This window comes from Anolis sagrei, chromosome 7 (genome assembly GCF_037176765.1).
Source record: "Anolis sagrei isolate rAnoSag1 chromosome 7, rAnoSag1.mat, whole genome shotgun sequence".
In the NCBI taxonomy this organism is placed as follows: domain Eukaryota; kingdom Metazoa; phylum Chordata; class Lepidosauria; order Squamata; family Dactyloidae; genus Anolis; species Anolis sagrei.
Window position 1 is genome coordinate 36601360 of NC_090027.1, and position 1120250 is coordinate 37721609.

The following is a 1120250-nucleotide window of genomic DNA, read 5'->3' on the forward strand; positions in this document are numbered from 1 at the left end:
ATTCCACCTCTGTTAATATTTCTCTCTTGCTGAATCGAGTTCACACTGTTTTGCACTTTGAACTCAATGTGCAGCAACTAAATTCAGGACAAAGGAGGAAAGTGGTTGTAAAATAGAGAAACTGAGACATGTTACAAGCAGCCGTAAGAGTGGGATAGTGGAGGATTAATCAGGAGTCTCTGCCAAATTGAGACTATTGGAGGTTATATGCTTATGGTCTCTGACCAAACACTGGTAAAATGCATGTGTATATCTTTGGCAGTATTATATAATCTTATACATCCAGATAATAAGCATGAAGGCATGTACAATACACTGATGTAAGTGGTGTTCTGCTCTGTAGTCCCTAATGTAAGTTTTTCCACAAAGAGAACTTTCCCAAGCCCTTCCTTACGTGACTTTTTGGTTTGTTTCTGCTTTACCCAGAGGAAATTGAGGGTTGATATATAATAACGTCACATTTATCTTCAAATTGAAGTTGGTCATATTCACAGTAAACTATATCCCAATTTTCTTTTCTTCTCCCATTCCTACTGCATCTAAATTAAAACATCTCGGAGCTAAGACTCTTATCCATAGTTTGAGATTGCAGTGCTAAACAGCTTCAAACTACTGTTTTCAATCCTAGTTTGGAAGGTATTTGTTTGATTTTTAGCAGCAAGCTCTGGTTTCTATAAAGCAGAAAGAACAACAATGCAATCCTCTTGGCAGTAGGTTTCATTCAGCCCAATGAGAGCTATTTTTTGCAAGGACACATTTGATTGCTCTGTAAGTGGGGCACTTGCACTTAAAGTTACTTTAAATAGTGCTAAATATTAACCGGAATAGGAAGAAATATGAACCCAGAAGACACAGGGCCATTTTTGTGTCTTATCAAGCATCAAATGTTATGATGTCCTTGATGCTCTTTCCAAATTTTATGGGTTTTAGTTTAGAATTCGTTTATAATAGCACAAAGGCAGATTCTTAACTTGTGCTACAGTCATGGAGATTGAGTCAGATAAACACATTTGCTGCCAGTAATGGCAACAAAGAGCCAGGACTGTATTTGGTTGTGAGATCCTAGAGGTCACTTGGTAAACACAGCAAAGGAGTATACTGTCAAAGGTAACCAAATGGGATGGCAGAAAGTGAAAAAGAGCCCGACTGTTCTCTCTGAATGGGTCATTGTGCTGTTCTTCTGACCAAGCCACCACAGAATGGGTTAAGTAGCCATTCTTACTCGATGCGCTGACCTAAATAGGAGGATCAGTCCTGCTTCCCTTATTATCAGGGCAGCTTTATCTCTTCACATAGGCTTTGGAACTGCAAAGTGATTCTAGGATGATTTAACAGAAGCAGAAATCTCCGTAATTGCATCACTGGAGTTCTGAAGCAGCCCGTGACCCTCATCAATACATTAATGCATCTAGAAGTCAGATCCTAGGCTGGACCCCAAGGGGAAAATAATGTCCCTTTAGCGCTGAGGGCAGATTAACTGGCCCAGAAATCAAAACTCATAAAACATTCATTACTAAAAGAAGCCCCAGTATCTCGGCAATCATATAGGAATTTCACCCAACCTGCCTCGAGCGGCAAACTTGGCAAAATTCCAGGATGAATATGGAACATAGGGGAGACTTGGCTAAAGAAGAATTCAAAATCCTTGCTTTATCTGCCTCTTAGGGGCTTTTTGAAGCCTAGAGCTTGTAATGGACAGCAGGTGTGGAGAAACAATTAAAAGGGATAAAGCAATTATATTTGAATTGATCTAATCTTCCATTTCCATTGGGATCTGGAGAGATACCTGTCTAGAATTACCACGTTTCATCAACAAGGTAGGCATTCTGGGAAAGTGCATTTCAAATGACAAAACCATGAACTTCATTTGCATGAGAGTCAGGCTGTTCAAAGGAACGAGGCCACCCAAAAAATGCTTGCACTGGGCTGACAGTGGTGGAAGGGAGGGAAAAGAACAATGTGTGTCCTGTCGCGAAACTATCCTCACCCAAAATAGCCTCTATTCCTCTATTAATTATCTCCCAGTTTAGAATTTTCTTGCAAAACTCATATCCAAGACAAGATGCACGCACACACAAAGGAACGAAGCCTTTTGGTTTATGAAATTGGATGTCTATTGTATAAAAGGAAAGGAACGCCAGTGAATTGTGTAGAAGAACAAAAAAATAGGTCTCACCTATAAATTGCCTTAATCCACTTTGAGCAGAGTTTTCAACACAGCTTTTTATTTCTAATGGTGTCCTGGTCTTAAGGCCAGTATACAATTTTTTTTTGCATGTTGGCTACTAAAGCTGCTGGCTTTTTGCCTTTCATCTTAGGCCAGTGGTTCTCAACCTGTGGGTCCCCAGATGTTTTGGCCTTCAACTCCCAGAAATCCTAACAGCTGGGATTTCTGGCTGGGATTTCTGGGAGTTGTAGGCCAAAACACCTGGGGGCCCACAGGTTGAGAACCACTGTCTTAGGCAATCACAAGGGCTGAGAAAATCTTGACCTGCTTAGTATCCACCTGGCCACTTTTAAAGGGCTAGGCCAATGGAGAGAGGAAAAACTCAGGAGAGAGATATGATCTCATCTTGTTTGTCTTTCTTCTCCAGCCTACATTTTTTAATTCATCCATAGTGGAATGTGCAACTTGAGTGCTCCATCAGTGGCACCCAAAGAAGATGTTGTTAACATGTAGAAGTGCCAGTAAGTCTTGTAACCATCTATACTAATCTCACTTTCTACATTAGTGAGAAAATAAAAAGACCATTATGGTAGCAACCTCAATGTCCACCTAACCCAGGTTCTTGCTTCACATAGTGGCAATCCAGATGCCCATTGAATCCCACAAGCAGGACATTAGAGTAACAGATGATCAGGTCTCACTTTCCAGCAGATGATATTCAGAAGAATGTTGCCTGGAAATTTGGCACTTCGGTGTAACTTTCATGACCACTAGCAATTGGCCAATTTGCCCTACAAAATGAAGATACAACCTCTTTCATCCTGAGTGTTAACAGTAACTCTATAGAAGGTTATTCATTAGGCTTAATTATCTGGCAGAGATGGCCATGTTCTTTACTTAGTGTGCATCTACATTTTAGAATTAATGTGGTCGTTACCACTTTAACTGCTATGGCAAAATGCTATGGGATTTGTAGTTTTGTGAGACACCAGCACTGTTTGGCAGAGAAGGCTAAAAACCTCCCAAAGCATGGAGCCATGTTAGTTAAAGTGGTGTCAAATTGCATTAATTCTACAGTTCAGATGCATCCTTAGACAGTATTGTGCGGAATGGAAAGAATTGCTACACAAGTAGCCAACATGATGGAACCCCCAGTGGCGCAGTGGGTTAAACCCTTGTGTCAGCAGGACTGCTGACTGAAAGGTTGGTGGTTTGAATCCGGGGGACAGGGTGAGCTCCCATCTGTCAGCCTCCCATAGGATGGTAAACATCCGGGCATCCCCTGGGTATTGCCCTTGCAGACAGCTAGTTCTCTCACACCAGAAGTGACTTGCAGTTTCTCAAGTCGCTCCTGACACAGAAAAAAAGCCTACATGATAAAAAAAGAAAACACATTATATGCAGGTGTTAAAACTGTCGTGTGAATTTTAAAAACAAAACTCTGTGTGTACAAAATTCAAAGTGAGTAGTGTGGCTTAAACTAATATTTGCAAGCATGGCGATATGTACCTGCTTATTCAATGTGCATTAGGTTTTCAAGCCAAAAAAGAAGTGGTATTTTTGTGATCTGGCTTCTTTTTATTCACCCTGGTGAAAAGAAGCTGTTTCAATTATTCATGAGAGGCTCCTTCCACCTTTGGGTAACCTGTAAATAAATGTTAAATGACCCATCCTTTTTTGTATGACTTTTCTCTACTGCTTGTTCAGATGTGTCGGTCTTTAAACAGAATGCACCCAGGCCCAGAAGAGTCCTTTTCTGGTGTCAAGATGGTGTTTATGACAGTCTGAGCCATGACTGACAGTGACACTTCATGAACATTTATAAGGGCAATCAATAGGACTGTGTCTTACTTCATTGTGTACCTGTCATTCAGTGTAGCCACAAAATACCTATGATTTGTACTCATGGCATGCCAATCAAGGGCCTTGGCTTGCAAGGTGTGATCAGCAATTTATAGTTGCTCAGACTGCAAAATTGAGAAGAGCTTGGGAACATTGCAATCTTGGAGTTTAATTTCCAGAATTCTCAAGCCACTGACTGAGCGCAACTTCTGGAATCCACACGTGGAGCTGTTTTCATGCTATGCTTCTGGGCTTTACAGAAGCAGCTGGCGGTCTTTGTGCAAAGTACAATGCTGAAATATGGAGATCACAGAACGGTTCTCACACTCTGGAGAAGAAATTCCAGCAGGTTCAGATTGATGGAAGAGTGGGAAAACCGCTACTAAAATTAAGTTCCATTTAAGGTAGGAGTCTCTTGCAGGCAGAAGATAAGTTAAAGTGGCTCATATTTTTAGAATTGTTTGTGCCTTCAAGTCATCATTGTGTGCCTTCAAGTCTTTTTTTCTTTGTGTGACCCTATCACATTGGCAAGTTTCTTTTTCAGAATGGGATTATTTCCTCTCAGACCGTGAGAGTACTAATCAAGGTGGTCAGTTGAAACATTAACACCTAGCTCCAGCAGACAAGAGTCCTTTGTCCCACCCTGGTCATTCCACAGATATATAAAACCTTTTCCCTAGTTCCAACAGACCTCACTACCTCTGAGGATGCTTGCCATAGATGCAGGCGAAACGACAGGAGAGAATGCCTCTAGAACAGTGGTTCTCAACCTGGGGTCCCCAGATGTTTTTGACCTTCAACTCCCAGAAATCCTAACAGCAGGTAAACTGGCTGGGATTTCTGGGAGTTGTAGGCCAAAAACATCTGGGGACCCCAGGTTGAGAACCACTGCTCTAGAACATGGCCAGATAGCCCGAAAAAAACCTACAACAACCATGAGAATATGACTTGCTTGATGTCACCTAGTGTGTTGTTATTTCTGAGAATGCATTTGAATTTAGGACTCCCTTAGTCCTGATCCAGAACTCAGTCCACTGCACCATGTTGTCTTTCAGTAAAATCATATATGAACTGATATGGACTGGGATTGGGAAAATCAAGCTTCAGACTCCCAATTCTTCATTGATCTCAGCCCTGTCATTACTCTTTACTCTGATTTATGAGAAACTTGAATAGGGACTTACCATGTATACTGCACTGAACTTCTTGAAGGACTGGTAGGATATTAATCTAAAAGTAGTTTGTAATTACCTTCATCTGAAGAACAGGAGCCTAGCATTTCTAGTTATTAAGTAAAAATCATGAAGCCACATTACTTTCTGTCTCCGATTTGGGTTTAATGTCAATTGCCTGGGGTCTGGAAGCAAGATTCCCTGTGGCTAAGCTAATCAAAGTGGCTTGTCTCCTATCTTTCCAAGATGTTACCATTACAGTTCACAGCATTCATGGTTTCAGGAATTTGAAAGATCCCTTTCCATTCAAAGAGATTAAAAAAAGAAAGCTAAGATTTCCTGTTGGTTTAAATATTCTTCTGATCTTGGAAGCTAAATAGGATCAACTCAGGTTAGCGCTTGGATGGGAGATCACCAGTGAATGGGCTTTATTTCAAAGGAAAGGACTGGGAAAGTACTCCTTATGTAAGAAAATCCTGTGAAGTTCATGGGGTTGCCATAATGTGAAGGCATGTACGTACATACAAGATTCTCTGTTTTTTGCACTTGTGCTCGATCACCAATTACCGTATATACTCGAGTATAAGCTGGCACAAATATAAGTCGAGGCACCTAATTTTACCACAAAAACTGGGAAAATGCTTTGACCCAAGTATAAGCTGAGGATAGAAAATGCAGCAGCTACTGGTAAATTTAAATATAAAAATATATACCAATAACATTACATTAATTGAGGTATCACTAGGTTAAATGTTTTTGACTATTTACATAAAACTGTAATGCAAGATAAGATTGTCCATCTTTGATTAAACCCTTGTTCTAACCTTCAATGTAAATGTGCTTATGTATCCTTCTAATAATAGAGTAAAATAATAAATATAACAACTAATAAATAGAGTAAAATAATGATTGTAATAATAATAAAATAGTAAAATAATAAATGTAATAAAATAATAATAATAATAATAATAATAATAATAATATAATTGTAAAATAATAAATAACTTCGACATGAGTATAAGCCGAGGGGGGCTTTTTCAGCCTTAAGAAAAGGCTGAAAACTCGGCTTATACTCAAGTATATACGATATATGTGATTTGTTTTGGCTAATATTACTTCCACAGTTCAGAATTTATATTACTTATTAAGATAACCTCCAAAACAAATTAAGAGGACTTCGATGGATTGTTTCCCCATGGCACTTTTGAGGCCTGTTATTACGCTCTACACAAGTATAGCCCCACACAATCAGTGTCTACAACGCAACACAGGAGTGAGCGGAGACCCATGCAAATTATTGGATTATGATGTTTTAGACCAGTGGTTCTCAACTTGTGGGTCCCCAAATGTTTTGGCCTACAACTCCCAGAAACCTTTGCCAGCTGTTAGGATTTCTGGGAGTTGCAGGCTAAAACATCTGGGGACCCACAAGTTGAGAACCACTGTTTTAGACTGTGACCAATACAAAACCATTTCAATGTGGAATAGAAGTAATCCTTAAACATGCTCCAGTACTTATGAATTGGGACTCTGGGTATTTCTATGTAGAAAGGGAAAATCCTATATTTATAGAAGGATGATTTCATTTCAATTAAAAAAAACAAACAAGCCAACCCCACAAGAAGCAGATATTTTTGACCTGTGTTTGTTTGCTACCTCTTTTGTGATTTTTTGCTCTTGTTTTGTATAGTTAGAAATTGCATAGAATTGTCAATCGGGAAATGAGCCTTTCCCATGGAAAATAGCAAAGCATCAGTTTGGAATTGATTCTCCTCATTGGCTGTCAAGATACATAATGGAGTGACCCTCATTTTATAGCAAAGATGTTAACACAAGATGTCAGAGATGACTATTCAACCTGTTAGTATTTTTTGTTTGTTTTGAAAAGGATGGCACACATAGTGAATGCATAATTGTGTGGGAGTGTCTCTTCTTAACAGTAGTGACGAGATTCCGGCTTTCAGAAGTTGACAACTTGAGATGGTTAAATTCTAACCCCCTCTGCTGGTGGCCGAAAGCTGACCACCACCATTGCTAGTACCTACATGTGCCTTTTGAAACCACTTTTATGGATTTGGGAATTCCAGATAAGAGGTGCTCAACCTGTATTTTGGAACTTTTAAATTGGATTTTCCTTGCTGGCCTGCATAGAGGCAAATCCTTCGTCCCCTTCTCACTGAAACTGATAACTGTGTGCAGAATCTAGGTTTTTATCTAAAATAGATTGCCACTCCCCCTTTATTTCAAAAGAAAATACTTCTGCCCTGTTTGGAGATGTTCATGAAATAGTAATTTCTCCTCTCTTAGTCTAGGGGTCTTTGTAATTCTGGTGATTTTTCCTTGGAGGACGCGGCTTGTCTTTTTCATACCTTATACCTCACATTTTAGAGGCAAATCATTGAGAGCATCCCCCACCCCAGCTTGACAAAGAAGCTTTCCTGGTGCTTCAGGAAGTAGGTAGGTTAGATTCTCTTTCATATAAGACAGATAACAAAACGCTCCCATTGGGCTCAGCCCCCAGCCTTAAGCTTCGATTTGCTCTTGAAAAGCTGGGAAGCTGCTTTATTAATTTAAAAATAGTTCAACACTGTGTACAAGTCTCATGTTCTGTAAAATGGAACATTAGCGTCTTCTTTTTCTCCACATCCCCACTGCGTTACTCCGGTTCACTGCTGTTTGTAACCTTCTCCCATTCCAAGCTCTCGTCACTCTGCATGGGAGAATCTGGTCCTGGCCGGAGCCGGAGACCTTGGAACCTCCGGCATTCCGGACATACTCGGATGTGCGTGCAGCCACGAGCAACCAGGGCGGCTTCTTGTGCAAGTCTCTGTGCCAGCTGATCGGGGTCTCCTCCACCGCAGAGTTTGCCGTTGCTGAGTGTGGTGGTGGTGCGGGCTCTCCGTTCTTCCTGTAAAACGGGGCGAGTCCGTATAATCCCGCCTCGCCTCCGACGGGGATGGAAACTGTCCTTGCAGAGAATGATGCTACGCAACTCTGTCACCATCTCCTGGCACACGGACACCTAGCGTAGGGCAAGAGGCAGGAAGTTACATTTGGAAATCTCTTTCATCTGTTTCAGATCTTTATTTATTTATTTATTTATTTATAGTGCTTATATTTCACCCTTCTCACCTGATCCAGACTCAGGGCGGATCGCAGAACACATATACGGCAAACGTTCAATCCCGATTATACAATGACATGACAAACAACAGATAGAGGTATATTTAGGCCTCCCCCCCCCCCCCCCTCATCATTTGGCATCTTTTAGTTCCGGCCATAGGTAGGTGCATCGCTCCATCTCCTTGCTGAAGACTTTTCTCTGTTCATAAACTTTCTTCCAAAACCCCATGCCTAAAATACCTCCCCGCTTAATGTGATTCCTATTCATCTACTCACATTGCTGTTTTCAATCCACTAGGTGGGCAGGGAAGCTGGGCTGAAGGTCAGGAGCTCACCCTGACCCGGCTTCGAACTGTCAACCTTTCACTTGGCAAGATTTACTGCAGCTGGTGGTTAACCTGCTGTGCTAAATCCTGCTTGTATGAGGTGTCACTAGATTTTCCATTTTGTTTCCTCTGACATTGGTAAACTTTCTCATTCATCTTTCCATCTTACCTGCACCATCTTCAGATGACTACCTTCCATGATAAACCTCAGCAGTGTTGGAGGCTGTACTCTGAATCTGTGTCTGACCTGAATGCTCTTCCATAGCCCTTTCCCTCCCTGCCAAATCTTGCAAGACGAAAACTAGATTCTGTCAGGCAAAATAATTCTAGTTTGAACTTCTATGCTATTTTTCCACATTATAATTTCTGCACTACATTACTTGCACCCGAGATAGAGAGGTTTGTCTAAGGCTGCCTGGTGAATAAAATAGTTAAGATAATATTGAATCCAATGACTACCTGATTCATAACTATCTCTTACTCATTTGTGCCCCCCCCAGTCGCACAGCAAGTTAAACCGCTGAGTTGCTGAACTTGCTGACCAAAAGGTTGGTTGTTAGAATCCGGGGAGTGGGGCGAGCTCCCACAGTTATGCCCAGCTTCTGCCAGTTCAAAAACATGCAAATGTGCGTAGGTCAATAGGTACCACTTAGCAGGAAGGTAACAGCGCTCCATGCAGTCATGCCGGCCACATGACCAAGGTGGTGTCTACAGACAGCACTGGCTCTTTGGCTTAGAAATTGAGATGAGCACCACTCCCTAGAGTCTGGCACGACTAGACTTAACGTCAGGGGAATCCTTTACTTTTTACTTACTCGTTTAACCAAATCACCTTTAGGAAGGATATATATATATACTAGCTGTGCCCTGCCACGCGTTGCTGTGGCCTATAGTAAAACTTATCAAAGTTGAGGTCGATATCTGGACTATTATGAAAGAGAGGTCCCTACCTATTCCTTCCCCCTTTTCCTCCCCCTTTCTCTCCTTTCTTCCTTCTCTACCTCTTTCTTTCTTTCCTTCTTTCACTACTTGGTTTCATCCTTCTCTCTTTCCTTCATTCCCTCCCCCTTTCTTCCTTTGCCTTTCTTCCCTCCCTGTTTGCTTCCTTCTTTCACTTTTTATTTCCTTTTATTTCACCACCATCATAACAATAACAATAATGCAATGCATTGCCTCTGGGACCTGACACTTCTCCCATTCCCCCTAAAAGGGTCTCATAGGAATAATAGCATCATAATAATCATAGAAATAACAACCTTTACCCGCCACGTGTTGCTGTGGCCAATCTTCCCTCTTTCTCTCCTTCTTTCCCTCCCTCCCTCCCTCCCTCCCTCCCTCCCTCCCTCCCTCCCTCCTTCCTTCCTTCCTTCCTTCCTTCCTTCCCATCTTTCCTTCTCCTCTTCTTTCTCTATCTCTTTCCTTCCTTCCCCCTTTTTCTTTCTCTTCTGCTGTCTCTCTTTTCTTTCCTTCCATCTTTCCTTTTCTTTCCTTTTCTTCTTCCTCTAACTTTCCTTCCTTCCCCCTTTTTCTTTACCTCCCTTTCTCTTTCTTCCTTCTTTCCTTCCTTCCTGTCTTTCCTAGATTTTGACAGGGTGGGAAGGGGTGGGGTGGGGTTTGGAGGTGGCCTGAAGTAAAAGGAGGTAAGATTGGGGCAGGGGAGTGATGGAGCGTGGGGTTGCGTGTGTGTGTGCGGCGGCGGGGGGAGTGATGGAGCGTGGGGTTGCGTGTGTGTGTGCGGCAGGGGGTGTGTGTGTTTGGGGAAAGCGGCGCGGCGGGGCTTGGAGTGGGCATGGTTTCCGCAGAGGGAACGTTGGCCGGAAGGCCATGTGCGCGCGCGATGGAACTTGCGGCTGGGCGCCAATGCGCATGCTCAGTTGTTTTGCCGTTTTGTGAGTGTGTTGTTTTTCATTTTGAGTAGATATGTTTGTACCTTGTGGGTTGTGTTATGGGCATAGGAATTTTGGTTAAGTTTCGTTGGGGGATTTTTGAGTTTTGTTGTTTTGCCGTTTTGTGAGTGTGTTGTTGTGTTGTTTTTCATTTTGAGTAGATATGTTTGTACCTTGTGGGTTGTGTTATGGGCACGGGGATTTCGGTTAAGTTTCGTTGGGGGATTTTTGAGTTTTGTTGTTTTGCCGTTTTGTGAGTGTGTTGTTGTGTTGTTTTTCATTTTGAGTAGGTATGTTTGTACCTTGTGGGTTATGTTATGGGCATGGGGATTTTGGTTAAGTTTCGTTGGGGGATTTTTGAGTTTTGTTGTTTTGCCGTTTTGTGAGTGTGTTGTTGTGTTGTTTTTCATTTTGAGTAGGTATGTTTGTACCTTGTGGGTTATGTTATGGGCATGGGGATTTTGGTTAAGTTTCGTTGGGGGATTTTTGAGTTTTGTTGTTTTGCCGTTTTGTGAGTGTGTTGTTGTGTTGTTTTTCATTTTGAGTAGATATGTTTGTACCTTGTGGGTTGTGTTATGGGCATGGGGATTTTGGTTAAGTTTCGTTGGGGGATTTTTGAGTTTTGTTGTTTTGCCGTTTTGTGAGTGTGTTGTTGTGTTGTTTTTCATTTTGAGAAGATATGTTTGTACCTTGTGGGTTGTGTTATGGGCACGGGGATTTCGGTTAAGTTTCGTTGGGGGATTTTTGAGTTTTGTTGTTTTGCCGTTTTGTGAGTGTGTTGTTGTGTTGTTTTTCATTTTGAGTAGGTATGTTTGTACCTTGTGGGTTATGTTATGGGCATGGGGATTTTGGTTAAGTTTCGTTGGGGGATTTTTGAGTTTTGTTGTTTTGCCGTTTTGTGAGTGTGTTGTTGTGTTGTTTTTCATTTTGAGTAGATATGTTTGTACCTTGTGGGTTGTGTTATGGGCACAGGGATTTTGGTTAAGTTTCGTTGGGGGATTTTTGAGTTTTGTTGTTTTGCCGTTTTGTGAGTGTGTTGTTGTGTTGTTTTTCATTTTGAGTAGATATGTTTGTACCTTGTGGGTTGTGTTATGGGCATGGGAATTTTGGTTAAGTTTCGTTGGGGTTTTTTTGAGTTTTGTTTCCTCGTTGGATGCCCCTAACAAATTTATATATATAGATTCCACGCTGCAAGTTGCAACATAACCAGGTTTGTCTTAGATACAGAATAAAGCAGTCTTCTATATAGTACTGGCACCAGTTTTTTGAACTGCTTTATAAAATACCCGAACTGATTCAATTAAAAGTACTTTTCTTAAATACATTTGTGCTCAGATGGCGATGCAATAAAAATCAGTGATTCCAAGTCACTTGGGGGTCTTGGTGACTTAAATAATAGACAGCCCCTGGTGAGCAATTCCCTATTTTATTCTGTCCTGGATACATTTGCAAACATCACACAGCTTCCATTTTAATGCCTGTTTTCCTAAATCTCCATTAGTATGGTGAATTACATGGGCTTACATCTGTTAGGTTTACAGACCCCAGCCGGCAGTATCTAGCAAATATTTTGGGAACATGTGTTTTTTTCTGTGTAGCTGTGTGTGTGCGTGAAACTCCAGAAAGATTACTCAAAGTGCTTAGTCTTTCATGCTCATTCCCACTGATGCACCATAGCGGAACATCTTTAATTTTTAGTGGTTTTAAAAATAACCCTTTGGATTAATATGACTCAAGTAACAGTAAGTATGACAACTCAAGGCAAATAAATCGTCTTCAGGATAAGGCCAAATTTTCTTGAATAGGCACTGACCTTATTGTAGATCAGCTTCATCTGCCCTTAGTCCTTAGTTTTATAATCTCATAGTCATTCTAACACAATCATTTAGAAGGGTGCAGCAGCATTTCAAGTGGGGGGAAAAAAGGCTGGTTTTCAACTGATTATGGTTGTGAAAGGATTCTGCTGACAGCACCTCCATGTTACATATGGAGCAGGCCTGCACAGCGTGGCATTAGTAAGGGAGCAAAATTAAATACGCTAAGACTTTAGGATCACAGATCGGTTTTTAGCAACTCACTTTCCAAGTAAGATTTTTTTTGTTGTGTCAGGAGCGACTTGAGAAACTGCAAGTCGCTTCTGGTGTAAGAGAATGGGCCGTCTGTAAGAATATTGCCCAGATGTTTTGATGTTTTTACCATGTTTGCGAGAGGCTTCTCTCATGTCCCTGCATAAGGAGCTAGAGCTGATAGAGGGAGCTCATCCACACTCTTCCCAGATTTGAACCTGTGATGTGTTGGTCTTCAGTCCTGCTGGCACAGGGGTTTAACCCACTGCGCCACTGGGGGCTCCTCCAAGTAAGGTATAATTAATAATTACTGAGGATTGTTGTTGTTGTTGTGGGCCTTCAAGTCATTTTGGAGTTGTGGTGACACTAAGGAGTTGAGGTGGCGCTGGCACTCTGTGGGCTGTACCAATGACTAGTGCGAGCCACAAGCAGCCTGGGGACCACATGTTGTGCAAGTTTGATAATACATGGCCACCAAAATACAATGGTATAATTGTGCTGGTCATAGACTGTAATAAAGTGTTGTTGATACACTTGGTTTCTTCAGGTACTTCCACACACCATGGACTAAAATCATATTGGTTTACTAGACTCACTGAATTAATGGGATTTATCTATGCACTGACTCATACTTTAGCAACTGATTGAATGGATCTACTCTGGTTGGGAATAACCAACAAGTTGCCTAGTAATATTTATGGAAGTTAGAACCCGTAAAATAGATCAGAATAAAGAGTGGCTGCAAATCAGATGGGTAAATGTTTGCAAAACATTTACCCATCTGATTTGCAGCCACTCTTTATTCTGATCTATTTTACGGGTTCAGCCATAATAAGGAATTTTGTGCGTGTGTGTCAGGAGTGACTTGAGAAACTGCAAGTCGCTCCTGTTGTGAGAGAATTGGCCGTCGGCAAGGATGTTGCTCAGGGGATGCCCGGATGTTTTTGATGTTTTATCATCCTTGTGGGAGGCTTCTCTCATAGGGAGCTGGAGCTGACAGAGGGAGCTCATCTGCACTCTCCTTGGATTTGAACCTCCAACCTGTCGGTCATCAGTCCTGCCAGCACAAAGGCTTAACCCATTGTGCCACCGGCGGCTCGTAATAAGGAAGAATCTGGCACTATACTCCCTGGCTATTACAAGTTTTAAGACAAGGGTATTATTTGTGATTTTCATCAAAAGGTAGACCACACAACGTCAACTGCAGTCTGTTATTTGTGCAGCATTTTCATTTTGAGTTTCCTATGAAATCTAAAGCTATTCTTAAGTATGCAAAAGTATAGTACAAATATGTACACAGGTTTTATGCAAAGGAGTCATTTAATAGTTAACACATTAATGGTTGTCATACAATAGGAGAAAAAGTATCTTGCAGTTGATGCAGAGTAAGCATTTGATCATTTGAACTGGCAATGTCTGAAAGTAACATTAATTAGAATGGCTTTCAGCCCAACATTCATTAGAATGCTATATTCATTTTTCTTCATATCTGGAGGCAATCGCTGTGGTGAATGATGGAGTTTTTAAGACATTTCTTTTGAAAAATGGGACAAAGAATTTTTCTCTTCTTTGTCCCACTTTTGTTTGCTATTTTTGAACCCTTTGTGCAGGAGAATCATAAAATAATTGGTTATAAGATTGGTTTTAAAGTCAGTCAGCTTGAAGAAAATGGCCAATATTCTAGTTTAGCTATTAACTATGTAATTGCAGCCAGTCCTCTGTATCCACAGACTCTGCATCCACAGATTCAATCATCCCGTGATTGAAAATATGTAAAAAAAAATCCAAAAAGAGAACCATGATTTTGCCATTTTCTATGCTATTGTCTATAAGGGAACTGGAGTATCTATGAATGTTGGTTTCCACAGGGGTTTCCGGAACCAACCAAAAGATCCCCTTTACCTTAGTTACATAGCTTACTGGACAGCCATTCCTGCAAGTAACAGGGGTCTATTCTCCTGTCAAAGGAGACACAGCAGACTGACATTCCCATCTCTTTACTTCAGGGATTTGGTAACATCTAAAGGATTGTTTCCATTATGGATGCATAATTCAGAACTTATAACTGAGATTGTGACATCCAGTGAATGTTTTTATTTATTTAACATCGAGTGGATGTTTTTATTTATTTAACGTAGAAGTGAGCAATGTGTGGCCCTCCAAATGTTTGGGGTTTGCAACTACAGTTGTTTCTCTAGAGCAGTGGTTCTCAGCCTATGGGTCCCCAGGTATTTTGGCCTACTATGCTGGTACAGCTGTACCAGGAGCTCCAAACTCCCGTTCGTTCTTTGAGCGTTTGCATGTGCTTGTTCTGGCCATGCATTTTACAGTTAGATGGTTCCTGCTGGGCTGCAGTCATGGGGCTGGCCACCTGTCTATCATCGTTAAGTTTTAGTTCCGTCCTTTTTTCCAGGTTCAGGAGGGAAAGGGAACCATTTTAGTTCAGTCTTACAGTTGGAAGCTCAGCTACAGGACATGAAAGTTTTCTACCTGTAGAGAAGCTTCGTTTCTTACAAAGTCCGGGGAGAAACAGTCCCAAAAACTCTGGCTGGGGAATTTACAGCCTCACAGCTTTAAGAACAGTCTCTAAAGAAAAGTTTTTAAGAGAAACAGCTTTACAGCACAACCCTTGTTGGGGTTGGAGAAACGGACCTACAACTTTTGTTGGAAAAATCCTAAGGACTCCAGCTGGAAATTCTTCAGAGCCTTGGCTGGCAGGTCTACTCGGGTACCCAAGAAGCAATTTGGAGCCGGGAGTAGGGCCCACACCAGCAAAGCCTAGAAATCAGATTGATCAGGAAAGGGTCAAAAAGGGTTTTCCTCGTAAAGGAAAGAAATAGTTCTCCAAGCAAGTTGCCTGTCCATTGTAGTCAAGTTAAAAAGCATTTGTTTGATTTGTTGAAGATCTAAGATTGTTTGTTGAAGACCTAAGCAATAAGAAAGAACTTTGTTAAACTTTTAAGCTTCTAAAGACTTTGTATAGAAAAACCCATAGGGCCTCTCATCCGAGGCACCCCGGCTTCCCGCTGGGCACAAAGAGCACGTCCTGTTCAAAAGCCAATTGCTATAGGCCCAGCTCGCGACAGCACACCTACAATACCCAGAAATCCTAGCCAGTTTATCAGTTGTTAGGATTTCTGGGAGTTGGAAGGCCAGAACATCTGGGGACCCACAGGTTGAGAACCACTGCTCTAGAGACTTTGTCAGATACACTCCAACAAAATTTGGAGAACCACAGGTAACCACCCTTGATTTAAAAAACCCAGACAGAACTAAAGTCATTATTAGCCAATTCAAGGTGGTAAAGATATTATCTAAATCTGATAGGTGGCAAAGATACAGCTGATGTGGTAAGTATATCTTTTTAAAGCAACATGTTTTTGTTTAAAACAAGGGAAGTACTGTATAAATGATTTAGCTATTCCTCTGTAGATGTTGCGTTTAAAGAGATCTGGAATTAGGTAGGCATCATGGTTGCTACGTGTGACCTGACATTTTTGCTTTGATTGCTTCAGTCGTTAATCTAGGACATTTTACAATGTATAGTCTCTTACACACAAATATTTCCACCAGTACTGGGAAGCCATAGCTCAGAACTAACTTCTCTGTATATACACATGAAACAAGCTGTCACTAAACTCCCACCAAGGCCATATAGATTTAGTTAATTAAATTTAACCATATCTTGACTCATTGCTGTATTCTAGTGGGAAATAACCAATAGGATCTTTAGTCTATGAATGTTTAAAAATGATATACAGGATGACTTAAATGCAGACTGTCAGAGTGTTCCAGCATTAAAATGTTATTTTAATGCTCACTAAAGACTAGTATTCCTTGCATGAGAAAACTCCATGAAATTCATGGAGTCAGCATAAGTTGACAGGCGACTTCAAGGCAGATACATACACACACAAAACATGTCATAGGACATTACATTTTAGAGAGAGGACATATCGTATGATTGCATCCAGAGACTTCACAGTCATATTCTGAATTCTACCATGATACGAGATGGCTTGGGTTTTTAGTTATGGCCCAGTGTTAACATGACAATTTCCTAATGGAAGGTATTAGATTGTTCTTCTACAATAACATTAAGGTAGCATCACTTGTGTATTATATCTGACAAAATACTAGACTGTACACTTCTAATAAAGACTTACCTCGGAGTGTTCAGAGTGGCGGAGGTTCCATAAAAACTCCAGCATTGCCATAAAAATCGCTACGATTAAACCACATATCAGAACCACAAAGATTCCACCTATATTTTCCATCCCGAGACCTGCCAAAACAAAACACCAAAAGGGGGGGGGGGGACGACATTAATGCAGCAAGATAATTTGTAAGGATTTAAATCAAGTATGGGCAAACCCAGGCCCAGGGGCCACTTGGGCTCTTTTCTAAGGCCCTCCTCTCTCTCAACATCCTATCCTTCTTTCCTGCTCTCTTTCCTTCCTCTTTCCCTTCCCTCCCTCTTTCCTTCCATTCCACACTTTCATCCACCTTTCCTTCCTTCCCTCTTTCCCCTCTGTTTCCGTCTTTCCCCATCTGTTTCCCTCTTTCTCCTCCCTCCCTCCCTCCCTTCCTGTTTGTCTTTCCTTCCTTCTCATTTCCCTCCATTCCCTTCCACCCTTTCATCCTCCCTTCCTTCTCTTTCCTTCTTTCCTCCTTCACTTCCTTCCTTCTCTTTTGATTTTCCTTTCTTCTATCTTTCCTCCCTTGCTCTTTCTCCCTCCCTCCCTCCATTCCCTTCTGCTCTTTCATCCTTTCTTCTCTTTCTCCCTCTCTCCCATCCATCCATCCTTCCCTTCCACACTTTTGTCCTTCCTTTCCTTTTGTCTTTCCATCCTTCTCTCTTTCCTTCCTCCTTACCTCCCAAACTTCCTCCCTCTCTCCCTCTTTCTCCTTCCTCCCTCCCTTCCTGTTTGTCTTTCCTTCCTTCTCCCCCCTGCCTCCATTCCCTTCCACCCTTTCATCCTTCCTTCCTTCTCTTTCCTTCCTACTTCACTTCCTTCCTTCCCTTTTGTCTTTCCTTTCTTCTATCTTTCCTCCTTTCCTCCTTCTTTCTCCCTTCCTCCATTCCCTTCCACTCTTTTGTCCTTCCTATTTTCTCCCTCCCTCCATCCCTCCCTTCCTGCCCTGCCCTGCCCTGCCTTGCCTTCCACCCTTTTGTCCTTCCTTTCCTTTTGTCTTTCCTTCCTTCTCTCTTTCCTTCCTTCCTCCTTACCTCCCACCCTTCCTCCCTCTCTCCCTCTTTCTCCTTCCATCCTTCCCTCTCTCCCTTTCGTCATTTCTTCCTTCTCTCTTTCCTTCCATCACCAGGCAGCCAGTCATTTTAGTAGGGAGTGCTAGCATGCAGCCCCCAAGTTAGAAAGTTTTCCCATGGCTGATTTAGATGTTCATTCAACCCCCTTCCATTGAACCTGAATTGGATCCAGACTTTAGTCTTACCTTTTGAAAAGATACTTTTTGACTTTTCCTAAGAATAATTAAGTAGTAATGGTTTGGATTGAACCTAAATCCTCAGTCATGCAGAACACACACCTTATCATAGTATCATATATGTTGTATATACATATACAAACACTGTAATACATATAGACAATGAAGGTAAAAAGTCACAGAAGTCTGAAATTTCTTTTAACCCCACTCTTCGTGCAATTTACTGTTTGTGGGAACAGGACCTTACTTATATTCCTGTACATAGCAGGAAAGTTTGTATGAGAGCTATGGCTTCAATAATCCAACATATCAAATCAGGGACTAAAAAGATGGTTATGTGATGTTGGTTGCCAAGCAACAGCAAGCCAGCAAAGATGCATTTCCAATATGTATGTTCAAATGGTCAAAAGAATTGTTCTTTTTAAATCATCTCACAAATAATTTTTCTCTACAGATATACCTGAAGAACAGAAGATGGAATAAATGCAAGAAAATGAGATAATGGTAGTCTTGCTTGTTTTATTACCACTACCTTGCCTGGGCCAAGTCATTAAAAACATTGCAAAAAGAAAGAAGCATACATCAGCATGCAAATTAAAGATAAGGGAGACAGCAATGGGACCAGGACCTTAGCAGGATTAACACAAGGGGCACAGCAACTTTTCCATCCGGACTAATGGCATACAACGATGGCTATTGAGAGTAAAAACCCCTAACCAAGATTTTGACTTGATATAAATCACCCTTTGTGTTGATTTCTTTTCTTTCATGGAGAAAAACACTGAAGATGAAAGCAGAGAAGAACTCAGATTGATGTAAGCCATGGCTTAAGTCAGTGGCAGAGCTATAAAAAGATGTTCAGGTTTTCTCGGTGTCTTCTTTGCCTGCTTTGTTCCATCACTTCTTTGAGGTTGAGCATGACCCTTCTATTTACTATCCTTCAAATATCTGCTATTGCCTATGGAAAAAAAGCCTTTGACATTCAGTAGATGCCCTCTTCCATGGAATGGAGCCAAGCTAGTAATGAAATGAATGGATGCATCAATGGTGGACAATTGAAGAGAGGCCGCAGCCCATTGAAAAACCTGTGTGGTGCACTTGAGGGCAGCAAAGAAATCATTCTTCTCTGCCACCACTGTGCTTGGACAGTATCATCCAGTCCAGCTGCCTTGAGTGGGAAGGGGCTTTTTATGCTCTGCCCCACTACTCAGTAGTCTGCTGTGAGGAATTTGCATGACACTCTGCAAATCATTGACCTGCTGTTTTATTTTTAAAGAGCTAGATGTTTGCATCACTGTGTCGTCCTTTGTCATTCTTTTTTCAGTGCCCTTTATAATAATGAGCTCCTGCTGAAACAATGCACAACATTTGATAGGCAGTCATTTTGGTGTCATTCCCCAGTGTGCTCCGCACCCTACAGTGATGCCACTGCATGGATCTACAGCAGTGTTTCTCAACCTTCCAATGCAGTTCCTCACATTGTGGTGACCCCCAACCATAACATTATTTTCGTTGCTACTTCATAATTGTAATTTTGCTACTGTTATAAATCATAATGTAAATATCTGATATGCAGGCTGTACTTTTATTTAATGGAACAAATTTGGCACAAATACCCAATACACCCAAATTTGAATACTGGTGGGGTTAGGGGGATTTATTTTGTCATTTGGGAGTTGTAGTTGCTAGGATTTATAGTTAACCTACAATTAAAGAACATTCTGAACTCCACCAATGATGGAATTGAACCAAACTTGGCACACAGAACTCCCATGACCAACAGAAAGTACTGGAAGGGTTTGTAGGCATTGACCTTGAGTTTTGGAGTTATAGTTCACCTACATCCAGAGAACACTGTGGACTCAAACAATCATGGATCTAGACCAAATTTGGCTTGAATACTCAATATGCCAAAATGTGAACACTGGTGGAATTAGGGAAAAATAGACCATGACATTTGGGAGTTGTAGTTGCTAGGATTTATAGTTCACCTACAATCAAACCCCACCAATGATAGAATTGGGTCAAACTTCCCACACAGAACCCCCATGACCAACAGAAGAGATTATGTTTTCTGATGGTCATTGGCAACCCCTCCGACACCCCCTTGCAACCCCTCCGACACCTTGCAACCCTTCTGACAACCCCTTGCAACTCTTCCGACAGCCCCTCGCAACCTTGACATTTGGGAGTTGTAGTTGCTGGGTTTTATAGTTCACCTACAATCAAAGAGCATTCTGAACTCCATCAGCAATAGAATTGGGCCAAACTTCCCACACAGAACCCCCATGACCCCCATGACCAACAGAAAATACTGTGTGTTCTGATGGTATCTGGCAACCCCTCTGACACCTCCCTCGTAACCCCCCTCCCCCAGGGGGGCGACCCCCAGGTTGAGAAATGCTAAGCTACAGGTTGGACCCCCTTGTTTGCATGAGAATTGGCCCACCTGATGCTTTGGCTGCCTGGGATTTGTCAGAGCCTGCTCTCTTCCTCTCTACTCCTCAGTGAATGACAGACAGGTCCCTCGATGCTATCCTCCTACTCTGTTCTTTCTCTCTCTGTCGGTGGTAACTATTTCATAATTTATCAGTTTATTTTTGTCCCTTTGAAGCTCAGTTATATGTTGAAGATGTCAAGATAAAGCAATTAGTGCTCTCACAAGTCTCTGGACGGCCAACGTTGGCCAGGGAGGCACTCAAAAATGCTTCTGTAATGCAATCCTGTCTCAACAAGAAACCAGCCTGGAAGCCACACCAAATGGCTGAAAATAGCTTTAAAAGAATATATATATATATATATACTAGCTGTCCCCTGCCATGTGTTTCTGTGGCCCAGTCTGGTGATTTGGAAAATAAAGTAATGAGAAAGTGTTGGTTTCTAATATATGTAATGTGTTGATGCTTCTGGGTAAACAGTATTTCTTGTTTTTTGTCAGTGTTGATGTGGAGATTGTCTGGTTTGCTCACCCTGGAAGATGCAACATATAATTGTTCTTCTTTAGAGGTTTCTTTCAAATCTATGATACTATATCTCTCTGTGTGTGAATCATATATATCTATATCTATGGCTGGATGGCTCTTTGTCAGGAGGGCTTTGATTACGTTTTCTTGACCTGGTGAAAGGAGTTGGACTGGATGGTCTTAAGTATTTTCTGTTGGTCATGGGGGTTCTGTGTAGGAAGTTTGCCCCAATTCTGTTATTGGTGGGGTTCAGAATGCTCTTTGATTGTAGGTGAACTATAAATCCCAGTAACTACAACTCCCAAATGTCATGGTCTATTTCCCCCAAACTCCATCTGTGTTCATATTTGGGCATATGGAATATTCATGCCAAGTTTGGTCCAGACCCATCGTTTTAGTCCACAGTGCTTTCTGGATGTAGGTGAACTACAACTCCCAAACTCAAGATCAATGCCCACCAAACCCTTCTAATGTTTTCTGTTGTTTATGGGAGTCCTTATGCCACGTTTGGTTCAATTTCATCGTTGGTGGAGTTCAGAATGATTGGAGGTGAACTATAAATCCCAGCAACTACAACTCCCAAGTGACAAAATCAATATTTTTTGAGTGAAGGACATACATTGGGTTGTTAGGTGTATGCTGTCCAAATTTGGTGTCAATTCGTCCAGTGGTTTTTGAGTTATGTCAATTGCACAAACGAACATTACATCTATCTATCTATCTATCTATCTATCTATCTATCTATCATCTCAAGAGTTCCTGATATAAGATTTTGCATTGAGATGAAAGACTCCAAGAACTTGATGAGAGGAGCAAGATGGTATCAGCTTCAATTCCCTTGTTTTCTGACCCCATCTCACCAGTTTCAAATTTTTGGCCCAGGTGTGGGGAGACACAGAATTATTTCCTGATTCAAATGTCTTTCTAAAACTTCATTTTCCCCACAGACTCTCATCTCAATGCTCAAAATTAATTTTTTGCAGCCCATACCGTTTCCATATGTCCCGGTCTTTCTTTCGACCTGCAAGATCCCAAAGCAGAGCGAAGATTATTTGCCAGATGTTCAGTATTGTCTTGCAGCATTGTCTTCATGCTCGATTTCCCAAAGAAACATGAAGCAAGGCCACAGCTTGCTTTGTGCTCCATGAGCTTGTTGTGGTCAAAGCCCTTCCCTTAATTTTCAGTCTCCAAAGAAAAGAAATATTTTTAAAAGTTTGAGTGACCATCAGTAAGTTTTTGTTTGAAACTATTTGTTTTTGGCTGCAGTGGTTGCCAGTCCTCAGATGTCAGCTTCAAAGTCTTTTCTGGCGATTTGCATGTCTCTCCCAGAAGGTCTTGCCCTTTACTTCCAGAGGTTTATTATTAGAGTCTGGGTTGTTTGCTTTCCCACTTCTCACAGTTTTTTTAAAAGATTGGATCATTAGCTACCAGTCTCCATTGCCTTTTAAAGGACCTCAGGATTTGGATGCCATCCCTCAAGTGATCTATTTTCTGCTAAAAATGTGGTGGACGTTCATTAGAAGTCCATTTGCCCTCCATATGCCTCCAATATTTGTCATCTGATTGTTTCCATTCTCTTTGCCCCAGGCAAGAACACACAGCATGAGGTACAGCAGCCGCTGACTTGGCTTTCTCTTCTGATTATTAAGAGAAAAAATATCGCTAGATCTGAGGATATTGTAAACTCCTTGTGTTGGAAAGGTGAACCAGTCCTGGAACTCGTGTACTTATCAGCAATAATAATAATAAAAAAACTTTATTTGTACCCCGCTACCATCTCCCCAAGGGACTCGGTGCGGCTTACATGAGGCCGAGCCCACAATACATCAATACAAGCAATAACAACAACAATAAACAATTAAAATAAAACTCATCAACAAAAAAGCAATAACAATAACAGTAATACAACACAATTAAAGTTTTAAAATAATGCTAGGCATGAACAAGGTAGGAGATGGGGCGTTGGTGAAAGCATACAAGCAATCCTAAATCAGTGTAAATGCATTTAGAGGACATAATGCTGAGGGTTCATTATTCTGGGAAGGTGCACTGGAACAACCACGTTTTCAAGCTCCTCCTAAAGACTGTCAGAGTTGGGGGGCATGCCTGATGTCCTTGGGGAGCGAGTTCCAGAGTTGAGGGGCTACCACTGAGAAGGCCCTCTCTCTCGTCCCCACCATCGCGCCTGCGATGGGTGGGAGCGCGAGCAGGGCCTCTCCAGATGATCGAAGAGATCATGTAGGTTTGTATACAGAATTGCGGTCACGCAGGTAGGCGGGTCCCAAACCATTCAGGGCTTTGTAGGTAAGAACCTGCACCTTGAATTGGGACCAGAAAATGAACAGCAGCCAGTGGAGCTCCTTAAACAGGATGGTTGACCGCTACCTGCAAGGAACACCAGTTAACAACCTGGCCGCCGCCCGTTGGACCAACTGAAATTTCTGAGCCGTTTTCAAGGGCAGTCCCACGTAGAGCGCATTACAGTAGTCCAATCTGGACTGTGTGCAACAAATACTGTATATAATCAAGTATAAGCTTAGTTTTTCAGCCCTCATTTGAGGCTGAAAAGCCCCTCCCCCCTTGGTGCTTGATAAGCTGAAAGAACAAGCTGGAGAACAAGCCCTATGAGGAGCGGCTTAAAGACTGGGCATGTTTAGCCTGCAGAAGGGAAGGCTGAGAGGAGACATGATATTTATTTATTTATCGTATCAGGAGCAACCAGACAGCTGTATTACATTAACAAAACAAACAAACAAGACAAAACAAAGTTTGCAAGCTTGGTAGTTGATTAAATGTCCTTTGACCAGTAGCTGGCCACTTGGAGTGCCTCTGGTGTTGCCGCAAGGAGGTCCTCCATTGTGCATGTGGCAGGGCTCAGGTTGCATTGCAGCAGGTGGTCAGTGGTTTGCTTTTCTCCACAAAGTGTCATGGATTCCACTTTGTAGCCCCATTTCTTAAGGTTGGCTCTGCATCTTGTGGTGCCAGAGCGCAGTCTGTTCAGTGCCTTCCAAGTCGCCCTGTTTTCTGTGTGCCCAGGGGGGAGTCTCTCATTTGGTATCAGCCATTGATTGAGGTTCTGGGTTTGAGCCTGCCACTTTTGGACTCTCGCTTGCTGGGGTGTTCCAGCGAGTGTCTCTGTAGACCTTAGAAAACTATTTCTTGATTTAAGTCGTTGACGTGCTAGGAGCTGTCTTCAAATACCTGTCAGCAGCTTATGATACTGTAAACCACCGCCTCTTCCTGAGAAAAATGTATAGTATCACAAAGGACGACCACCTCACCCGCCTCATAGGAAACCTGCTACAAAACAGGAGCTTTTTTGTTGAGTTCCAGGGCCAGAGAAGCAGATGGCGGAAACAGAAGAACGACCTGCCTCAGGGGAGCGTGCTTCCTCCATCCATGTTCAACATTTACACAAATGACCAGCCACTGCCAGAAGGGACAGAGAGCTTCATCTATGCTGATGATCATGCCATTACTGCTCAAGCAAGGAGCTTTGAGGTGGTTGAACACAAGTTCAGTCGCCATCATGTGTTGGAACAGTAAGGACCATGCTTTTGCTTTTGAGGTAATCCCACTGGAGCATTGCAGCACACCCAAATACCTGGGAGTCACTCTGGACCGTGCTCTGACCTACAAGAAGCACTGCCTGAATATCAAGCAAAAAGTGGGTGCTAGAAACAATATCATACGAAAGCTGACTGGCAAAACCTGGGGATCACAATCAGGAGACATGATGAGGGCCATGAATCAAGAGATGAAGGTAAGTCATAGGGAGGAGGGAGCAAGCTTGTTTTCTGCTGCCTTGGAGATGAGGATGCAATGGAACAATGGCTACAGGAAAGAAAGGAGATTCCATCTGAACATTAGGAAGAACTTCCTCACTGTGAGAGGAACTCTCTGCCCTGGAGTGTAGTGGGAGACTCCCTCTTTGGAGGCATTTAAGCAGAGGCTGGATGGGCATCTGTTGGCAGTGCTTTTAATGTGATTTTCCTGCCTGAGGTCATCCAGCGGATTTCCATGGCCACGCGGGGATTTGAACCCTGGTCTCCCACACTTCCAACTCAACATTAGGAAGAAAGTTGTGAACTTTACCTTTTGCTCGGTGGTCCTCTTCTTTGGGGCACTGCCCTCCCTCCCACCACTTCCGCTTCAAGATTTCCAGGCGGTTGTTCTCCTGCAGCTGGAGAATGGCCAAGTCAAACTCATCCCGAAAAAGAGAACCTGCAAAGCAGGGAGAGAGGCAGAGAGGGAGAGATTTCAAAGGAGGAACAGATATGCCGAATCCTAAGGCGTTTTGGCCTGCTTTGTTTTTTCAATTTTATTTTTTTCAAAATGCACACTTTATTGTACAGTTGAGGTATGCAGGTGTGGTCCTTTTAACCTCCCATTTGCATATATATTCCAACTCTCAAAAGACTTTTGTGAAAATATACAACATTTTTGCAGTATTTTTGTTCACCTGCCTCAGGTTTTGAAAGTACAGCATCAAAGCCTATTGTTATAACACTGATTATGGAGGAAAGCGCTCTAACATATCCACAAACGAACTTGTTACTGAATCACTGTAGGAAAAAGGAATCATAAACATTATTTCTAGGACTGAAAAAAACTCAAAACATTTTCAATAACTCTGCAATGTAATAATGCACGGAGAGCAATATTTTGTGGTAAGGTAAAGGTAAAGGTTTTCACCTGGCATTAAGTCTAGTTGTGTCCAACTCTGAGGGTGGTACTCATCTCCATTTCTATGCCAAAGAGCTGGTATTCTCCATAGACACCTCCAAGGTCATGACTGCATGGAGAGCTGTTACCTTCCCGCAGAAGCGGTACCTATTGATCTACTCACATTTGCATGTTTTCGAACTGCTAGGTTGGCAAAAGCTGGGGCTAACAGTGGGAGCTCACCCTGCTCCCCAGATATGAGCCACCAACCTTAGTCAGCAAATTCAGCAGCTCAGCTGTTTAACCTGCTGTGTCACCAGGCAGCCCAAGACTTAATAACAAACAGGAATCTATAGAAATAAAAATGTAATGTTCGTTTGTGGGATTAACCTAACTCAAAAACCACTGGATGAATTGACACCAAATTTGGACAGAATATGCCTAACAACCCAATGAGTGACCATCACTCAAAAAAGTTGGTTTTTTCATTTGGGAGTTGTAATTGCTGGGATTCATAGTTCACCTACAATCAAAGAGCATTCTGAACTCCACTAATGATAGAATTGAACGAAACTTGGTCCACGGGACTTCCAAGACCCATGTAGAAAACAGTAGACGGGTTTGGTGGTCATTGACCTTGAGTTTTAGAGTTATAGTTCACCTACACCCAGAGAGCACTGTGGACTCAAACAATGATGGATCTGGACCAAACTTGGCACGAATACTCCATATGCCCAAATATGAACACAGATGGAGTTTGGGGGAAATAGACTTTGACATTTGGGAGTTGTAGTTAATGGGATTTATAGTTCACCTACAATCAAAGAGCATTCTGAACCCCACCAACGATAGAATTGAACCAAACTTTCTACACAGAACCCCGATGACCAACAGAAAATACTGTGTTTTCTGCTGTTTTTGGTGACTCCTCTGACACCCCTTTCTGGCCTCCGCAGGGGTCCTGACCCCCAGGTTGAGAAATGCTGCCTTAAGGCCATCCAGTCCAACTCCCTTCCCCAGGGCAAGAATACATAACCAAAGCCCTCCTAACAAAGAGCCATCAAGCCGTAGCTATAGATATAATGCACACACACACACATATGACAGATATAGTATCCTAGATTACGCAAATATGTTTTGATGTTTGATCATCGTTGTGGGAGGCTTCTCTCATATCCCTGCATAGGGAGCTGGAGCTGACAGAGGGAGCTCATCTGTGCTGTCCCTGGATTTCATCCTCCAGCCTGTCGGTCTTCAGTCCTGCCACACAAGGGTTTAACTCATTGTGCCACCGGGTGCTCCAACAACATGGTGTGATAATGCTCTAACTCTCATTGTCATAATACTGTGTTTAGTGTGTGTTATCCTTAGAATCATAGAATCATAGAGTTGGAAGAGACCTCGAGGGCCATCCAGTCCAACCCCCTGCCAAGAAGCAGGACAATCGTGTTCAAAGCACCCCCAACAGATGGCCATCCAGCCTCTGTTTAAAAGCCTCCATAGAGAGAGCCTCCACCACACTTCGGGATAGAGAGTTCCACTGCTGAAGCAGTGAACAGATGAATTTGTCCTGCTCCTCTCTATACCCACAAACATAGAATGTGTTATCTCATCTGTTTCAAGAGGTGCAATGAGAATTTTATAATGTGTGAAGCCCTGTGGCTCCCAGGCTTTGAACAGTGTTTGATTCAATGAAGAGGGCTTCTCTTTAGGTTTATTAACTCCCAGGTAGTAAAGGGATTCCTTTTCTTAATGAATGTGTTAGAAGCTTCAGAACTAACTCGACATGAGAGTAACCCGGGCTTTGTTTTTCATCACAATTCAGCCTGCTTTTTTTTTCCTGTTGAGAAGATATAAAACAGATAGACGGGGCAATTACATTTGATGAAATGCTACGCCAAAGGGAATTTACTAAACCTTTCCTTCACCCAAGTTTCCCTACCACCTGTTATTATCCCAGCTGGGATCTAAAAAGAAATTACAGGATGACCCCATGAGGAAAATGTTCCAGATTTCATGCGGATGCACAAAACCATGGATAACAACCATGTTGAAATGAAAAGACTTCAAGACCAAGAACATGAAAAAGTATGCCTATAGGAACTTGGGACCTTCTCCAGAAAATCAACTTCCAACTGAGCTTTCCCAAAAAAACAAAATCCTCACACAGAGAAAAAAGCTGAAGGAAAATGGTGTGTGTGTGTGTGGGGGGGGGGGGGGGGAGTCGGTCTAAATAAACCCAAAGTGTAGTGGATTAGACATGGGCAATCCATGGTTCCAAATGGTTCTAAAGTACTTAAAAAACTAAAGTTTTGGTGGTGAAAACTAGGGGGCACCGGTGCTTTGCTTCTACAATGTTGTTAAAGTTCTGGTGGTGAAAATTTCAGAACTCGAACAAACATTTCAACATTTCATTATTATTTCGTTATTATACAGCGGCTCAAACCCCATTTTTGTTGGCTGGTTTTAACCCCATTCTGACAACACAAGTTGCCCTTTATTTGTTTAAAGCTGCTAAAAGGAGATCAGAGTGCATAGATCAGATTGGGGTGCAGTGTAGGGGAGACGAGGATAGTTGATGCATATATCTATGGCTAAGCTACATTGGTTTTAAGTTGATAAATTCCTATATATTTGTATTCTATTTTAATAGGACCACACGTATGCTGTATGTTGTATATTGTGTTTGCACTGTTTGTTTTTGATAAGGCCAACTGGCCAATCAATAAAAATGGTTGTTGCTGTATTTCGTTATTGGCAATTTTTATGACAGAACCAATTAGGAACTGCCATTTATAAATAAATTTCGAAAGTTTTGTTAGATTTCTTAAATTTTCACCACCAGAACTTTAGCAACACCGTAGAAGCAAAGCACCAGCGCCCCCTAGTTTTCACCACCAGAACTTTAGTTTTGTAAATACTTTAGAACCATTTAGAACCATGGATTGCCCATGCCTAGTGGAAATACTTCCCACATTCTTTATGGGGCACTTTGGGGAGCCTGACGGAAATATCTTTCAACCTAGCCGGCTTTTGTTGGCATTTTAGATTATTAGCTTTTTTTATGTGGCCCGAAGTTGAACTTTTCTTATAACCATTTTAGAGCAACCAATTTTTTAAAAAATTCAAGGTTCCAAAACTTGTATCTACCGAGGTTCAATTAGGTAGTCAGCAGATTCAGCGTTTTCCCGTGTGGAGTTGTGACAGTGTGATATAATCATACAATACAGCTGTCAGGCATTGCTATACTATTTCAGCCCATTGGTAAGATGAAACTATGCTAACTATGATATAAAACTCTTTTTCTAAAGAGAGCTTCCATCTAAACCACAGCATTCATGCATCCCATTCAGTCTTGTCTTACGTGATGGACAACGGCTTTCCATGCTTTCAGACAGCGGACACGAAAATGCTAGGGATTGAAGCCGGCTCTTACAGCTGTTGACAGCGTTTAATTTTGCTCAGAAAAATGCAGTTATCTATCCAAGCATTTCCAAAAGGTTGCTAGGAAATGCAGACTGCTTTGTAGCTCACGCTGTTATTGCAGGGTGCCTTTCAAGGTTTTCCACAATACCCTTGAAGAAGCCACACTCGAGGCATGGATAACAAGAGACACCCCTCCTTATCAGATGCAGCAAACTAAATCATCCCATTCATCCCCTTCTTGGTGGTGGCCCCCCAGCTCTGGAACTCCCTCCCAAGAGAGATTAGACTAGCACCCACCCTGTCCATCATCCACAAAGATCTAAAGATGTGGATGTTACGCTGTGCTTTTCACTAGACAATTCCCCTAAATCTTGGCCCCAGCTAGGACTCACAAATCTTGTCCTACCACTTTACTGTTGTTCTGTACCCAAAGTTATTTTGCTCTGTCTTACATTGCCCTCTATCTCTGCTGTTGCCAGCCCTATCCTCACAACTGACTTGCACCAGTCCACCCAACCATGCCCAGAAACTGATCATTATTGTAGGTTTATTTTTTGTTGGTTGATGCTTCCTTTTATATTTTGTTATAATGTTGTTTTTATTTTGTTTTATGCTGTTTATGTATTTAAATGTGTTATATTTTAACTTACTGGGCTCATTCCCATGTAAGCCGCCTCAAGTCCCTTTAGGAAGATGGAGGCAAGGTACAAAAATAAAGTTATTATTTACATCCTGCTGTCCACCATCATGGTCATCTTCTTGCAAAATATACCTCTCAAGATATTTTCTCGGTGTTCCAAATGACTCTATGATATTCTTGGGCTGGATAGCCTTTACTAGAATAGGGTTTGTGATTACCAATAGTTTTACATATCCATGCACAGGTCAGGAATATATCCCCTGCAAATATTGGGGTCATCCTGCGTTCCATTTGCTTTCTCCAAAGAAACAACCCTCTTGTCTCCATTGCCTTCCACTATATCAAAAGTGGCACTAGAGCAGTGGTTCCCTGCATTTGGTCCGTGGACCGCTAGTGGTCTGCAAGAACTAAAATATGGTCTGCTGTCTCATTCTTACTACACCATTGCAACAAGAGCGACTGGTCTCACAAAACCCTTTTATAGTGCTGAGGCTAATTAAATATGGTTTTCTGTGGACGAGCGGATGGTGACTACCGGATGATATATGTTCTGTATCTGAAACTAGAGCTGATGTGGTCTATCCAATGCCATTTTCTGAATCAGCACCCCAAATAGCCAAATCTAAAACAGATTCATAACCCTTTTGGTTGGAGAGTGATCCCTGGTAAAAAAGGCCATTGGTCAAGTGGTCCCTGGTCAAGGTGGTCCCTGGTCAAGTGCTTCCTGGTCAAAGTGCTTCCTGCTCAAAATGCTCCCTGCCCAAGTAGTCCCTGCTCAAAGTGGTGCCTGGTCAAGTGGTCCCTGGTCAAAGCAGTTCCTGGTCAAAGCGATCCCTAGTCAAAGCAGTCCCTGGATAAAGTGGTCCCTGGTCAAAATGGTCCCTGGTCAAAGTGGTCCCTGGATAAAGTGGTCCCTGGCCAAAATGGTCGCTGGACAAGTGGTCTCTGGTCAAATTGGTCCATGGTCAAGTGGTCCCTGCTCAAAGTGGTCCCTGCTCAAAGTGGTCCCTGCTCAAAGTGGTCCATGGTCAAAGCGGTCCCTGGTTAAAGCGGTCCCCGGTTAAAGCGATCGGTCCCTGGTCAAAATGGTCCCTGGTCAAAATGATCCCTGGTCCAAAAAGGTTGGGAACCACTGCACTAGAGAAAATTATGATCCCCAGCAGAGAAATTTCAATTTTAGGTCAAGTATTCCAGATAAGTGACAGTACAATCTCTAGTATACCACTCAGGTTAGTGCTGTTTAAGAAATTCTGTTAATGTCATTTCATACTGACCCGCTGGATAAAAACAAACACACACATACACACAAAGTTTCAAGTGGGCACAGGGTTTACCTTCCATCAAACTGTTGCACTAACTTTCCTTCTGAGATAGGAAGTCTGTAACTTTGGGAATGTATCCTCTCTCTCGCAGCCCTGTCTGTACTACTATATGATTATTTATACCTGTGAAACCAGGAGTTGTCTAAGCACAAGTACTTTTTATAACATTGTCACGGAGGTAGACTGGACAACCTTGTATAAGAATTTTTCTGAGGCTTTAGAACATTAGCCACATGGCATCGAAATTAGAAACCATGGGAATTCATCACTTCAGCATTTTGACCTTATTTGTTCAGTTCTGAAGGCACTGAACCCAACTTTTTTGTACCCATGGCATATTTGACAATGATGTGAGGCTTTTTTTAATCTAGAAGTTTCAGCTTAACTAAAGAAAAAACAAAAATGTAAGTCTACAAACTTTGTCATCCCGTCCTGCCCAATTCTTGTTCATGCTTTGCGGAGCTTCACTGCCAACTTGTATTTAATTTTCAGTTGTTTCTCCTATTGTTAATTTTATGTCAGTCTCCTTCTGTGTTGCTATTTAAGCAGGTGATTTCCTCTCACAGCATTCTTTCTACATCAATATCTGTATTGCATGAGGTTTTGTAATCATCAGATTATATAAAATGTGGCCCACTTTTATCTTAATACACACACGGTAGACTATTTGGGAGTGCGGTTATTATTTGCTGCATCTGTTTTGGTTTGCATGGCATTTGTGCAGTTTTTAGCAATTTTTTGCTAATTTTTGCCAGTGTAAAATAGCTTGTTAGCTCTTTTGATTTACCTTTTAATGCATTCTGATCCATGCCATTCAAGCCTTTAAAAGTCGCTGACTTTGTATAGTGTGTGAAATTCGCAAACCAAACTCAGGAACCTTTCTGCTTGTATATTGTGGTGCTACCATGTATTTTCTTATCAAAACGTGTTTGAAAGAGGCCCAACTTTCTTTCCTTTGAGGCTGTGAGAAAATGAGAATTATCCAAGCTAACTTAGTAGTTTCCAAGGCTTAGCAAAGATACCTCTCTTCTACTGCTTCCTTTTGAAAAAACAAGCTACCTAAAAGCTTTAATATTTTGTTCAAAAATGAAGTACATAAAGACAGTTATGTTAGTGGAACTTAAAGGCCTGGATCAGGCACGGGCAAATTTTCTAACTTGGGGGCCACTGGTTGCCCAGTGAGGGAAAGAAGGAAGGGAAGGAGGAAGGGAGGAAGGAATGGAAGGAGAAAGAGGGAAAGAGGGGAGAGGAAGAAATCAAAGACAAAAGGGAAGAAAGGAAGGAGGGAGGGAGGGTGAAAGGGTGAAAGGGAAGGATGGAAGGAAGGGAAAGATAAAAAGAAGGAAGGAAGGGATGAAGAAAGAGATGGAAGGAAGAGAAGGATAAAGGAAAGAGGAGGAAGGAAAGACAAAAGGGAAGGAAGGAGAAAGAGGTAGGAAGGACAACAGGGTGGAAGGGAAGGATAGGAGAAAGAGGGAAGGGAGGTGTGGAAGAAAATGAAGGAAAGACAAAACAGGGAAGGACGAAAGGGTGGAAGGGGAGGAAGGATGAATGGAAGGAAGGAAGGAAGGAAGGAAGGAAGGAAGGGAAGGAAGGAAGGAAGGAAGGAAGGGACGAAGGAAAGACAGAAGGATGAAAGGGTGGAAGGGAATGGAGGGAGGGAGAAAGGGGGAGGGGAGGGAGGAAAGAGAGAGAAGTAAGGAAAGAAGGAAGGCAGGAGAAAGAGAGGGAAGGAAGGACAAAAGAGTGGAAGGGAAGAAAGAAGGGAGGGAGAGAGGGAAGGAGGGAGGAAAGACAGATGAAAGGATGGAAGGGAATGGAGGGAGGGAGAAAGAGGGGGGAGGGGAGGGAGGAGAGAGAGAAGGAAGGGACGAAGGAAGGAGAAGGAGGGAGAGAGGGAAGGAAGGATGAAAGGGTGGAAGGAAGGAAGGAAGGAAAGAAGGAGGGAGGGGAGGATGGACAGAAAGATGAAAGGGTGAAAGGGAATGGAGGGAGGGAGAAAGAGGGAGGGGAGGGAGGAGAGAAGGAAGGAAAGAAGGAAGGAAAGAGAAAAAGGGAGAGAGGGGAGGAAGGAAGGACGAAAGGATGGAAGGGAAGAACGGAGGAATGGAGGGAGGGAGGATGAAAGGGTGGAAGGGAATGGACGGAGGAAGAAAGGGAGGAGAATGAGAAAAAAGAGAAGGAAGGAAAGAAGGAAGGAAGGAGAAAGAGGGAGAGAGGTGAGGAAGAACGAAAGGGTGGAAGGTAAGAAAGGAGGAATGGAGGGAGGGAAGGAGGGAAGGAGTAAGAGGGAGGTAAAGAGGCAGGAAAGAGAGAAGGAAGGATAGGTTAGTGACAGAGAGGTGGGCCTGAGAAAAGAGCCCAACGAGCCGCATCTGGTCCCTAGGTCTCGGTCTAGATAGTCTTTTTTCACACATGCTAGTTAGACACATTTACAAATGCTATCTTTTAAAGCTGCATTTCCACCTGTATCTGGAATGAACTGAGTCAAAATAAAGCACAAGCTGCAAATAACATAAAATAATACAAAATATAAATAAAATGGAGATGCTGAACCAATTAGAGAAGTCTCCTGCTAGAGCTCAGCAATGGATGGGAAATGCATCCAGCATCTGCCCTGGAATTCCCCCCTGATTTTCCCCGCAGACAGCTCCAAATAGCTAGAATTTCGCTCTGCTGCCTACCGACTGGCATGCCAATCCCGTAGCCCTTGGTGTCCAGAAGGCCCCCGACCTGCGTGAGGTTGCAATTGCGCTGGCGGTAATACTCGTTCATGGTCGACTCCAGCAGGAAGGCGTAGTTGGAGTTGAGCACCCGAGCAATCCCTTCCTCTGTGCTCTTGACAAAGACGCTAGGCTGCTTCGAGTACATGTAATTCCACATTCGCTGGTACGTCTGATACCGGGAATTCTGCAGGAAGAGGAAAGAGATGCTGAGATGTAATGGGGATTCTGGCCACAGCTCAAAAGGGAGGAGGGTTTGAATGTGAACCCAGCTTCCCTTGGCCTAAAACAGTGTTTCTCAACCTCCCTAATGCCGCGACCCCTTAATACAGTTCTCATGTTGTGGTGACCCCCAACCATAACATTTTTGTTGCTACTTCACAACTGTAATTTTGCTGCTGTTATGAATTGTCACGTAAGTATCTGATATGCAGGATGTATTCAGCACAAATTTGGACCAAATTCAGCACAAATGCCTGATACGCCCAAATTTGAATTCTAGTGGGATTGAAGGGGAGATTGATGCTGTCATTTGGGAGTTGTAGTTGCTAAGATTCATAGTTCACATACAATCAAAGAGCATTCTGAACTCCATCAACGACTGAATTGAACCAGTCTTGGCACACAGAACTCCTATGACCAACAGTAAATACTGGAACGGTTTGATAGGCATTGACCTTGAGTTTTGGATTTGTAGTTCACCTTTATCCAGAGAGCACTGTGGACTCAAACAATGATGGATCTGGACCAAACTTGGCACGAATACTCAACATGCTCAAATGTGAATACTGGAGGAGGTTAGAGAAAATAGACCTTGACATTTTGGAGTAGTAGTTGCTGGGATTTATAGTTCACCTGCAATCAAAGAGCATTCTGAACTCCAACAATGAGAGAACCCCCATGACCAACAGAAAATACTGTGTTTTCTGATGGTCTTTGGCGACCCCTCTGATACCCCCTCGCGACCCCCCCCCCGGGGTCCCGACCCCCAGGTTGAGAAACACTGGCCTAAAACCAGTATTCGGAGCAAATCCATATAACATGGAACAAGAAATCCCTCCTGCACTTGCATCAAAGCAACATGAAAAAGACCAAAGCCATATATCAAAAGGGAAGGGCGACACTCCACAAAAATGCACTATCATCCCAGCTATAGAGGAAGTAGATATGTTACGGCTGTCCGATAGATGAAAAAAAAAATGCTTCAAAACTCATTACAAAATTAGGGGGCACCAGCGTTTCATTTCTAAAATGTTTCTAAAGTAAACTTCTAAATTCCACTGGCTGCCGGTCTTCTTCCAAGCTAAATACAAAGTGCTGGTTCTTACCTTTACAACCCTAAACGGCTTGGGTCCAGACTATTTGACAAACTGCATCTCCCACTATAGACCCTAATGAAAAATTGCACACCCCTAATATATATCGATCATCATCATCATTGCTTCCGAAAAATCCTGCAAATCCTTTGGGAAGACAAGTGGACAAATGTCAGCGTGCTGGAAGAAGCAAAGACCACCAGCATTGAAGAGATGGTCCTCTGCCATCAACTCCGCTGGACCAGCCACGTTGTCCGGATGCCCGACCACCGTCTCCCAAAGCAGTTGCTCTATTCCGAACTCAAGAACGGAAAGCGGAATGTTGGTGGACAGGAAAAGAGATTTAAAGATGGGCTCACAGCCAACTTTAAAAATTCTGGCATAGACACTGAGAACTGGGAAGGCCTGGCCCTTGAGCGCTCCAGCTGGTGGTCAGCTGTGACCAGCAGTGCTGTAGAATTTGAAGCGGCATGAATGGAGGGCAAAAGAGAAACGTGCCAAGAGGAAGGTGTCAAGTCAACTCCGACCAGGACTGCCTTCCATCTGGAAACCGATGCCCTCACTGGACAAGATGCAGATCAAGAATAGGGCTCCACAGTCACCTATGGACCCACCGCTAGTATACCGATCTTGGAATACAATCCTACTCGGAAACGAGGGATTACCTAAGTAGGTAAGTGAGTAATAGCTCATGTTGGAAGACTACAGTAGGCCTGCCATGTTTGCAGGGACTAGGGGTGCAAGGTCCTTGCAAAAATTGGGAAGCTATTCCTTCTTATCTGAGAGAATTTATCTATACCAGTGGTTCTCAACCTGTGGGTCCCCAGGTGTTTTGGCCTACAACTCCCAGAAATCCCAGCCAGTTTACCAGCTGTTAGGATTTCTGGGAGTTGAATGCAAAAACATCTGGGGACCCACAAGTTGAGAACCACTGCTCTGTAGGAATCTCCAGATCCTCCAAGGTGACTTCATGGTCAGCCTTTACGTAATGAGTGACCCTGCATTCAATAATTGATTGAACACATTGACTGCTTAGAAGAATCCTACTTATCTCGTTAATAGTACTCACGTTTATATCGAGCAGGTGCTTTTAATTTAGGATGATAAATGAAATAGCTTGGAAGTTTTTTTTAGAGTATTTGAGAAGACTTTGGATTCCCAGAAGAAGATGAAATAAAAACATTTCTCTATTAAACTTTTCTATCCCCTCCTTATGTTGACGCTGCATACCTTTATGTTGCTCACATCCAACGTTTGGAAAAATATCTTTTTTGGACCGGAGCTCCCAGAAAACCAAAACATCTTCTGGGAACTGCTAAAAACAATATCATACGAAAGCTGACTGGCACAACCTGGGGATCACAACCAGATACAGTGAAGACATCTGCCCTTGCGCTATGCTACTCTGCTGCTGAGTACGCATGCCCAGTGTGGAATACATCTCACCACACTAAAACAGTGGATGTGGCTCTTAATGAGACATGCCGCATTATCACGGGGTGTCTGCACCCTACACCACTGGAGAAATTACACTGCTTAGCCTGTATTGCACCACCTGACATCCGCCGGGAAGTAGCAGCCAATAGTGAAAGGACCAAAGCAGTGACATCTCCAGCTCATCCCTTGTTTGGGTATCAGCCAGCACATCAATGACTTAAATCAAGACATAGTTTTCTAAGATCTACAGAGACACTCGCTGGAACACCTCAGAAAGCGAGAGTCCAAAAGTGGCAGGCTCAAACCCAGAACCTCAATCCATGGCTGATACCAAATGAGGGACTCCCCACTGGGCACACAGAAAAATGGGCGACTTGGAAGGCACTGAACAGACTGCGCTCTGGCACCACGAGATGCAGAGCCAACCTCAAGAAATGGGGCTACAAAGTGGAATCCTCGACATGCGAGTGTGGAGAAGAGCAAACCACTGACCACCTGCTGCAATGCAACCTGAGCCCTGCCACATGCACAACGGAGGACCTCCTTGCGGCAACACCAGAGGCACTCCAAATGGCCAGATACTGGTCAAAAGACATTTAATCAACTACCAAGTTTGTAAAATTTGTGTTTTTTATCTGTTTGGTCTGGTTGCAGATGACTCGATAAATAAATAAATAAGTCCAAAACAGTAACATTTTCAGGTTCTGCTCACAGTGGTTGTCAATGCACTGCCACCACATCCTTTTTGATAAGGCAATAGATATGCAGACACAGTGGCGTGCGGGTAAACATACTCGATGAGGACTGAACAACCTTAGTTCAGCTCCCTACACAGTCATGAAGTTTGCAGAGTGATTTCCATGAAGGAAGGGCAGCATAAAAATCTCATAAATAAAACAATCCCCCGCACCACCAACTCCTCCAGGGAAAACACTACCCAAGGCTTTATTTCCTGTATATTTGATTCAGCCCCTTATGAGATAGCACAGGACTTATAAAAAAAAGTGTGGAGGGCTTGTTAAATCCAAATGCCTTTACACAGGAGCACTGTTTGAGATGCAGGCTGGAATGAAAGTTCGTATACAAGCCAGGTGGGGAATCTGCTGAATTTGAATCAGTTGGTGGCAAAGAGAAAGAAGGCTTACCTGGAAGAAGGTCATGCTGGAACCGCCGTGGATTGTGCCGTATTCAATAGCCGTCTGGTCGGCAAGGTCATCTACTGATTCAATGGGCACATCCATGCGCTGTACGGTGAGAAAGGCTGCCAGGTTGGCCGTGTAGGATGAGATGATGATCAAGGTGAAGGCCCACCTTGGAAGGAAAAAGAAGCAAATGGAAATCGTCCACACTTGGTCTTTCTCCTGGCGACTATGAAAGCTACAGCTGTGCTCCAAGGATTTTACCAAAATGTTGGTGGTTTGGGGGAATACAGCCAAGTTGGACTTTATTTTGGTAATAATAAATAGTGTATACGCACTATAAACTTTTCCGGTTGCTTCTGTAATTCTAGTGTATGCACACTACATATTACTACCAAAATCTCCTAAGTTCTAGGTGTCGTTACTGCCTATTACAGGGAAAAACAGCTGATTCCTAATCCATCTAAAACAGAGATGTTTGCTTTCCATCTTAAGACCAGACAAGCATCTTGAGCTCTGAGGATGACCAGGGAAGGAATCCCACTGGAGCATTGCAGCGCACCTGAATACCTGGAAGTTATCCTGGACTGTGCTCTGACCTAAAAGAAGCACTAGTTGAATATCAAGCAAAATGTGGGTGCTAGAAACAATATCATATGAAAGTTGACTGGATCACAACCAGACACAGTGAAGACATCCGCCCTTGCGTTTTGGTACTCTGCTGCTGAGTACAGATGCCCAATGTGGAACACATCTCACCATACTAAAACAGCGGATGTGCCTCTTAATGAGACATGCCATATTATCACAGGTTGTCGGCACCCTACACCACTGGAGAAATTACACTGCTTAGCCGGTATTGCACCACCTGACATCTGCTGGGAAGTAGCAACCAATAGTGAAAGGACCAAAGCAGTGACATCTCCAGCTCATCCCCTGTTCGGATATCAGCCAGCACGCCAATGCCTTAAATCAATAAGTTTTCTAAGATCTACAGAGATACTTGCATGAACACCTCAGCAAGCGAGAGTCCAAAAGTGGCAGGTTAAAACTCAGAACCCAGGCTGATACCAAATTAGAGCCCCCCCCCCCCTTGGGTGACTTGGAAGTCGCTGAACAGGCTGTGCTCTGGCGCCATGAGATGCAGAGCCAACCTTAAGAAATGGGGCCACAAATTGGAGTCCATGATATACCAGTGTGGAGATGAGCAAACCATAGACCATCTATTACAATTCAGCCTGAGCTTTGCCACATACACAATTGAGGACCTCCTTATAGCAACACCAGAGGCACTCCATGTGGCCAGCTTCTGGTCAAAGGAAATTTAATATAATGGCAAATTTTTAAACTTTGTGTTTTTTAAATACATTGGTTTGCTTCTGATATGATAAATAATATCCACTAGAATTGATGGAAGCTACTGCTGTGCTCTAAGGATTTTACCAAAATGTTGGTGGTATATATATATATATATATATATATATATATATATGCTCAGACCCTTCTAGGTGTGAGCATATAGGAATCTCTCATAGTTTTAAAAGCAGATGATGCTCCTTGATAGGAGAAATTTTGAAAAACAATGGAAGAGACAAGTCACCTATGACAGATCGGCTCCAAATGTTCTCAGTCAGAGCAACATCTGGATCCGGGGTCCCAGCGGTGTGTTAATTTGTCAGTACTTGGAGACCTTGTAGCACCTTTGAGACTTTAACTCTAACACCTGCCACCAAAACCCTCCCTAGAAACCATCCATGCAGACAAAGCTTTGTTAAAACATCACCACAGTAAAGATGGAACATTTCCGTCGCTTACCAGACTCCGCTGACGCAGCGTGTGGACAGAGCCCGAGGGGCAATGGTAGACCCTTGCTGCATGAATCCACCCACAGGGAACCACAGGCTGTTGCCAAGAGAGTACTGATTTACTAGCAGGTTGCACCTCCCTTGGGAGCAGGGGTGTGGGCTGTACCACTCGTAGGGTGTCAGTCTGCGGCATCAAAACACAACACATTCAATTACTCCGGAGGACAAACATTGTTACCTGGAAGCGACAGCAATAAAAGACATAAGCTGCTGGGTGGCAGAGTTTCTCAGGTGTTTAACTGGCAATTGGTGCCCAGAGTTTGGCAGTAAAAGTCAACCGCGAGCACATAAGTGTGCTTTGTAGCTTTTAGATCAGGAAAGAGCGCAGAACAAATAGACCGTGCATTTTTTGAGCCTTCATCATTGGTTCTTCCCAGGGTTTCTGTAAAGTCTTACTGTACAACTATTCTGAAAAATGGAGCTTGTGAGATAATCAGGACAATATGTGGCCCAAAACATGTAGTCTGGAATCTGGTTTATTAGTTCCAACTCAAGTAGTTCAGTTCAACCAATTGTTGACTGCTGAATCAACAAATGAGTAAACCCAACCGATTGCATTCTAGTTGGGACTAACTGTGAATTTAAGCTATTATCTCCTATTCTGTGATGGTACTCCCTTGTAGTTGTTGTGCACCAGGGGACCTTTCTTTGCAGAGTTAAATATGAATTAATGTACGAGGGTTATCTGGAAGATAAGGTTACAAGGCACGTATCTCTCGGAAGGAATTTTCTTGGGGAAAGTTGGTTTCACTGCCATGTAGCAGGAAGCCAGCAGAAGTGAACGAGCGGTGCCAGTCATCAGTAGCTCATCGACTGGCATTGTGGTGAAGGTTGTTGTGCACCAGGGGACCTTTATTTGCAGAATTAAATATGAATTAATGTACTAGGGTTATCTGGAAGGTAAGGTTACAAGGCACGTATCTCTCAGAAGGAATTTTCTCTGGGGAAGTTGGTTTCAATGCCATGTAGCAGGAAGCCAGCAGAAGTGAACGAGCAGTACCAGTCATCAGTAGCTCATCGACTGGCGTTGTGGTGAAGGTTGTTGTGCACCAGGGGACCTTTATTTGCAGAGTTAAATATGAACTAATGTAAAAGGGTTATCTGGAAGGTAAGGTTACAAGGCACGTGTCTCTCGGAAGGAATTTTCTCGGGGAAAGTTGGTTTCACTGCCATGTAGCAGGAAGCCAGCAGAAGTGAACGAGCAGTGCCAGTCATCAGTAGCTCATCGACTGGCATTGTGGTGAAGGTCGTTGTGCACCAGGGGACCTTTATTTGCAGAGTTAAATATGAACTAATGTACGAAGGTTATCTGGAAGGTAAGGTTACAAGGCACGTATCTCTCAGAAGGAATTTTCTCAGGGGAAGTTGGTTTCACTGCCATGTAGCAGGAAGCCAGCAGAAGTGAACGAGCAGTGCCAGTCGTCAGTAGCACATCGATCGGCGTTGTGGTGGTTAGAGATGAGCGTTCTCATTCCGTATCTCTTCAAGTGCGAAGTTTGCACTGTAATATGCTACCTAAATGCACAAGGCATGAATGCCATTTCAGTTTATGGAGAGAAAAGGAGCTCCCAGTGGTGCAATGAGTTAAACCTTGTGCCAGCAGGACTGAAGACCGACAGGTCGCAGGTTCAAATCCGGGGAGAGCACGGATGGGCTCCCTCTGTCAGCTCCAGCTCCCCATGCGGGGACATGAGAGAAGCCTCCTACAAGGATGGTTAAACATCAAAACATCCGGGCGTTCCCTGAGCAACGTCCTTGCAGATGGCCAATTCTCTCACACCAGAAGTGACTTGCAGTTTCTCAAGTTGCTCCTGACACAAAAAATAAATAAAAATGGAGAGGACATAAAGTGAAGACAGGATGTGACAAAATGGGTATGGAATATACTGTGAGATCATGAAGAAACTTTGCAGAGCCATTCAAAACAAACGTCGTTGGATGCTGACGGCGGGAATCTGTCTCCTTCATGAGAATGCGCGTCCACACACAGCTCATGCAACACAAGAATGGTTAACTGTATGTGGTTGGGATGTTATAAGCCACCCCTCTCAGAGCCCTGATCTCGCACCCAGTGACTATTATCTGTTCCTAAATTGAAGGAATGCCTTGGTAGAAAACACTTTTCTGATGACAAAAAGGTGAAAATCAAAGTGACAAAGTGGCTGAAAAAGGCAGAGGGAAACTTCTGTGGCACAGGCATCAAAAACCCGTCCCACAGATGACAAAATGTATTGAACTCAATGGTGATTATGTGGAAAAAATAATGTCATACCTATGCTACAATCCATGTAGGTAAAGGTAAAACTTTTCCCCTGACATTAAGTCTAGTTGTGTCCAGTTCTGGGGCGTGGTACTCATCTCCATTTCTAAGCCAAAGAGCCAGCGTTGTTCGTAGACACCTCCAAGGTAATGTGGCTGGCATGACTGCATGGAGCGCCGTTACCTTTCCACCGGAGCAGTACCTATTGATCCACTCACATTTGCATGTTTTCAAAATGCTAGGTTGGCAGAAGCTGGAGCTGACAGCGGAAGCTCATGCCGCTCCTTGGATTTGAAACTGCGACCTTTCAGTCAACAAGCTCAGCAGCTCAGTGCTTTAACCCACTGTGCCACCGGGGACTCCCATGTAAGTTTTATTAAATATCTTGTAACGTTACTTTCTGTATAACCCTCGTATTTTTGATTAGCCATGTGGTTGGATTCAATTCATACTGCTAACACAGAGATTTGTGAGGTCCCTTTTTCCGCTTCATGGGTGCAAAGAACGCGCATGTTGAGGATCTTCACCCATTTGAGAGAATAAGGCCGGATTTTCTTTTAAATGAAGGACTTTAGCCCACGACAACAATACAGGAAACCCTTGCTGTTAATAAAAGCAGCTCCAACAAAAGGAAAAGAGATCAGATTTGTGTCTTTCAAGATAAGCTTGTGTTGAAATAATTCAGGGACAGAGGAACATTTCTTTTTCTTTAAGAAAGCTTTGGATTTTATGTGCCTTCTTTTCCCCCCCTTCCTGTCTGCCTTTTTGTAACTCTGAGAGAATGCATCTTTATCTCTCTTGGATCTTGCTATATTGGCCAAAGGAAGCATCTCTCTTTCTTCACTTTGAAACAAAAAGAACATACACCATCTGACGGCAATGCTTTGACAAACACATAAGAATCCTATCGTGGCTCAGCTGGAAAGCTGCAAAGTGTTATCTGAAGCCATGTCCTCTCCTCCTGAACATGAACAGCAGTGCCTTGCTTCAAAAATGCATCAGGAGAAGACGTATCTCGGTGTAGACAGGCCCGGGCTACGTTATCAAATGGTCTTAAATGCTGTGCAATGCTGAAAGCCGTTCGAAGCCCATGAATTTGACAGATTCCGCTGCACCGAGAGGACCCCCGAGGGACTGCACGCTTCCATTTTAGCAATAGCATTGCAGCTTTGTAGCATTATTACTGCACCTACAAACGGCGTTGAAATCTCTGCTGCCTCTCTTGAACACTTAAGGGATATGGTTTTTAAAAAGTAAACAAGAAAAAACCAGAGAAAGAACCCAGGCGACAAAAAGTTGTTTGAAGCAAACATATCAGATAATAGAGTAGGTCCATCTCTGATAACCTTTGAGGACTATCAATATCTGGAGAAAATGACTGCATAAAATATCTAGCAAGGTATCTACATACATAGAAAAGAGTCCAAAGGGAAATACAACAGCAGACTGGAGAGCTTGCATTCAATCCACCTGGTGTCTTGCAAGCACATCTACACTAGAATTAGTGGTGTTTCACAACACTTTAATTCATTGTTTCTCAATCTTCCTAATGCCGCAACCCCTTAATACAGTTCCTCATGTTGTGGTGACCCCCAACTGTGCTGGTACGGCTGTACCAGGAGCTCCAAACTCCCTTTCGTTCTTTGAGCGTTTGCATGTGCTTGTTCTGGCCATGCATTTTGCAGTTGGATGGGTCCTGCTAGGTTGCAGTCATGGAGCTAGCCACCTGTCTATCATCGTTGAGTTTTACTTCCACCCTTTTTTCCAGGTTCAGGAGGGAAAGGGAGCCATTTTAGTTCAGCCTTACAGTTGGAAGCTCAGCTACAGGACGTGAAAGTTTTCTACCTGTAGAGAAGCTTCGTTTCTTACAAAGTCTGGGGGGGAAACGGTCCCGAAAGCTCTGGCTGGGGAATTTACAGCCTCACAGCTTTAAGAACAGTCTCTAAAGAAAGGCTTTTAAGAGAAACAGCTTTACATCACAACCCTTGTTGGGGTTAGAGAAACGGACCTACAACTTTCGTTGGAAAAATCCTAAGGACTCCAGCTGGAAATTCTTCAGAGCCTTGGCTGGTAGGTCTACTCGGGTCCCCAAGAAGCAATTTGGAGCCGGGAGTAGGGCCCACACCAGCAAAGCCTAGAAAGCAGATTGCCCAGGTAGGGGTCAAAAAGGGTTTTCCTCGTAAAGGAAAGAAATAGTTCTCCAAGCAAGTTGCCTGTCCATTGTAGACAAGTTAAAAAGCATTTGTTTGATTTGTTGAAGATCTAAGATTGTTTGTTGAAGACCTAAGCAATAAGAAAGAACTTTGTTAAACTTTTAAGCTTCTAAAGACTTTGTATAGGAAAACCCATAGGGCCTCTCATCCGAGGCACCCCGGCTTCCCACTGGGCACAAAGAGCATTCATGGAGGGACAGTGGATGGGGCCAAATCTCTGCTGTGTAATGGCAAATCAACTGAAGACTACTGAGTACAACTGAGTAAAATGGATAGCTTTAACAGTGTGATGAAGGTAGGAAAATCATCCATTTGATCTCAAAATGGAGTATGACTGAGCTGTATGATAAACTTACTCTACCAAACACTTGACCGGGTTCAATGTGATGAAGTGGGAAGAAAGTAAGATGGACAGATGAAGAAAAAGACATAATTGCTGGGACATAGCATCGATGTGCATTGAGCCATTACAAACAAAGCTCTTTTAAGGAAACCCAGCAGATATTTTCCCTACACGCCTGACATGCAAACCCAGATCAAATAAACACAGAAGTTTTGAGCTGTGATTTTGTTTGTCAAACAAACAACAAGGCAGAGATCAAGCTTGTTTTTGTTTGCATGATATTTCATTTTTTCCCAGAGAGGGCTTTAAAACCGTGTTTGATTATTTCGCTTGGCTGTTCTCAAAAGGCTGCAAAACTGTTGCAAACCAAGATGCAGAGCCTCTTCCGGGCAAGGCCATGCCGAGATCTTGGAAAGTGATGGGTTTCACCCTTCTCTCCTTATTCCCAGGCAGCCTCTATTCCAGGCTATGTGTGTTTGGGTGCTATGTTGGAGTGTTATGTCACAATCCGTTGATGGTACTTAAAATCCCAGCCTGTTTTCTGCAATGGAGTTCATGCCCAAACAGACCAATATGGTCTTTGTTTGCACTTTTTGGGTACTAATTTCCAGCCTCCAATCTCCTGAGGTTACTTCTGTTTAGCTAAGACAAATCTCATCCAAATACAGATCTATCCATTGCTGCTTATTCAGCTGCAAGTTCTTTCAATGCATTTTTTTTTCATGTCAGGAACAACTTGAGAAACTGCAAGTCGCTTCTGGTGTGAGAGAATTGCCCATCTGCAAGGACGTCGCCCAGGGGACGCCCAGGTGTTTTATCATCCTGTGGGAGGCTTGTCTCATGTCCCTGCATGAGAAGCTGGAGCTGACAGATGGGAGCTCACCCCATTCCCCTGATTCGAACTGCTGACATTTTGGTCAGCAGTCATGCCAGCAGAAGGGTTTAACCCATTGCACCACCTCCTTCAATGCACGGCACAAGGTAAATGCATTGGACTAACCATTACAGGCAGGAATTAATCCCCTTATATGATGGCAGCCTTTTGCCCTTCAGAGGACAGATCTTACATCGCATTTAATAAATACATTTAATTAATGAAGTAATTAAGCAATTTTCCCCAATACAGGGCTTGTGATATGAATCAAAACAAAATATAGCTGAAAGAGATTGTCTACAGGGATCTCTGCAGTCCACCAACATTTGCAAAGCAAGCGTACATATATCAATTAAGGAAGTGCAACTAATCAGCGTTCAGGGATTTTAAAGTAAGGACTCTTGCTCGAGAACATCACAAGTGCCATCCCAGATTAGACCAGGATCTAACTCAGACAACATTTATGGCCAAACTCCAAACACACAGAAGATATGTTATCGAAGGCTTTAATGATCAAAAATCACTGGGTTGCTGTGAGTTTTCCGGGCTGTATGGCCATGTTACAGAAGCACTCTCTCCTGATGTTTCACCTGCATCTATGGCAGACATCCTCAGAGGTTGTGAGGTTTGTTGGAAACTAGGAAGATGGAGTTTATATATCTGTGGGATGTCCAGGGTGGGAGAAAGAACTCTTGACCTCACTACCTCTGAGGATGCTTGCCACAGATGCAGGCGAAACGTCAGGAGAGACGTTGAAACTAGGAAAAAGGGTTTATATATCTGTGGAATGACCAGGGTGGGACAAAAGATTGCCCCAGGCACTGCCAGGCCATCAAATGCTAATCGAAGTGGTCAGTTGAGACAGTCACACCTAGCTCCAGCAGACAAGAGTCCTTTGTTCCACCCTGGTCATTCCACAGATATATAAACCCTTTTTCCTAGTTCCAACAGACCTCACTACCTCTGAGAATGCTTGCCATAGATGCAGGCGAAACGTCAGGAGAGAATGTCTCTAGAACATGGCCATATAGCCCGAAAAAACCTACAACAACCCAGTGATTCCGGCCATGAAAGCCTTCGACAGTACATTGGATTAGATTCTTCCATTTCATTTTTTCAAAGCAGACGGTAGATGGCACTGCGAGGACAGGGAAAAAAGGGAAGGAAAAGTCAACCCTACCGAGCCACCAAGAAGAGGACACAGCTCACAGCGAGGTAGGCAAGTAACATGAAGAGCCAGACGCCAGGAGAAAAAGGATCCAGGAAAGAGAAATAGCCAGGCTTGCGCCCCTAAGACAGAGAAAGAAAAAGTGAACATATATTTTGCGATTGGAAAACAAGCCTCCATTCTACATAACCAAAGCGAATGACACGGGCCCGGGGGAAGCTGTTGGCAGGCATCCTAGAAGAACACAGAGGGACAAGAAAGGGCAGCGCTTCCTTGCCAACTTTCCTCTCTGATGAGTAACCTTTATGATGAAGCTATGGGAACCGGTCCAGTCATTGATGGACACCCAAGCGCTCTTTACGCCCCACTCTGCTTTCATTATGGATTCTGTCCCATTTCATTTTCAGTTACTCCTGGCATGCTGCATCTCAGCCCACTTCTCTGGACTTTGGAGCTGAAATTTACTGCAGATGAACTTCCACTTCTGTTGGCAAACCTGCTGGTTCTTGCAAAATCAGAGGAAGGGACAGTTGCCAAAGGCGAGGGCAATCGAGCCAAGATCCAGCTTTGGATCTGATAAACTGAAGTCAGTACCAGAAGAGGACAAGGCAGGCACGGTCGTAGCTACAATCATGTTACTGCCTGGCATATGTTCTATCTGTGATATATAAAGTGAGAAAAAGTATCTGGACTGTGGCATAATGAAAATTTTGCATAGTTCACATTTTATCAGCCCACACACTGTCTTGCCAGAGAAAGAAAATATGCCACGCAGATTATCAATAAAGAACAATAGTTTACTCTTTGCAATGCAGAGCAACAACTATACAATCATGTGAACAGTTGCATTGATTCACACAATATCCTTTTTGAGAGATTTAAATGGTCTTTCAGTGCCCATGTGGAATATTTCCTTCTAGCAGCTCACAAAAAGTGAAATCCTGGCTCTGTAAGTTAATTTGACTTGATGGCAAAGCAACAACAACAAGAACAACACAAAATTACCACCTGCCAGCTGCAGAAGGCCACCTTACTGGGATCTGCACGCATTATTCGCCGATACATCACAGAGTCCTAGACACTTGGGAAGTGTCCGACGTGTAATCCAATGCAACAGCCAGCAGAGTGTCTGCTGTGGACTCATCTTGTTGTGTTTCAAATAAAAAAATAAATAAATACCAAATAATAATAATAACAAATACCATCTGCCTGCGGCAAAGAACTGATGGAATCACAAGCTGGAAAAAGTTACAGACAATGAACACGCCAAACTCCTCTGGGACTTCCGGATTCAGATTGACAGAGTTTTGGAGCATAATACTCCTGACCTCACGATCGTATTAATAAACAACGTATGGATCGTTGCTGTTGCAATCCCAAGTGACAGCAGGATTGCAGAGAAACAACTGGAAAAGATGACATGATATGAGGATTTAAAGATCGAACTGCAAAGATTCTGGCACAAACCAGTAAAAGTGGCCCCAGTGGTGATCGGCACACTGGGTGAAGTGCCTAAGGACCTTGGCCTGCACTTAAACACAATCGGCGCTGACAAGATTACCATCTGCCAGCTGCAGAAGGCCACCTTACTGGGATCTGCATGCATTATTCGCCGATACATCAGACATCATTTGGGAAGTGTGGGACGTGTGATCCAATTCAACAGCCAGCAGAGTGTCTACTGTGGACTCATCTTGTTGTGTTTCAAATAATAATAATAATAATAATAATAATAATAACCAATTCATAACTTTGCCATCAAGTCAAATTAATCCTCTGATGGATTGTTTTTAGGACGACAACTTAAATTGGCGGTTGTTTTAATGCTTTTATAATGTTTTATGCTTTTTTTACTTTATATGTATACCTATGTTTTTTTTTTTTGTTGCTACCATCCTGAGTCCCTCTGCGGAGATTAAGATAGGATGGGATAAAAATGTCCTAAATAATAAATAAATAAATAAAGCAATAACTGTCTTTTTCTGTGCCAGCTCCTGTACAGCTCAAGCTTAAAAATGTAACTGTTGCCGAAACTCCCAGGCTCAGCTAGCTAACTGAGCGTGGTCCAACCAATCAGCTTCATGCCTTGCATTTTACAGTTAACTGACTGATTTTGTTACATGCCCAAAAAGGGACCTATGGAAAGCTAGTGCCACACATTATGTCAGCAGAAAACGCTCGCCAAAGCATCACATCTGTTTAGTGGCAAGCAATGTCACACCAATACAAACTCTGCAAACTAAAGAATGGCTCAGAAAGTCACTCATTCTCCATCTGAAAACAGCCGTGGGGGTGCAAAACCACCACTTCGACTTAACGGAGCTTGAAAGTTCAAAACACCATCAGTAAACGACTATGGTACATTTTTTTCCTGACCTAGAGGATGGTTTATACCCTCAAGCTTGCGGGGCAAATGTCTCCATGGATCATTTTCCTGACTGGCCCCAGAGTGCCATGGATTTTATGTCATGCGAGCCATGCAGATAAATTGGCACGCCATTATCCCACGCTAGCAAGCCAAGGAACTCCAAAGCCCCATCTAAATCGAGGGACCCAATATTGATATCTGTGATTAATTTTTATGCAAATTGTATTATGTTTGAAATAAGGCATTTTAGGACACAAAGAACTCAGAGGAACGAGAGAGTATATAGGCATGGGCAAACTTTGGCCTTCCTTCCAAGTGTTTTGGACTTCAACTCCCACAATTACTAACAGCCTCAGGCCCTTTCCTTTTCCCCCTCAGCCGCTTAAGCGGCTGAGGGGGAAAAGGAAGGGGCCTGAGGCTGTTAGGAATTGTGGGAGTTGAAGTCCAAAACATCTGGAAGGAAGGCCAAAGTTTGCCCAAGCCTGGAGTATATGATACTTTTTAGATGAAGCCTCTCACCCTGGATTTTATTATTCTGTTTTGGAAAACAATGTTAAAAATTCAAGAGAGATATTGACAAGCTGGAATGTGTCCAGAGGAGGGCGACTAAAATGATCAAGGGTCTGGAGAACAAGCCCTATGAGGAGCGGCTTAAGGAGCTGGGCATGTTTAGCCTGAAGAAGAGAAGGCTAAGAGGAGATATAATAGCCATGTATAAATATGTGAGAGGAAGCCACAGGGAGGAGGGAGCAAGCTTGTTTTCTGCTTCCTTGCAGACTAGGACGCGGAACAATGGCTTCAAACTACAAGAGAGAAGATTCCATCTGAACATGAGGAAGAACTTCCTGACTGTGAGAGCCGTTCAGCAGTGGAACTCTCTGCCCCGGAGTGTGGAGGAGTCTCCTTCTTTGGAAGCTTTTAAACAGAGGCTGGATGGCCATCTGTCAGGGGTGATTTGAATGCAACATTCCTGCTTCTTGGCAGGGGGTTGGACTGGATGGCCCAGGAGGTCTCTTCCAACTCTTTGATTCTATGATTCTATGAATGCAAAACAGCATTGTGTATCCTAAAATGCACATCACTGGGTATTTAGTCTAGGAATCAATTGCAATAACCCGTTTCAGATTAAGCGGCTCTACCAACAGCTGCACCCACATTCCTTTTTGGTTTATACAGAAATCCAGTCCTTCTGTCCAACCCAGATGGGGTTGGCACTGTAGCCATTTCCAGGCAGAGGTCCACCATGTGAGCAGTTTGTATTCAGATGCCAGGAGAGGATATTTAGGTCTGTGCCGTCCGTAGATAAACCCTTGCTGGAAACAGTCTTGTGGACCAGCCACTTGTGGGGTTGTAGAAAGAGCAGGTTGTCACGAGGGTTGTAGAAAGAGCCGGTTGTATTCCGATGTGCTTTTGGAGAGTGACCATTTATCTCATTTCTGTTTGCTCCATCTATAGTGTTGCCCCTATGATGCACTTCCCCCCATCCTAAACTGAAAGCTTACCCCACTGTTAATAATAATAATAATAATAATAATACTTTATTTATACCCCACTACCATCTCCCCATGGGACTCAGTGCGGCTTACATGAGGCCGAGCCCAAATACAACAATACAAGCAAAAATAACAACAATACAATTATTCTTTTTGGGTTCCCCTCAATTACATATTTTCTTTCCTACCTCATCCAGGGTTTTATCATTTTACCTCCTCCCTTTGGCCTGCCCATTCTGTTCGATTTTGTATTGTGTTAATTTGTTTTATTTATTTTACTTTGCTACTATATGTATTTTATTTTGATGTAACTTTTTTGTTGTCTTGTATCTTTGGGCTTGGCCTCATGTTAGCCGCCTCGAGTCCCTTTTGGGGAGATGGTGGTGGGGTATAAATAAAATTTGTTTGTTTATTTATTATTCTGACACAAAAGCACAGTATGTCACAGCAAACGAGATCTATATGCTGGATTTCATATCGGAAAATCACAAGTCAAACACTTCCCAAGCGTCTAGGACTGTGTGATGTATTTTCGAATGATGCGCGCAGATCCAAGTCAGGTGGCCTTTTGCAGTTGACAGATTGTGATTTTGTTGATGTTTATTGTTTCCAAGTGCCGGCTGAGATCTTTTGGCATGGCACCCACTGTGCCAATGACCACTTGGACCACCTGTACTGGTTTATGCCAGAGCCATTGTTGCTATTATTATTATTATTATTATTATTATTATTATTTGAAACCCAACAAAATGAGTCCACAACAGACACTCTGCTGGCTGTTGAATTGGATCACATGTTGGACACTTCCCAAGTGTCTAGGACTGTGTGATGTATCGGTGAATTATGCATTCGGATCCCAGTAAGGCGGCCTTCTGCAGCTGGCAGATGATAATTTTGTCAGCGCTGATTGTGTTTAAGTGCAGGCCAAGGTCTTTAGGCACTACACCCAGTGTACCGATCACCACTGGGACCACCTTGACTGGCTTGTGCCAGAGTCTTTGCAGTTCGATCTTTAAATCCTCATATCATGTCATCTTTTCCAGTTGTTTCTCTGCAATCCTGCTATTACCTGAAATGATGATGATGATGATTATAATTATTGTAATGGTAGGACATTTTTGTAGGCCAACTGGATTGGCCCTTGTGCTTCCACCATCTATTTTATCAACTCAGAAAAGAGATTTAAAGATGGGCTTGAAGCCAACCTTAAAAATTGTGCCATAGACACTGAGAATTGGGAAGCCCTGGCCCTTGAGGGCTCTAGCTGGAGGTCAGCTGTGACCAGCAGTGCTGCTGAATTCGAAGAGGCATGAATAGAGGACAAGAGGGAGAAATGCGCCAAGAGGAAGGTGCATCAAGCCAACCCTGACCGGGACCGCCTTCCACCTGAAAATTGATGTCCTCACTGTGGGAGAACATGCGGGTCAAGAATATGGCTCCACAGCTACCTACGGACCCACTGCCAAGATACTACACCTGGAATGCCATCATCCTCGGACAATGAGAAATCGCCTAAGTAAGTATAATATATACTCGAGTATAAGCCGACCCGAATATAAGCCGAGGCACCTAATTTTACCACACAAAACTGGGAAAACAGACTGACTCAAGTGTAAGCCGAGGATGGGAAATGCAGTGGCCAGAATAAAAATATATACCAATATAATTACATAAGATGAGGCATCAGTAGGTTAAATATTTTTGAATATTTTTATCAAACTGTAATTTAAGATAAGACTGTCCAGCTCTGATTAAACTATTATTCTAACCTTCTTCAATGTAAATGTGCAAATGTATCCTTCCAATAATAATGTTATTATACAATAATAAAAAGAGTCAAATTATAGTAGTAGCAATAACAATTATAAAGTAAAATAATAAATGTAATAATAATAATAATAGAGTAAAATGATCAATGTAATAATAATAGAAAATAATAAATGTAATAATAATAATAATAATAATAATAATTTTTGTCATGTCAGGAGCAACTTGAGAAACTGCAAGTCGCTTCTGGTGTGAGAGAATTGGCCATCTGCAAGGATGTTGCCCAGGGGACGCCCAGATGATTTGATGTTTTTTTTTCATCCTTGTGGGAGACTTCTCTCATGTCCCCGCATGAGGAGCTGGAGCTGACAGAGGGAGCTCATCCGCCTCTCCCCGGATGCGAACCTGTGACCTGTCAGTCTTCAGTCCTGCCAGCACAGGGGTTTAACCCACTGTGCCACCGGGGGCGCCAATAATAATAATAATAATAATAATAATTATTTTACTCTATTATTATTATTATTATTAATAGAGTAAAATAATAAATAACCTTGACTAGAGTATAAGCCGAGGGTGGGAAATGCAGCAGCTACTGGTAAATTTCAAAATATAAATAGATACCAATAAAATGACATTAATTGAGGCATCAGTAGGTTAACTGTTTTTGAATATTTACATAAAACTGTAATTTAAGATAAGACTGTCCAACTCTGATTAAACCATTATTCTAACCTTCTTGAATGTAAATGTACTTACGTATCCTTTCAATTATAAGAAAGGGAGTAAAATAATAAATGTAATAATAATAATAATAATAGTAATAATAATAGAGTAAAATAATGGTAATGTAATAATAGTAATAACAGAGTAAAATAATAAATGTAATAATAACAATAACAAAGTAAAATAATAAATGTAATAATAACAACAGAGTGAAATAATAAATATAATAAAAATAATAATAACAGAGTGAAATAATAAATAACCTTGACTTGAGTATAAGCCGAGGGGGACTTTTTCAGTCTAAAAAAGGGCTGAAAAACTAGTCTTATACTTGAGTATATGCAGTAAGTATCCACTCAGAGAAGCAGAGTAAGAAACATCAGGCGCTCATTAATAAATATGGAAGCCATTTGGTCACAGCACAAGCCATCAGTCCCATTTGTGGGAGAAAGACGGGATAGAAAGGACATTTAAAACAAACAGGTCTATGTGGGAGAGTAACACCGTCCGCCAAGTAACACTAATGAGCACCCTGAAGACCTCTCCAAACTGTTTCCAAAAGCGACATTTCTAACAACAGAAAAGCTCGATTTAAGACTGTTTGGAGCTTCCTGGAAAAGTATTTTCAATCCACATGGATCTCTCCCGCTAGCAGAGAGAATGAGCGAAGCTGCACAGACGATCTGGCTGGTAAATATTCATAATGTGATGGACAATTGACCAGTCATAGATCTCTTGTGTCTTTGCTCACAACTGGCTCCAGAGACATGGATGGGCATGCAAAAAATCAAATTGTTCTAGCCTAAAGTCTCTGGGTTTGCTTTCCCATCTAATAAAGAGCCCTTGAAGCGAGGTGAGTAAACCACACACATCTTTTCATAGGCTTTGCTACTCTTTATCCTGGAATTAGGAAAAGACTCAGCATGATGTAGTCGTTTGAGCATTGAACTACAACTCCGGAGACCAGTGTTCACTTCCTCGTTTGGCCGTGGAAACCCACTGGTTGACCCTGGGCGAGTCACACACTTTCAGTCCAGGAAAGGAGGGGAAGTGAAGGTATTTTCAAAGCAGCTTATTTATTTATCGTGTCAGGAGCGAACCAAACAGTTGTATTGTATTAAAAAAAAACCACACAAAGTTTGCAAACTTGGCATTCTATTAAATGTCCTTTGACCAGTAGCTGGCCACTTGGAGTGCCTATGGTGTTGCTATAGGAAGATCCTCCATTGTGCATGTGGCAATGCTCAGGTTGCATTGTAGTAGGTGGTCTGTGGTTTGCTCTTCTCCACACTCGCATGTTGTGGACTCCACTTTGTAGCCCCATTTCTTGAGATTGGCTCTTCATCTCATGGTGCCAGAACTCAGTCTGTTCAGCACCTTCCAAGTCACCCAGTTTTCTGTGTGCCCAGGAGGGAGTCTCTCATTTGGTATCAGCCATTGATTGAGGTTCTGGGTTTTAGCCTGCCACTTTTGGACTCTCGCTTGCTGAGGTGTTCCAAAGAGTTTATCTGTAGATAAACTCTTTCGGCGGTGAGCAGGTTTCGGTGGTGACCAGGGGAGCATTTGCACAACAAAAACTTGTGCGCCAGTTGCGCCCGTACCTTGGGAAGTCTGACTTGGCCATGGTAGTCCACGGTCTGGTTACATCCTGCATAGATTACAGCAACACACTCTATGTGGGGTTGCCTTTGAAGACAGCCCGGAAGCTTCAAATGGTCCAGCATGCAGCAGCCAGGTTGCTAACAGGAGCAGCGCTCAGGGAGCACACAACTCCTCTGCTGCATCAGCTCCACTGGCTGCCAGTTTGCTACCGGGATCAATTCAAAGTGCTGGCTTTAGCCTATAAAGCCCTAAACGGTTCCGGCCCAGCCTACCTATTCGAACGCATCTCTTCCTACGAACCCTCCAGGAAGTTAAGATCATCTGAGGAGGCCCTGCTCTTGATCCCGTCTGCTTTGCAAGCACGCTTGGTGGGGATGAGGGACAGGGCCTTCTCTGTGGTGGGCCCTCAGCTGTGGAACTCCCTGCCTAGGGATATTAGATCAGCCCCCTCCCTCCTGACTTTTTGGAAGAGAGTAAAAACCAGGCTCTTCGAGCAAGCCTTCGGAACCCCTGAATAAATGGTCAAGCTTGAGATGGAGAATGACCCAGGAAAAGCCAAGACGATGAAATGGATGAGGATTGGAATGAGAGGATGTAGCTCTTTTTAAATTGTCTTTTTTGTCTAAATGCACTTAATTGTTTTTGCTTTTTGAATGTATGTATTGATGGCATCGAATTGTGCCGATATGTAGACCGCCCTGAGTCGCCTGCGGGCTGATATGGGCGGGATATAAATAATGTAAATAAATAAATAATAAATAAATTAGACAGCCCCCAAACTGTTCTTCTTTCGTAGGGACTTGAGGACATGGCTCTTCAATCAAGTCTTTGAGAATATTTAGCCCCTGGTGACACAGTGGGTTAAAGCACTGAGCTGCTGAACTTGCTGACTGAAAAGTCACAGGCTTGACTCCAGGGAGCGTGGGGAGTTCCCACTGTTAGCCCCAGCTTCTACCAACCTAGCATTTTGAAAACATACAAAATGTGAATAGATCAATAGATACCACTCTGGCGAGAAGGTAACTGTGCTCCATGCAATCATGCCAGCCACATGGCTTTGGAGGTGTCTATCGAGAACACCAGCTCTTCGACTTAGAAATGGAGATGAGCACCAACCCCCAGAATCAGACATGACTGGACTTAATGTCAGGGGAAAACCTTTACTTTACCTAATTTGACGTTGAATAGGCTTTTCTTTAATCCTTCCTTACTATCCAACATTTTCATTTTCACTTATCCAACGTTCTGCCGTTTATGTTGGATAAGCGAGACTCTACTGTATTTTGGGAATTCCAAATAAGGGACGCTCAACCCATACAGGCAAGACAAGGCGATTTCCCTTCCTAGTGTCTCGCTCTCAAAACTACAGACAAACACACCAGTCCAGACTCCAAATTCAATCATTCCGTTCCAGAATATTCCATTTGTTTGGGGGAGGAAAGGGAGGAAGCCCGGAGCGGGTTCTGTGCTCTCGCAGCGGTTCGGAAGTTAGATCCCCCATTAGAGCCCCTGTGTCAGAAATCCATAGTTGATTAAATCACAACAAGTGAAATTGAGAAAAATGACAGACCCATTTAAACCTGCCATATTTGGTTACTTGTGATAAGACAGACGGGTGTGCAACAGTGAGCGGCTGGAAAGGCCCCGCAGGAGGCTGGCAGGAAAAGAAATGATGGGGAACCAGAGTTATACAGAAAAATAAAATAAAAAATGTCATTAGAGTCGGGAGGGGACGGAGATGGCGAGGCGGCGGCCGGGCAGGCAGAAAATTTATTTGTAGTTATTTGTTAGGAAATGTCTGATGGAAACTGGAGATTAACACAGTGTCAGCGCTGCTTTGCCAGGCTGAAAAATGGAAGGGAAGAGGGTGAGGTGAAGAGCAGATGGGGTCCCGGTCTTGTCTTTCCCGGCTGTGCAAACCAGATCTTTCAAGGAAGACTACTCTAATTAGTTATCAAGCCTTGCATTGTTAAATACACATTTACTGGCTTAATTATCTAATTGCCACACGGTTATTTTGATGCCAAGCAATAAGACCTTTCTCCAACTATATGATACAGAAGAACTGGCAGAAGCAGAGGGAATTGGGAAAGGAAAAGCCTGAATCCAATTAGTTAATACCCAACACTAGCAGACAGATTTAGTCTACTCTTGAATGGTGAGTAAAGCCATTATTGAATGATTTTTCTCTAATTAGGATTATCTGCACGATTTAGGCTTGTTTGTCCAGGTTTTCTGGACACTGTCTTCCCTGTTAAAAAAAGCCAACTTTATCATTTTTTAATAAAAAATAAATAAATAAAATTTATTTTTTATTTGACCAAAAGTTGGATTTTTCACCAAGAAAGGTCAGGATTCAGCTTTCCATCTGCCATGGAACTCATTGCGTGGCCTTGGGCAACTCGTCATCTTTCATCCAAATCTACCTGCCTATCTTTGAGACAGCATCTTCCCCTACGAACCTGCACAATCTATGAGCTCTTCTGGGGAGGCTCTCCTCTCGTTCCCACCCCCATCACAAGCAGTGAGGACGAGAGAGAGCGCCTTCTCGGTGGTGGCCCCCGACTCTGGACATGGTTGTTCCACTGTGCCTTTGACTAGACAGTTCCCCAGAAAATCTGGCCCCCAGCTAGGATCCAAAATCTAGTTCGTGCACTTTAGTACTCTTCCCTGCCCAGAGTTATAGTGCTCTATTCATATTGCCCTCTATTACTAATTTTGTCATCTGGCTTTTGCACTTTACCCATCAGCTCTGTCCTCACAACTGATTTGCACTAGCCTGCTGCCCGAGCCATGAAACTATTTATTTATTTATTTATTTAGAACTTTTATATACTGGTCTTCTCACCTCCGACGAGGGACTTACAACAGGTTTACAACAGAGGATTCATACACAATAGTTTAATTTACTATCTCAGGCCACTGGTTGCTTGTTCAATGGTTGCTTTTATACTGTGTTATGTTGTTGTCTGTTTTATATTGTTTTATGATGTTTTATGAATTTTAGAGTGTTATATTTTAACAATGAAAATTGGGCTTGTCCCCATACGTAAGCTGCCCTAAGTCAGTTTGAAGAGATGGAGGCAGGATACAAAAATAAAGTTGTTGTTGTTGTTGTTGTTGTTATTTGAAACACAACAAGATGAGGCCACAGCAGACACTCTGCTGGCTGTTGTATTGGATCACACGTAGGACACTTCCCAAGTGTCTATCACTATGAGATGTATCAACGAATAATGCATGAGACACAGATCCCAGTAAGGTGGCCTTTTGCAGCTGGCAGATGGTAATTTTGTCAGCACCGATTGTGTTTAGGTGCAGGCCAAGTCATTATTATTATTATTATTATTATTATTATTATTAGCCAATGACATAAATCAAGAAATAGTTTTTAAGAACTACAAAGACACTTGCTGGAACACCTCAGCAAGCGAGAGTCCAAAAGTGACAGGCTCAAACCCAGAACCTCAATCAATGGCTGATACCAAATGAAAGACTCCCTCCTGGGTACACAGAAAACTGGGCAACTTGGAAGGTGCTGGAACAGACTGCGCTCTGGCACCACGAGTTGCGGAGCCAATCTTAGGAAATGGGGCCACAAAGTGGAGTCCACGACATGCGAGTGTGGAGAAGGGCAAACCACAGAACACTTACTACAATGAAACTTGAGTCCTGCCACATGCACCATGGAGGACATTCTTGCAGCAACACCAAGTGGCCAGCTACTGATCAAAGAACATTGAGTGGAATGCCAAGTTTGCAAACTTTTTAAAAACATACAATACAACTGTTTGGTTTGCTCTTGACACGATAAATAAACAAAATTATTATTATTATTACCCCACCTCTCCATCGTGTGCCTGAGATATACTTACAGCCATTCTTTCTGAATTATGCCAATGGGTTAAATCCAGACAGCATGGTAAAAATAACAGGAACCTTCCTGAAGAGCTCACTCATTGATTTTTGATTCAACATGTAGCAGCGGAAGCAGAGTTTTAAGTACATTTTAATTACTCGTTGGTTCTCAGCAATAAGAGGAGCTCCGCTGAGAAAAAGAGAGACAGAGACACTCTGTTTGTAGTTGCGAGGAAGGCTGCGTCTTTGCCAGCCTCGGCTCTTGCAAGGGCAGAAGCTGAGAATCTGCTCTAATTGTTTTAGTGCCTGGTTTATGTTGATGTTCAACTGATGGGAAATCAAAAGTATACTCCTATTGCTCACAGAACATATGGAGAGCATATTGAGACACAGAGCAGGTATCGACAGTTGGCTGCTCGAAACTTCCCTCATGCATATATCCTGCACTTCCTGGGAGACATTACATATTCCTGATGGACTTTGTTCCACAATGAAGTTTAAAAAGCACTTTTTTTGTATCTCTGCAGAATTCTGGAACTGAACCTCCATGGATACAGTGAACCCACTGTTCCATACCTGGTGTTTTTTTCCCACCCTCCCTAATAAATAAAACTAAAGGAATTGTGAGACTATGATTTCACTTCTCTGTGAAAAGGAAGCAGTGAGAGGAAGGGAGGAGACAGCCCTGGTTTTCTGCAATTCCAGACTCAATCCACAGGAGCCTTGAAAGACCTCCCTCTTCTCCTCTATCATCACCCAAGACTGTTGATCTCCACCTCCAACCAGATTTGAAATCACAAGGACAGATGGACAGATTCCAAAAAGGTGAGAGCAAGGGAAAGTGACAGCCCTGGTTTTCTGCACTTCCAAATTCAACCCACAGGCTCCACCGAAGACCTCCCTCTTCTCCTTTATCATCACCCAAGACTGTTGATCTCCACCACCATCCAGATCTGAAAACAAAAGGATAGATGGATAGATTCTAAAAAGGTGAGAGCAAGAGAGTTGACAGCCCTGGTTTTCTGCACTTCCAAACTCAACCCACAGGCTCCACCAAAGACCACCCTTTTCTCCTTTATCATCACCCAAAACTGTTGATCTTCACCACCAACCAGATCTAAAATCACAAGGACTTGGACAGATTCCAAAAAGGTGAGAGAAGGGAAGCGATAGCCCTTGTTTTCTGCAATTCTAGACTCAGTCCACAGGAACCATCAAAGACTACCTTCTTCTCCTCTATCATCACCCAAGACTGAAGATCTCCACCACCAACCAGATATGAAAGCACAAGGACAGATGGACAGATTCCAAAAAGGTGAGAGCAAGGGAGGTGACAGCCCTGGTTTTCTGCAATTCCTGACTCAACCCACAAGCTCCCCCAAAGACCACCCTCTTCTCCTCTATGATCACCCAAGACTGTTGATCTCCACCACCAAGCAGATCTGAAAGCACAAGGACAGATGGATAGATTCCAAAAAGGTGAGAGCAAGGGAGGTGACAGTCCTGGTTTTCTCAATTCCAGACTCAGTCAACAACATCCTTCAAATACTACCCTCTTCTCCTTTATCATCACCCAAGACTGAAGATCTCCACCACCAACCAGATATGAAAGCACAAGGACATGGACAGATTCCAAAAAGGTGAAAGCAAGGGAGGTGACAGCCCTGGTTTTCTGCATTTCCAGACTCAACCCACAAGCTCCACCAAAAACCACCCTCTACTCCTCTATCATCACCCAAGACTGTTTATCTCCACCTCCAACCAGATCTGAAAGCACAAGGACAGATGGACCAGTATCCTGATTCAGTACAACCTACTAACTCAATGTAGTTTTATACGCTGATGCAAGGTACAAGTAGTATTTCTGCAATTGTTTGCTCAGCTTGTTCGTGAAGAAAGCAATGAGTAATTATAGCAATTTTCTTCCAGCTTGATCCTCACCTATGTTTCCATTCTTGTCTTGCATTGCACGAGAGCTCTTTCCCTTGACACATTTGCTTTTTAGGTGAAGAAAGCTTACGGTGATTAACAACAACATCAATGGGGGGGGGGGGGATGATGACAAGGTGGACCATTTCTCATCTAGAGTCTAAAGGTACAGAATCGCTCCTGCTCTTAAACGAGGTTTGCGTTTCCTGAGTCAGAAGCTGTGGAAATGAACATTGGTGTTGCTAATTGCAAACCTTTGAATGAGAGACCTCTATATCACCTTATCTTCAGTTCCAGCAAACTCAGGGCTGGGTTTCTTTGGTTGATTCAAGCCATCTGGAATATGCTCTTCCTCTTTTCCCGCTGCCTTCTACCTTACCAAGCATTATTGTATTTTCTAGTGAGTCATGTCATCTTGTGATATGTGTCCAGTGTTAACAGCCATGAATTTATGGCAAGAAAGCCATAAATCAGAGACAGGATTCCAAAGAGTCATGGGAGCCAAGTTGTTGAATGGGTCAAGAGCCTTAGATTCATAAAGTTCACTAAAGCTGCTGAGAGGAAGACTGATGTACTCAGCAATGTAGGTGGTCAATGTAACCTTTTCATAAAGGCAGGTGCTCAGTCAGTAATATTTAGAGAAAGCATTCTTAGCTGTCCTCCTCCCAATGTCTCACTTGCAGCCAAAATGGCATCCCTCTGTTAGGAATGGTTGAAACCAGGCTTGTCTTTTTCTGGGACCAGGGCCTCCTCTTCCAGGTCTTTTTTCCTGTTCTGAACCCAACCTGATCTGGATTTGGCTGGCTATCACGCTCCTACCATGGTGTCTACAAAGGCAGGCCTGCTTCATCTTAATCAGAAGACAAACTCTCCCTTGTGCTTTGCTACTCTGCTGCTGAGTATGCATGCCCAGTGTGAAAGACATCTCACCACACTAAAACAGTGGATGTGGCTCTTAAAGAAATATGCTGCATTATCACAGGATGTCTACGTTCTACACTGAAGAAATTATATTAGCCGGTATTGCACCACCTGAAATCTGCCGGGTAGTAACAGCCAATAATGAAAGGACCAAGGCAGTAACATCTCCAACCCATGCCCTGTTTGGATATCAGCCAGCACGGCAACACCTTAAACCAAGAAATAGTTATTCTAAGATCTACAGAGATACTCGCAGGAATACCTCAGAAAGCAAGAGTCGAAAAGTGGCAGGCTAAACCCAGAACCTCAATCAATGGCTGATACCAAATGAAAGACTCCCTCCTGGGCACAGAGAAGACTGGGCAACTTGGAAGATGCTGAATAGACTGCACTTTGGCACCATGAGATGCAGAGCCAACCTTAACAGTTGGGGCAACCAAGTGGACTCCACAACATGCAAGTGTTGAGAAGAGCAACCCACAGATCACCTACTGCAATGCAGCCTGAGCCTTGCCACATGCACAATGGAGGATCTCCTTACAGCAACGCCAGAGGCACTCCAAAGTGGCCAGCTAATGGTCAAAGGACATTTAGTATAATGCCAAGTTTTTAAAACTTTGTGTTTTTAAAATACATAACAACTGTACACTCGGTTCGCTTCTGATATGATAAATTTCTTTGCTAGGCAAACACATGTCATGAAGCAAAAGGCAGGTGTGTCTCTCTTTCTTGACAAAGGCTATTTTCCATGAACAGTTGCCAAACAGGGAGATAGTCAGCAGATATTTCCCTCCCCATCCATCAAGCAAAGACCAAGAAGAAAGTAAAACTAAGTGGTATGGAAATAAGACCACTGGTCAACCAGTTGGCGGTAGTTTGGAACTACACCTTTGGCTCCGCACAAGAGTTTGTGTAAAAAGGAGGGAGTTGGTTTCTGCTCTCTCGTTTTATCTGCCTTTTCATTGTCGACATAAGCTGACTTTATTATTGATTTTTTTTGAGCTGGGATATTTCTGGCATTTTTTCTCAGCCAGGTGAATCGCAGTCCGGGGGCAAAGTCTGGATTAGTATCAAAACATTTTCTGCCTGACAAAAAATATTTCGCACAACCGATATTGCAAAGGGATTTAGAAAGGCCAGCTAGCCAAGCTGAGCTAAGATGTAGCCACAGACCAGAGTAAGACCATGCTGCTAATCTGAGATCTCGCAGATGGTTTCCCTCACCTGCACCCACAGATTTCCTTTGGATATGGATACATCATTTCCTTGGCGCATGGTTTTTGACTCTTCCACACTTCCTTGCCAACTTTCACCTGCTGTTGCGCAGGTGAACTTCCTTACCTTTTCCCAACCCAAGTGTATCACTTGGAGCTGTCTCATCAGATCCTTCAAAACATGAGCAATCCTATTGTTTTTGTTGTGTGTTACTGAGTTCTTCAATGCAGATCCCTGGAATCCAACATTCAATGGTATTCTGGATTTGTTTTACAGTACACTCCACCCCAACGTATTCAGATAGGACTTTTTGTGGATTTCACAGAATCATAGAATAATAGAGTTGGAAGAGAACACATGGGCCATCTAGTCCAACCCCCTGCCATGCAGGAAAACACAATCAAAGTACCCCTGACAGATGACCATCCAGCCTCTGTTTAAAGGCTTCCAAGGAAGAAGCTTCCACCAGACTCCGAGGCCATCTACTTTCTCTACCTACCATCTCTATCTATATATCTACCATCTCTCTATCATCTCTATCTGTCCATCCATCTACCTACTATCTCTACTTACCATCTCTATCTATATATCTACCATCTCTCTATCATCTCTGTCTATCTATTCATCCATCCATCCATCTACCTACTATCTCTACCTACCATCTCTATCTATATATCTACCATTTATCATCTCTATCTATCTATCTATCTATCTATCTATTCATCCATCCATCTACCAACTATCTCTACCTACCATCTCTATCTATATATCTACCATCTCTCTATCGTCTCTATCTGTCTATCCATCCATCCATCCATCTACCTACTATCTCTACTTACCATCTCTATCTATATATCTACCATCTCTCTATCATCTCTATCTATCTATTCATCCATCCATCCATCTACCTACTATCTCTACTTACCATCTCTATCTATATATCTACTATCTCTCTATCATCTCTATCTGTCCATCCATCCATCCATCTACCTACTATCTCTACCTACCATCTCTATCTATATATCTACCATCTCTCTATCATCTCTATCTATCTGTCTATCTATCTATTCATCCATCCACCCATCTACCTACTATCTCTATTTTTCCCTACCATCTCTCTATCATCTCTATCCATCCATCCATCTATTCTCTTGAGTAAAAACCAATGTTAATCTGCATTTTTTAAATTTCCTAAGCTATTGTGGCAACAAGTCCCATAACTTAAAATTGTGCTTTTTCCATCCTTGAGTGGACCATCCATCAATCCCATAGGAGGATTCTAGCAAAGCAGCACTGTGGCCGGACTTGTGCCCTTGAAACAATTGACTATTTACACACTGGCCAGAGAGATTTGAGTCAAAATCTTACGTAGGCATTGGAGTATCCCTGGTCCTCCAAAGTATTGTCAGCCGAACCTCCCTAAATAGATCTCGGTGGATGAAAGAGAAGATCTATAGATCCCATCAGGTGAGGAAGGCTGAATCAATATCCAATGACACTGATAAACAAATAATTACTCTTTTGAAGTGTTAATTTTTTTACACTTTTTTGGAATAAGTGTAAATATTATCTCTCTTGGTATCTCACTACTTTTAAAATAAATTACTTGATCATTATTTGGCAGTATCAAATCATATCTCAACTGCCAATTGATCTAATCCTTTGGATACTTGCTTTTTGAGGTCCAGTTAAATGCTGACTCTTGCATCTTTGCATTTAAATATAGAAAACTGTATTTTCCTGAGTCGATCATTGCTGCCCTTTCTTTCCCTCCCTCTCCGGGAGTGTTTGCACACACAAAAAATTTTCACAGCACAAATGGTTCTAAAGGAGGTCTCTTACCATGTGAACTCGGTAGAGGATGCTAATCCCCAGAGTCATGAACGGCTTGGAGAAATCGATCACTTTCTCCCGCTCGGCGGTAATCGTCAATCCAGCCACTGCCAAATCAGCTTTCTGGGGGAAAAAAAGAAAGGAAAGAACACAGAGGAGATCAATACGTCTTCCCCACATGAGAAGTGCAATGGCAAAGGCAAGTGAAGGAACAAAACGTGGCCGGTCTCTGAAGGATTCCCCACTCAGAGTTTGGCTTAGGAAGAAGCTAAGGGTAGCAATTCACAAGGATTTAGGTCCTTTGTGGTGAGGACAAATCTATATAGCTACATATATATTCTTCTCACAAAATCTCCATAAGAAATGTTTGGATGAGAGAAAGTGATTCACTCATAGCCAATGTCATGACCAAGGACTGTGCAGACACAGATAAACAGACACACAGATGCAACAACCCCCCCTCTCTATCTGTCTATCCATTCATCCATCTACCCTATCTATCTATCTATCTATCTATCTATCTATCTATCTATCTACCATCTATCATCTCTATCCATCCATCTACTATCTCTATCTAGATATCTACCATCTCTCTATCATCTCTATCTATCTATCCATCCACCTACTATCTCTACCTACCTACCATCTCTATCCACCCATCCATCTACCTACTGTCTATCTATATATCTAGTATCTATATATCTACCATCTATCATATCTATCTACCTACTGTCTCTATTTACCTACTGTTTCTATCATCCCTATCTACCTACCTACCTATCTACCATATCTATCTATCTATCTATCTGCCTACTTATCTACCTACCTACCTATCTACCTACCTACCTACCTACCTACCATCGCTCTACCATCGCTCTATCCATCCATCTATCTATCCATCCATCTACCTACTGTCTCTATTAGAGATGATAGAGATAGTAGGTAAATAGAGACAGTAGGTAGATGGATGTATGGATCTATCTATCTATTCATCTATCATCTCTATCCGTCCATCCATCCATCCATCCACCCATCCATCCACCTACCATCTCTACCTATCCATCCATCCATCCATCTATCTATCTATCTATCTACCTACTCTCGATCATATCTATCAATTCATCCATCTACCCACTGTCTCTATTTATTTACCATATCTATCTATATATCTACCTTCTATCATATCTATCTATCCATCCATCCATCTTCCTACTGTCTCTATTTACCTACTATCTCTATCATATCTATCTATCTATCTATCTATCTATCTATCTATCTATCTATCTATCTTTCATCTCTATCCATCCCTCCATCTACTATCTATCTATCTATCTATCTATCTATCTATCTATCTATCTGCCTACCTACCTACCTACCTACCTATTTACCTACCTACCTACCTACCTTCCAGCCATCTATCATATCTATCCATCAATCTACCTACTATCTCTATATATCTATTATCTCTCAATCATCTCTATCAATCTATCCACCTACCATCTCTATCTCTCTATCTCTCTATCTCTCTATCTCTCTATCTATCTATCTATCTATCTATCTATCTATCTATCTATCTATCATCTATCCATCCATCCATCTACCATCTCTCTACCATCTCTATCTAGCTATCCATCCATCTACCTACTATCTCTACCTAACATCTCTATTTATACATCTATCATCCCTCTATCATCTCTATCTATCTATCTATCTATCTATCTATCTATCTATCGATCGATCTATCCATTCAGCCATCCATCCTCTTTAAAATGCACCTTCCAATCATGTAACTAAGGTAAAAAGTTTAATTTTAACACACATTTTTTACTGTTTCAGTAACCTTGGGTTGCTTCTCTCTCTTTTTTTTTAAAAAAAAGGAAGAATAGCATCACATTGTCTCTTCGCACTTAAGTATGACTTGCAAGGTATGAAGCATCTGTGCTGCTTTTGAAAACGACAGCACATTCACAAACTTGGGCTTTATATCCTTGGGCCATTTGGGTTTCCTGCTGGAGAACGACTTGTCGAGACAATAAACGGGGGATTTATCACCCAGGATTCATAACCCAAGCCGTAAATATGGCATGGCACGACAGGTATGTCGCAGGTGCCTTTTGCTCCACTGAATGCCTGATCTTGTCCTTCTCGCAAGATGGTGTGTGTGTGTGTGTGTACAGTCTAATCCCATCGAATCAATCTTTTTGTGACTGCAAACCCTTTCTCGGTTTATAAAAAGACACTCTGTGTGAGAAAGCCAGTAGAGCAAAAACAATGTCGGCATGTAGGAACATCTTCTTTATTGGCCGCCCCAGGAGAAAAAACAGAGAAGGGGAGAAATATGGAGGCAAAAAAGGGGAAAAAACAAGTGAGTCAGGTTCATACTTGAGACAAGGTGGCAACAATACTGTAGTCTGGCCAACAAAAGCAAATCCAACCAATTTTTATAGTGAGTGAGTACCCTATAGAGATTGATGATGCATCTTGAGTCTTCCAATTTGTGACCTCTGAAGAGATTTTAAAATATGTTGATTTTCAACTCACCACTGACTCTCAAACCCGCCTTGAAATGTCACAAAATATAGGAGTTTATAAAAGACTATCCTTCCATATCTATCTGTCTGTCCGTCCGTCCGTCCGTCCGTCCGTCCGTCCGTCCATCCATCCATCCATCCATCCATCTATCTATCTATCTATCTATCTATCTAAATGTAATGTAATGTTGGTTTGTGGGATTAACATAACTCAAAAACCACTGGATGAATTGACACCAAATTTGGACACAATACCCTTAACAGACCAACAAGTGACTATCACTTGTAAACACACTGAAAAACACAGCAGAAGGGACTTACAAAGCCAAAAAAAGCAAAAAGATGCTGTTCTGTCACACACTGGGCCTGTAATAATTGTCTTTTGAAATAGGACGTGCACCTTGTGCCCAGCGGGAAGCCAGGGCGCCACGAAAGAGGCCCTCAAGGATTTTCCTGAAGAAATGGTCTTTAGATGGCTTGAAAGGTTAAACAAAGTCCTTTATTACTGAACAAATTAAACAGATATTTCTCAAATCTTCAATGAGTCAAACAAATGCTTCAAGGCTTTAAATCAACTGGTGGCTTCCTTAATCTTGTCCACAAGGGACAGGCAACTGTCTTCGTTAACTGTTCTTATACTTTGAGAGGAAAACCCTTTTTTAACCTCTCCCAGGCTGACTATAATCTAAGCCTCACTGATGTGGGATCTACTACCGGATTCAAACTGCGTCTTGAGCACCGAGTACTCCTACCAGCAAAGGCTTGGATATTCTCCAGCTGGAGTTTTTTGGGTCTGTAAGGCTGTTTTCCCTCCGGAATTTCTCAAGAACTTTCAGGGCTGTTTCCCTCAGATGCTGTAAGGTTGAGAGGCTGTGAGCTCCCTGCCAGAGCTTTGGGACTGTTTCCCCCTGGAATTCTTAAGAAGTAAAGCTTTTCTGCAGGTGAAGCTACTCCACATCTAATAGCTTGGTTTCCTTCTGTAAGACTAACTAAAAATGGCCCCCTCTCCTCCCATGTCCCTGGGAGAAGGGGTGGATCCAAACTTAACAATGATAGACAGGTGGCTTGCCCCATGACTGCAAACCAAGGGAAGTCACCTTTTGCAAAATCCCTGAAGCCTTGGAATACATGCAAACACTTAATAGAAAGAAAATGAAGTTGGAGCTCCTGGTATAGCCGTACCAGCACAGATGCTACAGCGCATGCGCAAAATGACTCCCCCTGGCAAACAAAACACACAATAGCATATCCACACTCTCTTCCGGACTACAGTTCCCAGCATCCCCTAGACTAGGCCCTTTTGTAGAGGAGGATGATCCAAATGCACTGCTTCCAAGATGCAAGCTTTCTTCTCCTTGGATTTTTTTTGAGAGCATCCCAATCCCTGCATATTTCCAATTTCCTATTCCTGGACTGCAACTCCCAGCAGTCCTCCAAATACATAGATTAGAAAGAGATAGATTGGTAGGTAGACAGATTGATCAGGAGGACTGCTGGGAGTTGCAGTCCTAGAATAGGAAGAACGGGGAGAAAGAGGAAGGGAAAGAAAAGGGAGGAAGGAAGGGAAGAAAAGGAAGGGAAGGAGATAAGGAAAGAAAAAGGGAAGGAAGGAGAGAAAGAAAGAAGGAGAAAAAGAGAAAGGGAAGGTTGGCCACAGCAACGCATAGTGGGTACAGCTAGTGTGTGTGTGTGTGTGTGTGTGTGTGTGTGTGTGTGTGCCCCAAATCAGATGAACAAGCTGGAGGTGATGCTGATCAATTTTCAGCAATTGAAATAAGGGAGAAGAGAGAATGAAGCTGAGATATTTCAAACCCAACTTGGAAATTCCCAAGTAAACCATACTTGGGATACATAGTGGTTTCCCATCCAAATACTAATCGGATGAAATCAAATTGGGTAGTCTGTTAGTATTCCCACCTACACATGAATTCAGTTCCCAAGATCAGAGTGGAAGAGTTCGCCTTTATTTGGTCCCTCGCTGTCAGTCTACTCCTTGCTTTTTCTTTTGAAGTAGATATGGAGTCATGACACCGCATGCCCTTTAATTCATTAATTATTAAGCATTTGGACTTGTGAAGATGCAATCTGTTACCATAACCCCTAGCAAAGCCAGGAACATTGGTCTTGACTGTGGGTTAAAGTGGGAGCACAATAAATAAAAAAAGGTAGAAGGGCATAATAGTAATAGAATTGATGAAAAGCAACTGGAAAAGCTCCATGATATGAGGATTTAAAGATCAAACTGCAAAAGCTCTGGCACAAGCCAGTCAAGGTGGTCCCAGTGATGATAGGCACACTGGGTGAAATGCCTAAAGACCTTGGCCCTCACTTAAAAACAATTGCCGCTGACAAACTTACCACCTGTCAACTGCAAAAGGCCACTCTACTTGGATCTGCATGCATTATTCACCAATGCATCACACAGTCCTAGACACTTGGGAAGTGTCCAATGTCTGATCCAGTACAAAAACCAGCATTAGTTACATTACGTTAGTGATCTTGTTTGCTATGTACTTGTTGTGTATCTAATAATAATAATAATAATAATAATAATAATAATAATCTTCTCAAAGCACAGCAGACAAAGAACCAGTACAAAAAACTGCACTCCAAACCAGAGCTGACAGCTGGCACAACAAAGCCTTACATGGGCAGTTCCTTGAGAAGATTGAAGATTGAAGGAAAAGTTGACAAGGAGAAGACCTGGTGATGGCTCACGAATGGAACCCTGAAGAAGGAGACAGAAGAAGGCCTGATTCTTGCAGCCCAGGAGCAAGCCATCAGAACCAATGCCATTAAGGCCAGGATCGAAAAATCAGCGGAAGACCCAAAATGCAGACTGTGCAAGGAAGCTGATGAAACCATGGACCATCTCTTCAGCTGCTGCAAGAAAATCGCACAGACGGATTACAAACAGAGGCACAGCTCTGTGGCCCAAATTTATTTATTTATCGTGTCATCCGCAACCAGAACATTGTATTACATTTCTAACAGAACAAAACAAACAAACAGATAAAAAACCCACAAATTTTGCAAACTTGGTAGCTGATTAAATGTCCTTTGACCAGTATCTGGCCACTTGGAGTGCCTTTGGTGTTGCCACAAGAAGGTCTTCCATCGTGCATGTGGCAGGGCTCAGGTTGCATTGCAGCAGGTGGTCAGTGGTTTGCTCTTCTCCACACTCGTATGTCGTGGATTCCACTTTGTAGCCCCATTTCTGAAGGTTGGCTCTGCATCTCGTGGTGCCAGAGCGCAGTCTGTTCAGTGCCTTCCAAGTCGCCCAGTCTTCTGTGTGCCCAGGGGGGAGTCTCTCATCTGGTATCACCTACGGATTGAGGTGCTGGGTTTGAGCCTGCCACTTTTGAACTCTCGCTTGCTGAGGTGTTCCAGCGAGTGTGGCCCAAATGATTCACAGGAACTTATGTCACAAGTACGACCTGCCAGCAGTAAAGAACTGGTGAGATCATAAACCTGCAAAGGCGGTGGAAAATGAACACGCAAAAATACTGTGGGACTTTCGAATCCAGACTGACAAAAGTTTTGGAACACAATACACCAGACATCACAATTGTGGAAAAGAAAAAAGTTTGGATTATTGATGTCACCATACCAGGTGACAGTCGCATTGAGGAAAAACAACAAGAAAAACTCATGTATTATCAGGAGCTTAAAATCAAACTGCAAAGGCTCTGGCATCAACCAGTACAGGTGGTCCCAGTGGTCATCGGCACACTGGGTGCCGGGCCAAAAGATCTCAGCTGGCATTTGGAAACAATAAACATTGACAAAATCATGATCTGTCAACTACAAAAGGACACCTGACTTGGATCTGCGCATCATTCAAAAATACATCACACAGTCCTAGATGCTTGGAAGTGTTCGACTTGTGATTTTGTGATATGAAATCCAACATATATATATCTCTTTTGCTGTGACATACTGTGTTTTTGTGTTAGTATAATAATAATAACACTTTATTTAGAGTGGGCCTGCATCCACAACGGGGAAACTGTTAAGCTGGAGAAATGATGTCAGTTCCCCCCACCTAATGTTCCGAAAGGCTTCCTTCCCCCCGAAGCTACAAAGTCTTGGTGTCACATTTAAATCCTACTTAGACCCCCGTCTCTATTGAGGAGGCTTATATGAATTCCGAAAGGCAGACCTGCCTGTGACCGCGCAGATAAAAGTGACTATTATTTTTAAGCATCAGCTCCGGCAACAAAGGAATGAGCTTCCGTGCCCCGAGACCCCACACAAAGAAGCCACAAGCGCACTTTCATCCTCCGTCTAGCGCCTGAGCGCATAAGCCAAAGAAACCGGATTTTTCTTCTCCTGGTGAGCAACGATTGTTCCACGGGGTCAAAACATCTGTGTGAGCATTAAAGATGGGAGGTCACATCCTCAATTTGTGCGGCTCAGAAAAGTCCCTCAAAATCATAGGATTTACTGGTGTTTGCAGCAGCACAGCACTTGGCTTGGTGTGTCTTTTGGAGGGCATGCAATTCATTAAAGAAGCACACAGGTGGAATCAATCAGAGCAAACTATGGATGGCAACATGAGATAGTTTGCTCTGATTGATTAAATTCTTGCTGTTAATGAAACAAAGACAGTGTCTACACTTACCTGATTAATCCAGGGTAAACTGCTCTTTAATTGCCCTAATAAAGTCTGGGAGCATCTCCAGAGCCTTTTGGTTGTTCTAACGAATGGCCAAGTTGAGAGCACACTGGGACCACATCTACTGCATTAGAATCATAGAATCATAGAATCATAGAATCAAAGAGTTGGAAGAGACCTCATGGGCCATCCAGTCCAACCCCCTGCCAAGAAGCAGGAATATTGCATTCAAATCACCCCTGACAGATGGCCATCCAGCCTCTGTTTAAAAGCTTCCAAAGAAGGAGCCTCCACCACACTCTGGGGCAGAGAGTTCCACTGCTGAACGGCTCTCACCATCAGGAAGTTCTTCCTCATGTTCAGATGGAATCTCCTTTCTTGTAGTTTGAAGCCATTGTTTCGCGTCCTAGTCTCCAGGGAAGCAGAAAACAAGCTTGCTCCCTCCTCCCTGTGGCTTCCTCTCACATATTTATACATGGCTATCATATCGCCTCTCAGCCTTCTCTTATTCAGGCTAAACATGCCCAGCTCCTTAAGCCGCTCCTCATAGGGCTTGTTCTCCAGTCCCTTGATCATTTTAGTCGCCCTCCTCTGGACACATTCCAGCTTGTCAATATCTCTCTTGAATTGTGGTGCCCAGAATTGGACACAATATTCCAGGTGTCTAACCAAAGCAGAATAGAGGGGTAGCATTACTTCCCTAGATTTAGACACTATGCTCCTATTGATGCAGGCCAAAATCCCACTGGCTTTTTTTGCCGCTACATTGCTGGCAATAAGTAGCTCCTGGTCACATCGTTGGGCATTCTGATGTGACCTCACCAGAAATGACTAGCAAGTCTCTGATAAGGAACCACTTGTGGCCAGTAATGCTGCAGTTGGTCTATTGAACAATGGATTCTCCACCGTGGCCCCCCACTTTGGAACTCGCAACCTAGTGGGATTAGGCAAGTCCCCACCCTAGCAGCCTTTAAGAAGGATTTGAAAACTTGGCTTTTCCGATGTGCCTTTGGAGAATGACCATACATCCCATTTTTGTTTATTCCATCTACTGTGTTGTCCTCATGATGCACTTTCCCCCGTCCTTAACGAAGGCCCAACCCCACTGATTGTCTTTTTTTGGCTCCTCCCTCATAAATACACTTCCTCACAAATACACTTTTTCCCCACTCCTATCTCATCCAGGGTTTTATCATTTTATCTTGTGCAGTTGGCCCGCCCATTGTGTCTGACTTTTTATTATGTTAGTTTGCATTGCTTATTTTATCTTTTTACATTATGCATTTTATCGTGATGTAATTTTTGTTGTTTTGTATTTTATTGAGCTGTATTGTATTTTTGTGCTTGGCCTCATGTGAGCCGCCCTGAGCATTGGGGAGATGGTGGCAGGGTATAAATAAAGATGATGATGATGATGATGATGATGATGATTATTATTATTATGTTACTGACATAAAAACACAGTATGTCACAGCAAACAAGATCTATATGCTGGATTTTGTAGCACAAAATCACAAGTCAAACACTTCCCAAGCATCTAGGACTGTGTGATGTATTTTTGAATGATGCGTGCAGATCCAAGTCAGGTGGCTTTTTGCAGTCGACAGATTGTGATTTTGTCAATGTTTATTGTTTCCAAATGCCGGCTGAGATCTTTTGGCACGGCACCCAGTGCGCCAACGACCACTGGGACCACCTGTTCTGGTTTATGCCAGAGCCTTTGCAATTCAATTTTGAGGTCCTGATAATGGCTGAGTTTTTCCTGTTGTTTTTCCTCAATGCGACTGTCACTTGGTATGGCGACATCAATAATCCCAACTTTTTTCTTTTCCACAATTGTGATGTCTGGTTTATTGTGTTCCAAAACTTTTGTCAGTCTGGATTCGAAAGTCCCACAGTATTTTTGCGTGTTTATTATTATTATTATTATTATTATTATTATTATTATTATTTGAAACATGACAAGATGAGTCCACAGCAGACACTCTGCTGGCTGTTGTATTTGATCACACATTGGACACTTCCCAAGTGTCTAGGACTGTGTGATGTATCAGCAAATCATGCATGCAGCTCCCAGTAAGGTGGCTTTTTGCAACTGGCAGATGGTACTTTTGTCAGTGCCGATTGTGTTTAAGTGCAGGCCAAGGTCTTTAGGCACTGCACCCAGTGTGCCGATCACCACTGGGACCACCTTTACTGGCTTGTGCCGGAGTCTTTGCAGTTCAATCTTTAAATCCTCATGTCGTGTCAGCTTTTCCAGTTGTTTCTCTGCAATCCTGCTGTCACCTGGGATTGTGACATCAACGATCCATACTTTGTTTTTTAACACAATCGTGAGGTCAGGAGTATTGTGCTCCAAAACTCTGTCTGTCTGAATCTGGAAGTCCCAGAGGAGTTTGGCATGTTTATTCTCTGTAACTTTTTCCAGCTTGTGATCCCACCAGTTCTTTGTCGCAGGCAGATGGTATTTGTGGCACAAGTTCCAATGAATCATCTGAGCAAGGGTGTTGTGCCTCTGCTTGTAGTCTGTCTGTGTGATCTTCTTGCAGCAGCTGAGGATGGGATCTATTGTTTAATCTGCTTCCTTGCAGAGTCTACATTTGGGATCTGTCGTCAACAATTCAATTATTATTATTATTATTATTATTATTATTATTATTATTTTACTGACATAATAATAATAATAATAATAATAATAATAATAATAATAATATTCAGCCTGATCAATTGTCCACACCTCTAAAACTCCAGGATCATTCTGGGTTTTCCTGGGAGCTCTGGAGGAAATTCTGTTTTTTCTTGAACCACATTAACTTGGATCAATATATATTTCTGCAGCAACTGAGAAGAGAGTCGCCTTTATCTTAGTGACACAGGCACAGTCCTACTTTCTCAGCCCTCTGCTGTTCCTATAGAATGAGATTTAAATTCAAGGAAAGTTGGGTACATGAACAGAGGGACAGAGCTGGAGAATGGATTAGCTCTTGTCATATTTGCATGATGTTCAGAGCCAGTGTAGTATCCCCAGCAAACCTCTGCAGTCTGCAGTTGTATGCATGGAATAGCAAACTGTGAAATGGCTCTCATGCTTAATTCATTATGGCCAAGTTCATGCATAAAGCTGTTGGTGTTACTGTGTTGGTGTTGTTTTGCTGCAGCTGCTGTGTGCCTTAGAATCAACTTTGACTTATGGAGACTCCATCAGAAGGTTTTGTTGGCAAGGTTTGCAACTGCCTTCCTCTTAGGCTGAGTAACTGTTTCCATAGCTGTGCAGATTCTGGTTCCAGAGTTACCAGGTCCTGGTCTTGAGTCTCCTGTTTTCATGGGTCATCTCTAGAGGGGAGACAATGGTATAAAACACTCCAGATTTGGTGGAGTCAGCTTCTAGCATGGGTAAAGAACTGTGTGCATTTTTTTTGCTCAGCTAATAGAGCAGTAGCTTGTCACAATTTGCTGCAACTTGCAAAGATTCTCCAGGGGTTCTATGCATCTACTTACCATAGCTCTTTTCCCCCTTCCCTCCTAGTGTTTGTGTTTCCAAGGCTCACATTCTGTTCTCTTGTGCATCTACCTTCTGGCTAGAAGCAATCAGGCTAAATCAAATTACCCAATCTGCTTAAGAAACAAAAATCCTATAATAACTCACCCTCTAGAGTTGGAGAATTCAGAACAAAGGGGGGGGGGGGGGAGGCAGATTGGAGGATGACAGGTGGAGGGAACCACAACTGAAAATCTATTACCACCATTCACTGAGTGACCAAGAGACAAAAAAGACTGCTTCATTACCAGCAGTTGTTAAATATGAGACAATGACCTAATTAGGCACCTGGGGTCTACAGACAGCTCTACACAAATCTCTCAGCCATTCCCTGGCAGTTTTCTTGCTTTCAACTATCCTCCTTGGTGGCCAACGCTACCTGACAGCACTTGTGTTTTCCAGACAGAAAGTTTGTCTTGCCTTTCTCCCAACAGATGGTCTGCTTTGTACATTTATATATTTCTTTGTAAGTGTTGCAGTTCCTTTCTGCAGTCTCGCTCTCTTTTTTTAATTAGGAGGAGGAAAACATATGAAGTGGGACATTTCAAGACAGACAAAGCATATTATAGTAGCATCAGTACTTCCAGATGCTTCCCAAGCAGAAGATTGCTTAAATTAGAACAAAATGCTCCCTCCATCAGCATGTCCCCTGACAGACCGCTGTCTGAAATTACAAGCATGACCCGATTCATCTGTCATTAAATGTTGATGCTGTCTCCAGTTCAGGATGTGTGCTCAGAAGATGCCAGAGTCTGCAGCAACAGGGCTGTTATTAACTAAAGAAGCCGGAGCTGAATTCCATGGCAAGGCAATTAAACATCGAGAATGTCCAAATGAGAGGGCCGTATCCTCTCCTAGTTGCTTGGTGGCTGATGAAGTCTGTTCAGATACTAATGCTGATGAATGCTCTTCGAAGAGAGCTGCATGCAGTGAGGTGAGAGGAGACCAGCTAGGCAAAACTAAAGAAGTGACTATGTGCAGGTACAGCTGTACTAGGAGCTCCAATTTTGTTTGCTTTGCATTGAATGTTTGTTGTAGTCCTAAATTTCAGGGACTCTGCAGATAGGTGGCTTCTTTTGGCTGCAATCATAGGGCAAGCCACATGTCAATTATAGTTAGGTTCCCTGGTCCCGCCCCCTTTTTGGGTTTTAGAGGGAATAGGAGCCATTTTGGGTTCAGTTCACACAGAGAAGCCTTTCATGCAGGACATAATACCAAGAGCTCCTGTAGAAAGCTTTGTCTTCTATGGCTTGGCCGGGGAGATACAGCCCCACAGCTTGGCCGGAAGATATACAGCCTTACAGCTCCTTCGCTGAGGGACTTCAGTCAGCCATCACTGAAACCTGAACTCCTTTTTCCCTTGGAAGTCTACAAAGCTCTGCTTGGTAAGGATCACTCGCGGAAGCCAGAAGCAGTTGGTACCGGGTGCAGGGGCTCCACGCCAACAGAGGCAAAGACAGACTGCCCTGATTAGAAGTTAAGGATTTTCCTATTAGCTAAAATACAGTTTATGAAGATAGTGCCTGTTCCCTGTGGACAAGATTGAGAGAGAGCCAATAGACTGTTAGGAAAACTTTAAAGTACCTGTTTGTTTTCATCAATAAAGAACACTGTTGAACCTTTAAGCAATCTAAAGACTCTGCTTTAAGGAAATCCAAAGGCCTTTAATCTGAGGCAGCCCCGGCGTCCCGTTGGGCACACAGAATTTATGTCCTGTGTACAGTCTGATTCACAGGTCCAGTGTGCGACAGCACAGACTATTTGTTGTCAAAGGCTTTTGTGGCCAGAATCATTGGGTTGCTATGAGTTTTCCAGGCTGTTATGGCCATGTTCCAGAAGCATTCTCTCCTGACATTTCACCCACATCTATGGCAGACATCCTCAGAGCTTGACCCCTCAACCTTTGGGGATGCCTGCCATATATGTAGGCAAAACATCAGGAGAGAATGCTTCTGGAACATGGCCATAACAGCCCAGAAAACTCACAGCAACCTAAAGAAATGACATTTCACATTTCTTTGTTGCTAGGAAGAATGAATAATTTCCGAAGTTTACTTCCCATTGGATATGACTATTAGTGTTTGGGGCACCTTTTTGATTATTTTGTGGCATTTCTATTTGTTTTTTGGCCCCAACACTTGTCTGCACACACACAAAAAATTTTGGTAGGAAAACTGTGCTTTCCAAATTTTTTTCATGTGGAGACTCCACTGTGAGCTCCTCGCCCACAAATATACCTTTTTCATTGCTATCTCATCCAGAGTTTTATCATTTTTTGTTGTGCATTTAACCCGCCCACTGTGTTTGATTTTCCATTATGTTATTTTGCACTGTTTATTTTACTTGAATGGCTTATTTATTTTATTGTGATGTTATTTTTGTTGTTTATATTTTATGTTGCTGTAATGTATCGCTGGGCTTGGCCTCATGTAAGCCGCTCCAAGTCCCTTTTGGGGAGATGGTGATGGGGTATAAATAAAAACTATTATTATTATTATTATTATTATTATTATTATTATTATTTACACAAAGAAATGTATCACAACAAGTTCCTCACAGGCACAAACATGCAAAATCTAATGACAGTTGACTCTTCCCTTCAAAGGGTGTCTCAATGCTTTAAGGAATCCTTTTTTGCAAAGTATAAGTGGTAAGCAGTTGAGGAACAGTTGTGTATGTTCTTTACAACCCTAAGCAAAACTCCTACTGTACTTAACACTCATCATGTTGTTTAAGCAAAGGCAAACATGCCGTTATGGAAACCATTATTTTCATTTCTTGCTGCAATTCACAATGCTGAAGTGACAGTGCTGTGAATTCTAATAATCAGTCTTCTGTACACTCTGCCTTCCTATCTGTCCCAGTTCTTGTGTGCTGCACTTTTTCTATTTTTCTGCAATTTCACAGTTGTGTAGTTTTGGGCATTCTTGCAAGATGTCCCTCCATTTCACAACACTGGAAACTATTGCACAAGAAAGAGTGGCAAGACAACACCAATATTATTCACTAGCTGTACGTGCCACACGTTGCTGCAGTTAACCTTCCCTCCCTCTTTATCTCCTTTCTTTCTCTCCTTCCTTCCCTCCCTCCCGCTTTCCTTCCTTCCCTCTTTTTCTTGCCCTTCCATTTTCCCTTCTTCTTTCTTCCTTTCCTCGCTTCCTTTGCTCTTTGGTTCCATCCTTCCTTGTCTCTTTCCTTCCTTACTTCCCTTCCTCTTTGTCTCTTTCCTTCCTTCTGTCCCTCCTTCCCTCTCTTTCCTTCTTTCTTTCACTTTTTATTTCCTTCTCTCCTTCCTCCCTTCTCTACCTTTCTTTCTATCAGTCCTTCTCTCCTTTCTCTCCTTCTCTCATTCATTCCTTCCCCCTTTCTGTATATATGTGTTTTGTGTGTGCATATATGTGTGTATATCTTTGTGTATAGGTAAAGGTTTTCCTCTGACATGAAGTCCAGTCGTGTCCGACTCTGGAGTGTGGTGCTCATCTCCATTTCTACGCCAAAGAGCCGGCGTTGTCCGTAGACATCTCCAAGGTCATGTGGCCAGCATGACCGCATGGAGCGCTGTTACCTTCCCGCCGGAGCAGTACCTATTGATCTACTCGCATTTGCATGTTTTCGAACTGCTAGGTTGGCAGAAGCTGGGCCTGACAGCGGAAGCTCACGCTGCTCCCCGGCTTTGAACCTGTGACCTTTTGGTCAACAAGCTCAGCAGCTCAGCACTTTAACCCACTGCACCACCAGGGGCTCCCTATCTTTGTGTATATCTTTGTGTATATGTGTATTTGGGTATATATGTGGTTTTGCACATGAGTTGTAATGTGCTTTTTTGGATTTTAAAGTCTCTTCTCCTATGTTTTTCAGTTTTTTTATGAGTGATGGTCGCTCATTGGCCTGACAGGTGTATTGTGTCCAAATTTGGTGTCAATTCACCCATTGGTTTTTGGGTTATGTTAATACCACAAACGAACATTACATTTTTATTTATATAGACTAGCTGTACCCACCACGTGTTGCTGTGGCCAACCTTCCTTCCCTCTCTCTCTCTCTCTCTCTTTCTTTCTTTCTTTCTTTCTTTCTTTCTCTCCTTCCTTCCCTCCCCCTTTCCTTCCTTCCCTCTTTTTCTTTCCCTTCTTCTTTCTTCCTTCTCTGCCTGTTTCTTTTCTCGCTTCCTTTGCTCTTTGGTTCCATCCTTCCTTGTCTCTTTCCTTCCTTCCTTCCTTCCCACCTTCTTTCTCTCTTTCGTTCCCTCTCTCCTTCTTTCCCTCTTTCAATTTTTATTTCCTTCTCTCCTTCCTTCCTTCTCTACCTTTCTTTCTTTCCTTCTCTCCTCCTTCTTTCCCTCTTTCTCTCCCTCCTTCTCTCTCTCTCCTCCTCTCCTTTTTTCCTTCTCTACCCTTCTTTCCTTTTCTCTCTCCTTCCCTCCTTCTTTCCCTCCTTCTCTCTCTCCTTCTCTCCTTCCTTCCTTCCTTCCTTCCTTCCTTCCTTCCTTCCTTCCTTCTCTACCCTTTTTTCTTTCCTTCTTTCTCTCCTTACCCCCTTCTTTCCCTCCTTCTCTCCTCCCTCCCTCCTTTTCCGTGTATGTGTTTTGTGTGTGTGTATGCATATGTGTGTGTATATATATGTGTTGGGTTTTGTGCATGCGTTGTAATGTATTTGGGGGGGGGGGAGGTTGGACTTTTTAAGTCCCTTCTGCTGTGTTTTTATGACTGATGGTCACTCGTTGGCCTGATAGGTGTATTGTGTCCAAATTTGGTGTTCATTCACCCAGTGGTTTTGGGTTACGTTAATCTCACTAACGAACATTACATTTTTATTTATATAGCTTGGCGAGCTTTTCTCGTGCGTGAATTCAAACACAATGAAACCACAGGATTGACATGATGGCACCTTGTCATGTAGTAATAGCTCTATGTCAACCTCATGTGAAAAAGTCCTAAAACATAGGACAAGCCATGAATAAATTGATTTATCAATTCTCACACACATGTTAACAATAGATATGTGGGAAAACATAAATGAGCAGAGAGCAGCACGGAGCAACAGCACATGTGAAATGCTCTGAACATGGACCCATAAAGGAATATTGATCTGCTCTTTCATCTCTAGAGATGAGGCATACTAGGACCCAAATGGAGCAGTTACTTTAGGGCACTTTGGAATAAGTGTAACCAGTTGGAATTGGAACTATAGAACTACAATGGCACTCTGATGAATAGGCAAGTTAAAGATGGGCTCTACCATTAGCGGTAGAGATATTACATATTGCAATGGGCCAAAACTGGATTTAAGTGCCTTCTCTGCATGCAGAACATTGCCAGTTGTGTGCAAAGCATCTCTGAGTAAGGCTGGGAAGGGACCCCTGCCTGAAATCCACTATTCGGGCCAAACAATACTAAACTAGATGAAGTGATGGCTTGACTCAGTAGGGGGGAATTTTTTCCTTTCTCTATCCATCCCTAGAAAACTAATGAAGAAGTCTTGCCCCTCTCCGGTTCCTATGCTCTCCACATATGTCTGCAAAGCATATGGCACAAGAAGGAAGATCCTGCCAAACTTACGAAGATGCTCTGAAACTCCAGGGCCAGGCTCCAAACTTCAGACCTTCCTGCCTAGAGATGAAATATTCCGAAGGTGTTGGCTACACTTTGGAAATAACTTATGCTAATGCTGTCTGCCAGTCTCCCCTCCGGATTTTGTTTTTGTTCTAAATACGCACAGAGACGTGTAAAACAGAAGCCAATTCATGGGAATCCTAGCTTGCTGAGCTTGGCAGAAAGCGCCATGGAGTAATTAAAGTCAGTTCTGTTGGAAAAAAAGAGATTGCAACGAATCTTTCTGCGTTAGTCTGGCAAAGTTTGCAATATAGGCTAAACTGATTACGCTGCAGGTTCTTATGGTTCTTGCTTAACAAACAGATGTTCCTGGTGTTTATTTCCTTCCATGGCTTCGTAAATATAGTCTCCCTCAGTCAAAATGCAAGTCACATACTGTTTGCAAGATACTGTATGTCTCAAACCTGCAGATGACAGGGTTGCCATTAGCTGGAGGTGGGCTCTGTAGTTAGGGGCATCTAGGATAGACTACTGCAACACACTCTACGTGGGGTTGCCTTTGAAGACTGCTCAGAAGCTTCAACTAGTCCAACGAGAGGCAGCCAGGTTAATAACTGGGGCGGCATACAGGGAGCATACAACACCCATGTTACTCCAGCTCCATTGGCTGCCAGTTTGCAACCGGGCACAAGTCAAAGTGCTGGCTTTTTTATTTATTTATTTATCACTTTTATATACCGGTCTTCTCGAGAGGGACTCAGGCCGGTTTACAACAAAGATTCATAAACAATAGTTAAAACATCACACCCCATAATACACTAATACATAAAATACATTAAAAACAATCATATAAATACATAAGGCCAAGTCGTCAAATAAAATCACAATTCATCACCATCCATCCGTGTGGTCAAGAATTATTGACTCAATCATCAAATGCTAAATTCCAGAGCCAATTTTTCACCAGCTTTCTAAAAGTCAGGAGAGAAGGGGCAGATCTATCTCCAGTGGGAGAGAGTTCCAGAGCCGAGGGGCCACCACCGAGAAGGCCCTGTCCCTCATCCCCACCAGACACGATTGCAAAGGTGGTGGGACCGAGAGCAGGGACCCTCCAGAAGATCTTAACAACCTTGATGGTTCATAGGGGAGAATCCGTTCGGACAGGTAAACTGGGCCGGAGTCGTTTAGGGATTTATAGGTGAACACCAGCACTTTGAATTGTGCTCGGAAGCTAATTGGCAGCCAGTGGAGCTGGTGCAACAGAGGAGTGGTATGCTCCCTGTACCCTGCTCCTGTTAGTAATCTGGCTGCTGCTCATTGGACTAAATGCAGCTTCCGGGCAGTCTTCAGAGGCAACCCCACGTATAGGGGGGTTTGGCCTATAAAGGCCTAAACGGCCCCAGTCCAATTTACCTGTCCAAACGCATCTCTCCCTATGAACCATCGCGGAGATTAAGATCCTCCGGGGAGGCCCTGCTTTCCGTTCCACCATTTTCACAGGCACAATTGGTGGGGACGAGAAACAGAGCCTTCTCGGTGATTGCTCCCTGGCTATGGAATTCCCTTCCTGTTGAGATCAGGTTGGCCCCCTCTCGCCTGTCCTTTAGAAACTTGGGTTTGGACCAAACTTTCAGGACAGGGCAATAAAGCAGCAATAGGAAAGATTACCAGGCCAATTAGATTTGACGTGGATGACTAGGACAGTTTTAAATGGTGTATTTTAATATTTTGATAAATGTTTTTAATGTTTATGTATGTATATAAGAATTTGTGTCCTGGCATTGAATGTTTGCCGTATATATGCTGTGCTCTGCCCTGAGTCCCCTTTTGGGTGAGAATCAAAGAATCAAAGAGTTGGAAGAGACCTCCTGGGCCATCCAGTCCAATCCCATTCTGCCAAGAAGCAGGAATATTGCATTCAAAGCACCCCTGACAGATGGCCATCCAGCCTCCGTTTAAAAGCTTCCAAAGAAGGAGCCTCCACCACACTCCGGGGCAGAGAGTTCCACTGCTGAACGGCTCGCACAGTTAGGAAGTTCTTCCTCATGTTAAGATGGAATCTCCTTTCTTGTAGTTTGAAGCCATTGTTCCTTGTCCTAATCTCCATGGAAGATTTATATATATATAAAATATATAAATGTTTTAAATATAAACATATATAAATGTTTTAAATAAATAATAAATAATAGTAACAGTAACAGTAAAAGGTAAAGGTTTTCCCCTGACATTAAGTCTAATTGAGTCAAACTCTGGGGGTTGGTGCTCATCGCCATTTCTAAGCCGAAGAGCCGGCGTTGTCCATAGACACCTCCAAGGTCATGTGGCTGGCATGACTGCATGGAACGCCGTTACCTTCCTCCTGGAGCGGTACCTATTGACATTTAGCAGTACCTATTAACATCTATTCACATTTGCATCAAACTGCTAGGTTGGCAGAAGCTGGGGTTGACAGTGAAAGCTCACGCCGCTCCTCGGATTTGAATCTGGGACCTTTCTGCCAACAAGTTTAGCAGCCCAGTGGTTTACCCACTGGGGGCTCCAGTAACCCAAATGGGACCAATTTTTCTCTCATAGAATCATAGAATCAAAGAATTGGAAGAGACCTCCTGGGCCATCCAGTCCAACCCCGTTCTGCCAAGAAGCAGGAATATTGCATTCAAAGCACCCCGACAGATGACCATCCAGCCTCTGTTTAAAAGCTTCCAAAGAAGGAGCCTCCACCACACTCCGGGGCAGAGAGTTCCACTGCTGAACAGGTCTCACAGTCAGGAAGTTCTTCCTCATGTTCAGAGGAATCTCCTCTCTTGTAGTTCGAAGCCATTCTTCCGCGTCCTAGTCTCCAGGGAAGCAGAAAACAAGCTTGCTCCCTCCTCCCTGTGGCTTCCTCTCACATATTTATACATGGCTATCATATCTCCTCTCAGCCTTCTCTTCTTCAGGCGAAACTTGCCCAGCTCCTTAAGCTGCTCCTCATAGGGCTTGTTCTCCAGACCCTTGATCATTTCTATCTCTCTCTCTGTTTAAAAGAATGGGCAAAAAGTAATGTCTAACATGGAATTGACCACATAAAATCCTTTGTGAAAATGTGTCCATCTTCCCAAATCTGTGCTGGAGCCCAGCCACCTAGAACAGATGGATTTTTTTTTTTGCTAGATGGAGTTCAGGTTCTAAGGAAGGAACTTGAGTCTCAGAGCAAATTTCTCTGGGTTTTAAAAGTGTGATTTGTTATATTTCATTTTAGCGGTATTTTATGCACATTTTATTATAATTTCCCATGAGGCCATGAGCTTGGCCTGGATTTTATACTGCAAGCTGCCACAAAGTGATTTATTGCATTTGATCATATTGCTGTGCGCTGGCTAGCCTGATCACCATAAATGAGTGACCAGGGGCCCGGCAAATTAATATGAATGCCTTCAAATGAGTGCAGACTGTTTCTGTAAGTGGGCAAATTTAGGCTAAGTGTGGGTGGTTTTTGAGAGACAAAGTGGGGTGGAAAGAGACAGTGGAAGGAGGACATGTATAGAATCAGTTTGAGTTTCGTGGAAGGAGAAGCAGGAGGAGGAGCAGGAGGAGAAGGAGGAGAAGGAGCAGGAGGAGAAGGAGGAGAAGGAGCAGGAGGAGAAGGAGAAAGAGCAGGAGCAGGAGCAGGATGAGGAGAAGGAGCAGGAGCAGAAAGAGGATGAGGAGAAAGAGCAGGAGGAGGATGTAGGGAAGGAGAAGGAGTGGGAGGAGAAGGAGGATGAAGAGGAGGAGGAGGATGAGGGGAAAGAGAAGTAGCAGCAGAAGGATGAGCAGGAGGAGGAGGGGGGAGAAGGAGCAGGAGCAGAAAAAGGACGAGGAGAAAGAGCAGAAGGAAAAGGAGGACGAGGAGAAGGAGCAGGAGGAGGACGAGGGGAAGGAGAAGAAGCAGCAGCAGCAGGAGGAGGAGCAGGAGGAGGAGGAGAAGGAGTGGGAGGAGAAGGAGCAGGAGGAGGATGAGGAGGAGAAGGAGCAGGAGCAGAAAAAGGATGAGGAGAAAGAGCAGGGGAAAAAGGAGGATGAGGAGAAGGAGCAGGAGGAGGAGCAGGAGCAGGAGGAGCAGGAGGAGGAGAAGAAAGAACAGAAGGAGGAGGATGAGGAGAAGGAGCAGGAGGAGGATGAGGGGAAGGAGAAGGAGCAGTAGGAGGAGGAGCAGGAGCAGGAGGAGGATGAGGAGAAGGAGCAGCAGCAGGAGGAGGATGAGTGTAAGGAGAAGGAGCAGCAGGAGGAGGAGGAGGACGAAGAGAAGGAGCAGGACAAGGAGAAGGAGCAGGAGAAGGATGAGGAGAAGGAGCAGCAGGAGGATGAGGAGAAGGAGCAAGAGGATGAGGAGGGGAAGGAGGATGAGGAGCAGGAGGAGCAGTTGGAGGAGTATATGTTATAACCCACCATGCAGCCTGGAGGGAGGTGTGAACTTGTAGGAAGAGAAGGACTACAGTACTAAAGACCAACTATCAGAAGCCACTAAGATCACCATAGTAGTTGTGGTCCACCATAGTAATAGTGAACTATGAACCCTATGCATGCAAAAGATGTCCTCTACTGTGAAACTATGACATTTTCCTACAGCAAGAGTTGAGAGGAGAAGGAACTGGAGAAGGATTAAGCAAAGGCTATTTATACTGTCTCCATTTCTTGGAGAAGAATAGGAAAGATATATGGAAACAACATGGCTCAAGGGAAGAAAAAAGCCAACTGAAGCTTGCACATGAATCACATAATATAGTAAGTTGCCTACTTCTCAACTCCCCAAGGAAGCTGAATCCTCTCTTACCACTCCCTGTGAGTATATTAGTTGGATTGCAACTCCCAGCACTCCTCTCCATTGGCTGTGCTAACGTAAAGCTGTGGGCACAGATTTCCGAACCAGAACATCAAGGATGTGAGGAGCGTGTAATAATAAGTTAGGCATGGGCGAGTTGCTGGGTATTTGATGCACAATGTTGTAGTCAACCAGGCTAGAGTGTGGTGTTGGTGGGGAAAACACTTTTTTAGTTTTGTGACATGAACTTGAGAGAGATTCCCAAGTCACCAGGATGTTCACACCAACTGACAACCCGGCCGGCTAACACTGCATTTGCTAATAATTTTATCTGCAGCAAATTCTGGCTGTAATCTGTCATGGAGGACATTTTGCCACTTAACTCCAACTACAGGCCATTTGAAATCAATATCATTTGCAAAAGGATGTCAATTTTGATGAAAAATGCTCATTATTTTCCACCAAGGTATATTATAAAAGGACAAATTTGCTTTATATACCTTTTTTTTCCTGGGGGTTGGCAGATAGGAAATAATACAAATGACAATTTAGGGCAAAAAAGTCAATTAGAAGTAATAACTTCTGGATTACTTTATTTGTGACAGGTCATTTTGGTAAAGGTTTATCTGCTCCTTCAATCCATCAATGCTGGATTCCCATCAGCAGAAGTAATTTTAGATTGTAAGCAGATCACTTTGGATTTTAAGTTCCTTGGAGCAGGGACTTGGCCTGGATTTGAATCTTCTCTGCAACCTTGAAGCTCAATGATAATGACGATACTGTTGTTACTGATGTTATTTCACAGATGCACAAGCCTTACGTTGGAAGCGAACCAAAGGCCATCCAGTGCATTCAAGAATTTGCAACTACAGGCCAAAAGGATTGGACTGATGAAACTCTGCATATATAACCACGAACAGAACACTTCCATTGTGCAATGGGCAAAAAAGTACAACCACATGCATAATAGAACTTGTGCATCTATATGGCAGCAACACAATTCTGGCTCATGATTTTCAACAGCAGTTGCTCAAGACCATTAATTCATTTGTTGTTGAAAGCTTTCATGGCTGGACTCACTGGGTTGCTGTGAGTTTTCCAAGCTGTATGGCCATGTTCCAGAAGCATTCTCTCCTGATGTTTCGCCCACATCTATGGCAGGCATCCTCAGAGGTTGTAAGGTTTGTTGGAAACTAGGCAAGTGGGGTTTATATATCTGTGGAATGTCCAGGGTGGGAGAAAGAACTCTTGTCTGTTTGAGGCAAGTGCGAATATAAGAATATAAGAAATAGAATATAAGAAATAGAATAGATCTAAGAAATAGTTTTCTTAGATCTACAGGGACACTCGCTGGAACACCTCAGCAAGCGAGAGTTCAAAAGTGGCAGGCTCAAACCCAGAACCTCAATCCATGGGTGATAACAGATGAGAGACTCCCCCCTGGGCACACAGAAGACTGGGCGACTTGGAAGGCACTGAACAGACTGCGCTCTGGCACCATGAGATGCAGAGCCAATCTTAAGAAATGGGGCCACAAAGTGGAATCCACGACATGCGAGTGTGGAGAAGAGCAAACCACTGACCACCTGCTGCAATGCAACCTGAGCCCTGCCACATGCACGATGGAGGACCTTCTTGTGGCAACACCAGAGGCACTCCAAGTGGCCAGATACTGGTCAAAGGACATTTAATCAGCTACCAAGTTCGCAAAATTTGTGGGTTTTTTATCTGTTTGTTTGTTTTGTTCTGTTAGAAATGTAATACAATGTTCTGGTTGCGGATGACACGATAAATAAATAAATAAAGTGTGAATATTGCAAATGGCCACCCTGAGTAGCATTGAATAGCCTTGCAGTGTCAAAGCTTGGCTGCTTCCTGCCTGGAGGAATCCTTTATTGGGAGGTGTTAGTTGCACCTGCTTGTTTCTTGTCTGGAATTCCACTGTTCTTGAGTTTTTTCTTTATTTACTGTCCTGATTTTAGAGTTTTTTTAATACTGGTAGCCAGATCTTGTCCATTTTCATGGTTTCCTCCTTTCTGTTGAAATTGTCCACATGCTTGTGGATTTCAATGGCTTCTCTGTGTAGTCTGACATGGTGGTTGTGAGAGTGCCCTGGCAGATTGTGCAAAAAGGAAGCCCACCTTCTCCAAGGTGAACTGAGCCACCTTAACTGGGCTCTCCAGGCCAATGGAGACTCCACCTCAGACATCAGAAGAGCTGCAAGACCAAGAACAAGCCACGAGAGTCAAGACAAAGATCCATCCAGAGGAAAAGGGTTCTTGCCATACATTCTGGGAATCACTGACCGCATAGGGAAGCTGATGAGGAAACACAGCATACAAACTATCTACAGACCCACCAAGAAAATCCAACAAATACTCCATTCAGTAAAGGACAAGAGGGATCCTCTCACCTCTACAGGAGTCTACTGTATACCAGGCATCTGCGGAGAAGTCTACATAGGGACCATCAAACACAGGATTGCCTGAACACAAATCAAGGAACATGGAAGGCAATGCAGACTCATTCAACCAGACAGGTCAGCCATAGCAGAGCACCTGATGAACCAACCTGGACACAGCACATTATTTGAGAACACAGAAATGCTGGACCACTCTCACAACCACCATGTCAGGCTACACAGAGAAGCCATTGATATCCACAAACATGTGGACAATTTCAACAGAAAGAAAGAAACCATAAAAATAAACAAAATCTTGTTACCAGGATTTAAAAACTCTAAAAGCAGGATAGTAAACAAAGCAGGACAGTAAGCAAAGACAGTAAACAAAGCAGGACAGTAAACAAACTCTAAAAGCAGGACAGTGAACAAAGAACAACACTAAAAAACAGTGGAATTCTGAGGATGCCTGCCATAGATGTGGGTGAAACGTCAGGCGAGAATGCTTCTGAAACATGGCCATACATCCCAGAAAACTCACAGCAACCCATTAATAATTGGTTCTATGTTGCTCATGTGAGCTTTCCATAGAAATTTGGGTAACAGAAAGAAGGATTTTGGACTAGACAGACCATTGTTTTGGTCCTGGCTGGGTCTTCCTATGTTCAGGTGGGAAACAGGTAAGATAATTGCTGCAAATACCCCAAATTCTGCCCACAAAAGGCAGAAAAGGTGAGGAAAAATAACAGAGTGTGGCACTGGTGCCAGATTGAGTGTGCAAGAGAAACCTCTACATACCTGACATAAGCTTGGCACACAAGAGCCAGCATTTGGAAGAGCTTTGTGTTTAGCCTAGGGCGCTGACATGCCTGCAGCATTCCCAGGTCCTTGCTCTCATGTGCTTAAGTTTATAAAAATTCACACAGCTTCTATTTTCTGCTTTACTATGAATTTTAAGCAGATCGACACGGAGATGACACCCAGGAGGGGTAGGAGGAGGAGTGTGACATGCCATGCCCGTCGTATGATATAATTAGACAAGTCGCAGGGCACGGATCTAGAATACACTGAAATGCCTTGACATGGTTGACAACTCATTCTCCATCCTCCTTCCTGCCCTTGCCTTCCTTCCATGTTCTCCTTGTTCCTTGCCAATAGCTTAGGCAACGAATACTCTTGCAGAGATCTTCCCAGCGCCCGGTTCCTTCCATCCTGCCAATCACAGCTGGGTTCACACTCCAACTGAAGCATCTCCAGATGGGTGACACTGCCACAACAAGCAATAAATAACCAAGATGCATTCGAGGGTCATTCTCAAGCCGAGGCAGCAGCTTGCGCTCCAGCTAATTAAGTTACATGGCACTTGACACAAAGCTGGTTTCTTAAGCCCAGCTTTCTTTTCTTTCTTTCTTTTTTCATTCTGAAGATGAATAATGGGTGACAGGTAAAGCCTGCTTCTCTTGGAGCTGTTTTCTAGAGAATCTCTTCCAAAGCAGCCCCAGTTCCTTGGGAATTGGAACAGCAAGGGGCCCCGGCTACTGACAACCTCTCCTCACAAAGAGATGCACGAAATAGTCATTGCTGAGCACAGCCAGTAACTCACCTGCAAAAGCAGTTGATACACATGTATTGGGATGAAGCAAGAGTTTTATTGCAGTGCCTTGGACATAGGTTGACGGACAAAACGATGTCTTTTACGCTGGGGAAAAGAGTGACATTGAGAGAGGGCAGCCCACATGCAAGGACCATTAAAGATTTAAGGGAAAATATATTGCTCTCAAGTTAGCCTTGTCATCCCTGTTGAAAGCCCAAGTCCTCAGAGAACGAAGAGATGTCAAAGATGTTGCTGTATATTTCATGTGAAAATAACAAGGACACTTTCTCACCAGGCCAAAAAGGCTTCCTGGTGGTCAAGCTAAAGCTTGGAAATGTTCATTTTTGGATCATAAGTTCCCAAATCCCACCACTAACCTGGTGTGTTCATACAAGTTAAGACAACATTTCTCAACCTGGGGATCAGGACCCCGGGGGTGGGGGGTGGGGGGTGGGGGGTGTGGGGGGGTTACAAAGAAGTGTCAGCGAGGTCACCAAAGACGATCAGAAAACACAGTCTTTTCTATTGGTCACAGGGGTTCTGTGTGAAAAGTTTGGCCCAATTCTATCATTGGTTGAGTTGGGAATGCTCTTTGACTGTAGGTGAACTATAAATACCAGCAACTACAACTCCAAAATGTCAAGGTCTATTTTCTCCAAACTCCAGCAGTGTTCACATCTGGGCATATTGAGTATTTGTACCAAGTTTAGTCCAGATCCATCAATGTTTGAGTCCACAGTGCTCTCTGGATGTAGGTGAACTGCAATACCAAAACTCAAGGTCAATGCCCACCAAACCCTTCCAGTAATTTCTGTTGGTCATGGAAGTTCTGTGTACCAAATTTGGTTCAATTCCATCATTAGTGGAGTTCAGCATTCTCTTTGAGTGTAGGTGAACTATAAATCCCAGCAACTACAACTCCCAAATGTCAAGGTCTATTTTCACCAAACTTCACCAGTGCTCACATTTGGGCACATTGTGTATTCATGCCAAGTTTGTTCCAGATCTATCATTGTTTGAGTCTACAGTGCTCTTTGGATGTAGGTGAACTACAACTCCCAAACTCAAGGTCAATGCCCACCAAACCCTTCCAGTAATTTCTGTTAGTCATGGAAGTTCTGTGTACCACGTTTTGTTCAATTCCATTGTTGATAGAGTTCAAAATTCTCTTTGAGTGTAGCTTAACTATACATCCCAGGAACTACAACTCCCACATGACAAATTCACGCCCCACAACCCCAGCAGTATTCAAATTTGGGTGTATTGGGTATTTGTGCCCAATTTGATCCAGTGAATGAAAATTCATTCATCCTGTCTATTGGATATTTACATTACAATTCATAACAGTAACAAAATTATCGTTATCAAGTAGCAAGATTTTTTTATATATATCAGGAGCAACCTTGCTTCTGGTGTGAGAGAATTGGCTATCTGCAAGGACGTTGCCCAGGGGACGTCTGGATGTTTTGATGTTTTACCATCCTTGTGGCAGACTTCTCTCATGTCCCTACATGGGGAGCTGGAGCTGACAAAGGGAGCTCATCTGCACTCTCTCTGGATTTGAACCTGTGACCTGTCGGTCTTCAGTCCTGCTGGCACAAGGGTTTAATCCATTGTGCCACAGGGGGTGCCTTAGCAACGAAAACAATGTTATGGTTGGGGGTCAGCACAACATGAGGAACTGTATTAAGGGGGTGCGGCATTAGGAAGGTCGAGAAACTGAGCTAGAGCTTGGAAATTGTCATTTTTGGATCATAACTTTCCAAATCCCACCGCTGGCCTGGTCTGTCCATACAAGTGAAGGGCTTCTGAAAATTATAGTTCAGACAAAGCGCCAGGCTGTAGAAGAGCTGGTTAATCACCAGCAGCAATAGATCATTGCCGACCAGAAGGTGGCAAGTTCGAAGCCCGAATTGGATTGGGCACCCGACTGTTAGGCTTAGTTTACTGTCCACCTAAGCAGTTCGAAAACAGTTGAGATGTGAGTAGAGAAATGAGACACTGCTTAAAGCGGGAGAGTATTTTATGACACTATAAAAATACCACTGATCAAAGAACAAGGAGTAAATACTACTACTTAATGAAGGCCAAACCCCACTGCTCCTCCTTCTTGGGCTCCTCCCTCACAAACACAATTCTTCTATCCCTATCTCATCCAAGGTTTTAACATTTTATCTTGTGCATTTGGCCCGCCCTTTGTGTTTGACTTTTATTATGTTATTTTGCACTGTTTGCTTTATTTTGTTATTTTATGTATTTTGTTTTGATGTAATCTTCCTGTTGTGTTGTATTTTATTTTGCTGTATTATTTTTTGGGCTTGTCCTCATGTTAGCCGCCCGGAGTCCCCTTTGGGGAGATGGTGGCAGGTTATAAATAAAGCTTATTATTATTATTGTTATTATTATTATTACTACTACAACTACTACTATTACTACTATGATCAAAGAGCTCAGTGTCATAGTGGATGAAGCGACAGCACCCCCTGTGGCCACAATCAAGCATAACCTCCAGGTGCCGAAGTTGGAAAATGCCATAATACCTCTATCTGTCTGTCTTGTATGTCTAAAAATGGCACTGAATGTTTGTTGTGTATGTGTGCGTTGTGGTCCACCCTGATTCCCCTTCAAGGTGAGAAGGGCAGAATAGAAATACTCTAAATAAATAAAGAAATAGTCCCAAGATCTTGGTCGGAAGGAAGCCCACAAGCAGAGTGAATTACACAATTGTAGGAAATGGAAGAGATGAAGTTCAGCACATGCCAATGAAGAATATTCCCTGCCATATCATCCAGATAGGAATCTGTCTAGCTCAGGTATGGGCAAACTTCGACCCTCCAGGTGTTTTGGACTTTAACTCTCACAATTCCTAACAGCCGGTAGGCTGTTAGGAATTGTGGGAGTTGAAGTCCAAAACATCTGGAGGGCTGAAGTTTGCTCATGCCTGAGCTAGCTCCAGCTCCAATGAATGAGATACTATAGTTTCCTATAGTAACCTGTTTCACTGCTAAATGCTTTGTGCCATCGGGAAGTTCCTCCTAAAGTTTAGTCGAAACCCTCTTATCATTTGAACTGTTAGTTCAGTTCCCCTCCTTGGGAAGAAAGCAAAGCAAATTTGCTCCCTCATCTGTATGACAAGCCTCGGTGTATTTGAAGATCACTATCGTATTCCCTCTTAATCTCCCGATTTCCAAGTAAACATGTTCAGTTCCTTCAACCTCTTCTCACAAGACAGTTTGAGACCTCTCGCTATCTTTGTTGTTTTTCTCCGGAGACGTTCCACCTCCTCCATATTTGATGTCGGCTGTAACGCTCAGAACTGGGCATCATACTTCAGGAGCAATACTATATGATCAAAGCAGAAGAGTACTACGGTGTTACTCCCACGATCTGGACACTGCACATTTGTTTTTTTCATGCAAATGAGCATTATATTTTTCATCCGCCATGTCATATTGTTGATTTATGGCTAGCACCTACAGCATAATTAACAAATAACGTTGCCAGCTCATGTGCTACCGATGCTTCATTTGCACTTGTAACTTAACTCAGGTGTTCATCTTTGTCAAAATCCATTTTATTAGTTTTGGCCCAACCCTTCATCCCATCAATATTTTGGCCAGCTCCCACAGTAGAGCAATGTCTGCATGTTTGACGAGCATTCCTTTCATTCCTTCATTTTCCTAACAGATAATAATAATAACCGGCCACATTGTCCGAATGCCCAATCACCGTCTCCCAAAGCAGTTACACTCAACTCCTGGAATGATTCCATCTCTGAAAAATCTGGTAAATCTCTTGTGAAGATAACAGGACAAATGTCAGCATGCTGGAAGAAGGGAAGACCACCAGAATTGAAGTGGTTGTTCCAGTGTGCCTTCCCAGAATAATGCATTCTCAGCATTATGCCCTCCAAATGCACTTTACATTGATTTAGGATTGTTGTACGCTCTCATTAACGCCCCATCTCTCCTACCTTATTCATGCCTTGCATTATTTTTTAACTTTAATTACATTTGGCCCAGCCATAGATTTTAATTGTGTGTTGTATTATTGTCATTGTATATTGCTTTTTTGGTTTTTTTTGGTTTTTTTAAAAATAATCTTTATTGATTTTAAAATACAATACAAAACACGAAACATACAAAACACAGAATAATAACAGGAGGGGGAGGAGGGGGGAGCAAGGGGGAGGGTAGGGTATGGCCAGACAGTGGGGGGCAATGGACGGGGATGGGTAAGGACTGCAAAGAGGGGTGTGTGGGTGGGAAGGGCAGGGAAAGGAGAGTTCCAAAAGTATTGTTATTTTGCCTTAAAATAGCATTTTACCGATTACATGGGGTTGGAACTTATCCATACTATGGACATGCCCCGTAGACCAGCAGGAAAGGCCACGATGTTGATCTCAAGATCTGCACGTTAGTGACTGACTTGAGGTTCTGTCGGGTTTATGCCCTACCAAAGAGCTGACCTGCCTTGTAGGTCAGTAAGATCCCTAGTCCTTCCCTTGGGTAGGTCGGAATGGGGGTGGGGGGTTAAAATTGACTTCCGTTTGGTTTCCTCGCAGAGTATTCTCTATCTCTCAGCCGGGGTCCAATTTGGATCCCTTAAATTCATTTGCACCTTACATTCTAACAGACGGTTTAGCTCTGTCTCATCTGCGTGGCTCCACGTTGATACATTCATATCTCTGTCTTTCATACTCGTCAAAATGGGACCAGTCTGTTTGTCTTACTGGTCTTCCGGGGCTTGCTCTCAACAGGAACGTCAATTTGTCCATATCTCTTATTTTGGAGATTTTATCTAGCCATTCTTCGACATTAGGGATGAGGTCAGTTTTCCAGTGCCTTGCTAGGACTATTCTCGCTGCAGTGGAGATATACATCCAAATGATGTCTTCGTTGTCATTGAGAGTGAGGTCGTCATCCGTCAGCCCGAGTAGGAAGTACTCTGGTTTTCTGGGAAATTTCTTTTTTAGCATTTTTTGTGATTCTGCCTGGAGCTCTGCCCAAAATTTCTGTATCTTTGGGCAGGTCCACCACATGTGGAAATATGTGCCTGGAAGGTCCTTACACTTCCAGCATGTGTTCTGGTATTTTGGGTACATTTGACTCAGTTTGTGTGGAGTGAGATACCAACGGTGGAAAGTTTTCAGCCAGTTTTCTTTTAGCGAGGAGGAGTAAGTATATTTTAACTTCTTTCGCCAAATCGTCTGCCATTCATGTAGTTTTATTGGATGGCCGATGTTTTTGGCCCAGAGGGTCATGCAGTTTTTGATTTCCTCAGTTTCCGTTTCCCAAGTTAGGAGTTGGTTGTAAATTTTTGAGATAATTTTTTTCCCGGTTTTCCATATTACTTCCCCGGGTGTCGCTTTTTCTTCGAAGCCTAACTTCGCATTTTGTTTAAATGTTTCTTTGAGTTGGAAATATTGCAGCCATGTCAGGTTTTTGAAAGATTGTGCCAATTCTTCCTGCGGTTTTAAGTTCCAGGAGTTATCATTTCTATTCTTAACTAGCAGATCTCTATAGGTTGGCCATTGTTGCCATCCAAGAAGGCGTCTTTGCTTTGCCTCGAAAGGCGAGAGCCACAAAGGAGTTTTGTCATTGCTTTTTTGTTATGAGTTTTATTTAATCTGTTTTACTATTGTTGTTGTTGTTATTATTATTATTATTACTTTATTTGTACCCCGCTAGCATCTCCCGAAGGATTCGATGCGGCTTGTATTAATGTATTGTGGGCTCCGCCTCAAGTAAGCCACACTGAGTCCCTTGGGGAGATGGTAGCGGGGTATAAATAAAGTTTAATAATAATAATAATAATGATAATCTCCTTGGGGAGGGAATTCCAGAGCCGGGGGCCACGACTGAGAAGGCCCTTTCTCTTGCTCCCATCAGCTGTGCCTGAGACGGAGGTGGAAGTGAGAAAAGAGCCTCCCCAGAGGATCTTAAAGAGTGTGTAGGTTCGTAGGGGAAGATACGATCGTGAAGACTGCATTGGGTCTATCTGGATTATATTTTAATTGAACCATTATTTTAAGCCAATCCATTTCTATGACACTTAATGTTGCCTTTTATGGCAAGTCAGTTAAAGAATGACAGGCCACCTCCTAGCCCACATTATGCCACCTTGCCAAGAAGAATATCACCAGATGAGCATCTTCCTAATTAAGACCAGAGAAGAAGATCAATTGGGCAAAAGAATGTCAACCAAAATGGGAATCGGGATCTCTTCCAACTCTACGATTCGAGTTTTTACAAAGAGGTTAGAAAGCAAAAGATGATCAGAGGCAACCAAACCCAAATGCCTTGTCATTTTCTCTCTGTGATTCATTGGGTTACTTGTGTTTAGACATGCGTTCCTCCCAGCCAGACCAGGGGGAGTGTTCCACCGCAATGGAACGATCCGCACTTCAGATTAAACCGGTGGCTCATTCTGTTCCAAATGGCAGCGAAAGGGAAGGCTTCTCCTCCACAGAATGGAGGAACACTGTGGGAATTCAGTGCCTTGAAGGGTCACTGGGTCAAACACTGTGGCAGAATATTAAGCACGAGGAGGCGCTTGCAGCGATTCATGCCAGGATATTGGTAGTCTGGTCTCCTCCTTTAGACCATTAATTGGTTCCTCCAAGGGTCAGAAACGCATCGGCGGTTCCGCACTGGGATAGCAATGCATAAAGGAAAAGGCAGGACTCTGGAAGACAGTGCATTGTAAAAAGAGAGAGGCTTTTGAAGACTCTATTTTGACACAGAGAATCTCTAAAGCCCTAGACTTGTATTTGCGATGCGGCAAAGTCTCCTTGAACGGTTTGGGACCACCTATTCCCATCCCAACCTACGAGACTTGAGAGCATTTTCTCCCATTGCTTATGTCTGAGTGCCTCTTTCATCAGAACGCTGAGGTCAACTGGAAGGAAGGAAAGTTCAGTGGTGGCCCCAAAATTAATGAATGCTCTTTCTGCAAATGTTCATTTGGCTCCAAACGTCTTTCATCTTTCAAAATGGGATATTCAATTATCTTCACTCAGCCTTTTAAAATATTATATTTTCTACTCCTGCTATATCAACTGATCTATCTGGATTATATTTTAACTCTCTGTCCCCTGCCATACGTTGCTGTGGCCCAGTCTGTGTATATGTGTTTGGTGTGTATATATTTGTGTGTATGTGTATATATGTCTTTTTTACGCAGGCGTTGTAATGTAATTTTTATTTTTTGGCTTTTTAATTCTCTTCCGCTGTGTTTTTCAGTGTTTTAATGATTGATGGTCACTCATTGGCCTGATAGGCATTTGTAACCCCCCCCCCCCTTTTCACCTACCATGTCAGTTTACACAGAGAAGCCACTGAAATCCACATGCATGTGGACAATTTCAACAGAAAGGAGAAAACCATGAAAATGAACAAAATCTGACACCCAGTATTTTAAAAACTCTAAAATCAGGACAGTAAATAAAGAACAACTATCAGAAAACAGGGGATAAGAATCAATCAGGGCCAGCTAACACCTCTCAACAAAGGATTTCCCCAGGCAGCAATCAGCTAGGCTATGAAGCTACAAGGCCATTATGGGTTATTATGGGTTATTCTGCTCCCTGGCTGGGGGATCCTTTGTTGGGAGGTATTATCTGGCTCTCACTGATTTCTCCAGGAAGGGAACAGCCAGGCTTAGAAGCTGCAAGGCCATTATAGATTTTATGGGTTATTCCGCTCCCTGCCTGGGGGATCCTTTGTTGGGAGGTGTTATCTGGCCCCCACTGATTCCTCCAGGAAGGGAACAGCCAGGCTTAGAAGCTGAAAGGCCATTATAGATTTTATGGGTTATTCTGCTCCCTGCCTGGGGGATCCTTTGTTGGGAGGTGTTATCTGGCCCTCACTGATTCCTCCAGGAAGGGAACAGCCAGGCTTAGAAGCTGAAAGGCCATTATAGATTTTATGGGTTATTCCGCTCCCTGCCTGGGGGATCCTTTGTTGGGAGGTGTTATCTGGCCCTCACTGATTCCTCCAGGAAGGGAACAGCCAGGCTTAGAAGCTGAAAGGCCATTATAGATTTTATGGGTTATTCTGCTCCCTGCCTGGGGGATCCTTTGTTGGGAGGTGTTATCTGGCCCTCACGGATTCCTCCAGGAAGGGAACAGCCAGGCTTAGAAGCTGAAAGGCCATTAAAGATTTTAAGGGTTATTCTGCTCCCTGCCTGGGGGATCCTTTGTTGGGTGGTGTTATCTGGCCCTCACTGATTCCTCCAGGAAGGGAACAGCCAGGCTTAGAAGCTGAAAGGCCATTATAGATTTTATGGGTTATTCTGCTCCCTGCCTGGGGGATCCTTTGTTGGGAGGTGTTATCTGGCCCTCACTGATTCCTCCAGGAAGGGAACAGCCAGGCTTAGAAGCTGAAAGGCCATTATAGATTTTATGGGTTATTCCGCTCCCTGCCTGGGGGATCCTTTGTTGGGAGGTGTTATCTGGCCCTCACTGATTCCTCCAGGAAGGGAACAGCCAGGCTTAGAAGCTGAAAGGCCATTATAGATTTTATGGGTTATTCTGCTCCCTGCCTGGGGGATCCTTTGTTGGGAGGTGTTATCTGGCCCTCACTGATTCCTCCAGGAAGGGAATAGCCAGGCTTAGAAGCTGAAAGGCCATTATAGATTTTATGGGTTATTCCGCTCCCTGCCTGGGGGATCCTTTGTTGGGAGGTGTTATCTGGCCCTCACTGATTCCTCCAGGAAGGGAACAGCCAGGCTTAGAAGCTGAAAGGCCATTATAGATTTTATGGGTTATTCTGCTCCCTGCCTGGGGGATCCTTTGTTGGGAGGTGTTATCTGGCCCTCACGGATTCCTCCAGGAAGGGAACAGCCAGGCTTAGAAGCTGAAAGGCCATTAAAGATTTTAAGGGTTATTCTGCTCCCTGCCTGGGGGATCCTTTGTTGGGTGGTGTTATCTGATCCTCACTGATTCCTCCAGAAAGGGAGCAGCCAGGCTTAGAAGCTGAAAGGCCATTATAGATTTTATGGGTTATTCCGCTCCCTGCCTGGGGGATCCTTTGTTGGGAGGTGTTATCTGGCCCTCGCTCATTCCTCCAGGAAGGGAGCAGCCAGGCTTAGAAGCTGAAAGGCCATTATAGATTTTTATGGGTTATTCTGCTCCCTACCTGGGGGATCCTTTGTTGGGTGGTGTTATCTGATCCTCACTGATTCCTCCAGGAAGGGAGCAGCCAGGCTTAGAAGCTGAAAGGCCATTATAGATTTAATGGGTTATTCCGCTCCCTGCCTGGGGGATCCTTTGTTGGGAGGTGTTATCTGGCCCTCAATGAATCCTCCAGGTGGGAGCAGCCAGGCTTAGAACCTAAAAGGCCATTATAGATTTTTATGGGTTATTCCACTCTCTTCCTGGGGGATCCTTTGTTGGGAGATGTTAGCTGGCCCTCACAGATTCCTCCAGGAAGGGAGCAGCCAGGCTTAGAGGCTGAAAGGCCATTATAGATTTTTATGGGTTATTCTGCTCCATGCCTGGGGGATCCTTTGTTGGGAGGTGTTATCTGGCCCTCACTGATTCCTCCAGGAAGGGAGCAGCCAGAAGCTGAAAGGGAGCAGCGAGGCTTAGAAGCTGCAAGGCCATTCAGTGCTAATCAAGGTAGCCAATTACAACACTCACCCTTGCTTCAAACAGACAAGAGTTCTTTCTCCCACCCTGGACATCATTCCACAGGTATATCAAATCCCCTTGCCTAGTTTCCAACAGACCTCACAACCTCTGAGGATGCCTGCCATAGATGTGGGCGAAACGTCAGGAGAGAATGCTTCTGGAAGATGGCCACACAGCCCGGAAAACTCACAGCAACCCAACATCTGCATGGTGAGCTAAGAGTTCACGGTGTTGCAGATGCGGTTAAAGTAACACTGGTCTTACAGCAGGAACAAATTGCAATGTCGAAGCGCAGCAGGAGGGAGAATGCCCAGGAGTCTCCAAGGCGGAGAGGTGAAGCTGTCTGGCAACACAAGTTCGACAAAAAGGGCATTTGTAAAACCACGGCCAGGGGCCTTGCGCACCCCGCCTCAGCATGCAGCTGGCCATTGCTGCTTTATTCCCCAGACTGCATTGAGCATGCTCAGATCCAGCTGGCATGCAGATACAGAAGCTGTGGTGGAACAAGCGGATTTCATGCAGAGCAATCAATTCTTTTAAAAATAGACTTGGCAAAGGTTTATTTAATAAAAAACACAACTCCCATGCGAAAGATGAGGTCTTATTCTTCAAGAAACCAAAGCTGAGGCGTTGCTCCTGCAATACTAATAAGCAGCAAAGTGCCGGTGCTACTGTGAATTTGCCTTTGGATTGGTGAGTTGTCCTTTCCTATACTGTGGGCTGTTGGAAACCATTGCCATCTTGCTAGCAGTGGGATTTACTTTGCTGGACTCACTGGCTCCTCTCCCTAAATGGGATCGTCTCATGGCTTCCGCCCTTGGCCTGGTTCTGTTCAACATCTCTATGAATGGCTTAGATGAAGAGTTAGAAGGCAGGATCATCAAGTTTGCAGATGACGCCATATTGGGAGGGAGAGCCAATACTCCAGAGGACAGGAGCATAATTCAAAATGATCATACCAGATTAGAGAAGTACTTGGCCAAAACTAACACAATGAAGTTCAACAGGGACAAATGCAAGATACTCCACTTAGGCAGAAAAAATGAAATGCAAAGATACAGAACGGGGGACTCATGGCTTGAGAGCAGGACGTGGGGAAAAGATCTTGGAGTCCTCGTGGACAACATGTTAAACATGAGCCAACAATGTCATGTGGTGGCAAAAAAAGCCAATTTGATTTTGGAGACTAGGACACAATGGAACAATGGCTTCAAACTACATAAAAGAAAGGAGATTCCATCTGAACATGAGGAAGAACTTCCTGACTGTGAGAGCCGTTCAGCAGTGGAACTCTCTACCTCGGAGTGTGGTGGAGCTCCTTCTTTGGAGGCTTTTAAACAGACGCTGGATGGCCATCTGTTGGGGGTGCTTTGAATGCGATTTTCCTGCTTCTTGGCAGAATGGGGTGGGCTGGATGGCCCATGATGTCTCTTCCAACTCTATTATTCTATGATTCTACAGCTTTATTCACCACCACTGGTCTGATAATGGCCATTCTGATGGGAGGATTCTAGGGAGTCTGTCCAAACAGAGGATAATGTTAAAGGTAAAGGTTGTGCCCAGACATTAAGTCCAGTCCTCTCCGATTCTAGAGGTTAGTTCTCATCTCCATTTCTAAGCCGAAGAGCTGGTGTTGTCCATAGACATTTCCAAGGTCATGTGGCTGGCATGACTGCATGGAGTGGTACCTATTGAGCTACTCACATTTGCATGTTTTTGAACTGCTAGATTGGCAGAACCTGGGGCTAACAGTGGGAGCTCACCATGGTCCCTGGATGCGAACCACTGACCTTTCAGTCATCAAGTACATCAGCTCAGTGGTTTAACCACATTGGCCATATGTGATGGAAATTGCCCTGAGTCCCCTTGAGGTAATTGGTGCTCATCTCCATTTCTAAGCCAAAGAGCCAGCATTGTCCGTAGACTCCTCCAAGGTCATGTGGCTGGCATGATTGCATGGAGCACCATTACCTTCCCACCAGAGCAGTACCTATTGGTCTACTCACATTTGCATGTTTTCGAACTGCTAGATTGGCAGAAGCTGGGGCTAACAGTGGGAGCTCACCATGGTCCCTGGATTCGAACCGCTGACCTTTCAGTCATCAAGTACATCAGCTCAGTGGTTTAACCACATTGGCTATATGTGATGTAAATCGCTCTCTCGGGGAGATTGGTGCTCATCTCAATTTCTAAGCCAAAGAGCTAGCATTGTCCGTAGACTCCTCCAAGGTCATGTGGTTGGCATGATTGCATGGAGCACCGTTACCTTCCCACCAGAGCAGTACCTATTGGTCTACTCACATTTGCATGTTTTCGAACTGCTAGGTTGGCAGAAGCTGGGGCTTACACCGGAAGCTCTCGCCGCTCCCTGGATTCGAACCTGTAACCTTTCAGTCAACAAGCTCAACAGATCAGCGGTTTAACCCACTGCGCTAATGGGGGCTCCTTGTCCAAACAAAAGCTTTTAAAAACTCTTCTTATTAAGCCACTTAGGTTATAGACAACATTGGGAAACTTCTATGACCACACTTTGTTTAGGAGAGTTCAGCCTTCCCATGAGTTTGAAAGAACTCTTGATATACTGCAGCAGTTTATTTCCCCTCTTAACGGTGAATTTGAAATAGTACATAAATTCAACCCTGGACCGCTTTGAACTGCGTGGAAGCATTCCAAGCATAATTGCTCTGGGGTTCAGCGTTATCCCCCTCCTCTATTTCTTTTTTCAGGTCAGTTTTTGCCTTTTCTTTCTTGTTCCCCATCTTTATGTAACAGCGGTTGGGTAAATAATTTGTTGCCATGAAAAGCTAAGGTGAATGCCGTTATCTCCATAGAAATCCACTGCTCGCACTTGACAGCGTTTCTCCTCGCACACTAAACACCACGGCCGCCCGCCGCCTGTTTCCTTTCTTCCCCCTTTTGTCTGAAGACATCACACATTCCTCTTTTATGACTGTTCCTCCTCACTTCCTTGAAGCATGGCTGCAAACCTGTTTATCTCTATAAACATCTAAACTGACAGCCGAAGGCATCGGAAAACATTGCAGCAACAAAAACCGGCAACAGAAGGACAAAGCAGCAGCTGGCTTTTAAAAGAGAGGGCTGCGGTGGAGCCGGCTTCCCTTCTCATGTCACCTAGGAGGTGCCAAGCCAACTCCTCCTGCCCACCCGTGCCATTTTCGCAGGAAAAGGATCAAAACAAAGGTCTACTCAGCCCATTCTCGTGCTGCTTTACTCGACCTAGCCAGATGCCTTTGAGGAGTCCACAAACAGTGCATTATTTTTATATTATTACTAGCCGTCTCCTGCCACGCGTTGCGGTGGCCCAGTCTGATGATCTGGAAAATAAAGTAATGGTTTCTAATCTATATAATTTCTTTTTGCTTGTGGGTAAACAGTATTTCTTGTTGTTTCTTTGTCAGTGTTGATGTGGAGAGTGTCTGGTTTGCCTAATCTGGAATATGCAACATATCATTGTCCTTCTTGGACTTATAATATCACAAAGGACTACCATCTCACCTGTCTCATAGGAAACCTGCTACAAAACAGGAGCTTCTTTGTTGAGTTCCAGGGCCAGAGAAGCAGATGGCGGAAACAGAAGAACGGCCTGCCTCAAGGGAGCATGCTTGCTCCATTCATGTTCAACATTTACACAACATTTACACAAATGACCAGCCACTGTCAGAAGTGTGGATGAAACTGAAGACTCGAAGAGAACACATTATGTACTGTGTAAGGCTTTCATGGCCGGAATCACTGAGTTGTTGTAGGTTTTTTCGGGCTATATGGCCATTGTGCTGGTACGGCTGTACCAGGAGCTCCAACTTTATTTGCTTTGTATTAAATGTTTGCTTGCAGTCCAAGGTTTCAGGGATTCTGCAGAAAGGTGGCTTTCTTTGGTTGTAGTCATAGGGCAAGTCACCTGTCCATCATCGTTAAGTTTTGGTTACGTCCCTTGTTCAGGGCAATTGGGAAGGGAAGGGAGCCATTTTTAGTTAGTCTCAGTAAGGAAAGCTAATTTAGAGGGCGCGTACAAACTTCTCCTGTACAAAAGTTTCAACCCTTAAGACTTTCCGGGGAGAACAGTCTTAAGAGCATCCAAAGATTTCCAAAGATTTCCAGGGAAACAGCCCTAAAGCTTCGAGGAATTTTGGAGGGTAAACAGTTTGGAAGACCAAAGAACTCCAGCTGGAGAATCTACTGGCCTTACTGGTAAGCCCACTTGGTGCTCGAGACGCAGTTCGACCTGGTAGCGGAGCCCACATCAGTAAGGCTTAGATTACAGTCAGCCTGGGAGAAGTTAAAAGGGGATTTTCCTTTAAAGTAAAGAAACAGTTATTGAAGACAATTGCCTGTCCCTCGTGGACAAGATTAGGAAGCCACCAGTTGCATAAAAGTTTAACTTTATTGAAGACAAGAGAAGTTTCTGTTTGATTGTTCATTAATAAAGGACTTTGTTATACTTCACAAGCCATCTAAAGACCATTTGTGGTGGAAAATCCTTGAGAACTTCTCTTTGGGGGCCCCTGCCTTCCCAGTGGGCTCAAGTTGCACGTCTTATTTTAAAAGCAAATCATTACAGGCCTCGTGCGTGACAGAACAGCCATGTTCTAGAGGCATTCTCTCCTGACGTTTCGCCTGTATCTATGGCAAGCATCCTCAGACCTCACAACCTCTGAGGATGCTTGCCATAGATGCAGGTGAAACATCAGGAGAGAATGCCTCTAGAACATGGCCATATAGTCCAAAAAAACTTACAACAACCCAGAACATATTAAGCTTTGTCTGACAACAAAAGAAGCCTTCTCCATGGCAGACATGCCCTACTTTGGAATAGTCCCTATTCCAATAACAGTTTAACAGCCATTTATCAATAGCTGAAGAATCGAGGTACTTCTCTTACAGGACTGAAACATTGCCAGAAGGACTTGTTGCTGCTGTTGTTATTAGTTGTAGTAGTGGTACGAGGAGTATTATGACTATTGTCACCACTGTCATTAAATAATAGATGCTTTATTTTGTCTTGGCTTTCTGTCATTAACATACTTACAGCGACTCACAAAGCCAACCAACAGCAATAAAATGTATCAAACGCATCACAACATTAGCAATAAAGCACCAGCATAAAAAGGCAAGTATCCCTTTTCATGGTGCAGATGGAAGATTTCACGTTTGAATGCTCCCCTCGCGCAAAATATCTCAAAACACAAAGAAAGACAGATTGAGTGGGAGAAGACAAATCCAGAGTCCTTGTCTCTGACATAATTATTCCTTTCTGAAGTGGTATGAAATGTTATATATATATATATATATGTATTGTATTGTATTGCAGAGAAAGCTTTCAAAGAGGAGAGATCACCTTATTTGGAGCCTCCAAGTGATACCGTACAGGAAAAGTGACACCTTACAACTTACTTTGCAGAATACAGACTCCCATACAGCACCAACTAACTCCAGCCAGTAAAGATAAAAGCCAAGTAGCCTGATTATGGAAACGGCAACAAGGAATCTCACAAAGTTGAATAGCGATTTACTCACCCGAGCGATCAGCTCTCCCACCATCCCGGTCCAGGTCCCATTGGCCTCTGGGACTCCATACACTCCGTCGCCAACCAGACGGATCTTGTAGTTGAAGTGCAAGATCTCTGCAAGCTCCTTCAGCATGTCCACGCAGAAGCCTTCGTAGCGGTCATTCCCTTCCAGCTCCGGATGGTTGCCCTTCAGCATTAAGTAGGGGTTTTCCTGCATCGAAACTGGGCAGCTGTCATTCCCATCTTAGTCATGGAGTCGCAACAGCACTGGATTTAGCACAAATCGGAAAGTAGGGGCAGGTGATGTGGTGGCCTCACTGGGATTCGCCAGGAAGTGGGGATGGGGTCAATCTCTGGGAAAGGTTCTCCAGCCGCTTTTCAAGTTACTACTGGATTCAGTAATGTGCTAACCAGGTCTAGCTGGCACACTCCATTCATGTTTGGTGGACTGAGAGCTCTCACATTGTGTTTAAATGGTGCTCATCATGGGAAATTACATCCAAGAGTTATTCAATTTACCTTCTCTGACTCCTGGGGGACATGGCATATAAATCAGACTGAGAAGATAGAATAGCTACCAACAATGGTTGGTATTTTACTCTGAGATCCTGGTCTAAAGGGTAGGAGAGTGTGACCAGGTGACATCTGTAGACAAGAAAGACAATTGTGACAGTTTAGCTTGAGTTAGCCTGGTCTATGGCAGGAATGGGATAGTGCTTGAGGATGAAAGCAACAGCCCACTCACAAGTCTTGTCATAATTTTGATCCCCAAATAGTCTGGTTTGGAACATTTTCTCCTCTTGGCTGAAGAACCTCAAAAGAAATGGCCTACTAGCTGCCTATTCTTCAGGCATTGATGACTGTGTGGATAATAGAATTGCAGGTAGAAGCTTTGGTATCCAGCACAATGGCATTACATCTTTGGAGTCTTGCAGTTGGGATGGAAGGGCAGTTAGAACACAAAATACTGTTCACTAGAATAATAGAATCCTACAGTTGGAAGAGACCACATGGGCCATCCAGTCCAACCCCCTGCCAAGAAGCAGGAAAATTGCATTCAAAGCACCCCTGAACGATGGCCACCCAGCCTCTGTTTAAGAGTCTCCAAAGAAGGAGCCTCCACCACACTCTGGGGCAGAGAGTTCCACTGCTGAACAGCTCACAGTCAGGAGGTTCTTCCTGATGTTCAGATGGAATCTCCTTTCTTGTAGTTTGACTATGGGACTAAACAGAACAGGACAAGCAGAGCACAATGAATTGGTTCCTCTAATCTGTTTTGGAAACCCTTGGCAGGCTAAGAAAACCAAAAAGCATTTGGGCATGTTAGGAAATGAGGGATACAAGATGTTTCTGATGTTATGGTAACATCACCTGAAATCAGTAATTCTGGGTATTTTGGACTGTTTCAGTCTAAATAACAGAAATAAATTTAAAGAGAACAGATGACCTAACCTGCCCTTAACTCAGCTGTGTGTATAACCCACATGACATTTGGAATGAAATATATACTCCTGTTCCATACCTCATCCCAGCTACTTCTAGCCCATCAAATATATTCCCCAGATGACATCCCAAAGTGAGTGAAATCACACAGCCATAAATAGTCACAGGTTCTTCAGCCAGGGGGTTGATTGTCTGATTGTCTGATTCTTTCATGCTCTACTTGTGGAGAACAGTAAAAGGAAGTGGATTCCATTACGGTGTGTGCTAATCCACTCTAGATTTTATTCCAGGCTTTATAGGAGCTATCCAAAGTGCTTAATCCAATCCCATACTAGGTTCAAAACTTTGGATAACTCAACCTACATTACACTTTATTTATTTATTTTGCATCAAAAGCATTACGTAAATTAGTATCAAACAGATAAAAATAGAAGGACAAGTGACTAAATAATTTTAGACCAAAAATGGGCAACAGCAATGGCATTGTCTGTAGCTTTAAACAGTTCTTCCTCTGTGCATGAGGCAGGGCATAGTGACAAGCATACAGATGCAGAGTTGTCTGTTCTGCTCCACAATCACACAAGGTGAGGGATTCTTTAAGGTAGTGCCATTTTACCAGGTTGTCTTTTGATCTGCCCACTCCATTTCTGAGTCTGTTCAGGGTCTTCTAAGTTGACCATTCTTTGTTTGTCCCTGGAGGAAGACCCTCGGGGAGGGGGGGGGGGTGTCATCCATTTGGGATTTCCTGGTTTAGCTCTTGCTGTTGCTAGGGGAACATTAAGAGGAGTGGTGGTTCTCATGAAGCTTTTCCTTGATGTGAGTCTGCTGGGAGGAGGCTGATAGCCATGCAGTGGGTGGCTTTCACAGTGTTTAACCTTAATTCTCTCACATTTAGCAGCAACTTCCCATCACACATCGGGGGGGGGGGGGGGGGCAATGCCAACTAGCTTGTAAAGTTTATCAACAGGTGTGGGTTTAAGACAGCCTGTGATTATTCTGCATATTTCGTTCAATGCTATGTTCACCTGCTTCACATGGGTACACTTGTGCCAAATAGGTCAGGTATACTCAGCAGTTCAGAAAGACAAGGCTAGGGCTGATGTTGGGTTGGGTCTGCATCCCATGTGCTGCCAATCATAGATTATATTGCACCCATGAAATGGAAGTTGCTAGTGGTAATAGGTAAGGACTAACATCTAGACGCCATCCCCAAAGTGTCAGGCCAGAAGAAGAGATTGCCATGACTCTCCATGCTTACCAGGATAGTGGTGACAATGAGTGTGGTGTTGAAGAGGCTCTCCGTCACGTTGGAGGAGAAGATCTGGTTGTCCATGGTAAGGCCTTTGGTAACATGCCAGTGACCAATCTGTAGACAGAAAGAAGGAACCATGAAATTGTCAGCGGGAATTGCTATCTGCTTCTGCCATATGGCTGCACTGACTGGCGACATTTGGGCCAGCCTTGCAAAGTGTAGTTGCCACGCTCCATTAGCTTTATGGTGCACCCAACCAGCATTATGTCAGGCAGAGAAATCAACTGCCACTTGACTTTGGCAGAGCCAAGCAGGATCTTAAAACAAAAAAAATACAGTCCTGTTGTAAGTCTGGTTACAAGAGATGTGCAGTAGAAGGAACTGAAGTTTGACATCCCTATCAACAGGATGCTCAGTTGATGGTGTCTTGAAGGCAGATGGTTTCAGAGGGAAGACAGCACTCAGGAAAGTTATTTTCAACTAGCCATCCCCTGCCATGCATTGCTGTGGCCCAGTCTGTGTATATATGTATATATGTGTGTGTGTTCTGTATATTTGTGTATATGTGTATATATATATATAGTTTTGTGCATTTTTTGTAAAAAAAATTGCTTTTTAAGTCCCTTCTGCTGTGTTTTTCAGTGTTTTTGTGAGTGATGGTCACTCATTGGCCTGATAGGTGTCTTGTGTCCAAATTTGGTGTCAATTCACCCAGTGGTTTTTGAGTTATGTTAATCCCACAAACAAACATTACATTTTTATTTATATACTAGCTGTCCCCTGCCATGCGTTTCTGTGGCCCAGTATGTGTATATGTGTTTTTTTTGTGTGTGTATATGTGTGTATATATTTGTGTATATATGTGTGTTTGCATATGTATATGTGGTTTTGCACATTCGTGTAATGCTTTTTTTTTTTTTGCTTTTTAAGCCTCTTCTGCTGTGTTTTTCCATGTTTTGATGAGTGATGGTCACTCACCGGCCTGATAGGTGTATTGTGTCCAAAATTGGTGTCAATTCGTCCAGTGGTTTTTGAGTTATATTAATCCCACAAACAAACATTACATTTTTATTTATATAGACTAGCCATCCCCTGCCACGAGTTGCTGTGGCCCACATGGGGGTTCTATGTGGGAGGTTTGGCCCAATTCTATCGTTGGTGGGATTCAGAATGCTCTGTGATTGTAGGTGAACTATACATCCCAGCAACTACAACTCCCAAATGTCAAGATTCTATTTCCCCCAAACTCTACCAGTGTTCACATTTGGACATATTGAGTATTTGTGTAGAGTTTGGTCCAGACCCATCATTGTTTGAGTCCACAGTGATCTCGGGATGTAGGTGAACTACAACTCCAAAACCAAAGGACACTGCCCACCAAACCCTTCCAGTATTTTCTGCTGGGCATGGGAGTTCTGTATGCCAAGTTTGGTTCAATTCCATCGTTGGTGGGGTTCAGAATGCTATTTGATTGTAGGCGAACTATACATCCCAGCAACTATAACTCCCAAATGACAAAATCAATTTTTTGAGTGAAGGACATACTTTGGGTTGTTAGGTGTGTTCTGTCCAAATATGGTGCCAATTCGTCCAGTAGTTTTTGAGTTATGTTAATCCCACCAACAATCATTACATTTTTATTTATATAGATGACGACTCACAGAATTCCCAGGCTGCATGGGATTGTGGGAGTTGCCATCCAAATATAACTTCCTCTAGCTGTGGTTGGCATGGTTTCTCAACATGAAAACAAATAAAAGATTCCCTGGTGCCTTAGTGAGGTGTTCCAGAGTGAAAGCACACTCCTCATGAACATGTTCATCCACTAATGACCTTGATCGCTTCTTTCCAGTGATTATTACCGAGAGATCAATTAACCCTTTCCACATGACACCATTCAGGCTAATCAACCCCAGCAATCGAACACAGTCTCTAATCTGCTTTCTCTAGGCTCACCGACTATTCTTATTAAAACTCATTTACACCTTCTAGTGCCAGTGGAATGGAGCCATAAATCCTCCCTGACACACTGAGCATGGCTATCCCTTTCCCCTTCCTGTACCTGAATTATCACAAAACCAGGGAGAAAGTATTTGGAGCATTGAGTTTTTAACCAGGTTTCCAATTTGATTCCATCCCTTATTAAAGCCGCTCTTGCTTTGTTTCTCACTTCAGACATTTTCCCTCTTGGTTTACAAAATAACACTATAGTTAATTCATATGCGCTGCTGAACAGACGAATCTGCAGGAACAAAACAAAGCTGTCTGAACTTAGTTCGGGTGTTTTGTAAGCTTTGCCGATGGCTGTGAGTGACATTAATTTTATTAAGAGTGATCTCCTAAGGCTGTTCGCATCTACGGCCTCCTAAGGCTTTGGAGTTGAATGAAATCGTGATTCAGGTTTAGTAATAATGCTGAGATTCAACCTTTATGTGGTTTTCAGAAGTTTAAAATACTTCACCTACATGATCAACCTGTAATCCTTACAACCATGCTGCAAATTCAGTCTTATTATTCCCTCATACTAAGGTTAAAGGTGCGGGATTGACATTGAGAGTTTATTTACCTCATTCATGACACAATCTAGATTTAAACCAGGGACGTCCTTGTTTGCCAATCAGTTTCTTAGAAAAGATGCTACAGCGGTATTGTTTTACAGTTGCTACCAATTAGAAGCAATTTTTGTCTCATTTTGATGTAATTTGTTGATATGTTTCTTTGTTGGCATTGAATGTTTGCCACAAAAGTATAGAGTGAAGGTTTCCTCTTGACATCAAGTCTAGTTGTATCTAACTCTGGAGGTTGGTGCTCATCTCCATTTCTAAGCCAAAGAGCCATAGTTGTCCGTAATAATAATAATAATAATAATAATAATAATAATAATAAACCTTTATTTATACCCCGCTAACATCTCCTGAAGGACTCGGTGCGGCTTACAAGAAGCCGAGGCCCAACACATCAATAAAACAACAGCACAACAAAATACAACAATAAATAAACTCATAAAACAAGCAATAAACATTAAAACAATAGCAATAAACATTAGACATGTATTGTCGAAGGCTTTCATGGCTGGAATCACTCAGTTCTTGTGGGTTTTTTCGGGCTATATGGCCATGTTCTAGAGGCATTTCTCCTGACGTTTCACCTGCATCTATGGCAAGCATCCTCACCTCTGAGGATGCTTGCCATAGATGCAGGCGAAACGTCAGGAGAAATGCCTCTAGAACATGGCCATATAGCCCGAAAAAACCCACAAGAACTGAAACATTAGACAGTATGACACACTGAAAACTAAGGCCGGGCCAAATGTAATGATTAAAAAATTTAAAATGCTGGGCATGACAGGTGAAATTGATAGGTTTTTGGAGATAAGTGCGGTGTGCAGACAATCTTAAATCTCTAGTAAAGTGCATTTGGGACATGATGCTTGGAGTTTCCTGTTCTGGGAAGGCACACTGGAACAACAGACTCCTCCAACGTCATCTGGCCGGAATGATTGCATGGAGCGCCGTTACATTCCCACCAGAGCAGTACCTATTGGTCTACTCACATTTGCATGTTTTCGAACTGCTAGGTTGGCAGAAGCTGGGGCTAACAGTGCGAGCTCACCATGCTCCCCGGATTTGAACAGCTGACCTTTCGGTCATCAAGTTCAGCAGCTCAGCAGTTTAACTGTGTTTGCCATATGTGATGGAAACCGCCCTGAGTCCCCTTGGGGAGATGGGGTGATCTATAAATACATTGTTGTTGTTGTTGTTACTATTATTATTATTGTCAACATTTCTCTTAGAAACTAGAGTTATAAGGCACAATCTTCATACTAAACCCCTTTCTTGAGCAGGTGAATTTTCTTAGGAAGCTGGGTGGTTGCAAAGAATATTAAGGTTATAGATTCTCTAGTTTTTTCTTGTGCTGCCAGAACCTCTCAGCTTCTGAACTGGTGGCAAAATGGAGACACATATCTTGCATTTCCTAGATATCTAGTCTATTCTTCTTATAACTATAGATATTAGGAGCCCCTGGTGGTGCAGTAAGTTAAACCCTTGTGTCAGCAGGACTGAATACTGACAGGTCGGAGATTCGAATTTGGGGAGAGCATCGATGAGCTCCCTCTGTCAGCTCCAGCTCCCCATGCAGGGACATGAAAGAAACCTCCCACAAGGATGGTAAAACATCAAAACATCCGAGCACCCCCTGGGCAATGTCCTTGCAGACAGGCAATTCTTTCACACCAGAAGTGACTTGAAGTTTCTCAAGTTGCTCCTGACATTAAAAAAAAACACAACTATAGGTATTTAAGTAAAAGTAAAGGTTTCCCCCTGACATTAAGTCTAGTCATGTCCGACTCTGGGGGTTGATGCTCATCTCTATTTCTAAGCCAAAAGAGCTGGCGTTGTCCGTAGACACCTCCAAGGTCATGTGGCTGGCATGACTGCATGGAGTGTCGTTACTTTCCCGCCGGAGCGGTGCCTATTGATCTACTCACATTTGCATGCTTTCCCCTGACATTAAGTCCAGTCATGTCTGACTTTGGGGGTTGGTGCTCATCTCCATTTCTAAGCCGAAAGAGCTGGCGTTGTCCGTAGACACCTCCAAGGTCATGTGGCTGGCATGACTGCATGGAGTGTCGTTACTTTCCCGCCGGAGCGGTGCCTATTGATCTACTCACATTTGCATGCTTTCCCCTGACATTAAGTCCAGTCGTGTCTGACTTTGGGGGTTGGTGCTCATCTCCATTTCTAAGCCGAAAGAGCTGGCGTTGTCCGTAGACACCTCCAAGGTCATGTGGCTGGCATGACTGCATGGAGTGTTGTTACTTTCCCGCCGGAGCGGTGCCTATTGATCTACTCACATTTGCATGCTTTCCCCTGACATTAAGTCCAGTCGTGTCTGACTTTGGGGGTTGGTGCTCATCTCCATTTCTAAGCCGAAAGAGGTGGCATTGTCCATAGACGCCTCCAAGGTTATGTGGCTGGCATGACTGCATAGAGTGCTGTTACTTTCCCACTGGAGCGGTACCTATTGATCTACTCACATTTGTATGTTTTCGAGCTGCTAGGTTGGCAGAAGCTGGGGCTAACAGTGGGAACTCACACTGCTCCCTGGATTTGAACCTACGACTTTTCGATCAGAAAGCTCAGTAGTTTAACCCATTGTGCCACCGGGGGCTCCCTAAATATACCTAAAGATGGTTATTTAGGATAATGTGAAAAAAGGTATCTCCGCTGATGACATCTAGCAATGACACTTCCCATGAAGCAGTTGTCTAGCAGCACACCAGTTCAGCTGGCCATGCAAACCTTTAGGAAAGGAGGACAGGCTGCGTACTCCCTGCCAGATGGAGGCAGGACTCACTTCATGAACACAGTTGCTTGAGTGATAATAATGAAAGAAAGGACAGCAACTGGATGTGACCCTTACATGAGCTAGAATACACACTGAAAGGCAAAGTGATTTGCCTAGCAACGATGTCTCTTCCAACTCTTTAGAAACATCAAATCCCACCTCAGTTTAGTGTGATAATAACTTTAAGTGCAACCTGAACTGGTTTAAGTGAGCATGTAATAAGAGTGTGGTCTACTGTAACTACAGCAGCGTTAGCTACGTGATTGCGAAGTTTTCAGATACAGTCGAAAGGAATCTGTCTCCAGCGATGGACCGTATGATTTCTATTTCATTTCTGGATAAAAGCCCAGCACAGCTCTCAACCTGTTGCACTCCAGGACAGGAAAAGCCCTCTGACTTTAAAACACCACATGTTGAATAGGAAAACAATCCTTTTATTGGAAATAATTAAAAAGCAGCAAAGTAAAAAGCACTTTAAAGACATAGGTAAATCCAATTAGGTAAGAAGATAGGCAGGAACAAAATAGTCCAGGCTAAAGTTTAGCAAAGTCCATGAAAACAAAGTCCACACTTCTCTAATATAATCCAGAAAACCAGGAAACATTAATCCAAGGCATGAGTATGCAATCATAAAATCCAAGAGTCAAAACCATGAAACAAGAAATATTTAAGCATGGATCTTCCATGAAACAAGGACGAGAACTTAACTTGATTCCAAGCGATGCTTCATCTGGCTACATTTCCCATACTTGGAACTTTTATCCATTAGTTAAGCTATCCCAAGCACTCAGAAATTGGTTTCACTTTAATAGAGATTCCCTTATCTTTTTCTGTCGGAGCTTGGCAGAACACCAAAGGCATCTCCTGCTGTCTATCTATTTGCTCATTTTCTGCAGGTGCCGAGTTGTTTTCAAGCCCCAAATCCTGGGAAGACTCTGGTAGCAATTCAGAGAGTACACCATCATCCCCACATCCCCCAGGGACATTTTCATGGGAAGCTACACTTTGAACAGGGATCTTCTGGTCATTCTCTGCATCAATATCATTGACCAAGCCATTGACATCTTGAAACTCATTGACATCACTCCCCACATCCAAAGCACCCTGATCCTGAAACACAATAGTAGGCTGAGCTCCAACACAAACTAAGCATGAGACCTTCTCACTTCCAGAGGAACCCACCCATCTCAGGCAGCTTCCTTCACAGTAGCCAGTTTACACACAGCCATCTAGAAGATGGCAAAACCAACCAATTATACCTACATTAGCAGCTTTTTCTCAGGCATTTCTAATGATGACAGCTATTTTCTCTCAAGACATCAACTATGCATCACCATGTAGTATTATTCTGCAGGCAATGTAAGGAGATAATGTAATGGATAGCAGCATCAAGAGGTGTACTACAGCTTGGTGGAATGCTACAGCTGGGCAAAAAGGCAGAAAAAGGTGCAAAAACGTGACTTAATTCTCTATTCAAACCATACAGAACTCATTCGGTCTACAGAGACCATGTTAAACCCTTTTCTATGTCGCCAGATAATAGTGAGCTATCTTTAAGGAAGATATCTTGTGGCCATCTTGTGGCTTTGTCTTCTCTCTCTCTCTCTCTCTCTGAGGACACTTGCCATAGATGCAGGCGAAACATCAGGAGAGAATGCTTCTAGAACATGGCCATATAGCCTGAAAAAACCCCTACAACAACCCAACTTTATTACGATCACAGAATGGACAACGAGGACAAGGGCAAGATGTCAACTGCTCAACACAAATGAAAAAGGATTGTCTCATGTGGAAGATCTAAGTTTCTTCTGGGAAGGTACAGGCCACCGTATAGTGATTGGGGAAGGTGACCTCTTCAACTACAAATCCCAGAATGCTATATGGAGTATTCTGAGATATGTAGCTCAAAAGAGTTTCCCAAGGCCAATGGAGACTCTACCACAGTCATTGGAAGAGCTGCAAGACCAAGAACAAGCCACAAGAATCAAGACAAAGATCCTCCCAGAGGAAAAGTGTTCTTGCCATACATCAAGGGAACCACTGACTGCATAGGGAAGCTGATGAGGAAACACAACCTACAAACCATCTACAGACCCACCAAAAAATCTAACAAAGGACAAGAAGGATCCTCTCACCTCTGCAGGAGTCTATCATATACCATACAGCTGTGGACAAGTCTCCATAGGGACCATCAAACGCAGCATTGCCCAGAGATGAATCAAGGAACACGAAAGGCACTGCAGACTAATTCAACCAGAGAAGTCAGCCATAGTAGAGCACTTGATGAACCAACCTAGATACTAAATATTATCTGAGGACACAGAAATGCTGGACCACTCTGACAACCACCATGTCAGACTACACAGAGAAGCCATCAAAATCCTCAAGCATGGGGGCAATTTGAATTTTGCCATTATTTTTGTGTAAACCGCTTTGAGTCCCCTCAGGGGTGAGAAAGGTGGTATAAAAATACTGTAAATAAATTATAAATAATAAATTTCAACAGAAAGGAGGAAACCCTCAATATCAACACGATCTTGCTACCAGTATTTAAAAAAACCCTCTAAAAGCAGGACATTAAATAAAGAACAAGACTAAAAAACCCAGGGGAATTCCAGACAAGAATTAATCAGGGCCAGCTAACATCTCCCAACAAAGAATCCCCCCAGGCAGCAATCAGCCAGGCTTTGAAGCTGGAAGGCTATTCAATGATAATCAAGGTGGCCAATTGCAACATTCATACCTGCTTCAAGCAGGCAAGAGTTCTTTCTCTCAACCTGGACATTCCACAGATATATAAACCCCACTTGCATAGTTTCCAATAGACCTCACAACCTCTGAGAAGGCCTGCCATAGATGTGAGTGAAACATCAGGGTACAATGCCTTTGGAACATGGCCATACATCCTGGAAACTTCACAGCAACCCAGTTTCCCAAGTGTTGACATTCCTATTTTGTTTATTTATTTTATTTATCATGTCAGCAGCAACCAGACATTTGCATTACATTTTAAACAAAAACAAACAAACAGACAGACAAAACACAAAGTTTGCAAGCTTGGTAGTTGATTAAATGTCCTTTGACCAGTAGCTGGCCACTTGGAGTGCCTCTGGTGATGCCGCAAGGAGGTCCTCCATTGTGCATGTGGCAGGGCTCAGGTTGCATTGCAGCAGGTGGTCAGTGGTTTGCTCTTCTCCGCACTCGCATGTCGTGGATTCCACTTTGTAGCCCCATTTCTTAAGATTGGCTCTGCATCTCGTGGTGCCAGAGCGCAGTCTGTTCAGCGCCTTCCAAGTCGCCCAGTTTTATGTGTGCCCAGGAGGGAGTCTCTCATTTGGTATCAGCCATTGGTTGAAGTTCTGGGTTTGAGCCTGCCACTTTTGGACTCTCGCTTGCTGGGGTGTTTCAGCGAGTGTCTCTGTGATCCCCAGGTTGTGCCAGTCAGCTTTTGTATGATATTGTTTCTAGCACCCACTTTTTGCTTGATGTTCAGGCAGTGCTTCTTGTAGGTCAGAGCACGGTCCAGAGTGACTCCCAGGTATTTGGGTGTGCTGCAGTGCTCCAGTGGGATTCCTTCCCAGGTCATCCTCAGACCTCGGGATGCTTGTCTGTTCTTAAGGTGAAAAGCACATGTCTGTGTTTTAGATGGATTAGGGATCAGCAACCTCAGGCATTCCTAGCAACCTCTTAATAATCATATCAAACAAACCAGTATTATCATTCTTGCCTGAAAAGTGGAAAAGAGTGACCAACTCAAAATCAACCCCAGAGTTCATTGTTGTGTAGAGATCTGTGCAAAGTGGCTTCCATGCTCCTCACCACAATGTCCTACCACCTGAATCTTCTCTTTGATTGTAATAATTAGGTCCTATTCATTTTCTCTAGCAGTCCCTTCCCTTTGGCCCTCAAACCTTCCCCAGGACTTTAATAACACGTTAACTTTAATTCTGGGGACTCTCCTCCAAGTTGGCAATGTCTTTTTCCCCCCGGTGAAAATAATTGGCTGTTGCGGCTTCCTCCGACAGAAGGGTTGGTGTGACCCTTGCTGTAGAGCAGTGTTGAAGTTAAATATTTCAATGCATCAAGGTTATTTCACCTCAAACTGTGCTTACTCTGACTCAGAGCTGGCTTTCTAAATAGCCTGGTAATGACACTAATAGACTCCCACTGTCCTCTGCCTCTGAAGTTGAATCCTTCAGGGAACGCCTAAGCATCACATCTTTTCTCTCTGATGGTGGGAGTGAAGGGCAACTGGGACTATTCCATGTACCATACCATTTGCTCTTGTTTTTCTGTCTAAACACAAGAAGCTCCTACAATGATAGGCAGAGAGGCCTGCAGCGGATAAAGCTAGGAATGGAAAGAATATTTACATCAATATTATGTGCAATATACTCAGTCAATATATGAATAAAGGAATTTCTGAGTGTCAAGAAACTACAGCGAGGAGAATAATATCTTATTAGAATCCCGGCACACAGATTCAGTAATACAGGGTGCGACAGTATAACTTCCTTTTTAAAAATGCATGCCATTCAGTCGGTTGAAGATGTAGCTGAGCGCTAGTGGTCTCGTTCGAGAGATGGGAGTATAAAGTTTTGTCCTGACACAGTTCAGTCGCCATCATGCGTTGGAACAGTGAGGAGCGTGCTTTTGCTGTTGAGGCAATCCCACTGGAGCATTGCAGCACACCCAAATACCTGGGAGTCACCCTGGACCGTGTTCTGACCTACAAGAAGCACTGTCTGAACATCAAGCAAAAAGTGGGTGCTAGAAACAATATCATACGAAAGCTGACTGGCACAACCTGGGGATCACAACCAGACACAGTGAAGACATCTGCCCTTGCGCTATGCTACTCTGCTGTTGAGTATGCATGCCCAGTGTGGAACACATCTCACTACACTAAAACAGTGGATGTGGCTCTTAATGAGACATGACACATTATCACGGGGTGTCTGCGCCCCACACCACTGGAGAAATTACACTGCTTAGCCGGTATTGCACCACCTGACATCTGCCAGGAAGTTGCAGCCAATAGTGAAAGGACCACGGCAGAGACATCTCCAGCTCATCCCTTGTTTGGGTATCAGCCAGCACGTCAATGACTTAAATCAAGAAATAGTTTTCTTAGATCTACAGAGACACTCGCTCAGCAAGCGAGAGTCCAAAAGTGGCAGGCTCAAACCCAAAACCTCAATCCATGGGTGATACCAGATGACAGATTCCCTCCTGGGCACACATAAAACTGGGCTACTTGGAAGGCGCTGAACAGACTGCGCTCTGGCACCACGAGATGCAGAGCCAATCTTAAGAAATGGGGCTACAAAGTAGAATCCACGACATGCGAGTGTGGAGAAGAGCAAACCACTGACCACCTGCTGCAATGCAACCTGGGGGTCGGGACCCCTGAAGGGGTCACAAGGGGGTGTCAAAGGGGTCACCAAGGGCAGTCAGAAAACACAGTATTTTCTGATGGTCATGGAGGTTCTGTGTGGGAAGTTTGGCCCAATTCAATCGTTGATAGGGTTCAGAATGCTCTTTGATTGTAGGTGAACTATAAATCCCAGCAACTACAACTCCCAAATGTCATGGTCTATTTTCCCCAAACTCCACTAGTATTCACATCTGGACATTTTGAATATTCATGCCAAGTTTGGTCCATATACATCATTGTTTGAGTCCACAGCGCTCTCAGGATGTAGGTGAACTACAACTCCAAAACTCAAGGTCAATGCCCACCAAACACTTCCAGTATTTTCTGTTGGTCATGGGAATTCTGTGTGTCAAGTTTAGTTCAATTTCATCATTGGTGGAGTTGAGAATGCTCTTTGATTGTAGGTGAACTATAAATCCCAGCAACTACAACTCCCAAATGACAAAAATACCCCCACTCAACCCCATTTGGGTGTATTGGGCATTTGTGCCAAATTTGGTTCAGTGAATGAAAATACATCCTGTATATCTGATATTTACATTACAATTAATAACAATAGCAAAATTACAGTTATGAATTAGAAATGAAAATAATTTTATGGTTGGGGGTCATCACAACATGAGGAACTGTATTAAGAGGTCTCAGCATTCGGAAGATTGAGAACCACTGCCTTGGAGAGAACATTCATCCATGTATTTGTAGGTCTTCCACTACATTTCTATGGTCAACTTTGAGTAGAAGCTGACCACAGAGTTGTGCTGGGGACCATGGGGACCCTGAACCCCTAGTTCCCATGGAGGGGGTTCTCCTGTACTTAAATATTCTGCTTGATACTGCAAGTCATAGAGAGTCCTATCTTGAAACTGAATGCCATTTATTTAAAAACATACAGCAGGAGATATGATCACGGATCTCTTTTGAGTATCATGTTTATTTGTCCTTCTGAAGAGAGATAAGGAAATAAAACAGAAACAGGAGCACCACAATAAGTGGCTCTCCCTTTCCTGTGCAGATGACGTCTATCCCCGTCGGCTTTCTGTGTCTGGTACCGGAGCTGCCATATGAATCCTGAACAGATGGTACATTGATAGGGAATGAGGAATGCACAGCCTGCCTCTAAAATAATGCCATCGTCATTTCTTGGTGTTTTTCTCTTTGGGGAAACACTCGGAGCTTGGAGGACGTGTGTGCTAAGAACCTGTGGTGTGTGGTCTGCCTGCCACAGCATTCAGCCTTTGAAGCCCCAGGTGCAGACTGGGTTCATTTTCACCTGGAAGCAGAAGCTTTGGTCCAGCTACTAGAAAATAAGTGTTGTATCCCAAAGCACGAACACCTCTGTCCATAAACACCACACCGGTATAGTAAAATCAGTGAAGGATATATGTAAGCAAAGAAGTAAAAATGAATGAAATAGTATAGTCCAAAACAGTATTTTCTATAGGCAACAAATAGTCTGTGAACTTTGTTATGAGGGTAAAAAACACAACATCCAAGGATGCGAAATCCAAAAGAACAAGACAGCATGGTGATCCAATACCCAGAACAGGAACTTGGCAAAACATGAAACTAGAAATCCACTTGGAAATAAGACTGTCATGAAAGTTCAACATGAACGAGACTGATCTAAAATCCTTTCCCCATCTATATAAATAAATTGTAATGTTCATTGTGGTATTAACATAACTCAAAAACCACTGGGTGAATTGACACCAAATCTGGACACAATAAACCTATGAGGCTAATGAGTGATCATCACCCATTAACACGCTCCCCCCCCCCCCCGCAAAAAAAAAGCAGCAGAAAGGACTTAACAACCCAAAAGAGCTAAATGACAATACAGATGCAGATGCCCGGCTTACTAACCATGGAGTACAACAGTGGGATGTACATCTCTCAAGCACTGCTTTTGAGCCCAACTCTTTTCCAGCCTATGTCTAGAGGGAAGGAATGAAGGAGGAAAAGGGGGAAGGAAGGAGGAAAGGAAAGAGCGAGTGAAGGAAAAAAGCAGAGAAGCAAGCAAGGAAGGAAAGAGGTAAAGAAGTAAGGAAGGAGAGAATAAGGGAGGGAAAAGGGGAGTACACAGGAAAGAGGTAGAGAAGGAAGGAAGGAGGGAAGGAAATTAAAAAAGAGAAGGAAGGAAGAAAAGAGAGAGGGACGGAAGAAAAGATGGAGAGAGAGAGGGAGAGAGGGAAGGAAGGAAAGAGAGAAGGAAGGATGGAACCAAAGAGCAAAGGAAGGAAGGAAGGAAGTAGAGAAGGAAGAAAGGAGAAGGGGAAGGGAAGGGAAAGAAAAGGGGGAAGGAAGGAAAGAGGGAGGGAGGGAAGGAGAGAAAGAAAGAAAAGGAGAGAAAGAGGGAAGGTTGGCCACAGCAACGCTAGTATCATATAAAGCTTTTCCTGTCCCATGAAACGAAAGAAAAGCATTCCATTTGCCTTTATAACCAGACAAGGATTTCTTCTCTCTCTTTTCTAGTAGTCAGGCTGACTTTTGGCGATCTTGAGAACTTTGATTTAGTTTACAAAAATCTTGTCCTCTATCTTCAAACTCATTAAATTCTGCAGCTGATAAATCATCCTCAGAAGACAGTTTTTCAGAGGAAGGCTGCTGTGGGCCCCTTTCATGAATTTGACCTTGGAGAAGCACTCCATTCATGAGAAATCTTGGGCAACTCAGGAAGGTCTGGGCTTGACTCAGGCCCAGAAAAACCCTCACCCCCATTTACATCAGACACAAGCCCAGGAAAAATACCATCTCCATTGACATTTGACACAATCACAGGCTGAACTACAACAATAAGCTTAAGGCCAGATAGGAAATCAGAATAGGGCAGGAACTTCCTCCCAGTAGAGGTAATGTGGATTCTTTAGAGGCTCACCATGATGAAGGAAAACAATAATGACAGCCCATAAAATTATCCAGATCCCTATCTTCAAAACCCAGAGCCATCATTGAGCCAATACTCTCAACTGCATTAGAATAGCTCAGATAGACCTCCATGAATTTGTATGGAACAGCTGTCTGTCTAGTGAGCGCTTGGCTGCTATTGGAATAGAGCCCACTGAGAATTTCATGTAATCATGAAGTTGGAAGAGACCATCCAGTCTAACCCTCTGCTATGCAGGAAGATGCAACACAAGCATTCCTAACAGAGAGCCATCCAACCTCTGTTTGAAAACCTCCAAAGAAGGAAACTCCACCACACTCAGTTCCATGGTCAAATAGCTAACGTTCAGGCTCTTCTCCTGTACTTTGAATCCATTGCTCAGCAGCAAAAGACCTGACTCAATCTGCTACATAATATTTTTTCAAATATGTAAACATGGAAATCATGTTACCTTTCACTTATTTTTAGACAGCAAATCCCAGCACTCAATTGTGGGTGTTGGGAAGTGCAACACAACATCTGTCATGCCACAAAATCCTCACCTCTCTTCTAGACACTATTTTATTTATTTATTTATTTTGAATATTTTTGCCCCACCCTTCTCATTCCGCTTGGGGGGGGGGGGGGGGACTCAGGACAGCTTCTAGCCAGCAACAATTTGATGCCTCTGTGTACACATAATAAAATACACAACAAAACCAATAATTATATATAGTTAAAAATATTAAATCAATACAATTAAAACTACTAAAAATACCAGTCTGGTGACTGTTATCTAGCCGAATTCTGTGGTTGGAGACTCCATCGAACCTATCCCTAGTCCATTACCATAGCCATTGTCATCATTACCATTGTCCGCATAGTTACCCAAAGGCCTGGTCCACATGTTGTTGTTGTTCATTCATTCAGTCGTCTCCGACTCTTCGTGACCTCATGGACCAGCCCACGCCAGAACTCCCTGTCAGCCGTCACCACCCCCAGCTCCTTCAAGGCCAGTCCAGTCACTTCAAGGATGCCATCCATCCATCTTGCCCTTGGTCAGCCCCTCTTCCTTTTTCCTTCTACTTTCCCCAGCATAATTGTCTTCTCTAGGCTTTGCTGTCTCCTCATGATGTGGCCAAAGTACTGGTCCACATACATGTTTTTAACTTCTTTCTAAAGGAGAGGAGGGATGAAGATAACCTAATTTCCCCGGGGAGTGAATTCCACAGGTGGGGAGCCATCACTGAGAAGGCCCTATCCCTTGTCCCTACCAAGCACGTTTGAGAAAGAGGTGGGGCCAAGAGCATGGCCTCCCCAGAAGATCTTTAACTCTGAGGTTGTACATAGAAGGAGATACATTTGGATAGGTACGCTGGGCTGGAACCAAAGAGGGTTTTATAGGTCAAATTGTGTTTGGAACTTGAATTGTGCTTGGTAGCCAGTGGAGCTGACATAGTAGGGAGGTGGTATGCTCCCTGCATGACACTCCGGTGAGTAGTCTAGCTGCTGCCCGTTGGACTAATTGAAGTTTCCAAACAGTCTTCAAAGGCAACCCCATGTAGAGTGTGTTGAAGTAATCTATTTGGGATGTGACAAGAGCGTGGACCACTGTGGCCAGATCAGACTTTGCACTAGCCATGCAAAGCAAACATTTCATGTTATTGGTTGAAAATATTAACACACTCAGATCCATGAGCTCCTAAGAAAACTACAAGGTTATGACTAAATACAACCAGTGGCTCCTAGTCATGATGACTGTGTGCAGCCTGCAAATACAAAAGGGGCATGCCACTGAACATCAGACTTGGTGACCCATTCTTATAAATACAACCCCTGCCAGCTTTGCTCTTGCAAGTGACAGCAGAGGCCCAAAATATCCATCCTCTCCTTTCTGCAGACTCAGGGCAAACTGAAGTTCATTCTAGAGGAAGGCAGGCAGATGGGAGGAAAGCAACCCTGAATCTCAATTGATCAAACAAAACCTCCTCCCCTGCTAGGAAGTGCCAATGGCACCGTCCCCCAACAGAGCGTCAAACTGCCTTGGAAGCAGAAGCCTGCAAATACCAGCCTGAGATTAATGGTTTGGCAACAAGGAGCAGCCTTGTGCACCGGCATCCCCAAGCTACCATTGATACAGAGATGAGATGACACGTTGTATCCTCCGTATCCTCTAGACACCAAAGTGCTGTCTTCCATCTTCCCAGCCTGCAAGTGACACTGTGTACAGACAGCCTTGAATATGCATGGATGGGAGGACTTGCAAGAGGACAACCCTGACTCTGCCTGAAATGAAGGTTAATCCGCTTGCTGCTCAGTCATGGCACATTCATCATGACAGCACCCTTCCCTTTCCACAAAAAAGGGAAAAGCATACATAATTACTAGGCATGGTTAGGTTTGGTTGGAATCTTCGTAATTCAGAATAAATTTGGAAAAATTTGTTTTTTGAAACAATTTTGAAGTTTTTAAGAAAGGCAGAAGTCCATCTACTCTTCCAAAGCTTTTTCCGCCATTTGTGTTATAAAGCAATAAGTGAGTCGGAAATTATTCAGCTTTTCCCCGCTTCTGGTCCCTGGACTTTGCTCAAGCCAGAGAAGCCGTTTTAAACCAGAGTGGATGAATTTCCTCCCTTTCCTTTCCCCCTGCTTCTGTCTCAAATCTAGGAAGTTGTTTTAAACCAGAGTGGATGAATTTCCTCCCTTTCCGTTCCCCCCGCTTCTGTCTCAAACCTGGGAAGCTGTTTTAAACCAGAGTGGATGAATTTCCTCCCTTTCCTGTCCCCCCGCTTCTGTCTCAAGCCTGGGTAGCTGTTTTAAACCAGAGTGGATGAATTTCCTCCCTTTCCGTTCCCACCGCTTCTGTCTCAAACCTGGGAAGCTGTTTTAAACCAGAGTGGATGAATTTCCTCCCTTTCCGTTCCCCCCGCTTCTGTCTCAAGCCTGGGAAGCTGTTTTAAACCAGAGTGGATGAATTTCCTCCCTTTGCCCCCCCCCCCCCCCCCCGCTTTTGGAGTAAAAAAACTACTTTCACAGTAAAGACTACCCAATGAAACAGGAAATAACACTTTCAAACCATTAGGGAAGGATTCGGAAGTTTCAAAAAGTTTTGAACATTGTTTTCTGTGAAAATCGGAATTGACTTTAGAATCGAACCACCAGCGCCCCCTACATCCAAAATGAATTTTGAACCATCTTTTGGATCAAACAAGCCTAATAGTTACCCTTCCAGACCCCTTCTGATTTTCCCCATCTATTTCAATCTTTTTATATTGTAAAATAGAACTCTTATGTCAGTAATCAATAAAAAATATTGAAAAAACATACTAGAAGTGAACATTGAACTACTCACAGTTTTCAAATACAGTATTAAGTGCCTCAGTTCACACTCGTATCCCTTTTTAGATCACAGCTAAAGCATTGAGTTTTGCCATGGAGAGAGGGTACTGCTTGAGCAGCTGGAGGATTTCCTCCCAAATGCAGTCGGCGAGTTTAGACTAAATAAGAAATCATGTCAGGGCTTACTATGTAAATATATTACATATTAAATCACTGATTGCTCTGGCCAGCAGCAGCACCAAAGAGTAGAAGAAAAAGGCTTAAAGAGAGCTAATTTGTTCACTGGCTGGGCTCTGGATCAGCATCCAGATTCTCCCAATTTTCTATCCATTATGATGAGCAGAAATTCCCCAGCAACTCAGCAAAAGGCAGAGAATGAGAGAGAGAGAGAACTCTTCAGAGGCAAACAGGTTGCAGCCATGCTTTGACTAACCTTTAATAGCAATCAGCTAATTTGACCCTTGGGAACGGCAGGTCTCTGAAACACAGAAACAAGGTTCTCCCAAGGGAGGCTGCGGTGAGTGCAGCCAAACAGGTCCTAATTATAGCTATTTTAAAATAATAGCCCTGGAATTTCTCCCAGGGAATGGCGGTGAAGAAGAAAAAGAAAGGATCATCAGCAGAACCGTGGTCCACAAATTCAGGTTGCTGCTGCATTTTGCTACTTGTATTCTCTGATGAATTTCCTTTGGGGTTGACACCTTCTGCTGTCAACCCCTTCTTGTATCAACACAGCTTGTATTCTCTGATGAATCTCCTTTGGGGTTGACACCTTCTGCTGTCAAGAATTCAATGGCTGCACGTTGCTTAAGCCGCATTGACTGACTGTCTGTGTAGGGTTCCATACTTTGCACTTTAACAACACAATCATTCAATGCTAAGGCTTCCTGCCAAAATGGAACTGTAGAGGAGAGTCAACTGAACAAGCCAGTACCTGCCACATACCAGTACTGCCATCAGTTGAGGAGTTATGAAGGTAGAGGCATTACTTTTCATTCAACCCTTGTAATAAGAAAAGCAGGGATAAGGGAATAAGATGTAGAACCCACAAAGTCAGCCATTCACATAGTCCAAAGGTAGTCCCAAAATGCAAAAACAGCTTAAATCCATAAGCAAAACTTGAGCAAAAATATAACACAATAACATGGAGAATTCCCAGAATAATTAAATCCCAAAATCAAGACTTGAAACAGGAACTTGAGACCAGGCCTAGCTGTACTTGAAAGCCATGTTGCCTGAACTGAACATCAGAGTGCCCATTAGCTCCTAATAAACAGACATGAACACATTACGTCTGCCCTGGAATTTCTGCTTCTCACAAAACTGTGTTGATTTACAAAGCTCGCTATCCGCTCATATCTACAAGCATGCCTCCGTGCTTAGGTCAGTGTCACCGGGTGCTTTCAATTCATCTTTGCTAGATTCCTTTTCTAGAGAGGATGCCTCCAATTCCTATGCCTGGCCTTGAGATTCAGAGGTAATTACATTATCAGGCCTTGAATCTGTGCCTGTATCTCTATCTGAAATGGTTTCACATTCTTGGCCTGTATCAGAATGACTCCCAAAAAAGCCCACAATCCCATCTATCTCTAAGTCATCAGTGAACCCATCAGCCCTTGGCGGTTGTGACTGCTGCTGAGCTACAACAAAACCACTGTTTCTGGATGTTCTTTGGACTTCGGCTGCCAGAAACCACCATTATTGGTCATGCCAGTGGAGGTTTCTGGGGGTTGAAATCCAAAACAGTTGGAAGATCGAAAATTGTCAGGTTTTACAATGTATTGTAATGTAATATAGCTGAGTCATGCACTGCTAATAGGCTTCTATTGGAAATGCTGAATCATGCATTAACTGTATATAGGGAATCATTTGGGGAATGTGTTCTGGCCTGGTCCAGGTGATTATGAATGATGCAATCCTGGGTTTGAGTTACGTTAATGAGTTGGGAACCAATCAGAGATTGCTATGTGTAAATGTACAGAATTGTATATAAGGAAGTCATGTACAGTGTATATTTCTCTCCTTGTGCTGTGATGCTGTTTGCCGAAGGCTCTGTGTAATTTATTAAAGGAACCTGTCTGCGAAGACAAGATATAACCATGTGCTGTGGTAAGTTTGTAGTGTCATCTAGATGGGAGGGGAAAACAATAGTAAAACTGACAATGGCCGGGCATGTGCTCAAGTGCCTGTAAAGAGTTCCAGAGTGACTGCAGTTTGTGGGAGCAGTTGACTGAAAAAACTGTGCAGGAAAAAGCTACTGGAAAGCGCTGAAGTTGTGCAAAAGATCTGCTGCTGAATTGTGAGATAAAGCGCGACAAAAATTAAAACAGCAAAACAGCAGAGGGAAAACAATCAGGGACATATAACCACCTCTCAACAAAAGATTGCTCCAGTCACTGCCAGGCTTTCAAATGCTAATCAAGGTGGTCAGTTGAAACATTCACACCTAGCTCCGGCAGACAAGAGTCCTTTGTCCCACCCTGGTCTTTCCACAGATATATAAACCCCCTTTCCTAGTTCCAACAGACCTCACTACCTCTGAGGATGCTTGCCATAGATGCAGGCAAAACGTCAGGAGAGAATGCCTCTAGAACATGGCCATATAGCCCGAAAAAACCTACAATAATCCAGTTGAAAGATCAATGGTTAAAAGCCCATTTATTAAACTCACCATACAGCTCTAACGCTAACCCCAATACTAACTGTCAGTACATTGGAATTCTCATTGGAAACAGAAAATATGGGAAGGAGGTACCAAGCTCTTCCTGTGCGGCATCACTCTTAACATTCCATGTTATTTTAGATCTCAGCCTAAAATCCATCTCTCTCTTTCCTCCCCTCCGCCACATCCTCCTTCCTCTATTACTTATGAGCTAACTGCATTATTTAAGTCGCAGCAATGCATAACAGCCGCAGCACATAGCTTGTGTTTATTCAGTGCTTTGAATATGTAAAGCATTATAATGTTGTTATTAATAATTTGATAGGCTCCAGAGGCAACTAGGCTACAGTTTGAACAGACAACGCTGGGCTGTGTTTTGCTGACTGACAGGCCACCGAGGAAGATGAGAAGTTAGCACATTAAAAGCTGTGGAAAGACATGCTTCTCAGCTTTGCTGCCCTGTTACCGAAACCCCCCTTTCATTATTGGTGTTGCTTGACCACTGAGAATGAACACTAGTTAATGGGCAAGCAAGTCAACCATTAGGTTTGAAACTCTCTGTGTGCAAAATGTGGGGAAGCTGTGAAACAGAGCTCTCCCTGTGAATAGCAAATTTCCTCTGAGTCTGGTGATTTCTAGCACAATTTCTAGGAGATTCCTGGAGGAAAGCATAGGTAAAGTTACAGAAATGTTATCACTTCCATAAGGGCTGCTATGGAGCTATGCCAACTACCTGCAGTGCCAAAGTGGGGCACTAGCGACTAGAAGATGTAAGACAAATGGCACCACTGAAGGAGATATATTATCAGTTTGCAAAATTTACACAGGTTGCCTAATCCATCCTTTTCTTGGCACAGTATTTTGTGAATTTCTTGGCACATAATGGAGTGAATCAGAGGATGCCAATCAGAATCGAAGGGGGAAGGGTTCTCTTTTTACAACCTGACTTTGCAGCTGTCCTCATTGGACAGATGGGACTCTGGCAACAGGGATTTCCACAATGGACTGCAAAAGTTGCATGAGCTTGTGTTGTTGTTCATTCGTTCAGTCGCTTCCAACTCTTCGTGATAATGCTACTCCTCTATTCTGCTTTGGTTAGACCACACCTGGACTATTGTGTCCAATTCTGGGCACCACAATTCAAGAGAGATATTGACAAGCTGGAATGTGTCCAGAGGAGGGCGACTGAAATGATCAAGGGTCTGGAGAACAAGCCCTATGAGGAGCAGCTTAAGGAGCTGGGCATGTTTAGCCTGAAGAAGAGAAGGCTGAGAGGGGATATGATAGCCATGTATAAATATGTGAGAGGAAGCCACAGGAAGGAGGGAGCAAACTTGTTTTCTGCTTCCCTGGAGTCTAGGACGCGGAACAATGGCTTCAAACTACAAGAGAGGAGATTCCATCTGAACATGAGGAAGAACTTCCTGACTGTGAGAGCCGTTCAGCAGTGGAACTCTCTGCCCCGGAGTGTGGTGGAGGATCCTTCATTGGAAGCTTTTAAACAGAGGCTGGATAGCCATCTGTCAGGGGTGATTTGAATGCAACATTCCTGCTTTGGCAGGGGGTTGGACTGGATGGCCCATGAGGTCTCTTCCAACTCTTTGATTCTATGATTCTATGTGATCTCATGAACCAGCCCACGCCAAAGCTCCCTGTCACCCTCACCACCCCCAGCTCCTCCAAGGCCAAGGATGCCATCCATCTATCATGCCCTTGGTCGGTCTCTCTTCCTTTTTCCTTCCATTTTCCCCAGCATCATTGTCTTCTTTTCGCTTTCCTGTCTTCACATTATGTGGCCAAAAAACATCATCTTTGCCTCTAATATCCTTCCCTCCAGTAAGCAGTTAGGCTTGTAAATTAACCTATTTCAGGATCCAAAAATCCAAAATACTCCATATTATCCACATTGGGGATAGCTCCACCTTTGCCTTGTGCAGGTTCAATGTACACAAACTTGGTTTCAAGCACCAAATTATTAAAACGATTGTGCATAAAATGACTTCCCGGCCATAAGTATAAGGTCTGTCTATCCATCTATCCATCTATCCATCCATCCATCCATCCATCAACTTATCTATACACTTAATAAAAGTGAAAATATGTATGTGTGTTTGTGGCTGGGATGTCCACTTGCACATACAAACATTTAAACACCCCCCCCCCCCTCCACCCCAAATGTGTCTTGTTCCAAGTATTTTGTATAAGGGATATTCAACCAGTATTGTAACTGTAGCTTAAGTCTCTAGCATCTGTTTTTCAAGATCAGTGATTCTCAACCTTCCTAATGCTGTGACTCCTTAACTCAGTTCCTTGTGTTGTGGCGACCTCCAACCATAAAATTATTTACATTGCCACTTCATAACTGTAATTTTGCTACTGTTATGAATCATAATGTAAATCTCTGATATGCAGGATGCATTTTCATTCACTGGACCAAATTTGACACAAATATCTGATTTTGTCATTTGGGAGTTGTAGTTGCTGGGATTTATAGTTCACCTACAATCAAAGAGCATTCTGAACTCCACCAATGATGGAATTGAACCAAACTTGGCACACAGAATTCCCATGACCAACAGAGTTTGATGGACATTGACCTTGAGTTTTGGAGTTGTAGTTCACCTACATCCAGAGAGCATTGTGGACTCAAACAATGATGGATCTGGACCAAACTGGGCACTAATACTCAATATGTCCAAATGTGAACACAGGTGGAGTTTGGGAGAAATAGACCTTGACATCTGGGAGTTGTACTTGCTGGGACTTATAGTTCACATACAATCGAAGAGAATTCTGAACTCCACCAGTGATGAAATTGAATCAAACTTGGCACACAGATCTCTCATGACCAACAGCAAATACTGGAAAGGTTTGATGGACATTGACCTTGAGTTTGGGAGATGTGGTTCACCTACATCCAGAGAGCACTGTGGACTCAAACAATGATGGACCTGGACCAAACTGGGCACTAATACTCAATATGCCCAAATGTGAACACTGGTGGAGTTTGGGAGAAATAGACCTTGACATTGGGAGTGCTGGGATTTATAGTTCACCTACACTCAAAGAGCATTCTGAACCCTACCAATGATATAATTGAGCCAAACTTGCTATGGCCAACAGAAAATACTGTGTCTTCTGATGGTCTTTGGTGACCCCTCATCACCCTCCTAGGGGTCCCCACCCCCAGGTTGAGAAACACTGATCAAGATGAAACCAACTTATACAAATCTACCTTGAATATGCAAATATATTGGGAAAAGTATATTGGCAAAACAGGGAACGGCCTTATACCGAGTCGGATTATTGGTCCATCTCACCCAGTACAGTATCTGCTTTGAGCGGGAGTAGCTGCCCAGAGATTCGGGCAGAGAAGTGTCTTTCCCATCATAGATTTAATTGAGATCCTTTTAACTGGCGATGCCAAGTGCCGAATTTGGGGCCGTCTGCATGCAAAGCACGTCCTCTGCCACAGAGCAATGAGCAATTGGTTGTCAAAGAGCCGTGTATCTGGTGATTCGTTGTAAGCGTAACAAAGTCATAAATTTTGAGGCCGTCTGCAGAATTCGCCACTCTGAGAATTTCCATTTCCATGTCATTTTCAATCCAGGCTCCTCGTCTTTCTGTCTGAAAATGTTAGAATGCTATGAAGTCTAGGGAATATTTTGAAGAATCCCAGAAACAAAAGGATCGGGTATGTTTCCCACCATCAGAGTCCTTCATGGCCCATGTCTCCTCCCAATGACTAGCCAGCACAGGGAAAATTGTGCCACTTAAACAATATTTTATCCTGCAGTGAGAGACATCTTCCCCAGAGTTTACTGTATTACTGAAAGATGGTGTAGTTTTTTCCAGGCTGTATGGTCATGTTCCAGAAGCATTCTCTCCTGATGTTTCATCCACATCTATGGCAAGTATCCTCAGAGGTTTTGAGGTCTGTTGGCAACTAGGAAAATGGGGTTTATATACCTGTGGAATAATGTTCAGGGTGGGAGAAAGAACTCTTGTCTGCTTGAGGCAAGTGTGAATATTGCAATTGGCCACCTTGTTTAGCATTTAATGGCCTTGTAGCTACAAAGCCTGGCTAGTTGCTGCATGGGGGGAGTCCTTTGTTGGGAGCTGTTAGCTTATTATTATTATTATTATTATTATTATTATAACTTTATTTGTACCCCGCTAGCATCTCCCAAGGGATTCGATGCGGCTGGCCCTGATTAATTCTTGTCTGGAATTCCCCTGCTTTTTGAGTGTTGCCCTTTATTTACTCTTCTGATTTTAGAGTTTTTAAAATACTGGTAGCCAGATTTTATTCATTTTCATGCTTTCCTTCTTTCTGTGGAAATTGTCTGCATACTTGTGGATTTCAATGGCCATACAGCCCGGCAACCCACTCCAGTTAGGCTACTCTCCATCCTTAATGTTAATTTATTTAATTTAATTTAATAAGCTACTGCCTGATTTATTTACTAATGCCTTCCAACAAAGGATCCCCCAGGCAGCAACCAGCAATGTCCCACCCTGGTCATTCCACAGATATATAAACCCTTTTTCCTAGTTCCAACGGACCTCACTACCTCTGAGGATGCTTGCCATAGATGCAGGTGAAATGTCAGGAGAGAATGCCTCTAGTCTAGACCATGGCCATATAGCCCGAAAAACCCTACAACAACCCAGCAACCAGCAATGTTGCAATTGGCCACCTTGATTAGCATTGAATGGTCTTGCAGCTTCAAAGCCTGCCTGGTTGCTGCCTGGGGGATCCTTTGTTGGGAGGTGTTAGCTGGCCCTGTTTGATTTTTGTCTGGTATTTCGCTGTTTTTTTGTGTTGCTTCTTATTTACTGTTCTGATTTATTTACTAACACCTCCCAACAAAGGATCCCCCAGGTGGAAACCAGACAGACTTTGAAGTTGCAAGGCCATTAAATACTAATCAAGGTGGCCAATCGTAACATTCACACTTACCTCAGGCAGACAAGAGTTCTTTCTCTCACCACTGCACAGATATATAAACCCCACTTGCATAGTTTCCAACAGACTTCACAACCTTTGAGAATGCCTGTCACAGATGTGGGCAAAATGTCAGGAGGGAATGCTTCTGGAACATGGCCAGACAGCCTGGAAAACTCACAGCAACCGCAGTGATTCTGGCCATGAAAGCCTTCGACAACACATTGTGCATTTGCATTGTAGAATGAATACCCAATTTTAACTGTCATGGCTCAATGCTATGGTTTCATGGACGCTGTAGTTTTAGAAGATCTTTAGTCTTCTGTACCAAAGAGAGCTGGTGCTTCACCAAACTACAACTCCCATGAGCCAAGGCAGTTTAAACAGCATCAAACTGCATTCATTTTACAGTGTAGGTGCATCTAGAGTGATCCAAAATCAGACACAGAAGCATATTTTGCATCTCTTCATTTTCATCTTGAAATTGGAGCACAAATCATGGACAGATTTTGTTCCTCACACCATGAGACCTAGAACCTTGTCCATGGCTTTAAATTGAAAGCCAGGACTCCAATAAATAATAACCTGGAAGACACATAGATATCTAGAGAAGCACATGCTAAATTGTACAATCCAAACTAAGATTGGGAGTAGAGGAGAAGAGGATGGAAGTTTTCCTGAGAACAAGCCACTTTGCCTACATTCTGCTTAAAGGATTATGGAAGTGGCAGACAATCTTGGGCAACTGAGCCAATTTTTATAATTCCATCCCAAAAGCCCCTCTCTGAAAGGCAGCACTTGTTAAGCCAGAAGGATAAAGAGCTTCCTGAATAAAAGGAAACAAAGATGGATCGGCACTGTAGGCCATCGTATGCTGGTAATTCCACAGATGCGCCTGCCGCTTAACTTACCTCCAGAGAGACACATCCTAAGAAGGCGAAATGTCTTTGCGTGGAGTGAAGGAAGGCAGCAAGAAAGATACAGCATCCAGCCTTTGTGTGTTCATTATCAGAAGCCCCCCAAAGAGCCCAATTGCATCCTTTCCCTGGGAAAGTTTCCAAGATGGAGAGCTGCTGTGTGGTCCTCAAAGTGGTCATAAATTCAGAGGGGTTTACAATTTTTTAGGTGCCAAAACCAGCTACTACTCTAGTTATATGATGCCCAATACTTTTCCAATCCTCCCACATCATAAGGAATAGTGTGATCTTGATTTTCCAAAACCTTATCTCACAATTCACAATGGTTTCTCTTGAGGAACTGACTAGCCAAAGGAGAGAGCTGAGAAGTGCAGTGTTCCCTCACTTATTGCGGGTGTTACATTCCAGGACCACCCGCGAAAAGTAAAAATGCGTGAAGTAGGGATGCTATATATGTATGTATACAAAGTCTCCAAGATGGAGAGCTGCTGTGTAATCCTCAAAGTTGTTATAACTTCAGAGGAGTCTATACTTTCTTAGGTGCCAAAAACCAGCCACTGCTCTAGTTATATGATGCCCTATGCTTTTCTAATCCTCCCACCTCATAAGGAGTAGCATGATCTTGATTTTCCAAAACCTTATCTCAAAGTTCACAATGGTTTCTCTTGAGGAACCGACTTGCCAAAGGAGAGAGCTGAGAAGTACAGTGTTCCCTCACTTATCGCAGGTGTTATGTTCCAGGGCTACCCGCGAAAAGTGAAAATATGTGAAGTAGGGATGCTATATATGTATGTATACAAAGTTTCCAAGATGGAGAGCTGCTGTGTGGTCCTCAAAGTTGCCATAACTCGAGTGGGTGGAGTGTCCCTACTTCACGGTGGTCTCCTCCTCGCTCCCTGCCTCGGAGGCCCCTTGGGCACCCAGCCTGGCAAGGAAGGAGCGGGGAGAAGCTATACAAGTTCCCTCTATACAGTGTTCCCTTGCTGCTCCCCGTGAAACAGCGAGTCCGCAATAAGCGAACCGCGAAGTAGCGAGGGAACACTCTACTGTAAATAAATAAATACAATCCTTCTTTGAATAAATTTGGCCATGATAGGTCTTCCATAATGTGAAGGCACATAGTAACAAGAGGATAAGGAGTGGGATTACCCAGCTCATAACCAGAATGAAAGAAGAGCTGACAATTTATTTGAGAAGGAAGAAAAAAGATATGGGAAACATGACAACAACAATAACAGTACAACACCACGGCAGGGCAAACCAACTTGCATCAAAATTTATTATAAAGAGTCACAGATGAGGAAGATGTCTCCTTACCTGTCGGAAGCCATTCCTCGTATACTGCAGGATTTTCAGGGCATAGTTGGACCGCTGGCCTTTGCTGTTGAACTCTATGTGGCCGGTGAGACCTTCCAATTCTACCTGTCCAAGAGAGGGTGAGTTGCAGCGCCAAATAGGGACTGTGACCACATTTCCTTTCAAGCTAAGTGCCCTGGACATGGGTCTGATTCACTTAAAAGTCCCCCTAACCATAAAAAATACCCCCAGAACAGATTTTTGGATATCTTGGAATGGTGATTGTTCCTAACAGAAGGCCACCACTCTGCATGTCTCCAAAGCTAGAAAGCTAGCATGCCATGGAGAAATCCAAGAGACTTTGTCACAGGCTACTATTTGATCAGCTGTTTCCCTGATTCAAAAGTGTGTGTGTGTGTGTGTGTGTGTGTGTGTGTGTGTATGTATGTGTGTGTGTATATCACAGAGATATCATTTGGGAAATTTGATGGAATCACAACTTATTATTTGTTAACCTGGGGCAGAGTCTCAAAGCAATCAAATACATTTAGTTAAATGCAAGTTGATAACGCTGCAGGATATAGGACTGTTAGATTAATATAGAACATATAGAACACGTACTGATTTGATGTTCAAACTAAGTTAGGTATATGCGGCTAAAAATAATATGAGTAGGCAATGATGAACTGAGAAGATTAAGTTGAAGGTATTGGGGGAATATCAGTACTGGTTTACTATATATGACGTGTTTATATCGATCATTAGTGGTCCCACCACGCATTGCTGTAGCCAACCTTCCCTCCCTCTTTCTCTCCTCCTTTCTTTCTCCCCTTCCTTCGCTCCCTCTTTCCTTCCTTCCCTTTTTTATTTCCTTCTCTCCTTCCTTACTTCTCTTCCTCTTCCCTTCCTCCCCTCTTTTCTTTCCCTTTCCCTTTCTCCCCTTTCTTCCTTCTCTACCTATTCTGCAACTCTCAGCAGTCCTCCTGATCAATTTACCTACCTACCTACATCTATCTAATCTATCTATCTTATCTATCTGGAGAGTTGCTGCGAGTTGCAGTCCAGCAATAGGAAATTGGAAACTGACGGGATTGGGATTCTCTCAAAGAAATCCAAGGAGGAAAAAGCTTGCATATTGGAAGCAGTGCATTTGGATCATCCTACTCTTCTAAAGGGCCTGGGCTAGGGGATGCTGGGAGCTGTAGTCAGGAAGAGAGTGTGGATATGTTATTTGTTTTTTGCCAGGGGGAGTCATTTTGGGCATGCGCTGAAGCGTCTTTTTTCCTTTTTGGCTTTTTAAGTCCCTTCCGCTGTGTTTTTTAGTGTTTTTATGAGTGATGGTCACTTGTTGGCCTGAGAGGTGTATTGTGTCCAAATTTGGTGTCAATTCGTACAGTGGTTTGAGTTATGTTAATCCCCCCCAAAAATTACATTTTTATTTATATAGATGTAAGGATTGTTTACTGTTTACTTAATAGATCTGTTTATTGCATAATTAATAACATGGATTTGGAAAGAAAAAGTGACAAGGTATTTTATCCTCCCTTAACTCACGACTTGCCCTTTTCTTCTACCTTCTGCCCACACCCTTATTTCCATTGCCGCAGCTGGGAGTTGAACTGTTGTGAGTGCTTAATTGTGTTACCTCCGACTCTGTTGCCTGGGATTTCAAGGGGATGCTGTTACATGGCCAGGCATTGTACAAAGTCACCCAGTGTCATGTTAACACGGAGCACTGTTGTGTAAAGAGCAGGTAAGAACAGCAAACCATGCATCGCTAATTGCTGCCACCGTTGACAATCAGACAACAACCCAAGTCCCTGCCTAGGAAAATTACTAAGAACACAGCAAGTTAACTTGTTCAAGGTTTTCATCCAAGTGGAAATCAAAGCTCCAGACTGGGCTTGTGTGAGGCATACTTGGTGTTGTGCAAAGAGTGCATGCATTCACATTCTCTTTACAACAAAACAAACCAGTTGGGACAAAGCTGATAGGGACAGTCAAGGCTGGCAGTAGATACAAGACACAAGTGATTGAGCAGATTAGAAGATAGGCAGCTACTTCAGAAAGCATGGCTAAATAAAACTTCTGGGAAAGACCTGCAAGGACACAGGTCTGGGCTAAACCTTTGACAGAACTTCAAAGAGATAAGAAGTCTCTGGGAACAACAAAGTTCTACCTGAGCTGTTTGTCCTATTGGTCATAGATGACTTAGTTGCCCAGTGCCCACTCCTGCAGTGAACCTTATTGGGGCATGTAAAAAATCAATTAATGTGTATGTCAACTGTAAAATAAGAAGCACAAAGCTAATTGGTTGGGCCATGCCTGGGAGCTAGTTGAGCCTGGGAGTTTTGGTTACTGTTACATATTTAGGCTTGAGCAATGCAGGTGCTTGCCAAGAGACACCTCAGAGTGTGCTCTTGCTTCATGATCTGCTGGAAGAAGTTTTGTCACATGGACAAAGGAAGATCATTATAAATTTCTCTAAAAGGACATTATGTGAGTTAATGCAACTGTTCACATGATTGTATATATGTTGTTTTGCATCATGAGGAGTAAACTACTTGTTCTTTATTAATCATCTGCATGGCATATTTTCTTTCTCTGGCAAGACAGTGTGTGGACTATTAAAATATGAACTACGCGTGATTTTACATCATTCTACAAACCTTAGGTGGAAAATGTATTGTCGAAGGCTTTCATGGTCGCAATCACTGGGTTGTTGTAGGTTTTTCAGGCTGGGTGGCCATGTTCTAGAAGCATTCTCTCCTGGCGTTTCACCTGGCAGGCATCCTCAGAGATTGTAGGGTCTTCTCAGGAATGCCAAAGGGCCATACTTGAACTTAGGAAAGCTTTGTATTTGGCCTGGATGATCTCCACATTATTTTCTAATATCATACTTTCCTCAATTTTTTCTACATTTGACTTTTGATTATGCACAGATTTGATTGAAATGTTCTCTCTGGGAATTTCGAGCTCTTTAGTTGACCTCCACCAGAGTTTGTAGTTGATCTCCACCAGAGTTTGAATCCCTGGGAATCTTTAGGTCTATCAGTATGACTCTATAGTTGACCTTCACTGAAGTTGAAGTCCCTAAGAATATTTACATCCACCAGTATGACTCTATAGTTGACCTCCACTGAAGTTGAAATCCCTGGGAATTTCTAGATCAGTGGTTCTCAACCAGTAGTTCCCCAGGTGTTTTGGCCTACAACTCCCAGAAATCCCAACCAGTTTACCAGCTGTTAAGATTTCTCGGAGTTGAAGGCCAAAACATTTGGAGTGCCACAGATTGAGAACCACTGCTTTAGATCCTCCAGTAGGACTTTATGGTTGGCTTCTAATGATGTTCAAATCCCTAAGAACTTCTAGGTTCTCCAGGGTGATTCTTTGGTCAACGTGTAATGAAAGTTGACCAAAGAGTCAGGCTGGATAATTATCTATAGCAGTGGTTCTCACTCTGTGGGTCCCCAGCTGTTTTGACCTACAACTCCTAGAAATTCCAGCCAGTTTACCAGTTGTTAGGATTTCTGGGAGTTGAAGGCCAAAACATCTGGGCACCCATAGGTTGAGAACCACTGCTTTAGGTCCTCCAGTAGGACTATGGTCAACTTCCAATGATGTTCAAATCCCTTAGAACTTCTATGTTCTCCAGGGTGATTGCTTGGTCAACGTCTGATGAAGGTTGACCATAGAGTAATGCTGGATAATGATCTAGAGCAGTGATTCTCAACCTGGGGTCCCCAGATGTTTTTGGCCTATAATTCCCAGAATTCCCAGCCAGTTTACCACCTGTTAGGATTTTGGGGAGTTGAAGGCCAAGACATCTGGGGACCCCAGGTTTGATCTCGAGCTTCAAAGAGAGGTATTTGTGCAAGTTCTGCACCCCTAACCCCAATGAATGTGGAGGACCTATTGTACATGAATCCTGTTTTATTGTACGCCTCTAAATCTTTCTTTCAGGTAAATAGGAAGTGTGATGCATTTATTTATGTCCAATCCCTTCTCACCATTCTCAGGTAGTTCATCAAGCTGGTGCCATGCTGCCAGATTTGTGCGGACCCACAGGACAAGGGTTTCACGCCAATTTCCTGGCTCCGGTTCAGTTCTTGCACTGCATTCACCACAGCATAGACAGCATCAAACAACAAGGCAGAAGACAACTGAAGACATTGGAAGAGAGAAAAATGAGGAAAGGAAACAAAATTAATGCCAGAAGCCAGAGAGTGTGCAGCAAACTTACTTTTTCATGTTTTAAAATTATATGCACAGTTCTACCTAAAATACAAACACAAACAAAACTTAGTTTTAGAAGTCAAGTAGAAATAAAACATGAGACTCTAATCCCGACTGAAAACACCCTGGACGCCAAATGCAAGGTAGTGCTCATTGCGTGACAAAATAGGTCAGAATAGGAAAATGACTTGATCAATCAACTGATCAAAGAGTTGGCGGGTTTTCTCTCTCAACAGTGCAACTGTTGAGGTTCTAAAAAAGCAACAGATCAAGTAAATGTAAATCAATGTCTGAACTGCAAACGCTCCATGAAGATGCCTTTTTGATGATCCTGAAATGAGGAAGACACACATCTTTTATTTTGCATCACTTATGTGGCTATTTTCGTTATTTTACATCTCTTAGGCTGCTTTTGCTAGCTTTATGTGAAGAGGTAGATTGCTTTGCATCAAAGTCTTACTTTAACAACTCCAAATCTCTCCCCCCCCCCCCTTCTCTGGTCGCACATAATAATTCTAAAAATCCAACAAAAAGAGGAAAATATAATGCCCCAATTTTCAGGTGGGTAACAAATTATTATCATTATTATTTGAAACACAACAAGATTATTCCACAGCAGACACTCTGCTGGCTGTTGAATTGGATCACATGTCAGACCCTTCCCAAGTGTCTAGGACTGTGTGATGTATTGGCAAATAAAGGTGGCCTTTTGCAGCTGGCAGATGGTAGTTTTGTCAGCACCGATTGTGTTTAAGTGCAGGTCAAGGTCTTTAGGCACTGCACCCAGTGTACCGATCACCACTGGGACCACCTTGACTAGCTTGTGTCAGAGTCTATGCAGTTCGATCTTTAAATCCTCATATCGTGCCAACTTTTCCATTTGTTTCTCTCCAATCCTGCTGTCACCTGGGATTGCAACAGCGATGATCCATACTTTGTTTTTTAACATGATTGTGAGGTCAGGAGTGTTGTGCTCCAAAACTCTGTCTGTCTGAATTCGGAAGTCCCAGAGGAGTTTGGCGTGTTCATTCTCTGTAACTTTTTCCAGCTTGTGATCCCACCAGTTATTTTTCGCAGGCATATGGTATTTGTGGCACAAGTTCCAATGAATGGTTGTTGTTGTCGTCATCATCATCATCATCATCATCATCACCATCATCATCATATTAATGGAGCCCCTGGTAGCACAATGGGTTAAACCCTTGTATCGGCAGGACTGAAGACTGACAGGTTGGAGGTTCAAATGTGCGGAGAGCGTGGATGAGCCACCTCTGCCAGCTCCAGCTCCCACCAGGAACATCTGGGCGTCCCCTGGGCAACTTCCTTGCAGACAGCCAATTCTCTCACACCAGAAGCCACTTGCAGTTTCTCAAGTTGCTTCTGACACACACACATACATATATAATTGTTGTATATTATTATATGTTAAAGTTATTATTATTGTTATTATTTGATACATAACAAAATTAGCACACAGTAAACAAGATTACTGTGCTTGCTTTTGTATTTGATTACATGTTGGACACTTCCCAAGTATCTAGGACTTTGTGGTGTATCGGCAAATAATGTGTGCAGATCTGAGTAGGGTGAGAGATGGTAATTTTGTCAGCACTAACTGTTTTTAAGTGCAGGCCAAGGTCTTTAGGCACTGCCAATCACCACTGGGCTCACCTTTATTGGCTTGTGCCAATAAAGGTGAACCCAGTGGTGATTGGCAATGCCAATCCTTTAAATCCTTTAGGGACTGCACCTCCTCCTCCTCCTCCTCCTCCTCCTCCTCCTCCTCATTATTATTATTATTATTATTATTATTATTACATTTTAAAAATTGAATATTTTCCAGGGATTTTACTGTGGGCTACTGCTAGAGAACTTTCCTTTTCTGTGCAATTGTGACCAGAACATACACAAAGTTATTTTTCCAATTCATTTAATCATGGATATTCGCAAGGGATTTTTGGTTGTGGAACTCACCAAATTTCCAACAATGACTTGTTCAAATGCCAAGGCAAGCTATTCTTTTTAAGGAAGGACTGGAATATGGGATACTCATTCCTTGCTCCTATTCCACTATATAAATTCAATGGAGCTGCAATTCCAACAAAACTGTCCTCCAGTTGTGTTTTGCAGCTCCAACAATTCCAACAAAATTGTCCTCTGGTTGTGTTTTGCAACTCCATTGTATTTATTAAATGATAGTTTATTCCTGCTGTTTAAGAACGTGTTATTCTGTTCTTATTCTCGTTGGTAATTTGATTGTGTTTTCTAAACTGCTTTCCATTTATGCCGCAAGCTGTTTTGGTTTCTGTTTGAAGGACAGTCAGGTAGACATTTGTGCAATAAATAAATAGCAATATTTTTTTTCACTCTCTCAGCTTTTAACTCCAAATAATGGTTTTTGCAAGAGCCCTTTAAAAGATTCTGTCTAAATGATTTGAAATAAAATAATAATATACACAACAGCTTTAACAGAGAGTTGGAAAAAATGGACGTATATATTTTCTGTAAATAAAGTTTTAAGATGGCAAGCTATTTAACCTCAGCAGACTGAAAGCCAAATCCAAGGTCACAACAACACCTGCTATGGAACTCCAATATGCTGATGATAATGTTCTCTGTGCAAAATCAGAAGAAGACCTACAAGCCACAACAAACACCATTGCAGAAGCATACGAGAAACTCAGCCTTTCATTGAACATTGAGAAAACCAAAGTGCTCCTTCAGCGGTCACCAGTCAATCTCTCTGCAATGCCACAAATACAGCTTAATGGTGTCATGTTAGAAAATGTTGACCACTTCCACTACATTGGCAGCCACCTCTCCAGAAAAGTCAACAATGACATTGAAATACAGCACCGCCTGAGCTCTGCGAGTGCAGCATTCTTCCGAATGAAGCAGAGAGTGTTTGAGGACTGGGAAATCCGTAGGGAGACCAAGGTGCTTGTTTATAAAGCCATTGTCCTCCCAACCCTGCTATATGCCTGTGAGACGTGGACTGTCTACAGACGTCACGCTCAACTCCTGGAATGATTCCATCAGTGTTGCCTCTGAAAAATCTGGCAAATCTCTTGGGAAGACAGACAGACAAATGTCAGCATGCTGGAAAAAGCAAAGATCGACAACACTGAAGTGATGCTCCTATGCCATCAACTCTGTTGGATTGGCCACATTGTCTGAATGCCTGATCACTGTCTTCCAAAGCAGTTACTATACTCCCAACTCAAGAATGGGAAATGTAATGTTGGTGGACAGGAAAAGAGATTTAAAGATGAGCTTAAAACCAACCTTAAAAGTGGTAGCATAGACACCGATAACGGGGAAGCCCTGGCTCTTGAATGCTCTAACTGGAGGTCAGATGTGACTAACAGTGCTGCAGAATTTGAAGAGGCATGAATGGAAGGAGAATCGTACCACTGACTGAGACTGCCTTCCACCTGGAAACCACTGTCCTCACTGCGGGAGAACATGTGGGATCAAGAATAGGGCTCCACAGTAATCTCTTGGAGGACCATCATCCTCGGGCTATGAGGGATCGCCTAACTAACTAAAAGTAATTTGCAAGGACAACTCCACTGTACATAATAAATCAATTCACTTTTAAATTGGACTGGGTGTGGCACAGTTGGTTGGGAGTTGGCTGCATTAAAATCACTACTGACTGAAAGGTCATGAGTTCATAGCCAGACCAGGTCGGAGTGAGCTTCCGACCATTTGTCTAGCTTGCTGTCGACCTTTGCAGCCCGAAAGCCAGTTGCATCTGTCAAGTAGGAAATTTAGATACCACTTATGCGGGGAGGCTAAGTTATCTAATTTACAACGCCATAAAAATCTCCAGCAGTGTGCAAAAGAATGAGGAAATACTCCATCGGTGTCACAAGTGGACTGTGAAGCAACAGCTCCCCCGGTGGCCGGAATTCGATCATACCCTCGTGAAGCTGGAAAGATTCTCTTTAAAAGTAACTTGGGCCAGAGTTGCTTCACAAATCTGGCCCAAGTTACTTTTAAAGAGAATCTGGTCACATTCGTATCGGGGTCATTGCTTAAATAACATCTTCCAAATTTCAATAAAACATGTAAGAGTTTGTCTTAGTCTCTAAACCTGAGATTATTTGATACCATTCTGACAGCTGCCCTTTCCCCCCGTTTTTTATCAATAATTCTTCACACTACATTAAATTTTCTCATCTGAGTTATTAAATCTGAATTCAAAATACTGGGCTTGAAAACCCGCAGAGGAATACTTTCTGGCAAATTAACATTAATCTCTTTATGAGTAATGTATGTATCATGCGCCGCTAAATCCTTAAATCTAAAAACATGATGTAACACCCACTGAGGAAAGTCTCTTAAAATGCATTCCAAATTAAATTTAGGTTCTAATAGAGAAACACGCGGGCTTGGTTTATTTGTGTATTTACCGCTGGATTTTGACAGCAATGATGGCATTAAGCACTGCCCAAACCACCTCTGGCGGCGTTCATATTTATCGATTTGAGATAAGGCCTTCCGAGGGACTTACAGAACCCCGTGCTGTTGCATTTGCAAACTTGGAAACACACATCCTCGAATGGTTTGACAGTCAAGTCAAAGGCAACCTCCAAATCAAGGGATCTTGATATATTTAGCGTATGTATTATATACTTGAAGGGACTGGCTTGACCTTGAAGGAGATGGGGGTGGCCACGGCCAACAGGGAGCTCTGGCGTGAGCTGGTCCATAAGATCACAAAGAGTAGGAAGTGACTGAACGAAGAAACAACAACACTATATATACTTACTAAGCATATACCCAATGTTTCCCAGCTGTTAAGAGAGGCTGAGGCCCTTGTTTTTATTCCTTCGTTCAGTTCTTTTCATTCCTTCCCTTATCTTTCTGTCTGTCTGTCTGTCTATCAATCTATCCACCTATCTATCATCTATCTTCTTTCATTCTCTTCCTTCCTTCCCCTTCCTTCCTTCCTCTTCATTCCTTCCTCTTTCTTTCTTTCTTTCTTTCTTTCTTTTTATTCTTTCCATTCCCTCCTTCCTCTTCATTCCTTCCCCTTCCTTCCTTCCTTCCTTCCTTCCTTCCTTCCTTCCTTCCTTTTCTCTTCATCCATTTCCCTTTCTTTCTTTCTTTCCCTTCATTCCTTTCTCTTCATTCCTTCCTCTTCCTACCTTCCTTTCTCCTTCCTTCCTTCCTTCCTTCCTTCCTTCCTTCCTTCCTTCCTTTTCTCTTCACCCATTTCCCTTTCTTTTTCTTGCTTGCTTTCTTTCCCTTCATTCCTTTCTCTTCATTCCTTCCTCTTCATTCCTTCCTCTTCCTACCTTCCTTTCTCTTCCTTCCTTCCCCTTCCTTCCTTTTCTCTTCACTCCTTTCCCTTTCTTTCTTTCTTTCTTTCTTTCTTTCTTTCTTTCTTTCTTTCCCTTCCTTCCTTCCTTCCTTCCTTTCTTTTCTCTTCACTTCTTCCTCTTTCTTTCTTTCTTTCTTTTTCTTTCTTTCTTTTCATTCCTTCCCCTCCCTTTCTTTCTCCCCCTCTCTTCTCCATTCTTTTCATTCACTTCTTCTCTTTCTTTCTTTCCTCTTTTCCTCCTTTCCCCTCACATACTTTGTTATCAGTTGTTTGGTTTTGAAGTTCGTTTTATAAAGTGTTTAATGTTGTTTTCATTTTGTCATATTGCTTTTGTGGATATGCATTTTGATGTATTATGTTTTAACTGTTCCGTTGGGCTTGGCCCCATGTAAGCAATAGAAATGACCTTCTGACATTCCTCTTGCAAGGACAGGAAAGACCCACCATAATCAGAGTAAGCCTTTTAATTCTGAAAGAAAAGAGCACATTTCCCGAAAGAAGAACCAGGAAAATAAGATTCTGACTGTGAATAGAAGGTCAGCTGCTGTCCTCTCCTTTTTGCCTTGTCTTTTACTCATGTTGTATTTTGAAATGGTTATATGACTGATCAAATAAATAACAACAACAACAACAACAACAACAATAATAATATATCGAAGCTGATGTCCTAATACATTGGTTAGTCTTCCAATCTCCGTTAAGCCTTTGAAGGAATATAAATATGCTAGATTCAAGCCAGAGCTGATCTATTCCAGCATTTTGGCTTCAAAATGACCAAATTCCTTGGGAATTGCATAAGAACGAGGCCAGAAAAACGCCCTCCCATATGCCATTCTTCTTTAATTGGGTCTGTTATAGAAATGAGAGGAATGCAAACATTGGCAAGGAGGAAGGAAGCGCAGTGATCCAAAAATCAATAAAACATGCGATGGCAATCCGACCATATTGACAATAACTTGAAGAGATCAAAACGGGCAGCCCCGCATTTGGCCTTCCAGTTGAGGCAACAGCTGTTACGCTATTAATACAATGGCCATTGAGGTCTAAATCTACACTTGTGTGCTATCTACAAACACACAACTGCTTGTGAAATGGATACATCTGTAGAACTTTTATTATACAACTACGGACTGAATAAATCCATTGCACAATAGTTCCGAAAAGTACAATCGTCTGTGTAAAGGAACACGAGCTTGAGTGATATCAATAGCATTCTGGCCAGACAGACACTATAAAACCATGCAAGTATACATTATTTTTTTTAGAAAGCAAACACTTTGCTTCGCTTTCATTGGAAATTAAAGTAACCCCACTGAGTTCAAGGATGGTGGTCACACAAGTAAGTAAATATACACAGCATTGCAATTAATGCTGAAATCCAGCTCTCGCTATTTTTCTATACTAGCCGTCATCTGCCATGCATTGCTGTGGCCCAGTCTGTGCAAATGTTTTTGTTGTGTATATATGTGTTTATGTGTCTGTATATATTTGTGTATGTGTATATATGTGTGTGTGTGTATACGTGTGCATATATTTGTGTTTATATGTGTATACTAGCTGTCCCCTGCCACATGTTGCTGTGGCCCAGTCTATATATATGTGTTTTGTTGTGTATATATGTGTTTATGTGTCTGTATATATTTGTGTATGTGTATATATGTGTGTGTGTATACGTGTGCATATATTTGTGTTTATATATGTATACTAGCTGTCCACTGCCACACATTGCTGTGGCCCAGACTGTGTATATGTGTTTTGTGTGTGTATGTATGTATGTATGTGCATATGTGTATATATGTGGTTTTGCGCATGCACTGTAGCATCTTTCTGCCTTTTTTGCTTTTTAAGTCCCTTCCACTGTGTTTTCAGTGTTTTGATGAGTGATGGTCACTTGTTGGCCTAATAGGTGTCTTGTGTCCAAATTTGGTGTCAATTCACCTAGTGATTTTTGAGTTATGTTAATCCCACAAACGAACATTAAATTTTTATTTATATGGATTGTGTATATGTGTGTGCTTGTGCACATGCATATATAGTGTGTATGTATGTGTATATGTATATGTGTGTATATGTATGTGTGTGTGTATATTTGTGTGTGCTTGTGTATATATATATGTAGGTGTGTCTGTATATATGTGTGCATATGTATATGTATATGAATGTATGTGTATATTTATATATGGTTTATTTCAGGGGTTTAAAGGTCGTTCTGCTGTATTTTTGTGTGTTTTTAGGGGTGATGGACACTTGTTGGACTATTAGGTGTATTGTGTCAAAATTTCATGTCAATCCATCCAGTGGTTTCTGAGTGATGTTTCTCCCATAAACGAACATTACATTTTTATATATATAGTCTAGTTGTACCCGCTACACTATCTATCCATCCATCCATCCATCCTTCTCTATCCCCTTTTCCTCCTTCCTTCCTTCCTTCCTTCCTTCCTTCCTTCCTTCCTTCCCTTTTCTTCTTTCCTTCTCCCCTTCCTTCCTTCTCTACCTCTTTCCTTCTCCCTTCTTTCCTTCTCCCCCCTTTCTCTCCTTTCTTACTTCTCTACCTCTTTCTTTCCTTCCTTCTCTCTTTCCTTCTTTTGTTCCCTCCTGCTTTCTCTCCCTTTTCCCTCCTTCCTTTGATCCCTCCTCCCTCCCTCCCTTTCTATTCTTTCCTCTCTCTCTCTCCTTCCTTCCTTCCTTCCTTCCTTCCTTCCTTCCTTCCTTCCTTCCATCACTTTTTGCTTCCATCCTTCCTCCTCTCTTTCCTTCCCTCCCTCTTTCTCTTCTTTCTTCCTTCTCTGTTTCTTTCCTTCTTTCACTTTTTGCTTCCATCCTTCCTTCTCTCCTTCCTTCTTTCCTTCTCTCCCACTTTCTCTCCTTCTTTCCTTCCTTCCTTCACTCCCTCTTTCCTTCCTTTCCTTTTTTCTTTTCTTCTCTCCTTCCTTCTCTGCCATTTTCCTTCCCCCTTTCTTTTGCTTCCTCTTTCTCTCCTTTCTTCCTTTTCTACCTCTTGCTTTCCTTCCTTCACTCTTTGCTTCCATGCTTCCTTCTCTCTCTCTCTCTCTCTCTCTCTTTCTTTCTCCCTCTCCTTCCTTCCCTTCCTCTTCCTTCCCTTTTTTCTGTATTGTCATTTAGTTTTTTGTCATTTAGCTTTTTTGGGTTTTCAAGTCCTTTCCACTGTGTTCTTTTTTTTTTTGGGGGGGGGGGTATGAGTGATGGTCACTCTTTAGTCCGTTAAGGGTACAGTGTCCAAATTTCATGTCAATTCGCCCAGTGGTTTTTGAGTTATGTTAATCCCACAAACTAACATTACATTTTTATTTATATAGATCTTACATGTTTTCTCTGCCCATTAGATTTCACGATACGGATTCTTTGCCTTGCTACGTTCCCAAAAGATCCTTCGGAGTGGGACATGATTCTTCTTTATTGTGTTATTTTTAGCCTTACTATGCTATGATCTCACGCTGGAGAAAGAGGAATTTCAATCGCTGTCACTACAACTCTCTAAGTCCCTTCCTTCGCATGGACCTTTCATCTGACAGTCCTACTTCGGCAATATAATTCGCAATCTGTGTTGACAGCCCAACTTAGACTCATTTGCTTCCAATCACTTCCATTTCATCCTCCCGGCTCATGGACTCCTTTTTCATCTTCCACCCTCCGCCGCCCCTTTTGTTTTTTTGTTTCCTTTTATCAAGTTATTAACTAGCCATTTCCTCTCTTCTCCTTGCAGATATGACTAAGACTTCACCTTTAATTAGCGTCATTTTTGCTTCCCCGTTATTGTCAGTTTCTTCTTATTATCAAAGCTCCGTTTCTCCGAACTCGACTCTCGGTGCGGAGACCTGTCTGCTTTTCAAATTCCCTTGTATTGTCTCACTTTTCTTCTCGCAAGTGAACGCAATTCGCCGGAGAATAGCGAGTCCATCATTTCTCTCCTCCAGCTGTCCTGCACACACAAGTGTGAAAGTTGCTAATTTGCAAAAGAGTCAAGAGTCCTTTGCCTTTGAAATTATCCAGAAATCACACGTATTGAACCATCTGGACACTGTTCTTGCTAATCCATGACATAAACAGATCTCCCATTGGTTCAGTGATGCCCTTTGATGCCCTTGGGGAAGTGTGTTTTCAGGGCTAAGAAATGTTATTTGCATATGTTCATAGTACAGCTTGCAGATATGATGATGCTGATGCTGATGATTATCATCATCATCATCTATATAAATAAAAATGTAATGTTCGTTTGTGGGATTAACAGAACTCAAAAACCACTGGACGGATTGACACCAAATTTGGACAGCATACACCAAACAACCCAAAGAATGTCCTTCACTCAAAATTTTTCGATTTTGTCATTTTGGAATTGTAGTTCTTGGGATTTATAGTTCACCTACCATCAAAGAGCATTCTGAACTCCATCAATGATGGAATTGAACCAAAGGTGACACACAAGACTCCCATGACCAACAGAAAACACTAGAAGGTTTGGTGGGCATTGACCTTGAGTTTGGGAGTTGTAGTACACCTACATCCAGAGAGCACTGTGGACTCAAACAATGATGGATCTGGACCAAACTTGCATGTGACAAGACAGAGGTACTCCTGGTCAGTCGCAAGGCCGAACGGGGTATAGGGTTACAGCCTGTGCTGGACGGGGTCGCACTCCCCTTGAAGGTGCAGGTTCGCAGCTTGGGTGTGACCCTGGACTCATCGTTGAGCCTGGACCCCCAGGTTTCAGCGGTGACCAGGGGAGCATTTGCACAGCTCAGGCTCGTGCGCCAGCTGCGCCCGTATCTCGGGAAGTCTGACTTGGCCACGGTAGTACACGCTCTGGTCACATCCCGCCTGGATTACTGCAACGCTCTCTACATGGGGCTGCCCTTGAAGACGGCCCGGAAGCTTCAGCTGGTTCAGCGCGCGGCAGCCATGTTACTAACTGGAGCGGGAGGCAGGGAGCACACAACGCCCTTGTTGTCCCAGCTCCACTGGCTGCCGATTTGCTACCGGACCCAATTCAAGGTGCTGGTTTTGGCCTACAAAGCCCTAAACGGTTCCGGCCCAAAATACCTTTCCGACCGCATCTTGGCCTATGAGCCCACGAGGACCTTGAGATCATCTGGGGAGGCCCTTCTCTCGATCCCGCCTGCATCACAGGCACGGCTGGCGGGGACGAGGGAGAGGGCCTTCTCGGTGGTGGCCCCCCGCCTGTGGAACACTCTCCCTGCTCACATCAGACAGGCGCCCTCCCTCATGTCCTTTCGAAAAAGCCTTAAGACATGGCTGTTTGAGAGGGCATTTAATTAAGTGCTAAACAACAAAATAATACGGTAATGAGAACTGGAATGGAATAAGGAATATGAGACTGGCTATGATTCCACTAAGAGACGAAGCGGATTTTTAGTGTAGTCTGTAATTTGTTGTATTGTTTATATGTTGTTGAAAATGGCTTTTGTAATTGTCTTTTATGTGTACTGTACACCGCCATGAGTCGCCCTTATGGGCTGAGAATGGCGGTTAATAAGTGCATCAAATAAATAAATAAATAAATAAATGTGCAAAAACAACTCCCCCTGGCAAACAAAACACACAATAGCATATCCACACTCTCTTCTGGATTACAGCTCCCAGTATCCCCTTTAGGAGAGGTGGATGATCCAAATGCACTACTTCCAAGCTGCAAGCTTTCTTCTCCTTGGTTTTATTTGAGAGCATCCCAATCCCTGCATATTTCCAATTTCCTATTCCTGGACTGCAACTCCCAGCAATCCTCCAGATAGATAGATTAGATAGAGATAGGTAGGTAGGTAGGTAGATAGATCAAACAGGATGACTGCTGGGAGTTGCAGTCCACGAATAGGTAGAGAAGGAAGAAAGGGGAGAAAGAAGAAGGGAAAGAAAAGGTGGGGTGAAAGAAAGGGGAAAGGAAGAGAAGGAAGGAGAGAAAGAAGGATGGCAAAGAAAGCGGGGAGGAAGGGAAGAAGAAGGGAAGGAAGGAAGGAAGGAAGGAAGGAAGGCAGGAAAGAGGGAGGGAGGGGAAGAAAACAGGGGAAGATGGGAAGAAGGAGAGAAGGAAGGAAGGAAGGAAGGAAGGAAGGAAGGAAGGAAGGAGAAAAAGAAAGGAGGAGAGAAAGAGGGAGGGAAGGTTGGCCACAGCAATGCATGGCCGGTATAGCTAGTTGAGTATATAAATAAAAAAATTATGTTCATTTGTGAGATTAACATAACACAAAAACCACTGGACGAATTGACACCAAATTTGGACACAATACACCTACCAAGCCAACAAGTGACCATCATTCATAAAAGCACTGTAAAACACAGTGTAAGAGACAAGAAATAAAAAATACATGCGGAAAACCACATATATACACATACAAAACACATATACACAGACTGATCCACTGCAACGCATGGCAGGGGATGGCTAGTGTTTAATAGGTTTATTTAGATTTGGGGAAAATACTGAGATTGCGACATATTCAAAGACATCAGGGCTGTAGCTATTGCAGATTGTGGGAGAAAAAGGATGCAACTCCTTAGTAGTCCGATAACACTTTAAATGCCATGGCTCAATGCTATCGAATCATGAGAGTTGTAGTTTTACAAGGTTTTTAACCTTCTCTGGTGTCTCTCCAAATGACAAATCCCAGGATTCCATAGCTTTGAGCCATGGTGGTTAAAGTGGTGTCAAGCTGCATTCATTCTACAGCGCATAGCTATCTTGAGGCTTCCTTTCATCCCCAGAGGTGGATACAGTGGTTCCCAATGTTGGGCCTCCAGATGTTTTGGACTTGAGTTCCCACAGTTCCTAACAGTTGGTAAGCTGGCTGGGATTGGTGGGAGTTGAAGTCCAAAACACCTGGAAGCCCAAAGGCTGGGAACCATTGCTCTACGGTCATATAAACCCACTAAAACTGTTTTTAGGGGTTGCAGTTCTTGATCCCTCCAGACAATTCTTCTCCCCAGTCTGAACTAGTTCTTCCATTTTTACTGGTAGACCTTCCACAAATGAAGGAAACCCAACGGATTCCATCAGAATGAAATAAAATCTATATGAAGGCCAACTACCATCCTATAGATGTCGGCAAGCTTTTGGTTTCTCCAGAGCTATTTCCATTACAAGAAAATGGATAGAGAGTGAAAGAAAACACAATAAAGTCTACTTTTTGAGTTGGTGAGCATACTAAACCAGCGAGATCTGATATCAAATCTATTCTGGACTTGGAAACTGTAGGCTTGATGAAACTTCTATCCAAGGCCGCCAAGATGAAGGCAACATGGTGGGTAACACAATGATGGTAGCAACACAGTGATGGTGTTATTCCCTTCTGAAAAACATGTGCAGATATTCTACTCACCTACTTAGTGAGAGGAAAATCTACTCCCACATTCAGCAGGCCCAAAGGCAAAAGGAGGACTGACAACTAATTAGGGTTGCCAGGAGAAATAACACAAAGTGTTCTTATACTTTTACTACAACAGGGAATATCAGCAGGAGAAGCTATGATAGCAAGCAACATCTACTGAAATGTTGACTTCTATAGCTCTGCGAAAGGGACAAGAACACATTCCTTCTGGCTACATACCAAGCCCAATTCCCTTTATCTTCAGATCCACTAGGAAAACATTTTACACTAGCTGCCCTATTGTCTGGCTTATAAATCTTTTCCAAAGCTTAGAAAAGTTCCTTTTTAATACAATGAATCTACAATTACTTATTTACTTATTTAGGTAATACCTCATTGTCTGAGTAGGATTGTCTTTCAAGATCGCTGTCCTTGCAGTGGGCATGTAGGTGACTGTGAAGCCCTATTCTTCTTCCACAGTGAGGGCATTGGTTTCCAGGTGGAAGGCGGTCCCGGTCGGGGTTGGCTTGACACACCCTCCTCTTGGCATGTTTCTCCCTTTGGCCCTCCATTTGTTTCTCTTCAAATTCTACAGCAACTGCTGGTCACAGCTGACCTCCAGCTGGAGCGCTCAAGGGCCAGGGCTTCCCAGTTCTCATGTCTATGCCACAGTTTTTACGGTTGGCTTTGAGCCCATCTTTGAATCTCTTTTCCTGCCCTCCAACGTTACGTTTTCCATTCTAGAGTTCAGAGTAGAGCAACTGCTTTGGGAGACGGTAGTCGGGCATCAGGACAACGGGGCTGGTCCAGGGGAGTTGATGGCAGAGGTCCTTCACTTCAATGCTAGTGGTCTTTGCTTCTTCCAGCATGGTGACATTTGTCTGTTTGTCTTCCCAAGATATTTGCAGGATTTACCAGAGGCAGAGCTGATGGAATTGTTCCAGGAGTTGCATGTGACGTCTGTAGACCGTCCACATCTTGCAGGTGTATAGCGGGGTTGGGAGGACAATAGCTTTATAAACAAGCACCTTGGTATCCCTACAGATGTCCCGGTCCTCAAACACTCTCTGCTTCATTCGGAAAAATGCTACACTTGCAGAGCTCAGGTGATATTGTATTTTGGTGTCAATGTTGTCTTTTGGGGAGAGGTGGCTGCCAAGGTAGCAGAAATGGTCAACATTTTCTAATGTTACACCACTGAGCTGTATTTCTGGCATTGGAGAGGGATTGGCTGGTGACTGCTGGAAGAGCACTTTGGTTTTCTCGATGTTTAATGACAGGCCAAGCTTCTCGTGAGCTTCTGCAAAGGTGTTTAGAGTGGCTTGTAGGTATTCTTCTAAACGTCAATGTCGACTTTTGTGGAAGTCCTGAAAGACGCCATCTAACCACTGTGAAGACCTTCAAAGAAACAAGAGTCCACTTCCCAGTCTATTCTACTGTCATTTCTTACACTCAAGAAGTTCTTTCTAGTCTTTAGGTGGAATATCTCCTCTTGTAATTTGAATTGATTGTTTCATGTTCTATTCTTTGGCGTATCAGAATGGAGGTATGCTTCATCTTCCACGTGACAACCACTTAGATCTTCAAAGATGGCTATCATTTCACCTTTCAGTCTTCCCTTCTCAAACCAAACATATCTAGCCTGCTAAATAATATCTCATAAGGCATAGTTTCCAGACCTTTGATCATCATCCAGACCTTTGATCCTCATGTCTAGCCAAGATGTCAGTCATAATCGAACAACATCTAGACAGCCAGCGCTCTTCTAAAGGGCATGCCTTTTGTCTTCTGTCCCAACAGCTACGCATTTATGTGAATTTCTCCCTCTTTGCTGCTTCTGGCCCCGCTGGGAGTGTAAAATCCCAGACCTCTGGTTGGATCAATACAAAATGGCTGGGTTTGTTCTCATGTTACTGGCGAGTCGATGCTTTCTGATTTTTCATTCCGCAATGTACACATCCCTAGGGTGCATTTATGAGATCTTTCCAAATAACACTGTGTCAAACATTTCCTAAACTCTCCCTCAAGGAAAATCTATTGCTACGCTTGCGATTATTTAAATGTTACAAATTTACATGCATTTGCCAATTTGTAGGGCACAAGGAAATATTATATATATATATATATATATATATATATATATATATATAATGTGTGTGTGTGTGTGTTCTGGTACAGCTGTACCAGGAGCTCAAACTTTATATGCTTTGTATTAAATGTTTGATTGCAGTCCTAGGTTTCAGGGACTCTGCAGATTGGTGGCTTCTTTTGGTTGCAGTTATAGGGCAAGCCACCTGTCCAGCATCATTAAGTTTGGTCCCGCCCCTTGCTCAGGGCAATTGGGAAGGGAAGGGAGCAATTTTTTAGTTAGTCTCAGCAAGGTTAGCTAATGTACAGGATGTGTGTAAAGCTTCCCCTATACAAAAGCTTCAATCTTTAAGAATTTCCAGGGAAATAATTTCCAGGGTTACAGAAATTCCAACAGAAATAGAAGGAAAAGAGTTTCCAAAGACTTTCCAGGAAAACAGCCCTAAAGACCAAAGAACTCCAGCTGAAGAGACTACAGGCCTTGCTGGTAGGTCCACTCGGTGCTTTGAGACGCAGTTCAACCCGGTAGTGGTGCCCATATCAGTTAGGTTTAAGTTTACAGTCAGCCCTGGGAGAAGTTAAAAAGGGGATTTTCCTTTAAAGTAAAGAAGTTACTGAAGACAAGAGAAGTTTCTGTTTGATTGTTAATTAATAAAAGACTTTGTTGTACTTCTCAAGTCATCTAAAGACTGTTTGTGGTGAAAACCTCTGAGAACTTCTCTTTGGGCAAAGGTTGCCGTTGGGCAAAGGTTGCACGTCCTGTTTTAAAGACAACTATTTACAGGCCCAACGCACGACAGAACAATATACTGTATATATATAGCAACAAAACAACAAAAAGGGAAAGAAACATTTAGGAAACCATGATGATGTCACCTTTGCAATGAGTAAAATGAAAACTTGGGAGACACAGTTCTTGGCTCAGGGATGATGCTAACGCCACAGAGTCCAGAGATAATGCTATCGAGTCCCATCAGCAATGAGTCAAAACCCATTTAATTTTGGTGGGCCTCCATTTAGGGCTAAAAGTCAGAAGCCAGGCAGATCTTCTTTAATGGTCTCTAGTCCACTTTTCACTTCCTTTCCCCTTTCCCTCTATGGTTAATGATCCCTTATTTAGTTCCCACAAATGATGCTTGTAGATCTTAATGAAGCATATGACACTATTGATTGGGATGCTCGAAGCTGCAGCTTCCAAACATTTGCTTCAATTCCTGGAGTGATTTTTTTGTTTGCCCGGTGTCTCCTCTTGTTTAGTTTCACTAGACAAGCTGATCAAGGACAGTTTTCTAAGAAGGTTGGATGGCAGTGAATGTTATCCAGTGTTGCTGCGGACCATGAAATACATTCAGATCATCCATATTCTCCTCCTTGAATGGTTTGAGCATTGGATGATGACTCTTGAGACCCGGGCTCAAATCCTAACTTGGTCATAGAAACCTATTGGTTTATCTTGCACAGGTCACACTCTCTCTGCCTGAGACAAAGGCAAACCCTCTCTGAATGCACCTTCCTTCCTTATTTATTTATTTATTTATTTATTTATTTATATTTACAGCATTTATATTCTGCCCTTCTCACCCTGCAGGGGACTCAGGGCGGATTACAATATGGCAAACATTCAATGCCAATTAGACATACAACGTATAGACATACACAGAGGCTAATTAACTTTTTATGGCTGCCAGGGAAGCTGTCACTTTCATCGTCCATCTGCGACACTGATGAAGTACTTCCGCATTCCCTGAGTGCTTTTTGCTGGAGTGCTTTTTGCTGGAGTCTTTTTATGGCCTCATAAATTAGTTAAATTAGCCTCCCCACACATAGGTGGTACCTAATTTTCCTACTTGACAGATGCAACTGTCTTTCGGGTTGCAAAGGTCGACAACAAGCTATACAATTGGTCGGACACTCACTCTGAAGTGGGCTGGCTTCGAACTCATGACCTTTTGGTCAGAGTGATCTTAATGCAGCTGACACTCAGCCAGCTGCACCACAATCCCGATGCCAAGAGAACCCAAGTCGTTTCACCATAAATTGGAAACCACTTAAAAGGACAGAAGAAATACTGCCAATCCCAGGATCAATAACACTACCGTTACATAGAATAACCTCTGGTTTAATTATAGTATGCTCTAGGCTTATGCAATTCAGGTAAACTGTGATCCGTTTTGGTGTCCCAGTTTTCAGTGGGGGTCTTGATCCATTTTTTGGGAGGCTCCTGAATTTGAGAGGACAGATATCCATTTTCAATCCAGGAAGCCAAAAGATTTGTTTTCTGTTGTTGTTTATTCATTCAGTTGCTTCCGACCCTTTGTGACCTCATGGACCAGCACATGCCAGAGCTCCCTGTCAGCCGTCACCACCCCCAGCTCCTTCAGGGTCAAGCCAGACACTTCAAGGATACCATCCATCCTTTTTACCCTTGGTCGGCATCTATTCCTTTTTCCTTCAATTTCCCCCAATATCATTGTCTTCTCTAAGCCAAAGGCAACTGGCCAAATCAAATCCATGCACAAGCCTAGTGTGTTCACCCCAAATTTTGTATTAGGGGATGGAAAAACTAGAAGAGTTAGGCTATGAGTTTGGAGATGGGGAAAGAAACACAGAAAAATATAACCTTGAAGCACCCAATGAGTCCATATTATAACTTTGAAGACCTCCAGGCATCCAGGATTCCATAGCACTGAGTCATGTCAGTTAAAGTAATGTCAAACTGCATTAATTTGACAGTGTTGATGCACCTCCCAGCTACATCAAAAAAGATAAGTTGAAAGATTCTGGAAGACTGAACTGGAAAGAGGAACTTTTTCAAACTTTGGTACTTTTCCTGACCTTTGTTACAGTCTTAGTCCACCATCTCCATTCACAGCTCCGTTTTCAAAGGCTTATCCTATCCTGTCTTCGATGGCTTGTCCATTCATGAGACCATTAGCTTTGGAGGGTCCATACCTCATGGTCTCATTCTGCAACATATTGAAGCTTTCTATCAACTTGTTATTTTCAATCCCTATTTGGGGGCTGCTATCCACAGAGATCCTCGAACCAAACCCCAATAGATATCAAGGAACAACACATATTTTGGCCTTTTCAGAATTGACATATGACATATCATGGTCAAAACCCTACATGCCTGGCCAACTGTAGGAGATTCCCCTGCTACCCTGGCCCTCAAGAGTTTTAACTGGAGGTCTGCTGTAACCAACAGTGCTGTGGAATTTGGCAAGGCACAAATGGAGTGTGACGGCGTGAGTGGCGCCACCTATGTGTAGAACTGTTAGTTGCAAGATTTAAACTCTTGTATCATGCTTAATCCTGCCTTTTTACCCTGCTTATGTATAGTTGGATTGATTGGTTATTTATAGCTGTCAATCAATATTGTTTGGCTCCACCTCTTCCTGGAGGAGGGGAGTGCTTCCTTTTTCATTCTGCCATCAGAGTTTCTATCAGATGGATGTGAGTAAGAGACTTGGCTCTAAAAGCCCCTGATTAAATTACCTCTCAGCACCAATTCTGAGGTTTTTACCCTTGAGATTTATGCTTCATGTTCAGACCAACCTGAACGACGTTGGAAGTCTCAAGCACCTTTAAACCGGTTCTTTTGGCACCAGAAGAAGATCCTGAGTCTTCAAACATAGGCCATTTGAACTGGGGTTGTGGATTGCTCTGGCATTTACAGCCATTGAGGAAAGAGAAAACTTGGAAAAGCTTCTCAGCTTCAAACTCCTTGGACCCAGGACTAACTGAGACTTTAACATATATTTTCCTTCACCCCTCTGAAGTTTCCAGCTCATTGCTTTAAAGAAATAACTTTGTGATCAATAAAACTTATTTTGAGTTATCTATAGTGTTTTGTGTCTTTGAGAGTTCCAGTTTCCTATAGGAGGGCAAGGAGCAATCCCCTGGGGAAAGATGTCACGTCCATGCCGCTTTCACTAAGAGCTATAGTCCCCAGGCACGACGGTACATGGAGGGCAAAAGGGAGAAATGTGTCAAGAGGAAGGCAGCTTCAAGGCTTGTCTGCTTCCTGCATCCTTTGTTGGGAGGTGTTAGCTGGCCCTAGCTGACTCCCCCAGGCAAGGAGCAGCCAATCCTTGTATCTGCAAGGCCATTCAATGTTAACCCTCCACCATCTGCAAGGGTTTCTTTCTGGCTCATCAGCTTGCCAGCTTGCTTCAAGTCTTGCTCGAAAGCAATATTCCCTGTTTCGTTTTGGGCCTCTTAATTGCCGTCTCCCTCTGCCACTATTTATCCGTTAGTCTTATTTAATGCAATAAAGCAATTTGGGATTCTGCTCATATGGCAGACGCCATCCACAATTAAGCTGTATTTTTTCCCTAAGAGGGCCGCAGCCACGCAAATCCGCAGGGCTTTCCTGCCACCCCGAAACTGGCATGAAATGCGTCCCCCTCCCTCTCTTCTCCATTCAACTTTAGATCAAACCCCCACCCTTTTAAAATTCCCATCCTTTGCTTGTTGACACTAATAGCCCTTCTGCAAATATTCCCCTCATTTGCTCATTAACACGTATTGTTTCATTGCTGCTTGTTTTCATTTTTTTTTGGTTGCACGTCCTTTTCTTGTAAATAGTGTTTGTTGACTTACGGCGAATGGCATTCTGGGATTTATGGAGGGAGAAGGACTGTCAAAGCAGGAGCTTCTTGTTCTTTTGCTCCGAATCACTTAGGTAAATGCCATCCAAGCCAGATAGAGCGGGTAACCTGCCTGACCAAATCAAGGATGGAAATGAGGAAAGAAGTCAATGCCCTTCTCCTTCTTCCCAAAGGAAGTGACAGGTGGGAGACTCAGGACAGGCAAAGCAAAGGACTCTTACAAACAACACGTAATTTAGTTGGCAGGATTCGCAGTGGTGATGGCCAGAAGCTTTAGAGGACTCTGCAAGGGGAACAGACACATTCACAAAAGAGAGCAGGTTATTAGTGTTTGCTATGAATGACAAGTGGGACCAGTGACAATTTTTTTTCTGCAGAAATATCTTCTGGTCTGAGTTTCAGCCGGATGGTCTTGTGCGTTTTCATGAAACAGCTGATCCTCTGTGTCCACCGATTCTGCATCCATGGAGGGCGACTAAAATGATCAAGGGTCTGGAGAACAAGCCCTATGAGGAGCGGCTTAAGGAGCTGGGCATGTTTAGCCTGAAGAAGAGAAGGCTGACAGGAGATATGATAGCCATGTATAAATATGTGAGAGGAAGGCACAGGGAGGAGGAGGGAGCAAGCTTGTTTTCTGCTTCCTTGGAGACTAGGATGCGGAACAATGGCTTCAAACTACAAGAGAGGAGATTCCATCTGAACACGAGGAAGAACTTCCTGACTGTGAGAGCCGTTCAGCAGTGGAACTCACTGCCCCGGAGTGTGGTGGAGGCTCCTTCTTTAGAAGCTTTTAAACAGAGGTTGGATGGCCATCTGTCAGGGGTGCTTGGATGCAATATTCCTGCTTCTTGGCAGGGGGTTGGACTGGATGGCCTATGAGGTCTCTTTGATTCTATGATTCTATGACTCTATGATTCTATGATTAAACTCTCCACTTGTTTGAATATATATATATATATGTATATGTATGTATGTATGTTGTATGTATGAATATGTATGTATGTATGTATGAATGATATTGCCATTTTACTACCCCATTGTATAAAATGGGATTTGAGCTCCCATAGATTTTGTTATCCACAAAGGTCCTTGAGCCAAACACCAGCAGATACCGAGGAACAACAGTGTTTGTTGACTTGTTAGAATTGTTAGAATTGGCATATGACATATCATGATCAAAACTCTACATGCCTGGCCAACTGTAGGAGATTCTCCTGCTACCCTGGCCCTCGGTCGTTCTAACTGGAGGTCTGCTGTAACCAACAGTGCTGTGGAATTCAGCGAGGCACGAATGGAGTGCAAAAGGCAGAAATGTGTCAAAAGGAAGACAATTTCAAGCTTGTCTACTTCCTGCCTGGGGAATCCTTTGTTAGGAAGCAATAGCTGGCCCTGGCTGATTCCCCCAGGTAGGGAGCAGCCAGGCATTGGATCTTCAAGGCCATTGAATGTTAACCAAGGTGGCCAATTATAACATTCACACTTGCTTCAAATAGAGAAGAGTTCTTTCTCCCACCTTGGACATTCCACAGATATATAAACCCCACTTGTTCTAGTTTCCAACAAACCTCACAACCTCTGAGGATGTCTGCCATAGATGTGGGTGAAACGTCAGAAGAGACTGCTTCTGGAAAACGGCCAGACAGCCTGGAAAACTCACAGCAACCCAGTGATGCCAGCCATGAAAGACTTCGACAACACATTCAACTTACAAATGATGTAAAGTTAAGAACAGGGGTGAGACCACAGGAAGTGAGAGAAATCTACCCATCAGAAGGGAAATTTACTCATGAAAGTGTTGTTAATATTATGGGAAAAGTGTCTCCACCGAAGCTTTAAAACCAATCCTTGTTTCTACAGTAAGCCAATTTTTCACAAAATCCAATTATCACAGGGACAGGAAGTGAGGTGCAATCTTCTGAACAGGCACAGACAGCAAAACAAACACAATGGGGGTATTGTTAACCCTTCCCTATGCCATCCAAAGTGTGTGTGCATGGCAACAAATACACACACAGCTGGAGTTGCACTTTAAAATGTACCTGTTCTGACTTACAAACAAGTTCAACTTAAGAACAAACCTAGCGAAAGCAACTTGGAAACTGCCTGCTGTCCTAAAAAAACCCCCGAACCCACCCCATACTGATTTTGTATTTATTATAAAGCTGCACACGAAGGATGAGTTACTTATTTTGTTAGTACGTGCACCAATGTAATCCATACCTATAATATGCCCTCAAATTAGACAGAGAGTGAATTACAAATGGCCCAATCCAGTGGTACAATCAGGGTTCCCGTAACTGGGATAAACAGATAATTACCAACATCTGCTTTAGCCAACATTCTAATTACCTCATCTAGCCATCTGTAATTTTCATGATTTCCCCTGATTTCCTTCCTTTGCTGTGTGATTGATGAGCACGACATTTTGAGCAAGCGGCTCATCTCCTCCTGCTGCAAACACGCTCCACCACCTCTTTGCTCGGAAGCCTCAGGATTTCCATGGTTTATGCAAACGCAGCTGTCTAAACTTGCCATTTAGAGATATCTGCCTTTCCCCAGAGGTAGAAGGGTTGTTGTTGTTGTGTTGTTCATTCGTTCAGTCATTTCCAACTCTTCGTGGCCTCCTGGACCAGCCCACGCCAGAGCTCCCTGTTGGCCGTCACCACCCCCAGCTCCTTCAAAGTCAATCCAGTCACTTCAAGGATCCCATCCATCCGTCTTTATTTATTTATTTATTTGGTATGCTTGTATACCGCGATATCTCAGCCTGTGCGGCGACTCATTGCGGTTTACAACATGTTAAAATATACAATTCACTTAAGCATATAAAATTAAAATTAAAAATACATACAAAAAACATACACAGTATTGGGCCACCAATACAGATCGGGACATCTCATAGTTAAAATCATCATCCAATTCGTTATCTTGATTGCTAATCCATGGTCAGATAAAACATCACATCGAAGGTCAATTGAAGACTTGCTCAAACATCCAGGTTTTTAGTTTTTTCCTAAATTATTTATTTATTATTTATTATTTGCATTTGTTGACCGCCACTCTCAGCCTGAAGGCGACTCGTGGCGGTGTACAGAACATAGAACATAGAGACAACAGTTACAGAAAATCCAGATCATGACGCACATCAACTAACACACAACTAATTAAACTAAAAATCCGCTTCGTCTTGTTAGGGTCATAATCAATCTCGTGGTCATAGTCCATTCCGGTGGTCATTCCAAAACATAGTACTTAATTGAAGGCCTTTTCGAAGAGCCAGGTCTTCAAGCCCTTACGGAAGGCCATGAGGGAAGGCGCCTGTCTAATTTCAGCGGGGAGGGAGTTCCACAGCCGGGGGGCCACCACCGAGAAGGCCCGCTCTCTAGTCCCCGCCAAGCGTGCCTGTGAGGCAGGCGGGACCGAGAGAAGGGCCTCCCCGGATGATCTCAAGGTCCTCGTGGGCTCGTAGGCCGAGATGCGGTACTCAAGGTATTTTGGGCCGGAACCGTTTAGGGCTTTGTAGGTTAGCCATTAGCGAGGTGGCTGATCTTAATTCAGTAGGGAGGGCATTCCAAAGCCGGGGGGCCACCACAGAAAAGGCCCTATCTCTCGTTCCCACGAGCCGCACCTGTGAAGCAGGTGGGATAGAGAGAAGGGCTTCTCCTGAAGATCTAAGGGTCCTGGTGGGCTGATAGGCCGAGATACGTTCGGATAGGTATGTAGGGCCAGAACCGTTTAGGGCTTTAAAGGTCAAAACCAGCACTTTGAATTGGGCTCGGTAGCTAATCGGTAGCCAGTGAAGCTGGTACAGCAGAGGAGTTGTGTGCTCCCTGCGCCCAGCCCCTGTTAATACCATGGCTGCCGCCCGTTGGACTAGTTGGAGCTTCCGGGCCGTCTTCAAAGGCAACCCCACGTAGAGAGCGTTGCAGTAATCAAGACGGGATGTAACCAGAGCGTGGACTACCGTGGCCAAGTCAGACTTCCCAAGGTACGGTCGCAGTTGGCGCACGAGTCTTAACTGTGCGAATGCTCCCCTGGTCACCGCCGAAACCTGGGGCTCCAGGCTCAGCGATGAGTCCAGGATCACACCCAAACTGCGAACCTGTGTCTTCAGGGGGAGTGCGACCCCGTCTAACACAGGCTGTAACCCTATACCCTGTTCGGCCTTGCGACTGACCAGGAGCACCTCTGTCTTGTCTGGATTCAATTTCAATTTGTTCGCCCCCATCCAGACCGTCACAGCGGCTAAGCACCGGTTCAGGACTTCGACAGCCTCCTTAGTAGCAGGTGGGAAGGAGTGACAGAGTTGGACATCATCTGCGTACAGATGACACCGCACTCCGAAACTCCGGATGATCTCACCCAGCGGCTTCATGTAGATGTTAAACAACATGGGGGACAGTATTGAACCCTGAGGAACCCCACAAGACAAAGGTTGTGGGGTAGAGCAGGAGTCCCCCAGTGACACCTTCTGAGACCGACCCTCGAGGAATGACCGGAGCCACTGCAGAACAGTACCTCCGAGACCCATTCCCGCGAGGCGTCCCAGAAGGATACCGTGGTCGACGGTATCGAAGGCCGCTGAGAGGTCGAGTAGCACCAACAGGGACACACTCCCCCTGTCGAGCTCCCGACGGAGATCATCCACTAAGGCGACCAAGGCTGTCTCGGTACCATGTCCCGGCCTAAAGCCAGACTGTGCCGGATCTAGATAATCCGTGTCTACCAAGAATGCCTGGAGTTGTGAGGCCACCACACGTTCCATGACTTTGCCCAAGAAGGGAAGATTGGAAACAGGCCGATAGTTTACCAATTGAGTGGGGTCCAGTGATGGCTTCTTCAACAGCGGTTTTATCACAGCTTGCTTTAAGCTGGCTGGAAAAATGCCTTCCCGAAGGGAGGCATTAACCACCACCTTAACCCACTCGGCCAATCCCCCTCTGGCCTCCTTTAGAAGCCAGGATGGGCAGGGGTCTAGGATGCATGTGGTAGCTCTCATTCCTCCAAGCACCTTGTCCACATCCTCAGTTTGAACCAATTGAAATGAATCCATCAAAATCGGACAAGCAGATGCTCGTGTTACATCCTCAGAGACTGCCGTTAATGCGGCGTCCAGTCCAGAGCGGATCAAAGCGACTTTGTCTGCAAAGAACCGAGCAAAAGCTTCACAGCGAGCAGCCGAGTCATCAGGGCACCCATCCTGAGTGGTGGGTTTTAATAGGCCTCTGACAACTCGGAACAGTTCAGCCGGACGGTTCTTTGCAGACGCAATAGTGGCCGCGAAGAAAGTTTTCTTAGCGGCTCTTATTGCCGCGGCATATGACCTTAAAAAGGCCACAAACCGTGTTCGGTTTGACTCGCTCGGATCCGAACGCCACACGCTCTCTAGTTCCCTCTTCTTTCGCTTCAACACCGCCAGCTCCTCAGTAAACCAAGGGGCCGGTTTAGATCGGCTACTTGAGAGGGGACGTTCTGGAGCGATCGTGTCTATTGCCCTGGTCATCTCCCCATTCCAGAGAGCGACCAGGGCATCAACAGGATCACCAACCGCGGTGGCGGGAAAATCCCCAAGAGCCGTCAGGAATCCTTCCGGATCCATAAGCCTCCTGGGGCGGACCAATTTAATAGGTCCTCCACCTCTGAGGAGGTTAGGGGGCGCAGTGAGTCTAAAGCTGACCAGGAAGTGGTCGGTCCATGGCAACGGAGAGATGGATAACTCCTCAACACCGCCACCTTCCTCCCATCCCTGACAGAAAACCAAGTCCAATGTATGTCCAGCACTGTGGGTGGGGCCAGATACTTGTTGGGACAGACCCATGGTCGCCATGGTAGACATGAAGTCCTGAGCCGCTTGCCCTTGGTTGGCCCCTCTTCCTTTTGCCTTCCATTTTCCCCAGAATCATTGTCTTCTCTAAGCTTTCCTTTCTTCTCATGATGTGGCCAAAGTACTTCATTTTGGCCTCTACTATCCTTCCCTCCAATGAGCAGTCGGGCATTATATCCTGGAGGATGGACTGGTTGGATCTTTTCATGGACCAAGGCATTCTCAGAACTTTCCTCCAGCACCACAGTTCATATCTATCTTCCTTCGCTCAGCCTTCCCTAAGGTCCAGCTCTCACATCTGTAGGTGACTATGGGGAATAACATTGCTTTAACTATGCAGATCTTTGTTGCCAGTGTGATGTCTCTACTCTTCACTATTTTATCAAGATTGGACATTGCTCTCCTCCCAAGAAGTAAATGTCTCCTGATTTCCTGGCTACAGCCTGCGTCTGCAGTAATCTTTGCAACTAGAAATACAAAGTCTGTCATGGCCTCCACGTTTTCTCCCTCTATTTCCCACTTGTCAATCATTCTTGTTGCCAAAATCGTGGTTTTTTTAATGTTTAACTGCAACCCGGCTTTTGCGCTTTCTTCTTTCACCTTGATTAGAAGGCTCCTCAGCTCCTCTTCACTTTCGGCCATCAGTGGTGTCATCTGCATATCTAAGGTTGTGTTACTGTTTCTTCTAGCAATTTTCATCCCAGCCTTGCATTCATCAAGCCCCACACGTGTCGCATGATGTGTTCTGCATACAAGTTGAATAGGTCGGGTGAGAGTATGCAGCCTTGCCGTACACCTTTCCCAATCTTGAACCAGTCTGTTGTTCCATGGTCAGTTCTTACTGTTGCGACTTGGTCCTTATATAGATTCCTCAGGAGAGAGAGAAGGGGGCTTGGTATGCCCATCCCACCAAGAACTTGCCACAATTTATTAGGATCCACACAGTCAAAATTTTAAGTTTATAAAGACTTAAAATTGTGTATAACTACTAAAATAATGTATAAATATTAAAATAAATATAGTGTCCCTACATCACAGTTTTTCACTTATTGCTGGAGGTCTTGGAACGCAACCCCAGCAATAAGTAAGGGAACACTGTATACATGTGTGTATGTGTATATATGTCTATGTGTGTGCATACACACACACACACACAGGGCCCCCTGGTGGCACAGTGGGTTAAACCACTGAGCTGCTGAACTTACTGGCCGAAAGGCTGGCAGTTTGAATCTGAGGAGTGAGGTGAGCTCCTGCTGTTAGCCCCAGCTTCTACCAACCTAATAGTTCAAAAACATGCAAATGTGAGTAGATCAATAGGTAGCGTTTCTGCTGGAATGTAAGGGTGCTCCATGCAGTCATACTGACCAGATGACCTTGGAGGTGTCTATGGACAATGCCGGCTCTTTGGCTTAGAAATGGAGTTGAGCAGCAAACCCCAGGATCGGACACGACTAGATTTAATTTCAGGGGAAACCTTCACCTTTACATACACACATTAAAGCCATGGTTGGTTGAATCCATGGATGCAGATTTTGTGTATGCAGAGGGTCAACATTATAACAGCTCTTCAATCAAGGGGAAATGAACACTTCTTACAAAAAAAGGCAATGTTCAATGTGTTTTATCATGAAGATACAGTTTCAGTGTATACAACATTATGTGCAAAGCAATCTGCCACATGTTCTGAGCCCTCTGGCTACCAATAGTCAGCAACACTCAGCAGAGCAATCGCTGCCATCAGACCGGATGCCTTTGAATCCCCAGTTCAGTCTTCCCAGGCTTGCGACCTGCTGCTTTTCGCTCGATCACACTCACACTTTGGTGATGCCTGGCTACTCTTTGTGGGAGGAAAAAAAAACAAGAGATTACAGGGCTTTACTGCACTGGAACATCTTTGTCCCATTGTGTTCTCAGGAGAAGCCAGATATTGCCGGAAGGTGAGCGTTACCAATAAACAGTTTCAGATCTGAGAGAGTGTTGGAAGAGGGGTTTCCACAACCATCTCTGCTATCTGTTGAGACAGCTGTTGTTGTGACAGTCACCTGGAGGCCCCAGAATGTGTACTGTTTTGCTTTCCAAGGTTTTGTGTGGACAGGGCTTCAACATCAATGCCAGAGAAAGCAATAATATATAGTGAGAGGTGCCTCACATTGGAAATTATCACATTGGAAATATCTCACATCAGAAATTATATTAGTTCAATGATTATAGCTTTGGGGCTACTATGGCATCATCCAGTCATAACGGCATGTGATCCATGTATTAATGTCTCAAATTAACACATTATTGAGCAAATCCAAAGGAGAGGGCGGTGAAAACAGTGCTGCTTGACCAACTCTCCATATGCTATTTTTCATCTCATATATTTCCCCCATTTCGGAAATGTATGTTTGAGGATAATTCTTCATCTGGATTCCTTTTGGGTCATTCTCAGTGGAGATGGATCCGTTTGTGGAAGGAAACCAGGGAGCAAGGAAAGGTTTGTGTACACTTCCCCTTCTAGATACCTCCTTGCTATGTTAATCAGGAAATCAGGAGACCCTTACTAAGGTTGTTATTGGAAGAAACAGTAACAACCTTAGATATGCAGATGACACCACTTTGATGGCCGAAAGCAAGGAGGAACTGAGGAGCTTTCTAATCAGGGTGAAAGAAGAAAGCACAAAAGCTGGGTTGCAGTTAAACATTAAAAAAACCCCAAGATTATGGCAACAAGAATGATTGATAACTGGGAAATAGAAGGAGAAAACGTGGAGGCAGTGACAGACTTTGGATTTCTAGGTGCAAAGATTACTGCAGACGCAGGCTGTAGCCAGGAAATCAGGAGACGCTTACTTCTTGGGAGGAGAGCAATGTCCAATCTCGATGAAACAGTGAAGAGTAGAGACATCACACTGGCAACAAAGATCTGCATAGTTAAAGCAATGGTATTCCCCATAGTCACGTATGGATGTGAGAGCTGGACCTTAGGGAAGGCTGAGCGAAGGAAGAGAGATGCATTTGAACTGTGGTGCTGGAGGAAAGTTCTGAGAGTGCCTTGGACTACCAGAAGATCCAACCAGTCCATACTTCAAGAAATAAAGCCCGACTGCTCATTGGAGGGAAGAATAGTAGAGGCCAAGATGAAGTACTTTGGCCACATCATGAGAAGAAAGGAAAGCTTAGAGAAGACAATTATGCTGGAGAAAATAGAAGGAAAAAGGAAGAGGGGCCGACCAAGAGCAAGATGGATGGATGGTATCCTTGAAGTGACTGGGTTGACCTTGAAGGAGCTGGGGGTGGTGATGGCTGACAGGGAGCTCTGGCGTGGCCTGGTCCATGAAGTCACAAAGAGTAAAAAATGACTGAATGAATGAACAACAAAAACAATGTTAATCAATACAGCTATCTCTCTGTATCCATAGACTCTGCATCCATGGATTCAACCATCCATGGCATATAAGCTCCAAAGTAAACATTGCCATTTTAATGTTGTATGTAATAGGTTTTGAGATTCCACAGGGTTTGCTATCCATGGGGAGTCCTGAAACCAAACCCAAAGAGATGCCAAGGAAACACTCCAGTGCCTGGTCCTATTGCCCATTAATTTGCCAATTATTGCCACCCCCATGGTTGAAATTCTATGTTCAGCAACTGTCAAGATCTATAAGATTCCCCTTCTACTGCAGAGAGGGAAGATAATTCAGATTGTGGAAAGCAACTGATCTCAGCTTGGTCACCAATGAAGAATACCCACATTTTCTTTTATTGTCTGGATTGCTTCCGTACTCCCTTCCTATTCTTCTAGTAATAAGGAGCTTTAGCAGTGCTTCCAGGGCTTGGTGGCTATTAGATGTGAGTGGTTTGGGGACAGAGCACAAGAACCGGAGAATAGATCTCTGTGTCACATCCTAAAAGGCTTCTCACATGCACATAAAATCCCAAATTCTCCCTAGGTGGAAATGCAGAGAGAGAATGTCTACGCAGTGAATTTTGGAAATTTAAGAACAGATCACTCCTCTGAAGAACACATCAAGGACAGGAAACATAACATAAACATATCACCAATGCAGCACGGTTTCATAGCAAAAGGCAGTGGATTTTGGGGAGAGGGAAGGAATCGATTTTCATGTCGGTCTGTCACCATCGCTCCCCTGGTTTTGTTAGGGAACCTTACTTATCATGCATCTTGGCTGTCATCCGAGGGAGTTAAGCGATGGAGAGATCACATCACTTCTGAGCACAATTCAAAGTGCTGGCTTTCGCCTATAAAGCCCTAAACGGTTCTGACCCAGTTAACCTGTCTGAACATATTTCCCCCTATGAACCACCAAGGACATTAAGATCCTCCTTTGCAGACGTGACTGGTGGGGACGAGAGACAGGGCCTTCTCCGTGGTGGTCCCTTGGCTGTGAAACCCCCTCTCTAGTGATATTAGGGTGATATCCCTAATATAGTGATATCCCTCTCTAGTGATATTAGTTAAAACCTGGCTCTGGGAGCAGGCGTTTGGAAAATAGAGCAATGCAGGAATTTTAATATGGAATAACGTGTATTTTGGCTCCGGAACGGCCTTATACTCCGACTCTGGTTGATGTGATTTATTGAATGTATTTTAAATTATGCTTATCATGGTTTAATTTTTAACTTATGTTTTTAGCTATTATTTTATGTTTTAAGACACGATGTTTTAAGGTACAATTGTAAGCCCTCTTGAGTCCCCTTTGGAGTAGAGAAAGGCGAGATATAAATAAGGTAAATAAATAAATAATAAATCAATCACACCAGGAATGGAGCGAGACCAGGCTGTGCTTCTGTGGATGGGAGGAAATGTGGGCAGACAGCGATGGAGAAGTGCTCCGTCGAACCCGCAACAGGTGCCGAAGACGTGCCAACAGGTAACAGCACCACACACTAGGTGTCCACCCTCCCTTGGTATTTTTAGGAAACGGTGAAGCAACGCCAACTACTCTCCTTCCTCTACTTAAGGTCACTTTGACCTTTCACGTGAGCAGGAAATGCAAGGAAATACATCTTGGAGCAGCTGCCTATTTATGCATTAACATTTCCAGCAAACGGCGGGGCTGTTCGCACATTCCTCAGGCGCCTCGCGCCCACATTTCTCAAGGAGCAGAACGGCTGCCAGACAAGTCACATGGGGACCCAGCCCCAGAATGCTTTTCTGCTCAGCTCCCCAAAGGAGAAAAAAAAACATTGTTTTCTTGTTCAGTAAATAGAAATGCTTTATTTATTTATTTATTATTTAAAACTTTTATATCCCAAACTTCTCAACCTCCGTAGAGAGACTCAGACGGCTGTCCTTTATATAAAGACCTTTGGTTTTTTAAAAAAGGCATAGAGGGGATATGATACCCATGTTCAAATATTTGAAAGGATGTCCCATTGAGTAGTGGGCATGCTTGCTTTCTTCTGCTCTAGCGTCTAGGACCATGATGGTGAACCTATGACATGCGTGTCAGCACTCACACGCATGGCTATTTTTGATGACACGCAGACACATGCAGCCGCATACAGAGAAATACACCTTATAAGAGCCAATCTAATTCCATCCTTAAATTTGTAACATCTGCACGTTTGAGCATTGTTCACTCCATAACTCAGCATGGATTATATACATTTTTCTTATTTAAACTATAAATATTGCAAAATTATGGTTTTTTCTCTTGAAGTGACACCCCACCCAAGTTATGCTCAGGTTTGTGGCAAATTTTGACATACCAAGCTCAAAAGGTTGCCCATCACTGGTCTAGGACACAATGGAGCAATGGATCTAAACTGCAGGAAAAGAGATGCCATCGAAAGATTAGGAAGGACTTCCTGAAAATAAGAGCTGTTCATCAGCGGAATAAACTGCTGCCTTGGAGTCCTTTTCTGGAGGTTCTTTAACAGGTTGGATATCCATCAATTGGGAGTGCTTTTATTGTGCCTTCCTGCATGGCACACATGAGTTGGATGGAGCCCCCAGTGACGCAATGGGTTAAACCCTTGTGCTGGCAGGACTGCTGACTGGTTTGTATCCAGGGAGTGAGGTGAGCTCCTGTCTGTCAGCTCCAGCTTCTCATGCGGGGACATGAGACAAGCCCCCCACAAGATGGCAAAACATCCAGATGTCCCTAGGGCAACGTCCTTGCATATGGCCAATTATCTCAAACCAGAAGCGACTTGCAATTTCTCAAGTTATTCCTGACATGGAAAAAAAGGTGAACTGGATGGCCCTTGGGATTTCTTCCAAATGTATGGTTCTATGATTCTGTCACTCCAGTAAAAAGGTCAGGATAGAAATCACAGTAGGCTCCTGTTACCCACAAAGCTTTGGTTGCTGGACTAAAAAATGGGGACCCAAATTCATTGATGTCAAGATGGGCTTTGGGGGATTTGGGGGGAAAATATTTTCAAATTGTGGATGGTGGAATCCATGGATGCATAATCCATGGATACGGACATCTGATCGTAATCTATTAATTCAGTCTAATGTATACTCATTAGCAAGCAATTTGATAAAAGCTTCAGTGGTGGGTAGTGGGGCAGATGGATAGGGGATCCAGATTACAGTTTCTACTAGGGTTGTGCTCAGACCCCGTTTCCTTCAGAATCTGCGGTAGCCGTGGCACCTGGGGGGCACATAACAGGAAGGGGGCCCCCAGCATGAAAACCTGCTCGACATGAACACAAGCGGGAGCCAATCACCGATGTCCACTCTGCTTTCATAAGCATGTGGGGCCTCCTTGCTTTGGAAAGCCTCCTTGCTTTGGAAAGAGAGAGTGTGTGTGTGGTGTGCAGGCTCAGTGTGCATACCTGCCTGCACCCAAGCGCCTCCTCTAGAGTAAAGAAGTCAGACCTTGCCCTCTTGCTTTTTAAAGAGAGAGTGTGTGGCGTGCAGGCCCCGCACAGATGCCTGCCTGCAGCTGAGACCTGTAGAGTATAGTAGAAACAGGTAAGAAGCCTCCTTAAAGTGTGTGCCTGCCTGCAGCCAGGCACCTCTCCTCTAGAGTAGAAACAGGTAAGAAGCCTCCTTAAAGCATGTACCTGCCTGCAGCCGAGCACCTCTCCTCTAGAGTAGAAACAGGTGAGAAGCCTCTTTAAAGCGTGTGCCTACCTGCAGCCGAGCACCTCTCCTCTAGAGTAGAAACAGGTAAGAAGCCTCCTTAAAGTGTGCACCTGCCTGCAGCCAAGCACCTCTCCTCTAGAGTAGAAACAAGTAAGAAGCCTCCTTAAAGCGTGCACCTGCCTACAACTGAGCACCTCTCCTCTAGAGTAGAAACAGGTGAGAAGCCTCCTTAAAGCATGTGCCTGCCTGCAGCCGAGGACTTCTCCTCTAGAGTAGAAACAAGTAAGAAGCCTCCTTAAAGCGTGCACCTGCCTACAACTGAGCACCTCTCCTCTAGAGTAGAAACAGGTGAGAAGCCTCCTTAAAGCATGTGCCTGCCTGCAGCCGAGGACTTCTCCTCTAGAGTAGAAACAAGTAAGAAGCCTCCTTAAAGCGTGCACCTGCCTACAACTGAGCACCTCTCCTCTAGAGTAGAAACAGGTGAGAAGCCTCCTTAAAGCATGTGCCTGCCTGCAGCTGAGGACTTCTCCTCTAGAGTAGAAACAAGTAAGAAGCCTCCTTAAAGCGTGCACCTGCCTACAACTGAGTACCTCTCCTCTAGAGTAGAAACAGGTAAGAAGCCTCCTTAAAGTGTGCACCTGCCTACAGCTGAGCACCTCTCCTCTAGAGACAGGTAAGAAGCCTCTTTAAAGCATGAACCCACCTGCAGGTGAGCACCTCTCCTCTAGAGTAAAACAGCTGAAATGCCTAAAATGACAGGAACGGGAGCCTAGAAACCCTTCTGACCCATAATGGGTCAATAGAAAATGGATCTTTCAGCAAAAACTAATATCTGCCCTCCCGATTTCGGAAAGCTCCCAAAAATTGATTGGGCCTCCTACCGAAAGCCTGGAAATGAAACAGGTCAAGGTTCACCCCAGATGCACAAGCCTAGTTTCTACTGAGTCATAAAATCAATGGGTAACCTTGGTGTGGTTGTGCTCCCGTGCTTATTCTAGGGTTGTAAGGATAAAGTGGAAAGAAGAGCCATGCCAAGCACCTTAATGCAACTGCAGAGAGGGAACGGGGTCATTTTTGTTTCTGCCATGGTCTTCCTTCTCCATCACAACTGGCCAGAGTAGAAGTAATGCTGCTTTTCTTAGTAGGGTTTGAGCAGCTCAAGGGTGTTTGTGCAAAAAGAAGTTTGAAATAATAATATTTTTTAAATGGATCTGGGGACTGGGGGAGACTTCTGGGGAGCGCATTTTACCCATCTCTAGGGAAGGGAGGAATATAAATGCATCACATAAATAAACTCATGAATATGATAAATTCAAAAACGAGGCAAATAAGCCTGGAGGAACCGAATTCTACATGCAATCAAACACTCTCTGCTAACAAACTACACGGAAATCACGGAAAAGATGAAGAGGCGTAGGAGTTCACATGAATGTACATGCCACCTTTCCATGGATCAAGGCCTTTCAAGAGGTGTACATAATATAACAAGCCTGCTTAAAATATACCAGGAGTTTTACAGGATGCATCATCACATGTTTCTCTCTGAGTATACGTGTCTTCACGTTGCTATAAGGTGGCCCGATGTATTTCAGAGACTTTTCTCAGGCAAGGAAGCCTCAGAGATGATTTTGCCATTTCATTCCTCTGAAAGGAATGTGGTATTTGCCTAACTACTAGCTTGAGCTGACCGTGAGCTGACCCTGCTTAACAGATAGGATCTGTTGCCTTACTTCCCCACATTTTCACTCTTGCAATGCTGGAACAAAATGGCTCATATATCAAATCAATTGTGCAGGAATGGTTTATCTGTTTCCATTTCTGAAGTGGCCAAATCCAAACCTCTGGAAAACTAAATATGATGCAAAGCCAGGCAAGATATGAAAGAAGCAGTGTCAACCCATTGGGGAAGATGTCTGACTTTCTTAACACATGCTTCTCTTCACTGGCATATCTTGCAGTTAGCGATAAACTACTGGGAGGTTATTTATTGTATTTATCATATTAGAAGCAAATTGAGAATACAATTATAATGTATAGAAACCAACCACAAACAAAGTTAAAAACTTGGCATTGTACTAAAATTTCTTTTGACCAGAAGTTAGCCACTTGGAGTGCCTCTGGTGTCGCTGCAAGACGGTCCTCCATTGTGCATATGGCAAAGCTCAGGTGGTCTGTGGTTTGCTCTTTTCCACTTTGTGGTCCCATTTCTTAAGGTTGGCTCTGCATCTCATAGTGCCAGAGCGCTGTCTGTTCAGCACCTTCCAAGTCACCCAGTCTTCTGTGTCCCAGGAGGGAATCTCTCTGTTGTGGCTCAGTCTAAGCCTGAGCTTTCTGAGCCTGAGTTTCCTCAGGACGAGGAGGAGGATGGGTTACAGATTTCTGAACATGTCCCTGTGGTTGAGGCAGGCAGTGTTGATACTGAAGACGAGACGGCGTTTCAGTTTCCCAGGGAAAGGAATGTTGTTTTAGAAGATGGTCATGATTTGGGTGAAACTTCACAGCTGCAGGTGGAGGAGTCGACCGCTCCATTTGTGAGCTCAGTGCCTGTCGATTCCCAGGCTGGCAAGTCCCAGGATAATGAGTTATTCGGCCTTGAAGGTGATGGGGATTTAGTTAGGGAGGACCGTTTGCAATTAAGGTTATGCGGAAGTGCTCAGTTTGCTAACAAATGGGAAGTTCGAGGTCAACGTAATGCTTTTATGCTCGGAAAGCATATTTAACGATCTGATTGAAGTCAACCCTTTGTCAGTGCAACATTGCTCACACCCTGTTAACTTCTCTGGAATTGCCTCGGCTTTTGGGGAAAGCTTTTGGTTCTTTGGGACTTTGGTTTTGATCTTGGTTTCTGGGGACTTTGTCATGCTGCCATGGATCCTTGTTTGACCAATGCTTGTGGATTATACTTCATGTTATTTGCCTTTAGACCTTGGAAACTCTGCCTTTGCATTTAAGATTCCATTGTGGCTATTGAACTTTTGCAACTTATTTCTATGTTTATGATTTTGCTTTTTCTTCAATAAACTACAAAACCTACAGCCTTGTTGTGTGGTGTTGTTCTGAGCAAGGTGAATCTATCCTGCATTGTAACACTCTCATCCGGTTTCAGCCCCTGATTAAGGTGCTGGATTTTAGCCTGGCACTTTTCGACTCTCGCTTCCTGAGATGTTCCTGCAATTATCTCTGTTGATCCTAGGAAGCTATTTCTTGACTTAAGTCATTGACTTGCTAGCTAATATTCGAACAGCAAATGGGTTGGAGATACCCATGCCTTAGTCCTTTCAGTACAGGCAACTACTTCCCAGTGGATGGCAGGTGGTGCAATAATGCCTAAACAGTATAATTTAACCAGTGGTGTAGGGTGATATTGTGGCATGCTTCATTAAGAGTCACATCCACAGTTTTAACGTGGTGAGATGTATTCCACAGTGGGCATGCATATTCAGCAGCACAGTAGCAAAGCACAAGGGCAGATGTCTTCACTGTGTCTGGTTGTGATCCCCAGGTTGTGCCAGTCAGCTTTCGTATGATATTATTTCTAGCTCCCACTTTTTGCTTGATATTCAAGCTTACTTACTTAGCTCAAGGATGACTGTCTTCAAGATGTGGTGTTTTGATAGTGGGTCCGTAGGTGGCTGTGGAGCCCTATTCTTGATCTGCATTTTCTCCTGCAGTGAGGACATCAGTTTCCAGATGGAAGGCGGACCCAGTCAGGGTTTGCTTGATGTGCCTTCTTCTTGGCATGTTTCTCCCTTTCGCCCTCCATTTGTGCCTCTTCGAATTCTACAGCACTGCTGGTCACAGATGACCTCCAGTTAGAGTGCTTGAGGGCCAGGGTTTCCCAGTTCTTGGTGTCTACGCCACAGTTTTTGAAGTTGGCTTTAACATCTCAGCAAGTGAGAGTCCAGAGTGACTCCTAGGTATTTTGGTGTGTTGTTATGCTTCAGTGGGATTCCTTTCCAGGTAAGGAAGGTAAGGATGTGCCTTCTTTTTCACAGGTCTTACTACTGAGGCACATATTTCAGAGAAAATCCAATCATGGGAAGGAAATAGCTTCTTCTCCTTAAACTTTTGAGTTTGACATTCAGAGAGTCACAGAGAATTCTCAGCTGTGGAGAAGCCACCTAAAGCATCTGCCAAAACCCGACAGAAGTGAGAAATTTCAGACAGCCTCTAGACTAAGCTGCTTTGGGTGAGAAGCTCAACAACAGAAATGTTGCTACCAGAAAACGCCTTGCTATCTGTAACTCCCAGCTTATGCTCCGAATACCGAGCCACTACGGATTTTGATGATCTTATTTTAATCTCACTTACTTCGTAGGAACATCAGCAAAAAAAGGAATAAGGTTTTAGAAATACATAAGACCCTTAAACGTCTTTTCCTTCCCAAGTTTGAATGGCGCTTCTTTACTTACGGCTGGTCCAGTGAAAGGTATGTGGTCACAGTTCTCCAGCCAGGACTGGTTGAGGCTCTCTGCAAACTCTTGGAAGAAAGCATGGGACTGGTTGAAAATAGAAAATGCCATGATGTTCACCCGGTCATCCAGAAGGCTGTCCAGTCGCTGAAGGGAAAACTCCTGCAGGAAAACAACAAACAGAAAGCAGAATTACAAAGAATGGAACATTGGTAGTTCACAAAGATGAAGAGAGATGACTCTGGCAACTGTAAGTAAAGTAAAGGTAAAGATTTCCCCTGACATTAAGTCCTACTCTGGGGGTTGGTGCTCATCTCCATTTCTAAGCCGAAGAGCCGGCGTTGTCCGTAGACACCTCCAAAATCATGTGGCTAGCATGACTGCATGGAGCAGTGTTACTTTCCCACCGGAGCAGTATCTATTGTTCTACTCACATTTGGATGTTTTCAAACTGCTAGGTTGGCAGGAGCTGGGGCTAACAGTGGGAGCTCACTCTGCTCCTCGGATTCAAACCTGCAACCTTTCGATCAGCAAGTTCATCAGCTCAGTGCTTTAACCCACTGTCCACTGAGGGCAACTGTAAGGAGGGTCAATGAAGACTTGGGCACTACCACTCTGAAGTAAGTAAACAACCTCACCTCTGGATACTAATATAGTGAGATATTCAATTTACATCTCATCTACTTCCCTCCCTTCAGCTTTGCTACTGGTTTTGCTGACACAACAGAGCTATAAAGCCTTTGGAGAAACCACAGCAAAAGCGCAACGTCTCTGATTCAAGGAGCTCCGAGGAGAACCAGAGATGGGATTAAGTGGTGCTTTGGACACAACTTCCAATACACACAAACTATGGATTCATTTATTTTCCACTTCAGGATAGTGTCCTATCAACCAAAGATACAGAGGGCAGGCGATGAATGGGGAGATTGCATATGCAAAGTTTGTGGCAACATTTGTGCCAAATGTCCATATTACAAATCCTGGAGAAGCTGGGAAGGAGACCGTGCCTGAAGAAAGCAGTCCAAGCATTTTGCTGGTCACGGCAAACCATTCTGTACTTTGTACAAAAACAGAAGATGGCACCATATAGTAAGCCTTACAGGATTGGCAAACACTACCAGCCCAGTTTAAGGGCAAGTTCATGATGGTTTACTTCAATAAGGCAGACCCATTAGCCAAATATTAACACAGATAGAGTTTGGGGAAATAGAGTTGGGAGTTGTAGTTACTGGGATTTATAGTTCACCTACAATCAAAGAGCATTCCGAACCGCACCAATGATAGAATTGGGCCGAACTTCCCACACAGAACCCCCATGACCAACAGAAAATGCTGTATTTTCTAATGGTCTTTGGTGACCTTTCTGACACCCTCTCACAACCCTCCAGGGGTCCTGACCCCCAGGTTGAGAAATGCTGCCTTAAGGCCATCCAACTCTCTTCACCAAGACAAGAAAACTTAATCAAAGTTCTCCTGACAAAAAGCCACCCATGCATAGATATAGATATAAATATATACGATTTACACACACACACACACACACACATGTATATGACATAGATTTGAAAAGGAATCCTAAAGAGGGACAATTATATTTTGCATGTTCCAGAGTAGCCAAACCAGACAATCGCCACATCAACACTGACAAAGAAACAAGAAATACTGTTTACCCACATGCATAATAATAATAATTAATAGTAATAATACTTTATGTATACCCCGCCACCATCTCCCCAAGGGACTCGGAGTGGCTTACATGAGGCCAAGCCCAACAACACATCAATAAAACAGGAAAGCAATAAACAAAACAGTACAATGCAATACAAATCACTATAAATCACATATAAACAATAACACACAAGGATTTAAAAACCTATAAAGAAATCACATATATTAGAAAGCAACACTTTCTCATTACTTTATTTTCCTGATCACCAGACTGAGCCACAGCAATGCGTGGCAGGGGACAGCTAGTCACATATATAAAATCAGCACTCTGGATAGCTCCTGATCACTCTACTTCTGAGTGATTAAACCTTGCTATCCAAAGTACTAGGCCTGGGCGGTTTCGTTCGTTAATGTTGTAATTCGTTAAATATTCGTTATTTTTAACAATTACAAAATGATTACAAAACTTATTTTCAAACCCGGAAGTGTTTTTTAAATATAGAAACGGCATCCTCCATCTTTTTTACGAGCTTCCGCCCGTTTCGGAAATGACGTTTTAGGGATGGAGGATGCTGGGTGCGCCGGGAGCCAATCCTGCGCTCCCAAGCACCGTGGCTGATTGTGATTGGGCGGTCTGCCCTTTAAAAGCGGCTCCGCGTGGCCGCATTGCTCATTGCTGGGGAAGGCGAGGAGACGGGAGGTTCGGGAGGGAGGCTTGGCTTGCATTCATTCATTCATTGCTGCTTGCATTCATTCATTCCCTGGGCTGGGAGCAGCGGGGAGGTTTTGCCCTGTTTTCACCCTACATTTTTAAATATTTCTGAAAAAAATTTCTTTTATTCTTAAAAAAATTCAAAAAATATTCTAAAAAAAGAAAAAAAACTTGTGTGCCTGTGTGTGTGTGTTTGTCCCTGTCCTGTGGCTGTGTTCGCTCCACAACAGGGCAAGCATTTTGTTAATTTTCCATTTTTAAATATTTCTGAAAAATATATTTCTTTTATTCTTCAAAAAATTCAAAAAATATTCTAAAAAAAGAAAAGAAACTTGTGTGCCTGTGTGTGCGTTTGTCCCTGTCCTGTGGCTGTGTTCGCTCCACAACAGTCGTTTTGCGCATGCGCAAATCGCGTCCGCCATTTTAACGAATCGATTTGTTATTACATTAACGAATCGACCCCCGTTTTAATAACGAAGTTTCGGAAGTTATTTGCGCATGCGCGGGGGTCCGCCATCTTAACGAATCGATTCGTTAATAATAACAAAATTTCGTAAATACCGAACCTTTTTAAAGGAAAATTTTGTAATTCTTTTAAATCACGAAACGCAAAAAACCCCCCAAAATGAATTGATTTTAGAAACAAATTTTTGCGTTGTTACCCAGGCCTACAAAGTACATTTATCTCATTGGGAAATGATAAAACATATTGTTGGTATTGGGTGTGCCCATCCCCTTGGCACACTTTGGAAAGAGAAAGAGAATTCAGTGTTGGTTGCAAGGATAACTAAAATGGTTCTCAGCAGTCTTGTTATCTCCTTTTGTGTTTAAGAACATAATGAAGTCTCTGATCTGCCACCACTGTAACTGACATGATCACACCGTTGTTGATTGTTAACAAAGAAGACCTTTGGTTGTAATATTTCAGAGATGAGAAATCATTGGAAAATAAGATGTGTTTGTATGCCATAAATTTTCTGTGCTCCGACAATAAATTATTCCTCTTGAGTCCTGACACAACGGCTTTGCTGCTCTGTGCTGGAGGCAACGGGAAACTCTTTCATCAAATACAGTTTTGGTAAATCCTTTCTCCATGGATTCAGGGTTCACCTGCAAACCACACGCTTTGAGGTTTTAGTCCAGGTTGAGCATACTTTAGTCCCAAATACTCCAGAATCAGAACTGTCCACATAGATGGCTGAGTGAGTGGCACCTTCACTTTCTGATAGTTCAATTGTGCCCAGACTTTGCTTCATCCAGAAAATGACTGTATAAAAACTTACCTTCAAGCTATAATTATTATAAGGCATACATGAAAGATAGATGAATTTAACATTCAGAGTCTCATCTTTATGACATCCCACAAAAATATATGAAAAACTCAAATTCAAGCCACTTCTGGTCCTAAGCCTTTGGGGAAAGAGATGCTCAGCTGAAATCTACCTGCAACTTTGCCAGCAAGGCATTGCAGTGGAACAACGGGTTAAACTAATGAACTGCTGAACTTATATATTTACTTATTTATTTACTATATTTATATTCTGCTTTTCTCTATCCCGGAGGGGACTCAAGACAGCTTACAGATAGGCAATAATTCAATGCCTTCATAACAATATACAGTTAAAATACATTAACATTAAAATTAAAATCAAAATTAAATAAATCAAAAAATATTACTATCAGAATAAAACCACACAATCTGCAATTGTAATCCAGGTCATTCCAGTAGTCATTGCACATAGTTTGAGTTAATCTAATTGCACTATGGTTCTTCTCTGAAGACCTGATCCCAGAGCCATGGTTTCACTCTTTTTCTGATGGTCAGGAGGGAGGGAGCTGATCCAACATCACTGGGGAGGGAGTTCCACAGCTGAAGGGCTACCACCGAGAAAGCCCTGTCTCTCGTTTCCACCAATCACACATGCGAAGCAGGTAGGACCAAGAGCAGGGCCTCTCTGGACGATCTCAATCTCTGAGATGGTTTATAAGGGGAGATCCATTTGGATCCTTGCTGACTGGAAGGTTGGTGGTTTGAATCCATGGGGTGGGGTGGGTGCCCACTGTTAGCCTCACCTTCCACCAACCTAACAGTTTGAAAACATGCACATGTGAGGAGATCAAAAGGTACCACCTCGGCAGGAAGGTATACGGCACTCCATGCAGTCATGCTGGCCACATGACCTAAGAGGTGTCTATGGACAGCACAGGCTCTTTAGCTTGGAAATGGAGATGAGCAACATCCCCAGAGCCAAAGATGACAGGGGAAGCCTTTATCTTTATCTGTGTATCATTGTTTCTAGGCATTGAATGTTTGTTTGCCTTTGTGTTTGTATATGCTGGAATACACCCTTAGTGCCCCTGGGGAGATAGGGCAGAATATAAATAAATAAATACATACATAAATAAATAAATAAATAAATAAATAGAAACACAACAAGATCAATCAGACAAGATCACTCTGCTGGTTGTTGCATTGGATCACACGTTGGACACTTCCCAAAGTGTCTAGGACTGTGTGATGTATCGGCGAATAATGTGTGCAGATCCCAGTAAGGTGGCCTTCTGCAGCTGGCAGATGGTAATTTTGTCACTGCTGGTTGTGTTTAAGTGCAGGCCAAGGTCTTTAGGCACTGCACCCAGTGTGCCGATCACCACTGGGACCACCTTGACAGGCTTGTGTCAGAGTCTTTGCAGTTCGATATTTAAATCCTCATATCATGTCATCTTTTCCTGTTGTTTCTTTTCAATCCTGCTGTCACCTAGGATTGCAACATCAATGATGCATTTTTTAACACGATTGTGAGGTCAGGAGTATTGTGCTCCAAAACTCTGTCTGTCTGAGTTCGGAGGTCCCAGAGTAGTTTGACGTGTTTATTTTCTGTAACTTTTTCAGGCTTGTGATCCCACCAGTTCTTTGTTGCAGGCAGATGGTATTTGTGGCACAAGTTCCAATGAATCATCTGAGCAACGGTGTTATGCCTCTGCTTGGAGTCTGTCTGCACGATCTGCTTGCAGCAGCTGAGGATGGGATCTATTGTTTCATCTGCTTCCTTGCAAAGTCTACACTTGGCATCTTTCGTTGACTTTTCAATTCTGGCTTTGATGACCTTTGTTCTAATGGCTTGTTCTTGGGCTGCCAGATTCAGGTCCTCCGTCACCTTTTTCAAAGTTCCACTGGTGAGCCACATATTATTATTATTATTATTATTATTATTATTATTATTATTGTCAAAGGATTTCATGGCCGGAATCACTGTAGACCTCACAGCCTCTGAGGATGCTTGCCATAGATGCAGGCGAAACGTCATGAGAGAATGCCTTTAGAACATGGCCATATAGACCAAAAAACCCTACAACAACCCATTTTTATTATTATTTGAAACACAAGTTGAGTCCACAGCAGACACTCTGCTGGCTGTTGTATTGGATCACACGTCAGACACTTCCCAAGTGTCTAGGACTGTGTGATGTATCAGCGAATAATGCATGCAGATCCCAGTAAGGTGGCCTTTTGCAGCTGGCAGATGTTAACCCTGTCAGCGCCGATTGTGTTTAAGTGCAGGCCAAGGTCTTGAGGCACTGCACCTAGTGTGCCCATCTCTACTGGGACCACCTTTACTGGTTTGTGCCAGAGTCTTTGCAGTTCGATCTTTAAATCCTCATATCATGACATCTATTATTATTATTACCGGGATTGTGGCACAGCTGGCTGAGTGTCAGCTGCATTATGATCACTCTGACCAAAAGGTCATGAGTTCGAAGTCAGCCCGGGTTGGAGTGGGTGTCCAGCCATTGTGTAGCCTGTTGTCGACCTTTGCAACCCAAAAGACAGTTGCATCTGTCAAGTAGGAAAATAAGGTACCATCTTGTGTGGGAGGCTAAATTAACTAATTTATGAGGCCATAAAGAAAAGATTCCGGGGAATGTGGAATGCGGAAGAACTTCATCGGTGTCGCTGGTAGACGATGAAAGCAGCAGCTCCCCTGGCGGCCAGAAAAAAGTTAAATAGCCTCTATGTATTGTCTGTATATGTTGTTTGTCAAACTGGCATTGAATGCTTGCCATATATGTGTATACTGTAATCCGCCCTGAGTCCCCTGCGGGGTGAGAAGGGTGGAATATAAATACTGTAAATAAATAAATAAATAATAATAATAATAATTATTATTATTATTATTACATAATGAACTGCTATAAACAGTGTGAAAGTATGTTTTTTCTGTCTGTTTGAAAGCAGTGAGTGGAAATAGTTCTGCAATAAGATAAAATATCCACAACAAATGCTTTCAAGCCACTGCTTATTTTGAAAAGTATCTATCCATGCATCCTAAGTATGAGTCTTTTTAGAATGCCAGGGCAGAAGAGTAACCCAAAACATGCCCAACCGTCTTTTTCAGAATTTATTGCCTTGACTAGAACTAGCTTAGACCTTCAGAAGTGAAGAAAATGCCAACTTTGCAAAGTCAACAGCCAGAGCATGGCGCTTTTTTGCTTTCTTGACTCAGCAGTGAGGATGCAGACTAAATAATAATATTTGTGTGCATGCCTTGATGTGGTGGCGATACCTCTCTCCAAAGCGCCAGCCTGGCATTATTAAATAATAGAACAGAAGTGTGTTCCTGGGGAGACGGCTTGGAGGAGATATTGCAGGGCAAAAGTCCCTCTTCAGCCACTGCTGTTATCTGCAGGGGGCCTGACCCGACACACTCAAATTTTACAGCATCAGGAAAACTTCTCAGGGTGACCCAAACCTTTGGCTCTTGGAGAATTTTTTGTCTTAATCAAGGGCAGCCTCAAGAAGACTTCAAAGCACCTGCTGGATCCAGTCGATATCACCTACAGTGCGTTATTATGACTTACCAAATCATAAGACGTGTTTAAGACATCATTTCACACATGAAAGTGCTAAATTTATATTTCTTTGCTCAGTCAAAATATGGGGAATACATGCAGCAGTGAAGAGTCTGGTCCTGAACAGTACTGAGATTATAGGTTCTTGTAGGTTTTTTCGGGCTATAGGGCCATGTTCTAGAGGCATTTCTCCTGACGTTTCGCCTGCATCTACGGCAAGCATCCTCAGAGGTAGTGAGGTCTGTTGGAAATAGGAAAATGGGTTTATATATCTGTGGAATGACTGGGGTGGGGCAAAGAGCTCTCTGCTGAAGCTAGGTGTGAATGTTTCAGCTGACCACCTTCATTAGCATTTGAAGGCTTGGCTGAGCCTGGGAAAATGTTCTGTTGAGAGGTGTTAAGATGTGCCTGGTTGTTTCCTCTCTGCTGTTTTGCTGTTGTAATTTTAGAGTTTTTTAATACTGGCAGCCAGATTTTGTTCCTTTTCATGGTCTCCTCCTTTCTGTTGAAATTGTCCACATGCTTGTGGATTTCCATGGCTTCTCTGTGTAGTCTGACATGGTGGTTGTTGGAGTGGTCCAGCATTTCTGTGTTCTCAAATAATATGCTGTGTTTAGGCTGGTTCATCAGGTGCTCTGCTATGGCTGACTTCTCTGGTTGAAGGAGTCTGCAGTGCCTTTCATGTTCCTTGATGTGTGTCTGGGCGCTGCGTTTGGTGGTCCCTATGTAGACTTGTCCACAGCTGCATGGTATAAGGTAGACTCCTGCAGAGGTGAGAGGATCCCTCTTGTCCTTTGCTGAATGTAGCATTTGTTGGATTTTCTTGGTGGGTTTGTAGATTGTTTGTATGTTGTGTTTCCTCATCAGCTTCCCTATGCGGTCAGTGGTTCCCTTGATGTATGGCAGGAACACTTTTCCTCTGAGTGGATCTTCATCGTTACTCTCGTGGCTTGTTCTTGGTCTTGCAGCTCTTCTGATGTCTGAGGTGGAGTCTCCATTGGCCTGGAGAGCCCAGTTGAGATTGATCCCTCAAGTGAGCATCAGAACCTGTATGGAGAAGTCTGCGGCCACGTAAGGTCTTTAGAAATAGGACTTGCTACGTTCTGTTTCAAGGAATGTATTGTTCAATGAGGGGTGTGTGTGTGTGTGTGAGACACATCTTTATTTCTATTTGATGGGATTATGAAGAGCTACTGCATATGTTGAAGTGATAGTTGCAACGGTTTTCTCTCTACTGAGCACAATTATGGGTGTTTTAGCATATGTTTAGTTGTTTTTCTATTCTGGAACCTTCTTGCCAAACAAAATTGTAATTTTTTTATGCAAATCGCACCGCATTTTGTGCAAACATAACCTTTCTGAGTGATACCTTGTTTTATTTTTTGTTTAAAACACTTTCCTGCAATACACTGCTTTTTAAGAGTCTTAAAGCAAAACTTTTCTTCCCTTATCCTTAAAGGGACAGGACATAGCTAAGTCATAACATCCTTCTTGGTATGTCTGTTCATCACAGAACCTTCAAGAAATCCTCTTCTAATTCAACCTCTGGACTTAGATAGTAGTTGCCAATGCTAAAGACATATTGTTAATGTTTGCCAAGCAACCTAGACACAAGGAAATATTACATGGATGCCGGTGGCACAGTGGGTTAAACTCCTGTGCCGGCAGGACTGAAGACCGGCAGGTAGCAGGTTCAAATCCGGGGAGAGGCGGATGAGCTCTCTCTATCAGCTTCAGCTCCTCATACGGGGACATGAGAGAAGCCTCCCACAAGGATGATAAAAACATCAAATCATCCGGGCATCCCCTGGGCAACGTCCTTGCAGACGGCCAATTCTCTCACAACAGAAGCGACTTGCAGTTTCTCAAGTCGCTCCTGACATGACAAAAAACAAGTGGATGATAAATCAAAGGCACTAATCATGCACCTGGTATCTTGAGACCAGCCAATCCCTCTCCAATGCCAGAGATACAGCTTAATGGTGTAACATTAGAACATGTTGACCATTTCCGCTATCCTGGCAGCCACCTCTCCACAAAAGTCAACATTGACAATGAAATTCAACACTGCCTGAGCTCTGCAAGTGCAGCATTCTTCTGAATGAAGCAGAGAGTGTTTACGGACTGGGACACACATAGGGATACCACAGTGCTTGTTTAGAAAGCTATTGTCCTCCCAACCCTGCTATATTCCTGTGAGACGTGGACAGTCTACAGACGTCACATGCAACTCCTGGAACGATTCCATCAGCGCTGCCTTTGGAAAATCCTGCAAATCTCTTGGGAAGACAAGCGGAGAAATGTCAGCGTGCTGGAAGAAGCAAAGACCACCAGCATTGAAGCAATGGTCCTCCACCATCAACTCCACTGGACTAGCTATGTTGTCCAGATGCCTGACCCCCGTCTCCCAAAGCAGTTGCTATATTCCGAACTCAAGAACAGAAAACGAAATGTTGGTGGGCAGAAAAAGAGATTTAAGGATGGGCTCAAAGCCAATCTTAAAAACTCTGGCATAGACACTGAGAACTGGAAAGCCCTGGCCCTTGAGCGCTGTAGTTGGAGGTCAGCTGTGACCAGCAGTGCTGTAGAATTTGAAGAGGCATGAATGGAGGGCAAAAGAGAGAAACATGCCAAGAGGAAGGCGCAACAAGCCAACGCCGATCGGGACCGCCTTCCACCTGGAAACAGATGCCCTCACTGCGGGAGAAGATGCAGATCAAGTATAAGGCTCCACAGTCACATATGGACCCACCACCAGGGCACCGATCTTGGAAGACAATCCTACTCGGACAACGAGGGATCGCCTAAGTAAGTAAGTTAATAAGTACAAAGGAAGGAGGCTTTGTAGATGATGACATGGAGCATACCATGTGAATGTGTGTGTGACAGAGAGAGAAGGTTTTGTTTGTGTTGATTTCTTGTGGGTTGAAGGCCTTGCTCTTGCCTCTCTCTAAACCCTTCCTTTGGCAAAACACACACGCATCCATGTATCTCCTTCTATTAATTACAGCAAGAGCTTTATTGGATTTTCAGATCTGCCGCTGATTAACAACTTTCCAATTGTTCCCAAAATGCTGCTGCGGCTGCTGTAGGAGGATTTTATGATCAAACGAAGGGACAGATGCAGAAGTGGAGAAATCAGATGAGCTCCAAGGGAACAGTTGTGCCTTGCTAAGTTACTCTTAGCTCACAAAGTGTCTCGGCTTTTCTTTGCATTTCCAAGATTATTCTTAAAGGGAGATAATGGGGAGAAGGAGAGCATTAATAGTCAGAGTTGGCCCAATGCTCTCCCTTTCTTCCAACCTAATGCATTTCAAGGCTTTCAGTTTGTCAAAAGGGGAATATCTGATATTAAAACCAGTAGTTCTGCAGTACTGTTCCAAGCAAGATACAACATCTTCTCCCAAATAATGAATGAAGTCCCTCTGCACGTTTACCTTCTCTCTTCCTCTGAATCCAATGGTTGCTTGCTAAGTCAATTTATCATTCGAAGGCTGCCCGGAAAACATTTTCATTTATTCACTAAGCAGAACAATATAACCCTAAGTGCTTTATGGTTTAAAAACAGAAAACAAAATGGTTTGTACATTTGTAATATATTGACTCTGTCAATGGTCGCATAATAAACTGTATGCAGAAATAGATGTTCTCCTTAAATAGTATCTCTTTCTGGCCAATGCAGTTATGCTTTGAATGTCTGAAAATATATTCACTACAGATAGGCTCAACAAATGTTGTAAATGCCTCAACTTATTTTTGGATTCTGTATAGTTGGTCATCCATAAAGACCTAGAAGTTGGATGGAGTAGAAAGCCCCAGAGCTTTGACCACACCATTTGCTCAAATCAGCACTGGTTAATGTCACTATTCATTTTATCCTTGTCCATTGGTTCTCAACCTGTGGTTTTCCTGGTGTTTTGACCCACAACCACCAGAAATCCCAGAGAGTTTACCAGCTGTTAGGATTTCTGGGATTTGAAGGTCAAAACATCTGGGGAACCACAGGTTGAGAAACACTGCTCTAGTCTGAACTGAATTATGGCAAAGCTCTTCTCATTAATTGGTAGACTCCCACCTCTATATACATGGATCTGTTGTAGTACAGTGTGCTGATCAAGCTACAACTAGTAGTAGAAGGGGAAAGAGGGCTGCTCAGGTGCTGGAACAAGAGCAGCAAAGGAAGTGAATTAGGGAGATAGTCATGACACCTACAGATACTGAGTCATTCGAAGGTTTCACAGACTCTGAGATGGAGGAGGAGGGAGATGGGAGTAGAGGTTTGAAATGGGCTACTCGAGAGCAAGAGTCAGAACGGGAAAGGAAGTGGATCTGTGAAATACTTAATGCTCCAACTGAGGAGGAAGATGTGATTGTGAAAGTGGTGGGACCAAGAGCAGGCACCCCCTAGTATCTATCTATCTATCTATCTATCTATCTATCTATCTATCTATCTATCTATCTATCTATCTATCTATCTATCTATCTATCCATCCATCCAGCCAGCCAGCCAGCCAGCCATCCATCCATCCATCTATCTATCTATCTATCTATCTATCTATCTATCTATCTATCTATCTATCCATCTATCCATCAATAAATCGATCAATCCATCCGTCCACCCACCCATCCACCTATCTAGCTATTACCTAGATCATGCCCAACTTTAGTAGAGATGAGATGTATTTTCCTTTCAACTAATGAAAGCCAAACACACATCTCTGTATACAGAATCCTGGAAGAGTATATATTATCTTCCTATGGTAACAGACTCTAATGCATGCTGTTGAGAAAATAAGTACCTAATGCATATAACCAGTTGGATGAAGGCCCTGTTTCTACCTTTTTCCATACCTCTTCTGGTAATGATTTGTAGCCACTTCAGTTGTTATCTCCCTGATATATATTTTGAAATTGCAATGCCCAGCTTTCGGAGACCGAAGGAGAAATATGGGAGAGAGATAGGGAGAAACATCTAGAAATTACATTTGAATAATGGGTGACAATGCAATTAATTCCTTGGCATACATTTGGAGATATCTCCAATCATTCCTGTGTTCCATATTAGGGATCCAGACATCCCAAGGTTTTCATTGCTGGGTGCTAAGGGAGGTTACACATTCATTTCCTTAATACCCATAGTAGCCTGCGAGTATTTCCTATCAGGAAATCATCTCTTTTGGATTATTATTACTATAAATCAAGACTCAATGTGGCCAACATTTGTTTATTCTAATGGATTTCTAATCAGTTTTCTCTCTCCTGCTGAACAAATTGTTTTAATTAAAACTTTCAGTGAAATGCATTAACTAACAGCATTGCCAGCTGTACTCTCATTAAAGCCCGAAAGGACGGCTTCATTGGGGGTTTGGAGAGAGAGCACAGCTTTGCATGCAGTTTGGTCTGAGATGAGTTGTTAAAAACTTTTATGGTTGTTTTGCACACCCTTCGAGTCAATTTTAATTGGTCTTGTATCGTATTTATTTAGCACGATCTCTTTTAATATGGTTTAATTCCCATGTCACCATGAAAGAAAGAACATAGGAGATGTCACGGCATAGGTCTGAGTGCATCTACACCAGGCATGGGCAAACTTTCTAACTTGGGAGATGCATGGTGGGCCGGAGTGGGGTGGGTAGACAGGGAGGAAGGGGGTTCTCCCCAAGAGAAAGATGGGCAACGTTTGGATCTTGATGAGATGGTGGATGTGAGAGAAAGTGTCTCCATTAGACCCCCATATTGCCTACTCCTAATATCGCATCCTAGAGCTGGAAGAGACCCCCAGGAACCACCCAGTCCAATCTCCTGCCATGCAAGAAGGCACAATCAAAGCATTCCTGATAGACAGCCTCTGCAGAAAAGCCTCCAGAGAGGGAGACTCCACCATACTCCCAGATAGCCTAGGTTACTCTCCAAGAGCTCTTGCGCTCAGGAAGTTCTTCCTAGTCCAGTGGTTCTCAACCTTCCTAACGCCGCGACCCCTTTATATAGTTCCTCATGTTGTGATGACCCCCAAACCTAAAATTATTTTCGTTGCTATTTCATAACTGGAATTTTGCTACTGTTATGAATCGTCATGTAAATATCTGATAGGCAGGATGTATTTTCACTCTCTGGACCTTGGGAGTTGTAGTTGCTGGGATTTATAGTTCACCTACAATCAAAGAACATTCTGAACTCCACCAGAGATGGAATTGAACCAAACTTGGCACACAGAACGCCCATAACCAACAAAAAATAATGAAAGGGTTAGGTGAGCATTGGCCTTGAGTTTGGGAGTTGTAGGTCATCTATCTCCAGAAAGCACTGTGGACTCAAACAATGATAGATCTGGACTAAACTTGGCACGAATACTCAATGTGCCCAAATGTGAACACTGTTGGGAGTTTGGGGAAAATAGACCTTGACATTTGGGAGTTGTAATTGCTGGGATTTATAATTCACCTACAATCAGAGAGCATTCTGAACCCCACCAATAATAGAATTGGGCCAGACTTCCCACACAGAACTCCCATGACCATCAGAAAATATTGTGTATCCTGATGGTCTTTGGAGACCCCTCCAACACCCCATCGCGACTCCCCCAGGGGTCCCGACCCGCAGGTTGAGAAACATTGTCCTAGTCTTTTCCTTTCCCTGCCATTTGAAACCTTTGCTCCTTTGTGCCCTGAGAGTTTTTCCCCTCCTACTCCTCAATGCTGCGGAAAATGGAAGGAAAAAGGCACTGAGAAGGTTAAGCATTATAAATAAAAATAATAATGAGAAATGTTGGTGAGGGTGCCAAGAAATTGGAACCTAAACGCATATGTGGTGGGATTGCAAATATGTAAAAGATTTGTGGGAATTGGTTATAACGGAAATAGAAACTATTATGGATATAAAATTAGGAGGAATCCAGTAGAACTATTACTTTTAATTTAAAAAGAGGATGGGAAAGATAAGAGGGGAAACATTTAATAGACATGCTATTAACAGCAGCTAGATTATTAATTCAAAATATTGGGAAGGGGAAATGAAAACACAGATTAATGAATGGTATAAAGAAGTCTAGAAAATGGCACTGAACGATAAGCTAACATCAAACTTAAAAGTAAAGAAGGGATTATGCAAAAAAAAAAAGACTTTGAAAGTATTTGGAGAAAATTTCAAGAAAAAGTATTGGAAAAAGAAGATGGGAATTTACCTCCAAATGAAGAATTGAACTTTTGGTGGGATTTGAGAAGAGATGGCTCTGGAGAAGGGGAGCACAGGGGTGAATGTAAATAAAAGTGGGGGAAATGTATAGTATATGTCTATATAACTGTATTTTTTTTCTGAAATAAAAATTTATCTTAAAAAAAAAGAAAAAGGAAGGAAAAAGGAAGAGGGGCTGACCAAGGGCAAGATGGGATGGTCCACAAGGTCATGAAGAGTTGGAAGTGACTGAACGAATAAACAACAATAACCACCTCAATGGGACACCTTTTTAAATCTTGAAACATGGTTCTCATGTTCTCCCTCTATCTTGTCTTCTCCCAGCTAAACATCCCCCAAGAGGGAGGGAGGGAAGAAGAGAAGGATGGAAGGAAGGAAGAGTGGAAGGGAATGGAGGGAGGGAGGAAAGAGAGAAGGAGGGAAGGAAGGAAGGAAGGAATGAAGGAAGGAAGGGAGGAAGGAAGGAAGGAGAGAGAGAGGGGGAAGGAAGGAAGGAAGGAAGGAAGGAAGGAAGGAAGGAAGGAAGGAAGGATGAAAGAGTGGAAGGGAAGGAAGGAAAGAAAAAGAGGTAAGGAAGGTAGGGAGGGAGGTTGGGAGGAAGGGAGGGAGGAAAGAGAGCAGGAAGGAAAGACAAAAAGGAAGGAGAGAGAAAGAGTGAGGGAAGGAAGGAAGGATGAAAGAGTGGAAGGGAAGGAAGGAGCAAGGGAAAAAGCGGTAAGGAAGGTAGGGAGGGAGGGAAGGAGGAAGAAAAGAGAGAAGGAAGGATAGGATAGTAAGAGAGAGGAGGGCCTGAGAAAAGAGCCCAAGGAGCCACATCTACTCCCTGGGCCTGAATTTGCCCATACCTGATCTACACTGCGGAATTAATCCAGTATGACGCCACTTGAAATGCCATGGCTCAATGCCATGGAATCCTGGGAGTTGTAATTTGATAAGGCACCCAACCTCTTTTGGCAGAGAAGGCTAAAGATCTTGCAAAACTACAGCTCCCATTATTCCAAAGCATTGAGGCATGCCAGTTAAAGTGGTGCCAAACTACCTTCATTCTACAGTGTGAATGCATCCCCAGTCATGATCCAGAGCTAGGTCTAGACATCTGTTTGACAGCAAAGCTTTAAAAAGTGATCTTTCTTGGACTAAAGCTCCCAGAACTATGGAGGATTTGCAATGCCCTTATCCAAAAATGCCATTTTAATAAGTTCTGTTCCAAAGACAAACTGTACGATCCAGCTATCAGGCTGGGTTCACTGCTGAAACCCATTCTCCAAGGATATTTAATGGTGTGAAATGGCTCTCTCTTAAAAGAGAATTTGTCCAAAGATGGATAGATGGTATGTATATTTTAAAAGGCGGATATTAAACCAACAGGAGATGGAGAAAGCAAATTATAAGGCGGCAAAGCAGTCTAAGAGCCTGAACCATCGCACAGACAAGGCGGCAAATGAGAGATCTTCAGAGCTGAGTGGACATTAATTCTCATTACTGCCGATGTAGATTTGCTCATTTTCATCCCAACCCTTTTCCCTCTTGACCCTAACATTAGAGAGATTCAGCATGAGGTTATTCATGGGAAGAGTACAAAAAACACATTTTCATTTCCTGTTGTGAGGGAACTGGGATCATCTAGTTTCCCAAGAAGAGCACACAGAGTTCAGACATCTTTTTAGTTCTTTCTCTTGACACTCAGATTGTGTTGAAATTAATTTTTCTAACAACAAAATGTAAGGATCTGGGAGAACCAATCTCTAGTCCTTCTTGACCCTTTCTGCCCAGTCTGGAAGAAATATCCCTGTATCAAAATTAATCCAGTGAGTAGGAATGCCTTAAGGAGCACTCTCCCATCACATCCCTGCACTCTTCTCTTCCAGAAGATGCCAACAACTCCAGGAAAGAGTAAAACACATCTTGCTTGTTTTAAAAGAAACTCAAATGTGAAAATCAGGTGGAATTCTATCAGATATTACAAGAGTCTGATGGGAAAATCTATCTCCCATCTTAGCTTCATATCAGCCACAATCCTGAATATCTGTGCCCATATATGGGGCCTACCTGCGTGACCGCATACGAACCCACACAATCTCTTCGATCATCGGGAGAGGCCCTGCTCGTGCTCCCACCTCCATTGCAGGCATGACTGGTGGGTACGAGGGAGAGGGTCTTCTCGGTGGTGGCCCCTCGACTCTGGAACTCACTTCCCAAGGACATCAGGCATGCCCCAACTCTGGCAGTCTTTAGGAGGAGCCTGAAAATGTGGTTGTTCCAGTGTGCCTTCCCAGAATAAAGGAATTCCTAGCAATATGTCCTTTAATGCACTTTATTAATGATCTAGGATTGTCTGCACATCTCATCCCTCTGTTCATGCTCAGCGTTATTTTAATTATTACATTTGGCCCAGCCATAGGTCTTTTAAACATCGTTGTGTCACTGTAAATGTTCATTGCTTACTTTTTGTTATGAGGCTTATGTTATTGTTTGTATTACTGCTGTTATTGTTTTTATTACTGATGTATTGTGGGCTCGGCCTCATGTAAGCCGCACCGAGTCCCTTGGGGAGATGGTAACAGGGTATAAATAAAGTATTATTATTATTATTATTATTATTATTTCCATACTACACAATTATACCATGAGGAATATTATGGACCTCCTACGCACCGAGTTCACTTAACTATATCTGACAAATTTTATCTTTTCTATGAATTTTCTAGTTCCTCCAGTGAATTTTCTGGAATGCTTCTGCTGGAAGCTACCATAAAGTCTCATTTACGGAATTGGTAAATTCATAGAGTGGACACCTTTCTTGAAAAAAATTCTGTTCCTGGTTTGAAAGTGTTATTTCCTGTTTAATTGTGTGGTGCTTACTTTGAAAGCAGTTGTTGGGAATGGGCCTCGGGGGTACTGCTCTGCAGTGGCTCCAGTCCTTCCTTGAGGGTCGGTCCCAGAAGGTGTTGCTAGGGGACTCCTGCTCGACCCCACGGCCATTATTCTGTGGAGTCTCACAGGGTTCAGTATTTTCCCCTATGTTGTTTAACATATACATGAAGCCGTTGGGAGAGATCATCCGGAGTTTTGGGGTGCAGTGTCATCTGTACGCAGATGATGTCCAACTTTGTTATTCCTTCCCACCTGCTACTAAGGAGAATGTTCAAGTCCTGAACCGGTGCTTGACCGCTGTAACGGACTGGATGAGGGTGAAAATATTGAAACTAAATCCAGACAAGACAGAGGTACTCCTGGTCAGTTGAAAGGCTGAACAGGGCATAGGGTTACAGCCTGTGTTGGATGGGGTTGCACTCCCCCTAAAGGCGCAGGTTCGCAGCTTGGGAGAGATCCTGGACTCATCGCTGAGCCTGGAACCCCAGGTCTCGGAGGTGGTCAGGGGAGCTTTTTCACAATTAAAACTTGTGCACCAGCTGCGCCTGTACCTTGGGAAGTCTGACTTGGCCACGGTGGTCCACACTCTAGTTACATCCCGTTTAGACTACTGCAACGCTCTTTGCGTGGGGTTGCCTCTGAAGACTGCCCAGAAGCTCCAATTAGTCCAACGAGCGGCAGCCAGATTACTAACAGGAGTGGGGTACAGGGAGATTACAACTCCTCTGTTGCGCCAGCTCCACTGGCTGCCAATTAGCTTCCGAGCACAATTCAAAGTGCTGGTGCTGACCTATAAATCCCTAAACGATTCCGGCCCAGTTTACCTGTCCGAACGGATTCTCCCCTATGAACCATCAAGATTGTTAAGATCTTCTGGAGGGGCCCGGCTCTCGGTCCCATCATGCTCGCAATCGCGTCTGGTGAGGACGAGGGACAGGGCCTTCTCGGTGGTGGCCCCTTGGCTCTGGAACTATCTCCCACTGGAGATTAGAACAGCCCCTTTCACCCACATCTATGCACGAAGCAGCCATTCAATGCTATTCAAGGTGGCTAATTGCAACATTCACACTTGCCTCAAGCAGCCAAGGTAAGTTCAGGAACATATACTCCACCAATACAGGGATCATACTATAACTTTATTTGCCATGGCAACATCCTCATATTTATAGTATAGGGAAGGAGATAAAGAAATCTCAGTCAGAGACTCTTAGTGCTCCACCATACAGCAAATCTCAGGATTCAATTGGATGTCAGGGCAGTTAATGTGGAATCATAGTACTACAGTTGTGCAGTGTGTAGTATTGGCCAGAATCCTGACTAGGCTTGATCATTACATGTAATAGTCAAGCTGATTCACACCCTCTTGTCTGAGCTGTCACCTTGGAACCGTTGGGATGATGATGATGGATTCCTACCTTCATAAAGCCAGCTTCTCCCTTCCAGATTGCTTTGGCATGTGTTGACTCCATCAAGCCACAAGGCCTGGGAGGATGGTGAGGAAATGATATGAAAACTGTACTTCAGCTCCTCTCTGTGACAAATGCCCATTCATTTGTGCCAATCAGGGATTGATTGGGTTTTAAAAAAACATACACCAAACATTAGCATTCCAACACTCTCCCAGGATAGATGACAATAATTAATACATAATTAGCATAAATATTCATTAGGTTTTTATTTTATTATTTCTTTTTAAAAACTGCTATAATTGATGAGGGAGCCAAGGGGAGGATAATAATATAAAATGCTGAATATAGTCCAATGTGGGCTAGGCAAAACTATGGTTAGATGGATCTGTAATTGGTTAAGTGAAGAGACCCAGAGGGTGATTCTCCCCAATGCTTCCTCTTCATCCTGGAAAGAAGTGACGAGTGGAGTGCCAGAAGCAGGGTTCCAACTGGGCCTGGTTCTGTTCAACATCTTAGAGGAAGAGTTAGAAGGCAGGGTCATCAAGTTTGCAGAGGGGACCAAATTGGGAGGGAGAGCCAATACTCCAGAAGACAGGAGAAGAATTCAAAACAATCTCGACAGATTAGAGAAATGCTTGGCCAAAACTAACACAATGAAGTTCAACAGGGACAAATGCAAGAGACTCCACTTAGGCAGAAAAAATGAAATGCAAAGGGACAGAATGGAGGACAATGCCTGACTCAAGAGCAGGATATGGGAAAAAGATCTTGGAGTCCTTATGGGGAGGAAGGTGAAAATAGGCCAACGTCATGCGGTGTCAAAAAAAAAAAAAGCCAATGGGATTTTGGCCTGCATCAATAGGAGTCTTGTTCCATCTCCCAGGAGCCTGATTTGCCTCACTTTAAAGTTGGTTGAGGTTGCTTCCTCTTGCATTTTCTCTCAGAACTGCTGTATCTTTGCAAGAGTCCTAAAAGTTAATAGTATCAAAGTTTGCAGGCCTCTTTGCAACTATTGGATTAGAGAGCAGCTCTTTGAGTTTAGGGACCGCCTTTTCTCCCAGGGAAAGATCTCCATTTTAGATTCCCCCCTGCCTTTTCAGTTTGAGGAAAGATTTCAGACGTGCTGGTGGCTAAGCAGTTAGCTCTGGGAAAACCATTGCAAAAACTACTCTTTAGATAAGTATTAAGCTAAACTGAGATGGTATATTGTGTTTTGAGCTGTTTTTGAGATATTTTAGACAGATAAGCTTAGTTGAGAAGATTGAGTTATATAGTTAAAGAGAGAGAGTTGTGACTGCTTTGTCTCCAGAACTATTTATTTATCGTGTCATCTGCAACCAGAACATTGTATTATATTTCTAACAGAACAAAACAAACAAACAGATAAAAAACAACACAAATTTTGCAATCTTGGTAGTTGATTAAATGTCCTTTGACCAATATCTGGCCACTTGGAGTGCCTCTGGTGTTGCCGCAAGAAGGTCCTCCATTGTGCATGTGGCAGGGCTCAGGTTGCATTGCAGCAGGTGGTCAGTGTTTGCTCTTCTCCACACTCACATGTCGTGGATTCCACTTTGTAGCCCCATCTCTTAAGGTTGGCTCTGCATCTCGTGGTGCCAGAGCGCAGTCTGTTCAGCGCCTTCCAAGTTGCCCAGTCTTCTGTGTGCCCAGAGGGGAGTCTCTCATCGGGTATCACCTACAGATTGAGGTGCTGGGTTTGAGCCTGCCACTTTTGAACTCTCGCTTGCTGAGGTGTTCCAGCGAGTGTCTCTGTAGATCTAAGAAAACTATTTCTTGATTTAAGTCGTTGACGTGCTGGCTGATACCCAAACAAGGTCTCCAGAACTGACCTTAAGTTATAGATAGGGAAAAAACCTGCCTTTTTCTAAACCACAACAGCTTGAGGTTAGGGTGTTAAGATTCCAGAATCTTATCTGCCATCAGGAGAAAGGGTTGCCTCTGTAACTATAGAAAAGAAAGAATATTTTTGTAGCTTCATCTATTGACTGTTTGTTTGCAACTGTATGAACTGTGCCAAGTCTTCAAGGACTTTGTGTAAATAAATATTCTTTTTTGATGTTTAAAACCACTACTAGTCTCAGTTGCTTAGTATCTTAAGTTTTCAAGATAGACAACTGCAGTTTGCTCAGCTATAGAGAGAAGCACGTCACAGTCTTATTTTTTATATCGTCTGGGCGGACGGCACAAGTCTAGTGCCTAGATCCAGGGAAGTCATGCTACTCATGCATTATTCTGCTTTGGTTAGACCACACCTGGAATACTGTGTCCAATTCTGGGCACCACAATTGAAGAAAGATATTGACAAGCTGGAATGTGTTCAGAGGAGGGCGACTCAAATGATCAAGGGTCTGGAGAACAAGCCCTATGAGGAGCGGCTTAAGGAGCTGGGCATGTTTAGCTTGGAGAGGAGAAAAGAGAAGACAGGATGAGGGACACATATAAAGATGTGAGACCGGGAAAGTCATAGCGAGGAGGGAGCAGGCTTGTTTCTGCTGCCCTGGAGATTACGATGCAATGGAACAATGGCTTCAAACCCCAGGAAAGGAGATTCCACTTGAATATTAGGAAGAGCTTCCTAATTGTGAGAGCTGTTTAGAAGTGGAACTCTCTGCCCTGGAGTGTGGCGGAGGCTTCTTCTTTGGAGGCTTTTAAACAGAGGCTGAATGGCCATCTGTTGGGTGTGCTTTGAATGGGATATTCCTGGGGTTGGACTGGATGTCCCACCATATCTCTTCCAATTCAATTATTCTATAATTCTATATGATAGACTAGTATTTCCTGCTTCCTGGTGGGCCCATTACTGGAACCATATTTGTAGCATATTAGAGTATTATATTTCTTTTCTGGAAGCTCAGACAGACCATCACTTTGAGTCACACTAATATAAAATAATCTAGTCTTTAGATGCTGCTCCACTTCTTTTAAGATAATTTGAAGGAGGAGTGGGCGTATAGCAAAAGACAGAGGGGCAATTTTAACTATATGTAGGACACGTTATTTTTTGCTAAGATTATAACTGAGATTCTGGCCACTTTTTCAAAGCAATTTTAACACTAGGGCATAGCCTTTTGGGGAAGAAATAGTGCAAAAAAAGGTGTGTGACTGCTTTTTAAAGAACTATTGTGGTTTGGGGACATCTGTAAGAGTATTGTTGTGTGCCTTCAAATAGTTCCCCTCATATAGGAATCCTAAGGTGAACCTATTCATCCCCCAAATATTTCCTCGAAATTCTCCCAAATGCCATCATGGCAACTGGACACCATTAAATCCATTCCAAAATTGCATTGTCGAAGGCTTTCATGGCCGGAATCACTGGGTTGTTGTAGGTTTTTTCCGACTATATGGCCATGGTCTAGAGGCATTCACTCCTGACGTTTCGCCTGCATCTATGGCAAGCATCCTCAGAGGTAGCGAGGTCTGTTGGAACTAGGGAAAAGGGGTTTATATATCTGTGGAATGACCAGGGTGGGACAAAGGACTCTTGTCTGCTGGAGCTAGGTGTGAATGTTTCAACTGACCACCTTGATTAGCATACAATGGCCTGACTGTGCCTGGAGCAAACTTTTGTTGAGAGGTGATTAGATATAGATATTAGAGGTGATATATAAACCCTTTTTCCTAGTATATACTGCAAACATTCAATGCTGGGACACAAATTCTAATATACATACATGAACATTAAAGACATTTATCAAAATATTAAAATACACCATTTAAAACTGTCCTAGTCATCCACGTCAAATCTACTCGGCCTGGTAATCTTTCCTATTGCTGCTTTATTGCCCTGTCCCGAAAGCTTAGTCCCACAGCCAAGTTTTGACCATCCTTCTAATGGAGAGGAGAGAGGGGGCTGATCTGATCTCACCAGGAAGGGAATTCCATAGCTGGGGAGCAATCACCAAGAAGGCCCTGTCTCTCGTCCCAACCAATTGTGGCTGTGACAATGGCGGGACGGAAACCAGGGCCTCCCCGGAGGATCTTAATCTCTGCGATGGTTCATAGGGGGAGATGCGTTCGGACAGGTAAATTGGGCCAGGGCTGTTTAGGGCTTTATACGCCAAAGCTAGCACTTTGAATTCTGCCAGGTAGCAAACTGGCAGCTAGTGGAGCTGGCGTAACATGGGAGTTGTGTGCTCCCTGTATGCCGCCCCAGTTATTAACCTGGCTGTCTCTTGTTGAACTATTTGAAGCTTCCAAGCAGTCTTCAAAGGCAACCCCATGTAGAGTGCATTGCAGTAGTCTATCCTAGATGTAACGAGAGCGTGGACCACCGTGGCCAAGTCTGACTTCCCAAGGTACAGGCGCAGCTGGCGCACAAGTTTTAGTTGTGCGAAAGCTCCCCTAGCCACCACTGCAAACTGGGGTTCCAGGCTCAGCAATGAGTCCAGGAGGACCCCCAAGCTGCGAACCGGTGCCTTCAAGGGGAGTGTAACCCCATCCAGCACAGGTTGTGACCCTATACCCTAATTGGCCTTGCGACTGACCAGGAGGACCTCTGTCTTGTCTGGATTCAACTTCAATTTGTTCGCCCTCATCCAGACTGTCACAGAGACCAGGCACCGGTTCAGGACTTGTAAATGTCAAGGTCTATTTTCTGCAAACTTCACCAGTGTTCACATTTGGGCATATTAAGTATTTGTACCCAGTTTGGTCCGAATCAATCATTGTTTGAGTCCACAGTGCTCTCTGGATGCAGGTGAACTACAACTCAAGGTCAATGTCCACCAAACTCTTCCAGTATTGGGTTGTTGTAGGTTTTTTCGGGCTATATGGCCATGGTCTAGAAGCCTTCTCTCCTGACGTTTCGCCTACATCTATGGCAAGAATCCTCAGAGGTAGTGAGGTCTGTTGGAACTAGGAAAAAGGGTTTATATATCTGTGGAATGACCAGGGTGAGACAAAGGACTCTTGTCTGCTGGAGCTAGGTGGGAATGTTTCAACTGATCACCTTGATTAGCATATAATGGCCTGACAGTGCCTGGAGCAAACTTTTGTTGAGAGGTGATTAGATGTCCTTGTTGGTTTCCTCTCTGTTGTTGTGCTGTTGCAATTTCAGAGTTTTTTTTTTAATACTGGTAGCCAGTATTTTCTCTTCCAGTATTTTCTGTTGATCATGGGAATTCTGTGTGCCAAGATTGGTTCAACTCCATCGTTGGTGGAGTTCGGAATGCTCTTTGATTTTAGGTGAACTATAAATGCCAGCCACTACAACTCCCAAATGACAAAATCTATCACCCCTCCCAACCCTGCATATCAGATATTTACATTATGATCCATAAGAGTAGCAAAATTACAGTTTTGAAGTAGCAACGAAAATAATATTACGGTTGAGTGTCACCACAACATGAGATTTTGTATTTAGGAATCACAGCAAGGAGAAGGTTGAGAAACACTGCAATAGAGAATCAGGGCATCTCCTTTCCACTCTCTTTCCCCTTGATTATATTGACGGGTTGGTTATGTGATCATCAAATGATAATAAACATGCCCATATGAATTGTCTCAGCCTCACACAACAGTGTTGGATCAATCCATGAAATGTTTGCTTTGCCTCCCGGGGCAGCTCTCTGATCTCGCCTCCTCGCTAAATGCACCGTCGCAAGGCACATCTGTCCTAACCGTCTGCCAGTGGCTCCTATCAGTTTCCACATGCTGCGTTCCTCTCTCTGCTGAACTGTCTAATTAGTCGGATTTCAAGTCACGATGAGTCACCCATCTTGATGGAAGCTGGCCAGCAACGTGTCTCTCCAGCCTGACATTCCCCTAAAACTCACAATGATGCAGCGACAAAAATTAATTTCAATCAAGTGGAGGAAGGAGAAGTGGAAGGAAGGGAGGGTTTGACAAGCAAAGTTCCCGACTGACCCTTTTTAAAAACTGCAATAAGCTCATTTATCTCTCCAAAGAGATGACCTCCGGTCCATTCCCGGATGCAGCGCAGAATCAACCCCTTGCCCTCTTCCACACTTGACAACTTTTCTATCTTCCATTAGTTGCATATCTATGATATTAAATATACATATTGCATTTCAGAAAAACATCTATTTCTGTTTTATTGACTATTCTAAAGCCTCTGGCTGTGTGGATCATAATAAATTGTGGCAAATTCTTGGTGGTATAGGAATACCAAGCCACCTTGTCTCTCTCCTGAGGAATCTGTATAACAACCAAGTAGCAACAGTTAGAACTGACCATGGAACAACAGACTGGTTCAAGATTGGGAAAGGCATACGGAAGGTTATGCGAACGAAGATAAATGCTTTTGAACTGTGGTGTGGGAGGAAAATTCCAAGAGTGCCTTGGACCATGAGAAGATCCAACCAGTCCATACTTCAGGAAAAAAGCCTGACTGCTCACTGGAGGGAAGGGATATTAGAAGCAAAAATGTTAGTCACATAACCTGTTGGTTCTGCTGGACCTCTCAGCGGCCTTCGATACCGTCGACCATGGTATCCTTCTGGGATGCCTCATGGGAATGGGCCTTGGTGGCACTGTTTTGCAGTGGTTCAGGTTCTTCCTAGAGGATCGCACTCAGAAGGTGTTATTGGGGGACAACTGCTCAACCTCACAACCATTGTCTTGTGGGGTCCTGCAGGGCTCTATACTGTCCCCCATGTTGTTTAACATCTACATGAGGCTGCTGGGGGAGATCATCCGGAGTTTCAGGGTGCGGTGTTATCTGTACGCAGATGATGTCCAACTCTGTCACTCCTTTCCACCTACTACTAGGAGGCTGTTCAGGTCCTGAACCGGTGCTTGGCCACTGTGTCGAACTGGATGAGGGCTAACAAATTGGGATTGAATCCATACAAGACAGAGGTACTCCTGGTCAGTCGAAAGGCCGAACAGGGCATAGGGTTACAGCCTGTGTTAGATGGGGTTACACTCCTCCTGAAGATGCAGGTCCGCAGCTTGGGTGTGATCCTGGATTCATCACTGAGCCTGGACCTCCAGGTTTCGGTGGTGACCAGGGGAGCATTTGCACAATTAAAACTTGTGCGCCAGTTGCGCCCGTACCTTGGGAAGTCAGACTTGGCCACGGTAGTCCACGCTCTGGTTACATCCCGTATAGATTAATGCAATGCGCTTTACGTGGGGTTGCCTTTGAAGACAGCCCGGAAGCTTCAATTGGTCCAGCGTGCGGCAGCCAGATTGCTAACAGGAGCAGGGCTCAGGGAGCATACAACTCCTCTGTTGAATCACTGGCTGCCAGTCTACTACCGGGTTCAATTCAAAGTTCTGGCTTTAGCCTATAAAGCCCTAAATGGTTCTGGCCCAGTCTATCTATCTGAATGCATCTCTCCCTAGAAACCCCCCAGGAACTTAAGATCGTCTGGAGAGGCCCTGCTCTCGATCCTGCCTGCTTCGCAGGCACGTCTGGCGGGGACGAGAGACAGGGCCTTCTCTGTGGTGCCCCCCCGGCTGTGCAACACCCTCCCTAGGGATATTAGATCAGCCCCTTCCCTCCTGACTTTCCAAAAAAGAGTAAAAACGTGGCTCTTCGAGCAAGCATTCAGAACCCCAGAGTAAACAGACAAACTAAAGTTGGAAATTGACCCAGGAATGGCCAAGACAATGTAACAGATGAAGATTTGAATGAGAGGACATAGTTTCTTTTGAAATTGTTTATTTTGCACTGTCGTTTATGTTTAATTGCACTTGATGTTTTGCTTTATTAATGTATGTATTTTGTTTCGGCATCGAATTGGGCCAACTGTGTATACCGCCCTGAGTCGCCTTCGGGCTGAAATGGGCGGGATAGAAATAATGTAAATAAATAAATAAATAAGTAAAACATAATGAGAAGGAAGGAAAGCTTGGAGAAGATGTTGGGGAAAATGGAAGCAAAAAGGAAGAGGGGCCGACCAAGGGCAAGATGGATGGATGTTATCCTTGAAGTGACTGGCTTGACCTTGAAGGAGCCGGGGGTGGCAACAGCCGACAGGGAGCTCTGGCGTGGGATGGTCCATGAGGTCACAAAGAGTTGGAAGTGACTGAATGAGTAACCAAGAACAGACATTGCATTTCCTTCAGTCTGTAATCCCAAATCCCTTCCTCCAAGCGCTTGATTTCGCTGTCCTTGTGCATGCCGTCCCATAGAGTCAGTCCTGCTGATTTTATAACTCCCATCATCACCGCTCTCTCTAAGAAATGATTGCAAAAACTCAGAGGGTTCATTAGTAGCTTGATAATCCTTCTAAATTTATTAGTTCAAATGGCTCCTCTCCCATCTCCGTTCCTCATTTGAATATTACTAATTTCCTTAAATTTCTCTTCCATCTGCCCAGGTTTCCATCCAGCTCCTCTTTCCTTCTTAATTAACCCTGTCAGAGCACTGTCAGCGCTAAGACTACATTTTCTCAATAAATTAATCAATAAATGAGAGTAAATAGAGAACACTTTTCACGTCGGGCGGACTGAGCTTGAGAACAGCACTCCAAAGGACATCAAATATTTGATCATTTTGATCAGGGAAGCTGGTTGTAGAAATAATTATGTCAGCTCCATACCTTCTCTCTGTGTTCACTTGCCTCAAGCCATGGAGTACCGTTGGTTTTGCAGAAGTACAATGTGCAAACCCTACCTGGAAACATAATTACTTTGAGACAAGAGCAGTTGTTTCCTTTGTAGAACAACTGTGAAGATATCTCAACTCTCTCTATCTTGCATTATCAGTTGCAGTTGTTGTGTGCCTTCAAGGCATTTCCAACTCATGATGACCTTAATATGATCCTATCCAAGGGTTTTGGGGGGGCTGAGGTTGTGTAACTTGCTTAACTAAGGCCATCCAGCAGGCTTCTATGGCCAAGAAGGGATTCAAATCCTGGTCTCCAAGGAACATAGTCCAATGTTCAAGGCACCATAGTGGTTGTCACCAGCTGAGAACTAAACAACATTTGGGTTGTTGTGAGTTTTCAGGCTGTATGCCCATGTTCCAGAAGCATTCTCTCCTGACGTTTCACCTGCACCTTTGGCAGGCATCCCCAGAGGCTGTGAGGTCCGTTGGAAACTAGGAAATATATCTGTGGATATTTTTCTCTCACCCTGGACATCCCACAGTCTGATTTGGCCATGGTAGTCCACGCTCTAGTTACATCTCGTATAGACTACTGCAACGCTCTCTACGTGGGGTTGCCTTTGAAGACGGTCCAGAAGCTTCAACTAGTCCAACGAATGGCAGCCAGGTTGTTAATAGGAGTGGCGCTCAGGGAGCATACAACCCACTTGTTGCGCCAGCTCCACTGGCTGCCAGTTTGCTACCGGGCCCAATTCAAAGTGCTGGCTTTGGCCTATAAAGCCCTAAATGGTTCTGGCCCAACTTACCTGTCCGAACGTATCTCCCCTTACGAACCATTGAGGACTTTAAGATCATCTGGGGAGTCCCTGCTCTCAGTCCCGCCTTCGTCACAAGGATGTTTGGCGGGGACGAGAGACAGAGCCTTCTCAGTGGTGGTTCCTCGGCTATGGAACGCCCTCCCTAGGGAGATCAGATCTGCTCCCTCCCTCTTGACATTTCGGAGGCAAGTTAAAACGTGGCTATTTGAGCAAGCGTTTACAAATACAGAGTAGCTAATATAGGAAATCAAATGACCTGACAATGGAACTGGACAATGCTTGAGAATAATGAGACACTGACGATGTTGCTTTTATTGCTTTTGTGATGTCGTATACTGTTTAATGTTCTTTATCTATTATGTTTTATGTATACTGATTTGTTGGAAACCACCTTGAGTCGCCAATTGGCTGAGAAAGGCGGTATACAAATACAGTAAATAAATAAATAAATAAATAAATAAATAAATATAAAGCCCATTTTCCGAGTTTCCAACAGACCTCACAACCTGTGAGGATGCCTGCCATATATGCTGGCAAAACAACAGGATTGAATGCATCTGGAACATGGCCATGCAGCCCAAAAACCTCACAACAACCCAGTAATTCTGACCATGATAGCCTTCGACAATACAATCAACCAAAATGTGTGTTGTCTAAGGATGGAAATTACTCCTCCATTTATAGAAACCATGAATGCACAACAGATATACTTTTATATCAGTCAGTAGGACACACTGTCATGTTAACACCTACAATGGGTGCTTTGCCCTCTGACCTATGTTGAACTTAATGATAATGAATGGACTCAAACAAATACTTTCTGAAGCCACCTTATACAGGATGCAATGTTCCCGTTACCATGTTGAGGCATGCATGGTGCCTGATTGTTTAGATGAGACATAGATCTCCAGATACCCTGATATTTCTCCAGATAGTTGGGTTGCTATGAGTTTTCCAAGTTGTATGGCCATGTTCCAGAAGCACTGAAATCCTCAAAGGATGTGGACAATTTCAACAGAAAGGGAAAAAAAAACATGATAATTAACAAATTCTGGCTACCAGTATTAAATAACTCTAAAATCAGGACAGTAAATAAAGAACAACGCTAAAAAAAACCAGGGGAATTCCAAACAGGAATCAATCAGGGGCAGCTAACGCCTCCTAACAAAGGATTCCCCCAGGCAGGAAGCACTAAGACTTTGAAGTTGCAAGGCCATTAAATGCTAATCGAGGTGGCCAATTGCAACATTTACATCTGTCTCAGACAGACAAGAGTTGTTTTCCCCACCCTGGATATTTCACAGATATATAAACCTCACTTGCCAAGTTTCCAACAGACCCAACAACCTCTGAGGAAGCTTACCATAGATGTGGGTGAAAAGTCAGGTGAGAATGCTGCTGGAATGTGGGCATACAGCTGGAAAACTCCCAGCAACCCAGTGATTACAGCCATGAAAATGTTCCACAACACATTTATCCTGATATTTCTGACTTACAAATTCCAACAATACAGAGCAATTGGCGGGATTGTGGGAGGTGGTATCCAAAAACATCTGAAAGGCAATGGTTGTCCACTCTTTGCTTGGACATGCACCAAAAATCAGACATGAAAACAACAGTTGTGCAGCACAAAATGGGTCTCTCTATTTGATCACATGCATAGGAGAAATAGTCCTAATGAAACAAGAGTGAGTGAACTATCATTCAATAAATTGTCATGGACACGAGAGGGATTTGTTGTTATTGTATGCCTTCAAGTCATTGCCAACCCATGGCGACACTATCACAGGGTTTCTGTGCAAGATTAGTTCAGAGGGGATTTGTTGTTGCCCTCTTCTGAGGCTGAGAGAGCTCGAGTTGCCCAAGGCCAGCCAGTGGGTTTCCATGGCTAAGCAGGGATTCGAAACCTGGTTTCCGGAATCCTACTTCAATGATCAATCCACTGCCTCATGCTATATCACTTCAAAAGCTAAGATGAAACAATCATCCTGTGTGTGGCATCCCGGAGACAAGAAAGTTCACATATTTCAGGCTAGAGAAACTAATGGGAATTTTCAATCACTCCATTTCCAAGTCCTGGGAGAAAAGGGAAATATTTTCTTTGTTTACCTATTCCACCCACTTCTAGAAAGGGCAGAGAAACTCCTTTAAGCTCCAGCCTCAATGTGCAGTCCTGGCTTTTGCCCAGGGCAAGGAAGGCCCACATGCCTAGGAAACATCCTGCCTTCGAGGCACCTTCACTGTGGCCTGGCAGCCCCCCGGGCAGATTGAGCATTGCTATAACCTTCCTATGCTATTATCCGTTATCTGCCTCATTCGTCACCATTATGCTTAATTAAATTCTTCTTTAAGACAAGTGATTTCCTCTCTGCTCATCTGTCTTTGAATCTCTTGGGGGAGACTAGAGCAAATCAAGCTTCAAGAGGGATACCTAAATAATGAAGCATTTATTGCCAGCGTAAAAGGAAGCCAAGCTGGGCAAAAAAACCTAAAAGCAGCAGATCTCCTTAGAACATGGCCATATAGCCCGAAAAACCTACAACAACCCAATGGAACAATGACTTGTAATTACACAAAAGGAGATTCCACTTGAACATGAGGAAGAACTTTCTTTTTTTTCTAATTTTCTAATTGTGAGAGCTGTTCAGCAGTGGAACTCTCTGCCCCAGAGTGTGGGGGAGGTTCCTTCTTTGGAGGCTTTTAAACAGAGGCCGGATGGCCATCTGTCAGGGGTGATTTGAAAGCAATATTCCTGCTTCTTGGCAGGGGGTTGGACTGGATGGCCCATGAGGTCCCTTCCAACTCTTTGATTCTATGATTCTATGATTCTATGATCTGTTGGGGTGCTTTGAATGGGAGTTTCCTGCTTTTTGGCAGAATGGAGTTGGAGTGGATAGCCCACGAGGTCTCTTCCAACTCTAGGATTCTATGGGAGTGTCGTAAATATGTATATATATTGGTATGCAAATACTTGGAAGAGACAACATTATCCCGTTCACTATGGTACAGTCCTAAGTGTCACAATGGAAAACAACAACAACACATCAGATTATAGAAGTGCAGGCTTGAATCCTGGCTAATATTTTTAACATACCAAAAAATGCCCAAGTGAAAAGAACCTAATTTAGGACAGATGCTCCATTCTACTTATGATTCATTCAATTTCAGAAGGCTGTGAAATATCTATAGACTGAGTCTCCCTTAGAAGTATTTTGGATATCTTGCTTTTTCCATATTTTGGAATACCTGTGTGTATGCATATGTGCGTATCCTGGAGTTGGTACCCAAATCCAAACATAGAATTCATTTACACTTTATACACATAGGCCCAATAGAATTATATGCATACATATGTAAGGATTTTGTGCATGAAACCAAAGTGTCATACACTGAAACCAAAGGGTCATACACTGAAACCAAAGTGTCATACAGTATACTGAAACCAAAGTGTCATACACTGAAACCAAAGGGTCATACACTGAAACCAAAGTGTCATATACTGAAACCATAGGGTCATACACTGAAACCAAAGGGTCATACACTGAAACCAAAGGGTCATACACTGAAACCCAAGGGTCATATACTGAACCATCAGAACGCAATGGTGGAGCTATGTCAACCATGTGGAAAGCTTCAGATTTTTAAGATTTCCGAACTCCAGTTAAGGGATGTTCCAGCTGGATAAGGAATTGGAATCAATGTGTGTAGCTAGGACTTTGAACTAGCAGAGCAAAACTAGAGAAAACGACAGCTGAAGGTGTAATCTTCAAGACTTTTCATGGTTCCTCACTCACCCCATTCCTGTCTCCGTCTAATGACTGCCAACATGCCTTACTACCCGCCCTTTCCAATCCCTTAAGTACTGTTCCCCTCTACTTGTTTCCATCTGTCTTTGCTGCTCTCCACCCAAATACACAGCATGTGCTCCTTGCCACTTGGCAAACAAACTCACCTACCTTCACCCACACCCACACCCCACCACACAAACATACTCCCAGCATAAATATTCATGGAAATGATACAAAGGGAGCCCCACCAGCCTTGGATGGCACCTCCAGGTAATCCGCTCATCAGTCCCTCTGCATCCATTGCAGTATCCTAGCAGGAAAGGGTGTCTCGATTCATCTCTGCAGCCCCAGGAGATGTCTGCTTTTCTTGTTTGAATTTTTATTTTGCTTTGCATAGATAGAACAGAGAAATTTGCCTGGTGTTTACCCAGGGCTTTCCCCTACTGCCGTAAGCCCACCATTTCATTCGTAACTCAGCGTGGCATTAGGAGCAGAGAAAGATTTAACTACATCTGCCCCTGTTTATTCTTATTGTTCGTTGCTGTTGGATCAGCTTTGATTGATTGCAGCCCTAGGAATCAAAGACTTTTACTAACCTTGGCCTTAGTGTCTATAACTGAATTGATCAATTGCAATGTGGTTTCCTCTTAGAACAGCATTTTTCAACCTGGGGGTTGGTGAGGGGGTGTCAGAGGGGTCACCAAAGACCACAGTATTTTCTGCTGGTCATGGGAGTTCTGTGTGGGAAGTCTGGCCCAATTCTATCATTGGTGGTGTTCAGAATGCTCCTTGATTGTAGGTGAACTATAAATCCCAGCAACTACAACTCCCAAATGTCAAGATCTAGTTTCCCCAAACTCCATCAGTGTTTGCATTTGGGGATATTGAGGATTCATGCCAAGATTGCTTTAGATCCATCGTTGGTGGAACAGAATGCTCTTTGATTGTAGGTGAACTATAAATCCCAGCCACTACATCTCCCAAATGGCAAAATCAAACCACATCCCCAACCCACCAGTATTCAAATTTGGACATATTGGATATTTGTGTCAAATTTGGTCCGCTGAATGAAAATACATCCTGCATATCAGATATTTACATTACAATTCAGAACAGTAGCAAAATCACAGTTATGAAGTAGCAACTAAAATAATTTTATGGTTGGGGGTCATCACAATATGAGGAACTACATTAAGAAATCACAGTATTTGGAAGGTTGAGAAGTTGAACCACTGTCTTAGAGCCTTCGTCAGGTTTTTCCCCGCCTAGTGAGTCATGTAGCCTCATGATAGTTCCAAACTATGATAGTGGGTGCAGCTATACTGTAGGATTCATGCAGTTTGACACTACTTTCACTACCATGGCTCAATCATGGGAGCACTGAAAAGTCTTTAGTATTATCTGCTAGATAATTTTGGTGCATCAGCAACGATAACTCTCAGAATGCCACAGCATTGAGATGTCGTGGAGTACACGGTGTCAAATGGCACTAAATCTACAGTGTAGATGCACCTTCAGCTTAGTCATTTTAGCTTTTTCTTTTCTGCTGCCCTGGAGACTAGGACGCAGAACAATGGCTTCAAACTACAAGAAAGGAGAACATGAAGAACTTCCTGACTGTGAGAGCTGTTCAGCAGTCAAACTCTCTGCCCTGGACTGTGGTGGAGGCTCCTTTTTTGGGGGGCTTTTAAACAGAGGCTGGATAGCTATCTGTCGGGGGTGCTTTGAATGTGATTTTCCTGCTTCTTGGCAGGAGGTTGGATGGCCCACATGGTCTCTTCCAACTCAATGATTCTATGATTAATTTATTGCCCATAACAGGAGTTCAACTTTCATGAAACCATGAATAGCTATTACATGAAGGCAAGAGGGGCTTTTTTTTTTTTTAAATCCTGATGTGATGAATTGCATACCTTTTGTTAGGTCAGAGTAAGCTTGTGAGGTAGGCCCAGGAAGTTCAGCAGCCATTTTAGGAGGGTGCCTGGGGGCATCCATCTTAAAAACACATTTCCTAGAGGGGCGGTGCTTAGGAGCAGCCTGGAGGGAAATGCAGGGAGTTTGTGATTGGCTGGGAGAAAGTGGATGGAACTTAACTTGTGAAAAGAAAAATGCCTGTAAGGGTGTGTTTTAAAATCTGACAGCTCAGTTAGGGTGTGAGAGAAGAGAGGAGTGAGGGTTTGGTGTGAAGAAGGGAAGAGTTAGAGAAGACAGAAGTTGGACAGTTAGTCAGCAGAGTTAGTGAGATTGTAGATTTATAGCTATTAGATAGAAAAGCTGGTTGGAGTGGAGAGACAGATCCAGAAGGAAAGGACTGTCTGTGTGGGGTTTCAAGAATACTACACAGAGGGAAAACCAGTTAGTTTCTTGAGGGATTGGAGAAGAGTTCCTGAAACTAAGTGCTGAACTGTTTCTTGAAAGTAACCACAAGCTTTTACTCACTATTGCAACTGCTAAGCTAGTGCCTGTATTGTTCAAGTTCTCTCAAATAAACAACATTGTTATTTATTCACAACAACTGTCTCAAGTGTGCCTCTGTGCGAGAAGATTTAAAGCAGTTTATAGAAAAAATCAGAGATAAATGGTGGCAGCGTTTATTTTAAGAAGCAATCTCTTTATTGTTACCTCAGAGTACAGAGCCTGAATGCGAATCCAGCACATTCTAGCCTAAAGATACCTCAAGTCAAGCCAAGGGCTAAACATTTCTTTTAAGTGTGGTGGTAGCCAGTTTTCTTTTGAAAGGTTTTCCAGCCAGAAGATCGTTCCAGCTTATTCAGCTTTTGATTTTACTTAACTAAGCCACATTCCATTTCAAGTGGTGGTACAGCGGTTGGGATGTGTTAATAATAATCCCTAGCCTTTACATTTTCTGGACTCGGAATGTGAGATCGCTAATTAAATCCCCAAAACTTTATATTCTTTGGTTCACAGCAGTTAGGATTTGTTCACAAATAAGTCCCTAACCTTTATAAGTGGTGGCAAGTGTTGGGATTTGCTAATAAATAAACCCCTTAATCTATTATACCTGACCCTCACATGCAACACTTATCCCTAAAGAAACCCCAAATGTTCCCTGCTTTCCATTGCACTCCTTCTCAAACGGCATCATTTCTTGTTGCTATTTTGAAAGGACTAGGCATGGGGGTGAAGTGATGACGTTGTCATGTGTTTTCACACATTTGTGGCTGGGGTTCCACATGATTTGGAGAAAAAATGCCTAAAAACTATAATTTTATTTTAAAAATGGGGTTTTAGAAGACTTGGGGTCCAGCGGCCACTTGGGACCCAGGGGTGTCACTATGCCCTCCTCCTAAAATCATGCCCAACTTTCCTTGCTAGTCTCACAATGAACACCCATCCAAATGTATCCTATAGTGACACCTCAGTTCCTCTCCCATGATTAAATATATTTGTTTTCTTGTGCAACAGTGAGGAGGAATATGATTTGAAGTGGCGACTGAGCAAACAACAAAGGAGTCGACTGTGATGGAGAATCTGCCAAGCAGTGACCATATGTGCCATGTGTGCCAACTGGCACACTAAGATGTGTGCATTGGAGAGCCAACACAAACTTTCTTCTCACTCTTCTCAGGATCTCAGAGGAAATCTAACAGACAGACACTGATGATCCCAACACCTGGTGAGGACACCTGGTCAGCACAGAACTATAAGCAGCCAAAGAGTCGAAGTGCCAAGTGACAGCAGGATTGAAACCAGAGCTGGATGCAGAAACGCGGAGGGTCATCTGAAAAGTGGTGCCAACTGCATTGTAGCCAAATGCCTTTGAGAATGGCCCTCATGTTTCTTGGAGTATTTAGGAATGCAAGCATGGAGCACAGGATAGCTCAGAGCTTAGGAAAGTTATCCATCAGGCCAAAGCCCTTGAAATTCCTCCAGACAAACTGGTTAAAGCAATGGTGTCCACTTATTACCTATAGCAGCGTTTCTCAAACTGAGCTCCTCCAGGTGTTTTGGATTTCAGCTCCCAGAAATCCCAGCTGTTACAAATTGTGGGAGCTGAAGTCCAAAACATCTGGAGGAGTACAGTTTGAGAAAGCCTGTTCTATACAGATGGGGAGAAAATACAACTCTTGGGAGTTTTTCATGTCAGGAGCGACTTGAGAAACTGCAAGCTGCTTCTGGTGTGGGAGAATTGGCTGTCTGCAAGGACATTGCCCAGGGGACGCCTGGATGTTTTACCATCCTATGGGAAGGCTTCTCTCATGTTCCCTGGGCACAGCATATTATTGGAGAACACAGAAATGCTGGACCATCCTCACAACCACCATGTCAGGCTACACAGAGAAGCCATTGAAATCCACATGAAGCATGTGGACAATTTCAACACAAAGGAGGAAACCATGAACATGAATAAAATCTAGCTACTAGGATTAAAAAACTCTAAAATCAGAACAGTAAATAAAGAGCATTACTATAAAAAAAACAGGGGAATTCTAGACAGGAAATTTATTTATTTAGGGCTTTTATATCCTGTCCTTTCTAAACCTCCGCAGAGAGACTCAGGACAGGTAACAAAGTGGCACCCCATGGCGCCCACATCAAAACATAAATATACAATTAACAGCAATGTAACAGTAACAGCAGTATAAAACCATATAAACAATATAAAAACAATATAAAAACAAACAACAAATAGTCAGTGGTCACCGATTTAAATCATTATCCAAGGGCAGTCCATCAGTTCTAAATAATTCAACATGTCAGTAGGTCTGCCTATTCTCCAAAGGCCTGATCCCATAGCCAGGATTTTACTTGTTTCCAGAAGGTCAAGAGGGATGCAGCAGATCTAATTTCACTCGGGAGGGAGTTCCATAGCCGTGTGGGGGGGGGGGACACCACAGAAAAGGCCCTGTCCCTTGTCCTCGCCAGATGCGATTGTGACAATGGGGGGACAATGAGCAGGATCTCCTCAGATGATCTTAGGGCTCTAGGTGGATCGTAGCGGGAGATACGTTCGGACAAGTAAACTAGGCCAGAATCGTTAAACCATCAGGGTCAGGTAACACCTCCCAACAAAGGATTCCCCCAGGCAGTAAGCGGCCAGGCCTTGAAGCTGAAAGGCTATTCATAGAATCAAAGAGTTGGAAGAGACCTCATGGGCCATCCAGTCCAACCCCCTGCCTAGAAGCAGGAATATTGCATTCAAATCACACCTGACAGATGGCCATCCAGCCTCTGTTTAAAAGCTTCCAAAGAAGGAGCCCCCACCACACTTCGGGGCAGAGAGTTCCACTGCTGAACGGCTCTCGCAGTCAGGAAGTTCTTCCTGATATTCAGATGGAATCTCCTCTCTTGTAGTTTGAAGCCATTGTTTCGCGTCCTAGTCTCCAAGGAAGCAGAAAACAAGCTTGCTCCCTCCTCCCTGTGGCTTCCTCTCACATATTTATACATGGCTATCATATCTCCTCTCAGCCTTCTCTTCTTCAGGCTAAACATGCTCAGCTCCTTAAGCCGCTCCTCATAAGGCTTGTTCTCCAGACCCTTGATCATTTTAATTGCCCTCCTCTGGACACATTCCAGCTTGTCAATATCTCTCTTGAATTGTGGTGCCCAGAATTGGACACAATATTCCAGGTGTGGTCTAACCAAAGTGCAATAGAGGGGTAGCATATCTTCCCTAGATCTAGACACTATGCTCCTATTGATGCAGGCCAAAATCCCATTGGCCTTTTTTGCCGCCACATCACATTGTTGGCTCAAGTTTAACTTGTTGTCCACAAGGACTCCAAGATCTTTTTCTTTTTCAAGGTGGCCAATTGCAACATTCACAGATAAGAGTTCTTTCTTCCACCCTGAACATTCCACAGATCTATAAAACCCAGTTTCCTAGTTTCCAACAGACCTCACAACCTCTGAGGCTGCCTGCCATAGATGCAGGCAAAACGTCAGGAGAGAATGCTTCTGGAACATGGCCAGACAGCCCGGAAAACTCACAACAACCTACTAATCTTTTTTAGATTGGAAAGAAGATGAATATTCTGAGCCCACATGCAAAGCCATGCCTGATGGACAGGGCTCACTTTATGGCTTCAAAGGATGACAGACAAAATTGCCAAGGAAGAAAAAAATAATCATTTAAATGGTGTAATAGAGCGATTGGGAAATGATCATGAGAAATCCACAATGTGCGGATGAGGAAGGCTTGCCAATGGCAGGAGAAATCTCTCGCAGCAGTTAATTTCAAGAGAAGAGATTTCATTCAGCGTCTACCCGAGCCCGGGCTTGAATCGTGGCATTAGGAAGCCGCTATTCATTTCAAGACAAGGAAGACAGGGAACGCAAACTAATTCTCCTCATTACCTCTTTCTGCAAGACAGATCAACCGATTGATAAAATCAGAGCCATCGTTTCACTTTCCCTCCCAAATATGCCAAAAAGTAGACCGTTTTGTCATAGCAAAGTTCAGGGACATATTTTAAATTGCTACAAGGATGAGGGCTTCACGAGAAAAAAGAATCCTTCGGGGAACTTTGCACATCAATGTTCCCTCTACTTGAAAAGTATTCTATCTCCTTAGTACATTTTCCCAAATCATCTTGCAATAACTCTTCTCTGATATTATACAAAATGCAGGATGAACCAGATTGTATTGAGTCTTTGTACAAAAGAGCCTCGGCTCTCCCTCCCCACCCGGCACCCAAAATCTCAAAGCAAACACAGAAGACATTGCAGACATGCTAACAGGTTTTGCTCATACGATCTGTCAGCCATTAATGCATTAGGAAATGTTGCGTCTGATTCTCCCGTTGCCTTGGTTGCAATCCTAACACATTCTTTATCTCTCTCTCTCTCTCTTTTGATGCTCTTGGGAATCTCAATTGTGGGACACAATAAAGGGTATCGACCTTGGGTTGTGAGTTTTCCAGGCTGAATGGTCATGTTCCAGAAGCATTCTCTCCTGACGTTTCACCTGCATCTATGGCAGGTATCCTCAGAGGTTGTGAGGTCTGTTGGAAACTAGGCAAGTGAGGTTTATATATCGTGGAATGTCCAGGGTGGGAGAAAGAACTCTTGTCTGCTTGAGGCAAGTGTGAATGTTGCAGTTAGCCTCTTTGATTAGCATTTAATGGCCTTGCAGCTTCAATGCCTGGCTGGTTGCTGCTTGGGGGAAATTCTTTGTTCCAACATCTCTAACAACTCTAGTAATGTATTGTTGAAGGCTTTCATGGCCGGAATCACTGGGTTCTTATTAGTTTTCCAGGCTGTATGGCTATGTTCCAGAAGCATTCTCTCCTGACATTTCACCTGCATCTATGACAGGTATCCTCAGAGGTTGTAAGGTCTATTGGAAACTAGGCAAGTGGGGTTTATATATCTGTGAAATATCCAGGGTGGGAGAAAGAACTCTTGTCTGCTTGAGGCAAGTGTGAATGTTGCAGTTAGCCTCCTTGATTAGCATTTAATGGCCTTGCAGCTTCAATGCCTGGCTGGTTGCTGCCTGGGGGAAATCCTTTGTTCTAACATCTCTAACAACTCTAGCAATGTATTGTCGAAGGCTTTCATGGCCGGAATCACTGGGTTGTTATGAGTTTTCCAAGCTGTATGGCCATGTTCCAAAAGCATTCTCTCCTGACGTTTCACTTGCATCTATGGCAGGTGTTAGATCTGTTGGAAACTAGGCAAGTGGGGTTTATATATCTGTGAAATATTCAGAGTGGGAGAAAGAACTCTTGTCTGTTTGAGGCAAGTGTGAATGTTGGAGTTAGCCACCTTGATTAGCACTGAATGACTGCTTCCTGCACAGATGTGGGTGAAACATCAGGAAAGAATGCTTCTGGAACATACAGCCTGGAAAACTCACAGCTATCCAGTGATTCTGGCCATGAAACCTTTGAAACTTGGAAAGTAGGGTTTATATATCTGTGGAATATAACCAATTGTGCCTCCAATGGTGCAATGAGTTAAATCCTTGTGCCAGCAGGACTGAAGACTGACAGATTGGAGGTTCGAATCCAGGGAGACCATGGATGAGCTCCTTCTGTCAGCTCCAGCTCACCATGCGGCAACATGAGAGAATCCTCCCACAAGGATAGTAAAACATCAAAACATCCAGGCATCCCCTGGGCAACATCCTTGCAGACGGCCAATTCTCTCACACCAGAAGTGACTTGTAGTTTCTCAAGTCATTCCTAACACGAAAAAAAAAAAATCTGTGGTATGTCCAGGGTGGGAGAAAGAATTCTTGTCTGCTTGAGGCAAGTGTGAATGTTGCAATTGGCCACCTTGATTAGCATTTAATGGCTTTTCAGCTTCAAAGTCTGGCTGCCTGTTGCCTGCGGAAATCCTTTGTTGGGAGGTGTTAGTTGGCCCTGATTGATTCCTGTCTGGAATTCCCCTGTATTTTGAGTGTTGTTCTTTATTTGCTGTACTGATTTCAGAGTTTTTTAAATACTAGTAGACAGATTTTGTTGATGTTCATGGTTTCGTCCTTTCTATTGAAAACATTCACAATTGCCTCCAGCAGACAAGAGTTCTTTCTCCCACCCTGGACATTCCACAGAAATATAAATTCCACTTGTCTAGTTTCCAACAGACCTCACAACCTCTGAGGATGCCTGCCATAAATGTGGGAGAAATGTCAGGAGAGAATGCTTCTGGAACATGGCCAGACAGCCCAGAGAACTCATAGCAATCCAGTGATTCCAATTAGGAAAGCCTTTGACAAAACATTGCTAGAGTTGTTAGAGATGCTAGAACAAAGGATTCCCCCAGGCTGCAACCAGCCAGGCATTGAAGCTGCAAGGCCATTAAATGCTAATCAAGGTGGCCATTTGCATCCACATCTGCCTCAAGCAGACAGTTCTTTCTCTCACCCTGGACATTCCATAAGTATATAAATCCCATTTGTCTAGTTTCCAACAGACCTCACAACCTCTGAGGATGCCTGCCATAGATGCAGGTGAAACATCAGGAGAGAATGCTTCTGGAACATGGCCATACAGCCCAGAAAACTCAGAACAACTCAGTGATTCTGGCCACAGAAGCCTTCAACAACACAATGAAGGGAGAGCAATATTTTGTGGTAAGGCTGATGTACAAACCAGAACAATACAATGAGTTGTTGACCTTGCTCATTTCGTCTGGATCATTCGGCATTCAGAGATACAATGCCTCAAGGCAAGGCGGCTTGTATTCAGATGCCAAGGTTAATATCCATCTGGAGAGTCAACTTCCAAAAAGGTGACGCCATCGCTCAATCCATGCCTATTGTCTCTATAAGAAAGATCTCATGTGCTGCTCATTTCCAGGTAAATGGCTATAGCATTGTGGCCAAATCTCTCCTTTTTTTTTAAAGCTAGACCATGCCTTAAGTTGTCTTGAACTCCTATGATGAAAGGCAGGTTTTAAATTGGATAAACACATAATCGATAAGAGGCATGGCTTTGCATTTCATTCAACGCGTACCCATGCCTGCGCTTGAATCATGGCGTTCGAAAGTCGATATTCATCTTCCCAACACAATGTAAGCAAACAACAAAAAGGGAGAGGGCATTTAAGGGGGCATTGCTGAAGCTTTTAATGGAAATCTGTGGAAATTTAGGCTCTGAAGCAGAGAACATGGCTCCCAGACAGCATAGTTCATGTCCAACCAAAACATTGACTGTTTGCAAGTATGTAATGTGACTCTACACGTCCCTTTAGTCGTTCTCATCTTTCAATCCATTTGCTGCTGCATTAGACCAGCTTTTTTCCTATAAGACGCTCAGTTATAAGGATGGGGAGAAGAAGCAAGGAAAAACATCTTACCAGATTAGTGAAGATATATGTGTAATAGGCGGACACCATTCCCAGTTCGGCTGCCTGCAAAGGAGAAAAAGATGGGACGTCAGACAAGATAAAGCAATAGTTCGTCTCCACATTGCAAGGGAGTGGACACAATGTTCTCCAAGATAACCTCTGCTCTCATACATTAGGAGGTGTTGCACACCAAGGCTGAGGTTGGCACCTTTGAACCCGTAAACACACCAATGTTTATTTATTTACCATATTTATATACTGCCCCTCTCAGCACAAAGGTGACTCGAGGAGGTTTTTTAAAGCTAGACCATGACTTAAGTTCTTTATAGCAAAGCGGTTTATTGAGGATTAATATAGCAATAGCCAAAAAGGTAAAAAGCATTCAAACAAGTAATAAAGAAATGTCCACAAAACAGTCGGTTGAGCAAGGTAAAACAAGACAGGAACCAGGAGGGTTGCAGTCAGTTGAGCAAGGTAAAATAAGATAGCCCATTATAAGACAGGAACCAGGAGGGTTGCAAAAATCCATTAAACAAGTCCACAGAAGTTAGAGTCTTTCAGTTCCAAAAGGTTGCAAAAGACCAAAGTCCCTTGAAGAAGCAGCAGCAAACTTAAACCATTAAATCCCAATGCAGGAGCTTGAAAGCAGGACAAACCGCATACTGGAATCTCAACATGAACATGAATCAGAAGCAGAAGTAAACAGGAATCTTAGCATGAACAAGATGGTCTAAATACCAGGCATGGAACAAAAGGCATGGTTACACATGCAAACCAAACGTTGAACTCACTAAAGAGTGTAGATTGACAGGCCCTGTATTTATTCAGAAAGCCATAGCAAAAGAATTCCGTTTCCCCTGGGAAACCTCTCCCGGACCCCTTATTTCTCTTAACCTTTTGGACCACTTTCTACCCCTTTCCAGATGGCAATGTTGATTGATTTGACTTCTATCAAAGAGTGTCTGGTCCTCCCTTGGCTTCCCAATTAGTACATTCCTTTCAATATCACTATTTGGCCTTGGCCATTCAACCTTTTCCTCAGCCTCTTTTTCAGACTGAGCGAAGGAAGAGAGACGTTTTTGAACTGTGGTGCTGGAGGAAAATTCTGAGTGCCTTGGACTGCAAGAAGATCCAATCAGTCCATATCACAGGAAATAATGCCTGATAGTTCACTGGAGGGAAGGATATTAGAGGCAAATATGAAGTACTTTGGCCACATAATGAGAAGACAGGAAAGCTTGGAGAAGGTAATGTTGCTGGGGGAAATGGAAGGAAAAAGGAAGAAGGGCCGACCAAGGGCAAGATGGATGAATGGTAACCTTGAAGTGACTGGCTTGACCTTGAAGGAACTGGGGGTGGCCATGGCTGACAGGAAGCTCTGGTGTGGACTGGTACATGAGGTCATGAAGACTTGGAAGCAACTGAACAAATAAACAACAAAAACTTACCAAACCATACATTCATGATTCCGTAGCCTTAAGCCATGGGTGTCAAAGTGGAAGTGCATTAATTCTACAGTGTAGACTCACCCTAAGCCAGGGGTCCTCAAACTAAGGCCAGGGGGGCAGATATGGCCCTCGAAGGTCATTTACCTGGCCCTTCCTCAGGGTCAAACTAAGTCTGAAATGGCTTGAAAGCACACAACAACAATAACAGCAATCCTATCTCATCAGCCAAAAGCAGGCCCACACTTCCCATTGAAATACTAATAAGTTTATATTATTTAAAATTGTTCTTTATTTTAATTATTGTATTGTTTTTAAATGGTATTTTTTTGAACTACTAACAATGCAGGGTGCATAGGAATTCATTCATGGTTTTTTTCCCCAAATTATAATCCGCCCCCCCCCAACAGTTTGAGGGTCTGTGATCTGGCCCTCTGTTTAAAAAGTTTGAGGACCCCTGCCCTAAGCCAATGCATGCATGTGCATTGTGGTCTTTGGGTTGTTGTAGGTTTTTTCAGACTATATGGCCATGTTCTAGAGGCATTCTCTCCTGACCTTTCGCCTGCATCTATGGCAAGCATCCTCAGAGGTAGTGAGGTCTGTTGGAACTAGGAAAAGGGGTTTATATATCTGTGGAATGACCAGGGTGGAACAAAGGACTCTTGTCTGCTGGAGCTAGGTATGACGGTTTCAGATAAGAGTCCTTTGTCCCACCCTGGTCATTCAACAGATATATAAACCCTTTTTCCTAGTTCCAACAGACCTCACTACCTCTGAGGATGCTTGCCATAGATGCAGGCAAAACGTCAGGAGAGAATGCTTCTAGACCATGGCCATATAGCCTGAAAAAAACCTACAACAACCCAGTGATTCTGGCCATGAAAGTCTTCGACAATATATTGTGGTCTTTGTCTTTTCTATCTGCTTCCACTTTCCCTAATGTTTTCTTTTCCAAATACCAGCGCCATCTCATCATGGCTCCCAAATATAACAGCCTCAGTTTACTCATATTGGCTTCTAGAGAGATTCATGCTTGATTTGCTCTGAGAGTAGTTAATGCTTAGCATTTGATTAGTACTATTTATACTGGAAGAAAGATCCATCCATCCCACTAAAGGAGATTTTATTTGTTTTCTATGCAGAGGGAACATGGACTTTAAAGCCAGGAGGGATCAGACACGTCAAAAATGTCTGTTTTCTGGTATCAACCTTTGGATCTTTTGGAATATTTTTCTCCGGGGGATAACAGCACTAAATGCCAGTTATAAACTCTAAAAACCTATAGAGAAGCCATTCGGAAGCAAATGACTGATTGTAATTGAGGAGCATATGTATATGTTTCTCTGTTTAGCTGTTTGTCACCTGGATGGCTTTTTTTAGTTCTTCCTCCACCAAAGGCAACTGATTTTAAATATGCTACACTTAAATGAATCTGCATATGTAAATGAGCAGTACCTTCCCCACTCCCAGTTCAGGCAAGGTGGCAACTCCTAGATACATTTGTGTTTTATTTCACTCCAGGAGTGTTGCGCATTGTGAAGAAGTGGTGACAGGAGGAGGTGAAGTGACAAAAGAGCATGCCAGGTCAGTCAAGGGAAGGTCTAATATCTTGACCAGTTCAGTGCCCAGACCAATGCTTCCAGAAATCCCCCAAATAAGGCACTATGGCACTACAGTCAGGCCTATCTTAGTATGTTCTTCAATGTGGTGGCTCTGAAAATAGCTCAGAAAAATTAGCTATGGCTGAGCAGAGCCACATATTTGCTTATGGGAGGATGAAGCAAAGAGAAGACCTAACAGCACCTGAGTACTGGTCCTACTGGTTGAAGGCACGGCTCAGGATCACTTCATAGTGCCATTTACTATCTTTAACTTTCAAATGGCTTGAGACCAGGTTATCTGAAGGACTGCCTCTATTTATTTATTTATTTACTTCATTTATATCCTGCCCTTCTCTACCCCGAAGGGGACTTGAAACGGTGTTACAAATTAAGCAAAAATCCGATGCCAAAAGCTTGGTCACATAACCATGTTTTTACTTTTTCCCTGAAGGTCAGGAGGGAGGGGGCTGATCTAATTTCACAGGGGAGGGATTTCCATAGTTGAGGGGCCACCACTGAGAAGGCCCTGTCTCTTGTCTCCACCAGTTGAACTTGTGAAGGCAGTGGGACTGAGAGTAGAGTTTTCCTGGATGATCTTAATCTCTGAGGTGGTTCATAGAGGGAGATACATTCGGACAGATATGCTGGGCTGGATCTATTTAGGGTTTTATAGCCTAAAGCCAGGACTTTGAATTGTGCTCGGCAGCAGACTGGCAACCAGTGGAGCTGACAGAACATGGGTGTGTGTGCTCTCTGTACGCAGCCCCAGTGAGAAATCTGGCTGCTACTCATTGGACCACTTGAAGCTTCTGAACAGTCTTCAAAGGCAACCCCACATAGAGCGTGTTGCAGTAGCCTATCCTTGATGTAACAAGAGCATGTACCAACATGGCCAAAGCTGACTTCCCACGGTATGAGTGCAACTGACACACAAATTTTAATAGTGCAAAATGGCCACTACTGAGACCTGGGTTTCCAGGCTCAATGATGAATCCAAGATGACTCCCAAGCTGCGAACCTGCGTCTTCAGAAGGAGTGTAACTTCACCCAACACAGGTTGTAACCCTATACCCTGTTTGGCCTTTTGACTGACCAGGTGTACCTCTGTCTTGTCTGGATTCAGTTTCAGTTAGTTTGCTCTCATCCGGACCGTCACAGCTGCTAAGCACCGGTTCAGGACCTGAACAGACTCGTTAGTAGCAAGTGGAAAGGAGTGAAAGAGTTCAGGGTCATCTGTGTACAGATGGCACCAAACTCCAAAACTCCAGATGATCTCTCCTAATGGTTTCATGTAGATGTTAAATAACATGAGGGACAGTATTGAGCCCTGCAGGATCCCACAAGACTAAGTTTCTGGGGCCAAGCGAGTGCAAAACAGTGACCCAAGCCCCATTTCCACAAGGCATTCCAGAAGGATACCAGTGATGAAGAAACCTAGACTTTGACCCACTTTGGGTCCCAATCTCGCCTCCTGAATTTTTCAGCTTGATACAGTTTTCACATTATTTGGGGAAGTTTTCTGTCTTTCCTACAAAATCGTGCCCCGATTCTTCAAGGCTGATCTTTTTCTCCCAAACCTTATTGGCTGACAGTAAGCTTTAAAGTTTGTGTTGGCAGCAAGTGCTTGTGGAAGTGACAATAGCCAACCATTAATTAAGGTTTAGAAACCAGGCCCAGATGCATACAAAGTCAGAAAGGAAAACAGGTAACAGATGTCCAAAAGCAAGGTTTAGGAAGCAAATAGATAAAAGTCCTACCAAACTATTAGTGACTCAAGTGGAAAAAAGCCAAAGATGGAGACTTTTAGCAAGTCAAGACAAAAAAAAAATGCCAGGAATATAAAGAGCCAAGAAATGGTGAAGATGAATGTGTCTGTTCCAGGAGTTTTTGTTCTCATCAGCACCAAACCTATCCAGATGTTGTCCATTCCTTACTCACAACAACTCTTGACCTGCCTTCATTGATACAAGACTAGTGGTCTATGAAGACTGGCCAGAAACTGCTCTTGGTTGCCAAAGGTAGCTAGGCTCAACTCATTAAGGCAAACTTGGAAGAAGAGGAGTTCTCCCAGGACATTCCTAGATCAATAGATCAAGATCTGTGGGGTGAGGGAACATTCCCTTCTCTGCTCCTTTGGGGATAGAGCAGGCAAGATCAGAAACCAGTTGCTCAGAGATACATCAAAGATATCTCTCCCAGCTCATGTGCCAAAGATGCAGAAGGCTCAAAAATAAGTAAACATTCCAGTCCAGAGTTAAGTTTAAAAAAAACCCCAAGAACATTATTTTATCTCAAAGGAACCATCACTATTATTGGATATGCCAGGCTAAGAATGGAGGCTGAAATCAGACATTGGGAGACTATGGGTCTCTGTAGATGTGTCTCCAGGTGCTACGTCCACCTCCCTAATTCATCATGCAAACCACACAAGACCCTTTCCCATTTCCAAGCTATTGGAAAGGTGAGGAATCAAGAACAATGTATGTGTTGGCAAGGACCTTTGGGTATTTCTAAGATGTCCCTCCAAATGATATTCATGCATCATGTACAGCTAAAGGAAAGTAGCTGGACATGCCACATCACCACTGATCACTTTGTTGGTCAAAACAGAACTCCAACATAAGCAATGAGCCAAAAAGAGAATTTTAAGGTAAGTTAGTATCATGTGGGATGTCCATGACTTCTCTGAAGCCACAGGGCTTGCTGTGATGTGAAAAAATAAAACTCATGGATAGTCTAGATCTCTGGAAACTTCCTAATTTAGCTATTTATTTATTTACAGTATTTATATTCTGCCCTTCTCCAGGTAGATTACAATGTACATACACATGGCAAGCATTCAATGCCATAGACACACAATATATATAGACAGACACAGAGGCAATTTAACATTACAGCTTTTCTTGAGGGTATTTTGGCCACCAGGGGAGCTGTCCCTTCACCGACCATTTGTGGCACTGAGGAAGTACTTCCTTATTCTTTGCATGCTTGCTGGAGATTTTTATGGCCTCGTAAATTAGTTAAATTTGCCTCCCTGCATAAGCGGTACCTAAATTTACTACATGACAGATGCAACTTTTGAGCTGCAAAGGTCGACAACAAGCTACATAAAATTGGTCGAAAGCTCACTCCGACCTGTGCTGGCTTCGAACTCATGACCTTTTGGTCAGTAGTGATCTTAATGCAGCTGACTCCCAGCCAGCTGCACCACAGTCCCGGTGCTACTGCAATATACTATATCAGCAACTGCACTTGATGACAACCCAGAATCTGCAACTAGGACAAAATGCCCATCACTCTTTCTCCCATGTTCCAGCATTATTTTCAATTTTAATTTTACATTTGGCCTTCCCAGAGTTTTAATTGTGTGGTCTTATTGGTAATGTTGGCCTTATTGTTATGTTGCATTATTTTATTGTCCATGTTTTATTTTAATTGTTTGTATTGTTTTATTATTGCTTGTATTGTTGTATTTGGGCCCCCTTGGGGAGATGGTAGCGGGGTACAAATAAAGTGTTATTATTATTATTATTATTATTATTATTATTAAATGCATCAGCTGGGTTGCTCACTGATTCTGCATCCAGATATCTCACATAATACCTTTTAAAAAATAGCACTGGTTGCCAATATGATCCCAGGTTTAATTCAAGGTGCTGGGAATAATATCTAAAGCCCTAAATGGCTAGGGGTTGTCAGAAATATTAAAAATTAATTGGTATTTTTAATTACAAAAATAGGAGTCAAGCACTGAAAGGGTTAAATGGATGCAATGATTCAGCAAAAGCTGCAGTTCAATATAAGTAGGTGTGCCTGTAGCTGAGTATACCTGAGTGTTAGTTGCTCTCAATCTGAGAGATGCCTTGGTATGAGAAGACTTCAGTTTGAGAAGGCTCCAGTGTTAGTTTGCCTCAGTGGGAGAGAGGCTTCAATGTGAGAGGCCTCAGTATGAGAAGGCCCCAGTGTTAGTAGGCCTCAGTATTAGTAGGTCTCAGTGTGAAGATGGCCTGGTGTGAGAAGCTTTGGTGAGAGACGCCTTAGGCTAAAGACCTCGCATGTCAAGCTCCAGTATGAAGGTCGGTGTGTGTAAAAAGCTCCTGTGTGAAGCTCCTGTGTAAGTTTGGTGTGAGAGGAAGCTCAGTGAGAGTGAAGCTGTTTATTGGCATGAGAAAGAAGCTCAGTGTGGAAGCAAAGAAGGAAGTATAAAGAACTTTGTATTATGGAAACCTTGTTTTTGTAAATAGGGCAACCATATCATTTTGCTTTTAAAAAATCCTCCTGTGGAAGAAATAACATTGGTATGTGTGTTGTTGTTCTTCTTATCACTTTGGGCTACTGGCGCTGGGTCACGCTGCAGTTGATAAGTTACTCTGCTGTGCAGTTGTGGGTTATGGAGAGGGTCTTTTAATAAGCCCACTCACCCGAAAGGGGTATCAATTAGGCTTGGGCGGTTTCGTTCGTTAATTTCGTAATTCGTTATTAATTCGTATTCGTATTTAAATTAGCTTACAATCCAATATTGAGCCATGCAGGAATAGTGTGAGAAGTAAATTAGATTCGAAACAATTTTTTCAATTTATTTCGTAATTATTTCGTAATTATTTTCGCATGTCTGGTGCAAGTTTTATAGTTGTTGTTTGTTTTATCACACCAACAGTCAACAACAGAGGGAGAGGGAAGCTTCAGAAGTTCCCCCTCTCCCATTTGGAGGTTTTTTTTAGCATATTGCGCAATCGCGTCCGCCATTAACGAATCGATTCGTAATTATACGAAATTTCGTAAATTTCGAAATTTTTAAAAGGAAAATTTCGGAATTATTAAAAAAAACAAAATGCAATGGCCCCCTAAAAACAAAACGAGTTTAGAACCAAATTTTTCCGTGGTTACCCAAGCCTAGTATCAATACTTGAAGGACTACTCTTTCTCTCTCTCTCTCTCTCTCTCTCTCTCTCTCTCTCTCACACACACACACACACACACACATTATATATATATCTATATATATGGCATTTCCTATGCTGGTGCCCAATTGTGGATTCCTCTCCCACTGGAGGCCCAACTGGTGCCCACAATATAATCAATTCAGCACCAAATTAAAACCTAGCATGTTATCACTGGTTTGGGGCCAAACTAATTTAATCCATACTCCACATGTTTTATAGTTCACATTCATAATAACTGTAAATTATTTTAACCTGTCTGTTTTCAAATTTGAAAAGCCATTGAATAGATTTTAAATCTTTGAAGCTTTCATGGTTTGAAGTTGATTTCATTTTATACCACCTTGATAAAGGACAGGACACAAATATTTCAACAAATAAATACATAAATGGGAAGCTTTGTTGATTCATACACAAATGCTGTTAAGAAGTGCAAATTTTGGTTTCCTGACTCACTCTAATACTAACATCACAGCAGCTCTGCAAGATTATGATTGTTGATTCGTGTCTACACATGAGCTTCTTGGTTAATGCTCTGGCTACTACAAAATAGTCGGGCATAAATAAACACAACAACAACAACAACAAGCAATTAGAACAAATGTCATCCAAGCCAGAATTGAAAAACCAATGTCAGATTCCAAATGTAGACTCTGCAAGGAAGCAGGCAAAATGATGGCTCACATACTCAGCTGATGCAAGAAGATTGCACAAACAGACTACAAGCAGAGGCATAACACCATTGGTGAGATGATCCACTGGAACTTTTGCCACAAATACCATCTGCCTGTGACAAAAAAAAAAAACAAAACCTGGTGAGATCACAAGCCTGAAAAAGTTACAGAAAATGAACATGTCAAACTTCTCTGGGACTTCCAAATTCAAAACTGACAGAGTTTTGGAGTACAAGAATTCTGATCTCAAGATTATGGAAAATAACAAAGTATGGATCATTGATGTTGCAAACCTAGTCGACAACAGAATTGATGAGAAGCAACAGGAAAAGCTTACACAATGTGAAGATTTAAAGATCGAATTGCAAAGACTCTGGCACAACCCAGTAAAGGTGCTCCAACTGGTGATTGGCGCATTGGGTGCAGTGCCTAAAGACCTTGGCCTGCGCTTTTAAAAAATTGGCACTGACAAAATTACCAAAATTACAATTTTGGCCTGCAGCAATAGGAGCAGAGTGTCTAGATCTAGGGAAGTAATGCTACCCCTCTATTCCGCTTTGGTTAGACCACACCTGGAATATTGTGTCCAATTCTGGGCACCACAATTCAAGAGAGATATTGACAAGTTGGAATGTGTCCAGAGGAGGGCGACTAAAATGTTCAAGGGTCTGGAGAACAAGCCCTATGAGGAGCGGCTTAAGGAGATGGGCATGTTTAGCCTGAAGAAGAGAAGGCTGAGAGGAGATATGATAGCCATGTATAAATATGTGAGAGGAAGCCACAGGGAGGAGGGAGCAAGCTTGTTTTCTGCCTCCCTAGAGACTAGGACAAGGAACAATGGCTTCAAACTACAAGAAAGGAGATTCCATCTGAACATGAGGAAGAACTTCCTGACTTTGAGAGCCGTTCAGCAGTGGAACTCTCTGCCCCGGAGTGTGGTAGAGGCTCCTTCTTTGGAAGCTTTTAAACAGAGGCTGGATGGCCATTTGTCAGGGGTGATTTGAATGCAATATTCCTGCTTCTTGGCAGGGGGTTGGACTGGATGGCCCATGAGGTCTCTTCCAACTCTATGATTCTATGATTCTATGATCTATCAGCTGCAAAGGGCCACACTACTTGGATCTGCATGCATTATTAGCTGATACATCACAGAGTCCTAGACATTTGGGAAGTGTCCAAGGTGTGTTTGAACAGAACAGCCAGCATAATGATCTTGTTTGCTGTGTACTAATCTTGTTGTACATGAAATAATAATAATAATAATAATAATAATAATAATAATAATAATAATCCATCTTGATGACCAAAGTGGGAAGAAGTGGAGGAAACAATTACCCAATACTCTATTCTGTTCCACACACTGTCACCTACTGTATCCGCTGCAAAAGCCTGCACCTGCTGTTTGCTTGTATTGGGCAGGTACATCTGTTCTCCCTTGCAACCTGCTTTGAAGTCAGAAGCTCTCACTTCCAAGGGCAGAAAATCAAAGAATGCCACAAATGATTCCCTTTTTCCCTTGGACTACTTCTACAGACCCGCCTTGTCAGGTGGGGAACCAGGATGGGCTTGTCAGTGGAAGAAGCCTCCATGCAACCCTGGACCATATGGGGGAAGATGTGAAGCGAGAGGTGATGGCAGATGCATTGTTTGAGGTTGGCAGGGCTGCAAAACAGAGTCAAGTCGGAGCTCAATAATCAAAGCTGAAGTGGCCTTTCAAATGCCATAGCAAAGGCGGGTGAGAGTGAACAAGGAGCAGAGCCATGCTGAGAAGGGAGATGTGGTACATCCCGAGATAAAACACCAGAAATGTGAGTGACAGAGCTCAGTCTCCATCAAGGTGTGAGAACAGACATATTGACACAAGGGAGAGAAAGTGGAAAGGATTCTTCTATTCCATGGAGCAAAACTATGCCTGACCTACCACTGATCTCTCTGAACCTTCACACAGAGCTGGAGCATCAAAACAAGTGGCTCTGCACATCTAAAACCCAAGGCACATCAGCCAAGTCATGCCTCTCATCACCAGATAATGATTACTTTTTAAAAATAAATGCTTGAGTTTGATGTTCCCACCTCAAATTTTACAAACAATAGGTCTATAAATTCCAGCATGTCAAAAAAAAATGATTTTGTGAATTATCAGTAAATGCATTCAGACATAAAAGTATATTGTTGTCTTTTGGCACAAATTGCATGAGCCATTCTAAAAACCATGGATTTTTTTTTAAAAAATAGCATAAACCTATCCTTCTGGGCTTGGGAAGAGTGGGTGCTTTGCCTAAACAAAAGAGAAAGAAACTCATTTTGTGCAGGTTTCTTGTAGGAACTAAAGAAATCTTAATAGAGAGGGAGAAATTGTTGCTTTGTCATCTCACAAGATGCAAGAAATCTTTGAGATGCTGAGTTATACCAAGAATTCAATTTTATTGTACAAATAGTGGACAGGATTGGTCATTTTCATTATTCATTTACATTATGTTAATAGGAGCCCCCGGCGGCGCAGTGGATTAAACCCGTGTGCCGGCAGGACTGAAGACTGACAGGTTGCAGGTCCAAATCCGGGGAGAGCACGGATGAGCTCCCTCTATCAGCCCCAGCTCCTCATATGGGGACATGAAGCCTCCCACAAGGATGATAAAACATCGAAACATCTGGGCATCCCCTGGGCAACGTCCTCCTCCTCCTCCTTCTTATTATTACAGGTGGGTTCTTGTGGGAACCCTCCTTATCACTCAGCTCTTCACTTGACTCCTTACCTGCTGTTGCTACTTCTGACTCCCATGAATGCCATTGAGGACCTGCACTTTCTGAGCCAGTTTTCTCACAGAGAGAACCATCATTTCCCAGACTTGAATTTCTCAGACTTGAATTTCCCAGACTCAAGAGCCCATCCCGTTGTGCCACAGGAAAGCTCACAATCCTCTCTAAATAATCAGTTAAACCACCAGTTTCTGGTTGATCTACAAAAACACATTTGGTCTCACATCCCATTATGCAATGAGATAGACAGGGAGAGTGGGCACATAGCCAGCATGCAAGAGAAGGAATCCTAGCGTAATGGCATGGGTTGGATGGGCTTCTCTAGTTAGAAAGCCAGGAAAGACTTCTGCTTGAGGCTTAGGGCAATGCTGTCAATCAAAGTATACTATATGGGATTCAAAGTACAACCAACTTCCTACCCCCTTGTATTCGGAAGTGAAGCAAGGCTGGGAAAGAGCAACACCAAGAGACAAGTAAAGAGGCCTGACTGATGCTATGCTATTGCTAGAAGGCCTGTTGCTCAGGGCATGAACAAGCGTTTGATTTTGCACCGGAGGATGTGGGGAAAGGCAGGTTCCCTTGACTCACTCATCTACCAAGCTAGAGGAGCTCTTTGCATCTTGATGGATTTGAGTACTGAAATTTTTGACCCCGTAGGAACAAGGAGGATGAAGAAAAAAAGGGAACTGGAGATATAAAGGGTGTGGAAAGAGACTTTGTTTGAGAAGTATTGAAGTCTATTTCCTACAGAGGGGAAGGCAAGGGCTGAAAGGGGGCCACGTTTCTTCTGTTTGAGAAGACATCCTAGTAGCATAATAAGTAGGCCAAGTTTTCTTGTGCACAGTTTGAGCACTGAATTGGCAGAATGAACGAGAGGAGAGATTTGGCATGTTCAAAACTGGTGTTACTTCCATGATGGATTGCAAATTACACAGCCTTAACTGCACAGACCTTAAGGTCATCTTCTGAGTCCTGTCTCCAAATAAGACATTTCTCAATGAAGATTCTAAATTGGACCTGAACTTTTTCAGTGGAAGCAACTACTATTCTCAGAGACAATGGCATGCTTTCATGGGCCTTTTGGTGCCATATGAAGCTTTTTTATTGTGTTTTCTGTGTGGTAGAATGGGCTTGATGACCTTGTGGTCTCTTCCAACTCTGTGTTACTAGGATTCTGTGGCTCGATCTACACTACCAAATAGGGATGTGCAACTCGGCAAAAATCCATGCCAGTTTTGGTTCCATTTTCACCCCCCCCCCCCCCCCCCGTGCTGGTACAGCTGTACCAGGAGCTTCAGCTTCATTTTCTTTCTATTGAGTGTTTGCATATATACAAACGTTCCATGCATTTACAACAAGGTGGCTTCCCTTGGTTTGCAATCATAGGGCTAGCCACCTGTCTACCATTGTTAAGTTTTGGTTCCACCCCTTTCCCCAGGGCCATGGGAAGAGAGGGAGCCATTTTTAGTTCAGTCTTATAGTGAAAAGCTAAGCTACAGGACGTGGATTAGCTCCATCTGTAGAAAAGCTTCATTTCCTACAGCATCCGGGGCAGATATTCTCATTTTCTCATGGGGGTCACGAAAACATGGGAAACTGTATTAAGGGGTTGCGGCATTAGGAAGGTTGAGAAACACTGGACTACACTGATCACGTAATGCATTTCAAACTGTATTATTTGGCAGTGTAGATCCAGCTTATGAGTCAAAAGCATGTGTCTTATGATATGTGTTCTGGTACGGCTGTACCAGCAGCTCCAACTTCCTTTTCTTTCTTTGAGTGTTTGCATGTATTCCAAGGTTCCATGCATTTTGCAATAAGATGGCTTCCCTTGGTTTGCAATTATAGGGCCAATGACCCATCAATCATCATTAGGTTATTTAGTTCCGCCCCTTTTTCTGGGTTTAGGAGGGGGAAAGGGGACCTCTAGTTCAGTTCTCACAGAGAAGCCTTTCATACAGGGCGTGAGTCAGTTCCACCTGTAGAAAGCTTCATCTTTTACAGCTTATGCTGGGGGGGGGGGGGGAATTCAGTCCCACAGCTCTACAGAGAAGCATAGCGTTTGCTGGGGGAATCCAGTACCACAGCCTTTCAGCCAGCCTTCGTTGAGAATTGAAGACCTTCTTTCCTCTTGGAAATCTACAAAAGGACTCTATTTGGTAAGGACCACTCGTGGCAGCCATAACGCAATTTGGACCGGGTGTAGGGACCCACGCCAGCAGAGCCTAAGACAGATTGCCCAGGTAGAGGTCAAGGATTTCCCTGATAGTGAAGAAACAGTTCATGAAGATAGTTGCCTGTCCCTTGTGGACAAGATTAAGAAAGCGACCAGTTGATTCAAAACCTTGAAGTATTTGATTTATTGAAGATCTAAGCACTAATAAAGGACTTTGTTAAACTTTCCAAGTTTCTAAAGACTTTGTTTAGGGAAATCTATAGGGCTTCTAATCCGAGGCATCCCCGGCGTCCCGTTGGGCATACAGAACACGTCCTGTCTACGGACCTCTTCACAGGCCCAGTGTGTGACAGCACAGTATGCTTCATACCTTCCCAAGAAACAAAACTCCGATATAAAAGAGGAAGCTAGGCAGCGGATGTTTATGGGATTCCTCCTGTTTAGGAATCCCACGACTGATCTTTGGCGCTCGTTTAAACCCTGGCCGAAGCCATCTAGCACTTGCTTCTGTTGCGGTTCAGCCTGCTCTGTGTGAACCTGAGCCCCAATCTCTGTGTGGACCTGATTCTATGATTGTATTTCCAACTGAGCAAGCCACTGATCATGTATCTCTCCCTGATAGTGTTGAAACTGTTGTTGATGCTGAGGTCAGTGGCGAGGAAAGTGAAACTGAACAGCCTGATGAAAAAGTTTTGGAATCCAGCCGTGATAGCTCTCCAGAGGAAATCACACCTGGGTTTTTTAATGAGGACCGAAGGGAACAGATAGCTAGAAACAGGAGTGATTCACAGTTTCTATGAAGGTCAATTAGATTACAGGAGAGACAGGCCCAGGCTTCAAAGTCAAGGGGCGTTTCAAGGAATACTTTCTTTGGCTTAAGGGGCCTCCTTCCGGGTGTCTTGTTAGATCAGTGTTTCTCAACCTGGGGGTCGGGACCCCTGAGGGGGTTGCGAGGGGGTGTCAGAGGGGTCGCCAAAGACTATAAGAAAACACAGTATTTTCTGATGGTCATGGGGATTCCATGTGGGAAGTTTGAACCAATTCTATGGTTGGTGGAGTTCAGAATGTTCTTTGATTGTAATGAACTATAAATCCCAGCAACTACAACTCCCAAATGTCAAGATCTATTTTCCCCGGACTCCACCAGTGTTCACATTTGGGCATATTGAGTATTCATGCCAAGTTTGGTCCAGATCCACCATTGCATGAGTCCACAGTGCTCTCTGGATATAGGTGAACGACAACTCCCAAACTCAAGATCAATGCCCATCAAACCCTTCCAATGTTTTCCATTGGTCATGGGAGCCAGGTTTGGTTCAAATCCATCGCTGGTGGAGTTCGGAATGCTCTTTGATTATAAGTGAACTATAAATCCTAGCAACTACAACTCCCAAATGACAAAATCAATCCTCGCCCAACCCCACTAGCATTCACATTTGGGTGTATTGGGTATTTGTGCCCAGTTTGGTCCAGTGAATGAAAATGCATCCTGCATATCAGATATTTATATTATGATTTATAACAGTAGTAAAATGACTGTTATGAAGTAGCAATGCAAACAATATTATGGTTGGGGGTCACCACAACATGGGGGACTGTATTAAGGGGTCACGCCATTAGGAAGGTTGAGAACCACTGTGTTAGATCAAGCAACGTTTTGGACTGTGGTTGTCCCTTGGCAGAATTCCTGTGTTCCATGGCCGGTAATCTACGGATTGGTAATATGGATGATGCAATTGGACCACGATTTTAGTTAGGAGATGTATTGGATTGTGATTTATGTGAAATATTGTGTATTATGTTTTTTACGGTTTTAATTGTATACTGTGTACTGTATATTCTGTTGTAAACCGCGTTGAGTCGCCAGTTAGGCTGAGAAACGGTGGTATACAAGGACAGTAAATAAATAAATAATAAATAATCCCAGAGGCTTCTAGTTTTCAAGCACATGGTTAGTGAGATGCTAACAGGTTCCTGATTTTTGTATTCTGGTTTTTGGAATTTTGCTCAGGCTCAGAGATTTTCCTGACTGCTGTGTTTCTATTGTGGCTCTTTGACTTTGCATTTGCCTTTCTTTTGTAACCAATTTTTCATCAATAAAAAAGGATGGTTTTTCCTACAGTCCAGTGTGGTGGATTTAATCTTATGGTCTTGTTTCCTGATCTGGGATGCAACAGCTTCACATTCTGCAAACCTGCAAACCCTGGAACGTACAAGCAACTCTTTTATGATAATCGTGCTCCGTCCTCGCCAAGTTTGCCCTCCCCGAGAAAGTTCTGTAAAAATGCCAGAACTGATGAGCTTCGAAATTTAAAGAACAGATAAGGCACAATGCTATGTATGGGTGAGTGTGTCTGTTTTGCCTCCCCTTACCTATGGATCGCTCTATTTAAATGGGTCACATTAAGCTGTATTCAAAACGCGGTGCTTAAGAAAACATTATTATTATTTTTTAAAGGCAGCCTTTTCAATCCTTGACATCTTTATGTCAGTCACGGCGGGAGAATACCCCAGAGAAAGGAAGCCAGCAAGAAGAGGGTGTCCAAAGGAAGCGGCCAGCTCTGGAGCTGTGCAAGATTTCTATGGCAACGGACTGGAGGGATAGCCCTCTGTACTGAGAGAATTCATTCAAATCCTTTATTAACTCAGCACAGAGAGAGAGAGAAAGACCATATCTTGGCATTGCTTTCCCTTATAAAACACAACAGGTTGAATTCGGTTGAGTTTTTTTAAAAATCCAACGCTGAAGGTCAAAAAGAAAAGTTGTCTTTTGGTTTGAGCTTTTATGCACACACACACATATATATACACACACACCGAAGCCGTTTGGCAGACACACAATTAAAATGATACAGTGCTGAGTTGATGAGATGCATTAAGTCGCAACGGATCTCTTTGATCTCTCCGAGAATCGGGCGGACTCTATTAGCAACTTGTTTTTGACCTTAGTCTGCGGATGGAAGACAAACACATCCCTACCTGCAAGGACTAATCATGGGAACGGCTTTGCATGAATACAAAATCCTGCCACCGCTGAACTGTATGAGCCAGGGCAGCGGGGAGTTTCTAAATATGGATACATCTCCTTCTCCTTTTTAAAAATATTCCCCAAACTGCACTCTTCATCTCCTTGCTCTGCGGAGAATGCAATCATTAATCTACATCACAGAAGAGGTCATAGCAAGGCATTGAGTTTTCCGGGAGAACTTTCCCCTTCAGTATCAAAGCGGAGGCAGTTGCATTTTTGCAACACTTCTGTGAGATGGAAGAGAAGGACAATTCCTCCACAATGCAGTCACAAGCAACAGCCCCAACAGCTTACTTGGCTTATCATCACCATCATAATGCCCTGGTGGTGCGATGGATTCAATCTTTGTACTGGCAGGACCAAAAGGTCAGTGGTTTGAATCCAGGGAGCGGGGTGAGCTCCTGTCTGTCAGCTCCAGCTTCAAGTGCAGGGAAATGAGAGAAGCCTCTCAAAGGATGGTAGAACATCTGGGTGTCCCCTGGGCAATGTCCTTAAGGATGGCCAATTCACACCAGAAGTGACTTAGAATCATAGAATCAAAGAGTTGGAAGACACCTGGTGGGCCATCCAGTCCAACCCCATTCTGCCAAGAAGCAGGAATATTGCATTCAAATCACCCCTGACAGATGGCCATCCAGCCTCTGTTTAAAAGTTTCCAAAGAAGGAGCCTCCACCACACCCCGGGGCAGAGAGTTCCACTGCTGAACGGCTCTCACAGTCAGGAAGTTTTTCCTCATGTTCAGCTGGAATCTCCTTTCTTGTAGTTTGAAGCCATTGTTACTCGTCCTAGTCTCCAGGGAAGCAGTAAACAAGCTTGCTCCCTCCTCCCTGTGGCTTCCTCTCAAATATTTATACATGGCTATCATATCTCCTCTCATCCTTCTATAGCAATGGAACTATTCTAAATACACCCCAACAACAAATCCCATGTTCCATGGGATGATGCCATGGCAGCCAAAGTGGGATCTCATCGGTGAGCCTGGAAGCACAATTAAAACTTGTGCGCCAGCTGTGCCCGTACCTTGGCCATGGTAGTACACGCTCTGGTTACATCCTGCATAGACTACTGCAACACTCTCTATGTGGGGTTGCCTTTGAAGACTGTTCAGAAGCTTCAAATGGTCCAACGGGCGGCAGCCAGGTTGCTAACAGGAGCGGCGCTCAGGGAGCATACAACTCCTCTGTTGCACCAGCTCCACTGGCTGCCAATCTGCTACCGAGCACAATTCAAAGTGCTGGCTTTAGCCTATAAAGCCCTAAACAGTTCTGGCCCTGCCTATCTGTCCAAATGTATCATTCCTTGCAAACCATCTAGGAATTTAAGATCTTCTGGGGAGGCCCTGCTCTCGGTCCTGCCATCTTCACAGGTTCGGTTGGCAGGGATGAGAGACAGGGCCTTCTCAGCGGTGGCCTCTTGGCTGTGGAATGCCTATTATCATTATTATTATTATTATTATTTTCCAATATTTATACCCCACCTTCTCCCCCCTCTTAATGTTTCCAGCCCCCACCCTCGTAACGTTTCGTAAAATAGTCGAAACCTGGCTATTTGAGCAGCTTTCCCAAATGCAATGTAGCAGATAAACTCTGATCTCAGAATGGCTGGACAACGCGACTGGATAATGATTTGGTAATTAAATGTGGAGGATTTATTGTTTTAGGATGTTTTTATTGATGTTATTATGTAGTGAATTTTTATGTATGTTTAAATATTTTAGCTATTTTTATATTGTTATGGGCATCAAATTGTGCCGTTCTGTAAACCGCCATGAGTTGTCCCCGGGCTGAGAATGACAGTATAGAAATATAGTAAATAAATAAATAAATAACACTGGCCCATTGATTCTTGACCTGGATTCAAGATAGCGCCACTACTAGCCTGGTGGACCTACCAGACTTCCATTGTATTAAGTGTTAACAGCATGGAATTAATCTACAGGATTGATGTAGCTTCTATTGTAAACCAGAACTGATTCTGGCTTCTACATTTTTGCCTCCCATTTGAGGTAGCCTTGAAAAAGTTGTTTCCCAGTGTGGTCTAGGATCATCATCACAGGAGCATTCCAGCTCCATTCATTTTGTGTGGATCGCTCGATTGCGGCTGAGCCGGTGCTTCAGTCTTCACACAAGGGGAATGATTCATTACTCCCTAAACTGACAGCTCAGTCTGCACACTGACTTTATTGAAAAGGAATTTGTGCCTGGGGCTGATAGGAACGTTCTGTCGGTGGCGTTATATGTGTGACGGCAGGCCTGGCACACATGCATTAGCGGGTTGATGCTAAAGCCTCCACGTCAACCATACATCACGTGGGGAAGGATGCATCCTGTAAATCTGGGGTGGAAAAGGGGCAACCTTGAAACTGTTTTTGAAGCCCCAAAGGACCCAAAAGGTAAAAATATACACACAAAAATTTCTCCCACAATCGTTGCTCCATAATACCTCAAAATGACTTCTAGGTGTTCTGGAGGGCATTCCTATTACATTAGATTACTCTTGGAGTCTTCCTGGGGAATAAAAATATTTTTTGCAATTTTGTTTTCCACTTTGCACCTCAAAGTAACACTAAATGCACTCTAAGTGCCCAGCAAGATTGGAGAAAAAAACATGATGTAAATGCCTTTTTGTCATCTATGCAGCGTTTGAGAGGAATATATCTGATATTTGTTATGGGATCAGGTATGGTGGTGGCCTCCTGGGGATGGATGCATCCTTATGACCTTATACAATTACTAATCCCTGGTGTTATATTTATCTACATCTACATCTTATCTATCTTATCTATCTTATCTAATCTATCTTATCTTATCTATCCTATCTATCTATCCTATCTATCTATCTATCTATCTATCTATCTATCTATCTATCTATCTTATCTATCTATCCTATCTATCTATCCTATCTATCCTATCTATCTATCTATCTATCTATCTATCTATCTATCCTATCTATCCTATCTATCTATCTATCTATCTATCTATCTATAAATTTGTGCATAATGAGTACCTTAAAAACAAAAGAACCAATGAACAAAATCACACCAAATTTGGCAACAAAATGTCTCACTACACAAGGAGTGACCATCACTCAAAAAAAAATACAATGTTGTCATTTGGGAGTTGTAGTTGCTGGGATTTATAGTTCACCTACAATCAAAGAGCATTCTGAACTCCATCAACAATGGAATTGAACCAAACTTGGCACACAGAACTCCCATGACCAACAGAAAATACTGGAAGGGTTTGGTGGGCATTGACCTTGAATTTTGGAATTGTAGTTCACCTCCATCCAGAGAACACTGTGGACTCAAACAATGATGGATCTGGACCAAACTTGACAGGAATACTCAATATGCCCAAATGTGAACACAGGTGGAGTTTGGGGGAAATAGACCTTGACATATGGGAGTTGTAGTCACTGGGATTCACAGTTCACAGTACATTTGCAATACGGACATAATGAAATATCCTGGAGATGAGATACCAGCATGACACATTTTGTATAGACTTGTGTGTTGTTGAGTGGATTATTTGTTTGTTCTCATAAAGGTAAATGGATATTTGGATCATAACATCCTAGGTAGCAATTCCCATTGAAGCTCATTAAGCTTCGTATGGCTGGAAGAGAGACTGAGGTGGGAATCCAAGCATAGTGCTTGGGGAAAATGCACACCTCCTACTATTTCACAGATCCTTCATCTCCCTCCAGCTTCTCTCCTTTCTCCCGGGAGTCCACCATCTGCTGCTTCTGCCTAGGGAATGAATACACAGGAGAACTGTGGCTGTCGCCTCGAAGGTAAAAACAGGAGCCTGCCAGTAAAGGTTTCCAGTTTTGGAGTGTTTCAGATTTCCAGCTGAGAATGCTCAACCCATACTTGGTGTAATGTGTCAGAAAAGGCACATCCTATCTTCTGTACTTTATAGGAACTTGGGAATTTTAATAACAAGACCAAAAAAATCAAAGAAAAAAACCCCTCAAATGAGCCATAGGAGAGGTTGCCATGTTCAAAACTGGTGTTGCTTCCATGATAGATTGCAAGTTACACAGACTGTAAGGTCATCATCCAAGCATCCTTCTCCAAGTGTTACCCCTAAATGAGGAAAACACATTTTCTAGACCAAAATTATAAATTGGAGAAAGATTTTCCAGTGATAGCAACTCATCTGGAGAACACCTTTCACAGAGACATTGGAGAGGAACCTTTTAGTGGTGGCAACCCATCTGAAGGACAGGTTCCTCAGAGTAGTTGGAGATGAATCTTTCAGTGGTGGCAACCCATCTGGAGAACACCTTCCTCAGAGAAGTTGGAGATGAACCTTTCAGTGGTGGTAACCTATCTGGAGAACACCTTCCTCAAGACATTAGAGAGGAACCTTTCAGTGGTGGCAACTCATCTGAAAAACACCTTCCTCAGAGACATTAAAGAGGAACCTTTCAGTGGTGGCAACCTATCTGGAGAACATCTTCCTCAGAGACATTAGAGAGGAACTTTTCAGTGGTGACAACTCATCTGAAGAACACCTTCCTCAGAGACATTAAAGAGGAACCTTTCAGTGGTGACAACTCATCTGAAGAACACCTTCCTCAGAGACATTAAAGAGGAACCTTTCAGTGGTGGCAACCTATCTGGAGAACACCTTCCTCAGAGACATTAGAGAGGAACCTTTCAGTGGTGGCAACTCATCTGAAAAACACCTTCCTCAGAGACATTAAAGAGGAACCTTTCAGTGGTGGCAACCTATCTGGAGAACATCTTCCTCAGAGACATTAGAGAGGAACTTTTCAGTGGTGACAACTCATCTGGAGAACACTTTCCTCAGAGACATTAGAGAGGAACCTTTCAGTGGTGGCAACTCATCTGAAGAACACCTTCCTCAGAGACATTAAAGAGGAACCTTTCAGTGGTGGCAACCTATCTGGGGAACACCTTCCTCAGAGACATTAGAGAGGAACCTTTCAGTGGTGGCAACTCATCTGGAGAACACCTTCCTCAGAGACATTAGAGAGGCATCTTTCAGTGGTGGCAACTCATCTGGAGAACACCTTCCTCAGAGACATTAGAGAGGATCCTTTCAGTGGTGGCAACCCATCTGGAGAACACCTTCATCAGGCAATATGCCTTGCTGTCTACATTATGGTCCTTTCAAATCATGGAACCTTTTTTTCAATTCTCCTAGATATTTTAAGATCTTTTTGTAGTTCTCTTACACCCTTGGAGCCTGAAGTTTTACCATAATCAGTTACAGGCAGGGCTCTCTGTTTTGGATTCAAGACCTCGGTACCCTGAGAGTTCTTCTGCAATGTTTCTGGACTCTGAACACAAACACATTATGCAATTTAAAGAGCTTGGTCCCTTCAAGCTTGGTGTATACGAACCAACTACCACCAGAAAACAATCATACGCTTGCTAAACTGCGCGTCTGTGCTCACCAGTGTGTGTTGATGAAGCTGCGGATCGAAGCGGCTGTTTATAAATTGTTAATATTGTTTCCTTGTCTAATGGAGTGATTGGGAGCATTGCCAAAATTTTAGAGCCAAAGGGGGTGCATTGTTCCAACTCACATAGCAAACCTTAGGGAAAGGAATAGGAGTGGGAAGGGAGAATGATCAATTTTTAAAGAAAGCTGTTAAAACACCAAGGGAAAAAAAAGGGAAAACATAAACATTGGCTACAAACTTAGAAGAAGAAAACTCAAGGACCATTTTGGGAAAATCCACTCTAACAAAGAAATAGGTCCCAACAACTGAGAGCAGAACTATTTATAGATAGGATGTCATGGAAGTGTGTACAAATAGTCTCTTTTGATCACCAATGGGAAAAAGTTTCCATCATCCTTCATACTAGCTCTATTGGCTAGGGCTGGTGGGACTTTCTTTCCTGCATTTTCTGAGAAATTTTGGATACCAAATGCAATGAAACTACCAGCCATTTGGAATATGTATTGAAGTAGGTAGCCTAGCCATTGACCCAATCTTGTCACTATGATGTTATCGGTTCATAAATAATAAAATAATAATAAACTTTATTCCTAGATCATCCTCTCTCTCCAAAGGGACTCAGAGCAGCTTACATACATATAAAAAGGCAAACATTCAGTGCCATAATTAAATCACACAATATCAAAAGATGAGAAATAAACATTGCAAGAAGTTGTGTTTCATTCCACTCATTCTTAAATTTATGTCAACTAGCCATTGCCGGAATCTTGTGCTCATGATGTCTCTAAGTTCATTGTAAATTGCAAGAAGATATGCTTTGTTTTTAAATTATTTGCCACTCGGCTTCAATTGGTGACGGCAGATCTGGAAATGGTAGTCCACGCCTTAGTCACATCCTGCCTATACTACTGCAATGCTCTGTACGTTGGACTGCATTTGAAGATAGTTCGGAAGCTTCAACTGGTTCGGAAGCTTCAACTGGCAGCCCGATTACTAACTCGAGCTCTGTACAAGGAGAGATCCATTTCCATGCTGTAACAGTTCCACTAACTGTCGGTCTGCTTCCTGACTAAATACAAAGTGCTGGTCATTACCTTAAAACCTTAAATGGCTTGGGTTCAGGCTTTTTGACTAACTGTATCTCCTCCTACAAACCAACTTGGGCACTGCGGTCATTGGAGGAGGCCCTGCTCTCAGTCCCACCTCTGTCTCAAGCATGGCTGGTGGGAATGAGAGAAAGGGCCTTCTCTATGGTTGCCCCCCACCTCTGGAATTTCCTCCCTAAAGAAATAAAGCTGGCCTCCTCCCTTCTCTCTTTCAGAAACTTATTTTTGCTCACTAGTATATGGAGAGGAGGAGGATTAGATGAAGACAGACCATCACCAGACTTCTGATTGGAAATTATCAATGTATTTGGGCTTTGTACATTCGCTGGTTTAACATCATTGGCCACACAATCAATGCATAATTAACACAATAATTTTTTAACCTTCATTGGCTTTTCTAAATTAATCCTGATGTTTAATGTTCACATATTATGTTAGTTATAATTTTTGATAGATTATGTTTTATTTAAATTATAGATGTCATGTTTAGCTGTCCTTTTATGTGGGGTTATTATGGGTTATTCCATTTGTACTTATTGTTACCAGAGGTTCAGCACAGCTGATAAATCACCAGCAACTAGAAGATCTGTCAACTGAAAGGCTGCAAGTTCGAAGCCCCAGGTCGGCACGAGTGGTCGACTGTCAGCCCTGCTCACTGTTTACCTAAGCAGTTTGAAAACGGCTTTTAGCTGTAATTAGAGAAATTAGGTACCGCTAAGAATGAGGAGGTGTTTTATGATGCTATAAAGAAAGAAGATCAGAAAATGCTAGGTGACCAAAAAGGAAGGAGGAAGTCCTCACGGCTCTTCATCATAGAGAATGGAGCAACAGCACCCCCTATGGCTGGACTTACCTTCCTCGGCACCAAAAAAACAAAAAACAAAAAAACAAACAAACCAGCTGGACATTGAGTCAACAACACCTCCTTTCTCTTCTGTCTGTCTGTCTGTGTATTGTCTATACAAAAACGGCATTGAATGTTTGCTGTGCATGTGTGCTGCGATCCGCCCTGAGTCTCCTTCGGGGTGAGAAGGGTGTAATATAAATAAAGTGTTGTTGTTGTTATCGAGGCACTAAATGTTTGCCTTTTTGTTTGTTGGAATCCACTCTGAGTCTCCTCGGGGAGATAGGACGGAATATAAATAAAGTTGAGTTCTTCTTCTCCTTCTCTTTCTCGATACCCTATCTCAAACTTGATAGACTCAGGTGAAGTCACCCACCACTTACCTTGTTGAGGATGATGTGGGACATTGAAGCATTGGCATGGACGATAATGGTGGCTGTCTTATCATCCCTGATCTCCTTTAACAATGGTGTTGGGTCCCGGCTGTCATCCAACATCCGAACGGAGAGGGTTTCCTTGGAGATAAGGAACTGACGGAGCAATCTCTCCAGGTTTAGAAGGCCTGCATGGAAAGGAAACAACAAAAAAACTCCTTTAGGGAACGGGCTGGAGACTGAGTTTCTAGCTGCCTGGAACCAAAATAACCAAGCTGGAGCAAATGTGGTCAAAAGGGGGAAATGTGAGATGCCTGTTGGAAATAGCAACCTTCTACAAGCCTCCTACACTAATTGACGTAATTCAGATTGCTTACTGTATTGTATATGTGTGTATTAGGCCTGGGTAACATCGCAAAAATTTGTTTCTAAAATCGATTTGTATTTGGGGTTTTTTTTTGTTTCGATATTTAAAATAATTACAAAATTTTCCCTTAAAAAAGTTCGGTATTTACGAAATTTCGTTAATATTTACAAAACATTTTGGAAAGATGGCGCCCTTTTTTTTTCAATATTTTTTCAATATTTTTTAAATTTAATTATTAATTTAGTAGAATAGGGAGGAGAAATTATTATTAAGGAGGGAAGGCAGGCACTCACTCTGGCGGGCCCTCAAGCGCTGCCGCCGAGTCGGGCCTGGCTCCTCCGAAGCTAAGGTTTCAGTGCGGAATTGGGAGAAGGGGCTCCCCAAAGGCCATCTAATCCCGCCCTCTGCTATGGTCTCAATGCGAAATTGGGAGAAGGGCTCCCCAAAGGCCATCTAGCCCAGCCCTCCGCTAAGGTTTCAGTGCGGAATTGGGAGAACGAAGCACACCCACCGCAAAGGTGAGGAAGGAGGGACGGGCCGCCTTCCCGCTGAGGGTCGCTCGCCCTCTTGCTCGCCCTCTCACTCGCTTGCTCAGCCGGCGCCTTCCCCGCCCTCTCCTCCTCCTCCTCCTCCTCCTCTTTCAGGCTCTGACTGGCTAAGGAGAGGAGAGAGAGGAGAGCTCCCAGCAAGCATAGCCATCTTACGTATTTCCGAAATGGACGGAAATACAAAAATATTTGGCGCATGCCGTTTCGATATTTAAAAACACTTCCGGGTTTAAAAATAAGTTTTGTAATCATTTTGTAATTGCTAAAATTAACGAATATTTAACGAATTACAAAATTAACAAACGAAACCGCCCAGGCCTAGTGTGTATTGGTATGCAGTTTCCCTTAACTCTTTGTTGTGGTCAGATCTGGGACTGCCCTAAGATCTCATACTCCATTTTAGAAATCAGTGAGCTTGCATCAGAAGTGGTACAGTAAAGTTTAGAAGTTAGTAGAAACAGAATACTTTAGAGAAGAGACTATTAGACTCTCAAACCAGAGAAATGCTTTAGACTTTGGATTATTGATCCTAAGAAAGATACCCTGTGTTATCTACATAGAGAAACTACTTCAAATCTATCTATAACTGGATTGCTAAGCAAAGTACCTGCATACTGAATACATGAAGTTTGTGAGTAAACCAACTATGTTATCTTAAAGAAGACTACTTTATTTAGGTCTCTTGAGGGCATGATTGAAAAGCAAATATACGTATTTTATGAGAGAGTAGATGTTTTGGGGAAAACGAAAGAAACTTCTGAACCTATATTATGTTTTTGTGCATTGGCATATCTTTGTCCTTAACAGTTCAAAGAGATATCTAGGTATATCAGTCTAACAACTGAGAAACCTAATTGCCTTGCATGAATACTAGTGGATAATTACCACTAAGGAGAAGGTTGACTCAAGCAAGTTTTTAACTTTTCTCAGGAAGATCATACAATCTCTAACAAGGCCATGCCTTTCCAAAATATTCCCGGTTTTCCAAAAAGGTTATGAATTTCATTTTCCAAAAGGTTATATGACCAGTGGTTTTCCAAAAATACCTCAGAATTTGGCACAGACTAGTATATAAGAAAACAAAATACATTCTCTTTTTATTGAGTGACTGCCTTGTTCCTTAAACATTTAAGTTTGATTAGTCCAATCCTTCATTTTGTAGCTTGGTCATGTAGGAATGCAAAAGAAATGTTGGAAACTTGGGAGGAAGGAATGGTTGGTTGGATTGATGAATAAAGAGATTAGATAGATAGATAGATAGATAGATAGATAGACAGACAGACAGATAGGTAAATGTAATGGTTTTCCCCTGACATTGTCCAGTCGTGTCTGACTCTGGAAGTTGGTGCTCACCTCAATTTCTAAGCCGAAGAGCTGGCATTGTCCGTAGACGCCTCCAAGGTCATGTGGCTAACATGACTGCACAGAGTGCCGTTATCTTCCCACCGGAGTGGTACCTATTGATCTACTCACATTTGCATGTTTTCGAACTGCTAGGTTGGCAGAAGCTGGGGCTAACGACAGGAGCTCACCTCGCACCCCGGATTTGAATCACCGACCTTTCGGTCAGCAAGTTTAGCAGCTCAGTGCTTTAACTCACTGCGCCACGGGGGGCTTCCTTAGATAGATCTGAAATAAATTCCACTAAGGTGCTCACAAAATCTCCCATGGACCAAGAAATGTAGAAATAGCCAGCAGTAAACATATTTTCCCATCTCCCAAATTGTGCTCACTTAGACTGTAAGTCTTTCCATTTCCTCTTGCTTTTCAGTCACATACAGGGAAAGAAATCTGTCACACTGCTAGGTACTCATTACCCTTCTAATGCCCTGACTTCCTGTATTCCTCTAACCTACTCGCACAGAAGGAAGATTGGGACAAATTTCGTAACTGCTGTGCCTCAGACATTTTATCAGGCTGTTTCTGAAATTTGGGCAGCTTATGTCACTTACCAGCTATATTCTCGTTGTCAGAGATCTCACAGCTGTGGCAATTTTTCTTTTCCCACAAATAATGAAAAAAACTCTGTTGACTGTTACAATACTACTCGGGGGATCCTTCACAGACATGCTTTGGGCAGGAATAATAGTGACCTTTCCTTCTATCCTTTGGTGAATCCTCAATCTTTTCATGCCTAGGAACCTCTGATAGATGGATGGAAGACAGATGATGGCCTATCAACATACATGTGCATCCCTACAGCTGGATCCTTTAAGCTTTTGAACCTTCCAGGGATCTTTTACGGATGGCTTGCTTCAATAGTTCAATAAGGATGGAGGTTCTAGATGCCTCTAAGGTCATTAACCAAAAAAGGACATTCACAGGTCTAATTTTGCTTTTCCCTTTAAATAATAATAATAATAATAATAATAATAATAATAATAATTTATTTCGGGTACTTTTACCCCGCCCTTCTCAACCCCTGAGGGGGGACTCAGGGCGGCTTACAAAAAGGCACAATTTGATGCCTATACAAATTATACATAATGTACAAAACATAGTTAAAACAATCATCACAGTTAAACAATCAAAACAATCAGTATATAACACATCATATAAAACTATTCTCATGCTCAGCGTTTCGTCTTTCAGAGATCCATAGTTCCATTCCATTAGTCATTTCCTGACCATTGTCAAAGTCCTTTCTTTATCTGCCCGATTGTCCGAATGCCTGGTCCCAAATCCATGTTTTCAGTTTTTTCCTAAAGGAAAGGAGTGATGTCGCTGATCTAATTTCCCCAGGGAGTGAATTCCATAGATGGGGGGCCACCACCGAGAAGGCCCTGCTCCTCGTCCCCACCAACCTCACTTGTGATAGAGGCGGGGTCGAGAGCAGGGCCTCCCCAGAAGATCTTAGACTCCGGGAGGGAGATCCGTTCAGACAGATACACTGGGCCGGAACCGTATAGGGTTTTGTAGGTCAAAACCAGCACTTTGAATTGTGCTCGGAACTGGATCGGCAGCCAGTGGAGCTGACACAACACAGGGGTAGTATGCTCCCTGTATGACACTCCGGTGAGCAGTCTGGCTGCCTATACTTTATTTATATACCGTTCTATCTCCCTGAGGGGACTCAGAGCGGTTCCCAGGTAAAAAACACAGAACATACAAGTAAAAACAACATAATCATAAGATTAACAAAACAAAATATAAGCATAAAAATTGTCGCCATAACACAGATATATTAAAAGCAATCCTGCCTGTTCAAGGCAATTTTAAAAAATTTAAAAGACTGGGCCAAGATTTGTGCAAGCCTAAAAATTCTAGGGGGCCCGGGAATTAAATGCAATGCTATGGCAGGCAACAATAATATTATGTACAGGTCTGTGGCTGTTCATTCCAGGGCCGACTGGAGGAAATGATCTGGGTAATTGGTAGGAAGGATAAGGCCATATTCGACAATGTATAGGGCTGAGTTAGAACTGGCCATTTTCAAAGGCTTGTTGAAACCACCAAGTCTTCAAGCTCTTACGAAAGGAAGGGAGGGATGGGGCCTGTCTTATTTCCCTTGGAAGGGCGTTCCAGAGAAGGGGGGCACCACTGAGAAGGCCCTCTCTCTCATCCCCACCAACCGCGCTTGAGATGGTAGTGGGACCGAGAGGAGGGCCTCCCCGGAAGATCTTAGAGTTCGCACCGGTTCATAGAAGGAGATGCGATCGCAGAGATAGGCGGGGCCCAAACTGTTTAGGGCTTTATAGGTCATGACCTGCACCTTGAATTTGGCTCGGCAACTTATTGGCAGCCAATGAAGCTGTTTTAATAGGGGTGTTGTATGCTCCCTATAATTTGCTCCAGTAAGGAGCCTGGCTGCCGCCCGTTGTACCAGTTCAAACTTTCGGGCGCATTGCAATAGTCCGGTTTGGATGTAACCAAGGCATGGACCACCCTGGCCAAGTCAGACTTCATGAGGTATGGTCGTAGCTGCTGCACATGTCATTAACAGAATTCTGGCAATGATAATAATATACGGTAGGCTATAATATAATATATGATAATATCCTTATGCAATGCATAATATGATTTCAGTGTAATCTAGAACTCAATTTTCTTATGTTTTTGGCTTTTTAAAGAATGTCTTTTGCTTTTGGCCAAAGAATGGCATAGAAGAGCACTGGAGGACCTAGAAAATTCCTACAGAAGTGATCTCTTTAGCACAGGCACGGGCTGTAGGGGCTCAGCCTGTGATTGTCTCTTTGCCACAGGATTCAAAGGAGAAAGATCATGAACCTACAGAGGTTCCAATGTCTAAGTTAAATGATCAGGTTTCTGCTGACACTCAGGGATTTGTGAATGGAGATGATGGTCAAGGGAATACAGTTAGCCAGAGTGACACTGAGGATTCTGGGATAGCTGGTTCACAAGACAAAGATGCCTCAATGCATTCTGAAAAAGAGGCCGAGGTCGAACAGTCAAGGTTAGAGAGAGATAGTGAAAGGAATGTACTAATTGGCAGACCAAGGGAGTCATTCTTTGATCGTAAAGGTTACATTTATCAGGATCGCCATCTGGATGTAGGGAGGAGGTGCTGAGCAAGATTGAGAGAGAAGAGGGGTCAGGGAGAGGTTTCCCAAGGGAAACTGAATGCTTTTGCGATGGCTTTCTGAATAACTATAGGGCCTGTAAATGTATACTCTTCAGTGAGTCCAACCTTTGGTTTTCATGTCTGATCCATGCCTTCCTGTTCATGCTGAGATTCATGTGTAATCCTGCCTTAAATTCATGTTCATGCTGAGATTTTTGTAAGCTGTTAGTCTTGGTTTCAAGCTCTTGCGTTTGGATTATTTGGTTCAAGTTTCTCCTGTTTCTTCAAGGAACTTTGGTCTTTACAACCTTCTGGAACTGAAAGACTTTACTCCTGTGGACTTGTTTATTGGATTTTGGGACTATTCTGTTTCCTGACTTGGATTTTGACTGGATATCATTACATTGCTCAGTTGATTAATCTGTGGACATTTCCTTATTCCTTGTTTGAAAGCATTTTACCGTTTTGGATTATTGCTATAGTAATCTTCAATAAACTGCTCTGCTTATTAAAGAACATTGGTGTGTTTACAGGTTCAAAGGTGCCAACCCCAGCCCTGGTGTGAACCATGGGCAAACTTGGGTTCTCCAGGTGTTTTGGACTTCAACTCCCACAATTCCTAGCTTAAGCAGCTGAGGGGGAAAAGGAAGAGGCCTGAGGCTGTTAGGAATGGTGGAAGTCCAAAATACCTACAGGGCTGAAGTTTGCCCAAGCCTGCTCTAGACCTTCAGTGCAATCCTATGGTCAACCTTTGGTAGAACTTCCAGCAGAAGCTGGTCACAGAATGACAATGAAAGTCTAGAACGAATGGCTTTTTATCAGGAGGGCTTTGATTACGTTTTCTTGCTCCAGTGAAAGGAGTTGGGCTGAACGGCCTTAAGGCAGCATTTCTCAAACTGGGGAGGTCACAAGGGGGTGTCAGAAGGGTCGCCAAAGACCACCAGAAAACACAGTATTTTCTGTTGGTCATGGGTGTTCTGTATCGGATGTTTGGCCTAATTCTATCATTGGTGGGGTTCAGAAAGCTCTTTGATTGTAGGTGAACTATAAATCCCAGTAACTACAACTTCTAAATGTCAAGGTCGATTTTCCCCAAACTCCATCTGTGTTCATATTTGGCCATATAGCGTATTCGTGCCAAGTTTGGCCTAGATCCTTCATTGTTTGAGTCCAGCGTGCTCTCTGGATGTAGGTGAACTACAACTCCAAAACTCAAGGTCAACCCACCAAACCCTTCCAGTATTTTCTACTGATCATGGGAGTTCTGTGTGACAAGTTTGGTTCAATTCCATCATTGGTGGAGTTCAGAATACTCTTTGAGTGTAGGTTAACTAGAAATCCCAGCAACTACAACACCCAAATGACAAGATATTTTTTTTTGAGTGATGGTCATTCCTTGGGTTAGTAGGAGTCTTGTGACCAAATTTGGTGGCAATTAGTCCAGCGGTATCTGAGTTATGATGTTACTCAAAATGAACAGAGCATATACACACACACATACCACACACACATACATACCACACACACACACATATACATACGCACACACACACACATACATACTAGCTGTACGCACCATGTGTTGCTGTGGCCAACCTTCCCTCCCTCTTTCTCTCCTTCTTTCTTTCTCTCCTTCCTTCCTTCCTTCCTTCCTTCCCTCTTCCCGTCCTTCCTTCCCTTTTTACTTTTCTTCTCTCCTTCTCTTCCTCTTCCCTTCCTTCCCCCCTTTTCTTTCCCTTTCTCATTCTCCCCTTTCTTCCTTCTCTACCTATTCTTGGACTGCAACTCCCAGCAGTCCTCCTGATCAATCTACCTACCTACCTATCTATATCTAATCTATCTATCCATCTATCTGGAAGATTGCTGGGAGTTGTAATCCAGGAATAGGAAACTGGAAATATGCAGGGATGCCCTCAAAGAAATTTAAGGGGAAGAAAACTTGCATCTTGGAAGAAGTGCATTTGGATCATCCTCCTCTCCTAAAGGGCCTGGTCTAGGGGACGCTGGGAGCTGTAGTCCAGAGGAGAGTGTGGATATGCTATTATGCCTTTTGTTTACTGTGGGGCGTCATTTTTGCAATTGTGCTGTAGTGTCTTTTTGCTTATTTGGCTTTTTAAGTCCCTTCTGCTGTGTTTTTCAGTGTTTTATGAGTGATGGTCACTCGTTGGTCTGATAGGTGTCTTGTGTCCAAATTTGGTGTCAATTCATCCAGTGGTTTTGAGTTATGTTAATCCCACAAACGAACATTACATTTTTATTTATATAGACAGATAGAGAACAAAATTCCGTTTCAATCACACACCTGATCTATCCCACTCCTCCATTATTTAACAATGCTTACTGTGACAGACACACATTACGTACATCTGGGGGAATATTATCTGCTACTGACAATTTGCTCAACAAAAGGAAATAATAAAATGCCATGTTAAGAACACCTTTACCCTTGGCGCTCTCAAAATCCATGCAAAAATTGCCATCAACAAGACTGTTCTCTTTGAATGGATTGCTCCTGAAAGCAATACTTTTCGTTGATTAACTGCCTGCCTTTTAACTGATTAAAGTAACAATTACAATAATTTGCTACAGGTGACATTTTAAAGATGTTTAATGAAGGTAATAGTTTCTCTCAAATGAATAACTCAGACAAACGATCGCGTGTTTGGACATCCTTCTTCCCAAACCTCCTACTCCTTCGCCCTCTCTCCCAATGTGACACTTCCGATAGGGAACCGCCAGAATTACAACGAGATGGATTCTGATTAAAAATTCACAATTTTGTTCTGTCCCGTAGTAAATAAATTAATCATTAATGGCATTCATTGATAGGTTTAAACCTTCCAGCTGTGAAATAAAACCCTGCGGTTGGGGATGAAGATTTCTTTTCTCATTATACAGAATTCTAGGACGGAAAAAGAGAGACGCATCAACCTTCATCAACTAAATGGATTGACCTTTCTATATCAGGACATGGAGTCCTTAAAAGACAACCAAAATGCTACTGTTTCTGAGAGGAGGAGAAATTGCTCTTTCCTTCAGTTTAGGTCTTGATATCCAAGGACCTATACTCCTCCTCCTCCTCTATATCCTGCTTTTTCTCTCCAAAAAAAGAGATTCAGATTACTTCCTTATTTACTTACTTAGGTGATCCCTCATTGTCCGAGTAGGATTGTCTTCGAAGATCGGTGTCCTGGTAGTGGGTTGGTAGGTGACTATGGACCCCTATTCTTGACCTGCATCTTCTCCCGCAGTGAGGGCATTGGTTTCCACGTGGAAGGCAGTCCCGGTCGGGGTTGGCTTGACATGCCTTCCTCTTGGCACATTTTTCTCCTGTGACTGTGGAGCCCTATTCTTGATCTGCATCTTCTCTTGCAGTGAGGGCATTGGTTTCCAGGTGGAAGGTGGTCCCTATCGGGGTTGGCTTGACACGCCTTCCTTTTGGCATATTTCTCTCCATTCATGCCTCTTCAAATTCTACAGCATTGCTGGTCCTAGCTGACCTCCAGCTGGAGTGCTCAAGGGCCAGGGCTTCTCAGTTCTCAGTGTCTATGCCAAAGTTTTTAAGGTAGACTTTGAGCCCATCTTCAAATCTCTTTTCCTGTCCTCCAACATTCCGTTTTCCATTCTTAAGTTCGGAGTAGAGCAACTGCTTTGGGAGACGGTGGTCGGGCATCCGGACAACGTGGCTGGTCCAGGGGAGTTGATGGCGAGGGCCATTGCTTTAATGCTGGTGATCGTTACTTCTTCCAGCATGCTGACATTTGTCTGCCTGTCTTCCCAAGAGATTTGCAGGATTTTTTGGAGGCAACACTGATGGAATCGTTTTAGGAGTTCCATGTGACATCTGTAGACAGTCCACATTTCTCAGGCATATAGCAGGGTTGGGAGGACAAAAGCTTTATAAACAAGCCTCTTGGTCTCCCTATGGATGTCCTGTTCCTCAAACACTCTGTGCTTCATTCGGAAGATGCTGTACTCACAGGTCTCAGGCGGTGTTGTATTTCAGTGTCAATGTTGACTTTTGTGGAGAGATGGCTGCCAAGGGAGCGGAAATGGACCACATTTTCTAACATTACACCATTAAGCTGCATTTCTGGCATTGCAGATGGGTTGTTTCGTGACTCCTGGAAGAGCACTTTGGTTTTCTCAGTATTCAATGAAAGGCACTGAACGGACTGTGCTCTGGCACCATGAGATGCAGAGCCAACCGTAAGAACTGTGGCTACAAAGTGGGGTGCACAACATGTGAGTGTGGAGAAGAGCAAACCACAGACCACTTACTACAATGCAACTCGAGCCCTGCCACAGGCACAATGGAGGACCTTCTTTTAGCAACACCAGAGGCACTCCAAGTGGCCAGCTACTGGTCAAAGGACATTTAACAGAATGCAAAGTTTGCAAACTTTGTGTTTTGTTTGTATGTTTGTTTTTAATGCAATACAACTGTTTGGTTTGCTCCTGACATGATAAATAAATAGCAGAGTAGCAAAGCACAAGAGCAGATGCCTTCACTGTATCTGGTTGAGATAAATCTATATATATATATGGCTAGAGTTATACTTAAAAATGTACTTGTTCTGACTTACAAACAAATTTAACTTAGGAAAAAAATCTACATAACTTGGAGATTGGGTTGTTGTAGGTTTTTCCGGGCTATATGGCACATAAAATCACTCTCAACAAGAGATTCCCCCCAGGTGCTTCCAGGCCATTGAATGCAAATCAAGGTGATCAGCTGAAACATTACCCTGGTCATTCCACAGGGTATGTCCAACAGACCTACTTCCTCTTTCCTACTTCCAACAGACCTCACTACCTCTGAGGATGCTTGCCATAGATGCAGGCAAAACGTCAGGAGAAAAATTGCCTCCAGAACATGGCCATATAGCCTGGAAAAACCTACAACAACCCAGTGATCCCGGCCATGAAAGCCTTCGACAATACATTGAACTTGGAGATTGCCTGTATTCCAGTAGACATTATAGTCTCACATCTCTGTAAAGTGTTATGCAACTGTTGGTCTTTAAAAATACACTGGCGGATATACTCCTTGAACCTCATTTCTGGATCAAAAGGACAAGAGAACCAATGTTCAGCCGCACAATAATATTTCATCAAAGGTAAAGAACTGCCTCCCCCTCAAGAACCCGGAGTGAGTCACGAAAGGTAACCAAGTGATACATTAAAGCAATGAAAACCTGAGATGAGATGTCTATATCAAGTAGAAGTTATTTCTTCTTCTTCTTGGAATGCCAACTTGCCTATATGTGCCTCTTTAGGATATATCTACCCTCATTCCTTCTCTCCTCTTTTATGGCACGAAGAACCCATCGGAGGGTTGTTGTCACCGTGAAGACAAGGGATTTTGCTTGTAAAGGTGGGATGGAACGGCACACAAGAGGCCACCTCCAGCATCGCTTAAGTTGTCAAAACAAGTGCCTAGCAGTCTCTCACAATTGTCTATAGGTTTCAAGCCACCCACTGCTCACATTTTTCCTTATGGCCTTCAACAACAACCTCCCAAAATGTGTATTTTCTGGACACATTGTGCCATTGCTGAAAGAATTTTAAATCCACTTGAAAGATAACACACACTCAAAATGACTCGGATTCTTTGCTCCGCTTAAAGAGAATTTTGATTCTAAATAGAAAAAGCCTCTTCTGTTGTAAACAGAATACTGTACGTTCATGAGAACCAAGATAATACTTTTGATGTGACAAATGACACCAAATGTGGCTTTGTTTAATCTCCAAATAGGAACATGATGCTATATTAAAGTCTTTGGAGACTTCTAAAGTTTTAAGCTGTACACTATGACAGTGGGACCAGATTCACAGTTTTCATTTACCTCCATGTGATAAAATAATATGTCTTTTCTAGGCATTTCTAGAACTGTATGGTAGAAATCAGGCATGGGCAAACTTTGGCCCTCCAGGTGTATTGGACTTCAACTTCCATACTTCCCAACAGCCGGTAGGCTGTTGGGAATTATGGGAGTTGAAGTCCAAAACACCCGGAGGGCCAAAGTTTTCCCATGCCTGGTATACATCCATCAAATGTTCACTATCATCCATGTTTTTTTTTTCATCCAAATGTGGAAAATCTAGGAATATATCCTTCACAGATACAGGGGTCATACTGTATTAACATTTTAGCTTGCTAAATTTTTCATATTGTTTCAAATTGAAATTATTTTTATTGTTTAACATGGCTTTAATCTTTCTGAATCGATTTCACTTGTGCGTTGGAGTTCATGTGGCTTAGGAGAGGATATAAATATTTAAGCAAACAAATGGATGACTAAATAAATCTTTTGTGCACAAAATGATTTGCACGTATAGATTTTTATGAAAAAGTCCATACATGCAAAATGATAATAAAGAATGCACCGGGCCTCTTCCAATCTTATCTAACAGGAAGGCATATTTGGAACTGTTCATTCTTGAATGCAAAAATGAAAGAAAGGAAGATGTGTGAGTCTGAACTAGCCATGTTCCAAACTGTGGTTTTGACCTGTTTCACATTTGCTTAAGTACCATAATAATGATGATAACAACAACAAGAAGAAGAAGTCAATAGTAAACAGCTACTTAAAGTGCAAAAGACAAAGGGTGAATACCATAAAAACACAATCCAGAGCAGAAGAGAAAACTGGCAAAAGAAGGCTCTCCATGGAGAGTTCCTGGGAAAAATTGAGAGCTAAATTGACAAAGAAAAAAACATGGCTGTGGCTCACAAATGGAACTTTGAAAAAGGAGACAAAGGAGGGCCTGATTCTGGCAAGCCAAGAACAAGCCATTCATACCAATGCCATCAAAGCCAGAATGGAAAAGTCGACAACAGATCCCAAATGTAGACTCTGCAAGGAAGCAGATGAAATAATAGATCACATCCTCAGCTGCTGCAAGAAGATCACGCAGACAGACTACAAGCAGAGGCATAACACCATTGCTCAGATGATTCATTGGAACCTGTGCCACAAATACCATCTGCCTGTGACAAAGAACTGGTGGGATCAAAAGTCTGAAAAAGTTACCAAAATGAACACGTCAAACTACTCTGGGACTTCCGAATTCAGACTGACAGAGTTTTGGAGCACAATACTCCTGACCTCAAAATTGTGTTAAAAAACAAAGTATGGATTGTTGATGTCGCAATCCCAGGTGACAACAGGATTGAAGAGAAACAACTGCTGACACGATATGAGGATTTAAAGATCGAACTGCAAAGACTCTGGCACAAGCCAGTCAAGGTGGTTCCAGTGGTGATTGGCACACCGGGTGCAGTGCCTAAAGACCTTGGACTACACTTAAACACAATCAGCACTGAAAAAATTACCATCTGACAGCTACAAAAGGCCACCTTACTGGGATCTGCATGCATGGTTCGCCAATACATCACAAAGTCCTAGACACTTGGGAAGTGTCTGACGTGTGATCCAATACAACAGCCAGCAGAGTGATCTTGTTTGCTGTGGACTCATCTTGTTGTGTTTCAATTTATTTATTTATTTATTTATTACTCGCTGAAGAAACTCAAAGCAATGACATTAATGACATTATGTTAATGACAGTTTTGGACATTTATTTTTAGAGGATTAGGACTTCCTCAATTACCCAGCCAGAATGGTGACTAGGTTAAAGTAAAGCCAAATTAAAGGTTTGCCCTGACATTAGGTCTAGTTGTGTCTGACTTTGGAGGGTGGTTCTCATCTCCATTTCTAAGCCGAAGAGCCGGTGTTGTCCATAGATGCCTCCTAGGTCAGCATGACTACATGGAGTGCTGTTACCTTCCTGCAGAAGTGGTACCTATTGATCTAATCACATTTGCATGTTTTTGAATGGCTAAGTAGGCAGAAGCGGGAGCTCACCTCGTTCCCCTGATTCAAACTGCCAATCGTCTGGTCAGCAAGTTCAGCAGTTCAGTGGTTTAACCCGCTGTGCCACCTGGGGGGGGGGGGGCTAGGTTAAAGCTAGGGTTAATTTCCCACTACATGGTTGCGTTTGGTGTAGGAACCTATAAGGAAACATAACTTTCCAAAGCTCCAATCAATGCAAAAAATTCTTCCCTCCCATCCTTCCTTTCTAAAAAGGTCAGCAGCTGAACTCCCCTGTCCTCATCTCCTTTTAATCAAACCTAATCTTGTTCTAATTCATATGTTGCAACTTGAACTGCTCGGCTGCTGTGACTTAAGCACTAAGTAGTTTTGTAGAGACTCGAATATATGTAAATTGAAATATTAATCATGCACTTGAAATTCCGATTCCTAGCTAAAGCTATCAAGTCTCAGGGTGCCAGCAAAAGGCTTGGGGAATCGCTGTGCTTTTCCACGCCTTCAGGCAGAAAGACAAATCTCAAGGCGAACAGCATTAAGGGAGGGAAAAACACCTAATGTTTGGAATATGAGATGGCTTTAAAGCTGGAACATCTATTCCTAGTTGGTCCCACCATGTTCCTTGCAAAGGTATTTGCACATTTTGCAGTTTATGCAACTTCGGTGAACTAAGAAGCTGGAAACAAGGTAAAGTGTTATTTCCTGTTTCATTGAGTGGTCTTTACTTCAGAAGTAGGGAAAAGCAAGTGGAGGACATGCCTTCCTTCTCTGGTTTAAAACCGGCTTCTCTGGTGGGACTGAGAAAAGGGTCCCTCCTGATGATCTCGGGGCTGATAGGAGGAGATGCGGTCCAAGTAGGCTGGACCCAAACTGTTCATGGCTTTATAGGTTAAAGTCAGCACTTGAATTGTGCCCGGAAACACACTGGAAGCCAGTGTAGCTGCTTCAGGAGCGGGGTAGTTCCCTCCCTATATCCCACTCCTGTGAGTAGTCTAGCTGCTAACCTTTGTACCAGTTGCAGTTTTCAAACACTCTTCTGGGGCAGCCCCATGTAGAGCACATTACAGTAGTCTAGTTTGGATGTGACTAGGCAGGTACTACGATGGCCAGATCGGGCTTTTCGGATTGACCTATCCATACAGTCACTATGACATGTAGGTCCCAGAATCTCCAGCTTCTTAGTTTTACCAGGCTTTGAAGAGAGGACAAGCTCGACAAAGGTCAACACTTCCCTTATGAACCTGCTAGGACTTTAAGATTGTCCGAGGAGGCCCTGTTCTCGATCCCGCCTGTGTCACAAACACGTTTGGTGGGAATGAGAAACAGGGCCTTCTCAGTGGTTGCCCCTCAGCTATGGGACGCCTTTCCTGGGGACATTAGATTGCCCCACTCATTAACATTTTGGAAAAGAGTCAAGACATGGATGTTTGAGCAAGTGTTTGAAAATACAAGGTCAAAGACATAGGAATTGGAATGACTGGACGATAAGATGGGACAATGTTTTTTATTAAGACACACAAATAATCTATGTTTTTAATGTTCTTGTTATGGTTTTTATATTATGTGTTAATGTTTTATGGTGTTTTGGGGCATTGAATCATTGCCATTGTAAACTGTCCTGAGTCGCCTAAGAGCTGAGAATGGTGGTATACAAATACAGTAAATAAAATAAAATAAAATAAACATTGCGTTCCAGAAATGTCTACCCCATTGCATATAATGGGACTTGAGCATCCTTGGATACTGGTCTCCATGAGAGTCTTGGAACCAAACCCCAGCAGATACTCAGAGGCCACTTGTAGTTTTTCAAGGCTCAGTTCTTTATTTTTATCCCGGTTGGTACATCTTCTCTTTTTAGACCTGTTCCCAACAATCCTTACTCTTCCAGGACCCTGCTTTCTCCAGTTACCACACACTCACTTTGTCTTCTGCCCCTGTTTATGGCCTTATCTTTCCGCTAGCAACTTCTTGACTCTTGGCTTGAAGAAATCAGCAAATCACCCTGCATGCTGCTGACTTGAACCATAAGAAATGAGCAAAGCTTTATTGAGACTAGCAGGAGACCTTGTCTCCTCAGAGGCAGCGCTTCGCACCAGTATTTTTGGATTTTATGTCTAATTTCAATTTACATCCTGAACAAAATTAGACCCTGCTCTTTAATTTTACAGTCCTGCATTTATGAGACTTATTGGAAAACATCATCTACCTAACCCAATGACTAAATGCGAGTGAAATTCATGCTGAGCCTTTGTTGCTTCTTTCTTGATTAGTCCCCATGCGCTCATACTCTTTTATTCCTGAACACACGAGCTGCTCATTTTGGTCCTTTTATCTACAGATATAATTCTAAAACAAAATGCAAAAAGCCCTCTAATGCAGCATTCAGGAATTGGGCAGCGGATGCCCACAAACAGGGCATCGGTTCTTTTCTTTTGCTTGTATTCCAGCCGGAGCCTGGAAAGTCTATTTTGGAAGACAACTTTGCTATTTCCCCCGAAGGATTTTGTCATCATGAAAAGTAACTTTTCCAAGTTTCAATTCAGCGGCAGAGTGCCTAAAAACACAGCGAGAGCCCTACCCTGCATGCATTTGTCAAATCCTATATTAAAGCTCGATAAACCCATGGCCAGCATCGTGTACCATGGAAGCCCATTCTGTAAACTAATGATGTGTTGTGGGGAGAAAATACCACTTTCTGCCGGGCCATAATTTACGGCCAATTTCATTGTGTGACCATGAATTCTAGTGTGATGGGAGCGGGAGAGAACATTGCTCTAACTTTCTCCTCCGTCTCTATAGGGAATTAATAGGTTTATAAGCCATTATAGTGTCCCAGGCATCTTCTCTTTCCGTGCTAAATAGACTCCAGAGCTTGAAGTCTGTCTTGTAAGAAAGTTGCTGCATGCCTTTGATCAGGCTGATCCTGCGAAGGAAAGCACCGCATAGGCACACAGTCTGTTTTCCCCCTTTAATTTTCTCTGATCGGCCTGGACCAAAGCAGGATCATTTTTCAGCTCACAGACATCCTAGCCTAACGCCATGAATCCATCCCTATCCAAGAGAGATTTGTTTCTGGTCTGATGATGAGAAGCTCAGAGTACATTCTACCGACGAAATAGATGCTCCCCAAGGGGATGTTTTTGCAGGCACAACATGAGAAGGGCTTACAGCAGGGTTTCTCAGCCTTTTGAATCCCACAGCCCCTTAATACAGTTCATCATGTTGCGGTGACCCCCAACCATAACATTATTTTCATTGCTACTTCATAATTGTCATTGTGCTACTGTTATGAATCATCATGTAAATATCTGATATGCAGATTGTGTCATCACACCCAGACGCTATAACGTTAAAACTAAGATGTGCTTCTCTCTTTATCTGGGTGAACTGCTGAGGGTCTTTCTTTGAAGAAATAACAATACTTTCAGCAACTGATGCCACTCAAGATATGAACATCAACAAAATGTTTATTTCCAAAGTCCTTGGCAGACTTGGCACAGCTTGATAAAGTTACAACACAAACAGTCAATTTGAGAAACCACATAGATGTTCTTTCTTTCCCTTTTTCTTCAATTACTGAGGTAACCTTTCTCCAAATGGTAGAAAAAATCCTGAGATATTTCACCCTAACCCTGAGCTGCTATGGTTAGAAAGAACAGGTCTTCCCCTATCTAAGCACAATGTCAGTTTTGGAGATGAAGTAATGCTCAGTAGTACTCAATAACTAGTTCTATTTCTCAATAACTCAATAACTTCTCAATATCTTAATATATATCTCTCTATAACTCAATATCTATCTATAACTCAATTAGCTTCTCTGTCTAAATAACCCAATAACTATATAGTACTCACAATGGTTTTTCCAGAGCTCCCTGCCTGACCAACAGCACATCTGAGGCTCTTTTCTCTACTGAAGGAGGCAGGGGAGATTCCAAAATGGAGATCTCAACCCCAGGAAAAAGGGTGGACTCCAAACCCAAAGAGATACTTTCTAAACCAATAACTGCAGAGGGCCTGCAGCCTGGCTTTCCAGGCTCTGACACTGTTTAACTTCCAGGGTGCTGCTGGGTCTGTAGCAACCCTAGGGAAATGCAAAGGAATGCTATCCCATGCAGCTAAAAGGCAATGTAAACCATGCTCCTGGAAGACAGAACACAGGTTGTCTTTTCATTCACTGGACCAAATTGGGCACAAATACCAAATGTCTTACAAATCCCAGTTGTAAGACACGGCCCTACAAGGGCCAGAAAAATACTACATGTCAATAACTAGCTTAGAAAACGGTGTCAGGAGGAACGCTTCAGCTTTCTCGATCATGGCTTCCTTTTCCAGGAGGATGGACTACTGTTTTCTTCTTCCCTGGAGACTAGGACATGGAACAATGGCTTCAAACTACAAGAAAGGAGATTCCATCTGAACATTAGGAAGAACTTCCTGACTATGAGAGCCGTTCAGCAGTGGAACTCTTTGCCCTGGAGTGTGGTGGAGACTCCTTCTTTGGAAGCTTTTGAACATGCCCAAATATGAACACAGATGAAGTTTGGGGAAATAGACCTTGACAATTGGGAGTTGTAGTTACTGGGATTTATAGTTCACCTACAATCAAAGAGCATTCTGAACCCCACCAATGACAGATTTGGGGCAAAATTCCCACACAGAACTCCCATGACCAACGGAAAATACTTAAGACCATCCAGTCCAACTCCCTTCATCAGGGCAAGAAAATGTAATCAAAGCCCTCCTGACAAAGAATCTTCCAGCCATAGATAGATAGATAGATAGATAGATAGATAGATAGATAGATACGGTTCACAAACACTCAGATATAGTATCCTAGATTTGGAAGGGACCCCCAAAGAAGGACAATGATATGTTGCATGTTCCAGAGTAGGCAAACCAGACAATCTCCACACCAACACTGACAAAGAAATAGTAAGGAATATTGTTTACCCACAAGCAGAAAGTAATTACATATATTAGAAACCAACACTTTCTCATTATTTTCCAGATTATCAGATGGCCACAGCCATGCGTGGCAGGGGACGGCTAGTCTATATAAATAAAAATGTAATGTTCATTTGTGGGATTAACATAACTCAGAAACTACTGGATGAATTGACATGAAATTTGAACACTACACCCCTAATAGACCAACGAGTGACCACCACAAAAAAACAGGACTTAAAAAACCCCAAAAGCTAAATGACAATACAGTGCATGTGCAAAAATGAATCTCCTGGCCCCACCCCCCTCCTGCGTAAGGGAAAAGAAAGGAAACAGCAGCCATGAAAGGGGCCACTTGCGAGAGAGAGGGAAAGGTGGTCCATTGATCCCTATCGCTTCCCCCTCCATCAGCTTTGGTAATCATCTCTTTTGGTAGATGCGGCCCCAATGAGCAAGATCCCTTTCTGAAACATTCCCGAAGCAACAATATATTTATTGCTGCTTGATTGTTATAATGCTATTGTTTTAATTGTTTTTAATTGTTTTATGATGTTTTAAGCATTGAATTTTGCTATTGTGAAGTCGCCTGAAGGCTGAGAAAAGCGGTATACAAATATAGTAAATAAATAAATAAATAAATAAATAGTCTGATTTCACTTCCTCCAATCATTCCTCAGCACAGCAGAGCCCAGAGCCCACAAAGGTGCCCCTTTCTCTTCCAGACTGCAATTCCCAGCATCCCCTAGACCAGGCCCTTTAGGGGAATGCACTGCTTCCAAGCTATACACTTTCTTCTCCTTGGATTTCTTTGAGAGCATCCCAATCCATACTTATTTTCAATTTCCTATTCCTGGATTGCAACTCCCAGCAATCCTCCGGATAGATAAGATAGGTAGATAGATTAGATAGAGATAGATAGGTATGTAGTTAGATCGATCAGGAGGACTGTTGGGAGTTTCAGTCCAAGAATAGGTAGAGAAGGAAGAAAGGGGAGAAAGGGAAAGGGAAAGAAAAATGGAGGGGAAGGAAGGAAAGAGGTAGAGAAGGAAGGAAGGAGAGAAGGAAAGAAAAAAAGGAAAGGAAGGAAGGAAAGTGGGAGGAAAGGAAGGAGAGAAAGAGGGAGGGAAGGTTGGCTACAGCAACGCATGGCAGGTGCAGCTAGTATATATATATATATAAATTTAATGTTCGTTTGTGGGATTAACATAACTCAGAAACCACTGGACGAATTGACACCAAATTTGGACACAATACACCTATCAGGCCAATGAGTGACCATCACTCATAAATATACAGAAAAACACAGCAGAAGGGACTTAAAAAGCAAAAAAAACCCATAAATTACAACACATGCACAAAACCTCACATATATATGTAAACACATATACACATATATACACACATAAAACACATATGCATAGACTGGGCCACAGCAACATGTGGCAGGGGACAGCCAGTGCAATATAACAATGATACGCTTCTAAACATTGTGCTTTCTTCTTCCACATTCAACTGTTCTCCAGACTAGCAATGGGTGAGAAGAAAGGGCAAACTTCCTCCCTCTCTCCTTTTACTTTTCCAAAGACAGGTCATCCCAATAGCATTATCCTTGTTCCAGGTTTCTGGACAAACAGTGTTTCCTCTGTCAAAAGTGTCCCTGACTCTGCGGCCCAGCCAATAATCAGCTCACCCAGTCGAACCTGATTAAACCAATCAAACCTGACTCAATTAACGGCTGGGCGCCATGCTATTTTAAAAGTCATTTGGTTTCTGAGCTTTGCTATCCAGTTAAATGAAGGATCAAATTAATCAGGGATTGAATTAAGTGTCAGGCATTTCTTTGTGTCTTCAGCAGGTGCAATTCCCTTCAACGATGGTCCCGGGAGCTGCACAGGCATATATGTAGATACCTATATTTATACAGACATATGCTATAGTGCTATGGGAATGTAGCCCATTTAATACCACCCCTATTCATAATGACTCATCTCCCAAATTTTAGGGTTTCTAATACTTAATATCACTATGTTTAACAGAATGTATAAAATGCATTTGGGTAATACGGAAATGTGAGTGGCTGTTGTTAAAGGGAAAAATGAACATATAATATATAGACGTGGTATGGAAAAGAACCATATTTAGAATTCTTCCGACTGACTAACAAAGTCACCAAACTGTAAATAATCAATAAGCAGTGGGATTGTGTACTTGTCAACATGCCAGCGTGCCTACTCAATATTGTGCACATGCTATGACATATATGCCATATTTATAATCGGAAAGCATCAAATCTTCTCATTCAGAGAGAGAAAAGAGTGTAGAACTTTTTCAGATTCATATTATGTGTAGAGGATACAGACTGAATATCCATTATCCCAAATGCTTGTTTTTGATGGAATCTGTCTAAATACAACACTCGCTTGTGTTTCATACACAACCTATACACATTGCCTTCTAAACATAATTGCATACTCTATATTTTGTGTATAAAACTGCCTGAAAGGAAAGGTACCACTAACTTAGCCACCCATGTGGACAACTCTGAATTTTGGAGTATTTTGGGTTAATGGACGAGGACTACCAAGTCCATACCAGCAAGCCAGGCCAATGTTTGTAATAATAATAATAATAATAATAATAATAATAATAATAATAATAATAATATATCATCACACAGTTCTAGACACTTGGGAAGTGTTCAACTTGTGATTTTGTGATACGAAATCTAGCATAGATATCTCATTTGCTGTGACATACTGTGGTTTTGTGTCACTAAAATAATATACCACACAGTCCTAGATGCTTGGGAAGTGTTTGACTTGTAATTTTGTGATACGAAATCCAGCATAGAAATCTCGTTTGCTGTGACATACTGTGGTTTTGTGTTAGTAAAATAATACTAATAATTGTTATTATTATTATTATGAGGTCATGAAGAGTTGGAAGCAACTGAACAAATAAACAACAACAACAACAGTAATAATAACAATAATGTGTGATCCAATACAACAGCCAGCATAGTGATCTTATTTGCTGTGTAGTAATCTTGTTGTGTTTCAAATAACAACAACAACAACAACAACAACAACATCTACAGACATTATTCACCGATACATCACATAGCTCTAGACACTTGGGAAGTGTCTGATGTGTGATCCAATACAAAAGCCAGTATAGTGACCTTGTTTGCTGTGTACTCATCTTGTTGTGTATCAAATAATAATAATAATTTATTTATTTGACCAGTCATATGACCATTTCAAAATACAACACGAATAAAAGACAAGGCAAAAAGTAATGGAGAACAAGCTACTTGACTGCCATCATATTTATTCAGTTTTCAAGCTTTTTCTCTAGTCTCTGTGTGTATCAAGTCACCTGTCACATTATGGCATCCCCATGAATTTAGCAGAGTTTTCTTAGGCAATGTATACCTAAAGGTGCATTTGCTAGTTCCTTCCTCTGGTACCTCTTTGCACCTCAACATAATGTAACGATTGAGGCAATTGGGTTCCCTCTTCCTGCCATGCCTAGAAAGGGAGGGCTGTTTGCTCACTCCAGTGAAGAGACCAAGTAAAGAGGGAAAAGCACAATAGTTTGAGGGTCAACCCCTCTCAGCTCCAGCATTGGAGCTGCAAATGTTAGCCCAGCCTCCCACCTTACAGCAGTGTACCAAGGGGTCACTTTGGGGCTGGGTAGGATTTTTTCCCTCTTTAATAGGGGTTTTTTTTTGCCTACCCTACACTTTTGAGATTAATGGGTTAATTGGCATTAGATGGAGCTATTAAATAGGCTGTCATGAAGAATACAGGGATACAATTTGCATCTTGGTATGCACCCATTTTGGTGAAGCCAGGAACGGGAACCCTCATCAGCGAGTTCGCTCAACCGAGGTGGAGGCAAACAGAAATGTCCTTGGAGCTGTGGGGGAATTCTAATCCCTGAAGCTTCTCAACTTGGGGTTTGAATACTCTATGAAGCTTTCCTAAGCAGTAGCCCTGGTTATGACTCATGTTGAGTTATGCGGGGAACCAAGGTGTCTCTCCCAGTGTCAGCTGAAGAATGGGTCTGGGATGGCCACTGTCTTGGCTTACACAACATCAAGTTCAAATCCCCACTTTTAGCTGGTTGCAGTTCATGTAAAAGTTCAAACTACAAGAAAGGAGATTCCCTCTGAACATTAGGAAGAACTTCCTGACTGTGAGAGCTGTTCAACAGTGGAAATCTCTGCCTTGGAGTGTGGTGGAGCCTCTTTTGGAGGCTTTTAAGCAGAAGCTGGATGGCCAACTGTCGGGGGTGCTTTGAATGCAATATTCCTGCTTCTAGGTAGGGGGTTGGACTGGATGGCCCACAAGGTCTCTTCCAACTCTAGGATTCTAGGATTCTATTATTCTAGTTGGGAGATAAACTCTTTCCTGGACCAGATTTTCATCTGAATCCAAACGCTTTGGACAGTTAACATCTCCTTTTGGATTGGGCTTCTATGAGTCCTTCAGCTCCTGTGATGAAGCTTGTAAGAGCTTTGCCAACATCTCTGTTCAAGATATAAACACCATGGAAGAGCTTTGAATGCAATAGTTAAGGGGCAGATGTTATTGTTATACACATATGCACTGACAAACACACACATGGAGAGAAAGATCGACATCACATTGACTTATCAGTTTTCTAGATATGGAGGATCTGTGATGGTCCTCACTATGCCAAGGTTTTATTTATCACCATTTGTGACCGACCTATCTAGAGAAATAATATATGTTCAGCAGTGGAACTCTCTGCCCCAGAGTGTGGTGGAAGCTCCTTCTTTGGATGCTTTTAAGCAGAGGCGGGATGGCCAACTGTCGGGGGTGCTTTGAATGCAATTTTCCTGCTTCTTGGCAGAATGGGGTTGGACTGGATGGCCCATGAGGACTCTTCCAACTCTAGGATTCTATGATTCTATGAAATAGGTAACCATTTAATAAAAGTTGCCCATAGTTATCCCAGCACAGTTGTCCGGTCTCATTATTTCATTTATGGGTTGGCAAATAACTAAGCAATTGTTATGTGATTTACATTTGTTGCCCTTTCACAGCATTCTAAATCTGATGATTGAGGCAACTGCCCCACTTTGCCAAATGGTGTTTACTTCTGGGCAGCCCATAGGATGCAACTTACATTCAGCTTTGGCACAGATGAGGCAGGCAGTGGTGCAGTTGAAGAAATTCAGGATCCCGGCAACGGCCACGCTGATGTCCGTGTTACTGGGATGGAGGTTCAAGGTTGTGAATCTCTGGAACTGCAGCTTGAGGAATTCTTCTGGGGCAACCTTGAAATGAGGGACCTGAGAAAGAAGGAAGGGAAGAAAGAAAAGAGGAGGGAGGGAGGGAGGGAAGGAAGAAGGAAGGACAGATGATAAATAGGTAGATACTAGCTAGATTTGATCATTTGGGGAAGGCAGACAAGAGTCCATTAATCACACCATTTCCCCTTAAGTAAAGAGCACAGCTTTCCTTAATTGCTTGCATTTTCATATAATAGAGTCATAATAGAATTGGTTGGAGTGTTTAGCCTGTATCACTACTGCAGGTTGTATTTGAGGAAAACTGGCAAGGAGAGTAATACAGTAAGACCCCCATATCCACTGGAAATAAAGTTTCAGGCTAGATCGCTGATACCTAAAGCCATGGATATGATTGAATGCCATATAATTACATGACTAACAGTCCTAGCATACTATGCTGTAACCGGGCATGTCACACGTTCATTAGGAATAAAGAGGGATTTGAGAATAGTCAGGAAAAAAATACTTGGAAAATGATGGGAAATCCTGGTGAGGAGAATCCTGGATTGGTAAAAATGTACACAAGTTTGCACTATGAAGAAATGTTTACAGGAAACAGGCTGTTTGGAACAGGAAATGGCACTTTATGTGCAGAAATATCATTGCTGATTTTTATGCAGAACATTTTGTTTTCTGCATAAACAATCTTGGATGGATTTTGTGCAGAATAAGTCCTGAGTTGTGAGTAGTAGTATCCAAAAACTACAGTTTTCGATGGCTTTCTTGCAGCAAGAAGAAAACTGCAAAAATTACTTGTCTTTCAAGAATAAAATTGGAGCTCCAGGTGGTGCAATGGGTTAAACCCTTGTGCCGACAGGACTAATGATCGACAGGTTGGAGGTTCAAATCTGGGGAAGTGGGTTGAGCTCCCTCTGTCAGCTTCAGCTCCCCATGCGGTGACATGAGAGAAGACTTGCACAAGGATGGTAAAATGTCAAACATCATCATCAACAACAAAACTTTATTTATATACCACTCTATCTCCCCAAGGGGACTCAGAGTGGTTTCAAGTAACATAATACATACATACAAAGAAAACGGCATAAACATAAAATTAACAAGACAATATAAGCATTAAAAACCGCAATAGCACAATAACATCAAATATCCGGGCATCCCCTGGGCAATGTCCTTGCAGACAGCCAATTCTCTCACACCAGAAGCAACTTGCAGTTTCTCAAGTTGCTCCTGATACGAAAAAAAGAATAAAATTAGCAAAGGATGACATTCCTAATACAATGCTACTTGCTTTGAAGCTCACATTTCCCACTGGATTGCATTTGAGTTCCTAAGTAAAGAACAACTGAGTCTAAAGGTTGATGGAGATGTCAGAAAGGTTCTGTTTTGGTCCTGGTCCTGATAAAGAGGTTCTCTCTGTGAACACTGAAACCTTTTTTCTCTGTCTTTCCCAGTGGGGAAGGAAGAACAGGACTTGTTGTTGCATGCATTCAAGTCATTTTCAACATTGTTATGGGAAACTATTACTGGTTTTTCTGTGGCTGAAAGTATGTAGCTTGGGGGTCCTTCTGGACTCAACGCTGTCACTTGAGGCTCAGGTGTTCCCAGTCACTGGGGGGGCCTTTGCACAACTCAAATTTGTGCACCAGCTGCGACCATACCTCGTGAAGTCTGACTTGCATGGTCTACGCCTTGGTTACATCCAGATTGGACTATTGCAATACGTTCTATGTGGGGCTGCCCTTGAAGATGGCCTGAAGCTCCAATTGGTACCACAGGCGGCAGCCAGGCTCCTTCCTGGAGCAAGCTATAGGGAGCATACAACGCCCCTTTTAAAACAGCTTCACTGGCTGCCAATAAGTTGTCGAGCCAAATTCAAGGTGCAGGTTATGACCTATAAAGTCCTAAACAGTTTGGGCCCCACCTAGCGTCATGATCGCACTCCCTCTATGAACTGGCGTGAATTTTAAGATCTTCCGGGGAGGCCCTCCTCTCGCTCCCACCACTGTCACAAGCATGGTTGGTGGGGATGAGAGAGAGGGCCTTCTTGGTGGTGGCCCCATGCTTCCTAGAGAAATAAGACAGGCCCCATCCCCCCTCTCCTTTCATAAGAGCATGAAGACCTGGTGGTTTAAACAAACCTTTGAGGATGACTAGTTCTAGCTTGGCCCCAGATATTGCTGAATATGGCCATATCTTTTTCTACCACTTATCCAGGTCACTTCCTCCTATTAGGTACTGGAAATGAACTATACCTAATAATAGACTATACCTATTATTGTTGCTACCTGCATTGCACCTAATTTCCCAGGCCCTCTAGAAATTGCACTAGCCTCAGCCCGGCCTTTTAAAATTGCCTTGAACAGGCAGGATTATTTTAAATATATATGTGCCATTGTGATTTTTTATGTTTATATTGCTTTGTTAAATTTATGTTTATGTTGTTGACTCTGTATGTATTGATGCTGTTACTTGGAAACCGCTCTGAGTCCTCTCGGGGAGAGAGAGCAGTATATAAATAAAGTTTTGTTGTTTTGTTGTATGTGGGTCATCCAAGGTCACCTAGGAGGTTTCCATGGCTGAGCGGAAAATCCAACAGTCAAACCTCTATACCAGTGTTTCTCAACCTTCCTAATGCCGCGACCCCTTAATACAGTCCATCATGTTGTGGTGACCCCCAACCATAACATTCTTTTACTACTTCATAACTGTAATTATGAAACATAATTTGGGAGTTGTAGTTGTTGGGAGTTATGGTTCAACTACAATTAAAGAGTATTTTGAACTCCACCAACAATGGAATTGAACCAAACTTGGCACACAGAATGCCCACGACCAACAGAAAACACTGGAAGGGTTTGGTGGGCATTGACCTTGAGTTTGGGAGTTGTAGTTCACCTACAGAGAGCACTATGAACTCAAACAACGATGGATCTGGACCAAACTTGGCACAAATAATCAGTATGCTAAATGTGAACACTGCTGGAGTGTGGGGAAAATAGGCCTTGACATTTGGGAGTTGTAGTTGCTGGGATTTATAGTTCACCTACAATCAAAAGGCATTCTGAACTCCACCAATGATAGAATTGGGCCAAACCTCCCACACAAAACCCCTATGACCAACAGAAAATACTATGTTTTCTGATGGTCTTTGGCGACCCCTCTGACACACCCTTGTGAAACCCACAGGGGTCCTGACCCCCAGGTTGTGAAACACTGCTCTATACCATGTTGACTCTCTGGAACAGAACTACCCCTTCCTAAGCCTATGAATATCATGTCAAAGCTTTCGGAAAACCAACACGACTCTCTTAGCCATTTAGAGCTAGGAGAGCAATGCAACATGAAGCAGACTATCCAAACTTGAGACTTTGTCCACAATTGGTTAACTGAAGATATGCAAAAACACTTCCTGGCTTATCTTTTCTGTTCTGCATCTTTTTCCATCTCTTTGTCACCAATGAAGATATATGTTGTACTTCTGGCAATTTTGCTTTGATATTTCAATTTATTCCTTGAAGCTAAATTGAGCAGGGCCTGAGCAAACTGGGTCCTCCAGATCAATGCAGCCATCCTCTCCGCCGTTGCAAGATCTCCTCTCTTTGACTGCAACACTCTCAATCCCGATTATTATTCTCGGGAAGGATCACACGCGACGCAGCTAGCCAGCTGGGCTTGTGCCGTGTTGCATTTGCAGAGAGGCATAATGTTTGCTCTCCAGAGGCACCATAGCCAGGAGTCCTAATAATAGCTCATTTGGCATTAATAAATCAAAGTGGAAGCAGGGGAGTTGGGCTCTCTCTCTCTCTCTCTTTCGCTCTCTGTGGGAAACACAGCAACGCCAAGCCCTGAGAGGGGTTTGGAGCAGCTTCTTCAAAGACTGACTTCCTCTGATCATCTGGAGAACCTGATGCCAGGGGAGCGCACATGGAAATGCAAATCCAAGAGGATGACATGGTTAAGGGGTTTTGTCAAATAAAGAAGAGGAAAAAGAGAAGGAATTGTTTCTTTACTTCTATTTTTGAAAAGATTCAGAAGAAACATAAGAGACCACAAAGGGAAACATCTGGTTATGCTGTGTTAGGGGAAATGTCAAGACGTCTTCGCTTCCATTACCTGGGCTCCCGAAAGCGATTGCCCTGTGCCTGCGATCAACGCTTCTCTTGGGGCAAAGCTGTTAAGCAGCTTGCAGGGAGCTGCTTTATTGGAGGCATAAGCAGTTTGGCTGGTAATAGAAAAGTTAAAGAGCAATAAGTTGCTCTCTGCCTCAATTTGGCTCCGCAGACCTCAGCCTCGGCTTGATTAAGAGGGAGGGAGGCAGGCTGTGTGCCTCCAGGCAGCGTCTCTTAACTAAAGCAAGCAGAGCATCCACAGGAAGGGCCTGTTGATCATCCAGAGAGGACAGATGGACTATGAACCTGGCAGTAAAAAGGAGGGACTGAGTGAAGGGACCTGTCAAAGGAAGTCTTGGGGTCAAATTCTGGTCTCGGCTGTGAGACCTTGAATGACCTTCTGCTGTTCTTGCTATGTAACTCTGCCTGTATTCTCTGATCCATGATGCCTTTCTCCCAACTTCAGTTTGGATGATAAAAAATATCAACCCCCCCGCTAAGAGCACAATTTGAGTATCAATTATTTATTTATTACTTATTTATGACATTTATACCTCACCCCTATCACCCAGAAGGGTACTCAGGGCGGCTTACAAAATTGGCATTATTCCATGCCCAAACAACAACAACAAGAACAACTAAAAGCAATTAAACAACAATTTAAAACAACATTAAACAACTTATGTAAACATTAGATGACTATTGTGCATAGATCCAAAGCCAGATAATCAGATAATCATATTCATCAATCCAGGGTCAATTCACACCAAATTTGCTATAATTAGGAATACTCCAGCAAGACATGGAGAGAGAGTTGCCAGATGTACAAGCTGGGTTTAGAAAAGGCAGAGAAACAAGAGACCAAATTGCCAATATCCACTGGATAATGGAGAAAGGCAGGAAGTTTCAGAAAAACATCTATTTCTGTTGTATTGACAATAGCCTTTGACTGTGTGGATCATAATAAACTGTGTCAAGTTCTTGGTGGGATGGACATACCAAATCACCTTGCCTCCTTCCTGAGGAATCTGTATAAGTAGCAACAATAAGAACTAACCATGGAACAACAGACTGGTTCAAGATTGGGAAAGGCATACAGCAGGGTTGTATACTCTCACCCAACCTATTCAACTTGTATGCAGAACACATCATGCGATGTGTAGGGCTTGATGAGTGCAACACTGGGGTAAAAATTGCTGGAAGAAACGTTAACAACCTTAGATATGCAGATGATACCACTTTGATGGCCGAAAGCGAGGACGAGCTGAGGAGTCTTCTAATCAAGGTGAAAGAAGAAAATGCAAAAGCTGGGTTGCAGCTAAATATAAAAAACCAAGATTATGGCAACCAGACTGATTGATAACTGGGAAATAGAGGGAGAAAAAGTGGAGGCAGAGACAGACTTTGTATTTCTAGGTGCAAAGATTACTGCAGACGTAGACTGCAGCCAGGGAATCAGAAGATGTTCTTGGGAGGAGAGCAATGTCCAATCTCAATAAAATAGTGAAGAGTAGAGACATCACACTGGCAACAAAGATCCGCATAGTAAAAGCAATGGTATTCTCCATAGTAACCTATGGATGTGAGAGCTGGACCATAGGGAAGGCTGAGTGAAGGAAGATCGATGCTTTTGAACTGTGGTGCTGGAGGAAAGTTCTGAGAGTGCCTTGGACCGCGAGAAGATCCAACCAGTCCATCCTCCAGGAAATAATGCCCGGCTGCTCATTGGAGGGAAGAATGGTAGAGGCCAAGATGAAGTACTTTGGCCACATCATGAGAAGAAAGGAAATCTTGGAGAAGACAATTATTCTGGGGAAAATGGAAGGAAAAAGGAAGAGGGACCGACCAAGGGCAAGATGGATGGATGGTATCCTTGAAGTCACTGGGTTGACCTTGAAGGAGCTGGGGGTGATGATGACTGACAGGGAGCTCTGGAGTGGGCTGGTCCATGAGGTCATGAAGAGTCGGAAGCAACTGAACGAATGAACAAGGAAGACTTTGCACTACAGCTCCCAAAATCCCTCAGCCAGCATGTCCGATGCAAGGAGGATTTTGAGAAGTCATCAGCCATGAAAACACTACAACTTGCAACAAGTCAATGTGGATGCTTCACTTTGTAGGTCTGGACTATGCACATGCATTTGGGGATGAGGGGTTCAAAAGTATAACAATATCTGCCCTAGGACCCATATCTGTACTTGGTTTAGGAAGCCAAAACTCTAGCAGCTGGCTTGCTGGCAAAAAAGTGAGAACACTTGAGCTGGAACAAATGAAAAATAGCTGAGATCAAGAGACTGCAATGAAGTAAATTAGGACGGATATAAGGAAGAGTTGCTAATGGCTGGCAATCAGTGATCCAGCACTGAAGGATGATCTCCATCTGAGCTTTGGTGGCCACGCAAATACATAACATGCAACAGAAGATTACTTCAGATGGAGATGACAGATTAGAGACAAGCATGCCCCTCTCCAAAACTCTCGTAACAGGATAGATGGGAAATAGGGTGATTCATCTCAGAAGCTGCCTTCAAGGGCAACCATCATTTTCAAAGGTCTGTATGATGATTCTGATGCTCTGTTTCTCATTGGGTTACTGGCAGAACTTGCAAACATGTTTGGACTACAACTCCCAAATTCCTTCATCCAGAAGGTTGGGAAACCTGATCTGGCCACGGTGGTTCACACTCTGGTTACATCCTGAATAGATTACTGCAACGCACTCTATGTGGGGTAGCCTTTGAAGACTGTTCGGAAACTTCAACTAGTCCAATGGGCGGCAGCCAGATTGCTCACTGGAGCACCATACAGGGAGCACACCACCCCCTTGCTATGTCAACTCCACTGGCTGCCAGTCCATTTCTGAGCAAAATTCAAAGTGCTGGTCTTGGCCCATAAAGCCCTATAAGACTCCGCCCCAGCTTACTTGTCCCTCTATGCTCCACCTCATAGTTTAAGATCCACCAGGGAGGCCCTGCTCTCGGTCCCACCAGCCTCGCAAATGCGTCTGATGGGGATGAGGAACAGGGCCTTCTTGGTGGTGACCCCCCACGTGTAGAATTTGCTCCCCAGCAAGATTAGATCATTATCCTCCCTCCTTTCCTTTAGGAAAAAAGTGAAATCAGGGTTTTGGAACCAGGCCTTTGGTTAGTAGGCCCAATGGCACTTTGGACACTGAACTGGACCACATGACAATTGTTATGATAATGGAAATGGCTACTATGACTGTATAAATATTGTTATTGCTTTAATCTATGATGTATTTATGGTTCTTATATTATTGTATATTGTGGCATCGAATTGCTGCCTGTGTTAGCTGCTCTGAGAAGGGCGGGATAGAAATGTTGTAAATAAATAAATGTTGCAAATAAATAAATAAATAAAGGTTGGAAATTCTGGGAGATGTAGTACAAAATGGGACGATCTCTGCACTCCATTGTAAGGAAACAACATCCCAAGATTAAGGAGCTGGGCATGTTTAGCCTGAAGAGAAGGCTGAGAGGAGATATGATAGCCATGTATAAATATGTGAGAGGAAGCCACAGGGAGGAGGGAGCAAGCTTGTTTTCTGCTTCCTTGGAGACTAGGATGTGGAACAATGGCTTCAAACTACAAGAAAGGAGATTCCATCTGAACACGAGGAAGAACTTCCTGACTGTGAGAGCCGTTCAGCAGTGGAACTCTCTGCCCCGGAGTGCGGTGGAGGCTCCTTCTTTTTCAAGCTTTTAAACAGAGGCTGGATGACCATCTGTCAGGGGTGATTTGAATGCAATATTCCTACTTCTTGGCAGAATGGGGTTGGACTAGATGGCCCATGAGGTCTCTTCCAATTCTTTGATTCTATTATTCTAAGATGAGAAGGAATTGATGTATCTCTGCTTAAAAACCCTTCACTGTCACCATCAATGGTCCTTGCAATGTTCTCTTGCAGGCAAAGAAGTATTTCTGAATGAAAGATGTCTCCTTTCATGTTTCCAAAATGCTATGCACAACCTAGAAACTCACCTATATAGACAATTTGCATACACACTTCTGTGTGAAGGGCCTTTCTAAGATGGAATGCACAATCTAGAAATCCGCTTACTCATACAATTTTCCAAGGGATGTATTGGAGCAAAGCCATCGGAAAAGTCCAAATAATGAAGCAGGAATAAAACATTAGAGTTTTCAAGACACGAGGGATGTCATCACAGATCTTAAAACTGCAAGGCATTGCTAATTTCACTGACTATATATATATATATATATATATATATATATATATATATATCCCACTCAATATAAGATGTGAACAAAATCAGACTGGTTACTCAACAAGCTTTAGAGGCTGATTTGCTTCCCAAACCTCTCCAAAGTTCAGACGCTTTCTTGAGCGGTCAACGTGGGAGAAGATTAATGACTATGTCTCAAGCTCCTGAATAATGAAACTGGAAAGGGTGCCCCTTGGCCCCGGTACAAGCTTCTTTTAATCTCTTTGAGTTCCAACTACTGAAAAATAGCAAAGTCTAGAGGCACCTTTACACTTGGAACTAAATTCTTTGAAAGGCCCTCTCCGATGACTCAGGGCTTGAGATCTGTCTCTGGAAAAAGAAGAGTCTGGCAGGATCTTCACCCAAGGATGAGGGGGAAAGCCCAAGTTAAGAAGATGTCATGAATTCAATAACACTGATGGAAGAGTTCATTTTAAGTGATTTAGTTTATTTTTAAATCTAGTTTGCATAGATGTAAAATGATTGCATTTCATTTTTGAAAGCTAGAGAAACAACAATGATAACACTGACAATAAAGCAACCTCTCTTGAGCATTTCAACATCCTGAAAAGTTGCCCACGCCTGCTTTAAAGCCTAGCACATTTTATTTTCCACCAGCTTTTGTATCCTGTATCCCACTTCACCATTTTATAAAAGATTTCTGAAGTTCCAGAAATCTTCTGGCACATCGAACGTAAGGGTCTGCAAGACGTAATGGGATTCTTTGTTGTTCTACCTGCAACAGAATAAGACAGGTAGCCTCTCCAGACCTTTGGAAAGTCCCTTTGTTGACCTGAGGCCATGTGAAATCCTTTATAATAGCTTCTCTCATTCTGGCATCCTTCTTGAGATGACAGACATGAATGCTAGACATCAAGAGATATGATAAGCAAACCATAGCGGGTCCTTCTAACCGAGAGTTATCTACTTTCAAGGAAGCAACTCACCAAGGCCTCAGATTGAGATGGTCCTCAAGTCTTCTTCTTAAAACACTTGAATCAAAATTTCCAAGCATGGGTTGAATAACCTATCCTTGATATATCACTCACTATAGTAATGGACATGAGTGTTAAAAAATCGCACTTGTGATGGAGGTGGGAGTGAGAGGAAGGCTTTCCCTGAGGATCGAAGAGATTATGCAGGATTGTAAAAGGAAATGTGGTCATGAATGTAGGCGGGTCCCAAACCATTCAGGGCTTTGTAGGTGATAACCTGCACCTTGAATTGGAACCAGAAAATGAATGGCAACCAAAAGAGTTCCTTAAACAGGGGGGTAGACCGCTCTCCGTAGTTCACTCCTGTTAACAGTCTGTCTGCCAATTGTTGGACCAATTGAAGTTTCTGGGCCATCTTCAAGGGCAGCCCCATGTAGAGTGTGTTGCAATAGTCCAGTGTAGAGGTAATTAAGGTGTGGACCACCATGGTCAGATGAGACTTCACAAGGTACGTACTTGTCAGGTCTTCTGACATGGAGACTAAAAGGTCTCCCTCCTCTACAATGCGCCAGTGACTGACAATAAATTTGGGCCCATTGCATACCATTTCTCTATTTTTCCAGCAAATGTCACAAGGACCGCAAGCAAATGATGCAGAGAACAGCACTGGTTAGTTCCATGGGTCTAGTGGACAGATGGGGACAACTCCAAGCCTAGCTCTGTAACCCTATGGGATAAAATCTGCCCTTCAAAAATAACACAAAAGATGTGTCCTGTGGCCACTTTCTATATTTTTCCTTTGTTTTATTCTGCTCTGCTTGGATTTGGCCAGTCTTTTGTTTGAGACGCAGCATTAAAACTTTGGGCATGGACTTGGCCGTCAAATCATCTCCTCTCTGAGTCATGCACACTTTGAAGGCAGCAAAAGACTACAATTCATTTGTGAATGCCTCCTATTGACTTGTTGACTTTCAATCATTCCAAAAGCTTGGCAGCGAGGGATGTGCCGGACAGTCCACTAAGCCGGAGAAAGACGATACCAGGATTTAAATGGATGAATTATGAGCGCTCCGTGTTCTTTCTTGGGAATGGAGATGGATCGGCACAAAGCAGTGTTGAATTTATAAAATATTACATCAAGTCCACCATTTGGGCAACAGATGAGGCAGATCTTCCATTGGAAAAAACAACTTCGAAGGAAAGAGGAAGACAGGTGAAATCCAAGGGGGCCACATATATCACGTAAATGCTAATGCCTTACACAGTTCGTGTCTGGCCTATCTGCACAACCACATCTCCCCCTATGAACCTGTTCGGATCTTGAGATCTGCTGGGGAGGCTTTTCTCATGGTCCCATCTCCGTCACAAGCACAGTTGGTGAGGCCAAAGGAAAGAGTCCTCTTGGTTCTGGCCCCACGGCTCTGGAATGCCCACCCTTCCCAGGGAGACCAGTTGGCTCCCACACTGGCAATTTTCAGGAAAGAACTCAAGACATGGCTCTGTAAACAGGCCTTTGACAATGGCTAATGTGTAATGTACTTTGATGTAGGTCTTAAGGGATCAAACTCTAACTAGATCCCATTGTTTTACAAATTAAATTAGGTCCTGGGATGTTTAAAACTGCTTTAAATTGCTCTATCTATCTATCTATCTATCTAAATATATATGCTCTGTTCATTTTGAGTGACTCAAAATCTGGTGGATGAATTGCCACCAAATTTGGCCACAAGACACTTACTAACCCAAGGAGTGACTATCATTAAAAAAAAGAGAGAAGATTTTGCCATTTGGGAGTTGTAGTTGCTGGGATTTATAGTTCATCTACAATCAAAAAATATTCTGAACTCCACCAATGATGGAATTTAACCAAATTTGGCACACAGAACTCCCATGACCAACAGAAAACACTAGAATGGTTTGGTGGGCATTGACCTTGAGTGTGGGAGTTGTTGTTCACCTACCTCCAGAGAGCACTGTGGACTCAAACAATGATGGATCTGGACCAAACTTGGCATGAATACTCAATATGCCCAAATGTGAACACTGGTGGGGTTTGGTGGAAATAGACCTTGGCATTTGGGAGTTGCAGTTGCTGGGATTTATAGTTCATTTACACTCAAAGAGAATTCTGAACCCCACCAAGGATAGAACTGGGCCAAACTTCCCATACAGAACTCTCAGGACCAAGAGAAAATACTGTGTTTTCTGGTGGTCTTTGGCGACCCTTCTGACACAGCCTTGCGACCCTCCCCCCCCAGGGGTCCCGAAAAAACTTACATCTAGGGATGAACATATCACAGATTTATTTTTGTAATTAGGAATTGGTATGAAGTTTGCAGAGATTAAGTACCAAACTACGAAGGTTCTTGCCAATTCAGGATTCTCCTCATCAGGGTTTTGTGATATCAGAACACAAGATTCATTTTTGCACAATGTTTTCAAGATTTTTCAAATATTCTTTATATCACTTTGGCATTGCTTCTTCCCATCATCTGTGACCAGATCCTTTCAACTGAAGGATATGGTAGAGACAACTGGTACTGAACCTGAGAACCTGGACATATCCAAACATGTTTTGCCACTGACTTGTGTCATGTCCTCCCACATCTTGCTCCTTGATTGTAAACATGCATGCTGATCCTAAATAATGGTATTTGGGGACAAGATTTCATCCACTTACCTCTTTCTCCCCACAGATATTGCTGATGATAGAGCTGGAAGCTGGACTTGAAGATGGTCCCAGGACAGCAACCACTCCTTTGGGAAGGATTTGGCACACTGGAGATCCCCATGGAGAGAGGAAAGAAGAGTTACTGGTAAACTCTGCTAAATGGGCACAAGTAAGGACATAAGAATCATCATGCTGGATTAAATGATCCCACTGCATATCATACTGTTTCTAAAAGAAGACAACCACACTCTATGAAGATCACCAGCAAGGCATGCTCAGGACAACTTGCCTTGTTTCTCAATGGCACTTCTTATTTATTACATTGGTCTCCTTACATTCTCCAAGGAGCAGTTAAAATGGCGTAAAACCTACAACATTAACTCTACAGTATAGAACAGTGGTTCCCAACTTTTTATTTTTGACCAGGGACCACTTTGACCAGGGACCGCTCTCCAACATTAGTACCAAAAGGGTTACGAATCAGTTTTTGGTCAACTTTAGATTTGGTTTGGTTATTTGGGGTGCTGAATCAGAAAATGACATTGGATAGACCACATCAGTTCTTGTTTCTGATACAGAACATTTACCCTCCAGTAGTTGTCATCTGCTCACCCACAGAAAAACATATTTAATAATCTAGAACTGATGTAGTGGTAGTAATCTTTCGTGGGTAGTTAGCCTCTCCCCTTCCGATATCCCCATTGCCTCGGTACTATAAGACAGTTTCACAAGACCAATCACTCTCGTTGCCACATGGTTTTGAGACAATAGTGTTGTAATGGTGAGGCCGCGGACCATATTTTTTTCTTGAGGACCACTGGTGGTCCACGAACCACAGGATGGGAACCACTGGTATAGATGGACCTCATATATAACATTCAGCACCCTGGATAGTTCCAATTACTCTACTTCTGTGTGATTTAACCTTGCTACCAAAAATTAAAGCAATGATATTCCCTGTAATAACCTATGGATGTGAGAGCTGGACCATAAGGAAGACTGAGCGAAGGAAGATAGATGCTTTTGAACTGTGGTGTTGGAGGAAAATTCTGAAAGTGCCTTAGACCATAAGGAGATCCAACCAGTCCATACGTCATGAAATAAAGCCCGACTGCTCATTGGAGGGAAGGATAGTACAGGCAAAGATGAAGTATGTTTGGCCACATCATGAGAAGACAGGAAATCTTGGAGAAGACACTGATGCTTGGGAAAATGGAAGGAAAAAGGAAGAGGAGCTGACCAAGGGCAAGATGAATGGATGGTATCCTTGAAATGACTGACTTGACTCTAAAGGAACTGGGGGTGGTGACAGCCCAAAGGGAGCTCTGGCATGGGCTGGTCCATGAGGTCACGAATCATAGAATCATAGAATCATAGAATCAAAGAGTTGGAAGAGACCTCATGGGCCATCCAGTCCAACCCCATTCTGTCAAGAAGCAGGAATATTGCATTCAAATCACCCCTGACAGATGGCCATCCAGCCTCTGTTTAAAATCTTCCAAAGAAGGAGCCTCCATCACACTCCGGGGCAGAGAGTTCCACTGCTGAACGGCTCTCACAGTCAGGAAGTTCTTCCTCATGTTCAGAAGTGACTGAACAAATAAGCAACAACACCAAAAGTACATTTGTCTCAATGGGAAACAAGCCCCTTCAGTATCCTTTTAAACGGAACCAAAGTCCAGCCATTGAGTGTTTTTATTCTGACGACTTGGCCTTATGTAATTATATAATTGTATTTTAATGTGTTTTATATTAGTGTATTAGGGGATGTGATGTTTTAAACTATTATGTATGAATCCTCTGTTGTAAACCGGACTGAGTCCCTCGTCGGAGGTGAGAAGACCGGTATATAAAAGTTCTAAATAAATAAATAATAAATAAATTGAGCCACAATAGTTAAAAGTGGTGTCAAACTGCATTGATTCTACAATGCGGGCTTAGCTCTAGTGATACCTGAATCTGGTTGGGACTCTGAGCCTGATTCTCCCTTATTCCACCCTGTCTCTTTTACAGCTACACCACATCGGCTTGCGCACAGCTGCTCCATAGTGGTGTCAAAGCTTTGGTCCATCTCACTGAGTAATTCCTCCTTAAATGACTGCAGTCTCCCCTGGTACTGTCATCTAACTTCATTTATTCACCTGCAGACAGAACATGTGAATCTCTGCATGAATTTCATGCACTCTAACAATGAAAGACAGCAGCATCCCTTCCCTTCATTTCCCCCCTCACAATACTCCTGAGAAGGAGATCCGTCTGAGAGACAGTCACTGGTCCCCAGTGAGTTTAACAGCCAAGTACACACTTGAACCCAATATTCCTTGCCTGAAGGTCCCAAAGGATGAAAAAGCTTGCATTTAATTATTTCAATGGAAAACACGAGCCTTAATTTCTCACTTTTTTCTCCTTTTCCACTCACTGACCCACAACAAGACGTCCCAGACTCATTTCGCATTGCTATAGGACTATTTTAATTGTAGTTAATTGCATATATTAAGCAAGGCAATGATTCTTGTTACAGCAACATATTGAGAAGGATAATGTCCATGTTTCCCTTCTCTCCATTGAATCCTATTAAATTATTTAATCCGATGTCCTCTATATTCCATGCCATGCCCCCCAGGAGCCAAGAGTTGGACAATGTCAGAAGTACTAAACGGAGAGAAGGAAGATTAATTGGGAGCAAAGGAGGCCAAGTATAGGGTGATACACAAGCTTGATATCTTGGCAGGAAGGACAATAGGGTTCAGGAGGTGTGGACACTCTATTTGCCCTCTGTAAAATGTAATTAAGTGACATTAATGTATCACAACATCCCTGCTATCCATTTCTCCGGATCACGCACATCTCTTCAAGAGGAAGGGAATCCAAATCTGAAACCGAAGCAACCAAGCTGGATGATTTCATTCAGGCACAAAGTGACTTTGGTGCCATTTCTAATCCTTTTTGGAAAAACGTTATTGCAGTCCCAACATACATTATTGGGAAATTACTGAAGAAAAGCCTACAGTCTGCGTTATCAAGAGACTCGGACATTATCATAATGGTTACTTTCCGCCTTGTTCTTTTTCTTAAAAGAAAGCCATGAATGCATAATGCAGCGCTGTGAGGCTGGTGCAAGGAGCCAGGGCTCTTGGGAGTTACTCACAATTCTGCCTATTAAGTCATCCTGCTTTCTCTTTCCTTTCTCCTAATAGGGATGAGAACATCTCTCTACCGCAGAGAAACCACCGAATTTGCAGAAAAACTGGACAAAAATCGTTCCTTTTGACAAAGGTACTAAGAGTGAGAGATGATGACGGCTGAAGAAATTATTCAAGAGTTCCAACATCCATCTCCGATCTTCTTTTACCTGCATATATTATTTCTCTAGATAGGTTAGTCACAAATGGTGATGAATAAAACCTTGGCATAGTGAGGACCACCGCAGGTCCTCCATCTCTAGAAAACTGATAAGTCAATGTTATGTCAATCTTTCTCTCCATGTGTGGGTTTGTCAGTGCATATGTGTATAACAATAACATCTGGGGGACAATGCCTGGCTCGAGAGCAGTACGTGTGAAAAAGATCTTGGAGTCCTCATGGACAACAAGTGAAACATGAGCCAACAATGTGATGTGGCGGCAAAAAAAGCCAATGGGATTTTGGCCTGCATCAATAGGAGCATAGTGTCTAGATCTAGGGAAGTAATGCTACCCCTCTATTCCCCTTTGGTTAGACCACACCTGGAATATTGTGTCCAATTCTGGGCACCACAATTCAAGAGAGATATTGAGAAGCTGGAATGTGTTCAGAGGAGAGCGACTAAAATGATCAAGGGTCTGGAGAACAAGCCCTATGAGGAGTGGCTTAAGGAGCTGGGCATGTTTAGCCTGAAGAAGAGAAGGCTGAGAGGGGATATGATAGCCATGTATAAATATGTGAGAGGAAGCCACAGGGAGGAGGGAGCAAGCTTGTTTCCTGCTGCCCTGGAGACTAGGACACGGAACAATGGCTTCAAACTACAAGAGAGGAGATTCCACCTGAACATGAGGAAGAACTTTCTGATTGTGAGAGCTGTTCAGCAGTGGAACTCTCTGCCTCGGAGTGTGGTGGAGGCTCCTTCTTTGGAAGCTTTTAAACAGAGGCTGGATGACCATCTGTCAGGGGTGATTTGAATGCAATATTCCTGCTTCTTGACAGAATGGGGTTGGACTGGATGGCCCATGAGGTCTCCCTATGACTACTTCTCATATATTTATGCATGGCTATCATGTCTCCTCTCAGCCTTCTCTTCTTCAGGTTAAACATGTCCAGCTCTTTAAGCTGCTCCTCATAGGACTTGTTCTCCAAACCCTTGATCATTTTACCCTCCTCTGGACACCTTCCAGCTTGTCAATAATCTTCCCAATCCTAATCACCTTCCTACACAGTTCTTGTCCCTATTTTATACAATTTACCTGTTTGGAAAAAGAGTATGGATGGCAGCAGCAATATGGTAGAAGAAGGAAGGCAAAAAGAAGGAGACCTAGTCTCTTGCCACTGCTGCCTGCCATAGGAGCATTGAGAGGGATGGGTCATTTGAAAGACAATCCATACAACAACTATGATTGTATTTGCATTCTGACACAGAATCACAGAGTTGGACGGGCCCCCAAGGGTCATCCAGTCCACCCTATTCTGCCTGGCAGAAATCAGAGAAGTCCCAACAACTGGCTACCTGGCTTCTGCTTATAAACCTCTGGAGAACTAAACTCTATTCCACTCCCAGGCAGATTCTTCCACTGTAGAAGACATACTCCCATTCAGAAGTTTAGGTGGAATCTCTTTTCCTGGAGTTTGAATCCACATAACATAATTTCCATTCAAACCTTAGTAAGGATCTGCCCCATCCATGAAATTCCCTCCAGTCCTTCAGTCAACATTAAGCATTGCAAAGAGTGAGGCACCACTGGCAGAATACAAAACCCTGCAACCAGCCCAAGGAATAGTCTCTAGAATAGGCTTGCCAAAGTGAAAACTAGAGAGGACCCTTGTACCTTCAATGGTTGTGTAGAAGTGGGGATTTCAAATGGTGTTGCTTGAGCAACACTTGCTGGCATTTCCTCTTCTACACAACCACTAAAGGTGCAGGACTTGCCTATAGTTTCCAACCTGACAACTCTACTAGAGAACAACGGTTAGATCTATGGCCAGGACTGTTTTCTTGTCACTGCGCGAGGAGCATTTTGACACCATTTGGTAAAGTTCTCTAATTGACAAGCAAGAGTCAAAGACCACTCTGAATCAGGGACAAGGACCTATCCCTTTAGTCGAAATTCATTTATCTCCTCAATATTTCTGACCTCTGCCCTATTCATCTCAGAGCACTGACGCTGATTTTCTCTCTTCTCTGCAAAACAGCTGCCAAGTACTTGGCCTTTGCCTTGAATAGCTCTTTACAAACAAGAATACCAACAATTTGCAGGGAAGTACCTTCTGCTTAAGAAGCCCTCCTTCGTCTTTCCTGAGACCCGAGGGCTTCCCATTATTCTTTGGAGTATTGAGCTTTGAGGAGCTTTATTTGTCGGCATGTGTCTGTATGTGGAAGGGCATTTTTTCTACATGTGTCAAGGTGGAAAGTTGGGTGCATGCTTTGTCATCCATTGTCTCACGGATAGCGGAGGAGAACAGATGATGGGGAAAGGGACTAAGTTGTCATAGTGACTCCAACAATTGCAAGAGGAGAAAAAACAGTTGTGCAGCGGGGTGTAAAGGGCTTATCATTTGCACGTGAAAACATCCAATGGATTTAGAGAAAAGGAACTGAAAGAAAGCAAAGATGCCCCCAGCCATGGCTTATTCCATGCAGAGAGAGTTTCTTTTGCTGTTGCATCAGTTCCTTTTTCTTTTTGTAGAACAGGATACTAATCTTCCACAGAGAAGCAAGGAGAAGCATACAAGAAGCTCGGCCTGTCATTGAACATCGATTGGCTGGTGTCTGCTCTTCCAGTAGTCGCCAGCCAATCCCTCTCCAATGCCAGAGATACAGCTTAATGGTGTAACATTAGAAAATGTTGATCATTTCCGCTACCTTGGCAGCCACCTCTCTACAAAAGTCAACATTGACACTGAAATACAACACCGCCTGAGCTCTGCGGCTGCAGCATTTTTCCAAATGAAGCAGAGAGTGTTTGAGGACCGGGACATCTGTAGGGATACCAAGGTGTTTGTTTATAAAGCTATTGTCCTCCCAACCCTGCTATATGCCTGCGAGACCTGGACTGTCTACAGACGTCACATGGAAATCCTGGAACGATTCCATCAGCGCTGCCTCCTGAAAATCCTGAAAATCTCTTGGGAAGACAAACGGACAAATGTCAGCGTGCCGGAAGAAGCAAAGACCACCAGCATTGACACGATGGTCCTCTGCCATCAACTCCGCTGGACCAGTCACACTGTCCAGATGTCCGACCACCGCCTCCCAAAGCAGTTGCTCTACTCCGAACTCAAAAATGGAAAACGGAATGTTGGTGGGCAGGAACAAACCAAAACCAACCTTAAAAACTCTGGCATAGGTACTGAGAACTGGGAAGCCCTCGCCCTTGAGCGCTCCAGCTGGAGGTCAGCTGTGACCAGCAGTGCTGTAGAATTTGAAGAGGTATGAATGGAGGGCGAAAGAGAGAAATGTGCCAAGAGGAAGGTGTGTCAAACCTCGACCAAGACCACCTTCCACCTGGAAACCGATGCCCTCACTGTGGGAGAAGATGCAGATCAAGAATAGGGCTCCACAGTCACCAACAGACCCACCACTTTAGAAATGAAGCCCCCCCCCCCCATTTTGTAAGTACTTTTGCACCATTTTTAATGGATCGCACATGCCTAGTAGCTAGATAAGATCCACAGATTATTCATGGCTTGGTATTTTCAAACTGTCTGCAGAATTGTGAAAGCTGGACATTGAAGGAAATTGGCAGAAAGAAGATAACTCCTTTGAAATGTAGGTTTGGATCAGACACCATGAACTACCAGAAGAACAGATAAACAACTCTGATTGTAAATGAAGTCTGACCTCATTAGAGACAAGGTGATAAAAGTAAGGCTACTGCATTGTGGACATATGACATGACATGGCTCATTGGAAAGAGTGAAAACACTTGGTAAAGATAAACTTTAAAGCAGATGATGAAGACAATAAAATAGTTCAAGGTTTCCTTGGTTCAGTCATTAATCAGAGTAGGGACTACAGTTAGGAAATCAGAAAAAGATACAGACTTGGAAGGGCAGCTATTAAGGAACGAGACAAGATCTTGAAGTGTCAAGATACCTCATTGAAATGAAGATGGTCCATGCCACTGTATTTCCCATTTATGAATATGGTTGCGAAAGCTGGACAGTGAAAAAAAAAAAGAAATGAGGTGTTGGGGAAGAGTTTTGCAGAAAATGTGGACTGCTAAAAAAGATTTTCCCTCAAAATTGAAATGATTCAGTTAAGACTGCCCTACTTTGGCTATATTCTGAGAAGACGTGATGCTTAGTGAGGTAGAAGACAGTGAGAAAAGAGGAGGACCACATTCTACATTGATGGACTTGATCAACCTACCCTAAAGGTAAAGGTTGTCCCCTGACATTAAGTCCAGTCATGTCTGACTCTGGGGTGTGGTGCTCATCTCCATTTCTAAGCCGAAGAGCCAGCGTTGTCCATAGACACCTCCAAGGTCATGTGGCCGCCATGACTGCATCGAGCGCCGTTACCTTCCTGCCAGAGCGGTACCTATTGATCTACTCACATTTGCATGTTTTCGAACTGCTAGGTTGGCAGAAGCTAGGGCTGACAGTGGAAGCTCACGCTGCTCCTCGGAATCGAACCTGCAACCTTTCGATCAACAAGCTCAGCAGCTCAGTGCTTTAACCCACTGCGCCACCAGGGGCAACCTTCCCTAGCATCCAAATTTTTCACACATCCATGTTCTTATTTCAGTAGGCCATTTATTTATTTACTGTACTTATACCCCCACCCTTCTCACCCCCCCCCCCCCGGAGTGAGACTCAGGCCGGCTTACAAACCATGGCAATAATTCAATGCCAAATTCAAACAATAACAATATCAGTAAAATACAGTATTATAAAACTGTAAACAATATATATACATTAAACCATTAAAACATATCAAAAGTCTTGCACCAAATGAGCTTTGTAAACACTGAACCAATTGCTTTGCCCTTCTTCCATCATACTTATGGGTCATATTAATCCCCAAAGGCTTGCTTAAATAGCCAGGTCTTAAGGTTCTTCCTGAAGCTTAAGGTTCGAGGGGGCTGTTCTGATGTCACTGGGGAGGAGTCCCACAGCCATGGGGCCACCACCAAGAAGGCCCCGTCTCTCATCCCCGCCAACCACAATTCTGGGCACCACAATTGATGGGAGATGTTGACAAGCTGGAATGTGTCCAAAGGAGGGCGACTCAAAGGATCAAGGGTCTGGAGAATAAGCCCTATGAGGAGTGGCTTAAAGAGCTGGACATGTTTAGCCTGAAGAAGAGAAGGCTGAGAGGAGATATGATAGCCATGTATAAATATTTGAAAGGAAGTCATAGGGAGGAGGGAGCAAGCTTGTTTTCTGCTGCCCTGGAGACTAGGACACAATGGAACAATGGCTTTAAACTACAGGAAATGAGATATCACCTGAACATTAGAAAGAACTTCCTAACTGTTAGAGAGAGCTGTTCAGCAGTAGAACTCTCTGCCCCGGAGTGTGGTGGAGACTCCTTCTTTGGAGGCTTTTAAGCAGAGGCTGGATGGCTATCTGTCGGGGGTGCTTTGAATGTAAAATTACTGTTTCTTGGCAGGGGATTGGACTGGATGGCCCACAAGGTCTTTTCCAACTCTTTGATTCTATGAGTCTATATATGTATGAATAATTGGCTATATATATATATATATATAGAGAGAGAGAGAGAGAGAGAGAGAGAGAACACCAATCATATATACAGCATGGTGAACTTTTCTATTCATTATTCTGGTGCTAATGGCAAAGGGTTAGGCACTCTCCTTCCCCCCCCCCCCAAATATTGCAGTAGTCATACATGCACTCCCATTTTCTCATTGAGGAACAAGCACAGGGTTATAGTTGGGGATCATTTCACCTGAACATTTGGAAAAGCTTCTTGACCGTGAGAGCTGTTCAGCAGTGGAACTCTCTGCCTCGGAGTGTGGGAAGCTTCCTTATTTGGAGGCTTGTAAACAGAGGCTGGATAGCCATCTGTTGGGGGTGCTTTGAATGTGATTTTCCTGCTTCTTGGCCCCTGCCAAGAAGCAGGAACTAGATGGCCCATGGACTAGATGGCCCATGAGGTTTCTTCCAACTCTATGATTCTATGAGTCTATAACTACAAATGAAAACTGCATCACTATGGGACAACTTGACAGTACAAAGTATAAATGTATTCCAAGATGTATGTTGACTAATGTACCTTTTCATTGCTATCTCATCCAGCGTTTTATCATTTTATGTCGTGCATTTGGCCCACCCACTCTGTTTGATTTTCCATTATGTTATTTTGAACTGTTTATTTTACTTGATTGGTTTATTTATTTTATTGTGATGTTATTTTGTTGTTTATATTTTATGTTGCTGTAATGTATCGCTGGGCTTGGCCTCATGTAAGCCACTCTGAGTCCCCTTTGAGGAGATGGTGACGGGGTATAAATAAAGATTATTTGAAACACCACAAAATGAGTCCACAGCAGACACTCTTCTGGCTGCTGTATTAGATCACACATTGGACACTTCCCAAGAGTCTAGGACTGTGTGATGTATCAGTAAACAATGTATCAGTAAATAATGTGTGCAGATCCCTTTTACAGCTGGCAGATCATAATCTTGTCAGCGCCGATTGTATTTAAGTGCAGGCCAAGGTCTTTAGGCACTACACCCAGTGTGCCGATCACCACTGGGACCATTTTTACTGGTTTGCACCAGAGTCTTTGCAATTCAATCTTTAAATCCTCATATCATGTCAGCTTTCCAGTTGTTTCTCTTCAATCCTGCTGTCATCTGGGATTGCGACATCAACAATCCATACTTTGTTTTTTAACATGATCATGAGGTCAGGAGTGTTGTGCTCCAGAATTCAGTCTGTCTGAATTCAGAAGTCCCAGAGGAGTTTTGCATGTTCATTCTCTGTAACTTTTTTCCGGCTTGTGATCCCACCAGTTCTTTGTTGCAGGCAGATGGTATTTGTGGCACAAGCTCCAATGAATCATCTGAGCAACGGTGTTATGCCTCTGCTTGTTGTCTGTCTGCGTGATCTTCTTGCAGCAGCTGAGGATGTGATCTATTGTTTCATCTGCTTCCTTGCAGATTGTTGTTGTTGTTGTTGTAAGTAAAATAGGAGCAACCAAGAATTATCTCTCATTGTTTAATCTGGAATGTGTTAACACTTATTAATCGGGTCTAATGGGAAGGGAAATCAATACACTAGGTCCAAACTGATATAGTCGATCAGTCCAATTCTCCTGCCTCTCCGTGGAGCAAAATGAAACACTATCACCAGCATCCTCTCCAGCTCCATGATTGCTCTCAATTAGAGGACTTTGACCAAGTGAGAGATGGAAGTAGGCAACAGAAGCTTTGGAAGCCTTCATTACAAAACCGTCTGCTCCTGATGAGGAAGGCTTAAATCTGCAAAAGCTTATGCTTCCAAAGTCTTTTTCTCATTTAGCTTCCATGATCCCTTTGCATACTGTTACATGGATATTGCTTGGAATTCAATTAGAAGAGAGAGCTTCACTTGCTGACTCATATAATCCTTTTTCTTCCTCCCTGTGATCCATTACACATTGACCTTTGAGGCTGGCCAAGAGAGAGGACAATGTGCAATGCCATGGTGGCACCTGGTAGCAGATATCTTTCAGCAGAAACATATGTAACCCCTCTTTCCATCCTATTATGCTTCGCTAAGCCTAGGTGGACAGACCAAATTGAACATCTGAAGGATGATTTCTCTCCGCATTTTTAGGAGTAGAGACAATTTTAGAGATTTCACGAAGCAGAAGGCCACAGGAGACAATGTGGTTCAGGCCGGCATTGGAAGAAACTCAGTTCTAGACCTCCAGAGAAAACAGAGAGTCAGACAGAGATATGATTGACTAGACCACAGTGCCTTCTATGAAAGGATTTGGAAAGGCAGGGAAGACAGTTCGTCTTGTAATTGCAAAGACTGCCCCCATCAATAACCTTTTTTAAAGAAAGTCAGATCATTTCAGATCAGCTTAATTTACGGGTGCTTTTCTCACAAGAATAAGTCAATATCCTTGCCTCTCTCTATATGTATAGAGGCACGGAGACAAGCCATCCATGAACTTGATTTAGAAGTCTTTGCATTCGCTTTGGCTTAGAAAGAAACCTCCTGCATGAAATAATAATAATAAAAAAGAAACAAAGGAAAGTTGGCTTTTAGAGGAGGGGAATAAAAAAATAAGGGATTGAACTCGTATTGTGTATTCGTAGCCCAGACTATCATAACTCCAAATTGGAATTTTCCAAGGCATTCTTTAACATTTAGATTTTATGTGGATTTTTCTCTTTTCCTTGAACGTGGCCAATTAGCTGATCAAATAATATTCAAGGACTTAATGCATTAATTTAGGAGAACAATCAAAAAAGGAAAGAGAGATGTATGCTAATGCCAAAAACTATGGGCATGAAGGGGAATCCAAAGACTCGTCTTTCTGGGATGCTTTACAGAGCACCACACCAAACCTGTCAAATCTTGAAAAAAATCATTTTATGGACTACAACTCCCACAGTCTCTCAACTTGCATGCTCACTGTGAACTACAGAGGCTATATCTGGATTATATGAATCTACACTGCCATATAATTCAGTTCAATGTAGTTAATCTGCATTCATGAACTGGATGATATGGCAGTGTAGATGCGGCCTGGGGCACATGATGCAATACATGTGGTATGCAGGAAGTAATGGTTACGATCTAGTTGGCAGTGAAAAGACTGAAACACTTATATAAAAGGATGTCTGGCCAAGCATGTACTTATGGGTTGTTGTGGTAAATAATAATAATAATAATAATAATAATAATAATAATCCAACACTAGCCATCCCCTGCCACGCGTTGCTGTGGCCCAGTCTGGTGACCTGGAAAATAAAGTAATTGGAAAGTGTTGGTTTCTAATATATGTAATGTCTTTATGCTTGTGTGGGTAAACAGTATTCCTTGCTGTTTCTTTGTCAGTGTTGATGTGGAGATTGTCTGGTTTGCCTACTCTGGAACATGCAACATATCATTGTCCTTCTTTAGGGGTCCCTTTCAAATCTATATCTCTGTGTGTGAATCATATTTATCTATATCTCTGGCTGGATGGCTCTTTGTCAGGAGGGCTTTGATTATCGCCCTGCTGAAGTGAGTTGGACTGGATGGCCTTAAGTATTTCCTGTTGATCATGGGGGTTCTGTTTGGAAGGTTTGCCCCAATTCTGTCGTTGGTGGGGCTCAGAACGCTCTCTGATTGTAGCTGAACTATAAATCCCAGTAACGACAATTCCCAAATGTCAAGGTATATTTTCCCCAAACTCCATCTGTGTTCATATTTGGGCATATGGAATATTCGTGCCAAGTTTGGTCCAGATCTATCATTGTTTGAGTCCATGGTAGTCTCTGGATGTAGGTGAACTTCAACTCCCAAACTCACAGTCAATGCTCACCAAACCCTTCTAGTGTTTTATGTTGGTCATGGGAGTCCTGTATGCCCTGGTTGATTCAATTCTATCATGCTATTTGATTGTACATGAACTATAAATCCCAGCAACTACAACTCCCAAATGACAAAATCAATTTTTTTGAGTGAAGGATATACATTGGGTTGTTAAGTGTCTTGTGCCCAAATTTGGTGTCAATTCATCCAGTGGTTTATGAGTTCTGTTAATCCCACAAACGAACATTACATTTTTATTTATATAGATAAACGGGCCAGCAGAATGTTGGATAAGCAAAAACGTTGGATAGTAAGGAGGGATTAAGGAAAAGCCTATTAAACATCAAATTATGTTATGATTTTACAAATTAAGCATGAAAACATCATGTCTTACAACAAATCAACAGAAAAAGCAGTTCAATATATGGTATCATTATGTAGTAATTACTGTATTTACTAATTTAGCACCAAAACATTGCAATGTATTGAAACAGCTGTGGATTTGGACAGGACGAAGACTACGTTGAATAACACAGAATGTTGGATGAGTGAAGGTTGGATAAGCAAGACTCTACTGTAACAACAACAACAACAACAACAACAACAACAACAACAACAGCTACTACTGCTACTACTAAAGGATTAACTTTGAGCAACTGATTTAGCTAAATGCTGTTCCTACCTTCAGCTTTCCACCCATGTTTCATTTTGCTTAGAACATTTCAGAGGAGTTTAGGACAATAACGGTAAAATTAGCACATTGTGTGTAATTATACCGCATGGACACTGCAAAAGTGTTTCTTGGCAAGTATTACATCCTGGTTATTATACTGTCAAACAGATAATGATTATTACTACACACACACTTTTGAGCTGAAGGCTGTTTGTGTGTATAATAAAAACTCTGATATCATCTGTTTCACGGTGTAATGAACAGAGTATAATTTGTGCCAAGAAACCCTTTTTTAAAATAAAAGATTTAAACACAACACTAAAAAGATATATTTAAAGAGAAAGAGGGACAAGAAATAGAAAGAATACGTGACTTCTGAATGTTTTTTTCCCCAACAGTTAATATAGAAAATGTTTGCAAGCACCTAACTGTGGATATATGGATTCTGCCCAACTGACAGAGAAACTTAGGAGTGATTCAAAATGCCTGGAATCTGACAATAGTACTAACAGGATGTCTGGAAGCTTCCAAGCCATAGGTTAAAGTATCTGAATGGCTATTATCAAACATATATTCTGTAACAAGCATTTTCACTGAACCAAAGGTGAAAAGTCAGGCAAAGTCTAGAATATGAAACAACGTTTAAAGTCTTGGATGACATTACAAAAAATCTTGTGGGAGAAAGAAACAGAAGTCTACGAATTTTGTATATATCCTTCCTTTTGTTTCTCAAGTCTTCTTCCACTCGTTGCATGGAAATATTAAATGCTTCCTCTCCAAAGCCTGGCACATATAAGAATGCGACCATATCTGATAACCTTTAAGCATCAGTAACAGACAGATGGAGAGATTTCCCATAAAGAAGCTTGTCTTTCCAGACTTTGGAATATCATATTTGAGTGTTACCAGTACTCTGATGACACTCAGCTGGTGCTGAGGATGGAGGGCAGACCAGACTCTATACCCGATTATTTCCATCAGTGCCTCAAGGCCGTTACTGGATGGCTGCGTGCCAGCAGGTTGAGGGTGAATCCAGCAAAGACGGAGATCCTATGGCTGGGTCGACCGGGCAGTGGGGATATCCAGCTGCCTACCCTGGATGGCGAGGCTCTATGCCCATCATCATTGGTAAAGAGTCTGTGAGTCCTTTTGGACCCTCTGTTGACGATGGAGGCCCAGGTCTCCGCCGTTAGCAGAACCGCCTTTTTTCACCTGCGGCAGGCTAGAAGGCTGGCCCCCTCCCTATCCAGGGACGACCTAGCTATGGTGATCCAGGCTACGGTCATCTCAAGACCGAACTACTGTAATGCCCTCTACATTGGCCTTCCTCTGTCAGTGATCCGGAAGCTCAAGCTGGTACAAAATGCAGCTGCTCAGCTTCTTGCAGGAATTTCAATGAGATGCCACATAACACCAATCTTACTACAGCTGCATTGGTTATCAATCGAGCACCGGATCACTTTCAAAGTGATGGTACTTACCTTTAAGGCCTTGCATGGTCTGGGGCTGATGTACCGGAGGGACCGCCTCACCCCCTACCAACCCCAGAGATCCCTCCGTTCTGAGGACCAAGATTTGTTGGAAATTCCCAGTGTCAAGACCTTGCGTCTAACAGCAACCAGATGCAGAGCATTTACAGTAGTGGCACCATCACTCTGGAACACTCTGCCACCTGAAGTCCATGCCTTGCGGGACCTATCAGCTTTCCGTAGGGTATGTAAGACATATCTGTTTTGACAGGTCTTTGATCTTTGATATTGCTGTTTTTAAATTGTTTTAAATTGTTTTTAAATTGTGTTAGATTTTAGTCTGTTCTTGTAAGCCGCTCCGAGCCCCAGGGGAGTGACGGCATATAAGTTTGAATAATAAATAAATAAATAATATTTAATACTCTGAGAACGTTTTCAAGAGATCTTTGGTACTGTTCCCTTTCTTGTTTTTTCCCATTTGCTTGCCTTAGGAAACTGGTAACACATTTGTGAGGAATTTTGGCAATTTCCAAATGCATTTTCCCACCAGGATTTTTAAAGGGCTAAATAAATTGCTCAATATGGACCCCACATCTATGGGAGATATATTCCTGGACTTTGTATAATACACAAAACTATGCACTTGCCTTGGCCCAGTCTTTTTAAATTCCTGAACAGGCAGGATTATTTTAAATATATATGTGCTATTGTGATTTTTATGCTTATATTGCTTTGTTAATGTCATGTTTATGTTGTTTACTCTGTATGTATTGATAATGTTACTTGGAAACCACTCTGAGTTCCCTTGGGGAGATGGAGCAGTATATAAATAAAGTTTTTGTTGTTGTTGTTGTTATGAATAATTGTGACCCTCCCCCGTCCTCCATAGACATTAAAGATTTCTGGCATAAAAAACATAAAAGTTGGGCTGGAGAATCTAGAAAATGCCTAGAATTGACACATTTCTCAGACACGGATAAATGAAACTGTGGATACAGTGCAGATATAGTGCTTTTACTTCTCTTTTCATTTTTCATTTCTCTGAGCCTATTTCATTTTATTTGCTGGCTCCTGGGAGGCTCAACTACAACCCCAATCTCAATGCCTGACTGTTTTTAATGTGTTTTTGATTGATCCTTCCTAAGGGGGCACAACGATAAAGGCATCTTGGAACAACTTTGATAGATCATTATACAGATGGAGAGCTCAACCTTCTTGTGCATAGTCTCCCCTTTCGGCATCCAATATGGCTGTAGTCCAACGTAGGCTACCCTTCAGAATAGACCAGTAATGGAGTCCTTATTTGTGAAATGTTCAATTTAGCACAACCCTCATCCCATCTACACTGTCATATAATCCAGTTTCTGAATCTATATTATACTAGCTGTCCCCTGCCACGTGTTGCTGTGGCCCAGTCTGGTGATCTGGAAAATAAAGTAATGGTTTCTAATATATGTAATTCCTTTATGCTTGTGGGTAAACAGTATTCCTTGTTGTTTCTATGTCACTGTTGATGTGGAGATTGTCTGGTTTGCCTACTCTGGAACATGCAACATATAATTGTCCTTCTTTAGGGTCCCTTTCAAATCTATGATACTATATCTCTGTGTGTGTGAATCATATCTATATCTATCTACGGCTGGATGGAGGACTTTGATTACATTTTCTTGCCCTGATGAAGGGAGTTGGATTGGATGGCCTTAAGTATTTTGTTGGTCATGTGGGTTCTGTGTGGGAAGTTTGCCCTGATTCTGTCATTCGTGGTGTTCAGAATGCTTTTTGATTGTAGGTGAACTGTGAATCCCAGTGACTACAACTTCCAAATGTCAAGGTCCCCCAAACTCCATATGTGTTTATATTTGGGCGTATTGAGTGCTTGTGCCAAGTTTGGTCCAGATCCATCATTGTTTGAGTCCACAGTGCTCTCTGGATATAGGTGAACTACAACTCCCAAACTCAAGGTCAATGCCCAGCAAACCCTTCTAGTGTTGTCTGTTGGTCATGGGAGTTCTGGGTGCCAAGTTTGGTTCAATTCAGTCATTGATGGAGTTCAGAATGCTCTTTGATTGTAGGTGAACTATAAATTGCAGCAACTACAACTCCCAAATGACAAAATAATAATTTTTTGAGTGATGGTCACTCCTTGTGTTGTGAGTTGTTTTGTTGCCAAATTTGGTGTGATTTCGTTCATTGGTTCTTTTGTTTTTAAGGTATTCATTATGCACAGAGCATTTATAATTATATAGATGCTGGATTATATGACAGAGCAGACTCATATAATCCAGTGCAAAGCAGATCATCTGGATTATATGGCAGTGTTGTGGTTCAGCCAGAGGTTGATGATGATGGCACTGGTGGGCTTTTCAGTGTGGGAGATGTGGGGATTTTATGCCAAGATTCTGTCTGGGAGAATGGGCCTGAGAGCGAAACAGCTTCGGAGCAGAGCAGACAGGGATGAAGGGAGAACCTTTCTTCTAGTCGTTCCTTAGCAACGCAAGATAAGGAAAGATAAGGAGTTGGAAGGGTGAGAATTTTCCCTTGAGAGAACACCTACAGCTAGTAAGAGTTTGAGATTCAATCTTGAGGAAGAGGGAGCCAAATTACAGAGGTCACAGCAAATTTGTGGGAAACAACAAGGTGAGAAATCCTTGAAGCAACAGAGCAGAGGTCAAAGACATGACTTCATGGCTTTGTGGTCTTTAAATTATTGTTTTCTTTAGAGTTAAAGAATTTGGTCTTTAAAGAATTGTTTCCTTTAGAGTTAGATCAGGCAATGCTGCATTATCATGAACATCTTGAGCCTTGTTCCATGTTCAGGTCTATGGTCAAGTTCTTTGGAAAAGTTTCTGTGCTCATGTTTATGGAGTCATGTTTTGAAATAAGTTTTTGCTTATGTATTTATGCCTAGGTTTTGATTTCTGGGTTTTTCATGTACCTTGTTACTTTGGAACAGAATGTTGATGTGTAGGCTATTGTCTTTTAAGAGCTTTTTCCCTATTGGTTTTTGGCACACTACTTTTGTATTTATTTTTGCATTTTAACCTTTTTATATTTGCTTTCCTCAATAAACTGTTAAGTTAGTAATCCTAGACTTTTGGGTGGTGCAAAGGTGATTCCAGGCCACAGTGCACAGGCAGTGTACAAAATCTGGCTACCAGTATAAAAAAAACTCTAAAATTATAACAGCAAACAACAGACACTATGCTCCTATATAGCATAGTGTCTAGATCTAGGGAAGTAATTCTACCCCTCTATTCCGTTTTGGTTAGACCACACCTGGAATATTGTGTCCAATTCTGGGCACTACAATTGAAGGGCGATGTTGACAAGCTGGAATGTGTCCAGAGGAGGGCAACTCAAATGATCAAGGGTCTGGAGAACAAGCCCTATGAGGAGCGGCTTAAGGAGCTGGGCATGTTTAGCCTGAAGAAGAGAAGGCTGAGAGGAGATATGATAGCCATGTATAAATATGTGAGTGGAAACCACAAGGAGGAGGGAGCAAGCTTGTTTTCTGCCTCCCTGGAGCCTAGGACACGGAACAATGGCTTCAAACTACAAGAGAGGAGATTCCATCTGAACATGAGAAAGAACTTCCTGACTGTGAGAGCCGTTCAGCAGTGGAACTCTATGCCCCGGAGTGTGGTGAAGGCTCCTTCTTTGGAAGCTTTTAAACAGAGGCAGGATGGCCATCTGTCAGGGGTGCTTTGAATGCAATATTCCTGCTTCTTGGCAGAATGGGGTTGGACTGGATGGCCCATGAGGTCTCTTCCAACTCTTTGATTCTATGATTCTATGAAACAACACTCAAACACAAGGAAAGTCCAGAAAGGAATCAATCAGGGACAGCTAATCACCTCTCAACAAAAGATTCCACCAGACACACCAAACAACTGCCAGGCCATCAAATGCTAATCAAGATGACCAGTTGAAACATTCACACCGAGCTCCAACAGACAAGAGTTCTTTGTCCCACCCTGGACATTCCAAATATATATAAACCCAATTTTCCTAGTTCCAACAGACCTCACACCTCTGAGGATGTTTGCCACAGATGGAGGCAAAACGTCAGGAGAGAATGCTTCTAGAACATGGCCATATTGCCAAAAAAACCTACAACTCAACATTTCTTACCACAATATGAACTACGGACCTCATCAGATGCAGGGTCAAGCCCATTTCTACACACTTTAAAAACAGTTTATAGACAAAGTTCTACCGAGTTCTACCGAGCCCATTATGTGACATAAGACTACTTCAGGTGGTTCCCTGTGGGACTCTGCCTTTAAAAGATTTTTAAAGTGTGCAGAAATGAAGGTTTTGGAGTTCAATGCTCCCAGTTTGCACAGAAATGGCTGAAGGCGCTTATTTACACATGGCATGGGAATTGTTAGATTCCCCCATTTTAGATCATTGTAGTGACATTGAAAAACAGGTGTTCCTGTGAGTTATCTTGAATATGCCTCAATGCTCATTTTCCCACCATTAATCCTCTTGCATGAAACTTTTGCAGTAAGTTTTTAAAAATATATTATTCAGGAATGTTCAATATATTAGTTTGTCTAAGCTATATTTCCCCCTAGATTTCAGACTTCCGCATTTCTAATGTTTTCTCTTTATTAATTAACTCAGAACACGACAGATTACTGTAGAAATGGACAAAAGTACATTGCGTATGATGGGGATGATTATCCGTTTTCCTTACAAACAGAAGAAAACGCTATAGTAAGAAGATGATTCCCCACACTTTCCCCTTCTCGTGGGATGAGGTCCTCAAGCAGTGGTTCTCAACCTGTGGGTCTCCAGGTGTTTTGGCCTACAACTTCCAGAAATCCCACCCAGTTTACCAGTTCTTAGGATTTCTGGAAGTTGAAGGCCAAAACATCTGGGGACCCAAAGATTGAGAACCACTGTCCTAAAGTTACAACATGGTGGCAATGGTGTAGTACATAAACAACCCTTACAGGGAGTATTTTGAGGTCCATGCAAGCTGTCTTCTCCACAAAAACATGTATCAGAAATATTCAGATTATCCCTCTTACAGTAATTTAGTTGTTGTAATCATAGCTGTTTATACATTTGTTCAATCTTTGCTTGGATAATTCATAGCAGCCCCATTTTTCACACATTTATTTATTTAAAACATTTATATTCCGTCCTTCTCACCCCGAACGGGACTCAGGGCGGAGCACAGCATACACACAGCAAACATTCAATGCCGGGACACAGATTCACATACAACACATAAACATTAAAAAACATTTATCAAAATATTAAAATACACCATTTAAAACCGTCCTAGCCATCCACATCAAATCTAATTGGCCTGGTCATCTTTCCTAGTGCCGCTTTATTGCCCTGTCCTGAAAGCTTGGTCTCATGGTCAAGTTTTTACCATCCTTCTAAAGGACAGGAGGGAGGGGGCCAACCTGATCTCACCAGGAAGAGAGTTCCATAGCTGGGGAGCAATCACCGAGAAGGCCCTGTCTCTCATCCCCACCAATCGTGCCTGTGACAATGGCGGGATGGAAAGCAGGGCGTCTCCAGAGGATCTTAATCTCCGCGATTCAGACAGGTAATTTGGGCCAGGGCTGTTTAGGGCTTTATAGGCCAAAGCCAGCACTTTGAATTGTGCCCGGTAGCAAACTGGCAGCCAGTGGAGCTGGCGTAACATGGGAGTTGTATGCTCCTTGTATGCCGCCCTAGTTATTAACCTGGCTGCCTCTCGTTGGACTATTTGAAGCTTCCGAGCAGTCTTCAAAGGCAATCCTATGTAGAATGTGTTGCAGTAGTCTATTCTAGATGTAATGAGAGCGTGGACCACCGTGACCAAGTCTGACTTCCCAAGGTACGGGCGCAGCTGGTGCACAAGTTTTAATTGTGCGAACGCTCCCCTGGCCACTGCTGCAACCTGGGATTCCAGGCTCAGTGATGAATCCAGGAGAACTCCCAACTGCGAACCGGGGCCTTCAAGGGGAGTGTGACCCCGTCCAGCACAGGTTGCAAACCTATACAGGGTTCAGCTTTGCGACTGACCAGGCGGACCTCTGTCTTGTCTGGATTCAACTTCAATTTGCTTGCGCTCATCCAGACCATCACAGCAGCCAGGCGCCGGTTCAGGACTTGGACAGCTTCCTTAGCATCTGGGGGAAATGAGTGATAGAGTTGGACGTCATCTGCGTACAGATGGCATCAAACTCCAAAACTCCAGATGATCTCACCCAGCAGCTTCATGTATTATTTATTTATTTACTTACTTATTTAGAACTTTTATATACCTGTCTTCCTACCTCCGCAGAGGGACTCAGGCCAGTTCACAACAACAGTATTACAGACAATCGTTTAAAAACATCACATCCCGTAATACACGAAGACATTAACATACTAAAATACAATCATATAATTACAATCATAGGCCAAGTCGTCAAAATGAAATCGTAGTTCATCACCATCCGTCCGTGTAGTCACAAGTTATTGATTCACTCATTAAATGCCAGTTTCCAGAGCCAGGTTTTCACCTGTTTTCTAAATGTCAGGAGAGAAGGGGCAGTTCTAATCTCCAGTGGGAGAGAGTTCCAGAGCTGAGGGGCCACCACCGAGAAGGCCCTGTCCCTCGTCCCCACCAGACGCGATTGTGAGAATGGTGGGACCGAGAGCAGGGCCCCTCCAGAAGATCTTAACAATCTTGATGGTTCATAGGGGAGAATCCGTTCAGACAGGTAAACTGGGCTGGAGTCATTTAGGGCTTTATAGGTTAAGACCAGCACTTTGAATTGTGCTTGGAAGCTGACTGGCAGCCAGTGGAGCTGGCGCAGCAGAGGAGTAGTATGCTCCCTGTACCCCGCTCCTGTTAGTAATCTGGCTGCCGCTCGTTGGACTAATTGGAGCTTCCGGGCAGTCTTCAGAGGCAACCCCACGTAGAGAGCGTTGTAGTAGTCTAAACAGGATGTAACCAGAGCGTGGACCGCCGTGGCCAAGTCAAACTTCCCAAAGTATGGGTGCAACTGGCGCACAAATTTTAATTATGCAAAAGCTCCCCTGACCACCATCAAGACCTGGGGTTCCAGGCTCAACGATGAATCCAGGATCACACCCAAGCTGCGAACCTGCGCCTTCAAGGAGAGTGCGACCCCATCCAGCACAGGTTGTAACCCTATACCCTGTTCGGCCTTGCGACTGACCAGGAGTACCTCTGTCTTGTCTGGATTCAATTTCAATTTGTTCACCCTCATCCAGACCATTACAGCGGCCAGGCACCGGTTCAGGACCTCGACAGCCTCCTTAGTAGCAGGTGGGAAGGAGTGACAGAGTTGGACATCATCTGCGTACAGATGACACCGCACCCCGAAACTCCGGATGATCTCACCCAGCGGCTTCATGTAGATGTTAAACAGCATGGGGGACAATACTGAGCCCTGTGGGACCCCACAGGACAATGGCTATGGGACCGAGCAGGGGTCCCCCAGCAACACCTTCTGGGTACAACCTTCCAGGAAGGACTGGAGCCACTGCAGAACATATGTCCCACTCAACAATGTTGGAAGATCCCTTCCAAATGTAAAATAAAAGCAAATGTTCATAAGTATTATAATATAGCTTTTGTGATAATAGCTGTTTATGTATTCATGAATGTGTTAATCCTTGTTTAGAGAATCCACAGCAGGCCCATTTTCCATATGTGTCACATCCAACAATGTTGGAAGATCCTTTTTTAAAATGTGTACATCTTAAATATATTCGATCTCAGAAATCCTTTTAAAAATAAGAACAAAGAAAGAAAAAAAGAGAGGCAACAATGGAATGAAATTCATTAAGATTTTGAAATGTCAGATCAATAAAGTATTCCAAATGCTGGCTGTTTTAACATCCAGGAGCAAAGCGCTGTTTACAGTGTATTTAATTGACAACGGTGAGTGAACATGCTTTAAAATCACAACCACCATTCCGGCGCGAGACACGCCTGAGGTGGCAAGGCATGATGGAAATTTTCTGGTCTTTACTCGGGTGTGTTTTACAAATTGGAAGAGGGATTCAGCTTCAGCAATGTTCCTGTCTTGCTGGGCCATTATCAAAGCCCATTACACACTTTGGTAATTAGTGCAGGCCAACGTCTTGAGGGCACCATCAAAACTAAAGAGCCACTCGGTGTGGCTAATGTGAGCCCTTCTCTTCCTGTGGAGCCAACAACCAAACGTGGGGCTCTTCTATTGCGAGTAATCCCATTGGTTCCAATGGGATTGCTTTGGGCAATGCATAGGATCATCCTTCTCAATGTGTGGGAGGGATAATAGAGAATGTGTATTTATCTGATGAATTTGGTAACTAGAATGAGGAGGAAATCCCTTGGTGATGTTGAACATGTAATTTCAAGGGCATATATAGGTTGAGCATCCCTTATCCAAAATACTCCAAATACGTCCACACTTGTGGTTGATAAAAGTCATGCTTTTGCTTTCTAATAGTTCATAGATTCGTAGAACTAGAAGAGTAATCCAGTCCAGCTCCCTTCCAAGCAGGAAAAGCATCCAGGATCTGTTTAAAAGCTTCCAAAGACAGACCCTCCACCAAACTCCAAGGCAGACAGTTCCACTGTTGAACTGTTCTTACAGTCAGGAAGTTCTTCCTAATGTTCAGGTGGAATCTCCTTTCCTGTAATTTGAACCCATTGGGCAGCAGAAAACAAGCTCTGCTTCCTTTTCCTTGTGGCATACTTTCAGATATTGAAACACAGCTATCACATCTCATCTCAACCTTCTCTTCTGCAGGCTAACCATAACCAGCTCTTTAGGCCATTCCCCAGAGGGATTCGTGGCTTTCAGATCTTTGAACACTGATTAATGCACACAAACATTGTTTCATGCACATCAGGTTGAACAATGTGAAAGCCACCCACTGAATGGCTATCAGCAGGCCTGTAGCGAGGGGGTGGTTGGAGCGGCTTACAAAAACAGGCTAAAATCGAACACAATTTAAAAACAATTAAAAACAATTTTAAAACAGCAATATCAGAGATCAAAGGCCCGTTGAAACAGGTATGTCTTACATGCCCTGCGGAAAGCTGATAAGTCCCGCAAGGCACGGGCTTCAGGTGGCAGAGTATTCCAGAGTGATGGTGCCACTGCTGTAAAGGCTCTGCGTCTGGTTGCTGTTAGACGCAAGGTCTTGACACTGGGAATTTCCAATAGATCTTGGTCCTCAGAACGGAGGGATCTCTGGGGTTGGTAGGGGTGAGGTGGTCCCTCAGGTACATTGGCCCCAGACCATGCAAGGCCTTAAATATTGACAATTTATTCACACTGTCATTACTTGCAGCAATAGCAGATGTATTTATTTATTTATTTAGAAGATTTCTATACCGGCCTTCTCAACCTCGACAAGGGACTCAGGTTGGTTGAAGCAACCAAGTTGGGTGTATTTGTGTGTTGAATGCTCTCATTAAGGAGGCCAGACTTGGTGGAGGTGGTTGACACGTGCGGAGCTGCAGGCTATTGAAGGCTGCTCTGCTCCCTGCTGTGCTCTTTGCTTCAGCGTGAGCTAGAAGGCAGGTTTCAACCTGCCCCTGCAAAATTTTCACCCCCCCCCCTGAAAATTTCAACCCCTCCCGAAATTTTTTTCTGGCTACGGCCCTGGCTATCAGCCTCCTCCCAGGAGACTTAAATCAAGGGAAAGCTTCATGAGAACCACCACTCCTCTTAATGTTTCCCCAGCAACAGCAAGAGTGTCCCTCTGGGCAGCTAAACCAGGAAATCCCAGCTGGATGCAGCCCCCCCCCCCATGAGGGTCTTCCTTCAGGGGCAAAACAAGAATGAGCAAAGTCCCTGAACAGGCTCAGAAGTGGAGTGGGCAGACAACCTAGTAAAATGGCACTACCTAGAAGAATCCTCCACTTGTGTGACGGTGGAGCAGAACAAACAACTCCACACCTGTATGCTTGGCCACAGTGCCCTGCCTCATGCACAGAGGAAGATCTGTTTAAAGCTACAGACAATTATTTAGTCACTTGTGCTCCTTCTATTTTTTTCAGTTTTATACTTATCTATGCAATGCTTTTGACACAAAATAAATAAATTCACATTAACAAATATATCTATATAAATAAAAATGTAATGTTCATTTGTGGGATTTACATAACTCAAAAACCACTGGAAGAATTGACATGGAATTTCGACACCACACCGCTAACAGACCAATGAGTGACCATCACTCATAAACCCCTCCCAAAAAACAGTGGAAAGGACTTAAAAACCCAAAAAAGCTAAATGACAATATAGCACACACACAGAAACGACAGCTCCCAGCATTCCCTAGAACAGGCCCTTTAGGGGAAGAGGATGCTCCAAATGCACTGCTTCTAAGCTGCAAGCTTGCTTCTCCTTGAATTTCTTTGAGAGCATCCCAATTTGTACATATTTCATATTTTCTATTCCTGTACTGCAACTCTGAGCAATCCTCCAGATAGATAAGATAGATAGATTAGATAGAGGTAGATAGCAGGTAGATAGATCAATCAATCAGGAGGACTGCTGTGAGTTGCAGTCCAAGGATAGGTAGAGAAGGAAGAAAGGAGAGAAAGAAAAAGGGAGGGGAAGGAAGGAAAGAGGTAGAGAAGGAAGGAGGAAGGAAGGAAGGAGAGAAGGAAAGAAAAAAGGGAAGGAAAGAAAGAGGGAGGGAGGGAGAGAGGGAAGGAAGGAAGGAAGGAAGGAAGGAGGGAAAGGAGAGAAAGAGGGAGGGAAGGTTGGCCACAGCAACACGTGGTGAGTACAGCTAATCTATATATATAAATTTGTTAGGGGCATCCAACGAGGAAACAAAACTCAAAACCCCCCCAACGAAACTTAACCAAAATTCCCATGCCCATAACACAACCCACAAGGTACAAACATATCTACTCAAAATGAAAAACAACACAACAACACACTCACAAAACGGCAAAACAACAACACTCAAAAATCCCCCAACGAAACTTAACCAAAATCCCTGTGCCCATAACACAACCCACAAGGTACAAACATATCTACTCAAAATGAAAAACAACACAACAACACACTCACAAAACGGCAAAACAACAAAACTCAAAAATCCCCCAACGAAACTTAACTAAAATCCCCGTGCCCATAAAACAACCCACAAGAAACAAACATACCTACTCAAAATGAAAAACAACACAGCAACACACTCACAAAACGGCAAAACAACAAAACTCAAAAATCCCCCAACGAAACTTAACCAAAATCCCCGTACCCATAACACAACCCACAAGGTATAAACATACCTACTCAAAATGAAAAACAACACAACAACACACTCACAAAACGGCAAAACAACAAAACTCAAAAATCCCCCAACGAAACTTAACCAAAATCCCCATGCCCATAACACAACCCACAAGGTACAAACATATCTACTCAAAATGAAAAACAACACAACAACACACTCACAAAACGGCAAAACAACAAAACTCAAAAATCCCCCAACGAAACTTAACTAAAATCTCCGTGCCCATAACACAACCCACAAGGTACAAACATATCTACTCAAAATGAAAAACAACACAGCAACACACTCACAAAACGGCAAAAGAACAAAACTCAAAAAAACCCCAACGAAACTTAACCAAAATTCCTATGCCCATAACACAACCCACAAGGTACAAACATATCTACTCAAAATGAAAAACAACACAACACACTCGCAAAACGGCAAAACAACTGAGCATGCGCATTGGCGCCCAGCCGCAAGTTCCATTGCGCGCGCACATGGCCTTACGGCCAACGTTCCCTCTGCGGAAACCATGCCCACTCCAAGCCCCGCCACGCCGCTTCCCGCACACACACACACCCTGCCACACACACACACACAACCCCACGCTCCATTACTCCCTCCGCCGCCGCACACACACACGCAACCCCACGCTCCATCACTCCCCCCACCGCCGCACACACCCGCAACCCCACTCCCCCCGCCGCCGCACACACACACGCAACCCCAGGCTCCATCACTCCCCCCGCCGCCGCACACACACACGCAACCCCAGGCTCCATCACTCCCCTGCCCCAATCTTACCTCCTTTTACTTCAGGCCACCTCCAAACCCCACCCCGCCCCTTCCCGCCCTGTCAAAATCTAGGAAAGACAGGAAGGAAGGAAAAAAGGAAGAAAGAGAAAGAGAGGTAAAGAAAAAGGGGGAAGGAAGGAAAGTTAGAGGAAGAAGAAAAGGAAAGAAAAGGAAAGATGGAAGGAAAGAAAAGAGAGACAGCAGAAGAGAAAGAAAAAGGGGGAAGGAAGGAAAGAGATAGAGAAAGAAGAGGAGAAGGAAAGATGGGAAGGAAGGAAGGAAGGAAGGAAGGAAGGAAGGAAGGAAGGAAGGAAGGAAGGAGGGAGGGAGGGAGGGAGGGAGGGAAAGAAGGAGAGAAAGAGGGAAGATTGGCCACAGCAACACGTGGCGGGTAAAGGTTGTTATTTCTATTATGATGATGATGATGCTATTGTTCCTCTGAGACCCTTTTAGGGGGAATGGGAGAGGTGTCAGGTCCCAGAGGCAATGCATTGCATTATTGTTATTGTTATGATGGTGGTGAAATAAAAGGAAATAAAAAGTGAAAGAAGGAAGCAAACAGGGAGGGAAGAAAGGCAAAGGAAGAAAGGGGGAGGGAATGAAGGAAAGAGAGAAGGATGAAACCAAGTAGTGAAAGAAGGAAAGAAAGAAAGAGGCAGAGAAGGAAGAAAGTAGAGAAAGGGGGAGGAAAAGGGGGAAGGAATAGGTAGGGACCTCTATTTCATAATACTCCAGATATCTACCTCAACTTTGATAAGTTTTACTATAGGCCACAGCAACGCGTGGCAGGGCACAGCTAGTTGTATATAAAATGACCTTCAGGCTAAATGTAAAAGCAATAAATGAGTGTCGTATTTAGATTTGGGTCTCATCTCCATGATACATCATTATCTATGTTTATGCAAATAAAGACATTTCAAAATCATATATCCAAAATCCCAAACAGTTCATCTCCAAAGTATTTCAGCTAATGAATACTCAACTTGGGTTGTTGTAGGTTTTTTCGGGCTATATGGCCATGTTCTAGAGGCATTCTCTCCTGATGTTTCGCCTGCATCTATGGCAAGCATCCTCAGAGGTACCTCTGAGGATGCTTGCCATAGATGCAGGCAAAACGTCAGGAGAGAATACCTCTAGAACATGGCCATATAGCCCGAAAAAAACCTACAACAACCCAGTGATTCTGGCCATGAAAGCCTTCGACAATCCATCAATACTCAACTTGTTTGAAGCAATAAATACTGTGGATTTTTACAGGTGCAGCACTAGAACATAGAACCCGTCTTGCTATGTTCTTGCTTCTACATGTGTCTGGGGTTTTTTTTTATTAGAGCTTGGGAAATGTATTACAATGCCGCCTGATTAATCTTCTGTCTGCCCATTTTTTGAGCTGCTTTTAATATTTCCTCCTCCTATTCATCCTTCAATTGCTGCAGAATGGGTTCAAAGTGTCAAAGTAGTTTTGCACTCAATTGACTCAGTTGGGGGAGAGGAAGAAGAAAGGGTTCTCAGGCAAATCATCGATTGCCATCATCATCATTATCTCGCTTTCCTCTTTTAAATGAGACTCAAAGTGGCAAAAGTAAACTCCTGCAGCTACTCACAGCTTGTGTGTTTTTCTGCATTCATAACTGATGCTGTCTAGACCACATTCTGATATAGTTTGGTCACAAGTAGCCTGGTTTCCATCCATGAAATGTTGGAAGGTATGGGATTTCAGCAACTGTAGGCCAAAATATTTTTTCAGAGGGTTTTTTTGGCCATTTATGTTTAAGCTGCCTGGATGTGGAGCCGCTAAGTGAAGATTTACTATGTGATGTAGAACTGCTATGGGAAGATTTACTATGCTGAGTGAAGTTTATGGTCAATTTAGATCAACATTCTCTCTGCCAGTTGCCGTTCTTCTGGAAACTTTAGGAAGGCTGGCAAGCAAGGCATGACAGGAATAACTACCCGTTGTAATATACTGCCTGTGAATAGGGAGAAGGTACTTCTCTTCCTATCACAGCAGAAGAGAGCCTGAGTGCACCTTCCAGTTCACTTTCTACAATTGTAGGTTCACTTTCAAATGGTTCTGCCCTGCTCTCAACCTCAACCAAGGTTCAGGGTTTCCCAAGTTCAGTGAGCCGTGGGAGAAAGAGGAATCCAGTGTCAAACAGTCCAGGGTCAAAGAAGACACAATTCAGAGTCAGGTTTCCAGGGAGTCACAGTAACCAAATCCTTAAACAGTTTGGTGGTTGCAAAATGGATAAATGCACTTTCACATGTCAAGTTGTTACGAGGAAGACTGAAGTTGTACCCAGGAAGGTAACTAATGGTTACAGAGTCCTTATGTAGACAGCATACTCAGCCAACATCCAACCCTACATTATAGAGAGAACTGCAACTATTGATGTCCTTGGCCAATACAGCCAACTGTGAATTATAATGAATGTGCAGTTCAGCCACTTCTGAAGCACATTGGGGTATATCTGAACTGTAGAATTAATGCAGTTTGACACCACTTTAACTGCCATCACTCAATGTTTTGGAATCCTGGGATTTGGAGATTAGTGAGGCACCAGCACTCCTTGGCTGAGAAGACCTTGGGCAACTACAACTCCTATTTATTTATTTATTTACAGCATTTATAATCCGCTCTTCTCACCACGAAGGGGACTCAGGGGAAATCGTGGAACATATACACGGCAAACATTCAATGCCATGAAACAGACAGGACAGTCAACCGATAGGGGTATATATAATCTTTGGCGTCCTAGAGGTTGTGCTTGATTCTGGCCACAGGGGAGTGCTGTTGCTCCATCCTCTATGACGAAGAGACTTGATCACAGATTTCCTCCTTCCTTTGATCCCCAGCATTTTTCTGGTATTTCTTTTATGGTGCCATAAAATATCTCCCCACTTAAGCAGTGCCTAATTCCTCTACTCACAGTGCTGAGCTGTTTTCTAACTGCCTAGGTGGACAGTAAGCTGGGCTGAAGGTAAGGTATTCACCCCGACCTGGGCTTCAAACTGCCAACCTTTTGATTGGTAACATGTATTGCTGTTAGTGATCAAGCATCTGTGCTAAAGCCTGGCCCATGATTACACAGCACTGTGTCACTAAATATAGTTCCTCATGTTGTCGTGACCCTCCAACCATAAAATTATTTTCATTGCTACTTCTTAACTGTAATTTTGCTACTGTCATGAATTGTAATGTAAATATCTGATATGCAGGATGTATTTTCATTAATTGGACCAAAATTGGCACAAATACTCAATTTTTGTCATGGGGGAGTTGTAGTTGCTGGGATTTATAGTTAACCTACAATCCAAGAGCATTCTAAACTCCACCAATGATGGAATTGAACCAAACATGACACACAGATCTCCATGACCAAGGAAGGTGTATTGTTGAAGGCTTTCATGGCCAGAATCACTGGGTTGTTGTAGTTTTTTTGGGTTGTATAGCCATGTTCTAGTAAGGTTTCCTCTGAGGATGCCTGCCATAGATACAGGTGAAACGTTAGGAGAGAATGCTTCTAGAACATGGTCATACAACCTGAAAAACCTACAACAACCCAATACTGGAAGGGTTTGGTGGGCACTGACTTTGAATTTTGGAGTTGTGGTTCACCTACATCCAGGGAGCAATCTGGATTCAAACTGTGATGTATCTGGACCAAACTTGACACAAATGCAATATGTCCAAATGTGAACACTGGTGGAGTTTGGACAAATAGAGTGTGACATTTGGGAGTGGTAGATGCTGGGATTTATAATTAACCTACAATCAAAGAGCATTCTGAACTCCATCAATGATGGAATTGAACCAAACTACGCACAAAGAACTCCCATGACGAACAGAAAATACTGGAAGGGTTTGGTGGGCATTGACCTTGAGTTTTGGAGTTGTGGTTCACCTACATCTAGAGAGCACTCTGGACTCAACGGATCTGGACCAAACTTGGCACGAATCCTCATTATGCCCAAATGTGAACACTGATGGAGTTTGGGGAAAATAGACCTTGACATTTATGAGTTGTAGTTGCTGGGAGTTATAGTTCATCTACAACTGCAGCATAAGAAGGGAATTTGGTGGGAGGATTTTTTCAAAATGGAAGAGAAGGACAGACAGAGAGATCTTCAATCCTTCCCTGCCCGAAAGGGTTCCCGAGACCATCAGAAATATGTGTTTCTTGATGGTCTGTGGTGACCTGTCTGAAACCCCCATCAAGTCCCGACCCCCAGGTTAAGAAACACTGTTCCAATCAATCCAAAGATTTATTCTAATATAGTAATATTTAACAGGCAATGAGAAACAAAAGAAGCAATTTAGCAAGTTTCTTTTTCTTTTTTTATATAAAAGTGTACTGTTAGCAGTAACAAATTAATTGCTTGTGGCTTTGTAATGAATTACATGACAAAATACTTTTAGAGGATAAGTCCCCAATCTCTGATAGCACCGTGGAGACAATGTCAGATGCAGCCCTTCAGAGGCCAAATTCAAATTCCCACTCTGGCACTGTGTTTATTACATGATTTCACCACTTATCACAACCTCTCAGCCAAACTCCATTTCCAGAGTGGTTGTCGAGATTAAGTGTAAAAGAGGGAGAAGAACCATACTAAGCTCCTTGGAGGATGAGCAGGATTAAGATATAATGTAATAAGAGCAACAATGACAACATGATGACTTCTGCATAGCACTGTGAAGCCTTCAAGATCATGGCATCAGGGATGGGTTAATAGTACAGAAGCTGGTGATCCCACTAGAGCAAGCATGGTCAAACTTTGGCCCTCCAGGTGTTTTGGACTTCTCCCATAATTCCTAACAGCCTATCAGCTGTTAGGAATTGTGGGAGTTGAAGTCCAAAACACCTGGAGGGCTGAAGTTTGCTCATAACTGCACAACGCAAATGTACTTACTGGTCTCTGCTGTCTCATATTCACTGTCTCTCAGCAGCTCAAAAATGTCCACCTCCACTTTGGCCTTCCCCATCCGCTCCGGAGCCCGATTGATCCGGTTCTTGGCCAACGTGATGGACAGCCTTTCGCCTCTACTGCACTCCATTGGGTCATCCAAAATGGCGGCTGTGGAGGGAACAAAAAGTAAGGTGAGCAGGGCAGAGAAGATGCAAAAAAAGAACATCGGAGGTAAATGTCACCGACACCTTCACCACAAATGTCAACTCAGAAGATCTAATTGTTTCCTCTCTTGTAGCCTTCCTACTGGTCCTTTTGGGAAGGTCGGTTTTAAGGCATGGCATATAAAAATCTAATCCATTCTCTAAAATTTGTACATTTCTGCAGATGAGGAAAGCACTGCCCGGTTGCGTGCTTGGGTTGTAGCATGTTTCTTAAGAAGTAGAGGAAGTTTAACATTAATCTCAATGTTCAGCGAGGCAGCAGGAAGAAGCCCGCAGTATCATTTGTCAAGCTTTGTTAATAAAACATGTTGTTCTTGACTAGTCGGTTTTAGCCAGAGAGGAGGGTCAGGGTGGAGAATATTTTGTGCAGGGTGATTTCTCTAGTGTGTCCCAAAAATGAATGCAGACCTTAACAGATAATAGTTGTGATGGAGATTATATTTGAAGGCTATACATTTAATGGTGTAACATTACAAAATGTTGACCCTTTCCTCTCCCTTGGCAGCCACCCCTCCACAAAAGTCAATATTGACACCGAAATACAACACCACCTGAGCTCTGTGAGTGCAGCATTTTTCTGAATGAAGCAGAGAGTGTTTGAGGACCAGGACATCCGTAGGGATACCAAGGTGCTTGTTTATAAAGCTATTGTCCTCCCAACCATGATATACACCCGCAAAACGTGGACTGTCTACAGACATCACACGCAACTCCTAGAATGATTCCATCAGCGGTGCCTCCGAAAAATCCTGCAAATCTCTTGAGAAAATAAGGGGACAAATGTCAGTGTGCTGGAAGAAGCAAAGACCACCACACTGAAGCAATGGTCCTCCGCCATCAACTCCACCATGTTGTCTGGATGCTCGACCGTCTCCCAAAGCAGTTGCTCTACTCCGAATTCAAGAATGGAAACGGAATGTTGGTGGAAAGGAAAAGAGATTGAAAGATGGGCTCAAAGCCAACCTTAAACACTCTGGCATAGACACTGAGAACTGGGAAGCCCTGGCCCTTGAGTGCTTCAGCGGGAGGTCAGCTGTGACCAGCAGTGCTGTAGAATTTAAAGAGGCATGAATAGAGGGCAAAAGAGGGAAACATGCTAAGAGGATGGCATATCAAGCCAACCCCAACCAGTACCGCCTTCCACCTGGAAACCAATGCCCTCACTGTGGGAGAAGATGCAGATCCATAGTCACCTATGGACCCACCACCAGGATGCTGATCTTGAAAGACAATCCTATTCAGACAATGATCACCTAAGGGATCACCTAAGTAAGTATTCGAAGGCTAAGTTATTGTGTGCCTTCAAGTCATTTCAGAGCGATGGTGACTCGTATCATGGGAATTTCTGGGGCTGAGAGTATGTGACAAGGTCACCCAAATGGATTTCCATAGCTGAACAGCAAATGAAACCTTGCTCTCCAGAGTCATAGTCCAATGCTGAAACCTATGCACACTCTGATTATAATTCTGATTTTTTCCTTAATGGTGTTCTGTGTATGTACCTTCAACTTGCCTGTTGACTAAAGGTGATCACATGAATGTATTGCCGAAGGCTTTCGTGGCCAGAATCACTGGGCAGTGGTAGGTTTTTCAGGCTTTGTGGCCATGTTCTAGAAGCATTATCTCCGGATGTTTCGAAAAACCTGACAGCCCAAAAAACCTTCTTCTGAGGATGAATGTACACTGTCATGTAATGCAGTTTTCAGAATACAGATTAACTATAATTACATTAGATGGTAGTGTAGATCCAGCCTAAAATGCGACCTATGGCACCTGGTATATACTGGCGATCTGCCATCCAACTATCAACCAGAGGTGACCCTGCTTATCTTCTAAGATCAGTCAGGATCCAATGCGTTCAAGGCATTGATGTCCTTAACTGCTGTAGGTCTGAAGAATTCTGTCTCAAGTGTTGAGGAATTAACAAAACAGTGGAAGTGTTGCAAAGAAGGGGATGTAGGCGGGCGTCCTTTCTTTCCTTGCAGATATCCACAGATCTCTCGTTAAATTTAATAGCATTCATGGCAATGAATTGAGAGGGAGATAAACGAGACAGATAATACACACTCGGTTTCCATAACAAGCTGCTCATGTGCATCTATTCTTCCCAATCTGACTCACACAAAACAGAATGGCAACAGCTGGGCCACCAATGGGCTTGCAAGGCATTTTCAGCAAACGTGGCACACGAATTCACATCTGACTGCAAGTTCATAATGAAAAGTACTCAAATCCCATTGAATAAACCCAGATGCATGCATACAGATACAGACACGACGTTTCAATGCGTGCCCTGCGGATTTTTAAAGTAATACAATGACAAACTGCTGTGTGGTCAAGGCTCTTAATTATCACATTATGACGCAAGTATCTGTTGTTTAAAACACTCTTGGGTCATATTGCAGGATTGAGGAGAAAGAATGCACCTTCCTCCTATTTATTTTTCCCTCCATGGGATTTTAACCTGTATTGATAACCGGTTAACCTTTAGGAATGGTTTCAAGAGCTAAACAGGACTCAGAATCTTGATTATATCTCACCTACTCTGTTTACTTCTTCCAGCATTTAGTCACAAGTTAATGGCTATAGTTGTTACATTGAAATCCTTCCTTCCACACTACTGGTCTGATGCATCCCTCCATTCTTCTAAACTATTTTGGGATGGGAGGGCATTGCTCCAGAAACATTCATGGAGGGTATGGAAGGTGGATGAAGTTGTGGGAATGGTGGGATTTCAGGAAAGTTCAAACAGACTGAAAGATTTTGTAGCGGTTCAACACTTTGCAGGTCTATTGCATCAGAGAAGACCAGAGAAGATATAGAGGTGGGGGCAGGAATGAATACATGTCAAGGGACTCGGCAGTCAGTGCTCTAAATCCAATTGAGGGCTAACAAGTTGAAGCTTAATCCAGACAAGACAAAGGTCCTCCTGGTCAGTCGTGGGAGCGACCGGGGTATTGGGTGGCAACTTGTGCTCTATGGGTTTACACTCCCCCTGAAGGCGCAGGTCCATAGCTTGAGGATCCTCCTGGACTGAATGCTGTTGCTTGATGCTCAGATGTCAGCGGTGGCCGGGAGGGCCTTTGCACAACTCAAATTTGTGCGCCAGCTGCAACCATACCTTGTGAAGTCTGACTTGGCTAGGGTGATCTACGCCTTGATTACATCCAAACTGGACTATTGCAATGTGCTCTACGTGGGGCTGCCCTTGAAGTTTGAACTGGTACAACGGGCGGCAGCCAGGCTCCTTACTGGAGCAAACTATAGGGAGCCTACAACACCCCTATTAAAACAGCTTCATGGGCTGTATTCGGTTGTTAAAATGGTTGTGTTGTTAAAATGCGAAGTATGGAACCCTGCACAGACGGCCGATCAATGCGACTTAAGCAGCGTGCAGTCATTGAATTCTTGACTCTCCTCTACCGTTCCGTCTGCACAGGGTTCCATACTTCACACTTTAACAACACAACTGTGACGGCACGAGTGGCGCCACCTATGTGTAGAACTGTTAGTTGCAAGATTTAAACTGTTGTATCATTCTTAATCCTGTCATTTTACCCTGCTTATGTATAGTTGGATGGATTGGTTATTATAGCTGCCAATCAGTTTTGTTTGGCTCCACCTCTTCCTGGAGGAGGGGAGTGTTTCCCTTTTTATTCTGCCATCAGAGTTTCTATCGGATGGACGTGAGTAAGAGACTTGGCTCTAAAAGCCCCTGCTTAAATTACCTCTCAGCACCAGTTCTGAGGTTTTTTACCCTTGAGACTTATGCTTCATGTTCAGACCAACCTGAACGACATTGGAAGTCTCAAGCACCTTCAAACCGGTTCTTTTGGCAGCAGAGGAAGATCCTGAGTGTTCAAACATAGGCCATTTGAACTGGGGTTGTGGTTTGCTCTGGCATTCACAGCCATTGAGGAAAGAGGAAACGGGAAAAGCTTCTCAGCTACAAACTCCTTGGACTTCATAGACTGTAAAGTATATTTCTTTTATCCCTGTTGAAACATCAAGCTTATGCCTGAGAAAGATAACTCATTGTGAACAATAATACCATTTCGAGTTATCTGTTGTGTTTTGGTCTTTGGGAGTTCCAGTTTCCTATAGGAGGGCAAGAAGCAATCCCCTGGGGAAAGATGCCACGTCCACGCCTCTCTCATTAAGAGTTATAGCCCCCAGGTACGATGGCACAACAACCGTTCAATGCTAAGGCTTCCCGCCCAAATGGGACTGTAGAGGAGAGTCTACTGAACAAGCCAGTACCTGCTGCATACCAGTACTGCCATCTGTTGAGGAGTTACGAAGGTGGAGGCATTACTTTTTATTCAACCCTCATATTTCTCTCAGAGTTAGAGTAAGTGGATAACTGCATCCAGGGACTGTTTATAGCATGAGGAAGAGTCAAGAAACTGCTTCCGAAGGCAGATCTCAGTTGGGCAACCATATCAGTTCCTTCTACTCTCTTAGCCATTCCCATCCATGTACTGCAAGCTGCCTTCCTCCCTATAAACTCATGCTGCCTTTGGGTAAATGTCCAAATATCTGATCTCAGGATTAAATTACTGATCTAGTTGGCATCTGGATATAGAATGGAAAGGAGCCGGTGGCATGTTATTCTTTGCCTCAGGCAGCAAAACACCTTGGGACAGACTCAACAGCTTCATAGCTTTATGGGTTCTCTCATTCCCAGCCAGAAAAAAAAAACAATCTCCTGTAAGCTTTTGAGTGAACGAGAGAAGGAAAAATCTAAAGCAGCCCATTGAGAACTATTGCTATAAGACAGCTGGGCAGAGCTCAGAGTAGGGAAGATGGATATGAGTCAGGAAGCCAGCAGAGGCTCGGATTGCCGGTCATCCAATCCATTCCTCTGCCATCTCCTTTTAAAGGTCTCCCAAGGAATTTTCCTGGCATCGCCACTAACAATTTCTGCCTAGGATGAATGCAGGAGGAAGAAAGGGTTTGTTGCAAATGCCTGCTAGCGATTACATCAATGGTTAGATTAAGTTCTGGGCATTAAAAAAAGCGTGTGCTTTCTGTTGGCTGGAGGATAATACTTGGATGCTATAATTAGGAACCGGTCTACAAATGCAGCAGAATGAGATGGAGATGAAGTAGCGGGGGGGCGGTCAAATGGATTGCATCACGTCAGACTGGAAAAGCAGCCAGGAGGGAGGAAGGAAGAGAGGAAGAGAAGCAGAGAGAGTTTCAGCAGAAAATGGGCATGGAGCTACAATCTGGATCAAATGCATGTTTTGGATTGAGGGCCCCAAGGCTGTTTCTTCCCCCTCCAAGCAGACAAGTTAAGCACATCACAATGAATATGTTAGATGTGGTTTGGATCAGCTGTAACCACTGTGCATCATGAAAGAACAGCAAGGGAATGCATCATTCTGGACAGTTTTGGGGGATCTGCCAACATAGCAATTCCAAAACATGCAAAGGTGAGTAGATCAATAGGCAGGAAGGTAACAAAGCTCCATGCAGTCATGCTGGCCACATGGCCTAGGACAGTGTTTCTCAACCTTCCTAATACTGCGACCCCTTAATACAGTTCCTCATGTGGTGGTGACCTCCAACCATACAATTATTTTCGTTGTTACTTCACAACTGTAGTCTTGGTCCTGTTACGAATGGTCATGTAAATATCTGATATGCAAAATGTATTTTCATTCACTGTTACAAATTTGGCACAAATACCCAATATGCTCAAATTTGTATAATGGTGGGGGTGGTGGTGATTTTTTGATTTGGGAGTTGTAGTTGCTGGGATTTATAGTTCACCTACAATCGAAGAGCATTCTGAGCTCCACCAACAATGGAATTGAACCAAACTTGGCACACAGATCTCCCATGACCAACAGAAAATACTGGAAGGGTTTGGTGGACATGGATCTTGAGTTTGGGAGTTGTAGTTCACCTACATCAGTGGTTCTCAACCTGGGGTCCCCAGATGTTTTTGGCCTTCAACTCCCAGAAATCCTAACAGCTGGTAAACTGGCTGGGATTTCTGGGAGTTGTAGGCCAAAAACATCTGGGGACCTCAGGTTGAGAACCACTGACCTACATCCGGAAAGCACTGTGGACTCAAACAATGATGGATCTGGACCAAACTTGGCACGAATACTCAATATGCCCAAATGTGAACCCTGGTGGAGTTTTGGGAAAAGGGGATCTTGAGATTTGGGAGTTGTAGTTGCTAGGATTTATAGTTTACGTACAATCAAAGAGCATTCGGAACTCCACCAGAGATGGAATTGAACCAAACTTGGCACACAGATCTCCCATGACCAACAGAAAATACTGGAAGGGTTTGGTGGGCACTGAGCTTGAGTTTGGGAATTGTAGTTCACCTACATCCAGAAAGCACTGTGGACCCAAGCAATGATGGATCTAGACCAAACTTGGCTCGAACACTCCATATGCCCAAATGTGAACCCTGGTGGAGTTTTGGGAAATAGATCTTGACATTTGGGAGTTGTAGTTGCTGGGATTTATAGTTTACCTACAATCGAAGAGCATTCTGAACCCCATCAATGATAGAATTGGGCCAAACCTCCCACAGAGAACCCCCATGACCAACAAAAAATACTGTGTTTTCTGATGGTCTTTGGTGACCCCTCTGACATTCCCTCATGCCCCCCCCCATGGGTCCCGATCCCCAGGTTGAGAAACGCTGACCTAGGAGGCATCTACGAACAGCGCTGGCTCTTTGGCTTATACATGGAGATTTCAGCATTCATGAATTTTGGTATTCACGGAGCCTCCATTTGGAAAAAGGCATTACAGTGGATACTGAGGGCATTATCCTTTTTCAAATGGAGCCTGCCCTCACTCAAGTGGAAGCCCTTAAGTATATTGTGATTATTGAGAACCCTTTTCTGCTGAATGGAAACAACACACTAGGCAATGAATTTAGATAAATAAAACTAACAATCCAAATGCAAAATAAAGAAAACACCACTAAATTAGCAGCAAGAGTAATAGAAAAACAAAACCCCTGAAGGAAAGCTCTCCTGTGTGAGTATGTTTTTTTTTAGATGAAGCAATTAAAAGAATAGATATATTTATATAGCAACAGGTCCCTGCCATGCATGGAGATTAAATTGGCTCAGGGGAAGAAGTAAAGGCAAAAATGGACAGATGAGTAAATAAGGGAGGAATGTGGGTCCTTTACAGTTCTGTGTCCATAGGATTATTTTTGTATGGTACAAGAGTCAGTTATGATGTAGTGGTTTGAGACATAAGGAGAGGCAGGTAATACGAGCGTTGAATGAAAAGTAATGCCTCCACCTTCGTAATTCCTCAACAGATGGCAGTACTGGTATGCGGCAGGTACTGGCTTGTTCAGTAGACTCTCCTCTACAGTTCCATTTTGGCGGGAAGCCTTAGCATTGAACGGTTGTGTTGTTAAAGGGCAAAGCATAGAACCCTGCGCAGACGGTCGGTCAATGCGACTTAAGTAATGTGCAGTCATTGAATTCTTGACAACAAAAGTGTCCCCCCCCAAAAAGGAGATTCATCAGAGAATGCAAACTGTTTATGGTGATTGTGTTGCTGTGAGTACTGTGCATCAGTGGGCAAGTAAGTTTAAAGATGTTGAGGTGGGAACATCTGACTTGCATGACAAGCAAAGAGTTGGACATCTTGTGACAGCAACCACTGAGTTTCACAAGCAAAAGGTTGACAGATTGATTCAGGATGATTGTCGTATAACTCAGAGAGAAATTTCAAGCATAATCGGCATTTCACAAGAATGTGTGGATCACATTATTGCTTTGCTTGACTATTGGAAGATCTGTGCACGATGGGTTGTGGAAACAGAGTGTCGACTTCTTCCGTGATGGCTTCAGAAAACTTGTTCATTGTTGGCAGAAATGTATCCAATTGTCTGGTGATTACTGTATATACTCGAGTATAAGCCTAGTTTTTCAGCCCCTTTTTTAGGCTGAAAAAGCCCCCCTTGGCTTATAATCGAGTCAATGTTATTTATTATTTTACTCTGTAATTAGTATTATTTTTATTAGATTTATTATTACACTTACATTATTTTACTCTATTATTTTTATTACATTTATTATTTAACTATTTATTATTACTATTATGCTCTATTGTTATTGTTATTATAGTTATTATTTTACTCTATTATGACATTTATTATTTTACTCTACTTAGTACTGTTATTATATTTATTATTTTACTCTATTGTTATTTTTATTATTACATTTATTATTTTACTCTATTATTATTATTGGAAGGATACGTAAGCACATTTATGTTGAAGAAGGTTAGAATGATGGTTTAATCAGAATTGGAAAGTCTTATTTTAAATTACAGCTTTATGTAAATATGAAAAACATTTCACCTACTGATGCCTCAATTAATGTAATTTTATTGGTATCTATTTTTATTTTGAAATTTACCATTTGTGGCTGCATTTCCCACCCTCGGCTTATACTCGAGTCAATACGTTTTCCTAGTTTTTTGAGGTCAAATTAGGTGTCTCGGCTTATATTCGGGTCGGCTTATACTTGACTATATATGGTATGTGGAAAAGTGAATAGCAGTAGTTAAAGAGCACATTCTAAGGATTATGTCTGAGTTTGATTCATTAAAATATTCCCATCCAACCCCAAGTAACAAAGGTGGAAGCATTACTTTTCATTCAACCTCGTACATATAACTTTTCTCCTCCTCCTCATTTTCCTCCTCCTTTTCTTCCTCCTCCTCCTCCTCCTCCTCCTTCTTAATGAGATATGTACTCAAAACTGACCAGAATCAACTTAGGAACCATATGGAATGGCTCCTCCAGACAGATACCTTGGCAAGCACCTTTAATCCTTGAGGCAACATTGCCTTTTCTGCTCTGCTTACACACAAGTCCTACCATTAAGTGCAAAGCACGTGCCGTTAATCTTCCGTGCCTTGTACAATTGAGAAAGGCTGAGCTTTCCTACAAGGCCAGGAATATAGATCTCTGGATTAAAACAAAGCAAAACAATAATTTAACAAGCCTTGAAAGGATGTGGAATAAAAAAGGAAGAGAAGGGGGGAAAGGCTGAAATAAGGTTGCCACCTTATTTTTGTAGTGTGCATTTAACAGCTGCAGAACCAAGAAGCCAAACATTCTCTGAATCAAGGGGAAGTGGGGCTTGCTGTCAAAGCTTCTTGGCATGATCTGCTTACATTCAATAGGATTTATTGGAACAATAGTGTATTTCAGTGCAAAAGTGGAATCGCATCATATTTTCATGGTTTCTCATTCTGTGCCTTCAACAGCTGTCAAGCACATAGAAGCTCAGCAGGTAGGGCTTTTCCATGGCATAGAGATGAAATTATTGTTATGTGTCACTGTCAGCTTTGACTTACAGTGCTCATACCACCCTCCGAGAGACCCAATTATTAATAGGCTTGCTCGGATCTTAAAATCTCAGGACTGTGGCTTTCCTTATTGACTGAACCCATTGGGAGTTGTGGTCTTCCTCTTTGCCTCTCATTTTTATTATCCTGTCTTTTCCAACAAAGAGATGAATAACGAAGAATAAGTCATGCTACCCCTCTATTACACCACACCTGAAATATTGTGTCCAATTCTGGGCACCACAATTGAAGAGAGATATTGACAAGCTGGAATGTGTCCAGAGGAGGGCGACTAAAATGATCAAGGGTCTGGATAACAAGCCCTATGAGGAGTGGCTTAAAGAGTTGGATATGCTTAGCCTTCAGAAAGGAAGACTGAGAGGAGGTATGAGCAAACTTCTTTTCTGCTGCCCTGGAGACTAGGACACAGAACAATGGCTTCAAACACAAAAAAGGAGATTCCATCTGAACATTAGGAAGAACTTTCTGACTGTGAGAGCCATTCAGCAGTGGAACTCTCTGCCCCGGAGTGTGGTATGGAATCTTCCAACTCCCTTTTCTCTGCAGTTTCTTCTGTGCCCTCTTCTTCACTCACAACCCCCTGAGAATCTACATTAAAATCCATCATGGAAATCTCTAAAGGGTCCTGCTTTGTAGGAAATTGAATATAACCATAATCCTCGTCTTGAGGCACTGCAACAACCCCAGTCAGCTCGGCTCCTACATGATGGGAGATGTTGACAGTCATAGGGAGGAGGGAACAAGCTTGTTTTCTGCTGCCATGGAGACTAGGATGCAATGAAACAATGGATCCAAACTACAAGAAAGGAGGTTCCATCTGAACATTAGGAAGAATTCCTGACTGTGAGAGCTGTTCAGCAGTGGAACTCTCTGCCCCGGAGTGTGGTGGAGGCTCCTTCTTTGGAAACTTTTAAACAGAGGCTAGATGGCCATCTGTTGGGGGTGCTTTGAATCCAATTTTCCTGCTTCTTGGCAGTGGGTTGGACTGCATGGCCCATGAAGTCTCTTCCAACTCTATGATTCTATGATTTCATTGACTACAGTTTCCAAATGTCCAGCTGTTGCTAAAGCAAAGGGTTGGGGTTAGTGTTTGTGTAAAAGTTGGCAACACAACTCTCTGACTTGGCAAATGACCACTTTTCTAGCTTCTGTTGCTGAAGGACTACAATCAGCCAAGAAAGCTCAATAATTCCCATTTTGATTTTAATGATTTTTGTGGATTCCGAATGTTTCATGGACACAATCCATCACCAGTTCTGAAAACAGGCAAGACCCTTCTGGTTTAGTTTAGTCTTCTAAGATGACCCAAGACTAGGGAAGATTCTAAGATAGAGGTGTCAAACTTGTGGCCCTTCAGATGTTTGTGCCTACAATTCCCAGAAGTCTTAGCCAACTTGTCCAATGGCAAGGAATTCTGGGATATGAAGTCCCAAACAACCAGAGAGCCACAAGTCTGACACTACTGTTCTAAACAAAAACCCAAGGACCAAGGCTGGAATGGGAACCATGTTGACTACAACTCAACACAGCTAAAGAATGCTGGGTGTTAAAGTGCAATAATACCCAGAGGATCAGATGGCTCCCACAACACAAAACAGAGCAGCCCAACAGTGAGGGTCAAGCTATCACTGAGTCTTAGAAATCATTGCTGAAAGAAAGAATCCAACTGAAGTAGATGACTTATACATCATGTGTTAGTAGATGTTTGCCAAGCTCCACTCAATAACTGAGATCCTAAGGACAACAACAACAAAATGTTATTTATATACCACTCTATCTCCCCGAGGGGACTCAGCGCGGTTTCCAAGTAACATCATAATACATACAAAGAAAACAGCATAAACATAAAATTAACAAGACAATATAAGCATAAAAAGATCAAAATATCACATATATAGTTAAGATAATCCTGCCTGTTCAAGGCAATTTAAAAGGCCGGGCAGGGCTAATTCAATTTGTAGAGGGCCTGGGAAATAGGTAGAGTCTATGCCTGTTCATTTCCGGGGCCTAATAGGAGGAAGTAACCTGGGTAATTGGTAGAAAAAGATATAGCCATATTCAACAGTACCTGGGGCTGAGCTAGAACTAGTCGTTCTCAAAGGCTTGTTGAAACCACCAGGTTTTCAAGCACTTACGAAAGGAGGGGAGGGATGGGACCGGTCTCCTTTCTCTAGGAAGGCGTTCCAAAGGTGGGGGGGCCACCACCGAGAAGGCCCTCTCTCTTGTCTCCACCAACCATGCTTGTGACGGTGGTGGGAGCGAAAGGAGGGCTTCCCCAGAAGATCTTAAATTTTGCACCGGTTCAAAGAGGGAGATATGATCGCGAAGATAGACGGGGCCCGAACCGTTTGTGACTTTGTTGCTCTCCTTGTTGTGTTATGGTTGGTTCACACAAAGGAGGAGAAACCTAGACATGGCAGTAAGCAATTCTGACATAACCAAGTGAGTGGTTAGTCAAGGTTTGCCAACCAGTAGTTTTGCAACTACATTCCAGGGTTCTTTGGAAACATAGTGAGTGTTTACTCAATGAGAAGATCTATACATTACATATAAGCTTCCTAGTAGAATCACCCACTATCTAGGTCTTGACTGTTGATGTTCATGCATGATTTTCCTTCTTACATTCTTGATACACATAGGGATCTTGGATTGAGCAGTTCATTGACCAAAGAAGTCAGTATGACAACCATGTTGGATATGTTTTTGGACTTCACTTGTACGTATTAAACTGTGCATAATAGTGAACCCTACTGAAATGAAGGATGTCTGGCTCAAAAATACCATACAGTCAGACTAGAGGACCTAGAAAATGTCTAGAAGGAGCTTATTTTGTTGGGCATTGGTATATCAAACTGTGAGTTCTGATCCCATATGTATGGGGTCGTGTTGTATTTCCAAACACCAGCCCTTGAAAAAGAGATTTCCTCCAAAAAGTAGAATATGTCGCTGCTATGCTGCTATGCATTATAAAATCCAAACAAATATAGAAACAAGGCCAGGTAAAGTAAAGCTTTTTTTAAAAGCCCTTCTAAGATGTGCAAAACATGTCCACACACCTTTTCCTTCCAGCCTGAGGGTGACAGTCACATCTCCATAAAATAATAACTCTCCCATTACTTATTCTCGAATTATGCAGAAACCCAATTCCCAGTAGATATATTTTGTAATTTCGTGCCATTAATATTTTCTTGCATTTCCACAGGATTATAGTGAGGGTAGTTAGTTTTTACCAAATATTAATCCAGCCCGCGAATCAGAGTGGGTAATGAGATTGAACTGAGCTGTATTTATCATTATCGCTGGCAGACTAAAAGGGTAATTTAATGTTTTAAAAGGTTGATTTTAAAAACTTTACGTCTGGGGAATACTTTGCCAAAACCGGCATAATAACAGCATAATTAAGGAGCAACTAAAATCTTTATTCAGACTCACTTTCATCTATTCTTGTCAGTAAAGTACAGGGACATGCATGAAATAAGTCTTTAATCCTTCCAAATTTATGGGAAAGCCTTTGAACTGTGCTAGCCACAAAATGAGTTCACAGTCCTGTTCATCCTATGGGTGTTTTCCTCAGTTTCAATAGTCTTGATTTCCTGGGCTTCTCTGTTATGGAACATCAGTGGGGAAATGGCTCTTTGATTGCAATTCCTTGCATGATGTATCTGCACCTGTACAATAACAAAACTTGTAGCCAAGGGATTCAACCCTCCCCATCCCTGAAATTTTATGGATTCAACCCTCCCCATCCCCGAAATTTTGCTGCCTGTGTTTGCCTGCTTTCTCACTTGCCCATTTGCCCACCCCACTTGCTCACTCACCACAAGCCCACCCGCTTGCTTACTCAACTGCTACCAGCCCCTGCTTACTCTCCCCTGTTCACTTCCCACCCACTCACTTGCCTCCCATTTCCTTACTTGTTTGCCCGTGTCCCCCCCCCAATGATCCAGGGGCTCACTCCCTGCCCGCCACCCCCCATGTGCAACCCCCCTCCTCTCCTCCATGTAGGAGGAGAGGAGGGGGGGTTGCACATGGGGGGTGGCGGGCAGGGAGTGAGCCCCTGGGTCATTGGGGGAATAAGAAAAAAACTCTTATTCCATGTAGGAATAAGAAAAAAACTTTATAAGATTTGTGAAGATAAGTTCTATAACAGGTGAAGGACTTGCAGAAACTCTTTTGAAAACACTGAAAAAATGGGCTAAACTTGCAATACTTGTCTGGATAGGGCTATAATGGAGCGGCTAATATCAGTGGTTATATTAGTGGTGCACAGGCAATTATGTCATAGATGTATCCAATGTCTGTCTGCATCCACTGCAGTGCTCACTCACTAAATCTCGCCTTAGCAAAGACTTGCAGCATTCCACCTGTCAGAAACTGTCAAGGAACAGTATCACCTGTGTGCAATTTCTTCAGAGCAAAATGTTGAAAACCTTTCCTGGAATTAAGAGCAAACAACCTGTTGCTGCTTTGTGAAACCTGCTGGGTTGAGCAATGCGATGCAGTTTTAAATTTTGTTGAACTGTACCGCGTGGTGGTGAGAACACTAGAAGAACTAAAAGAGAGTCCTCTGTACAACAGTGAGATTTCTCCCCAAACTGGACACCTTCTTTTAGCTTTTCTGAAGGCTAAATTTGTAGTAACCAAATACACATGCTAAGAAAGCTTCTGCCATCACCCCTTCATCTTAGTAAAACATTACAAAGAGTAGAAATGGGCATTTTCTGAAGTCTGCAAAATGTCTAGAAAAAGACAGGGAGATGCACACAGAATCTGTGAAAGAATTTCAAATCTTTGACACAGCAAGATCATTGGTGGAGTCTATGGGTGGAGAAGTTAGGATTCCTCAGATCCACCCAGAGGAAAAGTGTTCTTGCCATACATCAAGGAAACCACTGACCACATAGGGAAGCTGATGAGGAAACACAACATACAAACTATCTACAGACCCACCAAGAAAATCCAACAAATGCTATGTTCAGCAAAGGACAAGAGGGTTTCTCTCACTTCTGCAAGAGTCTACCGTGTACCATGCAACTGTGGACAAGTCATGAAAATGAAGAAAATCTGGCTACTTGTATTAAAAAACTCTAAAATTACAACAGCACAACAACAGAGAGGAAACAAACAAGGACATCTAATCATCTCTCAACAAAAGTTTGCTCCAGGCACTGTCAGGCCATAATATGCTAATCAAGGTGGTCAGTTGAAACATTCACACCCAGCTCCAGCAGACAAGAGTCCATTGTCCCACCCTGGTCATTCCACAGATATATAAAACCTTTTTCCTAGTTCCAACAGACCTCACTACCTCTGAGGATGCTTGCCATAGATGCAGGCGAAACATCAGGAGAGAATGCCTCTAGACCATGGCCATATAGCCCGAAAAAACCTACAACAACCCAGTGACTCTGGCCATGAAAGCCTTCGACAATACATTCCTCATATCTCTTCAAGGTAGACTTGTCAAAGCAACAACCAGGCAACTTCAGTAATACCAATGGAATATCATAGACTAAATGTGTACATCCTATTTCTGGATGTTTTCTGTAGTCAGCTTCAAGAAAGGGAAGTAGTTCAGGAACTGCAAGTGTTCCTATCCATTAATTTTGGCACTTTAAAATCCAACTTGACCAAGTGCACAGGTTTTTACAATAAATGCCTTCAAGATACTGACACACTGGTGGAAGAGTTTGGCCTGTGATTTAGCAAATGGAAAAAAAATACAACTGCAGAAAAGCCATCAAATGCACTGGAATCATATCTAGCCTAGGATAGACAGTTTTTTTCTGAATGTGAAGAAACTTCCTCAGATTTCTGCAACGTTGCTAATATCAACAGCTACAGGTGAAAGATTGTTTTCAACTCTTAAACATTTGAAAACATACATAAGAAACACAATAGGGTAAGAAAAACTGACTGGACATGCACTCTTGAGTGTCCTCCAAGGTTCATTGATGGAGCCTGATTTCTGTCAAAGTGTATTGACATCTTAACACCTCCCAGCAAAAGATTTTCCCAGGCTCAGGCAGGCCTTCAAATGCTATTGAAGGTGATCAGTTGAAACATTCACACCTACCTTCAGCAGGGAAGAGCTCCTTGCCCCACTCCAGCCATTCCACAGATATATAAACCCATTGTCCTAATTCCAACAGACCTCACTACCTCTGAGGATGCTTGCCATAGATGCAGGCGAAACATCAGGAGAAATGCCTCTAGAACATGGCTCTATAGCCCGAAAAAACCCACAAGAACCTTGTATTGACATGGTTTTCAAGTATTTCCAACAGCCATTGTGGTATTCTTTTGTAACCATGAAACTACCAATTAAAAGTCATTTTCAGGTTTTTTAAAGATTGGAAACTCTGTAGCTAAAATAGAAATGTGATTTAATTAATTAAGTAAAAAAATAGAATGAGTCATAGGATTTAAATTATTTTATGTTATGGATGTAGTCTTCATAGAATCATAGAATCAAAGAGTTGGAAGAGACCTCATGGGCTATCCAGTCCAACCCCCTGCCAAGAAACAGGAATATTGCATTCAAAGCACCCCTGACAGATGGCCATCCAGCCCCTGTTTAAAAGTTTCCAAAGAAGGAGCCTCCACCACAGGTTGTTCATCCTCAATCTTGTTCAAAAGCTTGAAATCCAACTATCCTTCCTTTCCATTTCTTAGCCAGGATCCTCAACATTTAAAAATGAATGCTCTTCATTGCATGGCTGTTTTGACTCAAGAAATATGAAAAAGCCTTTCTGTAGCTGCATCGAAAGGATAGGACTTTTTGACTTCTGTCATTTGGCTAAGAATTTCTGAACCACATTATTGTGCTTCACTTTTATGCCACATTGTTTCATTTGGAATGAAGTCCAGATAGTTTCCTGGAGGTACCTGATTACTGATCCTTTCCATCACAATTGCACATCAACAGTAGCATTCACACACTGTGATCCACATTGATGAACACCTCTACTCTTCCTTTGGCTTTGTAGTTGATTAGGCTGTGTGTTTGTGTGTAATAATGCAGTAACACTACAATGACATTATGACAGTACAACTGTTCACACTAGGGAAATAACTTGGGGCAACAAAGTGGTCATGAAACCTTTTGCATTTTACTCCTTTCTCCTGCAGAGAAAAGAGACAGTTACGATTTTGATTGTTATTTATTCGTTTGTTTGTTTATTTAATTTTAGTTGTTAAGTTACAATTTGTGTTTATATGTCGGGTTGCTTAAATTTTGTTAGTATGGATGTATTGTTGTTGCATACGGGCATTGAATGTTTGCCTTTTATGTTTGGAATCTGCCCTGAGTGTAGACATACACACACACACACATACATACATTTACACACACACACATATACATATATACACAGCATTCTTATATTTTTATCCTACTCTTTTCAGCCCGAAGGCGACTTAGGGCGGCCTACAGATTGGCAACAATTAGATGCCATAAACACACATACATACATATTAATTAAAAACATTTAATATCACATAATAAAAATCCATATAAAAACCAATTAAAACTATAATAAATGTCTTCTAGTTTGATTCCTTATCCATTTGTATCATCTAAACCATTCTGTGTTTGTTATTTCATCATACTGTATTTATCCAATTATGCCATGTTACCAAAAGCTTGCTTGTAATAGAAAATAAATAATAATAACACAACAAGATGAGTTGTTGTAGGTTTTTCCAGGCTATATGGCCATGTTCTGGAGGCAATTTTTCTCCTGACGTTTCGCCTGCATCTATGGCAAGCATCCTCAGAGGTAATGAGGTGACCTCACTACCTCTGAGGATGCTTGCCATAGATGCAGGCGAAACGTCAGGAGAAAAATTGCCTCCAGAACATGGCCATATAGCCCGGACAAACCTACAACAACCCAGCCCGGCCATGAAAGCCTTCGACAATACATACAACAAGATGAGTCCACAGCAGATTGGTCACACCAATGCCATGCCCACTGATGCGTCATTCATGGATCACACTGTCGACATTACTACGTGGGTGTAATGAGTAGTGGATTGTCATCAGTTTTCTTGTTTTCCTGTCCAGATTATCCAGCTCTGCTTGTGTCCAGTTCATCATCATCATCATCATCATCATCATCATCATTTGAAACACAACAAGATGAGTCCACAGCAGACACTCTGCTGGCTGTTGAATTGGATCACACATCGGACACTTCCCAAGTGTCTAGGACTGTGATGTATTGGCGAATAATGCAACAAGGCAGCACCGATGGGGGGTTGTTGTTGTTGTTGTTATTATTATGCCACTTTTGCCCTACTTACAGTGTTGTCTTGCAATGGAATTAGTTATAAAAAGTGTAATGTTGTAACAACAAGGTGATTAAACAAGGAGGAGGATGAAAAGAGATGAGAGGGAGGGGTTAAGAAGGTTTAAACTTGCTAGATAAGTCATCTTTGTCTCCTGAATATTGGACATAGTCTGGGCTTCCCTGCCAAGGATTTCCTTGGGAATCCTTGAGGGAGGAACAATCTGGTCACACCGATGCCATGCCCACTAATGGGTCATTCATGGAAGAAAGTGTTATGAGATATCAGCAGCTGAACTGGCTACTGAATGGCTGTAGGAAAGGGAGGCATTACTGTATGATATCTGCAGTGTTTAAAAAGCACATTTCAAATGACCTTGCAACACAACAATATCAGGAGAGCAATAAAATCCTGCAATAAGGCTGAAGCGATGCTAGGAATAATGCATCACAATGACAGTATAACAGCATGGTGCGATAATACCTTATGTCAGAATCGCTTTCAAATTTGCCTAGTGAGGATTTTTAATGGCAAGAGGAAAAGATGGCAGTTGGCAGTCTGTTGCTAATAAGGAAGGCGATGGATGAAGGCTTGGAATTACAGTCTCAGAACTAAAAGTTCTAAATTCCAATGAAAAGAAAAGGATATGAACTTTTAACCTGTTGTACCTCCCATCTCCAGAAGTAGAAGTAGCAGATTAATGATTAGATGCATCATAGTGTCAACAATATTTTACCATCTCATCACATGGGCAAATTGGCCTGCCCTAGAAAATATCCACCTTAGTTCAGGGACGGAGGCAACCGGATCCCATCAGATGATATAGATCTGCTTCTGGTGGTGAAAGGGTCTTTGAGTGAAATTTGCAAATGCTAAGCAAGGGGCTTTGAATGAAATTAACAGCAAAAGAGAAATATACCCTTTCTCTGTAGAAAAGGAGCAACACAGAAGAAAATGTTTTTAAGAAACAAGATGTGACATGTAGAGGTCATACAAAGTTCAAGCCTACATAGGAAGTAGTTGTGTTATGGTTAAACCAAAGGTTGTGGTTAAGCGCAGAGTCTGCAGGTACAAGAAGGTACTTTCCATCAAAAGGTCAAAGGAGGGGGGCTGGAAAGAGAGTACTTTCCATGACCTATTACTTGAGTATAAAAGTCAGCAGAAACAGAGGAGGGGCGCAGCAGTCACTTGAAGGGTAGTATCTGCGTATGCTGCGAGGCTGTCCGCCTTCTTCATGAAGAAACTAAAATAAACCTTGTTTTTTGATCATTTTTGGGGACTATCTCCTTCCTTACATGCTCCCGTGATGTGGACCTAAGAAGACCCAATTTAGGGTCTCTAACAGTGGGGCTCCATCCCTGAACTGAGATGAAAGTGTCATAAGAGGGAGGAACCAGAACACAGGAGGCTTCCTGTGTTTTCACTGAGAAGAATGGGGGGTGGGGGGTGGGCAGTGATGTTTTCCCCTGTGGGATACGTAAGGGGCAAGTTCCCCATGCTACCCACCCAATTTGCCATGATACATGTCATAGAATCATAGAATCATAGAATTGGAAGAATCCATGTGGGCCATCCAGTCCAACCCCCTGCCAAGAAGCAGGAAAATTGCATTCAAAGCACCCCTGACAGATGACCATCCAGCCTCTGCTTGAAAGCCTCCAAAGAAGGAACCTCCACCACACTTCTGGGCAGAGAGTTCCACTGCTGAACAGCTGTCATAGTCAGGAAGTACTTCCTAATGTTCAGGTTGAATCTCTTTTCTTTCCTGTAGTTTGAAGCCATTGCTCCATTGCATCCTACTCTCCAGGGCAGCAGAAAACAAGCCCGCTCCCTCCTCCCTATGAATTCCCTATGGCCAATTCAAGTGATCCAGTGCTAGTTTCCTTCTAGAGATCTCATTCCTTTTGGAAGGTGGGCTGTATCATTTTGCACATAAAGCATAATATATGATTAATAGATTGTTCCTTCTGTGTATCTTTTATTCTTCTGTGGCTGTGCACTTCATTCAGTTCCTCTTAAGCAGGGGTCCCCAAACTACGGCCCGCGGGCCACTTCCGGCCCGCCAAGGGCCCTGATCCAGAGGAGCGCCCCCCCCCCACACACACAGTGCCCCTCCATTGGCTGGCTCACGCTATCCGTCAGGCCCGATGGACAGCGCGAGCCAGCCAAGGGAGGCTGCTCCGCGTGGTCTACTTGCGCGTAAAGCACCTCGTGAGGTGCTTTACGCGCAAGTAGACCACGCGGAGCAGCCTCCCTTACTCGCAAGTAAGCCGCGCGGGCCTGCTTCTCCCTTGGCAGGCTCACGCTGTCCAAGGGAGGCTGCCCTGGTGCTCCATGCAGTCATGCTGGCCACATGACCTTGGAGGTGTCTATGGACAACGCTGGCTCTTCCACTTAGAAATCCAGATGAGCACCACACCCCAGTCAGACAGGACTGGACTTCATGTCAGAGGAAAACCTTTAACCAGGAAAATCTTGGAAGATCCAGGGTGGGAGAAAGAACTCTTGTCTGTTGGAGGTAGGTATGAATGTTTCAATTGGCCATCTTGATTACCATTTCATAGCCTGACAGTTTTTAGGGAGAATCCTTTGTTGAGAGGTGATTAGCTGGCCCTGATTGTTTCTTGTCTGGAGTTCCCCTATGTTTGAGTGTTGTTATTTATTTACAGTTATAATTTTAGATTTTGTTCAGACTAGAAATAGGAAGATTTCCCATTCTCTGCTCCTGGAATTACTGCCTAAAGAGGTCTAGAAAGAACCCCCTCTAAGGGTCCTTCAACACAGCAAAATAAGATATGTGCAATGTGCATAGGAATTTTATAATTGATTTTTTTTAAAAAAAAAAAACTATAGTCCGGCGCTCCATCGGTCTGAGGGACAGTAAACTGGCCCCCGGTTTAAAAAGTTTGAGGACCCCTGCTCTTAAGTTAGATTTCACTAGGCGAATATCAGAAATTAATTCCAGAATTGGAATTTGCGCAGCTTGCCACAAATCTTCAGTGTTACTTGAGGAATTTGTGTAGAGAGGAGTCTATGGAGAGTTAACAAACAACATTTATATTCCAGTTAACCTAAAATGGATGAGTAAACACTGATTGCGTAGCATAGCCTTTCACTGCTTAAAGAGCTACGGAGCATAAATTATCTATTGATGTGCATTAAAAAACTAGCAAGTGCATTGATGCTGTCAGCATATTCATGTTAGAAAATGTATCAGTTGTACAGAGTGAAAACATGAAGAGAATATACCCAAGCAATTAAATATAGAGCTTTCTTCTCCTGGTGTCAAGCCATAGCGTCTCCTAAATGATTCAACAAAGTAGATTTCTCCTAGATAAAGTCAATGATACATCCTTTTGGACAGGTGAAACAGTCTTTCTTACTGATTCCAATAAGTCTGTACAAAGTCTGGGGAAAAGGGGGAGAAACAGAAAAACAACAACAGAAACAGACTGTTATTTGGAGTAGCTCACTAAAAAATCAGGCCTCGGGGAGATACATTCATAGAATCATAGAATCAAAGAGTTGGAAGAGACCTCATGGGCCATCCAGTCCAACCCCTTTCTGCCAAGAAGCAGGAATATTGCATTCAAATCACCCCTGACAGATGGTTATCCAGCCCCTGTTTAAAAGCTTCCAAAGAAGGAGCCTCCACCACACTCCAGGGCAGAGAGTTCCACTGCTGAACGGCTCTCACAGTCAAGAAGTTCTTCCTCATGTTCAGATGGAATCTCCTCTCTTGTAGTTTGAAGCCATTGTTCTGTGTCCTAATCTCCAAGGAAGCAGAAAACAAGCTTGCTCCCTCCTCCCTGTGGCTTCCTCTCACATATTTATACATGGCTATCATATCTCCTCTCAGCCTTCTCTTCTTCAGGCTAAACATGCCCAGCTCCTTAAGCCGCTCCTCATAGGGCTTGTTCTCCAGACCCTTGATCATTTGAATCGCCCTCCTCTGGACACATTCCAGCTTGTCAATATCCCTCTTGAATTGTGGTGCCCAGAATTGGACACAATATTCCAGGTGTGGTCTAACCAAAGCGGAATAGAGGGGTAGCATGACTTCCCTAGATCTAGACACTATGCTCCTATTGGTGCAGGCCAAAATCCCATTGGCTTTTTTTGCCGCCACATCACATTGTTGGCTCATGTTTAACTTGTTGTCCACGAGGACTCCAAGATCTTTTTCACACATACTGCTCTCAAGCCAGGCATCCCTCATTCTGTATCTTTGCATTTCGTTTTTCCTGCCTAAGTGGAGTATCTTGCATTTGTCACTGTTGAACTTCATTTTGTTAGTCTTGGCCATTCATCTCTCTAATCTGTCAAGATCGTTTTGAATCCTGCTCCTGTCCTCTGGAGTATTGGCTATTCCCCCCCCCCCCCCAATTTGGTGTCGTCTGCAAACTTGATGATCCTGCCATTTAACCCTTCATCTAAGTCATTAATAAAGATCCTGAACAGGACTGGGCCCAGGACGTAACCCTGCGGCACTCCGCTCGTCACTTCTTTCCATGATGAAGAGGAAGCCTTGGGGAGAATCACCCTCTGGGTTCGTCCACTTAACCAATTACAGATCCACCTCACCGTAGTTTTGCCTAGCCCACATTGGACTAGTTTCCTTGCCAGAAGGTCATGGGGGACCTTGTCGAAGGCCTTACTGAAATCCAGGTACGCTACATCCACGTTACATCATCATCATCATCATCATTTGATACACAACAAGATTAGTACACAGCAAACAAAATCACTGGGGGAGGCTCCTTCTTTGGAGGCTTTTAAACAGAGGCTGGATGGCCATCTCTCAGGGTGATTTGAAAGTGATTTTCCGGCTTCTTGGCAGAATGGGGTTGGACTGGATGGCCCACGAGGTCTCTTCCAATTCTATGAATTCCTCTCCATTTTCAATATCAATCCAAGTATTGGTGATGGTCTATAAAGACCCAAGTAGCCTGGAGGTGCCATATCAGACACAAATCTTTGACCCACGTTTTTCTTTTGGTCTTTTAATATGTATCTTGAATCTTTTATAAAGTACACTATCCATGCATACAAATATGCATAGGGAGATATCCCCAGTGTCATCCAAATAACACATTTTAGCATGCCTTTATTCCAGACCTAGAAAATTTTGGACAAATTCATTATTTTCTTTGTCCCGATACAGAAAATAATAGTTACAAAATAGTGAGGTCCAGCAAACATTTGGAGAAATGATTCAGTAAGGAAAGAGAATTAAGGGGGAGTCTGAGGCATCCGTATTAAATCCTTGTTTTGGTCAGATTTGGCCACGGTAGTCCACACTCTTGTTACATCCTGAATAGACTACTGCAACATGCTCTATGTAGGATTGCCCTTGAAGACTGTTCAAGTAGTCTAATGGGTGGCAGTCTGGGTCCTTACAGGAATGGGGTACAGGCAGAGGCAGCCCTAGGTAATTTTTAATGGTAAGCACCTTCCCACCAATCACTGATTCGTCGTGAAGTTCTGTGTGCCATATTTGGTTCAATTCCATCATTGGTGGAGTTCAGAATGCTCTTTGATTGTAGGTGAACTATACATCCCAGTAACGACAACTCGCATATGTCAAGGTCTATTTTCCCCCAAGAGCACCTCAAGAGCGCCCCTGGGCAAAATCAACTATACTGCAAATGCTTACTTTGCGTAATGGGTTGAGCCACCCCTGGGTACAGGAATCACACAACTCCCCTGTTGCACCAGCTCTACTGGCTGTCAGTCTGCTACCAAGCACAATTCAAAGTGCTGACTTTAGCCTATAAAGCCCTAAACGGTTCCGTCCCAGCTTACCTGTCCGAATGTATCTCCCTCTATGAAACATCTTGGAGGTTAAGATCATCCACGGAGGCCCTACTCTCCACCCCACGCCCTTTGGAAGTGTACTGGTGGGGACAAGACACAGGGCCTTCTCAGTGGTGGCACCTCAGCTATGGAACTCTCTCCCCGTGAAATTTGATCAGCCCCTTCCCTCCTGACCTTCAGAAAGAAAGTGAACACATGGATGTGGGACCAAGCCTTTGGACAATAATTCCAGTGCAATAAGTGAATAAGGAACAATGCAATTTGATGACCAGAATGGCACCTGAAATATGCCTATGAATTCTGTGATTTTGATTAATTGTTTTAGGATTGATATGTTTTTTAATTATTTGGTATTAATGTATATGTTTGTATTGACCTATGTATGTATATATGACATCAAACTGTGCCTTTTTTTGAGCTGCCCTTGGGGGTGAGAAGGGTGGGATATATATGAAGTAAATAAATAAAATAAAATAAATTGTGATATTTATTTATTTATTTATTTGCTACATTTTATACTGCCCCTCTCAGCCTGCAGGCGTCTCGAGGTGGTTCACAAGGCAACAATTCAATGCCAACAACATCATAAAAACGTTTAAAACATTTAAAAGCATTTACATATCAATTAAGACCATAACACATTAATAAAAGCAAATCATTTCGTCTCCAAGATAAAAACGTAATCTGATCTCATAGTCCAATTGTTCCATATTCCTATTGCCTTTTCAAATGCCTGCTCAGACAGCTAGGTTTTGACTTTTTTTCGGAAAGTCAAAAGGGAGGGAGCTGATCTAATGTCCCTAGGAATGGCGTTCCATAGCCAAGGGGCCACCACTGAGAAGGCCCTGTCCCTTGTCGTCACCAAACGTATTTGTGACGTAGACGGAGTCGAGAGCAGGGCTTCCCCAGATGATGTTAACATCCTAGATGGTTCATAAGGGGAGATGCGTTCGGACAGGTAAGTTGGGCCAGAACTGTTTAGGGCTTTAATAGGCTAAAGTCAGCACTCTGAATTGTGCGCAGTAACAAACTGGAAATTCTAGTTCTAGAAATCCACCAGTTTGGTCAACAAGCACTTCTTTTGTGTTTTAATTCAGGAATTGTTGTAATGTGGAGCAAAACCTGGCATCATTTCTGTGCCATCATGCCAACACAGAAGCAGATTGGAAAATCAGTGCACCAGGTAGGTTGGGACAATAAGTAGCTATTGAGGGTTTTGCCCATCAATAGCAAGAAGTGGGTTTCTCACAGGGAGATGGAAGACTGGAAATAGGTTGCGCACATTGTTATGCCATAGGAACCAACACCACAGGTCCAACTGTTTTGCTGGTTTGCCACCTTCGTGTAATAAAGTCCTTGGACAGTCCATCAAGACTCAGTTGCACTTCCGCTGCCTACTCCACAAACTGACTAGACCAAATCAATGCTAATTGGCATTTAATGCATCAGTATAGGATGCAGTTTGCCCTCACACCACATTTTTTGTCACTTGAACTCAGTCAAAGATGTTTGCAAGGATTGCTTGTTTTTGTGAATTTTCCCCTCTGCTGGAATCAGTCTCAGCCCTTCAGGCTGTCAATTCAGTAAACAGTGAGGAATTTGCAAAGTCCCTCATTACGGGGCTGTCAAGTGGAACTCCAGTGGAGAAGCAGAAGGGCTTTGGTGATGGACCCTGCTGCTGGAGGGTTTAAAAATATCTCCTGATACTCCAGAACGAATGGAGTGAGTGGAAAGGAGAAAAAAAGTTGCACCAAAGAAAGAAATGAGGGAAGGATGAATGAAATCTGAACCTCTTTCCTACAGACCCAATGGGACCTCCTTAACATCAGCCTGGTGATAATAAATTATTATTATTATTATTATTATTAATAATAATAATAACTTTATTTGTACCCCACTACCATCTCCCCAAGGAACTCGGTGCGGCTTACATGAGGCCAAGCCCACAATACAACAATAAACAATAACAACAATAATACAAAACAATAATACAAAACAATAAATAAATTCATAAGCAAAAATAAGCAATAAACATTAACAGTAACATGACACATTTAAAAACCTATGGTTGGGCCAAATGTAATAATTATTTTTTAAAAAATATATAATGCTGGGCATGACAAGGTGACATGGAACTGAGATAGGGATGAATGTGCAGACAATCTTAAATCACTAATAAAGGGTGTTTAGGGACATATTGCTGGGAGTTTCCTTATTCTGGGAAGGCACACTGAAACAACCATGTTTTCAGGCTCCTCCTAAAGACTGCCAGAGTTGGGGCTTGCCTAATGTCCTTGGGGAGTGAGTTCCAGAGTCGAGGGGCCACCACCGAGAAGGCTCTCTCTCTTGTCCCCACCAATCGTGCTTGTGATGGTGGTGGGAGCGTGAGCAGGGCCTCTCCAGATGATCAAAGAGATCATGTGGGTTCGTACACAGAGATGCGGTCATGCATAATTCCTTTTGCTATTGGAAGAGACCAGAGAACAGCACTTAAATGGGTTTTTGGTTTGCCCCTCCTCAGAAATAGAATAGATTCAGGTGAAGGAAGTGAAAAAAGGCACAAGAAAAGAGCCTGCAGCTTTCCAATTCCACTGCTTCATAATAGGGTCCATTTTCCCCTCTCTTAATCATTGTTTTGTGTGCCTCAGCTATAATATTTATAAAAAATAATCAGCTTTTTCAAATTGCCTTGGAGTGAAGACAATAGGTTGCAGCTTTCCTAGTGAGGCCCGGGATGTACTGAAAGACGTTGCGCTACAGGCAAGGTTTGTTAATGTGCCAAAATGACATTTGCCTGGCAAAGGCTTATCTTTCCGCCCAGGTAAAAATGGCCCATGTGATATACGCAAAAGAAGGAGGTTGCTGGGTTACTGGCTACTCCATTCTTCATCTGGGGCTATTGTGATCTCAGATACAATGGTGCTCTTCTTGTATGGACTACAGAGCTGTGGCTATCTCTTTCCCAGAAGTTCAAAACATCTGCCACATCCATGTGACATTCATGGGCCACCAAACCTTGGAATACGAGGGTTGAATGAAAAATAATGCTCCACCTTCGTTACTTGGGTTTGGTTGGGAATATTTTAATAAATCAAATGCAGAAATAATCCTTAGAGTATGCTCTTTAACTACTACTATTCACTTTCCCACATAATCACCAGACAATTGGATACATTTCTGACAACAATGAACAAGTTTTCTGAAGCCGTCACAGAAGAAGTCGACACTGTTTCCGCAACCAGTATCTCACAGTTCTCTCAACATACCCATCGTGCACAAATCTTCTGATAGAAATTTTTCTGATTGAAATTTCTCTCTGAGTGATACAATGATTATCCTGAATCAATCTGTCAATCTTTTGCTGGTGAAACTCGATGATTGCTGTCACAGGATGTCCAATTATTTGTTTGTCATGCAAGTCAGATGTTCCCACCTCAACATCTTTAAACTTACTCAGCCAACAACGCACAGTACTCACATCAACACAATCACCATAAACAGCTTGCATTCTCTGATGAATCTCCTTTGGGGTGACACCTTCTGCTGTCAAGAATACAAAGACTGTCCTATGCTCTCAGGGCCAGGATAGAAGTTGAGTGACCCAAGACATTGCTCGATAACTTTCCTGAAGTGTCATTATTTTGGAGATCAAATGCATGCCATTTGATACAGAATCTGTATGTTGCTTAAGTTGCATTGACCGACCATCTGCACACCTTTCCATACTTCTCACTTTAACAACACAACCGTTCAATGCTAAGGCTTCCCACCAAAATGGAACTGTAGGGGAAAGTCTACTGAACAACCCAGTACCTGCCGCATACCAGTACTGTTGAGGAGTTACGAAGGTGGAGGTATTACTTTTCATTCAAGCCTCGTAGATGACTTAGTTTTGCAGTCACAAAGAAGGTGACTCTTATTCAGGGCAGTCAAGAGAACAGAAGAGCCAGCTCAGGGAGTCACGCCTTGCCTGCGAACAAACAAATGGGATGACTACGATGCTGCAAAAGACGAAAGGGTGATCTAGCTGTCGGTCTGACAACTGGATGGCTAAAGGAAGAGGCCTGTTTTGTACTTTCCCTCCTTCTGCAACAGGTCTTATTTTATCCAGACTGCATATCTTGCCACCAGGATGTATGTATTGCCTTTGGAATGAACCCCTCATTGTCAAACAAGAGAGATGGGCTGGTGAAAGGCAGATATTAAAGCAGAAATAAGGGAAATGTAACCTATGGTGCCAAAGGTAAAGATGCAGGAGTCCAACCAGCCCTGTTTCAGCAACAGTGTCAGCAAGAATGCTGCGGAGTAGGTCAGAACTGGCTCCATTCATGCAACTCTGAAGCAGAATGAAAATAAGAGGGAAAAAAATAGGGTGTCAAAAGTGATCGATGATACTAGTAGTTGGCTGACCCTTAGTCAATTGGCACTTGTTGACAAGGCATCGACCTTCAGACACGGACACATAAGTCTTTGTCCGAGAGCACAAAATCCCAATTACAGGAGTTAAATCCAACAATGCCTCCCAGGAGATTCTGTATCAAATGGCATGCATTTGATCTCCAAAGTAATGACACTTCAGGAAAGTTATCGAGCAATGTCTTGGGTAACTCAACTTCTATCCTGGCCCTTGAGAGCATAGGACAAAGAGGAACAAATATGGAGGATTATTGACTGAGGTCATGACAAAGTCATAAAATACAAATTCGTGGGTCTAGGAATAAGAGGTGATATATAGGGTTGCCTTGGCCTAAATACCATAAAAACTCCCTTCTACTCATAGAAGCTAAGCAAGGTCAGTTCTGGTTATTACTCAGATGGGACACCACCAATAAATCCCACATGTTGTAGACTATACTGTATTTTAGAACTGGCAAAACCATAAGTCATCGTGCTACTGGAAAGTACATACATGTGCACAAACATAGATAGGGTTGCCAGGTGAAATAAGGAGCAGGGCCTACAATCCTTTAATACAGCATTTCTCAACCTGGGGGGTCAGGACCCCTGGGGAGTTATGAGGGGGTGTCTTAGGGGTTGCCAAAAACCACCAGAAAACACAATATATTCTGTTGGTCATGGAGGTTCTGTGTGGGAAGTTTTGCCCAGTTCTATCATTGGTGGGGTCCAGAATGCTCTTTGATTGTAGATGAACTATAAATCCAAACAACTACAACTCCCGAATGTCAAGGTCTGTTTGCCACAAAATCCATCTGTGTTTACATTAGGGCATATTGTGCCGTCACACCCAGACCCTATGAAGTTAAAACTAAGATGTGTTTCTCTCTTTATCTGGGCAAACTGCTGGGGGTCTTTCTTTGAAGCAATAACTCAATACTTTCAGCAACTGATGCCAGTCAAGATATGAACATCAACAAAATGTTTATTTCCAAAGTCCTTGGCAGACTTGGCACAGCTTGATAAAGTTACAACACAAACAGTCAATTTGGGAAACCATAGAGATGTTCTTTCTTTCCCTTTTTCTTCAATTACTGAGGTAACCTTTCTCCAAATGGTAGAAAAAATCCTGAGATATTTCACCCTAACCCTGAGCTGCTATGGTTAGAAAGAACAGGTCTTCCCCTAACTAAGCACTAAGTCAGTTTTGGAGATGAAGTAATGCTCAATAGTACTCAATAACTATTTCTCTCTATTTCTCAATAACTCAATTACTCAATTACTATCTTAATATATATATCTCTATAATTCAATATCTATCTATAACTCAATTAGCTTCTCTGTCTAAATAACCCAATAACTCAATAGTACTCACAATGGTTTTTTCAGAGCTCCCTGCCTGACCAACAGCACATCTGAGGTTCTTTTCTCTACTGAAGGAGGCAGGGGAGATTCCAAAATGGAGATCTCAACCCCAGGAAAAACGGCGGACTCCAAACCCAGAGAGATACTTTCTAAACCAATAACTGCAGAGGGCCTGCAGTCTGGCTTTCCAACTCTGATACTGTTTAACTTCCAGGGTGCTGCTGGGTCTGTAGCAACCCTGGGGAAATGCAAAGGAATGCTATCCCATGCAGCTAAAAGGCAAAGTAAACCATGCTCCTGGAAGACGGAACACATATTGAGTATTCATGCCAAGTTAGGTCCAGATCCATTATTGTTTGAGTCCACAGTGCTCTCTGGATGTAGGTGAACTACAACTCCAGAACTCAAGGTCAATGCCCACCAAACCCTTCCAGTATTTTCTGTTGGTCATGGGAGTTGTGTGTGCCAAGTTTGGTTCAATTCCATCATTGGTGGAGTTCAGAATGCTCTTTGATTGTAGGTGAACTATGAATCCTAGCAACTACAACTTCCAAATGACAAAATACCCCCCCCCCCCCCATCCCACTAGTATTCAAATTTGGGCGTATTGGGTATTTGTGCAATATTTGCTTCAGTGAATGAAAATATATCCTGCATATCAGATATTTACATTATGATTACAGTTGAGAAGTAGCAACGAAAATAATGTTATGGTTGGGGGTCACCACAACATGAGGAACTGTATTAAGGGGTCACGTCTTTATGAAGATTGACAATTACTGCTTTAACAGTTCTGCGGAGAAGGGAATTTCCGTAAGTACTACTTGTTGCACCAGCTTCATGCTACATTTCTCTCTCATTTGCAATCATTAAAGGTACATGCTGCAAATACGCAGATCTTGTCTTGTACCGTACAAGACGCCAATTGCATTCTTGATAACACGATAATTGTAAAGATCTGTCTGCAAATCTGAGGCAGCCTGGTGCCAGGCTTTTCTTTTTCTTGGTGACTCTTTTGAGATATCAAAATAGCATCAAGAAACAAGAATAGGGACATATTTCCTTACGGGGAAATTGTCACAGCCCCTAGCTTAACAGATCTGGGAAATGACAATGTATCTTGTTACAGAATAACATCACTGCCTTCTTCGCGTGCTCAGGTTTGCTTTGTGTTACCTGCTCTCCCTGACAGCCAAGAAATGAAGACAAGCTTGGGCTCAGAGTAACACTTACTTAAAGAGTTGCTATACGCCCGTACTCTGACAGAGAAGTTCTATACTCATTTAGCAACAGCAGCTGGTTGTAGCAAAAGTTATGGTGCATACTCATACGCTGAGTTACTGCCCAATTTAAGACTGACAAAAGAAGGGGAGGAACATTTGGACAAACTACAAACATGGGGAATATTTTGTCCTACCTTAGCAGTCATAAGTTTCAATCCAAATGCAGTTTTTTTTCCTCACTCATCTCCTCTGAGTCAGACTTTAATCTGAGTTATAGTATTCCCTTCTCTTCTCAAACTCTTCCTCCTTACTTTGCAAAAACTCTTTCCCAGTTTGCCATTTTCAGGGATGCATCAAGGAGCAGGAATCAAGGAAAGGGTTGCCTTTCCCCATAGGTTCTGTTGGACTGTTGTATTTGGGGAGCTAAGGGAACTATAGAAGGCTTTTGCAAAGTCAGGAAGGGACTCAATGGTTTTGTGTGTGTGTGTGTGTGTCAGGAGTGACTTGAGAAACTGCAAGTCGCTTCTGGTATGAGAGAATTGGCCGTCTTCAAGGACGTTGCCCAGGGGACGCCCAGATGATTTGATGTTTTTATCATCCTTGTGGGAGGCTTCTCTCATGTCCCCGCATGAGGAGCTGGAGCTGATAGAGGGAGCTCATCTGCCTCTCCCCGGATTTGAACCTGCGACCTGTCGGTCTTCAGTCCAGCCAGCACAGGGGTTTAACCCACTACGCCACCGGGGGCTCCAATGGGAAGAAGATACCAGGTTTGGGGGCCTCACAAGAATGGGAAAAGGATCCCAATCTAAACTGGTGTAAAAAGAAATTGATCTATTCCACAGTTGTTTTGAGAGGGGTAATAGCTGACTTCATTGAAGTAAGACCATTCAAGTTGGATACATTGAAGAGGTAACAGCTAACTTCATTCACATTGTACAAACTCCCCTATCACTGACTGGCACCAACAGGCTGGCCACAAATTGTAGGACCATGATAGCTAGCCCTGCGACCAATGAGATGGTACACAGACACATTGCTACTCACTTTTCTACTGAGCATTAGACTAGAATAGAATAACTTTATTGTCATTGGTGGACCCTCCTTTGGCGCAATGGGTTAAACCCTTCTGCTGGCAGGACTGAAGACTGACAAGTCAGACGTTCGAATCCGGGGATAGCACAGATGAGCTCCCTCTGTCAGCTCCAGCTCCTCATGCAGGGGCATGAGAGAAGCCTCCCACAAGGATGATGACACATCAAAACATCTGGGCATCCCCTAGAATCATAGAATCAAAGTTGGAAGAGACCTCATGGACCGTCCAGTCCAACCCCCTGCCAAGAAGCAGAAATATTACATTCAAAGCACCCCTGACAGATTGCCATCCAGCCTCTGTTTAAAAGCTTTCAAAGAAGGAGCCTCCACCACACTCTGGGGCAGAGAGTTCCACTGCTGAACAGCTCTCACAGTCAGGAAGTTCTTCCTCATTTTCAGATGGAATCTTCTCTCTTGTAGTTTGAAGCCATTGTTCCGTGTCCTAGTCTCCAGGGAAGCAGAAAACAAGCTTGCTCCCTCCTCCCTGTGACTTCCTCTCACATCTTTATACATGGCTATCATATCTCCTCTCAGCCTTCTTTTCTTCAGGCTAAACATGCCCAGCTCCTTAAGCCGCTCCTCATAGGGCTTGTTCTCCAGACCCTTGATCATTTTAGTCGCCCTCCTCTGGACACATTCCAGCTTGTCAATATCTCTCTTCAATTGTGGTGCCCAGAATTGGACACAATATTTCAGGTGTGGTCTAACCAAGGCAGAATAGAGCATGGGTAGCATGACTTCCCTAGATCTAGACACTATGCTCCTATTGATGCAGGCCAATGCTGGGACACAAATTCATATACACATACATAAACATTAAAAACATTTATCTCAGTATTAAAATACACCATTTAAAACTGTCCTAGTCATCAGCGTCAAATCTAATTGGCCTGGTAATCTTTCCTATTGCTGCTTTATTGCCCTGTAACAAAAGCTTGGTCCCATGGCCAAGTTTTTACCATCCTTCTAAACGACAGGAGAGAGGGGGCCGATCTGATCTCACTAGTTCCATAGCCAGGGAGCAATCACCGAGAAGGCCCTGTCTCTCATTCCCATCAATTGCGTTTGTGACAATGATGGGATGGAAAGCAGGGCCTCTCTGGAGGATCTTAATCTCCGTGATGGTTCATAGGGGGAGATGCATTCAGACAGGTAATAATATCATATTAATAACAATATTAGGGTTAAACCCTTGTGCCGGCAGGACTGAAGACTGATAGGTTGCAGGTTCGAATCCAGGTAGAGTGTGGATGAGTTCTCTCTGTCAGCTCCAGCTCCTCATTCGGGGACCTGGGAAAAGCCTCCCACAAGGATAGTAAAACATCAAATCATCTGGCCATCTCCTGGGCAACCTCCTTGCAGACAGCCAATTCTCTCACATCAGAAGCGACTTGCAGTTTCTCAAGTCGTTCCTGACATGAAAAAAATTGAAAACACCACTGGAAGATTTGTATAAAAGTTTAAAGTTTGCGTCATCTTAAGTCCTTAAATGTATTCTTGTGGGTTGTAGACATGTTTGTGCTCCCGAGCTAGTATTTTCTTTCTTTTAACCTGATCAATAGGCAATTACAAAACATATTGACATCTAAACAAACTGCATAAGTGGTTTAAAAAAACCCCACAAATTGGCACATCTCTGGTTTAGACTGCACTGTCTCTGACTTCCTAAGCCAAGCCTAGATCTGCCAGAGAGGTGGTGGCCCATCATAGGGGCTGGGAATGCATTTCAGCAGTGTGGGGCCTGCAATAAGTTAGAGGTCATGTATCTCAAATCCCTGGCAGGGTCTGACTCATGACTAGTTAGCTGCATCTGGCTCATCAAGTTTACAAATCGTGAAAGCTCCCTGTTCTTTTATTCATCGTCATGCTGGGCTGGAAGCTGCATGGCTTTTTAATATTTTCTCACAAGGCTTTCTATGATTAAAATTGACAATAGTTACGGAAGCCCCAAGGCCAAATGACATGCAGGGGGCAGCAGATCTGTATGCTTAAACTCATATCCGCTGCAATCACATGGAAAGCAGCCAGTCTTTTAGAAAGAGGAAGATACATGAGTGACATCCAAATACACAGCAGCCTCTCTCTCCCTCTCTCTGTGTACGTGCCTTCCAGTTGCTTGTCGATTTATGGGGACTCCATAAATTTCATCGGGATTCTTTAGGCAAAGAATACTCAGAAGTGGTTTTGCCAGTTCTTTCCTCTGAAATATTACTGACAGCATCTGGGATTCATGGGCAGTCTCCTATGTAAGTACGAACCAAAGTTGACCCTGTTTAGCTTCCAAGATGTGACACGATGTGGTGCCTTCCTGAAGGCTGCCAGAGTGGGCACTAGTCTAATAGTCTAATCTGGGTAGCGAGTTCCAAAGTCTAGGGGCCACCACAGAGAAGGCCCTCTCCCTTGTCCCCACAAGTCGCACTTGCGATGGATGTGGGAGCGAAAGGAGGGCCTCCCCAGATGTTTGAAGGGATCATGCAGATGCGATGTGCCTTCTGAGATTAGGAACCCCAATACCAAGTCCTAGAAGCATTTTGTTGAACCAAGATAATTGCACACCGCACATTGCACTTACCTTATAATCCTACATTCCTTCTGCCACTTCAGCACTTTTAATCCTGTACCCACTACTCTGGCCGGCCCAGTTTTAAAGTGTCCTGATGTATTGTTATTGTTTGTTGTTTATTTTGCTTAACTGTTTTTAATTTGCTTGATATTGTTTTGTTGTATTGTGTTTTGAGGCTTCGGCCAGTGTAAGCCGCATCGAATCCTTTGGGAGATGCTAGCGGGGTACAAATAAAGTAATAATAATAATAATAATAATAATAATAATAATAATATAATAATAATAGACAGAAATGTGGTCACGCATCCCTCATTTGCCAATATGGTATCAAACAGGGATGTGTTATTGCCCCAACTTTATACTGCATCTTCATCGCTATGATACTTCATCTTGTGGATGGGAAGCTTCCCACCGAAGTGGAAATATTCTATTGGACAGATGGCAAGCTATTTAACCTCAGCAGACTGAAAGCCAAAACCAAGGTTACAACAACATCTGTTATAGAACTCCAATATGCTGATGACAATGTTGTCTGTGCGCATTCAGAAGAAGTCTTACAAGCCACTCTAAACACCTTCGCAGCCAGTATTTTAGAAAGAGGAAGATACATGAGTGACATCAAAATACACAGCAGCCTCTCTCTCCCTCTCTCTGTGTATGTGCCTGCCAGTTGCTTGTCAATTTATGAGGACTCCATAAATTTCATCGGGATTTTTTAGGCAAAGGATACTCAGAAGTGGTTTTGCCAGTTCTTTCCTCTGAAATATTACTGACAGCATCTGGGATTCATGGGCAGCCTCCTATGTAAGTACGAACCAAAGTTGACCCTGTTTAGCTTCCAAGATGTGGCACGATCTGGTGCCTTATTTATGCTACACTTGGATAACAGTGTCCAATTCTGGGCACCATTATTGAAGGGAGATGTTGACAAACTGGAATGTGTCTAGAGGGGAACTAAAATGATCAAGGGTCTGGTGAAAAAGCCCTATGAGGAGCGGCTTAAAGAGCTGGGCATGCTCAGCCTGCAGAAGAGAAGGCTGAGAGGAGAGACATGATGAGGACCATGTATAAAGATGTGAGGGGAAGTCATCGGGAGGAGGGAGCAAGCTTGGTTTCGGCTGCCCTGGAGACTAGGATGTAATGGAGCAATGGCTTCAATCTCCAGGAAAGGAGATACCACCTGAACATTAGGAAGAACTTCCTAACTGCAAGGAGAGCTGTTCAGCAGTGGAACTCTTTGTCCTGGAGTGTGGTAGAGGCGCCTTCTCTGGAGGCTTTTAAGCAGAGGTTGGATGGCCATCTGTCGGGGTGGGGTGGGGCTTTGAATGCAACTTACATTTGCATGTTTTAAAACTGCTAGGTTGGCAGAAGCTGGGGCTAAAAGCAGGAGCTCACCCCACTTCTCAGATTTGGACCACCAGCCTTTCGGTCAGCAAGTTCAGCAGCTCAGATATTCCCTGGGTTGAGCTGGGTTAGGAGCCCCCCGTGGTGCAGTGGGTTAAACCCCTGTGCCGGCAGGACTGAAGACCGACAGGTTGTAGGTTCGAATCCGGGAAGAGGCGGATGAGCTCCCTCTATCAGCTCCAGCTCCTTATGTGGGGACATGAGAGAAGCCTCCCACAAGGATGATAAAAACAAAATCATCCGGGCGTCCTCTGGGCAACATCCTTGCAGATGACCAATTCTCTCACACCAGAAGCGACTTGCAATTTCTCAAGTCACTCCTGACATGACAAAAAAAAAAAAAACCCCACCTGGGTTGTTCTTTAACCCTACATTATTATATTTCTATGATTCCACTTTAACTGCCATAACTGCAGTTTATCGAATCCTGGGATTTGTAGTTCAGCGAGGCATTATGGCTCTCTAGCTGAAAATTCTAAGTGCTTTCCTCTTCCTGTTGTTGTTGTTGTTTATTTACACAGCGCCATCAGCGTACATGGCACTTTACAAGTAAAACAAGCAAAAACAGTGGGTCCTACCAAAGACATACAAACTAAAATATAAATGCATACACATTCGCCCACACATGGAAGAAAAGAAAGAATATAGGTTGAGCTTTGGGAAAAAAGGGACTTTTTAAAAAATAAAAATGGGAAATAATGAAAGAAGGCGCAGTCTTCAAATGTTCAGGGAGGCAATTCCAAGATACGGCACTGCGAGTGAAAACGGAGCCGTACTTCTGTCTCTTCAACCAAATTAGAACAGTGACAACTGTTGAGTGAAAGTCAGAATTTCTGCTTTAATCTCCCAAGATGAATGCCCTCTGAAATTTCTGTCAAGAATTGGAAAGACAATTCAGAGGCTCAGAGAGGAATGCAAACAAGTTGTAATACTTGCAACACAAGCAGTTGTTGATAACCTTCTATATACATGAACATCTCTAGATCTGTCTCTGTCATCTATTTTATCTACCTACCTGCCTAATTATATATAGAATATGACTATAAAAGAAGTTTTTTCTTTTTCCTGCCTTCTCCAGCCCTTGGTGAATTGATTTGAAGCTGTTCAATATTCAGCAATGAAATCTTTCCGTTGTTTTCCTTTGGATTGATTCCCTGCTATCATTGGATTGCCCTCCAAAGCAACCAGAACCAGCCTTCTCAATGTGTTTTTAAAATAATGCGTTCTCTCCTCCAGTTTCTTCCAAAAGTAAACAATCCCAGCCTTGCTTCTTATGAAGGATTTCACCTCTACCTTAATCATTTAATTAAATCACATAATTACACTCCTGCTTTTCTATATGCCCTTGAATTTTGCAGCATGAAATGATACATACCTCTCTGTTCCTTTCTGAAATAGAGAGTTTACTTGTACTATCACCGTCATTTTCTTAAGGGCCTTGCTATAATTTCCTAGCAGATCCGGTGAATGCTTGGATGTTTGGTTTAACCAGCATGCTAGGTAATGTATGCTGGTAGAACTTGGTCAAATTGTTAATTCAAATAACCGGTGCTTCCCTTATGAATTTGGCAGTCCTCAGTATCTGCTTTCAAAATGTGGACAGCCATCTGAAATAGCAATTTGAGAAGACTGCCTTTTGGGGCCATGCTAGTTCAGGAAGTTCTTCTGAGAGCCAAAGAAACATTAACAACCTTCGATATTACTTGGCCACGGTGGTCCACACTCTGGTTACATCCCGTATAGACTACTCAAACACTCTCTATGTGGGGTTGCCTCTGAAGACTGCCCGGAAGCTCCAACTAGTCCATTGAGCGGCAGCCAGATTACTAACAGGAGCGGGGTACAGGGAGCATACTACTCCTCTGTTGTGCCAGCTCCACTTGCTACCAATTAGCTTCCGAGCACAATTCAAAGTGCTGGTGTTAACCTATAAATCCCTAAACGACTCTGGCCCAGTTTACCTGTCCGAACAGATTCTACCCTATGAACCATTAAGATTGTTAAGATCGTCTGGAGGGGCCCTGCTCTCGGTCTCACCAGCCTCGCAAGCGTGCCTGGTGGGGACGAGGGACAGGGCCTTCTTGGTGGTGGCCCCTCGGCTCTGGAACTCCCTCGCACTGGAGATTAGAACTGCCCCTTCTCTCCTGACTTTTAGAAAACAGGTGAAAACCTGGCTCTGGAAACTGGCATTTGATGAGTGAGTCAATAACTCATAGCTATATGGATGGATGGTGATGAACAACGATTTTATTGTGACAACTTGGCCATTGTAATTATATGATTGTATTTTTGGTATTTTAATGTGTTAGTGTATTACGGAATGTGATGTTTTTAAACGATTGCTTGTGATATTATTGTTGGAAACCGGCCTGAGTCCCTCCACGAAGGTGAGAAGACCGGTATACAAAAGTTCCAAATAAATAAATAAATAAATATGCAGATGATACTGCTTTGATGTCCGAAAGCGAGGAGTAGCTGAGGAACATTCTAACAAAGGTGAAAGAAGAAAGGGCAAAAGCTGGCTTGCAGTTAAACATCATAGAAACCAAGATTCTGGCAACCAGACTGATTGATAACTGGCAAATAGAGGGAGAAAACGTGGTGGCAGTGACAGGGTTTGCAAAGATGACTGCAGATACAGACTGCAGCCAGGAAATTAGGAGACGCTTACTTCTTGGGAGGAGAGCAATGACCAATCTCGATAAAATAGTGAAGAGTAGAGACATCACACTGGCAACCAAGATCCAAATAGTTCAAGCAAAGGTATTCCCTGAAGTAACCTATGGATGTGAGTGCTGGACCACAAGGAAGGCTGAGCGAAGGAAGATAGATGCTTTTGAACTATGGTGTTGGAGGTAAATTCTGAGAGTGCCTTGGACCGCAAGAAGATCCAACTAGAGGGGACATGGTTTTAAAAAGGGAATTGTCAGAGATGTTCCCAATGCCTATATGTCATGATTTACTGCCATATTGGCCTATTTCTGCAATATGCACTATGTTTACAGAAAATGCTGATTGTTTGAGAAATCAGTGCTCCAAAGAAGAAGTTACTATTCAAGGATAACAGTGCATGAAGTCCTTGGCCACATCATGGCCAAAGGAAAGCTTAGAGAAGACAATGATGCTGAGGAAAATGGAAGGAAAAAGGAAGAGGGGCCAACCAAGGGCAAGATGGATGGATGGTATCCTTGAAGTGACTAGCTTGACTCTGAAGGAGCTGGGGGTGGTGACGGCCAACAGGGAGCTCTGGCATGGGCTGGTCCACGCGGTCATGAAGATTTGGAAGCAACTGAATGAATAAACAGCAACAACATCCCAAATCCTAAAGTATCAAAGATTGGAAACCACTGTCTGAGTACATCATCATATTATATATGGCCACTAGGCCTGGGTAACAACGGAAAAATTTGTTTCTAAAATCGATTCGTTTTTTGGGGTTTTTTGCGTTTCGATATTTAAAAGATTTCCGAAATTTCCCTTTTAAAAAGTTTGATATTTACGAAATTTCGTTATTATTAACGAATCGATTCGTTAAGATGGCGGACCCCCGCGCCAAAGGGTTTTTTTTTCTTTTTTTTGAATATTTTTTGAATATTTTTAAAGAAAGAAAGTAATATTTAGCAGAAAAAGTTTAAAAATAGAAAATTAACAAAATGCTTGCCCTGTAGTGGGGCAAAAACAGCCACAACAACTGGGTGAAACAGGGACAAACAAATACACACACAGGCAGAGCAGCAAGCAATGCCTCCCCGCTGCTCCCAGCTCCTTAAACCGCCCTCGCTCTCCCGAGTCCCAACACACAGCAATGAATGAATGCAAGCAAGCAAGCAAGCAAGCAAGCCTCCCACACCAAAACAGCCACAACAACAAAGACAAACACGCACACACAAGAGCAGCAAACAAGCAATGCCTCCTGCTCCCACCCTCCTCGCTCTCCCTAGTCCCGACTCCCAACAGCAGCCAGCCAGCAACGCTTTAAAGCCTCCCGCACCTCCCGGCTCCTCGCCTCAGCCCAGACTGAGCAATGCGGCCACGTGGAGCCACTTTTAAAGGGCAGCCCGCCCAATCAGAATAAGACACGGTGCTTGGGAGCACCGGATTGGCTCCCGGCGCACCCAGCATCCTCCATCCTTAAACGTCATTTCCGAAACGGGCGGAAGCTCGTAAAAAAGATGGAGGATGCCGTTTCGGTATTGAAAAACACTTCCGGGTTTGAAAATATATTTCAATATCATTTTGTAAATGAAAAAAATAACGAATAAAAAAATAACGAATTACAAAATTAACGAACGAAACCGCCCAGCCCTAATGGCCACGTCTAATACTGAATGTACACGATCACATTATATATGGCCATATCCCCTATTCCAATGGTTCCCAACTTTTGGCCCTCCAAGTGCTTTGGACTTTGGTTGTCAATATTCCTGACAGTTGTTCAAGCTAGCTGGGGCATCTGGGAGGTCCCAAACACCTATAAGACCAAAAAATCCTGGGCCCTGTTGCCCCATACTCTTCAACATCTGCATGAGGCTGCTAGATGACGCCATTATGAGCCTTAGCATTGGGGTCCATCAATATTCTGATGATGTTCAGCTCTATTTCTCCTTGTCATTGGAGTCAGATGAGGCTGTGCAGGTGTTGGGCCATTGCCTGGATGCTGTAATGAGCTGGACGTGGGCCAATGAACTGAAGCTGAATCCTGATGAGATGAAGGCTTTGTGGCTACTGGTTCTTGCTTCCTGGAACTGGGCAATGTAGCTATACTGGATGTGGCTGCACTCCTTTTGAAAGTACAGGTGCATAGCTTGGGGATACTCTTAGATCCATCCCTATCACCGGAAGCCAGATTGGACTTTGTGGCTCAAAGTGCTCGGCATCAGCTCCAGCAGGCGCAATAGCTATAGTGTTTCCTGGACAGAGATAACCTAACCAAAATAATCCATATACTGTTTACCTTCTAATTAGACTACTCTAATGATAGCATTGCCTTTGGGATGCCACAATTCAGGAGTGGCTTGAACAACAACTCTAGGTGCTGTGCTGGAGTCTTGCTCAATAGCTGCTGTAGATGATATGAAATGAGAGAAAGTGAATTAAGATAAAGATCAGGTAGAACTTCCAAGGTTGCCATTGCTAATTGACTAATTCCATTTATAAGGTATGCTTGATGGGTCACATTGGAAAGTGAGAGAGAGAAGAAAAATATACAGCATAACTAATGGAGGCTACATGGTGCAGTGCCTTGAATGTTGGTCTAGGACTCTGGGAGACCAGGGTTCAAATCCCTACTCAATCATGGAGACCCTCTGTGACCTTGGGTAATTCACATTCAAAGAGGAAAGCAATGGTAAAACTTCTCTAAGTAAGTCTTATAAAGAAAACAGATAGGGCCACCATAAATCAGAGCTGCTATTGCCACCATCACCACCACCATCCAGATTCATATTTCTAAAAAGACACCCAAAGAGTTGGTTTGAGGGCACACAGCAATGATAAAGGAGACATAAATATTTGTAGTGATTTGCATTTATTTATTTAGGGCATTTATATCCCATCCTATCTCACCTCCGCAGAGGGACTCAGGGAGGCTAACAACCGGCACAGCACAGTGCCCACAATAAGAAAAACAAAAATATACACAATATAATAAAAACAGTATAAAACAATATAAAATATTAAAACACATTGCTGAATTCAGTCCTCATCCTAAAAGCAGTCCATCATAGTTCATTGACTAATGAAGGAAACTGCTGGGAATTTTCCCTGTCGTTAAGGATAACAACTGCACTTACTTGGACTAATGGTCCATCATATTTGAAGGTTTGAAGATCAAGGAAGGTTTACAACAGTGGTTCTCAACCTGGGGTCCCCGGATGTTTTTGGCCTACAACTCCCAGAAATCCCAGCCAATTTACCAGCTGTTAGTATTTCTGGGAGTTGTAGGTCAAAAACATCTGGGGACCCCAGGTTGAGAACCACTGGTTTACAGGATATTTGAATAAAGAACCAGTTTATCTATCCAAACGCATCTCTCCCTATGAACCTTCCAAGAACTTGAGATCATCTGAAGAGGCCCTGTTCTCGATCCCACCTGCTTCACAAGCACATTTGGCAGAAACAAGAGACAGGGCCTTCTCTGTGGTGGCCCCTCGACTGTGAACTCTATGCCTAGTAATATTAGATCAGCCCCCTCCCTCCTGACCTTTCGAAAAAGAATGAAAACCTGGCTCTTTGAGCAAGTGTTTGGAACCACAGCATGACCAAAAACTCAAATTGGAAATGAACTAGGAACAGCTAAGATGATGGAACAGTTGAGGATTCGAACAAGAAAACATCATTTTTATATTTTTTATTATTCATGGTTTTAATGGTTTTTAAATGTATCGTGATTTTTTTTTGCTTTTTACCGATGTATGTATTTTTATCTATGGCATCTAATTGTTGCCGACTTGTACGCCACTCTGAGTTGCCTTCGGGCTGATATGGGCGGATACAAATGTCGTAAATAAATAAATAAATCTATAACCTCTCTTGGGAAGGAAAAAAGGATTGAACAAAAATAGGAAATTCCTGACTCCACTGTGATACAACTAAGTCCAGTGCCACCTAGTGACTGAAGCATGCCTTTCATTTAAACAAATTTTGGCTCTAGAATCAAAGTGGACTGCTTTGGAGAGGTTCTAGAGAACTCCTTGTCCAAATATTTAATTCCACAATATTCCTAAATATTGTGTGCTTGCAAAGCTGAAGATGTATATGTAAAGAAAACTGTGGTGTGGGAAGAGGGAGGGAAAAATAAGTGTGCATATACCATGTTGGCAGACAGCTCTACTTTCTAATCACAGTGAATGATTTTGCTAGGTTTTCCAAACCCAATTGTCTGCAGAAGTAATATTGAAGTAATACGGCGTAGTAATGTTCCCAATGTCTCTCACAGGTCTTTTATTTACAACAGGCCTTCCCTACAGTCCTCTTTCTCAAAGAATTATACTTCCACTTCTCTTTTTTTTCCCTGAAAGGAAACAAGGACAAGTATTTAATAGCAACTAGACTTGTTCTTTAACAAATTAACCTGGGTGCAAAGAAGAGAAGAGCCCAGACAAAAAAAAGGTATTTTTTGTCATGCGTTGAAACAAAATCCTAGTGACACCGAGGATTTTAAGAACATGGCAATTCAAAGCATTAGCAAACAAGATGAAAGGGATGCAACGGCACATGACGCCATAAATGGAGCAATCCAAGAATTAAGTGCGAGTAAGCAAAGAACAGATAACTCCATTGTAATGCAGAGCAGGATGGTAGGATTAGACAGGGAAGTGAGCCGCTCTTTAGGTCAGAAGTGGAAAAGAGTGAGCCATGCGCACCCCTCCCCAGTTGCACTCGTCTCATAAAGTGGAGGTGGAGTGGAGGCTCTTGTCATGAATCACACCCCACGGCATTTATTGGGATGCTTCCTTAGAACGGATATTGAATTAGTTACATTAATCCATTGGGAAACGGGATCAGGTTTGCGGCGATAAGCTTAATTAAACAAGATCCACCAGGATGGGTTTTTTATGCTGTAAATAATCCCACGTTTACATTGACGAGGAGAATAAAGTCATGGCTCACATCATCAAATCCCTCCTCCACCCTTCACAAAACGCTCATCCACCACAGAGACAAATCTAACCTTGCCACTAAAATGATGATTTTGCCAGAAAAGAAAAAAAAATGCCATTGATAGAATCAATCGCTATGTACACAGAACAAATTCACAAGTCAACACAATATCTAAAATAGTATTAATAATTTATCTATCTATCTATCATCTATCTATCTATCTATCTATCTATCTATCTATCTATCTATATGCTCAGTGCATAATGAGTACCTTAAAAACAAAAGAACCAATGAACGAAATCACACCAAATTTGGCAACAAAACGTCTCACTACACAAGGAGTGACCATCACTCAAAAAATTATGATTTTGTAATTTGGGAGTTGTAGTTGTTGGGATTTATAGTTCACCTATAATCAAAGAGCGTTCTGAACTCCACCAACGATGGAACTGAACCAAACTTGGCACACAGAACTCCCATGACCAACAGAAAATACTGAAAGGGTTTGGTGGGCATTGATCATGAATTTTGGAATTGTAGTTCACCTACATCTAGAGCAGGTGGACTCAAACAATGATGTGGACTCAAACAATGATGGATCTGGACCAAATTTGGCACAAATACGCAGTATGCCCAAATATAAACACAGCTGTAGTTTGGGGGAATTAGACCTTGACATTTGAGAGTTGTAGTTACTTGGATTTATAGTTCACCTATAATAAAAGAGCATTCTGAACCCCACTAATGACAGAATTGGGACAAAGCTCCCACACAGAACCCCCCTGACCAACAGAAAATACTTAAGGCCATCCAGTCCAACTCCCTTTACCAGGGCAAGAAAACATAATCAAAGCCCTCCTGACAAAGAGCCATCCGGACATAGATAAAGATAGATAAATATGATTCACACACAGAGATATAGTATCATATATTTGAAAGGGACCCCTAAACAAGGACAATTCTATGTTGCATGCTCCAGAGTAGGCAAACCAGACAATCTCTACATCAACCCCTGGGGGAGTCGCGAGTGGGATGTCAGAGGAATCAACGAAGACCATCATAAAACACAGTATTTTCTGTTGGTCATGGGGGTTCTGTGTGGGACGTTTGACTCAATTCTATCATTGGTGGGTTCAGAATGCTCACTGATTGTAGATGAACTATAAATCCCAGCAACTTCCAAATGCCAAGGTCTATTTCCCCCAAACTCCACCAGTATTCACAATTGGCCATATTGGGTATTCATGCCAAGTTTGGTCCAGATCCATCATTGCTTGAATCCACAGGGCTTTCTGGAGGTAGGTGAACTACAACTCCAAAACTCAAGGTAAATGTCCATCAAATCCTTCCAGTATTTTCTGTTGGTCATGGGGGTTCTGTGTGGGACGTTTGACTCAATTCTATCATTGGTGGGTTCAGAATGCTCACTGATTGTAGATGAACTATAAATCCCAGCAACTTCCAAATGCCAAGGTCTATTTCCCCCAAACTCCACCAGTATTCACAATTGGCCATATTGGGTATTCATGCCAAGTTTGGTCCAGATCCATCATTGCTTGAATCCACAGGGCTTTCTGGAGGTAGGTGAACTACAACTCCAAAACTCAAGGTAAATGTCCATCAAATCCTTCCAGTATTTTCTGCTGGTCTTGGGAGTTCGGTGTGTCAAGGTTGGTTCAACTCTATTGTTGGTGGAGTTCAGAATGCTCTTTGATCGTAGCTCAGTGGTTCTCAATTTTCCTAATCCCGCAACCCCTTAATACAGTTCTTCATGTTGTGGTGGTCCCCAACCATATCATTATTTTCGTTGTTACTTCATAACTGTAATTTTGCTACTGTTATGAATTGTAATGTCAATATCTGATATGCAGAATGCATTTTCATTCATTGGAACAAGTTTGGCACACATACCCAATACGCCCAAATTTGAATACTGTTTGGTTTGGGGGGGATTAATGTTGTCATTTGGGAGTTGTAGTTGCTGGGATTTATAGTTCACTTACAATCAAAGAGCATTCTGAATGCCACCAATGCTGGAATTGAACCAAACGTGGCATACAGAACTCCCATGACCAACAGAAAATATTGGGAGAGTCTGGTGAGCGTGGACCTTGAGTTTTGGAGTTGTAGTTCACAAACATCTAGAGAGCACTGTGGATTCAAGCACTGATGGATCTAGACCAAATTTGGCACAAATACTCAATATGCCTAAATGTGACACTAGTGGAGTTTGGGGAAAGTAGACCTTGACATTTGGGAGTTGTAGTTACTGGGATTTATAGTTCACCTACAATCAAAGAGCACCTTGAACCCTAACAATGGTTCCCACACAGAACCCCCATGACCAACAGAAAATGTTGTGTTTTCTGATGGTCTTTGGCGACCCCTCTGGCACCCCCTTGTGACCCCCCCCCCGGGGTCCCAACCACCAGGTTAAGAAACGTTGGCCTAGAGAAATGTTCTCTCAAACTTATTAAAGATAGGAGGCCTACATCTATTTTTTTCCAGCTTTCGCAGGGAAACTGCATCCCTAACTCTCATGAAAGATGAAAGCAGACAGTATCTCCAAATCTTAGAACTTAGCCATTTTGTGTAGATGCTGAGAGGAGTCTTATAGCAAGATTCACAAACTGGGTGGGAATCACAATTTGCACAATTAAGACTCATCCGCCAGCTGCGACAGTACCTCGTGAAGGCGGATCTGGCCAGGATGGTCCATGCCTTAGTCACCTCCAGATTTGACTACTGTAATGCACTCTATGTGGGGCTGCCCTTGAAAATGGCTCAGAAATTTCAGTTGGTCCAATGGGCGGTGGCCAGGTTGTTAACTGGTGCTCCTTTCAGGGAGCGGTCAACCCTCCTGTTTAAGGAGCTCCACTGGCTGCCGTTCATTTTCCGGTCCCAATTCAAGGTGGAGGTTCTTACCTACAAAGCCCTGAAGGGTTTGGGACCTGCCTACCTGCATGACCGCATTTCTGTATATGAACTCACACGTTCTCTTCGTTCATCTGGAGAGGCCCTGCTCGTGCTCCCACCTCCATCGCAGGTGCAATTGGTGGAGACGAGAGAGAGGGCCTTCTTAGTGGTGGCCCCTCGACTCTGGAACTCACTTCCCAAGGACATCAGGCATGCCCCAACTCTGGCAGTCTTTAGGAGGAGCCTGAAAACGTGGTTGTTCCAGTGTGCCTTCCCAGAATAATGAACTCTCAGCATTGTGCCCTCTAAATGCACTTTACACTGACTTAGGATTGTTTGTATGCTCTCACCAATGCCCCATCTCTCCTATCTTGTTTATGCCTAGCATTATTTTTTTAACTTTAATTACATTTGGCCCAGCCATAGATTTTAAATGTGTGTTGTATCATTGTCATTTTATTGCTTTTTTTGTTTATGAGTTTTATTTTAATTGTTTTATTGTTGTTATTGCTTGTATTGATGTATTGTGGGCTCGGCCTCATGTAAGCCGCACCAAGTCCCTTGGGGAGATGGTAGCGGGGTACAAATAAAGTATTATTATTATTATTATTATTATTATTATTATTATTATTATCACATATGGCCCTCCAGATTTCACAAAATGTAACTCCCAGCAAACTTAGCCAGTGTAGTCAATGGGGACAAATACTGGGAAGCTGTCATACAACAACATATGTTTACTCTCGGTCTGAAATGTTGCTGTCTCCTGAGATGATGATGGTGATGGTGATTTTTAAAAATGGAAAGGAAAACCAGGATTTTCTTGAAGCCAAGACTTGTGTTCAGTAGTACATACTGTGCTTGCGAGGGATTGCAGCCGAACTCGTTGCCCTCGTCCCAGAGTGTATAATGTGTTTTGTAGCCCAGATCGGCATAAGATATATTGCCACTCCTGACTTCTCAGAAGCTCATTCGGAGGGGAAATGAAACTCCCGGGAAAGGCAGAAGATGGAGGAGCGACTTTAGCAAAGAAAGAAACTGGCTTTGAGATGTCCCCGAAAGCCTTCATCGGTGTTTTTCATCAATTGCTCCCATGACAATTATCGGTTTCTTTCTCTCGTCTCAGACAAGCCTTTTGTGTGCATTTAATGCAATCAGATTAGGAAATGAGTAATAAGGAGAGGGAATGAATTTTATTTACTGTCTGCCTGCTCCTCTCTCTCTGTATCCACCATCCTAGAAATTGCCCTTTAACTGGACAGTGTTGATGGCGGCAGTCCGGTTATTGCTTTGAAAACTCACATTTTGCAATATCCAATGACGATACAAATAACAGTTATTACTGCAAAGTGTTCATCCCCGCCTCCCCAGAATACCTCTTCTTCTCCCATTTTGTGTTGCCAAAGTGCTCCTGTGGGAGATGGCAAAGAAAATAGGTGCCATTAATATTATGCTTAAGCCCTGTCGCTGTATACCCTTAACTCCCATGACCAGTCTTCTTATGTGCCTTTAAATAAATGTCATTCACAGTACAACTGCAGGACTGGTATCTGTGGCTTTGCCTACTCACATCTGGCAAAATATATCCCATTTAGGAATTGTCTAGGTTTTCCAGCTGATTCTATGGTATGTTTCCATACCATAGAATTGCTCTGGAGGATCTACAAAAATCCTAGAAAGGACTTAATTCTAGAAAATTTCTAGGTTTTCCAGGGTCACTTTACAGTAAAATCCTTCAGAAGTTGAGTTTATCTGAGTTTGCCAGACTGTATGGCCATGTTCCAGAAGCATTTTCTCCTGACATTTCACCCACATCTAAGGGAGGCATCCTCAGAGATTGTGAGGTCTGTTGTAAACTAGACAAGTAGGGTTTATATATCTGTGGAATGTCCAGGGTGGGAGAAAGAACTCTTGTCTGTAGGAGGCAAGTGTGAATGTTGCAATTGGCCAGCTTGATTAGCATTGAATAACCTTGTAGCTTCATAGCCTGGCTGGTTGCTGCCTGGGGGAGATTCTTGGTTGAGAGGTGTTAGATGGCCCTGATTGTTTCATGGCTGGATTTCCCCTGTTGTTGAGTGTTGCTCTTTATTTACTGTCCTGATTTTAGAGGGTTTTTTAAATACAGGGTGAGGCAGCATAACTTATTTTTTTAAAATGCGTGCCATTCAGTCGGTTGAAGACGTGGCAGAGTGTGTGACGGCGCGAGTGGCGCCTCCTATATATAGAACTGTAAGTTGCAGGATTTGAACTGTTGTATCATGCCTGGTTTTGCCTTTTAACCCTGTAAATGTATAGTTGGATTGATTGGTTATTTATAGCTGTCAATCAATGTTGTTTGCACCAGTTAAATTGCTCCTCCTGCTCAACTGTTTGACCCCACCTCTTCCCAGAGAGCAGGACAGTGTTTCCTTTACCATTCCACCATCAAACTTTCTATCAGATGGACGTGAGAGAGAGACTTGGCTCTGAAGCCCTTGATTAAGTTACCTCTCAGCACCAATTCTGCAGTTCTTACCCTAGAGCCTTATGCTTCATGTTCAGATCAACCTGGACGACGTTGAGAAGTCTCAAGTGCCTTCAAACCAGTTCTTTGGCACCAGAGAAAGGTTTTGTGCCTTCAAAATATAGGCCATTGGAATTGGGGTTGTGATTATTCCGATATTCACAGCCATTGAGAAAGAGGGACCTGAAAAGCTTCTCAGCTGCAAAACTCCTTGGACCCAAGACAACTAGAGACTGTAATGTATATTTTCCTTTACCCCTTTGAAACTTCCAGCTTGTTGCCTTAAAGGGATAACTCTTTGTGAACAATAAAACTTATTTTGAGTGTTTTGGTCTTTGGGAGTTCCAGTTTTCCTAAAGGAGGGCAAGAAACAATCCCCTAGGGGAAAGATGTTACATCCATGCCTATTTCACTAAGAGTTTTATAGCCCCCAGGCGCGACGGCACAGAGCGCTAGTGGTCTCGTTCGAGAGGCGAGAGTATAAAGTTTTGTCCTGACACAGTTCAGTCGCCATCATGCATTGGAACAGTGAGGAGCGTGCTTTTGCCGTCGAAGCCTGCTTTTCGTGTGGATTTGGAGTGGCTGGCCCGCTCTCCAGATTTGGCCCCTTGTGATTTTTTTCTATGGGTTTTTTTGAAATCCCGTGTTTATGTGAACCGTCCAAGGACCCTACAAGATTTGAAGACCAACATCCAGGGAGAAACTGCCAACATAATGCCTGCTATGCTGACAAGAGTCATGACAAACGCCAGAAATCGGTTTACTCAGTGTATGGAGAATGGAAGACGTCACCTACCTAATTTGATCTTCAAAACTACGTAAAACAACATTTTAGGTATGTGCCTATATACATATACATTTACTTGTAGCTATAATTTGTTCATTTTCATGGTTTCCTCCTTTTTGTTGAAATTGTCCACATACTTGTGGTTTTCAAATGGCTTCTCTTTGTAGTCTGACATGATGGTTTTGAGAGTAGTCCAGTATTTTTGTGTTCTCAAATAGTATGCTGTGTGCAGGTTGGTTCATCAGGTGCTCTGCTATGGCTGACTTCTCTGGCTGCATTAATCTGCAGTGCCTTTTATGCTCCTTGATTCATGCCTGGGCCATGCTGCTGCATTTGATGGTCCCTATGTAGACTTCACAAAAAAAGGAAGGAAAAAGGAAGGGCAAGATGGATGGATGGTATCCTTGAAGTGACTGGTTCGATCCTTGAAGGAGCTGGGGGAGGTGACGGCCAACAGGGAGCTCTGGTGTGGTCTGGTCCATAGGGTCACGAAGAGTCAGAAGCAACTGAATGAATGAACAACAACATGTAGACTTCACGTCCACAGCTGCATGTTATATGGTAGACTCCTGCAGAGGTGAGAGGATCCCTCTTGTCCTTTGCTGAACGGAGCATTTTTTGGATTTTCTTAGTGTGTCTGTAGATAGTTTGTAAGTTGTGTTTCTTCATCAGCTTCCCTATGCAGTCAGTAATTCCCTTGATATAAGTTGTTTCAGAAGTTGTTCATTTCAATAGGATTCACTATTATGCATGACTTCCTGTTTCCATCATATGTTCATGAAAGTATCCCCCACTTATATCCTGGCTATTTCTGAAGCTTTATACCTCTCTGAACCTCTTTCCCCTCCACTGTTGTCTCAAAAGCCCAAAGATATATAAATATACAATTCTGTCCTATGATTAATCAGTCAGAACAGAGCAACCGTTTGCTGCCACTTTTACTCTGAACTGAGTTGTCTGACATGTTACAACTATCATGAGAAAAATATTCAGTACCTTGGAAAGCCTTTTTACCATTCTGGATTTTAGTTTTTTTGGATCTTGGAATATTTGCAAATACAAATTGAGATATCTTGGAAGAGGGACCCAAGTCAAAACACCAAATCCATTTCTGTTTCATGCATAGCTTGAAGGTTATTTTAAACACAATATATTTAATATTGTTGTGCATGAAACAAAATCTGTTTCATGCACCATCGGAAATAAAGATGTCTCAATCTCAGTCACTCATGTGGACAATTCTGGATTTCCGGATGATTCTCAACCAGTACTAAATCTGATTAGAAGCCTTTCACGTTGTGTCTGTGATAATACTAGACTGGTGAGGTTCACAACAAAGTGAGGAGAAAGCAATTTGTCTGCCCTTGGAGCTGAGCAGTCTCACTCTATTACATTATTTGGGGTGATAAATGTTCTAGTTCCTTATGCCTCTCCCTCTGCTTCCTTGCAGACCCCGGAGTTTTACATCTCTATCACAAGAAATTTTAGTAGTCTGCAAGCCAGGAGAGGGAGAATTCAAAACCTCAAAGAGATGGGAAGTTATGGGAAGTGTCTGAGGAGCTTTCATTTCAGAGACACCTGCCGTGCTCCCCGTTGGTACGCTGCATCCAATTAAGGACAGAAGTCATCTGACGGCTTTCCAAAAGGAGAGTTAAGGGATGTCTTAAAACCAATGGCATTGTGCGAGACATGATACCAATAATCAAAGTGTAAAGAAAAGGGAAGGATGGGGAATACCCTCATCTTTGGAAGAACATGTCTATCGACAACCATGGCTCATGATCTGAAAGTGAACAGTGTATGTGTCAGCATGCAAACTAGGTCCTTGGGAACTCTTGTCCATGTGAAACATTTCTTTCTTTCTTTATAGTATTTTTATCTCACTCTTTTCAGCTCAAAAGCGACTCAGGGTGGCATACAGATTGGCAACAATTAGATGCCATAAACATACATACATACATCAAAAACATCACATAATAAAAATCCATATAAAAACCAATTAAAACTATAATAATTAATGTCTAACAGTTCAACTCCTTATCCATTTGTATTGTCTAAGCTGTTCCGTGTTCGTTATTTCATCATATTATATTTATCCAATTACGGCGTGTTACCAAAAGCTTGCTCTTTTCCAAAAGGTCAGGAGGGAGGGGACCGATTTAATATCCCTGGGAAGGGAATTCCATAGCTGAGGGGCCACCACTGAGAAGGCCCTGTCCCTCATCCCCGCCAAGTGCACCTGCAAGGAAGGTGGGGTCGAGAGTAGGACTTCCCCAGGTGATCTTAAATTCCTGGATGGTTCGTAAGGAGAAATATGTTTGGAATGGTAAGATGGGCTGGAACCATTTTGGAGAAAAGCATTTCAAGTATGTATCATTTTGGAAGAAGTGGAAGAACAGTAAAGGCCTCAGACAGATGATATGATCAGCTTACACCAGCCAACACACATTTAGTTGCCTCATGCATTAGGATCTGCTTCTGGGTACGGTTGATCTGCTGACTTCAAAAATGACACAAGTTTCCCCCTATCAGCTCTAGTTTTTGAGATACAGAACATAGTCTGTATACCACCGGGACTGTGACGCAACTGGCTGGGAGTCCACTGCATTAAGATCAACTACTGACCGAAAGGTCATGAGTTCGAAGCCAGCCCAGGTTGGAGTGAGCTTCTGACCAAAATTGTGTAGCTTGTTGTCAACCTTTGCAGCCCGAAAATTGCATCTGTCAAGTAAGAAGTTTAGATACCACTTATGTGGGGAGGCTAATTTAACTGATTTACAAAGCCATAAAAATCTCCAGGAACTATGCAAAGAATGAGGAAGTACTTCATCAGTGTCACAAATGAACAGTGAAGCGACATCTCCCCTAGTGGCCAGAAGCTGGAATGTTAAAAAGCCTCTGAGTGTCTGTCTATATATGTTGTGTGTCTATGGCATTGAATGTTTGCCATGTATGTGTACATTGTAATCCGCCCTGAGTCCCCTGCAGGGTGAGAAGGGCGGAATATAAATACTGCAAATAAATAAATAAATAAATAAATAAATAAATAAATAAATAAATATCAGTTTTCATCTGCCCACAGAAAATAATGATAACCATATCTAAGAAACCAGAACTGATGCAGTCTGTCCAATGTAAATCCTATTTTTTTCTCTATGCCAGTGTTTCTCAACCTGGGAGTCAGGACCCCTGAGGGGGTCACGAGGGGGTGTCAGAAGGGTCGCCAAAGTCCATCAGAAAAACAGTATTTTCTGTTGGTCATGGGTTTTACCAGAAGACTAAACCGAAGCCAGGTTATAAGTCAGTGTTTCTCAACCTGGGGGTCGGGACCCCGGGGGGTTGTGAAGGGTTGTCAGAGGGGTCACAAAAGGCCATCAGAAAAACAGTGTTTTCTGGTGGTCATGTGGGTTTTGTTTGGGAAGTCTGGCCCAATTATCACATTGGTGGGGTTAAGAATTCTCTTTGAGTGTAGGTGAACTATAAATCCCAGTAGCGACAACTCCCAAATGTCAAGGCCTGTTTTCCCCAAACTCCACCAGTGTTTACATTTGGGCATACTGAGTGTCCATACCAAGTTTGGTCCAGATCCATCATTGTTTGAGTCCACAGAGCTCTCTGGATGTAGATGAACTACAACTCCAAAACTCAAGGTCAATGCCCTTCAAACCCTTCCAGTATTTTCTGTTGGTCATGGAAGTTCTGTGTGCCAAGTTTGGTTCAATTCCATTGTTGGTGGAGTTCAGAATGCTCTTTGATTGTAGGTTAACTATAAATCCCAGCAACTACAACTCCCAACCCCCCACCCCCAACCCATCCAGTGAATGAAAATACATCCTGCCTATCAGATATTTATTTACATTACAATTCATGACAGTAGCAAAGTTATAGTCATAGTTATTATTATGGTTGGGGGTCACCACAACATGAGGAACTATATTAAGGGGCTGCAGCATTAGAAAGGTTGAGACCCCCTGCTCTATGGTGACACGCACACTACAATTTCCCCTTCCAAGGATTCATGTTGCACCATCTCAAGGAAAGCTGAGATTATTGGTACAATGGATTGCTCCCAAAGTGCTGATGTTTATCCAATGAGAAATCCTTCTGTTGGTGCAAGGCTCATCTGGCTCATGAACTTCAGCCCCTTGACAATATTTCCTGCCCTACCATTCTGTATGAAGGATTAATACCTGCCCTTCGAGATCAGCTGATCATTACAACAGTGTTTACAGAAGTAAATCAAGAAATATTGCCAAGAGACTACAGTCCCTGTAGCTTTTGTCACAAAACCTAGGAAACAATCGGGCACACTCACTCTGCCTTTTCCAATTTTGACATAACTGTGAGCTGACAAAAGAAAGGAAAAAAGAAAGGGAAGAAAGAAAGAAAGAAAGAAAGAAAGAGACAGACTTTTCAGCAAAAAAAAAATTAGACGATTTGACAGCATTCACACTGCTGTCTAAGACCTCCATTGAGCATATTGGTTAAAAAGTCAGCCTTGAAAAGTCCAATTAATGGTTGTTTGGGGAATAGCCAATAATTACCAGGAAAACAATTAGTTACAAGAGGCCTGACATCACTTTAATAAATCAAACAAACAAAGCAGAAGCCCTTGTTGACAGATTGCATCTCAACAATTTCTGCCAGAGACCTCAAAAAAAGGGAAAGAAAACCAGGGCCAGGTCGCTCTCCAACTTCCCCAAGTACTTGGAAAAAAGTGTAAACTGTTCAGAGCTTAATATAGTTAACTTTTGGCTGCAATTCCCAACATCCCTGATTTATGTGGGGGCCCCTAGAAGTCATTTTCCTAAGCTGCAGAATAGCTTGGTTTCTCTCCTACAATGAACTCCAAAGAAAGATGATCTACACTGGGAGCTAGACAGGGGGAGTGTGTCCCTGTTGGTTCTGCTGGACCTCTTAGTGCAGTGTTTCCCAACTTGGGGGTCAGGACCCCTGAGGGGGTCGCAAAGGGCTGTCAGAGGGGTCACCAAAGAACATCAAAAAACACAGTATTTTCTGATGGTTATGGTGATTCCATGTGGGAAGTTTGAGCCAATTCTATTGTTGTTGGAGTTCAGAATGTTCTTTGATTGTAATGAACTATAAATCCCAGCAACTACAACACCCAAAAGTCAAGGTCTATTTTCCCCAGGCTCCACCAGTGTTCACATTTGCGCTTATTGAGTATTTGTGGCAAGTTTGGTCCAGATCCACCATTGCGCGAGTCCACAGTGCTCTCTGGATATAGGTGAACTACAACTCCCAAACTCAAGGTCAATACCCACCAAACCCTTCCAGTGTTTTCCGTTGGTCATGGGAGTTCTATGTGGTAAATTAGGTTCAAATCCATCGCTGGTGCAGTTCAGAATGCTCTTTGATTATAGGTGAACTATAAATCCCAGCAATTACAACTCCCAAATTACAAAATCAATCCTCCCCCAACCCCACTAGCATTTACATGTGGTTGCATTGGGTATTTGTGCCCAGTTTGGTCCAGTGAATGAAAATACATCTTGCATATCTGATATTTACATTATGATTCACAACAGTAGTAAAATGACTGTTATGAAGTAGCAACAAATACAATGTTATGATTGGGAGTCAACACAACATGAGGGACTGTATTAAGGGCATTAGGAAGATTGAGAACCACTGTCTTAGTGGCTTTTGATACCATTGACCATGGTATCCTTCTGGGATGACGAGCAGAAATGGGACTTGGAGGTACTGCTCTGCAGTGGCTCCAGTCCTTCCTGATCCCAGAGGATGTTATTGGGTAACATCTGTTTGACTCCAAAACTGTTGTCTTGTGGAGTCCCTCAGGGTTCAGTATTGTCCCCGATGTTATTTAACATCTACATGAGGCCGTTGGGGGAGATCATCTGGAGTTTCGGAGTAAGGTGTTATCTTTACGCAGATGATATCCAAATCTGTCACTCCTTCCCACCTCTTACTAAGGAGCTGTCCAGACTTTGAATTGGTGCTTGGCTGCTGTGTCAGACTGGATGAGGGCTAACTAATTGAAACTGAATCCTGACAAGACAGAGGTCCTCCTGGTCAGTCGAAAGGTCGAACAGGGTATAGGGTTACAACATGTGTTGGATGGGGTTACACTCCCACTGAAGATGCAGGTTCGCAGCTTGGGAGTGATCCTGGAGTCATTGCTGAGTCTGGAACAACAGGTTTCGGCGTTGGCCAGGGGAGCTTTTGCACAGTTAAGACTTGTGTGCCAGCTGTGCCCGTACCTTGGGAAGTCTGATCTGGCAATGGTGGTCCACGCTCTGGTCACATCCCGAATAGATTACTGTAACGCACTCTACATGAGACTGCCTTTGAAGACGGTTCGGAAACTGCAATTAGTCCAACGGGTGGAAGCCAGATTACTAACAGGAGTGACATACAGGAAGCATACCATCCCCTTGTTGTGTCAGCTTCACTGGCTGTCTGTCCACTTCCGAGCTCAATTCAAAGTGCTGGTTTTGACCTATAAAGCTCTATACCAGTGGTTCTCAACCTGGGGTCCCCAGATGTTTTTGGCCTTCAACTCCCAGAAATCCTAACAGCTGGTAAACTGGCTGGGATTTCTGGGAGTTGTAGGCCAAAAACATCTGTGGACCCCAGGTTGATAACCACTGCTCTATATAGTTCTGGTCCAGCTTACTTGTCCAAACGCATCTCTTTCTACATCCCACCTCATAAATTAAGATCATTCGGGGAAGGCCCTGCTCTCGCTCCCCTGCCAACATCGCAAATGTGACTGGCAGGGATGAGAGACAGGGCCTTCTCGGGTGTAGCCCCCCGCCTGTGGAACGCGCTTCTAAATGAAATACGATTGACTCCATCCCTCCTGGCAATCAGGAAAGAATTAAAATCTTGGTTTTGGGACCAGGCTTTTTGGACAATAAACATAAAGCAGCACTTTGGCTGGAAATGGATTGGCAAGATGATGTATATGAGGATATGGTTTTATTGTTCTATCAATGGATTTGTGGACTGAGTATTGTTTTAATGATGGCTATGATAATTTGGTTATAATTAATTGCTATTGTTTTAACTCTGTATGTATTTATGGTTTTATACTGTGTTACTGATTTGCGGCATTGAATTGCTGCTTTTGTTAGCCACTCTTGAGAAGGGCGGGGTAAAAATGCTAAAAATAAATAAAATATATAAAGGTGATTGTGAGGATTTTGTGTCCACTTGGAGCATCAATTTTTTTAATGTTGTTCTCCTGGATTCATTTCTGATTAGATACCAAGGCATTTGAGACTCATCCTGATCAAAACAGATTTGAACCAATCCCGATGGGTGTCTTGTTGGAAACACTGGAGAGTGTGTTGCATATAGCATACTATGCAAGGGAAGGAAAGAAAACCACTCGCCTTACCCATATGGTTAAGTAAATAATCCAATTCCCCATATGTTTAAAAAAGGAAAAAAGAAAACAAGTAGAAGTCAGTGTGGGCAGCTAACTAATTAAACAGGATATTGGATTCAAACTAAAAAAGAAAGACTGGATGATGTGTTGTTTCTGATGAAGGTGGTGGTGATGGGCATGCAAACTTACCAGTGAATAAGAACAGTTAATAAAGTTAAAACCATATCATTGCATCCCTTCAAATAAGATCTGATTTATGGTGACCGTAAGGTGAATCTATGATGCAGTTATCACAGCAAGATTTGTTCAGAGGGTGTTTGCCATTGCTCTTCTCTGCGTCTGAGGAAGAGTCATCCAAAGTCATCCAGTAGGTTTCCAGGGTCAAACTTTAGTCACTTTCAATACTTAAGGCACTATACAACTGTGGTTCTCTATAAGCCATATAATATAAGTATGACCTATGTATCAGTGGAGGATACATTCCCAGACTTTGCATGGATTCACAAAACTGTGGCAAACTTGGCAGTAACAGCAGCGGGGACGTGGCAGCACTGGTCTCTCCGGTGGCAGCTGCACGCTGGTTTGCTGCCCTATTTTTGGCTGTATACATTTTTGGCTGTATAAATATTACAATTAATATAGCATCCCTACTTTGTGGATTTTCACTTATCAAGGGTGGTCCTGGAATGGAATATAAGTGAAGAAACACTGTACTTTGTCCTTCTCTCTTACCTTCTGCCTCATTCCCTAATGCTGGACTGCAAATCCTGGAATATTACTCCCTACCCCCCCCCCTCTCTCTCTGCTCATGTTGCATCTGCTTCATTCAAAAAACTAAAAAACAAATCCTGGCAGCTTCCTTATTTGATCTTTGGAAAGCATTTCAGCTAAGCTGTTCCACTCTATCAAAATCCAACCTGCGACTACAGAATGTTTGGCCGGGATGCGCATTGTTACTGATTAAATCTCTAATGAGGAAACAGAAACACTGCAGACCTTGATGGAATTGGCGTGCCAGATGGCAAGGCCTGGCAGATCCATAGCCAAGTGTCCCTTCCTTTCCTAGTTGTAGGTGAGCAGACCATGGTCGTCTCTTGTGCCCTTGACTAAGACTAGCTCGTCTACCTCACAGATTTGAACTTGATCTCAGAGTCATTCCTTTTGTTCAAGATAATATGAGACAGGCTGCTTTGGTATCAGAAATGGAGAATTCCTTATAATGTGTGGGGCTCTTTTAGGGGAAATGATAACCTGCAGAGATGGATGAGTCTTACTAGCTACCACCTAGATAAGTCCAATTTATTGCAATTGACCTGTATAGTAAAATTAAAGCGCCACAGCTTGGGCAGGGTGGTCAAACAATCTCACCACTGCCACCAAAGCAAGGGATGATAAAGTATTATAAATGACCGATGTTATTGGTAGTATTAGCCGCCACCACCTCAGCTTTATTGGTCTGAGGAACCAAAGGTGTGAATGTGTTGTAGGTAAGGTGTGTTTGCCCTGGGTTCTTCTATTGCTTCTTAACTGGCTGACTGGACTTTAAAAGTGCTTGACAGACTGGAGCTGACACCAGTTAAAAGTGAACTAGAAAAAGTTTATTGAACTTTGAACAAATATCACCTCATAGAATGAGGGGTACGGAAACTTGATTCAGTTGCAGAGACTTAGTTGGATTAAACAATTAGTTCTACTGACCATAAAGCTTTTAAAAGTGCGAGTTTCCTTAAACACACTGTTCTAATCTTAGAAACAGTATCTCTTAGAGAACAGACTCCGATCTGTCTCACACACAGGGCAATAAGATATCTTAAACTTCTCCTAAGTTTAATAAGACAAAACTCTCTCTTTTACTGGTCCTCTCAACACAGTAAAACCCTAACCTTTGTCTCAACCTTATTCCCTAACCTTAAGGCTCACTTCCAAACTTTCTTTCCCTGTCAGACTCCCACTTTAGCTTCCTCTCCTAAAATCCCATCCCTCTGTGTCTGATGTCAAGACACTTCTCTCCTCTCTGTCAAAAACTGACAGCCTTTTTCCCTCTCTCAACCGACTCCTCCCCTAATTGCTCTACCCAATCAGGAGTCGGCTTGACTCCTCCTCCTGCTTCTGCCTGACTTCCAGGATGACAGCTACTGATATTCAGGCTTCGGCCTGGTCGCCTAAAAGGTAGATTTCACTACAACCTGGATTCAGCTCAAAATACTTTTGTACTTCAAAGATCTTATCAATTTTGATCTCAAATAACCTTCAAAATAGTCAGTTATTTCACTAACATTAATGAAACATGCATTCTGTGTAAAGTAATTCACATTTAAGGACTTAACTTTTGCATATTTGAATACCAGTACATTTAGATTTCAATAATATGTACTTTAGATCCTCCAACATGATTCAGTGGTCATCTTCCACTGGAAATGGACAATAACATTGGAAGACCTAGAGATTTCTACAGAGAATACTTTTTTATGGCGTTCTTGTATATCCTTTTAAAAATATTGCTTTTTTGTTTTCAGTATATTGTTCTATTTATAAAACATTAGGAATGAAGATCCAACCAGTCCATACTTCAGGAAATAAAGTCTGAATGTTCAGTGGTGGGAAGAATATTAGAGGCAAAGATAAAGTACTTTGGCAACATCATGAGAAGACAATGATGCTTGGGAAAATAGAAGGAAAAAGGAAGGGCAAGGGCAAGATGGATGGATGGTATCCTTGAAGTGACTGGGTTGACTCTAAAGAAGCTGGGGGTGGCCACAGCTGACAGGGAGCTCTGGCGTGGGCTGGTCCATGAGGTCACGAAGATTCGGAAGTGACTGAACAAATAAACAACAACAAAGGAATGAAAAAGAAAGCAGGCAATTTAATGTTCATGGATGGAGGCAACTCCACTTTGTATTCTCAACAATGTTGGAAGATTCTTTCAATCAATTGTTGTTTAACTTGAATCCTTTGTCAGTTCAGTGTACTTTATTCAAATTAAATAGTCATTTGTTATTTTTAGATTTTCCAAGTAGATGGTTAGTGGTTCCCATTCTTTTCTTAAAGTATTTGCATCCTGATTCTGTAGCTGTCTGGACAGCTTGTCCATTTTGGAAAGTTCCATGAGCTTCATTTTCCATTCTTCCACTGTTGCATTGTCTGTTGTCTGCCATATTTTGCAAACAATATCTTGATACCACATATTGAAAAATTATCTCACATTTTTTTTTGAAATTAGTTTATGAATGATACCTAATAGAAAGGTTTTGGGATCTAAAATTCTTTTGATATTTAATATATTTTCCATTATTTTGTGTATTTTTTTGTCCAATATTTCTTGTGAACATAGTCACTACAGATGGTAGAACAGGCCCACGGATGCATTACATTTCCAGCAAATATTCTTTCTCTTTGGTTGGATTTTAGCTAGTGGTTCTGGCATCATATACCAATGATACACTATCTTATAAAACTTCTCATGGAGGCCATAGTTGTGAATGGAGTAAACCCATCTGGGCCTGGGGCTTTGTCATTTTTAATTTTTCAATGGTCGTCGTGATTTCATATGTAGTTATGGGGCTACTTAACACATCTTGATTTTCTTTTGTAAAGGTTTTGAAATAAACATTTTAAGATAGTTGTATAATTCATATTGATGGGCAGATCGTAGTTTGTATAAGTTTTGGTAGTACTATATAAAGGCTTTTTGTATATTTGTGTTTCCCATGATTTCCTGGCCATTATTTTCAATCACTGTAATGATCTTTTTTTTCTGATTTTAATCTATTAACTTATTTTAAAACTAAAATGGTTGATTTTCATGTTTAAAATTAATTTTAAAAGCATCTTTCAATTCACATTTTTCCACCTTATGTGGGGGTCCTGAACCCCTAACCTCTGTGAAAGTGGAGGGTCTAATGTGTTTAATAATCTTTCATTTTAATATATGATTCCGGTTGATAGTATCTGTCACTTTACATGCAATGAGATATAAAATTTGAGAATAATAAACATATTGAAAAAGTATGTGGTTGTTTTTCTGTTTTCCCTATTATTATTGCGGTCTTATTAATTGCCAAATGGGCAAGTTGGATGACATGTCAAGATAAAAATCCAATAAGCAAACAAATTATGTTACTTGGCACATGGTTATCTTTATATCTAATGGTGTTCAGCGGTTTTGAGACTTTGCAGTTTGATGCCTGCCAAAATCTACCCAACTCAGCAATCTCAACAGAAAGGTCTGAAGCATTCCAATTTTCAGGTAAAAGTTTCAAACCCAAAATGCAAATGTGGTCTCCCAGTCTCAAACTGCATGAATAATAATAATAATAAAGAGTGTCAAAACAAGATGTTTCCGCAAGCACAAAATATGTGTTTCTATGAAAGGAGGAAGAAAAAGGCATTCCAGATTTGCATATAAGTTCTTACGTTCTAGTTTTGCCCTCTTTGCATGAAATTGCACAGTACTTTAAAGAGCTCAACAAATTTGTTATGGCATAAGATTAGGTGTACACTTTATACATGATCAGTTATAGATTTACCAAGTTAATTTCTGATAAAGCTATTGCCACACCAAATTGTTTAGTCCGTAAGATGCCATAGAGTTGTTCCTGCTCCAACAAACTGAAGGCTAAGTCTATGAAAACTGTTCTCGGTACAGTTTTGGGGCTGAGCCCTTAACCAGTCAGAGCACACTCTGTAGCGCATCCAACTTAGTCGAGGCTGAAGACACTCTAAATCAATTAGCATGCCATTGAACACAGTGTGGCTCATTTTCCAAATGGAAAATTGCTTTGAGGGTCCAGATGGGCAATGACATAATCGTCATTCCTGAATTATGATTATACCTGCTCCTCTTTGGGGACTTTTTGTACTTTAACTGGCAGCTAGGACCAAGCGAGAAAGTCTCTTTTCATCACCTGCCTGGCATTTATGGTAATTCTACATATAGAACCACACTTTATACTAATCCTCCTTGGAATTTATCAAAGAAAAAGCAAGAATCAACATAAAAGTCTATTACCAAAACATAGAAGTCACTTTTGGAAAGATTTGTAGAAGCTCAGAGATAAAGTTATGAGGCTCTACAAGGTTCAATTCCTGGGAAACTTTGAGTTGGACTGGTTAAGAGGTTTTTTGCAAACTGGTAGTAAGGTCATCCATCACTGCAGACAACACCAGGTTAATATATTGTTGAAGGCTTCCATGGCTGGAATCACTGGGTTGTTGTAGGTTTTTCGGACTATATGGCTATGTTCTAGAAGCATTCTCTCCTGACAATTTGCCTGCATCTATGGCAGGAATCCTCAGAGGTTGTGAGGTCACAACCTCTGAGGATGCCTGCCATAGATGCAGGTGAAACATCAGGAGAGAATACTTCTAGAGCATGGCCATATAGCCCAAAAAACCTACAACAACCCAATACCAGGTTAGATGGTCCAATGGTTTAACTTGTGATAAAGCATGTTCCTGTATTTCTTTACAAGGAAACAAGTACAGCCTTAATTACTCTAAAAGTGCCAGATCCTATCTGATCTTGGAAACTAAACAAGGTCAACTCTGGTTAGCATTAGGATGAGAGAGACCACCAACGAACACCAGATTCTGCAAACTTTAGTTCAGAGGAAAGAACTGGCAAAACCACCTCTGAGTCTTCCTTTCACAAGCAAAGCCTGTGGAATCCATGGGGTCACCATAAGTCAATAGATGACTTGAAGGTTATCTACACATGGGTTGAGTATCCCTTATCTAAAATGTTTGGATTTTGGGAGATATTTGCAAATACATAATGAGATATCTTGGAGGTGGGATCCAAGTCTGAACATTAAATTTGTTTCTGTCTATTGTATAATTTTATACACAATACATTCAATAGTTTTGTACCAGAAGCAAAGCCTGTGCACACTGACCCATCAGAAAGTAAAAGTGTCATTATTTCCATCACCCCATGTGCGCAATTTTGGATTTTGGAGAATTTTGGATTTCTAACTAAGGGATCTTCAACCTGTATAGACCCTCTTGTGCACTATGATAAGATTCTAAATCTCATCTGTTGGTAGGTATGGAAGTGATATTTGAAAATATTCATATAATGGATTAAGTATCCAAAAGATAAGGGTTGCCATCCTGTGAATGTCTAGTCCTTGCAAGGTGTACTTTTCTAGGATTGTACAGCAATGCAGAGGGGAAGCAAACAAAATAATGGTAATGTCCAACTTCCTTCATTTCAACTTCAACCATAGACTTTCCCCCTTCAGTCTCCACAATCTACATCAGTATATCTACACAACATAGTTCACCAATGGAATTTTAACTAAAGTTTTATGGCCATTCTTCCCTCAAAATCCCTTTGGCTTGTTGCTACTTGGCACCAGCTGCCCACAGAAGGACAGATGTAAAACCTTCTCACAGTTTAGAACTGGAGTGGTGCTTTGAAACCAAAACAAACTATGGAGCATTTTGGATGTAGATATTTTTTTGTAAGTAGACAGCTGTAAGCAGAGGGCTGTATCAGGCCATCCAATGCACAGACATACCCTTTGCAGGATCAGAAACAAAATTGCCCACATTAATTTTTTAAAGATGCCTGGTCTATATGGAAAAATAAATGGATAGATTTGGGAAACTAGAGCAAATCTGGCAGATATGGGATGAGAAGGCAGTATATTAAAGTTGTTGGCTTTCTGGAATACAGTAGTGATAAAGCTGTCTGACAGAAGAGGTTTCAGCAGTCATGATGATAAAAGTACAGGGTAGCTGGCAACTTTAGGGGGAAAGGCAGCATCTGGCCCTGAATGGGTCCTTGGCTGCGACTTGAACCCAGGTGCATAGAGGAAATAGACATCTGATCCCAGGCTGAATGCCCAAAGCAGAAGACACTTCAAAATTCTTGGCTTGTCTATGGTGTCATCATGTTTCATTATAGATTCTGTTTTATATAATAGTTAATGAGGTGAAGGGGCCACAGTGGGCACCAAGCGTGCATCTATAGTATGGAACTAATGCAATCTGATACCACTTTAACTGCTCAATGCAATGGAATTATACGAGTTGCAGTTTGGTTAGACACCAACACTCTTTGGTGGAGAAGAGTGTTGGTGTTATAAAATAATAATTCCCCTAATTCAATAGCATTAAACCATAGAAGTTAAAGTGGCATTCATTCTAGATGAACCCCAATTTGCAAGTTCAGGACCCAGGACAGAGCTGAAGCTGTTGTCTTAGGGACAAAGGACACCGAATCAGGACCATGGAGAGTGGACCTCCAAGTTGGTACTATCTCTATCTGTATACACACAATAAAAGTGAAAATATGTATATATGTGTGTGTGGCTGGGGTGTCCACTTGCACAGACAGTACTTAAAGTTTATTATATTGGACAAGTTTGCTTTAGTTGCATCATCGGAAGAATTTTGTGTGCTCTCTGGCTGTAGGGTGAACTACAACTCCCATTATGGTGAGTCAGTCCCCCCAAACCACTCTAGTGATGATGATGTTTTACTGTACTTATATTTTAATCTGTAATGATGATGCATTGTGTTGTTTTTGTATATTATTGTATTTGAACACACGTTGTGAACTGGCCTGAGTCCCTCGTTCGAGGTGAGAAGACCGGTATATAAAACTTCTAAATAAATAAATAAATAAAATAAATAGTAGGTTGAGTTAACCATTGGGATTCTGTGTGCCAAGTTTGCTCCAGGTCCATCACCAGTGGAGGTCACCGTTTCTCTGGTTGTTGGTGAACTACAACTGCCAGAAAGGAAGGTCAGTTCCCCCCAAAACCCTCCTGTAATCAGTATGTGTGCCGAGCATGGTCCTGTGTTTGGGTTCAGAGCGCTATCTGGATGTAGATGAACTACAACTCCTTGAAATCAAGATGAATTCAAGACCTCCAGTATTTTTTGCTGTTCATGGGGGTTATGTGTGCCAATTTTAGTCTAATTCTGTCTTTGGTGGACTCCAGAGTGCTCATTGATTTCAGGCAAAATATAAATCCTTATGCTTACAACTCCCAACGGGGTCAACCTGGCATGATGTCAGTTGTACTTAATCCACAACCTTATGTATTTTGTACAATTAAAAATTGACTTTTTCAAATAACCTGGGCAATGCTGAGTACCCAAGCTAGTATGCAATAAAAGAGGGATAGAGGTTGAGCATATCTTATCTGAAAATCCAAAACACCTTTGGCCTCAAGCATTTCGAATAAGAGATGTTCAACTATATCGTCATTGGGCAACCAAAATGCATAAAACAGATCATGCAAGCATTTGAAGCTCAACTGGCTTTGTTGTCAAACAATATATGTTTAAAATATCTTTATATCCAGGCTATCCCTGAAAATATCCTTTTCTATATGCAATAAGTTACTCCCACGCCAGATCAGTACAACTCATCAGGGGAAGGTCCAACAGGCAGACTCTGGCCACCCTTGCATTACACAAATGGTTACTAGATGTAGTGGCTCCCACTCTATTTCTGAGTCCAATTCAAAGAACTGCTTTCTCTTACTTTGAAATTCCTTCAAGTTTTAGAACTAGGTTTCCTAGAGAATTGTCTGTACTCCCTCCCCCCCCCCCCCCAAAAAAAAAAACCTGTCTGCAGACATCAAATATTCTCCCTTGGGAAACTCACTTGGGTAATGTAGTGCTGCCATTACAGCATCAGGTAAAGATGTTTGTATGTTTCCAAAGTTTTAAAATCTAAATTGCTTTAAATCTATAAAGTTCTCTCTCTGCCTCACACTCTCCTCATTCCACATTGGGCATTGCTGCATTTGGTCTCCAGTGTTTTCCTTTTTGAAGATGCACATTTTTGGGTAACTTGCTTTTTATATCATAAGCCACTCCAAAAATGTAATAGAACAAATGGGAATAGAACACAGGTATATCCCTCCACATCCATTGAGGTTACGGTCACAGGACTGCGTTAGGATTAGGGTTAACAAACCCGTATCACTATCGGGTTTGCTTGTTTGTTTGTTTTTACTATAGACACCTCTAAAGTGATATCTATATTGCTGTGAGTTTTCTGGGCTGTATGTTCCAGAAGCATTCTCTCCTGATGTTTCACCCACATTTATGGCAGGCATTCTCAGAGGTTGTGAGGTCTGTTGGAAATTAGGCAAGTGGGGATAAACCCCACTTGCCTAGTTTCCAACAGACCTCACAACTTCTGAGGATTTATTTTTGTGTGAGAAGTTGTCAGCAGTCCTGACTTGAGAAAACTCAAGTCGTTCTGGTAAGAGAGAATTGGCTGTCTTCAAGGATGTTGCCCTGGGGATGCCCAAATGTTTTTGATGTGTTACCATCCTTTTGGGAGGCTTCTCTCATGTCCCCGCATGTGGAGCTGGAGCAGACAGAGGGAGCTCAACCTGCTCTCCCCAGATTTGAACCGCTGACCTGTCAGTCAGCAGTCCTGCTGGCACAAGAGTTTAACCCATTATGCCAATGGGAACTCCTCTGAGGATGTCTGCTATAGATGTGGGCAAAACATCAGGAAAGAATGCTTGTGGAACATGGCCACATAGCTCGGAAAACTCACAGCAACCCAGTGATTCCGGCCATGAAAACCTTCAACAACATGATATCTAGATCAGCGTTTCTCAACCTGGGAGTCGGGACCCATGGGGGGGTCATGAGGGGGCGTCAGAGGGGTCGCCAAAGATCATCAGAAAACACAGTATTTTCTGTTAGTATGTGGGTTCTGTGTGCCAAGTTTGGCCAATTCTATCATTGGTGGAGTTCAAAATACTCTTTGATTGTAGGTGAACTATAAATCCCAGGAACTACAACTCTCAAATCTCAAGGTCTATTTCCCCCAAACTCCACCAGTGTTCACGTTTGGACATATTGAGTACTTGTGCCAAATTTGGTCCAGATCCACCATAGTTTGAGTCCACAATGATTTCTGGATGTAGGTGAACTACAACTCAAGGTCAATGCTCACCAAACCCTTCCAGCATTTTCTGTTGGTCATGGGAGTTCTGTGTGCCAAGTTTGGTTCAATTCCATCATTGGTGGAGTTCAGGATGCTCTTTGATTGTAGGTGAACTATAAATCCCAGCAACTACAGCTCCCAAATGACAAAACACCCCCCCCCCCCAATCTCACCAATATTCAAATTTGTGCGTATCAGGTATTTGTGCCCAGTTTGGTCCAGTGAATGGAAATACATCCTGCATATTAGATATTTACATTACGATTCATAACAGTAGCAAAATGAGAGTTATGAAGTAGCAATGAAAATAATGTTATGGTTGGGGATCACCACAACATGAGGAACTTTATGAAGGGGTCACGGCATTCAGAAGGTTGAGAACCACTGATCTAGGTTCTCCATGTTTGGTGGAAGCTGACCAAAGGACCCCGCTGGAGAAACCAATGACTCCCAGAGGCAACATATTTAATTAAATCCAAGAATAATCAAATCTGCAAAAAGTCAAGCCTGCAAATGTGGAGGGCCAACTGTATACTGCCTTGAGCTCTTTGAAGGACAGCAGGAATTAAATGTCATAAATGAATGAATGAACACAAGCAAACAAACTTAGAAGGCCATTTGCAGGATTTGGCTAAAACTTTTTAGTCTTCTTTTATGCCACGAGCAACTTGTTTCTATTGCTCTGAAAGATCTATGTTCCCCCCAGCCGTTTTCACAGAAGTCACTTGTCGCCAGGCAGGTGTCATGTCTCTAATTTTATTTCCTGCATGTATTTAATTATAGCCTTGAATATATATTGCTTATTTTAAAACATTGTGACCCCTGTGGTCTTAAATACTGGAGAAACACCCTGTCAGGGACACTGAAAATGGTTGAGTATGATTTCTCTTTCTTCTATTTTTTTTAAAGACAGCTCTGTCAAGCAAAGGAGACAGTCAACAGCATGGAGAAGTTCCTTTTTCAAAGTGCCTCTGAAGGTAGTTGTTTTGAGGTTGTCTTTGTGTTCTAAGGAAACAAACACCAGAATATCTCAAGAGAGATATTGACAAGCTGGAATGTGTCCAGAGGAGAGCGACTAAAATGATAAAGGGTCTGGAGAACAAGCCCTATGAGGAGCGGCTTAAGGAGCTGGGCATGTTTAGCCTGAAGAAGAGAAGGCAGAGAGGGGATATGATAGCCATGTATAAATATGTGAGAGGAAGCCACAGGGAGGAGAGAGCAAGCTTGTTTTCTGCTTCCTTGGAGACTAGGATGTGGAACAATGGCTTCAAACTACAAGAGAGGAGATTCCATCTGAACATGAGGAAGAATTTCCTGACTGTGAGAGACATTCAGTAGTGGAACTCTCTGCCCCGGAGTGTGGTGGAGGCTCCTTCTTTGGAAGCTTTTAAACAGAGGCTGGATGGCCATTTGTCAGGGGTGATTTGAATGCAATATTCCTGCTTCTTGGCAGAATGGGGTTGGACTGGATGGCCCATGAGGTCTCTTCCAACTCTTTGATTCCAATGTGTCCTTTCTGATCTCAGAATAAAGAATGGGGAGAAGGAAGACACACTAGTCTCTTTGTATGCTCTGTAAAACTAGCCCATCCCTGGAATGTCATTCCTTTCTTGAATTCTCACCTCACTCCAAAATAATAACTTTGCTTACCCTCATTCTGACCCTAGTAGACACACACAAGCCAGCATCCTCATTGCTGTTGACTACAATCAGATCAACTCTGACTTATGCTGAGTCTGACTCCATGAATGAGGGACCTCCAAATCCCCTTCTCTTCAACGGCCCTGTTTGCAGAGTGAAGAATGTTGTGGGATGCTGATACATATAGTGATTTATCGTCAGGGCTAGCCCTAGGTGATTTTCAAGTGTAAACTAACAGTAGTTTGTCCCCCCCCCCCAATTCCGCAAGAGTTTCACGCCCCAAAGAGAAGCATCCTCCCCACTGAAGTGGCTGAGGGGGGAAACAAAAGGCCTGAGGCTGTTAGGAATGGTGGGAGTTGGTGTCCAAAACACCTGGAGGGAAGGCCCATGTTGCCCTATGTTTGCTTTACTGAGAGACAATGTGTACCAAAGTCAGTAGTGAAGGGCAGGTAATTATGTAGAAGAAACAGGCCCTCAATGCCCTTACCTTCCAATGTCCGTCCCTCATGCGCCTCTGATGCCCGGATGTCAGCCACGCATCCACCACGAGGTGCTAAGCTCTTGCACACACACGATTTATGTTTTGGGCAGCATTCAGATGACAAAATACAAAGGCTGGTCTTTCTAGGCTGGTCAACAAATACATAGCCTGCAGGTAAAACTTGAGTGACAAGAAGGAACTGAAGGAAGGAGGGAGAAAGGGGGGGATCAGGGATTCACTTTCAGGGCTTTTGTGGCTGAAGAAAGAGAAAGCAAGCCCTGTGGTGCAAGAGAAGGAGGAAGGAAGGAAGGAAGGAAGGAAGGAAGGAAGGAAGGAAGGAAGGAAGGGGCCGCACTTGTCCTCCTCCTCCTCCTCCTGAAGGTGTCACAGGTGAGAGCTTATCCCGGGAGGGAGGCAAGGCTGCACCGGGTATGGCAAGCCCTTACACTAAATCTTGTGCGCCAGCTGTGCCCGTACCTTGGGAAGGCTGACTTGGCCACGGTAGTCCATGCTTTGGTTACATCCCGTTTAGACTACTGCAACGCTCTCTACGTGGGGTTGCCTTTGAAGACTGCCCGGAAGCTGCAGCAAGTACAACGTCTGGCGGCCAGACTACTAACGGGTGCTGGGTACAGGGAGCACACCACTCCGTTGTTACACCAACTCCACTGGCTGCCAATTAGCTTCCGAGCACAATTCAAAGTGCTGGTGTTAACCTATAAAGCCCTAAACGACTCCGGCCTGGATTACCTCTCCGAACATATTTTCCCCTACGAGCCATCAAGATTACTAAGATCGTCTGGAGGGGCCCTGCTCTCGATCCCGCCGGCCTCACAAGCGCGGCTGGTTGGGACGAGGGACAGGGCCTTCTCGGTAGTGGCCCCGCGACTCTGGAACTCTCTCCCGCCAGAGGTTAGAACCGCCCCAACAATCCTGACATTCAGGAAACAGGTGAAGTCGTGGTTATGGAGACAGGCTTTCGAAGAATGAGACAATGATCTGGATGGAAGACGGTGTATATTCGATTTTAGTATGACGACTGACCACTGTAGTTTTAAATATATGTGCTTTTTTAATGTTTTATTGTAATTTGTATTTTGATATTTTACCGATTGTATGTGTTTTTATGGTTGGAAACCGGGCTGAGTCCCTCTTATGAGGTGAGAAGCTCGGTATATAAAACTTTGAAATAAATAAATTACCTGTCACTGTCCCTTTGGGGGCTGTTGCTCCTGCTCCTCCTGTACGCCTGGGCCCCCTCAAAAGCACCCCTCTGGGATGTGGCACTCTACGCAAATGCGTAATTTGCCTAATGGTTCAGCCGCCCCTGTTTATAGTTTCCAAATCATGACTTGCCTGAACCACTGCAAGCTGGATAATAAGTATCCCAGAAACAAGCAAAACACAGCAGAGTCCTTTCACATAAAAACATGCTTCAACCTGTCTATCAGCAGAGTCCAACTGCCCATATCTGACCATATCTACACTCTGTTTAGTAAACTCACGGATTCAGGTTTTCATCCAAAATATCTGAAGGCTTTAATCTTTAGCACTGCAATATATACAATCAGGATTCGCTGATTCCTTCTACTTGCAAACAATCAAGGTAATCATATAGTAACATAAAACATAGGGACACCGAGTTACACAGGAGAGAGAAAGATGGATTATTTCATCCTCTTTATATTAGGTCATCAGTTAGGGATACTGGCTGATGCAACCACTTTGCAATAACCCCCATACGGTTACAAATTATCGATTACTACACCCTCATGACATTCACAGTCATACCCAGGTTCTATCAATATGCTTCACTTCACTTCACTTCACTTTATTTCTTAATTAGTCACTCTCCACCAAGGTGTTCCGAGCGACTTGCAGTCTAAAATAGCATTTACACAATATAAAAACATTCAACATAAAAACATTCAACAGTGACTATTTGGCAAATTAGATCTGATTACTTAAATGCACAACCAAACAGCCAAGTCTTGAGTGCCTTTACAAAAGGTTGCAACTCCGACATTGCTCTAATGTATGGAGGCAATGAGTTCCACAGAATTGGAGCATGGATCAAAAAAGCTCTACGCCTTGTAGCTTCCAGGTGTACCTCTCTAGGGCCCGGTATGTATAGGAGATTTTCCTGGGTGGATCGAGGTGACCACTGATGGAGAAAAGGAATGAGACGGTCCCTAAGATATAAAGGTCCTTGGCCATTTTGAGCTCTAAATGTCAGGATCAGTATCTTGTAAGAGATCCGATGTTCTATTGGTAGCCAATTCAGTTGTTGCAGAATCAATGTAATACGGGATCTTATAGATGATCCCACTAGCAGCCTGACTGTTGCATTTTGGACCATCCGAATCTTCTGGGTTATTGACTTTGGACATGTTCATCAAACAGCATTTTATTCGAAGATTAGAAATGCCTTGCCATTTCTATCTAACAAGGAAACAATAACTTCCTTGGTTGAGTTTATCCATTTGGAACATATATTTCCTTTCTACCTTCTGCTCTACACTTTAACAAGAATTATTGTCTTTTTGTGGTATGGCCAAAGTATGACAGCCTCAGTTAGAGCAGCTTGGTTTCTAGGGAGAGTTCAGGTCTAATCTGCTCTAGGATCCACCCATTTTTTTTAACAGTTAACAATATACTATCCTCCATATCATGTTAGCCTCAATTAAATCAAGCTTGGCTACTATGGAGAATTAAGGCTTATGCATGTGAAAGTTCGGCTTACACACAAATGACTCTTTTTTATATAATCCTCCTCTTGTTCTTATGCTCTATTATTTATTTGTTTAGTTATACCTCACTTTTATCTCTCTAGTTGGATGCAAAGCAGCTCACAACAATTTAAAAAAGCAATAAAATTTATCCAAACACCTTCCCATACCTAGCAGTTGGGAAGTTGAGAAGGGAAGGTAGCTTACAGAGCAAAAAGGAGTAACTGCTGTTATTGAAATTTATGAGTAATGATTTCCCTTGTGTATCTCCTTATTGCCGCAATGTTGGAACATCGTAATATGTAACTGGATCTGTTTACATATTATGGAGTATTACATTATCTGTTCCTGGGCACTTTATTCCATGCATCTGATGAAGGAGACTTAAATCTTCAAAAGCTTATGCTATCAATTTCTGTCTCTAAGTCTCAAATGTGTTACAAGATCCCTTTGCATACTGATATTCAAGACTAACTCAGACAGGTCTTTGAATAATGTGTAACTGAGAGCCTAGTAATTCTAGTTTTTGCATTATTTTGAAGATGGAAGAATAAAAAAGATAAAAAGTGAAGCAAAGAAAACCATTTCTAGCTGAGAACATGGAAATAGTTAAGATTAAAACAATGACAAATTGCCTAAAATAATTAAGACTGCATAAAACATTAAGTTAAGAGCACAGTTAAAGACAGAGGAGTACTAAATCAAGAATTCCATTGCAAGTATGTGTGTGTGTGTTTAGATAGGTAGGTAGGTAGGTAGGTAGGTAGGTAGGTAGGTAGGTGGATGGATGGATGGATGGATGGATGGATAGATGGCTAGATGGATGGATAGATGGATAGATGGATGGATGGATAGATGGATGGATGGATGGATGGATGAATGGATGGATAGATGGATAGATGGATGGATGGATAGATGGATGGATGGATAGATGGATGGATGGATAGATGGATGGATGGATGGATGGATGGATGGATGGATGGATGGATAGATAGATAGATGGATGGATAGATGGATAGATGGATGGATGGATGGATGGATGGATAGATGGATGGATGGATAGATGGATGGATGGATAGATGGATAGATAGATGGAAGGATAGATGGATGGAAGGATGGATGGATGGATGGATGGATAAGATGAATGGGTGGGTGAGTGATAGATAGATAGATAGATAGATAGATAGATAGATAGATAGATGGTTCTCAGTTAAGAAAAACTCAAGCAACTCACAAAAAATATAAGAGGTTGAACCCAGCCTTTCCTGAAAGAGAGTTCCATAGAGAAGACCTTCTCGCATATTAGCTGCTTTGGGTTGCAATCAAGAAAAAAAGCAGAATATAAATAAATATCATCACCTCCTCATCATACACAGCTGTGAAAGTGGTAAGATTGAGAGATGTATCTCCTGCAAATATCTTACAGTTTAGGTGACTTGTCCTGGAAGATATGGTCCTCCAGATGATCTGGACCCAATCCATGTATGCCTTTCTACACAAAACCAGTTCTTTGAACATAGCAAATATAGAAAAGGCGCCTTGCAGGGGTGGAAGTCTTGGAAAATGTTGTTCTGTGCCCCCAGGTTCTCGAGACTTGTTGATTCGAAACACATTGCTGGCAAAAAAAAAAAATCAATGACTCCTACCGCCGCTACACCACAATCGACTAGCCGAGGCCGCGACGTGAATAACAGCAATTGAAGTGTCTTTTATTACCTCATTTTTTAAAAAGTCAAAAACAAAGGAGAAAACAAATAGCATCTGTTCTTCATTTCTGACTTCAAGAGCTATGTCTAGACAGAGACGTAAGCTATAAAAATATGAGGGAGAAATTGCCTCAAGGTTCATTTATTCAGATTTCATCACACATTATTCTAAAGGCAGATATCATGAGTCCACCCTCAGGTTGGTTTGATAAATGAGATTTCTGCGGGAAAGGGCCACGAGATGCTGTTTTTAATATGGAGCATCCAATTCAGTAGTCTACCTTTAAGTAGTCCCCAAACTTCTATGGTTGTACAGGTAAGGTGTACCAAGGGACACAGAAATAGTGTGATGGTATTATTTCAATGCATCTGTTGTTGCTGCTATGTGCATTCAAGCCATTTCTCACTTACAATGGTCGTATAGTGAACCTATTCTGGGATTTTCTTGCCAAGATTTGCTCAGAGAGGGTTTACCTTTGCCTCTTTCTGAGGTTGAGAGAGTGTGACTTGCCCATAGTCACCTCAGGGCTATCTTTCAAAGATTCTAATTAAATTCAACCATTTTCAGGATTGTGTTTTCCAATGGTTATCAACTTGAAAGGGGATCTACTTAAATTCAACCTGCTCTTTAAAGAATTGCATACTCCAAAAGATAGCCACTCAGATTTCTGATTTGAAAATCATGTCATTTTGGGGATAATCCTACACTCCTATAGAACTCTGTAGAAGCTTTCCAACACAAGAAGAATGCAAGATAATATTGCCTTCAGCACAAATAGTCCCACATCCATGCAATACTCCAGATATGTTCCATCTGGGCACTAGGAAGAACTTCCTGACTGTGAGAACTGTTCAGCAGTGGAACTCTCTGCCCCAGAGTGTGGTGGCGGCTCCTTCTTTGGAGGTTTTTAAACAGAGGCTGGATGGCCATCTGTCAGGGGTGTGTTGAATGCAATTTTCCTGCTTCTTGGCAGAATGGGGTTGGACTGGATGGCCCATGAGGTCCCTTCCAACTCTAGGATTCTAGGATTCTATGTTGGCAGAGCTAGGAAGAGCATGATGGTTGGATGTTACATGATCAGTCTATGACCATGTCCCATTCAGTAGTATAAATGTAATTATTGCTGTTGATGCGGTTGTTGTTATTGTTGATGATGATCATTAAAGTAGAGGGGACCAAACTGAGAAATTGGCCATATCACGAGAAGACTAGTAAAGTCAATATTTCATGGTACCGCCAAGTCAACTTTGACTGAAGCCAGCCCCATAAGTCATCCTCTCATCCGCTATCCTGGATCAGGTCTTGCAGACTTAGGATCATGGATGAGTCCATCCATTTGAATGCATTCTTCCCCATTTCTTACTACCTATTGATTAATTATTGACTAGTCAATAATGTCTTCTCATGATATGGCCAATTTCTCAGTTAGGTCACCTTGGCTTCTAGGGAGAGCTGATGTCCAATTTGCTCTAGAATGCATTCATTTTTTCCTTTTAGGTAGAGGTAAAGGTTTTCCCCTGACATTAAGTCCAGTCGTGTCTGACTGTGGGGATTGGTGCTCATCTCCATTTCTAAGCCAATGTTGTCCATATACACCTCCAAAGTCATGTGGCTGGCATGACTGCATGGAGTGCCCTTACCTTCCCACCGGAGCAGTACCTATTGATCTACTCACATTTGCATGTTTTCGAACTGCTAGGTTGGCAGAAGCTGGGGCTAACAGCAGCAGCTCACGCCACTCCCCAAATTTGGAACCTGTGACCTTTCGGTAAGCAAGTTCAGCAGCTCAGCGGTTTAACCCACTGCATCACCAGGGGCTCCTCATTTATCCTTTTAGCACTTCATAATATACCAACATCCGTACTTGTTGCATGAAAGTCTCCAAACACTGGCTTCAATGTTTGCCACTTTGGTTGGTAATTCGAAGTTGAAATTACAGCCTCAAAATCTCTGGCAAAAAATATTAAAGTTAAGCCAGGTATTTCATTCTTTGATGCCTTTTATTAGATACAGAATTTTCAGTCAAGTCTTTAATGTGCCGTTCTTTTACCGTTTTTTAAGATACTGTATACGGATATGATGAGTTTTAAATTTTCTATGAAATTTTTACTGTGCTTTATTGTATCGCATTATTTTGGTTTGCTGTGGCTTTGTGCAAAAGCAATAAAAAAGGAATTGAACTCAACTGACATCCAACGGAGAGTTTCCCCCTCCAGTTTAATGATCAATCTGCCTATATCACTAAGATTGGGGGGGGGGGGGGGGAGAATATGGTATAATGCAGCTTCCAGTGACAGGGCATTGCCTTCCTGAATGGATGGAAAAGGATTTTCTTGATTCAGTGGCCTCAATGAAAACAGCCCATTTCGCCTCTCCAAAGATTTGGTGTGAGACAAACTGCTCCCCGCATCAAGAATTTGCACATTTATGGGGTTTATGGGCCTTTTCGGAGAAATGAAGTGTGAGCAAGACAATTAACACATTTTAAAATGCAAATGTCTAAAATTGTTTAGCACTAGGGGGAAAATGTGCAAATGCACTCTAATGGAGGGGGGAAATGTGTGCATGACATAAAATGCGTAATAAATGTGTGCATTAGGAAAAACGCATTTAAAATGTGCATGCATTTCAATGTGATCGAGTCTAACAAACTGTCACAAAATGAGGACGGGAAGAAAGTGCAGGTGGGATTCGGAAAAATAAAATAAAATAGGGACCGAGAGAGCTTCGCCTCCCCAACTACCCATAGATGGCTCTGGCATAAAAGAGTTTCCACTCGATTGTCAAACTAGGGAGGCAACGTTTAATCATTTCATCCAACTCAAGCACTCCAAAAAAATGAACTAAAACGCCATTTGATTGCAAAGGTGATAGTCTCAATTGTCAGTCTCAAAGGTGATACAAGATCCTTTTGCATACTGATCTTCCCGACTTTGAATTCTACTCCCATTTGATTGATTAAATGTGCCCGTAGACAAGAGAGTGGCAAAGGTTGCATTTTCTCCAACTGTAAATTATGTTTTAATAATGAAAATATTTATAAAGAAATTGTTAATCAATGTCAGCCGATGTCCCGCTGGTATGTTCTGCATGCATAATTTCCCACTCAGAATTATGTCTCCTTAGGTTGAAGCTCAATGCCCATATCCACTCATAAAAAAGGAAATTGTGAATGCAATGCCATTTCACAGCATTGTTATATTTATGCTGCACTTTGAGATTGGAAAATGCTTACATAGTTTCACGCGACCACATATGTCACATCAACATGTGGTGAGCATTTGGTGTGCAGTGTCACAATTCTGTAACAAGGCAATATATTACGAGGGTTGAATGAAAAGTAATGCCTCCACCTTTATAACTCCTCAACAGATGGCAGTACTGGTATGCGGCAGGTACTGGCTTGTTCAATAGACTCTCCTCCACAGTTCCATTTTGGTGGGAAGCCTTAGTGCTGAAAGGTTGTGATGTTAAAGTGAGAAGTATAGAACCCTGCACAGACAGTTGGTCAGTGCGACTTAAGCAATGTGTAGTCATTGAATTCTTGACAGCAGAAAGGTGTCACCCCAAAGGAGATTCATCAGAGAATGCAAGCTGTTTATGGGGATTGTGTTGACATGAGTACTGTGCATCATTGGGCGAGTAAGTTTAAAGATGTTGAGGTGGGAACATCTGACTTGCGTGACAAACAAAGAGTTGAACGTCCTGTGACAGCACCACCGAGCTTCACAAGCAAAAGGTTGACAAATTGATTCAGGATGACTGTTGTATCACTCAGAGAGAAATTTCAAGCATAATCGGCATTTCACAAGAAAGTGTGGGTCACATTATTGCTTTGCTTGGCTATTGGAAGATCTGTGCACCATGGGTACACAGCAGAACTTCTGAGACTTGATCTCACCACCGTATGCAATCAGAAGGTATTTAGGCTCTATATCATATATATCAGAAGTTATTTAGCACCATCTGACTTCCATCTGTTCCCAATAATGAAAGAAGATCTGTGGGGACAGAGTGTCGACTTCTTCTGTGACAGCTTCAAAAAACTTGTTCATCGTTGGCAGAAATGTATCCAATTGTCTGGTGATTATGTGGAAAAGTGAACAGTGGTAGTTAAACAGCACATTCAAAGGATTATTTCTGCATTTGATTTATTAAAATATTCCCATCCAAACCCAAGTAACGAAGGTGGAGGCATTACTTTTCATTCAACCCTCATACAATTAAGGCATCATTCAAGGAGCCTAAAGCCCCTTCAATGAAAGATTTGGGGGTGTCACCTGTTCCATTTGATGTGTGTCATCTGGGATATAAGCATGGATAACCGAAAGATAAAATGTCTCAAATTATTGGTTTTTTTTTTGCTTCAGACCTGTTGTTGTTCAAATTCAGATTTGAACTATGCATAGTCCCACTCCATACATAAATCTCTGTAATTTCTTTATCCAATACTGCAATTTTACCTACAAAACCAAGAGAAAAAATGATATTATAGAACATGTGTGGACAACACCATCAAACTTCACCCTGACTCTAAGCCAATCAGTTTAGGTCTCCATTTGTTGCAGGACAGTTGTTGGCTACTCCTCTGTAAGCATCAGGAGCAGTTGTTTGCACAATGCCATTGGATGCCTTCCACTAGTTTTCATGCCTTGTGGAATCATGGCTGTTTGATGCAGTCTCCACATCTTGCTAAAACATCCATTGACAACCTGCTTCTCTTTCGTGTGCTCCAGGCACAGTTTTGCCAGTCCAAGTCCACTTGAGTGAGTGTCAATACAAAGGAAGGAAATGTCCAAAGTGCACACAGAACAGCTGCCTCCTGCCATAAAGATAATCACCAGCTACATCAACCAGCCATGCTTTGGAGGTTAACAGGGACTTTGTCCATAACAAGAATGAGAAGAGCATTTTGAGAGTAAAGGCATCAGAAATTGTGATGTGTGTGTGCCTCCAAGTTGCCTTCTGTTGACCCCATGTGTTTCATAGGATTTTCTCAGGTGAGGATAGTTTTGCCAATTCCTTCCTAAAAAAATATAGCCTTCAGAACATGGTATTGATGGGTGGTCTCCCATTCAAGTGCAAAACAGAGCTAATTCTACATTTCCATTGCAATCAGAAGGTATTTAGGCTCTATATCATATATATCAGAAGTTATTTAGGCTCTTGTTTATAAATCTATTGTCCTTCCAATCCTGCTATACGCCTGCGAGACGTGGACTGCCTACAGACATCACATGCAATTCCTGGAATGATTCCATCAGCGCTGCCTCTGGAAAATCCTGCAAATATCTTGGGAAGACAAGCGGACAAATGTCAGCATGCTGGAAGAAGCAAAGACCACCAGCATTGAAGCAATGGTCCTCTGCCGTCAACTCTGCTGGACCAGCCATGTTGTCCAGATGCCTGGCCACCATCTCCCAAAGCAGTTGCTCCACTCCAAACTCAAGAACAGAAAATGCAATGTTGGTGGACAGGAAAAGAGATTAAAAGATGGGATCAAAGCCAACCTTAAAAACTCTGGTATAGACACTGAGAACTGGGAAGCCCTGGCCCTGGAGGTCAGCTGTGACCAGCAGTGCTCTAGAATTTGAAGAGGCACAAATGGAAGGCGAAAGAGAGAAACGTGCCAAGAGGAAGGCATGTCAAGCTAACCCCAACCAGGACCGCCTTCCACCTGGAAACCAATGCCCTCACTGCGGGAGAAGATGCAAATCAAGAATAGGACTCCAGAGTCACCTACGGACCCACCGCCAGTACACTGATCTTAGCAGACTATCCTACTCGGACAACGAGGGATTGCGTAAGTAAGCTCTATAAAATTGCAACACTACATATAGATCTATAAATCTGAAGTATTCGTAACACATGAAATTTGGTGTCAACTACTTCTATGGCTGATAAGACAAACTCATAGTAGTGATCCTTGTATGATGTCTCATGTCTCCCAACGCCTTAGAGCCTTCATGTAGCAGTAGACCCAAAGCAAGAAATACGAACTGCCGACAGAGCCAACATCTCATCCCACGCAGTCCAACAAATTACCTCTGTCACTGGAAGGATCACAAAAGTTCTGCAATGGAAGTCCTCAGTGCTTGAAATCCCTTATCTAGAAGACTACAACAGCTTAAAATGACACTGGCCTTCAGATGCCACTACTGCAGGCTGGACTTTGAATTAATGAGGTGATATGTTTGACTGTGCAGATGCAATGCGTGTAGAAGAGGGTTAAATCTCCCTACTTGGCTCAAGACCATGACATTCTGGCAGTTGCTCCAAAAGAACACAGAGGCATCATTGTTCGAGTATTGGGGAGCTGGCCATGGTCCTGAACCAAGTGAATTCTGAGTCATTGCATTGAACTGCTGCTACAGGATTACTGTCCACCCTCACCTCCTTATTTTGGAGGATAGAACTTGCAGCAATCCTGACCACTGGTCATGCATGTTGAGGCTTATACTTATTTATTTTACATCCCCAATGAAACATGCCTCCAAGAGCAGTCAGCAAAACAAAGCAGCCGTCACTAAAGATTTTAAAATCCAGGCAGGCTCAACAGGAAGAACATGGTATTTCAAATAACATGATGAACTCCAAAACCTTGTCAATGTTTGGATAGGTTAGTGCCTTCTCTTGTTGATGATCAGAAGGATTGGTTTTTGTATCCAACCCATGGATTTAATGTTTCTGACACTGAATGTCAGCTATTCCATTGTCTTACATAAGATAAAGGGATACACTTGGTTACTGGAACATTTCAGGCAAAGGAATATATATATATATATATATATATATATATATATATATATAATCTCCACACACACACACGCACACACACACACTTTCTCTCAGTGATCTTATGTGTAACTTTTGCACTTTCTTGGGTAGAATGAAACTGGCTGTCTGTGCATTTCTCTCTCTTTATATATGTCTCTCTGACTATACAACCAGTATCCCTCTCTCTCTCTCTATTTACTCCTCTCTGTTATTCTCAGAATCTGCTCAGTGAACAGATATTTATTTCAAGTATTTGTATAGTGTAGTGTTGCCTAGGCAAATTCAATCCAAGGACTAGGATTTTTCTATTACCAGAGATGATGATGTTATCTGCCCTCCTTTCCAACCTACCTCTTAATATTGCCTACTGAATGGGTTTTTTCCCCAGCAGCAATGTATTGCTGTGACCTATCTTTATTATACAAAGTATATATCAATATGGTGTGGTCTTGAATGGCCCAGTAAAATCCATTCCAGAAAGACCTGCTTCTGGTTGATAGTAATATTGCTAGAGGTATAGATCAATGCAGTCACCAGCATTTTCGGATTCTCCTTAAGAATGTGTCTCAATAGGCTATGAATGACAGTCATGTGTTTTCGTGTTGTTGTTATTGTTGCTGTTGCTGTCATTAGGTGGTTTCCGGTTGTTTCTACCTTATGGCAAACCATTCCTAGGATTTTCTTAAGTTGATTTACTCAGAGGAAATTTGACATTTATTTCCTTTGGAGGTAAGAAAAGGTTTCTGTTGTTCCAGGGCTTCCAGTGAGTTTATATGGCTGAGCAATAGCTTGAGCTCTACTCTTCCAGTGGTCTAGTTTGATGCTCAAACCACTCCACCACACCGCCTCTCAAATTACAACTACAATTCTGTGTTAACCATCACCACTGTTTCAGGTTACATTACTCAATAAGTATTTGCCACCATAGGGCTCAGCAAAATTCTTGTAAGCCGCTCCGAGCCCCAGGGGAGTGGCGGCATACAAGTCCAAACAATAAATAAATAAATAAATAAATAAAATGCGTCCTCGGAATATGCTGATGTTTTGTTAAAGGACTGCCTGTGAATAAAGAAACCAATGAATGCTCAAGTCCCATTATATACAATGGCCTAGTAAGATGGTGGTGCAGTAGGTTAAATCTCTGAGCTGCTGAACTTGCTGATTGAAAGGTTGGTGGTTCAAATCTGAGGAGTGGGGTGAGCTCCTGCTGTTAGCCCAAGCTTCTGCCGACCTAACAGTTTGAAAACGTGCAAATGTAAATAGATCAATAGGTAACACTTCTGCAGGAAGGTAATGGTGCTCCATGCAGTTATACTGGTCACATGAACTTAGAGGTGTCTCTATGGATAATGCTGGCTCTTCGGCTTAGAAAAGGAGTGAGCACCACCCCCCAGAGTTGGACACGACTAGACTTAATGTCAGTGGAAACCTTTATTTTTACTTAGTAAAAGGGTAAACAGCCAATGGACCACAACTTTGGAGACCGGGGTTCAATTCCCCACTTGGTCATGGAAACCCATCAGGTGATTTTGGGCAAGTTCCATATTCTCAGCCTGCCCCAAATTCCGTGTTAAATTCACCTTAGGGCTACCATACATCTCTTGTGCTGACAGGACTGAAGACCTGCGGTTCAAATCCGGGGAGAGGTGGATGAGCTCCCTCTATCAGCTCCAGCTCCTCATGCGGGGACATGAGAGAAGCCTCCCACAAGGATGATAAAACATCAATTCATCCGGGCATCCCCTGGGCAACGTCCTTGCAGACGGCCAATTCTCTCACACCAGAAGCAACTTGCAGTTTCTCAAGTTGCTCCTGACACGACAAAAAACCAAAACAACCCATGCATCTCAAACAATTGGGTGGTGTACAACAGCAGTAGAGTAAATTAGTGTCTCTTGTATAAAAGGAGAAAATCTTTGGATTTTTTAAAAAAAGTATTTTCAAGCCATTAATAGTAGATGCAGAATCTATTCATAAAGAGGCCTGATTAATTATTCTGATCAGGGGTAGTAGTTTTATATGGCATATAGGAAATTCACTACTACAAGTTTAAAATATTTGTAAAATGTGTTGAAGAGACTTTAAAAGTTTCCCTCTTTTGGCCCAATTGTCTTTTTCCAGACAGCTCTTATGATCCTCCCATGCAAAGCTCCATGCCAGGTGATATATTTTGCAACCAACAAGACAAACGATAATGTAACAGTTGGTACTCTGGGCACAGCGACTACAAATGAGTGTCTGTTTACAATGAAAGTGGGACAGTCTGACAATAATTTTAAAAGGTTGCTTTATTGCCTGATGGAGTCCCTCCCATCTGGTGCCCCTTCAGATTGGTGGTGAGGGAAGAGAACAAAGCGAGGCGAAAGGAGGAGATGTAAGAGAGAGAATTGCTGGTGCAGCTTTTCTTTCCTTGGAATGCTCCCCGAGATATATAGATTATTGTCCACAAAGCAACACAGGGAAAACAACAAACCCTAAACAATCGGAGCATAGTCTCCACGATCTAATTTCTCTGCCAATTTATCCAGCTTAAAAAATCTCACCCTGGGTTATTTCCATTCCTTTTGCTTTCTCTGCAAGTCCCATTTCCACAGTCCCGAGGGCACCACAACACCAATACAGATTACGTGCTGCTTTTATTTAACCATTGTGCTTAGTGCTTCCCTTTTCTTGGCTGCCCGATGACTGAATGCAAATGGTAAGGGAACTCAGTTTCGGAATAAGAATCAACTGCACTGAAAAAGGTGGCCGCTATTTCACACTAAGCACTTTCAGAGTAAAGTGTGAGTTTTCTGAGGTTTGTGCAATCAAGTGTTTCCTTGGGGTTTGATTCAAAGCTAGTAAGGACTCAGCACCAATTGTCCCTAAAGTCTGGACACACAAAAGAAACAAGAGAAGGTGCATATGGAGATGGAGTACAGCCTTTGGGCAAGTGAGGCATCCACAAAAATACCAAAAGAGTAGTCTTTGGGCAAAGCAAGGGGCAGAAGAGGGACAGAATTGTTCTTGTTGTTATTTGTCATCACATTGATTTAGGATGATCCTAGGAATGAGAGACCACCAAAATCCCTGGTCATCAATTGAAATATTCATGTTTTGCAAACTCAGAGATCTGGCTTCCTTGACTGAATTAATCCACCCGTAGCATGGTCTTCTTCTTTTCTTATTGTCTTTTGCTTTAGTGAAAATTATTTATTTATTTATTTACAACCGGAGCCATTTAGGGCTTTATAGGCTAAAGCCAGCACTTTGAATCATGTTCAGTAACTAATAGGCAGCCAATGAAGTTGCCACAACAGAGGGGTTGTATGCTCCCTGTGCAACACCCCAGTTAACAACATGGCTGCACTGGACTGTTTGCAGCTTCCAAACAGTTTTCAAAGGCAACCCCAGATGGAGCGCATTGCAGTAATCGAGACGGGATGTAACCAGAGCGTGGACTACTGTGGCCAAGTAATATTTCCCAAAGTACGGGCACAGCTGGTGCACAAGTTGGCACACAAGAAGAAAGGTTAAGTATCATAATCTCTGTGAGTATGTATCCCATACAGTAAACCACTGGGGTTACATAGTGGGACATCTCGCTAGATCAGTGTTTCTCAACCTGGCGGTTGGGACCCTTGGAGGGGTCACAAGGGGGTGTCAGAGGGGTCGCCAAAAACCATCAGAAAACACAGTATTTTCTGTTGGTCATGGGCTTTCTGTGTGGGAAGTTTGGCCCAGTTCTGTCACTGGTGGGGTTCAGAATGCTCTTTGATTATAGGTGAACTATACATCCCAGTAACTACAACTCACAAGTGTCAATGTCTATCTTCCCCAAACCCCACCACTGTTCACATTTGGGCATATTGAGTATCCATGCCAAGTTTGGTTCAGATCCAGCATTGTTTAAGTCCACAGTGCTCTGCCTGGATGTAGGTGAACTACAACTCCCAAACTCAAGGTCCCACCAAAGTGTTTTCTGTTGGTCATGGGAGTTCTGTGTGCCAAGTTTGGTTCAATTCCATCATTGGTGGAGTTCAGAAGGCTCTTTGATTGTAGGTGAACTATAAATCCCAGCAACTACAACTCCCCAGTGACAAAATCAACCCTCTCCCAACCTCACCAGTATTCAAACTTGGGTGTTTTGAGTATTTGTGCCAAATTTGGTCCAGTAAATGAAAATACATCAGATATTTACATTACAATTGATATCAGTAGCAAAATGTCAGTTATGAAGTAGCAATGAGAATGATTTTATGGCTGGGGGGTCACCACAACAGGAGGAACTTTCTTAAGGGGTCATGGCAAAAGGAAGGTTGAGAGCCACTGCGCTAGATAGTGATGACATCCTCAAATAGTGAAAGAGTTATGTACAAAAGACAGGAGTGCTTTTTCACACAATATATTTTTCATATTTAAAAACATTCAAATAGAAATCCTAAAACATCTTGGGGGCCCCGGTGGCGCAGTGGGTTAAAGCTCTGAGCTGCTGAGCTTGTTGACCGAAAGGTCGCAGGTTCGATTCCGGGGAGCGGCGTGAGCTTCCGCTGTCAGCCCCAGCTTCTGCCAACCTAGCAGTTCGAAAACATGCAAATGTGAGTAGATACCACTCCGGCGGGAAGGTAACGGCACTCCATGCAGTCATGCCGGCCACATGACCTTGGAGGTGTCTATGGACAATGCTGGCTCTTCGGCTTAGAAATGGAGATGAGCACCACACCTCAGAGTCAGACATGACTGGACTTAATGTCAGGGGACTACCTTTACATTTACCTTTACCTTAAAACACCTAAAACTCATTATTTTTCTTTCTTTTTTGTGCAAAAACAAAATAACCACAGCTTTACATCCCTAACAAGCACTGAAAGAGAAAAACCAAAAGCTTACCTTTGATACTTAACAGCTTCGCCAGCTTTAAATAGCTATAACAGCAACACATTAATGAGCGGCTTCAACCTTGTTTCAAATTAAGGGTGATCTAATGTCCGAAAACAAAGTTGGAGTTACCAAAGTCATGAACAAAAATGAAGTTTGCTAGTACTTCTAAAGAGCAGGAGTCCCTGTTGTGTGAATTTGCAAAGGTGCTTTGGTTTTTCTCCAGCATATCCATCAGCCTTATAAATTTCCTGACTTCTGTTCCGAGGGCAAATGAAGCCATATATCATGTCGACTGGCACAGAGAGCAACCAAGAATACCTACCTCTCAGGGGAGGCAGGGAAAAAAATGCTGTGAATGGCAACCTCTGATCAGCCCTGCTGGCACCAGAGGTGATGGAAAATGGGTCAGCGTGTTCCAGCTGAGCTCTAATTCTATCATTCTGCCTCATAACCCACAGTTCTCTCACTATGATATCATATTTCTGCCACAACTGTTTCAGTTACCGTCCTAAACTGCCGCGGCTATAAATCCTTTAAAGAAACATCAGAGGGGAAAAAACTAGCAAGGACTTTGTAAAATATGTGATGTCCACGCAATGGAGTAAACCTAGCTGTAGTTGGTCATGACTTCTTGGGTATCTAGAAGACCTTCCAAAGTCCTAAAGAAGGTCTCTCGTTTGATAGTTCATGGAAGCCTTTTGTAGGGCCATGGTGGTGCAATGGGTTAACCTTTGTGCTGCTGAATGGCTAGCAGTTTGAAGCCACGGGACAGAGTGAGCTCCCACTGTTAGCCCAGCTGCTGCCAACCTAGCAGTTTGAAAACATGCAAATGTGAGTAGATAAATAATAATAATAAAACTTTATTTATACCCCAACTCCATCTCCCCCAAGGGGACTCGGGGCGGCTTACATAAGGCCATGTCCATCAATACAGTAAAACAATATAAACACAAATACACAAAAAAATTACATAAGATGCAAAGCCAATATAAGTAAACAACACAACAGCATAAAATCAAACAGTAAAACACAGATGATCACACTGAGCAGGGCCAAATTCAAGGATAAAATTTTAAAACACTGGGAGATAGGACAACGTATAAACCAGGGAGGGGATCCGAGGATGAGGTAGGATTTAATTGCACAAACCATAAAATAAAGTGCTTCTGAGGTCATTTTTTGCAGAGTTTGGTGAGGGAGTATCTTACATTCAATCATTGAAGGCACATTGGAATAACCAAGTTTTCAGGCTTCTCCTGAAGATTGCCAGGATGGGGGCTTGCCTAATATCTCTGGGGAGCAAATTCCATAGCCAGGGGGCCACCACAGAGAAGGCCCTCTCTCTCGTCCCCACAAATCGCGCTTGCGATGAGGGTGGGAGCAAGAGAAGAGCCTCTCCAGAAGATCGAAGAGGTCATGTGGGTTCGTATACGGAAATGCGGTCATGCAGGTAGGTGGGTTTCAAACCGTTCAGGGCTTTGTAGGTCAAAACCTGCACCTTGAATTGGGACCAGAAAATAAACGGCAGCCAATGGAGCTCCTTAAATAGGAGGGTTGTCTGCTCTCTGTAATTCGCACCAGTTAGTAATCTGGCTGCCACTCATTGGACCAGTTGGAGTTTCCGGGCCGTCTTCAAGGGCAGCCCCACGAAGGGGCCCCCAAATAGGACCACGTTGGTGGGAAAAGCATAAGATGTTCCAAGCAGTCATGCCAGTCAAACAACCAGGAGATGACAATGCAGGTTTATGGCTTGGAAATAGAGAAGAGCACCTGTCCCAGAGCCAGAAATGAGCACCGACTCAAAAGCCAGAAATGAAAGGAGAAGCTTCTGCCTTTGTTTGTGTTTGTGTGTCTCATCGTATTGTAACAAGGCATTGAAAGTTTGCTGGTATCTGTTTACAGTGCAATCCACTCTGAGTCCCCACGGGGAGAAGGGCAGAAAATAAATAAAGTGTTATTATATTACTTTATTATTAGAACAGCCATGACACCAAATGACCACAATAGAAGGAGAAACAGCATAACACAACCCTGACAAACATTCCTGTGTGACATCCATGGTTCTAGTCCAAGCTAGTTACTGATAAAGACCAAACTTGGCACACTGAGTCTCCATGACGCACTCTACATCCTGGTGCGGTTTGGAGGAGGATGCACCATAGACGTTGGGACTTGCAATACCTGCACTCCCTTCCTGAGACCATTACAACTGCCAACAATGATGTATCAGGACCACAATTCACAAAGAATCCTGGTGCGGTTTGGAAGAATTTGGAGATGGATGATGGATGATGGGACTTGCAGTAACTTCACTCACTTCCTGAGACCACTGAGACCCTTGCCAATGACTGATCAAGCCCCCATGACCCACTCTACATCCTGGTACACTTTTGAGGAGGACAGACCATGGATGATGGAACTTCATGTACCTCCACTCATTTCCCAAGACTGCTGCAACCCTCAACTAATGACTGATTAAAACCAAACTTGGCACACAGAGCCCGCATGACTCACTCTCCATCCTGGTGCAGTTTGGAGGAGGATAGACCACAGATGATGGGACTCATAGTACCTTCAATAACTTCCTGAGAACACTGTGAACCATATAAATAACTGATAAAGACCAACCTTGATACACAATTTCTTTCTCAAATAACCCGGGCAGCACCAGTTCCCCAAGCTAGTAAATAAATAAATCCAGCAGCCTCTTGCTCCCTACCATGTTCTCCAGAATTCATCAAAACATAGTCTGATTCCAGTAAGATATCCTGATATCTTTTAGAGAACCAATATTCCCTAGAATTCATGACACAAGGTGACACACAAAGTGCCATTAATTACCTGGTCCATTGTCCATTAGTGTTACACCAAATAGTGGTTATTGGACTATTGGCGTTCTGGGAGCCACCAGCTGATAGTCCTGGGTGAGTTTCCAAGAAAAAAGGAGCTATTGTAGTCAATGAGTATAAATAATGTAGAGGTCCCTGGCATACTGAAATAAATAATTTCTGGTCCCTCTCATTCAATAGACTGGAAAACATTGGTATAGACAGAATAGTTCCCGGGGTGGTCTAAAAGACATGAAAAAGAGGCATTGTTCTAGATCAGTGGTTCTCAACCTGTGGGTCCCCAAATGCTTTGGCTTTCAACTCCCAGAAATCCTAACAGCTGGTAAACTGGCTTGGATTTCTGGGAGTTGTCAGGCAAAACACCTGGGACACACAGGTTGAGAACAGTGTTCTAGAGCAGTGGTTCTTAACCTGTGGGCTGTGGACCACCAGTGGCCCATGAAGACGAAAATCTGGTCCGCGAGCCTTCTTTCTCTTTATTTATTTATTTTCCACTCCTTTTGCACCACCTGCCATTCCTTCCCTGCTGCTGACCATGGCATGTGTTCTGTATCAGAGCTGATGTGGTCTATCCAATGAAATTTTCTGAATCAGCACCCCAAACACAATCTAAAGTTGGCCAAAAACTGATTTGTAACCCTTTTGGTACTAATGTTGGAGAGTGGTCGCTGGTCAAAATGGTCCCTAGTTAAGTGGTCCCTGGTCAAGTGGTCCCTAGTCCAAAAAAAAAGGTTGGGAACCACTGTTCTAGAGTAATGGTTCCCAATCTTTGGTCCTCCAAGTGTTTTGAACTTCAGCTCCCAAAATTCCTGTCAGCTGGCCAAGCTCCCTGAGGCTTTTGGGAATTGAAGTCCAAAGGTTGTGGACCACTGTTCTGGAGATGTCTATAATTCTTCTTAAGAAGGTACCACTTTGGAGCCAAGATATCTGAAAAACCATCTCCTCCGCTTTGAGCCTATCTGGACTTCAGAAGGTCTTCCGAGAGGCCAACACACAAGACAGGGTTTTCGCAGCAACTTCTCCTTGATTATTAAACCCTATCCTAAAGGATGTTGGGCTTACCCAACTTATTAAGCCTGCAGCAGGCAGCTCAAATGACACTATTCAAATGTTACTTTAAGAATGGGTTTAAATATATTTTTTTCAAAAATTTAAATATATTTTACCATACATCATTTTGGGAGCCTGCTGAGCTGTGATTCATAAAGGCTTCTTATCGCTCTGCCTGACCACTCCACATTCATGTGCCTAGATGTTAAGAAATATAAACAAAGGGAATAATGATTGCAATTTGGAACTAACCACCAGTTTCTACTGCTCAATTTTTATTCATGTAAATTATCCCCCTAATCTTATAAAAGGGGAGGAGGAAATGCAGTCCTGAGGCTAGGTGGAATTTCCAAGGCATTTTTAAATATCTTTTATCTGTACAACTACCTTTTCCTTGACAAAAATTGGCATGAACTACCATTGTTTGCAACCTACAGAAACAGCAACCTACTTCCTAAGTAAATTGCTACCCACATTGCATGCTGCTTAGATTATAGTATATATATATATATATATATATATATATATATGGATATATATATATATATGGAGCCCCCGATGGCGCAGTGGGTTAAATCGCTGAGCTGCTGAATTTGTTGACTGAAAAGTCACAGGTTTGAATTTGGGGAGCAAGGTGAGCTCCCACTGTTAGCCCCAGCTTCTGCCAACCTAGCAATTCAAAAACATGCAAATGGGAGTAGATCAATAGGTACTGCTATGGCAGGAAGGTAAGGGTGCTCCATGTAGTCATGCCGGCCACATGACCTTGGAGGTGTCTATGGACAATGCCGGCTCTTCAGCTTAGAAATGGAGATGAGCACCAACTCTCAGAGTCGGACACTACTGGACTTGATGTCAGGGGAAACCTTTACCTTTACCTATACCTATACCTATACCTCTCTCTCTCTCTCTCTCTCTCTATATATATATATATATATATATATATATATATATATATATATATATATCACTAATTAACAAAAACTAAACATGGACTTCAGCCACTCCGAGGTTTTGTGGGAAGATTTGGAGCATTTTTTTTTTTGCCTTCTAGACTCACAGCATTACAGTGTTGGAAGTGACCACAAGGGCCATCCAGTCCAACCCCTGATGAGCATCCAGTCTTTCTATAAACTGATTATTTATTATAGTTTGGGCACATTATGAGGAGAAAAATGACTCACTGGAGCTTGGTAAAGTGGACAGCAGTCAAATAAAAGAAATAACATGTGTTGTTGAAGGATTTCATGGCTGGAATCACTGTTCTGAGTTTTCCTGGCTTTATTTGACTGCTGTCCACTTTGGCTGTTTGGCCATGTTCCAGAAGCATACTCTCCTGACGTTTCGCCCACATCTATGGCAGGTATCCTCAGAGATTGTGAGATCTATTGGAAACTAGGCAAGTTGGGTTTATATATCTGTGGAATGATATTTAGGATGGGAGAAAGAACTCTTGTCTGTTGGAGGCAGGTGTGAATGTTGCAATTGGTCACCTTGATTAGCATTGAATGTCCTTGCAGCTTCAAAGCCTGGCTGCTTCCTGCAACGAAGAATTCCTCCAGGCAGGAAGCAGCCAAGCTTTGAAGCTGCAAGGCCATTCAATGCTAATCAAGATGGCCAATTGCAACATGCACACTTGCCTCCAACAGACCAGAATTCTGTCTCCTACCCTGAACATCATTCCATAGATATATAAACCCCACTTACCTAGTTGCCAATAGACTTCACAACCTCTGAACTTGCCTGCCATAGATCTGGGCAAAACAGCAGGAGAGAATGCTTCTGGAGCATGGCCAGACAGCCCAGAAAGAACACTACAACCAAGATAAAAAATACATTACAAGGGTATTTATTTATTTATTTGCTATATTTGTATACCGCTTTTCTCAGCCCTCGGGCAACTCATAGCGGTTAAGAATAGCAAAATTCAATGCTCAGAATAACATTGATCCAACAAAGGAAGCCACACACCTGAGTCTGCAAGACCTGGCTAGAGTAGTTAAGAGCTGAATGTCTTAGAGGGCTCTCGTTCATGGGCCCACCATAACTGGAAAGCCAACCTGTGCCTTTCAGAGATTCCCAGAAACAGAAAACCGAACCTTGAGTCCTTTGAAGCTTCCCATTCTGTCTTAGAGCTTTACCATTTCACTTTTACTGATAACTGTTATTTTATATTTAAAGGGTGTCCTTTTCTTCACACGGCTTTTAACCAAAGTTAATTTAACTCTCCTTGCACACATAAAGAAACCCGAGAGGGCGGTTTTCGTAAAGTATTATCTCTGTTATTGTGTTAAGCTGCTGGACTTCTAGTATGGACCTCCTTGCCGAAGAATAATATATTATTAAGATGGAAATTTTTACAAGCCTTGCTCATGAGTACTGCTTTGCAAAATGTGATATGCATTTGAAGGGTACTTTTCCAGCACAACTGATGGATTCTTAAAAAAACCAAAAGTCTTCCTTACAATTACAGCATTTTTACATTTGCGTTGTCACAGCGTCTCTTGTCCGCTTTATTGGGTTTTGATGACTAATCTGGAATGACGTCAACAAGCCCATAACCAAATGTTCTTCCTGTGGCTAATGGATCACTGTCTCATTTGCTGACCACTCAAGTCAACTTCAGAGTAAGATGCTGGAAGAAGAGGCGCTGCACAAAAATCGTCGACATCTCAGGGCACAAACATCACAGTTTATAATGGATCTGCTACATCATATACACGCAGTCCCTGGGTTACAAACATCCCATTTACATATGACTCATAGTTAAGAACAGGGGGTGATACAACAGGAAGCGAGAGGAATCTGCCTCTCAGAAGGAAAATTTACTCCTGAAAGAGTTGTTATGGAGGAAAGGAGTCTCCACGGAAGCTTTCTTTCCAATCCTTGTTTCTGTTGGAGCATGTAAAAATCAGTTGGCGAGTGTGTTAACTGAAAAATGCAAAGCACCAAGCTGATTGATTGGGCTAGCTGAGCCTGGGAATTTTGGCAACAGTTACATGTTTAAGTTTTCTGTGCAGGAGCTTGCCAAGACAGTTTGTATTTTCACTTCTTGGTTGCTGGAAGAAGAAGATTTCTCATATGGACATCTAATGCCCACCTGAATCTCTCAAAGGACATTGTGTGAGTCAATGCAGCTGTTCTCATGACTGTATATATGTTGCTCTGCATAACAAAAGAGTAAACACTTTATTCTTTATTGATCATCTGCATGGCATATCTTTTCTCTAACACGACAGTGTGTGGATTGGTAAAGACGTGAACTGCACGTGGTTTAGTTTCCACAAGAAGCCAATTTTCTTAAAAACTAATTCTCACAGGGACAGAAAGTGAGGTGACATCTTCTGAACAGGGACACAGGCAGCAAAACAGCCACCACAGGGGTGTTAATCCGTTCCTATGCTATACAAAGTGTGTGCATATATATATTTGTCTGCAGTTACACTTAAGTAATGTAGCTGGTCTGAATTACAAGCAAATTCAACTTAAGAACAAACCTACAGAAGCTATCTCGTTTGTAACTTGGGGACAGTGTGTATTCATATTTTATTAAAGAAGTCTGAACTCATCACTGTTGACTTTTGGTGACCTTATGAATTTTATGGGATTTTCTCAAGCAAGGACTACTCAGATGTCATTGGGCATTGCTTTCCTCTGATATATAGCCTCCAGCATAGTCCTATCCAACCTGCAGTCCTCCAAGTGTTCTGGACATCAGTTCTCAGAATTTCCAACCATTGGACAAGCTGGCTAGTGCTTCTGGAAGTCCTCAAGGGTTTGGAGAACAAGCCCTATGAGGAGCCACTTAAAGAGCTGGGCATGTTTAGTCTGATGAAGAGAAAGCTGAAAGGACACATGATAGCCATGTATAAATATGTGAGAGGAAGTCACAGGGAGGAGGGAGCAAGCTTGTTTTCTGCTGCCCTGGAGACAGGGACGCAGAACAATGGCTTCAAACTACAAAAAAGGAGATTCCATCTGAACATTAGGAAGAACTTCATGACTGTGAGAGCTGTTCAGCAGTGAAACTCTCTGCCCCGGAGTGTGGCAGAGGCTCCTTCTATGGAGGCTTTTAAACAGAGGCTAGATGGCACATCTTTGAATGTGATTTTCCTGCTTCTTGGCAGTATGGGGTTGGACTGGATGGCCCATGAGGTCTCTTCTAACTCTATGATTCTATGAGTCTCAAACACTTTGTGCAGGTCTACCCCAGCACCTGGTATTTGTTGATGGACTCCCATTCCTATACGAACCAAAGCTGACTCTGCATACCTTCCAAGATCAATCTGGATTTGTTCCTTTGCTGTATTTAGGTTTGCTTCCTGATGCTTATCCAGATTGGCCGTGAAGATCCAAGCACCAGGTTGTCTGCTTGGATTTAGAAGGGAAGCTTCCCACTTGATGCAGAGTGGAGCAGGCAGGCAGAATGTGAGAGACGCTCGCAGGCAGGTCATGTATATCCAGGAACACAGGCGGAGAAGAAAAAACAACCCACTGATTTTGGCCCTAGGGTAAATCCAGCCCAAGCAAGCACACACACACCTGTCACTACGATGTAGGCTCAGCTTTATACCAACATCCCTGGCGGAGCGACTGCAGGAACAAACCAGATGGACAGGAATGATTTCCCTCCCCGAAGCAATTGGGACCAAGGAGTTAAGCGCAAAACCTGCCTGTGGCCCAATTTAATGCAACGGCTTCTGTAAGTCAACGTTAACAGCAGAGTGCCTCCTGAATGAGCGTTGTTATCGCTCTGTTGCATGCTTTCACTCTTTTTCTCTCTCTCTTTTTCTCTTGTTTACCTGTGTCTCTGTTGCAGTACTTTATATTTAATGCCGGCGGATTCAAGGTTCTCTTTCTGACACAGAGGGCCTTGCTGCAGTATTAATCAGGGCATCAGCAGCCCTCCAGCTCGACATAAGTGCTCCCTCCGCGGCCAGCGTTAGCCCTGAGTAGTCTGCTAAAAAGGAAATGCTTCTGCACTAGGAAAGAGCATGCTTCCCAGCTGCAGAGAGTAGAGAGAAAGCGGGCTTCAAAAGCACTCAGGTGGCTGCTGTCTGAGCCAGAAGAATGTATAGCTTGGTTCATAGAAGCAGTCAGCAATCCTCAAACCACAACAAGAATAAGAACATTGCGGTTTGACAATTGTTCCTCTTGGAACCTCAGGGGACCTGGTACAAGAATGAGCAAAGCATTGTCAGAGAGAGACTCAGGTTCAATAATCCACGAGTGACCTTCAGATGGTCTCCAGTGCTCAACCTGACCATGTCACAGAACTGTCTTGAGAATCAAAAAAGGGGGAAAAGAGAACCATGTATCCTGTCCTGAGCTCCTCAAACCAAGAGGAAGATAAGAATACAGTCGACTTCCCCCACTTTTGCATGGATGAGTGGTGCACAACCCCATGGAAGTGGAAAAACACAAATATATAATCTCTAGGTCAAAGCTTTCCAAAGTGTGTGTTGCAACACTCTAGTGTGCTGGCTGTAGCCTATGGGTGTGTCACATGAAAAATGCTTCCACAAAGGCTGTCTGGCAGCTGCTTGAAGGAGTTACTTGGCTGTCCTTGGAGAAGGAAGTGGAGTTGCCTCCGAAGACTTCCTGGAAGCTGCAACTAATCCAATGCTCGGCAGCCAGGCTACTGATGGGAGTGGGGTACAGGGAGCACACAACTCCCTTGTTGCGTCAGCTCCACTGGCTGCCAATCAGCTTCCGAGCACAATTCAAAATGCTGTTTTTAACCTACAAAATCCTATACGCTTTCGGCTTAGTTTACCTGTCCGAACATATTCTCCCCTATGAACCATCAAGGCTGCTAAGATCTTCTAGAGGGGCCCTGCTTTCGGTCCCACCACTCTTACAGTAACGTCTGGTGGGAACGAGAGACAGGGCCTTCTCTGTGGTGGCCCCCCGGCTATGGAACTCTCTCCTGAATGAAATTAGATCTGCTCCTTCCCTCCTGACCTTTAGGAAGCTAATGAAATCTTGGCTATGGAATGAGGCATTCCCAGAATGATGGCTGAGACCGGCAATTGACCAAAGTTATTGACCACAAGATGCAGACTGAGTTGGGCATGATTTTATCTTGGCAAATTGGCTCATATGTATTTTATCCTAGATGTATTCTTAATTCACTCTTGGTGTATGTAGTTAGATTGTACTGATGTTTTAGACCAGGGGTCCTCAAACTAAGGCCTGGGGGCCGGATACGGCCCTCCAAGATCATTTACCTGGTCCTCGCTCAAGATCAACCTAAGTCTGAAACGACTTGCAAACACACAATAACAACAACAATCCTATCTCATCAACCAAAATCAGGCCCACACTTCCCATTGAAATACTAATAAGTTTATATTTGTTAAAATTGTTCTTCATTTTAATTATTGTATTGTTTTAAAATATTTTTGCACCACAAATAAGATATGTGCAGTGTGCATAGGAATTCATTCATGTTTTTTTCAAATTACAGGGTTAGTCAAAATGCATAGGCCAATAAGCCATTCAATTGAATGGCAGATTGGCCTATGCATTTTGACTAACCCTGTATAATCCAGCCCTCCAACAGTTTGAGGGACTGTGAACTGGCCCTCTGTTTAAAAAGTTTGAGGACCCCTGTTTTAGACTGTAATGTTAGCATTGAATCCTTGCTGTTACCGGTCTGAGTCCCTCTACGGAGGTAGAGAAGATCAGGATATAAACATTTTAAATAAATAAATAAGTGCCAATGGGAGCAACAGTGGCAACAGCCACTTGTGGGACAGCTCCTCATTGTCATTCTCAGCATCCCCCAATGGCAATGGCTCAAACAAAAGCCACGGGGGGGGGGGGGATGAAGAAGAGACCCTCAAAGGGCATCTAGTTGAACCCACTTCATCCAGGCAGGCAAGAAGATACAAACAAAGCCCTCCTAACAGCTACCCAGCCTCAGTTTATTTATTTATTTACAGTATTTCTATACTGCTTTACTCACCCCGAGGGTACTCAAAGCCGTTTACACATAACTGACAAAACTTCAGTGCCATACATTGGACACTGACGCGATGCCAAACCATAACAACCACAATAATAAAACCGCAATTAAGCATAAATCATAATTAGACAGTACTTAAGCAATCATTAAAACAATAAATAATAAAAACAGTCTCACCAATCGTATTGTCATTCTAGTCCATGTCCTTTAAACTCTACAAACATCTACTGTCTGAAGACCTGGCCCCAAAGCCATGATTTTAATTTCTTTCTAAAAAGCAGGAGGGAGGGAGCAGATCTTACCTCATTTGGGAGTGTGTTCCATATTCGAGGGGCCACAGCCGAGAAGGCCCTGTCTCTTGTCCCCGCCAGACGCATTTGTGCAATTGACGGGAGTGAGAGCAGGGTCTCCCCAGATGATCTTAGATTATGAGAGGGGACGTATGGGTGGATGCGTTCAGACAAGTAAGCTGGGCCAGAACCGTATAGAGCTTTATAGGTCAAAACCAGCACTTCAGAGAAGGAGACTCCACTGAACTCCCAGACAGTCAATACATCACTAGAATTAGAAGAGACTCCCAAAGGGAATCTAGAACAACCCTCTTCATCCAGGCAGGAACACACAATCAAAGCACCTCTAGATGGCCATTCAACCTCCACTTAAAAACCTCCAGATGTTTAATCACTACGGATGTGGAGTGCTGGTGCTGTTCACATGTAGATACTGTTGTAACGTGTGTCACTTTCCCCATTTGTTGATTAAGTTGCCATAATTACCACTAAAATTGCTAAGTTTCTGATTAAGAAAAAAAATCTGTTGACAATGAAAACTGAAATTACCATGTACAAGTGAATTATCATGTTGTGAAGGGATGCATGTCTAAAAAGCGTGACACCAACATGGAATGTTTGGGAAGCTCTGCTCTCTGTCCTTCAGCCTGATACTGATGCCTAGAGAGAGTATATCAATCCAATTAATGAATAATCAGATCCATAAAGAACTTGCAAATGTGGGAAGCTGACTATACATTTAACAGTGATCTCATGAACCAATTAGCAAGTAGCCTCCATGCTTCCAATTTTCAGAGGAATTATATATGTGAACGTGGTGTATGTAGATTGCCTCTTTGCTCCTTCAAACTGGCATGGATAGATGTGCATGACATGCTGCCAGGTCCATATAGGAACATGCAGAATGTAATCTAGGCTACAAAATTCAGGCTTTTTTCCTGAGCTTTTCACTAGCTCCTAGGTCTCGTGCCTTCAAAGATAAGACTTGAAAGTCTGCGAGCAATAGGAGGACGATAATGTGAAATTCCTGAGTCAGATTTCACATAATCAAGGAGTAGTGCCTTAACCATCATCCCCCCCTGCAGTGGGGGAGATTATGCAAAGCAAGCGTCATTATGCAAACTTTCCAAAGAAACTCATCTGAAGTCAATGGAGCAAAGAGCTCCTTGTATCAAATCTTTCCCATCATAAGTGAAGTATATGGAAGGGTTCTTCTCACACCTTCCTTGGGACTGTGGAGTATGCATAAGAGGAAACTGTTACTTTTCCCCGACATTGCAATTTTTTCTGAGCTTATTGCAAACAGTGGCCTAAAAGTCCTCCACTTCTTAGCAGAGATAGACTTGACAATTGAGTTATTCTTCCTCTGATCATACGAGGGTTGAATGAAAAGTAATGCCTTCACCTTCGTAACTCCTCAACAGATGGCAATACTGGTATGCAGCAGGTACTGGCTTGTTCTGTAGACTGTCCTTTACAGTTCCATTTCGGTAGGAAGCCTTATCATTGAACGGTTGTGTTGTTAAAGTGCAAAGTATGGAACCCTGCACAGACGGTTGGTCAATGGGACTTAAGCAACGTGCAGTCATTGAATTCTTGACAGCAGAAGGTGTCGCCCCCAAAGGAGATTCATCAGAGAATGCAAGCTGTTTATGGTGATTGCACTGATGAAAACTTATTCATTGTTGGGAGAAATGTATCCAATTGTCTGGTGATTATGTGGAAAAGTGAATAGTGGTAGTTAAAGAGCGCATTGTAAGGATTATTTCTGGGTTTGATTTATTAAAATATTCCCATCCAAACCCAACAAAGGTGGAGGCATTACTTTTCATTCAACCCTCATGTGTGTGTGTATGTGTATTTTATATATATATATATATATATATATATATATATATATATATATATATATCTGCGCATGCCATCTATGGCTTCTTGGGAGACTTTCCCCACTCATATAGCAGCAAGAGCCTAACTTCTCAGCAGTGTCTTATCACTTGCAGTGATCAATCTCTATGATGTTCCTTCCAGTTTTGAAGGATTAATAGTGCAGAACCAAGTTGCATGTGGCTACCTGATGAAGATGAGAAGCATCCGATGGGCTGGGAGCCTGCAAGCGACTTGTGTTAACAAAGGAGATGATTCTTCCAACCCCTTTGAAGTGACTCACATTACAGAATCAAGCCTTGGGTACAGCGAGATCGTACTCTCCGTTTTCCTCTGCCATAAGATAATTAAGAGTCGAGCCGCCAGGCTTGAGGCAATAGTTGTCAAATTACATCTTTGCAAACTTCTCTAATTTGGGGGATAAAAACAACCATTACAAGAGCTGTGGTCCACGTTAACACATTAACTGGAAAGAAAATAAAATTGTGGTAGAAGCTAAAAAACAGAGGGAGGAGGACAATGATAATTTTGATAGGTACACTACTAGGACCAAAATACAACTGAACACTGCCACAAAAAAGCAGAAACATGTATTTAATCATAAGTATGACCCTGCCCCCTCAATATCCATGGGAGAGATGTTACAAAACACACACATGTGGATACCTATAATTGAATGCCTATATTTTGACTATACAATGATATTTTGACTTAAGAACTTAATACTCCGTGACAGTGTTCTTAAGTTAAAACATTCTTATCTCAAAGTGAATGTTCCCATTGTAATGCATTGAAATGCTATTAATCCATTACACACACACACACACAAACACACACACAAATCACCCTAAGGTTGTTATGTGTTTTTAAATAAGAAAATGTACTTTATAAATAACAAATAATGTATAAAAAGTTCAGAGATTGACAGTGCTTGGTTCCATCCAGCCACTGTGGCAAGTAAACACCTTTGAGGCAACAAAATGTGTGTTGGCCAATGGCCAGTGTTATAGCAAGCGATCTTCCAAAGCGGAGAAGAGTATGCAGGCAAAGGCACGCAGGCTGAGGCACTGAGCCATGAGATACAATGGCTGCTTTGGTCTACTGGAAGCCTGTTTAGGCTGAAGTTCTGCTGCAACAGGGTCAACTGCAATCTCTGAGACAGAATCTCTGGATTGGACTCCTCCCAGAATGTTCAGGGGACGCATTCATATGTAGCTGGAGTTTCTGCCTTGTAGGAAGAGGAGCCAGAGCTACTCCAGCTAGAAAACCAGTCCAGGTTTTGTTTCTCTCTGCCTTGCTGGTAGAACTGGTTTAGGAGACAAAGAGACCTCTTTTGCACTATTCATAGGCCAAAATTGCATTCAGATGTCAAAACATCCCTCTAGCCTGAGTGAGGATTTGTAAGTTATGTTGGGACATTCTTATGTAGAGGTTCTTCTACTGTATATGGACTGGAAGTGGAGCACAGAATAGCACTAGAGAACCTAGAGTAGCCCACGAACAATTCAAGGGAGGTATTATTTTAGAATGTGGGTAAAGGAAACTGTGGATATTGAATCTGCGGATAATAGCAAAACCTATTGAAAGGAAGGACTTCCAGCCTTAGAATACCATAGAGTCATGGTGGAAGACCTAGAAAATGCTTGTTGTTGTTGTTCATTTGTTCAGTCGTCTCCGACTCTTCCTGACCTCATGGACCAGCCCACGCCAGAGCTCCCTGTCGGCCGTCACCACCCCCAGCTCCTTCAAGGTCAGTCCAGTCACTTCAAGGATGCCATCCATCCATCTTGCCCTTGGTCGGCCCCTCTTCCTTTTACCTTCTACTTTCCCCAGCATAAGATTCGCATAGTCAAAGCCATGGTATTCCCTGTAGTAACCTACTGATGTGAGAGCTGGACCTTAGGGAAGGCTGAGCGAAGGAAGATCGATGCTTTTGAACTGTGGTGTTGGAGGAAAGTTCTGAGAGTGCCTTGGACTGTGAGAAGATCCAACCAGTCCATCCTCCAGGAAATAAAGCCCGATTGCTCATTGGAGGGAAGGAGACTAGAGACAAAGTTGAGGTACTTTGGCCACATCATGAGGAGACAGCAAAGCCTAGAGAAGACAATTATGCTGGAGAAAGTAGAAGGTAAACGGAAGAGGGGCCGACCAAGGGCAAGATGGATGGATGGCATCCTTGAAGTGACTGGACTGACTTTGAAGGAGAAAATGCTTAGAGAGGCCCTATTTTGTCAGAAATTGAAACTGTAGGTACAAGTCTTGTGGATACATGTGGTAGACTGTATTTTTAATTTCTCTATGATGTTTTTTTTAGTATTATTCCATTATCTGAGCAGACTCCAAAAGGGTGTCTAGACAGGGAAGGCTAGTCCATTTTACGTGTGTGTGGAGGGGAAGTTGAACAATTTCCCACATTTTTGCAGGTTATCCCTTCTTTCCAGTATCATAAACGAGGGTTGCTTTGATGACAACGATATGGGTGTGGGGAATAACAGGAAGACAGGGGGAAATAGTTTAACTCCTTCAACCCCCTTTATTTCTCTGCCTAGCACTCCCATGTGGCCTCCGCCCAGATACTGGAACAGTACTGTATTTTTAAAGCTTATCTGTTTTAATGTTTGTAAGCTGCTTTGAGTTTCAGACGCTGAAGAGGTTATGATGATAATGATGATGATTTAATCTACCTGCCTCAAAAAATACTAATAGTAACTATAATGCTTCAAACTACAGCCTATATATCATACATTAATACAAATTGTAAGATCACTTGAAATAATCAAGATCATTTTGAAATTGTGTTTTATTAAAAACACACTTTCCAATTTGAATGTAAGAATGCATATAATTATTGCCAAATCACGTACAACCAAACAATAGCAAACATGTGTATAGTAATGTATCATTATCCCTCACATTTATTATAATAACTCGAAGAACTCCATTAATTTCTTCTAATTTTGAATATGTAATAGCAGCAAAAATTATTCCAATCAGGGAGTCATTCCAGCAGACAGAATATTAAAATTTAGATAACATAAAAATTGTCAAATTTACTAACAATTGTTTCAGAGAGTTATTGAATCAGCATCATTAGAAGTTAATCATTTTCAGGCTTATTATAGGTTGGGGTGTTATAATTTAGGTTATTGGTGATGTTACATTCTTGTTTGATTGAAATTTAATAAACATAGTGGGAGAAAACAACAATAGTTTTGATCCAGACCTAAAAATTATGACTACCCTGCTTGCATGGATTTTGCAGATACTAAGCCTCATTATGTTAAGTCTTATTGATCTGAATAGTTCTACTCTAATTATGACTATATCCGAACCCAACCCAATAATCCTTCCTAAAATAGGTTCGGTAATTCAATCTCCTCCTGTCTTGCACTCCAAATCCACTACAACAACTCTCTTTTTGGTTGAGTTCACGGCTGTCATCTATCTTGCAATTCATGGCCCAGTGAGCATCAAACACTAACCTGAGCTTGTCTCTCCGTTCCTTGGCATGGCACACAAGGACATTTTCAGGGCAAGGTCATACCCTACAAGTGTTCTGATTTGGCAGAGATGGTCCAAATTAATTTTTTGTGTTCCCAATTTGCGAGTTTCTTTTAAAACATTCCTATTTCTCTCTCCTACTACTACTTTCTGCATTTCTTCTTAGTTTACTTCAATTACTGCAAATGAAATACTAAGTACAAAAGGGATTTGCACTCAATTGACTTCATGGAGAGGGGAACAGAATGTAGCTCTTCTCTGGAGGTTCTGGCAAAAGCAAACTACTCCAACCTCTCTGAGGCCCCATCTACAAGAGAAAGGTGAATGTAGACTGAGCATCCTTCCAGATAGACAATTCCAGATGGATTGTCACCTTGTCATGGTGAGGGGGCTTGTGTGTTCCAATGAGCCTTTGGGTGTTATCACTGGAGTCATGAAGGCGGATCTGGCCAGGGTGGCCCATGCCTTAGTCACCTCCAGATTGGACTACTGTAATGCACTCTACATGGGGCTGCCCTTGAAAACGGCCTGGAAATTTCAATTGGTACAACGGGCGGCAGCCAGGTTACTAACTGGTCCTCCTTACAGGGAGCAGTCAACCCTCCTGTTTAAGGAGCTCCATTGGCTGCTGTTCATTTTGCGGTCCCAATTCAAGGTGCAGGTTCTTACCTACAAAGCCCTGAATGGTTTGGGACCCACCTACCTGCATGACCGCATTTCTGGATACGAACCCACACAATCTCTTCGATCATCTGGAGAGGCTCTGCTCATGCTCCCACCTCTTTCACAGGTGTGATTGGTGGGGATGAGGGAGAGGGCCTTCTCGGTGGTGGCCCCCCGACTCTGGAACTCACTTCCCAGAGACATCAGACATGCCCCAACTCTGGCAGTCTTTAGGAGCTTGAAAATGTGGTTGTTTCAGTGTGCCTCAATGGCAAATCAGGCAGAAGATAACATGGTACATGTTACAACAGTTGTGAAGGCAGAAGAAGGCTGCACAAGATTGAGAATCCACCATCACCATGTTAACCACACCCTCACTCTGTGAAAACTGTGTGTTGATTGGCTGTGCATCAACCTCCACATATTAAAAAAAACCTCATGCACAGGCATCTTCCAAGAACTTGGAAGGCCATCATATTTGGACAACGAGGGATCATCTAAGTAATAGCCCAGGATCTGATCCCATGTTTTCTATTTAAACTGGACTATTATAATCCAGTTTAAAGCACAAAAACTGGGATCAGATCCTGGGATGTAAGGCCTGTCTGGAAGGGCTCTCATATAATGCAGATTGAACTAGGTTATATGAGTCCACACTGCCATATAATCCAGTTAATATGCATTCTGAAACTGGATTATATGGTTTTGCAGATGGGGCCTTAGCATACTCATTAATAGCTTTTGCCACCTTGACCACACTCTGATGTTGCTTGGCTACTCACATCCCGATTGTCATCGGTGAAACATTGAAGGATATGAACGTTGTACTTACTGTGACTGGTTCAACCTCCTGTTACTCACCCCTGTTACACCTCCTGTTAACCTTTTGCTCTTCATGAGTGACAAATAGATACATATGTTAAATATTTCCCGATTGAATCATCAAACCACTGACTGTTGAGAAGAATGGATATTGTAGTTCTCTTGCCATCTTTCATGCAACTTTGATGCCTGAACTCAAGAACTCAAAACAGGATAGAGGACAATCTGTACATATTAATTGTGTTGATAAGACCACTAACTAGGGGTGTTTTTGGCAGAGAGGTATCAACAGCAGATCCAAAAGTATTGATCAGAAGCTTGACAGCAAAGCAAGCTGATAGGAAGAAAATCAATGAATTTGAGATGTGATTCTGGAAACTGAGATTTACAAATATCATGGACTGCTAGTAAGACAAGCCAATGGATCCAAGAACAAATCAGGCTTGAACTCTCCTTAGATGTGAAGATGACTAGACTGAAGCTGTCATACTTTGATCATAGAATGAGAAGAGATAAGTCATGAGAAATAATACTTGGGAATATGAAGAGCAGTAGGAAAAGAAGAAAATCATATTCCAGATAGGCAGACTCAATTAGAAAAACTATGACCTTGGATCACCGTAAGTCAAAGTCAACTTGAAAGTATTGTACAACAAAGAACAAAGTCAACCGCTGACTGATGGCTAGGATCCTTGTGATGAATGTTGGACAACCAGGTGCCTGTTTTCACTACACAATGGTAGTGCTATGGTTCTGCTTCTACTGCCATGGCAACAGCCTATGGAATCCAGGGGTTTACCATTTACCAAGGGTAAATTCTTAGTCAGGAACCTTTTGCGCGTGAACGAACTGCAAATCCCACGATTCCATTGGATGTTGCCATGACAGTTAATGCCAAATGGCAATGCAGTCTGAAAGCGGCCCAAGATTTTAGCCTGATCTTAGGCTAAAATCTTGGATTCTCAAGATCACTTCTTATAGATCGGTTATGTCTTAATTGATACAAGCTTTTGTTGTGTATGTCTAAGACATGTGGTAGTCCACTCATTGCTCAAAACACATGTGCGGAACATTTCAAGATGGTGGCCATTTGTCTCCATCACATTTTCAATGAAACACAGTCAACCATCTAGTCTCAGCAGACTGAACATCGGCAGGTTTTTGACCTTCATGAGCAGCAGCAGAAACTTAAACTCTGTGTCTGAGACATTTATGACTGCAACTCATTTTAGTCAAGGCCTCTGCCGGTATACACAAGCACTTTGAGATCTTTCAGGAATTATCCAGGTAGAAAAAGGGGGCTTTCTTTTCCCTCCCCAGAGATGCTCATGTTTAGGCTCTGAGATCTGACTAAGAGAGAGTCCTCCTCCCGCCTGGGTCCATTACTCTCGCATGCAGCCAAACGCCAGCCAGATGCAATTAACCTTTAGAAGATTTCATCGCTTTCAGGCAGCGCAAGTGGATTCTGTCCTCCAGAACCTCCTTAAGATTTCCCAAGAGGTGATTGTGAGTGTCTTGCAGGGAGAAAGGGAGCTGGCCCTGCTCTGAACATCGCCAGTTCAGGGAAAACAAAGGCTCCAAAAAAAAAAGCAGCAAGAGGCAATTTATTTGCTATCCAGATGAAAGCATCCACTAGAGCCTTTTGAACATCTGAACTCATTTTCCTTAGATGTTCCCCAGAAAGATTTATAATGCAGTAGAAAAAGCTTTACTAATGGCTAGGAAATCTATTCACTCTTTAATTCATTAAACTTAACATTACCTTCAGATGGGGGCAAGAGCTGCTTCCGATGGCATCAAAGGTTGATGCTGTTGTGCCCAACCTCTCTGGGTTCTCCTTTTCCAAAGAGGGAAAGGCCATCTCAGGAGGCTATGCAGAATGTGATTTGCCTTACAAATAGGGCAACTTACCCATCACTGTTTGTAAGGGAATCTGAGCTGTTAGACTCAAAAATGCCCCACCCGCAGCCAAGCAAAGCTTAAGATGCGGGAGGGCATTTTGAATTACCCCATGAAGGAGGCAGACTTGGTTTGGGCCAGCTAGTTTGCTGGCCCATGTATGTGAAGGGGCGGAGCAACATGTTGGGTGAGGCTGCTCTGTTCCTCTCTTTCAGTTTCTTTTGGACGGCGTGACCCACCCTCTCTCCCTATGGACAGTGTGAGTATAGACTGGTCAAACATGGGCCGGGTAGGAATTTTTCCCTCCAAGTTTGCAAGTTTGCAAGTTTTTTTGCCTACCCCATACTGTTTCAGATGGGTGTGGTAATTGGCTTTTGGGTGGTGTCATTTAAACAGGTTTCCTTGAGTATTAATAAGTTTCCATGGCATGTTAAAGGTGAAATGGTTATGGTAGGCACCGTGGCACCCCCGCCTTAGGGGGTGAAGGGTGGACTCCCACAAAAGCCCCCATAAGTTTTCATAAAATGGGAGCTCCCCTTGGGGCTGGATTGAGGGTTCTCACTCTTGAAAAACTCTGAGGTTTGGAAGGGAGCGCCCTCAGGATGGCCTTCCAACTATGATCGGCCGAGAGGTGCAGACAAAGAATTTTGCTTGGCCCTTGGGATCCTTGGTGCACTCTTGTCCTTGGAGGTGGTCAGAGGAAGTGACACCTGGCCCAGGGACTAGGCTCACGAGGTGGCCATTCAGCCATGAGTTATATGTTGCATTTTTACAGATTTTCCCTCTACAGCTTATTTCAATAAATAGGTCAGAAAATGGCCCTTTAGATCCATTTTCTTGTGTCTGACTCTTTATTTCATGGTGGGAGTTCAAAACCCTCAGTTGGGGTGATTACACCATAAATATAGCAGAGTATCAGAAGTACACTTCATACTCAGCAGAAACTTACATGTGTTGAAGCTGGGATAAGCTTCTATTCTTAGGACGGAACAGGATTGCAGAGTCAGAACTTTAGGTTCAAAAATATTTATTGAAGTAAAAGGAAATACATTCCAGATAGAAAAGGTCTTAGAGCTCACTATCTTACTAAATCTCATCTTCTAAGAAAGGTAAAAGGATAAAAAGTCAAAAAAATATCCATGCAGCTACATTTTGCCTAGAGAGAGAGGCAAAATGCGTCTTCACTGGAAGGAAGTAAAAGGAAGAAGGGACAATGGAGGATGGCCGCATGGCCAACCCCAAGGCAATAAAAATACCTTTTTAAGAGATTCCATTGATACATCTTCAAAGGGGGAGGAGACAGTGGCGCGGAGGAAGAGTAAAGCCAAAGCCCTTTCTGGAAAGAAAGCATGCATAGGATTGCAGAGGGAGGAGTTCTTCACTCTAATCTTATCTCTAGTCTAGCTATTCACTGATTTCTGGAGACTTAATGTACAAGAGACTCCTGCAATCCAGGGATGAAACAACCCAATACTGTTCAACCCTGTTCTGCTTTTTTGGGGGGAGGGTGCGTTTTTTGAAACGCAAACAACCCCACGGCTGAAAACTAGATCATGGAACTGCAAACTTTTCCCGTTGCAACCTGAAAGCCAAACTTGACTATTAAAATTGTCTTTGCGATAAAATGCAAATAGAAGTTATTAGAGAAAAGAGAGCCAATAGGATAGGATAAGGAGGCATAAGGGGAATTTAACCTTGTCCTCAACCCTTGCTATGGCCCTGATGCAGAGGCGGCCCTAGGTAATTTTCAATGGTAAGCAAACAGTATTTTGGCACCACCCCCCCCCCCCCAACCAATCACTGATATATATTTTCTGTTCATCGTAGGAGTTCTGTGTGCCATATTTGGTTCAATTCCATCATTGGTGGAGTTCAGAATGCTCTTTGATTGTAGGTGAACTATACATCTCAGTAACTACAACTCACATATGTCAATGTCTGTTTTCCCCCAAGAGTGCCTCAAGAGTGCCCCTGGGCAAAATCAACTATACTGCAAATGCTTACTTTGCGTAATGGGTTGAGCCGCCCCTGCCCTGATGAAATATTTCTTCATATAAATGGCTTCTCAGAAGCTGTGATTTGAACTGTAAGGGAAAAATCTATTTTGGTCAGCAGAGACTTTCCAGGAGTTTGGCAAAGTTACATGTGGACAACAACTCTTAGAATCCTCTGCTGTGGTCATGTTGGTTGGGATTCTGAGAGCAATAGCCTAACTTGGCCCCACTATATTTTTTGGAGAAGATTGTTCTTTTTCTCAGTGCAACTGAAAGTACTTATGTTAACTCCAAAGCAAAACCTTGCTCTATGTCAGCCTTGTTTCCTTGCCTCAAAAGTGTGTGGTCCAGACAATGCAATTCAGGTTGTTCTGTCATGCCGAATGCACAGGGACAACAGTAAGACAACCAACTGCCAGTGTCTCAGCATGCTCGCTGGAGTGTTATGCTACTGAACATTGTGTGCTCCAGGCTCTGGCTATGCTAACCTCAAGGAGGGAAAAGTCATCTCATGGTCTGGAGCATTGATTCAACCTGTCAGATCAAACTGTGTTCACGTCTCCGATAGAAAGCACAAACTGTAATATCTTTCCTCCATTCCAAGAATACCAACTCGCCTTTCTAGGACAAACACTTCATCCATGTATTACAGAGATTTTCTCTTGTGAAAGATGCCCGATTTAACCTAAACACCAGCATGGTGTCACAGTTGAGCATTGGACTTTGATTCAGGAAGCCAGGGTTCAATTCCTTGCCATGGCAACCTACTGGGTGACCTTGGATGAATCACACAATTTCAGCCCCAGAAAACCAGTGATAGGTTCACTTAAGGGTCACCGTAAGTCTGAAATGAAAGCACAAAACAACAATAACATCAACAGTAGATCAGTAGAGAATGTACAGCAGTAGTGTGGCCAGAATGGGTTAGAGATGACCACTTACTCTGATATTGATCACATCAGCTTCTCTTTAAAAAACAGCAACTAAACATATTGCATTATTTATTCCTAGAGAAAGCTCAGAAACACACGAAGAGAGGGAGAATTGTGGTGTGATGTAAAATAAACCATGTGTAGTTCACATTTGGTCAGCCCACATGTTGCCTTGCCAGATGCAGATGAACTGTAAAGAGCAACTAGTTTACTCTTCAAAGATCAGAACAACATATTTACAATCATGTGATCAGTTACATCGATTCACATAATGTCCTTTTATGAGAGATTTTGAATGCTCTTTCTTTGTCCATGTGGATAAACTCCTTCAGCAGCTCATGAAGCAAGAGTACACTCCAAACTCTGTCTCTCTCTGCTTCTATCTCCTTCTCTGCAAGCACTTGCATAGCTCAAGCCTGAAAAATGTAACAGTATCCAAAAGTCCCAGGCTGAGCCAGCTACCCAGGCATAGCTCAACCAATCAGCTTTGTACAACTTATTTTACAGTTGACACATACACACACCAACTGATTTCTTGCATGGGTTGTTGTAGGTTTTTCGGGCTATATGGCCATGTTCTAGAGGCATTCTCTCCTGATGTTTCGCCTGCATCTATGGCAAGCATCCTCAGAGGTCGTGAGAACCTCACTACCTCTGAGGATGCTTGCCATAGATGCAGGCGAAACGTCAGGAAAGAATGCCTCTAGACCATAGCCATATAGCCCAAAAAACCCTACAACAACCCAGTGATTCCGGCTATGAAAGCCTTCGACAATACATTGATTTCTCGCATGCTCCAACAAGAAACTCCTCTGTGGAACTGGAATAGAAGAGTTGTGCTAGAGGAGTGCATTTTGGAGTTCAATTTGATCTGGAGAACAAAGTTATCACACAACAGAGGCAAACTGGCCTGCTTCCTCCCCACAACTGCACAAGGGAGGGAAGTTAATTTTGTGTGCAGAAAACAATAATATAAACGCCTGAATATTTCGCACAGAATATGTTCTGAACTGCTTTTTAAAAAGTTTCTCATATTAGTAAATTTTCATTCCTTCTTTCAATGACAGAATTAGTAAATAATGACATAATTGTTCTGGATCTCTGTCTAGTAAAGTTCACAGCCTTTCAAGCAAAAGTTGTCCTAGGTTGTTGAGAGTTTTTTTGGGCTGTATGGCCATATTTGAGAAGCATTCTCTCCTGACATTTCACCTGCATCTATGGTAGGCATCCTCAGAGATTGTGAGGCTTATTGGAAACTAGGTAAATGGGGTTTATATATCTGTGCAATGTCCAGGGTGGGAGAAAGAACCCATCTCTGTTTGAAGTAGGTGTGAATGTTTCAATTGGGCACCTTGATTAGCATGGAATGGCCTAGCAGCGTCAAGGTCTGTCTTCTTACTGCCTGGGGGAATCCATTATTGGGAGGCGATTAGCTGGCCCTGATTGTTCCTTGTCTGGAACCTATAAGGATGCCTGCCATAGATGCAGGCAAAACAACAGGAGAGAATGCTTCTGGATCATGGCCATAGAGACCGGAAAACTCACAACAACCCAGTGATTCTGGCCATGAAAGCCTTTGACAATACGAGCTTTGCCCTGCCTTAAGTCTAACGCTGACCAAAGAGGGAATGGGAAGGAAAAGCAGGAAAAAAACTATTGAAAAGATGAAAGAGATGGAGTGGAGGAATGAGCGGGAAGTCCTGCGCAAACAATCACTTCTGAAATCTAGCAAGCAATTTGCTGAATGGAATGAAAGGGGAGAGGGAACGAAGGAGAGTGGAAAGATTGGCGAAAAGATTTAGATCAGATTGGGAGCCATTATTATTATTCTCATTTTTGCAAGAACATAACAATCAAATATTAACCACTGCTTAATGATTAGAATGATCTAATAAACGGAAGTTAGAAATATCGTTATGCTGGAGGAGTCATATTATATACTTTATATAAATGTGGTAGAAAAACTAGATGTAAATGCTTTATTTCTTCCTTTTTGCTCCCCCACCTTCTTTCTCTCTTTCCCGTGCATTTGCCTTTACAGTTATTTTTCTGTCTACAATGTGTTGTCAAAGGCTTTCATGACAAGAATCACATGGTAGGTTTTCGGGCAGTATGGCCATGTCCTAGAAGCATTCTCTCCTGACGTTTCACCTGCTTCTGTGGCAGTCATCCTCAGACCTCTCAACCTCTGAGGATGCCCGCCATAGATGCAGGTGAAACATCAGGAGAGAATGCTTCTAGAACATGTCCATACAGCCTGAAAAAGCTACAACAACATATTATTTCTATGTAGCTGGATTGTTTTTAAATTTTACAAAGTACTAGCTATACTCACCACATGTTGTTCCCTGTCTGGAACCTTCCCTTCCTCTTGCTCTCCTTTCTTTCTTTCTTTCTTTCTTTCTTTCTTTCTTTCTTTCTTTCTTTCTTTCTTTCTTTCTCTCCTTCCTGCCTGCCTGCCTGCCTGCCTGCCTGCCTGCCTGCCTGCCTGCCTGCCTGCCTTTTTCCCCTTTCCTTCTATCCTTCCTTCCTTCTGTTCCTCTTCCCTTCCTCCCCCTTTTTCTTTCCCTTCCTTTTTCTCCCCTTTCTTCCTTCTCTAACTATTCTTGGACTGCAACTCCCAGCAGTCCTCCTGATCCATCTGTCTACCTACCAATCTATTTCTACCTAATCTATCGATTTGGAGGATTGGTGGGAGTTGCAGTCCAGGACTAGGAAATTGGAAATATGCAGGGATTGGGATGCTCTCAAAGAAATCCAAGGAGAAGAATTTTGCATTTTGGAAGCAGTGCATTTGGATCATCCTCCTCTCCTAAAGAGCCTGGTCTAGGGGATGTTGTCCAAAAGAGAGTGTGGATATGTTATTGTGTGTTTTGTTTTCCAGGTGAGTCGTTTTTGTGCATTTGCTATAGCGTATTTTTGCTTTTTTGGCTTAAGTCTCTTCTGCTGCATTTTTCAGTGGTTTTATGAGTGATGGTTACTCGTTGGCTTGATAGGTGTCTTGTGTCCAAATTTGGTGTCAATTTGTCCAGTGGTTTTTGAGTTAAGTTAATCTAACAAATGAATATTACATTTTTATTTATATAGATTTTTTTAAAAGGAAAGAGTGGAAAGTAGGAAAGGAACAGAGTGGAAAAGGATGGCTGAAAGTGGAAGAAAGGGGGTGAAAAAGAGAGATACAAGGGTTGAATGAAAAGTAATGCCTCCACCTTTTTAACTCCTCAACAGATGGCAGTACTGGTATGGGGCAGGTACTGGCTTGTTCAGTAGACTCTCCTCTACAGTTCCATTTTGGTGGGAAGCCTTAGCATTGAACAGTTGTGTTGTTAAAGTGTGAAGTATGGAACCCTGAGCAAAACGTTGGACAATGTGACTTAAGCAACGTGCAGTCATTGAATTCGTGATAGCAGAAGGTGTCACCCCAAAGGGGTTTCATCAGAGAATGCAAGCTGTTTATGGTGATTGTGTTTATGTGAGTACTGTGCATCGTTGGGCAAGCAAGTTTAAAGATGTTGAGATGGGAACATCTTTCTTGCATGACAAACAAAGAGTTGGATGTCCTGTGACAGCAACCACTGAGTTTCACAAGCAAAAGGTTGACAGATTGATTCAGGACGATTGTCATATCACTCAGAGAGAAATTTCAAGCATAATCAGCATTTCACAAGAACGTGTGGGTCACATTATTGCTTTTGCTTGGCTATCAGAAGATTTGTGCACAATAGGTTGCGGAAACAGAGTGTCGACTTCTTCCGTGACGGCTTCAGAAAACTTGTTCATTGTTGGCAGAAATGTATCCAATTGTCTGGTGATTATGTTGAAAAGTGAATAGTGGTAGTTAAAGAGCACATTCTAAGGATTATTTTTTGTGTTTAATTTATTAAAATAGTCCCATCCAAACCCAAGTAACGAAGGTGGAGGCATTACTTTTCATTCAACCCTTGTACAAAAGGGGCACACTAGCATTTCCCCATTTTACAATGGCTCTTAGGGGACTTTGGCCCTTGATTTAAGTAAAAGGAAGGTTCTCCCATCCTATTTTAACTAAGAGTGAGGGGGATGGGGATGGAGCAGCCGGTGGAGTGGGGGGATGTTATATTTATGAAACTATTCTGCAGAGCGATGCCTTCCTCCGGCACTTTCTTATCTAGAGATGACCGCTTCTTCTTTTAGCGGTTTTGAATTTGCTATCTGTCTATTTCACCTCCTCTCCAAGGGGAGATTAGTGGGTAGCAGGCAACACCTCAGCTATAGATTAGCCAGGCCAATTTGGCCAGGCGAGGACAGCCATGCAAAGCTTAAATACCTTTAAACACCTTTAAATAAGTGTAATATATATATAGGGAGAAACACACACACAAGTGAAAGGTATTACCAGAAGCATGACAAGTTATTAACTAGAGAAGGGTCCAAAGTCATCGTCATTATTAAAAAAACTTGGATTTATTCTTTTCTCTCTCTACCTTGAAGGATGAGGGGATAAGAGCTGACAAGGAGATGTTTATTTTATGACATTACTTCCCTGCTCTCTGTTTAGGAAGCTCAAAGCCGCTTAGATGGAGATTTGTGGCAATCTATGACTCGCATACCTCCTGGACTTAATATTAATGGAAGGCTGGTTCAGACGTGACCAGCTATCTCAACATTGCCTTGCGTTGGTCCAGTGCATATTTGGAGCAAGTTCACTGCTTTCCCACCAAACTGTTGTGACCCACACACTGGCCAGCAGCTCAATTACTTTCCTTGGACTACAAGTCCTGAGCCGCATGTCCACCAGACATACTGGTCAGAGGATGCTGAGAGCTGTAGTCCCAAAAGGTAACTTTTTCAAGATCTGGTTGGATCTCCAAGAAGATAAGGAGGGCATCCAAATCAGAAGAACCAGAAGCATGTGACAATGGAAGGACCAGATCCATGTGGTCCCACAGAGGCCATCACATGACATAAGGGAACTTCTCATGGGACTCTGTGGTGCTCCGTTTCCTAGGCACATGGAAACAGAGCTTAAAGACCATCTTCAGGAGTTGAGTGATACCTGATTCCAAGTAGCAGAATGTGGGGGAAAGACAGGGAAAGGCATGGAAAGGACATGGAATGCCTTGACAGGGAAATGAAGTAAGACTGTTCTCTCCACTTTCCCCTGATTTCCCCCACCTGTCTTATTTATTTTTCGTGTCAGGAACAAGTTGAGAATCTGCAAGTTGCTTCTGGTGTGAGATAATTTGCCATCTGCAAGGATGTTGCTCAGGGGACTGCCGGATGTTTTGATGTTTTACCACCCTTGTGGGAGGCTTCTCCCATTTCCCTGCATGGGGAGCTGGAGCCGACAGAAGGAGCTCATCCGTGCTCTCCCTGGATTCGAACCAACCTGTCGGTCTTAAGTGCTGCTGGCACAAGGGTTTAACCCATTGCACCACTGAGGGCTCTGGATGTGAGGGCGATCTGGCTGCAACATCTATCACCCTATTGATCGCCTGATTGATTCGGCTGTTCTGGCTGGCTAGGCAAGTGTCCCATTCCTCCTTCCTCCCTCATCACTCCATATGCATCCCTCCTGAAGCTGCACACTCAGTGGAAGAGGAAGATGTCCCAGGTATGTCGGCGCCGACTGCTTTTGGGTGCAGTCTGGGGTCTTTGGGCATTGCACCTGGTGTGCTGGTCACCATTAGGACCACCTTTACTGGCTTGTGCCAGAGTTTTTGCAGTTCTATCTTTAAACTCTCATATCCATTGCTTCTCATCAACCCTATCACTTTAGATTGCAACATCAATGATCCAAAATTATTATTATTATTATTATTATTATTATTATTATTATTATTTTGCAATTGAAAATATGTATCATCTCTGTCCTCCCCATTGCTTGTAGTTTGTGACTTCTCTAGGTACACAGCATTGCAAAAAAACTTGCATAATACACCAGTTTGTAGGACTCGGTTTCAGTCCCAAGTGCTTCAGACCCGCTGTAGCCCCAAAGCAGTTCACAACGCTCAAAAGAAACCATTGTAGCTTATAACCCACAACTTGCAAATAGTAAAATAGAATTAAACACACAATAATAGCAGACGAATAACAAGCAGATGAATAAGATGCACAACAACCGGAAATTAGGTTGCAGTTTTGGGATGGGTGTAGTTTTTAATAATAATAACATGCCAAATTCCTCTGGGACTTCCAAATTCAGACAGACAGAGTTTTGGAGCATAATAGTTCTGACATCACAATCGTGTTAAAAAACAAAGTATGGATCGTCAATGTCGCAATCCCAGGTGACAGCAGGATTAAAAAGAAACAACTGGAATAGCTGACACGATATGAGGATTTAAAGATCGAAGTGCAAAGACTTTGGCACAAGCCAGTCAAGGTGGTCCCAATGGTGACCGGCACACTGGGTGCAGTGCCTAAAGACCTTGGCCTGCACTTAAACACAATCGGTGCTGACAAAATTACCATCTGCCAGCTGTAGAAGGCCACCTTACTGGGATATGCATGCATCATTCGCCGATACATCACACAGTCCTAGACACTTGGGAAGTGTCCGATGTGCGATCCACTTCAACAGCCAGCAGAGTGTCTGCTGTGGACTCATCTTGTTGTGTTTATGATGATAATAATAATAATAATAATAATAATAATAATAATAACAATAACAACAACAGAATAATAATAATAATAATAATAATAATAATAATAATAATTTATAGACTGCCCTATCTCCCCAAAGGGACTCAGGGTGGTTTCCAATGAATATGGCAACCATTCAATGCCTCCTTCTAAACCTGTCTGATGAAGTCCTAGATCTAAGAGACTTCTAAACAGTATCTTCTGTGTCTAAAGTCCATCCATGTTCCCACTTAGAGACCATCTCACCATCAGATGATCCAACATGAAATGATCTCTGCATAGCTGTTCATTTGTATTACCCCAGAACAAGCGATGATGGCTGTTGCCAGTAAAAACTGCTATTGTTTCAAAGGTACAGGTGCAAGAAAGATCAAGGGAGGAAATGAAGAACTGTTTGCACCAAAACAAAACAATCGTGTTTAACTAATGTAGTATTGCTAAAGCATTAAATCACTTTGACAGCAGCTCCTGAATAACAACAACATAAACAATAACAATGGAGACAGTGGAAACTGGTGAAAATTCCCACTATCACCACTCAGTGCACTCAATATTGTGATCAATGGAGCAATACGTCTATCAATGTTTCCACACAGTCCACAGTATTTCTGTTAAGTGATGTTGAACTTGAAGTGGTCCACTGACGTGCGGAAGCCACCCTGCGATGTAGCATCCCCAAAGCTATGAAAATTCACATGAATCAAGAAGACATTATTATCTGCTCCTTAGACTGCACACCTCAACAAAACTGCATTGTTTTTCCATCATGGCACAGATCACTATTAATTCCAGCTTCTTGTGAGGTTATTTCCTGCAATTCATGCATATTTTATGTTTTAATCAGATTGTTTTCTCCAGCCTGTTTGAAAAGACTAGATGCAGCTAGGAAGAGATATGGGGACGAAGCAGGAGGGGATGTCTGCTAAATGCTACACACATATTTTCCAGCATTTCTATCAGGAGAAAGGCTAAGGAGAAATCAGTTGAAAATAAAAGAAGTGACATTAAGTAGTGGCTGTTTATCTCCCCACTAAAAAGTGAGCATTTTGGTTTTTCGGTGTTTTTTTTTTTGTTTGTTTTGACACAGGCTCTCTAACCACAAGAACCTCCAGTTCATCATTTGGGTTTGAAGAGGAAGTAAGTTCCCAAATTATATTCATGGTTCAAGTGCTAATATTACATCTCTTGGAATCCCCTTAGTGGATTCCCTCCTTATCCAAGAAGAATCTTTAATGCCCTTGGAGTTGTAGTTCATCCTTATCCAGAGAGAAGGAGGCCAGCTGACATCGGATCTGAACCAAACTTGGCACACAGATCCAGCATGGCCAACTTTGAAAAACGGCAGGGTTTGTGAAGGACTGACCCATGATTCTGGGAATTGTAGCTCGCCCACATCCTTATACATTTTCTAATGGGAGTATTCATAAAAAACAAAAGGAAACACTGGCTTTTTCTAATAAATAGCATTAGACATTACCAAACAGATATTACTAAACTTCGAAAAACAAGCAATGCCTTTCTCAAATAACCCGGGCACGGCCGGGTCCCCAAGCTAGTATAAAATAAAACAACATATACTTTAAAATCACATAATTAAAACATATCACTTTAAAACATTACTTAAAATCACATAATCCAAAAGCATATTCCAGGAGCCATTCCAATTGCTATTTGCATTGTTCATTGTTGCACTAAGGAATCATTGTTGCACCGGTAGTCATTGTGCAAACACTTGGTCCCACAACCAAGATTTGATTTTCTTCCTGAAGGTCATGAGGGAAGGAGCTGATCTAATTTCCCTGGGGAGGGAGTTCCATAGCTGAGGGGCCACCACTGAGAAGGCCCTGTCTCTTGTTCCTGCCAGTTGTGTCTGCGAGGGGGGTGGGATTGAGAGTGGGACCTCCCCGGACAATCTTAACTTCCAAGCCATGGAATGTCACTGGATGTCTTTGGGTGAATCATGCACTCTCAGCCCCAGAAACCCCCATGACAGGATCACTGTACATTGGAAATGACTTGAAGGCATACAACAACAACAAAGAGTTTATACTAAAGTGCTTAGATTTGCTAATTAAGTGGCACATGCAACAGTAAATCTGTGCAATGTAGATATTGTTGAATACTTTATAGTCAAGGTGCAGGGAGCTCTTTGGGGTGTGCATGAAGCCACAGGGAGGAGGGAGCAAGCTTGTTTTCTGCTTCCCTGGAGACTAGGACGCGAAACAATGGCTTCAAACTACAAGAGAGGAGATTCCATCTGAACATGAGGAAGAACTTCCTGACTGTGAGAGCCGTTCAGCAGTGGAACTCTCTGCCCCGGAGTGTGGTGGAGGCTCCTTCTTTGGAAGCTTTTAAACAGAGGCTGGATGGCCATCTGTCAGGGGTGATTTGAATGCAATATTCCTGCTTCTTGGCAGGGGGTTGGACTGGATGGCCCATGAGGTCTCTTCTAACTCTTTGATTCTATGATTCTATGAATTGGCAAATGCTTATTATATATTTCAATCTTTGCTTGGCCATGAGAACCTACTGGGTGACAAATCACACTTTCTTGGCCTCAGAGGACAGCAATGGCAAGCCCTTTCTGAATAAATCTTGCCAAGGAAAAAACACTCATGATAGGTTTGCCTTAGGGTCACCACAAATCAGAACTGACTCAAAGGTAGAAAACAACAACAAATTAGGCATCCATGACATCAGACTAAGAGAGATTTGGCGCATGTGTAGATGCAGATATGTGCATTAGTGTAACTCTTTCCTTCCCAGTTGTTTCTCTACTGCACATCTGTTTTTGCCACACAACCCCTGCAAATGAAGAGGCAACATACATGAATGGGTTAACTAAGGGCAACTTTTATTTATGTTACCTAATAAAAATCTATAATCCCCCCCCCCCCACACACACACACACGGGTGGGACTGTAATGCATAATGAACTTGACAATGAATTTGTCGTTGAACTTGTTAACTAAACTGGTGAGGGTAAAACTGTGGTGGTGACCTTATGTCCTACCCTTCAGCTGCTAAGGGAAACGTGACTGAGAAACCTATCACCAGAATTATTGATATCATATTCTCCAGTTCCTGGGCCATTTGTGTTTGCCCTCCCCTCCTTTATTTATGATATAGCTTGTCGTAAATTGCCACTTTTTCATTCCCACATCCAGCGGGAATCCATGGCTGATCCAGTGAGATTCCTGAAATGGACACAGTATTCTAGGTCAGACCACACCTGGAATACTGTGTCCAATTCTGGACACCACAATTGGAGGGAAAAGTTGACTCTGAACTAGAATGTGTCCAGAGGAGGGTGACTAAAATAATCAAGGGTCTGGAGAACAAACCCTATGAGGAGCAGCTTAAAGAGCTGGCCATATTTAGCCTTCAGAAGAGAAGGCTTAGAGGAGACACAATGAGGGGCATTTATCAATATGTGATGGGAAGTCATAGGAAGGAGGGCACATGCTTGTTTTCTGCTGCACTGGAGACCAGGACTTGGAGCAATGGGTTACCATTACAGAAACTCAAATTCCTTGGTCAGGAGCGTATTACGGTATATTGCTTTAAGCCCAGTGTGTGTGTGTGTTAAAGAAAGCCTAAAAAGAAAAGCCTTGCAAAGTATTAATGATTAACTGCAGCTGCAGAATGCTAGCTAGGCCTCACCTTTTAAATGTAACAATTTGAGGCTTGTGCAGACGGCTGGCAGTTGGAAGTTTGAATAGCTGGAGAGAAGAAGCAAGATTAGGTTATGGTGAAGTAACCATGTTTTATTTTGTTATGCTCTATGATTTAAAACACAGAAGATTTATTCTGTATTACTTACAGTGACTATGTAAGTGTGCCAAACTGTTTTATTTTTCAACTCTGCATCCAAGAGTAAAGTTCTACTGTTTTATTTCTTCTGACTGGTCTGTGTCTTTGGCATTGGGTTTTTGGGCATATTGGACATTGCTACTGCGCAACAAATTGACTCAGCGCAACAGAGCGGACTGAAGAAGAGGGTGGATTGTGCGCTATGGTTCTGCCCTCCCAGAAAGAAGTCCCCTCTGGGACTACTTTCTGCTGGTCTTTTCCACTGTGGAGGTCACCAAGGGGAGAAGGGCAGGGTATAAATATAGGAAATAAATTGTGCCATCACACCCAGACACTATGAAGTTAAAACTAAGATGTGCTTCTCTCTTTATCTGGGCGAACCGCGGGTGCCTTTCTTAGAAGCTCCAGATTCTCAGCAACTGAGGCCAGTCCAGAATTGAACATCAACAGAACATTTATTTTTCAAAATCCTTGACAAACTTGGCACAGCTTGATGAAGTTACAAACAAAACAGTCAATTTGGGAAACCATATAGATGTTCTTTCTTTCCTTTTTCCTTCAGTTACCAAGTTAACTTTTCCCCAACGGTAGAAAAATCCTGGGATCTTTTACCCTAACCCTGAGCTGTTATCTTTCAGAAAGAGCAGGTCTTCCCCTATCTAAGCTCAAGATTAGTTTTGGAGATGAAGTGATGGAGCCTTTCTCAATGACAGAGAAATCCGGAGATATGCCCTGTCCCAACACTGAGCTACTGTGCTTTAGAAAGAGCAGGTCTTTCTCTATCTGAGCTCAGCGCCAGTTTCTAAGGCAAGAGTTGTGACTTTAACTTTAACCTCAACCCTCAATCTCAATCGTATTCACAATGGCTTGTCCGAGCTGTCTACCTTGGCCACCAGCACATCTGAGGCTTTTTCTATACTAAAGAAAGCAGGAGGGCTTTCCCAAAATGGAGATCTCATCCCCAGGAAAAAGGGCGGTCTCTAGACCAAAAGGACACCTTTTAAACCAATAGCTGCAAAAGGCCTCTGATAATAATTAACTTTCAGGGTGCTGCTGCAACGCTGGGGAAAATGCAAAGGGGTGTTATTTCATGCAACTATGGGGCAATGCAAACCAAGCTCCTGGAAGATGCAACATAAATAATAATAAAACCCTTTTGGTCCTCAGGTTCACAGGGGTCAGAAAAGCCATTCTCTCAGAATAGACAATGAGAGTAAATGGCAATGATCCACCCGCCTCCTGTAACTAAAAAAGGAAAGTAATACTGGAGAAAGTGCTGCAAAGAAGCACTTCTGTACTGTCAACCTTTGACTCAACCTAAAATTATCGTTATTAGTGCTTTTGCATTCATTCCCTTGAAAAAAATCATCGAAGAAGAAGAATCTATAATGGAAATATATGTAATGCAATGGGAAGTTTGCAAGGCTGAGTGAAACCCATCCCTTCAAGCTCACACGCACTTGCCATTCCATTTGCAGGTGGCAAATGTGCAGATTTAAACATTTATAAATCAATTAAGCAAGCAACTGACAAAACTGCTACGGCCCTTGTGATTATTCATTCAAGGAGGCAGCTAGTCATTACTCATTCACACAAGCGGGAGCCGCTTCCTTCAGATGATGGGCCCAGGTACGTGCACCAGCCTCCGCTGTTTGGTCAAGATGCCAGACACGTGCTGATTCGGACAGCAAAACAAGGCACATGCCGCCCCATTAAGGATGCAGCCAACCCTTAATCAGAATACAGAAGTGTGTGCAAATTTAGAAGAGAGAATAAAAGAGCCCCGGCAGGTAAGGAAAACGGGACTGCAGAACTTGCTGCATTGAGAGTTCTTCTGTATCAGAGCTGAATTAGAATAGGGATGGCTCAAGTCCAATTCTATTATTAATTACAGTCTTAATAATTCAAAGGCACTTGTCCTGCGTAGGCACAGCAGTTTGTGTGGCCCACAGAGACAGCGATGCCAAGGAAGGGGATGCATGCAGACAAGTTCTCCAGGCATCTTGGCTCATGCTTTCCAATTCCGTTCCATACTTTCCCGGCGATGGAAATGTACACAAGGATTGATGTACATTTGCATCATGCATGGACTGGAGTCTCTCATTCTGAATTTAACTAGCTGTCATTGTGTGCAAAGGTTTCGATCAGGGAGAGGAGGCATCCCCAGACTTATCAGGGCATGAACATTGGACCTTTTTCCATGCAAGGCATGGGATTGCTGATTGAGCTACATTCCTTCTTGTTCCTTTGTTGCATGCTTTCAAGGCATTTCTAACTACATAGTAGGCATGAATAGAGTCACTCGGATAACTCGTTGCTCGTAATAATTTCATTACAGTTACCTTTTTGAAGCAACATTTAAGTTTTTAAAAAACGGGAAGTCCCTTTGCCCTTCCAAAGCTTTTTCTGCCATTTTTGTTACGACTCAGGAAGTGAGTGGGAAATTATTCAGCTTTTCCCCGCTTCTGGTCCCTGGCCTCGGATTAAGCCAGAGAAGCCAGTTTTAAACCAGAGAAGGAAGGAATTTCCTGACCTCATCTCAAGCCAGAGAAGCCAGTTTTAAAGGCAGAGGAGCCAGTTTTAAAATAGAGAAGGAAGGAATTTCCTCTGCTTTCTTTTCCCTGCTTCTGGTCCCTGGCCTCGGCTCAAGCCAGAGAAGCCAGTATTAAACCAGAGAAGGAAGGAATTTCCTCCACTTGCTTTTCCCCACTTCTGGTCCCTGCCTTCAGCTCAAGCCAGAGAAGCCAGATTTAAAGCCAGAGAATCCAGTTTTAAACCAGAGAAGGAAGGAATTTCCTGGCTGCAGCTCAAGCCAGTTTTAAACCAGAGATCCATCAGAGAATGCAAGTGGTTTATGGTGATTGTGTTGATGTGGTACTGTGCATTGATGGGCGAGTAAGTTTAAAGATGTTAAAGGGGCATCATCTGATTTGTGTGACAAACAAAGAGTTGGACGTCCTGTGACAGCAAGCACTGAGTTTCACAAGCAAAAGGTTGGCAGATTGATTCAGGATGATCGTTGTATCACTCAGAGAGAAATTTCAAGTATAATTGGCATTTCACAAGAACGTGTGTGACACATTATTGCTTTGCTTGGCTATCGGAAGATCTGTGCACAATGGGTACCCAGGATGCTGATGCCTGAAATGAAAGCGCACAGACTTGAAACTTCAGAGACTGGATCTCACCACTGTACAGCATCTTCCATACAGTCCAGATTACCACTGTCGGAATTCCATCTGCTCCCAATAATGAAAGAAGATCTGCGGGGACATCATTATGCTTCTGATGAAAACATTGAGAGAACTGTAAGACGCTGGTTATGGAAACAGTGTTGACTTCTTCCGTGATGGCTTCAGAAAACTTGTTCATTGTTGCAGAAATGTATCCAATTGTCTGGTGGTTATGTGGAAAAGTGAATAGTGGTAGTTAAAGAGCACATTCTAAATATTATTTCAGCATTTGATTTATTAAAATATTCCCATCCAAACCCAAGTAATGAAGATGGAGGCATTATTTTTCATTCAACCCTCGTACAAAATGGACCACCGAATATTACAAATCACTTTTGGCCAAGCCTACTGAACATGGGTTGTTGTACCGGCAAAGCATGTGTTTCCTTATCACTAAACTCTGGCACATCCATGAGCAATACCCAAATATTGGGGGGAAAAATAGGGGACACCTTAAGAGGGGATCACGAAGAAGTTGGGTTCGGATATCCTACAACAACCCAGATGAAGGAGAGTTGGGCATTGAATTTGTTTGAAAAACTTCTGTGTGCATTTTTAATAATGTGTACATTTTTGCACAAAATATTCAAAGCTTTGAATAAGAATTAGTAGCATCAAAAGTGATTTAGGGTCTTCAAAGCATCTCACATGCATTATCTCTGAAATCCGTACAACAAATTGCCAAGGAAACTAAAGCCGTATTAAATACGGGCTGATTATCCCTTATCTGGAATTCCGAAATCCAAAGTACTCCAAAATCCAAAATCGTCCACATGGGTGGCTGAGATAGTGACAGCTTTGCTTTCTGATAGTTCAGTATACACAGACTTTGTCTGATGCTCAAAACTATTTTTAAAATGATACAAAAACACCCGCAAACCATGTGTATAAGAAGCATTATAACTAATTTCCTATCTCCAAGACATCTCATTATGGACGTGTATGCAAATGCAAGTTTTCCCAAATCCGAAAGAAATGGAAATCCCAAATACTTGTGATCCCAAACATTTTGGATAAGGGATACTAAACGCGTATCTTCATTTTACAGATTACAAAGAAGTTTTTAAATTAATACAATCTTATTTTGGATGCAGGGTGGAATAACCAAGTATGAAGCATTAAGGAAAGAAATGGCATCATTAGGAAAAGGTGGCTTGGATTGATCATAAAACAACTGAATAATGCATGCATACCTTGAGGTAATAGTGATAAGAATAAAAGTAGTGCTGCTCCATATTTTATATTAATTTTAGAAATGTCGACATTTAAATCACTCTAGAGCAGTAGTTCTCTACCTTCCTAATGCTGCGACCCCTTAATACAGTTCCTCATGTTGTGGTGACCCCCAACCATAAAATTATTTTCGTTGTTACTCCATAACTGTAATTTTGCTACTGTTATGAATCGTAATGTAAATATCTGATATGCAGGATGTAGTCTCGTTCACTGGACCAAATTGGGCACAAATACCTGATACGCCCAAATTTGAATACTGGTGGGACGGGGGGGGGGGGGGGGGTTAGTTTGTCATTTGGGAGTTGAAGTTGCTCAGATTTATAGTTCACCTACAATCAAAATGCATTCCAAACTCCACGAATGATGGAACTGAACCAAACTTGGCACAAAGAACTCCCATGACCAACAGAAAATACTGGAAGGGTTTGGTGGGCATTGATTTTGCGTTTTGGAGTTGTAGTTCACCTACACTCAGAGAGCACTGTGGACTCAAAAAATGATGGATCTGGACCAAACTTGGCACAAATACTCAATATGCCCAAATGTGAATGCTGGTGCAGTTTGGGGAAAGTAGACCTTGACATTTGAGAGTTGTAGTTGCTGGGATTTATAGTTCACCTACAATCAAAGAGCATTCTGAACTCCACCAATGATGGAATTGAACCAAACTTGGCACACAGAACTCCCATGACCAACAGGAAGGGTTTGGTGGGCATTGACCTTGAGTTTTGGAATTGTAGTTCACTTATCCCAGAGAGCACTGTGGACTCAAACAATGATGGATCTGGACCAAACTTGACATGAATACTCAATATGACCAAATGTGAACACTCATGCAGTTTGGGGAAAGTAGACCTTGACATTTGGGAGTTGTAGTTGCTGGGATTTATAGTTCACCTACAATCAAAGAGCATTCTGAATCTCGCCAATGATAAAATTGGGCCAAACCTCCCACACAGAACTCACATGATCAACAAAAATGCTGTGTTTTCTGATGGTCTTTGGTGACCCCTCTGATGGTCTTTGGTGACCCCTCTGACACCCCCTCGCAACCCCCTCCCCATGGGTCCTGACCCCCAGGTTGAGAAAAACTGCTTTAGAGCAGACATGGGCCCTCCAGGTGTTTTGGACTCCAACTCCCACAATATCCTTTTTCCCCTCAGCTGCTGAGGCTGTTAGGAATGGTGTGAGTTGAAGTCCAAAACACCCGGAGGGCCCAATTTGCCCATGCCTGCTCTAGAAAGAATGACGCATTTAACAATAACTGCCCTAGAATTTGTTTTTCATTTCAATTGACTATTTTGAAACAAAGGCAGGAGGGTGAAGATTAGAGAAAGATAAAAACAAGATTAAAAATATAAAGAACACAAGCAAACAATGACTGAAATCCAAACAAAAAGTGACATTATCCAAGTGCAATCACTTACGTGCCCATCAGAATCATTTATACACCAATGTATATCTATCTACATTACAACAAATCCACACTTTAAGAAATTTCCCCCTGGTCCACACTTTCTCCTCCTCTCTGTTTGCCTAAATTAATCCCTTCAATTTCAGTTTGTTTATTCACTCGTACTTATGCAAAACTTTCACCTCATGTCAACAGAAGTCGGTTACCAATTACTGTAATTTGCTGATCTTGACAAAATGGTTTAAATCATCTGCGTTGGTGTTCCAATCTAATACAAAGCTTCCTTCCTTGACTTGTTTCTCGTAATCCCTGTTAATTTATCTGAGACGTTACAGAGGTTGATATTGTCAGAAGTTGATTAGATTTCCTGTGTTTTTGCACACACAACTCCTCCAGCGCCAATCATTCTCACATCTAATTGACATCCAAGGGCAATCTTATATTTCTAGTTAGCGGAGCTGTGCAACATTAGCCAAGCAACAACTTTACCGCTGATTTATTTGGTAACATTATTATTATTATTATTATTATTATTATTATTATTATTATTATTAGATATACAACAAGATTGGTACACAGCAAACTGGCTTTTGTGTTTGATCACACATCGGACCCTTCCCAAATGTCTAGGACTGTGTGATGTATCACCAAATAATGTGTGCAGATCTGAGTAGTGTGGGCTTTTGCAGCTGACAGATGGTAATTTTGTCAACACCAATTGTGTTTAAGTACAGGCCAAGGTCTTTAGGCGCTGCACCCAGTGTGCTGATCACCACAAGGACCACCTTTGCTGGCATGTGCCAGAGTCTTTGCAGTTTTATCTTTAAATCCTCAAATCGTGTAAGCTTTTCCAGTTGTCGAAGGCTTTCATGGCCGGAATCACTCAGTTCTTGTGGGTTTTTTTGGGCTATATGGCCATGTTCTAGAGGCATTTCTCCTGACGTTTCGCCTGCATCTATGGCAAGCATCCTCAGAGGGTGAGGTCTGCTGGAGCTGAGGAAGAGAAGAAGCAGCAATTTTCCAGTTGCTTCTCATCAATTCTGATGTCACCTGGGATTGCAACATTGATGATTCATACTTTGTTTTCCCCCACAATTGTGAGGTCAGGAGTATTGTGCTCTAAAACTCTGTCAGACTGAATTCAGAAGTCTTAGAGTACTCATTTTCTGTAACTTTTTCCGGCTTGTGATCCCAACAGTTTTTTGTCGCAAGCAGATGGTATTTGTGGCACAAGTTCCAATGAATCATCTGAGCAATGATGTTATTATTATTATTATTATTATTATTATTATTATTATTATTAACTTTATTTGTACCCCGCTAGCATCTCCCGCAGGACTCGATGCGGCTTACACAGGCCAGAGCCTCAAAACACAATACAATAAAACATAACACAATAATAAACAAAGCAAATCAAAACAATCAAGCAAAATAACAACAATAACTACCTCAGGACACAATTAAAACTGGTTCGGCCGGCGCAATGGGGTACAGAGGTTAAAATGCTGAGATGGCAGGAGGAACATGGATTAAAAGGTGCGGTGTGCAGTAATATCGGTTGTGCTAAGGTGCTTCTAGGACTTGGGAAGGGGGAAATTCCTAATCTGGGAAGGCACATCGGAACAGCCAGGTTTTTAGGTTCCTTCTGAAAACTGCTAAAGTAGGGGCCTGTCGGAGATCTTTTGGGAGGGCATTCCAAAGTCGGGGGGCCGCCACAGAGAAGGCCCTGTCCCGTGTCCCCACCAAGCGCGCTTGCGACGTGGGTGGGATCACGAGCAGGGCCTCCCCAGATGATCGGAGTGAGCGTGTGGGTTCGTAGATGGAGATGCGGTCACGCAGGTAGAGTGGTCCCAAACTGTTCAGGGCTTTGTAGGTGAGCACCTGCACCTTGTGCCTCTGCTTGTAGTCTGTCTGCGCGATCTTCTTGCAGCAGCTCAGGATGTGATCTATTGTTTCATTTGCTTCCTTGCCGAGTCTACACTTGGAATCTGTTGTTGACTTTTCAATTTTGGCTTTGATGACATTGGTTGTAATGGCTTGTTCTTGGGCTAAAGGAATCAGGCCTTCCATCTCCTTTTTCAAAGTTCCATTTGTGAGCCAGATCCACATTTTTCTTTGTCCATTTTGCTCTCAGTGTTTCCCAGAAAGTGTCCATGGAGAGGCTTCTTTGATCAGTTTCTCTTCTGCTCTGCATTGTATTTTTACGATATCCACTCTGTCTTTTGAACTTTAAGCAGCTTTCTGCTATTGACTTCCATAAATGTTGGTTCTCGACAGCCTTTCCCATAATCTGTGTGGGAGGTTTGGCCCAATTCTATCGTTGGTGGGGTTCAGAATGCTCTGTGATTGTAGGTGGACTACAAATCCCAGCAACTACAACTCCCAAATGTCAAGATTCTATTGTATCAAAACTCCACCAGTGTTCACATTTGGGCATATTGAGTATTTGTGCCAAGTTTGGTCCAGATCTATCATGCAGTGCTCTCTGGATGTAGGTGAACTACAATTCCAAAACCAAGGGACACTGCCCACCAAACCCAGTATTTTCTGTTGGTCACGGGAGAACTGTGTGCCAAGTTTGGTTCAATTCCATCGTTGGTGGGGTTCGGAATGCTCTTTGATTGTAGGTGAACTATAAATCCCAGCAACTATAACTTCCAAATAACAAAATCCATTTTTTTGAGTGAAGGACATACATTGAGTTGTTAGGTGTCTTGTGTCTAAATTTGGTGTCAATTCGTCCAGTGGTTTTTGAGTTCTGTTAATCCCACAAACGAACAGTGCATTTTTATTTTTATTTAAATAGATAGTATTTTACTGACACAAAACACAGTATGTCACAGCAAATGAGATATATATGCTGGATTTCATATCACAAAATCACAAGTTGAACACTTCCCAAGGGTCTAGGACTGTGTGATGTATTTTTGAATGATGCGCACAGTTCCAAGTAATTATTATTATTATTAGTTTGATTATTATTATTATTATTATTACTCCATATTTCTATAATATAAGCTTCTAAGGGTGCTTATGCTGTAGGGAGACACTCTGTATGTGTGTGTGTGTATATATATATATAAATATATATATGCAGTTAAAACTATCCTAACCTAACACTTGTCTAATACGCCATACTCTCCTAAACAGTGAATACAAGCTATGCCCAATTAACAAACCACTGGCTTCCAATCTCCCAATTTAAATTGCAATGAATTATTCAGACAGAAAAATCTGCAAAGCAAAAGAAGACATATAATTCTACCATTACAGATCTAACTAAATAATCCTGCTAATACTCATAACCATATATTGCTATATCTTTATTACTCCCCTTGTTAAAAAGTCCATAAAGATTGGCTTCCGATCTTTCAGAAGACCTTCAATTAGTTTTACCTTTTTGCCTGGATTGACACTACCATATAATGCAGTTTGGAATTGCATTACATGGTCAGCGGATACCCATATAATGCAGTTTAACTGTATTGAACTACATTATATCGGTTTACACTGATCATATCATGCAGGCAGTGCAGATCCAGTCTAAGATCCACATCAGCTTAGCAACTTGGACTAATCATGGGTATGTCTACACCATTGAATTAATGCAGTTTGTGACCCTTTCATCTGGCATAGCTCAATGCTACACAACAGTGGGAGTTGTAGTTTTACAAAATACAAGGGAATTGCCATAAATGTCAAAGAGGTCTCATCATCATCATCATAATTAGAAACACAACAAGATGAGTCCACAACAGACAAGATCACTCTACTGGCTTATTATTATTATTATTATTATTATTATTATTTTACTGATACAAAAACACAGTATGTCACAGCAAATTTAGTAGTAGTAGTAGTAGTAGTAGTAGTAATAACACTAACAATAATAATAATAATAATAATAAAATCTCATTATATATATATATATATATATATATATATATATAAAATGAGATTTTATTATTATTATTATTGTTGTTGTTGTTGTTGTTGTTATTATTATTACTACTACTACTACTATTAGCTGTCCCCTGCCATGTGCTGCTGTGGCCCAGACTGTATATATGTGTTTTGTGTGTGTATATGCATATATATGTGTGTGTATATATTTGTGTATATGTGTATATATGTGTGTTTGTGTATATATGTGGTTTTGCACATGCGTTGTAATGCATTTCTTTTGTTTTTTGGCTTTTTACATCTCTTCTGTTGTGTTTTTCAGTGTTTTTATGAGTGATGGTTACTTGTTGGCCCAATAGATGTATTATGTCCAAATTTGGTGTCAATTCATCCAGTGATTTTTGAGTTACGTTAATCCCACAAATGAACATTACATTTTTATTTTTATTTGTATAGATTTAGACATCTACACCAAAGAGTGCTTGTGCCTCACCAAATTACAACTCCCATCAATCAACAGCATTGAGCCAAGGTAGTTAAAGGGATGTCCAACTGCATTAATTCTACATTGTAGGTGCACCATCAACAATCTATTATTCCAGTGTATAGAAAAAAATATTCTTACTGGGTTGTTGTGAGTATTCCAGACCGTATGGCCATGTTCCAGATGCATTCTCTCCTGACGTTTCACCCACATCTGTGGCAGGCATCCTCAGATGTTGTGAGGTTTGTTGGAAACAAGGCAAGTGGGGTTTATATATCTGTGGAATGTCCAGGGTGGGAGAAAGAACTCTTGTCTGTTGGAGGCAAATCAATGTCGCAACTAGCCACCTTGATTGGTATTGAATTGTCTTGCAGCTTCAAAGGAAATAATTTTCATGGTTTCCAAGTCGGCCATAGCAGAGCACTTGCTGAATCAACCCGGACACAGCAAATTATTTGAGAACACAGAAATGCCGGACCACTCTCACAACCGGCATGCCAGACTACACAGAGAAGCCACTGAAATCTACAAGCAAGTGGACAATTTCAACAGAAAGGAGGAAACCATGAAAATGAATAAAATCTGGCTACCAGTATTTTTAAAAACCCTCTAAAATCAGGACAGTAAATAAAGAACAACATTCAGAAAACAGGGGAATTCCAAATAGGAAACAATCAGGGCCAGCTAACACCTTCCAACAAAGGATTCCTCCAGCGAGGGGAAGCCAATTCCAACATTCATACTTGCCTCCAACAGACAAGAGTTATTTCTTCCTTGCTAGAGTTGTTAGAGATGTTGGAACAAAGGATTCCCCCAGGCAGCAACTAGCAAGGCATTGAAGCTGCAAGGCCATTAAATACTAATTACGGTGGTCATTTGCAGCTTTCACACCTGCCTCAACCAGACAAGAGTTCTTTCTCCCACCCTATTTATTTATTTATCGTGTCATCAGCAACCATTGTATTACAATTCTAACAGAGCAAAACAAACACACAGATTAAAAAGAAAAAGGAAAAAAACACACAGATTTTGCAAATTTGGTATTTGGTTAAATGTCCTTTGACCAGTATCTGGCCACTTGGAGTGCCTCTGGTGTTGCCGCAAGAAGGTCCTCCATTGTGCATGTGGCAGGGCTCAGGGTGCATTGCAGCAGGTGGTCAGTGGTTTGTTCTTATCCGCACTCGCATGCCGAGGATTCCACCCTGTAGCCCCATTTCTTGAGGTTGGCTCTGCATCTCATGGTGCCAGAGCGCAGTCTGTTCAGCGCCTTCCAAGTCGCCCAGGCTTCTGAGTGCCCAGGGGGGAGTCTCTCATCTGGTATCACCCATGAATTGAGGTGCTGGGTTTGGGCCTGCCACTTTTGGACTCTCGCTTGCTGGGGTGTTCCAGCGAGTGTCTCTGTAGATCTAAGAAAACTATGTCTTGATTTAAGTCGTTGATGTGCTGGCTGATACCCAAACAGGGGATGAGCTGGAGATGTCTCTCCCACCCTGGAAAGTCCACAGATATATAAACCCCACTTGTCTAATTTCCAACAGACCTCACAACTTTTGAGGATGCCTGTGGGAGAAACGTCAGGAGAGAATGCTTCTGGAACATGACTATACAGCCTGGAAAACTCTAAGCAACCCAGTGATTCCAACCATGAAAGCCTTCGACAACGCATGTTCTTGCTGCTGTTGTCATGGATCAAAGAAGTAACCCATATTTGTTATCCAGTTCTTTATAGCTAATATCAAACAAAACACCTCTGGTGATATTACAAAATCCACCTATGGAATTTTTGAAACGATTGACTTATTTTGAATTCTAAAATAGCCAGAATCCAGAGAAATTCAAGGTTCACCAGTTTGTTCCAATTAGAGGAACTGAGCTCTTATTACCCAGGATTACTAGATCTAAACTAACCTAGGAATTGATCAAGTTCTTTCCACAGCATTGTTGGAAACACATTTATTTTCAGATTCCCAGTACAGAGTCAACTGGGGCAGATGAGGGATAAGTGCGTCTCCCCATCTTTTGCCCTTTGTTTTAGGGCTTTTCCAAAGAGCATTTCCGATCCGCGCAACTTGCTATGACCTAGACAAATCCTCTGATATATTCATTTATCAATGACTCTTTTCCTCTAAAAGTATTCAAAGTGACTTACAATCAGAAAGATCAAAAGGCAGCGCAGTAAATCCCAAAATAAAAATCAATATAAATATCTTGTAAAATGGAAAGATAAAAATGCAGCGGCTGCTGAGAAACAAACCATCTGTCAATATCGGAAGAGTTCTGTTGGATCAGACCAAAACGCCTGCCTGGAAGACTAGCTTCTCATTCCAAATAGGGCCCCACTGTGATGCCTAGAGGAAGTCCAGAGTGCATCTACACTGGGGAATGAATGCAGGTTGACACCACTTTAATTGCCATGGCTCAATACTTTGGAGTTGTGGAAATTCTAGGATTCCATAGCATTGAGCCATAGCATTTAAAGTCACTTACTTCACTTAGGTGATCCCTCGTTGCCCGAGTAGGATTGTCTTTCAAGATTGGTGTCCTGGTGGTGGGTCCGTAGGTGACTGTGGAGCCCTATTCTTGATCCGCATGTTCTCCCGCAGTGAGGGTGGAGGCTCCTTCTTTGGAAGCTTTTAAACAGAGGCTGGATGGCCATCTGTCAGGGGTGATTTGAATGCAATATTCCTGCTTCTTGGCAGGGGGTTGGACTGGATGGCCCATGAGGTCTCTTCCAACTCTTTGATTCTATGATTCTATGAGGGCATTGGTTTTCAGGTGGAAGGTGGTCCCGGTTGGGGTTGGCTTGACATGCCTTCCTCTTGGCATGTTTCTCTCTTTCACCCTCTATTCATGCCTCTTCAAATTCTGCAGCACTGCTGATCACAGCTGACCTCCAGCTGGAGCGTTCAAGGGCCAGGGCTTCCCAGTTCTCAGTGTCTATGCCACAGTTTTTAAGGTTGGCTTGGAGCCTATCTTTAAATCTCTTTTCCTGTCCACCAACATTCCATTTTCTGTTCTTGAGTTTGGAGTAGAGCAATTGCTTTCGGAGATGGTGATCGGGCATTTGGACAATGTGGCTGGTCCAGTGGAGTTGATGGTGGAGGACCATCACTTCAATGCTGGTGATCTTTGCTTCTTCTAGCATGCTGATATTTGTCCACCTGTCTTTCCAAGGGATTTGCAGGATTTTCTGGAGGCAACGCTGATGGAATCGTTCCAGGAGTTGCATGTGACGTCTGTAGACAGTCCACGTCTCACAGGTATTTAGCAAGGTTGGGAGGACAATAGCTTTATAAACAATCACCTTGGTATCCCTACGGATGTCCCGATCCTCAATCACTTTGTGCTTCATTCAGAAAAATCAAACTACATTCATTCTGTAGACGCACCCATAGAAACACAGTGTAAACCTGTGTTGTCGAAGGCTTTCATGGCCAGAATCACTGAGTTGCTGTAAGTTTTTCGGGCTGCATGGCCATGTTCCAGAAGGCCAATGAAGACCACCAGAGATGCCTGGCTGGTTGCTGCCTGGGGGAATCCTTTGTTCTAACATCTCTAACAACTCTAGCAATGTATTGTTGAAGGATTTCATGGCTGGAATCACTGGGTTGTTATGAGTTTTCCAGGCTGTATGGCCATATTCCAGAAGCATTCTCTCCTGACATTTCACTTACATCTATGGCAGGCATCCTCAGAGGTTGTGAGGTATGTGGGAAACTAGGCAAGTGAGGTTTATATATCTGTGGACTGTCCAGGGTGGGAGAAAGAACTCTTGAGGCAAATGTGAATGTTGCAATAGGTCACTTTCATTACCATTTAATGGCCTTGTAGCTTCATCGTCTTTCTCCTAATTGGTCCAAAGAGGAGAGTAGGACTACCTATTTATTTTCCTGGCCAGTTGATATATCTTTTATACCTTGTGTCTTCTAGACTCTGAAAGACACTTGGGATGGGAAATGGTTATTTTTGCCGACTTATTGGGTTATTGGGATATTCTGAGTCCTGCGCTGCTGCATGGATGTGAATGCAAAAGGCATTGCCCACTGGGAGAGATTCTTTTCCCCCAAAACCTGATGTCACCATGCAAACACGCATTCCCGACCCTCCAATACAGAGTTTTTGTTTCTGCTTTGTTAGCAGGGTGCCTGGCAGAGAGAGATTAAGAAATTAACTCTCTTAGCAATGTTAAACACTTCTCCCTTTGATAAGGTAAGAGACACCCGCGCACACAAAGGAGAAACAACAAAAGCATTCTTTTTTTTCCTCTCCCCCTTGGTGAGACTCAAAACAAGTCACAGACAGAACACAGCAGCTTTTTGCATCCTCTGTACACTTGGGCACATCTACAGTTTTGGATGCTTGGAAACCCTGGTCAGCAATGGAGTCCAGCGGATGGTCACTTTGAGCACCAGCGGAAATAAGAAATACAAAATAAATTCTATATTCAAAGAAAGACAATAAGAAACACTGTCTCACAGTACTCAAAATATGGTTAAATCTGATATATTTTGGCCAATGAGTACTATTTAAGTCTCCTTTAAGAAGTTACAAACCACTTTATCACATTAGGCAGGGAAGTGTGTGGCAGAGGAGAGCAGAGAAGAGCTCATTCTTACTCAGTTTTTAAATGAAACAGATGTTTTCTCTACCTGCTATCACACTGTTAAACGTCTCTCTGTTTCCTTTTAGTATTCTTTCATGGCAGTTGCCTTCAGGGGGCAGAGATTTGGCCCCGACCACCATCCCACTCCCTGCTCATTGTTGAAAATGGGGAGAGAGGGGGGGGGGGGGGAACAGCGATGATTCTCGCTCTCTCTCTGTCTCTGTCTCTCCCTCCCTTTCTCTCCCTTCTCTCTCTCTTGGCTGTCTCACACAGAAGAGTGTGGACCTTGGGAAACTATAACTCCCAGGACCGCATAGTATGGATCTATGGTATATAAAGTGGGATCCAAGAGTATTCATTCCATAGTGTAAATGTACCAAGAGAAGGGTATGGACTTTGGGAAACTATAACTCCCAGGACTGCATAGTATGGAGCGATGATATATAAAGTGGGATCCAAGACCATTCATTCCATAGTGTAAATGCACCAACAGAAGTGTGTTGACCTTGGGAAACTATAACTCCCAGAACTGCACAGCATGGAGACATGACATAATAATAATAATCATTCTCTCCTGGCTTTCACATTCAACACAAGGCAGAGACATACCAGGCAAGGAAGGGACGGGAAGAGAAGGACCCAGAAAAGTATTTAGGAAATAATGATGAAGTTGTTAGTTTGAGGAATTTCTGAAACAAGTAGTCTGAAACTATTAATGTATATCTTTTGAGCATAGTAGGATGTGTCTCTTGTCACTTTGAGTGTCAGGGCATGACTACAAACAACCAAAAAATGGGGCTAAAGAGTCATCACACAACTTCAGAAAACCCTACGATAAGGTTGCCATAAGTCAGACTACTTGAACAGCAACTATAGATATTTCTCCCTGCAGTTCCCAACTGAACAGCCCCTAAAATCAACTTTAGTACTGCATCCTTTGAGAAAATTACACTTGTCTTGAACATAGGGATCATGGATGGAGTTTTTATTACACCATTAAAGTCATTCTCACTTGTTAGCTTGTATAAATCTACACGTAAGCACACATGCACATGCATATGTTTTAACCCTAACAAATGCAAAGACGGTCTCACTGTCACTTGAAATAAAATTAGAGTAATGAAAATGATGATTATAATTTATTTATATAGCAGTATCACTGATTGTGGTATTTTATTGGGCAAAGAACAACAAAATAGCTCCCTAACCTCAGTCGTTGTATCCCACAGCACGTAAGATAATGGCATAAGAACTCTGCTGGATTGGACAATTGATACATTTTGCTTCTCATAGTAAATATCAAGATCCTTCACAAAAGCCATAAAGCAAATATATTGGGGGAAGGCACATGAACCTTTGGCCTCTCCCCATGCATTTTAATTACTTTCATTTGGAGTGTGACTTTCTAAAGATGACAACCTCCTCCAAGTCTGGAACTATTTCACATTGCCCATAACGCTGCCCTATCAGGGTTTTGTGGAGAGCATATGAGAACAGAGCTAGTAGTCAGCCATCCATATCTATGGGTCTTGCATGGATTCAACCAACCATAGCTCAACAATAGTGCTTAGCCAAATAGAAACCAATAGGAAAATAGAGAAAATGGTTGACCAAAACAATATGTCAAAATCTTGCAGGACTCAAATAGAAGAGTTGATGACAAGGCCTCTTGGAGGTCTATCATCTATAGCAGTGGCTCCCAACTAGGCATGTATAGAGTCATTCGGATAACTCGTTGCTCGTAATAATTTCATTAAAATTACCTTTTTGAAGTGATATCAAAGTTTTTTAAAAACTGGAAATCCCTTTGCCCTTCCGAAGCTTTTCCCGCCATTTTTGTTACTCGGGAAGTGAGTCGGAAATTATTCAGCTTTTCCCTGCTTCTGGTCCCTGGCCTCAGATCAAGCCAGAGAAGCCAGTTTTAAACCAGAGAAGGAAGGAATTTCCTCTGCTTGTTTTCCCCCACTTCTGGTCTCTGGCCTCGGCTCAAGCCAAGGCAGATAGACCAGAAGCGGGAGCAAGCAGAGGAAATTCCTTCCTTCTCTGGCCTCGGCTCAAGCCAGAGAAGCCAGTTTTGAACCAGAGAAGGAAGGAATTTCCTCCGCTTGATTTTCCCTGCTTCTGGAGTAAAACAACTACTTTCAAAGTAAAGACCACCCAATGAAACAGGAAATAACACTTTCAAACCATTAACGAAAGGATTCATAAGTCTCGGAAGCTTTGAAAAGTTTTGAATTGTTTTTCTGTGGAAATCAGAGTTGACTTTATAATCGAACCACCAGTACATCCGAAACAAATTTTGAACCATTTTTTTGATCAACCAAGCCTACTCCCAACCTTTGGTCCTCCAGGTGTTTTGAACTTCAACTCCCAGAAATCCCAACCAACTTACCAGCTGTTAGGAATTGTAGGAGCTGAAGTCCAAAACACCTGGAGGACCAAAGATTGAGAGCTGATCTATCGGTCCACCAGAAGTAAAGCAAATTTAATACCAAAACAACAGCATCAAGAGTAGTAGCCAGTGATGGCCCTGTGAATTCACCCCCCTTTTAAAACTATCTATGCTGGCAGCCATGACTATATCTTGTGGCAATGAATCCCACTGTTTAATGATGCCCTGTGTGAAGAAGTGCTTCCATTCACCTGTCTTGAAAACTCCCAGCATTGAGCTTCATGGAGCCATTTCTCATCGACTCATTCGCTCGGCACAGCAAATTGCCTGACAACTGCTTGAGATCTGGGTTATTAATCCAGTCCACTTCCAGTAGCAGAAAAAAAAGAAAATGCACCAGGAACCACTCAGTTGGCTGTTAGCCCAAAACACTCCACGCAACTCTGCAAGGGCCCTCGTCACTGCTTTCAACATCAGCACATAAAAGGCCTTGCACTCCCCTTACTGCATAAAGGTGTCACACCACATGCTCTTGAGGTTAATTAGCGCATGGCATCTCCATTAAGAGCCCATTTGATCCTGTTAATGCATTGTTCATTTGCATTGAGTTCCAACAAACAACATTAAAAGGGACCTGAGGTAGAAAAGTCCTGGTAAAAGCACCGCCTAAGGCTGTTCCAGTTGACTGAAAAGAATCTTCCTCAATGGCAGCCAATGGATTATCTTAAAGGGGGAGAAATTAAGATCCCATGGTGCCGTGGCTATAGAGTTGTCATCAGATTGGGTTGTGTAAGTATGTGTAAGTGGTACTTCTGGTAGCGGAATCAGCAAATGATAATAATAATAATCATCATCATCATCATCGTCATCATCGTCATCTACCCATCTCTAATCCTTCAGGCCTTTAACTCTGTGTTTGTATTTAGAGATAATATTTAGACCTAGCACCTCAAAAGCACGAAGCAACTTTCATTAATATGTTGTTGAAGGCTTTCATGACCACAATCACCGTATTGCTGTAAGTTTTCCAGGCTGTATGGCCATGTTCCAGAAGCATTCTCTCCTGACATTTCACCTGCATCTCTGGCAGAGGTTGTGAGGTCTGTTGGAAACTAGGCAAGTGAGGTTTATCTATCTGTGGAATGTCCAGGGTGGGAGAAGGAACTCTTGCCTGCTGGAGGCAGGTGTTAATGTTTCAATTGGCCACCTTGATTAGCATTTAATGTCCTGCAGTTTCAAGGCCTGGCTACTTATTGCCTGGGGAATCCTTTGTTGGGAAGTGATTAGCTGGCCCTGGTTGTTTCTTGTCTGGAGTTCTCCTGTTTTTGAGTTTTGTTCTTTATTTGCTGTCCTGATTTTAGAGTTTTTAAATACTGGTAGCCAGATTTTGTGCATTTTCATGGTTTTCTCCTTCCTGTTGAAACTGTCACATGCTTGTGGATTTCAATGGTTTCTCTGTGTAGTCTGACATGGTGGTTGTGAGAGTGGTCCAGCATTTCTGTATTATCAAATAATATGCTGTGTCCAGGTTGGTTCAGGTGCTCTGCTATGGCTAGTTGAAGTAGTTTGCAGTGTCTTTCATGTTCCTTGAGGTGAGGACCTTTATCCCTCATTTGAACTCAGATATTTTCTTTTTATCACTTCTCTGGTTGACTTAGTCTGCAGTGCCTTTCATGTTCCTTGATTTGTGTCTGGGCATTGCTGTGTTTGGTGTTCCCTATGTAGACATGTGCACAGCTGCATGGTATACAGTAGACTCCTGCAGAGGTGAGAGGATCCCTCTTGTCCTTAGCTGTCATAGGGTTGTTTGTGACAATTGGAGGGTAGGTTGCAGTTATCATACAGCTTCCCTATCATTACAGGTCTATTCACTATAAAGTTTTTGGGGTCATTGTAAAGTGTGGGCTGTAAGCTGTAAGTTCCATTGGCAGGCAATGACTTTTTCAATGGAAGTATTGCACTCTAGCCTTGGAACACTTTTTCACCCAGCACCACACAGAGTCCAGTAGTAACTAAGTACAGTGGTTTATTCACAAAAAAGCAAATACAAAAAGGAAAAAGGGCATTTCTCAAAAGGGAGCAGGAAAGATGATACTAAATAGCAGTAGTCCATATATATAAAGATCAATAGTCCAAAATAGCAAGGTACATAAAATCCAGGAAGTCAAGAACAAAGGCATAAATCCATAAACATCAAAACTGGAACTTTACCAAGGCAAAACTCTTTCAGGAACATAGGCAAACTTGAGAGTGAACATGAACTTGATTCTATGGCAGTGTTGTCTGCTCTGGGGGTACTAGGTAAACATCACTTAATTTAAGCACGACCCCAACCCAGCCATGAGATCATACCTTTGACACCTGAGTTTCTTCAAGGTCTTCTCATGGAATCTTTCTGAACACCTTAATCTATCTTTCACTCCCTCCATGCAGAGGCCTAATCTGATATCTCAGAAAACTGCCCCATCTACTGAATCTTCTGAAGGCCAATTCCCATGAGAAATGGCCTTTCCCCTGGAATCCAAAACAATCTCTGACTCCTGTTCAACTGTCTGAATTTATCTCTGCTCTAAGACCTGCAATTGCCAATCATCCTGATTACACACGGACTCCTCAATGGGAAACCCACAATCCCCCTCACTCACTAAATGCAAGACCCCCATTATCTATCTATCTATCTATCTATCTATCTATCTATCATCTATCTATCTCCCCATGGTAGAAATCTCTAGGTCTTCCAGGAAGAGTCCATGCTCAACTTCTTGTGGCAGCCTGCATCTCCAAGAAAAGTAGTACTTTCCATTGGATATCTTGACTATATTTTTGTATAGTGATATAGTACACCTAGTCTACTTGGGTTAGAGGCTGCTATTATCTAAAATTCACCTCTGTTAATTTTACCTTTCCTTCTCTTGCTGCTGAGACTGATTTGATTTTGTTAGGTCTCTAAATAGGAGCTGATGAATGAATCATACAATCACAGAACTGGAGGCTGAGGGAACCCGCCAAGTCAACCTTTTGCTCATGATGGGAATTCAAGAACATCTCCAGCAAATGGAAGACTTAACAGCTTAAAGTATGTGTGAAACTGAAGATTGTGAACTCAGCTACTGATATTATTTGCATTCATTTACACTTCCAATTGGTCTATTTGGTAGGCTATTATACACTATGGTTATTACATATGTCATTTTGTTCTATTGTAAAATAGACTATTCTGTAGACTGTGTTTGATAAACCTTAGGTCCTGAGTCAAATTTGACCCTCCAAATCTGGCCCTTTTGGATTTGACAGATGGTCACCCTCATATGATGCCATCTGTTGTCCATAAATATCTCCAAGGTCATGTGGCTGACATGACTGTATGGAGTGCCTTTACCTTCTCACAGGATCAGTACCTATTGATCCACTCACATTTGCATGTTTTCAAACTGCTAGGTTGGTAGAAGTTGGGGCTCAGAGTGGGTGCTCACGCCGCTCCCTGGATTCGAACCTGTGACTTTTCAGTCAGCAAGTTCAGCATTTTAACCCACTGAGCCTCCGGGGGCCCTAAATTAAAATATGCTAGTATTTTTGGTCCCATCTAGTTACATTCATCTTCACCTACTGCTGGAATGTGGTCACCTAAAACTTCTCTGAAATTGAATTTATCCCTTTAGCTGAAAGAGGGGTTTCCACTCATTCTGCAGACAATTCTACAGTACTGAGTATTTGTGTAGAAAAATGTATTTATATATAGTCAGTCTTCCATTTCCACCAGTTGTGTATTCAACCATTCACAATACACACACACACACACACACACCCTCCCCAGAAAAGCAAACCTTGATACAGTGTTTGGTAATAGTATGAAAGTTGGGTCCGGAAGCTCTGAGCATTACACTGTTTCCGCTTTGCTCCTTCGGGAGTTTTGTTTCCACAATGCAGAATGGAACACAAACATTACAGAAGGAATTTAAGAGTTCTGTAATAGTAAAACCTAACCCTAACCCTAACTCTAACCCTAAACCTAAGCCCAATCCCCAACCCTAATCCTAACCATATCCCAAACCCTAAACCTTATCCTAAACCTTATCCTAACCCTCCCCTCCTTTCTATCCTTCCACCAAATGCAACTACAAAGTATATTCCCACCCTCAGTGTGCCCCTTCCCTTATTCACAACTTTTGCTTTATATGGAGTCGCCATATCGCGTTTTTTCCTCCTCCCCCCCCCCCCCCGAGTCGCAAGGAGGAAGAAGGAGGAGGAGAGGAGGGGGAGCCAGGCACTCCTCCTCACCATCTCCTCTGCTACCCGCTCCTTCCTTGGATGCCTTAGCCCAGCTTAGCAGTGCCATCAACTGTGTCCAAAGGACCTCTGAGGCCAGAGAAGCAAAGGCAGTGAGGAGGAAGAGACTTCACCCACTCAGTGGCAGCCTCCTCCTCCTCACTTCCTGTGCTCCTGCCAGCTTCGGAGACCCCTTGGCCCCCATTGATGGCATTGCCAGGCTGGGCTGAGGCCTCAGCCCAGCCTGGCAGTCCCATCAACGGTGTCCAAGGGGCCTCTGAGGCCAGAGAAACAGAGGTGGCAAGGAGGAAGAGGCTCCACCACCGAGTGGGTGGAGTGTCCCTATTTCACGGATTTTCACTTATCGCGGGGGCCCCTGGAACAGAAGCCCTGCAATAAGTGAGGGTACACTGTACTGCCGTTTTATATAAGGGAGGCTATTTTACTATACCACTATATACAATGGGATGTGAGCATCCATGGAATATTGTATCCACAGGAATAAAACCCCAGCAGATACCAAGAGGCCACTGTAGATGCTATGCTATGCTATGATTAAAAGCAATGGGGAGGAAAAGCAACATACACAGATAAACATGATGTTTGCAGCGGAATAACAACACCAAAAAGACGAAGAGGAATTGGGCAAAGCTTTGCTCTGCCACTTGCACTGTAATACCCAAGCCTCCACTTTATCTCTGAGCAAAAAAACCTCATGGCAGTGTTTGAACAAATTTGCTAACAGGGTCCAATCGGCCTCCTTATTAGAGCTCTATGCCTTGTGCTGTCTCCTTCCGGCACAACCAGGGCCAGAACTTAGGCCATGCCCTCCTGACCTGTTTCTGGCATACAGAAAAAGGATGATTCATGAACCCTTGTCACAAATGGCCTCCAAGCCTGAAAACCCAGCATCTTGGCCTTGACGTTGAAGCTTTTTCCTAATGAGTGTGTGGAGCAGGTCTCTGGTGAAAGGCCGATTTTGGAAGCGGCACAATGCTTTAGAAAACCCCTTTAGCCGCCCAGGAACTGCTATATACGCAGGCAGCAATAGGCTAAAGAGGGATTCACAGAGAGAAGGGGGGAAGTGAGAGAGAGCAGAAGGGACGAAGAGAAAAATACAAGGACCACAAGCTGTGCGGTTGTTTTTGTTAACTTCGCACAGATGCACAAAAGTCATCCACACCATGACAGAAGGTCATTGGGGAATGCAGGCAAACAGCCTGAAGGGCTTTCCGCAAGTGGAAGGAGAAACCAAGATTGAAAATCAGTAGTGTCCTTCCTTTAAACAAAATGTGACCAAGAGCACAACAGTATACTCTGGTTTTCTTGAGCTGAGAAAGGCATTTTCCCTCTCTGTGCAAACAGAGGAAGGGAAAAACACACGGAGGACTGTGAATACAATTGCAACCAGGCATAAAAGAGAAGGTAGCATAGACTTGTACACTAATGGTGATAGGTGCATCTACACTGTAGAATTAATGCAGTTTGACACCACTTTAACATCCATGGCACAATGCAATGGAATCTAGAGAGTTTGAGGAGGCACCATACCGTTTTGGCAGAGAAGGTGAAAAGTTTTGCAAAACTACAACTCTCACCGTGTGACTCTGTTTGTAATTCTGGCTAGCTTCCTGACCTTTCCTGAAGCAAACAGAAGGGGAAGATGGTTTCAGGATTGCACCAAAGAAACTAATTCTTGCATGTCCTGTATATACAAGGCTTGTGCATTTTGCTTGAACCTTGATCGTTTCTGTTGGTCAGATTCCGGTAGAACCTGTATCCATTTTAGTGCACCTCCCGAAAATGGATGGGTAGCCGGATAGCTTCTTTCAGTTTGCAGCTGATAATAATAATAATAATAATAATAATAATAATAATAATAATAATCTTTATTTATACCCCGCCACCATCTCCCCAATGGGGACTCGGGGCAGCTAACATGAGGCCAAGTCCAAAAAATACAATACAACACAATAAAATACAGAATGCAAAAAAAACCCAAAACAAACCCTTACAACAGAAACTAATTACAGTGGTGCAAACTAAACAATAAAGCAAATTAACACAAAATAAAATCAAACAGGTTGGGCAGGCCAAATGGACGAGATAAAATGATAAAACCCTGGTAGCAATAGAAAATGTGCGAGGGGAGCCCAAGAAAGATAAAACAGTGGGTAAGGCATTCAGTTTAGGGTGGGGGAGAGTGCGTCATAGGGCAACACTATAGGGGGGGGCAACACTAAAGATGGGGCAAACAGAAGTGGGAGAAATGGTCACTCTCCAAAGGCACAACGGAATAACCAGGGTTTTAGGTATTTCTTGAAGGAGGGGGCTTTCTTAATCTCACCAGGTAGTGAGTTCCAAAGAGCCACAGTGGATAAGGCCTTCTCCCTCGTTCCCATGGTTAGATCTGGCCTTTTGGTGACAATGAGGAACTTATGAGATTCCCCTTTCCATTCCTAGGATCCTTTACTTTCTTCCTTTCAAAGGTGCCTGGGTTTGAGGAACAGGGTTAAGGAAGCACCACTCCTGGAACCCTTTTCTTTTTTCCCTTCAAGGAAGTCTTGGTTACAGCATCAGAGTTGCCCCACCTGCAGCCAAGCAAAGCTTAAGATGCGGGAGGGCATTTTGAATTACCCCATGAAGGAGGCAGACTCAGTTTGGGCCAGCTAGCTTGCTGGCCCATGCATGTGAGGGGGCGGAGCAGCAAGTTGGGTGAGACTGCTCTGTTCCTCTCTTTCAGTTTCCTTTGGATGGCGTGACCCACCTTCCCTCCCTATGGACAGTGTGAGTATAGACTGGTTGTACATGGGCCGGGTAGGATTTTTTCCCCCCCAAGTTTGCATTGGAGGTTTTTTCACCTACCCCATACTGTTTCAGATGGGTGTGGTAATTGGTTTTTGGGTGGTGTCATTTAAATAGGTTTCCTTGAGTATTAATAAGTTTCCATGGCATGTTAAAGGTGAAATGGTTATGGTAGGCACCGTGGCACCCCTGCCTTAGGGGGTGAAGGATGGACTCCCACAAAAGTCCCCAGAAGTTTTCATAAAATGGGAGCTCCCCTTGGGGCTGGATTGAGGGTTCTCACTCTTGAAAAACTCTGAGGTTTGGAAGGGAGCGCCCTCAGGATGGCCTTCCTTCCAACTATGATCGGCCGAGAGGTGCAGACAAAGAATTTTGCTTGGCCCTCGGGATCCTTGGTGCATGCTTGTCCTTGGAGGTGGTCAGAGGAAGTGACACCTGGCCCAGGGACTAGGCTCACTAGGTGGCCATTAACCCATGGGTTATATTTTGCATTTTTACAGATTTTCCCTCTACAGCTTACTACAAGTTCTTTCAATAAATAGGTCAGAAAATGGCCCTTTAGATCCATTTTCTTGTGTCTGACTCTTTATTTCATGGTGGGAGTTCAAAAGGGAGCAGATACAGCTTGAGTAAAACACATCACAGTGTTCTTCAGTTCTGATTAGCCCAACAGGCAAGACTCACAGGGAAGCCCCATGCGAGCAGCACGCCACAGCCTCTTTGCATGCCACATGATTCTGAATAGGAGAGGAGGAGCCATGATCAGTGGCAACTTGGTATCGTAACCGTCAAAAAAAATCTGACAGCCATCCGAACAGGCCAGATTGGCCAAAGGGAACCAACCACTTCAAATCCATGCACAAGCTTAGTATATACAATGTGCCCATAGTATCAGCTGTGATTTGGATACCCAAATCCATGTATGCTCAATTCGTATTATATACAATGCCATACTATAATGGTGTCCATTACATAAAATAGCAAAATCAAAGTTTGCTTTTTAGATTTTGTTTTGAACAAGCCGTGCAAGGTTGAAATAGAAAGTACAATTATTATTGCAAAATTAGTTGACATGCACCTTTAGGGTGCAGCATGATTTTTGAGTGTTCAAAAAAAGTAAAGAAGAGTACTGTTTGTGACAACTCTTAGCAGGGGTGAATTTAGAGACACCAAGTACCTCTTCTAAGGAAGGGCTCTTTCAGGGCGATGCAGGGAAAGCCCTGCAGCCATCCTCTCTTTAGCTCAAAAGAGTCAGAAGCTTCTTCTCTGACGCACTCAAAAAGGTGTCCTTTCAAACAACACGTCTCTCAACAGGAACTCAGAGGCTCAGCTTAAATACGAAAATGTGGCAAGATGGTGCTTTCATCTTTTCCATCATTCAAGCCGGTCTTTCAAATCTCGACATGTTCTTTGCAGGTGCTGCCGACCCGTTCTGACCTTGTGTGGCATTTGAAATTGGCCAGTATCACAGTGCAAGGTGAGGTAGCTTAAGGCAAAAATAAGTCCAAGTCAAGAAGGGGAGAATGTTAGTTTTATATCCAACTTTTCTTTTATATCCCTTTCTATCTCTCTAGATGTACAGATCGTGAAAGATCAGGTCCAGGGTGGTATTTGGGTGGTGGCAGGATTACTTTCCATGACCAAAATATAATCTTGGACCTGATGTTTTACTGTGTGTATAGAAACATAGAGATGTGGAAGCTATGATGAGATAGAGTGTATGTGCATATATAGCAGCTATCTCTATATAGATATAGATTTATTTATTATTTATTTACAGTATTTATTTTCCGTCTTTCTCACCCCGCAGGGGACTCAGGGCAGATCACAATGCACATATACATGGCAAACATTCAATGCCATAGACACACAACATATATAGATAGACACACAGAGGCTATTTAACTTTCCAGCTTCATGAGGGTATGCTTTGAATTCCGGCCACCAGGGGAGCTGTCACTTCACTATCCACTTTTGACATCGATTGAGTACTTCCTCATTCTTCTGCATGCTTGCTGGAGAGTTTTATGGCCTTGTAAATTAGTTAAATTAACCTCCCCACATAAGCAGGACCTAAATTTCCTACTTGACAGATGCAACTGTCTTTGAGGCTGCAAAGGTCGACAGCAAGAAGCTTACTCTAACCTGGGCTGGCCTTGAACTCATGACTTTTTGGTCAGTAGTGATTTTAATGCAGCTGACTCCCAACCAGCTGCGCCACAAGCCAGTATAGAGCTATAGATCTTTATATATCTCCACACAGTTTGAATAAAAAATAAAAAGCACTCCCAGCAAGGAAAATGTAGAGGGTCTCTTTCATCAATGAGGATTACTTATGTCTAAGGGCCATCGTGTTTGCACCATTACTATGATCCTTAGTACGAAAGAAGTGCTTGCAATGGCAGACAATTGCAGGAAGATGCCATAAGCCTATTTATCTGTTACCTCTTCACAAGGTAATCCTTTTGGGGGACGGGAAGCAATTTCGGCAGCACAGAGTTCACTCCCAGGCTCCTAAATGGAAATTTAATACGGAGGCATACCGACAGGCGAGAGCAGAGCCAAAAGAGGGCAATGAAATGATTAAAAGAATTAGACGTTGTGATCTATAGGCAGCCGTTTAAGGGATGTGATGCATAGAGCTTAGGGGGACAATAAACGACGGCAAAGAGGTAAGCGATTACCCTCTGTAGGACCAGCGGCAGAGCCCTACCCCATAAAGGAGATGAGAAGATTATTTAAAGCGGTTAAGAGGAGAAATGGACTGAATAATTGGGGAATGGGTGCCCAGATGAAGTTGGATGTTAGGGAACTAGATAGGGATTTTGTCTAAGTGCTCCTTGGGGAGAAAACCCTTCTGTCTTTTGAACCCACACCCCACACTTCTATGCAAACTTGAGTGGGAGAACGTTTAGCTGGGCAAAAGAAATCCGAAATACAAAAGGGGGAAAAAGGGGTTAACGTGGCTCATTGGTATGCCAAGAAGGGAAGCACAACTCTCCTGTCCCTTAAGGGAGGAAAGGAGCTCTTTTTGCAGGAACAAGACTTTTCGTTAATGCTACTTCTCCTTCACGTACAGCTCTCCAGCCTTTCCTGGCTGGCATTTTGATTGGCATGTCTGGAGAGAGCCGCGGGTGCATGCAAACAGAGGAGAAATGGGAAAATGATGAGGGGACCTGCAAAGCCATCCTTCATTAAGGCAACCGACAGGGGGAAAAGTTCAAGATCTTGAAAAACCTTGGAAATAAGGAACAATACTGAAAGAGTAGTTTAATAGGAGAGGGGTGAAGTGCAGTCAAAATGTGCTCTGCTTGGGCATGCTGGCCCACCACATCTCACAAAATATTAATGTGTGCTTGGTGGCCAATGTGATGTAGTCATTTGAGTGTTGGAATTGCAGTCTGAATTCTTGCTCATTGAATGGTAATAGACAAGCCACGCTTTCTGAGCCTTATCGAATCATAGAATCGTCGGGTTGGAAGTGACCTCGTGGGTCATCCAGTCCAACCCCTTTCTGTCAAGAAGCAGGAAAATCTCATTCAAAGAAGCTATGACAAATGGCCATCCAGCCTCTGTTTCAAAGCCTCCACGGAGCAGACACAACAGTCCAGAGCAGAGAGTTCCACTGCTGAACAGCTATCCTTACAGTTAGGAAGTTTTACCAAACATTCAGGTGGAATCTCCTTTCCTCTAGTTTGAAGCCATTGTTCTGTGTGTCCTAGTCTCCAGGGCAGCAGAAAACAAGTCTGCTCTCTCCTTCCTATGACCTCCCCTCACATATTGACATATGGCCCTCATCATGTCTCCTGAGCCCCCGGTGGCACAGTGGGTTAAACCCTTGTGCTGGCAGAACTGAAGACCAACAGGTCGCAGGTTCGGATCCGGGGAGAGCACGGATGAGCTCCCTCTATCAGCTCTAGCTTTTCATGTGGGGACATGAGAGAAGCCTCCCACAAGGATGATAAAACATCTGGGCGTCCCCTGGGCAACGTCCTTGCAGACGGCCAATTCTCTCACACCAGAAGTGACTTGCAGTTTCTCAAGTTGCTCCTGACACGACAAAAAACCAAACAAACAAACAAACATGTCTCCTCTCAGCCTTCTCTTCCGCAAGCTAAACATGCCAGGCTCTTGAAGTCGCTCCTCATAGGGCTGGTTCCCCAGACCCTTGATCACTTTAGTTGCACTCCTCTGAACACATTCCAGCTTAGAGTCAGCATCTCCCTTCAATTACAGTGCCTAGAATTGGACACAATATTCCAGGTGTGGTCTGACCAAGGCAGAATAGTGCATGGATAGCATGATTTCCCTGGATCTATACTCCTATTTATCCCTGGACACTATACTCCTATTTATGAAGGCCAAAATCTCATTGGCTGTTGTGACTCAGCTTGATTCTGAGTCTGAAGCTGAGCTTTGTGAGCCAGAATTCCTACAGGATGAGGATGATGGGTTACAGATTTCTGTACATGCTTCAGACAGGTCTGACGGTGGGGCTGCTGAAGGGGAAACAGTAAGTCAGTTCCCAGGGGAAAAGAATGTTAGTGAGACTGATAACGAGAGTGAATTCCCACACGGCCACATGGAGACGTCTTTGCTTTCCCACAGTGATCCAGTCCAGCTGGACCAAGATAAGGGGTTGCATAGCCTTGAAGATAATGAATTAATGAGCAGGCAAGATTGTCTGCAATTAAGGCTCCAGAGAAGCACTCGCTTGGCAAGCAAGCGAGAAGCCAAGGAGGTCAAGGGTCAACGCAATGCGTTCATGTCTGCAAAGGGTATTTCGCCTTGTAGCTGACAAGCAGGGCTGTCAGTCCAATTGTAGCTCTTCTCATGCAAACTTCTGTGGATTAACTTTAGCTTTTAGCAACACGCTTCTGGCTTCCTGGGTCTGGGATTTGGGCCTTGTTTTCAACTGTGTTCTAAGGACTTTTGTTTGACTATTGCTAAAGGATTATGCTTCATGTTTTTTGCCTTTGGATCTTGGGAACTTTGTCTTTGCATTTAAGCGTTTGACTTGCCTACTTGGTATTTTTTTTTTCTGCCTAAGTGGAGTATCTTGCATTTGTCCCTGCTGAACTTCATTTTGTTAGCCTTGGCCAATCATCTCTCTCATCTGTTAAGATGGTTTTGAATTCTGTTCCTGACTTCTGGAGTATTGGTTCTCCCTCCCAATTTGGTGTCATGTGCAAACTTGATGATCCTGCCTTCTAACCCTTCCTCTAAGTCGTTAATCAAGATTCTGAACAGGACTAGGCCCAGGACAGAACCCTGCTAATGGCACTCCACTTGTCACTTCTTTCTAAGATGAAGAGGAAGCATTGGGGAGGATCACCCTCTGGGTTCGTTTGCTTACCCAAATACAGATCCACTTCATCGTAGTTTTGCCTAGCTCACTTTTGACTAGTTTGTTTGCCAGAATATCATGGGGGACCCTGTCAAAGGCCTTATATAATAATAATAACAACAACAACAACAACAACAACAACAACAACAATTTTTATTTATACCCCGCCACCATGTCCCCAAAGGGGACTCGGGGCGGCTAACATGAGGCCAAGCCCAGAATTACAGTACAACAAAATAAAATAAAATACAAACAGCAAATAATAACATCAAAATAAAATACAGAAAATTAACAGAAAATGAAATAAACAGATGCAAAATAACATAATGAAGAAATAAAATAAAAGCACGGTGGGCAGGCCAAATGCATAGAATAAGATTGATAAAACCTGGGTGAGATAAGTAAATGGAGAAGTATGTGTCTATGAGTGAGCCCAGAAGGGACAACCAATGGGATTGAGCCTTCATTAAAGACAAGGACAAGTGTGTCATAAGGACAGAACTATAGTTGGGACGGACATGATATAGGCATATGTGTTCACTAGTCAAAGGCACGCCAGAAGAACCAGGTTGTTAGGCCTTTCTTAAATGCTGCCAGGGTGGGGGCTTGCCTAATCTCACTAGGTAGCGAGTTCCAAAGCTGAGGGGCCACAACGGAGAAGGCTCTGTGAAATTCGCATACGCTGCATCCACAGCATTCTCTGCATCTATACTCAGCTTGTAACTCTATCAAAAAAAGAGATCAGATTAGTCTGGAATTTGTTTCTAAGTTTTTGCAGACTGTGTACTTAATGATCTTATCCAGAATCTTGCCTGGCATTGACATGAGGCTGACTGGATAGTAATTATTTGGGTTAAAGGAAGACACAGCCATGATAGGATCACCACACATCTTGGAGGTATCTTATTTCTTGGGGTCATCAACAAAAATATAGTCTCAGACAATACTTCCACGAACAGTAGAGAATATGCTATGAAGACAATCTTCCTCCATGATAAGACCCACAAAGGAAAGAAGCAGAACTAGTGTTCCCATCCATACTCCACTTTCCATGTGTGGACCAGCTTAGATACAAAGACAAAGTCTAACTAAAGTTTTGAACAACTTAGTATCCCTTATCCAGAATTCCTGAGGCCAGGAATGTTTTTTTTTCCTGAATGTTGGAATATCTTTATTTGCATCATGAGCTATCTTGGAAATGGGACTCCATTCTAAACATGAGACTAATTTGTTAATGTATGCTTCATAAACACCATACACAGATAAGCCTGAAGGTAGTCTTATGCAACCGTTTTAATAGTGCTGTGTGTGAACAAACAGAAAGCCAAAGTGTCACTGCCTCAGTCATGCATATCGACAATTTGGATTTCAGAGTATTTTAGATTTCAGAATTCCAGATAATGGATGCTCAGTCTGTATATCCAGCAAATACTCTGAATCACCCTGGGAACTGAAGATGCTATCTTTCCCTACAATCCTGATATCTTTTTCTTGCACATTAATTTGTCCTGACAGCTGCCTGATTTCTCTTGCCTATTGATATGTCATGAATTGCAGAAAATGGTTGTATAATATATATATTCTGGATTCAATATAGGCACTTCTTCCCTTCTGCAGTCCATGCCAACCAGCACCAGCTCGGTCTTAGCCTTTTACACTTTCACAGTATATAAAGCAAAGTTATGGCATGGTGACGTTGGCTCTTTGGCATCTTACCACCAGTCTGCAGGCAGGGTTCCTCATCAGAGCTGTGGGATGCCATCCTTGACTGACACCTTTAAGCTTCATTTAGTAACTGATGGATTGTTTTCCATTTTTCATGCCTGACTCCATTTTGGGCGGTCTACTTGCAACATGATTTGTTTGCAAGAGATCAAAAATGCATCTGCTCATCCCCTGGGATTACGGCTCTGACAAAATTGTTAGGAACCTGATGAAGCATTAGAGACGTTCTGCATCTGATGTATTTCTCAATGTAATGAATGCCTGTCTTCCAGAAAGTTTTTCACACCTCCATCTGTTTCCCCAGTTTCCATCTAATACAGTGATTCTCATCCTTCCTAATGCTGCGACCCCTTCATACAGTTCCTCCTGTTGTGCTGACCCCCAACCATAAAATAATTTTCATTGCTCCTTCATAACTGTAATTTTACTACTGTTATGAATTGTAATGTAAATATCTGATATGTAGGATGTATTTTCATTCACTGAACCAAATTTGGCACAAATACCCGATACGCCCAAATTTGAATACAGATGTGTTTGTGTGTGTGTTGTGGGGGGGGGGGGGGGGTTATTTTGTCATTTAGGAGTTGTAGTTGCTGGAATTTATAGTTCACCTACAATCAAAGACCATTCTGAACTCCACCAATGATGGAATTGAACCAGTCTTGGCACACAGAACTCCCATGACCAACAGAATATACTGGAAGCGTTTTGTGGGCATTAACATTGAGTTTTGGAATTCTAGTTCACCTACATCCAGAGAGCACTGTGGACTCAAACAATGACGGATCTGGACCAAACTTGGCACGAATACTCAATATGTCCAAATGTGAACACTGGTGGGGTTTGGGGCAAATAGTCATTGACTTTTGGGAGTTGTAGTTGCTAGAATTTAGTCCACCTACAACCAAAGAGAATTTTGAACCCAACCAACAATAAAATTGGGCCAAACTTCCCACACAGAACCCATATGACCAACATAAAATAATGTGTTTTCTCGTGGTCTTTGGTAACACCCCTCTTGCAAACCCTTCCCCAAGGGTCCCGATCCCCAGGTTGAGAAACATGAATCAAAAGATTCTCAAGGGACATACATTTTCTGGAATTCAGAAAGACAGAGACTTCTCCATATTCCACCATATCATTTTCCATACTTTTTATGTCCAGAGGAAATTTCTAGAGTATCCTTTACCCTTACAAGAGGACACTGAGGATGAATCTAGTGGGGAACTCACAGTTCATCTGGATTAATCCAAACACACAAGGTTATTTCGAACTGAAAAACCAATTCAATGACCCAACTGAATTAGCCATGAATTGTTGTGAATAACCAGTTATTGAATGGACTAGATCAATTTTACCATATGTCTAGTCTACCTATCTATTATCTATAAACAAACACTTCTGTTATGTGCAACTTCTCAGGTTTGTTGGGTTATCAGTCCCATATGGCAAGGGAGTTCCAGCTATATGGGAGTTGTAGTCCAATACATCTGGAGATACTCTTACATTGACTACGGTTTATGATACTCCAATGACATCAAGTTGGATAAGGATGATTTTTTTTTAGATTTTTTCCCCTTCTTACTCCTAAACAGAAGCAAGTCTCCCTTTCAAAAATGCAGCCAATTCATTGTCAAGCAACATTATTATCACCGAAGGAAATCACTCCCAATTTTAATAAATTATCTCATCAGCTGCAGCTAATTAGCAGCTGGCAAATGATGGTAAATCATTCTGTGGCCCCAGGGGGCTTTGGCTCTGAGCAAAGTAGCATTCCCACCCAGCTTCCTAAGGTCAAGAGACGGGCTGCCAGAGTCTAGGAGTGGCTTGTCGAGCTGCTGACTCTGTTGAATTTTCCCATTAAAAATGTTGTCAGATTTAATTCAGGCAACACAGGTGTCTATGACATCAAGACCAAGCAGAGATTTTGTCTGATTTCCAAGCAGGTGGGTCCCAGAGGTGAAGCCCAGTGTGATACAGGGTAGTAGGTAAATCAAGCCAGAAGAGTCTAGCAGCAGTGTTACAATGCAAACCAAATTCAGTCTGCCATTTTACTATCAGGAAGATATATCAGATGGGCAGAGTCAAAGCACTCCAGCCTATTTATTATTTAATTATTATTTGCACTATTTATATTCCACCCTTTTCACCCTGCAGGGGACTCGGGGCAGATTACAATGTACATATACATGGCAAACATTCGATGCCATAGACACACAACATATATAGACAGACACTCAGAGGCTATTTAACATTCCAGCTTCTGGCCACCAGGGGAGCTGTCACTTCACCGTTCATTTGTGGTACTGATGAAATACTTCCTCATTCTTTTCATACTTCCTGGAGATTTTATGGCTTCATAAATCAGTTAGATTAGCCTCCCCACATAAATGGTACCTAAAATGTGCCAAGAGGAAGGTGCGTCAAGCCAATCCTGACCGGGACCGCCTCCCACCTGGAAACCAATGCCCTCACTGTGGGAGAAGATGCAGATCAAGAATAGGGCTCCACAATCACCTACGGACCCAACACTAGGATACTACACTTGGAGGACCATCATCCTCAGACTACGAGGGATCGCCTAAGTGAAAGTGAACCTGGATTGACCCTGTTTAGGGTCAAGATCAGATGGGATCTGATGCCTTTAGCACATTTAGGTCTATTGAATATAGATCTCCTCTAGTTCTCCTAGCAAGATGTGTCTAGCAACATGTCCATGGAATTATCAGATAACTCTTTCACATTGACCAGTTATAGCTCTATGAATCTGCTTCAACTTTGAATTGTGCTCTGAAATAAACCAACAGGCATGGAGTTACTGCAACAAAGGCATCAATGAGTCTTCAAGCTACCGCTTGACTTGTGGTGACCCCATAGATTTCATAAGGTTTCTTAGGCAAGAAGGATTTTGCCAGTTCCTTCCTTTGAAATGCAGTGTACGGCACCTGGTATTCTTCGGTGGTCTCCCATCAAAGGACTACTTAGGCTGACCCTGCTTGGCTTCCGACATCAAACAGGATCGGGTGCCTTTAGGGTACTTAGGCATTTTATACAGAAGTATGTTAAAATTCATTTGCTCGGGAAGTTACTCCACTTGAGTTTCCCTCTGTCTCCCAGACAGTCTTCCTTCAGTCTGTTCCTGGGCAGAAGAGTCTATAAAAATCAAATGAGCAAGCAGGCCAACAGCTAAGCAACACTTAATCAGAAGAGAACATATGCCTCCAGTGGGAAGTAAACAGCTATTAGATTGCTGGGTAGGGAGGTGGGGAAGAAAGTAAGTTCACTTGGATGGGAGGGGAAATTAGAAGCTGTTAACTGACAGCAAAATGAATGGATTGTCCCTCCAAGCCAGGTGCATTTGGTCAGGTGCCACTTCCCTTGAGAAGTAAGCAAGACATTTGTCATGGAGATGAGACCTGGAAGAAAAGGTAGAAGAAGTAGCAGAGGAAACCGGCCTGCAGGGAACTCCTGGGAGGAAGGATTACAGCTTTGGGCAAAGCGCAAGTGAGATTGCTCTCCCTACTTTCTCTTTTTTTGTTGTTCTCCCATCCCACCCCAATGGAAAATCAAAAGGTGAGAAGTTGGCCTTTCCAAATGTAACAAAATCCAATCTGAAAATCCTGACCTTTCAAAGCTTCCATTTTTACAGGCTCTGCACAATTACACACAGGGCAGGAGGTGTCTCTATCACTGCACACTAATTTCAGAATGGCAACAGAGTATTGGATACCTGAGATGGCATGGCCATCCAAATAAGGCACATAAGTTGCCAAGTATCATGATCTGAACTGTGTTATGGTATAACAAGTCGGTTTTGCAATATACAATTGGTTGGCCAGGTGAGTTTTGTTTAAAGCGCAATATCTATTATGTACCTTGATCAATCTTGTAATTTGGCCCCCCATAGGGAGTGTGCTCACTCCATCAATGTTTAACATTTACACAAATGATCAACCACTGACAGAAGGGACAGAGAGTTTAATCTATGCTGACGATCATGCTATCACCACTCAAGCAGGGAGCTTTGAAATGGTTTACCAGAAATGTTCCAAAGCTGTAGGTGCTCTTACTGCCTATTATAGGGAAAACCAGCTGATTCACAATCCATCTAAAATACAGATGTGTGCTTTTCATCTTAAGAACAGACAAGCATCTCGATCTCTGAGGATGACCTGGGAAGGAATCCCATTGGAGAATTGCAGCACACCCAAATACCTGGGGGTTACCCTGAACCGTTCTCTGACCTACAAGAAGCACTGCCTGAATATCAAGCAAAAAGTGGGTGCTAGAAGCAATATAATACGAAAGCTGATAGGTACAACCTATGGATCACAACCAGATACAGTGAAGATATCTGCACTTGTGCTTTGCTACTTTTCTGCTGAGTATGCATGCTCAGTGTGGAACACATCTCACCACGCTAAAACAGTGGATGTGGCTCTTAATGAGACAAACCACATTAGCACAGGATGTCTATGCCCTACATCACTGGAGAAATTACATTGTTTCACCGGTATTGTACTACCTGACATCTGTCGAGAGGTCGCAGCCAATAATGAAAGGACCAAGGCAGTGACATCTTCGGCCCATGCTGGGGTTGGATATCCACCAGCACGCCAACACCTTAAATCAAGAAATAGTTTTCTACGTTCTACAGAGATTATTGCAGGAACACCTCAGCAAGTGAGAGTCCAAAAGTGGCAGGCTGAAACCTGTACCCTCAAGCCATGGCTGATACTGAATGAGAGACTCCCCCCTGGGCACAAAGAAAACTGGACGACTTGGAAGGCGCTGAACAGACTGCACTCTGGCACCACGAGATGCAGAGCCCACCTTAAAAAATAGGGCCACAAAGTGGAGTCCACGACATTCAAGTGTGGAGAAGAGTAAACCACAGACCACTTACTACAATGCAACCTGAGCCCTGCCACATGCACAGTGGAGGACCTTCTTATAGCAACACCAGAGGCACCCCAAGTGGCCAGCTACTCATCAAAGGTCATTTAATATAATGCCAAGATTTTTTAAAAAATTTTTTAATACATTACAACTATGTCCTTGGTCTGCTTCTGATACAACAAATAAATAACTACCTAAGACTATTGAACTAAATTCCATTGACTGAATGAGGCTGGTCTAGTTGGGACTCAGGATTCAGGCCTATAACATCACAGAGAAGCAGCAACATGTGTAATTGTTCTATATGCAGCCAGGTAGAACTAGGGAGTGAAAGAAATCATAGATCATGCTTGAGCAGAGACAATGGCACCTGCTCTGAGACCTCTAAAGGAAGTACCAGATATGATTCAACAGTCAAAGTAATTACTGTTACATAGTAGTGGCAGTAAATAATAATAATTACCATCATATCCTGGAAACATTAAACAGATGCTGACACACATATAATAGATGCATTGGAAAACAGCAGCCAACTGCAGCTTCCCAGAGGATATACACACTGCTATTAACACACACATGGGATCTCTGCATTATTCTCTTTACACAGACTGGAAGTTAATTTCAGCAAGGATACAGCTTAGTTTAGAAAGAGAACATGAGATGGCACATTCTTCCCCATGGGCCCTCAGGCTATATATACACATTTCTGGAGGCTTTAGCTATAGCTAGCAGTTATGTCTGCACTGATATTAGCCAAGGTTAGAGTTGTTAATAAGGACTCACTCTTATCCAGGGCTGTCACTTAACTCCAAATCCTGATTCAGCATCCAATACATAGTTAGCATGAAGCAAGAGAGACATGACTGTGCACATAAGAGGGACAAATGTGTGGGAACTGGATGTAGTTCAGCTTCAACGTGCCCAGCATGACCAATAGACAATCTTCCAAGGAGTTGTAACACTTAGGTATCCATAGTGGATACCTTACATTTTGTAATGTTAGGAAAACACTAGTCTAGATTTGCTAGCTTCTACATTTCCCCCCATAAATGGAAACACAGGGGTTGGCATCACTGGGCATATGCCAATGCCCATTCTCAGTAGATGGTCCACTCCTAACCTCAAAAGCTTATTGGTTAGCTCAGTGATGGACAACCTTTTGAGCTCGGTGTGTCAAAATTTGCCAAAAACCTGAGCATAACTTGGGTGGAGTGTCACTTCAAGAAAAAACCCATAAATTTGCAATATTTATAATTTAAATCAGAAAAATGTATAATCCATGCTGAGTTATGGAGTGGACAATGCTCAAACTTGCATATGTTAAATTTGTAGAGCCTTTTACAAATTTAAGGATGGAATTATATTGGCTCTTATAAGGTGTATTTCTCTGTATATGGCCACATGTGTCTGCATGTCATCAAAAATAGCGATGCGTGTCAGGGCTGACACGCATGTCATAGGTTCACCATCACGGGGTTAGCTGCTGCTACAATGCTGGATGTTATAGACTACACCAAGTGACTCAACAGGACCTACACTGTAGTGTGTGTTTTTTTGGTTGTGTCAGGAGCGACTTGAGAAACTGCAAGTCGCTTCTGGTGTGAGAAAAATTGCCGTCTGCAAGTATGTTGCCCAGGGGACGCCCATATGTTTTGATCTTTTTACCATTCTTGTGGGAGGCTTCTCTCATGTTCCTGTATGAGGAGGTGGAGCTGATAGAGGGAGCTCATCCGCACTCTCCCAGGATTCGAACCTGCGACCTGTCGGTCTTCAGTCCTGCCTGCACAGGGGTTTAACCCACTGTGCCACCGGTGGCTTTAGTGAGACAACAAATAGCAGCCAGATCATGGACACATAAGATGTTATCTTACATTGACTTATGACAGTTGTTCCACCTTGGTCAATAGTGTTGACTGTCACTGTCAGATGTTCCCCAATGGCTCAGGAAGAAGTCTTTCCCCGCAAGCTTCTGCACTCAAAATGCATGCGCAACCACTGGACAACCAAATAACTGAGGGCCCGTCCAGACAGTACCTTGATCCTAGGGGCTTCCACAGCAAACAGGAGGGTGGCCAGATGCCATTCCTTGTAAATGCGGAAGCAATTGCTACAAAAGGCAGCAAACGCGATATTTCCAGGTGCAGCAATATTGCAGTTTTGAGCCGAATATGCGGATCTTCGCATGTCTGTATGTTCCTGTAATCAGAAATCATGGAATTTTTATCTGGGTTTGTTCCCAGATTTTAGATGTTTGTTCCTGATTGGTCAGTTCCTAAAAAGAAGATGAAACTTGACTCGAAGGCACAAACATTGTTTGTGTGCCAGAAACTTCATGTAATGTGTGGAGGGCACATTTTCTCTGGACAGGACAAAGTTGTGCCCCCCTAGTCAATGCTGTACATCTTTTCACAAGAAGAACCATCAGGAACAGACTTGTATGACTCAGGAACAGCACCCTGTTATTTGATGCCACAAGTACACAACCAAATCTGTCTAGATAGATGGCCAGGCAGCCAGCCTCTAAAAAGTGTCAATAATGACAAAGTTCTGTTCCTGGCTTGTGCAGAAGTGTCCTACACCATAAACTTTGTTTGTGTGGCAGATACTTCGTGAAACATCTGGAAGGTATGGTTTTTCTGGCCAGGACAAAGAATGGAACTTTTGCAGTGATTTGCTGCGATGATTCTCTGCATATCTGCATATCTGCATCTTGAGTTTTTAAAAAAAACTGCCAAAGTTTATGGCGGAAGTCCCACGGCAGCCATCTTGGGAACCTCTAAATCTCACACAAAGCATCAAGTCTGGACAACAGAGGCAAAAATCCTGGGACCAACAGGTCTGTATGTGGACTTCTGAAATCCTGGGATTTTTTGACCCTGTTTAAAACCGGTGATTTAGTGCTGTCTGGAAGCGCCCGTAGTGAGACAACAGATAGCAGCCAGATCATGAACACATAAGATGCAGCCTTACATTGACTTAAGCAGTTGTTCTACCTTGGTTACTGTCAGATGTTCCCCAATGGCTCAGGAAGAAGTCTTTCCTCTGGAACCATCTGCATGCAAAATGCATGTGCAACCATTCAACAACAAAACAACTGAGGAGCAAACTCCACACTTTGGTCTTCTAGATCTGCAAGATTGTAGGATTTGGCTTTAAAGAGAATCAAAGAATGGACAATGGAGAGGCAGAGATGTGAATCCATATGTATTGCTTACAGCTCTGTGAGAAATTGAGAAAATCTTGCCCTCGAGGGCCTTCCCAATCTAGAACGGATGCCGTGTGCGCAGCTGACGCACCTCTAGATGCCACAAAGGGGAAGACTCTATGAATGAATACAAGGTAATCGCTTGTGGCATCAAGCAAATAAGAGGCGATATATTCATAATTTAATAAGCCCTGTGTTTACACAACAGCTGGTAATGACTCCATCTATTCTGTCAGTTCCATGAAGCCGGCAAGCACAGATGCAGCCGGCTTTATTCTCCTGCCTTCCATTTTTATTGCCGCTTATAAAGCAAATCACAGAGGCTAAGGAACAAAGTGTGCCGGCCATATTTCTTTCTCCTCACTTTGACTACAGACTCGACATCACTCACGCCAGAGGGTGAAACGGAGGTTACTCGCAAACGGCTCTATAAAATATCCCCAACATTGGGAGCCAACCAATGTGTTTGAAAACAGTTCTGAGGGCTATTCCAACCCACCAAAGAGCATCCGTCCTTTAGCAAACTCTCTCGCTTCTCCTCTTTGATACCGGAGCCAGAAAACGAAGTAACAAGCAGGATGGATCACTTTGTATTTGTTTTGTACTGACTGTTCTTTTGCTCGATGAATTTCAAATCTTTCCTCCCCTTTTGTCTGCATTTTCAATGTTGCTGTTGTTCATTTGTTCAGTCATCTCCGACTCTTCGTGACCTCATGGACTAGCCCACGCCAGAGCTCCCTGTCGGCCGTCACCACCCCCAGCTCCTTCAAGGTCAGTCCAGTCACTTCAAGGATGCCATCCATCCATCTTGCCCTTGGTCGGCCCCTCTTCCTTTTGCCTTCCACTTTCCCCAGCATAATTGTCTTCTCTAGGATTTGCTGTCTCCTCATGATGTGGCCAAAGTACTTCAACTTTGTCTCTAGTCTCCTTCCCTCCAGTGAGCAGTTGGGCTTTATTTCCTGGAGGATGGACTGGTTGGATCTTCTCGCAGTCCAAGGCACTCTCAGAACTTTCCTCCAACACCACAGTTCAAAAGCATCGATCTTCCTTGCTCAGCCTTCCCTAAGGTCCAGCTCTCACATCCGTAGGTTACTACAGGGAATACCATGGCTTTGACTAGGCGGATCTTTGTTGCCAGTCTGATGTCTCTACTCTTTACTATTTTATCGAGATTGGACATTGCTCTTCTCCCAAGAAGTAAGCGTCTTCTGATTTCCTGGCTACAGTCTGCATCTGCAGTTATCTTTGCACCTAGAAATACAAAGTCTGTCACGGCCTCCACATTTTCTCCCTCTATTTCCCAGTCGTCAATCATTGTTGTTGCCATAATCTTGGTTTCTTTGATGTTTAGCTGCAACCCGGCTTTTGCGCTTTCTTCTTTCACCTTGATTAGAAGGCTTCTCAGCTCCTCCTCGCTTTCGGCCATCAGAGTGGTGTCATCTGCATATCTGAGGTTGTTAATGTTTCTTCCAGCAATTTTTACCCCAGCCTTGCTTTTGTCAAGCCCCGCACATCGCATGATGTGTTCTGCATACAAGTTAAAAAGGTTGGGTGAGAGGATGCAGCCTTGCCATACGCCTTTCCCAATCTTGAACCAGTCTGTCGTTCCGTGGTCAGTTCTGACTGTTGCTACTTGGTCCTTGTACAGATTCCTCAGGAGAGAGACAAGGTGGCTTGGGATGCCCATCCCACCAAGAACTTGCCACAATTTATTATGATCCACACAGTCAAAGGCTTTAGAGTAGTCAATGAAGCAGAAATAGATGTTTTTCTGAAACTCCCTGCCTTTCTCCATTATCCAGCGGATATTGGCAATCTGGTCTCTCGTTCCTCTGCCTTTTCTGAACCCAGCTTGAACATCTGGCAACTCTCGCTCCATGTATTGCTGGAGTCTTCCTTGCAGGATCTTGAGCATTACCTTACTGGCATGAGAAATAAGGGCCACTGTACAGAAGTTTGAGCAGTCTTTCACATTTCCCTTTTTTGGTATGGGGATATAAGTTGATTTTTTTCCAGTCTGATGGCCACTCTTGTGTTTTCCATATTTGCTGGCATATGGCATGCATCACCTTGACAACATCATCTTTTAAGATTTTAAACAGTTCAGCTGGGATCCCGTCATCTCCTGCTGCCTTGTTCTTAGTAATGCTTCTTAAGGCCCATTCAACCTCACTCCTCAGGATGTCTGGTTCTAATTCATTCACCACACCGTCAAAGGCATTGAATGTTTGCCTCTTTATGTAAATGCTATAATCTACTCTGAGTCTCCTTTTTAACATGATCATGAGATCAGGAGAATTGTGCTCCAAAACTCTGTCTGTCTGAATTCAGAAGTCCCAGAGTAGCTTGACATGTTAATTGTCTGTAGCTTTATTACTATTACTATTATTATTATTATTATTATTATTATTATTATTTACTATTTTATGCTTTAATACAGCTCCAGTGATGATATGCACAAGGAACATCAGCTTTTTTCTTTTTGATTAATAAAATAATCACCCTTTGCCCCTCTATTCTGCCTTGGTCAGACCACACCTGGAATCACACTGTGTCCAATTCTAGGCACTGCAATTGAAGGAAGACATTGACTCTAAGCTAGAAGATGTCCAGAGGAGGGTGACTAAAAGGATCAAGGGTCTGGAGAACAAGCCCTATGAGGAGTGGCTCAAAGAACTGAGCATGTTTAGCCTGCAGAAGAGAAGGCTGAGAGGAGACAGAATGGCCATGTCAGGGAAAGTCATAGGGAGGAGGGAACAAGGTTGTCTTCTGCTGTCCTGGAGACTAGGATGTGGAACAATGGCTTCAAACTAAAGGAAAGGAAATTCCACCTGAACATGAGGAAGGACTTCCTAATTGTAAGAGCTGTTCAGCAGTGGAACTCTCTGCCCCAGAGTGTGGTGGGGCTTTTAAGTAGAGGCTGGATGGTCATCTATGGGGGCGCTTTGAATGTGATTTTCCTGCTTCTTGGCAGAATGGGGTTGGACTGAATGGCCCATGAGGTCTCTTCCAACTCTATTGTTTTTTTGATCTTGAGCATACTAGTTTCTTCTGCAGGAAAATATGAACATCAATATTTTGTGAACGTTCCTCTGAATCACACAGACTGAAATCACACAGGCTGAAATTTTATTTAAATGAACCAAGGGAAGCTTCTTGCCGCTCTACTTGCAAACATTCAACTTCTTCTCTCCTGGTGAAAACACGCTGGTTTACTTTTTCTCGCTTTCGGCTTCACCTGGGAAGTCACAATGCAGGCTGCATCTGTTTAGTTAACCAGAAATTACTGTCTGCCAGATGTAGTAATGGGAAGAAATATTATAAAGTTGTAACACAGTCTGGGTTGGCTGCTAAGTGTGGATTCAGCAAAGCATGGACGGAATGTTAGAAGTCCTTGGCAATGCAATAAATTTCTGCATTACTTACTGCAGACTAACCAAAGCACAGGGAAGTAAATCAGCCGCCTAAATGGTCCAGCGCTCCAAAAGTCCCCAGGAGAAAATGCTGGCAGTAGTACACCAACCAGAGGCAGCCGAAATCCACAGAAGGAAGAACAAGTGGATGATGTACATGATGGAAAAATATAACCAGGTATGTAGGCTTCAAGCTACTCTGTGAACACTATCTGCAAGACTAATGGGGCTTGCATGCAATTTCATTGTTAACTTGGAGATCATTCCATCAGAGATTTCCTTGGCAAAAAGGATTACGAAGACACAAATTTTATTTATTTACTAGCTGTCCCCTGCCACGTGTTGCTGTAGCCCAGCCTGTGTATATGTGTTGTGTATGTGTGTATACATGTATATGTGTGTGGATATACATGTGTTTGCGTGTATATATGTGGTTTTGTGCATGCAGTGCAGTGGTTCTCAACCTGGGGTCCCCAGATGTTTTTGGCCTACAACTCCCAGAAATCCCAGCTAGTTTACCAGCTGTTAGGATTTTGGGGAGTTGAAGGCCAAAAACATCTGGGGACACCAGGTTGAGAACCACTGATGCAGTGTAATGTATTTTTATTTTTTGGCTTTTCAAGTCTCTCCTGCTGTATTTTTCAGTATTTTTATGAGTGACTAGCAGTCCCCTGCCATGCGTTTCTGTGGCCCAGTTGGTGTATATGTGTTTTGTGTATGTATATGTGCGTGTATATATTTCTATATATGTTTATATATGTGTTTGTGTATATATGTGTGGTTTTGTAACATGCGTTGTAATTTCTTTTTGCTTTTTAAGTATCTTCCACTGTGTTTTCCAGTGTTTTTATGAGTTATGGTCACTCGTTGGCCTGATAGGTGTATTGTGTCCAAATTTGGTGTCAATTCGCCCAGTAGTATTTGAGTTATGCTAATCCCACAAACGAACATTACATTTTTATTTACATAGACTAGCCATCCACTGCCACACATTGCTGTGGCCCACGTGGGCGTTCTGTGTGGGAGGTTTGGCCCAATTCTATCATTGGTGGGGTTCAGAATGCTCTGTGATTGTAGGTGAACTATAAATCCCAGCAACTACAACTTCCAAATTCTATTTTCCCACCAGTGTTCATATTTGGGCATATTGAGTATTTGTGTAGAGTTTGGTCCAGATCCATCATTGTTTGAGTGCACAGTGATCTCTTGATGTGGGTGAACTACAACTCCAAAACCAAAGGACACTGCCCACCAAACCCTTCCAGTATTTTCGGTTGGTCATGGGAGAACTGTGTGCCGAGTTTGGTTCAATTCCATCGTTGGTGGGGTTCAGAATGCTCTTTGATTGTAGGTGAACTATAAATCCCAGCAACTACAACTCCCAAATGACAAAATCATTTTTTTTAGTGAATGACACATATTGGGTTGTTAGGTGTCTTGTGTCCAAATTTGGTGTCAGTTCGTCCAGTGGTTTTTGAATTCTGTTAATCCAACAAACGAACATTACATTTTTATTTTTATTTATATAGATTAGTATTTTATTGACACAAAAACACAGTATGTCACAGCAAACAAGATATATATGCTGGATTTCGTATCACAAAATCACAAGCTGAACACTTCCCAATCGTTTAGGACTGTGTGATGTATTTTTGAATGATGTGCACAGATCCAAGTAATTATTATTATTATAAATCCCAGCAACTACAACTCCCAAATGACAAAATCAATTTTTTTTTTAGTGAATGACACATATTGCGTTGTTAGGTGTCTTGTGTCCAAATTAGGTGTCAATTCGTCCAGTGGTTTTTGAGTTCTGTTAATCCCACAAACAAACAATGCATTTCTATTTATATAGATTAGTATGTAACTATAACAAGGAATGAAAGAGAAAGGACTGAAGATAACCTTATCTTGGAGCAATGGATGGTAGTTTTCCATGACCCATCTATTTCAACCCCAAAAGATACCAGACATTTCAGTTGTTTGCAAATTTATTGGACTAGACGTGATGAATGGGTTTAGATGGATGCCCCATTGTCTCATGTCAGTGAGCTGACCTTTACAAAGCCAAAGAAATGCGCGGGGTTGGGAAAGGCACGTGTACCGCTTTTTGTGCATGGCCATTTGGAAACAAAAAGGCTTTGCTGAGGAACAAAGCCATATGGAAGGATTTGACAAAGAAGAGAAAACAGCTGGATCACCGGAGATTTTGAAAAACTCAGCGATGGTTCGTGGAATGTAGAACAGGAGGCAATAACATCCAAAATGGGTCAATTTTCTCCCCAAAAAGAGCAGTAGAATATATAAATGTATGGTGAAGAGATTTAACAGTAAGGGCTGAAAGCCTGAAGAAACAATTCCCTTCCTGTGGATAGTGATTGAGAAATCCAAGGGTGCATCTCTACAGTAAAATTAATAAAGTGGGTTGCTGTGAGTTTTCTGGCCATGTTCCAGAAGCATTCTCTCCTGACGTTTCACCCACATCGATGACAGGCATCCTCAGAGGTTGAGGGGTCTGTTGGAAACTAGGCAAGTGGGGTTTATATATCTGTGGAATGATGCCCAGGTTGGGAGAAAGAACACTTATCTGTTGGAGGCAAGTGTGAATGTTGAAATTGGTCACCTTGATTAGCACTGAATAGCCTTAGAGCTTCAAAGCTGGCTGCCTCCTGCATGGGGGAATCCTTTGTTGGGAGGTGTCAGCTGCCCCTGTATGGAATTCCCCCTTTTTTTTAGTATTTCTTTTTATTTACTGTCCTGATTTTAGAGTTTTTTAAAATACTGGTAGCAAGATTTTGTTCATTTTCATGGGTTTCTCTTTCCTGTTGAAATTGTCCACATGCTTGTGGATTTCAATGGCTTCTCTGTGTCGTCTGACATGGTGGTTGTTAGAGTGGGCCAGCATTTCTGCGTTCTCAAATAATATCCTGTGTCCAGGTTGGTGCTCTGCTATGGCTGACTTTTCAAAAACAAAAAACAGGGGAATTCCAGACAAGAATCATTGAGGGCCAGCTAACACCTCCCAACAAAGGATTTCCTCAGGCAACAACCAAACTGGCCAATGGAAACATTCACACTTGCCTCAAACAGACATTATTCCCAGATATATAAATCCCACTTGCCTAGTTTTCCACAGACCTCATGATCTCTGAGGATGCCTGCCATAGATGTGGGCAGATTTGACATGTTTCTCCACCACAGGCAGGCATTCCGGGGTTCCTTCTGCCTCCCCCCTAACCCTTTCTCTCCTGACATTTCACCCACATCGATGACATGCATCCTCGGAGGTTGAGGGGTCTGTTGGAAACCCAGCAAACACAGAGGAATAGCTCAGCCATTGAACAGACTGAAGGGGTCTAACAATGGACTGGGACCAAACTTGGCAGAGACAAGTCCAATGACCAACTGAACATACTGCATGGGGTTTGGGGAAAATGACGGCAAAATGGCGGCAAAAAAAGCCAGTGGGATTTTGGCCTGCATCAATAGGAGCATAGTGTCTAGATCTAAGGAAGTAATGCTACCCCTCTATTCTGCTTTGGTTAGACCACATCTGGAATATTGTGTCCAATTCTGGGCACCACAATTCAAGAGAGATATTGACAAGCTGGAATGTGTCCAGAGGAGGGCGGCTAAAATGATCAAGGGTCTGGAGAACAAGCCCTATGAGGAGCGGCTTAGGGAACTGGGCATGTTTAGCCTGAAGACGAGAAGGCTGAGAGGAGATATGATAGCCATGTATAAATATGTGAGAGGAAGCCACAGGGAGGAGGGAGCAAGCTTGTTTTCTGCTTCCTTGGAGACTAGGACGCGGAACAATGGCTTCAAACTACAAGAGAGGAGATTCCATCTGAACATTAGGAAGAACTTCCTGACTGTGAGAGCCGTTCAGCAGTGGAACTCTCTGCCCCAGAGTGTGGTGGAGGCTCCTTCTTTGGAAGCTTTTAAGCAGAGGCTGGATGGCCATTTGACAGGGGTGATTTGAATGCAATATTCCTGCTTCTTGGCAGCGGGTTGGACTGGATGGCCCATGAGGTCTCTTCCAACTCTTTGATTCTATGATTCTATGATTCTATGATTTGGGGAGGTGTAGTTCACCTGCATCCCGAGAGCACTTAATCCAGCTGACAACGGATCTGGACCACACTTGGAACACAGACCTAACATGGCCAACTGAAAATACTGGCAGGATTTGGGAGTGACTGCCTTTGGCATATGGGAGTTGTAGTTCACCCTTATCTAGAGAGCACTGAACCCAGCCAATAACAGATCTGGACCAAACTTGGCACACAACTGTGCATAAAGGCCTGTTTTGGGGAGGACTGACCCATGATTCTAGGAATTGTAATTCACCTGCATCATTATGTATTTTCTAATGGGAGCATTAATAAAAAACTAAATCAAAAACTAACTTTTTCCTAATAAATAGTGTTACTAATTAACTAAATGAAGTCACCTAACACCCTAAAACAAACAATGCCTTTTTCAAATAATCTGAGCACTGTCGGGTACCCAAACTAGTATATTCATAAAGCCCAAAGATCATAAAAACAACAACTGGCAAAGATTTCAGACAGATATACTTTCTGGTCTTACCCGGAGAACCTTGGGCTTTTTTGTATTCAAAGTCAGTTGTTAACTCTATGGCCTCCCCTCAATATTTTTCCAAAAAATGAAAAAAAAATCCTGTATAGATGCCATGCTTTAAACTTTTCCCTCTTCTTCTCTTCCTCCCTCTCTCCTTTTTGGCAAGCTTTGCCAGTCTTGATGATGATTGCTGACTCTCCTTTGAAAAATTATGAGGAACTCAGCCTTGTTTGGAAAAATGGACAAATTAACATGAAATGACAAGTGGGGAAGCATCACATCAAGAAAGAATTTGCCTGGCTGGATCAGATCCAGAATCTCCCTCTTTCGGTCTGCTGTTGATGTCTTTATTACAGCAGCCAGCCAAAGAAGGCATAAGGCTGGTGACTAGCCACTCAATCCTGAGATGGGGTTTGTTGACATTCAGCCTGGTGGACATTAATGGTTTTATGTCGCCATGGTGGCAGTGCTTCAGCATTGGTTAGTACTACTGAAGACACATCCCCTCTGTGCATGTTGTATTTACTAATGCTGCTGATTCAGTTTAATGAGCAGTAACGAGAACCGCCATGGAGTGCTTTGAGAATTGAACTATGTCTCTGTCTTGGAACCCACTGGATGATCTTGGACAAATCATGCTCTCTTAGCCTTAGCGGAATCATAGAGCTACAAGAAACCCCAAGGACCATCTAACACAATACTCCCTGCAATGCAGGAATATATAGTGAAACCACTTCTTGACATCTGGACTTCCAGCCTCTATTTCAAAGCCTCCAGAGAAGGAGACCCCACTATACTCTAAGGTGGAATATTTCACTGTTGAACTGTTATTGCCATGAGGAAGTTCTTTCTAATGTTTAGGTAGAATCTCATCTCCTGTATTTGAAATCCACTGCGCCATGTCCTAGCCTCTGGAGCAGTAGAAAACAAGCTTGCCCCATCTTCAGCATGTCATTTCTTAATCTTATCTTCTCCTGGATGAACATACCCAGCTCCTTAAGTCATTCCTCACATAGCTTTATGGTTTCCAGGTATTTGACCATTTTGCTTGCCCTTCAATGGACACAATCCAACTTGTTGATATCCTTCTTGAATTGTAGCACCCAGGACTGGACACCAAATTCTAGGTGATGTCTGACCAAAGCAGAAGAGAGTGGTATTATTACTGCCCTCAATCTAAACATTATGCCTAGAATCACAATTAGTTTTTAGCTCTTACACCACAGTTGACTCAATGGCTGGAAATTGGTTGGTTAATCTCATCAAAGAGGTGACCCATCAAATCAGATGCTGGCTGGTGAGTCAACTCATAGGCATGCCCCATTTTATGTAGCTGAGGACTGCATTGGCTTTTAAAACTATTGTATCACATTGTTGACTCAAGCTCAGTTTGTGGTCTCCTAACTCCTAGATCCCTGGGCAGTGGAAGGCAATGGCAAACCTCTTCTGAACCATATGATAAATTTACCATAGGTCGGAAATAACTTGGAGGAACACAACACCAAATAGAAATGCATTAAAATAGAATTAGGAATTTACTGTACCACATCATTGCACTGTTTGGTTGCCTATTGAGCATTGATATGATGAAAGATCTGGATGTGCTGCCATATCATGTACAAGTGGCTAACACTGCCTTGCTGAGAGTATTTGTATCAAGACACAAGATTTTAACATTTATTGTTATCATGTTCTTGTTGTTATTTACAGTATTGATATTCTGCCCTTCTCACCCCAAAGGTTGACTCAGGGCAAATCACATAACCCATATAGGGAAAACATTCAACGCTGTTAGACACACAGAGGACAGACAACAGTTCAGATAGAGGTATATATAGGCTTTTCCCATCTTTGGCATCTTAGAGGCTGTACTCAATTCAGGCCATTGGGAGGAGGGGTGTTGTTGCTCCATCCTCTATGCTGAAGAGACCTGTTCATAGACTCCCTCCTTTTTAATCGAATCGCTGGCATTTTCTGATATTTCCTTATAGCACCACTAAAATATCTCCCCGCTTAAGTGGTACCTATTTATCTACTCACAGCTGTTTTCAGCCCAGTGAGCTGGGCTGAAGGTCAGATGCTCATCCTGACCCGGGCTTTGAATTGCCAACCTTTCAATTGGCAAGATTTATTGTAGCTGGTGGTTAATCTGCTGTGCTAAAGCCCGGCCACAAAATGAGACGAAAAAGCTTGCTGATGCAGTTATACATCCAACAGGCTGCATAAAAAATTAATTAAACCTCCACATATCCTTTACTACCCAATGCCACATGCAGCTCATTATTCCATAACACATCCCCAACACTCAGCCTCAGCCAAGTATAGAAATAAATAACACCTCTGATTATCATAACTGGCCTAAAACCAGTTATGATAATCGAGATGGAGAAACTAAGGCTGCCAGCTCCATTGTACAATGTGGATAGACTCGTGTTGAACAAAAAGTGGTGGGTTATAAGCACGGAGGCGGCTAAATCAATTTGATAAAGTGTCACTCATTACGGATTCTCTTTGCAGGACCCCCTTCCCCACGCCATGCAATGTCAGCTGGTTTTTAAATATCTTGAACATAACATAATTCCACCTGGTGTGACTAAGCTACCCAAAAGGTAATTGGTTTTTTATTGTCTGTATGTCTGGGTTTTGTGCCAAGCAGAGAGAGAAAAAGAGAGAGATGCATCTATACAAGAGCTGAATCTGGGGGAATATAAACAAAAAAGGGATGAGTCCCTGAATCTATGCACCCCATAAAATATTAGCAGGAAATCAGCAGCTCATAAAGCAAGCCTGGCAGAGTTTTTGAGAACTACCTGTTTATCTCATAGCACAGGAAAGCCTAGGGTCACAGCTAGTGCTAGCTTATAGAAGACTATCCTGCACCACAGCACCTGTAGTCCTTCAGCATAGGTCATGTGTGCAGGCAGCACTGGGCAAATTCCATACAATCATGGAATCATAGAATCATAGAGCTGGAGGAGACCACATGGGCCATCCAGTCCAACCCCCTGACAAGAAGCAGGAACATTGCATTCAAAGCACCCCTGACAGATGGCCATTCAGCCTCTGTTTAAAAGCTTCCAAAGAAGGAGCCTCCACCTCCAAAGAAGGATCAGAGGTTCCCAATCTTCCTAAATCCACAACCCCTTAATGCAGTTCCTCATGTTGTGGTGACCCTCAACCATAAAATTATTTTTCTTGCTACTTCATAACTGTAATTTTGCTACTGTTATGAATAATAATGTAAATATCTAATATGTAGGATGTATTTTATTCACTGGACTAAATTTGGCACAAATACCAGATATGCCCAAATTTGAATACTGGTGGGGTTGGGGGGGGGGATTGATTTTGTCATTTGGGAGTTGTAGTTGCTGGGATTTATAGTTCACCCACAATCAAAGAGCATTTCGAACTCCACCAATGATGGAATTGAACCAGACTTGGCACACAACACTCCCATGACCAACAGAAAATTCTACAGAGTTTGGTGGGCATTGAATTGTAGTTCACCTACCTCCATGATACCAAATGAGAGACTCCCCCCTGGGCACACAGAAGACTGGGCGACTTGGAAGGCACTGAACAGACTGCATTCTGGCACCACAAGATGCAGAGCCAACCTCAAGAAATGGGGCCACAAAGTGGAATCCACGACATGCGAGTGTGGATAAAAGCAAACCATTGACCACCTGCTGCGATGCAACCTGAACCCTGCCACATGCGCAATGGAGGACCTACTTGAAGCAACACCAGAGGCACTCCAAGTGGCCAGATACTGGTCAAAGGACATTTAATCAACTAACAAACTTGCAAATTTTGTGTTTTGTCTGTTTGTTTGTTTTGTCCTGTTAGAAATGTAATACAATTGACTGATTGCCCAGACACGACAACTAAATAACCTACCTCCAGAAAGCACTGTAGACTCAAACCATGATGGATCTGGACCAAACTTGGCACAAATACTCAATGATAGATCTGGACCAAACTTGGCACGAATACACAATATCCCCAAATGTGAACACTGGTGGACTTTAGGAAAAATAGACCTTGACATTTGGGATTTGTGGTTCCTAGGATTTATAGTTCACCTGCAATCAAAGAGCATTCTGAACCTCACCAAAGACAGAGGTTCACACCACACTCTAAGGTAGCCTGTTAAAGTAGCTATCCAAAGTGCTGAATCCTGACTACAGAATGAGCTTGGCACCATAGATAGTTTCATTTGAGTTGGGATAATATGGATTCGCCACTGCACACACAAGCCACAAATGATGACCAGTGATGACAACTCATACACTCTTTTCCTTCTGTGGTTAAAAATACATCACTAACAAGAAGACTCCCACCCTCCTCTCCCACAGCATTGATGAATGCATCCACAAACATGGGAGTTGTATTGACTCGGCTCTAGCACCGTCAAGCCAGGATTTATGATAGTCTCATTGCTCAGGTCCCTCCGGTACTGTGTAGACCTGGTTGGCTTAGCTGATTCTTCCCCAGCATGGAAGAGCTTCTGTTTGCTGTCAGCTCTCAGCTTTCCAGCTGTTCCCATTTTCTCAGTGCAGGATTTGCAACATCTGTGGCTTGGAACGGTTGTTTTTCTTCCTTGCCAAGGCAACATTTCTCAAAGGCAAGCTTCTAACTAAAAACATGGATCACAAATCCATTACTTATATGGCCAGGTTATGCTTTTAAATGACACAGCTATTACCTTGTGCTTTGTCAATAATAATCTATATATATATAAATGCTATGTGCTTAATGAGTACTTTAAAAACAAAAGAACCAATGAACAAAATCACACCAAATTTGGCAACAAAACGTCTCACAACACAAGGAGTGACCATCACTCAAAAATTATGATTTTGTCATTTGGGAGTTGTAGTTACTGGCATTTATAGTTCACCTACAATCAAAGAGCATTCTGAACTCCATCAACGATGGAATTGAACCAAACTTGGCACACAGAACTCCCATGACCAACAGAAAATACTGGAAGGGTTTGGTGGGCATTCACCTTGAGTTTGGGAGTTGTAGTTCACCTACATCCAGAGAGCACTGTGGACTCAAACAATGATGGATCTGGACCAAACTTGGCACAAGCACTCAATACGCCCAAATATGAACACAGATGGAGTTTGGGGGAAATAGACCTTGACATTTGGGGGTTGTAGTCACTGGGATTCATAGTTCACCTACAATCAATGACCATTCTGAACCTACAAACGACAGAATCGGGGCAAACTTCCTACACAAAACTCCCATGACCAACAGAAAATACTGAAAGCCATCCAGTCCAACTCCCTTCACCAGGGCAAGAAAACGTAATCAAAGTCCTTCTGACAAAGAGCCACCCAGCCAGATATATATATATAGAGAGAGAGAGACAGAGAGAGATAATGATTCACACACAGGGAGAAATAGTATCATACATTTGAAAGGGACCCTTAAAGAAGGACAATGATATCTTGCATGTTCCAGGGTGGGCAAACCAGACAATCTCCACATCGACACTGACAAAGAAACAGCAAGAAATACAAGCAGAAAGACATTACATATATTAGAAACCAACACTTTCTCATTACTTTATTTCCCAGATCAACAGACTGGGCCACAGCAACGCGTGGCAGGGGACAGCTAGTAATTAATATATTGTTGAGGCTTGTTGACAATCAATTACAATTAAGCATTTTTTGGTATTTCTGGGTGCATAATTTTTGGGTGCACTGCTTTTCCTGCCCCAGCTAATGGGCTGGTATTTCATCTCTGTGTGCAGTTTAAATGACAAGGCTTGATGCAAGGCTACCTATAAGTGTGAAACACAACCTTTCCAGCAAACTGGCTCTATACTTTATCCAATGTTGCCGGGAGCACTTTCCTTCAAGTCCTGACAGAATAAATTCTCTGTTTCAAAGGCATCCATGAACCTACAATCCCTGCTTGCTGACCCCAAGACCTCTGTCCATCAGGCCTTATAAGGCTTTCAGTGATGTCTTCAATCTAAGTAATCTGCCTCTCATATGAGACCATCAAAGCTCCAATTCCCTATCCAATCTTCAGCTTTAGATTTTAACTTTCAGAAGGATATTATCCAGGTCCAGTTAGGAACCACCTTCTGAACCAACTCCTTCTAAGCCCCATAATTTCATGCAGTAGAGTCTCACTTATCCAACATAGCCCGGCAAAATGTTGGATAATAAGGAGGGAATAGGGAAAAGCCTATTAAGGGAAGTCATGCTCCCCCTCTATTCTGCCTTGGTTAGACAACACCTGTAATATTGTGTCCAATTCTGGGCACAACAATTGAAGAGAGATAATTTTTTTTTTGTCGTGTCAGGAGTGACCTGAGAAACTGCAAGTCACTTCTTGTGTGAGAGAATTGGCCGTCTGCAAGGATGTTGCCCAGGGGATGCCCGGATGATTTGATGTTTTTTTTAATCATCCTTGTGGGAGGCTTATCTCATGTTCCCGCATGAGGAGCTGGAGCTGATAGAGGGAGCTCATCCGCCTCTCCCCGGATTCGAACCTGTGACCTGTCGGTCTTCACTCCTGCCAGCACAGGGGTTTAACCCACTGCACCACTGTGGGCTCCTGACAAGAGAGATACTGACAAGCTGGAATGTGTCAAGAGGAGATTGGCTAAAATGAGCAAGGGCCTGAAGAACAAGCCCTATGAGGAGCAGCTTAAAGAGTTGGGCATATTTAGGTGGCAGAAGAGAAGGCTGAGAGGACACATGATAGCCATGCATAAATATGTGAAAGGAAGTCATAGGGAGGAGGGAAAAAGCTTGTTTTCTGCTGCCTGGAGACTAGGATGTGGAGCAATGTCTTGAAACTACAAGAAAGGAGATTCTATCTGAACATCAGGAAGAACTTCCTGACTGTGACAACTGTTCAGCAGTGGAACTCTCTGCGTGTGGGGAGGCTCTTTCTTTGGAGGCTTTGAAACAGTGGCTGGATGACCATCTGTCGAGGGTGCTTTGAATGCAATTTTCCTGCTTCTTGGACTGGATGGCCCAGGAGATCTCTTCCAACTCTTTGATTCTATAAAATGTCAAATTACATTATGATTTTACAAATTAAGCTCCAAAACATCATGTTTTACAACAAATCAACAGAAAAAGCAGTTCAATACACAATAAAATTATGTAGTAATTACTGTATTTATGAATGTAGCACTGCGACATTGCAATGTATTGAAACAACTGTGGATCCAGGTGGGAGGCAGACTGTGTTGGATAATACAGAACATTGGATTAGTGAAGGTTGGATAAGCAAGACTCTACTGTATTCCATAACCATTAGTGGCAACTCAGCCACAGTAAGATGACATCGAATGTCACATCTAAAAGAACTGGCATCCTCTTTCAGAAATAAGTTGCCATACTAAGTAGTATTAGTAGAACTGGAAGTTTTCCAGATCTGGAAACTTAATTTTTTGGACCAGATTTGACAGAATCCTCCAGGCAGTGTAACCACTACCCACCTTAGGATTTGGGGAGTTTTAAAGCAGCTTTTACAATACTTTGTAATCCTTTCTGTTAATCTGTGGCATTGGTATGGCCATCTGTCAATACCTAACTTGCCAGTCTTTTAGGGTTCTGGGTTGTTGAGCAAAAGCACAGCTTGGAATGACTGCAGTTCCCTTTTTCTGGTTATTATTATTTTGTATGAAAAACATTGAATAATTAGTATAAAAACTGATAAAAATAAAAGGAGGACAAGCAGCTAAATATCTTTTGACCAACAGTGACCACATTTTCTGTAACCTCAAACAATTCTTCCTCTGTACATGAGGCAGGACATTGTGGACAAGCATACAGATGCAGAGTTATCTGTTCTGCTCCACAGTCGCATAAGGTGGAGGATTCTTCTAGGTCAGTGGTTCTCAACCTGGGGTCCCCAGATGTTTTTGGCCTACAACTCCCAGAAATCCCAGCTAGTTTACCAGCTGTTAGGATTTCTGGGAGTTGAAGGCCAAAAACATATGGGGACGCCAGGTTGCGAACCACTGTTCTAGGTCATGCCATGTTGCCAGGTTGTCTTTTGATCTGCCCACTCCACTTCCAAGTTGCCCATTCTTGGTTTGCCCCTGGAGGAAGACCCTCATGGGGGGGGGGGGGGGTCCAATTGGAATTTCCTGGTTTAGCTGCCCAAAGGGATGCACTTGCTGTTGCTGGGGAAACATTAAGAGGAGTGATGGTTCTCATGAAGCTTTTCCTTGATTTGAGTCTACTGGGAGGAGGTTGATAGCCATGCAGTGGGTGTCTTTCACAGTGTTCAATCTTATTTCTCTCACAGTTAGCAGCAACTTTCCATTGCACATCAGGGGAGACAATACCAGCTAGCTTGTTGAGTTTATCAGCAGGTGTAGGTTTGAGACATCCTGTGATTATCTTCTGGGCTCAATTCAAGGTGCAGATGCTTACCTACAAAGCCCTAAATGGTTTGGGACCCACCTACCTGCGTGACCGCATTTCCGTATACAAACTCACACAATCTCTTCGTTCATCTGGTGAGGCCTTACTCACGATCCCACTGGCATCGCAAGTGCGATTGGTGGGAACGAGGGACAGGGCCTTCTTGGTGGTGGCCCCACGACTCTGGAACTCCCTCCCCAAGGACATCAGGCACTCCCCAACACTGGCAGTCTTCAGAAGGAGCTTGAAAACATGGATTTTCCAGTGTGACTTCCCAGATTAAGGAATCCCAAGCAATGTCCCTAATGCACTTTATGAGAGAGTTAGAATTGTCTGCACACCCTTTTATTTCCAAAATATTCATCCTACCTCACCTGGACATGCCCAGCATTTTTAGAATTTTAACCATTACATTTGGCCCTGCCACAGGTTTTTAATAGTGTCGTGTTTTGTTAATGTTCTGCTTTGTTATGAGTTATTTATTTTTGCATTGTATTGTTGTTGTTGTGTTTTTTTGCTAATGATGTACTTTGGGCTCGACCTCTTGTAAGCCGCACCGAGTGCTGCGGGAGATGGTAGCGGGGTACAAATAAAGGTTTATTATTATTATTATTATTATTATTATTATTATTCTGCATGTTTCATTCAATGCTATGGTTCACCTACTTCGCATGGGCAGGCTTGTGCCAAACAAGTCAGGCATACTCAGCAGTTGAGTAAGGCATGGCCAGGGCTGATGTTCTTATTAATTTTGGGTGTGCACCCCATGCAGTGGAGCCCCTGGTGACACAGTGGGTTAAAGCGCTGAGCTGCTGAGCGTGTTGTCCAAAAGGTCGCAGGTTTGAATCCATGGAGCGGCATGAGCTTCCACTGTCAGCCCCAGCTTCTGCCAACCTAGTAGTTTGAAAACATGCAAATGTGAGTAGATCAATAGGTACCGCTCCGGTGGGAAGGTAATGGCGCTCCATGCAGTTATGCCAGCCACATGACCTTGGAGGTGTTTACAGACAATGCCGGCTCTTCAGCTTAGAAATGGAGATGAGCACCACACCCCAGAGTCAGACACGACTGGACTAAATGTCAGGGGAAAACCTTTACCTTTACTTTACCTACCCCATGCACTGCCAGTAAGTTTCTGCAGGATGTTATTATGTGCAGCTACTTTGTGCTTGGTGTTCATGCAGTGTTTCCTAAATGTTAGGTGACACCTAGACAAGGCACTGCTTTTTCTGGTGCAGAGACCAGAGCTGATGGTTTTAAGACTGCATTCCCTTACTGGTTAATAGAAGCGACCCAGGTCAGGGATGCTGCCCAAGACAGAGACAGAGACCCCAGCCATACCGCAGCAGCAATGGCTGGCTCTGCATGTTTCTCTCAGCTGCTTCTCTGAGAATGTGTTTCTACCTTCTGCAGAAATGCTCAGGTACAACTGGAGGAAGCTGATGAAAATCGACGATCTAAATCAGACTTTCTCACCGGCTGATTGGAAATCATGATTTAAACAGTTTGTTTAAATCACCCTGATTTAAATCCAATCCGTCCTGCCTCCTGTACTGTGAAATAGCACACAACCAGTGTGGGGGAAAATATCTCTTTTTAAAGGCTTCACTACAGAAACTCCAACTGTTCTATCTTGCCTAGCTAAGGATTGCCGGTTGACGGCGGAGGGGGATAACAAGCCATTGCTTTAAGAGGATGTTGGTGCAGCAGAAACAGAAACATAAGCGCCTGCACATAACACTCCTGCCTTCGAAACATGCCGCAAAAAGTCTTTAAAAAAATGGCAACATGTGTGCACGATCCTGTTTCTGTAGACATGAAAACTCAGTTCAGTAGGACTTAGTTTTGTAAGACAAAGTTTTGTCCAGGATTTCAATTTTCCAAAGTTTATTTTAGGCAGATTCAAATATAATGTGTCAGCAATGGGAGTTGCTGAGAAGGAACAAGGGGAGGCTCTTGCCATGGCAGTCAGATGGACTAGATTGCCCTCTGGGTTCACACCCAGCTCTGCAATTAAATGCAACTAATTCGCTTGCATTTTCCTTTCTTCCCCTAATTTGCATACAAATATATGTTTCAACTAGGTTGACCTTTTGTGAGCAAACACATATATTTGAAATAATAATAGAGCTGCTGAGTGGACATTCTTACTGAAGGATATCTCTGTCCTTAACCTCACAACACTAATTAATGGATTGCTTTTATTTTACTGATAATTTTCAGTGTTCTAGTTTAATAAAAGTTTAAAAACTCTAAAATCATAACAGTAAATAAAGACGGGGAAGCTCCAGACAAGAAACAATCAGGGATAGATAATCACCTCCCAACAAAGGATTCCACCAGGCAGTAAGAAGCCACACCTTGAAAACTGCTAGGCCATAAATAATAATAATAATTATAATTATTATAATTATTATTATTATTAAACTTTATTTGTACCCCGCTAGCATTTCCCGAAGGACTCGATGTGGCTTAAAAAGGCCAAGGCCTCAATACACAACATAACAATACACCTAAAGCAAATTAAAAACAGTTAAAGCAATATTAAAACAACAAGCAATACACAACACACCAAAATGCTAATCAAGGTGGCCAACTGCAACACTCACACCTACCTCCATCAGACAAAAGTACTTTCTCCCAGCCTGGACTTTACACAGATATATAAACACCCATTTTTCTAGTTTCCAACAGACCTCACAACCTCTTAGGATGCCTGGCATAGATGCAGGCAAAACGTCAGGAGAGAATGCTTCTGGAACATGGCCATACAGCCTGAAAAACTTACAGCAACCCAGTGATTCTGGCCATGAAAGCCTTCGACAACACATTAATGAAAGTTGCTTCGTGCTTTTGAGGAGCTAGGTCTAAATATTATCTCTAAATACAAACATAACCTTAAAGGCTTGAAGGGTTAGAGATGGGTAGATCCCTAACTCATCTAAAACACTGACATGTGCCTTTCACCTTAAGAACAGACAGACAAGAACAGACAAGCATCCCGAACTCTGGGAAGGAATCCCACTGGAGCATTGCAGCGCACCCAAATACCTGGGAGTCACTCTGGACCGTGCTCTGACCTACAAGAAGCACTGCCTGAACATCAAGCAAAAAGTGGGTGCTAGAAACAATATGATACGAAAGCTGACTGGCACAACCTGGGGATCACAACCAGACACAGGGAAGACATCTGCCCTTGCACTATGCTGCTATGCTATTCTGCTGCTGAGTATGCATGCCCAGTGTGGAACACATCTCACCGCGCTAAAACAGTAGATGTGGCTCTTAATGAGACATGCCGCATTATCACGGGGTGTCTGCGCCCTACACCACTGGAGAAATTACGCTGTTTAGCTGGTATTGCACCACCTGACATCAGCCGGGAAGTAGTAACCAATAGTGAAAGGACCAAGACAGAGACATCTCCAGCCCATCCCTTGTTTGGGTATCAGCCAGCACATCAACAACTTAAATCAAGAAATAGTTTTCTAAGATCTACAGAGACACTCGCTGGAACACCTCAGCAAGCGAGAGTCCAAAAGTGGCAGGCTCAAACCCAGAACCTCAACCCATGGCCGATACCAAATGAGAGATTCCCCCCTGGGCACACAGAAGACTGGGTGACTTGGAAGCCGCTGAACAGACTGCGCTCTGGCACCACGAGATGCAGAGCCAACCTTAAGAAATGGGGCCACAAAGTGGAGTCCACAACATGTGAGTGCGGAGAAGAGCAAACCACTGACCACCTGCTGCAATGCAACCTGAGCCCTGCCACATGCACAATGGAGGAACTTCTTGCAGCAACACCAGAGGCACTCCAAGTGGCCAGATACTGGTCAAAGGACATTTAATCAACTACCAAGTTTGCAAACTTTGTGTTTTTTTAACCTGTTTGTTTGTTTTGTTCTATTAGAAATGTAATACAATGGTCTCGTTGCCCTTGACATGATAAATAATAATTATTATTATTACTATTTTTATCATCATCATTTGCTGTTTCTGCTATACCATTGAAATACCACTTATACATATGAATACGAATATGGCTCCTCTTTAAAAACGAATTGCTGACTGGAGTGAAGTTATAATAGGGTGTCAATGCTTGCATCTTGACTGTGCCGACAGCTACTTGTTGGGCTAGCTGTCCAAGCTTTCACTGCTCACATCCAAGGCTTTTCAATTATGGGAATATAAGGCTTCCAGGTATTGAAAAATTGAAATAGATCAAAATATTCCCTACTTCAGCTCTGTCATTAATCAGAATGGAAAATGCAGTCAAGAAATCAGAAGAAAACGAGGGCTTCAAAGTGCAGCTATCAAGGAACCAGACAGGATCCTGAAGTGTCAAGATATATCATTGAATATTAAAGTTAGGCTTGTCCATGTCATCTTGTTTCTATTTTTTATGTATGGCGGTGAAAGCTAGACAGTGAAGAAAGCTAATGGAAAGAAAATCAATTTGTTTGAAATGTGGTGCTGCAAAAGAATTTTACAGATTTTGTGGACTGCTAAAAAGACAAATAAATGGGTCCTGGAGCAACTCAAGCCTGAACCTTATGAAGAAGCCTAGATGACAAAACAGGGACTGCCATACTTTGGCCAAATCATGAAAAGACAATAGTATTTGGTAAGTAGAAGCCCACAGGAGGCCCTGGTTGCGCCGTGGGTTAAAGCACTGAGCTGCTGAGCTTGTTGACCGAAAGGTCGCAGGTTCGAATCCGGGGAGCGGTGTGAGCTTCTGCTGTCAGCCCTAGCTTCTGCCAACCTAGCAGTTCGAAAACATGCACATGTGAGTAGATCAATAGGTATCGCTCTGGTGGGAAGGTGAGGGCGCTCGATGCAGTCATACCAGCCACATGACCTTGGAGGTGTCTACGGACAACGCCGGCTCTTCGGCTTAGAAATTGAGATGGGCACCACACCCGAGAATCATACATGTCTGGACTTAATGTCAGGGGACAACCTTTACCTACTAAGTAGAAGCAATAGGAAAAGAGAAAGACATAATTTCATATTTAGAGATTCAACCAAGGAAGCCATGGCTTCCCTGAATCTGTAAGATGAAAACTGGGTTGTTGAAGGTGACTTGGATTTCTCATTCATAGATTCATCATAAGTCGAAGTTGACTTGACAGCTGTTAACAACAAATTCATCGAGGCCTCCACTTAATAGTTTGCTATTCCTTATTTTAGATGACAGAAAGGAGAAGCTGTTGCTCAAGTCCTCTCTTTGGTCAACATCCAGGCATTACATGAATTAGGGGCCTAGCACAATGGGTCAAACCACTAACTGCAGGAAATTTGATGGTCAGAGTGGTAGCAGTTCGAAGCTGTGATTCAGGATGAGCTCCTGACTATTAGCTCTAGCTTCTGCTAACCTAGAAGTTTGAAAGCATGCAATGCGAGTAGATCAATAGGTACTACCTTAGAAGAAAGGTAAAAGGGCGCCCCATGCCGACATGCTGGCAAAACACGATCAGAGATGTTTATGGACAGCAGTCTCCTTGGAATGGAAAAATGAAACAATAGCACCTCCCCATGGCTGGAGTTGAGCATCGCCTCCAGGCACCGGAGATTATGCTTTGTCTGTGTAGGTGTATTGTATGTTGTTGTTGTGTACTGTAATCTGTTCTGAGTCCCTCTGGGGAGATAAATCAGAATATAAATGAAGTAAATCTGGGGACAAACTCCTTATAGAGCCAGGCTTACATTTATTACTGCCTACTAGTTGGTGGGGGTGGACTATCTGTTTATTTCCATCCCTTGATGGTCTACTTTTGTTCTCCATCCCTATCCAGAGAGGGAGAGGGGCTGGTAAGATCTCATCATCATCATCATCATCATTGTCATTGTTCATCATCACCATCTCTGCTGCCTTCAGGTGGACATTCAGTCATGCACAAGTTCAATAGCTCAGTTATGGCAAATTTGAACTGAAAGCTCTTGAGTAAACATGGAGAACTTTGAAAGCTGTAGTGTAATCTCTGAAAATTTAATTTCCAAGCTGAAGTCCAGCAGCATCACAAAACCTCTCAGTTTAATTTGTTGTTCATTTGTGGCTCTATATGTATTTCATGAGCATCAGCTTGCTTTTTAATCAGGGTTAGTGATCCTATGCAATGTCATTTAAATTTGGAGATTAAACACTCAATCATAAAACAGCTTGCGTTGCATGAGAAAGCAGGGTAGGGAGGAAGCCAGTGTGGCCTGTAGATTTCATCTGCTCTGATGGGAAGAGAAGAGTACTATGGTTATTGGTTGTTTTTGGAGTTGTAGACATTGGATTATCATAAATTGACTTGAAGACACACATGCACAGTCCAGGAAGTAACTTTTCCAAACTTTGCAGCCAATCCTGAATTTCAACTTTTTAAACATTTAGCACTGGCTACACCATATGCTGCTTTTCGTTTAAGCTGGCGAGACAAAAACTCATCTTCCACCATCAACAAGGGCCTAGTTTCTGTAAATTATGCTAATTGCATGCAAATAGATTATGCAAATGAGGTCTGCCCTTCTGACTTGCAAAACACTTCACAGCTTCGTAGCAGGATGGATAGTGCAGAGTATCTACCTCACGGCCCAAGAGAAAGAGGAGTAGCAATGCCTAGGCCAGTCGCTGGCATCTCTGAGTTTGCAAAAAGAGAAACCAGCACCCAAGCAATGTCCTCCTGTCAGAGATGGCAAACTACCCAGAAACTGGCCGGGTCTTCCCTACTGGAAAGCTTGCAGCAGATTAAGCCTCAAGTTTATTAAATAAAGCAGTGCTCTAACAAGGGTAATCCACAGATAATTTCCCTCATTTAAACCCTATTTCATCTCCACCAAGTAGACTTCTTTCCATTTATCTGTCTTAATTCTTTTAGCACTTTCGGCTTCCCAAATTGGCTTCGATGGAGAAATTGACATTCAGCCATCATTTCCAGATAAAGTTCAATTTAGCCCTCCGAAACCCCCACAAGCTTCAAGGGGAGGAGGGGAGGAGGAGAACATGTTGGAATTCATTAGCAGTGTCCTTGGCCGGATTAGCCATTCTGTACCCGCTGCAGCCTCAACGTTCATACATCGGCAACCACAGACTGACAAGAGGCTGAGCGATAATTGACCCATGGCTAGCCTCAATTCACCCTTGAGAGGCTCTTGAGTTGGGATCTTGGCATACCCGCCTGGCTCTATTCAAAAGTCCCCAATTCCTGCAATGAAATCCCACTTTGGCCTCACTACGGAGGAATTGACTTGTCAGATTTATGGTTCAGATTGGACTACATAGCTGTACAAATGGCTCTCCACATTTGCAGGTTAAACTTTTGCAAATTTGATTTCTTTTTTGTGGATTTGATCCATATGTTTATTCTTGGAATTAATAGAGCCTACAATGTGACTCCAGGGTCAACTTAATCTGGATGGGCCTAGATTATGGCAACCAGATTGATCAATAACTGGCAAATAGAGGGATAAAACGTGGAGGCAGTGACAGACTTTGTATTTCTAGGTGCAAAGTTGACTGAAGACGCAGACTGAAGCCAGGAAGTCAGAAGACATTTCCTTCTTGGGAGAAGAACAAGGACCAATCTCAATAAAATCATGAAGAGTAGAGACATCACACTGGCAACGAAGGTCCACATAGTTAAAGCAATGGTATTCCCCATAGTAACTTATGGATATGAGAGCTGGACCATAAGGAAGACTAAGTGAAGGAAGAGACACACGTTTGAACTATGGTGTTGGAGGAAAATTCTGAGAATGCCTTGGACCACAAGAAGATCAAACCAGTCCAGACTCTAGGAAACAATGTGCAGCTGCTACCTGGAGGAAAGGATATTAGAAGCAAAAATGAAGAACTTTGACCACATCATGAGAAGACAGGAAAGCTTGGAGAAGATAATGATGCTGGGAAAATGGAAGGAAAAAGAAAGAGGGGCTGACCAAGGGCAAGATGGATGGATGATATCCCTGAAGTGACTGGCTTGACTTTGAAGGAGCTGGGGGTGGTGACAGCTGACAGGAAGTTCTGGTGTAGGTTGGTCCAGGAGGTCACAAAGAGTTGGAAGGGACTGAATGAATAAACAACAAACAGTTTGACTCCCGGGACAACTTAATGGGGATGGACTTAGATCCCAAGGGAGAATATTTCTCTAAACATTTGTAGATTTTCCAGTGTAGTTTTATGATCAACATCCAATGGAAATTGACTATAGACCCACATCGGGGGATTTACAGATTCCTAAAGAGAACACTTCTCTAGGCATTTGTAGGTCCTCCAATTTTTTTTCATGTCAGGAGCGACTTGAGAAACTGCAAGTCACTTCTGGTGTGAGAGAATTGGCCATCTCCAAGGACTTTGCCCAGGGGATGCCTGGATGTTTTTGATGTTTTACCATCCTTGTGGGATGCTTCTCCCATGTCCCCACACGGGGAGCTGGAGTTGACAGAGGGAACTCATCCATGCTCTCCCTGGATTTGAACCTCCAATGGAATATTTATAGTCAACTTCTAGTGAAAACTGACCACTGATGCACACTGGAGGACCTAGAAGTTCACAGAGATAACACCTTCTGGGCAATTGTAGGTTCTGCTATGTAATTTAATGGTCAACCTCCAGGAGAAATTGACCATTAGAGGAACTATAAATTCCTAAAGAGAACATTTTAGGCATTTGTCATTTCTCCAACATGTTCATCTTCCAGCGTAGATGTCAACAACTGACTTAAACATCGCTGTCCCCTTTCTTTTGGGCTGTAGAGCAGAGATCATCCACACCGCTATGAAGCTATGAAGGGTTTCACAAGTCAGGAGGGCAGGCTTTATTAAAACCAGAAAATGACGCATCTCTAGGGAATCTCTAGGTTCTTCAGTGCAACTCTATCATCACCTTCCACCTGGCATTTTTGCGTACAACAACATTTGCCCCCATATTTCTGACTCACATTTCTGGTCTTTTTTGATCTCATTCTCCAAATCTGTCACGGCTCAGAAAGAAGAGTGAAAAATATCATGACCAAATGTCAGAATGATCTGCCATTATTCGAAGGCACGGGGGAGGTCTGCGGAGAGCACCTCTCAGCACTCTGACACTTGTTCTCCTGCCTGCAGGGGGGAAACCATCTGCTAAAAGAAAAAGCCAATTAAAAGGGTGTCTGCTAATGGAAAGAAAGTGTTTGGCTGAACAGCTCTTAGGCATGGCTGCTGGCTTCGCCTACAGCTCCATCACAGCTGTCTAGATCCCAGTGCCCTTATGCATCCGTTGCCTTTGCATTATTTAAGGGACGCAGTTGGCGGGGAAGAATCTGGTACAGGGAAGCATTATTCTCTTCCCAATGTAGAGAGAGTAGAACTCAATGTGTGTTGAAGGAAGCTATGAGGAGGACTTTGGGATTAAGGTGGAACTAGAGGTCGTGGTGATAGTATAAGAGAGGAATAAGACCACAAGATCATGCAGAATCTCTTCCATTGTGGTGCCAACATGGATCGCAGTGTTGCTCCTCCAGTAACTGCAATGATATAATGTCAATTCAAGTTATGCTTTTCAAAATTGGAACTGGGGAAGATGGGAGAAGAAGAAATGAAGCAAAAAGGTAAAGGTAAAGATTTTCCCCTGACATTAAGTCCAGTTATGTCTGACTCTGGGGGTTTGTGCTCATCTCCATTTTTAAGCTGAAGAGCTGGCATTGTCCGTAGACTCCTTCAAGTTCCTGTGGCTGGCATGACTGCATGGAGCGCCGTTACCTTCCCGCTGGAATGGTACCTATTGATCTACTCACATTTGCATGTTTTCGAACTGCTAGGTTGGCAGAAGCTGGGGCTGACAGCGCTGCTTCCCAGATTTGAACGTGCGACCTTTTGGTCAACAAGCTCAGCAGTTTAACCCACTGCGTCACCAGGGGCTCCCATGAAGCAAAAAACGGGGCTCCAAAGGCTGCATTCACCTTGTGATTTGACTGGATGTCCCTTGTGATATCTTCCAACTCTATGGTTCTATCCCAATCTCTCATTTAGAATCTAAGAAGACATCTGCAGGATGGCAACAAAGCCAATCCAGCTTGGTATCTTCTTCCCAAGAGTAGTTACCAAGTTGCATGCCAGAAAGCTCAAAGTAATACATGAAGGTCACATCCCTTCCAGTTGTCTTTTCCAGCAGGACATGCTGTCTTATGATATATCCAAAATACAACAACCTCTCTTTAGCCAGCTTAGCCAATTTAGAAGTTTAGTCCAGTACAATATTTTTCAATAGTGTCACTTAAAAATTCTGGTACAAACTCTGCTCTGTTTTGGAATTATGACATGGCCATGTGCAAGCCTATCCATCTTCTAAAAACCTCCAACTGGAATTACATATAAAGTTGGCCCTCTACATTCATGGGTTTAACTTTTGCCAATTTGATTAATATGTCTCCCTAAAATGCTCTAGTTCCTCTAGTACAACTGTATGGTCAATGTGTACTGGAAGTTGACCATAGTATTACATTGAAGGACCTAGATATTCCCTGAGAGAAGAGACCTCTAGGCATCTCTAGGTTTTCCAGCACAACCCTTCTTGCAGAAGTTGACCATTGAGTCACACTTGAGAACTTAAAGATTATATTGCGGATTTGGGTAAATGTCTACCACTAAATTAGCTGTAACAAAATTCTCACATGTCTATAGTGTGCCCCATAGATGATGATGATGATGATGATGATGATGATGATGATGATGATGATTTGTTACCAATATCTCCATATGGTTAAATAGTTGCATAATTATTAATCATCAATGGATTGGCTGTACAACTACCTGCCACTGAAATACAAAATAATAATAATAATAATAATAAGAAGAAGAAGAAGAAGAAGAAGAAGAAGAAGACTCAACATCTGGATCTGGAAAAGTTCCTTTTCTTAGACGACACCTTCCAAGATCACGTAGCCAAGTATGGTGCTACATATATTAGCTGTATAAAGCCAACAGTATTCTGCATTTTATATTGCATTGTATTTTATATGTTTAAAAAGCCATTTCGATTTTATATCTGCCAGACTACGAGCAAAATAAAAATTGAGTATAGTACAGAGCTACCAGCCACGTTTGCATAGCACTTTTTGTCTTTTCTCACTTCCACAGTTTTCTCCAGCATCAATGTCTTCTCTCCTAAAAGAAAAAAGGGAACGGATCCACTCGCACCAAGTAGCCCGACATTTCCAGACCAATCATTACTAGGGCGCTTCTCATCCTTCACTTGTCTAAATGGGAGTCCGAGCACCAGTTTCTAGACGACTGTTCCACGTTCCTTTCAGTCGCCAATTTCTAAAGCCCCTACAAAAGAGAGGATTATCTTCCTCATAGCCTCCATGATTACAATACTTATTAAGAGCTGTAAAAATTATCCCAACACCTTTTAGAAAATGTGGATTCATCAGCGGAATCAGTGACCTTTCGGGGCAGCAAATCTCGCAGCCTGACAATGGCAAGAGACAGCTTCGGTGTAATGAAAGCCAAATGTAGAAGTAGAGAAGCTTAATAGGGAAAAATCTGTCTTCCTGCTTCCATTGTCTGGTCTTCCAGAGATGCCATGGTTCTGAGCCCACGGTTCTTCGGAAGAGGGACAGTCACCCAACTAAAGAGTTATGGCGCTAATGAATTTGTTTGTGTAAAGCTGCCTTCGGTCACAGTTTTGTGGATATAAATAAACAAATACATTTTAAGTGGTTACATTTCCATATTTATTGGAAGGGAATTTTTTTTATTCTGATGTTACTAATAAATATGCTATGGTACACATCATTTTAAAATAGGGCACTCCAAGAGCCTGGGAATTTACTTTTCCAAAGTTATGCACTTTATTACTTACAACGCTGATTGAAAAGTAGTATTTTCTTGTTGTTGTTGTTTATTCATTCAGTTGCTTCCAAGTCTTCATGACCTCATGGACCAGACCATGTCAGAGCTCCCTGTCAGCCATTGCCACCCCCAGCTCCTTCAAGGTCAAGCCAGTCATTTGAGTTTGTCATTTGGGAGTTGTAGTTGCTGGGATTTATAGTTCATTTACAATCACAGGCCATTCTGAGCTCCACCAATGATGGAACTGAACCAAACTTGGCACACAGAAGTCCCATGGCCAACAGAAAATACTGGAAGGGTTTGGTGGGCAATAACCTTGAGTTTTGGAGTTGTAGTTCACCTACATCCAGAGAGCACTGTGGACAGAAAATCCTACAGGGTTTGGTGGGCATTGAATTGTAGTTCACCTACCTCCAGAAAGCACTGTAGACTCAAACCATGATGGATCTGGACCAAACTTGGCACAAATACTCAATGATGGATCTGGACCAAACTTGGCACAGATACTCAATATGCCCAAATGTGAACAGTGGTGGAGTTTGGGGAAAATAGACTTGACATTTGGGAGTTGTAGTTGCTGGGATTTATAGTTCACTTACAATCAAACAGCATTTTGAACCCCACCAACAATAAAATTGGGCCAAACTTCCCACATAGAACCCCCATGACCAACGGAAAATACTGTGTTTTCTGAGGGTCTTTGGTGACCCCTCTGACACCCCCTTGTGACCCCCTCCCAGGGCTCCTGACCTCCAGGTTGAGAAACACTGGTCTAAAAAATTCCATTGCAATAGCAATGTGGTGGAGTTCTCCACAGCACTGAATGAAGCTTATCTGGCAAAACCTCTATCTTCAAATATGTACCTTTCTCCTGCCCCTTGCTTCCCCATTTCCTCGCTCCATCTGCCATTTAAAAAAATAAGCACTTACATTAAAAAATAATTAACCTTTGAGACAAACCACATATTTCCTGATTAATTGGGTTGCCTTTTTAGTCTATCTTTGAAAAGGTTCTTATCGATGAATCTAACTGATGAAGTGACAAAAGGTTACTGCCCTATTGAAAAATTTATCAAAGGTCTCCGAATGAACTCGGTAAAGGTGAACCTTATTTTTTTAGCCCATAAAACTTGCTCATGATTGCTAATCCTTCCCTATCATTATTTTTTTAAAATGTTCTGCTTTTAAGCTGAAATTTCTAAAGAGGCTGACAAGCAAAATGAACAAACAAGCCCGGAGAGAAGTAAACAATGAAAATAACAACCAAGTTGAGCAAAATCACCAAGCAACAGTAAACCAGCACAAAGCAGCAGAGCTGAAAGGAGAGCTCTATCTTTGAGCTAAACTCCCTCCTTTACCATCCCATAATTCCACAAATGAATGGTTTATCATGATGTTCATGGAAGATAACAAAGGGTAAGAGCTTACAGAATTAGAAACTCACAGAACTGGAAAGGCCATCGAAGTCCAAAGCCCTGCATGCAGGAACACAACGAAAGTACTTCGGAAACATGACTATTATTGTCAATCATTTCTGATGTACGGTAGCCCTAACGCAGTGGTTCTCAACCTTTTTTATTTATTTTTTTACCAAGGACCACTTTGACCAGGGGCCACTCTCCAACATTAGTACCAAAAGGGTTACGGATCGGTTTTTGGTCAACTTAAGATTCAGTTTGGTTATTTGGGGTGCAGATTCAGAAAACTGCATCGGATAGACCTCATCAGTTCTAGTTTCTGATACAGAGCATATGCCATCCAATAATCACCATCTGCTCACCCACAGAAAACCATATTTAATAATCTAAAGCTGATGTGGTCTATCCAATGCAATGTTCTGAATCAGCACCCCAAATAACCCCAGGAACAGACCTGAAAGTGAAGATACCAAGGCTCTCCCACTTCTAGGTGCACATTGAATGGCTGCACTCAGGGAGAAGGAGGAAGAGATGCAGCAGGCAGGAGGCTTGTTGTCGTACCTTTCGTGGGTAGTCAGCCTCTCTCCTCCCAACATCCCCATTGTCTTGGCACTATAAGTCCTGATTCTTCCCCTCAAAAATGGTCCATTCCCCCAGGTCTTCTCTTTTAAAATACAATACAAAAGAGGCAATTTTCACTATAAGATGGTTTTGCAAGACCAGTCACTCTCAGTGTAGTAACGGTGAGGCCATGAACCATATTTTAGTTGGATTGTTGTAGGTTTTTCCGGCTATATGGTCATGTTGTGCTGTAGAAGCATTCTCTCCTGATGTTTCGCCTGCATCTATGGCAAGCATCCTCAGAGATTGTGAGGTCTGTTGGAAACTAGAGAAATGAGTGTGATTTTTGTGCTTAAGTAGAAAGTAAAAAACAACAATGGCACAGCATATATCAAGCTTACTGTTTGAGTGTTTAAATGTGCACTGGGACTGTGGTGCAGCTGGCTGGGGGTCAGCTGCATTAAAATCACAACTGACCAAAAGGTCATGAGTATGAAGCCAGCCCAGGTCGGAGTGAGCTTCCAACCAATTTGTGTAGCTTGCTGTTGACCTTTACAGCCTGAAAGACAGTTGCCTCTGTCAAATAGAAAATTTAGGCTAATTTACGATGCCATAAAAATCTCCAGCAAGCATGTAAAGAATGAGGAAGTACTTCATCAATGTCACAAATGGAGGGTAAAGCGACAGCTCCCCTGGTGGCCGGAATATCCTAATGAAAAAGCTGGAATATTAAATAGCCGCTGTGTCTCTCTCTATATATGTTGTGTGTCTATGGCATTGAATGTTTGCCATGTATACGTACATTGTAATCTGCCCTGAGTCCTCTGTGGGGTGAGAAGGGTGGAATATAAATACTGTAAATAAATAAATAAATATGATCCATGGGGGTCCTGGAACCAAAGGAAGCACATATCTGATTGGGAATGATGGTACAACTGGGACCTTCCAAGCATAATTATTTTAAGGGCACAGGGTTTTCATTTTGGAGGGATGGCATAGTTCTGGGCAGGAAGAGAAGTGGGCCATTGGGGAATCATCTTCAGTTCCTCTTTGCCTTCAGGCTTCACATACACATGGTCAGTCTTCCCTTTGCAGTAATAACAGATCCCCAATGACTTGGTTTCAAAATGAAAACACTCAGGAATCTCATCTGAATTTGCCTTTGGCACTACTTCTCTGTAAATCCCCAGAAGATGCAAGAATGCTGGGATTTGGCCAGTCCAGTTTTAAGTCCTCATTCAGAGAGTAACCCAACTGAATGGTTCTTTACCTATGGGTCCCCAGGTGTTTTGACCTATAACTCCCAGAAATCTCAGACACTTTACCAGCTGTTAGGATTTTTGGGAGTTGAAAGCCAAAACATCTGGGGACCCACAGGTTGAGAACCACCGCCTAATTAATGGACCTACCTCATAATGACAAGAAAGTGGGATAAAGCAGCACAGATGCCGTCTTGAGCTCACTGGACATAAACATAACAAACAAACAGAAAGTTGCATAGTTGCCCATCTTATTCTCTGTGACGCATATGAAACCACCACTTGCCCTTTGTCTACACCTTTCCAGGACTTTTTTTTTGCCTGCGGGAAGTATATTATTTTTAAAAGGCTGTGGTGGGTGTTTATAGTTATAAATATTGAAGAGTTTTTCAGACGTTCCCACCCATCAACCCCAGCAACGCAACGGTGTCTCCATCTCTCCATCTCTCCATTCATTGCATGTTTAGGTTCCATAGGAAAGGGACTGCCCTCCGCGAGGTGTGTGTGGGTGAGTTTTCAAAAGCAATTAGGCAATTTATGAACACAAATCCCACAGAGTTTCAAGGGGACGTGGTGTTTTATAAGCGATAGTCTAAGAATAGTTTGTGCGCTGGCAGGATTAAGCCTGTCTCCATAACTCGAGGAGTGGAGATGGTAAAGAAAGTGTTGGGTTTACAAAGGATATTGGAAGCTGCCTTGTTATGAATTATAAAATTGGTGAGCCCACGTCAGAGTTACCTTTTTGAAATACAACTAGGGTTGTTGTTCAGGAAAAGCGACTTTAATGAAACTTTAATCCAGCTCAGTCTGCTCCAACATTTGCCAACCAAAATACACTGAACTACAGCTCTCATGATGGAAAGTCAGCATGGAGAAAGCTGATATACTCTGACCAAAGGGATCCTGTGGCATTTTAGAAACCAACTCAGAGAACAAAGTTGGTAAGATAAGTTTTCGTAGATAAGGGTGCATCGACATGCTAAAACAGTGGATGCGGCTCTTAATGAGACATGCCTCATTATCACGGGGTGTCTGCACCCTACACCACTCTTCTCCATACTTGCATGTCGTGGATTCCACTTTGTAGCCCCATTTCTTGAGGTTGGCTCTGCATCTTGTGGTGCTAGAGCGCAGTCTGTTCAGTGCCTTCCAAGTCACCCAGTCCTCTGTGTGCCCAGGGGGGAGTCTCTCATTTGGTAACAGCCATTGGTTGAGGTTCTGGGTTTGAGCCTGCCACTTTTGGACTCTCACTTGCTGAGGTGTTCCAGCGAGTGTCTCTGTAGATCTTATAATCCAGTTTAAAGCATTATATGTCTGGAAGGGCCCTCAGTGCTATAAAATAATAGGAGTTATAATTTGCTGGCACTCTAAAGACCTTGCAAAACTACACGTCCTATGACTCTATAATATTTCATCATGGTAGATAGTGTCAAACTGTATTCATTCTACAGAGTAGATGCATTTTTGTCTTCTTCCTCACAGCTCAAGTTTAATGCTCAAGTTTAATGGTTGTTCTCAAGAGTTTGTAGGCATGTCCATTTAAACTTCAAGACAGGAGAACTTTACCTGTAAATAGTGTAGTAACTAATACTATTTGAACATATCTCTCCTTATGAACTATCTAGGACGTTAAGATCTTCTGGGGAGGTCCTGCTCTCACTCCCGCCTTCTTCTCAAATGCGTCTGGCAGGGATGAGAGACAGGGCCTTGTCAGCAGTGGCCCCTCAACTGTGGAACACCTTGCCTAAAGGTATAAGATCAGCTTCCTCCCTCTTGACTTTTCAAAGAAAGGTGAAAACCTGGCTTTTTGAGCAGGCCTTCCCAAACACAGCATAGTCAAATGATATAATGGAATTCTTGATGACACATTGAACAATGACTTGATATGAGACGCTTACGACAATGTTTTAAGGCTGTTTGGTGTTGTATTTTAATATTGTATGTTGATGTTTTTAATGGTATTTTATGAGTGTTATATTTTTTAATTGTTATGATTGTTGAGACATCAAATTGTTGCCATTTGTAAACCACTCCAAGCCGCCTTTGGGCTGAGAGGGGCGGTATATAAATATAGTAAACAAATAAATAAAATAAAGGTAACCAAACATATAATGTCACACCAAGGTTTCTGCACATCAGAACCACCTAAGGAAGTACCAAAAGATATATTACTCTAATAGAAGAACACTTATTCCCATCCCACAGAAACCCATTCACAACAAATCAGGAACGCATCAAGGTCCTTTTAGGAGACTCAATTCCCCAAGGCAGTGCCTTCACTCCATCAAATCCTGTATTCCTTCAAATGTAAAACAGCACTGATTGTAAAATGCACCCTAATTTCACAACCAACAAAAATGCATAAGATATATCTGCGATTCTAAGACACAACCCATTTTTAGAGATGTTCATATAGGAAACGAAGTACATCTCAGAATTGAAGGAATACAGTAGTAGGCCTACTACTCTCTACCATGAGGAATGAGGATATAGGATGAGTAAGAAGTCCTTAAGTGTGAAAGTGGAGAAATGAAACTCCCACCATGCAACTGAGGGTCATTTTCAAGAAGAAGAGGAAGTTGTAAGAACAGTGTTCCGTTTCGATGCACAAAACTTCACACACCATCAAGTAGGTCACAGCAGGAGTTCAACCCAGGTTCAACTTTGAATGTCTTGGCCCCCACTTTGGATGGACCAAAGGGACCACTTGTGATCCATTACATGTGTTTAGACATCTTCAAAGTTTCTGTATAGATGGCTAATCACACCCTGGTTGTGTCTGGATGACCTACTTCTTCTTTTCTCCTTCATCCTTCCACCAAGATGAGAACTAATTAGTTCTTCTCCCTCCAGAGCTGGCAAGCCCTTCATCGTACCATTCCCGAAATAGGTAAGATGAGTAGCCAAGAGCTACGATAATTACAGCAAGACAGAAGAGAAAGAGACCATTCAGGCATCATCAAGGGAGGGTTGTTTTCTTAAATGTTTCTGAATAATTCGTAGGAGAGGAGTCTGATTATTCCCAACAAATGACCCCATATCCCTCAAGCCAGAGGTTGAATAAATTCAGGTCTCAGCTATATGAAGGTCCTGTGCATAAGGCAACCATGAAGAGAAAAAGGAGTACAGGTGGCTAATTCCAAAAGCTTTTTTCTATTACCAAGGAATGACCATAATGATCTTCAACACAACCGGGTTCTAGAGCTTATGTGTACACAATTGGGCCAAGCAGATCTGGAGTTCAATATCAGCTCAACCTCTGGATGGGAGGCCACTTGAGATGTCACTGTACTAGAAGAACCAGAGTTTTGTCAATTTACTTAGTTTGTTTTAGATTACAGCTCCCAGAATATCAGTATATTTAGGGACCTGCTTATCTCTGCAATTGTATCTTCCCCTATGAACAAGTGCATACCCTGAGATCATCTGGGGAGGCACTGCTCTCTCTCCCTCCGCTGTCTCAAACACAGTTGGTGGGGATGAGGGAGAGGGCCTTCTCGATGGTGGCCCCCCAGCTCTGGAACTCCCTCCCTAGGGAGTTCAGACAGGCTCCCACTTTGTCCTCTTTTCGGAGACAACCAAAAACCTGGATGTTCTGGTGTACTTTTGATTAAGCACTCCACCAGTAATTTTCCTGTCCCTACTTTAAGTTCAGCACTTTACGTCGGCCCTCTTATCGTCTACCTCAACATTTTTGATGACAGCCCTGTCTACTTGATTGTTGGACTTTCCTTGCGCTCCCATCAGGATGTATTGCACTCATTGAGCCTGGACCTCAGCTATGTTCTTTTTCTCAGCCATATTGTTTTGATGTTGTTTATGATTGTGATTGTTTTTATATTTTATCTGATGTTTTTAATTGTGATTTTATCTGTAATTTTTTTTGGGCTAGTCCGTTGTAAGCTGCCCTGAGTCCCCTTGGGGAGATGGCTGGCGGGATATATTAAAAGGTTGTTGTTGTTGCTATTATTATTATTATTATTATTATTATTATTATTATTATTATTCAAGCACTTGTCATTTGAAAAAAATTAAAAAGGGGAAACTTTTCCAAACTTAGAGAATACAGTGTTCCTTTGCTACTTCGCAGTTCGCTTTTCGCGGACTTGCTGTTTCGCGGGTTTTTGCCTCCCAGTTTATGAATGGTTGCCGTTGCCCAGAGTGGCATTCTAATCCCACCTCCTGGTAATGATGGAGTGTGGAAGGGGGTTTCACCCTCCCCCTCGGGAGAGAGGCAGCCAATCAAGAGAGACTGCAAAGCAAAGATGAGATAGCTAGTGTGCGGTGCCTTTAAATCTCTCCTTGCTTCTGCCTCACCCTCGGAACCAAATATACATATATAGCATCCCTACTTCATGGATTTTCACTTTTTGCGGGTGGTCCTGGAATGTAGCACTTGCAATACAGGAAGTCTGACTTGGCCACGGTGGTTCATGCTCTGGTTACATCCTGAATAGATTACTGCAATGCACTCTACATGGGGTTGCCTTTGAAAACTGCTCGGAAGCTTCAAATGGTCCAGCGTGCGGCAGCCAGGTTACTAACGGGAGCAGTGCTCAGGGAGCATACAACTCCACTGCTGTGCCAGCGCCACTGGCTGCCAGTTTGCTACCAGGCACAATTCAAAGTGCAGGCTTTAGCCTATATAGCCCTAAATGGTTCCGTCCCAGCTTATATATCTGTACGCATCTCTCCCTATGAACCTTCCAGGAACTTGAGATCAACTGAGGAGGCCCTGCTCTCAATCCCGTCTCCTTCACAGGTACATCTGGCGGGGATGAACACAGGGGCTTCTCTGTGGTGGCCCCTCAGCTATGAAACTCCATGCCTAGGGATATTAAATCGTCCCCCTCCCTCCTGACCTTTCGAAATAGAGTGAAAACCTGGCTCTTTGAGCAAGCATTTGAAACTTCAGCATGACCAGATAAACTCAAATTGGAATATGAACTAAGAACGGCTAAGACGATGGAACAGTTGAGGAATTGGACAAGAAGACATTGCTTTGATAATTTTTATTGCTTATTGCTTTTATGGTTTATAAATGTATTGTGATGTGATTTTTTGCATTTAACTGATGTATGTATTTTTATATATGGCATCTAACTGTTGCCAATTTGTACACTGCCCTGAGTCACCTTTGGGCTGATATGGGTGGGATAGAAGTGATGTAAACAAATAAATAAATAAGTGAGGGAACACTGTAAGTCCACTAACAGAATGCTTGCAAGGAAGGTTTCCACCCAAATAGGACCACCGTGAAACATGTTTGTGACATGAAATAAGAATAGGATGGTATTCACTCATTCTTCTATGTACACAAACGTACCGGACTGGGGAATAAATATCACTTCACCTTCCAGCAAACCTGAGGGCACCAGGTTAATTGAGGTAATGCAAGACAGGATGATATTGAAGAGCAAGAGAGATGTCCAGGGGTTCAGTGGAAAGGGGGCATGGATGCCAATGGTACCCTCTCCAAGAATCCGATTTCCTCATATAACCCAAAGCCATTGCTTCCTGTCCAATTAGAGCCTCACCTGCTCAAGGCTGAACTTATACCTTATGCCAAATAATCTTTGGCAGTTTCTTAATTGCATGAAGCTATACCTTGAAACACTCCGGGGCATTTCCTATTTTATTTTGAGGGTCAACATCTCATAATGGGAGGTTGTTGTTGTTTATTTGTATCTGATGCCAGGGCTCCCTGCAAAGGAATTTTCACTGCATGTCCAGGTCGTGGGGGGTAAATTCCAAACAGGGATTCAATTATCTGAAATCGTTAAAATCACATTTATCGAAATAAAAGAAATGCCATCTATCAAGCCTAGGGTGAAGCTAAAGACTATTTGATGACCCTCATTTAAGAGTATGTAGACCCTTCTTCCTCATTACAGCTCAGGGAAAACATTTTAATTTACAGATTCTGTCCCCAGTGGCCATGTTATCTCTTTTTAAATATATATATATGTAATTGGATGAAGCGGTCTCAAGACCTCACAAGATCACCCTGGTTTTGATGTCTTTTAGAGCTAGCCAATAGACATTATCTCAGAATGTATTTTAATAGTAAATTATTTTATTTTTAATGGTGGGGTGGATGCTGTTGTGCAGTATTTAGAAAGGCTGATAGGAATCTCCCCACCATTAAATCAGTTTTTAAAGTCATTTCTCCCCACTTCTATATTTCTCATTTCCCCATTTTTGAAATACAAGAGACACTTCAAATACTTAATATTTAGAAATAGGAGATGGACAACTGTGGCAGATTCTGGGGCTGTTTGGAGACCCAAAAAATAAAACCAGAAGACCAAAAGTGTCTAGAAGTCTGCTTATGTTTGTTTGTATTAAAATATGTATTCCCAATGAAAGGTAAAGGTTTCCCCTTAACATTAAGTCTAGTCGATTCTGATTCTTGAGGTTGGTGCTCATCTCCATTTCTAAGCTGAAGAGCTGGTGTTGTCCATAGATGCCTCCAAGATCATGTGGCCAGCATGACTGCACTGAGCACTATTACCTTCCCAACAAAGCAGTATCTATTGATCTACTCACATTTGCATGTTTTCAAACTGCTAGGTTTGCTGAAGCTGGGGCTAACAGTGGCTCCAGTCCTTTCTGGAAGGTTGCTCCCAGACGGTGTTATTAGGGGACACCTGCTCAGCCCCACGGCCATTGTACTGTGGGGTCCTGCAGGGCTCAATACTGTCCCCTATGTTGTTCAACATATACATGAAGCCATTGGAAGAGATCATCCAGAGTTTTGTAGTTCAGTGTCATCTGTATGCAGATGATGTCCAGCTCTGTCACTCCTTCCCGCCTGCTACTAAGGAGACTGTCCAGGTTCTGAACCGGTGCTTGGCAGCTGTAACGGACTGGATGACAGTGATCAAACTGAAACTAAATCCAGACAAGACAGAGGTTCTCCTGGTCAATCAGAAGGCCGAACAGGGTATAGGGTTACAGCCTGAGCTTGATGGGGTTACACTCCCCCTGAAGGCACAGGTTCGCAGTTTGAGATTGATCCTGGGCTCATTGCTGAGCTTGGAACCCCAGGTCTCGGCGGTAGCCAGGGGAGGTTTCGCACAATTAAAACTTGTGTGCCAACTGTGCCCGTATCTTGTGAGGTCGGACTTGGCCATGGTAGTCCAAGCTCTGGTTACATCCCAAATAGATTACTGCAATGCGCTCTACGTAGGGTTGGCTCTGAAGACTGCTCGGAAACTTCATTTAGTACAATGCTAGGCAGCCAGGTTGCTCACAGGAGCAGAGTACCAAGAGCGCACAATGCCCTTGCTACGCCAGCTCCACTGGCTGCCTAGTACCTTCTGAGCACAATTCAAAGTGCTGGCCTTGGCTTATAAAGCCCTTAACGGTTCTGGCCCAGTTTACCTGTCCGAACTTATCTGCTGCTACAAACCACCTAGGTCCTTAAGATCATTGGGGGAGGCCCTGCTCTCAGTTCCCCCATGATTGCAATTGTGGTTGGTGGGGACGAGAAACAGGGCCTTCTCCGTGGTGGCCCCTCAGCTATGGAATTCCCTCCCAAATGAAATCAGATCTGCTCCCTCACTCCTGACTGTCCAGAAAAAAAAAGTGAAATCCTGGCCATGGGATCAGGCCTTTGCAGACTAGACTGACTTGCTAGCAAAGTTACGGTTTTTATGAACTATGATAGATGGCTTGTAGGATAACGACTTAAATTGGCGATTTGTTTTAATGTTTTTATAATGTTTTAATATTGTTTTTATAATAATATGTATATTTATGCTTTTTCTTGTGTTGTTAGCCGCCTTGAGTCCCTCTGCGGAGGTTGAAATAGGACAGGATATAAATGCCCTAAATAATAAACGAACAAACAAACTCACCCCGTCCTGTGGATTCAAACCGCTGGCCTTCCAATCAGCAAGTTCTGCAGCTTGGCAGTTTAAACCACTGCACCGCCGCGGCCCCTCCATACATTCAATGTCTTATATCAAAAACTCTCAAGGTTGATCTAGGCATTTTGGAGATGTTGAGGACCACAAAAACACCTTTAAGGGGCAAGATGTGGCTCTGGCACCATATTTTGCCCACCGCTAGCCTAGAAACTCAGAATTCTCTCAATTAATCAAAAAGGGACTTTCAGAAATAGGCATTCTTATCATCTCTGTGCCCTGGACAGCAGGGATGGGAAACCTGCCGTGACTTGTTAATAAATCTCTGTGTGGTTATCAAGGACCACAGGAAGGAAGTTATTTCTTTTCCTAAAAATAAAGTGAGGTGTGACTGCAAAGAGAGAAAATCCACAGCAGGAATTTCCAGCTGCCTTTTCCTCCTAATCTATATGAGCAGCGAATGAACACCGACAGTACTGTTCCTAAATTCTTTGAATCACACCGAAATGTATCCTCCCATAAATTAAACCCCACAGAGATTATTAAGGGTTTGGCAGCAGCGCTAAATGGAATTAAAGGCAATTTGAAAGAACAGGGAGAAAAGGAGGGGAAGTCGTACTTCCAACAACAAAATAATGATGTCAGAAATCTTTTTTTAAAACCTCTGCAACACCAAGGAAACACTCCATATTTAAAGCACCAAAAGAAAATGTGCCTTCTTTTATTGGGCACCCCCAATGGGAACCCCAAGGGACCTTGATGGTAAATTTAGATTCAACTATTCCCATAAGGTCACATCATGGTGATGAACAGAAGTAAAAGCACAGATGTTCTTTTCATTTATGCTTATAATGTCGTAACTCTCTGGCGCAGGAAGGGTCTCAGTCGCATACAGGTAAATGCTTCGGAATTTAGCATTTCCAAGTCTCTCTTTTTCTCTTGGAACTTTATCACACAGCCTTTGGTTGGGGTTTATTACATGACTAGCTGTCCCCAGCCATGCTTTGCTCAGTTTGGTTCATTCCTTCCCTATCTCTTTCCTTCCTTATCCCCTCCCTTTTCTGTCCCTTCTTCTTTCTCTTCTTCCTTCCATCTCTACCTCTTTCTTTCCTTCATTTCTCCTCTCTTTCTTTCCCTCTTTCCCTCCATCCTTTCCTATGTCCATTTCCTTCCTTCGTTCTTTCTCTTTCCTTCCTTCTCTCCTTCTTTCCCTCCCTCTCGCTTTCATTCCTTTCCTCTTTTTTCTTTCCTTTCTCCTTCCTTCCTTCTTTCCCTCCCCTTTTCCTTCCTTCCCCACTTTGTGTTTCCCTTCATCTTTCTTTCCTTTTTACTTCTCTACCTCTTTCTTTCCTTCATTTCTCCTCTCTTTCCTTCCCTCTTTCCCTCTATCCTTTCCTATGTCCGTTTCCTTCCTTCATTCTTTCTCTTTCCTTCCTTTCTTCTCTCCTTCCTTCTCTCCTTCCTTCCCTCCCTCTCGCTTTCATTCCGTCCCTCTTTTTTCTTTCCTTTTCTCCTTCCTTCCTTCTTTCCCTCCCTTTTTCCTTCCTTCCTCACTTTGTCTTTCCCTTCATCGTTCTCTCCTTTCTTACTTCTTTACCTCTTTCTTTTCTCTCAAAGCTGGTATGGCCAGTTCTTTCCCTTGCGCAGGAGAGGCCGGGGTCAGGGGAGATGTTTCCACGCATGCACTGTATCATCATTTAGGGTTTTGGAGGTTTTAAGCCCCTTCCACTGTGTTTTTCAGTGTTTTTATGAGTGATGGTCACTTGTTGGTCTGTTAGGTGTCTTCTGAGCAAATTTTGTGTCATTTCGTCCTGTGGTTTTTGAGTTAAGTTAATCCCACAAGCAAATATTACATTTCTATTTATATAGATGCTATGTCTCCCTTGTAGTTGTCTTGGGCTTGAATTGTGATTGGGTTATCTTTTTCCTGGTTAAAGCACTGAGCTGCTGAACTTGCTGACCAAAAGGTCATAGGTTCTAACACAGAGAGTGGTGTGAGCACCTGCTGTTAGTCCTAGCTTCAGCCAACCTAGCAGTTTGAAAACATGCAAATGTGAGTAGATCAATAGGTACTGCTCTGGTGGGAAGGTAATGGCACTCCATGCAGTCATGCTGGCCAGATGACCTAGGAGATGTCTATGGACAAAGCTGGCTCTTTGGCTTAGAAATTGAGATGAGCACCAACCCCCACAGTTGGACATGACTGGACTTAACCATTCTTTTTCCAACTTCAAGAGAAAAAAAACCCTTCTTACATCTCCAGCAAGCCCCTCATCCTGTTTTCTCTATATGTAAGAAGGTGAAGGGATCTTTTTTCCACGTATGGTGGACATGTAACATAGTTAAAGAATTCTGGAAAAAAGTTGTGAAAGAAACAAACAAAATTATTATCAAAAAAGTGAAGAAAAACCTGGAAATGTGCTTATTAGGAATATTTAGAAGGTGTATTAGCGCAGGAGATGAATAAATTTGTCAGTATTGCTTTGTTGCTATGAGACTAATAATAGCTAAAACATGGAAGGGGGGGAAAGAGTTAACTATTAAGGATCAGAGAGATAAATTAGTAGATTATATCCAAATGGCCAAACTGACAAATAGCAAAGGAGGAGGAAATAATGAAGAATTTGTAAAAAAAAAAAAAAAAATGGAGGTTGGCAATTGGATATCTGAAAAAGAAGACAAAAGTAGATCTGAAGATTGCCATAAAGGGTATTTAGTGAAAGAAGATATGTGGGTAGTTGTGGGTTAGCTAAGTGATCCATACTGAGTGGTGTCGGAGGTCATGGGGGTTGGATTCACGGGTGTGGGGTTAGAGGGAGAATAAATGTTAAGGTATAATAATTGTATAATAATTGTACAAAGTTGATTTTTCATATGTTTAAAGAGCGCTAACTATATACCATTCTGTAAACTTGCATACTCTTTTGTATATCTTTGTTTTTCTTTTTTCTCTGTTTTTTTTCCTTGTGTTGGTTTTGTTTCCTGTGTACACCATAAATCTATAAAATCTATAAAAAAATTAAAAAGAAAAAGAAAAAAAGCAAGGAATCCAATATTTTTTTATCACTCTTCTTTGTGTAAAAATGACCTTCTGCTGCAATTGCGATATTCTGAAGTGGAGGAAACTCTTATGACAATGCTACAACTGTACAATAGCACAGTGTGATGCGCATGTGCTGGGAAGGGTAAACACAGGTAGGAAGCGAAGCTGTGAGGAAGACTAAATTCAAATCAATGAAGTGCCAACATAGTGTTTTTGCCAAGACAACAGACCTGTGTGATAATGCCCTCATCCCTCCTTTTCCCAGAGCTATATATTGGTTTTTAACCTGGTTAATGCCATGGTTCCACACACAAAAGTGGAACCACAATAATGGGCAATTCATCTTCTGTATTTTTGCTCCAGAATGTGTGGATTTTACCTTCTACTAGCTCACTACCATCTCTTGCACATCCATCTCCGTTTGGAACATCAGACTTGCCAGATTTCAGATGAGACAAAATGTTTTCCTTTTACACACAATTTTAAACAGATATACAAGCACACCTTCTTGTTTAAATAAAGATTTGCTCGCCCTCTTTTTAACTCCCTCCTGTGACCTTTCCATAAACCGCACACCATGTGCCCTCACTTCCAGAATGCAAAGCAAATGGCTCCAGATGCAAAGCAGTTAAAAACTAATGAACTAATGAATGAACTCTCATTCAGATTCACGCTAATTGATTCCAATAACAAAGAATGAACAAAAGAAGCTCATCTGTTCATTTCCCCCCATTCATTTTTTTTTAAAAAAAACCACTCCTTCTAAATTAATCTCTGATTCCTCTCCATCATCACTTCTGCCTTGTCTCTTTCATCTCAGCTATGCACAGATTTGGGATCACGTCCTACAGTCCCAGGAGCCTTTCTGTTAACAAGATCCAGAGATAAGAAAGATGGTTCTCCATATACACACAATGCAAAACCTTTTCACGAATGGCAGGAATGCTGGTCATTAGAATTTCACATTGCTGGAGCCCACAAGGTGAGAAATGTCATGCAAACCCACAACTGCAAAACTTGAATGTGGCTTCTTCACAGCTTGGTAGAACATCCTAGGTATTACATGATACTGCAAGCAGATACACGTCTACACACCAAGTGGTGACCATTCCTGTTACAGTGAATTGGAGTCTACGGTTCCTGTAGGAAACAACAATAGAAAGGGCAACAACCAGAGCTGTACTCACCAATTCTCAGAGAGTGGGGACTGGCAGTGATCTTCATTAGCCACAGCAAAAGGAGCACCAGAGGCGCCAAGATGCGGGGCATCTTCTATAAATCCTCATGGAGCTCTGTGGTGGTCTGGGCATGACATCACTCTGCAAGAGAGAAACAGAAAAAATGGTGCTATGAAATCCTGGTGTGAAAGACGACACTGTACATCTCAAACAATAACTTTCCTGTATTGTCGAAGGCTTTCATGGCCGGAATCACTGGGTTGTTGTAGGTTTTTTTGGGCTATATGGCCATGGTCTAGAGGCATTCTCTCCTGACGTTTCGCCTGCATCTATGGCAAGCATCTTCAGAGGTAGTGAGGTCTGTTGGAACTAGGAAAAAGGGTTTATATATCTGTGGAATGACCAGGGTGGGGCAAAGGAAATGCTGGACCACTCTCACGACCACTATGTCAGACTACACAGAGAAGCCATTGAAATACACAAGCATGTGGACAATTTCAACAGAAAGGAGGAAACCATCCAAATGAACAAAGTCTGGCTACCAGTATTAAAAAACTCTAAAATTACAACAGCACAACAACAGAGAAGAAACAAACAAGGACATCTAATCCCCTCTCAACAAAAGTTTGCTCCAGGCACTGCCAGGCCATTATATGCTAATCAAGGTGGTCAGTTGAAACATTCACACCTAGCTCCAACAGACAAGAGTCCTTTGTCCCACCCTGGTCATTCCACAGATATATAAACCTTTTTGCCTAGTTCCAACAGACCTCACTACCTCTGAGGATGCTTGCCATAGATGCAGGCGAAACGTCAGGAGAGAATGCCTCTAGACCATGGCCATATAGCCCGAAAAACCTACAACAAACCAATAACTTTCCTTTTAGGTCTTGTTTCACCAATGCTGCAATCCTTTGGCAAATCAAGATGCGTAGATCAATGTTTTAAGGCAAAGAACTAAATCCATGGCTTTGCTAATTTGAGGGGTTTTTTTTGTGAAGAAGCGGCTTGAGAAACTTCTGGTGTGAGATGATCGAATTACTGCAAGGAGATGACTGTAGGTAAATAGATCTTGTATCACTTTTCAGTGTAATGCCCCTCTCATTTAGCCTGGTTTGGTTCTCTTTCCCAATCTATTTGTAACTACATTGTCTGCTTGAAATCCTCTTTGCGCGCACACACACACACAGACAAACACATCAGAGGGAGATACCCCCAAAGTTTGGCTGAGATCAGATGCAACCAAAAGCCACAATAATATTCTTACAAAATCGTCCCATCCCAAAGCTGATCCCATCTAACATTCTAGATTAACCAAGATCTGGTAGTTTCAGAGTATTTGGTCATTGCCTACTGATTTTACTGGAGAACATTCATAAGGGAAGGTGGTTCAAGCAGAACTTATGATCAACGGAAGCTAAATGGAGCTTTTACATTGAGAGACAGTACAACTTTGGATGTTGCCAACATGTTGAAATGGTTTGAGAATTGGACCATGGCTTTGAATAAGGTAAAGGTTTTCCCCTGACTTTAAGTCTAGTTGTATCTGACTCTGGGGGTTGGTGCTCATCTCCATTTCTATGTGGCGTTGTCCGTAGACACCTCCAAGGTCATGTGGCTAGCATGACTGAACTGAGCACTGCTCCACTGTCAACTGAGCAGTCCGTATTGATCTACTCACATTTGCATGTTTTCAAGCTGCTAGGTTGGCAGAAGCTGGGGCTAAATAGCGGGAGCTCACCCGCTCCCCAGATTCAAACCGCCAACCAGTGGTTTAATCCTTTGGATACTAAGGTTCAAATCCCTGCCACACCAGAAAAACCAACTGGGTGGTCTTGGGCAAGTCACATTCTCTCAGTCTCAAAGGAAGGCCAAGAAAACCCTGTGATAGGGCCACTATAAGTCAAAAATGACTTGATGGCACTTAACACCAAACACACCTGAAACTTAGATCCCATAAGACATATTCTAAGAAAAGTCTGCTTTTTCATTGCTACTGTATTTGCAGACTTTTGGAGGAACCTCTGTGAAATCTGGACTGGAGCAGAGCTTTGGAAAACAGTCTTTTTCCAAGGTTTCAACCAGGTTGACCTTTCCTCTAATTCTGCAGTATATCTTTCTGCATTCATTACACTAGACTTGCTAAAATCATCAAATCATCCGGGCGTCCCCTGGGCAACATCCTTGCAGACGGCCAATTCTCTCACAACAGGAGTGACTTGCAGTTTCTCAAGTCGCTCCTGACACGACAAAAAACAAACAAACACCTGGACTTGCTCCTTATGAAGAAAGATCTCACTTGTTGCTTTGGGACCTCTCCCTTTAGATACCCATCAGACTACCTTTCTACTGTTTAATAATAATAATAATAATAATAATAATAATAATAACAACAACAATAACAATAATAATAATAATAATACTTTCTCACCCCGAAGTGGCCTCAGGGTGGACCACAAGTACACATACACGGCAAACATTCAATGCTGTTTGTATAGACAGTACACAGACAGATATCACAGAAGGAGGTATTGTTTCGATGCCATGGACGGTTGGGCTCAAGCCCACAGGGGGTGCTGTCACTCCATCCTCCATGACGAAGAGCCGTCAGGACTTCCTCATTCCAGCATTTCTGATCTTCTTTTTCTTTATGGCATTGTAAAACGCCTCCCCTGCTTTTAGCGGTACCTAATTTCTCCAATTACAGCTAAAGCTGTTTTCGAACTGCTTAGGTAAACAGTGAGCAGGGCTGACGGTCAGCTGCTCATGCCGACCTGGGGCTTTGAATTTGCTACCTTTTGGTTGATAGATCTTATAGTTGCTGATGATTTAAACCTCTGGCCCATATATATATTACTCTTTAATATATCTGAGAGTGGTTTTTTTAACTGAAGTGAGAGCCTCTTCCTTGCCCCCACTGCTACCCCAGTTGCCCTCTTAGATTTCTACTTCCAGTGTTTGCAAGAAAGCAAGAATGAAACCAGCTTGAGTGGCTTCTGCCTGTAACCAAGCTCGTGGTTATTCTGCCCACTTTGTCCAGATTGATGGGCAGGTGGAAGGAGGTGCTAATTAGCTCTAACATTGTATTGGCAACCACTGGCCTGATCTATAGCAGGGGGTGGATCCCAGGCAATTATTAAGAACGATTCTCTTCCATTATGGATCTGCAGCTGCAAAATGGAATAAAAGGCCACAGCAAAAACAGAGACGGGGGCTGGAGGACAGGAATTAAGAAACAGAACCTTTTTAAAAAAGAAAAAAGAGGAAAATAAAACTGAGGATGATTTTTTATTCCATTACAGTTTTGCCAATTTGGGCACTGTGCATAATTTAGCATCCCTTTCCTACTCCTTTATAAACATAGTAAGTGTAATTCTTATAATGCCCAAAGAAAATAGGAACCATACTATACATATTTTCTCTACCTTAGTATGGAATATCTTTATATGTTCACATATGTCCACATGTTTATATGCTATAATTTCACAGTCCGTTAAAAAATCAAATGAAAGACAAAGACAAGTATGGAGATGGGTGGACTACAGTTCCCATCAGCCCAAGTCACCATCATTAGTCCTCCTGTCCACAGAATCATAGAATCATGGAGTTGGAAGAGATCTTGTGGGCCATCCGGTCCAACCCTATTCTGTCAAGAAGCAGGAAAATCACATTCAAAGCACCCCCAACAGATGGCCATCCAACTTCTGCTTTAAAGCCTCCACCACACTCTGGGGCAGAGAGTTCCACTGCTGAACAGCTTTCGCCATTAGAAAGTTCTTCCTAATGCTCAGGTGAAATCTCCTTTCCTGTAGTTTGAAGCCATTGTTCCGCATCCTAGGACCCTTCCACACAGCCCTACATCCCAGAATAACAAGGCAGAACATCCCACATTATCTGAGTGTGGACTCAGATAACCCAGTTCAAAGCAGATATTGTGGGATTTTCTGCCTTTGATATTCAGGGATATAGGGCTGTGTGGAAAGGCCCCTAGTCTCCAGGGCAGAAGAAAACAAGTCTTCTCCCATTTCCCTATAACTTCCCCTCACATCTTGCTCCATGGCCCTCATCATGTCTCCTCTCAGCCTTCTCTTCTGCAGGCTAAACATTCCCAGTTCTTCAAGTCGCTCATCATAGGCTTGTCCTCCAGACCCTTAAAACAGAATTGAACTTAAGGTAAAGGTTTCTCCTTGACATTAGGTCCAGTCATGACCAATTCTGGGAGTTGGTGCTCATCTCCATTTCTAAGCTGAAGAGCCAGCATTGTCTGTAGACACCTCCAAGGTCATGTGGCCGGCATGACTGCATGGAGTGCCGTTACCTTCCCGCAGAAGCAGTACCCATTGACCTACTCACATTTGCATGTTTTCAAACTGCTAAGTTGGCAGAAGCTGGTGCTAACAGTGGGAGCTCATCCCACTCCTTGGATTCGAACCACTGACCTTTTGGTCAACAAGTTCAGCAGCTCAGCAGTTTAACCTGATGTAGCATTGGCGGGCTCAAATTAAACTTTGTTGTTGTTCATTTGTTCAGTCGTCTCCAACTCTTCGTGACCTCATGGACCAGCCCACGCCAGAGCTCCCTGTTGGCCGTCACCACCCCCAGCTCCTTCAAGGTCAATCCAGTCACTTCAAGGATGCCATCCATCCATCTTGCCCTTGGTCGGCCCCTCTTCCTTTTGCCTTCCACTTTCCCCAGCATCATTGTCTTCTCTAGGCTTTGCTGTCTCCTCATGATGTGGCCAAAGTAAATTAAATTAAACTTAGCACTATCTAAAAATGAATAGTTAAAATAGTTTTAAATACATAAGCCTCACATCCCCTCTAACTCAGTCTTATAAGTATAAATAAGCAAATAAATTAATGAAAAAATAACAGTTATAGCCTATGCTCGGGGGTGGGGGGTGGGCAGATGGGCCTGCCATTCCCCCAGAAGGAGAACTTAAGAAGTGTTTTAGTAAACCACAACACTCCATTTAAATGTTAAACAATCACAAAATACTCCCATTTTTCAAAATGCGAATTGGACTTCCAGCCACTTCTGAGCTTCTTTGTGTGTGTGTGTGTGTGTGTGTGGCATTCTTGGCAGCCTCCAGTGGTCCTCCATAATAGAGAAGAGGCACCTAGCCCTATCACAACTTCCCGCCCGTTGCTGTAAATATAATGCGTCCCCTGGGCACTTTCACAAGGAGCTCTATAAATGGAAGGTGAAGCTGACGCTGGTCAGAAAACTCTGGGCTGGGAGACTAAATTAAGGATGGAGAAGGGCGAGATGGATGGCTTGGAGGAGGACAGAGGGGAGGCCGTGCTGAGCGAGGACGGAGAGCGCAAGCTGACAGGCGAAAAACACCCTCGGTTGCTAACTTTAGCCACGAGCCTAAGAACAACCTCCCTGTCCTGGGGCGACAGCAATGACAAATGAGGCGGGAGGCGGAGGAGAGAAGATGCCAAGCGCCCTGGTGTCAGTAATTGCCACTGAGAAGCCAGGCAGCCAATGCATGACCAGACAACGGCAGAAAAAGAGAAGGTCTCCCGTCTGGCAGTCGATTAGTGTCTCATCCGCTCAAGGCTGAACTTATACCTGCCAGAGGATCTTCAGCTTAATGACAGTCATTTACATCCTTCAAGATGCAAGGGCTCACTATGGGAAGCAATAGTGTTGTAGCTTATGCTTGCACAGAAGTTGGGATGTCAGGCCCAGGAACTTGTTTGCTTTTGTTCAAGATGCCTAGCAGCTCATTATTTATTTATTTATTTATTTATTTACAGATTTGATATTCCGCCCTTCTCACCCCGCAGGGGACTCAGGGCGGATTACAGTGTACACATATATGACAAACATTCAATGCCAATTTTTGACATACAAACATATACAGACATACACAGAGGCTGTCGCTTTCATCGTCCATCTGCAACGCTGATGAAGCACTTCCACATTCCCCGCTGGAATGCTTTGCTGGAGTCTTCTTTATGGACTCATAAATCAGTTAATTTAGCCTCCCCACACTTTAAGGTGGTACCTTATTTTCCTACTTGACAGATGCAACTGTCTTTCGGGTTGCAAAGGTCGACAACAGGCTACACACAATTGGTTGGAAACCTGGGCTGGCTTCAAACTCATGACATTTTGGTCAGAGTGATCTTAATGCAGCTGACACTCAGCCAGCTGCGCCACAATCCAGAGTAGGACAGAGGTCTGGAATATTTGAGTAGCAACCTGTGGCTGTTTTGAAGGATCGTAGAGGCATGCATTCTTTGAGACAAGGGTTATCTAGTCCAAAACCACCATGCAGGAATACATAATTAGAGCTCTCCTAAAAGATGCAACTCTAACATCTTCTCAAAGACTCCACCATCCTCCAATGCTGTCTGTTCCACTGTGAAAACATCTTATGGTGAAAATGTTCTTCCTAATGTTGAAGAGGAAACCTACATTTACGGGTTCAACTACTGAAAATTTGATTATTCATGGATTTGATTAATGTGGTCTTCTAGAAATCTCTGTGGTCAACATCTTCCCCTGGAACATGATCACAGGGTCACATTGAGGACCTAGACATTTCTAGAGATGTGTTTTTAATTCATAGTTTTCCACATTAACAGGTGTCCTGAGTCCCAGTCTCAACAAACATTTGAATCTATCAATTTGTTTTCTAATCTCTGGAGCATCGGGAAACAAGAAGACTCCATGTTTTATGTGGCCTCCCTTCTAGACCAGACCAAATTCTGTTTTCTGCCACAGCACCACAGATTCGTGTCTTGGGTTAGGAAGGAATGCAAACAGAATATAAAGGCAGCAACTTGGTTTTCATCATTCCCTTCTTACCATCTCATTCCAAGCAACACCAACATCAGGAGACTAAAACACCAACATCAGGAGAGGCAATTGAACCCCAAGAAAAAAATAACTGTGGTGCCTTTCCCCTGACTTACAGAAGGCACCTGGGGGTTGAGTTTCAGGACAGAGGTTTTTGGAAAGAACAGATAAAAGTGACCAAAAAACAAAAACAAAACAGGCTTTCTCTTGGATTTCCCACAGTCACTTTATCAATTTCTCTCTCTCTCTCTCTCGCTCCCAGGTTGCTTCGGAACTACAGAGGACTTCTGACTCACTAATATGCTTTGGAACCCAGTTTGGAAGAGTGAAACTTCCGACTTTACTTCCGACATCCGCAACTTCCGAACAAACCCGCCCATGCCTAGTAATAGTAAAAATATTGTCAAGCAGGCACCTTGTTGGAGGAACTGAAAAGATATGGTTGCTGGGAAAGGAAGCGGAAACAGAAGTCACCTGAGTTGCTGAAACTGTTTTCCTTCCCCTCTTCTTTGCAGGTATTCTTAAGGCAGGCATTTTGCCACATCTTTCTTGGCGAGACTATAAAGGTTCTTGCCCTCAGACTGAGGCCATAAGCAAAGGGCAATGCCTTTAAACATAGTCCTGCTTTGCCTACTGAATCCAGATACAATAGGCAACAGACCAAAAATAGCTCCTATGCATTGCCCTTGGGAGGCTTTAGAATAACATTTTTATTTCTATTTCTTTTAAATGGAGCGCCTATTGGGTAGAATCCCATGAGGCTGTTTTTGGCTAAATATTGGGAGTTCTTCTGACCAAACTGACCCATATTTTTGTTTATGATAGTTTATTTCTTCTGTATAGTATGACCCATGGGGGATACATTTCTGGATTTCACATGGATATGTGAAACCACAGAAAATACCGAACTCCATTATTTTCAGTGGGATGATTGACGGAGGCACCAAGAAGAAATATAGTGCTATAAGAGACCCTATGTGAATGAGTTAGGGTGCATCGACACAGCAGAATTAATGCAGCTTGATACTTCTTTAACTGTCATGACATAATGCAACACTGGAACTATGGGAATTGTAATTTTACAAAGCTTTTAGCCATCTCTTCCAAACTACAACTCCCAACATTCCACAACACTGAGCCATGTCAATTAAAGTGGTGTCAACCTGCATTAATTCTGCAATGCAGATACATAACCAAAGAAAAGTGAAATCCTTCATATCAATTCCTTGTATGGTATTGCTATCATAGTGATAATAAGGAAGAGAGATATGGTTCAATTAGAATAGAACAATGCAAACATATTCACACAAAGACACTCATAAAATATTCTTCTTTTACTGGACCTGTGAGTTTATTCCAAAACACTGCAATTCTTTTTGGCCACATCTTGTGCGATTTCTTTGGCAGATATGAGTTCGAATCACAATAATTTATTCCCATTGCCTACCTTCCTGAATCTTGCAGCCCTGAAGATTTATTACACAGTGGGAAAGGCGTAAACATGAGTGGATTCAATAAAAAGGCAGACATTCTCATGCGTTCGGTGTGGTCAAAGCCCCAAAGTGAGCTGAATTCTCTCCCCAGCCCCCCAACGCCATCACATTTAATTAAGGGGTGGATAAAGTCTTAAGCACAGAGTAAAATGCACTGGGTATTGGGAGGGGCTGCTCTGCTAATCTGCATGCTTTAATTACATGTAATTAATGTAATATGCATATAATTTTCAGGACTGTGATGGCTGCCAAGCTACAGCTGGTTATCGCTCCATGCTTGTTCTTAAATTGTGAATGTAAAGGATGAACATCGTTGGGTTTTATACTCTGGGGGCAAGAGCGTGAGGCTTCTAAGTTTTGGCTCATCTTTTTTAAAAAAATTGCATTGAAAACTTTTTAACAAATAACCAAGATTACTGTCCCTGATTGTCAAGAGCCACTTCTGATTGTAGCATTTGAGATACAGAGTTTGGTAACTGGAAACAAGGCTTGGAGGTCCCTTGGTCGTGGAAGTCACTTATTCTATGAGATTGTTCTATGTGACGCTTTCATAGTATCATAGCGTTGGATGAGTCTAACCATCAGCTCAATGCAAGATCTCCAACTAAAGCAACGTTTCTCAACCTTCCTACTGTTGTGATCCCTTAATACAGTTCCTCATGTTGTGGTGACCCCCCCAGTCATAACAATATTTTCATTACTACTTCATAACTATCATTTTGCTACTGTTATGAATCATAATGTAAATATCTGATATGCAGGATGTATTTTCATTCACGGGACCAATTAGGTACAAATACCCGATACGCCCAAATTTGAATACCTGTGGCGTGGGGGGGGGGGGTTGATTTTGTCATTTGGGAGATGTAGTTGCTGGGATTTATAGTTCACCTGTAATCAAAGAGCATTCTGAACATCCACCAACGATAGAATTAAACCAATCCTGGCACACAGAACTCCCATGACCAATGGAAAATACTAAAAGGGTTTGGTGGACATTGACATTGAGTTTTGGAGTTGTAGTTCACCTACATCCAGAGAGCACTGTGGACTCAAACAATGATGGATCTGGACCAAACTTGGCATTATTACTCAATATGCCCAGATGTGAACATGGGTGGAGTTGGGGAAAATAGACTTTGATATTTAGGAGTTGTAATTGCTGGGATTTATAGTTCACCTACAATCTGGTGGCCATTATTAATTGAAAACTGCGGTTGGATGCTCCATCAAACTTATCCATAGTCCATTTCCAAGCCATTGTCAACATTGTCATTGTCCGCTTAATTACCCAAAGGCCTGGTCCCACATCCACGTTTTTAACTTTTTTCTAAAGGTGATGAAGATGACCTAACTTCCCCGAGGAGTGAGTTCCACAGGTGGGGTTCACCACCGAGAAGGCCCTGTCCCTCACTTCCGCCAAGCGTGTTTAGGACAGAGGCAGGGCTGAGAGTAGGGCCTTCCCAGAAGATCTTAAACTCCATGGTGGGGAATAGAAGGAGATACGTTAGATATGCTATGCTAGACCAGACCAGGGTTTGATGGTTCTTTGAATACGATTTTCCTGCTTCTTGGCAGAATGGGATTGGACTGGATGGACCACAATATCTCTTCCAACTCTAGGATTCTATGATTCTATTGAAGTTACAGGATTTATGCTAGTGTTGCCATGCCATTCAGCAATGGCCTCAATTGATCTACTCCAACTGATACTAGTGGTTGTGTTTAGATCATCACCAACGGCTTCTATGTCAGGAAGACAATCAATCCACTCTGGGGTTTGGAATGTGTTGAAGGAGCTATCCAAGGTGCTGAAGGTATTTTGGAGATAGGGCCCAGCACCAAGGATAACTCTTTTGCGTGACCCTTGAGAGGAGTCACTGAGCTGCTTTTATGAGATTCTCCAATACTTTGCTTCTCAGACACTTTGGTCCCTGACTTTGGCTTCACCAGTAAGTTGAGATTCCTCTGCAAATGTGACAAAAACGAGAAGTAATCCTAATGTTTCTGTTGGACACCATATACGTAACCTGTGCCCGTCATCTCTTTGAATTTATTTCCTCATTTACTCTTCCCTACACTGTGTTATATTAAAGGAAAACATCCTAAATCCTGCAAAGAATGAGATTTTGAAAAAAAGCGGAAATTGATAGGAGATTGAAAGCTACACAATCTTGTTAAATAATTAGATCTAATCAAAAAAATTGCTTCATTTGGCCGATGAATCCAGTTCCTAGTTCAGTTTGTGTGTTTTCTCTTGCTCTCTCTCTCTCTCTCTCTCATTCTCTCTCTTTGTGCAACCAATTCCTTTGTAAGGCTACAATGGCTCAAAAATATTAAACACATGGGAAATTGGTTACTGCCAAGTGCTTGCAACAGCTGAATTGGGTGATGGAACAACATATGATTTGACGGCTTCGAGACAGTTATTTCAAAACTTTCCAGGTTATTGACAAAACAGCAGGATTGAGACAGAATTTACTGGTGGCAGTATTAGAGCAAGAGACGCGCAGAGCGAGCTGGCTGTCTATGTATTTGTGCACATACAGATTCGATTTCTAACACTCGCTTTGCACAGCAATTTTACAAACCCTGATGGCCACTGACAGTCAGGTATTACCTCTTTCTAATCCCTTTAGGTGTTGTATGCCTCTGTCTGGAGAGATTTGATCCTGTGAACTGAGAGGAAACAGCACTGTTCATGGACTTGCCAAATGCATGGGTCTTGTAGGAAAGAGTCAGAGGAAGGCAGATCACCTCAGATTTGATGGCACCATTGTTTTAGACTACGGTAAGGGGAGCCAGTCTTAGCCAAACTCACAAAAAGAACCCAGTTCTCCTTGAAATACACTGGTTCTCTGCATAATCTGTTATTGTCATTAATAATCCATGGCTGGACCATTATTTATACAAAATCCAAAAAGCAAACTTTGATTATGCTATTTTTATATCAGGGACACACCCCTTTCCTATGTTGTTTTATATAATGCAGTGTTTCTCAACCTTCCTAATGCCACAACCCCTTCAATACAATTCCTCATGTTGTGTTGACCTTCAACCATAAAATTATTTTGCTACTGTTATGAATCGTAATGTAAATATCTGATGTGCAGGATGTATTTTCATTCACTGGACCAAATCTGGCACGAATACCCAATATGCCCAATTTGGGTTGGGTGGGGGATATTGATTTTGTCATTTGGGATTGTAGTTGCTGGGATTTATAGTTAACCTACAATCAGAGAACATTCTGAACTCCACCAACGATGGAATTGAACCAAACTTGGCACAAAGAACTCCCATGACCAACAGAAAATACTAAAAGTATTTGGTGGGCACTGACCTTGAGTTTTGGAGTTGTAGTTCACCTATATTCAGAGAGCACTGTGGACTCAAACAATAATGGATCTGGACCAAACTTGGCATGAATACTCAATATGCCCAGATGTGAATACTGGTGTAGTTTGGGGAAAATAGACCTTGACATTTGGGAGTTGTGGTTGCTTGGATTTATAGTTCACCTACAATCAAAGAGCATTCTGAACCCCACCAATGATAGAATTGGGCCAAACTTCCCACACAGAAACCCCATGACCAACAGAAAATACTGGGCTTTCTGATGGTCTTTGACGACCCCTCTGACACCTTCACGCAACCCCCCAGGTTGAGAAACACTGATATAATGGAACTTGAGCACTCATGGATTTTGTTACTGGAACCAAAGTCCAGCAGATACCAAGAGCCTATTGGAATCTAAAGCACCTCAAAACAACACAATTCAATCTAAAACACCATAAAAACAGTGGAATAGGAACTGATTCAATAGCAGAATTTTCCATAAATGTAGCTGAAGGGAAAAGGCAATAACCTCAGTGCAAATTAATGGTCAACTTAAAAGCGTGATGTGTTTTAGGAGCTAAAATTTAAAGGCTAAATTTTTCCCCAAACTTAATTTTGAACATTATCGTCGTTATTAATCAGATATATAGTAGCTTTAAGGCACTTCTTATTAATGGATAAAGGTTTTCAGACATGTTCCCATAAAAACCCCTAAGTGTCATGCAGTAAAACCATGAATGAAAATGACGTATCCCTTCAAAAACAAAAGATGACAACCTTTAGCAGCAAGAGCAGTAAAGCAGACACTTAAAGTGATGCTTGGACATTGAGGGCAACCTGAGGCAAACACTATTATTACAGTAGAGTGGGCAAAAATAGATGAGGCATTACAGGTTGCAAAGGAAGGGCACAAAGTCAGTTGCAGCACTTACATCAGTGGTTCTCAACCTTTGGGTCCCCAGGTGTTTTGGCCTCCTAGAAATCCCAGCCAGTTTACCAGTTGTTAGGATTTCCAAGAGTTGAAGGCCAATACACCTGGGGATCCACAGGTTGAGAACCACTGACTTAGAAATTCATGTGGTCTCCAAGGCTGTTTTTGGGGATGTTGTGGAGAGGAATGGATTTTCTCTCCTGGAAGCCTCCAGAAATGGAAATTGACCATTTGAATTGGTTGCCACTTGTCATGCATGCCTATGTACATAAACTTTTGTTGGGTTTCATCCCAGCATTGGGATGAAACCAAACAATTTTTTATGTACATAGGCATGCATGGCAAGAGGCAACCAATTCAAATGGTCGATTTCCAAGTCTCCAGCACTCAATGCCTAGATAGATTAGAGAGAGGGATTTCTTTTCCCCGATTTCCTCTAGCAAGCTTATCTTAAGAAGGCATTTAGAAGGGGATTGTCTTACTCATCTTTGCATGCCACAATCTCCTCCCCCTTTGAATACTTAGCAATGTGATCTCTTCAGGGAAAAAGTAACTACCCCTTTAAAGGTATTTTTATTGCCCTGGCAAAGCCATGTGGTCAGGGCTCTCCATATTGGCTCTCTTCTCCTTTTGTCTTCTCTAGAGTGAGGAGGCATCTTGTCATTGTCCAGACAAGATGTAGTAGACATAGCTACTTTTATTATTTTTCCTTTTTTCTTATCCTTAGAAGATTGCTCAGTGAAGCTAGTTATCTCAGGGAACCTTTCCTATCTAGAATTGATTTCTTTTATCTTTAATAAACATATTATTTTTGATCCGATGTAGTTGTGGATCTGCAATACTGTTCCATCCTGTTGAATGGAAGCCAATCCTTGCTCACTACATGTAAGTTTCTGCTGCTTATGAACTGTGCATCCAGCACTCTGCTATATTTTGGTGGAATCACCCCCAGAGAGGGTTATTTTGAGCCTAACAGCTCCTGATTCCCAACAGCATTATCTAGCCAATGCTAGATAAGGTAGGTAGGGGATGGGATTGGGAGTAACTACAGTTCCTTTTCATACTTGTGATGCCATTAAGAAACTTGCCTTGCTGAACACACCTCAAAGCAACTGATTTCACCAACAAATAACATCACTAGACTTTGACAGATACTGAAACTGTCAAAAGAACAGCCAATGCACTATATAGTTGGCCCTCCTCATTGTCGGATTTTAATACATTTTTAAAAGATTCCTGGATTTTGCCATTTTATAAAGGACATTTTTAATAGGTTGTTGTAGGTTTTTTCAGGCTATATGGCCATGTTCTCTCCTGATGTTTTACCTGCATCTATGGCAAGCAACCTCAGAGGTTGTGAGGTCTATTGGAACTAGGAAAATTGGGTTTATATATCTGTGGAATGACCAGGGTGGGACAAAGAACACTTGTCTGTTGGAGCTAGGTGTGAATGTTTCACATTGAAAAATCCTACAACAACCCAGCCATGACAGCCTTCGACAAGACATTGTTTTACTATGCCATTGTATATCATGGACCTTGAGCACCCATGGATTCTGACATCCAAGAAGGGTCCCCAAGCAAAGTCCCAGTTCACTGCATTGCATTTCCTTTACTTACCTTTTTATCTCACCTTACTCCAATGGTTAATTACCATATATACTCAAGTATAAGCCTAGTTTTTCAGCCCTTTTTAAAGTCCCTCCCACTTCTTACCTTCCCGCCTCAGCCCCCCCCCCCACTTTTCCAGCCCCCTTTTTCCACCCCAGTCTTCCTTTTTTAGTTTCTCCCTTCCTACCCCAGTCTTTACTATCCTCAGCTCCTCAATTGCACTTTTTTGGCTCCCTTTCTATCCCAGCCTTTCACATGTCCCAGCCTCTCTTTCCCATTTCAGTCTTGCCCCTTTTCCCACTGCAGTTTCCCACTTTCTCAGCCCCTCTTTCTCACCCCAGTCTTTACCACTTTCCCAGCCCCCTTTCCCACATCAGGTTTTCCCACTTTTCCACTTGCCCCACTTCCCACTCAAATCTTTTCACCTTTCCAGCCCCCCTTTTGCACTCCTGTCTTTCTCATTTTGCAATCTCCCTTTCCCCATCCAATCTTTTCCAGTTGCCCCTCTTTCCCACCCCAGTTTCCCCAGCTTTTCCTAACCCCCTCCCCTGATTACACAATCTAGACTGGGGTATTTCCCCTCTTCCATCCCAACCTTTCCCAGTTTCCAGCCCCCCTTTCACACCTAAGTTGTTCCCCCTTCCCAAGTTGCCCCCTTCCCACCCCAATCTGCCCTACTTTTTCAGTCACCCCTTCCAACTCCAACATTTTCATGTTTCCAGTTCTTCTTTCCCTCCCCCTTCCCATGCCAGTCTTTCCCACTTTTCCTTATTCCTTTACCCAGAGCATTTTCCCCAAAATATATGGTTTAAATAAACTATGGTGATTATTGGAAGGATACGTAAGCATATTTACACTGAAAAAAAGTTAGAATATGATTTAACCGGAGTTTGACAGTCTTATTTTAAAATATAGTTTCATGTAACTATTATCTGTACCCACTACACACTGCTGTGGCCAACCTTCCCTCCCACTTTCTCTTCTTCTTTGTTTCTCTCCTTCCTTCCCCTTTTTTCTTTCATTTTCTCCTTCCTTCTCTTCCTCTTCCCTTCCCCCTCCCCTTTTCTTTCCCTTCGACTTTCTCCTCTTTTTTCCGTCTCTACTAATCCTTGTACTGCAACTCTCAGCAGTTCTCCTGATGGATCTATCTACCTACCAATCTATCTATCTCTATCTAATCTATTTATCTGGAAGATTGCTGGGAGTTGCAGTCCAGGAATAGGAAATAAGAAATATCCATGGATTGGGATGCTGTCAAAGAAATCCAAGGAGAAGAAAGCTTGCAGCTTGGAAGCAGTGCATTTCCTCCTCTCCTGAAGGGCCTGGTCTAGGGGATACTGGCAGCTGTAGTCCGGAAGAGAATGTGGATATGCTATTGTGTGTGGTTTATTTGCTGGGGGAGTCATTTTGTACATGTGCTGTAGCATTTTTTTTTTTGCTTTTTTGGCTTTTGAAGTCCCTTCTGCTGTGTTTTTCAATGTTTTTATGAGTGATGGTCACTCTTTGGCCTGATAGGTGTACTGCGCCCAAATTTGGTGTCAATTCATCCAGTGGTTTTTGAGTTATGTTAATCCCACAAACTAACATTACATTTTATTTGTATAGATTCAAAAACATTTAAGCTAGTGATGCCTCAATTAATGTAATTTTATTGGTGTCTATTTTTATTTTGAAATTTATGAGTATTTGCATTTCCCACTCTCGACTTATACTCAAGCCAATCCTTTCCCCCAGTTCTTTTGTGGCAAAATTAGATGCCTCGACTTATATTTGGTTACATCCCGTTTAGATTACTGCAACACTCTCTACGTGGGGTTGCCTCTGAAGACTGCCCGGAAGCTGCAGTTAGTCCAACGCTCGGCAGCCAGACTACTAACGGGTGCTGGGTACAGGGAGCACACCACTCCGCTGTTACACCAGCTCCACTGGCTGCCAATTAGCTTCTGAGCACAATTCAAAGTGCTGGTGTTAACCTATAAAGCCCTAAACGACACCGGCCCTGTTTACCTCTCCGAACGTATTCTCCCCTATGAACCATCAAGATTATTAAGATCGTCTGGAGAGGCCCTGCTCTCGGTCCCACCGGCCTCACAAGTGCATCTGGTGGGGACGAGGGACAGGGCCTTCTCGGTGGTGGCCCCACGACTCTGGAACTCTCTCCCACTGGAGATCAGAACCGCCCCTTCTATCCTGACATTTAGGAAACAGGTGAAGGCGTGGTTATGGAGACAGGCTTTCGATAAGTGAGACAACACCCTAAGATATGGATGGAAGATGATGTATAATAGATTTTAGTATGACGACTGACCACTGTAGTTTTGAATATATCTGTTATTTTAATGTGTTATTGTAATATGAACTATGATGTTTTACCGATTTTATGTGTTTTTATGGTTGGAAACCGGTCTGAGTCCCTCAAAAGAGGTGATAAGGTCGGTATATAAAACTTTGAAATAAATAAATAAATAAATAAATAAATAAATAAATAAATTTGGGTGGGTTTATACGAGAATATATACGCTAACTGTTTTCCTCCCTACTTTGCACTCACAACAACCCAGCATGCTAGGCCAGGCTGAGATGGAGATCGCACAATGGATTTTGTGTCTCAGTGGGGACTTGAACTTGAATCACATTCTAGTTCAGCACTCTCACATAACACTACACCATGTGATTCCCCAAATCAAACCCTGAAAAGGATTAGAACGGTGACTTTTTTTAAAAAGTAAGATATAGTTCTATCCAACTCTCTGTCCATCATTCCCCAGCCCTGGTCAAATTCTGATTCCATCTTCTTCCCGATTCTTATTACCGGTTAGTGCCATTTGCTAGGAGAGGCCACCCCTTAAGAAATGCTGGCAGCTCTTGCGGAAGGATCAAGACCCCGGAGAGATTTCACACTTGCCAGCATTTGTTAAATGAAACATAAAAGACTAACATGGAAAGGAAAATAGTTGGAAAAGCTTGTCAGAGTGGCAAAGAATAGCCCTGCCAAAGTAAGATAATGAAAAGTGCAGTGACAAATCCCTCCATCCCCACGGTGTCTGGCGGAAAGAAGAGGGAAAGCCAAATCCAGCACCCCGGTGTGATCTTAGCTCTCTGACACCCACCTCTTTAATATCTTTCTCTGTCAGTTTGCCATCTGGCCTTAATGACATACTGCATTTCTGTAAGATCCTGCAGAATTCCGCAAAAAGGATAGGGAAATGGCTACCAAATGAATTGAGGTGCGTGACTCCTTGTAGATCAGACATATTGGAAATCCCTCTCAACTCCAAACTAGCAACATTGTTTTGGTTGGTTTAGGATAGGAGTTGCTCAACTGCAACTGCCAACATTCATTACCAGTGGTTATGCTTACACAGTGAAGACATCTGCCCTTGCGCTATGCTACTCTGCTGCTGAGTATGCATGCCCAGTGTGGAACACATCTCACCACGCTAAAACAGTAGATGTGGCTCTTAATGAAAAATGCCGCATCATCACGGGGTGTCTGCACCCTACACCACTGGAGAAATTATACTGTCTAGCCGGTATTGCACCACCTGAACATCCGCCGGGAAGTAGCAACCAATAGTGAAAGGACCAAGGCAGAGACATCTCCAGCTCATCCACTGTTTGGGTATCAGCCAGCACGTCAACGACTTAAATGAAAAAATAGTTTTCTAAGATCTGCAAAGACACTAGCTGGGACACCTCAGCAAGCGAGAGTCCAAAAGTGGCAGGCTCAAACCCAGAACCCCAATCAATGATACCAAAGAGACTCCTCGCTGGGCACACAGAGGACTGGGTGACTTGGAAGGCGCTGAACAGACTGAGCTCTGGCACCACAAGGTGCAGAGCCAACCTTAAGAAATGGGGCTACAAAGTGGAATCCACAACATGCGAGTGTGGAGAAGAACAAACTACTGACCCCCTGCTGCAATGCAACCTGAGCCCTGCCACCTGCACAATGGAGGACCTTCTTAGAGTAACACCAGAGGCACTCCAAGTGGCCAGATAATGTTCAAAGGACATTTAATCCACTACCAAGCTTGCAAACTTTGTGTTTTGTTTGTCTGTCTGTTTGTTGGTTTGTTAAAAAATGAAATACAACTGTCTGGTCTGCCCCTGACACGAAAAATAAATAATTTGGTTATGCTGCCAAAGGCTGCTGTGAAGGGTAGTACAACGATTTCTGCAAAATTCCCATCAACAAAGGTTTTTCTTTTTTCTTTTTTTTTTTTTGTACAGCCAGAGGACTGGGGGAATAGTTTGGGGCAGATAATTATTTGGGAAGGGGTGGTAATTTACCTTGGGCATCAAATGCATTTTCCCACTTGTCTCTTAATATGGGTTTCAAAGTGATAATAAGAAGATATCTGAGTTCAAATCAGAGGGGAAAGTCCTTACCTCAAGGAACATGAAAGGCACTGCAGACTGATTCAACCAGAGAAGTCAGCCATAGCAGAGCACCTGATGAACCAACCTGGACACAGCATATTCTCTGAGGACACAGAAATGTTGGACCATCCTCAAAACCACCATGTCAGACTACACAGAAAAGCCACTGATATCCACAAACATGTGGACAACTTCAACAGAAGGGGGGGGGGGGAATCATGAAAATAAACAAAATCTGGCTAGATAAAACAGAAGCGGGGGGGAATCATGAAAATAAACAAAATCTGGCTAGATAAAGGTAAAGTCCAGTCTGGAGGTTGGTGCTCATCTCCATTTCTAAGCTGAAGAGTCAGCGTTGTCCATAGACACCTCCAAGGTCATTTAGCCAGCGTGACTGCATGGAGCACTGTTACCTTTCCGCCGGAGCGATACCTATTGATCTATTCACATTTGCATGTTTTTGAACTGATAGGTTGACAGAAGCTGGGGCTGACAGTGGAAGCTCATGCCGCTCCCTGGATTTGAACCTGTGACCTTTCGGTCAACAAGTTTATCAGCTCAGCGGTTTAACCCACTGCACTATCGGGGGCTCCATGTGGCCACCAGTATTAAAAAAACTCTAAAATCAGGACAGTAAATAAAAAACAACACTCAAAAAACAGGGAGTTCTAGATAGGGAACAATCGGGGCCAGCTAACACCTCCCAGGCAGTAAGAAGCCAGATCTTGAAACTGCTGGGCCATTAAATGCTAATCAAAGTAGCCAATTGAAACATTCACACCTCTACCTCTAACATACAAAAGTTCCTTCTCCAACCCTGGACATTCCACAGATATGTAAATCCAATTTTTCTAGTTTCTAACAGACCTCACAAACTCTGTGGATTCCTGCCATAGATGCTGGTGAAATGTCAGGAGAGAATGTTACTGGAACATGGCCATACAGCCCGGAAAACTCACAACAACCCAGTCCTCACCTTATTTTTTTCTGCAGAGGAGGCATCCAATCATTTGCAACTCGCTACAGGATGCCATCAGGGGAATATGAGTGCCATTTTAGTATATCTATTCTATTTTAATTTTGTTTTTACCCCACTGCTACTATTTAATTCCTTTTTAATTGCTTTTTAACTCTTGCGTTGTACCTTTTAAACTTGCCTTGTGTGGAGTGTTATCCGCCTTGAGTCCCCCTGCAGGGAGAAAGGTGGGGTATAAATAAAGATGTTGTTGTTGTTCATTCGTTCAGTCATCTCCGACTCTTCGTGACCTCATGGACCAGCCCACGCCAGAGCTCCCTGCCGACCGTCACCACCCCCAGCTCCTTCAAGGTCAGTCCAGTCCCTTCAAGGATGCCATCCATCCATCTTGCCCTTGGTCGGCCCCTCTTCCTTTTGCCTTCCACTTTCCCAAGCATAATTGTCTTCTCTAGGCTTTGCTGTCTCCTCATGTTGTGATAAATAAAGATAATAAATAAATAAATAAATAAATAAATAAATAAATAAATAAATAAGGCCTGAGACTTCATTTTGCTCTAACAATGCAAATTCTTACATTTGCCAGAAAGGGTTTCCACAGTTTGAAGAGTTGCTTGGGAGCCATGACACCTGATGTCAAGAACCCACGGACTGCTCTGCCCGATTCATTCAAAATGATGAGGCACAACATGGCTGGAGGGAACCTTTTGTTAAGTTCAGTGGGGATCCTATTAGAAGTTGACACTCAGATTTTTGAGAAACATCGGGTCTGCCAACTTAAAATAATAATAATTGGGCAGGAAGCTGATCCAGCGCAGCTTCCTACATGCTGAGCGGACTGAGTCAATAATGCTGGCAGGTATATATGAGCAAGAAATAGAAACACTGACCACACAGAGAGACCTGGAGTTGAGAAGGCAGCATTGCGGTTGAGTGGTTGGAGGGATGCAGGATGGAGAAGTCGGAGTGGCAAGAAATGTTGTAGAGAGGAAGGGAGAGGAGAGAGTAGGTGATGCTTAAGAGCTGCCAGACCAAAGTTAATGGTGACACAGAAGTGATGGAGCATCAACCACCCGTCGAGGAAGCAGCAGGTTTATGATTAGCCAGAACATGGAGCACAGGGGGGAATGGCATTCACCTAATTTGTTCATCCTCTTTGAGGGCAGAAAATGACTTCCTTCTACTTTGGCTTCATCCTTGTGCTGGGGAAAATGAAATGCACACTGTCTTCTATCTCATGAGCTTTTCTTTAGCTGGGGTTCAGACAAAACAGAAAGCACACAGTGAGGTTTACTGTAGCAGTTCAGCAGTTAGGCGATCCCTCATAGTCCAAGGATGATGGTCCTCCAAGTGTAGTATCCTGGCAGTGGGTCTGTAGGTGACTGTGGAGCCCTATTCTTGATCTGCATCTTCTCCCACAGTGAGGGCATCGGTTTCCAGGTGGGAGGCAGTCCCGGTCGCGGTTGGCTTGACATGCCTTCCTCTTGGCACGTTTCTCTCTTTTGCCCTCTATTCATGCCTCTTCAAATTCTACAGCACTGCTGGTCACAGCTGAACTCCAACTGGAGTGCTCAAGGGCCAGGGCTTCCCAGTTCTCAGTGTCTATGCCAGAGTTTTTAAGGTTGGTTTGAGCACGTCTTTAAATCTCTTTTCCTGTCCTCCAACATTCCGTTTTCTGTTCTTGAGTTCGGAATAGAGCAACTGCTTTGGGAGATGGTGGTCAGGCATCTGGACAACATGGCTAGCCCAGCCGAGTTGATGGCAGAGGACCATCGCTTCAATGCTGGTGGTCTTTGCTTCTTCCAGCACGTTGACATTTGTCCGCTTGTCTTCCCAAGAGATTTGCAGGATTTTTTAGAGGCAGCGCTGATGGAATCATTCCAGGAGTTGCATGTGACGTCTGTAGACTGTCCATGTATTGCAGGTATATAGCAAGGTTGGGAGGACAATAGCTTTATAGACAACTACCTTGGTTTCCCTACGAATCTCCTGGTCATCAAACACTCTCTGCTTCATTCGGAAAAATGCTGCACTCGCAGAGCTCAGGTGGTGTTGAATTTCAGTGTCAATGTTGACTTTTGTGGAGAGGTGGCTGCCAAGGGAGCGGAAATGGTCAACATTTTCTAATGTTACACCATTAAGCTGTATTTTTGGCATTGGAGAGGGATTGACCGGAGACTGCTGGAAGAGCACTTTGGTTTTCTCGATGTTTAATGACAGGCCAAGCTTCTCGTATACTTCTGCAAAGGTGTTTAGAGTGGCTTGTAGGTCTTGTGAATGTGCACAGATGACGTTATCATCAGCATACTGGAGTTCTATGACAGATGTTGTTGTAACCTTGGTTTTAGCTTTCAGCCTGCTGAGGTTAAATAGCTTGCCATCTGTCCGACAGATGATTTCCACTCTGGTGGGAAGCTTTACTGTGGAACAATATACTCACAACCTCTGAGGATGCCTGACATAGATGTGGGCAAAATGTCAGGAGAGAATACTTCTAGAAGATGGCCATACAGCCTGGAAAACATGGCCATTATGAAAACTAAAATAATGGCTACAGGTGAGTTATCAAATGATGAAGACATTCAATAATTCAAGATTTCCCATACCCTTGGCTCAGTCATTCATCATAATGGAGACTGCAGTCAAGATCTCACACAGTTGCTTCAACATAAATTGGGAAGAGCATTGCATGCCGCAACAAAGCAAATTGTGTTAGATATGACTTGGACCCTGGTTACATCCTGAATAGACTACTGCAATGCACTCTACGTGGGGTTGCCTCTGAAGACTGTCCAGAAGCTCCAGCTAGTCCAATGCTGGGCAGCCAGGCTGCTTACGGGAGAAGAGTACAGGGAGCGCACAACTCCCTTGTTACACCAGCTCCACTGGCTGCCAATTAGCTTCCGAGCACAATTCAAAGTGCTGGTTTTAACTTATAAAACCCTACATGGTTCCAGCCCAGTTTACCTGTCCAAATGTATCTTCTCCTATAATCCATCAAGGAGGGGAAGAGTGGAGGGAAAAAGACAAAGAGGAAGAGTAGTAGTAGTAGAATAGAGGGGTAGTATGACTTCCCTGGATCAAGACACTATACTCCTGTTGATGGAGGCCAAAATCCCATTGGTTCTTTTTTTTTTTTTTTTTGCTGCCGTATCACATGAGCCAACAATGTGATGCAGCGGCAAAAAAAAAGCCAATAGGATTTTGGCCTGCATCAAGAGGAGCATATTGCCTAGATCCAGGGAAGTCAAGCTACCCCTCTATTCTGACCATGCCTGGAATACTGTGTCTAATTTTGGGCGCCACAATTGAAAAGAGATGTTGATAAGCTGGAATGTGTCCATTGGAGGACAACTAAAATGATCAAGGGTCTGGAGAACAAGCCCTATGAGGAGTGGCTTAAAGAGCTGGGTATGTTTAGCCTGAAGAAGAGAAGGCTGAGAGGAGACATAATAGCTATGTATAAGGATGTGAGAGGAAGTCACAGAGAGGAGGGAGTAAGCTTGTTTTCTGCTGTCCTGGAGACTAGGATGCAATTTAACAAGGACTTCAAACTACAAGAAAGGAGATTCTATCTGAACATTAGGAAGAACTTCCTGACTTTGAGAGCTTTTCAGCAGTGGAACTCTCTGCCCCAGAGTGTGGTGGAGTCACCTTCTTTGGAGGCTTTTAAGCAGAGGCTGGATGGTCAACTGTCAGGGGTGCTTTGAATGCAATTTTCCTGCTTCTTAGCAGGGGTTGGACCAGATGGCCCATGAGATCTCTTCCAACTCTATGATTCTATGAGTCTAGTAGAGGGAGGAGGAGGAGGAGGAGAAGCAGAAGATGATGAGAAGGAGGATGGAAGAGAAGGAGAAGAGCGGAGGTAGGAAGAGGACGAAGAAGAAGAAGAGGAAGAGGGGGTGAAGTATGCAATGAAAAATTACCGATGTGCACTCCTGTCCCTGATCCTTAAAGATTTTCTAAAACTAAGCTGTCACCTTGGCTTCTCTTCCATAAGGAGAGCTGTGTGTACAGTCACACAGCCCACATCTTTGTGCAACAGAGAAACCTGTTGTTTTAGAAAATGCTCATTGCAAAGGTCCAAGTCAGCAAAGCAGAAGATGTTGCCGATGTTCAGGGATGCTTTCAAGACCACCGACAGAAGGATCAACATTAGCGCATGCATCATTTCCCTGCTTTTACAGCATATTTTGTCTTTAGCTTCTGCCATGATGAATAACAAGTTTGCTGAAAGTATCTCAAGATCTCGCAAAGTTGCTTCAACATAAATTGGGAAGAGCATTCCACGCTACAACAAAGCAGGTTGCGTTAAATATGCAGCCGTATTTTTTCCCCTCCAAAGCAGGCGCTCCCCCTTGAGAAAGCAGAATCTTGCTTTTAAAGATGTCTAAACACGCCGTCAAAATTATTTCACGGCACAAAGTGAGGACGGATCCGTTGCTTTTTCTCTTTATCTTCTCTGGTGCTTTGTATTTTCCACAGCTAAGCACATGAAAAGCCTTTTAATGGCGAGTGCTTCCCTTGATGTGAGGAGTCTATGCCAAACTTTCCATGCTCCAAATTATCCAGTCGTGCGGCGCTTCTCAGAACTGTCCTAGGGAGTTGCAGATGAGTTCTGGGGGAGTTACAGTCTCCTTCTTGTGTGTTTTAACTAGGGTGTTGGGGTTCAACAGACAGATGCTGAGAATGCTGGGGTTTCCGATTCAGAGAATGAAGGAGATGGCAGGATTTTTACTGAGTCTGTGTCTCCTCCGGTTGAAAAGCAGGCCGCAGATCACAGAGACAGGCCAGGGCCAGAAGAGATAGAGGATGTTTTTTCCTGTTTTGCCTGAGAATTAGTTGGCCAGGCCTTCAGAGACTGGGGAGTTAACTCATGATAAGAGACTAGGTATCTGCTCAGAGACAGCCAAAGAAAGGTTAACAAGGAGGCCAGACAGAATTTGTGAGAAGCAGCTCCTTGAAGTGCAGGTGCAAAAAAGATGATCTCAAGTTTGTTGGGTCAAGTTTGAGTGTAAATTAGGTTCTGTCTCCTTGAGCTCTTCAGAGCAGCTAACTTCCTTAAACAATCATGTTCATGACCAGCTTTCAACTTTGTCTATGCGTTTGAATGGATTTTGCCTGTTCCTATTTTCATGCTATGGATTATTGACTATGCTTGGATTTTCATGTATGGTGCCTTGTTATTTTGGTTTCCACATATCTTGCTCTTGGATTTCCTGTATTCTGCTATCTTGGATTTTCATGGACATATTCATGTAGCTGGGGGGGGGGGGGGTGCTTGAGGGTCTTCAACCCCCCCCCCCCCAAATTCTCATGGTGGTTCGAGAAAAAATTATTTAAACTGTTATATTTATTCATATCATGATCTGATCACCATACTCAATATATCCTATATGCATGGGGGTATTGGGGTAATGATACAAAAGGTTTGCTAGGCTAGACCCTCTTTCACTCAGACTCAGCCCCCCCCAAAAAAACAAATTCATCCCCCCCCCCAAATCGAAATCCTGGCTACGGGCCTGCATGGACATTACCAGTTTGGACTATTGATCTTTGTATTTTGGACTATTGCTATTTTATATCATCTTTTCAACTCCATTTTGGGAGTCTTTTATTTCATTTATTTATTTATTTATTTATTTATTTATTATTACTGCGCTTGTATACCGCTGTTTCTCAGCCTACATTGGCGACTCAACGCGGTTTACAACACTACAATAATCAACAATATTCAGTTTAAAAAGCATAAAAACACATACACAATACACAATATTGGGCCACCAATAACAAACCAATGCATCTCTTAACTAAAATCACAATCCAATTTCATCGTCTGTGATTACCAATCCTTGATCATCAAATTCATTGCACCGGATTAGCCGAATGCTTGTTCGAACATCCATGTCTTCAGTCTTTTTCGAAACACCATCAGCGAGGGGGCTGATCTTATCTCTATGGGGAGGGCGTTCCAAATTTTCATATTTGCGTTTCATATTTGCTTTTTGTAAATAAACTTATGTAGTTAGCATCTACTGGGCTCTGTTTGATGATGGGTCAAAGGTGCCCCTGACCTAGTGTGCAACATGGGGTAGAAGTCAAAGTAATGGTATTTGTTTTTTAACTACCTTCAAGTCAACCTCAGCTGCATGGATGAGGGACCTCAACACTTTCCTATCCTTGGTTGCCTTGCTTAGGTCCTACAAATTCAGGGTTATACTTCCCTGATTGAGCCTTTCCATCTGGAATAGAGTCTATCCATCCTTTTCCTGCTGCTTCCTACTTTTGGAATCATTATCACCTTTTGTAGTGAGACATCTCTTCCCATGACAAAGTACAAAAATCCTAGATTAATCATAGAGGGAGTTCATAGTTGATTTGCTCCAGATTTTTCCTGCCAACCTAGCAGTTTGAAAACATGCAAAATGTTAGTAGATAAATAGGTACCGCTCTGGCGGGGAAAGGCAAAAGAGATGTTCCAGCAGTCTTGCTGGCCACATGACCAGGAAGGTGACAACATAGGCACTCAGATTGAAAATGGAGAAGAACACCTCCCCCAGAGCCAGAGACAAGCACCACCTCCAGAAGCCGGAAATGAAAGGAGAAGCCTTTGCCTTCCCTGTGTTTATGTGTCTTATTGTATGTGATTGTAACAACAACAACAACAACAACAACATTGTTTTTATACCCTGCCTCCATCTCCCCGAAGGGACTCGGGGCAGCTTACAAAAGGCCAAGGGACAAGCCCAGAGAGCACAGCATTAAAAATACTGCAATAAAATAAAAACAAAAACAAACCAAATAGAAACATATCACAGTAAAACATAATATCATGAAAACAGTCCCACGGGAGCAATAAAAGTGCTGAGTTCAGAGGGCTTTGAGTCTGTGCAAAATTCCTAGATAGAGCTAAGGGGAAAGTGCAAAATTCAGTGGCAGGGATGGGAGAGTAATGTCCCTGGGCTTTATAATATCAGCATTGTAGAGCGGAGAGCCATGCTAAAGTGCCGGAACTTTATTAAAGGTATTAAAGGGCCAATTCTTTGGAACTGCTTAATCAAAGGCACAACAGAACATGATTGTAAGGCACTGAAAGTTGCCTATGTCTGCTGTAAATGCTCTTATTGCTGTAATCTGCTCTGAGTCCCTTAGAGGTGAAGAACAGAATATAAATAAAGTGTATCATCATCATCATCCTCATCCTCATCCTCATCCTCATCATCATCATCATCATCATCTCCTCTTTCTTGTCCTCCTCCTTTTGTACTACCAGTTCCATCAGCCCTGTCCTAAGCATCCAAAGAATGGAGGGAACCGCCTTATACCACGTCAAATTCTAGTACAAACCTGGCTGACATAGCTGGCAAAAGCTTTGCAAGGCATCTCTCTCGATCCCAATTTCAAGAGAATGCTAGGGTTGAATGTCAGTCCTTCTGCCTCCAAAGCTTGCTCCATCTTGGGACCACATTTTTTCATATTAACCTGTCTAAGAACTATATTCTTCCAAGAAACTTGCATAGGCTCCTCATTACAGATCCTTTGCTATTTCCTTTTTAGCCTTTGCATTTTTAAGGGCATGACATTCCCAACTGGCCTATGTTGTTATCTGTCTGGCTGTGTGTAAGGCAATTATGGAGTATCGTATTGCTATTGTTAACAGTGCTTTTCTTAAAACTCTCCTAGTAGGTCATATTTTATAGATGCTGCTTATAAGCTGCCTTGTATGTTGACAAAGAAATGCGGAGTGTACATACTGGAGATAAATTAAAAACGTATGAGGTTCTTGTCTCTGGATACACAGGCAAATCGTCCAAAGTTCAACTGATATGTATAATAAATAAGACTTTGGTTTTTCAGATGTGGAACCCAAATTGTGGTATTGTCTTCCCAGAGGAAACACTGAAAATAATATTGTTTCAACTATATTGTTAATAGATACACTTATACTAATGTTCTTGTTGATGTTTTTTATAATGATTTTTTTATAATTTCATGTTTTTTTATAGAAAACTTGCAAGGCTATTTTGGTAATGTTAATTTAGAAAATATAGTACATAAAGCAATACCAATAAGTAAACAGGAAAAAATCAATGCCTATCTCAGAGGCAGCACTGTTCTCCAGCATTCAGTCAACTACAAAGTTCACCCCGACCTTCTCAAAAATAACAATTACGTAATATATTCAGACAAAAAGGCACATCAATAAACAGTTTAAGACTCTGTTTCTATTTCTATTCCGACCATGAGGTGAAAAGTGTTTCTTGAGATAATGTATTCAAAGCATTTTCAATGCTCAATGTGTGTGCCATAAAAAAAAATTACAAATGGCCTCTTTTGGCATTTTCTAGGTCATCCAAGAAATGCTATGGTCTGCTTTCCTTGGAAGTTTGAATAGATTTGTGTTGAAAAACCTAGCAAATCCTTAGAGAGGATATCCCTCTAGAAACATGTAGGCATTTCAATGCATCTGTGTGCTATATTGGGACCAGAAGGTGGGCAATCTAATGAAATTCTGTTGTATTCACTGTTTCAGATAACCTCTTCCACCAGCTTGGATGAGACCAACCATTGTGTCTTTCTGTTGTGGCTCAGCAAATGGCAAGGGCTTTTTTTAAATGTCTTAGATGATCTTTCCGCCGGGCAGTAGCAACCAATAGTGAAAGGACCAAGGCAGAGACATCTCCAGCTCATCCCCTATTTGGGTATCAGCCAGCACGTCAACGACTTAAATCAAGACATAGTTTTCTTAGATCTACAGAGATACTCGCTGGAACACCCCAGCAAGCGAGAGTCCAAAAGTGGCAGGCCCAAACCCAGCACCTCAATTCATGGGTGATACCAGATGAGAGACTCCCCCCTGGGCACACAGAAGACTGGGCGACTTGGAAGGCACTGAACAGACTGCGCTCTGGCACCACGAGATGCAGAGCCAATCTTAAGAAATGGGGCTACAGGGTGGAATCCTCGGCATGCGAGTGTGGAGAAGAGCAAACCACTGATCACCTGCTGCAATGCACCCTGAGCCCTGCCACATGCACAATGGAGGACCTTCTTGCGGCAACCCCAGAGGCACTCCAAGTGGCCAGATACTGGTCAAAGGACATTTAACCAAATACCAAATTTGCAAAATCTGTGTGTTTTTTTTTCCTTTTTTTCTTTTCCCCCTTTTTTAAAATCTCTGTGTTTGTTTTGCTCTGTTAGAATTGTAATACAATGGTTGCTGATGACACGATAAATAAATAAATAAATAAATCTTTCAGAGGAAGAGGGAATGGATGGGTTGCAAAATGAGGAGTCTGCTAAAGTGCAGAGAAAATTGCAGACCGAGGAGGCTGTTGTTTAGGATTCCAGTGCTCATTCCCAAGCAACAGAAAGTGATGATTGCAGTTCCCTTGTGAAATGGCCTTTGGCCGATGGGGAGTTTTCAGGAGAAGCCAGATTAAGTTTGAGAATGGAGGGAGTGAAAGATAGATTAATAAGATGGTCTGAGAGGATCCAAGAGAAATCCTTGAAGTCCAAGTGTGTTTGGCATGATCTCATGGCCTCTTGATCAGGCTTACATTAAGTGGTGTTTACTCTGTTCCTCTCAGAGGAGACAACCTTACCAAAGGATGGTGTTCCTGTCTCTGCTCTCAAGTTCCTGATTCAAGTTTCTTGCTTTTGCCTATGTGCCTTGAAGGGTTTTGCCTTGGACAAAGTTCCTGTTTTCGTGCTTATGGGTTTCTACTGAAGATTTTGGATTTTTTGTCTTCATGTATTTGGACATCTTTGAATTGCTGTTATTTTGTATTGTTTATTCTACTGAACTTTGGGGAAATGCCCTTTTCCCCTATGTACATGATTTGCTTAATAAACTTTTGCAGATAATACTGCTGGACTCTGGTGTGGTGCTGGGTGAAAAGGTGTCTCAAGGCTAGAGTGCAACATTTACTTTGTCTCAGTCTGTGGACATTCCACTTTGTTGTTTCAGACAGAGAGAGGAGCCGTTCATTATCATCTCAGCAGGGACACACGCAAATTTTGCATTCCTCTTTGCTCCTGAGAACTAACTCACGCAGCAACCATGGCACCTGAATACATTTGCCTCTTCTCCCCCTGAGCCTTTTGTCTTGAGCTTATTAAATTCTAAATCATTACTTTAAATCATGAATCATCCTGAGCAGCAAAATAGCATATACAACTGGCAAATAAGCACACCAAGGAATACAGAAATTACCAACACCGACCTCAGAAACAGATTAATTCCTCACCCTTGCCCTTTAACTCCAAGCATCCAGCCATTCTTTTCCCAGAAAGAGCAACAGATAAGTGCATCTCACTGAATGTGTGCCATAAAAGCAAAGCTGTTGTTGTTCTTGTTGTTGTGTGCCTTCAAGTCGTTTCCAATTTATGGTCACCCTAAGGTGACCCTATTGTAGGACTTTCTTGGCAAGTTTTGTTCAGAGGAGATTTGCTATCATTGCTTTCTTCTTGGAATGATAAATTATGACTCACCCAGTTGGTTTCCAAGGCCCAGTGGGGATTCAAACCCACAATCTTGACAGAATAGAGAGATGGGCCAAAACTAACAAAATGAAGTTCAACAGTGACAAATGCAAGATACTCCACTTAGGCAGAAAAAACAGAATGCAAAGATACAGAATGGGGGACAATGCCTGGCTCGAGAGCAGTACATGTGAAAAAGATCCTGGAGTCCTTGTGGACAACAAGTTAAACATGAGCCAACAATGTGATGTGGCGGCAAAAAAGCCAATGGGATTTTGGCCTGCATCAGTAGGAGCATAGTGTCTAGATCTAGAGAAATCATGCTACACCTCTATTCTGCTTTGGTTAGACCACACCTGGAATATTGTGTCCAATTCTGGGCACCACAACTGAAGAGAGATATTGACAAGCTGGAATGTGTCCAGAGGAGGGCGACTAAAATGATCAAGGGTCTGGAGAACAAGCCCTATGAGGAGTGGCTTAAGGAGCTGGGCATGTTTAGCCTGAAGAAGAGAAGGCTGAGAGGAGATATGATAGCCATGTATAAATATGTGAGAGGAAGCAACAGGGAGGAGGGAGCAAGCTTGTTTACTGCTTCCATGGAGAATAGGATAAGGAACAATGGCTTCAAACTACAAGAAAGGAGATTCCATCTGAATATGAGGAAGAACTTCCTGACTGTGAGAGCCATTCAGCAGTGGAACTCTCTGCCCCGGAGTGTGGTGGAGGCTCCTTCTTTAGAAGCTTTTAAACAGAGGCTGGATGGCTATCTGTCAGGGGTGCTTTTAATGCAATATTCCTGATTCTTGGCAGGGGGTTGGACTGGATGGCCCATGAGGTCTCTTCCAACTCTTTGATTCTATGATTCTATAAGTTTGTAGCCCAACATTCAAACCATTAGACCAAACTGATTGCAGAAGCCCTAAGAATGAGATTCATCTTGAATTAAAGAGAAAGCAAAGCAGTGGCTCTTTCATCCAGGACAGATCTTGACAGCCATGTTTCTTGTGGTTTTCTTAGGTGGAGAAGGAGCCATAGTCTGTAATCACTGAGTTTTAAAGCTACAGGAAAGATTTTGCACTGTTTGGCTTCAGAACCTAGGGCAGCACCCTGAATGAAATTAAAAGCCATGTTTCCCAAACTTGGTCTTTCAGATGTTTTGAACTTCAAGCTAACTAGGGCTTCTGGATGCTGAAGTCCAAAACTATTCGAGAACCAAAGCTGGGAGATCACCTAAGGTCCCAGTCAAAGGAGTGCACAGCTTGGAGCAGTATCTTAGATTAGTTTGAATTGCACATGATTTATTTTGAATGTATTCAGTGATTTCTAACCCACCTGCCCATGTATCTTGCTTTCAAAAGAAGTCAAATAAATCTCTCTGGCATCGAGCCATGCTTTGTAGCAATTATTGCTTCTTAACTTCAAGGTCTCCATACATCTTTCTACAATGGTCAACTAGACTCATCTGGAGATTTCACAAACAGGGCATGAATGCAACGGTCTTGTTTCCCAGCAACAGTTTTGCAAAAATATAACTACCGCTGAGTGAACCTAGCAGAACCTGAACCAAGCCTTTCTCTCTTCTTGATTTCCTGATTACAACAAATACATATAAATATCCCAATCTCTAGCAAATGCTGCTAACTTTAGCCAAATGGGAGCGAGAAGGCTTTTCTCAGGATACCCCTATTTATAACTTCAGGAGATACATTTGTAATACTGCAGAATAAAATGTAGGTTGGCAAATGTTGTCAAGCTCTTAGCTTTTTGTGGAATTCTTCAGATGACTCGTGTAAAGGGACCATCCACCCACTTTCATATCAGAATTTTACTTTAGGCAAAATGGTGGTGGCAACTTCATAACATCTCAACGACATGCAAGAAATTGAACTACCTCAGCATATTAGCAATTCCTGAAGGTATATGCTCTGCTAAGCCATATTCACTTGTGCATACAAGTCGTTCTATATCAAGCTGCAAACCCATTCTAGTTTACCCAGTGTCAGAAAATCCAAATACTTCTAGGTCAGTGTTTCCTCAACCTTCTGAATGCCGTGACCCCTTAATACAGTTCCTCATGTTGTGTTGACCCCCAACCATAACATTATTTTCATTGCTACTTCATAACTGTTATTTTGCTACTGTTATGAACTGGCATGTAAATATCTGATATGCAGGATGTATTTTCATTCATTGGATCAAACACCTGATAAGCTCTGATATGGATACTGTTGGGGTTAGAGGGGCATCGATTTTGTCACTTGGGAGTTGTAATTGCTGGGATTTATAGTTCACCTACAATCAAAGAGCATTCTGAACTCCACTAATGATGGAATTGAACCAAACTTGGCACACTGAACTCCCATAGTCAACAGAAAATACTGGAAGGGTTTGGTGGGCATTGACCTTGAATTTGGGATTTGTAGTTCACCTACATCCAGAGAGCACTGTGGACACAGTATCCCATATCCAACAGAAAATACTGAATTTTCTGATGGTGTTTGGCGACCCCTCTGACACCCCTTTGCGACCCCCTCAGGGGTCCCGACCCCCAGGTTGAGAAACACTGGTCTAGGTCCTATAGTGAAACTTTATGGTTGCCTTCTTGTAAAGGAGAACCTAGAGGTTGCTAGAAAGAGCATAATACTCAAATACATGAATAATGACACACACAAAAGTTTACTCTGCAATTGTAGAGGGCTGGCTTTACAATACTTCTTTCTGGAGTAGAAGTGGAAAGAACCAATACAGAACCTAAATATATATTCACTGCCCCTCAAAATATCCCAAACACAGTTGTCCACAGAGCCCAAAAACAGTCACCAGTGGATGCATCCTTCATGGATTTGTATAATCCTTGTATTAAATCATCTATGCCAATGGTCAACATTACACCTCCTGAAAACAGATTCAATGTTAATCTATCTATCTATCTATCTATCTATCTATCTATCTATCTATCTATGTATCTATCTATCTATCTATCTATCTATCTATCTATCTATCTATCATCTATCTATAAATGCTCTGTGCATAATGAGTTCCTTAAAAACAAAAGAACCAATGAACGAAATCACACCAAATTTGGCAGCAAAACGTCTCGCTACACAAGAAATGACCATCACTCAAAAAATTATGATTTTGTCATTTGGGAGTTGTGGTTGTTGGGATTTATAGTTCACCTATAATCAAAGAGCATTCTGAATTCCACCAACGATGGAATTGAACCAAACTTGGCACACTCAACTCCCATGGCCACCAGAAAATACTGAAAGGGTTTGGTGGGCATTGACCTTGAACATTGAAATTATAGTTCACCTACATCTAAAGAGCACTGTGGCCTCAAACAATGATGGATCTGGACCAAACTTGGCACAAATACGCAATATGCCCAAATATAAACACAGATGGAGTTTGGGAGAAATAGACCTTGACATTTGGGAGTTGTAGTTACTGGGATTTATAGTTCACCAACAATCAAAAAGCATTCTGAACCCCAGTAATGACAGAATTGGGACAAACCTCCCATACAGAACCCCCATGACCAACAGAAAATACTTAAGGCCATCCATTCCAACTCCCTTTACCAGGGCAAGAAAACGTAATCAAAGCCCTCCTGACAAAGAGCCATCCAGCCATAGATATATAGAGATATAGTATCATAGATTTGAAAGGGATCCCTAAAGAAGGACAATTCTATGCTGCATGCTCCAGAGTAGGCCAACCAGACAATCTCTACATCAACACAAGCATAAAGAAATTACATATATTAGAAACCAACACTTTCTCATTACTTTATATTCCAGATCACCAGACTGGGCCACAGCAACGCGTGGCAGGGGACAGCTAGTTATATATATATGAAAAGTCTCCAAGAGACCTTCTCAATTTCCCATTGATCTGTCCCTCTCTCTCCAGCAAAAGTAAAACAAAATTTGTGCCACGGGGCATTCTGACAAGCCTCCGGGCTGCTTACTCAAATATGGGAGCAAACACCCAACCAGGCCATTTGATTTTGATGGATTACAAGAGGAAGTGTAAGCAAGGAAATGCTGTTCCAGCAAAGATGGTAACTCCCTCACAGCTGAACCAACAAATTTAACAACTGCAGTGGGGAAAGGAATCCAGAGGAACTGTCAAGAAGAATCAGTAAATACCTTTTAAAGAGCTTCTTCCCACCCCTCCTCCTCCTCCTCACTCTCCAGGCAGAGGAAGTTAATGGTTTCTGTATGAGAAATCTTGTCTGGAGAGGAGGCTGGATTTAAATGAAACAGCAGGATGGTGGAGGGGAGGAGGACAGGCAAGAAGTGGAAAACAATAACAAAACTGGGAATGTTGTTGTTTATCTGTGGGTACTGCTGGGGATGGGATGAAACATCATGGTTGGAATGCTTTGTCAGGTAAGCATACCATATACCAGAGCCAGTGGCACAGTGGGTTAAACTGCTGAGCTGCTAAACTTGTTCATATCTAGGGAGTGGGGTAAGCTCCCACTGTCAGCCCCAGCTTCTGCCAACCTAGCAGTTCGAAAACATGCAAATGTGATTAGATCAATAGGTACCACTCTGGCAGGAAGGTAACAGTGCTCCATGCAGTCATGCTGGCCACATAACCTTGGAGGTGTCTATGGACAACGTCAGCTCTCCAACTTAGAAATGGAGATGAGCACCAACTCTCAGAGTCAGATATGACTAGACTTAATGTCAGAGGAAAACCTTTACTTTTACCTATACTAGAGTAGGCCTACTTAAGTATAGAAAGTACAATATGACCCCTTTGCTTGCAAGATGTGCAACCATAGTTCCATCTACTTGCATCCAACAAAATATTTCTTTCTAGAATTCTTTGAGGTCTTCCAGGCAATTTTATCATATGTGTCTACCACTAGAGACTGCTATAAAGTCGTGTTGGAGCACCTAGGACTGTTCTAGATCCTCCAACATGAAGGACCTAGAACAGTGGTTCTCAACCAGTGGTTCTTCAGGTGTTTTGGCCTACAACTCCCAGAAATCCCAGTCAGTTTACCAGCTGTTAGGATTTCTGGGACTTGAAGGCTAAAACATCTGGGGACCCACAGGTTGAAAACCACTGACCTAGAACTTTTCTAGGACCTTAGGTATGAATCTATGGTAATGCTTGGCAAACATTGTTCATTTCAAATGTTTGCTAATAGCCGCAATTTCTTGTTTCCATGGTAAGTTCAAGAACATATTCCCTGCATATATGGGGTTGCACTGTATACTAAGTTAATGTAGTAACTAGATATATTTAAGTACACTTGAGTTAGTAACCTCTCCTGGCACAGCTCTCAAACCTGACAGAAATATAATTCAATGATTTTCTGATCAGAATAAAGCTCCTTCTCTCCATGCAGCTCATACGCATTAAAGAAGGTTGTTTGGTAGGGAGATATGAAGATGTCAATAGTGAACATTAGAAAATGTTGATAATTTCCACGGCCTTGGCAGCCACCTCTCTACAAAAGTCAACATTGACACTGAAATACAACGCCACCTGAGCTCTGCAAGTTCAGCTTTTTTCCAAATGAAGCAGAGAGTGTTTGAGGACCGGGACATCTGTAGGGATACCAAGGTGCTTGTTTATAAAGCTATTGTCCTCTCAAGCCTGCTATATGCCTGTGAGACATGGACTGTCTACAGACATCACATGCAACTCCTGGAATGATCCATCAATGCTGCCTCCAGAAAATCCTGCAAATCTCTGCCTCATTACTTCCTTCAGAGCGGAAGTCCCGTGTCACCCCAGGTTGAGAAACCCTGATCTATGGCAAGCATCCTCAGAGGTAATGTATTGTCGAAGGCTTTCATGGCTGGAATCACTAGGTTCTTGTGGGGTTTTTCGGGCTATAGGGCCATGTTCTAGAGGCATTTCTCCTGACGTTTCGCCTGCATCTATGGCAAGCATCCTCAGAGGTAGTGAGGTCTGTTGGAATTAGGACAATGGGTTTATATATCTGTGGAATGGCTGGGGTGGGGCAAAGAGCTCTTCCCTGCTGGAGCTAGGTGTGAATGTTTCAACTGATCACCTTCATTAGCATTTGAAGGCCTGGCTGAGCCTGGGAAAATCCCCTGTTAAGAGGTGTTAGATGTGCCTGGTTGTTTCCTCTCTGCTGTTTTGCTGTTGTAATTTTAGAGTTTTTTAATACTGGTAGCCAGATTTTGTTCAACATTCACACCTAGCTCCAGCAGGGAAGAGTTCCTTGCCCCACCCCAGCCACTGTCCTAATTCCAACAGACCTCACTACCTCTGAGGATGCTTGCCATAGATGCAGGCAAAACATCAGGAGAAATGCCTCTAGAACATGGCCCTATAGCCCGAAAAAACCCACAAGAACCTAATCCTCAGAGGTAGTGAGGATGCTTGCTATAGGTGCAGGCGAAATGTCAGGAGAGAATGCCTCTAGAACATGTCCATATAGCCCAAAAAAACCTACAACAACCCAGTGATTCCGGCCATGAAAGCCTTCCACAATACACTGCCTCAATTTACTCAAGTATGTCAAAGTATTTAATATTATTATGTGTTGCTTCGGAAGAAGTTGGTTTACATCCATGGAAGTTGTGCTAAAATAGAAACCAGCTGGTCGTAAAGGTGCTGCCATTGTCCTTTCTTCTTCTCTAGCTCACTTCATCCTTTTTGTACCACAAGAGACAAAATGGCTACTTCTTTGAAAACTAACATCAGAGGAAGATTGGGTTGCTTTCCATTTCGCTTTGCTCGGTAGCTCCCTTTCTGCGCAATTGTATTTCTTTTGCTGGAAGTTTCTAGTAAATGGAAAGCGAGGGAGAAGCCGAATCAAAGCAGCACCCAGGGTAGGAAGAAGCAATTTGTTTCATGCTAACAGGTTTTATCTCTATTATCACCTCCTCCTGGGCAAGCACAGAGAGGTCCGAAACGAATGACCCCTTCCTGCAGCTGCGCCTTCGCCATCCTTGGATGGAGCAGCCACAACAAAGAGGCTCTTTCATGGCTGGAGACTCCTGGAAAAGTGAGATATTGCAGGCCTGTGTCTCACCTCCCATGAGTTCACTCTGGGCAAAGGGCACTGCCAGGGAAATACAACAGCAGGGCTGGTGTGAACGTGCAAACAGGCAGGGGTTGCATTTCCAGCCCGGTTTAGCAGCAGTAAAGCAATACAGCCTTATAAACAACATATAGGATTATATTTAGACTAGAGCATGTTATATTTAAAATGCAATTGAACAGTTAGAAAACAAAAATAATGTCCACCAACCATTTGCATAACTTTGAAATGCACCACAAAGCCATCAAAATAATTTACAATTTTCTATGCCTTACCTCAATTGTAAATAGAGATCATAGAATCATAGAATCAAAGAGTTGGAAGAGACCTCATGGGCCATCCAGTCCAACCCCCTGCCAAGAAGCAGGAATATTGCATTCAAATCACCCCTGACAGATGGCCATCCAGCCATTCAAGATGCTATTCAAGAATTCAAAAGAAACAAAAATAAGACTTAAAGGACAGTGAAGTAGATATGGTTCTCAAGTACAAAGCTGTATTCTTGAATACCAGAATCAGGATTGTCAATGCTACTGTATTTTGATTTCTATGTACAGTTGCTAAAAACTCAGCTATCAGCTAGTGCTGGTGTTAACCTATAAAGCCCTAAACGACTCCGGCCCTGTTTACCTCTCTGAATGTATTCTCCCCTATGAACCATCAAGATTATTAAGATCAACCGGAGAAGCCCTGCTCTTGGTCTCACCGGCCTCGCAAGCGCGTCTGGTGGGGACGAGGGACAGGGCCTTCTCGGTGGTGGCCCCTCAACTCTGGAACTCTCTCACACTGGAGATCAGAACTGCCCCTTCTATTCTGACATTTAGGAAACAGGTGAAGACTTGGTTATGGAGACAAGCATTCGACGAGTGAGCCAACACCCTGAGATATGGATGGAGGATGATGAGCAACGATTTTAGCGTGACGACTGACCATTATAGTTATTGATTGTAATTGCTGTTTTAATGTTTTACTGTAATATGTATTATGATGTTTTATTGATTGTATGTGATATTATGGTTGGAAACCGGTCTGAGTCCCTCAAGAGAGGTGAAAAGGTCGGTATACAAAACTTTTAAATAAATAAATAAATATTATATTTTGGATATATCATGAGATATTTATTTATCGTGTCAGGGGCAACCAGACAATTGTATTACATTTCTAACAGAACAAAACAAACAAACAGATTAAAAAACACAAAGTTTGCAAACTTGGTAGTTGATTAAATGTCCTTTGACCAGTATCTGGCCACCTGGCGTGCCTCTGGTGTTGCCGCAAGAAGGTCCTCCATCGTGCATGTGGCAGGGCTCAGGTTGCATTGCAGCAGGTGGTCAGTGGTTTGCTCTTCTCCACACTTGTATGTCATGGATTCCACTTTGTGGCCCCATTTCTTAAGGTTGGCTCTGCATCTTGTGGTGCCAGAGCACAGTCTGTTCAGCGCCTTTCAAGTCGCCCAGTTTTCTGTGTACCCAGGGGGGGAGTCTCTCATTTGGTATCAGCCACTGATTGAGGTTCTGGGTTTTGGACTCTCGCTTGCTGAGGTGTTCCAGCGAGTGTCTCTGTAGATCTTAGAAAACTATGTCTTGATTTAAGTCGTTGACGTGCTGGCTGATACCCAAACAGGGGATGAGCTGGAGATGTCACTGACTTGGTCCTTTCACTATTGGCTGCTACTTCCCGGCGGATGCCAGGTGGTGCAATACCAGCTAAACAGTGTAATTTCTCCAGTGGTGTGGGGCGCAGACACTCCGTGATAATGTGGCATGTTTCATTAAGAGCCACATCCACTGTTTTAGTGTGGTGAGATGTGTTCCACACTGGGCATGCATACTCAGCAGCAGAGTAGCATAGCGCAAGGGCAGATGTCTTCACTGTGTCTGGTTGTGATCCCCAGGTTGTGCCAGTCAGGTTTCGTATGATATTGTTTCTAGCGCCCACTTTTTGAAAGAGACTTTGCTACGCAATCTTGTAGGTCAGAGCATGGTCCAGAGTGACTCCCAGGTATTTGGGTTTGCTGCAATGCTCCAGTGGGATTCCTTCCCAGGTAATAGTTATGGTTTCAGATAACTATTGGCTTCTTGAGGTGATCTATGAGGACAGGTCATCCTAGAGAAGAATGAGTATTGGAGGATTTATGAACCAGGGGAATGAAGCTGGAGGAAACTGAATACGCAACCTCCTATTGCCAGTGCTGGGTGGGGATGGTGGGAGTTGTGCAATTTTTGAAGAGCCAAGCATACTCCAGTTCTGGGTTGTGCTGAGGATAAAGTGTGATTATGGAATAGCATGATTTTGGGACACTCTTCCCAAAAGCACCGCATGCCATACATCAGTGCTCCTGGGAAACATCACTGCCAACTTTGCCGAATCTTCAGCTCAAACGCAGGCGGCAAATTGAGGAAGCCAAGGGGGACATTTGTATCCGGAGTGGGTTCCAAAGGATTTGAGCAGCACAGACAAAAGGCAGCTCTTAAATCAATCAAAATGCTCTCGGGACAAGAACAGAAGATTAATCTATTTATTTCACTTGTGTCTCTGGCAGGCTAGAGAGAGAGAGAGAGAATGAAAAAGAGAATGAGAGAGAGAAAAATGAAGATGAGAAAGCAACTTTTGGACCTTGCTCTGATTTTAGTCTGAATGCCACTGCTTTCTCTCCCCCTTCTTTCCCTCCCAGCTCTGCCTGAGATGCAAGAGAAATAAATATATTAATATTTCTTTTTTTCCCTTCCCCGTCTTTAGCCCAGGGAATGATTTTGATGCATTTTCAAGTGCAATTTTGTCTGTCTGCATGTTCACAGGAATCTCTTTGCACAAAGTAAGCCCCACAGTCTCAGTCTTTTAATGAGAGAGGAAGTTTTCAAAGCTGCTTTGTGATGTGTGGAGCCTAAGGAGGTCTGTGCAGGAAAGGAAAATGGCTTTTGTTGAATTATCCGTCTCTGAACATAATGTTTACTGTCTAAACTGGGCCTGGTACTTAGGAAGGTGCCCAGAAGTCAGTGCATAATACCACTAAAAGACCCCAGCCTCTGTCTTTTGCTTTTCAAGGTGCTCTAATGTTTAGAGCAGTGTTTCTCAACCTTCCTAATGCTGTGACCCCTTAATGCAGTTCCTCATGTTGCAATGACCCCCAATCACAACATTATGTTTGTTGCAACTTCATAACTAGTTTTGCTAATGTTATTAATCATAATGTAAATATCTGATATGTAGGATGTATTTTCATTCACTGGACCAAATTTGGCACAAATACCCCATATTTGAATACTGGTGGGGGTTGGGGGGATTGATTTTGTCATTTGGGAGTTGTAGTTGCTTGGATTTATGGTTCATTTAAATTAAAAGAGCATTCTGAACTCCACCAATGATGCGATTGGTCTCACAAAACACAAGGAGTGACCATCACTCAAAAAAATATGATTTTGTCAGTTGTAGTTGCTGGGATGAATAGTTCACCTACAATCAAAGAGCATTCTGAACTCCATCAATGATGGAATTGAATCAAACTTGGCACACAGAACTCCCATGACCAACAGAAAATATGGAAGGGTTTGGTGGGCATTGACCTTGAATTTGGGAGCTGTAGTTCACCTACATCCAGAGAGCACTGTGAACTTAAACAATGATGTATCTGGACCAAACATGGCACAAATACTCAGTATGCCCAAATGTAAACACAGGTGGAGTTAGGGGAAAATAGACCTTGACATTTGGGAGTTGTAGTTGCTGGGATGTCTAGTTCACCTACAATTAAAACGCCTTCTGAACCACCATACCAATGATAGAATTGGGCCAAACTTCCCACACAGAACCCCCATGATCAACAGAAAATGCTGAGTTGTCTTTGGTGACCCCTCTGACACCCCTTTGCGACCCCTCCAGGGGTCCCGACCCCCAGGTTGGGAAACACTGGTTTAGAGAGAATGTAATGTTTTGGGGATGTGGATAAGAAAATTGCAGGTACCAATCTCCTAAATATGGAGGTTGTATTGTATGGGTCATGTGGTGCAATGGGCCAAAACCTTGTGCTGCTGAACTGCTGACCTGAAGGTTGGCAGTTCGAAGCTGTGGGACAGAGTGAGCTCCAAGCTGTTAGCCCTAGCTCCTGACAACCTAGCAGTTCTAAACATGCAAATGTAAGTAGATCAATAGGTACCACCTTGGTGTGAAAAGGCAAAAAGATGCTCCATGCGGTCATGCCAGCCACATGACTAGGAGGTGTCTACGGACAATGCTTCTTGGTTTGGAAATGGAGATGAGCACCTTCCCCAGAGGTAGAGATGAGCACCACCTCCAGAGCCGGAAATGAAAGGAGAAGCCTTTACGTTTGTCTGGTTTGTTTGTGTTTCATTGTATTTCACTGTAACAAGGCATTGGATGTTTCCAGGTTATTCCAATGTTCCTTCCAATGTGATTATCTCAATGTGCCTTCAATACTCCCTGACCAAATTTCACACAAATGACCTCAGTAGCATTTTATTTTATGGTTTGTGCAATGAATTCCTTCCTCAACCCGGATCTCCCTCCCCAATAATTTCCATTGCCCAATCTCCCAGTGTTTTAAAAATTTGTATCCTTAAATTTGGCCCTGCCCTGTGTAATCCTATTTGTCTAATGTCCGATTTTATACTACTGTGTCACTTATTATATTGGTTTTGCATTTTATGTTTTATATTTTCTAGTTCTGTTATGCTTTGGTATTATATTGTGTTATGCTTTTGTGTTATATTGTATTGACTGTACTGATGGGCATGGCCTCATGTAAGCTGCCCCGAGTCTCCCTGGGGGAGATGGAGCAGGGTATAAATAAAGATTATTATTATTATTATTATTATTATTATTATTATTATTATTATTCCTGTGTCTGTTTATATGCTGTAATCCGCTCTGAGTCCCCTTGGGGAGAAGGGCAGAATATAAAGAAAGTGTTGCTGTTGTTGTTGTTTTCTGAAAAACCTTTGTCAAAAAATCATGCCACCAATAATTAATAGTGTAGGGTGGCTCATCCACTTGTTCGTATCTGCAGAATACAATAATAATAATAATAATAATAATAATAATAATAACAATAACAATAATAATAACAATAGAAACAACTGGAAAAGCTGACATGATATGAGGATTTAAAAATCGAACTGCAAAGACTCTGGCACAAACCAGTAAAGGTGGTCCCAGTGGTGATCAGCACACTGGTTTTAGTGCTTAAAGACCTTGGCCTGCACTTAAACACAATCGCCGCTGGCAAAATTACCATCTCCCAGCTGCAAAAGGCCACCTTACTGGGATCTGCACGCCTTATTCGCCGATACATCATACAGTCCTAGACACTTGGGAAGAGTGCCTGCTGTGGAGTCATCTTGTTGTGTTTCAAATAATAATAATAATAATAATAATAATAATAATAATAATAATAATAATCCTTTATTTGTATACTGCTCTATCTCCCTGGAGAAACTCAGGGTGGTTTCTAGCATGGTAAGCATTGCACTTACCAAGATAAACACATACAAAATATTATAACCATATGAACACAGTACTATATGGCAATCACACGTATTTAAATTAAAACCAATCAGATACTCATTACATTAGGCAGCTCGGTTTCCAATGGCTAAGATTCCAATGGCTAAGATATAGTTGCCCAATGTATAATGTTTTAAAGTTTGTTGACATTTGGTGTTGACTATATTGTTTAGATCAGTGTTTCCCAACCTTTGGTCTTCCAGGTGTTTTGGACTTCCACTCCCACAATTCCTAAACTGGTTGGGATTTCTGGGAGTTGGAGTCCAAAACAACTGGAGAACCAAAAGTTGGGAACCACTGTTTTAAAGTGTTGATCTAAGATGATAACAATTGACCCTCCACATTTTCAGGTTGAATTTTTGTGGGCTGCATTGTTGGCATATGGTTTTCTTTAGGAATCCTTAGGTAGTCCAGTACTGTAGGATTTAGAGATGATACTTTTGTAGGCATTTGCCAGTCCTTTAGGACCTAGACCAGGCATGGACAAACTTTCTAACTTGGGGGCTGCATGCTAGCACTCCCTGCTAGGAGAACTGGCTTCTCGGTGATGGAAGTAATGTAGGAAAGAGAGAAGGAAGGAAGGAGGAAAGGGAGGAAAGGAAGGATGGAAGGAGAAAGAAGAAAGGAGGGAGGAAAGACAAAAGGTAAGGAAGGATCAAAGGGTTGAAGGGAAGGATGGATGGAAGGAAGAGAAGGATAAAAGGAAAAAGGGAAGGAAGGGATGAAGAGAAGGATGGAAGGAAGGATCGAGGAAAGAGAAGGAAAGACAAAAGGGAAGGAAGGTAAGAGAAAGAGGGAGAGAGGGAGGAAAGAGGGAATGATGGAAGGGGAAAGAGGGAGAGAGGGAATGAAGGAAGGATGAAAGGGGAAGGGAAGGATGGATGGATGGAAGGAAGATAAGGATAAAAGGAAAAAGGAAAGGAAGGGATGAAGAGAAGGATGGAAGGAAGGATCGAGGAAAGAGAAGGAAAGACAAAAGGGAAGGAAAGAGAAAGAGGGAGAGAAGGAGGAAACTGGGAATGATGGAAGGTGAAAGAGGGAGAGAGGAAATGAAGGAAGGATGAAAGGGGAAGGGAAGGATGGATGGAAGGAAGAGAAGGATAAAAGGAAAAAGGGAAGGAAGGGATCAAGAGAGGGATGGAAGGAAGGGAAGGATCAAGGAAAGAGAGAAGGAAGGAAAGACAAAAAGGAAGGAAGCAAGGAAAGAGGGAGAGGGAGGAAAGAGGGAAGGATGGAAGGAGAAAGAGGGAGGGAAGGGAGAGAGGAAAGACAAAAGGGAGGGAGGGAAGGATGAAAGAGTGGAAGGAAAGGATGGACGGATAGATGGATGGATTGAAGGAAGGAAGGAAAGAGAAAGAGGGTGAGAGGGAAGGAAGGGCAAAAGGGTGGAAGGGAAGGAAGGAGGGAGGGAGAAAGAGGGAGGTAAGGAAGGGAGGGAGGGAAAGATGAAAGAAAGAGAGGAAGGAAGGAAGGAAGGAAGGAAGGAAGGAAGGAAGGAAGGAAGGAAGGAAGGAAGGAAGGAAGGGTGAAAGGGAAGGAGAAAGAGAGAGCGAAGGGGAAAGGAAAGAGGGAAGGAAGGATAGGGAGGTAAGAGAGAGGAGGGCCTGAGAAAGGGCTCAAGAGGCTGCATCTGGCCCCTGGCTTAGGTTTCCCATACCTGGCATAGGCATTTCTAGAGAGGTGTATCCCTAACCTCAGTGAATCTGCAGGACCCATTTTTTTGCTTTACAATTTTTCATTATTAAGTAGGAAACAGGGATTTTTTAAAATGTGTTGAACTATGTTGATGAATGCTTTGGTTTGGGAGGTGAACCCCTTGGCGTGAGTCATTGACTTCATAGTGGTTTTGATTCTGTCAGAAGTCAATTGTCCTACGACATAAGGGCAGAAAGACCAGCGTCTCTGGCTTGTTTTCATCCCAGTTTTTAAAATACATATAATTACATTCCGCCTCCCTCTGCTTGGCCTGGTGGTTTCAAAGAGGATTGAATTTGTCACCGTGCCTCCTTTTTCGATTGCCTTCCAGTCCTGTGCGTGGTCTCGGAGGGTGAGAATGCCGTCCCCCCTTCTCCCTCCATAGGCAGCTACCTTGAAGTGGTGACCCACAAAGCGTCACGGGGTTCTTTTTAATAGAAGATGCCAAAGGTCTTATTAAAATGTCAGCGGGAGCTGTGTTGTGCCAGAGGAAGGACGGATGGGGAAAGAGTGTGTTTGGCCAGAGGGAGGAGGGATTAGAGAGAGATGGGCAGCAGGGAAAGGCAGACACAACAGAGAGGGCATTCCTAGGTAAGGGCAAGGGGGATTTTTCATGCAGACAGGATTTATCCATCGTACAATCATCATTACTGGCATATTTAGAGTAGTTCAATATTCAAAGTGGTATTGAGCTTTTACAGCTCTCTAAATAAGAAGTGTTTAGAGAGCATAAACTATTGCTGCTTCCTGAACTGTAGCATCTTATTGTCCTTCACACTTAGGAAGTGGGAGACTGCATAGGTTTTCCCTTGGTTCTTTCCTCCTTGAGGTTGTGTGTGGCTTTCCCCTCACTTCACCTTTCACACATGTATGTGCCTCTTTCTGCAGTAGGGAAGAGCTGCACTAGGCCACTGCAGCCAAGACACGGCGTCTTGTGGCTCCTTCAAGACGATTCTTTGGAACAAGCACTTGTGAACCATTGCCCACTTCATCAAATGCAGGCACCAGTCCACCAATACTTATGCCAAAAATAAAACTTATTAGTCTTCAAAGCATACAAGACTCGGAATTGTGTGATTTTTTTTTTTGGTCTCTAAATTCTTTTTTTCTTTTTCCTCCAAAAACTTCTGGTAGGCTAGTCAAACTTTAAAAAGAAACACTATCCAGTGGGTTGTTGTAGGTTTTTTTGGGATATATGGCCATGTTCTAGAAGCATTCTCTCCTGGCATTTTGCCTGCATCTATGGCAAGCATCCTCAGAGGTTGTGAGGTCCTCTGAGGATGCCTGTCATAGATGGACAACCTCTGAGGACACTTGCCATAGATGGACAACCTCTGACGATGTTTGCCATAGATGGACAACCTCTGAGAATGCTTGCCATAGATGGACAACCTCTGAGGATGCTTGCCATAGATGGACAACCTCTGAGGGTGCTTGCCATAGATGCACAACCTCTGAGGATACCTGCCATAGATGCACAACCTCTGAGGATGTTTGCCACAGATGCACAACCTATGAGGATGCCTGCCATAGATGCACAACCTCTGAGGATGTTTGCCATAGATGCACAACTTCTGAGGATGCTTGCCATAGATGGACAACCTCTGAGGATGCTTACCATAGATGGACAACCTCTGAGGATGCTTGCCATAGATGGACAATCTCTGAGGATGCTTGCCATAGATGCACAACCTCTGAGGATGCCTGCCATAGATAGACAACCTCTGAGGATGTTTGCCATAGATGCACAAACTCTGAGGATGCTTGCCATAGATGGACAACCTCTGAGGATGCTTGCAATAGATGCACAACCACTGAGGATGCTTGCCATAGATGCACAACCTCTGAGGATGCTTGCCATAGATGCACAACCTCTGAGGATGCTTGCAATAGATGCACAACCTCTGAGGATGCTTGCCATAGATGCACAACCTCTGAGGATGCTTGCCATAGATGCACAACCTCTGAGGATGAAATGTCAGGAGATAATGCTTCTAGAACATGGCCATATAACCCAAAAAACCTACAACAACCCAGTGATTCCAGTCATGAAAGCCTTCAACAATACTTTCCAGTGGGATTCTTTCCATGAAAAACACTTAAATCAATTTAAAGCTATCATAACCACCCAGCTTTGAGAAAGGAAGGGTAACTTTGTGATGTCCTAAGGGGCAGACAATCAATCAGCTTCTGGGGGAGGGGGTAAGAGCAGCACTGCTTCCTTGTGAGTTCAATCCCAATAGAGAGATTGGTTGTCTGTTTAGTCATTGGGGTTGCAGTTCCCCAGCAGCTTCTTGCTGCTCTAATTGGTGTTGCCCTGCCTATTCCTGCATGCAAAGCTTTTTACTCAATTTCTCGTGGTGAGTAGGATCCCCGTGGAAGCCACTTAAAAGCTTATTGAGAAGAAGTAGAAGGGGATTTTCCAACCTTTCTTTTGTACTGCTGGGTTTGAGGTCAATCAATGGAAACCTTTTGTCAGTGGCTGCCAAGAAAACCCTGTGATAGGTTCTCCTTAGAGTCACCATAGGTCAGAAATAACTTGAAGGTATGCAACAACAAAAGAATAAACTTATGTTTCCAGGGAGGTAATGTTCCTATAGACATGGAGACAAGGTTTTTAAATGGATAACGGCACAAAATGCCACATAATAAGCTCAATTCTGAATCATAATGCTGCTGGTGAAGACCCTCAAACCTACAGCACCTCTTCTGAACAAATCATGTCAACAAAACTCAGTGATAAGTTCATCTTAAGGTTGCCATGGGTCAGAAATGAGTTGTAATCACACAATACAACAAAAGACTTGACAAAGCAATGAAATACCTCCCTAAAAAAATGATGTGTTCCAGGGCATGGTGTTCTTATAGATGTGCATTCAGAATTAAAGCTTCTAAATTGTTGCATTTTCAGAGCTTATCCTCAAATCCTAGTGATGCTGGTCAAGGTCCTCCCTGCTGCACCATTGCACCTGTCTTCTGATACTGCGAACTGAAGTCTAGATGCAACTCTTGGTGATCCTACCAAGCTTACTTTGCCTTACAAGGAGAGAAAAGTCTTTGGGAATCAGTGATGTTTCCCAAAAGGAGGATTCTTGGAGAAAGAATAAAAAATTAGGGTTTTCCAAGTTACAGTGTATACAGCAAAAGAGCAAACGAGATGTGAATGAATGTCATAAATGAATTAGGGGGATGTGTTGTAGATCAGCCTAAGACTGCTGAGTTCACTTATGTTTTAGAGAGGATTGTGGGTTTGCCTGTAGCATGAAGTGATGAGTATTTAAGTCAAGGAAATGATACTTCTCTCAGTGAGAAATCTGACTCAGAAATGGCAGACCTTTAAGGTCAGTCAAAGGAGCCAGAGCCAGAATATTAGATAAGGAATCAAGTGGAGAATTAAGTGATGCAGAAGGTTCCCAGGAAAATGTGTTGTCGAAGGCTTTCATCTATGGAATCACCGGGTTGTTGTAGGTTTTTTCGGGCTATATGGCCATGTTCTAGAGGTATTCTCTCCTGACGTTTAGTCTGCATCTATGGCAAGCACCTCACTACCTCTGAGGATGCTTGCCATAGATGCAGGCAAAATGTCAGGAGAGAATGCCTCTAGAACATGGCCATATAGCCCGAAAAAACCTACAACATTCCCAGGAAAAATCACCTGGAAATACAGAAATCAATAAAGGCCTTTGTTTACAGATCAGACCAGAAAATAGTCATCACAGGGCAGAAGGTTTGAATGGGAAAGTTGGGGAGAGAATTCATGGGAGGTGAAATGCTTTCATGGGTGGCTTTTAATTGGCAAGCTATTTATATTAAAGTTAGTTCAGGCAACATAGCATATGAGTGAGAAGCTAGGCCTCTGGCCCTTGTTTCAAGTCAAGCCTTTGGTTTTGGGATTCAAGTATATTGGAAGTTTTGATGTTCCCTGTTTTTGTATTCATGATCAAGTTCTACTAAGTATCCCTTTTGTTTGTGGATTTAAGCTGTTCTTGTGATTTTTGGCTATTCCTGGATTGTAATACCTTTGAATCTGTATGAGACATTTGGATTCCTGTTGGATTATTGCGTATTGCTAAAACGTTTTGGATATACATCTTCTTTATTTATTCCTGATTTTTTTTCTTACACTTTTGATACGTTTTTACTAGGCCTGGGTAACAACGGAAAAATTTGTTTCTAAAATTGATTCGTTTTTTGGGGTTTTTTGCGTTTCGATATTTAAAAGAATTCCGAATTTTTTTTAAAAAAGGTTCGATATTTACGAAATTTTGTAAATGGTAAAAAAATTACAAAACAATAACGAAACAATAATGAATCGATTCGTTAATGGCGGACGTGACCGTGCAATACGCTAAAAAACCTCCAAATGGGACAGGGGGAACTTCTGAAGCTTCCCTCTCCCTCTGTTGTTGACTGTTGGTGTGATATTATAATTTTTTTTCACTAATTAAACAAAAAATTAAATTAAACAACTATAAAACTTGCCCCAGACATGCGGAAATAATAATGAAACGACCTCAAACCAATAACGAAACGAATACATAACGAAATACGAAGCATTTACGAAACGAATTGAAAAATTCGTTTCGTTTTTAAGTTGCTCCAGAATGGTTCGTTATCGCTTCGTTAACAAAAAAAAATAACGAATTTTTAACGAATTACGAATTAACGAAACAAAACCGCCCAGCCCTAGTTTTTACCATGCTTATATTCTCGACTCATGCGTGGTGCTGTGGTCATAAGTATTTCCAGGCCTGGGGTGCAACATGATGCGTACTTAGGTGTGTATGCTGACGTGTGCATATCCGTAAGAGCAGATGTGTGAGAAACTGTGTGAGATGGTGATAGTCTTCCAATCACCACCAGCCCACGCTCGTTCTCTCTGAAGATTATCACCAACCCACAATATTTCAATCTCACACACTTCTCTCTCTCAGGTTGTTCCCAGAGAAGACGTCTATTGTGCCATCGTCTTGACTCAAACCCTGGATTTTTACAAGAGTTGAGATACCACAGTCTTCCATCTGGAATTCTCATATTTTTAACCACTTTTCCCGTCTTTTTAAATTCCCACAAAAGGAAACAGAAAGGATGAGTTGGCAGCCCGAGATAATTGGATCTGATGCTCTCATAAAAAGGAAAGAAGACCAAAAAAAAAAAAAAAGAAAAGAAAACTTTCTGGAAACCCATCTTGGAAAGGAAAAGACATAGACGAGTCAAGCTGACCTATAGTAGGTTACAAGAAGTTCTAGGATAGTCATTTCTCATCCTCAAAAAGCCGAAACACTTAGCAAAACACTGAGCTTTTGCTCCTCAAGTCACTCACACATCTCTAAAACCAATGGCTTGTCCAAAACTATGCCATTTAGAGAGATTTTTCAACAACAAGAAAATGTACAATTATTTGCTCTTGGCTGTGAGAAAGGAATTTACAAAGACTGACATCCCAGCACATGGGTCACGCTTTACTATAGTTTTTTTTAAAAAATATATACATTGCACACCAGAAAAAATGAGGAAGGATTAAGGTTGCCAGAGTGAAAAATGGAAAATCACTCCTGGAGCTTGAATGACTTTGCAGAAGATGGAGTGCCAGCAGATTTTGTTAGCCATGCAATAGGAAATAAACCACATCTGTTGCAATTTCCTCTCCTACAAACCATTAGCAGCACAGGGGTGATCTGGCAACCTTAAGAACTATGCACTTAGTTATGCGGAAGTTTGTGTATGTTTTTAAAGTCTTGGAGTTCACATATGTATAAAAATTAACATTCCAGCATGTGGCCTACATTAGTGATGGCTGTTTCCTGAGTTTCTAGGGTGGAAAAGAAATAATTGTGGTCAGTGGGCACAAATGTAGTACTAGTCCTCAGCACTTTGGAGAAAAAGTAATAATTGCGAGTCCCTCGGGTCAGATAGCCAGGGAGCATCTCTCCATTAGGAACGCTTTCTTGAAAAGAGCCATTTGTGCTCACCCAACTTTTACGCTGAGCTTTAACAGAAGATTCACACACAAACATATTCCAAAAGCAGAAACCTGCAATAGATTAACAGCTTAGCACCAGGTGGAATCCAATTAGTAGAAAGTTGCTAGAATAAAGTGCCAAAATCTCGAGGGGTCAGGAAGAAATGGACAGCTGTGCTGGAGCAGACATCCTTCTTGTTTACTGCAAAAGCCATTGAAGAAGAGGTGCTAGCAACCAACTTTTAGGATAAAAAGGCAGACAACTAAGGCTGACAGGCATCAACTATAACAAAATCCAGAAAGTTAAAATATAATGTGAGGGTGGGTTTAGATAAAAGCACATAAACGTCCCTAAATACAAAAACATATAATTAAGAAAAGAAAATTGATTTTTTGCAAAAAAAAAAAAAAAGTTATGAGAATAGGTGGCTGCTACTGGAAACAGAACATCTACCTGAGTGAGTCCTAACACAGTACTCTGATATTAGATTGCAAGATTTTAAATAAACGGTTTTAAATGTTTGATATGTTTTCATGATTGTTTTAATGTATATGTTTATTTTCAATGTTTGATACATTTTAGTGACTGTTTTAATGTTTATGTTTATTTTGGAGCCCCTGTTGGCACAGCGGGTTAAAGCTCTGAGCTGCTGAATCTGCTGACTGAAAAGTCAAAGGTTCGAATCCGGGAAGTGGCATGAGCTCCCACACTAAGCCCCAGCTTCTGCCAACCTGACAATCTGAAAATATGCAAATGTGAATAGATCAATAGGTACAGCTCCGGCAGAAAGTTAGCGTGCTCCATGCAGTCATGCCAGCCACCTGACCTTGGAGGTGTCTACGGACAATGCTGGCTCTTCAACTTAGAAATGAAGATGAGCACCAACCTCCAGAGTCGGACACGACTGGACTTAATGTCAGGGGGAAACCTTTACCTTTACATTTACCTATATGTTTATTTTATTTTATGTATGTTCATCTGGCATTGAATTGCTGCCTATATATGTGAGCTGATCTGAGTCCCCTAAGGGGTGAGAAGGGTGAGGTATAAATATTGTAAATAAATACAGTAGCCCAATATCTTTATGCACACTCATATAGATAGATAGATAGATAGATAGATAGATAGATAGATAGATAGACAGACAGATAGATAGATAGAGGGAGAGAGATCATTTGTCTGCTAAAAAGTCTAACTAGCCACATGGGCATCTTAAGCTTCCAGAAAGGAAGATGAGCCAGAGGCTGATGGTTTAACTTATGATTTAGAGAGAATTGTGGGCTTTCCTGTGGCACAAAGTGATGGGCCCTCAAATCTGGGAAATTCGGGTCTGGGAAATGATGGTTTGTGAAAAAACTGACTCGTAAAGTGCAGGGCTTCAAGGACAGTCTGAGGAGCTAGAAGGAGCAACAGAAGATAAGGAATCAAATGAAGAGAGTGATAAGGAAGATTCCCAGGAGAAACTACCTGTAGCTATGGAAATCAATAAAAGTCTTTGTTTATAAATTAGAGTAGAAAATAAAGTACATTTGTCTGAGAGATTGCATGGGAAAGTTGTGGAGAAAATTCATGGGAAACATAATGCTTTCATGGGTGTCTATTAAAAAACAAATTCAGGCAACAATGCATTAGAGTGAAAAGCTAAACCTGAGTTCTCTGGTTCCTAGTTCAAGTCAAACCTTGGTTTTGGATTTAATATAGCCTGGAAGTTTTCTATGTCCCTGTCCATGTACTCCTGTTCAAGTTTTTACTAGTTCCTGGACATTGTCCCCTCTGGAAATTTATGAGACATTTGGATTATTGTTCGGTTAACACCTGTTGCTAAACCTGTTTAGATTATATGTCTTATTCCTGCTTTTATATGCTTTTTATATGTTTTCACAATAAACTGATTGCTTATACTCCTGGACTCTTGTATGGTGCAGAAGTCATACGTGTTTGCAGGCCTGGAGTGTAACAACAAGATTCTTCCCTAGTTCTACTGGGAGCTCTACCCTTCTTAGCTTCCAAAATCAGGCAAGGTTAGCGTGTTGAGAACAGTATGATCCTTCAGGGGCTGTTATCCTGATAGTATTGGGGTGCAACTACACTGGAAAATGAATGCGGTTTGACGCCACTTTTGCTGCCATGGTTTAATGCTATGCAATCCTGGGAGTGGTAGCTTTCCCCTTTTTCTTCAGCTACAATTGTGCAGTTTTGACACTTCTTGCAAATTGAGAGTGATGCTGTAATTGCGCAATTGCAACCCTCCAAAGCTGCACAACTACGCAATTACAGCAAAACAAATTTTTAAAAAGAAAATAAAAAATGGGAAAGGAACCAAAGCATAGCTGTTTCTGCACACCACGATGCCCAGAAACTGCAAATGTAGAGTTCATTATTCTTTGGGAAAGCAAAGAGAAGGAGAATCATGTCACCCTCATCACATTCATTGCTTGGATATCACAACAGCAGCAGAATGAAATAATGCCACCAGAAGCAATAGCTGAACAGCATGTTTGGGCCATTAACAATTTTGTTTTCTGTCAATGAAAAGACATAATCCAATAATGATGGGAATGCAATACAACAATGGAAGAGTCGTGACTTTGTGTGATTAAGTCCCAGCTGAAGATACTATTATCTTGCTTTAATTGTGATTTACCACCTTCACGCGATAAAGCGCTTAGAAAAAGATCTCCACTCCAGCGGAGTTTCTCTTAAACAAAGCTATTGTTTGGAAGATTATGCCAGCAACACGTGATGGGCTCCATCTGAGCAGGGTTTGTATATATATCACCATGAAGAAATTCCATTTGCTTTCCAAATGAGGGAAGAAAAAATCCCAGTTCCATTCTGCCAAGTGTTTTTGCCCTCTAGTCTCCTCCTTGAAGTGGCTCCTCTGTGGCAACGCTCAGCTGTTTCCACTCGCCTCCCACCGTCTCACCAAGGACTGCCTCCGGCTGAAAAGCCCCTTGTTTTCAGGGCCTCTGTTTCCGAGCACACCTGGTTCTCATCTCAATCTCTGAGATGCTCCAAAGGTGCTTGAAAGGAGATTATGACCCTGTGAAGTGGCGTACACAAATTGATGGAGAGCTTCACGATACAGAGGAAGGTGGGGAATGCTCATTTGCGGGCTGCAGGAGAGTTCGACTTTCTTCCTCCTGCAATTCATTTCTAGAAGTGCTCAACCCCTCAAAACACAAGACACATTCCACATTCCATACTTTCTTATGGTGGTACCCAAACTCCAGACTTTAACTCCTAGGGAAACTAGACTGGCTCCGTCCTTGCTGCCTTTCCAGAGGCATTGAAGAACTTTTTATTCCAACAGAAAGGGGCTTGATTATCACACAGTGCTGTTAAAATGTTATTATTCCACTTCAACAGTTTTTGTTTTGTTTTTTGTCGTGTCAGGAGTAACTTGAGAAACCAAGTCACTTCTAGTATGAGAGAATTGGCCATCTGCAAGGACGTTGCCCAGGGGACGACCGGATGATTTTGATGTTTTATCATCCTTGTGGGAGGCTTCTCTCATGTCCCCGCATGAGGAACTGGAGCTGATAGAGGGAGCTCATCCGCCTCTCCCCGGATTCGAACCTGTGACCTGTCAGTCTTCAATCCTGCTGGCACAGGGGTTTAACCCACTGCGCCACTAGGGGCACTTTCAACTGTTATGTTATGTTATGGCATGGCATGGCATGGCATGGCATGGCATGGCATGGCATGGTATATGTTCAACTGTTATGGCCGCCTCCTATAGAATCCTGAAATTTGCGGTTTAGGGAGGATCCTTTAACATTGTCAGCCAGAGAACTGGGCCTCATTAAACTTCAAATCCCAGAATTCCACAAGGGACAGTCATAGGAGTGGAAGTGGAATAACAGTGTTATGCATGATAAGTGTGCGGAACTGTTTCTATTGTTATTGAATTGGAGATTTGAATTATTATAATTCTATGGGCAAAAAAATATTATTTTTATCAATATTTGAATATTTTATCTTAAGGACTTAAAGGCACCAGATTCTGTCTGATTTTGGGTGTTAAACAGGAGCAACCCTGGTTGCTACTTGGATGGGAAATTGCGAAGATACAATTCCCAGGATCTCATAGCTTTGAGTCATGACAGTTGAAGTGGTATTATACTAAGATCTGCTGGGGAGGTCCTGCTCTCGATCCTGCCGCCTTTGCAGGTGCGATTGGTGGGGACAAGAGGCAGGGCCTTCTCAGTAGGGGCCCCTCAGCTGTGGAACTCCCTTTCCAGTGAGATTAGATTGGCCTCCTCCCTCTTAGCATTTAGGAAACAACTTAAGACTTGGTTATTCAAGCACGCATTCAATGAATGACAGAAATCTGGAAATATGGAAGTAACTAAAGAGACTCCGGAATTGTTGCAAGGTCTAAAGCAGTGGTTCTCAACCTGGGGGTCGGGACCCCTGGGGGGGGGTCATGAGGGAGTGTCAGAGGGGTCACCAAAGACCATCAGAAAACACAGTATTTTCTGTTGGTCATGGGGGTTATGCATGGAAAGTTTGGGCCAATTATATCACTGGTGGGGTTCAGAATGCTCTTTGATTGTAGGTGAACTATAAATCCCAGCAACTACAACTCCCAGCTGTCAATGTCTATTTCCCCCAAATGCCACCAGTGTTCACATCTGGGCATATTGAGCATTTGTGCCAAGTTTGGTCCAGAGCTATCATTATTTGTGTCCACAGTGCTCTCTGAATATAGGTGAACTACAATTCCCAAACTCAAGATCAATGCCCACCAAACCTCTCCAGTATTCAGTTCTTGTGGGTTTTTTCGGGCTATATGGCCATGTTCTAGAGGCATTTCTCCTGACGTTTCGCCTGCATCTATGGCAAGCATCCTCAGAGGTAGAGGTAGAGACATCTACCTCTGAGGATGCTTGCCATAGATGCAGGCGAAACGTCAGGAGAAATGCCTCTAGAACATGGCCATATAGCCCGAAAAAACCCACAAGAACTGAGTGATTCCGGCCATGAAAGCCTTCGACAATACACTCTCCAGTATTTTCTGTTGGGAGTTCAGTGTACCAAGTTTGGTTCAATTGTATTGTTGGTGGAGTTCAGAATTCTCTTTGATTGTAGGTGAACTATAAATGAAAGCAACTACAACTCCCAAATGACATAATCAATCCCTCACCCAATCCCAGTAGTATTCAGATTTGGGTGTTTTGGGTATTTGTGCCAAATTTGGTCCAGTGAATGAAAATGCATCCTGCATATTGGATATTTACATTACAGTTCATAACAGTAGCAAAATTACAGTTATGAAGCAGCAATGAAAATAATGTTATGGTTGGGGGTCACCACAACATGAGGAAGTGTATTAAGGGGTCTCAGAATTAGGAAGGTTGAGAAACACTGGTCTAAAGGTTATACGTTGGGTCTGTGATTGTTGTTATTGTTTTATAGTTTTAATGGGTTTAATCTATTGTTATTTGTGGTCAATTTGATATGTGATGTTTTATACTTATGAGGCACTGAATTTTGCCATTGATTATGTTGTGGACCACTTTGAGTCCTCCCAGGTGTGAGAAAAATGGTATATAAATGCAATAAATAAATAAATAACCTTTCTAAACCCATAGAATCCAAACACTGGAAGAGACCCCTAGCAACATCTAGTCCAACCATAATGTGTCATGCAGGGATACACAATTCAATCCTTCCCATCTGTTGGGTCATCTAGGTTCTCCTTCAGAGAAGGAGGTACTCCACCACACTCCTATTTATAATTTATTTTATTTCCTTTTTTTATATCCCGCCCTCTCTCCCTCATCGAGGGACTCAGAGCAGCTCCTAGGCACAAAGATGTATTTTATAAAGACATGTTTTCAATTTTTTGTAGTTTCTCCAAGGATAAAAGAAAGAAACAAGAATTCACTCCTTTTGCAATTGATAAAAGAAATTGCTGCAATTACTAAAGATGGCGAACCCTATCTTCATTCTCACATCACCACATTAGTTGTATTCATTCAGCAGTTTTCAAATACCCAACACCCTGTACCTTGGTTTCACCAAATGGCACACCAAAGGGTTAGGAAGTCAGTTGCTTCTTTGGAAGTTAATCATGGAAGCAAAATGGTAATAAATGTAAGCTATTTCTTTTTCTGACAGTGTTCAGATGAAGTGCTTATTGCTTGAAATGTGCTGTGATTTAAGCCACTTGGATCAATTCCTTTCCTCCCCTCTTCCTACATCTGTTGGATGGTTTCCATCTGTTGAGCTTCTGCCTGGCTTTTTAAAGGCACAGGAGCCCTGCTTTCCCATTTTTTGTGCCACAAAGGCATGCCCAATTAGCAGTGGCTGCAATGTAAGGACAGTAAATCTACCCTGGGTTTAAGGTTGTATATGGAAGGGGATGTCCAAGGTGCTGAAACCTACCCCACAATACATGCAGCTCTTTGAGCAGTTTGGGTAAAGCTTAGGCTTAAATGTGGGGTAGATTCACATTGGTGTCCGATACTCCACCGTGTTAGGAAATACTGCTGTCATGCAAGACACACTGCACCCCTACTAAATTCAAGACAGACAAATCAGGGAAGAAAGTAGGGGAGAAATGGAACAGAAAGCACCAAGGATGTAACTTGGTATAAAGGCATAAGCAAGCCTTCTGGCTTGTAAGCAGGTAACCTATTGCCTCTTCACTCACACATCCTTGCAGTCAGAGTCTTGAAGGTGAACTCTACAGGGATCTCACCTGTCAGAAGGGGAAAATATCATGCTTGTCTAAACCTATTCTGAGTTTTGAGGCAGGGAATAAAACCATCAGTGCCGCAGTTTCTGGGAAAGAAAAAAAAAGGAAGGATTTTTGTGGGCTTCCCATAGGCAACTGGTTGTTTCTGCTGTCAACAGAATCCTAAATGAGATAGATCTCTGAACTGATTCAACAAGGGTCTTTAAGTTCTTAAGTTACATTAAGTTAAGTTACATTCAGTTCTTTTCCTACTGTCTCTACACAATTTGTTCCCACACTTATATTGTAAATTTTTCTTGATTTTAAAATTCCTTTCATGCTCCAGCCTATTGGAGACAATCTTATTCTCAATAAAAATAATTTGGAAGAAAAAAGTTCTTAACTTACATATAGGTTGAGTATCTCTTATCCAACATACTTTACATCAGAAGTGTTCCAGAACTCAGGTTTTTTAAACATTTCATATATGTGCATATTAAAATATCTCAATCTAAACATATGTAGGTCTTGCTTAACAGTTTGATTTGTCAAATTAAGATAATGGTTCTCAAAAATGACAGATACTCTTGGAAAGGCAAGCTACAGAAGTCTGTTTTTGGAGCAGAGGAGTTCCATATCCAACAGCCCTCACTACCTCTGAGGATGTCTGCCATAGATGGGGGCGAAACATCAGGAGAGAATGCTTCTGGAATATGACCATACAGTCCAGAAAACTCACAGCAATCCAGTGATTTCATCCATGAAAGCCTTCGACAACATAGAATTCCAGATCAATCAATCAATCAATAGCTATATATATATATATATATATATATATATATATATACACATACATACATACATACATACACACACACACACATACAGATTGGGCATACTCCATTTAAAATGCTTGGGACCAGAGAAGTTTTGGATTCTTTGTATTTCAGAATACCTGTAATTGCATATACATACATAATTCTTGGTGATGGAACCCAAGTCTTTACTTTACGATATAGTCTTTTACACAATATTTAAAATAATTTTGTGCGCAAAACAGGGATTGTGTATACCGAATCACCAGATAACAGAGGTCTCACTTTCTCGATCATCTTTCTGGACAATTTTTGTGTTTTAGTACAGCCTGAGGCTGATGGGTTCCCTGATGACTTAGAGAGAATTGTGGCATTTCCTGGGGTACAAGGTGATGAAGATTCAAGTCAGGAAAATTATGGTTCCTTTTGGGAGAAACCCGACTCAGAAGTGCAGGGTTCAAGATCAGTCAGGGAGCCAGAAACTGCAACATTAGATAAGGAGTCAGGAAAAGAGCTAAGTGATACAGAAGGCTCCCAGGGAAAAACACCTGGAGCTATGGAGATCCATAAAAGTCTTCGTTTACAGATTAGAGCAGAAAATTGTGCCAATCAGAGCAATTACATGGGGAAGTTGAAAATTCATGGGAAAATGAAGGACTTCATGGGTACCTATTAATTAGCAAGTTGTTTACCCAAGAGTTAGTTCAGACAACTTAGAGTTCTAGTGAGAAGCTAGGTCTGATTTCTCTGATTATTGTTTCAAGTCAAGACTTCGTTTAGGATCTAAGTATCCTGGAAATTTTCTATGTTCTTGTTTTTCTATTCCTGCTCAAGTTTTACTAAGTATACCTTTTGCTTGTGGACTTATGCTGTACTTGTGATTTTGGCTATTCCTGGACTCTGTTACCTTGGGGTCTGCATGAGACATTTGGATTACTGTTTGGTTATCACCTATTGCTAACCCTTTTGTTATTATCCATCTTATTTTCCTGATTTTTTTTTGTTACTATCCATCTTGTTTTCCTGATTTTTCATTTTTTGTGCTTTTACAACAAACTGTTTGCTTAAACTCTGGACTCTTGTGTGGTGCTGTAGTCATAGGTGTTTCCAGGCCTGAGGTGCAATATTTGGATTTTGGAGTATTTTGGAATTCCAGACAAGGGATGCTCAAACTGTATCTTTTTCTCCAGAAGCAAGAGCCTATTCTGGGACTGAATGTTATCAGCATTGCTCCTGGAGGACAGACGCAATGCAACATACTGCTGAAGTTGGTGGGTTTGTAATTACTACTGTATCTGCAATTTGCTGATGGGATTCTACAGAGTCTGTCATTCTAGCAGGGTGCAAAAAGAAAAAGAAAGAAAGAAGAAGGAGAAATCAAATTAAAGCTCTTGAGTACAATATTTAAGAAAAATACAGCATACAAGGATCATCCTTTGGGTGAAGTTATGTGAAGCAAGTGGAAATCAAGGGTGTTTCAGGAAGAACGAGACGAAAAAGGGGGGAAATGACAGTGTAATTTGATGGAAGACTTTAATTAATTCAAAAAGCCCAAGAAAAAAATAACATTTAGAAGGATTGCATTTGGAGGGGGATCTCATCAAAGTGAAATTCTGTTTGCATGAGCCTTTGGAGTTTTTATGTACTCAGTATGTCAATTCAGGATGGAAAGGGGATGCATACATTAATGCCCCGGATTCCTAAGAAGGCAAATTCTGCTGGAGAGACTGGCAATTTTTTCTCCTCCTCCTCCTTATCCTTCCTGATCCTGGAGGATACCACGGTTAACAAAGCAGAGGGAAAACATTTCATTTTAAGGACCATTCTTGATGCAAACTAGTTGTCAAGAAATAGGGATGAGCTGCCTGCTTAGCACATATAAGTGTGCATGTGTGCCTTCAAGTCGCCTGTCGACTTATAATACATTATGCCAAATTAACCCTACTTAGAAAGAAACCATCTTGGAAATGATTCTCACTTATCTTCAATGTTCAGTGACTCATAACCTGAGCATTTCAGTTTTTTATGTCCTTATAGCTAGGTTTAAGCAACCTGAAGAACCAGGGTCAGCACAAGTCATTTTGCCATCTGATGGGATCAATAAATGATGCCCTCACTTCACTTACTGTATATACTCATATATAACTTGATCTCAATTTATAGGTAAGGGGCACGTTTGAATTTTCATATGATCCATGAATAAATCAAGGGTCATTCAGCAGAGAAGGGGAAAGCATCAATGCCAAATTATGGCACTGTCTGCCCCTGGCACCTGCCAAGAGCTCAAAAAACGTTTCCATTCTAAATATCTTGTTGTCACCTTAGAGCAGTGGTTCTCAACCTGTGGGTCCCCAGATGTTTTGGCCTTCAACTCCCAGAAATCCTAACAGTTGGTAAACTGGCTGGGATTTCTGGGAGTTATAGGCCAAAACACCTGGGGACCCACAGGTTGAGAACCACTGCCTTAGAGCTAAAATTTAGGAAACACTGTATGAACACCAAGCACAAAGCAGCCGCATGCAATAATATCCTGCAGAAACTTATTGGCAGCGCATGGGATGAAGATCCAAAATTAATAAGAACATCAGCATTGGCCTTGTCTTAACTGCTGGGTATGCTTGCCCTGTTTGGCACAAGTCTGCCCATGTACAGTAGGTGAAAATAGCATTGAACAAAAATGCAGAATAATCACAGGATGCCTCTTGATAAACTCCATAAGCTAGCTGATATGTGAGAGGAAGTTGCTGCCAATTGTGAGAGAAATAAGGTTGAACACTGTGAAAGCCTAGGAATTAAAGATCTTCTGGAGGGGCCCTGCTCTCAGCTTCGGCCTTGTCACAAATGAGACTGGCAGGGACGAGGGACAGGGCCTTTTCGGCGGTGGCCCCCCGCCTGTGGAACTCACCCCCGGGGAAATTAGATCATCACAATCTCTCCTCTCTTTTAGAAGGAAATTAAAAACATGGATATGGGACCAGGCCTTTGGGTAATCTGGCAGAGCTTTGGAAACGGTCTATGGCTCACCAATTACGGAATTTGGCAAAATGATGGCCACCAAACTGGCTTTTTCTATTAGATTTTATTGTAATAATGTAATGTTTTAACTATTTATAATTACTGTGATATGTATTGTATTGTGTTTAAATGTAGGCATTGAATATGTGCCGGCTGGAAGCTGCCCCGAGTCCTCTCTAGGGGGTTGAGAAATGCTCGAAATAAATAAAATAAAATAAAACCACCCACTATATAGCCATCAGCCTCCTCCCAGTAGACTCAAATCAAGGAAAAGCTTCATGAGTACTACCACTCCTCTTAATGTTCCCCCAGCAACAGAAAGAGGATCCATCTTGGCAACTAAACCAGGAAATACCAATTGGATCCCCACCCCCACGAGGTCTGTCTCCAGGGGCAAACCAGGAATGGTCAACTTGGAAGTCCCTGAGCAGACTCAGAAGTGAAGTGGAGTGGGCAGATCAAAAGACAACCTGTCAAAATGGCACTACCTAAAAAGATTTTCCTCCACCCCATGTGACTGCGGAGCAGAACAAACGACTCCACACCTGTGTGCTTGCTCACAATGCCCTGCCTCATGCACAGAAGAAGAACTTTTTCAAGCTACAGACAAGGCAGTTGATGCTGCCCAGTTTTGGTCAAAAAATATTTAGCCACTTGTGCTCCTTCTAATTTTATCAGTTTTATACTTTTTATACTTATTTATGCAATGCTTTTGATACAAAATAAATAAACCTGCTGCCATTTTCCCACCCTGGCATTCAAAAAGCCCACGGTAAAGTGAGTAAAGGGAATTGGCACTTGTTTAAGGTCCTCCCAAGATGGTTTAAACTTTTCCCTTTCACCACTCTGAGAAAAGGGTTGTTTCCTTTTTGATAAGAGTTAATATTCAGCACTTACATTCAAATAATCCTCCAGATGATGAGCAAAGAAAAGACTATCCAATTGCATTATGCTGCTTATGGCTCTTCTCCCAGGAACATATCAATATGTTTTAGATGCCAGATCAAGATGTTGTAGTTTGCCAAGGCTTTTTTTTTTTTTTGTAACTCCCTTTTATTGAATAGCGACCAATTTTCTTCTGTATTGACTATCCATAAGCTGATGTTTAACTGGCTATTGGTTTTTATATATGCTTTGCCTGTGGAGTTCTTTATTGTTTTTGGAGTTTTATGGTCTTCCTTCTGATTCATCGCTAAGTTTTGCTTAAAATGCTGCTTTAAATAGACATTCCGAAACACTTTGGGATTTGTACAAATTGAGTAGGAAGCTTGATACAATCCAAGCAATATAAAAGTCCCTACATTCACCAAGATATAGTCCAAAGCAAACTCTGTGCTATGCACTTTCCACAGTGGAGCATTCGCATATATTTGTCGCTGCTTGATGCTCCGTCCTTCAAATGGACAATTTTGTGGAAAAGAAGATCTAAGAATCCCGGTGAAAAAATCGACATCGCCGCTGTACAAACCTGGATCCATGCACAGTATTTCTCTTCTGGTGATGTGATTCTAAAGGAAAAAAGGAGAGGACTTCTGATCTGTCAGCCTAGGGCAAGCGGAGCACTGACTGAACCCATTTCAAATGCAACAGAAAGCTTTCGCTCTACAGTCCTGAGGGTGCAAATCATAGCGTTCAATCAGGAAATGAGACAACATTGACCTGTTATTGTTTGCCGTTCTGCCTATCTTTGTCAACACCTCCCTGGCAACTTGAAAGCAGATAGGAAGAGTTTGGAAACTCAGGCAATGTCAGGAGAAAGGCTCATTTTTTGCTATCCAAAAATGCAAGCTCTCTTTACAGACAGGTGAAGTGATTGCAGTGTACCGCTCTCTACTTCAGCACAACTATTTAAACACATGCCATCAACAGGAAGATTGCTCTTGAAGGGCAGCTTGAGGGGGAAAGCCACGTTTGTCCAGACAGACCTTCAAAGGAACAAGAAACACCTGCCTAGTTTCCAACAGACCTCACAACCTCTGAGGATGCCTGCCATAGATGTGGGCAAAACTTCTGGAGAGAATGCTTCTGGAACATGGCCATACATTACATATTTACATTACATGTCATATTACTAATATTACAATATAATGGCATAGTGCAATATAGTAATATATAATACTGATATTGTGCTATGCTAATAATATAATATATTGTATGAAAATATATCTTGTAAGCTGCTCTGAGTCCCCTTCGGGGTGAGAAGGGTGGCATATAAATGCTGCAAATAAATAAATAATACAGCCAGGAAAACTGACAGCAACCCAAACAATAAAAGAATTGCTCATCCAGTCTAGTATTATCCTACTCAAGACTCTGCAGGATCTTTTGGGAAATGAAGAGTCCTGGGTTGTTGTAGGTTTTTCCGGGCTATATGGCCATGTTCTGGAGGCAATGTTTCTCCTGACGTTTCGCCTGCATCTATGGCAAACATCCTCAGAGGTATTAAAGGACTCAAAAATCACAACAGCAAAACAATAGAGGGGAAACAAACAGGCACAAAAAATCACTCTCAACAAGGGATTCCCCCCGGGCACTTCCAAGCCATTGAATGCTAATCAAGGTGATCAGCTGAAACATTCACAGCTAGCCCCAGCAGACAAAAGTCCTTTGTCTCACCCTGGTCATTCCACAGATATATAAACCCATTTTTCCTACTTCCAACAGACCTCACTACCTCTGAGGATGCTTGCCATAGATGCAGGTGAAACATCAGGAGAAAAATTGCCTCCAGAACATGGCCATATAGCCTGGAAAAACCTACAACAACCTAGTGATTCCGGCCATGAAAGCCTTCGACAATACATTGAAGAGTCCATCCAGCCAGATATCAGAGACTGTGTCTTCACGCAAACCAAGCAAGAGACCTGGTGCTGAAATAAATTTCTCCATCAAGGCTGCATCTACATGGCAGAATTAATGCAGTTAGGCACCACTTTAACTGCCATGGAACAATGCAATGGAATTTAGGGAGTTTGAGGAGTTGTAGTTTGAGAAGGCACAAAATTCTATGACAGAGATGGCTGAAGACCTTCTAAAACTACAAGTCTTATGATTCCATAGCATTGAGTCATGGCAATAAAAGTGATGTCAAACTGCATTATTTCTACAATGTGGATTCAATCCAAGAATCAACCCTTCCTCTTCCTCTTCTTGCAATTGGCCCACCGTATCCACAGATTCTGCACCATGGATTCATTTATCCATGGCTTGATAAAATTCCAGGCAAAATTCATGGATCCTTGTCTTCACCAGTGAGCCTGGAACCAAAGGCCAGTGGATATGCAAGGAACCACTGTATCTGACAAATGAGAGAGCTGGACAAATTTGAAACAACCCAGGATCTCAACAAACTTGCATTTGTACCTTAAATCGAGTTCAGGGCCAGTTTGCAAGCTCCTTGCATTTAAAAAAGGAGCAGGATAAAAAAAGTAGAATAAAGATGATACACTATCGGAGAAACTTCTTAAGTTAAAAAATGCATTGTTATGGAAGGACCGTTTCCCAAGAAAGTATTTTCATACCTCTAAGGATAACAGAGATGCTAAGTTGGCATTTTCTCCAAGAAGAAAAGGCTTCTGTATTGGAAGCAATTGCCATTTTTCCCCCAAGAAATGTTGCAAAGATATTGTTTGCATTCTTTCAAAGTCCCTTTCCCCCTCCATTTTGGTTTTTTTTTTAAAAAGACATCTGGGTTTTGCTATTATGATTGCACTTAGTCAATTAAGCAGACTATTTCCCATCACACAGATGAAGAGAAAGTCTGCTCCCCAGCCTGGCCGGGCCATCTGTGTTTGGCCGCACACATTCAGAGAGCGTCTTAAAGGGCAGCTTTAATGATGCCGAAGATGAAGGGTGCAGATTGCCGGATAAATAATCCCCAGTGATCATTCTGTGCATTTAAAGAGCATAAACTTCTACCCAATAAGAGCACAGAAATAGAACTGGGCAGAACACAACTTTTAAGAAATTATAGAAAGGAAGATTTCTTTTGCCCCTTTATTACACAAAATTAAAGAGGAAATTGAGAACTTGAGACACTCCAGTACATATTGAGTATCATTATCTAAAATTTCAAAATATTCCCAAATCCAAAAGTGAGTGGCTGAAATGATGGTGCTTTTGCTTTCCGGTGGTTTAATGCAGGGGTCCTCAACCTTTTTAAACAGAGGGCTAGGTCACAGTCCCTCAAACTGTTGGAGGGCCAGATTATAATTTGAAAACAGCCTGAATGAATTCCTACGCACACTGCACATATCTTATTTGTAGTGCAAAAAACACTTTGAAACAATACAATAATTAAAATGAAGAACAATTTTAACAAATATAAACTTATTAGTATTTCATTGGGAAGTGTGGGCCTGCTTTTGGCTGATGAGATAGGATTGTTGTTGTTGTTGTTGTTGTTGTTGTTGTTGTTGTTGTGTGCTTTCAAGTCATTTCAGACTTAGGTTGATCCTGAGTTAGGGCTGGATAAATAACCTTGGAGGGTCATATCCGCCCCCCAGGCCTTAGTTTGAGGACCCCTGGTTTAATGTATACAAGCTTTGTTTCACAGACAATATAAGTGACAACAGACTGGCTCAACACTGGGAAAGGAGTATGGCAGAGCTGTCTACTCTCACCCGACATATTCAACTTATATGCAGAACACATCATGCGATGTGCAGAGCTTGATGAATCTAAGACTCAAGTTAAAATTGCTGGAAGATATATTCACAACCTTAGATATGCAGATGATACCACTTTGATGGATGAAAGTGAGGAGGACCTGAGGAGCCTTCTAACCAAGGTGAAAGAAGACTGGGTTGAGGGAACATAAAAAAACCCAAGAGGATGGCAACCAGGTGAATGGATAACTGGCAAATATAGGGAGAAAACATGGAGGTAGTAACAGGGTTTGTATTTCTAGGTGCGAAGATGTCTGCAGAAACACACTGCAGCCAGGAAATCAGAAGATGCTTCCTTCTTGGGAGGAGAACTCTGACCAAACTCAATAAAATAGTGAAGAGTAGAGACATCACACTGGCAACGAAGGTCCACATAGTTAAAGCAATGATACTCCCTGTAGTAACCTATGGATGTGAGAACTGGACCATAAGGAAAGCTGAATGAAGGAAGATAGATGCTTTTGAACTGTGGTGTTGGAGGAAAATTTTGAGAGTGCCTTGGACCACGAGAAGATCCAACCAGTTCATACTCCAGAAAATAAAGTCCAACTGCTCACTGGAGGGAAGGGTATTAGAGATGGAGATGAAGTACTTTGGCCACATCATGAGAAGATAGGAAAGCTTGGAGAAGACAATGATGCTGGGGGAAATGTAAGGAAAAAGGAAGAGAGGATGACCAAGGGCAAAGTAGACAGATGTCATCCTTGACGTGCATGGCTTGACTTTGAAGGAGCTGGGAGTGGCTATCGCCAACAGAGAACTTTGGCCTGGGCTGGTTCATGACGTCACAAAGAGTTGAAAGCAACTGAACAAATAAACAACAAAACCTTCAGGCCACATGTAATAATGTACATAGAAAACAGGTGAATTTCAGGTTTAAAATTGGATCCCATCTCCCAAATATCTATCTATCTATTCCAAAATCCAAAATAGGGAATACTTCTAGTCGCGAGCATTTTGAACAAGGGATACTCAATCAAAGCTAACTAAGGGAAGGTTTGCTCATGCAATGAATATGTTTTCACTCATAATTCATCACAAACATAACAATAGATATTGTGATCTAGTGAGTAAACAGTAATGTCCATCTGGAGTTGCAAACAGCAACCTAATATTACCATTATACTATGGATGCTTTCTCTGTCATTTCTTCTGTAATTTCCCATAGGTTTTAAATTTCACGTCAAAGCACTCTAGCGGTGCCCACTTTCCTTCTCCAACTATCATAACCAGAGACTGGGCAGCAGCCCCTCCTCAGTGTCAATCACTCATGTAATTCATCTTCAATGTGAACCTAATGGATTATCTGGGGCCGTTTCTGCCTGAGCGCTTGTTCTCTTGCACACATAACCAAAAACAAGAGCACAATAACCCATGATCAGCGGTAGAAAATGATTCTAATATTTCTTCTCCTGACAGCTCTGGGATGAAGAACCTGGCACTCTCATCATGAGAGCAATGCTCTGTTTTGAAGCATCAGCTAGAAGAGTGGTTAGGAGGAACTTAATTAACTGGCCAGTTACCAACCCATCTGACCATCCTTTGCGACTCCCATTCTATTGTTTTTCCAAGGGTGAAATAAGGTTAGCACAGTTGATTCATGATGGAGGATGCTACCATACTCTTGTCTGTTGCTTTTCTCCATGATAGTACAGTGTGACCCATATATCCGCAGGATCAGTATCCATGGTTTCATATATTCACATCTGACAAAATATGGCTTCTCAAGTTATTCCCTAGGCCTTTCATCAAGACACTATCATGTGCTTCTTCTGAAAGCTGACCATGGAGCCATGCTGGAGAACTTAGTAATGCCCCCTGCAGATGTCCCATCTAAGCATTTTCTAGGTCTTCCATTATGATGCTATGCTATGCTTCCACTGGAAGTTGTTCATTCAATAGGTTTGCTATTATCCACAATTTTTGTTAGCCACATTAAGTCCATAAACATTTCCTGCAGATAGTAAAAATATAGGGTTCACTATCATCCACACTTTGAGATATCCATATTCTCCACAATTTGGAATATCCATTAAGGGTTTGCTATTAGTCACAATTTGAGGCATCCATATGAGTTTCCTATCATCCACAATTTGAGGTATCAATATAGAGTTCCCTATTATCTACAATTTGAAGTATCCATATATGGTTCATGATTGTCCACAATTTGGGATATACATATAGGGTTCACTATTAGCCATATAGGGTTCACTATTAGGTATCTATATAGGGTTTGCTATTAGAACGGAATATGGTTTACGAGATTGGTTATGATTCTACGATAAGACGGAGCGGATTATTTAGTGTAATTATATTATTGTGTATTAGTGATTATTGCTTTATTGTAAATTGTTTTTATATGTTGTACACCGCCGTGAGTCGCCCTAGGGCTGAGAACGGCGGTCAATAAATGCAGCAAATAAATAAATAAATAAATAAATAAATAAATTAGTCACAATTTGAGGCATCCATATAGAGTTCCCTATCATTCACAATTTGAGGTATCCATATATGGTTCATGATTGTCCACAATTTGGGATATTCATATAGGGTTCACTATTAGCCACAATTTGAGGTATCCATATAGGGTTTGCTATTAGTCACAATTTGAGGCATCCATATAGAGTTCCCTATTATCCACAGTTTGAGGTATCCATACATGATTCTTGATTATCCATAATATGGGATGCCCATATGTTAGACACAATTTGAGGTATCTCTATAGGGTTCCCTATCAACCACAATTTGAGATATCTTGGAATGCATCTCCTACAGATACCGGGGGTTGGGTGGGGTGTATCTTAGATCTACGAACATCTGTAAAAGCACCTGAAATAGGTGTTTCGATTATTTCCAGTCCTATTTCTACAACAATCCCAAAGGCACATTGATTGAGGGCTATTATCCTTTCATGACCATGGTGGAAACCATGCTATCTAGATGCCTAAGCCAATGATGAAGAATGCTGAAAGTTGGAGTCCAATGACATCTGCAGGGCTGCATAATTCCTCTCCCTTATATATATGTTTCAAAAGAGAGAGATGGGATCAGCAAAGTGTGAGCTGCTGTTTAGACAGATCTCTGTGTGGCAGAGAAACAGCACAATGATGAGAAAATGTAATCCTGGGAATTTATTGGTCTGTGCGGGTCACGTTCAGACTCCCCCGGTTGTCACTTTATGATAAGTATTTGTGGTTTAATTTCCTTTCCTTTACAGTGCTAATAAAAAAAATCTTAGGAATATTTCAATAATAATTCTGTGAAAATGTTTGGGTGCATATGGAGTAGAAGGCTAAAAAAGCCATGATAAAAAGCTGTTCACAGCGGTAGGAGATAGGCCGAAAGATGGTGTCTTGCTGGGCAAATGATAAGTATCTACAACATGGTATCATTTTTTTCAAAAAAAGATATTATTATGATCAAACAGACGTGAGCAGCATTGGGAAGGCATGTCCCTGAGCCTCAAAAGCACAGAGAGTAACTTGGCTGCAAAGGAATCCATTGGTCTGTTTTGATGTTTCTGACGACACATCATGCACAGCGTTGACATCTCAAAACAGATTCTCATATGCGTATATGTAATTGTTGCTCAAATATGGAACTAGACTAGCTGTGGGCAGTAGGCCTGTTTGATCAAGAAAAAATTTGTTTCTAAATTCGATTCTTAATTGGGGTGTTTTTTTGTTTCGATATTAAAAATATTTACAAAACTTTCCAAAAAAATGTTTTGTTATTTACGAATTTTCGTTATTATTTACAAAACATTTTAGAAAAAAAATTTTCTTGATCAAACAGGCTAAGTAGTGTGAATGTTGCAGTAATGGTCACCTTGATTAGCATTGAATGGCTTTCTCCCACCCTGGACATTCGATAATATTAGATGATATATAACTCACCATTTGCCTAGTTTCCAACAGACCTCTGAGGATGCCTGCCATAGATGTGGGCAAAATGTCAGGAGAGAATGCTTCTGGAACATGGTCATATACAGCCCTGAAAAGTCACACAAGCGGCCTCCGCGCGCGCGCCATGCAATGGGCTCCGGCTTCTGCGCCCCCCTCCTCCTCCTCCTCTCCCTCCTCCTCCCAGCTGGGGGGAGGAGGAGGAGGAGGAGGAGGAGGGGGGCGCAGAAGCCGGAGCCCGATGGCGCGCGGAGGCCGCTTGTGTGCGCGCGCGCGCCATGCAATGGGCTCCGGCTTCTGCGCCCCCCTCCTCCTCCTCCTCTCCCTCCTCCTCCCAGCTGGGGGGAGGAGGAGGAGGAGGAGGAGGAGGGGGGCGCAGAAGCCGGAGCCCGATGGCGCGCGGAGGCCGCTTGTGAGCGCGCGCGCGCCATGCAATGGGCTCCGGCTTCTGCGCCCCCCTCCTCCTCCTCCTCTCCCTCCTCCTCCCAGCTGGGGGGAGGAGGAGGAGGAGGAGGAGGAGGGGGGCGCAGAAGCCGGAGCCCGATGGCGCGCGGAGGCCGCTTGTGTGCGCGCGCGCGCCATGCAATGGGCTCCGGCTTCTGCGCCCCCCTCCTCCTCCTCCTCTCCCTCCTCCTCCCAGCTGGGGGGAGGAGGAGGAGGAGGAGGAGGAGGGGGCGCAGAAGCCGGAGCCCGATGGCGCGCGGAGGCCGCTTGTGAGCGCGCGCGCGCCATGCAATGGGCTCCGGCTTCTGCGCCCCCCTCCTCCTCCTCTCCCTCCTCCTCCCAGCTGGGGGGAGGAGGAGGAGGAGGAGGAGGAGGGGGGCGCAGAAGCCGGAGCCCGATGGCGCGCGGAGGCCGCTTGTGAGCGCGCGCGCGCCATGCAATGGGCTCCGGCTTCTGCGCCCCCCTCCTCCTCCTCCCCCTCCTCCTCCCAGCTGGGGGGAGGAGGAGGAGGAGGAGGAGGAGGGGGGCGCAGGAGCCGAGCCGATCGGATGGCGCGCGCGCTCCTGCGCCCTCCTCCTCCTCGCGCCGCCCCTTCGCCCCGCCCGCCCCATTTACAGCAGCCTCCATCCCATTAACGAGCGGAGCTTCCGCTCGTAAAAAAAATGGGGCTGCTGCTTCGATATTTTCAAACCCTTCCGGGTTTGAAAATATGTTTTGATATCGCTTCGGATATGCAAAAAATAACGATTTTAATACGAAATAACGAATCAACGAAACGAAACCGACAGGCCTAGTGGGCAGAGTTCATATGTGTGGGATGTGATACCTTTTTATAGAAATCCAAGGTCCATCAACTAAAGCCAGGTACAGAAAACTGGAGCTAAATGGAAAAGGGTTCAAAGAGAAGCCAATTATCTATTGTGTCATAGGAGCAATTTACTAAAAATACACAGCACATCCTAGTACAAATCCAACTCAGAGTGAACTCGGCAATGTGGTTCCTCCAAGCCTCAGAAATTAGCGAGCAGAAATACCTGATCAGAACCAATCACCCGTTATTCATATTTCACAGGTCAAGACCTTTGAGTGCAGGCAATTAGGAGTATGTCCGTGTTTTAACTACAGTACTTGCAAATTGTGCTGTACTCCTCAAGATAATACACAATACACCTTCCCCTGTTTCCCTCGGGAAGTCAAAACACTGTATGTAGACATGGGGAAAGGCTATTCATCTGTGGCACCAGAATTGTGAAATATCCTCCACTTGGAGGCATTTAAGTACAAAGTATAAACAAGTCGATGGGCAAAAATCTTAGTGCCGTAACTGAATTCCTCCAAAATGTCTATACACAAAAATGTGTTTTTACTTGGACAGGAGAAGAAGCAGACAGAGCTCTATCATGTCTAGGCTCAAAAGCAGATGGAAGGGCCTCCATCCATCCCAACTGCCACTGCCCTGGTCTTGAAAGGAGAGAAGAAGAGGCACACAGAGCTCTATCATGTCTAGGTTCAGAAGCAGACGGAAGGCCCTCCATCCATCCTAACTGCCACTGCCCTGATCTTGAAAGGAGAGAAGAAGAGGCCAACACAGCTCTATCATGTCTAGGTTCAGAAGCAGATGGAAGGCCCTCCATACATCCCAACTGCCACTACCCAGATCTGGAAAGGAGAGAAGAAGAGGCTGACACAGCTCTATCATGTCTAGGTTCAGAAGCAGATGGAAGGCCCTTCATCCATCCCAACTGTCACTGCCCTGGTCTTGAAATGAGAGAAGAAGAGGCAAACACAGCTCTATCATGTCTAGGTTCAGAAGCAGATGGAAGGCCCTCCATACATCCCAACTGCCACTGCCCAGATCTTGAAAGGAGAGAAGAAGAGGCTGACACAGCTCTATCATGTCTAGGTTCAGATGCAGATGGAAGGCCCTTTATCCATCCCAACTGTCACTGCCCTGGTCTTGAAAGGAGAGAAGAAGAGGCAGATACAGCTCAATCATGTCTAGGTTCAGAAGCAGATGGAAGGCCCTTCATCCATCCCAACTGTCACTGCCCTGGTCTTGAAAGGAGAGAAGAAGAGGCCAACACAGCTCTATCATGTCTAGGTTCAGAAGCAGACGGAAGGCCCTCCATCCATCCTAACTGCCACTGCCCTGATCTTGAAAGGAGAGAAGAAGAGGACAACACAGCTCTATCATGTCTAGGTGCAGAAGCAGATGGAAGGCCCTTCATCCATACCAACTGTCACTGCCCTGGTCTTGAAAGGAGAGAAGAAGAGGCCAACACAGCTCTATCATGTCTAGGTTCAGAAGCAGACGGAAGGCCCTCCATCCATCCTAACTGCCACTGCCCTGATCTTGAAAGGAGAGAAGAAGAGGCCAACACAGCTCTATCATGTCTAGGTTCAGAAGCAGATGGACAGCCCTCCATCCATCCCAACTGCCATTTCCTTGGTCTTGAAAGGAGATAAGAAGAGGCAGACAGAGCTCCATCATATCTAGGTTCAGAAGCAGATGGAAGGCCTTCCATCCACCCCAACTGCCACTGCCATGGTCTCAGAAGCAGAAACAGGCGCTGCTCCATTATGCTCAGCCTCAGAAGCAGATAGAAGGTCCTCTCTCCATCCCAACTGTCACTGTCTTGGTCTTGGAAGGAAAGAAGAAGAGGTGGACAGAGCTCTATCATGTCTAGGTCTAGAAGCAGATGGAAGTTCCTCTCTCAATCCCAACTGCCACTGCCCTGGCCTTGGAGAAATATAAGAAGAGGCAGACAGAGCTCCACCTTACCTAGACCCAGAAACAGATGAAAGACCTGCTTCCATTACAACTGCCTAGCCTCTCTCTGACGATGAAGAAGAGAAGAAGTCACATTTCCACCAGGTCTAGGTCCAGACGCAAAGCCAGTGCCTGCTGGATTTCATCCCTTTCTATGTTGCCCTCCCTTTTGAGTCATGTCTTGTCTTAATTAGAGTGCAAGCCTGAAGGCAGGAAACAATTTTGTTATTCTTTTGCTTGTAAAGCACCAATATGCAGTGACAGCGCTCCATAAATAAACAATAATAATTCACTTATCAACTTGTTTTAGTGAATATACATATTTTTAGTCTATTTACATTCTTTTATTGTTTAAATTCTTAATTGGATTTCATTGATTTTGCATGCAGGCTGCTCTGAGTTCCCCTAACACAGGATTGAAATATTTAAAAATGATGATTTTAACAATAATAAGGCTCTGGGTTACAGATGGGATAAACACTGCAACTTATAGAATTTGGTCATAAATATAGGAAGGCAATGTGCTCGAGGTTGCAGCCCCTCGTATTGCTTCTGTTTGTCAAACAGTAGCCAGAAGCTTTTATTGATCTCTTGCAAATAATCTGTAAATCTACCAATAAGTAATAATTTTATGTTGAAATGGTTTTAGCGGGTGTTTGAATGTATATATGTTTAATGCTGGATATGTATTGTATGTTTTGTATGGCATAGAATTGTGCCTTTGTGTGCACCGCTCTGAGTCCCCTTCGGGGTTGAGAAGGGTGGGATATAAATAAATATGGCAAATAAATAAATAAATGTCCTGCTGATAAGCATTACAGCACAATAGATGATACTGGATGTTCAACTTCCCCACTTTTCCAATGGATTCTAGGAACAACTGCAAGACTAGGCAAACTAAATAATGAAGGTATCATATCCTTCACCACCATGCATAACTGCATTGTTTTTACCACTGTTCACCACTTTGAGATCTTGAAAGGAAAAAAAAAGGTAGTATATAAATATATAAATAGAGGAGGAGGAGATGGGAAGGGGATGGGGATGGGGACGGAGACCGGGGACCGGGGACAGGGGACCAGAGGACAGAGGACGGAGACTGGAGATGGAGAAGAAGGGGAAGACACTTCCGTTCCAATTGCCAAGGATCCTAACCTGAACAATTCCCTTCTGTACAGGTGAAGTATCTATTAGGCGTCTGTGATCCAACATATATATATATATATATATATATATATATATATATATATATATATACACACACACACACACACACACACATACTCTGTGCATAATGAGTACCTTAAAAACAAAAAAAATCGATGAAATCACACCAAATTTGGCAACAAAACATCTCACAACACAAGGAGTGACCATCACTCAAAAAATTATGATTTTGTCATTTGGGAGTTGTAGTTGCTGGGATTTATAGTTCACCTACAATCAAAGAGCATTCTGAACCCCATCTTGGCACATAGAACTCCCATGACCAACGGAAAATACTGGAAGGGTTTGGTGGGCATTGACCTTGAATTTGGGAGTAGTAGTTCACCTACATCCAGAGAGCACTGTGGACTCAAACAATGGTGGATCTGGACCAAACTCTACAAGAATACTCAATATGCCCAAATATGAACACTGGTGGAGTTTGGGGAAAATAGACCTTGGCATTTGGGAGTTGTAGTTGCTGGGATTTATAGTTCACCTACAATCACAGAGCATTCTGAACTCCACCAACAATAGAATTGTGCCAAACCTCCCACACAGAACCCCCATGTGGGCCACTGCAACACGTAGCAGGGAACGGCTAGTATATATATATATATATATAGAAAGTTCTAAACTATGTTCAAAAGTAGGGGTGCTGGGACTTCATTTCTAAAGTCCTTTCCGAATTTTGACGGTAAAAATGACAAAACTTTACAAAATCTTCGTAAGTACTTTGTTAATGGCAGTCACACATGCACATTAAGGAAAACATTACTGTGGGGAAACTTGAGGGGCTTCTCCCTAATTTTTAAACTATCCTGATGAAACTAGCTACAGTGGTAGAACACATTTACCAATGTTAGCTCACCGAATTTCAGAATGTTTGACTTATCCACAGATTTTTGGCGAATTTTCAAAGTTTTTATAAAAAACAATCTATATAAATAAAAATGTAATGTTCGTTTGTGGGACTAACATAACTCAAAAATCACTGGGCAAATTGACACCGAATTTGGAGACAATACACCTCTCAGGCCAATGAGTGACCATCACTCATAAAACACTGAAAAACATAGTGGAAGAGACTTAAAAAGCCAAAAATTAAAAAATGCATTACAACGCATGTGGAAAACCACATATACACAGACTGGGTCGCAGCAACACATGGCAGGGGATGGCTAGTTTTTAATAATAAATAAAATCTGTTCCTGGTTTTAAAGTGTTATTTCCTGTTTCATTGTTTGGTCTTTACTTTGAAAGCAGTTGTTCTACTCCAGAAACTGTATTAAATTTGTGAAGACTCAACAATGCAAAATGATGATGTCCCTTGAGTAAAAACAAAGTTTTTCCAGTGTAATGAACTTTCAACAGGTTTTTATAACAGAACCAATTAGGAAAGGACATTTATAACTCAGAAACAGAAATCATAGTACAGACACAATCAAGGGACATCTAATATTTGGGGAGGGGGGGCAGCAAGCAGGCATGTTGGAACTCACTGCAAAATTGCTAAACATCCAAACTAGCTCCAAATCAAGGGTATTTCTGCATCAAACACACAAGCCTAGTATCTATCCATTATCCTGAATGCTTGGGACCTGAATCACATTGGATTTTTTTTTGGGGGGGGGGGGGTTGGAATATTTGCACATGTATAAAGAAATATCATGAAGATAGTACCAAGCCTAAACACAAAATATATTTATGTTATACTAGCCATCCCCTGCCACACGTTGCTGTGGCCCAGTCTGGTGATCTGGAAAATAAAGTAATGAGAAAGTGTTGGTTTCTAATATATGTAATTTCTTTATACTTGTGGGTAGACAGTATTTCTTGCTGTTTCTTTGTCAGTGTTGATGTGAAGATTGTCTGGTTTGCCCACCCTGGAACATGCAGCATATCATTGCCCTTCTTTAAGGGTCCCTTTCAAATCTATGATACTATGAGAGTGCCTTGGACTGCGAGAAGATCCAACCAGTCCATCCTCCAGGAAATAAAGCCCGACTGCTCACTGGAGGGAAAGATACTAGAGACAAAGTTGAAGTACTTTGGCCACATCATGAGGAGACAGGAAAGCCTAGAGAAGACAATTATGCTGGGGAAAGTGGAAGGCAAAAGGAAGAGGGGCCGACCAAGAGCAAGATGGATGGATGGCATCCTTGAAGTGACTGGACTGACCTTGAGGGAGCTGGGGGTAGTAACGGCCGACAGGGAGCTCTGGCGTAGGCTGGTCCATGAGGTCACGAAGAGTCGGAGACGACTGAACGAATGAACAACAACAATATCTCTCTCTGTGTGTGCATCATATCTATCTATCTATCTATCTATCTATCTATCTATGGCTATCTATCTCTATCTTTGTCAGGAGGTCTTTGATTACGTTTTCTTGCCCTGATGAAGGGAGTTGGACTGGATGGCCTTAAGTATTTTCTGTTGGTCATGGGGGTTCTGTTTGGGAAGTTTGCCCTGATTCTGTCATTCGTGGGGTTCAGAATGCTCTTTGATTGTAGGTGAACTGTGAATCCCAGTGACTACAACTCCCAAATGTCAAGGTCTATTCCCCCCAAACTCCATCTGTGTTCATATTTGGGCATATTGAGGGCTTGTGCCAAGTTTGGTCCAGATCCATCATTGTTTGAGTCCATGGTAGTCTCTTGACTTAGGTGAACTACAGCTCCCAAACTCAAGGTCAATGCCCACCAAACCCTTTCAGTATTTTCTGTCTGTCATAGGAGTTCTGTGTGCAAAGTTTGGTTCAATTCCATCATTGATGGAGTTCGGAATGCTCCTTGATTCCAGGTGAACTATAAATCCCAGCAACTACAACTCACAAATGAAAAAATCATAATTTTTTGAGTGATGGTCACTCCTTGTGTTGTGAGACGTTTTGTTGCCAAATTTGGTGTGATTTCGTTCATTGGATCTTTTGTTTTTAAGGTACTCATTATGCACAGAGCATATAGATATAGATATAGATATAGATATTTTCTACAGATATAAGGCAATTATATTTTTAAATAATTTTGTGCATTAAACTAAGTTTGTGTACACTGAACCATTATCAGCATCTCAGCCACCCATAAAGACCATTTTGGACTCTCGAGTTTTGGAATTCCAGATAAGAGATGCTCAACCTCTTATTAGTTAAGAGCCGAAGTTTCTCCGCAGATTGCCATACAGGACATTTACTGCCAATATGTTCTATCCTCCAAGGATTTCAAAATGAAGTGGGCGTTTGCTCATTTTTGAGGGTAAAAGTTATACAGGGAAAAGTATGAGCCCCGAGGGAGACATGACCACATGAGAAAAATCCATCACAGCAGCTGCACAAGCCATATAGCCCTTTGGCAATGCTCTTTATATGCAAATGTTTCGACATGAATAAGCACTAGACACAGGATGCATCCACTCTCCACACTCAAGGATGGCACACAACACACACAGATAGTGGTGGGTGAATCCTGAAGGCAGTACCAAAAAATTCATGCAACCAGCGTTTTCAAATGACATTCATTTAATTATTAAATTGATCTTTATCCTGCCTCTCTCCAAGAATGGGACTCAACGAGGCTTGCAATTAAAGCAGAGCATGAACAATAGCATAGAAAATTAAAACAATGGTTAAACACAGCCCTCATTTTTGAAATACAAAAAAATCACATATTCAGTTAAAAATAACTATTCTGTAGCAAGTGAAGTCTCTTGCCAGAGATCCTCCCAAATAAGAAGGTATTTGAGAAACAGCACGGTGTAATGGTTTGAGCAATGGACTGGCTACGGTGGTCCACGCTCTTGTCACATCCCGGATAGATTACTGCAACACACTCTACATGGGGTTGCCTTTGAAGACTGTTCGGAAATTGCAATTAGTCCAACGGGCGGCAGCTAGATTACTCACCAGAGCGTCATACAGGGAGCATGCCAACCCTCTGCTGTGCCAGCTCCACTGGCGGCCGATCCAGCTCCGAGCACAATTCAAAGTGCTGTTCTTGACCTATAAAACCCTATACGACTCCGGTCCAGCATACCTGTCTGAACGTATCTCCTTCTACGTCCCACCTCGGAGCTTAAGATAGTATGGGGAAGCTCTGCTCTCAGCCCCGCCTTTGTCTCAAACACGCTTGGCGGGGACGAGGGACAGGGCCTTCTCGGTGGTGGCCCCCCGCCTGTGGAATTTGTTCCCCGGGGAAATTAGGTCATCGTCATCCCTCCTCACCTTTAGAAAAAAGGTTAAAACATGGCTGTGGGACCAGGCCTTTGGGCAATCAGGTTAAAGGACAATTGATAATGTTTGACTATGGCATGGAAGAGGATTTGGATAAGTTAAGCAGAGTAATCATTAGTAGATGGCTAGCTAAACAGCCACCAGACAGGCAATAGCTAATCAGAGTGTAAGTATACTGTTTTAATCTTTATTTATTAATGTTCATGTTTAATTGTTATTTTTTATATTCTGTATTTTATTATGTGGCATTGAATTATTGCCAATTGTAAGCCGCCCTGAGTCCCCCCAGGGGTTGAGAAGGGCGGGGTAAAAATGTTCGAAATAAATAAATAAATAAATATATCGCCAGAGATAGGTGTTTGAATCTTAGCTATAGAAACCCCCGTTTGGGTGATGTTGGGCAAATTTCCTCTCACTTTCATCTGCAAAGGCAGCTCTCTTAATATATAAATAAATAAAATAAACTTTATTTATAACCCGCCACCAAAGGGATTCGGGGCAGCTTACAAGGCAATCCAGGGTGCACATGTAACATATAACAGACAAAAACAGTACAAAAGTATAAAACAAGTCACACAAAATTATAACAACAACCCCCATCAACACATGTAGCATAAAATCAAAAGAATACGATTTTAAAACAACAGTAGATAAAACTAACTGCTGTCAATTCACAAGGTGCCAAGTGTCCGCTTCATAAGGGATCATTCAGTCTACTTAAGGTCAAAGGCCTGTCTGAACATCCATGATTTCAGGTTGGAATGGAAGGATTGAAAGGTGAGGGCTCATCTAATCTCTTTTGGGAGGGTATTCCAGAGTAGAGGGGTCACCACAAAGAAGGCCCTCTCTCGTCCCAACAACCACGTTTGAGACAGTGATGGGACCAAGAGAAGGACCTCCCCTGTCAATCTCAGAGCCCTCGATGGTTCATAGAAAGAGATGCTGTCTCAAAGCTAGGTTGGACCCGAAGTATATAAAACTTTATAGGTAATAACCTGCACCCCTTCTAAACAAGGGCCTACTTAAGGTTACTATAAGCTAGGAACAACTTGAAGGCACACAACTACTGCCAGAAGGACAACATGAGGAGCAGAACCTAGCCTTCTTTGAAAAAGAATTCCTAAGATATTTTACCTTTAAAGGCAAAAGACCTCCCCCGAAAGTAAGACCTAGCAAAGTTTTTGTTTGGAAGAATGCTCCCACTGGTGGTCGGGAGCTGCAATACCGCCCCTGCTGTACAAGTGGTCCAGGAACTACTGTGGGATATCCTTACAGACTCCCAAATGTCAAAATCCTTTTCCCCCCAAACTCCACCAGTGTTCAGATTTGGGCATATTCAGTATTCGTGTAGAGTTTGGTCCAAATCCATCACTGTTTGAGTCCACAGTGATCTCTAGAGGTAGGTGAACTACAACTCCAAAACCAAAGGACACTGCCCACCAAACCCTTCCAGTATTTTCTGTTGGTCATGGGAGAACTGTGTGCCAAGTTTGGTTCAATTCCATTGTTGGTGGGGTTCAGAATGCTCTTTGATTGTAGGTGAACTATAAATCCCAGCAACTACAACTCCCAAATGACAAAATCATTTTGTTGAGTGAAGGACATACATTGGATTGTTAGGTGTCTTGTGTCCAAATTTGGTGCCAATTTGTCCAGTGGTTTTTGAGTTCTGTTAATCCCACAAATGAACATTACATTTTTATTTATATAGATATATATTATATTACTTATAAATAAACAATATCTTAGGCCTGGTTGCTGCATTTCATGAGTCCTTTTTGCACCATGAAATTCAAACACTATCATCATCCACATCACTGAAGATTGCTGGGAGAAAGTCATCCCAAGCTGTGTGTTATGGGTGCTTCTCCATGCATCTCCTAATAAAGTACCTAATGTGCACACATGGGCCTATGACAATGTCTGTTTATAGGACGTGCTTTCTGTATGCCCAACAGGGCACCGGGGTGCCTCAGCTAAAGGGTCCCACAGGTTTCCCAACACAAAGTTCTGTAGAAGCTCAAAATAAGTCCAACAAAGTGCTTTATTAAGGCTTAAATCTTCGAACAAATGAATAAAATGTCATATAATCTTGAAAAACTGGTAGCTTTCTCGATCTGCCGACAAGGGACAGGCAACTGCTTAATAAACTGTTCCTTTCCTCTTTAGGGAAGCCTTCTGACCCCTCCTTGGGCAATCTTTCTTAACCCTGCTGGCGTGCGGCCCCAACTCCCAGCTCCAAGCTGCTTTATGGATAGCCCGAGTGGTGCCTTACCAGACAATGGTTGCTGCAGATATGCCAAGCTGGTGTCCTTTTAGTTTCTCCATGAAGGCTGTGGAACTATTTCTTCACTCTCCAGCAAAGCTGTAGAGGTTTTCCTTTCTTCCCGGCAAAGGCTGGCTGTAGATCTATTTCCTTTGCCCTGGCAAAACTGTAAGAAGCGAAGCTTTTTACAGGTGGGGTAGAGAAAAGTCCGCATGTCCTACCGTAGGGCTCTAAACTGTGAAACTGAACTGAAAGTCCCCCTTTCCCTCCAAAACCTGGGGAAAGGGGAGGATCTAAAGGCTCTAGTGATGATTGATAGGTTGTTGGTCCAATAACAACAACAACAACAACAACAACACTTTATTTGCACCCTGCTACCATCTCCCCAAGGGACTCGGTACGGCTTACATGAGGCCGAGTCCAGATACAACAATATAAGCAATGATAACAACAATACAAGCAATTAAAATAAAATAAAAACATGGACAATAAAATAAGCAACATTAACAATAAGACAACACACAATTAAAACAGTGGGAAGGCCAAATGTAAAATTAAAATTAAAAATAATGCTGGAGCATGGGCGAAAAGGTGGAAGTGGCATTTGTGGAAAACATACAAGCAGACCTAAAATGTAAAGTGCTGTGGGATCATTATTCTGGGAAGGCACACTGGAACAACCACGTCTTCAAGCTCCTCCTAAAGACTGCCAGAGGTGGGGCCTGCCTGATGTCCCTAGGGAGTATGTTCCAGAGTCGAGGGGCCACCACTGAAAAGGCCCTCTCCCTCGTCCCCACAAATCGCGCCTGCGATGCTCGTGAGATCGAGAGCAGGGCCTCTCCAGATGATCGAAGAGATCATGTGGGTTCGTGTACAGAGATGCGGTCACGCAGGTAAGCGGGTCCCAAACCATTCAGGGCTTTGTAGGTAAGAACCTGCACCTTGAATTGGGTCCGGAAAATGAATGGCAGCCAGTGGAGCTCCTTGAACAGGAGGGCTGACCGCTCCCTGTAAGGAGCCCCAGTTGATTGCAACCTGGAGCAAGCTACCCAATTGCAAAATGCATAGCCCAACTAAATTCAAACAAACTAATCAATGCAAGAAAAGGAATTCAAATCTCCTAGCACAACTGTGCCAGCACACCTAAGGTTGCGCAGAACACAGTTTAGAAACTACCTCTATAACACATTATTCTTTAAAACTCAGATGCTCAGGATTCAGAGATTAGAGCCAGGAGGTACTATCATGTTCATGAAACGGACTGGCATGACCACTTTATACACACATTAAAGAGGGGATGTGAAACAGAAAATCCTGGAGCACAGGCCTGACACAGGAAGAGGACTCTCTCCAAATGAGTCCCCTGGATTCACCGGAGCCCATTAGTAAATGAGAGTGAATCACACCTTTGTTATGGGGCTATTAATCCCGGAACTGTTAGGCTATAAATCTGCCAGGAACTGTGCTCAAAGAGTCAACACCGGTGGGACTGCAGTGCTCTGGTGTGAGGCATCAGAAGTGTAATGGAGAAGCATCGACATGTGAAAGAGCGCACCGTCAGGGACTTACCGCTCCTTCTTGGACACTACTCGCATTGCAGGAGTGTTAACACGTTCCATGAAATGCTTGGCCCTGACCTCATCAAAGGAGCTGAGCAAAACCTCACTGCCAGTTTGAAGTCGTAAAAGATACATATGCAGACATCAATCCTCAGAGCAGGATTGCTTTAAAACCCCACTTTCTGAAGTTCTACTGTGCAGATGGAAAGCTACAGGGGGTGAATGTTTCCATATAATTGCCCTGTCCCCATCAAATCATTACTCTTTGTTCCTTGTGCGTATGTTGCCTTTAGTCCAGATGTAGTTGCTTCCCATTTGTACCACATTTTAAATCGGTTCCATTCCATATGCCAATGTCCAAAGAATGTTGCATTTTGTAAGGATGGTCTAGCTTGCAAGATCTGTCTAACACTCTACTCCTTCATCTACTTCTCCTAAGGAAGGTCAAGCAGAAGAGTTGTCTAGAGCAGTCGCGGACAAACTTCGACGCTCCGGGTGTTTTGCATTTCAACTTCCACAATTCCTAACAACCGGCAGGCTGTTAGGAATTGTGGGAGTTGAAGTCTAAAACACCTGGAGGGCCGAAGTTTGCCCATGACTGGTTTAAAGTCTCACAAGTGGAACATTAAGGTCATAATCTTCAACTCTTTGTCCTCAATCTCTGGTATTTGGTGGCAATACCTCTAGAATAGCTTTTCTTGAACCTGGTATGTCTCTAGATGTTTTGGATTACAAACACCATCATCTCCACTTTATGTGACCAACAGCCTGAATGCTGTCATTCAAAACAGAGCACTAGATTGGTGGAAGGGTATTTTCAAGTTTGTAAATTAGTAAATCATAAAACCGATCCATTTTTTAGCAATATGCATGTGCACTTAAGTTAAATCCCTTTCTAAGGAAAGATGCTAATAGCATAGGTCAATGGTATCCACTGGGGTTTGGCTCTAGGTCCCTCCATGAATATGGAGCCCTCAGTGGAACAGTGGGTTAAACCAGTGAGATGCTGAATGTATTGACTGAAAGGTCGCAGGTTCAAATCCGGGGAGCGGCATGAGCTTCCGCTGTCAGCCCCAGCTTCTGCCAACCTAGCAGTTTGAAAACATGCAAATGTGAGTAGATCAATAGGTACCACTTTGGCGGAAAGGTAATTGCGCACCATGCAGTCATGCCGGCCACATGACCTTGGAGGTGTCTATGGGCAACGCTGTCTCTTCGGCTTAGAAATGGAGATGAGCACCAACCCACAGAGTTGGAGACGACTGGACTCAGGGGAAAACCTTTACCTTTACCTACCCTCCATGAATAGCAAAAGTCACATTAAATGCAATGGTGTAGCAAAATGGTGTTTATTTTAGAATTTTTTAAAGGTGCAGAGATATTGTCATGCTGTGGAATGATTTAAGCCATCAGTGGCTTACCCCAGCACACATTTGCATGGATTCCCACCATGCACCAGCATTATTCCCTAAGGTAAAGGTTTTCCTTGACATTAAGTCTTGTTGTGTCCAACTCTGTGGGGTGGTGCTCCTCTGTATTTCTAACCCATAGTGCCTCCAAGGTAATATGGCCAGCATGACTGCATGGAACGTCGTTACCTTCCTGGAGAAGCAGTACCTATTGATCTACTCACATTTGCATGTTTTCAAACTGCTAGGTTGGCAGAAGCTAGGGCTAACAGCGGGAGCTCACCCTATTCCCTGGATTCAAACCGTCAACCTTTTGGTCAGCAAGTTCAGCAGTTCAGCGGTTTAACCCACTGTGCTACCAGGGGACCCTATTACAGAAGGCTCTTCGTATGTGCTAGGCTTTGGTGCCAGAAACCCAGTAGATATGTGAAATTGCTCCTGCAATCCCCAAGAAAAGAAATCAATCTTACCACTTAGGAAATCCAGATAGGAGCCTTCTGTTTTTGAACCTATAGGGATGACTGGATCTACACTACCAAATAATGCACTGAAATGCTGCATATGGTCAATGTAGACATATATAATGCAACCTGAATGGTCTATGTATACCCATATAATGAAGTTTGAATGGAACTGAACTGCATTATATGTGTCTACACTGACCATATACAAACTGTCCCCAAGCTATGAACCAGATTGGTTCTGTAGGTTTGTTCTTAAGTTGAATGTGTATGTAAGTCAGTACAGGTACATTTTTAAAGTGTAACTCCAGCCACACACACAGAGAGAGATACATAGGCATATACATATACAAAAAATCTTCGCTTTGGATAGCATGGGGACGGGTGAAGACCTTTCCCTTTCCCCATGCTATCCATGGTGTTTGCTTTGCTGCCTGTGCCCATGTTCAGAAGATTTCGCCTCGCTTTCTGTCTTTGTAATAATTGGATTTTGAATAATTTGCCTTGTTGTTGAAACAAGGATTGGAGATAAAGCTTCAGTTAAGACACCTTTTCCCCATGATAATAACTCTTTCGGGAGTGAATTTCGCTTCCGAGGGGTAGATTTCTTTAACTTCCTACTGTCTTGCTCCTATTCTTAACTAGCAAATGTTTGTAAGTCAGATGTTTGTAACTTGGGGACTGCCTGAAACACAGTTCAAACTATGATTTAGCAGTGTAGATCTAGCTTTGGGTTTATTACAAGCTTATCTGCAGTCGGATGAGCCATTATTCGATGAGAAAGGTTCAATTCCTGTCCTTGCAATTCCCCATGAGATGACCCCAAATACTCTAGATGGAAATGAAGCTATTGTCACCCAATACTTTGTCATTTTTTTTACCACCTTTGAGGGAACAAAGGGGTTCTTGGAGTGGGCTAGTTAACTCCATATGGTTTGGATAATTCAGGGTTGTATTCAAAGGAATACAAAGGAATTCACTGGAAATTGTCTCAGAAAAGAACTAAAACAATGGAGGGATTGTTTGGGTAGGGTTTGGGGACTCTATAGAAGTCTTTCTCAACCTTTCTAATGCTGCAACCCCTTAACACAGTTCCTCGTGTTGTGGTGACCTCCAACCATAACATTATTTTCGTTGCTACTTCATAACTGTAATTTTGCTACTGTTACGAATCATAATGTAAATATCTGATATGCAGGATGTATTTTCATTCACTGGACCCAATGTGGCACAAATACCTGATACACCCAAATTTTAATGACTTTTGTCATTTGGGAGTTGTAGTTGCTGGGATTTATAGTTCACCTACAATCAAAGCACATAGTTCATGTACAATCGATGATGGAATTGAACCAATCTTGGCACACAGAACTCCCATGATCAAGAGGAAATACTGGAAGGGTATAGTGTGCATTGACCTTGACTTTCGGAGTTGTAACTCACCTACATCCAGAGAACATTGTGGACAAACAATGATAGATCTGGAACAAATTTGTCATGAATACTCGATATTCCCAAATGTGAACACTGGTGGAGTTTGGGGACAATAGAACTTGACGTTTTGGAGTTGTAGTTGCTGGGATTTATAGTTCACCTACAATCAAAGAGCATGCTGAACTCCATCAACAATTCAATTTTGCCAAACTTGGCACACAGAACTCCCATGGCCAACAGAAAATACTGGAAGGGTTTGGTGAGCATTGATCTTGACTTTTGGAGTTGTAGCTCACCTATATCTAGAGAAAACTGTGGACTCAGACAATGATGGATCTTCACCAAACTTGACACAGATACTCAATATTCCCAAATGTGGACACTGGTGGAGTTTGAGGACAATAGATCTTGACATTTGGGAGTTTTAGTTGCTGGGATTTATAGTTCACCTACAAATCAAAGAGCATTCTGAACCCCACCAACGATAACATTGGGCCAAACATCCCACACAGAACCCCCATGCTTTGAAGGGACTCGCTGGAAGAGACTCGCTGGCGTGAGCCTCCTTCCAGCCTCGCACGCTCTCCCTCACCTACACATGTGTACCACACTGCCATGTGCCGAGCACGCCTGCTCTCCCCTCCCTGTTTGCAGTCTCAGAAACAGCCCTCCCCTTGGCTGAGAGGACAGCTGAGAGACCGGTCAATCACAATGGAGGAGGGCTTTTGGTGGGAGGATTCACAGTCTGTTTCTAAAAAGCAAGAGAAGGACAGGTGGAGAGATCTTCCATTTTCTCTGTCAAAGGGGTTCCTAAGACCATCAAAAATATATGTTCTCTGATAGTCTTTGGCGACCCCTCTTAAACTCCCTCACGACCCCCCCCCCCCCAGGTTGAGAAACAATGCAGAGGAACTTTGGGAACCACAAAGGATTTGCAAGAGGCTCCTTGGTTATGCTTTCCGACCCCTGCTGTGAAGCTCTACTGAATAACTGAATCCTTCCTGTCATCACATTAAAAGATATTTCAAAAAATAAAGGTTCGATTGTGCCAGCCATTTTGCGTAGGTGATTCCCTCCCAGGTCTGGGCAGCCATGGGGCAGAGAACCCACGAAAAGCCAAGCGGCCGCCAAGAGCAAATGAGGCGCCGTGTGCCGAATGTCCTCCGGGGCTTCATTTGAAGCTATCATCGCCGCAGACAAAAAGGAGGAATAAAGAGAAAGTCTTGGCATGCTTTGGCTGCATGCAAATCTAGGGCCAAATGGGAAGGAGCCAGTTGCCAAGCTAGGATCAATCCATCGCAGTTCTGACCAGGAGAAACACTGCAGGTATTTTATTAATAACGAATGCCCCTATTCATCAACATTCAGTCAATAAATGCTAAAAAAAGATCGACGGACAGTCATTTACTATCCTCTGCTTTCTTTTTCTGTTTACGAAGTGGTTGGATGGGAAATGGGCTACTCGCAAACATGGGGGGATTCATGTTTCAGGTGAAACCTATCAGCACCGGATCGAATTTCCTAATGAGAGGTCCACTGCAAATGGGAAAATTGATCTTTGTTCTTCTGATGGTTAGTCATTTTCTGGTCTGCTTTTGAAGACCACCCAATACAGCAGACTCTTCATATATGCTAGGCTTTGGTGCCAGAGACTGGATGCTCAAGTCTCTTTATATATAACTGGTGTATATATCTGGTATTACCTGGATGTGGTTGGGACCAAATGCCTGCTTACTTTCTCCCTTCTCCAGCTCTTCACAATGTGGCAATGGTGGACAGGCTGTTCTTGTGGCTCTTTCTTTCCTTCCTCCATTTCCCTCACACACCTTCTCCCCCTCTCCTTTCTTTCTTTTCTTCTTTCCTTGTTTTCCCTCATACACCCCTTTCTTTCTTCCCTCCCCTTATACCTTTCCCCTTTCCTTTCTCTTCCTTCTTTCTATCCCTCCTTTTTCTTTCTTTACATCCCTTCCCTCTCTTTCTCCTTTTCTTTCCTCCCTTCTTTTTCTCCTTCCTTGCTTACTCTCTCCCTTCCCCTCATACATAAGTCACCTTTCTTCCATCCCTTTCCTTTCTATTCCTTTCTTCCATTCCTCCTTTTTCTTTCTTTACCTCCCTCTCTCTCTTTCTCCTTTCTTTCCCCCTTTCCTTTATATTCCTTTCCTCCATTCCTTTTTCTTTCTTTACCTCCCTCCCTCTCTTTCTCCTTTTCTTTCTTTCCCTTCTTTTTCTCCTTCCTTATTTACTCTCTCTCCCTTCCCCTAATACACATATCACCTTTCTTTCATCCCTTCTTTCTTTCCTTCCTCCATTCTCTTCATAGACCTTCTCCCTCTCTCTTTTCTTTCTTCTTCCCTTGTTTTCCCTAATACACCCCCTTTCTTTTTTCCTTCCCCTTATACCTTTCCCCTTTCCTTGCTCTTCCTTCCATCCTTCCTTCCCTTTCTTTACCACTCTCACACTTTTTCCTTTTCTTTCTTTCCCTTCCTTTCTTCCTCTCTCCCTTCCCCTCATACACGTCACCCTTCTTTCATTATTTCTTGCTCTTTCTTTCCTTCCATCCTCCATACTTTATCCCCTTTCTTTTCTCTCTCTCCTTTTTCTTTCTCCCTCTTTCTCTCTTTCCTCCTTTTCCTTCTTTTTTTCTTTTTTCTCTTTCTTTCCTTCCTCTGTTCCCCTCATACATATGTCATATTTCCCAGTGACATCACACAGGGCCACTTCACCTTGTAACAGCTTTTGTGGTACTCACACTATATATATATACTCACACACACACACACACACACACACATATACATATATATATATATATAGAGAGAGAGAGAGAGAGAGAGAGAGAGAGAGAGCAGTACCATGCAGTCCTTTATATAAAATGGCAAAAGCAAGGTTTGCTTTTTGGATTTTTAAGGGTTTCCAAGCTGCGGATAGTTGAATCCCTGAAAACAGAGTCTGTGGATACAGAAGGCTGTGTGTCTAACAGATCCCATGGGAAGAGGACTTATCCTCCCCCACCTCAACTTATTCTGGATAGATGGCATATGCTAAAGAGGGGGATCCAGGTATTGCTGAACACAGCTTCTTAGAATTGGATTTGTGCTCTATCAGAGCAAAGCATTCAGAATGGCTCAGAATCTTCAGAATCAAACAAGACAATTAAAGCCTAAAGAAGATTAGAAGCAGGAACCCAAGCACCCCATTGAGAAGGAAACAAAGCACCACTTCTGTTCAAAGCCCCTTCCCCAGCAAGGGAGGTCAGTTGCAAAAGGTCCCAATGAATCAAAAGCTTGCTGGCAGAAGGGCTGTGAATGAGAGATGAGTTTCAAGCCACCGACAACTGAAAGTATCTTCTGGCTTTTAAAGCAAAATGCCATAATATCACTTGTTGGCTCTTGGAAAGAGTGGCTTCGAGTATAGCTGATCTACACTTGACTTTTTTCACACCTGGTACAAGAAGTACCCAAGTGCAATCAGTTCACATCCACACTCATACATATATAGTAGGCTTGGGTGGTTTCGTTCGTTAATTTCGTAATTCGTTATTAATTCATATTTAAATTAGCTTACGATCCAATATTGAGCCATGCAGGACTACTGTGAGGAGTAATTAAAAATCGAAACAATTTTTCCAATTTATTTTGTATTGTTTCGTAATTGGTTCAAAATTGTTTCGTAATCGTTTCGTAATTGTTTCGTAATTACTTCCGTATGTCTGGTGCAAGTTTTATAGTTGTTGTTTGTTTTATCAGTGATAAAAAAATAAATTATCACACCAACAGTCAACAACAGAGGGAGAGGGAAGCTTCAGAACTTCCCACTGTCCCATTTGGAGGGTTTTTTTAGCATATTGTGCAATCGCGTCCACCATTAACGAATCGATTCGTAATTTTACGGAATTTCGTATATTTCAAACTTTTTAAAAGGAAAATTTCGGAATTCTTTAAAAAAACAAAACGCAAGGGCCCCCTAAAAACAAAACGAGTTTAGAACCAAATTTTTCCGTAGTTACCCAAGCCTAATATATAGGTACAAGTCCATACCTTTATTGACTAAATTTCCTTGAAATATAGATACAGGTTAGGTAAAGGTTCTCCCCTGACATTAAGTCCAGTTGTGCTAGACTCTGGAGCTTGGTACTTACCTCCATTTTTAAGCTGAAGAGCCAGCGTTGTTCGTAGACACCTCCAAGGTCATGTGGCCAGCATAACTGCATGGAAAGCCGTTACCTTCCTGTCAGAATGGTACCTATTGATCTAGTCACATTTGCATGTTTCTGAACTGCTAGTTTGGCAGAAGCTAGAGCTAACAGCAGGAGCTCACGCTACTCCCCAGATTCGAACCTGCGACCTTTCCATCACTACATTCAGCAGCTCTCATATATTTATATCTATAAGCCCCTGCACCAAGGGCTTATAGATATAGATATATAAGAGAACCCAGACTTTGGGGAAGCATCAATCACCAATTCAGGTCAATCTGACACAGTTAAGGAGCCATTGGAATTACAGAAACACTCTTCCAACCACACCAAATGGAGGCACACACTGTGCCTCCATTTAGATTTTATTTCATGTTGTGTCCACAACTATCAGGAATGCTTCAGATACTGATTGATTGATTGACTGATTGACTGTAATTCTGGCTGTTCTGCCTTTTTATAGTGTCATGAGAGACAGAAGTACAAAACATGCTTCTATGGCATTATTGTAGTACATTGCAAACACTTCCATCTTCTTCCAAAGTAAGGGTGCACCCATGATGTTGGCGTAAAATAAGAATTATGAATTCAGCATCTGTGTTGTAATTAGCCTGATTAGCCCCATCTTGACAATGGCTGACATCTCATCCATGGATTATATTGTTTTGCTGAACTCTTCCACTGCAATATTATATCGGTCCACCCCATCTGATGTTTTGGCTACCGTGCCAGATACTGAGACCATCTCAGTAAAGTGTTCTCTCTGGAAATCTCTCCTATCCCCAGCATGACTGGAAGAAGTTGACCATAGGATCACACCAGTGGACCTAGTTGTTGTTGTTGGATCTAGAGGTTCCTAGAAAGAACCATATTTGAAGAATCAAATCTGCAAAAGTGGAAACTGCTAAGGTGGAGGGACAATGGTATCCATGGATCCATCCATCCACAGCTTGAAAACATTTCCTAGTTTTGCCATTTTATATCAAGAACACCAATCTTCAATGTCACTATGAATGGGATTTGAGCATCCATGGATTTTGGTATCCACAGAGATCCTGGAACCAAATCCCAGTGGACATGAAAGACTCAGTGTAACAATCAATGGAAAAAGTCCATCTGTTGGATTTATGCCTAGCAGCTGGAGAAGATGAAGGCACAGAACAACAATGAAAGACAACTGGTTCTTTATGGACATATAAAACACTTGGGCCTCCTTTCCTCAGCCAAACAGAATAGCTGCTACGCACACCTCCAACTCCTTGCCAGATAATAAAAGGAGAATATAGTGCTCCAATCCATCAGAACTCGGCACAGAGATCCCAGTTTGTTGAGAACATACTGTCCCGAAGGGAACACAATCCAAAGGGACTTTTCTTGGCTGGGGAAGTTTGTTGTCCTCTTTTTCTTACATAGCATACCTCACATACCTATCAAAGCATTGACCAAAAGGGAATTTTCCAGCTGTGCTTTAGTTTAGAGGCTACCGTATACCATTCAGCTGTGGACAAGTCTACAGGGGGACCCCCAAATGCAGCATTACCCAAACACAAATCAAGGCATAAGAAAGGCACTGCTGACTAATTCAACTAGAGAAGTCAGCCATAGCTGAGCACCTGGTGAACCAACCTGGACACAGCATATTATTTGAGGACACAGAAATGCTGGACCACTCTCACAACCACCATGTCAGACGACACAGAGAAGCCACTGAAATCCACAAGCATGTGGACAATTTCAACAGAAAGGAGGAAACCATGAATATTAACAAAATCTGGCTACCAGTATTTTTTAAAAAAACCAAATTCAGGATAGTAAATAAAGAACAACATTGAAAGCAGTGGAATTCCAGATAGGATACCATCAGGGCTAGCTAACACCACAGAATAAAGGATTCCTTCAGGCAGGAAGCAGCCAGGCTTTGAAGCGGAAAGGCTATTCAATGCTAATCAAGCTGGCCAGTTGCAACATTCACAATGGACTCCAACAGACAAGAGTTCTTTCTCCCATCCTGGACATCATTCCACAGAAATATAAACCCCACTTGCCTAATTTCCAACAGACCTCACAATCTCTAAGGATGCTTGCCATAAATGCAGGCAAAACATCAGGAGATAATGTTTCTGGAACATTGCTGTACAGCTCGGAAAACTCACAGCAACCCTGTGCTTAAGTTACTTGACACCCACACTTTGTTAGTCAATGAGAACAAGTGGGTGGACGCGTGCAGAAATACCACACAGAGTTTCTGTGTTTGTGTGGACAATAGTGTTTCCGTGCTTTCTACGTGGGAATACAGACCATAGTGAGCATTTTTCTGGGAGTTGTTCTGACATTGGAATGAATATATATATATATATATATATATATATTGAGTATCCCTGATACAGGATTATCTGAAATACTTCAAAACCAAAGTTGTCCACCTGTGTGGCTGAAACAGTGACCACTCTGTTTCCTGATGCTTCAATGCAAACAAAGTTTGCACATTATTTAAAATACTGAGCACAGAATTAACTTCAAGCTGTGTAGATAAGGTGGATAATATAAAACATAAATAAATTTTATGTTTAGGTTTGGATCCCATCTCCAAAAGATCTCATTACATATGGAAATATGGGTATTCAAAAATCCAAAACGCATTTCAAAAAATGGATACTCAAACTTTATATAGAAACCTGGGGTATGTCTCCTCTCCAAGCAGAGACTAAGCTAGGCTTTCCAAGAGTATCTGCAATTCTTGAGAGCCATTATGTCCATTTGGCAATGCAGGCTATTAAGCACGACTGAAATGAAATCAAGTGGAACAATATAATGAAGCGCATTAGTGAAACTAAGAAGTAACCACTCGTAAACAACTAGGAGAAACTAAATAGCGATGCTCAGCAAAATGAGATTCTCACTGACATGCAGGCAAACAAAATCTCTGTCTTTTCTCCCAGATTATTTTTCATTCCCCAAGAAGCAACACTCATGAATTCCCGCTCCCTCTAGCGGCTGGCACACCTCAAATGTCAATAACTTCTGTCTCCTCTTATAGTCAGCCCTCCACATTTGCTAGGGTGAAAGCCACAGAAACTCCATGAAAGTGGGGAAAAACAGAATTTAAAAACCTAGTTTATATTATTATTATTATTAATAATAATACTTTATTTATACCCCACCACCATCTCCCCAAGGGGACTCGGGGCGGCTTACATGAGGCCAAGCCCAGCAATACAACAATGCAAATATACACATAAGAACACAACAATAAAAATAAGAAAATAAACTAAGATAAACAGTATAAATAAACACATCAGAACAATATAAAATCACAATATTTGAACACAGAAAGTTTATTACCCCTTTAAGAATCTCTAGGTCCTCCAACACAACCATACAGTCTTTTTGAACTTCCAAAAGTTACTTTTCTCAGATGTATTTGTACTGAGAATGCATGCATTGAATTAATCTTGCAATCAAGTCTGCTGGACTGTGATCCAAATGACCGCTCACCTTCTCGTATAGCAATTTCTATACTCCCAACTCTAGAATGGAAAACAGAATGTTGGTGAACAGAAAAGAAATGTAAAGATGGGATTGAAGCTAACCCTTAAAACTGTGGCATAGACACCGAGAATTGGGAAATCCTGGCCCTTGAGCACCCTAACTGGAGGTCAGCTGTGACCAGCAGTGATGTGGAATTGGAAGAGGCACGAATGGAGAGCACAAGGGAGAAATGTGCCAAGAGGAAAGCACAACAAGCCAACCCTGAATGGGACTGCCTTCCACCTGGAAACTGATGTCCTCCCTGTTGAAGAACATGCGGGTCAAGAACAGGGCTCCACAGTCACCTACGCATCCACCGCCAAGACATTGCACTGCAAGGCCATCATACTTGGACAACAAGGGATCACCTAAGTAAGTAAGTAAAGTGGGAGAGTTGCCATTGCTTGGAAACAACTGGAAGGAATGCAATGATACCAACAACAAGTTGGCAAGGATGATTTTAATCTGTAAACATTGAGGGAGGACAGAATTCATATATGCCCGGTCTTTCTTTTTGACTATTCCGTTTTACTAGAACTCTGACTTCCAGGAATCATTGTTTCACACAAAAGATATACACCAACAACTCCTGAATTTGGAGCCCAGGAACAGGTTTTCTAGCACCAAAACGCAACACAGCATCCTTCTATTTCCCCAGAGCTTTCTTCATTTCAGCAGCATAATTCAACTCAGTGCTGGAAATCCTTCTCAATCAGTATTGTCAATCTACCTTTAATTCCAGACCTGACTTTTTCCGATCTTAGCAACCAGAGATGTCAGGTTTTTTCCAATATATTTTAACACCCCAGTCAGTTGCCTCATAGCATTTCAATACAATGCTGCACAATATATTAATACGTGATATAATGCAAGGTAAATACCCTTCAGGAATGCCTAGTAGTGTAGGGTATTTAGGAACAATTTATGCTTTGTTTCTTTTCCTGTTCCCTCTCCCATCTTTTATCTCTTTCTTTTGACTTCTATGTCATATCAATTACTTTGTGAGACTCTAGGAGAGATTGTGTTGATTAATTTTTGGAAGTGGCTATAAAATGCTAGACATAAATCAACATGAAAGGTTGTAACAAACATAGGTGGAGTGAGTAGGGGGCACCTTCCTCTATAATTTTTGGCTCAGTTCTCCACTCCATTTTATCCATGAACATCCATTATTTCCAATTTGTCCATTGTAAGGAATGTCCCAGTCCCGTTGTGGAAGGAGAGCACAAAATCGTCCCTGTTGGTCACAGTATTTTCCCCCAAATCAAAGGCTGATAGTTAGAAAATCACTTTATCTTGGCTGACCAGTGTTATCCAACACAGCGCACCATTTCATTGGTAGCCATGCTGCAAGGACATTTTGGAATCTCTCTTCTGCTTTGGTCAAACCTTAACTGGAATAAACTTGTGTCCAGTTCTGGGCAACCCAATTCAAGAAGTATGTTACAAGATGGATTGTATCCAAGATGGTCAAAGATCTGGAAGCCAAACCCTAGGTGGAATACAATGGGAAGTCATAGGGAGAAGGGAGCAATCTTTTTTTCTGCTCCCCTAGAGTCTAGGACGCAACGGAGCAGTGGCTACAGGAAAGAAAGGAGATTCCACCTTTAGGAAGAACTTTCTGATTGTGAGAGCTGTTCAGCAGTGGAACTCTCTGCCTCAGTGTGTGATGAAGGCTCCTTCTTTGGAGGCTTTTAAGCAGAGGCTGGATAGCCCTCTGTCAGGGGTGCTTTGAATGTGATTTTCCTGCTTCTTGGCAAAATGGGGTTGGACTGGATGACCCACGAGGTCTCTTCCTACTTTATGATTCTATGAAGTCAAAAGGAAGAAGGAGCAAGCTTGTTTTCTGCTGCCCTGGAGACTAGGACGCAATGGAGCAATGGCTTCAAACTACAGGAAAGAAAGGAGATTAGGAAGAACTTCCTGACTGTGAGAGCTTTTCAGCAGTGGAACTCTCTGCCTCGGAGTGTAGTGGAGGCTCCTTCTTTGAAGGGTTTTAAGCAGAGGCTGGATGGCCCTCTGACTGGCTTGACTCTGAAGGAGCTGGGGGTGGTGATGGCTGACAGGGAGATCTGGCGTGGGCTGGTCCATGAGGTCACGAAGAGTCAGAAGCAACTGAACAAGTAAACAACAACAACATGAATGGCCCTCTGTCGGGGGTGCTTTTAATGTGATTTTCCTGCTTCTTGGCAGAATGGGGTTGGACTGGATGGCCCATGAGGTGTCTTCCAACTCTATGACTCTATGCCAAACTGCATTAATTCTACAGTGTAGATGCACTGTAGGAGAAGAAAAAAGTTAAAAGTCCCAATTTAACAGTCCAATTAACCAGCTTTCTTTTTTAAAAAGTCCTAGTATGATCTCACAAAGGGCAACAGAGACATTAATATACTAAAGACATGTGGCAAAAAATAGGGTAAATAGAGGAGGTTGAAGAGTATATGAAACAATAAAGCATGATGGCAAGCTGGCTGGCTGTTAGGCAAACCCCAATGGGAGGGAATGCTATTGCTAGCCGGCCAAAACCTATGCTCAAAATCCAAAATGTCAGAGGCAGAGCCAGGCAGAACCTGGAGGGCTATTTCCTTGAAATATTTATATCTCATCATTCTGTCAAAATAGGCCTCAAGGTGGTTAACTACAAATGGATTAAAAATACTAGCCGTTATGAGAATGGAGTAATAACATAACAGAACAGAAAGCGCACACTTTCAGGGCGATAAACCCTTGCAGCGTTTGACATTCATGGGTTGTTCTGGATGGCGATAATGGTCACTTGGCAGCACATAACCTGACTAGCAAACGTACTGGCTGGCTAATAGCATCACCAAAACCTCTAGGACATGTCTCTTGGCTTTTTGAGAGCACCTTGCAAAGGGTAAAATAAAACGAAAGCCCAGAACATATTATTTGAGCAGATTTCAGGTTGGAGTTGAGAGTGACAGATGCCTGTTGGAGCAGATGCAGACCGAACATTAAAAATTTGGACCCATATTGAAAATGCAATGCAACATCTTGCATTTCGAATGTTTCCAAATTCAGATCTGGGGAATATTGGAAATTACAGGCTTCTTGCTATGGGCTCATATTTGCAGAATGACAAAAGCCATGGGATCAGAGTATACAAACCCAGCCATAAGACCCTGGCCCTTGAGATTAGGGTTAGAGAAGGCATGGGCCAAGTTTGGCCCTCCATGTGTTTTGGACCTCAACTACCACAATTCGTAACAGCCTGAAAAGGAAAGAGCCTGAGGCTGTTACAAATTGTGGGAGTTGAGTGTTGGAATTCACCCTGTGATTGTGTTTCAGGATCAGGGGGCTTTGGATGTGGGAAGTGATGCCAATGAATTTCAAGATAGCAATGGTTTGGTCAATGATACTGATGCGGGAAAAGGACAAGGAGACCCCAGTGCGAAGTGTAGTTTCTCATGAGAATATCCCTGAAGGGTGTGGGGATGATATTGTACTCCCTAAATTGCTACCAGAAAACAACTGGGCACCTGGCCCAGCTGCAAGACTTAATGAGCAAATAGATAAGCGAGAGGAAATTAGTCAAAACAGATAGGCCAAACAGTGCCTTTGGCGTTCTGCCAGGCTCCAAGAGAAAAAGATAAGGGGATCTCAAGTAAAATGAAACTAATTCCTGAGTGCATGGAATAGCTTAACGAGGGAATAAAAATTCCAAGGATGGGAAATATAGTCAGATGAAGCATTATTGGAATCAAGTGTAGTTCTCGTCCTTTGTTTCATGGAAGCTTTGCTTGGAAAATTCTTGTCTAAATATTTCTTGTTCATGGCTTGGACTCTTGGAATATATGAATGCCTACTCATGCCTTGGATTAATGTTTCCTGTTTTCCTAAATTATATTAGAGAAGTGTGGACTTTGTTTTCATGGACCTTGCAAACTTTACCCTGGACTATTTTTGCTCCTGCTTATCTTCTTACCTAATTGAATTTACCTATTTCTTTAAAGTGCTTTTTACTTGCTGCTTTTTAATTATCTTCAATAAAAGGATTGTTCCAATCAATGGTGTGGTGTTTACATTCAGAGGACTTTTACTGTACTAGAGTGTAATATTGAAGTCCAAAACATATGGAGGGCCAAAGTTGGCCCATACCTGGGTTAGATGCACACAATCACAAAACTTTACTTCCTCGCTATTCTATTTTTCTCTGTGTTTCTAAAGGTGCGTTTTCCTCTATGTTAATTTCTGTTTGGGAGCGAATATTGACGAAACAATATTTAAGATTAATTTGCCAAATAAAAGACTTGCTACAGCTCCCCGCTCTCCAGTCTCCATACCAATAATTAGTATTTGCTAAGGGGATAAAAATAATAAATGGGAGGATAGATGTTCTCTCTTTTTGCAAGCTAATTGAGGATGAGGTGTATTTGTTCAGGGAACAATATTGCCCTCAATATTCATTCCAGCTCCAAAGAAGCCATGGAAGTGAGTCTGGGAATCCTGGCATGGATTTGGTCTCATGGCTAGAAAAGAGTCACTCGCCAGGCATTCCTTCTAGGTATCTTCCAAATTATCCCCAAATGTGTTGCTGAAGGCTTTCATGGCCGGTATCACTAGGTTGCGGTGAGTTTTCCAGGCTGTCTGGCCATATTTCAGAAGCATTCAGTGGCTTTCAGTGGCTTCTTTGTGTAGTCTGACATGGTAGCTGTTGAAATCCACAAGCATGTGGACAATTTCAACAGAAAGGAGGAAACCATGAAAATGAATAATATCTGGTTACCAGTATTTAAAAAAAACCTCTAAAATAAGGACAGTAAATAAAGAGCAACACACAGAAAACAGGGGCATTCCAGACAGGAAACAATCAGGGCCAGCTAAAACCTCCCAACAAAGGATTCCCCCAGACAGAAAGCAGCTAGGCTTTGAAGCTGTAAGGCCATTCAGTGTTTATCAAGGTGGCCAATTGCAACATTTACCCTTGCTTCACACAGACAAGAGTTATTTCTCCCACCCTGGAAATTTTACAGATATATAAGCCTCACTTGCCTAGTTTCCAAAAGACTTGATGACCTCTGAGGATGCCTGCCATAGATGTGGGTGAAACATCAGGAGAGAATGCCTCTGGAACATGGCCATACAGCCTGGAAAACTCACAGCAACCTAGTATCCCCCCATATATTGGAAGATTCCATTTCTTTCGCTCTCCTTTCCCTTCTGATGGAATCCGATGGCATAGGATGAATCTACACTATAGAATTAAACAGTTTAACTCCCACACTGAAATACAACATCGCCTGAGCTCTGCGAGTGCAGCATTTTTCTGAATGAAGAAGAGAGCGTTTGAGGACCAGGACATCCGTAGGGAGACCAAGGTACTTGTTATTAAAGATATTGTCCTCCCAACCCTACTATATGCCTGAGAGACATGGACTATCAACAGATGTGACATGCAACTCCTAGAATGATTCCATCAACGTTGCCTCCGAATAATAATAATAATAATAATAATAATAATAATAATAATAAACCTTTATTTACACCCCGCTACCATCTCCCGCAGGACGAGGCCGAGCCCAAATACATCAGAGACAATAAACACAACAACAATACAACAATAAATAACTCATAGCAAAGCAAAACAATAACAAAATTATCACGACCCATTTAAAAACCTGTGGCAGGGCCAAATGTAATGGTTAATTTTTTAAAAAAATACTGGGCATGTCCTGGTGAAATAGAATGGATATTTTAGAGATAAGTGGCTGTGCAGACAATTCTAACCCTCTCGTAAAGTGCATTTGGGACAAATTACTTGGGATTCCTTAATCTGGGAAGGCACACTGGAACATCCATGTTTTCAAGTACCTTCTAAAGACTGCCAATGTTGAGGCATGCCTGATGTCCTTGGGCAGGGAGTTCCAGAGTCGTGGGGCCACCCTGCAAATCTCTTGGGAAGACAAGCGGACAAATGTCAGTGTGCTGGAAGAAGCAAAGACCACCAGCATTGAAGTGATGGTCCTCCGCCATCTACTCCACTGGACCAGCCACATTGTCCGGATGCCCAACCACCAACTCCCAAAGCAGTTGCTCTACTCCGAACTCAAGAATGGAAAACGAAATGTTGGTGGGCAGGAAAAGAGATTTAAAGATGGGCTCAAAACCAACCTTAAAAACTCTGGCATAGACACTGAGAACTGGGAAGCCCTGGCCCTTGAGCACTCCAGCTGGATGTCAGCTTTGACCAGAAGTGCTGTAGAATTTGAAGAGGCATGAATGGAGGGTGAAAGAGAGAAACATGACAAGAGGAAGGCGCCACAAGCCAACCCTGACTGGGAACGTCTTCCACCTGGAAACCGATGCCCTCACTGTGGGAGAAGATGCAGATCAAGAATAGGGCTCCACAGTTACCTACGGAACCACCTCCAGGACACCGATCTTGGAAGACAATCCTACTCAGACTATGAGGGATCAACTAAGTAAGTAAGTAGTAAGTAAGTAAGTGGCTCCCACAGCTCAATAGAATGGAATTGAAGGGGTTGTAGTTCAGTGAAGCACCAACACTCCTTGGTAGAGAAGGCTATAGAAACTCTAAAATTACAACTCTAATGATTTCATAGAATTGATCCAGGCCAGTTCAAAAGGTGTCAAATTGGATTAATTTTACAGCGAAGAATTAACCTGAGCACTTTAGCAGAAGGAAAAAAAAAGAAAATACAATAATTAAAGGAGGAGGTGGAAAGTTTTGAACCAAAGGGCAGTGGCGTCAAAAATGTGAGGTAAGTCCTGTATTTAAGATCCCAAGGCACAAAGCATCTGCATTCTCAAGCTCTTCCATCCATCAGAGGCTACTAGGAGGGTTATACTATCAGCCTCCTTTTCCCTGGTGGATTGTCTCCCATGGATTGCAAAGGGCTGCTCCAAAGAGGCAAGCATGGATTGCACAATTACATTAAGTGATTATTTATTGGCAAGCCACACCAGCATTTCCAAAAGTGCACGAAAAAGCAGATCCTAGGGAACCAGAGGAATTGATAACTCCAAGGACCTGTCTCGCACACATACACACAGAGATGTTCACAATATGTTTGGTGACCTTGTGGATTAATTAAAGACCCCATTCCACGGACACACTATACATCCCACAAGTCAATATTGTTGTGTGCCATGCAATCGTTTGTGATGTATACAATCCTCTGGGTTTTCTGGGGCTGAGAGAGTGTGAAGTTCAACAGTGACAAATGCAAGATACTCCACTTAGGCAGAAAAAACAAAATGCAAAGATACAGAATGGGGGACAATGCCTGGCTCGAGAGCAGGACGTGTGAAAAAGATCTTGGAGTCCTCGTGGACACCAAGTTAAACATGAGCCAACAATGTGATGTGGCGGCAAAATAAAGCCAATGGGATTTTGGCCTGCATCAATAGGAGCATAGTGCTAGGTCTAGGGAAATCATGCTACCCCTCTATTCCGCTTTGGTTAGACCACACCTGGAATATTGTGTCCAATTCTGGGCACCACAATTCAAGAGAGATGTTGACAAGCTGGAATGTGTCCAGGGGAGGGCGACTAAAATGATCAAGGGTCTGGAGAACAAACCCTATGAGGAGCGGCTTAAGGAGCTGGGCATGTTTAGCCTGAAGAAGAGAAGGCTGAGAGGAGATATGATAGCCATGTATAAATATGTGAGAGGAAGCCACAGGGAGGAGGGAGCAAGCTTGTTTTCTGCTTCCCTGGAGACTAGGACACGGAACAATGGCTTCAAACTACAAGAGAGGAGATTCCATCTGAACATGAGGAAGAATTTCTTGACTGTGAGAGCCGTTCAACAGTGGAACTCTCTGCCCAGAAGTATGGTGGAGGCTCCTTCTTTGGAAGCTTTTAAACAGGCTGGATGGCCATCTGTCAGTGGTGATTTGAATGCAATATTCCTGCTTCTTGGCAGGGGGTTGGACTGGATGGCCCATGAGATCTCTTCCAACTCTTTGATTCTATGATTCTATGACTCTCCTGAGGTCTCCCATTGGGTTTCCATGACTAAGAAAGGATTGAACCCCAGTCTCCAGAATCATAATCCAGTGCTCAAACTATGACACCATGCTGTATTACAACAAGATTGGCTTCCACTACAGGAATAACAATAGAATAAGATGCAACTCAATGTCTATGGATAAGGAGGAGAGAAAAAAGCTCTCCCTAAGAGTTCTCCTGGATATGCCACTCAATTCAAAGACAGCAATGAGAACCTCGAGTCAATAGTAATGGATATGCTTTGCTTGCCAAAGGTCCTTGGTTCAGTCCCATCTCTTAACTCAGATGACAAAAATGGTCTCAAGACACAGAGAGCTGCATAGGTTAAAACAATATGATATGAAATGGAAAATTAAAATTATTTCCTTCACCTGCCTGTCTTCATAACTTGAAACTAATAGTATATTATTGAGCAACTATGAGAACTCTCTACTTCTGAACATGTCTTTGGGAAAAAAGGTCTAGCTCAATCATGTGCAAACTTTGGCCCTCCAGGTGTTTTGGACTTCAACTCCCATAATTCCTAACAGCCTATCGGCTGTTAGGAATTGTGGGAGTTGAAGTCCAAAGCACCTGGAGGACCAAAGTTTGCACTTACCTGGTCTAGCTACTTAAAACTATTTAACCTCAGCAGACTGAAAGCCAAAACCAGGATTACAACATCATCAGTTCCAGAACTCCAGTATGCTGATGACAACGTCATCTGTGTGCATTCAGAAGAAGACCTACAAGCCACTCTAAACACCTTCGCAGAAGCATAAAAGACGTTTGGCCTGTCATTGAACATTGAGAAAATCAAAGTGCTCTTCCAGCAGTCTTCCAGCAGTCACCAGCCAATCCCTCTCCAATGTCAGTAATACAGCTTAATGGTGTAACATTAGAAAATGTTGACCATTTCCGCTCCCTTGGCAGCCACCTCTCCACCAAAGTCAACATCAACACTGAAATACAACACTGCCTGAGCTCTGCAAGTGCAGCTTTTTTCCAAATAAAGCAGAGTGTTTGAGGACTGGGACATCTGTAGGGAGACCAAGGTGCTTGTCTATAAAGCTATTGTCCTCCCAACCCTGCTATACGCCTGTGACACGTGGACTGTCTACAGACGTCACATGCAACTCCTGGAACGATTCCATCAGCGCTGCCTCCGGAAAATCCTGCAAATCTCTTGGGAAGACAGGCGGACAAATGTCAGCGAGCTGGAAGAAGCAAAGACCACCAGCATTGAAGCGATGGTCCTCCACCATCAACTTCACTGGACCGGCCATGTTGTCTGGATGCCCGACCACCGTCTCCCAAAGCTCTACTCTGAACTCAAGAACAGAAAACGGAATGTTGGAGGACAGGAAAAGAGATTTAAAGATGGCCTCAAAGCCAGCCTTAAAAAACTGTGGCATAGACATTGAGAACTGGGAAACCCTGGCTCTTGAGCATTCCAGCTGGAAGTCAGCTGTGACCAGCAGTGCTGTAGAATTTGAAGAGGCACGAATGGAGGGCGAAAGAGAGAAACATGCCAAGAGAAAGGCATGTCAAGCCAACCCCAAACGGGACTGTCTTCCACATGGAAACCAATGGCCTCACTGCGGGAGAAGATGCAGATCAATAATAGGGCTCCACAGTCACCTACAGATCCACCAGTACACTGACCCTGGAAGACTATCCTACTCAGACAACGAGGGATCGCCTAAGTAAGTAAGGAAGTAAGTACAGAATGCATAGGCAGGCACCTAGAAAGTCACGCTGTTCGTTGCTAACATTTGTAATGACTTTCCTCATTACACTCATTTTGTTAATTCTGGTTTGTTTCAGAGTGGAAGGTATCTTTAGTCATTGTCCTAATAAGGCCTTCTCTGTCCCTTTTTGTGTTGCACTGTCATCATGGATTAGGGAGGAACATCTCCTTTGGCTTCTTGTACAATATGGGGAAAGGCTTACAATAAACCTTGGTGTATCTAATAGTTTGAGAACTAAATCTGGATTAGGGGGATCTGGATTCTAATCCACACTCGAAACAATGAAATTTGGGTTATTCCCTCCTACTCCAACCTTGCTATGAGAACAAAAAAGAGCTTATCCTTATGTGCCCAAATGCTCTCTTTTCTTTGCATGAAGGCCCTTCAATCTCTGAACTGATTTTGAGCAAAGGGATCCAAAAAGCCAAATATGACATCCACAAAAAGATCCCCTAGGAGGAGTTTCCCCTTTTTAAAATTTATTTACAGTATTTATTTACAGTATTTATATTTTGTCCTTCTCACCCTGCAGGGGCTTCAGGGCGGATTACAATATACATATACATGGCAAACATTCAATGCCATAGACACGCAACCTATATAGACAGACACACAGAGGCTATTTAACATTCCAGCTATTTTCATGAGGGTATTCTGGTCACCAAGGGAGCTGTCGCTTCCCCGTCCAGTTGTGACACTGATGAAGTACTTCCTCATTCTTTGCATGCTTGCTGGAGATTTTTATGGCCTCGTAAATTAGTCTCCCCACATAAGCAGTACCTAAATTTCCTACTTGACAGATACAACTGTCTTTCGGGCTGCAAAGGTTGACAGCAAGCTACACAAATTGGTCAGAAGCTCACTCTGGCCTGGGCTGGCTTCAAACTCATTATCTTTTGGTCAGTAGTGATCTTAACACAGCTGATTCCCAGCCAGCTGCGCCACAGTCCCGGTGTGCAAACGATCTAACCGACACTGCAGTTCGACTTAATGTCAGCTTGGTCTCTTAATTCTTGCTGCATAAAATACACGCACGTGCGCCCATATATATTTAACGGACCACGAAATAATCTTCTATTGACTGATTTGAAATTGTACCTTAAATCAAGATCCCTCTGCAGCTGCAGCTTTGCATTTCCAAGGTGCGGAGTAAGAGAGAGGAGAAATAAACAACCCAATCGTGCAACGTTCATTTCGCCTCCATTATGCCACGGAGAAGGTGTTAATATACGACGTACAATGTATTAATCACCTCTTTAACTTCCAGACACGAAATGCATCATTAACATTCACGTTGTTTTCAATTAGGTTGCAGCACGGAAAGCAGGGGAAGGGAGGTAAACTTCTCCTTTACATTAGATAACATACGCATTGAGATGACATGCATGCATGTCTTTAAAAGGGAGAGAGATAGAGCTTGAAATGAAGAAGTTAATATTTTTCATCTAATTATGGAGATATGATAAAGAAGATTTAAGGCAGTCTATTTGCTTCTACCCAGGCGATTGATGCAAAGCAGAGTGGAGGGTGAGTCCTGGCATCACAAAGACTAGAAGCGAAATGTATCCTTAGGATCTCTGCAGCTACAACAAGGGAATTGTGTTGTAAATCAGCCACAAGAGGATGATGGTTTAACTGATGATTTAGAAAGGATTGTGGGCTTTCTTTTGGCACAAAGTGATGGGCTCTCAAATCTGAGAAATTCAAGTCTGGGAAATGATGGTTCTCTCTGTGAGAAAACTGAATCAGAAAGTACAGGGCCTCAAGGGCATTCAGGGGAGTCAGAAGTAGCAACAGCAGATAAGGAATTGAGTGAAGAACTGAGTGATAAGGAGGATTTCCATGGAAATCAACCTGTAGCAAAGGAGATCAACAATGGTCTTTGTTTACAAATCAGAGCTGAAAATTGATTGTGTCATTCAGAGAGTACGTGGGAAAGTTGTGAAGGAAATTCATGGGAAATTGAATGATTTCATGGGTGTCTACTAAAGAACAAGTTGTTTACCTTCGGTTCAGGCAACACTGCTTTAGAGTGAGACGCTAATCCTGAATTCTCTTGTTCCTGATTCAAGTCAAGCTTTGGTTTTGGATTTTATATGTAACCTTGAAGTTTTCTATGTTCCTGTTCATGTACTCCTGTCCAAATTTTACTAGTTATGCCTTCTTGATTGTGGACTTATGCCGTATCTGTGATTTTTGGCTGTTCCTGGACTTTGTTACCTCTGGAATTTTATGAAACATTTGGATTATTGTTTGGTTATTACCTGTTGCTAAACTGTTTTGGATTATATACCTTCTTTTCTTATTCCTGATTTTACATGCTTTTTATGTTTTTACAATACACTTTTTGTTTATATTCCTGGACTCTTGTGTGGTGCAGTGGTCATAGGTGTTTCCAGGCCAGGAGTGCAACAGATCTGGCTTAATCTGGAAGATGTATTGGAACTAAAGTCAATGTCTGGCCCTTGAATATGTGGAAATTTAAGCACAGTCATATTGATAGCATTTGCATTTAACACTCAGTTTGCTTCCCAGCATTAATCCTAACGTATGCACTTGGTTAATTGACATTTCATTTCATTTCATTTCATTCCATTCCATTCATTCAATTTATATCATGCCCTTCCTCACAAGTGCTGAGGACAACTATTTGTTCTCCATCATAGTGTGCTGTTAATGTCACAACTGAATCATACTTTAGATCACAAACATAAAATCATAAAGCTAAAATACTCAGGAATGAAGACAGCTATATCAACACATTGTGCCCAGAAATTCATACATTATGCCCAGTATTGCTCTCAGGTACTGTTAAGACTGGGGGGATTTTTTGCCTTTGGGGTGCCCTCCACTAAACTTTAAAACATATTTAATTTTAAGGGATTTATTTTCAGCTAAAACTGGGGGTTTTTCAAGCAAACATTTTGGGAAGGCTTTGGGTGAGTCAGAGGAAGTGTCCAAGACTGCAACTAGTCTATGGATCATACACTTCTCATGCCTGTTTGTAAATAATATGTTTGTAAACAATGGGCCCCCACTAGCTGCAGGAAAACTGCTGACCGGAGGGTTGGCAGTTCAAAGCCGTGAGTTGGGGTGAGCTTCCACTGTTAGCTGTTGGCGTTTCGGAAGAAGGTGAAGACCTGGCTTTTTGAACAAGCGTTTGGCTAAACAGTGCAATGGAATATAGGAACACGGTGCAATTGAACATAGGAATATTGAACAAAGGATTACGAGAATGGATTCTGATTTGTTGTTGAGGTGCTATGATAATGATTGTTTATTGATATTGATTGTTATGTATAATGTATAATGTGTTTTAATTTGCCTATGATACTGTCTTGTGATAATTTGTACTATGTAAACCGCTTTGAGTCACCTAAGGGCTGAAAAAAGCACTATAGAAATAAAGTAAATAAATAAATAAATAGCCCTAGCTTCTGGCAACTTAGCAGTTTGCAAGCATACAATGCAAGTAGATTAATTGGAGGGAAGGAAAATGAGTGCCCCATGCAGACTTGCAGATATGCTGGCAAAACACGATGTCTATGGACAACAAAGTCCTCGGCATGGAAAAATTGAGCAACAGCACCTCCCCATGGCTGGAGTTGAGCATTGCCTCCAGATGCCGGAGATCAAAGAGGAAGGCCTTTACCTTTGTTTGTGTATTGTATGTCATTGTTGTTCACTGTGTAAAAGGCACTGAATGTTTGCCTTAGATCTGTATACTGTAATCTGCTCTGCATCCCTCTGGGGAGATAAAGTGGAATATAAATAAAGTGTATTATATTATATTATATTATAATAATACAGACAGAACAGTTAAGGTAAATTGAACCCTTGGTATTATATCCCCAAACTTTATTATTATTATGATTAAACTTTATTTGTACCCTGCTAGCATCTCCCAAAGGACTCGATGCGGCTTACACAGGCCAAGGCCTCAACACAGCAACAACACAACAAACAACTCAATGCAAAATCATAAACATAAAGCAATAACAACAAAACATTACACCATAACATAGTAAAAACTAGGGCCGGGCCAAATAATGGGTACAGAATTAAACTTTGTACAATGGAAGACCCTCTGAAAGTAAAGGAATCCATAGCTAGTAAGAAAGCCCTGCCAGGTGGACCACACCGCTCTAAGACATCCCATTTGAGTGCTAATTTGCACCATTAAAGGTTTTTTAAAGGAATATTTAACCCAATTTAAATCACATTAAGCCACCTGTATTTACTATTCAGTGCCAATGATGTCCTGCCGAATAATTTCCCTGCTGCCATCGCAATGTACAGTTTCTGACTATGGGCTTGGCAGCACCATCTTGCTTTGCGTCCTGCCATCTGTGCCCTTGGATTTCATTTCAGGAAAGGGATTAAAAAAAAAACTCAGAGCTATCTCTTAATATCAGTGTAAACCCATCCAGGACTCTATGCTAATCAGGCAATCATTCCGCAAAAGCCTCCTCAGAAATTGTGTGGGATTGGGATAGCAATAATCACTTCTTTGCAATGGAGACCAAAGGATCCCATAGGAGTGGGATAATCAATCTATTTCAAGAGGTAGCCTGAATTTTAAGGGATCTGTCCAAGGTGCTGAACCTCTTCTGAAGCTAATAAACCCATTTCAGGTTGCAGTTTGAGCTTTAAAGGATCTATTCAAGGGGCTGAATTTGTTTTGCAAATAATGGGTCTGCTTCAGGATGTAATCTGAACCTTAAGTGATCTAACCAAGGTACTGAATTTATTTTGCAGACATAAGTGTACTTTGGGCTTTAGTTGGAACTTCAAGGCATCCATCCAAGGGGCTGAATTAAGTTGGTGCATAATAAATTTGATACAATATGTAACCTGAACCTTAAGGCAGTGGTTCCCAACCTTTCTCTGACCAGGGACCACTTTGACCATGGCCTCTCTCCAACATTAGTGCCAAAGAGTTTGTTGTTCATTTGTTCAGTCGTTTCCGACTCTTCGTGACCTCATGGACCAGCCCACGCCAAGTCTCCCTGTTGGCTGTCACCACCCCTAGCTCCTTCAAGGTCAATCCAGTCACTTCAAGGATGCCATCCATCCATCTTGCCCTTGGTCATCCCCTCTTCCTTTTTCCTTCCATTTTCCCCAGCATAATTGTCATCTCAAAGCTTTCCTGTCTTCTCACGATGTGGCCAAAGTACTTCATCTTTGCCTCTACTATCCTTCCCTCCAATGAGCAGTCAGGCTTTATTTCCTGAAGTATGGACTGGTTGGATCTTCTAGCAATCCAAGGCACTCTCAGAACTTTCCTCCAACTCCACAGTTCAAAAGCAAAAGCCAAAAGTGTTACGAATCAGTTTTTGGCCAACTTTAGATTTGGTTTGGTTATTTGGGGTGCTGATTAAGAAAACTGCATTGGATAAACCACATCAGCTCTAGTTTCTGATACAGAACATATCCCATCCAGTAGTTGCCATCTGCTCACCCATAGAAAACCATATTTAATCATCTAGATCTGATGTGGTAATAGTAATCTTTCGTGGGTAGTTCGGATCTTCCTTCCCAACATCCCCACTATAAGAGGGTTTCACGAGGCAGTAGTTCTCGTTGCCACATTGTTTCAAGGCAGCGATGTAGTAATGGTGAGACCACAGACTATATTTTTGTTCTGGCGGACCACTGGTGGTCCATGGACCACAGGTTGGGAACCACTGCCTTAAGGGAGCTAGTCAAAGTGCTAAATTTATGTTGTAGGAAATAAGTCTGTTCAAGTTTTAGTCTGAATTTTTAGGGATCTATCCAAGATGCCTGAACTTATTCAGCAGATAATAAGTTCACTTTGTGTCTAAATTTTAAGGGGTCTATCTAAAAGGCTGAAGTAATTTGGTATACAATACATTTGCTTCAAGTTGAAATCTGAACCTTAAGGGATCTATCCAAGAGGTTGAACGTATTATGTGGCTAATAAATCTGCTACAAGTTGTAGTCTGATTTAGTCTGAACTTCAAGGGATCTGCCCAAAGAGCTTAATTTATTTTGTAACTCATAAGTCTACTTTGGGTTTTAGTCTGAAATTTAAGGGATATATCCATAATGGTGAACATATTATGCAACTACGTCTGCTTTGGGTTTTAGTCTGAAGTTTAAGGGATCACTCCAAGGTGCGTGAACGTATTATGCAACTAATACATCTGCTTTGGGTTTTAGACTGAACTTTAAAGGATCTATCCAAGATGATGAACATATTATGCAACTAAGACATCGGTTTTTGGTTTTTGTCTGAACTTTAAAGGATATATCCAAAATGCTGAATGTATCATGCAACTAATACATCTGCTTTGGGTTTTAGTCTGAACTTTAAAGGATCTATCCAAGATGATGAACATATTATGCAACTAATACATCGGTTTTTGGTTTTAGTCTGAACTTTAAGGGATCTATACAAAATGCTGAATGCATTATGCAACTAAGTTTGCTTTGGTTTTTAGTGTGAACTTTAAGGAATCTATCTAAGGTGTGTGAAGGTATTACGCATCTAAGTCTGCTTTGCTTTTTAGTCTGAACTTTAACGAGTCTATCTAAGGTGCATGAAGTTATTATGCAACTAAGTCTGCTTTGGGTTTTAGTCTGAACTTTAAGGGATCTTATCCAAGGTGCTTGATCTTAGTATGAATCTAATAAGCCTGATTCAGGTTATGGACTGAACGATAAGGAATCTATCTGAGGAACCCATTTTGCAGATAGTGTTCAGTACCTTTGCCCTGCCAGATGCCACCGGTTGCCCACGCCATTGCCTCTCGAGCAAAGATCAGAAAGGAACAAGATGCAAACACCTCTTTTTAAGAGCCATTATTTCAGCAATTGGGAAATAAGCCCTTCTCACCTCAAAGTGCTGCACGGTTTGGAGGGGAGCAAAGCGGCTGAGCCTTTCTTTCCCTCTAATTAATCAGAAGTGTGTGAAATCTTCGCTTAACCTCGAAGGGAAATCCCAGCCTAATCCTCTCATTAGGCCACATGAACAAGTGAACAAAACCATCCATTTGGAGGGAAATTAAGGGTGTCAAGGGGGCAGTGCGGGGTGGCCCATCTCCTCGCTGGTTTATAGGGGAGCAACAGGTGTATTATTATTTCAAAAGTGAGATCCAACAGGTACTTTTTCCCCCAAAGAAACCGTTCCTTTTGCAGAAATGCTTGGGTTTGGGGCATGCATGTGGCATTAGGAAAAAAAGGCCCCTATATATTTTCCAAACTCAGAAGTGAAACTCACACTGTATAAGTTGGTTGCCATGGTTGCAATGACTTAATGTCAACAGAAGCAGAGGTTTAAAAAAAAGAGAAAGGAAAGAGGGAGCATAGAACAATAGCATTTTCTTTTTAAATTACCTACATCTTGATCCTGTGCGGAGAGAAAATGTGAAGTTGTCCTTGACTCCGATGGCAAATGAGGCGCGAAATATATCAAAAAAATGGGAGAGTCAATATATGGATGCATTTAATATTTTATTAGGTTGGAGACCAGCTATGCAAAAGGTCTAGACCATAAATCATACATTGAAAAGCTTGTTTTACGGGGCGGGAGGAAAGTGATGGTGATGGGGAGGTTGTGAGCGATGTTTGACGACCAGTTATTTCCACTGCGGGCAGAGGGAGGAAACTCCTCACACTCACAAAAGAATAGAGAGGAAGACCATCTGTGAAGTGGAGGGGTTTCAAGGACCTTTGACTTTCCATATTTTTGGACACAAGATTCCATCAGTCCCAACGTATCCCAAGGATTATGAGGGTTATATCCAGCCATCGTTTCTCTATGCTTGCTATGGGGAAGGAAGTCTGTGGGCCTCAACAACCCCACTAAAGCCTGATTTGATTCATGGAGGTGCTTCATTTCTTACTGCAACACTCCACATTTTAGAAATGAGATAGAGCAGGTCTACCTCCTGGAGGTTTTTAAGCAGAGGCTGGATGGCCATCTGGCAGAGGTGCTCTGATTGTGTGCTCCTGAATGGCAGCGAGTTGGACTGGATGGTCCTTGGGTCTCTTCCAATTCTAGGATTCTATAGTGGCACAGCGGGTTAAACTGCTGAGCTGTTGAACTTGCTGACTGAAAGGTCATCGGTTCGAATCCGGGGAGTGTTAGCCCCAGCTCCTGCCAACCTAGCAGTTTGAAAACATGCAAATGTGGATAGATCAACAGGTACTGCTCTGGCAGGAAGGTAATGACAGTAACACGACTACGGATGTCTATGGACAACACTGGCTCTTCAATTTAGAAATGAAGATGCGCACCACCCCCCAAGGTTGGACTCAATTAGATTTAATGTCAAGGAGAAACCTTTACTTTTACCTATGAAACAAGACCTGTGGTCACCATGGGGAGAGGTAGCTTTGCTTTGACTTCGGGGTGGGCAACTGCAAGGTCATAGGAGACCACTGATATAGGGATAGACTCCTATGTTACAAAGAAAGAAGAGCCGTTCAACGTGTTTCGGCAAATTCCTTATCCAAAACCTGCAAGGTGCACATGTGAAAGGGAACGAGGTCACCTTAGCCTTGCATGACTACATGAAAGGCATTCTGAATCTTCTCAAGGCCACTTGAGAACTTCTTTCAAAACAACTCCTAAGATGGCTCTCTTCCTTTCAGCCGCTTCCACTTTTCAAAAATTGTTTTTACTCTAGTGGCCAGAGTTATAGATCTCTTCTTTTATTTTTTTTAATACACTTAGTGGAAGTTGGGAAGGCAGGCATATCTGTTCCCCCATTTCTCAGTGGACCTAGAATATGCCTTTGTTGTTGTTGTTCATTCGTTCAGTCGTCTCCGACGCTTCGTGACCTCATGGACCAGCCCACGCCAGAGCTCCCTGTCGGCCGACACCACCCTCAACTCCTTCAAGGTCAGTCCAGTCACTTCAAGGATGCCATCCATCCATCTTGCCCTTGGTCTGCCCCTCTTCCTTTTGCCTTCCACTTTCCCCAGCATAATTATCTTCTCTAGGCTTTGCTGTCTCCTCATGATGTGGCCAAAGTACTTCAACTTTGTCTCTAGTATTCTTCCCTCCAATGAGCAGTTGGGCTTTATTTCCTGGAGGATGAACTGGTTGGATCTTCTCGCAGTCCAAGGCACTCTCAGAACTTTCCTCCAACACCACAGTTCAAAAGCATCGATCTTCCTTCGCTCAGCCTTCCCTAAGGTCCAGCTCTCACATCCGTAGGTGACTACAGGGAATACCATGGCTTTGACTAGGCAATGGATCTTTGTTGCCAGTCTGATGTCTCTACTCTTTACTATTTTATCGAGACTGGACACTGCTCTCCTCCCAAGAAGGAAGCGTCTTCTGATTTCCTGGCCACAGTCTGCATCTGCAGTAATCTTTGCACCTAGAAATACAAAGTCTGTCACGGCCTCCACATTTTCTCCCTCTATTTTCCAATATTTCTCCCTCTATTTTCCAATATGCCTAGAGAGGGTGTATTTTTGTCAGAAGCTGTGGGTAACAGACCCTGGGTATATAACCAATGGTTCCCAACCTGTGGGCCGTGGACCACCAGTGGTCTGTAAGAACTAAAATATAGTCTATGACTCATTCTTACTACACCATTGCAACGAGAGTGACTGGTCTCCCAAAATGCTCTTATAGTGCCAAGGCTTATTAGATATGGTTTTCTGTGGGCAAACAGATGGCAACTACTGTATGGCATATGTTCTGTATCAGAAACTAGAGCTGATGTGGTCGATCCAATGCTATTTTCTGAGTCAGCACCCTAAATAACCAAACCGAATCTAAAGTTGACCAAAAACTGTTTCGTAACCCTTTTGATACTACTGTTGGAGAATGGTACCTGGTCAAAGTGGTCCCTAGTCCAAAAAAAGGTTGGGAACCACTGACATATACTTTATGGAACAATGAGTCCCATACAACTACTTGGTGTTTTTTTTATTATGGTTATGGATCAATAAACATTTTATGCTTCACTATAACAATTGAACAAATTGTGCTGACGGAATAGTTTCAGAGGGATGTGACTTCCATTAACACTTGGGCCTATCCTGCTAAATTCTATGGACCAAACATGGTCCCACAGTGAGGTCAGACAACACTGAAGGGCCTTTGGTTGGCTCCATGTTGGTCCATCTTATGTATCTGCTGAAAACAAAAGGCAAATGAAAATGGCACAGAAGATGGGAAAGCGATTGTGAATGGAATTTCCATTTAAGAGGATTATGGGTAAAAGAGATTAGCTTTGTCTTGGCAATCTATAAATATTGTTTGTGTTTTTGCATTCTTCGAGGAAATGTTAATCTGTTCCATTCTTCTCAAAGGATATAATTGCCTCGCGTGTTGTTCTTACCGCGCTGTAATGCTGATTAGCCTGTAATGTTATTTTGCTATTGATTAATAAACCCCGTGCAGCCTGCCTGTCTGAAGCCGTTCTTGCCATCAATACCTTTTGCAAAGCCAAACCCAAGAAGCACACCAAGGCTGTCAGTTTCCAGAGTTCGAAACTGATGACTCATTTCTTTCCTCCTAAAGCTGAGCTCGCCCTCTCTCCTTTTGTCTGGAAGCATTATACCGGGTTTGTTTTTTTCTTTCCTGGCTTGTCTTCTGATGTTTGAATGCCTTCCCCTGGGACTCCTGTGGAGAGAAACATGGGGCTTCCCGCCATGGCTTCCAGGCTTTTGGATGCATCGGCAGAGGTGGAAAGTCAATGCCCCCATGCGTGTTAGTTTTCAGGAAAAAGAGATTCAACAAAGCCCGTTTGTTCCAGCAGGCATCGAGAATACAGAGCGATAGTTCTGCCATGTTGAGAATTCTTGTTTGCAGAACAGCTGAGCCAAAATGTCTCTTTCAACTGGATTTCAAAGTTGAAAAGGTGTTTGCGGCAACAGGGAAGGACCACAAATTAGGTGTTTATCCACTTCCTCCCAGCAGCGTTTATACTCCTGCTGGTGCTTCGTAATACTGCCATTGTTCTTGATACCCCCAAAGCCGGAAGCATTATTTTGGGTCTGACCCCATGGCTTCATTGCAATTTAGAGGAAGGGCTGGAGGAGGAACTAATTCACCCTGCATTGGAATGAGACACTTTGTAGTTGCAGAAATACTAAGAGGAAGGGAACAGTAACAATTGTCACAGAAACTGGTGCCAGGAGTAGATGAAGTAGTAGTTGTATGGGGAAGAAGGTAAAGGAATAACTCACCCTATTGCTGTGGTTCTCAACCTGTGGGTTCCCAGATGTTTTGGCCTTCAACTCCCAGAAATCTTAACATCTGGTAAACTGGCTGGGATTTCTGGAAGTTCAATGTATTGTCAAAGGCTTTCATGGCCAGAATCACTGGGTTGTTGTAGGTTTTTTGGGGCTATATGGCCATGGTCTAGAGGCATTCTCTCCTGACGTTTCGCCTGCATCTATGACAAGCATCCTCAGAGGTAGTGAGGTCTGTTGGAATTAGGAAAAGGGTTTATATATCTGTGGAATGACCAGGGTGAGACAAAGGACTCTTGTCTGCTGGAACTAGGTGTGAATGTTTCAACTGACCACCTTGATTAGCATATAATGGCTTGACAGTGCCTAGAGCACTTTCTGGGAGTTGTAGGCCAAAACACCTGGGGACCCACAGGTTGAGAACCACTGCCCTATTGCCTCACCCAAAGTGCCAAGTCCCCTGATATGTTGGTTCTGTCCTATGGCAAAAATTGCACGTGTCTGATACAGAATGAACATTGGGTTGTAGTAAGCTTTCCAAGCTGTATGGCCATGTTCCAGAAGCATTCTCTCCTGATGTTTCACCTACATCTTTGGCAGGCATCCTTAGAGGTTGTGACCTCACAACATCTGAGGCTACCTGGCATAGATGCAGGTGAAACGTCAGGAGAGAATGCTTCAGAAACATAGCCATACCCCAACAACACAATATCAAGGCTAAGACCACCATAAATCAAGAGTCATCCAAAAGCTTGTTGTTGTTCCTTCGTTCAGTCGTCTCCGACTCTTCGTGACCTCATGGATCAGCCCACGCCAGAGCTCCCTGTGGCCGTCACCACCCCCAGCTCCTTGAAGGTCAGTCCAGTCACTTCAAGGATGCCATCCATCCATCTTGCTCTTGGTCGGCCCCTCTTCCTTTTACCTTCCACTTTCCCCAGCATAATTGTCTTCTCTAGGCTTTGCTGTCTCCTCATAATGTGGCCAAAGTAGTTCAACTTTGTCTCTAGTATCCTTCCCTCCAGTGAGCAGCCGGGCTTTATTTCCTGGAGGATGGATTGGTTGGATCTTCTCACAGTCCAAGGCACTCTCAGAACTTTCCTCCAACACCATAGGTACTCGACAACACCAAAACACCAAAACACCAAAAGGTACTTGACAACAAAAACGACAACGATAACAACAAAAACTCCAAGTAAAACTTAGTCTAGATGGAACCTCCTATAATAAACAAAAAGGGGAGCTCTGATTGTCCAATGGGTTTCAATATGTCTACAGAAAAAAAAAACATACCATCCATAAATCAGAGGAAACATAAGTGGAGAATGAATATGAATCTTCAGGCTGAAGCTAGTCTCAATATTTAAACCTCAAAGACAGAGGCAGTATTTACATACTCAAAAGACCAGGAGATAGTTAGGAGACAAACTACTACTTCGAGATAGATGTACAGCCTTCAAACTCCATTCAGTTATTGATCTCACCACTTTGCCTTCGAAAGATGTTATAACATCCTATCTTCATCTCCCAATTGATGAAGGCCAAATAATTCTAAGCCAGGAAGGACACAAGATGCATAAAGATATGCAGCCCATCTACTCTGAAACTCATAAAATGTGTCTGAAAAAAGCATTGAACAACTATGTTTTTTGATATCCCAAGAAAACTCTCTTTTTTTTCCAAAGCAGAATGAGACATGTATACTCTAATTGCATTTGGTAGGATTCCAACCAATTAGAGGGGCTTCATTAAAAACATGCTAGCCAGATTGCTGGCAAAACCTTGCTAGTTCTTGAGGCTGCCTTTGCTTTAAGGGAAATCAGCTCAAAGTAGTTGTGGCCTCGCGGTACCAAAGATTAAGGCTGAGTTGCATGGCATTTGTACTATAACCTCCAGCAGACAAAACAGTGTCTCTGTCCTTTACTGTTTCATGTTCTATTCAGAGAACCGAAATCAACGATTCTGGCTGGCTAGTTTGATTTCTCTGACAGTCATGTCCTCTTATCTCTCAAATGCCTTTGAAGTAGAGCGGTAGCTTGGTGATACAGCAAACGGTGTGGCGTGCAGGCGGTTCCTCCCAAATCCAATCCCTGGCTAAAAGCACGGAGTAGCAAATGATGGGAAAGCTCATGGGAAACCATTTAAAACCAGTCAATGCTAGTGTAATGCCCGATCACTGTCTCCCAAAGCAGTTGCTCTACTCCAAACTCAAGAATGGAAAACGCAATGTTGGTGGACAGGAAAAGAGATTTAAAGACGGGCTCAAAGTCAACCTTAAAAACTCTGGCATAGACACTGAGAACTGGGAATCCCTGGCCCTTGAGCGCTCCAGCTGGAGGTCAGCTGTGACCAGCAGTGCTGCAGAATTTGAAGAGGCACGAATGGAGGGTGAAAGAGAGAAACGTGCCAAGAGGAATGCACATCAAGCTAACCTCGACCAAAAACGCCTTCCACCTGGAAACCAATGCCCTCATTGCGGGAGAAAATGCAGATCAAGAATAGGGCTCCACAGTCACCTACAGATCCACCAGTACACCGATGATCCTGGAAGACTATCCTACTCGGACAATGAGGGATCGCTTAAGTAAGTAAGTGGATAATGGTTTAACCAGAATTCTCTGGACTAAGTTCAATGTTGATCCTACTTTGGGAGCAGCCTATTGAAATAAATGGAACCCATTAGCCTTCACTTGCGTAAATTCCATCAATTTAAATGGGTTGAATCTAGGGAAGCCGCAGAAGGTCCATGGTTCAACATTTTTGTTTTTTGGGGTTTTTTGTAAATAATTTTTATTGAAAATATAAGATGACATAGAAAGTGGGGGAACAATATATTTGAAGTAAAGAAAGAGTGAGAAAGAAGTGGAAGGGAAGAGAAGATTAAGAAATTTAAAGAAAAAGAAAAAGAAAATCTATATAAATAAAAATGTAATGTTCATTTGTGGGATTAACATAACTCATAAACCACTGGAAGAATTGACACCAAATTTGGACACAAGACATCTAACAACCTAATGTATGTCCTTCACTCAAATAATTTGATTTTGTCTTTTGGGAGTTGTAGTTGCTGGGATTTATCGTTCACAATGAAATAGCATGATAGAATTGAACCAACCAGGGCATACAGGACTCCCATGACCAACAGAAAACACTAGAAGGGTTTGGTGAGCATGGACCTTTTGGGAGTTGTAGTTCACCTACATCCAGAGACTACCATGGACTCAAACAATGATGGATCAGGACCAAACATGGCACAAATATTCCGTATGCCCAAATGTGAACACAGATGGAGTTTGGGGAAAATAGAACTTGACATTTGGGAGTTGTAGTTACTGGGATTTATAGTTCACCTACAATCAAAGAGCATTCTGAACCCTACCAATGACAGAATTGGGGCAAACTTCCCACACAGAACCCCCCTGACCAACAGTAAATACTTAAGGCCATCCAGTCGAACTCCCTTCACCAGGGCAAGAAAACATAATCAAAGCCCTCCTGATAAAGAGCTAAACAGCAGTACGTGTGAAAAAGATCATGAGCCAACAATGTCATGTGGCACCAAAAAAGCCAATGGGATTTTGGCCTGCATCAATAGGAGTCTAGTGCCTAGATCCAGGGAAGTCATGCTCCCCCTCTATTCAGCCTTTGTCAGACAACACCTGGGAACACACTGTGTCCAATTCTGGGCACCACAATTGAAGGGAGATGTTGACAAGCTGGTGTCTAGAGGGCAGCAATTAAAGGGATCAAGCCCTGGAGAACAAGCCCTATGAGGAGTGGCTGAAAGAGTGGGGATGTTTAGCCAACAGAAGAGAAGGCTGAGAGGAGACATGATGAGGGCCATGTATAAGTATGTGAGGGGAAGTCATAGGGAGGAGGGAACAATCTTGTTTTCTGCTGCCCTGGAGACTAGGACACAATGGAACAATGGCTTCAAACTACAGGAAATGAGAGAATGTCTCTAGAACATGGCCATATAGCCTGAAAAAAAACTACAACAACCCAGTGATTCTGGCCATGAAAACCTTTGACAATACAGGAAAGGAGTTCCACCTGAACACGAGGAAGAATTTCCTCACTGTGAGAGCTGTTCAGCAGTGGAACTCTCTGCCCCGGAGTGTGGTGGAGGCTCCTTCTTTGGAGTCTTTTAAACAGAAACTGGATAGCCATCTGTTAGGGGTGCTTTGAATGCAATTTTCCTGCTTCTTGGCAGAATGGGGTTGGACTGGATGGCTCTATGATGCTATGATTCAACGTTATAGCCTCAAAGGTGTTGCATTTTGGTGAGGCTCTGACACTCTTTGGCAGAGAAGGCTAAATACCTTGTGAAAGCACATGATTCTATAGTAGTGAGCAATGAGAATTACAGTGTCATGAAAGTCCATTAGTTCTGCAATGTAGATGCATCCCAAGACACATCATTGGAGTGGAACTACAGAGAAAGAGATTCCAATTGAACTTCAGAAGAATCTCCGGTTGGAAAGAGATGTTCAACCAAGGAAGATGCTGCCTCGAAGTGTAGCAGAACCTTCATTCTGCCATGTCCTTGGCCAAAATGGACTATTTTATGTGCAGGAGAGGCCCTTTTCAACCCAGCAAATTATTGCAATGAGGAATATGTCTCTCCATGAGCTGCCTTTGTGGCCCTTGGACCTCAAGTAGTCATCTGTCTTGGAGACAGAAGATTGATGCAATCTTGAGGAGCAAAACAGAAGCAACCCTCCTCCCTTTCCATGCTCCCCGCTTCTTCCTGGTGTGCTTTTGGATCTGAATCCCAAGAGAGCAGCAGCGGGTTTGTGAAAGAGGCCGAAGCGAAATGTATTTCATCAAGCATTCACTGCCTCAGCAAGTTGGCAAATTAAAACAAGAGAAAGAAATTATAGACTCCACAAATGCCTTTTATTCATTTCATCAAGAAGCAATTAGGTGCACAAACATGAAATCGGAGAGTATAGACGTTACTCTTCCTTAAAGGGAGTCACATTTTTTTCTAATTACAAAAGGGAGCCGTTCGGATGAGCCTCCCTCTCCGAGGCAGCTGCTGGAGCAAGAACAAGGGTTTTATGCAATTTCTCCTTTCACCCCATCTCAATAAATGGAAGGGAACGAAGGGGGGGACAGGACAAAATGGGGATTACAGACCAATTAACAGGAGGCAACGAAGGAAGGACTGCAGAAAGTGGCACCGAGAAGGGGGAGCAATACCTCCAAGCAGGTAGGTCTATGCAGAGATCTGTCTTTTAATCTATGAAGGCAGCCAAGTAAAACCAAGTGGCAATTCTATTTCATTTTACTTTTGCATCTCCCTCCCTCCCTCCCTTTCTCTTTCTCTCTGCAGATAAAAGAGATGCCAAAGAAACTGACTTTTGTCACCCAGGTTCATTTCCAACCCGGTGCTCACAGGTTTCCAAACAGATAACATTAAAAGGTTTCGGCAAATAATATTTAAATAGAAAAAGAGTGGGAGACACTGGGGGAGCTACCTAAGCTGGGATGGCAGAGCTGTCTTGAATCTAATCATATTGGATCAGAAACAAACAACGACTGCTGTCGCTGATGATGTTCTTGTCATAGTGATGATATTTACATTTCCCCAGTTCGAGACTCAGGGCAACTCACAACAGATTTTAAAATAAAGAGTCCAGAATCCTGTATCAGTTATGAAGTTCAGCAATTTATAGAATTATAGAATCATAAAGCTGGAAGAGAACCCAAAGACTATCCAGTCCAACCCCTTCTGCCAGTCAGGAAGACACCATCAAAGCACCCCCGACAGACAGCCATCCATTCGCTGTTTAAATATCTCCAGAGAAGGAGACTCTATCAGACTCCCAGGCAGCATATTCCACTTGCAAACAGTTCTTACCATTGAAAAGTTCTTCCTAATTTTATTTTATTTTATTGTATTTACAGCATTTTTATCCCACTCTTTTCAGCCTGAAGGGCCACAGCAACATGTGTCAGGGGATAGCTAGTAAAAGAATAAATATAAACATAAACAACAAGAAGAAGTCCTCCAAAGGCTGCTGGACTAGAAATCCCATTAACCTTAGCCAGCATAGGCAATGGTATTGGACGAAGGGAATCCACAATTGTGCTATATCTACACTGTAGAATTAATGTGGTTTCACACCACAATAACTACCATTGCTCCATGCAATGTAATACTGGGATTTGTAGCTTTTGAGCTATTGACCTTCCTCTGTTGGAAAGCTCTGGTGCAAACTACAAATCCCAATACTTGGAGCCAGGGCAATTAAAGTGATATCAGACTGCTATAATTATGAAGTGTGGTTGGCCTCTTAGAAGGTTAGAAGTTGCATATAAATCCCAAACATTACGGACAGAATAATGTTTATCATTTCAGCAAGCTTTCCAAGAAAGCTGATCTTTGCTTTTCTACTTGTATGTTATACATTGTTTTCTCAATGCTCGTATATTTTATAGCATGAAAGATTCATAAATACTGGCGGGGAGAAAAATAATAAATACGAACAAGTGCTTATGAGCAGCATGCCTTCGTAAATGCTAGTTATTACGGTCAACAGTAAATTACATCCCTACGTTTATTTCTGAGATTTATAAGCCACTTTCAAAACACAATATTTTCACAAGGTACCGTAAAAAATGAAAATTAAAGCAATCCTGAAGATGAAAAAGAATTAATTGCAAGGACAGTCATAAATGAAAGCGCAATAAGGCTGTCCCCACTCAGATTTCAGCCATTTTGCTATCTCTAAAAACCAGAAACCTCTATTTTAAAAAAGTAAAATTGCAAGACATCTGAAATGAAAACCTTTAAAGGTCTCACTTGGAGGGAAGAGAAATCGTGAACAGCACTTGCCTACAAGGTATGGTGTCAGAATTATGGCCTATTCCATGAAGATATAGGGAATAACAAGCAGCTTTTAAGGTTACTACTATCAGGTACTACTACTAATGGCGCTCCATGCAGTCATGCTGGACACATGGCCCAGGAGATGTCTACGGACAATGCCAGCTCTTCGGTTTAGAAATGGAGATGAGCACCACACCCCAGAGTCAGACACGACTGGACTTCATGTCAGGGGAAAACCTTTACCTTTTACCTACTATCAGTTCTCTCTCTTTCTCTTTCTATTCATCTTTCTCTATTTTACACTTTTCTTTCTCTCTTTCATTCTCTTTCTCTCTCTCTCTTCTGTTTCTCTCATTCTATCTTTCCATCTTTGTTTCTCCTTTTCATGCTCTCATTCTCTTTTCATCTCTCTTTCTTCTCACCTTTTGCTCCTTTCTTTCTTTCTTTCTTTCTTTCTTTCTCTTCTCTCTTTCATTTTTCTCTTTCTCTCTCTTCTCTTTTTTCTCTCACTCTCTTCCTTCCTCCTTTTTTCTTTCATTCTTTCTCCTCTTCTCTCTTTTTTCTTTCTTTCTCCTTTTGTCTCTCTTCTATCTTTTATTTTTTCTCACTTCCTTCCTTTTGCTCTTTCTCTCTCTTTTCTTTCTCTGTTCTATCCTTCTCTCTTTCAATCTATCTATCCTTCCATCTTTCTATTTCTCCTTTTCTTCCTCTCATTCTCTTTTCATCTTTTTTTTCTATTTTTCTCTCTTTCTTACTTTTTCTCCCTTTCTAACTTTCTTTCTCTTCTCTTTCATTTTTCTCTTCCTCTCTCTTCTTTCTTTTCTCTCTCCCTTCCTTCCTCTTCCTTCCTTACCTTCTCTTTTCTTTCTCCCTTTGTCTCTCTTCTCTATTTTCTTTTCTCTTTATCTCTTTTTTCCTTTTTTCCTTCTTTCTCCCCATTGTTTCTTTTCTATCTTTCATTTTTCTTTCCTCTCTTTTCTATCTCCCTTCATTCTTTCTTCTTTCTTTCTTTCTCTCCTCTCTTTTCTTTCTTTCTACCTTGTCTCTCATTCTCTCATTCTCTCTCCTCTTCCTCTCTTCTTTCTTTTCTCTCTTCCTTCCTTCTTTTCTCCCCTCTTCTTTTCTCTCTTTTTCCTTTTGTCTCTCTTCTCTCTTTTCTTTTCTCCTTCCTTCCTTCCTTCCTTCCTTCCTTCCTTCCTTCCTTCCTTCCTTCTCCCTGTTGTCTCTCTCCTATCTTTCATTTTTCTCTTTCTCTCTTCTCTCTCTTCTTTCTTTCTTTCTTTCTTTCTTTATCTCCTCTTTTCTCTCTTTCTACCTTTTCCTCTCATTCTCTCTCTTCCTCTCCTTTCTTTTCTCTCACCCTTCCTTCCTCTTCCTTCCTTCCTTTCTCCCCATTACTTTTCTCTCCTTCTACTTTTGTCTTTCTTCTTTCTTTCATTTTTCTCTTTCTCTCTCTTTTCTATCTTCCTTCCTTCATCTTTCTTTCTTTCTTTCTTTCTTTACCTCTTTCTCTCTTTTCTCTCTTTCTTTCTATCTTTTATTCTCATTCTCTCTGTGTGTGTAAAACCTAGCTAACTAATGCAAAAGAAAGGAGTCTACCTATCCATGACCGAAACGAAAAAATAATAATAATACAAATTACTTGACTGGAACACTATCAGGGAGAAAACCCCGCTGTCCATTAACTCTTGTCCTCCCTTGCTTTGGAAGAGACCGTGCCAAGTCGGAGGTCTCTCTATTCCAATACAGCCAATGTGACCGCAGCAGTTCTTCCCGAAGCAGAAGGGTCTCAACTCACCTGTTAGATCAAAACCAAAGCCTCCCCCCGCCTCCATTTCCCGGCCGAGCCACCAAAGGAAGGGAGACAGGTGGCTCCTTTTCATCTCACCTCCAGTATTTGGCCACTTTGTTCTGTGCAAAAAGATGCTGCAGGAGTCGTTTTAAAACAGTCAGATGAAAAGGCTTCCTACATCCAAGACATGAGGAGGTACTTTCTCTAAAACTGACTTCAAAACCTTTCAACGTTACAAAAGGAAAGCAGGACCTGGTGCAAAAGAAACCCTCATGCTTCTCCCTGGCCCAGTTTTTCGCATTCTGTTTGTCACTTTGGAAGAGAAAGAGAAGGTTCTGAGCAAATCTATCCAGCCTAATGTTTAGAAAAGATGAGAGAAGGAAACAACAACAACAACATCTTGTTACATCAGCCAGTTTGGGCTTCAAATCTTTGGGGAGGGAGAAAGAGAAACTGAAACATTTTAGAAGCAGGTGAAAAAAAGGAGATAGCAGAGGATTGATTGGGGTTGTTCCCATCAAATTAAGACAGTTGGAAGGTTTAAGTACATATTATAAAATTACAATTAGACAAATTGACAGTACTAGGAATGTGTCGCATTATGTAACAATATCTTACTGATTCCTAAATTCTTAGGTTGCATCTGAATATTGATGGTCCAAAATTCCATCAGTAATACCTGGTTTCCTGTGAAACTTAAAGGAGGAGGAGTGAAGAGGAGGAAGACAGAAAAATGAGAAGGAGGAGGAGGAGGAAGAGAAGGAGGAAAAAGAATAAGATGAAGAAAAGAAGAGGAGGCATGAAGAAGGAGGAGAAAGAGGAGGAAGTGGAGGAAAGAGGGTAGAGGAGGAAAAAGAGGAGGAGAGGAGGAGGAAGGGGAGTAAGATGAGAAAAATGTAGAAAGAAAGAGAGAAAAGAGAGGGAGAAAAGAAGGAAGGAGAAAGAGAAGAGAAAGAGAATGGTAGAAAGAGTGAGAGGAGTTATGATGGAGGAGAAAGAAGAGGCAAAAAAGGATAAGGAAGTGGAGGAAAGGGGGCAGAAGAGGAGAGGAGGAGGAAAAAGAGGAAAAGGAGAAAAATGTGGAAAGAGAGAAAAGGGGGAGAAATAATGAAAGAACAAAGAGAAAGAAGAGAAAGGGAGTGAGAGGAGGTATGATGGAGGAGGAAGAAGAGGAGAAAGAGGAAAAAGAAGTTGAGGAAAGGGGGTGGAGAAGGAAAAAGAAGAGGAGGAAGGAGAGTAAGATGAGAAAAAGGTAGAAAGAGAGAAATAAGAGAGGGAGAGAAAGAAAAAGAAAGAAAGGTGAGAGAGAAGAGAAAGAGAGGAGGTGTGATGGAGAAGGAAGAAGAGGAGAAAGAGGAAAAGTGAAGGAAAGGGGACAGAGGAGGAAAAAGAGGAGGATGAGAATTAGGAGAGGAAGATGAGAAAAATGTACAAAGAAAGAGAAAAGAAAGGGGGAGAAAGAAAGAGATGGAAAGAGAGAGGTGTGAAGGAGGAGGAGGAAGAGGAGAAAGAGGAAAAGGAAGTAGAGGAAAGAGGGCAGAGGAGGAAAAAGAGGAGGAGAGGGAGAGTGAGATGAGAAAAATATAGAAAGAAAGAGAAGGGGAGAAAGAAAGAAAGAAAGAAAGAAAGAAAGAGATGGAAAGAGAGAGGTGTGAAGGAGGAGGAGGAAGAGGAGAAAGAGGAAAAGGAAGTAGAGGAAAGAGGGCAGAGGAGGAAAAAGAGGAGGAGAGGGAGAGTGAGATGAGAAAAAATATAGAAAGAAAGAGAAGGGAGAAAGAAAGAAAGAAAGAAAGAAGAAGGAAAGAGATGAAAGAGAGGGAGGTGTGAAGGAGGAGGAAGAAGAGGAGAAAGAGGAAGAGGAAGGGGAGGAAAGGGGAGGAGGAGGAAGGGGAATAAGAAGAGGAGGAAGAATGAAGAAGAGGAGGAGGAGGAAGCAAAAGTGGAGGAGGTTATTTAAAAGGATCCCTGGACACTACAAATATATCCCTCAACTTTTCAATAACCTTAAGATGTGATAAGGAGAGGCAAAACTGCAAATTCCCAGAATACACTGCCAAAGTCTTAATGTGCTTTTGCTGTTTTCCAGTCTCCTCAGACACATCCCTGCCAAAGTCGGAGAGTCATCCAAAAGGGTGCCTGCCAGAATCTGGTTTTGAGAAGGAGTCCAGAGAACACCATGACAGTTTCCCTGATGGTGCCAGACTCCTTTGGAAACCGATCCCTTGTTTAACCTGCACAGCACTTGGCCCCATGATGAGCCATTCGCAGTGACTCACTTGTAACCTTGATGGCGCAGTCTTTGTGGCCAGAGGAAAAATTTGGAGCAGAGGAGACAATTTTCCCCACTTGATTAAGGGGAAAAAAATAGTACTTTCTGAACAAAAGTTAAACCCCTCCAGTATGTCCAGTAGCTGATCAGTTCCTCTCTGTTTGCTGTGCGCCATAGGAGTGGAAGTGGGCAGGGTCATGCAAATTCCACACCAATTGGTAGAGTAGGGAATGGCATGGCCCATTTCACCGGGCCAGAAACGTTGTGGGGTGGGGCATCCTCCGCCGCCATTATGGCCTCAGGGGGGCTTCTTCCTCCCAGAAGCCCCCTGGGACGGCGGGAAAGTTTCCCGCCATCTGGCTGGAGGGCCAATGGCTATCTTGCCACACCCTGTCACTGGGGGAGGCCAGAGCTGGCCTCTCTCTCCTCTCGGACAGCCTATTTAAGGCTGCCCCAAGCTTCCCCGCAGGCACTGTGCCTGTTCCAGCTGATCCATCCCACCCACCCTGCATGTTTTTTGTGTATTGTTTTCCAGTTAGCATGTTTTGTTATGTTGTCTTGGTTATCTCATGATTGTTGACTTGTTTGGTGCTTTTGTCGCAACTCCGTGTTGCCGTTTGGCATGGGCCCTGGATCTGGCTTGGTATCCCTCCCCTTGAAGAGGGGGGGAATGTCTGGTGGCACAGGGGTGCAGAGTTTATGTGGGTCCGGTATTGTGCCGGCGGCACCTTGGAGGTTAAATGGTATCGGACAGCAGTGGGCTGCCCAATCCTGATCCAGGACCCATGCATGGCTGCCAACCCTTGTTCCTGTTATCAATAAATTGAGTTGTGGCCATTGTTTAACCCCAAACCTTCGTGTGAGTGTTTTCTTGGGGAGGGGGGGATGGTTAGGTGTATTGCCCATGCACACGCAAACACTGGGATGCCTGTGGTAACAGAAACACATGGAATCTAAGATGAACTGGTCCCCATATGAAAGCCTTCACTTGGGTAGGGTAGTGGGCAGTCTGCTGTTTGTGGAGGACACTGGCAGGGCTCTTGCACATGTTTACAGCATTCACTATAACCTGCAATGTCACTGGAGAGAAGGTCATTGGTGTCTCCTTCATAGTGGGAGTTATAGCTGTTTGTGGAAGTGGAAGCCTGTCTATGAAAGCAATCACCCGAGCCACATACACACTTACATATTTTCACTTTTACTATGTGAATAGATGATGTTTTCCATCATAAGACTAGACCACAGCATAGGTCTTTCCCCCAAGATTCAGAATATAGAGGTTTGGGTCTTACATGTATAACGTACATCTCCCTGATGCCTTCTTCTGCACACCCCTCTCTTCCATCAACATCATATTTGCAATCATTTGCTAACTTACTTAGCTTAGGAAGTATTACCCACTTTCGGCAAATAACAACAACGTTGTGCCAATGAAGCATTCCACAGTCCTGTCAACTTTAGAGGGATGGGATATATATATATATATAGTATAATAGAGGAAATTGTATTTGTGGAATTGCCTGCCAACTCTCCTTCTCTAACATGCCTTCTCTCTTGGCAGACGAAATCGGGAGAAGCCTGGAGGTTTTGCTCAGCACCGTTTACCTTGTCAGCAAAGATCTCTCAAGTCAGATCACCTATCCGACAGCAAAAAGAGTTTGCAATCACCATTCATTCAAAGCAAGGCCTGGGATTTCAGGAACACCCAAGTGCATTGTCACTTGTCTCCGGCCCACCAATGGTTTGGCTCACGGCTGGAGCATGCACTGATGAATCAACACAGATGCCATTCGGAAAAGGAACACCTTAAAATGGAAGAAGCTGCCCTCATTTTATCTTTGTAATGTGGATTGAACAGTTCACATCTAATAGCTACCGAGAACAAAGTTACTTTACTGGAGAAATGAGTCATGCTTTAGTTACTTTTTGAAGTAACTTCCAAGCACCACTATAGTTTCCTTTGGACACAAATACTTCATGTTTTCTGCTGTAAGGTTATCAGTTCTGAGATGTTTCTCAAAGTAACCTATTTTTTAAAAAGGAACAACGAACTCAACTAACCCAACATGCAGGAATTCAAAGTGTTTTAAACACTGAAGTGAGTAATGATTACACATTGGAGTTTTTAAAGGCAGCTACCTGTCTGAACGTATCTTCCTCTATGATCAACCTTGGAGGTTAAGATCGTCGGGGAAGATCCTGCTCTCGGTCTCACCTCCTTCGCAGGTGTGGTTGGTGGGAATGAGGGACTGGGCCTTCTCAGTGATGGCCCCTCATCTATGGAACTCCCTCCCCAGTGAGTTTAGATCATCCCCCTCCCTGCAGGAGCCCCCGGTGGCGCAGTGGGTTAAAGCACTGTGCCAGCAGGACTGAAGACCAACAGGTCACAGGTTCGAATCTGGGGAGAGGTGGATGAGCTCCCTCTATTAGTTCCAGCTCCTCAAGCGGGGACATGAGAGAAGCCTCCCACAAGGATGATAAAACATCAAAAATCATCCAGGCGTCCCCTGGGCAACGTCCTTGCAGACAGCTAATTCTCTCACAACAGGAGCAGTTGCTTCTGGCACGACAAAAAAAAAAAAAAAACCCTCTCTCCTGGCCTTTAAGAAAAAATGAAAAACATGGCTTTGGGACCAAGCCTTTGGTCAATAAATTTGAGCAGTGCAATAAGAGAGTGCGAAATAACACAATCACAAATGGAAAGGCCCTGGAGTATGACTTAGATTGCATAATTTTAATTGATGTTTTAATGTTGATGTTTATAATTGTTTTGGATTTTAATGCATTGTTTATTTATTGATATGTATCAGTGGCGCAGTGGGTTAAAGCGCTGAAATGCTGAGATTGTTGACCAAAACGTCACAGGTTCGAATCCAAGGAGCGGCGTAAGCTTCCACTGTCAGTCCCAACTTCTGCCAACCTAGCAGTTCGAAAACATGCAAATGGGAGTAGATCAACAGGTACTGCTCTGGATCAACGTGCCATGCAGTCATGCTGACCACATGACCTTGGAGGTGTCTATGGACAACGCCAGCTCTTCGGCTTAGAAATCGAGATGAGCACCATACCCCAGAGTCAGACATGACTGGACTTCATGTCAGGGGAAAACCTTTAACTATATGTGAGGCATCGAATTGTTGCCTTTGTAAAGCTTCTCTGAGTCCCCCTTGGGTTGAGAAAAGTGGGATACAGGTATGGTAAATAAATAAATAAATGTGTTAGATGAGTGATGGGAACAGATTACTTTTTTTAAGCAATGCTTTGGTGGTAACACACAGCACACTGTTATCAAACTAAAAAACAGCTTAACCAAAGAATTTGATGGTGAGTTATGTGGCTTCCTATTAATGACATGCTTGTTTGTGAAAGCTGGACAGTGAAGGAAGCTGATAGAAACAAATTGGTCCAAAATGTGATTTTGGAGAACTTTACCGATACTGATAAAAAAGACAAATAATTGGGTTCTAGAGCAAATCAAGCCTGGACTCTCCTTAGAAACCAAGATACCTAAAACCGTGGCTGTTATACCTTGGTCACATCATGAGAATATATGACTCATGAGAAAATACAACATTTTTGGTAAAGAAGGGAGTCAGAAAAGAGGAAGACCATGTTCTAGGTGGTGAGATTCAATCAAAGAAGACATGTCCCTGAATCTGCAAAACCTAAGCAGGGCTGCTGATGATTGGACAATTTGGAGGTCTCTTATTCATAGGGTTGGCAGAAGTCAAAATCAGCTTGATGGCAGTTAACAACAACAAAAGCACATACATGTTGCTTATGCATGAGCATATCCCTTTCTAGATGGGCTTCAGAGGGGTCATTATTTTTATATTCCACTCCAAACTTCTCCTGAGCAGCAGTCAGGCTCCCAAAGGAGCTTCTTGGGTCTTACTAGTAGGAATGGTAGCAGAGAGCCAATTCGGATTGAGGAGATGTAGCTGCTCTGGGCTCAAGGGGGAAAGAAAAGGAGGTTGCAATCCATTCATGAAGGTACCATAGCATCTCCCCACACTTTCATGAGTCCAGCTGCTACTTCATGCGTCATCTGTGCGGATTAAGAAAAAGGCCTACAAGCCACTCTAAACACCTTCACAGAAGCATACGAGAAGATCGGGCTGTCTTTGAACATCGAGAAAACCAAAGTGCTCTTCCAGCAGTCACCAGCCAATCCCCCTCCAATGCCAGAAATACAGCTTAATGGTGTAACATTAGAAAATGTTGACCATTTCCGCTACCTTGGCATCCACTTCTCCACAAAAGTCAACATTGACACTAAAATACAAAACCGCCCGAGCTCTGCAAATGCAGCTTTTTTCTGAATGAAGCACAGAGTGTTTGAGGACTGGGTCATCCATAGGGGTACCAAGGTGCTTGTTTATAAAGCTATTGTCCTCCCAGCCTTGCTATATGCCTGAGAGACATGGACTGTCTACAGACATCACATGCAACTCCTGGAACAATTCCATCAGTGCGGCCTCCAGAAAATCCTGCAAATCTCTTGGGTAGACAAGCAGACAAATGTCAGCATGCTGGAAGAAGCAAAGACCACCAGCACTGAAGCGACAGTCCTCCGCCATCAACTCCGCTGTACCTGCCACATTGTCTGGATGCCTGACCACAGTCTCCCAAAGCAGTTGCTCTGCTCTGAACTCAAGAACAGAAAAAGGAATGTTGGTGGACAGGAAAAGAGATTGAAAGATGGGCTCAAAGCCAACCTTAACAACTCTGGTATACACACTGAGAAATGGGAAGGCCTGGCCCTTGAGCGCTCCAGTTGGAGGTCAGCTGTAACCAGCAGTGATGTAGAATTTGAAGAGGCAAAATGGAGGGTAAAAGAGAGAAATGTGTCAAGAGGAAGTCACATCAACCCAACCCTGACGGGGACCGTCTTCCACCTGGAAACCAATGCCCTCACTGCGGGAGAAGATGCAGGTCAAGAATAGGGCTCCACAGTCAACTCCGGACCCACCAGAACACTGATCCTGGAAGACTATCCTACTTGGACAACAAGGGATCGCCTAAGTAAGTGCTACTTCATGGTCTGAATCACCTCCCTTCTCCTCCACACCTCACCATTAAGCAGCCAAATCCCCTCCTGGAAGCTGCCGGATAGAAGGACATGGAACTATATGTGGAGCAATGCTCCAATGTAGCTCAGCCACTGTCCCCACTGAAGTTAGACAGTTCATAGTACAATGATGACAAAGCAGCTTGCAGCACTAGAAAGACTGAAAAGTTTTATTTGGCACAGGGTTTTATGGACTACACCCACTCCATCAGATGCTTCAAATGGGCTGCGATCCATGAAAGCGGCTGCCAAATAAAACATGTTACTCTTGAAGGTGCAAGAAGATTCTGTGTTGTTTTTGCTGCGCCAGAGTAACACATTCACCCACCTCAAAATAGTATCTTATTAAGGAGATATAATTAATTTTGACAGACAGTTGGTTAGTACTAGTAGCATGTTCTTCTATTGATCGTGCTTGCCGTTATGTGATAAGAGTGTTAAAACTGCAGTGGCTTGACTCAACGAAAATTTGATAGTACAAGTTCAGTATCCCTCACCTGAAAAGTTTGGGACCAGAAATGTTTTGAATTTCAGGTTTTTTAAAAAAAGTTTTGTACTATTTGTGTGTACATAATGAGATGCCTTAGAACAAGCATGAACAAACTCAGGCCCTCCAGGTGTTTTGGACTTCAACTCCCACAATCCCTAACAGCCTAACGGCTGTTAGGGATTGTGGGAGTTGAAGTCCAAAACACCTGGAGGGTCCAAGTTTGCCCATGCCTGCCTTAGAGGTTGGGCCCATGCCTCAACACAGCATTCCTTTATTTTATTTATTTCAAACATTTGTACAATGCCCTCCTCAACTTTTATTGTAATAAAAGTGCAATACTACTGGCTATCTAACCTTATGTAGAACGAATTCAGTGAACACAACACAATCGGAAACCTGTCCATAATCCATTTTCCATAACATTATCATTATTACCATTGCCAATTATCTACCAGCTACCCAAAGGCCTGGTCCCATAACCACATTTTTAATTTCCTCCTGACAGTGAGGAGGGATGATGTTGACCTGATTTCGCTGGGGAGCATGTTCCACAGGTGGGGGTCCACCACTGAGAAGGCCCTGTCCCTCGTCCCCGCCAAGCGTGTTTGTGCCAAAGGTGCGGCTGAGAGCAGGGCCTCACCAGAAGATCTTAAACTTCGAGGTGGGATGTAGAGGGAGATAGGTTCAGACAGGTAAGCTGGGGCGGAGCCATATAGGGCAGCATTTCTCAACCAGGGGGGTCAGGACTCCTGGGGGGGGGTCATGAAAGGGTGTGTTAGAGGGGTCACCAAAGACCATCAGAAAACATAGTATTTTCTGTTGGTCATCTGGGTTCTATGTGGAAAGTTAGGTCCAATTCTATTGTTGGTGGGGTTCAGAATGCTCTTTGATTGTAGATGAACTATAAATCGCAGCAACTACAACTCCCAAATGTCAAGGTCTATTTTCCCCAAACTCTGCGAGTGCTCACATTTCACATATTGAGTATTCGTGACAAGTTTGGTCCACATCCATCATTGTTTGAGTCCCCAGTGCTCTCTAGATGTAGGTGAACTACAACTCCAAAACTTAAGGTCAATGCCCACCAAAGCCCTGCAGTATTTTCTGTTGGTTATGGGATTTCTGCCAAGGTTGGTTCAGTTCCATTATTGGTGGAATTCAGAATGCTCTTTGATTGTAGAAAAACTATAAATCCCAGTAACTCCAACTCTCAAATGACAAAACCAATCCCTGGTCATATTTAGGGTATTTGTGCCAAATTTGGTCCAGTGAATGAAAATATATCCTGCATACCAGACAGTTACATTACGATTCATAACAGTAGCAAACTTACAGTTATGAAGTAACAATGAAAATAATGTTGTGGTTGGGGGTCACCACAACATGAGGAACTGTATTAAGGGGTCATGGCATTAGGAAGGTTGAGAACCACTGGTATAGGGCTTTATAGGTCAAAACCAGCACTTTGAATTGTGCTCGGAATTGAACCGGCAGTCAGTGGAGTTGACATATCAGAGGGTTGAAATGCTCTCTACTACTCCTTTCCACCTAATTCCAAGGAGGCTTCTCGGGTGCTGGACGAGTGCCTGGCCGCTGTGTCGATCTGGATGAGGAAGAGCAAGCTGAAGATCAATCCCGACAAGACAGAGGTCCTCCTGGTCGATCGTAAACCGGACCGGGGTATAGGGTGGCTACCTGTGTTGGACGGGGTTACACTCCCCCTGAAGCCACAGGTCCGCAGTTTGGGAGTCCTCTTGGATTCTTCGCTCACACTTGAGGCTCAGGTGTCGGCGGTATCTGGGAGGGCCTTTGCACAATTGAGACTTGTGCGCCAGCTGCGACCGTACCTCGTGAAGGCAGATCTGGCCGTGGTGGTCCACGCCTTGGTCACCTCTAGAATGGATAACTGCAATGCGCTCTACATGGGGCTGCCCTTGAAGACGGCTCGGAAACTTCAATTGGTCCAGCGGGCAGTAGCTAGGATGCTAACTGGAGCTCATTATCAAGAGAGGTCTACCCCTCTGTTTAAGGAGCTCCACTGGCTGCCATTTATTTTCTGAGCCCAATTCAAGGTGCAGGTGCTCACCTACAAAGCCCTGAACGGTTTGGGACCACCCTACCTGCGCGACCGCATCTCCATCTACAAACCCACACGTTCGCTCCGGTCATCTGGGGAGGCCCTGCTCGTGATCCTACCTACGTCGCAAGCGCGCTTGGTGGGGACACGGGACAGGGCTTTCTCTGTGGCGGCCCCCCGACTTTGGAATGCCCTTCCAAAAGAGCTTCGTCAGGCCCCTACTCTAGCAGTTTTCAGAAGGAACCTAAAAACGTGGCTGTTCCGATGTGTCTTCCCAGATTAGGAATCCCCATCCCAAGTCCTAGAAGCACTTTAGCACAACCAATGTTGCTGCACACCGCACTTTTAATCCTACGTTCCTCCTGCCACTCCAGCACTTTTAACCCTGTACCCCATTGCGCCGGCCGAACCAGTTTTAATAGTGTCTTGATGTATTGATGTATTGTCGTGGTTATTTTGCTTAATTGTTTTGATTTGCTTTGTTTATTGTTGTGTTATGTTTTTATTGTATTGTGTTTTAAGGCTTCGGCCCGTGTAAGCCGCATCGAGTCCTTCGGGAGATGCTAGCGGGGTACAAATAATGTTAATAATAATAATAATAATAATGATGATGATGATGATGATGATGATGCTCCAGTGAGTAGTCTAGCTGCCACCCATTGGACTAGTTGAAATTTCCAAGCAGTCTTCAAAGGCAGCCCCACATAGAGCGCATTGCAGTAATCTATTTGGGATGTAACCAAAGCGTGGACCACCGTGGCCAGATCAGGCTTCCCAAGGTACGGGTGCAGCTGGTGCACAAGTTTGTATTGTGCAAAAGCTCTCCCGGCCACCACTGAGACCTGTTGTTCCAAGCTCAGCGATGAGTCCAGGATCACTCCCAAGCTGCAAACCTGCATCTTCAGGGGGAGTGTAACTCCATCCAACACAGGCTGTAACCCTATGCAAGAGATACACATAGCCTGAAGGTAATTTGATGCACAATTTTGTACATGAAACTGTTTACGTAGAACAACCAGAAAGCAAAAGTGTCACTATTTCAGTCATTCTGGACAATTGTAAATTTTGAAGTATTTTGAATTTATAAGTAACCTTATAATAATAATGACAGAAGCCACAGCAGGAGAGATTCTCTCTTCTGTATCACTCTAATGTTGACTTGCCTACACGAATTGTGAATTATCACCAAACATGCAAAGCAATCCACTCACTTGTGAGTGAATGCAAGCAGATCATTGTTCAGAGCAGTCTGCTCAAGTTGGGAAGACTGAGACTAATGAATTGGCAGCTATGAAGATATAGAAGAAAGGCATAAGAGGTGGCTTCCATCAACTGAATCAATTTCAGGTACAAACGCAAAGGAGTTATGCAAGATTTCAGCACCATGGATGGTTCCTTTAAGTATATCCCAGTGTTTCTCAAACTTCCTAATGTTGTGACCCCTTAATACAGTTCCTCATGTTGTGGTGACCCCCAACCATAAAATTATTTTTGTTGCAACTTCATAACTGTCATTTTGTTACTTTTATGAATTGTAACATAAATATCTGATATGCAGGATGTATTTTCATTCGCTGGACCAAATTTAGCACAAATACCCAATATGCATAAATTTAAATCCTGGTGGGGTGGGGGGGGGGGGGGTAGGAGGATTGGTTTTGTCATTTGGGAGTTGTAGTTGCTGGGATTTATAGTTCACCTAAAACCAAAGAGCATTCTGAACTCCACCAAAGATGGAATTGAACCAAACTGGACAAACAGAACTCCCATGGCCAACAGAAAATACTGGAAGGGTTTGGTGGGCATTGACCTTGAGTTTTGGAGTTGTAGTTCACTTACATCAAGAGAGCACTGTAAACTCAAACCATAATGGATCTGCACCAAACTTGGCACCAATACTCAATATGCCCAAATGTGAACACTGGTGGAGTTTGGGGAAAATAGACATTGACATTTGGGAGTTGCAGTTGCTGGGATTTATAGTTCACCTACAATCAAAGAGCATTTTGAACTCCACCAAAGATGGAGTTGAACCAAACTGGACACACAGAACTCCCATGACCAACAGAAAATACTGGAGGGGTTTGGTGGGCATTGACATTGAGTTTGGAGTTGTAGTTCACTTACATCAAGAGAGCACTGTAAACTCAAACCATAATGGATCTGCACCAAACTTGGCACCAATACTCAATATGCCCAAATGTGAACACTGGTGGAGTTTGGAGAAAATAGACACTGACATTTGGGAGTTGTAGTTGCTGGGATTTATAATTCACCTACAATTAAAGAACATTCTGAACCCCATCAATGATAGAATTGGACCAAACTTCGCAAAGAGAAACCCATGACTAACAGAAAATACTGTGTTTTCTGATGGTCTTTGGTGACCCCTCTGACACCCCTTTGTGACCCCCCCCCCAGGGGTCCCGACCCCCAGGTTGAGAAACACTGGTCTATCCAATCCTACACTGGATTCATCATCCCATTGATGTGAGAGCCACCATCCTCCACTGACAGAATACAATGCAGCATGTACAGCCCCGATTTGTCCTCTCTCTGAAAGCCTTCCTGGATTTCATATAGCCGCCTGAACAGAGCCAAAGAGTGCACTTAAGTTACATTGCTAAGAAACTAAGAATGCAGAGGGTGACTGGTAGGGCAAGATATTTTTCGAAGTACATTAAGGCATCAATAGGCAAGCTTATAGTTCCCTTAAAGTACTAGCAAAATAATCGCATGAGGAAGGGAAATGGGCAAAGGGAGTCACAGGATAGTATAGCATCCTTTTCATATTAATCCAGCATGAAAAATCCCATGCTTCGGGCTTTAACTGAGGTGAACGATTTGGAGGAAGGCACTGTGGCTCAGAGGAAGAACATAGGCTTTGAATGCAGAAGGCAAAATGTTCAGTGAACACTGCGGAATACAAAACCTTTACTAGATGGAGTAATGGGATGGTACCATTCCATGTCTAGCCTAAATATTCTGTCCCGTAGCTGATCTATTGAACTAGTCCACTGCTTACTGGAAAAGATAAGATTCCACACTCTTAAAAAAATCAATGACCAAGTAGTTCAGATGGAAAAATCTCTGTCTGGAGTGGGAGTGTCCTATCCCCAGTTTGGCATTCTCCAAGCTCCACAAAGCAAAATGTACCAGCTATATAAATAAAAATGTAAATGTTTGTTTGTTCCAAACCTCAAATCTCCCAAAATACTTCACCGATTGCTTTGAAATTTTGACACAACATAGCATTCGAACAGGCACACGTTTTTATGTTTTCACGTCCCTATTATTATACAGATGTCACACCTGCGACAGGTAAAAATATGCTTTTCTTTAAGAACAGCACCATCTGCTGGACATCCAAGCAACACACGCTATACTACATATTTTACGATTCTATTTCAGCCTTTCTGAATGCATTGCTATATGGAATTTTCATAGATTTTGATTTAGTTTCATTTTTTATTTAATTGCATTGGAATTCTCCAGTGCCTGGAATATCAGTATGCCAAGAGATCACACTGTAGAACTGATGCAGTTCGACACCACTTTCACACTCCATGCTCAAGGCTAGTGGTTGTCAACCTGTGGGTCCCCAGTTGTTTTGGCCTTCAACTCCCAGAAATCCTAACAGCTGGTAAACTGGCTGGGATTTCTGGGAGTTGTAGGCCAAAACACCTGGGGACCCACAGGTTGAGAACCACTGCTCTAGGCTGTAGTAGTCTTTAGATGTATTGGTTGGGATTATCATAGCCAGCTGAGGAAGATAGCATTGCAACCCACCCTACCTAGAAAGTGTCAGTCTGTGACAGAATGGAGTAGACAATGGCAGGATGGATGAGCTGATGCAGCCTCAGCCAGCTACAGATGCTCTCCACTATCAAGGCAAAGACCTGTCTGTTTCCATTAAGTTTCATGTGGTCATCAATTGGATGCTTCCCGGGGAAAAGCCTGCAAGTGGGCTCGAAGGCAATGCCTTGCTGTTGTTTATCTCTCTGGGATTCAGAAGCATACTGCTGCAGATAGATGAAGGTTTCCACCGAGCTCTCGCTGGAGAGGAACAAGCGAACTTATAGCTGCAGGAAGCAAACCAGCCAGCAAAAGCCTTGCAAATGGAAAGCATTTTCTGACTTTGCCTAGGGGCCGCAGGAAGAGTGGAATTTGACTTAAGCTTTCCAATGATCTTTAAATGCAAGGTAATTTTTCAAAAATAACACTCAGGCTTTGGGAGAGGGCTGCTATCCAGGCAGCATGCCAGAACAATGGTTTCCAATCTGCACACTGACTGATTCCTCTACACCTTGTGCCAGCACCTGGCTGCCTCACATTTTCCACTCGAGCGCTTGGATATTTAGTATATTTACATGTGTGGGTTTTTTTCTATGCACCTCAGTGCTCTCTCCCCCATCATCAAATTTCGATGTGATAAATCCGGCCATCATAAACACCAACTTGATTACAAGGGCTGTTGCGTGTAATGAATGAAAGGCGAGAATGCAAGTGTAGGAAGCGAAGAGACACCTCTACGTTTTTTGGGTTCTGCAAAGACAAATGGCCCTCAATTGTTTAATCAATATAAATGCCTCTCCAATGGCTGCTGTTATTACAGAGCAATTTCAGACAGAGCGAAAAAGAGCTACCATTGTATCTATATACCTGTCAGCCAAGACAGCGTCTGATATGGACAATGGATGACCTGGTCTCGCCGTGTTGGCCTGACAAACCGATGTTCCAAATATGTCTCTCATTAGAGCTATATAGGTTCCAGGACCTCCATTTTTTATGTGACAATGACAGATGTCATCCTGGGTTTGATGGAAAACTCTATACTCTCTAATATAAGAACATATGATTTAGGCTTTGGTTGTGTCAGACCGCAGGTCTTCCCAGTTTGGAATGGTTCACTCCACTTGGAAGGGTAGGAAAGAGAAACTTGTTAACCTTCCAATGTTGCTGGACAACAATTCCCATCATGCCTGACCACAATTAGGACTAATGGGAGCTGCAGTCCAACAACATTTGGAGAGCCATGGGTTCCCTATCCTTCTAGAGCAGTGGTTTCCAACCTTTTTTTGACCAGGAACCTCTTGACTAGGGACCACTTGACCAGGGACCACTTTGACCAGGGGACTACTTGACTAGGGACTATTTGACCAGGGATCATGTTGACTAGGGACCACTTTGACCAGGGTACCACTTGACTAGGGACCATTTGACCAGGGACCACTTTGACTAGGGGACTGCTTGATCAAGAACCACATTGACCAGGGACCACTTTAACCAAGCACCACTTTGACCAGAGGACCGCTTGACTAGGGACTATTTGACCAGGGACCACTTTGACTAGGGGACTACTTGACCAAGAACCACATTGACCAGGGACCACTTTAACCAGGTACTACTTTGACTCAAGGACTGCTTATCTAGGGACTATTTGACCAGGGATCACTTTGACCAGGGACCACTTTGACTAGGGGACTGCTTGACCAAGAACCACATTAACCAGGGACCACTTTAACCAGGCACCACTTTGACCAAGGGAACACTTGACCAGGGACTACTTGACCAGGGACCACTCTCCAACATTAGTACCAAAAGGATTACGAATCGGTTTTTGGTCAACTTTAGATTTGGCTTGGTTATTTGGAGAGCTGATTCAGAAAATTGCATTTGATAGACATCAGCTCTAGTTCCTGATACAGAGCACATGACATCTAGTAGTTACCATCTGCTCACTCACAGAAAACAATATTTAATAGCCTCAGCACTATAAAAGGGTTCTGTGAGACCAGTCTGCCTTGTTGCAATGATGCAGTAATGGTGAGACCACGAATCATATTTTTGTTCTTGTGGACCATTGGTGGTTCATGGACCACAGGTTGTGAACCACTGTTCTAAAGGTTCAGACATAGGGAGTTTTTAATTGGCTAACTCTAGCACAAATAACCAGCTAATGATCCAAATGCTTATAGATCTATCCTTTTATCCATTCTATATCCTGCCCTTCTTCCAATAATTTTAGGAACATATATACAGTGGATATGCAAGAATAAACAAGACTAGCTGGAATTTTTAAAAAATCTGGCAGCATTTGACAGATTTTAATATATGAAGTAAATGCGCAGCAATAAGAAGTGGTTATCCAGATGTATCAAGGATGCAGCTGATGCTGTTACTCTGAGCAACAAATGCTGCAAAGGAAGGAAGTGGCGTTCCAATAAATGATGCTGAAACAGCTGTGGAAACAGCAGGCTGCAGAGGAAACCAGAGTAGTTAAGGAGCCCTGATGCTGAAAAGGAACACAAGCAACAGGAGGCAATGGACACGTCAGCCATTAGAGGGATTCCCAAACCCTTCTGTAGTCAAAGACAAGAAACAGGGCCAAATATCCTTAACTTCATGTCAAGGCCAATGAGAATAAGAGCTAGAAATGTCTAGGTGGTTTTAAAGAAATCTGGGGTCATAGTGACCCATAAAGGCCGTGAGGATATACATTATATACCCAATGGTGACATTTCTCAAAAGCTGGCAAAAACATTTGCTTGCTTGGATGCTAGAATTGTTTTAGCAGACTTGCTGTTTCAGAGGCCCAAAAACTATGCAAGTTTGGGGGAACAGAGCATCAATTTTCTCAGATTATTTATTAGAAGTAGCCTCCTATTAAACTACAAGGACTCTCTCTTTGTCACCCTTTCTCTGCTCTCTGTCTCTGCCTTTCCTCCCTTCCTGGAGGCCATGAATTTACTGTCGGCATCCCAATCTCTTTGTGCAGTATTTCTTCTGGCTTCTGGCCAGATCGCTGGGGTGTCATTGCTTTTTCTTCTTCCCTCTGCACTTTTTCTTCATGTATCCCTCCCCATCTCTCTTTATCCCCAGGAGGTCGATCGTCTCTACAACTGCCGGCTAAAGAACTCATCTTCACTCCAAGCTCCTAGTAATGCAGACTATGTGCAACACGCTTGTGCTTCTTGGAGATTCACTCTTCCATTTCCCCCTTTCCATAGACATCTTCTATAGCACGCATGGGAAAACTTCTGCCCTCCAAACTTCTGCCCTCCAGGTGTTTCGGACTTCAACTCTCACAATTCCTAACAGCCAGTAGGCTTAGGCATTGTGGAAGTTGAAGTCCAAGACACCTGAAGAGCAGAAGTTTGCCCATGTCTGCACTATAGCCATGAATGTAAGCCATTTGCCCAATACCTTGAAGACTTACAGTGTTATGGGGCTGCCATATCACTGGGATGGTGATTATGTTTCAATTCGGGCTTTAATGGAGCTCTCCAAGGTGGTAAAGCCTAATCTTAAATGGGTTCAGCACCATGGATAGCCCACTGCAAGCTAACAACATTCTGGAGTTGATTCATTGCCTCACTGACATAGGAGACAGCAGCCATCATTGAACAACGATCTGCATGTTTAGTAGAGGTTAAAGAGGCAACAATGTGGAGGATAAAATAAAATAGAGAAATATAGCTTCTGGCTTGAATTACAGGAGAGCTGAGCTGGAATGGCTCCACTATCCATTGTATTCATATCTTTGTAAAGTTGCTAAGGCAGTGGTTCTCAATCTGTGGGTCCCCAGATGTTTTGGCCTTCAACTCCCAGAAATCCCAACAGCTGGTAAACTGGCTGGGATTTCTGGGAGATGAAAGCCAAAACACCTGGAGACTCACAGGGTGAGAACCACTGCTCTAAGGTGTAAAACACTACTTCTTGAGAAAGACAGCTTCCTCACAAATAAATATTAGAACATGGACAACAAGCAGCAACCACAATCCCATCAACTGCCATCCTGGATTGATTGATTGATTGATTTACCACACTTGTATCTCACCCTTTTCAACCTGAAGAGGACTCAGGCTGGCTTTAGAAAGGCAATAATTCGATGCTTCATATACATATACATATCAATAAATAAATAAATCCATTACAATCTAAACCAATTAGAACATAAATATTAAAACATCAATTAAAATCAGGTCCTATTCCAGGGCTATTCCAGGGCTGATCAGAGTCGTCATTATGTTATTGATAGTCTCTTATTGCATTGCTTCCATTTACTGACCAAAAGCTTGATCTCAAAGTCATGTTTTTAGTTTTCTCCTGAAGGTCAGGAGGGAGCAAGCCGATCTAATTTCACTGGGGAAGAAGTTCCATATATGAGGGGCCACCACTGAGAAGGCCCTGTCCCTCATCTCCACCAGTTGCGCTTGCGAGGAAGGTGGGACTGAGAGCAGAGCCACCCCCGATGATCTTAACCACCAAGGTGAATCATAGAGGGAGATATGTTTGGGTCTGAACTATTGTAGCAGACTTTTTTTTTGTCGTGTCAGGAGCAAGTAGCTTCTGGTGTGAGAGAATTGGCCGTCTGCAAGGACGTTGCCCAGGGGACACCTGGATGATTTTTTGATGTTTTTGTCATCCTTGTGGGAGGCTCCTCTCATGTCCCCGCATGAGGAGCTGGAGCTGATAGAGGGAGCTCATCCGCCTCTCCCCAGATTCGAACCTGCGACCTGTCGGTCTTCAGTCCTGCCGGCACAAGGGTTTAACCCACTGCACCATTGGGGGCTCCTGTCATTGTAGCAGACTGGCATTATGGATTATGGATGCTGTAGTCCAAAGAAATCCAGAGGGCAATTTTTAACTACCGTAATCCTTCCATTGTAAGATGCCATCTATTGTAAGATGCACCCTAATTTCAGTACCACCACCACAACAAAAGTACATAGAAATCTTGAGTCCCAAACTGGGTGGGGGGGGGGGGGAGATATAAATCTAACAATGACAATGGCAATAATTATTTAAGAACTGGACACACACACATTTACTTCCAAATTGTCATTTTCATTCCCTTTCCCCCTTTTTCCCCCTTTGTTCCAGGCTCAGGTAAGGCATTCCTCCCTCCCCACCCTTCCTTATAATACAGAGCATGTCCACGGCCAACAGTCTGACAATGATAATGGCCAACAATAGGAGCCCAGCTCATGACTGCGAAAAACGTTCCACCCAAACTGGTTCTAAACCTGTCCTCTTTGCAGTAAATCATGGCTGGGGAGAAGTGAAAGAGGAAGGGCTGCCTGGGTCCAGAGTTGAAGAGTAATAAATAAAAAGGGATAGAAGGCCCCATCTCTGTTCCATCAATTCTGCCCTTCCTACTCATCAGTCTGCAGTTTAAATCCAATTCCATACAGGGAGAATTTGCATCTTATCAATCTGTCAAGTGAGTGACAGGCAGGGCATGGAGAAAGGGGGTGAGGGAGGGGGAGACTCATTTCGAGCCTGCCTTGCGGCTGATCGGTTTTGTGAGCCAGGGGCTAGAAAGCACACAGGCTCCATCAACACTTAATGAAACAACTTTTCCTGCATTCCTTTGCTCCTCTCATTTCTGGGCCCGTCTTCAGCCTTAACACATCCACCTTCCTCTCAGCTCCAATGCCCAGCGCTGATGGCTTCCCTGTTTCTCTTTAAGAGCCTCCCAAAGGGAGCAAAGCTTTGTGAAACTTCAATTCCGAGGACTTGCAAAACTTTGCTCAACTGCTCAACTACTCAGCTTAAAAGGCAGAGGAGCCCACTATGGAACTGGCAAAGCGGAACAGCCCATAAACCAACTTATAAAGCACTACATAAACAGTCATCGCTTTAGGAGTGCAAACATGACAATATCTACCCCAAAAAAATTGTATTTACTTTCATTATAGGTCAAACAGAAGTGGAAAAGAAGTAGAAATGCACATAGGGAGCTGAACTAGATCAGTATTCTCAACCCTAACTGCCAGTACCATTTTTCGAAGGCTTCAGGCAAGATACAGTCCTAATCATACCTGTATAGCTTTGGTCTTTTCTGATGGTCTTCTATCCAAGAATTAGCCAGGTCTGTCCATGGCTATTTTACAAAATCAGATAAGATTGAATGTGTTTGGAGAAGGCATGGGAGCATTTACAGCCAGTTGCAAAGAAGTTAGAAACATATCACAAACAGATCTCCAACATAGTAGTCAAAGAGCCTCTGCATTCCTGCTTTCTGCACAGAGTGAATCTTTGTTGATATTGTTGTGTGCCTTCAATTCATTTCCAACCCATGACAACTTTAAGATGAATCTATTATGGGATTTTCTGGGGCTGAGAGATGTGGCCAAGGTCACCCATTGGGGTTCCATGGCTGAGCCAGAAACCAAGCTTTGCTTTCCAGAGTTTCTAGTCCAAATGTCTCAAGCTCAAGGCCTGCAAGCCGAATCCAGCATGCCATATCATTTTAGATTGCCCTCCAGATGTTGGACTACAACTCTTGTATTCATCATCATTCAATATCATGACTAAAGCTGATGGAAGTTGGGATACAGTAGAATCTGGAAGGCTGCAGATTGTTGTGTTTAGTTGGGAGAGTGTGATTTGGATTGAGACACAAGGCTTGTGGATATGATCTCTGGCTTTAAAATGCCCTTTAGCCTTTCCTCAAACTCAGAGCCACAAGGGCCATTTGGTTGCAATTCCCATTATCCTCAGTCTGTATGGTGGGTAATCAATAGTGATGGGTGCTGTAATTAAATAACAACTAGGGACCCAAACAGGGTAAAAAGTGAAGAGCACTCAAATTATATTTGTCCCTCGATTCTATGGTCGACTGAAATGATCAAGGGTCTGGAGAATAAGCCCTATGAGGAACAGCTTAAAGAGCTGGGCATGTTTAGCCTGAAGAAGTGAAGGCTGAGAGGAGGCATGATATCCATGTATAAATACATGAGGAGGGAGGAGGGAGCAAGCTGGTTTTCTGCTTCCCTAGAGACTAGGACACGGAACAATAGCTTCAAACTACAACAAAGGAGATTCCATCTGAACATTAGGAAGAACTTGCTGACTGTGACAGCCATTCAGCAGTGGAACTCTCTGCCCCGGAGTGTGGTGGAGGCTCCTTCTTTGGAAGCTTTTAAACAGGGGCTGGATGGCCATCTGTTGGGAGTGCTTTGAATGCAATTTTCCTGCTTCTTGGCAGAATGAGGTTGGACTGGATGGGCCATGAGGTCTCTTCCAACTCTATGATTCTATGTATACACCGATTCTCCATCTATGGATTCCACAGCCCTTTGAAGGTAACCAAAACCTGATGTGGCCCTCAATGGATATGGGTTTGAGACTCATGCTTAGTCAATTGCTCAAACTACTACACCAAACTCAAGACAAATCTTCACCGATCAGACTAAAGATTGATCTAATTCTGCCTTCTGTGCCTATAAACAAGACAGAATTCATGGCTTGCTCATCAACAACCATTTACGCCAATGCCTTCCCATTGAGGACAGCACCGCATGCATCTGATGAAGCCGATGCTATTCCATGAAAAGTTATGTGTCAATAAAATGATCAATCATTAAAGAGTTGCAACAGAATAGCAGAAGTACCCCCTCTGGAAATCACCACAAAGCCTGCAGTTCTAGAAGAGCATGAAGAAGCCAAAGTCATTGAAATTCATCAAGATAGACTGAATAGAATTATACAACCGAATAACTTTCGGCATCCCAGAAGCAAGAGAACGCAAATGCCAGAAGAGCTAATAGAAACGAATCCTAAGTAGCCATAATGCCCTGCTATTATTGTTTTACAAGAAGCCTACATTAACTCTCACGGCAGGTGAGTCACAGCATCTCAAAATGAAAGAGTACAAATAACAGTATAAACCTCTGACAATCCTTTAGATGTGGATAATGGTGAGGTGGAGCTGACATTTCGCTGTGCAACTTCTAATATTTCAAAACAATTTACTTAAACTAGGAGATGAGGCAGTTTTAAGCTGAAGACCCTTGAGACAGCGGGTGCCTAGGCACTCGAATCAATGCAGTTTGACACAACATTAACTGCAAAAGGTTCAATGCTACAGAATCATAGGATTTGTAGTTTGATGGCAAAATAACAACTCCCATGATTCCAAAGCATTGAGCGATGATGGCTCAGTGGTGTCAAACTGCATCAATTCAACAATGTAGATGCACCCTTGGCCTTTCCATATTGTAAAGGCATTAAGCCAGTGTTTCTTAACCTGAGGGTTGGGACCCTTGGGGGGTTTCAGAAGTGTCTCCAAAGACCATCAGAAAACATATATTTCTGATGGTCTTAGGAACCCCTTTGGCAAAGAAGGCTGAAGATCTCTCCGGCTGTCATTCTCTTCCTTTTTGGAAACAGATGGCAAACAGATGGCAAATCCTCTCACTGTGATTGGCTAGCCTCTCAGCCAGGGCTATTTCTGAGACTTCCAAGTGATGAGGGGAGAGCAGGTGTGTTCAGCGCATGGCAGCATAGTGTGCATGTGAAGGTGAGGGAGAGTGTGCAAGGTTGGAGGGAGGCTTGCTCTAATGAGTCCCTTCAAGACATGGAGGTTCTGTGTGGGAAGTCTGGCCCAATTTGATCGTTGATGGTGCTCAGAATGCTCTTTGATTGTAGGTGAACTATAAATCCCAGAAACTAGAACTGCCAAATATCAATGTCTACCCCCCCCCCCCAAACTCCACCATTGTTCACATTTGGGCATATTGAGTATTCATTACAGCTTGGTCCAGATCTATCATTGTTTGAGTCCATAGTGCTCTCTGGATATAGATGAACTACAACTCCAAAACTCAAGGTCAATGGCCACCAGACTCTTCCAGTATTTTCTCTTGATCATGGGAGTTCTGTCTGCCAAGTTTGGTTCAACTCCATCAGCTGGCTGGGAATCAGCTGCATTAAGATCACTACTGACCGAAAGGTTGTGAGCTCGAAGCCAGCCCGGGCCGGAGTGAGCTTCTCACCAACTTGTGTGAGAACATACATTTCCAGGTGGAAGGTAGTCCACAATGGTTGGCTTGAGGTGTCTCCTTCCTTTCGCCCTCTATTCATGCCTTTTCAAAATCCATAGCACTGTTAGTAACAGCTGACTTCCAGTTCCAGCCAGGGCTTCCCAGTTCTCTGTGTTTATTCCAAATGTTTTTAGGTTAGTTTTAAGCACTGGGACTGTGGCACAGCTGGCTAGGAATCAGCTGCATTAAGATCACTACTAACCAAAAGTTCATGAGTTCGAAGCCAGCCCGGGTCGGAATGAGCTTCCGTCCAGTTTGTGTAGCTTGTTACCAACCTTTGTAGCCCAAAAGACAGTTGCATCTGTCAAGTAGGAAATTTGGGTACCACTTAAGTGGGGAGGCTAATCTAACTAATTTACAAGGCCATAAAAATCTCCAGCAAGCATGCAGGAAATGAGGAAGCACTTCATCGGTGTCGCGGATGGACGGTAAAGCGACGTAGAATCATAGAATCATAGAATCAAAGAGTTGGAAGAGACCTCATGGGCCATCCAGTCCAACCCCCTGCCAAGAAGCAGGAATGTTGCATTCAAATCACCCCTGACAGATGGCCATCCAGCCTCTGTTTAAAAGCTTCCAAAGAAGGAGCCTCTACCACACTCCGGGGCAGAGAGTTCCACTGCTGAACCGCTTTCACAGTCAGGAAGTTCTTCCTCGTGTTTAGATGGAATCTCCTCTCTTGTAGTTTGAAGCCACTGTTCCACGTCCAAGGAAGCAGAAAACAAGCTTGCTCCCTCCTCCCTGTGGCTTCCTCTCACATATTTATACATGGCTATCATATCTCCTCTCAGCCCTGGTGGCCAGAAAAAAAAGTTGGAATGTTAAATAGCCTCTGACCGTCTGTCTATATATTATTATTATAACTTTATTTGTACCCCGCTAGCATCTCCTGGAGGATTCGATGCGGCTTATATATATGCTGTGTGTTTATGGCATTGAATGTTTGCCATGTATATGTACATTGTAATCCGCCCTAAGTCCCCTGCGGGGTGAGAAGAGTGGAATATAAATACTGTAAATAAATAAATAAATCATTGGTGGAGTTCAGAAAACTCTTTGATTGTAGGTGAACTATAAATCCCAGCAACTACAACTCCCAAACGACAAAATCAATCCTCCATCCCAACACTCCCAGTATTCAAATTTGGGTGTATCATGTATTTGTGCCAAATTTGGTCCAGTGAATGAAAATACATCCTGTATATTGGATATTTATTTACATTACGATTCATAACAGTAGCAAAATTACAGTTAAGAAGTAGCAACAAAAAATATTTTATGGTTGGAGGTCACAACAACATGAAGACCACTACACTAGGCAATTATCAACCAGAGAAAAGCCCACCCCAGAAGACTAATTTATGATAATGATGATGATGATGATGATGATGATAGAATGCAAGAGAAACTGACAGGGAATTTGATTTGTGAAGACTCCCTACTCTTAACATAGGAAGCAGAGAAAGCAAGTCTGTGTGGATGTGTGTGAGAGGGAGAGAAAACTGTTGGGAAGATTAGCACATTACATTTTGATATCCCTCCTAATGACTACTGAGCAGACCTGTTTTGTGTTGCTTGCTGTAACTGTGCTGCATTATCCCGGCAAACTCACAGTCAGCTGCTACAAAAGCCGCATCACAATAAACCACCCCCAAAGGCTGTTAAAATGGAATATCTTTCCGGGGGAAGAAACAGAAAAGCGAACGAAGACTAAAAGCCCGCTCTTTTCCTCCCTCCCATCTTCCTGGAAAACTCAGGAAGATTTCCCTCTCGGCCCTCTTTCTCACTTTCCTCCACCGTCTCGACTTTCCTCCACCATCTCGAGGGATATTAATTTACCGGCAATCAATAGACTTTTGAGGACGCTACCATGCTATTATGTTGTATCCAAGCTCCACGTTATTGATTCTCAACAAAGTTTGGAAACATCACGAGAGAGCCACAAATGTCGGCTGTATCCCGTCATAAAGCTGCAGTGCAACTCCAAAGTTGCTGGAGTCATGTGATTCCAGACTTTTAAGTTTGCGATTCAATTTTGAGGTCACAGGGGGTCATTGAAACTGGATAATTAATGCAGTTTGACACAGCTTCAACAGCTATGGATTTTTGGGAGCTGCAGTTTGGTTTGCTTATTTATCATGTCAGAGGCAAATTAAGAATACAGTTATAATGTGTGTGTATTAAAAAAAAACCTGGTGATGCAATGGGTTAAACCCCTGTGCCGGCAGGACTGAAGACCAACAGGTCGCAGGTTCGAATCCGGGGAGAGGCAGATGAGCTCCCTCTATCAGCTCCGCTCTTCATGCGGGGACATGAAAGAAGCCTCCCACAAGGATGATAAAAACATCAAATCATCCGGGCGTCCCCTGGGCAACGTCCTTGCAGACGGCCAATTCTCTCACACCAGAAGCGACTTGCAGTTTCTCAAGTCGCTCCTGACACAACAAAAAAAAGTGGGTTAAAGCACTGAGCTGCTGAGCTTGTTGACCGAAAGGCTGCAGGTTCGATTCCGGGGAGCAGCATGAGCTCCTGTTGTCAGCCCCAGCTTCTGCCAACCTAGCAGTTCGAAAACATGCAAATGTGAGTAGATCAATAGGTGGGAAGGTAAAGGTGCTCCATACAGTCATGCCGACCACATGACCTTGGAGGTGTCTATGGACAATGCCAGCTCTTTGGCTTAGAAATGGAGATGAGCACCAACCTCCAGAGTCAGACATGACTGGACTTAATGTCAGGGGAAAACCTTTACTATTACCTATAAAAACCCATGCAAACAAAGCTAAAAACTTGGCATTATGCTAAGCTGGTCACTTGGAGTGCCTTTGGTGTCACTCTAAGAAGTTCCTCCATTGTATATGTGGCAGGGTTCAGGCTGCATTGTAGTAAGTGGTCTGTGGTTTGCTCTTCTCCACACTTGTATGTCATGGATTCCACTTTGTGGTCCCGTTTCTTAAGGTTGGCTCTGCACCTTGTGGTGCCAGAGTGCAGTCTGTTCAATGCCTTCCAAGTCACCCAGTCTTCTGTGTGCCCAGGAGAGAGTCTCTCATCTAGTATCAGCCACTGATTGAGGTTTCGGGTTTTAACCTGCCACCTTTGTACTCTCACTTGCTGAGGTATTCCTGTGAGCAACTCTTTCAATCTTGGGAAGGAAGGATTTGTAACTGGGCATTTCCAGTCTGAGGATACACCTACACTCTAGAATTAATGTGGTTTGACACCAGTTTTAAGTGAATGCCCATGCCTTAAATCAAGATATAGTTTTCTAAGATCTAGAGATATACTTGTCGGAATACCTCAGCAAGCGAGAGTTCAAAAGTGGCAGGCTAAAAACCTCAAGCAATGGTTGATATTAAATGTCATTTGGAAGTTGTAGTTGCTGGGATTTATAGTTCACCTACAATCAAAGAGCATTCTAAACCCCACCAACGATGGAACTGAACCAAACTTGGCACACAGTTCTCCCATGACCAACAGAAAATATGGAAGAGTTTGGTGGGCAGGCAGTGTCTTTTGGTTTTGGGAGTTGTAGTTCTCCTACATCCAGAGAGCACTGTGGACTCAAACAATGATGGATCCGGACCAAACCTGGCACGAATACTGAATATGCCCAAACGTGAACACTGGTAGACTTTGGGGAAAATAGAATCTTTACATTTAGGAGTTGTAGTTGCTGGGATTTATAGTTCACCTACAATCGCAGAGCATTCTGAACCCCACCCACGATAGAACTGGGCCAGACCTCCCACACAGAACCCCCACGTGGGCCACAGCAACGCGTGGCAGGGGACTGCTAGCATAAAAGAGTGTTATGGTCCAATGCTATGGAATCTTGGGAGTTGCAATTAGTTGAGGCTGCATTACTCTTTGGCAGAGAAAGCTAAAGACCTTGGAAGCTGCAAATCCCTTATTCCATACCACTGAGGCATGGCGGTTTATTTATTTATTTATTATTTACAGCTTTTATATCCCGCCCTTTTCACCCCGCAGGGGACTCAGGGCGGATTACAGTGTACACATATATGGCAAACATTCAATGCCAATTTTTGACATACAAACATATACAGACATACTCAGAGGCTATTTAACTTTTTCTGGCCGCCAGGGGAGCTGTCACTTTCATTGTCCATCTGCGACGCTGATGAAGCACTTCCACATTCCCTGCATGCTTCCCTGCTGGAATGCTTTTGCTGGAGCCTTCTTTATGGCCTCATAAATCAGTTAATTTAGCCTCCCCACACTTTTAAGGTGGTACCTAGTTTTCCTACTTGACAGATGCAACTGTCTTTTGGGTTGCAAAGGTCAACAACAGGCTACACACAATTGATTGGAAACCCACTCCAACCCAGGCTGGCTTTGAACTCATGACCTTTTGGTTAAAGTGGTATGAGACTTCATTGATTCTACTGTAACTTTCTAAAAGTTCCAACAGATACAGAAACAGAAGAAAGCCACAAATTTAACAGTTCTGTTGGTGCCTTTTTAAAGGAGAATTTTGCAATTCAAGGAGCCTCTTAGTCTGTCCCTGCTTCTGCGATTCCAGGATAAGAAATATGAATCGTCTTGCTTTGGATGATTCACGGTGGGCAGACACAGACAGGGCAGCAAAACAGGAAATAACAAGTGGGTGGGAATTAAAAGCAGAACGCATGACTCATTGATGGAATGGATGATCACAAGCCGAGCTTCAATGTAATCCAGTTACAAGTAATGTAGTTACTCTTCTGAGTAATGACAGGACAACAAAGTCACCGAAGTCATATAATAAATGGGAACAAAGCGTAATGGAAAGCTTGGTTCACTTTGGTGAATTACTTTAAAAGAGTCATTTTAGAACTTCTTTCAGATTTATAATCTTTTCCATCACGATCATAGGAATTACTAGATTTTTAAAAAGTTTTCTTATCAATATTATTAAGCTTGTTGGAAAAAAATAATACCCCAAAGCAATGTAAAGTTAATGAGCATTGCGGTAATTAATTCAAGGAAAGAAAACAAGCTATTTTCCCAATCTCAAAGAATAAATTGGATTTTAAAAAATGTAATTCACTTTCTGATCTCTGATCAAAAACTTCTTGATGGTGAGAAGAACATGTGACAAATAAAAAAAATCATGATGTAATTATTTAAGTGTAATTCGGAAGATTGGGATGGAAAAAATATTTGCAATTATTCATTTCCAGGTCACAAAAAATGGTTTCTGGACAGGAAGGAAACGTAGTAGAAAATAATAATAAGAGTATGATATTTTTGCAGTTTTCCTAGTATTCAAGCATCCCAAAAAATACGGGAGAAAGGTGTTTTTAAAAATATATTTTCTGCGCAGAAAACCATTTTCCTGCACAGAAAGGTTTTTTCAATGCAGAAAACCTGAACAACTTTTCCTTCCATGAATTCATGGGATATGTTCCAAGATTTTGTATGGATACATGAAAACACAGTTAATTATGAGCTGTTGAACTTGCTGACCAAAAGGTTGGCAGTTCGAATCTGGGGAGCGGGGTGAGCTCCCACTTTTAGGCCCAGCTTCTGCCAACCTAGCAGTTCAAAAACATGCAAATGTGAGTAGATCAATAGGTACCACTTCTGCAGGAAGGTAACTGTGCTCCATGCAGTCATGCTGGCCACATGGCCTAGGAGGTGTCTACGGACAACGCCAGCTCTTCAGCTTAGAAATGGGAGATGAGCACCCCCAGAGTCGGACGCGGCTAGACTTAATGTCAGGGGAAACCTTTACCTTTAGTGAACTCTATTAAATATACAATTTTCAGTATAGTTGCACTGGAGAGGACTCAGGAAATGCCTGGAAAGGATATTGCTAGATCCTTAGTGTAATTCTATGGCCATCATCTAGTGGAAGCAAACCACAGAATTGCTAGGAAGACCTAGAAAATGAGTATAGAGATAATACTTCATCAAAGATGGGTAAATGAAGCCATAGGATATGAGCGTTGTACCATAAATATGTAAACTCGGCCCTATAGTTAAGAAACCGTTCCCAATTTATTGTCATTTTGATAGTAATTTCATCCTGACATACCTTACAATGCAAAAACATCAAAGCGAGTTGTGAAGAACCTGTATGTGATGGCACAAATCTGAGATTATTTCTGGAATTAGACCACTAAATTGCTATATAACCCCCAGGATACATTTTTTAAAAGTTTTAATGACCCTCGATTTTCAGGCCTATGATTCATCCTCATATGCATGGTCATTATAATAATCAAAGATTAGCATCCCTATCTGGGGACACATATTGCCTCAAGACCGGGGTTTATTCTTCAATCATATTATTCAGAAGAAGGATGAATTTACTCTCTTGAGAGCCTCCAAGAGCAGTGATTCACACTATAAATAGGTTTCTCCCACCTTACACTGTTTAGCATTGAATTTTGCCACTGTTATGTTGGAAACCGCTTTGAGTCCCCTAAGGAGTGAGAAAAGCGGTGTATAAATGAATTAAGCATTTTTGGAGCCTCCGGTGGCACAGTGAGTTAAACCACTGAGCTGCTAAACTTGTTGACTGAAAGATTGCACATTTGAATCTGAAGAGCAGGGTGAGCTCCCGCTGTTAGCCCCAGCTTCTGCCAACCTAGCAGCTCAAAAACATGCAAATGTGAGTAGATCAATAGGTACCGCTCCGGAGGGAAGATAATGCCACTTCATGCAGTTATGCCAGCCACATGACCCTGAAGGTGTCTATGGACAAGACTGGCTCTTTGGCTTAGAAATGTAGAAGAGCACCAATCTCCAGAGTCAGACACGACTGTACTTAATGTCAAGGGGAAAACCTTTACCTTTACCTAGGACTTCCTTCACTTTGATGAGCTTCCATATCCAAACTTAATGCATCAATTGGGCTTGAATGACTACCCTGACTGCAGTCTGACACTTGAATTGTTGCATTTCTCTGAAAATTGCCAGTTTTTAACTCTAATACTTCTGACTGCTTCACATGGCTTAACCCTGATAAATACCAACTATGGAGATAGGCAACAAGAAAGACCCAATCCACTTTGCATCTGGCTACCAACTGTTTTGAGAAGCTTCTGGTTGACTAGTATAGGTTATACTAGATCAAATGTTAATCTGACTTGGCAGTGCTCTTCTTATGCCCAAAAACTGTACAAAGCATGAACCAATGTGACATAATGTTGTAAAGCAATACTTTGTGTGAACACCAAGCACAAAGTAGCTGCAGACAATAATATCCTGTGGAAACGTACTAATAGTGCATGGGGTGCAGACCCAAAATTAATAAGAACATCAGCCCTGGCTTTTTCTTACTTAACTGCTGAGTATGCCTGCTCTGTTTGGCACAAGTCTGCACACATGAAGCAGGTGAACATAGCACTGAATTAGACATGTAGAATAATCACAGGATGTCTCAAACCTACACCTGTCGATAGACTCTATAACAGTGGTTCTCAACCTAGGGTCCCCAGATGTTTTTGGCCTATAACTCCCAGAAATCCCAGCCAGTTTACCAGCTGTTAGGATTTCTGGGAGTTGAAGGCCAAAAACATCTGGGGACCCCAGATTGAGAACCACTGCTCTGTAAGCTAGCTGGCATTGCCTCCCCTAATGTGCAATGAGAAGTTGCTGCCAATTGTGAGACAAATAAGGTTGAACACTGTGAAAACCACCCACTGTATGGCTATCAGCTTCCTCCCAGTAGATTCAAATTAAAGAAAAGCTTCATGAGAACCACCACTCCTCTCAACGTTCCTTCAACAACAGCAAGAGTATCCCTCTGGGCAGCTAAATCAGGCAATCCCAACTTGATGTCCACCTGTGAGGGTCTTCCTCCGGGGCAAACCAAGAATGGGCAACCTGGAAGTCCCTGAACAGACTCAGAAGCAGAGTAGGCAGATCAAAAGACAACCTGGCAAAATAGCACGACCTAAACGAATCCTCCACCATGTGCAACTGTAGAGCAGAACAAACAACTCTGCATCTGTAAGCTTGTCCACAATGCCCTGCCTCATGCACAGAGGAAGAACTGTTGAAAGCTACAGACAATGCCAGTCGCTGTTGCCTGTTTTTGGTCTAAAACTATCTAGCTGCTTGTGATCCCTTTATTTCATCAGTTTTAGACACAGTTTTATAACAGTTTTAGATAAACTATTTTATGCAATGCCTTTGACATGAAATAAATAAATACAAATGTGGCATTATTGTTTTTATTGTGATTTCAAAACCAAATATCTGCTCAGTCATATAAGCCCACTGAGTTTGGCTTGTGAGAGTCATCCACATCTTCAAGAAACGCAATGACAAATCTCCTCTAAATAAACCTTGCCATAAATCATAATTGACAAGAAGATACAATCTCTACAGAACCTTGGAGAGCTCTTTCATTGCCCCAAGAAATTTTATCTATCTGTTTAATAGTGAGGTTCAGCATAATGCAGTCATTTGGGCATTGGACTTTGGAGACCAGGGTTTGAACCCATGCTTGGCACACAAAAAAAGCCACTGGGTGACCTTGGCCAAATCACTCCACTCCACCTCAGAGAAAGACAATGGCAAATCTATTCTGTACAAAACTTTAATATAGTATTTCTCAATCTTCCTAATGCTGTGACCCCTTAATACAGCTCCTCATGTTGTGGTGACCCCCAACATTAAAATTATTTTAATTGCTACTTCATAATTATGAATTATAATGTAAATATCTAATATGCAGGATGTATTTTCATTCACTGGACCAAATTTGGCACAAATACCCGATACGCCCAAATTTGAATACTGGTGGGATTGGGGGGGGGAGGGGGGAGGTTGATTTTGTCATTTGGGGATTGTAGTTGCTGGGATTTATAGTTCACCTACAATCAAAGAGGATTTTGAACTCCACCAATGATGGAATTGGGCCAAACTTGGCACACAGAACTCCCATGACCATCAGACAATACTGGAAGGGTTTGGTGGGTATTGACCTTGAGTTTTGGAGTTGTAGTTCACCATCTAGAGAGCACTGTGGACATGAACAATTATAGGTATGGACCAAACTTGGCATAAATACTCAATATCCCCAAATGTGAACACTGGTGGAATTTGGAGAAAATAGACCTTGTTGTTGATGGGATTTATAGTTCACCTACAATCAAAGAGCATTCTGAACTCCATCAAAGACAGAATTGGGACAAACTTCCCACACAGAATCCCCATGTTTTGAAGAGTCTCGCTGGCACCAACCTCCCTCCAGCCTCACACACTCCCCCTCGCACACACATGCACATCACGCTGTCATGTGCCAAGCACGTCTGGTTTTCCCTCCCCACTTGGGAGTCTCAGAAACAGCCCTGGATGAGAGATTAGCCAATCACAGTAGAGGAGGGCTTTTGGTGGGAGGATTTGCCATCTGTTTCCAAAAAGGAAGAGAAGGACAGGCGGAGAGATCTTCAGCCTTCTCTGCCAAAGAGGTTCTTAAGACCATATAGAAATATATGTTTTCTGATGGTCTTTGCAGACCTCTCTGAAACTGCCTCATGACTTCCCCCCAAGGGGTCTCAACCCCCAGGTTGAGAAATGCTGCCTTAAGGCCATCATGGGTCGGAAATTATCTGAAGACCCAACAACAACAACAACAACAACAACAACAGAGAAAGCCAACCCTTCTCTTGTTGGAGGTGCTATGTTTTCCATCATCTTAGCAGAGTCGCAGCGTAGATGGAATATATATGAAAAATCTTTCTTTGAACATTTCAAACCACTCATCTTTGGTTCCAAGTAAAAGTCAAGTGTTCTGCCTTAAGGTGCCCTGTTGAACTTTCCATCTTTCCTTAGAGTATCAATGCTATACCATGGAAATTCCAGTGGCAAGTTCTACTTCAAGGTCACCTTAAGGACTCTTAAGCTGACAACAAGTGTAGGATTCTCCTTGTCGGTGTGCAAAAGTTCTCTCTTCTTGCATCACTCCCTATTTCCATGACCACAATTACAGCTCCCACCCTTCATTCTAAGGAAAGGCAATCACAAATGTGCACAAACGCAGAGCCACTTCTCTCTTTCTCCCACTGCATTCCTCTAATGTTCTATCTAATAGGACCAGGCATTTCTATCAAAAAGTCTACCATTTCTACAGGAGTGGTGAAACCAGGAGACATGATGCATGGAAGGGAGGAAGGGGAGGAAAAGCAATCCATGGTGGCTGTGTCATATTCCTCCTTCAATTTCAAAGTTATTGTTGCGAGCTCTTAAGACCGTCTGCAATGAGCGATCCTATTGTCCTCTTAATTAATTCGGCAATCTCCCTGAAATAGGCGCCGTGATTGCGTTTCGGAACTCACCCCTCGACCACTGGCATCAACTAATTAAATAACAATCAGCAACTGCCGCCTGCATTGAGAAGATGGGCTGTCCTTTTTCTTCCCTTTCCTTTTATATAGCTGCAATTAAGAAGCGTGCTCAACAATCAGGATGAAATACACATTCCCGAGTGAGCCCTGTAAATTATCACCAGGCATATACTTTGTTTTCCTCCCATTCTGGATTAAAAGAGAGGGAGGAAATTAAGAAAATGGCCATTTTGCTTCTCTGGGAATGGAAGTGGATTCAAGAAGAGGGCTTGCTCCAGTCTCAGTCTGATTTCATGAGGCACTGCCTACTTTCATCCATGGCAGATAACCTCCATGTTGGTTTGTTGGTTTTTATCGAAATTATTTTCATTGCTGAGGATGAATCCTGACAAGGCAGAGGTCCTCCTGGTCGATCGTAAGACAGATCAGGGTATAGGGTGGCAACCTGTGCTTGATGGGGTTGCACTCCCCCTGAACTTGGGTGTCCTCCTAGACTCATCGCTAACGCTTGAAGCCCAGCCGTCGGCAGTGACTGGGAGGGCCTTCGCACAATTAAAACTCATGTGGCAACTGTGATTTTGTCATTTGGGAGTTGTAGTTGCTGGGATTTATAGTTCACCTTCAACTAAAGAGCATTCTGAACTTCACCAACAATGGAATTGAACCAAACTTGGCATCCAGAACTCCCATGACCAAGAGAAAATACTGGAAGGGTATGGTGGGCATTGACCTTGACTATTGCAGTCATAGTTTACCTACATCCAGAAGGCACTATGGACTCAAACAATGATGGATCTGGACCAAACTTGGCACGGATATTTAATATGCATAATGTGAACATTCCCCCTCGATGGACTGTCACCTTGTCATGGTGAGGGTGCTTGCATGTTCCAATGAACCTGTGGGAACAACGACTGGAGTTGCACACTCCCAGGAGTAGCTGCGAGGGAGATTCCACACCAAGCACAGTCCAAATACCCAAACCTCAACGGCAGAGCAGGCGGAGAATAAAATGGTACATGTTACAATGGCTGTGAAGGCGGAAGAAGGCTGCAACAGATTGAGAAGACACGGTTGTCTTGTTATACTATGCCACCCGTGAAACCTCACTCTGTGAAGACTATGATAATAATCAGTTGTGCACTGACCTCCACACATTAAAAAAATTCATGCATAGCCATCTTCCAAGAAAAATTAAAACAAGCCAACCAAAGTCCCATGGCGATCAGCAAGTGGCAACAGGGGCAGGACTGTAAAATCTGGTAGCCTCTAGTCACAGACTGGCACATGAATAGTGGATATGGACTCAGTCGTTCTACCTCAAGGTCCGAGGCAGTTGAGTAGTTCGGCAGTTGTATCCATGACTGAGCAGTCCTTTTGAGGATCCACTCTGCTCACCCCACACAGGAAGGGGACTAGAAAAGGTGCCCTAAACATATTCTGCCTCTCTTATCCCTGACTGGACTGTCGTGTCCAGTGGGGTCACCACCCTGCGGTCAAATTGAAAAATGAACTTTGTGAAATGTGAACATTGATGGAGTTTGGGGAAAATAGACCTTGATATTTGGGAGTTGTAGTCTCTGTGATTTATAGTCTACCTACAATTAAATAGCATTCTAAGCTCAACCAATGATAGAATTGGGCCAAGCTTCCCACCCTGAACCCCCACAACCAAAAGAAAATACTGTGTTTTTTGATGGTCTTTGGTGACCCCTCTGACACCCCCTCATGACCCCCAAGGGGTCCCGACCCCCAGGTTGAGAGACACTGACCTAGATTGTGTTTCGACCACTGAATGGAGATTCAAACTCTAGCATCCCCACTCTTTTAATCCCAAAATCCTCCACTGCCATCTCAGAAGGTCCATTGTCATTGGCTTTTTAAAAAAGAAAGAAAATAGCACAAGCAAACCATCAGACAAGAATGAAAACTGTGGGCCTTGTGGAAAGGTTTGGAGAGGAAAACCAATGCAGACAAGACACTGCCAAAAGCAGTACAACAAGGTGTGAAATGAAATCAAGAAAAAGGCAGTTTTCGGGAGAGGAGGAAGGCAAAGCTAGCAGCTGAACAAGAAAAACCTGGCATTTGGCTGCCATCCCTGATGCTTTATGACATTTGTAAACCACTCATGTCTGAATGCTTCAGCTAGGGAAAGGTGAGAGGAGTTTTAAGCTGCACAATCAAGTCACCAAGCGCTGCTTTGAGGGGAAACCAGCCACTCTTTCAAAGTCCGTGAAGCCAACTGTTTTCCTGCAGGCTGAATAATGAGGAACCCTTGCCCTGGGAGGCACAAGGTTAGACTAGCAGGAAGATAGCCAGGCTCCGCTCTACATCCATTACAGCAACAGCAAAATCAAGGTCAGAGCTTGAGAGCAGGCACAGACATCCTTAACATTTTGCTCAAAAGGGAGGGGGACTCTTTCTAACGTAGTAGCATCTCAGTGAGCTACGTATGGTGTTTAAGATGCTGTATGGATTGGCAAATGAAGTGCTTTCGGCTCAACTGTTTGAGATTCCTCCTCTCCTTCTTTTAATCATCTTTGGCCTGAATTGTGTGTTTTGGAAATGTTTTTCAATAATTCTTGGTGCTTTTTTTGGCTGGGTGAATAAAGGGACAGGCAAGATATTAGAGGAATATGGGTAGTATGTGCCTGGAATATGTTGCATGGTCAAGCTCAGCTGCCCCTGAATTTGTATTCCTCCAGGCAGGTTTCTGTCCTAAAGCGAGCACGAAGTCCACTCAAGACAGCATCAGAAAGCAGCTACAAGGGCTATCCCAGAAAGATTCTAATTCCTGTGGGTGAGGACTGACCAAGCATCAGTGTTTCCCTGTCATTTAGAAGTATGATGCATTATGGATTGCTTTTGCTGGTTTTTTACAACAGCGTTTCTCAACCTGGGGGTCGTGATCCTGGTTGGTGTGAAAGGGGTGTGAAAGGAGTCAACAAAGACCATCAGAAAGCACAGTATTTACTGTTGGTTATGGTGGTTCTGTTTGGGAAGTTTGGCCCAATTTTATCATTGGTGGGGGTCAGAATGCTCTTTGATTGTAGGTGAACTATAATTCCCAGCAACTACAACTCCCAAATGTCAAGATCTATTTTCCCCAAACTCCGCCAGGATTCACATTTGGGCATATTAAGTGTTTGTGCCAAGTTTGGTCCAGATCCATCATTGCTTGAGTCCACAGTGCCCTCTGGATGTAGGCAAACTATAACTCCTAAACTCAAGGTCATTCCCCACCAAATCCTTCCAGTGTTTTCTGTTGGTCTTGGGAGTTCTCTGTGCCAACTTTGGTTCAATTCCATCACTGGTGAAGTTCAAAATGCTATTTTATTGTAGGTGAACTATAAATCCCAGCAACTACAACTCCGTAATGGCAAAGTCTATTTTCCCTCCAAACTCCACCAGTGTTCATATTTGGGCGTATAGGGTATTTGTGCCAAATCTGGTCTAGTGAATGAAAATACACCCTGCATATCAGATATTTACATTAAGATTCATAGCAGTAGCAAAATTACAGTTGTGAAGTAGCAACGAAAATAATTTCATGGTTGGGGGTCATCACAACATGAGGAACTGTATTAAGGAGTTGCAGCATTAGGAAGGTTGACAACTACTGACTTAGAACACCTACATTTTTGAGGAGCTCTCCATGGTTCTGCAAATCATGTATCCTGTCAACCTTTCCTAATGTGGTGCCTTCCAGATTTGTTGTTCCACATCTTTGGCACTATGCAGGCAACATGATAGGTCAAAAGCGAATGGGAACTATATTCCTGAAATCTGGAGAGGATCTAGAAAGCTGGTGTATACATATTACAAGGAAGGTTCTTGAGTTCCTTCCAGCTGGTTGCTTCTTTAGATATCCTGAGAGCAGGAAGAATTCAGACCCTTCTTTCTTTCAGATTCGTCCCTGTGCATGGAGCCCCCAGTGGCGCAGTGGGTTAAACCCCTATCCTGTCAGGACTGAAGACCGACAGATCACAGGTTCGAATCCGGGGAGAGGCGAATGAGCTCCCTCTGTCAGCTCCAGCTCCTCATGCGGAGACATGAGAGAAGCCTCCCACGAGGATGATAAAAACATCCATTCATCTGGGCATCCCCTGGGCAACGTCCTTGCAGACAGCCAATTCTCTCACACCAGAAGCGACTTGCAGTTTCTCAAGTCGCTCCTGACACAACAAAAAAAAATCCCTGTGCATGAACACTTTACACTATATATATACACATACATTTGAGTTATCCTCAGCCTTTGTTCAGTAATTTGTCTTAGCAAGCTTGCAGACCCTTTTGCTAAAATAATGTCTAGTCGCATTTGGTGAAATCTAAGAGACAAATGACTTTCCTTATCCCCTTGGGGAGCATGTGAACCTTTCTCATCACTCTGAACTTTTGGAATGCTGATTTTTCAAAGGAGAGAAGACAAAACTTCACCATTATCAAGCTTGGAGTTTCCAAAATCACAATCAACTTTTTTCATTTTCCATTTCTTTGCTGTGTGTTGTGGAAAATGAGTTTGATGGGGTTTTTGTGTGCATGTGTCTCTCTCTCTCTGTGTGTGTGTGTGTGAGGAGCAACTTGAGAAACTGGAAGTCACTTCTCATGTGAGAGAATTGGACATTGCCCAGGGGACGCCCGGACGTTTGACCATCCTCTGGGAGGCATCTCTCATGTCCCCATATGAGAAGCTGAAGTTAACAGATAGGAGCTCATCCACTCCCCAGATTCGAACCACCAACCTTTTGGTCAGCAGTTCTGCTGACACAAGGGTTGAACCCACTGCACCACCTCCCTCCTAGTGTACTGGTGACTGCATGTTACTGAATTATAATTCCAATTCCTAGACATGTTTTGTGCTGGTTGGTGCTGAAGTCCAAAATGTTGGGAAGGCACAAGTTTGGGGGATGCTGATTTATATTATCAACATGCTTGTTATAGAAAATAAACCATTTAAAAGAGGGTGATATTTTGGCCTCTATTAAGGTGACTATTTTCCTAATTCTCTATCATAATTCTGTAGCCTATCGGATTAAAATATGTCAATATTACAGGTGCAAATTACTACTTGCAGTACACTCAACAGAGTGAAGGGCCTGCTATTCAATGCTCCATTCCCAACCTTCTCTTTCCTGATTAAGATACTACGTTAGTGTGCATATTCATAAATGGTAATCGCTTTATGTCCAGGCAAATATCCTACAGAACTGCTTGCTAAAGCTAGGTTTTCTCTGTTTGGGTTTCCTTATAGTGTTATATGTATAGCTTATGCCATATAGAGTAGGCATTGTTTATTCTTTCTTCCCAGCAAACTATAAAGATTATCTTCCCCATGACAGGAACTATGGTCATGGAGAACATCTAGGTCAACTTCCACACCATTCATCCTCATTTCTCTAAGCCTCATAAAGCATGCTCTTAGACTAGGGATGCAATTTTCCACTAGGTTTCCTCTCAATGGAAGGTTTTAGCCAATTCCATCCAGCTTCAAGAAAGTATTTAAAAACCACACAATTTTCAAAGACAGTTTGCATGCAAGGCTTCCTCTTGATATGCAAGAGGAAGTCTTTATTTGCACATTGTTGTTTTGCATGGAAAACAACATTAAATATAGGAAAAGTAAAGGTAAAGATTTCCCCTTGACATTAAGTCTAGTTGTGGTGCTCCTCTCCATTTCTAGGCCAAAGAGCCGGCATTGTCCATAGATGCCTCCAAGGTCATGTGGCCAGCATGACTGCATGGAGTGCCATTACCTTCTCGCAGAAGGGGTTCCTACTGATCTACTCACAGTTGCATGTTTTGAACTGCTAGGTTGGCAGAAGCTGGGGCTAACAGTGGGAGCTCACCCCGCTCCCCAGATTGAACTGCTGACCTTTCGGTCAGCAAGTTCAGTAGATCAGCGGTTTAACCCACTGCACCACCAGCATTATTAAATATAGGGAACAACATTTTAAAATACAGGAAACAATATTTTCTGCAGCAAAGTATTATTTCCTGAACCAGACATGATGCTTTCAGTGTAAATTATGGAGCCTCCAGTGGTGCAATGGGTTAAACTCTTGTGCCAAAAGGACTGAAGACAGACAGGACACAGGTTCGAATCCAGGGGGAGCATGGATGAGCTCCCTCTGTCAGCTCCAGCTCCCCATGTGAAGACATGAGAGAAGCCTCCTACAAGGATGGTAAAACACCAAAACATCCGTATGTCCCCTGGACAATGTCCTTGCAGATGGCCAATTCTCTCACACCAGAAGCAACTTGCAGTTTCTCAAGTCACTCCTGACACACACATACACACATGCAAATTACTCACAAGTGAATTTTGTACAGAATAAGTCCCCAATTACCGCATTTTTAACACAGAGAAGTAGCATTTCAGATGACAACTATCGGATTTCCCAGACTATGCGAGTTGTAGTCCAAAAACTAATTTTCACAGCTCTTCTGTGACATATATCTACATGAAAGTTAGCACTGGCCATGAAAGCAAAAGATTGGGGATGATGTAGAACCAAAAAAAGCGACTTCTCCAACCTTTTTGTCAGGCTATTGATTCATCCAGTCCAATGCTGTCTACTCTGATTGGGGTCAACAATCCCAAAGAGAAAGTCATTAGATCTGTTTTAGATTAGGAATGAGCAAACTGCAGCCCAAGTGATGCAACTAATTTCATCTAAAAGGGACTCCTCCACAGTCCTGGGAAGAGCAACCAGTGACTTTTATAGAAACTTACTAGAAGTAGAGAAAGAAAGAGGGAGGGAAAGCAAGAAAGAGAAAGACAGGGACATCAGAAAGTGTGAGAAAAGCTTTGATGCTCTAGAAAGGACTCCGCCATCCCACCCCACACAAAGAAAGAAGAAGAAAGAACTGGGCTGGCTGCTGTCTCCCTCCATTATGAACGCAATCCTTCCACACTTCATACTAATAGGCAGAACTCCCACTGAATCCGACTGGAGATTAACTTGAGTTAGAGCTGCAATTAGGCCCTTTTTGAATATATTAGCCAGCCTTTCATATGCTCTTTGTACATCACCACTCCATGCGCCTCACCCACCCACTCCTTCTGATGCCAGTCTTACAATGGAGGGCAGATGCTCCAATCCAATCCTATGAGGGTTGAATGAAAAGTAATGCCTCCACCTTTGTTACTTGGGTTTGGATGGGAATATTTTAATAAATCAAACGCAGAAATAATCCTTAGAATGTGCTCTTTAACCACCACTATTCACTTCTTCCACATAATCGCCAGACAATTGGATGCATTTCTGCCAATGATGAACAAGTTTTCTGAAGCCGTCACGGAAGAAGTCGACACTTTGTTTCTGCAACATGTCTCACAGTTCTCTCAACGTCTTCATCAGAAGCATAATGATGTCCCCGTAGATCTTCTTTCATTATCAGAAACAGATGGAAGTCAGACGGTGCTAAATCTGGACTGTATGGAGGATGCCATACAGTGGTGAGATCTACTATTTGAAGTTCTGCTGTGTACCCATTGTGCATAGATCTTCTGTTACCCAAGCAAAGCAATTATGTGACCCACACATTCTTGTGAAATGCGGATTATGCTTGCAATTTCTCTCTGAGTGATACGACGATGGTCCTGAATCAATCTGTCAAACTCAGTGGTTGCTGTCACAGGACGTCCAACTCTTTGTGTGTCACGCAAGTCAGATGTTCCCACCTCAACATCTTTAAACTTACTTGCCCAATGACACACAGTACTCACATCAACACAAACACCATAAACAGCTTGCATTCTCTGATTAATCTCCTTTGGGGTGACATCTTCTGCCGTCAAGAATTCAATGACTGCACATTGCTTAAGTCGCACGACCGTCGGCACAGGGTTCCAAACTTCACACTTTTACATCAGCAAATGTTCAATGCTAAGGCTTCCTGCCAAAATGGAACTGTAGAGGAGAGTCTACTGAACCAGCCAGTATCTACCACATACCAGTATTGCCATCTGTTGAGGAGTTACAAAGGTGGATGCATTACTTTTTATTCAACTCTCATATTTGATAACCAACCAAAAGGGAGGTAGGGGACCAGGATGAGAAGAGATTTGGAAAGAATGGAAGAATGGAAGTGGTGGATCAGGCCAAAAGACACTTAGCTTTGCAGTGAGACACATAATGTTGACATTAATCCCTCGATTACAACAGAGTACTATATATCTTAAATGCCCTAAAGGCACTAGAAGTCATTTGATCTTGGAAGCTAAGGAGTGTTAGCTTTGGTTACTAATTGGATGAGACTTAAAATGAATACTATGTACTATACTTAAGAGGAAGGATATGGCCAAAACCCTTCTGAGTATTCCTTGCACAAGAGAATCCTATGAAATCCATGATGATGGTCTTAAATCAGTAGGCGAACTGAAGGCATGGACACACCAAAGGAGATGTATGTTTCCTTTTAAACCAGGGGTCAGGATCTCGGGGGGGGGGGGGTTGTAGGGTGGTTTCAGAGGGGCCACCAAAGACCATCAGAAAACACATATTTCTGATGGTCTTAGGCATCACTTTGGCAGAGAAGGCTGAAGATCTCTCTGCCTGTCCTTCTCTTCCTTTTTGGAAACAGACTGTGAAGCCTCCCACCAAAAGCCCTCCTCCTGCTGTGATTGGCCAGCCTTTCTGCTGGCCTCTTAGCCAAGGGGAGGGCTGTTTCTGGGACCAAGCTGTTTCTAAGGCCAAGCTGGAGAGGGGAGAGCAGGCGTGCATGGCAGTGTGATGTCCATGTGCGGATGAGGGAGAGCACATGAGGCTGGAGGGAGGCTCACACCAATGAATCCCTTCAAGGCAGTGGAAAAAGTGCACATGCAACATGGGACTAAGAGTGGCCCAGCAGTATCTAAAGGAGTAGCAGCAGCAAAAGCAGTTTAAGTAACTTGTAATGCTATTTATCAGGGGGGAAAGTCAGTCCTTCCTTTTGTTTTTCATTAATGCTCCCATTAGAAAATGGATAAGGATATGGGTGAACTACAACTCCCAAAATTGTGGGCCAATCCTCCCCAAATCAAACCAGTATTCACAGTTAGCCATGTTGGATCTGTGTGCCATGTTTGGTCCAGATCCATAATTGTTTGAGTCCATAGTGCGCTCTGGATGTAGGTGAACTACAACTCCAAAATGCAAGGTCACTGCCCACCAAACACTTCCAGTATTTTCTGTTGGTCATGGGAATTCTGTGTGTCAAGTTTAGTTCAATTTCATCATTGGTGGAGTTGAGAATGCTCTTTGATTGTAGGTGAACTATAAATCCCAGCAACTACAACTCCCAAATGACAAAAATACCCCCACTCAACCCCATTTGGGTGTATTGGGCATTTGTGCCAAATTTGGTTCAGTGAATGAAAATACATCCTGCATATGAGATATTTACATTATGATTCATAACAGTAGCAAAATTACAGTTATGAAGTAGCAATTAAAATAATGTTATGGTTGGGAGTCACCACAACATGGGGAACTGTATTAAGGGGTCGTGGCATTAGGAAGGTTGAGAACCACTGTTCTAAACACCATCTCTTATCCACCTCTAGCTTACTGACCTTACAAACAGCTTCCAACCTTTGGCAATGCTGTTGTTTACCCACTCGCATCTGTGCTGCTTTGAACTGCTTCACTTTATTATGCTAAGGCTTTGTGCTTTATTTTTCCTGCCGTATGGATCATTGACCTTATTGACTGGAACATATTTGATCTAAGCCATTATAAGCCAGCAAGCCCACCACTGGGCCCTTCAAAGCAGAAACACTGTCTGCCTTACCTGCAAAAGAGCTTCAGGAATTTGGTGCTGAAGCATTTTGTCAGCCCTATCATGCAATTGAAGAAAGAAAGAAAAAAACTTTGTGATAGCTGGAGGATTTTCCACCATAAACAGGAAGAGAAAGAGATGCTCGCTCATTACTAAAGAGATGAAGTTCCAAGGAAGTCCTCCCCTCCTCTGCGCTCTCACAACGCTAAGTGTAAGTGTTCAATATATTCTTCTTCAAAGATGCAATGGGTAATTTTAGCATTTTTCTTTTTACTGCTGCAAGAAAGTTTTAAAAACCAGGCTGTTTTTGAAGGCTATTATTCACAATTCAGAATTTAGTCTGCACAAAATTTACACACCATTGTTTTGCACACAAAAGAGCATTTTCTGAGCAGGAAATGACATTTTGGGCACATAGGCCAATATCGCTACAGAGAAACATGCTCTTTTGCCAACAAAACAATCATGGCTGAATTTTGTATAGACTAAGTCCTGAGCTGTGAATATTCTCAATGGTTTCTCAAAATTCAAGAAATATATTTTTAACCATTTTTAAATATTTCCAAATATTTCAAAAGGGAAGATTCTGTAGCATTACTTCCCTAGGCGCATAGTGTCTAGATGTAGGAAAGTAATGCTACCTCTCTATTCCTCAATATTCCAGGCCACACCTGGAATATTGTGTCCAATTCTGGGCACCACAATTCAAGAGAGATATTGACACGCTGGAATGTGTCCAGAGGAAGGCAACTAAAATGATCAAGGGTCTGGAGAACAAGCCCTATGAGGAGCGGCTTAAAGAACTGGGCATGTTTAGCCTGAAGAAGGCTGAGAGGAGATATTAGCCATGTATAAATATTTGAGAGGAAGTCACAGGGAGGAGGGAACAAGCTTGTTTTCTGCTTTCCTGGAGACTAGGACACGGAACAATGGCTTCAAACTACAAGAAAGGAGATTCCATCTGAACATGAGAAAGAATTTCCTGACTGTGATAGCCGTTCAACAGTGGAACTCTCTGCCCCAGAGTGTGATGGAGGCTCCTTCTTTGGAAGCTTTTAAAAAGAGGCTGGATGGCTATCTGTCAGGGGTGCTTTGAATGCAATATTCCTGCTACTTGGCAGGGGGTTGGACTGAATGGCCCGTGAGTTCTCTTCCAATTCTATGATTCTATGATTCTACGATTCTACGATCCATTTCCTTTCTCTCTGTATGTGTCAAAATCACATTGGGTTTTGTATCCATTTTACATAGGCTGGCAACAATGTATAAACTCCCTTTATACAATCCCTGAATCATTTTGGTCTCTAAAGAAGCTATCCAAGGTCCTGAACCTATTTGGAGGATAGCACCTTAGATACTTCCATTAAAGTGTGGACAAAAATGCAAAGCAGATTCGTTACCCCACTAAATGGAAGCCAACAGCCACCATTGCTAGATTCCTGTAAATATGAATTCAGGTCAGTCTCATGCTCTTCTGTATTCAATTATAAATAAAATATCATCCATTAATACACTCTAAAACATTTTTTTGACCAGGGACCACTTTGACCCCTCTCCAACATTAGTACTAAAAGAGTTACGAATCGGTTTTTGGTCAACTTTAGATTCAGTTTGGTTATTTGGGATGCTGATTCAGAAAATTGCATTGGATAGACCACATCACCTATAGTTTCTGATACAGAACATATCCCATCCAGTGGTTGCCATCTGCTCACCCATAGATCTACAGAGACACTCGCTGGAACACCTCAGCAAGCAAGAGTCCAAATGTGGCAGGCTCAAACCCAGCACCTCAATCCGTGGGTGAAACCAAATGAGAGATTCCCTCCTGGGCACACAGAAGACTGGCTGACTTGGAAGGTGCTGAACAGACTGCGCTCTGGCACCACCAGATGCAGAGCCAACCTTCAGAAATGGGGCCACAAAGTGAAATCCACGACATGCGAGTGTGGAGAAGAGCAAACCACAGACCACCTGCTGCAATGCAACCTGAGCCCTGCCACATGCACAATGTAGGACCTTCTTGCGGCAACACCAGAGGCACTCCAAGTGGCCAGATACTGGTCAAAGGACATTTAATCAACTACCAAGCTTGCAAAATTTGTGGTTTTTAATCTGTTTGTTTGTTTTGTTCTGTTAGAAATGTAATACAATGGTATGGTTGCTGATGACACGATAAATAAATAAATACCCATAGAAAAACATATTTAATAATCTAGATCTGATGTGGTAGTAGTAATCTTTCATGAGTAGTCAGCCTCTCCGCTCTCAACACCTCCATTCCCTCGGCACTATAAGACTAGTCGCTCTCATTGCTGTGTGGTTTCAAGGCAACAATGTAGCAATGGTGAGGCCATGGACCAGTTTGTTCTAGCGGACCACTGGTGGTCCACAGACCACAGGTTGGGAACCACTGCTCTGCTCTAAACAATGGATCTTACTTTCAGAGAAAGGTGGGATATAAATTAAGTGAATAAATAAACACCACTATGGTCCACAGTGCTCCAAAAAAAAATCTTTATTCTATTTTCTATTTACCTAAACACTACTCGGCTTGCCAGAAAACTATTACACCAGCTTTCCCAGACCAGATTCCTATGCTTCCAGTGGACGATGGGAGTTGTATCTCAATGCGTTTAGGGAGCACCAAATGAAAGAAGCCTGAGGTATCCCTTGAGAGGTAAATATCTTTTTCCACAGAATGCAAAACAATCACAGTTATACCTTCATTAAAACCCAATGAGCGTTAGTTTACTTGTTTTCTTTTTTTACTTCTCTACATAAAAGTTTACATCCCCGATTTCTGCCACAAGGCAGCTAACAATTAAAGCAAGTTTTTCAAAATAACAAACAAAACAGCCCATTAATCCAAGAATAAAAGGAAACAAACAGAAAGCAGAGAAATCAACATGAAAAGACCTAAACAGCTTTGCTGGGGTGAACTGCCTGTCTAGCCAGAAATGTTTCCAGCAAATGAGGGGAACACAACATAGTTTGTGTGTGTGTGGAGTGCGGAGCAAAATGAATTCCTTGAAGCAAGGCTTTTCACAGGATAGACATCTCCAAGACAGCCAAAGTAGCAAAAACCACACAATTACCATTTTCATTAATGACATTTAAAGAGAAAACCTCAAGTGTATAAATGGATGAGGTCCTCTTGGGGTCCTCCCACACTGCACAATTATAGTACTATGATTCCACTTCAGTTGCCGTGGATGCATTCTGTGGATGGATAGGCTTGGTTGTTTAGAGAAGTATTAGGACTCCTTTACTGAGAATTTTATTTTCTTTGCTTGAATGTGCAAATCACAAAATGTTTTCTGCTGCTTCAGAGACCAGGTCACAATTCAAGCATTCAAATTGCAGATTATTTAAACTGCAAAGAGAGAGACAAATAATGAGAGAGATTGCGAGGGAGATTCCACCTGAGAATTAGGAAGAACTTCCTGATGGAGAGATCTGATCAACAGTGGAAGGCAGTAGAAGTCCATCTCTGAGGAGTGCTTGACAGAGCACGAGATTGGTTGAACTTTAGCGGCATCTTTCTAATTCAAGGATTGCTTGATTCTCTGAACACAGCAAAAGTCACAAACAGGTGACAGCCATGACAATAAAGAACTACAATTCCCATCTTCCATCCCCATCAACTCTTTTGGCAAGAGCTAAAGAGGAACCCAATCCATTAAGCAGTAGTTGGACTGCTGCTGAAGAAACTCTCCCTGGATCACCTGGATCTTAATAATTACAGACCAGTGTTTAACCTCCATTTTTGGGCAAGGTGATTGAGAAGGCAATTGCTCTCCAACTCCAGGCAGTCTTGGATGACACACACTTCCTTGACCCATTTCAAACTGGCTTCAGAGCAGGATACGGAGTTGAGACCTTAAGTGGATGATCTTCGCCTCAACCCTGACAGGGGTACTTTTGGTACTTCTAGACCATGTTATCCTTCTGGAACACCTGGAGGGGCTGGGAATCAGAGGCACTGTGCTGCAGTGGTTCCGGTCATACATCTCAGGCAGGTTCCAGATGGTGGTGCTTGGGGATAGTTGCTCCTCCAAACAGGACCTGCTATATGGTATCCCACAGGTACCATTCTATCCCCAATGCTCTTTAATATTTACATGTAGTCACTGGGAGAGATCATCCATAGACACAAGACAGGATGTTCTCAGTATGTTGATGACCCCCGAATATATTTCTCCATGTCTTCCAAAACAGCTTCAGTTAAGGATAACGTGTCTCCTCTGAATGAATCTCTGGAGGAGGTCATGGGCTGGATGAGGAAAAGCAAACTGAAACTGAATCCAGACAAAACAGAGGTGCCTGCCATCAATGGTCCTAATCTGGGGATGGTGGGGTGTCAACCAGTTCTGGATGGGGCTATTTTCCCCCTGAAAGACTGTGTTCACAGCTTGAAATAAGGCTCCTGAATCCATCTCTCCAAATGTCAGTTCAGGTAGATGTGACGGTCAAAAGTGCTTACTACCAGCTTTGACTGATATGGCAGCTGCACCCTAGATTTGGAAGACCTAAAGATGGTAGTGACTGAGCTGGTAACTTCAAGATTGGACTTCTGCGATGTGCTTTACATTGGGCTACCTTAGTACCAGGTTTGGAAATTCTAGTTGGTTCAAAATACGGCAACCAGATTGATTGCAGGGACATCTAGGAGTGAGCACATTACACCTATCCTAATGTCATTCAAGTGGCTGCCAATTAGTTTCTGGGCAAAATACAAGCCAGAAACTCAGCTACTTTTTGGCACATTACATCATGCACCCAAACCTATGTCCACCCCTCAACGGAAGTCTATATCACCCCAGGGACCTGGGAAGCACTTTTTCAAGACCTATACATGGACCACTGGGAATGCTAGTTTCATCCTAGATATTGAAAATTTTCCTTCATGGCTTCCTGTCACATTGACAGAGATCAAGAACCTTGTTAGCCAATTAAGGGAAGGGAAGGTTCTAGGAGAAGATCTGATTCTTTTGGAAGTAATCATAATCATCACCAAAGTACAAGGTGCTGGTTTTGACCTTTAAAGCCCTATGTGGTTTTGGGTCCAGGTTACCTTCAGGATCGCCTCTTTCCATACAATCCTTTCCGAATACTTAGGTCCTCTGGGAACATCTGCTCCAGCCTCCCAGCACCTGACTGGCAACCACCACCCAGAGGAGCTGCCCCAAGACTTTGGAATGACCTGCTGGTGGAGCTCCGACATCTAGATCAGCTGTACATCTAAAAACCATCTAAAGACACATCTCTTCTGGCAGGCCTACCCAGACAGATTTTAACTATGAATCTTAAACTCGTGTCCTTTGCTTGATATTTGTTTTGTGTATTTTAATATATATATTATAGAAATGCAGTTTTAATGTGGATCTTCTATAAAAATATGTATATTTGCTGAATTTTTGCCATGTTTAATGTTTTCTTAATGGTGTTGCAACTGCCTCGGGCCACAGAGAAAGGTGAGTAAGAAATACAACAACAACAACAACAATCATCATCAACAACCTCTGGAGTGCTGTGGATCCTCCTGTCTGTGGAATATGGTATCTGTGGTGTGTGCAGCAAAAACAGAATGTTCAATATTGTGTGCCTTCAAGTCACTTCCAACTTAAGGTGACCCTATCATGGGCAGTTTTTCCAGATTTGCTCAGCGAACAGGGTGCCTTTTGGGCTAAGAGTATAACCTGCCCAGGTCAAATAGTAGATTTCCACAGCTGAACAGAGATTTGAATCCCCGTCTCCAGAGTCGTGGTTCAATGCTCAAACCACGTCAGCTCTCTGTGCACAACGTACTAGCATCTAAATGCAGCTTCAGTCTATTCTGGGTCTATCTTACGTTGCGGGATGCCTCTCCCTTCCTTCCCTGATGTTCCATTCACTCTGGTATTCCTCTTTGCTCCTCTTAAAATATTTGATCTGTTAAGGCATGTTACGTTCCGGTTACCAATGAAGGAGTGATGATTCAGATGGAAGCGAGACTATTACACATTCAGAAGGTGCAGCGCACCAGCTGCGTGTCATCTTTCATTCATCTTGCTTTCTTTTTAATAACATTTTTTTTAAAAAAATGCCACACTGACACAAAGAGAGAATGAGGTGAGCGCTCTCGATTTTTCCCTCCTCCTTCCGCTGCACTTAATACAAGCTTTCCTGACCCCCCACCTGTTAATTGGAGCCGGAAGAAAATGCCGTTGCTTAACGAAGCTGATATTTTCTTTGGGTTAAATCATCAAAACCATTCCAGTGGTTTCATCATCTTTTCCTGAAATGATCTAACCATAATAAGGTATTCTGTGCATCTAGAATTACCTTGCATGAGTTGGGACATTGATTGCAAGAAAGACTATACAGAACAAAGAATCCCAGCTTTCATTGTGGTTGTTGGTTTTGTCCTAGTAAGTCCTAGCCCTTACCGATTCAGAGATCAGGTTGCAAAGCTATGAGCAAAGCAAGGTAGCATTTCCCCAGCCAAGCAAGCTTCAACCCTTTAGTTCTACCGCAGAAGGAAAGAGCTCTGCATAATTCATCTTCGCTCTCATAAAAATGCAGGTGATAAGTAAGGAAAACAACATATTAACATTTGCTTAATGAGCATCATTTAGTCAGGATATGGACTCCGGACTCTCTCAACATAAGAGTATGAATTACTTTGATGTTGAATGAGAATGAGGCAGGCACTGCTCTGGTTTGCATTTGGGTGCCAATTAAATCAGGGGACTGTTTAGAACAAGCACACAAGCACACAGCACAGTCACTATGGCACAGGTGGGCAAATGAGAGCAGATCCAGGGGGCTATTTTCTGTCTCTGGGTAACACGCAATGCCCCAAACGATAGCAACACCCACAAAAGTGGGATTCCATCATCCGAATTTGAGCATATGGTGTTTTCAGAAATGTAGTAGATCCTTGCAACTTCTTTTAAGGGGAAACATGTTGCTCTGTGGGTTTCCAGAAGAATCAAGGTCACCTCTTTCAATCTGGTTTAGACCAGTGGTTCTCAACCTGTGGGTCACAAAGTGTTTTGACTTACAACTCCTATAAATCCCAGCTAGTTTACCAGCTGTTAGAACAGACAATTCCACATCTATATGCTTGTCCACAATGCCCTGCCTCATGGACAGAGGAAGTATTGTTGGAGGCTACAGACAATGCCGTTGCTGTTGCCCATTTTTGGCCAACAGATATTTAGCCGCTTGTGCTCCTTCTATTTTTATCAGTCTTAAACTAATTTATGCAATGCTTTTGATAGAAAATAAATAAATAAACCAGCTGTTAGGATTTCTCAGAGTTGAAGGCCAAAGCATCTGGGGATGCACAGGTTGCGAACCATTGAGTTAGACAAAAGGCATTCCGGGGCAGCTCAAAAAATTCTGACAGGTGGGGGGGGGGGCATGTGGGCACAGGAATATACTTTGCCCTGCCCTATAACACAAGTATATATCAAATCAGAGAATTCTAGCACTTGAAGAGATTCCCATGGGCATCCAGACCAACTCCGTTCTACCATGTAGGAATATACCACCAAAGCACTCCCAACAGATGTTTGTCAAGCCTCTATTGAAATTTCCAGAGAAGGAGGCTTCACCACACTCAAAGGCAGCATATTCCATGGTTTAACACAGTCATGAAGTTCTTCCTAATGTCTAGGTGGAATCTCTTTTCTTGCCATTTCAACCCATTGCTCTGTCGTGAGTCTCCAGACTATCAGATCATAAGCTGAATCTCTCTTCTAAATCACATTCTGCTTCATGATTGGCAGCCATTCATAAAGTGTTGCCCAAATTGCATTGCTCAGATTTCAAATAATAAGCCAACAGTTGTGTTGTTCTTTGAATTCAGATCATTTCCTAACACAAACCTATGGTAGGGTCTTCTGATAAGATTTCTTCAAGAGGGTGTTATCATTCCCTTCCTCTGAGGCTAAGAGGTCACTAGGCCATGGTCACTAGGCCTGTGCATTTCAGCTGAACTTCGATCCATTTTTGCTGACTGGATTCCTGTAGACCCCCATATCCATTTTTGTATGCCTCCTGAAAATAGGCAAGTAGCCAGATAGCTGTTTTTGCTCAGTAGCCAAAAAATATGGCTAGATCTGGCCCAATGTTCTTGGGCATCAAATCATTGCCTCTGCAAACTGCCCTGAGTCGCCTGAGGGCTGAGAAGGGTGGTATACAAATATAGTAAATAAAATAAGTAAATAATAAATTGGCGGCAATGGGGAAATTACAAGGCTCCCCTTTCTATTCCTGGGACCCTTTCCTTTTTTCCCTTCAAGGGAGCCTGGGTTTCAGTAATGGGGTTAAGGAAGCAGACAGAGTTTGCGTAAGACACATAATCTTTGCACACCGCATGATACCAAAGAGGGGAGGAGGAACCATAATGTTGCACACCAAGGCTGAAAGCACACCTTTGAACCCACAAACACTCCAAAGTTCTTTAGCAATTAAACAGTTTATTGAATAAATGTAAGCAGTATCGAAAAAGGTGAAAAAGGCAAGTAAAAAATTATGTAAGAAAGTCTAAAAACAATCCAAACTAGCAGGTAGGCGAATATAATCCATGAAAGAGAACAGAGTTGATTCTTAATTCCACTGCAAGATCCACAAATGCATAGACCTTAAAAACCCACAGAGGAAAATGTCCAAAGTCTCTTGAAACACCAGGGAACAAGGTTGCACAGATCCAAAAGCCACAGAAAAAACACAGGGAAACATTCACCAACAGCAACTTGAACATGAGTCTTGAGGAGAGAGTTCCATGAATCTTGACATGATATACATACAAGACTTGACCAGTAACTGACGTTGTGCTCACTGAAGGCAATGCTGTGAAAGCCCTATATTCAAAATGACCTAAACAAAATGCATTCCGATTCCCTTGAGAACTCTCCTGCAAATTCCTCTTTTCCCTTATCCTGACAGACCTTCTGACTCCCCCTTGCAGGTGGTGATCTTGACAGATTCGACCCCTTCTATCAAAGGTTGATTCCTCCTGGTTGCTCGTTAACACATTCCTTTCCATTTTCCTTATCTAGCAACCCAAGCTGGTTCCCATCAGACTGTCTGGAAACCATTCTATCTTGAGAACTAACAATCCCAGAGTCTTCCAACTCTCTTTGCTCTGCAGTTTGTTCTATGCCCTCTTCTTCGTTCAAAATCCCCTGAGAATCTACATTAAAATCCAACATGGAAATCCCTGAAGGGTCCTGCTCTGAAGGAAATTGAACATAACCATAATCCTTGTCTTGAGGCACTACAACAACCGCAGTCGGCAGAGATCCTACACATAAACAGGTGCCACATGGTCCCGTAATGGATGAAAAAATGTGATGGCTGGGTCCTTGCCGTTACAGCCATCCAAACAAGCCAAATTGGCCAAAGGAAACCAATCACTTTGAACCAGTGCACAAGCCTAACGGTCACCCAGTGGGTAACCTTGGCTGAGTGGGAATTCAAACCCCAGTCTTTATTTCTTTATTTAATATATCCTGTCTTTTTCACAGCATAGGATTCATTGCAAAAGCGCACTCAGCTTAAGAACCTGTTAAATCAAAAGTTACAATATGATTAAACCATTTTAATCCCAGAGTATTCTATAATACTGGTCCAACTCTGAAACGACTATAATAATAATAATCATCATCATCATCATCATCATCATCATCATCATCATACTTTATTTGTACCCTGCTACCATCTCTCCAAGGGACTCGGTGCGGCTTACATGAGGCCGAGCCCACAATACAACAATTAAACCAATAGCCACAGTAATACAGACAATAAATAAAACTCATAAACAGAAAATAAGCAATAAACATTAACAATAACACAGTGACATTTAAAACCTATGGCTGGGCCAAATGTAATAATTAAAATGTAAAAAATAATGCTGGGTGACATATAACTAGGATAGAAATTTTGAAAAGGGATGAAGCGTGCAGACAATCCTAGATCACTAATAAAGTGCGTTTAGGGACATATTGTTAGGAGTTTCCTTATTCTGTGAAGACACACTGGAACAACCACGTTTTCAGGCTCCTCCTAAAGACTGCCAGTGTTGGGGCATGCCTGATATCCTTGGGAAGTGAGTTCCAGAGTCGAGGGGCCACCACCGAGAAGGCCCTGTCCCTTGTCCTCACCAATCGCGCTTGCGATGGAGGCGGGAATGCGAGCAGGGCCTCTCCAGATGAATGAGGAGATCGTGTGGGTTCATACACAGAGATGCGGTCACGCAGGTAGGCGGGTCCCAAACCCTCCTGTCTGGGCTTTGTAGGTAAGCACCTGCACCTTGAATTGGGACGAGTAAATGAATGGCAGCCAATGGAGCTCCTTAAACAGGAGGGTTGACCGCTCCCTGTAAGGAGCACCAGTTAACAACCTGGCCGCCGCTTGTTGAACCAATTGAAATTTCCGGGCCGTTTTCAAGGGCAGCCCCACATAAGGAGTGCATTACACTCTACACTGGTTCTTAAGACCAAATGTGCCAAAGTTTATATAGCACAGTTATGTCTTTGTATATCCTCCAAAAAAAACTTCAGTTGGAGGACATGCCATTGACCGGCCAGTCTCCCAACATCCACTTTAAAAACCTATAGCAAAAGTGACTCTGTCACCTTCCAAGGCAATCTATTCTACCGACAAGCCGCTTGTACTGCCAAGAAGTTGCTTTTAATCTTTTGCTGAAATCCCCCTTCTTATCATTCAAACTCACTGGTTTGGGCCGTAACCTTTGTAGAAATAGAAAAATCCACCCTTGTTAATTAACTGTGTCTGGCAGTTGGTTCAAGAATTGTTAGAAGATTAATCCCCTGCTTTTTTTAATGACTAAATTTCAATCAATTTCCATATTAGGAGCCTCTCAAGGCGGTTAACTTCCACACCGAAAAGTCACATATCCATTTAAATGAACAAAAGCGGCCACTTATTATTGGAAGGGTGGGCCACTTTCGATTGTCTTCCTGTTCCAGCAATCAACCAGAATCAAAACAACCACACAGAGAGAGATAAAGGGGAAAAAAGTCCATCTGCGACCGGGGCCTTTGTGATTAAAGTTTGCTTCCTTTCTCCCACTGATTAATCAATGAAGGCAATTAATGCCTGAAGCCAGGGATGCCAATTTGTGATTTTGTTTGTTCAAAAAAGAACATAATCAGAAAGCAGGAAACAATACTGAGGTTTGATTTAGCCCAAGGAAAGATGGGAGTGCCAAACCACAGGAGGAGACCTTGACGGGGGCAAGATTTGGGATCAATTAAAAGAAACGTCAATCCTTTGTCCTATACAGAAAAAACTGCTGGATTGAGCTAAACGCCTTCTGGGTAATTCAAAACACATGCATCAACCCCCAAGAGCTATACTGTTTCTTAATTGTGATCTTAAAAGTCTGTTCCCATGCCTAATGAGAGCTATTGTTTATTCGTTCTGTTGCTTCCAACTCTTGGTGACCTCCTGGACCAGCTCCCTGTCAGCCGTCACCACCCCCAGCTCCTTCAAAGTCAAGCCAGTCACTTTAAGAATACCCTCCATCTAGCTTGCCCTTGGTCGGCCCCTCTTCCTTTTTCCTTCCTTTTTCCCCAGCATCATTCATTTCTCCAAGCTTTCCTATCATCTCATGATGTGGCCACAGTACTTCATCTTTGGGTTGTTGTAGGTTTTTTCGGGCTATATGGCCATGTTCTAGAGGCCTTCTCTCCTGATGACCAGGGCGGGACAAAGAACTCTTGTCTGTTGGAGCTAGGTGTGAATGTTTCAACTGACCACCTCTCAACAAAGATTGTCCCAGGCACTAACAAGCCACACCAACCAAACAATTTCCAGGCCCTTAAATGCTAATCAAGGTGGTCAGTTGAAACATTCAAGGTGGTCAATTGAAACAAAAAAATACATTACAACGCATGTGCAAAGCCAAAGCCAGGAAGGAAGGAAGGAAGGGGAGAAAGAGGGAAAGAAGGAGGGAAGAAGAGAAGGAAAGAAAGGCAAAAGAAGGAAAGAGAGAAGGAAATAAAGTGGAAGAAGAAAGAAAAGAGAGAGGAAAGGAAGGAGTGAAAGGATGAAAGAGAAAGAGAAAGAGAAAGAGAAAGAGAAAGAGAAAGAGAAAGAGGGAGGGAGGGAGGGAGGGAGGGAAGGAGGGAAGGAAGGAAGGAAGGAAGGAAGGAAGGAAGGAAAGAGAAAAGGAAGGATGGAACGAGAAAAGGAAGGATGGAACCAAAGACCAAAGGAAGGGAGGAAAGAAACAGGTAGAGAAGGAAGAAAGAAGAAAAGAAAAGAAAAGAAAAAGAAGGAAGGAAAAAAGGGGGAGAGGAGAGAAAGAGAGAAGGAGAGAAAGAGAGAGGGAAGGTTGGCCACAGCAACCTGTGGCAGGTACAGCTAGTTATAATTATAATTATTATTACTATTATATTCGCTTTTCTGTTTGTACTGTAGCCCTCCACATTCTGAGCTACCACACGGTGAAGTGTAGCCTCCTCACATTTGACATCCTTCTTCTTCTTTTATATATAAAAAGGGAAACTTCACAATTGTGGAAGTTGAAAATATAGTCACAGTGAAATGGTGATGTATCAAAATTGCTCAATTCTTGAAATATATATATATATAGAGAGAGAGAGAGAGCTGTAAAAGTTCCATGTAAAGGAAAGGATCATTGAGTCTCATTTCGAGACCGCCCACAGGAACACCCACTCTTTAATGTCACTAAAATGATCTAACACAGGAAATCTGACAGTTCCCATCCACATGTAAACAAGTCCTTTTACCTGTTTCGACATGAATGGGGAGCTCTGAAGACAACTGCTACCCGACTCCTAAACCCTCAATTTCTACACATCTAAACATATTTTTAAGACAGAGTCCCATAGGAAATGGTCAATTTTGTTCATTTTCATGGTTTCCTCCTTTCTACTGAAATTGTCCACATGCTTGTGGATTTCAATGGCTTCTCAATTTCAACAGAAAGGATGGAACCCTGAAAATGAACAAAATCTGGCTACCAGTATGAAAAAAAACCCTCTAAAATCAGGACACTAAATAAAGAGGAACACTAAAAAAACAGGAGAATTCCTGATATGAAACAATCAGGGCCAGCTAATACCTCCCAACAAAGGATTCCCCCAGGCAGGAATCAACCAGGCTTTGAAGCTGCAAGGTTTATTTATTTATTTATCGTGTCAGGAGCAACCAGACAGTTGTATTACATTTTTAACAAAACAAAAACAAACAGACAAAACACAAAGTTTGCAAGCTTGGTAGTTGATTAAATGTCCTTTGACCAGTCTCTGGCCACTTGGAGTGCCTCTGTTGTTGCCGCAAGGAGGTCCTCCATTGTGCATGTAGCAGGGCTCAGGGTGCATTGCAGCAGGTGGTCAGTGGTTTCTCCACACTCGCATATCGTGAATTCCACTTTGCGGACCCATTTCTTAAGGTTGGCTCTGCATCTCATGGTGCCAGAGCGCAGTCTGTTCAGTGCCTTCCAAGTCGCCCAGTCTTCTGTGTGCCCAGGGTGGAGTCTCTCATTGGGTATCAGCCATTGATTGAGGTTCTGGGTTTGAGCCTGCCACTTTTGGACTCTCGCTTGCTGGGGTGTTCCAGCGAGTGTCTCTGTAGATCTTAGAAAGCTGCAAGATCATTCAAAGCTAATCAAGCTGGCCAATTGCAACATTCACACTTGCCTCAAGCAGACAAGAGTTCTTTCTACTACCCTGGACATTTCACAGATTTATAAAGCTCACTTGCCTAGTTTCCCATAGACCTCACAATCTCTGAGGTTGCCTGCCATAGATGTGGACAAAACGTCAGGAGAGAATGCTTCTGGAATATGGTCATACACCCTGGAAAACTTACAGCAACCCATTCTGTGAGCTGATTGAAAGTCCTAGATTTTGTTCCCACTCTTTCCAATTTTGTAATATCTGGGATATTATAATATCAGGGCATCCATAACCTGGTTGTCTGGAGTCTCAGTCCATCACTCAAAGCACTCTACCCACTGTCTCTTTAACTACACACACATATAATAAATTCTTTACATTTCCATCAACACTTGCAGATTCTGCTGGCTCCATCTGTCCAGTTAATGACTCTGTACAATAACCTGTTTGCTTCATCTTTTTTTAAATGGACTGAGAAAGAGAAGGGAAAAGAGAGAGAGAGAAAGAAAGAGAGAGAGAGAGATGCCCAATTATTATTCTGGGCAGCTGTCCACAATCCCATTGCTGCAGCGCCAGCAGCGCATCCCAAGTGCCACCGAGACCTCTGTTGCCAATTTCAGCTGACAAAACAAAGAGACAGAGAAAAGGTGTTTGGCAATACTTTGCTTAAAAAAACACACAGAGAGAAAAACTCCACCATGATGAGGTGAGGCAGGGCTGCATCTTCTGCTGACCTCTGAAGACTTTGAGGATGTTATTGTTCTGAGCCTCTTAGGTTGGCTTGTTTTCGCAAGTCACATTTACATCTTATATTTCTCGGATCGGCACTTTGGCTCATTTACCTGACCAGGTCAATATTAACCTATGAATTTAGACTTGCATTTTATTGGTAATAATAAATTCAATATGTTTTAATATTATGTCTATACTTTTTAATATATGTGTTACTAGCTTGAGTTATTTGAAAAAGGCATTGTTTGTTTTGGGGTGTTAGGTAACACCACGTAGTTAATATTTTTTTTTTGTCGTGTCAGGAGAGACTTGAGAATCTGCAAGTCACTTCTGGTGTGAGAGAATTGGCCATCTGCAAGGACGTTGCCCAGGGGACGCCCGGATTATTTGATGTTTTATCATCCTTGTGGGAGGCTCCTCTCATGTCCCCGCATGAGGAGCTGGAGCTGATAGAGGGAGCTCATCTGCCTCTCCCCGGATTTGAACCTGCGACCTGTCGGTCTTCAGTCCTGCCTGCACAGGGGTTTAACCCACTGCGCCACCGGGGGCTCCATGTAGTTAATTAGTAACCCTATTTATTAGGAAGGGGCCCCCGGTGACGCAGTGGGTAAAACCACTGAGCTGTAGGCTTCTTGACCAAAAGGTCACAGGTTTTAATCCGGGGAGCGGGGTGAGCTGCCGCTGTTAGCCCCAGCTAACAGCAGCTAGATAACTAACAGGAGCTAGATACAGGGAACATACCACCCCCCTGCTACGTCAGCTCCACTGGCTGTCTGCCCACTTCCGAGCTCAATTCAAAGTGCTGGTTTTGACCTATAAAGCTCTATACCAGTGGTTCTCAACCTGGGGTCCCCAGATGTTTTTGGCCTACAACTCCCAGAAATCCCAGCCAGTTTACCAGCTGTTAGGATTTCTGGGAGTTGAAGGCCAAAAATATATGGGGACCCCAGGTTGAGAACCACTGCTCTATACGATTCTGGCCAAGCTTACTTGTCCGAATACATCTGTCTTTATGTCCCAACTCATAACTTAAGATCATCCAGGGAGGCCCTGCTTTGCTCCCACCAACATCAGAAATGCGGCTGGTGGGGACAAGAGACAGGGCCTTCTCAGTGGTGGCCCCCCTGCCTGTGGAACATGCTTCCAAGTGAGATACAATCAATCCCATCCCTCCTGGCTTTCAGGAAGAAAGTAAAATCGTGGGTATGGGACCAGGCTTTCGGTACGCAGACATAAATTAGCACTTTAGTGGAAATGGATTGGAAAGGCGATTTGCATGAGGATACGATTCTATTTGGTAACAAATATTTTATATTGTTTAATTAATGGCTTATGTATTTTATGTATTTTAATGGTTTGATGGTTTGTTTAATGGTTATTGTTCATGTAACGGCATCGGATTGCTGTCTATGTAAGCAGTCCTGAGTCCTCCTTTTGGGGTAGAGAAGAAACGATATATAAATACCAGAAATAAATAATTCTGCCAACCTAGCAGTTCGAAAACATGCAAATGTGAGTAGATCAATAGGTACTGCTCCAGTGGGAAGGTAATGGTGCTCCATGCAGTCATGCCAGCCCCATGACCTTGGAGGTGTCTACGGACAACGCCGGCTCTTTGTCTTAGAAATGGAGATGAGCACCAACTCCCAGAGTCGGACACGAATGAACTTAAAGTCAGGAAAAAACCTTTACCTTTACCTATTTATAAGGGAAAAGTTTCAGTGATTTCAGTTTTTTAGGAATGCTCCCATTACAATATACATAACATAACAATGTGGGTGAACTACAATTCCCAAAATTATGGGTCAATCCTCCCCAAACCAGAACTGTATGCGCAGTTGGCCATGTTGGATGTGTGTGTCAAGTTTAGTCCAGATCTGTCGTCCACTGGGTTCAGTGCTCTCTGGATAGGGGTTATAATTATATACACCGGGATTGTGGCACAGCTGGCTGAGTGTCAGCTGCATTGAGATCACTCTGACCAAAAGGTCATGAGTTCGAAGCCAGCCCGGGCTGGAGTGGGTGTCCAGCCATTGTGTAGCCCGTTGTCGACCTTTGCAACCCGAAAGACAGTTGCATCTGTCAAGTAGGAAAATAAGGTACTACCTTGTGTGGGAGGCTAAATTTAACTAATTTATGAGGCCATAAAGAAAAAAGACTCCGGGGAATGGAATGCGGAAGAACTTCATCGGTGTCGTTGATGGACGATGGAAAGCAGCAGCTCCCCCGGCGGCCAGAAAAAAAAGTTAAATAGCCTTGGTGTATTTGTGTGTTAAACGTAGTTTGTCAAACTGGCATTGAATGTTTGCCATATATGTGTTGACTGTAATCCGCCCTGAGTCCCCTGCGGGGTGAGAAGGGCGGAATATAAGAACTGTAAATAAATAAATAATATTCTAATAATATGTTATAATATAATATATAATATATTGTATATACATATAATATTTATAATATTGTAATGTAATGCAATATAATACTACTACTAATAATAATATGATATTATAATTATATATTTATATTACATGTAATATTACTAATAATATTACAGTATAATTGATGTAGTGCAATATAGCAATATTTAAAACTGATATTGTACTATCTTAATAATATATTGTATGTATATATACCTTGTAAGCCGCTCTGAGTCCCCTTTGGGGGACTTTGGGGTGAGAAAGGCGGCATATAAATGTCATAAATAAATAAATAAATAAATAAATAAATAAATAAATAACTACAACTCCCAGATTCCCAGGGCAATCACCCCCAAACCCAGCCAGTATTTATGGTTTGGTATGTTGGGTCTGTGTGCCAAGTTTGGTCCAGATCCATAATCAGTGGTCCAAGGTACTCTCAAAATTTTCATCCAGCACCACAGTTCTAAGCATCTATCTTCCTTTGCTCAGCCTTCCCAATGAAGGCACATACATATATACTTCCTTGCAGCCTCACAAAGTATCTGCATCCCAGAGAAAATAGTGACAATGAAGCAACCCCAACACAACCAAAAACATCACACAAAAACTGCAAATGTAGTGGGATTGGCATGTTTATTCCCTCGGCCCAAACCTAAGGGAAGCAGCCAATTTGTGGCTGATATTGGAACTGGAAGCGACCTCACATCAGTCTTGATGCACCCAAAAAAGGTTGCCATGTGGCTCAGGCAAGCAAGAGGAGGGCCGCACAGAGCTAGAGAAATGGACTGCATTCCCAGCACAGCCGAAGCAGAGCAATCGATCTTCTTAAAATGAAGTCTTAAGAGAAATCTGGGTTATTTTTAATTTTTATTCACGCCTTTGATTGATACTACGCCTTTCTTCCAAAACTGTGATTCACGTCACCTCAGACTAATTGTCATTTTAAAAGACACAGCAATTAAAGGCATAACAATAAAAATGTAAGAAAAGCCCTCAACCATTAAATGTCCCTTTTCAGCAAGCAGCCAATTGGCCAAATAGCTGTCTGGGAAAAATCTGTCTGCCTGCCTATTTCTCGGTGGCAGAAACAGTCAAGAGAATTCCAAACATTAAGAAAATAATACAAACTGGATGCATCTTAACACATGTGAGGCCTGTTAATGTTCGGATCTAAGCAAATGCATTAATAAAGGCCATGTTTGAACTTGTTGGTACTGTCGGCACCAACTCAAAGGGAAACTGTTCTACGATAGAGAACCACAGCAAATAAGGCCCTGTTCCACATCTGTATCTCCATCATTGCAGGTTTAACTTCTGCAGATTTGGGAAACATTCACAGATTTGATTAAAATGTAGGAATCTCTAGGTCAGTGTTTTTCAACCTGGGGGTCAGTACCCCTGGGCGGGTGTCAGAGGGGCCGCCAAAGACCATCAGAAAACACAGTATTTTCCATTGGTCATGGGGGTTCTGTGTGGGAAATTTGGCCCAATTCTATCATTGGTGGGGTTCAAGTAGCTCTTTGATTGTAGGTGAAGTATACGACAACTACAGCAACTACAACTCCCAAATGACAAGGTCAATTTCCCCCAAATTCTACTAGTGTTCACATTTGGTCATATTGAGTATTTATGCCAAGTTTGGTCCAGATTCATCATTGTTTGAGTCCACAGTGGTCTCTGGATGTAGGTCAACTACAACTCCAAAACTCAAGGCCGATGCCCACCAAACACTTCCAATATTTTCTGTTAGTCATGGAAGTGCTGTGTGGGAGGTTTGGCCCAATTCTATCATTGGTAGGGTTCAGAATGCTCTTTGATTGTTGGTGAACTATAAATCCCAGGAACTACAAATCCCAAATGACAAAATCAATCCCCTGCAACCCCACCAGTATTCAAATTTGGGCATATTGGGGTTTTGTGCCAAATTTGATCCAGTGAATGAAAATACATTCTGCATATCAGATATTTGGGCATGTTTAGCCTGAAGAAGAGAAGGCTGAGAGGAGATATGATGGCCATGTATAGATACGTGAGGGCAAGTCATAGGGAGGAGAGAGCACGCTTGTTTTCTGCTTCCCTGGAGACTAGGACGCGGAGCGGTGGCTTCGGACTGCAGGAGAGGAGATTCCATCTGGACATGGGGAGGAACTTCCTGACTGTGAGAGCCGTTCAGCAGTGGAACTCTCTGCCCCGGAGTGTAGTGGAGGCTCCTTCTTTGGAAGCTTTTAAGCAGAGGCTGGATGGCCATTTGTCAGGGGTGATTTGAATGCAATATTCCTGCTTCTTGGCAGGGGGTTGGACTGGATAGCCCATGAGGTCTCTTCCAACTCTTTGATTCTATGATTCTATGATTTGCATGGCGATTCATAACAGTAGCAAAATTACATTTATGAAGTAGCAACGAAAATAATGTTATGGTTGGGGGTCACCACCATCATGAGGAACTTTATTAAGGAGTCATAGCATTAGGAAGGTTGAGGAACACTGATCTAAACACAATCTCTTATTCAATTCCATCATTGGTGGAGTTCAGAATGGTCTTTGAACGTAGATTAACTATAGATCCCAGCAACTACGAATCCCAGCAACTACAGATCCCAAATAACAAACTCAATCCCACCCCTCCATGTAGGTGAACTACAACTCCAAACCTAAAGGTCATTCCCCACCAAATCCTTCCAGTATTTTCTGTTGGTCTTGGGAGTTCTCTGTGCCAACTTTGGTTCAATTCCATCGTTGGTGGAGTTCAGAATGCTATTTTATTGTAGGTGAAGTATACATCTCAGCAGCTACAACTCCTTAATGGCAAAGTCTATCCTCCTCCCCCCCCCAAAAAAAAAAACTCCACCAGTGTTCAAATTTGGGTGTATGGGGTATTTGTGCCAAATCTGGTCCAGTGAATGAAAATACATCCTGCACATCAGATATTTACACTGTGACTCATAACAGTAACAAAATTACATTTATGAAGTAGCAACAAAAATAATTTTATGGTTGGGGGTCACCACAACATGGGAAAGTGTATTAAGGGGTTGCGGCATTAGGAAGGTTGTGCTAAAGGAAGGCTAAACTCTTTCAAATGAATTAGTTTGTCTTTGGTTAAATGACTGAGCACTTTCACATAAGAGGCCACAGCATTAGGAAGGTAGAGAAACACTGCTCTAGGTCTTCCAGATCAATGTCTGTTCGGATCAGAATCAAAGCAAGATCCAATCCATCAAAGGCTGAGCCAAGATGATATCCAGAAGATGGAACTCAAACAGAAGATGCTACAGCTTATTGGAAATATTTGGACTCCCAGTGTTGGTTTCCTGGCATTTCTATGGGTCGCTTGCCATCCGGTTGGCATGACTAACCTTAGGCTGCAATTGAACTGGCTCTGTAGCCTCCGCGCTGCCCCCTGTGATTAGCATGCGCCAAGGCACATTGCTGCCTTTCATCTGCAGCACGCCTCGGCCCGCGTTCCTTCCCGGCGCTCCCACTAATAAGTGTACAAATGGATGTTGGTGCCATTCAGAGGAATAAAGGCAGAAAGCTCCACTCCGCACCCACCTCAATGGCAGCATTTTCCAAGGAACAAGGTGCTGGATTCAGGGGATTGGTGCTGTGGGATTGCAGGGCGGTTGCTACAGAAACAAGGCCAACTAGCCTTTGGGGGTCAGAGGGGGGATTTAGGGAAGAAAACCACCCACTCTTTAAGGAAGAACCAGCGAGTGCCAAAGGAAGTGATTCTTGAAAGACCCCAAGAGGAGGGAACAAGACTTCATTCAAATCTCCATTCATTAACCTTGGCGAATATTTTCAAAACTGAAATCCAGATTGAAAAACATATCCAATACCTCAAAAATAGCTTGACTGAGTGACCTGACTCTATAGCATACAGTAGCATCCAGAGTTTTAGTAATTTAAAACATTACTCCATGGCCTATGGATCTATACAGTCGGAAGAAATGTGGAAGATGAGTGCCCCATCACGCTGTTTAGCAACTTAAGATCTTCCATCTTTCTCCACAAGACAATAAAGTCTTGTACGAATGTAAGCTAAAAAGAGGTGGAGTTCTACCTTCCCTAAAACACAGCATTTTTTAAAAAAATATTAAAATATGCAATGAATCAGTACAAAAGATATTGTTTCCAGCTCTAAAAATGTTTGGAGTTGCTTTTGGCAGGAATTTTGAGCTGTGGCTTCGTGCAAATCAAAGGTTGACACCTCCATAGCAAATACCTGATTTGGTGAAATAATAATATGGGCTAAACAAATGAATATTAGGAGGAACTTTCTGAATGTGAGAAGAGCTGTTCAACAGTGGAACTCTCTGTCTCAGAGTCCGGTGGAGGCTCCTTTCTTGGAGACTTTTAAATAGAGACTGGATGGCCATAAGTCAGGGGTGCTTTGATTGTGCTTTTCCTGCCTGGAAGAAGGGTTTGGACTAGATGGCCCCTGGGTTCTCTTCCAACTCTATGATTCTATGAAGTGTAATCTGAACTGCTTGGGATTCAGATTTTGGAATATCTATGTTTGGATATACATAAGTAAGCAAATGTTTCCCCTTGACATTTAATCTAGTCGTGTCCGACTCTGGAGGTTGGTGCTCCTCTCCAATTCCAAACCGAAGAGCCAGCATTGTCCATAGACACCTCCAAGGTCATGTGGCCAGCACGACTGCATGGAGCATTGTTACCTTCCCGCCAAGGCAGTACCTATTGATCTACTCACATTTGCATGTTTTCAAACTGTTAGGTTGGCAGAAGCTGGGGCTGACAGTGGGAACTCACCCCGCTCCCAGAATTTAAACCACCAACCTTTCGGTCAGCAAGTTCAGCAGCTAATCGGTTTAACCTGCTGCACCACCAGGGGCTCCTGATGATATTTCTTGAGATGGAAACCAGGTTTAAACACGAAATGCATTGGTGTTTCACATACTCTTTATACAGAGATGCTGAAGGCAATTTGATACACACTAGCTTCGATATTTTTGTGCCTGAAACAAAGTCTGCACACTGAACCATCAGAAAGCAATGATGCCACTCTCCCAGCCATCCAAATTGACTGTTTGGAATTTGAAGTCTTTCTTATTTTGAAATTCTGGATAAGAGATGTTCAACCTGTAGCATCGCTAAGAATGCCCAAGATGATGTCTTTCTCCATTGCTAAGCCAAAGCCCAGAAGAAATTGGGAATCAAATGCCCAAGTAAAATTCAAGTCCCAGTTGGTCTTCACCTATCTCTTCAAAAGGTTAATGCAAATCACAGGTTTATGCAAACCCACTTGAAAGACATCTTGAATCACGAGTCCGGCTCTTCCTGGCATTCTTGTCAACAAGTTAGGAATGGCTCCAGGAATGCATTTCAATGCCTCCTTCTCCCCCAAGTTCCATCTGCTTCCTCTTGAACAATAAGCAATATATATAGAGGTCCTCCTTCACCTCCTGCTCATTTGCAATGTGTCTTCCACCTCAGTTCACATCCCTGCTCCGTTTGGGCCGAGCAGAGGAGGAGCAGCCATTCTGCTCAATGCAAGGAAGGAGCCGGTTCCAGGAGCGCTCCAACGCACCCTGGATAGAGCCCTAAAAATAGCAGCAGTCTGGCTTGAACCTCCATGGAGAGGGCCCGTTGCCATCCCTTGTTTGCCCCATTAGTTCCTCCCTCCTCCTCATTTTGCATCTGCTAGGATCCTCTGCTTTTCCTGACTATGGGAAACGCTGGCTTGGCACCCAATTCCTCCTCTCCAAGAGTCGCTAGGAAAGCTTAGAGATACCCTGCCAACTCGGCTCACTCCCTTCGTGGCTATTTTGCAATTTTAATTTCTCACCTTCCTAAACAGCCAAGATTTATCATGCACTCGACAGAAATATTTAATTTTCTAAATGTCTCTTATTCGTAGCAGCAAGCAGAGGGAGGGATCTGGAATGGCTATGTTTCTGCCTGAATAACCAGCTGATTTGACAGCTAAAGTGAGGCCTCCTTCAGAGGAAAAAAGAAAAGAAAGGCATGACCTCGGTCTGTGCTCACAGTTGGGCTTCCCATCAGTGCCACTTCAGAAACCCCCCTGAGCGGAGCTTTTGCAATACAAGTGGGCCTAGAGCACTGCATCATGCTTGAGATGAAGCTACGAGAGCGACTCTCTTTGGCTGCACCAGAAGGAAACGTCAGCTGGGCAGAAGCCCTGCATCAGCTTCTTGGCACCTCCTCACTCGTAACCATTGGCCCAGAGGGTTCACAGTTCCCAGAGAAATTGGAAGAAGGGACGGCACAAGCTGTCGCTGAAGCCCAAGGGCCCAAGCTTTAGAATCATAGAATCATAAAGTCGGAAGAGACCACCCAGGCCATCCAGTCCAACCCCTTGCTATGTAGGAAAAGCACAAAGTACTCCCAACAGATGGCCATCCAGCCTCTGTTTAAGAGTCTCCAAAGAAAAAGCCTCCACCGAACTCTGAAACAGTGAGTGTTGGGTTTCATTCCTGGACTACACAAGTTCTCCAGTCCTCAATGAGTAACTGGTAGTGTTATGTAATATGTTCTGATGGTGGTTGGTGATGGAAGAGTTAATGTAAGTATTTGTTCTAATGGGTTGAGTAATCTGTAAGTAAGATTTCATGGGTGAAAGCAATTAAGGGTGGAGGTATGCAAGAGAGAGGTTGCAGCTGGGTGTTTCTGGATATAAGGAGTAAGCCTTGGGAATGATCTTTGGGAGAAAAGTATTTGTCTTATTTTGGTGGTGGATGCTGCTGGTTTTCCCCCAGGTCTCTGGATTTTCAGTATCCTGACCTGTCTACTGAACTCTTAGAATCCTGGAACCTTGAATCTTTGGACTGGCTGTTGACTATGGTAGACTCTTGATCCCTGGACTTTGTTTATTGAATTCTCGGCGTTTGACCACTGGACTGGACCTTTGACTATGGAGTTATCTTGAACCTACAACAGTGCTTGTTATTTTTGTTTATTCTGTGGCTGAGTACTATCTTTATGTTTTATATTTTAGACTATTAAAACAGCCAGAAAGTAAGTGCTGTTTTAATTAAATTGTTTTATACAAACTGGGTTTTTGTTTGGTTCATCTCTGCCTAAATATTGGCAGAGCCCTGGCAACGTGACAAGTAGGAATGTGTGAACCATGGTTCTAAATGGTTCTAAAGTACTTACAAAACTAAAGGGCACTGGTGCTTTGTTTCTAAAGTGTTTCTGAAGTTTTGTTGGTGAAAATTTCAGAACTCTAACAAAACTTTCAAAATTTTATTATAAATGGCAGTTCTTAATTGGTTCTGTCATAAAAACATGACAAAAGTTTATTACACTACAAAAACTTTGTCTTTGTGCAAGGGACATGGCCCTATAGCACATTTTGGTTTGTTGAGTCCCCACAAAATTAACAAAGTTTCTGCCTCAAAAATAAAATTTCTGGAGTAAAGACCACACAATGAAACAGTAAATAACACTTCCAATTAGAAACAGGTTTTCTTTATAATTAAAAATTGTTTAATAAAAACATTGAAAATTCACCAAAAATCAGTGGATAAGTCAAACGTTCTGAAATTTGGTGGGCTATCAGTGGTGATATTTTGAAAGTTTTGTTAGAGTTCTGAAATATTCACCACCAAAACTTTAGAAACACTTTAGAAACAAAGCACCAGCGTCCCCTAGTTTTGTAAGTACTTTAGAACCATTTGAACTATGGATTGCACATGACTAGTAGCTAGGCAAGAGATAGGATTAGAGTGAGGGATTCCTTTCCCCACATTCCTATGCATGCTTTTCCCAGAAGGGCTTTTGTCTTTCCTCTCCTTGTTTGCTACTATCTCTGTGAGGAATTAGATAACTTCCTCTTGAAAGGTATTTTTATTGTCCTGGGTTTTGGCCAGGTGGTCATTCTCTATTGCTCTCTCTCTCTGCCTTTGTCTTCTTTCCAGTGTGGATGCATTTTGCCTTTCTCCAGGCAAAACGTAGCTGCATGGATATTTTTGATATTTTATTCTTTTATTTTCCTTAGAAGATGAGCTTATTAAGCTAGTTATCTCCAAGACCCTTTCTATCTAGAATGGATTTCTTTTTTACTTCAATAAATATTTTTGAACCTAAAATTGTGGTTCTGCAATCCTGTGCCATCCAGTTCATTTGAAGCTAATCCTGACTCGCCACATGTAAGTTTCTGCTAGTTATGAAGTCTGCTTCTAACACTCTGCTATATTTTTGATGGAATCACCCCAAGTGAGGGTTATTTTGAGCCTAACGGCTCTGATTCCCAACAGTGAGTTCCAGTGAAATAGCTCTTTTCACATTCAGAAAGTTCTTCCCAATGTTCAGGTGGAATCTCCTTTCTTGTAACTTGAGCCCATTGCTGCACTGAGTCCTAGTCTCTAACAGCAGAAAACAAGCTGCTTCCTCTTGCTTGGGACAGCCTTTCCAATATTTAAACATGGCCACCATGTCTCTCTTCAACCTTCTCTTCTGCAGACTAACAGACCCAGCTCTTTAGGCCACTCCTCAGAGGGATTCATGTTCTCCAGACCATTTAAATGACAAGTTCGAATCATGTTTGAAAATGCTCACTGAGTAACATGGCTGTTTTGTTATCATTGTGTGCCTTAAGTCATTTCCAAATTATGATGACCCCTCATAACATTTTCTTAGCAAGATTTATTCAGAGGGTTTTTTTTTCCTTGGCCTTTTTTTGAGGCTGAGAAGGCATGACAGTCAGAACTGACCACGGAACAACAGACTGGTTCAAGATTGGGAAAGGCGTACGGCAAGGCTGCATACTCTCATCCAACCTTTTTAACTTGTATGCAGAACACATCATGCGATGTGCGGGGCTTGATGAACGCAAAGCTGGGGTGAAAATTGCTGGAAGAAACATTAACAACCTCAGATGTGCAGATGACACCACTCTGATGGCCGAAAGCGAGGAGGAGCTGAGGAGCCTTCTAATCAAGGTGAAAGAAGAAAGCGCAAAAGCTGGGTTGCAGCTAAACATCAAAAAAACCAAGATTATGGCAACAAGAATGATTGACAACTGGGAAATAGAGGGAGAAACCGTGGAGGCCGTGACAGACTTTGTATTTCTAGGTGCAAAGATTACTGCAGATGCAGACTGTGGCCAGGAAATCAGAAGACGCTTACTCCTTGGGAGGAGAGCAATGTCCAATCTCGATAAAATAGTAAAGAGCAGAGACATCAGACTGGCAACAAAGATTCGCATAGTTAAAGCAATGGTATTCCTCATAGTCACCTATGGATGTGAGAGCTGGACCTTAGGGAAGGCTGAGCGAAGGAAGATTGATGCTTTTGAGCTGTGGTGTTGGATGAAAGTTTTGAGAGTGCCTTGGACTACGAGAAGATCCAACCAGTCCATCCTCCAGGAAAGAAAGCCCGGCTGCTCACTGGAGGGAAGGATACTAGAGACAAAGTTGAAGTCCTTTGGTCACATCATGAGGAGACAGCAAAGCCTAGAGAAGACAATGATGCTGGGGAAAGTGGAAGGCAAAAGGAAGAGGGGCTGACCAAGGGCAAGATGGATGGATGGCATCCTTGAAGGGACTGGACTGACCTTGAAGGAGCTGGGGGTGGTGACGGCCGACAGAGAGCTCTGGCGTGGGCTGGTCCATGAGGTCACGAAGAGTCAGAGACGACTGAACGAATGAACAACAGGCATGAATACATGCGTTGCCATGGGCAAACTGGAATGTGAACCCTGGTCTCCAGGGCCATAGCTCAAACTGCTTTCGAAATACATAAGAAACAAGTCACCTTTTATCAGCATGTAGAGCTCTCTCTCTCTCTCTCTCTCTCCCTTTTGCTTTGGCTACTTATGTTCCTCATCCTGCTTTTAAAATAAATGAGAGGTAAACAAATTACTATTGACCAGCAGGCAGAGCTCCTTGACCTGTGTGTTTTGCTTTTGCTTCTTATATAATTCCTCTAAGTTTGCAAATCTTTGGAAAACAAGTACTTGTCCTCAGACCTGTCCAGGGTGCTGAAGGACTCCTCTCTGACTAATGCAGTGGTTCTCAACCTTCCTAATGCCGTGACCTCTTAATACAGTTCCTTATGTTGTGATGACCCCCAACCATAACATTATTTTCATTGCTACTTCACAACTATAATTTTGCTCCTGTTCTGAATCATCTTGTAAATATCTGATATGCAGGATGTATTTTCATTCACTTGGCACAAATACTCAATACGCCCTAATTTGAACACTGGTGGGATTGAGGGGAGGATTGATTTTGTCATTTGGGAGTTGTAGTTGCTGGGATTTATGGTTCACTTACAATATCAAAGAGCATTCTGAACTCCACCAATGATGGAATTGAATCAAACTTTGGACACAGAGCTCCCATGGCCAACAGAAAATACTAGAAGTATTTGGTGGGCATTGACCTTGGGTTTTGGAATTGTAGTTTAATCACATCCAGAGAACACAAATGCATCTGGACCAAGCTTGGCATGAATACTCAATATGCCCAAATGTGGACACTGGTGCGGTTTGGGGAAGACAGACCTTGACATTTGGAAGTTGTAGTGGCTGGGATCTATAGTGCACCTATAATCAAAGAGCATTCTGAATTCCACCAATGATAGAATTGGGCAAGCTTCCCACACGGAACCCCCATGACCAACAGAAAATACTGTGTTTCCTAATTGTCTTTGGCGACCCCTCTGACACCCCCCCCCCCGGGGTCCTGACCCCCAGGTTTTCTCTTATTTCTCTTATTTGAGTTTGCAACCTCTTAAATTTAGTATGCAACCCTTGTCTGTTAACTCTTTGCTCTTGCTACCTTCTTTAAACCGTTGACCATTTGGCTTTCTATAGACTTTCTCACTAGCTTTACAACATGGAAGGACAGGGCATGGGACAATACAGAAGTGTGCAACATTTTGCAAACTTGGATGCCTCCTTCTGCGTATTTGCTTCTTTTTGCATCACAGCAACCAGATTGCAAGCCATCTCTCTTCAACTGTAAGCACCCTTGAACGCATTGGCAGAAAAGTAGCATAGTAATACAGCCAATGAGCCAAACAGGTAAGGAGGAAAGGGAGATATCCAAGCCTTTGAAAATACTGTGGCAAAGATAAGAGCCTGAATATCCTTTTCTGAGCAACCTTTGGACTTGGTGCCAGGTCTGATCATAAATCCCCTTGTGGTAACTGGACCCTTGGAGGTTTGCAATGCCGTGCATGAAAGATGGATCCGTCAACGGTCATTATCTATGATGCCTTAATTTTTCTTGATTGTATCAAACTGACAGCAGAGATATTGGAGTTCCTCTGCTTCTCTCATGCCAAAAACACAAGGGTTTGTGTCACTCATCCAGATCACACAGAGACATGCCCCATGCTTTCAGGACATTTTTGAAACAAGGGAATGACTGCTGTGCTTAAAGAATGATCCAGAGAGAGGAAAAGAGAGAGAGAAGATGAGAAGAGAGCATACGATTGTACTGCTAGATATCTGGGTCTTAGCAACAGCCTATCTATCCTTACAGCAACATAAGCTCTGCAGGGAAAGAAGAAGAAGAAATAAGACGTAGAAAATGTGAAACATGTCAAGGGGGGGGGGGGAGTCTCCTAAAAGCACAATTCCAGGAATAATTACAATGCAAATTGGAAGGAGACAAACAGTTCCACACCTGTTGAGGGAGAACTCACTGAAAGTACACTTTGCATTCCTTCTCCTACATAACTTTTCCATTTTATGGTGATTACTTCTGACAGTTCGACTGCACTTCTACTTACAGATGCACTGGATCGCCCACTGCCAAAGACGAAGGACAAACAAATCAGAGAGTTGCCAATGGTTTTAAATGGGCTTCCTGCGGAAGTTGAGACTCTAAGGCAGTGGTTTTCAACCTGTGGATCCCCAGGTATTTTGGCCTAGAACTCCCAGAAATCCCAGCCAGTTTACCAGCTATTAGGATTTCTGGGAGTTGAGGCCAAAACATCTGGAGACCCACAGCTTGAGAACCACTGCTGTAAGGTGATTATGGGGTGGAAGTAGAGCCAGCCATGGGCCACATGAAGCTCCCAGTACAACCCACAGCCACCATGTGTTCTGACCCCTTGTTGTTGTTGAGGTTTCAAGTCCCATCACCCTAAGGCAGTAGTTTTGGCCTTCAACTCCCAGAAATCCTGACAGCTGGTAAACTGGCTGGGATTTCTGGGAGTTGTAGGCCAAAAACATCTGGGGACCCCAGGTTGAGAATCATTGCCCTAAGGCAAACCGATCACAGGGGTTCCTCAGGTCAAGATTTATTCATAAGGTTTTTGGAATTGCCTTCCTCTGTGGCCGAGAGAGAGTGACTTGTCCAGTGAGCTTCCCAAAACACGCCAAACTCTGGTCTTCACAGTCGTAGTGTGGGTGTTATTCTTCCTGTGGGAGGAAATTGTGAGTTTTAAGGGTATTTTAATTGGGGCCATGGTGATGCAATGGGTGCTGCTGAACTGCTGACTTGAAAGTTGGCAGTTCGAATTCACAAGATAGGGTGAGCTTCCATCTGTCAGCGCCAGCTCCTGCCAACCTAGCAGTTCAAAAACATGCAAATGTGAGTAAATAAATAGGTACCGCTTTGGCAGGAAGAGGCAAAGAAACACTCCAAGCGATCTTGCCAGCTACACAACCAGGAGGTCACACTGCAGGCTCCTCGGCTTGAAAATGGAGAAACGCACCTCCTCAGAGCCAGAGATGAGCACTGCCTCCAGAAGCTGGAAATGAAAGGAGAAGCCTCTGCCTTTGTTTGACTATCCCATTGTATATTATTATAAAGGCATTGAATGTTTGCCTATGTATGTAGATGGTGTAATCTGCTCTGAGACCCCTAGGGGAGGGCAGAAGATAAATAAAGTGTATTGTATTTATTATATTTTAATCTATTTTTATCTTAATCCACACTGTGTTGTTTGTGGTTTTTAAAACTTTCGTTTTGCACTTTTTATACTATGACCGCAGTGTAGGATGGCTAGCCGCCTTGATCCCCGCAGGAAGAAAGGCAGGCTATAAATAAAGTAAGTAAATAAGTAAGTAAATAAATGAATAATCATAGTCCCAAATTGAAACAAGTGGTTCTCAACCTGTGGGTCCCCAGGTGTTTTGGCCTACAACTCCCAGAAATTCCAGCCAGTTTATCAGCTGTTAGGATTTCTGGGAGTTGAAGGCCAAAACACCTGGGGACCCACAGGTTGAGAACCACTGCACGACAACATTCTGGCTCTTTTACTCTGTTTATTTACTTAATTCTTTTTTATCTTGCCTCTCTTCCAGGATGGGACCCAAAGTAGTTTACAATACAAAATAAAACATTTTTTCAACTCACATCTTATTGCATGTGAAAAATATAAATCCACAATTCACTCCTGTCTTCAAACAGCATGGAAGCAAACTTGCCTATCATACCAGAAAGCAAGGCCCTGTTTGTAACTCTTTTATGGCTGTCACTGATGCTGCAGGGATCTCTTTTAAACACGTCCCCTTCCTTTGGAAACCTTAAAACGGGGTGCCAAAACATTAAGACCTGGCAAGTAGATCAGCGCAGCAATGCACGAATTATCAATGCAAAATCGGCACTGATTTCCCCCATCTGTCTTTAGCGCCGATCAGGGAGGATTGCAGGGTCGGCACAGCTGGAACAAGCTCGCAAAGAGGAAGATGCGGGCGAGCCATCTGGATGGAGTGGTTGGTTTTAAACTAGAGATTGACTCACTCTCCCCTCCCACGAGGAATTTGGGGAAATATGTAAATGGCAGTGCTGGGCTCCAGGAAGAGCATCGGCACATTGCAACATTTCACGTTTCCATTTTTTATTTTGCAGGATGTTTTCATTATATTCTTACAACTTGGGTTTCTTCTATCGACCTCTAAAGTGTGACTGCTCCACCAACCTAAAAGAAACAGATTTCACCAACACGATTGCCTTGAAGTTGGCCAACATAATCTTCAGAACTTTTTTTCAAAAGCTATGATGGACCAGATGAGCTTAGCTGTTGGCCACATAGGACGAACAAATACTTCCATTAGCCAAAAAAGCTAATGAAAGCAAAAGGCCCAATTTCCCAAGAACTTGTATTGTACTAATCAACATTTGTTCACATTGTCCTTCTTCATTCTGAATCAGTGTTTCAATGTTTCATGCCTCCTCCCAGAACAGTTAGCAATAAAAGGTAAACATTAAGTCTAGTTGCATCAGATTCTGGGGGGGGGGGGGGGGGGGTGGTGCTCATCTCCATTTCTAAACCAAATAGCTTAGACACCTCCAAGGTCATGTGGCCGGCATGACTGCATGGAGCGGTGTTACCTTCCCAACATTACCTATTGACCTACTCATACTTGAATGTTTTTGAACTGCTAGGTCGGCAGGAGCTGGGGCTAACAACGGGAGCTTACCCCATCCACAGATTCAATAATAATAATAATAATAATAATAATAATAATAATAATAATCTCTGCAAAGAAGCAGATGAAACAATAGATCACATCCTCAGCTGCTGAAGATTGCACAGACAGACTACAAGCAGAGGCATAACACCGTTGCTCAGATGATTCATTCAACTTGTGCCACAAATACCATCTGTCTGCAAGAAAGAACTGGTGAGATCACAAGCTGGAAAAAATTACAGAGAATGAACATGCCAAACTCCTCTGGGACTTCCAAATTCAGACAGATAGAGTTCTGGAGCAGGGAGGGAGGGAGAGAAGGAAGGAAGGAAGTGAGGGAGGAAAGAAAAAAAGGGAGAAGTAAGAAAAGGAGGATGAAAGGGTGGAAGGGAAGAAAGGAGGGAGGAAGGGAAGGAAGGAAGCGAGGGAGGAAAGAAAAAGAGGGAGAAGAAAGAAAAGGAGGATGAAAGGGTGGAAGGGAAGAAAGGAGGGAGGAAGGGAAGGAAGGAAGCGAGGGAGGAAAGAAAAAGAGGGAGAAGAAAGAAAAGGAGGATGAAAGGGTGGAAGGGAAGAAAGGAGGGAGGGAGGGAGGGAGGGAGGGAGGGAGGGAGGGAAGGAAGGAAGGAAGGAAGGAAGGAAGGAAGGAAGGAAGGAAGGAAGGAAAAAAGAGGGAGAAGAAAGAAAAGGAGGATGAAAGGGTGGAAGGGAAGAAAGGAGGGAGGGAGGGAGGGAAGGAAAAAGAGAAAGAAGGATAGGATGGTGAGAGAGAAGATAGCTTGAGAAGAGAGCTCAAGGGGCCACATCCATCCCCCAGGCCTGGGTTTGCCCATACGTATATAAACTGATCCAAATCCTAAAATCAGCCTTCTTTGCAGAAATGTTCAGATGATCAAATAAGCCTATTTATGCCTATTTGAGAAAGCCCATTTGATATAATGGCTGGAGTGTTGGACTATGACTCCGGAGATCAGAGTTCAAATCCTGCTTGGCCATCAAACCCACTTCAGTAAGTCACACTCTCTCAGCCTTAGAGGAAAGCAATGCCAAACTTCTTCTGACCAAATCCTACCAAGAAAACTCCGTGATAGGTTCACCTTAGGGTCACTATAAGTCAGAAATGGCTTGGAGACACACAACAACAACAACAACAACAACAACAACAACAACAACAGCTTGGAAAAAGGCAGGAATATAACAAATACAAGTGGGAGATCAGATGCAGTTACATGTACGCATTTGTCCAATAATGCCCCACATGCACAAATGGTCCACTGTAGGTATTCAAATCACTTTTGCTTCAGCTCTAAATATGAAACACATTCTCCAGAGGAGACAATTCAGTTGCCATTGAGCACAAAATAATCAGGCAGTGCATATGGAGATGTACACCAGCCCATTTGTCTGGCAGGAAAAAAAGAAATGAAATGCAAGCCTTCAGTCACAATAAAAGAAAATATGAGCATGTTCTTTTAGCCAACGTCAGCCCCTCCCCATTCTGGATCTCTGACCACAGATAAACACTACGCATCCCGGCAGATTTGTGCTAAGAATTACATCTATATTTTAGCCACCCATCCCTTTCTATTCCTTGCTTGCCAAATCCATCCAACAAAGCAGAAGAGGACACAAGCCCCTAAATAGCTGTAGAAAGCCAACAATAAGCCACCCATAAAATGAATGCGCTCTCCCCGCTCCCCAAAAAGGAACCCTGCAGAATTGCATTCTGTTATCTGCCTGTACCCTCCTGGCCGTGCTGAATCTATTTGCCGCTTCCCGGTCCTCATAAAGAACCTCCTCCTGTCACCGCTAAAGGCTTTTGTCCTCCCGCATTCATTGACTAACTGCTCCCCATGGCTCCATGTTCTTTCATTCCTTTCAATATGTTCCTTGTTAGTTTGCATCCAAAATAAAAAACAGCAGCATCCCAAATAAAGAGTCGACTTCCTTGAGCACAGTTTTTATGAACACAAAGACTACGGAGCAGGAAAAGGAAGGGACATTAAGTAACAGTTTTGCAAAACGAAGTGCACGCTCCTTTGCTCTCTTTAGGAGCCCTACATCTGTTTTGGCAAGCAGCGGTTGCCCATGGCTAGAAGGCCCCAACTACAAAGCTGAGGATGTAAACATAAGGAATCTACCTGCCCTCCATGATGTAGGGACAAGCAACAGAGTGGGGTCAACACGGCCAAAGTTTTGAATGAGAAAAACACAAGTTTGGAGAGCCTGCTGTGCGGGTACGTCTGTACCAGGAGCTCCAACTTTATTTTCTTTCTATTAAGTGTTTGCATGCATTCCAAAGTTTCAAGGATTCTGCAAAAAGGTGGCCACCTTTGGTTTGCAGTCATAGAGCAAGCCACCTGTCTATCATTCTTAAGTTTAGATCTGCCCCTTCTCCCAGGGCAATGGGAAGGGAAGGAAGCCATTTACTATATGAAACACCAGCTCTTTTTTTGTTGAGTTGCAGTGAGCACTTCTGCTTACAGGAGGCATCTCTTCTAGCTTCTCTTCTAGCATTAATTGTGTTGGTTTCCTTTGCAGGTTTCACTAGTTTGTCCTCAGCTGTATGTTTTGCTAAAGGAAGGTCCTGCCAAGACTTAGTCTGGCTCATTAGGGATTGTAACAAAGCCTTTATTTCAAATATTTGCCCATTTATGTCTCTTTTTAGTTAGTCCTAGTGAGGAAAACTAAGTTAGAGGACATGGACAAGCTTCACCTGCAGAAAAGCTTCATTTCTCAGGACATTCCGGTGGAAAATTCCCAAAGCTCTGGCTGGGAGCTTGCAGCCTCTCAGCCTTACAGCATCTGAGGGAAACAGCCCTAAAGTCTTAAGAAATTCCGGAGGGAAAACAGCTTTACAGACCCAAAGAACTCCAGCTGGAGAATCTGCAAGCCTTTACTGGTAGGTCTACTTGGTGCCCAAGAGGCAGTTTGGATCCGGTTGTAGTTCCCACATCAGTAAAACTTAGATAATAGACAGCCTGGGAGAAGTTAAAAAAGGGTTTTCCTCTCAAAGTATAAGAACAGTTAACGAAGACAGTTGCCTGTCCCTTGTGGACAAAATTAAGGAAGCCACCAGTTGATTTAAAGCCTTGAAGCATTTGTTTGACTCATTGAAAATTTGAGAAATATCTGTTTAATTTGTTCAATAATAAATGACTTTGTTTAACCTTTCAAGCCATCTAAAGACCATTTCTTCAGGAAAATCCTTGAGGGCCTCTTTCGTGGCGCCCTGGGTTCCCACTGGGCACAAAGTGCACGTCCTATTTCAAAAGACAATTATTACAGGCCCAGTGCATGACAGAACACCTGCAGCAGTTTGCTTTTGCCTGAGCTGACTGGGAAGGGTAATATTTTGTTTCTATGGATGCATCCACACTATAGAATTAATGTTGTTTGACACCACTTGAACTGCCATGGTTCAATGCTATGGAATATCAAGAGTTGTGGTTTTACTACAGTCTTTAGCCCTCTCTCCTGAAGGATGCTGAGACCTCACCACATGTCAGATCAATGGATACACAGTGTTGAGCCATGGAAGTTAAAGGGGTGTCAAACTGCATTAATTCTCCAATGTGAATCAGATGAAGAGTAATTTCATGGATGCCAAAGATGCCTGTCGCTTTGGTTGTGTTCAAGGCGCAAATGACAAACTGTCATTTGTTAGTGAACAACTGCAAGACAGAAAGGGAATTGAGAGCTATTCTTGCAGCATAATACACAGTCGCAGGCCCAACAGGGCAAAATGGCTTCACTCTTTCCTACCTTGTATTTAACTTACACATATCCGCACACAGCCAGCGCAGGCTTGATTATTCTCTTCCATTTGAATGCGTTTCCCCCACTAATGAGCAGTTCCCGACTGCTTTAACAAGGACAGCTCTGGTTGTACCCACAGAGAGAGCCATGGTAAAAGCATTTTTTTGAAAATACATATTATTTCAACACATCAGACCAAGAATTGGCACATCTAATGACTTCTTGGAAACAACTGAATTTCCACTATTGTACACATGCTCTTTTCATTCAGGGGACATCCACTTGCAACTCTTCAGAGTAAGGGATGGCTTCCTTTCTTCAGCAAAAGCCCTGCTCTTGCTATATAAACCCCATCTTTGGAAAGGAACAGATTCGTGAAAACACAGATCCTTAGCAGCTGAAGAACCAACAGGAAAAGAGGGCAAGATTTTGCCACAATTATGATGAAGCCTTGCCTTATGGATGTTAGAATCATAGAATCAAAGAGTTGGAAGAGACCTCCTGGGCCATCCAGCCCAACCCCATTCTGCCAAGAAGCAGGAAAATCACATTCAAAGCACCCCCGACAAGTGGCCATCCAGCCGGTGTTTAAAAGCCTCCAAAGAAGGAGCCTCCACCACACTCTGGGGCAGAGAGTTCCACTGCCGAACAGCTCTCCCAGTCAGGAAGTTCTTCCTCATGTTCAGGTGGAATCTCCTTTCTTGTAGTTTGGAGCCATTGTTCCATTTCCTAGTCTCCAGGGCAGCAGAAAACAAGCTTGCTTCCTCCTCCCTATAACTTCCTCTCACATATTTATACATGGCTATCATGTCTCCTCTCAGCCTTCTCTTCTGCAAGCTAAACATGCCCAACTCTTTAAGCCATTCCTCATAGGGCTTGTTCTCCAGACCCGTGATCATTTTTGTTGTCTTCCTCTGGACACATTCCCACTTAGAGTTAAGACCTCCCTTCAATTGTGGTGCCCAGAATTGGACACAGTGTGATCCCAGGTGTGGTCTGACCAAGGCAGAGTAGAGAATGGGGAGCATGACTTCCCTGGATTTGGACACTAGACTCCTATTGGTGGACTTCAAATCCCATCACATGACAGGACTTCAGATCCCATCACACTTGTTTCAGGCTGGTTGTTGCAGGTAGTAGTTGCAGGTCTATATTTGAAAGGACACAAGTTTAGTGGCCCTACAATATATCCTAAATTCCCCCCCCCCCCCCCAAATAAAGAATGTTGGATTGAAGATATTCTCGTTTAGTGGCTAAAAGGGACCTATAGAAAGATATAAGTCCATGTTGGACAAGCATAAATGGACCGAACATCAGAGCAGCTACCCTCCATAATTCCTTCCTCTTTCAAATTTCCCTTTAAATTCAGAGAACGAGGCACTGAAATCCTTCATGCTTAAAACTCTTCTCTTTGTTGTGTTTGATTCACTTGGGAACATTACCTTCTCCTTTTTAACTACTCAAATAAAGGTTTATATTACTGCAATGTTAGAAATCTGGGAAACATTAACAACCTGATATGCAGATGACACCACTCTGATGGCCGAAAGTGAGGAGGAGCTGAGGAGCCTTCTAATCAAGGTGAAAGAAGAAAGCGCAAAAGCTGGGCTGCAACTAAATGTCAAAAACAAACCAAGATTATGGCAACAAGAATGATTGACAACTGGAAAATAGAAGGAGAAAACGTGGAGGCCGTGACAGACCTTGTATTTCTAGGTGCAAAGATTACTGCAGATGCAGACTGTAGCCAGGAAATCAGAAGACGCTTCCTTCTTGGGAGGAGAGCAATGTCCAGTCTCGATAAAATAGTAAAGAGTAGAGATATCACAATGGCAACAAAGATCCATCGCATAGTCAAAGCCATGGTATTCCCTGTAGTCACCTACGGATGTGAGAGCTGGACCTTAGGAAAGGCTGAGCGAAGGAAGAGAGATGCTTTTGAGCTGTGGTGCTGGAGGAAAGTTCTGAGAGTGCCTTGGACTGCGAGAAGATCCAACCAGTCCATCCTCCAGGAAATAAAGCCCGGCTGCTCACTGGAGGGAAGGATACGAGAGACAAAATGGAAGTACTTTGGCCACATCATGAGGAGACAGCAAAGCCTAGAGAAGGGAATTATGCTGGGGAAAGTGGAAGGTAAAAGGAAGAGGGGCCGACCAAGGGCAAGACAGATGGATTTCTTTATTTATTTATTACAAGTATTTTTACCCCGCCCTTCTCAACCCCTGAGGGAGGACTCAGGGTGGCTTACAAAAAAGGCACAATTCAATGCCTATACACTTTACACAAAATATACAAAACCAAAGTTAAAAACAGTTATCACAATTAAAACAATCCACAACTAGTACATAACACATGATATAAAAATCATATAAAAACTATTCTCGTGCTCAGCGTTCCGTCTTTCAGAGTTCCATAGTTCTATTCCATTAATCATTTCCTAATAATTGTCAAAGTTCTTTCTTCATCTGCCTGATTGTCCGAATCCTTGAAGTGACTGGACTGACCTTGAAGGAGCTGGGGGTGGTGACGGCCAACAGGGAGCTCTGGCGTGGGCTGGTCCATGAGGTCACGAAGAGTCAGAGACGACTGAACGAATAAACAACAACAGAAATCTGGGAACCGAAAGAAGCTTTCATTATGGGGAGGGCAATATTCTTATGGGAGGCAATGCCTTCATTTTGGATCCCCAAACACACAGCTACATCACTTGGGAGATGGTAAGGGTCACATGAGGTTAAAAGATAGATGTAGTTAATGCTGTGATGAAAGACTATGTGAGACTTCATGTTTATATGGATATAAAGAGTCATGACACGTAGTGAGATATCTGCACCCAGGCCGAACTTACACACTCTGTTCTATGTTTTGGGTGAAAGGGATACCAGGTTTTAAACTCAGGAACATTAGACGAGTCTGGGAAAGAGAACATCAGACAAGGCTGGAAAAGACCTCATCCTGAAACCCTCGAGAGCTCTGCCAAATGGCATATACATAATACTCATCTAGATGGACCACACTGTCTGATTCACTGGAAGACATCTTCATGGGCTCATGGGGAGTAGATCCGGGAACAGCTGTTCCACTCACCCACTTCTCCGAATGGCAATATGTTGCTGGAGCATAGTGCTTCCCCATGTTTAGCTTCCTTTGGAAGGAGGTCCTCAGAAGCTTATGGTGTTTTTGCAGTGTGAGAGCTTATTTACAACTATGTAGGATATGCCTAGGTGATGGCACAGCGGAAACACTCCAGCAGACTCCGGTGACTCACATTGGATTGCTATAGAGAGCAGTCAGCACCCACTTGGCTGATACAGAGCCTAAAGCATCAAGTTTCCTTCCCCTGGAAATTGAGGATTTACATAGAAATGGAGGACACAGTTACGCAACTACAAATCAACCGCCGTGATCCCAAGGGATCCTAGTTGTTTCCAATTTGACGGGACCCAAGTCCCACTTGACACAGTGCCATTTTCTTTGATTCTCTTCGAATGCCCATCTATCAAAAAGCTTTAATTAAAAGGAAAGTTTGTTTTGAGGAGAGGAGAACAAAAAAGCCCCACAGACGACAATGAGTGAAGCGCGGAACAGCTGTGCCGAGGGCCACCTGGCGAGAGCTGCTTGTGGATGCTGAGCGGCAATCAAAACCCTCCCGAGCGAAGAAGAAGTTTATGGCCTTTTTCTCATGGGGTGCTGGAGTACTTACGGCCTTTGGGGAGAGTATCCAAATGAGCCACGGGGGAGGCTGGATCACAAATTACGCCAGCCTGAGATCCCCCACTCATCAGTTTGGTCTGCCTCTGGAAGCTTTTACCAGTTTCCATCGTTTAGTTGTTTATTACCACAGACTCTTTCTTTGCTCTGGTTCAGAGAGAGCAAACTTCTGTTATTCTTAAAAGGAAAACACAGAAAGGACACAAGAGGGGTTGGAAGGTGTGCAGTGCCACCCTGGGAAATAACCAGTTGTGAAAGAAGGAATTAAATGTCGCTGCTTTATAGCAGTGGGAGAGGGCATTTAAACCTGACCTTGGGCTTAATTTCCAGAGCTAATTTCCCTTGGACCAATTAACCAGGGGTGGACCGTGCTCGCTCTCTCTCGCTCTCTCAGTGGGGTTATTTGGACAAAGCAGGGCTCCGAGGTGCGCAAGTCTCTGTTGGAACCAAGTCCAAGGGCACTTAATGAGCCTGTACGGTTAATGAGCCCCGTCTATTCAATAAGGAGGCTATAAACAGCTTTCAAGTCCTTTTCAAGAGTTGGAATCCTGGGCAAAGGAAGAAGGAAAGGGAAAAGGGCACAGGCTTGGCAAAGAAATGTAAGTTGACCATGCAAGTGACTTATGGGGGTTGCACACAATGCACAGGTAGGAGCATTAGAGAAGAGAACAATTCATAATTATTTAAATACAGTGCAGCAGAAAATCAAACAGGTGAGATTCAGTTGTTAGATCAAAAGGGATTTCAAAACAAAGGCAAGTGGGCAGCTGTGAAAATTAATTGAGTCTTTCTGTGGGTCTTCAAAACAGAAATATGACTCCAGAATGAGTTGGGAAGAAGTGTAGCAGAAGAAAGGGCCAAACTAGATATGAAGACAGCTGATGTTCCAGAGCAGCCTTCCTCACGTCAATGCCATTGGATGATTGTTCCAGTCATCTCCAACTAGGATGATGGGCAGCAGCTTGAAAAACACAGCCTTATATGGATGTAAGCCAACATAGTTCACTTTCTTTTGCATACAATAACCAGAGCTGCAGCAAAGATGAGACGGGACAGCTGGGCCTTTTGGATCTTCTGAAAGACCAGCTGCCATTTGGCTCTGTCTCTTCTGCACAAAGTGTTTCCATCCAAACAAGTCACCATGAGAACTGGTGACCTGTTTTGTCAGTTTTCTTCTTCCCACTCCCTTCTTCATTTTGCATCATGTCTTTCAGGTCATACAATGGCTTTTTCCTGTTGTTCTCAGTCTGAGAGACTCTGTGGATTAAAAGTGTAGGAAAGACTGGAAAATTGGGGATTTGGTCATCATAACAAAGAGGATATTGTGTTAGATGAATCTGGTCCAGTTTTTCAGCATTCATGCAATGTTCTTAAAATGGGGAAAGGCTTTCCAGAATTATCTCTCTATGGATGTCAGACCAAAGGAACTATAATTTATTAGCATCCTGCTACTGATGGGACTAGGATAAGTATATGTTGCTGTTGTCAGAATATATATACTTAGGGCCCATCCAGACAGTACCTTCATCCCAGAAGCTTCCGCAGCAAACAGGAGGGTGGCCAGATGCTGTTCCCTGTAAATACGGAAGCAATCGCTACAAAAGGCAAAAACCACAAAAAATTTCCATGTGCAGGAATAGTGTGGTTTTGAACCAAACATGCAGATCTTTGCATGTCTTTATGTCCCTGCAATCAGAAATCAGGGGATTTTTTTTATCTGGGTTTGTTCCTGGGTTTTAAATGTTTGTCCCTGAAAGGTTGGTTCCCAAAAAGAAGGTGACAGGTGGGTAGAAGGCAAAAACTTCATGAAACATCTGGAGGACACCGTTTTGTGTTTTTGTTTTTTGACCAGGACAAAGTACAGAACTTTTGCAGTGATTTGGTGCAATGATTCTCCGCATATCTGTATCTTGAGGTTTTTAATTAAAAAAACTACCAAAGTTTCCAGTGAAAGTCCCGCAGTGGCCATCTTTAGAGCCTCTAAATCTTGCCTCAAAGAATCAAGTCTGGACAAGGGAGGCAGAAATCCTGGGACCAACAGGTCTGTATGTGGATCTCTTCTAAAGTCCCAGATTTTTTGCCCCTATTTTAAACCTGTGATTTAGTGCTGCCTGGAAGAACCCTTATGCACTTATTTCCAACAGGTCTTATAGTGATTACAGAATAAAGTTAACATACAGTAATAGAAAAAATATGGGGTATAAATAAAGGTTTTGACTGATGTAGTTTCCATGCCACAACTGTATATAGATGTTAATCATGAAATCATAAATCCTAGAGTTGGAAGAGACCTCATAGGCCATCCAGTCCAACCCCATTCTGCCAAGAAGCAGGAATATTGCATTCAAAGCACCCCTGACAGATGGCTATCCAGCCTCTGTTTAAAAGCTTCCAAAGAAGGAACCTCCACCACACTCTGGGGCAGAGAGTTCCACTGCTGAACAGCTCTCACAGTCAGGAAGTTCCCAGCTCCAGCAGACCTCACCTCTGAGGAAGCTTGCCATAGATGCAGGTGAAACGTCAGGAGAAATGCCTCTAGAACATGGCCATATAGCCCGAAAAAAACCCACAAGAACTGAGTCAGGAAGTTCTTCCTCATGTTCAGATAAAATTGCCATGTTTATGCAGCAATGAAGGCAATGCACTTTCATACATTTCTTCTTTGCATTCTAGTACCTTGGCACTGATTGCACAAAAGCTTGTTGGTTTGATAAAGGCATGGGCCCAAGCCCCGCCAATTGCCTTTGTGGAGATGTATCTTTTTAGAAAACAACAACACTGACAGGCACTTTTCATGGTACAAAAAAAAAAAAAGAACTGCCACTTGAACTCAAAGAACTTCTCCTCCTCATCCCTTCTGCAATATATCTATCTCTGTGATAAAGGTAAACTAGCTTCAAAACTGCTTAATAGCTCTCAAGTGCTATAGACTCCAGTTTTCTCAGGTTGCTGCAAAAATATTTGAAATACACCTCCAATGTTTTCAAAGAATTATAACCTCTGGGATGCCTTGAGAATAGGGATGGATAGCAATTAATGCACATTCAAATTTTGTATTTCTCCACCATAACAGTTCATCTAACTCAGTGGTTCTCAACTTGGGGTCCCCAGATGTTTTGGCCTTCAACTCCCAGAATAGCTGGGATTTCAGGAAGTTGTAGGCCAAAACACCTGGGAATCCACAGGTTGAGAACTACTCATCTAACCCTTTTCCTTTTCTTCATGTGAGATAGCATCCATGCACTGAATCCAAACACAGGTAAGCAACAGCTCCGAATGGGCAGAGAATCTTCTCTTTTTTTTCCATCTGAAAGCATTCTTTAAAACCTACCATTTAACTTTCTGGTGCCCCCATGTGAATTTGGCTGAACGCTGAACTTAGATGGAACCCACAGGTCTATGACAATTCCTCTGGCAAGAGCAGACAAAAAAGAGAGGAGAGGGCTGGAAAACCATCAACGGGCAGCAGATGGCCTTAAAAGAGGAAGCTGTTTATCAGCTGAAATTTCAGCATGGATGACGAAGCTCCGCAGGCGAAAATGACTCAAAGACAGTCACCATCGATACCAAAAATTAAAGGAGTAATCTTTGTTTTGGCACATGTTGGAAGGCATCCTTTCCCATGGCTTTTCCATGGACCCTGTACTTAGCTTAAGTATTAAGTCAAAGATTTGGAAATATCTTGATTTAGGTCAGGGCTTCTTAAACATTTTCTACTCATGAGCCATTTTTGCCCAACAAATCTTTATATGACTCCAGGAATAAAAAATAAAATCAAACATTTACTGATAATAGACCAACATTTACAAGGCTGATTAACAGAAGAGTTTTCCTTTTTGTGAAGTATAGCTGAAGCATTTTTTTACAGTATCAATTGTAAACACTGTGTGTTGTTGCCCCCGGTAGCACAATGGGTTAAACTCTTGTGCCAGCAGGATTGCTGACCAAAAGGTCAGTGGTTCAAATCCGGGGAGCAGGGTGTACTCCCATCTGTCAGCTCCAGCTTCTCATGCGGGGACATGAGAAAAGCCTCCCACAGGATGGTAAAATATCCGGGGATCCTCTGGGCAACATCCTTGCAAACAACCAATTCTCTCACACCAGAAGCGACTTGCAGTTTCTCAAGTCGCTCCTGACATGAAAAAAAACGTTGAGGTTGCTAATAGAGTCATCACGTAAATTCCTAAAACAGTCACTAGGTGGCATTTGTAAATCTTTTACCAAATTTTTCGCAACCCCTAACATTGAGCTATGGGGACCGTCAGAACCTACAATTCAAGAAGCAGTGGTTTATTTATTTGTTTATTTATTTATTTATTTGGCTTGTATACCGCTACTCCCAATTTGTCTCGGAGTGATTTACAGCAGTAGATTAAAACAATACAATTAACTTTAAAATACAATAAAAACAAGAACAGACATAGTCCCGAGTTATTCACCCATCGAAAGCTTGTCGGAAGAAAAAAGTTTTACAGGCTCTCCGAAAAGCAAGTAGGTCTTGGATAGTTTGGGTTTCAACTGGCAAGGCATGATAGCCCAAACTGAGAGATAATTAATTATCATGTTGGTTCAGTTCCCAAATGGGAGGCAAGAAATGGTCCAAGATGAGAAGAAAGCTGGTTGCAATTACAAGATTTGGCTTGAAAGCTTGGTTCCTTTTAAAGACAGACCACTTTGTTCCTTAGTGACCTGGACAGAAGAATTTAGACCCTCTGCTCCAGGAACATCAGTTTGAGATGAAAGATCATGGTAGGTCTCTGTGGCCTCCACCAGGACTAATCCAATCAAATTGTTATCCCTTTAGATTCATTGCCTAATCTATCTCAAGACTGGTATCTTTATCAAGTTCATCCACACAACTGCCCTGGGATTCAGATTGCTGTTCTCATGAGAATGACTATTAGGATATTTAAATAAGGATAAGGTTGATAATTGGGCAAAGTACAGGAGATCCATCACAGTTTTTAGCTCCTTGGGGCTATAGTAATATCAGGTGAAGTCCCACATTTCTCAAAATTGGACATTTCCTAACAAGTCATTAAATCTCATTGTTCCCATCTCATGTTAACCTTAATTGGTGACTATTGATGGTGGACTTGGAGGTCTTTCATTTATTGAGTTGCCACAAGTCCAAGTCAATTTCACGGCCGTTAACAACAAAAATAATTTTTTCTCAGATTTTAGACACTTTTGTGGGGAGTTTTTAAATTCTAAGTCTTTAATCCTTTTATCCTTCATCCTCCTGCTGTAATTATTACTATAGTTTTATTACACAGCTGTGCCAAGAGGCCTTCAGGCTCCGGGTGCATTTCAGAAATCAAAAATAATAACAGTAGTAATAAAGAAAGAAAGCCTCCTAAAAGAAATCTTGCTCGTTGTTATTCCTGACAGCCTCGGAAAGAGTAGCAAGACTAATGTCTGACGCACTGTTAGATTTCTATAATGGAACACGTAATAGAGAAATAAAAAGCAAAGTCCTCAGGTGGGACAGGTGGGGAGGGGAGAAACAAAGGAAGGCAGAGATTGAATGCTAAATGCACTGATATATAAATGAATCATTTGGAGAAAAAGATACGGGTGAACTTTCTGGTTCTCTGAATACAATGATGTATGAACAGGACAGGAGCTTGAGTGTTTTGGGGTGCATTTACACCAGTGCTTCCCAACCTGCGGTCCATGGACCACCAGTGGTCCACAAGAACAAAAATATGGTCTGAGGCCTCGCCATTACTATACTGAAACCACGCGTCAACAAGAGCAACTGGTCTTGCAAAACCCTCTTATAGTACCAATTTATTTATTTATTTATTTCAAAGTTTTCTATACTGACCTTCTCACCTCATTGAGGGACTCAGCCCGGTTTCCAACCATAAAAACACATACAATCAGTAAAATATCATAGTTCACAATTACAGTAACACATTTAAAATAACAATATATTTAAAACTACGGTGGTCAGTCATATTAAAATCAAATATACATCATCTTCCATCCAAAATCCTAGGGTGTGTCTCATTCATCGAAATCTGTCTCTACAACCACGTCTTCACCCGTTTCCTAAATGTCAGGATAGACGGGGCGGTTCTGACCTCTGGTGTTCCAGAGTCGAGGGGCCACCACCGAGAAGGACCTGTCCCTCGTCCCCACCAGACGCGCTTGTGAGGCCGGTGGGACCAAGAGCAGGGCCTCTCCAGACAATCTTAATAATCTTGATGGTTCGTAGGGGAGAATACGTTCGGAGAGGTAAACAGGGCCGGAGTCATTTAGGGCTTTATAGGTTAACAGCAGCACTTTGAATTGTGCTCGGAAGCTAATTGGCAGCCAGTGGAGCTGGTGTAACAGCAGAGTGGTGTGCTCCCTGTACCCAGCCCCCGTTAGTAATCTGGCTGCCGCACGTTGGACTTGCTGCAGCTTCTGGGCAGTCTTCAGAGGCAACCCCACGTAGAGAGCGTTGCAGTAATCTAAACGGGATGTAACCAAAGCATGGACTACCGTGGCCAAGTCAGACTTCCCAAGGTATGGGCGCAGCTGGCGCACAAGTTTTAGTTGTGCAAAAGTCCCCTGACCACCGCCGAAACCTGGGGCTCCAGGCTCAGTGATGAGTCCAGGAGAACTCCCAGACTGCAAACCTGTACCAAGACAATGTGGATGTTGGGACAGGACAGCCTGACTACCCACGAAAGATTACTATTACCACATCCGCTCTAGATTATGAAACATGGTTTTCTGTGCATGTGCAGATGGTGATTCCTGTGTGGCATATGTTCTGTATCAGAAACTAGAGCCGGTGTGGTCTGTCCAATGCAATTTTCTGAATCAACACCCCAAATAACCAAACCGAATCTAAAGTTGGCCAAAACCTGATTCATAACCCTTTTGGTGTGAATGTTGGAAACTGCCCCTGGTCAAGTGATCCCTGGTCAAAAAAAGGTTGGGAACCACTGTAGAATTGATGCAGTTTGACACTACTTTAATTGCCATAGTTCAAGAGTATGGAATTATAGGAGCTACAGTTTTACAAGGTCTTTGAACGCATCTTCCTCTACGTCCCATCTTGCAACCTAAGATCATCCAGGGAGGCCCTGCTCTCGCTTCCGTCAACATCGCAAATGCATTTGGTGGGGACGAGAGACAGGGCCTTCTCAGTTGTGGCCCCCACCTATGGAATGCACTCCCAAATGAAATAAAATCAACTCCATCCCTCCTGGCCTTCAGAAAAAAATTAAAATCGTGATTTTGGGACCAGGCCTTCGGGCAGCAGACATAATTTGCACCATAATGGACATTGACTGGAATGGCGTTGTGGTAGATGACATTGTGACTTTGTTTTATAGTTTTAATTAATGTTATATGTATTGGCTTTAATGATTGTTTTGTATTTGGTTGTATTATATTATTGTAATTGAGATTCAGCGGTCTTGCACCGTTACTAATGTAAGCCGTCCTGAGTCCCCCTTCGGGGGTTGAGAAGAGACAAGGTACAAATGCCAGCAATAATAATAATAATAATAATAATAATAATATTCAGTGATACTGTCCCTTGTCTGGTGGGGATGAGGGACAGGGCCTTCTGGGTGGTGACCCCCCACTTGTGGAATTGAAAACATGGATTTGGGACCAGGCATTCGGACAATCTAGCAGATAAAGAAAGGACCTTGATGATGGACAGGAATTGACTAAGTGGAATGGAATTATGGAACTCTGAAAGACAAACGCTGACCATGAGATTAGTTTTATTGATTGTGTTATATACCGACTAATTTAACTGTGATAATTGTTTTTAACTGCTGTTTTGTACATATGTGTATTTTGTGTAGGCATCGAATTGTGCCTTTTTGTAAGCCGCCCTGAGTCCCCCCTCGGCGGTTGAGAAGGGTGGGGTAGAAGTACTCAAAATAAATAAATAAATAAATAAATAAATTCACTCCCCAGCAAGATTAGATCAGCATCCTCCCTCCATTCCTCTAGGAAAAAATTGTAATCATGGTTTTGGAACCAGGCTTTTGGCTAGCAGGCAGAGTGGCACTTTGGATACTGAATTGGACCATGATTATTATGATAATGGAAACAAACGGCTTTGTGACTGTATAATTAATGTTATTGTTTTTAATCTATTGCATATTTATGATTTTATAATGTTTTTATATTGATATTACGGCATTGAATTGTTGCCAGTGTTAGCCGGTCTGAGTCCCCCTTCGGGGGGTTGAAAAGTGTGGGGTAGATAGGTTGTAAATAAATAATAAATAATATATCTTAACACTTGAGGATCTTGTCCAGTTTCCTTATAGCTGCCTTCCTAAGATCTATAGTGCATCGACACTGTAGAATCAACACAATCTGACACCACTTTAACTACCATGGTTCAAGGCTGTGGAATTATGGTCTTTAGCCTTCTCTGCCAAAGAGTATTGGTGCCTCACCAAACTACAACTCCCGTCATCCCATAGCATTGAGCCATGGCAGTGAAAATGGAGTCAAACTGCATTAATTCTATAGCGCAGATTCACCCTTGGACAACCTTTTCCACCCCAAACTGGTCTGAAAACAATTATCTTGTTATTGGACCTCACAAACTCTGGGGACGCCTGCCATAGATGTGGATGAAGAGTCAGGAGAGAATGCTTCTGGAACATGGCCAGACAGCCCAAGAACTCACAACAACCCAACAATTATCTTATTCCAAAATGGAAGGAATGGGTTTGTTGTGATTCTTATAGGTCACCAAATGGTGGTCCATGGACCACCAGTGGTCCACAAGAACAAAATTTCCATGAGTAAATCAACATGGGATCCTATTACTAAACAGAAAGGAGAAATGGATGGAGTGGGAGACAGGGAGGTGAATTCTATCCTAGTCTATCCTATTGGACTGCAAATACTGGTGAACATTGTAAAATAATACAATGTTAAAGACACTCTGGATTATATTTCAGTGTGAGCTTTCATGGATGCAAACCCACTTCTTCCGCCACTGCACTGGTGAATGTGGTCACTTTTCTAACTTCCCAGCATTTCTATTTAATGCAGCTCATTGGCAATGTCTCCCTCGCCTACCTTGACTACTTTTAAATGCATCTGAAAGCTTTATTCCACCTGCTTTATGCTGTATTCATGTGCTCTATAAAATTAAATAGCTTGAATTTCAAAGTCAGGGGGACGTTTGTTCTCTGGATTAAAGATGCATTAGAGCCATTCCTTTGTCCTGCAATATGTTATCTGCAGTTCAAAACAGACGGTGGCGGCAACGGCACATGAAGTGGAAAGGGAGATGATGGCACCATGCCTTAGTGTTCAGATTCAACATGAAGGAGATCTGGCCCTCAGGAAGCAAGGACCAATGAGACATTAAGTAAAGAAGGTTCACAAATAGTGAGAATTTTAAAGAACTGTAATGTATAAAAAATATATGTTTTGCAACAGATATTGTATCTCAGCTTCCTTTAGTGGATTGCCACAAGCTGGCATCACTTCATCTGATTTGAACAAACTACCTCGGTGGATTCTTCTTCATCTTGGTGAGATGTATTTGGGAATATTGGGTTTTAGCTTCTTCATCTCACCAGGTGAACGGATCCATGAGTGGCCTGTGGCCAGTACCAGTATCCGCATATCAAGACTTCAGGTTTCGCTATCCGTGACCTGGATCTCCCATTCTGTGGTTGCTTTAAATTGCTCTATTTCATAGAATCATAGAGTTGGAAGAGACCTCGTGGGCCATCCAGTACTGAAGACCTTACTGTAGGGCCAGCGTCGTCCCATTTATAGTGGATGTATGGTGTGAACCACCCACTTTCATAAAGAAGACAAACCCTGAAGAAGGGGAAATCCCCCGAAACAAGGCAACCTCAACCCGGGGATCCTTGTCGTATCATCATTTGGATTATATTTTGAACTGGATACCATTTGGACTTAATTTGGACAGTATTTGAAGATAATTTACTGTCTCAAGGACTACAAGATAACTAAGTAACAGTCAGTTTTGTTTTGTGATTCATGTGCAGTGTATTTACACACTTTATGTTAACACAGTTCTGTTTTGATAACGCTTTGCAACTTGTATTTTGTTACCATCCAGTCCAACCCCATTCTGCCAAGAAGCAGGAAAATCACATTCAAAGCACCCCCATTATCTCATTATCTCACATCCATACTGCAAATGTGTAACAGTTTGACACTGTCATGGCTCTGTCTTATGGAATCCTGGGATCTATAGTAGACCCTCTACAATGAAGGCTAATTATCCCACAAAACTATAGATCCCAGAATTCCAAAGCCCTCGCAATTAATGTGGAGTCCAACTGTGATAATTCCACAGTGTGATTTCAGCCATAGGCTACATTCTCAGATGCATAAAAATGGTTACAATATTAGGTCAATTTTCATAAATCAAAGCTTACAGAGGTTACTTTGGGGTGACTGTTAATTCCCAGAATCTAACAAGCAGCATGTCTACTGTATTGGTCAAAGGGATTCAGGGAGTAGTTGCCAAAAAATGCAACTTTTCCAAACTTCTGCTACAAGAATCAATCCTGTTGCGAGCATCTTTTTGATCTGATGCAACCCAAATGCTGTAATAGGCCTTGGAGGCATCAAGCTACAATGCAATTCTTTATACAGGGAGATAATTGCCCGCACCTTCTAAGGATAAACATGTCAAGATAGGAAAATTATTTCTCCTCCCGCACCCCCTTCCCAGCGCGGCAAAGACATGATTGAAAATGTCATGCTCCGGGCGTAGGAGCAATATTCGTGTAACTCATCATCCCAAATAAATTGTGCCATCATTTGCACCGCTTAGAAGCCATTCTCCCCAAATCAGACAAGCTGAAATGGCAAAGAGAGTTTTTAAACACACCAAATGGAAGTCGTTATATCATCATGGGCCCCGGTTCCTGAATTGATTTCTCTGCCCCTGAAACATACAAAACAACTGCCTTTTTAAAAGTCTACAATATAAAGCAGCAGGAAAGTTCTCTTTCCAAAGGGCCTATTCTCACTCATGCATATACAACATCACTTGATTTGCATAGGCTCAGTTTTACTATATTGGGGCAACATGCAATCACTTTTAGATGTCAACAAAGCTACCATTGACAATACAATCAGAAAAATGAAATTTTTTTTTTTGGTCGCGTCAGGAGAGACTTGAGAATCTGCAGGTCACTTCTGGTGTGAGAGAATTGGCCGTCTGAAAGGACATTGCCCAAGGGACGCCTGGATGATTTTTATGATGAGAAAAATGAAATGAAATTAAATGGAACCACTAGACAACTGGTCCTCTAGATACATAGTGTGTTTCCATGGATCCAGAATTCCACTCCAAAACTTTTGATCCTAAAAATAAACTTTGATATTGGGTTGTTGTAGGTTTGTTCCGGCTATATGGCCATGTTCTAGAGGCCATGTTCTCCTGCCGTTTCGCCTGCATCTATGGCAAGCATCCTCAAAGGTTGTGAGGTCTGTTGGAACTAGGAAAATTGGGTTTATATATCTGTGGAATGGCCAGGGTGGGACAAAAGACTTTTGTCTGCTGAAGCTAGGTGTGAATGTTTCAACTGACGACCTTGATTAGCATATAATGACCTGACAGTGCCTGGAGCAAACTTTTGTTGAGAGATTATTAGATATCCTTGATTGTTTCCTCTCTGTTGTTTTGCTGTTGTAATTTTAGAGTTTTTAAAACTGGTAGCCAGATTTTGTTCATTTTCATGGTTTCCTCCTTTCTGTTGAAATTGTCCACATGTTTGTGGATTTCAATGGCTTCTCTGTGTAGTCTGACATGGTGGTTGTGAGAGTGGTCCAGCATTTCTGTGTTCTCAAATAACATGCTGTGTCCAGGTTGGTTCATCAAACTTTGATATTGCTATTGTATGTAAGGGGTTCTATTTTAATATGGCATGATACATAGTACCGGATTTTGGCACCTACAGAGGGATCTTGGACCTAACAGTACATGGAAAATTAAATGAAATTTGGGGCCACAAAATATGCAGATTAGACTATCTGAAATCCTAATATGGATCAGCATACACTTATGATCCTCAGAATAGAGCTTTCTCTCTGTCCCATTATCCCCATGGGCTCGTCTGAACCTTCTTGGCAGCTGCTGATGTCTACCGGACATCACCAACTGGATGTTTGGAGCATCATCAATTCAACTTCTATTCAAAAATCTAGGAATTGATAATGTAGTCCAATACAATGCGCCTTGGGCATCTGTCACTATTGAGCCAGGTTGAAGGACTCCCACCTCACTTCACCAAGGCCCAGACCAAGTGTATAATTTGATTGAGAAATGAACCCAAGAGGAAAGAGATTCAGAAATAGAATTGCCTATACATGCTGTGGCAGGCTTATATTTAGTGCTGTCCATTGATGGATGATCAACCAAACCATCATTAATTAGTTTCTCAACTGATTATAGACCAATGAAAGTTGGTTTTAGGGACCGTCTCTGCTTGGAAACACACCAAATAGACCTTGGATAAGACACACACTCTGTGTTTACATTGCCCCATAAGTTGTTGTTGTGGTTGTTGTTGTGTGCCTTCAAGTTGTTTCTGACTTATGGTAACCTGAAAGTGAACCTATCACAGGATTTTTGGGGCAAGATTTGATCGGAACAGGTTGCGCTTGCCTCCTGATGAGGGTGAGAATGGCTTCTTCAAGGTCACCCAATGGGTTTCCATGACTGAGTAGGATTTTGGAGTTATTTTTAACTGTGCCAGAAATGACTTGAGAAACTGCATGTCACTTCTGGTGTGAGAGAATTGGCCATCTGCAGAGATGTTGTCCAGGCGATGCCCAGATGTGTTACTATCCTTTTGGAGGCTTCTCTCATATCCCTGCATGGGAATCTGGAGCTGACAGATGGAAACTCACCCCGACTCACGGATTAGAACAACCAACATTTTGGTCAGCAGTTCAACTGGAACAAGGGTTTAACCCATTGCACCACTGTGGCATAATATAACACTCAAACCACTCAATCATTACGGCCCTCTTGACTTTAGCCGTATAGGGCTTTTATAGGTAATGTTCAGCCCTTTAAATGCCCGGAAACGGATGGGCAACCACTGAAGCTTTGACACAAAGATGCTGTAGGATCCATCTTGCTCCATTAGGATGCAACTTTTTGGACTTGCTGAGGTTTTCAGATACTTTTCTCCACATAGAGCAATGTATCTTGGCCGATGTCTGTTACTATGTCTTGCAGCAATATGTTCCATGACAAAGATATCATTTCCATGGCAAGTTATTTCCATGGCACAGACATCATTTCCTCTCCCTTCTCTTCCAAATTTTTGGACAATTAATTAGGACTGGAAGAAAGAGTTGGAAGGAACAAGGGAAAGGAAAGAGCGAATCTTCTGTCTACCCGCTGTTCCCTTTTGGCATAATTTTATCAACTGGCTGAGATGAAAGATGGGAGAAGAGGACAGCCACAAAAACACAGTGACATCCACCACCTTGCAAAGTACGCGGCTGCCTCTAAGTGGGGCCATAAAAACAACTGTGTGGAACTGCATTGTTTTGACTCTGCAAAACTCCATTGGCCACATCCATAATAAAAACCTGCGGCAAAGAAAAAGAAGCAGGGAAGGAGGGAAGGAGGGGGAGAAGCCTTAACGAATGGACCATTTTTTTCCCAGGGAAGGAAGCCACCTAAATCCACACAGACAAGTGGCATTGGATCAAGTTCAAACGTGCCTCCTGGTGAAGCGCTTGTCTTCATCTACTTAAAACCTCTGAAGCATGAGGCACTTTTGAAAAAAGAAGAAGTACGTGGGACAAAGAGGAAGGACATAGCAAGGACTGATCTCACCAAATGTAAAAAGAGAGGAAATTTCGTTCATTTTATTCCCCGGGAGAGGATAAAATACGGGGACAAAAAACCCTTAAAGCTTGATAGAAGAGCATACTTTGTATGAGTAGTCTGGAATGCATGCTTGGCTAGAAAATGTACGTACTATCTATCTACAGCGCTCCATGCAGTCATGCCGGCCACATGACCATGGAGGTGTCTACGGACAACGCTGGCTCTTCGGCTTAGAAATGGAGATGAGCACCACATCCCAGAGTCAGACATGACTGGACTTAATGTCAGGGGACTACCTTTACCTTTACCTATCTATCTACCAAAGAACATGGAAAGTTTTTATTGCAGCCATGAGAAAACTTAGGCCCTCCAAGTGCTTTGGACTTCAACTCCCCACATTGACAAGCGGGAAGGTGCCCAGAGGAGGGCGACTAAAATGATCAAGGGTCTGGAGAACAAGCCCTATGAGGAGAGGCTTAAAGAGCTGGGGATGTTTAGCCTGAAGAAGAGAAGGCTGAGAGAAGACATAATAGCCATGTATAAATATGTGAGGGGAAGTCATAGGGAGGATGGAGCAAGCTTGTTTTCTGCTGCCTAGACTAGGACACAATGGAACAATGGCTTCAAACTACAAGAATGGAGATTCCATCTGAACATGAGGAAGAACTTCCTAACTGTGAGAGCTGTTCAGCAGTGGAACTCTCTGTCCTGGAGTGTGGTGGAGACTCCTTCTTTGGAAGCTTTTAAACAGAGGCTGGATGGCCATTTGTTGGGGGTGCTTTGAATGCAAATTTCCTGCTTCTTGGCAGAATGCGGTTGGACTGGATGGCACATGAGGTTTCCAACTCTTATGATTCTAATTTCTTGTGGGATATCTGGCTGGTCTCTTGGCATATCTGAATACTTGGGTCTGAAGCCCTGCTCAGTCACATAAACCCACTGGGGTTGTATCTACACTGTAGAATTAATAGTGTTTGACATCACTTTAACTGCCATTTTTCAAGGCTATGGGATCCTGTGAGTTTTAGCTTTGCTAAGTCTTTAGCCTTCTGTGCAAAAGGTGCCAGTGCTTTGCCAAACTACAAATCCCAGAATGCTAGAATATGGAGTTGTAGCAGCAATGGGAGTGAGCCAAAGTCAAAGGAAGAAAGGGGATTGAAATGTAGATTGAAAGTGAGATTGTAAAAGAACTTGAAGAAGTGGGATGGCAAAGAATTGATCAGGACTGTCTCTAGCAAATTGGGACAGTTGGAGGGCAAGGGGTCAATCATATCCCCATATTTTGTTCGTGCCATTTATAGTCCTTGTGATATCAGTAGCAAGGCAAGTGAGCACAACCCTCCTATGTCCATTTATCATGTTGCCACTGAGTAGGAAAAAATGAACTTCTCCTTGAAATAAGTACAGAAAGGATGCAAGGGACATTTGAGAACCCGATCTGCCTCTGTCCTGGATGTCTATGAGAAACAATGACAGCACAAAGAAAGGGAATTAAGCATGGGCTCCCATTCTCAGTCTATATCAGTGTTTCTCAACCTGAGGATTGGGACCCCTGGGGGGAGTCACGAGGGGGTGTCAGACAGATTGCCAATGACCATCAGAAAACACAGCATTTTCTGTTTGTCATGAGGGTTCCGTGTGGGGAGTTTGGCCCAATTCTATCATTTGTAAAGTTGAGAATGCTCTTTGATTATAAGTGAACTATAAATCCCAGCAACTAGAACTCCCAAATGTCAAGGTCTATTTTCCTCAAATTCCACCAGTGATCACATTTGGGCATATTGTGTATTCATGCCAAGTTTGGTCCAAATCCATTATTGTTTGAGTCCACAGTGCTCTCTGGATGTAGGTGAACTACAACTCCAAAACTCAAGGTCAATGCCCACCAAACCCTTCCAGCATTTTTTGTTGGTCATGGGAGTTCTGTGTGCCAAGTTTGATTTCATTCCATCATTGGTGGAATTCAGAATGCTCTTTGATTGTAGGTGAACCATAAATCCCAGCAACTACAACTCCCAAATATCAAGGTCTATTTTCCCCAAATTCCACCAGTGATCGCATTTGGGCATATTGAGTATTCATGCCACATTTGGTCCAAATCCATCATTGTTGGAGTCCACAGTGCTCTCTGGATGTAGGTGAACTGCAACTCCCAAACTCAAGGTCAATGCCCACCAAACTCTTCCAGTATTTTTTGTTGGTCATAGGAGTTCTGTGTGCCAAGTTTGGTTTGATTCCATCATTGGTGGAGTTCAGAATGCTCTTTGATTGTAGGTGAACTAGAAATCCCAGCAACTACAAATCCCAAACGACAAATTCAATCTCCTCCCCCAACCCTAACAGTATTCAAATTTGGGCATATTGGGTATTTGTGCCCAATTTGGTCCAGTGAATGAAAATACAACTTGCATATCGGATATTTACATTATGAGTCATAACAGTAGCAAAATTATAGTTATTAAGTAGCAACAAAAGTAATTTTATGGTTGGAGGATCACCACAACATGAGGAACTGTATTAAGGGGTCGTGGCATTAGGAAGGTTGAGAAACACTGATCTAGACATACCAAACTGTGTCAGAGACGCATCCGAATCACCGAGTTAGCTCGCCAGCCCAACATCCCACTCTGCATTTCAGGTGAAGCATTAAAATGTATGACGGGTGATCAATAAATCACCCAATTAAGAGTTATAGTATTATTTACTTCAGCAAAACACTTCCCTTCTCTTTTGCAAACAGTAGTCTTGCCATCTCTCATTAACAGGCACAATACAAAAAGGTATTGATCTAGGAAAGGGGAACTATAGAGATAGAGAAAGAGGGAGGGTGAAGGGCCAACAATTAATTTGCTATCCATATTTATACATGCTAAAACAGGTGTGGGCAAATTTGGGCCCTCCAGGTGTTTTGGACTTCAACTCCCACCATTCCTAACAGCCTCAGGCCCCTTCCTTTTCCCAAACCGTTCAGAGCTTTTTAGGTAAGAACCTGCGCCTTGGATTGGGACCAGAAAATGAACGGCAGCCAATGGAGCTCCTTAAACGGGGGGGGGGGGGCAGACCTGATGTTTTGATGTTTTACCATCCTTGTGGGAGGCTTCTCTCATGTCCCCACATGAGGAGCTGGAGCTGACAGAGGGAGCCCAGTCGCGCTCTCCCTGGATTTGAACCTGTGACCTGTCGGTCTTTAGGGTTTAACACAAGAGTTTAACCCATTGCGCTACTAGGGTTTCAAGACTGGTTTTAAGGAAGCTTGAAATTCCGAATTCTTGCAAAATATCTTCAAAAGGAAGATGCATTTCTGCCTTTAGCTATGTCTCGCCACAGAGAAACATGGCACAGAAGAACTTCCACAAAGAACTCTGGATTGTTTGTTTTTTATGTGCCGTATCTGTTAAAAATAAAACTTGAGGTAGCAGGGAGATGTTCCAATGTGTTAGATAATTAATCTACATTTTTGAATAGTTCCTAAGGACATATTTCCAAGCAAACCCATTGAGCCGATGCTTAGCTGGTAGATAATCCCTAGATTTGATTGTCCCCGGGAACGAATTTCCATAATGTGCATCGCAAACAAAACTCCCAAATCTGCATCTTTTTGGTGTGTGTGTGTTTTTCTTTTTTTCAAAAGAAGTCTGCACTTGCACGTTTCCTACCATGGATTATATCTCACAATGGGTAGAAAATTAAGGCTGTTTGCTTTCAATTAATAATAATAATAATCAGGTTGGAAATAAGCAGATTATCCAAGAGCAAAGAGATGGATATCGGTGTTTTGAAATCTCCAGTGCCCTTTCTTTAGGTTGCACATCCGTCCTACCTGTTGTAAGTGTCGGAGATGATACAAATGAAACAGTATATGCTTTAATGTAAGAGCTAGGCTAGTATTGTTGCACACGTGGCAGCATCTCACCTTGAGACCCATGACCCTTTGGCACTGGCATGGGCAAACTTTGGCCCTCCAAGTGTTTTGGACTTCAACTCCCACCATTCCTAACAGCCTCAGGCCCCTGCCTACCTTCTGTGTACGACCCCACACAATCTCTTCGATCATCTGGAGAGGCCCTGCTCTCGCTCCCACCCCCTTTGCAGGCACAATTGGTGGGGACGAGGGAGAGGGCCTTCTCGGTGGTGGCCCCCCGATTCTGGAACTCACTTCCTAAGAATATCAGGCAAGCCCCCACATTGGCAATCTTTAGGAGGAGCCTGAAAACATGGCTGTTCCGGTGTGCCTTCCCTGAATAAAGGAAACAATTCCCTGTAAAATGTCCTCAGAAGCACTTTAACTACCTGTTGGGTTCCCCTCACTACATTTCTTTTAAAACCCTACTACTTAGATACATCCTACCTCTGTTCATGCCCAATGTTTATTTTTTAAAAAAATTAAACTATTACATCTGGCCTGGCCATAGTTTTTTAGATTTTTGCGTGGTATTGTCTATATGTGAGTTATATTAATTATATTGTTTTATTTGCTTATTGCTTTGTTGTTTACTGATGCGTTGTTGGGCTTGGCCTCATGTAAGCCACCCTGAGTCCCCTTGGGGAGATGGTGGTGGTGTATAAATAAAGTTTATTATTGTTGTTGTTGTTGTTATCATCATCATCCCCTAAGCAATGTCCCTGCAGACAGCCAATTCTTTCACACCAGAAGCAATTTGCAGTTTCTCAAGTTGCTGCTGTCACACACAAAAAAGATCAGTCTTTAATCCAGTGGTTCCCAAACTGTGGTCCATGGACCGCCAGTGGTCCCCAAGAATGAAAATAATACTCCATGGCCTCACCGTTGCCTTGAAACCACTTGGCAATGAGAGCAACTGGTCTTGTGAAACTCTCTTGTAGTGCCGAGGCAACGGGGATGTTGAGAGGGAAGAGTCTGACTATGCATGAAAGATTACTACCACCACTTCAGCTCTAGATTATTAAATATGCTTTTCTGTGAGCAAGCAGATGGTGACTACTGAATGGCATATGTTCTGAATCAGAAACTAAAGCTGATGTGGTCTATCCAATGCATTTTTCTGAATCAGCACCCCAAATAATTAAACGGAATCTAAAGTTGACCAAAAACTAATTCGTAACCCTTTTGGTACTAATGCTGAAGAGTGGCCCCTGGTCAAGTGGTCCCTGGTCAAAAACAGGTTGGGAACCTCTGGTCTAATTACAATACTTTAGTTCTTTGAAATTTGCATTGAACAATGAGAGTCAATGTCACTGGGTATAGAGCAGTGGTTCCCAACTAGTGGTCCGTGGACAACCAGTGGTCCCCAAAAAGTAAAATATGGTTTGTGGCCTCACCATTATTACACTATTCCCTTGAAACCATTCAGCAACGAGAGTAACTGGTCTTGCGAAACCCTCAAAAGTATTAAAGATTACTATTACCACATTAGCTCTAGGTTATTAAATATGGTTTTCTGGGGGTGAGCAGATGGTGACGACTGGATGGCATACGTTCTGTATCAGAAACTAGAGCTGATGTGGTCTATCCAATGCAATTTTCTGCATCAACACCCCAAATAATCAAACCAAATCTAAAGTCGACCAAAAACCGATTTGTGCCCCTTTTGGCACTAATGTTGGAGAGTGGTCCCTGGTCAAGTGGTTCCTAGTAAAAAAAAAAAAAAAGGTTGAGAACTACTGCTTTAATCAATAGACCTCCACTGGATTTCCTCTACTTTCTGGAACCTTCATAATAAAAAATATACACTTCTTTGAATAAAGACAGAGAACTATTGAGACAGTTAGGAAACATCAAACTGCAGAAGTTAAGGGTGCAACCATGTATTCGTAATGGCATCAAACTGACAAGTCCGTTGGTTAATGTTTCAACAGAATAAGGAAAATAGACTAGCAAAGCCTTCTTTTAGCAAATAACGTAGGTGGTTATATATAAAAAGTACCATCCATCCTTTGATTCCTGGCAAATTCACCAGGGGGGAAAAAGGGAAGACTCTCAGTAAGGCAAACCAAATGTGAAGACCTCCATATCTTTTGGAAAAGTTGAGAGTGAGCCATAAGCCAAGACATATCTAGGCTACTCTTTAAATCAGCGGTTCCCAACCTCTGGTCGGTGAACCACCAGTGGTCAGCATGATCTAGAATATGGTCCATGGCCTCACCATTGCAACAAAAGCAACTGGTCTCATGAAACCCTCTTACAGTGCCGAGGCAATGGGGATGTTGGGAGGGGAGAGGCCAACTATCCATGAAAGGCATGACAAGAAGCTTCTTGACTGCTGCTTCTCCTCCTCCTCCCTTGCCGTGAGCGGAGTCGTCCCATGTGGCACCTGAAAGTGGGGGCATTTTGGTGTCTTCCTTTTTGGGCCTGTTCCTGGGGTTATTTGGGGTGCTGATTCAGAAAACTGCATTAGATAGACCACAACAGCTCTAGATTATTAAATATGGTTTTCTGTGGGTGAACAGATGGCAAATATGGAGAGCTGATGTGGTCTCTCCAAGGTAATTTTCTGAATCAGCACCCAAAATAACCAAACCAAATCTAAATTTGATCAAAAACTGGTACTATTGTTGGAGAGTGGTCCCTGGTCAAGTGGTCCCTGGTCAAAAAAGGTTGGGAACCACTGCTTTACAAGAACCACTTTTCTAGAAAGGGACATGAACACAGCCAATATTGACTACACCAGCCTTCCATTTGTGCTGCCCTGTTAAAATGGCTATGAATGATCACCTTTTCAAAATTTCAAGAAGTAGACTCTACAAACAAAACAAGAATCTAGATACAGCCAGGCAAAGAGAAAAGCAAGTTTGTTTTCTTTCCTGGACTATTACTGAAAGTTGGACTGACGACCACATAGATGATCTCTACACTGTCATATAATCCAGTTCAAAGCAGATAATCTGGGATCAGAAGCTAGATGATATGGCAGTGCAGATGGGGCAATATTCTCCTTCAATTTTTCCCCACCTCTTTTTAAAACATCCCAATTTCTTTGTCCTTCGTCCCTTTGTCCTACATTTACTTCCAATAATTCCAAATTGAGTTCAAAGTGCAAACGTCATTTGTGCTCAATAAATTTATTTATTATTTATTTATTTACTTCATTTATATACCATTTTTCTCAGCACTCAGGCGACTCAAAGCGGCATGAATTCAGTATGGAGGTAGAAAAATATTGCCCTTCCCAGTAGATTCAGACAAAAGCACCGGGACTGTGGTGCAGCTGTCTGAGTGTCAGCTGCATTAAGATCACTTCTGACCAAAAGGTCATGAGTTCGAAACCAGCCCAGATCAGAGTGAGCTTCCAACTAATTGTGTAGCTTGTTGTCGACCTTTGCAACCCGAAAGACAGTTGCATCTGTCAAGTAGGAAAATTAGGTACCACCTATATGTGGGAAGGCTAATTTAACTAATTTATGAGGCCATTAAAAAGACTCCAGCAAAGCACTACAGCAAAAGCATGCAGGGAATGACGAAGTACTTCATCAGTAGGGCAGATGGATGATGAAAGCGACAGCTCCCCTGGTGGCCATTGGCATTGAATGTTTGCCATATATGTATACATTGCAATCCGCCCTGAGTCCCCTGTGGGGTGAGAAGGGCGGAATATAAATACTGCAAATAAATAAATAAATAAATAAATAAATAAATAAAGCAAACTGCTGTATAGCCTTCTTGTTCTTTCTCAATACTGTATTTCTTTGATTCTAAGGTGCACTTTTTCTTCATTTAAACATCTCTAATAATGGAGTGCCTCTAAGAATCATAGGCAGTATCTAGAGCATTGATTTAGAATCTGCATCTAGACCCTAGATCTTAAATCCAGAATATAGGTCTGAATATGAATCTAAATAATCTATATCTGTACTCATATCCATATGCATCTACCTATATTTCTTATACAAATATATCTATATATATATAAATGCTCTGTGCATAATGAGTACCTTAAAAACAAAAGAACCAATGAACGAAATCACACCAAATTTGGCAACAAAACGTCCCACAACACAAGGAGTGGCCATCACTCTAAAAATTATGGTTTTGTCATTTGGGAGTTGTAGTTGCTGGGATTTATAGTTTACCTACAATCAAAGAGCATTCTGAACTCCACCAACGATGGAATTGAACCAAACTTGGCACACAGAACTCCCATGACCAACAGAAAATACTGGAAGGGTTTGGTGGGCATTGACCTTGAGTTTGGGAGTTGTAGTTCACCTACATCCAGAGAGCACTGCGGACTCAAACAATGATGGATCTGGACCAAACATGGCACAAGCACTCAATACACCCAAATATGAACACAGATAGAGTTTGGGAGAAATAGACCTTGACATTTGGGAGTTGTAGTCACTGGGATTCACAGTTCAAAGATCACCAGATTTGGCCACAGCAATGCGTGGCAGGGGACAGCTAGTTTCTTATACATCTTGAAATCAATGACATCTTAGAATTGAAGAGATACGGCAACAATTGTTGCCATCTTGACCACAACTTGCATAGCCACATGTATCCATTTTTTTGTGAAACATCGGCTATCTGCCTTTACTGCCTTTCCTCTCTCAGCCTTTTCCTGCTAAAATCTGATTCTTTACAAATTCGTTCGACAAATCCTGACTTCACCATTGGCGTCGGTGCAGTCGCCCTGGTTTACAGCTTTCCTGCCATATAAATCCTGCTTCTCAGCTGAACATAATCTTCTGCTGTTTATATGATTTACTTCCACCATGGACTGTGTTTACAGGGACTTAGTGAACTCTTGTCCAGAAAAGGTTGAGCATTACTTAGGGAGCTCTCATTCCAGACTCAGAAATTTAAACATCTCCCCATGCCTTGTGCCAAGGCATCTTGGCCCTGCAAAATTCCACCACCTGATCCAAATGCATCAAAGGTTTTTATATCTAAGCCAGTCTCAAGATGCAGATATGGCTTAAGGAGATTGTCTTTAATTTGGAATTAGCTACATGCAGCTTTGTCCCAAAACTGACATGGCAGAGAAATTAGATTGTTCAGGAAGTTGAACTTGAAGGCTCTCCTAAATTTATGTAGCAGTTGAAATTGCAACTACCTGGCAATCCATGGTGCCTATACTCATTGGTTCACCCATTTCTGAAAAATATGTTTGAGGCATTTTCTAGGCCTTCTAGTGTGATTCTATGGTATTCCTCCCCATAGACTGATCAGAGTTTAATTCTGGAGGACCTAGAAATGGTGGAAATAGCCATGTTCTGCGTCCTCAAGAACAATTCTATGATATGCTTCCAACAGAAGTTGAGCATAGATTCGTGCTGAAGGATCTGGAAATACTAGGGAAGAGTTATTTATAGGCATTTTCTAGGTCTTGCAAACTAATTTCATGGTGTCTTTCCACAAGAAGTTGACATAGATTGACACTGGAGGACCTAGGAATGCTAGAGAAGTAATGTATTGTCAAAGGCTTTCATGGCCAGAATCACTGGGTTGTTGTAGGGTTTTTTGGCTGTATGGCCATGTTCTAGAGGCATTCTCTCCTGACATTTTGCCCACATCTTTTTTGTTTGCAGTAAAAAAAAAAACCCATATCCACAGGGGATCTGCAGAAATGTGGAACCACGAATAATAGAAAACCCAATTGAAGCATACCATAGAATTGCTCTGGAAGACCTAGGAAATGCCTATCTAGGTGCCCTCTCTAGAATTTTGGGTTGTCCAGTATTAATCTATGGTCGATTTTTGGTGAAATCACTTTGGTGGACCTAGAAAATGCCTAAAGAGATACTTCTCTAGCTGGGTTGTTGTATAGGACCTAGGAACGCTAGAGAAGTAATGTATTGTCAAAGGTTTCCATGGCCAGAATCACTGGGTTGTTGTAGGTTTTTTGGGCTGTATGGCCATGTTCTAGAAGTATTCTCTCCTGACATTTTGCCCACATCTATGGCAGGCATCCTTAGTGGTTGTGAGGTCTGTTGTAAACTAGGAAAATTGGGTTTATATATCTGTGGAAAGTCTAGGGTGGGAGAAAAAACTCTTTGTCTGTTGGAGATAGGTGTGAATGTTTCAATTGGCCACTTTGATTAGCATTCGATGACCTGACAGTTTTTAGGTGTGGCTTGTTACTGCTTGGGGAAATCCTTTGTGCAGCTGTCCCTGAATGTTTCTTGTCTGGAGTTTCCTTGTGTTTGAGTGTTGGTTTTTTATTTACTATTATAGAGTTTTTTAATTCTAGTAGCCAGATTTTGTTCAAGCACAGGGGAACTCCAGACAAGAAACAATCAGGGACAGCTAATCACCCCTCAACAAAGGATTTCCCCAGGCAGTAACAAGCCATACCTAGAAACTAACAGGCCATCAAGGTGGCCAATTGAAACATTCACACAGCTTCAACAGACAAGAGTTCTTTTTCCCACCCTGGACTTTCCACAGATATATAAACCCAATTTTCCTAGTTTCCAACAGACCTCACAACCTCTGAGGATGCCTGCCATAGATGCAGGCGAAACGCCAGGAAGGAATACTTCTAGAACATGGCCACACAACCTGAAAAACTTACAACAACCCAGCTAGAGAAGTATCTCTTTAGGCATTTTCTGGGTCCACCAAAGTGATTTCACCAAAAATTGAGCATAGATTAATACTGGACAATCCAGAATCCTAGAGAGGGCACCTCTCCAGGCATTTCCTAGGATTTCCAGAGCAATTCTATGGTATGCTTCAATTGGGTCCTCTATTATCCATGGTTCCACATTTCCGCAGATCCCCTGTGGATATGGGGTTTTTACTGCATTTGGGAAAGAGCAAAAAAATCCAGAAAAATACTGAAAGGTTGCATTTCAAATTTTAGCTTCATGAAACATGAAAGTAAGCTCTTGTTTTTGAGTATATGCAAAATGTTTTAAAGGTGTTAAATATTTATCACCTCAGTCCAAAACAAAGATTCCTGGTGCTTCCAGTTTCACTGCGTTTTGTTCTAAATACCCGTACATCAAACAGAATCTCTAGTTGGAATCATGTCGCTGGTGTTGGTGTTGTCAATCTAAATTAGGAGGAGAGAACTTTGAATACATTGCGAGCCAAATTTTTAAATTAGAAATGCTCCCCCTCCCCAAACGCAAGCGTGGCTTTCCACTCCAAGCCTTCCCCGGGATGCTAAATTTTCCCTGCGAATTCAAAGGCATACATATGAAATGAAAACCAAGACAACGCATGCATTTGTTTTATCTCTCAGCAGACGTGTTTGATGCTAAACTAACCAAATACACAATGGGAGTGGGTGGAAAAAAGGGAAATATCTGGATGATAGTCCTCCCCTTCTCCCTCCTCCCTTGAGCAATGCAAAGGAGGCTTTGAAGAAGAAAGGTCCAAGGAGAGATGTAAAAAAAAATGCCCTTTGCTTCCCATCCCTTTGCCATCACATCTTTCCACTCACAGAACTTGCTGGTTTTGCTAAGAAAACATCATGCAGCTCCTTTCATGCAAGACGTTGGTCAGGATAAATATTATGACTTTCCGGTATCACCTGGCCAAGATATGATAGAAGGATTATCAATTGAGCAAAGGGAAGGAAAACACATCTCATCTCTCTCATCTCCTTCTCCCATTAATAACAAAGCAGATTTCCTGTAGCTGTTTGCTTCTCTTTATCTCTACGCAGTTTAATCTTCCCCTGCATACACGTTTTGGAATAGCGGAGGTGTCCATCAAAAAGTATTGCCAAAAGATCTGGAAGGGGAGCGAAGACTTCTTGGAACTATCCTTGGTTGGTGTTTGGAGCAGGTGACTTTGGTTGCCGTATTCGGAAGCTGAATCCTCTCCATGAAACCTTTGATGTGTCCTTAGGAACTGAAATGGCTGAGAAACACTGCAATAGGCCCTCCACTTTCACAGGTGTTAGGGGAGCAGAACCCCATGAAAGTGGGAAAACTGAAAGAAAAAAAACCACTAGAACACCTCTCTGGAAATCTCTAGGTCAGTGTTTCTCAACCTGGGGGTCGGGACCCCTGTGGGGGTCACGAAGGGGAGTCATAGGGGTCGCCAAAGACCATCAGAAAACACAGTATTTTCTGTTGGTCAGGGGTTTTGTGTGGGAAGTTTGGCCCAATTCTATTGTTGATGGAGTTCAGAATGCTCTTTGATTGTAGGACTACAACTACAACTCCCAAATATTGAGGTCTATTTTCCTCAAACTCCATCTGTGTTCACATTTGGGCATATGGAATATTCCTGCCAAATTTGGTCCAGATCCATCATTGTTTGAGTCCACAGTGCTCTCTGGATGTAGGAGAACTACAACTCCCAAACTCAAGGTCAATGCCCACCAAACCCTTCCAGTATTTTCTGTCGATCATGGGAGTTTTGTGTGTCAAGTTTGGTTCAATTCCATCGTTGGTGGAGTTCAGAATGCTCTTTGATTGTAGGAGAACTATAAATCCCAGCAAATACAACTTCCAAATGACAAAATCAATCCCCCCAAACCCCACCAGTATTCAAATTTGGGCATATTGCGTATCTGTGTCAAATCTAGTCCAGTGAATGAAAATATATCCCACATATCAGATATTGATGATTCGTAACAGTAGCAAAATTACAATTATGAAGTAGCAATTAAAATAATGTTATGGTTAGGGGTCACCACAACATGAGAAACTGTATCAAGGGGTCGCGGCATTAGGAAGGTTGAGAAACACTGCTCTAGGTGAATCTACAGTCAATTTCTGCTGGGCGCTACACTTACAAGTATGGAAGGGCCCCAAGTCTTTTCAGACTTAAGGTGGCCTTCAGGTGAAGGCTTTTTTTGGCAAGATGCATTCAGAGGGGAAATTGGTCTTCCTATGAGGCTGTGATAGTGTCACTTGCCCAAGATCACCCATGGATGTTCATGGATGAGTGGAGATTTGGACTCTTGGTCTCCACTTTGTCCAATGTTCAAATTGCAACGCTACGGTGGCTTTCAGCATAGAGACACACACACAATGTCCATCCTTGATTATTTTATCCACCCATGCTAGAATGGATAACACAACCTAACATATCAACATTCTTGGTATTTTGGTTTTTAGGATTATTCCTGGGATTATTTGAGACACTAATTCCAAAAATTGCATTGGATACACCTCTTCAGCTCTAGTTTCTTAGATATGGTTATCATAGCTTTACGTGAGTGTACAGATGAAGCGTATGTGGCGTATGTTCTGCATCTCAAAAGCTAGACGTGGGGGGGGGGGGGGGAGCTGGTGCCTTTCAGGAAGCTGGTGGGGACGAGGGAGAGGGCCTTCTCAGTGGTGCCCCCCTGACTCTGGAACTCACTTCCCAGAGATATCAGGCATGCCCCAACATTGGCAGTCTTTAGGAGGAACCTGAAAATGTGGCTGTTCCAGTGTGCCTTCCCGGAATAAGGAAATAATTCAGAGCAAAATGTCCTCAGAATGCACTTTAACTATTCGTTGGATTGCGCTCCCCTCACTTCTTTTAAAAACCCTCCTACCAGATATATCCTACCTTGTTCATGCCCAGCATTTTTAATTATTTTTATTTTAATTTTTAATTTTTAAACTATTACATTTGGCCCGGCCATAGGTTTTTAAATCTTTGTGTGTTATTGTTTATACGTGATTTATACTAATTGTATTGTTTTTGTTTATTGCTTTCTTGTTTTATTGATGTGTTGTTGGGCTTGGCCTCATGTAAGCCACTCCAAGTCCCTTGAAGAGATGGTGGCGGGGTATAAATAAATAAATAAATAATTATATTATTATTATTATTATTATTATTATTATTATTATTATTATTATTGGATTCAACAAGTCAAATATAACCAGGGCCAACTTTTGAGGCACCAAAATGTGTGTTGGCCAGTTTAAATACTACACCTTTAAGGGCCAGGCTTTGGCACAGAGGGTTAAACCTCCAGCTGCAAAAAAAAAATCTTGCTGATTGAAAGGTTGACAGTTCAAGCCTGGGTTGGGATGAGCTCCCCACCATCAGCCCAGCTTCTGCTCACCTAGCAGTTCAAAAACAGTAATGTAAGTAGATAAATGGGTACAGCTTTGGCAGAAAGGTAATAAAAGGCTCCCATGCAGACATGCCAGCAATTCTATTGGGAGAGAGTCTAAAGACAACAAAGCTCCTTGACATGGAAGATGAAGCGACAGCACCCACCCTGCACCCATGGCCAAAGTTGAGCACAACCTTCAGATGCCGGAAATGGGAAAAGATAGGAAGCCTTTACATCTATTTGTGTACTGACTGTCTTTGTTAATTGTATAACAGCATTAAATGTTTGCTGTATATGTGTACTGGAATCTGCCCTGAGTCCCCTCGGGGAGATAGGGCAGAATATAAATAAAGTCTATTTATTTATATATAACAAAAGATTGCTCCAGGCACTGCCAGGCAACCAAATGCTAATCAAGGTGGTCAGTTGAAACATTCACACTTAGCTCCAGCAGACAAGAGTCCTTTGTCTCACCCTTGTCATTCCACAGATATATAAACCCATTTTCCTAGTTCCAACAGACCTCACTACCTCTGAGTATGCTTGCCATAGAGGCAGGCGAAACGTCAGGAGAAATGCCTCTAGAACATGGCCATATAGCCCACAAAAACCTACAACAACCCAGTGATTCCGGCCATGAAAGCCTCCGACAATACAAAGTCTATTATTATTATTATTATTATTATTATTATTATTATTATTATTACACCAGAAGCGACTTGCAGTTTCTCAAGTCGCTCCTGACATGACAAAAATTATTATTATTATTATTATTATTATTATTGCTCTCTCCCTGTTGTAGGAGACAATAAATATTTCTGCACAGTATTAACTTGTGCACTCTGCGGGAGATACTTTTGTTTTGCATAGAAGATGTGATTTGCACAAAAAGCCATGTGCTCGTCTAGAAAAACCTTCTGTTTCACTCTGGGATGTTCAAATATTGGGAGAAACCTGCACAAAGCCTCGCTCCTGTATTCTTCTTCCCAATGGGGCTTCCCAACTGTCAGGAAATGTATTTTTCAATCAGGAAACATCTACGGAGAATATTCTTTGTGTGTCACGCGCACACTTCACACGGCTGAAGAAGACATGCCTGTGCTGTCTCTATTTACTCTGCCACCCTGTAGCTCCTGCTGATGCCGAAGCCAGGAGAGTGTTTATTCTTCAGGTTAAAGATGCACTGGGAAAACAGACGTGTTTAACAATCTGTTATCAGCAGATCAAAATAGACTTCGGCAGCTGCAGTGAGTGGAAGTGGCAAACGGCACACCATGTCCTTCCAAGATATTCACATATGGGCATTTATTTATGTGCGAGAGCCCTTGGAGAGCCAGCCCGAGACATTTTGCTACCTGTGATAAAAGACTAGATTGTGATGGGTCCTTTGGACCTCCGTGGGAGCATTTAGATCACCTTTTTTGGCCACTTTTTTTGCTTCCTCCATTCCGAAAGATTGAAATGTTCATTCTACGGCTTCGCGAGTGCCAATAAAATCAGCAAGCTGAATTACGCTGCTATTCTTTGGTGACTCTTGTGCCTTTCACCCTTCTGACAGCTACAGTGCAGCCAGGAAAGCTTCTCTGATATTGAATTTGGCCCCTGACCTGAAAGAGGTTCTCCATTCTGTGACTGTATGATAACCAACCATTCTACTCCATATACAGAATCTGTAATTCAGTTCCTTACTTCAGCCCTGGTGACAACATACACTTCTCTATTGTGTCAGATCCCCAGGTGGCATGATGACTGAAGACCAACAGGTCAGAGGTTCGAATCCATGGAGAGCGCAGATGAGCTCCCTCTGTCAGATCCAGCTCCCCATGCGGGGACTTAAGAGAAGCCTCCCACAAGGATAGTGAAACTTCAAAACTGTTGCACCCTAGAATAGGAACAGGACCCTCTAATCATTAATTACACCACACTTTGGATGAAAGAAAAATAATTTTTGTTTGAAGAATAACTGGAGCCAATAAAATAGATGAATATAAAGTTGATAGAAGTCCAAAAGCAAAAGCCAAATAAGTAGCAACATAAACAGTGTCCAAACATAAGAATAATGACAAAGTTCCAATAGCTTGCTGTAATAATCCAAATGCAGTGAAATACCAAAAACCTTCAATATAAAACCATGAACTTAGCCATTACTAATCCACTTAAAAAGCCAGGAATCCTTGGAGACGAGGCCACATAAAACAGGAATATCCAGGAGACTTGACTTGATACCAAACAATGCCTGGTCTAAAGAAAATACCCTAAGAGCTCAATTTAAGTCCCAAAAACTGGTTCCTACTCCCCCCCCCCCCCCCCGTTTTTGGCCTTAACTGCTGAATTCTTTCTGACCTGTGTAAACATTGGGCCTCTCTACGATTCTGGCTGATTTCCAGACGGCGACTGGTCTTACCTATCTCCTCAATAGCTGCAACAGTTGTGAAACTATCTTACAAGCTCGAGCCTGGAGAAAGGAGTAAACTTTCCTGCCTTTCTGTGGACTTTCTCGTGAGAACTTAGCCTTTCCCCTGACCCTTCTCGATCAGAGTCTGCAGTAACCTTATTGTCTAAAGTGTCTCCATTTTGCACCTCATCCTCACTGACATTGTTCACATCAGGTTCACTATCCAAGTCAGACCCAGAAACATTAGAAGGGGAAAACACTATAACAGATTCAGGCTCAAACACAGGCTGAGTCCCAACAAAACCATCGAGATATCCCCTGAGCAATGTCCTTGCAGACAGCCAATTCTCTCACACCAGAAGTGACTTGCAGTTTCTCAAGTCGCTCCTGACACAAAAATAATATCCATTGTGTCTAAGGTAGAGGTCCCCAAATTAAGTCCCGCAGGCAGGATGCAGCTTTCCAAGGTTATTTACCTGGCTCCTGCCCTAAACTTTAGACTTACAGTCATCTCACAACAGCAACAACACTTGTAATGAATTTGACTGTCTCATCAGCTCACACTTCCCACTGAAATACTAGTAAATTTGTGTTGGTTCAAATTGTTCTTCATTTTAGATGTTTTGGCACTTTCATTTTTTTGGCACTACAAATGCATTCAGTGAGCGCAGGAATTCGTTCATGTTATTTTTCAAACTATAGTCCTACTCCACAACAGACTGAGGGACCATGAACAGCCCTCTGCTTTACAAAGTCTGAGTAATCCTGGTCTAAAGGAATAGACAAGCCAAATGGCATGTGTACACACATACACACACACCTGTCCTCCCTCTACAACATACACCCACCACCATTATCTCATTCTGCTTCAAGTTAGGGCTGGGAAATGAAATGCACCCACTCCAAATGTTTCAAGAGAGCCTGCAGAGGGAGCTGAACAGTGAAGAATGGCCAATTACAACTCTGTGGATTCACACTAATTGGAATTTTGAAGCAGACATACCCAAAGAGCAAAGTAATTAGATTGGAATGGACTGGGAACAAAAAAATTAAGGTGTCCCCTTGGGGAAGCAAAGACAGCTGTTAGGGGACATGCTTTTATGAAGAGATGTGACAGATCCTTCTGAGAGCACTTCATCACTCATGCTTCCACTTCCAAAAACATATAACTAGATCCAGATCTTCTGAATCCTTGACACCACTGGATCCGTAAGGTTCTCTAAAATGTAGATTTTCAGATATAGGTTGGATGGCAAGCAAGATTCTTTGTTTGCTTTCACAACAAGCAAACTTCTTTGTATGCTTTGTTGTGTCCAATTCTGGGCATCGCAATTTAAGGGAGTGTTGACAAGCTGGAATGTGTCCAGAGGAGGGCAACTAAAATGATCAAGGGTCTGGAGAACAAGCCCTATGAGGAACAGCTGAACGAACTGAGCATGTTTAGACTGTCTGAGAGGAGACATAATGATGGCCATGGATCAAGACTTGAGAAGAAGTCACTGGAGGAGGGAGCAAGCTCGTTTTCTGCTGCCCTGGAGACTAGGACACAATGGAGCAATGGCTTCAAACTACAAGAAAGGAGATTCCACCTGAACATTAGGAAGAACTTCCTGACTGTGAGAGCTGTTCAGCAGTGGAACTCTCTGCCTCGGAGTGTGGTGGAGGCTCCTTCCTTGAAGGCTTCTAAACAGAGGCTGCATGGCCATCTGTTGGGGGTACTTCGAATGTGATTTTCCTGCTTCTTGGTAGAATGGGGTTGGACTGGATGGCCCTTGAAGTATCTTCCAACTCTAGGATTCATTATCTATATTGCCTACTTGAGTTTTAGACCAAAGCTTCTCAAGTTTGTGTCCTCCAACTGTTTTGAACATCAGCTCTCAGAAGTCCCAATCAAGATCATCCATGTTCAGAGACATTGGGAGCTGAAGTCCAAAATGTATTGATGACCAAATATTGACAAACTCATCCTTTGGCTTCATCACAAGGCTATTGATCCCACCATCCTCTATTTCTCATCACTTCAAGGAAATATCTATAGGCTGTTGAGTTGGTCTCCAACTTCCCTGATTGAAATGATGGAAGTTGAAGACCAAGGCATATGAAGAACACTAAGGTTGAATGACTTCTTTGAGACATAATTGCAGCACTGCAACAACAAGAGCACAATCGTATCATGGTGAGAATGGTGAAGGAGCTGCTAGGATTATCTACTTATGGATCCAAATGCCCCAAAGTGGTTTTTGTTTAATATATTCAAAAGTGAAGATGATTTATCTACATTTTATGCAAAGCTGCCTTTGTGGAAGATCCCTTTCTCTGCACCTAATTAACCATTCCGTTCGAGGCAACATGACTAATAAAGCTGGGGATGTTAACCAACTCGCTGGCACTATCGATCCACCCATTCATTCATCATTCCAAAATTCAGATTTGTAATCAAAATTTAATTGGAGCCATTTCTTCCTTATCCCAAGAATATTGAGCGCTGACCCAATGGTGGTAAACCATCCCTCAACCTGTGGGTCGGGTCCCCTGAAGGGGTTGCAAGGGGGTGTCAGAGGGGTCACCAAAGACCATCAGAAAACACAGTATTTTCTGTTGCTCGTGAAAGATCCATGTGGGAAATTTGGCCTAATTCCATTGTTGGTGAAGTTCAGACTGCTCTTTCATTGTAGGTGAACTATAAATCCCAGCAACTACAACTCCCAAATGTCAACGTCTATTTTCCCCAAACTCCACCAATGTTCACATTTGGGCATATTGATTATTTGTGCCAACTTTGGTCCAGATCCATCATTGTTTGAGTCCACAATGCTCTCTGGATGTAGGTGAACTACAACTCCAAAATGCAAAGTCAGTGCCCAACAAACCCTTCAAGCATTTTCTGTTGGTCACGGGAGTTCTGTGTACCAAGTTTGGTCCAGTTCCATTGTTGGTAGAATTCAGAATGCTTTTTTATTGTAGATTAACTATAAATCCCAGCAACTAAAACTTCCAGTATTTTCTGTTGGCCATGGGACTTCTGTGTGCCAAGTTTGGTCCAACTGAATTGTTGGTGGAGTTCAGAATGCTCTTTGATTGTAGGTGAATTATAAATACCAGCAACTACAACTCCCAAGTCTATTTCCCCCAAACTCCACCAATGTTTACATCTGGGCATATTGAATATTTGTGCAAGTTTGGTCCAATTCCATTGTTGGTGGAATACAGAATGCTTTTTGATTGTACGTTAACTATAAATCCCAGCAACTATAACTTCCAGTATTTTCTGTTGGCCATAAGAGTTCTGTGTGCCAAGTTTGGCCCAATTGAATTGTTGGTGGAGTTCAGAATGCTCTTTGACTATAAATCTCAGCAACTATAACTCCCAAGTCTATTTTTCCCCAAACTCCACCAGTGTTTACATTTGGGCATATTGAATATTTGTGCCAAGTTTGGTCCAATTCCATTGTTGGTGGAATTCAGAATGCTTTTTGATTGTATGTTAACTATAAATCCCAGCAACTACAACTTCCAGTATTTTCTGTTGGCCATGGGAGTTCTGTGTGTCAAGTTTGGCCCAATTGAATTGTTGGTGGAGTCAAACTTCACCATTGCTAAGATTTGAACATATTGAATATTTGTGTCAAGTTTGGTCCAATTCCATTACAGTTAATTTATAAATGATAGTTAATTTATAGTACATTAACTATAAATCCCAGCAACTATAACTTCCAGTATTTTCTGTTGACCACGGGAGTTTTGTGTACCAAAGCTAGCCCAATTGAATCATTGATGGAGTTCAGAATGCTCTTTGATTGTAGGTGAACTATAAATCCCAGGAACTACAACTCCCAAATGACTAAATCAACCCCCCCCCCCCCCAATCCCAGCAGTATTCATATGTGGGTATATTGGGTTTATGCCCAATTTTGGTCCAGTGAATGAAAATACATCCTGAATATCAGATATTTACATTACTATTCATGATAGTAGTAAAATTACAATTATGAGGTTGGGGGTCAACACAACATGAGGAACTATATTAAGGGATTGCGGCATTAGGAAGGTTGAGAACCACTGTACTCGAGTAATGCATTTTAAGATGACACCCCAGATGGTACACAATTCATCTCCATTGTTCGTGAAAGAAAAAAAACTCATTCTCTTTATCAAATATCTTGAGCGGCGGACTCTGTGTTGAAATGTGTATCGGATAATCAATCGCTTATAAACAAGATTGCAGACTGCTTTCAGCACCTCGCTGGGTGAGCTGGATCTTACAAGGTGGCTAAACGCGCACACACACAAACACACACACACAAACACACACAAAGCAGCTGGAATGAGCTTCCACAACTTACAAATGGAACAAGATGGATGGATCAGAACGACTTTAACGTAATCTTCCGGAGCCAACTTGCCAAGTTTTAAAGGCTAAACCAACTCAAGGCTATTATTTTTTGAAAGACCGAAAGCCATTTATGGACTTTTTGTGCAGTGAGGAATCTAACAATGCAATAATCCATGGCGATGATTGCGAGTAATGTTAGGAGGATAATTTAGTTGGCTCCGTAATGACAGAATAATACAGAGGGGTTTTTCTTCTTTCATTACAGCTTGGATTGGAGGGTCAGAGTCCTTTGTGCTTGAATCAGTTCATTTTTACTGCTTTTGTGTTGTATTTTAGTTTAGTATACACACAAACAAACACTGAAATTTTCTAATCCAGGGAAATCCATCGAGTTACCCTGATTTTATAACACATTTTCTCACCCTCAGAGGAAAGCAATGGCCAATCTTCTCTGATAACCTGATAACTATGCAATTAAGTAAGCTATCCTATTAAAACACCAAGGTTGCTCAAGAGTTTGCTCCTTGGATGTACAGAAGGGCAACTAAGAGTAGTGATCCTAGGATGGTCCCATAAACACAAGCTATTGAATATTCTAGCATCCATTTGATGTGTTGTCGAAGGGTTTCATGGCCAAAATCACTGGGTTGCTATGAGATTTCCAGGCTGTATGGCCAAGTTCCAGAAGCATTCTCTCCTGACGTTTCACCCACATCTATGGCAGGCATCCTCAGAGGTTGTGGGGTCTGTTGGAAACTAGGAAAATTGGGTTTATATATCTGTGAAAAGTCCAGGGTGGGAGAAAGCACTATTTTCTGTTTGAAGCAAGTGTGAATGCTGCAATTGATTGCCTTGATTAGCACTGAAAAGCCTAGCAGCTTCAAAGCATGGCTGCTTCCTGCCTGGGGGAATCCTTTGTTGGGAGGTGGTAGATGGCCCTGATTGTTTCTCATCTAGAATTTCCTTGTTTTCTGAACGATGTTCTTTATTTGCCTCCCAGCAAATTATGCCCCCAGGCAGGAAGCAGCCAGGCTTTGAAGCTGCTAGGCTTTTCAATACTAATAAACATTGCCAATTTCAGTTGTTTTCTAAATGTTTTTCTTTATTTACTTCCCAACAAATTATGCCCCCAGGCAGGGAGCAGCCAGGCTTTGATGCTGCTTGGCTTTTCAATGCTAATAAATCTTGCCAATTGCATCATTCACACTTGCTTCAAACAAACTAAAGTTCTTTCTCCCACTCTGAACATTCTACAGATATATAAACCCCATTTTCCTAGTTTCCAACAGACCTCACAACCTCTAGATAATAGCTTCCATAGATGTGGGTGAAACATCAGGAGAGAATGCTTCTTGAACATGGTCATGCAGCCTGGAAAACTCACAGCAACCCAGTGGTTCGAGCCATGAAAACCTTCAACTGGCTGCTTCCTGCCTGGGGGCATCATTTGTTGGGAGGCAAATAAAGAACAACATTCAGAAAACAGGAGAATTCTACACAAGAAACAATCAGGGCCAGCTAAAACCTCCCAACAAAGGATTCCCCCAGACTGGAAGCAGCCAGGCTTTGAAGTTGCTAGGCTTTTCAATGCTAATCAAGCTTAACAATTGCATCATTCAAACTTGCCTCAAGCAGACAAGAATCACAGAATCATAGAATCAAAGAGTTGGAAGAGACCTCATGGGCCATCCAGTCCAACCCCCTGCCAAGAAGCAGGAATATTGCATTCAAATCATCCCTGACAGATGGTCATCCAGCCTCTGTTTAAAAGCTTCCAAAGAAGGAGCCTCCACCACACTCCGAGGCAGAGAGTTCCACTGCTGAACGCCTCTCACAGTCAGGAAGTTCTTCCTCATGTTCAGATAGAATCTCCTTTGTTGTAGTTTGAAGCCATTGTTTCGCGTCCTAGTCTCCAAGGAGAGTTATTTCTCCCACCCTGGACTTTCCACAGATATATAAACCCCATTTCCCTTCTTTCCAGCAGACCTCACAACCTCTGGGGATGCCTGCCATAGATGTGGGCAAAACGTCAGGAGAGAATGCTTCTGGAATATGGCCATACAGCCTGGAAAGCTCACAGAAACCCAATGCTCCATTCATTTCTATCTTTGTCTTCCTCCCATACGTTGGTTTCGGATGCTAGGTTTGTCCATGAGAAATGTGACCTTCACTAACAGCACCAGCTTTTGTAAACATGATAATCCAGACACAGAGCTTGTAAGAGTTACTCTTTCATACTGCAACTCCCAGGATCTCCATCCTGGTTGAGGGCTCCTAGATGATACAGTTATGGAAAAATAATACATTTCCAAGCTTTACATAAATGCATCTGCTCAGCTTGCACTCTTCCTCACACTCCCACCGGGAACTAAATCCAGAATCACCAACTGCTTGGCCGGGCACCGAGAGTCCTTTAAGAAAAGGGGGAGAAGGAGGATGCTCTTATTAGCATCATAAATTACTCCTCCGGTTTATGGCCAACATACCATACATAGCAATTTAATACCAGGGTAGTTTAAAAAAAGAGCTCATTATGAAGAAGCAGATTTTGCAACTCCTGTAATATCTCGTGATGCGCCGGCTTCCCGTATGCATGGTCCAAAGCCCCTGTGCCGAACTCCCACAATTAGGATAATATTTTCATTAGGCAGGATTTATAATCAAATCAAGTGGGCTCCACGGGTTCCTCTGCTGCACTGGAATTACTTTAGGAGAAGGAACTGTACATCTTCCTTTTGGAGCAGCGCCTTCCCTTTTGTGCCTTGAAAGCCACCAAATGGACATTCCAGAGGACGACCCTGGCAGAATATCATTACGGGCCCAAGATCCACATTACCTCTCCCAGGTATTCAATTATCAAGAACTTCAGCTATTTGGGAGGTCTTTAGGAAGCAAAAGTGCCCATACGGAGCCTCGCTGGAGCCAAACAAGAAGGTAAAAGAGTGGTCGCAATGAGGCCATTGCTCCTTCCAAATAAGAATCCTGCCCTTTATATGACATTTTCCTGCAGTCCCTCAATTTAAAAGTTCAGTAGAGACTTTAGGAATGCAATTTAGGATCCAAAGTCAACCTCTTCTTGCCAAGGAAACCCTGTAATGGGGTTGGCCATGGGTCAGAAATGACTTGTTAGTATGCAACCAACAGAAGAATATCCTCTGTACCAGAGACTTCTGATCAAGAAACGAAACAAAACCCTCATATAAGGGTTGGAAAGGAGCCAGCACTGGAGGTTTGAATGTTTCCTACCTTTAACTTGCAATGATGGAGCAGTGAATCCACTCCAAATTTTTCACCAAGCCTTTAAACAGTATTTTTTAACCTGCCTAATGTCACAACCCCTTAATACAGTTCCTCATGTTGTGGTGACCCCCAACCATAACATTCTTTTCGTTGCTACTTCACAACTGTAATTTTGCTACTGTTATGAATGGTCTTGTAAATATTTGATATGCAGGATGTATTTTCATTCACTGGACCAAATTTGGCACAAATACCTGATACGTCCAAATGTGAATACTGGTGAGGTTGGGGGAGGATGGATTTTGTCACTTGGCAGTTGTAGTTGCTGGGATTTATAGTTCGCCTACAATCAAAGAGCATTCCGAACCCCATCAATGATAGAATTGAACCAAAGTTGGCACACAGAACTCCCATTACTAACAGAAAATACTAGAAGGGTTTGGTGGGCATTGACCTTGAGTTTGGGAGTTGTAGTTGACCTACATCTAGCGAGCAGTGTGGACTCAAACAATGGTAGATCTGGACCAAACTTGGCACAAATACTCAATATGCCCAAGTGTGAACACCCGTGAAGGTTGGAGAAAATAAACTTTGACATTTGGGAGTTGTAGGGATTTATAGTGGACTCTCTGTCCTCCCCTTGACAGAGAGGCCAGCTCATCACAGAAGAGGAGGGCTTTTGGTGGGAGGATTTGCCATCTGTTTCCAAAATAGGAGAGAAGGACAGGCTGAGAGATCTTCAGCCTTCTCTGTCAAAGGTTTTCTGATGGTCTTTGGCAACCCCTCTGAAACCCCCTTGCGACCCCAAGGTTGAGAAACCTTGCTTGATAAGGATTCTCAACTATTCTCAAAACAGGTGTGGTACCTTGGACAGCTCCTTTAAAGCTATTCAAATACTCCCATGGATTTGCTGCCACAGTGAAATGGAAGCTACCCGCAACCACTGGTGAGCTGAACCAGCTGACTAAACTTCTCCCTTATGTGCAAGTATTGTGTATACACAAAGACACTGTTGGTTTTCCTGACGTGGAAGAAGAGTTGTCAAACATTTGTCATCTTAAGTTTTACTTATGTACTAGCTGTACCCGCCACGCGTTGCTTTGTCCAACATTCCCTCCCTCTTTCTCTCCTTCTTTCCTTCTCTCCTTTCTTCTTTCTCTACCTCTTTTTTTCCTTCCTTCCTTTGTTCTTTGGTTCCATCCTTCCTTCTTTCTTTTCTTCCTTCCTTCCTTCTCTCCTTTTTGCCTTCTCTCCTTCCTTCCTTCCTTCCTTCCTTCCTTCTTCCTTCCTTCCTTCCTTCCTTCCTTCCTTCCTTCCTTCCTTCCTTCCTTCCTTCCCTCCCTCCTTCCCTACCGCTTTCCTTCCTTCCTTCCTTCTCTCCTTTTTGCCTTCTCTCTTTCTTTCCTTCCTCACTTTTTTCCTTCTCTCTTTCCTTCCTTCCTTCCTTCCTTCCTTCCTTCCTTCCTTCCTTCCCTCCCTCCTTCCCTCTTTCCCTCTTTCCCTCTTTCCCTCCCTTTTTCTCTCCTTCCTCCCTTCCTCCTTTCCCACCTTCATTCCTTACCTTTCTACTGCTTTTTTGCGGGGTTTTATGAGTGATGGTCACTTGTTGATCTGTTAGGGGTGTAGTGTCCAAATTTGGTGTCAATTCGTCCAGTGGATTTTGAGTTATGTTAATCTCACAAACGAACATTACATTTTTTATTTATATAGATTGAGAGCCAGTGTGGTTTAGTGTTTTGAGCAATGGCTTGACTTCCAACTCATCTATGGCTATCTACTAGATTAGCCAAGTCAAATCACTCTCTCTCATCCTCAGAAGAAGGCAAAGGCAAACCCACTCTGAACATATCTTTGCAAGAAAATGCTGTGATGGAATCACTGTGAGTTGGAAATAACATGAAGGCATACAACAACAGGAAATGTACTGTCCAACAACCTGCATGATTACAACATTCAGGACTTATGAGACAGAGTTGAGTAATGCTTATGGTTCCTCCAGATCCTAACAGCATTCAGACGTTGTCCACGCTGTTTCTCTTCTGCTAGTAATGCTCAATAGCAGTGGTACATGGCGCTAGCCTGAATCAAATTTGCAGCACTAACCGCTCACCATTATTCAAACGCTCCTATTAACTATTCGCCCAGCGGCGGCTCACCTTAAATTTTAAAGCTGTCCATCCTTTGCCATTGATTTCTTCCCCTATTAAATTCCCCTCTTGCTTAAACGGTTCACACTAATTCCAAGTGTGTATTTACTCCTCTCCAATATTCGCCCACCTTCATCACTTCCAGATTGCTGAGCTTCTGAATGCTGTCACGTTCCGTAAGTGTCACAACAGAGCATTCAAAGAGGCAGCACAGAGCAATGAATACAACGAAGGATGGGAGAGTGCAACTATGGGCCACATGTGGCCCTTGAACCCCACCCGCTTTTGCAGCCCCCAAAGCTCCTGACAGGTTGCAGAGCCTCATCAATCAGCCACACTTTTTACCTCCCTTATAGCTGCATCTACACTGCACAATTAATGCAGATTGACACCATTTTGGCTACCATAGTGCAATGCCATGGAATCCTAGGAGTTGGTGTTTGGTGAGGCACCAGCACTCCTTGACAGAGAAGGCTAAGGACATTGCAAAACCACAACTCCCAGGATACCGTAGTATTGAGCCATGGGAGGTTTTTAAGCAGAAGCTGGATGGCCATCTGTCAGGGATGCTTTGAATGTGATTTTCCTGCTTCTTGGCAGGGGGTTGGACTGGATGGCCCACAAGGTCTCTTCCAACTCTATGATTCTATCCTGGCTCGAGAGCAGTACGTGTGAAAAAGATCTTGGAGTCCTCGTGGACAACAAGTTAAACATGAGCCAACAATGTGATGTGGCGGCAAAAAAAGCCAATGGGATTTTGGCCTGCATCAATAGGAGCATAGTGTCTAGATCTAGGGAAGTAATGCTACCCCTCTATTCCGCTTTGGTTAGACCACACTTGGAATATTGTGTCCAATTCTGGGCACCACAATTCAAGAGAGATATTGACAAGCTGGAATGTGTCCAGAGGAGGGCGACTAAAATGATCAAGGGTCTGGAGAACAAGCCCTATGAGGAGCGGCTTAAGGAGCTGAGCATGTTTAGCCTGAAGAAGAGAAGGATGAGAGGAGATATGATAGCCATGTATAAATATGTGAAAGGAAGTCACAGAGAGGAGGGAGCAAGGTTGTTTTCTGCTTCCCTGGAGACTAGGACGCGGAACAATGGCTTCAAACTACAAGAGAGGAGATTCCATCTGAACATAAGGAAGAACTTCCTGACTGTGAGAGCCATTCAGCAGTGGAACTCTCTGCCCCGGAGTGTGGTGGAGACTCCTTCTTTGGAAGCTTTTAAACAGAGGCTGGATGGCCATCTGTCAGGGGTGATTTGAATGCAATATTCCTGCTTCTTGGCAGGGAGTTGGACTGGATGGCCCATGAGGTCTCTTCCAACTCTTTGATTCTATGATTCTATGATTCTAAGTTAAAGCATTGCCAAAACTGTAATGTAGATGTTAATTTTGCAGTGTAGATGAAACCTAAATCTATGAACAGATAGGGAACTGCAGCCAGCCATTTGAAGATGAAATGGGAACTATAAGACTTCCTGCACGATATACATCTTTCCGATATCAAACTGAGTGCATTGAAAAACAGGAAGGGCCTAAAGAAGCCAGAAGAAATCATGTGCTTGCCATTTAATTATTTTAATGGGGCATATGTGTGTGTGTGATGTATCGTTATCTCTTTTGGTATGATGTAAAGGCTTTTAAGCTTAGCTGTGGTGTTAATAGGATTGTTTATTAGCTGGTAAAGCTGTTCGTTACTCGTAGTATTGTGCTCTAGCTGTTTTTGGTGTTAATCAATGTTTGGAGCTGCATTTGGTTCCGTGGGGGGAGAAAGGCAGAATATACATCTATATGCCAAAGTATGTTTGTCTGTCTGTACCACAAAGGCTAGGTGAAGGAAAGAAGGAAGGAAGGAAGGAAGGAAGGAAGGAAGGAAGGAAAGAAGGAAGGAAAAAGGAAGGAAGGAAGGAGCCATTAAGAGCAGGAGCAACAGTATATAAGTACTACTTAAATATGTAAGATCTTCCGGAGAGGCCCTGCTCTCGGTCCCACCACCTTCACAAGCGCGTTTGGTGGGAACGAGAGACAGGGCCTTCTCTGTGGTGGCCCCTCGGCTATGGAACTCTCTCCCGAGCAAGATTAGATCTGCCCCCTCCCTCTTGTCCTTCAGGAGGCTAGTGAAATCCTGGTTATGGAATGAAGCATTCCCAGAATAATGGCTGGGACTGGTTACAGACCAAAGTGAGTGACCACATATGTGGACCGAGTTGAACATGATTTTACCTTGGTGACTTGGTATATATGTATTTTATCTATATGTATTTTAATCTTGTATTGTTGTATAATGTTTTAACTTGTATTAGTAGCATTGAATCCTTGCTGTAAGCCGGTCTGAGTCTCTCTACAGAAGTGAGCAGATCGGGATATAAAAGCTTTAAATAAATAAATAATATATACAAACATGCATTTACCTGGGAGCAACAGACTGGTTCAAGATTGGGAAAGGCGTACGGCAAGGCTGCATCCTCTCACCCAACCTTTTTAACTTGTATGCAGAACACATCATACGATGCGCGGGGCTTGATGAATGCAAAGCTGGGGTGAAAATTGCTGAAAGAAACATTAACAACCTGAGATATGCAGATGACACCACTCTGATGGCCGAAAGCGAGGAGGAGCTGAGGAGCCTTCTAATCAAGGTGAAAGAAGAAAGCGCAAAAGACAAGTTGCAGCTAAACATCAAAAAACCAAGATTATGGCAACAAGAATGATTGACAACTGGAAAATAGAGGGAGAAAATGTGGAGGCCGTGACAGACTTTGTATTTCTAGGTGCAAAGATTACGGCAGATGCAGACTGTGGCCAGGAAATCAGAAGACGCTTACTTCTTGGGACAAGAGTAATGTCCAATCTCGATAAAATAGTAAAGAGTAGAGACATCACACTGGCAACAAAGGTCCACATAGTCAAAGCCATGGTATTCCCTGTAGTCACCTACGGATGTGAGAGCTGGACCTTAGGGAAGGCTGAGCGAAGGAAGATCGATGCTTTTGAGTTGTGGTGCTGGAGGAAAGTTCTGAGAGTGCCTTGGACTGCGAGAAGATCCAACCAGTCCATCCTCCAGGAAATAAAGCCCGACTGCTCACTGGAGGGAAGGATACTAGAGACAAAGTTGAAGTACTTTGGCCACATCATGAGGAGACAGGAAAGCTTAGAGAAGACAATGATGCTGGGGAAAGTGGAAGGTAAAAGGAAGAGGGGCCAACCAAGGGCAAGATGGAGGGATGGCATCCTTGAAGTGACTGGACTGACCTTGAAGGAGCTGGGGGTGGTGACGTCCGACAGGGAGCTCTGGCGAGGGCTGGTCCATGAGGTCACGAAGAGTCGGAGATGACTGAACGAGTGAACAACAACAACAACAAGGTAACACTAACAGACAGCAAGATTGCCTTCAAAGTGGACACACGCACTTCTTGATTGTGCCATCAAGAAGTCAGCAAACAGTATTATTCTCATGACCACAATGATAATAAAGCTCAGGACTGTGCCAGCAAGAAGTCAGCAAGTATTATTCCCATGACCACAATGATAATAAAGCTAGCATTTTTCGATGCATCCCAATTGTATTTCTTTACAATTTCAGTGTAAAGAGGACCAAGGTCAACTCTATCTGCAGATAATCTGGAGACGCCAAAACGCTAATTTTCCATTTAGGCTTCTCCTCTGTCAAGCAAAAGCAAATCCATCTCTCGCACTATCTCTTCTGGCCACCCACAAAATTTACCCTTGCAAAGAAAACCCTCTTGCTATTCAAATCCCAGATTCAATGGCCCGATTGTTCTGAATGAGTGACCCTGGGAGGGAAGTTATAAGGTTTGTTTGTTTGAGAGAGAAAAGAAGAAAACATCAACAACACACAGAGAAAGCGAACTTGCAAATCCTCCAGGTTAATTCATACACACGCAAACCCAAAAATAACTTGAGAAGGTCTCCCAGCGACCCTTTTTCCTTTTTCTCATTGCCAATTTAAGTTTTTTTTCCTTTCCCCAAAAGCTTTTAGAATCACAGAAGCAGAAGAAATACAACTAATTAAATATATGCAAATATGCTTAACTTCAACTAATTTATTCAGGGTTCCTAAAGAAACAAATATATGGATTTTTAGCCAAGTTTCTTAGACGGCAGGAAAGAGCAGAAAGCTTCTCTCTCTAATATTGTGGATACATATCTGTAAGCGAACTTGGCTAAAGGACGTTAGATAGGACAGAGGCAGAGAAGGATCAAGACCTTGCAAAACTAGAATTCCCAGAATTGCAAAGAACTGATCCATGGCAATTTAAATTGTATCAAACTGCATTAATTCCATGGTGTAGATCAGGCTTGAGCAAACTTCGGCTTTCCAAGTGTTTTGGACTTCAACTCCCACAACTCCTAACAGCCTCAGGCTTAAGCGGCTGAGGGGGAAAAGGAAAGGGCCTGAGGCTGTTAGGAATTGTGGGAGTTGAAATCCAAAACACCTGCAGGGAGAGCCCAAGTTTGCCCATGCCTGGCTTAGATGGAATATCTATAATAATATGAGACTTGTGAGCATGTTATCATACAACTCAGAAGTTTATTAGAGGCCATTTAGTCCATCCTCCCGAATATGAACCACAGTTCAAGGTACAATTACACCAATATTACCCATAGTGTCTAGATCAGTGGTTCTCAACCTGGGGTCCCCAGATGTTTTTGGCCTACAACTCCCAGAAATCCAGCTGTTATGATTTCTGGGAGTTGAAGGTCAAAAACATCTGGGGACCCTAGGTTGAGAACCACTGATCTAGATCCAGGAAAGTCATGCTACCCCTCTATTCTGCCGTGGTTAGACCACACCTGGAATCACACTGTGTCCAATTCTGGGCACCGCAATTGAAGGGAGATGTTGACTCTAAGCTAGAGGGTGACTCAAAGGATCAAGGGTCTGGAGAACAAACCCTATGAGGAGTGGCTTAAAGAGCTGGGCATGTTTAGCCTGCAGAAGAGAAGTCTGAGAGGAGACATGATGAGGGCCAGGGATCAAGAGATGAGAAGAAGTGATGGCCAAATACAAAGATATGAGGGGAAGTCATAGGGAGAGGAGAGAGCAAGCTTGTTTTCTGCTGCCCTGGAGACTAGGATGCAGAACAACGGCTTCAAACTCCAGGAAAGGAGATTCCACCTGAACATGAGGAAGAACTTCCTAATGGTGAGAGCTGTTCAGCAGTGGAACTCTCTTCCCCGGACCGTGGTGGAGGCTCCTTCTTTGGGGGCTTTGAAACAGAGGCTGGATGGCCATCTGTCAGGGGTGCTTTCAATGTGATTTTCCTTCTCCTTGTCGGGATGGGGTTGGACTGGATGGCCCACAAGGTCTCTTCCAACTCTATGATTCTATGATTTTACCCTGAAGATCCCAAAAAAGGACTCTGGGGATGCATTTTGCCCTTATTTAAATCTTACGACGAGCCTACCTTGTGCTTCTGATTCAGTCTGTTCCAATTCCAAACAGGTCTTATGCTTAGGTTTTATCTCCCAATGTTTTGTGTATATGTTGACTGTTTATATGTTGATTTTTTTTTGTCGTGTCAGGAGCATCCTGTTGTGACAGAATTGGCCGTCTGCAAGGACGTTGCCCAGGGGACGCCTGGATGATTTTGATGTTTTATCATCCTTGTGGGAGGCTTCTCTCATGTCTCCACATGAGGAGCTGGAGCTGATAGAGGGAGCTCATCCGCCTCTCCTCAGATTCGAACCTGCGACCTGTCGGTCTTCAGTCCTGCCGGCACAGGGGTTGATAGCATCATATGATGCTTGTGTGAGCCTGCCCTGAGTCCCCCTTTGGGGGGAGAAGGGCAGGGTAGAAATACATGAAATAAATAAATAGAAATAAATAAATCCCTTCTCCAAAAAACTCCACTCACTGAAGATCCCAATAAAGGACTCTGGGGATGCACTTTGCCCTTATTTAAATCTTACCACGAGCCCACCCTGTGTTTCTGATTCAGTATGTTCCACCTCCAAACAGCTCTTACTCTTAGTATTTATCTCCCAATGTTTTGCATAAATCTTTTCTCCTCAAACCCTTAAGTGCAACTATGCTCAATTGTTAAATTATCGCATTGCCATGCATTTCATTAGGTTTGCTTAAGTGAGGTGGTTTGGCCAGCTCTAAAATAGAGCTCACAGTACCTGGGACACATCCCATCCAAGCACTAACCTGGTCTGACCCTGCTCAGCTCATGTAGTCATCGTGATACAAGTAAATAGATATAAACTTCTTCCGAAGGTTGCCTCTTTCTCTCCAAGAGATATATTTACAACTACCCGCCAAGGTCTACCCATGTTATTATTGCCACTAGACCTGAGAGGGACAGCTAAGCACAAGTGATACCCAATGAGAAGGTTGAGAAGAGCCAGTGATTCAATACTTGAAAGGATGTCCCATTGAGGAAGGGTCAAGTTCATTGACTAGGACACAAGGGATCCCAATGGTTAGGAAAAGAGGTTCCACTTAAACATTAGGAAAAACTTCCTGATAGTAAGAGCTGTTCAACAATGGGAGTATAATAGAATTTCCTTCTCTGGAGACTGGATGGCCATCTACTGGGAGTGCTTTGATTGTGCTTTTTCTACCTGGCAGGACTGGGTGGCCCTTGGGGTCTCTTCTAACTCTGTCATTCCATAATTCTATATACTGATGACCATGTCAGGACGTGAGCAGATGATGCCCAGCTCAAGAGCTTATGGATGCAAACATTGGCCACGGTAGTCCACACTCTGGTTACATCCCGTATAGACTACTGCAACACTCTCTACGTGGGGTTGCCTCTGAAGACTGCTCGGAAGCTTCAAATGGTCCAACGCTCGGCAGCCAGGATGCTAACAGGAGCGGCACTCAGGGAGCATACAACTCCTCTGTTGCGCCAGCTCCACTGGCTGCCAATTTGCTACCGGACACAATTCAAAGTGCTGGCTTTAGCCTATAAATCCCTAAACGGTTCTGGCCTGACTTACCTGTCCGAACACATCTCCTCCTATGAACCAGCTAGGACATTAAGATCATCTGAGGAGGTCCTGCTCTCGGTCCCGCCGACATCACAAGCACGCCTGGCGGAGACGAGAGATAGGGCCTTCTCAGTGGTGGCCCCTCAGCTGTGGAATGCCCTTCCTACAGATATCAAATCAGACCCCTCCTTATTGGCATTTCAGAGGAAAGTGAAGACCTGTCTGTTCACTTTCCTAATCGAACAGGCATTCGATTAGGCAGTGTAATTGATTATAGGATTACACGGAATAATGGATGATGAGACTGGATTCCAATTCTAGTGATGAGACGTGAATGATTTGTCATATTGATATTTAATTGTTGTTATGCTATTGCTTTTAAGTGTTCCCATGATTTTGTAATGTGTGTATTGAAACTGTTGTTGTTAACCGCTTTGAGTCGCCTAAGGGCTGAGAAAAGCGGTATATAAATGAAGTAAATATATATATATATATATATATGTTCCAACAGCTGTCCTAATGACTACAAACACTTTCCAATGTTCCCCCCTTTACACACATTCTCCCTTTTTGTATTGATGTGTGCATGCTAAACACCATATGCAATTTCTGAGCACCTTTGAAGCCCTGCCTTGCCTGAGCGGCTCACATGCTGTGCTTCATTCCAGCCTCCCTTGCTGACGTTGTGCCCTGGAAGGCTGTTTTCAGCCGCCCGTTTCTATGCTTTACGTTGTGGCTCCCGGTCTTCTTTGGCATCACAGCTCAGCTTCTCCATGGGAAAATCAAGGAAACAGGGGATGTGAAACAACCCCCTCATGGTGTGATATCTGCACATGAGATACACTTTCCCCAGGGTCATGACCTTGAAGGACAGACCCTGCTGCCCCTCCATTTGGGAAGATAACAAACTCAATTGTGAAGCAGGAAAGCAATAAGCAAAGAACGGAGACCAAGAGCAGGAAAGATGGCTTGACTCTGCCTGCTATCACTCACAAAGCTGCAAAATAGAGGCTCAAAACCCCTATCATCTAGTCTATACCTCAGCTTGCATACTGGCTCCAGGAACCCACATTTTCTGAACTAGAGAATGGAGACTATAGCCCTGACCAACCTTGCAAAGTGTGGATTTAATGTATATAAAGGGTCTTAAGGACATACAGGAGAAAAGCCCATTAGTCTCCAACACTAAATGGAGCAGACATTTTTGCAAATGAGTTCTTGTGGGTTTTTTCAGGCTATATGGCCATGTTCTAGAGGCATTTCTCCTGACGTTTCGCCTGCATCTATGGCAAGCATCCTCAGAGGTGAGGTCTGCATCTTGATCGCCATAGATGCAGGCGAAACGTCAGGAGAAATGCCTCTAGAACATGGCCATATAGCCCGAAGAGACCCACAAGAACTCAGTGATTCCGGGCATGAAAGCCTTCGACAATTTTTGCAAATGTTTCAGCAACAGGTTAGGAGGTCATTGTTTGCTCACTTCAATTGTGCCGCTTTTCCAGGAGATATTTTGTTGGCCCTCCATGGAAAGAAGGAGGCTGGACTTCTTTATCCAGAAAGCCAACCACTCAGGCACCAACCACATTATTAATGAATTTGTATAATGTTTTAAACAGAGTGTTATTGTTTTAATTTAAATTCCTGAGCTGTATATGTTGATAGCATCATCATTTGATGCTTATGTGAGGCTGCCCTGAGTCCCCTTTATGGGAAGAAGGGCAGAGTAGAAATGAATGAAATAAATAATGAATACATTAAACCTAAGGGCCCCCTGGTGGCACAGCAGGTTAAACTGCTGAGCTGCTGAACTTGCTGACCAAAATGTTGGTGGTTCGAATCCAGGGAGCCGGGTGAGCTCCCACTGTTAGCCCCAGCTCCTGCCAACCTAGCAGTTCGAAAGCATGCAAATGTGAGTAGATCAATAGATACCACTTCTGCAGGAAGGTAATGGCGCTCCATGAAGTCATGCTGGCCACATGACCTTGGAGGTGTCTATGGACAATGCCGGTTGTTTGGCTTAGAAATGGAGATGAGCACCAACCTAGCAGTTCAAAAACATGCAACTGTGAGTAGATCAATAGATACCATTTTGGCAGAAAGGTAACGTCGCTCCATGCATTCATGCTGGCCACATGACCTCGGAGGTGTCTATGGACAATGCCAGCTCTTCAACTTAGAAATGAAGATGAGCACCAACACCCTGGTTTAATGTCAGGGGAAACCTTTACTTTTACCTTTTATATTAACTTTGTAAAACCAGACTCTTCAGACCAGGATTCAGATCTTCACTTGGTCATGAAACCAAGTTTTAATGTGTATGGTGCTGATATTTTAATCGTGTAATGAAGTGGCATTGTGTTGTTATTATATATTCTTTGTATGTTAACACTTGTTGTGAACCGGTCCGAATCCCTCTTTGAAGGTGAGAGGGTCGGTATATAAAACATTGAAATAAATAAATAAAAATAAATAAATAATTGATTGCCTGACCTTGGGCAAGTCATACCCTCTCAGCCTCAGAAGACGGCAATGGTAAACCTCTTCTGAACACATCTTTGCAAGGAAATCCTGCGATAGGTTTGCCTTGGAATCACCATTGGTTGGAAACACCTTGAACACATACAGCAACAGTGAAGACAAGAAGAAGACCAGAATGTAGAACTTCTCAACCAAGGACCTATTTATGCTTAATCCAAGTTCAAATGTAGTTCTCTCTAATGACAAATCCATGACCTTTGCAAACATCCATTTCAAATGACAGTGCCATAAGGAATCATTTCCATATTCAAGAAATAGGTTCACAGTTTGGCACACACAGACATACATTGCTACACTGGATTTTGAGCAGCGTTTAGAAGCATAAAGAGAGTATCACATCCCTCAAATGCTTTTTGCTTCTCTTGCCAGCAATATTTGGTCCTGAATGTGGTAAAAAAAGAAACTGCATAACTCTGCCTTAACCAGCTGACCTTACTAAGTCACATCCTGGATTGTCATCCTCTATCTTAAACACACGCCTAACTGTTTCCAATGGAAAATGAAACCCAACATCATGTGATGATATGAAAACCACCGTCCGGATTATTCCTCACCTTAGTGATGTTATTGCAAGACGACTTTCACAATCAACGCATTTACTCTTTTGCTTGAAATAGCTTCTGAACTCGGTTCTCAGCCTTCAAGAAGCTCATTGATTTCTAGTTCCGAAGCTGCAAAATACTGTGAGAGAACCAGCAAGATTCTCAACACAGCAAGATTCCCAATGACTAAATCCTTTATCATGAGCACAGGAGCGGTGAAATTCAATTTATGAATGGATTGCAACAGCAGCTACTACTTCCAGAAGAAAGATGCCCCATCTACATTCATTCTTCCCTCCAAAGTCTCAATCAGGAAACAAATTGGGATCTCCAAAAGGCCTGGCCCAGAAGATGGGGGAAACAGCTCCTTATATGCTGCTATCCACTCCCTCCTCCCTTTCCTTCAAGGCATGGAAGTCACTGAAGGGATGTGCAAGAAAGCAAAGGAAACTTAGCCAAGAAATGACTCCCCTCCCTCCTTTAAGCTGTCACTCTTTTCTCCACCCACCTGCCACCATCACTCCATCCTGTTCCTCCGAGGCATCCATCACTCAATTTCCTTCCAAGCGCCCCTTCCGAAATGAATTAAAAAAGCCCTTTTCCATGTTGCCAACATGCATTCTCTTCCAGCATCACTATCCTCCAAACACATACCTGACACAATGGCCTCTTGCAGAAAGAAATAGCAGAATATAAACAAACATAATAAGCGGAATATAAAAAAACATAATAAGCGGAATATAAACAAGCATAATAAGTGGAATATAAACAAACATAGTAAGTGGAATAAAAACAAACATAATTAAGTGGAATATAAACAAACATCATCATGTCTTGTTGAAGGCTTTCATGGCTGGAATCACTGGGTTACTCTGAGTTTTCTGGGCTGTCTGACCATGTTCCAGAAGCATTCTCTCCTGACATTTCACCCACATCTATGGCAGGCATTCTCAGAGGTTGTGAGGTCTGTTGGAAACTAGGCAACTATGGTTTATATATCTGTGGAATGTCAGGGTGGAAGGAAAGAACTCCTGTCTGTTTGAGGAAAGTGGGAATGTTGCCATTTGGCCAGCTGGATTAGCATTGAATAGCCTTGCAGTTTCAAAGCCTGGCTGCTTTCTGCCTGGGGAAAATCCTTTGTTGGATGTGGACAATTTCAACAGAAAGAAGGAAACCATAAAAATACACAAAATCTGGCTACGAGTGTTTTAAAAAGCTGTGCTTTAGTTTAGAGGCTACCATATACCATTCAGCTGTGGACATGGGAACCAACATGGGAACCAACAGATGCAGCATTGCCCAAACACACATCAAGGCACAAGAAAGGCACTACTGACTAATTCAACCAGAGAAGTCAGCCATAGCAGAGCACCTGATGAACCAACCTGGACACAGAATATTATTTGAGAACACAGAAATGCTGGACCACTCTCACAACCACCATGTCAGGCTACACAGAGAAGGCGCTGAAATCCACAAGCATGTGGGCAACTTCAACAGAAAGGAGGAGACCATGAAAAGGAACAAAATCTGGCTCCTAGTATTAAACTCTACAATCAGGACAGTAAATAAAGAGAAAAACTCAAAACAGGGGAATTCCAGACAGGAAACAATCAGGGCCAGTTAACACCTGCCAACTAAGGATTCCCCCAGGCAGGAAAAAGCCAGGCTTTGAAACTGCAAGGCTATTCAATGCTAATCAAGCTGGCCAATTGCAACATTCGCACTTGCCTCAAGCAGTCAAGAGTTCTTTCTCCCACGTTGGATATTATTCCATATACATATAAACCCCACTTGCCTAGTTTCCAACAGACCTCACAACCTCTGAGGATGCCTGCCATAGATGTAGGTGAAACATCAGGAGAGAATGCTTCTGGAGCATGGCCAAAACAAAGGGACACTCACAGCAACCCAAACATCATAATCATTATCATCATCATCAGAAGAAGAAGAAGAAGAAGCCAAGGGTGATCGGCACACTGTGTGGAGTGCTTAAAGACCTTGGCCATCACTTAAAAACAGTTGGTGCTGACAAAATTACCACCTGTCAGCTGCTAAAGGCCACCCTACTTGGATCTGCATGCATTATTCGCTGATACATAGTCCATAGTCCGCTGATACATTTGGGAAGTGTCCAACATGTAATCCAAGACAACAGCCAGTACAGTGATCTTGTTTACTATGTAGTAATCTTGTTGTGTATGAACTCCTAATAATAATATATTGGCACACAGTGTTCCATATCCCCCATTCCTCTCCCTGCATGTGCAGTTGTGCTCTCTACCCCACACCAGGAATAGAAAGTAACACCATGAGATACATCAGAGGCGAGACATGCACATTATTGATGTACATGGATACATAATGCATGCACCTAAAGGTCTAAACGCCTTGCTCTCGAGAGGAACTGCTCCGAAATTGTTTGAACACAGCTGGAAAGAAGGTTATATGGCAGGATTGGGTCCAATTCTTTCAGCAAAGAAACCCAAAGGAGGTCTAATTTGGAGGTGTTCCTTCCCTCTGTACAAGCCACGGCACTGCCATCCTAAACCCTCACATCTTATGGGGTAAAGCACATATGGGTAAATATCATCCCTCCAGGAGTTTTGGACTTCAATTCCCACCATTCCTAACAGCCCCAGGCTCTTTCCTTTTCCCAGACATGTTTGCCCATGTCTGGGGTAAAGGATGCCAGGCTTCCCAAATGCATGCTTAAGGGGCTGAGGGGGGAAAGAAGGGGTCTGAGGCTGTTAGGAATTATGGGAGTTGGAGTCCAAAACTCCTGGAGGGATGACGTTTGCCCATGCCTGGGATAAAGGATGCCAGGCTTCCCAAATACATGTGAAAGGATGCCAGGCTTCCCAAATGCATGCTTAAGCAGCTGAGGGGGGAAAGGAAGGGACCTGAGGCTGTTGGGAATTGTGGGAGTTGAAGTCCAAAACTCCTGGAGGGATGATGTTTGTCCACATCTGGCATAAAGGATGCCAGGCTTCCCAAATGCATGCTTAAGCAGCTGAGGGGGGAAAGGAAGGGACCTGAGGCTGTTGGGAATTGTGGGAGTCGAAGTCCAAAACTCCTGGAGGGATGATGTTTGTCCACGTCTGGCATAAAGGATGCCAGGCTTCCCAAATACATGTGAAAGGATGCCAGGCTTCCCAAGTGCATGCTTAAGTGGCTGAGGGAGGAAAGGAAGGGGCCTGAGGCTGCTAGGAATTGTGGGAGTCCAAGTCCATAACTCCTGGAGGGACGACATTTGCTCGTGCCTGGGATAAAGGATGCCAGGCTTCGCAAATGCATGCTTAAGTGGCTAAGGGGGGAAAGAAAGGGGCCTGAGGCTGTTGGGAATTGTGGGAGTCGAAGTCCAAAACTCATGGAGGGACGACATTTGCTTGTCCCTGGGATAAAGGATGCCAGGCTTCTCAAATACATGTGAAAGGATGCCAGGCTTCCCAAATGCATGCTTAAGTGGCTGAGGGGGAAAGGAAGGGGCCTGAGGCTGTCAGGAATTGTGGGAGTTGGAGTCCAAAACTCTTGGAGGGACGAGCTTTGCCCACGCCTGGGATAAAGGATGCCAGGCTTCCCAAATGCATGTGAAAGGAGGAATAAAGCAGTGCTCTAAAGGGAACGAAGGAGATTAGAAGGGAAATATGAGTCTTTCAAAAAGGGGGAAAGGAGAAGATGGGAGCTGTTCAGTTCTGAATGAGGCAGGAGAGAGAGAACTTTGAGGTGGAGAAAGGATCAAAAGGGGGAAGAAGGAAGAGGCACCAAGAGAGAGGGAGGCAATGTGCAGAATGGCAGGGAGGGAGGGAAAGAAGCCCAGGGGGAAGGAGAGCTGCAAGCTGCAACCTTCCAATTGTCGTGTGGAAGGGACAGCAAAGCCCTGGACCCCAAAAGAGAGGGGAAAAGGTCTCCCACACTGGAAGGTGAGGATGAGCCAAAGCAGAGAAGTGGCAAAGGGAGACCCAGAGTTTGCAACGCCCCTCACCAAGCCCGTCCAGGGAAGGAAGGGAAGGAAGAGAAGGAAGAGAAGGAAGGAAGGATGCGTCGGGCGTCGGGGGACAGTTGCCTTGGGCTGGAGCCTCCTCCACTCAGAAGGGATTCCAGGGTGTCGAGGGCTGTCCATCCGCTTCCCTCCTCCCTTCCTCTCTTTCTCCCTCCCTCCTTCCCTCCTTCCTTCCTTCTCTCCTTCCTTGGGCTGCGGTTTCAGGGCATCCCAAGGCTGCGGAGGAAGAGGAGGAAGAGGAAGAAGCGGCGGCGACGCAGGCTTGGTCTTCTTACCTGAGGGTCAGCTGGGATGCCCCCCGGGGCTCTCGTCCTTCTCGTCCTTCCCTCCTTCCTTCCTCCTTCCTTCCTTCTTTCTCCCTGCAAGCCTCGGGAGAGAGGCTTTCCGCCGGGACGATCCGTAAGAGAGGAGGAGACGCGATCCGGCGCCGGGCAAAAGCAGCAGCGAGGAAGAAGAGGAGGAGGAGGAGGAAGAGGAGACAGGGGGGAGGGAGGAAGGATGAGAGAGGGGGAAAGGGCGCCCCCAGGTGGAGGAAAGGGGAACTGCAGGGGGCCAGGACCTTCCTCATGGATGTGAGCAAGGGGATCACTCAAAGGGGTCGATAGGGGAGGGTATTCCGATGCAAAGGGACCCCTCTTGCAAAGACATCGGATGTGCAAAGGGATTCCTATGCAAAGGGTCTTGCAAAGGTATCATTTGTGCAAAGGGGCTCAGTCTGGGAAAGTATTTGTATGCAAAGAGTTCTTGCAAAGGCATCAATTGTGCAAAGGGGTCTGGCAAAGGGATCTCTATGGAAAAGTATTCACGTGCAAAGGGATCTCTATGCAAAGGGATCTTGCAAAGGCATCAGTTGTGGCAAGGGGTCTGGCAAAGGGATCTGTATGGAAAAGCACTGATATGCAAAAGGATCCTTATGCAAATGGATCTCAATCAAAAAGTATTCACATGGAAAGAGATTTTGCAAGAGCATCGATTGTGCAAGGGGATCTTGCAAAGGGATCTGTATGGAAAGGTATTAATGTGCAAAGGGATCTTGCAAAGGCGTCAGTTGTGCAAAGGAGTCTTGCAAAGGGATCTGTATGGAAAAGCACTGATATGCAAAGGGTACCTATGCAAAAGAGGTCTTGAAAATGGATCTCTATGAAAAAGTATTCTCATGCAAAGGGATCCCTATGCAAAAGGGGTCTGTCTTGCAAAGGGATCTGCATGGAAAAGTATTCATGTGCAAAGGGATCCCTATGCAAAGGGATCTTGCAAAGGTGTCAGTTGTGCAAAGGGGGTCTGTTATGGAAAAGCACTGCTATGCAAAGGGATCCCTATGCAAAAGGGGTCTTGCAAATGGATCTCTATGAAAAAGTATTCACATGCAAAGGGCTCCTTATACAAAGGGACCTTGCGAAGGGATAGGTATGGAAAAGTATTCACATGCAAGGGGATCTTGCAAGAGCATCAGTTGAGCAAGGGGATCTTGCAAAGGGATCTGTATGGAAAAGTATTCACGTGCAAAGGGATCCCTATGCAAAAGGATCTTGCAAAGGCATCGGTTGTGCAATGGGAACTTGCAAAGGGATCAGTTTGGGAAAGTGTTCACATGCAAAGGGATCCCTATGCAAAAGGATCTTGCAAAGGCAGAAGTTGTGCAAAGGGATCTTGCAAAAGGATCCCTATACAAAAGGATCTTGTAAAGGCACCGGTTGTGCAAAGGGATCAATATAGAAAAGTATCCCTGTGCAAAAGGACCTTGTGAAGGGATCCCTGTGGAAAATTATCTAACTCAAAAGGGATCCAAGTGATCAGTTGTGCAGGGAATCTTGTCGCCTCTTTGCTTCTTCCCATTCCAGTCCCTCTTTAAGTCTCAGGAGGCTTCTGCTACAACTTCTTTCTCTGGGTCAGTCTCAAGGGTGTGATAAGTTCTCTTTGCCTGGAGGAATAAGCTGTAATTTGTCACAGATCCACTCTCCCCACAATGTAGAAATCCATTAAGGAAGGGCGGTGTGATAAATTTAATTGCCAACCAACTTCAAGGGAGGAGGTTGCAGCATGAGACAGAAATTGGGATATATTGGGTTGGGGGACTCAGAGAAATGTGGAATAATATATCATTTCTTTACTGTACACACACAATGTGGACGAGGGAGATTAGGGTCCTGTCGGGGAGGGGGATGTCGCAGAAAGTTGTCAGTTTTGTGGAGTCATATATAATTGATTATGCAAGCCCCTTTGCCTTAGAAGGGAAGGGGACATTAAAAAGGATGGCTCCATCAATTCAGTTGTCAACAACATTCGGGGAATAGGGAGAGGTTTGAATGGAGAGAAGGGCGGGGAGGAATAACGTGCATCCCAGTCTCTAAATGCAAACTCTAGATCAAACATCATGCCATCGTAAACTTAGCAGCAGTTTTTGCAAAGGAATATCATCATGTCAGATTGAGCAGAGTTCAAGAGGAAAATAACACAGTTATAAAATGATGCAGGATAACAAGAAAAGGACAAAATTGCACATGACGAAGTGGGATTGCCCCATTTTTAAGCATCACAAGGCTCTAGCCTCCTCTAACAAAGAGTTCTGGTGGTTGACCATACTACAAATACTATGATTCCACAGCCCTGGGCCTTGCCAGTTAAAAGTGGTGCCAAACTGCATTTACTCCACAGTGCAGATGCAAGGAGCAGCAGCATCTCTTTCCATTTGATTAGGAAGACACACAAGAAGAGAGTAGAGGCCGCCCCCTGGTGGTCACTGGAGAAATGACTATTTTTATTCAAGATTTATTTGTCGTGTCAGGGCAACCAGTCAAATTATATTACATTTCTAACAGAACAAAGCAAACAAACAAACAGACAAAATACAAAATTTGCAAGTTTGGTAATTGATTAAATGTCCTTTGACCAGTATCTGGCCACTTGGAGTGCCTCTGGTGTTGCTGCAAGAAGGTCCTCCATTGTGCATGTGGCAGGGCTCAGGGTGCATTGCAGCAGGTGGTCTGTGGTTTGCTCTTCTCCACACTCGCATGTCGAGGATTCCACTTTGTAGCCCCATTTATTGAGGTTGGCTCTGCATCTCGTGGTGCCAGAGCGCAGTCTGTTCAGTGCCTTCCAAGTCGCCCCGTCTTCTGTGTGCCCAGGAGGGAGTCTCTCATTTGATATCACCCACGGATTGAGGTACTGGGTTTGAGCCTGCCACTTTTGAACTCTCGCTTGCTGAGGTGTTCCAGCTAGTGTCTCTGTAGATCTAAGAAAACTATTTCTTGATTTAAGTTGTTGATGTGCTGGCTGATACCCAAACAGGGGATGAGCTGGAGATATCTCTGCCTTGGTCCTTTCACTATTGGCTGCAACTTCCCGGCGGATGTCAGGTGGTGCAATACCGGCTAAGCAGTGTAATTTCTCCAGTGGTGTAGGGCGCAGACACCCCGTGATAATGCGGCATGTCTCATTAAGAGCCACATCCACTGTTTTAGTGTGGTGAGATGTGTTCCACACTGGGCATGCAGACTCAGCAGCAGAGTAGCATAGCACAAGGGCAGATGTCTTCACTGTGTCTGGTTGTGATCCCCAGGTTGTGCCAGTCAGCTTTCGTATGATAGTTTCTAGCACCCACTTTTTGTTTGATGTTCAGGCAGTGCTTCTTGTATTCAAGATGATGGAAGGGAAAGGAAGGGAAAGGATTAACCAGCAAGCAATAGGCTTGTTTGATTTTTAAAAAAATGTTTGGATGTAGGGGGCGATGGTAATTTGATTCTAAAGTCAATTCCAATTTTCACAGAAATTTTTTTTTCAAAACTTTTCAAAACTTCTGAGACTTCCGAATCCTTTCCTTAATGACTTGAAAGTGTTATTTCCTGTTTCATTGGGTGGTCTTTACTTTGAAAGTAGTTGTTTTACTCCTGGAGCGGGAAAAGCAAGCGGAGGACATTCCTTCCTTCTCCGGTTTAAAACTGGCTTCTCTGGCTTGAGCCAGAGCGGGGAAAGCAAAGGGAGGAAATTCAACCTTCCCCGGATTAAAACTGGCTTCTCTGGCTTGAGCCAAGGCCAGGGACCAGAATCATTTCTGACTCACTTCCTGAGTCGGAAGAAAAATGGCGAGACTAGCTTCGGAAGGGCAGAAGGACTTCTGGTTTCCTAAAAAAGTTCAAAATCGCTTCAAACAGGTAATTTTTCCAAATTTATTCCAAACTATGAAGATTCCGACTGGACCTAACCATGCCTAGTAAGCAATACAAGCCCCCATGCTTAAGGCATCTGGGAACCACAGATATTTCCCATTGACAGATTCCCATGGATTGTATGGGGCACAGCTGCAAATGGTGCAGGCAAATCCCAGCTCCACAAAAAAGACTTTGCAATTTGGAAAGGTAGGAGAAAACCTTTCATATATAAATAATGTGAAAGCCTAGGGGAAAAAGCACTATTCTCCATCTTACTGTCATTTTTGTTTCATTTTGAAACATAACATTTCATTCTACAATTTATTATGGTTCATATTCTGTATTAGATACATTGCACAGTTGACTGTTGGTACACCAGTGTTGCAATCTATAATAATAATAATCATCATCATCATCATCTTTATTTATACCCCACCACCATCTCCCCAAGGAGGACTCGGGGCAGCTTACATGAGGCCAAGCCCGGTAATACAGAACAACAAAAAAATATCAACACAATAAAATAAATAGAAGATAAAATGAATAAACAGTAAAAATCAATCACAGTGGGCAGGCCAAATGTACATAAAATGATAAAACACTGGATGAGATAGGAATGACCAAGATATAAGAGCTCATAGGGAATGGAACAGTGGAAACGGCCTTCTGAAACAATGGGGGGGGGGGGAGTGCAATATGAGGACATATTATGGGAGAGACAACAGGAAAGAAGAAATGTTCACTCTCCAAAGGCACATCGGTAGAGCCTTGGAACACCTTTTCACCCAGCACCACACAGAGTCCAGTAGTATCTAACAACAGCAGTTTATTTACAAAACACATATACAAAAGGGGAAAAGGGCACTTCCCAAAAAAAACAGTAGGAAAGGTTCTATGAAATAGCAGAAGTCCATATATATAAAGATCAATAGTCCAAAACAGCAAGGTTCGTGAAATCCAGGAAGTCAAGTCATAAATCCATAAGCATGAAAACAGGAACCTTTCCAAGGCAAAACTCTTCCAGAAACACAAGGCAAACACAAGAGACTTGATCATAAACTTGAAAGCTGAAACAAGAACATGATTCTATATTGTCTGCTCTCAAAACACTGGCTAAACGTCACAAACTCAACCAAGGAACCCAACCAAGGAACCACCTTTTACACCTGGGTTTCAAGGATTTCTCAGAGTGCCTTTCTGAATGCCTAATTAATCTATCCTTCACTCCCTCCATGCGGAGGCGTAATCCAATATCACGGAAAACCTCCTCATCTGCTTAACCGTCTGAAGTCCAGTTCCCATGAGGAACAGACTTTTCCCCAGTTGCTAAGGAACTGACATTAGAATCCAAAACATCCTCTGACTCCTCTTCAACTGCCCGAATTTTCCTCTCCTCTAAGACCTCCAATCCATCCTGATCACACACAGAGTCCTCAGTGGGAAACCCATCATCCCCCTTGTTCTCTAAGAAATCCTTTGCATTTTGCTGCTGAGTCCCAACAACCAGCACTCATGAGAATTGGTTGATGCTGGATTAAATGTGGTTTCTGGTTGCTTGAGAGTTACTATTAAAAACAGACTTAACCAATACTATACCCCATATTATATCCTAACTTAAAGTCTGTATTGACTTGATATTAATATGAAAGGCAAATAAAGACCAAGTCAAGCATAGTTTGGGTATATTGTAAAACAGGCTTGTGAAGGCAGTATGCAATCTCCGTTCATTCTTTTTGCTGGTTGCTTGAGAGTTCTGGTTAACTGAGAGTCTACTGTATATGGGGACACCAAACTCTCTTAAGTGCTTAAGGCCTCCAAAGGTCTTAATCTGGGCCTGCTTTGGATCATTTCCCCAACTTAATGCCCATCAAATGTGCTGGGAAACTACAAAGCCCATCATCCCCAGAATTTGGAAATATTAATTTTGGGACTTCAACTCATAGCATTGAAGGTGGCTTTAGGAATAATAATGCAGGGCAAGGACATCCATTAATTGCAGCATTTTGAAGTCGGATCCAAGGACCTAACTGAGTTTGTTTGGAATATTGCTTGTTGTTGCGCTCTAGTCCTGGAACACTTTTTTACCCAAAACCACACCAGAGTCCAATAGTCCAATAAAATAATGTTAATTAGAGAAAGTATATAAGAAGGGGGAAACGGCAAATCCAAAAGAGTCAGTAAAAATATAAAATGCAATTCTCAAAAGAAGCCAGAGTTCAATAGCAGTAATCCCAAAAATGCCAAGCAAGAACACAAAGTGAAGAAATCCAGAAACCAAAGGTATATCCATAAACATGAAAACAAGAACTAAAAGCTCCAACGAAACACAGGAATAAACAGGAAGATGAAACAGGAATCTTGACAACATATGAATGGCCAACTTGAGATCATAAACAGGAGAGTGATTTCCTTGAGCAACGTTGTCGCCTCTGAAAGGTCTGCAAGCAAGCCACTTAATTTAAGCCCTCCAAACCACCCATGACATCGTGACTCACACACCTGGATCTTTTGGCTTTTCACACCTTGCGTTCTCAGGTCTAATCTATTCTCCTTTGAAAACTCCTCATCTTCCCAAGGCCTTTTCTCAAGTGAACTAGTACTTTCATTTTCCCCTGTTGTCTGGAAAGGAGCTGAGGAATCTAAAAAATCAGCCTCGGCTGTCTGCAATTCAGACTCTTCACTTTGAAACCCATCATCCCCAGCCGACTCATTCTCTGATCATTCATTAAAAAATCTCTGATGCTTGCTAGACTACAACAGTCATCGCATTCTGTAGACTTAGTGTGCATGTATCCACACTGTAGAATTAATGCAGTTTAAGACCACTTTGACTCATTGCAAAAGAATCCTGGGATTTGTTATTTGGTGAGGCAGAGAAGGGTTAAAACTTTGCAAAACTGCAACACCTATGGTTTCATCTGATTGGGGCTAAAGTGGTGCCAACAGCTGCATTTGACATTTCGCTTCCCAAATTGGAATCTCCCCGTTTTGCCATCAGTTTAGGACTTGAAGCAGAGAAAGCTTCTATCATAACTCACCAAGAATATGAAAGTTGCAATGTTGCAATTACTTTATTGAAACCACGGTGGAAAATAAGCGTAAGCAGCAGAAGGAGGGGTAGGACAACAAACCCCCGGGAGGGGAGCGAACGTATTAAATTGTTTGCCAATATGATAAGCACAGTCTCTTAAAATAGCCCAACTATGCCTTACTTATGGTTTTAATTTCTGGCAGTTATTACTTTGTATTTTTCCTCCATCTCTTTCCCCATTTCAAATCTGTTTTGTCCCTTTTTTTGTTTGTGTCTCTTTTTCTCCTCATTAGGAAAAGAAAACTAAACCAGAGCCTTGGAGATAATTACTTAAACTTAACATGTTATGTGCTGATTTTGCCCAGCGAGGCTTAAGAACAACACTCACAATCAGGGCATGAAATGACTAGTTACATTTACTAATTAAAGCCAGCCACATTCACTTAAATTGACTCACTTACATAGACATTCTTTTCTCGCCTCCTCCAGCGTTAACTATTCCTGTGCTGCACAAAATAAGAAGTTTTGTCTCATTATTCATTGACAGGCATGGACTCTAGAGGAAGAGGAGGAGGATCACACAGTTCAGTGCTGGATTGTTGGGACTAAAAGGAGAAAATGGCTTGTTTCTTGGGAAGACGATTGTAAACTATTGGAGACACTGGGCACAGTTCAAATCAATACAGTTTGACACCACTTTAAGTACAATGTTATGGAGTCATGGGAGTTGTAGTTTAACAAGGTTTTGTCAAAAGTGCTGGGGCCTGACCAAACTCAAATTCCCAGGATTTCATAGCATTGAGCCACGGCAGTTAAAGTGGTGCCATACTGCATTAATTCTAGGGTGTAGATGTAGTGAGAGATTCCAGACTTTGAAGATGGAACTGGAGTTTGTGAAAGGGAAAGACAGAAGACGACAAATATGATTTCTTAAATGTATCTCTGTGCTGTCACGCGCTGGGCCTATAGCAAATGGCTTTTGAACAGGACGTGCTCTTTGTGCCCAGCGGGAAGCCGGGCTGCCTCAGCCAAGAGGCCCTAAGGATTTTCCTATACAAAGTCTTTAGAAGCTTGAAAATTTTAACAAGGTCCTTTATTATTGATTAGGTCTTCAACAAAACAATCAAATACTTCTCAGATCTTCAACAGGTCAAACAAATACGTCAAGGCTTTGAATCAACTGGTGGCTTTCTTAGTCTTGTCCACAAGGGACAGGCAAATGGCTTCATGAACTGTTTCTTTTCTTTAAGAGGAAAACCCCTTTTAAGCCCTCCTTGGGCAATCTATTTTCTAAACTTTGCTGGCGTGGGCTCTACTCCCAGCTCCAAACTGCTTCTTGGGTCCTGAGTAGACCTACCAGTCAAGGCTTTGTAGATTCTCCAGCTGGAGTCCTTTGGAACTGTTTCCCCCCAGAATTTCCCCCGGATGCTGTTTCCCCCGGATACTGTGAGAAATAAAGCTTCTCTGCAGGTGGACCTAATCCACATCCTGTAGCTACGCTTTCCAATGCAAGACTGACCTAAAATGGCTCCCTCTCCTCCCAGAGACCTGGGGAAAGGGGCGGAACCAAAACTTAACAATGATTGATGGGTCATTGGCCCTATAATTGCAAACCAAGGGAAGCCACCTTATTGCAAAATGCATGGAACTTTGGAATACATGCAAACACTCAAAGAAAGAAAAGGAAGTTGGAGCTTTTGGTACAGCCGTACCAGCACAATCTCAGATTTGACTGTGTGACCCTGGCTGGTCTGTTATACCTCTTTCTCTCCCGATCTAAAATTCTTATAGCTTAAATCAGGGTTGGCAAATATGACGTTTATTGTGAACTCCCAGTGTTCCTCCACACAGGCTATGCTGGTTGCGAGTTGCAGTTTACCAATATCTGGAAGATTTACATATATGTAAGGAGTTTCCAGTTCCTACTCTGCACAGTTGTGTTCTTCCAAATCAATGGGTCCAAGAGCAAATCAAATCTCCCAAGAAGCCAAGATGACTAAACTGAAATCAAAGCCAAGCTTTGAAGCTGCAAGGCTATTCAATGCTAACCAAGGTGGCAACATCCACACGCCTCAAACAGACAAGAGTCCTAAATGTTTTTAAACTTTATTTTATGTCTGCTGGGGCATTAAATTGTTGCCAACTTGTAAGCCACCTTGAGTCGCCTTTGGGCTGGGAAAGGTGGGATATAAAGAATGTAAACAAACAAACAAACAAATAATAGCTCTGAGTTTGTACTAAATGTGCTGAAGCGCAGTTAGTGAAATCAACCCCTTTTCTGCTGCAAAATGATATCCAAACTTCCCAACAAAGTACAAACAATCAACCAACTCTATCAATACAAGCTGAGCAATGCAAGCAGTGTAAAATTTCAGGAAAATAAACAAGACTAGTCAATAATGCGCAGATGCATACCTACACAGACTTATGCAATCACTTCACTAATTCGTTGGAAAGAGAAACAAAATAATGCAAGAGAGACCTGAATACATAAAACCAATTTGTGGAATCAGCAACCCTGCCATTCAATTAAATCTTCATATACAAATCTGTAAACATCCCAAATGTAGCCGGCAGAACTGAAAACAGCCATATGAAATCTAATAAGGAAGAAAGTCAATATTGCTAATTAACATATGTTTTGCTTAGCATAGAGCCCACATTGTAAGGCTTGCTGTGTACATCTCCGTACATGGTGTTCATTTCTGCACTGATCAAATGCCAATAAAAGGGGATTGAAAGGGGAGGACGGCAGGCATACAAAGACACACTATTAACTACTTCCAGTGCAACCCTATGCAAGTTGATGTGAAATCACCGTGGTCTTCATTGGGAAATACTCTCGGGGAAGTCTCTTATGTAAGGAATGGCATGGCTTCCAACAAAAGCCAACTGAGCAGCAAAACCAGAATGTGGTTGAAACATCGCAGAAATAGTGAGGAAGAACATACAAGTTAATAGAGGCTTCACCAGTTTGGTTATTCAGTACTTGCCATTCCCCATCAAGTCCAACCACTAAGGGCACAGACCATTTCAAAGACAGCACTCTTGCTCTGAGATTACTCCCTGAACTTAAGAACTATTGAGAATCAGAGCTCAAAAATAGCCCTCACTTGGGTTGACTCCACCATAAATATAGCAGAGTGCTAGAAGCAAACTTCATAACCAGTAGAAATGTACATGTGCTGAGTCAGGATTAGCTTCCATTTCACAAGATGGCACAGGATTGCAGAGACAAAACTTTAGGTTCAAAATATTTATTGTAAAAAGAAACCCATTCTAGATAGAAAATTGTCTTGGAGCTAACTAGCTTACTAAGCTCATCTTCTAAGGAAGGTAAAGGGATAAACTATCAAAATTGTATTTATTTATTTATTTATTTATTTACATCACTTATATCCCGCCCATATCAGCCCGCAGGCGACTCAAAAGTATCCATGCAGCTACATTTTGCCTAGAGAAAGGCAAAATACGTCCTCACTGGAAGGGAGACATAGGAAGAGAGAGCAACAAAGGAGGATGACCACATGGCTAAGCCAGGGCAATAAAAATACCTTTAAAAGGATAAAATATCAAAAGTACCCATGCAGCTACATTTTGCCTGGAGAAAGGCAAAATGCGTCCTCACTGGAAGAGAGACAAAGGCAAAAGGGGAAGGGCCAAAATGGAGAATGACTACATGGTCAAGCCAGGGCAATAAAAATACCTTTAAAAAAGGAAGTTACCATATCCCTCACAGTGTTTCTATTACTACATCTTCAACCGCTTTGAGTTGCCTAAGGGCTGAGAAAAGCGGTATATAAATGAAGTAAATAAATAAATAAATAAATAAATAAGGGAGTGTATAGCGGCAAGCAAGAAGACTAAAGACAAAGCTGCTTCTGGGAGTAGCATGCATAGGAATGTGGGGGAAGGAATCTCTCAGTCTAACCCTATATCTAAGTCTAGCTACTCATTGAGGACTGGAGACTTGTGCAGTCTGGGGATGAAGCCCAACAAGAATTGGAAAAGAGGAGTCAGCACTGACATTCACAAAGCACGTTGTTTAATTCTATTTCAATGCTTATAGTTTTTAGGTTTTATATTGTATATTGCATTGTTTTAAGTACTGTTTGCTGATTTTGGTCTCTGTTAAGAGAAATAAAGGTGGTGGTGATGATGGTGATGATGACAACAACATCTAAGACTTAGGAACTCAATTAGGAGACTGTGGAAATGGCGGCTTAGGGCGCATCTGCACTGTACAATTAATGGAGTTTGATGCCAATTTAACTGCCATATCACAGTGCTATAGAATCATGGGAGACGTAGTTTTACAAGATGCTTTGATTATGTGTTCCTGCATGGCAGGTGGTTGTTTTGGATGGTGTCTTCCAGTTCTATGATTCTATGAAGTCGTTAGCCTTCTCTGCCACAGAGTGCTGGTGCCTCACCAAACTATAACTCCCAGGATCCCATAGCACTGAAAGTCATAGAGGTTGGTGTCAAACTGCTTCAATTCAACAGTCTAGACATACCCTTGAATAGAGCGGTGCCATGATGGGATCTGGTTTGCAATGGACCCAGCTCCGACCTGAAGATGCAATGACAAAGAAGGATGGTGTCGCATTAACGCTAGCCGCAAGTGATCCCAGTTGCCCATTGCTCGTTGCTATTAAACACAATCAATGCCCATAATGGGTGAGCGAATGAGTCTTGAAAGTGTCATTAGAATTAATTAGCTGCCCCCCTCCCCAATCAGGGGTAATATATTATGAAGGCAATAACTTATAAAGGGAGAGGAGCGACGAACACATGAGTTGGAGTGAGGTGCTTCTTCCCTTGTAATGGAAGCATTCAGTTCCCTCTTGCAACTCCTACCCTGTGCGTACAGTAAGTCCACTCTTTTTTTGCACACCTTTGTGAATTATAATGCCTTGGAACGCTGCCACGGGCTATTGTAGTCTCCCCCTTTGTCCCTCCTCCTCCTCCCCTCTCCAGCAGTTAGGAAAGGAAAGCTTTTAAACCTTCAATTAACTCGGAGTCCTGCATTAACAGAAATGAGCTATTATGCCGGCTCCCTCCTGCCAAGTAGAAGTAACCGTCTCCAGAGAGATGGATGTGTGTGTATGGATGAGAAACCACCTCCGCTGCATAAAAAGGAGAGAGGACGAACAACCAAAAAGGGCTGTCCTGCTTTGTTATTTTCGCATGAGCTTTCATGGATAGAAACTCACTATGAAAGCCCATGCAGAAATAAACAGGTTTAAAAGTGTGTTGTCGAAGGCTTTCAGGGCCGGAATCACTGGGTTGCTATGAGTTTTCTGGGCTGTATGGCCATGTTCCAGATGCATTTTCTCCTGATGTTTCGCCCACATCTATAGCAGGCATCCTGAGAGGTTGTGAGGTCTGTTGGAAACTAGGTAAGTGGGGTTTATATACGAGGGGTATTTTTTTAAGTAAGGTCCGTTTTGTTATAGACACTAGTAGTTTGCGCGCATACCGCAACGAGCATGTGCGTCGTGTACCAGCATGCCTCGGGAACAGCTGTGTTCAGTTTCCGCTCTGTAGTTAACCTGTACGGTTCTGTTCTGTGCTTTAAAAATGTTTAAGATTATCAACTCGCCCTCCGCATGTGAGGTTCGCTCAGTGATACGGTTTTTGTCAGCAAGGAACCTGCCTGCTGCAGAAATTCATCAACAGATTTGTGAAGTGTATGGTGATACTGTTATGAGTGAAAGCAAAGTGCGTAAGTGGGTACAACAATTCAAAGATGGCCATGACAACGTCCATGATGAGGACCGCTCCGGTCGCCCTTCTTTGATTACAGACGACAGTGAACTCTTGGTTATTGGAGCAGGCGGCAAGTTTTTATGAAGAAGGTATTTTAAAATTGGTTCAGAGGTATGATAAGTGTTTGAACAAACTTGGCAACTATGTCGAAAAATAGAGTGAAGTATGTACTTTCTGAAAATAAATTTACTTTTTTGAAATAAACTTTAGTTGTGTACTTATGTTCCAACGGACCTTACTTAAAAAATACACCTCGTATAAACCCAACTTGCCTAGTTTCCAACATACCTCACAACCTCAAAAAGGAATGCTTCTGGAACATGGCCATACAGCCCAGAAAACTCACAGCAACCCAGTGATTCTGGCCATGAAAGCCTTCGATAACACATAAAATACATTGTTTCTTTGTGTCACCACTTGATAGAATAATAGAGTTGGAAGAGACCCCAAGAGCCAGCCAATCCCATTCTGCTATGGGACTGTGACGCAACTGGCTGGGAATCAGCTGCATTAAGATCACTACTGACTGAAAAGTCATGAGTTCGAAGCCAGCCTGGGTAAGAGTGAACGTCCGACCAATTTGTGTAGCTTGCTGTCGACCTTTGCAGCCCGAAAGACAGTTGCATCTGTCAAGTAGGAAATTTAGGTACCACCTATATGTGGGAAGGCTAATTTAACTAAATTTATGACATCATAAAAATCTCCAGCAAGCATGCAAAGAACGAGGAAATACTTCATCAGTGTCACAAATGGTCAGTGAAGGGACAGCTCCCCTGGTGACCAAAATACCCTCAAGAAAAGCTGAAATGTTAAATGGCCTCTGTCTATATATGTTGTGTGTCTATGACGTTGAATGGTTGTCATGTATATGTACATTGTAATCCACCCTGAGTCCCCTGCAGGGTGAGAAGGGCGGAATATAAATGCTGTAAATAAATAAATAAATAAATAGGAAGACACAATCCAAGCCCTCCCAAAAGATGGCCATTCAGCCTCTGGCAGGTTTATTTAAAGCAAAAAGAGTCATTTGGAAGGTGGAAAGGAGTAAATTTTGAAGAGCAGCAACAAGGAGGGGTATATTTATTGATTTTTAAATGAATTCATCTGGGTCCCCAATGGTGCCTCACCAGTGGAAATCCAGCCAGAAGCATTTCTAGTATAATATGTCTGATTGAAATAATATCTGTTGCATACAAGTTATAGGAGAATGGTTCTTTTGTTTGGGTATTTCCCCCCTGCATTTTTGCGCCTTGTAACCTTCAAAGCGATTCCTTGCTAGCATATCCAAATGACACAATTTTATGGGCAGGAACAGATTTGAGGGGACAATTGTATTGCAATGAAGTACATAATAGGCATTGTAAACCACCCTCTCTCATCCCTCCGACTTCGCACCCCAGTCGACTAAATATGTATATTTTCCTCAGTGATGAAGTTAACCAGCTTGGATGAATTAAAAGGATGGATTGCCGACACGAAATTGCATTTGTGGGGAGAGAAAACTGCTCTGTGGTTTTCACTGAAATCTTCAAAGCTGGGCATCTGAGTGCAAAGAGAAATTATGCTCCAAGTTCTGTGTAAATTTGGGTTAGCAGCCAAGGTGAACGTAAGAATTGGCACAGCAGGGAAGGGAGCAGTATGGCTCTAAGCAATACACTTTAATTTGTGTGGGTGTCCATGTATGTGCAAATTGCAAAGGGAGATGGGAAGTGTGCTACATTTCCCCCCAAAAGAAGGTAGAATCCTAGAGTTGGAAGAGACCCTCAGGGCCATTCAGTCCAGCCCCGCGCTACAAAGGAGGACACAATTAAAGCTCTCCTGACAGATGGCCATCCAGCCTCTGCTGAAAATCTCCAGAGCTGCATGGCTCTTAATGAGACATGCCGCATTATCACGGGGTGTCTGCGCCCTACACCACTGGAGAAATTACACTGTTTAGCCGGTATTGCACCACCTGACATCCGCCGGGAAGTAACAGCCAATAATGAAAGGACCAAGGCAGAGACATCTCCAGCTCATCCCCTGTTTGGGTATCAGCCAGCACGTCAACGACTTAAATCAAGAAATAGTTTTCTAAGATCTACAGAGACACTTGCTGGAACACCTCAGCAAGCAAGAGTCCAAAAGTGGCAGGCTCAAACCCAGAACCTCAATCAATGGCCGATACCAAATGAGAGACTCCCTCCTGGGCACACAACAAAATGGGTGACTTGGAAGGTGCTGAATAGACCACGCTCTGGCACCACGAGATGCAGAGCCAACCTCAAGAAATGGGGCCACAAAGTGGAGTCCACGACATGCGAGTGTGAAGAAGAGCAAACCACTGACCACCTGCTGCAATGCAACCTGAGCCCTGCCACATGCACAATGGAGGACCTTCTTGTGGCGACACCAGAGGCACTCCAAGTGGCCAGGTACTGGTCAAAGGACATTTAATCCACTACCAAGCCTGCAAACTGTGTTTTGTCTGTTTGTTAAAAATTTGTTAAAAATGTAATATAATTGTCTGGTTGATACTGACATGATAAATAAATAAATAAATAAATAAATAAATAACCAGCTACAGAATTCTGCAAGTTGTACTTTTGCAAGATTTTCAATCTTCTCTGACAAAGAGTGCTTCACCAAACTACATTTAGTGAGCAAACTCTTCAGGGAGCACAGAGCATTTTGTCCTCCATCTCTCCATCTCAGCTTTATCCACTGTTCTTTCTTGGCTTCAGAGATGGGAAGACAGAATGCTCTGCCCTGCCTGAAGAGTTTGTAATGTAATGAAAGGACCAAGGCAGTGACATCTCCAGCCCATCCTCTGTTGAGATATCAACCTGCAAGACAATGCCTGGTATCAAGAAATAGCTTCCTAAGATCTACAGAGATACTCGGAGGAACGCCTCAGCAATTGAGAGTCCAAAAACGGCAGGCTAAAACACAGATCCTCAATCAGTGGCTGATACAGAATGAGAAACTCCCTCTTGGGCACACAGAAGAGTGGGCGACTTGGAAGGCATTGAACAGACTGCACTCTGGCACCATGAAATGGAGACTAATCTTAAGAAATTAGGCTTCAAAGTGGAGTCTGTTGCGCAGGGCATGTTTTAGCCAAGTCCCATGCAAAAGACAAATAGGCAAGAGGAAAAAGGAACAGAAAAACTTTACTCTTATCAGCAGAGGTGTAAACTTGCAGTGTTGCATACAAAATCAAACAGTGTAATAAACTTACATAGTCCTTGTAAGTAACACAGAAGAAGGCTTTTTCACCTTTTGCTCTCTCATTCAAATGAGAGAGCAAAACATAAACCTTGAGTAAATACCTATTCCAAAGCATCGCTGTTAGAGCATAGCAGCATTACAGCATATTGCTTCTCCTAGAATCATAGAATCAAATCATAGAATCAAAGAGTTGGAAGAGACCTCCTGGGCCATCCAGTCCAACCCCATTCTGCCAAGAAGCAGGAATATTGCATTCAAATCACCCCTGACAGATGGCCATCCAGCTTCTGTTTAAAAGCTTCCAAAGAAGGAGCCTCCACCACACTCCAGGGCAGAGAGTTCCACTGCTGAACGGCTCTCACAGTCAGGAAGTTCTTCCTCGTGTTCAGATGGAATCTCCTCTCTTGTAGTTTGAAGCCACTGTTCCGCGACCTAGTCTCCATGGAAGAAGTAAACAAGCTTGCTCCCTCCTCCCTGTGGCTTCCTCTCACATATTTATACATGGCTATCATATCTCCTCTCAGCCTTCTCTTCTTCAGGCTAAACATGCCAGCTCCTTAAGCCGCTCCTCATAGGGCTTGTTCTCCAGACCCTTGATCATTTTAGTCGCCCTCCTCTGGACACATTCCAGCTTGTCAATATCTCTCTTGAATTATGGTGCCCAGAATTGGACACAATATTCCAGGTGTGGTCTAACCAAGGCGGAATAGAGTGGTAGCATTACTTCCCTAGATCCAGACACTCAAAGTAGCATACTGCTTCTCCAAACTGTATTCTAAAATCCATAGAGGTATACCCCACCAGGTGTGACCCAAACATGCTGGCTGACCTACATTACTAGCTGTACATTAGTGGTTCTCAACCTGGGGTCTCCAGATGTTTTTGGCCTACAACTCCCATAAATCCCAGCCAATTTACCAGCTGTTAGGATTTCTGGGAGTTGAAGGCCAAAAACATCTGGGGACCCCAGGTTGAGAACCCACTGCTGTACATAATAATTAGCATCATAAGGTTTTTCTTTAACACATACTTGATCCTGCAACGACTTACTGTAACAGAGTCCACCACATGAGAGTGTGGAGAAGAGCAAACACAGACCACTTACTGCAATGCAGTTTGAGCCCTCCTACATGCACAATGTCTCACAGCAACACCAGAGGCACTTGAAGTGGCCAAAGGGAATTTAGTATAATGCCAAGTTTTAAACTTTGTTTGTGGTTTTTCTATAAAGTATAACTGTATTCTCAATTCACTTCTGACACAATAAATAAATAAACCAAACTACAACTCCTGGGACTGGGCTGTGGCACAGCTTGTTAGTAGCCAGTTGTATTAAATCACTACTGACTGAGTTCGAAGCCAGCCCAGATCAGAGTGAGCTCCTGATCATTAATAGTCTAGCTTGCTGTTGACCTATGCAGTCTGAAAGACAGTTGCATCTGTCAAGTAGGAAATTTAGGTACAGCTTTATGCAGGGAGGCTAATTTAACTAATTACCTGCTTCTCTTTTATATCTTTTATCTTGCCCGAGTTTTTAATTAGTTTTAATCAGTTCATTTTTAAATCATTACATGGAGCCCGCCCATTGTCATTGTGTTTGTGCTTACTGTAATTTTTACATTGTTATGTATTCACATGTTTTATGTAATTATGATGTTGCTGTTTGTTGTTCGCGTTTTTGGTTTGCATTTTTGGTTTTCTTTATTATGATTGTTGTTTGGGCTTGGCCTCATGTAAGCTGTCCCTATTGGGGAGATTATGGCAGGGTATAAATAAAGATGATGATGATGATCATGATGATCATGACACCATAAAACCTTCCAGCAGCCTGCATAAGAATGAGGAAGTACTCCATCAAGGACTCGGTATCACAAGTGGACGGTGAAGCAGTAGCTCCCCTTGTGGCCAGAATCGAGCATACCCTCATGAAGCCAGAAAGCTGGAATGTTAAATTGCCTCTGTGTCTGTCTATATATGTTGTGTGTCTAAATGACATTGAATGTTTGCCATGTATATGTGCATTGTAATCCAACCTGAGGCCCCTGCAGGGTGAGAAGGGCGGAATATAAATGTTGTTGTTCATTCATTCAGTCGTCTCCGACTCTTCATGATCTCATGGACCAGCCCACGCCAGAGCTCCCTGTCGGCCGTCACCACCCCCAGCTCCTTCAAGGTCAGTCCAGTCACTTCAAGGATGCCATCCATTCATCTTGCCCTTGGTCGGCCCCTCTTTCTTTTACCTTCCACTTTCCCCAGCATCATTGTCTTCTCTAGGCTTTGCTGTCTCCTCATGATATGGCCAAAGTACTTCAACTTTGTCTCTAGTATCCTTCCCTCCAATGAGCAGCCGGGCTTTATTTCCTGGAGGATGGACTGGTTGGATCTTCTCGCAGTCCAAGGCACTCTCAGAACTTTCCTCCAACACCACAGCTCAAAAGCATCGATCTCCCTTCGCTCAGCCTTCCCTAAGGTCCAGCTCTCACATCCGTAGGTGACTACAGGGAATACCATGGCTTTGACTAGGCAATGGATCTTTGTTGCCAGTGTGATGTCTCTACTCTTTACAATTTTATCGAGACTGGAATATAAATACTGTAAATAAATAAATAGGATTCCATAGCACTGAGCCACTGCACTCCAAGTGATGCCAAGCTGCATTTATTCTACAATGCAGATGTACCCAAAGTATCAGAAAAGGTAACAAATGCAGATTTCATCAAGATGGTTGGTTGCAAGGCATCGTTTGCTGCCAACATCTGTACCAGTCTTTCGTTCTCTGGTGATGACGGCTTCTGCAATTACTCCCATCAAAATATGTTTACTTTTTTCTGCTTCGTTTATGAAACAGGGAGAAATAAAAACTGTCATTTTAAGAAGCCTTTTTGCAAACCGTAGAAGAAATCAAAGAGTTTTGTGTATGCATACGTGAGCCGGCAAAGGGAAGCAGAGATCCGAAAGGAACAAGGCATCTGCAGCAGCAGTTTATGACAGACGGAAGCATTACATCCTGGCACGCGAGTTCGGCACCAACTTTCAACATTTTAAGCTCTGCTTTATATTGTTGTTCATTTGGCACCAGGAGCAAGTGAGCAATCTTCGCTCAAATCTCATCAGCAAGCAGAGCCTGGAAATATGACTTGGGGACCATAATCGAAATCCTAAAAAAGTTCCTTATGCTATCTTTGGAGGTATTAAGAGACTGCTGACAAGGGTTTCGTCTCTCTGTAGCACTGGGTCTGGGACAAAATATATAATCAAAACCTTCTTCCTAAAAATACCCAATATTTCTACTAGTCTTTATTAGAGGCTAGGACTGGGTCTACACTGTAAATTTAATGCAGTTTAACACCACTTTAACTGCTATAGCTCAAAGCTATGGACTCCTGGAATCTGGTGAGGCACCAGCACACTTTGACAGGGTAGCTTAAAAACCTTGCAAAACCACAATTCCCATGATTGTGTAGCTTTGAGCCATTGCCCGTTAAATGGTGTCAAACTACATTCATTTTACAGTCTAAATGCAGCATTAAATGCCCTTAAGACATGAGATCCCACCTGATCTTAAAGCAAAGGGCTAGTCAATGCTATACATATTTGGGTTGATTGGGGATGGGGTCCCAATGCTACTATGGCTGTAAATACTGTAAATGCTTGAGCATAAGCCTAGTTTTTCAGCCATTTTTTAGACTGAAAATGTCCCCCTCGGCTTATATTGGAGTCAAGGTTGTTGTTGTTCATTCGTTCAGTTGTTTCCGACTCTTCGTGACCTCATGGACCAGCCCACGCCAGAGCTCCCTTTTGGCCGTCACCACCCCCAGCTCCTTCAAGGTCAGTCCAGTCACTTCAAGGATGCCATCCATCCATCTTGCCCTTGGTCGGCCCCTCTTCCTTTTACCTTCCACTTTCCCCAGCATCATTGTCTTCTCTAGGCTTTCCTGTCTCCTCATGATGTGGCCAAAGTACTTCAACTTTGTCTCTAGTCTCCTTTCCTCCAATGAGCGGTCGGGCTTTATTTCCTGGAGGATGGACTGGTTGGATCTTCTCGCAGTCCAAGGCACTCTCAGAACTTTCCTCCAACACCACAGCTCAAAAGCATCGATCTTCCTTCGCTCAGCCTTCCCTAAGGTTCAGCTCTCACATCCGTAGGTTACTACAGGGAATACCATGGCTTTGACTAGGCAATGGATCTTTGTTGCCAGTCTGATGTCTCTACTCTTTACTATTTTATCGAGACTGGACATTGCTCTCCTTCCAAGAAGGAAGCGTCTTCTGATTTCCTGGCCACAGTCTGCATCTGCACTCATCTTTGCACCTAGAAATACAAAGTCTGTCACGGCCTCCACATTTTCTCCCTCTATTTTCCAGTTGTCGATCATTCTTGTTGCCATAATCTTGGGGTTTTTTTATGTTTAGCTGCAACCCAGCTTTTGCGCTTTCTTCTTTCACCTTGATTAGAAGGCTCCTCAGCTCCTCCTCGCTTTCGGTCATCAGAGTGGTGTCTTATATTCGAGTCAAGGTAATTTATTATTTTATTCTGTTGTTGTTATTACTATAATTGTTATTTTATTCCATTTATTATTTTATTCTATTATTATTATTACTATTACTACATTTATCATTTTACTCTATTATTATTATTATTATTATTATTATTATTACCTTTATTATTGTAATAATAATAAATGTAATAATAATGTTTGGCAGGGAGGTAAAATAATGTTTGGCAGGGAGCTAAAAGGCACCCCTGAAGACATGATGGCAATTCGATCAGGAAAGCATCCATGGAAAACAGGCTCATTGACATGGAAAAATGAAACAACAGCACCTCCCCATGGCTGAATTGAGCACAGCCTCCAAATGACAGACATGAAAAAGAGGGAAGCCTTGCCTCTGTCTATGTATTGTCTGTCTTTGTTAATTGCATAACGGCATAGAATGTTTGCCACATATATATTCTGTTATCCACTCTGAGTCCCCTCGGGAAGATAAAGCGGAATATAAATAAAGTTTATTATTTTAAAAAATATTTTTATTGATTTTTTTCATTACATATAAAATTAAACTCCAATAAATTGGAGCGTGAGAAGGGGGGAAAAAGAAAAGAAGAAAAGAAAAAAGGGGGGGAAGGGGGGGAAATTAATTATATTTACAAATAAAGTTTAATATTGTAGTCCAACATCCAACATCCATTTGGGCCCCTTGGTGGCAAAGCCTGTTAAATCACTGAGCTGCTGAACTTGCTGACCAAAAGTTCAGCAGTTTGAATCTGGGGAGCGGGGTGAGCTTCTGCTGTTAGGCCCAGCTTCTGACAACCTAGCAGTTCAAAAACATGCAAATGTGAGTAGATTAATAGGTACTGCTTCTGCAGGAAGGTAACAGTGTTCCATGCAGTCACGCTGGCCACATGACCTTGGAGGTGTCTATGGACAACACCGGCTCTTCAGCTTAGAAATGGAGATTAGCACCACCTCCCAGAGTTGAACACAACTAGACTTAATGTCAACGTGAAACTTTTAGCTTTACCCAACATCCAAAGCACTACACGACAAGAAATGAGACAAGGGGTCTTTCAAATGAATTGATTTTTTTTTGTTGTGTCAGGAGCGACTTGAGAAACTGCAAGTCGCTTCTGGCGTGAGAGAATTGGCTGTCTGCAAGGATGTCGCCCAGGGGACACCCGGATGTTTTGATGTTTTATCATCCTTGTGGGAGGCTTCTCTCATGTTCCCGCATAAAGAGCTGGAGCTGATAGAGAGATCTCATCCGCACTCTCCCCGGATTCGAACCTGACACCTGTCAATCTCTAGTCCTGCTGGCACAGGGGTTTAACCCACTGCGCCACCAAAGGCTCCTTAAATAATTGAATTGAATTGAAATGAATTGATGAATACATATACTCTCATGACTATGGATGTTCCCAATGCTAGTGCAATCGTTCCACGCAGAATAAAATTTGTCAAGTAATGTCTACAGAAAAAGCCGAGTTATGATCCTCAGTAAAAGGTAGCAAAAGAAAAAGCACGACATATTTCACAGGCACCTTGTTTCCCATTGCATGCATGTTCTTTCAAGAGAGCCGCCTTCATCTTCCTACTTGCCGGAACAACTCCATCTTTCCTCCCTTGCTGCCTCTTTGGCTAGCACTGCCTTTCTCCCGTCCAATTCCTCCCCAAAGCCACTTTTCTCCATAATGCTTCTGGCTTCTGTCCTCAGCCCTAGTTAAAAGGTTCAATTGAGTAGGTGAACTTGAATTTGCTCTTGATTTCTCTGTTCCTTTTCCATTTGCCGGTGCTTCTCCCTTCCTCATTTGAATCTCTCAGCCTTGAGATTGCAAGGTCTTTAAGGGGAGGAGAGAAACCTGTCGGTTTTGTGGACGGCATTTTAAGTGCCCCTTGATGGTCCTCCACAAATGATTTCTTCTAAAACAGAGAAGCGATTCAAGGGATTCTGGAGAAGCCTCTTGTTGTTCAGACACCAAGCTGTCTCTCTCCTAACTGTCTCAAGAATGCAACCATATGAAAACTAGCATTAAAGCATTTCAGTATTGAAGCAGAATTGAAGAGATGCTTCAGTGGCAACCTCATTTAACATAAACTAAACTCAGATGAGAAAGTTTGGTACTTAACATGAATACATCTTGAATGACACAAATCCTTTGCCCCAGGTCCCCAAAATAAACAGAAATGCAGGGCAAAATGAGTTTTCCCTACCTAGCTCACTTTTGGATGTCTTGTGCTTTTATCTGGCCAGACAGTCCATTGATAACACTATCCATGGATGATGGCAACCATAGTCCAATACAGTAGAGTCTTGTTTAATTGACCATTGCTTATCTCACATTTTATTTTATCTGATGCCCCTAAACCAAAAATATATATGCATAAATCGGTGACGAGAAAAGTCTGCCACTTGTTTAAGAGTGTGACTGTACTCATCATTGTTGCTCCTAACGGTGAGGCACCGTAGCGTGAAAATCAATTACAACAGGTTCACCAGGCACACGCATGTAGCCTATGACTCATGTATCGGTCATGTCTTGCCTTTCCTAATGGTGACCTAGTGCAGTTTGTTATAGTACACGGAATGCTCTTCTGCATGTTGCTGTGCAGTGTTTATGCACGCTTTTTTCTGAACTTTGCGCTTGTATGGCAACGAAAAGAAGGAAGGTCACGGTATCAATGGAATAGAAACTTAAGGCAATCAAGAGAGCGGACAAAGGAGAGACAATGCAGAAGGTAGCTGATGACTATGGTGTTGGACAGGTAACAGTAGGAGACTGGAAAAGGAAGCAATTGGAGATAGAAAAATTGTGTCCCTCCAGAGTTTTGCTGCTATGAGGATGAATGAAAAGTAATGCCTCCACCTTTGTAACTCCTCAACAGATGGCAGTACTGGTATGCAGCAGGTACTGGTTTGTTCAGTAGACACTCAGCCAGCTGCACTGGGATTGTGGTGCAGCTGACTGAGTGTCAGCTGCATTAAGATCAGTCTGACCAAAAGGTCATGAGTTCGAAGCCAGCCCGGGTTGGAGTGGGTTTCCAACCAATTGTGTAGCCTGTTGTCGACCTTTGCAACCCGAAAGACAGTTGCATCTGTCAAGTAGGAAAATTAGGTACCACCTTAAAGTGTGGGGAGGCTGAATTAACTAATTTATGAGGCCATTAAAAAAAGACCCCAGCAAGCACTCCAGCAAAAAGCATGCAGGGAATGTGGAAGTACTTCATCAGAAGGATGGAATATAAAAGCTGTAAATAAATAAATAAATAAACAAACTATCTTCTACAGTTCCATTTTGGTGGGAAGCCTTAGCATTGAACAGTTGTATTGTTAAAGTACAAAGTAAGTAACCCTGCGCAGATGGTCAGTCAATGCGACTTAAGCAACATGCAGTCACTGAATTCTTGACAGCAGAAGGCGTCACCCCAAAGGAGATTCATCAGAGAATGCAAGCTGTTTATGCTGATTGTGTTGATGTGAGTACTGTGTGTCATTGGGCAAGTAAGTTTAAAGATGTTGAGGTGGGAACATCTGACTTGCGTGACAAAGAGTTGGACGTCCTGTGACAGCAACCACCGAGTTACATAAGCAAAAGGTTGACAGATTGATTCAGGATAACTGTCGTATCACTTAGAGAGAAATTTCAAGCATAATCGGCATTTCAAAAGAATGTGTGGGTCACATTATTGCTTTGCTTGGCTATTGGAAGATCTGTGCATGATAGGTATCCAGGATGCTGATGCCTGAAATGAAAGCGCAGCACAGCAGAACTTCAGAGACTAGATCTCACCACCGAACGGCATCCTCCAAACAGTCCAGATTTAGCACCGTCTGACTTCCATCTGTTCCCGATAATGAAAGAAGATCTGCGGGGACATCATTATGCTTCTGATGAAGAAAGAACTGTGAGACATTGGTTGCAGAAACAGAGTGTCGACTTCTTCAGTGACGGCTTCAGAAAACTTCTTCGTCATTGGCAGAAATGTATCAAATTGTCTGGTGATTATGTGGAAAAGTGAATAGTGGTAGCTAAAGAGCACATTCTAAGGATTATTTCTGTGTTTGATTTATTAAAATATTCTTATTTAAACCCAAGTAATGAAGGTGGAAGCATTACTTTTCATTCAACCCTAGTAAATTTGTAAATAATTACTGCATAACGTTACTGTGTATTGAACTGCTTTTTCTGTCGATTTGTTGTAAAACATGATGTTTGGGTGTTTAATTTGTAAAATCATAACATGTTTTGATGTTTAATAGGCTTTTCTTAATCCCTCCGTATTATACAACATTATTTGACATTTTCGTTTATCCGACATTCTGCTGGTCTGTTTATGTCAGATAAGTGAGACTCTACTGTATAGTTAAAGCAATTGCATTCCCCGTAGTCACCTACGGATGTGAGAGCTGGACCTTCGGGAAGGCTGAGCAAAGGAAGATAGATGCTTTTGAACTGTGGTGTTGGAGGAAAGTTCTGAGAGTGCCTTGGACCACCAGGAGATCCAACCAGTCCATCCTCCAGGAAATAAAGCCCGACTGCTCATTGGAGGGAAGGATAGTAGAGGCAAAGATGAAGTACTTTGGCCACATCCTGAGAAGAAAGGAAGGCTTAGAGAAGACAATGATGCTGGGGAAAATGGAAGGAAAAAGGAAGAGGGGCCGACCAAGGGCAAGATGGATGGATGGCATCCTTGAAGTGGCTGGATTGACCTTGAAGGAGCTGGGGGTGGAGATGGCCGACAGGGAGCTCTGGCGTGGGCTGGTCCATGAGGTCACGAAGAGTTGGAAACAACTGAACGAATGAACAACAACAAACTGTATATTATTAAGAGAAACCTAATTTACATTCCATGTAAACAAATATCAACAGGATTATTATATTTCTAACCAAGGTTGGCAGGAAGAGATAGGTGCTCCGTATTAAATATAAGTTGCAAAAACCTCTCCAAACCAACTACTAGAGGAATCATTCGGAGAGGTTTAGCTCTTGGAAAGCACGACTGATGATCTGCAGCTGTAAAACCGCAGTTGCTCAGGGTTGCAGAGAAGAGTAACTAAATAGGAGCTCTCAGGCTGAAGATTGTTGAGGGAAACAAACAGTTTGTTTATTGCTTTGTTTTATGAACCAGGACAAGAAGCCATTGACACAGCCATGTGTGGGAATGTTCAAAAGAGCGGACGGCAAAAGGGCTTCAGCTGGCATTAGAAAGTCATTTGGAAAAGGCGAAAGATGTAGCAGGCTTAATTCACCCTGTGCCCACTGCAATTTGCCCTTATGACTCATGTGGGTATGACTAGGACAAATACATATAATGTAAATAAATAGGAAACAATGGACCAAAGTACTCTATACCAAAATGAGGACAACAGCATCATCCAATCATCATCTTTGAGAAAACTGTTGTGGTTCCAGTGAATGCTCTGAGAGCAACCTCAAATGGGCTGAGAAAACATCAGAATGAAATTGCTATAGATAGGACCGCATTAGTGGCATCTATAGCGACAAAAAACTGGACTTGTTTTTATTGAGAACCAAGCTCTAGAGGCCAGGGATTCAGAATTAGAATTGTCCATACAAGCCCTGGCAGGCTTATATTTAATGCTCTCCATTGATGAATGTCCTACATAAATGGGATTTTGGCCTGCATAAATAGGAGCCTAGTGCCTAGATCCAGGGAAATCATGGTACCCCTCTATTCTGTCTTGGTCAGACCACACCTGGAATCACGCTGTGTCCAATTCTGGGCACCACCATTGAAGGGAAATGTTGACTCTAAGCTGGAATGCATCCAGCTTAGCCTGCAGAAGAGAAGGCTGAGAAGAGACAGGATGAGGACCATGTATCAATATGTGAAGGGAAGTCATAGGGAGGAGGGAGCAAGCTTGTTTTCTGCTGCCCTGGAAACTAGGACACAGAACAATGGCTTCCAACTACAATAATAATAATAATAATAATAATAATAATAATAATAATACTTTATTTGTACCCCGCTACCATCTCCCCAAGGGACTCGGTGCGGCTTACATGAGGCCAAGCCCGCAATACATCAATAAACAGAACATCAATAAAATAAAACATCAATAAACAATCAATGCAATATAAATCATAATCACATAAAGAAAATAGACAATAAGCAATCAACAGTAACATATAAACATTTAAAACCAAAGGCCGGGCCAAATGTGATAGATTAAAATTTAAAAAATAGTGCTGATGTGAACCAGGTAGGATATAATTGGAATAGGATTTTTAGAGAGAATGAGGGAATGCAGTCAATGCTAAGGCAGTAGTAAAGTGCATTTTGAGGACATAATGCTGAGAGTTTTCCTTATTCTGGGAAGGCACACTGGAACAACCACGTTTTTAAGGTCCTCCTAAAGACTGCCAGAGTTGGGGCATGTCCAATTTCTCTGGGAAGTGAGTTCCAGAGTCAGGGGGCCACCACCGAGAAGGCCCTCTCTCTCATCCCCACCAATCGCGCCTGCAAAAGAGGCGTGAGCGTGAGCAGGGCCTCTCCAGATGATCGAAGAGATTGATCCTCTCCTACAAGAAAGGAGATTCCACCTGAACATGAGGAAGAACTTCCTGACTGTGAGAGCTGTTCAGCAGTGGAACTCTCTGCCTCGGAGTGTGGTGGAAGCTCCTTCTTTGGAGGCTTTGAAACAGAGGCTGGATGGCCATTTGTCAGGGGTGGTTTGAATGCGATTTTCCTGCTTTTTGGCAGAATGGGATTGGAGAGGAGGACCCACGAGGTCTCTTCTAACTCTAGGCTTCTATGACTATCTCTTGCAGTCAGATTTTTCCTTCTAACATTACATATAGATGTCGAAATAAACAAGGTCAGGTTAGTCCGAAAGACGGCAGACCTTTCCAAAAGGTGAAAGATCACCTGGAGCATGTTTGGCTCAAGTGACCTCTTGTCTTTTCTTTGAACCTGCTCATCTTTGAAAACCAAATCTACTGAGTGCATGGACTACTGCAATTCCTTCTTTCCAATGTCTTTTTTTAAAAATCCATTTGGGCGCTTTCCTTGAGTATAAATATTTAACCAGCCTTTTAAAACCGGGAGCCTTTCAAAGCTCTGCCTGTTTCTCCGCCGATGCATCCACTTAGCAACAGCGGAATGAAATAAAATAAAAACCTCTCTGAGCAGCTGTCCAAATCCCCGATCCAGCCCCCGCCAGCCTCCATTGCTGAGCAACCTTCATTAATATTTGAGGAAAGGAGTTTGTCATCTGCTTGAATTGTAGGCAGGATGGAATACTTTCCTTTTTGTATTTTTATGCAATTTCTCTATCCCCCCTTTTTTAAAGGGGGAAGGCAATCATAAAGGGAAATAAAATGCAAAGCTGGATAGATAAATAAATATACAACGGTCAGGACAGTTTAGGAATTATAGTAATCTTCCTGCCATATAACAAATTATTCTTCCTCTTCACTGTCAATGCTACCAATAGGATTTTGTCCTATGGAAAGCAGATATGGGTCTCACCCAATGTTTCCCAAACATTGGAGTTGATAGTTCTAGATTAACAAGATAGACCGGGACAATGGCACAGCTGGCTGGGAGTTGGCTGCATTAAGATCACTACATGAGTTCGAAGCCAGCCCAGGTTGGAGTGAGCTTCCAACCAATTTGGGTAGCTTGCTGTCAACCTTTGCAGCCCGAAAGACAGTTGCATCTGTCAAGTAGGAAATTTAGGTACCAGGTTCTTGTGGGTTTTTTCGGGCTATATGACCATGTTCTAGAGGCATTTTCTCCTGACGTTTCGCCTGCATCTATGGCAAGCATCCTCAGAGGTAGTGAGGTCTGTTGGAATTAGGACAATGGGTTTATATATCTGTGGAATATATTTCCTAATTCCAACAGACCTCACTACCTCTGAGGATGCTTGCCATAGATGCAGGCGAAACGTCAGGAGAAAATGCCTCTAGAACATGGTCATATAGCCCGAAAAAACCCACAAGAACCTAGTGATTCCAGCCATGAAAGCCTTCAACAATACAATTTAGGTACCACTTATGTGGGGAAGCTAATTTAACTATGTGTTGTCAAAGGCTTTCATGGCTGGAATCACTGGGTTGTTGTAGGTTTTTTTGGGCTATATGGCCATATTCTAGAGGCATTCTCTCCTGACGTTTCGCCTGCATCTATGGCAAGCACCTCACTACCACTGAGGATGCTTGCCATAGATGCAGGCGAAACGTCAGGAGAGAATGCCTCTAGAATATGGCCATATAGCCCAAAAAAACCTTCAATAAGCCACTAATTTAACTAATTTATTAGGCCATAAAAATCTCCAGCAAGCATGCAAAGAATGAGGAAGTACTTCATCAGTGTCACAAATGGTCAGTGAAGAGACAGCTCCCCTGGTGGCCAGAATAGCCTCAAGAAAAGCTGGAATGTTAAATTGCCTCTGTCTATATATGTTGTGTGTCTATGGCATTGAATGTTTCCCATGTATATGTACATTGTAATCCTCCCTGAGTCCCCTGCGGGGTGAGAAGGGCGGAATATAAATACTGAAAATAAATAAATAAATAAATAAATAAACAAACTACTAATAATATATTATAATTATATATTTATATTACATGTAATATTATTAATAATATTACAATATAATGGTACTGTACAATATAGTAATATTTAATACTGATATTGTACTATGCCAGTAGTTCTCAATCTTCCGAATGCCATGAACCCTTAATACGGTTCCTGATGTTGTGGTGACCCACCAACCATAAAATTATTTTTGTTGCTATTTCATAACTGTAATTTTGCTACTGTTATAAATCATAATGTAAATATCTGATCTGTAGGGTATAATTTCATTCACTGTACCAAATTTGGCACCAATATGCCCAAATTTGAATACTGGTGGGGTTGGGGGGTTGGTTTTGTCATTTGGGAGTTGTAGTTGCTGGGATTTATAGTTCACCTACAATCAAAGAGCATTCTGCACTCCACCAACGATGGAATTGAACCAAACTTGGCCCACAGAACTCCCATGATCAACGGAAAATACTGGGAGAGTTTGGTGGGCATTGACCTTGAGTTTTGGAGTTGTAGTTCACCTACATCCAAAGAGCACTGTGGACTCAAACAATGAAGGATCTGGACCAAACTTGGCAGAAATACTCAATATGCCCAAATGGGAACACTGGTGGAGTTTAGGGAAAATAGACCTTGACATTTGGGAGTTGTAGTTGCTGGGATTTATAGTTCACCTACAATCAAAGAGCATTCTGAACCCCAGCAATGATAGAATTGGGCCAAAATGCCCACACAGAATCCCTATGACTGACAGAAAACACTGTCTTTGGTGACCCCTCTGAAACCCCCTCGCGACCCCCCTAGGGATCTGGACCCTCAGGTTGAGAAATACTGTACTATGCTAATAATATAATATAATATAATATAATATAATATAATATAATATAATATATATATAGTGTGTGTGTGTCTTTTTTTTAATTGAGAAAGAAAAATAATAACATATTTGAACAGATAATACTTGTCTATTGTAGGCATACATTATAGTAACATATTTCAATATTATCTATTCCCAAACCCAAAACATTTATTTCGGTCATTGACCAGCACAGGAAATAGTGTCACATTTCCATACAAACCTGGCATGTTTGGTACATTAAAAATATAAATACAACTACTAAAAACACAATATGGGTGAGAGAGCAGAAGGGGAAACAGGGTAAAAACATACAATGCCCAGATCCATCACCAAATTGTAGATTCAGGGAAGACGATTACTGGACACACAGTTGACTTTTGGAACTAGTCATTCCCTGGCGGATTGTGTATGCTGCTGCACAGAACTTTGCAACACTGTAGGTTGTAGCTGAATTAGTATCCGCAAGTAGCAGGGAGGTATAAAATTGTCCTGAATGGCCTGGGTGCTTGTCTATCAGGGGTAAGATAAGCCTGGCACGGGTATCCCTGTAGAACGGACACTGAAGGAGCACATGTTCTATTGTTTCCACATGACCCGAGTCACAGGGGCAGAGTCTCCCTGGGAAAGGGATCTTCCGGTAGCGGCCCTCGAGTACAGCTGATGGGAGAGCGTGGCATCGGGCCAGGGTGAAAGCCCTCCGATGAATAGGAACCTCACTGACAAGGAAGGTTGGAGCCGAGGCCAGATCTAGTTGGCGCTCTGTGTCTGTGATACGTTGTTTAATAAGTGCTTTGGCTTGAATATTATCTATTCGCATTCTTTACAAGTTTATTCATATTACATTTTTATTATTATTATTTTCTTCTTTTTTTTCTCCCCCCTCCTCCCACCACCCTTTCCTACCCCTCCCACCACATTTCTCTCTATATCTTTATTTTTAACCACGCACACAACTTTTGCAATCTTTGTACAATTTCTATGCCGGCTTCACCTTCTTCTACCCATTTCATATATGTTGCCCATTTCCCTTTAATTTCTTCCGTTTTGCCTCCTGTGAATCTTCTTGGGTTATACATTCAATAATATCTGATTGGACTTGTTCAAATAAATAATTATTCCAATTTTCCAAATTCCATTTTTTTTCATCTCTCCACCCCCAGGCTATTACCGCCTTACCTGCTAAAATCATTGCTTTAAATAAGTTTTGGTCCTTCGCATCAATATTTTTATTCCCTGTAATTGCCATTAACATAAATTCCATATTGGCTTGTATTGTTATTATGAAAATTTTCCCAATTTTTCTAGTTATCTTATTACAAATGTCTGTCTGTCTGTCTGTCTATCTATCTATATTATCTATATCTATCATCTTGTAAGCTGCTCTGAGTCCGCTTCGGGGAGAAAAGTGTGGCATATAAATGTCATAAATAAATAATTGCACTTGCCCATAAGTCTCATATTCCACCTGTCACATCAACACTTTTAACTCCTGTACCCTTACTCTGGCCCGGCCCAGTTTTTATTGTGTCTTAGTGTATTGTTCATTTCTTGTTGTTTAGATTGCTTTAATTGTTTTTAATTTGCCTTAGGTTTTGTATAGTTGTATTGTGTGTTGTTGTATTGTGTGTTGAGGCCTTGGCCTTTGTAAGCCACATCGAGTCCTTCGGGAGATGCTAGTGGGGTACAAATAAAGTTTAATAATAACAATAAAAATAATAAATAAATCTCAACCAACAAAATTCTCATTGCATTGCTGCCATGGGTCTCCTCGTGTTGGGACAATGGGTCCACACTTATGTTAGAGCAACTGGTAGCTTTTTCCACATCTCAGCTTGCCATCTCATGAAGACAACTCCTTTCCATTTGACTCTTACCTGAATTGCTGTGCCTCCAGTTGCCTGTTGTAAGACTCCATCTTTGCATCTTGTAGGGCCCTCTCTCAGGAGGACATTCCTGTTCTCAATAAGGCTGCCATGGCATCCCACAGCTCTTTTCTGGCTTCCACGGACACTTGCTTTTTTGGGAAGCCAACAAACAGTTTGCTCTGAACATTTCTGAGGTCTGGTTCGTCATGTTCGAGTTGACTCCTACAACCAAGAAACTGCGACTCGGTTTGGATGATGCAAGCAGTCTTTTTGCTATAAGTATGGAGTCCTCAACTCAACATTACTCTTTGCACTTTAATTTCCACACTTACTAAGCATTAGTTGATACTCTTCCGTTTGCTCCCTCAGAAAAGGTCTCTTGAACTTCAGGAGGGGAAAAAAACCAACTTGTCCTTTGTCTCTTGCACAGATGTTCTGGTTCTCGAGGGATCAGCACAGCTGCTGACAATCCTGGGCTCTTAAAGGGCTAAACTCCAATCTTCTTGGTTGTGGTAAAAAATATTGCCCTTTTTGATTAAAATTTATTATTTTCATCTTCCCAATTCCATTCATCTATTTGGTGAATCAATTATTTACTTTTTTTCTTTCTTTACTCATATAATTATTTTTAGTGGGTTGCTGTAAGTTTTTCAAGCAGTATGGCCATGTTCCAGAAGCATTCTCTCCTGACATTTCCCCTGCATCTATGATAGACATCCTCAGAGGTTGTGAGGACCTCGCAACCTCTGAGGATACCTACCATAGATGCAGAGGAAACGTCAGGAGAGAATGCTTCTGGAACATGGCCATACTGCTCGAAAAACTCACAGCAACCCAGTGATTCTGACCATGAAAGCCTTCCACAACACATAACTATTTTCATCTTTTTATATAATATATTTTTGAAAAGCTGAAAATAATTATGTGTTGTCAAAGGCTTTCATGGCTGGAATCACTGGGGTTGCTGCAATATATATATATATATATATATATTCATCTTTTCTTGCTTCAAATATCCTTTAACAATTGCCAATCCATATGCTTCTTAGGTTTTCCTTGGTGTTTTGATAAGAGTTGAGTTAACCTATCCATATTTATAATCTCCATTATTTTTATTATCAATTGCTCTATTGAATGTGTTTCTTTTAATCTCCAGTTAGTTCTTCTCCTTCTCCATAGCAATTAATCCCAATGAGAAATGTTCTGGTTTCACTGGACTTTCGTATCTAACATTTTCGGTATTATTTCCTGTGTTTCTCTCCAGTATTTTCTTGCAGCTCTGCATGTCCACCACATATGATAGAACGTGCCTACTTGAGAATCGCACTTCCAACATTTTTTTTGTAAATTTTTGTAGCAACCCTTTCTGATATCATTGATAAAGCCATCCTTGTTCTCCTAACACCCATAGGTTAGGAGATGATCCAGATGCTGGATCATAGAATTGGAAGAGACCTCAAGGGTTATCCAGTCCAACCCCTGCCAAGAAGCAAGAAAATCATGTTCAAAGCACCCCCAACAGATGGTCATCCGCCTCTGTTTAAAAGCCTCCATAGAACGAGCCTCCGCCACACTTCAAAGTAGAGAGTTCCACTGCTGAACAGCTCTCACAGTCAGAAAGTTATTCCTAATGTTCAGGTGGAATCTCCTTTCCTGTAGTTTGAATCCATTGCTCTGCATTCTAGTCTCCAGGGCAGCAGAAAACAAGCTTGCTCCCTCCTCCCAATGACTTCCCCTCACATATTTATACATGGTTATCATGTCTCCTTTCAGTCTTCTTTTCCACAAGCCCTAAATATGCCCAGCTCTTTAAGCCGCTCCTCATAGGGCTTATTCTCCAGACTCTTGATCATTTTAGTCGCCCTCCTCTGGACACATTCCAGCTTGTCAATATCTCTCTTCAATTGTGGTGCCCAGAAATGGGTACAGTGTGATTCCAGGTAAAGTGATCTGAGCAAGGCAGAATAGAGGGCGTAGCATGACTTCTCTGGATCTAGACACTATGCTCCTATTTATGCAGGCAAAAATCCCATTGGCCTTTTTAGCTGCAGCATATTTAATGGCCTACTTTCGTGACCGTATCTCTCTCCACGTCCCAACCCGGACCCTTCGTTCCTCGGGGGAGGTCCTCCTTTTGCCTTTACCAATCTCACAAGCTTGTCTTGTGGGCACAAGAGAGAGAGACTTCTCTTCTGTGGTCCCCCGACTTTGCAATTCCTTACCTGGGGAGATCAGGAAAGCACCTTCACTTGAAATGTTTAAAAAGAACCTCAAAACCTGGCTTTTCCGCTGCGCCTTTGGTGAGTAGGTGCACAGCATATTTTGCACCCCTCAACGTTTTCTGCTAATGAAGTTTGTGCTCTCCAAATAGGATGTTTAGCCTCACAACTCTGTGTGTTTTATGAGTTCCATATAAACGTCCTGCTCCTATTTTATCTCATCATAGTCTGTTAACTGTTTTTACCCTGTATATGTGGCCCGCCCATTGTCATCCCTACCGTGATTGTGTTTATTGGAATGTTTATTTTATGACTTTTTTTCTCTTTTAATGACATTTTGATAATGTTGTTGTTGTATATGCTTTGATTTTATTGCTGTATTATGTTGCCTGGGCTTGGCCCCATGTAAGCCACTCCGAGTCCCCATCGGGGAGATGGTGGCGGGGTAGAAATAAAGATGATGATGATGATTATTATTATTATTCTGTAAACCCATAGGCATCACCTGAAAAAATCACCTCTTTCCTCCCAGCAGTATTGAATATGAGCAAATTGGCCAAGGAACAGCACCAAGCGCAATTTCCCCTTCACCCTTTGACTAAATAAAGAATAGTGGTGGAAAATAATGTATCCAACACTGCCTTAACATCATCATCATATCATCATCATTTGCCTGTAGCTAGGGAAAGATGAATGGGTAGCAAGTGCCTCTTGTATTTCTAAATTCACACCAATTGCTTTTTCATGTTGGATGGGAAAAGGAGAAACTAGATATCTTCTCAAAAAATGCAACTCCCCAATGACTTTCCCTCCCAGTCTTGGTCTACTCTCCAAGCAAAAAACTCAAACAAATAAAAACCCAACAAAATTCAGATTTGTTTTAATGACCAATATTTTGTTCCAAAAACATACAACCTTATCAGCTAATTAATAAGAGCTATTTTACAAACATACATACATCTGGATAATTAGAACAATAAATTCTTTTCTTCTTCTTCTTCCTTAGACATTCAAACATGATCAGTTAAAAATACAGGGTAATTAATAAGAGGACTTTTCTTTTTGCATTTTGAAGAATATTGTCCAGATTGGGCTGCTTTCGTTTGTTTATTGTTTGTTTGTTTTTCTTTAAACATACATCTGTTTAAAAAAGGAGTAAATGATTGCATGGTGAACAAATAAAATACAATTCGAGTAGTTAAAGAGAATGCCAAACAATGTATTTTTTGTGTGTTTAAAGAAGAGTGAAGTAGTGCTCCGGTTGCAGAATCCCTTTTGGAGACAATCTGCTTATGAGGGGATGGGTCAAAAGGGAGCTGAAGGGGAAGCAAAGGGTCTCTTTGGAATGAAACCGAGGAATCAAACAGATCCATGAAATATAAGCCACTCTGGGATTCCAAAATTGGGGAGGAATGGGAGTGGGGAGCACAAGAAAAGCACAGAACGACTTCTATTGAAAAAGGAAGAATTAGCTAAGATGTCGGCACACTTACTCTGGAAAACAACACTTGGCACCTCTGAACTCATGCAGCTCTTTTCAAGCTTTGCTGATTGGAATGGAGGGAGCCTTTCTTTTCACAAAGGCTTCTTAAAAGCCTTTTCAAGAGCCCCCACAACATACACAAGCAGCACAGGAACCTCCAGTCCAACCCCATCATCAAACCCTATTCTTTGCTAGTTCCAAATGGCAAATTGTAGAAGGAAGGTAAGCAATGAGTGGCATAATGAAAAAATAAGGCGACTGGCCTAGGATTGTAATCTTCTGTACGGAACATCAAAGAAGTCCTATTCTCCCCTGTTCTTCTTTTCTAAAGTCTGACCTACACATGCTGTAAAATGAGGCAGACGGAGTCCCAAGATGGGAAGATGCAAGTGAGCTACAAGATGGGATGGGAAGCTAGAGTGTGTCCTATGTGAAATACAACTCTCTGTAAGGACAAAACTAGCCTAGCATTCAAAAATATGACTCCTCCTGGTCCTTAAGTCTTCCAGATTCCAAGATGTAGCTACTAAGGACTGGCTTAAGTGAGAGCAGTGGTTCTCAACCTGTGGGTCCCCAGGTGTTTTGGCCATTACCTCCCTGGGATTTCTGGGAATTGCGAGCCAAAACACCTGGGAACCCACAGGTTGAGAACCACCGAGTTAGAGGGAAGATCTCAAACAGGAATTTGAGCCAATGGGAAGCAGAGTGCAGAAACGCAGATGATAAACAATACTGCTGCAAATAAAGAAGCTTGCATCAGCCTCATGTTGACATTGGGGAAAAATGGAGGCCCCGTTCAAAAAGAATATTACGTTTGCTCAACCCTCCAGGTGGGCTGAACTGTACCCCCTCACAATTCTCCAGTCTGTATACTCTGGTTTTTTGGTTTTCTTTTTGGTTTGCTCGTGGTCCCAAGACAGCCTTGAGGCAAAAAATAAAACACAAAATGGGAAGACAGTTTGCTCCTCTGCTCTCAGGGTTCTACCAACGCATCCAACCTAAATTATTATACAAACAAGCTGCTGAGGAAGATGCCATCTGGATCCAGGCCTGGTTCTTGGAACGCAAACCCCAATCAACCTTAAATCCAGGGTAAAAACAAGTCATGATTTCCTAAAGCAGTAGTGTAGCACAGACATCATACTATTCTCCTGTTAGTTAAGTCTTTGATTACTATTTTTGTGGGGGTGGAAAGAAAAGACTGTTCTATCCTACTGTCCAGTCCAAAGACGGGAATGTTCACAGCCAGCAATGCAGGAGAGGAAAGGTTTCTTTGGCTGGAATTCCTCATGGCTATTTTAGTACATTAAAATCATCATCATCGTTATAATAAAAACACCCAAAACCAATGGGAACCCCACAAAGTGCATTTTAGTATGGATCCTCTTCACACAAAAAGGACCTGTGCCTGGGGCCTGTTGTACAGTAGACGCGCTAGGGAGTTAGAGAGAGAGAGAGATCCCCAGTGATTTTAGGTTTCGTGGTGTTGGGAGCCATCGACGGCCCCCATTTCTCACCATCCTCTTTTTCTTAGAATAATGCCCTTAATGGGAGATTGCATATTGTATGGCGTAGACAAGCTTGGAAAACACATACAACTCTTCCCCAGAACAAGACAAGAGCACAACACTCTGTTTAAGTTCCTAGAGAGGGAAAAGAATCTATTTTGACTACAGAGGAATAAGAAAGACTGTTGTTTTGCTACTCCCCCTCCCCCCCAGGAATTTGGCAGCCTGGTTTCCAGACACCTCTTAAAGCTGCTAAAAAACACTTCCATTCCCACAACATGGTGAAATTTATAATCTGAGGACTAGCGCAGTAAGAGATGTATGGGATTCTTGCAACAAGGAAGCAGCAAAGGGACTGATAATTATTATCTGCAATGGATTGTCTCCTGATTGTTTGAAAGCTATTGGAGTTAGGGAGAGATCCAAAAGGTTTCCTGATAGATCCAGGCATACATTCCCTGGGCTTTGTATGGCAAGAGAATAAAAGGGTGAAAAATGTGATGAGCTCAATGTCAGCAGTTACAAATCTACAAAAAATGCCATCCAACGTTAGGAAGTTAGAAGTCCGAGTTCATTTCGTCAGCTCAGGCACAGTCTTGTAAGGACAAGCAATGGCAAAATAATGCTTCAGAAAAGCAAAAAATACTAGAATACTAGAAATTTGAGAAATGAAAACTAGCAGATTGTTGTGGTGTTTGGGTTGGCACCAATAACGGAAATCCCCCCTACGTACGAAAGGAGAGCATTTGGCCTCAAAGAGCTTCCTGCCGCTGATCCTGAGTCACACAATTGGGCCCTGGAAAAACAGAATCTTCTTTCCATCTCACTACTATGCATCGGTTTATGATGGATCTGAACTATCTGGGGGCAGGGACGGGAATACAAATCACCCATTTCAGCTGGTCCATTTCAATACTCTTTTCTCCTCCTGGTGAGAGAAAGGAGAGGTTTTGTGCTTCGCATGGCTGGGAAACGGCCGTTCTGATTCGTGGCCATTATAGCTACAGGGAAAATGTGTTTATGTGTTAATGGAGCAGGCAGTATGACCTTCACGCGGGAAGGAGGAGGAAAAGGAAAGATGCTCCACATTCCGTAGTGCATACAATGTAATATAGCAAGGAGGGGTACAATATTAAGGGAGAAGGGCTTCTAGAATTTGGCACTTTTAGAAGCAAAACAAAAGGCCCAGGCGGGTACTTGGTGCAGGAAAACAGTCATCAGCAGCCTGTAACAGCCTCTTGCAGTGAAAGTTTCCAAGGCAGAAGCTGCATCCCAAATTGTCTCTCATACCAGTACCATCTGGCCCAGTCTCAACACTGGTTAAAACCAGAATGCACTTTTCTGTAATTTCCAGCCGTGCTCCTGAGGCTTACGGCTGCATTCTGAAAGACAGTTTGGCTTCAAAAACATCATGATGCAAAGACTTGGTTATAAAAAAAAATACTTACACTAGCTATTCTGGTTATGTTTTTTTTTCTCTCTGTCCCCCAATCAGTGTGATTTCAGAGCACTTTGGCACAAACAATGCAAAACGACATTACCCCAAACCAAACCGTGTTCCCTTTCCCCACACAATGATCAACAACGGTAGTGAAGAGCCCTAGCTTCATAGGCAGAAGCAGCATGCGGCTACTACCTCCAGTGGCAGCTACAATACGAGGGATTCGGCAGACGCACCGTGATCCAGAGAGACTTTGATCATGCTTGCCCTGTTCTGTAAAAGGTCCTCCCCACACCAAAAGACAGAAATGCCAAGGGATTGCCTTATGGGAGAGACCATGAAAGTTGAGGGTTTCAGGACAGAACCAGAACTCCAATCCCTTTCCATTCCTCCTCTTACGTCCGCATCTCACTGAAGGAGAGCCCAAAGGGAGACCAGCTTGCCAGCTTTCAAGTGCCTGATTGTGTCATTGCACACAAGGAAGGCCTATATTTCCTGAATCTTAAGGGAAACTCTTTTTGAGAGGTGGACTGCTTGCTGTGGAATCCAGTCCAGTGAAAAACCAAGACACGTTTACACTCCTCCACCCTGGATTCGAGAACAGAGGGATGCTGGGAGGGAGGCTTGCAAACTGGCACTATCCATTTTCTTTTTTTCTTAAAGCAAAAAAAATTATTACAAATTAAAGTGTGCTTTCAGTACACGGAATGAAGTCAAATAAATACATCGATATTTTTTTTTGTATGTCTAAATACATTTGTATATCCTACACCCAAAGCTTTATACATTTGGTTTCTTTTCTTATTTCTCTCTGTTCCTTATTTCCTCTTGTTTCAAAATAGGAATTTCATGTAGAAAGAGGAGAAGGACAAGATCACCGCCCCTCTCCAACAGGCTAGCGCAGAGGCCCCAAAGGAAACTGCCCATCCCTCCACTTTGTGCTTGGATGGTCCATGGAAAGAGAGGCCTCTTGCGCCCCCCACAAAGTCCAGGCAGAAACCAGCAGGCACCGAGCAAGGCTGCTTCCATCCAACCTTCAGCCACTTGCAGAAAGAAGGACTAACTTTTATCTATGGAGGGAAGAAAAAAAGAGAAAGCAGTAAAACAACTACAACAGCAAAACAACAGAGAGGAAACAATCAGGCACATCAAATCACCTCCCAACAAAATATTCCCCCAGGCACTTCCAAGCCATTAAATGCTAATCAAGATGGTCAGTTGAAACATTCACCCCTAGCTCCAGCAGACAAAAGTCCTTTGTCCCACCCTGGTCATTCCACAGATATATAAACCCATTTTCCTACTTCCAACAGACCTCACTACCTCTGAGGATGCTTGCCATAGATGCAGGCGAAACGTCAGGAGAAAATGCCTCTAGACCATGGCCATATAGCCCGAAAAAACCTACAACAACCCAGAAAGCAGTAATGTTCAGAGGTTGTTCTACAATTCATTGGCATTTTGGGATGTGTTCCCCTCAACTCACAGTTATTGTCCAGTGTTCCATTTGTCTCTGAAAACTTCCTGTTTCAACCCAAAGTGTTCAAGACTATTCTGCCTCGCAATATCTTAGGGAAAATACTTTGATTCACTGAATGTTGGAAATTACAACCTTCTTCAAGCTTCCTCTAGTAATATTTATTTCGACATTTTTACCCCGCGCTTCCCAACCCCTAGGAGGACTCAGGGTGGCTTCCAATTGGCAATAATTCAATGCCGCATCATAAAATACAAAATAGCAAATATAACAATTAAAACAACAACATTAATAAATAAAGATTAAAACAGTATACTTAACTATCTATTTAGCTATTGCCAGTCTGGTGGCTATTTAGCTAGCCATATACTAATGATTACTCCGTTTAATTTATGCAAATCCTCTTCCAAGCCATAGTCAAACATTATCCATTGTCCTTTAACCTGATTGCCCAATGGCCTGGTCCCACAACCACATTTTAACCTTTTTCTAAAGGTGAGGAGGGATGACGATGACTTAATTTCCCCAGGAAGTGAATTCCACAGGCGGGGGGGCACCACCGAGAAGGCCCTGTCCCTCGTCCCCGCCAAGCGTGTTTGAGACAAAGGTGGGGCCGAGAGCAGGGCCTCCCCAGAAGATCTTAAGCTCCAAGGTGGGACGTAGAAGGAGATACGTTAGGACAGGTACGCTGGACCAGAGCCATATAGGGTTTTATAGGTTAAGACCAGCACTTTGAATTGTGTTCGGAATTGGATAAACTTTATTTGTATATTGCCCTAGCTCTCCAAAGGGACTCAGGGCGGTTTTTAACATGTAAGGCAAAGCCATGGTTTTCCGGGCTGTATGGACATGTTCCAGAAGCATTCTCTCCTGACTTTTTGCCTGCATCTATGGCAGGCATCCTCAGAGGTTGTGAGATCTGCTGGAAACTAGGCAACTATGGTTTATATATCTGTGGAATGTCAGGGTAGGAGAAAGAACTCTTGTCTGTTTGAGGAAAGTGGGAATGTTGTCATTGGCCAGCTGGATTAGCACTGAATAGCCTTGCAGGTTCAAAGCTTGGCTGCTTTCTGCCTGGGGAAATCCTTTGTTGGATGTGGACAATTTCAACAGAAAGAAAGAAACCATAAAAATGGACAAAATCTGGCTACCAGTGTTTAAAAAAACCCTCTAGAATCAGGACAATAAGTAAAGAGGAACACTCAAAACATGGGAATTCCAGAAAGGAAACAATCAGGGCCAGTTAACACTTCCCAACAAAGGATTCCCCCAGGCAGGAAACAGCTAGGCTTTGAAACTGCATGTGGGGTTTATATATCAGTGGAATGTCCAGGGTGAGAGAAAGAACTCTTGTCCCTGGAAAACTCACAGCAACCCAGTGATTATGGCCATGAGAGCCTTCGACAATACAATGAAAGGCAAGCATTCAATTGCTGGAAATAAACCATATAGACAAGTACATCAAAATTAACACATTAGAGAATATAACACAACCTAATTAAACTAATAGACAAAATAACAACACTGGAAAACATCATAAAATACAAAAAAAATCTGCTCAAACACAATAAAGATCAAAATATTAAAAAACCCATTTCATTGTAGTTTCATTAGTAGAGGTTGAACAAGACCAATAATCCTGTTGCTTAGTGATTGTAGGTATGTTCTGGTATGCAGCTTTCTTTCTTTGCTCTGTTTTCCTGAGAAGTTGTGGGAGGGGCTGCAGACCATGTGATCTGCTGAGACGAGCACAGAGCACTGATTTCTTTAGACTTTGGGACTGCTCAGATTGCAGACTTGCAAACACTGTGCCATCTGGTAAGAGAGAGATGTTCTCACCAGATGGCACAGAAACTATCTCAAACATGTATTGTTGAAGGCTTTCATCGCTTGAATCACTGGATTGTTGTAGGTTTTTTCGGGCTATATGGCCATGTTCTAGAGGCATTCTCTCCTGACGTTTCACCTGCATCTATGGCAAACATCCTCAGAGGTAGTGAGGATGCTTGCCATAGATGCAGGCAAAACGTCAGGAGAGAATGCCTCTAGAACATGGCCATATAGCCTGAAAAAACCTACAACAACCCAGTATCTCAAACATATCTGTAACCGGCTGATAAACTGTGTGCCTGTGTATGCTGAACACATGAAGGTTGTGAGTAAACTAAATACCGTATATACTCAAGTATAAGCCTAGTTTTTCAGCACTTCTTTTTAGGCTGAAAAAGTCCCTCTCGGCTTATAATTGAGTCAAGAGTATCTATTATTGAATTCTGTTGTTGTTGTTGTTGGTACATTTATCATTTTACTCTTCTTATTATTATATTTATTATTTTACAGTTATTACTATTATTATTACATTTATTATTTCATTCTCTTTATTATTATTTGAAGGATACATAAGCACATTTACATTGCAGAAGGCTAGAATAATGGTTTAATCAGAGTTGGGCAGTCTCATCTTAAATTACAGTTTTATGTAAATATTTAAAAACATTTAACCTTCTTATGCCTCCATTAATGTAATTATATTGGTATCTAATCTATTTATATTTTGAAATTGACCAGTAGCTGCTGCATGTCACACCCCTCGGCTTATACTCGAGTCAATCCACTTTCCCAGTTTTTTTGTGGTAAAATTAGGTGCCTCGGCTTATATTCGGGTCGGCTTATACTCGAGTATATACGGTATGTTATTTTTTACCAAAGTCTACATTATTTTGTCTCTTGATTGCATAATATAAAGGGGAACAAAAAGAGAAAGCATGAAGAATAAAGAGGAGTGTGCTACTTATCGTACTAGCCACTGCAATGCAATTACTAACACAGGGAAGAGAGCAAATCATCCAGGGCCTAGAAAGCTTTCTAGAGGTTTGTGAGTGCCATAAGTCGAATATCCATGGTGCCGGGGGATAACACACAGAGGCACGAGAAACCGCCCAAGATACAAATTACATTGAAAAGGGCAAGTGGCTATTTGACAGAGAGAAACTTGTGGGTGTCTCTGACCCTGCCAGAATGACAAATGCGAAGAAAGTATTGCTGACTGCTGGCAGAACTGAAAGGTCTCTTGGTACACTCACAAGGTGGTCTGGAGGCCAAGCAGACTTGGTGTCTATAGAAGAGTAGAGTCCAGCTATATATATGGAGCTTATGGTAAAAAACAAGAGAAGACATCTGCAGGATCTTCTGGTATGGTTTAAAAAAGGTAAAAGCTCACCTTTGATAGTTGCAAGTAATACATCTCGTATAAAAAAGTAGACAGACAAGAGAAAGTTGCCTCAATTTGGCATTAAACCAAACTTGGCACAACAGAACTTCCATGACCAACAGAAAATACTGAAAGGCTTTGGTGGGCATTGGCCTTGAGTTTGGGAGTTGTAGTTCACCTACATCCTGAGAGCACTGTGGAATCAAACAATGATGGATCTGGACCAAACTTGGAATGAATACTCAATATGCCCAAATGTGAACACTGGTGGAGTTTGGGGAAAATAGACCCTGACATTTGGAAGTTGTAGTTGCTGGGATTTATAGCTCACCTACAATCAAAGAGCATTCTGAACCCCACCAATGATAGAATTGGGCCAAAATTCCCACACAGAATCCCCATGACCAACAGAAAATACTGGAGGGATTTGGGATGAAGTGAAAGTGATTTAGGAGAGATGTAGGTCACCTATATTTGGAGAGCACTGTGAACCCAAATGACTATGCCAAAGGGGTTCCTAAGATCACCAGAAATATGCGGTTTTCTGAAACCCCCTCGCGACCCCCCCCCCCACAGGGTTCTAGGTTGAGAAACACTGCACTAAAGACATCTGGAAAGAAGAGGGAAGTGACCTCTCCATGCAGATAGGAAGCAAAAATACTTTGAGTTACATAAGTCTACAAAACAGTGAAAACAGGACTCATAAGTCCTGCATGGCAAAATTTTGTTGATTGTTGGGATGCAACAAATAAAATTTAAAAAAACCCAAAACAAAACAGTGAAAACAAGATTGAGGGTATGCTCTACAGGATTTCCTTTGTTTCTAATCCTTCCCTTCTTCCCTTCTAATAGAGAGCACTTGACACCTCGATGCACATCAGTCCTAGAACTGCTGGCAGAAGCAGGGTTACGCCAGCAAAGGAGATAAACAGGAATCTGGGCCAGGACTACCATTACCCATTCTTCCTGAGATTTGTACTTAAATTTTAAATCTAAACATGAAACTTGGGAACAAGCCTTTGCTGATTTTCTGTTGGCTCCTTTCAACCATAAATCCTTCCATCCCAATATGTTGGTACACATTATCAGAGGTGAGAGTGCTGAATGGAAGAAGATCACTCCTTATACAAGAAATTCCACTTAAGAGGAAAGAATGCACAGTCAGCAACCCTGCGTATTGATTTGCGCTGTTTGGCAGCCAGGAGTTTCTTCCAAAATATTGGGAGCTGCAATGTAAGCACCGAAGACTTCCGCTAGAAAGATTAACAACTAGCTTCCCAAGAAGTGACGGCCTGGTGATTATAAATGCATTACATGGCTTGTTTAGAAAGTACTGCAGGGAATGCAGAAGTGGTACCTGAGTGCTCATCCGTGGGGACTGATCCAGCCAGCCTTTGCTGAAGAGTCGCATAGTTCTCCTCAACCTCCTGGAAGATACAATCCACAGCACAAAGTTAATCGGCAAGCCGTTTAAAGAGCCAGTTGATTCAAATTGGTTGTGAATGTAAATGGCAAGACTCAGAAACAAGTAATCAATGGGGAACTGAACTGAAGGGGAACAGTTCAGACATAGTAATACTTCTCTAACTATTCCAGGCCCAGAAAAAGGTGACACAACTGAGGGCTCAAGCCTGAGAAGTACATAGCAGATATTAATAATCTTCTAGCCCAACAGCCGACACATGCCTTAGTCTGTCTATAGCTGATGCATAAGAAATAGCCATACAACAGTTGCTGCCATAGTATTTTACAGTATACTAGCTGTACCCGTCACGCGTTGCTGTGACCAACCTTCCCTCCCTCTTTCTCTTCTTTCTTTCTTTCATTCTCTCCTCCCTTCTCTTCTTCTTCCCTTCCTTCCCACCCCACCACTTTTCTTTCTCTTCTCCTTTCTCCCTATTTTGGACTACAACTCCCAGCAGTCCTCCTGATCCACCTACCTCTACCTCTACCTCTACCTCTACCTCTACCTCTACCTCTACCTCTACCTCACTCTATCTATCTATCTATCTATCTATCTATCTGGAGGATTGCTGGGAGTTGCAGTCAAGGAATAGGAAATTGGAAATATGCAGGGATTGGGATGCTCTCAAAGAAATCCAAGGAGAAGAAAGCTTGCAGCTTGGAAGCAGTGCATTTGGATCATCCTCCTCTCCTAAAGGCCTGGTCTAGGGGATGCTGGGAGCTGTAGTCTGGAACAGAATGTGGATATGGTACTGTGTGTTTTGTTTGTCGGGGAGTCGTTTTTGCACATGCACTGTAACATCTTTTTGCTTTTTAAATATCTTCTCCTGTGTTTTTCAGTGTTTTTTATGAGTGATGGTCACTCATTGGCCTGAGAGGCGTATTGTGTCCAAATTTGGTGTCAATTTTTCCAATGGTTTTTGAGTTATGTTAATCCCACAAACGAACATTACATTTTTATTTATATAGATTGCAGGCCAAGTGTCGCCAAGCCTATTTTGGAGATAGAGAAGTTGGGAGTTGGTAAAGAGTCTGCAAAACTAATAGTCTGTTTGTTTATTGATTTGCCACTTTGACTGTACCTCTTTGGTGTGGGAGGAGCTACAGACATGTGATTGTACATGCTCAGACTAAAGAATCAATTTTGTTATCAGTATGCTTTTGGACTTCAATGTTAGCAGTTTGCTTTAGCCTCAGTGGAGGTGGACGCAGTACATTTTTGGACTTCAATGAAAGCATATGTCATTTGGATTTACACAGGAACAGTTTATCATATGTTTGCTTTCAGAAGCAGTGACTACAGTTAGACAGTGTGGACTTTCATAAGATGTATACTTAAAGGCTTTGGACTATTAATTAAGAATGATGCCCTGTTTTCTCTACACAGAGAAACTACATCCTATCTGTAACTGAACTTTAATAAGAAATGTGCCTGGATACCGAATAATTACAAGATATTTATGAGTAAACAATATATGTTACTTTTTAAAGAAGACTTTGTTTTTTGCCTCTGAGTGCAGATTTCAAACTAAGAGGTTTGGAGGGAGTATATGTTTTGTGCAACTGCAATTTCAACTTCAAAGAAACATTTTCAAAACTGTGATAGCCAAATAAATATTTTTTGTGCAGTGGCATGTCTTTGTTCCTGGCATTTCAAAGACATGGTTTATCAGTTTAACAGCTGAGTTACCTATGTGCCATTACACAAATGTTTGTAGACATCACTTTTTCAAAAGACTGACTTATAACAAGACCATGCCTTTCCTTGACTAGTGGTTTTCAAAAAGTGGTCTCCAGATGATCATGGAGATTCACATTTGCCAAAAGGATATGACATCATTTTTCTTTTCAAAAAGGTTATGAATGCAATTTTTCCAAAAATATTTTTTGTGGACTGCAAAAACCCTCTTAAACTCTTGTTAAGTGGCTATCATAAAATTTCAGGACAAGTTCTCAGTTTTTTTCCAGTTAGTTCCAAGAAACACAGCAATGCCTCTGGCATCATCATCATCATAATCCTGTTCCTGTCTTTTACATCAGCAATCCCTTCCTTCCAGGTGCTTTGTTCTTCTATCTTTTTCAAACCTTTCAGTCTTTCTCACAGTTTTTGATACAGAACCAAATATCAGTTTGAAAAATTACCATGAGAATTAGTCAAGAAGATAAACATGCACACAACCTTGGGCCCCTTGTTCTTCATTCCCAATTTCGCAGTTTCTGTATGAACTGTGAAATCTGAAAGGAAGCTACACAATTTATGAAACAACAAACTGTACCTTTAAGTGTTCCAAGTTGGCCTCGATCTTCTGGATGTAATGCATGATTAGGGAGTGTGACTCCGGAGAGAAGGGAGGCCTTAATACGTCTGAGGAGGAGGGTTCCTTAGTGGCTTCCCAATGGGAGGGCGCCACATCCCCAGCAGGGAAAGGTGAGCTGGCTCCTGGGTCTGGATGCTGGGCCTCCTGCGGAGATGCTGGCAGTTGGGAAGCAGAGTCCATAGCGCTCTTGCCAGCAGTGCACCGGAGGACCAACGAAGCCACCTCCTCATCAGTGGAGCTCTCCTGGGCTGCACCATAATCATCAAGGATCAAAAAATTTCCTGTGAAGAGAACAGCGCTAACGCTCTTGTGTAACAGAAGTTCTGCTGACATATGAGCTGACAGGACCGAACTACATGCATCAATAGGAACATGGTTCCTTTTCTAAATTCAGAGGTCAACCCATACCAATGGGACTGTTTATTAAGTTCTATGGAAGGTATAAATTGATTGGATGTATTCTATTAAGTCAGGAGCCCCCAGTGGCACAATGGGTTAAACTCTTGTGCCGGCAGGACTGCTGACCAAAAGGTCAATGGTTCAAATCTGGAGAGCGAGGTGAGCTCCCGTCTGTCAGCCCTAGCTCCCCATGCGGGTAAATGGGAGAAGTCTCCCACAGGATGGTAAAACATCAAACATCAAGGCATCCCCTGGGAAATGTCCTTGCAAACAGCCAATTCTCTCACACTAGAAGTGACATGCAGTTTCTCAAGTTGCTCCTGACACGAAAAAAGGCATGGGCAAACTTTGGCCCATTCTCCAGGTGTTTGCTGTTAGTAATTTGGAGAGTTGATGTCCAAAACACCTGAAGGGATGGCTGAAGTTTGCCCATGACTGTATTAATTCAACACCTTCCTTTTATTTTGCCATTTTCATCTCAGGGTCTTTTTTTGGTTGTTCTCGTTCACACTCATTGACAGGTTAATGTTTGGAACGAACACAAACGGATGGACAGGAAATTGATTTTACATTTTATTTTTTTGCTATCATCCTTACCATTTTGGATAAGAACTTGCCTGGATTGTCAATATTTTGACTTAAAATATACAACTACATAATCATGATAGGTTAGTACCTGATTAACTTCTCTAAAGGACAACTGGACAAAGGTTTTCCTGAACACAATATTTTGCATTCTAGGATAAAGGCAGGTAGAAAAGATGCATGCTCTTTATTACAATATTATGAGAGAACTGTTTTTTCCCCCATGTGGCCTTTTCAATCCAATGTAAAGATACCCAGCCTCTGAGGACTACAGTGTATGAAAAAGACGTTGATGCTCTCCTAGGGAATTGATAAAGGAACTTTTGCATTGAGACCCACATCCCTTTAATGGCATTACTCATTGGAGGACTCATCTTGAGTGGCAATAGTGCCACTCCTTTTGATCCCTCCATTTAGAGCAGCACATAGAATCCTAGAGTTGGAAGAGACCTGGTGGGCCATCCAGTCCAACCTCATTCTGCCAAGAAGCAGAAAAATTGCATTCAAAGCACCCCCGACAGATGCCCATCCAGCCTCTGCTTAACAGCCTCCAAAGAAGGAGCCTCCACCACACTCCGGGGCAGACAGTTCCACTGCTGAACAGCTTTTTCTCACAGTAAGGAAGTTCTTCCTAATGTGCAGGTGGGATCTCCTTTCTTTCCTGTAGTTTGAAGCCACTGTTCAGCATCCTAGTCTCCAGGGCAGCAGAAAATAAACTTGCTAGCTCCTCCCTATGACTTCCCTTCACATATTTATACACGTTTTATTGCCTTGCCCTCAAGTGCTCCTGTAACCTCCTCTAACAGCACAATTCTCTCTCACTATGGCGGTGGTTCTCAACCTGTGGGTGCCCAGATGCTTTGGTCTTCAACTCCCAGAAATCCTAACAGCTGGTAAACTGGCAGATATTTGTGGGAGTTATAGGCCAAAACACCTGGAGACCCCCAGGCTGAGAACCACTGAACTAATGAAACTCACTCAGGTTAAGCCCAGTCTCTACTCAGACCTGATATTGAGGGAGGTTGGAAGAAGTGATTCCAACTTGCTATTCCTTCCAGATTTGTCACAGCGAAACAACAGCAAACAAGAAATTGATCACAGCTTGTAGAGTCAGCTGGCAAAGGGTCACTTCGACCATCATATCTCTCCAATATTAGCATCCCATCCAACTGTGGCAGTATTTTATTTTAGTTCTACGATCTGAGGAATTTACTCACCTGAGATCCGCAACTGCACCTCTTCCACGTCTTTCCTTTCTGTCACTTCGCCTTCTGACTGGTTCTCGTCACTGTGGGCTTCACGGGCATCAAAGAAATGCTCTCCGCCATCCTCTGCGCTGACCCCTTCCAGCTCAGCAATGGGAGTCTCTGGGTTCGTGCTCAAGGGGTCCGTTAACTGACTGCTACTCGGCGTGGTGTCCCCTGCTTGCACAAACTCACCCGAAGTCCGGTGACCAGAGCAAGGCTCAACACTACTTGTTCCCGTGCTGGAGGGCATCCTCCTAACCCCAGGCAGGGATGCCCTCTCCTTCTCTGAGCGCTGCTGTCCTCTAAGGATGCTCTTGTCCACCTGGGCCCCCTGAGAAACTGTCCTATGCCTGGAAAACCGCTGCCAGTCTTCAAGGGACTGCTGTTCAGTCATACCTAGCTGCTGCATCAGCAACTTCTTCAACAAGCCCACTGGAAAGGAAGAGAAAATAGTCAGTCTACTTTAACTTGCCACCCTCCAATTCTGGATGACAACTCTCATCCATTTCCATCGATGGGAGTTGTTAGGGATCCTTGAATGCTGGGGGGAGAGGGGGGACCAAGCTGTGGGGAGGCACAAATCAAAAGTAGGAAGCAATAATCTCAAAACTGGCACTCTTCTTAGTTTATAGCTCTGAGTTGATGCTCTGGTTCCCATTCTTTTTTCTAGTCCTCTGGCTCTGCACTAGATAATTTAATTTACTGTATATACTCGAGTATAAGCCTAGTTTTTCAGCCCCCCTTTTAAGCTGAAAAAGCTCCCCTCAGCTTATACTCGAGTCAAGTATTATTTATTAGTATTATTTTAATTTCATGTATTATTTTACTCTCATTATTATTATTATTATTATTATTATTATTATTATTACATTTACAATATTTTACCCTATTATTATTATTAAATTTATTATTTTACTTTATTATTATTGCATTTATTATTTTACTCTATAATTACATTTATTATTCTATTCTATTATTACTGTTATTATTGCATTTCCATTATTTTACTTTATTATTATTATTATATTTATTATTTTACTCTCTTTATTATTGTTGGAAGGATATGTAAGTATATTTACATTGAAGATATGTAATGATTTAATCAGAGTTGGGCAGTCTTATCTCAAATTACAGTTTTATGTAAATATTAAAAAAAATATTTCACCTCCTGATGCCTCAATTAATGTAATTTTATTGGTATCTATTTTTATTTTGAAATTTACCTGTAGTGCCTGCATTTCCCACCCTCGGCTTATCCTCGAGTCAATATGTTTTCCCAGATTTTTGTGGTAAAATTAGATGCCTCAGCTTATATTCGGGTTGGCTTATACTCGAGTATATTATACAGTAATTTATTTATTTACAGCATTTATATTCCGCCCTTCTCACCTGGAAGGGGACTCAGGGCGGATCACTGAATACAGATACGGCAAACATTCAATGTCGTTAGACATACAGGACAGACAGACAAATATGTGTCTCAGCATTTTTCTAATTTTGACGTCTTGGGGGTTATGCTTGATTCTGGCCACAGGGGGGTGCTGACACTCCATCATCTATGACGACAATGATGGAGTGTTTGAAGGCCTGTCTCCACTTCTCCCTCTCCAATCAAGTTCTCTCTCATTTCTATCTCATCCAGTTTTCATCATTCTATCCTGTACGTGTGGCCCGCTCATTGTGATTGTGATTTATTTCTCATTGTATTTTTGCCCTGTTTTATTGTATTCTTATGTTTTGTTTATTTTATTGTGATGTTTGTTCTGTGTTTTTGGTTTTAGTCTGTTGTAATGCACTACTGAGATTGGCTTCATGTGAGCTGCCTCACGTCCCCTTTGGGGAGATGGTGGCGGGGTATAAATAAAGATTATTATTATTATTATTATTATTATTATTATTATTAGATCAGACTTTCCTCCTGTTCTTTGATCGACAGCTTTTTATGGTGCCATAAAATACTGCCTAATTTCTCCACTCATTGTTTTCAAACTGTTTAGGTTGACAGTAAACTAGGCTGAAGGTCAGGTGCTCACCCCGACCTGGACTCGAAATGCCAACTTTTTCGTTGGGAAAAATCTATTGCTGCTGGTGATTAACCAGCTGTGCTAGAGCCCTGCAATGGCTGAACCTCTAAAACCGTAAAACTAATTCAGTAGCGGAGGGGCTTCATAGATGCTGGACCCCTGAACGTTTATATGCTACAAGACCTGGCATTTAAAGGCAAAAAGAAGATTACTCACTTCTTTTAAAGATGCAATAGAATGATTTGACATGGAGACGCTCACAATAATGTTTTTAAGGCTTTGTATGGTTTTTATATTTTTTATATCATATGCTATTGTTTTTAACAGAATTTTATGATTGTTTTTACTTGTTATGATTGTTGAGGCATTGAATTGTTGCCAATTTGTGAACTGCTCCAAGTTGCCTCTGGGCTGAGAGGGGCGGTATATAAATATAGTAAACAAACAAACAAACAAATAGTTTGCTTTAAAAAAACCCAAACACAATCATCAGTCTTGTCATACAGCAGTGTGTTCTACTGGCTAATCGTTTACAGAGTAACAGAAAACATGTTCTGCCAAGGGTGTTATCACAACCACTTTACCTGTCCGAACGGATTCTCCCCTATGAACCATCAAGGTTGTTAAGATCTTCTGGAGGGGCCCTGCTCTCGGTCCTACCACCCTCGCAATCGCATCTGGTAGGGACGAGGGACAGGGCCTTCTCGGTGGTGGCCCCTCGGCTCTGGAACTCTCTCCCTCTGGAGATTAGATCTGCCCCTTCTCTCCTGACTTTTAGAAAGCTGGTGAAATCCTGGCTTTGGAATATGGCATTTGATGAGTGAGTCAATAACTCTTAACCACACTGACGGATGGTGATGAATTATGATTTCATTCTGACGACCTGACCTTATGTAATTATATGATTGTATTTTAAAGTATTTTATGGATTAGTGTATTATGAGGTTGTGATGTTTTTATACTATTGTCTATGAATCTTTTGTTGAGAACCGGCCTGAGTCCCTCTTAGAAGGTCGAGAAGACCGGGTTATAAAAGCTCTAAATAATAATAATAATAATAATAATAATAATAATATTAATAATAATAATAATAATAATAATAACTAGGAGATTGGGCTGAAAAACTGTTTCAATAGTAGTCAACACACTATCCATTTTATTGAGGTGGGAAAGAATCTAAATGGCTTACACAACACCAAACTTTGAAGTTTCAATGGGGGCACTCAGTGCTGAGTTCTGTGTCATCCCTGCTCGTTTTTGAGAAAGGTAGCTTCTATTCATCTGGCCCAAAAGGCGAAAGGGAAATTATAAAGTACCTCCGCACCCCACAGTCCTAGGTTTTTTGTGTACTATACATGCCCAACAACGTACAATTCCGTAGTGCATCCAAAGCCCACCGGTCTTCAGAGATTGGGAACAAGAGCTCTGTTGTGCCCCTGTGGCTGAAGCTGTCGGAGGGCTCTTTGATCAGCAAATCCGCCGGTGCTTTCTCTCTAAACCGCCGGTTGGCCTCCAAGAGCTCTTCCGCTTCTGCTTTTTCCGATGTGGTGGCTGAGGGAGACTCCATTTCCAGATCTTTATCTAACAAGCCAAGCCCAAATGTTAAAATCGATACTGAAGCAACATTTCATGAAATCCTACTCATTCAAATATGCTAACCTATTTTGAGATGCAATAAAAATAATAAAAGGTTATTGGATATGCTAAAAATAGAGGTCCTTCTCAGCCTAAGGGGAAATAAAAATAGCTATAATTTGTTTTAAAAGTCACCCTTGAAGCAAGGGGGGAAAAACAGCTATCCAACTAAACAGGAGCAATATTAGTACACAATAACAACAACGAGCCAGTCAATGTGGTCCCAGTGGTGATCGGCACACCAGGTACAGTGCCTAAAGACCTTGGCCTGCACTTAAAAACAATCAGTGCTGACAAAATTACCATCTGTCAGCTGCAAAAGGACACCCTACCTAGATCTGCACGCATTATTCGCTGAAACATCACATAGTCCTAGACACTTGGGAAGTGTCCGAGATGTGATCAAATACAAAAGCCAGCATATGATCTTGTTTAAAGTGTATCAATCTTGTTGTGTATCTAACAACAACAACAACAACAACAACAACAACAAGCCAGCAAAGGTGGTCCCAGTGGTGATCGGCACTCTGGGTGCAGTTCCTAAAGACCTTGGCCTGCACTTAAAAACAATCAGCGCTGATAAAATTACCATCTGTCAGCTGCAAATGACCTCCTTTTGGATCTGCACACATTATTCACCGATACATCACACAGTCCTAGACACTTGGGAAGTGTCTGATGTGTGGTTGAATACAAAAACCAGCATGGTGATCTTGCTTGCTGTGTAGTAACCTTGTTGTGTATCTAATAATAATAATAATAATAATAATAATAATAATAATAATAATAATAATAATAGAAGTGTTCAACTTGTGATTTTGTGATACGAAATCCAGCATATAAATCTCATTTGCTGTGGCATGCTGTGTTTTTGTGTCAGTAAAATAATAATAATAATAATAATAATAATAATAAAGACTCTGGCACAAATCAGAAAAGGATGCAGTGCCTAAAGACCTTGGCCTGCACTTAAACACAATCGGCGCTAACAAGATTACCATCTGCCAGCTGCAAAAGGCTACCTTCCTAGATCTGAACACATTATTCACCGATACATCACACAGTCCTAGAAATTTGGGAAGTGTCCGACTTGTGATCCAATACAACAGCCAGCAGATTGACTGCTATGGACTCATCTTGTTGTGTTTCAAATAATAATAATAATAATAATAATAATAATAATAATAATAATTCAGCTTGAGGCAGGGCATAACATCTATAAATGCACATATTAGAACACAGTTTAAATACAACCATAAAAAGCACATGTTAAAACATAAACATATTTAAATACATGATACAGAAGTTAAAACATAATACAGGGTGAGGCAGCATAACTTCCTTTTTTCAAAACTTAATCAAACCCATTGTATAAATCAGAAATTTTTATATATTTTTTATAATGTAGGCGTAGTTTTGAAGATCAAATTAGGTAGGTGACGTCCCCCATTCTCCATACACTGAGTAAACTGATTTCTGGCGTTTGTCATGACTCTTGCCAGCATAGCAGGCGTTATGTTGGCAATTTCTTCCTGGATGTTGGTCTTCACATCTTGTAGGGTCCTTGGATGGTTCACCTAAAGACGGGATTTCAAAAAACCCTATAGAAAAAAAAAATCACAAGGGGCCAAATCTGGAGAGCGGGCCAGCCACTCCAAATCTGCTCAAAAAGTAGGCTTCAACGGCAAAAGCACGCTCCTCACAGTTCCAACACATGATGGCAACTGAACTGTGTCAGGACAAAACTTTATACTCCCGCCTCTTGAATGAGAAAACTAGCGCTCGGCTATATCTTCAACCGACTGAATGCCGTGCCTCACCCTGTAAAATTACACTATGCTTTGAAAAATCATAGTTAGGCCTGCCGGAATAGATATGTCTTCAGTCTGTTTTACATTCTGATAGCTGATTTAGCTGCTGGATCTCTTCTGGCACGTCGTTCCACAGTGAACATATAAGAAGCCAGGAATAAATATCTCAGTTAACATAGAATGATGATACGCGGGAATAAATATCTACATTTAACTCTTACCTGGGCTCTGCATACTGCTCTCAGGAGTGGTTTGTTCTTCTTTCAGTTTCTGATCCTCTTCCTCATGGTCTTCCCTGAAAGCAGAAGGAAAACACAAAAGAAATCAATCTCATGCCGCTGTACGTTCTTTTTAAAGGGACTGTAATAATATACGTACTTTGAAAAGAAGCACCAAAATATACACATGTACATGTGCCAGATAGTGGGAGGAGAACATGGGCGAGGGGAGACATATTTTAAAAAGTAGTGACTTACTCGCAGGGTCCTGACTGAGGTAACGGAATCACTCGTCTGCCAACTTTCACCGTTCCTGCCATCCGTGCAATGAGCTCCTGCCACCTGTAAGTAGATCAGAACAACAAATAATGTCACTCCAAACAAAATAATAATAATAATAATAATAATAATAATAATAATAATAATAATAATAAACTTTATTTATAAATAGCCACCATCTCCCCAAAGGGGACTCAGTGTGGCTAACATGAGGCCAAGCCCAAAATAATACATCATAATAAACACAAAATAACCAAATACATCATAACAAAATCAACAATATAAAACAGCATAGTAAAACCAGACACAGAGGACGGGCTAAATGTATGAGGTAAAATGTTAAAAAGTTAAAATGGGGTGCAGATAGTTTTTAAAAAGAACTACTAGTGGATATTAATGGGGTTGCAAGTTTCATTTTGCACACTGAAAGAAAAAGGTAACAAAAATGAAAGGGTCCTGCTTTATCCTTAATGGAAACCTAGAAATAGAATACCAGTGTTCCCATCATGACACGTACAAATGCAGCGATGGAAGAAGAAAAGGGAAAGAAGCCAAGCCAAGAAAATCAGCCAACACCTGCAGTTTGGCATTGGACTCAGTACAATGAGTCAGGACTATTCGACAAACCAGGAGAGTTTTGTTAACCAATGATTTGGAAATGAAAGCAGTGAATGTTTTATTGCAAGATTCTTGTCCCAAGAAATTATCTACATGGGTCAATCACATGGATACATGAATATGCATCCCAGTGCAGAACACTTCTCACCATCTTAAAACAGTGGCTGTGGCTCTTAATAAGACATGCCGCACAGTTTGTTTACGTCCAATACCGCTGGAGAAATTATACTGTTTAGCTGGTATTGCACCACCTGACATCCATCAGGAAGTAGCAGCCAGCAATGAAAGGACCAAGGCAGTGACATTTCAGGCTTATCCTCTGTTTGGATATGAGCCAGCATGCAAATGCTTTAAATCAAGAAACAGCTTCCTAAGATCCACAGAGATACTTGCAGGACTCAGCAAGCAAGAGTCCAAAAGTAGCAGGCTAAAACCCAGCACGTTAATCTGTGGCTGAGACCGGATTAGAAACTCCTTTCTGGGCACATAGAAGACTGGGTGATCTGGAAGGTACTGAACACATTGTGGTCTGGCAGCACAAGATGCAGAGTTAACCTTAAGAAAAGGGGCTACAAAGTGGAGTCCATGACATGCAAGAGAGGAGGAGGAAACCACATGCTCTGGTTACATTCCGAATAGATTACTGCAATGCACTCTACGTGGGGTTGCCTTTGAAGACTGTTCGGAAACTTCAACTAGTCCAATGGGCGGCAACCAGATTGCTCACCAGAGCACCATACAGGGAGTACACCACCCCCCTGCTATGTGAACTCCACTGGCTGCCAGTCCATTTCCGAGCACAATTCAAAGTGCTAGTCTTGGCCTATAAAGCCCTATACGGCTCCAGCCCAGCTTACTTGTCCAAATGTATCTCCCTCTATGTTACGCCTCATAGTTTAAGATCCACCGGGGAGGCCCTGCTCTCAGTCCCACCGGCGTCTGGTGGGGATGAGGGATGGGGCCTTCTTGGTGATGACCCCCCGCCTGTGGAATTTGCTCCTCAGCGAGTTTAGATCGGCATCCTCTCTCCTTTCCTTTAGGAAAAAATCATGGTTTTGGAACCAAGCTTTTGGCTAGCAGGCACAACGGCACTTTGGACACTGAACTTGACCTTATGATTGTTATGATAATGAAAACGGCTATATGAATGTATAATTAATGTTACTGCTTTTAATCTAATATGTATTTATGGTTTTATAATGTGTTATATTGTGATATTGTGGCATTGAATTGTTGCCAGTATTAGCTGCCCTGAGTCCCCCCTCGGGGGTTGGGAAGGGTGGGGTAGAAATGTTGTAAATAAATAATAAATAAATACAACCAACTACAATGCAACCTGACCCCTGCTACATGCACAATGGAGGACCTTCTCACAGTGACATCAGAGGCACTCAGTGGTCAGCTTCTGGTCAAAGGACATTTAGTATAATGCCAACTTTTTAAACGTTTTTTTGTGTTGTATTGTCAAAGGCTTTCATGGCCAGAATCACGGAGTTGTTGTAAGTTTTTCGGGCTGTCTGGCCATGTTCCAGAAGCATTTTCTCCTGATGTTTCGCCTGACTCTATGGCAGGCATCCTTGGAGGTTGTGAGGATGTCTACCACAGATGCAGGCGAAACATCAGGATATAATCCTTCTTGAACATGGCCATACAACTGGAAAAACTCACAACAATCCTTTGTGCTTTAAAATACATGTTAATTGTACCCTCAATTTGCTTCTGACACAGAGAATAGTAGAAAGAAAGTCAAAGACAGAAACTCCGCATAAGATTAATGAAAATGCAGAGCGTATTTGCGCACAACATCCTCAAACATACTTCCTAATTGTTGCACTTCAGAACTTAAAAGCCCACTTGAGGTGTCAAATAGGGGAACTCCTTAAAACCCCAAGCAGATCAGAGTGTTGGGGTCTTTCTTTTCCTCTAAGGACTCAGTTTAATTGCACATTGTCTGCAAGAAGCAAGGGGAGGAAGGGCTTGCACGTTTTCTCTCTTGAGTGAACTTTTCAGATTCACAATTAAAAATCCTCACCCCTCTCTGGAACATATGCAACACGCACTGAAAGATGCTACACCAAGTGCCTTCTAAAATCTAAATCCTCTCTGACAAAATCGCCAAGTACAAGTGCAAAATATGCTAAAATATGTTAATTCGGGATTAACAGCAGCAACTAGGAAAAGCAATTCAAAGTTCAAAACATGGGACACAGAAAGTATGCCTGAGCTTCTCTGTGTCAGTGTTAATGGCGGACAGGAAGGAAAGGAAAGAGAATTGGGTGTAGTTTTTAATCCACAAAGCAGAAAGCATTCAAGTAGGGAAGCCAAGCATAAATAAACCAAGCCACCATTAAAACAACACTGATATTTCAATCTCTTGGCAAACCCTGAGATCTAGCCGTATGGCATAAAATGACAGGACACTAAGTACAAGATGGAGGTTTGGGATGATCCAATTAGTTGTCGAAGGCTTTTACGGCCGGAATCACCGGGTTGCTGTGAGTTTTCCGGGCTGTCTGGTCATGTTCCAGAAGCATTCTCTCCTGACGTTTCACCTGCATCTATAGCAGGCATCCTCAGAGGTTGCTATGTCTGTTGGAAACTAGGCAAGTAAGGTTTACACATCTGTGGAATGTTCAGGGTGGGAGAAAGAACTATTGTTTGTTTGAGGCAAGTGTGAATGTTGCAATTTGGTCATCCTGATTAGCATTTAACGGTCTTGCAGTTTCAAGGTCTGGTTGCCTGCTGCCTGGGGGAATCCTTTGTTGGGAGGTGTTAGCTGGCCCCGATTTTTTCATGTCTGGAATTCCTCTGCTTTTTGAATGCTGTTTTTTATTCACTGTCCTGATTTTAGAGGTTTTTTTAAATACTGGTAGCGATATTTTGTTCTTTTTCATGGTTCCCTCCTTTCTGTTCAGTATTAAAAATCAGGACAGTGAATAAAAAACAACATTCAGAAAACAGAGGAATTCCAGATGTGTATCAATCAAGGTCAGTTAACACCTACCTAGAAAGGATTCCCCGATGCAGTAAACTTAAAGGCTAATCAATACTATTCAAGGTGGCCAACTGAAACATTCCCACCTGCCTCAAATTGAGAAGAGTTATTTTTCCCACCCTGGACTTTCCATAGATATATAAACCCAATTTTCCCGGTTTCCAACAGACCTCACAACCTCTGAGGATGCTTGCCATAGAGGTGAAACATCAGGAGAAAATGCTCCTGGAACATGGCCATACAGCCTGGGAAACTCATAGCAACCCGGTGATCCAATTAGCTTTGTCATGAAGATATGTTTAAGATGCATCCAAATTAGTATGGTAAAGGTTACTTCAGAGAAGAATATTGTTAATTTATATTGGATATTTTCATGGAAATTTTTGATAAAAAATTAAGGTCAGTAGAACCAAACAGCAATCTAGGAATTAACTGATATCGGATACATGAAAACAGGAGATGTCTTGGAATTGAGTATATTTGAAGCTATCATTATTTTGGTCTAGTAATGCCCATCAGATACCTCTAGAATTCCTGACCTTCTAAACAAGCCTTTAATTGCAGATGTTCCCACACATTCAGTTGGATGAAAGGGCAACGTACTGTTATGAGAGACTCGAGGCTTTTCCTAATGGACTGCATGACATGAATTGGCTCCTCACCAAGAGCCCAGAGACATTGAAGCTCCTAGGAAGTGTCTCTCTCTGCTTCAGTCTCAATTGTAATAAAGGCAAGGTTTGGTCATAAGAAACCTTTCGTTTTATAAACACACTATGCAACCTTGCATAAATAATAATAAATAATAAAAACTTTATTTGTAGACCACCTGATCTCCCCAAAGTGACTCAAGAGCAAGAAATCCTCAGCATTTCCTATTAAGCTTGCATAACTTCTGCAGGACATACACTGCAGCACAAATAACAAAGGAATTATGCAGTGATATTAAACTCTTCTCTGAAATGTTATTCTGTGGCCTGTTTTAAGTTGGTTTCAACAGAAGTCATAGCAGAACATAAGGCAAGACGATGCCATCTATGCTAGCACATTTGTTTTAGGAAAGGAGATAGAGAAATTACACGATGCCCCGGGGAGATAGTCCACATATATATCTTGATACTACTCAAGTCTCAATTGCTAAAAGTTACAAATATTGCTTACTACAAATGCCGAATGATCATCCTTCATTCGCTCCGATGATTTATAAGCTGGGCTAGCTCTAAATAAAGACTCAACTATGTAGACTCCCAACTTTGCATATCAACTACCTTATATACCCAAGTATAAGCCGACCCGAATATAAGCCCTAACACCCAATTTTACCACAAAAAACTGGTAAAATGTATTCCGACTTCAGTATAAGCCTAGGGGGGGAAATGTAGCAGTTACTGGTACATTTCAAAAATAAAAATAGATACCAATAAAATTAATTACATTAATTACATTAATTGAGGCATCAGTAAGTTAAATGTTTTTCAGTATTTACATAAAATTGTAATTTAAGATAAGACTGTCCAACTCTGATTAAAATATTATTCTAAACTTCTTCAATGTAAATGTGCTTACGTATCCTTCCAATATTAAAAGAGTAAAAAAATACATGTCATAAAAATAATAATATAATAAAATAATGGAAATGAAATAATAACAGTAATAATAGAGTAAAATAATAAATGTAATAATAACGGTAATAATGTAAAATAATAACAGTAATGATAGAGTAAAATAATAATTGTAATAAAATAATAATAATAATAGAGTAAAATAATGGAAATGCAATAATAAAAATAATAGAGTAAAATAATTAATGCTATAATTAAGTAAAATAATAAATGTAATAATAATAATAAATGGAGTAAAATAATGTAAATGTAATAATAAATAGAGCAAAGTAATAAATGTAATAATAACAATAATAAAGTAAAATAATAACTGTAATAATAATAGGGTAAAATAATGGAAATGTAATAATAACAATTATAATAAAGTAAAATAATAAATGTAATAATAATAATAATAGACAAAACAATAAATGTAATAATAATAATAATAATAATAATAATAATAATAAATCAAGTAAAATAATGTAAATGTAATAATAATAAATAGAGCAAAATAATAAATGTAATAATAATAATATGAAGAAGAAGAAAAAGAAGAGAGTAAAACAAAAAGCTGAGGGGGCTTTTTCAGCCTAAAAAAGCGCTGAAAGCTCGGCTTATACTTGAGTATATATGGTAATTCCATCACTCCTCCCAACTGGGGAGAGGGATGAATTTAAAGTATTCGTCTAGATGCTATAAAAAAATCTTCAAGGCACTTGTCATGCATCCCCACTACTCGGAGTGGAAGCTGTTTCACAGATGTTGAACACAGGATTTATCTCTTTCCTTCACAAGTGATAAAACATCGGCAGAGACGACAAACCCACTTACACAGTCTTTTCTGAGACAGTTTGCGCCACTAGTTCATAAATATGGGCTCCATTTTCTGACATAGAGATGACGAAGAATGCTTTGTTATCTAGGGAAAAACAAAGAGAACGTTAAATAGAATAGTAATTTTGTCTGATTTGTTTTATTTAGAATTTAGGGAAATGTGTTTTACACTTCAGCTGGTGCTGGAGAAGAGAATTTGATGAGCAAAGAGTGAAGCATTTCTTTGAAAGGCCACTTTATGAGGGGTGGTTTTTCCCCCTACTGTTGCCCAAGCAAGGCAAGGGGTCATGTGATCTAAACACTTCTTTAAATCCCTAAATACAATTTTCATAGCCATGCTAGAGGACAAGTAGACAGAATGCTGGTCCCTCTGGACTCATTTTGTTGCTTTGGTCTCTGCTTAGATTATATGTAAAATAGGAACATTGCTCATTTATTGACACGATTGCAGTGAAGATAACACAAGCCAACAAAATCAAAATTTTGGAATCATAAGAAATGAGAGTAACACAGTTTAAATTAATTTTTATGCTGATGTCTTTATGTCTTTATTTTTCCCCATCATAAAAATATGATGAATGGTACATTACAGCAGACTACTGTAAAGTTTGCATATTTTACATCCTATTCATGTAACACAAACTAACAAGTATTTTTATTAGATATAATTTTATTCTTATCGAGTTTTTTTGCACTGAATTCAGATCTGTGTTGTATTTTTTCCTCTATCACCTGTAGTTTTTGCAATAAGGCTATCAAATAATTAATGCATTTGTGCACCAATATCAACAGAATCTAATTAACCACAGCCAACAAGTATTTTTCATCAGATATAATTTTAAGTCATTCTTATAGAGGTTTTTTTTGTACTGAATTCAGATCTGTGTTTATATTTTTTTCTATTACGTGTTGTTTTTGTGATGAGGCTAAACAAATAATTAATGCCTTTCTGCACTGAATTCAATTAGATTCTATTGCTATAAGTGCATAAATGCATTAATTATTCAATTAGCCTCATCACAAAAACTACAAGTGATAGAGAAAAATAAACACAGATCTGAACTCAGCGCAGAAAACTCCATAAGAATGACGTAAAATTATATCTAATGAAAAATATTTGTTGGCTTGTGTAATATATGCATATGTCATCAGCTGGGGACCCCTCCCCCCAGCACCAATTGCCGCTCTGGGCCAGAGTGAAGAGGGTGGGGGACAGAAGACAGTTCCTTGTCTCCTGTGCTATTCTAATGTATTATAATGTAATGCATTATAATATAATATATTGTATGTACATATATTTAGAACATTATAATGTAATGCAAAATAATACTAAGAAGGCAGTAGGAAAAGAGGAAGCTATATTCCAGAATTAATCAAGTTTGCATAACCTGAGGGGCTGTGGAGGGCAGTATGCAGTTGTGATCTCCCATTAAAAGAACAATATTTTGAAAGGATATTTTATTTATTTATTTATTTATTTATTTATTTATTTATTTATTTATTTGCTGTATTTGTATACCGCCTTTCTCAGCCTATCGGCAATATTTTGGGTTGCTGTTGAGTTTTCCAGACTGCATGGCCATGTTCCAGAAGCATTATCTCCCTATGTTTTGCCCACATCTATGGCAGGCATCCTCAGAGATTGTGAGGTTTGTTGGAAACTATCCAAGTGGGGATTATATATCTGTGGAATAATGTCCAGGTGGGAGAAAGAACTCCTCTCTGTTTGAGGCAAGTGTGAATGTGAAGTGTGAAACCTTGCAGCTTCAAGGCTTGGCTGCTTCCTGCCTGGGGGAATCCTTTGTATAATATAATATAATATATTGCATATACATATAATATTTATTATATTATCATGTAATATAGTATAATATTAATAATTATATGATACTATAATCATATATTTATATTACATGTAATATTACTAATAATATTACAATATAATTGTATAGTACAATATAGTAATATTTAATACTGATATTCTACTATGCTTTTAATATAATATATTGTACGTATGTATATCTTGTAAGCTGTTCTGGGCCCCCTTGGAGTGAGAAGAGTGGCATATAAATGTTGTAAATAAACAAACAAACAAACAAACAAATATAAAGCAGCATGTTGGGAACTTACACTGTTATCTAAATGTTGCATCACAATAGATGCAGTCAACAATAGCCAAAGCAGAGTTTTCCAACTTCAGATAGTTATGTCTGAAAATGGGCCTATGTCCTTCCCAGATAAAATTCAGCTTGAAGAACATAAAGAGAAGAAAATGGTTCTTCCCCTGATTCCATGTCCCAGTTCCATGTTCAGGGGATGTACAAGCTGATTGGTATCAGATTTGGAGATATGCTCCAGGTTGTGAAATCGGTTTTTTTCCACCTGTGCAATGGCCTCATTAAACAAAGCACAGGTGGAAAAAAAACACCCCAATTTCACAACCTGGAGCATACCTCCAAAACAAAGCGATCTTTCTGAAACAAGGTATTTCATATGAGAGCAGGTGGTTTACGCAACGACACTCACCTGTGGCCACTTGGCGCACCAGCACCGTGTTCAGTTTGATGACTGGGCTGAATGTATGCTTGCTGTCTGCAGCATTGGCCAGGATCTTGCTGTGGCATCTCAGGACCAGTCGATCGTCTTGCTTCTGCAGCAGCACCAGAATGTCCTCCAAGAGCAGTGTGTAGAGATCTAGAGGAGGCAGCGACCAAGAATGGATTGGAGAAGGAAGGAGAGAGGAAAGGAGAGGAAGGAGAGTTTTGGAGAGTTTTGTTCTCTGAGAAGAGCTATGCTCAAGGTCTCTGCTCTGAGGAGCAGGTTGGAGAGAAACCATTATGCTGCTCCAAAGGAGGCTATGGTAGAATAGCTGTTTGCTCAAGGTTTATGTTTTGCTTTCCCATTTGACTTAAGATGAAGATGCCTTATTTTGTGTTACTCACAAAGACTATGTAAGTTTCTTGGCACTGTTTGTATTTTTTATGCAACATTGGAAGTTCATATTTCATTTCTGCTATTAAGAATAAAGATTTTTTTCTGTTCATTCCTACTCTTGTCTGTGAGTCTTGTGCATGGGACATGGCTAAGAGCCGCTTGCTGTGCAACAAGAGAGAGGAGGGCCTGAAAAAAGAGCCCAAGAGCCCACATCCAGCCCCCAGGCCTGGGTTTACCGATACCTGATTTAGATGTATGCTCTAATGTTTTTCCTCTCCACCCCACTTTCTCCTACATACATCAGGGAAAAAGCCATTCACCTCTAGGACTTACCAATGGTCTTGTCACGATTCACCTTCCAGGTCAGGGGCCCTTCATGAATCATCTTCTTCCTGGTTAAATCTAAATTCTGTCAATAAAGAGCAAAAGAAATATTTATAGGAGATTCACTAATAACTGGAGTGACAGATACTAATATATATTTCAAATGATCGTCATAGTCATGAATGAGTAAGAAAAAAAAAGCCTCTTTGTCTCTTTGAGGTCCGAAAAATCAATGTTGGATGGCTTTTTAAAAAAAGGAGTTTGGGAACACTTGAGGTAAGTATCACTTTCTTCTTTAGATGGCTAGCCTCTTTTGACCTTGCTTTAATTTTGCTCCAAGGAGCTGGCAAAAAAAAATAATCTTTACAATATTGCATCTCTGTGGGTTTGCTGCTCAATCTCTGAGACCGCTCACCTCCAGCTGAAAAAAGATCTTGCCATCGAGTTGGAGGCGCAGGTTTTAGAACATTGTATGATGCCAACTAGAGAGAAAATCACATTTCCATATAACCCATCCCTGACCCTACTACTAGGAGGTTATAAATAAATAACCAAGACAGATATTAACCAACACAAGTTGCATGTTTAGAAAGCACTGGCCGAAATCAGAAACTCATGAAAATTTCATTATGCACTTTATTGTCCAAAAGCCAGAAATAAAACCAGGTATTATCTGACCAAGTAATACGCAGGAAATGCCTTTTGACCTTCAAAGAAACCCTTACAGTTTAAGACGAAACTGATGGTATGGAGTACATATACATGCACGAAGGTTACCTTTCTCTATACCAGTGTTTCTCAACCTTCCTAATGCCATGACCCCTTAATACAGTTCCTCATGTTGTGGTGACCCCAACCATACAATTATTTTTGTTGCTACTTCACAACTGTAATTTTGCTACTGTTATGAATCATCATGTAAATATCTGATATGCAGGATGTTTTTTCATTCACTTGATCAAATAGGGCACAAATACCCAATACGCCCAAATATGAATACTGATGGGTTTGGGGCGGGATTTATTTTGTCATTTGGGAGTTGTAGTTACTGGGATCTATAGTTAACCTACAATCAAAGAGCATTCTGAACTTTACTAATGGTGGAATTGAATCAAAATTGGCTTATAGAACTCCCATGACTAACAAAAAATACTGGAAGGGTTTGTGGGCATTGACCTTGAGTTTGGGAGTTGTAGTTCACCTATATACAGAGGGCACTGTGAATTCAAACAATAATGGATCTGGACCAAGCTGGGCATGGATACTCAATATGCCCAAATGTGAACACTGGTGGAGTTTGGGGAAAATAGACATTGAAAATTGGGAGTTGTAGTTGCTGGGATTTATAGTCAATCAAAGAGCATTTTGAATTCCACCAACGATGGAATTGAAATAGACTTCACACATAGAACCCGCATGACCAAGAGAAAATACTGTGTTTTCTGATGGTCTTTGGCGACCCCTCTGACACCCCCTTGCAACCCCTCCAGGGGTCCCAACCCCCAGGTTGAGAAACACTGCTCTAGTAGGGAGAAGCCAGTGGATGTTTTATAACCATTGGGTTGGTGCTGAATATTCTTGGGATGGGGAAGAAATGGCTCCAATTAAAGTTTGGTCGCAGAGCATTCTGAACCCCACCAACGATAGAATTGGGCCAAATTTCCCACATAGAACTCCCATGACCAACAGAAAATTGTGTTTTCTGATGGTCTTTGGCAATCCCTTTGACACCCCCTTGCAACCCCCTGAGGGGTCCTGACCCCCAGGTTGAGAAACACTGGTCTATATCAACATCCACCTGTTTTATCCATGAAGCATTCCTATGCTTTAGAATCAATTTGTCACACATTGGTTCGTGTAAGTCATCAAATTCAGAATCTTTCATTTATGACGTTGCAAAGTTTTAAAAACCTACTGTGATAGCAGCACAAAGTCTCCAGACCATGGCATTAGGTGGCTCTTGCATGCATTTGATATTTTGGTTTGCTCTCACTGGAAAGATCAAAGGGGTGATACTCTCAAAAACTGAGTTTACTGTAGTATATCATTGGAGTGTGAAGGCTGTAGGAATTCAGAGAACCAGACGAATCTCTAAAGCAGAGGTTCTCAACCTGGGGGTCGCGACCCCAGGGGGGTCATTGGGCCATTTTTGGGAGGTCGCAAAGCCACTTTGGTTGGCTCCGCCCTCTCCAAAATGGCTATCGACCCCCTGTGCCAGCCAAATAGCTAGGCACTCCTGGTCAGCTCCTCCTCCTGCTCTCCCCACAGGGCCGTGGGGAGTCAGGAGGAAGAGCTTAGAGGTAAAGGTGCGCGTGGGAAAAAGACTGGCCTGCAGGACTGCAAAGACTCAGAGCTCAGGAGGGGTAGCGCCGAGAGAAGGGCTCCTGCATGGTGGCTGTTCAGGGAGCCTTTGCCTCCCAGCCCTTGACCCTTGCCAAGCTCCTCGTCATTGCTGGAGGTCAGTTTGTATTTTGTATTTTCTGTTGGCCATGGAAGTTCTGTGTGCCAAATTTGGTTCAATTCCATTGTTGAAATTCAGAATGCTCTTTGATGGGAGGGAAATTATACATCCCAGCAGCTCCCAAATGCCAAATTTTATTTTCCCCAAACCTTTCCAGTATTTTCTGTTGGTCATGGAAGTTCTGTATGCCAAGTTTGTTTCAATTCCATCATTGGTGGAGCTCAGAATGCTCTTTGACTGTAGGTTAATTATAAACCCCAGCAACTGCAACTCCCAAATGTCACGATCTATTTTTCCCCAACTCCACCAGTGTTCAAATTTGGGTAAATTCGTGCGCTTCACGCAAATTCGTGAAGCGCATAGTGTGTCCCTGTTAGTTCTGCTGGACCTCTCAGCGGCCTTCGATACCGTCGATCACGGTATCCTTCTGGGACGCCTCATGGACATGGGGCTCGGGGGCACGGCTTTGCGGTGGCTCCGATCCTTCCTTGAGGGTCGGTCTCAGAAGGTGTTATTGGGTGACACCTGTTCGGCCCCACAACCGTTGTTGTGTGGAGTCCCACAGGGTTCAATTCTGTCCCCGATGTTATTCAACATCTACATGAAGCCGTTGGGAGAGATCATTCGGAGTTTCGGAATGAGATGTTATCTCTACGCAGATGATGTCCAAATCTGTCACTCCTTCTCACCTGTCACCAAGGAGGCTGTCCAGCCCTTGAACCGGTGCTTGGCTGCTGTGTCGGACTGGATGAGAGCTAACAAATTGAAATTGAATCCAGACAAGACAGAGGTCCTACTGGTCAATCGTAAGGCCGAGCAGGGTATAGGGTTACAGCCTGTGTTAGACGGGGTTACACTCCCCCTGAAGACGCAGGTTCGCAGCTTGGGAGTGATCCTGGACTCATCGCTGAGCCTGGAACCCCAGGTCTCAGCGGTGGCCGGGAGAGCTTTCGCACAATTAAAACTTGTGCGCCAGCTGCGCCCGTACCTTGGGAAGTCGGATCTGGCCACGGTGGTCCACGCTCTTGTCACATCCCGGTTGGATTACTGCAACGCACTCTACGTGGGGTTGCCTTTGAAGACTGCTCGGAAACTCCAACTAGTCCAACGGGAGGCAGCCAGATTGCTCACCGGAGCGGCATACAGGGAGCATACCACCCCCCTGTTATGCCAGCTCCACTGGCTGCCGATCCAATTCCGAGCACAATTCAAGGTGCTGGTTTTAACCTACAAAACCCTATACGGTTCCGGCCCAGTGTATCTGTCCGAACGGATCTCCCTCTACATCCCACCTCGGAGTCTAAGATCTTCTGGGGAGGCCCTGCTCTCGACCCCGCCTTTATCACAAGTGAGACTGGCGGGGACGAGGAGCAGGGCCTTCTCAGTGGTGGCCCCCCACCTGTGGAACTCACTCCCTGGGGAGATCAGATCAGCGACTTCCCTTCTCTCATTCAGGAAAAAGCTGAAAACTTGGATGTGGGACCAGGCTTTTGGAAACTCTGGCAGCTAAAAAGAAAGACCATAATGATGGGCAAATAATGACGAAACCTATCGGACCTATGGAACGCGGAACACTGACCATGAGACTGTTTATTGATGTGCTATTGTGCTATATATTGATGTTTTAATCTGTTAATTGTTTAACTATTGTAATTGTTTTTATATTTGTATGTGTTTGGATAAGGGCATCGAATTGTGCCTTCTTTTTGTAAGCCGCCCTGAGTCCCCCCTCGGGGGTGAGAAGGGCGGGGTATAAGCAGCAGAAATAAATAAATAAATAAATAAATATATTGAATATTTGTGCCAAGTTTTACCCAAAATCTAGGGAGCGCAGTGGTGTAATGGGTTGCACCCTTGTACCAGCAAGACTGCAGACCAAAAGATTGGCGGTTTGAATCCAGAGAGTGGGGTGAGCTCCCATCTATCAGCTCCAGCTTCCCATGTAGGGACCTCCCACAGGATGGTAACATATCTGGTCATCCCCTGGGCAATGTCTATGCAGATGGCCAATTCTCTCATACCAAAAGTGACCTGCAGTTTCTCAAGTCACTTCTGACATGACAAAAAAAAACCCCCGAATATCTGTACTCTCTCTCTCTCCATTTCTATAATTTGTCTCTACAGCAGACAGGCAATCAAGGTGGAAAAGTCAATTGTTTCTTATATAACAGAGGAAGATTAAGAAGCATCTAGTAGCTATTGGAGACATGGAAAAACAAAAAACAAAAACAAGTCAATTAAAGAGCTTAATAAAAGTATGATCAAAATCTAAAAATTCATCAAGAGGGGAAAAGAATCTACTATCAACAATATCAAGTAATGTTGAGCATAGGATTCAAACACAGCCACCGTCAGATGCCCCATGAGTCAAGGACACTATAAAGTATTGATAAATGTTAACAGATCTGTGGGACTTGGGCTAATAGATCTTTTCTACTCACCCTGAATTCTTCTAGCATAGGGCCTTCCAACTGTTTCAGATAGGACAAATCAAGCCGGCGCTGGTAGTCTTCTAAATGCTATACATTAGAGAAGAAATGCACCCAAATCAAGTTCAGTTGGAAAAAATAGTTAACTGTGCTAAAGAAGATCAAACAGAAATCCCAGTAGGATCTCTAAGATCACTCCTTCAACAATAATGTTAAAAAGCGTGTTACTTTCTTCTGCTCACCTGCTTGTTTTCTGCTTCTTTGACTGCTTGGTTCACAAAGTTGAGAATCTGTCGACAATGATCGGCGGCTTTCTTCACTTTCTCCTTCTCCCCAGGTTGTTCTAAAAACAAAACAATTACCTTTTAGGGTGTGCCAAACAACCTAATGCAAAACAAAACCAGATCTCACCCTGCTCAGTTTTATTTATTTCGTATCAAATGCATTGCATAAATTAGTATAAAACTGATAAAAATAGAAGGAGCACAGACTGTTATATATTTTTTGACCAGAAATAGGCAACAGCAACGGCATTGTCTGTAGCCTCCAACAATTCTTCCTCTATACATGAGGCAGGGCAAAGTGGACAAGCACACAGATGTGGAGTTGTCTGTTCTGCTCCACAGTCACACAAGGTGTGGGATTGTTTTTGGCAGTGCCATTTTGCCAGGTTGCCTTTTGATCTGCCCACTCCACTTCTGAGTCTGTTCAGGGACTTCCAAGTTGCCCAGCTCAATTGACAATTATTAAAAGAAAAAAAAAAACTTTGGAAGGATATTTCGTTTTTGCTAGTGGTCATTAAGTTAGCTTCCACTTATGGCACCCCATACGCTGAAGCTGACTTGATGTCCGTTAACAACAAAATATTGAAATCCACAAGCATGTAGGCAGTTTCAACAGAAAGGAGAAAACCATGAAAATAAACAAAATCTCGCAAGCAGTATATTTTAGAAACTCTAAAATTAGGACAGTAATAAAGGACAACACTCGGAAACACATGGGAATTCCAGACAAAAAACAATCAATCAGGGGCAGAACCAGACAAGAATCAATCAATCAAGGCCAGCTAACACCTCCTAAAAAGGATTCCCCCAGGCAGGAAGCAGCCAAGCCTTGAAGCTGCAAGACTTCACACATCACATTCACAGTGATGTGTGAAGTCTAACAAGGTTATTCTAACAAGCCATGAACACCACACAATATGTTCTAACAAGCCATGAACACCACACAGTATGAAGCTCTGCAAAGAGAAAGTTGCATTATTTTTGTGTTGAAGGCATTCATGGCCGGGATCACTGGGTTGCTGAGAGTTTTCCGGGCTATCTCTCCTGACATTTCGCCCACATCTATGGCAGGCATAATCAGAGATTGAGGAGTCTGTTGGAAATCGGGAAAATTGGGTTTATATATCTGTGGAATGTCCAGGGTGGGAGAAAGAACTCTTGTCTGTTTGAGGCAAGTGTGAATGTTGCAATTGATCACCTTGATTAGTATTGAACAGCCTATATAAAGAACAATATTCAAAAACATGGGAATTCCAGACAAGAATCAATCAATCAGGGACAGAACCAGACAAGGATCAATCAATCAGGGCCAGCTAACACCTCCTAACATTTTTTTAATTTATTTCCAACATTTATATGCCATTCTTCTCACCCCAAAGGGGACTCAGAGCTGCTTACAAGATACATACATACACACATACATACACACAATACATTATACCATGAGCACAGTACAATATCAGCGCTATACATCACTATATTGTACTATACAATTATATTGTAATATTATTAGTAATATTACATATAATATAAAATATATAATTATAATATCGTATTATTATATGATACCAAGTTTGCAAAATTTGTATTGTTTTTTTATCTGTTTGTTTTGTTCTGTTAGAAATGTAATACAATGTTCTGGTTGCGGATGACACGATAAATAAAATAAATATTATTATTATTGTTATATTGTATTACATAATAATATTATAAGTATTATATGTCTATATATTATATTATATTATACAAAAGATTCTCCCAGGCAGGAAGCAGCCAAGCCTTGAAGCTGCAAGGCTTCACACTTCACATTCACACTTGCCTCAAACAGACAGGAGTTCTTTCTCTCACCTGGACATTATTCCATAGATATATAATCCCCACTTGAATAGTTTCCAACAAACCTCACAACCTCTAAGGATGCCTGCCATAGATGCGGGCAAAACATAGGGAGAGAATGCTTCTGGAACATGGCCATGCAGCCTGGAAAACTCACAGTAACCCAACAAAATATCCTTTCAAAATATTGTTCTTTTAATGGGAGATCACGACTGCATACTGCCCTCCACAGCCCTGCTCAGGTCATGCAAACTTGATTAATTCTGGAATATGGTTTCCCCTTTTCCTACTGCCTTCCACTTTACCAAGCATTATCAACAATGCTATTGTCATGTGATGCCATTTTATGATACAGCCAAAGTAAAAAAAGTCTCAGTTTGCTCATTCTAGAGAGAGTTTGGGATTGATCTATTTATTTACAGTATTTATATTCCACCCTTCTCACCCCACAGGGGACTCAGGGTGGATTACAATGTACATATACATGGCAAACATTCAATGCCATCGACACACAACATATATAGACAGACACACAGAGGCTATTTAACATTCCAGCTTTTTCATGAGGGTATTCTGGACACCAGGGGAGCTGTCGCTTCACCGTCCATTTGTGACATTGATGAAGTACTTCCTCATTCTTTGCATGCTTGCTGGAGATTTTTATGGTGTCGTAAATTAGTCTCCCCGCATAAGCGGTACCTAAATTTCCTACTTGACAGATGCAACTGTCTTTTGGGTTGCAAATGTCGACAGCAAGCTACACAAATTGGTCAGAAGCTCACTCCGACCCGGGCTGGCTTTGAACTCATGACCTTTTGATCTACTCTAGGAATGATCGACTAGACCCTTTGGCAATCCACAGAACTCTCCCCGAAATGGAATAGATTCTTTTTCTCTCCGTTTTTTCACTGCCCAGCTTTCAAAACCATATACACAAAACAGAAATATGATGTCATGGAGAGAAAAGATATACTGCTGTCTTATTTATTGTGGCTCCTTCCCATGTCACAGTCTGAAGGCATGAAGTCTGGCAACAAATCGTTTGTTTGTTTTTTCTGTTGGCAAACATCTTGCTTGCTTGCTTCAAACAATGCTTCACAGCAGCTTCTACAATGATAACATTGGATGGAAGTACATCTGGATCTATTAATAGATCTGTAAGTGATTAGCAAGGATTCTGGAGACCCAACTATTTAAGAATGGTAGCAATAAAATGACTCTCTCTCTCTCTCTCTCTCTGCCTACGCTGTATTGCTAAAATGAAGAACGCATTGGGTAAGCATGAATGGAATTTTGCTTGGAAGGAGTATGACCTGTCATTCATTTCTGGTATTCAGAATAAATTCCTGGGTCTGGATTTTTGACTTCATGTTTTGTTTTTGGTTTTTTTTTTGCATAAGAATCTGGTTGTTGTATATTGGAGTTACAAGGGCAAAAGATGTAGAGTTTAGTGCCACAGAATAGCAGCACAACAGTGCCAAAAAAAGCCAACGGGATTTTGGCCTGCATAAATAGGAGTCTAGTGTCTAGATCCAGGAAAGTCATGCTCCCCATGCTCTATTCTGCCTTGATTAAACCACATCTGGAATAGTGTCCAATTCTGGGCACCACAATTGAAGGTAGATATTGACAAGCTGGAATGTGTCCAGAGGAGGGCAACTAAAATGAGCAAGGGTCTGTAGAACATGCCCTATGAGGAGCAGCTTAAAGAGCTGGATATGTTTAGCCTGCAAAAGAGAAGGCTGAGAGGAGACATGATAACCATGTATAAATATGTGAGAGGAAGTCATAAGGAGAAGGGAGCAAGCTTATTTTCTGCTTTCCTGGAGACTAGGACATGGAACAATGGCTTCAAACTACAAGAAAGGAGATTCCATCTGAACATTAGGAAGAACTTCCTGACTGTGAGAGCTGTTCAGCAGTGGAACTCTCTTCCCTGGAGTGTGGTGGAGGCTCCTTCTTTTAAGGCTTTCAAAGAGACGCTTGATGGCCATCTGTCGGGGGTGTTTTGAATGCAATTTTCCTGCTTCTTGATGGGGGGTTGGACTGGATGGCCCACCAGGTCTCTTCCAACTCAATGATTCTATGATTCTAATCACCTCTCAACAAAGGATTCCCCCAGGCAGGAAACAGCCAAGCTTTGAAGCTGCAAGGCTATTCAATGCTAATCAAGGTGGCCTATTGCAACATCCACACTTGCCTCCAACAGGCAAGAATTCTTTCTCCCACCTTGAACATTCCACATATATAGAAACCCTACTTGCCTAGTTTCCAACAGACCTCACAACCTCTGAGGATGTCTGCCATAGAGGTGGGTGAAATATAAGGAGAGAATGCTTCTGTAATATAGCCATATGCCTGGAAATCTCACAGCAACCCATTGCATTATTTTATTTTTACTGTATTTAACATTACGACACTTTAAAACAGTTTACTCATTTTTCCTACTAAGTCCTCTCCACCAAGAGAAAGACAAGGGGCAGTTTAAAGGGTTGCAGCAGTAAATAGGCAAAGGCAGTAACTGGCACTCTGTAACACCGTAAATCAAAGCAACAGGGTTCTCTATGAAACACTCAATTGTTCTTTGCAACTGTCAAAGCATCACCCTCCCACCGACAGAAAGAGCCCCATAATACCTGAGTACTTTGCAATATTATCCAGCAGAAGGGGATATTTGGTCAACCTCTGCATCTCGGTGGGAATTATGTCTTTTAGCTGCAGTCGGCGACAGAGTGGGTTGCTTTCTGCGTCCTAAATTTAAACAGCATAATAACAGTATTTGTCATTTTTATTACGACTATAATTACCTGAATGGGCCCCATCTATTCATCATATTAATGTCTTGCTGGTTCACATTACTAGCAATTAAACACAAGTCAGGGAATGGCCAAGATTTATCAGGCAGGTAATGCAGTCCTGTGGTTATTGGGCAATTACATGGAGAAAACGCTCGCTGCAAAAACCGGCGGCAACTTCCTTCCTTTATGATTTCATACAGACTTGATAGCATTAGCAATCGATCTCAGTCAGTATTTTTATTTATCGTGTTAGGGGCCAACCAAACAGTTGTGTTGCATTAAAACAAACAAATAAACAAACAGAACACAAAGTCAGTGACCTTGGAGGAGACGTCTTAGTATTTTGTGTTATGAAGAGCATACACTTCAGAATTTGAGTCGTTTCCAAATTACCAGAAACCCAGCCCAATTTGAAAAGCAATTCCCTTGTCTAGCAGGGCTTATAGTCTGTTTTGAACCTGGTTTAGGGCAGGAGGGCTTCCATTCTGTGTGCAAATAAAAGTGAGGGCATATTTCACTTTCAAACCCAGGTAGCACCCAGTGGCGCAGTGGGTTAAACCCTTGTACGAGCAGGACTGAAGATCAACAAGTCAGAGGTTCAAATATGGGGAGAGTGCGGATGAGTTTCCTCTATCAGCTCCAGCTTCCCATGCAGGGACAAGAGGGAAGCCTCCCATAAGGATGGTAAAACATCAACGGTTTTTGTCCCCAGAGTATATTTCCCCACCTGTATGAAGGTCTATATTTATGACCCCGTTCCTTTAGGAGTTTCTCCCCCACAAACAATCTGCTCCATCCGTCTCTCATCCTGATTTTAGGATTTTTAGTATCTTAGTTTTTATCTTGCACATGCAGCCAGTTCATTGTTATGTTATGTTATTTTACTGTGTATGATTTTGCTTTATTGTCTTTGTACTCATACGTTGTATGTATTTTACTGTGTTGTTATTGTGTTTTGATTTTACTTTATTGTAATATGCTGTTGGGCTTGGCCTCATATAAGCCGTCCCGAGTCCCCATTGGAGAGATGGTGGCAGGGTATTAAAGATGATGATGATTATATATTGGGGAAAAATACACAAGCACACCCCAAAAAAATTAAAACTAAAGTTTAAGTTAAAACCAGAATACTATTCATTAAACCTAACAGATTTCCAGATAGAAAAAAAAGATAAAATATACTTTTATTTAACTTCTGCAGCAAGAACACTACCAGCACAGAAATGGCGTGAGAAGGACTCCCAACAACTGACTCATGGTTTGCCAAACTTATAGACTATATGGACATGGATTCCCTAAAGTTCCTGCTTCAAGACCAGATGGAGAGACAAAAAATAGATTGGACACTGCTGAAAGAATATCTCCAAACAATGAAACTTATAAATTTTGTACAGAGAGAGTAGTCCTGACATGAGGCCGGTTAACAAGAAAACAGAGGAAAGAAAAAAAAATCAAATTTAAACAAATAGATAAATAACTAATTCAAATTTTAATAGAGAAAAGAAAAATAAAAACTTATAAATTTTGTACAGAGAGAGTAGTACTGACATGAGGCCTGTTAACAAAAAAAACAAAAAAAAAAAAACAGAGGAAAGAAAAAAAAATCAAATTTAAACAAATAGATAAATAACCAATTCATATTTTAATAGAGAAAAATGGTGAAAGTTGTGAGCAAGTTGACAAGAAGAAAAGAAAACAGGAAAAAGGAAATCAAACTCCCAGTGGAATGGACCGGAAGACACCATGACCCCCAATCCTTATGTATCATCCCCATTTCTCTTGTCTTGTTCTTTTTATATTATTCTTTTTCCCCCTCCTTTTTCTTTCCTTTTCTCCTCGACCTAACCTCCTAGCCACTCTATCCCAAATTCTTTTAATGTAAATATTGAAAATCATTGCAATAAAGATAATTAACAAAAAAAGGATGGTAAAACATCAAAACATCCGAGCGTCCCCAGGCAACGTCCTTGCAGACGACCAATTCTCTTACACCAGAAGTGACTTGCAGTTTCACAAGTTGCTTCTGACATGAAAAAAAAAATCCAAAACTCCCAAGCCCACCGTTGCTCCCAGTGTGACTAGAAGTTTGATTTTTGGCTGAATTTGGTGTTTTGGGATATGTAGGGGCACACTTTGGGGGCAAAACCTTCGCATTCAGAAGATTTTGGCTATTTTTTGACCAAAATATTAATGGACCTTTTATGTGAGGAGGGTTTGGAGTGTTTGGTGGGCTTCAGGGCAACACTTTTGCTATCCCTACCTTAAAGACATTAGCCAAGTTACCCAATGAATATATTGTCCAGAATTCCTTATTTTACCATCAACTGCCATCTCTGCTAGTCTTTTCCTACCACTTAGAAGGACTTACCTGGACAAAGGTTTGGAAGCGAGAGTCCTTCTTCTGCCGCGATTTGATCACTTCTAGAGCAAAGGGCTGGTTGCTACAGAAGGTGGCAGTGGCTTGCTTCAGTTTATCTTCCCCTGCTCCACTGAACTGAGGAAATAAACCAGAAAACCAAAAATTGCAAAAGGCCAAACACTTTCCAACAGAAGCTGTGGAATGCACTGTTAATCTAACAGCAAAGTCAACGCTAAGGGCAAAGAGGTATCCAAAATAAGGCTAGCTAATATCTCATAAGAACATCCTTTAGGCTTTAGCACCACTTGTCTTCTCCCCCACCACATCAAAAATTCCTACATCAATGTTTGGAAGCAGGGATTCAGATTATGCCTTAAGTTTCTCATCCTTGCAAAGAACAATTCTCACTGAACTCTCCGGACTTTTGGCAAACGACAACATATAAAGCAATGCATGTTCAGCCAAAATGGATACAGCTCAGCTCTGAGTGGAATCGTGTGGGACTTAAGAGAAAATATAACAAACTGTATGTCTTTACTATTGCATATACACCTTAGCGTTTGGAGTATATAATGTCAAAGCATGTATATGCTTGGGATATGGAATCTGGAATTTGTTGGAAATAGCAATCTTCCAAGCCTTCACTATTTGTTTGTTAATGTATATATTTGCTAACCTGTATTGTACGTATATGTTGATTTACCAGTTTGACTGTATCTCTTTGGTGTGGGAGGGGCTACAGACATGCGATTGTACTGAGCATGTTCAGACTCAAAACTCCAATTTTATTATCAGTATGCTTTTGGACATTAATGGAAGCAGATGTCATTTGCACTTACACAGGAACAGTTTACTATATGTTTGCTTTGAGAAGCAGTGAGTACAATTATACAGTCTGGACTTTCATAAGATGTATTTTTAAAGACTTTGGACTATGGACTATTGATAAAGAATGATGCCCTGTGTTCTCAACACAGAGAAATTACAGCCTATCTATATCTGAACTTTAATAAGAAATGTGCCTGTATGGTGAATTTATACAAGATGTTTGTGAGTAAACAAGATGTGTAATTTTTTAAAGAAGACTTTGCTTTTTGTCTCTAAGTGTGTATTTTAAACTAAGATGTTTCAAGGCAACTGCAACTGCAATTTTAACTTCAAAGAAACATCTTTAAAACTCTGCTAGCCAAATATATTTCTGTACCGTGGCGTGTCTTTGTCTCTGGCAGTTCAAACAAATGAGGTAATTGGTTTATCAATTGAACAGCCAAGCTATATGTGTGCCATTACATGAATGCTTGTGAACATTACTTGTTCAAAGGGTTGACTTCTAACAAGGTTATGCCTGTTCTTGACAAGTGGCTTTCAAAAGGTGGTCTCCAGATATTCACGGAGATTCACATTTGCCAAAAGGATATGACATCATTTTTCCTTTTCAAAAAGGTTAAGAATGCAATTTCCCCCAAAAGAATTAAGTTTAAGTGAAACATGTACCACATGCCGTGTTCACTTCATCTTCCATAACTATGGCTCTGCAAGACTACATTTATTTAAGAAATAGGAATTTCTCAGACAATAGATCTGAGACAATACAAACTTACAAGGCTGACCTATGGCACGGTTTGCTTTTTTCATTGTCCATCTTCAGTTTCTTGAAACATTTTACTTTTTTGGAAAGAAAAAGCAAAATCAAGCAGTTCATTTACCCAAGTTAACAAGTCCTCTCCAATTTGATCAATGACAGACGTCTCATTCCGTTTCCTCACTGCTTTCATCTGCTCGTTCAATCCAGCTACACAAAAAAAGAAAAGGGATACAATTACTACCTGGTTTGGAACTACTGAAGGAATAGCATCAACCCAGTCTCACTTGAAGAGCCAGAGAGCAATACACTTCAATCAAAGTGCCAAAGTTAAGTTGGAGGTCACAAACTCAGTGTGCCTATCAGTCCATTTAAAACAAATGAGGTAATTGGGAAAAAGTGTTTTGCAGTCAGCATGTATCTAAGTACTAGCTGTTAGTTTACAGAATGTTTCAAGAGTAATACACAGCTGTTAACCTCAAACAGATTGGTGCAATCAGACAAAAAAACTATGCATTTAACCACTGCCATTTATACAAGCAAAACTCGGGTACCGCCCCTCACCATGGAGTTGAAGGATATCCTCCAAGTTTGAAAATATCTTCCGCAATTCAGAGTGAGGCAAGATCCCTTCGCGAGACACACGCTGATAGAAGACCTGGTCCAGAACCTTCAGTGTACGGACGTGAGCGCGTTCCGTGTAAAATAATTCTGGAAGTCAGTAAAAGAAACAGAAGGTCTATCAGATGGCCTTGGCATAATGTAGTTGGGAAGGAAGTAAACAGTTTAGCATCTGGAGAATCCAATTTGTCAGACAGTCAGTGAAAGGGATTTAAGCCATTTTAGGAAAATGTCGATTTGTGGGGTCAACAACGTAAGTCTGTGGAAAAAATCCCCATTGATTTGAAGGATGTGAACAAAAAGAAGTGATACGCTGCTCGGCCAAACGACTGGATAAGAAACAAAAGATGTATGAATGTTGTTTATGAGCCAAATGGTTTAAAAATCTGCATGTCAATTCTGGTTGAAGAGAAAGTCAGTACTGAAGTATGGTAAAGATAAAATAGCCCATGTATAAAAATGGAAGCAAAGCTACCCCTTACCATGGTGTGGGAGGGGCTACAGACATGTGTTTGTACTGAGCATGTTCAGACTCAAGACTTCATTTTGTTATCTGTATGCTTTCGGACTTCAATGGAAGCAGATGTCATTTGGACTTACACAGGAACAGTTTACTATATGTTTGCTTTGAAAAACAATGAGTACAAATATACAGTTTGGACTTTCGTAAGATGTATACTTAAAGACTTTGGACTATGGATTATTGATTAAGAATGATGGCCTGTGTTCTCGGCACAGAGAAACTACAGCCGATCTATAACTGAACTTTAATACGAAATGTGCCTGTATGATGAATTCATACAAGATGTTTGTAAGTAAACAAGATATTTTATTTTTCAAAGAATTTTTTTTCTAGGTTCTTGTGGGTTTTTTCGGGCTATAGGGCCATGTTCTAGAGGCATTTCTCCTGACGTTTCGCCTGCATCTATGGCAAGCATCCTCAGAGGTAGTGAGGTCTGTTGGAATTAGGACAATGGGTTTATATATCTGTGGAATGGCTGGGGTGGGGCAAGGAGCTTTTCTCTGCTGGAGCTAGGTGTGAATGTTTCAAGTGACCACCTTCATTAGCATTTGAAGGCCTGGCTGAGCCTGGGAAAATCCCATGTTGAGAGTTTTTTTTTTCTCTGAGTGCATATTTTAAACTAAGATGTTTCAAGGGAGAGTATATGTTTAGGGCTACTGCAACCTCAATTTCAACTTCAAATAAACTTCTTTAAAACTATCTTTTGTGTGCAGTGGCATGTCTTTGTCCCTGACAGTTCAAAGCCATGGTTTATCAGTTGAACAGCCAAGCTACCTTTGCTTGTGAACATCACTTGCAAAGCTACCCCTTACCATTAATCACTTCCTGGCGCTTAATCTCAGACGGCTTCAGGCCAAGCAACACCTCGCGGCTCACAAGCTGCTGCCAGTTGGGCGGGTCCGTCTCCATATCGAACTCAAACAGCTCGTCTTCGCTCTGGATATCGCCTGCGCCCAAACTGTCCATCCTAGGAAGTAACGTTTAGTGAACTCTCTTTAACATAGGATGGAGAGATGAGACGGAGCAAGCTAGTCATGATAAAATGAACCAGGAACTTGATCAAAACAGCCAACAAAGTGACAAGTAGAATTATAGAATCCTAGCATTGGAAGAGACCAGGGGCCATCCAAACCTTCTGCAATGCAGAAAAGGCACAATCAAAGCATCCCCGACAGATGGCCATCCAGAATGTTTAAAAGCCTCCTTTCCGAGGCAGAGTTGTATTGTTGAATAGTATTTTTTACAGTCAGGAAGTCCTTCCTAATGTTCAGGGGGATCTCCTTTCCTGTCAGTTGAACCCATGGCTCCACTGAGTCCCTTGTCTCCAAGGCAGCAGAAAACAAGCCTGTTTCCCTCTTCCCTATGAAATCCTTTCACATATTGATACATGGCTAGCATGTCTCCGCTCACCCTTCTCTTCTGCAGGATGAACAGACCCAGTTCTTTAAGGTGCTCTTAAGAGGAATTCATTGTCTCCAGACCTTTGATCTTGTTAGTCTCCCTTCTCTGGACACTTCCCAGTTTAAGAGTCAATATGCCTCTTGAATGCCTGTGCCCAGAACAGGACAAAGGGTTATTCCATGATAGCTCTGGCCAAAGCAGAATAGAGGGGCACCACGACTCCCTTTGATCTAAACACTGTACTTTTGATTGGCTTTTTGAGCTGCTGCATCACATTGTTGGTTCATGCTCAACCTGTGGTCTACTAGGACTCCATGTTCTTATTCACATGAACTGTGATATCCAGTAAGTGATCTCCATGGTTAAAACTCTTGCCAGAAGTTTGCCAGTTATTATAAACATGTTTAATCTTATTCTAAAATAATTGGTGAAGAGATAAGACTTGTCTGTGACTCTATAGTCCAACAGAAGTGAAAATCTCTCACTGCATTGTTAGCGTAAATGTGTACGAGTTATGAATGGTTGAAATTATTGGCATTTGAAAATTAGAGATCAAAATTGGCTTGACCTGCAGCATACCATTTGATAAAAAAATATATATTAAGGTATTTGATATGCAATGATTGCAGCCCCTGGTGGTAAAATGGATTAAACCCTTGTGCCAGCAGGACTGCTGACCGAAAGGTCGGTGGTTTGAATCTGGGGAGTGGGGTGAGCTCCTGTCTGTCAACTCCAGCTTCTCATGCGGCAACACAAGGGAAGCCTCCCATAGAATGGTAACATATCTGGGTGTCCCCTGGGCAACTTCTTTGTAGACGGCCAATTCTCTCACACCAGAAGCGACTTGCAGTTTCTCAAGTCGTTCCTGACACACACACACACACACACACACACACAAATGCCATCATTGTGTGTTCCTGCACAACAGAGGGTTGCAGTGGGCAGACCTCTGGTCTCTTGATTCTATTTGAACTGGATAAGGAAATAAATGCCTTTAGACGATACATAGAGTTTATTTTTACCTAATTCATGTCAGAATCCACTTTAAACATCTTTATGATTGTACTTACTTGCGGAAGGATTTTGGAGTTCCTGATTCTGCTAACCTACAAAGCAAATAACATTCTTGTGAAACATTGGTCAATAGCATGAACTAGTTAACCACAAAAGTTATGTCAGGTATATTTCTAAAGGAGGTGGAGTGTTTATAATATGTTTTAGTATGTTTAAATATGTCTATTTTAAATAATCTTTTTAGGTGAATTTGTGTTTTACAATGTTGTATCCCACCTTGAGCTGTATTATTACACAAGCCAAGTATTTTTCATCAGATATAACTTTAGGTCATTCTTATAGAGCTTTTTGCACTGAATTCAGATCTGTGTTCATTTTTTCTCTATCACGTGTAGCTGAGGCTAATTGAATAATTAATGCATTTACGCACTGATATAAATTAGATTCTATTGATATCAGTGCGTAAATGCATTAATTATTCGATTAGCCTCATTTATACATGATAAGAGAAAAAATAAAAATCTGAATTCAGTGCAAAAAAAACCTCTATAAGAATGACCTAAAATTATATGTGATGAAAAATACTTGTTGGTTCACTCTTTTGATGTTCCAATTTTTTTCAGCTAAGGATATAATTAAAAAAATAAATTTTAAAAAAATACTTGTTGGCTTGTGTTATATGAATATGATGTGAAATGTGCATACTTTAGTGCATACTCATGGTTAAACTCTTGTGTTGCTGAACTGCTCATCTGATGGTTGGCAGTTTGAATCTGTGGGATGGGTGAACTCCCACTGTTAGCCCAAGCTCCTGCCAACCTAGCAGTTTGAAAACATGTAAATGTGAGTAGATAAATAGATATCACTTTGACGGGAAAGGCATAAGATGCTCCAAGCAGTCATGCCAGTCACACGACCAGGAGGTGACAACGCAGGCTCCTCGGATTGGAAATGGAGAACAGTACCTCCCCCCAGAGCCAGAGATGAGCACTGCCTCCAAAGCCGGAAATGAAAGGAAAGGCCTCTGCCTTTGTTTGTGTTTGTGTGTCCCTTTGTATTGTAACAAGGTACTGAATACTTGCTGGTATCTGTTTACACTGTAATCCGCTCTGAGTCACCACAGAGAGAAGCGCAGAATATAAATAAAGTATTATTATTATTATTATTATTATTATTATTATTACTTTACAGTAGTCCGCCATATTTCAAAAAGTTGACATGATGGAAAAAAAATAAAGACATCTAAAATTAGCATAAAATTTATTTAAACTGTGCTACTCTCATTTCTGATGATTACAAAAAGTTTGATTGTGTTGGCTTGTGTTATTCGGAGCAGCAGCAGTGATTCCTCCAAATAAAGACTTGGAGAAGAGCTAATAATCCCACTAGATTATTATTAGGTGTGCTACTCATTTCTCCCTCTCACCAAAAGGCTAGTGGCGGCTGTTTTGAGGGCAAAGACTTACCTGTCAAAGTCGCCTTCTTCTTCCAACAAATGGTCCAATGGAGGAGATGGGAAATCAAAGATGGTGTTGGTTGTGCGAGGTGTACCGTCCACAGAGTCGCCTGAAGGAGGAGTTTCTCCAACTTGTTTCAAACCTAAAAATATACATATACATACATCTATATAAATAAAAATGTAATGTTCGTTTTTTGGGATTAATATGACTCAAAAACCACTGGACGAATTGCCATTGAATTTGGACACAAGACACCTACTAACCCAAGGAGTGGGTTATCACAAAAAAATTGATTTTGTCATTTGAGAGTTATAGTTGCTGGGCTTTATAGTTCACCTACAATCCAAGTTTCCACCAATGATGGAATTGAACCAAAGGTGGCACACAGGACTCCCATGACCAACAGAAAACACTAGAAGGGTTTGGTGGGTATTGACGTTGCGTGTGGGAGTTGTAGTTCACCTACATCCAAAGAGCATTGTGGACTCAAACTATGATGGATCTGGTCCAAACTTGGCACGAATATTCCATATGCCCAAATATGAACACAGATGAAGTTTGGGGGAAATAGATCTTGACATTTGGAAGTTGTAATTACTGGGATTTACAGTTCACCTACAATCAAAGAGCATTCTGAACCCTACAAACGATGGGATTGGGGCAAACTTCCCACACAGAACCCCCATGGCCAACAGAAAATACTTAAGACCATCCATTCCAACTCCCTTCATCAGGGCAAGAAAACATAATCAAAGCCCTCCTGACAAAGAGCCATCCAGCCATAGATAGAGATGGATAGATATGATTCACACACACACAGAGATATAGTATCATAGATTGGAAAGGGACCCCTAAAGAAGGACAATGATATGTTGCATGTTCCAGAGTAGGCAAACCAGACACTCTCCACATCAACACTGACAAAGAAAGATCAAAAAATACTGTTTACCCACAAGCATAAAGACATTACATATATTAGAAACCAACACTTTCCCATTACTTTATTTTCCAGATCACCAGACTGGGCCACAGCAACGCGTGGCAGGGGACGGCTAGTATATTTATAAAACAGGGCATGAGAATTATAGCAATATTTTTCCAACTTTGGAGAATCACACCCATTTTCTTTCACATCAACCCAACCTCATTTTCTGTGCTTCTTCGTTTCGAGGAAGGGCAATACCAAGAGAACTTCTGAAGGACTTTCGAGTTGCACATTCAACACCATTTTTAATGACAACTACTCTACATTTCACCTGCTTCGCTATCTTTGTTTCCTTCTTGAGAAGGAGAGGAACCGGCTGTCAAAGGGGACACCAGGTTGGCAGGAGGGTGAGCTGCGTCTGTGCTCTCGATGGAGCCGCTTTGGCGCATCCTGGCAGAGTCTGCTGGCTCCGGACTGACAGAGGAAGAGGAGGATAAGTGCTTCGGATGACGCTGCTTCTGTATTTCCATGGCTCTGCCTACTGGATAGACAAGACATAATCAGTTGGAGAGAGACACTATTCTCAATAAAACCTTTGTTTCTCAGCCGATTTAAAATTATTTGTTACCCACCTCTCCTTGTCAAGCACTTCAAACAAAATGCATGATGAGAGTCTATTTTAAGCACGATTTCTAAAAGAATCCATCACAGACATTATGCTTTGCACAAATACTAGACCAGAGGGATATATTTATTTATATCTTTATGACATTTATAAGCTGCCCTTCTCATCCCGAAGGGGACACAGAGCGGCTTACAAGGTATATATTACATACAATATATTATATGATTAGCATAGTACAATATCAGCATTAAACATTGCTATATTGCACCATACCGCTATATCATAATATTATTAATAATATTACATGACATACTTGCATAACTGTCGTGGCGGCTCGGCCTTCTTGGGGGTCCCAGGATATTGGGGAATACTCTCCTCTTCTTTTCGTCCCCTTCCTTCTCTTTCTTTATGCTTTGCTATCGATGGAAAGGAAAGTCATTGTGAAAGCAGTCCTTCCACAGGCATGTATTCATAAAGAAACTGTTCAGAACCAAATACGTAGGGTAAGAGTCTCCCAATATCATTCTTGTAGCTCATTGTGTTATACTAATATTTTAAATGTGAAGGGAGGAGGAGACTGGCACAAGAATAGGCATGGTCTGCCTGCAACATTTATTGCCTGGAGCAGAAAATGTAGATTGCACATTCCCCCCCCCCCCCCCATTATTCAGTCTTGGGGTTCAATCAATTTGAAATTCCCCCATTAAAATGAACAGGAGCAGAAGCAAAACACACTCCACCAATGCCCTTAACTGATCTCAAAGTATCCTGTTCCCACCATTAGGGTGTGGCCCTGACAGGAAGTAAAGGAAGAAAGGACAAATAAGTCAGTGTTACTTCTAAGGGACTGATTTGCTGTCTCTCTTTCAGGGGATTTGCAGTGCTGCTGAGTTCTCCTGACCTGTGCAATGCAGAGGAGAGGAGTGCTGAAGCCTGCAATGAATCCCTGCCAATTTAGCAACCAGAATGGCTATAGGAAGATTATATTTGTTTTATTTAATTTTATTTCTACTGCGTGTTTCCCCCCATGGGGACTCAAGAAGGCTTACAATCACGTGATACAACCCAATATATTTCAAAATGTGACAAATACAAAAATCAATTACAAAAATTAAATGGTGTGACATAGATTAAGTTAAAATACAGCTAAGATACAATTAAAATACTGGCATGATGAAAATTTATTTATTTATTTATTTATTTACGGTATTTCTCGCCCACCTTTCTCAGCCCTAAGGTGACTCAAGGTGGGTTACATATTGACAACAATTTGATGCCACACATTTATAAAAAATACAATTAAAAACATTCAGCATAAAAACCATTAAAAACATATAAACACGAGTGTCGTCCTGTTAAACTCATTTCTAGAAGCATTGTCTAGCCATTCCATGGTCATTCTTCATAGTTTCATATTTATCTATTACACTGCACTTCAAAAAGCTTGCTCAAGGAGTTAAGTTTTTTTTTTTTTAAGTCAGGAGGGAGGGGGCCGAACTAATATCCCTAGGGAGGGAGTTCCAGAGCCGAAGGGCCACCACTGAGAAGGCCCTGTCTCTTGTCCCCACCAGGTGCGCCTGCAAGGAAGGCGGGATCGAGAGCAGGGCCTCCCTAGACAATCTTAAGTTCCTAGATGGTTCATAAGGAGAGATACGTTCGGACAGGTAAGCTGGATTGGAACTGTTTAGGGCTGAAAACTGCATTTAAAACTAAATAACCTCCCTAGCAGTGTGCCTGTCATAGTCCTCCAAAGGTCCAATGGCAAATAAATGGATCACATAACCAACCCACAACTATCCACATGTCATCTTTCACTAAATCCCCTTTATGGCAATCTTCAAATCTACTTTTGTCTTCTTTTCGAGATAGCCAATTGCCAACTTCAATTTTTTAACAAATTCTTCATTATTTCCTCCTCTGCTGCTATTTGTCAGTTTGGCCATTTGGATATAATCTACTAATTTATCCAATCCTTAATAGATAACTCTTTTTCCCCCTTCCATGTTTTAGCTATTATTAGTCTCACAGCGACAAAACAATACTGACAAATTTCTTCATCTCCTGCGCTAATACACCTTCGAAATATTCCTAATAAGCACATTTCTGGGTTTTTCTTGACTTTTTTTCTAAACATTTTGTTTGTTTCTTTCATCGCTTTTTTCCCACCATATGTGGAAAAAAGATAAGAGGATCACAGATTTCTAACAGGTTCATAGAGAGTGATATGGTCCCTCAAATAACTTGGACCCACAGCAGGTACTACACTCATTCCAATCAGCCATGCAGAACTCATGTTCCGAGGAGAACAATCCTTACAAACTTCAGTGTTACTCTTTGCACTCCCATTCTGCACAACCTGCAGTCCTCCAGCTGTTTGGGCCTCCAGTTCCCAGAGGCTTCAGCCAGCTGTTCCAATGGCCAGGAACTCTGGGAATTGAAGTCCAAAACACCTGGACAGCCACAGGTTGTGCAGACCTGTCCCACATTTTAAAAATGCAGCTTCTCCTACAATATGTGTGGAAAATTAAAGAGGCATTTCACACTGTTAAGAAGACAATGGCAATAGGAATAACTTTTGGCTTGTGTTACAGTGGGTCCACCTGTCAACCTTAGGAGAATTCGGATAAAAGATTACCTTTACCTTGATCTTTGGCAGGAATCCGATTCGTCCCCGCTTCTGATCCAGACTCCGGGGCTCTTTGACTCTCACGCCAAGGTGCTTCATGTAGGTGAGGACGACATACTGTATGCTTGAACTACAGACAAGGTCAGAGAGGAGAAAAAGATATAATTATGTCTAGCCTTACATAGGTAGAACCCTGACACCAGGCAGAAGTGTTTACACCGTTGAAGGCTTCCATGGCCGGAATCACTGGGTTGCTGTAAATTTTTTGGGGCTGTATGGCCATGTTCCAGAAGCATTCTCTCCTGATGTCCAGTTTCCAAAGAGCTTACAACCTCTGAGGATGCCTGCCATAGATACAGGCAAAACATCAGGAGAGAATGCTTCTGGAACATGGCCATACAGCCCAAAAAACGTACAACAACCCAATGTTTACACTGTTCATAGACACAGGAAACTGGTTAAAACAATCTCAGTAAAAGGAAGAACTCCTCTTTATTTCTAGCATTTCTAATAATTTCAACAGAAAATATCTGTTATAATCTAATTGTTATAAAATCTGTGAAAGTAAATGAAAATTCAAATTGAGCAAACTCAGTAGAATGCGAATCAAAACCTATTTAAGCCATACTTCACTGAAAAAAAAAATCAAAAGCGAAACATCTTCCCAGTGAATACTGCATAAAATTTGAATGCCGGAAATCCCAAAATCAATTTGTGGTATCTCTCTCTTCAAAATCAGAAAGGCCCCCATAAGTCAAAGTAAGTCAGGTCAGTATGATATAACAGGTATGAATATGTAGAAGCTATGAAATTTCCAAAACAGCCAGCAGGGAGCACTCATTAGCACTTTAAAATCTGTTGCATTACCTCTTTTCTTCTTCTATGGGCTGAGAGGTCATCCTACAAATGAAAATGGAAGAAATCAATCAAAACTAGTTGTATCAACATGTACTCTTGTTCTTCCTAGCCTGTTCTGACAAATGATGAACTACCTATCTGAAACACTATAAAGGTTTATTGGGTGCTGATAATAAAATTGGGTGCTGATAATAAAAAACTGTATGTTGAAATGGGCAGAAAATTTCAAAAGACCGATATCATTGGCTGATTGGGAAACAATGTGGAGCAAAAAGCTAAATTACACATACGCAACGGATATAAAAGGAAATTGGCTAAAAATGTTCCACAGGTGGTATATCACACTGATAAAATTAAACCATATGTTGGAAATGCAATGATCATGAAGGGAGTTTTTACCATCTCTGGTGGACCTGTAGGGAAGCCCAGAAATATTGGAAAGGGATTCACGAAGAATGCCAACTAATATTTAAAAAGAAATTTCCAAAAAACCCGGAATATTACTTATTAGGGATTACTGATGAGGAAATAAAACTGGATGCAAATGAAGATATTTTATTTATGTACATGACAACTGCCGCTAGAATAAACTACGCAAAATGTTGGAAGCAGAAGAAAATACCAGAGAAGGATCAATGGATATAAAAGATAAATGAAATTAAAGACATGGACATATTAACTTTTTTATTAAAGAGGAACACAGGAAATCCGGTTAAACAAACAAACCGGTCACAGGTAGATGAACACATAGAAAAGAGAAGCAAAGAATTATAACCGTGAAATATCATACAATTATAAATCACAAGAGCGGACAATTAGAAATCAGGAAGTTCATATAGACAACAAAGTTGAACCCGTGAAAGATTGGAAGGAAGTCACCAGACTTTTTCTTTTACTTTTTTATTTTTCCAGGTTCACTTTCTCTCCCTCCCTCCCCCTTCTCTCTCTCTCTCTCTCTCTATATATATATATATATATTCTTTTTTCTTCAGTTTTATCTAAAATAATTTTTTGTATATATACTTTATTTTCGGGTTTTGTTTTGTTTTTTTCTGTTTCTTTTTCTTATATAAACATCTCTATCTCACACATCAACGACTTAAATCAAGAAATAGTTTTCTTAGATCTACAGAGGCACTCGCTGGAACACCTCAGCAAGCAAGAGTCCAAAAGTGGCAGGTTCAAACCCAGCACCTCAATCCATGGGTGATACCAGATGAGAGACTCCCCCCTGGGCACACAGAAGACTGGGCGACTTGGAAGGCGCTGAACAGACTGCGCTCTGGCACCACGAGATGCAGAGCCAACCTCAAGAAATGGGGCTACAAAGTGGAATCCACGACATGCGAGTGTGGAGAAGAGCAAACCACTGACCACCTGCTGCAATGCAACCTGAGCCCTGCCACATGCACAATGGAGGACCTTCTTGCGGCAACACCAGAGGCACTCCAAGGGGCCAGATACTGGTCAAAGGACATTTAATCAGCTACCAAGTTTGCAAAATTTGTGGTTTTTTAAATCTGTTTGTTTGTTTTGTTCTGTTAGAAATGTAATACAATGTTCTGGTTGCGGATGAGACGATAAATAAATCTCTATTTCTTTATTTTCCTATTCTTCTTCAAAATATTTTGTTCCCCCACTTTACTTAGATACCATATATTTACTTTATACCAAATAATTTTTTTTTTTAAAAAAAGGTTTATTTGGTGCTGGTGATTACAAGAAGAGCTAAAAAGTATCAGGCCCAGGCTGAACCCAGCCCACTAAGCTTTATCTCTAACAGTAGTCATCAAGATGCCTCAAAGGAGTTCATATCCTGGCCAAGACTTTATAATCAGAGATGTGCGCCTGAATTTAACAGTGCCATTTCTAACTAGCAGATAGAAGATTTTAAAGAACAAGTCAGGGAGTGCTATGTTTTTAGTCATGAATAATATTACCGTATATACTCAAGTATAAGCTGACCCGACATAAGCCGAGGCACCTAATTTTACCACAAAAAACTGGGAAAACGTATTGACTCGAGGATAAGCCGAGGATGAGAAATGCAGAAGCTGCTGGGAAATTTCAAAATAAAAATAGATACCAATAAAATTAAATTAATTGAGGCATCAGTAGGTTAAATGTTTTCGAATATTTACATAAAACTGTAATTTAAGATAAGACTGTCCAACTCTGATTAAAATACTATTCTAGACTTCTTCAATGTAATGTAATAATGTAATAATAAAAAATGTAATAATGATATTAATATAATAATAAAAACTGCATTAAGGGGTCACAGCATTAGGAAGGTTGAAAACCAGTGCTCTATACAAACATGTTATGGATACTTCTTGCGCCAAACTATCATCCGAAAGAAGTAAGCATCATTCAAGCTAATTCTCTTGGCTAAAACTAAGAGGGAGGTTTATTATTATTATTTATTTAAAACTTTTATATCCCGATCTTCTCAACCTCTGTAGAGGGACTCAGACCGGCTTACAGCAAGGATTCAGTGCTAATAGTACAATCTAAAAACATCATATAATAACGAGTTAAAGTACATATTGATTAAAATTACAAATAAGCCAAATCGGCAAGATAAAATCACATCCAACTCAGTCCATATGTGTGGTCAATAACTTTGTTCCATAGCCAGTTTCAACCATTACTCTGGGAATGCTTCCCTCCATAGCCAGGATTTCACCAGCCTCCTGAAGGACAGGAGGGAGGGGGCAGATCTGATCTCAATCAGGAGAGAGCTCCATAGCCGAGGGGCCACCACAGAAAAAGCCCTGTCTCTTGTTCCCGCCAGACATGATTGCGAAACTGGCGGGACCGAGAGCAGGACCTCACCAGAAGATCTTAATTGTCTTGGTGGTTCATAGGGGAGAATACATACATAACTTAATTCTCTTTGCTAAAACTAAGAGAGAGGTTTAGACTGATTGTGACCTGAAGAAGCACGTTTCTAACAACATCTCAATGACAAGATGGTAGTTGAGGTTTAATTCATCATATATTTATCTGCTCTGATTATGGGAGACTAAGAAAGCACAAGACAAACTTACAGCACTTCCTCAATTTTGGTAATGATCTGCTCTGCGCAGATTCTCTCCTTCTCCTGCGTCGTCCGGTCACGGATGCGCTCAGCATCTAACCTGGTCAACTCCCCTTCTGCCAAGGTCAACCCCATGCTGCGTTTCTGCCTGGAATGACAGAAGAGAACTCCTGTAGAGATGGGAGAGCACTGAAGCCATGTTCAGCCACCACTTGGGTCAGCTGATGTGTAACTGCAAGCTATGCCCTGAACACATGCACTACTATCAAAGTACATAGGCCTGGTCAGGTTGCTTCCAACACACTTTGCTTTGTGCAGCAGATGGCCACAGAAGAACATTCAAAATCAAAGCAGATGGTCCCATCCCTACTTCTACGAAAATGCATACTAACATAAAACCAATTAGTCTTGTAGGTACTGCCACATTCCTTAGTTTCCTCCTCCCTTCCTCCTTCTGAAATTATACCACATTTTATCGTTTGATTACATTAGAGGCACATGATTCACGCACAAAAAAAATGTACCTAAAATCTTCAAGATGCTTGGAAACTTCAGGAAGGACTTTCTCTTGCATAGTGTGGATATAGTGGCGGTGCAGTTCTTCGGGAATCAAATCTAAGCGTCTTTTCTCTGCAGATAAAAAGAGAAACCGTGTTTTCATTGGAAATGGAGCATTTCTACCAGTGTCACCTTCTGTTGATGTCCCAACACTATTTCCAATTTTAACCTAACATTTGGCCTTCCCACTGTTTTTAATTGTGTTGTCTTATTGATAATGTTGTTTCTTATTGTCTATGTGTTTTTAGTTGCTTGTATTGTTGCTATTATTGCTTGTATTGTTGTGTTTGGGCTCGGCCTCATGTAAGCCGCACCGAGTCCCTTGGGGAGATGGTAGCGGGGTACAAATAAAGTGTTGTTGTTGTTGTTGTTATTTGGACATGTTTCTGGTTCTCCAGCACAGAAACATTCTTACTCAATAGAAGAAAAGTTTCACTATACAAAAAAAAAAAAATCCCCTGACATTAAGTCTACTTGGCTTCTCTCAGTCACATAATTTTTATTCCTACCTCATCCAGGGTTTTATCATTTTACCTTGTCCTCTGGCCTGCCCATTCTGTTTGATTTTATATTTTGTTAATTTGCTTGATTTATGTTCTTTTGTACTGTATGTATTTTATTCTGATGCAAATTATGTTGTCTGTAGTTTGTATTTTATTTTTGCTGTATTGTACCTTTGGACTTAGCCTCATGTTAGCTGCCTCGAGTCCCCTTTGGGAGATGGTGATGAGGTATAAATAAAGTGTATTATTATTATTTATTATTATTGTGTCAGACTCTAGGGCAGGGGTCCTCAAACTAAGGGCAGGGTTCCTCAAACTAAGGTCCGAGGGCCAGATACGGCCCTCCAAGGTCATTTACCTGGCCCTCACTCAGGGTCAACCTAAGTCTGAAACTACTTGAAAGCACACAACAACAACAGCAACATCAACAATCTTATCTCATCCGTCAAAAGCAGGCCCACACTTCCCATTGAAATATTAATAAGTTTATATTTGTTAAAATTGTTCTTCATTTTAATTATTGTATTGTTTTTAAGTGTTTTTTTGGACTACAAATAAAATATGTGCACTGTGCATAGGAATTCATGTTTTTTTTTCCAAAATATAATCTGGCCCTCCAACAGTTTGAGGGACTGTGACCTGGCCCTCTGTTTAAAAAGTTTGAGGACCTCTGCTCTAGGGGGTGGTGCTCATCTCCATTTCTAAGGTGAAAAGCTGGCGTTGTCAGTAGACACCTCCTAGGTCACGTGGCCAGGATGACTGCATGAAGCACCATTACATTCCCACTGGAGTGATACCTATTGATCTACTCACATTTGCATGTTTTCGAACTGCTAGGTTGACAGAAGCTGGGCCTAACATTGGGAGCTCACCCCCTCCCCAGATTTGAATCGCCAACCTCTTGGTCAGCAAGTTCAGCACTTCAGCGGTTTAACCCACTGCACCAACACCAACAAGGGGCCCTCTAAACCATATCGTCAACACCAAACGTCAACAGGCTTTAAAACATTATACAGTGGGCCACTATATCCAATGGCAATTGGTTATGCAGATAGGAAAAAATGGATGATCCAACCTATACTATTTTTTATAACTGTTTATTTTCCTTAATACATGGAATCAAACATAATAGGGAATTAAAGGCATTGGGAAACAAAATCAAAGAGAAGAAAAAAAGGAGATAATAATAAAAAAGAAAAAAAGAATACACACACACACACGCACACATATATATATATATACCCAAAATATATCAACTCTACAGTAAAATTCAAATTCAAATACATATATATATTTACATATTGACTTCAATCTACTTCCAAGCTATACTATTGATGACATGATTGTAAGATTTTTTGGCAAAGGTTTTTTTTTCCCCAGTGGAGGTTTACTATTGTCTTTCTTTAAGGCTGTGAGAGTAGGATTTGCCCAAGATCAGATGGCTGAGTGGGGATTTCAACCACGGTTTCCTGGGGTCCTACAACAATACTCAAACCACTACATTACACCAGCGCTTATATGCTGAAGAATACCGTTCCATAATTACAATAAAGCCTCCATGTCCAGGAGATTGGTAACTGCGATTTCATCTATCCACATCCCAAAAAATTACATTCTCTCTAGACATTTTTTAGGTTCTCAGCATAACTCTATATTTTAATAACAAAATATAAGAATAATATAACTTCTGTTAGAAGTTGACTATAAAGTTGTGTTTGTCAGCAAGTTCAGCAGCTCAGTGGTTTAACCCGTTGCACCACCGAGGGCTCCCACATTATACAAACACCGCATTATACAAGCACCAACTTAATTTCTGTCTCCACCCCAAACAAACTATGTGATAATAAAACAGGAATGAGCAAAATATAATCTCCCTCCTAGATTATATTCCTGAAAGAGAGGATTTTCTCAAGAAGCATTATCTTTGCAAGACAATCTTACCTAAATCTACAGAAATTTCATCTGGGACTGGAACCTTCAGATTCTGCAACAAAAAAGGGACAAGAATTTAGAAAATATAAATGAAATATTTTTTCTGCATTAATTAGAGAGAGGGAAAGACACTCCCTTCATCTCAGTGATATCCTTCACATCAGTGATACTGAACTGCATATATTAGTGTTTATGTATATGCATGCACATTAAATTATGCAAGCATATAATGTCAGGCATACAACTCTTTCCATGCATAGTTTGGTCTTTATTTATGAAAATTAAGCGGAACTAAAATCAACCAAATTAAAATAAAACAAAAACAAAAAAATATAACACAGAGTTTAGCATTTTGATGACTTCCAGTTTTTGACAGGGTTCCTTAACCTGTCAAGGAACTCCAATTCAAAAAATTAATCTACCTTGGAAATACGAGAAATTACATATTCTCTGCCCAAATGCATTTATAGGTCTACAGACGGTTTCGTATATTTTAGTGTAACTGCAAAGATGTGTCTCCTGATAGCATCAAACTCAGAAAGTAATACACTAGTTATAATTAGTTACATATATATGGTATATAGACACACAGAAAGACAAACTACATGTATTCTTTGAAACTTACTGCAGATTTATCCAAGAAAAACTGGTTGAACTCAGCAAAGACACGACGAGTCTCTTTGGAGTTGGTTTGTTTGTAAAGGTCAGCAAAAAGATAGCAAAGCTATGGAAATAATTTTAAAAAGAATACATATCAAGGAAAGTACACATTTCTAGCTTTCAGCATTTCTTCCAGGTTTCCAAGGGATGTTATTTCCTTAGAGAGCACTAGTTAGGGCCAGAATCATGTAACGATTTGGATGCTAACTTAAATACATTATGTGTTGCATTAATTTTCTTATTTGAGTTTCTGTTTCCCTTCTCACTGCAAAAGACTACTATTGTACTGCTTCCATCTGAATCTGATGATCACCGCTTAAGCAGGAAGCTTTGAAATTGTTGAACAGAAGCTCTCTGAAGCTTCAGGTGCTCTTACTGCCTATTACAGGGAAAACCAGCTGATTCCTGATCAATCTAAAATGCAGATGTGTGCTTTTCACCTTAAGAACAGACAAGTATCTCGAGCTCTGACGATCACTTGGGAAGGAATCCCACTGGTGCATTGCAGCACACCCAAATACCTGGGAGTCACTGTGAACCGTGCTCAGACTTACAAGAAACACTGTTTGGATATCAAGCAAAATTGGGTGCTAGAAATAATATCGTATGAAAGCTGACTGGCACAACCTGGGGATCACAACCAGACACAGTGAAGACATCTGCCCTTGGGCTTTGCAACACTGCTGCTGAATATGCATGTCCAGTGTGGAAAACATCTCACCATGCTAAAACAGTGAATATGGCTCTTAATGTCACATTACAACAGGATCTCTATGCCCCACACTACTGGAGAAATTACGCTATTTAGCTGGGAAGTAGCAGCCAGCAATGAAAGGAGTAAGGTATCCAAGCCATCCTCTGTTTGAATATCAGCCAGCATGCCAATGCCTTCAATAAAAAAACAGCTTCCTAAGATCTACAGAGGTACTGGCAGGAACACCTCAGCAAGCAAGAGTCCAAAAGTGGCAGGCTAAAACCCAGCACCTCAATCAGTAGCTATGACCAGATGAGAAACTCCCTTCTAGTCACACAAAAGAGTGGACGGCCTGGAAGGCGCAGAACAGGCTGCGCTCTGGCACATACAAGATGGAGAGCTCACCTTAAGAAATGGGACTACAAAGTGGAGTCCATGACAAGCGAGTGTGGAGAAGAACAAACCACAGACCACCCACTACAGTGCAGCCTGAGCCCTGCCACATGACACAATGAAGGGCCTTTTTATAGCAACACCAGAGGCACTCCGAGTGGCCAGCTACTGGTCAAAGGACATTTCTTATAATGCCAAGTTTTAAAACTTCATTTGTGTTTTTTAAATACGTTACAACTGTACCCTCAACTCACAGTTGACACAATAAATAGATCTGAATCTTACTACTAAATTTGCGCTGCGAAACTACCAGCAAGCTTACCAAAGAAGCTGGGTCAAATTGCGACACGACGTGATGCAGAAAGACAGCCAGGTGAGCGGGGCGGGACTTCAGCAACTCTATGTTTTGGAAACAGCTGCACTGCCCATTGATCTGGACAGACAAAAAAAGAATAGTTATCAGTACCAGCACTCTGAATTTTTGCTGCCTTCAGCCCTATTTGAAGTGCACAAGCTCGCTTCCCATTATTTTCTAGTGCTATGAGTCAAATAAGCTAAGGAATTCAACTAAGCTTCAGCATGTTCACAAGGTAAAAGTAAAGGTTTCCTCTTCACATTAAGTCTTGTAGAGTTCGACTCTGGGGAGTGGTGCTCAGCTCCATTTCTAAGCCAAAGAGCCAGTGTTGTCCGTAGAAACCTCCTAGGTCATGTGGCCAGCATGAATGCATGGAGCGACGTTACCTTCCTTCCAAAGTGGTACCTATCGATCTACTCGCATTTGCATGTTTTCGAACTGCTAAGTTGGCAGAAGCTGGGGCTAGCAATAGGAGCTCATCCCATCCCGTGGATACAAACCGCTAACCTTCTGATCAGCAAGTTCTGCAGCTTAGTGGTTTAACCCTCTGCGACACTGTGACCCCATATCTTCATAACTTAAGTGTAAAGAAATTTTTTTTGTCCAAATATATTCTCTAATTTAAAACACAGTGAACCAATGGTCAAGGTCAACAATATCAAACATTCCCCCAACACATTTAAATCTAATTTTCCTGAAGAGGAAATCATTTCCCATTCCAACTTAAAAGGAGAGATCTGTTACTCAAGCAGAGATTGATAATCCTCTCACAACTCTTGTGTTACAACCATAAAGGGGATATTTGAATTTGTACCTGTTCCTGTTCACCATCAAAATCATCATCCTCTGCTCCGATTATTGGGGGTGCCATGCGAGACGAGGGGCTTCCGATACTAGATTGGGAGTCCTAGATTGTTGGATTAATAAACAAGAAAAAAAATCAAAGCCTTTACTTTTTGCAGAAAGCAGATAAAACAAATTCCCCTCCCCAGGATGTGTATGCTGATAATTAGACCAGAATAAAAACAAGAAGGCATTAATTGGCATGTTTGTCCTTTACACTGCTTGCTTTATCCCATGTTACCCACGCTTCAAGGTCTTGCAAACAAAAATTACTGGCAACAAAAGAAAAACACAATTTCCAGTGTTTTCTGGAAGGAAATCAGATGCCTCTGCTTGAACGGAGCAAGGTGTCGTTGAAATAAGTGTGGGCCATGATTTCTTTACACATGGAGCTATTTTGAAGAAAGAATATAAACTCCACAATTAATATGTTTCCAGGGACTGCTTTGTGGGACAAAGACATGCCAGTTTCTATACATTTAACATGCATTCCCAGCACTCTTTCTCATAGAGACCCCCCCCCCCCCCAGCAAACAAACCAATAAGTGGGTTGCTATGACTTTTCTGGGCTGCCTGGCCATGTTCCAGAAGCATTCTCTCCTGATATTTTATCCACATTTGTGGCAGGCATCCTCAAAGATTGTGAGGTCTGTTGGAAACTAGGCATGTGGTATTTATATATCTGTGGAATGTCCAGGGTGGGTGAAAACTCTTGTTTGCTTGAGGCAGGTGTGAAGGTTGCAACTGGCCACCCTGATTAGCATTGAGTGGCCTTGAAGCTTCAAAGCCTGGCTGCTTCCTGCCTGGGGGAATCCCTTCTTGGAAGGTGTTAGCTGGCCCTGATTGTTTCCTGTCTGGAATTCCCATATTTTATGAGTGTTGTCCTTTATTTACTGTCCTGATTTGAGAGTAAAATCTGCTTTTATTGTATTTGATCAGATTCTGTAGTTTTATGTTGACTATTAACCATCTTCACAAATATAAAGGATAGCAAATTTAATTCCAATGACTCATTCAACAATCTTTATTTCCATACAAATTCAACTATTTTGAGTTAAATTTAAGTTTAGTGTATCACTCAAGAGCTTGAAAACCCAAGCGCTCAATGTTGACTGCAACACCAACTGCTCTCAAGACCTTTAGGGGACACTCACGGTATCTTGAGTCTCGCTCTTTTCTGGACTCTCATCGAGATACATTCGTTCTCTCAAGCCGCTCCGGGGACTCTGTTGTCACCAAACGAAGTAAGAAGAGAAAGAAAGCTTCACTTTTTGATAATGTAAGCACAGAACAGGACCCAACAAGAAAACAACAAGTGGGTGGATATACATCAAGGGGTGGTTTTTTGTTTTTTGTTTTGCTATTTAAAAAAATCTAAATATGACTAAGCAAGCAATCAGTTTTTTGTCTGTGTAATATAGAAAGAGCCAAACGAAAGCAGTTTAGATTGGTTTCCTGTCTCCTCTATTTCCTGTACTACCTTGAAATCTGAAGGCAAGGCATGAGTTGGAAGAGATCAGATGGGCCATCTTGTCCAACCCCCTGCCATGCAGGAAAAGTACAATCAAAGCACCCCCGACAGATGGCCATCCAGCCTCTATTTAAAAGTTTTCAAGGAAGAAGCTTCCACCAGACTCTGAGGCAGAGAGTTACACTATTGAACAGCTCATATAGTCAGGAAGTTCTTCCTAATGTTCAGGTGGAATTTCCTTTCCCGTAATTCAAACCCATGGCTGAGTCTTAGTTTCAAGGGCTCCCTCCTCCTTAGGACACCGTTTCACATATTTATACATAGCTCTCATGGGTCCTCTCAACCTTCGTCTCATTTTGTTTTCAAAGGACTACTAGTTATTAAAGGGATTTCTGTTCATGCCTATGACAAGTAAGCTCCACAACTTCAACCAGAGTTTGGTCCCTGGAAACCAAACTGATGTACACACAGCAATCAATTCCCCAAAATAATTTGTGATTCACTCAGACTGAAAATGCTCCCAAATATGAAGATAACCAACACTTTCCTGAAAAACAACAATGCTTCCAACCCCAAGCATCCCTCTAAAAACAAAAACACTCCACAGCTGGAAGTTCTGGGGTTTGAGAGAGTTCTTCCTTATGAACACAGTATGAGTCACATAAACACCACTTTCTAACTATAACATTCACACCTTAATTTCATATCAAGAATCAAAACTAGATTTACTTCAAGTAAGCTCAACTCTTATTTAAAATGGAAAAAGGGAGGGAAAAACCAAATGAATCTCAGAAAGTTGATGGGACTAGAAGTCTTCTGATACTATGCAAAAAATACCAATATAGTAGAGTCTCGCTTATTCAACATAAACAAGCCGGGAAAACATTGGATAAGCTAAAATGTTGGATAATAAGGAAGAATTAAAGAAAAACCTATTAAACGTCAAATTACATTATGATTTAACAAATTAATCCCCAAAACATAATGTTTTACAACAAAGAGGAGAGGAGATTCCATCTGAACATTAGGAAGAACTTCCTGACTGTGAGAGCCGTTCAGCAGTGGAACTCTCTGCACCGGAGTGTGGTGGAGGCTCCTTCTTTGGAAGCTTTTAAGCAGAGGCTGGATGGCCATTTGTCAGGGGTGATTTGAATGCAATATTCCTGCTTCTTGGCAGGGGGTTGGACTGGATGGCCCTTGAGGTCTCTTCCAACTCTTTGATTCTATGATTCTATGATCTATGATTCTATGAAATCAACAGAAAAAGCAGTTCAATCCATAGTAACATTATGTAATAATGACTGTATTTCCGAATTTAGCACAACAAATCTACAGAAAAAGCAGTTCAATCCACAGTAACATTATGTGGTAATGATTTTTATTTCCGAATTTAGCACCAATACATAGCAATGTATTGAAACAGCTGTGGATCCAGGTGGGAGGCAGACTGCGTTGGATAATACAAAACGCTGGAGGAGCGAAAGTTGAATAAGTGAGACTATTGTACCTTATATCGGTGGTTCTCAGCCTGTGGGCTCCCAGTTGTTTTGCCCTACAACTCCCAGGAATCCCAGCCAGTTTACCAGCTGTTATTTCTGGGAGTTGAAGGCCAAAACATCTGGGGTACTGAAAGGTTGAGAACAGCAGGACCGGGGTTTAGCACAGCTAGTAAAATCACCAGCAATGATAACATCTACCAACCAAAAGGTTGCTAATTCGAAGCCCCGGGTCAGCATGAGCTGCCAACTATCAAGCCCAGCTTACTGTTGACCTAAGCAGTTTGAAAACAGCTTGTTCTGTAATTAAGAAATTAGGTACTGCTAAAACAAGTGGGGGAGGTGTTTTATGACACCATAAAAAGAAAAAGACCAGAAAATGCCAGCAACCAAAAAGGAAGGAGGAAGTCCTGATGGTTCTTCGTCATAGAGGATAGAGCAAGAGCATCCCCCTGTGGCTGCATTTTGAGCACAACCTTCCAAAGGCACTGGCCACAACATAACATGCCACCTTTCTGTCTGTTCTGTTCTTGTCTGGTCAAACGGCATTGAATGTTTGCCGTGTATGTGTACTGTTTGTTTGTTTGTTTTGGTCATGTCAGGAGCGACTTGAGAAACTGCAAGTCACTTCTGGTGTGAGAGAATTTGCCATCTGCAAGGATGTTGCCCAGAGGACGCCCGGATGATTTGATGTTTTATCATACTTGTGGGAGGCTTCTCTCATGTCCCCACATGTGGAGCTGGAGCTGGTAGAGGGAGCTCATCCGCCTCTCCCCGGATTCGAACCTGCAACCTGTCAGTCTTTAGTCCTGCTGGCACAGGGGTTTAACCCACTGTGCCACCGGGGGCTCCTTTATGTGTACTGTGATCCGCCATGAGTCACCATGGAGAGATAGAGCGAAATATAAATAAAGTACTATTATTATTATTATTATTATTATTATTATTACTACTACTACTACTTATAGCCTTATTCACTGGAATTGCAAAATATTCCAGTGCAATTTTTGTCCACTGTCCATATTACAACAGCCACAGAGCTTAAATGATTTACCTCTGGATCACTGTAAGGCAAAGGTACCTGCCACAGTTCATTATAAAATAAGAGAAGCATCTAAACAACAAGATCAGAAATATTTTCTCACCAACCTCCCTTACAAAGGCAAAGCCAAAGAAATCAAAATTCTTACCCCCCCCCCCACTTTTTAAATAAATTTTAAAATAGATTAACTTTCACACATTTTATTATACAACTTCAAAATGCTTGTTTTGCCAAGAACAAATATGAAGCACTGAATGCTAACTTTCATCCAACAGCTCTCAAACACAGATGCCAAAGTCTTTTAAAAACGTCAAATTTCACAGTACGCAGAACTTTTAAAAATTTGACAATTATGAAAATTAAATCAAGATGAGAGGGAAGATAATAAAAAGCAAGCCATTATGAAGAGTTGAATATCTCTGAAGCCTACTGTACATCCTTCACCTCATAAACTATTCCACAGAAGAGGCACCATAACTGGGAAGCACTAGTTTTATACCTGAAATGGAGATAGTTCTCTAAACTTCTAGTTGAACACGTCAGTTAATAAACAATGCTCTTATAGATGACAACAAAGTGATATAACCGTGCAAGAACCAGACTCCTACCCGCGCCCTCGCACTGCAAACTGCCCCTGCGAGTTTGAGTCACTCTAACCACAAGATAGATTCTGACATGTTTGGTACTGTTTTCCCCTCCTGTTCTTTAGGAGAGGCCAGCCATCGCTCGTCTTTGCCCAGCAACAGGGCGGGTGCCAGGAACCCCGGGTTTGAAAAACAGGGCACTCCTTTTCCAGAACGGCCAAAGATGCCGTACAAATCAGGCTTCTCCACTACCTTAGGGTGAGGTCTAAGACTATAACTAACTATAAATCTCAGCAACTACAACTCCCAAATGTCGAGGTGGATTTTCCCCAAACTCCACCAGTGTTCACATTTGGGCATATTGAGTATGTGTGCCAAGTTTGGTCCAGATCTATCATTGTTTGAGTCCACAGTGCTCTCTGGATGTAGGTGAACTACAACGCCAAAACTCAAGGTCAATGCCCACCTAACCCTTCCGGTATTTTCTGTTGGTCATGGGAGTTCTGTGTGCCAAGTTTGGCCCAATTTCATCATTCAGAATGCTCTTTGATTGTAGGTAAACTATAAACCCCAGCAACTACAACTCCCACATGACAAAATCAATGCCTCCCACCCCCACCAGTATGCAAATTTGGGTGTATTAGGTATTTGTGCCAAATTGGGTCCAGTGAATGCTTTGAGTTTTCCAGGCAGTCTGGCCATATTCCAGAAGCATTCCCTCTTGATGTTTCACCCACATCTATGGCAGGCATCCTCAGAGTTGATGAGGATGACTGCCATAGATGTCAGTGGAAAAGTCAGGAGAGAATGCTTCTGGAACATGGCCAGACAGTCCGGAAAACTCACAGCAACCCAGTGATTCCAGCCATGAAAGCCTTTGACAACACATGAGAACAATTCACTGTTCAGTCAGGAAGTTTGTAAAACATCTTCATCCCATATCTAATTGAGTTTTCCTGGAAGATAAATCCACCTGGAGGTTTGATTCTGGATCAAAGGAACTAAAAAAGCATTTATGGAGTTGTGAAGTGAAATGAAAATGAAAATACCCATTCCTTCGAACTAGGGAAAGATAATGGGAGAAGTTACTCCCTGACATGACTCTCAAGCTATCAGAACTAGCTGATCTAAAATGACAAAGCATCGGCTTAGACAAATCACATGGGTCAGGTGATGTCCTGCTTTGGAAAAAGGGCTCACCTCAGCCAGATCACTATTCGTATGGGAGCTGTCCCCAAAACTGCTGTCTCCTCTGTTCAGCCCGTCCCCTCTTTCTGCTTCTATCTCGCTGATTTGCAAAGACTCCATCACAGACTTGGAAGACAAGACCCCATCCTGAAAACAGATAGAGCTGCGTAAGAAACAGGAAGCACTCCACAAAGGGGTTTGAAGAGAACACTTTTTCAAACAAGGAAAGCAACATGATCTGAATTGTCAAATCACTGTGTAAGATTTTACAAGTCACTGTTCAGAAAACTGTTTGCAAAACATTTTTGTTAGTCTTTAATTTAAAGGATACACCACACCTGTACAAAAAGGACCAATGCCACGGCACAAAGCTCTAAATGTGTTCTTACCAGGCCCTCTTAACAAAGGGATGATATGTAATTTTTCGTTACAAGATTTTAATTCAACTATAACAGGTATGGGCAAAGCCAGGCCCAGGGGCCAGATACAGCCCCTTGGGCTCTTTTCTCAGGCCATCCTCTCTCTCACCATCCTGTTCTTCCTTCTTCCCTCCATCCCTTCCTTCTTTCCCTCTTTCTCCCTCCCTCCTTCCCTTACACGTTTTCATCCTTCCTTCCATCCTTCCTCTCTCCTTCCCTCCCTCCATTCATTCCCTTCCACCCTTTCGTCCTTCCTTCTCTCTTTCCTTCCTCCTTCCTTTCCTTCCATCCTTCCTTCCCTTTTGTCTTTTCTTCCTTCCCTTTCTGCTTCCATCCTTCCTCCCTTTCACACTTCCTTCCTTCTCTTTTCTTCCTCCTTCCATCCTTCTCTTCCTCCCTTTCTTCCTCCCCCCCTCCCTCTTTCTCCTTCCATCCTTTCCTTCCTCCGTCTCTCCTTCCCTTTCTCTTTCCTTCCTCCTTCTTCCCTCCTTCCCTTCCATCCTTCCTCCCTTTTGTCTTTCCTTCCTTCCCTCCTCCTTTCCTTCCTCCTTCCCTCTTTCTCCTTCCATCCTTCCCTTGCTCTCTTTCATCCTTCCTTCCTCCTTCCCTTCCTTCCATCCTTCCCTTCCTCCCTTTTGTCCTTCCTTCCCTTCCTTCCTTCTATCACCAGGAAGCCAGTCCTCTTAGCAGAGAGTGCTAGCATGTAGCCCCCAAGTTAGAAAGGTTGCCCATGTCTGATCTATAGCGTGCTCTCCGTCATCAATCATCAGTTTGTGTGAGCTCAGAAGTAAGACCAAGTTGTTAGTTGTGTAATCTGTAATTTACTCCTCTGGGAGGGTTGTGTAGGCTTGTGTAAATTGGCACTAAAAACGAAATTGGTGCTAAAAAAAAAAATCCGTGCACGCACATAAGCCATTCCCAAGGAGGACAGCACTATCAGGACTGCCAAGATTCCCATTACCTGGATGGAGCCTGTTGCTTTGGACAACTGTTCCTGCAGCTGAGGGATGTGCTTCTTGGCCTCCTGGATCTCCTTCAGCAACTGGGAGGCAGGGGAGCGGCTGTAATCTTCTTGCAAAGACTGAAAGGCATCAAACATTCTACGTTCAAACCACTGGAGTTAAGAAAGTGGAAGACTCATACATGTGAGTCACAAAACAGGGGGAAAAACAAAAAAAGGGGATGCAAAAAAGAAAAACCCAGGATGAGAACTCTCAATATCCATTTGGAGACAGGTCAGTGTTATTGGTAAAATGTTACATTTTATACAATTACGTATCTCAAATAAAGATTATTATTACAAAAAAAGTGTACGCTTTTGTTGCAGCTGCCACTATTTTCTATTCACAATAGCAACAAAGTGACATAAACTGACTGAAATTCACACAGTGGCTAGGCCGGGTGTCATGTATCTCCCACACTGGAAAAGAAATGGACCCAAGACTACAAAATTGCATTATAATTCATTTCCAGGTGGTCACTGGCTGCTTTAGGAGCCGCGGTGGCACAATGGGTTCAACCCTTGTGCCGGCCGAACTGCTGACTTAAAGGTCAGCAGTTCAAATCCATGAGACGGGATGAGCTCCCGTCTGTCAGCCCCAGCTACCCATACGAGGACATGAGAGAAGCCTCCCACAGGATGGTAACACATTTGGGCGTCCCCTGGGCTACGTCTCTCCAGACAGCTAATTCTCTCACACCAGAAGCGAGTTGCAGTTTCTCAAGCCGCTTCTGACATGATTTTAAAAAACCTGGCTGCTTGTTCCTCTAAGGAAGAGCTTCTTATGCTGTCTGATGTGGGGACCAGCCATTTATTCTCCAGATGTGCCGGGGACCAGAGCTATATTTGTGCCCATCGCCCATAACCTTTTTTCCCAGTAATACTTCCCCAAGCAGCAGCCAAGGGCTGACTGTTTTTTTGGTACATCGGAATCACACATATCCCAAAACCTTCTACATTAAACAACTGTTCCAGGGGTAAGCAAGTGACTTCATCCCAATACTTAGGACTATGAACCCCATCCAACCCCCTGCCCTCTCCCATTTCGCTCCAGGATCAATCACATCCCACTTGTGATGCTCCTCTTGTGTTTTACATTATGAGCTTTTAAAATGATGCTCTTCTTTTCAGTACTATCTCAACTATTTTGCACTAAAAGGTAAAGGTAAAGGTTTCCCCTGACATTAAGTCTAGTCGTGTCCGACTTTGGGGGTGGTGCTCATCTCCATTTCTAAGAGCCGGAGTTGTCCGTAGACACCTCCTAGGTCATGTAGCCTCCACCACACTCAGAGGCAGAGAGTTCCACTGCTGAACAGCTCTCTCACACAGTTAGGAAGTTCTTACTCATGTTCAGGTGGAATCTTCTTTCTTTTCTGTAGTTTGAAGCAATTGTTCCATTGCATCCTAATCTCCAGGGCAGCAGAAAACAAGCTTGCTCCCTCCTCCCAATGACTTTCCCTCACACATTTATACATAGCCCTCATCATGTATCCTCTCAGCCTTCTATTGTGCAGACTAAACATGTGCAGCTCTTTAAGCCACTTTTCATATGGCTTGTTCTCCAAACTCTTGATCCTTTGAGTCAACCTCCTCTGGACACATTCCAGCTTGTCACCTGGCTCCTTGGATTCAACCTTTTGGTCAGCCAACCTTTTGGTCAGCAAGTTCAGCAGCTCAGCGGTTTAACCCGCTGGGCCCTTAAAAAATAGTCAGTATCTACTGGAATCAATAAATTGTGTACTTTCACACAAAAGAGGAGTTCATTTTCTCTTTCTTTCCTCCCAAACTCTTTGCATCTGGTACCTGCAACCGCTCCTGTTCTTTCTGCAACATCTTCCGCAAAATCTCCACTTTCTGGCTGTGAACAATATTATTTTCTTCCTGATTAAAAAAAATAGACAAGTCAACTTTTACTTTTGGACAAAAAAAAATTAGTTCTTAAGTAGATTCTAAATAGCTATCTTTGAAATTGGTCAAACTGTAAATGATCGATACCCAAAAATAATGTCATTACAACAACACATTAACTGCAAATTGATCTTCTACTGAACCAAACTACACGTACCATGTCTCCCAATTTTAGCAGAAAATCTTAACGGAAAATCAAGACATATGGTCAAGAATAGATGAGTCCCTTTATCAACCTTTAATATAAATACGATGACTGAGCAGCATAGTGATTCAACTAAGTGGGGAACTCTATACAGACTAAGACCTTGGATACCACTCAGGTTTCACCGCCAACCTGACTAGATGGAAAAGGACAAGAAGAATTTCCCAACCAAACAGACTAAGACATTCCCTCCGACAACAGCACCAGAATCCTATAGCTCTTACCCCCATCAGCACTGGACTTGTGATCCTCTCAGTGTTTCCCGATGCTCCCGGTGAGTGAGGAGATGTCATGATGGGAGACATATGACCAAACGCTGCCGGATCCAACTCGGAATCAGCCAGAGGTATCTGGGGCGACCCTGGTGGGCGCCCTTGCACAGTGAGGGCTACATAGGACCCCGCTGAGGAAGAAAAGGAGGGTAAAACACACCTTTTAACCACTACATAGGAATAAGCTCATGCTTCCTCTCTTTAATCTGTCAGCAAATTAGCTCCCTGCAACAGATGATATGGGAGGAACGCTTGCTAAGAGAAACTGGGCAAAACAACAACCGAACACCTCCCAAGAATCTGTTATTAAGAGTCATAAGACATCTCTGAAGTGCGATGCTTGTCAGATATTTTGGATACTGTCCTCCTACGGCTGCGGTAAAACCGAGGCGACGGAGGGAAGGCATTTTCTGTTTGCAGAAATTAGCAAAAAGAAAAAAAGATAATAATGAAACAGGACCAAGTGCTTGCAATTCCTCCTACAAACAGAAGTGTCACTTGGCAGGTTTGATGAGTATTTAAGCAGTATGTTTTTAATTGCATTCCGGTAAACACTCCTTATATAATACTGTGGCACTGGAACATTCAACCACGCCTACAGTACCACAAGAGCAAGGTAAGCACTTGATTTTTCTTGGTCAAATTACTCTTGTCGAAAGACCAAACCCACTTCTTTAGCTATTGTGCAAAGTACACTAAGACTAGTATGTTCACCACATACAGCATAAGCCTGGACTGGAGAGTGAAGACACCAAGAAAAATCAAATGCGAAAGGTTGGCAGATAGGCAATTTCCTTTCTTGTGTTCATTAACAAAACAAGCAGTGCAGGCTGCACAGTGATCAACATGGGTCCAGTTGTTTCCCAGACCAAAGGATATTTTCCAAAGTTTTCACATTTCAATGTGTTTTTGAAGGCTTTCATGGGCAGAATCACTGGGTTAATGTGAGTTTTCCAGGCTGTCTGGCCATGTTCCAGAAGCATTCTCTCTTGATGTTTCACCCACACCTATGGCAGGCATCCTCAGAGGTTGTGAAGTCTGTTGGAAAGTAGGCAAATGAGGTATATATATCTGTGGAATGGACTCTTGTCCGCTTGAGGCAGGTGTGAATCTGCAATTGGCCACCTTGATTAGCACTGAATGCCATTGCAGCTTCAAAGTCTGGTGCTTCCTGCCCGGGGGACTCTTTTGTTGGGAGTTATTAGCTGGCTTGATTTATTCATGTCTGGAATTCCCCCCGTTTTTTGAATGTTGCTCTTTATTTAACTGTCCTAATTCTACAGGTTTTTTTTTTAATACTGGTAGCCAGTTTTGGTTAATTTTCATGGTTTTCTCCTTTCTGTTGAAATTTTTTCACATGCTTGTAGATTTCAATGGCTTTTCTGTTAGTCTGACATGGTGGCTGTTAGAGTGGTCCAGCATTTCTGTGTTCTCAAATAATATGCTGTGCCCAGGTTTGGTTCATCAGGTGCTCTGCTATGGCTGACTCCTCTTGCTGAAGTAATCTGCTGTGCCTTTCATGTTCCTTGATTCATGTTTGGGCGCTGTGTTTGGTGGTCCCTCTGTAGACTTGTCCACAGCTGCATGGTCACAGTTTGCAAGCAGAGGGAAGTGTAGAATGAATGTCTGAGCTATGCTGGTATTCCTATAGTTTATGCTGCATTTAAGACATCAGTAAAATAGAGGGCCCTACATTTTTGTACAGTTCAATGTTTGGAAGAAATGCTATTCCTTTTCAGATACAGAAAACCCAGTGCATTACCTGGGTCAAAAAGTTTTAAATGTTGGATAACATTTTAGAAAGATAGTTTTCCTTGGGATGCATAAAAGAGTTAAGAGTTCAATGTTTCTTCAGTTTTCATCAGGTGCTCTGTTATGGCTGACTTCTCTGGTTGAAGTAGTCTGCAGTGCCTTTCATGTTCCTTGATTCATGTCTGGGCAATGCTGCTGCATTTAGGGGTCCCTAAGTAGACTTGTCCACAGCTGCATGGTATCTGGTAGACTCCTGCAGAGGTGAGAGGATCCCTCTTGTCCTTTGCTGAATGTAGCATTTGTTGGATTTTCTTAGTTGGTCTGTAAACCGTTTGTAGGTTGTGTTTCTTCATCAGCTTCTCTATTCGCTCAGTGGTTCCCTTGATGTATGGCAAGAACACTTTTCCTTTGGCTGGATCTTTGTTTTTACTCTCATGGCTTGTTCTTGGTCTTTTCAGCTCTTCTGATGTCTGTGGTGGAGTCTCCATTGTCCTGTAGAGCCCTGTTTAGGTATTCACATTTCACTTCGAACCATATTCCAGAAATGCATCTGAACTAATGGACTGAGCCCCCAGTGGCACAATGGGTTAAGTCCTTGTGCTGGCAGGATTGATGACTGATAGGTCAGCAGTTCGAATCTGGGGAGAGTGGGTCGAATCTGGGGAGAGTGGGTGTCCTGTCAGCTTCAGCTCCCCATGTGGATGGTAAAACATCAAACATCTGGGCGTCCCCTGGGCAATGTCTTTGCAGATGGCCAATTCACTCACACCAGAAGCAACTTGCAGTTTCTCAGGTCGCTCCTGACATTTAAAAAAGCTCTAATGGATTAATATAACAGCTTAAAATAAATAACTAAAGGCCTCTTGGTTGAATCAAGACAATTTGACCTCTGTTACTTATCCCACTTGCAGATGAAGGACTCAACAGAAAATAAATAACTTTGCATGATCTACTCACACTTTATCAGTTTCACCACTTCCAGGTGGTTTGAGTGTGTTACTAGGGTCCCATTCACCTACCAAAAGATAAAAGCTGCATTATTTCCAGTTTTGAATGTGAAAGCTATGTTTAAATATGAAGCTAAACTGATTAAACTTCCACTATGACCTTTAACAAGAGATCGTATCCTATTAGATAAGACTGCCCTGAAAATTCTAATGAAGCCACTTTTTTTTCATCAGAGAGATCAAATGCCAAGTCTAACAATGAAAATCTAAAGACTTCTTCCTGATGGCATGAAGTAAGGCTATGACAAAAAAAACAACAAAGGGAATGTAACTATACAGCCATAGAGCAGAGATTTTGGCTTCCGAAACATGCACAGAGAGTTTAAAGTCCTTTTAACAGACAAAAAAAAAATATGAAACCTTGTGTAATATCCATGAGCTTACAAAGCATGGTTATGAAACGGGAGAGCTTTCCATGAAAAAAAAAGGCAAGCATCTGGCAAAAGAAGCATCTTACTTAGTGCCAGTTCTAAATATAGGAAAATACACAGTGCCTTAAATGTTCCTGAGAGGTAGATTTTGGCAAAAGACTGTTGCAGCGACGAGGGTCACTGAAGAATTCTTATCTCTTTCCAGGAGCAACGGACTCTTCTGAAAACACCCAGTGCTCCTACCTTAATGATTCGGTCACCAGTTTGAACTCCAGCCCGCATGGCTGCGCCATCTAAAGGGAAGAAACAGATTATTTACAAATAAATACATTGTCTGTGCTGGTATTGCTCTCTATTATCCAATGAAAGCACATGTTCCTTTATAGGTTACACAAGAGCTACACATGTACTGTTATACTGTGGGACCATATGCACTAGCTCAGGTATGGGTAAACATTGGCCCTCTGGGTGTTTTGGACTCCAACTCCCACCATTCCTAACAGCCTCAGGCCCGCTTAAGCGGCTGAGGGGCAAAAGGAAAGGGCGTGAGGCTGTTAGGAATGGTGGGAGTTGGAGTCCAAAACATCCAGAGGGCCAATGTTTGCCCATGCCTGCACTAGGTGCACCTAATCAGAGTGTAGAAATATATTTTTTTTCCAAATGAATTTTGTCACCTTTTTGTTTTACACTTTGAAGTTGGCATCCTTTGTCAGAATCAGTATTGTCTGGGATAACTATAACATTTTGGGATTACATTTATTTTGATTGTTGACATTCTTCCAAGTAGGAATAACAGGTCTGAGTTATTCTACCTTTGTAGATCTTTCTGTATCTCTTTCCAAACTTTTTCATAATTATTTTTAAATAGTTCAGAATTATTTGTCAATTGGATTCCGAAATATATTAACAACAACTACTACTACTTTATTTTTGTACCCTGTCTCCATCTCCCCGAAGGGACTTGAGGTGTCTTACATATGGCACAATGTTCTAGAACAGGGCATAAAATAAACACACAAAACAATAAAAGATAAAACCACTAGCATATAAACCAATGATTTAAACTCAAAATAAGGCTCTAGTTTTACTTTAATTGTAACATTTAGTTTTACTTTAGTTGTAACATTTATTTGTTTCAACGTCTCTTGGGTTTTTAAACTCCTATTGTGAATTATTACTTTTGTTTTGACTCTACTGATCGATAATCCCACCACTTTTCCAAATTCTGTTACTACTTCTAGTGCTTTTGGGAATTTCTGTAAGGGATTTTGTGTCAAGATCACAATATCATCTGCAATAATAATAATAATAATAATAATCCTTTATTTATACCCCGCTACCATCTCCCACAGTAATCGGTGAGGCTTACAAGAGGCCGAGCCCAAAATACATCAAAACAAAAAACATAACCGCAACAATACAATACAGCAATAAATAACTCATAGCAAAGCAAAAACAATAACAAAATATCACGATGCAATTTAAAAACATGGCCGGGCTAAATGCAAAGGTTATTTTTTTTTAAATGCTGGGCATGACCAGGTGAAAAAGGATGGATATTTTGGGGGGTAAGTGGGTGTGCAGACACTTCTAACTCTCTCGTAAAGTCCTACCTTATAATTTTCTTGTCTGATTATTAAGATTTCTATATTAGTGTTTAATCTAATTTGTCTAGCCAGTACTTCCACTGTTAAAATAAAAAGTAGAGGTGAGCAGAGTGTAGAAATGTTAATGTTGGGGATCACAAATTTTAAGATTTCTCAGCACTCCTTTTGGGACTACAGATCCCCAAGTCTTCAAGCTAGCATCACCATAGTGGTTGGGAATTCTGTTGAGGGAAACAACCTTCTCAAACCTCCTCTATATGATGTTTGTCTGTTTTGTAATGTGTTGTTTTGTAGCCTGAAGTATGTGTCTTGTTTGATTTTCAGTTTCCTTATCTCTATATACCTAAAGCAGTGGGAGGGGCTGCAGGTCACATGACTCAGTGACAGAGTGTTCAGATTTAAACAGGATGACATTTTGGGAATGTCAGTTGACATATCCAAAACTGTTAGAAAAGTGTGTTGAACCTTGAATGAGCTTGAGTATAGAAGTCTGTCAGAGTGCAGGACCTCATGTTAGGAAGTTAGAAACTGTTGAGGTTTGTGTTTTATTTTAAGGTAAATTCTTATTAAGGAAAACTGTATAAAGCAACATAATTTATGAAGAAACTGTTAAGGATTATAAGTTCAAGATGCAAATTCTCTGAAATGTTACTGAAGTTTTTAACTCCTGACAAGAAATTTGCCCGTATATTTAAATACAGGAAGTTGTCAGTAAACAAAACTTGTATTTAAACAAAGTCTGCTTGCATCATTGTCTGCTGAATGCATCAAACAGAAACAAAACATCTACATGCTCAGCAATCATCTATTACCAAACAAACTTTGCTACCCCAATTAGGTTGTGATCCTAACAGGTCATGATCCATTATCCCCAATAAATTCAGAAAGAAACAGTCCAAAAAAAGGTAACATTTCCAAGCTCTGCTCAGGACTTGGGCAGGTTGTCGCTTTCTCAGTTGCAGTTGCAAAATCAGCACAAAATACAAAAGCTACACTGCTGACTTCTATAAAAGTATATTTTAAAGACAAAGACAACTATAATACTGTATATACTCGAGTATAAGGCGGCCTGAATATAAGCCGAGGCACCAAATTTTACCACAAAAAACTGGGAAAACATATCGACTCGAGTATAAGCCGAGGGTAGGAAATGCAGCAGCTATTGGTAAGTTTCAAATTAAAAATAGATACAATACAATTCCATTAATTGAAGCATGAGTAGGTTAAATATTTTGAATATTTACATAAAACTATAATTTAAGATTAGACTGTGGAACTCTGATTAAACCATTATTCTATCCTTCTTCAATGTAAATGTGCTTGCATATCCTTCCAATAAAAATAGAGTAAAATAATAAATATAATAATACTACTACTAATAATAGAGCAAAATAATGGAAATGTAACAATAACAGTAATAATAGAGGAAAATAATAAATATTATAAAAACAATAATAAAGTAGAATGATCAATGTAACAACAACAACAATAATAACAATACTTTTATTATGTATTTCTAACAGGGTAAAATAATAAATAACCTTGACTCGAATATAAGCCGAGTGGGAATTTTTCAGCCTAAAAAAAGGGCTGAAAAACTAGGCTTATACTCGAATATATACAGTATTTCACAAGGCACAAACACACAGTAAATATTCAACATATACATGCTGAGGTTGGCACAGGGAATGACCCTGACCAGGAGGACTCACCTTCTTTGACAGACTGTACAAAGACTGGATTGTCTCCACTGACTGTCAACCCAAATCCATTTTCATCCCGCTGTATAATAACACAACGCTGAACAAGACCTGCACCGGAGAGGGGCGAATAAGAGCAAAGAAAGATAGAAGTAAGCATCAGATCAGAATCTTATTGTGCTCACAGAGAATCACTGTCTACAGAATGGAATCTGTGCAGAATCTGAAGCCAGGGACAGCAGTAGGGAGAGAGAAAACCAAATATTAGGAAATCTGGGCATAAGCAACGGAATCAACACAGCAACTACATCATGCTTACAACAATGATCACATGGATCAGGGATACAGCAAAAAGGGGTATATCCAATGTGTTTTGAAATCACAGAAACCTTTAAAAAACGGAATTATTAAGTCATACTGCAGAAATGTCTTAGTCCCAATAAAATTCTACACAACATATCTATCTTAGCTTGATAAATCTGTCTCTAGTACCAGACTTATGCACAGTCTAAACATCCCTAGCCTTGTTTGCAAGGAAATGAACGCCTGGACAAACTACAGGATGGAATGGAACCCTTTCCAAACGGAAATGCTCAGTATTTTTTTTTTACAAGCGCGTACATTCATTTGTTAAGTCAGTCTTGGTAGTAAGAACATAAAAAATCAAGTGTAAACATGTTTCATGTTGGCTGCAGGAGTACCTGGTGACACAATGGGTTAAAGAAGGGGTCCTTAGACTAAGACCTGGGGGCTAGATCCGGCCCTTCAAGGTCATTTACCCAGCCTTCGCTCAGGCTCAACCTAAGTCTGAAACAACTTGAAAGTACACGACAACGACAACAACTTGAAAGCACACAACTACAACAACAATCCTATTTCATCAGCCAAAAGCAGGCCCACACTTCCCATTGAAATATCAATAAGTTTATATTTGTTAAAATTGTTCTTCATTTTAATTATTGTATTGTTTTAAAGTGTTTTTTGTACTACAAATAAGATATGTGCAGTGTGCATAGGAATTCATTCATGTTCTTTTCAAATTACAATCCGGCCTTCCAACAGTTTGAGGGACTGTGACCTGGCCCTCTGTTTAAAAAGTTTGAGGACCCCTGGGTTAAACCTTTGTGCCGGCAGGACTCCCGATCACCCAGTCAGCGGTTCAAATCCGGGGAGTGTGGGTTGAGCTCCCTCTGTCAGCTCCAGCACCCCATGAGGGGACATGAGAGAAGGTGCCCACAACTGTGGTACAACATCAAAAATCCGGGCGTCCCCTAAACAATGTCCTTGCAGATGGCCAACTCTCTCACACCAGAAGTGATTTGAAGTTTCTCAAGTAAAAAAAAAAAGTTGGTTGCAGAAATGTCTTCTCCTACCTTATGGTTAACATAAAAACAAAAGCTACTATATTTTTTATTTATTTAAAACTTTTATTTAAATCTTTTATATCCCAATCTTCTCAACCTCCATAGAGGGACTCAGACCGGAGTCCCTCTGCTAATTTTAGCAGGTTAATGTCAAAAATGATTTTAGGTTGATCTTGTATTCTATGATAGCTATAACAGATACCATAATGTGAGCTGCTGGAGCACTGCGAGTCAAACAGGGCATCCTTTCCCAAGAGAAATAGTTTGACAAACTTTTGTAAGCTACACATGAAAAATTTAGAGATCAGAATGACCCATTTCTCTACCAAAGGGGTTTTTTCTCCCTGTTTCTTTTTCTTCATCATCTTTCAGGACGTATTTGTTCATCGCAGGAAGCAATACCAAGATATTGACCGTTTATTTTTCACCTTCATGACTGCTTTTAAATATCACTGTTCCAAAGTCTATTGTTTTGTTAAAGTCAACTTTGACTTCTGGCGACCCTAAAAATGAGAGACTTCCATGTGACTGGATTGTTGTAGGTTTTTTTCGGGCTATATGGCCATGTTCTAGAGGCATTCTCTCCTGACGTTTCACCTGCATCTATGGCAAGCATCCTCAGACATTTTCCATGTGACTTTTATCACCAGCAATCCTGTTTGAATCTTGCAGACTCAGAGCAACCATGGCTTTCTTGATTCAGTGCATTACCTCCTGGATATTGATTGAACTTCTTTTAATTGTTGTTGAACATTTAGGAAGTTGTTTAATAATCAAGACAGAACATTAGTCCAACTATTTTCTAGGCAGAACAAATGAAAAGAAATCAGTGTTTCAGTAGCTGGCCTGGTGAGTAGAAGTAGAAATAATGCAATAATAAAACACCATTTAATATCAATTTAAATATCACTGGCTATATTTCTATCAACATCTATATAACCTTGCCATCACTGTGATAGGTGATACTACTATATTTCAAATCATTGTGAGGAAAACAAAAATTCATCTGTACGGAAGCGTTCTGTATACATTTATTGTGCCTTCAAGCTGTTTCCAGTTTATGGGTTGTGTGCCTTCAAGCTGTTTCCAGTTTATGTCAACCCTGAAGTAAATGCATATTATGGCATTCCTTCAAAGGGAGTTTCTTCTCGGAGAATGCGCCTTCTCTAAGGTCAACTAGTGGACTTACGTCGCTGAAAAGATTCAAAGCCTGGTCTTCAAAGTCACAGTCTAAAACTCAAACCACTACACCATGCTCTCTCTCTTCTGGGCACATTACCACACTGGTAAGAGCTCCCACATTCTCTGGAGAATTCAAGCATTAAAAAAAGGGCAGGAAGTACTCGTCTCACATAGGCTCCCTTCACACAGCTACGAGATTATTTTTGTTGTCTGAAAGTCAAACTGTGTGGGTGTTGCATTGTGCATATTAATGGAGGGGAGAGCAGGAGTTTTGATCCAATTTTTAAGCTTGACAAAAAAAAAAGACTCCCACAAAAATGTTTTTAAAAGAGATCAAATTTACATATGCATTGCCTTACAAAAAGAGGACAACGGCATGAAGGCCTGAGTCCAGTTCTTTGGTGTAACTGGATGAGAAGTCTCCCTTCATTGATTAAGAGCCTTGTCTCAAAACATTATATAAGCACAGGGTACAGAGAAAGAAGTAAAGGTAATTCTACAATATTCTTTTTAAATTCATCAGACACTTCAGGTTTTAGCGTAAGAACATTAACTAACCGTCCTGTCAAAACCCTTCCAAATATCAAGTCACAAGATTATTGGTAAATGGGTTGCGGTGAGTTTTCCAGGCTGTATGGCCATGTTCCAGAAGCATTCTCTCCTGACGTTTCACCAGAAAGGAGGAAAACATAGAAATGAACAAAAACTGGCTACTAGTATTAAAAAAAACTCTAAAATTAGGACAGTAAATAAAGAACAATACTCTGAAAACAGAATTCCAGACATGAAACAATCAGGGCCAGCTAACACCTCCCAACAAAGGAGTCCCCCAGGCAGGAATCAGCCAGGTCTTGAAGCTGCAAGGCTTTGCAATGCTAATCAAGGTAATATTTTTATTTGATCAGTCATATGACCATTTCAAAATAGAACACGAGTAAAAAACAAGGCAACAAGGTGAAGACAGCAGCCGACCTCCTATTTATAGTCAGAATCTTATTTTCCTGGTTCTTCTTTCAGGAAATCTGCTCTTTTCTTAATAGATTTCAGAATAAAAAGGCTTACTCAAGCAAGGTGATTAATTGGAACATTCACATTTGCCTCCAACAGACAAGAATTCTTTCTCTCACCCTAGACCTTCTAGAGATATATAAACTTCCCTTGCTTAGTTTCCAATATACCTCACAACCTCCGAGGATGCCTGCCATGGATGTTAGTGAAACATCAGGAGAGAATGCTTCTGGAACATGGCCAGACAGCCCAGAAAATTCACAGCAACCCATGAAAGCCTTCAACAACACTGTTAGACAGCTTCATTTCCAAGGGATGTATGATATAATTCCTCTTCCAGTACTGTTAAATTAATTTTTTTTGTTTATGAATCACTCATTTGTCTATTGCAACTGGTACCAAGAAAAAACCCTTTGATAATTTGATATTCAATTCAACTACAAACATAAATCTGTGCTGTTAAAAGAATAGCTTGTGTTACAGAAGCAAGGCAAATGGACAATTCAGTGGTACGCTGTGTTTGCTGCTTCTGGATAAAACCTAGTACACAGAGAGAAGCTGTTGTCATGAAATACAAGATACGTTGACTTCTTTATCATTCATCTGGACCAGAGCAAAGATATGAAATGAGTTTAGGATTAGATCTCGCAGGCTTTGACTTTGTTATGTCTACTAGAATGCAACCATTTTATAAAATGTTACAGAAGAATATACAATAAAGGAAGTATGTCAGAAAGGTGGTTCAAGCAAGTACCACCTGATTGTCATCAAGGCTAAAATATTTTGCTGCTAATCTGAGATGGTCATCCTTCCTAATACAAGACTTTTATATTTCTTCCTAGATTACCATATATACTCCAGTATAAGCCGACCCGAATATTAGCCGAGGCACCTAATTTTACCACAAACAACTGGGAAAACATATTGACTTGAGTAGAAGCTGAGGGTGGAAAATACAGCAGCTACTGGTAAATTTCAAAATTAAAATTAATTGAGGCATCAGTAGGTTAAATGTTTTTGAATATTTACATAAAAGTGTAAATTAAGATAAGGCTGTCCAACTCTAATTAAACCATTATGCAAATCTTCTTCAATGTAAATCTTTCCACTAAAACAATACAAAACTTTATTACGGCCACTGACCAGCACAACCGTCCAATAATAATAAATAGAGTAAAATAGTAAATGTAATAAAAATAATAATAGAGTAAAATAATGAAAATGTAATAATAATAATAATAATAATAATAATAATAGAGTAAAATAATGTAAATGTAATATCAATGATAACAGAATAAAATAATAAATATAATAATGATAATAGAGTTAAATAATAAAATTAATAACAAAAATAGATTATAATAAATGTAATAATACTACAGTAAAATAAATGTAATACAAATAATAATAGAGTAAAATAATGAAAATGTAATAATAACAATATAATAACAGAGTAAAATAATGTAAATGTATTAATAATATTAATAATAGAAAGAAAATAATAAATGTAATAACAATAATAACATAGAAAAATAATGTAAATGTAATAAAAATAATAATAGAGTAAAATAATGTAAATGTAATAACAATAAATAGAGTAAAATAATAAATGTAATAATAATAATAATAACAACAACAGAGTAAAATCATAAATAACTTTGACTTGAGTATAAGCTGAGGGGGGCTTTTTCAGTCTTTAAAAAAGGGCTGAAAATTCAGCTTATACTCGAATATATACGGCAATCTCACTGCCTGAACAGTACAAATGTGGGGAAACAATAAATGAGAATAGTTACAGAAATATAAGACTCAAAAGGGAGCTACTGAATTGTATTACAGAGCTCTTCTTTTAGAATAGAATAGAAAATAATGCTCATTCTTTACTGGATGAACATAAATACTGTCATATTCTCAGATGGAAGAAAGAATGGAAAACTGACCGTGTAGTTTCCACAAATTTAAAGCTGCTTTCCCTGCCAGCTATACATTTCCTTTCAGAAACAAACACATTGCTCATTCAAAAGGGGGAGAAAGGGAGGAATTTCAACAGCTCTCACTTCAAAAAGGTAACTGCCACACCTCTAATCAGTTTTGCCACTTCAAGATATTTCCTCACTAACACCCAAAGGCAAGTAAAAAGGCTTTAGTCATCAGCAATACAAAGCGCAGCTTTCTTTACTAGCAGGCTCTTAAACAGCTTGCTCAGTCCAAAGCAAATATTGCAAACTTTTCCACACAGATTTCAGTGTCAGGAGGAGGAGCTGCACAGGAAGAGAGCCAGCAAAGCCAAAGAGAAGTGGAAAGGAAGGAGGGATGGAACCTGCCTGACTAAATCCGAACAGTAGACAGAACTTGAGCAGGATGCCTGCAGGAAGCAAAAGGGCACGCGTTAGGAAGTCATGTTTCATTACACATACGGGAAACCCCAGAACACCGCAGAGCAGGAGGAGATATGCTCCAGATACATTCCAACACAACTCTTCTATTTACTTTACAGAAAACCTAACAGTGTTGGGATTTCCCAGCAGTGTATTAGGGAGGAGTTCCTACCACTGAAGTTATATCAAATAGTTCAACCCATATTCAGTACGTCCAGCACTTTAATTTCTTAAATACACAACCTTCATTCTGTACATAACAGCAGATTCCTAATGGTTGGAAGGGGGAGGTCGTGGAAACTACTAGGTATTCCGCTATGCAAGAATATACTGCTTTTGACCATTTCTACTATTTTAAACTATAACTAACTAGCTGTCCCCTGCCACGCGTTGCTGTGGCCCACTCTGTGCGTGTATATGTGTGTATGTATGTGTGTATATATTTGTGTATTTCTGTGTTTATATGTGTATATGTATATTGTACATATGTGTGTGCTTGTGTATATGCATATATGTGTGTATGTATAGGTATATGTGTGTAGGTGTATATGTATGTATATATTTGTGTGTGCTTGTGTATATATGTGTGCGTGTCTGTATTTGTATGTGCATACGTATATGAATATATGTGCATATGTATATATGGTTTATTTTTTGGGAGGTTAAAAGTCTGTTCTGCTGTTTTGTGTGTGTGTGTTTTTAGGGGTGATTAACACTTGTTGGACTATTAGGTCTATGAATACTGATTTAGGATGGACTGTGTTCCCTCATTTCTCTCCGAAAAATCCTATCCTAGTTATATTTTACCTTGTTCACGTCAGCATATTTTCAATTTTAATCTATTACATTTGGCCCGGCCATTTTTAAAATTGTTTATGTCACTATTGATTATTTTTTGTTTATGTGATTTCTGTGATTTGTATTTTATTGATTGTTTATTGATGTTGTGTTTATTGATGTTTTGTTTGATGCACTTTGGGCTTGGCCTCATGTAAGCCGCACTGAGTCCCTTGGGGAAATGGTAGCGGGCTACAAATAAAGATTATTATTATTATTATTATTATTATTATGTCAAAATTTCATGTCAATCCATCCAGTTGTTTCTGAGTTATGTTTCCCTCACAAACAAACATTACATTTTTATATATATAGATGATTCATAGGTCCAGGAAGAAAATAAAAGAAAATGAAGTAAGCCTGTCTCAGGAGACAGAAGCACAGAACATGCCCCTAATGGAAGTAAAGTAATTTAATATTTTTGGACAAAGGAACTCATACTCTTCTATAGGATTCAAAACATTTTTTATTTAATATCATAAGGAAAGATCATTATGTGGATAATTCTGGAAGTGATGCTATACATCAATACTATATATTATCTTCATCTACTAAAAATCTGTGAAGCCACTGATGGAGATACTAGTTGGTGCTGTTCTAGCTCAAAGAAAGGTTTCCCCTCAGGGAATGCATGACAATACAGGAGACAGCCAATGTTGGCACACGTAGGTTAGTATTTATCAGCAAGCTTGCACACTTAAGCCACGTTAAAAGCTCATTCCCTTTCCCTGCCATAGAGGAAACCAGGCCTGGCAGGCAAAGGGCAGAGGCCTTGGGCATACAAAACAACAGCACAAAGCACACCGAACAAAGGCACAGGGCTGCAGCGGCTGCTTCAGCTTACCATACGTCTCGGATCTACTCTCGTCCGAGCTACACTTTGTCTTCCTGGAGGAGCTGTCTGCACGAAAGCAGGAGAGAAGGAGAAAGAGATATAGGAAATATGGAGACCAACGTGGAAAAAAATTCATAAAAAAACCCAGAATGATTTGAATAATCGGATTAATTCATGCAAAACACAAAGTATGGGCAAACATAGAAGTGACAACATTTGAAATCAGAATGTGAATACAAGAGATTTGAATTACACACATAACAAGGTTCTAGGAAGGAAGGAAAAGATACCATGAAGCTCCACGTTTTAGACATCATATAGTGACTAGGAGAAGATGTTTAATGTATATATACACAACCTATACATCCTATTATTGCACACTATCACATGCAATGACAATGCTGCTTAAAGCAATAATGTGCTGTTCCAGGCACAAAGGGGAATCATAGAATAATAATTGCAGCAAGTCTTAAAACTAACTTTTAGTTATTTCCCTCCAGCTGTGTTATCCAGGATTTCTGGACAAGCTATCACATGATTATTTCATGAGTGACGGAAACAGACTAGTGTCACTATTTAAGATGCAAAAATCCAAAAATACTGAACAACCCCCATCAGAATACAGAGGTCCATATGGAAATGTTGTGCTTTCACAAATGAAAATATACATATGTATTACTGCCATAGATATAACTTAAATATTCTTTTTAAAATCATGGTGGTTTTGCACAACATTTGTTTGTTTGTTTACTTGATTTATTGCCTGCCTTTTTCTTTGCGCAGGACTCAGAAAGTGCTGCCCCCATTTTGATATCATCAGCTCATTGCATTATTGAAGCATCACTTTTCATTCAGCCTCATAGGAAAACTAGGAGGCAGTTCTCTCTTCATTTCACAAACCCCAACAAATTATGGATTGCACCTAGCAAAAATTCCAAAGGGGATTATATAAACACCTGGTCTACTGACTCCTCCCTGTAAGTACGCATCTTTGCATATCACATTCTGCAGTCTTCAAAATCAGCTCTCACCTGCTGCACGTTCTTGGAGAATAGCAACAAGCTAAACGGCAAAGTGCACAGACACAAAGCAACACACCGCATGGGGCCAAGAGGCTCACCCGCAAGCCAGTCACACAGTTAGGAGCACACAGCAGTCACTGGGTTAGTAGGCTGGGGTGGGTGGCACCATCACATGCAGACTAAATTCCAAGACAGCGTTAGACTCTGAATGCAACACAGATGGTCTACAGGTATAGGGAAAAAGAAAAAAAAGTGAACAGCCACTTCCAATTAGAAGTTTATCAAAGGACAAAATGCTTGAAGGGAACTTCACTTGGGAAAGAGGTTCTCCAGCTAACGGAGCCAGTATGTATTACTCAGCATTGCTCCGTACATAGAATACTTCATGGAAACAAAAGTTTACCTAGCTGGTCAGCAATCAGGATCAGAAACTAAGGAGGAAATGCTAATATGGAGCTTTCAAGTATTGGTGGTTGAAAGCAATGTGGTGCTGAAAAAGGAATGGATGAAGCAAGAACTACTAGGAAAATAGGAAGATTGAGAGAGACCCAAATTTATATGAGATCTGCATAACAAAGCTCTCAGTGACCCCACACTTGTACCGGGACACCTGTGCTGACTGCCAGTTAAATTGTCTGCTGATTAGCAAAGCGGAAATATGTACCCAAATCAGCATAATCCTCGTGCAGCTTGCAGTTTGTTGGGTATGCTAATTCAGCAAGCTTGGCACCACAGAACAGAAAACAGCACTTCCTCTTCGTAAGTGTATCTGAAAGCCTAAGGCCTATACCACCAAAGATGAATGATCAGATATTACAACAAGATGACATAATAATTCTGAGTGGACTAACAGTGCTGGAGGAGAGCCATTCTATGGTGCCATAGCTTCAAACAAATATGCAGCCATGATAGACTCCAACTAGGCAAAAAACAGAGTAATGGAAGACTTAAACATGCAGCCCATGTAATTTGGCCCTTTACTGCTGTCAAAAGATGAGTGGTCTGTCTATTGCAGCAAATAGTTGACAGCTCATCTAATTACATGAGTCTATGTGAACACAATCAACAGGAGAACTGTGAAGAACGCTGTGCAACTCCATTTAGAAATGTAAAACTTTGTGTTATGAGTGTGAAAAAGAAAGCCAGCAGTTACTTCTGAATACTACACACATAAAAAGAGTATGGTGATTTTTTTTAACTCTTAAGAACTGTTGGCTACAACCTGCTTATAGCTGTGAGGGCTATAAGCGATGATAGTTGTGATGTTACCTGTCGGGTCAAAGTCGTGGGCACTGATGCAGCGTTCAACCTTCTGCTTCTTATCTGCTGGAGACTCTCTGCTCAGAATGCTGCCGTGCCTGAAGCCAAACAAAGAAGTGTAGAAACTAAACACAACACAATACCACTGACAAGGAAATAAAAGTTACTGGGAAAGCTTTCGACAATACATTAAAATAAAAGTTAGCTTGCTGAACTAATGCATCTCATTAGGTCCTCAATGATCCCCCCCCCCCCAAATCCCTTCAAAGAATGTTCAGCCAAAAATAAAAAAAGGTTGGAAGCACTGTAACACAATGCCAACAAATCCCAAAACAGTCAAATGATCCATAGGCATTCCATGATCAATGGTATCAAATGCCATTGAGAGCTCTGCCCTTATAAGTCTTTCTCCAGTGTCAATTGTGGCTAATCATATAAATAACATACAATGCCAATCTTAAAAGAGTTACTTCTGCTCTAATGTGATAATGATATTCAAAACTCTAACTTTGAGAGAGTGCCTCTTCCTACATCTGACTGTCCAATGACTGAGGTTTGTGGGGGAGATGGGTTCCTCTGTGTCCTACTAGCATGGTTAATTCTTTGTGCTGGGACTTGAGAGGAGGCTTTTTCATCTGTGGTGCCTCAACTGTGTAATGCCCTCCACCAGGAGACCCAATTGCACCAATGTTAATTCTGTGAAAAGTGAAAATCTGGCTATTCATTAAGGCCTTCGGGACTTATATTTCCAAATATTTCTTAAAATGTTTAAATATTTTATATCTGTTTTTAATTCGCCATTATAGTTAAGCTGTGTTGAGCTTATTTAAATTATTGTTATTGTTTTGGACAGTTCAGCTCCTTTCTTCAATGAGTAGGCCATCCTAGGCATTGGAATTCTAGTTACAGACAGGAAGAACTATCTTCATCATGAATCGTGGTGGGAGTACAAAAATTATCTTGTCTATACATTCACAAAAGTAGTAAAATCCTGAAGAATTTACCTTGTAGGTTTTTTGAGAGGAAACCTGCAAAGTAGAAATAAAAATAAAAATTAGTACAAAATAGTTTCTTGATGATTAAAAAAGAATATGTTATGTTTCAGAAAAAAGATGTTAATTTGCAATTTATTATTTGCTGTTTCTATTCATTCCCTCTTTGTTTAGTTGCAATCTGCTGAGCAAAGATTTCAGTTCTCAAAAAATGAAGAAACACTGAAGAGTTTTAACCTCTTAACTCTTTTATGCATCCCAAGGAAGACTATCTTTCTAAAATGTTATCCAACATTTAAAACTTTTTGACCCAGGTAATGCACTTCTGTTGCAGGAATATTTCACTTTTTTGTGTGTATCTGAAAGGAATAGCATTTCCTCCAAACATTGAACTGCACAAAAATGCAGGACCTTATATTTTACTGAAGTATTAAATGAAGCATAAACTATAGGCATACCAGCATAGCTTAGACAGTCATTCTACACTTTGCTCGCAAATTATGACATGGCTGAAATTGTTTGACATAATATTAATATACAGTTTAACAAATACAAAAAATGCCTCAAAACCTATTAGAATGAAGCTTTAATAATTGCTGAACTCAAAATCAGTTGAATAATTTGAATAATCTCCATCTATCTACCCACAAAATTCTGAAGAGTGCTGTCACACAGGCAAGCAATGCAACTTTTAAAATATATATTTTATTAACAAGCCCCAGAACTTATATTACATTTTCCTGTGCTGCAGCAGAACATCTCCTCGAAAAGAAAGCAGGCTTGTTTTGAAGTCTGCAGAGATAAACACTCGGAAATGCAGCTCTAACTGCATGAACTCCGAGCTTATGGCTGCCTCCCCCATCCTGCCTCAGTCTCCATCTCTCTTACATGAAAATGCCTGCAAACAATGCCGCATGCGTCAAAGGGGAGAACTCATCTAAAGGCATTCTGGGATAGGTTCCCGGAAGCTCTTGGGCTGCAAGCCAGCTTCCCCAGTTTCTCTCCACACATTCTGCACAAGGAGATGGAAAGGGAAGAACAGAAGCAGGGCAAGGAGGAGGTCATGTTCACAAGGAAACCACTCATAGCCCAATACACTGTTTCAATGCAATAAGATGCTGACAGATATTCATCCCATTTCCCTCAAAAGAAGGTATAAAATGTTCTTATTACTTTCTTAGGCAAAATAAAAGAATAAAACCAAGCTGTTGTGAGCCTGACCTACTCCCTGGAAGCAATTATTTTTGTGGTGTCTGAAATACTGCACAAAGAGCTGCAACATTAAGCCAATTGAGTTTTTAATGTGCTTATTTAAACAGAGCAGAAAAGCTGACAGAAATAACATTTCTTCTTATGCCTCTTCATGGATTCACTGAATATTCTCTTATATACTTACTGGTGGGCAATTGCAGAAGGCTAAGGGGATGCAACAACCTCTACAACTCTTTTGAGAACAATATTCTACACTGAACTTGATCCAGCATAGAAGGAAGAAAGGCTGTGCCCAAGTGGCCCACATTACGCTTCTATGGGCCATTCTCATAATATGTTTGTCCCTTATGACAATATCAGCACTACAGGCAGCATACCATCTGTTTTGCCCTCCCTAGAGCACTGTTAAGATTTTACCTAAGAAAAATATTCAAATAACCATAATGGGATTTACAAATAAAGAGTGGCCAAGTAATACTAATGTTTGGAGTGCTTCCTGATTTTATTTACAGAAAACAATACAATTATTTTTAATATAAGAGAAAAAATATATTATTTCTAATATAAGAAAATAAGCCCCAGGTGGCGCAATGGGTTAAACCCTTGTGCTGGCAAGACTGAAGACCGACAGGTCAGAGGTTCGAATCTGGGGAGAGCGCAGATGAGCTCCTGTCTGTCAGCTCCAGCTCCCCATGTGGGGACATGAGAGAAGCCTCCCATAAGGGTGGTAAAACATCAAACATTTGGGCGTTCCGTAGGCAATGTCCTTGGAGACGGCCTGTTCTCTCACACCAGAAGCGACTTGCAGTTTCTCAAGTCACTCCTGACACACACACACACATATGATAATAACATTCATAAATGGCAGATAACTTGTAAGAACGCCACACATGACATTATTTGCTTTAGATTTATGTCAGGTCCACAAATAGATCTAATCTCCACCGTGAAAACAACAATACTAAAGCTTAACAGTTTAAACATACCTCTAAAAAGTTAGAACTCCCAATTCCAGATCACACAGAATTATTCAATATGGAATATTATGCTATTAAGGATAACATACAAAAGAACTGCTGCCTATGAGCTACTCATTTGATTCTAGACTGCTAAAAATGTTTAGGCCAACACTGCTTAGCTTTGGAAATGAGCTACCAAATAACCATGACAACAAGCAGACAACTCAGTACATTTTCCTCATGTATATACTACAGCGAAAATCAAGATGTGTCACTGATTGCCATTATATTGCTGAGCTAAAGTAAAATGAGTAAAAAAATAAAGCAAACCAATACTAAATATAAAGCGGTAGACAGCATAGTAAAAGAAAAACAAACATTTAAGTGGTTTTGATGGTAAATCCAATTGAGATACCCAATACTCTTAAATGACACTGATAATAATAGCGCTGACTGTGCCTATCCACTATCAGCTTGAATAGTCTGGTCTATAAATTCTATTCCCATACTATAAAACCAGTGTCCTTTGTTTCTGACCTCTATAGGTGTCAAACAAATGCATATATCTGCCTGTTCAAAGGAAACTAAAGCCTGTATGCTATGTTCAAAGTCTATGTATCATGCTCAAGTCTTTCTGCAGCCTTCCCACACTCCACATCTCACTCAATAGATTCTAATGACCCTTAGTACTTGAGGGGGGAGAGAGAAATGCAGCAAAGATGCTTTTCCGTTGTATTTGTAAGTATATACGTTGCTAGTAGCAAAGCACAGTGCTGCTCTTGTTTGAAGCCAGCCTTGAAGCAGACGGATTCTGCAATAGAGTATATTATATATTATCCGTCACAGCTGCCGGGTTAGAGAAAGGCTGGTGAACGAGGGGGTGGAAGTGTCAAAGCCTTGCTACTGAAGTTTCAGCCACAGTCCAGCCATTCAGCCCCAACCCAAGCAAGGCCCTCAGCGCTGTTCCATGACACAAGTTCTCAGATTTTTCCAAGAGCTGATGTCAGGACTTTTCGCAGAGAAAGAACTGCATTTACAGAGCCTGTGAGGAAGGAGGGCTTCCCCAGCAGCTAATCTCAATGTGGCCATTGTATTTCTTGGTAGTGAAAGCCAGAACCTTGCAAGTGGTTTTATTTGGTGCAGAAATTCTGCCTCCTTAAGAAGAAGAAGGCCAAACATTCCCAGCACCAAATAATGTACTTGCCAAAGAGATCAGCTTGTACCTTGAGGAGTTCATTTTACTACTAAGCTCACAACACAGCCCAACTAAAGCTATGAAACAGACTAGCTTATAATTTGCTGATAGACCTGTGCATTGTATATTTTTATCCTATTTCCGCTCCCTCACCCCTATTGTGCTTCAGTATTTATATTTATATTTTAAATGTACTAAACGTACCAAGTTCGTATGAAATGTGACTTTTATTTCCTGTGCTGGTCTATGACCAAAATAAATGATTTGATTTGATTAGCTTACACCCAAATAAATACTTTGGTTTTCCATCTTAATGATTGAGATTGTTGTCATGGTTGGTCCTGAAAAGGTCTGTTGGTTGTTTTGCTTGCTTGTTCGTATGCTGCAAGTCGCTTCTGGTCGCTTCTGGAGTAAGAGAATTGGCCGTCTACGAAAACGTTGCCCAGGGGATGCCCGGATGTCTTGCAATCCTGCGAGGGGGCTTCTCTCATGTCCCCCAGACAAGCATCCCGAGCTCTGAGGATTACCTGGGAAGGAATCCCACTGGAGCATTGCAGCACACCCAAATACCTGGGAATCACTCTGGACCATGCTCTGACCTACAAGAAGAACTGCCTGAATATAAAGCAAAAAGTGGGCACTAGAAACAATATCGTATGAAAGCTGACTGGCACAACCTGGGGATCACAACTAGACACAATGAAGACATCTGCCCTTGCGCTATGCTACTCTGCTGCTGAGTATGCATGCCCAGTGTGGAACACATCTCACCACGATAAAACAGTGGATGTGGCTCTTAATAAGACATCATGGGATGTCTGCACCCTATACCACTGGAGAAATGACACTGTTTAGTGAAGTAGCAGCCAATAGTGAAAGGACCAAGGCAGTGACAACTCCAGCTCGTCCCCTGTTTGGATATCAGCCAGCACACCAACGACTTAAATCAAGAAATAGTTTTCTAAGATCTACAGAGACACTCGCTGGTACACCCCAGCAAGCGAGAGTCCAAAAGTGGCAGGCTCAAACCCAGAACCTCAACCAATGGCTGATACCAAATGAGAGACTCCCCCCTGGGCACACAGAAAACTGGGCCACTTGGAAGACGCTGAACAGACTGCACTCTGACACCATGAGATGCAGAGTCAACCTTAAGAAATGGGGCTACAAAGTGGAATCCACGACATGTGAGTGTGGAGAGGAGCAAACAACAAACCATCTGCTGCAATGCAACCTGAACCCTGCCACATGCACAATGGAGGACCTTCTTGCAGCAACACCAGAGGCACTCCAAGTGGCCAGATACTGGTCAAAGGACATTTAATTAACTACCAAGCTTGCAAACTTTGTGCTTTGCTTGTTTGTTTGTATGTTTGTTTGTTAAAAAAATGCAATACAACTGTTTGGTTTTCTCCTGACATGATAAATATTCCATCTTAAGATATTTTAGAGGTCATTTTTCATAGTACATGATACTAATACTGCTGCTTTTGTCTGCCAAGTGTTAATAAATATGAAGAACACCCTACACATTTTATATTATTGGGTTTTTAAAACCTATCTGGAAGCCTGAACCAGAGAGGACAAAAAGCTTTCATCAGAATCGCACACAAAAAAAAAAAAAAACACAGAGTATAACTTTTACAAAGCTAGGTCCACAGGAACATTATACTATAGCTTACAGCAAGCTAAGATCAAATCAGCATTTAAGACAGATCTAGATGGGAATTTCTAGATAAACCAAAAAAAAAAAAATGGAGGGTAACTATGCCCAATGTTTTTACACGACAGGAATGTCTCTCTAAAGATTAGCATGAATAAGGAAATTCGGGGCATCCATAATTCAGTAGTAGCTCACCTGCCTTTCCGCATAGGAGGCCCCAGATTCAAGCTCTGGCATTTCCCAATAGGTCTAAAAAAAGAACCCTGGACTTCTGATTGTGCTTTTCCTGCATGACAGAGGGTTGGACTAGATGGCCCATGTGGTCTCTTCCAACTCTATTATCCTATCATTCTATTCTATAAGGAGCCCCCGGTGGCGCAGTGGGTTAAACCCTGTGCCAGCAGGACTGAAGACCGACAGGTCACAGGTTCGAATCTGGGGAGAGGCAGATGAGCTCCCTCTGTCATCTCCAGCTCCCCAAGCAGGGACATGAAAGAAGCCTCCCACAAGGATGATAAAAATATCAAATCATCCGGGCGTCCCCTGGGCAACGTCTTTGCAGACGGCCAATTCTCTCACACCAGAAGCAACTTGCAGTTTCTCAAGTCGCTCCTGACATGACAAAAAAAAATCTATTCTATGATTCTATGAAGGAATGTCTAAAAACTAAGAAACTTGCTGCTTGTTAATGAAAGCAATACTGAAGAAGAAGGACTGATGCCCTGTCTGGGTATAATGTTGTTCTCTAGTTATACAGATCTGGGGAATACTCACCAAGCTTCAACCATTAGTCTTTTCTTATATGTCATACCTAAGATTGATTTTGAAATTATTTTCATTCAATAGATGGTTTAACTGTATTTGATGTCTGTGAATGCATTTTCATTAGTATTTGTTTTAATACCTTTTAAACAATAAACTAAAATATTATTACTACTAGAAATACTGCTGAATTTCCATCTAACATTAAAAATTGAGAACAAACTTAGAAAGACTAGCCAAGCTGAGTGCCATAGAGATGTAAGCAACAACCAGGTAATTCCTGAAATAAGCTACAAAAAAGGAATCAGAAGAAAAAGAAAAGAACAGATTCTTCAGATTTTATCTTTTGGTTATAACGCACACAGAATATTGCAGAAATATGACAATTTCTGCAGAAAGAACTATCAGAATAGTGGAGAAAAAGTTCAGAAGGCAAAACATGCTCTTGATTGGGAAAGAGGCAGAGTCAAATCTAAGTGAGCACAAGGTTGAGATCCAATGACCCCCAGATTTTGCCTGGGCATCAGAAAAGGTTAGCTCAATTCTGGTTGGCTCCTCATTGGCAGAGAACCATCCTTTTCTAGAGAGTTTTACTACCTGTGACAAGTCAGCAAGCCAAGAGCCAACTAGAAAATGTAAATCTTCTGTCATAACCTTATGCTTGTAATGTTGCTATTAGGAAACGCTGTCTCATTTCAAATCAAATAGTTTAGTAAGTGCAGACTATTATGTAGAAACTGAGATACTACTAGTATCAAAGGATATGCCTTTGATCCAAAATGTAGCCTGATAGAGAAGCTGAGTGATATTTTTGCATTAAAAGCCATAAAAAACAAGGGATGGTTTTTAACCCTGTTTTATTGATACTGTGTAATGTGTTTTATTGCTCTCTATGTGATTTGTTGATATGGTTGAATGTTTTATATTATTTATATGTATTATTTAATTTATTGTTGTATTTTTGTGGAACTGAATGATTGCCTTTTATGCTGTGAGCTGCCCTGAGTCCCCACAGGGAGATGGGGCAGGATATAAATAAAGTTTTACTTACTTACTTAAAGCTATACACTGGGCACTTTCTGTGCAGAAGTGAAATTATTGAGGTGTAATGATTCACTAAACCTTGCTGGATTGCTTGAAAGTTATGTGCAAACTATGTCATTGAACAACAGAACATAGTCTGATATTGGAAAACATGAGGTTGTATTACTTTATGGTCTAGTGATTTGGGTGTTAGCCAAATCTCTTACTTTGACAACCTGGCTTTTTGTAATTGTATGATCTGTATTTTATATATTAATGTATTACGATGCTATTATGTTTATCCTACTTGTGTATGAATTTCCTGCTGTTAGCCAGCCTGAGTCCCTCTTTGGAGGTCGAGAAGACCGGGTTATAAAAGTTCTAAATAAATAAATAAATAAATAAATAAATAAATCTGTTACTCCATTTGGCCATGGAGACCTACTGTGTAACCTTGGACAAGCTTGAATCTCTCAGCCTCAGAGGAACGCAATGGCAAACCCCCTCTGAATAAATCTTGTCAAGAACATCTTGTGATAGGTTTGCCTTGAGATTGCCATAAACAGGAAAATAACTTGAAGGCATATAACTTTTTAAAAAAAATCTTGTGATCTGAAGATCTACTTTTCTCCCTTGAACACAAAAAGATCTTTGATTTTTCATAGCCTTTAGACCACTATTGTATTTGGGAAGAGATTGACATGTCTAACTTATAAATAGTTATCAAATAGAACCTTTATAAAACTGAAAACTCTTTTTTCATAAAGTAATTTCTGGCCAATGAAATATGCTTAACATAAGTAAGGTTTGACCCTTACTAATTTATCAGTTGGTGAGTTGGTGAAATAAAGGCAAGAATTGGAATGAAAGATTTACACTCTCATATAAAGGAAGAATATCTTTAATTATTTAGTTTTTGCCCTCCTTTCTCATTCATGCTATTACCCTTGCAACTTTTATCATTTTCTTCTCATTGGCAGGAGCTGCAGTGGCACAATGGATTAAACCCTTGTGCCATCTGAACTGCTGACCTGAAGGTCAGTAGTTCAAATCCGTGAGACAGGGTGAGCTCCTGTCTGTCAGCTCCAGCTTCCCATGCAGGGGCATGAGAGAAGCCTACCACAGAATGGTAAAACATCTGAGTGTCCCCTGGGCAATGTCCTTGCAGACAGCCAATTTTCTAACACCAAAAGCGACTTGCAGTTTCTCAAGTCGCTTCTGACACGATAAAAAAATTGGCATGTGATAATAAAAGGATGCTCCTCCCTTGTCACTATGTATTGATTTTTGAGGAAATGGAAAGTAGGATATTTAAAATTTGACATTAAACTCTACCCACTATGATTAATAATGCATGGTCTGCATTATCCATCATCATATAACCTGTTGTTTAAGGTTTTAAGCAGTAGCTCTCTCCAAGCACACTCAAGAATTCTACTCTCTGTGAGGAAGGTAGCACTTTTTACAACTGTGTGAGATCTTGCAGAGCCACTAGATTGAAAAAACAAAACAAACAAAAAACCAATCAAACCAGAAATTGAAGCTACTGCTCTCCTGCTAAGGTGCTCTGAACAAGTAAGTCTAGACTATTTCTTTGTCTGAAAATGCAAAAATTCTTCAACTGGTGGTTACAATCATAATCACCTCCAATGCTGTTTTTTTTAATCCTATCAGAAGCAACTTGAGAAACGTTTCTGGTGTGAGAGAATTGGCCATCTGCAGAGATGTTGCCTAGGGGATGTCCAGATACGTTACCATCTTGTGGGCAGCTTCTCTCGTGTCCCCGCATGGGAAGCTGGGGCTGACAGACGGGAGCTCACCCCATCTTGCAGATTTGAACTGCTGACCTTTAGATCAGCAGTTCAGCCAGCATAAGAGTTTAACCCATTGTGCCACAGTGGCAATGGGTTACATTGACTACAATTATATGCTACATATATGACTACATTATATACTGAACGTTAATGTAAACACCAGAAAAAACCACAACAGATACTCTGGAGAAAAAAAACCAATCTTTTTCTCCATAACATCTAGAGTACAGAAAGCAATCTTGCACTAAGTCAGACCATTGTGTACTAAGCTCAGTACTCCACACATTAAACTGGCAGTGGTTCTCCAGATTTACAGACAGAAGCCTTTCCCAGTCTGAACTAGAGATGCTGGGAACGACACCTGCGACCCTTTGTATGCAAAGTGATGCTCTTCCCCTAAGCTATATCACTTCACCATCATTCACTTTGACTTCTACAATTAGCTCCTACAGATATATATTTTAAAAATCAAAAAGGCATTGTGAGATCATTGTTACCAGAATGTATATATGCAAATAATATTTCTATTTTTCTTCCAATTATTATTTACTTGCTTATTTGATAAAACTACAGTTGATAAAATCAGCTTTGAAAACTAGAATCCACAATCTTGTTCTGGACAAAGAGTTCCCAGCTTTCGGCAAGTTCAGAGAAAGGTGATACATCACAGTGACTTGTCTGCTTAAAAACAACAGTTTTACATATATTTATCCAATAACAGGAATATTTAGATTATTATCTTGGAAAATACTGCTTCTCTGTAGCTGTTTTCCCTGAAGGAAAGTGTTTCACAGCATCCTCTGCTTCGCTGCCTCTCATCGAACATCCATGTATTAAGAGACATGTTAGCAAATGGATACTGACACTCCCCATGCGGCCACAAAGCCTCACAGGGGTTTCTCCACACGTGTCATAATAATTCTGATAACACAACAGCCAAATGCTTCAAACAGGTTTTGTTCTCATACAACCATATTCCTCAAAATAAGGCACATCCTGGCACCCTGGTTGGTTTTTTTAAAAAAAAAACATTATTAACCTGACATGGTGATCCTGCAAGCAAATTAAGCTTTTAAATGGGCTGTGGAAAAGCTCTGCTTTAAAAGGCTGTCTCAAATGGATATAAACAAATAATGAAAAAAGGGAAAAATAAAGATATAGCTCTCACTTTCACTCCTATTAAGCTTCCTTTGTCAACAAGTACACTCCCATTGTAACAGTGACAATAGTAATCGTTTAAAAGGTATTGATGGTAAAAATATGATTGCAAACCATCTAGCAAGCACTAAGGAACAACGATGAAAATATCAGCCAGTCTCATCTACAGGTAAATCACAAAGGCTTGCCAGGTGGATCTTACAAAACAGAATGATGGTTTGCATTCAGCTCAGAATCCAGGATCAAGGAGAATAATGCAGCTGCCTGCCTCCTCTGTGCAAGACATCTTTTCTGGCTGTCAAAACCTTTGTTCTCCAACTGAAGCTGAACCCAGATATTTTATTTATTTATACAGATAGATAGATAGATAGATAGATAGAGAAGCTAGAGCATAAAAAAGCAAGGAAAGAATTAAAACAAATTTGTACACAGCATCCCTTTTCTATTTAAAACATTGTTTACCATAAAGAAAAAAATCACCTATTATTGTACACCCACAGAAGCTATTTCTATCCCTCTTACTGCAAGATATACTATAACAACGAGGAAAAAAAAGTATTCCAAAGATTACCTGGATTGTAGGAGGATGACAAAATGAGCCAGCAAAGGTTACTGCTAATCAAGGGCAAAGCATCCAAGAAATCCAGCTACCCCATCTGGCTTTCATGGCTCCATAAAAATCCTCTTCTAATATTTCTGAAAAGGCATCTGGGCTGTTTGCTTTAGAGGCTGGCAAAAAGAGGTGGAGTTTCTCCATGCCTCCCTCCCAGCCATTATCACAGTCAAGGCTCAAAACTGCTGCTAATGGAGGGGAAGGATATAAAATCTACATACTTCCTCTGGGAAATGCTCCTGCAGAAGGAGTAAGAAAGGCATGGGGGTGTGCTTGGAAGTCAAGTGGATTAGAGAATTCAGAAGCTCTTTCACTACAGAAAGCAGGGGGTAGGCACTGAATTAAAAGCCAAGAATTGGGTTAAACGGTTTCAATTTGTGGCATTTGCATCTCAGAACAGGATCTAAGGAGTCCAATCTCCCACTCCTTAAATCAGTGTTTCTCAATCTTCCTAATGTTGCAACCCATTAACACAGTTCCTCATGTTGTGGTGACCTCCAACCATAACATTATTTTTGTTCTACTTCATAACTGTCATTTAGCTACTGTTATGAATCCTAATGTAAATATCTGAATTTGGCACAAATACCTGATACGTCCAAATCTGAATATTGATGTGTTGGGGGGGGGGGGGTTGATTCTGTCATTTGGGAGTTGTAGTTGATGGGATTTATAGTTCACCTACCATCAAAAAACATGTTGAACTCCACCAATGACGGAATTGTACCAATGTTGGCACCCAGAACTCCCATGACCAACAGAAAATATCGGTGGGCATTGACTTGAGTTTTGAAGTTGTAGTTCACCTACATCCAGAGAGCACTGTGGGCTCAAACATTGATGGATCTGGACCAAACTTGGAATGAATACTCAGTATGCCCAAAGGTGAACATTGGGGGAGTTTGACGAAAAGAGACCTTGACATTTAGGAGTTGTAGTTGTTGGAATTTATAGTTCATCTACAATCAAAGAGCATTCTGAACCCCACCAATAATACAATTGAGCCAAACTTCCCACAAAGAATCCTGATGATCAACATAAAATGTTGTGTTTTCTGATGGTCTTTGGCGACACCTCTGACATCCCCTTGCGCGCCTCCCAGGGGTCCTGACCCCCAGGTTGAGAAATGCTGCTTTTGATCCTGTTGAACATGTATGTTATAACTGACTACTCTTCATCTTTTTGGGAAGAGGGAGCAAAGGGTAGGTGTTGTTTGGGTGGAAACAAAAATATGCCATTGGAATTGTCAATTAGTAATATTTCAACACACGTTTAAGCTTAAAGTAAGAATTTTGGCATGGGTATGGAGAAATGAGGTTTTTCACAGCTGTCATTCTTCTGCGAGCAGTCGAACATCAGCCTAACCTACCAATCTATATAAATCAAAATGTAATGTTCGTTGGTGGGATTAACATAACTCTAAAACCACTGAATGAATTGACACCAAATTTGGACACAATACACCTCTCAGGCCAACGAGTGACCATCACTCGTAAAAACACTGAAAAACACAGCAGAAGAGACTTAAAAAGCAAAACACAAAAAATTACATTACAATACATGTACAAAACCACACATATAAAAGCAAACACACATATATACAAAATATATATATACACACAAAACACATACACAGACTGGGCCACAACAACACATGGCAGGGGACGGCTAGTGCTATATAAAGAAATGGCTTTCTTCTGTTTTACAAGACTTCTCATCAACCTACTTATGGCTTTCCTCAGATGGTCCAAGTCAAGCTCCCCACTGCTCAGTTATTTCACTTCACTGTACACCACACACCTAACTTCAGCTCATTCTTCTTTACGCTCAGCTAGACTGCTTTCCTGATTCCCAATCCTGCCTGTCTTTCCATGGACTTCTCTTTCATCTAGTCCTGATTATTCTCTTTACTAGCCAGAATGACTCTGGTTTGAGTTGCTCACTGAAGCTATGATCCTCCAGAAGCATGCACCTGGCTACTATAAACTACATCCGTAACATCATTTGAGAATCCTATCCCTTCCTCCCACAAGAGAGGATGGAGGTCAGCGGGTCAGCAGAGAGAGCAGCCAGCTCATTGCTTTTCCAGCAGTGCAACCAAGTCAGCCCTGAGGAAGGAGGGCAGTAGTGGAGGACTGTTTTCTTTTTCTGCCCCAATAAACCTAATTAGGATTGTGAGCAGTGCTGGCGGGAGAGAAATATCTTCACGCTACACTGTCTGTTTGTGTTTGATTAATGTAAATCTTCCCAAGGCTCTAACCATGCCCCAGGCAGCATGAGGGCCGGAGCTCCACGAACAAGCATCTACACCACTGAACATAGGAGAAACACAAACCAGGAAAAAGGGGAGGGGGTACTCTCTCAAGACATTTCCCCTTAAAATAATCTAGCTTCAATAACACAATTTCAATCATTTGCACTGAACACAGCTGATTTTTCCTATTACCAGAGGTGGAGCAATAGTGATATGATTAATAATAAATATAGGGGGTGGTCACATTGTTTAGATTCTCTTACAGCCTTCCAGGACTAGTATCACGTCATCTACACTGTGGATCAGTTTAAGATGAAAACATATTTTAATGATAAATACAACAAAGCCTCTGATTCCCATATTACAGACATCAATTACTCCAAAACAAGAGAAAACAGTCAACAGTTAAAAACATATTCTATGACAAGGCAGAATAAACAGGATTGTAGTACTCTATCTCAAAGCAGTTAGGCTACCACAATCGTACATGCATTCAGTATTTGAAACTTCTATTTTAATTATTTCAAAACTATGTTACTTATGTAATGAAATTACATTCCACTTTTTTCTCCAAATGAGATCCAAGGTAGCTAGATTCTAAGACATTTTTAGACTACTCTTATGGATTTTTAAAGAGGATGTTAACGTGTTTTGAAATGTGTTGTCGAAGGCTTTCATGGCCAGAATCACTGGGTTGTTGTAAGTTTTCCAGGCTATAAGGACATGTTCCAGAAGCATTCTCTCTTGATGTTTCGCCAACCTCTGTGGATGCCTGGTGAAATGTCAGGAGAGAATGCTTCTGGAACATGGCCATACAGCCTGGAAAACTCACAGCAACCCAGTGTTTTGAAATGTTTTTCTTAGTATTGTTTCAACTGGTTTTTATTTGTTCATCAGCTCTGGAGCTCTTATGGGCTGGGAAGTGATCCAGAAATACTTTACATAAATAAATAACAAATGTGAAAATATTTACTAAATTGGAAAAGTTTCCTCCATTCCCAATTTCCTCCATTCTCAATGCAAATGAACATCCAACAGTATGATGTTCTAGGGAACATGAATTTAAATTTTATTCCCATGACGAAGTGGCTGATCCTGGGCATCCTTCAGCCTGCCGCAGAGGGCATCCAAAGAATATGATTGATAAGAAGAAAGAGGGACCTTTCCTACTGCTTAAACTAATCCCAATGAACAGAAGAGCACAGGCACAGCAAGGATGAACCAACATTCAAATGAATACTATACAACATGTTCCTCATTCTTTACATTATTCTGATGCATCAAGTAAACAGATCATGGCAATTCCTCTAGCTGTAAACAGGTGTGACTTACTTACATTTATTAAATCTACGGATTAAATGGAATTCCAGCCAATGCTATTTTCTCTTGACTTTAGAAGAAGTGGGAAAATTCATTGTTATAGTTGTTTCTATCCTGCTTTAAAACTGATAACATCATCCCAATAATGCAACAATATAGAAAGCATGCCTAAAGGTTATACAGTAGCAACTCTTGCTACAATTTCTGGCATTTAGCTATCTGATATTATTGCTGTTTACTTTTATGGCTAACTTTAGATTGCCGTTTTATTGCATTCGTTTGTCACTTTGGCTACATTGTCAAAGGGAAAAGGACGATGTCAATAAAACTAGCAGTGCACCTTATAGTATCATTCAGCTTAAGACAACAATGCTAACAATGGCCTCAAGAGATAAGCATAATTTTGTTTATCGACAAATCCAAGCGCCAAATCATAATTACCTGGAGTGTAAATAGTCTGGTAGCTAGCATACAAAGAGGATTTTGCAACTCAACATTCTTACATTAGGTTCAGTACTGCTGTTTGAAATCCTATGAAAATGAAACACATGCCATTCCTGAGATCAGGTATACTAGAAATCAATATACATTAGAAGGTCTTCAATGGTAGAGGAAAAGCTCTGTGTTCATAAGGTTTTATGTTCAATCCTTGGCATTTCCAAATAGAGCTTTGAAAGACTCCCCATTGAAATTCTGGAACGTGGTTGTCAGTCAGTGTAGACTAGGGATAAGCAACTTTGGTGGCGGCTGCATTTTCCTCCTCAGTATTCACTGCAGGCTAGACAAAGCTTGAAATCAGGCAAAAAAAATGTGGAAAGATTCCAAAACAAACTAGAAAAATCACAGGCTATTCTCTTCACTCTGACTGCTATTTTTATTTTTATTGTGTTGGGGAGGGTACAAAATGGCCACTTCTCAGGAGAAAAGGGGAGGGACCTTCTTAGCAGAACCTTTTTTTATCCTAGAGAGCTAACTATGAGGAATTTGGCTGCAAAATAAGGCTTCAAGGACCCCACTTTGCCCTCGACCATTCAAAGGAAGGCAGACCGACCAATAATCTGAACTAGCACAAAACAGCTTTCTTCCATCCTGTTACGTTGCTGTCTCAGAAATCCTGATCATACTATGATGCCACATGATGGACATTTAAAGTCATGCTGACTGAAAACCAAAAAGATGGCAAAATCCAAATGAAGACATAGTATGTAATGGCATCCCTTAAAAGGAAAGGTGCAGATTAGATTACAGCTCTCTACAGACAGGCAGGAATGATATTGAAACAGAAATCTGAACAGAATAAAAGGGAGAAAGGAACCTCATCTTTCCAATGTCTAAGTATTTTAAATCTGGGAATTTATTCGGCATATTCTTCCTACCATATCAGTCTCTAAAACCTCCTTGCTTTTAAGTCTTCTTAATTCTAGTTTGGATTTTGTTGTTCTCTACTCCCTCAGCAGATAAAGAAATGCTTTCCTGTTCTTTTATGAATCCTGCAAGAACAAACCAAGTAAATTGGCGTTGCTTGACAGTGCAACAAAAGCAGATCTCCTGCTGGCTAGAACAAGATGTGGTAAATATTTATGTGGAATTCACAGACCTTTACCCCGAATAAGGAGGCAAGCATGGGAAATGAACAGCTTCCCAGAGCTCTACATGGAGGATATGGAGAAATCCCCAAGGAACCGAAGCCTCATCATTGATGGAAGCTGAAAGGCAGTGACTAAGTACAGTGCTGGGTCAAATTAAACAGCAGCTCTGGCTTCCCTTTTGCAAGGATTTCTCTGTGACTACATGAGTAGCCAGGAATTGTTGGACTATTTTACAGACCTCACAACCTCACAGAGATGCAGGCAAAATGTCGGGAGAGAATGCTTCTGGAACATGGCCATACAGCCTGAAAAACTTACAGCAACGCAGTGATTCTTGCCATGAAAGCCTTCTGCAATACGTTATCTTAGAGAAGCTTGACATTTCAATGCATGAATCTATGAGAAGATCTCAGTGACAACACTAGGATAACAATTCAAAGATCTATGTGAGAAAACATCTTTACTACACCACCCTAGAGGTCACAAAATAGTACAAAAGTGTTGGAATTCTCAAGAGCTCTGCATTAGCCAAGACAGTATACCAGGACTGGGGAGCCTATGTTTTTCCAGATGCTATAGCTAATTTCCTTCATACTTGAACATGGGCCAAGCATGCTGAGACTGGAATCCAACAGAAACTCAACAGCCAACGCTTCCTCAATCAAGTGATATATAAAGTGTGTGTGTGTGTGGGGGGGGGGGGGGGTATTATGAATGAAGAAAGTGGTTGAACTGAACCAATGGAATCAGCATTTAGCCTTATTCTCAGGAAAGAATGAGAATAAGATGTTAATTCACCCCCTCCCTATACATGATTCCACTCCTCTATACTGTACATGAAAATGCAAGAAGGCAAATCAAAGGACATAGGATATCACTAAGGCAACTGAAAACACTAGTTAACTAACAGAATCTAGAAGGACCACTCAAAATACATATGCTAGCCAAGCAATGTCAGAACCAGTAATTATAAAATCCAATTTCTCATATTAAAAAAGACAAAGTACATTGAAGAAAAGAATATGCTTTAGCAAAATCAATAAATGAAGATCATGTGTTCAAGCAAGTCAGGTGCTGATCACTGTATCAAAGGAAGACTATTTGGGATACTTACACATAGTGCACAGATGTCCTTGAAAGAAAAACAAGATAGCTGAAATAGAATACACCAATAATGGGAATTCACATCTAGTGGTATAACCCATATGTTTGGGTTCTTTCACAGAAGACCATACTGCAAAACGTAACTACACTGCTTGCTCAAATATAGTCTAATATCCACTTAAATCTATACTTTGCCACACCCAGTATAAACAAATCAGCATAGAAAATGCAGAATAAAATCGATAATACCTATATTCATTCTCCCAGGCTCTGAAAACACAAAGATCCATTTCCTAAAACAGCTGTAGATACTTGTTCTCTTCCTCTTAGCAGAAACACTCACATTCTAAGCGGTGACAGTCAATGGAAATCACAACAGAGCTTCTCATCCCCACTCATCCCAATTGAACTGTGCATTTTATTACTGATAAAACTATTGATTTTTTTTCTACACTAACAATCCTGCAATGCCTTCAAGCCAACTAATGATCAATAGTCTTTTCCAGGCCTACTGATCTCCCTTTCAAAGGAATATTTGATGCTAGCAAGTATATATGCTTTTCAAAACAATACATCATGGCATTTTTCAAAAAAAATCATTTTAAAAGCTGTTTCAAGTTGTTGTTGTATGCTTTCAAGGCATTTCTGAAATATGGCAACCTTAAAGTGTACCTAATCTATCACAGGGCTTTTTCAACAAGATTTGTTCAGCAATACTGATGCCCCACAGGCAAAAAGTCTCCCAGACAATCCCTACCTTGTCTTATAACCTAAATAACTCAATGCTCTCAAGAAAAAGGAAATAGGAGGGAGGAGATAGCCCAACAGGTACCGCCTCTTCTCAGAGGCCAGGGCTGTGGTCACTAGGATGGAGGGATGGTCTTCTCTCAGCTGAGCAGCCTACCAAAGAAAAGAGTCCAGAAAAGAAAAGCTGTATCTTTGTCAAGTCTCAAGAGACCCACCATCAGTTCTTTTCATTGCACATCATATATCCCAGCAGATCAACTAAAGTGTGCATTATTAATACCTAGCTTCTTTGCGCTGTTTCTCCTATTTATGTGAAAGAAAACCGATGACCACCCTCATTCAAATAAAAAGTTCACATCTATTGTTCAGCACAGGAGATAAATATTAAAAAAATTAATATATGTTTTTTAAAAAAAATAATTCCAAGGAATTATTGTTCTGGCAGAGTAGTCAAAAGCAGTTTTTCTTGATATTGTTTTTTCTACACTCATGTGAGCTTCTGCTAACTTTCAGCACAATTTGCTTTTCAAATCTCTCAGGAAGCACCAAATAGATCTAAAAGAACAATTTCCATGCAATGGCAACAAGTGATAGGTAGCGAGAAAATGTTTAAAGTGTTTCTCAGGCACCCTGATGTTCTTGTCAGTGAAATAAATAAACAGTCCTGATGAAGAACTTCCAGCAGCAGTGGAAGCAATGATGACAGAAATGGGATTCTCGTCAATTGGCTGTCTTCCAGATAATGAGACCAGGGAGAGTAGCAAACAGCCTCTGACTCACAACTTGTTGCAAGTTTATTTTTCAACCAAGTTTAATTATCTGCTACTTATCAACGACACAGGAATGCTTCTGGAAAAGTTATCCTCCTTCAGAAAAGCCTACTCCTACAATCAAGAGTAGGATCATTTCAGAACACACCATGTTTTCAGATTTGCACCTGCCAGCAAGCATCAGCAAAGCCTAACAACAGCTAGAGGATGCCAACCTATAAAAGGATTCAGCCATTTCCAAAAAGCTCTTCACACTCCATGGTCTATCCCAGAGACATCACAGCTGGAAGTACTTCTTTATTTATTTTGAGTTTTCTACCCCCAAAGTGAAGATTCCTTTTTCTTTTTGCCAAATAGCAAATAGAACTTCAAGTTTTTTTTAAAAAAAATCCTCAGGATTCCACATTAATTGAAATAATTTAAGAGTACATGAGAAAGTCAAGTATTTTAAGTTTATCACCCATACATAAAATGAGAAATCTTTTTAAAATGTATTTTTCAACAGCCAATTAATGTTTCATATAAAAGATTATGTCTAGGCTGGAAATTATAGTTGATAGATATACAGAAGAGTAATTTGTGGGTTTTCCCCCCCTAAAGTAGCATAAAATTAAGTACTTCCCAACAATACATCTTCAAAAATATATTAAAACAAGAAGACAAAAGATCTCTCTATACATGAAATTAATCTGATCATTGGGAATAAGAACTGGGGATGAAGAAGCGTATTATGACTGCCAAGTGATACAGTATTTCCTATAACTTCACCTATGGCAGAACATGCTAATGCTAGATAACATTATCAAGGGAAAGGTACTTGTGTAAGGTGACCTTACCTGATCACACCACAATCTGTTTCTAAACACCATTTTATATATGTAACATGCCTTGAATAATAGTATATTATTTCCAGTGAGCATAATTTGCTTTTTGCAAAACATGCTTATTTCTATTTGAATGTTTTTTGTTTGTTTTTTTTTTGTTGTGTCAGGAGCGACTTGAGAAACTGCAAGTCACTTCTGGTGTGAGAGAATTGGCTGTCTGCAAGGACGTTGCCCAGGGGACGCCCGGACGATTTGATGTTTTTATCATCCTTGTGGGAGGTTTCTCTCATGTCCCCATATGAGGAGCTGGAGCTGATAGAGGGAGCTCATCCACGCTCTCCCCAGATTCGAACCTGCAACCTGTCAGTCTTCAGTCCTGCCGGCACAGGGGTTTAACCCACTGCGCCTCTGGGGGCTCCTTATTTGAATGGTGTGACTGTATGAATTACATTCCTATAATAGAATTCAGTGGTCCTCAGACAACAGTATGCATACATCTGATAGATACAGTAGTAGCTTTGTTAGGATCCTAGATTTCATAAAAATATTATTAAAAGTTCCCTTTGTTTTTACATTTACTGTAGCAAAAAATCTGTATGCTCAACAGCAAAACATTTTTACAGATGGAATTATTTGTTTGTATTTACTCCCATCAATATTACTGTGGTTTTTATATTCCGAAAACATACTTTACACAACAAATGTAACAACAAAAACCTGTAAATGTTTAAATGGGGGGAAAGTAATTTTTTTATTTCTACCCAAGTTCTTTGATTAGAATTGTTAGGATGCAAAATACAAAAGGTGAAGGATCATTGGCATGCCCTTTCCTGCTGTCAGAATGAGACAAGAATGAAGCATTTTCCCATTATCCCCTAACTATACACAGCTTTATATATACTTGCTTCAAAGCATTCCAATGGCAACTCTGAACCTTGGAGTTTAGATTTGCAGCAATGTCTGTATCTGGCAAAGGTTTCAGCTTCTCTCATGAATCAACTAAAAATGGGCTGAACAGTCTATAAATGTCAGTTCCAGATAATACCTTCCTTAACTAGCCACGGAAGTGGAAGTGAAAACAACAGAACACACAGTACCCACTGTGATAAAATCACAACCCACAAGAACCACTTCTGCCTCTTGAAACCACAGACACTGTGCAAAGGGAAACCACAATCTCTCATCTTGATTTTAAAAAAAAAAAGATTGCAGGAGAAAAAAAATTTCAGCTCCCTGTTATATGATCTGAGGTGCTTCCTTGGTTTAGAATTCCTATTACCATAAATCAGCATATGTGCACACACACACATATACACACAGCATCACCCCATTAAAACACAGAGAACAATAACCAGCGTTATGTGCTACTTGCTTTACATTTGTCAGCTAGTACCTGGATCAACCTGTTCAGCTTTCCATCCTTCACACCAGCCTTTGTCAAAGCTACTCCCCCTCTCATTCCTGTAGTACATCTGGTACTCTCACCAAGGTCAAATGACCCTTTCTCCATCAGACTAGATTCCAAGGGCTCTTCCTCCAGGCACCTTCTACAATATTGGCTCACTCAATATCCCATGAAAAAGCATGCCTAAACTGCTCACAGACTCCTATCAGCTTTAATTTTTCAACATGGGAAGCCATCCAATTACTCTGTCATGTGACATGACAAACTGGGACTCTGAACATAGCAAATCTGAATTCATTTCCCTACACAAACAAGAACTATGGAAGAACGGCACAGACCACTGCAATGCAAAATGGCTTAAAGGAGACAGATTTCATTGCTGCACACATTTTGTTACAGACAGATTAAACTATTTCAAGCCCATTGCTTTTGCAAAGCCACACCCCATTCGTGTGGGTACAGGCAGACAACTAAGTAGTTCTCCCTTTGGCAGTTTGTACATGCCATTTCTCTATCCACACCAAGAGGCCCTTCTGGTTAATTCATACCTTGCACTGCACACCACGTCTCCCAGTGAGATCATAACAAAGAAGCCATAATTTCACTGAGCTGTTCAAACAAGTTTGCAGGCATTTCCCAAGTCAGCACATTCTGTTGCAATCCTAAAGGTGACAACAATATGTTTCTAACACAGACAACAATTCTTTGGTCACCAAACACTTATGGTCTAGTGACAAACATAATGATGGAGAAAAAAAAATCAAGGTTAAAATTAAGCAAGATAACATACACAAAGGAACACGAGCCATTTACACAAGTGTTCTTGCCATACATCAAGGGAACCACTGATCGCATAGGGAAGCTGACGAGGAAACACAACATACAAACTATCTACAGACCCACCAAGAAAATCCAACAAATGCTACGTTCAGCAAAGGAAAAGAGGGATCCTCTCACTTCTGCAGGTGTCTACTGTATCCCATGCAGCTGTGGACAAGTCTACATAGGGACCACCAAATGCAGCATTGCCCAAACATGAATCAAGGAACATGAAAGGCACTGCAGACTACTTCAACCAGAGAAGTCAGCCATAGCAGAGCACCTGATGAACCAACCTGGACACAGCAGATTATTTGAGAACACAGAAATGCTGGACCACTCTAACAACCACCATGTCAGACTACACAGAGAAGCCATTGAAATCCACAAGCATGTGGACAATTTCAACAGAAAGGAGGAAACCATGAAAATGAACAAAATCTGGCTACCAGTATTAAAAAACTCTAAAATTACAACAGCAAAACAACAGAGAGGAAACAAACAAAGGACATCTAATCACCTCTCAACAAAAGATTGCCCCAGGCACTGCCAGACTATCAAATGTTCAGTTGAAACATTCACACCTAGCTCCAACAGACAAGAATTCTTTGTCCCACCCTGGTCATTCCACAGATATATAAACCTATTTTCCTAGTTCCAACAGACCTCGCAGCTTCTGAGGATGCTTGCCATAGATGCAGGTGAAACGTCAGGAGAGAATGCCTCTAGAACATTGCCATATAGCCCAAAAATACCTACAACAACCCAGTGATTCCGGCCATGAAAGCCTTCGACAATACATTTACACAACTACTGCACACCATGGGCAACACTCTGTCACATATTTTGTGTTTTAGATTAACTAGATGTTCTTGTTCTTCTATCAAACACGGGATTATGAAGGGCAAATGGAGCATTAGGGCAGGCAATATGCAACTATATGCAAAGAAATGAAATTCACCTATAATTTTAAAGCAAACAGATGCATAACATGTTTTGACTGGCTAGTGGCTCTGATGGAGGGTTTTATCCTCTTTTTATACAGAGCTCTTAAGACAGGGTAAGCTCTGAGTGGTATAAAGGAATGCAATCCCTCTAGAACTGAATTCTGAAGTGTATATCTGGAACTGTGACAATGGCACTAACTTTGTAAGGGCAGATACATATGGCATGAGGACACTGTTCAAGTGAGACAGTTTAACCGTGCCAGAATCTTGCTGGATGCTCCCTGGGGAGGCAAAAAAGCACAACAGAGCAAAGAACCAAGCCTACAGAGCAGACAGTCAACTTCCTTTTCCTGTCTTCTTTTGTTATACTTTTGTGCCCATAATGCACTCTGGGTAAACACAATGTCTTCCGATCTGTGAATTTTAAACAAGAGGGTTTTTTGTTTTTTTACATTTCATTCTTTCCCATACACTACAGATGAGTAACAAGTATATTTCGAGATTTTGTTGGATTGCAATTCCTATCATCCTCACCATTGTCTTGAATAGGTAAAAGTTAGTTTCTCAAGTATCTCTGAAGCAAACTGCATAAGGATTCTGTCATAACAGTGTTACAACAGAAATTGGTAATCAGTGGGATTTAGGTCAAATGTGTGACACACAATGAAATATCTTTGAGAGAACATGTTGCATAAATGTATAATTAGCTGTAGTGATTTATAATCACAGATATACATAGCCACAGCTAAAGAATTGTGCTCATATCTTCATTGTGTTGTATTACAATCACCCTTTGTTTTCATTAATAATTTTACTTGAGAAAGATTGCAGTTATATAGACATAAACTATACATTTCTCCCTCTTTTATTTACATTCACCTCTGTGCTCCCCTTCTCCAGAGCCATCCCTTCCTCTAAAGTCCCACCAAAAGTTAAATTCCATTTGGAGGTAAATTCATCTTCTTTTCCAATACTTTTTAAAAAAAATTCTCAAGATACTTTCAAAGTCATTTTTCCCATAATCCCTTCTTTACTTTTAAGTTTAATGTTCAATGTTTAAGTGTATCATGCAGTGCCATTTTCCAGACTTCTTTATGCCATTCATTAATTTGTATTTTCATTTATCCTTTCCAATATTTTGCAATTTTTAATCTAGCTGCTGTTAATAGCATGTCTATTTTTTTTTTCCTTTTTATCTTTCCCATCCTCTTTTTTAAATTAAAAGTAATATTTCTGCTGGATTCCTTCTAATTTTTATATTCCCTTATAACCAATTCCTAAATATCTTTTCCAATTTGCATTATCCCATAAGCAAGACAATTTAAAAACATGTCAATTAGAATAAAAGAAAATTATTATAAATTAATGTATTGTCGAAGGCTTTCATGGCCAGAATCACTGGGTTGTTGTAGGTTTTTTTTTTTGGGGGGGGGGGGCTATATGGCCATGTTCTAGAGGCATTCTCTCCTGACATTCTCTCCTGCATCTATGGCAAGCATCCTCAGAGGTAGTGAGGTCTTCACTACCTCTGAAGATGCTTGCCATAGATGCAGGCGAAACGTCAGGAGAGAATGCCTCTAGAACGTGGCCATATAGCCCGAAAAAAACCTACAACAACCTATTATAAATGAATTTGGAAGTGGTATTTACCACCAATAAAGTTTAATATTATGAATAAGAACAATAATGAAAAATGTTGGCGAGGGTGCCAGGAAATTGGAAACTACATGCATATGTGGTCGGGATTATCCTTAGGAAAGAATTGCATGCCATTAATAAAGGTGCTGAGAAGCAAAGACTCCCCCAAGCTACAGAATCATTCCCCAAAATAGTTATATTTAAATGAATAAACTGCTGCTCCAAGAAATCATTTCAGTTCTGTTCCAATATCTTGCCCTAGTCAAGTTTTAATTTTATCACTATTAACACAATTCTGTTAATACAAACATTAGAGAGGGTTTGAATAACATACACATCTGAAAGCAAACTACCACAAAGTTTGACAGGTTCTAACAAAAATCTGAAGGGTTGTGGAATAGTGCTCTCATGAAAGAGGTGACAGGAAAAAATGTTTGACCATTTTTTTGGCAGTCGCTGTCAACTTCTCATGTCTCCCGCCCCAGACCTTTAGCCAATTTGAAATGTGAAGCCTCACTAATTGATTTCTTTCTGAATTTGGCTGCATCCAAAGATGGTGTTCTGGATGAGATGGAAATAGTTCAGTATCCATTACTGCCCTGAACTTTTAGTTCTCTATAAGCATTACAAGTTTATGTCATCCTGAGTTCAGTACAACCAAAGGATTACATATATTTGGCCCAGCAGAATCCTGCCTCCACCCAAGTAATTACTTCGGCACCCACAGCTTTCTTCAAAACCAGAAAATCAAGCTCTGACATCTGCTAGTACCAGAATAAAAGCCTGGAGATAACTGACAAGTTTTAATTGCCAAAAAAAGATCCAAACCTTCAGCTTTTACTGAAAAGAGAAAAATGCAGGTTTGGTCTCCCTTCATCCAAAATGCTTGGGCCTTGAGGTTTTTCAGGTTTTTGGTTTTGTCAGATTTTGGAATACTTGTACTTGCATATACATAGTAAACGAGGGGTGGGGGAAAATGGGGTTAGTCACGCGTCCACCATATCTGTCAAGGACTTCACTCTAAAACAACACAATTTCAGCAGAGATAAAAAGAGAGATAAAAAGACATAAACAATCCAGTTTTGCACATAAATATGAGGAAAAGTAGATACAGAATGAGGCTAATAAAGAGAGACGAATTTCAAACCTTTGAGAAATTGGGTAGAGGACATTTATTAAATAAGCTCAAAGGGTAAGAAGGTTAAATAACATTAAGAGTAAGAGTTGAACTACAGTCCCTAAAGGCATTAAAATACTCCACATTAAGGATGAAGTAACATACTAGAAAGAGCAAGAAGATGTTGATAGATACAGAGAAATTAACGTCTAAAACTGTCTATAAATAAATACATAAATAAAACTGCCCAATAAATCTAAATGGTGAACAATTCAAGAGGGATTTCATTAAGCACTCCTTCAAAAAAGCACTTAGTTAAACTCAATTGAATTATCAGCATCAGACAGGAGAGCTTTAAAACAAGACTAGGCAAATTTAGGGACAATTAGGTTATCATTACCTAGTAATCATTATGGCTATATATTTCCTTCAGTATGTCTCTCAGACTAATTGCTGCAGAGCATAAACTGGAAGTTGGTACAATACTATGTCTTGCTTTAAGGCTCCCAATAGGCATCTGGTTGGCCACTGGGGAAAACAGATTAATCAGGCCTTCTGCCTGATTCATCACTACTCTTATATTTTCTAGTTATGCTAAACTATAACAAAGTACATGATTATACAGAGAGAGATCAAAATGGCCTTAGTAATTATGGAAAGTATTCTGAGCACTTCAAAACACTTTATGCATAATGGAAGGGAGAGCGAGCAGATCCTATATTTTACATTTAGAACCCTACTTTCCCACTTAAAATTTCACCCTATGGCTTTAAAAAGGCCTTCAAGCTAATCAATAAAACAGTACTTAAACCATTCCTGTATTTTAAACTTAGAAGCATAGAATCATTGATTTGGAAGAAACCTCATGAGCCATCCAGTCCAAACCCATTCTGCCAAGAAGCAGGAAAATTGCATTCAAAGCACCCCTGACAGATGGCCATCCAGACTCTGCTTAAAATCCTCCAAAGAAGGGGCCTCCACCACATTCCGGGGCAGAGAATTCACTGTTGAACAGCTCTCACAGTCAGAAAGTTCTTCCTAATGTTCAGGTGGAATCTCCTTTCCTGTAGTTTGAAGCCATTCTCCCTTCCGTCCTAGTCTCCAGGGCAGCAGAAAACAAGCTTGCTCCCTCCTCCCTATGACTTCCCCTCACATATTTATACATGGCCATCATGTCACCTCTCAGACATCTTTTCTGAAAGCTAAATATGCCCAGCTCTTTAAGCCGCTCCTCATAGGGCTTGTTCTCCAGAGCCTTGATCATTTTAGTTGCCCTCCTCTGGACACATTCCAGCTTGTCAAAATCTTCCTTCAATTGTGGTGCCCAGATATTCTTCTGCAAGTTCTCCTTCCTGCCACACCAATCTGACTAGTGAGCAAGCCTTCTGGGGGTTCCTTGTACTTAGAGAGGATAATGATTTCAATACAGTAGTAACTACTACAAAATCACCCAAAAAAGTGCAGCAAGCTGAATAACAGTTTCATTTCCAACCAGTGCATATCCATTCTAATATATACATTTATATAAATAAAAATGTAATGTTCGTTTGTGGGATTAGCATAACTCAAAAACCACTGGACGAATTGACATCAAATTTGGACACAACACCCCTAAAAGACCAACGAGTGTCCCTCACACTTAAAACACACACACAAACCCCCCCCCCAGTGGAACAGACTTAAAAACTCAAAAAATACACCATCTATACATATACACATGTGCTCATATACATATACAAATGGCACCACATTCATACACACACACGTATATATGAACAAGCACACACAAATATACATACCTACATAGACATATATATGTATACACAAACACCCACATACATACACATATACACACGCACACACCTATACATACATGCACACATATATAAACACAAATATGCATATAGACAAACACACACATATACACAATATACATACACATATAAACACACAAATAGACAAATATATACCCATACACACACACACACATATACACATATACAGTATATATGCAAACACACATATATACACATATACAGAAATATATACACACACATAAACGCATACATACACACACAACACACATATATACAGACTGGGCAACAGTATGAAATAAAAGTATTGCTGCACTTCAGTTAAAACCTTTGCAGTTATTTAAAAAACCAGACAGGAAATACATCCCCAGCTTCACTTAATAAAACACTGGAAAAAAATACAACTCTAAGGAGAATTGAAAGTTCATCATTATTTGAATTTCACAGATTATTGGCAAAGAGTTGGCCACAGACTACTGGTGGAAATCAATGATAAACTAAAGTCAGTCAGACTGAAAGTGCCTTTTACCTACACCCAAAAATAAATCAAAATACATCTGCCTAGGACAATAACAAGGAAGTTATTTATCTGATGCCTGATCAGATACCACCACGTACTGCCTTATCTTCAGAGTCAAAACTTAGGTAAGAATAAAAGCAATTAATTACCTTAGGCTCATGAGACACAGGTTCTTTTAGGGCAAAGGTCAAATACAGTGGCATGAAAGTATAAGCTTCCTAGCTTCAATATTTTTATTTCTTACCTTACTTAGGATGTAGACCAGGAATGGGCAAACTTTGGTCCTCCAGGTGTTTTGGACTTCAACTCCCACAATTCCTAACAGCTGGTAGGCTGGGTCGTTGTAGGTTTTTGGGGCTATATGGTCATGTTCTAGAAGCATTTTCTCCTGACGTTTCGCCTGCACCTATGGCAAGCGTTGTCAGAGGTAGGCTGTTAGGAATTGTGGGAATTGTAGTCCAAAATGCCTGGAGGACCAAAGCTTGCCCATGTCTGGTGTTGACCATCATTCTCAAACATTTTATGAAAGTCAGCTGTAAAACCGTACATCAAATATACAAAGAAATTAAAAAATATGGAAGTTTAGGCCTATTTTTACAGCTGGTAGTGGCACAAGAATTGAGAATATGCTTTTTCCCAGAAACCAATCAATTCCACTGTTACTCTGTAACTAGTTTCAGTGTTTCAATATCAGAAGATGTTACGAAGTACTTAGAACTTTTCTTACAAGTTACCAAAGGGTAGCAGACGAAATGCCCCAAAGGCACCAGATCCTGTCTGCTCTTGAAAGTTAAGTGGGGCTGACCATGGTTAGAACTTGGATGGGATATGAATACCTGGTGCTGTAGGATACAATTCAGAAGAAGGAAGTATCTTCTTTCTCAGGTCTTTTCAAAAATCAGATTCAGCATTTTAGGAATGTACTGAAAATGCCACATTCAATACAACAGCAAGCCTATAAAACTGACTCACAAGTAAGCCCTATTGATCAATCATATATACACCTAGATGTTAACAGGGCTGCACTATTAGTCTGTTCTGTAGCCAGCTCTGGAATCCAAAAAACTATCTCTCAGACAAGCAAGGAAGCTTGGTAATGTTCCTGGTGACTCTATGACTCATACCGAAGATAAACTCATCAACACTGTTACAGCAATCACAAGGCCAAAGGTTTGGACCAACATAGCTCGGGTGTGAAATAACAGCATCCTTTCTATTAGGATAAACAGATATTTGCCAGGCTGGAAAACAGCTATCTCATGATTTTTTTTCATATCCTTTTTGTCAAATTATGAAGCTATCATAGCTGGGTTTTTTTTCTTGCATTTCCAGATGCAAGATTTCCAGATTTGCATTTCCAGTTGCTGAGAGGGATATGGTGGGGCAGTAGTGGAAGGAAAATAAAAAATACAACAGGAAGAAGTCATATGCCAACCTCAGTGGATGTCTCCTCTGTTATGAAGACTGAGAATTCAGCACCTAATTATGAAGATACCCACGTCATGCGCACCAGAAACATGATGAGCCCTTCCACACAGCCATATAACTCAGAATATCAAGGCGATATTGGGTTATCTGAATCCACATTGCCATATATCCCAGTTCAAAGCAGAAAATGTGGGGTTTTATTCAGCTGTGTGGAAGGGACCAGAAACACAATTAGATTGAAGAATATCACTATGCCATAGAAGCTGATTACAATATTGTGTGTTTTCCAACTTCATCCCAATGGACTTTCAACACTAGCATCCTCAAGAGCTGGTGTTTCTATACAATGCCCAAGTTTTCAATGAACATAACTTCAAAGCCCTTTCTACACTGCCATATAAAATCCAGATTATTTGTTCAACAGTGACAAATGCAAGATACTCAATTTAGGCAGAAAAAACAAAATGCAAAGATATAGAATGGGGGACGCATGGCTCGAGAGCACTACGTGTGAAAAAGATCTTGGAGTCCTTGTGGACAACAAGTTAAACATGAGACAACAATGTGATGTGGCGGCAAAAAAAGCCAATGGGATTTTGGCCTGCAACAATAGGAGCATAGAGTCTAGATCAGTGGTTCTCAACCTGTGGGTCCCCAGATGTTTTGGCCTTCAACTCCCAGAAATCCTAACAGCTGGTAAACTGGCTGGGATTTCTGGGAGCTGTAGGCCAAAACACCCATAGGTTGAGAACCACTGGTCTAGATCTAGGGAAGTAATGCTACCCCTCTATTCTGCTTTGGTTAGACCACACCTGGAATATTGTGTCCAATTCTGGGCACCACAATTCAAGAGAGATGTTGACAAGCTGGAATGTGTCCAGAGGAGGGCGACTAAAATGATCAGGGGTCTGGAGAATAAGCCCTATGAAGAGCGGCTTAAAGAGCTGGGCATGTAAGATGTGTAAGATCGGCAGGATTGTCGAAATGGAACCAAAACAGATCTTTGAGTTAATTGTACACTGATGGGTAGGAGGAAGATCCAGGTTTGTATTGTTTTTACTGTTTTTATCATTTTACTGATTTTATTGGATAATGTTGAATTGTGGGAATTTGTACTGTTTTTTTTTTTTGTGATGATTGTTTGTGTAGCAGGTGTCTAAGTGCGCCTTGCAGCTGTAAGCCGCCCTGGGTCCCCTTCGGGGTGAGAAGGGCGGGGTACAAGAACCCCAAATAAATAAATAAATAATAAATGTTTAGCCTGAAGAAGAGAAGGCTGAGAGGAGACATGTATAAATATGTGAGAGGAAGCCACAGGGAGGAGGGAGCAAGCTTGTTTTCTGCTTCCCTGGAGACTAGGACACGGAACAATGGCTTCAAACTACAAGAAAGGAGATTCCATCTGAACATGAGGAAGAACTTCCTGACTGTGAGAGCCGTTCAGCAGTGGAACTCTCTGCCCCGGAGTGTGGTGGAGGCTCCTTCCTTGGAAGCTTTTAAACAGAGGCTGGATGGCCATCTGTCAGGGGTGCTTTGAATGCAATATTCCTGCTTCTTGGCAGGGGGCTGGACTGGATGGCCCATGAAGTCTCTTCCAACTCTATGATTCTATGATTATCTGGCAATGTAAAGTCATATAATCCAGTTCAAAGCATATATTCTGGATAATTATATAATTATATGGCAGTGTAGAAGGGGCCCCAGACTTACTTCCCACAGGAACTTTAGCCCCCATCACAGAATGCCAGAATGATCAACAGACTTCGACTAGACTGACTTAACACAGATGGTTCCACAAACTGCAAATCAAAAGGGGCTTGACAATTCCAGGCCTAGATGCCAATCCCATTTGCTCAGAACTATCAACCTTTGCACTTTTCATACTGTCACAAGATTAAAGCTTAATTCCAACCAAATTCCAAGCAGTTAAACAGAGTAGGAGGCGGGTACACCCTCATACTGACCTGTCCGTGATTGCGGACTGTGAGCCACTCATTGGAGCCCTTGGCAAGGAGACGACTTTTTAGCCAATCTGCATTGCACTTGATATTTCAAGTAGGTTGCTGTCACTTTTCCACGCACACAACCAAGTTCAGGATCCAGCTTTATTGCAAAGCACAGAACAAATCGAGTTGTTTTGGGTTTTTTTTTAGTGTTCTTCACAATTGTCCAAAAGATCCATATCAGAGTAGAAGAAGAAAACACGAGGAGCTCTTTCTGGCCAAATTATCCAAACCGAAGAGAGGGAGAGTCATGATCCAAACCTCTGAAAATCCTCAGTTCAGAAGGAACACACATCTCAGTTTAAGTGGCAGTTTGGCCAAGATAGTAACTGTCAAACTCCATCTGCTCCAAACTATTTCCAGTCATTTCAGGTCCAGAACCTTTCTCAGGTCATGAGGACATCCCAACTCAGAGAGATGAGAAACAGAATAAGAATTCCCATCCATGAGAGGGAAGGAAACCTGGGGAGGGGGCTGCTGGCCTCCTCCCACCCTGACTACCCCATGGGATGCAGGAAAGCCTATTCAAATGGTTAATTCTCCATCAAAAACCTCAACTTGATCAGGGAAAGCTACTCAGCAGAGCGGTTTCTAATGCTTTGCTCACCAAAGATTGATTTGCCCTCCCTTTTAAGGATTTATATTACTATCTACCCTTAACAGGCTAGAGGGAAATAGATACTACTGTTTCTATATGGGATTGTCAAGAAAAGATGCTGAGGGTGGGGTTGTCAACAGGAAAACAGCCCCTTCCTATAGAGAATCAAGTATCTATCTAGAAAAAACATACAAAAATAGCAGCCCCCCCCCCCTTCTTTTGTCCCCACCGAGAAAAGGGAAAGTAGTGGAAATATCTAAGCGAAATCTCTGAGTTAGACTGAATTCTCTCCTCTTGTCCTGGATGAAAATTGGGGCAAAGAAAAGGGGAAAAAATAGGGCTGTGGCCTTCTCAAGCCTCCACCTGCCTTGATATCCCGTCTCTCTCTTTCATCTCCAGGCCGAGTCGTAGAAGCAAAGGCAACAAAATAAAGGCCCAGAATTGGATTCCAAGGTGGACTGCGATGGCACAGCCTCCTTCCTCTGGTCCTGTTTTTGGGGTGCGTAAAGAAATCACAGCCACGCTTTCTATGGAGTGTGTGTGTGTCTTCCTCTACATCCCGTCTTTCTTTCTTTCTTCTCTAAGCCCGGAGTTGACACACAAGAATGTGGAATCTGTTGGCCTGCCTCCGGCCTTCTTTAGATCTCCCCTCCTTCCTTCCTTCCTCTCTTGTCCTGGAGAAAAGGCAAAAAGAAAAACGAAGTCACAGCCGTGTTGGGCCCTGTGTGTATATATGTATATGTTTGAGTGTGTATGCTTATGCTTGTATCAGTATGTACATATATGTACCTGGATGTATGTCTTTGTGTCAATGTTTGCACCTGGCTGTGTTTATGTATTTTTTTAATATTTATGTCTATATGTGTGTATGTGAAGGTATGTATTTATGTATCTGCTTTATGTTTGTATCTGTATGTGTCTGTGTTTAAGAAAGTGTTTTATGTTTGCATCTGTATGTGTGTGTCTCTGCATGTAGGTATGTGTTTATGTATGTGTTTTATGTTTGTTATCTGTATGTATGGGTCTGCATGTAGGTATGTGTTTATGTGTGTGTTTTATGTCTGTATCTGTATGTGTGTGTATCTGCGTGAAGGTATGTGTTTGAGTATGTTTAATGCTTGTAGCTGTATGTATGTGTATCTGCGTGAAGATATGTGTTTATGTATGTGTTTAATGTTTGTATCTGTATGTGCGTGTACCTGAGTGTAGGTATGTGTTTATGTATTTATGTTTGTATCTGTATGTAAGTATGTGTTTGTGGGGTGGTATGTGTTTATGTTTATATATGTGTTTTATGTTTGTATTTGTGTCTGTGTATAGGTTTATGTTTATGTATGTGTTTTATATTTGTATCTGCACGTGTGTGTATCTGTGTGAAGGTATATGTTTATGTATTTAATGTTTGTATCTGTTTGTATTTTTGTCTGTGTGCAGGTATGTGCTTTATGTTTGCATCTGTATGTGTGTGTATCTGCGTGAAAGTATGTGTTTATGTATGTGAAGGTATGTGCTTGAGTATGTTTAATGTTTGTAGCTGTATGTATGTGTATCTGCGTGAAGATATGTGTTTATGTATGTGTTTAATGTTTGTATCTGTATGTGCGTGTACCTGAGTGAAGGTGTGTGTTTATGATTGTATCTGTATGCGTGTGTAACTGCATGTAGGTATGTGTTTATGTATTTAGGTTTGTATTTGTATGTATGTGTTTGCGGGGTGGTATGTGTTTATGTTTATATATGTGTTTTATGTTTGTATTTGTGTCTGTGTATAGGTTTATGTTTATATGTTTAACGTTTGTATCTGTTTGTATTTTTGTCTGTGTGTAGGTATGTGCTTTATGTTTGCATCTGTATGTGTGTGTATCTGTGTGAAGGTATGTGTTTATGTACGTGAAGGTATGTGCTTGAGTATGTTTAATGTTTGTAGCTGTATGTATGTGTATCTGTGTGTGTTCATGTATGTGTTTAATGTTTGTATCGGTTTGTATTTTGTCTGTGTGTAGGTATGTGCTTTATGTTTGTATCTGTATGTGTGTGTATCTGCGTGTAGGTATGTGTTTGTGTATTTATGTTTGTATCTGTATGTATGTGTGGGGTGGTATGTGTTTATGTTTATGTATGTGTTTTATGTTTGTATTTGTGTGTGTGAATAGGTTTATGTATGTGTTTCACGTGTGTCTAGGTTTGTGTATGTGTTTTGTGTTTGTATCTGTGTGTGTGTCTTTTCCAGCCTTCTTGATCCCTCTCCTTCTTCTTCCTCCTTCTCCTCTGGCCCTGAGGGAAAAAGGGCTGCAAAGAAGAGTCAAAGCAGCACTTGATGGATGGATGGATGTGTTTGCATCTGCAGGTATGTTTCTGTGTGTGTATACCTGTCTGCGGGTCTGTGCCTCTCTCCTCGAGCCTTCCTTGTGCTTCCTTTCCTTCTCCTCTGCTCCTGACGAAAAAGGGGTGCAGAAAGGAGCCACCCTCGAGGGCAGTGTGGATGGGTAGTTGTGTGGCTCCCCTTTGAGGTCGGGTTCCTCCTTTTTTTCCCCCTTGGAGTCTCTCTTCCAGGCCTCCAAGTGCCTCCTGAGGGGGGTCCCGAGCCTGGGGGTGGCTGTCCTCCTCCTGCTTCTCGGCCGAAGTCCCCTCAGGCCCGTCGGCCCTTCTCCCTCGACGTCGGGCCTGAGGAGGAGACTTAGTTTCGCCCCCTCCTCCTCCTCCTCCTCCTCCTTCTCCTTCCCGCCGGAGGAATGTGGCGAGGCCTGGCCTGGCCTTCCTCCTCCTTCTCTTCCTCGGCCTGGTCTCCTCCGCAGGCCCCGCTCCGGCCTCCTCTCCGGATCCTGAAGAGCTTCTCCTCAGGCCAGCGCTGCTCCCCCCTCCGCCCCGCCGGCTTCCCTCAGGCAGGCCCCGGCTCGGCTCCGCTCGGCTACTTTCGGGTGTTTCCGGACGTTCCCTCCCCTTTCCCAGCCTCTTCTTCACTTCAGGGATTCGCCCCACTCGCTTTCGGCTCCTGTCGGGTATCTTCGGGACTTTCCGGCCATTCCCGAGTCAATTTGTGTCCCCCCCCCTTTATTTCAGTCATTATCTCCACTCGGCTATTTTCGGTCTTTTCCGGCCATTCCCGAGTCAATTAGTTTTTTTCTCCCCTTTATTTCAGTCATTATCTCCACTCGGCTATTTTCGGGCTTTTCCGGCCATTCCCGGATTTCTTCATCTCCCGCTCTTCCCCTTTTTTCCTCCACTCGTTCTCGGCTACCTTCGGGCTTTTCCGAAGATTCCCGAACTCATTTCCTCCTTTCGACTCTTCCCTCAGTTTCTATTCCTTCTGGAATTGCTTCGACTCTATTCGGCAACTTTCGGGGATTTCCGACTATTCCCGAACGTCCCCCCTGCCTTTACTCTGCAACTTTCGGGTATTTCCGAACATTCCCGAGTCAATTAGTATTTTTTTCCCCTTTATTTCAGTCATTATCTGCACTCGGCTATTTTCGGGCTTTTCCGGCCATTCCCGGATTTCTTCAGCTCCCGCTCTTCCCCTTTCTTCCTCCACTTCTTAGCTTCACTCGTTTCGGTTTTTTCCGGCAATTCCCGAACTCATTTCCCTCTTTCGACTCTTCCCTCAGTTTCTATTCCTTCTGGAATTGCTTCGACTCTGTTCGGCTACTTTCGGCGGTTTCCGACTATTCCCGAACGTACCCCCCTTTCTTTTATTCCTCTTCGCTCGATTCAGTATTCGGCAACCTTCGGGTATTTCCGGAAATTCCCGAACGTAACCCCTCCTCCTCCTCCCATCCCGATCCTTTATGCCTCTCCGCTCAACTCAGTTTTCGGCTGCTTTCGGGCTTTTCCGGTAATTCCCGGACTTCATTCCTTCTCCCCCTTCGGCTTCTTTACACAGCGGTTCGTTCTCACTCGTTCTCGGCTACCTTCGGACTTTTCCGGAGATTCCCGGACTTATTTCCCACTTTCCTCCGTTTCTAATCCTTCAGGAATTCCCTCGACTCTGTTCGGCTACTTTCGTACTTTTCCGAATATTCCCGAACCCCCCCACTTTCCCTTTATGCCTCTTCGCTCGACTCAATACTCGGCAACCTTCGGGATTTTCCGGCAATTCCCGAACTCATTTCTCCCTTTCGCCTCTTTCCTCCGCTTCCATTCCTTCAAGAATTTGCTCGACTCACTTCGGCTACTTTCGGATTTTTCCGACTTTTCCCGAACGTTACCCCCCCCCACACACACACATTTCTTTCCCCTTCTACTTTATGCCTCTTAGTTCGGCCACACTCGGCTATCTCCGGCTTTTTCCGGATTCATTTTTCGCTCCCTCATGTTCCCCTTCTACTTCTGTAAGTCGGAGTTCTCTCGACTCAGCTCGGCTATCTTCGGAGTTTTCCGGTAATTCCGACTCTTAATCGCCCCGCCTCGTTCCTTTCCGCCTGCTTCCTCTGCTCCCTTACTTCAGGCTTTCACTCGGAAGGCTTCGGGCTTTTCCGGAGATGCCGGGACTCGTTTTTCTCCTCTCCCCCTCCCTTTTTTCCCCTTCGGGAGGATCCCTCCGCGTCGGCACGCGTCACGCCCTTCCCTTGCTCCGCCTCGACTCTTCCTGTCACAGCACATGCGTTGCCGCTTCCGCCATAGGCCGATAAAGGAGGGCGGGGGGGGGGGAAAGTTCCTTTAAGGAGCAATATGAAATGGGAAATCGAATTGCATTGTGTTTTTGGAGAAGAGTTAGGGAGATGCCACACATAGTCTGAAATAGAGGCCTCTCCAAGGTGCTGGACTTATTTTGGAGGCTGAATCCTTGTCTACATTGGAGTAAGTCCCACTTAGGAGAGAATTGCAACCCAAGCGCCATATGCAAAGTGCTGCCACCTTCAGGAAGCTCCTGGTATTGCAATATTTGGTGCCAAAGAAAGACATTGGAGACAGTATGTTCCAACAGGCAAGAGTTCTTTCTCCCACCTTGGACATTGTTCCACAGATACATAAAGTCAATTTTCCTATTTTCCAACAGACCTCACAACCTCGGAGGATGCCTGCCATAGATGTGGGTGAAACGTCAGGAGAGAATGCTTCCGGAACATGGACATACAGCCCAGAAAACACACAGCAACCCAATCTGTGCCCTGCCATTGTTTTTCCTATTTCTGTCTGTGGTTGCGAAATCAACTCATTTGAAATGTCGCAGGACAAATATAGTTAACCCTCCTTGTTTTTTACTTTAGGAGATTTGACTATTCACAGATGTTATGACATGTTTGAATAGTGTGCGTATTCTGTTTATTTTCCCCCTTAAGATCAATAGAAGAATTGGAAAACTTTTAAAATATGTATGCCAAGATGTTAAAGTGGCAACGATTTTAAACCCAGAGACGTATTATTATTATTATTATTATTATTATTATTATTATTATTTGAAACACAACAGGATGAGTCCACAGCAAACAAGATTACTATACTGGCTGTTGTATTGGATCACACATCCAACATGTCCCAAGTGTCTAGGACTATGTGATGTATCAGTGAACAATGCATGCAGATCCCAGTAGCTGGCAGATGGTAATCGTGTCAGCACCGATTGTGCTTAAGTGCAGGCCAAGGTCTTTAGGCACTGCACCCAGTGTGCCGATCACCACTGGAACCACCTTTACTGGCTTGTGCCAGAGTCTTTGCAGTTTGATCTTTAAATCCTCATATCGTGTCAACATTATTATTATTATCATCATCATTATTATTTTGCAAAATTTGTTCTCTTGGAAATCACTTCCAGACATTTTGCAAAACAGGACAAAAGTCAATCTATCGACTTCAGGGAGAAGAACGAGCATAAAGTGCAACATCCCAGACTAAACACCCCATAAATTGATCGGCAGCCACTTAAGATGAACGGACTGCAAACATTGTATTGAGTTTCACTTCCCCTCTCTGAGGGAAAAACACCTGAATAAACTAAAGCAACAACAGTTTGGAAGCTCATTTATTTCATCTTGCCAGAAAATCTATGGTCAGAGCTCAGCTCTAATGCAATAATCTATCATTGTTAAGGCACAGTTGCCATGAAGGGGTTTCTCCTTGTTTCGCAGCAGTGAGCAGAATGGCAGAAATTCTGCATAACAGACATAAATGTGTGCCTAGTTTCTAATACAAAGAACACCCAGTGACACTCAGGAGGCTTATGGTTGATGAATGGGAGAATAACTTCTTTGCGCTGCATGTAAACCTGTGGAACTCATTGCTACAAGTCTTTGTTACAAAATATAGACAAATTTGTAAAGGGTATCAGCCAGAGCTTGGAAAACTAGGTCTTTGGATGATCATTCAGCAATGTTCCCTGGAAAATTCTGAAAGTTATAATCCAAATGAGAGCCCCCAGTGACATAGCAGGTTAAACCGCTGAGCTGCTGAACTTGCTGACCAAAAGGTCATCAATTCAAATCCAGGGAGCAGGGTGAGTTCCCACTGTTAGCCCCAGCTTCTGCCAACTTAGCAGTTCAAAAACATGCAAATGTGAATAGATCAATAGGTACCGCTTCAGCAGGAAGGTAACAACACTCCATGCAGTCATGCTGGCCACATGACCTAGGTGGTGACTACGGACAATGCCAGCTCTTTGGCTAAGAAATAGAGATGAGCACCAACCCCAGGCTTGGACTCGACTAGACTTAATGTCACGAGGAAACCTTTACCTTTTCTATAATTCAAATAAGTAATTACTCCTTGAGTGCATCTACATTGGGAAATGAATGTAACGATGCTCCATGCAGTCATGCTGGCCGCATGACCCAGGAGGCGTCTATGGACAACGCTGGCTCTTCGGCTTAGAAGTGAAGAAGAGCACCAGCCCCTAGAGTCGGACATGACTAGACTTAATGTCAGGGGAAAACCTTTACCTTTACTTTAATTCAAATAAGTAATTACTCTTAGAGTGCATCTACATTGGGAAATGAATGCATTTTGATCCCAGTTTAACTGCCCTGGCTCAATGCTATGGCATCCTGGGAGTTGTCATTGGATGAAGTACCATCACTCTGGGAGAGAAGGCTAAAAGCCCTGGAATACTCCAGCTCCTGGGATTCCATAGCACTGAGCAATGGCAGTTAAACTGTGGTCAAACTATAATAATTCTGCAGAGAAGAAAACTATTAGAGGTTCAGGAATGTGTTTATTTACATTATGACCATAGACCATTCATAAATAATTGTGCTGTCACGCACTGGGCCTGTGAAAGAGTCTGTAGACAGGACGTATTCTGTATGCCCAACGGGACGCCGGGGGTGCCTCAGATTAGAGGCCTTTTGGATTTCCCTAAACAAAGTCTTGGAAACTTAGAAACTTGGAAAGTTTAACAAAGTTCTTTATTAGTGCTTAGGTCTTCAATAAGTCAAACAAATACTTCAAGGCTTTGAATCAACTGGTGACTTTCTTAATCTTGTTCACAAGGGACAGGCAACTATCTTCATGAACTGTTTCTTCACTATCAGGGAAATCCTTGACCTCTACCTGGGCAATCTGTGTTAAGCTCTGTTGGCGTGGGCCCCTACACCCGGTCCAGATTGCGTTATGGCTGCCGTGAGTGGTCCTTACCAAACAGAGTCCTTTTGTAGATTTCCAAGAGGAAAGAAGGTCTTCAATTCCCAGTGAAGGCTGGCTGTAAAGCTGTGGAACTGGATCCCCCCAACAAAGGCTATGCTTCTCTGTAGAGCTGTGGGACTGAATTCCCCCCAGCAAAAGCCGTAGAGCTGTGGGACTGAATTCCCCCCAGCAAAAGCCGTAGAGCTGTGGGACTGGATCCCCCCAGCAAAAACTGTAAAAAAACTAAGCTTTCTACAGATGGAACTGATTCACATCCTGTACGAAAGGCTTCTCTGTGTGAACTGAACTAGAGGTCCCCTTTTCCCCTCCTTAACCCAGAAAAAGGGGTGGAACTAAAGAACCTAATGATGATTGATGGGTCATTGGCCCTATTATTGCAAACCAAGGGAAGCCACCTTATTGCAAAATGCATGGAACTTTGAAATACATGCAAACACTCAAAAAAAAGAAAAAGAAGTTGGAGCTCCTGGTACAGCCGTACCAGCACAATAATTTATATCCAAAATGAATCAACAGAAAAGCTAAAATGAATGAATAGGTACATCAATCTTTGACGTTCTTATTGAGGTGGCCATATTGTCCAGAGACCCCCAGGTCCGTCTCCCTCTTGGCAAACAAAAGTGCCCTTCCCAGCCTGGTCCGGCGAGATGACTCCTCCTCTGCCTTGCTCTTCTGGCCCTTGCGCTTCACATCCTGGATGGGCTGCAACTCCCCTGGAACAGGATGGGACACCTCCATGTTGGAATCGGAGGGGGTCCAGGGATATGGTGGGCCTGCTCTCCGGGTGGATCTGCATGCCCCCTCCTCTGCAATGCTGTTGGGAGGGAGGAGTGTGGCTTTGCAGAATGGACCACTCCCTCCGCCAGCTTGGAAAGGCGACGGGTTGGATGGAATCCCCTTCTGCTGGTCCATGATGTGCCCATGGTTGGGCTGGCATTGGAGTAGCCTCAGCCTTGGCTGGGAAGAGAGAGAGGGCTCTGCCACTGCTACCATCGAGATGGAAGTGGAAGTCTGGAATATTGGAGGAAGCGGCTTCCCCAGCCCTCTTCCCAGGATGGCCGTGGTGGACGGCGGTTGGTCCGAAATGCCTCCTTCTGGTGGTCTCCTGCCTGGGAGGGTCACCTTGGCTTGGACCTTCTTCACCAGGAGATGGAAGGCCTGGCATGACCTGAGCATGGGCTGAGCCAGAGGCCTCTCATGGGCCGGCTTGTTAGGGTCGGCTGACGTGGGCTTGGGTAGAAATAATGCAAATAAATAAATATATTCTAAAGCAGTGGCTCTCAACCCTCCTAATGCCGCGACCCCTTAATACAGTTCCTCATGTTGTGGTGACCCCCTACCATAACCCTAACATTATGAATCGCCATGTAAATAATGATCTGCAGGATGTACTTTCATTCACTGGAGCAAATTTGGCACAAATACCTGGTATGTCCAAATTTGAATACTGGTGGGGTTGGGGGGGGGGATTGATTTTGCCATTTGGGAATTGTAGTTGCTGGGATTTATAGTTAACATGTAAACAAAGAGCATTCCAAACCCCACTGACAATGGAATTGAACCAAAGTTGACACAGAGAAACACTCATGATCAACAGAAAATACTGGAAGAGTTTGGTGGGCATTGACCTTGAGTTTGGGAGTTGTAGTTCGCCTACATCCAGAGAGCACTGTGGACTCAAACAATGATGGATCTGAACCAAACTTGGCACGGATACTCAATATGCCCAAATGTGAACACTGATGGGGTTTGGGGAAAATAGACTTTGACATTTGGGAGTTGTAGATACTGGGATTTATAGTTCACCTACAATCAAGGAGTGTTCTGAATCCCACCAATGATAGAATTGAGTCAAACTTCCCACACGGAACCCCCATGACCAACAGAAAATACTGTGTTTTCCTATGGTCTTTGGCGACCCCTCTGACACCCCTTCACAACCCCCTCAAGGGTCCCGACCCCCAGGTTGAGAAACACTGTTCTAAAGACATTTTCTCCTGACGTTTCGCCTGCATCTATGGCAAGCATCCTCCAAGGTTGTGAGGTCTTTACATTACAACCTCTGAGGATGCTTGCCATAGATGCAAGCGAAACGTCAGGAGAGAATGCCTCTCTAGAACATGACCATATAGCCCGAAAAAATTGACAATAACCCAGTGATTCCAGCCATGAAAGCCTTCGATAATTCAACATAGTTTGTGGTAAACACAAAAACAAAGTTTCTGGAGTAGAACAATGACTTTAAAACTCAGGACTGCACAATTAAATAGGAAATAACACTTTGCAGCTAAACATCAAAAAAACCAAGATTATGGCAACAAGAATGATTGACAACTGGGAAATAGAGGGAGAAAATGTGGAGGCCGTGACAGACTTTGTATTCCTAGGTGCAAAGATGACTGCAGATGCAGACTGTGGCCAGGAAATCAGAAGACGCTTGCTTCTTGGGAGGAGAGCAATGTCCAATCTTGATAAAATAGTAAAGAGTAGAGACATCACACTGGCAACAAAGATCCGCCTAGTCAAAGCCATGGTCTTCCCCGTAGTCACCTACGGATGTGAGAGCTGGACTTTAGGGAAAGCTGAGCGAAGGAAGATAGATGCTTTTGAGCTGTGGTGTTGGAGGAAAGTTCTGAAAGTGTCTTGGACTGCGAGAAGATCCAACCAGTCCATCCTCCAGGAAATAAAGCCCGACTGCTCATTGGAGGGAAGGATACTAGAGGGAAAGTTGAAGTACTTTGGCCACATCATGAGGAGACAGCAAAGCCTAGAGAAGACAATTATGCTGGGGAAAGTGGAAGGTAAAAGGAAGAGGGGCCGATCAAGGGCAAGATGGATGGATGGCATCCTTGAAGTGACTGGACTGACCTTGAAGGAGCTGGGGGTGGTGACGGCCGACAGGGAGCTCTGGCGTGGGCTGGTCCATGAGGTCACGAAGAGTCGGAGACGACTGAATGAATGAACAACAACAACACTTTTAACCTAGGATAATTATTTTTCAAATGTTGTTACATAGCGTAATCCATTCCTGATGTTTACCAGTTTGGCTTCCTCTGCTGCTCCGACTCAAAATAGCCACCACCACACACATTACAAGGTGCAGTTGCCCTGCCACTATGTCCAAAGCTTTAGGGTGGCTCGGATGACCTTCCTTATACAGCGGATTAGTCAATTATGAGGAGTTAAGTACTTGGCTCAGCTTTCTCCCTCATGCAGACTAGCCTCCTCCAACCTGCATGTTTCTAATGCGCAACGGAAAGCACTCAATATGCAGAGATTCCCACTGGCAGAGGAAGAGAGTCTCATCCATTAAGAAAGGATTAAGCCCAGCAGTGTTGGGGTCATTACAAGCAGCCCTGCAAAGCCAAAGGGGGATTATAAAAAGTGGAAATGCTGCATTTGACGCTCTGGGTGCATTTATTTACACTGTGGAACTGATGAAATTTAGCCCCTCTTTAACTGTCATGGCTCAACACGATAGAATCCTAGGAGTTGTAACTTTTGAGTGGAAAGTACAATTCCCATGCTTCCACCGCATTGAGCTCTGGCAGTTAAAGTGGCATCAAACAGCATTCATTATACAGCAGTGGTTCTCAACCTTCCCAATGCCGTGACCCCTTAATACAGTTCCTCATGTTGTGGTGAACCATAAAATTATTTTCGATGCTACTTCATAACTGCAATTTTGCTACTGTTCTGAATCGTCATGTAAATATTTGATATGCAAGGTGTATTTTCATTCACTGGACCAAATTTGGCACAAATACCCAATACACCCAAATGTCAGTACTGGTGGGGTTGGGGGCGGGATCGATTTTGTCATTTGGGAGTTGTAGTTCCTGGGGATCTTGACCAAACTTTGAATAAATACTCAATATGCCCAAATGTGAACATTGGTGGAGTTTGGGGACAATAGACATTGCTTTTGTGATTTGGAAGTTGTAGTTGCTGGGATTTATACATCATCTACAAGCAAAGAGCATTCTGAATGCCACCAACACTGGAATTGAACCAAACTTGGCACACAGAACTCCCATGACCAACAGAAAATACTGGAAGGGTTTAGGTAGGCATTGACCTTGTGTACTGGAGTTGTAGTTTACCTACATCCAGAGAGCACTGTGGACTCAAACAATGATGGATCTGGACCAAACTTGGCACAGATACTCAATATGCCCAAATGTGAACAGTGGGGGAATTTACAAAAAATAGACCTTGACATTTGGGGATTGTAGTTTCTGGGATTTATAGTTCACCTACTATTAGAGAACATCCTGAACCCCACCAATGATAGAATTGGTCCAAACTTCCCACACAGAACTTCCATGGCCAACAGAAAATACTGGAAGGGTTTGGTGGGCATTGACCTTGAGTTTTGGAGTTGTAGTTCACCTACATCCAGAGAGCACTGTGGACTCAAACAATGATGGATCTGGACCAAACTTGGCACAAATCTGCCTCACCCCCTACCAACCCCAGAAATCCCTCCATTCTGAGGACCAAGATCTATTGGAAATTCCCAGTGTCAAGACCTTGCGTCTAACAGCAACCAGACGCAGAGCCTTTACAGCAGTGGCACCATCACTCTGGAATACTCTGCCACCTGAAATCCGTGCCTTGTGGGACTTATGAGCTTTCCGCAGGGCATGTAAGACATACCTGTTTTGACAGGCCTTTGATTTATAATATTGCTGTTTTTAAATTGTTTTAAATTGTTTTAAAATTGTGTTAGATTTTAGCCATTCTTGTAAGCTGCTCCGAACCCCAGGGGAGTGGCGGCATATAAGTTCGAATAATAAATAAACAAACAAACAAACAAACAAACAAACAAATAAATAAATGTCCAAATGTGAAAACTGGTGGAGTTTAGGGAAAATAGACCTTGAAATTTTGGAATTGTCGTTTCTGGGATTTATAGTTCACCTACTATTAAAGAACATCCTGAATCCCACCAATGATAGAATTGGGCCAACTTCCCACAAAGAACCCCCATAACCAACAGAAAATACTGTGTTTTCTGATGGTCTTTAGTGACCCCTCTGACACACTCTTCACGACCCCCCCCCAGGGGTCCCGACCCCCAAGTTGAGAAACACAGTTCTACAGTGCAGATGTATCCCAAGTAAAGATTTCAAAGAACATCTGATCCTGAACACTGCTCTTTCTGTATTCCCATGGTAACAACACAGGGCTAACATTCAGAGGTTCTCTTGCTTTATTTGAATTAGAAGATACATTTTCATCTCACCTTTCCTCCAAGGAGTTCAAAGGCAAAATGCATGACTCTACTCCACCTCACTTTCTCCTTGTAAAACCCTGTGAGGTAGGTCAATCTGAGACAGAATGGCTGGCTTTGGATTTCATGGCTCGGGGATACTGGGACTTGGGAAACCAAGATCCTCAGTCTGACCATTATGCATCGCAGTGGCTTGGTCCGATCCAGCAAGGTCAGAAAATGAAGCCACAGACCTTGCTTGTCTTGCTGGGTCATATCCCCAATGTGTAACAATGTCATGCCACTTTAAGAGTTACATAGCTCGATCCTATGGCATCCTGAGTTGTATTGTTTGGTAAGGAACTTTTTATTCTCTGCCAGAAAACTCTCAGTGTGGTGTTTCTCCAATTATCTGGTACAGTGGACCAGTCATCTCCTCTCTCCATGTGCTAAAAACTAGTACCAGTGCTATATTATGAGTGTTATCTGGAAAGTAAGGTGACAAGGCATGTAGCTCTCATGGGGAATTTTCTCAGGGGAAGCTGGTATCATTGCTGTGTAGCAGGAAGCCAATAGAAGTGCATGGGCAGTGCCAGTTGTCAATAGCTCATCAACTGACGTTGTGAAGGTTAGAGGTGAGCATCCTTATTCCATTTCCATCCAAGTACCAAGTTCATGCTGTACGAGGGTTATCTGGAAAGTAAGGTGACAAGGCATGTAGCTCTTGCAGGGAATTTTCTTGGGAAAATGTGATATGAATGCTGTGTAATGGGAAGACAGCGGAAGCAAACGAGCAGTGCCAGTTGTCAGTAGCTCATCGACTGGCATTGTGGTGAAAGTTAGAGATGAGCATCCTCATTCCATTTCCACCCAAGTGCCAAGTTCATGCTGTATGATGGTTATCTGGAAAGGAAGGTGACAAGGCATGTAGCTCTCACAGGGAATTTTCTTGGGAAAAGTTGGTATGAATTCTGTGTAGCGGGAAGCCAGTGGAAGTGAACGAGCAGTGCCAGTCGTCAGTAGCTCATCAACTGGCATTGTGGTGAAGGGTAGAGATGAGCGTCCTCATTCCATTTCTATCCAAGTACCAAGTTCATGCTGTACGAGGGTTATCTGGAAAGTAAGGTGACAAGGCATGTAGCTCTTGCAGGGAATTTTCTCGGGGAAAGTTGGTATGAATTCTGTGTAATGGGAAGCCAGCAGAAGTGAACGAGCAGTGCCAGTCGTCAGTGGCTCATCAACTGGCATTGTGGTGAAGGTTAGAGATGAGTGTCCTCATTCCATTGCCCTCTAAGTGCGAAGTTTGTGCTGTAATATGCTACTTAAATGCTAAGGGCATGAAAGCTGCTGCGATTCATCACGAAATCATTTCATTTTATGAAGTGGACATAATGTCAAGACAGCATGTGACAAAATAGGTACGGAATATATTGTGAGACCATGAAGCAACTTTGCAGAGCCATCCAAAACAAACGTCGTGGGATGGTGATGGCAGGAGTCTGTCTCCTTCATGACAATATGTGTCCGCATACCGCTCATGCGACACAAGAGTTGTTGACTTCATTTGGTTGGGATGTTTTAAGCCACCCCTCTCACAGCCCCATCTCACACCCAGTGACTATCACCTGTTCATGAGATTGAAGGAACACCTGGGTGGAAAACACTTTTCCGATGACAAGGTGAAAATCAAAGTGATGAACTGGCTGAAAAAGGTGGAGGGAAACTTTGAAGACACAGGCATCAAAAACTAATCTCACAGATGACAAAATGTATTGAACTCAATGGTGATTATGTGGAAAAATATTGTAATAACTTTGCTACAATCAATGTAAGTTTTATTAAAACATATTCATTCTTTGTATTTTAATAAAATCTTGTAACCTTACTTTCCGGATAACTCTTGTATTATTTTGTTTGTACTGTATTATAATGGTGATGATATTTTTATCATATGGCACAAATCAAATAAGATCACTCATCATCATCACCTCTTTCTTTGCATAGCTTTGGGAAAACTTGCAGGTGACTGGAATGTAATGACTGGAATGTAACCAGCACAACTTCCTGAAATGCTTCCATTCCTCTTTGAAAGTATTGTGAACTCCCAGTGTTGGGACAGAACACTGGGAGTGAGCTGGACTGCTAACATATACTTTTGCTGCTTGTTGACTCCTCTTAAGGTTATGGCAATGCTGGAGGAGGAAATGGCAAACTATTTAAAAGAATAATAGAGTTGGAAGAGACCACATGGGACACTTAGTCCAGCCCTCTGCCATGCAGGAAAAGCACATTCAAAGCACTCTCCACAGATGGCCATCCAGTCTCTGTTTAAAAGCCTCTGATCATGAGTCTGACCATACATGTGTCATTTTGTAAACTACGTTTTTCATCATATTGCATGTGCTTGGCCTATAGCACATGCCCATAAATGTTCCCCCAGTGTAAACATTCCTGGTGTTAGAAAAGGAACAGGATTTGTGCCCATCTACCCATTGCATTTGTGTCCTACACTTCTTCCAAACATCTCAGTCCTACATTAGTGGGAGGTATCTCATTTTGTCCTCACAACAACCCTGTGAGGTAGGTTAGGCTAGGAGAGTATGGCTAGCTTATGGTGAACATCACAGATTTGAACACGGGTCTCTCCACTTAGAATCCAGCAGCCCAACAAAACTCAATCTTCATCCCAATATGGTTCTTCTCTCAAACGCTGCCTCATGGGACAGCCCTGGGTAATTTCTAATGCCAGATCATCAAGACAGACTAGGGCTGGGTTGGGGTCAATGGTCCTTCAGGTATCCATTGGTACTCAGGTTCATTTCTTTGTTCCACCATCTCCTCCAGGCATGGTACTTCTTTATGCTTTTCCTCCGCACAAATTGGCAGATGCTGACCATAAAAACACAAGATACGGCGTACATGATCACACCTCCAGCCTTGATGAACCACTTGGGTTTCGGGGAGGTCAACACGCAGTACATCAGCCAAGCCCCGACTCCAATCCTGACCCCTGCAAAGAGCACCACAAAGAAGAAGTCCACAATATCCCCAATGAGTGTGTGGTAGAGGCCCACTTGCCGGAGGAACCATCGGGCCTGCAGGAGTGGGTTGGTGATCTCACTACCGAAAATGACACCGTTGACTTCTGCAGCGGATTCTCCCAGGGCAAGAGACACCGTGATCCCTAGGATGCTGACAGTATGATGGGCCAACATCAAGACACCTTCTGCCTTGAAGTAGACACACCAACCAAGGTCGAAGAGGAAGTAGCCCAAGCTGATGCACAATGCATGGACCTGCAAGGTTGTATTTGGGAACCCTGGAAGAAGAGAAAAAAGTTGTGTCATCCTGATTGCATGCCATAAGCGCATCAACAAGCAGTTCAGCCAATGCCAAGGATATGAGAGACCAACTTCACCCTGATCTGTCAGTGGGATCACATGGAGGGATCACATGCTTTGGGAAAGTAGGCATTAAATAATATGGCCAAATATTCTCACCCACCCTATAGGGCAGTGGTTCTCTACCTGTGGGTCCCCAGATGTTTTGGCCTTCAACTCCCAGAAATCCTAACAGCTGGTAAACTGGCTGGGATTTCTGGGAGTTATATAGTCCAAAACACCCAGGGACCCACAAGTTGAGAACCACAGCTATAGAGTAATGGAAAGAGAAGTCAATACAGCTCCTAGCCTATGACATTTGCTCACAAATTTAAACAATATGTGATCATATTACATTTTTGGATGATTTGCCAGTTCAAAACTTCTTTCAGCCTTATTTGGATCAGATTAAAGGGAATCTGGACACTCATTCAGAAAGAAATTGTTTGGATGGTCATTGGAACCGAAAATCAATCATCATCTCAACACAAAAGCAAACTACACTGGTTGTTCTCTCCAGATTATTTGTAAAGTGTTGTTTTTAATGGTGGAGTTGTTTTCTGTGCTCTATTAACTGATACATTGTGTTGGGTTGTTATTATTGTTCCTTTCCTCAATTCACAAGAAAATAAATGTTTTTACAGTAACCCCTCCATTTTCATGCTGGATCCCCATAAAAGTGGAGGGAAACATGAATGAAGAAATGCTACTTTTTTTAACTGAAGAGAACCATCCTTTGGGAATCACTGGGTTTTCAGCACAACTCTACAGTCAACTTCTGCCAGAAAAGTGCCTACAGAAATAATAATAATAATAGAATCATAGAGTTGGAAGAGACCTCATGGGTCATCCAGTCCAACCCCATTCTGCCAAGAAGCAGGAAAATCGCATTCAAAGCACCCCCAAAAGATGGCCATCCAGCCTATGTTTAAAAGCCACCAAAGAAGGAGCCTTCACCACACTCCTGGACAGAGAGTTCCACTGCTGAACAGCTCTCACAGTCAGGAAGTTCTTCCTCATGTTCAGGTGGAATCTCCTTTCCTGTAGTTTGAAGTTTCAGTGTAGCAGAAAACACGCCTGCTCCCTCCTCTCTATGACATTCCCTCACATATTGATCCATGACACTCATCACGTCTATTCTCAGGCTAAACATGGCCAGCTCTTTAAGTTGTTCCTCACAGAGCTTGTTCTCCAGACCTGTTATCATTTTAGTCACCCTCCTATAATAACAATAATAATAATAATACCAAGTATGGATCGTTGATATTGCAATCCCAGGCAACAAAAGGATTGCAGAGAAACAACTGGAAAAACTGACATGATATGAGGATTTAAAGATCGAACTGCAAAGACTCTGGCACAAGCCAGTCAAGCTGGTCCCAGTGGTGATTGGTACACTGGGTGCAGTGCCTAAAGACCTTGGCCTGCACTTGAACACAATTGGTGCTGACAAAATTATAATCTGTCAGCTGCAAAAGGCTACTTACTGGGATCTGCATGCATTGTGACACATCACATAGTCCTAGACACTTGGGAAGGGTCTGACGTGTGATCCAATACAACAACCAGCATAGTGATCTTGTTTGCTGTGTATTAATCTTGTTGTGTTTCAAATAACAACAACAACAACAATAATAATAATAATAATAATAATAATAATAATAATAATTCTTACCCACCTCTCCTTGTGGCAGGTTACAGAATAATTAAAACACACAAACATTGTAAAAAATACCACAAACACACACATTAAAATGTATTTCTATAAAAGATATATACTAAAACATATTTCTATAAAATAAGTATTACAATACATATGTCATTTCTAGGACTCTTCTGGTCCTCTAGAGACACCACGGAGGACCCAATGATTCCTAGGTAGAACATATTAACCAAATCCATGAAAAACTAAATCTGCAGATGTCAGGTTTTGCAAACATGGAGTCCTGACTGTATTCAAATTCCTATTTGTTATCCCTGAGTTTGGAAGCAATATCTGTCCCAGATATATAGAGTACCTGGATATGACATTGGCCAAGGACCATCAATGAAGCCGATGTAACCAGAGAGGCAAGTGGCAAGGACCCCATGAGTCAGAGTGACCAGTCGGCAGCTCCATTCGCAGGTGCGGTCCTTGTGCCTATGGTAAGACCAGGTGTAGAGGGAGATCCAGCCCACCAGACTCAAGGCAACGCGGAGGACCATGCTGGCCACCATGCTTTGAATGGGAGAAAGAAGCAAAGAGTTAGTCCCCTCAAAATTCTGAAAGCAACCACCAGAAACATGTCACCAACCATGCCACCCTGGCTCTCTGTGCCAAAATCACTTTGATATTGACTTGCACCTATTAGATTGAACATTGAAACTTTGGAGACATTCCTTTTGGGAATCCTTGCAGATATAATTTTAATGCTGTAATCTCCCGAACAAGTCCATCAAAATGTTTCCAGGACAAAACAAAAACAAAATAAGGAATTGCTATTTTCAATAATAAAATAATACTTCTTTTCAATATCTTGAGACTTTTGTTACTTTTCTATCACACATCTATTGTAAGAAGGTGAGGGGAAGCAACAAAACATGACCAATCCACACAGGAAGGCAGTCAGAAGCAATTCAGAACAAGAGGGTCTAAATAGCAGAACTTGGAAGGAACATTTTAGAGTTTACTTTACTTAGGTGATCCCTCATTGTCCAAATAGGATAGTCTTCCAGTATCAGTGTGCTGCCGGTGGGTCCGTAGGTGACTGTGGAGCCCTTTTCTTGATCTGCATCTTCTCCCGCAGTGAGGACATCGGTTTCCAGGTGGAAGGCGGTCCCAGTCAGGGTTGGCTTGTCGCGCCTTCCTCTTGATACATTTCTCTCTTTTGCCCTCCATTCATGCCTCTTCAAATTCTACAGCACTGCTGGTCACAGCTGACCTCCAGCTAGAGCGCTCAAGGACCAGGGCTTCCCAGTGTTTATGCCACAGTTTTTAAGGCTGGCTTTGAGCCCATCTTTAAATCTCTTTTCCTGTCCACCAACATTTCATTTTCCATTATTGAGTTTGGAATAGAGCAACTGCTTTGGGAGACGGTGGTCGGGCATCCAGACAACATGGCCGGTCCAGCTGAGTTGTTGGTGGAGGACCATCGCTTCAATGCTGGTGGTCTTTGCTTCTTCCAGCACCCTGACATTTGCCCGCTTGTCTTCCCAAGAGATTTGCAGGATTTTCCGGAGGCAGCGCTGATGGAATCGTTCCAGGAGTTGCATGTGACGTCTGTAGACAGTCCACGTTTCGCAGGCATATAGCAGGTTTGGGAGGATAATAGCTTTATAGACAAGCACTTTGGTATCCCTACGGATGTCCCAGTCTTCAAACACTAGTTACCCTTAACTAATTGTATTTTTAGAGGAAGGTAATGAGGGTACACAATGATCAAAGTGTTGGAATAGGATTCCAGCCATCCAAGGTTTGAAATCTGAATTCAGCCATGGAAACTCACTTGGTAGGCAAGTCACGCTTGGCAGGCAAGCCACAGAGGAAGGCAAAAGTTGAAAAAAACAAACCCTGAACAAATCTTTGTTGGAAATAGCAACCTCCTCAAGCCTCCACTAGTTCTTTCTTATGTATATAATTGCTTACTGTATTGTATGTGTGTATTGGTTTGCAATTTTACCTACCCTCTTTGTTGTGGGAGGGCTGCAGATCATGTGATCAGATCTAGACATGTTCAGAACTCAGACTCCATTAGACTCTTAGAGAGAGTAGAAGCCATCTGTATGCTTTTGGTGTGTGTGTTCACTTTAGAAGACTGCAGGAACTGTATGCTTAGGTATCAGATATAGATATGCTTTGGACTATGGACTATTGTTTCTAGGGAAGATGTCCTGTATTACCTACACAGAGAAACTACTTAAAATCCTATTGTAACTGGATTCATAAAGTACCTATATGTTGTATACATGAAGTTTTGTGAGTAAACCAACTCTGTTACTTTAAAAGAAGACTGTTTATTTTGTCTCTTAAGAGCATGTTTTACAGACAAATATATTTTAAGGGGGAGTAGATGTTTTTGGGCAACTGAACAAACACTTCTGAAACTCTTCTGAAGATATGTTTATGTGTACTGGCATGCCGTTGTCCCTGCAGTTCAAAGACATACCTAGGTACTAGGCTTGTTTGATTTTAAAAAAATGGTTCAAAACCCATTTTGAATGTAGGGAATGGTGGTTTGATTCTAAACTCAATTCCGATTTTCACAGAAAAAAATGTTCAAAATTTTTGATACTTCAGAGACTTCTGAATCTTTCCTTAATGGTTTGAAATTGTTATTTCCTGTTTCATTGGGTGGTCTTTACTTGAAAGTAGTTGAAAGGCTTGAGACAGAAGTGGGTGGGGGGAGAGGGAGGAAAGGGAGGAAATTCATCCACTTTGGTTTAAAACATTTCCCAGGCTTGAGCCAAGGCCAGGGACCAGAAGCAGGGAAAAGCTTAATCATTTCCAACTCACTTACGGCTTCGTAACAGAAATGATGGAAAAAAACTTTGGAAGGGCAAAGGGACTTCTGGTTTCCTTAAAAACTTCAAAATCGCTTCAAAAGGCAAATCTTTCCGAATTTATTCCGAATTATGAAGATTCTGACCGAACCTAACCATGCCTACTAGGTTTTTTGGTCGTGTCAGGAGTGACCTGAGAAACTGCAAGTGCCTACTATGTACATCAGTTTAACAGCTGAGAGACCTAGTTGTATGAATGCTGGTGAACATCATTTTCTTAAGGTTGTGATTTCTAACAAGGTCATGCCTTTCCAGTGACCAGTGGTTTTTCCAAAAGGTTATGAATACCGTTTCCCAAATGGTTACAAAGATTCACATTTTCCACAAATCTTGCCAAGAAAACCTTGTGATAGCTTTGTTTTATGGGCATCATAGACCAAAAACTATTAGAGGGGGCATTATCTAATACATTCTAATAAATGCCATTATCTAATACAGTGGTTCACACCCTGTGGTCCGTGGACCACCAGTAGTCCACAAGAATGAACTGCACTGTTGCCTCGAAACCACGCAGCAACGAGAGCAACTAGTCTCACAAAACCCTCTTACAGTGCCAAGACAATGGGGATGTCAGGCGGGGGAAGGCTGACTATCCACTAAAAATTACTACTACCATATCAGCTCTGGATTATTCAATATGGTTTTCTGTGGGCAAGTAGATGACAACTACTGGATGGCATATGTTCTGTATCAGAAACTAGAGCTGATGTGGTCTATCCAATGCAATCTTCTGAATCAGCACCCCAAATAACCAAACCGAATCTAAAATTGACCAAAAACTGATTTGTAACCCCTTTGCTGCTAATGTTGGAGAGTAGTCCCTGGTCAAAGTGGTCCCTGGTCAAGTGGTTCCTGTTCAAGTTCACCTGGTCAAAAAAAAAAAAAAAGGTTGGGAACCACTGATCTAAGAAGAAGCTGCCTTGTAAAAGCCACAATGTAATGAATGATAGCTAGTAAAAGAAAAGGAAACAGTGAGAATAACTGCTCATTGCCTGATGGTAACGAGAATCAACAATCCTTGCATTTCCTGTATCCCAGTGTTTCTCAATCTGGAAGTCAGGACCCCTGGGTGCAGGCCCGTAGCCAGGATTTCATTTCGGGGGGGGGGGGGGGCTAAAAAAATTCAGGGGGTTTCGGGGGGGGGTGAGTCTGAGTGAAAGAGGGCCTAGCCTAGCAAACCTTTTGTATCATTACCCCAATACCCCCGTGCATATGGGATATATTGGGCATGGTGATCAGATCATGATATGAATAAACATAACAGTTTAAATAATGCACCAGTAAGGCCTTTTCGCGAACCACCATGAGAATTTCGGGGGGGGGGCTGAAGCCCCTCAAGCCCCCCCCCCCCCCGGCTACATGCCTGCCTGGGTGGGTCATGAGGGGGTGTCAAAGGAGTCGCCAAAGACCATCAGAAAACATAGTATTTTCAATTTGTCAGAGAGGTTCTGTGTGGGAAGTTTGGCCCATATTTCTGTTGTGGGGTTCAGAATGCTCTTTGATTGTAGGTGAACTATCAATCCCAGCAACTACAACTCCCAAATGTCAAGATCTGTTTTCCCCAAACTTCGCCAATGTTCACACTTTGGCCTATTGAGTATCATTGCCAAGTTTGGTCCTGATCCATCATTGGTTGAGTCCACAGTGCTCTCTGGACGTAGGAGAACTACAACTCCAAAAGGTCAGTGCCCACCAAACCCTTCCAATATTTTTTGTTGGTCATGGGAGTTTGTGCCAAGTTTGGTTCAATTCCAGTGTTGGTGGAGTTCGGAAGGCTCTTTGATTGTAGGTGATATATAAATCCCAGCAACTACAACTTCCAAATGACAAAAGCAAGGTCTATTGTCTGCAAATTCCACCAATGTTCACATTTGGGCATATTGAGTATTTATTCGAAGTTTGGAACTATAAATCCCTGCAACTGCAACTCCCAAATGGCAAAAACAATTACTGAAACCCACCAGTATTCAGATTTCGGCATATTGGGTAGTTGTGCCAAATTTGCTCCAGTGAATGCAAATCCATCCTGCATATCAGATATTTACATTACGACACATAACAGGAACAAAATTACAGTTATGAAGTAGGAACGAAAATAATGTGATGGTTGGAGGTCACCACAACATGAGGAACTGTATTAAAGGGTCGTGGCATTAGGAAGGCTGAGAAATGTTGCAGTAAAAGAAAAGGAAGCAGTGGGTCTAACTGCCCATTGCCTAACGGTAACGAGAATCAAGAGTCCTGGCCTTTCCTTTATCCTAAGGAGTAAGGAGAGGAATGCTGGTTTCCAAGCCCTGGCAACATAGCAACCGATGCCAGTGGAAAAGGAGGCGTTGAAGGCAAGCTTGGCAGAGGCGAGGGGCTGGGGAGGAAAGGCTTGTGCCCAAAGCAACACGTGCCCAAAGCCCTGCGCGCCTCCTTTCCCCCTCCAGTCCACACCTGTTGCACTGGCTCAAAGGGACACTTGCACCTGGGGTCTTGGAAAGAAAACCCGCCATAAGAAGCCTTTCTCTCCCTTCCGCCCCGAGCTGTCACCCAGAGACACCGCCCACGCGAGACCCACCCCAAAATAGACACAGAGCAAGAGAGAAGGACGCCAACCCGGCGAGTGGCGCGCCTTTTACGCACGGCTTGGAGAGCTTGGCGGGGCGCGCCTTTGGAGAGGTTACCTGCCTTGGGAAAAAAGGTGACCGAGGGGGGCTTTCCTCTCCCCCTTCCTCGCCCCCTTGGCTCCTCCACAGCCCCACTTGCCAAGGGAGGAGGCGTCTCTTTCTCTCTCCTGACGCCTCCAAAGAGCAGCACCCGGCGCCAGGCAGCGACGCGGCGAAGGCGCAGAAGAGCCCTTCTTAGGGTCACCTGCTGGCGAGGAGGACGGAGCGCAACGCCTTGGCAACCCACCAGGAGGAGGAGGAGGAGGAGGAGGGAGGGGGAGAGCCTTCTCGCGTGGGGGCACCCACTCACCCACCCACCCACGCCTTGCCTTACTTATTTGCAAGGGAAGGAGGGATGCGCCGCCCCTGATCTATCCTTTCCAAGCGGCTCTCCTCATTGAACAGTGTTTCTCAACCACGACCCCTCAACAACATGCCACGACCCCTCAACAACAACAACAACAACAACAACAAAAACAATAATATGTCGCCATACCGGGTGATAGTCGCATTGAGGAAAAACAACAGGAAAAAGTCAGCCGCTATCAAGACCTCAAAATCGAACTGCAAAGGCTCTGATTGCATAAACCAGTACAGGTGGTCCCAGTGGTCATTGGCAAAAGATCTCATCCGGCATTTGGAAACAATAAACATTGACAAAATCATGATCTGTCAACTGCAAAAGGCCACCTGACTTGGATCTGCGCACATCATTCGAAAATACATCACACAGTCCTAGATGCTTAGGAAGTGCTCGACTTCTGATTTTGTGATATGAAATTCAGCATATATATCTCGTTTGCTGTGACATACTGTGCCTATGTGTCAATAATAGTAATAATAATAATAATAATAATAATTTTTACAAGTCAAACAATAAGTCGAAGAGGAAAAACACGCCCTAACAGAATATGTCAAGGAAAGCCAAGAATCTGCTTTAACTGAAGTTAAAAATCGGAAACTTCTCAAAGAACAGCAGACAAAGAGTCAGTACAAGAAAACTGCACTCCAAACCAGAGTTGACAGCTGGCACAACAAAGCATTGCATGGGCAGTTCCTTGACAAAACTGAAGGAAAAGTTGACAAGGAGAATACCTGGTTATGGCTCACGAATGGAACCCTGAAGAAGATGACAGAAGGCGTGATTCTTGCAGGCCAGGAGCAAGCTATCAGAACCAATGCAATTAAAGCCAGGATTGAAAAATCAGCAGATGACCCAAAATGCAGACTGTGCAAGGAAGCTGATGAAACCATGGGCCATCTCGTCAGCTATTGCAAGAAAATTACACAGACGGACTACAAACAAAGACACAACTCTGTGGCCCAAATGATTCACTGGAACTTATGTCGCAAGGACCACCTGCCAGCAGCACAGAATTGGTGGGATTATAAACCCGTAAAGTTTGTGGAAAATGAACATGCAAAAATACTGTGGGACTTTCGAATCCAGACTGACAAAGTTTTGGAACACAACACACCAGACATCACGATTGTGGAAAAGAAAAAAGGCTGGATTATTGCTGTCGCCATTCCAGGTGACAGTCGCATTGAGGAAAAACAACAGGAAAAACTCAGCCGCTATCAAGACCTCAAAATTGAACTGCAAAGGCTCTGGCATAAACCAGTACAGGTGGGCCCAGTGGTCATTGGCGTACTGGGTGCCGTGCCAAAAGATCTCAGCTGGCTTTTGGAATAATAAACATCGACAAAATCATGATCTGCCAACTGCAAAAGGCCACCTGACTTGGATCTGTGTGCATCATTCGAAAATACATCACACAGTCCTAGACACTTGGGAAGTGTTCAACTTGTGATTTTGTGATACGAAATCCAGCATAGAGATCTTGTTTGCTGTGACCTACTGTGCCTTTGTGTCAATAATAATAATAATAATAATAAACTTTATTAAATACCCCGCCACCATCTCCCCAAGGGGACTCGGGGCGGCTTACATGAGGCCACACCCATCAGTATAATGTACACAATATAACACAAAGACACAACAGAAAATCAAAAAATAAAATAATATAAAATACAAAACAATATATATAAGTAACACAACAATAAAAAGTCAAAACATTACATTTCATTACGACGTTAAAAATAATCACCACGGGCAGGGCCAAATTCAAGGATTAAAATATTAAAACATGGGGAGATAGGGCAGTGTAAAATATCAGGGAGGGGCTCCAGGGAATGAAGTAGGATTTAATTGCACAACAAGAGAATAAAGTGCTTCTGAGGGCATTTTATGCAGAGTTTGGTCAGAGATGATCATGCAATTAATCATTGAAGGCACGTTGGAATAGCCAAGTTTTCAGGCTCTTCCTGAAGATTGCCAGAGTGGGGGCTTGCCTAATATGTTTGGGGAGCGAATTCTAGAGCTGAGGGGCCACAACAGAGAAGGCCCTCTCCCTCGTCCTCACCAGTTGCATTTGCAATAGGCAGGAGCGAGAGGAGGGCCTCTCCGGAAGATCGAGGAGATCGTGTAGGTTCGTAGAAGGAAATGCGGTCGCGTACAGTTCCTCATGTTGTGTTGACCCCCAACCATAACATTATTTTTGTTGCTACCTCACAACTGTAATTTTGCTACTGTTATGAATCCTAATATAAATATCTGATATGCAGGATGTATTTTCATTCACTGGACCAAATTTGGCACAAATACCTGAATTGAATCCAGACAAGACAGAGGTCCTCCTGGTCAGTCGTAAGGCCAAACAAGGCATAGGGTTACAGCCTGTGTTGGATGGGGTCACACTCCCCCTGAAGACACAGGTTCTCAGCTTGGGAGCAGAGGCAGCCCTAGGTAATTTTCAACGGTAAGCAAACAGTATTTTGGCACCCACCCCCCAAAACCAATCATTGATATATATTTTCTGTTCGTCATGGGAGTCCTGTGTGCCATATTTGGTTCAATTCCATCATTGGTGGAGTTCAGGTTGCTCTTTGATTGTAGGTGAACTATATATCCTAGTAACTACAACTCGCATATGTCAAGGTCTATTTTCCCCCAAGAGCGCCTCAAGAACACCCTTGGGCAAAAGCAACTATACTGCAAATGCTTACTTCAAGTAATGGGTTGAGCAGCCCCTGCTAGGGAGTGATCCTGGATTCATCGCTGAGCCTGGAACCCCAGGTTTCGGCGGTGGCCAGGGGAGCTTTTGCACAGTTAAAGCTCGTTCCCCAACTGTACCACTGTCACAAAAGCCTCCACTGCTACTGGTTGTAGCTTATAGAATCATATAATCATAGAGTTGGAAGAGACCTCATGGGCCATCCAGTCCAACCCCATTCTGCCAAGAAGCAGGAATATTGCATTCAAATCACCCCTGACAGATGGCCATCCAGCCCCTGTTTAAAAGCTTCCAAAGAAGGAGCCTCCACCACACTCCGGGGCAGAGAGTTCCACTGCTGAACGGCTCTCACAGTCAGGAAGTTTTTCCTCATGTTCAGATGGAATCTCCTCTCTTGTAGTTTGAAGCCATTGTTCCGCGTCCTAGTCTCCAGGGAAGCAGAAAACAAGCTTGCTCCCTCCTCCCTGTGGCTTCCTCTCACATATTTATACATGGCTATCATATCTCCTCTCAGCCTTCTCTTCTTCAGGCTAAACATGCCCAGCTCCTTAAGCCGCTCCTCATAGGGCTTGTTCTCCAGACCCTTGATCATTTTAGTCGCCCTCCTCTGGACACATTCCAGCTTGTCAAAATCTCTCTTGAATTGTGGTGCCCAGAATTGGACACAATATTCCAGGTGTGGTGTAACCAGAGCAGAATAGAGGGGTAGCATGACTTCCCTAGATCTAGACACTATGCTCCTATTAATGCAGGCCAAAATCCCATTGGCTTTTTTGCCGCCACATCACATTGTTGGCTCATGTTTAACTTGTTGTCCACGAGGACAACCTTTTCAGCCTCTGATGGATGTAGGAAAAACCTTCTCTATGTATGGAATCTTAGAGAAGTAGACAAAAGGTATGGTAAACTAGCTGGATTTCTGGGAGCTGTACACCAAAACACCTGGGGACCCACAGGTTGAGAACCACTGGTTTAACCCATTACGCCACCACAATGTATTCAGAATAGAAAATGAACCTATTTTACAAATGGCACAAAAACATTCTGAAATGTATGGAGCTGCTGAACCACATTGCATTTCTTTCCTTTTGCCAATTTTGGAAGCAGGGTAAATGCCCACAATAACAACAGAAGAAAGCAAATCAGTCCAAGGCAGAAAATTGCCTTGCTTCTGCTAGTTCCTCAGCATGCCAAGCAGAGATAACACACTCATTCCCATCAAAAGAGCTGAGAAAAAAGAAAGCCAAATCTGGAACTGCAGCCTTGTGAGATACTGCAAATATAGTCTGTCTTACATAAACATCTTGCATCGTTTGGGGAATGATTTTGGGTCAGTCAATATGTAAGCACATATTATTCACAACTAGCCACCCCCTGCCACGCGTTGCTGTGTCCCAGTCTGGTGATCTGGAAAGTAATGAGAAGGTGTTGATTTCTAATATGTGTAATGCCTTTCTTCTTGTGGGTAAACAATATTTCTTGTTGGGTCTTTGTCAGTGTTGATATAGAGATTGTCTGGTTTGTCCACCCCGGAACATGGAACATATAATTGTCCTTCTTTAGGAGTCCCTTTCAAATCTATGATACTATATCTCTCTGTTTGTGAATCATAAATCTCTATCTATATCTATGGCTGGATGGCTCTTTGTAAGGAGGGCTTTGATTACGTTTTCTTATCTGGTGAAGGGAGTTGGATTGGATGGCCTTAAGTATTTTCTATTGGCCATGGGGGTTCTGTGTGGGAAGTTTGTCCCAATTCTGTCATTCGTGGGGTTCAGAATGCTCTTTGATCCTAGGTGAACTATAAATCCCAGCAACTTCAACTCTCAAGTGTCAAGGTCTGTTCCCCCCAAACTCCATCTGTGTTCATATTTGGGCATATGGGGTATTCATGGCAAGTTTGGTCCAGATCCATCATTATTTGAGTACACGGTGCTCTCTGGAGGTAGGTGAACTATAAATCCCAGCAACTTCAACTCCCAAGTGTCAAGGTCTGTTCCCCCCAAACTCCATCTGTGTTCATATTTGGGCATATGGAATATTTGTGCCAAGTTTGGTCCAGATCCATTATTGTTTGAGTCCACAGTGCTCTCTGGATGTAGGTGAACTACAACTCCCAAATTCAAGGTCAATGCCCACCAAACCCTTCTAGTGTTTTCTATTTGGCATGGGAGTCCTGCGTATCACATTTGCTTCAATTCCATAAATGGTGGAGTTCAAAATGCTCTTTGATTGTAGGTGAACTATACATCCCAGCAACTACAACTCCCAAATGACAAAATCAATTTTTTGAGTGAAGGACATACATTGGGTTGTTAGGTGTCTTGTGTCCAAATTTGGTGTCAATTCGTCAAGTGGTTTTTGAGTTCTGTTAATCCCACAAATGAACATTACATTTTTATTTATATAGATTCTTTAATAAATATTGCAATAATCCATTTTCTCTCAAATTTTCTGAAAAGAAAAAGCTTGGGGATGGTGGTGGGTGCCTGATTTTTGCAGCTTTCCCTCCTTGGACTTTAACATCTCTATTGAAGACTAGCACGGGGAAACTGACCTGGCTGGAGATGGAGTCATTTTGCCTCCCTATTCATGCCTTTCCCCTTTATTTTGGGACATTCCCATTGGACTTTTGGAGTTCCCTTATGGTTTGATATGTACCCACAGCTATGCTTTTGCATAATTAAAATTTTGGTTCCTCTGATTCCTGGGAGTTAATATCATGTCTATGACACATGATATTAACAGGCTGCTTTCCTCATGGGATAAATATGCATCGTACACCTCAAAACCTCCCTTGCCCAGAACAATGAGACATTATTGTGCTGTGAGTCAGGTGAGATTATTACCTCCCGAAGCTGAGAGTCCAGACAGGCATAGTTTAGCTGTTACCAGTGGCCCTGCCAGACGATGCAAATATATTAGGACACTTGGCACGCCCTTGTTCTGTACATGGAAGCTAGCAAGCAAGGTCTGGGAGATAGAGAAATTATGCCTTGCGGATTAGAGAGATGATTGGCCAAAACTACCAAAATGAAATTCAACAGAGACAAAGAAAAGAGACTCTACTTCCAGACTAAGCACAATCTAGGCAGAAAAACATGAAATGCAAAGATACAGAATGGAGGACAATGCCTGGTTCGACAGAAAAGATCTTGGAATCCTTGTGGACAGGAAGGGGAACATGAGCCAACAATGTCATGCAGCAGCAAAAAAAGCCAATGTGATTTTGGCCTGCATAAATAGGCATATAGTATCTAGATCCAGGGAAGTAATGCTACCCCTCTATTTTGCCTTGGTTAGACCACACCTGGAATATTGTGTCCAATTCTGAGCACCACAATTCAAGAGAGATATTGACAAGCTGGAATGTGTCCAGAGGAGGGCGACTCAAAGGATCAAGAATCTGGAGAACAAGCCCTATGAGGAGCGGCTTAAGGAGCTGGGCATATTTAGCCTGAAGAAGAGAAGGCTGAGAGGAGACAAGATAGCCATGTATAAATATGTGAGAGGAAGTCATAGGGAAGAGAGAGCACGCTTGTTTTCTGCTTCCTTGGAGACTAGGACGCGGAACAATGGCTTCAAACTACAAGAAAGGAGATTCCGTCTGAACATTAGGAAGAACTTCCTGACTAAGAGATGTTCAGCAGTGGAACTCTCTGTGCTGGAGTGCGGTGGAGGCTCCTTCTTTGGAAGCTTTTAAACAGAGGCTGGATGGCCATCTGTCAGGGGTGCTTTGAATGCAACATTCCTGCTTCTTGGCAGGGAGTTGGACTGGATGGCCTATGAGGTCTCTTTCAACTCTTTGATTCTATGATTCTAGGTTTAAAATGAATCCTGAGCTGGAATTAAATTTTGACTAATTCTCCATTCCTTTTGGTCATGCACTGGAGGCTGGTGTAGTTTAACAGGTATAGAGCATGTATAATGCTCTATATCTGTTGGTGCTCATCTCCATTTCTAAGACAAAGAGCTGGCATTGTCCATAGACACCTCCAAGGTTATGTGGCCAGTATGACTGCATGGACCCCTGTTACCTTCCTACTGGTGTGGTACCTATTGATCTACTCACATTTGCATGTTTTCAAACTGCTAGGTTGGCAGAAGCTGGGCCTACTTGAAAGGTAGGACAAATAAAACTCACTCCATTAGGAAAAAAGGATTATTGGGCCCATGGGGATGTGTTGAACGGCAGTCTTGTGCTGTTTCATTGTCACAAATAATGCTCTCCGTCCTTGAAGCATTAATCCATCGCTTGCCTGCTTGGCTTCTACATATGGCAGCTGGCATGGAATGGCAAACCCATGCTGAGTTTTAGCCTGATTTTTAAAGCAGCTCTCCAAGGTGCTGGCTTTCTTTAAAAGATGAGGTTCAACACATTGGATGCATCTGCTACACTTTAGACCAGTGTCACAATCAAAGAGCATTCTGAACTCCACCAACGATGGAATTGAACCAGACTTGGCACACAGGACTCCCATGACCAACAGAAAACACTAGAACGGTTTAGTGGGCATTTACCTTGAGCTTTGGAGTTGTAGTTCACTTACATCCAGAGAGCACTATGGACTCAAACAATGACTGATCTAGACCAAACTTGGCATGAATACTCAATATGCCCAAATAAGAACACAGATAGAGTTTGGGGAAAACAGACATTTGGAAGTTGTAGTTACTGGGATGTATAGTTCACCCACAACCAAAGAGCATTCTGAACCCTACCAATGACAGAATTGGGCCAAACTTCCCACACAGAAACCCCATGTCAACAGAAAATACTGTGTTTTCTGGTGGTCTTTGGCAACCCTTCTGACATCCTGGTGACCCCCCCCCCCGCCCAGTCCAACACCCTCCTGACAAAGAATCACCCCACCATAGATATAGATAGATAGATATGTATAATTCACACACACACACACACACACACACACATTTATATGTATATGACAGATACAGTATCATAGATTTGGAAGGGACCCCTAAAGGACGGGGTAATCTATACATACAAAACAGATATACAAAACAGATAATCTATACATCAACACTGACAAAGAAACAACAAGAAAGACTAGGTTCTTGTGGGTTTTTTCGGGCTATTTTTCGGGCTTTTTCGGACAAGAAAGACTGTCTACTCACAAGCATAAAGAAATTACATATATTAGAAACCAACACTTCCTCATTACTTTATTTTCCAGATCATCAGACTGGGCCACAGCAAAGTGTGGCAGGGGACGGCTAGTCTCTCTATATAACAGACCTCCCTTTGCAGAATAAAAACTAAGGGAAACTCCAAGAGCTTGTTGGGTGTGAAGAAGAGGCAGGCTTCCAGCAATTATTGCTTGCAAAGAGAGAGTCGGCGGTGTGCACAGCCATGCTAACACCCTCCCACAATCTCCAGTGTCGGCAGGAGATGCCACTCCTGGGAGATCAAGGGCAGCTTTGTGGAGCACAGCAAGATTAGCACAAATTATCCCCCTGAGCTTGAGGCAGAGAGTCTTGGATGGCAGATTCAGCACATGCGGTGATGGAAAAAACCCTCTCCTGGAAGACAGGCAGGGAACCATCATCGATCAGGTAGACCTGCAACCCCTTTTATCTCTTCTGCTGGAGAGATTCCTAAATGTCTTCAGTGATAGGTTTTATCTTGACAGTTGTCAAGAGAGAATTTGCAGGTGCAGAGATAACTCCTGTGGCTGCTGCAGCCTTCTTTGCCTTCAACTCCAAAGTCTATTTGGGAGTTCATGCAACCAATGCAAACCCCTCACATTTGCGTCACCAACATGCTACATCTGACTGACTCACTTGAAATACTCGGCAGAGAGGGTCACCAATGACCATCAGAAAACACATATTTCTGATGTCTTAGGAACCTGTTTCACATAGTTGTTTGGGTTCGTAGTACTCTCCAGATGTAGGGGAACTACATCTCCCCTAAATCACTGTCAATTCATCCCAAATCCCTCCAGTATTTTGTGTTGGTCATGGGTGTTCTGTGTGGAAAGTTTGGCACACTTCGATCACTGGTGAGGTTTAGAATACTCTTTGATTGTAGGTGAACTATAAGTCCCAACAATTACATCTCCCAAATGACAAAATCAATCCCCTCCAACCTTTGTTGTTGTTGTTCATACGTTCAGTCGTCTCCGACTCTTCGTGACCTCATGGACCAGCCTACGCCAGAGCTCCCTGTCGGCCGTTACCACCCCCAGCTCCCTCAAGGTCAGTCCAGTCACTTCAAGGATGCCATCCATCCATCTTGCCCTTGGTCGGCCCCTCTTCCTTTTGCCTTCCACTTTCCCCAGCATAATTGTCTTCTCTAGGCTTTCCTGTCTCCTCATGATGTGGCCAAAGTACTTCAACTTTGTCTCTAGTATCTTTCCCTCCAGTGAGCAGTCGGGCTTTATTTCCTGGAGGATGGACTGGTTGGATCTTCTCGCAGTCCAAGGCACTCTCAGAACTTTCCTCCAGCACCACAGCTCAAAAGCATCGATCTTCCTTCGCTCAGCCTTCCCTAAGGTCCAGCTCTCGCATCCGTAGGTGACTACAGGGAATACCATGGCTTTGACTAGGCGGATCTTTGTTGCCAGTCTGATGTCTCTACTCTTCACTATTTTATTGAGACTGGACATTGCTCTCCTCCCAAGAAGTAAGCGTCTTCTGATTTCCTGGCTACAGTCTGCATCTGCAGTAATCTTTGCGCCTAGAAATACAAAGTCTGTCACGGCCTCAACGGTTTCTCCCTCTATTTTCCAGTTGTCAATCATTCTTGTTGCCATAATCTTGGTTTTTTTGACGTTTAGCTGCAACCCAGCTTTAGCGCTTTCTTCTTTCACCTTGATTAGAAGGCTCCTCAGCTCCTCCTCGCTTTCGGCCATCAGAGTGGTGTCATCTGCATATCTGATGTTGTTAATGTTTCTTCCAGCAATTTTCACCCCAGCTTTGCATTCATCCAGCCCCGCACATCGCATGATGTGTTCTGCATACAAGTTAAAAAGGTTGGGTGAGAGGATGCAGCCTTGCCATACGCCTTTCCCAATCTTGAACCAGTCTGTTGTTCCGTGGTCAGTTCTGACTGTTGCTACTTGGTCCTTGTACAGATTCCTCAGGAGAGAGACAAGGTGGCTTGGTATGCCCATCCCACCAAGAACTTGCCACAATTTATTATGATCCACACAGTCAAAGGCTTTAGAATAGTCAATGAAGCAGAAGTAGATGTTTTTCTGAAACTCCCTGCCTTTCTCCATTATCCAGCGGATATTGGCAATCTGGTCTCTCGTTCCTCTGCCTTTTCTGAACCCAGCTTGAACATCTGGCAACTCTCGCTCCATGTATTGCTGGAGTCTTCCTTGCAGGATCTTGAGCATTACCTTACTGGCATGAGAAATAAGGGCCACTGTACGGAAGTTTGAGCAGTCTTTCGCATTTCCCTTTTTTGGTATGGGGATATAAGTTGATTTTTTCCAGTCTGATGGCCATTCTTGTGTTTTCCATATTTGCTGGCAAATGGCATGCATCACCTTGACAGCATCATCTTTTAAGATTATAAACAGTTCAGCTGGGATCCCGTCGTCTCCTGCTGCCTTGTTGTTAGCAATGCTTCTTAAGGCCCATTCAACCTCACTCCTCAGGATGTCTGGTTCTAATTCATTCACCACACTGTCAAAACTATCCTCAATATTATTATCCTTCCTATACAGATTTTCTGTATAGTCTCGCCACCTTCTCTTGATCTCTTCAGCTTCTGTTAGGTCCCTGCCATCTTTGTTTCTTATCATACCAATTTTTGCCTGAAATTTACCTCCAATGTTTCTAATTTTCTGGAAGAGGTCTCTTGTCCTTCCTATTCTGTTGTCTTCTTCCACTTCCATGCATTGCTTATTTTAAAATAGTTCCTTATCTCTTCTGGCTAACCTCTGGAATTGCGCATTTAACTGGGCATATCTCCCCTTATCCCTGTTTCCTTTTGCTTTCCTCCTTTCTTGGGCTACTTCCAGTGTCTCAGCAGACAACCATTTTGCCTTCTTGTTTTTCTTTTTCTTTGGAACGTACTTTGTTGCCGCCTCCTGAACAATGTCGCGGACTTCTGTCCATAGTTCTTCTGGGACTCTGTTTACTAAATCTAGTCCTTCAAATCTGTTCTTCACTTCCACTGTATATTCGCTAGGAATGTTAGTGAGATCATATCTAACTGGTCTGTGTATTTTCCCTGATCTCTTTAGTTTTATTCTAAATTTGGCAATAAGAAGTTCGTGATCTGAGCTACAGTCAGCCCCAGGTCTTGTTTTCACCGACTGGATGGATGTCCGCCACCTTTGGCTGCAAAGGATGTAGTCAATCTGATTTCGGTGTTGACCATCTGGTGAGGTCCATGTATAAAGCCGTCTTTTAGGTTGTTGGAAGAGAGTATTCGTTATACACAGCGAGTTTTCCTGGCAAAATTCTATCAGCCTGCGTTCCGCTTCATTTTGTTCTCCCAGACCATGCTTGCCTGTGATCCCGGTTGTCATTTGACTTCCCACCTTGGCATTCCAGTCTCCTGTAATGAAAATAATGTCTCTTTTTGGTGTATTATCCAGTAGGTCCTGCAGATCCTCATAGAACTGATCTACTTCTGCTTCTTCAGCAGCTGTGGTTGGGGCGTATATTTGGATCACTGTAATGTTGAAAGGCTTTCCTTGCACTTGAATTGAGATCATTCTGTCATTTTTTGGGTTGTATCCAAGCACCGCTTTAGCGAATTTCTTATTAATTATGAAGGCTACTCCCTTTCTTCGATGTTCCTCTTGTCCGCAGTAGTAGATCTGGTGGTCATCTGATGTGAAGTGGCCCATTCCAGTCCATTTCAGTTCGCTGACCCCCAGAATGTCTATCTTTAGTCTTGACATCTCACCAATAACAACATCCAATTTGCCCTGGCTCATAGATCTTACATTCCAGGTTCCTATGGTGTGTTGATCTTTAGAGCATCGGATTCGTCGTTCACCTCCAGTACCGTCGGCCGCTAGCCTTCCTTTCGGCTTTGAGCTAGCTGCGTCATCACATCTGGGGCTAGTTGAACTTATCCTCTGCTCCTCCCCAGTAGCATTTTGGCCATCTTCCGACCTGGGAGTCCCATCTTCCAATGGCATACCGACATATCTCTGGTTGTACTGGTCCATTTAGTTTTCTTGGCAAGGATACTGGAGTGGTTTGCCATTGCCTTCCCCAGGGATCACGCTTGGTCTGACCTCTCTGCCACAACCGTCCCATCTTGGGTGGCCCTTCACGGTTTCGCTCATGACATCATTGAGGTGCTCAAGCTCCAGCGCCCCGACAAGGCGGTGATCCTTTGCTGAAACCTTACCAGTATTCAAATGTGGATGTATTGGATATTTGTGCCAAATTTGGTCCAGTGAATGAAAATACATCCTGCTTAACAGATATTTACATTGTGATTCATAATAGTAGCAAAATTAAAGTTATGAAGTAGCGACGAAAATAATTTTATGGTTGGGAGTCATCAAAACATGAGGAACTGTATTAAGGGGTCGTAGCATTAGGAAGATTGAGAAACACTGGTCTAGATCCAGGGAAGTCATGCTCCCCATTCTCTATTCCGCCTTGGTTAGACCACACCTGGAATATTGTGTCCAATTCTGGGCACCACAATTGAAGAGAGATATTGACAAGCTGGAATGTGTCCAGAGGAGGGCGACTCAAATGATCAAGGGTCTGGAGAACAAGCCCTATGAGGAGCGGCTTAAGGAGCTGGGCATGTTTAGCCTGAAGAAGAGAAGGCTGAGAGGAGATATGATAGCCATGTATAAATATGTGAGAGGAAGCCACAGGGAGAAGGGAGCAAGCTTGTTTTCTGCTTCCCTGGAGACTAGGACGTGGAGCAATCGCTTCAAACTACAAGAAAGGAGATTCCATCTGAACATTAGGAAGAACTTCCTGACTGTGAGAGCCGTTCAGCAGTGGAACTCTCTGCCCCGGAGTGTGGTGGAGGCTCCTTCTTTGGAAGCTTTTAAACAGAGGCTGGATGGCCATCTGTCAGGGCTGCTTTGAATGAAATTTTCCTGCTTCTTGGCAGAATGGGGTTGGACTGGATGGCCCATGAGGTCTCTTCCAACTCTATGATTCCATGATTCTAGGTTTAAAATTAATCCTGAGCTGGAATTAAGTTTTTGACTAATTCTCCCTTCCTTTTGGTCAGGCACTGGAGGCAGGTGTAGTTTAACAGGTATAGAGCATGTATAATGCTCTTAGCTTTAACTTTTGACCTTTCCTCTTTAGAGATTTTTGAGCCACAGGATTGGGAGATGGCAGGAGGCCCGCATGCTAAATCAGGACTCACGTGCCGAGAAAGTGTAAACACAGGCAGTCGGGCATCATAACCAGAAAGGAGCCTGTCATTATTTCCCTCTCTCTCTATGGAAAAGACTGGTGACACAACATGATGGGTACGAGCGTCAGAAGACACGATCAGGAGATCCTGGATCTTCCATTCCATAGGTAAAGGAAGATAAGGAGTCATCCTGATGCACTTGGAAAGTATTCTCTGAGTCAACTTCCCCCCAAATTATCCTGCCTTTTTGCCAGATCTCTTTGAACTCCCTGCCTTGAGGAATCGCTGAGCCTTGGGCCGTTTCAATCTCCTCGTGGATTCCTTTGTTGTGACCACACCTGCTTTACTTGAATGCACATCATACACATAAACTTGCCCTGTCTGTTTTGAAAAGTTGAGGAAAGAAGGTCACATGCAACAGATCACAGAATCATAGAGTTGGAAGAGACCTCGTGAGCTATCCAGTCCAACCCCATTCTGCCAAGAAGCTGGACAATCGCGTTCAAAGCACCCCCAACAGATGGCCATCCAGCTTCTGTTTAAAAGCCTCCATAGAAGGAGCTTCCACCACACTCTGCTCTCGATCCCGCCTGCATCACAAATATGTTTGGCGGGGACGAGAGACAGGGCCTTCTCAGTGGTGGCCCCTCGGCTATGGAATGCCCTTCCTAGGGACATTAGATTGGGTTTAAATGTTTTATGATGTTCTTGGGCATCAAATCATTGCCTCTGTAAACCACCCTGAGTCACCTGAGGGCTGAAAAGGGTGGTATACAAATATAGCAAATAAATCTATATGAATAACAATGTAATGTTTGTTTGTGTGATTAAAAGAACTCAAAAACCAGTGGGCCAATTGACACCAAATTTGGACACAAGACACCTAACAACCCAATCTATGTCCTTCACTCATAAAATTGATTTTGTCATTTGGGAGTTGTAGTTGCTGGGATTTATAGTTCACCAACAATCAAAGAGCATTCTGAACCCCATCAATGATGGAACTGAACAAAACTTGGCATACAGATGCCCATGACCAACAACACACTAGAAAGGTTTGGTGGGCATTGATGTTGAGTTTGGGAGTTGTAGTTCACCTACATCAAGAGAACACTGTGGACACAAACAATGATGGATCTGGACCAAACTTTACACGAATACTTAATATGCCCAAATGTGAACACTGGTGGAGTTTGGGGAAAATAGAATCTTGACATTTGGGAGTTGCAGTTCCTGGGATTTATAGTTCACCTAGAATCAGAGAGCATTCGGAAGCCCACCAACGATAGAATTGGCCCAAACCTCCCACACACAACCCCTATGACCACCAAAGTGGGTCACAGCAACACGTGGCAGGGGATGGCTAGTAAATAAATAAAACTGAGCAAACAACTGTAGTGTAGATCTTAGTCTTCAGTTGTGTTCAGGCATTTTGTGTCACATACAACGCCAGTAATTTGCCACATTTCAACCAGGCTACATTTATTCGTGCCTATATTTACAGACATTGCTCTGACTGGTACAAATTACAGACTGTGGTCTTATTTTGTTCACAGTACATTTATTTCGGTCATGTTTTCAGTCTGTGATTGGTGTAGGAAAACTTAACAAAGGCTTTATTGGAGGAATCGTGAGTCTGTTTCTGCATCCACAACAACCCCCTTTCTGCAAGCGGGGGCTTTTTGGAAAGGGAAATGGGCACTAAAGGGAACCATGGTCATTGATCACATAGATAGTAGTCCTGTGGTGATGGGCTTAGGATGCCTCTGGGCAGAATCCATCATACTTCCATGAGAGTGATATACCTTTTGAGAGATTCTGCATTCCAGTCTCAGTACTGAGTCTAGGGATTTGGACGAAGAGGAAATTCTGGTTCTATGAGCCCATTATGTGGGGTTAGGAAAGGAGCAGGATGGCCTATATTGAGGCGTTTCCTGCTTCTGCAGCTGAGTGAGGTAGCAAGAGATCATTTATCTGAGCCCCAACTTTTCAGGGTCTCAATTTCAGATAACATCATCATACTTGTCCATTGCTATGTACAGAAATCTTGAAGCAGCAATCCCAGGATCTATAGCTAAGCACTGTGGAAGGATACCATCTTCAGATACAATAGAGATATCTAACACAGGGCTTCTTAAAAAATCCACTTGTGATCCCTGATTTTTTTTTGTTTTGATCCTGGATATATAGATATATAAATAGGTATAAAAACCAAACATTTATTGATAACATATCAGCATTTGCAAGGCTTGCTAAAGAGGCTGATTTTCCTTTTTTATGAAGTACAGCTGAAGCATTTTTTGCAGAGTCCATGTAAACACTGCACATTGTTGCTGAGAGATTTGTGGAAATGTCTAGGTGGCATTCTGAAATTTTTTCCTGTTGTTAAATGTTTCGTGACCCCAACATTAAGCTCAGGGGGTCCCATTTAGGAGCAGGGCCCACAGTTTAAGAAGCAGTGATCTAACATCTGTGGCTGGCTGATTATAGACCTCAGGGCTGGTCTGGTCAGGCATAAATACGAGGAACATGGCTTTATTTCCTCATCAAGCAAACAGAGAAGAAGCTCATCTCTGCTACAGGAATCACCTGAAATGACTTTCTGATCTGGGCCACACCTTCATCTGGTCCTTGCTTGGTTCCTAGAGGAATTCACCCCAAGCGAATCCTTGCCTCCAAACCTACTGAATGGGCCTGCTCAACAGGATTTGCACAGCAAGGGTGCCATGTCCACCTCTTCTTCTGTTGGGTTTATGGACAGCTTGGTTTCCCCCTGAAACCTTCTTCCAGTCTTCTGGTAGGCCCTTTGGTGGGCTTCCCTCATGAAGAATCCCCACCCCTTGTTCAAAACAAGTGGCCAAGTTCTGATGATGCCTCTTTTCTGGAAGGATATCAGAGGACTCCATTGGTAGGTTGGGTATAATGGTTGATTTGGTGTCCATTACTCTGGGTGCGTTCCCGCTCAGTCCTTTCCTTCCTGCAGGCTTCATATTTCTTCATCAATTTCCTCTTGACAAACTTGAGGATGTCCCATGCAAATACTACAGACACAAAGTACATGAGTAGAACGCCGGCCTTGACCTCCCAGTTTGGCTTGGGGGAAGTCAGGACTGCGTGCACAATCCAGACGCCGCCGCCGAGCCGCAGCCCCAGGAAAAGGAACACAAAGAGGCCGTCCACCACCTCCCCAGCGATGCCCTCGTAGTGTCCCATGTCCCGGAGGAACCAGCGGATCTGGAGCAGCGGGTTGGTGATCTCGGCCAAAAAGATGAGGGCGTTGATCTCGCTGCCCGAGACGCCCATTACCAGCACGCCACCCATGCCGAAGATGCACAGGATGTGGTGATAGATCATCAGTTCGTCTTCGCTGTTGAAATAGGTGCACCAGCCAAAGTCAAAGAAGAAGTAGCCCAGCGACAGACACAGCACGGTGATCTGTAGAGGCGTATTCGGATGGCCTAGGAAAGAAGAGAGATGGGCAAATGAGTCTGCATTTCAACTTTGAAAATTCTCCTTAAACTTTCCTCAATATTCACCTCTCCTATGAAGTTTATGGGTACTTTTTAGAACATGACTTGACTATGTTCAAATCTGAAATCATTCATTTTACAGACAGCACCATTCTTGCCCAAAACTTGTCCCACACAGATCCTGCTGGCACTGTCTTTCTAAGGTTGCATGTCCTTGGGTGTATCTACACTGTCATATTAATGCAATGTGGCCCCACTTCAATGCTATGGAATGCTGGGTGTGTGTTATTGTGAGGCACCAGCACTCTTTGGCAGAGACAGCTAAAGGCATTGTAAAACTACAACCTCCCAGGATTTCATTACATCGAGTATGCTGCAAGTCAAAGATTGAAAGGCAGCAGATTACAGGAGCTGTCTTCATAAACCTGTCAGTAGCACATGATACTGTAAATCATCACCTTCTCCTGAGAAAAATTATAATATCACAAAGGACTACGTCCTCACCTGCTTCATAGGAAATCGGCTACAAAACAGGAGTTTTTCTGTTGAGTTCCAGGGTCAGAGAAGCAAATGGCAAAAACAGAAGAACAGCCTGCTTGAGGGGAGCGTGCTTGCTCGACAATGTTTAACATTTACACAAATGATCAACCACTCCAGAAGGGATAGAGGGTTTAATCTATGCTGATGATCATGTCATCACCACTCAAGAATGGTGCTTTGAAATTGTTGAACAGAAGCTCTCCGAAGCTTTAGGTGCTCTTACTGCCTATTACAGGGACAACCATCTGATTCCTAATCCATCTAAAATGCAGACATGTGTTTTTCACCTTAAGAACAGACAAGCATCTCAAGCTCTGAGGATTACCTGGGAAGGAAGCCCACTGGAGCATTGCAGCACACCCAAAAACCTGGGAGTCACTCAGGACTGTGCTCTGACTTGTAAGAGACACTGCTGGAATATCAAGCAAAAAGTGGGAGCAAGAAATAATATCGTACGAAAGCTGACTGGCACAACTTGGGGATCACAACCAGATATAGTGCCATATGCTCTTGCATTTTGCTACTCTGCTGCTGAATATGTGTGCCCAGTGTGGAACGCATCTCATCATGTTAAAACAGTGGATGTGGCTCTCAATGATACATGCCGCATTATCACAAGATGTCTACACCCCACACCACTGGAGAAATTACCCTGTTTAGCTGATATCACACCACCTGACTTCTGCTGGTAGCAGCCAGAAATAAAAGGACCAAGGCATTGACATCTTTGGCCCATCCTCTGTTTGGATATCAGCTAGCATGCCAATGCCTTAAATCAAGAAACAGCTTCCTAAGTTCTAAAGAGATACTCGCAGGAACACCTCAGCAAGCAAGAGTCCTGAAATGGCAGGCTAAAATCCAGCACTTCAATCAGTGGTTGAGACCAGATGAGAAACTTCCTCCTGGACAGACAGAAGAGTGGATGATCTGGAAGGCACAGGCTGCATTCAGGCAGACAAGATGCAGAGCTAACCTTAAGAAATGGGGCTACAAAGTGGAGTCCATGACATGCGAGCGTGGAGAAGAGCAAACTACAGACCATCTGCTGCAATGCGACCTGAGCCCTGCCACTTGCACAATGGAGGACAGCAACACCAGAGGTACTCCAAATGCCCAGCTCCTGGTCAAAGGACATTTAGCATAATGCCAAGTTCTTTTATTTCAACTTTCTGTTTTTAAATGCATTTTAACTGTACCCTCAATTTCTGACACAATAAATAAATAAATTGCATTGAGCCATGGCAGTTAAAGCCATTTCAAATTGAATTAATTCTATAGTGTAGATGCACCCTTCTCACCCACTCCACCACGGCTGCAAAGTTTGTGCTGTAAACACAAAGGCGAATTGAGCCCACCTTGACCTGAGGCCCTTACCTAGCCTCTGAATGAGCATAGAGTGAATCTACATTAATGCAGATTGACACTGTCCTAACTGCCACAACTCTATATGATGAGATCCTGGGAGATGTAGTTTGCTAAGGCACCAACACTCATGGACAGATGAGGCTAAACACCTTGTAGGTAAAAGGAAAGGTTGTCCCCTGACATTAAGTCTAACTCTGGGGGTTGGTGCTCATCTCCATTTCTAAGCCGAAGAGCCAGTGTTTCCATAGACTCCTCCGAGGTGATGTAGCCGGCATGACTGCATGGAGTGCCATTACCTCCACTTCCAAGGTCATGTGGCCAGTATGATTGCATGGAGTGCTGTTACCTTCCTGCCAGAGTGGTACCTATTGATCTACTCACATTTGCATGTTTTAGAACTGCTAGGTTGGCAGAAGCTGGGGCTGACAGCACAAGCTCACCCTGCGCCCCGGATTTGAACCTGCAACCTTTTGGTCAACAAGCTCAATGGTTTAACCCACTGTGTTACTGGGGGTTCCCTTGTCAAACTACACAAATCCATAGCATTAGGCCATGATAGTTAAAATAGTGTCGAATTGTATTAATTCTACAGTGCTGATGCACCTAATTCTGTGTTAGGTAAAGGTAAAGATTTTCTCCTGAAATGAAGTCCAGTTGTGTCCAACTCTGGGGTGTTGTGCTCATCTCCACTGCTAAACCGAAGAGCCGGCATTGTCCATAGACACCTCCAAGGTCATGTGGCTGTCATGACTGCATGGAGCATCATTACCTTCCCGCCAGAGTGGTACCTATTGATCTACTCACATTTGCATGTTTTCAAACTGCTAGGTTGGCAAAAGCTGAGGCTGACAGCAGAAGCTCAATTTTTAAACCAAAGAGCCGGCATTGTCCGTAGACACCTCAAAGGTCATGTGGCCAGCATGACTGCATAGAGTGCCATTACCTCCACCTCCAAGGTCATGTGGCCAGCTGACTGCATGGAGCACCGTTACCTTCCCGCCAGAGTGGTACCTATTGATCTACCCACATTTTCATGTTTTCGAACTGCTAGGTTGGCAGAAGCTGGGGCTGACAGCGCAAGCTCACCCTGCTCCCCGGATTCGAACCTGCAACCTTTTGGTCAACAAGCTAAACGGTTTAACCCACTGCGTCATTGGGGGCTCCCTTGTAAAACTACACAAATCCATAGCATTAAGGCATGATAGTTAAAATAGTGTCAAATTGTATTAATTCTATGGTGTTGATGCACCTCAATTTTGTGTTAGGTAAAGGTAAAGATTTTCCTCTGACACTAAGTCCAGTCGTGCCCAAATCTGGGGGTTGGTGCTTATCTCAATTTCTAAGACCTTTTGGTCAACAAGCTCAGCAGTTTAACCCACTGCGTCACTGGGAGCTCCCTTGTAAAACTACACAAATCCATAGCATTAGGCCATGATAGTTAAAATAGTGTCAGATTGTATTAACTCTACAGTGTTGATGCACCTCAATTCTGTGTTATTTGTTGTGAAAACATGCATGATTGATCCATATTAATAATGCAGATATTATTTAGTTAAAGCTCCTTTCTAAAATGCAAACTAGCTCATGCCTTTGATGTCCTGGACACCGAGCTTGAAAGAGCAACACAGTGTTGTTGGGGATTCTATGGTTTAGTTTTACTTCCTGGATGCAAGTAAAGAAGGAACGGATGCGCCTGGTGTCAGCGCACAGCTTAAGTGGCACCCAGCCAAACGGCTTAGAGTCAGAGCCTTCTCCAAGGAATTTTTAGTCACACCCACAGGGATGACAGGTGCCTCGTGAAGCCGTTAAAGTCCTAATCCCGATGGCGATGATGGGGGCTGAGTGAGATGAAAGAGAGGGCTTGTGAGGACACTGCCGGGGGAGTTGACATTCAGCATGGCTGGCATGGATCCGCTCCAAGCCAAAGGAGGAGGAGGAGAGGCAGAAGCAATGAAAAGAAAGCAAAGAATGGATGCGTGATGTAAGTATGGAGCAAGGCAATGCACCATTTCACATCCTGTGCATGTCTTGGTATTTAGAGTACATCCTTGAAAGGCTTAACTTCTAAGCAGAGAAACTCTGGGAGTTGTAGTTTGCAAAAGCAATTTTCGAGGAAGGAGTGGGAGATGCAACTGGGACGGTTCTAGATTTCATGGTTACGACAGAGAACTTGAAATCTTGCCAGGAATGTGTGCAAAAACATGCCAGTATTTTCAAGCAGGGTATAATAATAGCACTGTACATTCTAATCATGCTTTTGCTGTTGCTTTCTTTCTTTCTTTCTTTCCTGCTTTCTTTCATTCTTTCTTTTTCTTTGTTACTCAACCTTAAGCAAATATAGACTGGAGATCTCAGATGACACATGACCTTCTCAGGAAACATCTTAGCAACTGCCGTAGGGAACCACGCTTCGGAAATGGCAGGGATGTCATTGCAGAGCAAGTCCAACTGGTCCCGAGACGATGTCCTGGTATGTATGGATTGCTTATGTGCAAATGCGCTACGGGTGTTACTATTTGTCTGCATTGCCACTATTTACGCGATGTCCCCAGTGGAGGCGAGGAAGGATTTAAGCATCCTCCACAAATGAAAGCAAAGTAAAAAGGGGAAAAGAAGCACACCAAATTACATAAGATGTCCATATGTTTGTGCAATGGGTACATCTGAAAATTTGGCAATGAGAATTAAGTAGGAACATGGAAAATATTGTATCCAATGGAGTGCTATGTTTATTCTGCCTGCTGCTGTCCAGTAGGCTTGGGCGGTTTCGTTCGTTAATTTCGTAATTCGTTATTAATTCGTATTTAAATTAGCTTACGATCCAATATTGAGCCATGCAGGAATAGTGTGATGAGTAAATTAGATTCGAAACAATTTTTTCAATTTATTTCGTAATTATTTCGTAATTATTTCGTAATTATTTTCGCATGTCTGGTGCAAGTTTTATAGTTGTTGTTTGTTTTATCACACCAACAGTCAACAACAGACTGTTTAACTTGTTGTCCATGAGGACTCCAAGATCTTTTTCACATGTCCTGCTCTCGAGCCAGGCATCGTCCCCCATTCTGTATCTTTGCATTTCGTTTTTTCTGCCTAAGTGAAGTATCTTGCCTTTGTCCCTGTTGAACTTCATTTTGTTAGTTTTGGCCAATCATCTCTCTAATCTGTCAAGATGGTTTTGAATTCTGCTCCTGTCCTCTGGAGTATTGGCTCTCCCTCCCAATTTGGTGTCGTCTGCAAACTTGATGATCATGCCTTCTAGCCCTTCATCCAAGTCATTAATAAAGATGTTGAACAGGACCGGGCCCAGGACGGAACCCTGCAGCACTCCACTCGTCATTTCTTTCCAAGATGAAGAGGAAACATTGGTGAGCAACCTCTGGGTTCGTCCATTTAACCGTAGTTTTGCCTAGCCCACATTGGACTAGTTTCCTTGCCAGAAGGTCATGGGGGACCTTGTTGAAGGTCTTACTGAAATCCAGGTACGCTACATCCACGGCATCTACCCAGCTTCACTCTGCTATCTCCAAGGAAACTCAAAAAGTTGTAAACTTTTGTATACCAGGGAGAATAATTATTGCAAGTTTGAAGAATAAAAATTGAAATTCAAGGGATCTGGATGGGACTTGTAGCAAAAATAGAAGGTGGAGTGTTGATGGAACTGGAAGTAGTTGATAAAGTGCACGAGCAAGACATCATATGGAGATCGGAATGGTAAACACCTGGATTGAGGGGGAGGCAATGGCACATGGTACCTCTGCCCTAAGCAAGCTGCTCCTTCTCGGCCTCGGCCTCTTCCGTCTTTGAAATGGGGATAATGGGGATGACCTATTTTTTCAGGATCATTAGAGGATTTACAAGACAATTTGGAAGGACTGTGTTTAAGTGCCATGTTGAAAAAGGATGTGTACCCATTGGGCAACTGTGTTCCTGGTTCAGACTCAACTGGGTGGAGGAAAGTAAGACTTGGATCCTATTGATTTGAAGCTGATTGGATTCCTGGATATTTTGGTTCATCAATGGGTATCCTTTCTTGGTACAACGAATAGCAGGAAAAGGAATTATGTGGTCTTCCAGATATCGGACTATTTGTACTATTTTAAATGGAGTTTTAATCTAATTTATTGTTTACTTATTTTGTAACTGTTTTTTCCCCTGTTTTATATATGGGGCATTGAATTGTTGCCAGCTGTAAGCAGCCCTGAATCCCCCTTCGGGGGTAGAGAAGGGCGGGGTACAAGTATTTGAAATAAATAAATAAATACATGTTCCAACAGCATTGCCAATGGTAATGAATGATAATCTGATAATATATGGAGGGTTATTTGGTTCCCACCCATGTCGAATTAGGTTCAGTCCCAATATTCAGTGGTTCAGTCTCCTGCTATTGTGTATTATTTTGTTATAGAACTTCAATATGCTGATGACAACATCATCTGTGTGCATTCAGAAGAAGATCTACAAGCCACTCTAAACACCTTCGCGGAAGCATATGAGAAGCTCGGCCTGTCATTGAACATTGAGGAAACCAAAGTGCTTTTCCAGCAGTCACCAGCCAATCTCTCTCCAATGGCAGAAATATAGCTTAATGATATAAAATTAGAAAATGTTGACTATTTCCACTACCTTGGCAGCCACCTCTCCACAAAAGTCAACATTGACACTGAAATACAAGCTCTGCGAATGCAAGCTCTGCGAGTGAGCTCTGCAAGTGCAGCATTTTTCCAAATGAAGCAGAGTGTTTGAGGACCGGGACATCCGTAGGGACACCAAGGTGCTTGTTTTGGCCTCCCAAACTTGCTATATGCCTGCGAGACATGGACTGTCTATAGAGATCACATGCAACTCCTGAAACTATTCCATCAGCATTGCCTCCAAAAAATCCTGCAAATCTCTTGGGAAGACAAGTGGACAAATGTCAGTGTGCTAGAAGAAGCAAAAACTACCAGCATCAAAGCAAAGATCCTCTGACATCAACTCCGCTGGACCAGCCATGTTGTTGGGATGCCCGACCACCGTCTCCCAAAGCAGTTGCTCTACTCCGAGCTCAAGAACGGAAAACGGAATGTTGATGGGCAGGAAAAGAGATTTAAAGATGGGCTCAAAGCCAACCTTAAAAACTCTGGCATAGACACTGAGAATTGGGAAGTCCTGGTCCTTGAGCTCTCCAGCTGGAGGTCAGCTGTGACCAGCAGTGCTGTAGAATTTGAAGAGACACGAATGGAGGGTGAAAGAGAAAAATGTGCCAAGAGGAAGGTGTATCAAGCCAACCCCACCTGGAAACCGCCTTCCACCTGGAAACCAATGTCTTCACTGTGGGATAACATGCAGATCAAGAATAGGGTTCCACAACCACCTACAGTACACTGATCTTGGAAGACAATCCTACTCAGACGACGAGGGATTGCCTAAGTAAAGTAAGTATGTATTGTGTATACAGGCTCCTATAATTCCAAACAACCCTTAGGAAAGTGACCCCTCTCTGTATACCTGGATGAGTCAAAGGCCAAGGTCCATCGATGAATGTGATGTAGCCCGAAAGGAAGGTGACGATCAGACCGTGCATCAGAGTGATCAACCTGACGCCCCATTCTGGAGTGCGGTTCTTGTTCCGGGACCTGATGACAATGTAGAAGGACAGCCAGAGGAGGAAGCTGCACACCACCCTGGCAACGATGGCGAACATCCTTTCATTCCTGAAAGAGCAGAGTAGAACACAGTTGTCGTATGTGTGTATGGAAGGATCATATAGTAGGTATACCTTAGGATTGGTCCATTTAGGAACAGGGAGGTTTCTGCACCTGATTGGACAGTTCCCTGAAAGGTCATACTAATATGATCATTGGGTTGTTGTTTTTTTTTGGGCTATATGGCCATGTTCTAGAGGCATTCTCTCCTGACGTTTTGCCTGCATCTATGGCAAGCATCCTCAGAGGTAGTGAGGCTGCTTGCCACAGATGCAGGCGAAACGTCAGGAGAGAATGCCTCTAGAACATGGCCATATAGCCCGAAAAAAACTACAACAACCCAGTGATTCCAGCCATGAAAGCCTTCAACAATATGATCATTCCTCTACATCAGGGGTTCAATGTTTATATATTATATTATATATAATGTGCATATCTATCTATCTATTTATCTGTCTATCTATCAGGCATGGGCAAACTTTTTGACCAACATAAACATAAGAATATTTCAGTGGAAGATCCCAGGGGCCATCCAATCATACCGACAGGAAAAGCACAATCAAAGCATCCCAACAGATGGCCACCCAGTCTTTGTAGTAGCATTAATAATAATAATAATAATAATAATTGAAGCAACCCCAGGGGTCATCCAGTCCAACCCCTTCTGCCATGCAAGTAAAGCACCCCCTGAGTGATGGGAAGGAAATAGTAAAGGTATTCCCCTGACATCAAGTCCAGCCATGTCCAACTCTGGGTGTTGGTGCTCATCTCCATTTCTAAGCCAAAGAGCCAGTGTTGTCCATAGATACCTCCAAAGTGATGTGGCCAGCATGGCTGTATGGAGCGCCCTTACCTTCCCGCAGAAGCGGTACCTATTGATCTAGTCACATTTGCATGTTTTTGAACTGTTAGGTTGGCAGAAGCTGGGGCTAACAGTGGGAGCTCATCCTGTTTCCTGAAATCGAACATGCGAACTTTTGGTCAACAAGTTCAGCAGCTCAGTGCTTTAACCCACTGTGCTACCGGGAGGGAAATAGTGGGAGAGAAATAGGCAAGGGGGAAAGAATCTTGGCTGTGTGGAAGGTGAGGGAACAAGATGTTTGGGGGTGAGGGAGGTGGGGGAGGGAGAGGAGCAGAAAGGGGAAGGAAAAGCTTGGAGGGAGAGGAGGAGGAAAAGGAGGTAGAAAATGTGGAGCCCCTCAATATGCTTCTCATAGCCCCAAGTGCTCCGTGGAGTACACTTTGAGATCTGCTGCTCTACAGTCACTGTATCACAGATATTCCTAGAGAGAATATAAAATCCATGATTTGATTATTCATGGATTTTATGTTCTCTCTAAGAATATCTATGTCTTCTAGTATGATTCTGCTGTCAACTTATTTCAGTCATTTGGGAGGAACTTGAGATGTCTAGAAAGAACAGCTCTCTAGGTCCTCAAATGCAATTCTATAGTTGGTTTCCAGAAGATGTTGACCACAGTCATGTTGGAAGACCTAGACATTTCTAGAGCAATGTTCTCTTGGCAAATATCTCTATCTTTGTCTCTGGTTCTGTCTGTATCTCCATCTCCATCTCCATTTCCACTTATCTCCATCTCCATCTCCACCTGTCTCCATCTCTATCTCCATCTCTATCTCCATCTCCATCTCCACCTGTCTCCATCTCTATCTCCATCTCCACCTATCTCCATCTCTATCTCCATCTGCATCTGCACCTATCTCCACCTCCATCTCCATCTCCACCTGTCTCTATCTCTATCTCCATCTGCATCTGCACCTATCTCCACCTCCATCTCCATCTCCACCTATCTCCATCTCTATCTCCATCTGCATCTGCACCTATCTCCACCTCCATCTCCATCTCCACCTATCTCTATCTCTATCTCCATCTCCATCCCCACCTATCTCTATCTCTATCTCTATCTCCACCTATCTCAATTTCCATCTCCATCTCTTCCTGTCTCCATCTCTATCTTCACCTATCTCCATCTCCATCTCTTAATTATCATGGGGTCCTACTCCTCAATGAATGTGGAAAGCTAAACTCTGCATGAGTAGAAAACTTTGCTAAGGGGGATTTGAGCATTGGATTTCAACTCTGGAAACTAGAATTCGATTTCCCATTCAACCAGTGAAACCCACTGGCTAATTTTGGGTGAGGCACACTCTCTCAGCCTCAGAGGAAGGTAGTGACAAACCACTTCTGAACAGATCATGCCAAGAAAACAAAGTGATAGTTTCACCTTAAGGATCACCAAGGATTGGAAATGACTTGAAGGCATCCAACAAGAAAAAGAAGTTTTCTATGTTTTGGGTGGAGGAGAAACAAGCTGTCAAGGAAGTAAACACCCCGAAACACATCAAAAGTACTTTTAGTTCTAAGGCATAATATTTGTGGAATCATCACTGCTGATTTTTGTAAAGGGATGGGCATATTTGTCGTTCAACAGTACTTTTTATTGTTTATGACCCAATTGGGACACTGATGCAATTGTGAACATACAAGATTTTTGAAGCTAGGGCGGAAAATTACAAATATTTGTGTCATGTCTGCCTCCAGACTAGTTATGCATCATTCTTTCAGTATGTTTCCTTTTCCTTCTTATTTTGAATCCTCTTATTTCAAATATGGAAAGTCACCAACCAAATGAAGGAAATGGCTACATCGGGTTCAAGAAAAATAATCCCACATTCCTTTGAAAATAAGAAACAAGAAAACAAGACAAATATATTTTGGCTATCCCTATTGTATCCTTTCTTTTATATATGCTACATTGCTGAAATTGGGAGGAAAGTTTTGCAAACTTTCTTTAATGTCTTTAGGATCAACTATACATTCAGTGCCTTGAAAACCAACCATTAATTATGGAACCCTAAGACCAGATCCTATCTAAACCTTCTGCCACAAATGAGCTGAATTCCAAGACCAATATTCATTATGCAAATGATACTATGCACAGATATGCTATTGTTTTATTATATCACGCTTGGTAGTATACATTATGCAAATGATGACAAGTTATGCTTTTGTTTCCTCTTGTCATACGATGATGAACAACAGTTAAAGGGAAGGGCAAAGAACAATTGCTCCTGGAGCTTAGAAGATTTTGTGTGGACTACAACTCCCAGTGTCCTGCAGTCGACATGGCTTGTGAGATACAGCCACGGTGGCTGGATGATAATGTGAGTTTTAATTCCACAAATGTAACATTTCTAAGCTCTGCATGAATGAAGGAAATCCTCATTCATCCCATTTTGTTTGAATTATAACCAACCATTCACTCTTTTCCTAGCATACTTCCTTAAGGAGAGAAACTTGAGGTGCAGCTAAACTGTGTTGTTGTTTAACACCACTTTAACTACCTTGTTGATCATTTCCGCTCCCTTGGCAGCCACCTCTCCACAAAAGTCAACATTGACCCTGAAATACAACACCGCCTGAGCTTTGCAAGTGCAGCATTTCTGAATGAAGCGGAGAGTGATTGAGGATCGGGACATCTATAGGGAGACCAAGGTGCTTGTCTATAAAGCTATTATCCTCCCAATCCTATTATATGACTGCAAAACGTGGACTGTCTATAGATGTCACACTCAACTCCTGGAATGATTCCATCAGTGTTGCCTCTGAAAAATCCTGCAAATCTCTTAGGAAGACAGGCGGACAAATGTCAGTGTGCTGAAAGAAGCAAAGACCACCAGCATTGAAGTGATGCTCCTATGCCCTCAACTTCAGTGGACTGGCCACATTGTCCAAATACCTGATCACTTTCTCCCGAAGTAGTTACTCTACTCCCAACCCAAGAACAGAAAACGGAATGTTGGTGGACAGGAAAATAAATTTAAAGATGGGCTTGAAGTGAACCTTAAAAACTGGCATAGACACCGAGAACTGGGAAGCCCTGGTTCTTGAGTGCTCTAACTGGAGGTCAGCTACGACTAGCAGTGCTGTACAATTTGAAGAAGCACAAATTGAGGGTGAAAGGGAGCAATGCATGAAGGTGCATCAAGCCAACACTGACTGGGACCACCTTCCACCTGAAAACCAATGTCCACACTGTGGAAGAACATGCAGATCAAGAATAGGGCTCCTATGTATCTACTACAAGGTCACCTATGTATCTACTACAAGGTACTACACTTGGAAGACCATCATACCCAGACAACAAGGGATTGCCTAAGTAAGTAAATGAGTAGTAAGTAACCACCTTGGCTCAGAGCTAGGGAATCCTGGGAGTTGTCATTTTACAAGGTCTTTGCCCTTCTCTTCCAAAGAAGGCGGGTGCATTACCAAGTTAAAGGAATTTATTTTTTGCACCCACTAAGGTAAATGTTTCCCCTTGACATTAAGTCTACTCGTGTGTGGAGAGTGGTGCTCATCTCCATTTCTAAGCCGAAGAGCTGGAGTTGTCCGTGAACACATCCAAGGTCATGTGGCCAGCATGACTGCATGGAGCGCCATTAACTTCCCATCGAAGCGGTGCCTATTAATCTACTCATATCTGCATGTTTTTGAACTTCTAGATCAGGGGTCCTCAAACTAAGGCCCTAGGGCCAGATACAGCCCTCCAAGGTCATTTACCCGGTCCTTGCTCAGGGTCAACCTAAGTCTGAAACAACTTGAAAGCACACAACAACAACAACAACAACAATCCTATCTCATCAGCCACACTTCCTATTAAAATACGAATTAGTTTATATTTGTTAAAATTGGTCTTCATTTTAATTATTGTATTGTTTTTACGTGTTTTTTTCACTACAAATAAGATATGTGCTGTGTGCATAGGAATTCATTCGCTTTTTTTTCAAATTATAATTCGGCCCTTCAATACGTTGAGGGATTGTGACCTGGCCCTTTGTTTAAAAAGTTGAGGACACCTGTTCTAGATTGACAGAAGTTGGGGCTGACAGCGGGAGCTCATCACACCCTGGATTTGAACCACCAACCATTCAGTCAGCAAGTTTAGCAGCTCAGTGGTTTAACACACTGCACCACTGAAACTCCATCTGCATCCACTTTTTTTGTGTCAAGAGTACCTTGAGAAACTGCAAGTCACTTCTGGTGTGAGGGAATTGGCCAACTGCAACAACATTTCCCAGGGGACGCCCACATGCTTTGATGTTTTGCCATCCTTGTGGGAGGTTTTTCTCATGTTCTCACATGGGGTGCTGGAGCTGACAGAGGGAGCTCATCTGCACTCTCCCTGAATCCAAACCTCCAATGTATTGGGCGTCAGTCCTGCTGGCACAAGGGTTTAACCCCATGTATCACTGGGAGCTCCTAATAATAAATCCTCCTACTAATAAACCAACTAATAAATCCAAATCTCTCTCTTTTTTGACATTCTCTGGAATTATGATAGAAACACACAATGCAGTCTAAGATTATTGCAAACCGAAAATGGCAAATATGATGTTCCTTTTATTTAAATAGTGGCCGGAATGGTCATCCTGTTGCGGTCAGCAAGCAAAGGCTATTTTGATCCCAATAACGGATTCTCTGAGGAGCTGAAGGTCATGAAAGGAATGGCTTTTAACTGTCCTGTTTCATTGTTACTGTTTCTTCACTGCTTTTATACATTTTAATTATATGCTGTGCACTGTTTTTAGTATCGTTAATAGTTTGATTCTATTTTAATGTAGATTTTAAACAGTCATGGTTTTGCTTTAATGAGTACACTGCCTTGAGTCCTGTTCTTTCGGCAGAAATGTTTGGGTATAAATCAAGATAATACTATTACTAATAAAGAGAAGAAGGAGAACTTTTTGTCCTTTTCTTCTTCTTCTTCAGGGAAACTGACCATTCGAGTTTCCAAAACAAGGACCTCAGCTCCTTGTTTTGGTTCCCAAACTTTGTTTTAGGGCAGCGTTTCTCAGCCTGAGATCACCAAACTGGGGCCCCTGAGGGTGAGGTCATGAGGGGGTGTCAGAGGGGTTGGCAAAGACCATCATAAAATGCAATATTTTCTATTGGTCATTAGAGTTTTGCGTGGGAAGTTTGGCCCAATTCTATCATTGGTGGAGTACAAGGGACTCTTTGATTGTGTTGTTGTTGTTCATTCGTTCAGTCATTTCCGACACTTCGTGACTTCATGGACCAGTCCACGCCAGAGCTCCCTGTCGGCCGTCACCACCCCCAGCTCATTCAAGGTCAATCCAGTCACTTCAAGGATGCCATCCATCTAACTTGCACTTGGTCTGCCCCTCTTCCTTTTTCCTTGCATTTTCCCCATCATCATTGTCTTCTCTAAGCTTTCCTTTCTTCTCATGATGTGGCCAAAGTACTTCTTCTTGGCCTCTACTATCCTTCTTTGATGGTAGGTGAACTATAAATCCAAGCAACTACAACTCCCAAATATCAAGGTCTATTTCTCCCAAACTCCACCACTGTTCATGTTTGGGCATATTGAGTATTCATGCCAACTTTGGTCCTGATCCATCATTGTTTGAGTCCACAGTGCTCTCTGGATGTAGGAGAACTACAACTCCAAAACTCAAGGTCAATGCCCACCAAACCCTTCCAGTATTTTCTGTTGGTCATGGGAGAACTGTGTGCCAAGTTTGGTTCTATTCCATTGTTAGTGAAGTTCAGGATGCTCTTTGATTGTAGGTGAACTGTAAATCCCATCAACCACAACTTCCAAATGAGAAAGTGATCTGGGCGTATCGGATATTGGTTCAATTCCATCACTGGTGGAGTTAAGAATGCTCTTTGATTGTAGGTGAACTATAAATCCCAGCAACTACAACTTCCAAATGAGAAAATTATCTGGGCATATTGGGTATTGGTTCAGTTCCATCTTTGGTGGAGTTAAGAATGCTCTCTGATTGTAGGTGAACTATAAATCCCAGCAACTACAACTCCCAAATGAGAAAATGATCTGGGTGTATTGGGTATTGGTTCAGTTTCATCATTGGTGGAGTTAAGAATGCTCTCTGATTGTAGGTGAACTATAAATCCCAGCAACTACAACTCCCAAATGACAAAATCAATCGCCGCCATCCCCACCAGTATTCAGACATGGGTGTATCAGATATTTATGCCAAATTTGGTCCAGTGAATGAAAATGCATCCTGCATATTAGATATTTACATTATTATTCATAACAGTAGCAAAAATTATAGTTATGAAGTAGCAATGAAAATAATGTTATGGTTGGGGGTCACCACAACACGAGGAACTGTATTAAATGGTCGCAACATTAGGAAGGTTGAGAACTATTATCATAGGGCTTTAGTTCCCAGAATTCCTGATTGTTGCAACTTTTGGGTGTTGAAATCTAAAATATTTGGAGGATCAACATTGGGGAATGGTTGATGTAAAGGGATGCCTTTTTAAAGAGCTGCTTAATGAGACCAGTGACCAGGAATATCTCATGCTCAGTTGATTTTGAAATCAACTGATCTCATCCATCACATGAATGACAAATGGAGACGACGGGATGGGAAGATTGTGCTTCTGATGCATACATCCTGCTATGGTCATGTATGTAGGACAGTCATCATCACCAAATCCCTGGAACCGAACCCCCATGACTATAATCACAGACATCCTCAAGACCTCTTTTGGTTCGGAACATTGATCCATGGTTTTGCTATAACACAGTGGTTCTCAATCTTCCTAATGCTGCAACCCCTTAATACAGTCCCTCATGTTGTGGTGACCCCCAACCATAACATTGTTTTTGTTGCTACTTCATAACAGTCATTTTACTACTGTTATAAATCATAATGTAAATATCAGATATGCAAGATGCATTTTCATTCACTGGACTAAACTGGGCACAAATACCCAATGCACCCACATGTAAATGCTAGTGGGGTTGGGGGAGGATTGATTTTGTAATTTGGGAGTTGTAGTTGCTGGAATTTATAGTTCACCTATAATCAAAGAGCATTCTGAACTCCACTAGTGATGGATTTGAACCTAATTTGCCACACAGAACTCCCATGGCCAATGCAAAACACTGGAAGGGTTTGGTGGGTATTGACCTTGAGTTTGGGAGTTGTAGTTTACCTATATCCAGAGAGCATTGTGGACTCATGCAATGGTGGATCTGGACACAACCTGGCACAAATATTCAATACGCACAAATGTGAACACTGGTGGTGTCTGGGGAAAATAGACCTTGACTTTTGGGAGTTGTAGTTGCTGGGATTCTGAACTCCACCAATGATAGAATTGGCTCAAACTTCCCACATGGAATCCTCATGACCATCAGAAAATACTGCGTTTTCTGATTGTCTTTGGTGATCCCTCTGACACCCCTTCGCGACCCCCTCAGGGGTCCCGACCTCCAGGTTGAGAAACACTGCTATAACACCACATAAAACAATTTTTGTTCCTGGGTTATAAATGCCATTTTCTAATTGGTTCTATCATAAAAACATGGGAAAAGTTTATCAACGTGCCAAAACTTTGTTTTTGTGGGTCATCCTGCAGCACATTTTGCTCTAGTCTATATAAATAAAAATGTAATGTTTGTTTGTGGGATTAACATAACACAAAAACCACTGGACGAAGTGACACCAAATTTGGACACAACACATCTATCAGGCCAATGAGTGACCATCACTGATACCCCCTCCCCAAAAAAAAGAAGCAGAAAGGACTCAAATACCCCTAAAAGTTAAATGACCATACAGATGCAGACACCCAGCTTACTAACTCTGGAGGCCTTGCTCTCCAGAGAGCAGGGACAAATCTCTCTCAAGCGCTTCCTTCGAGCCCAACTCTTTTCCTGTCTATGTCTAGAGGGAAGGAATGAAGGAGGGAATGGGGGAAGGAAGGAAGGAGAGAAGGAGGGAGGGAAAGAGGGAAAGAGGGAAAGAAGGATGGAGGGAAGGAAAGAAAGAATGAGGGGAAAAAGCAGAGAAGGAAGGAAGGAAGGAAGGAAGGACAGAAAGAAAGAAAGAAAGAAAGAAAGAAAGAAAGAAAGAAAGAAAGAAAGAAAGAAAGGTAGAGAAGGAAGGAAGGAGAGAATGAGTGCAGGAAAGAAAAAGGGGGGTATGCAGGAAAGCAATAGAGAAGGAAGTAAGGGGAGATGGAAAGAATAAAAGAGAAGGAAGGAAGGAAAGAGAGAAGGAAGGAAGGAGAGAAAGAAGGAAGGAATGAAGGAAAGAAAGAAGGAAGGTAGGAAGCAAGCAAGCAAGGAAGGAAGGAAGGAAGGAAGGAAGGAAGGAAGGAAGGAAGGAAGGAGAGAATGAGGGAAGGAAAGAAAAAGTGGGGTATGCAGGAAAGAGATAGAGAAGGAAGGAAGGTGAGAAGGAAAGAAAAAGAGAAGGAAGGAAAGAGAGAAGGAAGGAGAGAAGGAAAGAAGGAGAGAAAGAAAGAGGGAAGGAAGGAAGGAAGGAGAGAAGGAAGGAAGGAGAGAAAGGAGAAGGGGAAGGGAAAGAAAAAGGGGGGAAGGAAGGAAAGAGGGAGGGAAGGAAGGAAGGAAGGAAGGAAGGAAGGAAGGAAGGAAGGAAAGAAAACAAGGAGAGAATGAGGGAGGGAAGGTTGGCCACAGCAACGTGTGGTGGGTACAGCTAGTTTTTCAAGGAATATCTCATTGAGTCTCGACCAATTCAACGTAGTTTGTGGCAGCCACAAAAACAAAACTTCTGGATATAGCAACTACTTTCAAAGTAAGTACCACACAATTCAACAGGAATAACACTTTCAAATCAGGAACAATATTTTTCTTTCCAGATTTTGTTACATTGTGTTTTAAACCATTCTCGTGCTAACAGAATCAGCAAATGGAAGACAACAGAGAGGCATTCCATCTTTATTGGGGATGGAACCTTACAGTCAAAAAGTAAAACTGGATGGCTAAATGACTAATTCTATCCAGACCATCCCTGGCTGGCAATTCAATTCACCAAAGTTGGGTATATGCCCTCAGCTCACAGGTAAAATCAATTGAAATGGATTGCCAAGAGCTATAAAGTGCAAAACCAACCAAACTTTACGACCATGACTCATCTCTCCCGCAACAATGAGAACTGCGCAAACAGGTTGACACTGCACTGTTTCATGCCTTCAAGTCAATGGCATGTTATGGTAAACCAAACATGGGGGTTTTCTTAGCATGGTTCGTGTTAGGGAAAACGACCCTAAAATATAGCAGAGCATCCAAAAACATAAACAGGATACACAAGTTGAGAATCAGCTCATTAGCGAGCAAAGTGTGAAGTGTTGTGTGATGTGGCTGCAAAGAATTCAGAGCTTACGAGGCAAACATGCAGAGTCCAATCTTTAAACAAATCACAAAAGGTTTACTTACAATAATATGAAATAACTGCATTTCTTAATAATCAAGAACTGGGTCTGAGCTCCTCTAACCCCCATCTCTTTTCCCCTTAAGAGAGGGAAAAACATCATCACGACATCTCTCCTGACACACAAGCAGAGAGAGATCTCAAAGCACACAGCACATACTCTCCAGACTAATCTGCAAGAAAGCAGAAGTCAGATTCAAAAAGTTTGCAGTGGAAAAATATCCATTTTAAACAACCAATTCGAACGAGAGCAGAAACAGAGAAGAAATTAGATACATTCCCAACTGTCATTCGGGAGACATGGGGGAAGGGAAAACCTTATTCTATACTAAGCTAACTAAACTGTTCCTCATTGAGGACTTGAGACGCGAGCAGTGTAGGGTTGAATTCCAAAAATTTGTTAACAGGGGTTTGTGCATTTGAAAACAGGAGGATGCTTCTTGCCCAAAGTCAATTTGGTAATTTCCATGGTCAGGTGGGGATTCGAACCTGTAGTCTCCAGGTCCTGTTCCTATACACAAACTGCTACACAACACTGTAGACTTGTGCATTCAGGGTAAACCATGATCTGTTTCGGTATCCTGGATTTCAGTGGGGGTCCTGATCCATTTTCCGAGAGCCTCCCGAATTCAGGAGGGCAGATACCTGTTTTTACTCTGGGGTACCAAAAGATTCATTTTCTATCCGGCCCATTATGGAGGCTACCTTGGCAGCCACATCTCCACCAAAGTCAAAATAGACACCGAAATACAACATCGCCTGAACTCTACGAGTGCAGCATTTTTCCAAATGAAGCAGAGAGTGTTTGAGGACCGGGACATCTGTAGGGATACCAAGGTGTTTGTCTATAAAGCTATAGCATTCGATTTCCTATATTAGCTAATCGCTACTCTGCATTCGTAAACAATTGCTCGAACAGCCATGTTTAACTTGCCTCCAAAACGTTAAGAGGGAGGGAGAGATTTCCCTAATTTCCCTAGGGAGGGTGTTCCATAGCCAAGGGGCCACCACTGAGAAGGCCCTGTCTCTCATCCCCGCCAAACGTACTTGAGACAAAGGTAGAACCGAGAGCAGGGCCTCCCCAGACAATCTTAGAGTCCTCGATGGTTCATAAGGGGAGACACGTTCAGACAGGTAAGTTGGGTCAGAACTGTTTAAGGCTTTATAGGCCAAAGCCAGCACTTTGAATTGGGCCCGGTAGCAAACCGGCAGCCAGTGGAGCTGGTGCAACAAGGGGTTGTATGTTCCCTGAGCGCCGCTCCTGTTAGCAACCTGGCTGCTGTTCATTGGACTAGTTGAATCTTCCGCACCATCTTCAAAGGCAACCCTAGGTAGAGAGCATTGCAGTAGTCTATACGGGATGTAACCAGAGTGTGGACTACTGTGGCCAAGTCAGACTTCCCAAGGTAAGGAAGAACAATGACCTCCTGGAGCTATCCTCCTTGTGCATCCTTTAAAAACCTTCTATATTCATGGCACGCTTCAATCTCCTTTCTGCTATTGGATTAATGCTTCCTTAGAACTGTTTCTACTCTCTACTCTAGAGGAAAGGTATCTGATAGTAATTTTCAGGGAAGGTTTCTTTTTGTTTGCTGGGATTAATAAAAAAGATTAAACTGTGATGCCAAAAAGTAGACGAGGAGCTGAAATTGGCTCCTGTTTGTTTTTGTTGCACCGGGTTTTTTTTTGTACCGGGAGGATCCTTCTCGTTACGTGCTCCCAAAGGTACTGAAGGAACACAAATCCGCACAAGTCTACAACACTGATGGGAGCTCTGCCTTTGTTTCTGAGTGTTGTTACTTGCTTTCTTTAAGATTAGCCACAGAGATCTTTATCTCTCTGAGGATTCATGCATCCACACATGGCTGTAAAGGTCATGCCTTTCCCAATACATTACAGGGAAGAGAAGCACATACACACAGGCATGGCCTCTGATGCATTTGTCAGAGGGCATGACAGGTGATCTGAATCCACATTCTCTTCCATACTGCCATTGCTCAAAGCTTAATCCATTCTTCATTTACACAGGGGCATTTGCTTTGACATTTTTCTATACGAGCTGCCAAAACTTGAATTGGGTGAGTTTTTTTGGGTCGATCCAAAAATAATCTCCAAAACCTGTGTCTGACACACACACACAGTCCAAGGATGAAGTATAACTACGAAGCATCATCACATTAGCCAACCTTTTCAATGTGGCAACCTTTAGAGGTGTTGGACTACAACTCCCATCTGCTCATCCAGGATAGCAATTGGCTGAATGCTTGGAATTAAGGTTCCACATATCTCATGGGCACCAGCTTGGGAAAAGCTGAATTATTCCAGCATTGATCGAATGGCAAGTTGTAACACATGGCTTTCTTCTTTCATGGCAATTGCCAGATAAAGACTTTTTTAATTTTTAAAGAGATCTATCCATCTTGCATTTGTCTTTCTGATTTTCCTTTTATTTCCTTTTTATTTATTTATTTATTTATTTATTTATTTATTTATTTACTTTGCTTATATACCGCTGTATCTCAAGCCCAAAGGCGACTCACGGCGGTTCACAAACAGTAAAAACAGTAGAAACAGCAGTGGTTCCATACAACATATAACAATTGACTTAACACATTATCCATAAATTACCAATTTTCACTGTCTTTTCTGATTTCACCACTTTTTTCCCATATCAGGAGTGACTTGAGAAACTGCAAGTCACTTCTGGTGTGAGAGAATTGGCCTTCTGCAAGGATGTTGCCCAGAGGTGCCCGGATATTTGATGTTTTACCATCCTATGGGAGGATTCTCTCATGTCCCCGCATGGGAAGCTGGGGCTGACAGATGGGAGCTCACCACACTCCCTGGATTCGAAATACTGAACTTTTGTAGGTGCTCACCTACAAAGCCCTAAACGGTTTGGGACCTGCCTACCTGCGTGATCGCATCTCCGTATATGAACCCACACGATCCCTCCATTCATCTGGAGAGGCCCTGCTCACGATCCCACCTGCGTCGCAAGCGCGTTTGGTGGGGACGAGGGACAGGGCCTTCTCTGTGGTAGCCCCCCGACTCTGGAACTCTCTCCCCAAGGACATCTGACAAGCCCCAACATTGGCAGTCTTTAGGTAGAGCTTGAAGACCTGGCTGTTCCAGTGTGCCTTTCCAGAATAGGAAACTCCCAGCATCATTTCCCAAACGCACTTTACTAGAGATTTAAGATTGTTTGCACATCGCACCTACCCTAAAATCCTTACATTTCACCTGTCATATCCAGCACTTTTTAATTTTATTCATTACATTTGGCCCGGCCCTAGTGTCATGATGTATTGTTTTTAATGTTTTACTGTTACTGCTTTAATGTTTATTGGTTTGCTTTATGAGTCTTATTGTTGTATTTGATATGCTGTTGTTTTATTGAGAGCCTTGGCCTTTGTAAGCCGCACCGAGTCCTTCGGGAGATGTTAGCGGGGTACAAATAAAGTTAATAATAATAATAATAATAATAATAATAATAATAATTTAGGTCAGCAGTCCTGCCGGCACAACAATTTAACCCATTGCACCCCACTTATCTTTCTCTTTCAAGCCATTTACCTCTCACTTCTCCACTTAAGAAAAAAGCATTCATAAAGCAAAACAACAACCATCTCAGGTCACAGTAGACACCCATTAACTAGCCAACCATTTCTTCTCTTTCCCAGGACCTTGCAAGTTTCTTTCTGTCCCCATCTCCATCCCTGTGGCTTTCCTGGTTACCTTAAGTGACTTCATACAAAATCTATATAAATAAAAATGTAATGTTTGTTTGTGGGATTAACTTATTTATTTATTTATTTACTTTACTTTACTTTACTTCTATACTGCTGTTCTCAGCCCGGAGGCGACTCATGGTGGTTCACAAGACACAGGTCACAGCAAAATTCAATGCACCAATATTAAAAACAGTTAATAACCTAATCTAATACACAGTCAATACACAATTATTATAACAACTGTTCGCTAAAACAACTGTTCTCAAAAACCACTGGGCGAATTTACACCAAATTTGGACACAATGCACCTATCAGGCCAACAAGTGACTGTCACTCATAAAAACACTGAAAAACACAGCGGAAGGATCTTAAAAAGCCAAAAAATAAAAAAACACATTACAATGCATGCACAAGACCACAAGACTCCCTGGAGACTAGGACGCGGAACAATGGCTTCAAACCACAAGAAAGGAGATTCCATCTGAACATGAGGAAGAACTTCCTGACTGTGAGAGCCGTTCAGCAGTGGAACTCTCTGCCCCAGAGTGTGGTGGAGGCTCCTTCTTTGGAAGCTTTTAAACAGAGGCTAGATGGCCATCTGTCAGTGGTGCTTTGAATGCAATTTTCCTGCTTCTTGGCAGAATGGGGTTGGACTGGATGGCCCATGAGGTCTCTTCCAACTCTATGATTCTATATATACATATATACATGTATATATACACACAAAAACACATATACACAGACTGGGCCACAGCAATGCGTGGCAGGGGGACAAAGTCTATATAAATAAAAATGTAATGTTCATTTGTGGGATTAATATAACTCAAAAACCACTGGGTGAATTGACATGAAATTTGGACACTATACCCCTAACCGACCAACGAGTGACTATCACTCATAAACCCCTCCCAGAAAACAGCAGAAAGGACTTAAAACCCCAAAACACTAAATGATGATACAGCGCATGTGTGAAAATGACAGCTCCCAGCATCCCCTAGAACAGGCCCTTTAGGGGAGGAGGGTGCTCCAAATGCACTCCTTCCAAGCTGCAAGCTTGCTTCTCTTTGGATTTCTTTGAGAGCATCCCAATCTGTACATATTTCCCATTTTCCATTCCTGGACTGCAATCCTCCAAATAGATAAGATATATAAATTAGATAGAGATAGCAGGTAGATAAATCAATCAATCAATCAATCAATCAATCAGGAGGACAGCTGGGAGTTGCAGTCCAAGAATAGGTAGAGAAGGAAGAAAGGAGAGAAAGAAAAAGGGAAGGGAAGGGAGGAAAGAGGTAGAGAAGGAAGGAGGGAAGGAACTAAGGAAGGAGAGAAGGAAAGAAAAAAGGGAAGGAAGAGGGAGGGAAGGAAGAAGAGAAAGAAAGGAGAGAAAGAGGGAGGGAAGGTTGGGCACAGCAACATGTGGCAGGTACAGCTAGTTAAGAGAGGAAGGCGAGGTTCTGATCCACCTTCAAGTACTCACAAAGCAAGGGCCAGTCCCTCGAAACAGGAATGGCAGGGAAACCACAAAAATATTCAGCAATCCGTCAGTGCTCTACTCCGAGGATTCTTCAAAACATGAAGTATTTCTTCCCCAAAGGCAGCTGGGCAGCGAATTCTCCCTCCTTCCCCAGAGAAGTTTAGGCAGTTCTTCAATCTCTCATGTGAACTGCATGGAGGCAAATTCCCCAGGCGAACACAGCAGCCAAGCTGGTTCGTTGATCTTTTACAACTCTGCCAGTGGAGGGACACTCAGTTTTGTGTCCAGTAGGTCTTTTCATTTCCTTTTATGATAGCCGTCTGAGTCGGTCGTCCGTCCAGTATGACCAGATTCTTCCATGATTACGTTTGAAGTCACATCTGAATGAAGAGCTGCAGGTCAGCTAGGATGATGCGGGGAGAGAGAGAGAAGAGATCTGCTGTTTGTTTGGAGAGCTTCATGACATCACAAATGTATTCTGACATAACTGTAATACCTTGCTTTTATTTCACTGGAGCAGGGCTTCTTGGTGTGTCCAAAACAGAGGCACATAGCTGCGCAATGTAAGACAGCATGTAAGAAGAAGTAGGAATAAAGCATAAGAAGCTGCTGAAACATTCAAATGTATGCACACCAAGCTTGGCATTACCTGCTTCAACAAGCAGTCAGTGACATTGTTGGGGATGGTGCCGAGGGTTGGAGATATCACCATCAAAGGGAGTGACACCATCAAAAGGACTGACACCAAAATGACTGTGCATACAATTGTTGTGCAGACTACGCATCAACTGTTCTTCCACATGTTGGAGCAAAAGTCAAAAGGTGCCCATGAGCAAAGCAAGCTGGAGGTATCTAGGTATGTATGAGGACGTCACATGCAACTCCTAGAACGATTCCATTAGCGTTGCCTCTGAAAAATCCTGCAAATCTCTTGGGAAGACAGGCGGGGAAATGTCAACGTACTGGAAGAAGCAAAGACCACCAGCATTGAAGTTATGGTCCTCCGCCATCAACTCCATTGGACTGGCCATGTTGTCCGAATTCCCGATCACCATCTCCCAAAGCAATTGCTCTATTCTGAACTCAAGAATAGAAAATGTAATTTTGGTGGGCAGGAAAAGAGATTGAAAGATGGGCTCAAAGCCAACCTTAAAAACTCTGGCATAGACACCAAAAACTGGGAAGCCCTGGCCCTTGAGCGCTCCAGCTGGAAGTCAGCTGTGACCAGCAGTGCTGTAGAATTTGAAGAGGCACGAATGGAGGGCAAAAGAGAGAAACGTGCCAAGAGGAAGGCACATCAAGCCAACCCTGACCGAGACCACCTTCCACCTGGAAACCAATGCCCTCACTGCAGAAGAAGATGCAGATCAAGAATAAGGCTCCACAGTCACCTACGGACCAACCGCCAGTACACCAATCTTGGAGGACAATCCTATTCAGACAATGAGGGATTGCCTAAGTAAGTAAATAAGTAGGTAAGGAGACCTCTCCACAAAAGGTTGACATGCTGTTGTCCATTACAGCAAAACCAAACTTTGCTTTTCAGGATCTTTTAAAAACAAGTTTTCAAGCCTTGGCTGGTTGAACAACACACCTCCTCTCCAGTTTGTGGCCACCAATCATATCCTATGGACCTGCCTAATCTTTATTATGGGGAGGTGTCTTTCCAGGTGCAATTAAAACCATCTCATTCTGTTTTACTAGATTAGAAACAGGAAGGAAAAGAATGTGGGCCCTTTTTCGTCTGGAGGTTAAATTGGGATAAACAAACCAGTTGCATTCCTGGAGAAGAGTAACTAAAACCTGTGAGTAGTGTTTGAACAATTTTGTTTTATTATTCTAATACTATATATAATTACTAAATAATTGTCTATAATGAGACTTGAGCATCCAAGAATTTGGGAATCCTGGAACCATATCCAAATGGACACAAAGAGTCCACTGGAGATCACTCCCAAATGCACAGTGGTGCATGTTCCCCACTGGGCTTGTGCACACTTTGCATTGTGGGTGCAAAGGAGAGCATGAATGGGCAGAGGGCTTTTCAGATCCTGCACCCCCTTTCTAATGCTCTTCATCAGTATTGGTCACAGAAAGATTTCTGTTTCCATCCCCAACAGCCGGATATATCTATTGCAAAATTTCCAGGAAAAATACTCCACTAACTAATACACTAAGGAGCCCCCAGTGGCACAGTGGGTTAAACGGTGGAGCTGCTAAACTTGCTAACTGAAAGTTCACAGGTTCGAATCCGGGAAGCAGCGTGAGCTCCTGCTGTTTGCCCCAGCTTCTGCTAACCTAGAAGTTTGAAAACATGCAAATGTGAGTATTTTATTTATTTATATATTTATATATTTACAATATTTATATTCTGCCCTTCTCACCCCGCAGGTACCGCTCTGGTGGGAAGCTAACAGCGCTCCATGCAGTCATGCTGGCCACATGACCTTGGAGGTGTCTACGGACAACACTGGCTCTTCGGCTTAGAAATGGAGATGAGCACTAATCCCCAGAGTCAGACACAAGTGATCTTAATGTCAGGGGAAAACCTTTACCTTTACCTTTACTTTAAGTAATACAACTGGTCAGAGAGCTTACTATAGGTTTCATTCCATCTAACCTTTTCTTATCGAGCTCTGTTGTTTCAGGCTTCTATGAAGACAACACTGATGCTCTTAGCAATGTGTCCCTCTGCTCATGGTAGATGAGTGTTTACTTTCCTGATAGAGGAACAAAGAATGAGTCAGTCTCATTTGACTGACACCTGTCATATCAGTTCACGCCCTTTTGCAAAAAAGAATCTGTCACTTGCCAAGGCAAGGATGCTGAAAAATATTGTAGTGCTCTGTTGCTATGTAGTAAGAAGAGCTGCCTGGAGCATTCTTTTGACTGCGTGAGAATAAAAAAGAAGGACTTTGTGGACAGACCAAAGGCTCTTCATGCCAAGCCTTCCATTTGACAGCGCTCAACTAAAAGAAGAGTATGAAGGCACCAATGGAGTTTGAGATCTGGAGGTCAAATGCCTTAGGAACAAGGGGACTTATACTTGTGGCTTCAAGTCAACTGTATGGTGGCGGTAAATGAGTTTTCTCCATGGGATTTCTTTGGAGGAGATATGCCTTTACCTTCCCCTATGGTGGAGAGTGGACGACAAGTTAAACATGAGCCAATGGTGAAACAACATGAGTTGGTTTGTCCTGGTGGAGGGGGCACAAACTAAGGGTAAAGGGAAGAGGGGGGAAATGGTATAATACTAATTATAAAGAAATAGAATATGTATAACTGGATAAAAGGTGTATGATAGAGTTATATGTAGCACAAGTTGTAATGGAAATTTAAAAATAATGATAAGAAACATGAGCCAACAATGTGATGCAGCGGCAAAAAAAGCCAATGGGATTTTGGCCTGCATCAATAGGAGCATAGTGTCTAGATCCAGGGAAGTCATGCTCCCTATGCTCTATTCTGCCTTGGTTAGACCACACCTGGAATATTGTGTCCAATTTTGGGCATCACAATTGAAGGGAGATGTTGACAAGCTGGAATGTGTCCAGAGGAGGGCAACTAAAATGATGATGGATCTAGAGAACAAGCCCTATGAGGAGTGGCTTAAAGAGCTGGGCATGTTTAGCCTGAAGAAGAGAAGGCTGAGAGGAGACATGATGAGTGCCGTGTATAAATATGTGAGAACAAGTCATAGGTAGGAGAGAGCAAACTTGTTTTCTGCTGCCCTGGAGACTAGGACGCAGAACTATGGCTTCAAACTACAAGAAAGGAGATTCCACTTGGACATTAGGAAGAACTTCCTGACTGTGAGAGCTGTTCAGCAGTGGAACTCTCTGTCCCGGAGTGTGGTGGAGAATCCTTCTTTGGAGGCTTTGAAACAGAGGCTGGATGGCCACCTGTCAGGGGTGCTTTGAATGGGATTTTCCTGCTTCTTGGCAGAATGGGGTTGGACTGGATGGCCCACGAGGTCTCTTCCAACTCTAAGGTTCTATGATTCTAATAGCTTTTCCCCATTTTTGCAGACACCCAATGCCCCTAAGTACTGCAAAAATGGAAGGACCACTGCATGTAAATAAATCATAACCCAGAGACCTCACGTATGTCTTTGAGACCATGTGTTATGCTATGACATCAGCATTGTTTCATGATGGAAATGTTTAATCATGTCAACATATTGACTTGAATCCTATTTATTATTCCTAGCTAGAGCAGACCCATAGATCCAATAAGATTTACATCTTTGTTGACTTACTAGTCAATACTTGATTCAATGGGTTTACTTACTCAGGTCTATCCTAATTATGTTTTAATGTTTTGTAATGCTCTGCTAGGAGTACATAAAATGAGCAAGCAGGTAAGCAAATGACTTCATGAATATTTCAATGGGACCTTTGCTGCTTCCTTTAATTGTCTTTTTTTTCCATATATATCTTTATTGAGAATACAACTCGCTCCTCAGGAGTAGGAGCTTAAAAAGAAAAACTGTTACACGGCTTATTTTTCCATTGTTTTACATAAAAAGAGTGGGAACAATCCATTAAGGAAAGTCAGAAAGGAAATAGAAAGAGAGAAAAAGAAAAGAAAAACAGGAAATAAAAGCAAGAGTAAACTTCCAGGTCTCCCCAAGTTGAAAATCTTCACACTTAATAATGATCTGGTTATTATTATTATTTTATCTCCGGTTTCTTATTGATATTTCCTTTGAGTTTCTTTTATAATTCAGTAATATAGATCTCTTTATTTTCCTTTTTAATGAAATCTAAAAACTTTGTCCAGTCCGTTTTTTGGTCACCTCCATTGTTTTGTGTGATTCTTTGGGTAAGTCTATCCATGTTCAAAAATATCCAGAACTTTTAGAGTCCATTGTTCTATTGTGGGTATTTCTTTGGTCTTCCATACTCTAGCTCAAATAATCCTTGCTGCAGTTGTCAAGTTGAAGAAAAGCTTATCTGTATTTTTATCCATATTAAAGTCTGTGATTCCTAACAGGAAAAACTCAGGTTTTAATTCAATTTTTATCTGTAAAATTGTCTCCATCTTTTCCCCTATTTGATACCAAAAGTTCCCGGTGGCGCAGTGTGTTAAACCCCTGTGCCAGCAGGACTGAAGACCGACAGGTCGCAGGTTCAAATCCGGGGAGAGGCAGATGAGCTCCCTCTATCAGCTCCAGCTCCTCATGCGGGGACATGAGAGAAGCCTCCCACAAGGATGATAAAAATATCAAATCATCCGGCTGTCCCCTGGGCAACGTCCTTGCAGACGGCCAATTCTCTCACACCAGAAGCGACTTGCAGTTTCTCAAGTCGCTCCTGACACAACAACAAAAAAACAAACAAACAAACCAAAAGTTCTTAACCTTTTTACATTTCCACCACATGTGGAGAAAATTACCTTTGTTTTTCTCACATTTCCAACATTTCTCTTTAATTTTTTCCCTTACTGATCTTTCATAGTACTTCCAGTGTTAGGTACCATCTATAAAATAATTTGTACTAATTCTCCTTTAATTTTTTTTGTTGTGTCAGTAGCGTGCTGTTGTGAGAGAATTGGCCGTCTGCAAGGACGTTGCCCAGAGGACGCCTGAATGATTTTTGATGTTTTATCATCCTTGTGGGAGGCTTCTCTCATGTCTCCGCATGAGAAGCTGGAGCTGATAGAGGGAGGTCATCCGCCTCTCCCCAGATTCGAACCTGCGACCTGTCAGTCTTCAGTCTTGCTGGCACAGGGCTTTAGCCCACTGTGCCACCGGAGCTCCTTCTCCTTTAATTCTACTGCGTAAGTATATTTTAGTTTCTTAAACCATATCTCTTCCCACTCTGCCATGAATACTGAACGATTTATATCTCTAGACCACTTTATCATATTTTCCTTTACCTGTTCCAATTCCGTATGCCATATTAGTAATTGTTGATAAATTCTACTTATTAGTTTTACATCAATCTTTATTATCTTATCCTGGGAAGGAATCCCACTGGAGCATTGCAGCACACCCAAATACCTGGGAGTCACTCTGGACCGTTCTCTGGCCTACAAGAAGCACTGCCTGAACATCAAACAAAAAGTGGGTGCTAGAAACAATATCATACGAAAGCTGACTGGCACAACCTGGGGATCACAACCAGATACAGTGAAGACATCTGCCCTTGTGCTATGCTACTCTGCTGCTGAGTACGCATAGGCAGTGTGGAACACATCTCACCACACTAAAACAGTGGATGTGGCTCTTAATGAGACATGTCGCATTATCACGGGATGTCTGCACCCTACACCACTGGAGAAATTACACTGCACCACCTGACATCCGTCGGGAAGTAGCAGCCAATAGTGAAAGGACCAAGGCAGAGACATCTCCAGCTCATGCCTTGTTTGGGTATCAGCCAGCACGTCAACGACTTAAATCAAGAAATAGTTTTCTTAGATCTACAGAGACTCTCGCTGGAACACCTCAGCAAGCGAGAGTCCAAAAGTGGCAGGCTCAAACCCAGAGCCTCAATCCGTGGGTGATACCAGATGAGAGACTCCCCCCTGGGCACACAGAAGACTGGGCGACTTGGAAGGCGCTGAACAGACTGCGCTCTGGCACCACGAGATGCAGAGCCAATCTTAAGAAATGAGGCCACAAAGTGGAATCCTCGACATGCGAGTGTGGAGAAGAGCAAACCACTGACCACCTGCTGCAATGCAATCTGAGCCCTGCCACATGCACAATGGAGGACCTTCTTGCAGCAACACCAGAGGCACTCCAAGTGGCCAGATACTGGTCAAAGGACATTTAATCAGCTACCAAGTTTGCAAAATTTGTGTTTTTTAAATCTGTTTGTTTGTTTTGTTCTGTTAGAAATGTAATACAATGTTCTGGTTGCAGATGACACGATAAATAAATAAATCTTATCCCAGAATCTTTCTTTTGTTTCAAAGCCTAATTTATTATCTATATTGAAATTCTCTCTGATTTGATGGTATTGAAACCAAGAAAGCATTGGGTCCAGTATTTTTAACTCTTCCTGCGACTTAAGCATTACTCCTTGTGTATTTATCTTTATCAATTGTGTATATGATAGCCATTTTTCTCGAGGAAGTTCTCTTAAATGATTAGCCTTGTTAGGTGAACACCATAGAAGTGTCTTTACATATAATCTTCCTTTATATCTATCCCAAGTTTGAATATGCGCAGCCCTTATAAAGTGGTTTCTAAAGTTTCTTTCCTTTTTTGTCTTTCCCCTCCAAAGATATCCATGCCATCCCTGGACTAAATTGAAACCTTCCAAAGTCAGTAACCTCTTTTTCTCTAAGGTTGTCCAATCTCTTAACCAACATAATGCAGCAGCGTCGTAGTAGATTTGGAGATCCGGTAGAGCTAATCCCCCTCTTTTTCTGTCGTCCGTCAAATTTCTAAAGCTTATTCTTTGCTTTTGACCTTTCTATATAAATTTCCCTAACTCCTTGTGCCATCTCTTTATCGTTGTTTTAGATCTTAATATTGGAAGACTCTGGAATAAAAATAGTACATCCGGCAATATACTCATTTTAACCACTAATATTCCCCCTAATAGGGAGAGGTTTAAGTGTTCCCATGTTTTCCTTTTTGCTTTAATTTCTGCCCATTTTTTCATAATTGTTTTTTATTAGTTGAGCATTATTGGCAGTGAATGTTATTCCTAGATATTTTATTTTGGTAACCAGTTTAATTCCTACTTGCCCTGTAACTCTTCCTGCCTTTTCTTACTAACATTTTTTGTGATGATTTGTGTGTTTGTCTCTGTTTATCTTGAAACCTGCCACCTTAATTGTCTTTAGTAGTTTGCCACTGAAATTTAGCATTTGCTCAGATTTGCTTCCCAGTTTTAATGTTGGGATTTGTGCCGTATTCCCATTGAACGCCCACATTGCCCAGGTTATCCACATGCAGTTCAAGATATTTGAATGCCAGTGAAAACCAACCACAGCTCTGTGCCCAATTGTGCAATTAGGTCCCATTGATGTAATTGGCACGTTGACAGAATTAACTTGCGGTGGATTGCATACAGCCAGAGGGGTGCAATCTTCCATTCATTTCCATGAGATCTGCATTTCTATGGCGTGTGTCTGTCAACAGATTAATCACAATCAACAGCATAGCAGGCACATTAGCCATCTTTCGAGGATCACTGGGTTCCAACACAACTGTCCTTTGTCATAAGATTAGCTGTTCAATGACATCAAATCACTTGACATGCTCTGGAATTAAAGGTGCTGTTTGCCTTCGAAGGAGAGACTCATTCTAGTAACACAGAAGGAGTTTGCCATCATAGCATGAGGCAGCAGTGTGATATGATGGCTAATAAAAGGCCCAAAATGGTTGTAAGCTGCATTGTTGTTACCATAGTTCTGGCATTCTGAGAAGCAATGACACAAATTTATTTTGCTTTCGTTGGATGTTGTCTGGAATATTGTTGCTAATGTTGGATGAGTTCAGAAAGTGAAATGCCATCACTTGTATAATATTATGAACAACTCCAATGAGTGCTGGAAGGCACCTGAGGACCTATGAAAAGGTGTGGGGCTTCCATGAGATACAGTGTTCCCTTTCTTATCGCGGGTGTTATGTTCCAGGACCACCCGCGATAAGTGAAAATCTGCGATGTGGGGAAGTCCAGGCCGGATGAGAAGAAGTGCAAAGGAGAAGGAGAAGAAAAGTGTCCCTGAGCACTTGTAGCATGCCAATTACAAGGTGCTGGCTTTGGTCTATAAAGCCCTAAACCAGTGTTTCTCAACCTGGGGGTTGGGACCCCTCGGGGGGGGGGGGGTTGTGAGGGGGGTATCAGAGGGGTCATCAAAGACCATCAGAAAACACAATATTTTCTGTTGGTCCTGGGGGTTCTATGTGGGAAATTTGGCCCAATTCTATCATTCGTGGGGTTGCGGATGCTCTTTGATTATAAGTGAACTATAAATCCCAGCAACTACAACTCCCAAATATCAAGGTCTGTTTTCCCCAAACTCCACCAGTGTTCACATTTGGGCATATTGTGCATTCATGCCAAGTTTGGTCCAGATCCATCATTGTCTGAGATAGGCGAACTACAACTCCAAAACTCAAGGTCAGTACCCACCAACCCCTTCCAGGATGTTCTGTTGGTCATGAGAGTTCTGTGTGCCAAGTTTGGTTCAATTCCATCATTGGTGGAGTTCAGCATGCTCTTCAATTGTAGGTGAACTATACATGCCAGTAACTATAACTCCCAAATAACAAAATCAATCCCCTCCCAACCCCACCAGTATTCAAATTTGGGTGTATTGGGTATTGGTGCCAAATTTGGTCCAGTGAATGAAAATACATCCTGCATATCAGATATTTACATTGCGATTCATAACACTAACAAAATTACAGTTATGAAGTAGCAACAAATATAGTGTTATGTTTGGGGGTCACCACAACAGGAGGAACTGTATTAAGGGGTTACAGAATGAGGAAGGTTGAGAAACACTGCCCTAAACAGTTCCAGCCCAGTTTATCTATCCAAACGTATCTCTCCCTATGAACCTGCTAGGGATTTGAGATCATCTGAGGAGGTCCTGTTCTCGAGCCCACCTGCCTCACAGGCACGCTTGGCAGGGACGAGAGACAGGGCCTTCTCAGCGGTGGCTCCTTGGCTGTGGAACTCCTTTCCCAGGGATATTAGATCGGCCCCCTCCTTCCTGACCTTTTGAAAACGAGTGAAAACCTGGCTCTTTGAGCAAGCGTTTGGAGCTGCAGCGTGACCAGTTAACACAAAATCATAATACGAACATAAAATGGCTAAGACTATGTAAATGGATGAGGAATTTGGATTGGTAGACATTGGTTTTGTAGTGATTTTTATAGTTTTATAGATTTTATGGATTTTATATGTATTTATGATGTGTTTTAATTGTTCTTATGTAATGCTGGATGGCATCTAATTGTTGCCAATCTGTACACCGCCCTGAGTCACCTTCGGGCTGAAATGGGTGAGATAAAAAATGTCGTAAATAAATAAATAAATAAAATTACACCAAAAATCTGCAAAACAGTGAATCTGCAATAAGTGAACCGTGAAGTAGCGGGGGAATACTGTATATAGACACATTTGCGTAATGTTTACTGCATGGCAAAACCAAAGTTTGGACTTTTATGTTTTTCCTGAATAATTTTGAGCTCTAGTGGGTTGAATTTGTAGATGCAGAAGGCATCGATATAAAAGGCGGACTTACCCAAACTCCGAAAATCCCAGAGTTCTATAGGAAATTGCCATAGCAGTTAAAGTGGAAGAAAGACAGTATAATTATGTGTTGTGAATCACCACCAAGAGTGGGGAAAGCATGATGCTTCCGAAGTAACCAGACCACAGCTTCAGCACCGCAGACCTCAACTGTACAGATGCTGTTATCACTATTCAAGACACCTTGGTTTGGCATCATCTATGAATCAACCACGGAAGATACCACAGAATACAATGCAACTTTCTTATTCATGGGGAATACATTTCAACACCCTGTGAATACCTATTACCACAGAAAATAATAAGCCTTATATATTTGACTATACTTGAGACAGAAGCATATCACAGAATAGTCTCAAAAGCCCTAGAAAGATTGGAAGTCAAAATTGATAGCTCTAAGGACTGTGGATACTGATAGTCCATGCCCGGTGAGCCCAGCTAACCACCAATGTTCATGATGTTCGGCAACAGATACACAATCATTTCCATAACTTTTAAAAAAATATTTTATTCAGTTTTTTAAAAAAGATACAACATTTAAGAGCCCTCCCAACAACCTTCCCCACCTCCATAACCCCACCCTCTAAAAATACAAACAAAAATAAAAATACACAAAACATGTTAAACGCACAGTTGATTTCTCCCTCTTCCAAGCAAGACATCTATCAAATGTACTTCTCTTCTAATTGCTTTAACTCTGCTAACTTCAACAACTGTGGTTAAGGATAGTCAGTTGTGTTCAGTTAATACACTGCTGTCTAGAAATTGTTTGGTTTTGTTGGCTGGGTTGACCTTTGCGATATTACAGGTAATTATAATTAATTTAAACATTATCCTAAATGAGCCCGGTGACTGCTGTGAATTCTTTGCGAATTCAGGTTCATGCTTTTATATCAGATATAATTTAATTTAATTCTAGGTTGTTTGTTTTGTTTAATTTTACATGTGGGTTTAATACGATATGTGTGAGTCTAAACTGGTATATGTCAGTTTACTTTGGGTTCTGGGTGGTCTGTCAATGTATTTGTAGTTTTTATTGTATAGGCATTGAATCTTTACTGGAATCTGCCCTGAGTCTCCTTGGAAAGTTAGGGCAGAATACAAATAAAGTTATTTATTGTTTATTTACCTGCCCAAAAGTGATATTGATGCAAACAAATTTAAACATTTTTACTGTAATTAATTTCTTATAATTTCATTTTTTCTTTCCCATTTCAGTATCTCCCCATTTTCCCCTTATTATCCAGATTGATCTTATTGTATTTCAACAACTTCCCCGACATACTATGTCATCAAATTCTCCCTTTATATTAAGTGTTCTTATTCTTCCAACCCATGTAGAAAATTTATTCTTTCTTTTCTTTTCTTCTAGATTCAATTATTTATCCATGTCTCTTCTAATATTTTTCATATTCAACAGGTATCCTACCTATCCACTAACAACCTTGATACTAACAATTTGGACATTTTAACTGTAATTTCAACTTTGAATATTTTATCTCAATGCATCCCCCAAATTTTCAGTCACTTTCAAAGGGAATATTTTTGGAGTGTGGGATATTGAGATCATGGATAAGGAAGTTGTTCTGTATTTATATTTACTCTTGGATCCAAGACACCAAAATCCATAAATGCTCAACCCCCTTTACATATAATGGCATAGTAAAATAAAGTCCCTTATATAAAATGCCAAAATTTAGGTTTGTCTTGGATTTTTGAAGGCATTTTCAAGTCATGGGTGGTTGCATCTGTGAATACAAATTCCATGTATACGAAGGGCTGATTGTATTACATGCTCATGTCTCATTGACCCTGAATCCAATTGCTCACTTCTAACTGAAAGATGCCTAGTGAATTACCCACTGAATAGTGTGTCAACATATAGGTATTGTGGATATGATTGAGTCAATAGGTGTATTACATTTGGGCCTCATCAACAGCATTCAGTGGCGGTGACATCTCCAAGGCAGTGACATCTCTAGCACATCCCCTGTTTGGTTATCAGCCTGCACATCAATGACTTAAATCAAGAAATAGTTTTCTAAGATCTACAGAAACACTCGCTGGAACACCTCAGCAAGTGAGAGTCCAAAAGTGGCAGGCTCAAACCCGGAACCTCAATCAATGGCTGATACCCAATGAAAGACTCCCCCCTGGGCACACAGAAAACTGAGCGACTTGGAAGGCGCTGAACAGACTGTGCTCTGGCACCACGAGATGCAGAGCCAACCTTAGGAAATGGGGCCACATGCATAATGGAGGACCTTCTTGCGGCAACACCAGAAGCACTCCAAGTGGCCAGATACTGGTCAAAGGACATTTAATCAACTACCAAGCTTGCAAACTTTGTGTTTTGTTTGTTTGCTTGTTAAAAAATGCAATACAACTGTTTGGTTTGCTCCTGACATGATAAATATATAAAAATAAACAGCATTTAGAGCAGTGTTTCCATCTCTTTTGATCTCACAATGCCTACTGGACGGGGTTCCACTCCCCCTGAAGGTGCAGGTTCGCAGTTTGGGAGTGATCCTGGACTCATCGCTGAGCCTGGAGCCCCAGGTTTCAGCTGTGGTCAGGGGAGCTTTTGCACAATTAAAACTTGTGTGCCAGCTGCCCCCGTACCTTGGGAAGTCTGACTTGGCCACGGTGGTCCACGCTTTGGTTACATCCCGTTTAGATTACTGCAACACTCTCTACGTGGGGTTGCCTATGAAGACTGCCTGGAAGCTCCAACTAGTCCAACGTACAGCAGCCAGAATGCTAACACGAGCAGGGCACAGGGAGCATACTACTCCTCTGTTGCGCCAGCTCCACTGGCTGCCAATTAGCTTCCGAGCACAATTCAAAGAGCTGGTGTTAACCTATAAAGCCCCAAACGACTCCGGCCCAGTTTACCTGTCCAAACGTATTCTCCCCTATGAACCATCTAGGTTGTTAAGATCGTCTGGAGGGGGCCCTGCTCTCGGTCCCACCGGCCTCTCAGGCGCATCTGGTGGGGACGAGGGACAGGGCCTTCTCGGTGGTGGCCCCTCAACTCTGGAACGCTCTCCCACTGGAGATCAGAACTGCCCCCTCCATTCTGTCATTCCGAAAACAGGTGAAAACCTGGCTATGGGGTTTGGCTTTCGACGAGTGAATCAATATTTCTGTGATCGGATAGATGACGATGAATGATGGACAATGAATTCACTATGACGACTGACCATTGTTATTATGAGATTGCATTTTGCTGTTATAACATTTTAATTGAATGTGTTATATGAAGTTTTTAATTATTGTTTTGTGATTTTATTGTTGGAAACCGGCCCGAGTCCCCCGATAGAGGGGAGAAGACCGGTATACAAAATTGCTAAATAAATAAATAAATAAATAAATAAATAAATAAAGGCTTAGAGACAGAGCCAAAGCCACCCAGCAAGCTTTTGGGTTGAGCAAAGGGGTTGGAGCCCAGGTCTTCTCCATCTAGATGCCAACACTAATCCCTAAACCAGGTCACATTTCAATAGCAGGATCTTCCCCTTTTGTAGGTTTGCAAAAGTCTCAAGCATCTTCCTACACTTAGTGTTGACATCACTAAGTCCACTGCAAATCGGACCAGGCATTAACTTAATAGAATCACAGTTGCACCGGCTTTCCAAAACCTCAGATATAATTATTTTTGCAATTGTACTCAGAAGCTCCGTGCTTTCCTGTAAATGCATCTTAATCATCAGCAAGTCATTTTGAAGGATCAACAACAATCCTATTGCAGTTGGACAAGAAGGAGATTAGAGATAAAATCTTTGAGGTGGATGCATCTGACGACTTGTGGGCTAGTAAACAGCAGGGTTTCACTACTTGGTGTCTCCTAATAAAGAGTGACCAATGTTGCCAACAATATCTTCAACACTTAATGTCTGTAGCCCTCAGGAAAGCACTGACCAGTATTCCTCAACCTTTTTAATGCCCCGACCCCTTAATACAGTTTCGAATGTTGTGGTGACCCCCAACCATAACATTTTTTTCATTACTACTTCTTAATTGTAATTTTGCTACTGTCATGAATCATAATGTAAATATCTGATATGCAGGAAGCATTTTCATTCACTGGACCAAATTTGGCACAAATACCTGATATACCCAAATTTGAATACTGGTGGGGTTGAGGAGGGATTGATTTTGTCATTTGGGAGTTATAGTTGATGAGATTTATCATTAACCTATAATCCATGAGCATTCTGAACTCCACCAACAATTGAATTGAACCAATCTTGGACCAACAGAAAATACTGCAAGGGTTTGGTGCGCATTGACCTTGAGTTTTGGAGTTGTAGTTCACCTACATCAAGAGAACACTGTGGACTCAAACAGTGTTAGATCCAGACTAAACTTGGCATGAATACTCAATATGCCCAAATGTGAACGCTGGTGGAGTTTAGGGAAAACAGACAGAGTTGTAGTTGCTGGGATTTATAGTTCACCTACAATCAAAGAGCATTCTGAACCGCACCAACAAAAGAATTAGGCCAAACTTCCCACATAGAACATCCATGACCAACAGAAAATACTGCGTTTTGTGATGGTCTTTGGCAACTCCTCTGACACCCCCCTCATGACCTTCCTAGGGGTCTCGACCCCCAGGTTGAGAAACGCTGGCATTGACAGTCCTGCAGTTCCAGACAATGCCATTAGGCTGGTTAGAGGGGAGATATAGAGGGACCACACATGCTCAGCGACTTTGTATTTGTTGCTTGGTGGAAAGAAAAGATTTGATACACTAGCTGTTAAATTGCCCTTTGTATAATGACCCCAGAAACAATCTCCTGGGAGCCTTTTGGAAGAAAGGGCAGCATGGCAACAGTCAGCAGTTATCTGTGACCTCTTAGCACAGTGGTTCTCAACCTTCCTAATGTCGTGACCCCTTAATACAGTTCTTCATGTTGTGGTGACCCCCAACCATAACATTGTTTTCGTTGCTACTTCATAACTCTAATTTTGCTACTGTTATGAATTGTAAATATGTAAATACCTGATATCCAGGATGCATTTTCATTCACTGGACCAAATTTGGTACAAATATCTGCTACGTCAACATTTAAATATTGGTGGGGTTGAGGGGGAGATTGATTTTGTCATTTGGGAGTTGTAGTTGCTGGGATTTATAGTTCACCTACAATCAAAGAGCATTCTGAACTCCACCAACGATGGGATTGAACTAAACTTAGGACACAAAATTCCCATGACCAACAGAAAATATGGGAAGTGTTTGGTGGGCATTGATCTTGAGTTTGGGAGTTGTAGTTCACCTACATCCAGAGAGTACTGTGGACTCAAACAATGATGGCTCTGGACCAAACTTGGCATTACTCAATATGCCAAATGTGAACATTGGCAGAGTTTGGGGGAAAATAGACCTTGACATTTGGGAGTTGTACTGTATATTCTCGAGTATAAGCCTAGTTTTTCAGCTGTTTTTATAGGCTAAAAAAGTTCCTCTTGGCTTTTACCCTGGTCAGCGTTATTTAATACTTTACTCTGTTATTATTTATAATATTGTAATGTAATGCAATATAATACTAGTAATTGTTTTTAAATGCATAATGATTTTGTATTCTGTATATCTAAACTGTTGTAAACCGCTCTGAGTCGCCTAAGGGATGAGAAGAGCGGTATACAAATAAAGTAAATAAATAAATTATTATTATTATTATTATTATTATTACATGTATTATTTTACTCTTTTTATTATTACTGCATTTATTATTTTACTCAAGTATTATTATTATATTATTATTTTACTTTATTATGGTTATTATTACATGTATTATTTGATTCAATTTATTATTGTTATTATTACGTGTATTATTTTACTCTATTATTACTGTTATTATTACATTTCCATTATTTTACTCCATTATTATTATTATTATTATTATTATTACATTATGTTACTCTCTTTATTCTTATTGGAAGGATACATAAGCACATTTACGTTGAAGAAGGTTAGAATCAGAGTTGGACAGTCTTATCTTAAATTACAATGTTATGTAAATATTCAAAAGCATTTAACCTTCTGATGTAATTAATGTAATTTTACTGGTATCTGTTTTTATTTTGAAACTGACCAGTAGCTGCTGTATTTCCCACCCTAGGCTTATACTCAAGACTCGAGTCAATACATTTTCCCAGTTTTTGTGGTAAAATTAGGTGCCTCGGTTTATATTTGGGTCGGCTTATACTCGAGTATATATGGTAGTTGCTGGGATTTAATCAAAGAGCATTCTGAACCCCACCAATGAACCTCATAACTGGTGCTAGTATCAAGAAATCCCTGGTAGCCCTCCTGTGCTCTTGCCCCTCACAAGCTACCAGAAGGGCTGCCAGGGATTTCTTGGTGTTGCCACCAAAGTTACGTGGGTGTAGGGCAGTGTTTCTCAACCTGGGGGTCGGGACCCCTGGAGGGGTCGCGAGGGGGTGTCAGAGGGGTCACCAAAGACCACCAGAAAACACAGTATTTTCTGTTGGTCATGGAGGTTCTGTGTGGGAAGTTTGGCCCAATTCAATCCTTGGTAGGGTTCGAATGCTCTTTGATTGTAGGTGAACTATAAATCCTAGCAACTACAACTCCCAAATGTCAAGGTCTATTTCCCCAAACTCTACTAGTGTTTACATTTGGGCATACTGAGAATTCATGCCAAGTTTGGTCCAGATCCATCATTGTTTGAGTCTACAGTTCTCTCTGGATATAGGTAAACTACAGCTCCCAAAACTCAGTGCCCACCAAACCCTTCCAGTACTTTCTGTTGGTCATGGGAATTCTGTGTGCCACGTTTGATTCAGTTCCATCGTTGGTGGAGTTCAGAATGCTCTTTGATTGTAGGTGAACTATAAATCCCAGCAACTACAACTCCCAAATGTCAAGGTCTATTTCCCCCAAACTCTACTAGTGTTTACATTTGGGCATACTGAGAATTCGTGCCAAGTTTGGTCCAGATCCATCATTGTTTGAGTCTACAGTTCTCTCTGGATATAGGTAAACTACAGCTCCCAAAACTCAGTGCCCACCAAACCCTTCCAGTACTTTCTGTTGGTCATGGGAATTCTGTGTGCCATGTTTGATTCAGTTCAATCGTTGGTGGAGTTCAGAATGCTCTTTGATTGTAGGTGAACTATAAATCCCAGCAACTACAACTCCCAAATGTCAAGGTCTATTTCCCCCAAACTCTACTAGTGTTTACATTTGGGCATACTGAGAATTCGTGCCAAGTTTGGTCCAGATCCATCATTGTTTGAGTCTACAGTTCTCTCTGGATGTAGGTAAACTACAACCCCCAAAACTCAAGTTCAGTGCCCACCAAACCCTTCCAGTATTTACTGTTGGTCATGGGAATTCTGTGTGCCAAGTTTGATTCAGTTCCATCATTGGTGGAGTTCAGAATGCTCTTTGATTGTAGGTGAACTATAAATCTCAGCAACTACAACTCCCACAGGACAAAATCAATACCCTCCCCCATCTGTTACTATTCATAACAGCAGCAAAATGAGTTATGAAGCAGCAACGAAACTAATTTTATGGTTGGGGGTCCCCATAACATGAGGAAGCGCATTAAGGGGTTGTGGCATTAGGAAGGTTGAGAACCACTGTGTTACGGGCTTCTTTGGAGGAGAGTGTGAGTCTTATGAGCACCAGCTAAGAGGAAATCTCATTTGCAAACATCTTCAGGAATTAAACAAGTGCTAGTCTTCTACTACTTTGCTGTCTTATTACATTTTGTAATGTATGCGTTTAGGGATATGTGATTTCAAACGTTCATTTTCCTGTAAATCCATGGCCACCTTGAACAAGTGAGAGGAAGGGTGTGGTATAACCCAAAACCACCACCACCACCACTATTTCCTCCATCATGATATTTAGGAGACGTTGTCCTCCCTTTGTTTGAGAAACTTCCATGAAATGTCATTTTAACGTCTGCTTTACATTCACTTTGCCATCAGGGTGGAAACAAAGGTGTTGTTCACTTACCTTTGACCTCCTTTAATGCTTTGAACTGATTGCAACAGAACCATTTGGAAACTCACTGGCTTCAGCAGGTACATGTGCTGTTTACTTCCAACATCTACTGCTCTCCTGGGCCACACTGATGGAGCCTGAATTTTAGCCAGGTGTAACTACACCTTCCCTCTCATGTGCTCCACTTGTGGTCAGAGTGACCCACATCCCAAAGCAGCTATGTGGTGTGGTGTGCTGCTGCAGCTATTTCCTGGTTGTGGAAGGGAGGGAGAAGCCACCAGGTAACATCCATTACAACTGGAGAGAAAATCCCAGACTGCCTAGACCTCAAGCAGAAAGAGGAATGGTTCCATCATGCCCAGGTCCAGAAGCATATGAAAGGTTATCTTTCCTTCCCAACTGCCACTGCCTTGGTCTCCAAGAGAGAGAAGAAAAGGAAGACTCAGCTCTATCATTCCTAGGCCAAGTAGCAGGTGAAAGACCTTCTCTCCATCCCAACTGCCACTGCCCTGGTGTTGGAGGGAGAGAAGAGAAGTATTATGCTTAGGCCAAGAAGCAGATGAAAGACCACCTCTCCATTCCAACTTCCAATGCCCTGGTATTGGAGGGAGAGAAGAAAAGGCAGACACCACTCTATCATTCCTTAGCCAAGGAGCAGATCAAAGATCATGTTTCCATCCCAACTGCCACTGCCCTAGTATTGGAGGGAGAGAAGAAAAGGCAGGTATAGCTGTATTGTGCCTAGGCCAAAAAAAGAGATGAAAGACACCTCTCCATCCCAATTGTCAATGCCCTGGTGTTGGAAAGAGAGAAGAAAAGACATGCACTGTTGTATTATGCGTAGGCTAAGAAACAGATGAAAAACCATCTCTCCATCCCAACTGTCACTGCCCTGGTATTGGAGGGAGAGAAGAAAAGACAGGCACAGCTGTATTATGCCTAGGCCAAGAAAGAGATGAAAGACCACCTCTCCATCCCAACTGTCGCTGCCCTGGTATTGGAGGGAGAGAAGAAAAGACAGGCTCAGCTTTATTATGCCTAGGCCTAGAAAGAGATGAAAGACCACTGTTCTGTCGCGCGCTGGGCCTGTAACAGCTGTACTTTTCTGTAGGATGTATACTTTAAGCCCAGCGGGAAGCCAGGGGGCATCAAAGAGAGGTTCTCAGGGATTTTTCCTAAGTGATGGTCTTTAGAGTCTTTAATGATGCAACAAAGTCTTTATTATGGAACAAACAACAAATCTTCAATGGTTCAAACAACACTTCAAGGCTTTCTTAGTCTAGTCCTCAATGGACTGGTACCTGATTTTGATTAACTAAACTTTCTCTGTAGGAAAAACCCCTTTTAACCTCTCCCAGGCTGCTTTCTAGCTATGCCTCATCGGTGTGGGACCTACTGCCGATTCCAAATGTGTCTGGGTATCGAATAGACCTACCAGCCGAGGCTTGAAGATAATTCAGCTGGAGTTCCATGGATCTGTAATGCTGTTCTCCCGCAGAGAATTCTTAGAAACTTCAGGGCTGTTCCCTCTGAAGGGAACTGTGAGGCTGAGAGGCTGTGAGCTCTCAGCCAGAGCTTTTGGGACCTTTCCCCTGGAATTTCTGCTTCTGTATCCCTGGATATTACTTTTCCCTGGAAGCTCCTTTTTCCCTGGATGGTTCTTTTTCCCTGGATGGTTATTGAGAAAGGAAGCTTTTCTATGGGATGAGCTGGTCTACATCCTATAGCTTAGCTACCTTGTGTGAGACTGCCCCAAAAATGTCTCCTTTCCCTCCCAGAGCCCAGAACAAGGGACGGAACCAAAGCTTAATTATGATGGACAGGAGGCCTGTCCTATGATTGCAAAACAGATAACAGAAAGAAAATAAAGTTGGAGCTCCTGGTACAGCCGTACCAGCACAATCACCTCTCCATCCCAACTGCCAATGCCCTGGTATTGGAGGGAGAGAAGAAAAGATAGGCACAAATATATTATGCCTAGGCCTAGAAAGAGATGAAAGACCACCTCTCTATCCCAACTGCCACTGCCCTGGTGTTGGAGGGAGAAAAGAAAAGACAGACACATCTGCATTATGCCTAGGCCAAGAAACAGATGAAAGACCACCTCTCTATCCCAACTGCCACTGCCCTGGTGTTGGAGGGAGAGAAGATGAGGCAAGTACAGTTCCATCATGCCAAGTCCAGAAGCAGATGAAAGTCTTACCTCCATCCCAGCTGCCAGTGCCCTGGCCATGGAAGTAGGGAAGAAGAGACAGACACAGCTCAACCATGCCCAGACACAGAAGAAGATGAAGGTCCGGGAAGCCATTCTTTCCCCACCCCAGCCTTCTTACTATGGATAATGTAATGCTTTCCATCTTCCGCATTCATTCAATTAAAAAAATTATAAAACGCCTAGCATTTAAATTGATTTTAATGAAATCCATACAAGACACACATAAAATCTTCAAAATTCACACCTGAGTTATACAAACTGCTCTCCCAAGGGGAGAATAGTGGAGCTTACAAGAAACGGGGGGCCAAGGGAAGAGAAGCTATGTACAATGCAGCAAATCTCCCCCCAAAACAAATAACAGACATCACAACCACAGAGAGACGTGTGGCCTTTTGTTTGGTTGCTGGAAACCCAGTGCATAGAATAACAGACGGAGGAGGGTTATGTAACCCCAGAATCCTATATTACATTTATTTAAGGCAACTTCATGTATAATTAGCTAAGCAGCAGAGGCACTAAGAAACCCTGTTAGTAATGGCAAAGATGCATATTGGGATCATGGAAAGAATGCTATGGGTGCATGGATGCCCAATGTGCATCTATTCCATTGTGCATTGATCGTGTTGTTTATTAGTCTTGTTGAATAATGGTCACTTTGCTGGCTCTGCTACATAGTAACTACATATTAATATAATGGTAACATAATAGTATCCCTCTACCGGATACATGCATTATGGATCTGCCCAATTCCAATCCCCATATATGTAAGTCAACTTATGGAGATGTCACTTCCATATAAGATTCCGGCCAATGTTTTGCAATTTGTTTACCAGTGTTGTCATAATGCTTTTCTTCTTCTTGCATCCACACGAGGATGCCATCATCAGGCTGACTCAAAGTCTACCAACAAAAGAGTGCAAATTTTATATTCTGACCATCCCTATGAAAGACAAAAATGAATATGGCAAGTAAAGTGGGAAATCTCCAAGGAAGAAATATGTCTTGAAATTATCAAGGAAGGCTTCAAAGAACAAGATTCCTCTGCTTCCAGAAATGGGTTCATTTCAGGTTTGCTGCACAAACGCTTTCTTAGAGTCAAAGTAGACATAGCATGTCTGCAATGGATTTCCAACATGTTTCCTAACATCCAAACGAAATTGTAAAGCAGCTGTGGGAAGTATTGAGAATGGTTGGAAGGGGAAAGGCTGCTAAAACCTAGAACTCTTTTTCAAACGTTACATCCATTCATCTTCTTTCCCATGCATGGTCTTAGTTTTGAATCATAGGGACTGGTTCACAAGAGATTGGAAGAGTTATTTTTCAGACTACAACTCCTAGAATGTACTGTCAAAGGCTTTCATGGCCCGAATCACTGGGTTGTTGTGAGTTCTCCAGGCTCTTTGGCTATGTTCCAGAAGCATTCTCTCCTGACGTTTCACCCAGAACTATGGTAGGCATCTTCAGACGTTGTGAGGTATGTTGGAAACTAGGAAAATGGGGTTTATATATCTGGAATGTCCAGGACGGGAGAAAGAACTCTAGTCTGTTTGAGGCAAGTGTAAAGGTTGCAACTGGTCACCTTGATTAGCATTGAATAGCCTTGCATCTTCAAGGTTTGATTGCTTCCTGTCTCGAGGAATGCATTTTTTTTGTCATGTCAGAAGTGACTTGAGAAACTGCAAGTTGCTTCTGGTGTGAGAGAATTAGCCATCTGCACAGATGTTGCCCAGGGGATGCCTGGATGTTTTTACCATCCTTGTGGGATGCTTCTCTCATGTCGCCGAATGGTGAGCTAGAGCTGACAGAGGGAGCTCATCCACGCTCTCCCTGGATTTGAACCTGCGACCTGTAGGTCTTCAGTCCTGCTGGCACAGGAGTTTAACCTACTGCGCCACTGCGCCCACTCCATTGTTGAGAGGTGATTCGCTGGCCCTGATTGTTTCTTGTCTGGAATTCTCCTGTGTTTTGAGTGCTATTCTTTGTTTACTATCCTAATTTTAGAGTTTTTCAAATACTAAGAGTCAGATTTTTTTCATTTTCCCAGTTTCCTCCTTTCTTTTAACATCTGCACTAAAACCCATAGTGGATTGCTTGACCTTTTGATATAGAGGCCACTAGCGGCTGCTGGGCATCACCTTGAAGTGCTTTGAGATGACTCTACACCACTCCAAAGAGCCAACAGTTTGAGTAGGTGATGTTGGATGGCATCTCTTCCAAAGCACCACCTGCAGAACACTCAGACGCCCACCCAGGTTTTGAAACTTGAGTGAAGCCAACATGGCAACCTTGGCTCAGTTTTAGGGGATGCTCCAGAGTGGCCCTGTGCAATCCACATGCTTGTGGATTTCAATGGCTTCTCTGTATCATCTGACATGGTGGTTATTAGAGGGGTCCAGAAAACTAGGCAAGTGAGGTTTATATATCTGTGGAATGTCCAGGATGAGAGAAAGAACACTTGCCTGCTTCAAACTTGTCTGTTGCCTAGTTTCCAACAGATCACTCAACCTCTGAGGATGCCTGCCATAGATGTGGGCAAAACGTCCGGAGAGAATGCTTCTGGAACCTGGCCAGACAGTTTGGAAAACTCACAGCAACCCAATTCCTAGAATCCCAAAGTCGGAATGAACTACTGTTTCCCCAAACTCCTTGTCATACCTGAAATGAAAACATGTCTTTTTTTTCCTATGGAAAAGCCACACGTGTACAGATTTCATGGTCTCTGCTCTCTTCTTTCTCCCATCTGCCACAGAATTATTTATCTGGAGAAATAAATTATTACTACCTGACAGGAGGTCTGACCTACTATTGGTAGCTTGGTAAGTATGCAATGCCAAATGTGAATCTACGCAGAACACAATGAGTGCCTTGAGAATAGTTTGGTTGATTTTTCTTGTTCTCTAAAGCAGCTGCTTTTCTTTGGTCTCATTCAGAACTCTAAAATGGAGCTTGTACAAAGGGAAATGTACAAGTGATCCTGGGATTATCTACAAGGCACTTGGGCTTACTTTGGCTAGTCCCAGTTAGACAGGTAAAGTGTTTATTTGTTTTGTTTGTGTAGGCAAGAAACAAAACAAAAAAGTCAAGAAATGAGGTTCAATTAAAAGATGCATTTTCTATTATTATTATTATTATTATTATTATTATTATTATTATTATTATTATTAGAAACACAACAAAATTAGTCCACAGCAGACAAGATTACTCTGCTGGCTGTTGTATTGGATTACACGTTGGACACTTCCCAAGTGTCTAGGAGTGTGTGATGTATTGGCAAATAATGCGTACAGATCCTAGTAAGGTGGCCTTTTGCAGCTGGCAGATGGTAATCTTGCAAGCGCTGATTGTGTTTAAGTGCAAGCCAAGATTTTTAGGCACTGCACTCAGTGTGCCGATCACCACTGGGACCACCTTGACTGGCTTGTGCCAGAGTCTTTGCAGTTCAATCTTTAAATCCTCATATCGTGTCAGCTTTTCCAGTTGTTTCTCTGCAATCCTGCTGTCACCTGGGATGGCAACATCGACAATCCATACTTGGTTTTTTAACACAATCGTGAGGTCAGGAGTATTGTGCTCCCAAACTCTGTCTGAATTTGGAAGTCCCAGAGTTGTTGTTGTTATTGTTGTTATTGTTATTGTTATTATTATCATTTGCATTTGGACAAACCCTTGCAAATATTTTGCTGCACAAACATTGTTGTATTTGGGTACAAGAATCAATGGTGAGTATCCCATATCTGCTACCCTGGGTTCGGTACTGTTGAATCAATGCACTGTTGAATCAACGGCACTGTTGAATCAACACAATTTGATGCCACTTTAATTCCCATGACTCAATGCTATGTAGTAGTTGGGTGAGACACTCATATTCTTTGGCAGAGAAAGCTAAAGACCTTGTAAAACTACAGCTCCCATGCTGTGGTAGCTGAACATTTTATTCAATTTGCTATGCCTAAGTATTGAAGCATACTTTCTCATCAAGGAGAACAGGTATAAATACTATTTCCATTCCTGCTGCACCACGGAATAGTATTGTCCAACATGGCCAAAGTGGATTGACTGGAAGTCCTGAACACCCAAAACAAATGAAAAGGCCCTGGGTTATATCAATTTTTTTTAAAAAAAATATCTCACCTCCCAAATATAAGAAAATATAAATATCGGTGTGCTGTTAAGTTGGGTTGATGGCTTTCATGGGTTTGAGATCACTGAATAGACCCTGCATCATTTAGATGGAGATCAACTTCATGTTTGTCTTGATCTCCAGAAACTACAGGAATTGAGCAGAGGTGGTCAATGGTTTCCCTGATTCCGGTAAGGATCAGCCCTTGGACATCTTTTAAAATCTGCACTAAAACCCATAGTGGATTGACTGACCTTTTGATTTAGAGGCCACTAGCGGCTGCCGGGCATCACCTTGAAGTTCTTTGAGATGAATCCACACCACTCCAAAGAGCCAACAGTTTGAGTAGGTGATGTTGGATGGCATCTCTTCCAAAGCACCACCTGCAGAACACTGAGATACCCACCCAGGTTTTAAACCTTGAGTGAAACCAACGTGGCAACCTTGGCTCAGTTTTAGGGGATGCTCCAGAGTGGCCCTGTGCAGTTTGATCTGCCAATAGATACGTCTCCACAGGAAAGCCATTAAAAACTAAAGAGGAAAAGAAGATAGTAAGCCCAACCTATTAAATATGGTCAGTTGCAACATTTTAGGAAATCTCTCTCCTAAAGGAGAAATGCCTGAGACTGTGGACAAGAACATATATGGCCATCACAGGTTGGGATCCATCTCAGTTCCAGTCTCTTTGACAATCCAGCTTGCACCAGTTGAGACTCGTTGCTTCTTGAAGGCACTTGTGCTGCCATGTTGAACCTTCACCTGAGTCACTGTCTCCAGCAAAGTGTGTCCATAGGAAGAAGTTAAGGCTCACTTTGTACACAGAGGAGAGAAAGATGGGTGCCATTGCTCTTTGGAAGATGGAGCTTCAATGGAGGTAGGTAGGCTGGTTCCATCGGTACCATGATCTGTTCACAAGAAGGAAAAAAGACACATCATGTTTGTGCATTGGTTATCCTGGAGTAAGGACTCCTCAGAAAAAGAATTGGCCTTGATCCTAAGTCAATATTGTATAGCATAAATCTCCAGATTAGAGGTAATCTTTCCTTGTGTACCTTTGTGCTAAATGGGAGTTATGCACAAACAAATGTAAAGCCAAATGTGTAGCCAAGGGTGCAATGGCACAATTCAAGCTCTGGTCCAATGTGCACCATATATATTCACCTCAAGTTTACAGATGGATGTAGATGGTGCACATTGGACCAAATGTCCAATGGCTACTGTAACAAACTTTGCCAAGACATTTACATGGAATTTCATTAGTGACTGCAATGGATGGTCAAAATGGGTTTGACATTGGGATCTATAAATGGATCTCATGCAGTCAACACACCTACAGTACAATAGATAGGAAACTGCAATCATAGAATCATAGTATAATAGAGTTGGGAGAGACCAAATGGGCCATCTAGTCCAACTCGCTGCCATGCTGGAAAATCAAAATATCCCTGACAGATGTCCAGTTAGCCTCCAAAGAAGGAGCTTCCACTGGACTCCAAGGCAGAAAGTTCCACTGTTGAACAGCTCATATGGTCAGGAAAAGCTTACAAATGTTCAGGTGGAATTTCCTTTCCTGTAATCTGAATCAATTTCTTCAAGTTCTAGTTTCAAGGGCAGCAGAAAACAAGCCTGCTCCCTCTTCCTTAGGACACCCTTTCACATATTTATACATAGCTATCATGTTTCCTCTCAACCTTCTCTTCTGCAGGATAAACAGACCCAGTACCATAGGCTATCCTTCAGAGGAAGGAATTGGCAAAATCATATCTGAGTATCACTTGCCTAGGAAAACCCCATGAAAGTCATGGGGCACTGTAAGTCAACCAGATACTCCAAGACACATGCACACACACACACAATCATGTTTCTAGATACAATTATTGAAACTTAACAGCCATTGTTACAAATACATAACCAGGCACTGTGCACTCATAATTGCTTTGTATCTATGCTTCCTTAATACTATAGGGTAGTGGTTGTCAACCACTGGTCTTCCAAATGCTTCGGACCTCAACTTCCAGAATCCCTGACAGTTGGACAATCCAGATGTCCAACTGTCAATATGTCTTTTCAATATGTCTCAAACCTAGGCAAGAACAGTTTTCTAGGAGTAGGGATTTGGCATAGCAAAAAGGACCAAGAGAGTTGGGTTTTTGCTCATTCTGTGCCATATCTGTCTCTGTTGGGTCCTGGAGGATGGCAATGGAGTAGTAGTTTTAAAAAAAGACAAGATTTCCAAGGAAATGGCATTACCCAGAAGAATTGAAGCTGGATGAATTGATGGCTGCTTTGGAGTTGTTGTGGGACATGCCGGGGCTATTGGAGTGCAGCCCTGTGCCTGGAGACTGGGGCCGGCTGGAGCTGCCCGGAGAGCAGGAAGATGTAACTGCACAGTGGAAAGAAGGAAAGACAAATATTTCAAAAATATGAAAATAGTTTTAATAAACTATTAAAATACCACTTTTGTTCCTAAAAGTGCACTTGTTCCTTGTTTTGTCACTAGAATTTGAGCATTTGGCATTCCAAAATCCAAATATGTCAACATTGGTAGCTGAGAGAATTGCACCTTGGCTTTCTGATAGTAGGTAATATCCAAACTTTATTTCATGTACAGAATTGTTCAAAATATGATGTAAAGCTACTGTCAGCTACATATTGTGCATTTAGACCTGAGTCCCACCTCCAAGATCTCTCATTATGTATGCATACATAAATGTACAGATACTCTCAATTTAAAGAAAAAATGAATCTAAAACACTTCTTGTCCCAAATATTTTGGATAAGGGATATTCAACCTGTATCATAGCCTGTTGTAGTGGCTTGAGCATTGGACTATGACTCTGAGGAACACATTTTGACTCTCCTAGCAAAACTTACCCGTACCATGCATAGTGCTGTGGACAGGTGTAACAGAGAGTGGACCCAAAGATCCTGAGGTAGAAACCTGGAAGAAGGGGAAAAATAAGTTAGGTTCATTCTTGAAAGGAGAGGTTTTGTACAATGGAAGTGACATGGTTGGCATTAGATTGGACAGTGCTAGGAGCACTTCTTGTGGAAGGATTCTTGCTGCTAGTCGGCATCATTTCCCCCTCATTCTTTACTCTATGTGTTGACTAGCCTTCATGTCACTTGTTGACTTATGGCAACTCTATGAATTATGAAGAATACTGAATTTAGGTCCTGTTCTTTAGTAGTTAGCTGGATCCAATTGGGAGCCAGGAGGCACTGCTTTGCAAAAGGAGAGCAGCAGAGTCACTAGGGGGTGCTCTTCTAGTTGATCCAGGACTGATGAGTCAGGAGAAAGGTTCTCTCACCACCAACTCAGCCGTTACATGGACTCAGAAGAGGCAAATGTATTACCCCTGCAGTAAGCATGTTGGGCAATTACTTCATATTTTGTGCAGTGATACTTTTAGTCACAGAATATCACCATCATCCGCACCACCACCACCATCTCCTGACAACTTTGGATGAAAGACTAGCTAGCTCACTAACTCTTTCAACAGTCCTGGAAGACAAGTTGGTGGCATTATCTCCATATTACAGAAAGAAGATAACACAGGCAGAGAGAAATAAAAGCTTATCTATGATGTGGTGGGTATGCCCATAAGGCTTTAACTGTGGGAGTTTTGGCTCCTATGGAAATCCAGAAGGTCATAGTTGCACTAGTGAAGTTACCACTGGGAGATCAGAAACGACATCTCATTCTGCTATTTTGGCTACACGTGTAAGCTTTTATTGACACAGAAAATGGATAGCATTCCTTGGTTAGACCCAACTAGAGAAAACAAATTGAATCAACTTTTGAATTGGCACTCAAAGGTTGTCAATAGTTCTATTCTAATTGAGCCTAACAATACACCAACATGGACTTTTCCAGGAGGTTCTGGTTGTTTTGGACAGCACCTGGACTTTTGAGAGGTCTGTGAATGTTCCAAACGAATCCCCTAAGAAACACATGAAGCCCTCAGAGGTACCTGAATGAGCAGCTCTTACCAGTCTGGAGTTGTAGAGGGGGGATTTGATGGGAGAGGGCATTGGGCAGCTGATGCGCTTCTCTTTCTGACGTCGGTTGCAGAACCAAACCCGGACCACCTCCTTTTCCATGGACAACTGTTCTGCAATCATGGAGATCTCCTCTGAGCTGGGCTTGGGGTTCTGCCAAGAGGAAGACCAAGGCAAGCAAAATGAATGCAACCCAATGGTCAACTTTGCTTAGAGATTGGTCCTTATCAGGTGACATGTGGCAATAAACCTAGGCATTGCAACCTATTGGAAAATTACTCATCAATGAATAAGACAATTCCATATTTTTAGAAATTATTTGGATGTGAGATACATTGCTTGGAGAGAGAAACCATTGAGTAGGGACCAAAGATGACTATTTTGGTGCCTACAAAAACAACTAATTCAGTCACTTCCCTTTCCATTGTCAAGGCCAGGGTATCCCATTATAATCTCATATAATACTGGACTCATTGACTCTACATGCTGGCAGCTTGTTTTCCTTACATCTTGGAAGCGTTTCTCCAAGGTGGAACGGATGTTGGTCTCGATGCTGGTCCGTTTTTTCCTCTTGCGCCCAAACATCTCATTCACGGCTGGGTAGTTGGCAGGGCTGCTGACAGAAGAATCCAAGGGGGAATTTTCTATGAAGTGGGAAAAAAAGAGACAGTCAGAAAAGGAAGAAGAATTGAAGATAGATAGATAGATAGATAGATAGATAGATAGATAGATAGATAGATAGATAGATAGATAGATATGGGAGACACAGTGCTATTGGTTAGGAGACTGCACCTGGAGACATTTTAATTTGACTCAAAGGAAACAAGTCTGGAAGCCATCAAGTCTGGAAACCTATCACCTCAAAAGATTCAATATTTAACTCCTAAAGTAAAGCCTCCACCAGCTTCCATTTCACTCTGTAGCAGTTGGTGGATGTGTTTGAAGCCAAGGGAGAACGGATGAAGCCAAACAAGTTGGATTATATGAATTCATCTCAAATTGTAACATTTCCCCAAAAAATCTGAACAGTTTTAGAAAGGGGTTCCCTAAAGGTAGGGGGTTCAAAAACTACTGAACAGCCAAATGAGCTTTCCCTTTGCTCTTTCAATAGTTGTAATGGAATATTCCAGTGGAAGGATACAACAGAAAGAAAATGGGTTAAGATCAACAATTTGCTGTGCCAATCTTTTCCATCCACACTCAGTTTTCCTTTGCCTAATCTCAAATTAAGAGCCCCCAGTGGCTCAATGGGTTAAACCAGTGGTTCCCAACCTTTTTTTGACCAGAGACCACTTGAATAGGGACCACTTTGACCAGGGATCACTCTCCAACATGCTGGTCGCTTCTAAAACACAGACATGCGCCTTTCATCTCAAGAACAGAGAAGCATCCTGAGCTCTGAAGATCACCTGGGAAGGAATCCCCCTGGAGCATTGCAGCGCACCCAAATACCTGGGAGTTACTCTGGACCATGCTCTTACCTACAAGAAGCACTGCCTGAACATCAAGCAAAAAGTGGGTGCTAGAAACAATATTATATGAAAGCTGACTGGCACAACCCAGGGATCACAACCAGATACAGTGAAGACATCTGCCCTTGCGCTGTGCTACTCTGCTGCTGAGTATGCATGCCCAGTGTGGAACACATCTCACCACGCTAAAACAGTGGATGTGGCTCTTAATGAGACATGCTGCATTATCACGGGGTGTCTGCGCCCTACACCACTGGAGAAATTACACTGCTTAGCCGGCATTGGACCACCTGACATCCGCCGGGAAGTAGCAGCCAATAGTGAAAGGACTAAGGCAGAGACATCTCCAGCTCATCCCCTGTTTGGGTATCAGCCAGCACGTCAACGACTTAAATCTAGAAATAGTTTTCTAAGATCTACAGAGATACTCGCTGGAACACCCCAGCAAGCGAGAGTCCAAAAGTGGCAGGCTCAAATCCAGCACCTCAACCAATGGCTGATACCAAATGAGAGACTCCCCCCTGGGCATACAGAAGACTGGGCGACTTGGAAGGCGCTGAACAGACTGCATTCTGGCACCACGAGATGCAGAGCCAATCTTAAGAAATGGGGCCACAAAGTGGAATCCTCGGCATGCGAGTGGGGAGAAGAACAAACCACTGACCACCTGCTGCAATGCAACCTGAGCCCTGCCACATGCACAATGGAGGACCTTCTTGCAGCAACACCAGAGGCACTCCAAGTGGACAGATACTGGTCAAAGGACATTTAATCAACTACCAAACTCACAAGTTATGTATTTTTCTGTCTGTTTGCTTTGTTCTGTTAGAAATGTAATATATAATGGACTGGTTGCTCTGACACGACAAATAATACTCTCCAACATTAGTATAAAAAGGGTTATGAATACATTTTTGGTCAACTTTAGATTTGGTTTGATTATTTGGGGTGCTGATTCAGAAAATTGCATTGGACAGACCACATCACCTCTTGTTTCTGATACATCCAGTAGTCGCCATTTGCTCGCCCACAGAAAACCACATTTAATAGTAACAGTATTAAATCATGGGTAGTCAACCTCTCCCTTCTTGACATCTCTAATTCCTCGGCACTATAAGAGGATTTCGTGAAACCAGTCGCTCTCATTGTTGCATGGTTTTGAGGCAATGGTGTAGTAATGGTGAGGCCACAGACTATATTTTCGTTCTTGCGGAATAACGGTGGTCCATGGACCACAGGTTGGAAACCACTAGGTTAAACTGCTGACTGGAAGGTCAGTGGTTTGAATCCGGGGTGCAGGATGAGCTCCCATCTGTCACTTCCATCTTCTTATGCGGGGACATGAGAGAAGCCTCTCACAGGATGGTAAAATATCTGGACATCCCTGGGCAACGTCCTTGCAGATGGCCAATTCTCTCACACCAGAAGTGACTTGCAATTTATCAAGTCACTCCTGACATGAAAAAAACCCCCTCAAATTATGGTGTGCTTGAAAGCTGGTACAGTCCTCTAACATTATCTGGCTGTGGTAATAAAAAAAGAGATTTACTGGCCAAGTTTGTAATGATGAGAAGACTCTATTGCTCCCTAGTGGACACCTGATGGGGTACAATGCATTCAGTTTTTTTTTTTATCTCAGTGAGTTCTCCAAGAAACCACACATTTCAGTACCTTTGTTTTTGCTCCCTTAAAATTTAAAAACATTGTTTGGAAATGATATGTCCGTCTGTGGAGTTTTTCACAATGATTTCAATAAAATTATTTACAAGGAAAGCTTTTGATACATCTGTACAAAACATTTAATTGTACTCTCTGAATATTTGCAAGCATGTTTACTCAGATGTAAGTGAACAATGCTTTAAAGGTAAAGGTTTTCCCCTGACATTAAGTCCAGTTGTGCCTGACTCTGGGGTGTGGTGCTCATCTCTATTTTTAAGCCAAAAAGCCAGCATTGTTCGTAGACACCTGCAAGGTCATGTGGCCAGCATGACTACATGGAGAGCCATTACCTTCCCGCCGGAGCAGTACCTATTGATCTACTCACATTTGCATGTTTTCGAACTGCTAAGTTGACAGAAGCTGGGGCTGACAGCAGAAGCTTATGCCGCTCCTCAGATTCGAACCTGCGACCTTTCAGTCAACAAGTTTAGTAGCTCAGTGGTTTAACCCACTGCGCCACTGAGCAATGCTTTATATTGAATTATATTGAGTTGGATGTAAGATGTCTTGAGTCTCATTTGCAGAGGGTAAAAGCAGAGTATAAAATAATAATAATAATAATAATAATAATAATAATAATAATAATAATAATACCAGCATCTCTTCCAACAAATGTCTCAGTTCAAATACATTGAGCCACTGAGATGTCTGTATCATGTGCATCTATAAAAAGGGGGTGCGGAGAGAGAGACCCCTCCAAAGGACATCACTCTTTCTCCAAATCCATCATCCTACCTGCATCGCTGAGCCACTTTTCCAGCAGTGGCTTGAGTTTGCACATGTTTTTGAAGCTGAGGTTCAGGGCCTCGAAGCGGGAAATGGTTGTCTGGCTGAAGTCGTTTCCATACAGCTTTCCCATGGCAAGACCTACATCGCCCTAGGGAAGGCAGAAAGGGGTCAGGATCAGGAATCTGGGAGCAGAGCCCTACTATGTCTTGTAAGAGATATTTCACTGAACCCAGAAGTGAAAGGAAAGTGCCAAGACTGAAAGGAGACCCTGCTTACCTGAGTAAACCCAAGTTTTATTCGCCTTTGCTTGAACGTCTTGGCAAACTTTTCGAGCTCCTCAAGGTCATTGGCTTCATCGGTGGCCATGGAGGAGGGCAAGTGCTTGGCAACTTGTAAATGTTGAGGGACCTCCATGTGAGGTTCCAGTGAAGATGACCCAGGATGGCTGGGGCGTCCCACTGTCTGAATGGAAAAACACATCGAAACATCCATTGTATTCAGTACATTCAGAAGTTATTCTGCACAAAAAATGTATTTTTAGGTGGAAAACAGAGTGTTCTCTATTTCCATACAGAAGACAACATTTTTGTACAGTGGCTGCAAATTCCTGTGTAGAAAATACTGTTTTTCTGCACAAAAAAAAGTTTTACAAATTTCGCACAAAATAAGTCCCAGACTACAAACATTCTCAACAAATGAGGATTATTGTCATCTGGGTTTCTGAATGTCTGGCAAACATGGTTTTTGACTCTTTCCATATATTTTTATGATATCTTACTTAATCTAACCCTATGAACAGAATGGCTATAAGAATATCCCTGGAACAAATGATCATCTTTTGCCACCACCACTTCTTTCCATGAAAATATGAGACAGGATCTTGACAGTGAAATGTGGAAAGCCAAAAGAAATTTCAAACATAAGATATTAATGCCAGGTAATAAATTATTTGATGTGAATGCCTGGGCTCTTTTGAAAATATTGCAGAAAAATCCCAATTAGCATTTGGGCAGGACAAACATCCATGGCTATTCCCAAAGACTTTGAGATTCTGAAAGCAGAGGTGGAATTAGAGCCTGTTCCTGATCATAAGATTCCTCCAACTTCCGACTTCTGATGCAAATGATTCTCCAAAGTAATTCTTCCACTGCTATAATAATTGCTGACTATTTGATATCATGGGCTCCGTGACCTGTGTTCAATTTCAGTAGGTGGCACGTTTGTCTGGATTTGAGAAAGGGATTTAACATATGACAATAACCAGTAGCTGAGATGCAATGGGATTTCATAACTGATTTCATATTTAATACCTGGCAAGTGATAGGATTTTGTCTTGAGTAATAATGATAAGGATGTGCAGCAGTATCTAGTGGCCAGGATCCAAGCAGTCAGATAGTGAAGAGCAAGTTGTATCCACATCAGGGAATTATAGCAGTGTGACATTGTTTTAACTGCCATTCCTCGATGATATGGAATTTTGGATTGGTCGCTTTGTGTGTTATTTACCATTTCCTGGTGCCGCAACAAAGGACAATTCCCATGATTCCATAGAAAGGAGTTATGGCAGTTGAAGTGACATCAAACTGTTATCATATCACAGTGTGGATGGTCTCCAAGGGGGTATCTACACCCTACAGTTTGACAATGCTATGGACTCCTGGTAGATGCATTTGGTGAGGCAGCAGCATTATTGGATACCAATGGCTAGACTCACAGGATTCCATCACATTGCCAGTTAAGGTGGTGCCAAACTGTTATAGTTCTACAATGTGGATGGTCTCCAAGTCTTCACCGGTATACTTAGTGCTGATCTCCTTCTTCACAGCTTGTTCTCCAAGTCTATAACAATGAAGAAGAGGGTTCTTCATGCCTCTTTCTGCATCATCCTCCAGACACCAAACAGTCAGATAGCCTGATGTTAGTACATGATACCAACTAGATTCTAGCCTTCATTTACCAGCTGGCAAATTAAGCAAAAAACAACAAAAAAACAACAACAACAAAAAACCAATGGGATTTTGGCCTGCATCAATAGGAGTCTAGTGTCTAGGTCCAGGGAAGTCATGCTACCTGTCTATTCTGCCTTGCTTAGACCACACCTGGAATATTGTGTCAAATTCTGGGCACCACAATTGAAGAGAGATAAGCTGGAAAGTGGAAAGGGCAGAGAAAGTGGACAAGCTGGAAAGTGTCCAGAGGAGGGTGATTAAAAGGATCAAGGGTCTGGAGAACAAGCCCTATGAGGAGCGGCTTAAAGAGCTGGGCATGTTTAGCCTGAAGAAGAGAAGGCTGAGAGGAGACATGATAGCCATGTATAAATATGTGAGAGGAAGTCACAGGGAGGAGGGAGCAAGCTTGTTTTCTGCTACCTGGAGACTAGGACGCAATGGGACAATGGCTTCAAACTACAAGAAAGGAGATTCCATCTGAACATTAGGAAGAACTTCCTAACTGTGAGAGCCGTTCAGCAGTGGAACTCTCTGCCCCAGAATGTGGTGAAGGCTCCTTCTTTGGAAGCTTTTAAACAGAAGCTGGATGGCCATCTGTCGGGGGTGCTTTGAATGCAATTTTCCTGCTTCTTGGCAGAATGGAGTTGGACTGGATGGCCCATGAGGTCTCTTCCAACTCTATGATTCTATGATGGGCTTTTTGGGTACATTGAAATCCTTTTGTCTTTTGACATGTCCAAGATTCTAATGACAGTTCTGACTGTTTCAGAATTTCACTCAGAGGGGTTCAACCAAACCAACCTAGACTTACCTGAGATGTTAAGCTGTGTCCATGCTGAGGAAGGAGGAGACCGCTCTGCTGCTGGGGGAAGGAGAGAAGATTTGATGGCAGGGCTGTGAAAAGAAAGACAGAAAGAGAGAAGGGGTGATGATGGTGTTGGCGAGGATGATGGTGATAAAGAAGAAGAGAAAGAAGAATTTATTTATTTAACTATATAAATAAAAATGTAATGTTCGTTCGTGGGATTAACATAACTCAAAAATCACTGGACGAATTGACATGAAATTTGGACACAATACACCTAACAGTCCAACGAGTGTCCATCATCCATAAACACACACGTACACACACACACTAAACCCAAGCAGAACAGACTTTAAACCCTACAAAAATACACCATATATACATATACAGATACACTCATATACATATGCACATGCACACAGTCATACACACACGTATATATATGCACAAATACACGCAAATGTACACATATTTATTTATTTAAATTATTTGTATACTGCTTTTCTCACCCTGAGGGGGACTCAGAGCGGTTTACACATAAGTAATGGCAAAATTCAATGCCAGTACAAACAATTACCATTATACATTACAATTAGACATTAATCAAATTAAAATACATCAATAAGCTATAAAACAATAATTAAAACAATAAAACAATCTTGTCTGTCGAATCACCATTCCAGTCATTGCCTTTCCGAAATGCTGTATACATTTACTTCTACTGCCCGAACGCCTGGTCCCAAAACCATGGTTTTAATTTTTTTTATATACATATTCACATGTACATATGCATGCACACACAGCAAAATCCAGTATATTGATCTGGTTTGCTGTGACATACTATGTTTTTGTGTCAATAAAATAATAATAATAATAATAATAATCATAATAATAATAAAAACTTTATTTCTGTACCGTCCTTTCTCCCCAAGGGGATCCAGGATAGTTTACACATAAGAAGAAAATAGAGCACAATAACAATCACAAAAATCACAAGACAAACACTTCCCGAATAGTTTCGAATGATGCACACAGATCCAAGTAAGGTGGCCTTTTGCAGTTGACAGATCATGATTTTGTCAATGTTTATTATTTACAAATGCCAGCTGAGATCTTTTGGCACACTACCCAGTGTGCCGACTACCACTGGGGCCACCTGTACTGGTTTATGCCAGAGCCTTTGCAGTTCGATTTTGAGGTTTTGATAACGGCTGAGTTTTTCCTGTTGTTTTTCCTCAATGTGACTGTCACCCAGTATGGCAACATCAATAATCCAAACTTTTTTTCTTTTCCACAATCGTGATATCTGGTTTATTGTTTTCCAAAACTTTATCAGTCTGGATTTGAAAGTTCCACAGTATTTTTGTGTGTTCATCTTCTACTACCTTTACAGGTTTATGATCCCACCAGTTCTTTACTACTGGCAGGTGGTACTTGTGACATGAGTTCCAATGAATCATTTTCACCATAGAGTTGTGCCTCTGTTTGTAGTCTGTCTGTGCGATTTTCTTGCAGCAGCTGAGGATATGATCAATGTTTTCATCAGCTTCCTTGCACAGTCTGTATTTTGGGTAATCAGCTGATTTTTCAATCCTATTATTATTATTATTATTATTATTATTATTATTATTATTGAGCCCCCGGTGGCGCAGTGGGTTAAACCCCTGTGCCGGCAGGACTGAAGACCAACAGGTTGCACGTTCAAATCCGGGGAGAGGCGGATGAGCTCCTTCTATCAGCTCCAGCTCCTCATGCGGGGACATGAGAGAAGCCTCCCACAAGGATGATAAAAACATCAAATCATCCAGGCGTCCCCTGGGCAATGTCCTTGCAGATGGCCAATTCTCTCACACCAGAAGCGACTTGCAGTTTCTCAGGTTGCTCCTGATACGACCAATAATAATAATAATAATAATAATAATAATAATAATAATAATTCTAAAACCCATTGACCACATTAGTTGCAAGCATTGCAAGTTGTAACCTCACCAAATTGGGGGAGGGGAGATCTGTTGTAAGCCAAGTTGCAGCAGCACTATTTCGTCTTGCTTTGCAAATGTGTGGCCAAGGTTGTGAAGCTGGAGTTTGCCTGAGGGTTGCTTGGTGATCATTTCACATTTCCAAAACAAGATGGTGCAACGGCATCAGAAATTATATGCATATCAGTTTTATTGCAAGACACGATAGAGACAAATTGGCTGCCATCCCTTCTCCTCATTATGCATTTTCAAATTGGGACTCTGGCTACCTCCATCAAAGAGCAGATAGCATCGGAGCAATAGGGTGATGAGCTGTACAATGTAAAGGCAGGCAGGGTGTTAAATGAAGAGGGCAAAATGAAGGGTTGACTTGGATGAGGTCTCAAGGATCATATAGTCCAGGTAGACCTTCAATTGCTGTTTAAAGACCAGAAATTGTGATGGACTGAAGGACAGTCCACCATGATGCAAGACACTCTCTTTTTCAGCCTAGAATCAGGAAGTTCTTTCTCTTATATGGTTGCTATATTGCTTGTAATTGAATCCAGATTTAATCTTGTTCTCCAGAGAATGAGAAAACAAGCTTCTCCAGAAATTCTTCCAGAAATTTGAAGAAGCCCATTATATAGGAAATAAATAAATAAGTCCCTCAATTATGCTTGAGCATGGTGTGGGCTGGTCCACGAGGTTGCGAAGAGTCGAAAGTGACTGAATGAATGAACAACAACATACTTAGTTTCTAGGCCCTTTATCATCTTGGTTACCCTCAAAGAAGGTTCCTGCTTGTTGAACAAGAAGTAGAATGGTTTGGTAACGGCCATCAGAGCTGGCAGATGTTAGCCCGGGATCAAGCAACTTGTGTTCCTCCATACATTGGGCTGCAAAAATGCCCATCTACAAGAGTTGAATGAAAAGTAATGCCTCCACCTTCATAACTCCTCAACAGATGGCAGTACTGGTATGCGTCAGGCACTGGCTTGTTCAGTAGACTCTCCTCTACAGTTCCATTTTGGCGAGAAGCCTTTGCATTGAATGGTTGTATTGTTAAAGCGCGAAGTATGGAACCTGTGCAGACGGTCGGTCAATGCAACTTAAGCAACATGCAGTCATTGAATGCTTGACAGCAGAAGGTGCCACCCTAAAGGAGATTCATCAGAGGACGCAAGCTGTTTATGGTGATTGTGTTGATGTGAGTTCTGTGTGTCGTTGGGCGAGTAAGTTTAAAGATGTTGAGGTGGGAACATCTAACTTGCGTGACAAAGAGTTGGAAGTCCTGTGACAGCAACCACCGAGTTTCACAAGGAAAAGGTTGACAGATTGATTCAGGTTGACTGTCGTATCGCTCAGAGAGAAATTTCAAGCATAATCAGCATTTTACAAGAACATGTGGGTCACATTATTGCTTTGTTTGGCTGTTGGAAGATCTGAGCACGATGGGTACCCAGAAAAGAAAGTGCACGGACTTGAAACTTCAGAGACTGGATCTCATCATGGTATGACATCTTCCATAGAGTCCAGATTTAGCACTGTCTGACTTCCATCTCTTCCTGATAATGAAAGAAGATCTGTGGGGACTTCACTATGCTTCTAATGAAGACGTTGAGAGAACTGTGAGACGCTGGTTGCAGAAACAGAGTGTCGATTTCTTCTGTGACGGCTTTAGAAAACTTGTTCATCGTTGGCAGAAATGTATCCAATTGTCTGGTGATTATGTGGAAAGGTGAATAGTGGTAGCTGAAGAGCACATTCTAAGGATTATTTCTGCATTTGATTTATTAAAATATTCCCATCCAAACCCAAGTAACAAAGGTGGAGGCATTACTTTTCATTCAACTCTCGTATTCTCATGACCAGCCACACTTCTAGTGACTGATGAGAATAGCTTTCAAGGAATTTAGAATGAAGTTCCTCCTGTTTCAAAATCCATTTAGGGGACTCAGAAGCCATGTGGTTGATTTGGACTCCTGAAGTTGAGAACCGTCAAAAGCTGGAGACCCAAAAATGATACGGGGAGTACAGAAATGTATTCCGGATTCAAGAGCAGGGCAGCATCTCTTAGCTGGCTTGGATATCTCTCATAACATGAATATTGATGCTGTTTCCACCATGAAGCATTTTCTGTTTGCCTTATATAGGGAAACTAGCCGTTCCCTGCCACGCGTTGCTGTGCCCCAGTCTGGTGATCTGGAAAATAAAGTAATTGTTTCTAATATATGTAATTCCTTTATGCTTGTGGGTAAACAGTATTCCTTGTTGTTTCTATGTCAGTGTTGATGTGGAGATTGTCTGGTTTGCCTACCCTGGAACATGCGACATAGAATTGTCCTTCTTTAGGGGTCCCTTTCAAATCTATGATACTATATCTGTGTGTGTGAGAGAGAATCATATCTATCTATCTATATCTATGGCTGGCTGGCTGGCTCTTTGTCAGGAGGGTTTTGATTATGTTTTCTTGCCCTGATGAAGGGAGTTGGAATGGATGGCCTTAAGTATTTTCTGTTGGTCATGGGGGTTCTGTATGGGAAGTTTGCCCCGATTCTGTCGTTTGTGGGGTTCTGAATGCTCTTTGATTGTAGGTGAACTGTTAATCCCAGTGATTACAACTCCCAAATGTCAAGGTCTATTTCCCCCAAACTCCATCTGTGTTCATATTTGGGGGTATTGAGTGCTTGTGCCAAGTTTGGTCCAGATCCATCATTGCTTGAGTCCACAGTTCTCTCTGGATGTAGGTGAACTACAACTCCCAAACTCAAGGTCAATGCCCACCAAACCCTTCTAGTGTTGTCTGTTGGTCATGGGAGTTCTGGCGCCAAGTTTGGTTCAATTCCCTCATTGATGGAGTTCAGAATGCTCTTTGATTATAGGTGAACTATAAATCCCAGCAACTACAACTCCTAAATGACAAAATCATAATTTTTTGAGTGATGGTCACTCCTTGTGTTGTGAGACATTTTGTTGCCAAATTTGGTGTGATTTCGTTCATTGGTTCTTTTGTTTTTAAGGAACTCTTTATGCACAGAGCATTTATATATATATGGATGGATTGATTGTCCAATGCAAACTACTGGATCACACTAAAGTGAAGTGAAGGTGTGTCATGCCTCCTGCAAACATTCCAGTCCTTCTAGTATCTCCAAGGGATGCACAATGGTGTGTCATCATTTCATCTGGATACCTCATGAGTGGATCCTTCTCTGCTGCTTGCAATCCTGACAATCAGCTTTAGGAGACAATAATTAAAAAATAACAACAGAGAGTAAATATAGAGATGCAAATGTCTTTATATGCTAGCTCCGGGGGAGTATAGCTTGAGCTTCCAATCTGGATTGTTGATTAAGTGGTGTCATGCCCATTTGTCTGTCCTGGATGTCTCAAAGCTCGAAATACAATCCCATACTTTTAAAAGAAACTCTTGACTGAATTCTCACAATGTTTGGAGGGTCCAAAGATGTTTGTTTTTGTTTCAGCACCTTGCAGGATACAACACCTATAGAAGGAACTCTTTTCAGAGATGAAAAAGTTTATGTCTGGCGAGAGCAAAGAAACGGCACATCCTAGTTCCAAAGAAGACGAAAGTCTCTATTTCGAGGATGGGTGAAGGTCCATGGGTTCAAATCTTGCTGAGGGCCTCGACTGAGCCAAGGGTGTGTTCCCATCCTGTCTCCAAAGAGACTGAGTCACCACGAGGATCAAATGCATGCAGCCTTCCTGCTTCCCCGGCTTTCCTCACTTTGCTGCGTAACCCCGGTTTCAGGTCTTTCGACGACTTCAGCAGAACCTGCGTTTCACCTCTTATGTCATGTCTCCAGAGGAAACGAAGCAAAACAAAGCTGTCGAAACCACAGGGCCATGATTGGCAATTCATTCACCTGCCAGGCACCTTGCAAATTAGGGGCATGGATGTCGAGCTAATTAGATGTACAAGCCACAAATGGGACCTTGCCGAAGCCAGAGACGTCGCTGCTATTGTCATTTAATCAACCAGGAGCGTGATAGGATCTCAATGAGCCAGACAAATTAGCCAAGTGGCTTTTCCTCCAAGCTTCAGGGTGGGAGGTAGACAAGCTCAAAGGAGTATCTTCCAGGATGGGAAGGAGTGGGAAGGGGGGGGGGGGTCAGGAGAGTGAATGTACATGAATACATTAATGTTGATGCTAAATAAAATCTTCGAGGAAACCGGGAATCTGTGGTTCCAGGAATAACAGCAGCTAGAGCCTGAACCTTGATTCTGAAATGATTCTGTTCTTGAACTTCATATGAAATGCAAGAGGGGAAAAGTCAGGAGGAAAGCATACCCTATACCCTTTGGGTCCAACCTATCTTTGAGACCGCATCTTCTTCAATGAACCGCCCAAAGCTTTAAGATCTACCAGGGAGGCCCTCCTCTCGGTCCCACCTCCATCTCAAGTGCAGTTGGTGAGGATGAGAAAGAAGGCCTTCTTGGTGGTGGCGCCCCAGCTTTGGAATGCCCTCCCAAGGGAGATCAGGCAAGCCCCCACCCTCCAAACCTTCTGCACACAATTAAAGACCTGGCTTTTTTTGACAAACCTTCAACCATGTTTAGACTCTCTAAAAATACATATGAGGACCTTTAGATTCTTTAATAGCACTTTATACTTTTGAGATCAAATACTGTTGTTTTATATACAGCAATTGTTGCAATTTATTGTTTTTACCAGGGGATACTGTGAATTTTACCAGGGGGTGCTGTGTGTAATGGTGCTCCATGCAGTCATGCTGGCCACATGACCTTGGAAGTGTCTATGGACAACGCCAGTTCTTCGGCTTAGAAATGGAGATGAGCACCACACCCCAGAATCAGACATGACTGGACTTAATGTCAGGGGAAAACCTTCACCTATCCAATTTACAATGTTGTGTTGACTGTTTATTGTCTATGTTTTGCTTTGCACTTGTTGTATTTTGCATGTCACACCTTCAGTGTTTTGTGAGCTGCCCTGAGTCCTTCAGGGAGATGGCGGTGGGATAGAAATTAAAAAAGTTAAAGAAAAGGTTTAAGTAAAAAATAAGCCAATCCCATTGAGTGGACAGAAAACAAAGAGTTTCAAATAAATAAGTGACAATGTGCAGGATTCGTTAGTGGACTTCTCATGAAACCAAGAAGAGGGTAAACCAGGCATGGGCAAATTTGGGCTCTCCAGGTGTTTTGGACTTCAACTCCCACCATTCCTAACAGCCTCAGGCCCCTTCCTTTTCACCCTCAGCTGAGGGTAAAAAGGAAAGGGGCTGAGGCTGTTAGGAATGGTGGAAGTTGAAGTCCAAAACACCCGGAGAGCCCAAATTTGCCCATGGCTGGGGTAAACTTTTTCCTATTGAAAGCCTCTCTCAATTCCCTCAAAATGGCTCTGAAAAAATGGGGAATCCTCCAGAGCTGGTTTTGCATTAAAAAGGTGTGTGAGAAGTGCCAAATTCTACTTGATATTGCATTTATTCATTTGCAATGAGGAATAATTAAACGAACAATGAACAATACCAACAGTAGTAGGTTGCGTATTCCTTACTCAGAACTCCAAAATCTGAAATACTCCAAACCCATGTCAGTGGCTTTCTGTTTGTTTTCTGATGGTTTGGTGTACACACATTTTGTTTCATGCACAAAAATAAATTATCTCTAGGCTATGTGTATAAGGTGCATGTGCCCATGCGCTTGGAGGAAATGCAAGCACATAGATCTGCCACACATTGGCTGAACATACCTCTTGCTTTCCCCAGGTGACATAGATCTTGGAAAGGGAAATTGATGCATATACTGTTCGCCCAAGGGAACCCATAATCTGATCTAACACCAGGGATTTGCATATGGATATGGAGAGTCAACAAACAGGAATATACCATACTCTTACCTTGTTGACCCTGAGAAAGTAGGAAAAGGGGGACGGACTGCATGTGGCCAGGGACTTGCACCAGTTGCTGCAAAGTATGAAGAGAACTCATGTCCTGGAGAAAGAGGAGGAGAATGCAAGTTACATACAATGCAATTGGATGTCTTCATGTAATTCTGCAATCTATACATCCTGGCTGCATGCCCAATAAGCACAGGGGGATTTATACATGATTATATTTTGATGGGTCAGTGACTCAGTTTCTGGAGACAAAAGTCATTTCAGTCGTTGGAGCCAAAAATAATACCAACTCACAGCCCAAACTATTGTAAATGTATTGTCGAAGGCTTTCATGGCCAGGATCACTGGGATGTTGCAGGTTTTTCGAGCTGTATGGCCATGTTATAGAAGCATTTTTTCCTGACATTTATCTGCTGAGGATGCCTTCCATAGATGCAGGCGAAACATCAGGAGAGAATGCTTCTAGAACCCGAAAAACCTGCAACAACCCAGTATTGCAAATGTACCTGGGGACTTACTTAGGTGATCCCCCATTGTCCGAGTAGGATTGTCTTCCAAGATCGGTGTCCTGGCAGTGGGTATGTAGGTGACTGTGGAGTTCTATTCTTGATCTTCATGTTCTCCCGCAGTGAGGGCATTGGTTTCCAGGTGGAAGGCGGTCCCAGTCAGGGTTGGCTTGATGTGCCTTCCTCTTGGCACATTTCTCTCTTTCGCCCTCAATTCGTGCCTCTTCAAATTCTACAGCACTGTTGGTAACAGCTGATCTCCAGATGGAGCGCTCAAGGGCCAGAGCTTCCCAGTTCTCAGTGTCTATGCCAGAGTTTTTAAGGTTGGCTTTGAGCCCATCTTTAAATCTCTTTTCCTGTCCTCCAACATTCCGTTTTCCATTCTTGAGTTCGGAGTAGAGCAACTGCTTTGGGAGACGGTGGTCAGGCATCCGGACAACGTGGCCGGTCCAGCGGAGTTGATGGCAGAGGACCATCGCTTCAATGCTGGTGGTCTTTGCTTCTTCCAGCACGCTGACGTTTGTCCGCTTGTCTTCCCAAGAGATTTGTGGGATTTTTTTGGCGGCGACGCTGATGGAATCATTCCAGGAGTTGCATATGATGTCTGTAGATAGTCCACGTCTCGCAGGTGTATAGCAGGGTTGGGAGGACAATAGGTTTATAAACAAGCACTCTGGTATCCCTATGGAGGTCCCAATACTTAAACACTCTTTACTTCATCTGGAAAAATGCTGCACTTGCAGAGATCAGGCGGTGATGTATTTCAGTGTCAATACCTGGGGAATTTAGCTTATGAATGATTCCCTGCACATAAAAGTCTAATATGTCAGGGCTTGGTTGGAACTTCCTTCTTGATCACCTCACTTTGAATTTATAGGGAGCTTTTTCTTAATCTGAGGAAGATGTTGAAGATAGGAAAACATCACAGTCCTCACAACCTCTGAGGATGCCTGCCATAGGTCCAGGCGAATGTCAGGAGGGAATGCTTCTAGAACATGTCCATACAGCCCAAAAAACCTACAACAACCCAGTGATCCCGGCCATGAAAGCCTTCGACAATACATTTGCAATAGTTTGGGCTGTCAGTCGGTATACGTTTGGCTCCAAGGACTGCGATGACTTTGTCTCCAGGAACTGAGTCACTGACCCACCAAAATCTAATTATGTATAAATCCCCCTGTTGCAAAGCCCTGTTTATTAAAATATCCTAAACTCAAGGTAGCAGAGCCCTCAACATGCCTGTTCTCCATTTAGCAACTGATGGTACTATCAAAACATAACCAGTTGGGGAGAAAGCATCCTGGTGCCGAGGTGTGCAAAACCAATTTGGCAACTCAGCATTGTTATATTGCAGATTCATTGCTGTAGTTTCAGACGTTGTGAAATAGCGCACGCACAGACGCCTATCAACATATTGCTGAAGGTCTGCAGCTCAGTGACAGGGTGCATGATCTATATAAAGGAGATCCCACGTTCAGCCCCAGTAGCTCCAAGTCAGGTTGGGAAAGTCCCTTGTTTGAAACCCTGAAGAGCTAGTTTTGTGATCTGGAACAAGGCAGCTTCCTTTCCTCTTAATTTCTCAAATATTTAAACATCAAATGAGCTATCCACGGGATCAGACCTACCTTGGAGGTTCTTGGATAGCTCTTTTAAAATTGGGACTAAAACCCAATGTGTATTCACCATCCCACTGAAATGAGAGATGGAAGCCACCACTGTACCCAAATTTCAGCTTGCAAACTGAATTGGTGCATAGACAGTTAAAAAATGACTCTTTCCTAAAACAGAAGGTAAGCAATTAAAAATGGACAGAATTTTGATTTCTGCCACTAGCAGAACTGGAAAGTGGTTGATCCCCCTTTTCACTTCTTTTCAATATTAACAATTCATTTTAAAAGTATGGAAGCAAACACAGGCTGCAATACAACATTTCCTGAGCACAGTGCAAGCACCTGCTATGGTAGCCCCGAACAACCTTTATGCAGAATAGCAATATTGTACAATACATGTCAAAAATTAGTACCCCCTTTGCAATGCTCTATGCACAATACATCAGGTGTAACTGCAATGCATGATATATCCAATATGCAATGGACAATGGCAATCATAATGTGCAGAAAGACAAAAGGAAATGCTGTCTGCACAACTCTGCTTCCACCACTATCAGAAGACTACATCCCTTGTGTAAAGGTGACCTCTGGTCCCGCATGTGAAGTGACTTATGTATGCCTATCTCAACTGCCTCATTGATGATAATGAGGATTTAAAAATGTCTTCCCCTGTCCATTTTATTGGCTAGGCATCTAACGCAGCCTTCTCCCAATGTACTTTCCTCAAGAAGAGTTGGATACAACTCCTGATCATGGCTGGTTGGGTTTAAAGGTCAAAAATCTCTGAGGAACAACAGGCAAAGGAAGGCTGTTATAAGTCCTCATGAAAAGGTTTTAGGCTACACACAACATTGATTGGTCTGTCATATCCACTGTTCTTCTTTCGGTTTAAAATGGGAGCTTTCCTAAGAACACAGTTGCTCTCCAAATGATCCAGTGCTCAAACTGCTACACAACACTGTCTTTCAATCTCCTTGATATCTAAACAATGCCTCTCAAGAACACTCTCAACCAGCAAAATGTACCAAATGCTCCCTTACCCCTGTAATTTGCCCTCCTGGCATCATTGATGGCCCTTGGGGGAGATGACTTGACCTGGAGGGGATGGCAGCTTGCAAAGAGTCACTGAGGTCTTCTGTTTTAATCTACAAAGGAGAGAAAAAGGAACCATTTATTTGGTTTGCATCCCATAACTGGGACAAAGAGAGACTCACAAGAAGCAACCTGTTATAGTGAAAGAATGTGATCGTTCTACTTGTACTGTTAAACATGGCTAAACTGTATAAAGCCAATTAGAAGCCAATTGATACAGTTGTTGTAGCCTGGTCAGATTCTGAGTGCTCAGGAGATGAGGAAGGGGATGCTGGGATAGATTCAGAGGGTGTAGAGGGTGTAGAGGAAGATAGAAGTGACCTAGAGGGAGTTGTTTTGGTATATCCTGGCAGTTCCCATGTGACTGGAGAAAGCAATAACAGTTCTTATGAGAATCTGCCAGAAGTACCACCTGAGAGAAATGTGGGATATAAATGTTTGTCTAGATCAAAGTGCTTGGAATTGTGGAGACAGAGAATGCAACAGAGACAGAGTCGTTTTCCCCAGAGAAACAGAGATAAGGAAAGGAAAATCAGGTGTATGAGAAATGATGTTATGGGAAGGACTGAGGCCTTTTAGGAGTTTAGATATTTTATATTTTTTTTTGGTTTTAATGTATATGTTTATTTCAATTGTATGTATCATTTTTATGGCATTGAATTGTTGCATGTGTGTAAATGCCACTCCGAGTCCCCTTCGTGGTGAGAAGGGCAGGATATAAATATGGTAAATAAATCTATATAAATACAAAAATGTAATGTTTGTTTGTGGGATTAACATAACTCAAAAACCACTGGATGAATTGACATCAAATTTGGAGGCAATACACCTATCAGGCCAATGAATGACTATCACTCATAAAAACACTAAAAAAAAAACAAAACCAGCAGAGGAGACTAAAAAAAACCAAAAATAAAAAAATTACAGTGCATGCTCAAAACTACACATACATGCAAACACACATATACACAAATATATATATATACACACATATACACACACAAAACACATATACACAGACTGGGCTACAGCAACGTGTGGCAGGGGATGGCTAGTAAATAATAAATTTTAAAGTGGTTCCTGCTGGTACAAATCCTATGTGAGAGCAAAGTTGTAATCAGGGAAACAGCTCATATTCATATATTTAAGTTTCTAAGTTTGTTCTTGCTTCTAGTTCATATGTTTAAGTTTCTAAGTTTGTTATTGCTTCTAGTTCATGTATGACATAGGTTGCCTGCTTTGGATTTATGCTATCTTGCTTATGGATATATAGGTGAACTGACTCTGGAAACTGTTGGAAATAACCTTTTGAACTTTGGTTTTCTTTTTTGAATTTGCACACTCTCTTCATTCAATATACACACTCTCTTCATTCCATAAACTTCTACTTACTGGATTACCTGGACAGAGTGGTGAAAAGGGGTTTCAGGGCTCTAGTGCAACAACAGTAATACAACACTGATCTGTTAAAAGACCTTTCCTAGAAGGTAGTCCAAGGTTTATATCATGATAAAAGACAACAAGGGGAACCAGAGGAGAAACATTTGGGAAGAAGGACTTAGTGGGTCATCCAAGATCTTGGGGTTGGGTGAGGAAGACTGATCCACCCCTGTGTTTCAGTTCAGGCTGTTTTCCGTGGACTTCCCCTTCCTATCTCCATGTTATCTGGGATTTTGGCTTCCAAGGCTGCCCACTGTGCCAACTGGCATGGAGACCCTACACGTGAGTTGGCCAGCACGCAACATCATTGGCTCTCCATGTTCTACCGAAACAAAAAAAAAAAAAAACAAAAAAAGAGGTGCCACCGAAAAGACATTTTAGGTATCCCAGAAATGGTGACATGAAGTTACAGAGATTTTTTTTGAGGTGGTTTCAAAGCTGCCCAAGAAGTCTACTCTCCAAACCAAGGCAGTATGTTTGCAGTTGAAAAACAAAACAAAACAAAACTAGGAAGATCCTGAATGCTGGGTAAATAATATCCCTTTTCCCACTCTGGGATACAAGAGGGCTCACAACCAACCTCTGATAGATAGATGCAAATGTTGACTTGTTTCATTCAGATGTGAAAGAATTAATAATATCAATAATTTTTTTCCTTGTGGCTGGAGGATAGTATAATACTGGTCATGCATTTTGATGACATAGTTGCATCTTAAGACTTTGTGTGGAAAATTGAAATTTTTTGCACCAAATGCACTGTTTTCTGTTCCATCTTGTGGGTTTTCATTTCAAAGGTCATTTTAAAAAACCAAACAAGCAAAACAGCTAATTGTTTTTTAGGCAGAAAACCTCTAAGTATTAATAACATTGAAATTGCCCCAATTATATCTAAGACAGCAATAAAACCCATATCAGTTTAAAAGCTATTATAAAATCCAGCAAGCTGCAAAAATAGTGGCAAAAATAGTGGCTGTGAACAATATCAGTCCTCATAAAGTGCAGAAGTGAACACTCACTAAGTCCTCAAATGTAGTAATTAAGGCATAATCCCTAAACATGGTCAAAGGCTTGTTTAAAAAGCCATATTTTCAGGTGTTCCTGGAAAACTTGGAAAGTGGGGGCTACCCTAATCTCTTTAGGGAGGACATTCCAAAACCAGGGAGCCACTACCGAGAAGGCCCTCTCCCTCATCCCCACCAACTGTGCTTGAGACGGAGGTGGGATCAATGCCCGTGCCGCTTCATAGAAGGAGATGCGGTCTCGAAGATAGGTTGGAATTGCCCCAGAAACTTGTTGGCCACCAGTGCAGCTACTTTAATAGGGGGCACCCGATGGCACTGCGAGTTAAACTGCTGAGCTGCTGAACTTGCTGACTGAAAGGTTGACGGTTCGAATCCAGGGAGTGAGGTGCACTCCATTGTTAGGTCTAGTTTCTGCCAACCTAGCAGTTCAAAAACATGCAAATGTGAGCAGATCTATAGGTACTGCTTCTGGGGGATGGTAATGGTGCTCCATGCAGTCATGCTGGCCACATGACCTTGGAGGCGTCTACGGACAACACTGGCTATTCGGCTTAGAAATCTCCTCCAAAGTCAGACACGGCTAGACTTAATGCCAGGAGAAACCGATATCTGAACCTTTTTATGCCCCCTATAACTAGCCCCAATTAATAATCTGGCTGCCAACCTTTGCACTAAATGAAGTTTCTGAGCGATCTTCAAGGGCAGCTCCACATAGAGTGCATTGCAGTAGTCTATTCTAGATGTCACTAAGGCATGAACCACTGTGGCCAAGTCAGGCTTTTCGAGGTATGGTCGCAGCTGGCACACAAGTTTTAATTGTGCAAAGGCTCTCCCCGCTACTGCCAACACCTGAGCTTCAAGCATCAGAGCTGAGTCCAGAAGAACCACCAGACTGCGGACCTGTAACCCCAACGAGCACAGGCTGCCACTCTATACGCCAACTGGCCTCGCAACTGACTAGGTGGACCTCTGTCTTGTCTGGATTAAGCTTCAGCTTGTTAGCCTTCATCCAGTCCATTACTCCAGCAAGCCGGAGACTAAACCAAACCCTTATAAGAGTATCATACAATATATATCTAATATATAATATATATGTTTCATATAATCTGTACTGTCAAAACAAGGACTGGAAATTTCTCCTTTACACTTCCTTTACTACACTTGATTGTTGTGGAGCTTCTTCTATGGCCCTCCTCGTGGTTAATGATCATCATTGTCAACAGATATTCTTTTCTTAATTAGAAACTTACCTGTTTTAGTGGTAGTTATGGCCACTCAATCAACAAATTGTGCAAATTATACACATTATAAAGGTACCTACACTTGAACAGCTCCAGCACTCCACTTCTGTAGTAATGAAGCCTCTCTGGGAGTTTATAAATGGAGGCTGGGTGCCCATTTAGGGATGTCTTCCTGCCTGGTTGAAGAGAGTTGGGCTAGATGCCCTCTGGGGGTCTCTTCCAACTCTAGTGAAGCATAAGTCCAATAATAGAAGAACTCAGGCTGGATAGCCATCTGTTGGGAGAGCTTCGACTGTGTTCCTGTCTGGTTATAGAGCAGTGTTTCTCAACCTGGGGGTTGGGACCCCTGAGGGGGTCGCGAAGGGGTGTCAGAGGGGTCGCCAAAGACCATCAGAAAACACAGTATTTTCTGATGGACATGGGGATCCTATGTGGGAAGTTTGAGCCAATTCTATCATTGGTGGAGATCAGAATGTTCTTTGATTGTAGTGAACTATAAATCGCAGCAAATACAACTCCCAAAAGTCAAGGTTTATTTTCTCCAGACTCCACCGTGTTCACATTTGCACATATTGAGTATTTGTGCCAAGTTTGGTCCAGATCCACCATTGCGTGAGTCCACAGTGCTCTCTGGATATAGGTGAGCTACAACTCCCAAACTCAAGGTCAATGACCACCAAACCCTTCCAGTGTTTTCCGTTGGTCATGGGAGTTCTGTGTGGCAAATTAGGTTCAAATCCATTGCTGGTGCAGTTCAGAATGCCCTTTGATTATAGGTGAACTATAAATCCCAGCAACTACAACTCCCAAATTACAAAATCAGTCCTCCCCCAACTCCACTAGCATTTATATGTGGGTGCATTGGGTATTTATGCCCAGTTTGGTCCAGTGAATGAAAATACATCTTGCCTATCTGATATTTACATTATAATTTATAACAGTAGTAAAATGACTGTTATGAAGTAGCAACAAATACAATGTTATGGTTGGGGGTCACCACAACATGAGGGACTGTATTAAGGGGTCACGGCATTAGGAAAGTTGAGAACCACTGCTATAGAGGATTGGACTATGTGCCCTCTGGGGGTCTCTTCCAACTATAGTTAGGTATAGACTGTCTGGGAGTTCAACACAATTTGGGAAGCTCTGCTCTAGAACATAAATATCGAAGCAGCGTTCTCCGAAAAGCTTGTTGAGGGAGGAATCCCACAACTTCTATCCCAGGCGTTCTGTCAACCTGCCCTTTGCCTTTGATGGTAATAATGACTAATGATCGTCTATTCACCTGGCAAGAGAACAGAGCCTGATTGAAAACCACAAACGGCTGGCCCAAGGCAAGAAGATCACCAAAGTTTCTCAAGCCCCCCTCCTTCGTGCCTTGGCCCCATTGCTCAAAGAGAACAGAGGGGAGAAAATGCTTGGTTGACACTCCCCAAAAGCATGACGGTGCATTTCCAAAACTCCTCCAGAAAAAGGAACATCAGAGGTGCTCCATAGGTATCCAAATCACAATGGAATTTGAAACCACTTTAACTGCCATGACTGAATGCTAGAGAAACATGGGAGTTGTAGTTTGGTGAGGCATCAACGCTCCTTAGCCTGGAAGACTTTGTAACAATTACAACTCCCGGTATTCCATGGCATTGAACTATGGTGGGTAAAGTGGTGTCAAACCGCATCCATTCTAAAGTGTAGATGCACCCTAATATATGTTTGGTAGGCCACCATCTCATCATAATTCGTTACAAAAGATAAAGAACAGGGAAGATGTTGTTGTTGTTCATTCGTTCAGTCATCTCCGACTCTTCGTGACCTCATGGACCAGCCCACGCCAGAGCTCCCTGTCGGCCGTCACCACCCCCAGCTCCTTCAAGGTCAGTCCAGTCACTTCAAGGATGCCATCCATCCATCTTGCCCTTGGTCGGCCCCTCTTCCTTTTGCCTTCCACTTCCCCAGCATCATTGTCTTCTCTAGGCTTTCCTGTCTCCTCATGATGTGGCCAAAGGACTTCAACTTTGTCTCTAGTATCCTTCCCTCTAATGAGCAGTCGGGCTTTATTTCCTGGAGGATGGACTGGTTGGATCTTCTCGCAGTCCAAGGCACTCTCAGAACTTTCCTCCAACACCACAGTTCAAAAGCTTCTCTCTTCCTTCGCTCAGCCTTCCCTATGTTCCAGCTCTCACATCCGTAGGTGACTACGGGGAATACCATGGCTTTGTGGGAAGGGAAGATGTACCTTTGGCAAAATATGGTGGAAAAAGGGAAAAGAGAAAGGGCAAGAACCTATTTGCCAAACTCATCCGTCAGAAGAGCCATGGAGAAGGAGGAGAAATACATTTACCACTGAGTCAAAGGCAGCATCATATATCATACAGAGAAAACAATTATATTTTGATGTATTTTGATGAATTTTCCCTTAAACAAACCAAGCAACAAGCAACCTTTTTTCAAATCAAAAGAAATACATCAATGTCTTGTCGAAGGCTTTCATGGTTGGAATCACTGGGTTGCTGTGAGTTTTCCAGGCAGTCTAGCCATGTTCCAGAAGCATTATCTCCTGATGTTTTGCCCACATCTATGGCAAGCATCCTCAGAGGTTGTGAGGTCTGTTGGAAATGAGGCAAGTGGGGTTTATATATCTGCAGAATGTCCAGGGTGGGAGAAAGAACTCTTGTCTGCCTGAGGAAAGTGTAAATGTTGCAATTGGCCAACTTGATTAGCATTGACTAGCCTTGCAGCTTCAAAGCCTTGGGCCCTCCAGGTTTCACCCACATCTATGGCAGGCATCCTCAGAGGTTGTGAAGTCTGTCAATGTTGCAATTGGCCACCTTGATTAGCGTTGAATGGCCTTGCAGCTTCAAAGCCTGGTTGATTCCTGCCTGGGGAATCCTTTGTTGGGAATCAGGGCCAGCTAACACATCTCAAACCTGGAAACCTGGAGGGCCCAAGTTTGCCCATGCCTAATATAGAACAGTGTTACTATGTTAAAGCTAAGCAACTGAAGTAATGAATGGGGCTTAAGAGGAAAAACAAGCAAAATAACCGAGGAAAAATTGTTCTGCCCAAACTGTATCTGAAACTGGGTTGTTGTAGGTTTTTTTGGGCTATATGGCCATGGTCTAGAGGCATTCTCTCCTGACCTTTCACCTGCATCTATGGCAAGCATCCTCAGATGTAGTGAGGTGTATCTGAAACTGTTAAAAGCATAGCCTTCCTTCCTCTTTTAAACACATTTTCCCCATCTTTTCTTGTTGAAGGACGAAGTTGGCTACAAAAGTTAGTGAGATGAATGTTCTGCCTTTTAGTTGACCTAATAAAAGCAGTAATATAATATAGTCTATATAAATAAAAATGTAATGTTCGTTTGTGGGATTGACATAACTCAAAAACCACTGGGCGAATTGACACCAAATTTAGGCATAAGACACCTATCAGGCCAACGAGTGACCATCACTCATAAAACCACTAAAAAACACAGCAGAAGGGACTTAAAAAAAACCAAAAAGCAAAAAGATGCTATAGCGTATGCACAAAACGACTCCCTTGGCAAACAAAACACACAATAGCATATCCACACTCTCTTCCAGACTACAGCTCCCAGTATCCCCTAGACCCTGCCCTTTAGGAGAGGAGGATGATCCAAATGCACTGCTTCCAAGCTGCAAGCTTTCTTCTCCTTGGATTTCTTTGAGAGCATCCCAATTCCTGCATATTTCCAATTTCCTATCCCTGGACTGCAACTCCCAGCAGTCCTCCAGATAGATAGGTTAGATACAGTTAGATAGGTAGATAGATTGATCAATCAGGAGGACTGCTGGGTGTTGCGATCCAAAAATAGGTAGAGAAGGAAGAAAGGGGAGAAAGAGGAAGGGAAAGAGAAGGTGGGGAGGGGGACGGAAAGGAAGAAGAAAAGGAAGGAAGGAGAGAATGAAAGGAGGAGAGAAAGAGGGAGAAAAGGATGGCCACAGCAACGCGTGGTGGGTACAGCTAGTCTATATAAATGAAAATGTAATGTTCGTTTGTGAGATTAGCATAATGCAAAATGGATGAAATGATACCAAATTTGGACACAATACACCTACCAGGCCAACAAGTGACCACAACTCATAAAAACACTGGAAAACAAAGCAGAAGGGACTTAAGAAGCTAAAGAAAATACATTACAACACATACACAAAACTACATATATTATATACACACACACATACACACACAATACACATATACACAGACTGGGCCACATCAATGTGTGGCAGGGAACAGCTAGTCTATATAAATAAAAATGTAATGTTAATTTGTGGGATTAACATAATTGAAAAACCACTGGATGAATTGACACAAAATTTGGACACTACACCCTTAACAGACCAATGAGTGACCATCACTCATAAACCCCCCCCCCAAAAAAAAAAGAAAAAAGAAAGAAATCAGCGGAAAGGACTTGAAAACCAAAAAAGCTAAACGACAATACAGTGCATTCCTGGACTGCAACTCTCAACAATCCTCTAGATAGATAAGATAGATAGATTACATAGAGATAGGTAGGTAAGTAGGTAGATCGATCAGGAGTTGCAGTCTAAGAATAGGTAGAGACGGAAGAAAGGAGAGAAAGAAAGAAAAAGGAAAAGATAAAGGGAGGGGAAGGAAGGAGAGAAGGAAAGAAAAAAGGGAAGGAAGAAAGGAGAGAAAGGCGGAGGGAAAGCTGGCCACAGCAACGTGTTGCGGGTACAGCTAGTATAATCTATATACATAAAAATGTAATGTTCATTTGTGGGATTAACAGAACTCAAAAACCACTGGACGAATTGACACCAAATTTGGACACTAGACACCTAACAACGCAATATATGTCCTTCACTCAAAAAAATTGATTTTGTCATTTGGGAGTTGTAGTTGCTGGGATTTATAGTTCACCTACAATCAAAGAGCATTCTGAACCCCACCAACAATGGAATTGAACCACACTTGGCACACAGTTCTCCCCTGACCAACAGAAAATACTGCAAGGGTTTGGTGGGCAGTGTCCTTTCATTTGGGAGTTGTAGTTCATCTACATCCAGAGATCACTGTGGACTCAAACAATGATGGATCTGGACCAAACTCTACACGAATACTCAAAATGCCCAAATGTGAACACTGGTGGAGTTTGGGGAAATCAGAATCTTGACATTTGGGAGTTGTGGTTGCTAGGATTTGTAGTTCACCTACAGTCTAAGAGCACTCTGAATCCCACAAACAATAGAATTGGGGCAAACCTCCCACACAGAACCCCCATGAGAGCCACAGCAACGCATGGCTGGGGACGGCTAGTCTATATAAATAAAAATGTAATGTTCATTTGTGGGAGAAACATAACTCAGAAACCACTGGATGAATTGACACCAAATTTTGACACAATACACCTAACAGTCCAACGAGTGTCCTTCACCCCTATAAACACCACCACCAGTGGAACAGACTTAACCCCCCAAATACACCATATATACATATACACATACGTTCATATACATATACACATGTACACATTCATACACACACACAAATATGCACAAGCACACACAAATATACATATAAACACACACACACACATATACACACATGCACACATATACATATACACATGCACACACATATATACACAAATATGTATATGGACAAGCACATACATATGCATAATATATATACACATACACACACAAATACACAAATATATACACATACACACACACACATATAGACATACCCTTCACACACACACACACGTGTGTGTGTATGTATATCTATATCTATATCTATCTCTATCTATCTATCTATCTATATCTATATCTATCTATCTATCTATCTATCTATACACATGCAAGCACATATACACATAAACACATATACACAGAATGGGCCACAGCAATGCATGGCAGGGGACGGCTAGTATAATAATATAAACAACATAATTAAGGTAATATCACATCATGTCATGTCATGTCATGTCATGTCATGTCATGTCATGTCCTGTCATGACATGTCATGTCATATATACTTTGGGTTTAATGTTACAGTCAATAAAGCAAATAATAGTCAATAAACTATCAGAGATTTCCAAAAGAGTTTGCAGCAATGCCTCTTCCTGTCAGTAGAGGGAGCCAAGAAGTGCAAAGTTTTCCTATGGACTTTGCAAAGCAAAGGTGTTACCTTATAATAGGAATTTCAGCACCAACTATGGCACACTTTAGAGGTCTTAAAACTATTGGGAGGAATGGCATGTCCACCTCTACTTTTTGGAAGATAGGCAGAAGACATACCATAGAAGTGATACAAGGACTTTGAGAGAGAGAGAGAGAAAGAGATAGAGAACTAGATGAAACCTGAAAACTCCCCAAAAGACTCTACTGTTGATAAGGGGGAAATGTAGGCAGTCTGTAATCCAATGTATAATCCCAACCATTGTGGCTCACCAACAATAAAGAAACCAGGAACCTCCAACTAAGGGAAATAAAAGATCTTCCTACCTTTTCCCCTCTGGCCCTTTCTCAGCGCATTGCCTTCAAGCAGGAACGCATGCAAGAAAGAGTTGGCCCGTCCTCGAAAGCACCGCTCTGGAAGGTCTCCCCAAAGCTCCCAAAGATGCATGGGTCAACAGTAAGATCCAAAACAGGTCAAAGAGGGGGATGCAAAAGAGGCCGGCTACTGGACGGATCCCTCTTGTTGCCCATGAACGGCCTGATCCCAACCCACAGCGAGTCTGGAAGCAAGGCGAGCCATTTCCAAAGTGAGATCAATTTTTTCCTTGCTGCCAAAACAGAAGGGGTTGGATGTGGGCCAAGCAGAAAGGGGTGTGTTTATGGCACCTCGGCTTCGGAGGAGAGGAAAACAGGAGGTTGAGGTTGGCATTGCAAGGTGGATGCCAGTTTGGGCACTTCGAAGGGAAGCAACTTTTAAAACAATCCGAACTTTTCATGGATTACACTATGTAACACTACGATTTTTGTTCCTGCATTACAAATGTCATTTCCTAATGGGTTATATCATAACAACATGGATTTTTTTTATTAAACTGCAAAAACTTTGTTTCTGTGGGATATCCTGCAGCACATTTTGCTCTAGGTTTCCAATGACGATCTCATCGTCTCAACCTATTCAACCGAGTTTGTGGCAGCCACAAAAACTAAGTTTCTGGAGTACCTTCATAGTAAGGACTGCACAACTAAAGGACTGCACAATTGAACTGGAAATAACTTATAAGTCAGGAACAGAAATATTTGCAAATTTTGTTACATAGTGTTATTATTATTATTATATTCATATCTCATTTCTATATTTTAATTGAGATGAAAGGCACCAGGACCCCAAAAACAAGTCTGTGGAGAAGTTCTCCAACATTCACTGTTTCCCTTTTTCCTTCCTTCTAGACCAGTGGTTCCCAACCTTTTTTTGACCAGGGACCACTTTGACCATGGACCACTTGACTAGGGACCACTTTGACCAGGGACCACTTGATGAGGGACCACTTGACGAGGGACACTTTGACCAAGGACCATTTGATGAGGGACTACTTTGACCAGGGACCGCTTTGACCAGGGACCACTTTGACTAGGTACACTTTGACCAGTGACCACTTGACTAGGGACTACTTTGACCAGGGACAACTTTGACCAGGGGCCACGTTGACCAGGGACACTTTGACCAAGGACCACTTGATGATGGACTACTTTGACCAGGGACCGCTTTGACCAGGGACCACCTTTACCAGGGACCACTTGACAAGGGACAACTTGACCAGGGGCCACTTTGAAAAGGGACCTCTTTGACCAGGGACCACTTTGAAAAGGGACAACTTTGACCAGGAACTACTTTGAAAAGGGACCATTTTCCAACATTAGTACCAAAAGGGTTACAAATCAGTTTTTGGTCAACTTCCGATTCATTTTAATTATTTTGGGTGCTGATTCAGAATATTGCATTAGAAAACGACATCAGCACAAGTTTCTGATACAGAGCATAGGTCATCCAGTAGCTGCCATCTGCTCGCTTACAGAGAACCATATTTAATAATCTAGAGCTGATGTGGTCTATCCAATACAATTTTCTGAATCAGCACCCTAAATATCCCCAGAAACAGGCCTAAAATGAAGACCAAGTTGGCCCCCCTTCTAGGCACCACATGAAATGACTCCGTTCAGGGGGAGGAGGAGAAGTAGCCATCAGGAGTTTTGTTGTTGTGCCTTTTGTGATAGTCAGCCTCTCCCCTCCTGACATCCCCATTGTCTTGGCACTATAAGAGGGTTTTATGAGACCAGTCACTCTCATTGCAATGAGGTCATAATGGTGATGCTGTGGACCATATTTTAATTCTTGGGGACCACTGGTGGTCCATGGACCACAGGTTGGGAATCACTGTTCTAGACCTTTTCATTCATCATCTCCACTTATTATCAATCAAAATGCACCAAACCACAAAAAGCTGGATCCAAAGCTCCCTCCCCCCCCCCCCCCCATTCAGATTAAGAAGAGAATCTGAATGTGAACAAAGCCCTGGATCTCACTGTCAGTTGTGCATCTTCCAAGTGATTTCTGATATACTGCGACTCTAAGGCCAAGCTATCAAGAGGTGTTCAGATGGGGTTTGCTATTCATTGCCTTCCTTTGAGGCTGAGACAATGGCATCTCTGTTGAAGCAGGGATTCGAAATCTGGAATCTGGAGTCCTAGTCCCAAGATTTTGAAATAAATGAGTGTGCATTTCCTCCAGTGATGATATTTCAAGCTCCTGGGTTTTCTTCATTGAGATCAGTGGGAAGCTTATGGCGGTGCCAACTCTTTCCTTGGAATTGGCTCCTCTGTGTATTTCCAAAAGTATTAAACCCAACAGATGTAACTTTTCCCCTAATTTCCAGCTAGAAGTGGAGATAAAACTGAATGTGATGCCATCAAGCTCAGAGCAAATGTTTTTGGAAATGATGGAATGGCATAGAGCAGTGGATACAAATTATTACCTATCCTTGAAGTATTGTATTGCATCTCCCATCGATTCTCATCCTAGGCTGTACTGACTAGGGCAGCAAGGGGTTGCAATCCAACAATATTGATATAGAGCTCTGTGTTGTTCTGATTCCAGAACAAAGAGTCCATCTACACTGCAGAATTAATGCAGTTTAGTCCCACTTTAGTTGCCATGGATCAATGCTATGGAATCCCAAGACTTGTAGTTTACATGCCTTGGCTAAGAAGACTAAAGACCTTGCAAAACTGCAACTCTCAGTATTTTATAACATTTACCCATGATGCTTAAAGTGGTCTCAAACTGCATTAATTCTATAGTGTAGACGCTCCCTAAATGAATTTGTACACACCCCACTTTAAAGAGCAGCTGTTAGTCTGCCGCACTAAACAGCAGTGTTTCTAAATTCTGACTACTCCAAAATGGCGAAATAGAGCTGTTAATTACTGGAGGGTTCAAAAATGTCCAAACGAGAGTCCTTTTATAGGCATGCGGTTCCAGTATACGGTTAGTATAGAAAAAACCATGTCGTAAAGCCATCCAAATACAGCTTCTGCGTTGCTTATTATCCCCAGACAATTTTATAATAATTTGGGGTTATTACACTAATTGCATCTCTTTAAAAGTCCCGTTCGGTGCAAACTTTCCCCTGTTGCTTGAAGTTGGTTATCTGCTCAGTAATTATTGACTCAAGTGTTAATTCTTCTTGACGTTTCCTTTCTTTCTTTCTTGTTTTATTACGCTGCCTAATCCTTTATCTTAGATTTTGCACCGATACATCGAGTTCTGCTGTGCATATTTTATCAAGTGGCTTGCTAAACGGATGCTCCATTGAGCATGAAGAGAAAAATGTCAAGTATCGACCCAGTGAGGAGGTGGATACAATATTTTCACCATTCAGACATTAAATTCACTTGGTTGCAATGTATTCGTCAAACATCCTCAGATTGTTACGCTCAGCAGCTGAATGCTCTCATAGCAATTGTGTTGATTATGTACTCTGACTTCTAATTCCAGAGGGAAAAAAATGAAGAAATGCTTCATATTTATCTGTTGGGAAGGTACAACGGACCATAATTTGCATTTTTGTATGTCGGCAAATCCTTGACTAAAGAAATCAAGAACTTTGATGAGCTAGATTTATTCATGCAGGGACTTTTCGGAAAAGAGATGCGTATGCAAAATGGGAAACTATTGCTCCCCTCTGAAACTGTCTTGCTCATTCTTCTTTCTCCATTCTCTCATATCTGTGGGTGCATCCACACTCTCAAATTAAGGCAGTTTGATACCACTTTAACTGCCATGGCACAATGCTATAGGATCATGGAAGTTATAGTTTCACAAGGTCTTTAGTCTTCAGTGCCAAAGGATGTTAGGACTTCAATCAGACTACAACTCCCAGGATCCCATAGTGGTATCAAACTGCATTCATTCAGCAGTGTACATTAATGGTTACCAAACTCTAGTTGTCCTGTCCTGGTTTTTTGGACATCAACTTCCAAAAGTCTCAGCTGCCTTGGACAACGATTGAGATCCTGGAAACTGAAGGTTGTTGTTCCCAGTCGTGTCCAACTCTGGAGGGTTGGTGCTCATCTCCATTTCCAAACCGAAGAGCCAGCATTGTCCATAGACACCTCCAAGGTCATGTGGCCGCCAGAGCAGTACCTATTGCTCTACTCATACATGCATGTTTTTGAACTGCTAGGTTGGCAGAAGCTGGGGCTGACAGTGGAAGCTCACACCGCTCCCCAGATTCAAACCCGTGACCTTTTGGTCAACAAGCTCAGCGGCTTAACCCACTGCGCCACCGGGGGAACTGAAGTCTAAAATGAATTAAGGAATATAGTTTGGGAAAAACTTCTGTAGTGGTTCCCAAACATTGGACTTTGAGATGTTTTGGAATTCAGTGCCCAGAATCCCTGACTAGTTGGCCAAATTGTCTTGGTCTTCTGAGGGTTGAAGTCCAAAACAGCTAGAAGACCAGAGTTTGGGAATCACTGATGCATCTATGGTTGGTTTTCTGAAGCTCAGTTCCTTAAAAATCTAACATAGGAACCAATGGATGTAAAAACTTGAGAAAATGGATGGGCAAATGCAACGTCCACATCTTCTGGATGCGTTGACCAATGTTTGATGGATCCCTCGTTTGAGATAGATGGGGGGTGGGAATCAAGAAGTTCTCAAACAACACACGGTGGGTGATGGAAAATGATCAAAGCTCGCTTGCATAACTCGTTTGAGGAAGGTGTTTCATAAACATTTCACAAGACGGGAGAGCGATGAAGGGCGGACATCTCCCAACCTGCCTGCAATTACCGCGCCAGCTCTTCCTTACCAATAGAGCCCAAGCAGGAAGGCTTCGACGACGACTGATAATACTAAGGATGGTGAGCGCGAACGTCTCTTTTGTAACCGATCCATAAAGTGTTTTGGCATGCAACCAGAGGCGTTCTGCAGCTCGGATGAAGCGCCCGCCTCGCCATGGAAGAAGAGAGGAAGAGGATGGTGGAGAAGGGTGTCAAGAGCCACATAGATACAGCTGGAGATAGGCAGATGTCTGCAGAGCTGTCAGATTGTGTGGGGATATCTCATTTAGGCCTCCTTCTCATCAACATAAGCCCAGCTCCTCTTGCCTAACAGACAAGACTTGATGAGATTGCCCACAAAAGGGTTCGGAAAACACAGGTGTCCTCAGCTTAATATCCCAGGATCGGATTATTTAACAGGTTCCCTTTTCCAACACATCACGCAATCATCATACAGTTGGAAGAGATCCCAAAACACCATCAAGTCCATACGAGAAATCCAAGTCCTCCCAAGAGATGGCCATCCAGCCTCTGGTTAGAAGCCTCCAGAGAAGGAGACTCCAATGCAACCAACCATTGAGCAGCTCTAACTATCAGGAAGTTTCAAGAGGAATCTCTTGAAATTTGGATCCATTGCTCTTCCCTTCTGTAGCAGCAGCAGAAAAGGCAACTCCAGCACACAGACATCGTAAAATAAAATAATCATTGCTCATAAACAATTATGGCTTTGCAACTGATGCAGCTGCATGTATCAACTTGCGCCATCCATAAGACATTGACTGATGCCAAAAAGAAGAAAAAAATTGGGGGGAATCAGGAGTAAGAAACGTACAGTTTAATTCTGGTAACCAACCGCTAATTAAAAACTAAGACAAGAGGAGTTAATTTGTTCATGGATTGCCTTCACCAAACTTGAAACATCTCCACACTGCTTTGGTGTAAATTAACGAGATATTCTTATGTTTTGTAATAAGTCCATAATATGTTACCCTCATTCTGATCTGATCTTTTGGATCCTAAATAGCCAAATATGATTGAACACAGTGGGTGCATCTACCCTGTAGAAATGTGTGTGTGTGTGTATGTCAGGAGCGACTTGGGAAACTGCAAGTCGATTCTGGCATGAAAGAATTGGCCGTCTGCAAGGACATTGCCTATGGGACACCTGGATTTTTTTGTATGTTTTACCATCCTTGTGGGAGGCTTCTCTCATGTCCCTGCATGGGGAGCTGGAGATGACAGTGGGAGCTCATCCGCGCTCACTGAATGTCCAACCTGTTGGTCATCAATCCTGCCGGCACAACAGTTTAACCCATTGCACCACTGGGGGGTTCCTGCTCTGGAATCCTTGGGAGTTGTAGTTTGATCAGGTCCCAGCACTGTTTGGTAGGCAAATCTGAAGTCATTGTAAAAGTATCACTCCCGGGATACCATAGCATTGAGCCATGGCTGTTGAAGTGGTGTCAAACTGAATTACCTCCACAGTGTAGATGCACCCACGGTGCATCTAACATCATGACGCTACATCAGACAGCCAACAGAAAGTAATGCCTCTTCTTTTGATACTTCTTCTTCCTTTCCTAAGTAGCATCAAGGCTGATGCCAAGAAGGGGAGTGAATGAAGGAGATGATATGATATGATATGATATGGGGGGATGAGAAGGAAATAATAGAAAAGAGAGGCGGAGAGCAAGAATGTCTTCTCGAGGTGTCAATAAAGAGATGCTTTGGAACCACCAGCATCTTTTTCAGAACGGAGGAGAGCCGCATGTGAATCTATGTTTTGTTATGCATGAAGTACACACACACACACACATTAGCCATCCCCTACGACGCGTTGCTATGGTCCAGTCTGTATATATGTGTTTTGTGTGTGTGTGTATATATATGTATATGTGTGTTTACGTATCTATATGTGATTTGTGCATGCGTTATAATGTATTTTTTTTGGCTGTTTTGGCTTTTAAAGTCTCTTCTGCTGTGTTTTTCAGTGTTTTTTTTTTAATGAGTGATGGCCACTTGTTGGCCTGATACATGTATTGTGTCCAAATTTGGTGTCAATATGTCCAGTGGTTTTTGAGTTATGTTAATCCCACAAACGAACATTACACACACACATATCTTGGTTGATTACCTGCACCAAAAAACGAACAAATGTCGGAATAGGAACATATATATGTAGGTATTAAGGAACACCGTCCAAAGCAAAGTTAGAACCCAGTATTGAATATGAGAGTTAAAATGATATTAAACATTTATATGCTGTGATGACAATGGTAAATACTGAAATAAATATTAAAACCTTCTAAGACAGTGATAGCATCTTGCACTGAAAAGCTATTGCTGCTGCCCAAAAACTAGCAACTTTGGCAGTAATTTTGAAGTGTTGGTCAGCCAAAATATAATCAACATAAAACCTTATGCATGAAGTGTGCAATGCACGACATAGCACAACTGAAACAAGAGGCTCACTCCAATGTCCATATCCACCCATGTACAATGTTTGTCCTTAGGCATCCATGTGGAATGGGTATGTGCAATGTGATTCTGCAACCTTGTACTGGATACACCTAGTCTTCCTTGGACCAAAATGTCTAATGCCATGAACATGTTTTATTGATTAGCTCATCGCCTTCCAATTTGACCTAAATCCTATCTCATAGAATGATAGAATCACAGAACTGGAAGAGACCTGGTGGGCCACCCAGTCCAACCTTATTCTGCCAAGAAGCAGGAAAATCACATTCAAAGCGCACGCGCACGCGCACGCACCCCCCCCCCCCCGGACAGATGGGCATCCAGCCTCTGCTTAAAAGCCTCCAAAGAAGGAACCTCCACCATATTCCGGGGCAGAGAGTTCCACTGCTGAACAGCTCTCTCTCCCAGTGAGGAAGTTCTGTCCTAATGTTCAGGTGGAATCTCCTTTCCTGTCATTTGACGTCATTGTTCCATTGTGTCCTAGTCTCCAGGGCAGCAGAAAACAAGCTTGCTCCCTTCTCCCTATGACTTCCCCTCACATATTTATACATGGCCATCATCATGCCTCCTCTCAGCCTTCTCTTCTGCAGACTAAACATGCCCAGATCTTTAAGCCACTCCTCATTTCGATTTAATTCATTCCTATCTTCTTAACTGGTCTTCTGTGTCTCCATTCCTAACTAGCCCTATCTGTCATTTAATAGTGTTTGGCTTGTCCTACCTAGGATTGCCTATGTACAGGAGGCATCAATATACCTCCTGAAAATAAATCTCAGCCTCCATCAAAACCATGGGACAAAGGGCTATAATCTCTTAATGTAAACATCACCAACAACTCATTTACACTTTTTCTCCTATTGATTGCTGACTCTGTTCAGCCTGGGGTGGGAGCCGAATCAAAGCCACAGGTGAGTTCTGCCCAGGAAAGCGATGGTGCAATTTTAGTGCAGAGCTTCCCATGCGCTCAACTGAGCTTATGACCAGAAGAGTTGAGAAAGGGATGCTGCATTCTTCCTTTTCCCTCGGGATATTCCCACGCGAATGTTCTTGCCCTGGTTGGCTTTTCTGTCAGAAGATCTTTCAAGAATTAGGGATTTACAGGACGCACTTTTCAACATCCTGGTTGTACAGTCAATAATGGTTTGGGCTTCCCCAAGGTACCAATTACACTGAACTGTGATTGCATGCCAGATTAGGATCAATAAAATAAAATACAGATTAGAATCAATAAAATAAAATCCCATATCCGAAATGGTTTTGGATTCCAGATTATTATTATTATTATTATTATTATTATTTATTGGAATACCTGTTTTTCATATACAAACACAATCTTAGGGATGGGACTCAAGTCTAAACATGAAATTAATTGATGTTACATATGCACCTGATGCACATTGCCTGAAGGTCATTTTTATACAATGTTTTTCAAAATTATTTTATGCACGAACTAAATTGGTGTACACTGAAATATCAAAAAGCTAAAGCATTGCTTTCTCAACCATTTTGAATTTTGGAGTATTTGGGATTTTGGAATTCCAGATAAGGGATACTCAACCTGTAAAATCAAGGGATTGTGGAGGGTTGGTTTTCATCAAGGAAGTGTGGGAAACCAAAAGATCTATCAAGACCATTTGAATAGATACTCGTAGAAGCCACTTCTTATCATATAACTCAACGTTATCACCTTGGACCTAATGTGAGCACTGACTCAACTCCCTTATAGCAACCAAGATGACTTTACAAATGGTTAGATTTGGTATTTGCCCTCTTTTTCCAGTGCCAAATGAGAGGTGCATGAGAAACATACTTGCAAAAAATGTGTTGGTAGCATCCAAAATCTTTGGACATCCCTTTCGGAAACCTCAGTAGCTCTAGATGGACTTCCAAGTGAAGTTTGGGGCAAATCTAGTGCCATGGTATTTCCTAGAGCCATAGATTTGGAAGAGACCCCAAATCTATGCAGGAAAACACAATCCAAGCACTCCTGACAGATGGACATCTAGCCTCTGTTCAAATACTTCCAGAGAAGGAGAATCCACAATATTTCCAGGAAGCAGCATATTCCATGGTTGAAGACTCTAGTCCAGTGGTTGCCAACCTTTTTTTGACCTGGGACCATTTGACCAGGGATCACTTAGACCAGGGACCACTCTTCAATATTAGTACCAAAAGGGTTACAAATCAGTTTTTGGTCAACGTTAATTTTTTTTTATTATTTGGGGTGCTGATTCAGAGAACTGCATTTGATAGATCACATCAGGTCTAGTTTCTGATACAGAACATATATAATCCATATGTGATGCTCGCCCACAGAAAACCATATTTAATATGCCTCAGCATTATAAGAGGGTTTCTCGAGACCGGTTGTTCTTATTGCTACGGTGTAGTAACAGTGAAATCGTGGACCATATTTTAGTTCTTGTGGACCACTGGTGGTCCACGGACCACAGGTTGGGAACCACTGCTCTAGTCAAAGCTTGTGATTCCCATACTACTTGAATGGTGAATTTACTTGAGGTTTTAATTCAAAATATAAATGTACTCACTAAGGTGCCATATCTATTATGGGTATGGAGTTCCATACTTTGGATGGTCCTTCCAGAGGAAAACCTGGAGCAGATATGCCACTCCACTGACATGGGAACCACTAGCTTCTTTGAGATTTGGCTACTGCTACTTCTGAATGGAGTCCATACTGGTCTTCCGGTTTTTCCAGTTGGCCCAGCATCTACTGGTCAATGTAACTATCAAATTTTTAACCAATGGCCATCCTTCTATGCAAGGCTCTTCCCACATCTGAGCACCGCCAGACCTTTGTCTGAATTCACTAAATTCAGGTTTCTCTTCTTTGGCTTCAAAGGCTGATGCAACCGCACCTCTTCCCACCTCTGGGCTCTTATCTCTTGCCTCACCTCCCTGAATCCGCCTCTTTCCTTATCACTTCTTGGCTCTTGGCATGGCACTTCTCCAACTTGGAAGATGGTCTCCTAGGGTCATGGCATGGCTTAAATGCTCGATCAATAGAAGGAATCCAAACTCCCAAAGGGTCCATTAATCTTGAGACAACCAGCATGGACAGGACTTTGATAGAACTTAACATGATGTTCAACAATTTTCTTCAAGAATGGAAGAGACAAGGAGAAGTAAATGGAATCATCTCAGCCTGGTTGCCCTTTGCTGTGCCCCACCTTGGATGGGAATTCATACTGACAAGAATGAGAGATTCAAAACAAATCTGGCACCATATCCATAGCTATGCCTTCCATCACAGTGCTCCATTCTTCTCATCCTTCACTCGGTTCACTTACCGATGCGTGTGTCTTTTGTCTGTTGACTTATGGAGATCCCATTAACTTTGTAGGGTTTTCTTAGGCAAGGAAGGTTATTTTGCCACTTCCTTCCTCTGAAGTAGAGCCTACAGCACCTGGGCTTTGCTGGGAGTCTCACATCCAAGATCAGGTGGAATGAGGTGCCTTTAGGGCAGTGGTTCTCAACCTGTGGGTCCCCAGATGTTTTGGCCTTCAACTCCCAGAAATCCTAACAGCTAGTAAACTGGCTGGGATTTCTGGGAGTTGTAGGCCAAAACACCTGGGTACCCACAGCTTGAGAACCACTGCTTTAGGGTATTTATGCATGGTCTTCTGTCAAAATCACTTCCAAGGAAATTGGTTGATTGCACCAGAGAACTGGTCAGCCAACATAGTCAGCCAAGAAAGATTCCATGTGCATCCCATGATCTTTTTTTTAAACCATGGCCCAAGAATGTGTTCCTTATGTAGCCAGACTGCAAATTGTTGACCATTTTATCCATGATGACCAAAGCTGATGGAAGCCCAGCAGTTTCTGGAGGACCCTATTTTGTCCTATGGGGTGGTTCTTACTTAATTATTTCTTTAATTACAAATGAAGAAGGTGACCAGAGAGTAGGTGAAGCATCTACCTTCTCCTATATTGCATTTAAGAGGGAAGCTCTCCGTTACATGACCTGGTTGGTTACAACAGGGTACAGAGACTTGAGGTGTGTAAGATATGTTTTGATCTTTTATCTGCGCTTCAAGATCCATCAACTGGAGCCTGATGCAAAAGACACAATGGATCGAAAGGAAGATGAATGGTGCAATGGCTCAAGCACTGAACTATTGCTCCCTGTTTAGCTTTAGAAACCCATTGGGTGACTTTGGGCAAGCCACACTTTTTCAATCAGGAGGAAGGCAATGACAAGCATCATCTCAATCAATCCGGTCAAGAAAACCCTATGTTATGGGTCACCATTGCTCTGAGTTGCCTTGAAAGTCAATATAAACAATTACAATAGAATTTGTAATCTCCCATTCAAAGTTCTACTTATGGCCACAGCACCCAAAGGTTAAAAACCTCCCCAAACAACCTGTTAGTGACTGAAATGCTCTTGAATGATAAGGCCTTTGCCTGCTAGGAAAAGGAGAAGAAAGACAAGGCCAGCCTGGGCTCCCATGGAAAGGAGGTCCACAGTTTGGAAGAAGACCTTGTTAGATGTCTTCACCAACCACCATGCATGGTGAGTAGTGTTGCCAGGGTTGGATCTATCCCAGTTTTTGAGATTAACGGGCCTAAAGCTGACATGTAGAGATGGTCTTTTGAGATATATCTATATCTGTCTTTCACCTTGAGATTCCTCCTGCTGCCTTTTATAAGCAGTCAGCCAGAACAAACCTGAAGTTCAACCCATTTGGATTTGGGGCAAAACTTAGTAGAAGATCTGTTCCCTTTACCAGCCAGTCCCCACTTATTTACACAGGAGAAAGGGCCTTGTGGGATGCCAAGCATGAAAAGGAGAGGCAAACTGAGTCCAACAGTTGGAAGGGAGGGGGGAACAGGGGAAGAAGGTAGAAGGAGATCATGTGATGCAACACCCGGCAGAATGAAAAAGGATGACAAAAGAAACCCTTCGGGGCAACAAGCTCAGCTCTCACAAAATTAAAATCGGCTGGTTCTCAGATGCTTTGCATCGAACAAGATTAATTAAATGAGCACATGCACAAACTCATGCGCATGCACAAATATATGTATTGCTTGATGCCTTCAAAGGGGTTCAAAGGCCTTGCAGGGGAGGCAGGTAAATGTGCCTCAGAAAGGGGAGAAGTAGGGATTCCATCATGAGAGGAATATTACTCACACTAGGAGTCAATATGGCATGCTGGGTTGTGAACTGGACAAGGAGACAAGAGCTTGGATTGCTACTCAGTTGTACAAACCCATTAAGGAACCATGGGCACATCACCCTCTGAAATTCTTAGAAAAGGGCAAACACCTGCACATAAATCTTGTCAATAAAACCCCTGAGGTAAGAGCTGTCACTCTGCCTTTGTTTTTGCATTTGACATAAGAGCGGCATTTTGAGTTAAGAGGTAGTGCCAGATGTAGCGGTAGCACGGGAGTACAGGACTTCAAGGATTCAAGGGACCAGCCTGCAGAAGAGAAGACTGAGAGGAGACATGATAGCTATGTATAAATATGGTCCATGCTTTTGGTAACATCCAGATTGGACTACTGCAATGCACTCTATGTGGGGCTGCCCTTGAAGACGGCCCAGAAATTTCAATTGGTACAACGGGTGGCAGCCAGGCTCGTTACTGGAGAAAACTATAGGGAGCATACAACTCCTCTACTAAAACAGCTTCATTGGCTGCTGATAAGTTGCCAAGCCAAATTCAAGGTGCAGGTCATGACCTATAAAGCCCTAAATGGTTCGGGCCCTGCCTATCTTCACGATCGCATCTCCATCTATGAACTGACATGAACTCTAAGATCCTCCAGGGAGGTCCTCCTCTCATTTCCACCACCGTCACAAGCATGGTTGGTGGGGACAAGAGAAAGGGCCTTCTCGGTGGTGGCCACCCACCTCTGGAACGCCCTTCCAAGGGAAATAAGATAGGCTCCATCCCTCCCCTCTTTTTGTAAGAGCTTGAAGACCTGGTGGTTTCAACAAATCTTTGAGAGTGACCAATGCTAGCCCAGCCCAGACATTGTCGGATATGGCCTTGCACCTCCTATTTATTACCTTGGTCATTCTTCTAACAGGTCCCTGGAAATGAGCAGGCACAAGCCCATTCCTGCTATTGTTGTTAGTCTATTACAATATTATATCTAAATTCCAGGCCCATCTTATTTTGATTTTGTACCAGTCTTGGCCTGGCCTTTTTAATTGTTCTGACCCATTCCTTCCCATGCCCTAACAAATAAAAAAAGGCATGGAGAACAGGCAAGATATCTATCTATCTATCTATCTATCTATCTATCTATCTATCTATCTATCTATCTATCTATCTATCTATCTATCTATCTATTTGTGTGTGTGTGTGTAATTTAATGCTTATGTTGTTAGTATTGTTATTTTTGCCTATGTTGTGATTCTGTATGTGCTGGTGTCAGGCATGTAGCCGGGGGGGGGGGGGGGGGGGCTTGAGGGGCTTCAGCCCCCCCCCTTGAAATTCTCATGGTGGTTCGCGAAAAGGCCTTACTGGTGCATTATTTAAACTGTTATGTTTATTCATATCATGATCTGATCACCATACTCAATATATCCCATATGCATGGGGGTATTGGAGTAACGATACAAAAGGTTTGCTAAGGTAGACTCTTTCACTCAGACTCAGCCCCCCCCCCGAAACTCAGCCCCCCCCCGAACCCCCCCCTGAAAAAAATTCAGCCCCCCCCCCCTGAAACGAAGTCCTGGCTACGGGCCTGGCTGGATACTTAGAAACTGCCCGGTATATAAGTAAAGATTATTATTATTATTATTATTATTATTATTATTATTATTATGTGAGGAGAAGTCATAGGGAGGAGGGAGCAAGCTTGTTTTCTGCTTCCTTGGAGACTAGGACAGGGAGCAATGGCTCCAAACTACAAGAAAGGAAATTCCACCTGAATATTAGGAAGAACTATCTGACTGTGAGAGCTGTTCAGCAGTGGAACTCTCTGCCCCAGAGTGTGGTGGAGGCTCCTTCTATGGAGGCTTTTAAATAGATGCTGGATGGCCATCTGTCAGGGGTGCTTTGAACGCGATTGTCCTGCTTCTTGGCAGAATGGGGTTGGACTGGATGGCCCAAGAGGTCTCTTTCAATTCTATGATTCTAAGTAAACTCATAGGCCGAGCTATCTAATATTGATAGAACCAAGTGGTAGAGAAGGAATCACTGTTAATAGATCAGGCATAAGGAGTTAAGTACCATCGCTTCTGGCACATCCCAAGAAAAGTTCATTGCTAAGGTAAACAGGACTTTTATACGGATCTTATAAATAATCATGGCCACGTTCCAACATTCAACCTTTCCTGCACCATCACCTGTAGCCCCAAAATCTTATCTGCAAGTTTATCATATGGGCGTGATTCCGAAGAAAAGTCTTGCTTATCTCCCAGGCGGGCATGAGTCAACAAATTGATGCATGTTGAGATGGGAACGTGAAAGAAAACGAACAAAAGCCCAATTGATGAGGAATCCCAGCCAGGCTCCTGTCGAATGAACTCACATTTTGGAAGATGCTCAGGTGCAAAGCAAGAAAGGGAGAGATTGGGATCAACATTTAGTTTCCCCTCCAGACATAGAGCAAAGAACCTGGACTGGCATTAACACTGTAGAGGCAGGAGTTAGATTTCCATACCCTCTAAATGTCCTGATTTGGCAGGAATAGTCCTGATTGATTAAACTTTGGCTGCTTATCAAATAGCCTGGTTTTCTCTCCTTGTATTATCGAAGGCTTTCATGGCTGGAATCACTGGGTTGTAGGTTTTTTGGGCTATATGGCCATGTTCTAGAAGCATTCTCTCCTGATGTTTCACCTGCATCTATGCCAAGCATCCTCAGAGGTTGTGGGACCTCGCAACCTCTGAGGATGCTTGCCATAGATGCAGGTGAGATGTCAGGAGAGAATGCTTCTAGAACATGGCCATATAGCCCGAAAAACCCACAACAACCCATTTTCTCTCCTTCTTCCACATTTCCATTTTGACCTAAGCTGACTTCAATTGCAGCAAATGTATTTCAAAGTAAAAAAGTAGTTTGTATCCAGCTAATTCACTAGGAAGAAGAAGAGAGGTAGAGAGGAATCTTATCCTTCTGCATAGATTCAGGCAAAAGCAAACTGCTGCAGCCTCTTCCAACTTGCTTATCCTTTCTCACATATAACTTTTTACAATCTCTGATGTTACTGTGTTCAGGTTTTCATTTGTGACATGTTGGAAGGGGTGGATTTGATAGGGGTGGAAGCTTGGAGTCTAGTCCCAAATCTCCAGTTCCTTACCTATGCAGTAAAATGGGCTCTGTTGTTTCTGGAGGCAACATTTTGAGGTCCCTTAATGTGGTGTAGTTCCTTATGACCATTCCAAGATCAGGCAGAATTGGATGCATTTAGGTAGATAATACTGAACAGTACTGAAAACTGAATTAATCTATTATAAGGTTATATTAATACCAGCAGTAAATTCTGTGATGAGTTAATTGGGTCATAATTAAGGAGTCACTGGTGGTGCAATGGGTAAAACCCTTCTGCCAGCAGGTCTGCTGACCGACAGGTCAGCGGTTTGACTCCAGGGAGCAGGGTGAGCTCCCTCTGTCAGCTCCAGCTCCCCATCTCCCCATGGGAAAAGCCTCCCACAGGATAGTAAAGCATCAAACAACCAGGAATCCCCTGGGCAATGTCCTTGCAGATGGCCAATTCTCTCACACCAGAATGATTTGCAGTTTCTCAAATTACTCCTGACACACACACACACAAATGGATTTATTCAGTTTTCAGTGATGTATCATCTGCATAGAGCAGTGATTCCCAATCTTTTTTTGACTAGGGACCACTCTCCAACATTAGCACCAAAAGGGTTACGAATCAGTTTTTGGTCAACTTTAGATTCGATCTGGTGATTTGGGATGCTGATTAAGAAAATTGCATTGGATAGACCACATCAGACCACATCCACCTTGAGTCTCCTTGGGGAGATAGGGCAGAATACAAATAAATTATTATTATTATTATTATTATTATTATTATTATTATTATTATTATTGGCTCTAGTTTCTGATATCGAAACATATCCCATCCAGTAGTCACCACATGGTTTTCACCCACAGAAAACCATATTTAATAATCTAGAGCTGATGTGGTCTATCCAATGCAATTTTATGGATTAGCACTCCAAATAACCCCAGGAACAAGCCCCAAAATGAAGACACAAAGACACCCCACACTTGCAGGTGCCACATAGAACGGTTCCGCTCAGGAGGATTGAGGAGGAGGAGAAGCAGCAGCAGTCAGGAGGCTTGATGTCATGCCTTTCATGGGGAGTCAGCTTCTCCCCTCCCAACATCCCTGTTGCCTTGGCACTATAAGAGGGTTCTGTTGGACCAGTCACTCTTTTGGTCAATTTGGTTTGATTATTTGATTATTTGATTATTTGATTATTTGGGATGCTGAGTCAGAAAATTGCATTGGATATATCACACCATCTCTAGTTTCTGATACAGAACATATGCCATCCAGTGGTTGCCATCTGCTTACCCACAGAAAATCGTATTTAATGCACCTCAGCACTATAAGAGGGTTTCCCAAGACCAGTCACTCTCATTGCGATGGTTTGGTAATGGTGAGGCTGCGGACCGTATTTTAGTATCCAGGCTCATCGCTGAGTCTGGAGCCCCAGGTTTCAGTGGTGGTCAGGGGAGCTTTTGCACAATTAAAACTTGTGCGCCAGCTGCGCCCATACCTTGGGAAGTCTGACTTGGCCACGGTGGTCCAAGCTTTGGTTACATCCCGTTTAGATTACTGCAACACTCTCTACGTGGGGTTGCCTATGAAGTCTGCCCAGAAGCTCCAACTAGTCCAACGTGTGGCAGCCAGAATGCTAACACGAGCAGGGTACAGGGAGCATACTACTCTTCTGTTGCGCCAACTCCACTGGCTGCCAATTAGCTTCCGAGCACAATTCAAAGTGCTGGTGTTAACCTATAAAGCCCTAAACGACTATGGCCCAGTCTACCTGTCCGAACGTATTCTCCCCTATGAACCATCTAGGTTGGTAAGATCATCTGGAGGGGCCCTGCTCTCGGTCCCACCGGCCTCTCAGGCGCGTCTGGTGGGGACGAGGGACAGGGCCTTCTCGGTGGTGGCTCCTCGACTCTGGAACTCTCTCCCACTGGAGATCAGAACTGCCCCCTCCATTCTGTCGTTCAGAAAACGGGTGAAAACCTGGCTATGGGGTTTGGCTTTCGACGAGTGAATCAATATTTCTGTGATCGTATAGATGACGATGAATGATGGACAACGAATTCACTATGACGATTGCATTTTGCTGTTATAACGTTTTAATTGAATATGTTATATGATGTTTTTAATGATTGTTTTGTGATTTTATTGTTGGAAAATGGCCCGAGTCCCCCGATAGAGGGGAGAAGACTGGTATACAAAATTGCTAAATAAATAAAAATAAATAAAATAGTTCTTGTGGACCACTGGTGGTCCATAGACCACAGGTTGGGGACCACTGACCTAAAGGTATCCAATTTCATCTGATCTTGGAAATGAAGAAGGTCCACCCTGGTTAGCATTTGGATAGGAGACCATCAATGAATACCAGGTAGTTTATTCCAAAGGTTATATTCCAAAGGAATGTACTAGCAAAGCCACTTGAAATTCATGGCATTGTCTTATGTCAACAGGCAACTTGGAGGCACATAGTTACACATGTTCTATATTCATATGAGAAAGTTAAGTCCACTGGATTCTTTTGAATAGCATTGCCCCGAATCTTGCAGCCAACATGGTTAATGAGATGACCCAATTAATTGCTTCCAAGATCTCCACCATACCTATAGAAAGATATGACCTACAGTGCCATATTTAGCCTTGTACTCAGAAGACTGAAATGCTAGAGGTAGCCAACGTTGCAACACTGAAAGGGTTACGTTTTGGAGAACAGCTCTCAAATCAAGTCAAAGTCTCTGAAAACATCTGTGTTGGCCTTACCTGTCTGTTGAAATCCAGGCCATTCCTTTCAATTCCTGCAAGAGAAAAGAAGATCACAGAATGAATCAGGATTGTAACTATGTGGGAAATAAAGGAGGAAATATGTAAACACTTGATAAATAGATAAGTAGGATTCCAAAATGTACAATGTGTTAATTACGTAAAAAAGCACAAAGATCTCGGTTGCTGTTCTATTTACCTTTCTTTAGGAGCAACTTACACTGAATTCAGTAAATCTTACTTCTCAGAGAAAATATCTAAGACTGTATTCTTATCAATCTAACTATTTTCTTTTCTGTACAATGTTATGTTAATTCTTGCCTAAGTCTTGAGATGGGGTGGAGAAGACAATGATAATAATGATAAATGATATATCATTAGAAGGGCAGGGATCTATGTTTTGAAAAAAAACCCACAGTATTTTGCTTTGTTTTAATTTATGTCTCATTTTGCTTTCGAATTAGGACAATCAAACACAATCAAAATATAGGAATTTCTTTCAAATCAGCCTTTGAGTTTCTTTCACATAAGTCCAGCCTTATTGTTGATCGTCATGGAAGCCAATCTTCTTCTCACAGATGAGATCAGCTGTCCTGAACTGGGAGAGGGCAAAATAATTACTGTTTACCCTTTCTGCACAACACTTTAGGGAACAAAATACTCCACAATTCTTATCTCGTCGCCTGTCGCAATAAACCTGCAAGGTAGGTTTGGGCGAGAGATAGTGGCACGCTCAGGGCCTGGCCCATGTGAAGTTTACAGAAAAGGAGAGATTCGAATCTGGGTCTTGCCAAGTGTGAGACCAACACATTGCCCGTTGCATTTGCCATGCCTAGACACAGAGTGGATCTACCAAATCAGATACTGAATAGTGAGCCAACATTTAAGTAAATCCTGTTGATTTGATGGGTCAACTCTGAATAGAACTACCAAACAGTAGGGATGCAAGTCTTGCAAAATTTGAGATGTAGCTGCATGCAACTTCCCCCAACCCAAGCCAGCAATGGTGAGGAATCATGGGACTTGTATTCCAACAGCATAGAGAATGATGTATAGTTCCCATCCCTGAATGATAACATACCATTATGTATTTATCTATATTTATTGACAAGTATTCACACCTAAACAAATACTATCTGCAGTGTATATTGTATAAGATCTTTTAGACTTCAGTGCCAAATAGTTCTTGTGCCTCACCATGCTGGAATCCCCCAAATTCCATAGTACTGTATCATGGCAGTTAAAGTGGTATCAAACTGCATTAATTCTACAGTGTAGATGCACCCTCAGAATCTCTAAGTCCTCCAGGATGATTCTACAGACAAATTTTGGTTGATGTTGATTGTAGAATTGCATTGGAAAACCTACAAGTATCCTTTCTTGCAGTCTTTAGGCTCTCCAGCTCAATTTTTTTTCCTAATGGGATTTGATTATAGAGTTGCACTGGATGGACCTAGAGATTCCCAGAACGAACACATTACTCAAAGCCATGATTAATCAAACCTGCAAAAGGTAAACCAGCAAATATATAGAGGATCACCCATAAACTGCCCTGAGTCCATGGCCAATTGGATGGTACAACAAACAATCAAAATAAAATTGGATTAGAAAATGCAATCAGAAGAATTGAATTAGAAAAGCAATAAAATGGATTGTCATGTTTGGGGCAGTATGAACATTGGCAAGTAATTGAACCCAGGGATGGACGATAGACTTTCACAATTATGTGTCCATCACCTACAATTTCCCAACCACATTAACCGGGATAGTCAAAGGTGAGGGTTTGTGGGAAATGAAAGCTCTGCAGGGATAGATGTTTTTGGATTTCATGAATCAGCATATGTTTTAAAACTAAAGTGTAATCAACTAAATTTTTAAAAGCTTGAGGGACTTCTAGAAGCTTCAAAATAACTTCGAAGGGCTGTACTGTGCCTGCCCTGATCTGAACATTACATAGCATAAGATGAACCTTTCTTTTGGACAGCGTCTTCTCACCTGCCAGGTGAGGAAAATTATGTCTTTCGACCCACCCTGTGAAAAAATTGATCTCCTTGGATCTGCAGTCCTAGATTTGTTTACCTGTGAGAAAGCCCTGTATGAACCTCTCCAGAGGCATGCATGGGCTTGAAATGTGCCTGGAGGAAACCAGGTAGAACATCGCCGAGAACGGCTTCATGTTGCTCGCACTGTAGTGTGCCCCATTTGCAATATGATTCCTTCACACACCTTTATTGAAACTGAGAGGGTCCAGAACTCTATCTCTTTTTGTCATTCAAGATGTGGAATGGGCTAAGAAAGGCTTTGGAGTGCCATCTCCCCAAAGCATAGGAATCAGGACTTTGCACATGTCACTTGCATTGGACTGGATGGTCCTTATGGTCTCTTCCAACTCTATGCAACCAGGTCTTCCAGTCCCTGGCAGTTGATGCCCAAATACAGATGGTGTAGACATATAGAGTCAACCTAGGACCTTAGCTATGTTGTGTAGATAAATAGTTGCCTGTTGACGTATGGTGACCCCATAAATCTCATAGGGTTTTCTTTGGCAAGGAGTACTCAGAGGTAGTTTGGCCAGTTCCCTCATCGGAAATATATTCTATAGCAGTGGTTCTCAACCTGTGGGTCCCCAGATGTTTTGGTCTTCAACTCCCAGAAATCCTAACAAACTGGCTGGGATTTCTGGGAGTTGTAGGCCAAAACACCTGGGAACCCATAGGTTGAACCACTGTACTACAGAGCCTGGTAGACATTGATGGCAAACCATCCAAGTACTACCCAGAGCTGACCCTGCTTTGCTTCCAAGACCAGATAAGGTCTGGTGTCAACAGGATCTTTATACCCCTCAGTTCGACACCACTTTGACTGCAATGGGATCTTGGGATTTTTAGTTTGGTGGAGCACAAGCACTCTTTGGCAGAGAAGACTGGAGTGCTTGCAAAATTAGAACTTTCATGATCACATCAAGTCATGGCAGTTCAAGTGATGTCAAGATACATCAATTCTACAGCGCAGATGGACCCATAAATCTATCCTGTTGGTTCAATGGGTCTTGCTGGTGTAACCATCCAATTGGGGCACGCATACCAAGGCTGCCACTGCCCACCAGATTGATCCGGAACAAGATGCAACAAGCGGAACCCAACAAACAAGGAGAAAGAGAGAGGAGGGTTGGAAAAGGGAGGCCAGCTGCAAGATTAGGATCGGGTGTGTGGCTCCAGGTGGCCTTTACACAACTCCACAGATCCTGTAGGCAGCACTTTGGTTTGGGGTTGGCTTTGTTGTTATTATTCTTATTTTAAATAAGGTACTCCCAGTAAACAACATTTGCGTGGACAAACAACATTGGCAGGGGCAGAACTGGAACAATAGGAGGCTGCTTTAGACCAAGCCTGGCTCTCTTATCTTTCATCAATCAACCCAATATTATCAGTTCTGTGTCCTCCCCACGTTCTGAGCAGAAAATCTTTCCTATCACTTGCTTAATGTTTGCATGCTGCAAGTCGCTTCTGCTTGCTTCTGGTTGCAATGCAACCAGAGCCCTGCCACATGCACAATGGAGGACCTTCTTGTGGCAATACCAGAGGCACTCCAAGTGGCCAGACACTGGTCAAAGGACAAGCTTGCAAATTTTATGTTTTATATGTTTGTTTGTTTTGTTCTGTTAGAAATGTAATACAATTGTCTAGTTGCCCCTGACACGATAAATAAATAAATACTTGCTTAATGGTTTTGAATATGCTCAAAAATGTGTTGCTTCATAGACTGACTTCTATGCTTTTAATTCCAAGCAAGATCTACTGAAACCCACTTTTCTACACAACCATTAAAGGTACAGAAGCTCTCTTCAGTTTTCTCTCCAGCACTGGCAAATCTGCTTCAGTTTCTATTCCAAACTGTACAGGAGCCATGCCAACAGTTGAATCCCAATCTCCTAATCGGCTCAGGTCAAATTCTCTAGACTGAACTTGACTATCTTTGGTAGTGGCCAAATATGACCACTACCACCTGGTTTTTAATAGGATTATAGGTGGAATCTTGGCCACATGAAACAAGATTTCTGGACTTGAGCTACCATCTAAAAAGCATTGCCACTAGAATGGCCATATTGGTAAACACAAACATTAGACTGAGAACATGCCTCCATCCAAAGATTCAGACATAAATCTATATAAATAAAAATGTAATGTTCGTTTGTGGGATTAACATAACTCAAAAACCACTGGACGAATTGACATGAAATTTGGACACAAGACACCTATCAGGCCAACGAGTGACCGTCACTCATAAAAACACTGAAAAACACAGCAGAAAAGACTGGAAAAGCCACAAAAATAAAAATACATTACAACGCATGCAAAAACCACATATATACACATATACACAAATATATATACACACACATATATACACACAAAACACATATACACAGACTGGGCCACAGCAAAACGTGGCAGGGGATGGCTAGTTAATAATATATTTACTTGTAACTTGTTAGGAGCTGTGGTAGTGCAATTGGTCAAACCCCTGCTGAGCTGCTGAGCTGAAGATTGGCAGTTTGAATCCACAGGACAGGGTGAGCTCCCACTGTTAGCCCTAGCTCCTGCCAACCAAGCAGTTCGAAAACATGCAAATGTGAGTAGATCAATAGGTACTGCTTTGGCGGGCAAAGGTTTAAAGATGTTCCAATTAGTCATGCCAGCCACACGACCAGGAGGTATCTACAGAGGCAGGTTTCTCAGCTTGGAAATTGAGAAAGAGCACCTCTCCCAGAGCAGGAGATGAGACCACCTCTAGAGCAGGAAATGAAAGGAGAAGCCTTTGCCTTTGCCTGTGTATTTGTGTCTCATTGTATGTCATGTAAGAAGGCATAGAATGTTTGCCTGTGTCTGTTTATATACTTAATCCACTCTGAGTCCCCTCAGGAGAAGGGTGGAATATAAATAAAGTGTTAGTGTTGTTGTTGTTGTTGTTGTTGTAGTAGTAGTTGTGGTTGTTCATAGAATCATAGAATCAAAGAGTTGGAAGAGACCTCATGGCCCATCCAGTCCAACCCCCTGCCAAGAAGCAGGAATATTGCATTCAAATAACCCCTGACAGATGGCCATCCAACCTCTGCTTAAAAGCCTCCAAAGAAGAAGCCTCCACCACACTCCGGGGCAGAGAGTTCCACTGCTGAACGGCTCTCACAGTCAGGAAGTTCTTCCTAATGTTCAGATGGAATCTCCTCTCTTGTAGTTTGAAGCCATTGTTCCGCGTCCTAGTCTCCAAGGAAGCAGAAAACAAGCTTGCTCCCTCCTCCCTGTGACTTCCTCTCACATATTTATACATGGCTATCATATCTCCTCTCAGCCTTCTCTTCTTCAGGCTAAACATGCCCAGCTCCTTAAGCCGCTCCTCATAGGGCTTGTTCTCCAGACCCTTGATCATTTTAGTCACCCTCCTCTGGACACATTCCAGCTTGTCAATATCTCTCTTGAATTGTGGTGCCCAGAATTGGACACAATATTCCAGGTGTGGTCTAACAAAAGGTGTTGTTGTTATATTGTTTTTGTTGTTGTTGTTGTTTGGTAATAAATCCATCACAAAGCCAGTGCTGGTTCTAAAATAACATAAGGCACTGGGACAAAGGCATTTTATTGATGTGGTAAGGAACACCAAGCTGGTGTAATGGTTTGAGCAGAAGGGTGCATGACAATGACTCTGGAGACCAGGATTCAAATCCACATTCAACCATGAAACCCACTGGTTGACACTGGGTAAGTCACACTCTCTCTGCCTCAGAAGAAAGCAATGGCAAACAGCTTCTGAATAAAGTTTTCTAGGAAAACCCTGTTTGCTTGAGAGTTGCCATGCACAACTTGAAGGCACACAACAACAGCAACTATTTCAACTTAATTTAAAATGTTGCCTTTTAAGGGCACCTTTAGGGGTACCGGTGGAATAGCAGGTTAAACTGCTGAGCTGTAGAACTTGCTGATCAAAAGGTCATAGGTTCGAATCCGGGAAGCGGGGTGAGCTCCTGCTGTTAGCCCCAGCTTCTGCCAACCTAGCAGTTCAAAGACATGCAAATGTGAGTAGATCAATAGGTGCTACTCCAGCGGGAAGGTAACAGTGCTCCATGCAGTCATGCCGGCCACATGACCTTAGAGGCGTCTACGGACAATGCTGGCTCTTCGGCTTGGAGATAAGCACCACTCCCCAGAGTCGGACTCAACTAACCTTAATGTCAGGGGGAAACCTTTAACTTACTTATGTATTTTATGGCACTCTCCTATCAAACTTTATTTAAAAAGGAGGAAATAGCAAAGTCATAAGGTACAACCTATGTTGCTTTGGAAAAGTTGCAATGAATAATAGCAAGGAATTGCTTTCCAACAGTTATGTTCCATGCTCTGCTCCATACAAACATGAATGAATTTGCACAAGCAAGCCTTCCCGTTCATCTCTGGAGATTTCTAAACAGAAGAAGGGCCACTGCAATTTCCCCTTAGGAGACGATTGTGGCATGAGCTGTTGTAGCGAAGCATGAATCAGGAATCCGTTTAAGATGATAACTTAACTTAATCCGTTTAACATGATAACAACCTTGGCTACTGGATCAGAAAAGACATGAATATCACGCATGCATATGCAATCCCGCAATTAGAGCATGTCTCCGGGGAGGAGGACGGAAGCCAAAACAATCTGTGGCCATCGCTGTGCATGAACTCATGTGCAAAGTCCCAGCACACCTGAGAGGCATGGTGCACCTGCTTACCTTTTGAAATGCAAAAGAGGCAGGCATTGTTTCCGAAGCTGCCTCGACGGGATGTTATCAGGGAAGGCAGGGTACAACGGTATTGAACACACGCATATCTACATAACGTAAACTAGATGACATTCTTGCGACAGGATGGTAATGCAGTGATAAAGGCAAAAGAGACAATTGAATATTCAGAACCTCACTTATTCTAGACGCAGGGTGCATTAACACTGCAAAATCAATTGATGTCACTATAACTCAGAACTTTGCAAGCTGTGTGTTGCCTGTATTGCACAGGTGTGTCACATGAAAAATGCTCCCCCATGGCCCTGTCCCCAAAACTAAGACTGCCCCTGGAGAGGAGGAAGGGACCCTCATAGAATCATAGAGTTGGAAGAGACCTCATGGGCCATCCAGTCCAACCCCCTGCCAAGAAGCAGGAATATTGCGTTCAAATCACCCCTGACAGATGGCCATCCAGCCTCTGTTAAAAGCCTCCACCACACTCCGGGGCAGAGATTTTCACTGCTGAACGGCTCTCACAGGAAGGTCTTCCTCATGTTCAGACGGAATCTCCTCTCTTGTAGTTTGAAGCCATTGTTCCGCGTCCTAGTCTCCAAGGAAGCAGAAAACAAGCTTGCTCCCTCCTTCCTGTGGTTTCCTCTCACATGTTTATATATGGCATCATATTTCCTCTCAGCCTTCTCTTCTTCAGGCTAAACATACCCAGCTCCTTAAGCCGTTCCTCATAGGGCTTGTTCTCCAGACCCTTGATCATTGTAGTTGCCCTCCTCTGGACACATTCCAGCTTAGACTAATTATCTCTCTTCAATTGTGTTGCCCAGAATTGGACACAATATTCCAGGTGTGGTCTAACCAAAGTGGAATACAGGGGTAGCATTACTTCCCTAGATCTAGACACTATGCTCCTATTGATGCAGACCAAGATCCCATTGGCTTTTTTTGCTGCCACATCACATTGTTGGCTCAAAGGGCATCTAGTCCAATCCCCTTCAGCCAAAAAGGAAGACGTAGTCAAAACTCTCCCAACAAATGAGGCATTCAGCCTCATTTCGCAAACCTCCAGAGAAGGAAATTCCACTGGATTTTCAGGGCCTCCAGTTGTTTTGGACTTCAACTTCCATAAATCCCAGCTGTCTGACCACCTGTCAGGGATGGTGGAAGCTGGTCTCCAGGTGGAAGCTGGTCTCCAGAGTCAGGGATGGTGGAAGCTGGTCTCCAGGTGGAAGCTGGTCTCCAGAGTCAGGGATGGTGGAAGCTGGTCTCCAGAGTCATTGTCATGCACCCTTCTGCTCAAACCATTACACCAATCTTTGGGCCTCCAGTTGTTTTGGACTTCAACTTCCATAAATCCCAGCTGTCTGACCACCTGTCAGGGATGGTGGAAGCTGAAATCCAAAACACCTGGAAGACCAAAGGTTGGGAACTATTGTTCTATACATTAGAGACCCCCAAAGGGCATCCAATCCAACCCCCTCCAGACTGGCAGGAAAAGCACAATCAAAACACCTCAGGATAGCTATCCAGTGTCTGTTTAAAAATCTCCAAAGAGGTTTGATTGAAGTGGGGTTATGGTGCAGTTCAAGTGTAAGTACTATTATATTTGCACTATTTGTTGATTGTGCTGCAGTAATTACTACTAAAAGAGATAGGCTTCTAATTAAGAAAAGAAAGTCTGTTGACAATGATATTGGTGATGAACCCCATGGAGTGGCTAGAGAGGAAACAAAATAAGAATCAACTGCAGAAGTGGAAAGGAAAACATTTCCCAAACCTTGTTTATACATAGACTCATAGAATCCTTATTCCCTGGTCTATTAACAGTGATTCCTTCTCTACCACTTGGTTCTACCAATATTAGATAGCTAGGTCTATGAGTTTACATAGAATCATAGAGTTGGAAGAGACCTCATGGGCCATCCAGCCCAACCTCATTCTGCCAAGAAGCAGGAAAATCACATTCAAAGCACCCCCGACAGATGGCCATCTGGCCTCTGTTTAAAAGCCACCAAAGAAGGAGCCTCCACCACACTCCAGGACGGAGAATGAGTTCCACTGCTGAACAGCTCCCACAGTCAGGAAATTCTTCCTTATGTTCAGGTGGAATCTCCTGTTTTGTATTTTGAAACCATTGTTTCACGTCCTAGTTTCCAGCGCAACAGAAAACAAGCCTGCTCCCTCCTCCCTATGACTTCCCCTCACATCTTGATCCATGGCTCTCATCATGTCTTCTCTCAGCCTTCCGTTCTGCAAGCTAAACACGCCCAGCTCTTTAAACTGCTCCTCATAGGGCTTATTCTCCAGACCCTTAATCATTTGAGTTGTCCTTCTCTGGACACATTCCAGCTTAGAGTCAACATCTCCCTTCAATTGTGGTGTACAGAATTGGACCCAGTGTGATTCCAGGTGTGGTCTGCCCAAGGCAGAATAGAGGGGTAGTATGATTTCCCTGGATCTAGGCATGATCTTGTATGTGTCTGTGGACAATGCCGGCTCTTTGGCTTAGAAATGGAGATGAGCACCACCACCCAGAGTTGGACGCGACTAGACTTATTGTCAGGGGAAACCTTTACACACACACATACTTTTCTATGGGGTTGGTTTAACCACCAATTTGCAAGTAAAACTGAATAACCCTGTCACAAAAGGTTGCATGTCCTGAAAGTGTGTCAGAAGCATGAACCATCTGGAAAGCTGTAACTGCTATTGTTTCAATGCTAGTGAAGCACCAACTCTTTTGGTAGAGAAAGCTTGAGAAACTACAACTCCCTTATTCTGTAGCAGCTATCCATGGCAGTTAATTCCACAGTATAGATGCGCCCTTAGATGCATTGGCTTCCATTGAGTACCTTGTCTCTAATGTTGGCACATGCCAAGAGTTATATTTAGTCCACTGTGTTGTTTCTTGGAAGAAGGATTCCGAGCGCTTGGGCAAAACATCGAAGCAACAGCAGAGAATTTCCCAAGGGAAATATGTTTGCTAACAAACTGAGCTTTGAACCACATTCTTTTTGAACTGACACCTGCAGTTGTACCAATTTAGCATTGCCTCCATGAGATGAGCTTCATGAAATGTCCAATCTTGCCTAGCTCCAGGCTAAAAGGTCGGCATAACCGGGATTATTATTTTTTCAATTCAGGGTTGTTGTTGTTGTGCACCTTCAAGTTGCTTCCAATCAATGGCAACCCTAAGGCTAACCTATCAACATGGTTTCCCAGCGGGATTTTGCCTTTGCCTTCCTCTGAGGATGAGAGAATGTGACTTGTTCAAGATGATCCAATGGTTTCCATGGTATTTGGGATTCAAACCCTGGTCTTCAGAGTGAGAGACCAACTACTGAAACCATTGGACCATCTCTCTTTTCAGTGAAGACTGTCAGTCATTCCGACTTAATATGGATCTCTGGACTCTAAGGTTTGGATCAAGAATGCTTCTTGCATTTGCCAGAGATAGAAACAATCAAATCCTATTAGATTTAATAATAAGGATGAAAACAAGATTTTTTTCTCTGTGTGGCAATGAAGTAAAATTGGCTAAATTAGTTGCACTAAAACCATGGTTAGGAAAATTGAGGTTGAGGAAAAGAGGAACTCATACATCACTTATTTGGTTTAGTGCTGCCTATGACTTCATGCTGTTTTTATGGCATTTGGCAAGAAGTGTTCAGCATAGGATTGATTTTGCCTTCCTCTAACCCAGCATTTTTCAACCTGGGGATCGGGACAACTGGGGTGTTGCGAGGGGATGTCAGAAGGGTCACCAAAGACCATCAGAAAACACAGTATTTTCGGTAGGTCATAGAGGTTCTGTGTGAAAAGTTTGGCCTAATTCTATAATTGCCGGGGTTCAGAATGCTCTTTGATTGTAGGTGAACTATAAATCCCAGCGACTACAACTCCCAAATGTCAATGTCTATTTCTCCCAAACTCCACCAGTGATCACATTTGGGCATATTGAGTATTTGTGCCAAGTTTGCTCCAGATCCATCATTGTTTGAGTCCACAGTGCTCTCTGGATGTAGGTGAACTACAACTCTAAAACTCAATGTCAATGCCCATCAAACTCTTCCAGTATTTTCTGGTGGTTGTGAGTGTTCTATGTTCCAAGTTTGGTTCAATTCCCTCATTAGTGGAGTTTAGAATTCTCTTTGATTGCAGGTGAACTATAAATCCCAGTAACTACACCTCCCAAATGACAAAATCAATCCCCGCCCCAACCCCACCAGTATTCAAATTTGGGCATATTGGATATTTTCCCCAAATTTGGTCCAGTGGATGAAAATACATCCTAGATATTTACATTGCGATTCAGAACAGTAGAAAAATTACAGTTATGAAGTAGCAACAAAAATAATGTTATGGTTGGGGGTCACCACAACATGAGGAACTGTATTAAGGGGTCATGGCATCAGGAAGGTTGAGAACCACTAATCTAAGCAGAGCTGATTCTGCTTAGTTTTCAAGAACAGCACTGCCTAAATCATGATGGAGACTATAGTCAAGCAATAGAGAGAAGTCTAGAAGGACAGCTATGCAAGAACTAGATAAGCTCCACTAATATAAGTATATATTAGTTAACACTAAAGCCATGATAATCTATACCTTAGCATTGGTGTTGAATGTTAACCAGTGAAGAAAACGAATTGGAAGATAACCCATTTGAGTTCTTTGGACACCACAAACTGCAAAAATGACCAATAAATGAGTCTGCGAGGAACATAAGTCTCACTAAAAGGACCAAACTAAGCTATTTTCCTTTGCACACAAATTGCATGTCTCGTTATTTACTTTATTGCAATTTTTATTTTGTGTTTTTGGTTTTGTTTTGTTGTAATGCACTAATGTGCCTCATGTAAGCCGCACCGAGTCCCCTTTGGGGAGATAGTGGCGGAGTATAATACAGCCATGATACTAACAGGAGCGGGGCGCAGGGAGCGTACAACTCCTCTGCTGTACCAGCTCCACTGGCTGCCGATCTGCTACCGAGCTCAATTCAAAGTGCTGGCCTTGGCCTTTAAAGCCCTAAACGGTTTTGGCCCAACTTATCTATCCGAACGTATCTCAGCCTATCAGCCCGCCAGGACCCTAAGATCTTCTGGGGAGACCCTGCTCTCTATTCCGCCGGCTTCACAAGTGCGGCTGGCGGGAACGAGAGACAGGGCCTTTTCTGTGGTGGCCCCCCGGCTTTGGAACACCCTCCCTATAGAGATACGATCAGCCCCTTCGCTGATGGTGTTTCGGAAAAGATTGAAGACATGGATGTTTAAACAAGCATTCGGTTAATCCGTTGTAACGAATTGTGATGACTAAAGGATTGGTTATACACGGACGATGAATTTTGGATTACGATTCCAGTTATGAGATGCATAGGATTGTTATTGGTGGCCCAATAATTTGTACTGTATATGTGTTTTATGCTTTTAACTGAATATTGTTTTTTAAATGTTGTAAACCGCAATGAGTCGCCGATTTAGGCTGAGATATTAGCGGTATACAAGTGCATAAATAAATAAATAAATAAATAAATAAATAATATAAATAAAGATTACTGTTATTATTATTATTATTATTATTATTATTATTAGTGAGGTGGACAGCTGTAAGAGGAAAAGGAAGACCACACTACAGTTGGGTTGAGTCAAACAAAGAAGCCATGGTTGCCTTGGTTTTGCAAGAACCTGTTAATAACAGATTGTCTTGGAGGTTTCTCATAGAGGACCATCTAGTCCAGTGGTTCTCAACCTGAGGTCCCCAGATGTTTTTGGCCTACAACTCCCAGAAATCCCAGCCAGTTTACCAGCTGTTATGATTTCTGGTAGTTGAAGGCCAAAAACATCTGGGAACCCCAGGTTGAGAACTACTGATCTAGTCTAACCCCCTTCCATCAAGCCATCCTCAGCAGATGGCCACCCAGGCTCTGCTCATCCCTAGGGTCTCCAGAAGTCAAAGTGAATTTGAGGTCAATGATCAACAAACCCAACTGTGGAAGTCTCCCTAGTTTTCCATTTCGCAGAGTCCAAGGGTGTATTTCCAACGTGTGCCAGCCCCATCGAACTAGGTTCATTTCAATCAAGTTTGTACAGGAGACATTCCTAGATTGTTGTTGGTTGTTCTTGTTATCATTTTTGAGGCACAGGTGGAGGGGTCAGCTGAGGATTTGGGAGTGAGCCTTCCCATCTTGGACTCCACAGTACGAGGTGCACGTGCCAGGAGCGATCTAAGCGAAGGGCTCCATGGCAGAACCCCAGCCCTAGATCTCCCTCCCTTTGCTCACTCACTGACCTGGCACCCCAACAGCAGGAGCAGCAGGCACCATTCTGCTTTGCATAGCATTGGCACCCGCTCTGTGACTTTGCCCGGGGGAGTTTCCCTGGAGAGAAGGAAAAGCGCCACAGTTCTGGAAGTGCAAACTTTCTTTTCCTATTTTTTTAAATCTGGGATTTTTTTTGGTTCTATTTTGCTTATCAAGAGGGGAAAAAACATAAATCAATCAAGGATCCTTTCAACAGATAGTGTGTCTCCACCTCTCTTTTTGGTGGCGCAATCCCAAGTGTGCCGAACAAACCAAGGAATGTAGAAATTCATTCTTAAACTAACCGTGGGTGCAGCTACACCAGGCATGGGCAAACTTTCTAATTTGGGGCTGCGTAATGAGCTGGAGTGGGTTGGGGGGGCTGGGAGGGAAGGGGTTCTCCCCAAGTCTCCTCCCTGCCCTTTCCTCTTCTCTTTCGGAGGGAGAAAGTGAAGGAAAGATGGGAAATATTTGGATCCCAAAAAGGTTGGCCTTGGTCAGGATGAGATGGTGGATGGGAGAGAAAAAGTGTATCCATTAGAGTCTATATTGCCTACTCTGATATAGAATCCTAGAGATGGAAGAGACCCCCAAGGGCCATCCAGTCCAACCCTCTGCCATACAAGAAGGAATAATCAAAGCACTCCTGATAGACAGCCTCTGTGGCAAAGCCTCCAGAGAAGGAGACACCATCACTTCTCAGGCAGCCTACGCCACTCTACAACAGCTCTTACTCTCAGGAAATTCTTCCTAATGTTTTCAGTTGAATTTCTTTCCCTACCATTTGAACCCATTGCTCCCTTGTGCCCAGGTCTCTAGAGCAGCATAAAGTCGGTTTTCCCGCTTCTTCTCAATGGGGCACCCTTTGAAATCTTAGAATCATAGAATCATATAGTTGGGAGCAGGGCGTAGCCAGAAAAAAATTCGGGAGGGGTTGAAATTTGGGGGGGGGGGGGGTTGAAACCTGCCTCCTAGCTCACGCTGAAGCAAAGAGCACAGCAGGGGGCAGAGGTACCCTAGCCTGCAGCTCCGCCCCTGTCAACCACCTCCACCAAGTCTGGCCTCCTTAATGAGAGCATTCAATACACACACACCCAACTTGGTTGCTTCACTACATCGGCTATTGCTGCAAGTAATGACAGTGTGAATAAATTGTCAATTTTTGCCTGAGATAGTGCTTGCAGTTCTGGAGGGACTCTTAATTTTTTGCATCTCATAGACTTAGCATGGGGATTTGGTTAACCAGTTAAAATTCATGAGTAAACCAGGTTTTAAAAAAAATCTGAAACATTTCGAGGTGTGGGGGGGGTTGAACCCCCTAAACCCCCCCCCCCTTGCTACAGGCCTGGTTGGGAGAGACCTCATGGGCCATCCAGTCCAATCCCCTGCCAAGAAGCAGGAAAATTGCATTCGAAGCACCCCTGACAGATGGCCATCCAGCCTCTCCTTAAAAGCATCCAAAGAAGCAGCCTCCACCACATCTTGAAACATGGTTCTCCTGTTCCCTCTCTACCTTCTCTTCTCCCAGCTAAATATCCCCCCGGAGGAAAGGAGGAAGGAAAAAAAGGAAGGAAAATGGGAAAGAAGGAAGGAAGTCAAGGGCAGGAGGGAGGAAAGAAGGAAGGAAGGAAGGAAGGAAGGAAGGAAGGAAGGAAGGAAGGAAGGAAGGAAGGAAGGACAAGACAAAGGGAAGGAAGGGAAGGAAGGAAGCATGGAAGGCAAGGGAGGGAGGGAAGGAGGAAGGAAACAGAGAAGGAAGAATAGAATGGTAAACGAGAGGAGGGCCTGAGAAAAGAGCATCCGGCCCCTGGGCCTGGATTTGCCCATATCTGACCCACACTGTAGAATCAATGCAGTTTGACACCACTGCCAAGGGCTCAGTGCTATTGGGCAATGGAAAGTGCAGTTTTACAAGGTCTTTAGCCTCCTCTGCCAAAGAGAAGCCTTCTCTGCTTCACCAAAGAGCAAATCCTAGGATTCCATGTCATTATACATTTCTCTGGGTGCACCTATGTGATAGAACTAATACAGTTTGACACCACTTTAATTGTCATGGCTCAGCGTTGTTGAATCCTGGGAGTCTGTGGAAGAGAACACTAAATGCCTTGCAGAACTATAACTCCCAGGATCCCATAGCATTGAGCCAGGGCAGTTAAAGTGGCATCAGACTGCATTAATTCTAAAGTGGCAAGGATATGTGAGGTTGGTGCAATACATTACAAAGTGGGGTATCAATAATAACAACAACAACAACAACAACAACAATTAATCCAGCATATAGATCTCGTTTGCTGTGGCATACTGTTGTTTTGTGTCAACAATAACAATAACAATAATAATGTCAACTCTGCAAGGACTTTGCTGAAAAAATAATCTAGGATGGTGTGAGATCTCTCTTATTTTCCTAGTTCAACTATTTTGATGGTAACATGGTGCCGATTAAATGTATCCGATTCAGAGAAACACCCCTGCAAGGGAACATCCAGCATATGAATAGGAAAAATGAGGCCCTTGGAAATTGCAATTTGCACAAATGTAATTAGTAAAATACATATTGGCAGTTTAATAGTGGGATAATTCCTGGAGGAACAGCTCCAGAATTCCTGTTCCTGAAAGTCTGTCAATCTATCTGTCTATCTGTCTATCTGTCTATCTATCTATCTATCTATCTATCTATCTATCTATCTATCTATCATCTATCTATCTATCTATCTATCTATCTATCTATTGTCTAGTCCTGAAGGTTTATGATGAGTATCTCACAAGCCAGATGGAAAGATGAAATGCCGCAACCCTATAAAACATATTGGACTGAGCCCCAGCCCTGAATGATGCAAATGCTCCTGATTCTATTGGATTACATCTCCCACTCAAATTTGCATGCATTAATTTCTGCATTTTATTTAATGTACAGATATTTGTACAGACATTCTGGGGTCTAAGCTTATTTAGAAAATCAGGGGAAAGACGAGATGAGGGAATTCAAATGCTTTCCATTTTCAATACAAAAAGGAATAGTAAATTTTTGGTATTTGTCTGTTCTGCAAAAAGTGACGCTCCAAAGATGTAGAAATGCCTTGCCATGGGGAATGAGGCAGACTCCACTATTTTAATTTCTGTGGGTTGCCTGATGTATAATGACGTATAAACGCAGACTGATGTGCATAATGGGATTCAGAAACAGGTTTGCCATCTGTTTTGTCAGAAGGAGATCTAACTATTCTGTCGTTTGGTGGCTTTTTCAGGTGCCCTGGGGCTCTCTTCTTGTTGTTGTGTGCCTTCGTGTTGTTTATGGCTTGTGGCAACCTTGAGCTGGTGCGGCCTAATGGTTTTAACTGGTGAGCTAAAAATCTGGGTTCGAATCCACACTCAGCTCTTATTTTATTTATTTATCATGTCAGGAGCGAACCAAAACAGTTGTATTGCATTAAAAACAAACAAACAAACAAAACACAAAGTTTGCAGACTTGGTATTCTATTAAATGTCCTTTGACCAGTATCTGGCCACTTGGAGTGCCTCTGGTGTTTCCGCAAGAAGGTCCTCCACTGTGCATGTGGCAGGGCTCAGGTTGCATTGCAGCAGGTGGTCTGTGGTTTGCTGTTCTCCACACTTGCAAGTTGTGGATTCCACTTTGTAGCCCCATTTCTTAGGTTGGCTCTGCCTCTCGTGGTGCCAGAGCACAGTCTGTTCAGCACCTTCCAAGTCACCCAGTCTTCTGTATGCCCAGGGGGGAATCTCTCATCTGGTATCACCCACGGATTGAGATGCTGGGTTTGGGCCTGCCACTTTTGGACTCTCGCTTGCTGAGGTGTTCCAGCGAGTGTCTCTGTAGATCTTAGAAAACTATTTCTTGATTTAAGTCATTGGTGTGCTGGCTGATACCCAAACAGGGGGTGGGCCAGAGATGTCATTGCCTTGGTCCTTTCACTATTGGTTGCTACTCCCCGATGGACGCCAAGTGGTGCAATACCGGCTAAACAGTGTAATTTCTCCAGTGGTGTAGGGCACAGACACCCCGTGATAATGCGGCATATCTCATTAAGGGCCATATCCACTGTTTTAGCGTGGTGAGATGTGTTCCACACTGGGCATGCGTACTCAGCAGCAAAGTAGCAAAGCACAAGGGCAGATGTCTTCACTGTGTCTGGTTGTGATCTCCAGGTTGTGCCAGTCAGCTTTAGTATGATATTGTTTCTACCGCCCACCTTTTGCTTGATATTCAGGCAGTGCTTCTTGTAGGTCAGAGCACGGTCCAGGGTAACTCCCAAGTATTTGGGTGTGCTGCAATGCTCCAGATGTGACCAGAAGCGACTCAGCTCTGGAAACCTATTGGGTGATCTTGGTCAAGTCACACTCTTACAGCCCCAGAAAGCAAAGGCAACCCAATAGTGTTCTGTGATAGGTTGTCTTAGGGTCACCATAAGTCACAAATGGCAGGAAGAAGAGGAATAATAATAATAATAATAATAATAATAATAATAATAATAATAATAATAATCATCATCATCATGCTTGGAGGTGTTTAAATGAGGCTGGATGGCCATCTGTTGGGAGTGCTTTGATTGTGCCTTCCAAATATGGCAGGGGGTTGGGCTAGATGGCTCCTGGGATCTCTTCCAAATCTATTATTCCATGATTCTATAATTCTCTGATCGTCATCTATCATGGACATCTTTCATGGGGGTTTCTTGGCCAGATTAGCCTTCTGAGGCTGAGAGGGTGTGACTTTCTGAGATTGCCTGGTGAGTATCCATGCCTGATTTAAATCCTGGCCTCCTATGATGGCCTTATCATAGGGTTTTCTTGATTTGCTCAAAAGAGATTTGCTATTGCTTTCTTTTGAGGCTGAGAAAGTGTGACTCGCCAATGGTTGCATAGTGGGTTTCATAACCAAGTGGGGACATGATACCTGGGGTGCATCTGTATTGTAGCATAAATGCAGTTTGACATCACGTTGGAATGTGTCCAGAGGAGGGCGACTAAAATGATCAAGGGTCTGGAGAACAAGCCCTATGAGGAGCGGCTCAAGGAGCTGGGCATGTTTAACCTGAAGAAGAGAAGGCTGAGAGGAGACATGATAGCCATGTATACATATGTGAGAGGAAGTCATAGGGAGGAGGGAGCAAGCTTGTTTTCTGCTTCCCTGGAGACTAGGACGCGGAACAATGGCCTCAAACTACAAGAAAGGAGATTCCATCTGAACATTAGGAAGAACTTCCTGACTGTGGGAGCCATTCAGCAGTGGAACTCTCTGCCCCGGAGTGTGGTGGAAGCTCCTTCCTTGGAAGCTTTTAAACAGAGGCTGGATGGCCATCTGTCAGGGGTGCTTTGAATGCAATATGCCTGCTTCTTGGCAGGGGCTGGACTGGATGGCCCATGAGGTCTCTTCCAACTCTACGATTCTATGATTCACAAAGCTATGGATCCCTGAAAGTTACAGTTTGAAGAGACAACAGTTCTTTTTGGCAGAGGAGGTGGAAGACCTTGTAAAACTACAGCTCCCAGGATTCTGTAACACTGCACGATTGGAGTTAAAGTGCGGCGAAACTGCATTCATTGCTCAATGATGTCCCCTTGGTCTCCATAGTCCAGTGCTGAAACCGCTCCACCACTCTGCCTCTAAACCACAATAGGACTTTGCTTTGTGTTAAGATAGCATTGTGCGTTTGTACATCTCTATTTGTGCCGCCTTTTGTCCTCTTCCCATCCCAGGATGTTCCAATGTAGTCGCCCTCATTTGCAATTCAAATCTCCCCTTTCTTCAGTCTCCCACCCCAACCGACTTCAAGGGGAGCTGGCCATATGGAAATTTCCTCCGGCTTTACTCTGGCCCTCAATATGGAAATCAGCAACTTTATGCAAATCCAGCCCTGGGATTGCCAGGGCAACCAGAAGCTCCCAAAGTTGGCTGTTCCGAGCCTTTCCTCTTCTCTCCAGTCTTCTTTGCTTGCTTGTTTGTATAGAAACCATCAGAGATATTGTTTTTTCTCCTGAAAATGTGTATACGTCCAATGTAGGTTAAGACGCTGAAAGCCCTCCATCAAGTTTCTTATAACGGAGGGAAAGGCGCTTTGCTAATGCTCAGAAGTCCAAAGTTATACATTTCTCTAGGTGCATCTACACTGTAGACTTAACACAGTCTGACATCACTTTACTTCCTTACTTAGGCGATCCCTCGGAGCTTGAGGATGATGGTCCTCCAAGTCTAGTGTCTTGGTGGTGGGTCCGTAAGTAGCCGTGGAGCCCTATTCTTGACCCACACGCTCTCCCACAGTGAGGACATTGGTTTCCAGGTGGAAGACGGTCCCGGTCAGAGTCTCTTTGAATTCTGCAGCACTGCTGGTCACAGCTGACCTCCAGTCAGAGCGCTCAAGGGCCAGGGCTTCCCAGTTTTTGGTGTCTACGCCACAGTTTTTAAGGTTGTATTTAAGCTCATCTTTAAATCTCTTTTCCTGTCCACTAACATTATGTTTCCCATTATTGAGTTGGGAGTATAGTAACTGCTTTAGGAGACGGTGATCGAGCATTCGGACAACGTGGCCAGTCCAGCGAAATTGATGGCAGAGGAGCATCACTTCAATGCTGGTGGTCTTTGCTTCTTCCAGCATGCTGACATTTGTCCTCCTGTCTTCCCAAGAGATTTGCAGAATTTTTGGGAGGCAACGTTGATCAAGCTTCATACAACGGAGGAAAAGGCACTCTGCTCATGCTCAGAAGTCCAAAGTTAAACATTTCTCTGAGTGCATCTACATTGTAGAATTAACACAGTTCGACACCACTTTACTTCCTTACTTAGGTGATCCCCCGGAGCTCGAGGGTGATGGTCCTCCAAGTCTAGTATCTTGGCGGTGGGTTGACCTGCACATTCTCCCACAGTGAGGACATCGGTTTCCAGGTGGAAGGCAGTCCCGGTCAGTGTCTCTTTGAATTCTGCAGCACTGCTGGTCACAGCTGACCTCCAGTTAGAGCACTAAAGGGCCAGGGCTTCCCAGTTCTTGGTGTCTATGCCACAGTTTTTAAGGTTGGCTTTAAGCCCATCTTTAAATCTCTTTTCCTATTCACTTATTTTTTTCATGTCAGGAGCGACTTGAGAAACTGCAAGTCACTTCTGGTGTGAGAGAATTGGCCGTCTGCAAGGACGTTGCCCAGGGGACGCCCGAATGATTTGATGTTTTTATCATCCTTGTGGGAGGCTTCTCTCATGTCCCCGCATGAGGAGCTGGAGCTAATAGAGGGAGCTCTTCCGCCTCTCCCTGGATTCAAACCTGCGACTTGTCGGTCTTCAGTCCTGCCGGCACATGGGTTTAACCCACTGCGCCACCGGGGGCTCCATTCCTATCCATTAACATTACATTTCCCATTCTTGAGTTGGGAGTATAGTTAGAGATGGTGATCGGGCATTTGGACAATGTGGCGGTCCAGTGGAGTTGATGGCGGAGGACCATCGCTTCAATGCTGGTGGTCTTTGCTTCTTCCAGCATGCTGATATTTGTCCTCCTGTCTTCCCAAGAGATTTGCAGAATTTTTCGGAGGCAACGTTGATCAAGCTTCTTACCACGGAGGGAAAGACACTCTGCTCATGCTCAGAAATCCAAAGTTATACATTTCTCTGGGTGCATCTATACTGTAGAATTAACCCAGTTTGACACCACTTTGATTGCCATGGCTCAATGCTATGGAATCCCAGGGGTTGCGCTTTGATGATACTCAGTGCTAGCGAATCCTGGGAGTCTTTGGAAGAAAACGCCAAAGGCCTTTCAAAACTATAAGTCCCAGGATCCCATAGCATTCAGTCATGTGGCTGCAAAATGCATCAATTCTACACCGTAAATGCACCCTTGGTCACCGTCTTCCTGCCTATGCTGGGATATTAATTGTATTTCCATGCAAATTATAGTCATTATTTCTACAGTAATTATTTCGCAATGACCTATGTGTACAAATTAATATATGTAAATTTTCTGCAACGGCAGGACCATCTTTTGTCTTTGCTTTGGTGACTCATTTCCCTCCACTTAGTGATAATTAAATCGCTGCAATAAGGTCTGGAACCTAGTAAACAGAGGTACAGATGGGGCATACATCACTATACGCAATGAAGTCCCCTGATTGGCTGGGACAGAATTAGATTCCATTATTGATCCATAACGTTATTCCATCAGAAAGATGCAAGAGTCCAAATTTGTGTAGCTCAGTGGTGCAAACCATCCAGGCACAATTTCAATTTTCTGATCACCGTTTCTGGACCCAGGTTTGGCTTTGGAGGATGTCCTATATAATCCAATAATATTAGTTTCAAGTTGTTAAGTTCCAGGTTCTCTTTCCCAAAAAATTGTAGGATTTGTTTCAGATTACGGATTTTTTTCCATGTCAGGAGTGACTTGAGAAACTCCAAGTCGCTTCTGGTGTAAGAGTATTGGCCGTCTGCAAGAATGTTGTCCAGAGGACACCTAGAATCATAGAATCATAGAATCAAAGAGTTGGAAGAGACCTCATGGGCCATCCAGTCCAACCCCCTGCCAAGAAGCAGGAATGTTGTATTCAAATCACCCCTGACAGATGGCCATCCAGCCCCTGTTTAAAGGCTTCGAAAGAAGGAGCCTCCACCACACTCCGGGGCAGAGAGTTCCACTGCTGAACGGCTCTCACAGTCAGGAAGTTCTTCCTCGTGTTCAGATGGAATTTCCTCTCTTGTAGTTTGAAGCCATTGCGTCCTAGTCTCCAGGGAAGCAGAAAACAAGCTTTCTCCCTCCTCCCTTTGGCTTCTTCTCACATATTTATACATGGCTCTCATCATATCTCCTCTCAGCCTTCTCTTCTTCAGGCTAAACATACCCAGCTCCTTAAGCTGCTCCTCATAGGGCTTATTCTCCAGACCCTTGATCATTTTAGTCGCCCTCCTCTGGACACATGCCAGCTTGTCAATATCTCTCTATTGTGATGCCCAGAATTGGACACAATAGTCCAGGTGTGGTCTAACCAAAGCGGAATAGAGGGGTAGCATGACTTCCCTAGATCTAGACACTAGGCTCCTATTGATGCAGGCCAAAATCCCATTGGGTTTTTTTGCCGCCACATCACATTGTTGGCTCATGTTTAACTTGTTGTCCACCTAAATGTTTTACCATCCTGTGGGAGGCTTCTCTCATGTCCCTGCATGAGAAGCTGGAGCTGACAGATGGGAGCTCACCCCGCTCTCCATATTCAAACCGCTGACCTTTCAGTCTGCAATCCTGCTGGCACAAGGGTTTAACCTATTGCACAATCAGGGGTTCCTAGAGTAAGGAATTGAACACGAGGGAACTGAGTATAGGTCTTCCTGTTCCAACTTCAGCCCTCTGTTATACTCTGACCTAGATCTCCCAGACGAATGCTTACTCTACAAATGGAGTCGAGACTGAAACGCCGTAGTAGAAAAACAATGCAAGAATTAAAGATGCTTCATTTGCATAATATAAAATTAGCACAAGGCACTTATTTTGCATAGGATACACATTTGTATAATAGGTCGAGCTGGTCACAACAATTATGGGGAACTGGAATATGACAACCCTATTGCAGGTGGGAAATCAGATGCATGGAAGGAGATCCTATTCCAGTTGGGCTTTGCCTGTTGCTTGGCATGCCCCGTTTCCTGAATGCACAGGTGAAAGGGTGCATCTACATTGTCAAATTCATGCAGTTTGGAACCACTTCAACCTCTATGGCACAATGCTATGGAATCTTTGGATTTATTAGTTTGGGAAGGCACCAGAAAAAAAGGCGAAAGGGTTTCTCAAACTACACCACAGCAAAGATGTGTCAAACTGCATTCATTGTACGGTGTAGATCAGGCATGGGCAAACTTTGGCCCTCCAGGTGTTTTGGACTTCAACTCCCACCATTCCTAACAGCCTCAGGCTCTTTCCTTTTCCCCCTCAGCCGCTTAAGCTGAGGGGACACAACCTCACAACCTCTGCGGATGGCACAACCTCACAATCTCTGAGGATGCCTGCCATAGATGTGGGTGAAACATCACGAGAGAATGCTTCTGGATTATGGCCATTTGGGCCGGAAAACTCACAGCAACCCATTGATTCCAGCCATGAAAGCCTTCAACAAAACTTGTTTGTCATTTTGTATTAGGAACATCTTTTTATTAGACTACTAGCTGTCCCCTGCCACGCGTTGCTGTGGCCCAGTCTGGAAAATAAAGTAACTACAACTTCCAAATGTCAAGGTCTATTTCCCCCAAACTCCATCTGTGTTCATATTTGGGCATATGGAATATTCCTGCCAAGTTTAGAATAGATCCTTCATTGTTTGAGTCCACAGTGCTCTCTGGATAGAGGCGAACTACAACTCCAGAACTCAAGGTCAATGCCCACCAAACTCTTCTGTGTGCCAAGTTTGGTTCAATTCTATTGTTGGTGGAGTTCAGAATGCTCTTTGATTGTAGGTTAAATATAAATCCCAACAACTACAACTCCCAAATCACAAAATCAATTTTTTGAGTGATGGTCACTCCTTGGGTTAGTAGGTGTCTTGTGGCCAAATTTGGTGGTTTTTGAGTTACAATGTCACTCAAAACGAACAGAGCATTAATATATATACACACACATACACTAGCCATCCCCTGCCACACGTTGCTGTATAATACATAAATGCAATGTTCGTTTGTGGGATTAACATAACTTAAAGCCAGTTTGTGTATATGTATTTTGTGTGTGCATAGATGTGGTTGCGGGTGTGTGTGTGTATGTATATATATATAATGTATGTGTGTGTGTGTGTATATATATATATATATATATACACACACACACACATTAGGCTTGGGCGATCAAGAAAAAATTTGCTTCTAAACTCATTTCGTTTCCAGGGGGTGCTAGCGTTTAGATTTTGATAGGACTTCCAAATTTTCCATTTTCAAAATATATTACTAGCCATCCCCTGCCACGCGTTGCTGTGGACCAGTCAGTGTATATGTGCTTTGTGTATGTATATATTTGTGTATATGTGTATATATGTGTGTTTGTGTATATATATATGTGGTTTTGCACATGAGTTGTAATGTATTTTTTTTACTTTTTGGCTTTTAAAGTCCCTTTCACTGTCTTTTTCAGTATTTTTATGAGTATTGGTCACTCATTGGCTTGATATATATATTGTGTCCAAATTTGATGTCAATTGGTCCAGTGGTTTTTGAGTTATGTTAATCCCACAAACGAACATTACATTTTTATTTATATAGATGATGATGATGATGATGATGATGATGATGATGATGATGATGATGATGATTACAGATTTTGGTCTCAGTCGGGGGAATTGGAACCAAACCTCAACAAATCCCAGAAGCCTGCTATATATCTGAATCTAGAAATGAAGCATGGTTAGATGTGGCTCACACTTGGATGGCAGACCACTTGGACCTCCAGGTAAGGATTAGGATTCTGCCTAAATTCCAACAGAGAGGCTGTTGCTAAGAGTTAGCAACGATAACTCAGTGGAGTGTTTTTGGTATATAAGCACCCCAATATACACAATAAGGATTCAGAACAGGAGTATCCTACAATCTCATCTTTGCGAAGTATGCCAAGCAAAATGTCCCTAGAGATGCTGCCTGCTTTGGTCACTCATACATGTGGCTATTGTCCATATTTCCTTTCCCCAAAGGGTCCAAATGTCTTTCTCCAATTCCGTTCGGTTGGATATTGCAACAGTTTTGCACTTGCCCGGCGGAGAAGGGTGGGGAGAGAAATACGTTCCCAAATGCCTGCAGCCATTCGGTTATAGGCAGGTGTGCTCAAACGGCTTCCCGAGTTCTTGTCTCCTGTTTTTGTTCAGAAAGGCCTTCCCTTTCACTCCTCAATCAGGTTCCAAATCAAAGGGGAGTCACTCCTTTTTGGTGTAACCTTGTTGTTGCGATCAGAGGGAGATAGAGGCAAAGCCGTAGCAAACAAACAAGAGATAGGCGGCCTGCAGCCTACTCAGCTTGACATATCAGATACAAGGAAGTGCTGAGGTTATTGGGGACTTCCAAAAGAAGGGCTGCAACTTCAGAGCCAGTGGAAGTAGGTGAGGAAGGCCACTGGATTAATAGGTCACCTCCAGCTTTTTCTCCCCTTCCCAAACTCCAGCCCGTAGAAGTGATCAACAGAATGGCTGAGAATGATTTCCACATTTCCCAGGCCTGTGAGAACCGGGTTTCTGGTTGTACCAGATTGATAGAGAAACATGAAGGAGATAAAGACAAGGCACACCCTAAGGAGCACCACTCCCTATTGTTTATAGGGAGAAGTAGGTGGGAGTGGGGTGGGGTATGGTGTGGGGTATCTTGGGTCCCTATCCCACCACAGAGAGCTACACAACACAGTCTGTGGTTCCACATCAGGCATGGGCAAACTATGCCCTCCAGATGTTTTGGACTTCAACTCCCACAATTCCTAAAAGCCAGTAAAACAAGACAGACAGACAAATGTCAGTGTGCTGGAAGAAGCAAAGACCACCAGCATTGAAGTGATGCTCCTACACCATCAACTCTGCTGGATTGGCCACATTGTCCGAATGCCTGATCACCATCTGCCAAAGCAGTTACTATACTCCCAACTCAATAATGTTGGTGGACAGGAAAAGAGATTTAAAGATGGGCTTAAAGCCAACCTTAAAAAATGTGACATAGACACCGAGAACTGGGAAGCCCTGGTCCTTGAGTGCTCTAACTGGAGGTCAGCTGTGACCAGCAGTGCTGCAGTATTCAAAGAGGCACGAATGGAGGGCAAAAGGGAGAAAGGTGCCAAGAGGAAAGCACATCAAGCCAACCCTGGCTGGAACTGCCTTCCATCTGGAAACCAATGTTTTCACTGCGGGAGAACATGTGGATCAAGAATAGGGCTCTGCAGCCACCTACGGACCCACCGCCAAGACACTAAACTTGGGGAACCATCATCCTTGGGCTACAAGGGATCACTAAAGTAAGTAAGTAAGTAAGTGAAGTACAAAACACTTGGAGGGCCAAAGTTTGCCCATGCTTGTTCCACATCCACAAGAGATACCATGTACTTTTCACGAGTGCCTCTAATTCTCTGATTGTACTGGAATTTTAAAACTATGGACACTTTGTCCCAAACAGAGAGGGACACAAATAAGCTCTATGACAGCTCCATGATGCATGGAGCTAATCTGGGTTAACGTGGGCATGGACGTTTAACATGGCTCTGAAATATGTTAACCAAAGAGGCACGAATGGAGGGCAAAAGAGAGAAACATGCCAAGAGGAAGGCGCATCAAGCCAACCCCAGCTGGGATGGCCTTCCACCTGGAAACCAATGCCCACACTGCAGGAGAACATGCAGGTCAAGAATAGGGCAGGTCACCTACGTATCCACCGCCAGGACACCGCACTTGGAGGACAATCTTACTCGGACAATGAGATTGCCTAAGTAAGTAAGAAACCCAAGTCAGTACAGATAGTCCCTGAGTGACAAACATCTGATTTAGAAATGAGTTAGAATAGGAGTGAGACCACAGGAAGAGAGAGAAATTATCCCCTCTGAAGGGAAATTCACGCCTGAAAGAGTTATCACTGGGGAAAGGGGTCTCAATGGAAGCTATATTACCAATTCTTGTTTCTACAAGCCATCCCCCCCCCCCCCAAAATCCAATTATCAAAGGGACAGAAAGTGAGGTGGAATTTTCTGAACAGGGGGACAGAGCAAAACAAACATCACAGGGGTATTAACTTTTCCTTATGCTATCCAAATCATGCATGTATGCATGCATATGTGTACACACATACTAACTGTACCCACCACATGTTGCTGTGGCCAACCTTCCCTCCCTCTTTTTCTTCTTTCTCTCCTTCTTTCCCTTTCTTTCTTTCTTTCATTCATTCCTTCTCTTATTCTTCCCTTCCTCCCCCCCTTTTCTTTTCCTTTCTTCCTTCTCTACCTATTCTTGGACTGCAACTCCCAGCAGTTCTCCTGATCCATCTATCTACCTTCCTACCTACCTATATATCTATATCTAATCTATCTATCTGGAAGAGTTGCAGTCCAGGAATAGGAAATGGAAACTACGAAGGGATTGGGATGCTCTCAAAAAAATCCAAGGAGAAGAAAGCTTGCATCTTGGAAGCAGTGCATTTGGATCATCCTCCTCTCCTAAATGGCCTGGTCTAGGGAATGCTGGGAGCTGTAGTCTGGAAGAGAGTGTGGATATGCCATTGTGTGTTTTGTTTGCCAGGGGGAGTCATTTTTGCGCATGTGCTGTAGCGTCCTTTTGCTTGTTTGGCTTTTTAAGTCCCTTCCCCTGTGTTTTTCAGTGTTTTTATGAGTGATGGTCACTCGTTGGCCTGAGAGGTATATTGTGTCCAAATTTGGTGTCAATTCATCCAGTGGTTTTGAGCTATGTTAATCACACATACACACACACATATATAGAGTTATACTTTGAAAAGTACCTGTTCCAACTTACATACAAATTCAACTTAAGAATAAACCTACATAACCTATATTGTTCGTATTTTGGGGACTGCCTGTAATTCCCAAACTGTAATCCTCCAAGTGTTTTGGAATGTGGCTCTCAGAATCTCTTCCCATTGGCCAAAGGGGCTAAGGCTGCTAGGAGTTGGAGTCCAAAACACCTGGAGGACCAGAGTTTGATGACTGTTGTTTCAAGCGATGGGAAAAGTGCCAATCGAAACAGGTCTAGAAGGAAGCAGTGGCATGCTACGGCTCATCAGAACACAGATTTTTGGACTAATTTCACAGCCAGTTGGATTGCTACAATCCCTACCGCTCCAGTCCAAAGCCCAGCAAATTGGCACTGCAAATTGGCACTCCTTTGGCTCTCTTTCCACGTATTGAAATAATGCTGGACGCGGCTTGCTTTTCAAGAAATTCTTGGCGCCCATTCAAGAGCGTGTCCAGGGCATCACATTTAATTAAAATGGGGCTCCTGAATCGATGTGATGATGTCAGCACAAAAGGTATGCTTGAAACAATCTCTGCCTCATGGTTAGGTAACCCACAGTTTCACATACAACCAGAGGCACCAGGTAGGGATGTGCGAGCCTGTGGCTGGTTCCACACTGTAGAATTAATGCAGTTTGGCACCATTTGAACTGCTGAGGCTCCGTGGTTTGGAATCCTGGGAATTGTAGCTAATGAGGCACAAGCAGGCAGAGAAGGCTCAATGACAACTCCCAGGATTTCATAGTATTGAGCTATGATGGTTCAAGTGGTGTCGAACTGCATTAATTCTACTGTTGATCTTTTCTACATGGAAATCTTCATTTTGAAAGGCTTAATTAGACGCAGAGCACATTTATGTATATTTTATTAATTGTATAAGAGCAGGTCTTGTAGTCATCTCAACTGATAAGGTTAGTGCATGTAAAGGCAGCGAGATCAAAAAGGTTGTGGCATGGAGCCATCTTTTTATGGCTCCAATGAACCTCTCTTCAGTTTCCATAATCCTTGGCCATTGGCCATGCTGGCTGAGGCATATGGAAAATTCATCCAAATCATTTGAAAAGTCCCAGGTTGCCTATCCATGCTCCATGGCAACTGAGGAACCAACCATACACTAAACATAATAACACTGTGCTCATCTTGTTGGCACCTCCTGTTTGCCACGGTCGCCATGACCTACATTGCAATGTGGTTTTAAGAAGATGAAGGCAACTCTGAGTGAGGACAGTCGTTGTCATTTACATTGCCTTCATTCTATAGTGGCAGCAATGAGTAACCTAGCACCTTGCAGAGGTTAGCCATTACCCAGTGTCCAAGATAGCTGGGGATTACAGGAGCTGTAGTCCCTAAGTACACATTTTCTCTCATCAATACACATCTCTAATTAAACCTAAATTTATAACACAAACATATAGATATAAATCAGTTTTTCAAAGAGCTGTTCCTGCTTCTGTTTTGGTTCCATTGTATTCAGAAAGTTTTGGTTCCATTGTATTCAGAAAGTTATTTACTTCTGCTTGTTTATAAATTAATAGACGAATATCCCAAGGGCTCATATCTCCAAGCCTGTACATAAAATGTGTGGACGCGCATTCTCATAAAGGAGTCAGACTCCCGTTATCAGCATCCCATGACATTTGTTTTGGATGGCTCTTCATGGTCTCACAATATATTCCATACACATTTTCTCACATGCTGCCTTGACATTACGTCCTCTCCATAAATTGAAATGATTTTGCGATGAACCGCAGCGGCATTCATGCCCTTAGCATTTAGGTAACGTATTACAGCACAAACTTCACACTTGGAGGGAAACGGAATGAAGACGTTCATCTCTAACCTTCACCACAATGCCAGTCAATGAACTACTGACGACTGGCACTGCTCACTCGCTTCTACTGGCTTCTTACTATATGGCAGCGATACCAACTTCCCCCGAGAAAATTCCCCATGAGAGCTACATGCCTTGGAACATGCCTTTCACAGCGAAGTTCATGCCCTTAGCATTGGGTAGTGTATTACAGTGCAAACTTTGCACTTGGAGGGAAATGGAATGAAGACGTTCATCTCTAACCTTCACAACAACGCCAGTCAATGAGCTACTGATGACTGGCACTGCTCACTCGCTTCCACTGGCTTCTCACTACATGGCAGTGATACCAACTTCCCCTGAGAAAATTCCCCATGAGAGCTACGTGCCTTGGAACATGCCTTTCACAGCAACGTTCATGCCCTTAGCACTTGGTCAGCGTATTACAATGCAAACTTAACACTTGGAGGGAAACAGAATGAAGATGTTCATCTCTAACCTTCACCACAATGCCAGTCGATGAGCTACTGATGACTGGCACTGCTCACTTGCTTCCGCTGGCTTCTTGCTACATGGCAGTGATTTCAACTTCCCCCAAGAAAATTCCCCACAAGAGCTATGTGCCTTGGAAACTTACTTTCCAGATAACTCTCATAGAACAGTGGTTCCCAACCTTTCTTTTACCAGGGACCATTCTCCAATATGGTTACGAATCAGTTTTTGGTCAACATTACATTCGGTTTGGTTATTTGGGGTGCTGATTCAGAAAATTCCATTGTATAGACCACAACAGCTCTAGTTTCTGATACAGAACATATGCCATCCAGTAGTCACTATCTGCTCACCCACAGAAAACCATATTTAATGACTCAGCATTATAAGAGAGTTTAGCAAGCCCAAACACTCTCATTGCAACGGTATAGTAATGGTGAGGTTGCCGAGCATATTTTAGTTCTTTCAGACTGCAGGTTGGGAAACACTGAATTAGATTGACGATGCAAAGGCATTGTGATATTTAAAGGACTGCTCCATGTTTGCAGTGAAAGTACACTATCCAAAAAAAGGAAGCAAAATCATTGCTTGGAGATGCAATAAAATCAATAAAACAAGGTGCTTTCCAGAATATGTTTCAAATCAATTGCAAAGCTGGTAGCACTTATGGGTTCTGGCTATTAAAAGACTGAACCTATGCGCCAAAATAATGTGCGTTCATCATTTCTGGAGGAAACATTCCTGCAATGAACTCCACTTTGAACTCAATTACCTGTAAGTCTTTTCCTGGGTCGTCTTTCCATGATCTTAACGAGGGACTAATTTTAACCTAATTAACACATTAAGAATCTCAGGATGGAGCTCTACTTTGTCTGGATTCTTTATAATTAAAAAGGTAACCCTGGAGACAGGAAAACTGCCTTGAAGTCAATCTCGCAGGGATTACTTTGGAGATGCGTTAAGTGAAAAAGCAGAGAGGAAAAAGTCATACCTTGGGCACCTTGCTTATAAACCTGTCAAAGGGAAGAGCCATTGCCCTTTTATTTGATGCAATTAGCAGAAAATATTATTTTTCTTATTTCATTAGGGTCAGCTTAATATCTAAGAGACCTTTGAAATAAAATATGCACATATAAGTGGCATATGTGTGTGTATGTACCTTCACATCGCCTATCGATTTATGGAGACCCCACGAATGTCATAGGGTTTTTTTTTATGCAAGGAAGACTCAGAGGTGATTTTGCCATCTCCTTCTTCCAACTGTGGTTTACAGCACCTGGGGTTCACTGGCAGTCTCCCATCCAAATACAAACCAAGGCTGACCCTTCTTAGCATTCAAAATCTGATGGAATCTGGTGCCATTATCTGGAACATGTATCAGATAGATCAGTGTTTCTCAACCTGGAGATCGAGACACCTGGGGGGTTGCAAGGGGGTGTCAGAGGGGTTGGCAAAGACCATCAGTATTTTCTGTTGGTCATGGAGGTTCTGTGAGGGAAGTTTAGCCCAATTCTATTGTTGTTGGGGTTCAGAATGCTCTTTGATTGTAGGTGAACTATAAATCCCAGCAACTACAACTCCCAAATATCAAGATCTATTTTCTCCAAAATCCACCCGTATTCACAATTGGGCATGTTGAAGATTTGTGTCAAGTTTGGTCCAGATCCACCATTGTTTGAGTCCACAGTGCTCTCTGGATGCAGGCGAACTACAACTTGTTTTGCAGCAGCGTAATCCTATTCCAAATGCTGGAGGCAACGAGTTCCAGCCAGAGACAAATACAGAAATGAATGTTCATGACCCATTAGGGTTATGAGAATGGAAATAGTGCATGTGTGTGTGTGAAAGAGGGAGAAAGAAAGACTTCAGTCCCATTTATACTGCCAGTTTGAAACTTCCTTATATGGTCAGTATAGACTCCTATAATGTGGTTCAGTGCAGTCAAACTGCATTATAAGAGTCTATACGAGCATTTTCAACCTCTTGGGGGGGGGGGGGAGGGGTGACAAGGGGTGTGCCAGAGGGCTTGCCAAAGACCATAAAAAACCACAGTATTTTCTGTTGGTCCTGGGGGTTCTTTGTGGGGAGTTTGGCCCAATTCTATCATTGGTGGAGTTCAGAATGCTCTTTGATTATAGGTGAACTATAAATCCCAACTACAACTCACATATGGATCCCAGTAGACTTCCTCGCCTATGTCTAGAGGATCAAGTCCAGCATGACCAGAAGTCATCGTGGATGGTGGCTCTGAATAATGAGCTGGCTGGATTCGGTCTGCCTTTGCAATTTCTGGGTGTTTTGCGTCCGGGGGCAGGGCAAGTGCTCAAGCAGTGCATTAGGGATGTCTCTGCACAGCTGGACCTAGAGAGCATAGGTAGGTCTTCAGCCACAAGGTTTTGAGCTTCCCACAAAAGGAATATTCATTTAGAGCACTACCTAACTATGCCACTTCCTCTACCCTTAAGAAGAATATATACTAGGGCTAGGTTTGAACAACTCGGTACTATGGTGCAAACCGGGCGCTACTGTAATATCCCAAGAAGTGAGAGATTCTGCGTCTGGGGAGAACAAACAGTGGAAGACATTGAACATTTCTTAATTGACTGTCCAGCATACACTGAACTGCGAGACAGATATTTACATCCAATATTATCCAACTGCAGGTCCCCCAACAGAAATGATATTCTGACATCCCTCTTGCAAGGGCAGGAAAGATCCAACATAACCAGAGTAAGCCTTTTTATTCTGAAAGCTATTAAGAAAGAGCAGATTTCCTGAAAGAAGAACCAGGAAAATAAGATTCTGACTATAAATAGAAGGTCGGCTGCTGTCTTCACCTTGTTGCCTTGTTTTTTACTCGTGTTCTATTTTGAAATGGTCAAATGACTGATCAAATAAATAAATAAATATTATTATTATAACTCTCATATGTCAAGGTCTATTTCCCCTAAACTCCACCAGTGTTCACATTTGGGCATATTGAGTATCCGTGCCAAGTTTGGTCCAGATCCATCATTATTTGAATCCACAGTGCTCTCTGGATGTAGGTGAACTACAACTCCAAAACTTAAGGTCAACAACCACCAAACCCTTCCAGTATTTTCTATTGATCATGGGAGTTCTGTGTGTCAAGTCTGGTTCAATTTCATCATTGGTAGAGTTCAGACTGCTCTTTGATTGTAGGTGAACTATAAATCCCAGCAACTACAACTCCCAAATGACAAAATCAATCCCTCCCAAACCCCACCAGTATTCAAATGTGGGCATATTGGATATTTGTGCCAAATTTGGTCCAGTGAATGAAAATAAATCCTGCATATCAGATATTTACATTACGATCCGTAACGGTAGCAAAAGTTATGAAGTAGCAACAAAAATAATAATTGGGGGTCCCACAATATGAGGAACTATATTAAGGGGTTGTGGCATTAGGAAGGTTGAGAAACACTGAGATAGATGGTTTGGAGGTAAAGCAGTTTACCGAATGTGTGCTTACTTCCATATTTTTATATAGAAATAAGCACACATTCAGCACATCACTCTTGTCAATATCAAACGTGAGCACCATGACCCAAATTAAGGACACTTTTGTTCTGAATCCAGCATTCAGACCTGTCTCTCGACCTTACTTTTTGGATCCCAGATTTTGGCACAATGTCTAAGCTGCAAAATATGCAAGATAGTTACAAGCTTTCGGACAATACCCATCTCATTGGACTTGTTGTCCTGAGATGGAACCAAATCCAGGATAGAAGGAGTGGAAATAAATAAATAAAGGAAGAATGCCTCTCACCTGCTTCTAAGTGGCTGCCTTCATGCCGTGTGTCTGTGGAATCGGCCACATTCTCACTCATCTTGATATCTGAAATAAACAAGGCCAGCCAATTTTAATAGCAGGGTATGATCCCCAGGCTTTGTGTCGTCCACTCAGCAGCATCAATGAGCGTGTCATTATAAAAATATGTCATCAGACTTTCAAATCCACAATTCCTACACATGCAGCCTCTGGAATATTTATTATCCTAATATTCCCTCCCTCCTCCTGTTGCTCCTTGCTCTTCCGCCCTTTTCCCATTCATCTCTGAGCCTCCGCCAGTCATTTCCCAGATTGCAGTTCAATGGCAGGTAGATCAGAAAGGTGACCATAATAGGACTTCCCTAGCTGGAGAAACTTAGGACACAGAGACAGCCCCAGTATGGGTGTTTGATCCAAGCAATCTCCCACATTTCCTGGGAGACTGCAGCTCCCAACATCCCCATTGGTGTGGGGATTTCTAGGAGTCTAAGAGCACATTTACACTGGAGAATTAATGCAGTTTAATGTGTTTCATGGCTGGAATCAATGGGTTTCTGTGAGTTTTTTGGGGCTATATGGCCATGTTCCAGAAGCATTCTCTCTAAAATCAAGACAGTAAATAAAGAGCAACACTCTAAAAGCTGGGGAATTCCAGACAAGAATCAATAAGGGCTAGCTAACACTTCCCAACAAAGGATTTCCCCAGGCAGCAACCAGCGAGGCCTTGGAACTACAGGCCATTAAATGCTAATCAAGGTGGCAAATTGCAACATTCACTTCTGCCTCAAACAGACAAGAATTCTTTCTGCCACCCTGGACATTCCACAGATATATAAACCCCACTTGCCTAGTTTCCAACAGACCCCTCAACCTCTGAGGATGCCTCTCATAGAGGCAAAACAACAGGAGTGAATGCTTCTGGAACATGGCCAGACAGCTCAGAAAACTCACAACAACCCAATACTCCACTCTCCTCTCTTAACTGATACCCAAAGCGATTTTCAATTTGAACCAACAATTCTCTGCCTCACCGTGTTTTTGGCCACAAAGTCACTAGCAATAATAATAATAATAATAATAATAAACACATCAAGCTACTCTGGGACTCTGGGACTTCCAGATTCAGACAGACAGAGTTTTGGAGCACAATACTCCTGACCTCATGATTGTGTTAAAAAACAAAGTATGGATGTTGCCATCCCAGGCGACAGCAGGATTGACGAGAAACAACTGGAAACGCTGACATGATATGATGATTTAAAGATCGAACTGCAAAGACTCTGGCACAAGCCAGTCAAGGGGGGCCCAGTGGTGATCGACACACTGGGTGCATTGCCCAAAGACCTTGGCCTGCACTTAAACACAATCGGCGCTGACAGGGTTAATATTCCATTTTACCTCTGTCTTCTCTTCCTTTCCCAACTTTTGCCTTCAGACATCAATAAAAGTAGATCTAAATGCCATGTTGCCAACTAAGATTGGATAACATGCCACACTTGGCTGCATTATGCCCGTCCTTCATTTGGATTATCTCTGTTAGAACTTTACCCTCAAAATTGGTTGTCCGTTCTGTGGAAATCCTCAGCTTGAAATCTTCACCGGAATCAGCCGTAAATGAATTTTGGATGTGAAGATATATATTTCACTATATCTTCACAGGAAGAGTGCCCAAAGACGGAACCGGCTGCACCAAGAACGATCCGATATTTGAATGATCTACCTTGGCAATAGCGCTTCTAACCCTAGGTAACTTACTCAAAATGAGATTTGCATCACTTTCCACTTTCCAATTCCCTTTTCGAGAGCATGATTTGCATCGGTCCGAGGCGCAGGCACACACACTTCGGCAGCAAAGGAAACCTGCTCTGCGGTTTGGCCAGGTGAGCTTCCCCATTAAGGAACCATGGCAAGCAAAACATGCTATGAAGTATAATTGTTCTTTTGAAGCCGGCAGGAGAGATAATTGACACTGGCTTTAAGTATCACACGCACAACAAGACCACAAAGACTCCAAGGGGATAATGTGAGATAATTCGAGGTTTTAAGGAGTCGGGAGATTGACAAAGCAGCTTTGGAAGAGGCAGGTGAGGATTGTTTCTGAAATCTACACCTTGAAGATAGTTTGCACACCCAATGCAATAGTTGCATACATTATGGGTGTATTTAAACCACACATGGGGAAACTTTGGCCATCCCTCCAGGTGTTTTGGACTCCAACTCCCACCATTCCTAACAGCCTCAGGCCCCTTCCTTTTCCCCCTCAGCCGCTTAAGCGGCTGAGGGGGAAAAGGAAAGGGCCTGAGGCTGTTAGGAATGGTGGGAGTTGGAGTCCAAAACACCTGGAGGGATGGATAAAGTTTCCCCATGCCTGATCTATACTGCAGAATGGATACCCCTTTAACTGCTATGCCTCAATACTATGGCTTCCTGGGAATTGGGGTTTGTTGACGCACCAGCACTCTGACAAAGAAGGCTCAGGGTAAAGGTAAAGGTTTTCAGTCATGTCAGACTCTGGGGGTTGGTGCTCATCTCCATTTCTAAGCCAAAGAGCTGGCGTTGTCAATAGACATCTCCAAGGTCATGTGGCCAGCATAACTGCATGGCGTGCTGTTACCTTCCCACTGGAGTGGTGCCCATTGATCTACTCACATTTGCATGTTTTTGAACTGCTAGGTTGGCAGAAGCTGGGGCTAACAGCAGAAGCTCATGCTGCTCCCCGGATTTGAACCTGTGACCTTTTGGTCAACAAGCTCAGCGGTTTAACCCACTGCATCACTGGGGCCACCCTTGTAAAACTACACAAATCCATAGCATTAGGCCATGATAGTTAAATAGTGTCAAATTGTATTAATTCTACAGTGTTGATGCACCTCAATTCTGTGTAGGTAAAGGTAAATATTTTTGGATTTGAACCTGCAACCTTTTGGTCAGCAAGTTCAGCAGCTCAGTGGTTTAACCCGCTGTGCCACCGGTGGCTCCAAAGAAGGCTCAAAATACATGTAAAACCACAACTTTCATTATTCCATTGCATTGAGCCTTTGCCATTCAAGTTGTGTCAAACTGCGTTAATTCTACAGTGTAGATGCACCCATGGTCCAAAGTTCTTACTCTGAGGGAGATGAAACACAAGATAAAGGTTTGGCTATATTGACTGATTAGTATGAACACCTTATAGAAAATGGAATGCATCCAGTTACAGATGGATCTCCATATCTATGGATTCTGCATATAAGTATTCAACCAACTTGAAAATATTAGAAAAAACACTCGAACTCTTGGTTGCTGTGAGTTTTCCAGGCTGTATGGCCATGTTCCAGAAGTATTATCTCCTGATGTTTCACCAACATCTATGGCAGACATTCTCAGAGGTTGTGAGGTCTGTTGGAAACTAGGCAAGTGGGGTTTTATATATCTGTGGAATGTCCAGGGTGGAGAAAGAACTGTTGTCTGTTGGATGCAAGGCTTGGCTGCTTCCTGCCTGGGGAAATCCTTTGAGGATGCCTGCCATAGATGTGGGTGAAACGTCGGGAGAGAATGCTTCTGGAATATGGCCATACGGCCTGGAAAACTCCCAGCAACCCAGTGTTTCCGGTCATGAGAGTCTTTAACAGCACTCCAACACTTGTTTGTTATTTTGTATTAGGAACACCATTTTATTAGACCACTAGCCACCTCCTGCCACACTTTGCTGTGGCCCAGTGTGTGTATATGTGTTCTGTGTGTATATACAGGGTTAGTCAAAATGCATAGGCCAATAAGCCATTCAATTGAATGGCTTATTGGCCTATGAATTTTGACTAACCCTGTATATGTGTATGTGTGTGTATATTGTATGTGCATATATCTGGTTATGTGCATGCATTGTAATTTTTTTATTTTTTGGCTTTTTAAGTCCCTTCTGCTGTATTTTTCAGAGTTTTTATGAGTGATGGCGACTCGTTAGCCGGATAGGTGTCTTGTGTCCAAATTTGGTGTCAATTCATCCAGTGGTTTTTGAGTTATGTCAATCCCAGAAATGAACATTACATTTATATTTATATAGATTACTACAGATTTTGGTCTCAATCTGGGGACTTGGAACCAAACCTCAACAAATCCCAGAAGTCTACATCTGAATTCAGAAATGAAGCATGGGTATGGTTCATACTTGGATGGGAAACAACTTGGATCTCCAGGCAAAGATAAGGAATTTAGGTTTCTGCCTAAATTCCAAGAGAGAGGCTGTTGCTAGTCAGAGGTAGCAATGATAACCCAGTGAAGTATTTCTGCATTCATGTAAACATCTAAAACATGGGTTGCTATGAGTTTTCCGGGCTGTATGACCATGTTCCAGAAGCATTCTCTCCTGACATTTCACCCACATCTATGGCAGGCATTCTCAGAGGTTGTGAGGATCTCTGAGAATGCCTGCCATAGATGTGGGTGAAAGATCAGGAGAGAATGCTTCTGGAACATGGCTATACAGTCTGGAAAACTCACAGTTGCCCAGTGATTCCAGCCATGAAAGCCTTTGAGAACACATCTGTAATATGTTTTATATTCCAAATTTCCAAGGTAGATATGTAGGCAAGTTGTGTAGGCAATGTAGGCACTATCAAATTTACAAAACTATTTTAGTATAATTAAAGAAAACTACATTATCTCATCAAGTCAACTTCCAAATACCCTGCCAAGGGTAGAACCTAAATATGGGTCGCTTCATAGCAAGTCCCTGTCCATGGTGCTTCCAAGCACTCACAGATTGACATGAGTCTTTGGATGTTTCTCTGAAGTCAGTTCCTTATTTCTATAGGTCATTCTACATTTCACAACCTGTCCCCAAACTATTCAAGGGCTCTGATCCAAGGTGTAACCCTTTATATAAACTGCTAAGTGGCTTTCCAAGGCTGTTTGAACTTGGATCTTTCTCTATGCGAAAGAGATACATGGCTACGAATCTGTTGTCTCTCCCTGAATCATAAAGCATTAACAAAATTAGGGTTGAGGTCTATTTTCCCAAAACTCCACCAGTGTTCATATTTGGGTATATTGTGTATTCATACCAAGTTTGGTCCAGATCCACCATTGTTTGAGTCCACAGTGCTCTCTGGATATGGGTCAATGACTCAAGGTCAATGCCCACCAAACCCTTCCAGTATTTTTTGTTGATCATGGGAGTTCTGTGTGGCAAGTTTGGTTCAATTCCATCATTGGTGGAGTTCAGAATGCTCTTTGATTGTAGGTGAACTATAAATTCCAGCAAATACAGCTCTCAAATGACAAAAACTATCCCACCCCAACCCCACCAGTATTCAAATTTGGCCATATTGGGTATTTGTGCCAAATTTGATCCAGTGAATGAACATCCATCCTGCATATCAGATATTTACATTATGATTCATAACAGAAGCAAAATTACAGTTATGAAGCGGCAACGAAAATAATGTTATGGTTGGGGGTCACCACAACATGAGGAACTGTATTAAGAGGTCGTGGCATTAGGAAGGTTGAGAACCAATGTCCCAGACCATTGAGCTTCTGGAAGTTGAAGCTCAACACACCAGCAGAGTGTAAATGTTGGGAATTTATGTATGGTAGCTGAAAAATAGTGGATTAATTGGATCCTTCTCTTCCAAATAAGGATAGTCGGGAAGTACATAAACTTCACCATTGCATGGACTTTGATGACACTGGATAATTTGCCCATTTGAATTATGTTATTTTGCATTGTTTATTTTATCTTGTTCATTATGTATTTTATTGTGATGTAATTTTTTGTTGTTTTGTATTTTATTTTTCATATTAGCCGCCCTGAGTTCCCCTTGGAGAGATGGTGGCAGGGTATAAATAAAGATTATTATTATTATTATTATTATTATTATTATTATTAGCCATCCCCTGCCATGCGTTGCTGTGGCACACATGGGGGTTCTGTGTGGGAGATTTAGCCCAATTCTATCATTGGTGGGGTTCAGAATGCTCTTTGACTGTAGGTGAACTATAAATCGCAGCAACTACAACTCCCAAATATCAAGATTCTATTTCCCCCAAACTTTTCTGTTGGTCATGGGAGTTCTGTGTGCCAAGTTTGGTTCAATTCCATTGTTGGTGGGGTTCAGAATGTTCTTTGATTGTAGGTGAACTATAAATCCCAGCAACTACAACTCCCAAATGACAAAATCAGTTTTTTTGAGTGAAGGACATACATTGGGTTGTTAGGTTTCTTGTGTCCAAATTTAGTGTCAATTTGTCCAGTGGTTTTTGAGTTCTGTTAAACTCACAAACAAACACTACATTTTTATTCATATAAATTATTATTGAATGCTTCATCTTGATGAAACATTTCCATCAGAAAGCCTTAATGAGACACGCCGCATTACCACGGGGTGTCTGTGCCCTACAGCACTGGAGAAATTACACTGCTTAGCTGATATTGCACCACCTGACATCCACCGGGAAGTAGCAGCCAATAGTGAAAGGACCAAGGCAGAGACATCTCCAGCACATCCCCTGTCTGAGTATCAGCCAGCACGTCAACGACTTAAATCTAGAAATAGTTTTCTAAGATCTACAGAGTCACTCACTGGAACACCTCAGCAAGCGAGAGTCCAAAAGTGGCAGGCTCAAACCCAGGACCTCAGCCAATGGCTGATACCAAATGAGAGACTCCCCCTTGGGCACACAGAGGACTGGGTGACTTGGAAGGCGCTGAACAGACTGTGCTCTGGCACCACGAGATGCAGAGCCAACCTCAAGAAATGTGGCTACAAAGTGGAATCCACACCATGCGAGTGTGGAGAAGAGCAAACCACTGACCACCTGCTGCAATGCAACCTGAGTCCTGCCACATGCATAATGGAGGGCCTTCTTGCAGCAACACTAGAGGCACTCCAAGTGGCCAGATACTGGTCAAAGGACATTTAATCAACTACCAAACTCACAAATTTTGTATTTTGTCTGTTTGTTTGTTTGTTTTGTTCTGTTAGAAATGTAATATAATTGACTGGTTGCCCCGACATGACAAAAATAATAATAATCAGAAAGCCAGCCTTAGGAAGCCCAGGCTGGAGCATACAAACAGGGACACCTGGATCTGATACAGGGAAGCAAAATGCAGAATGGCAATAGTTACCAGATACAACCGAATTGGACCGAACATCAAACAGATCATTGACGGTAAGAGAGCCTGTCACGTGTCCATTCCCCAGCCAAATGCCTTGAATCCCTAATGCAATGGAAACACCATTGGCACCAAACCTATATCCCAAGTGAATGGCAGCCAATTTAGTGTTGGTAGAAGAGGAATCTGGAATGGCCTGAAGGTACCAAAGGTAGAAGTGGCAACTGTAAGAAGAAGGCTGCATTTGGCCCTTGAGAGCCTTCTGAAAGTCACACTCCCATCTTCCCAGTACTGTTATCACCAATGCTCTCAAGAGTTCATAAGGGCCATTTCACCATATTTGTGGCCCTCCTTGGACCATTTTAGGCTCAAGAATAACCCACAGAAAGTAACTCAGAAATTATCCAGAAATACTATATCTTTTGAGTTTAAAATAACTCCCCAATAATATCAAAATAATCTTCCAGTCTCAGGAGTATTGGGAGGCCTCTCAAGAGAAAACGGATTTTAAAAATCTGACAAATAGTATCCTAATAGTAGCCTACAGGCTACATGTACATAACCTGTGATTTCGGACAACCCAAAACCATCATCATCATCATCATCATGTTTGTATCTTGTCTTTCACCCAGTTTGGGAATCAAGGGGGCTTAGAAATACAGTACAAGTGGAAACATACAAAAAAGGTAAACATGAAAATAGGATTGAGTTTTTGATAGTCTTAAAGCAATTTAACACCATACTTTTTTTTGATAAGGATAAGATAATACCAAAATTAAAAGCAATTTGACCACTTTGGGTTCAAATAATATGGGAAGGGCAAGATTTCATCCTCTTTGGACTCTGTTTTCAGCAGCTGAGCTAAGATGAGAACCAAGGTGGGAGGAAGAAGAAGAAACTGGGACATTTTAAAAGCAGCTGGGAAAGTGAAACAGCAAAAGAGCAAGTGGGGTTATTCCTGCCAAACTGGAGGGTGTAATAATCCATTCTCACAAAAACACTAACCATGGAAACCTCTCTCAAGGCAACTTTGGTATAGTCAAGAGTTAATGCCAATACGGAATGAAAGCCAGCCCTCAAAGTCTTGCACAACGAAGCCAGACGAGGCAGTTTCATGACTACACAGAGCAAGTTTCACCCATCGTAACTTTCCCACACATCTTTGCTCCTTCAGTGGGGCTGCTAAAAGTCCTGCCACAGAGCCAAAACAATTGCAGAGAGCAACTCTTTGAACAATCGGCTTTTTTTGGTGGGAAGATTTTTTTTTTTCGGGTCAGGAGCGACTTGAGAAACTGCAAGTTGCTTCTAGTGTGAGAGAATTGGCCGTCTGCAAAGACGTTGCCCAGGGGATGCCAGGAGGTTTTGATGTTTTACCATCCTTTGTGGGAGGTTTCTCTCATGTCCTCGAAAGGGAAGCTGGAGCTGACAGAGGGAGCTCATCCACACTCTCCCTGGATTCGAACCTGCGACTGGTCGGTCCTCAGTTCTGCCAGCACAAGGGTTTAACCCACAAGCTGAAACCCAAAAACAGCTTCACTCAGGCTCCTTCCACACAGATGTATAAAATCCACATTGAAGTGGATTATATGGCAGTGTGGGCTTAGATAATCCAATTCAAAGCAGGTATTCTGGATTATCTGCCTTGATATTCTAGGTTATATTGCTGGGTGGAAGGGCCTTCGGGAATAGGAAATTTTGCCATAAAGGAATCCTTTGCAATGCTCAATTGATCCAACCGCACTGCTGAAGAGACAAGAAGCATTTCACATGCAATTTTGCAACTATTGCTTATTTCTCCAGCAAAAGTGGAAAATGTACCATCTCAGGGAGAGGAGATGTGTGACCCTAGACGTTACCGGACCACAATTCCCATCATTAATGATTGTGGGCTTTGCTTACTATGGGTAATGGGAATTATGTGTTCCAACAATATCTCTGAAGGAGCACACATTTGGAGCCATATTACTAGCAGGTCTGATAGCTACAAAGGTGACATAGTTGGTTGTGGCTGTAGTGCAATACATCTGGAGGCTCCCCAGTTGCACAAGACTGGCACAGAAGCACAGTGACTACCACCTCCTGATTGACATACATTTGTCTTATCTGCTTAAGATTGGTGGCCATCAGCAGATCTTGTGGAGGTGAGTCTCACAGCTTCACTGTACATTGTATAAAGGAGTAGGAAGCATCTTCTTTTATCAAAGAGTTCCCTGGGAACTCAAGTAAGAGATCCAGCAGATATAGGAACACTCCAGTCTCAGAGTATCTATGGTCAATATAATATCTAACTGTCCTTGGGTGCATTGCAAGTCAGAAAAATGATTTGAACCATTGTTTGGTCCCAAGAGAGTGGCACTTGTGTTGCATTCCGTGCCATAACACACAGCGAGTCTCACTTGTTTACATGCAGCTGTGTGTAATTTTTTTTCCCGTGAAAGACTGGATGCTTCCAAATGAGGCACTCATTGCACAACCATCCTGCCTCATTCCGGGAATTTTACAAGGATCCTGGAGATGTCATCATGCTCTTCCCTTTCTAGTTCTTCTGTGCCATTCCAATTTCCCTCTTGTGATCAAAATGTCCCTAAAGGGAAGGAAATTGGACCATCCACACAATTATAGCATAAGGGATTCCATTTCAACTTGGCTGTCTCTGGGATTTGTAGTTTGGACACACATGGCTCGAGATCGTGTGAAAACGATCTTGGAGTCCTCATGGCCAACAAGTTAAACTTCAACAATGTGATGTGGCGGTAAAAAAAGCCAATGGGATTTTGGCCTGCATCAATAGGAATAGAGTGTCTAGATCCAGGGAAGTCATGCTACCCATGCTCTATTCTGCCTTGGTCAGACCACACCTGGAATCACAGTGTGTCCAATTCTGGGCACTGCAGTTTAAGGGAGATGTTGATAAACTTGAATGTGTCCAGAGGAGGGCAACTAAAAGGATCAAGGGTTTGGAGAACAAGCCCTATGAGGAGTGGCTTAAAGAGCTGGGCATGTTAATAATAATAATAATAATAATAAACCTTTATTTATACCCCGCTACCATCTCCTGAAGGTTCGGTGCGGCTTACAAGAGGCCGAGCCCAAATACATCATAAAACATAACAACAACAAACAGCAATAAATAACTCATAACAAAGCAAACAATACAATAATGACGCGGCACATTTTAAAAACCTGTGGCAGGGCCAAATGTAAGGATTAAAATATAAAACTATAAAAATGCTGGGCATGTCCAAGGGAAATAGGATGGATATTTAGGGATAGGTGGACGTGCAGACAGTTCTAAGTCTCTCATAAAGTGCATTTAGGACATATTGCTTAGGGTTCCTTATTTTGGGAAGGCACACTGGAACATCCACGTTTTCAAGCTCCTTCTAAAGACTGCCAACGTTGGGGCCTGCCTGATGTCTTTGGGGAGGGAGTTCCTGAAGACGAGAAGGCAGAGAGGAGACATGATAGCCATGTATAAATAGTAATACGTGAGAGGAAGTCATAGGGAGGATGGAGTAAGCTTGTTTTCTGCTGCCCTGGAGACTAGGACGCAATGGAACGATGGCTTCAAACTGCAACTAAGGAGATTCCATCTGAACATGAGGAAGAAGTTCCTGACTGGGAGAGCTGTTCAGCAGTGGAACTCTCTGCCCTGGAGTGTGGCGGAGGCTCCTTCTTTGGAAGCTTTTAAACAGAGGTCCTTGATGGCCATCTGTCAGGGGTGATTTGAATGCAATATTCCAGCTTCTTGGCAGGGAGTTGGACTGGATGGCCCATGAGGTCTCTTCCAACTTTACGATTCTATGATTATATGAAACTGTTACACCAGACTGCTGTTGTTGTGTGCCTTCAAGTCATTTCCAACTTATGGTGACCCTAAGTGTTTTCCAGGGCTGACAGTATGTGACTCTCTGAAGATTATCTGGTTGGTTTTCATGGTCAAGTGGGGATTTGAACCCTGGTCTCCAGAGTTGTAGTTTAATGCTCAAACCACTATGTCACACTGCTTATCTTCCATCCCTGCAAAATGTGAAACTATGCCTACCTCCTTTCAATTTATATCATGTTGTTGAACTTGGGTCCTTCAGGACTGAAATAAATTAGCTACCCTTTCTTTCAAATGTGCCAAGACAGAGCCTAATAGCCATCCCACACAAATTCACTGGATACATCAATGCACGCACCAGAAGAACATTTGAAATCTTTCCCTGGATAGCAAAATATCTGTAAGTGCAGGAAAATAAATTGATGGCTGAGATACAAGTGTGCATTCATGAAAGACTTATGTGGAGATGTGATGACAGCTTGGTACAAGATGTTAATCCAGAGATAGACTGTGAAGTTTTGGCTCTGCCTTTTCCTTTCCTCTGCTTTAATTCCTCCTGTTCATAGATTTTCCCAAGAGTGTAGATACCTTCCTTTGTATTAGTTTTTGGGTGGAGCATAACACCCCCCAGAGGCCAGCCTTAATTGGTCTATTCCATTTCCCTGTATAGAGCTCTTTCCTGGACTCCTCCCACTTTTCTACAGCTGAGCTACTGTGATTTAGGCTTCGGATTATGTTCCAACAATATCTCTGAAGGAGCACACTTTTGGGGCCACATTACTAGCAGGTCCGATAGCTCCAAGGTGAAGTAGTTGGTTGTGGTTGTAGTGCAATACATCTGGAGGCTCCCCTGTTGCACAAGACTGGCACAGAAGCAATTCAAACAGGCATCCTTAGCACCTGCATTCAGCAGTATTTTAATACCAGCAGTCCAAAGGACAACAGAAGCTTATGACCATTGCTTTGCACCAGAGGCAGAAGTATCCAGAGAGATGACTGCAGTCAGCAAAGGCTCCTTTTGTAATATATTGTCCAGTCTCATCGTGTAGTTGTTCCGATTCCTATGTCCATTACTCAATATTTGCAAATGCTTGCTTGAATAGCCTTGTCATGAGTTTTTCTGAAATGTTAGGAGCGAAGAAGCTGATCTGATCTTCCTTGGGGGGTGGGGGGTGTTCCACAGCCGAGGGGCCACCACCAAGAAGGCCCTGTCTCTTGTCCCCGCCAGATGTACTTGTGACAAAGGCGGGACTGAGAGCAGGGTCTCCCCAGACAATCTTAAAGTCCTCGATGGTTCATAAGGTGAGATGCGTTCGGACAGGTAAGTTGGGCTTTATAGGCCAAAGCCAGCACTTTGAATTGTGACCGGTAGCAAACCGGTAGCCAGTGGAACTAGCACAACAGGGGGGTTGTAAGCTCCCTGAGAGCCACTCCTGATAGTAACCTGGCTGCAAACTGTTGGACCAGTTGAAGCTTCCAAACAGTCTTCAAAGTCAACCCCATGTAGAACGTGTTGCAGTAGTCTATACGAGATGTAACCAGAGCATGGACTACTTTGGCTAAGTAATGTATTGTTTTAAGTTACCTTATGATAGTTCCAGGTGGAGTTAACCCTTTATTCATCTTGTTTGCAGTAAACTCATTTTGGTCATCTTTTCACCTTGCTAAAGTGCCTCTGTCTGCTAACGATCTTAACAGAAAGTGTACAGATACTCCCCGAGTAAAACCAGACAATATAGTTTTCCCAAAGGCTTGGGTGTGCCATCACATAGACTCTTTTGCACTTATAACCACCTTGTTCCTCAAACTGGATTTGTTCGCGAGAAGCTGAACAAACTCAAGCAACGGCTAGATTTGGGGTGCATCTTCACTGTAGAATTAATGCAGTTTGACCCCACTTTAAGTATGATGGCTCAATGTTGTGGAATCCTGGGAGCTGTAGTTTGATGAGGCACCAGCACTGTTTTGGCAGAGAAGGCTAAAGACCTTGCATTTTTTTTTACTATCTGCATAACCAAGTTTCCTTAAAGAAAGAAGCTGATTCTCAAATACTTTAGTGCTGCCCATTCTGTTAGTTTAGACCAAGGGTTCCCAAACTTTGGACCTTTAGCTGCTTTGGACTTCAGTTCCCAGAAGCCCCAGCCAGTTTGGCCAACAGTTGGGAACTTTGGGAACTGAAGTCAAAAACATCTGGAAGATTGACTGCCTTAGACCATTTTAGGATTAGATAAATGGCAGCCCTAGAAGGAAAACCAAAAAAGCCTTTGGAAGACTTGGCAAGGCATGCTTCCTTCTCTCATAATCAGCCCCCAGAGTCCTTGCTGTTTTCTTGAACCAGAGCTTCCCAGAAATCTTCAAAGGCTGCCCCACATTGAGCACATTGAGAAATCTAACCTAAGCGTTCCCAGAAAGGAAGAAGAACTGTGGTCAGGTCATGTGGAAGGATGGCACACACGCCCTACCTTTCCTCTAGATCTTTGCCCAGCATCATGATCACGTTTGGGTTGTGGAACTCTGATTAGGAAAAGCTGCACCTGACAAAGTGTTCTGCAAGTACTACCAGTAGTAAGTAAAGGTTGTCCCCTGATATTAAGTGCAGTCATGTCTGACTCTGGGGTGTGGTGCTCATCTCCATTTCTAAGCTGAAGAGCTGGCGTTGTCCATAGACACCTCCAAGGTCATGTGGCCGGCATGACTGCATGGAGCGCCGTTACCTTCCCGCTGAAGTGGTACCTATTGATCTAGTCACATTTGCATGTTTTCGAACTGCTAGGTTGGCAGAAGCTAGGGCTAACAGAGGAAGCTCACCCCACTCCACGGAATTGAACCTGCGACCTTTCAGTCAACAAGCTCAGCAGCTCAATGCTTTAATCCACTGCGCCACTGGGGGCTCCACTACTAGTAGTACCATAAAACATGTAGGCTGCAACTTTAGTAGGGCACATATGTTTACACTGGTAGACCTACACCCATTAGAAAAAGAATCAACTCCCACATTCATAGGACTTCCATATGGCACCATTGAGGAAATCCATTGAGCATTAAGATCAATGCACTTCAGAACTAATGAGCAATGGGCACTAATGTGCATTAGGATTGGTACTCATTGAGCAATCCAGTAGTCATCTAGACAATGGCGAGGCACTCTCATTTCCCAGTGTGCATCACAATATTATTGAAAGCTTTCATGGCTGGAATCACTGGGTTGTTGTAGGTTTTTTGGGCTGTATGGCCATGTTGTAGAAGCATTCTCTTCTGACGTTTTGCCTGCATCTATGGCAAGCATCCTCAGAGGTTGTGAGGTCATCCTCACAACCTCTGAGGATGCTTGCCATAGATGCAGGCAAAACATCAGGAGAGAATGCTTCTAGAACATGGACATATAGCCTGAAAAACCTACAACAACACATCACAATACTATTGCCAATGCTCTGGCAAACATTCAGGTTGAGCATTTCTATTCCAGTTTCCTGAAATCCCAATGATTCCCAAATGAGTGAATGAGAGAGTGACACTTTTGCTTTCTGATGGTTGAATGCATGCAAACATTGTCTCATACACAAAATTGTTAAGGATACTGTCTAAAATTACTTTCAGGCTATGTGTATTGAACAGGAATGATATGTATGTGTTGTTGAAGGCTTTCATTGCCAGAATCACTGGGTTGCTGTGAGTTTTTCAGACTGTATGGCCATGTTTCAGAAGCATTCTCTCCTGACGTTTCACTCACATCTATGGCAGGCATGCTCAGAGGTCTGTTGGAAACTAGGCAAGTGGGGTTTATCTATCTGTGGAATGATGTCCAGGGTGAAAGCAAAAGCTCTTGTCTGTTTGAGGCAGGTGTGAAGGTTGCCATTGGCTAGCATGGTGAGTATTTAATAGACTTGCAGCTTCAAAGCCTGGCTGCTTCCTTCTTGGGGGAATCCTTTGAAATCCACAACCATGTGGACAATTTCAACAGAAAGGAGGGAACCATGAAAATGAACAAAATCTGGCTATCAGTAGTAAAAACAACAACTCTAGAATCAGGAGAGTAAATAAAGAACAACACTCAAAAACAGGAGATCTCCAGACAAGAAACAATCAGGGCCAACTAACACCTTCCAGCAAGGGATTCCCACAGGCAGTTAGCAGTCAAGCCTTGAAGCTACAAGGCCATTCAATGCTAATCAAGTTGGCCAATTGCAACATTTACACTTGCCTCAAATAGACAAGAGTTCTTTCTCTCACCCTGGACATTCCAGATACATAAACCCCACTTGCCTAGTTTCCAACAGACTCACAACCTCTGCCATAGATGTGGGTGCAACATCAGGGGAGAATGCTTCTGGAACTTTTGTGACAGGTGTAAAAATCACTGTGTATATAACAATCTCATGTTTTCTGTATATGGCTCAATGCTGTATTATATAAGTTGTATATAAGTTCAGTGTATTATAGAAGTTGCAAAAAATGCCTCTGTGATTTATGTACTACTGCTTGTAGTGGATTTGTGTCTTTAGGAAACAATCAGGGCCAGCTAACACCTCCCAACAAAGGATTCCCCCAAGCAGGAAGCAGCCAGGCTTTGAGGCTGCAAGGCCATTCAATGCTAATTAAGGTGACCAATTGCAACATTCACACTTGCCTCTAACAGACAAGAGTTCTTTCTTCCACTCTGGAGATTATTCCACAGATAGATAGATAGATAGATAGATAGATAGATAGATAGATAGATAGATATCCCACTTGCCTAGTTTCCAACAGACCTCACAACGGGTTGTAGGTTTTTTTGGGCTACATGGCCATGATCTAGAACCCATTTTCCTATTTCCAACAGACCTCACTACCTCTGAGGATGCTTGCCATAGATGCAGGCGAAATGTCAGGAGAGAATGCCTCTAGACCATGGCCATATAGCCCGAAAAAACCTACAACAACCCAGTGATTCTGACCATGAAAGCCTTTACAAAACATTAGACCTCACACCTCAGAGGATGCCTGCCTCTGAGGTTGTGGGCAAAATGCCAGGAGAAAATGCTTCTGGAACATGGCCATACAGCCCAGAAAACTCACAGAAACCCAATGATATTTATGTTTATACTTGGGTGTCATCTCCAGGATATCACATTATGTACATATAGGCAGATCCAGGATTTCCACAATCTGGAGAATTCCAAAGTCCAAACCATTTCTGGTCCCAAGTATTTTGGATAAGGGAGATTCCACCTGTATTTGCAATTCATTAAGAACATTTCATACCCTTTAGGGGGCTCTTAAACTCTTTCCTCATTTAGTACACCTGCTATAAGAAACCAATCTCTTGAATGGGAAGCTAAAGTATTATTTTGGAAACCATAAAAAAATAATAAAACACAAATTGAGAGTTTTTAATACTGTTGCACTCATAAGTCACTTGCATATGACTGCAATACTACAATACAATAGATGGAGCAAGGTGTCACATTCACAGAGTTACGCTGTGCAGTACTTCCTTGTTACTGAATTGTGATGTTGTGCAATTGAATGCACATTCACAACTGTATGCATAATGTGCAACCATGAGCAACACTGGGCTAATGGGGCCACATGTGTGACTCCACTTCTGCATCCATGAATATGGACATTCCTCATGGGGCAAAAATGTCTCACTGCTTCTGTATGGGATCTTACTCATGTGCAAAACACAAACAGAATTTGAGACCATGCACTATGTGACTGAATGAAATGATCACTGTATGTCTTTGGAAGGTGGCATTACTTGAATGGAGAATGATCAACCACATAAACAATATGCAGCAATATATTGTCGAAAGCTTTCATGGTCGGAATCACTGGGTTGTTGTAGGTTTTTTCGGGCTATATGGCCATTCTCTCCTGAAGTTTCGCCTGCATCTATGGCAAGCATCCTCAGAGGTAGTGAGGTCTGTTGGAACTAGGAAAAAGGGTTTATATATCTGTGGAATGACCAGGGTGAGACAAAGGACTCTTGTCTGCTGGAGTTAGGTGTGAATGTTTCAACTGACCACCTCAGGCCATTATATGCGAATCAAGGTGGTCAGTTGAAACATTCACCCCTAGCTCCAGCAGACAAGAGTCCTTTGCCCCACCCTGGTCATTCCATAGATATATAAACCCCTTTTTCCCACTTCCAATAGACCTCACTACCTCTGAGGATGCTTGCCATAGATGCAGGCGAAACGTCAGGAGAGAATGCCTCTAGACCATGACCATATAGCCCGAAAAACCCTACAACAACCCAATATGCAGCAATAATAGGCACCAGAGGCCATAGAAATGGTGCTGAAGAAGCCAGTTACTTTTTTTGGAATGTAGTTCCAGGAATCCTTAAACCAGTATGTTGAGTAAAATATCTCCCTCTGACTCCAAATTCATATTTTCATAAGGAAGCTGTTTGTGAATTCTTGATTTTTTTAAATGTTAGGAGCGACTTGAGAAACTGCAAGTCGTTTCTGGTGTGAGAGAATTGGCTGTCTGCAAGGACATTGCCTAAGGGATGCCCAGATGTTTGATGTTTTCCCATCCTTGTGGGAGGCTTCTCTCATGTTCCTACATGGGGAGCTGGAGCTGACAGAGGGAGCTCAACATGCTCTTCCCGGATTCGAACCGCTGACTTGTCGGTCAGCAGTCCTGTCAGCACAAGAGTTTAACCTATTGTGCCACCGGGTTGATAACTAAGTAGAAAGCACTCAGCATAGGCTCAGAAACACACTTAGCTTTTAAGAATCTCAAATGGCACAAAATAGGTGTGTTTAAGCCTGGACAGCATTCCCTATATTGGCCAGCCAGCTTAGACCTCGACTGGCCTTGTAACTGACCAGTAGGACCTCTGTCTTGTCTGGATTAAGCCTCACTTTGTTAGCTTTCATTCAGTCCATCACAGCTGTCAGGCACCCGTCCAGGATCTGGGGAGCTTCCTTGGAGTGGGGTGGAAAAGCGTAGTAGAGGAACCAATCATAGAGCTGGGAGGGATCATAAATAACATCTAGTCCAACCCTCTGCCATACAGAAATACACAAACATGTTCTCTCTGTGCAACTTACTATAATCCAGAACTTGGCAACATTGGGTTTGGAGACTGCAATGCCCAGATTCCCACCTTTTTTTCCCCGTGTCAGGAGCGACTTGAGAAACTGCAAGTCGCTTCTGGTGTGAGAGAATTGGACGTTGCCCAGGGGTGCCTGGATGATTTGATGTTTTTATCATCCTTGTGGGAGGCTTCTCTCATGTCCCCGCTTGGGGAGCTGGAGCTGACAGAAGGAGCTCATCCACCTCTCCCCAGATTCAAACCTGCGACCTGTTGGTCTTCAGTCCTGCCGGCACAAGGGTTTAACCCACTGAGCCACCTGACTAGCAGATTGTAAGATTCATGGTCTCCAAATATCTGCTGCCTCTTCTCATGTCTATCTAATTTCAGTCAAAGCTATAATATATCAGTCTCAGAATTCAGCCTTAGGAGAGGAGAGTTTGCTTAAGCATGTGCAGAAAGCCCATTCACTACGAATGTGTGTCAGCCTGTGGGATGCAAGAGAACTAATGGATGGGGCAGAAAAGTCACTAAGTCAAACGGCACAAAATTTCAGGGAAATTGGAGCTTTGGTAAATTGAGTATTTGGGATCCTGTAACATTCTTCAGCCATGCAAGAGAACTAATGGATGGGGGCAGAAAAGTCCTCTAAGTCCAACGGCACAAAGTTCCAGGCAAATTGAAGCTTTGGAAACTAAAAGCTTTGGGATCCTGTAACATTCCTCAGCCTTATCCTAGGGCCCCATCCAATTGGGGATGAGAATTCCTTGCACAGACCTCTCCCAATTCTTCTTTTTGCATTGCTACTTGTTGTTTTCTCTCCAAGCCACGTGTGCCTCCAAACGGAGAAAGACGAGAGTAGATAGGAATGTGTCAAAGTGGGACAGCTGACAGCTCTAAGAGGAGTTCTTTAGGGGGGTATTTCCCAAAGGAAAGAGTGGAAGAGAGACAGAGAGCAAGTTTCCACAGGTGAACAAGAAGGAGGGAGAGTGGCCTTACCTGTGTGAACTGGGTCCAAATTCACCATCCTGCCGGAGGAAAAGTATCTGCCACAACCTGGCCAGCCCTGGTCCAAAGTGGGGGCCCGTGGGGCTGCCAGCTTCTCTCTGCCCCTTACGTCAACGAAGATCTTCCTTCTGCCACTTCTCTTTCTCTCCTATCTCTCTTTCTCTCTCTGTGTTTTCCCTGCTAGCACCTCTGGCTTTGGCGTGGCTGTGCCGGTTGCCACATGGAGGCAGGTGAGAACATTACCTGGGCTGTTGCTGCTGCTGTTTGGGCCGCACCCCCTTCGAACATCTCATCCCTGGGTAAGGCGGGATATTTATTTAATTTTCTTTCCCCTGGGTGGTTTTTTAAAAAAACTTTAGTGTGTGTGTGTATCTCTTTCTTAGCCTCTCTCTCTTTCTGTGTGTGCTTTCATTTTACATCCTAGGAAATTTGGCCGGCATCCCATGCAAAGCAGGCAATTTGCATGTTAGTAACTTCAGTCCTGGGAGAAGGGTGCTGGTGGGGCTGCCAAAGGGAGAGGAATGGAAGAGGAAAATGTGTGGGCTTTTGGGAGGAAAGACAGGCAGATGCACCCACTTGGTGTCCATCTCGGAGATGGACCTTGGGATGCAAAGGAAGGCTGCCTTCCTTGAGATTTAGGAGGATGCCACTTGAGGAAACATAGCTGGCTCCTTTCCCATTTGGAAAGCTGGGATTCCAGGCAGGCCAAAGAAGCACACTTGCACAGGCATGCTGGAAGGTGCAATCCAAAACCCTCCAAGGAAGGTTTCTTCTAACTCCTCCGAATGAGAGAGAGAGGAGAGGCCTTTGATCTTCAAAGCACCCAGGCCGGCTACAGTCCCCCTGAGGAGGATTTGGTCTCGATCTCCCAAGAGGCCTTGGGATTCTTGTGCTTCCAGTAGTGCGGAGGTGTGCGAGGACAGGAACAGCGTGTGCTGCAGAGTCTGGGCCCCCCGATTGCAATGTCTGGGTGACTAAGCCTCGATGATGCCAATCTATAGGAATGGAGCAACTGGGTGATGGGAGGAGACACAACTTGCCCGGGGAGACGCCGTGGCAGAAGCACTTTGTCCCTTCTCTAGGCTCTTGGTTGGAAAGTGTCATAGAATCATACAGTTGGAAGAGACCCCAAGGGTTATCCAGGCCAATCCTTTCTGCCAGGAACACACAATCAAAGCACTCCCAGCCAGGGCTGTAGCCAGAAAAAAATTTCGGGAGGGGTTGAAAATTTTGCAGGGGGGGGGGTTGAAAATTTTGTGGGGGGGGGGAGGTCTGAAGCCTGCCTCCTAGCTCACGCTGAAGCAAAGAGCACAGCAGGGGGCAGAGCAGCCTTCAATAGCCTGCAGCTCCACCCCTGTCAACCACCTCCACCAAGTCTGGCCTCCTTAATGAGAACATTCAACACACACACACCCAATTTGGTTGCTTCACTACATCGGCTATTGCTGCAAGTAATGACAGTGTGAATAAATTGTCAATATTTGCTTGAGATAGTGCTTGCAGTTCTGGAGGGACTCTTAATTTTTTGCATCTCATAGACTAAGCATGGGAATTTGGTTAACCAGTTAAAATTCATGAATAAACCAGGTTTTTTAAAAAAATCTGAAACATTTTGGGGAGGGTTGAACCCCTAAAACCACCCCCTCGCTACAGGCCTGCTCCCAGCAGATGGCCACCCGGTCTCTGCTTAAGAATCTCCAGAGAAGGAGACTCCAGTACACTTCCAAGCAGGCCCGTAGCCAGGATTTCGTTTCGGGGGGGGGGGCTAAAAAAATTTCAGGGGGGGTTTCGGGGGGGGCTGAGTTTCGGGGGGGCTGAGTCTGAGTGAAAGAGGGTCTAGCCTAGCAAACCTTTTGTATCATTACCCCAATACCCCCATACATATGGGATATATTGAGAATGGTGATCAAATCATGATATTAATAAACATAACAGTTTAAATAATGCACCAGTAAGGCCTTTTCGCGAACCACCATGAGAATTTCGGGGGGGGGGGGGCTGAAGCCCCCCGAGCCCCCCCCCCCCTGGCTACATGCCTGCTTCCAAGCAGCATATTCCATTGCTGAACAGTTCTTAGAAATCCTTTCCAATGTGTTTCCGGCAATTGTGTCCTAGTCTGTAGATCAGAACTTTCCAAACATTTCATGTTGGTGACACACCTTTTGAGACATGCCATCATTTTGTGACACAGTGATTCAGTTTGACTTGCAAACCAGAGGTACAAATCAAACTCTTATAAGAGATATGGACACATACATAAATTGTAATACTGAAATGTATGTCCATGCAGCATATCTCATATGTATGGCCATGCAAGTCACTTCTAGTATGAGAGAATTTGTTGTCTGCAATTGCCCAGGGGACATTGCCCAGATGTTTTGGTATTTTGCCATCCTTGTGCCACATAGGGAGCTTGAACTGACAAGAGGGAGCTCATCCGCGTGCTCTCCGGATTTGAACCGCTGACCTGCCAGCACAAGGGTTTAACCCATTGCACACCTGGGGCTCCTAAAGTATCTCATGAAAAGCTTTCATTTATATCATTTCTCAAAAATATATGGCTTATTACATATTTCATACACCCAGAGATTACTTGCTATTGGAGAGATAAAGTGGGGTATAAATAATAATAATAACAACAACAATAACAACAACAACAACAATAACAACAACAACAACAACACACCAATGCATCACAACACAGTTTGGAAAGCTCTGCTCTAGACAGGCCCATAGCCTGGATTTCGATTCGGGGGGGGGGGGGGGGGGGCTGAATTTTTTTTCAGGGGGGGGGGGTTTCATGGGGGGGGGGGCTGAGTTTCGGGGGGGGGGCTAAGTCTGAGTGAAAGAGGGTCTGCCCTAGCAAACCTTTTGTATCATTACCCCAATACCCCCATGCATATGGGATATATTGAGCATGGTGATCAGATCATGATATGAATAAACATAACAGTTTAAATAATGCACCAGTAAGGCCTTTTTGCGAACCACCATCAGAATTTCGGGGGAGGAGGGGGCTGAAGCCCCTCAAGCCCCCCCCGCCCCCCCCCCCCCCCCCCGGCTACATGCCTGGCTCTAGAGCAACAGAAAACAAGCCGACCCCGTCTCAATATGACTTCCTTTTATACATGGGTCTTGTGTCCCAAACTTTTCTTTTCTCCAAGCTAACACACACAGCTCTTAAGCTGCTTCTCAGAAAGATCTATGGTCTCCAAACCTTTAACCATTGTGGTTGCACTTCTCCAACACCAGCAACGAAAACAAGAGTTTCACGCTTGTAGTGCATGCAAACTAAACCATGTGATTCAGGTACTAGTGATAGCTCTGACTTGAAGAATCTAAGAAAGTTCAAAAAGTCCATTATATAGAGTTTTAGCATTGTAGGTATTGCAAATAGAGTACATGTGAGATCGGCTGGCAAAAAATGTTTTTGTGGTGCTATCTATCAACCCATCCATTGTGGTTGTTGTAGGTTTTGGGCTCTATGGCCATGTTCTAGAACAGGAGTCCTCAAACTAAGGCCTGGGGGCTGGATGCGGCCCTCCAAGGTCATTTACCCAGCCCTCACTCAAGGTAAACCTAAGTCTGAAATGACTTGAAAGCACACAACAACAACAACAATTCTATCTCATCAGCCAAAACCAGGCCCATACTTCTCATTAAAATACTAAGTTTATATTGGTTAAAATTGTTCTTTAATTATTGTATTGTTTTAAGTGCTTTTTGCACTACAAATAAGATATGTGCAGTGCGCATAGGAATTCATTCATGTGTTTTTTAAATTATAATACGGTCCTCCAACAGTTTGAGGGACTGTGACCTAGCCCCCTGTTTAAAACATTTGAGGACCCCTGTTCTAGAAGCATTATCTCCTGACATTTTGCCTGCATTTATGGGAGGCATCCTTCTGTGAATATTGCAATTGGCCGCCTTGATAAACACTGAATGGCCTTGCAGCTTCAAAGCCTGGCTGCTTCCTGCCTGGGGGAATCCTTCATTGGGAGGTGTTCGCTGGCCCTGATTGTTTCCTGGACATTCCAAAGATATATAAATCCCACTTGCTTAGTTTCCAACAGACCTCACAACCTCTAAGGATGCCTACCATAGATGTGGGTGAAACGTCAGGAGAGAATGCATCTAGAACATGGCCATACAGCCAAAAAAAAAGAACCCTACAGCAACCCAGTGATTCCGACCATGAAAGCCTTCAACAATATATCTATCCATCAATCTATCCATCCATCTAGGATTTTGTATTGAGGATTAAAAGAGAGAGGTGAACAAAGGTGGAGGAATTGATGATGCCATGGACATGAACTGAGGATGGCTGCGACCTGAGATGTATGCAAATTATGCAAAGCTGGCTGGCTGCATCAGCTTTATGCAAATCTCCCCACAGACAGTCCTTGCTGAAACTGGACTCCTGGCAAGCTCTTCCCCTCCTCTAAATTCTGCAGCGCGGGAGTGTCTGGAATATGAGGGAGGGAGAAATTCACTTCTGCTCTGCTCTCGCTCAAGAAGCAATGCCGAAGCCTGTTATGAGATAGTGCAAAAATAAAATAAATCCAGAAAGGTGAATGGGATGCACATCAACACCCCCCCCCCCCCCCCCCATTATCTTTGCAAAAGTTCAGCATTCATACTGCAGCTCTGTACATCATGTCATGTTCCAATCCTGGCACAGGAACAGTCAAGACGATGTAAACGGATGAGGAATTGGTCTGGAAGACACTGGGTTTTTAAAATAGATTTTTAGTTTTTATGGATTTTATGGATTTTATATGTATTTATGGTGTGATTTCATTGCTTTTAACTGATATGTGTGTGTATGTATATGTATTTATGTGTGTGTGTGTGTGTGTGTGTAAATATATGTGTGTGTGTGTGTGTGTGTGTGTGTGTGTGTGTGTGTGTATATATATATATATATATATATATATTAGGGCTGGGCGGTTTCGTTTCGTTAATTCATAATTCGTTAATAATTTGTTAATTTTTTCAATTACAAAACGATAACGAACCATTCTGGAGCAATTATTTAAAAAAAACGAATTTTCAAAAACGTTTTGTAAATGCTTCATATTTCGATATTGTATTCGTTTCGTTATTGTTTTGAGGTCGTTTCGTTATTATTTCCGCATGTCTGGGCCAGTTTTATGGTTTAATTAGTGAAAAAAAATTATAATATCACACCAACAGTCAACAACAGAGGGAGAGGGAAGCTTCAGAAGGTTTTGGAGGTTTTTTAGCGTATTTCGCGGTCGCGTCCGCCATTAACGAATCGATTTGTTATTGTTTCGGAAATCGATTTGTTAATTTTTTACCATTTACGAAATTTCTTAAATATCAAACTTTTTAAAAGGAAAATTTTGTAATTATTTTAAATATCGAAACAAAAAAAACCCCCAAATACAAATCGATTTTAGAAACAAATTTTTCCGTTGTTACCCAGGCCTAATATATATACATACGTACATATATATATATATATATATATATATATATATATATATATATCTGGCATGTAATTGTTGCCAGTCTGTATGCCACCCTGAGCCACCTTTGGGCTGAAATGGGCGGGATAGAAATGATGTAAATAATAATAATAATAATAATAATAATAATAATAATAATAATAATCCATGGAGTTTGGGAAATATGTGTTCCTTTAGACAACGTTCTAGATCCGACAATTGATGTGACCAAGTAGAATCTGGCTTCCCTTTCATTTTAATGTATGCATCTAAACCAGGATGCGCAAAAGGAGCTCTTTGCATCATACATGGTCTTGGACAGCTCTAGGCTACAATTCAGCATCCTCTTCAGAGTAGCATGACTATACATATGCAAAGACATACATGTCAATGCCTTGGTGCCATTGTTCCACGCATTATTACAAAGTGTGATATGCAACTACAATGCACAAACATTGCTGTACGTGCAATTCCGCTTTGACCACTGTCATCGGAATAAGTCTATTGTTCAACCTGTAAGTTTAGTGTCACTTATGCTGAAAGTGCAAATCTTTTGAGAAGATGGGTGGACGAATGTTAGTGTACTGGAGAAAGCAAAGACCACCAACATTGAGGCAATGCTCCTATGCCATCAATGCTGGACTGGCCACGTTGTCCGAATGGGTGATCACCATCTCCCAGTTACTCTACTCCCAACTAAAGAATGGAAAATGGAAGGCTGGTGGACAGGAAAAGAGATTTAAAGACAGGCTTAATGCTAAGCTTAAAAACTGTGGCATGCACATCGGGAAATGGGAAGGCCTGGCCCTTGAGCACTCTAACTGGAGGTCAGCTGTGACCAGCAGTGCTGCAGAATTTGAAGGTGCATGAGTGGAGGGAGAAAGGGAAAAATGTGCCAAGAGAAAGGCACAACAAGCTAACCCTGACCGGGACCGCCTTCCACCTGGAAACCGAATGTCCTCACTGTGGAAGAACATGTGGATCAAGACTAGGGCTCCACAACACCTAGGTATCCACCGCCAAGACACTAAACTTGGAAGACCATCATACTTGGACAATGAGGGATCACCTAAGTAAGTAAGGAAGCTGTCAATGATGGAAAGCCAGCCTTAGAATCTCATTCTGATTGTAGTTCCTGGAAGTGCCACAATCCAGCTTTTAAATAGATCATTTAGGGTTCATCTACACTGCAGAATTAATGCAGTTTAACACCACTTTAATTGCCCTGGAAAAAGGATCCCCCAGTGGCGCAAAGGGTTAAAACCTTGTGCTGGCAGGACTGAAGACCAACAGGTCGGAGGTTCAAATTCAGGGAAAGTGTAGATGAGCTCCCTTTGTCAGCTCCAGCTCCCCACGCGGGGAAATGAGAGTAGCCTCCCACAAGGATGGTAAAACAGCAAAACATCAGGACGTCTCCTGGGTAACGTCCCCTGGGCAACATCCTTGCAGATGGCCAATTCTCTCACTCCAGAAGCGACTTGCAGTTTCTCAAGTTGCTCCTGACATGATACAAAAAAAAAAATATTGACCTGGCT

General features: G+C 42.6%; 5 protein-coding genes and 1 long non-coding RNA gene across 12 annotated transcripts; 1 reads left to right on the forward strand and 5 right to left on the reverse strand.

Moving 5' to 3' along the window:
• Positions 1 to 7680: 7680 nt before the first annotated feature.
• On the reverse strand, positions 7681 to 767512 carry GRIK4 (glutamate ionotropic receptor kainate type subunit 4). 2 transcript variants are annotated; one of them, XM_060787230.2, is made up of 20 exons: positions 767352 to 767512; positions 509345 to 509476; positions 307898 to 308062; positions 276130 to 276227; positions 264032 to 264197; positions 240668 to 240846; positions 216280 to 216333; positions 174665 to 174826; positions 137782 to 137934; positions 133793 to 133897; positions 106968 to 107075; positions 104274 to 104477; positions 64100 to 64213; positions 46394 to 46503; positions 39474 to 39647; positions 37665 to 37830; positions 33728 to 33953; positions 25086 to 25214; positions 16749 to 16867; positions 7681 to 8203 (listed from the first exon to the last, which is right to left on the reverse strand). In XM_060787230.2, exons 2-20 carry the CDS (start codon positions 509424 to 509426, stop codon positions 7838 to 7840), a joined length of 2880 nt encoding a protein of 959 aa, XP_060643213.2. In that variant the 5' UTR covers positions 509427 to 509476; positions 767352 to 767512; the 3' UTR covers positions 7681 to 7837. The 2 variants fall into 2 exon arrangements, 1 of the variants encoding a protein (XP_060643213.2); XR_009632086.2 differs by lacking the exon at positions 7681 to 8203 and having other exon boundaries at positions 16779 to 16867; positions 33777 to 33953.
• A 34586-nt stretch (positions 767513 to 802098) lies between these two features.
• On the reverse strand, positions 802099 to 925658 carry ARHGEF12 (Rho guanine nucleotide exchange factor 12). 6 transcript variants are annotated; one of them, XM_067470773.1, is made up of 42 exons: positions 924987 to 925658; positions 921981 to 923291; positions 891337 to 891360; positions 890342 to 890430; positions 888060 to 888116; positions 880459 to 880557; positions 877383 to 877432; positions 876719 to 876776; positions 873962 to 874140; positions 873428 to 873505; positions 871586 to 871705; positions 870218 to 870352; positions 865579 to 865650; positions 864396 to 864488; positions 863549 to 863659; positions 862105 to 862203; positions 861489 to 861531; positions 859011 to 859116; positions 858497 to 858634; positions 855453 to 855485; positions 854595 to 854715; positions 852273 to 852375; positions 851666 to 851872; positions 850416 to 850548; positions 849006 to 849041; positions 847347 to 847501; positions 845955 to 846101; positions 845515 to 845600; positions 843818 to 843943; positions 841288 to 841402; positions 836774 to 836874; positions 836544 to 836621; positions 831651 to 831726; positions 830910 to 831077; positions 828381 to 828468; positions 822315 to 822398; positions 822060 to 822133; positions 819764 to 819973; positions 816339 to 816800; positions 814096 to 814418; positions 811713 to 811782; positions 802099 to 806737 (listed from the first exon to the last, which is right to left on the reverse strand). In XM_067470773.1, exons 2-42 carry the CDS (start codon positions 922010 to 922012, stop codon positions 806727 to 806729), a joined length of 4590 nt encoding a protein of 1529 aa, XP_067326874.1. In that variant the 5' UTR covers positions 922013 to 923291; positions 924987 to 925658; the 3' UTR covers positions 802099 to 806726. The 6 variants fall into 6 exon arrangements, with proteins under 6 accessions (XP_067326874.1, XP_067326876.1, XP_067326873.1 ...); XM_067470775.1 differs by having other exon boundaries at positions 814096 to 814385; positions 851666 to 851875; XM_067470772.1 differs by having other exon boundaries at positions 851666 to 851875; positions 924987 to 925657.
• Positions 925659 to 935389: 9731 nt separating this feature from the next.
• Positions 935390 to 946204, reverse strand: LOC132782776 (TLC domain-containing protein 5). The gene is made up of 3 exons (XM_060787688.2): positions 945996 to 946204; positions 940806 to 941005; positions 935390 to 938726 (listed from the first exon to the last, which is right to left on the reverse strand). The coding sequence occupies exons 2-3, from the start codon at positions 941002 to 941004 to the stop codon at positions 938188 to 938190; spliced, it is 738 nt and encodes a 245-aa protein (XP_060643671.2). The 5' UTR covers position 941005; positions 945996 to 946204; the 3' UTR covers positions 935390 to 938187.
• A 14644-nt stretch (positions 946205 to 960848) lies between these two features.
• On the reverse strand, positions 960849 to 986298 carry LOC132782684 (TLC domain-containing protein 5-like). Its single transcript, XM_060787560.2, has 3 exons — positions 985918 to 986298; positions 970247 to 970452; positions 960849 to 962839 (listed from the first exon to the last, which is right to left on the reverse strand). Exons 2-3 carry the CDS (start codon positions 970440 to 970442, stop codon positions 962274 to 962276), a joined length of 762 nt encoding a protein of 253 aa, XP_060643543.2. The 5' UTR covers positions 970443 to 970452; positions 985918 to 986298; the 3' UTR covers positions 960849 to 962273.
• On the forward strand, positions 966486 to 969322 carry LOC137097517 (uncharacterized). Its single transcript, XR_010910247.1, has 3 exons — positions 966486 to 966737; positions 967089 to 967226; positions 969165 to 969322. It is a non-coding gene; the product is annotated as an uncharacterized lncRNA (long non-coding RNA).
• A 24173-nt stretch (positions 986299 to 1010471) lies between the features above and the next one.
• Positions 1010472 to 1094437, reverse strand: POU2F3 (POU class 2 homeobox 3). Its single transcript, XM_060787680.2, is given in 13 exon segments — positions 1010472 to 1011370; positions 1012716 to 1012848; positions 1013340 to 1013406; positions 1014459 to 1014620; positions 1014975 to 1015111; positions 1018394 to 1018535; positions 1018664 to 1018849; positions 1021148 to 1021230; positions 1028985 to 1029078; positions 1032141 to 1032245; positions 1060672 to 1060706; positions 1094279 to 1094350; positions 1094353 to 1094437. Coding segments are annotated over 13 exon segments (1341 nt in total). The 3' UTR covers positions 1010472 to 1011330.
• Positions 1094438 to 1120250: the final 25813 nt, after the last annotated feature.

Coding starts and splice junctions, on each gene's coding strand:
- GRIK4 (XM_060787230.2), bottom strand. CDS start 509,426: ATGCCCCGCATCTTGGCGCCTCTGGTGCTCCTTTTGCTGTGGCTAATG. Junction 308,063..509,344: donor TCCCCACTCTCTGAGAATTG/GTGAGTACAGCT, acceptor TTCCCTCCACAG/CCGCCATTTTGGATGACCCA. Junction 25,215..33,727: donor CGGGATTGGCATGCCAGTCG/GTAGGCAGCAGA, acceptor CCTGCTTTGCAG/GTTCTCTTTTTCGGGATGAG.
- ARHGEF12 (XM_067470772.1), bottom strand. CDS start 922,012: ATGAGTGGCTCACAGTCCGCAATCACGGACAG. Junction 863,660..864,395: donor TTGATGGTGAACAGGAACAG/GTACAAATTCAA, acceptor TTGTCTGTCCAG/ATCAATGGGCAGTGCAGCTG. Junction 816,801..819,763: donor TTTGGATGCACTACGGAATT/GTACGTTGTTGG, acceptor CTTCCTTTCCAG/TGGGCTTGTTGAAGAAGTTG.
- LOC132782776 (XM_060787688.2), bottom strand. CDS start 941,004: ATGGTGGCCAGCATGGTCCTCCGCGTTGCCTTGAGTCTGGTGGGCTGG. Junction 938,727..940,805: donor TTGGCCAATGTCATATCCAG/GTACTCTATATA, acceptor CTCTTCTTCCAG/GGTTCCCAAATACAACCTTG.
- LOC132782684 (XM_060787560.2), bottom strand. CDS start 970,442: ATGTTCGCCATCGTTGCCAGGGTGGTGTGCAGCTTCCTCCTCTGGCTG. Junction 962,840..970,246: donor TTGGCCTTTGACTCATCCAG/GTATACAGAGAG, acceptor CTTCTTTCCTAG/GCCATCCGAATACGCCTCTA.